General features: G+C 39.6%; 31 protein-coding genes, 2 long non-coding RNA genes and 1 other non-coding gene across 72 annotated transcripts; 20 read left to right on the forward strand and 14 right to left on the reverse strand.

The window, feature by feature from the left end:
* Positions 1-76,882: 76,882 nt before the first annotated feature.
* adamts18 (ADAM metallopeptidase with thrombospondin type 1 motif, 18) lies at positions 76,883-132,465 on the reverse strand. Of its 3 annotated transcripts, none has more exons than XM_086305207.1 (24): positions 132,092-132,465; positions 131,723-131,804; positions 130,841-131,154; positions 117,576-117,858; positions 115,307-115,518; positions 114,416-114,499; positions 114,145-114,304; positions 112,664-112,769; positions 111,781-111,918; positions 111,537-111,690; positions 110,039-110,134; positions 109,293-109,441; positions 99,628-99,800; positions 98,664-98,794; positions 98,043-98,166; positions 97,500-97,744; positions 90,242-90,362; positions 89,311-89,437; positions 85,074-85,278; positions 82,408-82,602; positions 80,534-80,604; positions 80,187-80,352; positions 78,591-78,789; positions 76,883-77,763 (listed from the first exon to the last, which is right to left on the reverse strand). In XM_086305207.1, exons 1-24 carry the CDS (start codon positions 132,191-132,193, stop codon positions 77,651-77,653), a joined length of 3,750 nt encoding a protein of 1,249 aa, XP_086161333.1. In that variant the 5' UTR covers positions 132,194-132,465; the 3' UTR covers positions 76,883-77,650. The 3 variants fall into 3 exon arrangements, with proteins under 3 accessions (XP_086161333.1, XP_086161276.1, XP_086161380.1); XM_086305150.1 differs by having other exon boundaries at positions 76,883-77,766; XM_086305254.1 differs by lacking the exons at positions 131,723-131,804; positions 132,092-132,465 and having other exon boundaries at positions 76,883-77,766; positions 117,572-117,858; positions 130,841-130,980.
* Positions 132,466-173,677: 41,212 nt separating this feature from the next.
* Positions 173,678-278,246, reverse strand: phkb (phosphorylase kinase, beta). Of its 3 annotated transcripts, XM_086305483.1 has the most exons (32): positions 278,163-278,246; positions 277,308-277,408; positions 275,514-275,600; positions 253,274-253,412; positions 250,331-250,430; positions 246,399-246,506; positions 245,461-245,541; positions 242,703-242,818; positions 239,468-239,531; positions 236,450-236,545; positions 233,659-233,856; positions 228,374-228,431; positions 227,686-227,763; positions 225,242-225,400; positions 224,810-224,904; positions 200,433-200,488; positions 195,204-195,297; positions 188,529-188,612; positions 187,579-187,683; positions 186,617-186,699; positions 185,852-185,942; positions 183,656-183,714; positions 183,303-183,465; positions 182,839-182,920; positions 182,549-182,606; positions 179,808-179,898; positions 178,434-178,639; positions 177,622-177,756; positions 177,105-177,234; positions 175,932-176,039; positions 175,620-175,760; positions 173,678-175,269 (listed from the first exon to the last, which is right to left on the reverse strand). In XM_086305483.1, exons 2-32 carry the CDS (start codon positions 277,357-277,359, stop codon positions 175,132-175,134), a joined length of 3,255 nt encoding a protein of 1,084 aa, XP_086161609.1. In that variant the 5' UTR covers positions 277,360-277,408; positions 278,163-278,246; the 3' UTR covers positions 173,678-175,131. The 3 variants fall into 3 exon arrangements, with proteins under 3 accessions (XP_086161609.1, XP_086161469.1, XP_086161532.1); XM_086305343.1 differs by lacking the exon at positions 277,308-277,408 and having other exon boundaries at positions 278,163-278,232; XM_086305406.1 differs by lacking the exons at positions 179,808-179,898; positions 277,308-277,408 and adding an exon at positions 182,122-182,212 and having other exon boundaries at positions 278,163-278,232.
* Positions 278,247-278,557: 311 nt separating this feature from the next.
* Positions 278,558-437,571, forward strand: itfg1 (integrin alpha FG-GAP repeat containing 1). The gene is made up of 18 exons (XM_086305605.1): positions 278,558-278,950; positions 279,369-279,450; positions 279,598-279,719; positions 280,741-280,798; positions 281,083-281,160; positions 281,283-281,377; positions 301,937-301,989; positions 316,570-316,651; positions 328,354-328,454; positions 341,119-341,270; positions 363,949-364,099; positions 366,086-366,194; positions 394,379-394,422; positions 397,179-397,257; positions 419,185-419,309; positions 424,342-424,424; positions 425,250-425,367; positions 436,439-437,571. The coding sequence occupies exons 1-18, from the start codon at positions 278,770-278,772 to the stop codon at positions 436,496-436,498; spliced, it is 1,773 nt and encodes a 590-aa protein (XP_086161731.1). The 5' UTR covers positions 278,558-278,769; the 3' UTR covers positions 436,499-437,571.
* An 887-nt stretch (positions 437,572-438,458) lies between these two features.
* Positions 438,459-460,885, forward strand: neto2a (neuropilin (NRP) and tolloid (TLL)-like 2a). Its single transcript, XM_086305737.1, has 10 exons — positions 438,459-438,962; positions 443,493-443,549; positions 443,813-443,956; positions 446,902-447,150; positions 447,634-447,681; positions 448,220-448,347; positions 452,412-452,640; positions 456,745-456,858; positions 456,985-457,115; positions 458,967-460,885. Exons 1-10 carry the CDS (start codon positions 438,953-438,955, stop codon positions 459,711-459,713), a joined length of 1,857 nt encoding a protein of 618 aa, XP_086161863.1. The 5' UTR covers positions 438,459-438,952; the 3' UTR covers positions 459,714-460,885.
* A 3,079-nt stretch (positions 460,886-463,964) lies between these two features.
* dnaja2a (DnaJ heat shock protein family (Hsp40) member A2a) lies at positions 463,965-473,916 on the forward strand. Its single transcript, XM_086305863.1, has 9 exons — positions 463,965-464,139; positions 465,146-465,205; positions 466,544-466,773; positions 466,916-466,996; positions 467,120-467,253; positions 467,350-467,546; positions 471,303-471,447; positions 471,718-471,845; positions 472,778-473,916. The coding sequence occupies exons 1-9, from the start codon at positions 464,062-464,064 to the stop codon at positions 472,964-472,966; spliced, it is 1,242 nt and encodes a 413-aa protein (XP_086161989.1). The 5' UTR covers positions 463,965-464,061; the 3' UTR covers positions 472,967-473,916.
* Positions 473,917-478,706: 4,790 nt separating this feature from the next.
* Positions 478,707-478,780, forward strand: trnat-agu (transfer RNA threonine (anticodon AGU)). Its single transcript has one exon. It is a non-coding gene; the product is annotated as a tRNA-Thr (tRNA).
* A 251-nt stretch (positions 478,781-479,031) lies between these two features.
* On the forward strand, positions 479,032-487,849 carry lrp3 (low density lipoprotein receptor-related protein 3). 2 transcript variants are annotated; one of them, XM_086306060.1, is made up of 7 exons: positions 479,032-479,674; positions 482,609-482,744; positions 482,824-483,029; positions 483,690-484,306; positions 484,564-485,036; positions 485,211-485,343; positions 485,439-487,849. In XM_086306060.1, exons 1-7 carry the CDS (start codon positions 479,599-479,601, stop codon positions 486,249-486,251), a joined length of 2,454 nt encoding a protein of 817 aa, XP_086162186.1. In that variant the 5' UTR covers positions 479,032-479,598; the 3' UTR covers positions 486,252-487,849. The 2 variants fall into 2 exon arrangements, with proteins under 2 accessions (XP_086162186.1, XP_086162105.1); XM_086305979.1 differs by lacking the exon at positions 479,032-479,674 and having other exon boundaries at positions 482,310-482,744.
* Positions 487,850-490,220: 2,371 nt separating this feature from the next.
* Positions 490,221-507,591, reverse strand: slc7a10a (solute carrier family 7 member 10a). The gene is made up of 11 exons (XM_086306189.1): positions 507,387-507,591; positions 502,808-503,012; positions 501,105-501,256; positions 495,221-495,346; positions 494,881-495,034; positions 494,669-494,792; positions 493,583-493,686; positions 493,360-493,456; positions 493,113-493,262; positions 491,998-492,175; positions 490,221-491,899 (listed from the first exon to the last, which is right to left on the reverse strand). The coding sequence occupies exons 1-11, from the start codon at positions 507,490-507,492 to the stop codon at positions 491,802-491,804; spliced, it is 1,494 nt and encodes a 497-aa protein (XP_086162315.1). The 5' UTR covers positions 507,493-507,591; the 3' UTR covers positions 490,221-491,801.
* Positions 507,592-518,742: 11,151 nt separating this feature from the next.
* Positions 518,743-544,022, forward strand: rhpn2 (rhophilin, Rho GTPase binding protein 2). 2 transcript variants are annotated; one of them, XM_086306403.1, is made up of 15 exons: positions 518,743-518,958; positions 523,518-523,633; positions 526,569-526,697; positions 531,185-531,260; positions 532,239-532,316; positions 532,602-532,726; positions 533,504-533,670; positions 535,399-535,586; positions 535,787-535,943; positions 537,511-537,630; positions 537,743-537,937; positions 538,398-538,444; positions 539,843-539,989; positions 541,037-541,192; positions 541,849-544,022. In XM_086306403.1, exons 1-15 carry the CDS (start codon positions 518,893-518,895, stop codon positions 542,113-542,115), a joined length of 2,034 nt encoding a protein of 677 aa, XP_086162529.1. In that variant the 5' UTR covers positions 518,743-518,892; the 3' UTR covers positions 542,116-544,022. The 2 variants fall into 2 exon arrangements, with proteins under 2 accessions (XP_086162529.1, XP_086162441.1); XM_086306315.1 differs by having other exon boundaries at positions 518,744-518,958; positions 538,398-538,474.
* Positions 544,023-546,859: 2,837 nt separating this feature from the next.
* cep89 (centrosomal protein 89) lies at positions 546,860-603,126 on the forward strand. Of its 7 annotated transcripts, none has more exons than XM_086306615.1 (18): positions 546,860-547,085; positions 547,576-547,682; positions 548,219-548,365; positions 548,567-548,759; positions 551,134-551,197; positions 552,246-552,341; positions 553,115-553,363; positions 553,918-554,060; positions 555,895-555,945; positions 556,462-556,545; positions 557,210-557,313; positions 558,105-558,220; positions 559,277-559,457; positions 559,955-560,122; positions 561,237-561,378; positions 563,378-563,504; positions 590,804-590,952; positions 602,203-603,126. In XM_086306615.1, exons 1-18 carry the CDS (start codon positions 547,044-547,046, stop codon positions 602,329-602,331), a joined length of 2,292 nt encoding a protein of 763 aa, XP_086162741.1. In that variant the 5' UTR covers positions 546,860-547,043; the 3' UTR covers positions 602,332-603,126. The 7 variants fall into 7 exon arrangements, with proteins under 7 accessions (XP_086162741.1, XP_086162658.1, XP_086162984.1 ...); XM_086306532.1 differs by having other exon boundaries at positions 563,415-563,504; XM_086306858.1 differs by lacking the exon at positions 547,576-547,682 and having other exon boundaries at positions 563,415-563,504.
* Positions 603,127-612,845: 9,719 nt separating this feature from the next.
* On the reverse strand, positions 612,846-619,523 carry LOC147338586 (uncharacterized). The gene has a single exon (XM_086307586.1). It carries the CDS (start codon positions 619,268-619,270, stop codon positions 616,940-616,942), a length of 2,331 nt encoding a protein of 776 aa, XP_086163712.1. The 5' UTR covers positions 619,271-619,523; the 3' UTR covers positions 612,846-616,939.
* Positions 619,524-622,358: 2,835 nt separating this feature from the next.
* Positions 622,359-650,556, forward strand: LOC147338587 (ATP-binding cassette sub-family C member 12-like). The gene is made up of 30 exons (XM_086307671.1): positions 622,359-623,206; positions 624,904-625,040; positions 625,167-625,313; positions 625,662-625,809; positions 625,994-626,221; positions 626,712-626,885; positions 626,976-626,977; positions 627,150-627,295; positions 627,534-627,682; positions 627,898-628,005; positions 629,619-629,846; positions 629,923-629,994; positions 630,119-630,243; positions 631,087-631,159; positions 631,352-631,555; positions 642,918-643,052; positions 643,221-643,326; positions 643,514-643,612; positions 644,188-644,291; positions 645,120-645,302; positions 645,459-645,685; positions 645,774-645,911; positions 646,055-646,244; positions 646,325-646,414; positions 646,537-646,726; positions 647,785-647,944; positions 648,026-648,104; positions 648,241-648,354; positions 649,576-649,740; positions 649,810-650,556. The coding sequence occupies exons 1-30, from the start codon at positions 623,126-623,128 to the stop codon at positions 649,900-649,902; spliced, it is 4,095 nt and encodes a 1,364-aa protein (XP_086163797.1). The 5' UTR covers positions 622,359-623,125; the 3' UTR covers positions 649,903-650,556.
* LOC147338588 (uncharacterized) lies at positions 637,625-640,859 on the reverse strand. The gene has a single exon (XM_086307255.1). It carries the CDS (start codon positions 639,854-639,856, stop codon positions 637,649-637,651), a length of 2,208 nt encoding a protein of 735 aa, XP_086163381.1. The 5' UTR covers positions 639,857-640,859; the 3' UTR covers positions 637,625-637,648.
* Positions 650,557-651,452: 896 nt separating the features above from the next.
* On the reverse strand, positions 651,453-692,154 carry LOC147338589 (ATP-binding cassette sub-family C member 12-like). 4 transcript variants are annotated; one of them, XM_086307425.1, is made up of 32 exons: positions 691,805-692,154; positions 690,343-690,395; positions 686,370-686,426; positions 686,016-686,167; positions 685,723-685,869; positions 685,387-685,534; positions 684,050-684,295; positions 672,274-672,447; positions 671,177-671,324; positions 669,737-669,885; positions 669,359-669,466; positions 668,710-668,922; positions 668,555-668,626; positions 666,886-667,010; positions 665,014-665,086; positions 661,367-661,570; positions 659,571-659,705; positions 659,228-659,336; positions 658,246-658,296; positions 657,924-658,022; positions 657,729-657,832; positions 656,690-656,872; positions 656,348-656,574; positions 656,120-656,257; positions 655,777-655,966; positions 655,603-655,692; positions 655,307-655,496; positions 654,724-654,883; positions 654,567-654,645; positions 652,591-652,704; positions 652,178-652,342; positions 651,453-652,056 (listed from the first exon to the last, which is right to left on the reverse strand). In XM_086307425.1, the coding sequence occupies exons 3-32, from the start codon at positions 686,418-686,420 to the stop codon at positions 651,964-651,966; spliced, it is 4,137 nt and encodes a 1,378-aa protein (XP_086163551.1). In that variant the 5' UTR covers positions 686,421-686,426; positions 690,343-690,395; positions 691,805-692,154; the 3' UTR covers positions 651,453-651,963. The 4 variants fall into 4 exon arrangements, with proteins under 4 accessions (XP_086163551.1, XP_086163470.1, XP_086163493.1 ...); XM_086307344.1 differs by having other exon boundaries at positions 691,644-692,154; XM_086307367.1 differs by having other exon boundaries at positions 690,323-690,395; positions 691,644-692,154.
* LOC147338590 (zinc finger BED domain-containing protein 4-like) lies at positions 665,730-666,387 on the forward strand (the record flags this gene model as incomplete). Its single annotated transcript, XM_086297373.1, has 1 exon — positions 665,730-666,387. A coding segment is annotated over one exon (573 nt), but the record flags the coding sequence as incomplete, so codon positions are not given.
* A 2,805-nt stretch (positions 692,155-694,959) lies between the features above and the next one.
* Positions 694,960-701,920, forward strand: LOC147338591 (uncharacterized). Its single transcript, XM_086298282.1, has 6 exons — positions 694,960-696,018; positions 697,315-697,462; positions 699,077-699,211; positions 699,389-699,482; positions 700,051-700,214; positions 700,290-701,920. The coding sequence occupies exons 1-5, from the start codon at positions 695,978-695,980 to the stop codon at positions 700,065-700,067; spliced, it is 435 nt and encodes a 144-aa protein (XP_086154408.1). The 5' UTR covers positions 694,960-695,977; the 3' UTR covers positions 700,068-700,214; positions 700,290-701,920.
* Positions 701,921-703,770: 1,850 nt separating this feature from the next.
* On the forward strand, positions 703,771-749,507 carry LOC147338592 (myocyte-specific enhancer factor 2A-like). Of its 3 annotated transcripts, none has more exons than XM_086307797.1 (10): positions 703,771-703,906; positions 725,297-725,482; positions 730,289-730,492; positions 739,783-739,917; positions 740,177-740,384; positions 740,928-740,981; positions 741,861-741,991; positions 745,191-745,314; positions 747,696-747,798; positions 748,472-749,507. In XM_086307797.1, exons 2-10 carry the CDS (start codon positions 725,429-725,431, stop codon positions 748,803-748,805), a joined length of 1,347 nt encoding a protein of 448 aa, XP_086163923.1. In that variant the 5' UTR covers positions 703,771-703,906; positions 725,297-725,428; the 3' UTR covers positions 748,806-749,507. The 3 variants fall into 3 exon arrangements, with proteins under 3 accessions (XP_086163923.1, XP_086164002.1, XP_086164085.1); XM_086307876.1 differs by lacking the exon at positions 703,771-703,906 and adding an exon at positions 724,531-724,676; XM_086307959.1 differs by lacking the exon at positions 703,771-703,906 and adding an exon at positions 724,756-725,156.
* A 2,838-nt stretch (positions 749,508-752,345) lies between these two features.
* LOC147338593 (multiple C2 and transmembrane domain-containing protein 2-like) lies at positions 752,346-796,528 on the forward strand. 6 transcript variants are annotated; one of them, XM_086308249.1, is made up of 23 exons: positions 752,346-752,503; positions 762,031-762,592; positions 769,429-769,476; positions 770,396-770,513; positions 773,418-773,560; positions 773,914-773,990; positions 775,794-775,908; positions 776,074-776,106; positions 777,634-777,804; positions 780,596-780,726; positions 780,894-781,074; positions 783,589-783,682; positions 783,772-783,874; positions 784,057-784,159; positions 784,342-784,443; positions 784,551-784,625; positions 785,676-785,795; positions 789,793-789,906; positions 791,685-791,726; positions 793,483-793,592; positions 793,848-793,957; positions 794,463-794,560; positions 795,566-796,528. In XM_086308249.1, exons 2-23 carry the CDS (start codon positions 762,080-762,082, stop codon positions 795,611-795,613), a joined length of 2,649 nt encoding a protein of 882 aa, XP_086164375.1. In that variant the 5' UTR covers positions 752,346-752,503; positions 762,031-762,079; the 3' UTR covers positions 795,614-796,528. The 6 variants fall into 6 exon arrangements, with proteins under 6 accessions (XP_086164375.1, XP_086164209.1, XP_086164448.1 ...); XM_086308083.1 differs by having other exon boundaries at positions 794,463-796,528; XM_086308164.1 differs by lacking the exon at positions 752,346-752,503 and adding an exon at positions 759,970-760,131 and having other exon boundaries at positions 794,463-796,528.
* A 27,366-nt stretch (positions 796,529-823,894) lies between these two features.
* On the reverse strand, positions 823,895-830,691 carry LOC147338594 (COUP transcription factor 2-like). 2 transcript variants are annotated; one of them, XM_086308702.1, is made up of 3 exons: positions 829,628-830,691; positions 827,888-828,412; positions 823,895-825,664 (listed from the first exon to the last, which is right to left on the reverse strand). In XM_086308702.1, the coding sequence occupies exons 1-3, from the start codon at positions 830,121-830,123 to the stop codon at positions 825,390-825,392; spliced, it is 1,296 nt and encodes a 431-aa protein (XP_086164828.1). In that variant the 5' UTR covers positions 830,124-830,691; the 3' UTR covers positions 823,895-825,389. The 2 variants fall into 2 exon arrangements, with proteins under 2 accessions (XP_086164828.1, XP_086164753.1); XM_086308627.1 differs by having other exon boundaries at positions 829,598-830,691.
* LOC147338595 (uncharacterized) lies at positions 830,659-835,083 on the forward strand. Its single transcript, XR_015131282.1, has 3 exons — positions 830,659-830,845; positions 834,327-834,410; positions 834,980-835,083. It is a non-coding gene; the product is annotated as an uncharacterized LOC147338595 (long non-coding RNA).
* Positions 835,084-839,034: 3,951 nt separating this feature from the next.
* On the reverse strand, positions 839,035-862,865 carry LOC147338596 (solute carrier organic anion transporter family member 3A1-like). The gene is made up of 10 exons (XM_086308902.1): positions 862,268-862,865; positions 859,539-859,998; positions 847,092-847,190; positions 846,679-846,948; positions 846,362-846,526; positions 845,409-845,607; positions 845,057-845,192; positions 844,754-844,926; positions 844,318-844,382; positions 839,035-844,095 (listed from the first exon to the last, which is right to left on the reverse strand). Exons 1-10 carry the CDS (start codon positions 862,424-862,426, stop codon positions 843,719-843,721), a joined length of 2,103 nt encoding a protein of 700 aa, XP_086165028.1. The 5' UTR covers positions 862,427-862,865; the 3' UTR covers positions 839,035-843,718.
* Positions 862,866-879,565: 16,700 nt separating this feature from the next.
* On the reverse strand, positions 879,566-886,102 carry LOC147338597 (putative gonadotropin-releasing hormone II receptor). The gene is made up of 4 exons (XM_086309022.1): positions 885,877-886,102; positions 884,727-885,334; positions 882,712-882,916; positions 879,566-882,165 (listed from the first exon to the last, which is right to left on the reverse strand). The coding sequence occupies exons 2-4, from the start codon at positions 885,273-885,275 to the stop codon at positions 881,717-881,719; spliced, it is 1,203 nt and encodes a 400-aa protein (XP_086165148.1). The 5' UTR covers positions 885,276-885,334; positions 885,877-886,102; the 3' UTR covers positions 879,566-881,716.
* Positions 886,103-899,010: 12,908 nt separating this feature from the next.
* glo1 (glyoxalase 1) lies at positions 899,011-903,584 on the reverse strand. The gene is made up of 6 exons (XM_086309143.1): positions 903,428-903,584; positions 900,575-900,657; positions 900,260-900,400; positions 899,990-900,057; positions 899,787-899,876; positions 899,011-899,451 (listed from the first exon to the last, which is right to left on the reverse strand). Exons 1-6 carry the CDS (start codon positions 903,494-903,496, stop codon positions 899,360-899,362), a joined length of 543 nt encoding a protein of 180 aa, XP_086165269.1. The 5' UTR covers positions 903,497-903,584; the 3' UTR covers positions 899,011-899,359.
* Positions 903,585-904,859: 1,275 nt separating this feature from the next.
* On the reverse strand, positions 904,860-928,530 carry eprs1 (glutamyl-prolyl-tRNA synthetase 1). Of its 3 annotated transcripts, XM_086309268.1 has the most exons (36): positions 928,354-928,530; positions 925,949-926,033; positions 925,731-925,830; positions 925,494-925,650; positions 925,245-925,381; positions 924,868-924,962; positions 924,659-924,785; positions 924,350-924,542; positions 924,074-924,245; positions 922,651-922,884; positions 922,481-922,565; positions 922,294-922,353; positions 920,015-920,035; positions 918,516-918,626; positions 916,353-916,489; positions 916,055-916,262; positions 915,870-915,982; positions 915,650-915,767; positions 914,674-914,835; positions 914,328-914,495; positions 913,834-914,064; positions 912,776-912,979; positions 912,433-912,669; positions 912,089-912,354; positions 908,720-908,771; positions 908,426-908,635; positions 907,933-908,005; positions 907,737-907,816; positions 907,543-907,644; positions 907,291-907,446; positions 907,007-907,204; positions 906,695-906,868; positions 906,407-906,567; positions 906,121-906,199; positions 905,959-906,023; positions 904,860-905,835 (listed from the first exon to the last, which is right to left on the reverse strand). In XM_086309268.1, exons 1-36 carry the CDS (start codon positions 928,394-928,396, stop codon positions 905,685-905,687), a joined length of 4,965 nt encoding a protein of 1,654 aa, XP_086165394.1. In that variant the 5' UTR covers positions 928,397-928,530; the 3' UTR covers positions 904,860-905,684. The 3 variants fall into 3 exon arrangements, with proteins under 3 accessions (XP_086165394.1, XP_086165474.1, XP_086165557.1); XM_086309348.1 differs by lacking the exon at positions 920,015-920,035 and having other exon boundaries at positions 928,354-928,529; XM_086309431.1 differs by lacking the exon at positions 913,834-914,064 and having other exon boundaries at positions 928,354-928,529.
* Positions 928,531-929,348: 818 nt separating this feature from the next.
* On the forward strand, positions 929,349-940,529 carry tdp1 (tyrosyl-DNA phosphodiesterase 1). The gene is made up of 16 exons (XM_086309545.1): positions 929,349-929,484; positions 931,443-932,036; positions 932,782-932,825; positions 934,199-934,254; positions 934,459-934,555; positions 934,682-934,716; positions 935,444-935,536; positions 935,830-936,000; positions 936,477-936,555; positions 936,751-936,927; positions 937,346-937,394; positions 937,557-937,623; positions 938,769-938,876; positions 939,229-939,331; positions 939,438-939,543; positions 939,808-940,529. The coding sequence occupies exons 2-16, from the start codon at positions 931,445-931,447 to the stop codon at positions 939,879-939,881; spliced, it is 1,851 nt and encodes a 616-aa protein (XP_086165671.1). The 5' UTR covers positions 929,349-929,484; positions 931,443-931,444; the 3' UTR covers positions 939,882-940,529.
* A 1,942-nt stretch (positions 940,530-942,471) lies between these two features.
* LOC147338601 (homeobox-containing protein 1-like) lies at positions 942,472-961,006 on the forward strand. Of its 5 annotated transcripts, none has more exons than XM_086309779.1 (10): positions 942,472-942,652; positions 948,247-948,738; positions 949,859-949,944; positions 950,047-950,157; positions 952,363-952,519; positions 952,606-952,688; positions 952,912-953,007; positions 953,443-953,537; positions 954,492-954,575; positions 954,676-961,006. In XM_086309779.1, exons 2-10 carry the CDS (start codon positions 948,248-948,250, stop codon positions 955,006-955,008), a joined length of 1,536 nt encoding a protein of 511 aa, XP_086165905.1. In that variant the 5' UTR covers positions 942,472-942,652; position 948,247; the 3' UTR covers positions 955,009-961,006. The 5 variants fall into 5 exon arrangements, with proteins under 5 accessions (XP_086165905.1, XP_086165937.1, XP_086165991.1 ...); XM_086309811.1 differs by having other exon boundaries at positions 953,446-953,537; XM_086309865.1 differs by having other exon boundaries at positions 953,449-953,537.
* Positions 961,007-963,102: 2,096 nt separating this feature from the next.
* kif13ba (kinesin family member 13Ba) lies at positions 963,103-1,016,272 on the reverse strand. Of its 8 annotated transcripts, none has more exons than XM_086310148.1 (39): positions 1,016,004-1,016,272; positions 1,014,453-1,014,808; positions 1,008,540-1,008,633; positions 996,267-996,279; positions 995,767-995,827; positions 995,551-995,643; positions 994,431-994,611; positions 993,058-993,145; positions 992,219-992,353; positions 987,391-987,503; positions 987,088-987,199; positions 986,771-986,983; positions 986,579-986,689; positions 986,293-986,427; positions 985,636-985,766; positions 984,401-984,487; positions 984,077-984,267; positions 983,714-983,993; positions 983,430-983,592; positions 983,189-983,344; positions 982,920-983,069; positions 982,307-982,432; positions 982,013-982,186; positions 981,710-981,867; positions 981,498-981,630; positions 981,210-981,365; positions 980,996-981,095; positions 980,722-980,848; positions 980,266-980,321; positions 980,052-980,176; positions 979,696-979,971; positions 979,460-979,612; positions 979,227-979,304; positions 979,060-979,110; positions 973,818-973,974; positions 972,874-973,004; positions 970,493-970,555; positions 969,110-969,689; positions 963,103-969,025 (listed from the first exon to the last, which is right to left on the reverse strand). In XM_086310148.1, the coding sequence occupies exons 2-39, from the start codon at positions 1,014,520-1,014,522 to the stop codon at positions 968,820-968,822; spliced, it is 5,427 nt and encodes a 1,808-aa protein (XP_086166274.1). In that variant the 5' UTR covers positions 1,014,523-1,014,808; positions 1,016,004-1,016,272; the 3' UTR covers positions 963,103-968,819. The 8 variants fall into 8 exon arrangements, with proteins under 8 accessions (XP_086166274.1, XP_086166233.1, XP_086166423.1 ...); XM_086310107.1 differs by lacking the exon at positions 1,016,004-1,016,272 and adding an exon at positions 1,015,681-1,015,945; XM_086310297.1 differs by lacking the exon at positions 1,016,004-1,016,272 and adding an exon at positions 1,015,035-1,015,345 and having other exon boundaries at positions 972,874-972,971.
* LOC147338603 (uncharacterized) lies at positions 976,648-982,559 on the forward strand. The gene is made up of 4 exons (XR_015131467.1): positions 976,648-976,777; positions 981,012-981,156; positions 981,271-981,541; positions 982,020-982,559. It is a non-coding gene; the product is annotated as an uncharacterized LOC147338603 (long non-coding RNA).
* A 15,240-nt stretch (positions 1,016,273-1,031,512) lies between the features above and the next one.
* Positions 1,031,513-1,060,335, forward strand: pnoca (prepronociceptin a). 2 transcript variants are annotated; one of them, XM_086298295.1, is made up of 4 exons: positions 1,031,513-1,031,579; positions 1,042,408-1,042,698; positions 1,056,529-1,056,659; positions 1,058,722-1,060,335. In XM_086298295.1, exons 3-4 carry the CDS (start codon positions 1,056,540-1,056,542, stop codon positions 1,059,334-1,059,336), a joined length of 735 nt encoding a protein of 244 aa, XP_086154421.1. In that variant the 5' UTR covers positions 1,031,513-1,031,579; positions 1,042,408-1,042,698; positions 1,056,529-1,056,539; the 3' UTR covers positions 1,059,337-1,060,335. The 2 variants fall into 2 exon arrangements, with proteins under 2 accessions (XP_086154421.1, XP_086154431.1); XM_086298305.1 differs by lacking the exon at positions 1,031,513-1,031,579 and having other exon boundaries at positions 1,042,376-1,042,698.
* Positions 1,060,336-1,062,892: 2,557 nt separating this feature from the next.
* On the forward strand, positions 1,062,893-1,064,616 carry LOC147338605 (uncharacterized). Its single transcript, XM_086298329.1, has 4 exons — positions 1,062,893-1,063,034; positions 1,063,350-1,063,544; positions 1,063,633-1,063,709; positions 1,063,959-1,064,616. The coding sequence occupies exons 1-4, from the start codon at positions 1,063,005-1,063,007 to the stop codon at positions 1,064,494-1,064,496; spliced, it is 840 nt and encodes a 279-aa protein (XP_086154455.1). The 5' UTR covers positions 1,062,893-1,063,004; the 3' UTR covers positions 1,064,497-1,064,616.
* A 371-nt stretch (positions 1,064,617-1,064,987) lies between these two features.
* Positions 1,064,988-1,067,962, reverse strand: LOC147338606 (uncharacterized). The gene is made up of 3 exons (XM_086298317.1): positions 1,066,982-1,067,962; positions 1,066,530-1,066,665; positions 1,064,988-1,066,271 (listed from the first exon to the last, which is right to left on the reverse strand). Exons 1-3 carry the CDS (start codon positions 1,067,575-1,067,577, stop codon positions 1,065,522-1,065,524), a joined length of 1,482 nt encoding a protein of 493 aa, XP_086154443.1. The 5' UTR covers positions 1,067,578-1,067,962; the 3' UTR covers positions 1,064,988-1,065,521.
* An 80-nt stretch (positions 1,067,963-1,068,042) lies between these two features.
* Positions 1,068,043-1,081,559, forward strand: pdpr (pyruvate dehydrogenase phosphatase regulatory subunit). Its single transcript, XM_086310675.1, has 18 exons — positions 1,068,043-1,068,158; positions 1,069,117-1,069,393; positions 1,069,609-1,069,742; positions 1,070,144-1,070,225; positions 1,070,414-1,070,577; positions 1,070,697-1,070,818; positions 1,071,160-1,071,277; positions 1,071,633-1,071,782; positions 1,073,209-1,073,401; positions 1,073,583-1,073,707; positions 1,073,930-1,074,085; positions 1,074,223-1,074,356; positions 1,076,241-1,076,389; positions 1,076,476-1,076,588; positions 1,076,939-1,077,033; positions 1,077,159-1,077,248; positions 1,079,186-1,079,368; positions 1,080,040-1,081,559. The coding sequence occupies exons 2-18, from the start codon at positions 1,069,128-1,069,130 to the stop codon at positions 1,080,445-1,080,447; spliced, it is 2,682 nt and encodes an 893-aa protein (XP_086166801.1). The 5' UTR covers positions 1,068,043-1,068,158; positions 1,069,117-1,069,127; the 3' UTR covers positions 1,080,448-1,081,559.
* A 3,635-nt stretch (positions 1,081,560-1,085,194) lies between these two features.
* mrps11 (mitochondrial ribosomal protein S11) lies at positions 1,085,195-1,096,810 on the reverse strand. Its single transcript, XM_086310803.1, has 6 exons — positions 1,096,619-1,096,810; positions 1,096,332-1,096,430; positions 1,092,941-1,093,039; positions 1,092,435-1,092,564; positions 1,088,256-1,088,321; positions 1,085,195-1,087,218 (listed from the first exon to the last, which is right to left on the reverse strand). Exons 1-6 carry the CDS (start codon positions 1,096,705-1,096,707, stop codon positions 1,087,111-1,087,113), a joined length of 591 nt encoding a protein of 196 aa, XP_086166929.1. The 5' UTR covers positions 1,096,708-1,096,810; the 3' UTR covers positions 1,085,195-1,087,110.
* A 450-nt stretch (positions 1,096,811-1,097,260) lies between these two features.
* On the forward strand, positions 1,097,261-1,103,442 carry mrpl46 (mitochondrial ribosomal protein L46). Of its 2 annotated transcripts, none has more exons than XM_086310928.1 (4): positions 1,097,261-1,097,557; positions 1,100,143-1,100,344; positions 1,100,743-1,100,913; positions 1,103,038-1,103,442. In XM_086310928.1, the coding sequence occupies exons 1-4, from the start codon at positions 1,097,282-1,097,284 to the stop codon at positions 1,103,280-1,103,282; spliced, it is 894 nt and encodes a 297-aa protein (XP_086167054.1). In that variant the 5' UTR covers positions 1,097,261-1,097,281; the 3' UTR covers positions 1,103,283-1,103,442. The 2 variants fall into 2 exon arrangements, with proteins under 2 accessions (XP_086167054.1, XP_086167139.1); XM_086311013.1 differs by having other exon boundaries at positions 1,097,265-1,097,557; positions 1,103,035-1,103,434.
* Positions 1,103,443-1,153,433: the final 49,991 nt, after the last annotated feature.

The following is a 1,153,433-nucleotide window of genomic DNA, read 5'->3' on the forward strand; positions in this document are numbered from 1 at the left end:
CCCTAACATAATGATTCTTGTTACTTCAAATGGCACATGTTTAAACATGTTTCACTAAAAGATATAATAAAGCAATCTTCAGTACCAGAATCACATGTCATTCATCGCTGATAGAGGAAAACAATAACAGCCTCTGGTTTCTTTTCTGCACTGTAACACAGATTCACAGCACTGTTATGCTCTCTATTCTTTTTGTTGCCAGTATAACTTCAGGACCTTCTTTACAAACGGTTATTAATCTTTAGAGTAAAAACATCACATGTACAGTTTCGCTTGTTTTATATTTAGACTGCCTCTCTTGAACAGCTTGCCTAAACATTTTTTCTCTATCTAAAACTATCAAGATCTCTTTTAGATCCCATCCCCACTGTACCATTCAGGTGTATTTCAGCTCTATTTACCTATCAAAAGAAAGTATGGCCAATTTATCATTATCAATAGATTCCATGCCACGGGGTTTTGAGGTTTAGACTCTACTGAAAACACTACGTTACTTTTAAAAATGTATTTATTTTTTCTATTACTAAAGCCACAATATACATTATTTCATCTATATTTATAAAATCTTTGAGTTCTTTGAGTTTCAGCTAAAATTTAGTGAAGTATATAATAAAAAAAAAATAATAAAAAATTGTCATGTAGGTTTAGGATTAGGACATACCCATCAAAAGTTAGTTTTGGAGTATTACATCACTCTGCATCCTTTATAGGCAGAGTTCAACATAACCAGTGAGCTCAGCAAGTTGATTAGCAGGAGCATCTTTGTGTCAGGGATAGTTTTTGCACAAATTCTGAGTGTGGCCTGTTTAAAGAGGACCCATTTTTTAATTTTTATTTTGTTTTGTTTTCTTTCTTCTTCTTGGGGGGGAAAAAAGAGCTTTTTTCACCTCATAGCCAAAACATTTCACATTCACAGTTAGCGTATGAAGCCACTAAGAGAAAGTGAGGTTTCTCATTAGCATAGAAAACACATCAGAAATGTGGTGATGGTGGTATGTAGTGCTTGACACAACAGTGACAACAACGTTGTGATCTTGCGTGTAAATATTGGTACAGCTGCATCTTCTCCTTTCTCTCTGACATGCAATGCAGGTAGCAAAGAAGCGAGTCAACAGTGCAGACAGTGAGCTCAGTTAAAGTGAATGGTGTGTTTTTCTCAGATTTTCAGATCTTGCAGATTATATAAGCTAGCTGCAAACTGATAAGAGCTCCATTTTCTCCTCTCTTTAGCAGTGATACAAGCGTGCTAGCTACAAACATGGCTTAAAGAAATTTAGGCAAAACTGTAAACTGATTTTATTTGGTCCTAAAAATGTTTGAAACACATATCCCTTTATGCTGTAGTTGATCTAGAGGCATTCCGTTAGCCTCCAGGACTACTATGAGAAATGCTGAAGAGATTTTTGAAAAGCATGTATAGCAAATTCTTGGGTTTATCCAAGCCTTTGTTAATTTATGGTGACAGGTTGAGCCAAAAAAGGCAAATGTTTTGCTTCTTTTTAGGTTTGTCCAACATACTGTATGTCGTCCAGTATATAAGAAAAACTGCATACTTTGATCATCCAGTGGTCAAAACTTCCACAGGATCCATACATATAACAGGGAATGACTGATCTAAAGGCTCCTGGGGCTTTGTCCTGTTGATAGTCTGATGTTCTAGATCGATTTCAGGCAAAAGCTGTAGTTTTTCTCATTCAAAGCCTGAAAGCTGGAAAAGATGGCCAGTAAGTTTTAAGGGGTGTAGGGAGACTTATAAAAAAAACAAAGTGGACCTCCCCTATATTTTTTTATTTTGTTATATTTTACTACATATTCCCATTTTATGCACTGCATTGTATTCCACTAAAATGTAGAAACGTATTTTCTTAAACAGTTTTATAACCTCAAAGGTTCAAAAACCACACTAAACAGCTCTGACTAAAGTCCTCATATCACTGAAAACACATGAAAAATATTTTTCTCTGACTAATGTAAAAGGATGCAAATAAAAGCATATAACATACACATTAAAATGAGCTCATAGTATCCACAGATTGGCTATTTCTGTTTGTTGTGACAAAAGGATACAGTGAAATTATTCACTCAGAGTGTCAAGACAGACAGTTATTATTTCGATGCCACCCACACTTATCTAATCAGTCCTGCTCACTTAGTATCAGTATTTAGCCACCTCTTTTCTCTTAGGTAGCTTTTATTCGTTAGCCAATATTGAGGGCATAATATTAGATTAACTTTACATGTATACCATAAATACTGGCTGCTTCCTGCATCTCTTTTAGTTTGTCTCAGCTGTTTTACTTCTACTTCTTGCCTAATTCTCATTGTGATTTGTCTTCTAAGAGCCAGTAACATCCTGTAATATCACCATAAGATGCATTGTGGTAGATTCCATGTGTTTATCACACGGAATCTGGTATAAAGAACGCATTACCCAATATTAACCCACTGCCTTATGACAGCTGGGTAAGGCTTCAGCAACCCATCGACCCAGAATTGGATAATCGGTTGAGAAAATAGATGCATAAAATTGACATGATTATTTTAAAATTATTATTCTTAGGATTAATATGAAGTTGCTAAATTAACTTCTGAATAAGGAATTTTAGGCAGCAGAGAAAACAAACTCGGCAGAATATGCAGCATATGATTCAACAAATCTGTAGGTCACTGAATAAGACGTTGAAAAACAGCAGAAATTTGTTTATTTGTCCATTAGTTCATCCTGACATTTCGTTTTTATTTGTTTCCAAAAAGAAGTAAAACATTTTGTCGGGGTTCTGTTGCTTAAATGTTATTTTTTTGTAATTTCGTTTCAGGTTTGTTGTGAAAGGTCATCAACACATATCTTTATTCAGAGTTTTTGTTGATAAAATGGACATTGCTTTTACATCTCCGCAAGTGCAAGTACAGAAAAGATTGCATTTTAAGAAAGGATTCACGAATGCTGAGGAAACTATGCTTCTTTAATAGAGTTCCTCGAGGTAATTCAGCAGTCATTATGCAGAGGTTCACTCTGATGTCCTGCAAATTGACAATTGCTTAAGCTAAGTAATATCAACCTGAGGGAAGGCAGAGAGTGTTTAAAAAACATTTAAAGTAAATGACTTTGGGTGAAGAGGAGGCTTTTGCGGGGCAGAGCACCAGTGACACTCCCATTGCAATCACACAGCAGCACTGGGAGATCGGTAGACGAGTAGACCCACCACAAGCACTACGTTAACCTCTTGACATTTTCTACCTGAGGATGGAATAAACAGACAGTGTAGCGCTGTTCACAATATTCAAGTGCTGTGTGAAATAAAAGATAAATTATTGTTGGCATTTGAGGGTGGCTGTGATGTTTTAAAGAGAGAAAAGTAAATAATGACACATCCATGACTATAAAAACAAGAGTCAGCTTTTATTTTTTAAATATCCCCCCCACCCATCCACCCACACACAGACCTTCACCGGTTTGATAAGGGAGAATACTTTGGATGGAGCACCACTTGGAGCACACAGAATAGACAGCAGTTCCTGCACAATATAATATTAAACAGCATGAAATGCTGTTCAGCACTGTCTGTATGTGGGGGTGTTTTCACTTTTTCCACCTCACATCCCTTGAACATCGTCCCAGGATGTCTTAGTAGCCACCACATGCCTCTGCCACCTCAAGAAATAAAAGTCATACTTGATTTACCTGACAAGGGCTCTTTGAGCTCCCCTTGACCGTGACGGATCTACTGCTGCAGTGAGATGCAACATTGAAATGCTTCTACCTGCCAACCCCTTTGAAAAACACCCCAACCCAGCTCCCCCTCCCTTTTCACCCAAGATCTCCTCTCTATTCGGGTGGTGTCTCAGTGTCTGGCAGTTGTTCAGCTCTGCTTGGTGCTCAATCTTATTAGAGGGCAGAAGGTGGTTCAGAACGTGTACTGTGACACTGACAGACCCAACTACTTACTACCCCCACCTCCACCCCCTTTTTTTTTCTTGATACACACACAGCTGGATTTTTCACATGTCCTCAACTGATGTGAATACGCAGCTAGCTAACCGGCCACACGTGCAGAGTCAGGTTATCATTTCCTTGAGCCTGTGTGTAATCATTGATTGCTTGAATATAGGAGAATCAATGTTGGCATGCTGCACAAGTACTTGTGATTTGTAGCAGATCGGTCATCTTTAATACAGTTCAAATCTATTGCATCAAATCCAGGAACCTACAGGCCTATGACCTTGGCTATATGCTGCTCCACAGGCTCAATTTCAAAGCAAGTGCTGTTTACTTGTTGGTCATTTGATTTGTTGGTGGCATTTGCCTTGAATGTGAATGTGGACTCGAATGCTGCTCAAGGTTACTGTTTGTCTTTGGGCTTTATATTTCACTCCTAGATTTAAGCCATTGATATGAGGAGGATAAGCATAATAGATATGTTATTTCAGTTGGAGTAATACAGCACATTAGCACATTAACATAAAATGTCAGGGGTATCAGTAATCAATAGATGGATGAAAAAAGGCAAGAACATGGCAAATAACAAGGCATTGTGAGGTGAGGGACTATAAGCTGCTAATACCTCTGGTGAAGCCAGCAAGGCTATGTAAGAGCGACAGTTCAGTCACATTTCTTGCGCCTGTGGCTATTCTGTGCATTTAGCCACCGATGCTTTAATCCACCACCTTCCTATCACTCAGTGGGTTGTCGTGCTATAATTGTGTTTTATCGATTCCGGCCTTGGTCTGACGCCTGGATATCTTGTGTAAATACACAGATACAGTGGGTTTACCTGTATAAATATTTCAATAAAACGACGCCACCCCCACCCCCTTCAATAGCAGAACTATTGATAGCGCAAATTTGCAGGCTAATGCAGACCCACATTAATGCCCAGGTTCAGAAGTGGGTGGCTTCAGTTGAGCCAAAGAGAAAAATTACACCAGCTTAGCGATGATGTGTTATTGAATTTTCCTCCAAATATATTCCATCTCCTGGGCTCAGTGCTTAAATGACAGACAGACAGGCTACTATGCTAATACTGGCACCAAATATAAAGATCCTAAACAGGGATAATGTGATGAAATCTGTTTCCAAACAGCTCTGAATTTAATGACGTGGTCCCTCCAGGTTTGTAAGAGAGGTGCAATGACTGGTTGCCTTTGAACTGCAAATCCTTTGTTCCCTGACTGACCGTTGAGATGGACAACAAAGTGAATCATCCTCCACTTGTCCTCTCCAGACATGAATTATAAACGCTATCGCTCCTCCCCTCCTTTTTTTACACCTTTTATTTTCCCTCAAAACCTTTTCTTTTTTAGTCTATAAAGCCTCCGGATTGGGTGCCGTGTGCTATTGCTTGCTGCTTGTCTGTGTGGAAGGCCTTCCCATCTGTCAGCCTGTTGGATGCACAGAGGGCTTTGTGAATGAAATGAAGTAAGAAGCCACCTTTTCCCGAGTGCGTCTATTGCTTCAGAACACCGAGCCACCAATAGTACTCTCCCCAGCCTCTTTCGCTCACTGTCTACATCTTTAGGGCATCTATAAAGTGCCCTCTGCCCAGTGGGAGTGACAGAGAGTAATAAGAAAACAGCTTAAGAGGCAGATGTTCAGAAGCTTCTGTTGTGGTTTATTGTGTGTATGTGTGTGTCTCAGACTGAGTGTGTGCATTGATGTCTCAGGTGATGTCTCAACAATGAAATGAATGGACTGCTGTGACACCACAAATCATTAATAATGAATTGAAGCTCGGAATCTCAGATGCTGAGCGGACATCCAGTCAACAACTAAGGAGGCTTTGCCCCAGAAATTCCCTCAACCACAAACATATTGGCCTAACTGGCCATCAGCTGCCGTTACCTCAGCCACCCTCAAACATCCTCTTTGCTCTCTCTTCTACACACTTACTCATCTTTCAAAAAAAAAATGCAGCTGTGTCGTGAGTTGTAGTCATCAATTAAGCATCTTCATTCTGGCACAAAAAAAAATTCTCTAAAGGAACGACATTGTTGCTCCTTGATTAAAAGCTGATGTTTTGATGCAATATACATTGAATCTTTGACTTCCATACAACATGTGTGCGTTCTGCCTTGTTCCATTTTTGTTTTGCTTTTGGTTTTCTGCTTTGTTTGTGTTTTCTTTTTTCTTTTTAACTACATGATGCAAGCATTTCTACATTGGTGATTATTACTGATTTACAACTCTAGCCGAGTTACTAAAGGATTTCAACAGTGGTGATTTTTTGTAATTTACAACTACGGATGAGTTATCCAAGCAAATCGCCTTGATATGTATACAACTTCAGCCGTATACATCATTATGTTTGTTTAGACCGTGCCTGGTCTTGTTGTCGTTGAATGCCGTGTAGACCGTTTTGAAAAATTTAAATTGGCCTGCTTAAATGGAGGTGTAGCTACACAGTGGGGTGTGCTGGGTTGGGGTCAGGCTGTGCAGTCAGGGAGAAAAGTGGTGCAGAAGCATAAATTAACACCTGCGCTCGAGTGGCTGGAATGCACTTGTACCCTGCTGCATCCGGGGAAAGAAAGCGAGGTTAGCATCTGGATGCACAGTGCCCGGCCATTAGAACACTGGGGCAACACAGCAGTGTTTATGTGAAAGCGTAGACATCAGTTTGTGGCACTTTGTTCCGCATCTCCATCACCTATCTCTAAAGGAGGCATTCAACATAGATGCTAAACCTGCCTCACCCATCAGCCCAGCTGTGTTTGTTTGTTTGTTAGTTTTGTTTTTCTTTATTAACTTCCTTTATGCATCGCCCAGAAAAATCTTTTATTATGCTCATTTTGATGCGGACGACTTGCCTGATTCTCTTCTGACTCATTTCATTGTGGATAATGTTACTCAGGGGTTCTGTTGTATCAACACATGCTGTTGGATAGAATTGGTGTCTGGCTAATAGACTATAGGAGTTAACATGGAGTAGGCCCTGTTGTTATCGAGTGTTTCATATTGGTAGGAGTAAGTGCTGTAGGAAGTAATAGACTTGGTGGTTGCTATCGGTCCCTGGGGCTGTAGGAGGCAATCATCTAACTAAATGAGAGCGAGACACAGACAGGGAGAGAGAGAGAAAGACAGGCTTCCCTCTGGAAAGACTATTGATGGCTGACAAATCACTGCTTTTGATGTGCATTTCAAAGTGTGCCCTAACATCTACATTCTTTTATTTATTCACAGAGTTATTTATTTAATTTGCAGCATCGTGCCATAGTTTTACTACAGGTTTGGATTATGATCAGAGCTTGAAGAATCAAACTGAACCTCAGGCCGTTAGGCATAGTGCACTCGCTTGGCCTTGTCATTAGGCAGGAATATTTAGCGAGCACATGCTTGAGAACTAATTACCAAGCTGTCTCGCTCATGTGCCCCCACCTCCACTCACCAAGGAAATGAGGGGCTACAAGCAAAGTACGTGTGGATGGGTGAGACACCAGGGCTAAAGAGGGACAGGAGTGAAGTCATCTTGACATGATAAACACAGAGACAGAGCTGAATTTATCAGACACGACAGGACTGTGTTGTAAATTGCAACAGGCCTCAGCCCATTTACATCAAGTGATTGAAGTAGGTGTCCTTCCCACACGCACAGTGAAGTCAGTTTGTGTGTGTGTGTGTGTGTGTGTGTGTGTGTGTGTGTGTGTGTGTGTGTGTGTGTGTGTGTGTGTGTGTGTGTGTGTGTGTGTGGACAGGCTTTACTGAACTTACATTGTCTCAGACAACTGATGTTTAAAACTTCAAGCCTACAATAGGATTACAGTGACCCTGAGATGCTGCAACAAAATGAAGGCCACAGTTCTGTATTTGGTTTTGTTTCATGTATTTTAGAATCTTTATGTATTGTGTTTTATGACCATCTGTGCAGAATAAAAGAGGAGTTCACAATGCAGGAAACTAACAAAAGAAAAAGAAAGTCACAGAGCAAGAGGCTGCCCATAAGCAAACTTGTGAATTGGTCCCAGTCACCAGCAAGAGCTTTGCAAAACAAAAGGCTGCAAGACAGATGTCTGATTGGCCTGCCAGGTTCTGTGCTGCTATACAGCAACTGTCAGCATTCATGAGCCAATCATAAGTGAAGTTGAATGAATTTCTCAGGGTTTTAGCTGCTTGTTAGTAGCTCTAGCAAACTTGCTACAGTTATGTGAATTTTTTTTTTACAGGACTCGTTGCAGCCCTGTGCACATCCCATTACTCAAGCTGGTAGAAGCATCTTTGGCAGCAGCAACGACGAAATAATTGATTCCTATCACTTCCTGTACCACTTTGTCAGTCGTTTGCATTGTTTCTGAGGAATACTGGGCCTCTCTTATTTACAGTGTTGCTTCAGTTTGTTGACATTTGTGTGCATTAGTTTATTGATAGCTCTCCTGCCACAAGATTTTTTTTACCAGTTTGAGGTCTAGACTTTGACTGGGCCATGGCAACACCTTGAATCTTTTTCTGCCATTCTGTCATAGATTAGCTTGTGTGCTCATGATGGACAGATGACCTCAGATTTAAAATACTTTAGCATATAGAGGAGTTTTTGATCTACAGGTACTTTCTAATCACCACCCCTCCTCTACTGTGTTGGGCTGTTGAGGTGTTTTTGTGCTAAAATTTTGTCTTCTCTAAATGTGGTGCTGTCCAAACATTTCCACTTTGCTCCTAAAGCCACTGCTCCAGAAATCTTGTGGTTTCTTCAGATGTAACTTTCCAAAACTAATCCATACTACCATGTTGTCTAAGGAAAAAGAAACCCTTTTCCGTTTGATGGGCAGCTACAATTCCTTCTCTGGGATCATTGCCGATGTCTTTCCTCCTTTGCATTTCGTGATCACACGACTCCATGCTCCAGACTTGCAAGCTGTCAAAAAATCTGCTTTTATAGAAGTGATCACACTTACAGAGGATCAGTTAATCAAGTGCAGTTGATAAGCAGGATCTTAACTACATGTATACAATCCCTGTTCTCTCTCACACACTTTCTGATTTGATCAAAAAAGGGTTTACAAAAAATCTACTATTCCATATGGAAGTCATATTCTATCGTTAATTTACTGCCATTTAAATTCAAGAATCTTTGAGTGCTATTTCTCTCTTCTTTAATTTCTTTGGTTACTTCTCAAGGCCACCATGTACAATAGAATAGAATAGAATAAATCAGAATAGAAAAAAAGGGTGTTTTAGTTTAGAAAATCTATATTCTCTGCAATTCTTAACCAAACAGCCCAACAGCAGTCTAACTCTTGGGGGGATAAGTCCTGCACTTACATTGAACATTCCACAAGAGTAATGTGAATTGATTAAATCCCCAACGATTCCTTGGCACAGTGTGTGTATGTGTGTGTATACAGTATTGCTATAGGCAAATGCCCCGATTCATGACAGAGAGTGAGAGTTGGTGCAGTTTTGAAAAGAGAGAAAAAAAAAGTGTTCTTGTGGATATAGACGCATGGCTGAATATCACATGGGCAGTTATTATTCCCCAGACCATTTATTACCCTGTCTGCCTTCCATCTCATCTATTATTCATTACACAATCATTTAGCTAAGTGCAGTGATTACTTAAATGTTTAATGCTGCCATAATCAATATTGGCCTGAGCCTTTCAGGTGGACACAGTTTTTCTAGCATTAAAGTCCTATCACCAGATCAAGTCACCTATTGAGTTGATCCGGTTAAATTGCACACGGTTACAGTAATCGTCCCCATTAAGAAGGTCCTTTTATCAAAGGCAGTGTAGACATGTGTAATGATAACTGTTAATTTTTGCCTTTGCCACTCAGGTTATCAGAAACAGACTTCACACTTTTCTATGAGGGCAGTGCAACAAGATAATTGGTCTATTCAAAAGTTGGCTGGCTGAAACGACTCTGCTAAACTCTATTGATGGCTGCCAAATCAGTCAATGAAGAAAAATTCACTTATAAAAACAGAAATGTTTCACTCCCACATAATGACATAATGAACATTGTGGTTGCCTTATTAAAGGAATTTTTCATTTTAATGATGACTGTTGAGAAGAGGTCTATCAAAAAGTGTATTATCTTGAAACACTAACCCATGTATCATCTACTCTACCATTCATGCTTGCTCCAAGAATTTTTTTTTTTACAAAATGAAATTGGTAGAAACAGAAAGACGCAGGTAAAATGTGACATTCGCATTTACTCTCTGTTCACATTGATACATAAGCAGTAAACATGCACTTGCCGCATAGATTATGTGCCAGTGCCGCAGCCTGGTTTATAGCACCTTAATAATATGATACATATGTAAAAAGTGATGCTATTGGATTCCCTGTGCATCACTTTTTCCTGATAACCTGGCCTCAATGAAAAAGCCTGCTATAAGAAATGAAATACAGCTTTATTTTGATGTCCCAGAGCTCTGTGGTGGCATGGATTGATCACAAAGAATTGAAATTTATCACCCCGTCCTCTTTGAAGGCTTTGCTGTGTGCCTGTAGTGTTTTAGCTGAACACTATTCTACAAGCTAAATTATAATCAGTGAAGCTTTGGTCTCAAAAGTGTTGAGTTTTCAAAAACTGTAAAGGTTTACTGATTTAGTGACAGTCTTTTGACATTAAAAACATTCTCTCAGGATTTACTCAAGAGATGCAGAGTCAATTTTGCTACTGAAAGGCACTGACAGTTATTTCAGTGGCTAGCTTTATTTGATGTGTATTTGTAAGGCTTTCTTTTTCAGGGTACAATCTCTTGAGAGAAGAGTATTTAAATGAGTCATAGAAATGTGATTTACTAAGCACTGCAGATGGCAATTTACTACAAATTGCACAGAGAGGTAACACTTGCTTTTTGGTTAATCAGAACAAAAACAAAAATCACAGGTATGATAACAGATATAGGTATGTTAATTGTTTTTGTTTTGTCTAAGTCTTAACGATAAAGATTAACTGCCTAGTCACTGTTATACTGCAGGTATTATAGATAAATTAAAATGAATATTGTTGATGTGATCATGTTGGTATTTCTCGGAAAATATTCCATCAGTATTTCTTATGAGTTTAGTAAAAAACATCTGACTTCCATATTTCCTTCATAGTGGTAATAACAGCTAAAAGAAGCTGTCAATTTTTAAAAATAATTTTCTTTAGAAACTTACTTTCAGCTGTTCTCTCACCACAATGGGTCACCACAGTGACTAGTTCTACATGTTTGATTTAGCTAGGATTGCTGCATTCCCCAAAGGGGACTTGTGTCTCCAACTGCAACCAGCAACCTTTCATTGCCAAACTAATGTGCTGAGTACTACATCATTGGAGGTATGCTTCCTATCTATCTGGTGTCTATATTACAATAATATCTATATTATAACATGTGCTAATATGTAGTGTGGGAAGGAGGAGTATAAAAAGACAGCTCTGTCAGTGGCAAACCGCAAAGTGTCTCTTAAAGTTAAACCTTGTGCCCTGCCCTTGGAGATGTTCCTGCTTGTCTGTTTACCTTTCGGCTGGGCAAGACTGCTGAGCAGCACCATCTATCTGCGTTTTGGCAAACTTTACTTCAGATCAGGTCTGCCTACCTTCTCTGCCACTGGGCCATCCATCTGTCCACAGCTGTCCTTCTCTTGCACCAGTGACTAGCATAACATTAGGAAAACAACAAGGAGGATTCTATTTTCCACCACAGTTGTATTAATTTATACCAGCAAAACTGCATCTGATCACAATGGTTTAAGAAATGCTATGATCACTTACACTGTAAACCTTATCTAAAATGGCTTATGAGAGCACTTATACCAGCGTCTATGTTTAGAATCCTCCCTGCTGTCCCTCGACTTGTGCCAAATATTAAAATACCGTTTCATCTTCAAAAAGGGTAAAAGGCATGGACTGGAGCCAAACTATAAAGTGTATCATACTTGAAACACTCTAAACTGTTTAGACAGATTTTTTTGGAACTGCATAATTGAATAGGATGGAAGCAAACCTTTATATAATAGGTTTTTATGGCATATTGGAAAAGAACTGACATCTAACTGCCGTAATCACATAGACAATAAGGGTTTTTAGTCCAGTACAGATTTAAAAGTGTAAAATTATCATTGCTTTATGCTTTATCAAAGGAGAAGGGTTGCAATCATAGCACAAGCACTGCAAACAAATGGAAACTGTGTCAAGGAGTATGGTCCTTAAAGAAATACTCCCTGAGAATGTTATGTCATGACCGCAATTAACATGTCTGTGAAAGAAACTTCACATGCATGGATTTTAATATTTCAATCAGACAACAAATCTTACACCATGATCCCTAGCATGCAATTAGAAATCCGTGTGGGTTGAGCAGCAGCAAACATTCAGTCTGTGATGTTGAGTAAGGAATAGAGATAGAAATAATGGCTCTGTGATGTAGACCCAAGCTCCATTAGACAACAGCATTAATTCCCAGTAGCATCTGCAGGCCCAGCTGTATGTGCAGACCACAGAGAACTTCACCCCTTTATCAATATGAATACAAAATGTGAGCGTATATTTGTGCGTGAGCGTGTCTAGAGGAGTTTTCAGCGAAGCAGTAATGAATGTCTCTCTGGTGGATCAGCATGTAAACACTGGAGGAGAGTGAACTCTGGCAACAGCCATTCCCATTTGGCTCAATTAGGCCCGAAACTGAGACAATCAATGGTGCTGGCCTTTCTGCCAGTCCGCCTGTTGGCGACGGCACTGCACTCAGTAAAACAAAATGGGAATAATCAAAGTCCATAATTAGTTGGCCTGAGAGGGTGCAGGAGTACGTTTTCACTCAGCTATAACCAGCGACAGTGCAGTGACAATGGCGGAACAGGCTGTACATGGAGATGAATGCACACAGCCTCGAGGAGAAAGGACAAAACAAAACTGTGTGTGCTCTGTGCAATATAGTTATCCTGCTGTTGCACTAACAGAAACCCTATACTAAAGACAAGCAGTGGCCCAAAACTCTGCTTGGCAACAAATGAAACACCAAGAGAGATGACGGGATATGATGAAAAAGTAACAGCCTTTTCTTTTTTTGATCAAGGGGATCTCTCAGTCAGGCAAAGGGACATATATGAAATGCTAGGAAGGCAAGGTAGACGAGCAAGAATGAGAGTTAAAATAAATTGAGCTGTATGAAAAAGGGTCTCGTTCAAAGTGATAGTTATCTGGGTATTTTACAGCTTAAGAGGAGGGAATATGGAGGGAAAGTTTGGGAAAATGTTCCAGATTCACAGGAAGCATGTGAGAGTTCTAGACAAGAATAAGAAACTAATGGCACATGATCCTGGACCTATATTGTGCTCAACAAGTTGAAGCAATTCTATACAGAGAAACTACTAGACTTTCGTGAGGACATTTAATATCTCATCCGAGAAATGAGATGAATCTCAAATGAGAGGTGAAATGTCTTCACGAAACTTAAAGAAGTCCACTCGCTTTCTTTCCCGTATACATCCTATACCAGACATGCTTTCCTTTTGGTTAATCGTATTAATGTAGAACTTCAAAAACTGGCTTCAAACTTTAAGCCAATTTTTACAGAACTAGATTGTAAAAAAAAAAAAAAAAGAAAAGAAAACTTCAGTAAAAAGCATCCTCAAAAGTCTACAATTTAAGCACAAACACAACATCACCCTCTGATAAACCTGTTACAGCTAAGTACCCCAGTGGTTTCTCAGTCCCAGTCCTTGGACTTGGTTGGTATTAGATTCATAAAGTAGTAAGTTAATAACCAGAGTGCTTTACAATACAAGTAAAACACTGGCTGGGCAAAGTGAATAAAATGATGACACTGGCTAAAACAATGGCCACTGGATTGTGTACCTGCAGTGGGAATGATGAGAAGGGGAAGGTGATGCTGGCACAGGTCTGTGTCATGCTGCCTCTGGCATTGTCACAGAAGGTGGTCAGTAATGATGAGGAAGATTGCTTCTGTGTAAATGTCTGCCAAAATGAAGTTGGATGGGGTGATATATGTTTGTGTATTGGTGTGTACGTCAGGTAGATGTTAGATGCCTTGGTATCTGGCCCCAAATCAGAAAATTAGATTGGCACACAATATTTCTCTCAATCCGTGCACTCCCATATATCTACACAACAGCAAAAGAGTGTATAATTGCTATATATGCACACATAATTACACACATTTATAAAAGCTGGACATATGGGTGCTTTTAATGTTGAATCATGTCCAAAATTCTTGTACAGAATTATTTCTGTAATTATTTCTTATGGTGCTTTGTATATTACTAACTATGGGAGAAACATGGGACAGTACAGTGGTGCAAAGGTTAGCAAGGGGCCTTTCTGTTTGGAGTTTGCATAATCTCCCATGTGTTCTCCCATGTGCTTCTGTGGTTTTTCTCCAGATACCGCAGGTTCATCCCATAGTCCAAAGATATGCTAGCGGGGGTGTGATTCTTTTGGTGAGTGAGTGTGAATGGTTGTCTGTTTCTCAGTGTTGGCCCTGTGGCAGGCTGGTAACTTGTCCAGGATGTACCCTGCCTCTTACCCTATGGCAGCTGGGATAGGATCCAGCTGCCCCATGACTCTGAACTGGTTAAGCAGAAGAAATAAGATGGATGGATATGGAAAACAGAGAAATGGTTAATTGAACTGGAAATCTTTTGGATTTCAGCAAGAGTAGCTTCTGGCTTTGTGCAGACAGAAAATACTGATTTAATAATAAATGAAAATCTTCCTTAAAGGACCATTCACGACTTTATATCAATTATGGTTAAGTTGGTCTGATTTTTTAAAATGTATTTACTGATAAAAATTCACCCTGTTCGGTAAGGCTCTGGATCTTTCAGGGCTCTCTGGGGTTATCAAGCCTTTGCATCATTACATTCAATTTGGAAGCAGTGCCTATGGATTGGCAGATGTGTAGTCACATTTTTCAAGAAGTTGGATCAGAGGGTTTGGTCACTGAACATTGAACCAGTTTTTATCATCTCAAAGCTGTGGGAGGGTAAGTGTATGTAGTTTGCCCAGCAACACCCCTCTTAGCATCATGTTGGGGTGTCTCAGGAATATGGGAACACTGGCCTATTGCTACTGGATATTTAGTCCTTATAAAACTACAGCAAGAGCTTGATTCACATTGCTGGTAGTTAAGACAGATCCACTCCCAGTGTTAGTTGGACTCTGCTAGAGTTGCCCGAAGTGGCGGATATCATGTCTCTCCTGTTTGGCCTCATCAGGTGGTGACCTCCAGGCATTATTGATAGGGTGAGATCTTAAGCTATTTGGGAGGGACTCAGAATAGAATCCCTAATCCTTCATGTCAAAAGGAGCAGATGACGTGGCATCTTACAAGGAGGCCTTTTGTACACCTCCTAGGTGAGGTGTTTTGGGTTTGTTCTACTCAAAGGAGGACACACTGAAAAGATTACGTCTCACAGGAGGTGCCTGGGAATAAGGTCAGGGCTTCTCTACTTAGACCGCTGTCCCCATGACCCAAACTCAGTTAAGAAGCAAAAGATGAATGGAGCAATAAATTGAAAAAGTAACAAAAGGCTCATGGAATGTTGGTATTTTACACTTTCATTATCATCTTTATGATCAACTGTCTGGGAACTTTACATTTAAATGCAAAACTTGGCTATTAACATGGCAAAACATAGAAATTAATGTAATGTGTATATAGATAGATAGATAGATAGATAGATAGATAGATAGATAGATAGATAGATAGATAGATAGATAGATAGATAGATAGATAGATAGATAGATAGATAGATAGATAGATAGATAGATAGATAGATAGATAACTTATTTTAAGTATAGTTATTTAAGTATGCATTGGGGTCACTCTCTGAGATTTCAAATATGCCAATTCAAAGTCCAGAATGCATGTGCATATCTGCTGTGCTGTAATATAATGCTGCTGAAAGGTGAAGATTCTTTAAATCAAAGTGGACCCGGCTTGCAACCCAAACATGGATTTGTAGGGATAATGGAGCCACTGAATGCAGAGCAGCTACCAATAAGGTCCTGCACCACAAGAATAGAAATTGAATGTGCTCTGTGGTCCAATCATAAAAACAGCCCATGTGTGTGTGACTGTCATTTCACTAGGAACCAAAAACTGATAATGTGAGATAATGTTGAAATGCAAAAGTGCCTTTTGCTGGCTGTAGTTAAACAGTAAAAGAACCGAAACACTACGTTCATTTGCTTTGACCTCATCTGTAGTGTGTCTGTGAGGGTCTTCCAGGAGAGAAGGAGACAGATAAAGCATGTTGTTTTCAATGCTATCAAGTTTCTTTGTCTCCCTATTGGCATGAATAATGAAGGACATTCACCTTGTTTATCTTTCAATTCAATATTTACTCCTTGTCAGATGCATTTGGGGGCTTTTCATCATCGCTGTTCTCCAAGCGCAATGTTGCAATGTTTTCCTCTATGGTGTTCATCCTCACTGTTAATGTTTGATGAAGACCACAACAAAGAGTTCAGCTGGAGGTCTACCTGTGCCACACTTTTGTCAATCTCTATTGGTGTCGTTCTCTGTTGATAGCATTTGCCCAAGATTGTGCTCCCTCCTCGGGGATTCTCCACTTCTGTTCTGGAACTCCTTTTCCCCTTCTCAAGGTAAATTTGGGCTGGATTGAATTAGGCAAGGAAAAGTAGGTCACTGACTTTAATCATTCTATTGGATTGTTAGTGTGAAGGTTAAACCTAATACTAGCGTATTCCCATCAGCAGCTTAAGCGAGCGAGATATTTTCTTTCTTCCTGTTTATTTTATCCTCCTTCCTTTGCTATGTAAAATGTTTTTTCCACCTTTTGTTGTATGCACATGCATACAAACACTGGCAACCACATGATTACTAACTTTCTCCTGAAGGCGCTTTCATTTCTCCTAAACAAGTTTTTATGCATTTTCTTTTGCACATAGTTTTCTTATCACACAATCTCGGCATTTCTTTATTCATAAACATGCTTGTGTATATTCAATATTTTAGCAAAAAAAAAGAAAAAGCAATCAAAAACTACTTGCATATGTTTAAGATGTGTATCCGCATTGTATGTAGCATAAACACTTCTCAAAAAAAATTACAGGAGCACTTTGAAGAAACATCAGATCTCAGTGGCATGTGGGGGAACCCTTAAATCATGCTGGATACAGTTAAGGACTGGGTAATGTCATAGGAAAGAGAGCATACCACAGTGTTTGATAGAAATAAAATTTAGCAACCTACAAAGAGCTGAATTCTAAGACACTGAAAATCAAAGTGAGAAAATCGCTTAGCAGGCTAGTCCATTTTGTCAAAGTTTCACTGCAACAACTCAAATTGGTACTCAGTAGTTTGTATGCCCCCTGTGTGCTTGTATGCATGCCTGACAATAACGGGGCATTCTCGCAGAGGTGGCAAGAGTACAGACATTGTGTATTTAAGTAGAAGTACAGGTACTAATGTTAAAAAATACTCTATTAAAAACTAAAGTACTGATTCAACTTCTTTTCTCAAGTAAAATTGGAAAAAAAAACAGGCTCTGAAATGTACTCAAAGTAAGAAAGTTTTAAAAAAAAAAGCTCCAGCTGTTTCTGTGAAATGCTAACTGAACCTTGTGCTATATTAATATTATGATAAAATGGTATTAGTAAAATATATACCTTTATTTCAGGCTAAATACTTGCAATACTTTTGTTAATAGTCAATGGTGCAATAGACCTCAATACTTGAAATGTGCAATTCACTTGTATTTTTATTTTTATACCTATTTATTCTATTTATCCCCTTCATATATTTTATTTATATATGTCTCTGTATTTATATATGTGTGTGTGTGTGTGTGTGTGTGTGTGTGTGTGCGTGCGTGCGTATATATATATATATATATATATATATATATATATATATATATATATATATATTTTATATATATATATAAAATATTCTGTAACTGTAACTTCTGTCGGTGCTGTGCTTTTGGAAACCGTATTTCCCAGAGGAACCCACCCGAGGGATTAATAAAGTTTTATCTTATCTTATCTTAAATTTTAATTCTATTAAATGTACTCACCTTAAAGAACATGAGAAGAGAAAAATAGCTATATTTTTTGTTGCCTATTTTGCAGAGGGTGACTTTGCCTCTAAAGAGGCAAATGTGTAGCAAAGGGGTTAAAGTGGGCTTCAGGATGTGGGGGAACCCTAAAATCAGTTGTAGTGGCTCAGTGTGGGGAAAAGAATTACAACTTACAATAATTTCTATTTTTCTTAATGTACAGGCTTCGATCAGGTGATCTGTGCTACGCAAATGTTTCATGAGCTTTCCTGGATAATTTCCATTCTCTACACTGAGAGTACACTGTTTGTTGTCTTTTTACTAGAAGGTATAAAGTTGGTATGAAGGTCGAATTTAGTTAGTTCATCTCTGCTACACTTGATGTAACCTAACTCTGACCATGAGCACCATTACCATGACACCAGTCCAACAAACTGTTCTTTGCTTTAAATCCATCCCAGTACAGCAAACAAATCTGTTTAGTAGTTTTAGTAGTGAAAGATGTAGCTATGCCAGTGGCAGCAACATTAGGAAGAAGGGACATGAGAAGCTGTAGAAGTAGCAAGGGCTGAGAGAAGAACTTGCAAAGATGACCAGAGTGAATGTAACAGTGGAAATTAGAGCACTCAGAGCAGTGACCCCCAGACTAGGCGAGTGACTTCGGCAGATCCCAGGAACAACATCGGCAGATCCCCATGAAAAGAATATCGAGGGAACAGTTTACCCTGCCCGGGATAGGGTTACCGGGGCCCCGCCCTGGAGCCAGGCCCGGGGAGGGTGCCCGAGGGCGAGCGTCTGGTGGCCGGGCCTTAGTCCATGGGGCCCGGCCGGGCACAGCCCGAAGAGGAGACATGGGCCCATCCTCCCGCAGGCCCACCACCCGCAGGAGGCGCCATAGGGGTCGGGTGCATTGTGAGCCGGGTGGCGGCCAGGAGCGGAGGCCCTGGCGGACCGACCCCCGGCTGCCAAGACTGGCAATAGGGACATGGAATGTCACCTCTCTGGTGGGGAAGGAGCCTGAGTTGGTGCGTGAGGTTGAGAGGTACCGGCTAGATATAGTTGGGCTCACCTCTACGCATTGTCTGGGCTCTGGAACCAGTCTCCTGGAGAGGGGCTGGACTCTGTCTCAGTCTGGAGTTGCCCCTGGTGAGAGGCGGCGGGCTGGGGTGGGTATTCTTATATCCCCTCGGCTTGCTGCCGGTACGTTGGGGTTTTTCCCGGTGGACGAGAGGGTTTGTTCCCTGCGCCTTAGGGTCGGGGAACGGGTCCTGACTGTCATCTGCGCTTATGCGCCGAGTGGCAGTTCGGAGTACCCAGCCTTCTTAGAGTCCCTGGGGGGGGTGCTGGAAGGTGCCCCACCTGGAGACTCTGTTGTCCTGCTGGGAGACTTCAATGCTCACGTGGGTAACGACAGCGAGACCTGGAGGGGCGTGATTGGGAGGAACGGCCTCCCTGATCTGAACCCGAGCGGTGCTTTGTTATTGGACTTCTGTGCTAATCACAGTTTGGCCATAACGAACACCCTGTTCGAACATAAGAGTGTCCATAAGTGCACGTGGCACCAGGATGCTCTAGGCCGTAGGTCGATGATCGATTTTGTAATCGTATCACCAGACCTGCGACCATATGTTCTGGACACTCGGGTAAAGAGAGGGGCTGAGCTGTCAACTGATCACCACCTGGTGGTGAGTTGGATCAGGTGGCGGGGGAGGACGCTGGACAGACCTGGTGCACCTAAACGCGTAGTGAGGGTGTGCTGGGAACGTCTAGCAGAGGCCCCAGTCCGCGAGATCTTCAACGCACACCTCCGGCAGAGCTTCAACAGCATTCCGAGGGAGACTGGGGACATTGAGTCCGAATGGACCATGTTCAGCGTCTCCATTGCCGAAGCTGCTGCATTGAGCTGCGGCCGCAAGGTGGTTGGTGCCTGCCGTGGTGGTAATCCCCGAACCAAATGGTGGACACCAGAGGTGAAGGGAGCCACCAGGCTGAAGAAGGAGGCCTATCGGGCTTGGTTAGCCTGTGGGACTCCGGAGGCAGCCGACAGGTATCGACAGGCCAAGCGGAATGCGGCTCGGGCAGTGGCTGAAGCAAAAACTCGGGTGTGGGAGGAGTTCGGAGAGGCCATGGAAAAAGACTTTCGGACTGCCTCGAAGAGATTCTGGCAAACCGTCAGGCGTCTCAGGAGGGGAAAGCGGTGCTCTACCTGCACTGTGTATAGTGCTGGCGGAGCGCTGTTGACGTCGACTGAGAAAATTGTCGGGCGGTGGAAGGAATACTTCGAGGACCTCCTTAATCCCACTGACACGTCTTCCGGGGAGGAAGCAGAGTCTGGGGATGAGGGGTGTGACCCACCGATTTCCGGGGGCGAGGTCACTGAGGCAGTTAAACAACTCCTTGGTGGCAGAGCCCCTGGTGTCGATGAGGTCCGCCCCGAGTTCCTGAAGGCTCTGGACGTTGTAGGGCTGTCTTGGTTGACACGTCTCTGCAATGTTGCGTGGAGATCAGGGGCAGTACCTGTGGACTGGCAGACCGGGGTGGTGGTCCCCATCTTCAAGAAGGGGGACCGGAGGGTGTGTTCCAACTACAGGGGGATCACACTCCTCAGCCTCCCCGGGAAAGTCTATGCCAGGGTGCTGGAGAGGAGGGTTCGTCCGCTAGTCGAACCTCGGATACAGGAGGAACAATGCGGTTTTCGTCCTGGTCGCGGAACACTGGACCAGCTCTTTGTCCTCTCGAGGATACTTGAGGGTGCATGGGAGTTTGCCCAACCAGTCTACATGTGTTTTGTGGACCTGGAGAAGGCATTCGACCGTGTCCCTCGGGGCGTCCTGTGGGAGGTGTTGCGCGAGTATGGGGTGTCTGGCCCATTGCTACGGGCCATTCAATCCCTATACAACCGTTGCAAGAGCTTGGTTCGCATCGCCGGCAATAAGTCGGACTCGTTCCCGGTGGGTGATGGGCTCCGCCAAGGCTGCCCTTTGTCTCCGGTTCTGTTCATAATTTTTATGGACAGGATTTCTAGGCGCAGCCAAGTGGCGGAGGGCTTTCGCTTTGGTGGCCTCAGAATCTCATCTCTGATTTTTGCGGATGATGTGGTTCTGTTGGCTTCATCGGGTGAGGGCCTCCAGCTCGCACTGGAGCGGTTCGCAGCCGAGTGTAACGCAGCGGGAATGAGGATCAGCACCTCCAAATCTGAGGCCATGGTTCTCAGCCGGAAAAGGGTGGAGTGCCCACTCCGGGTCGGGGATGAGTTCCTGCCCCAAGTGGAGGAGTTCAAGTATCTCGGGGTCTTGTTCGCGAGTGATGGGAGAAGGGAGCTGGAGATCGACAGACGGATTGGGGCTGCGGCTGCAGTAATGCGGACGCTGCACCGGTCAGTCGTGGTGAAGAGGGAGCTGAGTGTAAAAGCGAAGCTCTCAATTTACCGGTCGATCTACGTCCCTACCCTCACCTATGGCCACGAGCTGTGGGTAGTGACCGAAAGAACGAGATCGCGGATACAAGCGGCGGAAATGAGCTTCCTCCGAAGGGTGGCTGGCCTCTCCCTTAGAGATAGGGTGAGAAGTTCGGCCATCCGGGAGGGGCTTAGAGTAGAGCAGCTGCTGCTCCACATCGAAAGGAGCCAGCTGAGGTGGTTCGGGCATCTGGCAAGGATGCCCCCTGGGCGCCTCCTGGGCGAGGTGTTCCAGGCATGTCCCACCGGGAGGAGGCCCCGGGGCAGACCCAGGACACGCTGGAGAGATTATATCTCTCGGCTGGCCTGGGAACGCCTTGGTATTCCCCCGGACAAGCTGGAGGAGGTGGCTGGGGAGAGGGAGGTCTGGACCTCTTTGCTTAGGCTGCTACCCCCGCGACCCGACCTCGGATAAGCGGATGAAGATGGATGGATGGATGGAACATCGGAGATCTTTGTCCTGAGAGTGCAGTTTTAGGAAAAGCAAAGATACTGCACAGGACCTTCAAGCTCCCAGGTCTCTAGTAGAGCACCTGAGCTTGAAAGATGGACCGCCCGTATGTCTATAAATTGTATCTAAAATTTAAATGTGTCTTTTGTCCTGTGTTGTTCCCATAGAGATTTTGTCTTCTGTTTTCCTCCTTCATAGGGCATTGTTTGATGCAGTTTTCTCCATATTACTGTAAAGTCTTTACCTTATTTAATAAAGTGCCTTGATGTAGCACGCGGCGAACACTAAAGCGGTCGCGCCAGAATGTCACGCTAAAAAGAAAGATTCTTTAAAATACAAGGGGGAGCAAGCGAGTCAGATACCACGGGCACAGAGAGGAAGCAGGTCTGATCAGAAACAGTTTATTACTAGGCCAGGGAGCACAAATAAAAACACCCTTAAAATGTATGTAATAAAATGTTTGCGCTCTACTAAAAACAATTCTAAAACCCGTAAAACTACCATTTTCTACATTCACTAAAAACCCCCCTGCTATAATTAGGCCACATGTTCATTATGGGTCCATCAGCAGGCCAGGAATTCCTCCTTTAGAGCAGAGTCCACGCCAGCCCCGTCTTCAGCAGACAAGAAAGAGCCACCCATCTTCTTGTCCTTCCGCTGGCCCATCGCTTCCCAGCCCGGCTTGCGTTCTGCACCCGAATCCATGATGCGACCACCGCCACAGCTCCCCTTGCGTCGGTGTCCTGCAACATAACAAATAGGGGCCAGAACAATGGTCCCAGAAGCGGCCCTGGCTCATGGCCATGGTGACCCTCTCCCAATCCAGCTGCACCCAGTAAACAACAGTAGAGACCCTACTTACAAATGAGGTAAACCTCTGCCCTGCTGCCAATCACACGCGTTGTCTCTTACTGTTGCCGTTCCATGAGGTCAGGACTTGGTCGCCGCATCACACTTGCCATCTCGCATTAACCTTCCAGTCTGGGGCCTCTCTCTTTCAGTGCCCAGCTAGCCTGTTTTTAAAAGGTCTTTACACAGCTGATAGGCCACCTCTGGACACACCCCTGCCTCAGCAGGTGGTCCCTATCAGCTAATTTGTCCCATGTGCAGCCAGTCCACAGTGGATAAAAACCATGTCACATAAAACACTAAAAACCATGCAATAGAAACAGAATAAAACCATGCAAATAAAACACTCATAAATAAACACTAAAAATCAGAATAAAAACAATATACAAGATAAATGCAAATTTCCACTGTGTGACATTGATACAACTGTTGTTGTGATTTGGTGCAACAGAAATAAAACTGAACCGAATTGAGCAATTTATTATATTGCACATATGTAGAACCATGGCTCAATAAGTAATTTGGTTTATGTCTACAAGATCAACTCCTGTAAAAGGTTACATACCAAACAAGTCTGTTCCAAGGTTGGCGGAAATTACTAATCAACAGAGAAGGACACAAAGAAATTCATGGCAATAAACATCCCATGGAGAAAGTTGAGGTCAGACGTTTGAAAAATCCAGGAAAAAATATGGAACAGCTGTAAATCTGCACAGAGCATTCCATTTATGGGAGAAAGAAATAGTGAGATAAACCAGTGTTTATGTGGACTACAGGCCTTTGGTCTAACACATATACAGTTATTGATAAAAAGCAGCAACATACTGCAGAATATTTAGTGATAGTTGTATTCAGAGCTAAAATTTTGCATAACCATAGGGAAGAGGGAAATGTTAACACATTTTTCATGCTTTCTAGCCAAGGCTAATGAGATTGTCATTGCTGGTATTTAGCCATGAACCAAATCACAGTTGAAACTGAAACTTTGATTGAATAACAAGAACACAATTATGGCATACAAACTGAATAACATCTACCAAAGCACCACATGAATAAACAAAGATCAAAACTTACCCTCCCAAATTGGAAACTTTCATCTAGTATTTAAAGATGTCTGCAATGGGAAGACTTAAATCTTAGAGGCACTTCCAGACTCTAAAGCACCACCACTAGTGTAACATCAAAGATCATAAACAGGGTTATACCACATTCATTTTACATAATGTACAGGGTGAATTGTTTCTTTGTTACAACTTGTTACGTTAAATCTTTCTGAAAGCTTCAAAGTGATGAGGAGTAAAAAGTATGGAAATGTCTGCAAAGAGAGCAAACATGGGAGGCACAGACTGATATGCAAGGTCAGCTATTTCATTGCTTTTCAATGACATGTTCCCAGTGTATACCAAAGCCAACGGAACTATTCAATTAGTGTTTCAGTTCTATGCTACAATTACGCTAGGTGGCTAATATGCATTTATATCTAAATTTGTTAGTAATGTCTGTTTCTTGTGATTATTTTCATGTTGGGTTGAAATAAAATTAGAATAAAATAAAAATAAAATAGCTTCCTCTGCTGGTACTGCAGCTTACTGCAAATTACTGCAACTTCCCATTTCACATTTTGGAGAGTCAAAGTGTGTACACAGTAGACCAGCTTATATGCTTTGCCATGATATTGTGTTGAATGTTTACCATGAATGTTTACCATGAACTGTACATGCACAGGAAGTGAAAACAAAGAATAAAGGAGTATTCAGTTCATCATGGGAAGTCCTGTGGTAGCCTTAATGGGTATGGCAGTATAGGTATGGCATTGTTTAAGGTCACATGATCTAAACATACCTGCAAATGGATTATTTTTATGTCAATACAAAAATAGAAAAATACTTAATTGTAGCACATGTGGCTTCTGTTACAATTCACTAGGCAGAATCAGAAATTATTAAATAATTAAATTAAATAACAATAAACATTATCCAGTTTTGATTACTGTGTTTTCATTGCATGTATTACAAATACAGTATTATTCTGTACTTCCTTATATAGTGGTAATTACAGTGTTATTGTAATCAGTATGGATGATTGGCAAAAAATTTTTTGCCATGATTACATTTACCCCAAAAGACAAGAACGTGTGTTTATCTTCCAGTGACCATACTTATGCTTAGATGTAATTATTTATTTATTTTGCATATTGTCACTGGGCAGTCATGAAAATCCATTAAAATTCATAATATTGAGGTCCTTGAATGTCTGCTTGGCCTTGAAATCTGACCAGAATACTTTGATGTCTGAACTGTTATGTTCAGTTTGTCTACAGTCACACTCTGCAGAGTGGTACACTGCGATTTCAGACACTTATGAATCATCATTTTGCTCAGTGTTATTCCATCGTGGGTAGTACACTGTGTAGCAAATAAAAGATGATTATGTTCACAGTTTTGGAGAATCTAACCTTACAGTGTTGGGCTCCACCATTATGTTCTGTAGCTCCTGTGCGGTATCTCAGCCAAAGAACACCTTGTGAATCATACCTCACCTAAATGGTTATTGTTCTGGGTAATCAGCAAGCTTTTATCATCAGGACAGTCATGAAGAAGTGGGGTAGGCGGTGGGCTAGAAGCATTCCACTCCACAGACATGTTGCACACAATTAGCCAGCTGCAGAGGGACCGTATGGCTGTCATGTCTCCTGTTGTTCTGAGGTGAAGACAAGGGCTGTTTCTAGAGGCAGAATGCCCAGTAAATAGAGCAACACCCACCATCACTCTGCACCTACATACACACAATTGACAGCACACACACGTACACACCTCAAAATGCCACATTCTGTTTAGCACATTTAAAGCCCACACTGTAGCCCTAAAAGCTAAGCTTCATTGCCCATCTTTACTGCCATGCCCTGGTGTCAGGCCTGGGTCACATTTACAGGATGGCATTGGACCGCAATGGCCAGCTAAGTGGATAGTCCCTTTATATTATTTAGCAAATGGTAGCTCAGTTGTAATTTTTGAAACAAATCTCAAAAATATTTACTGTGCATAGTTTTAACGATTGCAATCTTTGTGTTTTGATGTGAGGGGTTGACCTGACTGTGCAACATGAGCATAGCCTGGATAATCTTCCTTTCTGATACTAAAAGCCTTTGCACACAGGACAAGTAAAATCTGTGAGAATATTTTGTGTATTAAAAATGTGTTTTGGACTCACCCATGCTTAAGGCAGCTATTCACACCAGCTGAGTAATTTAGCAAAAAAAAAAAAAAAACATGCACCAGTATGAAAAATACAATAACATGGAAATACCAAAATAATGCTATTTTACCTCAAACACAGCTAGACTCCAAGTCGATCAGCTCTCTGAAATTATTTCTCTGCCTCCTCAGATCCCAACTCTTCCAACAAGAGCTCAAACTTGCGATACAGCCTCAGCTTTAGAATAACCAAATTTTACAAAATCGAGTTAACATAGTCTGTGAATTGTTTTTACTTCAGTCATTGATCAAACTTATCCCTAATCTTTAGGTCTTTTGATTTTGTAGGATCGGTCATCTTGTGTCACACGCAATAAATCTCCCTCTTGATCAAATGACCCATGCAGTCTGGTGATCTGTTTTTGGGTCATTTGTCCTGAAAAACAAATGATGGTTCCATTAAACGCAAACCAGATGGGATGTGTCATGTTTCAAAAGAGGAACCTCACATGCAGCTGCCATCAATTTACCCTTTCCAAATTTCACAGACACACAAGGCTGGACCCAAAAATTTCAAAATTGCACAACAAAACTAATGGTCTAAAGGATATTAAGAAAGCAAGGAATCACACCAATTAATTTCTGACAAGGCACACATGTTCATGAGGGTAAGATATTTCCAATTATCTATAAAACTGCCATCAAACGTCAGCGTATCCAAGCAGTGGATACATTGTTTTGTTGGGGTTTTTTTGTTTTTTAATTGCCGCATAAGGCCTTATGTGATGATAATTTCCTTAAGAGATAAAATAGCTGTCAAGGAAAGAAAAACTCCTAGAATGAGTAGGTGTGAGCAAACTTTTGTTTACATAGTTGTATAATTCCTCATTAAACATCTGGAAGAAAAACAATTTCAAGCCAACATGTTTTTAACATTTAGCGACCTTGTTCTTTACCACCTTACCTCCACTTGTGAACCAGTGAAATAACATCGCAGGAATATTTTTCCTTGCATGCTGTGTATTCTATATACTTATATGCCTTATATCAAGGTGTAGAATGATTTAAGAATCTGCTGTAATATTAACATTTTTAATATTTAAACTAGCTCAAAGCTAGTCAGTTAAAATGCAGGACTGTCAGTATCATATTTTATGGCAAGACATCTAGTCATTACATGATAGATTAAAGTGGATTCAAAGGTTGTTGTGACAAATGGTTCTTTTAGTTGACATTGTCAGCATCAGTCAAGCCTATGGAATTATTTAAAGAGATGGTTTTTTGAATTAACTCAGCAGCCGAGTAAAAAAAAATGGTGTCATGGAAACAGGAAACTATGAGTGAATAGTTCTTAAGGCTGAATTTGAGCAACAATTTGGCAAAAGAGAACAGAATAGAATAGATACTATTTTTCTCCAGTAGAGTAATGCGAATCATACAACTTTTATCTTTTGGCTATTATTTTCATGACACTAAAATCCTTACAAGTCATATTTAATAAACAAATGGCAACTTTACATCTATGTTACGTGTACGTTGTTGACATGTTGTATATGTCACATTGTTGTTTGTTAAAACATTTTGCTAAATATTTTTGGAACATGCCCTCATGCATATCTAAAAATAAGTGTTGATAAACTATGACATTAATACTGCCTGTAATTACTTTGTCTTATACAATTAATAAGTAGCTTGCAAAGAAAAAGAATACATAAATATATAATTTTATTACTAATTTAATTGGTGTGTTTAGTAAATTAATAACCAGGAAGCCTCACAGCAAGAAAGTCCCCATTTGGCTGGGCCCTTACTGTGTAGTGTTTGTGTGTTCTTTTTGTGTCTGTGTGGGTTCCCTCCTGCAGTCCAAATACTTGCAGTTAGATGGTTTAGAATAATTAGTGATTCTTAATTGCCCATAGGTGTGAATGTGAGTGTGAATTGTGTGTGTGTTAGCCCTGCGATAGACTGGCAGCTTGTCCAGAGTGTACCCCGCCTCTCAGCCTATGGAAGCTGGGATAGGCTCCAGGTCCCCGTTAGTTATAGTAATGCCCAAGAGTACAAAAAGTTGCACTAAAGTCTTTATTGGCACACATTTATTCAGGCTCAGTTAAAACTGGAAGAGATATGCGAATGCCGTTGGTTTTCTCTACATATGCATTTGTGTGCGTATGGAATTTGTAATGTTTGCAATGCTGCAAAAGTAATTCTTATAATCCCCATGAACAAACAGCCAAACATAAATCTCAAACTTTCTCCCTTATGTTCTTTCTTCTGTCCCTTAGTTGAGATGTCAGTACTATCTCCAAAGTGACTGAGGAGAGGCAGTATGTGGTGTGACAGCCAGCCTGGGTCACAGCCCCCATTTCAGCAAATGGACATGACTTATTTGCAGGGTTGGGAGCTGGGGATGTGGGGTGAGGGCGATATTGACAGGATCATTTGCATGTCTGCCAAGTCACAGGAGAGTGGCTGAAGGGGAGCCAGTAGGGGATAGATGGGATGTGATGGCTTCTAAAACCACAAAATGATCATCTGTTCTCTGTGGATTGACCAAGTGCAAGTGACAACTTGGACAAACTCTGATGCGATGCCTTTGTCAGTCCAGAAGCATTTTTCTTCTGTGTTAACTCATTAACAGTTCTTTCTTGGAGAACTGGCAGTCATCATCACTTACAAAATGATCAATTTGGCATTTTATGTCAATCTATTTTTGATTTTAGTTTTTCTTACCACAGAGGCAGCCTCTAAACCAGTTTGCCAGTAAAAATAAACAAAGGAAACGTAGCCTGCATACATAATTAGTTTTATTTGGCATGAAGAGTATGGGAGCAAAAGTGTTTGGCATCAAACTTTTGTTTTTATTGGTGGCATGACGGCGTGGCCATGATTGGAAACTGCAGTTTTGTTTATTACTTGTAAGCCTTGTAAGTCAAACAAGTATCACTGGACATAAATTTATATTACTTATTTTCCCTTTGGTACTATCTTAAGACCCCATATCCAAGGCTATCATTTCTTTAACACACCTCTGGCATCCTACATCGTTTTTGTTGTTTTGTTGTTACTATGTTTGCAACCAGCTGCCCATGATGTTTGCGTTAACCTCTTAGCTATCAATTCATATGTTCTATGTGATTTATCATGAGGCATAATTTCACCATTTATCGCTTTTATAATTCATGATATAATATTTTGAATCTAAGTTAGTTGATTTCATTAACGCAGTTCAGGTCAGGTAGTTTAAAATAAAATACTTTTGATGCCAGGAATGTTTGCCTTTCTTGGTTCCATAAATATTCAGTGGGGTTGAGATTAGGCGAGTGTGGAGAAAAGACTCCCCGGTGTTCAAGCAGTTCTTGGGAAGCTCCGAGGAGTGTTTTTGGGTCATTATCGTGCTCCAGTATGTATCCTTGCTCTGTGCTGCTTCTCCTTGGTCAGGGTGGAGTCGATTCGATGCAGGTGTGCAGAGGAGGCAGAACATCCCCAGGCTTGAATATTCCCACCACCAGTTTGTAGCATTTTGCTGCACTGCGGTATCATTTTCTCTCCTATTCATCTCCTAACATACAACTTTCTGTTGCTACAGAAGTTTCAAATTTGGATTTTTCAGTAAATAGAACTTTTTCACACTGTAGTCACTGTTAAAGTATTTGTGTGTCTTAGGCCACCGTAAAAGTATCCTTTCCTGAGAAATTCCTTACTTGGCCCCATTTTTCTCTTAAGAAAGCTTTTTGGGATCGATGGGAATCTTGTGATTTTGTGTGATCTTCTGATTAAGTGGTCAACAATCTGCTTCCATGTAAAATAGTGTAAATGTTTTCCCAATGAGGGATTTCTCTACAGATACTTTGACTTCCTCCTACAATTCAAACACATGTATGTTATTCACAATTCTAAATTGGCCATAGGTCTCTCTGTGTTTTCCCAGTGAGGGTGTACCCCATCTCTTGCCCAGTGACAGCTGGTATATACTCCAGACCCACCATGACCCTGAACAAGTTAACTCTCATATGTGCGATATATCATACTAAAACAAATACCTGAATCATAAATATCTATTGAAATTATCTAAAATATATCGTTAAATGAGACAGAGAATATTTTTTTCTTAGTTGCTATCACTTGCTGTCATTTTACATAGTTTCGTTATCACATCATAAAATATCTAAAGCGCTTTTGTGTTACTTATAGTAAGATGTGTTCACAAAATAGACAACATAAGCATGGTTATTTTGTTGGCTTCAAAAAAAATATATATGCATCAAACTGCCAATAAAAGCCACATAACTGCACTGTTAGGATTAAAAGGCCCATAGATCGACCGTATGCCGTAGCGATAGAAGGGTTGGTATCCCTTGGGTTTTTACAGATTCTAGCAATACTAAGCATTGCTGGTCAGCCTGTGCATCAGCCACTTTCTGGTTGTGCCAGGGTTTGTTTTGTTTACTAGTTTTAGTTTTTTGAGGACCAACTGTGAGGAAAGGGACCTGTTGTATTCATCTGTTCTATTTGTGTTATTGTTGCTTTTATTTATTTAACGTTCATAAAAGGCAATTTATAACTGTCTCACAGCTGAATAGTTCAGGAACCAGACTGTGATTTTATCTTTTTTTTCCTCTGCTGTATTTTGCATAATACCCACTGACACAGTCATTAACATTAGTGTTATCAAAATACTGAAAAAGCAGGAGTAATTTGGAGCCACAGTTACACAAACATGAAACACAACTGTCTTCTTGCAGTAGCTGCTGCTACTGTTGAACAACTGAAACCATTTTTATGCATTTTGTATGCCAGGAGGTCATTTGCTTACAAAGTTGTCAGTTCGTTAATGGTGGAAATTTTTACTACTTAATTACTTATTTCAGGGTGTAGATCATTGTTAGAATTATACATTTTGTGTTAAAGCTACTCAATCACTGATTACTGCACGGCATGTGTTGAGGGCACATTTGTGCATTTATATACATTATGCATATCGCAACATTATGCAACTGTGTCATTTCAAAACTGTATATACTGTATATTCTGTGTATTTACTATTTCACTCCTATTGCCTGTTCTTATTGTCCTTATCTTCAACGTATGCTGCTCGGTTGTTTGTTAATTGCCCCTTGGGGATAAATAAAGTCTTCTGATTCTGATATACATGAAGATTACAATCTATCCCAGTATGGATCATAGTATATTATATTCTCTGGGGGTGATGTGGAGTTTAGCATCTTGCCCAAAGAGACGTCAACATTCTGCATGTAACATGAAACTTGCAGTGTGTCAATCGCCAGCTCAATCCAGCATGACTTTTAGGTTGGTAGATGACCTGCTCTACCACCTGAGCAACAGCTGCCCCATAGTCATCCTGTCCTATGGTCATCCTACAGTGTTTATGCAGTGTACATTGTACACACATTGTACACAGAGACCATCTTTGGTGACTTTAGTCAGAATTTTGACGATTCCACCAGTGAGCACATAGGACTCATCACCATGTTATTATGAGTCCTCAGTCCTCCAAATTTCATTTGTTTCAATTGACTTTATTCCTGTTAACATTAAAACATTAGGTAAAATAAGGGAGACAACATAAAATGGGGAAGTAAATCATTTTTAAATTAGCTTAGCATAGTTTGTCTTTTTTCCAAATTAAGTTTTTCGTTGAATGCACTACTTGATTTTTTTCTTTCTTGTTTTGACCTTCTTCTTTAGTAGAATGAATATCCTAATGTGCCCCTGCAATTTAAAGTGTTAAGATCAGCAGGTCATTTTGTTTTGGTACCATTAGTCAACACAAAACAAACCTTTTAAATTATATAGCATGTCACTCATAAGGAAACTTTGCCTGCCGTGTCGCCACAGTCTAAGCTTTTCACATATTCATACTGCACTGTCCATTATGAATGAGTCAGGTCAACCTTTGGCAAGGCGGTAAACTATAAATTCTTCTACCCACAATCTATGGTCATTAATTCGTTTCAAGTCAAACACCAGGTTTTTTTTTCTTTTTTGTATTTTTTGCCACCACGCCTCTGATCTGTCCAAACAACTGTTGCAGTTTGTGCTGCAGAAGGGCTAATTGAATACACCTGAGCAAAGATATATATATAATTATAAGAAATGATAATTTACTTAGAAATAGCACAAGCAAATAAAAATGTTAATAATTTGGCATGCTTCATTTTCTAAAAATAAACAAATATGAATAAACCATGATGCAATTACATGTCCATAGGATGCTATCTTTCTAATATCTGTTCACAAAAACAAAGCCGTTTAAATGATGATGACTTTTCTTGTCATAATCGGATGGGGTTTTTTTGTGTAAAAATATCAGATGTTAATGTAACAATTAATGAATGAATCTAGTGTGTAATTTCTGTAAGGAGTTATCATAATGTAAGATGCAGAATTGCAGTTCTTTAGAAGGAATGCACATGAATTTTTTGCTGCATGATTTTTACATAGATGAGAATTTTCAGAGCTAAGTATGACATTGAGGCGGCTGTCACTACATTGTCATATTACCTTGTAACTGCAGGCACTTGAGTGCTGATGAAAAGAGAGTCTGTGTAAATACTGAGGACACTCTGTACTTCCAGGAAGCAGAAGACGCTCTTCAAGAGCTCCTTCAACATGTGGAGAGGTAAACCCTGTCCAGCAGAAAGGTCAAGTGCTTCAGAGAATGCAGGACGGAAACTGTTTTCACCGTCAATGCCTGTGTATGTGTGTGTTTTGCCTTTTTACACTCCACAGGACACACAGCCAAAGGCTAGCCAGCCTGTTAATGGCAAATCAATAGAGCCAAGAGTCCCTGGACTGTGTGTCTCAATATTTGGGGGCTGAACCAAAATAATAAGCCAGCATCTATCTGCAGAGCCTGACAAGGAAAAGTCGATACTTTTGTACTTGGGGTCTAGATTGATGACAGTTGACTAGCAGTTAGGTGGTGGGCTTCTTGGGCAAAATAGAAAAAGACAAAAGAGAAAGACACAAAGACAAGGAGACAACAAGATGTTAAGATGGTCTTATAAAGAGCTTAGCGTCTCAAAATCAGGAAGGTGATACGTGGCAGACAGATTATATCAGACCAAGAAAAAACAAACAATCTGTCCGTTTGCTCTGGTTCCTGCTCAGTCTCTCATCCTTCTCTCTTGTTTTCTATAATACTGCAGGTTTATCCCCTTTATCGCTCACCTTTCTGTATTTATCTGTATAGGGCTTCACTTTCTTTAATGGAGGTCACAGGTCACCTGCTTTTCCAGAGTGGAGCATCTTTTAAAGACAACCTTACAGCTTGCTGTGTCTCTTGGCTTAAAGTCTTAAGCTTAAATTTTTGCTTTTTGTGCTGAGAAATATAGACTCCCTCTGCAACTATAACATTTTTCTAAGACAGATTTTTTTCTTTTCTTATATTTATAGAAACAGCCTCAGAAGCACCAACTGTCTGTGTGGGTATATCCTTGCTAGGATGTCTAGTTTCTCTGCGGTTTCTCTTCGGTGTAAAACATCTTGAACCACAGACAGTAATCCAAGATGTTTTTACCTTTTTATAGCAAAATCATATAGCATTTATCAATTTTTAATAAATTATTTACCTCCTCATAATATTCAGCATTTGAAAGTTTGAGACACGAAAGTATAGTTCACATATAGGTAGCTAACATGACAAATGGTCTCCTTTTGTGTGTGTGTGTGTGTGTGTGTGTGTGTGTGTGTGTGTGTGTGTGTGTGTGTGTGTGTGTGTGTGTGTGTGTGTGTGTGTGAGTGATATAAAAACATCAGCTCCTGTGGCCAGCTCCTACACTCTTATCCCTCGTAAGTATTCATGTTACTGAAACTTGCTGGAGTACAAATACAGACAAAGATAGTCCTCAGGGAAAAAAGAACATTTGTTTTTTCCACTTCAGTAAAAGTAGTTGAAAAAAAGTATTACTTAACACAATGGTCTAAACTATCATTACACGTCCTTACTTTATGTACGTTGTGCTCAAAGCAACAAAAAAAAGGAAATAAGAAAAGAAAAGAAATAAAGCTATACAGGCTGTGCCATTTTAATGAAGAATGCTGCAGATGAGTCTAAGGGCAAACTGGTAAACAATTTCATATCAATTATCTGAAAGGTTACTCTTCTTAATGTGTTTACCTTCTATGACATATTGCACCTTTGGACTTATGATTCTGTGAGTCAGAATAAAATTTATTTTTTTAATGTTCTGAACTACCATAAAGCAAAAGAACTGATAATGCCCTTTATTTAACCGTAAAAAGGTTATCTAATAAATAATTGCAGTTTATTTATTGTAGTATTTAACATATGCAAATCAAAATTCTCTGTTTATAAAAGGGAGTTTAAAACAAGTCACCTTTAAACCTCGGGACAAACACGGGTCCTAAGTGGGATTTTAACATATCCCACAATATGAATATTATACTTTTGCTAGAATATTCTTGCAGGAAATAAGAGGTTGTTGTGATATCCAGTCTGATCTTAATTCTCAGTTTACAGAAGACTGTCAGCAGTGAGCAGTAGTTGTGGTTTACATCATTTTGTACATTAAACTGCACACATGTCAACTCCAGGTTATTAATTCCTCCAGTTTTATAGTTCCTAACTACTGTATATTCAACTATGACTACAATCCTCAATGGTAAACAATATTTTCAGTCCCCGACACTATTTTCAATAGTAAAGGAAGCTGCGAGGTTTGAAATACTTGGAGTTGACCATCCAGTAGAGCGGAAGAAGAGAGTACAGGCACGGTGGAGTAGATGGAGAAGAGTGTCAGGGGTGATTTGTGACAGAGGGATAGCAGCAAGAGTGAAAGGTTTACAAGATGAGTGTACAGTTTGGACACAGTGGCCCTGACAAAAAGACAGGAGGCCGAGCTGGAAGTGGCACAGTTGAAGATGTAAGACTTTCATTGGGAGTGACCAGAATGGGCACGATTAGAAATGAGTATATCAGAGGGATGGTTCAGGTTGAGACACAATTAGATATGGTTTGGACACGAGCAGAGGAGGAAGAGTGGATCTGCCAGAGCCCACAGGAAAGATTCATGATGTAGTAAAGGACAATATGCAGAGAGTTGGTGCAAGAGAGGTTAGGCTGAGATGGAGGAGGATGAGCAGCTGTGGCAGCCCCTAAAGGGAGTAGCCAAAGGAAGAAGACCTGAGTGTTAACCTCTATAGAGGTACCGCTTGTTTTCCCATCATTTCTTTCATTTCACTGAGAAGCCTTTTGTAGGCTGCTGTAGCAGGCAATGGTGTGTGGGCTTAAGCACCAACTTACACACTGTGTGGCCTGACTTGAAAACATCCATGGTTGTGGCTGAGTGGCAAGTATCAATGTAGTATCAATGTGCTGCACTTTCTGTGACACCGAGCTAGTTGTACTTTGAGATGCTTTTGGTACCATTCCAAATTGGTCTTGACACAATCCAAGCCTAAACACAAATTTAAATACTTCCAAATAAAGAAAACGTTCCTCTTATTGAAGTAGAAATGAATGATATTGACATTACTGTGGTATTGTAGTAAAAACAATACAATATCTGAACCAATTGCAAGATAAGACCATTGTGGATAGCTGTGACAAATTCCTCTTTAATGGCTTAAGAAAAACAGCTACACATGCAATACATTTTGGTTTTGGATAAAATGTAAGAGAAAACGTATTTATATTGTTGTTAAAATTAGGAGAGCAAGATTTTTCTGTTTTTTCTGAGCTATTCTTTGTAACAAAACCATGTATTTTTTAAATCTTCAAAAGCTTGCAATTTGACTAGTAATTGAAATTATTTACTCAGTTGAAGTATGTTCTCATTGCTTGCTGAGGATGTAGTACTTTGTCAGAAGAACTGCTCAACTGCTCCAGCAATCAGTTCAGGGTCAGCAAGCATGTGTCCAAACTGCTGCTGGATTGCTCCTTGAAGGGCATCAATCAGTGGCTGACAGAACTTAGAGACTGGGCAGCAGTGGTCAATCTTCACAGTTAGGAGAGTTATGCTGGGCACTAGCCAACCCATATGGACATCTCTCTCTGCATTATGTTAAGGCCATTGACCTCAGGCTGATCGATGAAACTATAGCCAGGAAAACAAGCAAGACTCAAATGAACAGAAACAACTTTTTACAGTCTATGTTAGTATAAATTGTTGGAATCTCTGAGAAGAGACTATTGAATAATGTATATTGTATTAAGGTTATGTATGCCAAAAAAATAAATGACTTCAAGTAGACTTGATTGTACACAAACACCACAAATCACTTGCTCAGTTTATGTTTAGTTTCCACTCGGGGGCCTAAGTGGAATGGAAAACGTTCTCATAGCCCCTGCTTTGTTGTCTTTAACAAGCTTTTGACAAGCCTCAGTATTCCACCTGATATCACTTGAACAAATGAGTTGGAAGGTAAATTCTTAAATGCCTTTGCAGCTGATGTCCTAAACAATCATCTTCATCAACGAGAGAGGCTACCAGCACCATCTTCACCTCCACTTGCAATACTTCTTCCTAATCTTTTTCATTATTACTCACTTCCACTAAGAACTCAAACTTCCATTAAAGCCAAAAGGAATGATAAAATATAGAGAGAATAAAGAGATAAACAGTCAAATGTAACATAAAATGGTGAAAATGGAACTTTTTGTATGACAGCAGTGATGGTTTTTAAATCCAGATTGAAAATGCATTTTTATTCACTGGCTTTTGACTCAGTGGTTGACTGACTTGTATTTTATTGTTTTCGCTATGTTTAATATTTTATCGTATTTATTATTCTTATGGTATCTATTATGTTTCTGTTGTTCAGCACTTTGGTCAGCCTTGTGTGTTTTTAAAGTGCTATATAAATAAACGATGATGATGATGATGATGATGATGATGATGATGACAGTTCAAAAACTGTTTAATGCCTTCGTCACAGGTGAGTAGAGAGTTTGAACAAGGCATTTAAATAACTAACCATTCTTGTACCTGGCTTCCTGTTGCTCTGATCCACTCTGTGTCATTTCACTCACTGTAAATGGCTTCAAATTTGATGCTTGTCAGATCAGTAATTTTACATTGCTGTCCCCTTGTATTAATATTTAGAGTAGAAAACACGCCTCCTTATTTGTTTTGATCTCCCTTCCAGACCCTACAAACACGACTCAGGCTTCATTACTCAGATGATAATGTGCAAATCTTGATTTGAGTAGCTATCATTTAGACAGCTGGCCCTTTTAGGCTCTCCTATTTGATCTTTCCCATGAGATTGCCTTATCTTGCTGGTTTGATGTATATCCAGATACTTGCCACCTAGTTGTCTGTCAGCACCATTCTGAACCAATATGGATCACATGCTCTTTGTGAAGAGCCTCTGAAGATATGTTCAAATGCATGGATTCTCGTTAAAAGGCCTAAATAATGGACTCATTTGACTAAAGGCTTTAATGCCCGCTTATCCTTGAAAATGAGAAATAGGCAAAGGATTAAACTCACACTAAAAGAATTGCATGTAGAGGCCTTTTTAATATGCCATCCTTTTCCTTTTTTTCCTCTTTTTTTTTTTTTACAGCAGTGTGAGGGTAGCAGGGGATTTGAGGCGGGTTGTCCTCATTTTCAACAAACGATGCAGCTGCATGAACAAAGGATGAAGCTGAAATTATCAATGCAAAGTAACATGAGACAATGGTGCTTGCGTTTCACTCAAAACACAATTGAAGCACATGTGTACCCACATAAATACTATGTCCATGTCTGTGCATACACGCACAAAGGAATGCACTCAACGGGATACGCACACACGCGCGCGCGCACACACACACACACACACACACACACACAGACTTTCTCACCAAAGCCATTGTTTCTCATTCAGCCTAAGTTGTCCAATCAATAAGACCACGTACAACTCTTTGCAGCACATTATTAGGATTGAAAGACGCTACTATCAGCGTTTCTATGCTTTGACTGATACCTCTCCCTTCAAAGTCCGAACAAAGAGTCTTGATCGTGTCCAGAAGCCTGGGCTGTCTCTCTCTGGAGCAAAGAATCCAAGGCGGTACACTGCCATCTTGTGAGAGAATATAAGGCAGGCTAACAAGCAGCAGTGGCATGCAAATAATGAAAGATTTCCCTGTCTAATGACCACTGAAAAGAGATAGTGGCAAACAGTTGAGCATTTTTGTCTTTTAGCCTTTTTAAGCATTGTCACTGTCACTGCTAAGGAGCTCAAATGAAGCCTCATTTACTGGCTCTGTAAAACCACCTGAGCATACACACAGACGGAGAGTGAGAGAGAGGAGATACACACATTCAGGTACACAGCCATGCTCACGGGTGAGTCAGAAATGTAATATCTGAGCGGTTTTTACCAGAATAGAGGCTTTAAGCCTGGATGAAAGGCCCACTCTGAACTCTTTTGATGTGCATTAGCATGCTAATAGCGCGCTGCCTTTGTTAGCCTTCTCATCTGTGAGAATGTCAAGGCTAATCTGTGTGATTCCTAATGACGGCAATGGGGTGATAAACACTGCGCCCCATGTTTTCCCTTAATAAATCTGTCAAGGTGGCAGTGGAGGGAGTGCTTTGGAGGATAAGCACTTATCAGATTTCTGGCTGGCCAACGCACTGAAAAGAAAAAAGAACATATTTCACAATGCCCTTTTTGAGGATTTCCTTTTCTCCCTTTCTTTGTCTTTATTATCTTTTTTCCCCTTTCTCTGTATTGTCTGCACTGCACCTCTGCAGAGTGCTCTGTGGGATCTGTTTTATAATTTTATAATTCTCACTTTTCTTTCCAAATAGTTACTTCTCTGTCCTATTTATTTCCTTTTTGCTTCTATGTGCCCTCTGTCTTTTTTTAATAAGTGGACCATGTCATATTATCTTTTAGTGTTACATAGCTTCCCAAGACTTAATTAAATTCAGCATTCAAGGGTTTTATTTGTTGCATACCAGGCAAAACTGTAATTAAAACAAACTGCAATTTTATGGGTCCAGTGAAACGCTAGCCACACGTCATGCTGATGTCTTTGATGGTTTAATTTGAACTTTCTCTCTCTTCTTCAGATGCCGTAAAAACAAACAAAAAATAAATAATGAATAGAAATAAAGATTTGCAACACAGAGCTCTTATTTTTTTCAAAGTCTCTCATGATATCCATAAATAAACAATCCTGAACAACAATCCCAAATCCCAAAACATAAATGTGCTGAAATCAAGTTACCAAAAGAAATGCTTATTGTTCATATAAAGGCATATAAATAACATTACAGATAATATAAATAAATAAAGGTCTTTGCTGTATACACCTCTTGGACCACATGCCAAATAAGGTTATTTTTGCCTGTATGACCTTCCTCTGCATCCATATTAGTTATGACTCATGACACTATTGTCCAGCAGAGCTAAACTCTGGACTTTAAACAGCCCATCAAACCAACTGCATAGGAAGATCACCTTACATCTTACTAATTACATTTTAAACAGCGTTTGAAGTTAGAAACATACAAATTTATGACACAAATAAAATGGCCATTGCTGACTATTTAAGATAAGTTAAGAAGAACTTTATTTATCCCGAGGGAAATTATTTTGTCATACACATGCTCAATGTAGCAAGATAGACAGAGGAACAGAGTACAGTAATAAGATATACAATATTTACAATAGAATACAAGTATACAGTAATATACAGTAGGATAGTGCAAAATATAATATCGAAGAATTATTAGAATTGCAAAATATACTCCTTCCAAGTAGCACTAGAACTAATCATTTTCTAAAGCCTTCAAAAAGTAGAAGGGAAACAGTGTCCAGGGTGGATAAATCTGAAAATATTTGACCATGCATTTTAGCTGAGATAAGGAAAACAAAGCCTTTGGAAAATGATGACATAAGCCTAAACAGATAGTCAATGCATTTGAAGTGCATACAGAGGTGACCGTCAGCTTTCTCTAATAACAGGAAAACTGTCAAAGCATAGGCCTTTGGCTAAGGAAGTTTTGTCGTCCAGAATCCTTTGTATTTCATAAGTGGGATTCTAATCAGCTTTTTTACATGCATAAGCATGGGTGTGTATGGCAAGCACTACAAACAAGTAATAGAATGGGCTAATCAAGTGTCAGGTGTGGTCAGGATATGGGGAGATTACTGATTTCTGACGCATTGTGTGCATATTTATAAGAATGGGATTACTTGCATCTGCACGTCTGCTAGGGTCCACTTGGGTCTGAGTGATGTTACTTTGACATCAGTCAGTGAGTGTGAGCGTCCACGTAGATGTCTGTGTGCCTGCCTATTCTGTGACCACATGGACTCATCCCCGGAGAATTTACATTACAATGCACCAATTACGCATGCGCCACAGGCAGCAGACTTCAAAGAAGTACAACAGCAATGGCTACTCGGCCATCGGGTCTCCAGCTGTCTGTGTCTGCAACAGAGTATAATGAAGGCTAAGTGAAGTACTGCACAGCTGAAAATGTAAAGCCTTGATTATACTCCATTGCAGACAGGGACATACTTCTTTGAAGACTGCTTGAAGTCCACAGCCTAAGGTGCATGCGTAGTTGGTGCATTGAAATGTTAATTCTCTCTGGACAGGTCTTTATGGTCACCGATACCCTGCAAGCATGCATGCATCTGCACAGAACTTCACACTCACTCTGTCATGATGAAATTTATGTCATTTGGACCCAGGTGGTCCCTAGCAGATTCACAGATGCAAAAGTATAATCAAGGTTTAGAGGTATCCTTTGGTGGTTTTAACCAGTATTAGTGGTATGGAGGATTTTTATTTATTATTATTTATATACAATAATGCTTTGCTGTTTTGTCTGTCTCTCTTTCAGGTGACTAGATGTAGAGCACCAGCAAATATGGTGATAGCTGTGGTTGCAAAAAGATTTCCGGGTCTAGTGTAAAACCTTGTATCATATTTGTTGCCAATGTCAAGGAAGCACAAAATTTGTTTATGTGATTTGTATTTGAGATGTTATCTTTGAATTATATTTGTCATCAGGGTGAGCAGAGCCCTGCTCCTTTAAACTAACTAGCCTGAGCAAAAGACATGAAAAGTGATGCAATGATTTCAGGCTTTTGAACATTTTTTTTTTTAATTTAAACAAAGGGGGGGAAAATACATGTCCTGGAGACTTCAGCGTTCCAGATCTCATGTTGTTTATTTTTCCAGTTGACTTTGCAATCTTAAACGTAGTAATCTGATTAATGTCTCAGTGCAAGAATTACTGCAACATCGCAAACAGTACCTGAGGGTACAGGTAACAAATATGAGATGCAGTCTAATAGAGTTTTTTTTTTCTTTTTTTTCTTTTTTTTGATCAACAGAAACAGAAGAATGTGTAAATTTAAACAACGAAATTGTTGGTTGGATGATGACAGAAAGCATGGCTCACTCCTTATAAAATGCCGGCTGTGCTGCACAATTTGCTGACTGAATAAGGAGGGAAAAAACACATTTACATATATCCCTAAAGTCCAGTGAATTCAGTGAGGAGAGAGATCATTATAAAATAAATCAGAAGAAATTTAAGTTGTCAAAATATCTACTAATGTTGCATTTAACTGAATCCATCAAACATTTCTTTCACATTATAAAAAGATGTTTTAGTGAAAGTGTAAAAGGAACATCAATTTTTTTTCTTTCGTACTTGATTTCTTTGTCATTTCCCTGCACTTCCCAACTTTTTCGTTCATAAATTTTTTCAACATCAATACAGTGAAACTTTGAATTCTTTCCACCTTTTGTTCCTCAAGCCACACATTAACTCGCACCATCACTCTTACTTCCAGATTCCAGAAAAGTCTTTATCAAGCACCTGCTGGTTCCACTCCATCCCAAGTAGAACAAAGTGAAGATATACTGAGTTTGTGAGGTCCATAATTACATGGGTATTTATTTTGTATATTTTCCCCGTTGTGGTGAAAACTGTCTTTGTGGTTCACTCCTAACTGGAGTCAATAAACAATATCATTTAGATTTTGCATGCATGTCAGTTTTAATCAAACCTTGCCGGACAAAGTCCAAACTGACAGAGGTTCCTTTGATTCAGATCTCCAGTGATTTAATGAGTGATATGTGAATTGACGTGTGACTACTGTCTGCTGTCTCTGACTTTCTGCCTCTCCCAGAGCTTGCCCTTGCCCAAGGTTTGTTGGTATATCAGGCTGCAGTAACAGTCAAGCTAATGCCCTCTATCAACACCTTATTATCAGTCGCGCTCCATGGTCCCTGCAGCAAATGAAAACTATTCCAGTTGTGCCTAATGCCTGTGAGTGGAGGCTATCTACATGGCCACACAGGCTTAACAGGGACAGGTAGCATTTAACACCCGGCCCACACAAATATTATATTCCTGCTCTTTATGGCTGCAGTATGCTGCCACATTACGAGCCAAAGAGCAGAAATTGGATAAAAAAATTAAAAACCTCTCAACCTCAGCAGATGGAGCTGAGGAAAAATTAGACTTAATGTGTGTGTGTGTGTGTGTGTGTGTGTGTGTGTGTGTGTGTGTGTGTGTGTGTGTGTGTGTGTGTGTGTGTGTGTGTGTGTGTGTGGAGGATTGTAGCCCACCCACCACCACCTTGATTTTAATGCCAATAAAAGCGCGGCGTGCTTCAGCAAACACAATGCCAAGGTTAACACAGAGATTGAGAAGGCCGATACGGTCACTCACGCTGGGCTGAAAGGGAACCCTGATGGGTTTTCATTTCCAATGTTCATCTTGTTATCTTTAATTGTTGAAGAATGGGATGCTGCTAGTCACAGCCTGGGCCTTTATAGTCTGAGTGCGTAAGCGGCACGCATATTGATGCTCTAGGTTGGAGGTGGAGTGGGACAGCAGATGTGAATCTATCTATGTGGGAGGTGGGAAAACTGTGTATTGCCACCGTGAAGGAATGTCTGAAGTAGGGTAGGTAGATGGGACATAATTATAAAAACACTTGCAACGTCACGCTCTCGTCCGCATGACGGATAGAAATGGTGCTGATGAGGTGGAGAAGCAGAAATGACAGTAGTTGAGAGATGAGAAAGCACTGAGGACGCACTTTTTGAAACATGAGTTTATGCACTTACACATATACACGTGTACACATGGCTGCACTCTTACATAAACAAGCTCCTCAGAGCGCCTCTGTTAGAGAGTGTGAACATGAGATAGGTAATGAAAAGGATATTGATTTAAGAATGTATTCAGCTGAAATTCTTGCATCTCCCAGCCTGCCCATTAATATCATTATTGCCAATGGACTGCATGGCCAAATGCTGTTAACATTAATCTCTTGTGGGTTTTACCCACACAACCATTATTCATTATTAACAGGTTGGATTGAGTCAGTATGTGAGCAATATCACCATAATAGCTTTGTTCAGATCTATTCTGCATTCAAGGCTCTGTGCAAACCTCTTACTTCTCTGCACATGCTGTGTGACATCATTGCTGCAAAACACAGTTGTAATTTATCAGTGGTTGTATCAATCAAGCAGCCTCAGAAAGAGCTCAGTGGAACTTTTATCAGTGCAGATATACTCAACAACATCCACCCACAATGTTATCATCAAAACATTAGATAAATATACTAACATGTGACAGAATGGTGTGTGATTCAGATATTTGTATGAAAAAATCTTAAAGTCCAAATCTTTAAATTAAACTGACTCTAGTAAATCACAATTTACACCCAGTGAGTGCACCACCATCACCTCAGGAGTACACTGCAAATTATGTTGTAGATAAAAAAAAAAATCTAAATACATAGATACATATAAATGATCAAGAGTTTTCCAGTTCTTGCATCTGTCTAGTTTCCACTTAACTGATTTTCACCAGGGCAGTATGATGAGGAGTTGGTCAGCCCTATCACCCCACAACAAGAGGGTCCTAGGCCAGCTGGGGTCCTTCTGCATGAGTTTCAGTTTGTATGTTCTCCTTCTGCCTGTCAGAGTACTCCAGCCTTCCCGCCACAGTCCAAAGACAATGTTAGTTTAATTAGTGATTCTAAATTGGTTGTGGGTGTGAATCTGAGTGTGAACAGTTGCCTGTCTTTTGTGATAATGCTGGCTACCTGTTCTGGTATGGCCTATGACAAATAGGATACATGGTATACTAAAGCATGGATAAATCCAACACATTCACTTGCTTGGCTTTCAGAATTATATTTATGCAAGGAAACCAAACAAAAAATTCAACTCATTCTGATGTATACACGTCTGTGATACAGAGAACTCATCGTGGTTCATGGTCTAAGTCGACTTCTTCATACAAACATGTTATCCTTTATGCATTTTTAAAATATACAAGCTATGTTTTTAACTTAATCGAAATATGTTTGATGTTCTTTTACAAGTCATACACAGTGTGTTAAAATGCTATCAGCAGAAGTAAAGAAGTGACTGGAATCCTAATGTGGCTTGCCCATTGTCACAGGTGTGACAGCGGTAGCCATGTGAATTGAAGGGGAAAGGTCATTTCAAGTAACAAACAGGCTGCAAAGGTCTCAAAGGGTAATGGAAGGGCAAGTTAGAAAGACTCAAAGTGTGTTATTTGTGCACACACAATGTGGTGCACACATGTTGGACCTGCAAGCAAGAGAAAATTGTTTCATAATATCAAAAATCTAAACTCTAAAAATAATTTAGTACCCGGAGATTCACTTTACTTTGTGGATTAGCACATCCTTCATGCTCAAGTGTAGCTATTAGTCTTTGATACATCACAGAGAACATTTGATTTCATCTTCCTCACCCTTTGGAAATTGGAGAAAAGTACCGAAAATTCCTTTTTACTTTTAATTCAGAGGCTTCTAGGCTTCTGGGATTTATCTATTTTAAAAAGGTTGGTTTTTGTCATTTATTTATATGATATTGAACTTTAAGAAATGGAGAAGAAGAGCCAAACGCACGCATGGAATAAGAATATGAAGCTATATCATTGCTGTCTTTTTTTTTTTTTTAAGTTTTTTAAAAAAGAAAAAAAAAGAATAACTTTAATCATCACATTGAAACTGCAACTTATATTCATTAGCGTAAAAAACATTGCAAAAGAAAAAACAAAGAAGCTTAAATTATTAGGTATTTGTTCCATGCTGGTCTTTTCCACTATAGACTTTCATAATGAGCTGTAATAAATACATGCCTCAAGTATAATTGTTTAATTATTACCATCAGTGCCAAAAATTCTATCTTTAGATTTCAATTAGTATGAGACCCTTGGCCCCAGAGACTTACTCAGCAGACTTTGCCTCTGGAGACAAAGTTGTTTTGGAACAAAGCAAGAGCAAATATCCAGGCCAATATTTCTAATCATCAGCCATTGTTTATTTATTTAGTTTATAAATGTAACTTTTCTCCAGTTACATTTATCGGGGGAGAAAGCTAGGATGGTCAATGGTTATGCATTGCAAATGCCATGCCAGTTTTGTTCTCCACATGGACCGCAGCTTAAACCTAGTTGGCCAATGGCACTCAGATTACAGACTGACTATAAAGGACTATAAAGTGAAACCATAGAGCTTCATAGTATAGAGTGGGGTTCAGAAACTTTTATATCTGCTTAATATAAAGGTGAATTCTGGTTTGTTTCATCCTGGCAAATTTACAAAGTAGCCAGTTTCTGTTTTAATGTTTGGTAATAACACATAAAAATTCATAAACATTCAATACTATTGTATTTCTTTAGAGAAACAAAAATGTTCCAGTTTATTATTATAGTCCAAACGTCACTGGTGATATTTTATCCTCTTTATTTAAAATGAGCCTGTTGTGTATGTCCTTATTTCTTATATCAGAATGTGGCATCATATGTTATTGTTATGAAATATGCCTAGAATTCCACATGGCAGCTGTGTGTCAGCTGTTCATGAATTTAATTTTACACAACATACTTGTGAAATCTAACTGTCTGAATTTTTACTACTATACAGTTATCAACACAAGAATAACATTTTACTAGTCACATTACCTTCAGTATTTTCCCACAGCAGATATTTTCACATTTTACTTGGTACCCTAGCCCATTTCCCACATGTGAATGTTAGTATATATTCCTTTTGTGTGCATTTATTATTAATATTTGTAATATTTATATAGAGAGTTGTTTATATAGAGTTATTTTGGTGTCATGGTGTAATGACGAATACCTCGTTTGTGTACAATAAAAGTACACAAACAATAAAAGTGATTCTGATCTGATGTTCATATTAACAGGCGATAAGCTATGCAGCAAACTAGTCCAGCAAATTTTCAAAGGGGTGTTAGTTCCACACCAGTTTTTAAGGTAACTGATGACAGAAGAAAGTGTGTGTTTAAGGATGCTGACCTTATAGAATTAAGAGCTAAAATGGCTTGTTTCAGACTCTGATTGATCTGCTGCAAGAGGCTGCATAAAGAGCCAGTATGAGATTTTTAAAAATTCTTATTTAACTATAATTTGTGCAAAGCTAGAGTTCCAGAATAAATATATAAAGCTCAGTAGGCTGCATGAAATTAAATAACAATTCAAAATGAATTATGAACAGAAGTACAGAGAAGTAGACTAAACTGGAAACTGTCAGACTCGATATCTTTTGAAAACTAGAGTAGCCTGATTCAGCTTCTTGTATTTCCTTAGTGACAAACTTGTTCTCCTCTGAGGTTTATTGTACTGTTTTGAAATCCTTTACAACTCGTGTGATGGTGTTCCTTACACCTTCTTCTCCCTTTCAAAATCCAGTTGGGGAGTTGCTTTCCTCCTGGAGATGGAAAGTCTATGACTGCAGCTCATATGAGAGAACTACACTGCTCCAGGCCATATGTAGTTATATTGCACAGTGTAGCAGCAGATGTCAGCCTTGGAAGGAGACACTTAAGCTGTCATGGCCTGTCAAATATGAACAGCAAGCAATGATGAATGATGACCCCCCTCACAATATTGTATGCTGTGATATTATCATGGATTTAAAGCCAAATATGAAGAGTTTTCTGTAATCAATATATTGAATTTGTTACTGAAATGCATTTGGACAAATATGAAAAAGTGCAGATAAAACTGACTTTTTTAGTATGTCAGGTTCAAAGCCTGGCCAAAGCTTTGAACCTTTTTACCCCTCAGCCATAAAAAAGGCTTGTGGGGTGTTGTCCACCAGGTGGACAGCCAAGCAGGTGGCCAGGTTTGTGGCTGTGTGGGCATCCAGGTGGACTGGCAATATGGGTGTCTGGGCGGACGGGCATCATTGAAGCACAAGTTTGTGAATGTAATACCTTGATGAAATCTGGAGGATTGGGAGGATCTGAAACATGTAATACATGCAAGAATACCCTCAACCATATTGTTCATATTGATTGGAATTGGCTGGAATTTCCCCTGGGATCAATGAAGGATCTGTCTATCTATCTAGTCAAAATTCGTCAGTGAAGATAAGAATTTCCATGGGATTATCACAGCGGAGTATTAATTGCTACTGGAGGTATCAATAATTTTTATGAATCAATATTAAGAGTCTAAATACTTGTCTGGAAGTCTTTCCCTGAGTTAATATGAAAAATTATATGGTCAGTAACCTTTATAAGAGTTACTCATAAAGGTTAGTGTTAAATGAGGAGTAGAGATGAGTAGCTTGATTGATGTGTCTTATTCTCCATATTCCATGAACACAATTTATACTCTGATGGTTCTTTAGAAGGCAATTCTTATAAATGTGATATATACAGAGCAAGGAAACATCTTAACAAGCAAGATAAAATGTGTTCAGGGTCAAGTCCTGATAAATTTTCCACAGGCTTTTTTTCCTTCCAGCTCTATAATATTTTATATATATTTATATCTCCCCTGTGGTAGAAAAAAGACCCTTTGATTCTCTCCCCACTGTGTCATATTCTGTATTACTCATACATTTCCCCTCCCCATATGAACAGTGCAGTATATGGTTTTGAAATCTTCAACAAGCCTGCATCAGTGCGACTGTGATTCACTCCTAGCTTTGTCCACATCCAAGCAATTGGAAGCATGCAGCTGCATCTTAGATGCTCCTCTCACAGCATTGCTTTTAATCTGTGAAAAATTTCACCACTATCATGGTGCTAACAAAAAAAGCCCTAGTTAACTGAAAGAATAACCTGCAATCTATCCTTTAAGTGAATAATATTTGCGCTCTTTAATAAAGAGATTATGAAGCTGTGTTTAATCATTATATCAGATGGTATTCTGAACAAATAACCATGACATTTGCACCAGCTGAGATGATAAGAGTTCTGTTTCATCTCTATTCGCGTCCAGTTTACCATGATATCAGGCCCATGAAATCCTATTTAGTAAAAAAAAAGTCAGCTTTTGTTTTTGTTTTTTTACCCCTGCCTACATCAAAGGGACAGCTACCTTTATCTTTTGACCCACTTTGTTGCTGGAATTTGCCTCTTGCAAACACAAATCTTCCAACAGGCTGCAACAGCAAGTTTGTGACTGTGGAAGACTATTTTTTTTTCTAACTAAAATTATTACATTTGGCATTTGTTTACCATTTGTAAATGCACTGTTTGCACCTTTTGGCCTAAGCTCCTTCTGCTGTTAGGAAATGGTCGTGTGCAGCTGAAATACTAACCGTAACTTTGTTGCATATAACACACTTTATGAACCAAGTCCTTTGAAATAAGCCCTTTTTTAGATCCACTACATTTATCTGGCATTAAAATAGAGCTATTTACAAACCCTACTTGACTTTCAGTGAGTTCCTCTTTTGGATGAAAATGTTATGCTGTCAGAAACATTAAGATCTACACATACAACAAGCTTCTCCAGCGGCAATCATGAATTACTTTTGGCAGAAAAGCAGAAAAGCAAGCACTGAGGGGATGGCAGGGCTCACTGATGTATTTTGATGCTCGCATATATGAGAAATACTATATCAAACCTCTGAATTAACAATTCCTATAAGACAGTAAGCCTCTGTGCACTTCCTGCTCTCTATTCACACCAGGAGTTTGTGGTTCCGATCATGAATAAGACGCAGCTCATTTTTTGATGTTGGTCTTTCTTCAAAATGGCCCTTAAATCCTGCACTTCACTTTTCTCCCCAGTGAATAAGAATCTGTTTCTCTTTTTCTTTCTTTATTTCATTCTCCGTCTTCAGCACCCTCTCTCACACAGTGATCTACAAGTTGAAATGGAGTGTGTGGTTTATGTGTGTGTGTGTGTGTGTGTGTGTGTGTGTGTGTGTGTGTGTGTGTGTGTGTGTGTGTGTGTGTATTACAACCCCTCTTTTACTGTGAAAAAGTGGTTTAACAGGCCATGTCACATGGTGGGCAAGTGGTGGATTGAGGCGCCCCGACACACGATAAAGCCTGTCAATCTCTCGGGTAGTGTTGGTAGCCATACGTCACCTCATGTGTGGCCTGCCGACACACATACACAAACGTGACAGCACAGACGAACACACGCAAACCGAAATGCTTTAAACCTGCTACACCTAAAACTTGTATTTCTGAGCCTGCCTGCCTCCTCACACAAGACTTGGAGGCTTAAGAATGTTAGATCCCCAAATATATAAAACTGACACTTTTCTTGCGCAATGCATATTTCTCAGTCTCTTCCATTTAACTTATATGATCCTTCCAACCCAGCAACTACCAAGAAAGAGGCCCTGTGGAAAGTAGCATTAGCAGCAAACAGAATTAAATTCAGACATAGAAAATCACAAAAGACAAAAATATAGTTTATGTTGCTTATAGTCAAACGTGGATATTTGTTATAAAAGAAGTGCAACTATTTTATTTGCATACCAAGCTGGGAATTGCAGTGCTGTTTTTTTACTGTATTAAATATAAGTTAGCAACCAATATCTGTAATGGATATTATGCTAAAACTAAAGAAACAGCTGGAAGTTATATCGAATTCTCTTTTTGTCCTCATCTAATTTTTCAGTCTCTTAATACTCTATGATCCTCGGAGAATATGTTCTAAGGGCAAGCTTCAAATTGATTAAAAAAAAGGAAAAAATATTATACTAAACTGTTTACATCCATATTTGGGAAGAATAGTGTAACAAACTTCAGTCCATGATATTTGCTGGCAGAATACAATAAAAACCCTATACTAAACCCTATTATCATTTAAACCCTATGTTTAACTGAAGCAATCCTCATATAGTGAAACTGAGATCATTTCGAATAATAAATGTTCAGCTTGAACATTTTACAAAAGTTGGAACTGCAGCATGTTTACCACTGTGTTGCATCATCTCTATTTTCAGAAGCACTAACTGTAATACTGCAAGTGTTTAGGAACTGGGAAGATTAGTTGCTGTAGTTTTAAAAGCCAAATGCTTTTCCTATTGTTTCCTGATATAGGATTTTCTGTGCATTTCACAGGCCTCCTTCATCTGCATTGGTGTTCCAATCTGTGAAAAATGGATAGCGGGTTACTACGGGGCCACAAACAGAATATGGTTTGGTTGGCCTAAAAAATAATAAGCACGACCTTTCCAAGCAAAAATACTTTCTAAGCGGCAGCTCCAACACGCATTAATTGTGACTTCATAGACCTTTCTCTTTTCTCCCATCCCTGATGCGCAAAAATGACTTGAAATTATGATTGGCCAGACAGCAGGAATTTATTCCTCTATTCAAAGATGAAAGATTTTTTTAAGTACTTTATTATGTGTATACGCAAATCACTTTATTAGGTTCACCTGATCAAACACCAGCACCTCATTGCCTTTAGTTACATAGACATAATCAAAACGCTTGCTGAAATTCAAACCAAATGTCCAAAAGGAGAAAAAAACAGAGGGACAACATTGTTAGAGCCAGACAGGGTGATCTGTGTATTTGAGAAACTGCTGATCTCTGATTTCCCCACACAGCCATCTCCAGGGTTTATTATAGAGAATTGTAGAGAAAAAAGGGGAAACTATCCAGTGAGTGGCGGTTTTTTGCCTTGTTGATGTTAGAAGTCAGAGGATAATAGCTAGATTGCTTTGAGCTGATAGTAAGTCAAATAACCACTCGTTACAACAAAGGTATAAAAAAAGAGCATCTCTGAAATCACACCTGGAATTTTAAAGATCAACACCTTAAACAACACCTTACTCTTGGTAATTGACTTCCATTCCCCCATCCTGCACTAACAGTACTAAATGGTGCAGCCATTGAACTGGTGGATAGTTATAAGTATTTGGGTTGTTCTTGATAATACTCTCTCGGTGAGTCACATTTTGCTGCAACATTAAAAAAGGTCCAATAACGACTGTACTTTTAAGGAGATTGAGCGTTTTTTTACGTTTCATGTGAAATGGTTACCCATTTTTTGATTACCCTTTTTATTGTTTTGTATCATTGCTTGGTATGGTAATTTGTCTTTGACCAATAAGACCAGACTTGGTAACCGGGTTAAAGTGGCTGGCCAGATTTCAGGGAGGTCTCAGGTCCAGCTGGTGGACTTTTATAACAGGCAGGTGCTGAGGAAGGCAACCTCTGTCATGTTGTGTTCAGACTGTCGTCTCTTTAGAGATTTTCAGCTGCTTCCCTCAGGTCGACGCTATAAAGTGCCTGCAGTGAAGACCAGGAGACATAGTGTATTTTATACCTGCTGCTATTGTCATGCTTAATGACACTAAACCATAAGCACTGTTGCCATCACTATGGCACATTGCACTTTGTTGATGCTACTGATGAAAAAAATCAAAAAAACAACAGAGTTTTATGTATGTGTTGCTTGATGTGTGGACATACTGCAATTGGGGACAATGAAGTTACCATTGACCATGAGTGTGTCACCAGTTTTTTGTTTTTTATCACCATTGCCAGGAGGTATATGACAACTTGCTTTGTGTCTGTGCCTATTTGGAAGACTTGGAACCAAGTTGTGTTTGGCATCTTTGTATGTGAAGTTCAGCTTTAGCTAGGTACCTTTCTGCTACAATTACTGATAAATTGCTTGATGTGTTTCTCTTAGTTCCCTCTGGGTTGTTGTATGTGAATGTCTTTCCAGGTCTGTTAGCTGTAACGGTAGATGTTTCTGGCTTCATATTACCTCTTTGAAGTTCATACTCCCTCTTGGCCTTACACAGTGTGTTAGTCACAGTTTTAAGATTTGATTCTGCTTCTCTTAGCTTCAGTTGATTTTCCTCTCACGTTAAAATCACCACTATTTCTCTCTTAGAAATTTCAGTTTAGACTTTATCTCCATGGCTGTTGTTTTCATATGGATGCTGTTTCTTTATGGATGCCGGTGCTATTGCCCTACACCACTGGTTGCTTTGTATTTGGTACCTGTGGCACATTGGAAGTCCTTTTAGATAATGTTGATAGGGTGCTATATTATGGGATGCTGTTTATGTTTGTGTATGTGTGTATCTACATTCACTTTCACATGTATGTAAAATCCAAAGTAATGAAATGTTCAAACTTTGTGAGTAAACTGTCAAGACATTAGGCGTCTCATGACTAAATCATTATTGTTTATTTCATACAGGTTTCTAACTAACTGACACACGTCAGAAAGAATATTGAAATTGAAGCTGTTTGAAGCATTTGCTGTGACTCAGCGGGTGACTAGCAGGTTTCAGCCATGTTTTTCTTTAGTATACTATTTTTAGACGTATCAGTCACAAAAGGTTGCTCATTTTTATCATTTTTCACAAAAAACACTTGGGTAAACACACCGCTAACACACACATGCACAAACACTGAACAGGGCACACTGGGAGAGAATAAAGCTCAAAGCCACATGTTTTGCTGACAGATGTCTTTGGTCTTTGGAATACTGATGCATCTGAAATGGAATGATTACAATTACAATGAAAAAAAAATATGCATCTAAGCACAGCTACTAATTAGGACTGATGTTTTTTGAAATCTCAAGAATCACAAATGTTACAGGAACATTCATAGCAAAGGAACACGAGACCATACAGAAGGATCAACCTTTAGGGAAACAAGAAAAATACAAAGGCTGTATACCTGAAATGCATTTTGGATAAACTACATCTTTTGCCTAATGCAGTGAGAGTAATTTCTAATTGAATGATCCTGGTTGTATGTTTGTTTGAATTTATTTCTTTAGTATAATTGAATTTTGCTATTTCTTGAAGAGAAGATATTTGAAAATGTCAAATTAAGTTATAAGGAAACAGGACATAAGTAGATTTTTTTCATATTTTTGTGAAGTCAGTGGTCATGTGCCTGGGATTCTGTTTTCGTTTGTCTGTAAAGTTGCCTATTCCTAGTCTTCTTACTGGATGCAGTGAAATTACTGATCATCTGTCTAGTAAATTTTACTATACATGTCAACACATACCAATATCATCATATTTTCATATGAACTTTTTAAAATCCCATCTTAATACAGCTTTATTTATGTTTTAGCATTTTTGTGTCATTCTTACTGAACTTGCAGCATAAATTACCCTAGATTTAAGGTCTTTAATACTATTGAAGGTGAGGATGTTAACCATATTATCACTTGCACTTGGTCAATGGTTTAAATTTAGAGTAGAGAAAGAAATTGAATTTGTTTGAATCTCCTATGAAGGTAAAGATTTGGAATTTGGGCAGAGGGGAATACATTAATTCAGTACCTTTGCCCTATAATTACCAGTGAAATGCCTTAAGCAGTAGGGCTGCAAGTAGAAGCAGAAATGGGGCAGCTCCCGTTTCTAAATATGACTGTGAATGTGAAGTTGAGGGTTGCTGAAAAAGAATAGGTTCTCTCAATCTTCCTTCTCTACATAAATAATGGTTTAAAAATGTGAGCATTCGTTTTCTTTTCCCTGTCTTTGCCTTTTCTCTTCTCTTGCATTTTATACCTTCCTCCTTCTTTGCTCAGAGACAGCAGAACGCCCATTAACATTTAACTAACGCAGTTAATGATGCCATCCTCCTGTAAGTTTAATCCTCTGCTTGTTTCATGGGTGTGCTTTGTTGCAGCTGAGCTGCAACACAATAGACAGAAAGGACTGAACACTCACAAAAACAGACAATTTTGACAAGAGTCTTATTAAACAGGCTTGTGAAATTATCTCGGAACCCCCCTGTCCTTCTTTCAAGCTGCTTCCATCATGGGCAAACTGCTTCCATTCACTGAATCTCTGCAAATAAGGAGGGTGGGATGTGAGTGCGCAGTTTATGTCTACACTTAGTTTTAATTCATTAAGTCAGTGAATGCCTTGCGAATGTTGGTCACTACACTATAATTGTCCTTGTAATTAAGACAAATAAAACCCTCCTGAGCCATGTGCGTATGGACACGCAAACACCCGTGAGTGTGGGCTCTGTGCTGACAGACAGTAAAAGCCATTTAATATTCACAGAAGAAAATACACAACAAGGACGACAGCAAAACAATAAGAGACAGAAGGAAAGTGGGAGATGAAGACAAGAGGGAGGCAATAACAGGGAAACAAAAGTTCTGTAAAGGCAGACGTTTATAAAAGTGTGTGTGCATGTGTAGGTGTGTGTGTGTATTCTGGCTTTTCTCAGATGACTCTGATGCTTATACCTACCAATCAACCAATGGCGTGTCCAGCGGGGTGGCCTTTGGGGTGGCCACCCCCCAAACCAGACTGGCCACCCCAGGTGCCACCCCAAAGGCAAAACAATAAAATTCAATCAAATATCAAATGTCCGATTATGTTTTCACGGTGACGCTCAGATATCCGAGTGTAAGTGAATGCAGCATCGCTTCTGCGCTATGCGCATCACGTTAGCAAAGGTAGGAGAGCCAAGCGCGAAAGATGGCACTGCAGGAAACAATTTTTCGGTGAAAGAAAATGAGGACAGAATAAATGTCCCGGTAAGTAATATCAAGTTTGTTGAGTTTAGTAAACTTCGGTGAAATTAGAATACCAAGGAAAAAAATAACACTTAAAGAATTATTGCAGCTGTGGAATATATCAGACAGTATGCTACAGAGGGCAGCTAACATAAGAGTTATGAGTTATAAGATATAATCTAAGTCGTAACATTGCTGTATGGAGCTGCAAATTTGGTTGCAGGTTAACATAGCTGGACTGGCCATCGGGCATATCCCCAGTGACTTATTTTTTATTTTTTTTGTAATGGCATGAACAATGAGAGGTGGTGGATTGGCCAGATGCAGGTCGATGTGTAGAAATAACTCCGTTGTTTGGTGGTGGCTATGACGGGGCTTCCACAGAGGCAACAGGTGGATGAGGGAAGGGGAGGCAGGAGGAGAGACCCGAAGCAGCCGCCAGTCCGAGTGTCAGGTGAACTGAACTTCAGGTAAGAAGTTATGACCTGCAGTCTATCTGGGTCAGATTTAAACCAAGTTTAGGTGGAGTTTATTTTCATGTTGCTGACTTTTTACTGTCAGTTGCAATAACTCATACTGCGTTCTAGCCAGTTTGACGGAGTTTTTATACAGCTGGGTGGGTGCTATGATGTTACTGATAGTGAACTTTATTTTATTCATAAGGTTAGTAGAGTTGCCAACGGCTCCTTAAAAAAATGGAATGGTCCCTCAATCAGAGAAAATATTACGCGTTTCGTATTGAGCTGAGAAGAGACGCAGTTTGTCCCGGACTTTAGCTAGAATGGAAAAAAGACACAAAGCTGGAGTTATTCTGTCTTTATGCTGCACAGCTGCCTCTTCTCCCATTCTCTCCCCCTCCCTCTCCTGTTGCTACTTCAATCATGAAACTGATCAATGATCAGCTGATCGGCTTTTCTCTCTTGTTTGTTTATCGCCCACTTTGCGCCAGAAAGAGGAAACCAGCAGATATTGCGCTAAACAACAGCAGCACGTTTAAGCTTGATCAGCTGTTGTTAGAATGTATTTAATATTAATTTCTAGTATCAGCTGATGTTTGCTGGAGCCACAGCTGTAAAGCTGCTGGTCATGATGTCTGTTTAGATATGTGGTGAGAGGGAAACATGAAGATGAAACCAGGAGATGTCCTTACTGAATCATCAGAGCTGAACAGGTGATGGAGAAACAGGTTTACCTTTTAGGTGACATGAATGAGTTGAAGTTATCAACTGTTTCTGAGAGATAAATAACACCAGGATCCTTTTTTATGTAGCTGACAGCTGGTAACTGTGCAGGGGTGGATCTAGCAAAGTTTTGCCAGGGGGCCAGGTAGGGCATTAACAGGGAAAGGTGGGCACAAAGAAATACTTTTCTTTCTTATTCTCATTTAAAATACCTAGTTTTTATTAAATAATTATCTAAATCGTACAACCAAAGTTTTTATCTGACGTAAAATGTATAGAAATCATACATATACCAACAAGACTGTACATCACTGTCACAACAGCATTTGTTTTCATTCAAAGTCTTTATGGCTTTACTACCTGGTGGGTCGGTCTGTAGTAAAAATGCCCAATTTTTTTGTCCCAGTCCAGCCCTGCAGGTTAATACTGGCAGTGTCACCATGCCAGCTGACTGTATTTTATCATCAGCCAGTGTTGTTCTTTATCAATATTACCAAAGTTTACCATAAGGCAGCATAGAAAGTATTTACTTGCTTTCAGGTTTTATTCAAATGTTAGTCTTTTCATTTGTTTCCCCACTTTTTTCCTGTTTCAAAATCAAACACCAGTTTGTGAGAAGATTATCTTCTTTTTTTAACAGGCAGATAAAGTTTTGCATTGGCATTGGCTAATTTGTCAATTGTTTGTTACAAATGTTCGTATTTTAATTTTCAAAAATGTTTTTGCCCAAAACATATGTGCACTATATGTCAGTAAAAATACTATGCAAATATTGATGTCCTTGAATGCTGAGTAAACACTGACAAAGCACTGATTGTATCTCTTGTACTTTATCAACGCAGTATCTAAAAACTTTGCACCGTAGTGGTTAAAATTTCATTCTAATAAGAGTTAAAAGTGCATTTGGTTATTAGGTTTATAGGATTATTGAATTATGGTTAAGGGTTGGTAGAATTTTTTTTTTAAACATTATCTGCCAATTAAATCTGCCACCCTTCTCCAAATCTGTGCCCCTACCTGGCCCCCCCAACAAAAATTTTCTAGACACGCCACTGCAATCAACACACATAAAATCCCCTCTTCTCACCTCCTACCTCGTCCAGCAGTAAGAAAGTTGGTGTAGATGCTAAGTCATTTGTAGTTTAAGATTTCAGATTTATAAAATGCACTTCATCCATTCTCATCATATTTATACAGCTACATAACATAGCCAACTGGAAATGAGCCATTCCTCACCTAGATACATTGCAATCTCCTAATAGACCATAGATTTAAAAAAAATCTTAGTTTATTATAGAAATCACTTCTAATTAAAATATTCAAATTGTTTTTCCAACTGGAGTAGAAAAGTAAGGTGAGTAAGCAGCAGTGACCCCCAGCTGCTCATCAAAAACGTGTCAAGATCCTGGCACTTTACATAACTCTGAAATCTTCCACTGCAGAAATATGAGTATTTGCATTTTCCATTCTGATTTTGTGTCAACATATTTCCTGTGCTGGTCCTTTGGCTGTTTGAATAAGCAGACATCTTGTGAAATATTTTTCCAAACTTTCTCCTCACTTCCCATCCTTAGTAAATTAGGGGAGTGAGAAACTATTTCTGTCTTCGCTTCAGGGTCTTTAATAGCAGTTGATATCTGCCGTCTTGTCAGCCTTTTGTCATACCATTGTTTCCTTTGTCGCTCCCAGTAATCCACTTCAAAAAAGAAAGCCCTCCAAGCATCGTGTCATTACTCTGCTTGTCACGCATTGCTTCAGAATCCGTTTTATTCTTCAGTATCGCTCATTTGTACCATCCGTCGCTTTGCAGAATTGGACACTTCAATCCATTAGGCTGTTTACAAGTATAAAGTTTTCTGTTTACTTTGGTCAAAGCGGTGCCATAAATTAAATATATTTGTCTCCATCAAACAGAAGAGGGCGTTGACAAATTGTCAACAAATTCTTTGTGAAATGAGATCTTATAAAGATACCAATCAATGCTACTTATTGACTCTTCAAAAAGGCAGGGGCACTGTTTGATGGCGATGGAGAGAGCGAATGTTGGCAGAAAAGTAAATCTGATGGGATAAGTGCGACTCTGCTCGTATTCATTTAGAGATAACAGGGCTTGCACATAATTTAGACAGATCAATTATCCATCTCCCATTGGCCTGTAATGCACATTACCAACACGTATCTGCATCTTACATATGTTTCTGCTTGATATCGACTGCGTTCCTGCTGCCTCTTGTTTTGACCATGTGCTGTTAGCACAGTTCAACCAAACAGCAGTGTCCAATTCTGTCTCCTGCAGCTTCAGGGTGGCTGTTACACCAATTCTCCTCGTAATCTTTGCCTCACTTTCATTCTCTGTCACTGCCCTCATCTCCTCATCTCCTCCCACACTGTGTTTCTCTCCAGAGGGTTTGTGACAGCTGTAAAACCTTGTATCAAGGTGTTGACCTGCGATGTGTAGCCCCGTCCTTCTCCTCCCCTTCATCGCTCCCGCCCTGATTCTCCCATTCGACACTTTGTTGAAGTGTACCCCTTCTCTCCTCCTCTGCTCCACTGGCGCACACAGCCGTCGCAGCATAGCTATCTGCAGCTGATGCCGCGGAGCTGATAACAGTCTCTTTTATCTGTCACTTAGCAGCACAAAGGGACCTGGGCATTGATCAAATGCCAGCAGACTGATGGCTGCTCAACAGGCTGCGTTTTGCACACTGCTTAGGGGATGAAGGGAGGAAGGGAGGATTCAACAGTGACTGAAAATACAAGGCCTTTACTGGCAGACTTACACACAGAAAATACATAAAATTTGGTTTTCCAAGTTCTTGCTGCATTATGAACTGAAGATGGCTGTTGTGACAAGTTATGTACAACTATTAAAAAAGAAAGCAAGGTGGAAGTTGCTTCACACCAGGAGTACGCCCTCTGGTTTACCGGTTTTACCAAACTGAAATGTGGTGACAAGCGGGGAATGAATTCCCAGTAAAACTTGGTATGAAAACTCATGCTTCCTAGAGTATGCGTGATCTGGCAATTTACATTGCCCATTAAGCTAATGACAGTCTCATCTGTAGCCCCGGTTTATCACTAATGAGCTAATTTTGTCATGCTACATGCCAGACTATTTTCTTGTCCAAACTGGAGCTTGATTCATCTGATCCGGATCAAAAAAAATGATTTAGTCACTGGACACTGCAAAAGGAATGTGCATCATCACCAGGACTCGGATGAGGAAATCTTATTTGGGTCTTTGAGTCTTTAATACTTATCTTTATATTTATCTTTAAAATGTATATTTATGATTATGAGCATTATTACTTCACATTCCAAGACAGAATAAGTAATTATCGAATCTGGCCTAAAAGCTGAATTTTATCATGAAAATAACAATTTGCTATGAAGCACACCTTAGCATGGTGACAAGGCAACACTTGGGATATGTTGTCACCTTAGCTCACCAGTGAATTGCAGTGCTTACGCAGAGCAACAGACAAAAATATATTCACAAATATAATCAATTCAGAATTACCGGTTAAATCAACATACGTGATGGCATCACTATTTCTGTGATATTGACATAGATTCAGGTTTCTGAAGTTCATCTTGTGAAGTGTGTGAGTGTAACAGATTCATGCAGAATAAAAATTGTAACCAACAACAGCATCTTGTAAAGATAATAAATGTTAACTTGAGAGGTGTCTCATGAGCCCAAATGTATTTTATCTTATTTTAAAATTCTCCAACCTGCAGTTACTTCAATAAAGCATTCAATAAAAACATCACTTTTAAAATTATTAAAGCTGACTTTGACATCTTGATATCTCGCTTTTATCTTGTCTAGATGATCCTTTTCACAGCTGTATTAAAAAAAGATGTTGCCTTTGTATTTATGTGTGCTACATTGTGTGAACACGACATTAAAATCCTGTTAGACAATAGCACATTACTCCCTTTTGGAATTTATGTGAAATTGTGAACTTTTGTGAAACCATATGCCACTTCCCTGAACAAAGCCAGAGATTTGGGAGATCCCTGCAGCAGTCTCTGCTAAGAATAGAGATACATAATGACATTTTAATTTTGTGCTGCTAACAAACCCGCTGCTCTGCTTCCCCTCATTTTTGTGCACTGCCAAACCCTCAACATCACTGCTTTCAGCATAAAACAGAGGGTGTCAAAAAGGAAAAAGTGAGCGTGACATTATTCTTAGACACCACTGTGACAGAGGCCACCTTTGGATTGTTTTGAGGCTGCTACTCAAGCGGATTCATGTCAGCATTTAATTATGGTGGAACAGTAATTCTTCATTTGCCTCATTCCTTCTGCATCTCTCTATGAATGAGGCATGTGGCAGCCTTGATTATTCTCTGACACTTCTTTTACATTTTGAAGTTATCAGCCGAATTCTCTTTCACCCAAACCCCTGTAGCTGTGTAGATAGTTTTGGATTTATCAGCAGAGGTTTTTCAGATAGCAGTCTCTGGGTTTTCTGCCGCCACCCCAGTACAATGGGGGTGAAATTGAATCAAATAGACTTTTTCAGGGCTTTGGGTTACACAAACAAAGTCCCATTCACCTCAGTCTGCGTGGCAGCAGTGTCAGGGGATAACTGAAAACAATGGTATACAACACTAAAACTGTCTGCAAGGCTGGAAACCATAGACTTAAGTGCAAATCATACCTTGTTCCATTTCATGTTTGATTGTCTGGTTTAGAACTTGACATAAGACTGGAAAATGGCACGAAGCAGATGTATGCTTGCCCCTAATAAACTACTCTGTGATTATATTTCATTGTTGTGTTTACAACCTACTGTGTTGCTCTGAATTGGCACAAAAAACTCCTCATTTAACATTTTATTGGCATCATGTAGTGAGGTGAGTCCTGATGCATATTACATGAATCCTGAGAATGCATTCATTCATTTACTCATCCTTCTACATTTGCTATATGCTCAAGCCAACTTTTGCATTGAGTGGAAAAACCCATTTCAAATATTTATTTGACGTGAGCGAAAGCACTGCTGCAGAAGCTGCTGTGTTGACTACCAAAAAAAGTTAAGCCAGATTTAATTAATCACATACATTTGTGCCAACCAACGTGTTGTCATCCCAGGGTATCAAATACGTGTGTTCTGTCCATGCCATCTTAGGGTCTTGACATGCTAGCCCCAGTGTTATTGAACACCAACAAACATCAGCACTCATTTAAAAACCAAAAAAGTAGTTAGGGTTCTTTAGCTTTGCTTTCCCTTTCTGGTTAATTTAACTAATTGTTCAGGTTTAGGCTCCAAAAGCTATTTGGCTAGTTTTAAAGTTCTTTCACAACATTAACAGGACAGTAATGAGTCCTTTACAAGTGTCTATATGTGAAAAATTCTGAAGTGAGAGCCTTCTTTATTTTTATTGCCAGAAAAAAATAAAAAAAATTAAGGCAAAGAGGAAAAAAACTCCATGTGTTTCGCCCTTAACAAGGTGAAAGGTTTTAATTTTTTTATACAAGAAGCTTGAGCCCACTGGCATCTAATAGGTCTCACCCACTGCCAGAAGGTTTGGGTGAGTAAAATGATGGTATTAAGCAATGTGTATCTTGCTATTGTGCCTGTACAGTTTATGATTGCAGCTTGCTAACCAAGCCTCCTAGTTTTAGCTGATGAACCAGCTCCCTGTTCTTTTTGTGTAAATAAGGTAAGTTCAAGGTTCTAAAAACTCCATTTATAAACTTTTAGAAATGAGTTTGACTTTTTATTTATCTAATTATTTACAACTGTTTATGGTAAAAGTGTGCGTATTTAAAGTCCCGGACTTTAAATACTAAATGAAAACTGAGGACATGACATCAAACTGACTATGCCAGTGAACTGGATGAGTAACATCAAAACAAAAGGCAAAAATCAGTATGCAGTGGTCCCTTGTTTATTGCGGGAGTTACGTTCTAAAAAATAAATAAATAAATGAATAACTAAAAATAAAAATAACCCGCGATAGGTGAAATCTGCGAAGTTTTCTATTATTATTATTGATGTTTTGAGGCTGTAAAACCCCTCACTACACACTTTATACACTCTTCTCAGACAGGCATGAACATTTTCACACTTTTCTCTCTTGTTTAAACACCCTCAAAGTTCAAACCTTCATAGATAAATAAGTACGGTATTATAGAATGAAACCAAAGATCAAACCCTGTTTTCAGGTCCAGAACATGCGAATACAGCAGCTGTGAGAGAATTCAACATTAATGAATCAATAGTATGGAAGTAGAGGAAGCAAGAAGAATGAGTTGAGTAAAGTTTGACTTATCTCACTGTTTTGTTTCACTTAATGCGTCCTATAATCTGGTGTGCCTTATAGTCTGAAAAATATGGTAACTTCTACGTTCCTTTAGCATGTAAAGAAGTCCAACTTTTTGTACGATGGTTAGCATCTTCCTCTGCCTTTCGGGTGCTACAACAAGTGCCTTTGACAGTGCAAAACGTCTCGTCGACGTTTTGGATTAATGTCGATGAGACGTCGTGTTTGTTGGGGAGAAAACTTACAAACATACAGTGCACAAGATTGATCACAGTTGATCAGGACGCAGAACACAATGCCCTGTAAAAAAAAAAAAAAAGTATGCCAAATTGCAAAAAAATAAATAAATCGCGAGGGACCACTCACTCCATTTTTTTTTTACTTGAATTGTTTCCTTATTGGCAGGATAAACCCGAGATGGTATGTAAGACAATACATTGTACACATGTACATGATTAGCTTTTTATATTTATTTCTGTCTTTGACGTGCTGTTGTGCTTGTAGTCACACAGCAGATGTTGTTTTTCATGTGCTTTGCTGTCTATCGCTACCCTGTAATGATGGTGATGATGACTCACACGGTCATGTATGGACATCAAACCTGCATCACCCTCAGTGCCATGAATCATAATCTGCCAACATGCGTTGAAGAGGGGGTCAATAGGTTGAGGAAAGCTTTAAAATAGCTTCAATTGATCTGGTATTGTCCACATACTCCATTTTCATCCTGAATTCTCCTTCCTCCATCCCTCTGCCTGTCTTCAACATATCTGTCTTTTGATTTCCTTTCGCCTTTTTCTTCAAAAATGACAATGGTCCTCATTTCTCATGCCATCACTGGCGGTGCTGCAAATCTAACTTCTGAGAAGATTGGGGGGGAGGGGGGTTGTCTGAGCTGATTTATGAAACCTCCCTAACTATTGATACAAAATGCAAAATCCAGTGTGGAAGGTACCCTGGTGACATTTGTCAGAGTCTTGCAGTGGATACAGGCTCCAAGTGGTTTTCCAGTGAGTGAGAAATGGGAATATCTCGGCTGCTAATATGTGATGTGACAGGAAAACACTATCCCAGAATACAAATTAGCAATGCTGATGTTTGACATTTCTTACTAAGGAGAACACAAATCAAGTTATTTAGCTTTGTCTCTTGCCTTCTTGACCACTTTTATGTAAGGTGGATGCTAACAGTACCATCAATTATTTTTGTGGATGCCTCCCCCTTACTCTTCTCCCTCTGACTTTCAGAAATAAAATGTAAAAATAACATAAGGAGATGTGTACCCACTTGCTTCCCTGAGTATATAATATTGCAGACACTCTAGCCTGCTGCTGTTCCCATGTCACAAGTGGCTCTTGTGGGCTTTTTCATAGAAATTGAAGGAGGTTTTTCTGCATCACACAGGTGCAGAGACAAAGAGCAATTATTCCAACCTTTTTCACAAAAAGCCACATTGAGATGTGGATTGTGGAAACAGCCTGTGTGATTTTCTGCCCTCCCAAATAAAGAATGCATATCAAACCATCAGAAGCTAGAGAACTTATCAGCACACAAGTGTAGGTTCAGTTGATGCTTTAATTCTAGATCCAGTGCTCCTGAGTATCAATTTATGGCAGTGTATTTATGTGGAATACATTATGTAAAGATATCAGTGGAATTAATACAATTTTACATTGTACATTTATTTCCCTAAACCAGAAACTTGTGCCGAGTCTACTCCATATCTTTCTTATATCCGTAAGATAATTACTATGCTAAGAGGTGAACTGTCGCTTTGCTGTGGAACAGGTGTTCTGCAAGGACCTTTATGCACTGGGTTGTATTCATCCTTCCCTTCGTTTTTCTGCTGTGACACAGCCATATTGCATGATACTTCAAGCACTTTAGGGATAATATTGGCCAAATGATGTCTAGCAGTGTCTAGCATCTAGCAGATATGGTACTTTAATGCCTGCAGAGAGTTAGAAAATATTTTCATTTTGCCCCCAAAGTTCTCTAATTGCCATCTGGTAACATCCAAGAAAGTTGCATGCTGTTTACTCAGAGTAACTTTAATTCTGTTAATCTACCATGAAATCCTGACAACATTGGTAAGATGGTTGTCCTTATGGCGCAGTTATTTAGTCTGGGCATTTTCCATTTCACAATTATTGAAGCCTCTGTGCTCCTGAGAAGCTAAAACCTAAAAGCTTTAGCGAGAGCTTAACTGTTTTGGCTCGTCTTCTCTTGATGTAGAGTGTGGATTGTGGAATTATTTATTCTAATGTGTCAGCCGCTCTAAACTATGTTTAGTCTATTACTTTTCCTGGCTTGTAGCTCAAGAAGTAGCGCAGGTCATTTATCAATAAGAAGGTTGGTGGTTCAATCCCTGGCTGCTCCAGTCTGCATGCCAAATATTCTTGGACAGGATACCAACTCTCCAATCCATCCATCGGAGTATGAATGTGTGTGAATGTTAGATATAAAGCACTTACGTAAAAAAAGCAAAGAAAAAAAGTGCTTGTGTGAATGAGTGAAAGAAGCAAATTGTATAAAGCACTTTGAGTACTCAGAGTAGAAAATCGCTATATAATAATCAGTCCATTTACCATATATGATGTATGATTGACTTGCACAGCAGTGGAGTCATCATGACAGAAATCAAAACTAAAAGGATATGGCTTACATTTAAAGGAAACCAACATGTTTGTTTACATGGCTTCTCAGAGGACTCTTGTGTTAACAGACCTCAGTATCTAGTAGGGCTGCTCGATTATGGCAAAAATGATAATCACGATTATTTTCACTGAAATTGAGATCACGATTATTTGACGATATTTATTTAACCCTTTAAGACCTACTATAGAACCAAGTCCACCAGAGCTTATATTATTTTTTTTACATGCTGTAGTGCCATTTGTGGGAGCATTTCAAGTTGCTATACATCAATACAACTGTTATAGCCCATATTTTAATAATATGTATGCATTAAGTCCATAGTAATTACATAAATTGCAAAAAAGTGCAATAAACTACAAAAAAAATTGAAAATCGCTTTTGTTTTGTTTACATATATTTCTACTTGGAGAAATTTAAGAGGCTTATCCCTCAAAACTTTAAATACAATAAAGTTGCAAAAAATAGTTTACAACAACAGGAAATTTATTTTGAGTGTCTTCATAGTTTTATTTTGGAGATACAGCAATTTTTATATACTGCAGGAAAAACAAAAAACAATCCTATGATGCAAATTTGCAAAGAAAACAGCATGTGCATCATTTCACTGTGGGAAGTGTTACGAACAGCTGATAGGAACGGCAAAGCGTGTTTCTGGAATATTATGTTTTTGTTCCTGCAAGCGCTTTTTATGCAATTTTTGCAAAGCTATATGTGGAACGAAACCGTGACCGAGGACAAGCTGATGGCATCAGATGTAAGTACAACTCCTCCGGTTTCATATGCAAAACAAATTATTGCGCTAGCTTACACGGTTCAGATTCTACAGGGATTTAAAAATAGTTACGCAAAACGGAGCGTGCAGCTCTGACCGGCTTTAAAGGGTTAACAATGACTTTAAAAAAATAATATAAAATAGTGTGCAACACCACTGAAGTTTTTTTTTTTAAACTCTCTTTTCAACCAACGGCAGTCACTCTCCAAATAACTTCTGCTTAGCTTTCCGAGCTTCCCTCGGGTCCTCTTAATCAGCGGTCTCCAACCTTTTTTGCGCCACGGACCGGTTTATGCCCGACAATATTTTCACGGACCGGCCTTTAAGGTGTCGCGGATAAATGAGGGAGGGGCTAATAATCGGCTCAGTCATTTTTAATGATCGTTGAAAGCCCAGATCGTAATCGTGATTAAAATTCGATTAATTGAGCAGCCCTAGTATCTAGCAGGATTTTCAGCTAGACTAATGCTATAAAGGTTTTGCACATGACATCACATGATCATTGTGTAAGAGCTGTCTGCCATATTGGACATGAGAAGCAGTCCCCTATGAGCAAGCACTTTGGCGACAGTGGGAAGGAAAAACTCCCTTTTAACAGAAAGAAACCTCCGGCAGAACCAGGCTCAGGGAGGGGCGGGGCCATCTGCCACCACTGGTTGGGGCCATCTCCAGCCCCTCTTTGCTCAGTTTCTCCAAATAACGAGCAAGATGCTTGCCATGAAAGAGTTTTACTGCCTCTGAGAGGGTATATACACTAGTTTGTTAACTCATAGTTGCCACAGTTTATCTCATCTACATAATTACTTTACTGATTACTTATTTTCAAAAATAATTAGTTACTTAGTTCCTTTTTTTAAAAATGATTTACAACCTAGGTAATAAAGCAATAGATCTTTCAGCCCAATTCTATTTTTTCTGCATAATCCATCATATAAAATGTAATAAAATGAAAAAGTCTCTTTTTGAAACTAGTTTTATCAGTTTTAATCTTTTAACTTTACGCATAACGCAAACATTATATGCAACATTCTCTTCTTCTTCTTCCTCCTAGCGTTTTTCCCGCTCGGTTGCAGGGTCCGCTTTTCTGCAAAGTCGTCTCCACTTGGGTCGGTCAAGGGCGTCGGTCAGATCGGCTTCGATCTTCTTCACGTCGTCCTTGATTCGGTCCATCCATCTCCGCTTTGGTCTGCCTCTAGGTCGATGTCCTTGGGGGCTGAGCCGCAGTGCTGTTCTCACCACTGAGTTCTCATCGCTCCGTACCACATGTCCGTACCACCGCAGCCTCGCTTCTTGCATCTTATCTGTGATTGGCGCGATTCCCATCCTCTTTCTAACGTCGGTGTTCATGACGTGGTCCCATCGTGTCAGGCCTAGGCACCATCGCAGCATCCGCATTTCCATCGTGTGAAGGGCTTGTTCGTGCTTTGCGGTGGCTGGCCAGCACTTGGATCCATAGAGGGCGACGGGGCGCACTACACTCTTGTAGATCTTTGACTTGAGGCGATTGGGCATTCTTCGGTCACACAGGACGCCGGTGACTTGGCGCCATTTCATCCACGCTGCGTTGATCCTGGCTCGTACATATGCAACATTCTCTGACTGGAAGAAATTTGTTTAGCATTTAAGCCTATTTTCTGCATATTCCAGCACATAAAATAAAATAGTTTTTTGTGTTTACAGTCTCTCTTTCAAATAAATGCACGTAAAACAACGCAGAAAATAAATAAAATCAAAGACTCAGCGCTCCTGTTGCTCTATTTTCACCTGTATAGCAGGAGTGGGGCAGGCGGAGGTTTACCCTGGTGCAGGTGTGCCGTAGCGGTCAGTGGAAGGATCTGGGAGTTTCACATTCACACAGTGTATTTGGTGCTTGCTCGGACGTTTAGGGGTTTTTCGCTGTAAAAAGAAGTTTTCTTCCCACGCAGTGAGCAACGGACGCTAATGTTTTTGTTACTTTTTACAGAATCAAACTCAAAGTAAGGTCAGTACTTCCACACTTTAAACGCTGCACAGTCATATGCTCTCAGCACTCGATATATTATCCATTGTTGATCTGCACACAGCTGTGTTGCCACGAATGTCGCAGTCACTTACGTCATTGTCATGAGACACTCGCGCAAAAAATCAGGGTTTTAGTAACGCAGTAACGCAGCGTGCTTACAGGAAAGTAACAGTAATCTAATTACCTTTTTGCAATAGTAATCCCATCTCTGAATATGACACAGAAAACTCTCAGCCAGCCACCTTCTTTATTTCGTGATGGCAAAGGTTTTGATCTTCAGCTGGTATTTTATATTAAATAGGACATATTAATAGACAATTTATTGTTCAGCTTGTGATTGAAAGCAGACTTCCCGCTGTAAACTTTGCTGCTGCAGAGTCTATGCTGTGCATTCTTTTTTTTGCTGTTTAATTTCCAGCTTGAACACTTATGGATTTGAGAAATGGCCATTCCAATCTAAGTCAAAAGATGCTTTTTCTTGTTTCTTTGTTTTTTTGTTGTTGTTTTTTTGTAGTGAATAAACTGAGGAACTGCATCAGTAAATAAATAAATATGTGAGGCGTGCAGAGACCCATAAAACTACAGAGCTGAAAATGAGTATAATGACTCTACTTTAAATCAACTTAGTCGCCAATAGAGAAACTATTTGTAATGAGCAGAAAAAAATACAAAAAGTATTTCAACTTTTTATTACAAGGCCTGTATAAACTTGTATAAACTATAGCAAAACAAGCGCTCAAAGCGACATTTTTCACATCACTGCTGTTGATTATTTCTGGGTAAAAACAAAGGAAAAAAGAAAGACTCCATGGACTTGTTGTAGACAGCAGGGAAGGAAAGTGAAGAAATTACAGTGACACTTGTAGATCTGAACTATTGTATTAGCTGAGTAACTAATCTGCATCTGCCTGCTGATTTCAACAAAGCAGTATTCCAGACACCCCCAAATAGGGCTGGGTGGGTGCTGGGTTGGGTGTTGTCTTGCCTTGCAATCAGTCCCCAGCAGTACATGGAGAGCTGCTGTAATTAAGGAGCAGTGTCCCCCATGAATCCAATCCATGAAGCAGGACTTTAATTCCCCACTAATTGAGGCCAACCCGGGGAGGGCAGAGGTATTTGAGTCTCCTGCCGGCTGGACCAACCACTGTGTTAGATGATTAGCCGAGGTACAGCAAAGGTAACAATGAAACCGAACCTCGCCAGCACAGCCAGACACACCTGCCCACTTCTCATTGTTTCTCTACTCCAGCGCTATGCGAAGGAAACCCTACCCAAATGGAAACAAACTTTCCAATCTGAGCTCCACTTTTATGGGCACAGTTTTCTCTGCTGGTGGGAGGCAAGTGGGGGAGAAGCTAGAGGGAAGAGGAAGAGGGGCAGGCAGTTAGATTGATTTGTTTCATTTGGATTTGTATCTATTGCGGATGTGATTGCTGTCGACAGAGGTTTATACAACTCCGGAGAGAACAAAAGAGAGGTGGGGGTATATACTCCAGGCTGCTACAAGTGCTGCGTCTAATAGAGAAAAGCATTTGTAAAATGGGATTTATTTATTGTGCTGATATTACAGTTGCATGGATGTGTGTCAGAGTTCTTTTTGGTTTTGTTTGCAATATCCCCACAGTTTAAGTTCAGTCTAAACAAACTGCTGATGGTAATGTGAAAAAACGTCAAATGCACTGACTCTGGCTTCAGGTGACAGTTGTTTTGTATCTTTAATGGTGCCGTTCGCCGTTTTGGGTGCATGCGATGCCTACTTCACTTTCATGTGTATGCTTCACTAGAGGCAGTGGGTAAAAAGCACTGAGGAAGTGGCTGTGAGGCACAGTGTCACTGAAATCTGTCAGACTCCTCTCTCTCACTCCATCTCTGTCTGTCTCTCTCATTCTCTCTCCCTCTCTGTCTGTATATATAGAAAAACCTCTCCATTTCAGAGCAGCGCTTGACAGCGACAGACGCTTCAGCGCGCTGAGATTTACTTGGAATTGTCACTATTGTCTTAGAAAAAGTTATGATTTATTCCCGTGCAACTTTGTTGTCTGCACACAAATGCACACAGCGAGAGGATCTCGTGCTCAGATACGCACACATGCAGGGTTAACAGCTGTAAATTGGTTCTACTTGCTATTCAAGACGTCACAAAGTACGTCCGTCAGTGCTTTCCCTTTTCACTGATTTAAAGATGCCAGCTTTAGTATACACTGCACTGCACACAGATTGTTTTGGCACCTTTTTAGAGCAATTTTTGAAGCTTTCTGTTGATTTTAGAGCTTTTCTTGATTTGAAAGGCAAACCAGCTCCCCAAACACCTCTACAAAATGTAGCTGTAGAGTAAAATACAGCATCAAATTACTTTTTTGTAGCTCAACTTTTAGCATTTTATCAACTTTGTCTGATCCATTACACCAATTGGAGCTGCCAGATCAACCGTACCCTGCAGTGATGGGATTTGCCCTCTCAGAATGATTCAGAGTATTCTCTTAATTTAGCTAACTAGCAACTAAAGCAAATCCTCGACCGAATAAGATGTTTTGTTCAAGAAGACATTCTTTCACTTTCAAACCAATCCGTTCAGTCTCATGAAGGCCTCATTAAGATGAAAGTCTTGTAGGAAAGCCTGATGTGGAAGCTCTTTATCTTCTAAGTGTGCCACTCAGTACAAAAGAACATAAAGTGAGAGGTCGAGTAAGGGGGAGTGCGGCTTGCTGTACGTGGGAAGTACAATCATGTATGAGGATGCTGGAAACTGAAATATGTGTCGGAAAATAATGTATCTGCTGTAATGCGACCATTGCTTTGTCCTTGTTTGAAGCACTAGCACGCCTTTGATTTATTGAGGTTTGTAACCTTGGCCAATTACCTACAACACACACTCCCCGGCTGTTTTTCCACAGTGAAGGGGAGCGCTTCACCCTCCTTCCTTTACACTTTTGTTGCTGGCCTTGCACAAAAAAGTAACAGTTAATTGGTAATAGTTCTGACCTTGTTTCTTTCCGTCTGATGACGTTTCCCCCTGATTATTTATAATTCAGCTTTGCCCTCAACGTGCGGAGAGTGCTTCATTTAGTTTAGGAAATCACTGGTGGTCTAAAAATCAAGCCTGGCTTGTTTTCGCCTATTCATCTTTTTATCCACAAGGGGCAAAGTGAAGGATGGCCTCAGAGATTTAGCTGGCATTGCCGACCAAAAGGTCTGAAAAATTGATAGGTTGGAATTTACATATCTGTTGTGGAATTGTATTCCCCGTGGCCAGCTTGAGCTCACAGTTCATCAATAAAATATGACAGTCTGAGGAACAAATATTGAAATGACGCCTGTCGAAATGAAGTTTGGGAATGTGCATATAGTAGCGACGAGTTTAACTTTGTAACTTGGAGGTTAGAGAAGTCATTGCTTTTGTTTAGTGTAAGGAAATAAAGGGGAGACCATTTGCATACATCTAACATCTAGGTGTGAGAAAGTGATTTATTTTGCTGTTGTTGTTGTTTTTGTTTATATAGTTTGGAATTTGCATTTAACGTGGAGGGACAAAGAGACTCAAAGACTGAATGCAGAATTTTTGAGTGGGCACTGCCCTCTGGTGGTCAGACAAAGAACTGAGGAGATGTTGTAGCGCGCATAGATTTCACCAGCAGCTCATTAAACAGAGTAAAATGTGTAGCATGTGTACATACTATACTTGTATACATGTGGGTGTACTCTACATGACTTAATCTGTATAGCAGTGTGTCTCCAGGGAAGAGGAGGTAGCGGAAGAAATGTGCGCTTCTTTCAGAATGACATAGAAGAGCTCCATCTTTATAAATTCACACAAAAACACAACAAGAATAAATCTGAAAAAGGACAAAGATACAATAAAAGGAGCTCAGTCCATTTCCAGCCACTTGGATGCTGTTTGCTCAAGGTCACGAGGTTAGGCAGGTGGGCATGGCTGCAGCTGGTGCCTACAGGGCCCCAAGGATTCTAATCAATTCTTACATTTCAGGGGAAAATGATGAGAAACCGGCCGCTCAAAGGAAGATAGATGAGAGAGAGTTGCAGCAAACACACAGATCAATAATATTCATAGCCTCAAAGAGAAAATACGTTAAGTAAAAGCTTTTTACTCAATGGATCTGAGCAGGGACGCTCAGAAAACCTTTATGCACCAGAGAGAGATCAAGAGCGAGAATAAGCTGGTATGAGCAAAAAAGCAAACAAAAAATAAATAAATAAGAAAATGTCCACATTCAAGGTTCTATGCGCTTAGGGGGATGAGTAAAAAAATGCTCGAAATATGCTTAGCAAATCAGTGCATTCATGTAATCAGCAAATGAACAGGTGGACTATATTTTGTAAAAGTGGTGCTTGAGCAGCCAAGGGGAATAAGTGCTGCCTCTGCTGCAGTATGACAAACAGGGATGGTGCAATGTTTTTAAAACAAAACGCTCACGTAATCGATGATTCTCAGTCGAGAGGGGTCAAGGGACACTTCTGGGGTTTTTTGTTTGTTTTTTTGCTTTCTCACAAATTTAAACACCCCGGAAGATTCCTGATCTTTTAATTAAAAAATGAATTTTGAGACATGCATATACAACAGCTGTGACAGATTCCCACAGCAGAGAGAAAACACACAGCATGCGGCATTATAAAGTGATTTAGGCGCTTCAAAAGCCAAACACTACAAACTTTCCAGAGTTTACAAAAGCATAAGCAAGGGTAATGAGATGAAAGAAGTGAGAGGTGAGACAGCGAAGGGGGAGAGGAAGAGGAAGGTAAGGTGAGGTGAAGAAAATGTTTTTTAAAAAAAGATGGAGATGGATAGCAGAAAAGCTAATGAGAGACAGGCTGGCAGCATGTGATGGGCAAGGATCGGGGGTGAGGGTTCGCCAGAGCTGAGGAGGTTTAGTTATGCGTGAGCCATATATACACAGGTCTTTACTCGATTCTTAAATCATCCAGCATGACAGAGACACAAAGGCTTGTCTTGACGCTGAGCTGCCAGTTGTCTTTTGAGCTCTTAATCACCTAGATCTGCTCCTCGCAGATCTCTTAACGTTAGAGGAGACGCCTGGCAGCAACGAATGAGCCCCACACTGCGACTCCCACGCAACTGCACACCTCTAAAGCCCTGCCAATGCCATGATCCACCTGCAATCACCCTGCAGCAAATACCAGGCGCTCCCCTGTGCAGGCAGCCACATCGTGTGTGTGTGTGTGTGTGTGTGTGTGTGTGTGTGTGTGTGTGTGTGTGTGTGTGTGTGTGTGTGTGTGTGTGTGTGGGAGAGATAGAGGGGATGGTGGGACGAAGAAAGGGGTAAGAGTGTGTGTCTGCTATCTTTTTGTATGTGTGGGCACGTGCTTCGTGAACTCTGTCTGATACAGAGGTACTGATGGGAGAGGTGGAGTTGAAATATGACAGCTTTCACTTGCTGTGAAGCCTGCCCTCAGAGTAAGCCCTGCAAGAAAGAGAGATCACTCTCACTTTCTCTCAGTCCACACACACACATACACACACAGAGACACTCATACACAGGCTTAGATGGAACTTTGTTAAGATGTGATTAGACTGACTGTCAGTTGTGAGAGGTCCTATCAGGGTTCACTGCCTGCCAAGTGCACACAAACGACGGTCTTAGCCGGCCTGCCTGACACTTAGCTAGCGGAGAAATGTCTAAGCTGAAAATAACAGCCGACCCTGACTTACAACTGGACCGACAACAACTGGTGCTTTGCCAACTGGAAAACAGGAAACAGGAAAGAAATACCTGCATCACTCAGCCTGGGTAGCTCAAGTATTAAGAGAGACAGGCCTATTTTGGAGTTGACAGACCAAGGCAGGCATTTACTTTCGTGCAGTGTGCTCATTGTGTACCAGGTTCCAAAAAAGGTACACTTCTTTTTCTTTGGACAAGGTTTCTCATAGCGGCGGGTTGTTTCAGGAGACATGAAAACAGATGTGATGAATTTTAAACAAGGCCACAGCCATGCTAGTGGCTCACTGAGGCTCTAGCAAGGCACAGATGTGCTCCCAAAATGCTAGCATCAGCATCCTTATAAGCATTAGGCAACAATACTAAAATGCTAAACATTAAACTCAAAGTACAGCTTAATGTCAAAATCATGTGGTATTAAAGTTTTTGCCTAATAATGGATTTTTAAGGTTTGTCTGTTTTCCCTTTAATGTAGTCATTCCGATGGCTGTAATAGATATCCCCATCAGGTTGGCTGTTGCTGTTTTGTGCTTCTTAACTTCCCTGATAGAGCTGGAGTATACAAAGTTGCCATGACCCTTAGAGTCAAACTGCCACATTAATGGAAGCATATCAGGTTTAAGTTAACCAGATTTAATATTTCTGAGATCATTAAATTCATTAACAGATGTTACTGCTACTGCCAAATTTTAGTCAATCTGTCATCAGTTTACTATAAATAAAAACGTATTTTTATGGTGTAAAATTTGCACACTTGTCCTCCGTGGCTAAAATGCCAACATCTGGTTCCATTGCATTGATTGACAGGATGTAGCAGGTGAGCATTGTCAATTCCTGAAATTATCATTGTCAACAACCCCCTATAGGATGGGATTAATCAAACTTATTAATACTGACTTCTGGTATCTATAGATAGATATTAGAACATTTTTAGGAATATTGTCATATAATTCTCTGCAAACACTTTTTATCCAGCATACACTAAACTTGTTTAAGCTCTGAGTGCATCAGAAAAACTTGTCTGATTAAAGTGATGAATTATCTGTTTATATTTTGGGGAAGTTTTTAAGTTTTGATGTTGCAAGCACATTACCCAACAAATCCAAATTCAAGTGAGGATGCCAAATAAAGAGCTACTCCTCCATTTCTGCATTTTTATTTGAGTCGCAATCTCTTTATTTCTCCACGGCAGTAATGCCAAGGGTTGATGTGGCTCCCCATGCTAAGATAATCAAAATATGTCATTATGAACCAATATGGGCAGAGGAAATTGAGTCCCATCTGGAACTGAAAGCAGGATGGAGATATAGAAATTCTCACATCAGCTCAGCGGTAAAATTGCTGCCCCACTGCGATGTAGACATCACAGGCTGGCTTGTAGGGACATACATATGTATTGTACAAACACTCACCCTTTAAGACACAGGCACACACTTGTAAATGCATGAATCCAAGCAGCAAATGCAGGCATGCAGCTGGGAAACCATGTAACAAGGGTATGCATGCCCAAATTCCAAAAGCATGCTCTCACCCACACACTTCACAGTCAGCCTGATGCTCAGTGAACAAGTTAATTGTGTGTATGTTAGCCATCATATTTGTGTGTATGTGCATGTGCCCCAGCTTGTGGTGTCTGGCTCACAGCATGCCAGTAAACAGCATGCAGCCAAGACGATGTGAGGACTCCAGGCTTCATGATTCATGGAGACGGTTTGATTAAAGAGCAATCGCAGACCCCGCAGAGCGAGAAAGGGTGGCATAATCACTGTAATAAAAACATTGTTTAGTAGCATAAATCTCAGCATGCTTCTAGTTATGAAAGTTTTGAGAGGGGCAAAAAGTTATCAAATGTCTGAAGTTGCCAAGAGGCCAATAATAGTGAAAGCAGATTCCCACTGAGTGGCCAGACAAATAATGGGCATTAAGTGTCCAACTGGGCAATAATCACAGTGCTCATGGGGATAGAATGCAAGACAACACTAATGCCAAACGTTAAATGGTAAATGGTAAATGGCCTGTATTTATATAGCGCCTTACTAGTCCCTAAGGACCCCAAAGCGCTTTACATATCCAGTCATCCACCCATTCACACACACATTGACACACTGGTGATGGCAAGCTACATTGTAGCCACAGCCACCCTGGGGCGCACTGACAGAGGCGAGGCTGCCGGACACTGGCGCCACCGGGCCCTCTGACCACCACCAGTAGGCAACGGGTGAAGTGTCTTGCCCAAGGACACAACGACCGAGACTGTCCAAGCCAGGGCTCGAACCGGCAACCTTCCGATTACAAGACGAACTCCCAACTCTTGAGCCACGATCGTTAAAGTTGCTTCATCAATTTTCTCACAACTAAAAATGATTAAATTAGCATATTTAGTGTGGAAACAGTTTTCTTTTGTGATGACATCAAAGGGTTGCTTTAATGTTTTTGTTTGCAGTCATGGTTCTGATAAGCTGAACATGGCTTACTCTGTACTTAAATTGACAGCCACCATTACCAACTAGCTAATAGTCAGGCACTTTAAGAGCCTTTTTTTTTTTCCAAAGGTAAAGACACATTGATTTACTTTCACTTTGCATGCATATTTGTTCCATTAACTTCAAGTTGCCTAAATATAAATTAAGACAGGTTTTAAAATGACAATATTATATGCTGCTTTTTACTGCTCTACTGGTCTCCTGTGTTTACCAGTTAGTTGCTAACCTTGCTAATTCTTTTATGTGGTCTTATGCAAAGTGAGAATAACAAGTTTTTTTTAGACTGATCAGAGAAGAGAAAGTGAATTGTAAAGATGTGGGGGAAATATAAAAAAAAACAAGAAGTTAAAATGCATCACATTTTTTCATTGGTTTGTCACTACAGGCAACAGTTTTATGTACGAAGAAAATTTTAGCCTGACTACAATTTCGTTTTTATACTGTATATTTATATACATCTATAAATACAGTATTACCTGAAGTCTCAAATTATTAGTCGTTTTCTTAAGGGGGTAAATCAAATAGCATAATAGGTGAGTTTGTAGACTATTTATACATTGATCAATCATGTTTGCAGATTCTTTTATTTAAAGAAATAGATATTGGTTTGTTTACGTCTTGATTTCATATTGGTTCAAGGGTGTTTTTGCTTTTCTTCCTTGATCTCTTTTAAGAAATTGTATTTATCGGTTGTTATAAATGTAGATATTGAGAGACCAGCCAGTAGCTAATATTGGATTGCCAATAAATCAGTCAGTCTATTTTACATTACTGTCTGCTTTTAGAGTTTGAGCCATTAAAATTCCCTTCAACCAAACTACTGCATATATGTTGTTTTTATGTTGTTTTGTGCCCCAATCAAAACAGAAATGAACACGAGTGCATCATCTCTTATCTCAAGCTCAACCTGCCACGTCTCTATATTTTGACCAGACTTCTGTGAAGAACACACCTACACTACTCTCTCTCAATAACCAAAACCCCTTGCTATCTAGACTGCACCCACGCTTACCGAGCAATCATCCTCTTCTCTCCCTCTTCACCCTCCTCTACTCTCCCCCAGGCTTGCAGACAGCCTTACTCATTATTCACCTCATTGTGGCTGTAATCGATAGAGAGAATGCAGTGAAGAAAAGAAAAGCAGATAGATGGTGAAGTTATTTACCATAAAGATAAAGCAGAGATTAAAAAAAAAATACAACCACTTACAACGCAGTTGAATAACATATTTTAGGTACACAGATACGGATGTTTAAATAGCACTGACATGAATGTGACGTGGTGCGATTCAGGAGTAGTAAACAGGACAAGTGGACATCATGTGAAGGAGAAGTGCAGTTCACCTGATTACTAACGCCCCATATAAAACTGAATCATGTGAATGCAAGGGTGACTGGCACAAAACACAAAAATAACATGTCCCAAATCCACTGTAAATCTCACAAAATGTAAAATCATATATTAGGACCCATAATAACTTAAACAAAGACATACGAAACCAGATGCCTTTAAATGCACAACATATAACTAATCACACTATTGTTCTTTCCTGTTGTCCTGATGGCTTTCTAGTTTCAGGGGTTTCAAGAGGAAAATACTCCACAAAATATCAAGATACATATATTTTACAACAAGTCTTCAGTTTGGATTTCACTGTCTTTCCAGTTTCAATGTGAGCATTGACCTGATGACACCACTTTGGCAGAAGAGCATCAGCAGCCACGTTGCCTTCTTGAACAAAGTCTGTGTATGTACTCTTTCACTTCTATACAAAATGCATTAGTCAAGTACTCCAGGAAGAAAACACACATTGCTGTGCACAGTCCTGTGTGTAGTGGGTATTTGCCCCTGAATGGTCTCCGTAGCAGCACTTTTGTTCGAGGCTGGCCGTTGTGGACTCAGAGGTGTCAGAGCTCTATGGCTTCTTGCTGGAGCAGGACTTGCAGCACTGCTCTCCATAGAACTTGTGGTTACAGACGCCGTGCTGAGGGACCAAGTGGCACCAGCTGAAGTGATCCACACAGTGTTCTTCTGAAGAGAAAACAAAAAGAAGCAATGCTATTATACATATTATAAGAATAAACATTAACTTGAAGATATGAGAATAAACAAAGCAAAGAAAGTAGCAAACCAGAAAACATTTGACTAAATTATTGCTAAACTTTTTTGTTTTTCAGTTCATTCAGTGACTAATTAGTTGAACACCAACACACACAGTGCTAATGTCAGCATGTTAATATGCTCCCAATGGCAATACTAACATGCTGGTTTTAAGCTGTGTATAGGCCAGTGTTTAATGATGTTAATAACTGTTACACACTTTAGTGTGATGGCCTGCTAATATAAATGGACTGATACTTATACAGTGCTTGTTATTGAAAGCCATTTACAAACACTCGTTCGTACAGCATTTAATTCTATGCCTTTAAGCACTTTTTAACTATCATGCACACAATCATACTCTGATGGATGCATCAGGGGCAATTTGGAGTTCACTATTTTGCTCAAGAACGCCTAAACTGGAGGAAATGAGGACTGCGCCACCAACCTTCCAATTAATAGTCCAAATGCTCTCTTGTCTGAGTCATCGCCACCGAAAAGGTGAGAAATGGTTCAGCTCCTTAACATGCAAAATACTAACAAACTGAAGTGTGCTACACATTAGTGTGTTGGCATGCTAACTAATTGGTTTGCCATATTACTTTGATACAGTATGATGCTAACTCTTGCAAACTCTTGGGCTGCTAGTCTTTGAATGAAATCTCAATAGTAAATCTCCTCCATGTCTGTAATTATATGGTCATCATTTAATGATGCTGAATAAATTTGTTCTTTGCTCCCTCGGAGAAATATACCTTTCAGTGCTGGTCCAGCAGCTGTGACCCGGCTGCTAGAGCGATGTGCTGGAGCCGGGGGAGCAGCCGGGCAGAACTGCGTGTTGCATGCCCTAGAAGTGACAGGCCTCTGGTGTGGCAGGCAACCAGCTGCGGGGCGACCTTGTCGAAGACATTGGATGGATCGAGTCTGGACTCCTCCGCCACAGGACACAGAGCACTGAGACAAAGGCAGGAGAGAAGAGGCAGTGAGCCAAAAAGAAAAGAAACAAATGAGAAGAAGAGATACAAGAGGAAGCACAGTCATACAAATAAGAGGGGAAAAAGTTTGAGAGAGGAAAAGCAGCTGTAATAAAGGGATAAGGGGAGGGAGGGGAAAGAATGGAAGAAAACTCTACGCAGAGACAAAGAACAGATGAAGAAAACAAACAACCCTAACACCATGTACCTGCCCTGCAGCAGGTGTCAAGAGATATCTTCTCTGGTGGAATCATACAAGGATCACAAGCTTGAGATCAAGCAGAATAAGACCTGCACTATAAGAGGTTGCCCTTAAGACGTTTTGCATAATAGATGATGTAACACATAGTCGACACAACCGTACCCCAAAAGACTCTACATCTTTTGGCCTATCCCACATATCCACAGTTCCACTTCTGGCTAAGACCTCTGCTACATCTGTAAACTTACATCACCTACACTGTATAGTCTGCCACTTAGTTTTCTTGGGGGGGGGGGGGGGCGGCACTTGAATGTGGTATTATGACAATTAGTAACAATTAATGATTTATGCAAAAGACTCAGACTGAAGAGAGTCTCTTAAACAAAAGCGAAAAAATGTCAATTCAGAGACAGTGAAATAGAAAATAAATCAATTTTTAGAGCTGGTGTACATATCACCCGAGTCTAGAGTGGTGTGTCCAACCCATTCATATTAGAGTGGACACAAGTTAAAGCAAGTTCAATCTGAAGCCCACTAAGCCATTTCAGTATACCTACTGCCAAGGCAGCATTCCATTTGATATCAGTGATTTGCATGGCAAGGACTGAACATGCTGGGTACTGTTAACAATAAAAGGCTGCTCTAGTCAATCATCTGTCACTTACAATGTGTGCAACTTATAAATCTTTACTGTGACAAGTACTGTGACAGAATAGTTCAAAAAGAATGAAATCAGGTTTTGAGCAGTTCTTACACTTTTTACATCAGTATCACATGCCTCATGACATAACCAATCAGAGTCCGACAATGGCAGTCCGTGTTTAGTCCGATTTAAGTGAAAACTGACCTAAGACCAACTCTGTGTGACAGTCGAGGGCTCAGGATGTGTTGCTGATGTGAGCTGACCCATAGAGGCAGTAGTGCAACATGGGTCAGTCTGAATAAACTTTAAAGGTAGATAAAATAACATTTCTTGACACGATGTTTAACAAATGGATATGAAGTGTCCCTTTTTATATTTTTAGCAGTGTAACTTTAACACATCAAAGCTGTAATCATACTGTGTCATATAAGGTAGAAAATCTTCAAACTGTGAGATTTTCAGCTTGAACACACAAGTATCCGTAAAATCTTTTGATATAGATAGCATTTAACCAAAGCACAAGAAAATCTACCTGCTGCCAGGGAGAGGCGTACCAGCCTAAGACCACTACGCTTGAGGTCGTTCTTCCAGGGACCACCCGAGGGAGCTCTGGGCATGGACCTCGGTTGCATCCTTGCTGAAGATCCACCAAAGGTTTGGCTATATTCCTGCACCTCCGTATAGTAAACACCACATACCTGTGCAACGAGAGGACAGGCTATCTGCTCAAAATGACTATTCCTACAGAGCTTCTCATTTGAAAAACATTGAAATTCTGACTCAGATGATAGTAAACAGATGGCACAGTGGGGTCTCAAGTATCTGTGCAGATCTATTAAAGTATGAGGGATGTCTTAGTGTGTAGTTGAAGGCACATACCCTCCCTGTGAGTCTCTCTCCCCACAGTGAAGCTCTCTTTTCTGGATGCCTGAGCCACACGACCTGGAGCACTGAAACAGAGTGCAAGCAGGAGGGACAGCTTTAGAAAATGAACTCTGTGAGTGGTTGTAAGTGATGGGATGGTTCCTGTAGTTACAGACACTGCAAGCTCATTTACTGTTGTAGTTAAGGAGCAAAAAAAAAAAAAAAAAGAAAACCCTGATATGCTTTACTGTGTATTTTTCAGTCATTATATATGATGAGCAGACAGTTTGTGTCACCTGTGTGTTTTATCAGCCCGGCTTTCTGCTACAACAGGTAAAAATATGACCATCTTTGGCACAAATGCAGAAAAAAAATCCTATCTGAACTGACTTCCACAGATTCACCTGGGTGAAACTTCTCAGTATTAGTATCGAGTGAGCCAACACATTTGATCTGTCACAAAGTAGCAACCGCTGCTAATCATTATCCATTTCAGAAGCATGGGACCCCATTAACCACCTATCATTCACACTCATGGCTCCAAGTGTATAGCAAAACAAATATTTACTAACAACTAAGTACTTTCAATGGGGCAAATAAAAGTCACATCACGCAAAGTTTAGTCGAGCAGAAACAATCTATAACATTTCTGACTATACATGTTATACATTTCCAAAACTGCACTTCCTAAGGCTACGGTGGGCAATTTGAACATGCCAGGCAGACACCCTGTTAATGGCTAGAAAAGGTTCAGGGCCTACAAGGTTCAGTACACTGAAGGCTTGAAGAGCAACAGGGAGGATGAAAAAGGTTGGAGCTAGATGAGAAGAATATGTGCACAAAAGAGGAGCTTGAAGTTTTTTGGTTTTGAAAAATGAGACTCGTTTTGCTGTCATTTGTGGTCACACTGCTTCTGTCCTTCTGCGCTCACTCACTTTCTCTCTCTTTCACTCTCAGCTTATTTGGCTGTGAGCGGGACCCAGGCAGCTCCCTCTCACACAGCCACAGAGAAGCAGAGTGAAGTGCAAGAGGCTCGAGTATCTCACTAACACAGCCAAGATTTTTCACAGATGTTTGTTTTTTTCACTGCAATTATTAAGTTAACGTTGCTATTTGTAAAAAGAATGCAAAAAAGGGCTTCAGGTGTAGATAATTATTGTACTGTTTTCTTCATCTCTCAATATTCAAACATCTTCTTTCAGCTGCGCTCACCACAGCAGATTGTAAAATATTAATTAGGTCACCTACTGTAATTTGCGCATTGGTAGTATGTACTGATAATGTGTGAAATGAAATGAATTATAAACACTACGGTTAGTTTAATTCCCTGATTTTGGTTGTTGGTAGTTTCTTTGCAGAAATGCATCTTCCACAGGTCACAAAAAGTTAGATGTTCAGTTTTGTAAAATATATAGAGTTACTTATTTCCCCCAACCTGCCTCCTCTACTCCCAGTTCAATTTGTTTGTGCCAGTATTATTTTCAACAAGCGCAGTGCGGGGAAATGAAGCAGAGGAGTAATGATAGTTCCAGGTGAAACATGTTGCATTTCATTCTGGTCTATTGAGGCTGCTGGCTGTGAAACTGCTTTCTCTGTTCTATGATAGATTTCTCCCTGTATGATTGTTAAGTGTTTTTGAAAAATGGGCAAGCTAGAAAGAGGGCTTTGTATTCTTTATTCTGAGGGTCCAACATCAAAAAAAAGAATGTTTATTCCTGATGTTTTATATAGTTTCAGGACACTACTTTTTCATCTGTCGCACTGTACTGAGACAGACACACCAATAAGCAACAAACTGACCCACAAATAGAAATGCCTCACTGCGGATCTGAACTCAAAATTCAGTTCACTTCCATTTTTCTTGAGTTTCATGAGTCCTTTTTTCTTACCTCTCCCCAAGGAGTGGGGATCCACTGAAGCCTCTCATTCTTAGGGCAACGCCGCAGGACGCAGGTCTCTTGGGCTTTGGGTCTGTGGTGCTGTCTGCACATGCTGTCGGGCACCACCACAGCTTTGGCCCCTGGATCGGTGCTGCGGCAAAACACGGTCCGCTTCCTCAGGCCACGGCCGCAGGTCTTGGAGCACTGAACACGGACAAGTAGGAAGTAAAAGTCATTGTGGAGCAAAAGTCAAAACTACAGATGATCCTTGGGATATTAATGATTCACTAAGCAAAGGTTTAATGGCCATACACAGATTACTTGTACGCACATACACTGTAACTTATAGTCTTATGATTGGTTTAACCTTCAGCTTCCATCACATTTAAACATTAGGCCATATTAACAGCAGTTAAATCCTTGGCACAGACACTGTTAATGCATTCCTAATTCACCACATGGTGGATAAGCAAACAGAAGGTCACTGGTTTGATGGCAGCACATTATGGCCTGTCATTAAACACAATAAACCAATAACTCTGGGATGAATGTGACCCCAACTCATCAAAGTCCTCACTAACAGCAGACATTGGTTCTGTAAACTCCATGTGAACTGCAGAGAGATGGACAGCAGAGTCGAACTGCCCCACTGGGACTGAGGAGCACAGCCATCAGGGCAGATTATCTGAACACACCGCATTAATTTATTAGAGAACAGACACACACATCTGAGCATCTACACTCACAACTACACACATCCCAGTTGTCCTCTTGTCACTAAAAGCTCCGATTGATCTTTTCAGGGACGCTGGCCTTGTCTCTGCCTGACCGCAAACTGAACTCAGGCTGCTGTTACAAAATAGTGCAAACACACAATTTGAGTGTCCCGAAGAATGATGGCTGAATGGCAGCTGAATGTCCGGACTGCACAGGTCACATCAGCTAAACAACCTGGAACAGTTTACAAAGTATCAGATGTGCTGCCAGGCTATTAATATTGTATACAGGGATATGAGCACTGAAAGGCTCAGTCTATTATGTGATGCACTGTAGATAAAGAGGAACCAGCCAAATCCATCAACTAGCCAGATCATTAAACAATGTAATCAAGACCATGCTTTGCAAAGAAACAAAACAGTTCTGTGCAGCGAATAACTACTCATTGCTTATAAAAGAGTTGACTCCACCTTATGTAGCTGTGTCGTTATTTAAGCATGTGCTATGTTACTAGATGGATACAGTTAGTTCTTAAATAGATATGTCAAACAACACAAAGGACTTAATTTTGACAGGAGGTGAAATATAGAAAAGGGTAAGAATTTGTTTTAATCTGAATTTTTTTAAAACTTTAATGTTCCTGACAAGTGATCTTTCTTTACTAGTAAAGACTATTAACATTGTGTAATTTATCTCGTACTGTGTTCCACAAATCCAGAACTTCCTATAAATAGGAAAATAATCTTAATGGGACCCACCTATCTAAATAAAGGCAAAAAAATCCAACAGAGGGCAGCAGAGCATTTGTTTGAGCTTGAGTGAAACAACTGACAGCTTGAAAAGGAAACTCAGTGTATGAGTGAATATGTACCTTCCTAGACACAGACAGGGTTCTGTCAGGCAGAGACATACCAGTGTGCATTGACCACACACTGGTGATGCTTTACTTGCACTTAAGGAAAATAAATTAGCTATGACAGATATCCCTCATAACCTCTAACCCTTTTAGTAAAAAAATAATGACTTAACAATAGAGTAGGCAAAGACTGGGTATTGACACCTATGAGTGAAATAAACTCATTTTTTAACCAAAATTTATAAAACAATACCTAAAGCCTTTTTCATGGTGGGAAATGCACAGGAGTAAATAAAATGTCAGATCGTCTTGGTATAATAATAATAATAATGGATTTGATTTATATAGCGCTTTTCAAGGCACCCAAAGCGCTTTACAATGCCACTATTCATTCACTCTCACATTCACACACTGGTGGAGGCAAGCTACGGTTGTAGCCACAGCTGCCCTGGGGCAGACTGACAGAAGCGAGGCTGCCATATCACGCCATCGGCCCCTCTGGCTAACACCAGTAGGGTAACGTGTCTTGCCCAAGGACACAGAGCCCGGGGATCGAACCGGCGACCTTCCGGTTACAGATACGCTTCCCAACCCCCTGAGCCACGGTCGCTCTTAATGTGTGTAGAAAAAAGTGTTCAATATTTTGCTAAGAGCTTTCTGAAGCTGTGCAGTGCTACTGTGTTCTAAATGTGATCAGTGTAATGCCATGGAGAGCACAACAGTTTAATTCTTGAGTTTAACATGTTTGCGTACGGACATTTGCTAAGTGTTAACATTGAGTTTGTTAATGGCACTAGATTGACTGTTAGGTGAAGGGTCAGCAGAGTTATTGCAGACTACCCTATGGGGAACATGAATAACAGTAACTAGTGTCACAGAAATCCATTTAGTAGTTGCCAAAATATTTTCCTTAAACCATGAATATAAACCTCATGTGGCAATAAAGGAAAAGGTAGAGGTTCCCAAAGTCATTAGGATTTGACTTGCAGGGATCGTAAATGTCAGTACAAAACTTCATAGCGATTCATCCTAGGTCAACGTGGACTGTCAAAATTAAAAGCTACGCTGTTCTTGTGGTTTTAGAATGTTGCTACAAACCCACCTGTGACCAAGATCCAGTGCTCCATTCTGGCGGGCAGGACTGGGTGTGGCAGGGCTGGACTTGGGCCGGAGAGATTACAGGGCAGAAGGAGTGCGCCACCACCTCCTCCCGTTGGTAGGTTACCTTCCTCATGCAGCGCAGTGTCCTGGTTTGTTGACCGCCACCACATGACCGACTGCAAGCACCCCAGTCTCCTGGTGCCCAACTGTGCCAAGAGAGCAGAGGAGATTTAAGAAAACATGGAAGGTTTGCCTCAGTCACTGCTCAAATACAGAAATTGAGTTTTATTTAATTGCATCTTACTTTAGTGCCATTCAGCACAGTTGTCTCACAGAGCTGCATATTCCAAGTTCAAGACCTTACAATATCATAGAAACTGACAATCCCACTCTGTGCTTTTCCCAAGTGCATGAGTGGGAAAGAAAAACTTCCTTTTTACCAATAAACCTCAATTACCCACTGAAATACAAGCTGTCATCGCACCAAACATTTCTGAAAAGTTCTTATTGTTGTGCTTCGTAAAACAGCCCTTTCTACCCTGGTTAAATTAAAAAAATGAATTTATTAAGTTAGATTCTTGGCTCAGAGCTGGTTATCAGCAATAAAAGAAAAGACAGAATATATCTTCATGTCTCTGCAGTTCGATCAATCTCCATATTTATCATTGTATATGAAACTAAACAGGAAAACCATTTCTATACCTGACTCTTAATGACAGCTTTTTCAAGTTCCTCAAGGCCAACCACAACATGCAACACTTTTTCTTCCCCTTTGGTTTGTTTGGCTCATTTATTTCTCTTTCACCTGTTCACTCTGCCCTCATCTTCTTACTTCTAATCTCTTCGCTCTTTGTCCTTTTGAAATCCTGCTTCACCACTGATGAAAAGCCTCCTGTTATGTCTAAAATAGTTTCTGTCTTGGCATCAGGGCTGTAGGGGGAGATTTCACCAAATGAGTGGTCTGACAACCACAGGCTTAGAAGAGGGAGATGGAGGGATGGGCAGATGGCGCTGTCCAGTTCTGAGAGAACACGCTACCACAGGGACCATTCCTCTATACCACCGACCTGCTTCAGGGGAAGAAAAATGCTTTCATTTTTGTTCAAATGCCACAGGCAAATGAAGCTGCGGGACTAAACTACAATTTGGAAATGGGATAGATGTCAACCAGTGGGACCCAAAAGGAATGGTTTGGGATTTTTTGGCTTGTGGACTGTTTTGCTTTTTCCCCTGCTGTTTTTCCTGGCTTATAAATAACAATATATCATTGGGGGAAAGTGGCTGAAGAGCCACTCCGCTTCACTGCAAACCACCACTGACCTAGCTGTAATTTGTATCTCTAAAATGTTTCATTACCTGAGGTAGGAACAGCACATTGCTGCAAAGGAGGTTCTGAAAAGCTCGACTGTATATTTTCTGGTACTTGCATGGCTGCAGACCAGGTACCACCAGTGAATGGAACTATTCTAATTCTAATATTGGAGCCGTGTGGTTTTCTTAAGATCCTAAGCATAATTATATACCACAATCCAACCTTCTTTAACAAGCTGCTTGTCTGGTTTGCATTTCCCACACATGTCCAGTCCTTTAGCAAATGCATTTACTGTGTCCTTTGTCTCTTCACAAACATTCAGTGAGCTCTAGAAGCTGTTGCAAGTTGAAAAGAGTAATAAGATAAAGGTGCTCTTTTCATGTTGAAGTTATTTTACTCTTAACTTTGCAGTATAGATCCTAAAAAGTGGTAAATATGCCTGGTACATAGATCGTTTGAACTGATTTGTTGGCACTTACAAAACTGATGTTCATGCTGAGTTAAATATCTTTAAAGGAGGATTCTCTTCCTAATTTCAAGCTAGCCCAAATGTTTGAACTGACTTATTAAAATTCTCCTTCCGTCCCCATGTTATGGGAACCTGCTGCAACATCACAGTCCAGCATCCCCGCAAAGTAGAGAGAGAACAGGTCTAAAGCAAAAGAAAGGGAGTAGATAAGAGTGAACGGGTGAAGCTGTGTGTGTATTTTATGTGAGGCTGTGAGCGTTGGGCTTGGGGTGGGGGTTGACTGGCTCTGCATGGCTAGACTGGCCTGGCCCCATGGGAATCCTTCCATCTCTGCACAATAAAACATGGATAGGCCTGTCAGCACCCGAGATACATGTCACAGAGATAAACAGGCACTTTCACATTACCCCTCCTTCCACACACACACACACACACACACACACACACACACACCCAAACACTGATGTTCACTCACATAGTACACATGCATCCACTTCATTGTCAATTTTTCTTTTCTCTGCTGGGCTCTTGAATGCGTGCCCATACATCCTGGAGGTCTTAATGCAGTCATTAAAGCTTTCATGCTGCTCACTCAACTCAACTTGCTTCCTGTGTAGCATCCATAAATTGGCCCATACTCACAACCATCTGAGAAAAACTGTCAGCTACTGTAGAAAATAGAATCCATGGGTGTCAAGCTTATTTATTTCCCTGCATGGACAGTAATTATTTATACCATTTTCTGCGCTAAGCAAAAAGAGGCGGATGGGACACGCAACAAGGCTGTTTAATAGCTTTCACCGAGATAGCAGAAATGGTATGCCCAAGATTAGGAGCAGGAAATGTCCTCTCGGGTGGTGGGAAACTTAGTAAGAAACAGAGGCTGTATGCTGGAGGTGTAACTGATAGCTGTCTGGCTTATTCAACTCCTGACACAGGAGAAAGTTCAGTCTGGACTTGTTGTAGCATGGCTAATAGTGAACAAAATAACAACATCATTAAGATCAGAGAAGCAGCTTATATTTCTACTTTTAAAGCACGGTTTGGACCAGAAATACATGATTCCAGCATTATGCATTTGGAAAAGGAACTATAAGAATGCATGCTGCCTTTCTATGTTGGCATGTTGCTTTTCTCTGTGTGTGTGTTTGCATGTGCATGAGTGAGTACTCTCTCTGAACCTAAGACACAGTTTCTTGCCTGTTCTTTGGAGCAATGCTGTAAATCAAGCTAGCTCAATTTCCCCGAGCCAAAGCCCTACATACTGTAGAAGAGGGCCCATTTATTCAGCGCTGTTTCAACTTGTTACTCCACTGAACTATCTCCTGTTTTCCTCCTTTGCTTGCTGCATTGGTCCCAAAATGCACTGTCTCCTTTAAAAATGCATGCCATTAGGCTCAGTGTCTAGACCAAGGAGATAAAACACAGCCATGGTTTTGCTACTGAGAAATGCAGGAAGCTTTGGGCTGAGTATATATGAGAGGGTATGCACAGAAATCAGCAGTCGTTCAGAGCCAGCTTTGATGTCTTCTTCCTGCTCTTTAGCCTTGCTTTTCTTTATTTTTTCATCTCAACCCCAATGTTTCCTTTTTAGTTAAATCATTGCCTAAAATTTGTTTCTTTTTTTTGCATTTGCATAATTTGATATTTAGCCTAAAATGTCACAATCCATATTAAAAATCTAAAGAGTTTGCATTCTAAGATGTTGGTTGCTTTTAACTACATTTCCACAATGAAGCCCTCTCTTTTTGTTATTTCACTACAAACACTGACAGAAATATGGACATGACCTCTGTGACTTCAGCGGTAGATTCAGCTCAGATGAAGCATGAGCTCGGAAAGTTTCTTTCTAGTGATCAAAAACAGTGTAGCATTTTTTCTCATATTTTGCATTTTTAGGTCTCAGGATCATTAACGGGTTAAAAGGCCATGTTAAAATTGTTTAAACTAAATGGTCTAAATGAAAGAATGAAAATCATCAGGGCATACATGTAGACAAGAGATCAGTTACCAACACTTGACACTCACATGGAGACACAGCTGGAGAAAACACTTCAAGGCAACAAAGACTTATCCAAAAGAGCACAAGATGCAGTGGGCTTTCATGTGTTTTCTCAAAAAAAAAAAAAAAGTGGGCCAAGAAAAGACGAGGATAGTGACAAGAAGAACACAGGCTGAGCGGAGTGCTGGCTAGCCACAGCAAATAGACCACAGGCAACCTCTAGACAGCTCAACCACAGTATTTTTGTGTGTGTGTGTGTGTGTGTGTGTGTGCGTGTGTGTGTGTGTGTGTGTGTGTGTGTGTGTGTGTGTGTGTGTGTGTGTGTGCGCACCTATTAAAAAAAAAAAAAAAAACCAGCGCCCTAGGTTCCTGAAAATTTGGCAGCATAAAGACACATGCCACATATCCCACAGCCAACTGTACACATAGAAATTCTTTGACCCACACACACTTACTATGCAGGGCAAGGCTGCGTATTGCAGAGATGGGAGCCCAGTGCAGGCCTGGTGTGGGGATTACACATGCTGGAGTTGACCTGAGCCTTCTGGTCCTGCAAACAGATAGCCTTGGTTGAGATACGACCTGATGGAGAGACAGGGAGAGAGAAGCAGAGAAATCGTAATGTGTTTCTTTCAGGTAATTAAGGATCTTTATTTTTCATCCCTGCAATGTGGATGCATTTAAAGTCAAATTTAAATTTTCTAACTGTCATGAATCAACACAAAAAATATGTCTAGAGGTCTGCCGGCTGTCGCAGCACCTAGAGGCATGGCAAATGAAACTACATGTACCTTAAACACAACAGCTATTCACTAACAAGTAAGCTGGATAGTAGCTGTGAGTCTTTCAGGAGAAAGTCTGACAAAGGTGCTTTTCATTAACCTTAGCACATTTCCTGGAACACTGTTCATCAGGGTATTATACACAACACAAAAACAGCCACACACAGAAAAAGCAGACCTATAAACACACACACACACAACTTTTCCTTATCACTTTTAGTACATCTGCACATATTTCTGCCTCTCTTTTATTGTAAGCAACTTAGATTCTGTTGCTATGCCATTCAGGCTTTTCATCAGGGGCTGATTTGATGCATTCCAAATCCTGAGCAGATTTTAAAACGCTGGGGATTTTGTTTCAAATTGAGATGTTAAAAGAAGTCTTCTTAGTTTATTTGCTATTTAATTGATGATCAATTCCATCAATTCCAAGTTTGAAGTCTTTGCTGCTACATTGTCAATTAAAGTAATAGCTTGATTTGACTGTTGCAGTTCAGTGGTGGATTTTGGCAAATGTTAATTTAATTTACTTATCCTGTGTACAGAACTCCTCTAGTTTTATCCAGGCATCAACAGATGGACATACAAATAAAAACTGCCTCACCTCCGGCACAGGGAGCAGAGCAATCCGAGCGCACCACACCCCAGCTGTAATCAGGCTTCCTCTCAGTGCGAGGCAAAGTGTACTCCCATACCACACCCGGGTTCTTTCCCTGCAGAAGGATCTATCAGACAAGAAAACATTCAGTCAAAAAAGGTGACAGCTGTGTAGAGAAAGTTTATCTTTTAACCTTTATTTATCAAACTGTAAGTCATCCACCAGGCTACAGCTGCGTTTTCCCAGCTGCTCAAGGGAGTGACACTAGCAACCTTTAGATCCTTCCTCAAAGCTCTAAGCCGCCCTTTGTAGCTTAATTTAGAGAATATAGCATTACTGCATACTAAACAGAAAGGAACACTAAATATTTAAGAAGCTAAGTAAGGCAAATATTTAGCACTGGTTCATCTACATGTCTTTTCAGCACCAAACCCACGTATTCCCTCAAATGTCGACTGATTATTAGACCTCCAGTAATCCATGTATTATGTCTTGCGCATTCTAAACCAAAGCAAATTACCCATTTGTTATGAACCCCACTGTAAGAGACTAAATGCAAGACAACCGCCAATGTGATTAGCCTATTTAGGCCGTTCAAGTTTACTCGAGCTGCTCGACAGACTACCTACTAATGAGAAGATTCTAGAAACCCTACAAAACGCTTTATTCCATTTCTACTCTGAACTGGATGAGCACACTTTTATTTGGATCATATAATGCTCATGCAAGGGACAATTTCCATTTTCTTTTGTGATGTGTCTCTTTTTTTTAACCACGTCCTTTACACAGCCCAGTGATTCTGAGGTACCTTTTCTGCACAAGAGATTTATTTGAACATTCAAGTCAGGCAGAGACTAATGGATGAATGAATGCAGACATGCCCATTACAGGAGAAGCATCAGGCTATCATTAAAACAACCCCATAAGAATTCCCTGCTGCGGTGAAAAGTTTTGCTTGACATGCATTTACATAGTCAGCTCCTAGTGTGTTATTTTAAACCATTTCAAAACACTGCACTGGATTGTATTCAGCATAGCTTTGTCTCTTTTGCATCCAACCACGGTTTAGTCCAGGTTGGGTAACTATTACTCCTCAGCCCATTTGGCAAAATGTATTAAGTCCACCTGTGATTCTTGAGAAACATCACAGTCTATCAGCATCTGGGATAATGGATTTTGACAGGTGTATTTTCTTTGGGGTATTTCCTAAAGTTGAAAGGAATCTACCATCAACCATTCAACGCCAAGCACCTCCTGGGTTCAATCCACATTAAACAGCTCTGGGACGCTTCCACTAACTTAAAAATAACCTTCTGATTGTTAACTGTCCAATGCATAAAGTCAGCTATTGCAAGATGGGGGACAAAAGGAGGGATGTAAATCTATGAGCAAGCAGATACCCAATGTCAGAAAAATGTATCTGTAAGTCAGTGTTTTAAAATCAATACTTCAATTTAATTTTAGTTGGGGCAAAAGTGGTTCTGATGTCACATTTTCTACTTAAGATCTTTCTCAACATCTATATGGTTTAAGTGTCTTTAGGCTGCATTTTTGCCATCAAGTAACCTTAATTACTACCTACGAGTCAAATCAGCAGTGGCAGACCATGTGGAGAGTGTGTGGAGGACCCAGGTGCGGACACAGGCGAGGAGACAGAACTAACTTTAACAAAAGGCGAGCCTTTATTATGGCTGATATAGGGGCAACATAAAGCAGCAAGGACAGAGGCGAAACTAAACTAGAACCTACACTGGGAAAACTTTGACTTAACTATGACAAACTAGGAAGACTGGCAATGACTATGAACAGGACCTTGTGCAGAGTGCATGACGAAACAATGAAATACATGAATCACTAACAGAAGCATGAACTGCACAAGAATCCTGAAACTACTTAACCTGACACGACATGAGGGATGTAACACAGATGACACGACGACAAACACAGGAAGACTGAGGACTTAAATACACACATGATCAGGGGAAGTGGAGACATATGAGGACACAGCTGACTAGAATGAAACATAATGACAACACAGGGGAGAGAAACACTAATTACAATGAACAAAACACAGACTCTTCCAAAATAAAACAGGAAACACAGAGACATAGACATGACACAAACTTGACAACAGGAGCCACACAGACATGAAACATGACAAGTGGACGCACGGACCAGGGAGAGATGACAAAAGGGACTAAGAAACAAAGGACTAAACTGCAACCTAGAAATCAACTAGATCAGTTAAACTATAACACAAATGAATACAAAAGATACATAAAAATTCAAACACTGGGTCACATGACCCAGCACCGTGACACATTCCTAATTGTTTGAGATACTAAACTTTAGTATCTTGCTAAAGTGATAAAAACTGCAGACTCAACAAAACCACATAAGGGTTGGCCACATTTTAACACCCACAGTTTCTTTGTCCATGCTACCAACACCAACCAAACCCAATGCCATTGAAAAACTGCCACCACTAACCACACAGGGACATTGTGCTTATCCAAGCAAACCAACTTTCTGCTCTTTCACCAAACAACCACCAGTGATGTGAAACAGCAGCTACAAAAACAACTCTGGTCAGAGTTTTTATAGTCACTTTAGTAGAGGACTTAGATGCCCTTGAATTGTTCAAGCTTTCCAAATCACTGATCTTTCTTTCCTAAGAAATGTACAATGTTTAAAACACCCAACCAACCACAGTGTTCGCATTTGAGGAGACAAATAGAAACAATAGTTTCAGACAAACCTACCCACCGCTGCTTTAGTTTTTGATCATTTAAACCCAAAGCTCAACCTTTCAGTAACAACTAAACCAATACGAACAAAAAACAATCACCTACCTACCACTATTCAAGCCAAAATCAACAACTTTCTGCAATCAGTAACAATACCAGCGATAATTTCAATGACTTGCATGCTCCCATTTAATAGACAGAACACACACTGGCCTTGTGAACTCCTTTGTAGTCAAAGCAAACTTACAGAAGCAGCAAAATATTGCCTCAATTTAGTCACAAGACATGAAAACTGACCCAAACTCTACATGAGCCTTATCTGCACTGACACACTAACAGCACAACGCAGAGGGTTTACTCAGGGGGCCTCCAACAGACGTGTTAGTGAGTGCATGTATCATGTCCAAACTGTTCAGACGCACTGGTGATGATACCAGCAGGGCTTGTGACTGTGCTAGCAAATACAACAGATGAGAAGCTTTTTGCAGACGGAAGACATTTTCCTTCTACCATCACATCTTTAACCACCAAATGCAGTTTAGCATCCATTACCATCCATACTACGTTTAGTCTTGTTACTAGTGTCGTTAGCATTGCAAATGTGGAAAGATTCATGAGTGTTTTGGGTCTTACTGGCAATATAGCTGTTTTGTCGTTTACGTATGAGGATGTATTGTAAGTTTCAACTAACATAAAGTCCCTAATTCTTTTTTCCACATAACTTCTGAGAAATCATTGCTCATTAAAATATAGTTTACATGTTGGGAACCTCTAAACACCAAACTGCCAACAAGCCTTGAGTGAATCTGCTATGGCGAAGCAGCTCAAAGAATATGTCTTTTTTGGCAAACATAACAGTAAAGTTTTGAGTGTTTCACTTGCTAAATGTTCACATTATTATTGTTGTGTAACTTGAAATCTTTTAACCAGTATATTTCCTAATGATATTGTTCATATTTTGCACCGATAACTCACCTGGGGAAGTTTTGTTCCTATTTGTTTCAGTGATCAGATTATTAGACATAAGTTTGGGAACCAGGGACACAAAGGAATTCTTTGCATTTCCTGGTGCTAATAAACATACATCAGACAAGGACATGTTACTGTGGCAGATGGTTAGCAGAATTAAGGGTTTCATTTTCAAAAATGCTTTAAAATGAAAAGGAAAAACATAGCGAAACAAATATGGAATTTAATTATTAAGTAATAAAAATCATAGCTCAAGATGGTCTTTATTGACTTGAGTTATCCTCTTTTTTTGGGCTTTAGGAAAGGAAAATGTTTATTATCGTCTTTGAATGACTTTCAGTGGCTACAAACATATTTAAGTTGTGAAACTAATGTGTGTCTAGCTTCCTAGAGTGCAACAGCAGACCACAGAGTGTATTGGTTTCACAACCCAACAATCACAGCACTCGTCAAGTCAGCTGGGATGATGATGAATTGCTATGTGGTGGACTCAGATATCAATCTCACAGCGTTTTGTGTTGGACTGGCATGACCCTGCTTCCCATACCACAAGAATGCCAATTCCAGGGGGAATAATCCTACTTGGTATTCACTTAGAGCTCCGGAAGCAGCCATATGTTGTGTCTGTTCCTTCTACCACCTCCTGTGAGCTATTTCTATGCCCCCTTCCCTCATCCTTCCTACCAGCTAAGCAGCTGTGCAGATGTGGACACCTTGTCACAGTTTACTTCACACTCCTTACCATTTGTTTTTCTTTGAGCGCTTCAAGCTGAGTGAGAGTCTGCAAGTGATCCGTGTGTATATCCTCCCCCATGTGCTCTCTCAGATTTTCTGTGACAGCACCAGTTAAATAGAATGTGTGAAACAGATGAAGAGATCTGCGCTCTCCTTCCATCATTTGGCTCTTTTCATTTGCACTTAAAGTCCTCGTGCCCTGACCTTAACTTCTCACATCCAGAGTTCAATTGCAGAATTCTTAATCTTTTAATCTCACTCTGCATCCTCTCTCTTTCTATCCTTCTCCCTCTATCAACCTCTTTCTCCTTTTTGTAATTACAGGACATACTTATAGAGATTATGGTCATGTCATCTGCAGATCAGCTGCAAGCCATCGCCGAGTCCACTGCTGGACAGATGTATGATCAGAACACACAGACACGTAAGAGGAGTACCATCAGCCTAAAAAAAAGGAACTTTCTTTAAATTATCATTTTTTCAAGATAGGGCACATTTGTGTAGTTATTGCTATTATTTCTTTTGGTTAATATGACACTATAGTGAGCCAAAGACAACTGTTTAGACGTAACATTTTATTAAATCTCTTGATCCACATGCAAAACTTAAAATTACCGTTTCCAAAACGTCTGTAACGATCCTTCGCTGCATTAGAAAACTTTGTACATATTGCTATAGACAGAAATCAGTATGTAAAGTGTGATGGATATGATATGTGACAGATTCATTTTACTGTTTGTGCTGCGCTCACAATTCAAAGCAATTAACCTGCCAATAGCAATGTCATCATAGTCAAAAAACTATGGCTCACATTCCAGCCCACTCAGACCAGCGTGTACAATCATCGTTCAGTTATTCTTACTGATATTGTGTGTGTTTATAGCTTACTGGGTATGTTTGCAGCTAGTTTTGTATACTTTGTTACTGACTGACAACCCTGATGTCATATATAATGTCACTGTCACTAATCTCACGCTCTCATAAAACCATACTTTTTTGTTGATTTTGTCAGAAAATCTGTTCGGGTCTCTGTGATCAGTAGCTCTTGTGCTTATATTGTCAAATATAAGCACATGGATTTTTCAAGAGTTTGCAGTGGTCAGTATTTTAAACATTTATCTATCAGCCACTCAGGTCATGGAAAAATACCTCCCCAGCACACAAACCTAAAATGTTTTCCATTCTCTGGCATCACTCAGGGGATGCTCTAAACATAAAGTGGAGCTGAGGTGGGGTTTTCTCCTATTTTTGTACTTAGACTTGGTGAAGTCTAAGTACTAGGAACCACAAATGTTTGTACAAAATTATTTGCTTATCTATTTAGAAAATGGTGAGTAATTTATATGAAAATATTGTTATCCTGTTGATTAAAAAAAAAAAGAATAGGGAATTGATTTAAAGTTTGTGGAATGTATTTTCTGAGCATTATCTGTACCAAGTTTGATGACAAACCTCCCAACAGCCGCTGAAATGTTTCTCCCTTACACAAAGTGCCGATCAGTCAAATAATCCAGCACTGCTATTCTTTAAGCTATGTCGCCAACCACGACTGAAACTAAGATGCACGTTATGTGTGCATGTCTCTGCACTTCTGCAAGGGTTCATCTTGCAAAAGGACAACAATGTGCTTTTCAAATGCCAACTACAACACAGACTCCACTAAACTGCCCACAGACCAAAGCCTCTTTCTAAAAAAGCTATATAAACACGGATGTTTCCTGATGGCCAAACAAGTAACCATCCAATCCAAGTACTTTGAAAATATCACTCTGGTATTCCTGTTGGATTTACAGCCCAATCATTCCTGTTTTAACCACAGTATTGCAGTAGCCCAGGGCATTGAGGGGAGACTAGATTTTACATGAATATCACCCCCACCCCCATGGCAAAAAAAAAACTGTCTGGCTTTCACCTGGTTTTCACTTCTGTTTTCACGGCTGGAGTTCAAAGGTCAAAACAAAATAAATGCTTTTGCGGACAAAGTTATGTGAGAAAACATCCTACACCTCCCACCAGCATTCACTTAAAACCTCAGAATGACTTGGCCACTTGTTGAATATTAGTTTTACTTTCAGGAGGATACCTCTGTCCAGCATCACATTTTGCTACTTTAGGACAGGTAAAGACTCGTACTCCCCTTGAAGCTCTGGTTTCTAACACACCACTGAATACAAACATGAAGCAGAAATATGGACCACCACATAATAAATCTTCTGCTTTACTGTGCAGAATATCTCACTCCAAGTAACCATCTGATTTTATGCTTTTCTTCCTACCCACTAAAGGGCCGTTCATGTTGGGATTTTACTTGCTCAATTTGACTTAAATTGCAACGCTACAACAAAGCACAGGGTCTGCATTAACAGCTGTGAATATATGTCAATAGATATGAACATGTGGCTTTGTTTGGACTGGAGTTTGGCAATAGGGTGCCCTGTCTGAATTCTTGTGTATGATACAAGTGGATTACAGAGATCAGTTAGTACTAAAATAGTCCCTGTAGGCTGCTAGCGAGCACAGTAGATGTGTTCAATGTGTGCCCTTTAATCGTTTTCACTGTGACTTAGATAAAAATGTGTCCATTCTTTACAAAGCACCCACCCATTTCTGGCATAATCAGACACCCAAAACAATTAATTATTCACAGAAGATTTGCAGGAAGCTTCAACCAGTCTTTTTCTCCATAGCACCAAACTTCTTTCATCTAACCCTCATCATGTCCAAGCATTAAAAAGGAGGTGCAGCAGATCCGCCAAAGACCCCTGTCACTGTCAATTGCCATAGACGGATGTCACCCAGCAGCAGCGGCTTACTTCAAACACCAGCGTCTCATTAGTCGGTCCAGCAGCATACAGGCTCTCCGGCTTGTTGAAAGAGCGCTGGTAGTCGAATACGGTTCCACCAAAGTGGAACTTCCCTGGCCAGTCCACAGTCCACTCCCCAGTCAAGTAGTACTTCTTTTTCAGGGAGCGGACAGCCAGGTAGCTAGTGGAGACTTCCATTTCCTGAATGTGAATACTTCTAGCCCCAGCTGGAACTGTCACCATGGAGTAGTACTCTGGTTTCAAAAAGAGAAAGAACAACAGCCAACACTAAATCATTATTAGCTATTATTGCTGTTCTATAATCCTGTCATGTTTCATCCTGCTAACATCATCCAGATTTTACCATGACTTAACCTCTTCTGAGGTGAGTCAGTCCATTATCCAGTGGAATTATGTGCATGTGTCTGTCTGTGGATTTAATTTTTTATCCTTGTTTCTTTGGTTAAGTCTTCTTTTGTATTGTAAAAATACTCAGTGTACGCCACCTAACATGTTCAGACACACTATTAACAAGGACAAACACAATCTTACCGTTAGCCCGGTGTTGCAGAGTGTACCGGCCTTTGAAGAACTTGCAAGTGGAGTTGTCTCCCTTACAAACTCCACAGGCATCCAGAGAGGCCTTAGAGCTAAGAACTTGGTCACAACCTACAGCCTAAACACACACACAAATGCATGTTTGCCATCAGTGTGAATGGAGCAAAATGAGCATGATAAGCTTGTTTCTTGAAGTGCATGTGTCAATAAAATAAACTCTCCAACTATCAACAAATCTATGCATCAAAGGGTGATAACTCAAGAAGAAAGACTACAAGATGAATATCACCTTGACTAGAGAAGCAGCGTTACTCTGAGGTGACAACAATTTTAAAACGCTTTCATAAAGAGCTCATAAATAAAGGAAAACAGAGAATACATTAAAATAGTGCAAAAGTGTCTTCCCAGTGCTAAGTAAGCCAAAGAAATTACTCCAAAAGATTTTTTTACCCTTTTTCCATTTACTCAATGCATTTGATGCAACTGCACATACTGATTATCTACAGACAACTGCACTGTCTTTTGATTCTGACACTAACTGTGCCTCTCATACAACCACTAGACAACAGAAAACATTCACTTTTGGAGTACAGTGAATCCACAGAGCTGATATACCTCACACACTCCATCAATGCAGACATCTTCTTTGTGGTCAGAGCAGGAAGTGCCATCTTTAACTTTGCTGGACATAGCAAAGAAGAAGTCATAGTCTTCTGCAATGCAGTACAGCTTGCAGATGTCTTCATCTGCACAGAGGAGAGGAAGAGAGGTATCATTAAGAATGATGGCATCACCTGTAAAATGCACAAACTGTTCTTCAAGTTTTATTGTCTGGTCAGTTTACAGCTGCAGAGGCTACTGACTCTGCAGGTATGCACTAAGACTGAAACACAAAAGACAGCAACTACGAATGCACCCAGGGGTATTCATATGGAGCTACAGGTTTATTTTGTAGTTCAGATCAGTTATCACAGACAAGTCTCTACAGCCGTCTTTGATTAAAATAAATGACGATGAAGGTGACTTGGCCCAAGGTCCCAGAAGGCAGTTCAGAATCTGTTCCTCTCTAGATCACCCCCCATTCATCTCCAGCTTAAACAGGCCTGGGACGACAGCCAAACACACGGCTCTCCTTCACTGCACTCTCTTTCCCTTGCTCTGTGTAACAAAGCTGGCCCGCAGGCTTCCTTTTTAAATCTATTCTCGGTGTGTCAGAGGGTGCAGGTGGCTACATGTCTTCCATGCACATTACACACAGTGATAGTTTCCTTCAGCTTATTGGCCCTAATCATTGCAGCAGTAAATAGAGGTTGGCATTACAGAAACTCTTTTTAAAAGAGTTTTGGGGAAGCAGAGCGGGTGCAGAATATAAAAGATCTAGAGAATTAAGACAAGCAAACCTGCCCTGAACAATCTGCAATTCTCTGTATATTTAAAAGCTCTGTGGCCTTTAGCCAATGAATATAATGTGCCAAGAATACAGTAAATCACTGTATTTACTCATAATCCACAAGATCTACTGTGTATTTTGTATTTTGTGTCATTTACTTGTGGGGATTGTAAGTAACTGACCACCTACCATCCACTTTGGTGTAGGGTTTCCACTTATAATACCAGCCCCTGAAGGGCTTGCTGTTGTACTCAGCGCACTGTTGGGCACGGAAATCCACAGCATTGGGAGGGCATGGACGAATATTACACAGCTGGTTGAGACGGCTGGGGCCTGAGCAAAACTTGCCATTGTTCTGTGGCCTGGGTAGAAGACGAGATAAGACAGAGAAAAGGGAGAGGAATTACAGGGAAGGTAGATTTGTTTAAGTGCTACAGGACCTTTGGCAATATATCAACAGCACTAACGTGCCAGAGCAGTTCACGGGAGAGACAGCTGGTCAGTGGAAAAGATCCACCCAAATTTTTTCTTTTCAACACTTCTAGTTCTCGTTCTATTCATATAACTTTTTCAATGAAATCCCTGTACACCTGTGAGAAAGCTGTAAAAGCCATCTTGCAGAAGCAATAATGATTAACATGCAAATGGAGTACATAAAAAAGTCTGTACATTTAAAAGTAAAAGACTATACAATAAATGAATGGTCATTTCTTGTAGTCGAGGAGTTGGATGGGAGATAAATGGTCAGGTGTAAAGACCTTAGCTACTTTAACAAAGGCCAAATTCTTATCGTCAGATGTCCATCAGAATATTCCTGGAAGTATTTGGCACAAACCATGAACCAGGGAAAGGGTGTTGTCCTGGAACAGGTCTGGTACATTGTGACTTCGACTTGCAACTGATAGTATTTCAAGGATCTCTTATTAATGTCTTATTAGGGTCTAGCTGAATAATTTAGGGTGCCTTACATGGTATACTGGTATAATAGATAGCACAATATAAAGATACTGTTAACAGCCCTATGTGGTTTTAAATTGGCCGTAGGTGTGAATAGTTGCCTGTCTCTCTGCTTTAGCCCTGGAATAGACCAGTGGGTTTCTCACAGTGAAACCTGCCTCTCATCCACTGTCAGCTGCAATAAGCTCAAGTCCCCGTGACCATAGTTAATAAAATAGTTGGCTGGATGGACCTTCGGAAATCCTGCAGAGTCCTCGACTCAAATGTATCCAAGCTGTTTGGCAGGACGTGAAGGACCAGCAGCACATTAGGCAAAAGTTTTTGTTGCTCAGCATATACCTCAACATATATCACACAATACACATATCTGTCTATTTTAATGTGTGTATTTAAAATATTTTAAAAAGTGTAACATTTATTTATCTTTGAAAAACATCAAGCTAGATATTTACCCATTCTAAATGGTAAATTTCACCAACTGGCTGCTGCCTGCAGCTTCAAGTTTATATCATCAAAAACATGCAGATTTTGTCAGTGATCTCTCTCAGCAAACGGTCAAAAATTCATACTAGCCCATAAAACTCGTCCTTTAAGCTTTGGAAGTTATTTATCCAAGTACTGAATCATTTAACTGAATAAAGTGGGATTTTTAACGCTACTTCATCACATCATAAGTCACATGCTTACAAGCTATGCTGAATCAACAATTTATATACCACATGAATAAAATCAACAGCTGATAAAAAGGAAGTGGCGCTTTAATGTGTCACCAAAATGATCAAACCAGTCACCACTTATTAGAAAACACAACCAGACTCTTGACATTAAGTGAACATCAAGATGCCATGTCAGACTTCCCAGGCTCTCTAAACCCATGCCAGGCATTCCAACACAACCACCAACAGAGAAAATTGAGTTTAGCTGTTTACAGAAGTGCGCACGCAGACACACACATACATACAGAGACTGGAGAACCATGCTGATCAAACACGTCTAATAAAAACAGTTCACTAAGTGTGACAATATAATGAAACACTTTGGCAATGGAACACAAACAGTGCCTAATAGAAACAGTAAACACCACAGGAAAAACTAGATGTATATTTCTTTCGAGTTTTCTGCAGCAAATGAAAATGTCTGTGTATAATGGATGTCAGCAAACAAGACAAGCAGATATCTGTTCTGCCCTGGACTCAATCACAGAATGACTTAGCTGCCAAGACTGATGGAACTCCATTCAAGGTGTGCCTGTGTATATGTGTGAATTTGCTGTGTGCCAAGCATGCATCCCTTGGTGAGAGGGGGATTTGGCACAGGTTTTGCACTCCTGATCTTATTAAGACTTAGCAGCAGACAAATGCAGCCCATATGGTAATGTGCTTACGGCAGGCCAGCGGGGGTTTACGGTGTATACTCCATCAGTCAAGGTCTCATGATCTGAGAATCACATAAGATGGGCTGTTTACTCGAGAAGGGAGTTGAATGCACTTCATAGACTTTGTACAAGTGGCCCCTAAGTTTCACAGCACTCTTTGTCTCTCTTCCTTTTCTCTTTATCATTCTTTCCTCTCCTATCTGGATGATCCAGTATCATTGCAACTGTAAATTTACTTCTAACAACAAGACAGAAACCAGATACAACAAGCCCCAATGCAGGGTCCTTATGACCCTGAAGGGTGTTTAAATGTCCCAGTAGCCTACTAAATCTGCCCAAAGACAGAAGCCGAAACCCCTGTAGTTCAGAGGTCACTATGTCTAGTCTTGTCATCTTTCTGAGTCAACTGCTCCCTCCCTGTCCCTCACAGGACTTCCCTTTCTGCAGTTCACATAAAAAATAGATCCACATTCTGCTGCTGTGACCCCTTTACAAGTCCACTGGGAGATTCCAACCAAACAATGGTCTAAGTACCATCATTCCCTAATCGTGTACCCTGTTGAAATGGGGTGTGCCAAAAAAATGCTCCTTATAAAACCAGGTCAAGATCATGAACCTAATCTCCCAGGCTTTTTGCTAAGGATTAGGATCTTTGATCTGGCAGGTGGTCTACAGGGAATGAAAGAGCAAGGACAGAGATGGAGTGAGGAAAAGAGGGAGGCAAGGGGAGAAGATTCATTTTCCATTTTGGAGCTACTCCTAGAAGGGAAGGCTTTAGTCGGCTGATCGGAAGCCTTGTACAAGCCTGAGCAAAACATACGTGCTTACCTTATAAAATGAATGAGTTTGTGCAGAATCAAATTATTTTAGGATCTGTTCCTGCTGACTGAGGATTCTGTAGCAAGGCAAAGGTTACAAGTGTCAGGGATATTTTCACAAGTTTTTAGTAGCACACCCCCAGACTATCCAGACGGTTCAGTTTAGGGGTAAAGATGATAACAGACACAGGCACTCCAATTCAGGCTAATCCTTCTCGTTCTGCCCAGATTAAGAGCAGAGGGGCCAAAATAATCACAGAGATTACTGGGGACAAACACACTCTGAATATCATGAGTCATGGAGTAAAATGTGACTCAGGGGTACACACTGCTGTTGGGATCAGGCTTGGGTCTGTCTGAATGGCTGAATTCTTTCAGCTGAGGATGGCGATGCATGTGAAACAGTGCTTTATACAGACAACCACAGCCTATTTACATTTAAGGAGTTCTGACAACTAATTGTGTTTATTCTGATAATGATATCATTACATTTCATTAATGGATTTAATGTTTAGCCTTCAACATCTTTCCATCCCCTCTCTGTTTGTCTGACCCCATAACTCAACGGTTGGTAGCATCAATCCATTATTTTCAGCAGCTTCTCCTACAATGCTTTGCTTAGTTCTACAAGAATGATAAATGAACTTGGCAGATAACCTGACCCTTTTCGGTCTGCCAGTCATGGTGTATAATGTGTATCATATGAGAAGCAGCCTGTCTCTTTGATCCCTCGCAGGGATTAGGAGACGAGTCGGCTGTGATGGACAGAACAGACACATTGGTGACTGCCTGCTGTTAAGTAAGCAGTGATGAAGCCGGATGAGTAAATAAGACACTGTGTAACTCTGTGAATATCTTAATGGACTCCATAATAGAGTTGATATAATGAAATGGGTCAATGGAAAAAAATAAATAAATACATTTTTAAGGAATCATTTGAACACTCAGCTTAAAATTTGTGACATTTAAAATGAAGGCAAAAAAATGTAGTCAGATCGTTTTGATAGAACTGCAAAAATCAAAAATGCAACTTAAACTAGAAACTGATTGTGACAATGTAGTGGAAATCACTGTTTGCGGTTTACTCTGGAGATCATACTGCACAATGAGACATGCAGCACCGTACAGAAAGTTCAGTCCATTTCATTGATTCTTATTTATTATACATCAGCATCACAATACCAAAACAGGTACCATTTCTCCTTGCAGACAACTAGAAAAGTCTAATTGCATATTATTTCTATTTCCAAGTTTGGAAAAACATGATAACTTAATGCTGTTTAATGTGTACAGAGAAAAAGAATGAGACAATACAATGCATTTATCTGGCTTTGTGTGATTTCAGACACCAAACCACCTATTTCAAATGTTATCAGCTTATTAAATCACAATTGTTAACTGTAATCAGTTCTATAAATTCGAATTGTAAGTGCCTCTTTCTACTCACTAGGACTGCACAAGGTGCATATTACCTTACCCTGATTATAGAGGCCTCTTCTACCTTATCACACTGGTAACATTAAGCTTTGTAATGTAAGTAAAGGGTTGAAAGGTTGTATTTTAACATTAAATATGAGTTCTTCCTTACCCTAAACAAGTACTTTTGTTGCTGCTGTAAGTCAAATTAACTCCAATTACAGGTTCACATGCTACAGTGATATTAACTTGGTTTGTTTTTGTTTTTTCAAGTGAAATAGAAGTTGAAGTTGTGTGAATCCTAATACACAAGGGTAATAGCACTGGTTAGAGGGTGAAAATGTGTAACTTGAAAGGGTTTTATATTGCAACGGAAGGGCAGTTAGTTAGAAAAGTTAGAAATACTTAGACTTATGGTAAGAAATACAAGTAGTGATACTATGTGTGACATAGTCCAAGTCTTATACAGAGGTGCACATAAGTGGTGCGCAGGTGCGTCCAGAAAATCTTATGAACGCAAACGCGTACATAAGATTTTCTGGAGGAGGACAGACATTTGTTTAGAACTCTTAAAGATGTCGAAGAAGCAAGCTCCTTTAAGCAAGTATTCTGGTGTTCCTCCACCTCCAAAGAAATGTCAGAAGGAGTCCGAACCGCAAAAGAAGCACGTATTCTCGGAAAAGTGGTTGCAGGAGGTGAGCTGGCTTCAAACAAATGATGAATGCACAGAGATGTGGTGCAGAATATGCAGTGAAAATCCCACTCTGGCAGACAAAAACAGTGCCTTTTATATGAATGCGAACTTCTTCGCGTCTTTTATTTTGACAGCGAATGCGCACCTGCAGACCACTTATGTGCACCCCTGTGTGTGTGTGTGTGTGTGTATATATATATATATATATATATATATATATATATATATATATATATATTAGGGGTGCAACGATATTCGTATCGATATTGAACCGTTCGATACAGTGCTTTCGGTTCGGTACACATATGTATCGAACAATACAACATTTGTAATTTATTTTATCAATTTTCCTTCTGACGATGCTGTCTGTGTGGAGCGCTCAGTGAATCTGTGTTCGACTACTCCGTCTAGGCTGCACTGTCCAGCGCAGATCCACTGAGCGCTCAACACAGACAGCATAGTCAGAAGGAAGAGCGCAGGGCAAGCTAGCGAGACAGAAGTTAAGCTCTCCTTTTAACATGGACCTCCCCCACTCTCATTCAGATCTGGCGTTTGGAATTATTTTGGTTTTGATGTGAATTTGTGCTGTTTGGAATTTCACTATATCGTCAATTTTCAATATTTCAGACTGCAAAAATAGTGAGTTTGTATGTTCCCTATAACCTGCATTGTGGATGATTCGAATTGCTTTTTTTTGAAGAGCATTAACATCATCGAGCAGACCATTCCAACCAACAACGCCCTGTTTTCGTGTCTTGCCCACCGATGCCTTCTTGTTCCAGTAGCCCACTTCTCGTCAGTGTGCCCTGGTTCCTCAACACCTGACGCGGACCTTGTTGATCCGGGCGACGTCTGAGCCGGCATGCCTCCATATTTATCTGTCTCGCTCATATCCGCGGTAGGCTCGCTTAGCATGGGGGGTCTAGCCTGGGGGTCTAGCCCTTAGGACCCTTACTGGATACAGACGCCCCAGGCAGGAATCGAACTTGCAATCCTCTGCCTTTGGAGCAGAGGATTGCAAGTGTGTATATATGTGTATATATATATATATATATATATATATATATATATATATATATATATATATATATATTAGGGGTGCAACGATACACAAAATTCACGGTTCGGTTCGGTTCGATACTTTGGTGTCACGGTTCGATATTTTTTCGATACAAAAAAATGTTCATGCCTTTTTAATTTGTCATTTATTAAAATTATAAATATATATTTTAACACAAAAGTACAGTTTTTAAATTTAACCCTAACCCTTGTGCGTGTTGTTTTTTAGCTCGTCATATTGCAGCCACAGAAATTCTTTTGTCCATGAAACCATAAAGCTGCACTTTCTTTTTGCCTTATAGTCTGATTTGTCATAACTTCTCCGTTTTGTGGTAAGCTTTTCTTTGGCTGTCACTTCTTCACCCTGACCTGTCTTATTTGGCTCAGCAGAACTAAAATATATATCTGTCTGTGAAGGTTCTCAATCATCCAGGTCATCGTAGTGAAATATATATCCTGCCGCACTCACATAAGCTCAGCGATTCTCTGCGCGATCAACCTCTCACATGTTTAAGCTGCGGGAGATTTCACTTGTCATGTTTGCATAGTAAGCTAACAATTAATAAGACGATGTCAGAGGAATTGGTGCACAAATTATCATCACTCACAGATCAGTGCTGTCGCTCTCTATACACAGTTCCGGCGATTGCAAAGTGAAAGCAAAAAAACAAGCGCAAATTCAAACACGATTTCAATATGTCACATATTGACAGTGGCTCACCCAATGACATAATTACCCAGCTACATTTCTGAAAGAATGCAAAAGCATTGACATATATTTTTCCTTCCTACAATAGCCCGACAGGCAGGGGAGAGATAGCCCCGGGACGTCGGGCTAACGATATTGCGAGCCCTGTATCTGATTGAGGAATCACTCATCTTTGGAAAAGAGAGTTTATTACAGAGAAATGTCTCTTTCCAAAATAAAAGCTATACTATCCGTTTCTTCTGGGCTATATTCTCAGCAGCATATTAAACATATCAGGTCTCCATAAGGAGAATCCTGTGCTAACAGCTGTCTAAATGACTCGGCTAAAGTTTGTAGCATGCATGCTTGTTTTTGTCTTTGCACTAGGATGATGTCGGTGTAAATGTGCAGTCATATTCGTTGTGTTCCCACTAGTGCTTTCAGGTTAATCTCGTTGAAATAACCTTAACGCCACAACACGGCAAATCTCCGTTAACGAGCTACCCTATACAGAGGGGCTAGACAGCCAACACGTTAACGAGCTAACTGCGCTAACACACTAGCTCCCACCCATGTAATTGAGCATTGCATGGCACATCCAACATACTGTTTTACTTTAGTCCATGACTCGCTTACCTTCAGGGTCATACGTCACATGAAAACCAAAATAATTCCAAACGCCAGATCTGAATGAGGGTGGGGGAGGTCCACTTCTGTCTCGCTAGCTTGCCCTGCGCTCTTCCTTCTGACCATCCTGTCTGTGTTGAGTGCTCAGTGAATCTGCGTTCGACTACTCCGCCTAGGCTGCACTCTCGAGCCTAGGCGGAGTAGTCAAATGCAGATTCACTGAGCGCTCAACACAGACAGCATCGTCAGAAGGAAAGTTGATAAAATAAATTACAAATTTTGTATTGTTCTTTTTTTTTCTCCCCTTTGGTTTTCTTTCTTTCTCTCCCCCTCTTTCTTTCATTCTTTCCCCCTGTCCTATCCCACAGTCATGTCTGTCCCGTTTGCAACTGAAAATAAAATAAATTCATAATTATAATAAAGGTCAATCAAATGGACCAATATGATGATCCACTTAAAATAAATCCTCTTGGCATCTTTCTTGGCCTCAAGACAACAATTCTGATGGCTATAGATCCAAACGGGACACAAAAAAATAAATAAATAAAATAAAATTGAAAAAAAAAATTTTTGAAAAAAAATTGTATTGTTCGATACATATGCGTACCGAACCGAAAGCACTGTATCGAACGGTTCAATATCGATACGAATATCGTTGCACCCCTAATATATATATATATATATATATATATATATATATATATATATATATATATATATATATATATATATATATATATATATATGTGTGTGTGTGTTGTGCTGTTGTAACATGAATTAAGTCAATGTCTATGACTAAATTAAACTTTATTGGATTTTTCAGGTCAGCCTGTTAATTGGGCTGACAGTGACTCAGTCCAGGCTCTTATGCATTCGGCTGACAACCGTGGCAATCGTGTGAATAGCTACAAGAGAAAAAAAAGCCGACATTATGAAGTCATTTAGACATTCAAGTCACACATATACACTTCGCATGGCTACAAGACATATGAAGGCAGCTGTATTTAAAAGGGCAACTGTGTCCCTGTCATGACAAAAACATTTCCCTGCACTTAAACACTCAGAAACTCATGCATGCTTATCAGTTCTATGTTGCAAAGCTGCTTCTTTTTGTTGTCAGTTCTTCCTCTTTTTATGTAGTATTAGGAAAACTTGAGATTCAGTCAATGGCTTGAAAAAAATAGAAATAAAATACTGAAGGCGTTATCTAAGAATCTGTCGGCTAATTGGCTGTGGCTCCAATAGATGAAGATGATTATTATTATTATTTTAATTGAGTCAACCATTCTCTGAGGTGTGTGAAGCAAACAGCAAAACCTCTTTAAACATAAGATAAACTTGCTAAAGAATGGTCACCATGGGATCACTTCTGATTTATGGAGTAAACACATGACACTGTAAAGGATGAAAAGAAGATTAAATGAATAATCACAAAATTAATCACCTTCGCAAGTATCCCATTGTAACCATGCTACAGAACCAGCGTGGGGGCAGGTGTTTAACCGTCTGCAGGCTGAGTCAATCACTTGCCACATTGCTTGATTGTAGCATAGTAATAGAACAACGGCAGTAAATCTGTATTTTATGGAAGCGAAATAAAGGTTTAAAAGATCTAGTAAATCTTTACGTGTTCGAGGGATAATTAATGAGAGATTGCGTGTTTGTGGTGAAATACAACATTAACACTGGAAAATTGTCAAGCTTGTAATGACATGAACAGAGTGCTTTGCTAACAAAGAGATATGCACTGTGGGATCTGGGTCTACAGAATTATGTAGAATTATATTTGTCTGAGTGAGCAGCAATGGGGGACGTTTGCTGACTTGGCAGCTTTCAGAGAAAAGAGCATGCCATCAGGAGGTGTTCCTTGTCTGGAGCATGTGGAGAGATAGTCTGTCCGTCTGGACTGTCAGCCTGACTGATGAGAGCAGTTATCAGCACATGTGTGTGTGTGTGCACGAACAGAATGTGCGTACATAACTGTGCTGACAGCTACCTGGCAGCCAGCACTTTCAGGTGTTCAAAAAAAAACGTAGAATACAAGGCCTTCAAGAATTACTTTCTGGCCCAAACTGCACCTCAGATTTGCACTGTGGAAGCAGCTGCGTGACAACATGAATCATTTTGTCGACTGTTTGCCTAGTTAATCTTATCGAAAGCATTAAAATAGAGGTGATGAATTAGATTAGGTTTTGCAAGTGTGTGCAAGTGTATGTATACCTTGGGCTGGTGCAGGAGCGCTCTCTGTACATGACACCTCCACCGCAAGTTCTGGAGCAGTCAGACCACTGAGACCAGGCTGACCACTGGCCGTGCACTGCTCTAGGACCATGCTCTCCATACTTAACACACTGACCCCTCCGACACCACTGAAGAAAAGAGTAGGAAGGAAATGAAAGAGAAGACGACAACAGAAATAGCATTCTTATCAGTACTTGAGTGTTGGCCCTGGCATCTCGCCTCTGTTTCCTGGTCTGGAGAAATGCCCAGCACCACACCTGGACATAGAGACTCTCTATCTACAGCCAAAATGCACACATACACATGCACATCTATTGTGCAGCAGACCTGGGTTGATCCAAGCCAAACCCTGCACTCACACACATCACCGCCTTTCACTCTTTCTAAATATCATGTTTCTGTGTGTACAAATCAACTCAATCCATTTGGGAGAATAGTGTCCAAAATGTGCACCCATGCATGTACGAGGAGCATCGATGGTTACTTTGTCTGATTTATTTAATTATCTATGATCAAAGAAGTATTCAAATAAAATAAAAAAATGCAGTTTGAGCTGTCATCAGTTTGAGCTTAAAGTAAATCCTTGCATCTTTTTAAAGCTCTTTTAGGATTTTTTTTCTAAGATGAAAGGATTTCGTTTGACTCAATAAAATGCTAATTATTAGGATGCTAATAACATTCTGACTGCTGTGATCTTTCATATAAATAAGGAGACCATTCCTCACCATGTCAGGGCCACAAGTGGTACCTTCTGCAGCAGGCATGAACTTGGTCTCACACCGATGCCCTGTGCGATGACACCACAATGACTTGCAAATGTCCTGTCGAATGAGACACGCAAAGAATGAGACATCCATCAAACATGGTGTTTGCTGATGTTATTATCCGTGGCATCTTTTGGTTAAGAGTTCCTTTCCTTTTTCTCTTCCCTCTACCTGATTTTTGCCAGGACCACCATCACTTTGCTTGATAAGCCCCCACTGCCTCTGACAGACTTCTCCACAGTGCTTCTGTGTCGAGACTAATCATTGAACTTCTTTAATGAAACCGGCTATAATTGTATGTGTCATCTGACCCAACAATACAGAGACAGAGCAAGTGAGTGAGCACAGAGGGAGAGCTGGGGTCGAGAGACAGGCGGCAGAATCTGGCAACTGGCCCAACTGCAACTGGCAACGAGAATGGAATCAGAAAGGAGGGAGTGAGGAAGCAGGACAGACAGCTCCCTGGTGTGTTCAAGACTTAACCTTATGCAGATCTACTTCACTGACATAGAGCAGGTGGGTGACCGCTATGGCATCATGCTGAAAGTCCTTGTACATGATAATGTCAGGGTCAAGAAAAAAGAGTGAAAAGTGTGAATGGAACCCTCAAATCCACTGTTAATCAGCATGCAGGTTAATATACCACCTGCCAACTCCTACACAGGTCTAAGAAATGCAAATATAGTATTTGATCTTTTATTATGGAAACATAGGAGGAATCTGGGGAAGTCGTGAACAGCCAAGGCGTCGTCATGTGGGCTAATGCCATATATACGACTTGGCAAAGTCAATTTCCCAGCAATTACAGCCATGCAAGAAGAAAAGCTTGAGGCATTTTAAATAAAATTTACATGTGAATCAACATCACTGAATGCACCTAGCATAAAGCCTTATACCAAAACAACAAGGGTTTGATGCAGACTGGGGTGGTGGTATAGGGACCCATTCAAATGATGGAATGCATTTTAATGAAGGTCAAATGTGTGTGTGTGGGGGGGGTTAAGGTTGCTGATGTAAAGATTGTGCTAGTTAATAAAGTGCCAGTTTAGCACTGGATCATTAAGTCTGTAAAGCAGATAAATTCCAGCTCCTATATGGTCCAGGGGTGCCCCCTTCTCACTACAAGGAACTGTAGCGATTCTCAGTGTTGGCAAAGAAACATGTGAAAAGTAAATGATTAAGGACTGTTGGTCCATGTAGAAATACAACCATGGTTAACACTTCTTTCTTTAGTGTAAGGAACTGTTGTTTGTTTCCTGGTCTGGGCTGTTATCAAATGAAAGATATAATAAATCACAATCGTTAAAGCCAGAAAAAATATGTTGTTGTTTTTTAATTCCCCCAGTAACTCAGCATCGTGTGCACCGCATGTTACAACTGTTTTTGCAGTTGCAACATGTTGGGGGAAAAAAAGGAAATGGAGATCGAATAATTCTGACAAATTAGGTGATTACTTTACCTTGACGAAATCAAGACTGCATAGTTTGGCTTTGGAGCCAAACTGCCATTTGCACTGTGTGTCTGCTCCATAAAGCTGCCCGGGAAGCTCTTCGGGATACTTGTACTGACCGATCTGCTTGGGTTCATCCACTAAACAGGATGCCTGGGCTGTTCTGGTGAACACAGAACAGTACCTGTGTCAGTAAGGAGGAAAGCCAAATGCATGACTGGTAATTTTAACAATCTGCATTAACTGGGCTTACCCAAGAAAGCGGCTAAGGTACTGCCGACTGCAGGTGGACCAGGAAAAGACTCCATTGTTACCAGCGAGAGTAGGGGACATAATGTTACCCTCAGTCTTACGGCAAGGGTTTCCCTCCCCATCATGGATCATACCAAAACTACAGAAAATGAAGATAAGAGACTTCAGTCGCAATGAGATATACGGTAAATACATGGACTTGCATGTATTGTAAGCTGTTTGTGAGTAAAGGGGAAGTTTATGATAATGATAATTCACATTTTGATACTGAGACAAATTATAAAATGTTACAGGATTTTAAAGAAAATGAACATGAATTCTTTAAATTGGCTTGATTTCACTCATTCTGATAGATTTCTATGTAAAGACCCTGCTGATGTCATTCAATTTGTTGTAACAGTTTGCTTCATACATTGCAACATTTTCTCCCTTCTTTGATTCATTACCATGTCATATGTTTGACACTTATGCCGTTTTCAAATTGTCAGTGATTAATAGCTTTAGGATATTATTACCCAGGTGAATACATTTAATTCATAGTTTGTTTTAAGAACATATGAGGCACACAGAAGAGTTTTACCGCAACATGACATCTACACATATCAAAAATAAACTGCCTCCAGTCCCACCGGTAACGTATAAATATAAACACAGAGCTGCACTGCCTTAGGTAGTTTCCATTATTCTCCCATAAAATGTCATGGAGTGGATGAAGTAGGGGTCTAACGTAATGCTCTTATTTCAGAGTGTGTTTGTTTAAATCAGACCACATCTGTCACTTCAACACAAACTACATCCACAGACAGCATAAAGGCAATTAGGCTGCCCCTTCCAAAATGACATTACATTCTGAGACAGTCTGCTGCTCTTTCTTCTAAACATACTTATGTCCAGACTCATGTGCAATGGTGAAAGCCAAGCCAAGTCCTGTATCCTCATTGATCGTACAACTCCTGTACTTACTGCACATGCCACTGATGGGGGCAAAACCTGCAGATACAACAAGGAGAGAAAAGTTATTTGAAAATCTGGGCTACTTGAAAATTCAAAAACAAGCAAGATAAAACCCCAAATCTGTATCATATTCTTGTTCTCTTACACTGAGCGCACAATCTGTTCTGACAGTTTGTAAAGACAACAAATATGTGCCACACATGTATCTTCACACACGTGCTTGCCTGGAAGGGGAATCTCACAGAACTGCCAAATGTAACCTCAGATGTCCTGCCCAGTTTAGTCTAAATTAGTTCTTAGACTTTGTTAGCAATCAACACAGAGGACTACTGTTAACTGTGTAGCAGATAGCACCAGCACAGTGACTAACTACCCAGATGTGAGATTTTTCTGTAACTGATAAGCTGATGAGGAATCTTTACTTGGGGTTTCTAATTTTCAGGAAGCAATTTCTTCCAATGGGCCCAAAAATATAATAACCAACGTCAATATTTAGTTGTCAAACATAGCTTGTTAGTCTCAGTTTAGAGAACATTGGTTGGATACATGCAAATTATTACAACTGTGAGCAGCTGCCTTTAAAATGGTTGCTTCAAAAATGGGGAATTTCTGTTTAATTTCCCATTAAACAGAAATTCCCTTTGGTATTGTGCCAGGAAGGGAATCAAGCTACCTGCTATGTTGACCCCTTATAATAAAGGAGAGTCCAGCGAGAACCTTGAAGATTTGGAACATAAATTTAGGACAAATATTGAGGTTGAAGGTGAGTATGCTCAACCTCTGGGTGACCAGTTGGTGGTCATAACTATTTGTAACTAATTGTAAGGAAGTTGCTGTCCTATTGTTAGTCCAGGATGACTGAGCCATTAGAATAAAAGAGACAGATTTTAAACATTAACATTAATGGTTCAGCTTTGTTTTTCATTTAGTTAAAATATTTTTGGTTAGACCCTACCTTTTTTTGTTACAGACAGCTTTGGCAGGATATTTTTAATGAGCTGTTTTTGCCTGAAGTGACAGCTCAAGTTGGTGCTTATACTTCAATCTGTTGACTTTCTTGCATATCAACCCCCTTCTCCTTCTGCATGTGTCTGCATTCATACTGTCACTAGTTTTTTATGGCACAGCTTAATACTCTAGTAAAATATAGGGTTTGCTCATAGTGACAAATGACTGCCAGTCTATCTCTTGACAACTATTTTCGCTTCACCTGTCAGCCCTGTTATAATGTTTGCACCCACAGCATCGCATCTAGGCTGTTGTTAACCAAAATGTGACAACATTTAGCAATGCAAGGGGTTCTTAGTTGTCAGTGGTCCAGACAAAGTCACACTGTTGCTTTTCACATGCGTCTTTAAAAAAAGAAAAAAAAGATCTTTGGCTTGTTAAAGTGAGCTAAGCCCTATCTCACCCAGAGTGTCACAGGGCTCGTTCTTCCAGGAACAAATGTCCAGTCCAGTGAGGAGAACAGCATGATCGTGCCGTTTACCACCTTTCCCCACAAGGCCTGACTGCCATTGACAGAAACTGTTGAGGGACTGGTCAGCGTGATGATTTATGGTCAAGCCCAACTGGAATTGTAGAGAGAACAATTGAGATTTAGAACACAGCCATGGGTATTTTAATCAGTGTCAAGTTAAAAGCAGCACAGTCAGGCAAGGAGTTAGTGTAAATCTACTTACAGGGTCCTGCTCCAGCAGCAACAAGCTAACCACCACAATGTTGATATCATTCCCAATGGTGCCATCTTTGAAAAGGCTGGAAACCTGTAGATTAGTTGAAAATACTTATTGGTAACATTTTTGCAGAAAATATAGGGATAAAAGGATTATGTATGTGTGCAACAAAGTCTCTAAAGGTGGACCTGAACCACTGATAGTGTCATTACATAGGCATGCGTTGAAACCATTCTTCTTTGGGGAGAAACATAAAATGATTGAGTGAGGATTTGTGTCCACTAAGAGTTGTAGTCAGACGTTCACATTCAGTCACCATTGGTATGAGTGTCATGGTAATTTGTGACGGCATTCCAGAAGCTTAATCTTAACTTTCATTATCCAATCTAAAACCATTTCTGATGTGTGTTTGGGATCATTCTTCTGTTGAAACACCCAACTGTCTCCAAGTTTCAGCCGTCCAGGTGATGATCTGATGATCTGATGTGAATTTAAAGAATTTGGAAGTAGTCCTCCTTCATTTATTTTGACATATCCTAGTTCACACTTAAAATTAACTTGTTTATTTTTTAAACAGAGGAAAGTGGCAAAAAGTTGCATTCAAAGTTGCAATCAAACAAATATCACAAACATAAAGGGTTAGCAACGTTTTTGCACTTTTCTCTGGAGAAACGTTGCAAATTTGAATGCTTATAAAGTTAGCTTAGCACTTGTGTCTTGCCTCGCAGGAAATACTGATCTGCTGAGATCCTGCTATGTTAGGTAAATGAACAAGAGCTTTGAGAAACACAAAATTTCGACAGATTTCCTATCTGTAATTGAACGATTGCTACCTCATATGTTCTGTCACACCTTGTCTTTCCAACACTTCCACTCCCTTGTCTTTTTCAGCCCTACCATATTCATAACGGTGAGGACGTAGGTGGTGACATTCTCCCTGCCATGTTTCTCCAGCATCTTCCTGTCTGCCACAACCAGGGTCTCCACATTCAGACCTCCCACCCTGTTGGAAATGGGTGATCTTTTTTCCCTCCCTGGACCTTCCACCTCAGGTACCGCAAACTCATCAGGCATGATAAAGCGGTCCTCAGCAGGAGGCTTGGGTGCGTCTAGGAGGGCAAAAAGGGAGAGGCAAAAAGGAAGGGAGGAGAGACACAGAAAGAGGGAGACAGCATGAAGGAGACAGACAATGATACTCAGAGATAGAAAACTTGGCAGTGAGGGTCAAATGAATCAACTCTTTGTCCTGGCTCGTGCCAGGTGTTAAAAGTGCGTGCTCTGGTGTTGAAAGGACAGGAAATTCACTCCCCATGCTGCTTCCTATCATCACTAAAAAAACAATTGTTAAAAAGCCTAAGGGTTCAGTAGCTTCAGGCTAGTGTTGCACTTTTAGCTGGACACAACAACTTGAAATGCATGCTGATAAACATATAATGCACTGAAATTGAGTGTTCTCAAATATTTAATACAGACATAAATCATCATAATATATGTACAGTAAGATCAAAAAGTCTGAATACACCAGTGAATGCAGCATAACAATTTGAATGAAAAGCTGAATCCCTGGAAAACTGAATTACAGATGTGGTATGATTTCATCTTACTTTTAGGATAACATGCACACAGGCTTTTTTTAGGCTTTGGGGTCTGAACAAAGTCATTATTCTGCTACATTATGGAGCAGAATAATGATGGGTGTACAGCAACTTTGTCACAATATACTGCCAATATACTGCCAGACTGTGTTTCATGGTGGAGTCGATACTGTAGTATCATTTCTTCTTTATTTTTATCTTTATTTCTTTTTTATCCACAAATCTCAGACTTTATTAGAAAATTAAATCTTCTATAATCATTCATTGTGAAAGCTGCAAAGTTCTAGCCCACTTCAAGTCTTTGGCCTTATTTCCCATCCTGACATGCACTTTAGAGACCCTTTTAATCATTTGAGACTACGACTACACAGCTTTTCTTAGAACAATACTTTTGCTGACTGCAGTCTTGCTTTCTTTATTTAGCGAATTCTGCAACTATTATTAGATTTAGCTTTTCTATCTCCCAGTGAACAATGTTTGATGTATTAATGTAGTCACATTTGGTCTGCCTGATTGTGTTTTAGATACAACTGATCCAGTTTCCACGCAGCATTTTAGAGTGTAATGCGCTTCCCCCTCAGAAACCTTCAGTCTAGACACAATTTGACACTGGAAAAGAACCTCCTTGCTTGGAATAATTTGACTTGTGACAATTTCACATGGATCTGGTGCCGTGTTGTCCAGTCTCACAATGTTACTTAAAAAGCATTCAGTATAGCAGGTGAATGACGGCTGCAGGTTGATTTACTTACAAGCCTTTGCTGAGCAGATCAAATTCACCTTAGTAAATGCTGCTTCAGCGGAAAGATACAACTTCAGGAATTCTGATCTTTTCTTTTTGATTACTGACTTTAAAATAGAGCAGAATCAGAAATATCAGAATCAGACTTTCTGAACCCACAGCACATACACATACGTTAAAACCTGTTATTATAAAGTGTTATAAACCTCTATGGTGATGTTTTTTGTTTCAAAATGAGGTACTATATTAGATTATTATTTAGCATTCCATGTTGGTTTCACTTGTTTTATCAGAGCCTTCTTTATCCTGCCAGAGTAAACTCTGAACAGAATCAAACATAATGTTTAATTAAAGATGATAGTAATAAAACATAATCAGTTAGTTGAGCCAATGAGTTAGTGTGTAGTAACATGAAAGCTCAGAATAAATAACAGGAGATTAAGACACAGGTTCTTTACATGACAGTTCACATCTTGTATTTAACTGTTTAGTTTCAAAACTGGACAGTATGTGGCTGGCAGAAAGAATGGATATTTCCTTCACCTTGAACTGTACATTTTAAATACAACAGCAGTAATGTTTAAGAAGTTAAGACTGTAAAAGTGTCCTATTTAACATGCAGCACATAAATATTCTGTACATATGGAAGCCACGCAGTTTAATGGTAAGATGAAACTTGTGTTATGAAAACGTTGAATAGCTGAATAGATGTAAAGGATAGAAATGATTGTCTACCAGATGTTACACACCATATCTCTCTATCTCTATCTCTAGATAGAGAGATATATACATATAATAAAGGAAAGGAATTAAAGGTTCCCTTACATACATTGCTTGCGGCGTCCACAGAAGTGTTGCCTCTGCAGCTTTCCATGCTGGTTGTCATGATGCTGCTGCTGTTGATGATAATCATGAAGGTAAGGGTTGCCAGGTCTAGAAGAACTGACGTCAGAGGGGCTTCTGGATCTTCTGTGGACAATGTGCTCTGCTGAGCGCTTGTACAGTACATGCGGGTGATGACCATTGGGGGCACTGTAGTTGTGTTGTCTGGCCAGATGTTGGGGTAGAGGGGCGATCAAATACTCCTCCTGAGACACACGGATCAACCCTGACTGCAAAACACACAAAAAAGTCGATCACAATAAGTAGAAAGGGTTACAAGAAAATTCTTCTAGATAAACTATATAATAAGAGTTAAGACAAAACATATTTGACAGATTTGAACTGTATTTTACAAAGTGTACACACAAATCACCTCTACAATGGTATTTGAGTCCACACTGCCAAGCTTTGTCAAAGCCTCAGTGTAGCTAAAGCAGCTGTTTCTAGAAATCCTTTCTACTGTATCACACATATCACCTCAAGATCCACCCACCACAACCTCACTCATTCTTCGAACCCAAACTCTATCCTAACATTAGGCAGATGTGCACTCTAAGAGTTTACAGATGTTAAGGAGAGAAAAGGTCTTATTTAATTGGAAGACAGAACACCGTGAAATTACTGGTGGGGGGATTTTTAAAAACTGGGATTTGTTTTTAATTGATTTCAACAAAATCTAAACTGTGTGCGCAACTAAAATGAGATCACTCATGGTTAGAGCCTTACTTCAAAATATAATTTACTGAAAACAGACTACATTGCAGCACTTCTTGCTGACATTGTCATATCACTGCCAGCATTTGATTTCTTCCTGGGTTTGTTTTTGATATATTATTTGTCCAGTGTACTGTGTGTTTTCTCAAAAGTTTATTGTTCATTCAATTCAAGTCTAACAAGAAATATTTTTGGAACTGATTAAGATAATGGAAGTCAAGTAAGAAAGAGAATAAATCCAAGAAAAAAAGAGATCTTTTAGTGCTGGAAATGGCTGGAGAAAAACTAAAAATGTTAGGATGCTTGACAGGCTTTGTTTGCAGGGTTCCTCCCGAAACACATTATGAACCCAATCCAATTGTCCTGCCTGCCATAATAATGTCAACGCAGTGTTTTGGCGTGCAGTTTTAATCGAGTAGTCTTAACCGGCCTCAGAACGAGAGATCAAGCTACTGAACCTTAAACATTCCGTCTGACCACGGTATTCTACCTAATTCACTCTGCAACTCTACAAATGTACACAGAATAGCTGTGCAATCAATCAGGCGCACACTCACTGCAATACACTCGCTGACCCAGTGACCTATGGCCTTTTTGTGTGTCATCTAACTCACCATGTGTGTGTGTGTGCGTGCGTGCGTGCGTGCGTGCGTGCGTGCGTGCGTGCGTGCGTGCGTGCGTGCGTGAGACAGAGAGACAGAGAGAACTAGCGAGAGAGAGAGTGACAGTGCCCTGCTCCTGTTGAACTGACCCCATTCCGCCCAGACTAGCAGGTGGCAAAATAAACAGAGGCTGGACAAAAGGGAAGCCATGGTGAGGCTCTTGTTGTGAAAACAGTGCCTGGATATGTGGCAGACTGCCATCATCAAGCCCATCTATTCATCCATCGAACCATCCATCTCTATAACCATCCAGCTCCCAGTTGATCGCCCAACTGTCCATAAATCTTCTACGTCTTCCATCAATCTTGGTGCAACGTGAAGTTTTACAGGAAGCTAACTGTCAAATTTTATTATCTTGACTATATGTAATGTCCACATGGTCCAGTGGCTGGGAGTTTTGTTCTGCAATCTCAATAGTTTGAAGCCCAGCATATCAATACATGCCAAAACAAACCTTATGCTAGCTACTCCACGACTACTTGCTCCAGCTGTGTTGCACTGCGAACACATTGTGGAAAGAAAATTTCTCTCTGGGTCATGAATAAAATATATCAACTCAAAGAAATGAATTAAGAGAGAGAAAATGCCCTTGGCAAAAATTGACTGTGGCTTCCTAAAATAGTTTGGAATTCAAAACAGAGCTAGAGAAGGTCAAAGGAGGTGTGTCCAATCAGCACACACCGCTGTCGCCTCTCGTTTACCCATCTTTTCATCTGCCTGGCATTCAGCACATACCTGGCCTGCAAAAACATACACCTAATCAAATATTCCTCTTTAAAGATGAAACACTTATTTATTTATTATTTATCTTTTTTTCTCCTTCAATTAAATGATAACACTTTAATCATGAGTAAAACATAATTTCACATTTTCCCCCACTGAAGCATTCAGAATGCCATAATGTTACAGATGAAAGGTCTCTTTATAATAATGTAAAGCCCTTACCTTACAATGCAAAGCAATGTAAACCAATTCATGATATAAAGTCACCATGAGATGACAAGTAACTTTGTAACCATAAGAATCCTACATTAAAATTAAAGAAACACAAAGATCTGAACTTGATTAGTGCAAAACTCACATCCCTGCTTGTGCTCTGTTTCTCTCTCTCTATAGCTGCGTCACCAAATCTGCCAGCTCTCCACTTTCTTTTCCAGCAGATAGCAGATGGAAGAGTCTGTGATGATAATGACAGGAAACGAATTCCATCTGCAACAATGGTTAAAATATGGTTCTGTGTCTGCTTGTGTTTTTATCTCAATGTATAGATTGAACTTTCTTTTGTCAGCATGTTTTGTGTTTTAGTGAATACCAAAGTATGACGTTATAGTGGACTCTTAATGTTGGACACAGCTGCCAACACCGCATACACAAAGGAGTATGTTGCAAGGCGTGAGCACTAAGTAAGCAGAGCATAAATAGGCTTTTCAAGCGCAATGACAAGGTGAGAGGTCAGAGAAGATTACTGCGTGTTTACACACTGAAGCTGAGTGTGCTTTAATATGGTGGGATCATGCTCAAAGCTCATTTGCTCACACTCAAATTCCCATTTTCCTCTGCTCAACCTGCTTTTCTGCTAGCTCTCAGGTTTTTATTGAAAAGAATGTTCGATGGTGCTTTGGACGAGTAAGGACTTTGTTTTGCTAAATTACGGATGTTTGGCTAAGTTCGTAATACTGGGGAGAGTCTACCTCCCCTGACACCCCACAAACCTCTATTGGTGTAATAATGGATATATTAAAAAGCTGGATATAACACTGAAAGTCTGTTTTGTTGCCAAAATTTTCCCAGTTGTCTTTTTCTGCCCAAAACTCTTCTGCAGCTGAAAAAGAATTTTCCCATAGACCACAATAAGAAAAGACACCTCCAACTGTAACACAGGCCATTTTTTTCTCCCTTTCTATTATGAATTTTTGATCCGCGGTGGTTTCATATTTGTAAAGCTTTGCCAACGCCTACAAAATTTTTGCTTGGTGTTCTTGACATCATCACAAAATGCAAACTTTATGAGATTAGTTGGAATCTACAAGCAGGCCAGTGTATGAGCAGTGGGCAGAATAACACTGAAGCAAAGTCTTTTTTTGGTCCATTTTCCAGGTTACCAATTTTCACTCACATGAGCATTTCTCATCTTTTAATCCGTAAACAATTCTAGGTATATGCATCAAGCATGTTTTATTTACTTTTTCATGTAGTTGTAAGAGTGACTATTTCAAGAATGTAACCTTTGCAGCTGTCATAAGGCCAAGTTAGACTAATCAGATTAGATAAAGATAAGCTTCCTGCCTTGTATGTAACATCAATCGATTAGTGTCAGATTTGAACCCTTCTGGATGTGTGAAAATGGCAACAGCTTAGTTATCTAGGATTACACATACAGTCATAAAATCAGAGCGTAATGCTTTCAAATCTTACTCGCCACCCAAAGCACTTGTGCTATAGTGTCTTATTCAGTAAAGTGATAAAGCATGAAAAACATGCTATGAAAAACTAAATCTAACCTATGATTGATCTTGCATTATTTGACCCAGTTCTTCTAGTTCTTCAGGCACAATAAAGACTAAAAGTTGCACTACCTCAGCATTTGTTGACTTGACCACTCTGACATCTTTATTGTGTTGAGGGAAGCATAACATTACTCAAAATGCCAGTACCATTTGAGAAAAGCACACTACTCTTGTACTCATCTATAGATTTACAGATGAAATGATAGATAAGCTGATTCTTTTTCAGGCACAATCTTCAAAGACCACAGAAAGGCCACCTGTAAAGTTGATAGAGAAGACCTCTACTTATCTCTCTACATTAACACTTGTAAGACCTTACTAGATTAAAGGGATGAGCACTCTCTGCTAAACACCACTTTAGTTTTCACCCCACATTCACACATTTCTCATTACGTCACAGTCAGATTACAGGTTCAACAAAGTCACCTTCAGTCAGCAAAGTCGCTATTTCGTACATGAGAAAAACGTCTTCATTTCCTTGGATAAAGTCAGCACAAGCACAAGCACTGTTTCTTTAGCAGCACAACTGTCATGGTAGACGGCAACTTTAGCTTGTCTCTGTATAAACTGCAGCCTCTTTTAAAGTTCCCTACCATGATATTATAAGGCAAATGAGTAAGTGCTTACATGCTGTTTAAGACTTGGGACGAGCGGTGAGAAGCCCCAAGCCGGTGATTACTGAGCTCTAAAGCACATCTGCACTCCAGCTCAGCAAAGAATCACGTGAACACAGTGTGTGTGGCGAAGAGGGGGAAAAAAATCACACAGGAGCAAAGGAGAGCCCTCAGGCATCTAACTAATTCAATAGAATCACAATCTGAGTAATTATAGTCTGCTTATGTGAATTATGTGTGTTTAAAATGGGGTAAGAAATGGGTAAAGAAGACATGTTAATTTCGGAACTGGGATCAAAAGAAGAAAAGAGCCAAGCAGCAATGACAGGGCGGAACATTGGTTGAATTTCTCTATGTTTACTTTCAAATGACTGTATTTCCCAGCACAGTGGAGTTTTCTTATTTAAAAAAATTACTATCACTGAATTGGACCTGGACTATTTACAAACACTCTTATTAGTGATAGCATATATGGATAACTCTCTTCATGTACAGCTCATTAGAATCACAATGTGTCAATAGCCTGAGGTCACGCAGCCCTTGTTTACCCACACTAATTGCCTTTGAACAACCTACTGACACCCTCTGAGCATGTCTATGGAACAGAGAAGAGGTGGGCACACACAGAGTGAGAAACTGATGGTGTTGGTTGAGTCTTTTGTCGGTTGGAGCCCTTGGGCATGGGCTCGCTCAATTATCCCATGTAGACACAGCAGGGAACAGGAGGGCTACTCCCACACCAGTCCATAAAAATGGAAATGTCCTCTTTCAACGTGCCATTACTCTCTATAAGTGGGTTACAGTGCAGCTTTAGCACTTTTACTAACTAATATAGCACTACTGTGTTGCAAATGAGGCAGGAGTGTAATTCAAATCGATTCAAAGACTCTGTATAAGTCCCAACAGCAACAGCATTTACAAATCACTTTTAGCATAGCGCAAGTTTGAACTGCATGCAGTTGTACGACCAGACAGGCATGCAAAAGATTACAACATGCTGACATCCAAACTCACAGGTATTACAAATATCACACCTATATCATAGCTCTCTCCATTAAAGGTGTATGTCATGAGTCTTAATGAAGTTTTGAGGAACATAAATGCAAAAGTGAGTCATGTTACTTTAACTGGTTTATCTGTGATGATATCTGAAAAGGGTTTTATTTACTGCTCATTACTCTATTAACGAGGCAGTTCTAAGTTTTCTGCAGATTTGGACTGTTTTACAGCAGCACCAGTCAATGTGCTGCAGTGGTGACAACAGTAGGTCAGATTTGATGTATGGCCTCTGTTTGTAGAAGTTGCAGCATCCACTTGAGCACTTCAACAGTGGCCATTAGTCTTGTGTGAGAAAGACCTTGCACAGCATAGAAAGGACGTACAAGCGCACACACACACCATCCCACACCCATGCTGAGAGCCTGACCCCCCTCTCCTGCTGGCATCTAACAGCGGGCACTACATCACTGTCAGCATCCAGACCACCAGGGAAAAAGCTCCGGGCCACTCTACTCGTGTAGCGCCAAGATCTGAGCTCCTCTGTGGCCCGGCCCAGTCGCTGAATTATGGCCAAGCCAGGGAAGTATGTTGTAGTGGGAAGATGTTCCAATTTGCTGGGCTTTACAGATAATGGACAGGTACAAATAGCCCAAAAGTTGTCCGGAAATCGGTCATTCAAGTGTCACTTTAACTCTCCAAAAGCCTAAGGGATTGGCAGCACACATCATATATTGTCTACATTCCAACCCTGTGGATGAGTAATCATATGCTGTCTCAGCCCCATTAGGAGTCTAACAGGATTACAATATGTTGAATATTCAGCGCAAGCAAGCACTTCAATGTCCTGTTTGGCTAAATAGTGTCATTTTCAGGTTTATTTTCCCACACAACATCTTTGGGTAGGACTAATTTTTAAATCATCACTATTCAATAAAAAAAACAACCAACTCTTGACTGGAATTTGATGTCAGTAAAAATTTAGCAAGAGACGATGTCACATTTTCACAAAAAGAAATGAAGCTCAACCTCTCATATATTCACAGTGTGAAGTGTTCAACAACAACAAAGTACATCCAGCATCAATAACAACGCCTGGGAAAAGAGCAAGCATCTTCTTCACGCCACAGGGAGTCCCACGCCTGGTGGAGTTGAACAGAGGGTGTAAGTTCAGCTCTCCTCTTACAACAGTCACCGGTGCTTGCCACAAGCCTCAGAGCTGTGTCAACGATGGCTATCAAACACTGAGTTTGACCTTCCTGAAAGGATGAAAGTGAATGGAGGAAAGACAGAGGAGGTGTGTATTGACACTTTGTTTAATGTTTTTACTCTCAGAATCAGAATCAGAATCAGAATGGGTTTATTGCCAGATGTTGAGGTTTACAACATTAGGAAATTACTGCGGTGCTTCAGTGCAGACAATAAGAATTAAAGTGCTATGTAGAAAGAAAGATATATGCATGAGATATACATGAGATATATACATGAGAATAGGAATTATGAGTGCTACGTAGAAAGATATATACATGAGTGCAGGTGGTGATCAGTGCCAGACATGAAATGATGCAGTGACACAGCGTAGGGTCATATGTTAGTGGCGGGGACAGTCATGTGGTTATTGTTCATGTGTCCAACAGCAGAGGGGAAGAAACTGTTCTTGTGGCGAGAGGTTCTGGTGCGAATGGACCGGAGCCTCCTGCCTGAGGGGAGCAGGTCAAACAGACTGTGTCCAGGGTGAGAAGGGTCAGCTGAGATCCGGGCTGCACGCCGCAGTGTCCTGGAGGTGTACAGGTCCTGCAGAGATGGGAGTCTGCAGCCAATCACCTTCTCAGCAGAGCGCACAACACGCTGCAGTCTCTGTTTGTCCCTGATAGTGGCTCCAGCGTACCACACGGTGATGGAGGAGGTGAGGATGGACTCGATGATTGCAGTGTAGAATTGCATCATCGTCCGTGTTGGCAGGTTGAATTTCTTCAGCTGCCTCAGGAAGTACATCCTCTGCTGGGCTTTCTTGATGACGGAGGTGATGGTGGGCTCCCACTTCAGGTCCTGGGTGATGGTGGTACCCAGGAAGCGGAATGAGTCCACAGAGGTGATGGGGGTGTCAGTCAGGATGATGGGGGGGAGTGGGGCTGTGTGCTTCCTGAAGTCCACAATAATCTCCACTGTCTTCTGGGCATTCAGCACCAGGTTGTTGTGGCTGCACCAAGACACCAGACGTTCAACCTCCCTCCTGTAGGCAGACTCATCCCCGTCAGAGATGAGCCCAATGACGGTGGTGTCATCTGCGAACTTGATTAGCTTGACAGACTGGTGGGTGGAGGTGCAGCAGTTGGTGTACAGGGAGAAGAGCAGAGGAGAAAGAACACCGCCCTGAGGGGAGCCGGTGCTGATGGTCCGGGAGTCCGAGACATTCTTTCCCAGCCTCACGTGCTGCTTCCTGTCCGTCAGGAAGTCAGTGATCCACCGGCAGATGGGATCAGGCACATTCATCTGGGAAAGCTTGCCTCGGAGATGGTCTGGAAGGATGGTGTTGAAGGCAGAGCTGAAGTCCACAAACAGGATCCTGGCGTAGGTTCCTGGGGAGTCCAGATGCTGCAGGATGAAGTGTAGGGCCATGTTGATGGCGTCGTCTACAGAACTGTTGGCTCTATATGCAAACTGCAGGGGGTCCAGGAGGGGGGCCGTGAGGGTCTTGAGATGGGAGAGAACTAGGTGCTCAAATGACTTCATGACCACAGATGTCAGAGCCACGGGTCTGTAGTCATTTAGTCCAGTGATCCTAGGTTTCTTGGGGACAGGGATTATGGTAGAGGACTTGAAGCAGGCAGGCACATGACATGCCTGCAGTGAGGAGTTGAAGATGCCAGAAAACACTGGGGCCAGCTCGTTTGCACAGTGTCTGAGGGTGGCAGGAGACACACCGTCTGGGCCGGGAGCTTTCCGAGCATTCAGACTCCTAAACTGCTTCCTCACATCTGCTTCATGAATATGAAGAGTTGTGGTCGGAGGAGGTGGTGTGAAATCCTCTTTTGTGTGGGGTGAGGGGGCGGGTGTTGCAGGTGAACAGTTTGAAGGTGGTGATGGCTCTATGGAGGGGGGAGAGGTGGGGGAATGAGTGTCCAAAGTGCCTCTATTGTTGGGGTCGTTGGAGGTGTGAAGGCTGCCTGATGGCTCGTCAAAACAACAGTAGAAGTCGTTAAGGGTGTTGGCTAAGAGCAAGTCATCAGTGGAGTGGGGGGTTTTAGGCTTGTAGTTTGTGATATTCCTAAAACCTTTCCACACAGAGGCCGAGTCATTCTCTGAGATCTGCTGCTGCATCTTCTCAGAGTGCTGATGTTTGGCAATGTCCACTTCCTTAGTGAACCTGTACTTGGCCTCTCTGTAGCAGTCCCTGTCTCCGCTTCTGAACGCCTTACTCTTTTCCAGCCACAGCTTTTTGAGTTTAGGGGTAAACCAGGGTTTGTCATTGTTATAACTCACCCTGGTGCGTGATGGCACAATGCTGTCCTCACAGAAGTGGATATAGGAGGTGACAGTGTCCGTAAACTCGTCCAAGCTGTTAGAAGCAGCCTTCATTGTGTCCCAGTCTGTGGTCTCCAAACACGTGATTGTTCAAACACATCTTTAAGCTATAAATTGTGGTACCTGGGGGGTTGCTGGATCATTACAACCCTAATAAAGATCCAAGAGGTCTCATTCATGAGGTTAACAGACATGTTATGAGGAAATTACGGCTCAGTAGTGTGTGGACAGTCCATTGACAGCTGTGGGCAGCTCTGGACTGCCTCTCCACCTACAAAGTATCAGCTGTCAAAAGGGGTCAGTGTCAAAAATATGTAGTACTACTTGTCTGTGGTCTACTTATGGTTGTGCTGTTGTTTGTCCATCAACCAGCCGCAAAGAAGAGCAAAGTTATAACTTACAAAGTGTTTGCAGGACTGCTTGGGAGCATGTTTGTATTGGCTGAAAACCTTTGTCCATAGGGTCCATAGGCAAATACTCCACAAATGGATACAACCACAGTAGCATAAATTGACTGACCAAGAATGTTCTTCAAGTCAGTGTGCAATGTGGTTTCACCCAAGTACTTGACCATTCAGAAATTCAACAGTGCATCGGTTATAGAGACAAAATGTCTTGGTTCCATGACAAAAATCCAAAGGTGCTTTTCCCATGAGACTTCAGGTTATTGCAGAAAATATACTCTGTGGGAAATGAAGGTATATGATATTTTCACGACTACCTACTTGTTAGCAAAAGGCTTCCCTGGGACACATATTAGCTTAGCCTGGGACACAGGCCTCATTTAAAGTATATCACTTTAAATAGTGGGGTACATGTCTGATGGTCTTTATTTTAAAAACTGACAAAAACGGACAGACGTAGCTCTAAATGGTCCTATAATGGCCATCTACACTTTACCTCTTCTGCTTTAACTATCAAGTAGAAACAATAGGTCATTGGGTAGCATGTTTGCTGCATCAACTTATGAACTATAGAAATCCTAGAGAAGAAAAAATGGATTAGTTTATCTGGACCTAAGCCAATGAAGACCAGAGAGCTCAGGCTGACTCTGACCTGGCCTGTTGGGTCTTGGGAAAGGTTGTAGTAAAGGTCATGGTCAGCTATACCACTATCTGATATAACCAGCCTAATGGGGGGTGTATTTGACGCTCAAACATTTAAGTTCTGAACACTGCCAAGTCACAAACAATGCTATTTAGAGCAGTCACACTGCTCAAGTCGAAAATGTTTACAAATGTACCACAATATACTTCACAAGGTACTGCAAATTTACTACAAGGCAATGCATCTTAAACCACTTCAAACCACTTTAACTGTGGTTTAAGATGCATCATGTGTTAATGTTGTATTTCTAAGGGTTGGCAGAGAATAGTACAGGCCGGACAGAATTCAGATCTGCTGTGCTTACCCAGTAAGGAGTTTCCTATCCTGGGAAGGTGCTAGAAAGACAAAGGGGAGCTATAAATCATTTGTTTTCTGGACTCACACAGGTGGTGAGCAGCACTGAACTTGAACATTGTAAAGACCTGTTAAGAGTTCAGGTTAAGTCCCACCAACCCCCACATACACCAATGAATAGAAAATTTAGGTCAAGCAGCACAGTGACCTCAGACGAGAAACCTTCAAAAGAAGAAAGAGAGAAGACCCCTCCCCAACCCCCAACACCATCCACTTCTCTTACAAATCAGAGAGCATTACATCTAAAGAGGCATCCTTTCATCTCTCATGCAAAAGTGAGGCAGACAACTTTGGTTCATTCAAGAACAGAAGGTGCTTTTACAGGTCATGGAGAAAGTGATTAAACCCAACAAATAACACCATGTTCAATTAATAAGGATTTACAGTAGAAAATCCCACTATGCAAGTCATTCATCCAGCTATCCCACTCTGCTCTTAATACCACCCTGGTCTTCATTTTAACAGTTGAATCCCACTCCCATCTGTTTAAAAAAGAAAATGTCCCAGCCCTTATTTGGCCCGGGGTCTGGTGCTGAAACCTCTGCTTTTATTAAAACGCAAGGTCCACAGCTCTGTTTCAGACACTGTCTTTTCCCTTTTCTTCCATTTCCTTGTTTCTGTTGAAAGGAGACAATGAAACAAAGCACGAGAAAACGATTTTCTTCCTATCTCCACCTCACTTCTTCTCACCTCATTTCTTCTCCAAAGCCCTTTGACATAAACAGAGCCCATCTCTCCAACTCTCTATAAAGAGACTATCCAGCCTCCCTGGGAGCTTGAACCACAGACAATAAATTCACATTACTCTTGCACAACACTTTCTCTCGTGTGCTGCCTCCCAACCTGACCCAGCTCACTTTTCATTCATTACTTTACCCTCTTTTCCATTTTCTCTCTTGTATCCTTGTCTTCCTCTTTTTTTCTTCCTTTCTTCCTTCAACCAATGTCTTTAATCCCACCTTAATCTTTTACTCAAGCCCATCAGTGCAGTCAGCACACTTGAATGACTCTTTCCTCATTTATACCTAATCCAAATTTTCTAAGCAGAGGGCTAGATGAAAAGAAGGGGTTAAATGTCTTTATTGTCCTAAAGCTCGTAGCAATTTAACACAGACAGACTGATTTTTACAAAGAGACAGAGTAAATGGTTGGTACCAGAGTATCTTTTCAGTGTACTTGTCATTGTGTCTTACTTAATTATTTTATTTTGGAGAAAACTCTGTTTATCTGCTAGAAATATAACGATAACAAAACATCCATCAGTGGCCCAGTGGTCGGACTTGAAGAGGAAAACAAAAACTTGCAAATGTTCAAGAAGAGTAAAAAATAGATCAAAGTGTTTGTACCAACTCATTCAAATGCAATCACAACCCAATCACACTGTGTCCTCGCAGCTCTTTTAAGCGAACGGGTCAGTGGTGTTTTATTGTTAGTGGGAGCTAGCCTAATGAAAGGGACAATGCAAAGATTAGCAGTGCCAGCCAGGCGGCTCAAACTTCACCCTGGCTTTAATTGCTGTGAACAAGAGGAGATGTAGAGGGAGGGCAAACAGAGGACAAAAGAGGAGGGCAAGCGCAGGAGGAGTAGGTAAGACGAGGTATGGAGCTTAGATGATAAATGTAAGTATGGCATTTATGGGGGTATAATATGTCCATCTGGTCCATGCTGGTATGGTATGTGTCAAACACTGAATGTGATCTTTTAAACATCTAATAAACCAAAGAAAATAGTGAAGCTTATAGATGACCAAAAGGCACAAAAGACACACACTGCATGCCACTAGTGGATGTATGCATATGCACATGGACAGATTTCATTGTTTTGACTTGGTGGTAATTAATGCTTTATGAAAAGATTTACATTGTTGCATCCAGCTGTGTTTGTGGAGTCCCTCCCTTGAGTTTATTACAGAGCTGTGGCATCACACAGCAGCAGGATCCATATGAGCATCTCCAAAGCAAATTTTTCCAGAGTGCTAAAGTAACTAGGCTATCTGAGCTATCCCTGTCCTGAATCTTCTTTAGTAAAACTCACAAGGACCGTGTTGATATTATCTTGTAATCTGTAATGCCTTTTCCTAAATGTTGACCTATACCATTACTTACAAGGTACACCACTGGGCGAGTGGTTGAAGAAAACTGCCCTGAGCAATGGCCAAAATTACACTGTAACACAGTGGTCAAGGAAAAAGTGATGACATCCCTGACTAAATTATGGCCTTTTCACTGTACTGTCCTGTAGCAGTGTAACTTTTCTCTCTTCTTCTGCTCTTTTCCTTTTATTCTTTCTCTTATGTCCTCTCCTCCCTGTGTTCAAAGCAGTTCCAGACAAAGCACCGAAACTGATGCATACACTCATGGGTAATGATGTCATGTTACAGTTCACCCATGATATGACCAAAGTCTGACAATGATGCATCAAAACAGCTGGAATGCTAGAGGACACGAAGCATTCAAGGACAAATAAAGGCATGGAACTTGAGGTAGGGGTGGAGTGCAAAATCTGCTGTGTGACAGCCTTTTAGCTCCACAAACTTATCAGAAACTGAAAAAAAAAATTCCCATTAGGGTTGTGAAATCATCTAAATTGACTTAGAAGTGTTTTGTCAGCCTTTCTTGAACTAAGTAGAAGCATGTAATCAGTTTAAGAATAAAACCATATAATTGAGGTAAAACATAAAATGACTCAGTTTTTCATGTAACAAAAGCTCAGCCAGAGGTTACTGACACTTACCAGTCCAGAACATGTCGATATGGCTGCAGAGGAGGCCGACTGGTTACGGATAAATCCCTGATAAAGGCAGTTGTGAACCTTTGCATCATCCATTGCTGTGGTGATGCCATTTGAGCTGATCATCTGCACAGTGAACCCAGGGCCAACCACAGAAGATGGATGCAGGTGAAGGTGCATGTCATGCCCAAAGGCAGAGAGGCGATAGTGCAGAGAAGGAGGCAAGGACCTTTTGCCGCGATGGCTTCGCCTGGTCACATCATGGGTCAGGTACGCTCCCTGAGAGTCCACTTCCACAGGGGTTACAAATACGTAGTCTGATGATAAGGGATGATAAGGGATAGAAAGACTACATCAAAAAATTCTGATGTCAAATACTTTAGCACAAAGACATCATGTTTTAACTACAATTTTCAGTATAATTTAGAATATGCATAATTTGACCAAGTGGGAGTGCTGTCTTCTTCCTTGCTTATATGTGCCAGTGGAGTCACCAAGGTGTCATTTTCATTCAAACATCTATCTCTCTTTCATCATTGTTATTTTCAGCATCCAAACCTTTCTATAGTATACCTCTGGAAAAAGTGCTGGGAGTAAACAAAAGTATGTAAATCACATTCGGGAAAGCGGAGGACAGAAAAGGGAGTCTTTGAATAAGTACTGCACTCACTGGTTCATGTAAACAAGCATTTCTATCATTTCCATCCACATAAGCAGTAGTCATGTCACACTGTGTAACAAGTAATATTCTTCACTGTTTAACACTCTGGTCTAGTAACTGATTCAATGTTGGCATTTATCTCACTTTATTCACTTTCTCCCTATAAACATGGAATACAGCCAGCTGGAAGAAACATCCTCAGATGTGAAAAGACAAGCACTCACCATGATTTAATCCGTGGCTGTTGCTGGAAGAATAGCTGGCTGAAACGGTGTGGGAGGCCTGTGAGCAGTAAATGTGCAGCGTCTGAAAGAAAAAAATCATAAATGGACAGGTAGCAACAGGTTACAAGCAGCAGAAAACTGGGAGCCAAAAGGGGATATCGAGTTCCTCTACTGAAATGTGAGTTGCACTTGAGATTAATTTGGGATCACTTTTCACCGCAATGAATGTGATTAGACAAGTTTGTCGCTGATTTAGTCTTGCTGATAAGAGACAACTGCTTGTTTGGTTTTTTTCTCGCAAACTACACGTGCATGTGCTGAATTTAAAAGTGCACACGTATATATTTTTCGTATGTAAGTGCAACATGCCTTGAAAATACTCCAGGACAAGAGGGTGGAGAGTAGCTTGACTGAGGTGCAGCCGACCAGCGGGATTGGTAAAGTCCATAACAGAAGAAAAAGGCAATCCATGGTGATGGCATGCAAGCTCACACCTCCTCCGTTACCTCCTAAATGAGCGCAAAAGTAGTAACCTGTGGTAGCGCATAGTGCAGTTGGCACGCATTGTTTAGTGGTTCTGTCCGCCTGCTTTGCTCGCTCAGGTGAAGTCGGAAAGTTGCAGAAGCCGGTGGTGCGCGCAGACGCGGTGCGCACACACGAGAGTGTGTATGTGTAAGCGTGTGAGCGTGTGTGGCGAGAAGCGGCGGCCAGCGGTGTCGGGGATCACCGGGAGGAGCGCTGACTGAGCATTCAGCTCGGCTCTGAGAGAGTGGGCCTGCGGGATGGAGCACAAGTCAGCGGCCGACAGCCAATCAGCGCGCGGCATCATTTACCACGCGTAGATAAAAGAAGAAAAAGAGATTCTCCTCTTGACAGCGGCTGGGCTGCTGGTGCCTTCAGAGGCCGCCGGGAAATTTAAGCTTTAAAAGTTGTGTGAGCCGATATTTAATCAAAAGTTGGCAACATCAAAGATCTGAGCGGCATTTCGAAAGGCAGATTTTCTTTGTAAGTACGAACTTTAAACTTACAATAACGCAGATTTATTTTCAAATACACCAACAAAGATGAAGCCAGATCCCACTGACGTTTTTGTTTGACCACGGAGAAAAAGAGAGACAGCGATAACTGAAGTAGTTTTACTTAAGAAAACATAAATTTAAAAGAAAATCACAATAAAGGGAGTGCAGAAAGAAAAGTGTGGAAGTTAGGAATTTACGGCAGAATCCAAGGCAATCAGAGAAAACCTCCTTATTGTGGCTGTACATAAACAACTGGCAACAAATATGAAAGATTCCCTGAATGCAGCTAAAGGCTCAAGGTTTCATTATTCTGCTTTGACATGAGAACTGCCCGGGGTCCCCGAAGTCTGTCAGACCATATTAGGTTCCATTTCATCTGCAAATGTGAAACTGTCAGCAAAGTGTTTCATCTTGTGGTTGCAAATGACATTGTGCTTTCATCACATTATACTAATATTCCAACAAAAATAGTACTAAGCGTCAATAAAGCCTGTGCCAAAACAAGAAATGGCCGAGTTAAGACAAATGCACAAGATATAAAAGAAATACAGAGCTTGGATTAAGAAAAGCAAGCATTAAAGAGGTTTTAAGAGCAAACTGGCTGAAAAGCAGTTTGTGCCAAATTGCCACACAAATTAGCACAAATTGATTCAAAACCGTGGACTCGTGAACCAAAATAATTCTGGCAGTATTTGAGGAAAATCGTGCTTTACTGATTTCCCCCTATTTGCGGCAGTGTTAATGACTATCCAATTACAGTAAATAAGGCAAAGTGGTTGCTAACTCTTTTGACATTTAAAGAGGAGGTTGTCACTTGCCTGCATCAATTTGCAGCAATTAATACAATGCATTAGTTATTGTGAATAGATGACAAACACCTTGATATTTTGCTGCACCAACAGAAACATAACTGAAGTATATTGTCAGATCTCTGCACAGATATCAACATCACAAAGCATATTAACACTTTGTACCACCTTGTGTGGATTGAATTATGAATCGCATTGTCTTAATAAAAGTACTAAATAACTGTGTGGGCTATTTAATCTTATGTTGCAAGTATGTAGGAAGTAACTACCAAATCATCTTACACTTGCTTCACTTGCTTTCCTTCAATAATGGTGCGATCCGGGCTCTGAGGAGGCAAATCCAGCACTGATAGAGTTCCACTGTGTGTTTTTCCATCTGGTATGCTTTTATTGTTTTGGCAGTGTGTTTAGGGTCATTGTCATGCTGATAAATAAAGCCATTCAGATGCTTTCCAAAAGGTATTGGATAGAGGATCAACTGAATGACTGTACCTTTCTGCATTTATAAGCAGAACCCCAAACCATGAGAGAACTTCCACTGTCTTTTACAGATGGCTAGTCTAGACACTCGGTGTTGTATCTCGCTCTTGGCATTCTTCAAACATGAAGTTTAAGCCAAAAAATTAAAATCATTCTTTGAGACCTGTTGTTACTGATTTTCAGTCAGATTCTTTTGTGTAATTTGATATATCTCAGCCTTTTCTCTCCCATGAGAATAGTTTCTTTACCGCCAGCCTTCCATTGAGACCATTTTTGATGAGACTTCAACAAATAACAGATCAATCAATGAAGAATCGTGTCAGGTCTTCACTGGATTTTTTTTCATGTTTCGTAAGGACATGACTTTCAGATAGTTTTTAATCTGCCGTAGATAGTTTTATGGCCTGCCATTTCTTCTTTTGTCCTCCACTTGTCCGGTTCCCTCGTATTTTTAAGGTCACACTGTGTCATCATTGTCATCTTTTTATTACATTCATAGGCATAGAAACAAATTATGTGGTCGTCTAATACATGTAGAGGTTAAGCTTTGCTATTTTATGCTCGAATGACAAATCTCAGTGTTAAGTCGCTTAAAAAAAAGAAAAAACATCTCTCTAAAAATGGTAAACAACAAGGACTAAAGAAATATTTCCATTAAAAAAACTTAAAAACCTTCAGGAAGGATGGAGAACTATTACTAAAGACCAGTTAAAAGAAAAAAAAATCTAATGCATTTTTCTTGCATTAGGAAGAAAATTTTAAACACTTGTCTTCTGGACAGAACTGCATAATATTATGACAGCAATAATTTTTATAGAATTCTTTCTTGTCTACTGATGGAACTCAAACTATAGTCTATTTGCACAATTCTGATATATAACCCAAGAAACCTCAGACACTAAGTTCAGTAGCACATTTTGTTGTTCTTCGTGCTCTATACTTCTGTGCTTGTCTTGTTGAAACAACTGACAGCCGACAACGCCAGCCCTCCAGTTTTCCCCGCACCTTGGAACACCAGCTGTGCCAAGAAAAAGAAAAAAAACAACAATCAAACCAGACAGAGAATTCATGAACCTACGGCAGTGGAGGCTCTCCAGAAGGTAGAAGCAAAGAAAACGAGGGAAGAAAAAGAGTAAGATGACAAACAATCAGTTATACTTAAGTGATCCAGAACTACCAGCTTGTAAGCATATGGGGTATATTACCGTAGCAAATTAACCAGCCTCTGATTTGAAGGGACTCGCAGTCCCATCAATGTAACAGACAAACTGTTAATAGAAGCACATCTAACAGGATGTGCATTACAGACAATACAACAGAGTATTCAGGAAAACTGTCAGAGCATCCTGGACATTCTGGCAGAAGTAAAGATAAAGCTAATAATCAGTTATTCATTAGCTGTTATTTATCTACAGTGAGCTACATCACTTGACTGTCTTTCAGTACAGCTCCAAAAACTGTCTCTCTGTCTCTAACATGTTGATTTTTATGTATTTAACACAAAAAGTGAAGCTTGAAGTAATTCTGGGTTGTGGGGATAGTGTGGGAGCAAGTGTACACCATGGTGCAAACTTGGGTAGGTTAGGAAACAAGCCTTGATTACATGTAATTATCTTCTTGTAGTATTTCTTTTTCAACTGATTAAAACAAACAAAAGCACACACACACAGGAAAAGCAGATGTGGTTATGAGATTCCAAAGCCTACACTTGGTGAGGTTTCCGTTTTTCTGCGTCTTGAAATAGTATTAATAATTCAACATATTTTAGTTGAATAGTTTTTTATTGAAGCGGGATAGTAAAAGCTGAAGCTATCTTAAATATAGGAATGACTGAATTGTTGGATCCCATTAGAAGATCTAAAACATCTTCTAAAAAACCTTACTATCCCTAGCATTTTTTTTTAATATACTTGGCTTTCAAGACCTTCCACCCAGTGTCCACAGAAATTGGGAATAAACTCTTAAGTTATATGATATAGGTTATTTCACTGGCTTATTACAGCTTATGTTTGTCATTACAATGTAAAATGCAGTTTTGGTGGCCCTAAGTGTCAGTGTAAGTGCCAGTGATTTGAGGTTGCTGGAAAATTTCCTGCACTATACTGCACTTCAGCAGGTAATTGCACTGTCATCCGCGCAGTCTGATGCAGAGTTCCTGAGGAAATAAAACCACAATGTTTCTCTGAGTTCTCAGGAAAGATTCTGAATGATTGTAGATGTAATTGCTCATTTGACACTACAGCGCACTTCTTAGTTTCCATTGCCAGAGCCATATAAAATGCAGAAAATTAGAAAGAGGAAAGATTTGTGGTCTGAGCGGCATGATGTGGTTCTCGTCCTTCGTTCCCCGCTATTTCTGCCTCAGTGTTAATCTTTTTCTCTTAACACGGACGCCTCACTTTCTCTTCCACTTAAAATGTTGTTTGCATTGTTGGTGGTGGCTACAGATGTTTTCAAATCTATAATCTGAGTACTGTTACACCCCAGCACACCGCAGCTTGTTGCACTCTGCCACTGTGTTGAAAGATGATGTGCTTATTTACAGCATACTAAACCCACTGTCTAAAGCCCTTAGCAGTCTCTTCCTTTCTCATCATGTCTCTGCCCCAGTTGGGTTGTTGAGTTACCAGGGTCTGTCAGGCCGGTCTGTTGTTTGTTTCCCAAAAGCGATACAACATATCCAGTTACAGCTGGAAATATAAGCAGTTAGATTTCCTGGCCAACCCAGCTGCCGGGGACCATATTGAGACCACATCTATCCTCTGAGCCTTCTGTACTGGGAACAAGATGTGGAAGGAACCAGAGTAAAGAAACTTTGACAATTTGATGGTATCTCAGAACTAGCAGATGTATTGTACTCAATCATACACAGAAATAATTGTACTTGCAGCAAAACATGCCTGAGAACAAATATTTGAAAGGTGGCTTTCAAAGTTCTTCATCATCACAGTGAAAATAGCCATATCTGCATGACCCAGATCCTCTGTCGAACCTACAATTGCACTGAGCTCAGTCTAATCTACCATAAAAGGGGCTAATTTGAATCTGTAATCTGTGTTAAATTAATTAAAACTAGTAAAAGGAAACAAGTCAGTTGTTAAAAATCAGAATTTTGTTTTATTTGCTGAAATTAAACCCCACTCTGATTTTTAATTTCATACCAGCTGGAACTGTAGTTTATCATTTTTTTTGCATCACCTCTTCTTTTATCAAAATCTTTTTTGGAAAAAAAACACTCAGCTCCACAGCTGTAAAGCTGTAAAGTGTTTAATCTCTGGGCTCTACCAATAGGAGACGCTTAGGAGATAGTTAGACAGTGGCTCTTTCTGTGCACTACATATAGGCAAATCTAGTCTCTTTTTCTCTACTTGTTGTCCAACACTAAAACTAAGTTAACATTTAGTCACAGTTGTAAACATCAGATGGTGTCGAAGCATGAAATTCTGTCCCAGTAGGTGGAATCACTGCACTTCAGGCCAATTTTTTAAAACAGTCTGTTGGTGGAACACAACATAAATTTAGTAAAAAATCACTAATAAGGTATCTAATTTGTCATTTATTTGTGAAATTATATTGAAATGAACATTGAATTGTTTAACCAAAGTCCAATATGTGGCTCAATTCTACAACACAACTTTGTGCTTTGAAAGTGAGCCTTTGGTTTAGGGCTTAGGCTCCACTGCATTGATGTCATTCATCACTGCTTAAGCTTTCTCATTATACTGTGCCATATAGTTACCCACAGGGAAGACCCATTTAGGATGGGTGCAGAGCTGGCCAGAAAAGCAGATGCATGCTGTTTCTAATCAGATGTAGAACCTATTTACTTAAAAGTCAAACACTTCAGTGAAGCCTTAAAAGGCCCAAGCTGTAACCTCAGGAACATGTCAGCTTTTTTCCCCTGATTACGTCTCTTTTCACTTTTTGTTTGTTTGTTTTGCCTGTCACAAGGCACTGCTTTTTCCAGCACGGGCCCCAAAACGTACAATTCCAGTACCAGACGTTCCTCTTCTCTCCTCATCGGTCCTTTCCACCAGTATCTGGTCCTCATTTCAGACCTTGTAATTTCCCCTCCTGCTTGTATCTGCGGGACTTTTTGGGGTGAATTTCTGTCTGTTTGTCCTTCCAGGATTATTTTAAGCCATGTCAGCGGTTGCCACGGTGGCAGGCATTTCTTTCCCTGTCAGTCGCGTCTTGTCCTTTCCTGTCCTGTAAGAACTCTTCTTCCGTGTGGACAGAAATAGACAGAGCATGGGCTAATCACGTTCAGAACATGTGATAATGTTTCAGTTTGAAACTAATGTCATCAAATCACGTTCAATGATTTGAAATATGTTTAGATGATGTCTACACAAAAACGGATTAGAATGCAAGTTTATGATGAGCGCAGATGCAGCCTGTCCATGCACACACAGTATGTCTCTAAGAGTGTTTGTTGGCAGTATAAGTAGTCAGTGTCACTGATAGTCTCATTTTTTGCCGAATACTTCTTCTGCAGTCCACCTTCTGTTGTTTTTCTCTACCCCACACAGAAATGAAAGATGTGAAATGTTATAGTTTAGCTCACAGATGGTCCATCTAAGAATTCGGAAGCAGCATCTGGGATATCAGTCATCTGGAAGCAGAGAACCGTGCAGCTTATGGCTCTGCTCTGAATATCTGCCCTCAGATTACAGGCTTTTGGAAAGGATTTTAGACTTGTTTGTCTCTCCACATTACTCTTACAGAATCTTTTATGTCTAAACTGTGAATCATTATAATTGACTGTTCATTAAACCCCTCTGTCAAACAGAGATTTTGCATTCCAAGCTTAACCATTTTAAGTAGGCACGACAGGTCTGTCAAGCTTTGGATTTCTCAGTCTACACGCTTGAGTGTTTGGAGGGTTGTGTGTTTTCTGGAACCTCACCAACTGTAATCACAGCAGTGAAAGTGCAATGAGTGGATTAACGTATGTGTTTACATGCCCTACGTTATTTCCTAAAGTAATAAAGCCACATTTGTTTGTGACGTCACAACAAGTGATGCTAAAAATTGCATGTAGTAATGCGTCTGTTCTCTCCCTACTGTTTTTCTCCCAGTTCAATGTAGGATGACTAAAGGACAGTTCAGGTTAATATCAACCCGTCATATTTCCCAATAATGTCTCTACTGTTGGTCAGATGAACTTTTCACATTCACTGTAGCGTTTCAGAGAAAGAGCTGGGTACTGGGGAGTAAGTAAAACTGAAAAGATGAAGGGAGCTTACTCTAGTTGTGGAATCTCTACAACAGAGCTGGAGAGCCACAATCTATAGTAGCCTGCAGCAGAATAATAGTGTATCAGTACCATGAGGATCGTGCAGTACATGCAACGTTTTGTAGTTTTGAGCGCCTTAATTGTTAAACAGAATAACATACTATACAAAATAGAATAAATTACTTGTTTAGTACACATAGTACACAAATCAGTTGGTAACATCACACAGGATATATCCTGTGTAATAAAACTTATAAATAAGTCAATAAACTTATTGATTAAATGCCATTGATATCCAGATGAAACACATCCATAACTTAAATTGACAATGCCACATTTACTGTGTTTGAAAATGTTTCTTTGATCTAATATCTGCTATTGAAATACTTTTTTTGCAATGCACACTACACTTAATCAAATTGGTTTATATTGGTACATGCTTTTTCTTATTTCTCTGGATTTTTCTTCTGGCTTCTCAGACTGAGTTTTGCTATAATCACACAAAATCCCGTGTTTTCTTAAAACCCTGTGTTTCAGCTTTAAACTGCTAAAGAATGCTCAGAAAGAGGAAATGGCAGCTCAGCTCAGCTCACAACTTGCCAATGGGGGGGATGAGATAAATACATGGTTTACATGCAACAGTGTGCATATCTGAGGTGGGATTCCCCTACTTTCACTTTGAAGTCAAAGGGATCATTACATGAAAAAGGAGATGTCATCAGTTGTCAGCCAGGTGCCCTGAGTCGCGAGCAGCCAAAGAGACCGTTTCTATCAAATCAGCACCCGGGGTTTCTGCCTTTGATGACATCAAGTGAGCCTGTGCAAGTGGAGGCGCTAACTGCCCACTGAGTGTGAGTTTGATGAGAGTTTGTAGTGAAACAGAGTGAAAGCCTGCTGCTCTGTGGCACTGGGACAGTTTATCTTTTTAGTTTTTAAATATAAGTTTCTATGCTTTAAATTCATTGTGCCTCTGTCATATATGTAGACATTCATCTGATTCATCTGTATACAACTACACAGTTTTCCTAGCTGGTTTTTATAAAGCAATATGCAGGACTGTAGGTACCATAGGACTGTAGATATGTTTTCATGAAAATGCATAAAAGCATTTATATTCATATAACACACTGGCTTTTTAACTCTTTACCCTCTTTGTGTGTCGTCAGTTTTTTCTACAAAATAAAAACAATTTGAAACACAAAGAACAGACTTTTTTAGTTATTTAAACCATACATCAATACTTGTTCATCTAAAAAATCAGGATACAAGAAGGTAGACTGAAATAGACTGGTAGACTAAAATGAGAACATAAGGAATATACCTATCGATCACTTATGGGGTTTTTTTTTGTTTGTTTGTTTGTTTTCTGTTCTAATGTGGATTCAGCCTGTTTCTGTTACTCGTCTAATGAAAGAGGCATCAGAAGAGCCAAGTGCAGTTACAGATACCTCATGGAGGAGTACTTCAACAAAAAGCTACACAGCCAGTTCCAGTGACAACACTCTGCTGGACACACTTAAGTTCTTTGCTGCTTTTGACCACCAGAACAATGAGGTCAGTGTATATCCTGCATATTCAGGGAAGAATGAGGTCAGATCTAAGCAAAAAGTAAGTAAAGCAGCTGGGCCAGAGCTACAAGTACTGAAGCCCTTTGCAAAGCAACTAACAGAGGCATTTGCAAAGACCTTTAACCTGAAGCAGGCTGCATTTTCCACCTGCCTCTAGTCAGCCATGACTGTCCCAATTCCTAAGAAAGCAGCAGCTGTAAGCAGTACCTGTGAGGATGTCATACATATGATATCCTCACAGGTTACAAAATTATACTTTGACCTCATAAACATGAAGCAAACATTTTGAATTTATTTATTCAAATAATTATTATTTATGCTTGGTATAAACTGAATCTGTACATATCAAATAAATTTCATTTGGCCAGATTCCTTTAAATGTAACATTTACACACTTGAATGAAAATGTACATAATCAAATTATTTACATTCAGCATTTTAGGCAAGAAAAAACAAACAGCACCTGGAACAGATAAACTAGAAAATACATAGATACATAAATCTTCTTCTAGAGAGTGTGTGTGTGTGAGAGAGAAAGAGAGAGAGAGAGTGTGTGTCTCTTTGTCACAAATGCGCTTGATAATAAGGGTGGGAAGCCACACTAACACCCACCAGGAGCCACAGGCAGCAGGTGAAGGAGGGAGGTGAAAGTCCCAGACGACCAGAGGAACCTCCCCTGATAAGGACGAGGTCCAAGCCAGGGAAAGCCACCAAGAGAGTGGGCCAACAACCACACCAGAACATCCAGCCACGTACCTCAGAACCAACAGGCACCCACATCTCAGGGAGGGGCAGAAGCGTCCAATGGGGAGCAAAACCATGTCCCACAGTGGCCAAGGCTCAGCAAGCCCCAGACCCAGGCCCAGCCATGCACCATAGATCATTCACTCTCACCCACCTAGTAATAATACACAAAGAGAAATATAGACACATACACACTTTAACCGCAAAATTCAAAGATGATGCCACCATAGTGGGACTCATAACCAATTACTTTGAGACAACCTATAGGAAGGAGGATCAATACTTGGTTAAGTGGCACTTCTAGTGTATAAAAACTTGGACTTTAACATGAAAAAAGCAAACAAGATGATAATTGATGATAACCAAGGCATACTGAGGACTCTGCTTAGGGCGCAAAAAGGTGGGGTATTTCAAAATCCTTCTAGTCAGCAGACCTCGCAAACATCTCCCATCAGGTGAAGAACCCTGCAGAGACTCTATTTCCTGAGGACATTCTCTGATGAAGGACAGTTTTGACAAGTGCTCAATAAATAAAGTTAATGTAATAAAGAGTGAACCAATGGCAAAGTAGCGGAAGTGCAAAAATACCATTAGCTCAGTTCAGAGTCAGGAGGCCTATTTTCATTTTAGCTTCCAGTGAGTGAATCTGCATTAGATGCAGGCAGGCGGGCAGGGGGGTGGCACACTAAGAAGACGTCATTCATTTGTGGCTTGAATGAAACAAATACATTTACTTTAATCATCGATTAACAAGTAGCTGACCCAAACTATCTGTATATAAACAGCATTAAATGAATCCTGACGTCAAAGAGTATTATTAAAGGGCTTTCATGTTTTAGCGTCTTTTAGCTCACTGTTTTGGTTTGGAAGCCTGACCTTTACTGTATTGGTTCACTTTCACCATTCTCAGCTAAATATTGAGATCAGAACAAGTATTAAAAATGAGCTAAAGCTAAAATGTAGATATATGTCCCAGAATTTTTCTATTTTAGGAATTTTTCTATTTTTCTATTGTAGCGTAGCAAGTTAGCATATGCATAAACACAAATCTCACCTTTACAGATCTTTTTTTTTTTTTTTTTTTTTAAATAAAACCAGTAATTGTGAGATCAGTGTTTTTACACTTTCTCCTCTGTGGACCATAAATGATTGTGTAAAATCACATTTCCATTTTAATAGTTTCAGCGAATAAGGTGGGTCTCACCAAAGCTATCAAGACTGACCCCAAGAGACCCATAAATATGTTTAATAATTTAAAGATCTGAAATAAGGACTCTAAATTAAATACTTATTACAGCCACACTTATGATATTATAGATCAGCTTACTCTAAAAACAAAACTTGAAATAGGCACATAAAAAAAGAAAGAAAACAATATCATTGTCTTTATATTAATGGAACTCTCATGTTTTTTGACAGTCACAACTTAAGTAAGCCTAAAATATTTTCATGGGAATTTGTCATCAGGGCAACACAGAAGCTGCCGTTTTGAAAAAACAAAACAAGCAACCATAAACAATCATCTTTCTGAACGTAATCTAGTATTTTTAATGCCTAAACTTAACAAAGAAAAAAAGACTCTATTCTTAAAATTCCTAAATTCCTAATGAAATATGAAAACATGCAGCATATATGACTCAAACCTGGTCCTCTAGTGAGAGCAGTGAAAGGGTTATTTAAACAACCAACTTGTCTAGGCTCCAAGTATGAAAGTTTCCAACATTTCAAAGTGGAAATTATAAATTTAAATCAGTACAGTGGCCAGACAGGCGAAAAATGTTGTTCGGGGACATGAAAAAAATATTGAGAAATTCATGTTCAGGAACACCAGAAAAAGTGGAAAATCTGTATCCAGAAACAGCAAGAGGTCATGACTGTTTCACTGCTTATTTAAACAGTTCAGTTCAACTGGACCTTCAAGATGGCCTTGGGAATATCAGCCCTTTAACACTGTTTGATCTGGGTTAATGATTGACCAATAGTGCCCTAACATCCCTTTTCAAAACATTTTTTTTGTGTAAATATAATGTAAAATAGCAATTTTTCTAATAGTAATTTCCTGTCCTGATCCACCAAATTACTGTTCTTGACATTCTTGGTTTTCATAGCAGCCTCAATCTAATTAATCTAGATGAGTGCAACAGAACGATGACTTCATCCAAAAGGTTAGGTGGAGTAAAAATGTAAGACATTTATTTTAAATTACAGTCATTTTTCTGGGGGAGAAACCTCAGACATCACTCCAAAAAGAAATTATTGGTAGGATCTCTCCAAGTTTTCTCCCAGTTTTTAAAACGTAACCAGGTGCCTGTGTTGTTGTGTTTCACTGGAAACATACGTAACCCTGCGAGGAAAAGATTTGTGAATAGTCACTGTACAATGAATTAACAGACTTGCCAATTATGCAAGCCTGCATAAAATATACTTACAATCATCACTGCACTGGAGTTTAAAAATTGAACAAGCTTTGAGGAAATAGCAGAAATACATGACATCAGTCCAAGACAAGTAGTAGTGTTGTATTTTACTCTATCAGCACAGTTTATAAATTATACTTGATGTTTGCAAGAAGAATGCATGCAAATTTGCGCATTTCTAGCACTTTGTAAAAGTTTTTTCTGCACACTACAGGTATTGGTGTCTTCTTCTGTCAATGAATTTATACAGTGCATGGTGTTGATAGTGCAAATAGTTCAGCAGACAAACATAGGAAGGTTCTAACTGTTGTGGCGGGGCTGGGCAAAGATGACTGGGCAATGTTTAAATACGCTGTTTAATTCTAATTAGGTACGGTCTGGTGGTGCCCTCGGGTCCCAGTGTATGTGCCAGTCTTCCCATACACACATACACACACTGTAATGTCTATTGCCTCCCTCAACAAACCCAATTCTATGTTCTTCATAAAAGTCTCCATAAACTACAACACAGGGACTATTTCTTGTAGAGTAACCCGCCCTAGAGTAAAAAAGTTGCAAGAAAGACAAGCTGGTTCATTTGCAGTTGCAGAAATGGCTCTTTCTAAGTTTTCTATAGTGTTTTTTTTTCCTGTATTTGCCATTGCAACGCACATTAATTTTGTTCTTCATGTAAATCAGATATTAACAATTTTTTGCTATTCTTCTATTCTCTTCAACCCAAGTGTAAGTGGTAGGAGAATACTGTCCGAGATAAGTAACACAGACATCTTCCAGTTCAACCACTTTCAAAATGTGTGCCCATAGCTTTGTTTGTAAGGGCTATTTGAGAGTCTCTAGACACAAAAAAGACAGAATTATAAAGTGAAATTTTGGGAGTACGGGCTTGTGGTGGGGCGTGGTTTGCGGTGCCGTGTGGACGCACCTGCACGGCATCCGCAATCACGCCCGCCGTGTTAAAACACGTGGACTCAGGGGTTGGGGTGGGTGTGTGGTGTGACGTGAATTAAATAAAGTTGGCTCTGAACGTTGCTCGGTGGTCCCGCCGTGCCTTATTCACGCCACAGGGCTGAATGACGCTATGGCATTCAGACATACAGCATCTAGACAACATAATGTATGAAGTAATTTGTTTTAAGCCTACTGAACCCCTACAGCTCATTGTCTCACTTAATGTTTCACAGTGTCAAATCGACAGGTGAAACAGTGCAAAACAGCAGAGGTATGACACTTGTTTCATCCTTGAAGTGATGCTGGCTGCTTTGAAATGCAGCTTGAGCTTTCCTCCTAAATACTTTCAGGCCCACCCATCCACCCAGGATTAAAACACATCTGTCTTGGTAGAAATACCTTCTTATGAACCACTTTAATCTGTTCTCCTGTTACACCATTGTTGACAATAATATAGTATACAGTATGAAATGCATATATCAAATTTAAAAGGTTTGTGAGATTCTGCTCAGCCACAAAACCACTGACTGACTCACTGTTTTCATTTAGTGAGAAAAGCATTTCAGAAATGTTGTTTTGCCAAAAATATCATCTGTATTCTACTTACTCTAGTTTGCCTGTATTTAATTCACACCACCTTCCCCAACACACACGTTGCAGTTAACGCTATTATTTTTGGATGACATGAACATAAAACTGAAAATAAATGTTTCCCACTTGAACACTGTATTCCCAAAAGTGCTACAATAACTCCAGAAATTGGTTATAAGATAGCAGCTCGTGCTTATAAATTTCATGCTCCTTCACTAGATCACACAAGGACACAGATGTCAACACAAACAGGAATTTGGCAGAGGCCAGGACTGTCAAAAGATGACTCAATAGTGTATTTGGACTAGCATTGTGTCTGTGATAAGAGGGATGACGGTGAGGCTGAAAGGTATAAACCAGAGGTGTGGACTCGAGTCACATGACTTGGACTCGAGTCAGACTCGAGTCATTAATTTTATGACTTTAGACTTGACTTGAAAAAATGTTCTAAGACTTGTGACTTGACTTGGACTTTTACACCAATGACCTGGGACTTGAATTGGACTTGAACCGGTTTACTTGAAAAGACTTGATATTTTACCCCAAATATAAAATTTAACATGCATATTATATAGAGATTGAAAATGTGACGTCATTCACGGGTAGAACCGCAAAGGATTCTGGGAACTCGTGGCAAGCGGTACTAGCGCACGCAGGCTTTCAATTAAAATCAGTTACACAGCGATAAAAAGAAACACAAAAATGGCAAGAAGCTGTTGTATCATTAACTGCAATAGCCGGTCGCATGACAGCCACGGGAAGCCGACGGGTAAAGAGATCGGTTGTTATCGGATTACGTCGTTGAAGAGAAATTGTTCGAGCCATGTTTCCGAAGTAACAAAGACGCGACTGGATTGCAGCCATTCTAAGATCAAATATAACGTCCCAGAACACTCCAGCTCACAGGTTAGTCTGCTCCAAGCATTTACACGAAGGTCAGTGTTTTTTAGTACTTAATACGTCATTTTCATAACATAATTAGTGATATAGGTTACAAGCAAGTCTGGCGCTGAACAGAAATTGTCGCGCTATGCTCCTTTGTTTATTGTGCATAAATAGTGAATTGTCCTGACACAATATTGCGTTTCGCTTCTGTTATTATGGTACATTGACAAAAACATATACTTTTATTCACAGGATAAAACAGGTTTTTTGTATCACTAATTGCCCAGTACGATTACAGCATACAATATTGTTGTCACTGCTACATTTCTGTGATGCTACCAGAAATTATTTCCACTGCTAATTAATTACCGTTGAGCTCAAAGGTCCTATTAATAAACGGTTAATGAATGTGTATTTATGACGACAATTTGTGAGACTGGTAAACTTATGATACGTACGATGGTCTTTCGTTCTACACGGTGCATTTCAAGGTCCTGCACCCATCCGTCGGTAAACTGTACCTGGGCTTGTTGCAGTGACCTGAAGTTACTAAACTTCATGAGTGTATGCACTCACTCCAAGAACCGTATGATTATAAATATGCATATAAATATGCTACAATGAGATAGCTGACTTCATCTAACTAGCAAATGTTGTCCAGGCTACGTTGGTGATACAGTTTTTTTTAATGTGTATGATATTTTTGTCATGCGATTTTAAAGCTGGTCCTACAACCGCATCCAAGAATAACATGCAGCTTATCTCAGAACTGTCGGTGAAAATTATTCTTGGAGCTAGGTTTAATTGAGCTGCATTTTAAAGAGGTGCAATTTCACAATTTGTGTATATTTTCTAAGTTCACTATTTTGTATGTGTTGAGAAAAACACAGATTTAAAATTACATGGTCTAATATTTACATTTAGCATAACTGCAACATTATTTTTTCGTTGTTTTTTTTTTTTAAAGACTCGAAAGGACTTGAAATTCAAAGTTTCAGACTTGTGACTTGACTCGGACTTTTACACCAGTGACTTGAGACTCGACTCTGACTTGCCTGACATTACTTGAGACTTGACTTGAGACTTGAGGATAAAGACTTGAGACTTACTTGAGACTTGCAAAACAATGACTTGGTCCCACCTCTGGTATAAACTATGCCAAGCAGCTGTCAACCTCTCCCATCATCTGCTCTCCAGTGAAAATAAGAAGCTCTTAATAAACATTCATTTGACAAAAATATTTACAGGGCTGAATATGGGCGTAATCTTTGGATATCTTAATGCCAGTAAAGAAGAGGGCAAGCCTGAGCCAGGGATAAGAGGAGATGGATTTAGTGGAAGCAAAAGCAGCTGCAGGGAAGCCTCTGTTTCAGATTCAGTGAGAATATTTTCTCCTGGAAAGTAATAGTAGACATGGGATAGTTGACCTACTCTGTTTATCCATCAGACAGTAAAGGTTTATGATGCTATCTGCTTGTGCAGATAGTGTGTAAGTGGAGCAGCATTACCTCATTCTATTTCTCTCAGGAACTACAGGTAAAGAATAACAGAGGGGCATTTGTTTTGTGTCACATGGTGCCCCGTAGGCATCAGATACCTGCTTAATGGCTTTATGCAGACAAAGAATTGCAGGCGTCAGATGACAGGTAATAAAAAGAGCTGATGTTTGGCAAAACCTCATAGTCAGCTCTATTCCATTCATATTTAGGCCTTTTCAGGACCTCTGGAGCATACTCCTTTCTTATTATATCTGTTGATATGTGAGGCACCAGGGACAGCTGACAGTGGAAACCTTCAAGTTAGAAGTGCAGCACAGTTCCTGCCTGAGCACTGGATACGACTGTCCAGCACACGGGAACATTGAGCTCATGGAAACGTACAATTACCAAAAAGAAAAGACATATAAGCTGTTGCCCTGAGTCCAAAAAAGTGTCTTATTAATCTTTCAGTGTGGAAAGGCTTCACTGCTTCATCGTTTATCTCAATGAGATGTAAATTCGTTAAACTCTTCTTCAAATAATGCGCAGAATAGTGAGCATACAGATAGACAGCTGGGATTTGGATAGCAGGAGGTTTCAAGATATATCAGTGCAACATCAAACCTGCTGTTGTAAGTGAAAAGTGGGGCTACATCAGTCTTGTGCAACTTTATCATCTGGTGCAATGCAATTAGCAAATGGTAGCATTGTCACAGTCACAAAGGACTCCTTCACATAGGACATATGCATCATTGGCAAGCACTAAAGGATTTTTACACAAAAGTGTACACTTTGCGACTTTGTCTTGATTAGTAAATTAGGAGATATTTTTTTCATGCAGCAGTGACCAGATTTGTTGTCAGTTACATGCAGTAAAACTATAATTTAGCTTACAGTTAGGTTGGCCAGTTTTGTGTTTGGGTGAAAGCAGTTACTCTATTTGAAGTAGAGACTGTGTGTTGTTTCCACAAGTAAATGGACAATCAGGAGTCCACGGTGTCTGTTACAAGCTAGGATGACCCCTCACTGAGTCTAAGCAAGCGCAATCTGTCCAGACCACGTGGCAGATTTCACCTACAGCTCTCAGCATACAAGACTTGATGAGTCTGGAAGAATATGCTGTTAGGAAGTGTGTAGTCACTTAGGCTTAGCTAGTCCTTATTGGTCAGTTAACCAATGCAAACTATTGGACATCTATTTATTTAACGACTCACAATGTTTCTGCTAATTACAAAAACTTTGATATCTAAAGAATATAGAGTAGTTTATAGTCAATTTGAAGAAATTATCACTCATTCTAATAATTTATTAGAATTTCAAGACATTTGTCCCATCACGGGGAAGTGAAAATTACTTATATTTGTAACAAACTTTGCATCATGTAAGATTTTTTTTTTTTTTCAAATTGTGCTTAATACTTTAAATGATTAAAAATCCAAAGTACAAGTCTGATACCAAGCTTGAATTTACAAACAAAGACGATGATGTGTGAAGATGCTGGGTCGGCTAAAACAAAGAACGAGTGAGAGGCTGGAGACAGGAGCTACAGAAAAAATTCTGCCTCACTGAGTCACTTCAGAGCTGATGGGATAATGAGGCCTGGCCAAGAGCAACAGCCTTGGAGGTCTGTGTTCTGTGCTCCACCACCATGCTACAAATACAACGTGACAACTAGCAGGACTCGTCTCTCTCTGTCAGGGATGCACCAACTGCCAGTGTCTTTCCTGTCTGCCCCCCCTTCCATCCCAAAATCCCAAAATCATCTCTCACATCACATGGCTGCGTGTTGGCTCACTCACAGTGCAAGTCCTCTGTTTTGCTCTACGTATCGGGATTTCCCATAATGAGCCCTGGGGTCTTCCATACTCCCTTATCCCCTTATCCAGCCTTCTTCCCGTTGGCCCAATCCCCATGCGGAGACGTGAGAGAGTGCAGGTCTGTAGTATTACTAAGATGACACCATTCACACTGGCTGATATGAATGGTGCTGAGGTCTTGGCTCAGATAAGTCCTGATTTGAACTTTGGGATTTGATAAGTACTGATGTAATGTTTCATAGTCGAGTAAATAATGGTGCTACACACCCTAATTCTAGCTCATTGCTAACAGTTTTCAAGTCAGACATTTAATGTGGATGAACAAAAGCAACATATGTCATTGGTTTCCCACACAAAACATTTGGAAGTTTGTTTTTTCAATGTGCACTGTAATCATTTGCAGAGTCTCAAATGAATAGTTGACAGGGTTCAACAATACATTTGAAAACCCTATGAAGTAGGACATGAAAATGTTTCTAATTCAGAATGCTGACAAGTGTTTGGATTGTGGGGGGAGAACCAAATCATCCAAAAGAGATACATGCAGATGTGTAGAAAAGTCTACACACAAGGGACCAAATCAATGGGTCAATGTGCCATCCATTTTTACTGGGTTAGACTCTGGATGAAAAGTTTGGATACACTTTCTTATTGAGGTATTTTTTTTCTGCTTTTTTCACAGTTTCCTTCAATAATGAAGACAACCAAAGACATTAAAAACATGCAAAAACGTGAAATTAAGTAGTGAAGAAGAATATTAAATTCAATATGTTTGGTCTGTAATGGCAGAAAGGCTAGAGAATTAAAAATAAAAAAAAACAAGCAAAATGAACAAGAAAGGTACTGAGAGAGTGGCTCTCCTGCAAAACGTTTGCCTTCTGCATAAACAGAAATTTGCATTAAACAGAAAATCACACTGACTACTTACATCGAGATCCGAGTCAGAACCTCATAGTTTTGAACAGAAGTTCAGAAATTCCTCCACAAATAAAATAAATTGTTGCAGGACAGCAATTAAACTGCAAAATCATATGGGTGCCCTGTAACCTTGCTTTTATATAGAAATATAACCAGAGTACAACCAGTCTGCAGAAGTCCCCTACTGCAAAGAGATGAATTGTGCTCATCAACGCAGACAGTGCTAGCCAAAACTAGCCTACTCATTTTCCAGTCTTCCGACTCCTTTAACTAAAACATCTTCCCCAATGTTGCCTTTTTTCATTATTTTTATGACAATAAGTGAAAACACATTATTTCACCAAGAAAAGATATGGAGTGATTACTAGAAGACCTGGCCTTCATTGCCACCTAATGTTGGTTTGAATTTGACTGCACAGTGAAGGGAAAAACAGCTAACAAGCGCTAAGCATGTGCAGGACCTCCATCAAGACAGTGGGAAAATAATTCCACTTGAGTTTGCATTTTGTAAAATGGGAAAAAGGATGAAAACCCCTTGATGAGTAGATGTACCAAACTGGTACTGTATCTAACATTCTCAGAATTATGCCTTTCAAAGCAAGACTTTAAATGTAGCACCTCTTATCTTTTAATCACTCAATGACTAGATGGTGTGTCCTGAACACATCTGAAATGGCACATATTACACGAGCGTTACTGTATTAGCCAGAGGAGAAGCTGCATGAGCAGTTCAGCCCCAGTCTGCGCTAGTGGTCAGCAACCACAGCCTCGCTCCTTCCCTGGAGAGCAACAGACAGACACGCAGACGAATGAACGACCAAAATTACAGCTCAACCAGCATTTTGAGGATAAACATCTCTTGCAAAAATACACCGAGCAGCCAGGAGCAGAAAAACCAGCAGGTTCAGCAACCAGGGCACAGCACGAGGAAGGCACGTTGGCCTGCTGTATTTAGAACTTGTCTTTCTAAGGATAATCTCATCCCTGGACTTCTGCGCATGGATCTCAATTTGTGGCTTCTCTGACAGACCAAGGGTGGAAGGGCCATCCTTTGATGTATTTATAAATATGTATTGCTTGTTTGTAAAATGCACCCACAAAGTTGAAGGAAGTACGGTGCACAGTAGAATTCTTGACCACAGAGGTCATTTATTTCATGCTAAATGATGCCTTATTGGCAAGAGCTTCTAACCTAAAGTAAAGCTATATTAGTTTTACCTGACATCTTTGGCAAAATTCAAGCTTGCGATCTCCATCTTCAGACCAAATTCAGTCACAAGGGATCGCTTTTTGACAACCAGACCCAAAAGTTAAATAGCTGAGTCTAGTTAAATGACCTCTCTGAACCTTTCTATCTGAACCCAGCCGCTTGTTATACTTTGTCAGTCCTGGCCCCCTCCAAGGGCCCCATTGTCTGGGGGCAGAAGCTGTAAACCCTGCCCTGTTTCTGGCCTCAGAGGCTGGACAATGGGCAAAGACAAACCTCTGACATCCCGTCCTCCAAGGGTACAGCACTATTGACTTTTTCTATCTCCTCTTTTCTCACTGATGTTTGTGTGTGTGTGTGTGTGTGTGTGTGTGTGTGTGTGTGTGTGTGTGTCTGTGTGTATTTGTTGGAGGGTAAACGTATTTGCTTTTTCAATCAAAAGAAAAACCCAGAAGGAAATACAGCGAGTGAAAGAAAAGGACAAAAGATGTAGGGCCTCAATGATGAAGTGACCTGAAGAGAGGTGAGATCATTTCAGATGGGATTACACCCCCACGCCCATACACCAGCTTCATTGTCCCCAACCCTACAGTAGAGAGCAGGATATTGCTGCACCGTGCAGTCTTTTCACTATGTGATCTCAAGCCTGCTGAGTAAGGTTTTTTAGGGTCAGCAAGTTCTAAGGGTTCTCTTAAAGTCAGTGATGACTCGAAGTGAATTATGCTGGAAGTAGTAGACAGAGACTTGCCCCCCAAATAAATCAGTTTAAATCAATAACAGTAATAATATTCTAAAAAAACTGGCAATGTGTCTTCTTCACAATCTGCATGTAGCTAAAGGCACCACTGTGTTCTTCAAGTAAGTGTTCTTCATCTTCACCTCCCTGGCACAGGGAATCCCCCTCTGCCTTCTTGTTTTTATTTTTGTTTTAGTAAGACAATGGGATACAGTGTTGCAATATTTCTAAACCTCACTCACAGAATTGCTACATGAAAATATCATTTTGAATCCCAGAAATGTTGTCATCAGCTTTCACATCTAAAGATGTATCTATTTTCTCTAGACTTTGCCTATATATATATATATATATATATATATATATATATATATATATATATATATATATATATATATATATATATATATATATATATATAATTTTTTTTTTTTTTTTTTTTTTTGAAGTTCAACTAATGCATATTTGATACATGACATGAATGGCCTCAGACAGCAAACTGATCCAGTGACTATGAAGAGTGACTAATAAAGGAATTGCATTCCTTTATTAGTACAGTACATCAAAGTTCAAAGGCAACTTCTCCACATGTCATCCTCCACAGCTTGTAGCTATACTACAATAATCTTCTGTGCTCTTGACACAATCAACTATAGAGCTTTGTGATTAGTTGAGATACCAACACACAGATACATTGTGAGCTGTGGTGCAGCAGTAGTAAATCAGCAGCACCTCTTTGGGTCATTGCTGTGCCTTCTTCAGCAGTGCCATGGAATTGGCAGTCACTGAGAAGTTCTCAGAGGTGTTGGTCCCCTGGAACCTGATGCTTGGTACATGCTTCATTCTTTGATGAAGACTGGAACATAATCCTCATCACATGATTTTCTGAAGTCAACGATAAGCTCCTTGAGCTTCCCTGTGTTAAGGGACACTGAGCATCATCTCACCATATTTGCACCTTCGCTCTGTAGGCTGATTCATTATTGTTGGAAATCAGCCTAATCACTGTCATCAGTGAATTTTATGATGGTATTGGTGGTGAATGCAGGAAGACAATCATGAGTAAAGAGGGAATAGGGAATCAATACAAACTCAATACACAGCCTCGCACGTCTTTGTGTTTAGTGTTATGGTGGAGAAGAAATAGGACTCTAGTCATGCCACCTGAGGATCCAGGTAAACTGTGGTAAGCTGAGATCCAGGTAATATGGTTTGTGAGTGAGCTGCCAGGGGACAGCAAAACTGAAGGCAGAGCTATAGTGAACAAATAGCACCCTAACATATGTTAGGATGCCTTGACTGATCTAGAGTGACTGATCTCTTTGATGAGCTAGCAAGTTGGCAGGCTCTGTAAACAAACTAATGTCCAGAGTCCAGAGAAGCAGGGATACTGGCCTTGATGTGGAAGGGGACCAATATTTTTAACCTGGTATTACTGTCATTGTGAGAACAATTAGTCAAGAATCATTCATGACGTGACGTGGACGTGACATTCTGAACTGAAGACTTGTACACCAAGAAAACAAAGTGCGAACTGTTAGTCTACTAATGTAATGTGATCTACTAATACATAAAGAATACTTTTATATATTTTCCATGTAACTCTGCTAGATCCAGATGGAACGATTACTCTGTTGACTTTACCACTTGGGAGCTGCAAAGAAATGAATTGAACTTTAACTTTCACTATTGGCTGCAATTATTGCACCCACAGTGATTTACCATCATACACACTTCCATATTTCATCCTCAGAAGGCTATTCCCAGAGTTTCAGCTAGTATCTAGGAAGTCTTTGATCATACATTTAACATTCAGCATTTTTTCTACCTTGCTAGTACACAGTATATGCCAGCAAAATCCAACAATAAGCTACTGTCAGAACAAGCCTTTTCCCAGTTGTCAAAGATAATTTCCTTGTATGGATCAAAGTACGTCAGTGAATTCTAAAAGGGTCTGACTTCCAACAGTAGTGAATAATTATTACCTTTAAAATAAATTATGGAATAGGTTGAATAGTCAAAAGGGTAATATTCAAGGAGCAATGAAGACCACTTTTTTTTTCTTTTCTTTCCTTTTTTCATAAGAATAAATAAATTCTGGAACATGGAGCTCAAATTCCCCACAAATGGTTCTGTTTATTTACTAGAGCTAAGGAAATCTGTAACACAATCTGGTGGGTAAGGAAGTCTTAAAAATGAATTTCAATTTACCGTCAATCTCCGAGACCCACTTTTATTTCCAGGCTAATGTAGCGCAACATGTGACAACAAATTATTCTCTTTGTTTTTACTCTTCACCCACACAAGGCCTCGTTCAAAGTGCTGGGTCCACTGAGTTCAACAGGCAAGCATGTAAACAAAGTCACAAAAGCACAGATTAACCAGTTACCATTGGTTAACAATTTCAAATCACTGAACAGCTGATTATCATGCTACTGATTACCAACAACCCCCATTCACTTTTCAAATTAGGCTAGTCTTGGCATTGATTTTACAGATCTCTATGGGGATTGAGCACCATTCTTCCATGATTTTATTTTTTGTGTGATGGTAGTAGACGGGTATTCAAGTGAGCTGAGATCTGGTAGTCTAAGGAGGTTGAAAAGAAAGTGACTGTACTTCTTTAAGTCATGACCCATGCCTTTTTTCATACCTTGGCTCATGTGATGAGGCACATGATTAATACTGGGACAGCATCCTCTTAACAAAGAGGTAAAACATCTACACAAGCACATAAAGAAGTTCAGTTTTTCCTTACACTACCATGACCTGGATGACTGAGACCCTTCACAAACACATTCACATCCCGTAATTGTGAAGATCATGGGATATGATCATTTTCAGGCTGATAACAACTATGAAGTTAGGCCAATAGAGGAGGAGGCTTTATAATCATGGAAAAGGCCAATCCCTTCAGGATAGAAACATCTGACCACAGGGAAAAGTTTTTTTTTTTTTAAATTAGATATTAGTTTGCAGTGATTTATGCTTGAAAGGTGGAAAGTGGACCCAAAAATGCACATAACAGTACAACAGACTCTGGATTTCCTCAGTGCAACAGCTGGCGTTGAGATTTTTCTTTTAATCTGTCACTTATCTGCATGTATCATTTTGTAATGATGATGCTACAAGAACAGATAAGAACCCATATGGCCATACCATATGCAGTCACTGAACCCTACATTAAAAGCTGTACATGTCTTGACAGTACATAAAGGTCATACATCAAAAATGGGTTGATCCCCCCATTACTGGCTGGTGATACTATACATATACAGTGGCTTGCCATATGCAAGGCCAGGATGTTTACCAGAAAAGTTTCCCTCCTTCCTTATAATCGTCTAAACCACCATGAGTGTTGTGGAAACTGGTTAGCCTTCACTCTCATGGATCTGTAACGGAAGGCAGCTTTCACGGTTGATTTTTTATTGTCCAAACAGTGCCTCAAAATACACAGGGTGCTAAGCCTGATCCTTTATAAGATGATGATAATTATAATGCACATCTACATTGTGTATCTGAAACTGCTATTGTGGGGGGGGGGAAGTGCTGTGTTTTCATTATGCTAAATCTTCAATGAGTGGTTTCCACTGTCAAAGCAAAGACATTCTGTCTATTATTGAGGCAGTTTGTCTCTCTGTTCATTCGTTTCTTAGAACAAGAGAAATGTGTCTTTTTCTCATGTGTAAATCACAGTAATGCTCTGAGCCGAGGCAGCTGTAAAAGCACACCTAACAGATGAGTTCTCAATTAAGATTCCACAGTCAGTTCACTCCCAGCACCAAAACACCAAAAGACTCATGAATATTGAAAAACTGTGTTAGAACATCATTTTGTCCCTTTTTCATCGCATCATTACTTTACTACTCGCCCTTGTCACTGTAAAGAACCTCGACATAAAACCTGACACATTTTAATTTAGATTTACTGGGAATTCAGAGGATGTTCATTGAGTTTCTATAGGACTGAAATCTTAAGGATTTACAGGTTTACTACATAGTGGGAGGTTTCATGTCTCCAGTGGTGTGGGCTTAAAGTGATTTAATATCTGTATCAAAGAGTCAGAGAACTGAAGCTCATTCATACACAGCAGCTAAGTCAGTTCCACTTTTCTTTATAATCCTTCACAAGGTTGACTAATGAAAGTAATACAGCCTTCACTGTGACAATGGCACATTATTACTCGTGCTATAGAAAACCCCTGACTGCAGGCAGGGAAAGAAAGTTGTAATCTAACAGCAAGCAAGGAATGATGCAGGCAGCAATGAATATGTAATCCTGTCACATCCCAAAGTATTCTTTGGTCATAAATAGATATCATGTATGGATTAGACATAAATTATATACACGTTAAGCTAATATGCAACATTTCTTTTCATTTCAGGGAACTAAAAACAATTTTATTTGTTTCATTCATTATTCACAGCAAAAGTGTTTCTGCAAGATGAGAACAATAGGAGCTTCTTACTTATAAAAGATAAGATGAACGTGACTAGAACAGCTTCCAACAGCAACTTTTAATGTTTTCTGATCTGCACTTCTGTCCACAACAAAGCTGCATGCTATTATTTACTGCCGCGTCCGAACAATGATAACAAGAGCAATTGCCACACATGTGAGCTCATACTTTGATAAGCCCCGCCCACAGCAGCGCAGTGGCAGGGAGAATCAGAGTGGTCACATGGCTTCTCTAGTCATCTGTTACAATAGTGGCCTAACTTGGTCTGTCTGATCGTACCGACCGCTTTCAACTGCTGCCAGGGCCACAGGAAGCCAGTCATCATCACTGTGCAAGTGTGTGCGCATGTGTGTGTTAGGTGGAAGTCCTGGAGGGAAGGGATCTCTTGTCTCGCAATTTTCCGCCCTGATTGGAGTGAATGAGTGGTCATTCTGTTGCTCAGCTGAATCTCTCCACCTCCTTTTCACTTAAAGTTCGCAGCGTGGAGGCAAAATGACACACTCTTACAGCTCGAGATGTGACATCATCTCAGGCTTGATGCTTGTGCGTGCCAAGTTGCACACCCCTGCAGACTATGAGCCTTTTTCTATATATAAGAAAGTTAATGCAGCATTAGCACAAAAGATTATAAGGATACAGAGAAACAGGGTCGTCTGGTTTTCTGACAGCTAGATAGAGCTTTTAATGGCAGAAGGCCTTTCCTGGTGTTTTGACTTCTTGTAACAGCTGGGATGGGAATAACCCTTTGTTAGAAATTATTTGTCAAGTTAGTAGATCCTAAGGAGCTGATCTCACAAAACAAATTCCCAGGAGTCTAAAGTGACTGCGTTGTCTTAATATTTCTTAGTTAAATCTTTAGTGCTTAAATAAAGGTTGAAAAGGTTATAAAAGAGGGAAAAGAACAAAATAAACAAATAATACCCCCAGGAGTCATAATATTTTTTTACCCTTTAAGATGCAATAAGGTGCAAAAAACAATAAGTATAATGTCAATGCTAAAAAAAAAAAAAGATGAAGCAAATTTAATGCACCATTATCTCATGACATCCTTAAACATCTACACGATGTGACCTGTTTTTACAAGAGGCCATAAAGTGTGTTTGTGTAAATCATAAGCTCAAGTTTCATGTTTAACATGTAGCTCACAAACTCACTAATATAGTACATTTAACAGAATGAAGACTTTTCTCTTAGATCAGCACTCTTCCTTTCAACTAAGCTCCCGCCTGCAGCAACTCTTATTTAATTACTGTATACATCAAGGCATGTTGCGTCTTGGTGGTGAACGTTTTGTAGTGAGTTTGTGTGTCTGTGTGTGCATAGCATAGAGCTTATAAATTTTTACAGATTTGTTTTCACTGTAACCAAGGATTGACTTTAAATATGCCAGACTTCCACCTAATATCTCTTCAAATCCCTGTGAAAATTATGACTCAATCATTGCTTGAGGTAATGACTGTTTACACTCTGTTTTACAGTGTGGTGTTTTAATGATCAATCTGTTCAGCTGGAGTGTCAACGCCCAGACTCGCATCCCTTGCCCCGGGTCTTTTCACAAATTTTCTGCAGCGAAGAGCGGATACGGGTCTTTTCAGAGTTCTTGGCCTGAAAAGGTAGAAGCAGATATGTTTATGTAAAAGTTCTACTAAAGGTGGAGGCCAACAGTGAGAGGTTACGTGGATTGAGGGTGCTCTGGCAAACATGTTTGCTCACATCCTCCCACACACACAAGTGCCAAACATCAAATCATCCAATTTTCATCATCTCAGAAGGAAACATACAGACATACGCACATTTTCTTGGCTATAACACACAGGCAGATTTATGAGTATAAGAATTTCCAGTTTGCCATGTACTCTGTTGCTGCAGAAAATCATATAAAAAGCAGAACAGAAGCAGAAAAAAACATATTCCAGAAAACAATAGGGACCGTATTAAACAGGTTCTTTATAATGTGTTCAAATGTACACATTAATACATGAAGGCTGTTCCAGTTTCCTTGTCTGGAGGCACTGTTATGAGAAATGTGATCTGAGGAGCCAACACACTTAACTGTGAAGTTCTTTAGTGGTTCAAGTCCCCTTTAATAAAGAAAAATCCCCTCACCTGCCACAGCTGTCTGCATAAACATGTTGTGAGCCCATACACCCCCTCACACACACATACACACACACACAGGGACAATTACCTGCTGTCAAACTAGAGAACAGTCATTTAAGGGAAATCAAACCAAACAAAAGGCAGCCAGTTCTCATCTTGGATTACAAATCAGAGGAGCCAGAGCTCTACTGCAACAAAACACAATGCCACTCTGTCTATGCCCTGACAGATGAGGAAACGAGAAAACATTAGTGGGAGGAAAGACTTTAAAATAAAAGAAAGTGTTACGCACATCTGACTTACACATTCTGTACTATAGTACTCTAAGTTCTAAAGACCAAACAAAGCTGCAGCATATGAAACTGTAACGAATGTGTGCGGTGAAGTCATAGTGGCCAGGGTCAGAATCACAGTTTAGATTTGAGCCTTTAATGGAGTATTTACATACAGCTGTCAAATGTTTTAGTCAAGTGTGTGTTTCAATTGAGGAACAGACCCTTAATTTAATAATTTGTAGGAGCCCTTTGTAGGAGCCCCTCTGGCAGGGATCATGGTTTTGAGTTTTGTTTGGTAAGTTTCTACAAGCCTCGGATGCCCTGGGGAGTTTTCCGATTCTGCCACACAGATCCTATTAAACTTTGCTGAATTGAATGGGGAGCATCTGTAAGAAGCCATCTTCAGGTTTCCTCCCAGATATTCTGTACTGTCTGTGCTTTAAAGGGCAGTCAAAGAACTGTTCTAAATCCATTCCTGGGTTGAACATTTTGGGAAAAAGCTAATCTATTGCATCAGTCTCTGTGCACTCTGAAACAGGGCTTTTGGCTGTCGTCTACTACTGCTGAGAAGCCCCCTCAGGTATGATGCTGCCACCTCCATGCTCCGTTATAGGATAAGCAGCACCTGTTGTTTCTTAGACATGGCACGTGACGTTCAGCCCAAGTAGTTCGACTTATACAAGGGTTTTATTCAAAAAGCTTCCATATAATCTTTCTAAACTAAAGGCCTAATTAATAAAGTGCTGCAGAGAACCATCTTCTCAGCAGCTTTGCTCAGCTTTTGCAGAAAATCTGAAGTCCTCTTATAGAGACATGACAAGAGATGAGATGATATGACATGATAGAGTAACTTTGTGTCCATTCACTTCAAATTGCCATATGTGAAACCTTAAAACTGAACAACTTCATAATTTAAGAAAAAAAATAAATTTAAAAAGAAGTTTTTTATTTTTTTCAAAAATAAATGACTAATTAGGTCAACTTGATTCTAATTGTCAGCTCTGGACAGACAAAAGATGTTCACTGTGAGGGTGTTTGGTAGTTTCTGTACTTTTGTTTCATTCAGGAGCTTCATCATTTAGGCAGCTGTACACCCCAAGTGTAAACACGATTCATTAATCAGTTATTCATAGCAGTCCCACTGCCTCAAGGCAACCTTTGTTGGCAAACACTGTTTTGTAAACCTCTGAATTTGCACTGCAAAGATCCAGTGCTTCTAATACACTCTAAAGAACCAATTAGCAGCATACTATTCTCAGGGTGCACAAAAGCAGGAAATTAAAGCATTTAAAATTTTCAGGGGAGCACGAGATGCAAATGTGGCTCTGTTTCTCACTCTCTGGTATTAACTTCAGAGGGAAGTGGGGGTTGAAAAATAATTGATAACACACTTTAGTTTAAAAAAAGAAAGAAATCTGTTTTCTTTTTCAAGTTCACTTCCAAACATATTGCACACATACACCGCTGCAGGAGAAAAGGACAACATGTAAAATAACTCCTCAAAACTAAGAGCTGAGGCTCATTTCATTTTTAATGTATTAAAAAACAGTCTTTGGTTTGCATTTAATGTTGATGTTGAAATGGAGAACAGGTCCTTTCTCTCATCCCCACCCCTGCTTCCTGTTCTGCACCTTACTAAACCTTAAAATTAGAGATTCATCTACTTAGTATTAGATTTCAGAGAGTTCCAGTATTTAATTTTTATCTGCATGCATGTTACTCACATACTGTTCCAGAGACCAAGTCAACATCCATTCCAAAAGCACTGAGACCTCAAATCGTTTCATATCTATTCATATCCAATAAAACATTAGTCAAAAACATCTGAAAGTACAGTGCTGTGAAAAACCTTGGACTACCTTTAATTTCTTTATGTGAAATGTTGCTTCCAAGGAACCACACTTTTGCTATTTCTTTTATTTAGAGTGGCCTTGAGCAAAGGTTCTCTAGCCTTTCTAGAGGTCTTTCAATTCATTAATTTGGACACTGGCTGCTTTTTTTGTTGCTAATTTTCTTAGTTCGGTTTTTATATGTGACCATTTTCAGAGGGATGTTTTTTTCTGTGTTTGATGAACCACTTCAATCATTCAAACGTAAAATAGCACACAACCACAGAGATGAACCAGATTTGTGTCAGCACATAACAGACAACTTAGGGTTTGTAGGGTTTGGTTGGGTACAGTATGGTGTGCTTTTGGAAGAAGTGGCATGAATAAAAAAAATATGTACAGATGAATGGTGTCTGAAAGTTATGCCCTTAAGAAATAGTGGGGGAAAAGCAAAACTACTGGCACAGGACCTGAGAGATGCTGATACATGGTGAAGCCTCACCAAAAATGGTGTCTTGGTTGAACCTTGGATTCAGTAGGAGCAATGCAGATTCAGGCTGTGGAACAGTGAACCACAAGTTTTCTGGAGAGATTGTGAGAGTTCGACTATCCACTTTATCCTCGTTACATATGTTTTGTGGACTTGGTGAATTCTTATAATCAGGTTCCCCTGGGACACCTGTGGGGTGTACTGTGAATGTATGGGGTTCAAGAGTTGCTGCTACAGGCCGTCAGGTGGGAACTGTGTCTGGTCCTTGGCACAAAGTCAAGCACATCTTCAGAGTATGTTGGACTCTGCCATCTATGTCCAAGCCCTCGACTATGGTCATGAAATATGTTTAATGCTTAATAGAGTAAGGTCACAGTCACAAGCAGCTGAATTAAGTTTACTATGTAGGGTGCTGGGCTCAGCCTTAGAGATAGAGTGAGGCTCTTGGACAACCAGAGGGACCAAAAAAAGAGATAGTTGAGATGGTTCACCTCCATTTTGAGGTGTTCCAGGAATGCCCAACTGGGAGGAGACTCTATGAAACCCGTTAGAGAGAATGTATATATCTCATCTGGCTTGATCCCAGATGATCCCCCATGAGAAATTGATGTGGCTGGGGAGGACATGTAAAATATCCTGCTTAGGCTGGATGCAGTACCATCAGGAAAGCGATTAAGTGGCAATAGATACATTTTGCAGCATGTATCTATTGCAACATAATCCGAAACACACTGTCAATGCAGTAAAAGCATACTTGGGTAGAAAAACACACAATGAAGCAGTATCAGTCGTGGACTGGTCTCGCCAGAGCCTGACCTCAACATTACTAAAAAAGTGTGGGATCATCTTGAACAGTGAACAGAACAAAAACGCAATGTTCACAATGAACACACCCGAAACTCTGGCTGATTGGGACCCACACCCAGTTTCACACCTTGGCTCAGGCGATTAGAAGATCATCAGGGGGTCCTTTTGTCCCTCTGTGGGGGGTTACTCCCACTAGGTTTATATCTGGGACTCTCCACCTTAGAACTGAAGAAGCTTCTCGGATGAGAGGTGAAACGTCTTCAAGTAACTTAAAGAAGTCCAGACGCTTTTCTTTGCAAGCTCCTTTGACTACGATGACCTGGATGACTGAGAACCTTCACAGACAACAGAACAAAAAGTAAAAGAAGAAGAGCTTTAAATTTCCTGCAGTTCTTAAGTATTTTAAAAAGAAAAAAGAAAAACCAACAACCAAAAACCGTTTTGTTACACTTACCACAAACCTACACAGTAAATGTGAAGAAAGTTCTAAAATTGGACGATTTCTGTTCAAGTAGGGATTTAGCTTTGCAGTTTGCTTTGTTAATTGCATGAAAGTGGAGCTTACAGAATCTGAAATTCTCTCTTATAAGGTAACACATGTGGATATTTACATATCATAGTTTGTTCATTCTTGCATAAAAATGACAAAATCACCATGCGTGCTTAAAACAAGTACCCGCACACGTTCTTGGAGGATTTGGATAGGAAAAGTCATCAGTATCATCTGAAGACAATTTAAAATGATCCTCTCAGTATGCTGAGACCTTTCATCTGACAAACAGAACCAGTAGTGTATGCGTAGTCAACCAGAATCAAACATTTTATATTTATTTAAACACATGAGTTTTGAGTTTTGAAAGCTGAATTGGCATTTTTTGTCCTAGCTGTCTCCTCAAAGTTATGATGTAATTACTGCAGTGCATGTCCCTGAGAAGACAAAAGAGGATAGAGGACCCTGTCCCCTATGACCTTGGTCCAGACTGCCTCCTTCTTTGCCATTCTTATCTGGTCTTATTTAAGGCTGTCATTTATATGTGAAAGGTTTTTTTCCCCATGTTTATGTATTTTTCTATACTGTTTAGTATATTAACTCCTACTTATGCCATCGTTTGAGAGGTACAGCCCAACATCAAGCCTCCGCAGTATAAGGTAGGACTTACCATGTTTGTTTATTTTGTTGCTGTGTATTGCCATCTTGTGGGCTTCTATGGTACTACTGGAAAGAATGTTTATAAGAACAAGACCATTTCATTGTCCTGGTTCTTCCCTAATATCTGGTAGCCTTTATTGAAGGTATCAGAGGTCATAACAGCAGAAACAAAAGCATGAACAACACATAAAAGAATCATTTACATAATCATGAATTTGGCTACATTCTTCCTTTTTTGCCACTGTCTCTTTTGGCACTGCTCGTCTCCGTTTCCCTAAAAAGATGTGTAAAATGTTTAATATCTTATCTTAAAGAGAAATATATGAGTCTAAAACAAAAGGAGTCAGATAGTAGAGAAGAAAGATGGTAAGATGGCCCAGAAAGTCAAACAGGCTGAGATAAAGACAATATGTAAGCGAAGGGAGGAGAAAGTAAAAGAGCTATGATCAGCTGACAGCACTGGTCAAGCACCAACAAGACATCAGCAGATGTGACGCTATTTGAAGTAGCATGAGTGCTGTGGAAGACAGATAGCTTAGCGGACAAGCAATCCAGCCCCAGCATGGCTGATTTATGGGTAGGCTTACAGTAGAGTAGCCTTACCAGGCTGGAGTTCCTTGTTTCAGCACCACTCACACTGGTGTGCACAGTGAAGCTGACTCTGCCTGCAGGACACTCCAGACTCTGTTGAAAAACACAACAATTTTAGTTCAGTCTAAGTTCTTTTATTCATGTAAAAAAAACTGAAAATCATACGATGGAAATAACATCCTGTTTTCTTGTTGCCCCATTGCTCTATTTTCTTTAATTAAAAAAATCTATATTTACTACTGTTGTAGAAACTCACAGGGACTTTGACCCAATGTTGCCCTATTGTTTTTCTTACTCCCTAGCATACTGCATGCTCAACCCTGTGTTGGACGACCAAGGTTAGAGGCTAAGTTTAAGTAGTTTAGCTCTGAAAAAGGTGGAAGGTCTGCTGCCCTTTCACAGCTGCATTCCACAGCAAGTAAAAACACCTGCAGTGTACCTTTTGCAGCAGTAGTTCAACATAGCTTATACAGAACACAAAGCCCACCGAGGGAAGCAAAGGTTAAGCTATGCGTTTATTGTTCGCATTTGATATGTCAGTTTTATACTACTAATAGGAAAGACCTTTTCTTTATGAAATACTGTGTCTAATTTTAAACATCTATATTTTATGCAGATGGAAGATTTGTATGAGTTTTATGGCCACATAGAAACAACAGAAAGCCAATAAAACTGATTTGGGTAAAATGTTTCCACATTTTCATTTGAGACACTGTCAAGTAACAATTTAAGGATAATTCCATAGTCTCAACCTGACATGTTTCCCATTAGTGTGACTGTTGTTCCTCCTTGGGTCATGCAAACGTTTTTTACTAGTTTTTCTCCCTGCAGCTTCCCAATATGAACACATACAATTTCAACATGAATCATATTAAATGTTTGCTTTTGAGTCTGATCCAAAACAAACACAGAAATTAGCCATCTGGAGGAGCTACAGAACCTACAGAAGAATTGTAATGGGACTTTAAAATTTACTGTGGTGCTTCAATATGTTACCACATCCTCCCTGACTCAGAGAAGAGAGGACTATGTGTATTTCCAGGCTTCTGTCTGCTCTGTTTTCTCCTGTCCCAAACTCCTTTTTTCTCTTGCTGTGAGGAGTTTCTCTCTGACAAGGTCAGGGGATGTGGTACTTCCCCAAGTCTCCTCACAGGTTTCCCATCATTTCCAGTCTGGACCAACTGCTGCTGCAGAGATAAACACACCACATGTGGTCAGATGTGACTGTCCTTCACATTCTCTTTCTTCTCCTTTTCTTCATTCTTGCTGCTAATCTTTCAATTGTCTAATCAGCCCGCGTTGTGCTTCTGTCACACTGCATCTCAGCTCTCTTCTTTTGCGTTTCCTCCTTCTTCCAGGTCCTCCTCCCAATCCATCTCCACTTTCCTTCCTCACCTCCTCTTGTCCTCCTCTGTCAGCGAGCAGAAAGCATTAACTCTCGTTTTGGTTGGGTTCTGGAGAGAGGAGAGGATTAAATTTCCCACGAAGGGTAATTCTTATCTGGAAAGTGTCCAGACTGAAAGATGGTGCTGAGGATGTTTATATTAATCTCACCTACATCTGCCTACAGCTACCTCACTGTAGACACAGACAGGGAGTGCGTCTGTGGGAGGATTAGTTCACCCTGTCGTTAATCTCGCACACTCCCCAAACAGAATTAGGTAGTAAGGTTTGACATAAAAAGCTTCTAGTCAAACTACACATATGGGAAAATACAGTAAAACAATGTTTTAAGACATATGGTCCACTACAATTTACTGGCCACTCATGCAGAATTGCTATAAAAAGATAAGGTATTAATCAAGTAAAAATGAGTATGAGAAACACAAAGTAGTCAATTTCATGAGATGGCCCTCAGTTGTAGTATGAGACTAAGTCTTGTGAGTTTAAGATTGGATGCATTACAAAAAAATACATATTTGCAGTACATCGTCCTATCCTGACAGGAATCACATGTTGCAGTGCACTGGTATCCTGTCTACTGTTCTCATACTAATACCAGGTTTCACGTGCTAAAACATATTTAAGTGAAAACCAGTGTGTACAGACAACAGAACAGAAACAGAGATTCATAACTGCATGGATTAACAGATTTGCTTGTTTTAAACTAAGACCCCGAATATGTCGATCATACAATATACCTCCATTATACAAACCCTCCATTAAAACAAAAAGCTTACTCAGGCAATATATTTGTTAAAAACCATGACCTAGGTAACATTTTGAGGTAAAGGTGCTTTTATTTCTTTAGGAAAAGATTTTAAAGCATATTTCAAGTTCTCCAAGGGCCCTCTGGTGGCTACAGGACCCATAAACAAGTCAGGCTAACAGAGATGCACCCATGGCTTCACATCAGAACGGGCAAATAAAGGTGTCCAATGGATAGCTCTGCAAAACGCACCACTCGGGGGGGGGGGGGGTTTCTTTTCTTCTTCTTTTTTAATCTAAGACATTGAATTATTAATTATGCTGTGATGCTTATCACTACTAAAGAGGAGTAAAATGTCTGGAAATCATGTCTTAATTTAAGTAATCAGCTGCAGTCATAAAGATTTAAAATACTATCTGGAATGTGTAAATGAATGCGTAATAACACATTCAATGAATATGGGAAAACTATATTGCTGACATGCTGTAGTACTTAGTAATTTTCTCAGACTGTTCACCATCTGTTTTGTAAATGAACTGCAAAGATAATTCAACAAGAAATGATCGTTTCTGTTTTTGGCTTTTTTTTATTATTTTTTTTATAAAATCTTGGCTATGGTCATTTTTTTTAAATGTAAGTTGTTACACCGTGCTTTCGCTGATCTGGACCACTTCAGATTAAATTAGGATATATGTGGCCCTGTCACAGTCCACTAGTCCTCCTCTGCCAACTTGCCCTCTATCTTTCTCTCCTGTCTGTGTGGGGGTGTGTGTTCACTCTGGCTTCTTTGCTTCTCGACCAGCACACCTGGAAGCAATCTGGTGATAACTCACCTGTGTGCAAGCCTGTGATTACTCATCTCCTACTTACGGCTGAAGATTCCTTTCAGCTAATGCCTGATTGTTGCATCAGCAGTGGTAGTGTAGCTCAAGCTTGCTTTGGACCCACCTGATTCTCCTTGCGTGCAGATGCTTCCTGCTTGCTTTCATTCTGTAGTGCAAAATTTGTGGAGAAAAAGGAACCTGAAAAAAAAAAAGTTATCTGGAAGTTATCTACCTGCTCCCTTTGTTTACACCACATGAAAGAAAGACAAAGCATTTCTCAGTTTCTGCTTTATTGACTGTTCTGACTTGCATATTTACAATAAACCTATTACAATTTTACTCTGGAGACCTGCATTTGAGTACAGATCTGGTTTGTTTTTTGACAGGTACAGAAACTTTAGATTTTTGTTTCCACACTCTTGATTACACAAAACAGCTTAACTGAGGTCTCTGTTGAGTCTATTAGCTGGATCTCCGTATGTAACTTGTCTTTACATTTGCTTTTGCACATGAATACTGTTACGTCCCCAGCTAGGGCCGTAACAATACACTGAGAGCCACTGAAAATCAAATTCCTTTTATAAGTACATCCATGTGCAGGCAATAATGTTCACTTGCAGTTCAGATTTTAATTCATTTTAGTTCATTCTTCAGGCGATGAACACAAACTTTTCATTAACATGGACAAATCATATTAGCATAGAAACGTTTTCAACAACAAAAAAAGAGGCAGATACTTGCAGCCATTGGTTATAGCCGTAGGTTTAAGGTGGTCATAAAGGACGTTTGGGGGTCATTTTAAAAGTATATGTTTAAAGAAAAATTAATATTAATCTGTGCAGAGGATAATATATATGTTGATCATAAATGTCACCATTATTATTACTATTGTTATAAAATGTAAAAGAAATAATATCTCTACCAGCTTACTTGTTGTCAGAAAGCTGGTAGAGATATTCAGTCCAATTACTGTGGAGACAAAATCAATGGAAACTATGCTTGTTTGAGAGAAAATACCTTCACGTTGAATTGCTATAGGTCAAGCTGTTATTTGTATAGTGTCATTGACAGCTTAACCCGTGTGTTGTGAATTATTTTCAGCAGTGAAATTGAGCTTGTTTCCTTTTAATTAAGCAATGGATTGGTGCCAAAATTGCCACTAAACATGTTTGTCATGGATCAAAAACCACACGAGTGCTAATTGATTATGGAGTCTCCATAGAGCAAATAACCTCCCCGAGGTTAGACTCATTTGAAACTTGGCCAGATAATAACTGTGCCTGTTTAGTATCCACAATGATTTTAGCATTAGTTGAATTGCTGAAATCAGTGTAGACATGTTCTTCACTTAATGAAGGAGGACAGAGTCAACACAATGTCACCCTCTGGTTTGTGGACACCTGAATCTGACTGAGAGACTGATAATACTGTAGTGATGGCCTAAAAGATACTCTGTCTTGTTCTCTCTAGGTAATAAAATAAACATACTGTAAACAGCAGACTCATTAGGAAAATGTTTATTAAGGTGACAGATCAAATGTGCAGTTCAGCCATTTTCTCAAAGGTTTCTACAGCCTACAGTCTGATATGTTTTTGAAATTAAAGGAGTCATCCTATCCCAGTCATTACAAAAAACACAGGTTTATAGTGCTTCCACAATTGCTTCACTTTTGAGACATTTCAAAGTACTCTTTGAATAAAAAAAAATCTAATCTGCACACATGCTGAAACAATCTTTCATCTCTGAGCTACATGTAGCAGTAGGAGTAGGAGTGCAGACGGATCTCCTGTGAATGTCCAACTTTCCAAATGAGTTCAGCTTTGCTTAGACACTACCACTTTAAGCAGGTCGTCTAGACAGAGTCACGATGACCTGCTGAAAATATGAAGAAAAATGTGAAGAAAATGTGGCTACATGTAAATCTGGAGCAATAACGTTTCCACAATGCAGAAAGAACATTGCTGGAGATTCAAATTTAAGGCAGACTCATTTACTCTGTTTACTTGGTACAAAAGAGAAAAGGTTAACCGCATGTCTCACCTCAATTCTAAGGCTATTTCTTCACTGGGAATAATTTTATATTTCAAATATTCTAATCAATCTTTCATTCGGGCAAGGTACCTTCTAATCTTTTGTCTACAGTTCAGCAGAGATCTTGTGTAAAAGTCCCTCTCAGTGCCAGTGCTGTTCTCTGTGTGTGTCTAGGCTCGCTGCCAGCCCTAATATGAAATATTGATAGATATGTGTCACCTTGGCGTTATTGATGACAGATGCTGAGTTATGAGACTGCAGCAGCATCAGTGTGTCATAACGCGAGCAAACAGCTTCAGAAAAAGAACCCTGATACACTGCTGTCCCCTGCCTTACGGGGAACATACTCACTGCCTACTTTATTATGTATAGCTGTTCAATTGCTTGTTAATCTAATCTCAGCCAATCACATGGCAGGAAAATCTGTGCATTTAGTCATGTAGACATGGTTACAATGACCCGCTGAAGTATCTGAAACATCAGAATGGTCTTTTAAGTGACTTTGAACATGTGCGCATGATTTCTTGTGTGGGATGGGTCGGTCCGAGTATTTCAGAAACTGCTGATCTACTGTGATTTTCACTCACAGCCATCTCTAGGACTTAAAGAGAATAGTCCAGAAAAGAGCAACTATCCACTGAGTATCAATGCCTTTCTGATGACAGATATCAGAGCGATGTGACCAGACAATTCTTCAAGACCCATAAAAGCCCTCTTTACAACAAGGGTATGCAGAAAAGTATCTGCAAATGCACAACATATTAATCCTTGAAGCAGATGTGCTACAGCAACAGAAGATCACACCAGGTGACACTCCAGTCAACTAAAAACAGGAAATTGAGGCTGATTGTCACAGGATCACCAACATTAGACAACAGAAGATTAGAAACATGTTGCCTGGTCAGATGTGTCTTGATGCTCAAATAATATCAAAATGGTTTCTTGAACATGGACATGACTGAGTTCACTGTGCTCGACAATCACTAGGTCTCAATCCAACTGAGCACCTTTGGGATGTGGCAAAATGACAGATTCGTATCATGTAGGTGCAGCACAGAAATCTGCAGCAACTATGTGATACTGTCATGTCAATATGGACCAAAATCTTAAAACCTTGCTGAATCTATAGTTTTATGAATTAGGGCAGTTCTGAAAGTAAAAGGGGATCAACATATAACTGCTTTAAATTTCTCAATCCACAGTCCTCCTCCCTGATCCCAGTATTGAGCGCATTCTTTCTGACAATTTCTGTAATTTTCTGAAAACAGCGATAGAAATATAAAAATCCACTTACTGTACAGGAACTAAGCAAAGTTTCAGTAGCTCTCGCTTTTATAGTCTTTACAGAGTGGGGGGGGTTTTTGCACCATAAAGTGCAGCTTTATGAAAGCCTCCCAGGGAAGACTGACTGACAGTGTGTGCAGGTATTTCCAAATTTTAATCATCATTGCATCTTACCCTTTTCCACCACTTCTGGTTCTTCATTCTTCCATTCGAACATTTTTTCCCCTAGAGTCTCAGGCAGGCAAATTTTGCACAAACTGAAAAGTGGATTCAAACCACTCACTCAAATGAAATGTTTTCATTTGGTGCATAAGCCTTAAAAATGATTTTCTAGATATCAGCTTGAAGGCCCATTGTATGTGTCCATTGACATTTCTCATGCAAATACCTTATCTACAATGTTGCTTGGCACATAGGTATAAAAAAATCACTTTTCTACACTCTGGGAAAGTCTTCCCCTTGCATAGATAAAAAAAAATGTAATACAAAGAGTCAAAACTGACCTTGCTTGCCATTGTAGGATTCTCTTTAATGTTTCTATTGGAAAATACTGTCTGAGCCAGAGGGGATTTTTGATACAATACTGCAGGCGGTCAGAATACAAATGCATTTATACATGAGGCCTTATGGGTATACCGGGACTTTGAGATGAATGCTGTTAGCATATGGTTTATTTAACTTTAGTTATTTTTAGAGTAAAGGATGTAACAGGAACAAATGCAACATACCACAGCATATATACCCTAGACAAACTCGCAGAAAATCAGATGAGAGGTTATTCCTTGAAACCTATTCCAGCTTGACCCAAATGAAGATCTGCAAGAGGGCATTGTGCAGTTTTCACTGGATGCTCACTCTTATTACTAAACTGTCCTGAAACCAACTCACAGAGCACCCCAGTTGCCTGGCAATGCAGAAATATATCAACGATGTTGATATATTTGATATATATAAACACAGCCTGGGTGTTTATTGTCTTATGTAGTCTGGAAGAAGAGTGGATGGTGGGGTGGGTGCAGTTTTCTCTGTGGTGGGGTTGGGTGGACTGTCCTGGGCTCTGTGGGGCTCAAGCAGGCTGCGCTGGGCCCCGGTCTGGATGGGCCTGGGCCCCCTCTCCCTGGTGGGTCGCGGGGTATGGGGGTGCCCACTGGGGTCAGCGGGGGCCACCTACAGGAACCAAAGAAATCCATTTTTATCATCCCAATGCCAGACTTCACGGGAAACTGGATCAGAGATGTTTGGGTAGCATGAGGGTACCTACACAATATTAAGGCAGTTTTGTTGATGTGGTGTAGATTATATATGGATGACAACCACCTGTGGGAACAGCTGTATAAATTCTCCTGTAGTTGGCTGCCTGCAGACTAAACACATCATAGCAGCATTTTATCTACAGTCAGGCTTTCGCTCACATATCAAACCAGATAGCAGCAAGGGAGAAGGCAGGCAGATATCCTGCTGTATTATAGCAGGAGGTGTGATAGAGATATAGATGTGGGAATGTTGTGCTCACCGCTATGGGATGAAGTTCCTCTGTTTCAACAGTCAGTCAGAGCACACCACATGGGTTTGTCATCTGCGATTATGCTCACCATGATGACAACACATTTCCAGAGAAATGTATGGCTGCTGTTCTGTGGGATGTGTGTGGATATAATGACATGAATATGACTGGAGAGATATATTTATGATGAAATGCCTCCTCATATGCACTTCATTTATCTACCAGCAAAACGCTCTTCTTTCCCTCAAAGAATCCCTGCATGACCACACTGTAATTTATAAGTGGTGTTTCAAATTCACACCAGTTCGTAATTATTCATTTATTCTAATCTAATAATCAGTTGAAACACTCTTTTGATTTCATTTGCTTTAGTTCTGGCATGAAAAGCCCCTCATATTTGGATTGCTCACTGTTGGTTGCTAATGTCCCATCTTGTTTGTTTCCATTCAGCCAAACACTAGGGAACTCGCCAGTTCCCACTTTTTTGCATTTCCCCCCTAGTGGACAAGTTAAAAGGCCCTCTGACTGCTCTCACCATGTGTACCCTTTGATCAGAGAGCAAAAAAAGCAAAAGCAAAAGAACGAACACAAAAGCTCCTTGATTCAAAGGTTTTTATGTAGGAGACATTTAATGGAGTCCACAATGTGATTTGAAAACACAAATTAATATTAAATATAATGTAAAACAAAGTGCTGCATAACAGCTCCTTGCTTCATGGACTTGTTTGGATCATTAATATATTTTGACATTACTTTGGTAAGTTGGTAAGAAAGTTACACCTTTGAAATATAACTGAAACTATATGAATTGCATTTCTTGGACTCTGCTGCATTCTAGTGGACCGATGGTGCATCAGTTTGAGACTTCAGCGGTACATCTGTACAATATTACTGAGCTGCATCTCAATGCTCTCTAATATGATTTAGTTTTCAATACAAGAAAGGCTTTTTTTTCTCAATATCATCTTATTTATGATTCAGGCCATGAGAAAATAGGACATAATGCCTGAATGGTAATCTATTTATGAGTGGCGTTCCCTGGTGTTTGAAAGCAGAGCTCCTTTCTCAATGAAAGCACGGCTCTTTATCATACATCCCAAAGTGTTTAACTAATTGGGAAGAAATGAAAAGCCTTCTTGAGGTTACTTGTTTAAATTAATGCTTAGGGATTCCTTTTGGATTTGCCTCGATGTGGAAAACATTCATTCAACAAGACAGGCAAAAGCTCTTCTCACCAGAGTCGACTTGAATATATCGAGTATGAGGCAGAGCTCATTTATCTTCTCTGGCTTTTTCCACCCTGTCTGCCTGTCAGTCAGTGTTGCAAGACAGCAGCTCACGCAGACTCAGTGCTGAGATGCAGATTGATAAGGGGTTCAGTCAACATGAGGGGGTGTAACTGGTAGGATGCAGCACAATGCCAAACACACCCCCTCGGGGATATCAGTTACACTCCATTTCTGCTGCAGTTTTATAAGAAACATGAGATTTTAGCTTCATGTAAAGTAATTATATATTTAGAATCAAAGGGGTTGGAAGTGACATTTGGCCTCTTTACTCATTCACAAGCACAATTCACAACAGGAAGTCACAGAGAGAAAAATGTTTGTAGTTTTTGTGATAACTTTATTCTTTCAAACCACAGTTTGGAGTTAAAAATACTCCTTTTGAATGACAGAGGCAAAGAACACACACCGACACACTCAAACAGACCATGACGAGGTTGGGCAGATTCATCACAGTGATGATATTCAAAGAGGCACGCTTTAAAATAAGTCAAAGGGAGCCTTATCATTTCTAGTTAAGGATGGCAGAAATCTTTTCTGTTTCCCACGTTTAACAAAACATCAGTTTCTTAGGGAGGCTCAGTCCCCGGACTTTGGATGAGCAGTACTCATTGTCAAAAAGAGGACTATTGTGGAGAAAAAAGGCCTCGCAAAAGCTCTGTTTTGTGACCTGTAATACTGAGAGAAACCCTCACAATTGTTATGCTAACAGTACCTATTGTCATGCGTATTCTCTGCATGCACAAAAATAAGAGGACACAGAGTTCCTTTAAGAGTACAGCAAACACCTAACTTTGTTTGTATTTTGAATTCTACATTTCTAAATTTTATGTAATTCACTAAATTAAAAAGAAAGACATTTTAGAATATGTGCACACATTTCTAATGTGTTTCTAATGCCAAAGAGCCAGAGCCAGCCTGTTAACAAGGCCATGCTGCATTTTGATTGAGACTGCTACATTTTGGATGAACCATATATGAAATAAAGACAGAAGTTACTGCCCTCTGCTTTGCATGATAAGTCACATGATGTCCAGGGAATCAAATTCACCAGTGTAAGAACCACCTTTCTCCTGATATAGTATGACCTTGAAACTTCTATGTAACATCTACAAGTTATTGCTGGTGACCTACAATGTATTGCACAGCTGTTACTTAGCACAGCTCACTGAAGTATAATTTCTGACATAGCTGACAGCTAGAATGCAGAGAATTTAAAACCAATTTCTCAGCACCAACATCAAAAATCATAAAGCAATAGTTCAACAAACAGTTCAAGCTTTGTGATAAACAATTTCTCTCTTGCAGACCAGAATGTAGATGCTGAGTTAAGCTAAGTCTCCTGGATGTACAGTATATGAATTGCAAAACAAAGTGCAGATATGCTAATCAAAAACATTCAGATAGCAGGGAAAAAGAGCTAGCTAGTTGTGTGGTGACATTAGCTAGTTATGAGTAAAATGTAAAGATATAAGATAAATAATCTCTGGATAAACACTTCTGTTCTGGACAAGTAACACACAAATTTGTATCGCTAAAACAAAGTGAACACATGATCTACTTTAGAATTATCCCTAATGATTACAATTTTATTTTTATAGCTATTTTTATTTCCTTGAGCAAACTGCAGACATGCTAATCTCTGAAAAAAATAGCTTGCTAAAGTGGTACTGCTGAAGACTGAAGTTATGCATATAATGCATTATAATGCATATCAAGAATGGGGGACAGTCCACTGTTTTCAACTGGTATTGGGCTAAAAAAGCTCATAATTTAACTAACAGTGCATGGGTCATCCTTGCAGGGCTTAACATCCCCCTGCAGCAACTGGATCACAACAGCCTTGGTCAAGTAGCTGGAGGTGCCTCTCTTTCCCACTGGTGGTGTGTTGTAGAATTCCTCCATGTCATCCTGGGACAAGTAAAGTCAGGGTCAGATGATAAAATATGTCTTTAAAAAGTACCTAAACCAACGAGCTGCAAGTACGAAGAGGCTGTTCATGAATTAGATGCAATAAAGGAGGAAAAAAATCAACAGGATTAAATCTGACAAATGTAATAAGACTAATGAATTGGAAAATGTCAGTGTTAACCCTTCAACAATTTAATTAAATTGAACCCACCTTAATATAACTGGAACAGAAGATAAAAGATTTTAGAGGATCAATTTAAGAAGGTGATGTTACAATTTTGTGGTAGACACTAAGGTCACGAGGAAAAAGAAAGTATATTACAGGTCACCCTAAGGTTGAGACACATTACCTGTTTCTCCATTCCTTCAAAGCGGCTGCGATCTCTCTGGAAATCCCTGAAGGCTTCCTTCACCAGATTGTCCAGATCCACCTTTTCACTGAATTCCAACTCCGGGTTCCTCTCCAGAACTATGGACACCACCATCAGCAACTATGGGCAACCGGAGCGAGGGCAAGACGTTAATATTAATAACAATGAAGACAGTCTCAAAATTACTGAAATCTAATCATTGTAAACCACAGGAACAGTCGATACCAGGATGAGTAAAATCCTTCAATACTTTGATTCTATTTGTTGGTGCTGATGAACGGGCCTGTTTACCTCCACTATGATTTGTCTGTACTCGGGCAGAACAATGTTCTTCAGCGTGTCCTCCACCAGCAGGGAGAAATTCATCTCATACATGGTCATGTCAGACAACGTGGGTTGCTGCAAAGAGATGAGGATATAGGAGATGAGATAAATGTGATTAATGGGAGAAAAAAAATGTAATGGAACATGTCTTTGCATGTTTGCGACCAGCAAAATATGGTCATGCTGCAGTGCTACAGTATACATGAGACCTACTGTAGACATCAAAAAAGTTTGTGTTGCTTGTTAAAGCTTTACTCTTCCATGTATTTCAACAAATTAAGCTAGAAACACTTCACAATAACATGAACCTGTTGTATTTTAAATAATGTTAAAACACTGTGAGCAGAAATAGCTAATCAAGTCACACTAACTGAATCTACTGACCAAACAACCAGCAGTTATAAATAATTCTTCACAGAAAATCGGTGAATGACTCCAGAAGTCCAGACATCACCATATTTATGAAGGTTCTAGTCCATAATTACTGATATTAGTGCTAATTCACATTTCGTAAAGTATGCATGCGAACTGCATGGATTCTGCTTGTGTACAGACTTTACAGGTCTTTACTCCCAAACAAGCAGCAGCTAAAGGTGGCTGCAATAAAATGCCTGCCATAAAATGTCTGTCAATGCATCTCAGGGGAGCAAACTCCATATGTGGTGGTGTCTACGTGCTTTAGATTTCAGGCCACAGTGGAGCCAAAGGGCTATAACCTGCAGTGAAGCCTGTTAGGAGGCAAGGCTACTACTACATGTCAAGCAGAACATTTGTGCAGAAAGCCATCTTCATTTCCAGTGTTTCCACATTTTAGCAGAGCAACTATCCATGTGGCGGTCATATGAGCATTATCGAGACTTTAAAAGTAGTTACTTTACCAACAGTTAAAGTTGGTTTAGTCAATTAAGGGTTTCATTAAAAGGCTTATGCACAAGTACTTATTCTGTATTTCTTCATGGGAGTCATGCCTGCATATGCAAACATATTAATGATTTACCAAAAAAGAATTTCTGGCCTACAGAAATTTTCCACACAGATTAAAAAAAAGTGATTCTTTTACAGCACACAACACACAGTGTCATCATTAATCAGCATGGGTCAGAGTAATTATCTAGCAGCAAAGTGGGGGTAGGCGGGTACCTGTGGTAGGTGGTTCCCAGCTACCACAATACCATTTGGGGTCCTCTCCAGGATCTGCCACACACGATCATAAAAGCCCAAAGGGGTCCTGTTCAGAGAGCCATCGATCTGACGCTTGTTCAGCCAAGACCTGAGGCGAAACGAGGAAGAAACTGCTGAACACATCTTAGTAACAGGCAAAATATGAGGATGCCAGCCTTTGTGCCAAAGGAAAATTGTCTGTGAGCTGGTGTGTATTAGATCAGATGAGATAAGATAAGATTTTCATAATTGCCAAGGGGAAATTGGGTTGTGGCAGCCGCAGATAATAAGATATGAATGTAGACAAGAAAGAAGAAAATAATTAAAGTCAAAAAGATTATACAAAAAGTAGAGGCATTAAGATAAAGACACAGCATCTTCAAAGGCAGATCTGTGAGTTAATATAAGGAGAAAGCATGGATGACGCTCTTGATAAAGTGCGATAATGTGTGTTTGTACGATGCGTGTTCGTGTGTGAGTGAAAGAGAGAGAATACCTGCCAGTGTGCTGCGGCTGCAGCACGTCCAGCAGAAGCTGCTTGATGTCGCTGGGGGAGAGCTGGTAGATGTCCTGGGGTGGCATGTCTCCTGCCACGATCTTCAGTTCATGTTTCATAGCCTGGACAATCCATCTGGAAGTCCACATAATACACATGTGCTGTTATCAATGGTGGCACTGAGCCCTGCACAGCTCACATCAATATGATCACTTAGGGATAAATTGATTCACACGTATATAACTGATAAAATAAGTTCTAATCCATCACTGTTTAGTGTAACTGCAGACAATAGTCAAGTGCACAGGTAAAAAACTGCCTTTTTAGTCTGCTGGGATTACACCTTCACAGGGTTTTATTCATGCTCACACACAGGATGCAGATAATTCAAAGGTTTAAAAAAAAAAAAAAAAACAAGGATGAAGTCAAATCTGCCACAGGTACATGTGCTTTTTCATTTTAATGAGCTGGAAAACAACGCATAATTTCTGACTGTGCCCCTTGTGAGAAGCCATTTTTTACAGCTTGCTTAACTTATTTACAATGCCACCTTCTTGTGCTCTCCAGTGTTTTTGTAAAGTTTTTATATGTCACAGCCTTGGTCTGAGAAAGAATGGATATGTCCAAAAATAACTAATATTAAGTAATTTCTTGATCAAACGTGTCACCTTGTGCTGCTATTACTGCTTTGATTAGCTAACATGAGGGCTTCTTTCTATAGTTTGTACTAGAATGAACAGCAGGGAGGGAAGAATTACAGCTGCCCCATCCTGCTCAAATTCATCTAGCTTCACTAAATACACTTGGGTTACCCGACTCTGATCTTGATCATGCCACTGAACAGCTCAGGGTTGTTGGAGATAATGCATCCGATGTGGATGACCATCTCTTGCTGCAGAACAGCCTCCCGCTCCCCACCATAAGGGGAGCATTTGCTGTAGATGATGCCCTGGATCACCCCTGGAGACAGTGGGTTAGAGATCACCTCTTCCTCGTGTCCAAATAGACCAAGGGTCACCTGGTAATCACAGGAAACACCACAGACACATACATATGTACACACAGACAGCAAACATCACGTTGGTTAGAAAGTTTTGCAGTCCGGCAAATCTGCAAAAGTGTGTATGTGCAGAGGCGAGCATGAGCGCAGTACTTCTCTAAGGTGTAATTCTTACAAGTATCCTTTTTCCATCAATCTAAAATTGGCCTCCTCTCTCAGAGTCACATAAAAGTGAGTAGGAAAAATTACAGATCTCAAGATTCCACTTTTGTATTTGTTTCTTCTGAAGCCATCTCAAGAAAATTACACCTCAGCAGTCTAACTGATGAGAGGACACGCTTTTACTCTCGTCTTCAGCTGATGAAATCTAGCACTGAGATGTATCTTTCATCTATACATCTAAATGGATTCAAACTGAGTACAAAGAAGACAAGCTGGAAATAAAGTTTGGGTACAGCAGAGTTTAAATTCAAGGGGAATGCTTTGTTGGATTTCAATAACGACGAGAAATTTAATCAAAACTCAAGTCAGAATTGACTTAAATGGGGTGGTGCCTCTTATTTTTTCCAACTGAGCTGTTATTGTAAGCAGAGGAACACAGGCGTCTCAAATTTTAAATCAGCTTTTCCAATCATGTTGAGAGGAGCATTCCCTCCGGTAGGCAATCTATATGCAGATTCACACCTTGAGCTACTTGAGCATAATGAAATGCCTAAAACTGCTCAGAAGGGTAAAAATGAGGCAAGATAACTGACACTCTTGAGAGGAGGCTAATCTCTGAATAACACTTGACAGAAAATGATGCGCTGAAACTCATCCAGCGTGAGGGAGTGGCATCAGGCAAATTCACGGGTCACAATATATCAATTGGCATATGGAGTGTGTCTAGACACGGTGCAGATTAGGACTCTATGGTAGTCACACCAGCAGCGCTACTATAACTACAGCTTATATGGACACACAATGGAGGCGAGCTGTGATGATTGATATGAGCATGCAGCTGGCCTAAGCAATTCCCACAGGACGACAGCTTGAGGAGCTTTAAACCAAATATTTCAACTTTAATTTTTTTCCTAATCAGTGAACATTAAAATTATTATCCCAACATGCCACCAACATTTTTTCAGACATAATTTGCCGAAAGGATTGTCACTAATCAGGCCCTGCAGTCTGTGTGTCCACTTACCTGCTTGCCATGCACTAAAACACTAGTAATACTGGGGGCAAGGCTGTCCACTAGCTTAGATAACAGACTGGCAGCAAGACGGACAACAGACCTAGTGGGCGAAAAGACACAAGAACATTCTTTACACCACGACAGATAATGACTAACAGCTAAGACTGCAGCCTCATTTAATTAAAGTTTAAAAAAATAAATTTATAATCATTGCAATTCTTCCAATATTTGATTAAATACTCTTTAAAGTATTAAATCAGAATCAGAATCGCGTTCATTGGCCATGTATATGCACAGACACATACAAGGAATTTGGTTCTGGTAGATGGTGACTCTCAAGCACAGCAATGTATATTTCAACAATGTAAGCAACACAATTAATTCACCCACCCACACACACACACACACACACACATACATATATATACAGATATATACAGCTACACATACATACACAAGCTGTGTAAACCAACCATAAATCACCAATCTAAATCTAAAAGTCAAACACATGACTAGAAAATGTGTCCCTATAAATAACATCTAAAAGTTTGTCATCTCCTAAAATATTTTAATGTTCACTAATTTCTGATTGCATTGTTCAGGATTCAGCGCAACCTTCAAACTGCCTCCTCGGGCCTGCAGGAATCCTATGAGGAAAAAATCAGCACACAAACTGTTCACAAATCTTCACATGGTAGCCCACAACCAAGCCTGCTATCGACACACATCCACAACACAGAAGCAGGGAACACATGGAATACTTAATTAATGGGGGGCATGGATATAATCAGCTGAAACACAACCTCCTCTTATTATATGCTGCGAATATCTTTTTTGTGTGTGTTTCTGTGTGAAAGCGTGTGTGTGTGTGTGTATCTGTAGAGTTATTCAGTGCTTAAACCTGCAGAAATACAAGGGCACATCTTGAATACAATGAATAAAAAAGGTAACAAAGCTTTAACGTTTAGAAGGCATGATGTGGTGTCAATCCACCGATGCTTTGTTGGGGAACCTATTTCAAGCTTCACTTCCTGGCCCATGTTAGGTAAATGAGAAAGTAAATTGAACTGAGTATTGATGCCATTTGCCAGCAAGCTGAAAACCTGCCTGCAGACAATTTTTTTTTAACTTGACAGCATAATCAAATTTCTTTATGCTAAAATCCTATTAATTAACAAAAAACAGCATACAATAAAAGTTGTCATTTCAGGCAACTGGATACAAAATCAAATAAAAACACCGAGGGGAACAAAAGCTCACAAGTTGTGACAACCATTTGTAGTATTTGGTCAGTTTTTTGTGAGACAGGCCAGCAGTACACCACAAACAAAAAGGAATTTTGGCAGTTTTATAGACAAAGATCAAAAAGAGAAATGCAGAGATTTCTTGACAACATAAAACACTGTACCCTGATTTGATGTTTTCATTTACCCATATCATTGCCTTAGAAGACCCGTATATTATTTCAAAAATTACTGAATGCCTTCTGTGCATCTGTTGTGCAAGATCTAACAACAGACACAGAAAAAGGCAGTCAATTTGGCTCAGTTATGTATTCCACAAATTTTATACCACATTTGTTCTAATATTACATTATGTGTGTTGCCAGCTCCCGCAGTAGCTATGAAGCACTTTCATCTAGCAAACAAATAAATTGGACCTGTGGCTGCAAGTCAAATTCTGTTTCATTTGCAGTATACAGCCAGCCTTAGAGAAACATGTGATGCTAAAAAATAAATTATATATGTATATCAAAACAGCAGAAGTGAAGGGCGAGCCACTGTGATGGTTAATGGAGAGAGAAAGCCCGTACAGCCTGTGTCAAGCCGCCTGCTAGCTTGGCAAAGCTGCCTCATCCAAACTGACGACTGTGTGAGAGTTAGCTATGTTCTATATTTCTAACCCCAGTGGTTTCACTAGGAATACGTTTATCTCCTTGATATGCTAAGATATTAGCCTATTCGTGTTTTTCCAACACCTGCTAGTCAATTAAATAACACTAAGATGCTAAATCTTATTCTTTTAAACACATCTCTAATAGCTAGATAACTCTAGGGGCATTAAGTGGCCACTGCTTATGTTCACATATTGTAAGCATTGTATAAGTTTTATGCATATTTATTGAACTTGTTTAAAAAAGAATGAACTCCAAATTCAGTTTAATGTTTTCTTTCACACCTCTAAATGACCTGCCTAAGAAGAATCCAAAGTGTGGATGGGCTGAACCTCACACAGCTCTAGGAAAGCTTTTTCGACAGCAAGCTAGCCAACTAACCGGTGCTACTCATGCACGGACTTGACTCCATCTCTGCCTGAACATTACCTGTTTCCCATGCACCAGAATTGTGGTGATGTGAGGAGCTATAGAGCTGGCAAACTTCTTGGTAATAGCTGCAGCATGGCGCACTGCCAGCCTACAGTTCAGCCAGATTAAATGACAGTTATTTTGAAGTGTTTATGAAGATTACACAACAGGTCTATATACAAGCAACTGCTTAAAAGAACCCTCGCTAAAGTACAGAGAAAAATCCTCATATAGTTCACATCTCATTCAATTTTCAAACTCCATTCCAAGTTCTTTTATTACACACACGAAGAATGTTAGCAAAGGCAAAAACCGAAAATCAAATCAGGACAAATATAATGTAATCCAAAGAAATGTAGGAACAGAAGGCTGAACTGCTGCAAAAAGGTCTATGAACAGATTTTAATAGTGCATGTGTGTGTGTGTGTGTGTGAGAATATCAGACCAAAGTTTTCGGCTGCCAGCTCTTCTGTAGATTCTCTCCAATTCTTCCATCATGTTCTCTATAATTACAACAAAACGTTCAGACGTTAAAAAAAACTTCAAAGAGAAATAGAGTTGTATTTAAATTAATAAGATGTAACTGATGAATGCATCAATTTTTAAGGTAGAAAACAGTTTAGATGATGTCAGGCAAAACTGGGAAGTGGAAATTCCTCGATTTAAACAGATTTGCTGTTAATTTGTGAAAGTACAGCTTTTAGTTGCTCTCTAGCTCACAATGCGAGTGCTTACCATCTTTGGCAAGGAAGTCAGATCCTTCTCTCCTCAGAAGGATGCTAGCAAGCTGAGCCTGACTTGCCAAGCAGTCACAGTCCTTTACAATGATACACATTCAGATGAAAGGGATGATGAGCCTTCCATACAAAAACAGTATAGTTAAACATTTCAGCCTAGATCATTTCTGTTTGACAGTAGGGCTCTGTTCTGGGAAAGCAGAGGCAAAGACCCCGGGGGGAACAAAGCTGAGCATGCATCAGTGACAACAGGCACGACACTGATTAAGTCAGACATGGCATAGAAGGAAGAGCTGGAGGGGCTTCTGCCAGTCTTGGTAATGCTGTTCGGATAAAAGATTACCATTTAATTAGCAGCTATAGCGACAACAGTGAGGAAAAGTTTATGCCCTGCCCATTTTATTCACAGTTCTCTTTAGTTAAGAGAATGTGTTATTTTTGGGTACTTTTTGAACAACTCACATGGAACTTCTGAATGATCTCATTGGTGGACTTGTTCTGCCACTCCTCCACATTAATCTCAGGCTGCTGCTCCAGGTCGGAGACGTTGGGCGTGCTTGTTTGTCTTTTCACCTTGGAGTGCTTAGGCAGCTCCAGCTCCTCAAAGCTTTTAAACTCTGGGATCCTGTTCACACACACACAGATACAGATACAGACAAATTATATTTTTTGTGTTATCCGCAGCTTTGCTTTCACATTTAAAGCAGTAAATGAAAATAAAGCTGGTATCACTTAGACACTTTGATTTATGCAGTAATTATGGCAAAAACACTGACATCTGTCAAAGGGAGCATAAACACTAGAGGGACTCTTACTCTGCTTCGTTGATACGCAGGAAGTCCAGTTGCTCCACAAATGCCCCAGATATCAGGGTCTAAATGATTGATAAGGACAGTGCACATCAAAGAAATTGTCAAGTGACTTTTTTTTTTTTTGGTGAATTTAGCATTCAAGAGATTCTGCAGTACTGCACTGACAAAGTACTTCTAAAAGCCTACTCAGGAGCTGCATAGATCCCAGAGGGGAAGTTTGTCGGGTTACTCGGTTTACAAAACAACCGTTTAAATAATGCAGTTTGTACCAGATAACAAATGGAGTAGTAAGGTGTGCAATAAGTTCACGCTTACAATTTTTACAAATGTGTACTGTTGCAGTGACAAGTGAGTGTCTTACACGGTAATGCGATGATAAAAGTTTGAGCATTTTAAAAGCATAGCTGTGTAGGAGTGCAGTTCGGTTTGCCTTTCTCCTGTGGTCTAAATGTGATATTAGCCATTCCAACTGAAGTTAACTCCAAAACAAAAATAAGAGGCGTAGGAGAGGAGCCATCCTGCTCCCCATAACAATGAGATGATGAAGAGCAAATGTTTCAAAGCTGTAGGAGTTAGCTGTGTTGCGAATGGCAAATAGGCAAAGGGAAGGAAAAACTTGAAAGCAAAAAAAGAAAAAGAAAGGATCATATGAGGAAGTCTCTGCTGAACACCACAAACACACTGGAAGTGAAGTTTAAGTTAGAAAACTGTCATAAACTTTGCAAAGTTACCAGTGTGCAAATAATCCTGGTTCTACCTTGGCCTAATTTTCTGGGTTTTTGAAATCATGAATACTGTGTTCAAAATCATTCAATGTAGACATATTTGAACCATGCAGTTAAAACTGAGGATGATCTACAGGTTAGCTTTAAGGTTAACTGTAAATTTGGGAATAGCCCTACGAAGATTTCCATGATGCACCAAATTGAGATATAATATGGACAAGGCACCAGCAAAATAAAGCAGCTTTTTTCTATCCCTTTATATATATCCCTTTATTTGTAATATCTGTTGAGCTAAAAGAAGGGAGCAGCCTGTATACTTCTGTCTCTACGGCTGCTTTTATAAAAGCCCCCACAATAAGCAAACAATCAAAAGTGGAGGAAAAGTAGTGGTGATATTGATTCTGTGCTTGCTTGGAAATGTAAGAATATGTGAATCTAAGAGCATGATTGATCAGTTAAATGTAGGATTGACCCATTCTGATGATCACACAAGAAAGAGAGGTTCTAGTTGTAGAAATATATGATATGATATGAAATATATTCAACGTGTTCAACACATAAGAAGAACCAAACCTAACCAAATACATGCCCAGTGGCCTCTCTTAAGTATTCAGATATAATCCTATGAAATAAAATCATAATAAAGTCAAGCTATCAACTGCAATAGCCTTTTATGTTCACTGGTGTCTAGCACTAAATCTACCATCCTGTTTCAGTATCATGTCAGCTTACGATGTGCTGCTGTATCTGTCTATTTTTGTTACATTTCATATTTTGACAAGAATTATTTTGAATAACTACAAAATGCAGTCAAAGCAATTACATTAAACTAGATAGTAGGGCTATGTTAGCCCTACGACAGACTGGCAACCTGTCCAGGGTGTACCCCGCTCCTCGCCCTATGCCAGCTGGGATAAGCTCCAGCAACCCCCGCGACCCTGAAAAGGATAAGCGGAAGCAAATGGATGGATGGAGAGATAGTAGCTAGTATCTCAGTGTCAAAGAAACTTGCCTCACATTGCTTTTGCTGTTTCACACATAAAATCCAGGCCATGTTGGAAAACCATTTCAGGTCATTGTTCACAGTGCCTCAAGTGGACATAGTCCATTTCAGGTTTCAAGTGGAAAGACTCCATTAGGTTTAGGTGAGCAAGCTACCTGATTAGTGTGTGCAGGATGCAGAACACACGATACCCACTGGCCTCACTGTGAATTCACCAGACAGTTACCTGCTATAGTCTCTAATGGGCACAGACAGAAATCGCCCTCGCTTTGCAATGAGAGTTGCCAGGATTAAATCTGTTTGATCTAACTGGATCCAACTACTGTAGAAAGCTTCGGTGCTGCAGGTCATGTTCAACTTTTGTGTGGGTTTTTTCATTTAGTTGACCAGTTTGATTGTTTAAGTGTTGATTAAAGCATATCTTTGACATTTGCACTGCAAACAAAAACATAATTAACCGGATCCACAAACCTGAAGTCTGTCAACATGAACTTTGACTTCTCCGATGCTGCCCTTCTTGAATGAGGCCAGCATGTCCAAGACTGGGTTAAAGCGGCTTCCTCTGATGAGACAGAAGTTAAAATATTGTGATAAGCTCTCTCTCCTTTCATCACAAGTATCACTGATTTTATTCCAGACATAATATCTGTATTAAACACACTAATTGTATGCAACTAAAGCTTCAGATCAAATGAGTATACTCAGTGCTTTATCTGGTATGTTGTTGACCCCTAGACAGGTCATAATCCCAATCAATAGCAAACTAAAGACTATTGAATTGTTTCTATGAGAGCCCACTGACTCATTCCAGATGCTGTAGCGTGGCTGCTTAAACGTTTGTAGCACATTTAACATATGGCTCCCTGGATAACGGTCAATACTACTGTAATCAGCCCACCAGCCAGGTTATAGTGATACAAATGAGAAACATTATCACCCAATCAGCAAGCAAATGTGCAGTAGCACCTTTCTGCTATAAAGACAGATAGTACATACTGAAGGGAAAAAATGGAGGGGAGGAGGAGAAACAGAAACATGATTGATGGGGAAAAAAAGCGAAATAAATTCTCTGTCAAGACATTTTGTTGCAAGCTTGAGTCGGATGTTAGACAGAAGATGAGATAGTGAGTGATGTATGACGAGATTGGAGAAGGGAGAGTGCTTTGAGAAAGCGATCATACAGCAGGAAGACCACAAAAAAACGACAAAAGGACTATTATAGAGTGTAAATATTACTTGATGTTATCCTCACGGATGAGAACGAGGAAGAGAGGACGCCCTGGCATCTTCCAGCACTGTTTGATGAACTGCAGGGTGTTCTGGACACACAGACACACACAAACACACAGACACCATTTCATACTTCCAGTACAAAGATTCAACTTTCAGCTTGAATCTGTGGTATTTCTAAAGTTCACTCTGGGTTTAAATTCTTTGACAGTTGTTACATATTAAAAAGTACAACAGCGGCTTAATGACCACATAGGAAACTTAGGTATAGACTGCCTGATAATTTCCTTTAATTAATATTTCAGTCTTGGTATATGCCAATTCCTGCAGTCATACGCTCCTACCGTTTTTCAGTGGCAGGTGCCAATTAATGCTGATAAGCCATTCTTAGCTGGCAATCAGTGTCAGACACTGATGTATGTAGTGCATATATAGAGCAGTCCTGAAAGTATGCAACCATATTAATATCATTAGTCTTTTTATGGAAATATGGAAATAATCAGAAAGTCTGACATTTTTAAAGTAATTAAAAAAGAACAACAAGTTCTGAACCTTCCATGAATTACCACCACGGCTGAGAGATCTGAGTATACAAATGATAACAGTTGAATGTGCTAAATATTTTGGCTACCTGCACTTTGTACATCTCCTGATTCAAAAATGTTCAGTGGTAAGAGGCTACTTTGCACCAACTATTGAAGATTAGCTATTGAAAAGCCAGTGATAACTGTAGCCACTATCAGTCCTAGCATTAAGCAGTCTATGACAGCGTGTGCCTTTTCTATTGGGCCAAGTGAAAGCAGTAAGAAATCACATTAAATTACAGATTTCTTGCCTTTTTAAAAAACAGACTCTTTAAACCAGACAAGCTGAATATATCTCAGTTATTTAAGTTGTGTAAGCACATAAAATCTTGTAAGTTGTGGACTCGTGACATTGGTAAGCTCCATAATGTGACTCTGACTTACCTTAATGTCATCAATCAGCAGCATAACATCTTGGGACAAGTAGAAGTCACTTAGATCAAACACTATTGGGTAACACACCACCGTCTTGCCCAGGATACGATAAATCTAGAGGGAAACGAGCACGCGCGCACACACACACGCACACACGCACACACACACGCAAACAAACAGCTGCATTAGAAGACGGATAGCTCACAAGAAGCCACATATACATTATTCTGGATAGCGTATAAAACATGCCATCAATCCTAAGACAGAGGGGGCACACAGGAGTTACACAATCACTCTTGATAACACACACTGATGCAGCACATTCACACAACTGGTAGAAAGCTCCTTTTCACACATACAGATTTTCACAGGGGCACACACACTGATAATGATAATGTCCTCTGGCAGTCAGCCATCTTCCCCATAAATGTTCCATTATTATATTGTCTTAGCAATGCGTTGGGAGACATGATTCATTTGTTTGGCAATGCTTTTGTTTGAGGAGGCTGTTATAGCTCAACTTATTTAGTTGTACTATGTTCTTCATTTGCAAGAAACCGCAAACAACACCAGCAAGAAACATTAACGCCACGCAAACATGGACATTAGAAATGCTAATATGTAACAGCTACACAACATGCACATACCCGGACAAAGCACACAGGCTGCTGGACAGCAACTTAGCACATTAAAATGCAATAACGCCTGAGACTACGCAAAACCTCAGCGTTCACTGATGCATAGTGTATGAATAAAGAAGGAAAGCACTCGTGGAGCTGAATAATTTTTGCCATATTGCGAAGCTCTGGAATATTTATGTGGATCAATATGTGGGAGGTTTGTTAGGTTAATGGTCACCCATGACCTGTGCAAAGTCTCATGGAGCACATATGTACAGTAAGCACATGTATTGAGATGTACTTACATGACTGTGGGTACGTGTGTGCATATTCAAATACCTTACAGGTCCCAATGCAGCCCACTGGCCTCTCTGGGCGTCCACTCAACCCCAGCTTTTTATTGAAGGCAAGGAAACGGTATGCCTGCAGAAAGACAAACACACACACATTATACAGAGACATAAACTAACACCTTATCAGTAAACTAAACTCTGGAAAAATCTTCCTGCTCTCTGATTTCACATAAGCTACAACCTACATCTTTATCTGCAGTCCCTGCGATCAAATTGGTGACTGAAAATACTACATTTGATTTAAAATGTCATGCAGCACAGTTCTATTCACCATTTAAATGAAAGCGTGGGTCCAATATCTGTCTGTCCCACTGGGACATTTTTTGTTGTTGCAACTCATAAGCTGAAATTACCTCCATATGGCAGAACCACCTACTGATAGTAGCTCTGTGTAAAGCTATGAGACGTGGCGATAATGAAAGGTCCCCGTGCCACCATCAGCAGCATGCTTAGCGGACCCAAGTATACCCATGGGAGCGAGAGCTGATAACACCGTTGTAATGCAGTGCAGGGGCCCACGAGAAGAGACACTGACATCACGCTGAGTTCTCAACAACATCTTTTGGTGTGATAGTTCCCAAAAATGATTTATTCTCGTATTTGGTGATCTGAGTTGCAAAGCCTGTCAATCGCTCTGTTGTTACGTGACACATATACAAGTTATGATGTTAACAGCGGCAGATCTATCCAAAGCTTTGATTAATTTTTATAACAGTTGGTCTTCAATTTCACACTGTTGGGATTTGTTGGCTGACATGACAGCAACCAAAAGATTTTATCAGTTGTAGATAGCTAGCTAATTAGCACTGGCTCTCGACTGGTTGAAGGATTCCTCTGCCATAATCTGCCTTTCTAAAAAATAATTAAGTTAGCGAGTGATGTGGCTTTGGAAATATTGCCTGTTGCTGGGAGCAGTTTGGTTCTTGAAGTTGCGAGAAAGTTCAGTGCCACTGCCATAGGAGAATTGTGCTGTTGGTGGGTATATAATTTATTTATTTTACCCATCACTAGTTTTAATGTTGTGGCTCAATGTTACAAAGGCCTTTTTGAAGAGTTGTATTTAGCCCATGAAAACAGTAACTTCTTAGAATGAAGATTGTGTTACAAACCGGCGAATACTTGAATGGGATGGACACTTTGTTTATGCTATGGGATATGTAGGATTAAGCATTATTGAAGACTAACATATAAAACAGGAAAAATTAGTATCTTCACTGCTTAGAGTTTGACTATTCTCCACCTCATGAAATACCATAACATATCACTGATTGAATTGAAACATCTATCAGCTTTTTTTCTTTGCACTGAACTACAAAATATGACCTTGTTTCTTTACAAATTAAACTAAAGTGAAAATATTTAAAATTATTCTTTTAAAAGACATTCAAAACTTCTTCTTGGATAGATGTTTTTCCCCCTTTGGGTAAATCATCACAGCTCCACTCAATAAAATGATCCAGTTCTATGTTCACATCCAAGATTGATATAGATTGGAGAATGAAAGGGGTCCTTTTTTTTGAGAGTAGGTGTTTTCTGTCTGGTCAATGTGTAATCTCTTCACACTGTAATTCCATCTCTTCCAGCTCTACAGAAGAAGTACTGTGCTGACTTTAATCAAGTCACAAGTCAAGTTTCAAGCCTCAGTCTGGTCCTTCAGTCGCAAGGTGAAAATCCTGAGTCAGTTCTTTAGTACAGAACAAATTTATGAGATGAAAAATGTTAACATCAGCAGTGCGAGTATGTCTGGTGCACAGAGGCCGGAAGAGAGCTTGATATTAATTCTCAATTCCAACATGGTTTGGCTGATGAAGACAGGCAGAGGTCAAATATCACATTTAATTGGTGAACTGATTAAGACTTGTAAGTCAAGTCTGAAGATATAATATACACATAGGCATTATTACGCATTTTGCACTAATTATGGAACTGGAAAACCCAGATCTATAAACAACTAGCAAGTAAAACCAAGATGGATGAGTAAGTTTGCAGGTAATAACTTATTATTATATCCAAAAGGCTCTACAGTTTGTCAAAACAGAACTGAGGAAAAAGGTCACGGCCTCCCCCTCAGCCATCTCTGAAATGCATTTACACACGACAGGAGAGAGAATACAGGAGCCCCAGCCTTTCAGCTTCCCAAGCATTTCTTTGGTGTTTTAGATAAAAGCTTCTTACCACTGAGTTGCCTGCTGACAAAATCCACTGATGCAAAGATGCAAAGAAAAAGAAGGTGGACATTGATTTCTTGCCGCTGCTGGATCGAAGCCCAGTGGTGTGACACAGTCACCACAACTTATCATTTATGTGTGAGGGAGAGAGAGAGAAATCTGTGTTTGCAGTATTACATTTCTCTTTTGTACGTGGCTCAGTATGAAACCAGTATGAACAACATATGAGCGTGAAATTTAAACACGTTCTGAGTTCTATCATCATGCAGCATCAGTACACAAAGACTCAAATATCAGAGCAGGAAATCTGCCTATCAAGCTTTCCCTGCCGCATTACAACACATCCTAATTGCAATACACAACATCCTCCAAAAGGTGGTGCTCTGCCACTCCTATGTGGTTCCTCACTGCTCTGAAACGCTGGCATTTAATACTAAATGATACAACATTATGTTAAAAAGAGGGAAAAAGTAAAGTTTCATACATATATGCTTATTTATAAAGTAGAAAAATGTTAATTAAAGATTGACTGACTTTGCAAACTATTGCCATAACAGGCAAAGATAAGACCTGGAGGAGAAAACCCAAAGGAGGGTGGAGGAACCTCTGCACCCAGTTCTTCCTGTGTGCAGAATACCAATGACGAACAACAACACGCAGGCAGCCTATCAAAGCATCCTTTCATTCTCTCGCATTTCCACTGACCGAAGCGCAAACAGCAAGACTGACATGTGGAAAATGTAACAAAAAGCTGTATTTCGCATTTCTTCTGTGGGTAAGTGTGAGGATGAGCAATTATTTGCTTACAAAACTTTTTCTTCGGCATAGATATACTCCTCATTTCGACAGGTGCTCAGACAGGAGTTTTTCTGCATATTTTACTATTGCTGGTTTGGTGCCCTGCACAGTGTACATTTAATTGCTGAAGTCAATGCTCACAAAAGATTTAGTTTTGCTGTAGCTGCTGACAACCAGAGAGACTTAAATTAAGCTTACAGGTTGCAGAACAGCTCGAAATAATGTCCGCGATGACATGGGTAGTTTCCACATCTTGCCCAAAAGTCCCTTGGAAATATTATTTTTCACTGAGTTATGGTCGAAGTAATGACACAAAATTGATTACAATTACAATAAAGAAAACAAAAAAACCCTCTTTACATTGTAAATCTACACTGAAAAAGTGTTGGTCAAAGAGAAATGGATAAGCTATCACAAGCTGATTCTCGATTTTATATTTTTGTCCATTATGACTGTTTAATAGTATTTTACTCACTCGCCGGAGAGTTTTGGTCTTCTAGATCATAGATTACAGAGCCTTCATAAAGACAACAGGTCAAAGCTACTGGGGAATGCATACAGCAGCTTATGATTCAATGCCTTTTTTTCCTCCACTGCATTTCCGTACATGCTGTAAAAGGAGGAGTAACTGTGGGAAGAAGGTTGCTTTCTATAGGCTTTAAAACTGAACAAGCATGAGCACACTGCAGTTTAGTTTTTAGGTCTCTATCGAGACATGTGTTTGACGCAAAGTGTCATCCCCACCCCCAAAACAACAAAATGTATTTTTAATGACCTTTAAGAGCCTCATTGGGATCTTATTTGGAAGGCTTCACAAGCTGGAAAAAATTCAAGAGTAGTCTCATCAAACAAATTGCCATCCTTAGTGAAATCGGCGATGACAATCAGATATGAAACGGCTAAAAGGAAGGCTATTTTTGGAGAAAGCAGTGACATGAAAGAGGATCAGCTTAAGGGTGCATGGGTGGGAATAACACATTTCAAATGTAATTGCCACTCTCCCATCGACAGGCAGCTGTTGTCAACACAATCAAATGGCTGCAAGAAACGAGGTGAGGTGAGCAAATGCAGCCCGCAGCACCAGAGATGGTGATGACTCGGAGATAAACAGATTCTGTCGAGGAAGAAATGTCTGTCTGGGCTTCAGATTTAATATTCAGCACAGTGCCCGCTCTGACTCACAATTGCATATCCATCTGAGAGGCTGAGCGGTGCAGCAGAATGAGGCAGAAGGGAGAGAAGGAAAAAGTAACAGGTATGACAGTTCAAAGGCAGATGATAGACCTGGAGGGGAGAGTTGTTTGGTGTAACGGACATAATGGGGGGCGGGGCAGGATATGGGCCTAGGGTGGAGACTCGGGTTACGGATTCAAATGTGACGAATATTGTGATGGAGGGACAGAAAGCAAAAAGGCCCATGACTACAGAGCTCAAAGAGATGACATGATAGGAGAAAATGGCTGTTTACAGAATGTGGCGTGGAGGATAAACGCCAAGTAACCGACATGACAGATGAGCACCAGCAACTAGGGAGTGACTGAGTGATGGATATGACAGAGGAAAGACAGACAACACAGAGTTGGTAGACTTCAAACAACAGACATGCAGATGAGGAACAGTATCCAGTGGAGAGACAAGGATTTGAGTGATGGATATTATGGGACTGAAGCACAAGTTGCTAGGGAGGTAAGTGCTTGGTGTCATAAATATGACAGTACAAATAGTGTAATCTGCAAAAGATGAAAGGAGCAGAGTGGACGGAATGAAAATAGCAGCTTGTGCTAAACTTGCTACTCAAGCAAGTGACAACGGCTTCACTTTCCTTCCATCTCATCTTTATCTTACAGGAATATTTCCATGTAAAGGGCTCAGTTCCTTGTTCTGAATAACAATCTGCTACTTGCTTTTCTTCTGTGTTTAAAAATATATAAATAAATAAAAAATCTAGACACTGAGCATAAGCTAGACCATCTCACAATCAGTATATTAATTTTGCTCTTTAAATAGCAAGAGTTTTATGACTTTTGTTGCTTAAAGTTATGAAAGTTAAGGTTTGAAGGGATTTAGATTTGCTGAGCAGATTCACTGGTGAATTCAGATTTAATTAAAAGCCATTGAACCTCAACCCCTTTTGTAGTAAAAGCTGATTTATACTGAAGATGACATCAGGGAGTTTTTACATCACACAGGATTTGGACTTTCATTTTCACAACATGCTTGTTTGATTCATAAGAACAGGATTACTGCTGAAATCAAAGTTACCTTCTTTTTTTTTTAAAACAATCCTTTTACACAGAAAGATTCATTATCATTTTATTCTATAAAATATCACTTTGCATTGAGAATGTACCTTAGATCAGATAAGAATTACACTGAGGTAAACCGAAGAAAGGAATAGTTCTAGTGGCTTATAATTAAAAAAATGTAGCTGAACCACTAACTGACCTATTATTATTGGGGGTTTTATCGTTCATCACTCGACCTAGTCTCATAATGCTGATGAAAAGGCTTTTTAAGGGTTGTGTTTATCTTTAAATATTTAAATGCGAGATTGAAACAGCTTATAGTGAAACCAATTCAAAATTTTTGACCCATCTAACATACTGTTCTGAAACCAAATTTGGAGACAGCTCTGCTCAATGCATCTCTAGTTTGCCACAGTGAAAGCTACACCATTATGCTGATCAATCAATGTGAACAATGACTGCTCAACTAATAAGTCACTTCAACTACTCTGCAGCCCCGCTGTGACTGATGGGACAATCGAGAGGAAAATCTTAAGAGCAGGAAATCCTGGACTGACAAGCAGATGGACTGACTGAGCCAAGACGTATTGGGGTATTGATAGATGACTGCTGAAATGTAATCTGGCTCACTGCAAGATTGATCTGTGTAGTTGTGTTGGTGGTGGGGTGGCTTCAATAGTCTATCACAGTTTTCCTCCCTCACATTTTCTTCCAATCATTCAAAGCAAACAGGGCTGGGCTTTCTTATTTGAAGATAAGGAAAAGCCCGTAACTCAAGGACAAGTCACTGGCGCTAACTGTGCTAACCGCTAACCTCCAAAGGATCTGCAATCAGTTACATTTCAAGTTTAACGTTGGTAAAATCCATCACTCAAACAGCAACTGTCTAATCATAAAGAATTGCAAATGTACATGGCTAGACTGTAGAATTTTAGACTCATTGTGGATTATAGTTAATTAGTTACTTCTGTGGGCAGTAGTTAGTTTGTCTTCAACCAACTGCCTCATAATGAAGGAGGGAAAAACAAATCACGTTATGAAGAGCCCACTTCTGGACTGACATATGCCCCATGTGAGTGCTGAATTACCACTAATACCACATGATATTAAATACCACATCCAAGTTTGTGTTAAGGAACCTTTTTTTGGTTTCTAATAGTTTAGTTGTAATAGTTTCCCTGACATCATCACTACACAACTAGACAAAAAACCAACAGGAAGCCTCACTGAAAAAGTGTATTTTCAAGTACCGGTATGTTGTTTTCAGTTTGTTACTTGATTAGTTGTTAAAACCTCTTTTCTGACTGTTGTCATTTTTCCAGTGGACATCTAATAGGAATGAGAACACCTCAAACATTCTGAACTACACAAGAGGAGAACATAAACACAGGTCAAAGAGGTGTATGATTTTAAAACGCTTCTAACCAACATGTGACCAACAAGCTTTACCTTGACCAGTTCCTTTTGGGGCCAGATCTGGATGGGCTCCACTTGCTGGGGTGTCTGGGTCTGAATACCATAGGTATTCAAAAACACTTGCAGTCTACAACCACATAGAGAAAAAACATACAATATTATTTTCATGCCATCTCCATCAGCTCCCACAGACCTTTTGTTGAAAAATACATATGAAAAACCCTGATATGCTGAGAGACACAAAAAGCTGGAAATCTAACTGGACAGCAGGATATCTATTCAAATATATGGTTAAAAGACTATGACTAAACAAAAAAATGGAACTCGTTTCTCCTTCAAAAGAAGAAAAAAACTATACCCATGATTCACCTTATTATTATCATTTTTCTTATTTTAAGAATAGATGGAGAGATGCTGTAATCTAATCCTGTCCTCACTTCACTTAAACTGTTGGAGGCCATCTAGCAGTGCCATTCAACTGAAATTCACCACTGTAAGTTTTTTTAAAAAACGGTTGGACGGTCATAACTAGCATCGTCATTTATATTCCTTGCTCTCTAAGCTGCTGAGATATGCTGACTATAATGGGCCTGCTTCAATTTGTGTGGTCACGGGTAACTGTTGAATGATTTATTAATCATTAATGGGATCGTGTCTGCATGTCTTTTGTTCTCAAAATGAGTAACAAGTAACTACATCCTTGGTCTCAGAAGCCTGCATTACCTCCTTTAGCAGAAGTAACTTGGTGACTTGTTCTACATAAGCGTTTGTCCACCAGCCTCCGACACAAGCTTGTTGGCATTGCTGACCACTTTTTCAAGCAAAGGTTTTGTTACATAGGGTTCGGGGTTTTTCATGGATGTACTGCCTCCTTCAAACCAAAAAATTTCCATCGCCATCCTTCACAGCTGGTATGATGGTTTTCTCCAGAAAGCTGTGTTTAATCGCTGCCAAATGTGTCTACTGTTCACTATGCTTCATTCAGGCCAAAGTAAATTATTCTAAAAGGTCTAGTCTACAGCAAAACTGCTGTTTTGCTCTAATTTTCTTTTTTGGACTGTGAAGCCCTTTTTCCTGGCACACCCACATGCAGGTCAAATTTATGCAATCTCTCTTCTGATTGTTGACACGTGTACTTCCAACAGCTGCAAGAGTAGCCTGCATATTCCATTTCCAATTCCAATTTGAGGTTCTTAGAGACTTCTTTTAGCATCGGTCTGTCTGATACTGGCTAGCAAATTCTGGCCAAGTAAATGGCTGCTTTTTCAAATCAATTCCGCTTACAAATGATTTTGTTGACAGTAAAATTATTCATTTAAAAAAAAAAAAAAAAAAAAAAAAAAAAAACCTTCCTTAAATCCAAAATGCTGCAGCAAGAGTCCTGACAGGGACTAGAAAGAGAGAGCAGATTTCTCCTGTTTTGGCTTCTCTTCATTGGCTTCCTGTTAAATCCAGAATTGAATTCAAAATCCTGCTCCTCACATACAAGGTCCTAAATAATCAGGCCCCATCTTATCTTAATGACCTTGTAGTACCATATCACCCTATTAGAACACTTGTTCCTAGAGTATTTAAAAGTAGAATGGGAGGCAGAGCCTTCAGTTTTCAGGCCCCTCTTCTGTGGGGATTCCCATGATGCATTGAGTTTTTCCTTGCCAGTCACCTTTCTCACTCACTATGTATTAACAGACCTCTCTGCATTGAATCATATCTGTTATTAATCTCTGTCTCTCTTCCACAGCATGTCTTTTATCCTGTCTTCCTTCTCACCCCCAATGGCGTGTCCAGCGGGGTGGCCTGGGGGGGCACAGGCCACCCCCCCAACCAGACTGGCCACCCCAGGTGCCACCCCAAAGGCAAAACAATAAAATTCAATCAAATATCAAATGTCCGATTATGTTTTCACGGTGAAGCTCAGATATCCGATTGTAATTGAATGCAGCATCCTTCTGCGCTATGTGCATCACGTTAGCAAAGGTAGGAGAGCCAAGCACGAAAGAGGCACTGCAGGAAACAATTTTTCGGTGAAAGAAAATGAGGACAGAATAAATGTCCCGGTAAGTAATATTAAGTTTGTTGAGTTTAGTAAACTTCGGTGAAATTAGAATACCAAGGAAAAAATAACACTTAAAGAATTATTGCAGCCGTGGAATATTTCAGACAGTATGCTACTGAGGGCAGCTAACATAAGAGTTATGAGTTATAAGATATAATCTAAGTCGTAACATTGCTGTATGGAGCTGCAGATTTGGTTGCAGGTTAACATAGCTGGACTGGCCATCGGGCTTATTTGACTTATTTTTTATTTTTTTTGTAACGGCATGAACAATGAGAGGTGGTGGATTGGCCAGATGCAGGTCGATGTGTAGAAATAACTCCGTTGTTTGGTGGTGGCTATGGCGGGGCTTCCACAGAGGCCAGCAGGTGGATGAGGGAAGGGGAGGCAGGAGGAGAGACCCGAAGCAGCCGCCAGTCCGAGTGTCAGGTGAACTGAACTTCAGGTAAGAAGTTATGACCTGCAGTCTATCTGGGTCAGATATAAACCAAGTTTAGGTGGAGTTTATTTTCATGTTGCTGACTTTTTACTGTCAGTTGCAATAACTCATACTGCGTTCTAGCCAGCTTGACGGAGTTTTTATACAGCTGGGTGGGTGCTATGATGTTACTGATAGTGAACTTTATTTTATTCATAAGGTTAGTAGAGTTGCCAACGGCTCCTTAAAAAAATGGGATGGTCCCTCATTCAGAGAAAATATTACACGTTTCGTATTGAGCTGAGAAGAGACGCAGTTTGTCCCGAACTTCAGCTAGAATGGAAAAAAGACACAAAGCTGGATTTATTCTGTCGTTATGCTGCACAGCTGCTTCTTCTCTCATTCTCTCCCCTGCCTCTCCTGTTGCTACTTCAATCATGAAACTGATCAATGATCAGCTGATCGGCTTTTCTCTCTTGTTTGTTTATCGCCCACTTTGCGCCAGAAACAGGAAACCAGCAGATGTCGCGGTAAACAACAGCAGCACGTTTAAGCTTGATCAGCTGTTGTTAGAATGTATTTAATATTAATTTCTAGTATCAGCTGATGTTTGCTGGAGCCACAGCTGTAAAGCTGCTGGTCATGATGTCGGTTTGGATATGTGGTGAGAGGGAAACATGAAACCAGGAGATGTCCTTACTGAATCATCAGAGCTGAACAGGTGATGGAGAAACAGGTTTACCTTTTAGGTGACATGAATGAGTTGAAGTTATGAACTGTTTCTGAGAGACAAATAACACCAGGATCCTTTTCTAAGTAGCTGACAGCTGGTAACTGTGCAGGGGCGGGTCTAGCAAAGTTTTGCCAGGGGGGCAGGTAGGGCATTAACAGGGAAAGGTGGGCACAAAGAAATACTTTTCTTTCTTATTCTCAATTTAAATATCTAGCTTTTATTAAATAATTATCTAAATCTTACAACCAAAGTTTTTATCTGACGTAAAATGTATAGAAATCATACATATACCAAAAAGACTGTACATCACTGTCACCACAGCGTTTGTTTTCATTCAAAGGCTTTATGGCTTTACTACCTGGTGGGTCGGTCTGTAGTCAAAATGCCCAATTTTCTGTCCCAGTCCAGCCCTGCAGGTGAATACTGGCAGTGTCACCATGCCAGCTGACTGCATTTCATCATCAGCCAGTGTTGTTCTTTATCAATATTACCAAAGTTTACCATAAGGCAGCATAGAAAGTATTTACTTGCTTTCAGGTTTTATTCAAATGTTAGTCTTTTCATTTGTTTCTCCACTTTTTTCCTGTTTCAAAATCAAACACCAGTTTGTGAGAAGATTATCTTCTTTTTTTAACAGGCAGATAAAGTTTTGCATTGGAACTGGCTAATTTGTCAATTGTTTGTTACAAATGTTCGTATTTTAATATTCAAAAATGTTTTTGCCCAAAACATATGTGCACTACATGTCAGTAAAAATGCTATGCAAATATTGATGTCCTTGAATGCTGAGTAAACACTGACAAAGCACTGATTGTATCTCTTGTACTTTATCAACGCAGTATCTAAAAACTTTGCACCGTAGTGGTTAAAATCTCATTCTAATAAGAGTTAAAAGTGCATTTGGTTATTAGGTTTATAGGATTATTGAATTATGGTTAATGGTTGGTAGAATTTTTTTTTTAAAACATTATCTGCCAATTAAATCTGCCACCCTTCTCCAAATCTGTGCCCCTACCTGGCCCCCCCAACAAAAATTTTCTAGACACGCCACTGCTCACCCCAACCACTCGCAGCAGATGGCCCCGCCCCTCTCTGAGCCTGGTTCTGCCGGAGGTTTCTTCCTTTTAAAAGGGAGTTTTTCCTTCCCACTGTCGCCAAAGTGCTTGCTCATAGGGGGTCATTTGATTGTTGGGTTTTTCTCTGTATCTATTATTGTACAATCTACTGTACAATATTAAGCGCCTTGAGGCGACTGCTGTTGTGATTTGGCGCTATATAGATAAAATTGAATTGAATTGAAATCTGTTGCCAGACTCCAAGCGCATCTCACTCACACACACACACACACACACACACACACACACACAATTTAAAAGCTGAATATGTTTTACGGCTCTGCAGCTATAAAATCATGTTGAAAATCTGTTGACCTGCAAAACTTTCCCAACAGATTGATGTTTTAAAATCTACAGCCTTGTGAATTTATAGGTGTTAAAGCTGTGGCTGAGTCAAGTGAAATCTAATGAATGGTAATAAATATTATGTCTCTAGATTCATTCTCTTTAAATTAGAACAAATGTAGAATGACTGTTGTAAATATAAAACTAGACGCAAATTATTCATGTATCGAAATGTTACTAATGAGCTTTACTGAGACACAGTATATACAGGAGACATGTTGAAGATGATGCAGGAGACCTGATGGGGACTTGCAAGCAGCAGTAATTGGAGCTACAGGTTAACAAGCTTCACAGAGTCACTTGACCCTGTTTAACACACATACCCACATGCCACACATGTATTTAAGTGTGCTTACACAGGCACATGTGTACACACACACACACACACACACACACACACACACACACACACACAGACAATGAGAAGAATGACAGATGAGGCAAAGGTCAGCCTGAGCTCCAGCTTTATGAGCTCACCACAATTACGGCACTGACAGAGTTGACTAGGAGTGAGCAGTGGAAAATAACCTCCCTTTATGGTCTGCAACACATTAAGAGAGAGACACACACAGACACACTCACACACAAAAATTACCTCTGGCTCTCAGCTATCAGGGCCACGTGAATCACAATGTCATTCTCTATGGGGCCCTGTGAAAGAGAAAAACAGAGAGATTTACGTGAAGACTACTTTTGCCTACAGGTTGCTAATGAATAACCAGACACAAACGTGAAAAAAAATGTCCTGTCTGACAAATCCAACTATGAAATACGAATTCAGGGAGAACAGGGACCATCCAGTTTGTCGCTCACATTTTTTTAAAGATATATATGTATTTAGCTTTTAGAACTACAACAACTGGTCTTCAGAATTGACTAAAGACTGTCGTGACACAATGGAAATTGTCGGCAAATATTTACACAGACAGTAAATAACTGGATCAAGATTCTTATCACGTTTTAGAATCACTGTTAACATGGACTTTATTGTGTTTTTTTTCCATGATATAGTAGAAATTTGTTCTTTACTGTTTAAGATATTTTTTAAATTTACTTTCTGGCATTGGTGAGCCTTGCAATTTAACATCAATCAACAAAGAAGAAAACTGGAAAACTGAGTGGAAAGTGGCTATAATCGAAATTTACCTCAGTTGCATAGAAGAAAAACAATAACCTGTGTTATTGCTACTTCTAATCTCAAACAATTCAACTGAAAAAGAAAACAACTGATACAGGGGTACCTGTCTGAGAGGAAAGTGCAATGTAATTAGGAAGGTTGAGAGCGACATAGATGGGGGGGAAAAGGGAGTAAAGATTAGAGAAATGTAATGTTATTACACTAATGTTTTCTCTGCTTAAGTACCCATATGGTGAAATGAAATTACATTAAATGGACACAGTAGAGGAACAGAGGCATTCGATTTTCTCACTGCACAAACACCATCAAGTTTTGTCCCATCCCACGTGCCACTGCCTGCTGTAAGACTCACTAATGTACGCAGATGTGAATTAATCCACAGCTGAATCCACAGCACCAGAATCATACATACTAACATCTGTCAAAAACTATAATCCAAAGTTTGTTTTAGGAAACATTTTTATGTTAAATATCAAACTGAGGGTTTTGGGGGAATATACATAAAAGAAAAACAAAACATATCCTAAACCACTAATACAAATCAGTTCATCAGCAAAGTTAACAGCATCGTAGTATTCTTCATCTCCATTATATTAATCCTTTTCATAGACAGCATGAAGATACACACTGCCAACCTGACCAGAACACAGAAACGTGTCAGTCATGTTGACATCAACAACAATAATAAAAGAAAAAAAGTGACTGAAGAGACGTACAAATTGTCTTTTGTGGAGAACTTATATACTACAAAAAAGGCATAAAGGCACAAAAAATGTTGACAGTTTAAATCTGTACTCATTATCTTCCACAGCACAAGAAGAGACTTTTGAAAGGCTTTTGTAACTTTGCTTTGCATTTGCCAGTAATTTTATTTAAATTTATTATGCATTTACAGGTCTTCGTGACAGTATTCTTTCATATCAAAGTTCACCTTTACATGTCTTTTCCAGTACTTTAACACATGACGGGTTTCTATGTATTCATATGTTTGCAAATCAGTTTTTCTCCATTGCTTTATTTTATCCAATAGTTGACTGTATGCATCTTCATCTGTATATAGGCTTCTCTCTCTGTGTATCCTTCAGTGTCTTTCATCTTTTCATTCTTTATTTGCAGAATTCATTTTCACGATTGTAATTTCGATGTGCACAAACCAATTGTAAGTGGAGCTGATCATCTTTATTGTACATCGACTATTCGGGGCCATTTAGGAAGCAGGCAGCATCTTGTGACTCACAGACGAACCGGCCTTTCATCTCGTTCTCATTGTGATGATACTCGCACTAAAACGGTTACACACTAATACACACATGCAGCAGAACATGGCAGCATGAGCACCGTGCCAGTATGTGTTGATGCTCAGAATCATCGTCAGGGAGAGAATGCAGAGCCAGGGAAACCAACACACAAGTAGGCATTCTCACACACACCCACACACCCACACACACACCCACACACACACCCACACACACACGGCTGGGAGCCATTTTGTTTTGTCGATAAGAGCTGGTTTTAGCCAACCACCTCGTTATCGTCAATCAGAGAGCAGAGGGAGAGATGGGGGCGGCTGAGTAGAAAAAAAAAAAAAAAAATACGCCTGAACACAAATCTCTCCAGATTAATAGGGGAGCAATGGGTTCTAAAATGCTGCAATGCAACTCTCTCATTAGCGCTGCTCTCTGAGCTGACAAAGGACTAATTTGGCAAAGGAGACGATGTTGAAATGTATAATGGAGACGCAGCAGATATGTACTCCCGCTGGCTTTCTTTCATAGTCGACACACGACTATGCAACTGCAGCGAGGAAAATGAGATGAGTCTTCAAATGTTTCTTTAAACAACCTTTCAGAGGAACCCTGAAAACATCAATGTAGTGTGACCGGAATGCTTTCAAGGCTGAGGCGAGTGTGGGGGGGGGAAAAAAGACGTGTGGTTTCTCCACAGGGGCTCTAGAAGGTAGTTAACAAACCATACTGGGCCGTGGGTATACCCAGGGGTTAGACCAGCGCAGATCTAAGAGTCCAAAGTCCTTTACGATACTTCAGGGAATTTGATTTTAGATAAATAAATGGAAAAAGAAGACGGAAGAAAAAGAATGGGCTGCATTTAAACCTATGAGCAAATAAATTCTCAAACTTTAACTACTCAGTACAATAAGAAGTTCAGAGACGATATTTCAGAATGTGTTTACTGAGGCAGATTTGATGAAAACAGGTAGGCTGCCTTAATCCAGCCTCACATTGTTTTTAGACACGCATTTGAATATAATTTTGCTTGATTGGAAAAAAGAACCCTTTCTTGTACCACAGTGCCTCCAATTACACAATTAAACCCACATATTACATACCCACAAATACCACAAGTTCACTTAGCTTCTCCCAGGTAACTCTACTGGAAATCGGAAAGGGGACATGAAACGTGAGCTGCATTGCTTCAACATAAAATAACTGCTGGAACTACTCAGCATGAGTATAGTACAGTGCACTGTATCCAAGCGGACACTCCTCCGTTGTGCCAGCATTAAGGATTCAGCTGTTAACAGCTTAAGGATTGCATATAATCAATCAAACTGAGGTAAATTTACTCCGACAAAGCAACCAGAAAATAGAATTACCATGCATAAGACAATTTGCCCTACCATGTCCTCCAGTGAGAGATGTTTGGATAACTCAGAAACTTCAAATTTATACTTCCAAAAACTCAGTGTGGCCTATATGCTATAATAAAATAAAGACCAATGACTACAACAAATATTTTCATTTTAAAGCAAAAATATTGGAAACTAACTAGTATAGGCTCCAGCACCTCACTACACCAGATTATGAAGCAGACTGCCCAATAAAATCTCTTCACTTTGTTCATGGTTGCTCTAAGCTGTGGTAAGGTTTTTGGTGCTGGTTGCAGTCTTTGGTGCTGATTGTACTGGTTAGTAGAAACACGTTGTTGCGCCCACAATTTGCCTAGGGATCTCTTGCCGATAAAAAAAAAAAAAAAAAAAAAAAAGGTAAAATCAGCTGCTTTGTTTGACTCAAGTAGGGTTTGGCAAGGGCAAACTTAAGCACTTAAGTGCTCTGTCATTATTCTTAGTGGAAAATCAAGCATATTTTCAGTGGATGTTGCGATTCAGCAAATTTGTTTGTGATTCCCATGGATAGTATCTTAATATGGAGCTAAGGGTTTGTGGGAGACTGCCCAGTAGAGAGCCCTGCAAGTTGCTTATGAGTTCTTTTTTACTTTATGTGGTATTGTTGGTTTACACCTCAGCAGATCCGTAGTAGTAGAAGCTTAGTAGAAACTGGCTTGGGTACCTTGTTGTTAATGTTGAGGAGTTGTAGAGCTAATGTTACAGAAGGTGAAATTTATTACCTTCAGGAAGGGCCAGGCTAGATGTTTGCCATTGCTCCCAATCTTTAAATTAAGATGACAAAACGTTTTGATCCACTATCATTACTTTCAACATAATGGTTCTAAGATGCAGGTAGGTCCTTATTGTGGCAGGGTAATTAATTTAAATTAGCACACAACAAAATTATTAGCTGATGTTAGCTGTTGAGTCTAGTAGCAGCTTAAGAGCTGCGCACTAGTGGCAAATAAATCTAAATAGGAGAGTTAAGTTCAAATGCACTTTGATGAGGCAAATTCAAACAGTGCCCCAAGTAAATAGTTAATATCATTTTATCAACTGGATGCATAAACAAATTGCTAAGAATGCAAGAGCAGTGTAAAGGTAGACTTGTATTAATTCTTAAACACTAAGATATTTTAAAGTTATAAACTGCTGTGACTTTATGAAAACTTATTTACAAAGAGAGCAGCAGAGAGCAGCAGGATCTGCACATGCCCTCTAGTTCACAGCAGTATACGTTTCCCATGCCAAATTTAAGCACTCTTATAATATTGCTGTATTCTTATAAATGCATAACAACACGATGTCAAACATGTTGTGCCAGAGGGAAATCCAGCTCAGCAGGCCAGATCACAGAATACTTAAATACTGTTTACAAGAGGGCAAGTGGGCAGTGGCAGAAAACTCTGAGTTACCACTGGAGAAGTCATGGACTAAGATTTAGGAGCAAATAGAAATGGAAACCAAGAATATATCATCAGCGGAGGCATCTGGATAGCAATGATTAATTAAATCATTTGAATACCGCTGGAGTGCCTCCAAGTTCCTCAACTGAATTGATATGGAAATGTGATTATTTTATTCATGAATTAAGTAGATGAAAGCTAAAACAATGCAGTGAAGTCCTCAATATTAACTCGAGATGCCTTAGAGGTGGATCCAGAGTGCTTAAAAAAAAGGCAATTTAGACCATCAGTGATGTCTGTTGTTACCAAAGAAACTTTACAGCATTCTAGTTGGACAGTAATTACAAACACTGGCCGACCACTTCTAAATATAGAAACGAATGTTCCCATTTGGAGAACTCAGCTCAATTTGGTTGGGCTTAATCGAGTTGCATTTATTGAGGCTTAATAAACAGTCAATCAAAAAAATCACTAAACTCACAAGAATTACTGTGTAGTGCACACTTTTGCTACACTAGCTAAATGAACCTAGTATTTAGGTTTTCGGGGTGTATTTCCCTTCAACCCCAAAAAACCTCAAGTAAGTAGTGTTTCAAATAATGGTTTCCAAAATGAGATAAACAAGAAGTAATGCATTCATAGTCTAATTTCTCGACCTATTTGAACTGCAGATGCTCGCGCTTCAGAAAAATTGGACTGCTTCTACAGAGGAAGCATACTATTGGGGAAAAAAGGTAAAACAAACAGGGAACTGGAATATAAAAGTGCTTAAAAAACTCCCGGAGAGGAGGGACACAGTCAGGGAGCTTGTTTGTTTTGTTTCTGTCTAATAATACTGTCTATTTCAAATGTGTGTATAGAATGAATAGAACAACCTCAGGCACTTCGCTGTGACAGAAAGAACACACAGTTTTGTTTACCTGTGTGTGGACTGATAAACACACAATCACTAATGAAAGAGGCGCATTAGTAAATAGAGATGGCACACATCTGTCACACAAACCAAACAAATTAGAATAAATAACTCCACAAAAGAGTAGACACAGAATCCTAGAAAGACTGAGGAGAGATACATATACTGCATGGGAAGGATTTTCAGAAATACTCTACATAAGCTGCTTGAAAGTGGCTACAGCCTACACTGCTGTTGGATACTTGTGATTATAAAATACAGATGAAAAGTTACAGATTACGATACTGAGGTGGATTCCAGAAAAATGCACAACCTGGCTGCTAAAGACAGCACGAAACCACAATGCACGCAGACAAGGAAGTGGTAAAAGGAAAATAAAGAAGTGCTGAAATGGAACATGCTGTTAAGTGCTATAGTATATCTTCAGCTGCCGGGTGGACTGGCAGTAGTCTGCAGCAGGCCTGGATGCTGCGTGCTGCCCCTCAGAGATACGGCCTCGCTAAATTTGACAAAGTGAAAAGCCATTTGCCAGAGAGCGCTGCTGTGAGTCCCCGCAGAATAGAAATGAATTTCAGCTCCGCTTCATTTGACTTTTCCCCCAAAATTAAAAGCACTGAGTTGTGACACAAGATGAAAAGTGCATCTCAGATCTTTCACTTTTTACTTCTTTTTTTTTACTTCTTTCCCATCTTTTCATTTTTTCTTTGGTACTTTTCAGTCTTTTATTTCATCCTGCTTATATATTTCTACTTTATTTAATTTTTTTGTATCATTCTACTTTTCCTTACTTCTAGTCTTTTTTTTCTGAATTTCCGTATTTTTCTTCTGCTTCTGTTCTTCCTTCCTTCTGTCTTTACATCCATTTGCCTTTTTTTGCGTCCTCCATTCAAATCTTTCTTCCTCTCTTTAGTTTTTTTTTTTTTCCTATTTCCACTGATTTTTACCTTCCATAATTCAATCTCGATGTTTTGCTCTCCATCTGTTTTTCCTTTCTTTGGAGCTCTGTTTTTCCCAGCCTTCCAGTGTTCCGTATCTTATTCCTTTGGAATAAGATAGTAAAGAAGAAAAGAAAGGTCAAGGAAGGCTCCTTGACCTTTCTTTTCTTCCTTCCATTTATTCGTGGCTCGTGGGTGATCGTGGCACAAGAGTTGGGAGTTCGCCTTGTAATCGGAAGGTTGCCGGTTCGAGCCCCGGCTTGGACAGTCTCGGTCGTTCTGTCCTTGGGCAAGACACTTCACCCGTTGCCTACTGGTGGTGGTCAGAGGGCCCGGTGGCGCCAGTGTCCGGCAGCCTCGCCTCTGTCAGTGCGCCCCAGGGCAGCTACAATGTAGCTGCCATCATCAGTGTGTGAATGTGTGTGTGGATGGGTGGATGATTGTGTATAGTGTAAAGCGCTTTGGGGTCCTTAGGACCAAGCAAAGCGCTATACAAATACAGACCAATAACCATTTACCATTTCTTCTCTCCTTCATTATTGTAACTTTTTTTGTCGCTGCTTCTTTCTGTTCCTTGTTTTTTCTGCCACCTCTGTGGATTCTGACATTCTCACTACTGGTTTTCATTCCTCTCACTCTCTCAGTCTTGCTGTCACTCAGGTTGTCTCACAAGCCAGAAGTGAATCGGCTACAAACAAACAGCTTTTCACAAATCTCAGAGGTTTCTGTCAACACACTCCTGTCAGTAACACAATCAAAACTCAGCTACTTTCAAACACTGGAAATAACTTGAAGCAGTAGCAGATTTACTTGCACAGCTGCAAATCGGGTTGTCACAAAGCATCACTATTTCTGATTAATGTTGTGTGCTGAACTTCCACTCCTATTCTTCCCTTTAATTTCTCTTCCTACTTAGAGAAGCTGGCTGCCCAATTTGACCAAAAGAGTCAGTTTATTATGACAGGGCTACAGTTTAGTCGCTGGTTGGGCATATTTGAAACCAAAAGATATTAGTTGTGGGCAGGAGATGGACTGAAAAGAGAAAAAAAATGTTCTGGTGATGTAAACCTAGAATTTATAGCTGTTTTCATTTGCCTATAACATACAGTGACTTATGAGGATATTTATTGATTGACACGATGTTTTCCTCGAGCCTCAGTCTATATAAAATTTATATAAAACTTTAAGAGTAAAAAAAAAAAACACCTCTGCTGAACCAAATGATGTGACGCTATTTCAAGGTCAGATCCCTCCCAGTGTGTCGGCTGGCAAAGCGCAGCACGAGGGAGGCAGCCTCAAGCGAGCATCACATCACAAAGGAACAAAACATTCAAAGGCTTCCATAAAGTTAAAAAGCAAGCAATGGAATTTATCCACCACCCCAAAAAAAAGAAAGAAAAACTATCTGAATGGAATATAATCCCTTCTTTTCATGCCCCTACACAGACGAATGACTCCAGGCTCTGTATCGTCCTCGGGAAGTTGGTCTCTGTGCAGCTCTGAGATTCATATTTTGATGAGAGAATTTCAAAGTGTCAGGGGTTTTAGCAGAAATATGTGGGGCGGGGTGGGGGCATAAAAGTAATGCTAAGTCATTTTCAATCCAGCGTCTGGGAAAGAGAAATGTCTCCTGTGTACATTTTTAAAGTTGGATCATTTCAAAAGGTCATCTAGTGGTAATAACGATGAGACCATGACAAGAATGTGAGGTGAACACAAGAGAAGGAAGAGGAGTTGATGAGGCGAGAGTTTGATTTAGGGAAATGTTTTTTAGTCTGACAATGTGGCGGAAAAAGAAACCAGCAGGCCTGTAGAGAGAAAGACTGACAAAAAGAGAGAGGGAGGAAAACAGATGGAGTGAAGGAGGGTGGAGTCACCTCCACAGAGGAGAACCAAGTGAAGAATTCAATTGCATGCTGCTGGCCACTATAATTGCAAAGGCGCACTGACTGAGAAAGCGATACATTGTTCCTCAGCTCAGAAATATTATCCTCCGCCGGAGGAATCCTTATGAGTGAAGGAAAAAAAATCAATTGATATTAAAGGTGAGCCGTGGTGTGAGCTACAGGAGCCTCTGCTTGTCATAGCAGCCCCGTTTGATATCATGCCTGAAGAGCCAGGGAGGCTGGGGAAGATAAGTGGCCTGATTACCACTGCCTGTACGTGTGCAGAGGAGCATAATGAAATGAGTGCCGCATTGAATAAAGAAATATACATGCAGCCACATATGAAGATCAAACTCCTGTCGGTGACACGTTGTCTCAGAGTTAAGCGCGTAATGTTTGTCTTTCTCCGTTTCGTGTGAATGCAATTCTAGATAATGCCTTAACCTTCCATCCCCTTTGCAAGTCATTAAAAGAAAGCAAAAAACAAAACGTGAACACAAACTAGCAAATCCTGCCAGCATGCGTTATTCTAAATGAGTTCTAATGCACACACGCAGGCCGACAATGACCCTGGAAACACAAATATGTTCCCAGTCGCTGTGCCAGGCTCCACTCAGATGTCCACACAAAAGACAGACAACAGCGTACACGCATAATTACAAACTTTGGGAACAGATGGGCATTTTGGTTTCTAATGTGTGCTGTTTTTAATCGCTTCCACACACACACACACACACACACACACAAGCTCTAAAATGCTTGACAAACAGAATACACTGCTGTGCCTGTCACCAGATGAGCAGAGCATAAATGCAAACAAGATAAATATAAACTAGATCCAATCATTTAGACATATGCGAGAGCCAAGGTGAAGTCAGAGGAATCTGCAATCATTAAAAATCTTAAAGCATGCACAGCTGTTCTTATGCATGCCAGCAAAGGTAAAGTGCCAAGGTCACTACGGGAGCTGCAGTCTGTGTTCTGTGTACCTTCAAATGCGTACACAGGATGCCGCTGTCACAGATGACAAACTGTAAACATCCAGTCACATTCCTAATATCATGTTATACTGGTACAACGTCTGTAGGCATTCATAAAGAATTAATGCTGCTTTTCAAAAATTATGATACCAGTGTCCTCTAGGGAATTGCTTTTAAAGGAAACCCACAGGTTAGGATAAAAGACAGTCTGATGATTTACTGAATATATTTCTACATTATAAAAGAAAAATGTGACAGTGATTTTAAGTAAAACTGAGCTTCTAAAGTTTAAACTTCTTCAGCAGGCGTGTTACTAATGAACTGTTTAGGTGACATTTCTTGGTCTCAAAGGATATTCAATACACTTTTAGGAGTTTATCTGGTAGTGGCAACAGATGCAATGTGGCTGTGTTTTAATTGCTTGCATCTCTTTATCTGTATTTATTAAACAGTGTACCTGTTCTCCTACTATAATCTTGTTTCCCTTTCATTTTCTCTCTACACTTCCTGGGAAAATGCTACTGCCAGGACCACAGCGGTCTCTAACTTCTAGTTTCTATTGCTGGGGAGCAAATAGGGAGCTCCCTGGGTGATCTGTCTCTCCTCCGCCCACATGAGAGGGAAGGCTTTCATCAGTGGGAATTTCCGTCCAAAAGATTACTATGTTTAATCAGTAATTTGTCTTCTTTCCCAACATATAATTACAGACCTCGTGCTGTTCTCTGGTGGCTGAGTCTTGCATGTATCAGTTATGTTAGTTCTGTTTGGTCGTTTCAGACTGACAGACAAGCCAAAAGATAGGGAAGACTTGGCGGTAGTATTTTTGTTCGCTCAGATAACTTCCTAAGCACGTTTTCTGTCTCCTGCCTGTACTTTTGTTCCTCTCTCCAGACGTACGCGTGTTAGCCAAAATACACTTGCCAAGCCGAGATAGCAAACTTTAGGGGGAAAAAAGCTACTACTGAGCCACTTTTCTCACTCACACCTTGCATTTTAGCACACTGATACTATACATAAAATGAATGTTGTAGTCAACAGCCACATTGGAAAAATAACAAAACATGGTCTATGAATAACTCAGCAGGAACCTTTTGAATGTTCTTTTTCTTATAAATATTCTTACAATGGTGGATGTTCATATTAAAGATGGCAAAAGAGTATTTTATAAGGTAAAATAAGGTAAACGTATATGTAAGTGATTCCTATGAGCCAGACGTTCAGGCTTCAGATTACTCCTTTTTCTACCCGGATCACAGCTCTGACTATAAGCACAGAAGTACCACCCACCTGCTGTTCAACCCTTCTGTTTACAAAAGGCAGCGGATCAGATGTGCCAAATTAGGTCATTGGTTCTCAAACTGTGGGGCATCAGTCCACTGCAGGTGGGCAGTCTTTCATAAACTGCATGATTGGAAAGTAAGTGCCAGGGACCAGTTCCTATACTATCTGATAGACATAGTTTTCTTCAGGTGTAAAGTTTTCCAGAAGAAAACTATGAGTGACCTTAAGTTTTCTTGAAGTCATAGATGAGTGGATTGCATCAGCAACCAACAAAACACATTCTCACCAGACGGTGAGTGGCTGGTGCATTCAAATGTTTCATGCACAAATCAGTGCCTGAATTTGCTCATACTTTGTACTAAAGCATTTCACTACTAGTACTACAAATTTCATGGCACTAGTCTACAGATGCTGGAAAATCTGGATTTGTTTTTTCACTTGTATTTAGTTTCTTATCTTGGAATGACAGACTAGCTGCACCAGGTCACTGTGCTGTTCTCTTGTTTTTCTTATAGTCTCTCTGGTGGAAACATTTACCTTTCCTGGCTTTCTCTTTGGAGACAATTGTTTCAGTTTCTTCAGACTTGGATTTTGTCCTGGTTTCTCACCTGATTGTTAACATGCTTCTTTATATTTAGATAGCATGCAAATAGTGTAGAAGCTATACATTTTGTGCTAGTCTATTGAGTCAGAATGATTCTGACATATGCACAGTGGTAAGAACCAAATGGGCCAGTGGGCATGTTTCATAAATCTGATGGTAAATTAATATAATTTATGCAGGGTAAGAATGTTTCCATACACATATTAACAATTAGTATTTTTTTTTTAGTAATAAAAAAAATACTAAAAAAATTAGTATTTTTTTAGTGCACAAAGCATATGACATTTAAAGAAAAAAAATGCCAAAAGACTTATTTTAAATGAGAAAAGTTGTGCAAATTGTTTAATCTAAAAAAATGGGCATCTTTTGTTTGCTGTCAGAATTCTTTGGGTTTAAAGCAGAATTTGAGTACTGGGAAAAGTGCGTCTATTGTAAAGCCTGGGCTTGTACACTGTCAAGAATAACTATGAACAAACAGAGAATAGATGCCAAGATGCCTCTTCTGAGTACATGTTGCTGCAAACACAAATCCCACACTCACCTAACACTCTGAATGCAGCAGCAGCAGGAAGTGTTGATATACCTTGATATACAAGGGATGAGACAGTCTTTTGTTAAATTGAGGGCTTGGATGAACTGAGCACCACAGGTTCAAATATTTGATCTCTAGTTGGATTTTTTTCTTCTACTCCACCCAAGGTTGTTTAGCCTCCCAGTCTGCTTTTTCTTTGGTGTTATTAGCAACCTGTAACACGAAGACACTGTACAACAGAGTTGGCCAACAACACTGACAGTTAGACAAAGAAACGACAGGCCAAACCAATCAGACATTGCTAATGGGGCCCCTGGCACAGAGAACGGCTTGTAACCCAGAAGAAGAAGTAGAGGTGTGTCAAAGGAAGACAGATACACAGAGACACCCACATTGTGAGAATACATAAAAGCAGCGCACATATTGGCATGAGCATGAGGACGCATCCGAGTACGGGTGATGTGTCAAGTGTTAATGCATGCAAAGTGCATGAGTGTGTGTGAGTGATGTCCATTTCCCTGCAGGTTAAGGTCAGTAGCTATCCCTCCAGGGCTTTTACTGTCACAGACCACTGAGCTCGACATTTCCTGCCCACTACCAGGCCATTTGGCAAACAGCAGGGTTTAGCACACTTTCAATCTGTGTCTTTGTGTGTGTGAATGTTTCAGGGTGCGAGTGAGGCAAAAGATACAGAAGGAAGTGTTTGCATGTTGGCGTGAAAAATGTGTGATTCTGTTTGTGTGTAATAGTATGAAGTGAAGGATGCACATGTTGGAAAATATTGTGACTGGGTGTGTGTGGATGTGTGTACACTCTTGGGTCAGAAGGATTCTAACACCCATCTGTTTCATGCTGCTTAAGGTGTCATTTTGCTCCTCTGAAAGAGCCAATCTGTAGATTATTGAACAGTGTCCTACTACTGACCTCTGAATCCACTGAATCTAGAGGCACATACCTATTTCAATGATCTCATCAGGCGTCTGTGTTATAATCTTGCAGCACAGCTATTGAAATGAGTATTACAGCTCCACGAGTTGATGCCACTGCCACATATTGTAGCCTTTCTGTCTCAGCAAAGGGACTAATACACATCATGCTTTCAATAAAATGTGTGCTTGAAGGCAGGCATGCATTTAAACACAAAACAGCCACCTGATGCAAACTGACTGATACAAATAAGGCCATTTTCTCCTCTCCACCCTGTGCTGTGCTCCAATGGAAAATACACAGATTCATGAAGAAGTAATGAGAATGATACTTCAGTTATTCTTTTTGTATTAAATCTGTTATACTAAAAACAGCTGTTCTGAAATAATTCAGCCTGTAGCCAATTTCTTGCTCAAAAGAAAATTGTGTGCTTCATCTGGAATAAAAAGAACTGCATAGTGACTATGCAATGACAAATAGAGCCAGTTATTTTGTAAACTAGAGGCTCTTGGATTGACATGATCACTACAAAAGAGAATGTTTGCTCTGGTATCTTCTCATCCAAAGTGCAAATAAAAAAGTAAATGGAAGGAATTCCGTTTTACCTCATTAGCATGCAAATGTATGCAACAAGGCATGCAAAAATAATCAGTATTTAATCATCAACTCCATATGGTATATTGGTTATTTATGCCTCAACTATATATTGTTCTTGAGTCATTATAAAGAATTACATTACCCTATAACTTCATTATCCAGTTGGATTTTCCATAACAATATTTTTCTTTTGGATTCAACATATCTGGAGGTGCTTTGAACTTGTTAGCCTTGAAGTATTAAGGAGTTAGCAATTTCTTGAAAATATGGGTTTTCTTATTACTATGCAAATCTATGCAGACTGGCATTACAAAATTTAATGAAATCATCTACTCCATATGGCGCTCCTGTTGTGTTAGTATGATTTTTCTTTTTCTTTTTTACTACGTGTTCTTCTTGGCTATCATGTTGTGATACCAGAATGACTTTATAATGTCCCACAAACCATATACCAAAGTGGGGGGAGGTGGGGGGGTTCATCTATTATTCCACTACTTTTATTTTTCATTATCTGCACAAAATCTATTCATAGAAATGCTACATGCACACAGTGTAGAAAGAAAAATGAATTTAAACAGAGCTGTATTAAATATATTGTCTTAATATTTAAATGGCACTCATTTATTTCTTTTGTATTTAAGATGGGTATAGATTCAGATTCCAGTATGGACTCGTTCACTATATTCGGTCACGTTTACAGATTATGTGATAGATATAGCCCTATCTATCATGCGTATACATTTAATGTAAGATCTAAGAGCAGGCATGTAAATAGTGTGTATATAACATCTAAACATCATCAATGGAAACAATATCTGACCAAAGTGATGCTAAAAAAAACAAAAAACAAATGTGGTTGCTTGTGTATTTCTTATTCATCTAAGAGTTGATTACCCAACTCCATCTCACTTTTGGATCCCATCGTTAATGCGTGCATTAATGCCCTATATTTTATGTTCCAACAGCTTTGTAAAGGAGGGCAAATTCTTATTAGCTTTATAAAATTATTACCAAAAAACTCCAGAAACGACACATTTCCAAAGGTTTTCATTTTGATATAAATCATTTTTTGCAACCTTGGAAAGATTTCAGTCAGCTGGTATTATAAACAAACCTGCCTAAAGTTTTATATCACAGAGGTTAGCTTGAATTTTGGGCCTCCACCAGATGCAGCATATATTGAGCTGAAAGCTGCTACACATTGCATCAAGCTACACTGTGGTTGTTAATTCTCAGCGGGACTTACGCTACAGAGAGAGCAACTTAAGTCTGTCTTGGTGTTGTGTTAATGAAGCTTTATGTTTGGACCCTGGAAGTTATTGATTTACATTTCCCAGATTTTCCAATTAGATTTAACAAGTTGGTTTTCAGCCAACTTCATGCTTAATATATAGAATGAAATAAGGTAATCTTTCTGTTGCTTTTTACCTCCATACCTCTTTCAGACTCACTCCCTCGCCTCTCTCTGACCCCTCTAACCTTACCCATTCTCTACTTTTCTACCTCCTTTCGTTCTGCCTCTAAGGAGGCATGTTTGTTGCTGTAGTATCCAATTGGGGGCCCCTCTTGACCCACGCCTTATCTGATTGATGACTGACAGCCTCCACAGTGTGGACCACAAATGCAATTTTTCCATTAACCTCATTCTCACATAGGGCCAAGCGTGTGTGTGTTAGTTTGTTTGTGTGTGTGTGTTTGTGTGTGTGTGTCAAAAAGTGAATGGATCTATATGCAAAAGAGAAGCCTAACAAAAGCTAAAGGATCCCTGAGTTTTATAACAGAGCTGCTATTTTTGATGGCTACATGCTCTTTTTGCATGTGCTTAAGAAATGTATGTAATTTGCGTGTTTAGTTGAACACACTGCAAATTGAACAAAATTCAAAGCGACAGATGAAACAAGTGATACAGACAGAGTAAGAATAAAAAAGACTAAGAGAATGCCACAGTGGTAAGGATGCCTGAGTAGCTGAGCACATTAGGGACACAACATTAATAGCAAGTGTGTGACACAAGCAACATAAGCAGCTAATTCACTTTCACAGCCATTCATGACTTCTTGGATCCCCAAATTGCTATGCCTGCTGTGTATTATTGCACGTTTGTCAGAGGGATGTCACCCCACGCTCCCCAGGGTGTGCTTGATCTGACTCACCCCCACAGCCCTGGGAGCGCCTTTTCTCTCATGCAAAAAATCAGCACACAGTCGACCGATGAACTTTTGTAAGCTGCTACATATCAAGGGAAGCTGTGCTTATCCACTGACTCCAGCTAAGAAAATAATCTTGGTAATTTATTTGCAACTATTATTAGCGCACCAAGAGGCCAGCAGCACTGTAATAATGCGCTTTTGCTGATTTCTCTCCTCTTGCCACATGGCTTACATACATATTTAAGCTGTGTAGTTTTATTTTACAGCTTCATACGCTATTTAACAGGCTTCTAGTTTATTACAATAGTAAAAGGTTCCTGCACATCAACAATGCATTAAAGCTGCATATAGGAATATCCCGATCACCAACTAAAATCAAAGCTCCACCATCCAAAAGCTTATTGTTTGGAGTGAAATCCACGTTCCACTTCCTGCTCAGGTGCACACATAATGCAGATTTAATGCATCATTCTTTACCTATGCATAATACAGGAATCTATGATATAATATTTCTTAGATTCAGGTTGATGATAAAAAAAAAACAGATGCTTTGTAGTGCCCACTATTGAAGCAAGATGCATGAATATAAGTGCAAGTGGCATGTAAGCGCCAACACATCCAAGTTCCTCCAGGGTAGTGGATTCAAGCCAGGGTTTCTGTAGGAACTGGATTAAAAAGCTGTGACAATAAACCTCATAAAGAAAATAAGTATGTTCATTTGTATTCAGGGGAAACTGTTAAAATTACATTACAACTATATCTCCCTCTGCACTTAATTCAAAGGAGCTAAATGTAGCTTCTAACATCCTGCTGTTTAGAATAGCTTCTAAATTGAGTCTCTCAAAATTGACTATTCCTGATATTTTGGTGGAAATGACTCAAAAGATGCATTAATTCCTCATGCAGGTATTTTTATATGATTTTGTACGAGGGAGTGCAACCCAGTTCTTTTGCAAATAATTTTCTTTTCTAAACCTTTACTGAATGTCAGAGCTGATGTCAAAAAGCCCTGCGGTAACTCAAATCATAAGCTTATATGTGGAACCAACAGCACAACATTGCAGGCTATTCATGGGTGCAGCATCTCATTCTCCCCAGTGAAATGAATTGATGCAGGGACTTTAAGTGTTAGCGTAACATTTGCAGGAAAGGCACGATGAATAATACACACGTACGCCAACACGCAATCCTGTAAATAACTGCACCCACAGAAAAACACACACATTTCATATAGAGACTGAGATGTCATGCAAAGACATATGTAGAGGCTGTATGTATGTATATGTGTATGTATGTATGCATAGAACAGGTATTCTGTTTTTGGACACATTATGAGAACCGAATTATATACACACAGAAGAGAAAATAGGAGTGCACAAATCAGGCCTTAACTGCATGTGAAAGCTCAGCATGCCCATGTGTCTTTTCTGCCTGCAGACCAAACACAAGACGCTGGTGATGCAGAAGCAACTGGACAGCTGATACATGTACAGTGGGGCAAAAAAGTATTTAGTCAGCCACCGATTGTGCAAGTTCCCCCACTTAAAATGATGACAGAGGTCAGTAATTTGCACCAGAGGTACACTTCAACTGTGAGAGACAGAATGTGAAAAAAAAAATCCATGAATTCACATGGTAGGATTTGTAAAGAATTTATTCGTAAATCAGGGTGGAAAATAAGTATTTGGTCACCTCAAACAAGGAAAATCTCTGGCTCTCACAGACCTGTAACGTCTTCTGTAAGAAGCTTTTCTGTCCCCCACTCGTTACCTGTATGAATGGCACCTGTTTGAACTCATCATCTGTATAAAAGACACCTGTCCACAGCCTCAAACAGTCAGACTCCAAACTCCGCCATGGCCAAGACCAAAGAGCTTTCGAAGGACACCAGGAAAAGTATTGTAGACCTGCACCAGACTGGGAAGAGTGAATCTACAATAGGCAAGCAGCTTGGTGTGAAAAAATCAACTGTGGGAGCAATCATCAGAAAATGGAAGACATACAAGACCACTGATAATCTCCCTCGATCTGGGGCTCCACGCAAGATTTCATCCCGTGGGGTCAAAATGATCATGAGAACGGTGAGCAAAGATCCCAGAACCACACGGGGGGACCTGGTGAATGACCTGCAGAGAGCTGGGACCAAAGTAACAAAGGTCACCATCAGTAACACACTACAACGGCAGGGAATCAAATCCCGCAGTGCCAGACGTGTTCCGCTGCTGAAGCCAGTGCATGTCCAGGCCCGTCTGAAGTTTGCCAGAGAGCACATGGATGATACAGCAGAGGATTGGGAGAATGTCATGTGGTCAGATGAAACCAAAGTAGAACTTTTTGGTATAAACCCAACTCGTTGTGTTTGGAGGAAGAAGAATACAGAGTTGCATCCCAAGAACACCATACCTACTGTGAAGCATGGGGGTGGAAACATCATGGGGCTGTTTTTCTGCCAAGGGGACAGGACGACTGATCCGTGTTAAGGACAGAATGAATGGGGCCATGTATCGTGAGATTTTGAGCCAAAACCTCCTTCCATCAGTGAGAACTTTGAAGATGAAACGAGGCTGGGTCTTCCAACATGACAATGATCCAGAACACACCACCCGGGCAACAAAGGAGTGGCTCCGTAAGAAGCATTTGAAAGTCCTGGAGTGGCCTAACCAGTCTCCAGACCTCAACCCCATAGAAAATCTGTGGAGGGAGTTGAAAGTCCGTGTTGCTCGGCGACAGCCCCAAAACATCACTGCTCTCGAGAAGATCTGCATGGAGGAATGGGCCAAAATACCAGCTACTGTGTGTGCAAACCTGGTAAAGACCTATAGTAAACGTTTGACCTCTGTTATTGCCAACAAAGGTTATGTTACAAAGTATTGAGTTGTACTTTTGTTATTGACCAAATACTTATTTTCCACCCTGATTTACGAATAAATTCTTTACAAATCCTACCATGTGGATTCATGGATTTTTCTTTTTCACATTCTGTCTCTCACAGTTGAAGTGTACCTCTGGTGCAAATTACTGACCTCTGTCATCATTTTAGGTGGGGGAACTTGCACAATCGGTGGCTGACTAAATACTTTTTTGCCCCACTGTATACACACACACAACTCTCTGTCTCACTCACACACACACACACACACACACACACACACTATACACTACATTTCTTATTCTTTCTTTTCCTCTCCCCTCACTCATATTTTTTTCCTCTTCCCATCTTGGGCCTCTTTACTGACACAACATGATACCTAAGCTTCATACTGAGGAAACAAAGGTGTGAGTGAGAGAAAGCTGGTAAGTTGGCGGAAAAAAAGAAAAAAGAGATTTTTTAAAGGGGGGGGGGGCAAAACGAACACAAGATTATGATCCAGCAAGACTTATTACAAAGCAATAAGAAAGAAAAAGTAAAGGTGAGAGGCAGTGGAGGATGAATGGTAATAGAGGATGAAGTCTACAAATTCTGTGGCCATTTGACCCCAAGAAACGCTAAGCTTAGCACCAGCTGCATGAATAAACAACCCTGGCATTCCTGTCTTACAGGAAAATAAAATCCTCTTCACATAAGCTTTCAGGTGGTACCGCTTGAAAAGATTTCTCATATTTACTGATATGCAGACAGAAGAGCAAAACACCTGCTTCACCTGCAACACCCCTGTTTGAAATGCTGTCTCCTTTCAAATCTTTATCACAGCTTTGTAAATGGCATTCACAGTGCAAGTACACCTAAAATGTTCAGTGTGTAGCTGCAAAAGTAACCAACTATTTTCTACCAGGCTTGTCACATTAGCTTAAATCTGTGACTTTTTTTTTTAATCTAAAAATTCTGCGAATTTCTAAGTCTGAAAACATTTGCCCAAATGTTATGTTCTCAACAAAAGGGTGGGGAGGAGGGAGGGAGGAATACTTATCATAAAGTATCTGACTAAAGAAAAAGTCAAACAAAGCAGATTCACAAATAAAACAGTATTTTAATTAGGGCTGCCACAAACGATTATTTTGATAGTCGACTAGTCACCGATTATTTATGCGATTAGTCGACTAATCAGATCATCATCCACTGGACGTAAAACTACAGCTTATTGCACCAGCAGCATCTGCTCTTATATAACTATCATTAGCTTACAGCTTTAAGCTTTTAAGGTGCTAACTAAAAATAAAGACAAGATGATAGTTTATTCAATTTTAATGAAATTTGCAGATTGTTTCGGTGAAGTTTAATAAACTCCTTGCTATCTAAAATATAACAGGACAACGGAGTATATTCTCCAGCATCTCACACTTCTGATAATCAGCTGTCTGCTTGACGTTTATTCAGCTGTGTAAAAACTATAACTTTAATCTCAGACAAACCGATTTACTCAGGAACAAATAAAATACAAAAAAAAAAAGCCAAACAACAACATTTTTAATTTATCTAAGTGACTCATATATTTAACCTGAGTAGCGAAAGACGTCGGTGGGTTTGAAAACAATTTGCCGGGAGTCCGGTGTTCTCACCGCGCTAGTGACCTAGCCCCCGGCTAGCTATCCAGCTAGTGGGTAACAGACGTCTCCGAAAACGTCGGAGCGCTTTTGAAAATATGTGGTGTCCTGATAAACTGAGCCGATATTTGAGGTTTACACAGCTACATTCTCGCCTGAAAATATGTTAAACGTTTATTTTGTGACCCAGAAAGAATAATAAGAGTAATATTAAAACTAACTAGCTGCCGCCATTGTTGGAAACTAAGCTGGGCCGCGCTATGAATTCTGGGACAGAGCTGCTTCTTCTTCTTCGGGGTTTAACGGCAGCTGACATCCTTGTACATGCAGTGCTGCCATCTTCTGTTTCAGTCCGTTATTACACTCTTAAATCCTGCTACTTATTCCTGTGTCTTTTGGGATCTTACAAAGCTTCAAACGACGCGTCGACTATTAAATCAGTCGTCGACGATTTTGATAGTCGACGTAATCGTGACTAGTCGACAAATCGTGGCAGCCCTAATTTTAATAAATGGGAAATAGCTAGGCTATGCCAATCAAAGGCCTAAAACAAAAGCACAAAAAGGAAAAACATCTTGAAATGAAAAATTCTAAAAAGAAAAATACAAAAACGCTTCTTGCTTACAAGAGGACAAAGCCACTCACTGGTAGCTCAACACTGGCCCACACTTTGAGCTGGCAAACTTCTCACACCAGTTTTAAGCCAGTGCTGATTACTAAGTGGAAATTGGCTCCACAGGAAACAAGGGCTGGCACACGACTTAGAGAGAGTGCTGGATAACCCACACAGCCTGCTTGGGCTGTAACAGTGATTATATGTCAGTCATGCTTCCTTTCATAACCCCCAATGGGCCAAGTATAAACATTAATATCATTATTTCACGTTTTAAGCAAAATTAGTTTTAATATTCATCACAAGCCAGCCTTCAAGAGTCCATTATATCTGTCTTTGAAATGTATATATCACAACTTATGGCTACTTTAGACCAGATAAGACGAGGTATTTTTGATGATAACGACAGAAAAACCATAAAAAATATCAGATGAAAAACATTAATGTCCAAGGAGTGATGAAGTACTCTGTGTAACTAGTTGTGTGTTAAATAGCTACTGTTAGAAAGGCACTCACAGCTTTCGGAAATGTCCATATTCCACCACTTCCATCAGTTGGATCCAGGTCGACGCGAGCACACACAGGGAAATGGAAACTATGACACTTGGAGACTATACCCATGCTATAGCCTTTTTAAAAGCTAATTCTTCTTGAAAATTTACATGATCTAAAGAAAGAGTTCCTATTTGACCTTCAGATACAGATGTACAGACAGCAATCATCATTTTATGACGATTGCTGTATGATGACACTGCAATATTGTCTATTATTATATTACCTTTTATAAATTCCTATGTGACTACTCACAGGTGAGGTCATGTATTTCTCACCTATGGAAGCAGTTCTATGATGAAAATTAGCACATTGAATTAAACGGTTACGTTAAGGTAGGAAGCTGTCAACTATTGAATGACCTTACTGTGCAAAACTCGAACCTCTCTTTCAACCATAAAAGGATTTAATGAGTGTGTCATCATTGTCACAAAACACCAGAATTTCCTTCAGGTTTCTCAGAACTAAAGTTGAAGTAAGACCATTCACACATTTATTTGGACTGCGTGAGACTGAAAACGTCAAACTCAATACGATAGGCTTTTGTTGATGGGTTTCACACAGAGCCGTGCCTGCTACCATCAGAGGTCAGGTTCACAGCAAGCTTTCACACTGCCTACAAATCAACTTTCAAGAGTATTATTGTTAGAACATTTCTGAGCATTACTCCTACTCCTAACAGGAGTCTAGCACACAAGGCACACTTCTTTAAACACTGAATTCATAAAAGCAGTGCTGCCAGCTAAACATACTCATACTGATTTCCTTTTGAGAACGATCCCTCTGCATCCAAGATGCTGATATGTAGATATCCTATTAACAAATACAAACACACATATTTAAAATCCTCTGTTTGATCCCAGCTAAAAATCAACGGTTGTTCCAAAATACTAAGCTCTCTATGATCTTTGCAAGTAATCTGCTTTCAGTCGTTCAGCAACGCTCAAGACTTAGATCAATGACTCCGAGTAGCTATGCTGTTGCTTGAAGGTGTGTTTGAAAAGAGTGAAAATAACATACATTTTATACACCTGTGTTGTCACCCACAGTACTTGAATGCCCTGTGCTGGAACTAATGCCTGAATTCCATTGGGAGAACGCCTTTTGGGCTCCTGATATAATAGCTGGTGAAACTGATTCGACTTGATCCTAATTGCTAAAGCCAATGCTTGCTATCATACCACTGCCTAATTTTTTGGATACCTGCTAAAAGCAGTACCTGAGTTTGGGTTGTGGGTTCAGGGCTGAGAAGCCCAGACTTCCCACCTCTTTAACCTGATGAAGTCAACAGAACGACACAACGACACAGCATAAAGCATCAGGTCAGTTTTCATAATAAAAGAACACATGTAGACCAAACCCTTATCTTCTGAACTGCACTCAGTTGCTAGCTGACAAGACAAGTTGTAAACAAAAACTGTAACGGAGTGTAATGGGCGTGGGAGCTTCCTTCTTTAACAATTATTCAGAATTAAGAGAGATGAGTTACGTCTTCACAGAGCTTGCAAATGTCCAAAACTTTCAGTAAGTGTGGCCCTCCTTGAGTTGAAGAATGTTTGTGAGCCTCACAAAGTTAAAAATATACGTGTTCGTCTCAGAACCAAATATTTCTCTCTAAAATTTTCTCACTTCACAAATGATTTTCTGCTGATTTTTTCTGACATGATCTTTTCCATTTCTGGCTCGCTGTTTGTTTCTCTCTGTCTGTTCTGTCTGCTGATCTTTTTCCAGGCAACCTATTTGATCCCGTCTAGTGTTCATCATACCTCTGAGGATATGTCCTCTCTTGTGTGCCTTGTTCTAGTACTGTCTTATAGACCTAGCTTCAAAAACACAATTCATCATACAGCAACAGAATAGGATGCTGTACAACAAAGAAAATGAAAATCATTCCAGTGTGTATGTATCTCTACCCTTCATCTGTGTGATCCACAGAGCTGCCGGCCATCTCAGATACAGAATTAAACCTCAGACATGATTGCTATTCAGGGAGGTAGTTTGTGGAGAAAATTGACTGGGTTTAATCCTCGTCTGCAAGCCTGGCCTTTGGCAAGGTAAAATAAGATGAGAGTTTCTGCTTGTTTAGATGTTGATGGATGAATAGTAATTAAAACCTTACCACACATGAATAACAAACAGTGGTAAGCAGGACTGAGTAGTGTGAATGGTTTAAGGTAGGATGCGGGAATTGCCTTGCGGGAGTAAGGGTGGGTGTATAGTTGGCATTGAGAGGTTACTGTACATCTTTGAGGCTGACACATGCAACTGCACAATAGGTGAGGTCATAGCTTATGTAATCCTCCTGAAATATGAAACTTAACATCAGCAAGTGAAGATCTGTAGAACTCTGATAAGTTATGGTTCTCCCACAATTTCCTGGTTATTTCTAAGATCGCTGATACTGAAACAGTGTGGCTCAGTTTAGATATCTCGTTTTCAGTAACACATGTGACTAGGCAAACTCCAGAGCACGAACAGTATATCTGCATTTTGAAACCATGTCAAAAAAAAAAGACTCTAAACACTGTGCGGTGAAGAACTGTGTTTCTAGCTAGTCTGAGTTACACTCAATAGTTTTGTTCAGTATCATCAATTGTCATTGTTTTGGAAAAAATATATATAAATCCAGCCAGATTTGAAAAGTGAATACGTGGGCATGGAACAAGAGTGGCTTTAGTGAGGACCTCGCCTTTTTAAATACCACCTCCACCCACCTACCACCTTTTTGTTTATGTACCTCTGATGCAGGTGTTTGTTGATCTAAAATGCCAGGAATAACCCTGGAGCAGCTTATATAAAGAATCCAGATATAAGCCTGATAAGAATCATAAAATCGAAATATCTGTTTTAAATTTGAATAAATGTAGACTTTTAAACAAGAGGAGAAGCTGCTAGCAGAGAACACCATCACCACTGGAGACATTCTTATTATTATATATAGTGTATTCCAATCAGCAATCAGCTTTTGATTTTTCATTACAACTGCTAACATTTCCACTCCTTTTACTCCCCTCCCAGTTGATAGAAATTACAAATATAGAAGTCCTTTTCTTTCTTTCTTTTTTTTAATGCAGAGTGAGCAATCCACTTGCTGCCCACTTTCTGCATCTACAGCAAAATTCCACTTACAGCTACTTGACATCTAGAATAAACTAACAATTAGGATTGTCATCATGTGTAAGATGCAATTACTTCATAGGCTAAAAGCTCTTAAATGCTTTGATTTCAGCCATATTTACAGGGGGGTAGTATAAGTTTACAACACTTCAGCACTTGAATCCGATGTTGTACTGATAATAAACGCCTGTAGATGACAGATGATCGTCAGATAGAGTTACATCAGAGCTTACCTGGTTGGAGTACCGCATACTGACATTGCGCTGGTCCTGTCGTGGCACATAGCGATGAATTGGATCAATATCTTTGGGACTGATCAGCTCATCCACTGAAAAGTGAATGTACACAAACATACCACAAAAGGTAGATATGAATACCATTAAAATGTAGGGAATACTGTGGGATACTGACGCACGACTATTGACAAGTAACTAAGTGTAAACGCATAAAGACTTAATGAAAACAAACCCCACATAAACACTTGGTCCTTGGATTATTGTGAGACACGTATTAAGCTACAGTTACAAAAAATAATTCATAATGAAAAACTATTGAAAACATATTAGTTTTAAGTTAATCGTGAACTTGCAGATTAATGTCAGAGTACAGTGAATGAATGCATCAATTCAAGTCGACATACTAAGCACACAGACGCACAGACATACCCAGTAGCTTGGCAATGTTGTACAGGGCCTGACCCCACAGGAAGACTTTCCCATCACGGCCAGAGTTGCTAGGGAAACGCTTCTGGCTCCCATGCTTGTTCTGCTCCGCCTCCACAAAGTCAGCCGGTACATAGTAGTACTTGGGGATTATAGCGTGGCCTGGCACGAGAAACGAGAAGTGTAAGCTCTATGTGCATAAGACTAAGCAAAAATAATCTTTACTTCTTACATAGTACAAAAACTATGTACTTCAGTAACTTTGCACTGGTGGCACACAGGGATAATAGCAACAAATCATACAGCAGTACAGATGCTGAGTTTAACCTTTGAACCACTGCTGTACTTAAGATCACCTTTACATCTTAGCATGTTTAAACACATGACTCTTATGCAGTTTCTACTGAAGCCTTTGTGTGTACCTGGACTTTAATAAAAAAAAACCTGGTATTTGAATTTAGATGGACTAGAAACAATTTGGGGTTCATTATCTTCCCTGTGGACACTTTGCAGACTGGAGGAGCCTGGATTTAAACTACCAACCTTCCAACTGGTGGACAACCAGTAACTCCTGAGGCACAGCCGCGATATAGGCAAATAACTTTAAAGCGTATTTTTCAATTTGTTCCCAAACTAAGTTTTATTTTATTTTGTTATTATTAAAAAACAAATAAATAAATAAATAAAATCAGATAATTATAAATGGCTACGTGAGACACCCCTGTACTTTTAGCTTAATTCAAAAACTTGGCTAATGCTACTAAAAATTCTCTTTAGCAGTATGGGGCTTACCATGTTAACCATCTAAGTTTAGCACTTTAGCAGGATATTTCACACATAGTGGTTGTAACTGGACCTACAGCTAAGAACACTAAATCTTTTTGTGCCCACTCTTAGGCTACGTTCACACTGCAGGTGAAAGCGTATCAAATCCGACTTTTCTGACCCTATGCGGCCCATATCCGATCATGGTATGACAGTGTGAACGGCACAAATCCGATATTTTCAAATCCGACCTGGGTCACTCTAGTATGTGGTCCTGAATCCGATACATATCTGATGTTTTAGAAAGCGACTGCTGTTTGAATGGTCATGTCGCATTAAATCCGTCTTTTACGTCACTGACACAAGACAGACGCCAATTATCAGCGCCGGAGAAGACATTGTGAATGCTTCCTGGTCTTCCAGTGTAGATGTTAGTGAAACTGTTGGGAAGACAGCGTTGGAGAAACGTGAACATTTTATTTGTACTGTATAATCTGCAGATTCTGACAGAAATCTGCAACTATCCTTTGAAGCACTGCTCCTCTCTAAAACAGCAATAAGGATCATTATTAGGCCATATCTAAATAACAAAATAACTTTATAACTTAAAGCAAAATTGGGAAACGTAAAGTCCGAAACAAGTCTTTATATTAACGGCCATCAGTCAAACAATACTGTCTGGTCTGGGTCTAAACAGAGCGCGTTGTGTGTGACGTCTTCTTTTGCGCATGCGGGCCGCTTTGAGGGTTCACACTAGAGCACGTTTGCTGTCACATTTTATTTGTAGTGTGAACAATCAGACAAAAAAAATCAGATTTGATCAAAAAAAATCAGAATTGAGCATTAAGACCTGCAGTGTATAATATAAATACTAATACTAAATAAATAATATAAATGCTTACTTCAAGGCTAGCACAACTGTAGTTGAGGACCCCACCACCGTCCTCACTCACTCATCACAATATATTAGCATGTCTTCAATAGCTGAACCCTGCATGTGCTTTATGTATTATCAAAACAATAGGAGCCCCTGACTCCTGGGAGGTCAGGCAAACCAGCAAAAGAAGATACAATAGCAGCTTCTGACAGTACAAAATCCATTGGTGGATTTACACTTTTAATAAGTATTTAACAGTAAAACAGAAAACACTCCCTTTGTGTTCTCCTCTAAAACCCAGCCAATTAACTTCAGGAGTTTTGTTAATTTATACAGAACCAGTACAAAGAGCTCTGCAGAGACATTCAGGGTAACTTAAGTCAGCTCTGTTTCACATCATTATCCTTTCTGCACTCCAATTATTTCAATTTCTTTTATGAATAGATGAATAGAAACACCCAGCTCTTGACATCCTCATCATTTAACTGTGTCCTCTCACATCAATGTGTACCGGTGAATGCATGAGCCAGGCTCTTTAGCTCACAGGGAAGGTTGAGTTCACTTGGATGCATCACTCTTGTGAACCTTGGTATGTGGTGTATGAATATGTAAAACTGATTTAATAAGAGAAAGTTTGTCGCTGCCGGAAGGGGAGAGAACAGAATCAAAAGTATTAAAAAGAACTATATTGACAGGCCAGATGAGATAATATCATATATGTTTGTGTTCAGGAGTTCACGGTTTTCCTCATTCAGCGGTCACTGCATGTGTGTGGGTGCATGTTGGCTTTTATGTGGTTACTCACCCTCATACGACTGAAAGATGATGGGTTCAAGGAGTTCCTGGTATTCTTTGACCTGGGCCTTATTTCCTCTGAAGACCCCTACAACACACACACACACACACACACACACACAAAATAAAACATTGAAAATGCTTTTTCACATCTAACTGTTAACTGCATCAGTCAGGCAAAGTTACCCTAATAAAATAGTTTTACAATACTGAAAAATGGTGAGGCACTGTCAATAAAAATCTTCCTAGGTATACAAGATTTTTTTAAGAGCATTTCATTGTAGAGGCTTGTTGGTTATTGATGTATCCGTCTGGATCAGTTTAACTGCCTTTTTTCTTTTGAGCAGAGCCAATAAAGATGAATAGCTTCATATAGAGCAACAGGCCCTGCAGGTTGTCTGTTAGTCTTAAGAAAAATCTGTGGCATATAGAGAGGCAAAGGGGCTATTAGATTTTTTTTTTTTTTTTTTTTAAAGGAAGAAAGAAATGCTTAGGAAAAACTAGAGTCTTTCATTTATTTCTGACCATTTACTTTGGGTCACTAACAAATTTAAAAAAAAGAAAAAAAGTGTGTATCCATGTCCTCTAAAACCAGAGAAAAATGTAATTTCCTGTAAAACGCTATAAGTCTGTCTTATACCATGGCAATGACCCACTTGAGGCACCATAACAGCAGCAATGGATAGAACAAGGCTTACCGTCAATCATCATGTAGATGAAAAATATGGGAAACTCGCACTCGATCCCATCAAAAAGCTGGAGAAAGACAGAGAGAGGAAGAGAGGGGAGGAATTATTGCTTTTTTCATTTCACAAAGAGAAGAGAGGCGCAGGAGCTTTAAAGCTGAATTTGAGCAGCACTGAATATGGAACAGTATGGCACAGAGAAAAAATATAAAGGATGTGACATTCTGAATGAAACCTGTCAGTATAGAGAGAAATATTACTGATCCTTTACAAGGTCTTTTTTTTTCTAATTCAAAAACTTGGCTGTTTGTTTTGAGGAGGACATCTAGAGGTGTGAAAGTTTAGTATGTTTACAATAGACAGACACATAGATGGAAAAACACAGAGAAAGTCGGAGTTTAGTTTTACTGAGGACTCAGTGTCACTTCTCTATCACTGAATAATCAAAATCTTGGCTTTCAGTCTTTTACAACCTAACATGAAATAAGGTATTATTTGTAACCTAGCAACAACAAACACTTAAGAGCAGCGCTCAGAAAATGACACTGTGGCAAAAAACACTGCCATGTTGCCTGTGAACTCAGACCTTCAATATCAAAGATTTGTCAGATTTCACTCAGTATAACAAAGACAAGAGAATTACAATGTATGTTTAACAATATAAATACCTACTCGCTGTGTGCTTAAGTTAAAAAAAAAAAAGACATTGTTTGCTTAGGCTGCTGCCCCCGCGACCCGGCCTCGGATAAAGCGGATGAGGATGGATGGATGTTGCTTTTTAGTTCTGGTCGAGTTCTTCTTGACATTTTAGAATGCGAGGTTCACAGTAGTTTTATATAACCTAAAGTTGAAAGTATAAAGTCCAAACAAAAATCCAATCAATAAACTATACCATGTGTTACAAATGGGACTGCAAGCTATCATACATATTTAGTCAGGCCACAAATAAGCTTCAATATACCCTTTAAGGTTTTTATTCAAGTTTCTGAAAGCTTGTTAGAGGCATGTTCTTCCAAAACATTTTTGTTTTTGGATGTTTTAATGATGGTGGTGGAGACTGATCTGGTGACTGTGAAGGCCATAACGCGTGATACTCAAATTCATTGTAGTTCAATGACCACTCCCATCATGACAGAACCGCTCCATCACAGAAGAAAGGTGATTTTGCAGTGACCCTTCCCTCTAAAAGGTCAAGTGAAGCCAAAATGCATCAGCACAATGTCACCACAGCATAACTGAGCCACCTGATCCCACCACAATAGTTGACCAAGTGTTAAGGGTTTTGCCTCTAATCCTATAATTTCTTTTAATTCAAACTATTTATAAATATGGAAGCTTTGGCTCACATTAAATACATGAATTTTATAGTAGATAGTTCTGCTTGTGTATTCATACTAAATCACAAATCAGAATCCTTTGACTGATTCACTTTCTCACGCCAGACATGCAGCAGATTGCTTGGTTGTGGTCCAGCTGTTTAGTGTGCAACAAAGTTTGACTGACAGCTCTCATGTTGCCTGGAACAGACCAACCCAAGTCATTTCAGTAAGATGTTCGGCTTCCTTTAGCCTCCAAAACAACTTCAAAACCCTCGGCACACATTTGTCTAATTTAAGATGAACATAATTTTTTCTAAAAGATTAACTCAGTTGCTGTTTTGACAAATCCACTGCAAAATGTAACCCATGCCTCTTCCCACAAGTAAGAACTAGTGACTTTGTAGGCCATGGCATATGATTTCTATCATTTTTTATACTTGTCAAACCATTCAGTGTTTTTCCCTCCTTGCTTCCTCTTATTTGGCCAATTTATTCAGTTTTTTATTTTATTTATTTAATTAAACCTGTCAGCTCATAAACACATTGCTGTCAAATGAATGTGAATAAATCAAAAGCACCAAGTGGCAGCAGCTAGACAAAAGTTCCCCAAATAAACACTTGAATTCACACCATCACTTCCTGGATTTTTCTCTGAATCTTGCACACTTCATCTACTGTATTTGCACTGTATCTTACACAAGCACCCATGCACAAACAAACGAACAAAAATCTTAAGCCATTCAATTACAAGTCACATTTACAATAGACAATAAAGCTAAGCAGACAATTATTCACTTTAGTAATTCAGTGCTTAATTAAAGAGGATCAACTCAAAACACTGTCCCTACACAATAACCCACCTTTAGTTACCGAATTTGGAAAAACACTAAAAATAATAAAAGGTCAGTTTGTAAAAAGATCAAATAGTCTGCAGAATTTTATTAGCCTCTTAAAAAAAATCCATCGATACAAAATGCATGTGTGCATATGTCCGTGTGTGTCTGCATTTTAGTCCCTCTATCTATAAAAGTAATTAGTTCTGACTATCTTTGTACCTTATCTTTTTCAATAATCTCTGCGCTGATGGAAGATAACAGAGACATCCTAATGCAATAACAAATGCCTGGCTGAGCTGGCACACATGCTCGTACAAACACACTTAGAAGGTGCTTTTCACTGAGCGGATACTCATGTCTGTATTAATGTGCTTCTTTAAATGTCGGCACTCTGTGATTATGTAGATCTGCAGGTCTCGAGGTGTATATTTCACCAAAGACGGGAAGCAATAGCAGCTATCAGGTGGGTTATAGAGAGGAAGGAAAAAAGAAAGGCAAGTGCATAAAGAGATAGAGAAGCAGGGGAGGGGTGTATTTGGTGGCGGGGGGGAGAGAGTACGAGAGAACAGGAGAGCTGAGGCAGTCACCCAGTGAGGCCTGTGCCTTTTGGCCCGTTGAGGCTGTAAACAGACAGGGATCCCTGGTGTTTTGTGCTTGAGCAGCTCGACTGATTGGTAAAACTGTCTATCACACAGGCTGCTGCCGCTGCTCTCTGTCAATGGTAAACAGACAGGGAGCACAGACGCCTGCCCTGCTGTGAATTCTCTCTTAAACACCAACAACAACTTTAGTCAATGTCTTCTGCAGGGGAACCCGGCCTACCTGTGATTTCTTTCCTCCAGATAAAACGCAAAACTGTGTCAGACACACTCAAAGCATTTCATTTTGTTGTGAGGTGGCTTATGACTCAAAAGAGGTAACATTTTACTCACGGTATTGCTTTTCGACTATATTTGTAACACTATTAATCAGCGAGGATTCTGAAACTGGCAAATCACTTTTTTTAATTCATTAATAAAAAAAATTAATGAATGAAAAAATTAATTGGGTTTTTACATTATGAAACGTTAACTGGCCAGAGTGTCTTCCACAACAAATCTGACTGCCTGCTGGTCGAACTAAGGGCAGGACGGAGCCTGAAGGAACTGAGGCATTAAACATTGTTTGATAATTCTTAGAGTCTTTAGAGTCTTTGTATCCTATTAGCCGCAGGATTAAACAAAGCTCATTTCAAAGTGGTTCAGAGTTGGAGCCCCATGAGTGCCCACTCTGACATATCAAGCAAGCACTTCCATCATCAGTGCCTTTTTAAATCTTTTTTTCTCAGCCTCACCTTTCAGACAGAAAAGTCACCTTTTGTCACTACAAAGTGATGACTATCCTTTTTAATGAATCATGAATGTAATTAAGGAATCAAATTACTGTCAGGTGACTCTTTGATTACATACATCCCTACTAGGTACAACTGATTAGGCCTTTTGAAACAGTTGGTTAGTGTTTCACTGCCAAACAGAAACTCCAGCATCTGTCTAAACTCACAGATCTCTGCTTTCTTACCTAACGCCTCTCTGAGCTCATTAATTCTAGCAGGCTAGCTCTCCAGGTAAAGTAATGATTTGTTTAGTATTAAGAGTCCAGCCTGTGATTCACTCATGGTATGCTTCTAAAGTGACTGCACTGTCATTTGGCCAGGATCACAGGGAATTCACTAAAGGACAATGAATGCCCGGTCATTCACATAGGTGTATATGCATGAGCATACACACTGATAAGGAACAACTCAGCTGCATACCCAGCGCACCCACACACATGCACGCTAAGATTTAGGGTGAAATACCTGGGGGATTAGGATGCGTGGAATGGGAGAGGCTAAGTCGCAGGCAGATCTCTTAGCATTATCATAAAAGGATGAAACCTTTGGAGGATTATGAATTTCGAAAACTTTTGAAATGTCAAGCACTTTCAAGCTGAACTTTTCCACATGTTATGCATTGCTAGCTGTGCTTGTGGTTACTGGCAATTGAGTTCAACTCAGTTATATTAAACCTATATTTTACACGCACACACACACACACATACATACACTCGTCATTTTGTTCAGCTGCTAAATTGCTCACTAATGAAAATAGCTAATCAGCCAATCACATGGCAGTAATGCAACACACTTAGGCATCCTGCAGCTCAAACTGAGCATCTGTATGGGGAAGAACGGTGATTTAAGTGATTCTGAACATGGCATGGTTTTTGGTGCCAGATGGGCTGGCCTAAGACTTTCAGAAACTGCTGATCTACATCTCCATGACTTACAAAGAGTGTTCCAAAAAGAGAAGAAATATTGCATATACATCAGTTCTCTGGGGGGGGGGGTGAATGAAGTCTGAGGTGAATGACCAAACTAATTAGAGCTAACAATAAGACAACAGTAACTCAATTGTTTGTTATAGTCAAGGTATGCACCTTAAGGTTCAATTCAAACTGGACTGGCTCACCAAGATGTTTCCAGCGCTTTACCAACAAAGAGGTAAGATAGTTCTGAAGCAGCAAAGTATCATCCTTTAATTCTGTGAATAATTAGCTGCTATGGAACATGTGAGGCAGATTAAACAGAGGTGATAAGAACAGCGCAGACAATTTTAAAAGAGATAAAAATAATAGAAAGGAGGTAAAACGAAAAAAGAAAAAGCAAAAACAGATTAGGAATAACAAAAGAGAAAATTGCTAAAGAAAATACTCAACAAGAATCACAAACCATGACAAAAGGACTAGAAGTGTAGCTGTCAGCACACTGGACCACAATATATTTATTCGATGTCTAAAAATTCTAAAATGTCACTGCTCGTAAATCTCTAACTGATCATTTTCTTTAATGGAAAGTCGGGTTAATTTTTTTAAAATCCATTTACTAGATTTGAAGCATATTATTCACAGATATAATTTTTATTTCAACTGCTACGCTAATGACCATCTTATTAAAACCTGGAACAACAAGAAACATTTTGGATCACATTATCTTCGTTAGGAATATACCCCATAATTTCTTCTTTGCATTGGCAAAATACAAATGAGCTATTTAAAATGAAACAAAAACTGTGGCTTTAATCCAAAGAAGAACAGAATATAGAGAAAAAACACGAGTACAAACCTTCATTTCAGCAGGTTTGTAGTAGCGGCGATTCTTGTCTTCGTTTGCGGTGCGGTAGCCGTCACGGAGGAAACGTTTGAAGCCATATTTGCCACGGAGCTTGCGGACAATCTTGTCAAGTGTCTGAGTGTAAAGAGCATCATCATCAACAGCAAACGCAGGATAGCTGATGGTTGGAAGTAAAGCTGCATCTGTGTTCTGCCGGAGACAAACAAAAAGATTTACAACAATTATGAACTACGTGAAATGTTTTTGCCACATTTGCTATATATAATATATATTTCCAGGCTGATATTTTTACTTCATTTTTTTAAAATATATATTTTTTTTTTAGCTACATTTAGTGTTTGTGTAAAAATCCACTGGCATTTTAGGTCAGAGAAATATTTTGAAAATTCCACAAGGACCAAAACTTTTCCCAATGACTGCATCTCACAGTCACTTTGCATAACTTCTGAGTATAAAATGAGGGAAGCCAATAAGATAATTTATTGTACATCTATATATTCTACAGAAAGAATTATTAAACATGCGTGAATGCCCATAAGCGGTTTAGGAGTGAAAGTGTGGGTTTATAAATAAAACACTACAGCACTGACTACATTTACATACAGGCTATGGTTAGGAATGAATCTTGTTATCAGGCTTGACAAACCACTGTGACTGAGCATCTAATAGTCCCATTTTATTGTTTGGTTTACTCTATTAAGCAAGGGAAATGAAAATTATCAGGGCATAGCTTCACTGCAAACAGCTATGAATATTTAAAGTTTATTAATAGACGGCAGATTCCAAAAATCAAAGCCTTTCCATATCCTGTCTGAGCACTGGAATCTATAAAATAACTGCAGGGACAAGCGCTCTGACATGGACGTGGCTATGAACGCTTAAGGACCAGATTTCTGTTCTGTTTTGATTTCTGCTGCTCTCCTTTGTAGCGCGTTTCTTTTTTATACTTTGCACATATCTCTGCAGCTCACAGAGGAGCCAGGTGTAGCTCTTTCTAGTCCTATTCATTTATATTCTTCAACTTCTTGTTACAACCCTAATCTACATGGTAACATCCTCAGCAGCTACAGCTGAGAAATCATATCAGCTTGCAACACACTCTGTGCAGGTATTGAATGTGTCTAGAACTGAATACTGGATTTCAATCTTTTGACATATTACATGACATAGTGATAATATATTGATGTTTTGCATATCTTGACACAATCCTGACAATTGTTGGCGTCTCCTGCACTCCTTCAGACTTCTTAATGTCAGTCTCCTATGTCTATAATGCCATTGCTGATCGTCTAATTACACTAATTTCCTCCCAGGCTGTTGGTGACTAGACAATTCTGGCTTACAAGTTCGACACACACACACGCACACACAGCTGTAATGATTTAAGTGCCTGCGAGTGTTGGCGAGTAGGAAAGATTTTCCTCACGCTTTCTTCTTTGAGCTTTACCTCCCTGCATCTCTATATCCAGCTCTTACTTTTGCCATTTCTTGTCAGTGGTGTACGATCAAGAGCTCAGGTACGGGCAGTGTAATGACTGCACCGTGAGGAACATACATTGTTGAATTGATATCTACTCTAATGTAATTAACCTTATCTGACATATGCGTGACAGGCTACTATTTTGTAGAGACTATGCATACAGCTGCTTCTCTACACCGTAAAAGAGCGTTGGGGGAAACGTTTGCGTCATGCTGTGAAACTGTGGATATTTTTCTAAGAACAAAGAGATTAGCTCACAGACAAAATGCAACATTTAAACAATATTTTAATATTTATTCTAGTTCTACTATGATCAATTTAGACAAAATAACAAAAAGGAAATAAAAATAAGATTCTTGATTTTTGAATAAACTATTTTAAAAGATTGTTGCATTTTAGAGCAAAACGAAAGGTTACTTGATCACTGTTTTAACGATCACTGCAAGGCGGATATCATAAAAATACTGTGGGAGTTTTTTTGCTCTGACTGCACATTCCTGTATGCTGGTTCAACATTTCTCTACAATAGTTAATAGTTTAAATATTTTAAAAATTGAGCAAATGCAAAGTGCTCACTGTGCTGGACTGACATTGTCATCCCAAGACCATGTACCAATTTGTCATAAGCCTTCAGTGAAATTCAGTTTACTGAGTTTGATTCAATTTGCAAGAACAGACACCTCAGAGCACTTCATATTGTAAGGTAAAAACTAATTAGAGTGAGAACTACAACAATCAGACGATCCCCTATGAAGCAAGCAATGGTGGGAAGAAAGAACCCCCCTCTTTCTCTGGAAGAGACTTCCAGCAGAACCAGGGTAAGGGTTTAGGGGTGAGGTAAAAGAGAAGAGAAAAAAGGAGAGAAAAGAGAAACAAGAATAAAATGCATAATGAAGAAGAAATGGTTACCAGAGAGAGTCCTGACTACAACCCCAAGCTTTATCAAACAGAAATGTTTTAAGCCTAATTGTAGAAGTATGAGGGTGCCAGTATCTCAACTCCAAACTGTGAGCTGGTTCCACAGAAGCGGGGATTGATAGTTGAAAGCACTGACTTAAGTTCATTCTACGTTTGGAAACTCTAGGAACCACGGAAAAGCCTGCACTCTGAGAGTGAATGGCTCTACAAGATGTTTAAGATATGAAGCTGATAATATTTTGCAAATTTTAGAAGTGCTCTATTGCACATATTGCTTTGTGTCGTTTCTGCCTTTTGTTACTTGTAAAATCTGTATGCTTTTCTTTGTTTTATTAAAATTATTTAGAAGATGTACACAGTCAATAAATTGATTGATGTACTCACATGGGAGCGAGACTCTCTGGGTAGTAGAGAGCAAAGGGTTTGCCTGTTCCTGTTGTGAGCATCCAGATCCACAAATATCACAGACCATGAGCAGCCCTGCAGCATAAAAGAAAAGCATTCAATTTACAGCTAAACAATTTGTGCTTCACAGTAACATATAGCTCTATACGTGCAAAACGACAAACATACACAAAGTCCTCCATTTGTCCAAAGAAATAAAAATAAATAAATAAATATGGAAATGCTTAAAATTATTTGGCTTCAAAGCCTCCGGTATTACACCTCCACACATCAAAACACTGTTTTGCTGTAAAACCAGGCAGATATATTTGGATTGCTCATGTTATTGAAGTGCAGTGTGGGAGTGCTTAAACAACAGCTAGTCATCCGATCACTTTAAAAGTCTCCCTGTACAAAAATGAAGCACTACTACCACGATGCAGTTTGTCCATCCAGAGCACTTAAACACTTCCACGAGAGGAAGGGGGGGAACATTTTGTGCTTTTTACTCAGTAAGGGAAGCAATCAAACCATTTTTCAGGAAAAAAAAACAAAAAACAGTCCACTGCACTTCATCCATCCATCCATCAGCAGTGCTTATATGAAACCAAGTGGGCAATTCCCCCAAACTGCTAAGCAGTTTCTAACGCAAGTCAGATGCATTATGTATGAATATTGCCAATGTCGCGTTTTTTATTTCTAAAAAAAAAAAAAAAAAAAAAAAAAAAGAAAGAAAAAAAAAAAACATCTGGCCAAGGCTTTTAGTCAAATCAGCAAGCTTTCCTCTAGAAATTTACATAGTGCATACATAGTGAATTGCTAGCCACCAGTGTAGACAGCTGTGTGGCAAGTTAGTGAAAAAACCCACATAAGAAAACAAGAGTGTTAGAAAAGCAACGTATAAAAACACTAACCCACAAAGCAAGCATGTAAAATGAGTGTTTTTGCCTTTTAGATTTGAGCCATTTTGTCTTCTTTTATTTAGTCACATTTTTTAAGCAGAAGCAGACAGTCCAACCAGCTTATCATGATTTAACTACTACATTTTTCTATTTACCTCTTTTACAAAAAATAAAAAATAAGTTTGAATATGCACTGTATATTTGTAGCATAATATCTCTTCCAACAGAACTAAGCAATAAAAAAAAAACAAAAAAAACTAGGCAATGAGTTAAGATAAGACATAATCTGTAGAATACTTTCAGTGCAACAGCTCAACCCTTTTTGAGCAGTGGATGCTGTTTTAAGGTTTTCTTCAAACCAACTTTGATTTTAGAAAACTAAGAACTGCTTGTTCCTTGTGCATCTATCACTATGCATCCTCATGAGTGATCTGAAGTAAAAAAAAAAAAAAAAAAGTTGACTATAACCTGCAGTCTTTGATAGTCTTTGAAGGCAAATATCTGTCAATATAAATTATTTTCAGGTTTTTCTCAATACAACCATCCTTCCACCTACTGTGAGGATTTGGCTCACGCCTCTCAAAAAAACCACTGATGTCATTGGGTTTTTTTATGGTCTGCTATGAACATTGATTGAATGTCAATTATTTAAAGCCCATTTTTTAAAGACACTATAATGATTTACTTTGAACTTTAACTTGGCACCACTTTCTATGCACTGATATATGTATGAAATACATTTAATTTACAGAAATATATTAAACTGGACTTTGTTAGGCATGTGCTTGGCTCTGCTTTATCCCTGCTCTTGACACGGTGTGAATTAGGTGACAGTCCCTTGAGAGAAACTAGAATGTGTTGGGATTTGATTGTAGAGCCGTGTGTAAACAGCACTGTGAATTTAAAGACCGGCTTTAAAGTTGAAGGATCCTCCTCATGTGAGATCAATTTTATCCGTCCAGTTCAATTTGTCACACCGAGAGGCTTCTATCATGCGTTCAGTGTGACTTTGAGGGGGCTGTGGTGAGGGGTCGGGTGTGACTTTTCCAAAACTGAAGGATGCGTGTCTGTCCATGTAATACAAAGGCTAACTGTGATATACAGCCACAAGAGTGTGCAAAAGTATGATAGAAGAGTTAAGAGTGTACTGAATGTTCCGGTTTAGGGCATCGAGGGGAAGGAGCTACATTTGGTGCTTGAGCGTCAGCTGGGACATCAAGATTGATAGAGATCATTAATAAGCAACTGGAAAGCTTGTAGCATTCCCACAAAGGGGCACGAGACCGGCAGAGACAGGCACACTCATTCTCTCACATGTACAGAAGCCCCATACAGCATGGACCATAAAGCAGCCACCTCTATAAATTGATTCTTTCAACAAGCTTGAGCTCAATGACAAAATCCATTTTCAGGCACAGTTAAATCCTTTATTTTGCAGATGTTCAGAAGAGAAACACAAACAGCAACTTTACGGTCATACCCGACAGCCATACGATGAGAAGATAAAGAGTCTAAGCTTAAATGGAGAGAACTGCCACACAAACCATTCTGGGCAAATACCCGAGTGAAGAAAATAAGAAGAAAAGATAATAAGAGAGGAAGCTTGCTAAGTGGAAGGCTTCATTTTCCAATCCATTAGCAGGTATAATGAATGTCTGATTTCTTCTCCTAAAAAAATTAAATAAATAAATAAGAAACATATCCACTAATGGACTTTGCACACAGAAAAACAGCCTCTGAAATTTGGAGGGAAACCTGATTCAACTGTGGCCATCGATCACAGTCTGTAGAAGCACAAACAATTTGCTGAGACAAACACAAACATGCACAAACATACTTTCCTGATCAATCGTCCACTCAGAGAAGCAATCTTGCTACAGTGACAGCGGCACTAATTACACTGATGCTGTCTACCTGTAAATAAACTGCAGTTTTCTACTATTCAGGCTGGTCATCGGGGTGACATTGCACCCAGCTAGGATACCTTCTTGATGTACAGAGGAGATTTGAATGGGCTATAATGCAGTCTACTACCTGGTGGCACAGTTAAACAGGAGACAAATCAATGTGAGTTCGGAAGAGGTGGCAAAGTATAAGAAGTCAGGGAATCAAATACCTGGTTTCCAAACAGGTTGAATCCATTGATGGCCTCCAGTGCAGCTTTAGCAAGGCCCACAGAGCTGAAAAGAAAAGAAACTGCAAACTTTCACCAAAACATACAATAAGCAAGTATAATTCAATCTAACATTGATCAGTTTAAGAATATATTATTTTTCATTCTTAAGAAAACAGAAAAAATGATGCAACGTGAACCAAATGTGTTTTGAAAATGTCAAAAGTCCCCAAGTTCACCAGAAAGCCTTCTGAATCACATTTGAATCTTAAATGGCTATCTGTTAGGATTCAATAAAGCTGAAGGCTCCTGAGATTGTGGTCTACTTTCGATAATGGATGATGGAGAGGAGAGGAAAAAAAAAAACATAGTGCATTTCACAGTGGCTGGCTACTGTGATTGCAATGCAGCCTAAATGTGAATCAATTTTACTGTCATTTTGTTTCCCTTTCTACCCTACCAAGATTTCCCTAGAAAAGAACAGAGAGGAGAAAGGGAAAAAATGCAGGAAACTTGCCACTGACTGGTGGTAGATGTGCTGACATATTAAAAAGCATTAGTACAGATGATGGGAGGCTAATTTAGCCTCTAAAAGAGTTCTGCTGAAAGTAGTTTTGTGTAACACACAGAGATACACAAACACGCGCAAACTGACAGCAGTGGTCAGAAATCCTGACAGTACCTCACATGTACATAGAATGCTTTAAAGCTTTGTGGAAACCCAGGGTGTTAAAAAAAGTGATGCTTGGAATCAGGACCAGAGTAAAATGATGATGCAACCATGTCGGTTGACAGGTGGAGATAAGGATTCGCATGATGAAAATATTGCTGCAGACTGTACAACAGTCTTCTGCTACTCTGAGAGTAGGTGTGTTTACATACAGTGGTTCAGTATTGATCCACACACACCAACTTTTCTTTACTTGATTAAAAATGGACAAACTCATTGTGATTGTGATTCTGCAGTTGACAGAACCACCGACTGCTCAGGAATGATCCATTGTGAATCCTGTGAGCTTAGAGCCATATTCGTGTTTCGAAGCCGGACGTGACAGATGAGGAATGGTTCTAATATGGAGTTTGATTATTATACAGATCGTGTTTCCATGGAGCCATTCTGAATTGTTTCGTTTTTGGATACGCCATGGTAATTAATACAAAAGTACATATATAAGCCAACTCATTAACTGGGGGAATCCAAAAGCATGGCATGGAGAGATAGAAACACGAAAAGACACAGCACTCCTCAATACACTGAATTTGTTATCTTTTCTTGAGGACATCTTGACAGGCTGGTGCCAATAGCTCTGGATTGTTGGAGAAAGAAAAAAAGACATGCTTTTCAGAGATAAGCAATAGCAGAAATTGAGGATCTTTATCAAGAAACCGAGCGAGGAGAGGAAGGCCGGTTTGACCTTGGATGATAAATCAGTTAGGGAAAACGTAACAAAAAGTCAACACGGGCTAAGAACAGTGCTGGTGTTTGAACAGGTTGTTCCAAATCCTTATCTGCATGGTGGTTAACCATTCAGATGGCTGGTCCATTACATTTTCTTTTAATATAGGTTATTTACTTGCTGACTGACATTTTTTTTTAGCTACCAACTTGTGCTGATTTGACATTTCCATCAGTACACACTGACCCGACAAACACCTCACTAGATCAAATAGACTTGATTATAAAGAAAAGCATTACATGTTCCCACATTTCTGCTGCTTCCTGCAGGAAATACAGTGTTTTTACATTTATTGTTTGGCGCTGATCTATTTATATGGACAGGAAAGAAAAAGAAGATTGAATAGATAAGAGTCCTTCTTGCTATAGTTACTGTTGTTTTCTCTATAAGCAAAAACCAATAACTGTTTTCTACAGTCATTGGCAAAAACCATTAGAATTTCACAATCTAGTGAATTAAAATACATAGATATTACAAATAAACTTAACTCAGAGCCCTATTACTAAAAATCTGAAATAATTAGGGGTTTTGTAGTTAATTTCAAGAAGATGGAACACTCTACATCATTGTTGTTTTTCCAAGTGCTGCACTCACCGACAGTGAGACAGAAACAAATATGGGCCCAGGCAAATATGATTTGCAGTTGCGTAAGAAGAAAACCAAAGTAATACTTTAGTAAAACTAAAAGATCTGTTTTAACGGGTGTATTTATAAAACTAGAAGAGTATCAAGGTATAGTTTCTCTTGGCCCATGGAGCATTTAAGCACTGTTGCATTTTTAAAAAACGATTGTTTCTCTCTTGTGACTCATCAGTAGGCACCTCAGTTTACTGCTACACCCACTGCTCAATCCCCAATTTAAAGCAACAGCTGCTAAGATTTAAAAAAAAAAAAAGGGGGGGGAAAGAAAAAAAACATGAGCAGCTAAGGTGAGCACAGTGAAGAATTTACCAGCTAAAGAGTGACGCATTTCCCTCAGGTGTGGGTGGACAAGGTGGTGGAAGGTGACTCGATATTGGTCTACTCATCAGATACATACAAAAAATGACTCCAAATGCATCCTAATGCATTAGACGAGTGGATGTGTAAAATGGCAACTCTTAAGTGACACATTTAGCATATTAAATATATGTAAAATATATCCATCCATTCTCTTCCCTTTGTCCATTTCAGGGCTGCAGGTGGCGCTGGAGCCTATCCCAGCCGTCTTAAGCGAGATCCAGGGTAGAACCTGGACAAGTTGCCAGACTGTCGCAGGGCTAACACATAGAGACAGACAACAATTCACACCGAAGGGCAATTTAGAATATCCAGTTAACCTAACCCCACAAACTGCATGTCTTCGGACTGTTGGAGGACGGTGAAGTACCCGGAGAGAACCCACGCAACACAGGGAGAACATGCAAACTCCACTCAGAAAGACCCCGGCCTGATGGTGGAAGTGAACTCGGGACCTTCTTGCTGTGAGACAACCATGCTAACCATGTAAAATATAGTGGGTTTGCAAACCCATGAAGTATGGGTTTGCTCTAAAAACATTTATTTTGAATCTTTGATACATTCTCACATCTTTTTTCTGGTGTTACAACTTTCCCACAGACCTTATTTCAGGTATGTAACTTAAGAGTTTTAGGACTTTTGCAGCACCCTGCATACAGGACATATTCTGGCCAGTACTACAAAAGTGGTAAAAGTATAGAGAAAAGCAAAAGTAAGGTTTAAAAAAAAAAAAAAAACGAGAGTGTGGAGAGAATGTTTTTGTGTGTTTTCTTTTTACTGACCTGGAATGCAGTTCAGTGCTGCCATTATTGTACTTGCTGCCTCTCTCCCACATGCCAAAGTCAGGTACCCTATATGCTCTTTCCACACAGAAAACCAGGTTCTGGATGAAGGAAACCTGCATGTAGAAAACAAACATACATGGGACACTCGGAAAAAATGCAACATACTGTGTTTATGCAACCTGCATACACAGAGTATACTGACACACACACACGCCCATGTATGCATAAACGGGGCTAGAGACAGAAGATGTGTCCAAAAAGAAAGTGGAATCGCAGTACATAACGTAAAATGCAGCTGCGCGCACACACACACACACACACACACACACACACACACACACACACACACACACACACACACACACACACACACACACACACACGTCTGGATCCATTGATAGATGACCTTTGATACTGATCTGGGGTGATGAGTATAACTCTCTCATTACAAAGGTTACTACGGTGAAAAAGAAAGCTGATTTCTAATCCATGCTCAAGGTGAAACTGACCCTATGGCTAGACTGTAATTATATAACTATAAAGACACTAAATCAACACACTTTACAAATTCCAGCTAAAACAAATGCCACCCTTTAGATGCTCTAAAAACTCATCAGTAGTGTTGTTGATTCCACCAAACATTACAGCGGCATCGAAATGTTTAAAATTGCAGTTAGCCGATTTCAAATGTTTCTTATAACTAGCATCTGGCACACGCAGATTCCTGCAAAATTATACAGTATACATATAGGAAAAAATTTACTAAAAAGTGAAACATATAATGTGCCAGCACACTGGTGTATGTGCTTGAGTGATGGTAGATTTAATCTAAAATGACAAAGTGGTGGAGGGGAATTGAGAGATGAGAGTAAAACAGCTGAAAGAGAAAGACAGAACCTGTGCAGGTCTTAAATAGGCCAGGCAGTGAGGATGGGCAGAGAAAGAGGGGGCAAAGCAGATGAGGCTGGGAAAGAGGGAAAGGTGTTTGCCGGGTCTCTTATTGGGGGGTTTTATGAGCAGAGTGATTAACGAGGGGAACTTTTTAGTATCTTAATGGTATCTTAATGAATGTTACTGCCCGTCGGCCAAATGAGTCCCTCTGTCTCCCCTCCCTGCTGCTAGAAAACCATCCTGGCCAGTTCTGCTTTTTTTCCCTTTTTTTGTGGGGGGCGGGGGGCTGACTATTTGGGAACGTGGGCACATTGGCAAAAGCACACTACATGTGCTTCTGCTTTTACCATGTGCCAGCAGCTCTCACGTATACTCCTGTGTGAAAAAAAAGCACCCCAGACATACAAACTGGCTAATGAGTCGCTCCATTTCATGCTGCATGAAACTGAAAATGGCATCTGGGAGGAGGTCGATAGTGTATCTTCTCAGAGGACATGCATCAGCCTTTCTATGCCACTCTAAGAAAAAAATATATATACTGCAATGCAGCTTCCAGCTCAGTCAAGTGGACACCGATGGACTTCACAAGTAGTGACAGCCAACAACAAACTAATAAACACTCTAATAATGTGATTAGTCCAAATGAAACACATTTCAAACAGTGTTCAGTGAGAAAGCTAATCTCAAACCCTTATGCTCAGTGCATCTGATGTTTGTTAATGTGAGATTGGGGGAGGCGTGCTTCGGTTTGCATTACACAACCTAATAAGCACTGTTTAACCATGCAAATTAAGGTTGCTGCACAAACAGGACTGCCCTCATAAAAAACTTACATTGTCAATTTGCTTTGTTCAGAGTAAGAAATGGAGAAAAATGAGAGATGACTGGGTTGGGAGGTGTGTGTACGCTCACTAATTGGTTAGTGGTATAACGTTTCACCATGTCCTTACTTTCTTAAGATAAGCTCAGTTTAGTAAACAAATGGATTCCTTTACCAGGGGCACAAATTTCACTGCTCTGTGGCGGTAAGTAAAGCTGAGCAGGCTGTAAAAACTAACAGAATTAATGACGTTCCAAATACTCCTGCGGGCCACATAATAAACAGCACAGTGTGTAAACTTAACAGCCAAGTTGCCTTCTTGTTTTATTTAGAGCCAAACATAAAAAAGGCAAAAAAAATGACACCAACAGATAAATCAAACTACAAGAGACCGTTCAGCTTTACAGTAATAGAGGGCTGGTGTGTTGCCAAACACAACGTTACTGGTTCGATTCTCAGGAGGCTATTTAAGCTTCCACAATGAAATCATCTAAACGTTTCTCTGCTGAAAGTCAACTGAGCGGCTCAGCAAGAGCATAAATGTGAGCCAAGCTATAAAAGTGAGATACTGTCCCCTGATCCTGCATTTGTGTCAGCTCTAGGATATCTGTAGGGGATTTAGGATATATCTAACTGGCTTTAGAGACCCTTTGGTCTTACTTTACAGCAGCTAGCTCAACCTTCAGAAGGTAGCATCAGATTACTTAGATCATTTAAACTATATCGTGGTGTATTTTAGAATAAATACAGAATTTCACAAAAAAAAAATTCCAAAGATTAGAGAAGCTGTGAGATGTTTTAAAATACAACATTGCCATAAATGCACAGCACCATGGAAAATCCACAAAGTGATAAAATGTAACAACTCCGTAGTTATTTTTCATGCAGTTTATAATCATATCAGTACATTTAACCTTGACAGTAAGTGAGACCAGAGATTGACACTATTTGCCTCTGCTTCACAGTTTAGAAAATGTAGCGATAAACAGGCCGACATTTACATCCTAATATTGAAAACCGCAGTCATTTTAACGGCTTGTTTACCTCGTCGGTGTTGAAAATGATCTGCAGACCAGAGCAGATCATCTCCACCAAGTACAGCAGGAATAAAGAAACGGCATCGATCTGTAGAGGTGACAGAGGGAAGTAGGGTGGATAAGATGCCATCAAAGCAATTACTATCATTTGCACATACACCGTATAATAACTTCATACTTATAAATTAGTCTTCAATTTCTCGCACAGTGCAGAGAATGAGACAGACTTTACAGTAGCTATTAAACTTTTGACATTGGAAATCATCAACAATGGTGAAGTTGCTGGAAAAAATAGAATAATCAATAAATAAGTTACCTCTTTTACATTTTTGAATGTCTTTTTCTCCCCTCACAGGCAACTAACCTTGCAGCTTTATTTCGATTTCTCTCTCTCTCTCTAGCTCTCTTGATGTATTGGCCACCCTTCACTAGAAATGCATTCTCCATTCAAATGCTACACACCAAACTGACCTCTGTTAATACCACTGACAAAGGAACAAGCCGTTTTAGTGCCAATTTAGTGCACAAGCACTTCTCGGAGAAAGTCATTTTTCTGAGCGTCTATGCATGCCAGGCAGAGGGGCTGAGGAAATGAGACATTTTAATGGAATCCCCCCCCCACTCAAAACACTTGAAACAAAACCTGTCACAAAGAGATTGATTGTCTATTTTATTCATCCTGTTGTTCATTCATCTTTAGCAAGGTTCACTTACTACAGACCTTCTTCTCTGACCTCATTTTTTCCTAAAGTTATATTAAATATGTGACACAATAAAATACCAGGGTGGCAAATTTTACTCTACATTTTTTACAATATACAGTAAAACCCCTAGGTAACACACACACATCAAACACACAGGTGTATGCACGAAGAATTCAATTTAAACGCTCTTTTTTCATTTGGTAGTTGCCCCATTTTTTCACTTGTCTGCTTGCTGGCTGACCTGCAGGTGGTGGTAGTCGCCGTGCAAGTAAACCTCATCTCCGGTGTCCACATGGAATACAGAGTGCAGACACTTTGAGGGGCTAGGATCCTGTTTAAACTCCTCCACCTAACAGAGATGCACAGAGAGAGAGAAAGAGAGAGAGATGAAAGGAGGAAAAAAAAGGTCCAGGGTAAAGGGAGGGAGAGAGAAAATCAAAGGGAGAGACATCCATGGCCCCACAGAGGTTACTAGAAGAAACTAGCTATACTAGAGTAGCCTTCAACAAATTCAAAAACATATCAACCGAAACCTTTTGTATTGAGTCAAACATGGTGATGAACTTTCTTTACACACTGTAATGTCTGTCATGTCTCTTATGGTTGCACTGCTTAAGGCAGAGATGGCACCTCTGCTCTAATTCTATATAGGTCAATTCTAACGAATCAAATTCAATACTGCTTCTTGTTTCTCTATCCTCCTCTGTCCATTCTTCTCTTTCCCCCATGTCAACTTGTCACGACAGATTCCCACATCCCCGGGATTTCTTTTCTATAATTTTCTCAGGCAACTTGAGATAACTGCTGTGAATGGAAAAAAAATTAAATTACACTTCACTTCCTTTCAGCATGTTCTCTTGAGCTAAAGCGGTTTGTTTTTTATATTTAAACTGTCAAACTGAACTTCTTTTACTGCATTCACTTTTGCTGACCCATCAACGTCCAGAGTTTTTTCCTGGCTCCAAAGGCTGGGGTGAAGGGTGATCAGAATGTAAGCATAATTGGTCTGAATATAGTTAAGGCAAAAACTTGAGTCTTACTTAACAGAAGTCAGTGGATTTCCACATCTGGCTCCTTTGTCTTAGGCCATTTAAATGTTTGTCTTTGTTTGTTTGCCTTTTTGGCTCCTCCATTTCAATTGCCACTTCAGCTTATTCTAGCTTTCTTTGCAGCTTTTTCACTTCAGTTAGTCTTGCTGCTTAAATTTAATCAGCTACTTAAATCTTAACCACCATCTGCCTGCACTGTTTTTTCAATCTATTATACCCATACAAATATGATTCAAAAGGTTTAAAAGGAACTAACATTTCTTTAACATTTTTAAGCCGTTTCAAAAAAATTAAATGTTTACAATCCTGGCTGCAAGAGTTCATCCCCACTACAATCATACATGCTGCACATAATCTGTTCTTTTGTTTTGGTTTTTAATAAAATAACCTGATAAAGAGTGAAGAGTTTAATCAGGGAACAACACCACACGCTACACGTTACAGTACAAACATCTCTGCTCGGGACCACATAAGGGCCAGATTATGGCAACCAAAATGATAACACTGTTTAAAACAAGACATGTACAACATTTTAGTTGTGCTTTATCCTCGGTGGTTTGTTGATGGCTTCGCATGTGTTTGCTTCATCGACTACACTACACACCAAATCACAGATGGGCCGCCTGTCCTGTCGCACAGTTATAAATAATTGGCCCTTTGTCCCATTTTCACCTCCTTCGTTTCTTTTCTCTACTTCTCTCACTGCTCTCTCTATCATTAAATCCCTCGTTGTTGTCTCCATTGTTTTTCTTACTTCCTACCTTCTTTCTTACTTCTAGCTCTCTATCTCCTGTACTTTACGCTATGAGCTCTTTTATTTGGGTTCTTTTGTCGTCGTCCCCCCTCACACCTATTTTGCTATATAGTCAGGTCATAGTGGAGACCCGCTGTCCCACTTTCACTGAAACTGCTCCATTTCTTGCCATCCCATAGTGAGTAATGCTTATGTGCGTATGTGTACAGAATAAGAGGGGTACCTCTGTCAGCAGCTAACGCTGTTGTTTATGTTTCTATAAAACTTGCTTTTGTGTAGTGGTCTCCCTGATTCTTGCCCCTGCAGAGCCACAGTGTCAAGTGGCTCCACTCTTGGGATATTTGAAGAGGCCCCCGATCTTGCTTATTGTTTCAAGTGCTGCAATGCGCCAATATGGGCTTCAATTTAGCAAACTACTTCAACGCCTGCTGTTTTAACAGTCCACTTTCATGCACTTATTTTCCATCTTTAGCTACGCACAAAACTCTTGCATCTCATCAAGTCAATTAACTGCAATTCCTTATCATTTCTCACTGAAAAGGAAATGACTTTCATTTTCAAAACAAAGTTATGTTAAAGGGATACAGTGAGCTCAATAACTGTTTAGATCATCACGACTAAATGATCAGCTCACGTTTTTACGCTTAGATCTGTGACCATATCCCTGAATTGATCAATGTTTTGGTCTCTTCAGGCAGTGTAACAAGCCGTATACAAAAACACTGACTTATTGGCCTATTTAGTGTTCCAGCAGCCACTGGCACATAATTAGCATTTGGAGCACAGTAAAAAAAAATTACAAAAAACAAAAGTAAAGTTGCAGAGTCCTGAACTGACAAAAAATGACTTAAAATATGCTAAAGAAATAGATGTTGGATTAGCAATAATGGTAAGTGGGCCAAAATTCCTCCACAGCATTGACAGTTATTGCAAATCCTTGAATAGCTGTTGTTGCTGCTGCTAAGGGTGGCCCAACCAGTCATCAGGTTTAGGGGGCAATCACTTTTTCCACACAGGGCCATCTGGAGTTTATTTCTTAATCATAAAGAACTTCATTTACACCACTGTATGTATGTATTAAGGATAGGGATGTCACAGTAACACAAGAAGGCCGGTGTTAGTTAACTATAGAAATGGAAAAGAGTGTTGTTTGCAGCCTTAATAAGCCCGGACAGTGAGTTCCTCTGTTGCATATATAAAAATTTGTATTAACAAATATTGTTCTGGATGATAACGCTGCCTGAATTTCAATGCAAATCAGCATAAAAGCAGAGCATCTATATAGCATGTTGTATCTGTTGTTCACTAGCTCTGTTTCATGAGTTTCTCCTGCAGTATTGTCCAATTCCTTGAGGAAAACACACAAGTATTATATATAAGTTTAAGCACCTCAGGACATTGTTTAAAGATACAGGAATTGATTATTTGAAGGAAGAGAAAAGATCTGGTGAAATTTTAAACAATGTATTTTAAGCATTAATATTTTTATTATCATTGTTATCATCAGTAATCTCTAAATGTTTTGGTATACCTTTGTATTCAGTACGAACAAAGCTCCTTTAAATAAACATAAACAGCCACCTCATTTGTTTATCAATGGCAAAGGTAGAATCTTTTCCTTTAAGAAAAGTGTAATTGTTAAATAAAAGATATCCTTTCTTCCTCATACACTATCTTATCTAATCAGTGGGGCACAGCTGCTGTATTTGCTCTGTGATATTTGCCCTGCAGTGCCCCCATGTCACAGTTTCCATAAAAAATGCCATGTACTTCGTAAGCGTTGGTGACGGGGCCATAACGAAAGCTGTTCTGTGTAATTAACTGTGTAAACGCAGCTTTGTAATTAAGACAGAGAAACTCTCTCCCCTAAATTGGATCGTCAAGGTCGAGGCAAGATGAAAGAGGATGCCTTTCAACGGTGCACACCATATACGTGCAGATACACAGGGACGCAGCAGGCTGCTCTATTAAAAAAATATGCTCAACGAGGGAAAAAAAAAAAAAATATTCAGGAGACATATCTGGCTTTTCTTTGAATACATAACATGGCTTGCCATTTTTTTCCTCATTCACAGCCTACTCTACACATTCATCAGTTTTCAGTAGAGGTGGCGTGAAATTTTCCTCCTTCGGAGCAAAAGTCATTGGAAATTAGGAGACTGCTGGTTATTAAGCCCTCAGGACTATATCAACTGGCTCCTTTTGTTATTTGTTGTGATATGAAAGAGGAACCAGATGTGTCCAAGGCTGTAGCACTAAGAGGCTTTGATGAGCAGGAATATACCTTTGATCTGCAACGCAGTGTGTAATTTCGGGGGTGTTTTTATGCAAACATGCAGAAGCTGTACTGAGCCAGGATGAAACACTCACCTTATCGGCCTGTCTCATGTAACAGTAGAGAATTCCTCTCATGCACTTGATGGCAGAATGCTCCAACTCGTGAGTTCGTCCCATGTCATCATCAATGCGTCTGAAGGGCAGGGAACAAAGGCCGAACACATGAAGACAAACTGTCACCTACAGCAACTCCTTTTGTTTTAAAAATGGCAAATATTACTAACTGGAGTCACAGTTGGTCTTTTGGTCAGTATTCTTACTCCTTAAATGTCCGAAAATAACAGCAGAGATCTCACAACTTAATATGAAGGACAAGTTTTCCGAGGAAAAAAAAAGTTCAAGTAGTCAAAAGATCAGACACATTGTAGAACTGTCTAAACTGTTATTTTATTCAAATAAAATATGAGTGAAAGAGAAGCAGAACATCAGAACCAGCTTAATAAATAATAAATAAATAAATAATGCTAAATATTAAGTCTTTAATTCCTTACTACCTTTTGGTCAAGCCATTTTGTTCCCAGGTTTAAGCAAATAACAAATAATAAATAACCTGCTGAACCCTTTTTGGGGTAAGAAAGATAAAAAATAAAAAAATGAATCAGGTTTAGGTTGACATAACCCAGATCAAGCCAAACTTTTGCATTCATAAAGCTAGAAATGTTTGCCTAGCCCATATTTCATCAATAGGATTGTGGATCCATCCTAAATATTATTGTGATACAGAGAACTACCATGTGATTTTGACATGGACAACACAAATCCTGATCTGATGAGGACTGGAAGAGTAGTAATGGTCAATCATTTGTTCCGTTAAAGCTGTCAGTTGGCCAGGACTGCTGTGAAGATCAAACTGCTTAACCCAAGACTAAATACAATGGTTCTCTGGCTGTTTCAGTTACCCATAGCTATGAAATAATGATCATACTGCGATTTTTTTTTGCTCTTTAGACTTTCCCACACGTAGTACTGACTTTGAAGTATATTAGTCATCAGTGCTGATAAACCAACAGAAGCTCTTAACAATTTACACAATTTACATTTAATAGTGAATGCAAATTAACAAAAACATGAATGAATGCACTATAGAAAAATGCATTCAAATTGTGGGGAAACAAATCAGCTTTAAATTAAATCTGTTAGGTATAGAAAAGAAAAGTTTTGAAAGTCCTGAAATGAATACTGGTAGTGAAATGCCACTTGTTCCTTGGTTGCAGCGACCACAGTGCGAATCAGCTCATTCTTTCTGAGGCTGGCAGATGTCAGATGTGTTTGACAAAGGTCAAGCTAGTAATGACTCTGGCTAACAACAAAGGAAAGCTAAGCCACTGATGTTATACTTGTTTAAAATTTACGAGGTACACAATGCATTAATGACTGCCTTCAAGACATGACCCCGTGCATCAAAACTGACTGCATGGACTTGTTAGTGAGAGGAAATTTTCACTAGAGCTACCCAGTGTCATTAACAAGAAAATGTATATAACAAATAGAAAAGTGAGTAGGCAAAGCTGCAGATAAAAGCTATCATGTTTCCTTAAAATAGAAGTTTGTGGTAACTCCAACTGCCAGTCTTGTCATTGAATCTCACACACACATACTCAAACACACACAGCATCTGGGTGTGAAGTAAGTAATGGCACTATCCAAGCCTGTCAGATGAGAATCATCTTAATTAAATCCCAGTGACAATTCTAATAGGAGGCAGCCATGACTGATGACTGGGATCTGCCTCTGGTCACATCACTGCAGTACACTCTATTTTTACCCCGCTCTTTCCCTCCGTCTTCCCCCTCCATCTAGTTTCCTCTCTGCCTCTCTCGCCATCTTCCACTTCTTCTTCTCTATTGCGAACCCTGACCAGCTTAAATCTCCCCTCTACCACTCCCGCATCTCCACTTTCACTCTTTCTCGTATACCTCCCCTTTCCAATTCTGCCTCCTTCCTCTTTATCTTTTTGCCCCCCACCCTTCTTCTGTGCCCTGTTACAAGCTCATTTTGTGGAAGTGCTCTTTCCTTAAGAGGAATTTGGGCATCAACACAGGGGAACATTGATAAAGGGGTTTGGTGGCCCCAGTGAAATTTTGAAATGTTCTTCTAGAAGTAATAACCCCTATGTGGTTAAAAAGCAAAGCCTCCAAATGACAGAGGCAGATTAAAGATGAGGATCAGTAAGCATGAAAACGAAGAGAGCAGGGAAAAAAACCTGTGAAACTAACTGGGGCTTTTTGGTCAGCTTTCATATAATGCCCAACAAACTGAGCTGTCCATCTATTTTAGTATTTCTTTTACACCAGCGTTGCTGTGATGCTGAAAAAAGGCAATACATAGGACTGGTTTTTCAGCTACTCCTGAGTTTATGGGTCAGTGGCATATTCAGAAGCACAACATGCTGCAACCATCTATCACTATATAACAGCAAGAAAGACCTCTGCCCACAAGAAACTGGACTCACTGCAATAACCATCTGTGTTTATGACCTCCGCCTCCACTACTCACCATGAATTTAGATTTCAGTCTGAGATACTCTAACAACAGTAATCGAAGAGTTCTTTAAAAAGTCTAACTGAACATAAACATGAGTTCTAAGTTTTTAACTTGTACAGATCACTAGCTGTTTACCCATATTCTATGATTGCACCCTGCAACCTCTAGCTTGTTGGGTTGGGTGTGTGAAAAGACATATTTTCAAATAATTTCAAGGATTGTGTGCACTTGTTAGTACAACTGGGCTTATCTTGGAGCCACACTCACCCACAAACACGTACATGTTGGTAATCTGCCAAACAGCTTTGGTCAAGTTGAGCTTTCTATGAGTTTTGTAACTCAATTTTAGGTAAAAAGCACTATCTTTAGCACACAGCTAAGGTGCCAGCTTCCTAAGTCCACACAAATTTTGGAAAAAGACATATTGCATACTTATAAACAAACATATATTACACAGTTTATTTTGCATGCGTGTGCATTTTGCATACTAACCGATATGCCATTGCCAAGGCCCAGGCACTGGCAGCACAGTACAGAGAGTCCCGGACCTTTGCCTCTTTGCAGGTAGAGCATGTTTTTACTGGGAACAGACCAGTGGTGGGACTCTGGTAGTTCAAAATAGTTGTCTTGACTAAAAAGACACAAAAAAGATAGAGACAGACAGAAGAAGTGGTGGGTTAATAGTTGCAAAACTGGAAATGTCATCTGCTCACAGCTAAGTAGTTGAAAGGCCAGTGAAGAAAGCGCCTGTTTTCTAGGCTGTAAAGTATTCTCCTGCAGCTCTTTGTTACGAATATCAAAAGCATCTCGTTCTAACTGATGAATTAGGTGGTAAATCAAGAATCAACAGAGTAAAATTACCAGTTGGAAAATACAAAAATGAAATTTAAAAAAACAAAAACAACCCCCCCCCCAATAAGATTCTGTTTAAAGCGCAATAAACAAATCAGATAAATGTAATAAATAAGTATAAGATGAGAGAGAGAGCACTATGCGCCTCACAGCTTCAATGTCAGGGGCGGGGGAATAGTGGACCTCCCAGCTTCAGCGTCATATAGAGGAGCCCAGAGCAAACCCAGCAGCAAGCCTTAAAAAAAGGCTATAAATTTATATATAAAAAAAATCCAAAATAGCTGCAGCAATCTAAGGAGAGTGGGCAACCAGAGTTTTACAACTTAAAGAAATTCTGCACTTGTGAGCAATTGTTGCAGAGAATCACCACGTTACCAATGACTGTGACACTTTTCATATGTTTTACTGTTAATGAATAAGTACTTTTTAAGATTGTAATGCACTTCAATAGATTCTTACAATATTAAAATACAACTGAATAAAAAAAAACTATAATACACAAAAATATTATTCAAATGCCTGATAGATCTGGATAGATGCATTTTCAGCTGTTTTTTGTTTTTGTTTTTTTTAAAAGAAGACACAGAGTCAAGGGTGCAAAGAGAGAGAGGTAAACTGCTCCATAGTTTTGGCACAAATGTTTGAAAGGCAAAATCCCATTTATTTTTTAGATCGGTACGTGGAATCACCAGAAGACCACTATCAGCAGATCGAAGGAAGAAGCATGATGTAGAAGATGATGTAAGTGGGGGCCTCTCCACATCAGGCCATGAAAGTAAGAGTCAAGATTTTAAATTGAGATCTGAAACTAAATGGAAGCTGGCGCAGACTCTTTAACAATGGGGTGATATGTGAGAATTTGTGAGTGTGAGTTAAAAGCCTTGCAGCAGCATTTTGGACAGCTTGAAGGCAATTTAAAGAAGCCTTCAATATTATAATCATGAGGCAATGAAGGCATAAAAAAGCATCTCCAATTTACCTTTAGAGACAACAGTCCTGAGTTTAGCGATATTTCTTAAGAAAGCAATAGAAGGTCATAGACTTGATGTAAACATGAAAAGTCAAAAATTGATTAAAAATTAACCCAAGATTTGAAGCTGTAGCTTTTACAGTGGATGAGAAAGATCCCAAATGATGTCTAGTCTGGGGCTTAATGCTCTCTGGAGCAAAAATTTAACACTCATCCAACCATTAATTTCCTTAAGAAGTTCCATTAGAATGGATAGTTTATCTAACTATAAGGTTTGGAATAACGGTACAGTTGAATATCATCTGCATACAGATGATAGGAAATGGATTTCAAACTAATTATAATATGGCCTTGTGGCACAATATACCAGTTAAACAACAAGGGACTTAAGATAGAGCCTTGCGGAACGCTGCATGATAATCTAGCTACAGCTGACCAAAAGTTTCTCACTGACATCAAAAGTGTTCTACTCGCAGAAATGAACTGAACAACCCCAAGATGGAGCTAGACATCCCTATCATGTGATTTAAGCGGTGGATTAAGATTTGATTATCAACGGTACTGAAGGCTGAACTAAGGTTAAACAGAACAAGAACTGAGCAATCACCCCTATCTGCAGCCACCAGAAAGTCATTTGTCCATGAAACCATAAAGCTGCACTTTCTTTTTGCCTTATAGTCTGATTTGTCATAACTTTTCCGTTTTGTGGTAAACTTTTCTTTGGCTGTCACTTCTTCACCCTGACCTGTCTTATTTGGCTCAGCAGAACTAAAATATATATCCTGCTACTTTTATGCACACACACACACACACACACACACATACATAACGGTCAGCGATTCTCTGCCTGATCAACCTCTCACATGTTTAAGCTTGCTGCGGGAGATTTCACTTGTCATGTTTGCATAGTAAGCCAACGATTGATAAAACTATGTCAGAGGAATTGGTGCGCAAATTATCATCACTCACCAATCAGTACTGTCGCTCTCTATACACAGTTTGCCTGATTGCAAAGTGAAAGCAAACAACAAGCGCAAATTCAAACGCGATTTCAACATGTCACATATTGACAGTGGCTCATCGATGCCAATGACATAATTATCCAGCTACATTTCCGAAAGAATGCAAAAGCATTGACATATATTTTTCCTTCCTACAATCCGGTTGTTCAGTGATGACGCAACGAATCCTACTTCCGGGTCTAAAGTAGTCTGCGTTTAATATGGCTTTTGTGTTGTTAACATGTTTAATGTTATGTATTTTCTTCTATTTGATCTCAAAAAGCTCCTAAAACAGTCAGTGATCACTGTTGACCTCCCTCGGCTTTTATTACCACTAATCATTTATTTAAGCTCAGTTTTTAAAACCTTAGGATGTAACTACAGCCCAGCCCATGCAGCAGTATATGAATGACTAACCTCGTATTGTGGATGGATTATCTCAGTTGTTCTCCTGGCTGAAGTTTGGTCCTTTTACAGCATCCTGCCATGCGATTACATTTGTTCCTGACCACCGAGAACACTCACGTTAACTTTTATCGAGTGGGAAAAAAGTTAGCTTGTTTATATTATGCTAACATAGCTGTCTCTCTAGCGGTCATGTAGCACATCATTAAATACCAGCTAGCCAAACTTCAGTAACCCTACAAACGTCACTGTTTAGTTTTCTGTCTTCATTTATGCTGGAAGTGATAGCAGAGCTGTATGTTTTAATTTGTTTCCAAAACCCTGCAGTCAGGACATGCTATATTGTATTTAGATAGAAGCTAGCGAGCAAACTCCCTGCTAACTTCTAACTCCGTTAAATGTCATAAATTCCGTTTTCATGGATGCCTGGATGTTAAACTCAATTGTTACACCTGGTAGAGCAGAACGCTGATCATTTTATTAAAGATGAAAGCCTAGACAGTTTTTCAACTCTCAGTAATGCCATAGTGATCGTTTGATATATGGACCTGCAGCAGAGTTTAGGTCCAGACACGGCTAGTGAGGTCAGACTGAACAATCGGATAGCCCGACGCAGGGCAGAGATAGATTTTGGTAGCCCGACTGGAAAAATCGCTAGCCCCGGGACGTCGGGCTAGTGATATTGCAAGCCCTGTATCTGGATTGAGGAATCACTCATCTTTGGAAAAGAGAGTTTATTACAGAGAAATGGCTCTTTCCCAAATAAAAGCTATACTATACGCTTCTTCTGGGCTATATTCTCAGCAGCATATTGTAGCGGGTCAGGGCTGTTCTGTTTGTACAGTTATGTTTTGTTTATGTTGCCATAGTGACGGGTGAAGCCCTCTCGCTGCAACGGTGTGTCCTTCCTGGGTCAGAGGGCGCCCTGTGTGTTGTTGTTGCTGCTGTGCTGAGCAGTTAGCTAGCGGCAGTGTTCTTCTGCAGATGTCAATAAACGGCTGTGCTCCCTGGCTACCTCACGGGAAGCAAGACCAAACGACACCTCCGTCTCCTCCTTGTCTGAGCTCGCCACAATATTAAACATATCAGGTCCCCATAAGGAGAATCATGTGCTAACGGCTGTCTAAATGACTCGGGTAAAGTTTGTAGCATGCATGCTTGTTGTTTTTGTCTGCTTCCACTTGTCTTTGCACTAGGATGATGTCGGCATAAATGTGCAGTCATATTCGTTGTGTTCCCACTAGTGCTGTCAGCGTTAATCTCGACGTTAACGCCACAACACGGCAAATGTCCGTTAACGAGCTACCCCTGATCGCCCGGTGCATGGGGCTAGACGGCCAACACGTTAACGAGCTAACTGCGCTAACACACTAGCTCCCACCCATGTAATTGAGCATTGCGTGGCACATCCAACATGCTGTTTTACTTTAGTCCATGACGCGCTTACCTTCAGGGTCATACGTCACATGAAAACCAAAATAATTCCAAACGCCAGATCTGAATGAGGGTGGGGGAGGTTAAATTTTCCATGTTGCAAGGAGAGCTTAACTTCTGTCTTGCTAGCTTGCCTTGTGCTCTTCCTTCTTGATGCTGTCTGTGTTGAGCGCTCAGTGGATCTGCGCTCGACAGTGCAGCCTAGGCGGAGTAGTCGAACGCAGATTCACTGAGCGCTCAACACAGACAGCATCGTCAGAAGGAAAGTTGATAAAATAAATTACAAATTTTGTATTGTTCATACATGTGCATACCGAACGTAAAAAGCACTGTTCAATATCGATACGAGTATCGTTTCGTTGCACTCATGAAGGCACCTGGGCATTTGCAGGACTTTGTGTGGGGTAATGGGGTCGTCGGGACGACTGACCCCTTAGTTGGGGGCTATGTATAGCGGGTCAGGGCTGTTCGGGGTTCTGTTTGTACAGTTATGTTTTGTTTATGTTGCCATAGTGACGGGTGACACCCTCTCGCTGCCACGGTGTGTCCTTCCGGGGTCAGAGGGCGCCCTGTGTGTTGTTGTTGTTGCTGTACGGTTGCCGCGCTGAGCAGTTAGCGATTGATAAGACGTCATTGGATGTGCCACGCAATGCTCAATTACATGGGTGGGAACTAGTGTGTTAGCGCAGTTAGCTCGTTAACGTGTTGGCCATCTAGCCTCATGCACGGGGTGATCAGGGGTAGCTCGTTAACGGACATTTGCCGTGTTGTGGCGTTAACGTCATTTCAACGAGATTAACGCTGACAGCACTAGTGGGAACACAACGAATATGACTGCACATTTACGCCGACATCATCCTGGTTCAAAGACAAGTGGAAGCAGACAAAAACAACAAGCATGTGTAACCGGTTTCTGCTTCATCCCGCTGAAACAGTTCGGCCCAAACAGACTCCTCGACTCTGCGTTGTGTAGTGTTTTTAAAAAGACAAGGAGTCTCTGATCGATCGTTGCCACTTTATTTCCTGAATGGAAACAACAGTGTATTATCAGTGCACAGGCTCGCCACACACCACTCCGCACAGCACACTCTCGTTTGGCTACGGCAGACTGGCAGCGATTACTGCAGCAATATTACAATTTCTAATATACAATAAAATAACAGCAACAACAAATGATGTACCTGAATGGAAACAACGGTGTATTATCAGTACACAGGCTCGCCATACACCACTCCGCAAAGCACACTACGGCAGAACATCTCATTAGCATTCCGCTTTAGTACATAAGACAAAAGTACATAAAACTGGTGTTGGACATGTGTCCACTAAGCACTTATTACACTCGGTGCTCGTCAGCTAATCAAACATGTTTTATGTGTCTGTACTACTTAGCTATATTGTGTGCGGAACAATACAACTCACCTCTCATATGGCTACGGCAGACTGGCAGCGATTACTGCAGCCAGCCTCACCTAACCAGCCACACCGAGAGGGGGGCGCTGTTTCCCCATTACACTGATATTTGCGGCAAGTGGAATAATACCACATAAACACTGTTACACATGCATGCTACAAACTTTACCCGAGTCATTTAGACAGCCGTTAGCACATGATTCTCCTTATGGGGACCTGATATGTTTAATATTGTGGCGAGCTCAGACAAGGTGGAGACGGAGGTGTCGTTTGGTCTTGCTTCCCGTGAGGTAGCCAGGGAGCACAGCCGTTTATTGACATCTGCAGAAGAACACTGCCGCTAGCTAACTGCTCAGCACGGCAACCACACAGCAACAACAACAACACACAGGGCGCCCTCTGACCCAGGAAGGACACACCGTTGCAGCGAGAGGGCGTCACCCGTCACTATGGCAACATAAACAAAACATAACTGTACAAACAGAACAGCCCTGACCCGCTACAATATGCTGCTGAGAATATAGCCCAGAAGAAGCGTATAGTATAGCTTTTATTTGGGAAAGAGCCATTTCTCTGTAATAAACTCTCTTTTCCAAAGATGAGTGATTCCTCAATCCAGATACAGGGCTTGCAATATCACTAGCCCCACGTCCCGGGGCTAGCGATTTTTCCAGTCGGGCTACCAAAATCTATCTCTGCCCTGCGTCGGGCTATCCGATTGTTCAGTCTGACCTCACTAGCCGTGTCTGGACCTAAACTCTGCTGCAGGTCCATATATCAAACGATCACTATGGCATTACTGGGAGTTGAAAAACTGTCTAAAGTCTTTCATCTTTAATAAAATGATCAGCATTCTGCTCTACCAGGTGTAACAATTGAGTTTAACATCCAGGCATCCATGAAAACGGAATTTATGACATTTAACGGAGTTAGAAGTTAGCAGGGAGTTAGTTCGCTAGCTTCTATCTAAATACAATATAGCATGTCCTGACTGCAGGGTTTTGGAAACAAATTAAAACATACAGCTCTGCTATCACTTCCAGCATAAATGAAGACAGAAAACTAAACAGTGACGTTTGTAGGGTTACTGAAGTTGGGCTAGCTGGTATTTAATGATGTGCTACATGACCGCTAGAGAGACAGCTATGTTAGCATAATATAAACAAGCTAACTTTTTTCCCACTCGATAAAAGTTAACGTGAGTGTTCTCGGTGGTCAGGAACAAATGTAATCGCATGGCAGGATGCTGTAAAAGGACCAAACTTCAGCCAGGAGAACAACTGAGATAATCCATCCACAATACGAGGTTAGTCATTCATATACTGCTGCATGGGCTGGGCTGTAGTTACATCCTAAGGTTTTAAAAACTGAGCTTAAATAAATGATTAGTGGTAATAAAAGCCGAGGGAGGTCAACAGTGATCACTGACTGTTTTAGGAGCTTTTTGAGATCAAATAGAAGAAAATACATAACATTAAACATGTTAACAACACAAAAGCCATATTAAACGCAGACTACTTTAGACCCGGAAGTAGGATTCGTCGCGTCATCACTGAACAACCGGATTGTAGGAAGGAAAAATATATGTCAATGCTTTTGCATTCTTTCGGAAATGTAGCTGGATAATTATGTCATTGGCATCGATGAGCCACTGTCAATATGTGACATGTTGAAATCGCGTTTGAATTTGCGCTTGTTGTTTGCTTTCACTTTGCAATCGCGCAAACTGTGTATAGAGAGCGACAGTACTGATTGGTGAGTGATGATAATTTGCGCACCAATTCCTCTGACATCGTTTTGTCAATCGTTGGCTTACTATGCAAACATGACAAGTGAAATCTCCCGCAGCAAGCTTAAACATGTGAGAGGTTGATCAGGCAGAGAATCGCTGACTGTTATGTGTGTGTGTGTGTGTGTGTGTGTGTGTGTGTGTGTGTGTGTGTGTGTGTGTGTGTGTGTGTGTGTGTGTGTAAAAGTAGCAGGATATATATTTTAGTTCTGCTGAGCCAAATAAGACGGGTCAGGGTGAAGAAGTGACCGCCAAAGAAAAGTTTACCACAAAACGGAAAAGTTATGACAAATCAGACTATAAGGCAAAAAGAAAGTGCAGCTTTATGGTTTCATGGACAAAAGAATTTCTGTGGCTGCAAGACAAGCTATATAACTGGGGCTGCACATAAGTGGTCCGCAGGTGCGCATTCGCTGTCAAAATAAAATAAAAAAAACGCACACAAGATATGAAGTTGCAACGCGTGTTTGCATACATAAGATTTTCTGGAGGAGGACAGACATTTGTTTAGAACTCTTAAAGATGTCGAAGAAGCAAGCTCCTTTAAGCAATTATTTTGGTGTTCCTCCACCTCCAAACAAATGTCAGAAGGAGTCCGAACCACAAAAGAAGCACGTATTCTCGGAAAAGTGGATGCAGGAGGTGAGCTGGCTTCAAACAAATGATGAACGCACAGAGATGTGGTGCGGAATGTGCCGTGAAAATCCCACTCTAGCGGACAAAAACAGTGCTTTTTATATGGACGCAAATGCGCGTTGCAACTTCTTATCTGGTGCGCGTCTTTTATTTTGACAGCGAATGCGCACATGCGGACCACTTATGTGCACCCGTGTAAATAAATAACATAATGTTCTGCTGGGTGTGTTGTTGGTTTTCTCTCGATTTCTGAGTCGACAAGCGCCTTTGTTACTGGGACCAGTCATTTTAAGAAAGGCCCCCATTAGAACCCATGAGAAATGCAAGAAATGCATTATTGCTCAGTCTGCAATATCTTTCCCAGAACAAACACCAATTGCAAATAACATACTAAAAATAAACCTGAAAAAATCTGTTTAGAACAGCGTACTATGTTGCAAAGAGTGAACTACCACTGGCAAAATTTAGCAGTCTTTGCAAACTTCAAAAAGCAAATGGCCTAGATCTTGGTTCCACTTGTCTCTTACCCCTGACTTCAGTGGAAATTTCAAATTCAGGATCTGACACAGATGGATTCATGTCCTACACAGTTCTTACAAGTTCATAGAAATTTCTGTTCAATTAGAACCAAGTATTTGAGTTGATGATTGTAATTTTTATACAATGTTGTAATTTGTTTTTCAACAATTTTTTGATTAATGTTTTGTTTCCTTTACAATATTATACTTTAATGTATAATATTGTAAAGGAAACAAAACATCAATCAAAAAATTGCTCTCTTTTTTATTTGGGCTACTTAAATTTATTTTGGGCTACCAAAAACTGAAGAGTCCCTGCCCGAAGGGCTACCAGGGATTTTGAAATTTTGAGAGCCCAGAGATATATTTATTTTTTAAATTACTTTTGTTTCAGCAACATTAAATTTAAAAACTGTACTTTTGAGTTAAAATATATATTTATAAGTTTAATAAATGACAAATTAAAAAGGTATGAACATTTTTTTTGTATCGAAAAAATATTGAACCGTGACACCAAAGTATCGAACCGAACCGAACCGTGAATTTTGTGTATCGTTGCACCCCTAAAATATATATATATATAAAAAACTAAAAACAGACAGCATGAACAACATGAAATGTACCAGATATGATAAATATTGGTAACAAACAGTTCAGTTATTCATTTGACCCACATGCATACATAACTTTAGCTTGTGTATTTTAACTAATGCATTCGGTAACACAGTGACACCCTCCTCGCCATTTCGTTCTATATCGCTATGTAAACTGGGAGCCAGAGTCAGACACAAGCTATCCAGTAATGCACTGTCAGCACATACTTTCTCTGCTTTAGGGTTCACAAGCTAGTCCTCATTTGTGACATGTGAAATATATTTAACTAGCTCTAGAGCAAGGTTACACCTCTCTTGTGCTGTAATGGTTGACCTGTAAAAGTCCTCAGGGTGTGCAGCTGTGTCACTGCCTCATCCATTTCTCTGGATCTGTTTGTATGCAAATTCAGGCATAAATTCACTCGGGTAACATTAGATTATGTTAAATTCCATTTAGAAGAAGATTGGGCAAAGATATTTGACATGCATTTTTTTTCTTCTTTGATCAAAGATGACAAAAACTGATCTAATAAACTTACTTGGCACACTCCTCTTTTAGTTTTAGGCAGAGTGACAACAGATGGCTTCTTGGCAACAGTTTAGAAAAAGCAACCGGTCCTGGAGGAATATGACTTTGACTAAAGATGTTTGTTTTTTTTCCTTTTCATTCAAACAAAAAAAAAATATGGCATTTTGCTGCATAAGGTGACAAGAGCCAGTTTATGTTAATGTTTTATAGGGCACATTGCTTGAGAGTGTCAGCTTGCTCATGTTTAAATACTTTACAGACTTAACCATGTTTTCTATGAGGGTAAGGAAACTTGGTCATCATTTTAATTTAGGTTTTCTTTAGCACAGTAAAATTCTACACTGCTTGAGTGAGCTGGGGAAAAAAGTGGGTGAGAGTGAGTGAGTGAATGGTCTGTATGTGGGTGTGTGTGTGCGTGGCTGGGCTTGGGTCTGGGGCTTGTTGAGCCTTGACCCTGTGGAACATGGTCACCACTCCCTGCTCCTACCCCTCCCTGGGATGTGGTTGCTTGTTTATGTGACTGGATGTTCTGGTGTGTTCATTGGCCACTTTGGCTCAGGGTAGCTTGGACCTCCTCCTTGTCAGGGGGCCTCTGCTAGGTGCCCCCTAGCCCTGTGACCTTGTTCTCGACTTGTACCATGGTGGCTGGCCTCTAGCGGGGTTGACTGCCCGTCGCCTCTGGTCCTCTCACCCTTGTTCCATAACCTCAGACTACAATCTGGCATGTTCTCATATATTGCTAAAGCAATTATAAACTATATAATTTCATGAATTAAGTATTTTTAACCTCTTTTGCAGCCACATTAGAATCAAGATGCTATGAAAAAGGAAACACTACTCCAGGAAATAATTAATTGCACATTTTTGGCTCAACAAACAAACAAACAAAAAGTAACCCAACTTATTGATTTTTGAAAGTAATTTAAGAAAAGCAAGCATTGCTTTATCAATATTAGACTTGGAAATAAAAAAACAAAACAAAAAAATGCCTATAGATGTATGCCTTTGCAACCACAGAAGTCCCAATTTCTGTCCTTAAAAGTTGTAGTGTGTACTGTGTCCAGAAAAGTGTTTGTGAACAATACTACATACGAATACATACTACATATAAATCCCATCACACAGGTTATCTGGGTATGACATATTAAATTCACATGTGAATTTATTCTTCCTGAAACACTTGAATTGTTTTTTTTAAATGCAAAATGCACCATCAGCCTTGAAACGCCACAAGCTCTTCTAGTTTTGACTGTAGGAATCGAAAATGTGATCCCGACTGCGTGTCTAAATCAGCAAAACCGATTCTTTTTAAATACGACACATCACTCTTTGTACTTTTTTAATTCATTCACCTGCTCTGCTGTAACTGCACCAGTGTGAAGTCTTTATCGTGTACATAAATTCTTACAAAAAGCAGATTAGAAAGCCACTTATGGTATGCACAGCAAAGACACCAGTAAGATGTAAGATTTATCTAATCCCCCATCTCCCATTACAGAAACCAGGATTCTTGTTTACAGCATGTCGATCTCCTCTAGCGCTATCATGAGATTCACATTTCATATTTCACTCAGATCCCAAAAATTGGTACAGACATTCATGACCCCCTTTGGGTGAATTTTAATAACTTTAATCATCCTCTGACATTTAATTTGTGTAATCAGATCCAAGGTTTTACTTTTCCATTGATTTATGACCAAACACCTGTATAACTATTAAGACTGAATACCGCTGTCACTGCAAGCACGCCAGCACACATTTACCATTTAGCTCAAAAACACCACTGTGCCTAAGTACAGCCTAACAAAGCTGTTGGCAGTACTGTGGACTTTCAGTCTTGTTAATAATTTAGATGTTTACTCTGCTTGCCCCCTTCTTTTCTTTTAATTATATAGAGTCTTTTAAAATTGCAAAAACAGAATTAAATGTCTAACACTTGGTTCCTGATTTACAATTGAAACTTTTTTCATTTTTCCAGTTAGAAAATGTCTGCAACTCATTTTCACAGGATTTTTAGATATATGGGATAAAAACCAGGCTTCCCAAATGATTGCCATAAAGGCTATACATGTTATGATATAACCCAGACAACTAAAAGCATGTTTGCAACAGAATTGAATCCAGCAGTAGGCATTTTCTAAACATATTAATAAGCAACACTTACTGTGATGTTGGTGTAAGAGAAACAAAAATCCCTTGAATTCCGACTCTACAGTGCCAGGATGAGCTAGTATAAAGAGAGAGTGCCCCCATCTATTAATTGCTTTGGTGTCACCAGAGTGGGATGTACTACAGCAGGTAATGACCAAGGTCATTTCATAAGGAAAAAAGGGACATTTTTCAGCTGGAGTCCTGACTGTGAAAGTCTGTCTGCACTACATGGATGAGCAAAGATAAACTAGGATGGTTCAAGTTCATCAAGGTTCATGCTCAGCATTAGTTATTGAGGACTGAACAACGGTTCAAAGATCTTAATACAAAAACAGATCGTAGCTCTCCAATAATATATGCTGAAATATTGCATAGTCAAACAGAAGGGCTCCGGGAGAGTAATTTATGTCTCTCACACACACGCACATGCCCACACACCTCTCCTGCAGAGGTCCCCTCGCTGATGACTAATCTGTCTGGAGGGATCACTTCATTTTTCATCAGAACATTATGCCGACGCAAATGAAGGGGACATCCATTCTGCACTGTCGTTTGTTTCAGAGCAAAAGAGAGACGGACAGGAAGGAGAGTGATATCGAGAGAGACGGAAGGAGACACAGATGAAGGAAAACCAGATCAAGAAGAGATGTGTCTGTGTGAAGGAGAAAAAAATATATGCGTGTATGAATAAAAAGTGAAGGCTACTGAAAGCGGGACGAGAGGGTGGGAATGTCATCTGTGTGTGTGCATGCATATGTGTTCAGTCAACTGAAAATGGAAGTCACATTGGCAGTCAGATAAAGAGGCTGATGGGGTGAATTAGCATTAAACAGAAGGACATTCAGAGGATGCCGTCTTTTGCCAAGGCCAATACTGTAGGTAACAATTTTTTAAAAAGTGAAACGGGTGTACTAAATTCATAGGGCTACTTCTTTGCTTGCGCTCCACCCTTCCATCAGGTTTGATGATATTCAGCCAAGCGTTTTAGCGCAACCTTGCAGACAGTAAACCAAACAGACAACACTGGGTTTCGTTCACCTGCCCACAGTCTGCATATTAGAAAATACACAAAGTCCCTGGCGCAGAAAAGAAGAGAGAAGCCAATGTCAAGGTGCTGTAATCCAATATATTTTCTAATGGCCAGCAAAGGGCAAAACCTTTAATTGCAAGAACATGTGCAGTTGTAGTAAAAAAAGTCTCTGATAAACAGAGACACTACTGCTCATTTCACTATAACATGATGGGGGTTTTTGTGAGTTGTGGACCTATTAAGAGTAAAACAGGCAATAAAAAACACACATGCTTCAGGGCAACAGGCAAAAAGCTCAAGTCTAGCTTAAAAAAACAGGACTTCATGGGTGATGGACAAAGCAACTTTGTGCATCACCTTTCCTTTCCCTCCTTTTTGACCTTTTAAACAATGGATAGAAACAATGTTTTATAATACATCTGTTAAAGAATCGACTTCAACTGCATCAAACAATCATAAAGTCAAGCAGGATAAAACGAGTGGAGATGCTTTGCTATTGCTCAATTTGAAACTGGTAAGGTCTCGAGTTTCCTCTGCTGTGAAACGGTGCAGTGGAAGTCCTCAATAGATGTAGAACATAAACAAGAGAGAGCTTAACATTGTTCAGTCTCAAGCTGCAAGTTTCTCTGGATGCAAATCAACTGTTGTTAGGAGTTTTCTGCCTAGCCATCCATCAAGCTAATGTCCCACTAAATCAGCAGCTAATGTCTCAGACGCACACAGTCTGCTCTTTTACAATGGGCCATTTCACTGCACCGACAGTGTGGAGAAAATGAGAGAAGATGATGAGAAAGGAAAAAAAAACAGCAATAGATTGAAAAGCAAAAAAAAAAACAAGAGCAAAAAGATGGAAGAAGTCAGATGGTATCCGAATAGTTCCACAGCAGATGCTACAAGAGAAAATACACAAACGTTGATATTCATCATTCATACCAGTCTTAACAATAACTTCTCTACTCCTGCTGACGCTGAGATAATGGTTGCTGCAATTCCACATCTGTGACACGAGCTGTTGGATGAAAAACAAATGCACACACAAAGCCACAAAAGGACCTGCTTGCATCTCAATGCTAACAGAGTAACCACAGTTAACAGCACTTCTATAATGTACAATACCTTTTATAAAATATGTAGTAAATATACAGTTGTAAGAAAGGATTGTATAAACTCTTGGAATGTTCTATAGTTCTACATTACATTCAGTACAGAAATACAAGAAACAATTATGAACTAAATTGTGTTTTAGGTTACATTTATGTAGAAGTTTAGAAAAAGGCTTCACATTCTTTTCCTATAAATTTTATTGAAGCGTGAGATGGGAAAGGTAGACTGATATCAATGATACTTGTAGGATGATAAATTCATGAGGTGACCTAACCATAAATTCAAGAGGCATGAGGGAAGAGCTCCACTGGATCCCCAAATAAAGAATTACAGCATGTAACACAAACCCTGTACGGATCAACCAATGAGATATGTGTTAATTTGTCATAAATAGTGAACAATGAAATACTGAATATGGGATGCTGATCATTTTTAATGCAGATTTTGTTAAATCCTGAAAGCCTTTTTCTTGCCAAGAGAATGAAAGAAATAAGGCAGATGACAAAGACAGATAACATAATTGGAAAAGCAAGATATAAGAGAGCAAGACAATCTAAATTTGTAGTCAAAGTGAAGATAAAAGACTGCAATAATTGAAAAAAAAGAGGCGTATTCTTATTCTCTCTTCTGTAATCAGTATGAGGCAGAAGGCAGAGCGATAGTAGCCATACCTTCTGCTTCCTGTTTTATCAGGGAACTGGCTGAATCAGTGAAGTGTGTGCTCAATGCCACATAAACAAGAAACCATAGAGCGGTTCCAAATTTAAAAAAAAAAAAAAAAAAAGTGGAGGGAGAGAGGAGATTGAGTGATGAACCATGAGAGATGGAGGTAAACCTTCCCTGGTATTCTTTTCTTGATAACGCGAAAACAAGCCCCCAATCACAGCAGCGTAAGCTTAATACTGCTGCCTTTGACTGAGCTAGGGGTGGCAACAAAACAACAAACAAACAAAGAGAAGGAAGGAAAAATGTAACTGGTTTGTTTGTCATTGTCACCCCAGCCTCACCCCTCTCCACCCCTTTTCCTCCCTAAAACTGAAAGAAAGCAGGTATATTGGCAAGCGGGTCTGGGTACAGGCGATAACAATGTTGGCTTTGTTCCCTGCTAGAATTGGACAAGCGCTTCCAATCGGCCCCCAACACAACAATTAAACAAGCTCAATGTTCAGCGCTGCGTTTTCGACATACCGCTATCTGGCAGGGGCTTTTTTCTGTAAATCTATGGGGTCTCAAAAGAAGCTGATGCTGGAGGCACTACTGCCTTAGCTGATAGCAGCAAATCGGTTCCAACTGAGAGCTACACCTGTTGCACACTAAGCACCGTTTATTGTCTTCAGTCATTTTCCAAACACACATAAACATGCCGCCTAATGAAAAGCCACCAAGGGCACATTAATGCGCACGCAAACTGCCACAGGAGCACACACATGCACACAGAAGCTGCCCCGTCTTCATCAGGGCTGACCAATGGGCTGTGTCATATCTGCCACGAGTTTGTTCATGTGAGAAAATGGTGCACCCAGCCTTTAACAGATGCTTTCACACAAGACATATTAACAATCAGCACCTGGTTCAGGGGCAGTTACCTTTCCTTTTCCTTGTTTTTCAACTGTGGAATGAAACAACGAGACAAATAAAAATGCATTAGCTTACTTCAAAAGCTGCAGTTTCTAAAGCCTTAAATAAATCCGACGCCTGAGCTAAATCCTCACCCAAAGCTGTGATTTGCCTCAGTAAATGTTCGCATTTTTTACGGCTATTCTTCTTTGCCCTTTAACTTTGGTATTATTTAACATTTACAATGTGATCATCTAAATGTAAATGACACATATGTCATTTTACTGTGTGTTTAAAATACTATAAAACACAGAAATGTTTGTTGTGCTACCTTTGAGTTAAGTACCTGTAGTAAACACCAACCTGTTGCCAACATCTGATCCACTTCCACATGCTTCGTAGCGCTGAGCTTGTCTGTGAGTGACTTGACTTAATTTAGATTCATTTAACAACTTGTTTGTAGTTGTCAGCTGTGCAACTGTTTAATATCAAGAAATCGGTTGCAACCAGTCCAGTCAATGCAAGCTGGAGTAAACAAGAGGCAGCAGAGGAAACTAATGAAGTCAAGGTTGTGTAGCTGCAAACAATGCACAAAAGGTTTGGGGAGATTTGTAGGCGAGGCTGGAACTACAGAGAAAAAGAATGAACGCTTGTTATACCTTTCAATCATGCATTATAACAAGGTGTGAAAATTGCCTCTTTGTTTTGCTGCACTGTGATGCTTGGGTCCATGGGGAGAAGCTGAGCTCTTCTTTAATTTAGAGCTGTGTATGATCGCAGTTATTGATGCAAACAGCATGAATCCATGAGACAAGCTATTCAAAATCATAAACAATGACTCAAGGCTAGGAGGAAAGGCAGGAGTTTGCAGCTTTTTAATAATTAGCATGTATTACCTTTGACCTGACTTGACATCACAAGTGTGGTTTGAAATTCACTGGGCTGAACTCAGACCCATCAGAGATGTCATACAGTCTGCAAGTGCAAGTGCACTTTACTCAAAAAAAGGTCCTAATGGACAAAGAAAATTATTTTAAGTGATATTAAGCAAAACTGGCAGCAGTGCTCAAGAACAACTTGAGAAACAGTGCAAAGTCTCTAGATCCCAGTGTGAATATCTGAGGGATGCACTTGTACAAGCCCAGTTGCCAGAGACTCCACGCCTATAAGCTACAGGCCCCAAAGAATCCACTGCTAATGTCCTGGTGCCAGACACGACAGCTTGCCCTGATGAGTCAAGAGCGGTTTTGGCAGCCCAAGGCATGCCTACACAATATAAGGCAGGTGGGTTTAATATGCAGACTGATCAGTGTATATATTTCATTAAAGTGTAATACTGTCTTCTGGCATTTGCAGATGTGCTCCTTATTTTTAGGAGAGGCTTCCACTAGAAAAATCCTGCAGGAGATCCTGTAGCCTAGTTTTCACTTTTTGCAATTCCAGGTGAAAAAAAGAAAAGAAAAGAAAGAAATGCTAATGTAGGTCACCCTGTTTTTAGATCTTTGTTCACGGTCACTGCCAGGAGAAGGCCACAATTTTTGTATATTCTGTAATCCCTTAAATGTCATGAGCAGAGGAGCACCGACATCATTTACACAACATCAGTATTTCTACTTCTACCCAGGAAATCTGCGCACAGCCAGTCGAAGTTGCCTGGTTGCACTCTGCAAAACAAACCAACAGAATAAAAATATGAAAAACACCAACTGCACTGACATTCCTTCTGAGATGACGTGTCCATTTAGCTGCTGTACATTAGGTTTTTGTTATTTTCAAAAGAGCAACGGAGAAAAGTCCACCATGTTTCAACAGTGGCAGCATCAGCACAGATCCTTAGGGACAGCATCCTGAGCTGCATTACCAGAATCCAATAGCCTTACACAGCCAGAGGCAACACACGATGCTGCCTCCTGCACCCACCTCTTTCTGCTCAGATGAAGCAGTGTGTTTGGCTCTCTGGCTCTACTTGTATTGATTTTACTGTAAAATAAAAAGAAAGGCGAATCCAGTTTATCATCAGAAGGCAAAACAAACATAAAGAGACAGTTTTCTGTTGTTTCATATTTCGCTTAGATTACTACAATACGTGTTGACCAGCTAATAACGGCAAATTGCCACCTTATTACCCATTTTGTTTAACTGTCCTCACATTCTCATTAAGGCCGCCAAACACAGAACAGTCTCACGGCAGACATTCTGACAGTCTACGAGATTAATAACAGATGCATTCAGTCTAAGTGTTGCAGTGCCTGAACTCTGCAATAGTGTACAATGGCTCAGAAGTAATATTCACAGGCACATCTAAGTAGAGCAGAACCAACATTAATGCTATTAGTTACACCTCAGCAATTTATTAAATAAGCCAAAAGCTGTGTCAGGAAAAAGGTTATCGCTAGACACACCGATATCCATTTGTGAGGAGCACAGCAGCTTTACAGTCCCACATTTGACTGCAATTTGCTGTTTAGCCTTCTGCCAGCTTATTGTCCCTGTCACACAAACATTTATGAAACCAATAAATGAAAGCAATAAAAAGTCTAATCTTAACTTTTATAGAACAGCGGGCTAGAATACATACAAACGGGTGATCTGAATGAATTCTGAAATTGAGGATGCTAAAGCTGTGTGGCATTGTGGGGAGGTGCCTGTGTGGACTGGGAGGTAAGGCTGGCAGCCACAGTGCTGCACTAACAGCTGCAGGTAATTCTGTAATCAGCACTAATGCGTATTTATCTCTCCTGCAGTGAGGCTGGTGCCTCCTTATTGATTACACATTCTAGAATTATCACCTGGACCAAGCCACACAGGCTATCCATAACCAAATTTGTGTGTCTGTAGCTCACAGTTAGTTTCAAACTAATGAGACAAGCTTCTGCTAATGTAGGCATGATTTTGCGTATATGTTCAATATGTTGGGATTTTATCTATTAACATCTTCGACTTCCTAAGATGTTAACAGCTTTCGCCAATAAGTTTAGCACATACATATGCTAGGCATGATTTCCTTTCCCAACCACCACTCACCCCCCCCCTCACCCGCTGGCTACCGTTTAATGTTCCAGGTCTGAGTACATTTCAGTTATTCTCTTTTTCTGTGTAAATTTTACCCCATTACTCTGTCTTTTCTTTATTCTGAACTTAAAGGCCTTTCAATCCTCTCGCCCGCTCGCTCTCTCATGCACACGCATCCTTTTGAAGACAAACGCTCTCGCAGACCACAATGAGGTTCATGATTTTATGTATTTTGTGGCTGTTTTTTTTTTTTTGAAAGCACAGAGACACTGCCCTCTCACACGCCTTATAGATTGTGAAGCTCGGCTGAAAATTATTCACCAGAGGCAGTTGTCTGCAAGGAAGGGTTGGAGTTCTGTGCTTTTCTTTTTCAATCATACCAGATCAGTACCAGGGCATGGTACACTGCAATCACACAGGTCAAAAGAACTTGACATCAGCGGTGAAATGTGCTCATGTATCAGTATCTGTACTGCCCAAACCCTAAAAGGCTCTGAAGCAGTAATACACACTGGAAAGTCATTTAATTGTCCTTACTCAGATAATACCAACCGAGTGATGAGTATCTAACATTTATAAAATGTACTCTGCAGCTTCAGGTATTAGTTACCAGGATTTGTTTATTAGCTTTTGGATTATTTTGATTTTAATATGACTATTATATTCTAAGAGGCTATAGTATATAGCAGCGGTCCCCAACCTTTTTTGGGCCACGGACCGGTTTATGTCCAACAATATTTTCACAGACTGGCCTTTAAGGGGTCGCAGATAAAAACAACAAAATAAAATCAGTACCGGTACCTAAAAACAGAAGATTTATTCATAACACACAGGGAAAGACCCAGGGAAACCGAGTTAACCATAAAAAGCAATGAAAACCCTGAAAACCATAAATTTCACACCCAAGCCTCACCTCTCGCAGCCCAGTACCAAAAGACTCATGGGCTGGTACCGGTCCGTGGCCCGGGGGTTGGGGAATGCTGGTATATAGTATTGTCACAGAGTATGTAAAGAACACTGCACTATAGGCTTTTTTCTTAATGAGTACTTTTACTTCTGGTGCTATAATTGCATTTTGGTGCCAGTACTTCTTCTTAGCTCTGTCCAATATTGAGATTTGCTAAAGTGGGATCGTTACTTGTTGCACATTATTTCAAACCGCTCTTGCTGCTTTTACTTAAGTAACAGATCCAAACACTGTTCTCACCACTGCAGCTCAATGCATGCTGCGGTAAATGCTCCTGCATCTTTAACATCGGTGAACTCCCATGTCTGGCCTTTATCCTGCCAGCTGAGTCTCTCTCCAAACAATAATGTATGTCTGCAAGATGTAATCACTATACCCAAGGCTGCAATTTAAGAATATTGGCAATGACAAAACAAATGCAGCCTTTACTATCATATCTGATATCATATCTCACAGTACAATAATATTGAATGGGTTGCATTGTTGTATTTTGTCATGTTTCTCAGGTCTTTGTCTGAATTTCTACGAACATTATTGCTAAGGATTGTCTTATTGCATTGGAGTCACACTGGGTTAAATATGTACACTTGGGTTTTAAGGGGTATTTATTATTTTCTTCTTTTTTTGGGGTTGTATGGAAGCCCCAAACGCAATTTCATTGTTCTTGACAATGACAATAAATAAATAAATACTAAATACTGCCGTATACAATAGCTCAGCAGTGTTGCCAGTGGGCCACAGGTTTATGGAGAGGAAAGGATATCCAGTTATAGAACACTGTAGGTTCTTCCAGTCCAACATCACAGTAAAACCAGCATTTAAACTGAATAAACCTTAAAATAAAACTCAGACGAATATATGACACCTTGTAAATTAGGAAAATATAGTTTGAAACAGGTACACAAGACAGAGATGAGAACACATTTTGGATAATATATAAAAAGAATGCCTAGGCTATAAAACCTTTCTTTCCAGGTATTTTGGAACTTTCTACATCATCTTCTGTGACATTTAACAGGGGAGCTACACACTGAAAGCACTGTTGTTGGTTGGAGACTGTTAAAGCTGAGGTTAGAGAGATTATGTTTAAATTCCATCATGATCATGCCTTAACACATGCAACCTGATGCTCTGTTGAGATTACAGAAACAGTGAAAGGCATTATCTAAGACAGTGGTCCCCAAACTTTTTTTTTTTTTTTGCTGGGCCCTCTTTGTTTTACAAGAAAAATGTTTGCGCCCCCCCCATCACCTAACCCCCCACCCCCTCGCACAAACACATCCTCCAACCACACACACCCATATTGTTTCCAAACTCCACTGCGCTTTATTTCACACCTCAAACATTTAGTAAACAATTAAGCAAATACAAGTAAACTGCAATAAATTACAGGTAGTAGTAAAATCCACTACTAACTCTGTTACGCTGTGTCCACACCTACATGGGTATTTTTGAAAACGCAGCTGTTTCTATGCGTTTGGGCCTTTCCTCCACATGTAATCGAATCACAGAAAACTGAGATTTGTTAAAACTCCTTTTCTGCGTTTACGTGTGGACGAGGAATACAGAGTTCATCACGCAACGTCAAAGGTATGTGCCTTTTTTCACGTCACGCTGTGCGCCATGTAATTGTTTACATGAGATGAATTGCAGAATGGCAGATAGAGACAAAATACTGTTAATCTGACTATCTGCAGGTTTTACACACTTACATATACCCACGCAGTTACTGTCCCTCTATTTAGAAAGGCAGAGGCGTCACGGTGTGATTATTTTACTTGTTGTTTCTGTTGTTTCCTGTGTAATAATATTCAACATTGCTATCAAAACATTTTTTCAAAAAATGCCTCTTTGTGCAAAATGGGTTCAAAAACACAAAAAACTGTGGGACACTGTTTGTCTGTGATTTGAACCGGGGAACAAATCATGGCAGGATCAGGCTGATGTTATTTGTATCCCGCTGTAACTTTACTGTATAAAGAGCTAACATCTCCAAAATGTCAGGAGTAGTTAGTCATTACAGCAAGTGTTTGTGAACTAAAAATCAAGAATGTAGGATACTGTTTGTCCGTGATTTGGAGAGCCCAGCGGATCCTCCCGACGCAGGGAAAACCAATTCTGCAGGGGAGAGCTACCTCGGCACTGGTGCAGGTGAAGCTAAAGGGCAGATATGCTTCAAATATGTTAGGAAGCATATTTGGCGATGCTTCATCTCCTGCTTTGCGTTTGTGTGGGAGCCCCGTTAAAAACCTGTCCATTATGCTAGCAGTGTCCAAAGCGTTCCTTTTTTTTTTCTTTTCATACCGCGCCCCCCCTGCAATGGGCGGGCCCCACACTTTGGGAACCTCTGATCTAAGACAATGTAGAAACTTTTTCTGCGCAGTTTTAAAATATTAAAAGCTGTGCACTGTGCACTGCAGTTATACAGTGAGAGAACATAAAAGATGAAGTCAAACCACTGAGATACTGTGTAGATTATGTGGGTGTCAAAGACTCATAAACTTGATGATGTTGGAATTACTATGGGAAATTAGCGATCTAATGTTCCTGTAATACGGAATAACAGGGACTAGTTTCTCTTATGTTTAATGACATGGCAGAAATTGAGTGGAAATTAATACAATTACATCAGGGGAAAAATATTACACGTGAATGATCAGACTCCTCCATAAAAGTACCAAAATGCCTGCAAACTCCTCTGATTGCCATTTCTTCTACACATCTTTACATTATTAATCCGCAGCTTCCAAAGAGTGAGCAAATGTATTTACCTGCACTGTAGTAGCGGTCCAGCTTCTCCCAGAGGGGTTCATCTTCCCGCTGGAGATTTGACAGCTTCAGAGGTTCATAGATGGAGCCTGAAGAAGAATATACATATTAAACACAAACACTTGCAAACACAGTCCTTCAATAGCATTCCCAAAACTGATGTTCTTTAGAGGTTTAAGTTTAGCAACAGTTTCAGAATACATTTATTTTTTGTTGGATGTTTCCAGTTAAAAAAGAAGACTAAAATTGTAGGCTTGCGGTTGTATGTATCCATCAAACTAAAGCTGATGTTTACATTGATCTATACAGTAATATAGATTTCATCTCAATTCAATTCAAGTTTATTTCTATAGCCAAAAATAACAACAACAGTTGTTTCAAAGGACTTTTTAATATAAGATTAAGACCCTACAGTATTCTGGAGAAAACCCCGACAATCAAACAACATCCTATAAGTGGCATTTTGCGATGGTGGGAAGGAAAAACTCCATTTTAACAGGAAGAGACTTCTGACAGCCATTAATTTATGCAGAAATTAAAAAGGTAGAGACCGAATTATGAAATAACGCCAAAATCCCCATGTCTTTTTCCATGTTACGGCACAATGGACAAAAAGTGTTTTTGCAAACATTGTGATATCACAGTAAAGCTGACCTTTGAACTTTTGGATAGAATAAAGAAGTGTTGACATTTTCTATCTGACTGTAAGAATTAGCACATAATGTCTTGAGGCATATCTTGAGTGGTCAAAGTGAGTTTGACCTTTGGCCACCAAACTCTGTTTATCTTTAGAGAGATTATGACTTGTCATATCTATTGGACAAACCTTTGTATGTACACAAAGACAACCTGAATGGATAATGCTCTGGCCACGGCTTTTGTCAGCTTGGGACACAAGAACAGGCAGCAGACAAAACACAGAAACAATACACACATGCTATCAGTACATTCTGTTTTTCACTGCAACACATCTGTGCTGAGACTCACAAAAGTCTCAGCACACAAAATGATATTCAAGCCCTGAGCTAAACATTCAGAAAGTAGCTGCGACTCGTGAGCAGACATTTTCCTCTGAACTGAGAGAGAGTAGCAGTTTGAGGGAAGCCCCAATTTGTTAGACTTTCTCTATTTTCAGACACTTTTCACTTTGCTGAGATTTGCATTTTAATAGGTTTGACCTTGGGTCAGTACCACAGGTACTGAAAAATTCACATTCTTACTGAAATTAGCATAATTTCCATCAGCATAAAAGTTGCTGGGGACAAAGCCAATCCATCTCTTTTTAAAGATAACACTTTAAACAGGCATGGAGGAAGTACAATGTTCCAATTTTAATTTCTAACATGAGATCAGACAAATGTAAGCTGTCACTGTTTGCTTGGTTTTAAACAATCCCCTGACTAACTTCAGTGACTTCATTAATACTGTAAATTCATTTTGTGCCATATCAGGATCTTTCATGCTTACTGTGGAGGAGCAATATAATTCTTCTGAGTTTAATCCACATAAGCCACACTGTATCAACAGTGTGAAATTACAGAAGATTATGGGTAATACTCTACTTTGCACGTCAGAATTCCCAACAGTCCAAGCATGAGATGGTTTTCTTTTCTTGTAAACACGGAAAAAAATGTTCTGACCTGAACTTTTCTGGGTTGCTGTTTGAAGGAATAGGATGATCACATTCACAACATATGTTTTCCTGTAATCGTGAAATAAGTATATGGTCTAGAGTCCAGATATCGTCACCTATGTCCCCTTCAGCTGTTTCCCTCAGATCTGCTGTCACTACTTACCGAGTCTGTAAACTGTCCGGTGGAGCTTGGTAATCGCAGCCGAACCGGCCATTCTCAAAAGGTGAATTTAAGGCCAAGCGACTCTCAGCTAAATCACAAATCTACAGCAATTCACAGTAAATGAGTTAGTAGCAGAGAGTTACAATTTTAGACATGCATGAATCAACAACGAATTACATCCTGGGATGACGACAATAATCAAGAACATGCAAGAAATTACAATCCATTGTATTTCTTTAGAAATGAGTGATGAAGAGTAGAGTTATAATGAAAGATGACAATACATGGTTTAAATGACTACATCACTATATTAGGACATAATTTGACTAATTACTGCACTTTATTCTTCATAACATAAATGGTATGCTTTCAGAATGCTGCGTTATTAGGCTACACTGGGATACACCTCTTGTTAAATCATAATTTCACACCAAGATCTCTTTTAAAGTAGATGGTTATCAGCAGTTCTTAAAATGGTTGGCTTCTTACAGCTGGCGACAGTTAAGAGTTTAGGTAACGTTTGTGCAATATCCGACACATTCCCCCAGCGCAAGAGTAGCATAATGTGTCAGCTTTCACAGGCCCGCACAGTCCTTCAGGAACACAGTTTAACACAGTAATATACAGCAGCACAGTTTTACTATGGGCGAGATCTCACAGCGACCTGATGAGAAGCTCTTAAAATAGCTCTTGAGTGCTTCACATTTACACCTCTGACCTTTCATGCTTCTACCAACAGTGCAGTAGACACATTAAAACGGGCAGAACAGAGGCACTACGTACAGAGGCACTGCAAGCACAACAGAAAAAGCGGGCGTGTCACAATGCAGAAGATCATGCAAAGTTATGTCAGACCTGATCGCTTTGATCGGGCTTTAAATTCCAAGAGCTTCCACCCGACATCTGCTAAGCTCGCCATGTTTATGAAAATGTTAAAATAGCTACAAAGCTAAGGTGTATCCGGTAGCTTCTTTCAAAATAAAACGCGAATCGGGCTTCTCAGCATAGGGTAAGAAATCATAAGGCTAAATTCTGCCGTGGCTTACCGGTAAATAAAGCCCGAGTGTTTCCACAAATTATCTTCTGCGTGTTAAGATATTGAATTTATTTTTATTAACGCACTCATTTCGATAGTTAATATGTGTCTCATATTTATTAAGAACACAATTTCTTTCCGTTTCCGGTTTGTTTCTAAGTAACTCTCAGTGACTTGATAGCTGTGAAATAGCTCGGGGAGCACGACACTGACGTAAATAAGGAAATTCTAATGTCATATTATTTATCTTTATTTCTAAACGTTACTTGCAGCTTTTCCCACTAGAAATAAAAAAGCACGACATATGCTTAACGCCGTTAAATGTTATGTGTAATTACTTAAAAAGCAGCTACCATTTCCTTCTGCTGTAAAGCAGTGCGCCGTATTACAGTCAGTGTTGTTGTTGGGAGCTACACTGACAGGAAGATGATTTGGACGCTTAAATTAATTACTTTAGCGTTTTTGTTACTTTTGGGGGGACAGTATAACACATTTGCTCTTCAAGATGTAACGGCCGACCTTTTCGGTCCCGGGAATTATGGGACGGTGGCAGCTTTCGGAGATTTTAATTCGGATAAACAGACAGACATCTTCACGATCAAAGAACGTAGGTTTACTCATCCACACTTCACACAGCAAACAGTCAGTAAGGCTTCTTATTAACAGTTTGCACAAATTATGTATATTGAGTTAAAACACTAAATGTAATCAATTTAATATAAAATGTAATTTGACATGTATTAATGTATATAAAATGCGTTTTTACCTACACATTGAGCTACAATGTAGCTTTGGTTTGCTTCTTTATTTTTAAAACCGAAGTTTAAACGTCTCATAGCAGCCAGAGGGGGGGAAGTCCACCTCTGGACGACAATTAGCCTGGTCTTGCTGTATTTTTATTAAATGCACCTGTGTTTTCTCTGCAATGACATTTCAGAATGACTTGTGAAAAATATATACTTAAATAAAAAGTAAGTAAACTTAAATTTTTTTAAAGTCTTTATATTGTCTTCTTTTTGTTTCAGAGACTGATTTGGTCATATTCTTGGCTGACTCCAAACCACCTTACTTCAAGCCCAAAGTTCAAGCCAAAAACATTTTGGGAAAGTATGCATATGTGTTTGTTATTTCACTCCATTAGCTTTATTATGGCACTGGTCTTAATTTATGATTGTAAGTATGTTCAGTGCTGACAAACTGAACTTACTCGCATTTCAGCATTATGTTTACTCAGTACTTTTCTTGCTGTTTCAGAAACATCACCAGCGTGGTTCCCGGAGATTATGATGGAGACTCTCAGATGGATGTCCTTCTCACAGCTAAGAATGGCCAGGAAACAGAAGTTTTCATCTTTTGGGGGCACAACCAGACATTAGGTACAGCTCTAATAGTGATTTATTTACAAATGCTGCCCTGCCGTCACAGGAAAAAGCCATACCCTGGACAAGTCGCGAGTCTCTCCCAGGACTAACACATAGAGATCGACAACCATCAATGCTTGCTGAAATGGAAACTCAAAAACCGTTTCTACTCTCTGATGATACTTTAATTTTTTTTAAATTGCATTTGTAAACAATGGTTGGTAGAGAGAACAGAAAGTCTTGGCCTCTCTATCCACTTGTTACAACAGAAGCAAAACATTGTCAAGATTATGCATTTGCTCAGATTTGTCATTGGTGATACTAAACTTTGTATCCACACATATTAATTTCCCCACAGATTTTACTGCTTATATTACAAGTTGATGGAGGCATATTATTGCAATGCAGTAATTCTTAGTGAATCAATCATTGCTGCAACACATGATGTAACATAAATCACAAAATGTGTACATTGCCCGCCAAACTTTCCATTTGCTGTTTTAGAGTTGGTATTGCAGTAATTTACAGTGAAGAAAGCATAGATGTTTCACTTTTAGGACCTTTTGGAGGGTCACTGCCACAATATCATGACTCACTGGGAAACCGTAATTTAAAAGACACATTGTTAATTTTATTAGCAACTGCTGTCCTTTTTTCTTTTATAGGCTATCACCATTCAGTCCAAAACAATAAACATTAACTAGATCAATAAAAATGATACCTCATTTTCCACATGTTACCAACTTTTGCTTAATATACAATGCCAGTAGAAGCTCATCACCTGATTATTCAGATTTGTTTCTTTTTTAGTTTCTTTTTTATGTGTATATTTTCTGTTTAGGGATTCCTTTTTTATTGAACTACAGGCAGAATATATATACAAGAAAAACCATTGCATAATGAATATTTCAAGCTTTAGCTATTTTTAGCAATTTGTAGCTGTTGACTTCAGTTAAGCAAAACCACTGATTTCTGTTCTGTGTTCTTGTCAAACCATTAATACTCAAGGCCTTTTTACCTTCTTCATTTTGTATAGATATTGGAGGGGGGATTAAGCTGAATCACACCTTTAGTGATCAACCTCTTGTCATGGAGTAAGTATCAGTGTAAATTTACATGAATTGCTTTGAATTTTAAATAATTTGCTTGATTTCGATTTTTGGCTCCATTTGTGCATTTTTAGTCAAACTTGGTTTTTACAGAGTTTTTTTTGGTCTTAGTTTTCAATAATAAATCTTATCTAACTTTTCCAATATATTAGCAACCATTACCTCATGTTTTACCTCCCTCATCATTGAAGTCCTTCAAAATGACTACTTTGGTGATCTCCGTCTCTCCTGAAGTCTTGTTTTCATTAAAAGAAAAACAATCTTTTCAGTTTTAATGGGGACATGATTCCAGATGTTTTTGGAGTCATCAGCTCTTCCTCCAGTGTAGTCTGCTATCTCACCAAAAGGTAATGGAAAAGTTTCCAAACTAAGAGTTTTCTATCTTTATTTCTAGTGCTGTTACACCTGAAGTTCAATTCTGTGGTGTGTCTAAATTCTTTGGTTGTTTTATAACTTTGGCTTCTCTTAGGACTGAAGTGTGCAGCAAAGCACTGAGTTTAACTGGCGCCATGCGTATGCCTCACTCCAATGCTTTCATTGACCTCAACAAGGACTTCACTGCTGGTAAGTCTGATGTTTAAGCATTGCCTAAGCATGAATAACAACTGTAAAATGCTTTGGTGTTCTTAGTACAACTTATGTTGTCAATTGTATCAAGTCTTTCAGCTTTGCATGTTTTCAAAACTGTCACAACCTTGTACAAAGGTTACATTGACTTAAGGGAAATTATCAGAGAAACTTCGATCATAAATGACTGCATATTGCAAAAGTGCCTATGATACTTTACTGATGTATCATGCACATAAATTTAAAAAAACTAAAATTAAACTAAATGAGTATTATTTTATTCCTTTTTTGGTCATCTTTGGCTTCATGTTGGGACTTTTCTTTTGTTTCTGTAGTGGAATAATATTTCCTGCATAACGATATAGAAATGTTTTCCCTCAATTTATGATTTGTGATCTCCCGGCATAATTCACCATCACTGCAAATGCATTGCTTTGTTTAACTGCAAAAATTTCTTACCCCTAATCACCTCCTGATTTGCCCAAAATATACCCAAATCATTTGTTGTTTCAAATCGTTCAGCAGGTCGATAAAGTGAGCTTACACTGTACAGTAAGGTGCTACAAGGATCTCATTTTCTATAATTTTGAGACATTTTGTGTCACTGCATGTTTGCACTACGGGTGTTTGATAACCTTGAACGTGGAATTGAGTACAGCTACTAAGAGGAAAAAAAGGTGGAAAAAAATCCAGGAGGAACCTTTCCAATGCTGTAGCTGGCGCATGTGTGAGGTTGGGAGTTCACAGAAACTCCCCACTAATCAAGCCTTTTAGACATTGTTTCCATTGTGACCCAAGGGAGGATGGAATAGGTTTCCACCACCACTGATTGCAGCAGTTTAACCAAGCTCTTTGGGCATAGGTTCATGGCACACTAAGACGTGGCCTGGAATTGGTAGGTTTTTTTTCTCCCATAAAAACAACTCTAGAAAACCTCCTACAGGGCCTGGTTCCTACAGCCAGAACATACAAGACCCCAAGCGTGAATAATGTTTACATAAAGCCTGGCTTTGAAAACACTGCCTATGGTCACCTCACTCTAAAAGTGCAGTGTTGCCTTCCACTTAACCTTCTTGCTAGCATATTGCTCCATTTCTGTTGGCCTATGATCAGTTTCAGCTGAGACCTAAATCTCTTCAACACTGTTTTGTTTTGTGGCTCATTCCTCTGCTGGTGTCCTTGTACTGTTTTGGTGTAAAGGTTGATACCTGTTATCACCTATTTTAAAGCATGACTTCTGAGACTGAGTCTTTTATAGTCTTTTATTTAGTAAAGCTTATGAATTGATTGAAAAGTAAGCATTCCCCCCCACCCTGCCACCCAAAAAAAGAAAAATCTGGATCCTTTTGCTGTTAAAATGTATCATTTGTTAGTTTTTACTTATTTATAGTGACTTTGTCCATAATGCCATTTTTTTCTATTTATTTGTATCAGTCAGTGCAGCACGGAGACCCTGCCTACTGTAAACCACAGTAATCACTGTCTTCTTACAGCTGCAAACATAACCTTTTGGTGTTTGGAGACATAAAATCCATATAATCTCCTGAATAAATTTAGAGTTTATAAAAAAAAAAAAAAAAAGAACTGGTGCATTTTTCTCCAAAAATCTCCATACGATGCAGATGTGGTGTAGCTGAATTGTTTCATAAAGTTCATTCTGCAAAGATGTATTTTTTATTTTATTCTTTTTCTAGAGAGAACTTGAGGAACTGGGAAAAAAAGACCAAAATATATTTAATGCCACAAGTTCAGCTTGACTAGGGGAAAATGGAACAGTCATTTTCTTCACCAGTGAATGGAGAAATCACCTCATTCTTGTTTTACAGCATCTCACTCCTGTCCTTCTGCCCACTAAGTGTAGCGCTGTCACTTATACTTATGGGAGGATTTTTGTTTTTCCTCTGGAAGCTAATCCTTGTGTTTAAGGTAATCAGAAAGGATTTAGTCATGTCATACTCACTGCAGGTATCTTTTTGAGCTATGAGGTTTTTCCCAAGGCTGTCACAATTTAACCAGAGAAGATTTTAATTCATATTTAATCTGTTTAGGGATTAGGAGAAAGTCAATAAATTTCCCCTTTTTGTTGCAGAATTGAAAAAAAAAATCTTTGTTTTTTGGGGGTTGTTTTAATACAAATTAGAATGTGTTTCTTTATCAAGTGTGCTGCAGCTTGTCTGTCAGAGTGATGGCCTACACGTCAGCCTGTCTTTTACTTTTTTTTTAGGTTCTCTGCTTTAGGTAGTCATATCTTGCAGTGCATATGTGCAATCACAGAAAACACACAAGGACAGTGATCATTATAGTAAATTCTTATGACTTGTCAAGTACATTCAACTACAATCACTTGCTGTGGTGAATGCAAGGAAACAGCTTAGAGAGAAGAACCTGTGGGGGGTGGGGACACTTGCTGTACATCTGGTCGATGTCAGACTCTTTGGCTGCTGCTATCTGTGGGGGCATGCAGATGGAGGAAGAGAGAGGAGAGAAAAGTAGGCAGGAAGTGATGGAGTGATAAAGCTGAGCCGGAAAGGATGGATGGTTTGAAATAAAAGGATGCCTGGAAAGATAAAGGGCAGAGGAAGGGTGGGAGGAGGGGTGAGCAACGCAGTGGGTGAGTCTTGAGAATGGCTCAGCTCGCTGTCTGCTGCGACCACCTGCTCCTCTAAGCGGTACCGGCTGGAGTATAACAGTGCGGCTTAAGCAGGGAGAGAATGAGTTTTGAAGACAATCTGGATCCTGTTAGTTAGCCAGTTTAAAATAAATTTGTCTTTAAAGTGACATTGATGCTTTTACGTATTCATATTCTATTATGATATTAATATGTTTGTCATAATTCATTATTTATAGTCAAGCACCTTAGGCAGTTACTGTAGCCTCAAGTCTTTTTGCGCCTATTTATATACATCATCATCATCATCATCATCATCATCATCATCATCATCATCATCATCATCATCATTATTATTTATATACACCTATTTCTGGGAAGTTTAGGCTCCATCAGGTGGGTTGGGGAGCATTGATGTGCAGCCATTTTCAGATCTGTCCAGAGATGTTCACTTAGGTTAAATTTGGGCTCTGGCTGGGCCACTCAAGGACATTCAGAGTGGTCCCAAAGCCATCTCTTTATGAACTTTGCTGTGTGCTTAGTGTCACTGTTCTGTTGGAAGATAAACCTTTGCCTTGGTTTGAGATACAGGCTCTCTAGAGCTCTCTGGAACTGATCTCACAGTTCTTACTGCTGAAAAATGCCCCCACACATAATGCTACCACCACCATGCTTTACTGTAGGTATGGCATTGCCCAAATGACGACTGTTGCTTAGTTTCCTCCAGACAAGACGCTTGGCATCTGTTTTGATAAACCTAGCAACTGTACCTTATGTGGTTGCCGATATTTGGTGAGCTGATAGAAAAATTGCATTTTGAATTACTTGCCACAAAAAAAACCATTATTCCCTTTATACTCGCTCCTCTTTGGTAATGCTAGTTTGATGCTAAAGTACCAAGACCATGCCTTATGAACATCTGCTACAGATTATGCAGAAATTATAAATTGCACTGGATGCACAAGTAGCATTGTCTTTTATGCATCATTGTTCGCTTTATTTGGCGAACAGTGCTAAGAAATAAAAACTTCCCTCAAATTTGTGGAAACCCAAAATAACAAATTCAATTTGGAAATGTAAGAAGTAGAAGATACAGATATTTGTATAAAAATGTAGAGAGTGAAAATAAAAAGTTGTCAGAAAAATAAATGCTCAAGTAAAGTACAGACACCTAAGTAGTTATACTTTGTTACTTCCCACTTCTGCTCAGCACACTCTTTGTAGGTAAAATGGAAGAACAAAGAATTCATGAAGCCTAAAATAAACTCCAGGTTGCAGTTTTTTTTTCATATACTGTAGCTCAGTTAAAGCACCTGTCTTTACTTAAGCTACTAATAGCAGCATATCAACATGTCAATCAACATGTCAAGCAGATGATTGAAAGATGTGGGTTTTTTTTGTTTTTTAAAGGTAACAGACATTGATTATATTACATTATATTACTGTATTTCGCAATAAATCTAACTAAGAAACCCCAATAAACTGGTCACCCAGTATATTTACTCTGTTTTTAACTTTGTGTCAGCGCTGCTGTTTAAAGGATGCTTTCTTCAGCATCTTATTTTACAGTGAGGTATTTTGTTAGTGTCGTTCAAGGAGGATTGAGGCTGTTGCAGGGCTGTGTCATGACCCCAATCTAAGTCCAGTGTCCCTGTAAACAGCACTATAGTAGTGTATTGGGTGACCTCCCTACATTAGCACTGCCAGCAGAGGGCTGGGGGAAGTCAGAAATAGTTACTTGGGCAGTGTCAAGGCCTCATTTAGCTTGCTTATTGGGCACTTCAGCCAACCAACCTGGTGGTGACACATTGCAAATGGCTCATCATCTCTTGTTGCCATCATCCTCCCCCAGCCTCTGTCTCTAACTGCAACACATTCGTAACAGCTTCATGCTCATTTGTTTTGCAGTAAATTTATCTCTTTCGTAAAACATTTGGGAAGCTGACGCCTGTTTTAACAAAGTGACATTTTTTGTCATTTAGTTTCTCCAACAGAGTTCATTGTGTAAACTTTGTGTATTAAAATGTAATTATGTAGATATACCAGATATATTTTTAGACCATTTTGTCAAAATAATGGTCCTCAGGCTACTATTTGTTAGCACTTAAAAGGGGTGATGCCACAAAACAAAAGTACGGTATATTTCTGTTTTATTTTTTGAATGACAAAAGAAAGCCTGTCATTAAGCACTTCATTGTAGGTGTAGATGTTCTCTTCTGATTACTTGTCACCACAGTGACACCTAATTAACAGGTAAACCGCTCTTACAGGACAGCCAGGAGGTCCAGCTTTAGAAAATAGACAGCCAATGTGAGCAGGTGCTTCAGTGGTCATCAAAGCTTCCGTAGTCATCATAGCAAAAATGGCTACAGGAGATGTCCTTATCTTTTGAATGATGTTCTGTGGGAGTATTCACACTCATAAGATCTGTCTCCCGTAGAGGATCACAGTAACCTCCAGGGGCCACATCACTTCATTTCAAAAAGAGCACCGCCTGGAAGGAAGTATCAGGAGCATGATAAGAACTTGTCTGAGGGAAAGGTAGTAATTGCAAGGTAATTTTAGATGCCATTTTAGGGGAAAAACATGCACAAAGACGGCAATACCAGCATAAGGCTCCATTGCTAGGCAACGGACATGGTAATGCTCTGTGCAGCATCCAATTAAACTACCTCTGTGTTGAAGTGGCTTGTTGATTGTGTGACTAATAATGTGGTGGTGGGGGGAGAGAACAGATTTGCCACCTAACAAGAGTGGCCAAGAAGAAGAATTGATTATACAGGGATTAAGTTTACATTTGGTGAGGCATTTTTAATAGCCATTTTAGAATCAGGACACTTGCACAGAGAAAGCAAGAGAGAGACATTCACTATGTGAGGAAGGATATTACAGAAATTTTAAGCTTTAACAACCAACCAATGCAACATGTTATTGCTGCTGTGTCTTTTTGTTATGTGAAAAGTATTTTTTTCCCAGTATATTTCCCTGTTTTATCAAATAGTTTCCGAGAAGGAATATTTCAGACGTGAAAACCTAAAAGAATGAGTGATAGTCATGTTAAGGTATTTCTTAAATATGGGATAAAGTATTCCTTATTTTTATGGGTAGCACAGTGATGTGGTGATTAGCACTTACCTCACAACAAGAATCTTCTGAGTTTGAATCCCCTGGCTGGCTGGACCCCTTCTGTGTGTAGTTTTGTGTTGTCCTTCTACTCCTGCTTCCTCCCAGGGTCCAGAGACATTCACCTTGGGTTAATTGGTGATTCTAAGTTGGCCGTAGGTGTTAATAGTTGTCTCTTTCTCTGTGTTAGCCAGTAGAAGCCTGTCCAGAGTGTATCCCACCTCTCACCTTGTGACAGCTGGAATAGGCTCAACCCCCAACCTTAACCCTAATTTTAAAGAAATTGGAAGAAAATGACAGGATGGATCCCTTCTTTATTTTTCTGTACACTGAAGGTCATGCATTTTGGAGAATACCTGTGCCCAAAGTGCATTTAGTATGAAGGGATTTGAAATTCTCATAGGTGTCTTACAAACGAAAAGATCAACGTCACTGATATTCATCTAAGCTTAACTAAACAGATAGTTTAACTTTACAGACCCAAAAAAGAGACCACAAAAACTGTTGGCGGGTCTGGTTTGTGGGAGTACTATGTCTGCCATATTTGCAGTAACTTGATAAACTGAGAATAAATGCCCAGTCTTTTTGAATAGTTGTGTTGTAAATTGAAGTGTGGTAGTGGTGTGTTGTGGCATTCACGTCCATGACCGTAGCCTGTGAATATACATTACCTCTTTTATATATATTATATATTGCAAACTTTAGAAGAAAAGTAAAATATTGAAGAAAGTATCTAAGAATAATTCTTACTGACCTCCAAGATCCATTTTTTAACCTTTAGAAAATTGACATTTTTGTCTTTTGGAGAAACGTGTTAGCTATTATTGGATGAGTACCCATGACATTTGCTGCATATATCCATTTTAGCCAGAGCATGAATCTTAATAAATTTGGGGATCCTTTGATGTGTCTTTCAGCACCACCAGTTGCTTAAATATTCCGATATTCCAGTATTAGTCATTTGAACTCTAGATGGAAATTTTTTGTATAATATGACAGATAACCTACTTAACTCTTTAGGTACAGAGTGATTCACTCAGATTGTCAGTGGGAAGAAATGTGAATCACTTGATTTTCCCAAATCCCTAGTGAAATACTTTGCTGACCAATTAACATATGAATGAAGTTCCCAGCATGAAACACGTTGATTCTTTGTTTCTTTAATTGAACAGGAGCTGTGGACATGCATATTTTGCAGTGTCACTGATAGGCAGTATTGCTTTCATTAGTGTGGAATGCTAAATGGCCGACGAAAAGAGGGGCATTTTTGTACTTGCTTTCAAAGAACACTCTTTAAAGCATGTATTGGGTGACCGATTGTTTGACGATGTGTATGAAAGGTCCCAGGTTGGATTTCAGCCGTGGAAGGTTGTTGAGATTTAAAAAAAAAAAAAAAAAATTTTCACGTTTTAACCAAATTCACAAACATGGTTGGTTTTGACAAGTCCTGCCAACCTTGTTTGTGACACTTTAGGTTTGCATATTTTGTGTGTGTTTATCAATCTTAATATGTAATGTGCCCCTTGCAAATGTTATTGCTTAACCTGGAATAGACACACCCAACAGTGTATTTATTGCAAGTACACTGCTCATTGCTCTTAATGTTGGGACACTCCACTGATGTACTGTATGCACACACACACACACACACACACACACACACACACACACACACACACACACACTTGGTTCCACTCTGTGTAATGAGCTTTTATAGCTTGTTGCACATACTCACAGACAGATACACATTTAGCATAAAAAATGTTGTGAACAAAATAGGATTGAAAGTCTGTGTGAAAGTCCCCATAGCTACTGCACCTACGTTGTTCCCTGTAATGGTTTTAGGAGATTATTTTTTCTGGGAATAGCGTGGCTCCATTCTGCGTTTGTGTGTTTTGCCATGTTTGTGAATGAGGCATTTTGATGGATCGGGGTCAGAGTCACACAGTGTGGAGTAGGCCTACATATTGGCTTAGAGACGGATTTATTCAGCAGAGCTTTATACTTTGTTCCTGGCCCGGATTTTGCATTTTATCTGGGCGTGTGTGGGGTAGTTTTGTAAGGGAAGGTTGTGGATGTATACTGTGAATATCAGAACTAGCATCATGATGTTGAGACAGTTTATTGATGGTCCTGTATGTGTGAGAGTTGGTGCATGTACTTGCGTAGGAGCTGAGAATTGTGTGTAAGTAACGGTGTACATTTGTATGGATGCTTGTAGTGTGTGTACTTGTGTAAAACCTGTGCAGCTGCTTTGACGTTGATTGACGGCATTCATTCTTTATTAAAAGTGTTTTGACTAATTTACCAAGTCAGCCATGTTGCAGCCTCTGGGGAAAAACACTGATAGAGAAGAGCATCTTTGAAGCAGCTCTTTCAACCCTCTTGGTCTGTTTCAGACATTTTAATAGAGAGGAAAAAGTTACTGTCATTTTTCACTGCATTAACAAGTGAAGTGTAGGTGATATAGTAGCAGTGCAAATGTTTTTTTTAAAGGTTTGCGTCTGCTCTATCTTTCAACGCTATAGTAAATCGTCTTTGTGGGCTTTGGGCAAGTTTGGAAAAGCTCGTTTCACAGTCCACTGGTTTCTTGCTAGCAGAGAGACAGGGCCACATATCAGTGAAGGTGGCCAGAGAATATTTGCCACCAAACTTGCACACTACCCACTGCCCTGCACCTCTTAAAGGGACACTCTGACATTGCAAGATTGTAAAGTTTTTCCAATGTGAAGGGACATTACATTCACCATCACACTGGATTCAAACTGTTTGGTTCTTTTAATTTCAGAATGATCTTAAATATTTTAGGATTATTTTTAGTTTACTGTGATTGGTGCCCTGTAAGTTGGTTTTTTTGTGTGTGAATTCCTTGATATGATATTCTTTAGAGCCAGAATTCTTGAGCAGACACCTCAGTGTGCTATAACTGTGAAGGGCTAAAGGTGAGCAAGTGTCAGGCATCCGTTTCCTTAGGATGACCTTTTTGATCTCACATAATCAAATAGATGGCAGATGTCTGCAACTATGTTGTTTTTCATAAGCATACATACTCTGCATAAAATACAGACCATTATTCTGTAATGCACAATCACAGACATAACATCCTGTCTATTTGCAACCACTCACTATATGCACTCATTCATATTCTGTGCATCTGTTGTTTGTCAGGTGTGTTTACACTGGGAACATTTTTACATTTTCTCCTTGTTTTTTTACTTCTTTTTTTTTTTTTTTAATTAAATTGAAAGCTCTTCACTACAAATATAAAACTTAGCTCGAAGAGTAAAGAAATTTGTGTCTGGTCGATTATTTCTTTGTTGTAAAAGTGCTTCTTGGCATTAAATCTTATATCATTGGAAAGTTTGTTTATTTTTCCTTAAATGTTTCCACAGCATAGTTGAGTATGTGGGTTGTGCCCATGAAAAACTTGTCAAATCGTCTATGCCAATGCTAAATAGCCTATTCTGCTAAAGGCTCTTGTTTTTAGTTTGTGGTACCCCGAGTGTTGACAAGCAGGTGCCTGATTGGCAGCTGATTAGCATTATTCAGCGAGGAGTCCAGATTTGGCCTATGGCAGTTAGATCGCACTGATACGGTAATAGCTTTTGGTGGAGGCAGTGTGATGGTGAGGGGCGGCTTCTCCCTCCATCATAAAACAAGGCTTATCATCATTGGAGGCAATCTCAACGCCGAGTGCTATCAAGATGAGATTCTGCAACCAGTGGCAATCCTATATCTCCACAGTCTGGTACTGAATGCTGTCCTCCAAGAATATAACACTTGCCCCCTCATTATCAGAGACTACCTCCAGAGTTTGGGAGTGGAGAGGATGGAATTGCCTACTTGCAATTCTGATCTCAACCTCACTGAAACTGGTAGCATCAGCTGGGGGGTGCTGTTTGTGTCAGAGTGACCAACACAGCCGCACTGGCTGTACAAGGGGGGTGCCAGGGTATTAAGACCCCTGTTTATTAATGAATACATTCTTAAATTGCCGATATTGCAAAAATTGTTTCTTCAGACTTCAATCATCCAATCCAATAAACGACGCCAAACAATAAGTTTATATTCACAAGTAAAAATATTTAAAGGCTGCTGAAGTATTACAGATGAGAAATTACCAAATGATTACAAGTGGTGGACAAACAATTTTATAAAGAAAAAAAGGAAAAACAAAAAGAGGAAAAAAAATCCTCATTGACAAGAACTGTGGATATCAGAGTTGGTGCCAAGATGCAAATCTTTCACAGGGCTGGTCAGGAAAAGTATAAAAGATTTGGGGGAACAGAAGATTATCAGTGTGGTGCCAGTTAGTGCGTTAGTTAGTACAATTTTCTTCTTCCAGCATTGAAACAGGCACCAGTTATTAGCCTTTTGGGCTCAAATGTCAACATATTTTCAGACCAACCTTGTCTCCTTGCGTCTCTGCTCCCTCCTCGCTGTAAGTGAGTGAGGTAAAGTATCTGTTTCACTGGTGACAGCTGTGACATTTCCTTCAGAATGCCAAAAGCTCTCTCTCTGTCCAGCTGAGCTGTGGATCAGTCCGAGGGTTAAAGACAGAAGGAACAGATCGATGCAAACAAACACAGACGGCCTGACTGATAGGCTGCAGAATGGCTTATAGCAGGCCTGTAGACAAATATATCCGAAATACACAAAAACAAGAAAGTGCACATATGTACACTCTGCATTTATCCTCCGTTTTATCCTCATTTTACTTCATTACTGTCAATATAATCCAAACTCTGTCATGCACACACATGGACCCACACACTATAATTAAAGACCCATGAAGTGGACATTTGTCCTCTAGCCTCCATAAATAAAACAATGTGATCAGTTGGAAATGATAGCCTTCCTTGAGCCTATCTTCATGGCAACCCTGATAGGATAAACCCTTATACACAGCTGTGCATCTTCACATGTGTGTCTGTGCTCCTGCGTTCATATTTGACAGCCAATGGGGGGATGAGAGTCACAGCTTGTTTGCTGAGTAACTGGCTAACAAATAACCTGCTTAGGGGCAGCAGGACAAGAAGGAAACCAAGGACTGGCACTTTCTCTCTCTCACTATTACTTTCATACTGTGTCTCTGTTTCTCTTTTGCTGCCATTCTCAAGGTTTTACTGACCCTTTATCCTATTTTGACTGCACTGCCTTTTTACTTTAGTCATATATAATTGTAGCACTAAAAACATTTATATAACCCAAATGGCTTGAAGTGTTGTGGTGGTGAGTGATGTGACAGCACACGTGCAGAAAAACACTCAGCACATCAGACACTAATGCAGCATTCGTGTTGCTGGCTGTCGGATCCACTCTGCACTGCAGCCTGGATAAACCGCAGCTACTGCTGCTGCAAGCCTTTTACAGGTATAAGCAGGGGGCTGTTATTTTGCTGTTGTTGGCCTCAAATTACCCTTGAAGACTAAAGAAAGCTTACACAGAACCTATATATTGAAGTGTGAAAGGTGTTTGTTTATATGTATTAATTTATTTCTTATATTGTAATTAGTCTCCATCATTTTTATTTATTTATTTATTGATGTACATATTTATTTAAATCCTAAGTTTAAGTAATAAATGGCATTGACTTGCTCTAATTGAACGGACAGTAAAATAATTACTGTTAGTTTGTAGCTCCTCAAAATTGATTTTTACAACACAGGCAGCGTGGTGGCTTAGTGGTTAGTATTGATGCCTCACAGACAGAGAGACTTGGTTTAAAGTCTCCTCTGTGGAGATTCTCCCTGTGACCACTCAGGTTTTCTCCAGGCATCCCTGCCATTGAAAAATAAGCCAGGTAATACAGCAACCTTGAGCATTTTTAAAATAGATTTTCTTATTTTTAAGAGTCATACTTCTTTGTTAAATAAAGCTCAAACAAATTAAGTGAATTTTTTGCTGCCTTTAATATTTTAGGCTAGTATGTCAGTTGTTGAAGTTGGACCTACTTAAAAAAAGAACAGTATTGTTTCTGACTTTACCTATTACAGTATCAGTTGCTGAAAACATTCGATGGCTGTCATGAAAAAGAAGTCAGAGCATTAGAAATCAGTCCACAGGAAGTGTCCAATTTAACCACTTTCCACTGCCGATAGCAGCTGCAATGGTCTCTAAAATTGAGAATTGGACTTGGAAATGTCTGCTGGTAGTGTATATATGTGTATGTATGGATGGATGGACGGATGGATGGATGGATGGAAAAAGACAAAGTATATACGAATCAAGAAGTCTGGGTTCTAAAACCTTTGAGTATATCAAGAGTGGACGGAGTGACTGTATTATGTTATCTTATACTATGTACAAAAGTTGATTCTGTTCATCTGGACGTAGCGTTTTCAAAAACTCTATGTACAAGGCATACTATGTAAATCTTGTACACAGTGACCCAACTTTACTTGTCAATCAGTGCACGCACAAAAACCCACCCATAAAAGTGCACTAGCCTTTTAACAAGCTGCTAATTGTGAACTTGCAAGCACAAAGAGTCACAAGCAAATGAATGCGTTTTTTTTGTTTTTGTTTTTGTTTTTTTTAAGTATGTGGTTTCCACGGTGCTGAAAGACAAAGAGACCTGCAGATGTGTTCAGAGTATTCCAGTGTAGTGTGTGTGTGTGTGTGTATTTGTATGTTAATACTGTGGCAGACATGAAAGTAATACAACTGGTGTTAACAGGGCAATTAGCTTCAGCTCTATATATAGACTTCGCTTTTGCACCATTAAATGGAAGTTTACTGGTGCTTGTATTGCACTTTTCTAGTCTTACTAACCACTCAAAGCTAAATTCACACTACACTTTATTCACTTCACATTAAACACTTGCATATAACATCCACTCCTATGGCCACTTTAATTTCACAAATTTTCCTAGCATGCATGTCTTTGAATTTAATTTTCTTCATGAAATGTGGGATGAAACGAGAGGCTCTTTCCACTATATTTTGATAGTGCTGCACTACTGGACCATCCAAGGTCCTTTTTATAATTGTGTCTGGATATTTTTAGAGGCCAGGTTAATGCCTACAGATCGTTTTTTTTTATTGCATGGAAAAGCAACTGTTATTTCAGTAAAAGCATAGCACAGAAGATTTTTTTTTTTTTTTTTTTTACTGATTCAGTTCCATAAGATATCACACTAAGCCATAATAGCTAGACAGCATCCAGTACCAGGGCCTTTTAATTAGTTTAAGCTCTCCCCAAAAAAATAAAAAAAGCGGGGTTGGCAGTACGGGATGGGGGGGGGGGGGGGGGGGGGCTGTTTGGTCCTCAAGACAGTAGAATGGGCGCTAAGTGATGGTCTGCCGACAGGTTCCACTCTTGCCCTTTAAATGCAGGTGGTGTTTGTCGTTCACTTTTGGGGCAGGAGAATTTTATTTTTTTTTTGCCATTTTTTGCTTCACTCTGGAACATGAATTATTAGGAGAATGCAGGGAATGGCAGTACAGGACTAGCTCTATAGAGAGAGTGTTGAGAGACTGCTGTGATAAGGCATTTTAGCCCTTAACAGTTTGCTTAATCATTTACAACTGGGTTTCCCCTTTGGCCAGAAATTTTGCCTTTTGATGTGCTCATTCATTTATACAAACCAGTTAATGTTTCAGCTTACTGTTCTTGGGAGTCATAACACCTTTTGATCCGCGGCAATGATGCTACCCTGTAGTAGCGCAGATAAAAGACTTTGTGTGTGCAGAGAGAAAAAGATAGAGCGAAGGTGATAGTGAGACAAAGCAATAGATAGTATAGGCCCCTGCCTGTAGCTGTCTATTCTCCTCAATGTCAGAGTTCTCCTTCTCTGCGAGAGGCTTAGCACCCACCTAGCATCACCCTATCTGTTTATACAGAGGCTAATAGGAAGCCTGGTCTTTATCCCCACACTGCAGCTCAACATAATGGAATAGAAAGACATAATGCTGCTCGAGTCAAACAGTCAGTAGAGGCCTTTAAATTGCTTCCAATCCCCTTAACAAATCTGATGGAGAGGCTATGAATAACTCAAGGGCTTCTCTTCTCTTCTCTTCTCTTCTCTTCTCTTCTCTTCTCTTCTCTTCTCTTCTCTTCTCTTCTCTTCTCTTCTCTTCTCTTCTCTTCTCTTCTCTTCTCTTCTCTTCTCAGATTAGCCGTACTTAACCAGCAACGGAACTTACTTTTACTCTTACTTTTATTAATTAGGATATGTCTTCTTGTGCTTACCTTCCAGTTTGGAGATCTTAATTTAAATCACACTTGCTGCAAACAGTTTCTTCAGAAATGTACATTTTCTCTATGAATGAATACAGACCAGATAGAATATAGTCCAGTCTCCAGATGACTTGTTCAAGCGACATCAGTTTGATAGAGACCACCCTTGGAGTTTCTTCTTTTATGCTCTCTTTCTCCTGCGTCATGTAAATCGACTGAAACAATCCAATGAAATGTGGTTACAAGAATGTCTAAAATATTCAGCTCTGATGTTTTCATCTTCATTGTCAGGGTTTATTAAGCAAGAAGCACTCAGTACTAACAAGGGGAAAAGGTTTATATGATATTGAAGTTTAAAAAAGTAAAGTAATATTACAATACATTTGAACTTTTTCTACATGAAAGATGCAGCCTAGTTTGAATTTAGAGCAGGAGGTGTGCTATAAATTAGTAAAAGCAGGTTACAGTGGTGAGTCAAATCAGAGCCTGAGATGTACGACTTGTCTAAGCCAGAGAATCATTATCTCTACTGTTGTCATGAAAAAGCGGTGAAACAAATGGTCCGGACTGGACTGGAATAAATCCCTGCTTTGAGAGGAAATTTTGAGGAAGAGAATATATTTATAAAAGAAATTCCACTAATATGCATCCCCACCATTTTGCTAAGTATAGTTTGCGACCCAACTCACTTTTGGTGAAAATATATTAATGATGTGGCAAAAAATCACATCATAGAAGGTAAAAATTCATCAGCTGGTAGGTTGGGGTTTTGATGTTTTAGGTGAAAAACTATATATGTTCTGTTTTTTCCTTCTTCTCTTTAAATGGAACCAAAACATAACAGCCACTGTTTTTTGGTTATTTACTTTCCATTACTTCTCTAGAACCTCTTGGTAAATGGATTGACTGGCACTTATAAAGTGCTTTTCTGCTCTTACTGAATACTGAAAGTGCTTTTTACTACAAAGTCACTTTCAACCATTTGAACACACTTGTGCAGCAATTTGTTGTTTGCCTATAAGCTATCATGCACACATTCATATGCCAATAATTACATCAGAGGAGTCCACAGTCTTGCGTGAGGAACTGGGGCAGCCTGGGATGAGCTACAGCAACAGCCACTTGAACTAGTCATGTGGTAATACATAAAATTAGGATCAAAATTGTACGTCAAGCTTCAGATCCTAAATGCAGAAAAGAATAACTTCCAGAGAGGAAGAGTAAAAATCTTTTTCTCCAAGTACCCTAAACAAAAAAAGACAGTTACTAACTCTTATGTGATTGAGGATATTGTAAATCCACATGCGGCACATTACATGTTTTGTTGCCAGCATGTGTTAAACAGCAAACACCTGTCCTAAGCAGTTCAAATCATCTATGTAGTAATAGGAACTGCATCAGCCATCCAGCCTTTGTGCTACATGCTGTTATTTGTCCCAAAAATAACAGCTCAAAGACGTACAATACCCACACAGCCTCAGCATTGTGCAACATGGTGTTGTGTGCCACAGTTTACCATGCTGGTTGTTCTGTGGTACTTGAGCTGTTTTGCTTGTTGTTTTAAAAACCATGTTATTAGCAAGAGACACTTGCAATTATTCTGTTAGTGTGAAAGGCCCAGCTGATTGTAGATGATTGGCTGGATCACAAACTGATGACAAAGAAATTCACAGATGCACGCTCAGATATTTAAATAATGTGCTGAAATCAGCCATGCGGTGTGGGGGTGGGTGTGCATGTGTTTATGCAGGCTGCTCATCATGTACCCACTCATATGGGTATGACGTGCATGCCTTTTGCAGTGCCATTTCTAGGGAAGGAACAATTTAACAACACTGAAAAGCCTGAAAGAGAAAGCAGAGTAACATGGAAGAAATGGTGAAGTTACTGAAGATGGAAAGCATCTTTTGCAAATTAAAGGACTAGCTTGCTTTTGCTCTGTACTAATTAATTAAGTAAACATCTTTTTCAGATGCATCTCAAGCACAGGATGGCCTTACCATTTGGTATCAGTTTCTTTCTGTTTTGCTTTGTCTCCCTCTGCCCAGTGTTTTTGATGCCTTGTATATCCATCGCGTCAGCTATCACAGTTAGCATGTCTTTAATTATCCGACAACATGACATACCAGTTAGAGCTCTGAATCCCTATTGTTGTTACGCAATCCCACCCTCCTACACACAAACACATTTATATACCTCAATTATGCATCTTTCCCAAGTGGTGGAGGATGACAGCTCCATTAGCCTATGCTTTAATTGAGTGTATGTGCTCATACTGCAAGGAGCTAGATAATGTTGTTGAAGTTGGATTTGGTGCCTCTAGTTTGTTAAATGTGACTCAGCAAATAAAATGAGCTAAAGGATGAAGTGATGTAGCAGTCGGTATTTCCAGCCTCAGACGCATGATTAGTTTCTTTTGTATTTGTTTGTTTCTGTCTATAGTTGTATGGGATGAAAAGAATAGAGCATTATGCACAATAAAGTCCTAAAAAACAGTTACCCTCAGTATAGAAAACATAGCAAAACATAAGAGAAGACAAATCAACTGTAATTGAGAGAAGAAGGAAAAAACAGGGAGAATACTTTTGTACAGAACGTGGTAAATTGTACTGGGTATTTGAGAACAAAGAAAACTGAGTAAGATTACGTCTTCTAACATCTATCTGATGAAGAAGATTGTGTTTACAGATTATATGGTTAGTTTATGCACTGATCAAAAGAGGTTCTGCCTGGGGATTCAGCAATATAATAGTGCAGGTCACACCGACATACACCTCACTACAATTTAAACTCAACATGCAGAAACATTTGCTAATCACTTTGTTTGTATAGTCCTAATATTAAGCAGAAGGCTACACATTCCTTATAGCTGAGGCATTACTGATGGCTTACAAGTACACAGCAGCTGTCCTGATTTTCTTTTTCTACTGGGCCGTGGATTGATGGGATTCTCTGGCTTTGATGGATGTACTGGTCACCACCAAATGCACAGGACTGACAGGATTACTGGTGGCTTGTCGTGATACTGGGACAACCACAGTGCCCGTGAACTCCCAGTCAATGTTTCAATGTTTTGTGTCATCTTCATTGAGAACATCTGCCTGTCATAGCATTGCTTGACGTTGAAAAAATTTGAAAATGTAAAAAATTTCATCCAGCTGTTTAATCTCTACTTCAAACATGGGTGGCTTGAATTTGGTGCTGAGCAGGAGCCCACCCCCCAACAAGAGATTGGTGATCAGATAACTAATGCTTATTCCTAAAAGACTATCAAACAGTCCATAAAGCCGGCTGCTTCAGTGATTTCTTTGTATCATTAAACTGGTGTCACGCTGATTTACCATTGCTATCATACAACACTGTCAAATTCACAGTGGGCATTTTCTAAAATTAAAAAGATTAAATTAAAGCAGCAGAACCAACGACATCCTTATTTGATCCATACTTTTTTTGTCATTTTTGGTCCTTACACTAGTATTACATTTAAACTGCCTTGCTTGTTTTCTTTCGTTTCTTTTTCCTTCACACGTTCTAGCCCTACTAACGTTGCTAAAATGAAGCTAAAAAGATTTTCGGCAAGTCTTTCTCATATTGAATATAGGAAGGAAAACAGATTTTTATGTTAAAACAATGGAGTAGACTTGACCTATTGAGTCATATCCCTTTTGATCCCTGGTAAAGGAATGCTTTTATAGGCAATGGTTTAAATTTTCAATATGACTGAAAAAGTATCCAGTGAACTAGAAAAGAATGATAAAGATATGCTTTGAAAAAACATTATTTCAGAACAAAATTAAATTGTGATAAGTGGTCAAAACATGAAATACCATACCCGGAGGAATTTCCCATAGGATCCACTCTTCTGTTCTGTTCTGTTTTTTGTTTATGTTCCTCTTTTTTGTTGGAGTCCTCTTTATATCTTTATATTAAAGACCCTTAGAAGCCCAGTTATAAGTCCCTGTAACAGCAAAACTATGTTAAAGTGAGTGATGGTGGCAGCACTTATGTTTCTATTGCTATTTGGAGCTCTTCTCTCTGGAGAATTTGTGGAATACTTTATTGCAAAGAAAGTGAGTTAGAGAAGGGGGAACAGAGAAGTACAATACTTTTAAAAAGATCATTTTAAAGGAATCACATTGCGATTACAATATTGCATAGTTTACAAACCAGAACTTTGTTTTCAGTCTGTCTGTATTCCCCTTGACAGACTGTGAAACTGCTTTCCTTCTTAGGACAGATCTGAGAACAGAGCCACCTGTAGTGTAGTGTCCAGGGAGGAAACAGAGTGAAGTTTCAAGAGTGCTCAAGTGGTCTTTCCACGTTTAAATTGTCAGTTTACACCCTCAAGATGCTGCATGAAAGTGGTGAAGACCAGACTAACCAAAATAAGTGCAGTGACCTTCTAAGTTGGGCTGAATTTAGTAAAAGTCTAAAGCAAGAGAAAATAATGGAGATGAGTCTGTTAGTGGTGAACATGGGTGAAAAAAAGAAAAGCAATAAGATGAGCAAAAAGAGGAAGAACCCCCACAGCGAGAATGTTAAGTGTTTACAAGATGAACATCTCTCTGCTGCTCTATTCCTCTCTCACTGACACAACGCCATCGCATCTAATCAGCCAATCACGGCTGGGTTCTGTTTAAGAGGCCTGATTGGCTGATTAACCAAGCTCATCAACACACCACCCGGTGTGGCTCCAAACACACATAGTAACACGAAAACCTGCATAAACACGCTCTGCAAAGTGCTGTGTGTTTGTTTGTGCGTCTGCACATATGCATAATCTATGCATACATTTGTTATGTACTTTGCATTTGTTAAAAAGTTTGGAGTCCGCGTGGGCAGCATTTCTGCAAGTCCACAAGGATTAAAAGTTGTAGTTGAACTGTTTTACCAGCTTGAGCACCTTAAATGTGGCATTACTTTGCAACAGCTGTAGCTGGTTTTTAGATAAATAACCACCATCTGTGGCCCACCATCCCTGTGATTAAACACAAAGGCACCAGAGCCTCAGATACATTTTTGGATATGTAATGTTATATGACTATAATTTGTAGTACACCGTAGGTTCTATTAAAACCATGAATCCATGTGTGTTTAGCACAGATGGCGTAGTATATTCTCTAAATTTTAAAGTTGGTAACTTGATAGTTAATAGTTGGTATCTCTCTGACATAAGAAGCTGATGAATTATTTTGAAGGAGGGCCAGGAAATTCAAATCCACCAAATTAGGAGCACCTGCCACAGTGGGAAGCATGTGTAAAGCACAAAACATACATATATGCACTAAAACCTAGATTTTAAGAATGCTAGCCAACTAAATCCTTTCTCACATGAGCTCCTAGAATGTATTTGGGAAGTTGAGCTCATCCAGAGAAAGTTACTTGTCACTTGTGAAATGACTACAGATGAAATCTAGGACTACATTTCCATGTGTATTTGTTACAAGACTTTTTTAATCGGTATGGTATCAGAGGATCACTTTTCAGTCAAAAAGCTTTGACTGAAAATCTCTTTCAAAACAGTATTTTTAATGTCATGTATAGTCATGCATATTGAGTGACATTGTAGCATCTTGAACTTGTTGGCTTTGATGACCATGACATTACTAGATAATTCTTCTGTGTATGGATATAGGATTTCTATAGTGCTTTCTATCATTACACACACAACCTCCGTTTGTCCTGTTGTTCCAGTTTTTCCTTTATTAATTTTCCCCTTATTTCAGTACCATTTGTATATGCCCATGCAGGGCACAGCAACACATAGCAGGGCCCAAAGCAGATCAATGGCAATATTTATTTCATGTCCAATTATTGGGGCAGAACCAGAGCACACAGGAATGAAAGTAAACGTCCTCTCAAAGAGAAGCACGCAGAAACTGCATTATAAGTGCAGCCTGCAGCCTGAGCTTCAAGAGCAAGTAATATGAGTACAAGTGCAGGTTATAGGATTCCAATAGAGCAAGCTACAGGCATTACCAGGGGTGAAGACTCCAGAAGCTGAGCAAAAATCCATCTGCTTTGAGCAGGAGATTCCACCACTATCCCTTTTCCTTCTCCTTACTTGTTTTTACTTATACTGTTTTAAGAAGCCAATTTATCTTTGTTGCTTTAGGAAACCTACTTAAACTGCATATTGAACAAGCAGTGCCTCTCTATATCAGAGTTGGAGGAAGAAATGTCAAAAATATACAAAAATGAATAAAGATATTAATCATTCCTCTGTGTCAACTGTTGAATGTTAAAATATTTAGACTTTTCTTCTTCTGTATATTTTGGTTTAATTAATTAAGTTGAGCATAAACATGTATTGAGTCCTGTGCGTCATATATTGTGTTGAAGAGTAGATTTAATTTCATGTTTTCAATTTTAGCTGCTGAGAGACAAAATGAAAAAGAGAACTTTTTTTTGGCTACAATAGAGGTCTTCTCAATTTTTTCAGGATTTGTTAACATTGTCCATATCTGTTAAAAGCCTTATTGCAAGAGTATAGTGTACATTTCCAGTTATGTGATTCTCTGTGTTGTAGATCAGCACATTTGATCAGCGCGTCTGCTCCATACTTGATTATAATTGCCAAACAAATTAATGTATCACTTAATGACTTGCACCCTCCCTTCTTCTGTCTTTTTCTTCCTCTCAGATTTATTCCTGACAATGAAAAACGACCGAATGTTTGAGACCTGGATCAACAAGGTAATAAGCTTTTTGAACTTATTTGAGTGTCTTTGAGTCTCTTGCCTATCATTAGTGACTTTTTACAACTCAGACTCTTCTATAATGATCAAAATTGACATTAGTGAAGCATTACAGTCCTCCAGAGTAAAGTAGAGCCCAGCTTGTATTGCATGCATGGTGCTGCTAATAGCCTAAAACCATATTGGCATTTATATAATGTCTGTCTTATGTGGTTAGCCATTTGTAATGTAACAAGTAGGATAAGCACAGTGACCTGAAATGTTGCCTCAAGTCGGCAATCAACTGATTCCATCCACCTTAACCACTACAGCTACAGCAGGCAATGACGCAATTGTAATGAATTTATTTGACAAATTACAACTGGCTGGCTATACATATCACATCTTATCATCTTTTTGTTTTTTGGGTTTTTTTTTTCAGTTATGCTGGAAAAGGAAAACAATGGTAGAATTGTTTAAGCTTCTGGCAGTGTAAACTAGTTGGCAACTTACCGTGAAGACACTGCTTGAGTATACAAAACCATCTGCTCAGCTATGATTCAGCTATATGTATTACAAACACTGCAGAGTATTACAAACAAGAAAGCCAGGACTGCTCTCCAGAGCAAACTCTGAGATGACCCCATATCTAAATTACCCCAAACATTCTTTTTTATATTATATTCTGTTAAAAAAAAAATTCAAAATTTAATGTCCGACAGCTTATACACTGACATTGATGATGCCACAGACGTTTACACAATCTCAGTAAAGCAGTTAATATTTTTGCACTTTATTTTCCAGGAGCTTAATAACTTTATTCGTTTTCATTACAGTGCACTAGAGTAAAATATTCATATTGTGTTCATCTATGTTTGGAGCTTTAAACGAGTTAAACTCAATAACCCCTAAAAATCAGTCATATGGTAAACTGTCAGCGATCTGGTTCAGTGGGTCTTGACTGATAGGTTGAGTTCCGAAAGAGGGCAGCAGGTCTCTTCCGAGTAGAACTTAAATGTATAGTTTGAGTTTTTATGAAGAACAGCATAGCTAACTGTGACAATCAAATTAGAACAGAGGTTTTGCTGTAGTCTGTCCTACTTCTTGAAAAGAATAAAGAGATTGGTGATCACTATACAACAGCTATTTAATTTATTGTTACACAACATTTATTCATTTATTTATTGCTAAGATTTGTGTTCAGTCTCAAAGGCATTCAGTTATAAACTAAGAATGTACAGTATGGCCTCAGTTGCAGTCTCACGTCCTGAAGTATAACTACAGGTATTGACAGTGATGATCCCCTCCTCTGCTTCAGTGTTCATTTCCTTAATGCAACAAATGGATCTGTAGTGCTTTGGTGGGCTTAGGAGTCTAGGATTGTTGGCACTGCTGCAGAACTAGTTAATATTCTGGGAGAGCAAGGAGGGGAGACCATGGCTCTGGGTTTTTGTCAAAGGGGCCTATTTGAAATTCAGCAGGTCGAGGCACAAGCCGAACAGTAGTCTATCTTATCACAGAGAAGGGGAATAGGAGAAAGGACGGGGAGGAGGTAAGGAAGAAGAGGGGAAACGGAGAGAGATTGAAGGATGTGGAAGAGACAGAATGTGTCTGAGGGGAGAGAGACCAAGCAGGAGCAAAACTGTGCAAATAAACTGCCATACCCAAATACCAGTTGGATGTGCGATGGGTGGCAAGAATGCTAATCGGAGAGGATGAAGCAAATGAATTTCAGAGAAAGATCACTTTAAACTTTTGAGGTAGTTCCAAATGATTTTTATAAAACTCTGCAAATGAAGGGTTTTTTGTTGTTGTTGTTTTTGTCTATTTCATAAACAATATCTTAAAAATATATTAGCTTTTTATTCAGTTGTGAATCTTCAACAGACTGAACCATTTCACTGCAGTTATTACAATGAAAAATATGAAATAGAATCTAAATAGATGCCAGGGCCTACATCCAAATGCAAAACATACATGAGAAAATGAGAAAATGAAATGAATGAAAAATGAATAATTGAGTTTAACAGAAAATTTTAATTCTAGTTTTAAAACAATAGGACACTGAGTGCATTGACCTCAACTATTTTATCCTTCTACAAAAGAACTTCCATAATATCACTAAACACAGTAATATGCAAAGTATAATTTCCTTTAAGACAAAAGTGCTAACAGGCACAATGCAATCATTTTTCAAGAAAATCCAGTATATCACATCACATCTGTTTTTAACCCTGATCAATAACTGGAATTTACAATGACCAAAGATCAGCTACCACATTTTAAAGATACTGTTTTCAGCTCAGTTTTGCTTGTGGAATTGTTTCATTGAAGCACTTTTTAATATACGTTTATCCTTTTTCTGTTCGGTGTATACATGGATACATACGTAGACTATAAACCATAAAACAGATGAATCTATGACTTACACTTTTCAAGGATTAATTTTTAGCCATGAAGAAATAAAAAAAAATGTGAAGTACATAGTATTATCAATGTTAAGAACTGAAGAATTTTTAGTGAATCAATAAGTAATTGACACTCACACCAAAACAGTTTTAGTATTTTATAATTCTATTTAATGTTGATCTTGGCATTTATTTTGTAATTTTGCATACTTTGCCTCCTGCCAATCAAGTCATAAGTAGTTCTGCAAAAAGCATGTCTTACAAGCATCTCTAGGTATAGTGGAAAGGATTTGGGAGCAAGACAAAGTGAACCTTGTCAGTGTCTCTGCAGTCTCAGATTATGGATCTCTTGATCTACTTCTTAGCTACTCTATGAAGAAGTTAAATCCTTTTCTTTGTCTTTTTTTCTTCTTTCTCATTTATTAGCAATGCTTTTTCAATTTTTCTTTTTCTATTTATGAATTTTATTTTGCATCCACTGGCTGCAGCTTTTCAGCCACACTATGATGGAATTTCTTCAAATTTTGGTTGAGTTTATTCACTTGAACTGAGCTGAACTGAGCAGTATTTAGTGGTCAAAGGTGAAGTTCAGCTGTGAACTCAAATAATATGTTTTTAGCCATACCTTATCATTTATTATAATTTATTTGCTAATTATGATTGTGTACAAATAATGGCAAAGTGACATTTTATATGCAAAAGATCAACTTCTCTGTGACTCCAGTTATTTAAAACAACCAGTGTATATGTCCTGCCTCTTTCTTATGTTTTTATGTACGTGCCAAGACACATGAATTTCCAGTGAAAGGGTGTACTCACACTTCCATGTCAGAGCACTCTTGACCCCCAAGTGTCCACTTTGTTTGGCTAAGTGTGATCACTACTAAGTGTTGTGCTCTGGGCTCCTGCAAGAAGCAGGCCCAGGCACAGTTGAGTTGGATGTGGGCACAGTATAAATATAGTGTGATTGTAATGGACATCATGAAATCACTTTTGTTAATTAATTAGCTAGTATGTGAGAGGCCAGTGTGTGTTATTGCTTCCACAGTTAAGCCACATAATGCATAAAATCATGAACCCCCTTATGCTCTACAAGAGTGCTTTTCGTGTGTGTGTGTGTGTGTGTGTGTGTGTGTGTGTGTGTGTGTGTGTGTGTGTGTGTGTGTGTGTGGGGAGGGGAAGGGAGAGGGTAAGACCAGCCAAGAAAGAGTGTGAAATCCTAAAGACAAAATTAAGCGTATTCAGGCGGTGTAAGTGCATTGTTGGGGGGGCACCGTGCCTTGTGTGAGTACACCCTAATTTAGCTCAGTTGAGCGATACAGACATGAGGTGTTACTTATAGTGCTTTTCCTGTTTTCCTTAGCAGTGTATCATTTTTTTCAGTCACACTGACAAACAAGTCTGTACATCCACACTCTTGAATAATTTCTAAAACAAAAAAGGTTTCTTCGGAAGCATTCCATGGACACACACACACACACACACACACACACACACACACACACACACACACACACACACACACACACACACACACACACACACACAGAAGACCAAGCCATTTCCCAGCATCCTTAGAGCATTAGACCTCTGTTAATCCCATCGTGGTTTTCGGTTCAATGCGGCTGCATCTATCGGTCATAGGCCAGCACGCTCCTCTTTCTCCAGCACTCTGTTTTAATTACTTTTCTATGTTTTCTCTTCCCCTAAGTCTCCTTCCATCTTTCCTCTTTCCCCTGTTTTTGTGTGATTACACAAGAGAAGGCAGTCACAGAGGGGGAAATAAAATCAACAAGCTCCAAAGAGATGAGTGAAGAGAGGTGTTTTCATTGGCTGCCAAATAGAGCCAAGTGCTTTAAAAGGTCAGTTCTTTAACGGCTGATATAATAATTTAGTTCACTGGTCAGTGAGAAGCTGTTTTTATCCCCAGTCACACACTTACACAGATTAGCACATGCATATAAATAAACTACTGCTTGCCATCAAAGCAAGTCAGTGTTTTTATATTGAGGCTTGCGCTTTCAGTTTTTAATGGTAAACACCTTTCAGATCAGCTTGCTTGCTTTTCACCAGGATATCAGAGAGGTAGGCAAAATGAAAAATTCTTTATAATAAGAAGAAAATGAATGTCATTTCGAAGAGTTCTGCTTGAAATTTGGTCCTTTGAGCAACAGAAGAAGTCAAATGTGGACCCATTTGATGAGATTTATTGGCTATTCACGACATCCATTTTTTTTTTAAGTCTCCCCCATATGTGTATCATCATTCCAAATAAGTAGTATTAGATTTCTTTGGCTCTCTTCCACAGCACGTCTTTTATCCTGTCTTCCTTCTCTCACCCCAACCGGTCACAGCAGATGGCCCAGCCCCTCCCTGAGCCTGGTCCTGCTGGAGGTTTCTTCCTGTTAAAAGGGAGTTTTCCTTCCCACTGTCGCCAAAAACGCTTGCTCGTATTAATGTTGGGGATCATATAATTGATGGGATTTTCTCTGTTTTCTTTGTATTATTGTAGGGTCTTTACCTTACAATATAAAATCACCTTGAGGCAACTGTTGTTGTGGTTTTGTGCTGTATAGATTAGAATTAGATTTGCTGCAGTCTTACACACAAACAAGTTGTGATCAAAAGCTTCCTGGAATAATCCCATTACAATAAAATAAATGAATAAAAACAAACACATGTGATTTAAATTTGATCGATCTCCCTTACTGCATCCCCAGACAGTGTTCTATATCCACAGTTTCGCATGCATTTCTCAAACTGGCACAGAGGGCAAAGCAAGTTCTCTAACAAACTGACCTGACTTTTGTATGGAGGCTCATGACTGGTAATGGAAGGTGGATTTCTGTCTAGGACAGAATAGGTTATAGCAATTTTAGTAGAGAAGTCAACAGCTTGAATTTGTCCTGTAAATTCATCCCCAGACTTCATATTGACAACAGGGGATCGGAGAGAGAAGTTAACAATGGCACGTCGTCATGAGCACAGAGCACATTGGAAACAGTATTTGGCCAAACCAATATCGCTTTGCTCACCACCTGCCCCATTCTTCAGATTTGCCTCCCTGCAACTCATCTTTTTCAGGAAAATCACAATCATGTTAAAAGGTTATGTTGTCACATTACAGATATGGCGAAATAACTGGTACATTTCTGAGGTGAGTGAGCAAGAATTAACTGGAAGCTATATAAAGACCCACTAGAAGATGGCCTTAAGGGGCTTTTGTGATTTTGAGTTTACTACCACGAGTTTACTCATGGTAGGGATGCACTGATCCAATATTTGGATTGAGATCAGTTTGATCCTGACTCAATAATTTGGCCCTGGTATTGGTATAATATCTTGTATCCTTGGCTGTAATTTTACTATAAATACCAGTAAAATTGTTTTTTAAGCCTTACAGATTACAAGTTACAAAAGCAACATTTAATAAGTTAAAGTCAAATACGTATTTTTCGGACCATAAGGTGCACGGGATTATAAGGCACATTAAGCGAAACAAAGCAGTCAGATAAATCAAACTTTATTCAACTCATTCTTGCTTCCTCCACGTCTGTACCATTGACTCATTAATGCTATATTCTATCACAGCTGCTCTATTCCCATGTTGTTGCACTATATTAATGACTAACCTTCTATTGTGGATGGATTATCTCAGTTGTCCTTCTGACTGAAATTTGGTCCATTTACAGCATCCTGCCATGTGATTGCATTTGTCTCTAACCATCAGGAACCTTCACGTTAACTTTTATCGAGTGGGAAAGTGTTAGCGTTCATCCTCCAGCTTCACTGTTTGTTATGCCAGCGGTCCCCAACCCCCAGGCCTCGGAGTCGTTTGGTACCGGGCCGCGAGAGTTGAGGCTCAGGTGTGAAATGTATGGTTTTCAGGGTTTTTATCGTTATTTTGTCATCGTTTTTATCGTTAACTTGGTTTTCCTGGGTCTTTTCACGTGTGTTATGAATAAATCTTCTTTTTATCGGTACCGGTACTAGTTTTATTTTGTTGTATTTATCCGCGACACCTTAAAGGCCGGTCCGTGAAAATATTGTTGGGCATAAACCGGTCCGTGGCGCAAAAAAGGTTGGGGACCGCTGTGTTATGCTAACATAGCTGTGTTGCTAGCGATCACGTAGCTCATCATTATATACCACCTAGCCCAACTTCAGTAACCTTACACACGTCACTGCTGTTTAGTTTCCTGTCTTCATTTATGTTGGAAGTGATAGCAGAGCTGTACGTTTGAATTTTTTCAGAAATCTCTCAGTCAGAACATGCTATATCATGCTTAGGTAACTAGCAAAACTAGCGAGCTAACTTCCTGCTAACTTCTAACTCCGTTAAATGTAATAAATTTCATGGATGCCTGGATGTTAAACTTCATAGTTACACCTGATAAAGCAGCAATGCTGATCGTTTTATTAAAGATGAAAGAATTTAGACCGTTTTTAACTCTCAGTGATGCTGCAGTGTTCGTTTGACTTTGGGACCTGAAGAGAACGGAGTTTAGGACCCAGATTACTCCCAGATTTACAAGCACCTTAGTCCGTGTTACGACCCGTCTAGGGCCAGGCCATAACATGAGCGAGGCACTCGCTTCCCTCCCCAAGACCCAAGCAGTCACACGCAACAAATCCGTTAGATGTGAAGTGATTTATTTACAAGGTGAATAAAGAGAACCAAAACGGGAGTGTCAACACTTCAGGGTGAGCCAAGGCCAAAACAATAAACAAAACAAACCTACACAAATCCCGCACCCCTGACCTCACCAAAATAAAGTCAAAATAAAGACAGAGTCTGACCTCCTTAACCAACTCAAAACAGGAGAAAACGGGTGATCAAAATAAACGGCAGCTCACCCCTACCCACTCCACTTCCACAATTTTCGCACGTATACTGCAGCCAGCGGCTACCACAGGACTACTGCTGGGTGATGAGGAGAAATGCGAGGACCTCTCCCGCTGTAGCACTCCAGCCTCCTTTTATTGGGCGGGTCCTCCAGCTGGATCCAATCACGCCGGGGCAGTAAGTCCACGCACCAATCGGAACAGGGACCTGGCACAGCTAAATTAACATAGACAAAAACACAGCACTTGCACAAACAAACACACGGACATACAAGTTCGTAACAGTCCGACAAATACGGTAATAACGACGGCCGGCTTCCATGTTCTATAAAAAAAAAAAGAGCTTTGTAGGGTATCTGACGGACAAACACCAAACCAGTTCCACATCACTGAAGTGGCACCATTTTTACAAACCAATTCTGGTTCATGCGTTTCACTCAACGATCCGCTTTCTCCCTTCTCGTTCTCCGTTACCGCCATGCTTTTTTGGCCATGTGCGTATGAAAACAAAGGCACTGCGCATGTGCGTTTTACCCATATATTATCGCGATATTTCATTTTCTTATCGTTGCCTAACATTGTACCGGTATTACCGTGAACGGTATAATATGGCCCAGCCCTAATTGGATTCATACTCTGTATCAGTATTGTAAAAGAGCTGTATAAATCTGGATTCCTGCATCACTAGTTGCTGGGATTTTGGAACTTGATGATACCTTGCACAAGCTGATCCAGGCCTCCCTTGTTTTTAGCTCAAAAAGCACCAGCACAGTAACACTTCATGCATACACATCTTTTCCATTAGCATTTGAGTTACTTATACACAATACTGGTTAAGTGGTGTTTTTAGACACTTTGACCCATCTCCCTTAGTTTTCTAAGATAGACTTGGTCCCTGTTCCCTTCTGTTATTTTCTTTTTTGTTTTTTTGTTTTTTGTTTTTTTGCATAGCACAGCATCTCTTAGTGCATTAGCTGGGCATATGTGATTGTGCTGTTTGCCTATGAGTGGGTGTGAGTGACAGAAACGTGTTGAAGGTAATGTCAACAGAAATAAGGAACAATAACAAAAATTTATCCTTTTATCTTCACAAAATCAGTCAGTTTACACCAGAGGAGGAGCCAGACATTTGAAACACCCGGGGCTTAGCCCTAAAGGGTAGTATGCATGTGGGATTTTTTTTTTTTTTTTTTTTTGAGGGGGGGGGGGGGGGGGGGTGTAGAAATGACTGAAAGATTAATAGGCTCTGTTTTGAGTTTTGTTCAAAAAAGAATGACTTCATATAGGGAAATATATATATCACACATGCAGGACACCTTAAACTAGTTTTTTAATTGAGCAGCAAGACAGAACGAAGTCGGGGCTGTATCAAGACACAGGGACTAAACCCCAATTCAACCAGACCCAGAACTGATCCAGAATTAAAACAGGACTACAACAGTTCAAAAGCAGGATTACTGAGGACTTAACCAAGACATAACCACAATCAGAACTAGATGATAGTAGCACTAAAAATCATCATAGATCTGCACTACACTTATTTATTTAATTCTACCAAAGTACACTATTTAGATTGAGAAAAGTTTATATAATTATTTAGCCTTGTTGTGCAAACAAGCCTGCAGAACTTAATAAATATAGAATTTGAAAAATAGCAAACCTAAAAAGAAACACTAGGTACGAGATACATGAGTACCTATGATACAGTGATACTTTTAGTAAGCAACCATTTGACTAACATGTGTGTCTCACCTGCTCTTGTTCATCTCTGTTCTGTCCTCATTCTCCATCTCAATCTCTGCTCCTCTCTCTCCCTCTTTGTGCTGACAATCATCAAATATACAGTTGAAACCAGATATTTACAAACTCTTCAGATCAAAACACAAACACTTTTTTAATTGTAACATCAAATCAGACTAAATGTTTATTTTTTTAGATTGATAAATATAAAAACATATTTGTTAACTTTAAGAGTAAAGAGAGAAACTGTCTGTGTTTTTTAATTGCAAATGGCACCAAATTGTATTCAAATTGAGCCACACTTATGGAGCTCCACGATTCTTTTCCTGGTGTTTTGGTTGACATCTCTTGATTTTCCCATGTCACAGAAACAGGCTCTGTGTTTTGCCTTATATGCATCCACAGCTGTGCCACCAATTTACTCACATGGACTCTACTACCCTATCAGAAGCTTCTTCAGCTCAGAATGGAATCGTCTGGAGTTTTCTTATTAATTAACAATAAACTTAGTGTATATGTACTCCTAAATTTAATGAAAGTGATAAAAAATAGACAGCTCTGTCTCTCTTTATTCTGACATTTAACTAATTCAAAATATATTTCAATATTTATCTAAAACAAAAGTTTACTCTAAATTGATGTTGTACAGTAAAAATGTTTTATGTTTTCTCCCTAAAGTGTATGTAAATATCTGGTTACAAATGTGAATATCCTGCTGTGTACTGAAATCCCTCTTGTTTTGCATAGAAATATACTGAACAACATACAAAGCATAATATATAAAATAACATTTACCTGAGTTTTTTCTTTGAAAGAACCCTCTAATGTCCATTCTTATATTTCAGTACATAACTGAAACCGAATTAGTCGGGGAGGGTAAGAACTGAAAATATGAAATAAACACACGTAAGCTAAGACTCTCTAAAAAATAGCATTTGTTCGGCTTTTCATTTCGCCATTTGTTGATTCACTTGAAGAGCAAGTAAAATAATATTGGTCAAGTGATCAGTTTCATATCAATCTTTCGTGATGCACCGTCATATTTACATTATTTGTACGGTACGAATGATTTGCTTTGGTACCTGCTCAAACTTAAGCTCTCCTTAGTATGGCTGGCTCCGTCTCTCCAACAGCGCACTCACTGGCAGCAGCTCCCCCCGCCCCCTCGCTCAGTCGCTTAGTGCCTGAGCTTGGATCATACCAATATCAGGGGGGGATTCACGCACAGTCGTAAATTCCCACAGTGTGCACTATGTGCTTCGAATATTGTGTGTACTTTTTGTTTTATACAGTTGTCAGCCAGGCATCTAACTATGAAAAAATTACACTCCAAAATACCCCGGGCTTCTGACAAAACAACCCGGGCTTAAGCCCCGTAAGCCACCCCCACGCTCCGCCCCTGGTTTACACACACATGAATGCAAAATCAATACTAGTCAGTCACACTATTAAAATGTTTCATGTCAATGCCTAGAGAGTTAACGGACCACTTCCACATTCCTAATTGTGGATTGATTCTAATTTTGTAAGCAAATTGACAGAATATTCAAGTTGAATGAGTTTAAATATCAATTACTTTGTACATTTTCAAATGTCAGCATGACAGAATTTTTTTTTTTCTTATAAATCATAGAAAAACACTTCAAAGTGCACTTGTACTTTGCAGTCTTTCCCTAGAAGATTTGTTTGTACAGTCAGTACACAGTAGTTACAAAAGTAGTAATTCTTTCAAATGGAAACAAATAGGTTTGGGAAACGCATGAATCTGCACTTTCTACTGTTAGTGATAGTTTAAACCTTTTTGCCAAAGTACCTCTTGGTGCATTTAAATCACCAGGCTAAGTACTTCTACATTTGTGCCTTGTCAGGACTGAAAGCATCAAACATGATGCAAAGAATTAACCCTTCAGTGCACAATTTATGTATCGTAAATAATTTAAATTGAATCTAATATTGGCCTTTTACTGAAGGCTTATTGCACCAAAATACCCTAAAATAGCACAGAACAACATACCTGCATGTTTTTCATTGCAGCATTGGGTGAGTAAGTGTTGACTTGAAGGCTCTGTAACCCTACTGGAAATAAATATTGCAATAACATTATCATTTTTAGGGTTTCACTTGCAGTCAGCAGTATTTAAGAAATGCATGATTAGCAAAGGGAGAAAACCAAACAAATGAATCCCACATTGCTTCAAGAAATAATCTTTCAGTTTGCTTTAAAAGCAAATCTGGCAAGACGTGTATATATTTAAATGCAGAACAAAAACTTCCTGAAGTAATTATTAATTTTACAAGTTTTTATATTTTAGTTTTAAAAGACAAATATTAGTATATGTTATCTAACTACTGAGGTTATTAACTCAAAACGAAGTGATTTCTTTACCCAGTAAAAATGAAACCGATAATTGGAATTTGAGTTGGACCTTTAGGGCTCAACTAGCCAACTCTGTCAGACTGTTATGTTCCACTTCTTTATGACGCAATCAAGTCATGCAAAAGCCCCATTTAGATGTCAAAATATTGAAGTACTAACTAACCTAAAGGGAACTTCAGACTGAACAGTCATAAGTCTTACTAAGCAATCATGTTGGCAGCACTACTCATTAGTCTCCTAATCTTAATGTCTCAGAGTGGAGTGGGGGACCATGGCTATGAAGCTGCCATTAAGTTGATCAAGTAGGTACTTTCTATCATACTTTTCTGGAAGCATTAAACCCATGACAATTCCCCGAGATAAAAAACAGTCTTTGGCATTTCAGAAATGCCCTCTCTCAGGAAGAAAAAAATACTTTTTTAGCACTGCCTACTCTATCTCTCCAGGACCTGCACAAACTGAACTGTATCACCACAATTAAATAGGTTGCCTTCTCACAAAAAGTCGTCTTACATGTGTCAGGAGAAAATTAGGAAGTTAATGATTAATTAGTTTCATCTAACTGCCTCACTTTCAGGGACCTATTGTTCATTCTGGCACACTGTCACAATGTCATGGCTTTTTGGGACACTTGAGTATAACAGAAGAAAGGTGTTTTATAGTCCAGCAATAAAAAAATAAATAAATAAAGAACTCACTGAGTCTGAGTCATGACTTTCCTCTTTCCCAAACCTATCTACTTTTACACGTAGAGCAATTTTCGAGTCCCCCATTATACTCATAGCTGGATCCATTACCTTTGCTGTTACCAGGGCACAAATATCATGATATAAATTTTCAGATGTGGTGAATTCACCGGGCTTATGAAGGCTTGCTTTGCAGCAGCTGTCTGGTCCACGGTACCTATGGCGATGTTATTCAGGGCCTAAGCTGCCTGAAAATGGATGGAGGGGCAGTCAGACTATGCCAGCAAACTAACAAACCTTGGGATGAGCCTGGCAGCGATGATGCTGTCAGTAGACGGATGCTTTTCCCTGGAGTGCAGCTTTCTGGCTGCTTGTGTTGTCTGCAGCTGCTGATGTAGAATTCCAACTGTTAAAACAGACCAGGAGATTGTACACTGGGATCTTTGTCTCGGCTTTTCCAGGAGGCTTTGGGCAATAATCATTTCGAGGATCTGATTATTTTTCACCTTTCCCATTGATATCTTTCTTGTTATTTTTTAACTGGCCAACTTGATCTCGGCTCTCTTGGCAGTAGATTCCACTTTAAAAAATCAGATATGTTTTCTATTTGCATATATTGGGATAACCAAAACAGCCAAAAACTTTAGGAGGAAAAAATCATGTAAATTTGCTCAAAATCAACTTCAAGGTAATCTTCTCCTGCATTCCTGGACCATTTTCATTACAGCTGGGATTTTCAGATTACACCCTGGAAGTTCAATTACACTGCTTTCACTTTGGACCACAGTAACTTTTGAATAGGCACTGCTAGTGTTCTTGCCAAATATGCTTGGAACTGGAATTTAATCAGTTAATGCTATTTTATGACCATTCTGCAAACAGCTGACAGTAGAAAAGAATACAGTAATTTTATGTCCGTCTGTGCGTTCTAATTAGAAAGCCTTAAATATTTCACGGCCGTGAGTTTTCTTTGGAAAAGATTTTGTTCAAACCGGTGCTTCCGTCTGCATGAAATATTCAAGCAATCTTGTGGTGTAGTGGAATTTCTATCTACATAGAAATCAATATCATACAGAGTGTACTGGATTGCAATGTAGGTAGAAAATGTGCTGCAAGTGTTGTTACACAGTTTTATTTAAATGACATTTTGGAGTTTATAGTTAATAATTTGCAGTAATAGTGTTGCATTAACCTTTGGTTTCCTTCACCGTAGCTTTGTCTTGATAGTTTACCCACTTGTTTTGCTACATCTCATGCCCAGCACCATTAAGTGAAATTTATATTTTGATTCTAGTCGTGTTGTTATAATAGTTTTCACATCATTATAACTATTAAATTACTGTTGTGCAGTTGCTAATTTGTGGTTTGCCATTTGTCTGATTCCTTTGTCCTCTCATTGTTATTGAGTCTATTATCGCTCAGCTTTAGTAAAACACAATAATTTATAGATGTATAACACACCCCTCATGTCATAGTTTATTCATTTCAACAATTATTGGCTTGTGCATAGAACAACATTTGACCACACATATACACACCCACACATTATATACTTATATATAATAATGTATAGATTGTGTTCTCTGACTCAACTATTGTACCTCCCTCACCTTCTCTTCCTATCTTTCTTACTCTGTCACTTTCTCATAAATCAGTAATGTTGTTATCGGCAGGCTCACAGACTCACATGTGTTCTTAGGCAAAGGCACCCACACATACAAATCTTTTTTTCCCCCCACTGATATACTTAAACCCTTGCCTTTTTTCCTTGCCCTATGTAAAGGGCACCACTTACCCAATAGGTTTGCTAAATTTCAGAACTCTCACAGCCACTGTTTTCTCTAAATCCACAAACCAGCAATGTAAAATGCAATAAGGTGCAGTGTCATATTAAAATGAACAATTACTCTCCGGGGTGGGGGGCTTATCTTCAACGGATGAAATATTAATATAAAAAGTGGCATTTTGCATTTAAAATTAAAATGTAATACATAAATATTAAATAATCCAGAATGGAGACAATTGCCGGTTGCTTTACCGTATATTAGTTGAACTCATCATGAATGTGGTTTGTCTTCTTTTCTGCTAAATGCAATGATTTAAAAATAAATACATAAATAAATAATAATAATAATAATAATAATAATAATAATAATAATAATAATAATAATAAAATCTTACAAAAACACTGGTTGTGAATGCTAACTATTTAAAAATTTTCAGTTATTCCACGAAGCATATTTTGGCCTGTAATTCAAGAATTTATAAACCAATCGTGTTTTTATCTTGTTTTTGTTTCATTTAATCAAACATTTCTAATAAGATTAAAACGAAGTTTTTGCTTGATAAGCGTTATGCATATATTTTGAAATTTTACTGAGTGCATGAACAAGAGCAAGCTTTTTACTTTTTGCTTTCCAGAAACATTACAGCTTTTTATGGTACACGCGAGGGGTAAACTGGACTTGTCTTTTATTGCTGGATCTCTGACTAAACATTTGAGTTGTTCTTTATGTTTTTTCTGTCCATTTGTCATCTATCAGGACGGGAACTTCACCAAGACTGACGTCATGTCAAAGCCAAACGAAACCACAATTATTGGGCAGTCTTCCTTTGTGGACTTTGGTGAGAATTATAAAGATTTTTCATTTGCTTGTTTGCTGTGTTTTTGTGTAAATGTGATACAGTTATCGGTTTGAAACCTAGCACTGGGATATACTTTCAGTAGCAGGGCCATATGAACAGAGCCAAAATGGAGCAAAACAAAAATCGAAGAAGACAATGTGTAATGACAATATGTGCAGTCAAGGTGCATAAAAGTTCCCAACATTTAGTCACTGTGTGGACGAGGCTGGATTGTACTGAAATTTGTCCTGGTGTGTGTCTGTTACATCCCTTCCTTTCCTCCTGAAGTCCTGAAAGCTCTTTCTGCATTGATGCTTCAAAGGCTATCAAACAGGACTATGTTGTGTTTTGAGGTTTGACAGTTTCACTGTCTGTTTCCAAATACTTACAGCCCAGATATGCTCATTCCTTAACTGGCAGGCTAATCTCATCCATGCACAGTGGCAGGCACACACTACAATATAAAACTCTATTATACACACTCATAATCCCATAGCCAGATTTTTGTGGACATCTTATCCCTTCAAACAATCTTGGCCAGCGCTATTCATTGTTCAGATGAGCTTTACATTTATCCGCTGCAAATCTCTGCTGGCTCGCTAATCTTCAGGCTGCAGCCTGCATGCCACAAAGTTGGCTGGTCATCTTGACAGTGCTGTCACCTCAGTTAGGGCAGCATTGTCTTTTGGTGCCTTCTTGTGCTTGTTTTTAAAAGTAAGTAACCGTTTCATTTACCAGTCTGATGATGTACAAAGTAAAATGAAAGGGAAAGCACCGTAGTTTTCGGGTCATAAGCCGCTACTTTTTTCCCACACTGAACACTGCGGCTTATACTGACGTGCAGCTAATGCATTTTTTTTTTTTTTCATGCGGCCAAAAACATTTTGCCTGGTAACAGTAGACCAATAAAATTGATAAGTAGTATATATACGGTATATATTTTTACCGGTTGTTAAGAGACATTGTAATGTTGTTTGTGCACTGTTCCGTAAAAAAAACATAAGCAACGTAATTTGTGTGTTACTGATACATACGTATATTTAAAGGTAGCCGTGTTACAGGCGCTGTCTGCGGAAAAAAAGCATTTGCAGTATGTATTTTTGTATGTTTATGTTACCATGTTTATGTTACCCTACGGATTAAATTAAACGTTAAAAATCCTCACGTGTAATATTTCTGTGTAAATATCTCAGATTACAAGTGAAATGCATACGGCTTAAAATCCGGTGCGGCCTGTACAAGTACAAAATTGATTTTCTTTCTAAAATTAGAGCATACGGCTTTTAATCAGGTGCGCTCTGTAGTCTGGGTATTACAGTATGTGAATGATTGCTCAAATAGAGAAGAGTCAAAGTTATCAAGCTGGCTCATTTGGAAGCAATACTACAAAACTGATATAGAAACATCTGATCGAACTGAACATCTTAAATATTGTTTAGTCTTAACATTAGTGTGGGATTATTTGAGCACCAGTAACTGTAATTTAACACTTGTGAAGTGTTTCGGTCCTTGGCTCATTATATACTCTGTCTCAATGTCAGATTCTCTTGAAGCATGGAGTTTTGTTTGGATGAATCTCAAATTGATTTTGATTTGACTCCAATAACACTAACTCACTCACTCCAATGTGCCAATCTATTTTGAACCTGCAAGCAGCAGGAGATCCTCCTACACAACTCTGTTAATAATTTCTTGAACTGAAACCATGGTAGACTGATCCTCTGGACTCCATTATGAAAAAAGACTCTAGACTGATTTTTATTTTAACTTTACAAGTGAGTATTTCAGGATTGCGCTTACTTTTATATGAGATTATACTACTTTATATAATGCAATAATTATTTTCTTTCTCTCTTTCTGTTGCTTACATCTCTAAGTCACTTTGTTTTTGACAGATGCCATGTAGTTATTTTTTTTTATGATTCTTCTTCTTGTTATTATTCTCATTATTATACTTGTTAAAATAACTTAAATTACCATGAAACTACTATGGTTGCAGAATGTTTTCAGAAAATTGGCTAACTGACCAGTTTACTGTTCACACTAACAATAATTAGTTGTGATAGTTTCATTAGCAATGAAAAGGATAAGCATATAGGAACTGTAAGACGCTATTGACATAGTATCTGTTTGAACAGAGTGGTTTGTGGCTTATGTAAAATTGACGCCACAGTTGAAAATGTTGCTGGTTTAACCTCTGCAAGAAATTCCATAGCTGAACTTACATATTTTTACTGCAAATTGTAAACCATTAAAATAAAAAAATGACCAGGAAGCTGGTTTTACTGGATTAAAAAAAAAGTGAATTCATTTCAGTGTAAGAGTTTAAAGAGAAGGTTGTGTTTCTTTATTGTAAGATGCATAACAGGAGTGGATAGAATAACCTACACGACCTGAGACCAGCTAATAAATACATTGCAGAACTTTATGAAATTTCAGCCAAAAGTTCAAGAGGGTTTTGTCAGAGGCAGTAGAGAGATATTATTTTTTCATGTATATGTAGGGTTTGGTTTTTCTCCATCCATCTGTAACCTTCTGATTCCACAAAGTCATGGTGGCAGCAAACTAAGCATGGTAGTCCAGATATCATTCTCCCGAGCAACTTTCCGAGCTCCTTCTGGGGGATCCTGAGGCATTCCCAGATCAGATGAGGATTATAATCTCTCCAGCGAGAGAGGGTATGCCCCCACTGGGCATACCCAAAAAATCTCCAAAGGGAGATGCCCAGGAGGCATCCTGAGAAGATGCTGAACCACCTCTACTAAATCTTTTTTCCCCTTTTATATTAGAATCATCTTGTATTGTTAGATGCTATCCCCGTAGCATACTCTGGCTTCAGTTCAGACTTTTTCTTCTTCGTGTTTTTTCCCAATCATGGGAACTGCACTTCTCAGAGATCACTACGCATCCATCATCACATTCTTTCTTGCTGTAGTGGTCTTTGAGAAAGGCGAGTTAGATTATGCATAAGAGAGGAAGAAATCAAACGCATCCCTCGTAATTGAGGAGCTTCAAGATGGGGGCCACTTGATGTCTTCAGGGCAAACCATGCAGTGTGCTCATTCATGTAAGGTCTCTTCTTCCTTAGATTTTATGTCTGCTGCTTCATGCTGACAACACATTTCTTCTGCTGTATTTATTCAAAACAATCAAATGCACCCTCTTCTGTGAGCCAGGCAGTGAATATTAAGTAAGTTGGCAGGATAGCGCTATAGATATTTGTATGAAAATTAAATTACAAGTATGCTAAAGAGTACATTTAAAATCTCACGCATGTAGTATCTCTTAGTTTGTGGCTCTTTGGCTTTTAGCTTTAGTTTTGTTTTTCTGTTTATCTTTTTTTTTTTTAATCTATGTAACCTTATCACTTAGTTTGAGTTATGTTCTGCTATTAGCTGTGTAATGTTCAATGCATTTTTAATTAACTTTTGGGCTTGTGCGGTACTCATGCACATGAACACAAACACATGCACGAAGGGCTTCACACTGATAAACACATCCTTATTGGCAAGATTAATGTGTTAATCTCACTGCAGCAAAAGGGTGTCCATCAAATATTTAGTGAACAAACTCCCTGTGCCAAAATTGGCAATATTGTATGAGCCAAAGGGAAAATGACCTATATGCTGTGGCTGCATGTGGGTGTCTTTGTGTTGAGGGAATCTGCGCGCGTGTTGAATTTATTATCTCAGAAGTTTTTTTTAATAGCTTATCTTGACATAATTTTTTTTCCTTTTTTAAAAAAAAATCATAATTTCTCCTTCAGTTTGGAAATGCACACTTCCACATCTTGTTCTTGTTAACTGGTGGAGAGAAGCCTTTAAGGGTCACGTGTCTAATAATCTGCCAAGTCCAGGCAAAAAGATGCCTTCAGAATACAGAGGGATTTTTTTTAATTGTCCTGGTTTGTCTTGCTTCACTTAGCCCCTCTTCAGCTGTCAGTGTCTTTCTTTATTTCTCTTGATCTACTCCGTATCTCCTATCTACGGCTTACTAATTTTCTGCTCTTGTTTTCTTACATCGCCGTCTGTTCTTCATCTAAACAGCTTTGGGTGTCACAGATTGTTACACTAGTGGAAGACCAGCTATCACCCTTTTTCTGTCTTTTAATCCGTTTAGTTATTTTGTTGAGTGTTCTTATAAGCATCACTTTACTCTGTTCATTTTACTTTAGTGGTTATGATTAGTTTTACAATATATGAAGCAATGGTGTTTAAAAGAAATAACTGAATAAATTGTTACATTTAGTTCAGGTTCCATCAGTCATGCTGTATAAGGTGATGTTAGCTCAAAAGGCATTCCTCATTATAACCTATGGTTTTGTCTCTGGGCTCTGAGATGCAAAAGACACTGATACAAAGAGAGATGCTCTGTGCCACTGAGAGTGAACGCAGTATAATTCAGAGGAGATTGTATTTGACAAAAATAACCACAAACCTGAAAGAAGACGTATTATATTTTAGTGCCAAATGTCCAAAATTGATTTATTTCAGCTTGAAGAAAACATAGTTCTTACCTGTAAATTCTACAAATAGATGCAGCTTGAGTGATGACAGTATTGACATAAATCCTCTTCTACTTCATCTTTGTTATTTATACAAATTGCCAAAGTCATGTAAGTCCCATTTTTGTGTGTGCTCCAATGGTTTTTCTTTATCTACCTGCTGAGATTTACGTACCTGATCCAGTCTGTTTCTGCCATCCAGTCTCACTTTGTCAATCTTATTTTGCAGCGTTTGTTTCTCTGTGTGCGGCCCTCCTGTGAGTCTCTCTGACCAGCTTCCGCTTAGGTTAATTAATGAGCACCTTGTGAATTTACCTTAAAAACTTAAATGCATGAGAAAGTGGAAAAGGAAAGAGTGAGGGCAAATGGCACATTTCAAAGGTGGCATGAAGTGAGGTGGAAAAAAGGATGAAATATAGAAAAAGAGCCAAGGTAGATGATCAGCAGACGGAGGAGGAAAGATGGCAGGGAGGATAATAAAAGCAATAGGAGAGAGGAGAGAATGAAATAGAGCAGCATTGCATCCCTCTGTGATTTGGAGTGGGAATTATTTCCATCACACATCACAATGTCAATTCTCACTCTACCCTTCTACCTCTGGTTTTCTGTCTTCCACCAGATTTTCCCCCATAGATTTACATCTGTGTCTGCTGTCCTGTCTGTTCTCTACATGTTTCTGTCATTTTCTGTTTCTTAAAATTTCTTTTTTTATTAAAAATATTAAATATTTTATCATAACAATAGCAACAGTAATAAAAAAAGAAAAAGAAAAGACAATTAATTCTTATCATTACTGCATTGTGTTTGGTGGCTGGAAAGTTCTGTTACTGGTGAGTACGTGCTTTACTGCATCTTTGTCATGAGGTAACCTGTTCTCAAATGGCAAATTATTCTAGTGTCTTGTCACCAAAGGATCATCACTGAAGGGTTAAGTGTCCGCTGTGACTGAAAATGCATAAGGAAAAAAATACAATGGCTCATAATTTCCCTCTTTGCACATTCAAGTCATTTTCCCTTATCTATAGTACATGCATCCAAAAAATCGGAGTCTGAGATTTGTTTAGAAATGCCCCAATTTTGGCTTTTTAATTTGATTTAAAGTTTATTTTCTTCAGCTCACTCTAGCAAAACTCAGCTTTGTGCTTAAGGTTCTTTCCCTTGCTTTAGAGTTTGGCTTCTGACCAGAACACATTTTTTTACTTTCAAAAGTCACAAATCTTCGCTTTATTGACTGGAACCTTTCTGGCCTACACCATCACCTCTGGGTGTGGGCAGAGATTTAAGGTTAAGTAATAGTCTTGTGAAAATACATGTGTCAGTAATTTAAAAGTGAAAGAAACTGGAACCAAATAATACGTCTTTGTCCCATCAGAAACGGCACTGCCTTCAACCACTCAACTCACACGGGCAAAATGATGCACACTTGTAAATACCAAACAGGAGCGAAAAATTTGAATCCAAGTGTCTGAGCAGCATGCCCAGACAGCATACATTGGCTAAACTTGAATCGTGCGTGCACTTGTTTATGTGCATGTGTATGCGATTGTTCATGAAAGCGTACGGGAATCTGTTCACACATCCATGTTTGTGTGCTTGCAGTTCATTTTCCAGCAGTACACTCTTAATAGATGCACAGCATATGCCAGACAAAACAGGCCCATCTGCCTTATCACTGAGGTAATTGCATTTTTCAAAGTGACAGCGGCCAATGCATAATTCATCATTAGGTAAAGCACAACGAAGTCCCACAACCGAGTGTGTCAGCTCGCGTCAGCGCAGGTAGGATGTAGGGAGGCGGCTCAGCGACCAGCAGCTCACTAGGATAGGAGATATTTCAGACAGCGAGACGGGAATGTGTTTGGAAGTGATATTTAAAATTGGAAAAGCTGTCATCATGCTGTGTGTGCATGCGTGTGCTCAACAACGTGTATGTGTGTGTGTGTGCGTGCAGGTAAGTCGGTATGTTAACAGCCTATTTCTCTCCGCTCTCCCCCCAGGCATTTTCTTCTCCACGCATCTTATTATATTGTGCTACATCCAACCTCTGGCCTGCTCCCTCTTTTCTGCCTCATTCTCTCTTCAACCACTGCATACCTTTCACAGTCCCCCCCCCCCCCCCTTTTTGTGTCTGTGTGTTTTTTCTTTCTTTTACTGGCAGTTTTGTCTTGTTTTCAGCCAGTCTACTCTGCCATCGCACTCGCTTTGCTTTTTCAGTCTCAAATTCTCCATCACTTTCCTTTTGTCTCAGACTCCAGGAGAAGTGGATATACCTGTAAAACAGAGGTAGTGAAGTGCTGCTGGGCTAGTCAGGATCAGAGTGGGTTGTATAAGCAATATTGCTTAACATTATGCATCTATGTTTATGTGAAAGACATCCCTCCAGACCATGTTAATGAAGTGAAAATGTGGCAATTGGAAAAATAAAATCTCCTAATCAGGCACCATTTAGTGACATCCCTTGCATTTAGAGATATTCCAATGCAAATGCAAAAGATTTATTCTCCTGGGTTTACGGTTTCCAAGTTCAGATATTCATTTGCACATTTTAATATGCAATTTGATGCAAATTACAAAGTATATCTCACAAAAGTGTCCTTCATTGAAGGTAGAAGCCCAAGAGTTCTTCTTTCTTATTCCAGTGTCTGCTGCACAGTAATTATGAAAAAGTGGCACTCTCAATTAGAAGAACTCACCCACAACAATCTACACACTAATTAGCACTTAATTTTTGAATTAATTTTAGATTGTGTTGCACATGTTCTTAGTGTTGTGTATGTGCTTTCTGTATAAGAGTTTAGTTAGTTTTCCATCCCTTATATCCACAGTAATAGACATAACACAGACTTACTACATGAGTCATGAGGTAAAAAGTAGCAGTGCTGATTTATTAAAATAATAATAAAACAAACACAGGTAGCTTCAGAACCTCCTGAAGATGTGTTTTGTTCTGTTTTGTTTTCTCCCTCACTATTTTCAATGGGTTTAATGATGATTGTATATAGATCCATGGGTAAATGGCAGACAGGGACTGGTATTAGCCAGTCAAGATGCCAGTTGGCAACATTTGGCATCAGTTCCCTAAAGCAACTAAAATATCAAAACAATAGCTTCAAAGCTTACAGCGTGATTATCCCTCAGTCAAAGTGAATCACACAATAATAAGAAAAGATAAGTCACAGTTTACATTTATCTTGTTTGGGAGATCTCTATAGACCTGTCAGATATAATTTTCATCTTATATGGCCCTGTTTTATCACGATGCGTGCATGTGCTTACAGTGTCATGATCAAAGACTGAAATCCCGATGCCTCAAGCTGGGCACTTATGCTATTGGTGTCTTAGATTTTAAAGCCATCCATCATGAATGCAGGGGAATCACACTGAAACTGACACTGCTTCTCATTGACTGATAACTTGTTAGTCACAAGCTGTTATCCAGTCATCCAATACCTAATCTAATATACTCTGGTTCGTCTACCTTTCTAACCTAATGAGGGAATTGAATTCGGTATTCTTTATGACAGAGGTGTCGAACTCCAGGCCTCAAGGGCCGGTGTCCTGCAGGTTTTAGATATTACCCTTGGTCAACACACCTGAATCAAATGATTAGTTCATTACCAGGCATCTGGAGAACTTCAAGACATGTTGGGGAGGTCATTTAGACATTTTAATCAGCTGTGTTTGATCAAGGACACATCTAAAACCTGCAGGACACCGGCCCTTGAGGCCTGGAGTTCGACACCTGTGCTTTATGACTAGTGATTGAGCCCAAAAATTTGTTGAGGTCATAAAGCAAGGAAGCCTAGGGCCATTTTCCTATAGACTCCTAGCATATACAGCATAGCATGCAGATACTTGCCAAACATATACACAGGACAATGACTCAAGGACTCTTGTTGAATTATTGTGCAGATGCATATTATGATTTGCATAGTTATTGCTGCTGTTTTGTGTGTGTGTGCTATGAATCCTATCAGGTCACAGTGGATACCATCAGTCTTTGTATATCCTCTCCTTTTTCTCTTTCTCTCTAGCTATTTAGCTCTGTTTCGCCTCCTTCTCTGACCAACCCTTTCCAGACTTCCCCTCTCCTCACTGCCTTCTCCATTTCAATCCATACCTGCAGTTTCCTCCCTCTGCGACTCTCTCATCCAATCTACATCACAACATGCATCATCAGTGGTAGCGGGAGATGAAAAGCGGGAGGGAGGGTGGTAGGTAGGGAAGAGTGAAGGAGAGAATGAGGTTGAATAAAGAGGAAAGACAGACTGAGGAAAAGAAACTTTTGAGACTGAGGAAGGAATATCATGTGAGCTAGAAGAGGAGGAGGGCAAGAGGGGACGGGTGAAGGAGAGCATAACATAAATAAAAGAGACAGATGGGTAGATAGATGAAAGAAGGTATTCAATGAGGAGAGGGCAGGTGGGACAGAGGGAGCTAATGTTGGGGTGTGTTTGTGTGTATAGCAGAACTGACAGTAAGCATCAGAGGCAGAGTGGCGAGTGACATCCTCTGTAGGACTAAATTTGCACTCATTTTCTCTCACAGTCTCTTTTTTTCCTGTTTCTTTCCCTACAGCCTCTCGACATCCCACACTGCAGAAATGTCCAAATGCGTTCATTTTCTGCATTTCACTTTGTTTCTATTACACCCACAGTGATGACATAAATCAGAAGCATTGCCCACACCTAAAACCATGTTTTTGCTTTCCACCTAATAATACATTGTATTATTTTTATGTCAATATTTGCAGCTTCTGCTTGGTTGTGTGCTAACTGAGCTAGAGTTGCTGGAATTGTGTTCTCCAACATTGGGGGATGCAGTAATGACTAGCATATACCGACATTTATTAACAAATAGCGGTCACGTTCCCAAAATACTGGCCTCCTACAATTCATTCTATGTGATAGGACCTGCCCGTCTTTCAAATGCCTACACCTCTCCAACTCCACATCTTCTCCAGAGACTGCATGGAACTGGGATTATGCATTAAAGAATACTTTCCTGTATCTCTCTGTCACATGGTACCACGGTCTTACGTCAACAGAAGGTCCTGAGTGTGTTGGCTGCGATGGGAGAAGTAAACATAAGCAAACATTCTCACCAAGGCTGCAAAAGATGATGATACTTAAGCCTCTGGTAGTCTGAAACTGTAATATTTCATGAATATTAAAGTTTAAATAAGACAGAAAAGAAAAGAAATGTATCATTGCCTACTCAGAAGCCAATTTTAAAATCTGGAAATAAGCTATATTTTAAAAGTGTAAAAAACTCCACCTTTTTTAATGTTTATTTTGTTGAAATTTTATCAGCCATCAGTATTAAAAATTATAAGAAATAAATACATCTACCTTTACTATTCACAATTTAAAGCACTTTGATACAACTGCTGTTGTGGTTTGGCGCTATATAAATAAAATTGAGTGTGTGTTTGCATCACAGCAGGAAATGTTTTGATATTTTGTGCATTATTTAAAGAAAACTTGGCTTTAATGACCTTTAGACTTGTTCTGTTTTGTAGTGCATCTAATTATCTGACTCATTTTTCCCCCCTCTCTGTCACTTGCTCAGTTGCCCCTGACAGACATGTTCAGCTTCTTCTCCTCCCCTGCTTTGTACTGTCATTCATCATCAATGTCATTCAGTTTTCTCCTTCCACATGGCACAGCATCTGTCTGGGAGTGTTGCTCTGTCCTGTTGAAACAAATTCAGATAAACCATGCGATGAGAAGGCTGGAAGCAGTTTCACCACTTTATGTCTGGTGTCAATACATGCCAACCCATGAACACAGAGCAAGTGGTGTGTTTTTATGAACTGGCCCAGCAAAATGTTAGAAGCTGTGCAACAAACCATTTACTTGATATTCAAACCTTTTGTTATTTGTGTCTTTCTAGTGTTTTGAGGTGTGCTTTTAAGCCAAAGTAAATTGTTTAGTTATGGAAGATTTCTTGTTACAACAAGAAGAACACAGGTGTAAGTAGCGAAGGTGATGATGGCTTCACTTAATTTACTAAATCTCCTCTTAATAATTCAGCAAGCATGCCTGTATCATTGCAAGGCTCTGAAGATTTAATACTCAATTGGAATTCAGTGCTGATTATTTTTATTGAGCGCACCTGTGATCCCTGTGCTTTGGCAAGTCAAAATATCCGCAATAGGAGAAAAGGTCCTAAACTCGTGCAAGTCAAAGGAATGTGACTTTACTTCGATATTTGTAAGGAACTGGACAATAACACAATTCTGTGTCATTTTTTTACAAACTCATATTAGAATTTGAGGAACAGGATATTTTCCAGTTCATCAAAATTCAATACATACAAGCTTAACATTTCCCTTGATAGATGCCGCATTGAGCAGCAATGAAATCAAACTTATTCGAGTCATTTCACACCTGAGTCATATGGAGGCTTTTTGCTAGTCATCTTCTATGCTGTTTTCATTGACGCCAAAAAGCTGCTTTGGCACTTTGGCCTTTTTTTTTCACATAGTAAATTGATCAAGAATCAATGAGAGAACTGATGAAGAATCAAATTTAAAAGCACAGCTAATAATGGCCATGGTGTCATCAATCAATGAAATCCTCTCAGTATTTGTTGCTAACAGATTTTGAGTAACAGTCTCATGTTACTCAACAAATGACAGACGACTTATAACAAAAGCAACAAAAACATTATAAGAAGTTCTATTAGTGCCCATAGTTTTGTCTATCCTTGCTGATGCAAATGTGTTGAAACATTTAAGATTCAGTCAGCATGGTTTAATAAGGGGTTTTTTTTGGGCTATTTTAACTTAGTTTGTGTGGCAAAGCCATACCTGGTGCACTCAAGTGTTTTGTGCTTTGAAAAACTGTTGTTTAGATTTTGGAGGCTCTGTCCTTGTTTGTACATCAGAACCCTGCATGGCATCATGATTAGAATAATTAATAGCAATGAAAATCAGTTGAAAATGATACTCAACTCTACTGACATTGTTAAAAGGCATCAAAGAGACAAGTGCTGCTTTGATTTGTGTTTGCTTGTGAAAAACAAGCAGGTGCTCCTGTGATCCATCTTCTACATGAGAAAAAAAAGTGAGACATTGTAATGGAATAAAAATATGAAAATAGCACAGCTTTAGAAAGTAAAGCATCACAATAACCCTGTGTTCAATCAGAATTTGTTGCTTTGTGATTTAACGTTTTGTGTATGTTTCTGGCAGATGGCGATGGCTACCAGGACCATCTCCTTCCTGCATGTTTGGATAAAAGCTGTCAAAGAAGTACCATCTACCTAGCCAAGTCAGGCTCAAGAGACTCAAAGGTACGCACCTGACCATATTTTGATGCGTTTGAAGTCATTCAAATGTATTAGTTTGCTTTTATCCTTGTTAAACTCTTCATTCTTTGTTACAACAAATGTTTGTTACATTTGTTTTCCTCACTTCTTTGCTTGACTGTCCTCTTTTCTAAATTTGAATTTTATTACACTCCCAAAATAAAGATAGATTGGATCTCATGTGGATGAAAAGGATTGTTGTCATTTCTATGTAAATGACTTTTACTGTTAGTATAGTGAGTAGCACAACAAAAAGCAGTTTTGCCTGTTGTGTGTTTTAGTATACTCTAAACTGTAGCATATCTTGTTTGGTATGTTATTATCTTTTTCCTCACTCTCATTTCACACTGAAAATGTAAATGCAAGCAGACAAAGACACGTACTGTTCAGACGTGGAGATCTGACAAAACATTTAGCCATAACAACAACTTAGATGATTTCTTAAAGATGTATGGAACAACCTTTTAGAGAGACATTTAAAAAGTGACAGATATACAACAACTACCTTTACAGAATGTTTGAACAGTGTCTTTTCAGGAAATGTGATAATACAGTGAAGGTGGTATGACACAATACTTGCAGTAATGCAGTAATATGTATATTTTTACATACTGTCTGTCCTTTATAATGGCACCAACTCTCCAAAGTAAATTTATGCACAGGCTTCTTAGGGTACTTTAAAGGGTTGGTTACGAGGTTTCTCATTGTATAATTGTGCTATATCATGTTGCCCATGATAATACCAGATATAAAAATGTCATATAGCAATATTTTGCCATGCATTTACATCCCTAAGTGCAAGCAGCGAGACTAGCACAGGCAAGTCTAAGATCAAGAGCTGCAAGAAGTCTTCAATGACGACTTAGTACCTAAAAAGCGAGTTACTTCAACAACCTCCAACAAAGCACAATACTTTGCAAAATATGAAAGAAAGATGTTCCCACTACAGGTGGAAACGACAAACTTGTTTTCCACTTAAGGCGAAAATACACTGAGCATAACCAGGCTATGGTAGCACATGCGAAGGAGTTGCTAGCGGCTGCCAGTGTGCAGCCCAAGAGTAAACAGGACTCAACCAAGCATCACTGGAGAACTCCTAGTTAGAGTCCTTGGGGCGGGTTAGAAAGGTCGATCCTAGGTAACATCCTGGGATAAAAATATATTTTTCAGTGTTATTATGCCACAATATTCTGCAGCTTTTCTGGGTGATTTTCTTTAGTGATTGGTATTGGTAAGTGTTAAGCACTTATGGTACTTAACCTCCTAAGACCCGAATTCTTTCACGACATGCATTTTTAATTTCTCTTTGATATTTGGGCATATTGGGGCCCGATGAATGTAAAAAACAAAGAATTACCAGATTTTTTTTTTACCTTATTTTTAAGAAAAATAAGAGCCACATATGAGGATATTTGTTTAAAAGTTTGATACAACAGAAGCAGTATAATGTCCTCGTAAGTGGATATCAGGCCCATGTAGAGCAAAATTGAGTATTTTATTCTAAATAACCCAAAATGTGATGTCCACATATGTGGACGCCAGGTCCTAGGAGGTTAAAATTTCCTAGGCTACTATGGTGCTCACATTTAACTGGATATAATTCTGGGTTAATGCTAATCCAATATAATGCTGCTGATCCCTTGTTTTGATAGATAATCTTTTGTGTGTTATCAGTGACTGCTGCTCACTGATAACACATACAAAAAGTGGGATGATTAAAGGCGCTAATTTACTTAGTCCTAAAAATGTTAAACTAATTTTTTTTGTTTTTTTATATATCACCAGAAATATAATTTTTGCAATTTTAAGATTTTATTGCCCAGCCAGCACATGCCGGATAGCCTACCACCTTTCTTCTGTGGATTTAGACACTTTCAATTTGTTCTTGCAGCTTATCTTTCATGAGTACAATTTTGATGTCATTAAAAAAATAATTGTTCCAAAATGAATTGGGGGGGCAGATCCGACCCCACCATGATGATACTGCATGATTGATTTAAAAAATATATATATTTATGAGGTGCCCAAAACATTTGCAAATATTGTATATGACCTCAAGTGAAATTTAAAGAAAATCAAAAGTAATTTATTAAACTAGAGAAAATAAGCATTAACTTTGTTGAATGCATAATATTAAAAAAAAAATAGTACTCTGTAGTTTTAAAGTGATTTATATTTCTGATACCATTTAACTGGAAAATATTACTCAATCAACCAATTAGTTAATTAGTTAAAAATGTAACTGTTAGATAATCACTTAATTGTCATCTAGAGTGAAACAAAAATTCACTCTAACCCCCCCTGACATCTTGAATATCTGTGTAACACTACTTAAGGTAATAACCCAAAGAGGTTGCTTTTAAAAAGATTATTTGAAGTGTTTTTACATATGAGCAACGCTGAGTGAAGTTCACCTCACCAATCACTCCGCTGCAAAGTAGAGCAGTGTTTACCCGTACAATGGTAGTCTATTTCAGGAATGCATTACCCACGTGGCTCTCTGCAGGAGGCTCTCTTGCTTAGAAAGACATAAGGACTGCATGTCACTGTGTTTATGGAGCCATACAAGATCGAAGTAAAAGATATGCACATAAACATGCTGTCCCATCCAATTAAATGTACCCATGCAGAAATTATTATATGTGCACAGACATGTTTTTGCACTCATATGAACACACAACACCACCTACGTACCATCTTGAATTATTCTTTTCAGTTGCATCCTACCATTTGGCATGAGGCCTCACTCCTTTTTCTTCCTTCCTCTGCCACCAGAGAACAAGCTTCCACTTTCATTTCCAGTCCAAAATAGAAATATTACAGGCTTATTTGCGTGTCCACCCCCACAAACACATGTGCACACAAAAGACACACATGCAGATACACACTGATGCGCATTCCCTGTGGACATGGACGTCTTTTGTTTGCCTGTCAGCCACAAGGGGGGAAAAAAAGATTGAAGGAGGAAGTGAAAGAAGGAGTGTTGAAGAAAGAGGAGGGAAGGTAGCGTGAGAAGGACTTATCTGCACTGATGGATGAAGTGAACACATGTTGTTTTCTGTGTTGCTATTTGCTTGAGAGACAGTAATCACTGTCAAAAAAGAGACAGGCAAAGGATTCTTCCTTTGAGTGGCAGTGGTTTAGCGGAGTGACAGGAAAACGAGTATATCTTTAAGCTTTCATACATATAAGTAAACGTTTAATTAACACTGAGAAATTACTTTTTTTGTTGAGTTTTAAAGGCGAAAGAAACAAATACACTCCCTACAGTAAGCAGATTGTAAAATGAGTCTTTCCTGAAACATCAATATAATTAATATTCCAAAATTGTGTAAAAGGCTGCTGATTTAACTAACATCAGAACTCTCCTGGTATCACCAGTAAGCAACTCGGACATCTCTATGAAACACAACCACAACCACCAACCACAACAAGTCTTGTGTAGCAAACCTTTTTTCTGCTTTTTGCTTATTACCATCAGGACCTGGCCAGGGTGTTTTATTTCGAAGATCGACTGGATGCTCTATGAAACTTATGTTACTGACTTCCTGCTGTCTTACTCTGCTCAAAAATAGATTGGGTACATAGGTTTTGTCATAGCACAGAGGAGCTGTTTCTGGGATCCTTCTGAAAGTCTGTGGCGAACTCCATGGAATCACAAGCGTTGTTTAGAGTTGCCGTGCACTTCTATGGCAGTATGGAACACAAAGTAACTGTATCTCATGGGTATCTGATGCCTACAAAGCCAACATTGCATTGGAAGACTATAAAAAGATACTTAAAATTCGGAATTGTGCCATGTCAAAATAAAATGGTAGTTAAGGGGAGCTGCTGAAGTCAAAACAAGATGTGAAAGGACAGCAAAACAGGAAAGCAATACCTTGCTATGATTGCACTGTTTTACTGCACAACAATAATGTGCAAATAAAGAAAAGTAATCAGAAGGAAATCTGATCAACCTCATCAGATACATCAACATATGAAGTATACATAGCAACATCTTGACAACATTTTTGAATTACTTTGGGCAAAAGTACTGCAGACGGGTATTAATAGTTACCATTTGTTTAAAAAAATAATCTACTACAAGGGAACAGTGCATTAACATATGAAGAAAACCTTGATATTTAATATGCATTCACTTCAGGGGTTGTACTTGATCCTTTTTACTTTCCAGATTAAGTAAATATAGAATTTGCCCATGGGTGCCCAAACCTTTGCAACTGTATGCTTTCAAGGAACTGTAGTAATGTGCAGTCTACATAATATCGTATTTTAACAGAGGCCAACACACATTTTGTATTTTTATCTACACGACTCTGTTGATTTTTATCAGTTCATCATTATTTGCTGTGCAAATGCTCTGCCAGCTATAATTATGCCTGATCCTACATTATGTGTGTGGCTGGTTGCTCCTTTAGAGTGGCTTCCCAGCCATTTTAAGCACACAGTCAGCAGATGCCTCTCCTGGGAAAATGGTTGAAGAGATGAAGGAAGAAAAGTTTAGAAATAAGGAAAAGGATTCGTAAAACCTTACAGGAGGGATTAACATAGAAGGAAATCAAAGAAAAGAGTTGGTTTTGTGGTTATGTGGGAAAGATAAAGTAAAGAAAAGCGAGCTGAAAGAAAAAGAGAAAGTGTAAAAGAGAGATTTTTGTTGTCCTGTTATTGTCACCTTGAGGGGAAACGGCCCATTTAGTGAGATACTGGAGGGGCGATAATGATGGAGAAAATGAGTGATATGTACACTGGCAAAGAGGAGATGGGATGAAACCCACTGAGTAAAACTAGTGTGTGTCAACGGTTCATCTCCAAACAGCAGTTTTTGTGTTCCTTCCTGCAGTCTCCACCACAGCTTTGTCTCTACCTCTGCAGCAGCTCCAGGCATTTCGTTTACCATATTGAAAGAAACCGTAGGGGGCTTCCAACACTCTCTTTGCTTCATTCCCTGTCTTTACAGACACACATACTGACTGCATCTATTTCACTTTGGACCTTCCCTCTTTAATCCTACCAAATTCTTTAACACAATAGGTTATTACTAAAGAGAACTGGTTCATTTTGTACCACACCTATCAAACGAATTGTAGCAACACAAACCAAACCACAAAATGACAAAACAGCCTCCTGAATGTCAGAGGAAATCTGCACCATGAGGGAGCACTTCCTAGGCAGTGGTACTGCTTCTGTAAGCATTTAATACCATGCCTCATTTCCAGTTGGGTAAAGTAAAAAATATGAATGGCAGAGTTGACATATAGTGTAGGGTTAGTTCTAAATAGCTTAAGCATTGATGAAATTACTTTACAGATTGATTTTTGTAATCATAATATTAACTTAGACGAGCAATCGTTTCAAAAATAACAGATGTTTTACAGTGACTGTTATTGACATTCTTGTACTTAAGATATTCTTTTTTAAATTATGGTGTTTTTTAATATCTAAAGTCACACAACATGGGCTATGTTTTTCTTTAAAAGTGAGAGATTTTATAGAGGTCTAAGGGGTCATACTGGCTTCCTTTAGTATGCTCCAAAAAGTACAGATAATAATTGAATAAATGGGTATGCAGTACAATTTAAACAATTCCATGAAGAAATAATTATTACCAATACCTGTCTCTGATGTTTATTTTTGAGTTTTTTTGCAAAACTATAAATAGTCTTCTATAATAAGTTGTCACATAGACTGTACATAGCGTCACTGCAAATAAACACAGAATTGTAACACTGTTGTGAAAGACCCTTGGTGGTACATAGGCACTGAGCACAGCATTCATTTAAACTCTTCACCGAGCATTAATGAGTGTCTGACCTCAAGTAGCAGCTGTCAAGGCCACAGGCCACATCCCCTGACTCTGTGGCGAAAGAAACATTTGAAAATTGATTAGTTGTGGGGAGTATGCTAATCAAAGATGTTTGTAATGGTTTTGTTCAATGTTCAATGTTAAAGTGACGACAAATAGAAAGACATCCCACTTGCACAAAGTAATGCTCATGCAATAGTGTTGTCATACTTTATTTGTCCTGTACAAAGCTTAAATTGTTTTCATCTTGTACTTTATTGTTTTTAATCCATCAGCAAACTTCTTTCTCTTTGAAACAAGTCAGCTAATTCTAAATACACTTGCATAATAGAGGTCTCCTTCATACCAACAAACAGTTGTAACCCACTGAGGAATGCACATTGGACTTCTGGTGTATCCTGTGGTTTCAGGGTTGCACTTTCTAGATTGAGTTTGTTCTACTGTATCTACATGGATGAGCAATTTGATTGTGATGTGATCTGAAGAGTATTACATGCCAGATGGTGGTTAGGTGGGAGATATGTGTTGAAGGAACATTCCTGATGAAAGTCAGAATCTAAAGTTTCCTATCAGAGCATTGTACTAACAATGTTGCTACAACAATGACAGTGTATGTCTCACGCTGTTACAGCAATGTGACTTCACCTGTCAGTGCTATTAGTGTTGTGACTGATGGTGTTTTGTGGATTCTGTCATCTGTCATCTTTCAACACACCCAAAACATACAAAGCGCCACCATAAAAGCCAAGCCAGCTGCCTACTGTTGCTGCCCAGGCATTGCAAGGGATGCCAATGTGAGTCAGACAGCCTCCTTCCAGTCTTCCCAGTCAGCCGGTCAGTTAGTGGTCAAAGAGGTGACACTGACAGCAGGTACCAGGGTCCCCACCCTGCTCAGCTGACACAAAGACATATGGTCTCACTCTGTTACTGGCTCTGACTCTGACTGCCTTTTTCCGGACAAGAAAAAAGGGGTAGAAAACCTTAAAAACTGAAAAGGGATGTATCAGTGTAAGGTGTTCTACTGTATAGGCAGGCAATGTAGATGTCATCTACAGAAATAGTGTCCCTTTCTGATTTCCGCTACACTTAGTAGTAGAAAACCTCTCTAGCTGTAATGCGTAACTAATCTGAGACTACAGGATGTTCTGTATATAGCATCTGTTGTATTTTCTTTGATGTTATAGTTTCTAGGAAAACCAAACTTTTATTTAAAATGTCCAAAAATAGACATTATTGCTTTCTTTCAAAATACCATTCTGTGCTAATAAATTAAACAGAGTCATTTACTAGAACACTGCTATAACATACATGTAGACTCATAATCAAAGCCATTAATACACGATTACATTTAATTTTTTTCTGTACTGTTCAGTCCCACGCCGTCTTTTAATGCCAGTTCTAGTGTGCTGAGCATTATAGTCATTATATCAGTAGCTGCATAAAAGTCACTGCTTTACTACACTTTTTTTTGTTTTTGTTTTGTGATTTTTGTTTCCTTTTTTTTTCTTGTCTTGGACAGCCTTGTTGTCTGTCAGTATTACTGCACCTCCCCACATCACCCCATAAACCCGCACCACCTCCCTCCTCCACTGCAGGCCGCCCACATTTTAATTTCTTGGCCTAATGAAGCGGGAGCTCTCTCCGCCAAGTTGAATCAATGGGAGTCTGCAAGCATGCCGCGGCTTTTTCACTTTAGTCATCAGCAAAGCCAGGAGAGCGAATTTGCGTCTGGGTCTGTGTTTGTGCCCTTCCTAGTTCTTATTCTTTTCTGCATACATGCACATTTTGCATGTAAATGTGCATGTGTGTGCATGCACAACACCATAATAAGCTGTCTTAACATGGTGTTTTCTCACTGTTTCATAAAAAAGCCATTTGTATGCGGGATCCTTCCCTTCACTACCATTAAAGGTATCAGATTACCTCTCACACACAAATCCCATCATCGTCTCTATCTCCATTAACTTGGTCATTTGGATTTGTGCTTTAACACATTTGCATGCAGACACACACACAAAGTCTCACACTCAATGTTAATATGTCGACATTTGAACCGAGCTCAAGTTATTTAGACTTAGTATCTCTCTGTTTAACTGGACACTGTAGAGCCACTGATTAATCTATAAAGACACACACTTGACATTATTAAAATACTCTGCTATATTTAGTGATTAAATGTCAAAACTTCTGCAGCCACAAGGAAGGAGTAACTGCTTCATGATTTATTCAAAAAGCTGCTCTGTCAGTTTGGCTGTTCATCCAGCTTCTGAAATAAAAATTATTTAAGTAGACTAGAAACCTTTAATATCCTCACTGAGCCTTGCATGATTCCCTACACAGTACTGCTGGCCAATAAAACCAAAACAGAGTGAAAATGCGGCCTCTTTTTGCCGTGTCCAAACACCATGAATTGGTGTTTTTGCTTGGAAAATAGTTAACTTATGACTTCCACTTTTGCTTTATGACTTCATTTGCCAGTTTACCACAATTAAGTCTTTCATCATCTGCTTTTGTTCTGCCATATGTTCACACAATGTGATCATTACGTGTCTGTGTCATTAGGTAATGTTTGAGAGACACAAATTATCTTTCTATTTAGGAAATGATGTAATAAGAGACCATAATGATAATGTATTTCTTGCATTTGATTTCACTCAGCTAAATAAATTACTAATATGATAGGCTTCATTTTGGTCCCCTGTTTCATTAAGCATCTTTTTATCTCATATTCAAGTTCTTGTATGTGTACACGCAAGTAAGTGCAGGTTTTTAATCGTAACACTTTTGTGTCTTTTGTTTATGAGACTTTATTTGACTTTATTTTATTTTATTTTTTTAATAATTTTCTTTGCCAGTTCCATCAACAACTGTCACATAACGATAATGCTTAGATTAAACTCTTTAACCCAGTGCACAATACACGTCTGCATTTTTCTTCAGTGTTGTGTAGAAGCTGTTTGTATTCTCCATGCTTTTCCTCATACTTCCTCTAATCAGCGTCAGAAAGGAGCAACAGACAGTACAATGATTGCTTCAGGGCCTATAGCAGCACAGTGGTGTGCTGATAAGGCTGGCGGCCAGCAAAGGCCTTGCTCTGTCCTGAGAGAGAATGTCATAGCAGAACTGAGCACAGAAGGGACCAAAGGACTCAAGAGGAAAGAATTCACCTGTGAATTAATTCGGCTGGCAGACTACAGGGCAAAGATTGAAGATGTAATCAGAAAATCTAGTAACCCAATCAGTCTGGAAAACTTGTACACAATTCTAACCACCACATCTTATAGCTTTTTAAAAAATTCAATAAATGAGGGAGAGAGAGATTTTGGATTGAAAATAAATATCATTTGGATTTATAAAGCAGTGCCAGTTTCAGTAATATGTCATTATCTAAAGCACAGTCTGTCATTTTAGATCAAGGCCTACATGTATTCATCCAAACTAAAGTATATGCACGCCTGTCATCTTCACTCCTTTCTTTCTCATTTGTTTCTCTCCCATTTCTTTTCTTTCCACCCGATGTCTTATTGGTGACTTCCCTGAGTAAAAAACTGTAAATAACTGAAATTAACATGTTTGCCCCCGGCATTACGTTAACAGGGGAATAATTGTTCCACCTCTCTGGATGTGTCCGAATGAGAATGATTTTGTGGGACAGTGTACTATTATGTCCATCCATGTCTAGCATTGTGTTTACTGGCCGCAAATAGGCTGGCAGCAGCCTCTGTGGGTCTTACTCTCTGTTCGCTTCTCTCTGCCAGTTGCTGCACTGCCGCAATCTCTGGCACTTCCATCCACTCTGGATGGCAGTAATCATGGCCAAGCTTTACGCCCATATGGCAGGCAGTCAGCCTCTTAAGCTGGATCGCAACATCACTTAACAGTCATTTAATGATAGCTTACTTGGGCACCATTGCATTAAAGCTCCAAGTTCGGTGTTATCTTCAGAAAAAGATGAAACGTAGATTTTAGTTTCTTTTTTTACGCTCTCGCTTTTAATGCTCCATCTGAATGTAGAAGAGTAATAATTACTGTCACCTCAACAATCTTCTGCCTACATTTAGTCAGTTCAAGTTACTGCTTGTACGCTTAAGGAATTAAAGCACATTATTTGCATGATTTATGAAAACAACTGTAATGTTTCACTAAATTAGAACTTGAACGTGATATTAAAAGCAACTACCTTCACGATAAAAATATTCTGCATGATAAAAGCTAAAGTGGTTAAGTATCTTTAATTGGCTTCCAAATAAAACAAAATGATGATTTAAATAATATTTAAGCATTTATTGGGGCAAAGCGACCAATTTTAACCAAATGCAATTGGTTGAAATTATGCAGATATTTTGTGGTACTTAGTTATGGCAGTTTGTGTCTTTACATTTGCTGAGTCAAACCAAAAGTAATTAAGCAAAGGGAATAAGACAAGCTCTGCACTTTGGCTTTTTAGTATGAATTGAGAAGCCAATAACTGTGTTTTAGTCATGTTTCTAAATGCTGTCTGGGATTTCTATTAGCATCTTGAAGCGGGGGGGGGGGGGGGGGGGCTTTACTTGGCCAATGACTATTCTTTATTTTCTTTGTTTTTGAAAATGAAGAGTAAAGAAATGATATTTCAACCTGGGACCCTCTAAGCAAATTGCTGATGCTCATTTTGCATTTAGCCACTGAGGCGTCACATCATTAACGTGACCTAAGCCCACTACCCCGCCTACGAATAGGCAATCGTGTGTTACCTCTATATCATGTAGTGTGCACAGCTGGTTTGGAGAAAACGTGGATTACGATTTTCATGATGGATTTCAAACTAATTGGAAATAGGCTATGGTTTTCTTTTCCGAGACATACTGGTTGTATTAGGAGCCATTAGTGGCAGTCGTGGTGAATGTACCTCTGGTGTCTCTCCCCTGCACCTGGTGTATGTTTAACATTCATGAATAGTTTAAACCTCTAGCATCCCCTCTTATGCCTCTCTAGAAACTGCACATGTAATTAATACAAACTGCCTGTTTAGTGCAGTTTTTAAAAGGGTTTTTTCCCCCCTCCCTTTATATCTGTAAAACTACAGCAACTTACAGTAAAAGGATTGATGAATGGATTGATGGCTGCTCTGTGGGTTGTTGGGTGTGCCTTATTATACCTATCGGGGATCAGGACGAGGCATCTCAAAGTATCTCAAATCCAAGTTTAATGCTAACTGTAGACCATCTGATGTCAAATACATGCACTGATTGATAACACATGTTACTCATAAACCTCTGTTTATAAAAGTGAAAATTTGGGCTGATAATAGTCTCCCCCTTTTCTTTGTGTAACACTTCATTCTCTTTAATTGTAAGTAATTCACAGGAGTCTATTGTGTAACAGCTCATTGTAATGGCACTAATCACAGCAGAGAGATCATTACGGCCATCATGGTAACAACTTTGCTGAAATTAATTGTTTAGGAATATTTGGACAATAAAACCTTTCTGTTGCAACATGGAAAGCAATAGCATTTTTTTCCCATTGTAGGCAACTGGAGAACAGTAATAGGACAAACATGTCATGTAAGTCAGTTTTCGAACTGCAAAAATGATGCTGCTAAGGTGGGGGGCCTACTTTCATTATTCTCTTAACGTGTAAAGAAAATTGCATCGAAACGAGACTGCGGGCTGTGAGCACATGCACAACATCTGATTCTAAAACTCCCCTATAGGTGACAGTTTTGTTTTCAATGTAGTATGTAAGTGAAATGTAGGCTGATTTCTGTATATTTTGTTTTATTCAGTCACATTGTTCATTCTAAAAATCGTTTGGGAAAATACACTGAACATTACAGAGTTGCAAAAATTCCAGTGCTACCAGTTAGAGATGTATAAGTTCCTTTTCACATCTCTAATACTTAGTGTTTGTCAAGTATTTTTGCAGCCTTAGTTTTTATTCAAGATCCTGCAGGAGAAAGAGAATGATTTATTACATGGTGAGAAGATTTAGGATTAAACTTAAGTCATGTTTTTTTTTTTTGTTTTTTTTTTTTTACTTTACTGCTGAAAGTTTCAAAGAAACTCATTTTTGAAACACTTAATGTTGTTATGCTCTTAAAGCTAGCCACTGTTGGACCATCAGGTTTGAGTATTATTGGAGTGCTCTAATCGCACTAAGAAAAAAAAAGAAAAATTGCTATTAATGTCAGTTGCCTGAACCATTGCTCTTAGTCTGCTGATTTGGATGAGATAAAAGCATTTGAAAATAGGCAATCATTTGTCATTAGCTTGAGATTGTTTCTTTGTTTCTTTGTTTGTTTCTTTGTTTCTTTCTTTCTTTCTTTCTTTCTTTCTTTCTTTCTTTCTTTCTTTTTTTAAGCTTGTTACTGCTGTCAAAATTCCATTACATTGGCATACGTACCGTATGAATGTGTAGGTGTATACACTGTGTGGGCAAAGGGATCTGTAACTTGTGATGCAGTTAAAGTACAAATAATACCTGAAATGCAAATAAAAGATTCCACAAGAAATTAGGTTAAACTCATATAACAACCACTCCAGACAGGTAATTTAACCAAGTCATTTATGATTAACAGAATATGTAAAATTTGTTTCTTTCATGTAAATTCAACTTTAAATATTCATGATTTTATTACTGTATTTATTTAATATATATCAGATTTCTGAACACTGTTCAAGAGTTATAATCTCCGGTTTTCTTTGAGAAAGATAAATATACACAAACGTTTTTTCTCTACCAGGCTCATTTGTTTACCTTTCTCTTTGTATTCTTGTTGTTCTTGATTGTTAAAGGTTCCAGTAACGTATCACTGGTATGACTGTGATTGATGACTAACTGTTGGGGGACTTGTTTTTGCAGTGGATACCAGTTCTCTCAGATTTCAAGCGGAAAGAAACTGTCTGGGGCTTTGTGCCAGATAACTCGAGTCAACCCCCAGCCCTTCACCTTGGGGACTACAACCTGGATGGGTTCCCTGATGCCCTGGTAGTCCTCCAAAACAAAAGTGGAAGGTAGGAACAAAGCACACCTGAGCTCCATTTAATAACTCCTCATATGTGTGCATATTTGCAGGTTTTGTTCTGTAATAAACCTACTTGTGCGAGGGTGAGATATGTAGATATAATTTTCAAGTTCCTCCAAGATCCTTGTATAAGATCGTGTCTTGAAAAAAATAATTTCATGTGAGAATGAAGCTAATCCTCACTTGGCAGAGGGTCCTTGGAAATTTGTCAAGTAGGTCCCCGAACTCCAATCCAGCTAATGTTTGACTCCCATCATTCACTTCATGAGCCATCAGTGCAGAGGAATAAACTGTCAGTATGCACAGGTCCAGGAGGAGCCTACAGCATGTAGTGCAGCTACGTACAAACCTTGTTTGCATAGTGATTACTCTAGTTTCTTGACATTAATATCATGAGACTCTCAGATTTCATGGAAACCTCTGAGTTTGCTTCATTTATTAACCACATTTGAATTTGTTGTGTAGCATCCTACATTTGATGAGATTATACTAACTATAGTATTCCAGCAGCACCATAAATTTGAATTGATTGGAAACTAATAACTCAAGATGCATAATTAAATGGCTTATGCAAATTTGTTTAGCTTTCAAAACTATAAATGTATTTTTCTTTCTTTTCTTAAAGATGCCACACGGTGGATGAATTTACTCATTAATTTACTGTGAAATTAGTGTACTTGCAAATGACGCATTCTCATGGTGGGGGTGGGGGTATATGCCTGACAGTATAGCACTATCCATTATGACATTTAAAAAATTTTTTTTTTTACAAAAGCAACAGTCACCCACAAGGGACAGGAGGGATAATATAGCAGCATTTATTCCTTATTAATTTACATTTTCACAAAGGCAGTTAATTTGGGCAACACATTTTCATAGTGCTCAAAGGCAGAAAACTATATATTTGCAGTGTACAAGGTATTCAGAAATAGACCTGCAATCCTGTTCACAGTAGACTTCCAGAACAGCTCTCTTCCTCAAGCACGGTCACTTCTAACATGTTCAATGCATTCACATATGGTGACCAATTTCAGGTGGTGCAATGGCAAACTGGTCATCCAGAGGTTGACAGTGTTGCACGCTCAATCTCGGGGCCGTGCAGTTGGATGTATTCTGGTTATATTCATATATAAAATGCAGGCACCTATGTTATTCTGCATTCCCCCCCCCCTGGTGTGACTGTAGCATTAACCAAATCTATTTAATATTGAAAGAATGTATGACATCATAATTTAATGAAGAAGTGTTACTGAGCACAGGCTGGAAGGAAGGCGACTAAGGTGAGTTTGTTCTTCAGCCTATGGACGTTGTGACTGATAAGCCTAGTCTTTAAAAATCATTGCTGCATGCGTTAAAATGCAAGCACCACAACCACTGGGAGTAAGGAGTATGTGTTTATTGAAGGACATGTTTGTTGTGGATTATCTTGCCTCAGAGATGATGATAAGATAGCTGAAGAGGTCAAGGCTGCGATTATCTATGCATACTGATTGCTGTGTTTGTCAGAAGTAGTAAGACGTTGGGTAAGAGCTTCAAAAGACACATTTGAACTCTATTTTTCTGTATAATTATCAGTAAGTTCTGCTGGGCTTAACTCTTTGCATTCACCCTCATCTACAAATGGCTTATTTCTCAAAAGCTCTAATCACAAAAAGCAATGGTGTCTCCCGTCCTCTCGTCCTTTTTCCATTTCGCTCTCATCTGAAGCCTGAACTTTGTAATCCTCTACTGGGTCAGGGACATTATTGCAGTACACTTTACCAATATAGTATAGTCTGCTCCAGCTAACTTTTCAAATGACGTTATAAACTAATGAAAACAGAGCAGGATAAAGAGAGAAAAAAAAGGTTAGAGAATTTTTTAGATGCCTTTTTAGATTTTTTTAGATCTCTTTCAGCTACCACAAACCTTAGAAGATTAGCATAACAGTGCCAGTGGCTTGATTAGTAAATTCTATATCATGCTTAGACTATAGGCCTATACACAACCATTCTCCCACAACTCTGGTCTGAATTGCTTCTTTTGAGTAAAAGGTACGAGGTTTCAGAGGATAGCCTTGACAGATCAGATGTAGCTGTTTTTGTTCACATACTTTATGAAATACCACCAACCTCCTCGTCTGCTTTGGATTCAGCAGCGCTCTGAAGTCCAACCTGCATCGGGCGTTGCTGTCTCTGTAAATTCTTTCCACTCAGATGCTCTCATCTAACCAAATATTTGTAATGCCCACAACTAGTCTATTTCAAGTCCCACTCCCCCTCCGCCTCTCTCTTTTCTCTCTCATCTCTCCATCTCTTCTCGTTCAACTGGGTATTTATAGCAGCTTTTCAGATGAAAGTCCTGCCAGTCCGCGTCACTCCTCCTCGCAGGAAAATGAATGTTGATTTAAGTGTTCAAAATAGGAGAACAGAAGAAGAGAGGGTGTGAGATGAGTGAAATGAATGGAACAATGAGCAGATGGAGGCAGCAGAAGGAATAAATTGAGAGTTGGAAGGTCATTTAGTATGAATGAGGCCATTTTCTCTTACTACTCAAGCTTAAAAAAAACCAAGTTGTTTATACTGCTTTAGAATGATATGTTTCTTATCTTATTAATGCTTAATTATTGATTCCGCTGTTCTTTTTTCCTCCTATTTTAAGACCTCAGACCTGCTAATAGGGAATTTTGGGAAATGAATGATCTTGAAAGCCAGTGTGACAATATACTTAAGTACCATGTAGTTCTACTGTTTGTGATGGCTGTAGGATTGACCCTAAGATGATTTCAGAGTTTGTTTGCTCTTGATGTCATTCAGACTGCTAAGCTCTTAGACATTTCAAGTCATTCATGACACTACAGTTCTATGAATTAGAATTTATGTTTCTCTATGTGTAATAGCTGAAGATATTAAGAATAGATTTTGCTCAGCAGAAAGTTGGCAAACCCAATAAATCTCAAGGAGGAGTCACTTTTAAATTAATTTTTTGTATGCTTAATTTAAATTTTAGGTTGTAAGCAATGTAGGTAACCTACTATCCAGCCTTTTCACTTTAAAAAGCTGTTGTCACTGCTGTCAAAGGCATCAGTTGCATCACCTACCATTTCAGGGTAAGAAACTTTATATCAGCATAAAACTAGAATTATCCTCTAGTAATACTTTTTCTCAATACTATTACTAATAATAATTACAGATTTCTTTGCGAAGCAGTCATTATGAGTTCTATTCCCCAGCCAGCTGGAGCCTTTCTGTGTATAGTTTGCATGTTCATAGGTTAGCCAGCTTCTACCAGAGTCCAAATGCATGCATGTTAGGTTAACTGGTATTCTAAATCAGCCATAGGTGTGAATGTGAGTGTGAATGGTTGTCTGTTTTTCTGTGTTAGCCCAGCAATAGAATGGCAGCTTGGTGTACCCCACCTCTCATCTACAGCCACCCACCACCACCATCCTGAACTGGATAAGCGAAAGAGATGGATGCATTATGAATTCCAAGACACTGTCACTGTGTGTGTTTGTGTCTTCATATCTGTGCCACGTGTTTAGGTTTTTATCTTTGTGCAGTTTAATGTCTATCGGCAGTTCCCAGAGCTGCACTCCTCCTGGTCTACGTTATGTCCAGGTCACAGGACAGATGGTCCCTCCAGACTCTTTCTCTCTGTCACTCTTGCTCTGTCTCGTGCACACTGTTACATGCTCACACAGATGAACATCACAACAAAGAGTACAAGGCTGTTGCTTCCTGCTGAAAAGAAATTTTATAGGCATTTCAGTGATTGCCAGAAAGTTTGGGATGCCGACTGAGATGGGAAGCAAGACCGAGAGAGAGAGCAATGCGGTCTCAGTGAAAGAAACGTAGTGTGAAAGTAAAAGACATGACCTTTTCCCTGTGTTGCCTTTTACACATGCAAGAAACTTTCTACCGGAATCCTCATGATAAAATATCTCCTTTTCTGGCATAGATGACAGAGTATGTTACTGTGCAGTTTACATGTAGCAGATTCTTCTTCTTGTTTCCAGGCATGAAGCAGCTTGTAGAGCTGTATGATTTATTCACAAACTTACATGGCCCATTTTCTGTTACGGCTTCGAATAAAAAATAATAAAATAAAAAAAGCAGTTATTAATTGCACTTTAGTCATTTGAGGTTCACCATTCATAGACTAAGTAGTGTTAGAGATGTCACGTTGACAAAAGCATAATGATTTATGAACCTTTTACATGTTTACAGATATAAACCCTGCATGTGGGTTGGGAACATTCACTTTATGCAGCAGTTAATCTAATTACATCTAATTTTATTAAGATAGTAATAAAGGTATTGTTTTGTTTTATTTTGAATTATTTTGAAAGATCTACTGTTTCTCTAAAAACCAATGTAGGTCCTGATCACCCAAAGTTGTGATAAGTTGTTATGCAAGTAAATTGGACACATAGTACAGTAGTACAATATACTAAGAACAAACTTAGTATATTGTACTACCATCATTAGTGTGACTTTGAAAGTGTCAAAGCTTCAGAAGATGCCTACTTAAAGAGAATTTGCCACAAGCTGCTACAGAGTGCAGTTAGATAAACCAGTAAATGGCTTTACTTTCTAGGTATAACACAAAATATGAACCACTCTTAAACTGCTTTTGTATGCAGAGTGTAAGACTGTTTGTGTCAGCCACAGCCCTCACAGACTGGGATTATCCGTAGCTGTAATCACCCACCCTCAACTGTATCACATTCATAGACTGAATAAAATGTGCAAAGGTCAGCTTTAAAGTGTAATCTGCCTGAAGCAACTTGGAGATAATTACAAGTGTGTCTCCAGCGTGCACATCAGCATGTGCGTCTCAAGTAATTGAAAACAGCCAGATGACCTTCTAGATGAAACCTCACTTTCAGTCAGATCTTTGCTCCTGCAATTCTGAGGCTTTCCCAAACCTCCGTCACCATAACCTTTAACTTCAGCGGATAACTGCAAGTGAAATCAGACCAATGGATTAAAATGGGCCTACATCATCATTGCACTCTCATATACACAGAGATAATAATTTAATACCCATTAAGTCCAAGTGCTGTCCACTGTTTACCTTCTCAGATAAAAAATAAATGCTACAAAGCGAATACGATATTTGCAGTATGACTATTTTCTCTATTTTATCTCTCCAGCCTGAATATTTCTCTGTGTTGTGCCTTGGGCTGTATCAGCATGCTTCTAAGCAATATTCCAGCCTTTCCACCCCTGTCACTCATATAAAATGTTCAGAACAACCATTTTCAAGGTGTATGAGTCAGCGAGCACTAACACGCCACAGCAGTGACAAGCTCCCACCCTTCCTCGGAGACTTCAGAGATGGGTCCCAATGCAGAAATTGATTTATTCCGAGGACCTAGAAATTAGTATGTATTGCTTCCTATTGACTATAAATCAACCAGATAGCATATTAATAATTAGTAATATATATAATTTTTGGAGGGTACCTTATTGTGTTTTCTTGATTCTGGGTTGTCTTTTTACTGCCACTGAGCTAGAAACAAAAATATTATGAATCCCTTTCACAGTTTCTTTACTTAGCAATATATAAACTGCTGGTGGTTGGTGGTTTCATTTAGTCGGGCATAGTTTTTCCTTACCCACATACTTTTTGAGATTCAGGGCATGGTTTGCCAATAATAAAGGTATATACCATTTTTGACTCAGTAGAGAGATTTTTATTTTATTTTTTTTGCTTTTGTTTTGCCAACTGTTATTTACTCCCAAGAAAATATGGTCATTATTTTAAATGTCTAATCAGCCTTCTGTTTAGAATAACATTAATTGTTTTTCCCCCAAATTGGAGTCAGAAATGTTTTTTAGATAAACAGAATCTCCAAACATCTGCTGATCTCTCTGAATTTAGCTTTTGTTTGCCTGTGTCAACATTTAGAGGACATTAATGTGTAGACATGTTAATACCAGTCAGATCTCCCACTATAGTGTGCTTTTGAAAAAGGGCTAAACTCTTCTCTGATAATGAACTATGTGGAGTGTTTTTGTTTGGTGTTTCTATTAGAGAGCAGAGTGTGGCGTGGGCAGCAGTTAGCAGCACTAACTGTCTCCTTCTGATCTTTTAGCTCTGACCAGCTGCCGGAGTATAAAAAAAAACAACAACAAAAAAACGACTCATCAGACGTCTAAAACCAGCAGAAGGCTTTTTGAGCTAAATGCTATCTTTTGCACACAGAAACACTGTGACTGCTTTTGGAAAAGGTGGCCCCATTAATAAATTAGTTTTTGGTTTGTCCAAAAGTGAATTCTATGAAGTCGATAAGACCACTTTTAATTGCGAAAATTGAATTTGTTGTAGATTTCTCCCTATACTTTGCAAATAAATCAGTCTAGTCCTACTGTTCTAAATGTGAAGGTATCAGGAGGTTCACATGAGAGTGTTAATGCGCAATCCTCCACCCATTTATTATCCTAACAGCTTATCTAGTTCAGGGTCTCAGGAGAGCTGGAACCAGAATACAACCTAAATGAGAGAAACTTCAGGCCAAAGCCGTTACGTTTAATAGTGCACTAAGTTTTCATGCAGTCTCTGTTGAGTGTGTGCCATGGGGGGCTAAAAGCATAACCTAGAATGTCCTTCAATGTCAGCAGCTCCCAGGTGAAATTTCACACACAAGAGCCCTGTCTGGGTTGAAACTCAGGTCCCTCGTGCTGTGAAGCACTGGTCCTAGCATCAAGCCACAATTCTTTAAAAAAAAATCCAAATTTTTCCAAAATTAATTCCATCCATTTTCTTCTGTTTATCTGGAGCCTGGTCTTGGGGGCAGCAGCCTAAGCAGAGAAGCCCAGAACTCCCTCCTGCTGGCCACCTCCTCCAGCTTGTCTGGTAAAACACCAAGGCATCCTCCTGGTGGGACATGCCTGGTAGACCTCGCACAGGAGGCATCTTGGTCAGATACCCGAAACACCTCAACTGATAAAGGCATCAGAGCCACATCATTTGCGTAAAACAGAGACGAGATTCACACACTGTCCAAGTGGAAGCCTTCCGTCACTTGGCTATGCCAAGAAATTCTGTCTATGACAATTATGACCAGAATTGGTGACAAAGGACAGCCCCGGCTGAGTCCAGCATCCACTGAGAATGAATCAGACTTATTGCCGGCTATACAGACCTAGTTCTTGCAACGGTTGTATAAGGATAGAATGGCATGTAGCAACGGGCCAGACACCCTATACTCCGTGAGCACCCATCACTCTGAGGGACGCAGTCTCCAAGTCCACAAAACACACGTAAACTAGTTGGGCACACTCCCATGCCACATGAAGTATCCTCAAGAGGGTAAAGAGCTGGTCTGTACCGTACTATAGACATACAACTTCACCGAAGTGAAGTCGGTGCTCTTACGGAAGAACAATTTCTGAATTTGCACTGCATGAAGTTCCCACCATGGGAAAAAGGTAACTTCTACAACACATGATCTTTAAAAAATGGTTCTTGGTTTTCTCTCCAGCCCGCTGCGGTGTTCTGAGCTGCTGTTGCACATACATCTCCACAAAACGAGTAACATTAGTGAACCAATACAGGCAGTTAAATGGTGATGGCTCTCATAACCATACTTCATGTCGCACGCAGATTTGCTACCAACTCAACTTAACTTGGTCCACTCAGATGACACAGTTCACTTTTTTGCATCTATTAATATTGTCATTGTTATGGGCTCATTCTAAACAAACTTAACAAAGCTTTAATTGTATATAATCGTTTGGTATAATTAGCTGGGAAATTATAGTTTTGGGGTTGAGACCGAGCTGTTCTCCACTTTTCTTCCAGTTGTTGTACTGTTTCTCCCCATCAGCTGCAGAGGGTAGAGGACAGAGGGCAGGATGATGCCATAGCGCTGTCAGCAAGTTGAATGTTAAAAAGTTAAGAACCACTACTGTGAAAGGGAACTTTTGCTGTTTAATTGTAGGTAATTTTCTACCAGTAAATGGAATATTTACTGTCCTGAAAACGATTTTCCATGTATTCGTGAGAGCGAGAAAAATATAGACTAACAAGCAACACAATGAGTCTAACAACATCTTGTGATGGGGTTGTGTGCATATTGTATGCCTCTTGGATTTCCCACATCATCCTGACAAAGAAAAAACATCATTTCTTTTTTCTCTTGTCTTATGAAGGAATGACTAAAGGATAACAAACTACATTGTCTTCTTTGTGCTACCCACAGATGGGTCCACAGTTATTTGGTTTTTTGGGCATCTCTAAAACACAGAATAGGATGCCATCTTTCAAAAACCAGCTTCTCTTTACAGTACACTCATGTTTCCTGGTACCTTTTTCCAGATGAAATCGTGGGACGTTCTTAAATGGCAAGTTAGTGTAAGAATTTATACACTGAGTATAGATTGTATACAAAGTCAGTAATGTGCTGATTGCTGTGATAAATTCCTATTTTTATGCAGGTATTTTATGCATTTGATGAGTCAAAGCAAATTAATGACCATATGCCTGCTCTCTCATACACAGACACAGGAGAGCAATCAGCCTTTACACGTTCCTTTGGGCTTTTTTCTCTTTTCCTCATTTTGTACATCAAAGCCATAGTGTTTTACTGAATGCCACCAGAGATGCTCTCTCCATGGGAACACACAACTGCTGCTATTAAGCATAAAGATAATAGCCCCTTCTTTGCTCACCCATATACTTTGAAAACTAATTAAATCTTCCTTATTAAGGCTTTAGGGCCCTCTCAGGGATTGAGCATGAGTACGAATGTGTATGTGCAGTGTTTGTGTGCCATGGAGAGACAGAGATGTAGGAAAAAAATGTGTATTTGTTTTGCCAACTCGATGAGAAAGATTGTAAAGTCTGTGGAAGATGCTGTATAAAGAAAGGAAGGCAGGAATGAGAGCTTCCTACATGAGTAATAACTCCACCTCAGTGATTGCAGTCAGTTGTCAGCCTGTACAGATGTTGCTTAGGGAAAGCAGTCATCAGAATATATCAGTGGCAGCTTGTGAAAATCCTTTCTGCTCTAAACTATAGAATTCAAATAGAAAGTTGGGAATAATATTTCTTTGTTGCTTTCTTTCCTAATTGCCTTTTCACCATTTGATAGTAGGGTATAACTTGAAAAATATTTTCACTTTCACACAAATTATATGTTTCTATCCAGTTGGTCATAATTTACTGCGGGAAAAAGAACTGCTTGTGTAGGTGTTTTTTTTTCTTGCCTCTAATCATCCAGGCAGCTGCTTAAACCCCAAACTGGACAGCAGTTTCCAGCGTTTAATTTGTTTTATTAAGCCATTTGCCTCAGTTAACTAATTTTACCTTGAAGCATCTTGCTCTCCACTTTGCTCAGGAAAAATATAGATTCATTTTCGGTTGTGTACAAAAGCTTTTAGGACATTATTGATGAAGCATGGCATGAAGCTACTGAAACTTAACATTAGACAAACAAAGCAGAAAGATCCCTTACCATATCAACACAAAATCTGTATAACTTCCATTCCCCATACTTAAATTTAGCAAGTAATGCAATGATGCCAGTGAAGAGCAGACATCCTGCACATTTTTACAACCTTTTACTGTGACAACTGGAGCTAAAATGCTGATTCCTTGAATCAGATAGTGCCGCTTTTCGTTAGACCACGCTACTTTCATAGACACAACAATAGTGAAGCAGATCAACCAGTACCCCACTGCCTCTCTGTACTCAGGTAGGCTTCGCATTCACAGGAAGACGCACATATGATCTCCATTCGACCCTCGATTTGCGACCCTCAACGAGACGCTGCGTCCTGCTGGCCTCGAGTGTTTGATGTTAAAATGTTCCTCCTCGGTTTTATAAGAGCCCCCCCTGTTGCATGTCACACTGCACCTTCCACTGGGCTGCATTACATAGCTGTGTGTGTGTGAGTGTCTGTCTGTGTCTGTGTGTACATGTCCCATGTACCCATGCGATGTAGCAGTGTGAGGTGAGAGGGAGCTATTTCTGGAATATGAAATGAGGTCACAGACAGAGGCAGCTAAACTTAAGTGATTTCTGTTGTACCTCAAACACTATATGAGAGCACTTCACAGTGTCCTACACACCACCTTACTACTTGTTACTGCTGATTGCAGATAGTTTTATTTAAAACTGATATTGTCTATGAAGATGCACGTTCAGATGTCATAATAATCTTTGCAAAGCTGAGGAAATCAACAATGGGAAAGGATAAGCCTTGAGGATGTGTAGCAAATCTGCAAGACACACACTCAGACACACATGTGTGTAAACTTCTTCAGGCTATAGGTCAATGAGTGTAATAGAATAATGTAGTTAACCTCTGCTTGAGGTTGTTCCTAACTACAGTCACAAAATACCTTATTGTGTTATCAATTCTGTCTCACTCTGCAATAAACACGTGTTTTATGAGAGAAGAAAAAACAAATAAACAAATTATAAGTACATTCTTGATTCAGCAACAATTATGAAATATAATTATCTTGTTTCTACATGACAAGAATCAGATAAATTGGCTGTTTTCTTTTTTTCATTATAAAATTTACCATCTCTGTCAATTTCTAGCTAATTGTAATGAATTGCAAGTCTTTCTTTATATTAGAAGGAAATGTCCTCTTCTGATATTAATACTAGATTCTTGCAAAATATACAAAGCCAGTGTAAAAGTGTTGACAACTCTATACTCAAGCTACTTGAACTAACTTTAGCTTCACAGGCTGTCAGCAAGAGGTGCTTCACAGCCTGAATCCTTCACATTCAGGGCAGAGTGAAGGACTTTAAACTGACAGTTTCCAAATAAAATCTGCTAGCCATTTATAGATTACACCGATTAAATTATCTTCAATTACATGCCAAGATATTAAGTACAGTGGTAGTTGCTAAGTGGGATAATTTGTCTTTTGTGCAGTCTTTTAGTTTAGTTTCTCTTTATCAGTTAACTTCAACAGAAAAAAGATAAATCAAAGATAAATCACTCATTGCTTTTAAAACACCACCAATACCAGGTGCACTTGCACAGCTTGTAAAACTTTTCAGGGTCCTTGACACAGAGTTTATTCCTAACATTTATTCCCTGGATTCATGTTATCACAATATCTTGTGGCCACAGCACTTTTTGTTGAAGATGGCTTCTATTACCGTTATGCTTGGGGTCCTCATCCTGGTGGAAAATGACTTCCAAATGTTCTTCTGAACATTTGTGAGTCTCTTCATTCTGACAAAATCCTCAATAAAAGTTTTTCAGAATTAAAGTCCCAAACTTGCCAGAAACGAGTCTGATCCTTCAGCATTGCCTGCAGACACTCTGTCTTGTAGGCACCTTAGCATATAAACCGTCTTCTGTGAGGGCAGATGTTTCAGATTTTGACTTGTCAGTTCAAAGCACCTGCTGCCATTTTTCACACCCCACTTCTTTTTTCTGTGCATTTCTATGTCATGAGTTTTTTTGCACAGAGAAAGGGAGAAAGAGAAAAGGCTCTTTGGGTGCAAGTCTTTCATTAAAACCACTTCTGACTACTCTTGTGCAAGTTGTTGATGGCTGTGTCAGTCTTTCATCCTTTCTTTTTAAGGCCTCTCAATCTTGTTTATTTCTTTGTGCTTCTGTAGAAAAGCTTTAACCACACATCTGTCTAACACATACCTGTCTCTCTGTAAAGTTTTTGGAATTGCTTCTGTCTCGTTTCTGTGCTTACTCTTTCCGTAGTGTCAAATGCTTCACTGTCCTTTAGCTATTTTTTTCCCTAGCAAAGCCTTTTCTCATTCAATTAATAATGGTTCAGCCTGCATATTTTGTTTTTTAGCATATGCTTCCTATGTCTAGATAACTGTAGATTAATGCAGAGTCTGGCATTTCCTATTGCCAAGCTAATGTATATCCAACAGTCAGAGATAAATGATTGTTTTTGAAAATGACAGAATGACTTTTTCAAACAAAAACTTACAATGCTGGTTGAAAGATTCTCCCTTTGCAAAGTCATCATTTCAGTTACTTTAATTATAATGAGCCGAGCTCCCAGACATTTGTTTATCTTGGCTTGCTGTCAGCTTGTTTTTCTCTTCTTGATGTGAAAAAACTTTCTACTTGTAGTTATGGGGCATCATGTACCTGCAAACTGGTCAGAGTCACACTCAACACTTAAACCAATGTTTGCACAGTTTTATGAGTACTTTATTGCATCACTAAGCATGGCCAAATAAAAATTTGATTCTTAATATTTTTTTTGCAATTAAATGTAAATAATGTATTTTTAGTGTCCGTGCTGAATTTTAATTAAATATGTTAAACTTAAAGTTCAAGTCAGTATAGCATCGCATTCATTTGCCCACTCACATAAAGCAGAGCAGCAATTAATCCTTTTGCTTATACAAAGCTCACTGCTCTTCACCTTGTTGATGCCTTGATGAGTTCCATCACATTAAGTTTTACTGTTGCTGTCTGTATATATATGTGTGTGTGTGTGTGTGTGTGTGTGTGTGTGTGTGTGTGTGTGTGTGTGTGTGTGTGTGTGTGTGTGTGTGTGTGTGTGTGTGTGTGTGTGTGTGTGTTAGGCTCTCTGTTTCTATCTATCAGTATGCACCACGACTAAGCAGCTGCCAAGAGCTTAGCAGGCTGTTGCTAGGCAATGCCATTTAAAATCCATCTTACTCTGTATGTTGGAAGCAGGGTAGCTGCATTTGTCTCTCGGTTTTTGTTGTTAATACCAGAGTGGAAACTGTAGTAGCATGAGACTTTTGGCTTGTTAGTCCTGCACAGTATTTTCTTTGCTAAGTTTTGCTTTGTTTGCAGGAGGCTGGTTTGAACTCAAATGACACCCTAAATGAAGTAAATTATGCAGCTTTCTTGGAAATTGCTAAGTAATGTAATGACTGAGGGTGTTTGTCATTTTGATGATTAGTGTCAAAAGTTGTCATTGTACCACATTCTAGTATTTCTTACCACATATTGTCACAGCACAATGGTGTTATTGCTGTTTTCTGTCGGTTAAAACAACACAGTAGAAATGAGGCTATTCCCAGGTTATAATGTTTCACATTTACTGTCCTCAAAATCCAGTTTTTAATTGGACAGTCTTGAGTAAACTCCATTGCTGTATACTTTTTCACTTTTTTTTTTTTTTAAACTTTTTTGTCTATTCTTCATTTAGTATTTGTCTGTAAAGATCACGTGTAATCCGATTTCTATTTGGCTGTACTTAGCACACAGTCATAGGCATAAAAATGTAGGTGATCAGTTTAGTTGAACTGATTTGTGAAAAGCACAATAAACCAGAAGTCTAGTAACTCAGTAAATCCAAATTACTTTATTATTATAGTGCAAGCATCAAGATGTTAACGCGTAGATTTTTATCCAGTATAATTTCTACCCTCTGTCATAGATGTCACAGCTAAAGCTGATTTACAAGCCACTAGTTTTACAATTTTTTTAAATAAACAAAATTATTGAACAAGTCCAGTGATTGGTTGCATATAATATTTATTTGCTATTTTTGTATCATAAGTTCATCAGTAATTTGGGTAAAGTATTTCAGTTTTGTTATTTTTAAGTCAATTAGACCATGGTGACACTATGGCACCCATTTGATACCCATCCCTACAAAAATTAACTTTAGCTATCAAACTTCTCTGACCTGACAGGGTGTAATTTCCCCCTCAATCTATCACAGCTAGGGTAAGCTCCAGCCCGTCTGCAACCCTGAAATGGATACGTGAATTTTGCTTCACAGATTGTGATTTTCTTTTGTAATGAAAACCTTGTTTGACATATTGGTGAACAAAACAATTTGGTGGTTGTTATTTGATAAGCTTGTGAAGAAAAAGTCAAGTAAGGCAAGACTCAGAAGAAAGCTGACTTTGTAAAGTGTGTGAGGACAAAGATGCAGCCAGACACAGACAGTGAGGATGAAAGAGTGAGTGACAGCAGGCAGACCGTGTAGAGGAGTGACACTACCAAAGGATGTACTTTGACTTTGATTGTGTCGTTGTGAGTTACTGCCTGTGTTCATCACCACAGTGGCTAGCAGAATGAGAAATCACAGCCCCTCGGGGCCATGACAACATATCGCTGTCTCACTGTCACTTCGTCTACGTGGACCTGCCCACTCGTTCCCTTCGTTCACCTTTCGTCCGTGTCTTTCGGGGTTTTTTCCTGTTGCTGTCAGTCTTTCAGTCTCTCTTATTGTCAGCTGGTCAATAAGTTGGAGGACTGCTACATCTGAATCATTGCAACTGGAGATTCCCACAGTGATTGCATCAACAGGGTTATTTCCTTCCTTCAGAGTGGGTTAATAGTATTATATAATTGTTTTCAAAGGCTACAGAGAACTCTACTAGTACCAGTACTATTTGCCCTCATTAAAACTTGTCTGTGAAAGAGTTCTTTATTTGTTATATATTTTTACTATATAGAAATCAGACACACAAAAGCAGAATGCATAATCATAAACACAGGATTTAAAAAATAATAATAAAATTAATTGCAAATAGGTAAACCAGATCATAAGTAGTTACATAATATTTAGGATTAAAAGAACCATCCTAATCTAAGTCTAGATTTTATGAAGGTTTTACAGTTCAACAGTATACTGATTTATCTTCACTCTTCATCAATAAAAAATATCTATATTTTTGGCTAGTAGACATTCTAATCTGCAGCAGGTCTACTCAAAAAGACAACATGCTCTGGATTAGGCACAAAAACATGTTAGGCAAGGTGTGAATTTGGAGGATGAATGTATGATGGGTTAGAAGATAGACCAGCTGCTGAAATCATGTATTCTAATATGGGTGAAAAGTAGCATAAACAACGAATTTTTTATGATTGGATCAATTTGATTAGCGAGTGATTTAGATGGTGTGAAAGCTGATTAAATGGTAAGGTTTCTTCACACAAAACAACACAAAATGTTTTAGGGTTGATAGACTATGAAAGAGAGACTACATATAGCTACGTGGTTACAGTCTGCAATGTACTAGGTGAGATTGTCTGCATACAACAAAATTGTACGGTACAATTACCCTGTTGTAAAAACACATTTGAGAGTGGATTTATAATCATATAAATATGAGATAAGACTAATACTGACCTAAAATATGGAAATTAAATTGTCTATCCTTATTATTTTAAAGGTTTTTTTTAATCTTTTGGTTTTTTGTGTTTTGTTTTTTAAAGTTATAATGAAATAAATAGTTAGGTAAATTATACCCTATAAATAAAGGGACAGTAGGTCATTTCACCAAAGAAAGAAGAAGGGAGTCTTTCCTTGGCACTGTAATGTCGTTATTATCAAAACAAAAAGAGAAATTTGAAATGCACCCACACACACTGTTAAAATGTCTTGTAGCCATGTGTTAGTCCTTGGAGTTATGAAAGGCAGAAATGTGGAACAAAAGCGTATGATTGGTTGGACTGAGGTGGAGGGAGAAGCAGAAGGGCCGATAAGATTAAATGAAATGAACAGAAAAGGAAAAAAAGAGAGAGATGAAGAAGTTGGCCAGGTTAGCTTAGTCATTCAGCTTTAGGGAATTGAGTAGATGGAAGAATGAGTGGATGGACAGAGGAAAGGGACAAAGGTGGATAGGTAACAGTGGTGCCTCTGAGCTTTTGAGGTTGAGGGAGAGAAGGGTCATTGGTGTGATCAGTTGGTCAGCCTCCTGCCAACTCACCACCCCTCTGGAGGCCAATTAGAGAGAAGGTGGATAGAGCCTGAAATAGTGTAAGACTCCCCACAAGCACATACACACACAAGAAAACAGAGCTGACACTGGGTTCATACAATAATGGAATCTCTCAAGCACACTACCTCAGATACACACACATATTAGTGTCGGTACAGGCTCAATATTCAATTCAATTGAAATTTTTTGAGTTCAGTTTTATTTCTAAAGCGCCAAATCACAGCAACAGGTGACTGAAATGTTTTATATCATAAGGTAAAGACCTTATAATATGCAATTAGGGTATTTATAAAATAAGTCTTGCCATGCATTTAATGTCATGTTTTTGTTAACTGTCAGTTTTTATTTAAACGTTTTATTACCAATATAGGATGAAGAAGCTGTGATCAATATGACATTATTACAAATTAAACAGCATGATGACTCAGTTGTTAACTAGCAGGATGGGTGTGGTTTGTATTCACTTCCTGGTTAAAGAAAAGCTAAAAAAAAAAAAAAGAAAAAAAAAGCAATAATAATAATAACTGACTTCACTCATTGGTGCATAATTGTCTGCAGAAGAATTTGATGCCATGAAATAAGAAGAATGGACATTTCTCTCCTGGTATTGAGTAACCCCATTAAAACTAATCTCATTTCAGTAAAACTATATATTTTAACCTCACAGGAACATCACAGAAAAACCTGTTACTACTCTTCAATATTTTGTTGTTGTGTTCTTTTCAACTAATGTGGCAAGAATTTAACAGCCTGTGTAGTGAGGTTGAAAAAGCAAAATCAATGCTAAATGTCTGAAAGATAGAAATAAAGAAGGAAGAAAGTGTTGATATTGGACCCTATCCTTAAAATAATTACCCCTTGGACATTAGACATTGAAAGTCACATTTTTCACATTTTTCATTTTAATTTTTTGAATAGTACTGATGGTTTGAAGGTGCTATTTTTTGTTATGATCAATGCATTTAATGAAAACAATCTTTCTTTAATAAAGTTTATTGCATTCAAATTAAAATATAAAATCAAACTGGTGTAACTTCAGGACCATGGACAGCGCACACCATTTTCACTGTGATCTCTTGAGCTGGGCTCTAACAGAAGAATCCTTTTAGTGGTGGAGACAAATTCAGCTCCCTTCACTTTGAGAATATGTGAGATACAGATTACAGATACACAAGACTCCCCCACAAATCTGCAAATCCTTTTTACTTTTTTTAGCTGAATAAATCCAGCATAGAACAATTGTGGCAGTACTTTAAACAACACCAGTCACAGAGTATAGCTACAGTACAACACTGTGCTTGTTCTTTTGCAAATGGATAGAACTTGGTCCCTGTATGGGTTATTTAGCCTGTCACAACCAGTCACTAAAGTTTACATGCACTGCCACTATCTTTGAAGGTGAAGTTGGAGTTGGTGAGGGTGCTCAACCATTCAAGTTCGAAGTCCAACTTAACAAGGCGTTAGAGTTGAAAAGGTCTTCCAATTTCAAATGGAATGCACCAAAACATTTATATTACATTGATTAAATGAAATACTGTATTACACTGCCATGGAGTTGACTGCCATATAAAACACAGTGTCGCCATGTATCTGACTTGGTATGCTAAACACTTAAGAGTTGCATGTCTTAACATTGTTTTAAAAGAAATGTGGACAGGGAAGACATCATAGAGGACATGAAGTAGATGTTTACTAACAAAAAAACACAAAAAACAAGGAATACATATTGAATCATAATACTATATTACACAAAAAGAAATTTGTGATGCTCAAATCAAAATTAACACCAGCATGCGAAATTGTGGGTTCAGAGTAGTCATCTGCACGAGTGCATGTGTATAATATGAATAGATATCAGGTTTGCACCTCTACCTGCTGCTGTAAACATAAAACCGATGCCGAGAACAAAGTTGTGTGAGTTTGTGTGTGTATGTGTGTATATATTGAGAGCACATGTACCTGTGTGTAAGTCTGAGTCTGATCCACACTATGACCTTGAGTTCATCCCTACCATAACCACCCCTGCAGTGCTGGAAAAGAGGTTCTTTTGAAGTACGAAAATCTCAGAAAGGACACACACATATTGGCGAATAACAATCATATACCTTCTAAAGTTCAGCCTGAAACTTTGATAGCGTTACTTTCTTTTTACACACACTCAAACACACACATGCACAAACAGAGATACTCTCCCTGAATGTCAACAAATCTATCTGGCTACAGGCATGATTATCTACTGGTGAGCCAATCAGTGCTCACCATTTACACTGGGTCTTGTCCAGTAGGTGCTGCAGTTGCAGGTCCTAATGAGAGCCGATCATATTCTGGATACAGTGTTGTTTGCATTAAGCCTAATGAGGAGGGGAGGACTAGTTCATTGTCAGTACGCATGGGTTACACAGAATGACCTTAAACAAACCTCCAGCTGTAATTACAGCCAAAGTCAGTTAATCCTACAGAGGTTCCCGCAGCCCCACCCTTCAACCCCACTCACCCCACACAGAGATATAGCTATTCTGAAACAGCAGCACACCATCTCAGCTGACACTGAGCCTGAAGCGTTACGTCCCTGCTATAGGAATTAATTAAATTCCTGCTCTTCCCTGCTCTTTGAAGTGTTTTATATATAGATTCTTGTCCTTATTGAATCTAGGAATTAACAGCTAAATGCACATTTATTACTTTCAGTTAACCCGAATATTCAAATTCAAATTCAAATTTTATTTGTCACACACACACAACCATACACAGTATGACATGGGGGTGTAATGCTTGTAGCTGTACAATGCCCGACCATTAAATGACAGAAGAAAAGTTTTACAATATTTACAATTTACTACAAAAATTTACAAATTAACTTAGGAATTTACAGTAAAGAATGTGCAAATAGCAGAAGAGATTATAAAGATAAGGATTATAAATTATAGGAATTATAGGATTATAGGAAATGTGTGGTGGTGCGTGTGGTGACGTGTGTGAGAGTCCAGTCTTACACCTGGTTCAGGCCCCGAATAGCCTGGGGGAAGAAGCTCCTCTTCATTCTCTCTGTTTTGGCCTTAAGGGAGCGGAAGCGCTTCCCAGACCTCAACAGTGAGAAGAGTCCATTGTTGGGATGGGAGAGGTCCATCATAATCTTCCTAGCTTTGGACTTGCACCGCTTGGTGTAGATGGACAGCAGGTCAGGGAGCTCTGATTGAATGATGCGTTCTGCCGAGCGCACCACCCTTTGCAGATCTCGTCTGTCCTGCTTGGTGCTGTTCCCAAACCAGGTGCAGATGTTTGACGTCAGGACGCTCTCGATGGTGCAGGAGTAGAAGTTCTTGAGCACCTTCAGTGGCAGATGGAAGTCTCTAAGTCTTCTGAGGAAGAAGAGACGCTGACGGGCTTTCTTAACCAGGGTGTTGATGTGACAGGACCATGACAGGTCCTGAATATTGCAGAGGCAACCTGCTCATTGCATTTCACGTGTTAATTTCAATTAGATGCTTTATGAAAAGGACTACAGGGATAAAATACAATATTACAAAAGTTGTTCATCTGCTTTCTCTTACTCCTGGTTCCACAAGCTCCGTTTTTTCCTATCACACAGCTAACAGCAGTGGAGAGGCTTACAAGCATATTTCAAGTACCAATTTGACCAGTAGGTTTCCACTTTCTGAAGCTTGCTGTTATGTAACATCACCATTTATCAGATATGTGTTGCAACTATAATGTACTATGGTGCCATAATGTAACAACTGCACACAGCTGATACTTTAAATAGAGCATACACTTCATAATCACTACATAAACTTTACAATGATTCTTTTGTTGCCGTGTCTTCCTCCCTTTGTGGGTGACACAATAGTAACTTGTGTTGGTGCATCGTGTCGTAGTGTGGTACTTCTCTTGACTCCATCTGACTCCATATGATGTGCCCCCTTTTTATATTCTCTACAAGATCGCATGCTAAGCAAAGTCAAACACAATTCCAAGGAGGATAAGATAATCGTATTGACACGTCTCCATCAATCATGGTTTTATCAAGCAACACACTCTATACATTACAGTATTTTATCTTTTCTGTTCACCATTTTCTGGAAGCATGAGGATAGAATGTTTTCCTGCTGCTGAAAAGATCACACAGTCTTTCTAAAATATCCTTGATGAAAGATGTCCCCGCTTGCGGTCTATCTTCTAGTCCCCAGAGGCTTGTACTAGCTTTGTGGGTAGTGGTGATGGTGGGGATGGGTGTTTACAATCCTGATTGACTGAGGGCTTTCACAATTATTCTATTTTTAAACCAACAGCTTTTCTTTTTTTTAAAGCTCAGCAATCCCACTGAGATCTAAGAACAGGTACAGATAGCTATCTCCAGTGATAAAGATTGAATTTAGTCTCGCCAGTGAATTAAGATGTGACAAAGACTGCACAGAAAAAGTGCAAGTACAGAGATGGGTGGAAAATAGAGGAAAGGGGTTGGGTTTTGCCTCAACTCAAGTATATGATCAAGTATACTTATTTGCTTGCATTTGTAAAGAAATGCCAAATACAAGGTGCAGGAAATACCACAGTAAGCTTCAGTATTTAGACCTCAACTTATCTTTGTAACTCAATGAAGGAATGGGGCACCATTCTTCCAAAAGATATTCTCCTTTGGTATGAAGATGATGGTGGTGGAGGGTTCTTTGTGATATATCTGTCTAGAATTTTCCATCTGTGTTCATTTTAGTTAATATTCTGCCACTTTAAAAGCCATAGTGTCAGATTCACATCATTTTCATACTCCTGAAACAGTTCACTGACCCCTTTTTTCTGTACAGATAGGGGCTTATCAGGGTAGAAATGTTTTATCATGGGATAAAAGAGATCAAAGTAAGTTGAGGTCCATAAGTATTTTATACTGAGGATTGGATATTATTAATAATGGCTGCATTTCCTAAACAGTTAATGTTATACTTTAATTAAAGTAATTTCTATCACATCTTAGTTATTTGACTCAAACTCCACTCTGGTGGTTTACAGAGGAAAAATTGTCCCAAATCTTTGGGACCAAATTATAGTATAATGCATTCGATGACCTTGCACTATAATAAAAATGGCATTTCAGACACCCTATAGATTCAGATTCACCCTATAGCTGTCAGCGATCATGCTCCTGTATCTTTAACACTAATGCACAAGAATAATACTACGCCAAGTAAAAACTGGAGATTTAATACATCACTGCTTAAAGATGAAGACTTTATTAAATATTTTAAAAAAGAGTGGACTTCATATTTAGACTATAATGACACTCCCGGAACTTCAGCATCTGTTCTATGGGAAGCAGAGGAAGCTGTGATGAGAGGTAAAATAATTTTTCTCATCACATAAAAAGAAAGAAGAAAACAAAGATATTCAGGAATTAGAAAAAACCATTAAATCACTTGAAGAAGCCTATGCGTCCCACCAAGATCAGGAAACATTGAACAAAATACGCAAAACAAAACTAGAGTTAAATGAGATAATTGATAAAAAAAATAAAATTCTTAGTACAAAGACTACGCTTACAAAATTATGAACATGGTAATAAATCCGGTCAATTTCTAGCAAACCAGCTAAAAATAAATAAAGAAAACACAACTATATGTGCTGTTCAAGATTCATCTGGGAACACAATATATGACCCGAAACAAATAAACAACATTTTCAGGGATTTCTATAAAAGATTGTATTCACCACAAATAAACCCGTCTAAAAAGGAAATTGATCAGTTTTTAGACAACATAACTCTTCCAAAATTATTAGACACTCAAGCAATGGCACTGGATTCGCCACTGACATCAGGTGAACTCCAGGAAGCCCTGATAAGTATGCACAATAATAAGACTCCAGGTCCAGACGGCTTTCCTGCAGAATTCTACAAAGAATTCTGGACGATTCTAGCACCAGATTTTACAGAACGTTGTTGGAAATCAAAGAAAAGGGCAGACTTCCATCAAATATGAATTCTGCAAACATTAATCTCCTGCTAAAATCAGACAAAGACCCTGTATATCCCGCAAGCTATCGTCCAATATCCCTTATAAATGTAGACCTTAAAAATATTCTGCAAAGCTCTCTCAAAGAGACTGGAGAAAATAACCCCCCTCTTAATTCATCCTGACCAAACTGGTTTCATAAAAGGTAGGCACTCATCAACAAATACACGTAGATTACTTAATTTGATAGACTACTCATACAGTAAAAACCTTGAAACTACAATATTTTCTTTAGATGCAGAAAAAGCATTTGACAGAGTTAACTGGAAATTTCTATTTGCAACTTTACACAAAAATGGCTGTATTTCCTAAACAGTTAATGTTATACTTTAATTAAAGTAATTTCTGTCACATCTTAGTTATTTGACTCAAACTCCACTCTGGTGGTTTACAGAGGAAAAATTTGAACCTCCCCCCAAAACTTTCATGTCCCAAATCTTAGGGACCAAATTATAGTATAATGCATTCGATGACCTTGCACTATAATAAAAATGAACTCAAAGCTTACAAAACAGCTGAATCGTTTCCAATGTTAGTTAAGGGCTCATCATTTTTCCTATAATTTGTCACCCTTCAATATATACACTATGACACAGTGCAATGTAAGGTTTGGACTATATCCAGTCATGCAGAAAATTATTAAAGTTTTTTTAAAAAGCACAAAATTTCCTCAGGGCAGCAGCCTAAGGCAGCTCTCATCATCTTAAAAAGAGAAAATCAACCCTAAATTAATATGTTGTAGCATTTTAATTTGTCAATTCCAAGTGCATAACAAATGTCATGTTGTTGTAAAAGCCTGTAGCTCCAAATGATTCTAAGCATCAAACTTCCAGCTAAGACTCATCGTGGTGTTATTGTTGCCAGATAACAAACTCGACACAAGCAAAGTACTGATCAGCTGATGACATGAACATTACTTACATTTGACATCACCAGGGCTCTCTGTCACTGTCTAAATGTAAATGGTAACATGCACTTACAATGTTTTTTTCCCCTTCTCTCTCTTTGCCCCCCAGTGGCCAGCAGGCCTTCCTATTGGAGAACGTGCCCTGTAACAGCAACACTTGCCACAGTGTTGGACGAATGTTCCACATCCACTGGGACCAGTCAGATTTAGGAGCCATTCAAAATGCTGTCAGGGCAACTTTCTTTGACATCTATGAGGACGTGAGTAGTTAAATTTTGTGTTGATTTTCAGTTCTGTCCAGTAGTATTTCATAAATCATTCTCTGTACCATTTCTTACGCCTTTTTAAAAACTCATTTCTATGGATACTATTCTTAATAATTTTTTTGTGTTTTGACTACATTTCCATAGCCAAAGATTATCTTGGTCTAGTGGAACTACAGTTCTTTAGCCAGCTGATTTTCTTTTAAATATAGCCTATTTTAAATATACATAAAAAGCCATGTGCAGCATATTTAATCATTTAACCTTGTTATTTTATTTTGTTGTTATTTATACATTAGGAGACTCACAGGAGCCTTGTATGCAGCTTGCAATATTTGTACTTTTGAAAATGTAACTATAATAACAACTATAACAACTCCCACTGCAATATTAGATTTGCTTTTATGATGAGGGAAGCGTCATCCACCTTTGTGTAAGTAGATCCAATGCTCCTGACAAGTTAATCTTACCTGAACTCTTACATGCAAACTCTGAGAATATCAGACAAGTTAGGCTCATATCTTTTTTAGCAAAAAGCACCCACACTCATCACCTCTCCTAGTTTAAGAGCTGACATCAAGTGAATAAATGTCAACATTAGATTAGTTAGACCTACCATTCTCTGTTAGATTGTTAGAGTCAAAGCATTAACTAGTCAGATTTCCCTGCTGTCAAAAACAATATTGCTCTTTCTGAACTCATATTAATTAATTAATTAATTACTTCATACTGGTAGGCTATTAGTATAGTACTTTTCTCTTTATGAATGCAGCATTAACAACTGTCACAAGTCAACTATGCAGTCATCCAGCTGACCCTCAGAATACAGCTCTGGGTCATTTGTCTCCGCTCACAGTCTTTCCACTTTTGTCTTATTTTGTTAGATATACCAATAAACTGAAATCATTTTGTGAAAAATCCTACGTAAAGAAATCCTTGCCAAATGGAGCAGAGGAATGCATATCAGAGAGTGTGCAAACTAGGATATCTCTAATGCAGAAAAGTGGATTATGTGTAAAGCTTTTTTGACACGCGCATTAACAGAATTGTTTACATTAATCGGTTTTCTTTTATATTCTGAAGCAATAACTCCTGATTTAGACTGAGAATATGAGTATTTGGTTCAGTGCTTCATTGTTGTTATTAAAATATTTATAAGCACATGGGGTAGCGTGTGCATGAGTGTGCTTTTTTTTTCCCCCTTTTTTTTCTGAGCTACTGTATTTATTTGTGTGTGCGTGTGTGTGTGCGCGCGCATCAGTGCTCTGTGTGTTTTTGGTTTTTTTGCTCTCCCTCATTGTTGCAGTGTTATTCTTCACTTTGTGCATTTTTATTTTGGAATTTGATTCATTGTGGGAGTGGGTGCAATAGATGCAGGACCTGGCAATACACCACTATAGAGGAAGAGTAGATAAAACAAGATGAGCTATACTTTAATTTTCCCAAACGTTGGGAAATGATTTGTTAGGTTTTGCTCTCATTAAGTGTGTTAAGTGTGTTGCTCTGTGATATTAAGCATTTAATTAATGCTGCAAATGGGCCTTGCTAGAAAACATCTACACATACTCTCTTACACACTACCTTTGTCAAAATCCTTCTTTGTGTGTGTCGTAGACTTTGATTCCAGCACTCACCCCCAGTCTCTTAATGAGAGACTACATATAGTACAGAAGCTGTATTGCGATCTACTGTATGTTCTTGTCTTATCAGAATTAATTACTACTGCTAATGTGGCCTGTCTATTAAATTCAACTCTCCCGCTTTCAGTGCTTGGCTCTCTCACTCGCCCCTGAGAGAGAATTTATAAATGAGACCGAGAGAAAGAGAGACTTAGTGAGGAAAGGAGAAAGACAGCGGAATAGAGATGATGCGATAATTCTGGATGAGACATCCAGTATGTCAGAGGGATAAAAATGTACATCAGAAGAAGCACCATGCCATGCTCTCATTGTCCCTTATCTATGTGTCTGTCTTCATTTGCAGGGTATTTTAGACATGCTGGTTCAGAGCAAGGCAGAGGGCAAACAGGACTTGAGAATTCACGCTTTGAAGAACAATTTCGAAGCCGATGCCTACTTCGTTAAAGTGATGGGTAAGGGACTGATTTGCCAAGTATGCTCCCTTTCTCACTACTCTCCCCATGCTGAAACCAGTCCCTTGAAGGGGCAACATGAAGGAAGAACATTTATTTCCATTCCCAAGCTGTCCTCACCAGATAACATACACATACTGAAATTTGAATATATTATCATTTAGTCCTTTTTTTCTTATTTTCTTTCTGTAACAGCCCCTCCTAGACCAATTAGGAACATTAAACATGAGCAAGTCTTTTCCCCAACCTCGAAAGCAGATGGTCATGACTATTATCTGTCATATTTTGATTTCTAGCCTGGAGCTACTCAGTTGGTGGTGAAAAAGGGATCTCTCTGAGCTTTTTGTTCAATTTCATCTTAAATTAAACTGGCCACTGTCCGCACAAAAAGATCTGCTGTAGTAAATGCACCTTCTCCCAAAAGGCCATTTCGAATCTAGTCTCCTTGTACAGCACATAAGGCACTCTATTGCACTCTATTGCCTCTCAAAACATAAAACCACACTTCTCCTAGTCTATGTTGGTGCCATTAATGAATCAATGGCAGTTGAGATGAGAGGAAGAGGAGTAATTGGTTTTTTTGTGAAACATATATTCTTCTTCTTCCTAGCGGTTTATATCCCGCGACACAGGGTCCGCTATCTTGCATGCCTTCCTCCACTTCTTTCTATCAAGGGCGTCTTCTGGTGTAATATTCACAGCCTTCATATCATCCTTGATTCGGTCCATCCAGCGCTTTTTTGGTCTTCCTTGTGGCCTAGACCCAGAAGCCACCTCAGCATCTTCATCTCCATGGTGTGAAGAGCTTGTTCATGTTTGGTCGTCGCTGGCCAGCACTCTGACCCGTAGAGTGCCACTGGGCGCACAATTGACCTTAGGATAGATTGGCATTCTCTTGTCACATAAGACTCCACTCACCTGATGCCACTTCCTCCACGCTGTGTTGACACGGAGTCTGGCGTCTGGTAGACTTTCGCAGTCCGAGATGACAAAGGGACCCGAGGTACTTGAATTGGGCAACTTTAGTCAGCGGCTCGCCGTCGATAGTGATGGTGCTGTTGGTCTGGGGGCTGCATTCAAGGTACTCAGTCTTCTTGATGTTCAGGCGCATGCCGTTTTCGAAGAGCCAGTCTTTCCATGCTTGTGTTTGGGTTTGCAGGGCTAGGCAGTTTTCTGTTTCTGATAGGCACACATCATCTGCATACAGGAGGCTCCATGGATGTGGTGATTGCAGATCAGCCGTTGCGGTGTCCATACAGAGAGTGAACAGCAGGGGCGAGAGGGCCGAGCCCTGGTGGATGCCAACGGTAATCGGGAAGGCTGGTGATGTTCCCGCTGAACATCGGACCTCGCTTGTGACGTTACGGTAGAGCAGCTGAGTCCATTTCACATAGGCTTCCGGGGCACCATGAGTTCGTAATGATCGCCAAATCAGCTTGTGGGGGACCCTATCGAATGCCTTTTCCAGATCCAGGAAGACCATGTGCACCGTCTTGTTCTTTTCCCGGTGCTTTTCCATCAGCAAACGGGCCGCGTGTATGGCATCGATAGATCCACAGCCCTTAACAAAGCCGCATTGATTCGGGGTGATTGTGACCAGTTGACGGATCAGATTTTCCAGGACACGTTCGAAGATCTTCATTGCATGGCAGAGTAGACGAATTGGTCGATAGTTGGTGCACTCTGTGACGTCTCCCTTGCCCTTCCAGTTGGGCACTGTGATGCTCTATGTCCAAGCTCGGGGGGCTTTGTCTTCGACTGTGATATGGTTGAAGAGTGCTGCAAGGAATGTTGTACCGCAGTTGCCCATCATCTTCCAAATTTCAGCTGGGATGTCGTCCGGTCCTGTGGCTTTTCCGTTTTTCATTTTCTTCAACGCGTTTTGGACGTCGGCAGTGGTGATTGGTGTGACAGGCCCTGCGACTGGGTCCGCGGGCGGGATAGGCGGATGTGTAAATTCTTCATTGCTGATTCCAGCGAAGTAATCTGACCAGCGCTGAAGGATGTCTCGGGGGTCTCGCAGAACCTGCCCATTGGCTCCTTTGATTTGGACAACATGGTTTGTATCAAAGTCCTACTTCACGCGGTGGCGGGCTTTGGCAAGTCGGTAGATGTTATTGGTCACTTCTGGGGTTTGGAGCTGGTCATAAAAATCTTGGGGTTTCGTCTTTTCGCGGAGGCCACTGCCCTCTTTGTTGCTGATTTCAGCGAGCGGTATCGGGTGAGATCTTCATGCGCTCGCGATCGCCACCAAGTCTTATAGGCCAGCTTCTTCACTTTTATTGCTTTTTGTACCTCCTCATTCCACCACCAGACCTGTTTCTCAATGTATTTTTCACCCGGTTTTGTTGAACCAACGGTGTCCTCCGCAATGTTGTGGATGCGCTGTATGATCCTGTCCAACGTGTCCCAAAATTAATTTTTTGTTTCATCGCTGCATCCAGTCTGTGGTGCATAGCAGGTCACAACATTAACGTCAGCTGTTCCTAGTTCGATTCTGATAGACATTAATCAATCAGATGTTCGCTCAATCTTATACGGGGATTGGAGCAGGTGTTTGCTGAGTGCGATGGCCACTCCATTCTTAGTGGCTCTCTCTCCGCAGTAGAAGAGCTTATATCCCTCTCCATTCTCCGCCGCTTTGCTTCCGGTCCATTTGCATTCTTGAACACAGGCTATGTCGATGTTCCTCTTCTTGAGTACCTGGGCCAGCTCTCGGCTGCATCCAGTCAGAGTTCCAATGTCGATTGTTCCGAATCATAGATGAGCTGGCTTCTTTTGGTAGAAGTTTCTGGCTGGCATGTCTATAAGATGCGACAAACTGGTGATTGGATTTTGCCGGCCGAAGCATATATTATACCTGATATTTTTTTGTACAGTAGAGTGAGTTTGACTTGTCTGTTGGGTCACATTTCAGTGGAAGTACACGTAGATATTTCAACACAAAGACTTCATTAAAGTGTGTGAGGTACACAAAATGAATTAAGTTATATACACAAGGACAGAGCTAGTACATTATCCATCATACATGCATAAAACCTCATATACCAAAGCCACTGGCCATCTTTTATCCATTAGAAAAGTCATTATCAGGTTCCTGTTTACTTCAAGACAAACCCCCAAATTATCAACTGTCACATAAATCAAAAGGCATTTAATATTTAAATAATCATCAGTTCTATTTATTCCCATGGTGTTGAGGGTGTATATCATAAAGATTTCTCTCCAGGCCAGCTTCTTTAAAGCATCACCTCTTTTAATAGTCAGCATGACCTTCTCAGTCAGAGAGAATTTTAATGAAGAGGTTGAAGAGGCTGATTTGCTTTCATGCCATATTTCCAATTGTATGCAATAATTATGCAGTAAATTACATTTTTTTTCTATTTACTGTGCATTTGTTTCTTTTTTACAGCAAAGATTTAAAAATCAAGCCAAGAATGTGTGATTCAGGTTGTAAATGAACTGATTTACCACCAAAATTTAGTATCATCAGGTAAAGTTATTAACCCAAAGTTAAAGCAATGGGTATGGGTGTAGTGTATTGTTTTAGGGAGTCAATAGCCTGATACAGTTATTGCTTGTCTTTTTCTACTTTTTCATTACCCAATTATCCTGTCATTTTCCACTTTTGATAGTCAGGCAAAGCTGTCAGAGATCCTCGAAAAAATACCTTCTATTCTTTTATGCAAGGAAGACAATTAAATGTTCACTAAGTCTGAAGAAACGGCACACACTTTTTGTCCAAGAGTGCTGTAAAACTTGTATTCAAATGTCTCACTACAAGCAGCTTTGGCTTCAGTATCTGTTCAGAAATAGTTTCATGTATTTTTGGCTCACTTTTTTTTTTTTTTTTAAGTTAATAGATTTTATTTCTTTCATTTTTTTATTGCAGCAGTGTTTGAGTAAAAATCAAGATGTGTTCTTTTGAAGTCAAAATGTTTGTACAGCATTAGTACCTGGTGACATTTGAGAAAAGTAAAAATAGTTCCACTCTGGGGTGGGCCTGTGCACAATTTAATCTGTCACTCTGCTCTGCTCATTAGCACGAAAAGGAGCGCTGCTCATCCCTTTCTGTTTCTGCACAGTTGGTGAACAGTTGTTGTTTTGTCTATTGGGAGGGGAGGGACTACACCTCCTCTTCTGCTTTCTGAATCACACACAAAAAACGACACACAGTGGTACTAGCACTTACTAACACTTAAATTATGCCTCAGAATCAATATTGTTTTAAAGGGATTACATACAAAACAAGTTAACCTCTCCTGAGGTGCACTGTATACCAATGATGCCTTTCACTTGTCATTGATTCAATGAAGACATTATACTGTTGACACAGCAGATCAACAATAAAGGCATTTGAGACCTCATTCCACTCAAACAAATTGTTTGTGGTGGTAACAAATGCTCAAATTACATCAAGTTCACAATAGTGGATCAAGTGATTTGAGTCATAAGACTAAATGAAATAAAATTATAGTTTGGATTTAGGAATTTAGTATGTTGGTATCCACCACAGTGGTATAGTGCAAGTACCCTTCACTTGTTAGCCCGTTCAGTTAGACAGTTAAATGTCTTAATACACATCTTTGAATTGAGCCAGCAAACCAATCACTGCTCTCTCCACCACTTGAATGACACAGTAGTCAGAAGGAGGAGTGGCAGAGCAGTGCCATACTTTCATGGAATAATAGGATGTGAGAGGCAGAAGAAGGTTAGTTCCATTGCACCGACCTGTTACAACTGACACTAAAACCCTCTATTTGGTTCAGTTGGTAGCAATACTGTTGTTTCTGGGAACTTGGCAACCTGGTAATGGCAAGGTGTGTTCTGTGACATGTCATGTCAAGGTTAGTTGAAGTAGAAGCAGTGACCTGGATATCAAGTTGTAGCGCTAAGATTTGACCCAGGTGTCTTGTGTCTTGGCTTCCATTTTGCATTTGTGAGACATGTGTTTAAGCTGAAAGGTTGTCCTACTGAAGGTGCAAGTGGTTCCTAGGTACCCACAAGAAGTCTGCGTGGACTTGATATGGACAAGCACTAATGTTTTCATTACATAGGGTTGAATTATTAATCGTTTCTGAAATAAAAAGTGAAATTTCGAATTTTCAAGAGGAGCAGTTGTAATGACTCACCAACACATATTACCAACAATGTCTTTAAATTGCTGTAAAAAGGGAAGTAATTATTCACCAAGTCCCAATTTTGCAAATTGGCATCTGCAGATGTAATCTGCTGCTGATATTAATATTAATTTTTGAAGGTGACCACACGCAAAAATGACATTTTTGGCAGACAGATTATTATATGTTGAGACTGTCAAGACAAGATTTAACAAATATTTTTATTCAGAAAGAAAACATTTTGTTTCATTATGATGTTCCAAAATATAGACTGTAAAGTGGTGAATCATTTTCTAAATAAATAATTTTTCCAGCTAACTGCTGCTCACACTATATCATTCACAAGCCGTCTCATTACTATGGCTAACACCTGCTTGATTAGTTACCAGTAGCCAGAAATTTAACATTTATATTTCAAGTGCATGATAGTGTTGTTTAAAGCCTATCATCTATAACCCTATAATGCATACTTCATGCATACACACTTTCAGTAGACAAACTCCCAGTGATCCTCTCTGAGCTAGCACTTGGCGACCTTTTAACAGGGAGAAATCTCCATCAGAAGTAGGCTCAAGATTGGACAGCCATCTGCTGCCAGTTAGGGAGTAATGGGAAGGAGAGAGAAGAGCACAAAAAGACAATAAACTGCAACCAATATAAAAATAAACTCTCTGGTTGTTGGGGCTGAGAAAAATGCTGTTTCTGAGCTAGAAATGCCTGCAAAAAAGTACAGAGAGAAAAACAAAGAGGACAAAGAAGAAACTATAAAAGAGAGAAGACAGACGGTTATGGCAATAGGATTCCAGTGCTGTCACACATGAGCTAAATAATGACAGTAGGTTACAGTAGGTAAGTGATGCATTGACATGCACAGTTAAGATGCTGCTCAGTTAGCAGTCCCTAGGAAAGCTTCTGATTGGGGATCTTCATATCATCACCTCAACAAACTTGCTCTGATTTCCTCAGAAAACCTTGATCTTGAGCTGTTTTGGTTATTGATGTAGAAAAAGAAAGTGTCACAATCTCCTGAAGTTGATGGACATTTTAAAACATCTTTAGATTCTGTACAAGCAAAAACGCTGACACATTGACACGCACACTCAACCTTTACACAGTAGTTTGCCACTGATTACAAGCAAGTGGCTTTTATTAGCGATTTCTCTTATTAATGCTGGGTTGTGTAGGAAATGACAGGATTCCTTTATCCAATATTTAAAAAAATTAAAAGTGCAACAAGATAGCCGCCAGTCTGTAAACAGACTGCCAAAAATACGTGGCTGTGCTGTAATAATGCAAGGTATTTAATTTATAGACAGTAACAATTCCTGAAATCATTGTCGCAATACTGTTTACAAAAATCCCAATGAAATTAAGTATATTCATCAAATCTTTATCCCTAGATGCACAGAACCCATTTTCCAAATTCAGTGGGCTATAATATATTGGTTGGTTGTAGACTCTGCTTACCAGAAATCCCTGGGCTCCAACACAAGATGAAATTTTGTTCCCACATAAAGTGCACATATTTCAGTTTGTATTCTAGTCAGAGAGGAACTGCTGCTTTTCTGATATTCTTTCTTTCGAACTTGTTGTTTACATGCTCTTCTGCAACATTTTAAGAAGCTGGTTCGCAGGGGTTCTGGGTAATTAGAATGAGAAGGGAGGCAAGGAAATGGCATGAACCTCTGCATGGATTCCCTCCTGTCAATGAAACCCCTTACAGCTAATAGGAAAGAAGCAGCTGGTGACTTTGTGTGCATCAGAGGAGGCACATTGTAATCTAGATTCTCTCCAGGCATAGTCGGCTCAACATCAATAAACATGGTTGTACAAATTGGGAATCTGAAAGACCACTACATTAGGAAGAAATATAGCAAAATACTAAAACTATTATATATTAGGTGGTTTATATATGCCAAAAAAGTGAAAGAGAGTCATTTGTTTTTAGTTTTCTAACAGCTTTTGTGTGTATGCTTGTACGTGTGTGACCTTGACACGTCCCCTTTCCTCGTGCCGTAACAGGAATTCCTTTCGTGCCGCCTCTTTAAACTCTGCCGTCCTTATCGTTATCCATGTCTTGTCTCACTGCAGCACTTCAAACAACACACAAAAAGATACACCCACGCCAAAATTCATGTTTTTTTTCCTCCCCACTGTCAGCTTTCCCGTGTCTCCTCTTCATTCAGCTTCACTTATTACATTTCTGGTTGTAAATATTTCATACATGTTCACTGTGTTGCATTTTCACTCCATCTAGCAGAGTACAGATGAGAGAGCAACAAGCAACCAAAATAAAAATGTATCTGTCAAGTGTTCACACCTTGTCAACATTTCATTCCTCTCCCTTGTGAGTGTGAGCTCAAATTCAGCTTAATAGCCTTGCACATCCTGTGAATCCCCATGAGGATAGAACTGTTTATTTACCATTCTATTCAGGCATCTCTGATAGCACAGCTAATAGTATTACACTGTAGTAAGTGAGGCCTAAAGCGTGCACTTCATATTCAGCCTTGACACTTTGTCAGTTAGTTGTGTGTCTTTGTAGACAGCCTGATACAGTCCTCTGTTCTGTAAGATGAAATCCCATTTTCTCAAGATGACATCCCTCAACCCTCCCATGCGCATTATTGAACAACACCCACTGTAGGATTTACTTTGTGTCCAGCCTGGTATACACTTGCATGTGTGCGCAGTTTCTGAGTGAAAGCTCAGATACCATGAAGTACTTTGACTTTCCAGGCTAAATCCATCACAATTTCCATCACACACACCTTAGACAGCAACCTTGCCTTTCTGCCTGCCAGAATCCTGGACTCTTGCAGGCATGTTCACACTGAGATGACCTGAACCTGTACTGGTTTGACATCTTATGCTTCCAAGCTCCTGACATAGAATAGTCCCCTCAGTAGTGCTTTCCATCAAGACCTGTACCTCTGTTGCTATCGAACCATTTATTATTTACAAGCATGCTATAACTTTGTGAGTAGAGCCACAGAGCAGTGAAAAAGTTAGCAGTAAGGACGCCATTCTGTAATAAATAAAATAAAATTGAAAGCAGAGGGTAAAAATCATATCGGTTCTATATGTCTTGTTGTTTTGACAGTATTTCAAGGAAGGTTTCTTTTGTATAGTCAGTTGAATTTGGTATGCTCTAAAGTTGCTTTTCAGATTTAGACCCTGAGTATTTTAGTTAATATGAAGGTGAATTGTTGGTAATAGCTTTTATTTAACCCAGCCATATGGAGTGCCTAATGCTGGAGTGCCAGAAACACACACCGCACAAGCTAAAGTACAATACAAAATTTAAAAAAAAAAAAAAAATTATATAAGGATATTATATATATTAAAAAAACACCCAGCACGCCCCTGCGGGCGGTTTATCCTTCAAGCTCAGGTCCTCTACCAGAGGCCTGGGAGCTTGAGGGTCCTGCGCAGTATCTTAGCTGTTCCCAGGACTGCGCTCTTCTGGACAGAGATCTCCGATGTTATTCCCGGGATCTGCTGGAGCCACTCGCCTAGCTTGGGAGTCACCGCACCTAGTGCTCCGATTACCACGGGGACCACCGTTACCTTCACCCTCCACATCCTCTCGAGCTCTTCTCTGAGCCCTTGGTATTTCTCCAGCTTCTCGTGTTCCTTCTTCCTGATATTGCTGTCATTCGGAACCGCTACATCGATCACTACGGCCGTCTTCTTCTGTTTGTCTACCACCACTATGTCCGGTTGGTTAGCCACCACCATTTTGTCCGTCTGTATCTGGAAGTCCCACAGGATCTTAGCTCGGTCATTCTCCACCACCCTTGGGGGCATCTCCCATTTTGACCTCGGGACTTCCAGGTTATACTCGGCACAGATGTTCCTGTACACTATGCCGGCCACTTGGTTATGGCGTTCCATGTATGCCTTGCCTGCTAGCATCTTGCACCCTGCTGTTATGTGCTGGATTGTCTCTGGGGCATCTTTACACAGCCTGCACCTGGGGTCTTGCCTGGTGTGATAGACCCCAGCCTCTATGGATCTTGTACTCAGAGCTTGTTCTTGTGCTGCCATGATTAGTGCCTCTGTGCTGTCTTTCAGTCCAGCTTTGTCCAGCCACTGGTAGGATTTCTGGATATCAGCCACCTCCTCTATCTGCCGGTGGTACATACCGTGCAGGGGCCTGTCCTTCCATGATGGTTCCTCGTTTCCCTCCTCTTTCTTGGGTTTCTGCTGCCTGAGGTATTCACTGAGCACTCGGTCAGTTGGGGCCATCTTCCCAATGTATTCTTGGATGTTCCTTGTCTCATCCTGGACTGTGGTGCTGACACTCACCAGTCCCCGGCCCCCTTCCTTCCGCTTAGCGTACAGCCTCAGGGTGCTGGACTTGGGGTGAAACCCTCCATGCATGGTAAGGAGCTTTCTTGTCTTTATGTCAGTGGCTTCTATCTCCTCCTTTGGCCAGCCTATTACCCCAGCAGGGTACCTGATCACAGGCAGGGCGTACGTGTTGATGGCCCGGATCTTGTTCTTACCATTCAGCTGACTCCTCAGGACTTGCCTGACCCTCTGCAGGTACTTGGTGGTTGCAGCCTTTCTAGCGGCCTCTTCATGGTTCCCATTTGCCTGCGGGATCCCCAGGTACTTGTAACTGTCCTCTATGTCTGCAATGTTGCCTTCTGGTAGTTCAATCCCCTCAGTTCTGACTACCTTCCCTCTCTTTGATACCATCCGACTACACTTCTCCAGTCCGAACGACATTCCAATGTCATTGCTGTATAGCCTGGTAGTGTGGATCAGTGAATCGATGTCTCGTTCACTCTTGGCATACAGCTTGATGTCATCCATGTACAGGAGGTGGCTGACAACTGCTCCGTTCCGTAGTCGGTATCCGTAGCCAGTCTTGTTAATGATCTCACTGAGGGGGTTCAGGCCTATGCAGAACAGCAGTGGGGACAGAGCATCTCCTTGGTAGATCCCGCACTTGATGGTGACTTGTGCTATGGGCTTGGAGTTGGCCTCTAGTGTTGTACGCCACATCCCCATTGAGTTCCTGATGAAGGCTCTTAGGGTCCCATTGATCTTGTACAATTCTAGGCATTCCAGTATCCAGCTGTGGGGCATTGAGTCATAGGCCTTCTTGTAATCAATCCAGGCAGTGCACAGGTTGGTCAGTCTGGTCTTGCAGTCTCGGCTGATTGTTCTGTCTACCAGTAGCTGGTGTTTTGCGCCTCTGGTATTCTTGCCAATTCCTTTCTGTGTCACGCTCATGTATTGACCCATGTGCCTGTTCATCTTAGCCGATATGATGCCTGACAGGAGCTTCCATGTAGTACTGAGGCAGGTTATTGGTCGGTAGTTGGAGGGGACCGGTCCCTTCTTGGGGTCCTTGGGGATCAGGACCGTCCGGCCTTCAGTTAGCCATTCCGGGTGTCTCTCGTTAACTAGCAGCTGGTTCATTTGTGCTGCCAGACGCTCGTGGAGTGCAGTCAGCTTCTTCAGCCAGTAGGTGTGAACCATGTCGGTGCTGTCCAACTCTTCATACTGGAGACCCTTTCTTGGATATCTGCCACCGTGATGGTTACTGGACCCTGTTCAGGGAGGTCGCTGTGGTCTGCCCTCAGATCCTCTAGCCACTGAGCATTGCCGTTATGGGTTGCATCCTTCTCCCATATGCTCTTCCAGTATTGCTCCGTCTCCAGCCTTGGTGGTGCTGTTCTCTTATTGTTCCCTTGCCACTGAGAGTACACCTTTGCTGGTTCTGTGGAGAACAGCTGGTTTATTCTCCTGCCTTCTATCTCTCTGGTGTACCTCCTCAAGCGGCTGGCCAAAGCCGTGAGTCCTTGCTTGGCAGTTTCCAAGGCCTCAGGTATGGACAGCTTGCTGTATTTCTTAGGCACCTTATTTGTCGCACCTTGCTGCAACTCCGTTAGTTGGCTAACCTCCCTCCGTGCTACTTTGATCTTGCCCTCTAGCCTCCTTCTCCATGGAGGGTACTGCCCCTTGTCACTGTTCAACTTGTAGCCAAGCATCTCACTGATCACTGCTGCCGTATTGTAGATCAGCTTGTTAGTGTCGGTAATCGTGGTTGTTGGTATTGCCCGTAGTGCTGCATTAACATCATCTAGCAGACCTTCTGAGGGTACTTCACGTAATCTTGGTAACCGGCTATGTATGTATATGTGTGTGTGTGTGTGTGTGTGTGTGTGTGTGTATGTGTATATATATATATATATATATATACACACACATAACAGCAGGGTGCAAGATGCAAGATGCTAGCAGGCAAGGCATACATGGAACGCCATAACCAAGTGGCCGGCATAGTGTACAGGAACATCTGTGCCGAGTATAACCTGGAAGTCCCGAGGTCAAAATGGGAGATGCCCCCAAGGGTGGTGGAGAATGACCGAGCTAAGATCCTGTGGGACTTCCAGATACAGACGGACAAAATGGTGGTGGCTAACCAACCGGACATAGTGGTGGTAGACAAACAGAAGAAGATGGCCGTAGTGATCGATGTAGCGGTTCCGAATGACAGCAATATCAGGAAGAAGGAACACGAGAAGCTGGAGAAATACCAAGGGCTCAGAGAAGAGCTCGAGAGGATGTGGAGGGTGAAGGTAACGGTGGTCCCCGTGGTAATCGGAGCACTAGGTGCGGTGACTCCCAAGCTAGGCGAGTGGCTCCAGCAGATCCCAGGAACAACATCGGAGATCTCTGTCCAGAAGAGCGCAGTCCTGGGAACAGCTAAGATACTGCGCAGGACCCTCAAGCTCCCAGGCCTCTGGTAGAGGACCCGAGCTTGAAGGATAAACCGCCCGCAGGGGCGTGCTGGGTGTTTTTTATAAATAATATAAATTCAAATATAAGATGGTAATGAGACATAATATGGCCTGAAGATGACAACACTAACAAAAAGACAGGGTCTGAGTTGGATGTGACAGTTTCTAGATGTGAAGATTTTCAATGGAAGTCACCAGGATGGCCAAGAATAGAAATGAAGGTTAATTTTTGAATGTGGCTACACTGCAAAAATGACATTTTTGGCTGACAGATTGTTGTATGTTGAGACTGTAGTTACCAAGAGTCAAGAACTATTTGTATTTTTTATTCAGAAAGAATATAAATGAATATGAATGAGAATATAAATTGTAAAGTGATTAATCATTTTCTAGATAAATAATTTTTTTTTACCTAACTGCAGTACACACTAAATCATTCACAGGTCTGCTGTCTTGATTAGATACCAACAGGCAGGATATTCAAAATTATATTTAAAGTGCATGATAGTCTTATTTAAAGTATATCATCTTTAATTCTCTAATGCATACTTCATGCATGCACACTTCCACCAGAGAGAAATCTCCAGTGATCCCCTCTCTCTCCAGAAATGATTATATCAGAGGGACATTTCAGGTTGAGCTGCTTGGAGACAAAGTTGGTGTTTTAATTTCAGTAAAAACAGGTTCGCACATGCAAGATGAAATTAAAGGTTTTCAGTATAACACAAAGATGATGGTTAGTTCTGATGTTTGTGTTTTGTGCTTTAGAGAGAAATATATTAATATAGACATAATAACCACCTGAAGATCCACATTTGGCAAGCAATGAATAGAAAAATTACTATATGACACCTGTCTCACAATCTCTGCTACAATTATATGTGTAGTTATGCATCTCAAGGTTGTGTCGGTACTTTTGTGAGCCAGGTGGATCCTGGAAGGTGCTTTATTTGCTGTGATCAGGCATTGCATTATTACCTTTAGTGGTAGAATGCATGTTTTCAAGTTAAAATGAAGTTTGTTAAGATACGCTATTGGATCTGCAATTACCGCGGCTGCTGGCACCAGACTTGCCCTCCAATGGATCCTCGTTAATTGAGAATTACAGAGAAAAAACAGAAATGTTGCAACTCTTTTTCAGCTGCTCTGTAACTGATATTTTCCTCCAGGTCTTTCTGGAGATTTTATTGAGGGTGAAAGCAAACAAGAATGGATCTGACATTGATTATATTTGCAGTCACAGCATGGTACAGATTTCTCAGACACCAACAATGAAGCCAACCACAGAATGTGTAGCAGCAGTTTCGATTCAATTTCAGCCAGTTTGTTATAATTGAACCCATTCATTAGCTTCAGCAGTCTGTGGTTAAAAGTATTGTGCCACCTACACATTACACCTACAGAAGCTGTTTGGACCATGGAAACCAATGGCATGAAGCTCCCAGCACACAGTGTTTGTGATGACATTAATACCAAAGGAGGTTTGGAACGCAGTTTGCAGTTAATGATTCAATGGAGCGTGGGCAACTTTTACCTACTATGTACCCCAGCACTTCCCACATCCCTAACTTTATTTGGTCTGCCACTTCATGGCTGAGTTGCTGTGGTTCCTAAACACTCACACTTGCAATATTGCCACTTACAGCTGAATATCTGGGAATATTTAGGAGGGAACATGCTGCGAAGATGGCATCCTATTAGAATACGACACTCTTCGGTGAGCTCTTTAGAATGACCAATTCTTTCACAGAGGCTTGTTAAGGCAGACTGCGTAGCTGGAGGCTTGATTTTATAGACCTGTAACAACATGACTGAAAATACCTGTGCATGTGTTCAGATTTAATAATTTAGGAGAAATTTTAGCATTTTTACCCCCAACAGTGTAAAAGGATTTTTTTTAAAATTTGCACTTATTACAAAACATAGTAAGGACGTGCATGACTGTTAAATCGTATGCAGAGCAAAGTGGATCCACATTAAGCTGTGAAAAAACCGCGTATGCAAAGTGGTTGCTTGGTGGACAGATGGATGGATGATTACTGCTGAGGAGGGAGGAAATGGGAGAAATCATAAACTCCAAAATTAGAAAGAAGGATAAAATCGTGGGTGATGGGAAGGAGGCGGGTATCTCAACATGAGCATCTCAAAGTGTGTGTTCATGTCAGTGTGTGTCTATGTGTATGGAAAAGACATGAAGAGAGAGACTGACAGGCAGAACTGTATGAGTTGATTAGTTTCCTGCTCACTTATTAGGATGCAGATTAGCTGCATTGAGAAACATCTGGGAGCTTTTCTCAGGCTAACATGTTCCTCATTCTCTCCTCACTCTTCACATCCTCTTTCATCATTTCTGTGTGAAATTCAGACCTCTTTTCTCCACTTTCCATATTTTCTCCTTTCTCTTTTTTCTGTTTATCCACCCATTTTTTCCCATTCATTTCCTCCTTCTAACCCCTCTCCAGCCTCTGTTTTCATAGTCTCACCTTCTGCCCTCACTCTGTCAGCACTCTTGTTTCTCTTCTGCAAATGTCTCTTTTACGGTCCTCCAGTTTCCTCTCCACTCTTCTCATCCTGTCAGTCAGAACTGTCTTTTATTCCTTCTTTTCATTCCATTTAAATGGCAATGAGGAGATTTACATGAAGTCTTTAAATGTAACTGTGTCATCCAGAGTAGTATTTGACTGGAGGCAGTATTTCCAGAGTGGTGTGACTACTTTTTCTCTCTCCCTGTCGCCACACAGAGAGTGTGGAAGTCCTGGTCCAATTTTTCTTTAAATCACCCCCTACCAGCTCAGTTGAAGTCTCAGTGACTCTGACCGTAAATTAAGCTTTTAAGCAAGTGAAACAATACTACATATTAAAGTTAATTTATTTATATTTATCATCTGTCTACAATGTTTAATAGAAGCTATTGTAGAACAAATGAAATTACATAAAACACCCAGTGGGTGTTGTATTTTGGTGTAACGGTGTGCCAATAATTTTAGCTGTCTTTGTTCATTTCAAAAAGAATAACATTGGACCTCTACAACCAAATGACCAGCAGCAGTGGGGAAATCAGCTTCAGAAAAAGAAGCTACTGTTATTAGTAGAGCTGGAATGATACCACCGCCTACCGCAGTCCTGCTTTACAGGTGAAAACAGAGCAACAGGACCGCTGAGTCTTTGACTTTATTTATTTTCTGCTGTGTTTTACTTGCATCTATTTGAAAGAGTGAGTGTAAACACAAAAAATATTTTATTTTATGTGCTGGAATGTGCAGAAAATAGGTTTAAATGTTAAACTAATTTATTCAAGTCAGAGAATGTTGCATATAATTAAATTTTTGCTTGATGCATAAAGTTAAAAGATTAAAACTGATAAAACAAGTTAAAAAAAAGAGACTTTTCCATTTGATTACATTTTGTATGATGGATTATGTAGAAAAAGTAGAATTGGGCTGAAAGATCTGTCGCTTTATCACCTCTTCAGGTTGTAAATAGTGTTTTTAAAAAGTAACTAAGTAATTAATTACTTTTGAAAATAAGTAATCAGTAAAGTAAAGGGATTACTTTTTTGGGGAAGTAATCGGTAATTAGTTACTGATTACTTTTTTCAAGTAACTTGACCAACACTGGTTATCACACTAAGGGTATATGTGCCGTTTTTATCTAGATGTTGGAGGTGGGGTTTTTTATGTCACACCTTTTGCTCTGTTTATTTTATATATTTAGTATACGATAAATATGTAACAGAGAACAGTTCACAGGTCCCTTGGTTTTATCATTTTACTGGCGCTAAAATAGCTGCCACGACCAATTTTTGCTGTAAAATTACTGTAATTTGTTTGGATAAGGAGAACATGATTTCTTTAGACGTTTAGCCTTTGTGACCACGTTTGACTTTATTTTAATTGATAGGGAATATTAACATTGTGGTCACGTAATTTTTATCAGAACCTGTAACAAACTACAGGCCACTACCAGCTGTTCAGCGACAGTGAGCATACATACTTATAATGATGTTGCCCAAAGTGGAGACTGAATAACGAAGCCTCCCCGTGAGATTTGAATCCTCACGGCTGTGCTGTGCCCAGTCTTACTTACAGTAGGACCAGACGAGACAATAACCTTTAAAGTGTCTGATGGGAGCACTGGCTAGGACATGTGTATTACAGTGGACATAAACAGTACACAAAGTCAGTGAATGTTCTGTAACAATATATATGTCATCCCTGTAACGTGGATCACAAAGCCATGAGCAGGAGGTCATTTCACTGCCAGTCACAATGTGTGTTCCTTGTTGTCTGGGCATGTGTGGTGTCCACGCGTATCTGTAAGCAGCCCCTTGCAGTCAGCAAAACCAGCCTGAGGACAATGGGAAGTGATGTGCGTCTCAGAGCAAATGCAGCTCAGCTGTCTGTTTGCTGTGTTTGTGTGTCAGTGTGTTTGCGTACAGTGTGTGTGTGTCTGCATGGGTCTCGTTGACTCACACTGGTAGCTGCTAGCGCTGATGTGGCATGTTTCCTTATCAAAGTCTGCTCATCACATTTTACTCTTTATGTGTGTCGCTGTGTGCATTTCACTTTCATACATGACTTCAGCTAAGAACACTGTTGTGAAGTTTGCATGTGGTTACCATGACTCCAAGACTGCCAGCAAGGAGGCAGTTAAAGGTGAGAGTCTTGCTTGAGGAGGCATGCTCTCTGCCACACACCAGACATTTCTCAAATTGTTCAGCCATTTGTGTTAGAGCTTAGCCAAAGATAATTCATCTCCCTTTCCAGCTCGTAGGTGGCTACTACAATAGAGTGAGACATGCATGAACATATCATAGCAATATCGTGTTGAAAATCTAATTTCAGCTTTATAAGACTTGCGTGCCGAATTGTGTGTTTGTAAGTGTAGTTACAGAAATTCATTTCCCATGAAATTACCCCTCTGCACTGTGAAGCCTGTATTACTGTGATTTTTCTGGTGTGAAAAATACACTCTGAGAGCTTTTTTTCTTGCAAACTATAATGTCACAACAGGTCTCAGTGCAGTGTTTGTAGCAAACATAAAAAGGGCTTCAAATAGTGATTAGTTTTCTTGTGTATCAGCATATGAAATGTTTTCTGCCACATATTTGGGAATCAAAGCTGAGCACAAACATTGATTTTCTTCCTTTTTGTTACATTTAAAATTTAGTATTATATCATTTTTGTATTTTCTATGTAACCAGTGATTTTTTTGTCACCTTTTTAAGTAGTGAGTTTAGTTTGTTTTTACAACCCAGATATCAAAAGAAGAAACTTAATTCAGGTTAAAGTTTCCCAAACATTATGTGGAAAGCCAGATGAAATTGTTGGTCAAACAGGTGTTACAGGTGTTAATTTATTAATATTAAATGTCAACACCTTATATATGAATAAATGTTTCAAAACTAGGCTAAGGTTTAATAAGCGGGTGTTTTTGTACAGTCTATGAAATAGCTTGTCTGATTTTATGAATCTAATAAAGGATCATCTGTGATAGATTATATATAAGAAATACACTTGGTTTACACTTAGTGGTGAGAAACAAACTGTCTTCTCATATCACAGAACAAAGACTGGCAGTATGGGTTAAAACACAGTGCCCCTTACGTACCTTCAATAATATCAGGCTAGGATTTATTAGAACGGTGTACTTTTGTCCAAATCAGTCAGTGCACCTCATCGGTTAAATCTGAATAATGGCTAACTGGCAGCTCTTGGCAAGCTGTCACTGAAACTGGACATAACATATTGATGAGTATAGCAAATCCAAGCATGGCACCCGTCTTTTACTTATCATTAATTTAGCCATAAGCCTACACAGTGAGCTGTGCTTCCACATATATTAGAATTCTTCTTCACTGGTTTCTGGGAAGAAGCATTCACCGTGTTATTAAAAGCCAGAGCACCCACCTCACTAAATATAATTACCTCACAAGATGCTCAAACATCTTGGTCATTAGTTTGTTTTTGTTTTTTGGGGGAAACCAAGTGTTCTGCCCAGCAATTTGTGACTGGCCAGGGCATAATTTTTAACATTTTGCTAGATTAGAAAAAATAAATCTCTCAGCAAGAGGTCTTAGCATTCGGCAGTGTTTGAAAACCTGCTCACAAGTGACTAATGTGAACTGGGAAAATTGGGACAGAGCCCATGGGAATCTACTTGCATAGTATAAAATATACATTGTGTACTAATTTTAATCCCTACATTAATTCAAAACCCCAATCTTTACTGCAGATGATAGGTTTTCTGATTAATCTGAAGGGTGGGAAAAGTGCCTTTGCTTTTCTGTTTCTTCTGATTGTGTGTACACATAGACATAAACAAGCAAATCCTTATTTGATTTTACTATTTTTGACAGTTAGACAAATGGACTATTTTGGTTGCAGAGCCTTTTCAACAGTGTACATGAAACTATACTGTACAAAGAAACGCACACACAAGCCCTATTCATAAAACGGTGCTTACCGTCTCTGCTTAGCTCACTATCACTATGATGAAAACACGCACAATGACCAACACAGAGTACAGAGGCCAGTTCATCCTCCACTTGATTAAGTTAGCCCTGCAGAGGAGATGCCATCAGTCTTAATGTTACACGAGAAAATAGGCAAGCTCAGTCTGAGCTGGATAGGCTGTACTGCGTGAGAGAGGGTGAGACACTGAGACTATATTGGCAGCATAGGATGCTCGAGAATTATTCTTAGGATCTTGTTTTGTCTATTGTGAAGCTGCTATGTAGTTGTTTCATATTAACTAAGGATTGAAGTATGTGGAACAAAAGAAGCCTCACAGAACACACACACACACACACAAACACAGACTCATTTTATCTCCTGAAGCAATGGCGTGCCCACTGAGTTGTGAAGGACTTCTGCATTGATGCTGTTTGTCTATCTTTTTCTCTTTATACATGAGTGACTTTGTGCCACAAAATTTGTAATGTAGCAAATTTTTGCCCCCTTTCACTGATTGAAGTTTCTACTTTTTCTGTTGTCGAACATATTGTATTCGTCAAGAGCCCTCAGTGTATTTAAAAAGACCTATGAACAAAACTGCCTTGTTATTAGTAGAGATGGAATGATACCACGTTTTTATGTCCAATACCGATACCGATATCATAAATTTGGATATCTGCCGATACTGATATGAATCCGATAGTGTTTTTTAATCAATAAAAATGTTTTTTTAATATCTTGCTGCTTTTTGTATAAGTTCATACTCAAGTTACAAAAAAACAAACACTAAAGCTATTCTGTTATACCTGTATGTAAAAAAATATACTGCACCCAAAATATTTCATAGTTCAGCAATACTGATCAATCTAATAAACTTAAACCTACTCCATCCTCCCTATTCTGGTATTTTAAAGAGTAAGCAACCTAACTAATAGGGTTCTAAAACTCCCAGCAAAAAAACCCCAAAAACATAGGGAACCACCCACCCTCCACCTCATGATGCTTAATCGACGTAATCAACTTTAATTTGATGCAGTGTGGGGAAAAAATGCACAGAAGTCAATTATTTTTCAAGAATAATTAAATAGATTCAGCATCTTTCTTCAACAGAATTGCAGACTGCACAGATGGAAAAAGTACTATAGCTTACCTAGGGTATATTAGACTTAATAGTTACTATATACAGTAATGGACTTCTATACATTTTTCATCCGATTAAAACTTTGGGTGTAAGATTCGGATAATTATTTATTAAAAGCTACACATTTTAAATGAGAATAAGAAAGAAAAGTATGTCTTTGTGCCCCCTTCTCCCTGTTCATGCCTTATAGGCCCCACCTGGCTAAACTTTGCTAGACCCGCCCCTGCACAGTTACCAGCCGTCAGCTACGTAGAAAAAGATCCTGGTGTAAAAAGTAATATTAAATAAATTCTAACAACAGCTTATCAAGCTTAAACGTGCTGCTGTTGTTCAGCCGCTGGTTTCCTCTTTCTGGCGCGAAGTGGGCCAAAAACAAACAAGAGAGACGGACTCACGACAGAAAAACCGATCAGCTGATCATTGATCAGTTTCATGATTGAAGTAGCAGCAGGAGAGGGAGGAAGAGGCAGTCGCTCCATATATCGGTTGTTAAGCTTACCGCGGGAATGCTTTACAAACATTCAGAGATGAACTTACACACTTGCTTTACTTCTCTCGGGATAACTTTGTCGGAGATGAAATGCCGGTTTGGTAGCGAAATGCTCAACCAGACCACTGACAGGTCTCGCATGCCACAGCCGCTCTATCACGTGATGCATACTGCTCCGAGATGCTAAGGTTATGAGGCGAGTTACAGCGTGTCCCAAATTTTGTGAGGTGCTTTTTTGATATTTAACGGATCGGATTACATTTTTTATTTCTCTCCAATATCCGATCCAGTAATTTAGGTCAGTATCAGACCGATACCGATACGTAATATCGGATCGGTCTAGTTATTAGTTTTTTATTTTACTTTTTTTGGCTTTAAATTTAACAGGAAAGAAAAGGGAAAGTAAAGCTTCACACAGACAAGGTCACTCTGACAGTTATTTCAGAGAGGTGCCAATTTTGACTGAGTTTTATCTACACATGAAATGAACACATCAAATCGTTTTCTCTTATATGACAAAAAACAGAAATTGCCATGTATATTAGTTTTACTTCAGTATGCAGCTTACTCTGAAAATGGAAAACGGATGCAAGAATCTACTGAAATGAGCAAATATGCATAGAAACAGATACAGCATGTAAGGAAAAAAAAAAAGAGTTTGTACAATTTGAATGAGTTTGAAAGTCAATATTTGGTATGATAACATTGATTTTTCAACACAGCCAAAATTCTTTTAGGCAAGCTTTCCTGTAATTTCTTAAAGTTGTCTTCAGGAATAGTTCTCCAGGCTTCTTGAAAGACATTTAAAGCTCTTCTTCGGATGTTGGCCTTTTGTTCTGTTCTCTGTCAAGATCATCCCACACTAACAACGCTGTGGTCCAGACCCTGGGGAGGCCACTCCATCACTAATAGTGTTCCATTGTTTGTTATTTTGGCAAGAGCTCCAGTACCACTGGGTCAAATGCAGCTCCAAAACATGACAGAGCCTCCACCGTGTTTTACAAATGGCTGTAGACACTCACTGTGCCTCTCTCAGTGTCGGGGTCTGTACAAATTGATCATTTGCATCAAAAATGAGCATTTTGTGCGTGTGTCATTCATTCTCGTTCTTCTGTAATTCAGAATATCTCAGCATTTACTCCTTGTTTCCATTTCTTAACACCCATCGATTAGCACCATTCCTGATGAGCTTTTGGTAAACAGTAGATGGATGAACTAAAGGGTTAGATAAATCTCTCAGGTCCTATGTTAGATCTTTTCAGGGGTTTTCCTATTGCTTAAGAACATGGCTTTTATATAATGTTTATTTTCTGTAGGCCCACATCCTTTTCTTTTGCCCTTCACTTCTCCAGTTTTCTCAGATACGTCAAAGGACACACTGCACAACATGCAGAGATATGCCCGGGTGCTCCGGTGAGTCCCAAATAGCTGATAGCTTTCTCACCCCATTGTTGCAACAATACAATTTTATGCTCATCAAACTGATTCAACTAAAGAAATGAGACCAAGTTATGTGTTTTTGTGACAAGCTGCTAGTAACAAAGTACCAAAGAGATACAGTTAAAAATGTTTTGGTTCTTTACTAAGTTGTCTGCTATGTGTAGACACAACACTAGTTAATGATTTGAGTTAATAGCCTTTCTTTTGCTTGAATGATTCATAGGTCAGTGTTAAGTGGCTTAACAAACAAAGAAAAAATTCCTGGGAACATTGTCAGGTACAAGGACTAGACTGAAAATGAGTGAAAAAGCAACCAAAGACCAAATAAACACTTGAAAATACCTTCAGAAAGCCTGGAGAAATATTGCTCAAGGACATCTTAGAAGCAAATATTAACGAATCAGGAGTGAACCAAGACTTTTGCTCAGTACCTTATCAGTACCTTTATTTTTGCTGTAAGCATTCAATTTCAGACATGCAACAGATGCTATTTGTATTCCAGCTGCATTGTGTTGTTTACACCCGTCGACCCTTTAATGCACTGACATCTGTCTGTTTTGCTCTGCTGTTTTGATCATTCAGGATACATTTCACATATAGTGTTACTCGGGATGCATTTTAAAGGTTACTGCTAGATTGACGCTAAAAAATGAAACAAGTTCACGGTTTGTGCTGCAGCCCACAGAGATGCACAGACTCCACTGGAAATGGTGTTCTTACACTTCGGGTTTCCTAATCGACCTGTTAACCACACAGACATGCTGCTGGAGTGAAAATGGGTGTTCTCTAATAATGTGTGAATGCGTTTCCAGTGGTGCAAAATGGATCTCAGAAAAAATTCCATATACTGTATGTAGCAGAGGGGATCACGGAGTGTGTGCATTGTAGCTTTCAGTCTCTCTAGACTGTTTCTGTTATGTCCTATGTCCCTTTTCTTGATAATCCCAAGTGGAACTTAGTTCAAACAAGTGGCAATCTGAGCCCTCGGTGTTGTATCTTTACAGGGTCAGTGACAATGACAGAAGTACTCTGACTCAAAAGAGCCTGAATTTCAAACACACCATAAATAATCGGATCCCTTGGATCTATTGATCATTTGTGTCCTTCATAGATGACTTTGGTGAAAAGCCTATAAAGTGTTGATGTGGCGTTCACTCAGAGTTGATGCTGCAGTATAATTATATGCTGCACTGTTTTTGACCATGTTGCTGCATTAGGCCAGATTTCCACTTGTACTCCCAAAAACTTTGATCTTTTTAGAGCCAAATGACCTCGTGTTTTCTAGTGTCATTCAGCTTTATCTAACTTTATTCGACATTCTAGGGCCTTAGAAAAAGTAAGAAACAGCCTTGGGAATTGGAAAAAACAAACTACAACCCTTGTCAGATTTCCTTCTCCCATTGAGTGATGAATGGCCTGTGATCACTGCTGGCCAGATTTCATACCCCAACATGAAAACATTTGTAGTTCATTTTTGGCAAACAAATATTGACAGTATCATAGAAACTGTACCTATGTGATTACTAAATGTGCTTTGAAAGGCATGTTTAATGAGAACAAAGCAAGGGTCCCAGTGAGCAATGAAAGCATTTTTCCTGATAAAATTCAATTTCTCAGTCAGACCTGTGTACCAAAGATGTTAAGTAGAAGCTGATATGCAGTGTGGTCAGTTAAGGTCAAGGAACACATGCTTTTCTTTGATGGGAGCTCCATCTGAATTCTGCCGCAGGCATATACTTAATAGGCTTGTGAACTTCAAAGCACCAAATTTGCCTTTGCCCCGTGTACGCCATTTGTTTTTAAATCAAAGTTTTAAAAGGAAAAAAAAATCCTTGTTTATTCACATAGTGGTGTCAGACAGGTTACCACATAGAGTGACCAACGTATAAGAAAATGGTGCAATGCAGTCCTTCATCTCTGGTGCATTTGCATATGACATAGGCATAATTGGTCACACTTTGTTTGGCTAGCGTATCAACGAGTCATAACAAAATGACATCATTGCTCCACGTAAAAAGGGTGGTGTTGTAAATATTCACTCTGGAATTGGATTGGTTGAAAAAATTGGCTTAAAACTGATTACTATTACTATTTGTCACATAGTAGATAAGTAGTAGTCATGTAAAAATTTTAAGAAGATGGATAGATGGCAATTTACTACATGTGAAGTATATATATATATAATGTGCAATTGGTGTTCTATGTCATAGTAGAAGATGTAAATGCAGAACTATATCTTTTATGGTTGTAGATATCCTAACACAGAGACTGATGAACAACATCTTTGTCTGTATGGACTGCCCTTAATACCTACTGATTTTACCTACCACTTGCTAATGCTTAGTTCTATAAATATTCTAAACATGTCAGAGAATGAATAGAAGAGGCACGCTGATAAGTGAATGTTTAATTGAGGGAGGAGAGAAAAAAAGAGTCCATGAATGGATGAATGGAGATCATGTAATGTGGAGTGGTCCAAAATTCACAGATCGCCTGCTGTTTCTACATTAGAGTACAGCTCCCTGGTTTCAAGGGCTTTTACATAGCTAAGAAACTTTGTTCAGATGTTATCGAGGCTATGCATACACTAAAACTGTTTGTAGTTATTTATGAACATTTGAAATTTAAGGCTTTATCCATCCACTGACTATATGATTTTACCAAGGGCACTGGGATATTCCCTTTGAGTTTGGCTTTTGTTTAGTACATTGCTGGGTGTTGACCTTATTAACACAAAATCGGGCTTCAGCGTGACTTCATCAGGCAAATCAAGACAACCTACACCCAGGACCCTATTAGTATGCTAATAAAGTCACTTCTCTAATGACTGCTTAGCAATTCAGTGGATTTTGTCTTTGCTCTGCTAGTACACACAAATGAGGGAAATACTTTCTTAGCATGCACGTCCACAAACGCATGCAGTGCTAATAGTTTGCACATTTATTTTTCATGTTTTTCAATGCTAGCAATTATTTTATAACCTCCCCTCTCTCCCTGTATTGTCCAGGTCCACCTAGTGCAAAGAACTGATTAATAAGTTGTTAAAATGCAATGTAAATATGAGGAATGCTTAAGCATGGTTAATAGTGTATTATTTGGATTTCACTTTCAGCATCTGATTCATTTTGAACAAATTCTTTTATCTGCCTGATTGGTGTTTGATATATATATATATATATATATATATATATATATATATATATATATATATATATATATATATACACTGAACAAAAATATAAACGCAACACTTTTGTTTTTGCTCCCATTCCCCATGGGATGGACGTAGAGACCTAGAAAAGCACAGTGGGGGGGACTGTGGAGAAGGCAAACGAACTCAACAACTTCTTCAACAGGTTTGACCAGCCCACAACCCCCCCACCCTCACCCTCACCTTCACTACAGAGTCCTCTCCCCACTCTCCTGCCTCCCTCGCTTCCCCCCCTTCCTGACACCATGACACCCCCCTCCTCCAATCCCTCTCTCAGCAGCAAGACATCTCCCCCCCTCCTCTCCTCCCAAACATCTCCCAGTGTCACAGTGGATCAGGTCAGGAGGCAACTGAGGAAGCTTCGCCCCAGAAAGGCAGCAGGCCCAGACAAGGTGTGTCCTAGGATGCTTAAGGCGTGTGCTGCTGAACTTGGGGAGCCGCTACAACGAGTCTTCAACCTCAGTCTGCGACTGGGGAGAGTGCCCGCCCTATGGAAGACATCCTGCATCGTCCCGGTCCCCAAAAAGAACCGGCCCAATGAGCTGAATGACTTCCGACCGGTGGCACTGACGTCACATCTTATGAAGACTCTATAGCGGCTCTTCCTCAACCTCCTCCGACCACAGGTACAACATGCCCAGGACCCACTACAGTTTGCATACAAGGCGGGTGTCGGAGTGGAGGATGCCATCCTGTACCTCCTACACAGAGCCCACTCACACCTGGATGGGGGAAAAGGCACGGTCAGGATCCTGTTTCTTGACTTTTCCAGTGCCTTTAATACCATCCGGCCCTGTATGCTTCAGGAAAAACTGAACAGGATGGAGGTGGACCCCTGCCTGGTGGCTTGGATCTCCGACTACCTCACCGACAGACCACAGTACGTCAGGCTGAAGGACATCACGTCTGACACTGTGGTCAGCAGCACAGGAGCACCACAGGGAACTGTGCTGTCCCCTCTTCTCTTCACCCTGTACACCTCTGACTTCTGCTACAACTCTGAATTATGCCATATTCAGAAGTTTGCAGATGACACGGCCATCATGGGGTGTATCTGGGATGATCAGGAAGAGGAGTACAGAAGTCTGGTGAGGAACTTTGTCGCATGGAGTCACACAAACCACCTGCAACTCAACACCTCAAAGACTAAGGAACTGGTTGTGGACTTCGGGAGGTCCAGAGAAGGTCCACTGCCGGTTCAGATAGAGGGGGAGGAGGTGGAGGTGGTCAACAAGTACAAGTACCTCGGGCTGTGGGTGGACAATAAACTGGACTGGTCATGCAACACAGAGCACCTGTATAAAAAAGCCCAAAGCCGACTGTACTTCCTCAGGAGGCTGAGGTCTTTTAACATCTGCAGGAAGCTCCTGAGGATGTTTTACCAGTCGGTGGTTGCTGGAGTACTTTTCTATCCTGTGGTGTGCTGGGGGAGCAGCACAGCAAAGAAGGACTCATCCAGGCTGGAGAAACTGATCAGGAAGGCTAGCTCTGTGGTCGGCATGAAGCTGGACACTCTGGTGACAGTGGCAGAGAAAAGGACATTAAAGAAACTGCTGGACATTATGAACAATGCCAGGCATCCTCTGCACACGGCCATAAACAATCAGAAGAGTCTGTTCAGTGACAGGTTGCTTCTCCCCAAGACAAGAACTAACAGACTTAAAAACTCCTTTGTCCCACACGCCATCAAACTGTTTAACTCCTCTCTGGAGGGGAGAGGGAGGGGAAACAGGAGGACAAAGGAGGGGGGAACAACTAAGCTGTGCCTCTTCACCTCACTGTGCAATACCTTGTGCAATACTTTTTGTAAATAGTCAACAGTGCAATAGACTCAATACTTGAAATGTGCAATTCACTTGTATTTTTATTTTTTATTCCTATTTATTCTATTTATCCCCTTTGTATATTTTATTTATATTTGTCTCTGTATTTATATATGTGTGTGTGTGTGTGTGCGTATATATATATATATATATATATATATATATATATATACATATATATAACATAACAATTCTGTAACTGTAACTTCGGTCGTTGCTGTGCTTTTTGGAAGTCGAATTTCCCAGAGGAACCCACCCGAGGGATTAATAAAGTTCTATCTTATCTTATCTAAAATTCATTCCAGATACACAATATAACCATCCCTCCCAAACAGTGGTCACAAATCAGTGTGGTAGTGGGCACATCTGCCATATTGAGATAATCCATCCCACCTCACAGGTGTGCCACATCAGGATGCTGATCTGACATCATGAGTAGTGCACAGGTGTACCTCAGACTGCCCACAACAAAAGGCCACCCTGGAATGTGCAGTTTTTTGCGCTATTGGGGGTCTGGGGACCCAGAACCGGTCAGTATCTGGTGTGACCACCATTTGCCTCATGCAGTGCAACACATCGTCGCATGGAGTCTATCAGATTGTCAATTGTGGCCTGTGGAATGTTGCTCCACTCCACTTCAATGGCTGTGCGAGGTTGTTGGATATTCGTGGGAACTGGTACACGCTGTCGTATACGCCGATCAAGCACATCCCGAACATGCTCAATGGGTGACATGTCCGGTGAGTATGCTGGCCATGCAAGAACTGGGACATTCTCAGCTGCCATCTGCCCTGAACAATGTGAACCATGATTCATCCGTGAAGCGCACACCTCTCCAACATGCCAGACGCCATCGAATGTGAGCATTTGCCCACACAAGTCTGTTACGGCAAAGAGCTGGAGTCAGGTCAAGACCCCGATGAGGACGACGGGCATGCAGTTGAGCGTCCCTGAGACGGTTTCAGACAGTTTGTGCAGAAATTGTTTGGTTGTGCAAACCAATTGTTCCAGCAGCTGTCTGGGTGGCTGGTCTCAGACGATCTTGGAGGTGAACCTGCTGGATGTGGAGGTCCTGGGCTGGTGTGGTTACACGAGGTCTGCGGTTGTGAGGCCGGTTGGATGTGCTGCCATATTCTCTGAAATGCCTGTGGAGACGGCTTATGGTTGAGAAATGAACATTCAATGCACGGGCGACAGATCTGGTTGACATTCCTGCTGTCAGCATGCCAATTGCACGCTCCCTCATTGCTTGTGGCATCTGTGGCATTTTGCTGTGAGACAAAACTGCACATTCCAGGGTGGCCTTTTGTTGTGGGCAGTCTGAGGTACACCTGTGCACTACTCATGATGTCAGATCAGCATCCTGATGTGGCACACCTGTGAGGTGGGATGGATTATCTCAATATAGCAGATGTGCCCACTACCACACATTTGGACTGATTTGTGACCACTGTTTGGGAGGGATGGTTATATTGTGTATCTGGAATGAATTTTAGGTCTCTACGTCCATCCCATGGGGAATGGGAGCAAAAACAAAAGTGTTGCGTTTATATTTTTGTTCAGTGTATATATATATATATATATATATATATATATATATATATATATATATATATATAGTGACTGTTGGCGAACTGATACAGCAGCACTTCAGGTACTTGTTTTACAGTGCTGTATTATTGTGCTGCACCTGTAACACGTGCTGAGTATCATGTCTAACTCTTGCCATCTCTTCTTCTACAGTACTCAGTGGCCTCTGCTCCAATGACTGCCCTGAAGGTGTTAAGGTAAGATATTGTGCTTTGTTTTTTCACTTTTCTAATGATGACATAGAAAAGGTGTTATGTTCTTATATGTCTGACCACAGATATATCTGTCTATCCATTGCACTTATCTGTGTACATCATCGTCCTCCAGAGGTTGCAGTCTTCCAGTATTCTATAGCAGGAAGAGAGATGGTACAGCTGCTGGCCAAACTTTACATCAGTGCAGAGCATCAACTTTATATTTAGGAAATTAGCAAGGAGGATCTGAATGGGTGATGTGCATTTAAGCTTTAGAGCAGCATGAGCTCTTCTTTATAAGTAAAGCACCTATCATTTAATGCAGCTTTAGAATGTGGGAAAAAAATGAAATGATACGTTTTGGTTTCATTCAGTAGCAGTACCAGAAATGTGCTGTTTATATTTGCTTTTTCATAATGGAGAGAAGTTACAGACCTTCATAATAAATTTATAACAGATATCAATACTTGGTTAACTCCCTGACGACATTATGTAACTTTCTGACGTATCCAAGGCTTCATGTTTGCATCGATGTGATGAGACCAAAAATGTGATGTAAAAAAAAAAAAAAAGAAAGAAAAAGGTAACAATAAGGGATTTTTGTTTCTCATTTGTTGGACATTGTGTAATAGCAAATAAAGGCTTTTGAAATCCTGATGTGATAAAGCAGTTACAGAAACTTACCAGCTGCTCAGACTGATAAGAGCTTTGCATAAAACTGTTGATGGGCTTCTTGCTTTAGATACTGACGAGAAGATGTAGTGCAGTCCTAGAAAGTCTGTTTGGTATTCCCAGTACAAGGTATTCTACTAAGTGCTGATAATGTCCCCTGTACCCATCACTGGACTACACTGCACATTACCAGATGAGGTTGCATTGAGGCAAGTCGAGTGGGGTTGAGCTTTTTGTGTAGGTCCTTTTGGGAAAGCTCTGCATTATCTGATGGCTGCTAATATGAATTGCATTGCAGAATGATAGCTCTTGTAGCTTCCGTTATCGCTTCTGTTACTATAACAGAGACTCCATTCTCCATTATAGCTTGTACCTTTCATTGGTTATCACAAGAATTGCGCTGGCTTGCATCAAAATAGGTGGAAGTTCAGTTTCATGTTCACTTCTCCCTGTTTTTCCTTTTGTCCCTCTCCTGCTTTGTCAGTTTTCTTTGTGTGTGTGTGTGTGTGTGTGTGTGTGTGTGTGTGTGTGGTGGTGGTTGTGGTGTGGTGGTGGGGTGAGGGTTGCAGTGCAGGACCAAATACCTCTTTAGGATTACTTTGGTCACTAGCAGATTGGAAAACACTGGCTTGTCTGCAAACACTAACCATGTATTGGGCAAGTTGCAGTGAAATTTCAAAATGTGAAAAATGTGCGACACAAACCGGAAACAGAACACACTCTGTCAAAGTAAAAGTTTTGCCTTACTACTGCAACAGTCACATTTGAGTTTAAAGTTCCCATTTGGAATTGTGAAACACTTCTCACAGTTATTTAGTGAGTAGTTGGCATTTTCCATATTAACTAGTTGTATCGCTAATATTATATACTAGCAACCAAAGCAATCAGAAGGAGTTTTTTTTTTTTTTAGTGCAGCGCAATATACCACTTTGCAACCAATTTTACACTAGTGACAGCCCGCAACCACTCACTGACCAGTCGCAGAAAACACACTTTTCCCTAGGGATGGGTACCAGGGGTGACAGTTAGCAGTCAGTGCACAGTGACTACCAGTAACCATTCACAACTGACTGAGAAATAAACATTTTTCCCTCGTGCGTGGCGGTTGCCAGCCGTCCTCTAGGGCTGTGTGAATGGGACCTAACCGTGGTTGTGTCAAGGGCTCTTCAGTGGTGTCTGGTGTCTTGCGTAGATTGCTTTAAATGCCCTTTAAGCACATATGGCTACTCATCGCATGTAGGTGGACAAAGAAATAAACAGAAAAAAGACTGAAACAAAGCAGCCAGTAACATCCACTACTTGTATTGTCTCTTACCAGTGGAAAGCCCTTTGCAAAACACGTTAACTTTGGCATCAGCACAGGCTGCTGGTGTTAGAGTTGTTTTTGTTTTCTGTCTGTCTACTCTCCCGCTCGTTTGTTGTCTAACTGAAAGGTATGATGAATGCTGTAGACGAGTGGAGCTCGTGGCTGTTTCTACTCCTCTCGTCTCCCATCCATCAAACCCCTTTCATTTCACTCTCCCACTCCTCTTCTTCTTAGTCACACCTCTCTTCTGCTGTCTTTCTTTCTTTCAGCCCACTAGTCTGCTCCTCATTGCACTCTTTCCTTTTTTTCTTTTTTTTTACCTCATTTCTATTCCTCTCTCACCCAACTGCTGAGTGTCACAGCATAAAGGCCCAAGTCTCCCTTGCAGCGTGTATGTGTGTATAACAGGCTCATGATTAGTTGATGTAAAGCGAAGGATGGCGCGACAGATCTCTTCATTAGTTGCCATCCCTTCATAATGAAGAGATAATATGAGAGATGAGTATCCACCCACACAGGCACGTAAACATGCAACCGTCACACTCATTTATGCTCAGTCAAATCAGCTCAGTCCGACTTTTGCGTGTTACCTACTAGTGGAAATAAAACTGAAGAATGACTCAAGGTCACTTGTGCCTGTATCACTTCCACCGCACCCTGATTGTTTCTCTCTGTCCTCTTTTTCACCTTCACTGACAGATAACTGAAGTGAAAAGAGATTGCAAAATATTAGCTGTTGTTCGATGTCTTATTTATGTGTCTACATGTGTTTTTTTGTCAGCCTTTTGGTGTGAACCAGCCAGGCCCCTATGTCAAGTACACCACAGTGGATTCTAATGGTTACCTGAAAAATGCATCAGGTAAGACCTTTTTTATTTTTTGGGTGGGGTGGGCTGATCTTTTCCTGATAATTCTAAATAACTCTGTAATGATGTAGAATAGCCAAAATAAGCGTTCATTTCTTTGATATGTTACCACCTCAGCTTTAGCACACCAGCAACAATTATACCTAATACCTATTAATAACTTAACCTTCTGACAGTGACGGCTGTCCTTTGTCTGGCTGAACTCCACAGGTGTGTTTCGGAGGATATTGGAGAAAGTAGAGACTTTGAAGAAGAGGGGCATATTGATTTTTATTTTCTTGTTTTCTCCTTTTATAAGTGAAAATAGCCTTTAAGCTTTTTAGTCTCAAAGACTAAAAAGGCTGAAATAGAAAGGGCAGCTGAAATAATGGAAAATATAGTGCTTCACAAAGGTGCTATAAAGGAAAAGAAAACAAATGAGTTTGATGTGTCAGATCTGTCTCATCTGACCTGTCGTAATGCAGTTTTAAAGTGTTAGTCCATGTTTACAAGTATTATGACTTAAATATGAAACCTGGAGTTACTGCATTGGGTCTGTCTGTGGGATACAGATTTCTTATATTTTGTGGAAGACTATCGTAGAAAAATACTGTGAAAGCTTGCAAAACACTCGGGGCCCTGTTTCTCCTCTGAAGTGCTTTCCTTGCTGAAGCAACACTCAGAAAGCTGTAGCTTCCTCTGTTTTTTTTTTTCCTTTTTTGATTCTTTTTTTCCTTTGGATTTAAGTCCAAGTTACTTGTCTTTCTAGAAAGTGCCAGCATCACACGACAGCTGTTTTCTTGTTGCTGTTTATTTTGTCATGCTGCATCACCTGCCACCCTCCTTATAATTCGTGAAGAATACGTTCATGATCGTATGAGGCCATAGTGACTGTTTGTTATGGATGGAACTGGTTAGGAGAACTGAACTGAAAATATGTCGCCTACTGACAAACAGCTCCACTTCATGTAAGCTCGAAGGACTGTTCCTTGCACATTTCACTCTATTAAATAAATTCCTCTTGAAAGTCATGTCCATAATTACTTGGACAGTGACACAGTTTTTGTAATTTTGCCTCTGTCCACCACCCCGTGGATTATAATTCAAGGGGTTTTACAAAATATTCTGTTAACTGTAGTTTGAGCTGTTAATGCTTAACAGCAATTGAACAAATTAAGAAAAATGTAAATATTGGGATGACGTTTACTTGGAAGAAAATCATTTGTAGTCAGTGACTGCCAAATGCTGTTTCAGTAGCTGCTTAAGGTTCTGCTTGTTCGTGGGTCTCTCTCCATTCAGTTTTGTATTTATTAACTGAAAAGCTGCTCTACTGGTTTGAGATCAGGTGACTGGCTTTGTCTTTGAAAAATATCCATTATTTTGGCTTTGTTAGGAGAGCTGAATTAAATTTCTGTTTCCTGTTGAAAAACAGCTCTTCTTGTATGGTCAAAGGACTATTCTTTCCATAGTACAGCTACAGATGCTTTTGCACTATGCTTTGTTTTTGTCAACCGCTGTCCAATGAGTTTTGAACCCGTTCTCACTCCTGAGGCGTAATATACCAACGATTTGTCACGTCCTGTGGCAGGAGGAACGCGAAAGATGACCTTTTGCATTCTTATGCTACACGCCAGGTTATGGATTAAATCCAGTAGAATGACGCTCCAGTGGTAATACACGTTCCAGCCCCAACCATAACCTTATCCCTAACCTTAACCACGACTTTAATGACGTTAGATAGTGTTTTCCAAAGCGATTTAAGTAAAATTAACGATTCCTAACGGTTCTCATGTTTCTCAATATAGGGACGTGGTGGGTGCCCGGCACCGCAATATACCAACGATTTGTCACCTAGCGTAAAATGTTACTCTTTGAGAGTGAGAACGTGTTGCAGTTTTGCAGCAGTTGGTTTAATCAAAGCAGATAGTTTACACTTAAAAACTTGTACTTCTACCAGCACTTACATTATCAATAAACACTAGTGACCCAGTCCACCTGGCAGCCATACAAACCCATGGCATAACACTGCCTTCACCATGTTTGACAAATGATACAGTGTGCTTCAATCACGAGCTGTTTCTCTGCTTCTTCATGCTTTTCTCTTCCCATCATTCTTGAACACATTGGTTTGTTCTTCCCACAGTGTTTTCAGTACTGTGCCAGATCTTTCAGATGTTTTCTAGCAAAGTGTAGTCTAGCTTTCTTGTTCTTGAGTGTAAATAGTAGTTTAAAACTTGTTGTTATGCCTGTATTTCCATTAATGAAGGTGTCTCTCGATTATAGACTTTGACATTGAGTGTCTTGACATTCAAGACCACATCAGACAGTCTTCAGTCACTCACGTTTTACTGTTTCTCTTACAGGTTTATTTTGTTTTTTCAGCCTAATGTTGGCCTCCGTTATGCAAACAAATTACTCTTTAAACAGTTAATGCAATTCTTTTGAATTAAAGCTGAATGTCTGCACTTCAATCATATCTTGATTGTTTGATGTAAAATCCATTGTGGTGTTGCAAAGAGGAAAAAAAATTACAAAAATTCTGTCCTTATCCAAATCTTACATACCTTAGGGTGGGTGGTATTTTATTAATGTCAGTTGAAAACTTTTGACTCCAGCCGTTTTGATTATATTGCTAAAGCTAGTAGGATCACTGGGTCATGTTATATTTAGCAGCCCATGAGGTAACGAACTCTACGCTACTCTACTGCTCAAGACTAATAAGGGTAGAAGTGAGGAAAAAGAGAGTGATGCATAGAAAGATAAGGGGAGACACTGAGGACAGCAATGCTGTGCTGTATTAGCTACAGTTAACATAGTTGATGTTACATTGTGGGAAGGACAGAGAAGTGGAAGAGGACACGACGCACTGACAGCCTGGGGTCAGGGATATATATAGTCTGTGTGGATTCCTCTGTGCAACATAATTCAATTTTGTCAGGTTTCATTGTTTCATTTGTCTGTTGGCACAGTTGGAGAATATACATATTTAAAGAAAGAGCGGTCATTTCACAGTCTCACATCATCATTATTTCACCACTATTAGACAGCTATAAGCTCCTGTCTATGAAACTGTGCTCAAACGAATCTTCTAATAGCTGCAGAGTTTTTAGTTTGGTGCTCTCTGTCCCAGCCCCAAAACACAGAGTGGACAAAAAATCACATGAACTCTGCTGTATTTGGCTGTTTCGTTCCCTCTCCACACATCCCACTGCTTTAAAATATGCAGTTAAATGGGCGTAGAGAGCAACAGTGAAGAGGGAGCAGTGTGGGGGAGAGAGGAGCACCACCTGCTCTCATACCCACTGCAGAGAAGATACAGAGAAGAGCGTGATACAGACTCCCACTTAATGTGGATGCACACTAAGCTTAGATTGTACAAAGGTTTTAGAAATGTATATGTGGTTACGTTTTTATATTATGTTTAGCAAACAGCATTAAAACACACTGTGCAACTGCTTAACATGAGTATGACCAAGAATACAGACAGCAGGAAAATGGTGAAACTGATGTCATAAAGCAATGTGGCTTTTACTTACTGCTTCTGATTCTTTAAAGGTCTTTCTCAGCTGTGAAGTGTGGTGACTCTTAAACATTACGTTTATCTCTGCTCCAAGTGAAAATCTTTGAGTATTAATATAGAGCCCCAAGGTTTTGATCCCTAAGGTTTTAAATGTGGTCCGGGTCAAGGATCTATGTTCTTCCCACCAAACCTAGAAATCCAGCATGCCTTTTTTCTTTTTCTTTTTCTTCATAAACCTCAGCTTGCATTTAGGTACTTTATCGTGTTCCACGTAATGTGAAAACCGTGTTGTGAAGTGACTAGTTGTAGTAATGAACCAAAGGGAGAATTATCAAAGACCTTCATAGCCTAAGCTCACTGCAACAACTGTCCTGTTTTGATTTCTTCACACCACTTTCAGTAAGTCATTTTCAGCTGCAGCAGGCAGCTGAGGCAAACCCACTTGAGTTCTTTTCAGCATAAATCACTAGACACAAACAGTTAGAGACTAGATGGACATAGTGCAACATTTAGCAATCAAAGAGCCAGATATCTTCCTCAGGAATTGTTTGTGACAAAAGCAAATGTTTTGTAACTCCTAGAGGTCTGAAGAAGACTATCACGTGTTTACCGCTTCGAATTTAAGATTAAGCTATTTTTAAATACTGTTGAGTTTTTATAGATTCTTATTCTAGTGCAAGGGATGATGCATACAGTAAGTGTACCATAGTTGATCATAATTCATGCTACAGATATGGTAATAAACCCAAACTCTTTCATGGCTGATGTGGAACTGGGGAAGGAAATCAAAGCAATTTTCGTCAGATAAATGTGAAAATGTTTCTCAGCACTTATACAAAGAGAAATGCAGCAGTGAGTGCTAATACCATGTAACTGTGAATCTCCTGTGACCCCCACCCCTCAGGGAGTTTTGCTGCAAGTCATCTGTATTTCTTGTTTTTTAAAGCCAAAAATTCTAAATAAGACACATACAGAACAGAATAAAATAATCATAATGAATAGCTCCTTGCTTTCATGTTGGTCCATGTGGTCCTTCTAGTTCGTAAGAACATGGTGACATTTTGTTCACTCAGCCAGTACATCTTTGTCAGTAAGAAGTCTCTGGATCCCCAGACAGTGCTCCTGGTTTGGGATGTTCATAAAACAGACTCCCATGTATTTAGAATATCCTGGCAGTATTATAGCCTGTCCATCATAACTCCAGCTTATTCTTTCAGTGTGTGTTAGCTTGGAGTGTACAGAGAGAGAGGAGGAGGAGAGCACAAGTAGCCAAAGGCTTTGCCGGCACAACTCCCCAGACGCCTCATTTAACAGCAGCAAAGTGCTGCCAGGGAGCAGGCGTGTGTGCATGTGTGAGTGAGTGTGTGTGTGTGTGTGGTGATTTAAAGTGTATTTATTCTGTAGCTTGTAGCTCGGGGAACAGCCAGCGAGGCTGCCAGAGATGAGCAATGATGGGGTGCACACAAACACACACATACACACACCCACAATGTCTGGGGCTCTCCACCGGGGCCCAACGATCTTCACTTACCCTTCACCCTCCTGAAAGGGAAAGAGAGCAGAGAGGAAAGGAGAGATTATAAAATGCTAAGAGATGGAGAAAGGACTGAGGAGGCTCAATAGGGGATTGAAATTCCAGTAGAAAATAGGAAAAAGGAATAAAAGGACAGAAAGAGGGGAAGCAGTTACTTATAAGAAAGAAATACTAAGATCTAATCAGAAAAGGAGGCCGTTTGGATGAAGATGGGAGAGGAATAAAAGCAGGGATGGTAGATGTATATGGCAAGTTCAATCAAGCACATGGGACTGCTTTGTGTGATATGAAAATGGCACAGAAGGAAATAATTATTTTTGGACTTTTCATAGTATTTTGCATCACAGAGCATTGTTTTGCAAGTAGCTTTGAATGGACCACATCAGTAGATGTGATTTTCAAACTGTTAATTTCTTCCACGACAGAGGTCTAAATCATCAGTTTTAACACAATGAAGAAAGATGTCATGTGGATTTGTTCTTGTAAGTTACAGAAATAGTTCCTCTTTCCAATAACAATAAACTGACTGAATCTGGAAAAGCAGTTTTTAAGTGCAGTTATTGAAATTGCACTTATTTTTCCAAAGATATTTCAGGGTGTCAGGTTGATTCATTTAATGTGAACATTTTCAAAAATGTAATCATACAGTTTTTTTTCTTTATCGATTATTTAATGGTTTCACTGGATTAATTGGTCCAGCCCACTTGAAATCAAACTGGGCTATACTGTATGTGAACTGTGACTTAAAATGAGTTTAACTTCCCTGTACCAGAGCTGAGGGGAACATCGTATATACTCAAAAACGATATAATGATCATATCACCCTCTAATCTGATTAGATTGCACTGCAGTATAATAAGTATGTGTTCATGTATTTATCTTTTATACATTCTGCAGTGTGTGCATACTGTATTTCTATATGTGTTCTGTCTGGGTAGCAGCATGTGCATGCATGCATACCCTAACATCTGTCTCATTGTGACCTTGTATGTATATTGTACCAGACAGTGGTGCGCCATGCCCCTTACTAAGCAGGTTGGATAGATGAGCATGGGCTGTGATTCTGACAACACCACACCTCATTATCAACTAACTCCTGCTGAGACACAGAGGGAGTGAGGGGGTGGAGATGAATAGTTGAAGTTATTCATTAACAACCTTTTTAATCCTTTTTCTCCTCCACTCTGGACACTGCATTGTGTTCCTCTCAGGGTCCCAACTTTAGACAATCAGGGGACAGAGTTTGAATATAATGTGCCTCTATTAGCATGATCAAAACTGCAGTGTCAGGAAAAACATGCTTAGAACACATGTAAACATTTTTATTGTGAGCTCCAGTAAATTTGTTGTCTTTACATGCAAGCTGGGGTCAGTTCACCTGCTCCTGGTGCTGCTGCTCTGAGTTTTACTGCTTTTTTTGTGGATTTCATTGACTGCAACAACAGAAGCAGACTGATCAGTTTAACTCTTGATGTGACCTAACAGTGAGCATGAACACCACAGCCTGCTCTGCACCAGTGCAGCATAGTGCACCATTGTCAACTTCTGTCAACAGTACAGTAGACTAACCAATTTAGTCTTCAATGAACTATACTAAACTGTGTAGTATTTTCATACAATCTTAAACAATTTCAAATTACTATGCTTGAATTGTTTTATGAAAAATCTTCGGCACAACACCATATATAGATCCTATAAATTATTAAAAAATCTAGCATAATTTGGAACCGTACCCAAGCTTTAAATTGATAGTTGACTGAATTTCATTGAGCAGTCCTTACCTTTACTTCGGCATCTCTTATGAATCTATCGAAAATGAACATTTTTTTCTCCCTAAGAAAGTACAGCCCATCTGCCTTTATCTCACAGATGTAGGGTGGCTGTGGCTTAGGTGGTAGAGCAGATCAGCTACTGATCGGAAGGTTGGTGGTTGGATCTTAGGCTTCCCCAGTCTGCATGTCAAGTGTCCTTGGGCAAGGTACTAACCCCAAATTGCCTTCCGATGCGTTCATCGGAGTGTGACTGTGTGTGAATGTAGATTAGTTTGCACTTGTGAATGAGGCATGTTGTATACGGCGCTTTGAGTTCTCCGGGAGAAAAACGCTATATAAGAATGGTAAATGGCCTGTATTTGTATAGCGCTTTTACTAGTCCCCCCTAGGGACCCCAAAGCGCTTTACACACCCAGTCATCCACCCATTCACACACTGGTGGAGGCAGCTACAGTTGTAGCCACAGCTGCCCTGGGGCAGACTGACAGAAGCGAGGCTGCCATATCACGCCATCGGCCCTTCTGGCCAACACCAGTAGGCAGTAGGTGAAGTGTCTTGTCCAAGGACACAATGACCGAGACTGTCCGAGCCGGGGCTCGAACCGGCAACCTTCCGATTACAAGGCGAACGCCCAACTCTTGAGCCACGATCAATCCATTTACCATTTACCATCCATGTACTGTGATCCAAACTGCAAAGTTTGTGTCTGGTGATTTGTTAAGCTGTTTAAAACATTTTCATTTACCTGCCAATTCTAAAAATCACTTTGCTCGTCTTCTGTAGCACTAGCCAGAGCCCTCAGCTAGATGCTGAGGTTCCACAACAACAACGTTATTGACAACTTCAGCATGAATGCATCCCAACAATGAGAAGAGGGGAAAAAAATCTGTGGGTGCGGGTGTAAACGGGCCTTGGGATAACATCATTTACTTAATACTGATCTCCACGCCATTAGCTGCAAGCAATTCCAGGCTGCAACACACAAAACAAACTATTCTTTTTTTGTGTTTGTTTTTGGTTTATTTTGCCACTCTTACCAAATTCAATTTTGAAGTATATGTACTGTGTGTTTTCGGTAAACGGGCGCATCAGCTGCTTTGATGGTAGTAAACCACTCTGCAAGTATAATTTCTTTTGTGTCTTCTGTGGTCAAGCAAATTTATTAGTTTATAATTTAAATTAAGGGTTTAATGGCCTTAGTATCACAACAGCAATCAGGAGTCCGCACTTTCTCTGGGACGTGGTGGAGGACGGTTATTTTTTAAACAGCTTGTCAATGTCTTGAAAGCCACCTGTGAATTTCTCAGCTGAGATACAGTGAGATAAAACAGTGCTTATACTCTAATCCAAATTATCTTGGGAGCTTGAAAGATTCTTCTTATTTTGGGAAATAAACTAAGAAAATACCATCACTCTCATAAATAAATTTGATGGAAAACTAGCTATAGTCCATGCCCATAACTCTTCATTACATTAGGTTGTTTCTGCCAGACATATTTTGGCCTTTAGTCTCACCAAGCTGGAAATTGAAGTAGAAAGAATAATGTTATTATGCTAACAGGGAATAAGGAAAGCTCAAGAGTTCTTCACATTGTCCAGACAGTGCAGTTGTGTCTATAGTGTCAAAGACTATTTCCTTTATGTTCACCACGGACAAAGAAAGAAAGGGACATTTGAGAGCAAAGTAACAGGAAAGGCAAAGAAAGTGTAAGGAAGGAGTGCTCATAGGGAGAAGAATCGTAGCACGCCCGCATCAATGTGGAGCTCTCGATAGACTGTCCAATTAGATTAATGAGTCCACGGGATTAGCAATTACACACACACACACTTTCATACTTAACCTTTAAAAAACACATGTTCACCTGCAGCAATTCATCCAAAAACATATTGATCTTAACCTTTTAAATGTTTGTTAAAAAAAAAAAAAATCCAAAGAAATTAAGAAGAGACCTCAGAGAGAAAATTATGTGAGTGCTGACCTGTCCACTTGGAACCAGTTATGTTGCTTTTTGCTGCATCACTCTGATTCCTCAAGCAGAATCCTAAAAGCCAGCCCATTTCACTTGACGTCATACTGATCTATGGGCAAGTGTACCCCTGTTCTCAGAGACCTCGTCAGGTCAATAGTGCAAACCTTTTCTCCGAAAATTTATTGCATGGTATATTGAGGATAGACTTTAAACACACAGTGAGAATTCATAATACTGGGAGAAAGATAGGGGAGTAGGTGGATGGGAGAAATGAAAAGGGTTAAAAAGGGAGAAAATGAGAGGGTGCAGAGGACAGAGCCGCAGAGAGAAAAGGATAGGAGTGAAAATGAGGGTGGAACAAAAGACAAAGATAAGAGATGCAAGTGGCGAGAGATCAGAACCGAAGATGAGAGAGGGAGAGAGGAGAAGGAAATATTGGTGTGAAAAGAAGAGAGGTAGCCCAACACCGAGATATGGTGAATTACTATTGATCAGGCTTAGCATATTTTTTCTCGTCTATGTTTTTCACTCCTTCACCTATCTCCCTTTGTCTCTTTCCTCTTCTCACCCATTAATCTCTCTTTTCTGCAGCTAGTTTATTGGTACCATGTATTGTCAAGACTGTTTAACTTATAATATGCTTCTATTGCCTACCTGTCTGTTGTCCTGTGTGTTGCTAAACATCCTTTGGTTTCCGTGAAGCAAGTGCTCATACAGTATGCATCGAAATGGATCATGAACTTTTTCACAGAGAGTAAAACTAATCTCAGGAAGCTACAGTGTGTCCTTCAGTGTTTTTGTTCTGAGATTTTCTCAGTTTGTTGGCTGAAGAAAGTAACTTACCTAAAGCAATGATATGGTTCAAGCAATATGACTGTAATGATTGTAAACGTGTCCTCATTGGATCAAAAATGTAACTTCCTGCTGAGGTAAATGCCTGTACAGTTAATAAAACCATCATATTCTTTGTGTTTAGTGGGAGTTAATAATTATTAGTAGACTAAACTGAGATGGGTGGGAACATGATAAACATTTTACCTGCCATACTAGCCTTATCATTTATAACAAAGCTCCACTTAGGTACTCCATCATAGAGGCTCTGGTGTCAGTTGTTTTTGCCAATATCATGTGTCAGCAAAGATTTGTGCAGTGGTACAGAAAATTGCAAAGACTTATGTTTTCTGTCATAATAGAAAAGGCAGTGGCTAAATATAAATGGATTTGGAAATGATCAGCTTAAGAACTTATCCATGGAGACAAGTGCACATTTAATTCAATTCAGATTTGTTATTAAGAGTCCACTGTGTCTTGCATCATCAGCAATAATATCTGTAAACAGACCTACAGCGCTGCACCAAGCAGCATGCGTGTGAACTGCTGGTAGAATATTATTCTGCAAACAGAGCAGTATTTTAATCTGTTGTAGTGTAAGTAACCTGGTACAGGAAGAATTTCATATTATAGACATGTATTTCATGCTGTAGGAAATGTTCTTAATTTGAAGAAATCACCTCTGTTATCCAAACTATACACTGTTGTTAGGTCAAATGTAAAAGTCTGTATCTCATTTCTTCTCTGTGTGCCAAGAACTTAAAATCCCTCAACCCCAAAACACAACTGTTTTTCGGACTCTGCCTACAGCCCTGTGATATCCCAAATGGTGCATTTCTAGAAGAAGTTAGAAGTTGAGGTTTTGGCTGCTGTCTTCAAATCAAGGGTGTCCAGTGCAATAGGGCTGTTCAATATAACGATATATATCGGATGACGATATAAAAACGTCTATCGTTTCGCAAAATAAACTGTTTACGGCAATATTTTTTCATCGTTTTGATGGTCACTGTAGTGGCTATATTCATTTCTTAAAGTTCTCCCTTTCTGGACAAGCGCCTGTTTTTATGCGGTGTGGTTAGCAACAACGACGGTAACAGCATCGCGTGTCCGCTTGTTTATGTTCCACATAAACCTTTCACAATAAAGCTCAAGATCCTGTTGAGACTTTTCAAAATAAACTGAATCACGTGAAAGAGCAGATTATTTACGGATGAGAATTAAAAAAGAGCTGCCAAGTGCTAAAAAATAAACCTTCGACTCAAACGTTAGAACAGGCCTTTCCCCGCAGCACGCCGTGTAATAAATACTCACCAAGAAAACGGCGGCCATTACAACTTATGTCTAAAAATGTATCGTTTCATACATCGGTTAAAACACTCGACTCCAGCTACATGACGCGCAGCTGGAAACACTTCACGCAAGACGAGCTCCCCGAGATTCACAGAAATTACAGAAAATGTTACATTTTTGTGATTTATATCGTTATCGGGACGATAGAATTCTTATATCTGGATATGAGATTTTGGTCATATCGCACAGCGCTACAGTGCGATGTGAGAAATGTTGACATTGATCTAAGTCGAGACTTATTCACAACTGCGTGGTTTATTTCTCTATTCTAATGATTTCAAAATCAGATCTCACTGGATCATTTTCATAATATCAGAAAAAGCAAGCCACTATGCAAGCAGTTAAATTGTTTTTCTTAAGTGTGCAGTTGAGGGGGATTGCTGTAATTTGAACACACCTGCCAATCATCTGCATTGATTATAACAAAACTCCATTTAAGTATCTAATGTTGACATGTACTGTAACTTAATGACGACGTTAAACTTTTTCCCCACATGATGGAAGTTTGTCAATCCTAAGAAGCAGACCTGTATTTTTAAATGCACTCAGCACTGGCTGACAAAACTTTTTGCCAACTCTCAGGTTTCTCCTCCTTCTGCCAGTCTTGAAGTGCACATTTATCATTCCAGACAAAGCACACTGACTACTCACTTGTTTTGCTGGGTAGTACTATTGACTTAATTCATCTTGGTCTGGTTTCCAAAGTTTCTCATAACAAGAGAATTGATGAATGCTTCCATTTTGAGAGAATGTATAATAAGGAGGTCATCCATCCAAGAACATTATTCATAACTGTATGCTCTTTTGGTTCATCAGTAAAACTCCCAACTCTTAAATGTTTTCAGGCTTCTTAACTTAAAAAAATAGAGTTTATTTTTGATTCAGGCTGAATACTTCTCATTTGAATCACATTTTCTTCAGGTGTTTTGTAGCTTTATTTCATTTCTTTCTACAGCTGACATGGCTGGGAAAACTGAAGTGAATACATAAAATTTAAGAAATTTTACATGTCGTGGAGCTACACTGTATTTTTTTAGTAAAGGCGAGCAAGCAAGAGTGATGCACACTGTCTTTAGGTCTGTTGCTTCACACATGCAACCATGCTTCCATTTCATTCATCATGTCATGTCAACATGTTGTTTTATTGCTGTATCATTTGAGAGAGAGCGCAAATCTAGATGGTGATAAAGACAGAACAACTATAGAGCCCATTGCCACACGTGTGGTAAAACACAAATCAATGTTCAGATCTTGACACCATTGTAGGGCTCTGAAGGGGGCTCTTCAGGCCAGGTGTAGTGTGTGTGTGTGTGTGTGTGTGTGTGTGTGTGCGCGTGCGCGCGCGCATATGCGCTTCTGTCCCTTATGGCTCCACCCTACATCTCGGCAATTTGCTCCTTTTATCGCCATCAGGGGACCAAATGGTTTCTATAGCGACGGGCACCAGGAAGTTCTCAAAAAAAAATGTTTCGTTTTTGAAACCCCAAGGAGTGAGAGAGAGAGTGTGTGTGTAAGTGTGTCGGCACTGCAAGCCAATTATGTTTATGACCGTATTTCTTTCCTGTATGAATTTACTGGGATCATGATATTGGTGCATTTTTCATTTTCCCGTGGAAGGATTTGCAGATGGTGTGCTGTTGCTTTTAACAGTTGTGTTTTACACGTCTGATGTTCAGATTCCTTATTTATTCTTGATTTTTTTTTACATCACTTATTGCCATCTTGTGCCCGTACACAAATTTGACTCTGTTTCAGACTGATAGACATGACATTGTTATTCTGCATGTGCCTGGCCAGAGGTGGTAGAGCCCAGAGACAGGATGTGTCATAAGATCTCGGCAGATGGACACACACAAACGTGTTGAAGCTCCCTCAGAGGCATCCATGTCCTCTCTCTGTCCGACTTTCTCTCTCATCTTTGTCTCACTCTTCTTTTCTTTTTTTTTGCTTTTTTTTTTGCTTTCTCATGCCCACAAGGAGTTAAAATGTGTCAGCTTAAATATCATGGGGGCGGGCTTGTATCCCAAAAGCCTTATCAAGGTCCTAGCTTGCATTCTGTTGTGAGGAAAACAAGGTATGATGGTGTGAGAGGAAGTGAAATACATTTTATAAACTAAGAAAAGCACTTGCTCTTCAACCCACAGTAGAGTAAAATGCAATTAACATAAAGTAAAATGAGATTCCACTCAGGTACATCGAAGTCATTTAATTTTCAGTGTTCCGAATTAGTTTCAGCCTAGAGTGTTATCTCAGGTACTGTGACTAGCATACAGGTGTCAAAGAATACACCCAGTTGTGTATCATATGCCAAAACTGTCAGTGAGTCAAAACAGAATGAAAGACTGTCAGAGTTACCACAGCTAGACTTTGCACAGGAGGGTGCTCATTCAAGAATGAAAACATAAAACATAAAATAACACAAAAGTGCTGTACTAATAATGATGATTTAGAAGAGTAAAAAATAATAATTTCCATAATTTGTTAGACAAAGACACAATTTTTATACACCGCTACAGTTGATTTTTTTTTTTTTTTTTTTTTTTTTTTTCTAAATGACATCAGAAACAGCAGTATGCGACATTACGTGATGGCAGAGCTTCAGTTCATCCTTTGTCATTTTTTTTTTTTTTTTTTTTTTAATAAATAGGACAGGGGGAATGAATGAGAGAAAGAGGGGGAGAGAAAGAAAGAAAACCAAAGGGGAGAAGAGACGGTGAGAAGGGGGGGGCAAGAGAGAGAAAAAAAAAAAGAACTCCTGGGTCACCTGTATGGAGAAAAAAAAAAAAAAACAAACAGAGGAGACAGCAAACAACAAAGAGCAACATAATAATAGAGAAAACAAAGCACCATCACAATAAACTAGCTAGTCATAGATATCAATATTTACTAAATAATAAACGATATTGTGCAGCACGCAAGATAGACAGCGCACAGTGTGCTTTGAGGCAGCAGCCAAGAAAGCTTTAGTCCGCGTCTGTGAATACCCATGTGTGCATACCTGTGTGGATCAGCATGCTTGCATTCCAAAGGTTTCTCCATGTAATGATCTGCTAGGGAGTGTGGGGGGGCCACAGCCCCGTCCTCCAGGGTGTGAAGCGGGTATGGAGGAGATCAAAACTCCAGACATCCAGAGGCCCCCAGAACACAAGAGACCATGGAAGACCAACAGAGGGGCAGCCGCGCCACTGTCCCAGTAAGAGCTGAGGAGAGTCCCAGATGAGGGCTCGCCCAGCAGCCGCGGAGCAGAAGTCAGGGGGAGTTGCAGTGACGCGCCCGTGAGCTCCGCCGGCCCCCAGCTGTGCCTGAGTGACCGAGCCCCAGGCCGAGAGGCCGGGGGCACCCCACCTCCAAAGGGGGCCGAGCGAGCCCCAGGCCCCAGGCCCCGACAAGCGGCCGCCAAGGAGTGAGCCGGTGTGTACCCGGACGCCCACCCCCAGACACAAAGAACCACCAACACACCGACACCTGAGGGAGTCCGCCACCGGCAGGGGAAGTGGTGGTGGGTGGAGATAGGCCTCCAAACCTTGGAGGGCCTGAGGTGTCCCCAGAGAGGTGGCGTCTGATACCCAACCTGACATATAGACACAGACATACAGGCACACACAGACACAAACATCCATTCCCACCCTCATGCTCTCATATGCACTCACTCCACACTCAACCAACGTGGAGACAGACATAAAGAGACGCTGTACACACAATCACACTCCCCAAGCGTACTCTACAAACCGGGTCTAGGTACCCTTGCCCCTGGAGGGGGGAATTGCACCCAGACCCAGGTGGTGTTACCCTTTTCCCTGCGGTGGGGAGAGGCAGACCACCCCGACTCCGCAGCAGCAGGGAGGCCCCACACCCCAGACCGCAGTCGGACGGCCAACTCCTCCTACTAGCCCTCCCGCTCCAGCAGGCCGCAGAGAATGGGGGTGGGAGAAGACTCCAAACCTCCCTCCACCCGCTCATTGTAGTGTTGATGCATATGTGTTCTAAGGTGCAATTAAAACCCAGGAGGGCATGGGGCTACCTGCCAAGGAGCAGCAGGTAAGCGCATAGTCCCTCCTGCTAGCCCTCAATGACTAAGTGTATTTAAAATTGAGAGGTGGGCAACGACGTCAGGGGTGAGGTATACACCCTGATGGTAATTTGGACTCCGTGATTGTGCCCACCCCCAAGATCCTATATGTATGTGTAATGAGAGTGTGAATAATGTGAATGTCTAAGTTGTGGGATAAAATTGAGGCAGAGGCAGCCAGAAGGGGACAGGGGGGGGGTAGCCTCCTCTGCACCCTGGTGACATACCCCCACTCCAAGGCCCTGCATGTGTGGGTGGTTGTGGAGGAGCGGGAAGAGGGAGGCAGCTGGAGATGGGGAGGGAAGGAAGGGAGGGGCAGGTAACCCCTCCCTGGGGCCAGCTCCCCCGCTGACCCCAGTAGGCACTCCCACCCTCCGCGACCCGCCAGGGAAGGGGGGCCCAGGCCCATCAGACCGGGGCCCAGTGCAGTAGCGCCCCCCGGCTCCACAGAGTCCTGGACAGTCCACCCAACCCCACCACAGAGAAAACTGCACCCACCCCACCATCCACACATCTTCCAGACTACATAAGACGGTAAACGCCCAGGCTGAGATCTTCCTCCACCTCTCCTGTATCTCCCCCTCCTGCAGAGAGTTCCTGAAGAGAAGAAAGCTCCTGCAAGATGTGACCATCCCCCCCACCAGTTGAAGAGCCCCCCAGGCGGCTCGACGCACCGGCGGCACCCTGCTCCAGGACCGGGCCCCCATGCACCCACCCGCCCACAACCCCGGCAACACACCAACCAGGACCCAAGCCCCCGAGGCCCGGCCCGGGCCCCAGCCCAGAGACGGAGCGCCCCCAGAACCTCACGCCCATCCCGGACCCACCCAGGGGCAGCCAGGTTGCCAGGTCAGTAACCCACGCCCGTCAGCACAGACCCTCCCCTAGCCCCGCTGCACGCAGCCGCGAGGAAACAGTCACCTGAGAGCCAACAGAGCCCCCAACCGGACGTGACCGCTACCCCGGGTTGAGCCCCCCAAGGAAGATGCCTCCCGGGAACCCCCCGACGCCCTAAGCCTGTCCCTACCCCCTCACCAATCACAACAGTGAAGGCGGGACCAAACTATGACCCCCCACCCCCACTAGGTGATGGAGCTGATAAAAGGGGCCCAGAGCAATTGATCTAATGTGGTGGCAGAGGCTGTGTCAAGACTAATGTAATCTAATAGATAATTTCTATATTGGTTAGAATTAAGATTATTTTTATTTTTCCAGTTCATGAGGACTGTTTTCTTGGCTATGCATAGGGCAGTGAAGATCATATGGGCGATATTCTTTTCTGAAGTGACATTATCTAAGCTGCCCAGTAAACACACTAAGGGGGAAGATGGAATGTTACATTTCAGACACTTTGATAAGTCTTCACATATCTCGCGCCAAAACTTTTGCACTGGTGGACAGAACCAAAGAGCGTGGATGTAATTGTCTGGTGTATTGCCTTGACAGTGTGAGCAGTTGTTGGAAGATGTAAAGCCCATCTTGAACATCCGATGACCTGTATAGTGCACTCTATGAAGTATTTTGTATTGTATTAATTGCAGACTGGGATTTTTAATTAATTTAAAAGTTTTTAAGCAAATCTGAGACCAGAAGTTTTGGTCTAGGTTGACTGATAAATCTGCTTCCCACTTTGCAGTAGGAAGGGATATTGATTCATCTAATTTAGAAAGTGTTCTGTATATTTTAGATAATAATTTGGGGGATTTAAGAGTAAGAAAATGTGCCGCACTTAGTGGTGTTTGTAATTCAACTTGACTGAGGTTAAATTTCTTTTTTACTATGGATTTAATTTGTTGATATTCTAAAAACCTTGTCTTGTTGATCCCATATTGTTCAACTAGTCTGTCAAATGGAATAAATTCTGTTCCCTCTAATATATGTTCTAAGTATTTAATTCCTTTACAACTCCATTCTGGGAAATTAATCATATTATTGTTTTGTAATATGTCAGGGTTATTCCAGATAGGTGTACGTTTGCATGGGATTAATGAAGACTCCGCTACAGTTGATTTTAAATCTTTCAGCTTTAATTCAACTGGTTTTACAAAACTTGTGCATTTTCAGAGGTTTAAAATGAATCGACAAGCGGTTTTATAGCCAGGTGAGGCCTGTCAAGTTCTATAATCAGGAGAGGTCTTTATGAAAGAAAGTACAGAAGATTTAGGTGCAAACCACTGGTTATACTCAAGAACAGGAAGTCAGGATTTGACTTGCAGAAAATATTTTTTAAAGCCTGCATAGTTTAGAAAGAAGAAACCAAGATTAGAGAGATAAAAGTAGGTAGAAGGAAAGGAACGGCTCATGATCCAAAACATGCCATATCACTGCCAGTGGTACATGGGCCAGTAGTGTTTACTGATGATGAGACTGTTGGTAGAAGTAGCAGGATGAGTTTTGAAGTGTTTAGCACTATACTCTCTGCTCAGATTCAGAATCAGAATCAGAATCAGAATGGGTTTATTGCCAGATGTTGAGGTTTACAACATTAGGAAATTGCTGCAGAATCCTGCATAACTGATCAAACAGCACTTCAGTGACCATGTCAGTCACCTGATTTGAACCTGATATAGCATGTTCTTTAGTTATTAAATACAATACTGAATGTAGAAACAAGCTAAACGTGATGATGGCTGTAGTAAAGCCCTGGATGGGCATCTCAAGGGAGGAAACAAAGAATTTGGTGATGTCCATGGGCTCAGGTTCAGTTCAGCTTTACTTTTATGGCATCAAATCACAGCAGCAACCACCTCATCTCAGTTTACTTTAGTAGGTGTACAGTCGGTGGCATTTCCAAATCTTTTATTTTACTTTCCTTTGTCTCAAAATAATATAAACACAAAATAATAAAATAGACATTAACGTGTTTTGTATTCTACCAATCCATGTTTGGAGTAACAAGGTGGATGATCAAGTTCAGTTCTAAGGACTTAAGCAAGATTTCTAAGACTTTTTTATACTATACTTTGTTTTATATAATCAGTAAAATGAAATGTAATTCTTCAATGAAGAGCAACTTTTTCTTTTCATTCTATTATATTTTTCTTTTCTCTTTCTTTTGGCACAAATTGGGTTGGACCCTGTGGATATCTGTGTACTTTCTTTCGTGGGCGTGTGGTCTTGAGCGTTTGCTTGTCGATGTGTTTGGCTTTGGAGCAATAACTTGTTGAATCGAAGCACATCATGCTGCCCACAAGTGTGTCTGTGTTTAAAACTTGAGAAAATGAGAAGTCCGCACAGATGTACACACACCAAGGGTGACTGCTTGTGCTACTTTGAATCCCCTTTGTCTTCTAAGAGATGGATTGTAGGCTGTCAGTCATGTGTGCAGGGTGGAATCCCCTGCCAAGACCTCCGCTGGCTCTGCTATTGGAAGATAGGACAGAAATGCGCTTGCTCGCATATGCACAAGCGCACACAAAATGCAGACACTCCGATACACTGCTCTGCATAATACCCTTTGCCAGCCTCCCCGTGTTGTGAAATGGCTTTGCTCCAGCCGTGGCAGTGTTTGTTAGCCGGTCTACTCAGACACGCACTCGCACAGTACTCAGCAGACGTTAAGCCAGGCTCCCTGCCTGCAATATAACCCTGCTTGATCCTCCATCACACACACACACACACACACACACTCTCTCTCTCTCTCTCTCACCCACTCTACCCTGCTGAGTGGCGGGCTGCAAGCTATCCACCTCTTGCCCACAAACGAGGAGAAGCCTTCTGTCAAAACCATCAAACCAAACCTGGCCTAAAGGTTCAATCCCCTCAAAAATCCCCTTTTGTTCAGCACCATGGCTCTGAGGTTCTGTGTGAAGCAATGAAGTGGGGGTTTTTTCACAACTGCAGGATAGAGAACAGAGAAGAATTAGTCTGCCAATAAATTATTGGTTGTCAACTATTAAAAAAAAATAACCCTAAAGGCTATTTAATTGTTTAGATTAAAGACAGAAGTGGTTAACAAGAGTTCCGACCTGTCAAGTTAAGCAGCAAAAACTCTAAGTTTACTTGGTTAATCCCCCCACTGTGTTATCCTCACACCCTTGTCCCACATTCACCAGTTTTGTTCCCACACATTTATGTGTGGGTACAAAAGTAGCAATTGACAAGAATTTTTATTTATTTTTTTTAATTCAAATCATTCAGATTCTTACTCAGAGATGCCGTTTCTGTTGTTGTTGAGGTTTTTGTTGCCCCAGTTTCTGTAGATATCAACAAAGGTACTCTATCTTGAAACACCATCATTCTGATTTTGATCAATCAGGACTTGGGGTCGCTATAAGCGTCGTTGCTATTTATTTCTCCTTTTACATCCTCAACTTTTCTTTGTAGTTGCCAGAAAAACTACTTTTGGTAAACTTGGATTTTGTGTTTGTCCACATGTTTTAAATGTAATGCACATGTAAATTTAACCAGCTGGGGTAGGATGAAAAGTCTCAGAATCGCCAACATAGTCATGATCCATTGTCTTACAGTCTGTAGTATATTATAGTCAATTTTTGCCAGTCTGTTTGATGGTTTTTGAGCTATTTCAGGCTGGATCAAGTGGTCAACTGAATGACCCATTGAAAAACATTTTTATCCCTGGTATGATGATGTTGCTATGTGTAAAAAGCATTTATAAATCAAATTTTATTGCAGAAGTACACAGCTTTCCACTCTACTGATCTGGTGAATTCCCCTAACACACACACAAATGCACGCACATGCGCGCACACCTCAGTAAATGTCAGACACCCCAAGATTCAGCTTCAATGTCTCATAAAAGCTCTGTCTTTGTACTTCAGGTAAGTGTCCAGCTCCTCCTGGAAACAGCCAATATTTTTGACCATCCATCGTCTGTCTCTCTCCATGTGCAGTGTGTGATTAAGGCAATTACACTGCCTCTTCAGAAAACCGCATCCCGGTGCTAAAAAGCTGTGAAAATAAAATGCATAGACCAATAACAAGCGAGAGAAATTTAGGCATAAATAGACACGGCTGAAAAGCTTTCTTTGATTGAAGATGGCAAAAGTCAATGGTGTTCATTGAGCTTCCATGCTAACTGGAGCCACAGAGTGGACATTAGAGCATCAAGGACAGGCTTTCATTGCACTAAAACCATATAGTAGCTACTAGATACTTTCACCCGCTGGCTGGTCAATTTGTACCCCTGCAGTGTTCCTGAGGTAAAAAGCCAGCTTTATTTGTGCAGCAAGGAACAGCTTTTAAGAAGAGAAATATTTAGCTGCAGTCAGGTGGACTGACAGGACCTTACTGCAGGTGGCCAAAATGAACCGGACAAACTGAGGTTGGGCATAGATTAAAGAAAATAAAGAGAGAAGCATAGCTGTTGTGCTTCTCTTGGCCTGCAATACGCAGTCCATCCACATTAGTTCTGATCACTGGCTGCCTCAAGGCTTTCTCTTTCTCTTCTTCCATCTTTCTCTCTCTCCCCTTCCCTCTCTTTGTTTACCACATAGAGGTTGATTTATGTCGGCTGCACTTGGCAGAGTTGGGTGGCGTGGGCGAGATACAGCAGCTGAAGGGGAGAGAGAGAGAGAGAGAGAGAGAAAGGGGAAGCAAAAGGCCAAATCAGAGTGATGTATCAAGAGAGAGGAATGGAGAGATGAGCAGAAAGGAGGAAACACAATAGTGAGGATTGGATGAGAATATTAAGTGAGTGGGGAGAGATTACAGGAGGGAGGTTGGGTGAAGAGACAGAGAGAGGTGTTGCACTGGCCTCAGGTGTCTCTCTGATTTGTATCTTTTATGACGCTGCTTCATGTCAGAACACAAGGTCTCATGCTGCAGTCCCTCTGGCTCAGTCGCTCTGGTTGTGTATTTCCTTCTCATTCCTCTTATTATGGTTACTCGTACGTATTCATGTTGTCATCAACAGTCGTGCTCAGGATAGGTTTGGTTGGAGCACATGGTTTTACATTATATGAGCCCAGTGATGAAGTCTAAGTTGTTGATTTAATGTTCTTTATATCGTTCCTGGAATCTATAGCACTTTGTTGTTTCTAAATGTACGAAAAACAAATTTGACTTGACTTCAGATGTTACACTGTGTCTCATTCCCACCCATCCCAGACCAACACCTTGTAATGATCTTGGATACAGAATCGTTTTGAGGTTTCCTACTTTGTCAGACACCAAGATGTTGGCGGAAATGGAACCTTTTGGTGTCACGAGTCGATCGGGCTTGTTCTGGTACTTGTACGCTTAAATTTGGGGAGTTTGGAGGCCGAATCAACTCCTTTGTCTTGCCTCTTGTCATTCCTGCACAGTTTTTGTGGTGTTTTAAGGTGCAGTGTCCTTCTTAGGGATGCTGCTAACATTTGGGCAGTGTCACTGGAAGGGAGGGGCTTGTGGTCTGGCAGTATTAAGATGGATGGCGTGTTTGAAAGTAACTTCTAAAGTACATGAATTCCAAAGCCTAAGACTTAAAAAGCCCAACAGAAGATTCCTTTGTATCAAGAATGTTCACTAATTTCTGTTTATATTTTCTGCACTGCTTATAGTTGCTTATAATAATGCTCTTTAAAGACTTTTTGCTGCACTCTTTTTGCACATTGTTGAATCTCATAGATTACTGAATTATGATATAGCTTTTTTCCCCCAAGTATTTTCATGATAAATTTCAGACTTGACCAGCCAGAAGTACAAAGTTGTACTGGCAAGTGTACCAAATTTCATTCTCTCGAGTGCTTTCCAAAGAATTAATTAATGCAAAAATGTTAACTGTGGTGGCAGTAGAGTCATAATGATTCAGCATCTGGAGACCGCACATGCTTGCTTGTACATTCAAGGGCAATACATGCATATTTTAATGTATATTCTGACTTGGTTTTAGTGTTTGCTGAAAAGAATACCTCATTGATGGCAAACTTGTCTTTTCTTTGTCTTCCCTCCTGTAGCTGGTCAGCTAAGCCAGTCAGCTTATTTCTCCCTCCAGCTGCCCTACACTGTACTGGGGCTCGGACGCAGCGCCAACTTCCTGGATCACCTTTTCGTCGGCATCCCCCGGCAGCCTGGAGAGACGGTGAGGAAATTTTACCGAGATAACTGCCAGTACTTCTGCTGCAGGGTTCATGGTCTCACAGAATGTCTGAGGAAGATTCCTTTACAGAGCTTATGTCACAGCAAATAGCAAAAGGAAGGAAAGTTGTGCAAAAAAATGAGCCTTTTACAACCCCAGGTGCAAAGTGATTTAAAATACAACACTTGTAGTCAAATGCCAGATTAAGTCATTTCTGAGCAGCTTAACGTGTCCTGAATTTAACAGTGTACGGCATGCCTGACTAAGACATTGAATGTCTCTGTAATGAGCCTCGGAATCGTGGTTTTAAAAACAAGAAAATCTTCCATGAAAATATCAAATGATGGATGAATTAATGGAGGGAGCAATTGAAGCACTTTTTGTAAGTCATAAGCGGAGAGCAAAAAAGTTGTTTTTCTCCAACTGCTCCAGCATTTTTCATGATGATGCTTGATGTAGCACATTTCTTCCAGGGATTGTGAGATTAGTTTGAAAGGTGTTTCGTGAAGGTTCAGTAGAGGGATTTCCCTCCACATACTTTCTTATCAAATTAGAAAGTGAGGTAAACAGAGACTACAGTATCTCCCTAATCTTGCAAAGGCATTTAATGCTTGGTTGAGATTTTTCTTTAATTAAAGCAGTAGTTTATGCAAGGAACTATTTTATACCTTGTTTGCCAAATGACATAAACACAACTGTTTGCTTGCTGTTGACGTTAGTTCATAAATATAGAAAGAGAGACGTTAGTCTGTACATTTTATAGCTTTTATGCTTGAAATATAAAAATAAAATATAAAAATGAATTATCATGCATCTTAGCTTTAAAAAAAAAAACTATGACATCTTCACAATCTCACAGTTACTACTTTTTTTCTCTCCAAGTTTTACTGGAAGTCTTTGGTTTGATTTATGTATAATTCACCTAAACACAGGCCAGCAGTTTTATTTTTGTAGGGATTTTCACATTTTATTTACCTCTGCTTCTCCTGCTTAATGAGGACAATATTTTCTCCGGTGTCATAAACAATGATTTGACTTGAAAAAGCATATTTTGCTACCCACATCTCACTAGAGGCGTGATTGCGCAGTAGAATCTAGGTGAAAGAAAATCAGATTTCCCTGCCCATTTAATGACTAAAAAGTAAATAAAGGTTGAGAGAATTATGTGACACAGATTGATGCTTTACGGAAGCTAGATTACACAGCTCCTTTTTAATGTATGGGATGATTGATGACATCAACAGAGGAATTAATAAAGGTGTAGCGAGCTTCCCACTGAAATAGAAATGCTAATGGCTTCCTTTTTTACTACTTCTACACATCTTTGCTGAGCAACCAGCTAAATGACTGTTTATGAATGACTCTGAATCAACCACATATGTGATTCCTGTCATATGGCAACAGATCAGTATAGTAATAATAAAAAATTGGTTTTATTTTATGGTTTTTATCTATTCTTTGTCTATATTTCTACTCTTCACTACCTCTAATCTCATCTCTCTTCAGTTCAGCTCTCTCCGCCTTCGTCTCCATCTCTCTTTTTCTCTCTGTAACGTAGCACTGTCACTCTGAATATTAGGCACGACAGGGCCCCTTTTCCCTCCTGTGTGGTACCAAGGTTTTTGTTGAACAGCTGATTAGAATTGCAGATGGCTCAGTCCGCTAGTCAGACAGCATAGGGCACCGGGAACACTCATCACAAACAAACTGCGTTATTGTCCTCTTTCCACACCCTCCTTTTTCCCATGCAAAGGAATGCAATCCTTTTTCCCTCATTTTTCCTCCTCTCTTGTCCCTTTTACAGTGTGAATTAATTAATGCCTAAAGATGTGCGCTATTATGCAGAGTAGTTTTTTCTTTGGTGTCCAGAGGGACTGGGGAGTGGAGTACCTCCATTGAATCTACCTGTAATGAGAAAAGAGGCGAAGGTTTAGAAATCTGATCGTTACGCCACCCTGCACAGTCGGCTTATTTAGCTCTTTCTGTTTGCCAGCTCTCTTGATCTGCTTGTCTCTCATTTTTGTTTTGTTTCAATCTTTATTTCTGTCCTGTTTTCTTCCTGTCTCCCCTGCTGTGCCCTTTACACTTTCTCCAGCACAAAGAGAGTTTCTGCCCGCTGGTTCGCAGAAGGCGATGTTTTGTAGAATCTTAGTGGATATCTTCTTCCCTCTGTCCAATCAGTCCTCTCATTTATTCACCCCTCCTCATCTTTCTCTGTGAGTCTCAGTCCTCCTGTTCACTTATCTTCCACCCAGGGGATTCCCTTTGCTGTTCAAAGTGGTTTACTTCACTAATCAGTCCCCTACTTGTCACTCTCACTCTCTCTCTCTGTCTTCCTCATCCTCTAACTCTGTATCTGTCTCTCTCACTCTCCATAGTGTGCCAGTTTTCCTGGCTTTGAACCAGAGTATCTCTCGTTCTCTCTGAAGACTTAGGAACACTTTTCTCTTCCAAACAGCCAGATCGGATCTGCTCCCAGGCAGCGGTAGTGGAGGCTGACTCGTCTCCAGCTCTGCTCCCCCGCCAGTTGCCGCACCAACGGCAGTGCTTTCCAAGAGCTAAGCGACAATGGCTGGCGGCTAGAATGTGCTTGTTATGTAAAAAGCAATGCCGTTGCTGTACGCTTATTCAAAATAGCAAGATGTAGTTCCTTCCAATTGATGAAGAAAGGAGTCACAATTAAAGAGCAGTGGCACTTACAGATTCTGCCAAACGTAGAACTGGAATTCTTTCCTCTGAACTGCGAGTATAGTTACAGCCTTTAAATCATTAATATATTGCCCCCTTCTCCTATTTATACCACTGCGCTCTTAACCCATTATGAGCCAGAGAACAACCCCAGTTGCCTGAGCAGGCTCTTAAAGCAGAATAATATGGATAAGAACGCTAGCAGACACAGACGACTACACTGGGCTTTTCCAGAAACCTAAGCCCTGTTTTATAAAGATGCTAAATACGGCCTGTGTCAGTCTCATGTCAGATGTCACCACTAGTTGCTGAGCCCTAAGGCAGCAAACAACTAAAAATGAAACTGAAACTTATGCAGAGTCAAGCTGCTGTCAAACAGTTCTCCAAGCAAATGTTTGTAAACTCTGCAGTTATGTTAAGTCTGTCTTAACCGTCTCAGAACTTTAGATATTCCCCAATATAAAAGATTTCTTTTTTTTCCTCTTGCAAAGTAGCCTCATTTATTCACTTTGCAAGGCATAATTAACTCGTGTGGTAAACGGGTTGCCCCTTCTCGTGCCAAAGTATTCATGTGCAAGACACTGAACTTGTTCTGGCAAGGACACAGTGGAAAGTGGTTTGCAGAAAGTTAAAAGGCACTCTGTAATTGCAGATCTTTTAGAGAAGCGATTTCCTCGTTCAAATCCAAGTCATAGCCTGATGTTTCTAGGCTAAAACCAGGCTTCCTTTCTCCTACTCTTTGAGCTAACAAGGTAAAAATGATTGCAGTATTTAGTAATTAGGGATGTTTGTGGCGTGATGAGGTTTTGCCACCTTTTTAGTATACAATCAAATATACAATATGGTTTCTTGCTGTAAAAGCAAAATCATTTTTTCTTTGTAAATTTGTTGGGTTTTTTTCTTGTACATATGTCTCATTACCTTTGTCTTAATTAAAAAAAGAAATCTAATCTGCTTTCATGCATAACTATGAGGTTCAATATATTCATCATACTGTTTTAACTTTTGCTTATTTTCATGATACCTGCATGTAACGGCCCTGCTTAACCTTTCAGGCTTTCATTTTTGCATTTAAATTTTGAATCAGGCAATGTGGCTAAATGCTTTAAAATCATAGTAAAGTGTAAGTTATCTGCTCCAGTCTACAAATGTAGGCAGAAAAAAGGCTTAAAAAAAAAAAAAGAATTGGACAGTATGTCCCATTTGTCCTCATTATCGCCACTGTGGTGTCCTTTTGTAAGACCTGTACCCCTACCTGTACAGGGAAGCTGTTCAGTGACCAGCAGGTCAGATTGTGGTTGCACTGAGCAGCTTCTACACAAGAAAAGTACTTTAGTATATTCAGAGTGTTCCTGCAAACAAGAGCTTTTGACACTAAAACATCTCAAACTAAAATAAGCTTTAAGATGAGCCTGAGGGATCTGTCTGTCAAACACTGTCTTTCCCTCGCCTACACAGAAATGAGTCGAGATCTAATCAGGAAATATAAAGCAAAACTCTTATTTGGGTAAACTAGGAATGTATCATAATTTAAAATCAGTATCCCTGCCACTGTGGACACTCAGTGTTAATATAATCACTGTTGATATAATACCAAACAAAGAAACCAGTAAACATGAGCATTCAAGTTGTAAATGAAACACAGGAGACAAGACATCATTAACATAAAATACTTTTGTTTTTCCAGAATTTGCTAAATTGAAGTGGTAATATTCAAAAACACTACTTATCTTACTTAATAGTAATTCTGAATCTCTAACTTGTAAATTTTCAAGCTGCAGTCTTCAGATGTGATGTAGTGAGTCATTACTGGACTGGAGATTTTTGTCAAAATAATTGACTTCAGTTAGAATTTTGTATGTACTTTTAATGTGTGTTCTAACTTTCAACTCCCATAAATCCAGTCTTCAAAGCAGACCTTTCTGCTGCTGCGATGTGATGCGTTACATGATGAAAAGACCATGTGAATTTCATCAAGACGGAGACGGACTTCTTCAGATGGCTGCGCTCGCACACAAACTGCCACAGAAATCCTTTATCATACATGCAAATACACCCGGCCATATGTACCACACTCACAATAAAGAAAAAAAAGGGTTTTATTCACCATAGCCTGGGTAATTTATTTCAAGTAGTAGGTTATCTATGTCTGAAACACACGGCTTAAAATAGCAAGTCCACAGTAGCTAAGAATGAGACCCATTACTCTGCCTCGAAGGGCTTAACATACATATTGTGTCGGTGTGTGCATATCTTAAAGCAGTCTGCTTGTATTGCACATATGGTTGCTATAATGTATTACTGTGAATAAAGATAATCAGTTAATGTGTTTTTCTTCTCTTTTCAGGAGATAAGGAACAAGGAGTGGACGGCCATCATTCCCAACTCTCAACTTATTGTCATGCCTTTCCCACATGATACACCCCGCAGGTACATAAACGCTTACACCTCTAGATATAATACAATATAGACGGGTCACAAATGGCTGCTTTCCTTGTTCACAGTCATATAATTTGCTCAGAGAACCTGTTAACATTTGTTACTATGGACACTATTCAACACTTTTAACCGCCTCGCCTGATGTCATTTGCTGGCATATTCGAGTTAATGTTACCCTCAGATCGCTCCAGACAGCGTCTCTGTGGTATATCTTCACAAAACAATACCCAGAAGTGAGAAAACATGCTCACGCACACACGCTATTACCTCGCAGCATGTGTCCTCATGTTATCATGACGCTATTCACATGTAGCTGAAAACCCAGGAGGAGCTCCAGATGGCTAGTCATCGCAGACAAACAATGACACACATGCACTTTCCTCGATAGGCTCATAACACTTGCATGTTTGCCAACGCACACATACCTACATATACACCACAAGTGAAATCAGACTAACTGACTGTTTATATGAAAACAGGCGCCTTGGTAGTCTTTTCACACAAAGTACAAGCTAACAGATTGCAAGATGTATCATGATGAAGATAAAGTTAATACATCAAAGTGGCTGGATTTCTGGAAATACATAAAAGTTCTTAGAAACTAGAGAGAGCGCAGTCTTTCATTCTGTTCAGCTGTATGACCAGAAAGTGAAAGAGTTGTTCGTTTATTTATTTTAACATAACACAGTCTCTGCTAATGTCCAGCATTTTGGTAATTGCATTGTTTTTCTGTCAGATAAAACTATGGCAAAACATAAAACAGCATATGGCAATCTTTCTTTGTCTCTCTTCCTCCCTCTCTCTCCCTCTTCTTAGTTGGAGCGCTAAATTGTACCTTACTCCCAGCAACAGCGTGTTGCTGACGGCCATCGCACTGATCGGCGTGTGTGTCTTCATCCTTGTTATTATTGGGATCCTTCATTGGCAAGAGAAGGTCAGAACACACACACACACACACAGACACAGAGTAGCGTGTTGTAGTTAATGTTGGCCTCTTCCTGGTGATTTACTGCTTCAGAGTGTGAGTGTGTGTATGTGTGTGTGAGACAGAGAGAGAGAGAGAGCAGATTGGTCACAACCAGCAGCAGATGGGTCTCACTGTCCCTGTCCTGTAGTCCTCTCGCCTCCCACCAAGACACACATACACACTCTTTCTCTCGCTCTACCTCTCTCTCTCTCGTTCTCGGGGTCACAACCTGGAAGGACGTTCAGCTGTAATTGCCTTCTTCTGTCCTTTCAGCACGGCAGATCTGCTGTTCATTACCGCCATAAATGTGCTCTCCAGGGAGTCGATGCATGTTTTCATGTTTTTGGTTTTGTTTTTTTTCTTCACCACCTCCGGTGAAGAAAAAAAACTGTTTTCTTTTTCTTTTTTTTTTAATGGAGGCACACACACACACATCACAGTCTCAGAAAAATGTATCCCATCATAGCAGGGTTGATGACACTCAGAGACAAACACAAATTATCGCAAATGTTCTCTTTTTTTCTGGATTGTTTCCTTTTTCATCCACACACACACACACAGTCTGCTGGGCTGAGCAGTGCAGTAAGTTGTTGGCATCTTCTCCAAACCATCTGCCGTGAGACCATGTGCACTTAATGTGTTCCTGTGTGTGTGTTTGTGTGTGTGTGCGCGTCTTCACTCAGGTTGACATGCAGCATGGTTACACACACAGAAGGGCTCTAATTGCCCTCTTTTTTAGAAACGTGGGTGTGTGTGCATCAGCTTCATCTGAGCTGATGCGAAATTCAAAAAGATAAAAATAAATAAATAAGCATGGCTGGTGCCCAAACTACGTACACAAGATACATCTAGCAGGCTCAGGTGGATGGGAGGAGTGATGAGTGTGTGGATGAAAGCTATGTTGCAAGAGCAGGAAATGGGGAATGCAATTAAGAAAACGGTTATTTCACTCTTAAAGGTTATTTACGATTCTGTTTATACACAAGCTACTTAAACGTGCTTGGGTGCAGCCCTTCAAAAAAAAAGCAGAAATGCTTAGCTCAACATGAATCGTACTGTACATACGTCAAATGCTGATTGGTTGAAAGTTGGACAGTATAGTATTGACATTAGTTTTTGGAACAACAGGTTGGAGTTTGAATCCCAGTTAGCACATACACCCAGTAAAGCTAGATGTTAACCATGTCTACATCTGGTACCAATCGAACTCCTTCAGTTCACATGCTGACGTATCCTTGGACACGGTACTGAACTCCAAGTTGCCCCTGATGCATCCATCAGACTGTGTCAATGCCAGAAAGCACTTAGGCGTAGATAAAAGCATATGAATGTTTGTGTGGATGAGACTTGTAGTAAGAAACCGCTTTGAGTGCTCAACTGAGTAGAAAGGCTATATGAGTACCCGTCCATTTACCAAACATCAAAGATAAAAGAACAGCATGAAAAGCTCAGACAGTGGCTACGTTGGACACTTTTACACACATTTCACTTCAGTTCTGTTATGTTCAGTCCCAGTGTGTACTGTTGTTGAGTAGCCCACAGATTCAACTCAGTTCTGTCTTGTTCTCACAGAAAGAAGGAAGGAAGCGGTTGTCAGTCATAAACCAACAATATATTTGGCTTTGAACACTGTGGTGTCCATAGGCTGACTAGTCACAGTAATCAAAAATGTCTCACTACCCCCCACTGTACCCCTAATAAGAGTAATAGTTACTAGTTCCAGAAAGGTTTTTGGCCTTTTTGACTACTCGTTTCAGAGTTCTCATTTCCGCAGCATGCAGTTCAGTAACATTTTCTTAATGGTTTAATAATATGGTGGTATATCATATAGTACTTGCAAACTCATGATAGGCTTTGATTAGATAGATTAGAAGCAGCACAGGAATATATTATTCAAATGCACCGAAATATGTAACATCGCACTCATCATCATTTCAATTCAGAACAAAACACTGCACCACATTGGTGAGGCATCCAACATTCACAATGCATATGAAAACTCATTTGATTCAGATTACTAAGTGCATTATCAGGTTTCCACTGTGCATAATCCTGAGCTTCCACTGTGCATGCAGCAGAACTTCAGGTTCAGTGATTGAAGTTCTTATTGAAATGCTCCTTGGGAGTCACAGTTGAATTAAGCCGTGTTTGCACTTGACTAGTACTACCTGGGGAACTCTGTGCAGTTGGAATATTTGCAGAGGTAGTCTGTGATGTTTATCCCATGCAAATCTGCCAAGGCTGCAATTTGAAAAGTAGAAATTCCAATTATCTACCATGTTACACCAAATACAAAAGTGCTGTGAAAAAATTATCCTTTGCAGTTGTTTGTTTTCTTTTTACTTTTCTGTTACCTCTGTACCGCCCAAGAATTATGAAGGTTGTGTTTAGAAACATTTTGGGTGCAAATTCAGGAGGCTAGAGTGTCTGTACAGCTTAGAGACAAATTCACAGAAAGGGCAACTTAAATCTATCTAAAGAGCAAAATCCCAAAGTATAATGAAATGGTTGACATGCAGGGCAGCATGCTTAAGGAACATTTCACCATCTTTCTTTAAAATGTAGCAGGCTATTAGTAGTAAGTTAACATTAGGTCTGTAGCAAGCAGCCAGATGCCTTCTAATCAATATTCGCCATTATATGAGAGTAATATCAGTGGATTCCAATAAAACTCAGATCTACCCAGTTCAAATGTGCCACTCTAAACACAGACATGAGTGGGTAATTTTTAACTTGCACAAGATTTTTAATATGACTTATCTTTGTTTAGCTACACTTTTACAGTTGTCATTTATACCATTGAAAACATGGATTTGTTTTTTTACTTCTAGAAAGAAAATAACACTTTTCACTTTGCAACATTTATTTTTACATACATCTGCACATAACAGTTTCCTGCCATAAATCAAACTGCAGCTGTCTCTAATTTAACTGGTGAACAGTGTTTTAAACCCACAGCGTTCTTCTGTCCCTAAAGCTAAACAGCATTGACTCTATCTGAGGACGATCTCCAGTGTCTTGTCGGTATATACCCTTCAGGTTGTTCAGGTTGACACAATTTAAAGATAAATTTGATTTGAATTGGACTATATGTCTGGCCTTGATAACTTGAAGACACACAGCTGAACTGACTGGCTAATGTGGTGTAACCTCCTTCACCACCCAGAGAATTAACACTGAAGGTAAATCACATATAAAAGCTGCTAACATTCTTTCTTATATCTCATCTTCTCCCATCTCCTTTATGCGGGGCATCCGCTAAGGTCAAGGCGAGACGGCTGATTGACATTTGGCATTTCTGTGTGTTTGCACCGCCGCCTCTGGTATTTGCTCTTCTAATAACAAAGTCAGGCAGAGGGCAGAAGCATAAGGGCAAAGACACGTTGCCCAGCCTAACCAGCTAACAGGGCTTTTACACAAATTCTGTGAACTTCTGTTCAATGCAATATTAGCTAGGGATATGAAGAAGTCCATATGACTATATTCCAGAAAGTAGAAGAAACAAGTATTTAAAGGCACCTGTTAAACCATTTTGAACCCCATATTTTTATTCTTGGACTTTGTTAGAGTCGATCTGCATGATTCACAGCTCGTGTGGCTCAAATATGGGAGGTATGTCTCATCTTACATATATGGTATCTCACTATGGTTCAGCCTATTGGTTTGTCTGAAATAGCTGTCCTCTTCCTTTAAAGCCAATTTTATTGCAATTGGCTGCCCGTAGCAAGCAGAAGATTTTCTGACCAGATTGGTAAGTCTTTTGTGCACAAAGCCAGCGAGCTATGTGTTTGAGATTACCATATTAGTGATATCCTATCTCATGCACAGAGCTAAGAGTAGAGCAACTGCCTGAAACAGAGCTTTTTGAGTGTTCGTCTCCCAGGGATTAGGTTCACATACACTGACCTCATTATTTGAAACTTCGGCCATGTTTAATGCAAGAATCAACCTTTGCAACAGTATATAAATGACACAAGTTGAGGAAAGGTCCCCTTTAAACAAATTGTGGGAAAGAAAAAACCAATGAAGCAGAATTTAATCAATCTCATCATCATGCAGGCCAGACTTAATTAGCTGACATTAAAGCCCTGTGAGACTTCAGTATGCATCACTGTAGTTTTCCACCTGGTTTGGGACACAGACCAGCCCACTGTGTCAGAAAACCCTTTAGATGGACACAAATCAATGCTCTGCTGCTTAATGATGATTCAAGCCTCAGGATGACTATTGGTAGTATCCCCAGGACAGTCAATTAAACCAGGCCTGGACAGCAGCACAGCCCAGTGGATTGGTTATCCAAAGGAAAGAACATCAAATCAATCTGCTCCTTAAAAACATGTTGCTTTTTTTTTTAAAAAAAGAGTAAAAAAAAGAACACAGCATCAATCAATATGAGATGCTGCAGTCTTTGAAGATAGATGAAGGCTTTATTACAAACCAAAACTGACAGGATTAAAAAAAAAGATTGAATAAATGTGTTTCTGCTCGTCTTTTGGATGAAGCAAATTAGTCAACATCAGGGACGCACTGGCTTACCCACAAAAGAGGACATGCGTCTCAAAAAATCTTTCTAATGTAGTGACTGGGTTTAGTCGTTTTGTTATGCTAAAACATGAACGGCTCTGCCGTAACATTTAAGCAACGTTTAAATGTTTGGAAAGGGAAAAAAAGATCTGACAGTATTTTAACTTGTTGCCTGTTCACCCACAGAACAAAGTCATTGACTGACTACACAATCAGCAGTCCACATAACATAGAATTGTTGTTATTCATTTGTCTTCAACTGTGCCAAATCACAAACTTTAAAGATGTACATTTCACCCCTTTAAACCTGTGCCTCATCACGTCTTGATTATAAAAACAGACCAAAACCTTTACTCTTAGAGTGATAAATGAGATAATAATATGGACACTACCAGAGTAGCTTTGTATGATTCAAAATAATCCTTCTGTATTTTACAGTGGTGTTTCCCTCCTTCCTGGTTTCCTATTTTTTGCATGTTTGTTACACTTAAATGTTTCAGATCATCAAACAAATTCAAATATTAGATAAAGATGACACAAGTAATCAGTTTCTAAATTGAGCTGTTTAATATTAAGTGGAAAAAAATCCAAACCTATATGGTAATGTGTGAAAAAGTGATTTCCCCCCTAAACCTAATAACTGGTTGGGCCACCCTTAGCAGCAGCAACTGCAATCAAGCGTTTTCAATAACTGACAACGAGTCTTTACAGCACTGTGGAGGAGTTTTATCCCATTCATCTTTGCAAAATTGTTTTTCAACCATATTAAAAGGTTTTCAAGCATGAACTGCCTTTTTAAAGTTATGCCACAGCATCTCAATCGGATTCAGGTCAGTTCTTTGACTAGGCCACTCCAAATCCTTCTTTTTTTCTTTTCTTTTTTTTTGTTAAACCATTCAGAGGTGGACTTGCTGGTGTCTTTTGGATCATTGTCCTGCTGCAGAACCCAAGTGCGCGTTAGCTTAAGCTCACATTGTCCTTCAGGATATTTTGGTAGACAGCAGAATTCAGGGTTCCATTTACCACAGCAAGTCTTTCTGATCCTGAGGCAGCACAACAGCCCCAGACAATCACACTACTACCACCATATTTTACAGATGGGATGATGTTCCCTTTCTAAAAATGCTGCGTTACTTTTACACCAGATGTAATGGGACAAACTTTGTGAGTCAGATTCTACTTAAGTGATTTCTTGATTGAGAACAGGTGTGGCGGTAATTAGACTTGGGTGTGGCTAGAGAAATTGAACTCTAGCCACATTGAGCTTTCCAAAGATGTGATAACAAACAATCACTTTTTCACACAGGGCCATGTAGGTTTGGATTTTTTCCCCCTTGATAATAGATAATTTAGAAACTGCATTTTGTTTTTACTTGCGTTATCTTTGTCTAATATTTAATTTTTTGATGATCTGAAACATTCAGTGTGACAAAAGTACAAAAAATAGGAAATCAGGAGGGGGCAAACACTTTTTTACACCACTGTATATCTTGTTGGTTCTACCCATTAGTTTACCATCTCTGACACCAGCTGTTTTGGCTCCTCTTCCTTAAGGCCACCCTTCTTTTAATGCAATTTTCTTCAGTTTGAATGATGTCACTGACATCATACAGACAAAAATAGAAAAGAATTCCTGAAACTGGGTGATTAGATCAGTCTGTCACCTCAGCTGTTGACTCACAGGGTTTACTTGTTACAAGCACTGACCTCATTATTTAAAACTTTGACCTTGTCCCCTTCAGATTCAACTAAAAAGCATAGAGTAGGTATAATTAGGTCCACTTGGGCCAACATGACATTTAAAGAACTGGATCATGGATTTATGACACATTTACAAGTGTGGCTTAAAGCAGATAAGACATATGTAAGCTGTTTGTCGCAGCAGTTATTTCTCTTGGTAATCAACAGACCCCGTACTGTTTCCAGAGATGTAAGGGAAATCCTCATTCTGTGCATAAATACATAGTTGAGCCAAAGCTTACACGAGGCTTCAGCAGTGTGAGGTTGTCCACATCGATGAGGATCTTCTGCATATTTTTAGCACAAAATTTCCTCCCTTTGTGCGACTGTCCCTTCACTGCAGCTCAGCTAGGAAATGCCCGCAGAAATGAAAATCTTGTACTTAAAAAATACCCACTTGATCAGGTTTTTTATTCCTGATTACTTACACTGGCTTTGTGTTGGGAGAAACATGGCCAGTAGGAATGGCAGGAATGATTACACCAACAATTACACCGATATAAAACATCTAAACAAAAGAATACTTTGATTTCAAATGGCTCCCAAAGTGACATAAATGGTTCATTTATAGATTTGACTGTTCTGTACAGAGACTAGTTTTACATAAGGAGGGTTGAGGACTGATGTTGGGAATTAGTCTGCAAATTTTAAACAAGGAGATTAGGGTTGTGTCCTGAGTATAGCTTTTTTTACTTCAATATTATTTTATTTGTAGGTTCTTGGTTTGATTATAGGGACCAAAAATGTATGTTTAGGTGATTGAACAAATCACTGATTTTGTTCAAATAAACCCCGGAATATCAGACACTTGTTACTGTTATGGCCTTGATCAATAGAATAATGGATTCTAACTCATCCGTGGCCATTTTCACATGTGAATAATCATTTTACAGTAGTTTCACACACATTTGCACTACTGGAAATACTCTGTGTGGTTTTAGTCACCGAAGCTGTCTGGGTAGAGCTTGCAGAAGACCACGCTGTCTGACATCATACAGACTTTTTAATGAGGGAGCTAAATGTTTTAAAGACCAGCTAATGTCCAATCTGACTTTGTCTCACATCTGCGTTCACACCTGCACTTCTTCCAGGTGATGTCTCAAAAATTTAAAAGCTGTTATCTATGTGTGAAAACGGCTTAAACGGCAGGGTCGACCCCAGATCCTTTCTGTTAAGCTCAGACATTTTGCATGTCATTTTTCACACGGCTGCAAGAGCTCACTCTGCATAATGGTTGTTTTAACCTGCAACGTCCACCTGGTGAGGAAAGCATCAACTTGGTGTATTCTGGAAGGTGCAGCTTATAAATAATTTAGTTAATACCCTCACAGTCCTTTTTAAGAAAGATAGAATTGCATGTATTACAAGTACGCAGGAACTACTTCTTCATTAAATTTAGCATTTGAGAAGAAATCGCGGTCTTTTCAGGTTGTTGGTAGTGAACAGTCATTAAGTTGGGACAAAGTGGTTCTGACACACTTACAAATTCAACAGTAAGGGTGGAAAAAGTGTCTTTAGTTTTATTTTGGCGAAAAACGTTTTACACTTTCCTTTGAAGTCTACAGGGGGTTGAGTTTGACACCTGAAAGAGAGATGTAGGGTGGAGTATCACTTCAGCTGTGACTTTTGATACCACAGTTGCAAATGTTCACACATCCCCATGGCCTCCTCCTTCTTGTCTTCAAAAAGAACTGTACATTATCCCTACTCCTGCACTGCGGGGATGAACACAGTCTGGACATGTTGAAATTACAAAATTGCTTTCATGGGCTCTCACATCATAACATGTTCTTGTTCTGTTTGAGACGATGTTAGGTGCCGGTTCAAAGAAGTAAACAGAAAACATGAGAAATTGCTGCTGTTGGCTGAAATTTTGTTGTTGTTTTTTTCATCAGCACACCAGGAGTATTAGAGTAGAAGCAGGTGACTTGAGCGGGGCCCTCAGGGAGGAGGTGTTGTTGGGAGAGGGTGGTGGACTTTGCTGCTGCACGTCTGTCAGCTTGTTCACAGCTTAGTTCGTACACCACTGCCTGCAGCCATCACACCTGCCTGTCTGTCCCACTGCCCAGATGATGATAATAGACTGTTGGCTATGAATGCACACATATTATCCTTAAAAGCCTTTTCACATTGACGGGAGGACAGAAACTCTGTGTGTTTGTGTGATGTTTGAATTTGATTAATCATTGGAGCAAACATTACATTTTTACCTGTTGTGATGTAATTGAATATTAACCTCCTAACAAAAAGTCTAATTTGTGCATCACTTATTAACAGATTTGAACATTAGACCACAAACCTCCAAAAGTTGATTCTGTTCATCTGGAGGTAACGTTTTCAGTGGGAAAACCACTGAAAACGTTACCTCCAGATGAACAGAATTTACTTTTGGAGATTTACTTACTGGGGTGATTGAGCATGCATCAAGACATTAGACCACAAAGTTAACCAGAATGTTTTAGTTTGATCATTTTCTCCTAACACATTTTTAACTAATCAACTGGTAAATGTAAATAAAGTACAAATTTTCCAGTTAAGCAATCTGTCCAAGAATAAATGGTAGTAGGTTCGTCCTATTCAGCACTGCTTTCAGATCTGAGTGCGTTCAGTTGGGCTTGGTTCAGGTTCTCTGACCGATGCACTGCAGATTGCAAATCAAGATTTTAGCTGTTTCTGGTTTAGAAGTAATACAGTGTCCTCACATTCAACAAGCACACAGATGCACAGAGCTTTTGGCTTTTAAGAAAATGTACTTCCGTTTTAGTCACACATTAGTCATCTCACTGCCATCAGTTTTAGTTTGGCTAACGAACAGCATGCTCAGGCTGCAGCTGTCAAGCTTTGATATGTACAGCTTCTGTGATTGCACATGTTGTTCGTGTTTATTGTGAGGTTAGGGGAACAGGCACTGTTTACCTGTTTGTAGTGGAGTATTCAGTGGTTCCCACATACTGTGCCCGTGTAACTTGGCTTTGCAGAAATAATAGCTGGTGATGTCTAAATTATTCTCCACGGCAAATCCAGTAGTTCTTCAGAAAACTCTGTGTTCCTGTTGTTCTGTTTTTCCTTGGTTATTAGAGATGTTATAAAGTACAATTTAAGGCAGGGGTCTTGTATTTATTTGGCTCATGGGCCACCCTTCATTAGCCAAATCAGTAAAAACATTGCATAGTAACCTGTACTTAAAAAAAGCCTCCAGAAATATCTGTTTCTCTGGAAAGGTTGAAGCACAGTACTATGCAAAAGTCTTGAGCTACCCTCCACTTTTATTCTTTGCAAGCTTTCTTGTAATTTCTTCAAATGTCAACTAAAGGTCCAATTCAGCTCTCGGGTGTCAGGTATTTCGTCAATTTCTTTCCCATTTCTTAAGGACATGACTTTCAGGTACTGTTCATTTTCTATAGATGGTTTTCTTAAGCCTGCCACTTCTGTCCTTCACTTGTCCAGTTTCCTCAGATGTTTCAAGGACCCCCTGCACATTCGGAGGTATACCGAGGTTTTCAATATTATCTCAGTGGGAAAAATCATGTGGTTGCAAAACTACTATTATATGTTTGTCAAACTGTTATTTTTGTCACTTCTAATAACATTTGCAACAAATTGTGTGACTGCTGGTAACAAAATACCTAAAAACACAATCTTAACTGAGTTGTCTTTTGTGTGTGGACACAACACAGGTTTGTAAGTTGGTGCCAAAATGATTTGTAGATCAGTGTTAAAGTGTCTTAACAAAAAAAAAAAGAAAATTCCTCTGAAAATGGTCAGGTACAGGACTCAAGATGATTGAAAAAGCAGCCAGTTGCCAGAAAAAAAACTCTAAGAAAGAAGTTGAGGAACATAGTGAGTAAAAATCGCCAAAGCTCTGCTAACAACAGTTCCAAACCTCCACTGGTATTAACATCAGCACAAAACCTGCAGTGATTTCCATGGCTGAGCAGCTCCTGTGTTATGTGTAGGTGGAAGCACTTACATAGTGTACAGTAGTATAAATCATACGACATTATGCAAACTCTGTTAGAGCATACAAATCCAAACATTTGATTCAAGAGCAAACAGGGGTTTAAAATAAAAGAGAGACGGAGTAATACAAAACAAAACCCTGAATACTGAAACCAGAAAGCTGTAAGTAACACAGTTATGAGGTTGTTAAACTACAACTCTCACTCATTTGCCTGCATGATATTAATAAACTCAATCCATCCTTTACAGCTTTCATCAGATCTGTCCCTCTGAAGTCTTAAATCAATAAAATCCTGCGTCACGTTAGAACTGTCAACTAACATCGGTGTTTTCTCACTCAACCATGTGATGAGTGTTTTTAACTTTCAAATAGCATTATTCTAAATGCCTTTAAGTTCTGATGGCACATTCCCCAAGATTTGAAATAATCAAGCCGATTTTCTTTCTTTTTTAAAAAATTTTCCCTACCATCTCTGATTGTTAGCCAGTAATTGAAAACCCCACGGGCATTCCCAAAATACACGGTAGTGATTTGCCTTTCTGGTCCCTCTTCCCCTCCAGCACAAGCTCTGTCCCTCCTTAGAAATTAATTTTTGTACATGACAGTGAAAAATCCATTTCAACAGATGATGGAGAACCTAAACTTTCTTTAGAGAAATAAGTGAAGGTCGTCATTGTTTGTTTTGTATACGCTACAAAATCTGATGATGTGTCCTCTTGTATTTATGACTCCAGTGCAAGATAAATGACTGTTTTCCTTTGACCTTAAAAACCTGGCTTTGTGTGTTTCTCTGTGTGTGTGTGTGTTGTGCAGAAAGCAGATGACCGAGAGAAGCGCCAGGAAGCCCACCGTTTCCATTTTGATGCCATGTGAAGAAACAAAGCTGCATCATGGGAGACCATCCTCTCCCATCCTCCCGCGCATGCCTCTCACCTGACCACCCTTTCCTCTTCACATGTTTTCACTCAGACTCATTTCAAGGGCCAATAAATGGATTCTCGTATACCCCAAAACGTTTCTTTTTGATATTTTTCAGTCCTTGAGTCAGATGTTAAATATTTATGCTCCATTTCATTTATTCATTCCAGTTTTAGAAGTACAGGAGCTGCAACAAGGCCATAGAGACAGACAACGAAATCCTAATGGGAATCACTCTCAAGTTTAAAGCAGTGATTTCTTTGGACCGACTGTCGTTAGGAGTGTGATCGTCAGTGGTGTTATTAGTGTATTTGGATCCTTTTGAAATGCCCAACAAGTAGCTCCAATGATAAAAGCAGTTTCTTTTTGTTTGTTCACTGGGAAGGAAGCACCTTTAACATTGTGTGTGTGTATATAAATGTGCATCGTTACTTCAAAGCCACACACGTGTTTCTGTCCATTGTCTTTGCACAGCTGATGAACCTCTTGGGTTTTTTCCTGTGAAATTAAACTGAACTGATTGTATTATATTGATTCAGCCTCACAGCTACAGACAGCAATTGGTGAAAAGTGAACATAATGTGATATAATGATGCTGCAGAACATTTTTATGCTTCCGATCCCACTAAAAATAATGAATGGCCTTCATGTCTGCTGAGTGCAAGTTTGTCTCTTTTGAGTCTGTCCTAAAACGCTGCATCATGGGAGTGCCAAAATAAAGAGCCTGGAGTCTGTAAATGTCTAATTCTGCTGCATCAAAGTCCTGCAAATCATCCGACGCCTGGTTGTCCTGCTGAATAAAGTACAGTTCGCTAGTTTCATGTTTTAATTTCTGTAGAGCTGGGTGGCTCCGGTGTGTTTTATTTATATTCCAAGAATGAGCTCATGGTTTTCCATGTGGTTTGCACTTTTTTTTTAACAAATGATTAACTGTGGGTGTATGTAATTTATTTGGCTTGCAAATGAATGTTCAACCTACTAAATGTGTTTACTTACTAAAGTTGAGAATAAAGGTTTCTTCTGCTTAAGTCACATGTTTCTTTCCCTGTTCCACTCCTCTTAAAGCTGTTCATAAAATTATGACCCCAAAGTCATACTTGATCACTTTTAGGAATTTCCCACTGGAGCTCCTTTCCAAGAACATTTTTTTGTTTATTTTCTTGCTGAGAAGCTAGTGGCAAATTTCCACTCAAAATAATCCTCTTTTTATGCTCTCATTATCTGAATTTGTTGCACGGTTAAATTAAACAGCCTTTCATTTTACATGAGACCCTTGAAGGTCCCTTGGAGCACCCCTCTGGGCCTGCACCCCTCTACAGGGCCGCCCTACTAAATAATGCATGAAGAGGGTAAACCTCCCCTGCATGGAAAATGAGAGTAACAATGCAGATTGCAACTGATTAAAAACACTACAGTATTGATAGACAATTGCCAGCCGTCGGTGTGTGTGTGTGTGTGAGTGAGAGAGACAATGTTTGACGGAGAGATACAGTGACGAAGACAAGGGGACTCAAAGCAGTAGGTGGTGCGCTGCACGCTGTGTTAGACTAGGCAGCAAATAAAGCGTTACAGAACCGGAAATATGATATTTCCTTAAAAATAAAAGCATCCAGTGAAACAAGCAAAAGTTGAACGTGGGGAAAACGTGTCATTCCCTTTCTTAATGAGAGCAGTGTCCACATGTGCAATATTTAGCACATTAGTTATCCATGACTGTATTATTCGGGATAGCTGAATCAGTGTTATCCCCATAGATAGATAAACAGATATTTTTTATGCTCTTTTCTCTTTAAAAATCGCAACAAGTTCGCGAGTGAAACTTTATTTTTGAAATACCTCACCGGAAAAGCTCCGTGTGCGTTGTCTGTAACTTGACCGTGTTTCTGACAAGCCTCTCATTGATGTAAGCAGCGCCCACGGCTTAAATGAGCCTCGTTCAGGAGCGTTTCTTAGTTCAGACACGGGCGGAGAGCTGGCAGAGACGGACTCTTCTTCTTCTCCACCACCTCCTGCTGTCCTCCTCCATACTCTTCCCCAGTCTCCATCTCTCTGTCACTCTCCATCCATCATCCATCCATCTGCGTCTTTTGGATACCTACCTTCCTCTCCTTACAGCGCGTCAGCCCAGCTGGATCAGTCCATCCTCCACATGTCTTCTCCACCGTGGTCCAACTGCAGGCTGCTTTTGCTGTAATAATGCCTGGCTGAAAGGCTCGCAGCGGGGTTTTTCTTGCAGCAAAGGGAACGCCGAAGAAGAGCTCGGTGGAGCGCGGCTCTGCGTAATGGATTTACTTTTGTCCAAGCAAAGTTGGATTTTGTGAAGAGCCTCGTGGACCCCTACAATGGTCAGAAAAGGAGGGCGTTTTTAGAAAAGGTGCTTTTGGGTTAGGAATCACATCGTCAGAGGAAATGCACAGAGGTGAGTTGTACAGGAGCCCCTCGGTCATCCGAGGTGCGCGTCAAGGTCTGATTCCTTGGCCACGACACGGACGACAGCACATTTCAACCTTGGATATAATGTTTAACGTTTAATCCTCTCTTTTTAGCGCAGCTGACAGTTTAACTGCAGGTTGTGGGATTTGATCCCATCAGAATGAAGGTGCCATGAAATTCAAATAGCCTATTAACCATGGATGCGCTTTAGAATATTAAAATGCGCCTCGTTAATTTAATGTTTTTCGCTTAATCTGATGCAATTTACAGACAGTTTTCAACGTTTTTTTTTCCTGCTTTCTGTCACACCTATTTCCATTCTTCCTTTATTTGCATCTACTTGCCCTCTTGTGACAGATCTTGGTTCAAGCTTCTGCTGCTCAAACCACGCAGGTCCTCCAGGGTTTGGTTAGGTCTGATTGGCTTTAGTCGACCGGAGCACATTCGCTGCTAATTAGAAAGACTTAATAAATAAATAAAAGCGAACACCATTAATCATCTGGTATTTTGAGCATTTAATCGATAAAAATAGTTTTGTGGTTTTATTATATTGTAATGGTCCAGTGGTGCAAGAAAAAAAAAACAGAATCTGTGCGGCACTCAGTTTACAATCAGTAAACAGTGGGAACAGATTTATGATCATAGTGGACAGCAAAGGTCAGATACAATTTTTTTTTTAAAACGCACAGCAACGATACGAGCCGTCAGCGCGCATTGACTGCTTCCAATAAGGCGTAATAAAAACAACTCGTCACAAACAGTGTAGCCTAGCGTAAATCTGTCCAGAAAAGGAAACTTAAAGCTATTATATGTTTTAATATATGTTATCAATAACCTAAAAATATATACTCTCATATTACTTTGTAATGCACGGGTTACAGCTAGGGGTGTCAATGGGTGCTACCATGGCCAGTTCCTTCTCTGCTGCGGTGGAAACGACGAAGTTTAAGAGCCAGTCACAGACGTCCCGCACACGCGCGTGCTGCCGCCGGAGCGACTCCCGCTGCAGCCACAGGATCGTGCCGTTGGCACAGGAGGCACGCGCCGGAGCACAAGGCTGCAACGCCGATTAAGTGCATCGAACCTGTCAAAGGGTCTGCATGTGTGGGCAGTTCACTGCATCGCTGAGGCGCTGAGGTTTAGGCCATGAAAACGATTTAACAGCAAAGCGAACCACCGCTAACAAAGGTGAGGAGAGCGTCACTGCCAGAAAGTAGCTTGGCCGCAAGAGGTTTGCTCAATACACGGGGATGAAAAAACAAGTTCTGGGCATGTAACTCTATCCTGACCACGTCTTAATAATAAGTGACCAGAAGATACATAGTGTTTTAAGTTCAGCTTTACAAAGAAACCTTAAAGAAAAATATTTTTAAGTAGTAAAAACTACTGAACAGGCTAGAGTTCCTTGCACTTCAAAATAAAAGCTGCTTCAAGCATTACTGTCCATATTAAGTCACTAACCTGCTGTTTCTAGGGAACTGCCTTTGCTGACTTTGAGGTGTGTTTGTAAATGCTCAGATTAATACATGAAAACCAATCCTGCTTGCAGTGAGTCTAATAGCCAGCATAGTCTGGTGTGTTCCAGCGCTGTTGATTTTCTGATGCTTTCAGCACCCTCTCTGGGTGAATGTACCTCACTATTTCACTACACAGGTTACAGTGTGAGTAAAACTGAAGCCTTTTTAGAGACTTTCATATCTTATCAACTGTTTGGCAACAGCCATGATGAACTGCAGGATATTTCTGCCTGGTGTGGCCATTAAACAAAGAATTCTGCATCTCCCCCTAATATAAAGACAGTTTAGTTTCTATGTCCCTTTGCTTTGTACTTGTAGCCACAAGGGAATTATCTAATTCCCAGACACTTCTAACTCGTGCCCATAAGTTATTCATCTTGAAGCCACACTAAATCATTGGCAGGCAATAGTATCTCATGGGCCTGCAATGATATTTCTCCCACCCGTGTAACAGGGGGTGTCTCCGTAGGGTACAGCAGTGCTGCTGATTCTGTTTCAGTTCAGAAAGCTGCGGTGACCTCAGTTTGTGCCCAGCTTCTGCTTGGTTTGGACGCCAGAGTGAGAAGTGATGTAAAGATGAAGTGACATGACCTAGAATAGCAGGGTTGAAACCGGCGGTAACGTTTCCTCTTGTGCTTTAAAATGACCAGAGGTCAATGGGATGAGATGACCCAACCTACATTTTTAAAAGAGTGCTTTATTTCATAAGATGTTAGCCCATTAACTCATTTTTTTTACAAGTTGTGTCTATGTTCATAATCTCCACACTCCACCCGTTTTTATACACATTTGCAAGTTGTTCTCTTGATGTTGAAGTGACAAAGACTGAAATCCTGTTTAGCTGCTGATTTATTTATATTGTTTCAAAATATGTTACAACTACCAGAATAAATTATGCAACCTTTGCCATTTAAGTGAGTTTACATTTTTATAGACTTGAAACACATTTAAGTCACTGCAGCCCTCTGTCTTTACAGATAAAAGCACTCTTCTTACAAAGTCTGTGTTTTAAAACTTCTGACAAAAGGCCTTCGGAGTGTGGTGAGATTCCCACTGTGCACACTTTAGCTTTGTGGAGGGCAGCAGTGTTTCAGATATCTTCAGAATTTAGATTCTGGCTTATTCAGTGAAAAAGCCTCAGTGTGAGCTTGCAGCATCTCTCTGTTATTTGGGTGGTCTGCTCTCCAAAATTGCCTGTGGTAGTTCGTACTCCCACCTACTTCACTGCAAGATAATGGAGACAGAGGTAATGAGATCCTGAAGCTGGGAGGGAGGGTTTCTGTATGTGTGCATTTCAAAATGAGTCTAAGCATCTAGGCTCACTGGTACGTTTGTGTTCATTGCTCATGTTAAATGTGGATTGTTCTTCATTAGATACCCGCTTCTTTTCTTTTTCTCTCTCTTTCTGTCAGTCTTCCATCCGTCCTTCCTGGGTGCCATTATGCAATGTGCCACGCTCACACTTGCTCTCCTATTCGATGTGAGCGGGCCAACCTATTATGAACTCAGTGGGGATCAGGTCTACAGCGGCTTATCAGAGCAAGACAGTGTCAGAAGCTGTAACATGCGTGCTCTCAGCGCAGATATCATTGTACTACAACATATTCCATGTATTGGCCGTGTCCATGCGCTGCCCAGATGCCTGTCTTTTCATCAACGCTGTGGGCCCAGAGGCCCGGTATCCATTTTTTTGTGCGAATGCTTTATCTTTCTGGTGCCCAGAGGCTGCAGATTAGTAGGTGGAGTTGGTAGATTCAAATTACCTTTAAATAACTCTACAAGTATCATTGCAAGTCTGTTCACACTGTATAGGTACATTTAAAGCTGTGACTAATTCAAGTATTCCCACCATTCATATCTATATATAATCTTAGCTGTATTATTTCTTCATGTATGCCTTTATCTCACACTGAACTTTATCTCCATTAAGTGTTGTCATTAGCAACATATTTCTGAAGCCAAAATGCCTACTAGCACTGCACTTTAGTGTTGCAGATAAAACTATTATTGCTATTGATATTCTTTTGCTTCCACGTTTCGTGTTTCGCTAAGCATCTGTGGAATTCCTGAACAACTGAAACCATTTTGATAGTCATATGTGAAAATGTACTTATAGGACAAGGTAAACAATCTTTTAGATTAATATTTATTTGACATTTTATAGACCAACAATTCATCAGTTAACATGGAAATAATATGCAGTGTAATTAGAGAAAAGAATCACAGTAGCCCTTGTTTATTGTGCCGCGGAATGACAAGTACTGTCATAATAGTGTGTAGTAGAGTGTCACTATTGTGGCCAAACAGACTCATAATAAATGTAATACTGCTATTTATGGAAAATCTGATGAAAATAAATCTCCTGGTCCAATTAATTTTTGTACAGCTTTCTTAATTGTGTCTTTTTGCTTCTGTTTTCGGTAAATAAATGACACTGTAAATGGGGGTTGGAGAAAAAGTCTGTAACCATGACTGTATGAATCTTTAAAAACATGAACATGATATCAGTATTTCTTATTGAGACAATATGGCTATCATTAACACAGATATATCACAACACCCAGTCACTGAAAAGCAATGAATGAAATGGTGACCTCATGTCTAGTTCTCACTTTCCATCTTAGATTTGTGTTATTTCCAGGATGCCTGTGCACTATTTGTCCTTCCATGAATAATTTGTATTGATAATGGACTGTTTTTTTCCCTCATTCTTCCTCATTTCTCATTCTTGATATACCCTTATTGCATTAACTTTTCTCTCTCAGCTCTCCTCTTCCTTTTCCAGCCATACCTTTTTTTAAAAAATTTACTAATTCAATCACAGACGTACTTAAAAATGATATTGATCTATATTTCACTTTCATCAGACACAGGGGAAATCAATACCACAGCCGATCACATTCGGTGTCTGTTCAGTGGCTTTACTGCTGATGAACTCGAGGATATGAATACAGAATTTAAGTCACCTGTGACTAATGTGTAATATCTCTGTTTCACAGCGTGGGTACTCTTCTTTCTAATAGAAGAGGGTTTCGCTCTGGCACAGAGAACTAAAGGTAAGCTCAGGTACTCCTATTTTCTCTTAATGTTGTTTCATCCATATCGAACCAGTGTGAAATGAGGAGGCATTATCTCTACTTTTATCACATTAATTCCTTCAGGCCTCTCGTCCCTTTATAGCCTCTGCCTGCTTGTTCCTTTTCTTGCACCAATCCTCCGTATACTCTCCTTGCCTTCCAATCATCCCCCCATTCATCCTTTGACTCAATACCCCATCTGTCTGTCGCTCTCTCTTTTCCCGCTGTCTTTCTGATTTCAGAATCCCCGAGCGATTATGGCGGCCAGAGGCCCAACCAGAACGACTGTGGCACGTGGATCCGCAACATCAACGGCGGGAGTTTCACCTCCCCAAACTACCCAAACCCCTATCCACCCAATAAGGAGTGTGTTTACATCCTGGAAGGTAAAGCCAGATCACTGATGTTTCATCTTCTGCTCCATAGCGCCAGAACAGCTGACACAGTTTCCCGCCTTTCAGCGTGTTGCCTCCTTCAGTGAATGTCATTAGCCTGACTGGCATTGTTTTATATAACCTCGCTCCTATCTGATTTTCTGTTCTTTTGCTAGCGGGCAATCAGCCTGACATTTTTCCAAATGAGCCATCCGGAGTTTGTTTCAGCACACAGATACCCTTTGAGAATGATGGAGAGTGGCGTATTGTGGGTAGCGCCTGACTTCTGGTCTCATCAGAGCAGTGCTACAGTGTGCTCATCTTTATTGGCAAAAGATTCAGTTATTGAAGTAAAATATAAAAGAGATGAACATCTGCTACACAACTGAGCTCTGATGGCATATCACTGAATTGTAGGCATTCTTGTCAGCTTTAGTGTTCACCAGAAATATCACACCCATCAGTAATTTGGTTTCCTGCCGCACGGGAAACATAACGGAAAGCATCATTAGTAGCTATAGGAGATGCGGTCTGGGATGCTGCTTGATGTGTTTTCTAAACTGATGAACTGTTTATCCATGAAGTTAAAGTACAGGCTCTCATGCTGATGAGATGCGTGCTTTTACCTTCTGTGGTGGAGAATAGATTTTTCATATGGCTCAAGTGCTCCCCCTGTGGACAAAGCAAGCTCAGACCTATTGTTGGTGAATAAGCCTACTGATGTGTGCAGTAGTACCTCGCAGCAGGCCTGGGACACCACAGATGGAACCTATCATTTACTATTATTTAGTCCTGAATGGCCTTAGTCATATTCATATTCAGGCTCCAGTGTTCAGCCTTTCAGTCTGAATCGCAGCGAGATGGATGCTCACGTTTGGTAGAAGAGCTAATCAGATCGCTTTGTAATCATAAACTGTGGTTAGTGAGCCTCATTGATTGTCATGTCCCAGAGTTCATCAGCTCAGTGATTATACATTCTGCTCTTTACGTATCAAGCTGTGTCATTTACATGTGTGTGTGTGTGTGTGTGTGTGTGTGTGTGTGTGTGTGTGTGTGTGTGTGTGTGTGTGTGTGTGTGTGTGTGTGTGTGTGTGTGTGTGTGTGTGTGTGTGTGTGTGTGAGAGAGAGAGAGAAGGAGATGGAAATTTATAGAGAAAATGAGACTCAACACATCAGGGAGTGAATGCACTCATAGCAGGAAGTGCAGGCATACAGGCTGCTCATTCAAGCAGAAAGGTTCAAATTCAAAGGCAAGAACAGAAGCAAAAACTCACACAGGGAAAAGAGAATCACTTTGGTTATTTTAGTTCACTTGTTCTCTGTGCCATACACATGTACCACCCTTGACCTTGCTCTTTTTTCTCTTTTCCTGGGTGCATTTTGCTTCTGCAAGCTTGGCATGATTGAGAGCCCCACGCCCTCACCCTGAACATCTCTTTTTAGTATGATTCATCTCTGAAGGCATGAATTGCCCTTGCAACCGACTATGTGTGTGTGTGTATGCGGGGAGGGAAGGCATGGTATTAAAGTGCAACAAACATTCAGTACATTCATCTGGATCTGCATGACAGATGAACTTGTGAACTAGAGTTCATGCTGTGACTGCAGTGTTGTGTATTCACAAAATCAGTGACAGCAGTGCTGACATATCCCACAGTGGCTCCATTTGTGGATGCTGTGGTCATGTGTGTCCACATACACATGGGTGACACATTAAAGGAAAAGTGCAGAATAGAATATTTTAGTGTTGGGCCATTGCACACCTGTCAGAAAATGACATTGATCATACAAGTTTCTGTAACCCACTGGAAGGATGAACAACTTTGTCACAAGATATATTCTCTCATTTGGTGCTTTGATGATGGTTGGAGAGCACTGCTTGACATCTCCGTCCGAAGTCTGTCGTAGGCGTTCAGCTGGGTTAAGATTGGGTAATGCAAAGGCAATCAAATGTGACTCACATAATTTTTATACTCATTCAGTGCACCCTTATACCTTATGGATAGAGCATTTTCGTCCTTGAAGAGACCGCTCCAGTCCAGACAGAAATGTGTCATCATACACTGAAGACTCAGAAATGCTCAGAGCAACTTTGTACTGATTTGAAGTGAACCTCTTCTGAGGCGAGAAGTGGGCTCAAACTATACATGCCAAATATTTCCCCAGCAAACAAAATCGCCTTCTGTATTGTGAAGCACTTTGTGATTTTTATCTGTGAAAAGATATAAATAAATTTGACTTATTTACTTACTTTCTCATTGTAGGTTTTCCTTTAATTTGTCACCTGTCTGTATATGTATTCTTCTGAGTGATGTATGCACACAGGGAATGCACTGTAAACAGACTGAGTAGCATAACTTGAAAGTATAAAATCTAAGCTAAAACTTGTCTGCGATGGATGGATGGATGGATGGATGGATGGATGGATGGATGGATGGATGAATGGATGGATTTTGAGTTAGACCATCATATTCGGGGGTGAACACCACCTGTGCTAATATTGGTCATTATTCATAGTTTGAATAGCAGAAATTACTCTGAAAGTCCTCAGTAATGCAGCCTGTACAGAGACAGGAAACACTTTCGTTTGGATTAATCATTTTTAATTCAGTGCTACTTTTCAGTAGTCAAACCACTTTCTTGTGGGCCACTTGTCACATTTTCCTTGATCATTTTGGTTCTCTCTAGAAATAGAATATCATGCCTGAATACAACCTTAAGAAACATTTACATACAGTAAACATTTAGCATGGCTAAGTATCAGAAATTAACAGTCAGCAATGTGGAACAGGATTTACAAGACTTTATAATCTGCACCTTGCTCTGAGCCAACTTCTAAAAAGTTCATGTCACCACCCAGATTATCTGCGTCCTCTAAAGGAAAGACTTAATTGTATTCTTTTCACAGATTTTCTCCCTTTGTTTCTTTTCTCTCTCTGCTCCCTTGTTTGCCAAAGCCCTTCCTAGACAAAGGATTCAGCTGTCTTTTGATAAGAACTACTACATAGAGCCATCGTTTGAGTGTCGCTTCGATCACATCGAAATACGTGATGGGCCATTTGGTTTCTCTCCACTTATTGATCGCTTCTGTGGGGGAAAGAATCCAGAGATTGTCACATCCACAGGACGTTTTATGTGGGTTAAGTTCACCAGCGACGAGGAGCTGGAAGGCCTTGGATTCCGAATCGAGTACACCTTTATTGCAGGTACAAGCAACCGAACGGCACATTTGCACTGAATGTAATGGCACAGAGTGTGAAAGCACGTTTTTGTACACATCAAAGGTTTTGAGCAAGATGTGTGAAGAACAGGATCTGATTAGTTTGCTTTTATCCCAAAACATAAAGGAGAATCTGATCTCCATATATCAAAAGGAATACTTATCTTCCCCCCTTTCCCATCTTGTTTGTGTTCATTACCAGTGAAAGATGATGAAAAAAGACAGAATGGACATCCACAGTTCTCTCATAGATTCAATAGAGACAAGTCCAACATCAGAGCCTTCTAAATCTAAACCCAGTATGCCCAGAAATCAGTGCCTCCCATCAGGTGACAGATATTAGCTCCAAACAGACCTCCTTTCTGCTTTATCTAGGATGCGTTAATGTGATCTTATCTTGTGTTCTCTTCTTACCTGTTTCTGCTATGTGGATTGAGAGTAATGTGCCATCCAAATCTTATCATTTCAGACCCTGATTTTCATCTGCACGTGGGTGGACTGCTAAACCCCATCCCAGGTAAGCTCTTCAGTATTTTGCAGGTTTGCGTTCGATCCTTTTTGAAGAGCTCCTCTGTGCTCAGAAGCTTACCGGAGGCTATCTCAGGCACTGGCGTTAATGCTGAATGCGTAAATGTACCTTGACAGGCATACGACTGTATATGAATTGAAAGGACGTACATGAGCACACATGTACAAATTAAAGAACACGAAAGAATGAACACACACCTCTTTTATCTTGCTCTTCCCTCCCTGCCTTTCTCTCTTTGTTTCTCTGTCTTCTTATTGTCCTTTTTCCTAATGCTGCTGACTTCAGTTCAGCCTTAAATCCTTTTCTTTCCTCAATAAAATCCATTATCTGTCCCTCTGTTTGTCATGTGTTTCTTTTCATAATAACCATTTTTCTTGTTATCCTCTGCTCTTTTTTTTTCTATTTGGTTCTTTTATGTACATCCATGTGACCCCATTCTTGACTTTTTTATTTTACACCCTTCTCTCCTTTCATTTTTTTTCTTTTTTTAATGTTTCTCCTCCACATTTCTTTTGTCTCTCTGCAGAATGCCAGTTTAATGTTGGTGGATGGGACGGGATTATCCGCTCCAGTCAGGTGGAGGAAGAAAAACGAGTGAAGCCTGGTGATGCCCTGGACTGTATCTGGACAATCAAGGCTCCTTCTCAGTCCAAGGTCAGTACAGTAAGGCAAGGCAAGGCAAGGCAAGTTTATTTGTATAGCACAATTCAACAACAAGGTGATTCAAAGTGCTTTACAGAGACATTAGAAACAAGAACAAATAAAAAGCATGATTTAAAATTGAATAAAATAAGCAAATAAACTGACTAATTTTAGTCAGTAACCAGGTACAATCCTTAACACATTTTTTCTATCCTGCTCGAGCTCCATTGTTGTGCTTTCTAAACACTAAAATCTAGCTGGTGTCTATCTTTCTGCTTGAATGAGTCATGTTCAAACCCATTTCATTATGCCAGACAAATGCACACCTTGAATAAATAAAATCTCTAAACATCCTCCATTCTCACTACAAAATAAAGTGGAATAACATTAAAGGGTTTTTATTCATCTCTCTTGGGGATATTTGTTACACTGGCAACATACTGAGTTAGCGCCACAGAAAGACAGAAATTTTACATCTAAAGCATCAGTAATGTTTCTCTCAGTTGTGTTCAATCATTTCACGCCTCTCAGCGTCACTGAAAATTGAGGTTACACATCTTTCTCAGTGAATTGTAAGAGCACAGGGGCTCTGTTCACACCCCAGCTCAGAATATTTATTTTGGCCACTAATGGAACTGTGGAAATGACAAAAACCTGCATGAATCCTGTCCAAGATCGCATGAAAATGATACAAAAATCTCATTGCAACAAATGCAGTTAATCCCAGAATAGATATGAATAGTCATCCATGAAAAGAAATCTGAGGAGAAGTAATTTTGAATTTTACCATGAGGACTTGAAAGGAGTTGAAGCGAGTGTGTGTGTGGGGGGGATCCTTGGAGTACAAACAAGAATAGGAACGACTCAGAATATCTAAACAGTCATGAAGTAAACTCTGAAATCATCTTGTATACTGCCAGTCTGTTCAGTGTGCCCCACTTTCCATTGCTTCACCTTCCTACTGTTCTCTGTCTTTGCACCATTAATTCTTTGCACATTCACCTATTACTATTGTGATGCTATTACACATTTCTTTTATCTATTTTTGTGTCACTGGGAAACTATTTTTGATATTCTCTGTAAGAATATCAAGTAAATAAGTAAACATGCAGCCAAGAAGATGTAAAACCACAACCCGACAAACCACCTGTTTACTGTTTACCACTGAAGGGGGACGCCTAGGAGGTGGTTTGTGGGTGTCGGTAGATCAGGTTTGTGCCAATTCACGCAGAGTCAACTCAATACTTTTTTTTTCTTTTTTTTAATCATGTTCCTTGAGCTGCTGCTGAGCAGTTTTTACAACGTAGCGGTGCAGTTGGTGTTGAGAGTGTTATTTCCTTGGAGTGTACTCAGTCTGTTACAGCTATGGCACCCCTCACCTATTTAAGTAAACCTCTTGTATAGACGTGTTTTTTGCCACATTTTTGAGCCAGTTTTGTCACATTTGAATGGCTAGCATGTAAAAAAGTAACATCCACATGAATGCCTAGGCAGGTTGCATTGTAGCACAATGACCGCTGATTAACTTTACCTTCCAGGGGTTTTAGTGTTGTGGCTGATCGGTGGATATAAATCTGAGTGAGTGTATAAATTATTTACATTTAAATATGTAACGGTAATACATACAGTAGCATTGTGCGCTCCTTTCATTGAGAACAACACTTCTGGCAGTCTTGTCTGTACTGTGGCTGTAATTTAAAACATAATAGGTGTGAGCATTGCAAATACACAGATAGGCAGCATGGGAAAAAGCAGTGCAGGCGAATTTTATTTAGTGTGGCCCTGGAGATTCACGAGTAGGCAATATTTTCAGGCCAAGAGTGAAAACCCAGTGATAAGTTCTGATATTTATGACTAGATATCAAAAATCTCATTGGAATTACAACCGCAACCTGGCTAGCCTTAATTCATTGCTGCTCTGCTTCTCCCTAGTGACTAAATGAGTCATCCACACACTCCTGGGCTGCTCACTGGGCTCAATACACTAATGCACACAAATTCATGCACATCCTATTAAGTATAAAGTGGCAGATGCATTCAGTCACAAATTACACAGTATCCATTCACACAGTACAAGTAATTACCTATGCACATTAAATACTGATATGTATATAGGAAAGTAATATTTTATTCATACACGATTTGCATGGACACGCATTCTTTTCTTACTTGCATAAAAAGTAGCCTCCACAATCGCTTCACTGATTCATCACGTGCAGTGTGAAGCAGAAGTGAAGATGATCTGAATTTAGTAGAAGGACAGAGTTTAGTGGCCAGACATTAGCTCAATGACGCAAAAGGAAAAGAGCAACAGGCTCAGCAGCTATTTAACTGCTGCCTGCTCACCGGTGTCTGCGAGCTAAATGTGCTGAAATTTAATCTGAGCCATGGTCATGATTTTATCATGTCATTATTCCTGACGTGACTTGTGCGCAGAATAATTTGTTGACTCGTGCTATGCAGTTACTCACAGTGGGAGCTGAAATGAAACACAGTTATATACTTGGGCTTAATAATAAGCAAACTATGCTGTGCTGGCTACATAGACTGTAAAGATAAGATGGACATTGCTACTGTGACAAAACCCACTGGTTTGTGAAATTAATTTTGAAGCTTGGCTGGCATTTTAACCGTCACCAATTTTTTTGGAAACACACATTGGGTGCAAGAGGTGGCTCTGACTGAGAAATGGAAAGTGTTGCACCCTCATATAGTGTCAAGGTAGCCACATCCTAAAGCATAACCTGCTTTGTTGTTTATTTTACTCAGCATGGATCCATGTTAGCATAATGAAAATTACTTTGTCTTAACTGATGTAAAACTACTGATTGAGGTCATTAATTGGTTTGCAATAGCTATGTATTTTCTCATAGGCTGCTTTATAATAGGGAGTCACCCCCTAGTGGTAATTAGAAAAAAATGCAGGTTTACATGTCATCACCTTCCTTTATGTCCAGTTTGTAAGAAAGACATTCATAAACAGGGCACAGGCTCAAAGTGAAGTTGTATCTCAGTAGTAGTGTTATTGTAGAAAAAGCACAGGTGTAGTAACAAAATTATATGAATAAAGAAACTGTATTGAGGATGCTTTCTACTGGCTGCATAGTCTAGCATTTTTACACGTTTCTCTAACAAGTCAAAGGTCCTGTTTCAGTCCAGTAAGGAGACCCACATATCTCAATGGGGTTGTGTCAGCAAGAGTGTCTGGTGTTAAAATGTGGCAGATCAAACATGTAGAACTACCTTCTAGCGTGACCCCTTGTGACTAAGGGAGCAGCTGAAAGTAGCTTTTATTAAATCTGTTTTGTAACTGGCTTATTCTTTATGACTTGCTTCTTTGTGCTTCATGCTATAACCAGGTGAAACTGTTATAGGCTGAGAATCGATGCGATGTTCAAGGACAAACTAGTGCATTTCAGTCAGGTTTTTAAAAATCCCATTAAATTTTGGGTCAGTACAACATGATAAATACAAGGTGTTTTGATACTTGTGTTTGACTGCAATTTCTGGAAAGCTGAAATTTTCTGACTTTCTGACCAGGTGAACACACCATTAGTATTTCATTCTGAGCCCAGACTTTCAATGCCAGGAGAGCTGCAGCTTCAGCTCACTAGTCTTTCCTCCCTGCGGCATTCTCTGAAGAGAACCATGAAAAAAACAGTGTGTGAGGAACACAGAGCACGCTGCTCCATATTCTCAGATTTACTTTTACACATTGCTATACATTGCTATATGTATCACAACCTGGATGAATTAGATTTACTTTGTTGAAGTAAATCTATGTTCTTTCCATCTGTTAAACTCTTTATCCTTCCTCCATACCTACATGCTCTAAGGAAGGGCTTTATAACAATTCACAGGTTCACGGGGTTCTTCTCTTATCTGTGTTTTGTTTATTACGAGTGTCTGAACATCTTCCGTGTCTGCTATATTGGGTTTTCTGATTTAATGAATATTTTTCACACTTTGCTGACATAAAAAGTAAAGTTAGTCTGCTGTCATGGTTAGACAGCAGTGAAGCGAAGTGATGTATCGCTGTGAATTTCATTTGATTTGCATCTCCTGTGCATCCCCAGATCTACCTGCGCTTCATAGACTACCAGATGGAGCATTCCAATGAGTGTAAGAAGAACTTCGTGGCTGTGTACGATGGCAGCAGTGCCATTGAAAACCTCAAGGCCAAGTTCTGCAGCACCGTGGCTAACGATGTGATGCTTAACAACGACATGGGAGTCGTACGAATGTGGGCCGACGAGAAGAGCCGACTCAGTCGCTTCCGCATGCTGTTCACATCATTTATTGATCGTGAGTGCCAGTCTTCCTGACAATACTAATTCAGCCTGGACCCAGCATTTTAACATCTTGTTTCCTCATGTGAACTTCCACATGGTTGAGTATTTGGCCTAGAGCCATTTGTTATGCTGTTAAAAAAACAAAACAAGCATAAGACATCAGTTTCTGGATGCCATCTGGAATACACAGAACGGGCTCAGTCTGACCACACGTATAAAAACTGTGAGCTAGACAATTTTTACGGCATCAAACCCGGCATTCTGCTGCGGGTTTAACGCTGCTGTTGAACAGCACTTTATGCATCTCTGTAGATATTGACTAATTAAAGGGATTTAACCATCTCTAGCTTTTTTTAAGCTGACAAATAAGATAAAATATAACAGTTTTGTGTTATTATTTGTTTATTAGGAGTGTGATTTGTAGTTTTCTTTGCCCTCTTTGGCTGAATAGTTCTCTGTTAAGAACGGGTAAGCCGTAGGGATTTATATAGATAAGATTTTGTTGCCATCATCAATTCTGCTTGTTGGTTTGGTGATTCATTAACACTTCCCTAATGAGTCTTTGTCATTTTCCTGTTTAGGAAAAAAGAAAAAAAGCCTTCACAGGTTTTCAGCATTAGCATGGCTGATTTACTATTTGAGTCCAAACACATTCAATAAACAGAAGAAAAACGCTTACATGTGACTCGGGCATGCAAAAAGTTCTGCTGCCTTGTGTTTTAGATTCAGCAAGTTTCATAAAAATGTGTTCATACTAATAAAAGAAACGGAAACTTTGGAGAATCTGGTGCCTCTTCTCAACTGGAACCAGTTCTCAATTCCCATCCGTAAAGAGAAAATACATGTTGATACTTTCAGGATCTTCCAGGCCCTAAATTATCAACCCCACACACACGAGCAGTCGTAAAAACAGTTGATTTATGAGGTCCTGTGTTCTATTTGCATCAGCAGTCAGCAGCAGACACTGAAGTGGCATTTCAGCAAGGAAAGCTAATTACGCTGCGCCATGTTTAGACCGCAGATATGAGAAAACCAATTATTAACTCCAGCATTTTTAAGTAACTGAAAGTATCAAATAGTTTCTTGATATGCATGTCACCGCATCATACTGTGTTTATTATAGGTCACTTACAAAAGGAAACTAGAAATTTATTTCTCTGTTTTGGTAAAAGGAAATGCTGCATGGGGTTAATGGAAGTAATTTCAGTTTGGGCTTCATCACTTTTGAAGTACAAGAGATTTTCAGACAAATGCTGCCAAAGGTTGCGTATAAAGTAGAAAGAAATTGCCAGGCAGAAAACAGTTTTCTGTTAGCACACTGTAATATTTTCATTAAATGCCTGAATGGACTGAAATATTAATTGCTACATTCTCCTGCACACTTCCCAAGCCCTGTGTGAATGCTAATGTTGTTTTCATCAGCAAACCCATAGCGATTGCAGTCGCAACTTGAAGGCTTTTAGATTCAGCAAGAGTGTTTTTCTTTTTGTTTTTTTACTTGAAGAGTCCTTAAGATCATTTGGATCCTCATTAATTCTGACTTTGAGTAACACACAGTTCATCTCAGAGTAGTCTGAAGACGCCTGAAGAACTCCTAAACTTTATTTGGTCAGAGTCAGCGACTGGCTTAAAGTTTGCTTGGAGGTCAGAGGGAACAATTAATCTTTGTCACTTAGTACAAGATGAGTTGTACCTTTTGCACTCCGTCATGTGCTCTAATCTTCCAGCAGAATCCCCTATGAAATGTAAACCAGGCACATGAAAGCCTTATTAAATAAACACACGGCCACACAATGCACACACTCAGATGAGTTATGTCCTTGTGTGAGGAGAGAGGCTGTGAGGGTGAAGCGCTGTTGACACCTTCCTAGAAACTACATTTTGAAGGCGAGAGACACATAATCGGTTTGGAAGTGATGGCGGTGTCAGGGGAGCGACCCTGTCTACTTTCTCACTGGGAAATAGGAGAGCACACTCCAGCGCACACATACTCTGTCATGCACAACCTCACATACATGCCCATATGCATGTCCCGCTGTCAAAGTTATTTAACCCTGAATCAGAGGAAGCAAATGGAGGCACAAAGCCCTCATCACAATGGACCTTGGAAGAGGGTTGAAACTAGTAGAGCAAACTAGAGTCTGTTTCAGCTGTGATAAAGACTCAGAGAGTGTGTGTGCACACAGCCGCTAAGCTTGTGTGTTTAAAAAAAGAGAGAGGAAAAAGGGGTGGAATGATTTACTCAGGGGAGCTTGGAAGGGACAGTTTGGAGAAGCGAACAAGCCATAAGAGACAGATTTTGCTTTGTACTGCATGCGAAGAGGAACAATATTTATCTTTGTGAACACCATTTTAAAAGCATGCTCATCCTTTGGGCTCAACAAAGAAGTATAAATATGAGGCATACATTAATCATAATTGTTTTTGTTTTTTATGTTATCATTACTTTATTCCAATCTATTCTCTGTTACATCCTTTACTCAACTGAACAGGACAAATCTGATTGGGTCATATTTTGCACAAGTTATGAGCTTTAGGATTGGACAGTGTGCTTAGCACTGTTCTGGCTTTGAATCTCTCAGTGTGGACTTGGCATGTTTTCCCTCTCTGAACTCCCATTTGTTACTCAGTGATTCCTGTTTGTCGTGTATGTGAGCGTGAATGGCTGTTTCTGTGCCTGCGCCATCCTGTCCAGGATATACGACACGTCTTATACAAATAATTGGATACTAATGGATTTAGTGTAAAACCGACTTGAAATTAGATGAAGAAAATATCCTGTAGACATCATTTTCTGTTATTGTTGGCAACTGAAATGGAAACAAATTAAATGAAAGCATACTACTCATCAGCTGTTTTAACCCTGTAAAGCTTGAACCATGAAATAATTACCATAAAATTCAAATTTTTAGAAACTAGAGTGTTTATTGAACCTTCTGACAAATTAAAGAAAAATAAAATAATAATTTGCATGTATTAGTTTTAGTAGTAGTTTAGTTTTAGTTTTGCTCCTGGTATTTCTGTGCAGTTTTTTACAGTGGCAATGCATGTGTCCGATGATTCATATGATCAGATTTTTTGGGGGAAAAACACACTGAACCACACAGAAACTCATGTATCGAATATGACACACTTGGCGTTAAAAGTGTTTATAATATAGGGCTGCTCTCACAAAGATCAGGTTTTCTAATTTCCCTTATTTTGTATTAGACTCAATAAGAAGTTTTAGTTGCACACTCCTGTTTCTTTACAACCCGACATGAATTTTCCATTTGTTATATAGAGGACTTTGTGAAATATTAACCAACTATTAGTGTTAAAATATTCTGTCTGCTAAACAATTCCTCTGGACTAATAAACAAAATACTCTATAAATATCCTTAAGTAACCTAAACCCAGTTTCCACATCACCCATCTCTAGTTCCACTTGGCAGATAAGAATTGGCTTTTGCTGCAGCTCCAAACTTGTCTATACGAGTATGCAGTCATCTGCATCTTCTTTCAGCCTTGCATGTCTTCCTGCTGACTGGAAGTGCATCGGTCTCCTGAGCCCAGCAGCCAGCCTCAATTACCAGCCATCTCTGTCTCTGCCATCACAGTCTTCATACGCTGAAAGTTGCTTTAATGTGCTGTGTCTCGCGGCACCTGCCTAACCACCTGCACCCCCATGATGAACCGAAGCCATTTCTGCCCCCACATCCCCACCTCTGCCTTTCTTTTCATCTTTTCCCTATTCCCCCTCTCCACCTGCTCTCTGTCTCCCCTCTGTTAGAGTCTCTTGACGTGATGGCTGCAGTTTAGTGAAGCCGTCATCTCCTCCCCTCGTCACTCCGATGTTATGTGTGCAGGAAATGATGATGCATGGCCTTATGTGTACTGTGTCTCCATTAGACCTCCAGTGTTTCAGAAAATAATAGAACATTTCATCTTTTATTACGGGCCTCTACAGATTTCCACAGCCAAATGATTGTTCTTTTATTGTTATTGTTTTATTGTTATCATCAAAATAGCTTCTGGTCCTTTTCACAGTGTAGTCATCTTTTACTCAGCACTGTTAGACAGATGTTTTCTTTTTTTCTAAATTCCATTATCTCGGTGTATTGTCTTTTGCCTGCAGCTCCTTGCAACGACAATACTTTCTTCTGTCACAGCAACATGTGTATTAACAACTCCCTGGTCTGCAATGGCGTTCAGAACTGTGTCTACCCATGGGATGAAAACCACTGCAAAGGTGATTATCTTCTTTCTTCCAGCTAGCTGATTAAGATTTACATGGCATGTTTGTAGAGTTTGGATTTGCTTTTAAATTTCCCAGTTTTCATTGCTTTTTTCCCTCTCGTTAACCTTTTTGCTACAGAGAAGCGATCTAAGGGGCTTTTTCATCAGATCACTAAGACCCATGGCACCGTTATCGGCGTCTCATCAGGCATAGTTCTTGTTCTTCTTATCATCTCCATCCTGGTCCAAATGAAACAGCCAAGAAAAAAGGTAATACAGTCTTTGTTTTGCCATTGGTTGTAGTTGGACTTTCATTATTTTTTTTTGACTTTTCTTTTTTTTTCCCAAGCTTTATTTTCATTTTTAAATTGGAAAACAAATAAAAACAAACAAACAAACAAACAAAGCAAAAAAACAAACAGAAAACTCACAACTTGTATCTATGCCTTTCAAGGTTAACCTCAGACATCTGAAAACCAAACACAGAAAATACAAGCATAATAATAATAATAATAATAATAATAATAATAACAACAACAATAATAATAACAGCATAGCAACATTAATAATTACAGATTTTTTTTAAAGCAAACAAAAAAAAAAACAAATAACTCAAAAAAAAGAAGAAAAAAGAAAAAGAAAAAAGTGAGCAAGACAGAAAACACACCATGTGAACCCCTCCCACCATCCCCCCACCCCTTTACCCCTGTATGGCTCTCAACCTCATCACATTGTGTATCAAGACAGCCCATATTTACACCTATCTATAGAAACTCTCATGCACAGGAATCAACATCTCCCACGATAAAACTGCAGCATTCAGGAAATCGAGTCAGGAGGGCCTAACCGGGGATCAACTCAAGGCAGACCCAGGGGGATTTGCGTCATCTCTATGATCTATTAGGTCCAAAGACGGTGGTTGGACTTTCATGACTTTCATTCAACTAAGAGATGTCGGAGCCTAAAAAGATGATACAATATTAAAAGCAATGGAATTACTTACAAGTTGGAAACGAATGTAGCTCTAAAGACAGAAAACAAAAAAAGCTTATGCTTAGATTTCACCACATGTCATAAATAATCCAGTACATGAGATAGGAAATGTATAGTCGCATTGTAATATCTTCTTATGTTACACCATTTTCTCTTAAGCTTCCTTTTCCATCTATTTTTACATCACTCTATGATGCCTCATAACTCCCAGAACCCATTACTTACTCAGTAAGCATTACTTTATGGCTGTCTTGAGGTGGCCAGAAATATTGGAGTCTGACTCTCCCATAATGGATTTCTCCCTGAGTGAGTGCTGAACATTTTTCAAAGTGGAGACCCTAAAAAGGAGTACTCTCCTTTTGACTCATGCTTTAAATGGATATAAAATATATATATTAAAAAGCAAGCAAATAATGTGCATTGAGTTAAATTATTCATTCATGTTTATGGCACAAAAGGTACTTACTAAAACAAGTGCTTAAGTACTTGTTTTACCATTTTAGAAACATGACTGTTTAAGTGGAGAAAGTTAGAGAAGATTCAGAGTTAGGTGTTTCAGATTTAACATTTAACTGGCATTTCCCAGCTGACACCCATCCAGTTAATCAGCACAAAAAAGAAAACATACATAAATGTCTCATGTGATAAATTAGTCAAAGTCAAATTTATTTATATAGCACATTTAAAACAACAACTGTCAACCAAGGTGCTGTACATTTCAGATAATCAAAAGAGATAAAAACATAGGAAGACATGATAAAATTAAAGAAAAAGAAGCATAAAATGAGATGATTTGAGTAAGAAATGAGACACATAAAAGTACAAATTCATTCTGATTTAAAACCCAAGGTTTTGAAGTGTCTAATGTTGGAGAGGTCCTGATGAAAAGGGGAAAATAATTAAATCTCTGTCCACATTGGACCAAATCACTCATATAGGAAAAGGAGAGATTTAGTTTTCAGAGTGCTTCAAGCAGCACATTTATTACATTTTTTTTGACAGTTTTAAGACTTAAAATGGTTATTCCTTCTATTGTCTTGATATATGCTCATGCTGCATCACAGTGGACAACCAGTGGCCTGGTAATCACTTAAGTGTATCGTCTGAATGGATCTTTTTCTTTTCAAGGTTGTAGCTCGACGTCCTGGTGTTTTCAATAAAGCTGGATTCCAGGAGGTCTTCGACCCTCCCCACTACGAGCTCTTCTCTTTGCGTGACAAAGAGATGTCCTCTGACTTAGCTGACCTTTCTGAGGAGCTGGACAGCTTCCACAAGATGCGGCGCTCCTCCACTATGTCCCGCTGCGTCCACGAGCACCACTGTGGTTCACAAGGCTCTGTGGCTACTGGCGGTGGCAGTATGAAACACAGCCGCACCACTCTGAGCTCGATGGAGCTGTCCTACCACAACGACTTCTCCAAGCCGCCACCCATGAAGACTTTCAACTCCACAGCCAGCTATAAGAAGAGCTGCTATGGCTACAAGCAGCACTCACAGACTCACGACTGCGACCAGCAGGTCATTGAGGACCGAGTCACAGAGGAGACCACATGTGAGATTTATGGGCGCGGTGCAACAGGAGTGGGTGGAGGAGCCGCAGGTGGAGGAGCAATGGGAGGAGGAGGAGCATCAGGGATTGCAGGAGGAGCAATTGGTGGAGCGGTGGGTATAACGGGAGGAGTGGCAATGGGTGGTGGGATGGGTGGTGGAATGAGTATGGCAGGAGCCATGAGCATGGCAGGGCCTAGTGGCATCGCTGGAGGTATTGGTGGGATGGGAGGAGCCTGTGGAACCCTCAGTGTTCGTGGCAACAGTGCTCGTAACAGTACCACCATAGTTGATCCACAACAGCGCTCGATGTCCATGGACTTTTAGATGGAAGAAAAGAAATGGAAACAGATCTTGCAGGTCGATCATCTAAAGAATGCAAGACAGGAGGACTATAATTCCAAACTGATTACTCCTGCGTGCTCTTCTGCCATTGGTCTTCAAGCACTGGTATTGTGGGTTAAATCTCGAGGACTCCTCTCATTCTCATGTGTAGGTTTGGGAAGAATGGATCAAAAGAACTAAAAGGAAGTGGGGAAAAAATCTGACATAACTACTGGTTCTGTTCTTCAGGATACTGAATGATTCGGAGTGCACAAAGTGTGGAGACATCTGGTCTCTGCAGTCTTATACTCAATAAACATCTCCTTCCATCAGAGACTTTTAGGAGAATGTTCTCGCATGTAGACCCAGACTTCTCTCTGTTGGGTTACCACTCAAACACAGAAAGAGAGAAACCTGGAGAGATGTTGTAGACTGACTTTTTGCATTTATTCACCTGCCATGCACAGATATATGATATATGATCGATAGTGTGTCTTCTAATAATTTATTTGAGTCTTTATTTTTGTCAGTGTACTGTACCGTTAAGACCAGTATGTATCCAGCCTCACGATGATGCTTGGCTTTTAACTCTTTGATCTTTTTTATTTGTTGCTCAGACGATTTTATGAAGGTGACTCATCCATGACATGTTGTGTTGATGATGAGGTGGAAGATGAAGAAGTTGTTGTTATCAATAATGATCAACTAAATATGAAGATGGCGATGATAATTATGTGATATTACTATAATAATTATGTATTTTTCATGGTTACCTCACATATACAGAAGGTACACTTCATTCAGTCTCTCCTCAGGAAGAGCACATGAAGAGACTGTCTTATTTTGCTAAAAAATACAGAAAAAGACTATTTCTGCTCTGTGAGTTTTATAGCATAAGAGGATTCAGACTTTGAGTGATCATTTATCAGATATAAATATTTGGATGTGAGCCCTGGCTTGAATCAAGATAGCCTCTCTCTGCCATGCCTCTCCAAACCCCTACCCTTAAAAGGAGAAAATGTAATTCCTCTGTGTCCCCATGAATCGAGTGTGTAAAACAAGCACAACCTGTTTCCTTACAGTGACAGACATGTAGCCTACTTGGGACTCAATTATGATTTTAACCACTAGTTGTATAATTTCATTTTGTTGAATTAAATGAGAGCTTATTCACCTCACCGTGTGAGTGTTTCTGTTCGCTGTAACCAAAAAAACATAAAAGTAACTCTGCTCAGGCTGGAGATGTCAGGACAAGATTCACTTTGTGACATGCAGGCAGAACAGACACAGCCTATGCAAAGTGTTTTGGTTTGCTTTGATGCAAAAGGGGCTGTGGGGATACTTTATTCCCTGAGTTGTGCGAACCTTAAGATTGAGTTTAAGTTGAACACAAATAATCAAAAGCTGACAAATTCCACTTCCATCATCTGTTGTGCTTAAAAGACTTTTTGAGTGGAATGCATAATGCATTGCTTCCTGACCACCAAAGACCAATTAAGCTTAATTAATATTTACAGATTATTATTTTCTCTTTGCTTCTCACTCTGTCTCTCACTTGCTCTCTTATTTGCTTTGCTGTCATGATGTGTTTGCCTTGTTAAAAGCTTATGACACAGTCTTAAAGTATTTGGCCGTTATTGATGCTAATTCCTTTATGCATTGGGCTGGTCACCTACACAGTGACACCTACACGTGCTGTCTCGGGATTCAATCTAATGATATTAATCAATACATTATGCTGAAATCACTCTTGAACAATTCAATTCAATTTTATTTATATAGCGCCAAACCACAACAACAGTCACCTCAAGGCGCTTTATATCGTAAGGCAGGCCCTACAATAGAGATACAGTAGAGCAGATTTCACAAAGTCTCACAGCTCACTACAAATAACAGTCAGCCAAAGTATGCAGTACTGTGAAAAACTAAGTACAGCCTGCAGCAAGTAATCATTTTCTGAACATTATGAGTCTAAAATCTTTGTGAAGGAATTTTGTTCCACTATTCTTTGTTTGAGTTCATTGAGGTCTGCAGGTATTCGTTTCTATACGCAGCTTTCTTGCAGTCTCGCCACAGCATTTCAATCAGGTTGAGGTCTGGACTTTGAGCCACTGCAACATGTTGTTTCTTTTCACGTTCAGCCATTCTTTTGCAGGGATCTGCCAAAACCTCTGCTTTTAGGTGGTCACTATTGCTGATGAACATTTAACCAAGTGCATTTAATTAACAGCACATGGCTGTTACTTTTTTCCACAGTACTGCATAGAGTAGTAGAATTTCTATAACACAGCATAACATAGTGGGAAATTCCATTACAAATTGTGTTTCATGTGAAAACAAAATACTATCTGTTTGTATTTTTACAATAATAAGTGCCAAAGGTCACCATTAACATCACTGAGAAACGCATGCAATAATAAAAAAGCAGCGCCACCTGCAGACACACTGCATTCAGCATGCGTTTTTATTAGATTGATAAGATTCGAGCTAAAGACACAAATCTGGACATCAAGAAGTGTTTTATACGCATATAAACTAAGACATATGACAGATTGCGGGTGAATTAAATGGCAAATAAAATCAGTTAGAAATCATTGTAACATCGGATCAATGTCCACTCGTATGATCTGGAAGAGAACCAATGAAATGAAATTGAAAAGCTGAGATGTCCTCTCTGGGATTGGAGTAATGCTCTGTGACTGTGGTAATAAACCTGTTTAGACAGTAATTGTTCTAGTTTATCCTTTTGCTACGTAGTACACACAGAAGAGTATACAACACGTATATAAGTACATGCAATGAATGACGTAATAAGCATTTATAATTAACAGGGTGTGACTGATTGGATGAGTTTGTTGTCGAAGTATTATTGCACTGTTCATGGCCTCTCAGAAGAGGAGTGAGACGGGACGAGGAGATCTACTGACACCCAAGACAATTTGCACGGACAAGCTCTCATATCCCCCTCCGGTCCTAATGCTGGATGAGACATCTGAGGTTATAATATGCCACAACAGTAATGGATCTTTGACATGAAAAATGAAGACAAGTTAGACGTGGAGAGATCTTAATTATTGAGACACTCGCTATTAGGTTGAATTCATTAACTGACTTCAAAATTGAATTTCTGTGCAGGCATAACAAACTCAATGCCACTCTAAATCGTGACCGACATCTTAAATTAGCATCGGGTTTAAAACGAATTAAAATAAATTGCAAATATCTGCAGTGCTAATGTGGTCAAGTACAAGATTATATTCCCATGTTGTGAGTGTGCGATAATCACATGGTTTGGATTGTACTAAGATGCAACCATTCAAAAACAATGTATTCCATAATAAATAAAAGGGCCCAATAATAAATCAACCATAATTTGTCTGCAAGGAGTGGAGGTAGTCAAGGTGGATAAATACCTGGGATCAACCATCCAAAGCAACAGAGAGCTGAAGAAGAGACTGCAGGCAGGGTGGAGATGAGTATGAGGTGTGACAGAAGGATATTAGCAAGAGGGAAATGGAAGGTTTACAAAGTAAAACCTGCTATGATGGATTGCTTGGAGATGGTGTCACTGACAAAAAACAGGAGATCGAGCTGAAGTGGCAGAATTGAAAGATTCTCAGATTTATTTATAAATGAGTATATCAGAGGGACCTCAAGTCCAATGCTTTCGAGACAAATTAGAGAACCAAGGCTGAGATATTTTGGACATGTGCAGAGGAAGGATAGTGGATATACTGGACAAAGGATGTTAAAGATGGAGCTGCCAGGCGGGATGAAAACAGATAACGTTTATGGATATAGTGGAGGATGACATACGGAAGACTGATGTGACAGAGGAGGATGCTATGAAGAGGGTGACATGGGGGCAGATGATCTGCTGTGGTGATCCCTAAAGGGAGCGGCCAAAAGAAGAAGATTCAGTGAGCATAAAGAGAAACAGAAAGTTCGCTTTTCATTAACAGACTGTAAAAACAGGATGGCAGTTTGAGCTCATAAACTGAGTTTAAACTTTTATATGTGAAGGTGTAACTATAGGGCCAGTTATAAAATGGCAAGAAATTGTTCAAGCTTTGTCTAAATTAACTTTAATTAAATGATTAATATTTGCTAAAATAAATAAATGAATGAATGAATAAATAAGAGAAGAAGAAAAATGAAAAGGAAATCGAGTGTTTACTCTCGTGTGTAAGCTCATCAGTCATCAAGCACATCCACGCCAGGGGGCACCAGCGGACACGCGGCGGGTCTGACTTTCCGGAAATGGAGACACGAGGCGAGCCAAACATTTTCCACCGGCTCCTTCTCTCTTTGTCCATCCAGCTCCTGTCGAAGCAACATCAACAGCAACACCATGTCGAATGTTGTCGACACGAAATTGTACGACATCCTCGGAGTGTCTCCGTCTGCAACTGAAAATGAGCTGAAAAAGGTAAATACACGGGAGATAATTTGCGGGATTATATATTGCGTTTAAGCTTCAAAGTCTTAAAAGTGCCTCAATCAGGAAATGCGTTGCTATGCGAAGCTAACTAACATTATCAGTGAATCAGGCTGACCGGCCTGGATATTCATGTGACAGTCGGGCTGTGTCGTTTATGAGTTCAATAAATGTTTTATTTTTCTTTCACAGTTTAGCTACGATCGACTAGGAAAACGTATGTTTTTCAATTTGTTAATGTGAAAAAGGTCAACCGAAACCAAGGCTAGCTCGTACGCATCAAACGATTGACCTCACGCTAGCTTTAGCTTAAGTGTTTGTCGCGAAACCAGCCAAACTAGTCCTTGATTTTGTGTTTGACAAACGGTGGAAATAGATTCCTAACACGTAGTGATCAAAATGAGCCGAAGAATCCAAGTTTGATATTTATTCAGCGGTTTTGTTTTTTTATTTAAATTTGGTTGGGGTTTTTTTCTCCCAACCGGCGTGTGATGGTTTTTTTTTAACTGGCCATGCTAGACTAGACTAAATTGATGTTCACCGACCTCTTGTTTATTAGCACATTATCGGATAACTTTATTACGCTGTCATATTTTCATCTTAAACGTTATCGTTACCCCGTCCGTGCTTGGCGAGAAGATATGCTAATTAGCTTAGAAGCGTTAGCACTGAAATTGTCAGACATTTTGAGTTGCCTTTTTTCACTAAAGGGTAATTCCCGGGGATGGGTGCGTGGAAATGGTGAATAGCAGTCGTCGCTACTAAACCAGTTATGGATTATTGTTGGGAGAAAATGATTTTTTTTAAAGCCGAGACAGAAAGTGCGTGGCCGGCCAGGTTTGTTCGGGGAGGGAGGCACGTGTGATTGCGTAAACCGTAGATAAGCTTCCTTCATGTGTGTTGGAGTCATGTCGACGCAAGTTTCCCGTAAACAACGCATGCCCAATGTAAAACTTGCTAGCTAATGGAGTTATCTCTGTTTTTTGTTATTGTCTAGGCATACCGGAAACTCGCAAAAGAATATCATCCCGACAAGAACCCTAATTCTGGAGATAAGGTAACTCCTCCGTGGCAGCCTCCACCTGGTTTACAGTGGAGCTGGTCATCATATGTCCAGATGAGTTATGCGATTATGTTTGTTTTAATTATGTTTGAAATTAAAAAACGTGATTGGGAAAACAATAAAAAGCTAAAAAGTCTGTTTTCATTTTATGCACCAAATTCTAATGTATGTGTACTTAATTACTCTGTTTCGTTTATTGATTTGCAGATTTTCTTTCTTTTGTTTTTTGGATGTTTATTAAAATTAGTCCTTTGGATAAAGTGCAATGTGTTGCTATCAGTGTTATGTATAACTAAAGAAGAAAAATAGTTTAAAATGTTTAAGTAAAACATTTTAAACATAGAGAACATGTTCTCTCATAGAGATGTGCCTAGTATTTTGTGTATCTGAAGCTTTAATGTATCTTTCAGTCCTGTTATGACAGGAGTTACTTCCCGTTTTAGTTTTACTTTTGCTTTGTGGTGATTTCGCTTTAAGCCTTTACATTTCATTAAGGGTTTAAATTGTTATTGAACATTGAGCTGAAGTTGGAAGAGCCCTTTCCACAGCTGTGCTTAACATTCGCATTAGTTTCTAATGTAGATTTTGGAATGTTTATTGAAAGGTGTGGGGGGGGGAATTACAAGCCTCTCTTTCATCATCCCCAATATGGCAGTGAGAGATTTTCTCAGCAGGAAATTGTTGCCAACAGGAAAATGGCAACTTTAGAGTCTTAAGCCTGGAGGCAGTGTTCATAATAATGAAAGCATTTGAGTTTTGGAAATGGTGTGTCCTACCGAGAATATCCTTTACACTGGCTGTGAGATTAACTTGTAACTCATGCTGAACGTCACATTTTATCTTCAAAGCAAATGGAAGCTAGATGTTATTCTTTTTAACTATTAGTTTTCTTTCTAATTTTTTTTTTTTTATTGGAGACCTAAGAGTGTTGGTAAAGTTTGTATAGGTCAGTTGAAACTTTGAGTTACTGTTTTGACAGGTAATCAATTTGCTGTGAATTTGCTCTGAAGTCTTATGTTTTGGAGAGCTGAAATTGTACCCAAGACTTCTGTCCCCCTCGGGTGTTTTAGATGGAGCCAAAGGAAAATCCCAAGTGTTATTTATTTTTCACCAGTTTAGTTGATTGGTGTCTGCTTTCCATAAGCTTAAGACACATTTTTATTTAATGGTTCTAAAATGAACCCCAGACTGTATGTGTGGCTGGATCTAAGTGGGTCAGTTAATTGTTTTGTCAAATCCCAAAAGCCATTTTGAAACAGGCCGTTCCCTTCGTCCAGTTAATTTTATTTTATTTTTTGTCTTGTCTCCGTTTCTGGTCTTCTCAAAATGTAGTTCAAAGAAATCAGCTTTGCCTATGAGGTGCTAACTAACCCTGAAAAGAAAGAACTTTATGATCGCTATGGAGAACAAGGCTTGCGGGAAGGTGGCGGGGGTGGCCCAGGGATGGACGATATCTTCTCCCACATCTTTGGAGGTGGACTCTTTGGCTTCATGGGTGGACAGAGCAGTCGATCCAGGAATGGAGGTCGGAGGAGAGGAGAAGACATGGTCCATCCACTCAAGTAAGACCTAGCTTGGAAACTCAGATGTACTACATTAAATTGATTTAATGTTTTTGTGTTTGCAATTAATTAAAATTGCTCTTGATGTGCAGCACAACTATTTTATCTTGCATCAGTTGATATCATGTTTTTTTTCCTGTAGGGTTTCACTGGAGGACCTTTACAATGGAAAAACAACTAAACTACAACTTAGCAAGAATGTACTCTGTAGCACTTGCAATGGGTGAGTAGTATAACCAACATCTTGCTGTTATTTCTGCTTGATAGTTTAGATATTAACAGTTTTAATCCTGGGATATTTGTTGGTTATTACAACAAATCCATCTGTGGCTTTGTGTGAATACAGGCAGGGAGGCAAGACGGGTGCTGTACAAAAGTGTACGGCGTGTAGGGGGCGTGGCATGCGCATCATGATCAGACAGCTGGCCCCGGGTATGGTCCAACAGATGCAGTCAGTGTGTACTGATTGTAATGGAGAGGGTAAGTGCCACAGTGATGTAAACCATGACTAAGCACTTGCGTGTTTTATTGATCTGCACAGATCTCTGATCCTGTGTTTTATTTAATCTGCCCCAGGTGAGGTGATCAGTGAGAAAGACCGCTGTAAAAAATGCGAGGGCAAGAAAGTCGTGAAGGAGGTGAAGATTCTGGAGGTGCATGTGGACAAAGGCATGAAGCATGGCCAGAAAATTACCTTTGGAGGAGAAGCTGACCAGGCACCTGGCGTTGAACCTGGGGATATAGTTCTTGTCCTGCAAGAAAAAGAGCACGAGGTACATGGGGGGAGTCTGATTCATGTTATCCTTTCCCTCGTAACCCATGCATACTCTGTAATAGGAGGTGATGGTTTTAACATTATTTTGAGCAGTCTATTCTCCTTTTGTGTTTTTTGTATGTCAGTTGCTAATTACTTCACTCCCATAAAAAGGTGAACTTCTTCTAATCCAGCTCCTCACACCTGACCAAAGCTTCCTGTTGCATTCTTTTGATGTCAAACTGTTGATTCTGTTTTCACTAATGGCCAAAATCTCATAGTCTCAGCTGGTTCGTAAAATGTATGTATAACACAGTATAACACAGTACATGTGTGGGTGTGCAGAGGTGACGAATTTACGCACAACTTAAATAAGCATCAAAGAAGTGGAAATAAAATCTCGGAGACGTTGGAGTTAGTCATGCAGAATTTGTATATTTCAAATTTTTTTTTAAATAAGTTTTAATTACATTTTGATTTTTGTTTTGATTTCAGGGTGTTTTTTAAATTTGGTTAGTTTTGGCGTGTTTATAAATGTTTAGTTTTAATCTTTAATTATTTTAACACAGAGGATATTTATCTAGGAGCAGATTTTAACATTTTGGAATGAGTGTTATAGCAGCAGAGTGTCAGGCTGGTGTAGAGGTTAGTATTATCATTCCCTGGGGTGTTTCTGCATGGAGTTGGCATGTTCTGCCTGTGGGAACTCAAGCTTCCTCCCACAGTCCAGACAGACACGTAAGGTGAATAAGTCATTCTAACAGGTGAATTATGCTTCTGTGTTAGATCTGTGTCGTACCTTACGTCATAACCAGGACCCTATTATTTTTTATTTTTTATTTTTTTTCCCTACAACATAACGTTGTAGGTAACGTTTCATGATTTCATTTTTAATTATGATGCTTGGGTTTTTACCCCCTCCCATCCCACCTGATGTGGTTTAACAATGCACTTTTTGCATACAACCTGGGTACATCTGTGAGCATTGTGGTAACTTGGAGCGTTGCATACAGTTTGGAAGGCATTTGGGGGGCAATCTATAGCATTTTCAGTTTGCTCTAGTAAATTCACTTAGTGTAGTAGATGGACGACCTGGTCATTGTTTCTCTGTCTATGGCATTATGCTTCACCTAACTTTCATACTAACATGCCAACCTCCTGCAGCGCTGATGGATAATAATTTTATGGGTCTTAGGTAGGGCTGGGCCATATCATACCGTTCACGGTAATACCGGTATAATGTCGGGCAACGATAAGAAAATGAAATATCGCGATAGAATATGGGTGAAACTGATACAGATTAGAAAAATATGATTTCTGTATCAGTCATAGTTTTGTGAGCTGTCAGAGCCTAAAATGCAACATTACTAAGGTTGATAGTTTTTAATTAATTTTATCTCTCATAAAAGCTGCAATTGTCTTGATCAGATATCATGTCAAATAATTTCTTATGTGTTGAGGCACCCCTCCTTATGCAATACGAGATTTAAATAATTGTTTTAGCACTTTGCGCACTCAAAAGCCTAAGTCATGTGTTATATAGTGTTTGATTGTGGGCTAAATGGTGCACCTGCTGTGGAATATATACAGCTGTTGTTCGTGAGTTTATGATTCATGAGTAAGCTACTGATTTAAAACACCCCCTCTGTTTGCAATAATTCAAGAAATAAAGTAAGAAAATCTTAAATTGTATCACAGAAAATTCTAACAGGGAAAAAAAGTCTGTATTTCAGTGCATATAAGAAGGAAAACATTATACATTATTGAGTTTTTATAATTAAATCGTATTATGCCTTAATGTTGAATTTCTTTGGTAGCAAAACGTCTTGATGCATTCTCAATCATCCAGGAAAGTAAATCTCCAAAAAGTTGATTCTGTTCATCTGGACGTAGCGTTTTGTGGGAGAAATGTTTCGTCACTCATCCAAGTGACTTCTTCAGTCTCAGCTGACCGCAGGTTTCCCCAATCTTATAAACCGTACATTTGCATAATGACTGAAACCAGCCCACTGAAGGATGCAAATTCTCATTACCACTGATCAAAGACCACTGATCAATGGCCATGAGTACCATTCACAGAGAGTTGGGGAATGGCTGCAATTACAGCATTGTAAGATGGCGAAAGATGGGTGTGCCGTGGGCTCCCCAGCCTAAGGGTTCATCTTTCGGCATCTTACAATGCTGTGATTGCAGCCACACAGTGGACCAAAGGAAAAAGGATTTTGTGTAGTAGCTGAACACAGTGTTCCTGGAAATGAAGAAAAGGAGTGTTTCTGTTCACTGAAAAATCAGCGCTTATGATTCTACATGGTTGAAGTGTTGAGTTCCTGGTTTGCATTAACAACGCTTGTAGCTGGATGCCAAAAAGTGATGGGTGTCCTCTCATGAAATAAAGTTATATTGACATCATGAGTGGTGGATTGATAGGCTAATCAGTCTTGTGATGCTGATCTTTTTTTTCAAGAGCAATTCAACTAAATGTTGTCATTTTAATAAAACAGACAAATCGTAATGAAGCTTATTTGTCGTAATGGTGCCAAATTCAGAAATATGCAAGCCACTTACCTTACTCGGCTGAGGTAAATAAAGACCCTGGTAAATGTTAAAGGAAATGGGTTGTGGATGGTTTTGGCTTAACTAGAACACCACCCAGAGCTTGAGGAGTGCCTCTGGCTCCTTCTCCCACAGGATGTCTATCTTTAATGTCAAAATATGTCATTCATAGACATCTGTAGCATAATGAGTTGGTACAGCCAGCAGCAACAACACATAAAACACTGATCATGGAACATCAGTACTCTTTATGAAATGGCACAAAAGGTCTGAAAATCATTTGAAGTAGTACAATAAAAAGTATTTAAGAGGCATTAAAAAACTACTTGTCTGTGTATACAGGAATACATTCTGACAGCATCCTATTGAGTAAATTAGTAACTTTTTTGTGCTATACTTGTTTGTACTATTGATTTCTAACAAATGCTCTAAGGCAGAGGTGTTTAGTGTTCGGATACAATACAGTTTACAAAAATTGATGGTGTGAACTTAATTGTTTTCTAATAATTAATAAAAAATAATTAAAATTGACAAAGCATTACAGTGCCAAAAAAGCTAGCTTGTGGAACAGTGTGAATTTAAAGTACAAGGCCTCTACTGAGTGTTCCATTATGGGTTGATGTTTGTCTTGTTAATTCTAGCCTTTTGATAAGATATTTATTTGCCTGTCAGTTTAGTGTGCAGGAGTTCTTAAAGCTGTTGTGTAACGCATTTTACTGCAACATAAGAAAGAAATGTTACAAAACTCCAAGTTCATAGCCTCCCCCAATGTCTTGACTGCCAAATTACACCATGAAGAAGCATTGTCACACAGTCAATTATAGCTGTCACAGATGACGAGCTCAAAAGACACTGTCAGAGAAAATGATTCTGACCACTTTAAAAGGCTATCAGTCACAGACAAAAGCAATTTGTTCTGACAATTATCTGTTACCGTGTTTAATGTGGTTTTTATGAGAGAATAGGCTTCAGCGATGAGAACTCTTTGGATTATTGGAATAAAAAAAACTTTTTTTTCCCCCCTAAAATTGACTAACTTCTGCTTTAGCCCCAGCTTTATTCAAAGGTAATGATATACAGTGACATGCTTTCCCACACTGTCATATTTGGTATATCAGGAAATGATGCTTTGTTTGTTTGGTTTGTTTGTTTTTAAATCTGTTAGAACTGTGACGATTTCATCTATTAACAGATATTACTAACAATCTCTCTCTATTTTCAGACATATAGACGAGATGGCAATGACCTCTTCATGAACCACAAGATTGGGCTGGTGGAGGCGCTGTGTGGTTTCCAGTTTATGTTGAAACATTTAGATGGAAGACAAATTGTTGTTAAGTACCCTGCTGGCAAAGTCATTGAACCAGGTAAACATCCATTTTTAACATTGCTTTTCTTACTGAATTTGTCAGGAACAGACTGCATCATTATTCAAAGCTCTGACGTGGTTGCCAGATAAGTGTATTAGCCTAGCAGGTGTCCAGCTTTGGGCTTTATTGGCAGAGAGTTTCTATCATTGTAAAGATGTTCTTCACACTAACACTGGGGGTGGGTTTACCCTAAATCCCCAGTGCTGGAAATACTGTTTAGAAAAATGTGATTAAGTCAAATTTTAAACAAACGGCACTCTTTTCTAGGCTCTGTCAGGATGGTGCGGGGAGAAGGCATGCCACAGTACCGAAACCCTTTCGAGAAAGGAGATCTTTATATCAAGTTTGATGTCCAGTTTCCTGACAACAATTGGATCAGCCCTGAGAAACTTGGGGTATGACAGATTTGTGCTTTTAATTTACTGTCTTTAATCTTCTAATTTTGATTTGTCTCATTATAGACAAATACCAAAGCTCATTCTTCGTACTTAGAAGTAATTACAAAACTGTCCTTCATAGGCAATTTTTTTCCTCCATATAATTAGATTAAGACATTAAAACTATATTCCAAACAGACTTAAGTCAGCGAGTCATTTACAGTTGAGTTCAAATATATTATTTAAATCAGACTTGCCCATCAGGCCTCTGAGGGGGCATCAGTGATGGCAGCACACGGAGGCAGTAAATAGATTTGCTCTTTTATTAGCAGCTTTGAAACAAGCAAGGAAAAAGGGAAATATTGGCAGCAGTGTTGATGGAGAAAGGCCACAGCACACCTTACTTTGAACAACAGCTGCTTTAACTTGAAAAATATACATGATTTTCAGACAGCTCAGCAGTGAGTTAGCTGTCTGACCTGTAACATGTTCACATGTAGGACTGCTGTTTTTCTTGGGTGGAAAGCAATTTATATGTGTACGGTTAGTGGGGAGAAACCCAAGGTGCATGTTTTCTCAAATGATTTTTTCTACTATGTCTTCAGAGTCCGTCACATAATCTGGTTTTGGTCTGAAGAGAAAGTATGACCTGTTTGTTTGTTGTCGTTGTTTTAAAGAGGGGGGGAAAGATATTAATTTCATTCAGACTTCCATTCAGCGATTTGATTCCTTCTTGTGATGAATGTGAAAGTACTTAAATTCTGTCACGCTTGTCTTTCTGGCTGAGGATGGAAGTGAATTTCTTCCTGAGACAGCACCCCTTCTCGCTCTCTCTCTCCTTGTAGCAGTGCACTCATGACCCCACAACCTTCTGACACCAGAGAATGGTTAGAAATCCCAATGAAGCTGCCTGTTAAAGCTGTATTTTGAAAATTGTTTTCCCTGTGAAGGAGCTGGAAGACATGCTGCCCTCACGGTCAGAGCCACCCATCATCAGTGGAGACACGGAGGAGGTCGACCTGCAAGATTATGACGTCAGCCAGAGCTCGTCATCTGGTAACCGCAGGGAGGCTTACAATGACAGCTCGGACGAAGAGGGCAGCCACCACGGCTCGGGAGTACAGTGTGCCCACCAGTAATCTCATGCGCTTTCCCACTCTGACATATACACATACAGACACACACAACCCATGAGCTAGATGGGAGAAAATGTATGAGTTGCAGACTAAACAAAGGCAGGTCAGGCTCAGTAGCTCCTCAGACACAGATCACAATCACACTGACTCGTGCACAAGTTGTTGATTGTTTGAAATATTGTGCCCTTGAATCATTTTGATTTTTGTCTGAGGAACTAACACTGGTGCAGCCAGAGACAGATCTAGACACTTTAAACAGCAACTTTAGGTAAAAATTCATATAAAATATTTAAGATGTAATGAAACAAGTGGTCGCCTCAGTGAACACCATGTTAGGATGACGATCTTCTGTTCATACAGACTTCACCCACCCACCTTTCTCTTCCTCTGTCATGGCTGATAGTCCAGTGTCCTGCTAATTGGAGCTCAAGATCAGTAAAAAGGAATGTTTCTTTGTGACATGGGTTCTGTTTTCATAGTATTTACATTAATTTAAAAGACTAACCAATGTGCAAAGACAAAGCAGCTGAGCAACGTGACATGCAGATCCTCGGACTTATGCATTCATGGACTTGTCGACTCGGCGCCATTTGTAGGATTTGTTTTCTGATTTTTACAGCTTTAGTTTCTTTCTAGGTTTTTACGTGTTGTTGTTTTTTTTTGTTTTTTTTTTTTGTTGTTTTTTTTCCCCTGTCTTTACTTTTTAATTCGAACAGAAATTTCATTAAGTGTGTATATCACTGAAGTGGTTGTTGGTAAGCTTCATCAGCTGCTGTATTTCAAGGCTGTGTGATTTAAAAATAAATAAATAAATAAAAACCTATAGTCTGTACCTGTGCTGAGACCATGTGCATGTACAAAGCTTTGGTTCCCGCACTTGTCAAACATCCAATAAAGCAGCACACTTCTCAAGAAATGTCTATGAAGTTGTTGAATAAACTGTTGAAATATCATTCGTAGTGTGTTACATTGATTTTTGCAATGTTTTTCTTTTTGCCACCAGAAGTAGTAGGCTAGAAATAAGTTGAAGCCATCAGAGTTTTGAAATGGCTCACTAAGGGAAAAAAGTTGTTCTTTCTATACACAATGTGTCAATGACGAGAACTAATCCAAGGATCCTGCCAACTATTCTCTGGAGGTACTGTATGACTAAATCAAAAAACATTTCCATCCTCAGTCAGCTGTCATCAGTGAACGGGATCGCACACTGTCCTAAAAGCAGTCTGAGTGGAAAGACATGCCAATGAAACTACAATGCTGTGACCTCTGTAGTTCTTGAAGAGGCAGCTGATCACTGCTTCTTCCATTAGTATTTGTGTACAGTGTAAACTGTTGAATGGGTTGAGAAGCACGCATATATACATGCATATACATTTCAACTGGTCATGCTGGTAGCTTTGGTTAGTGGTGCTGATTTAAGTAGTGTTGCCATTTAAGTGTCCTGTGATGTGGTTTATTGACTTCAATGTGAGGAACCCTTAGTGACCTGAACATCGGGCATCTATCGGCCCTTTCAGTGTCATTTAAAGAGTGAAACAGCTAAAACCAAGCTATTTAATTAGTGTGGATCATGTCCTACCTGTGCCAATGACCCTTGTGTTTAACAAATCTCAGCTACGTCTTCTTTGTAATCATCAAACTTTTATTAGAGTTCAGAAAAACCTGTGTAAATGCTGGTATCTGATAGGTCACTTGTTTTAGAGGGCTCCTGACATTTGTATTCTATTGGAAAATGCAGTAAGTTATGAGCCATCAAACAAATATGGAACAATGCAAAATAGTGATAATATTGAAGAAGTCACTTGTTGACCCATTAGCGGGAGGCCCTTAAACAGTTCTTTTTTTGGTGGTCATAGTAGTAATGCTAGCGAAGGAGGCAAGGGTTTTGTGTTGCAGTGTGGTGCAGATTAACAGAAAACAAAAATCTGTTTTACAGTTTTCCCAAATTTGGGGATAGTGGAGTATGTAGGAAATGTAAGAAAGTTAAAATGACAATCTAGTAAAAGTCTTTTATTTTAATTTTAACAAGTACATAAGTAATAACAAAATCATTTTATTTCCAATTTTGCTGTGTCAGTGTGAAAAACAATCGTTATTATTTATGGTTATCATGTAAGTTTAAAGACAAGCTTAGACAGCATTTTCACATTGACTTTTCATTATGGAAAGGATGGAATTTTCTTTAGTGCTAAGTCAGTTTTAATTTATGGCAAAGATGAAGTTAGCTACTTCACTGTAGAAGCAAACCCTAAAGTGCTTAGTAAAAGGGTGCCGAACATAAGGCCCGGGGGGTGTAAACGGCCGTCAAAGACTCAAAATGCATCCAGTTGATTGCTTTGGATAGGTGCATTTTCATAAATTTGAGCCTACCCCTTTTCCTATTTATAAGGACCGCCCCATGGCCTTTCATACTTATTTACCAATGTATTAGACAGAATCTTTTTTTATTTTATTTCACCATCTACTATACTTACTATACTATACTACACTCTTGGTTTTATAATGACAATTTAACCCCCGAAATGTCAGACTGACAGATTTCTTTCTTCATACTGTTGACATTGCACTTGTTTTTGTTATATTATAGCATTAAACATGTAGTAAACTTCTTTGTACTAGAAAGATCAGTTTCACTGGTCCAGCTAGCTTAAATCAACGTCCATTGACTAGATGGACTTAAACAATGAATAACAAAATACAAGGAAACTTAGACCCAAACTAATAACAGCTACAACAAGAACTTAAGAAAGCTTCAACATACCTAAGAAAAGAAATATAGCAATAAACCCTGACAAATTGGTAACTCTTTGAAGTGTTACTGGGCATTCACAATCAGTCACTTTGTGCAGTGAGTCAAAGCATTGGGTGGACTGCATCAGGCTAAACTAAATTGATAGAATTGAGTGGACTCGTACTTATAAGAGAGTTAGAACAACAACTAAAAAAACTTAGAATATTCTGAAAAGAACTAATATAGGTTAACTGGGAGGAGCGGTGAAAATTAAGATGGAACAGAGGTGGAGGAAGACGATGTTACATCATGTGAGGAGCAGCAGTGTCCCTCCTCCAGAACAAGTGAAAGTATTTTTTCTTCTTTTTTAGGCACTGTTCCATGAGCACTTTTTTTCTCAAGGATAAGGTTTGTCAACTCATGGATTATTTCTGCATTTTCTTTCTCAAGTTTCTTGCATCTTTTCTCCACATCTTCTAATTCTGCTCCATGTGTTTTCTGTTGTTGCTTTTGCACCTGGATTTTAGTGTTCTTGTTCTTCAAGTAGTTAGAAAGTTCCTGAAGTTCTGTGTTTTTTCTCAGCATTTCATTGATGCTACTCTGCATCTCTGAGCATTGTTTTTCCGGCTTTTTCTTTTCTCCCTCCAGTTCAGTTGTTTTGTACTTCCTTTTTGTTTTGTTTTTTCCTCTGAAGAACAAGTTTTTCTTCTTTCTGTTTCATGCTCCTTCTCTTGAAGTATTTCTTGATTTTTGAGCAGTGTTTCATCAAGAGTTATTTGGAGCACCTTGTATTTTTCTCATCTCTTCAAGTTTGCAATCCATTTCTTTCTGTTGTGTGTCCTGTTGTTCTTTTTCTCGAAGAAAATCTTTATTTCTGTGCAGTGTTTTGTCGAGCCTTAATTAAAGCACTCTGGATTTTTTCCCCCATGTCTTCAAGCTTGGTGTCCATTCCTTTCTGTTTTATCTCTTGTTGGTTTCTCTCTTGGAGCAGCTGTTGATTTTTGTGCAATGTTTTGTTATGCTTTACCTGCAGCCTTGGAGTTTGGACTGCATGTCTCTCTGCTCGATGTCCTGTTGTTTCTTCTCTTGGTGGATTTCTTTATTTTTTCCAGAGCTTCATCAAGCTTTACTTGCAAGCCTTCGTTGTGTTTCTCTGTGTTCTGAAGCTTGCAATCCGTTTCTTTCTGTTTCATGTCCTGTTGCTTCTTCTCTTGAAGCATCTCTTGATTTTTCAGCAGTTTCACTAAGAGTTATTTGGTGCATTTTATATTTTTCCTCTTTCTCTTGAGGTTTGCAATCCATTTCTTTCTGTTGTGTGTCCTGTTGTTCTTTTCTTGAAGAAACTTTATGTCTGTGCAGTGTTTTATTGAGCTTTATTTGGAGCACTCTGGATTTTTCCTTCATGTCTTCAAGCTTGCTGTCCATTTCTTTCTTTGAACTCTATGTCCTGTTTTTTTTTTCTCTTGGAAGATTTCATTATTTTTTTCCAGAGCTTGATCAAGCTTTTCTTGGAGCTCCTGATTCTTTTTGTCTTGCAGAGCCCATTGTTTCTCCTCAATAATACCTTCTTTTTCTTGAAGCTGGTAGGACTGTTTTTTTTTTTTCATTCAGCACTCTTTCACTCATTTTCTTGCCTCAGGGACATAATTTTTTCTCTGTTCATGAGATTTTCATTCTGCATTTCTTCAAAGCGCTTCTCCTCTAGTTGTACGTGTTCACCCCAAGGAAGAGAGCTGAGGTAAGGGTCTAGGGGTTCATCCCATGGAAGACAGCTGGGGTCAACTTCTTGTCTTTCTTGATCATTTCTCTGTATCTTTTATATATATATTTTTTAATTATTCAACTTTATTCAACAAAAATTTACAATGTTTTTCAATCGGGAGACCCTTCAAATCCTCATTCAACTTATTCGTCTTTCAACTCTAACTACTTCCACATATGTTGACCCACAGATACCATTTAAACTTTAAAACGAAGTCAAGCTATTCAGCTTGTATTTATCTTTTCAATATCTTTTATACTTTTTTATTCAGTTCCAGTTTAAGTTTCATGCTTTATTTTCTAATGTACATTTTAAACATGCTCGGCTACTTGCCAGCTTCAAAACCCCTGAAATACAGACACACAGAGACATACACTCACACAGGGAGAGAGAGACAGACAAACACACAAGGAAATACAGACACACAGAGACATACACTCACACAGAAACACACACATACATGTGCGCGCACACACACAGCGCAAATATTCAGTTTTTTTCTCATCTACATTTTAAACATCTTCAGCTACTTTCCAACTTTGAAACTTCTTCATCTGTGTGAACTTTAGCTTTCAACAGTTCAACACTTCAGCCTTCAGGTGAATGTTTCGTCCTATTTCAGCTCATTCAACATTTTTAACAACATTCAGCAGCCATTTCAGCTCAAAACATTCAGCTATCAGCATTTACACTGCAGTTTCTTCAGAAAATGCATTTTCTAGTTCTAAATGTACTAGTTAATAGTAAATACGTGACATTCTATGCAAAACCTTATTGATGGGAATCAAAAGCGTAATATTTTTGCTTAAATTTGAAATAATCTACAGGGAATTGTAATACACACTATCATCTTTTTCGCTTAAGTGTGCTGTGTATTTCAACCCTGTACTCTTACAATACTGAATCCACACCGAAGACACTGCTGCACTGCACTGTTTCTTACACTTTAAAGTTATGCTTTAGTGTCATCTCATATTTATGCTTCCGTTTGACTAAGCCACGTTAATCTCTCCTTTTAGTTGATTGATTTGGATAAATGTAACTTAACGGTGTACTGCTAATTATAACATTTTAGCCCTTCGTATTTTCTAGTACCTAAAAAATAAGATAAAAAAAATAAAAGGGGACAACTTTATATATCACGTCGCATTCACAGGAGAATACATGTAATACACTGAACATAGCAGTGACGTCATTGGACCCATGTATTTCACTATTCATAAATGCCCTTTTCGACAGCTTCCGTCAGCGGCGCCGTGGCTTAGTTGGTTAAAGCGCCTGTCTAGTAAACAGGAGATCCTGGGTTCGAATCCCAGCGGTGCCTTTTAGTTCTTTCTTTTCAGTTGTTTCTTTTGTTGTTCAGTGTGCACCATTTGTCATAACTTTACATTTACATAGTACTTTTCTCTCAGCAAAACACTTTTCCAGGTGTATGTGAAACTCAAAATACGTTATTAAATTAAAAGGGACTGTATAATTTATTTTAAAGTCCAACTTGCAGTACAAGAGTTTAACCACACGAGGGCGAAAGTGAAAGGGCATACTCATAAAAGAATCAGAGCACAAGCGGGCGAGAGGGAGAAGATTGTTATGTATCTTTCCTACCAGAAGCCGTCTACGTAATTCTGTATTTCAGTTCAATATATAAAGTTTCATCTGGAGAAAGAGGGGACAAGGCTTAAGAATTATGTGAGCCACTTTTTTTCATTTAAGATGTGGAAAGCTGAGTAGAGTCAGCCAAAGTTAGAGCGGAAGTAGTCTTCAAGAAAACAAAAAATTTCTAGCTTTGCATCTCAACTGTAATTTTAAACTACAAATCCAAACCCTATATAATCTTGATTTTTATATCTAAGACTATAGTCTATAAGACGTTTAGTTTTATAATGCTGCAAAACTTAACGTTTGCCACGAAGCCTTTATTTTGAAGGGAGTAACAAGAAGCCGCATCGCTAGTTGGAGCTAACTTGATCGTAGCGTCTTGGCTACCGCTGCAAAAGAAGGACACAATGCCTTTTCACGGCAAGGAGGAGCTCTAGCTGTGTCCAGGCTGGACGCAGATGCCGGAGCTAGTGTGGATCGCACAGATGTGGAGCGAACAGCGAAACGCGTGTGGGAGATAATAGCAGAGGTCCCCGCCGGACCATGGGACTGACGGTACTGCCCCTGCTGCTGCCTCTTCTCGGGCTGCTGTGGCTCCGCTGTGCTCTGCTCTGTGCAGGTGAGAAACAACAATGCGTCTCTACACCGCTGTGATGTTTTAGACGGAGGCTTGTTCTAATTAGTTTAGAAAGCTCTGCCTGTGATGTTCACGAACACATGATGGCATGCACAAGTGATCCGCATTGCCCGGTGAAATGTAAGTGGCCATGCTTTTCTATTTCTTGATCCGTGTTCGCATCTTTACGGGAGATCCGGTAATTTACAAAGCTCCTACTATGATTACATCAGTGACTATCAGAGCGGAGCGTCTCTGTGTTCACACCCGAGCAGCAGCAGTGGGTGTTATTTTGTCTACTACTGTGTGTCTCTGATTAAGTGATCTGATAGATGAAGACGGTTTGTTTTCATTGTTTTGATTGGATGGAGGGAGAGCACAGAGGCTATCGTTGTGCAGAAACCTGCGGGATTATTGATCTGTGGTGGGTAAATGATCACGGTTAGTGTGGAAACATGGACGCGCTTTCGCAAATGTGATACTGCTGCTATCGGCATTACATCACTGCTTCTCTGCAGCCAGTCAACCCCACGGTCCCCTCCTCCCCCCTCCATTGTCATACACTGCACTTAATTGGCATTTAAATAAAGAGGAAGGCTGCTAAAGGGACACAGAGTGAGAGTTTGGAGGTGTGTGTGTGATCCAGGTGTTAACATTGTGTGGGGTCGAGGGTTCTGGACTGTGTCTTCATTATGGGGACAGAAAGCCAGTCCAGATAATTCAGGTCTTCAAAAATTAAGATAAAGGGATATGTTCAGGTTAGGTTTTTGGGTTAGACAAGTTGTAGTTAGGGTAAGATCATGAATGTTAAGTCAGGGTGATGTGAGACTGAGGAGAGAAGAGATTTGCACGATTAAAGGGGAACACACCATCCCAACTCAGGAACCTTCAAGCTTTGAGGTTGGCTGATGTGTCCAGTGTGCATGTTGTCCTTATGCCTGGTGCTCCAGCCTGTGTTGCTGTCTGTTCCCCTGTGCTGGCAACCTGTCCAGGATGTCCACGAGTCTAGTCGGATAAGCGGTTTAAAAAGCAAAAAGTCAAAAAAAGAATTGATGTTTTCACACATAAAGTTCTAGGGTGATTGAAGTTGCATGCACAAATACACACACAAGCTGCAACTGCATTCAGTATCTCCACATTTTACCTGAGCTCATGATTATGTGTGGTTTTTGAGAACAATGCAGATTAAAAACTGAAGGGCTTAATGCTGAAGTGCAACCTTAATCCACTTGTTTCTCTCAGGTACGCTTCACTGTAATCAGAGCAGGAAATTAAAAAGGGACATTTACATGCCTTAAAAGCTATAAATGCAATTTCAAATGTTTTTGTAAAAAAACAAACAAAACTTAATATCCCTTTATACACATTTCAGTGAAAGTTTGGCATGGTTTACTCCATTACATTTGTTTGAAAGCTATTAAACTACAGGTTTGATATATGTTAAGCTAAAAAACACACAAATATTATCAGCACCACTGAGGTTTACATCACCTAACCCAAGGTAGCTCCTAAAAAAAACTACGGGAAGTTTTTTCACATCTAATAATTCCAGCGTGATGCTAATAATCAGCCACGGGATCGACATAATAATCTCCTTTAAGGAACATTTTACAGCTGATCTTCATTAAATGTGAATGCAGCGTCAAAACCTATAGATGTAGTTTTCCCACCACTATCTATTAGTGTGTCTTGTGTTGTTACGTTTTGTGTATTCACCTTTCACTGATAAAACACTATTTTAATATTTTGATGACTCTATTGGCGTCTGAGCTGGAGTTGTTCTTGGCTGCAGTGCATTTTGGAGTCTCTGGATGTCATAGAGAAAAGGTTTGCTCCCTGAGCAACTATTGTTGGTGAACTGTTCATGTTCTGTAGTTTAAGCATAAAACAGCAGCTAAATCTTATTTTTTTACATCTGTTGGTAAACCAAAAATAGTGAGTTAATGTGAATTTTCTTTCTCTCTCTCTTTCTCTCTGTGATCAGATTTTTCCAGCATCTGAGTTTGAAAGTAGATGAAACACAAACACAACAGTCAAAATGTGCTTCAGTTCTCTTATTCATTGCACCAAACAACAGCATTGTGTAGCAGCTTGGTCCAGCCCAGTATGTGTAGGTATTTATGTGTGTGCTAAGTTAGTGTGGATAGTCGATATCCGCACTTAAACGATTCCTCCCTCCGCCACCCTGCTTCACTCTGCTGACTTTACTGATTCATCAAGTAAGCCAGAAACAAACAGCACTAAGCAGCAGACTCCCTGCTGTGTGTCAGCGCTGGATCATAGTTGAGCTAATGTTCTGTCTCTGTGGTTTTGGTTAATTAAGAGGCTTGTTAGACAGCGTTTCCTTGCATGTGTTTCATTCTTTCTGTGGCATTAAGCAGTAATGCGATGATTAATGCGCCTGCTCTATATTATTGCTTTCAGCACAAGAATGAAATGAGATACTTCCCATTCCACATTTATGTTGCAGATTATGATGCCGGTAACTTGATCGCTGCGCCTTTACTTAGAAAAACAACAGGATTCAGTGCCTGCACACCACACAGAGGTTTGCGTGTTAGTCCTGGAGCTTTTCCTGGCCTGCTCACACATTTGTGTTGCTCCCTGGAGTAATGGTGTGATGGCAGCAGGAGATGCTGTTGCCTTGGCTGCCAGTTTGGCTGCTGCTTCTGTTTAAAGCTCCATCTGATCAGCGTGGAGCTTCCCCACAATGGCACTAAGGTCATTTGTCTTGTCAGTGAATCGTTTAGTGTTTTTTGTAGCGGTCACAAATAAAAGAATGAGGATAAAACGGTTTATAGAGTGTGGAAGCCAACATTTTGGTAATGCTCGATGTCTGCCAAGTGTTCGTGTTCTTAGTTCTGATGTGCACAAGGAGCATTCAGACCGACCTCCCTAATATGTATGCTGCCATCCCCCCTGTCTTTTTTGAGACAGGCTGCAGCGAGCAGGTGGAGATCCATACAGAGCGGAGGGGTGTGATCTACAGCCCTTCCTGGCCTTTAAACTACCCAGCTGGGGTCAACTGCAGCTGGCATATTCAGGGGGGTCAAGGAGAAGTTATTACCATCAGGTAGAGTCCCTGAAACATACGCTGCATACATATGATATTTCTATAACCGAGTCACCTAAACTCATGTTCCATGCTCCAGTTTCCGTAACTTCGACCTGGCGGAGTCAGGAAAATGCATGGGAGACTGGCTCCTGCTGACACCTACGTGGAAGAGAGAATCCAGGCTATGTGGCTCGGTGCTGCCGCAGCCCTTCATCTCCACCAGGGGGCGTGTTTGGCTCTTCTTCCACTCTCAAGCCAACAGCTCTGGGCAAGCCCAGGGCTTCCGACTCTCTTACATCAGAGGTAAGCTGGAGAATATTTGCATATTGCTTATCCACTCCATAAACATACCAGAGTGCGTGAAAATATTAGAAATACCTCTACAGTTTAATCCATTAGCAACACCCACTGCAAACTCATTATTAAATAAAATGAAATAAAATAATAAATAAATAAAAAAAATAAAATAAAATGAATTATCATGTTTATAACATTTACGTCAGGGCCACCTGCAGTATTTTATATTTGAACATAAGCATCTGTTCTGGGACCTCCCCATGCTTCTATGCGCATATGTGGAAAACACGAGGTGGGTAAAGTAGCAGCAGAATCTCTGTGCAGACCAGAGCATGCATCAGTAACAGCAGTTATAACAACATAGAGGTCAAGATGCAGCATTAAAACAGAGATTTAATAAAGCCATAATAAAGTTTTGTGAGGGTTGAATTAATAGAGCTGTTTTGTATGTTTACACAGGGTTACTGCTTGGTTTGTTTTGATATGATCATCCACAATACTAATGCATTTTTTTTGTTATGGTTTGTCTTTTTTTAAAAAGCTGAGAAAAGCCTAAAACCTGTGATATTGATTGCAGTTGGACATGGCAGACAGATGAGACTGGCAACTATCTCTTGGGGGGTAAAAGTGATGTTTTAGCAGCTAACCAGACATATTCTTTTTTAGGTCACCTAGGTCAGAGCAGCTGTCAGTCAGATGAATTCCTCTGTGGGAATGGGAAGTGTCTTCCTCGCTCCTGGAAGTGCAACGGTCAGGATGAATGTGGGGATGCCTCGGATGAACGCAGCTGCTTGCCGACTCCCACTGAGGCGCAGCCGGGCCTCTGCCCCTTTGGCTCTCTGCCGTGCACCGAGGCCCAGTCCACCCGATGCCTGCCCGCGGGCCTGCGCTGCAACGGAGCCCGGGACTGCCACGATGGAAGTGACGAACTGGGTTGCCCTGACACTACTTGTGGCAAACGTCTGGGGAACTTTTATGGCTCGTTTGCCTCTCCCGATTTTTTCCGTGCGAACCGTAGCGGCGACACTGAGCTGAGATGCTCCTGGTTGTTGGACACTCAGGACCCTAAGCCCATTGTTCTGCAGCTGGACCTGCAGCTGGGGCCTGGAGATTTGCTGCATGTCTATGACGGCCTGCTGCAGCGAGCGGAGCATCTGTTACAGGTGTTGTCATATCACAACAACAGGCGGCCCGCCCTGTTGGAGTCGAGCCGGGGACAGATGAGCGTTTTGTACATGGCCCAGCCTCATAGTCCGGGGCATGGTTTCAATGCTACATATCAGGTACTGAGGTTGGCTAATGTTCATTTCATTCATCGTTTATTCTCATCTATCCTTTGAAATTCTTTCAACCTCTTTTTTTAAAGTTGTTTAAAACTTTTAATTTGTCAAAAGTTACAGTGTTTTTCTTTTTTAATCCAAAGTAACTGATTTAGAAACAGTAACTGCTCTTTTTGTTCAGAAAACACAGTCAGTTAAGTATAGTACAAGTTGTCCCTTCTGTGTCTAGACAGTGATGCATTTCTCCTCCATCCTACCAGGTGAAAGGTTACTGTTTTCCTGGCGAGCGTCCCTGCGGCAGTGATCAGGGCTGTTACTCTGAACGCCAGCGCTGTGACGGCTACTGGCACTGCCCATCTGGTCGAGATGAGGAGGGCTGTCCGATGTGTCCAGATGGAGAGTTCCCCTGCGAGGGTGGTACAGGAATGTGTTACCCAGCCTCTGAACGCTGCAACAACCAGAAGAGGTGTCCAGATGGGTCGGACGAGAAGAACTGCTACGATTGCCAACCTGGAAACTTCCACTGTGGGACTAACCTGTGTATCTTTGAGACGTGGCGCTGTGACGGCCAGGAGGACTGTTTAGATGGAAGCGATGAGAGGGACTGCTTGGCAGCAGTGCCCAGGAAAGTGATCACAGCTGCCCTGATCGGCAGTCTGGTCTGCAGTCTCCTGTTGGTTATTGCTCTTGGCTGTGCCCTTAAACTGCACTCCCTCAGGAACCGAGAGTACAGGTGGGCCCTCATTCTGCCACTAAATGAATGTTAAGTCAGAGGAACGCTGGGATGGTGTTGATTGTTGCAGCTGCCAGAAACTGTAGAAGTGAAAGTATTTTTGTGGGTTTTCAAATAGTTTTCCTGATTTTTCCCTAATCCTGCTCTGTTTTTTCCTTCCTCACTCCTTTACAGAGCTTTTGAGACGCAGATGACTCGCATGGAGGCCGACTTTGTCCAGAGAGAGGCTCCTCCTTCATATGGTCAGTTAATAGCCCAGGGTCTTATCCCTCCGGTGGAAGATTTTCCTGTATACAATCCCACCCAGGTAACAAATTCGCGCACACTAACAGACACTGGCGACGCTGCATTTAGAGAGAAATGAACTTCAGCGTGTTTCTGTTTTAATCCCCCGTCATCCAGGCTTCAGTGTTACAGAATCTTCGGTTGGCAATGCGCAGGCAGATAAGGCGTCACTCAACTCGCCGCTCCACTTCCTCCTCTTCCAGACGACGTCTAGGCCATCTTTGGAATCGCTTGTTCCGTAGTGGAGGACGAGGCAGAGGCCACGCCCCACTCCTGGATCCCCCTGGACCCACGCAGATCACACTAGGGCTTCACAGCTACCGGACTGTCGGGGAGCAGGGACCTCAGAACAGGGCCATGTCTGCAGGTGGGTCTGACGTAGTGGGTGTGGACCTGCCGGAGAGCCCTGCATCGCCTCTCTCCTTTCATTCAGTAGACAGTCCAGAGGAGGAAGAGGACCTGTCACCTGTCAGCAGAGATGGCAGCAGGGCTGCAGAGTCTTCACCTCCCACTCCTTGCCAGAGTGACTCCTCAGTACAAAGTGGACTTCCTCTCTCCCCCCAGGAAGCCTCTGTACCCCTGTGCCCACCCCGGGCATCTAGAAAATTGGTTCTGGAGCTTGCAGTTAACCTGAAGGGGGTTTCCTTAAGACGTTACTCCCCCTTAGGACCTTTGTCCCCTATTTCACCCCCTGTGTTTCCCAGCAGTTCCCAGACACCATCAACTCAACCACAACCACAGGGTTCAGAGGTGACTTCACCCACCGAGCCCTTATTTTCCTCTGTGAAACCAGAGGACAGTGACAGCCAGTTTACTGTGAACGTGCCAAGCAGGGATGAGATGAAACCAGAGGCAAGAAGCAGCCTATGCAGGTTCGGCAGAAGCATCAGTGAAGAGGGAGGAGATTTAGGAAGGGAGACGCTGTGCTGAAAAGTTTAGGATGACGCTCTCCTCACTGTCGAGAGCTGGCAATTGCAATATCAGTTCTGATAAAGTGTCCTTGAGATGTGACTCCACCAGAGTCAGAGGTGAGAACCTGTACTTCAGCCTTTTGTTTGGAGGGGGTACAATATGAAACTCAATAAATATCACTCCATTTCATTATTTGAATGCATAAAATGTGCAGTTGCAAACAATTATGCACATGCAGTCTTATCCTAAGACGAATAAAACCAGCATTAGTCGTTCTTCCTGTAAATTGCTTTCTAAAGCTCATGCCAGAGCTTAACTACTTCATTTAAATGCAAACAGATAGCCCCAATTAGCCCGTTATGATATTTACCCTGAATTTGTTCCAAAAGATTAAATCCAGTTTTGGCCACAAGTACTAATACAACCCACTACTGGCAAAATGTATCTGAAATGCCAAAACAGCCTTTATGTCTTTACCCAAAGCCATTATGCACCGCTACATACTGTGAGCCATAACAGCCTAATGAGTGAACACACAAATTGATCTGATCGATCCTCTATTCTTGTTCCCTTTTATTGTTTATGTTAGTTGTTATTGTTTTATGACATCATTAATATGTCACGGCTGAGTGCATCAATTAAGGATGTTGTTGCTGAAATTTTACATTTTTTTTTAAAATATTGGCAACAAATCCTGTGATTTGTCCACATCAACCTTCTTAAAGACATAACAGCAGTAAGGAGAGAAATCAGACAAAGCCGTGGACATCGAACAGAATAACACACGAGGTGCACTCGTGGAAGCAGGAGTTTGAAACTCTTATGTATTTATTCATTATTTAACACATTTTTGTAATTTCCTTATAAGATCTTATTTTACACATTGATAAATATGATGATAAATAGATGGAATATTGAGCTGAATATTGACTCTACATTTCCATGAAGAGTCAATATTCAATATTCAGGGATTGTTCAGGGATTTGTTCTTCATGGTTACATAATAACAGACCATTACAGATATCACTGGTTGATTTTGGTCTTGTTGTGCGTTTTGTTGACAGTAAGAAATGTCTTGAAATACAGCTTTGAACCGTGTCAGAAAAAGGTTTGATATTTTTTTTTAATAGGTTTTTATATTTTCCTGTGGAGAGTTTGATGAAAATAGCACACCTGGTAGTCTAGGTTACCCTAGTGCAGGCTAGGATAGTTTCTGTCTGAAGGCAGTCATTAAAGCTAGTTTTCCCCTCTGTTTTATAACCTTGTGCTAAGCTAAGTAGGTGCAAGCTATAGTATATATTTATAATTGAGAATTTGGAAGCTTATCTCCCAGAAAAAATATCAACTTTTCCTTTAACACTTGTGCAGTGTCAGTATTGATTCATCAGTCATCATTTTGACCACTTTTAAGAAACATCAAGAACTTATTTATTCACTTTTATCAATTGTAGCTTTAGTTTTTATCTTCATGTATGATCAGTTTAATATAAGCCAAACTTGGATGAAGATTTACAAAGTGAGTCCAAGAATATTGCCTCTAACTCTGTTCAGCCTCTCATCCTTTTCATAATAAACCAAACCTGTCCCGTTAAACAAAGTCCATCCTTTTAAATGAACCCGACTTTATATATATATATATATATATATATATATATATATATATATATATATATATATATATATATATATATATATATATATATATATATATATATATATATATATATATATATATATATATATATATATATACATATGTATATGAGTGTTTGCATTGACCTCCATTCAGTGCACTGACTGTATGTGAATGCCCAAGAAACTTTGGAAAGAGGAGCTTCACATGGAAATACTGTTTGTTCACTGTTCATCCCAGTCGATGACTGGGTCACCGTGGATGTCTGGACTGCTGGTTTATTCTGGTGGAAATTCAAATCTATGCTGTGGAATTTTCTAATACTGGACGCTTAAGCAAAGACCTCTATTTTCAAGTCTTCAGTGGAGACCTGTACAAAGTTTTGCTTTACGTTTCTCTTTCTGCCTTGAAGTTATTGCCTGTTTCTGGGCTGCTTTTTGACACTGGTAACATTTTGCTAATCACTGTTGGACCTTTAAAGAATGTACCAGTCTTCTTTTGTTATAAATATCAGTGATTCCCCCCTCCCACTTGTGCTGCAGGATATTTATACTAGAAGAATAAGAAGCCAATAAGTAGTGTGGGTTTGGAGCAAAAGAGAATTGACCAGAATGCCATTTCGTGTGGAAAAACTAGATCGTTCCTACTGTTTTTTTTTTCTTTAAAATGAGCTGAATGTGCCATGCTACCCTACAAGTTTTGCCAAGAACAGCTGCTATATGTTATGTGCCATTAGAGATATCTCCATAGTCCTTCCAACTAATTTCTGCCTCATAATCTGTTCTCATCTCCAGTTCTTTCTTTGAAATATCAAAAAATAAGCTAATTATATTTATTTATAGTTTTACAGATGTTTTACTTGTGTTCTCTTGTACGTCTATTTAAAAAACATCCGTCCTCATTTAGCTTAAAGTGAAATCGTTTAGCTGCTGTCTGGAAAAAAAATGCGTATCTTGCTTTGTGATTTAGAGACATGCATTAAAAACGCCTTAATGGGGTTTTCCCTGTTGTTGCAATGGTCAAGGAGGGTTTATGAATCAACTCTGTGGTTTACCTGTTTGAAGAGATTAGATTTGTCTTTGTCTAGACAACACTCTTTTATACATGTCATGTGATTGTTAAATATGACTGATCTGGAGGTACAGTGCACTAATATGTCAGAAATCTCAGCTCTGGGATTATTACAGCGAAGAGTAAGAGAAAGGGAACCTTTCAGGTCTTCTTCCATTGTATTTAAGTAGTGATTTATTCAGGATGTAGTCATCAGCTTAAGGAGAGTCATGGTAATTTGGTACAATCTTTAGTGAAATTGTGTTACACTGACTGCTAATGTGGTTAGGTTGATGATTATGACCTGCCAGTTTAGATAAGTGTGTCTTTTCTGTTCCCTGAATTTCAGCGTTTATGCTTTAGCAAAATGTCTTCAGTATGCTTTAGTAATAGCTGTACGTTTGTATAGTTTTGTGCACAGGTAAGCACACTGGATTGTGGCCACTGGAAAGTAAAGTTCTGCTGAAAGCTTCTGTCTGATAATATCATCATTAGAGACTTGAGTTTGAAGCTTTGTTCCCTTCACAGGCTGAAGATGATGTTTGTTTCTCACGTTTTGAGAATTATGTTTGTATATTTTGTGCTGCAAGAGAAATGCTGCCATGGCATTGTTGGGTTTGCAGATCCAAAATTCTGTTTAATCTTCTGCTTATCATAATTTTCCTGTGCCTGCAATAAATAAACTTCAAAATTTATTTTCTGGGGGGTTTTTTTTCTCTTCTTTTAAAAAATTTTTTTTAACTCGTCGCCAAAAGACCAGTGAGTTAATGTGATGTGTGAGCGTAATGTGCACACAAACTATCCTCATTAGATTGTGCAATGAAAACAAAACATATAATTTGCTTTTCTGTGCTTTAAATGATACAATAACCTGTAAACTGTGGTGGATTGTACCTGGATGAGCTACTACGTCACTCGCATTCTGGTTTTTCATAGTAAAATGTACTATAGTAAACTGTTGTTGGCATCAAACTACTCAAAGTGCAACCACCAACGTACTACTGGTACATAGTTTATTTTGCACAGTAGTTACCTTTGACTGATCTTACTTCAAACTGTGAGGTGCAGAGCCACTGCAGGTGGGCCATGAACAACCAGAGGAAAAACAAAACCATTAAAATATGTTAAGAAAAAAAAAAATTGCTGAAAACTTGCTAAAACCTATTATAGCAGCTGCCAAGCTTCCGAAGTGGGTCATGCCAGAAAAAGCTTGAAAACCAACGACTTACTTAATTAGCACAGAAATCCCCATTTTTGACCTGATGGTGCTAAAAAGGATCCCACAGAGGAGACGACACACCGAGTTTCTTCGAAGTCGCTATATTTAATGATCAATTACATTGTTATTAATTTACAACTTCTGTCTTTTACAAAACAAAGGTACACCCATTATACAGTATACAAATGTACCACAACATGTTTGAGGAATGTCATCTTTGTAGAAGCCCCTGGTGCGTTTTTAAAAGTTTATTTTTGTCACACAGTATTTACAGCTCTCAGAGCTAAAAGCACCGGGACATGGCAGGACAGACACGAGTCTCTTTTCATGGAGTTCCCAGCAGCTACGGGCTGAGAAAGGGACTGCACGTTCAATAAAGTTCAAAGCTGCTGGTTTACTTTTCATTTTAAAAGGCCAAAGGCCCCAACCTTCATTTGTTTGTTATATGTACAACATAAAAGAGATATTAAGAGAATACTCAAATACGATAAGGTAGCAACAACAACAACAATATCTCCTGGACCACAGTAAATGCAAAATTACTGAGGTTGCAAGTTTGACCAGGTCTGGGCCATAATACATCAACAATGTTGACTAATACAGGAAGTCCAAGAGGTCATGGGATACAAAAAGGATGTTAATCCAACTCTGTGATGTCAGCAGTGTCATGTTAAGTCAGCTGATCAGTGGATAAGCGATATTGAGTTAACGGTCATTGTAGTGGCTTTTGGGGAAGTGAGAGCTCAAGTAAACATCCACTGCCAGCCGTCTGTCAATCATTACAGATTCTGTTAGAGTTATGCAACAACACATTAGTGCTCAAATACTGTATCACAACAGGTCAAGAGTGTAATAACTGTTTTGGCTGGTCGAGCACCTTGAGAGGTTTCACAGTGGGAACCCAGAGATGAAATCACTGCTGAAGCAACAAAATCCTGCAAGAACCAGTCATGGTCTTGCCCGTCTTTTAAAAATAACTGGAAGAGATGAGTGTCTCTAATAAAAACATTAAGGCAGCAACAGCATCTCTCATGAGGGAAAAGTGATATAATCATAATTCTTTTTAAAAAGTCGGTGGAAAGAAAATAGAACAGCCAGATTCTGTAGCCAGGCAGAGATATAGACAGAACAAATTACTCATCCACAACAGATCAACAGTGAGCATCATGTGAGTAATTAGTAAAGCAAAGTGCAAAGTAGCAGCAGTTATAGAGAAGTATTGCTAAGTGCAGAAACTGCTTGCATATTTATCTTATTCCATATAAGACATTACACACTCCAAATACCCGCACAACCAACACACTATACACACGTCTATATTTCATAAGGCACATTAGCATGCTGGAAGCATCCTGGAAGTGAAGCAGAAAAAGACTTGGAACAGAATGGAGATTCTTTGAGTAAGAAGGGAAAGGATAAGGATCTGTATGAAAAATAAAACTTTGCATGCTGGTGATGACAATGGATGGACAGCAAAACCAAAAAGTTAAAAACACATGCACTGGGTAAAATGGGCTCCATGCCAGCCCAATCCAGTCCACACCTGTGCAAAAATATATGACACTTTCTCTTTGTGCTTCACTGACCAAACAAGAACACGTTTAAGACGAAAACGGGAAGTATTGACGTTGATGCAAAAGGGGAAGTCCTGGTTTGACTTCACTCCTCAGTCAGTAGCTTTGGCAGTGAGGGGCTCAGTTTCTGAGGGGTCATCCTGAGGAAACACCACATAACACACCTTCTGGCCCTTGTACGTGAGTTTTTCTGCAATAGAAAAGACATCATGAGCAGTCAGACTCAGATGGAATTACTGCTGACATAAATAGTTAATATGTTCTGTACGCTGGAAAAAACCAACTCACCAACTAATCTATAGAGCCATTTGGGTTTCTCCTTCCACTGCACACCCACAAAGTATACAGGGACTCCAGTCAACATGATAACCATACCCAGGCCACAAACCACCGGTTCAGAGTACAGGCTGAAGCCCAGCAGCACAGCCCAGAAGATCAGGTAGCTGATCGGGATCAACAGGTTCACCTACACAGAACAAAAACACATTTGTACAAAAACCCTTGCCACTGTAAATATGTTGATTTATCTGCAATGAACATAATTATCTTTTTCCTTACCTTTTTTTTCTTTTTACATTTGTAAACCCATACTGTCTCTACATGTAGCATCCAAATATATAAACATGTACATATATTTGTCTGGGATATTATCAAAAACAAATTTTTGACATTTAATTTAATGCTTTAATGTATTGCAATGTAATACTTATTTGTTTGTTTTTACTTTTTATTTTAATTTTCAGCTTTTATTTGACAATAAAAGTAAAAACAGAGAGCGATTGGAGGGAATGGCATACAGGAGAATGAACGTAAACAGAAAACAGGAAATAGTGGATGTTATTTGTGCACTAACTAATGTCATGTAACTGCCATTTGTGACACCAGGGGGCGCCAAAACAATATGCATGCTAACTCATTGTTAAATGGCAAAATCTAGTGGTACACAAATCAGACTGCTGGGAGCTCTCAGTTTCCTATGCTAAATGCACAGATTACTGTGACACATTCATTGCAGACTACTTTATATACTACTATATGAAAATTAGCGTGTATGTCTACATCACCAGTCTATACATTACACTGTCTTCTTTGTTTTAAATGCATTAAAATTGACACACTGTTCAGAGCCTTTGAATAAAAGTTTTTAAAAATTATTGATTTGATGTAATGGGAAGCTTAATTTTATAATTGATTTGCCTTTGTTTAAAAAAAATCTAATTATTATAATTTAATTCAAAATTAAATACTTTTATTTGAATCTGTCAGCTTTTTAAGCTTATTTCAAATTTCTATTTTTTTCTTTCTGCCTTACATAATTTTAATATTTTCATTTTTTAAATTCCTCACTATAATCTGCTTTTATTGTGGTTAAGTTATACCTCCAGATAAAACAAGTGCCATACCTTTATAGGTCTAGCCAGGTTGGGCCTTTTCTTGCGGAGGTAGAGAAGGCCGGCAATGGTTACCCCATAGGACAAATAGTTGATAAAGGACACATAGTTGATCAGGTTGTGTGTCTCCCCAATACACAGGATGACAACTGTGGCAAAGCACTGTAGGACAGAACAGGTTCAAACAAGAGAAAATTAAAGCACTGAATCTCTGTTTTGAAGCTACACAGCTGGATAAACCTGTTAGTGTGAAACGTACACAGAGCAGCAGGGCAGGAATTGGTGTGCAGTTTTTTAGGTGGATCATTGCCAGCAGATAAGGAAGGTGACCCTCTCTGGCGCCAGAGAAACACAATCTACCGAGAGACATATTTACACATGTTATACACGTTATTTTGTGGAAACAGCGGGCATCAGTAAAAATAAGTAAAAATTAGGGTTTGGTGTGTTGTACAATGCAAGACAAAGCGTTTGTGCTGTACCTGGAGGAGGTAAACAAATATCCATTAATTCCTCCAAAGGTGGACAAAGCTACAGAGATTGGCATCACCCAGGAAAACATTCCCAGCAGTTTCTCCCCAAATGTCTGAAAAAACACAAAACGTGATTGTCCAGATGACCGACATGTTGACTAAATTAATTATTTATTAATTCATCAGTCCCCTCGATTACTGCACTAATTGATTGATTCACTGAAAGATTAAATAGCCTTTTTAACAGCCTGCCTGCATACCACTATAAGACTATGGTTATATATGCATGTAGGTACGATGTAGGTACGAGATATAATTTTTTACAGTATATTTTCAATGTTTTTCAGGCGTGAACTCAAGATCGAGAAATAACAGTCTCGATCCTTGGTATGTCATTGAAATCCAATGACTTGTAATAACAACCGATGAAAAAACAACAACTTTCAGTTGCTCCCTCTCTACAAGGGGCTCCACAACAGGTGGCTCCACATGTTTGATTTGGCAGACGTTTATGCTGGATGCAATTCCTGATGCAATCCCAAAGGGGATTAATGTCTCAGGCTGGAATCAAACCAGCAACCTGCTACTTGCCAAACTAAAATAACCATTAATGATGCAAAATAAAACTGCGTGCGTAAGCAGTGACTGAAGTGACCGCTGCTCGACATGTGACAGGATTGCAAATACACAACTGGAGCCTGGAATGTCTGTTGACTTTAGCAGTATATGAGCTGAAACAGGTTTGAATATACAGCCTGAATTCCAAAAATGAGGCCACTGTGTGCACTGTAAACAAAAGTAGTTTTATGATTTGCAAATCTAATAAAACAACATTTTCACAGTAGAACATAGAAAACGACTCAAATGTTCAAACTGAGAAAATGTCCCATTTTAAGAAAAATACTGGCTCATTTTTAGTTTGTTGGGAGCCACCCGTCCTAAAACCCGTTGCTATGTTTTCTATGTGCTGCTTTGAATAAAATATGGATTCATGAGTTCAGTTATTGCATTCTGTTTTACATTTTCCACAGTGTCTCAGCTTTTTCAGAACTGGGTTTGTAAAATATCCAGTCATGGCGCTGGAGAGCTGCTCACCACTGCCACAGCATTAGAGCTGAGGAGCTCCTCTGGGGTCATGGAGGAGAAGTAGGCAATGTTGGTCATAGTGTAGACAAGGGTCACCAGTGGGATGGAAATGTAGATGGCACGGGGCAGGTTCCTGATGACAGGAAAAATATTAATGATATGGGGCAGAACTTAAGAAAAACTTGTGGTGTGTCTGCTAGCTTTGCTTATGCATATCGTACTTGCGCGGCTCTACGACCTCCTCTGTGACGTAGTTGAGGAAATTCCAGCCGCTGTAGGCAAAGGAGGCCTGGAGGAAGGCCAGCGCTATCTGTCCCACTGAGGGGTCCTGACTGAATTCAAAGGCCGCACTGGGCTGCAGGGCATCGTAATGACCTGGATGAAAGATGAGAAATATAGAACGAGCAAATAAAAACCGTAAAATAATTGTTGGTTCATCACTAATCATTTTAATGCAATAAAACCAGAGAGCAGATGAAACATGTCCAAAGCACAGAAATTACTGTTACCAATTACTGAAAAACATTTTTTATGCATGTGTGCACATGTCTGTGTGTTTACCTCTACAAATTTGGACAAGTCCTACTATTATAATGAGAACTAGCGCGAGAAGTTTTCCTATAGTGAAAATGTCCTGGATCCTTGTCGCCCAACGCACACTGGAGCAGTTCACCCAGGTCAGGAATACTGCACATATACACACAAACACACACAGCAGAAAAATCATTAAAGTTTTACGTAAAAAAAGTTAAAGGTTTATTCACAGGTATTTGTGTATTTCATGCAAAGCATCACGTCAACAACACATTTAAATTTGCAAATTACTCTCTCTCAATCCCTACTTTCTATTTCCTGCTTGTGTAAACTGCACATGTGTGGCCCTGCTCTCCTCTAGGCTGCTGACCTTGACATTATCACTAAGTTTTGAGGGTATTTTTGTGAAAGCCAACATAGTATCGAATGGCCCAATTCCAAGAGAGCCAAATCAGCCAAGCACAAATGTCTCTCAGTTGCGCTTACAAGCAAAAGAAAGAAAACGGAGACCTACAAATACGTCAAACAATACTGTTATTGTTCCTCTAAACTCCTAGGCTACTCAGGGACTAGGTATTTTCTGTCTTCTTTTTTGTGCTGTTCTGAAAGCACTTCAAGTGCTCTACTGCGGGTGCAGATCAGATGCACGAGCTACACCTGCACAGTGTGCTCATTCTTTTACTCTGGCATCCTTGTCTTCCAGGCTCTTTCCTTCATTCTTCCAAATACTCTTTAGATTTGTTTTGCTCTCCGAATTCAATCCCACCTCTCCTTACATACTTAACACTACTGGCTCAACAAATTCATTATCTTCCAAATGACAAAGATCCTTGTTTGATTAAATCCCCATTTTCTTAGTTACTTCTTGTGTTGTCTCTAATTTCATGTCACACTCTTTGAGCCAGGCTATAACATGCTTATGACTTCCAAACATTTCTGATACTTTAAAGTCGTTTGCCCAGAGCTATGCACAACATAAATAATAGTGACATCCAAATAAATCACATAAAAATATTAGTGATGGGTTTATTGGGTGGAAATCAGTGATAACTTTACAAGCAGGATGAGAGTTGTCAGGCAGGAAAAGCTTCCCAGCCAGGGTATGTCCACTTTTTTGTCAACTCCAGTTATCTTCACAGCGTCTCTATAGTCCACTTATCTGTTGCTTGTGTTTCACATGCCCTCAGAATTGCAGGTGTCTTAAAATGAGAACATGGAGATTAGGAAACAGTTGAGCCCTCGGGGTGTATTAAAGGAAGATAATCTAGTTATTCATTCATTTCATTCTTTTTTTTTTTGGGACCTATTCTTTTTTTGGCTCATATTTCACCTTCTCTCTTCTGACACTTCTTTCCTTCTCTCTTTTACCCACTAACACCCACTCTAGTGACCTAGCAGTGACCATGTCATCCATCACTAGGGCTAGAGTTTTCCTCCCACCACAGAAATCTGAACAAGCTGCTTCCGCTGGCAGAGGCACAGACGTATATACACACACGTGTGAATTTTTGGCAAGAGGTTTTGGAGGCACCGGGCAGAGCTTTCTCTCCCCTACAACACTGCTGTGTTTTATAGTCAATTACCCTTGGAGTGTTACATGAATTTCCGTTTCTGTGTTCCTGCATGAACCCCCACTACGACCTCCCCCAACTTTCCTCTATTCTAACCCTGACAGGAAGGAGGTGCCAGTGGCTTTGAATGTGACAGTGCAGGTAAATCTGTGTCCTGCTGTCACTGCTTCTATTGAAGGCTGCCTCAGCTCTAGAATACTAACTAATTACCACTTTAAGTCTTAATGGATTCTGACCCCAACTCACTGCAGATTTATCAGCAGGCTTTAACCTCAGGAACGCCTCCTCCTGGTCCAGGATCTGGACTCAGGAGTCACCACACTGGCAAAAACTCCCCAGTCCTGTCTATACATCACAAAATATCTGATAACAAAATCTTCAACGAGGAGACCTATGAGATCTAAAAAAGGATGCTGAAAGTTACAGATAGAGAGGAAAGAATGTAATTACATATGTTATATGGAGGAGATTAAATGGGCTTTGAGGAAAAATTCTAAATGAATAATGAATAGGGGTAAAACAATTCTGAAACCAAGAACAAAATGACTATGCAAGCATCCACAATACCGTACCCCAATTCTTGTGCCATGGTACACTTGTGGAACTGTTGGCTTAATAGTTTTTCTAGCTATAAAACATTTGTGATTTTGTTTTCAGCTGGAGAATTAGCAACATAATAAAATTAAATCCAAAATTCCTCTAAGGCCATTACAGAGCTCTGTGTAAACATGACATTCTTCTTGGCGTTTGATGCCTACCATACACTGGAAGAATCATGTCATTTGTCCAACGTGTGACAGTTTTTCCATCCCCTACAATGATAGTGACATTTTGTTCTTCTGAGCCACTCTGGTTTGTTCTGTCTTTAGGGCAGCCGCTAGTCTGATGATTCACCATGAGCCCTCAATCGAATTTTAAATGAGTTTTGTGCAGCATTCAATAAAACATCCAGTGTGTTCAAGGGTTCAGAGGAAGCCTGAACTAAACTCGCTCAGCCACACTAAAATAGAATTTGTGCATGACGTTTTTATTCTGAGCTAACATACTTGTGTGCTTTCTTAATTTGTGTCTACGTTATGCTCATAGTTGTTCTGACTCTATGGGGGGCTCCATTTTCCAAATAATGAGAAAGAATTAATACACAGTTGATACACGAACGTTTAGAGCAGTAGTTCAGATTGTAGTACACATAGTAAAATAAATAGAAATGGTATTTCCACTTTTACTGAAAACAATTTTACAGTCTTCTTTTTTGAAATAAATTGAAGTCAATGATCTGAACCAGTGATGGAGACATAACGTGAAACTTCTCCCTACTGTACCAACACAATAATGGACTAACACAGACTTCTTGCTGGAATGTATTCTCTTGGCCTTTGAAATAAAAACATCACATTTATAGTGACTGTTTTGTGGGATTGAGTATAAAATTAATGATGATGGCTCCATAAGACAAGTTACAGTGTTTTACAATTTAAAGAAATATTTAAAGAATACGGGGCGATCGTGGCTCAAGAGTTGGGCGTTCGTCTTGTAATCGGAAGGTTGCCGGTTCGAGCCCCGGCTCTGACAGTCTCGGTCGTTGTGTCCTTGGGCAAGACACTTCACCCGTTGCCTACTGGTGATGGTCAGAGGGTCCGGTGGCGCCAGTGTCCGGCAGCCTCCCCTCTGTCAGTGCGCCCCAGGGCGGCTGTGGCTACACTGTAGCTTGCCATTACCAGTGTGCGAATGGGTGGATTATAGTGTAAAGCGCTTTGGGGTCCTTAGGATCAAGTAAAGCGCTATGCAAATACTGACCATAAAGAATATAAAACAGTGTTGACTGCTGGAAAATGAATTTTTCTTTCTTTTTAGTGAAACTGATCAGCAGATGACAAACTAAACTGCAGGATAAATGAGCGTGCATGGCTGTGCTGCTGTGGGCTGTCGAGTGTGCCTATTCTTAGAAGAACACAGCCAGCTTACAACTGGACCTGTCTGGTTTTCACCAACACACGCACGCCTGGGTCACCCTGTGACTCTAGAGCAGTATGCTCAGCAGGAGAGGAAGGAGGGGGGAAACATAACTAGGCTGACTCGCATTCATAAACCCTCAACTAAGAAAAGTTCAGTGAACTTAAGAGCACCCTCACGAAGACTCAGCACAGCAAGAAAATATAACACATTAATTCTGGTGCTGGAAAGTGATGAAATATTTACTTTATCCTTCACAGGTAACTTTAACTTTTCCTTTTCTTATCCCTTCCTATCGACTACCTGTGTTGCCAATTGCCTGATATGATGCTGCTCATTTACATGCACCTGTCTTTGGTTTTTAAGGTGGATGGAACTACAATGAAAGGGCTTCAACTGTACATAGATGATTCTTTTAGGGTTCAGAATAATATGTTTTCCATCTGTCATCAGACGTCTGACACTTTCTCTCCTCACAGACTGATTGAGTTTCATAAGATATGAAGCTTGCATAACTGCTGATCACAGACGGGTGACTACAATCTTTCTGTGACTTTAAGTCTCAAGTGTGATGCCATAGACCAGATTGGAGGACAGGGGTCGAACCAGCTAGCCAATAGAAATATCAAACATCTGACTCGAATGTCTGGCTGGCCAATGGGGACTTCCATCATTATTGATGTGAAAGGTATTCTGCGCTTTTCCTATTTCCATGGTGCCCTGTGACAGTAACAATGCACAATAGTGTAGACACACCCTCTCATTAGCAGCGTCCACAAAGACTGGCACCATTATGTATTCTGACACTGATACTGAGACACACGCACGCACACGCACACACACACACACACACACACACACACACACACACACACAAACTCATACCACACTCTAGAATACAACACAAAAACCCACTCGCACAGTGTCCCTTGCCCAAAGTAGGCAGCAGTTGTAGGATTCTGTTGCCATAAATAGTAGAGGGTACTCAGCAAATGCTAAGCCTGACGTGCGCACACACCCACATACGAAGCCAACCATCCCACTCCCCGTCTATCCCGTTTCCCCTTCTCCATCCGGTTCTGACAGGACCAAACTGGCTGGTTTGTGGATCGGATACATGCAAGGTCTGCTTGGGCCACTGGCTATTTAAATACAGATACCCCAACTGATCAGATTAGAGGCTGGAGATAGAGCATAACATTTCTTGTGGAATTATCAAATGACAATGACAGCCCTGAGCACACTGAAATGTCACAGAATCACATTTCTTTAAGCCACCGCAGGAAATGGATTTGATTTGGTTTGATTAGTCTGGTTTACTTTGGTAAATGCACAAACTTGCCTAAGATGGAAGTACCTTTTTCCTTGTTATTATTTGTCTTCCAAACAGTCATTTATAGGAACATCGTATATAGGAGCAACAGTATTTTGGAAATATATGTACAAGTGCAAGTTAAAATAGATATTTTTCTTTAAGATCAGTTGCTTTTTATGTTGCTTTGGAAGCAGATGCTTGGTCTGATGTTTACCTCACTGGGAGTCACTCTGGCTCATTCAGTCAGATGACTTGCATGTTGAAGACAACAGCAGGTCTGAAGTGTGATACTGTGAACTAGTTTGTCATGATGACACAGGCATAGGCCACACACATGCAGTCACGCAGAAGAGCAACAAATCTGTCAACCACTCATCTGTTTATTCCATGCCACCTGAAAAATCTGGCCAGCAACCAATCAGCTTGCCACTATGGAAATGCTAAGGAAAGCATTTATCCATTATTAATCATTAATCATAAATGGACAGTCAAAATTCAGGCTTATCAGAGTTGAAGTAAACTGTTGTGTTGCGTTCCTGAGGTGGAATGTTAAGCACTCCCAGTTCCCATGGTGTATTGCAAGCTGTATGAATGTCAAAGCTATTTTGCTCTCAAAAACCTGAGGGCAACAACTGTATTCTTAAATACATAATTAGCAATTTTACAGCAAGTTGTGGCCTGCTACTGTAGAACAAGATGACTGACTGTATTTCAGAAGCAAAAAAGGAAAGAAATACTGCCAAGGTCTTGCATTTGAAATGCTGACCTGAAGAATTCCTCTGTGGCAGAGTGTGTGACTTTATATTTAATAAAAAGCAAAGAATGTCTCCTTATCTTGTTCTTGAAAAAAAAAAGATCTTTTACTGCACTGGATGCTTCAGTTTGTTTGGAATCAAGAACCATGTGCTTAGCATTAGCAACAATGTTTACCCTGGCAGGACAGTTCTAAAAACTGTTCAGTGGAAAATCAAAGAGAGATAAGACGTAAAGGACAACACTAAACTAGAATAAACATTTACTTAAACTATCATGGAATAGATAAATAGAGTTTCTAAGGCTGCTGGTGACTCACAGACACAAATTGTTGCGAGAAGTTTGGTGGCGATGAACGGAGGAAAACAGTGCTGAAAGGCCGGCTGCAAGACGTAATTGGAGAAGGTGAGCGCAATGACGGCCAACGTGGTTGGGTACATGATGAGGACAGCGCTCCATAACAACAGGAATCTAAAGGATGAAGAGACAGAACGGGATTTCAATTTAGAATAAAGTTCAGTGTAATAACTTGAGACTAAGTGGAGAGGGGGGGGGCTGTCACTTGTGGGCAGTTATTTTGACAAGGAAGGGACTTTCACTGCTCTTATAACATTATTCCATATTCAATAAACTGTATAAAAAATAGACATAGCTGCCATGATGTCATATTGGTGATGCTTTTTAAACAACTTGAGCTGAGCATTTGCACCCAACTCACTGGTGAACAGCTGGTGATTGATTTGTTACCCAGTGATGGTACCCTGGATAATCCTCCTTGCTGACTGTAAAAAAAAACATTAAAAAAATAACTTATTGTTTAATTATGACCTGAAACCAGAAACTAGACCCAGAAAGTGATCAGGAAACGGTTTACTCTGGCACAGAACAAGACAGTTGAAGACCATTAAGTCTTTCTGCAACCACAGAGGTTGCAAAAAGGTTGGTGGTTTCACTTTTCAGACCTGGATGTTAGGTCAGTCTTTTATACTGTCTTTGATTCCATCCCAGCTTTACAGTCACACCTATACTTAAACCTGTCAGCAAAACAACATCACTGTAGAAGTTGGGTCTTTACTTAACCTCCTACGACCTGGCTCCCACATATGTGGACATCACATTTTGGGTTGTCTAGACCACAACACTAAATTTTGCTCTAGCACATTAGCAGGAGCTTCAGCGTTCCATCTGTAGCTGCAGAGGATGTGCTCAGGCAAACACTCAGTGTTTGACACTCGTTTTTTGACAGCATTTAAAGCAGATTTTACAACCACTGTTGTAACTTAGAAAAAAAAGGATGTACTTTCATGCATAAAGCACTTACTAAATGCAAGCCATACTTGGTTATCATCAAGGAAGCATTGACCTGATGATTTTATTAAATTAAAAACGTCAGAGGACCAAAGCCATTAAGCACATACTTTGGACATGTAAGGCTTTGGGGGAGTTTTTTTCAAACTCAAGTAACTCCAGAATTTTACTATTGGTGCGTTGGAAGTTGAAAACATAATGAAAACTTTAATTCCACCTCCAGAGTGAGTGCTTTTTGTTGCTTGTTCCCTTCTTATTCTTTCTGTGTTGGTATTCAACTGTAATTCAAAAACTCCTACACTAGTTCTTACTTTCTGCTGTTTTTAACATTTTTGAGTCGTTTGCTGCTGCTCCTGTGTTTAATCCTTTGTGGTACTTGCTTCATTCATAGTTGCAAAATAACCGAACAGAGAAAGTCAGACTGAACTACTTTCACAGAAATGCTTCTGAAGGCTGGCACAGTATATAACAAGTTTGACCTTCTCAGACTTAGAATGCCGCTCTATGATCAGCTGACACACCACATGACCTCTGAAAGTCATAAGACGCTCACAGATGATTGGTTCAAAGCCAACACGCCCATTGGACTGTTGCAATATAATTCATATGAGGAAAAATAATTCAGGGGGAAAGACGCAACAAGCTGCTACTGCAGTTTAGGAACATCTGTATTTTAAAAAATGCATCTAGAAAAATGACAACGACAGTACTTACCCTACTAGGCCCCCAAAGATTTCTGTCACATATGAATAGTCACCTCCAGACTTTGGGATGGTGACACCCAATTCAGCGTAGCACATGGACCCAAGGGTGCAGATGCCCCCTCCACAAACCCACACGATGAGTGACAGTCCCACTGAACCTGCATGCTCCAACACTCCTTTAGGTGAGATGAAAATCCCAGAGCCAATGATGTTCCCTTAGGAGAAAATATTACAGTGATTATTTATACATAAATATTCATCAAAGACTTCTTTTTGTGTGTAACACAAGATTTGCTTTTATTGGTTTGTGCTCCCAAAGCTGTCACACTTCAATTTAAAACTCCAGACATTTAGAACAAATGGCATTTACCATTTATCTGTAGTTTGGTGATGATTTGGTCAGATGTTTATACATTCAGGTAAAAAGAAAAGTAACAGAATAAAGAACACAAAGTAGAATCAAAGCGATTCCAAAAGTCTTATTAAAACTTTGGCTTGAAGGTCACAATACTCTAACAGTAGCTCTCCAAGCTATTTTTGCTAAAGTTGGACAACACACATCTGTAGTTAAAGAGAAGGAGAAAGTGAAGAGGAAAGACTAGCACAGCCATGATGGGAAGTAAAGAAAAAACTCTTTTCTTTCTGCAGTAAGGCATGTGACTATTGCTTTCACTTAGTGATTAATGTAGCTATATATAGTAATGCTTTGACATATGACTGCATGGTATGCACAGCCTAATCTCAGTGATTTAAAGCTGCTGTTTGTACAGTGTTCTGCCACAGTGGCTACAGGCATTCTTCTATTTTTCAGCCATCCATTTTCTTAACTGTTGATCCAGTTCAGGGTTGTGTAGAGGATGGAGCCTATCCTGCACAACTCCCCGGAGGAAGCAGCACTCCTCAAAGGTAGTAGTGTCCTGCAGAAGAACAATGTACCCCACCACAATGCAGAAACTGTTTAGGGATGGCCCAAGGAACAGCCAGGCCTCTAATTTCAAGATCCCACTCAGATGAAAATCTGTAGGATGAACAAAATCTGATTCATGGATCCATGGAACCAAGTGGACCCAACAGATCTGATGCTAACATTTCAGTGTTAAACATCACTGAACATGCAAAAGGTGTTCTGTCTATGCCCTGATTGTTCAGATCTTTCAGCAGAACATGAGAGACCAACACAATATCGGTAGGATATTTTAATACTGGTGATAATACAGGTGAAACCATCCATAAAGCTGCAATTTCATTTATACAAATAACTAGTATATTTAATAAGATAATAAAGTAATTTAGTCCAGGCTCATTAAAATGTGACTCATTAAAAATCAGGCTCAGCTGACTCCCTAACAAGAACAAATAAAGGTTCTCTGACAGCTTGGTTGGCTCAGGCACATACTAATAAGCAAGTTCAGACTCAGTCTGACATTTACATGCCCTCACCCCTACCAAAAAAACGACAAAACAAAAGCTAGCACACATAACAAAGTAACCAAACAGCAGCTGTCACAGCAAAACATTGTTTGTACTGTCCTTCAAGTCTTTGTCCTCTTTGGAAAAGTGTGAGAAGAATTGAGTCCTCACAATAAAATATGACCCTGTCAACTGTAAATCTTTTAGAAACTATTAAAACCCAGAGGCACATTATGGCCCCAAATGCTCCCTAATGATGCAGATCCAGCAATGAGATCTGAGGAACGCATTTTTCATTGTCTGATCTGATTGTGGAGGCCACTGTGAGATGCAGAGCTGTTACATAATGCAAGTGTTGTGTTTGTTATGTCATAAAGTTTGGCACTACAGCTGAAACTGTTAGTCACAGGCCTACTGACCCTCTCTGCATCATATCCCAGCACCATCTCTGAGAAATTTTCTCAAAATGACCTCACATTGCTCACCATTTTATACAAGCAAATACTCCAAATCTCCTGTGCAAAAGGGAAAATGAAGAATGTCTCATATTATGTGGGTTTTTTTGTAATGCTGCATGTATAATACCTCCTAACGGAGGGGGACTTGTACTACTACGATAAAGCGGTGAGCGATGATGAAGCTGGTGGCATGAAAATAGTGATTAATGTCACGACTAATAGCAAGTGAGCAATTGCAGAAAAGTATATTCAGTGTGGTTAGAGATTAATAATACAGGACATTTGATAGTTGTGGAGTATTGTCTAACTGTAAGTGTAACCAGTGGTAATCAGTAGCTACCTGAAGGCTTCCCTGCTGACAGCTTCAGCAGTCTATATTACTAGAACAAGGCATATGAAATGCAATGTGAGTAGGCTGTATCTGGTGGGTAGTAGCATGACTCAAGTTGCCTGTGTGTACTGGCTGTACAGGCTTTCCTCCATCTGTGCTTGTGGCAAGAGTTCAGCATTATGCTAAGCTGATCTGAGCGTTTATTTTAATCTTAAAATATTAATGTAGAAGAAAAATGAGCAGTCAATCGTCATATTACCTGAAGAAATCCAACACCAGTTTCTTAAATGATTACAGACCTGCCACATTAACATGTAATTATGAAAATCTTTGTGTGTGTGCAGTATGTAAACGCCTTCCCAATCTGATCAGCTTAAACGCTTACCAGCAAACATCCAGGATAAGCAGGGCTGCAGAGTATGCACTGTGTCTCCATCTCTTTTCCAGCCCGGAGCACTTACAGGCTTACCACTTACAATGCATTATCTTTGTGGACCACATTTCTGTGTTTTTGATAGGTTATGACACAACACTTGTTGATCAGCACCAGTCTGTAAAGAGCCTGTGATCAAATTTCAGAGAGATGCAAAAGGCTCTCTCATTACTGATCGTGGTGGAAAGTGGAAGAGTGGTGACTCTAGATTTCCTTAGACCAAAAATCCCACACTCTCTGAAATGGGATGACAGGGATGACTGGTTATGTCTTCTTATTTGTGTGAGTGTCCTTGCCTTATATGAGCAACATGAATCCAGAAAGTGTTTCTCAGTACCAGGAGAAACTAGAGCTCTGGGAGAAAGAAGCTCTAGCGGTCAGTTCCATACCCAGGTTTGAACCCAGGACACTCTTACACCCCTCTGTGATGCAGTGGTGATCTGCTGTGCTCACCTGCTAGTTTATTTTGAACTTGGCAAAGGACTTTACTTCATGCCAAATGACCACTTGAGTTGTTGCCCACCCGATGCACCACTCACTAGGCAGGCAGCGGAGCTCTTTTTCTCACACACTCATTCAGCTGCACTGCCAGATACAGGAAGTCTTTCACACCAAATACATTAAATCTTTATAATACTTTAATATTACTTCAACTCTGATAACAAAATAATTTCACAAATATGGACTAAATAAAGCATTATACTGAAGGAAAAAAAGTGAGTCAAACGCAAAATTTGCAGAAATAACATTAACTGCAATTACATCTCATTTCTATCAGAGCACATTAGATGTGAGCATGGCTATGAAGATGAACTGTTGAACTGAAAATATTTTTAAAAGGCAAACTATTAACTGGTTCCTTTGTAGCCTCTTGACTGTCGCAGAATTCCACCTTTCACTGAACTGCAAAAACCATTTGTCCCAGTGATAAACATTTCCCTTTTTATTTGTTGGTTAGTAATTTTTTTCCACTCATTAAGACTAATTTTTATATTTACCACAACAAATGTACAAAAATGAGGAACTGTTATTGAAGCCACTGATTGCCACTGCCAAAACCCTACCCTGCAACATGTGGTTCTGAAATACAATAAAATATTTTCGTGACAGGATTCATTGCAGATTGAATTGAACACTAGAATAGTGTAGAAGTCTATAAAAAGAGTATATGTTAAATTTACCGACCATTTCCTTATGTACACTTACTGTAAGGGTTATGTAAAATGCAACATCAGATTTTGGAGGAAACTACAAACAGCACTGCAACTTCCTGTATTTTGACAGTTATCCAATTTTTGCAGATGCACGTGTAAAGTAAAATTCATTGTCTGCAGTATAAGCGTATTTTATGATGTAACTGGTATGATAAGGTTACTGAAATTAACGATATTAATGCCTTGGTTTAGTCAGTAGACTATCCGAGGACAATGCTACAATGGTAACAGTAAACTCTCCCACTGAAGCACGTGGGAGATGTGCCGGTTCTGCGTGTCTGTCAAGTTTAGCTTTAGATCATCCAGCCACGTATGCACGCTCATATTCAGACCACTCAGACTGATGCAACAGTTTCCACACAAAGCTCAGAACCCTGCATTCATACATCAGAGCGTGCGTGCGTAACGGCGACTTTCCAGCTATTCATTCTTAGAGTCAGACAGTCACGAACCACGTCTAAAAGAAAAGTCACATCTTAGTCTTTATAGTGTCCGTACAGCAAATATAATACGTAGAATAAAAGAACGGACTAGAATAAAAGCTCATACGTACAGTGAGTGACTCACACTGTGTGTAATTATACTCTAACCTTGACAGAGAAAGAGTAACTGTACATCAGCCACGTTATAAGCTTTCCGTTCGGTCACGTTTCCTCGTCAGTTTTTTCCTTATCGCAGAATTCATCACTTCGAAACACTCTCCGTGAGTTGAGCACGTATAACAAAAGCTGTCACACACTCACCGATGATAATAGCGCAAGCGCTCAGAAGTCCAATTTCTTTTTTCAGGGTGACTCTGTCGCTATTGGAGGAGTCTTCATTCTTCTTTCTTTTCTTTTTGTCCTCCATCTCCTCCGCCTTGCAAATGGGCTTCCTGGTAGCCTCGGTCCGGTCCAGATGCTTCCGACTGAACCAAGCTCCGCTTTACGGGCTGCCCTTATAACATCCCACAGATGAAGCAGGAAATGCGCATGCGTACAATGCGATCCACCTCTCAAACCCCAACCTTGACTCAGGTAAGTGAGTGCTGGCGTAGGCAATAGGGAACCAGTCCACTTTAAATAAAATTGTTCGATGAATGTGTTTGTAGAATATTGTGGTTAGATTTGTGAATCTGGACAAGCACATACTTTACTTTTTTCTTTACATATATTTTGCTTCGAAGGGGTCAAATATTTTAGTTTCGCAATAGTTCTCCAGGCTTTCTGGAAGTCTTTAAAAAAACAAAACAAAAAGTTTTGTTGGACATTTTTTGACTAGTCTTGAGACTGAAGAAGTCGCTTGGATGAGTGAAAACGCTACGTCCACATGAACAGAATCAACTTTTTGGGATTTCCCTACCTCGATGATTGAGCATGAATCAAAACAATGGTCCCCAAACATATGCAGTAAATGCAGTAAAAATCAACCTGGATAGAAAAGCATATAGTTGAGCACTATCTGTCATTAATGACATTCCTATATGCGATCATCTTGACAGAGAACTGAACAAAAGGCAGCCAACATCCAAGGAAGAGCTCTGGAATGTCCTTCAAGAAGCCCGGAGATCTATTCCTGAAGATTATTGAAAGAAATGACAAGAACACTTTCACAGGGAGCTCAGGCTCTATTGAAAAATAAAGGTGATCATATCAAACATGGACCTTTAAGCTCATTAATATTCCACAAACTATTTTTTCCCAATAAATTTGTTATTATATTATTGTTAGTATGTTTATTGAAATATATAAAGAAATGGTTTAGCACTTTTGTGCTAGACTGTACTCATGAGGTGAATACTTTAAATGAAAGCCTGTCCTACTTTGGTAAAAATAGTCCAGTGCAAGCAACCTTATTAGTCCCATCAGAGTCAATTAGGTGAAATCCCTTTCCCTACAGACTATTGTAATTTGATCCTCTGCTCATTCCCTTTGTGTATAGAAAGGTCACCACATATCACATCAGTCAGTAGGTATTGAACTTTAGAATATCCCTGATCAAACACTAGCTATTGAGATTAGATTATTTGACATTTTGCTTTCTTCATGCCCTGTGGTACAACGCTAACTTACACACGTGTTGTGTACTAAAATCAGCAATTAACATTAAAAAATGTAAAGACTTTTACTGGCAAAAGTCCAAACACAGAAAAAAAAATTAAGAAAGGGAACACAAAGCAGAAATCCAGAGCAAACAGAATGACAGGACACATGGAAGGCAACAAGAGGAGCTCACAATAGGCAAGAGGATATATGGAAAACAAGGCACAGGCACAATGGAGCAATAGACCACAAGTGAAAAACGATGAAGACAGAGTAGACAATCAAAAAGGAGGGAAGGCAGGCAGGGGAAACAAACAAGGAAGAAAGAAATGCATCAAATCACAGAAGATACACAATGAAAAGTAATTCCAAAAAAAGAAAAGAAAATTAAAAGGCAATGCTTGTGACAGCAGAAAAATCAAAACTCAGTAACGTCACGTCATCATCTGGGTCGTGGGGTTAAGAAATCCATCTTCAGTCAGACTGTGAATTTAGCATTGGTGTAAATCACATTTTTTGGTTAGGATTTCACCCAAATCATTTTTTAAGGTTAACTTGAAAGACCATACAAGGCTCATTCTAGTGGTTCACATCTGCAGAATTAGTGCTTACAGCTGTTATATGCAAAGGAAATAAAAGTCCTTACCCAAACAGATGTTTTTGGTGATTGGGTGACTGGATTCCTTCTTAGATCTTCCTCACTCTCTTCCTAATTACACTAAAAAGAAGACTTTCTACTCATGTGACCTCAAGCATTACTGATACCTGCTATAAATGTTATTAATGTACACATATGTACAAGAGCATCCAAATCCAGGGGATAGTGCATGTGCTATACTTACTTTAAGGCACTTTCTCATTCACCTGTTCACACTCACACACACACATACACACACACACACACATACACACACACACTCCTGAATTTGTGACTGTCATGTACAGTGTGGCTTGCATTCAGACACAATTTGGGTTTTAGTGTTTTGCTCCACGACAATCGGGGCGAGTGATTAAGCAGCTCTGTCCCTTGAGTGTTTCCATCTGAGTTTCTATGTTTCACATTTCTAAGGACTCTTTACTTGTGTATTGTCCCCGGTTTGTATGTTTGGATCACACCAATAAAGTCATTAACTTGTAAAAACTTGATTTAATCTTTAAAATTAAATAAAATGTAATTTATTTGATACATTTTGTGTCATTGTCACTTTTAGATTATTGGAAACCCATTATTAGGTGACCTCTGATGTGTTGGCAAAGAACATGCCATATCATACTAAGTCTTGTTAAATGTTGAAGTATTATTATTGGCACTTAATATACTTTGATAAAAATGTATTAGTTTGACACGTTGCTTGGCTTGACTTTTCAGCAGCCAGTCTTTCAGCATATTTTATTGACTTGTTTATATGAGATTGTTTATTGCTGGTAATCAAAGATTCTTTTCTGGTGCAAGCTTGAATTTTCCTCCACCACAAAAACAAAGACCTTTGAGTTATTTTTACAAAGCAGGCAGCTGGAAACTAAGAGACATAAACAGACACATTATTGCTGTATTTTAGGAGTTCAAAACTTGCATAATTTGAGGATTTTTGTCATGTAATTGTGAGACATCAAGTGGAATCGTAAGATTCCCTTGCAAAATGCGACATTTTCAATTTGACTTCAGCAAATGATCTAAATGATATAACAGTGGGTTATTTCACAGTGTTCATTAGAGTGACAGCCTGGGGGAAGAAACTGTCTCTGTAGCGGCTGGTTTTTGTAAACACTGCTCTTTAGCGCTTGCTTGAAGGCTGCAGTTTGAACAGTTTATGTCTGGGATGTGAGGGATCTGTAGCGATGTTTTCTGCCTGTTTCCTAACCTTGAACCTGTACAGGTTCTGGATGAATACCAACAATGATCCTCTTTACAGACCTGATTGTCCATTGTCCGCTACAGTCTGGCCCTATCCTGTTTCATCCAGTTCCTCTGCACCTTTCCTCTGGTGTTTAACTACCTAGCAAACTTAACTACAGTTGGTCTTCTCTGCTGCCAGTGTGAGGTTTAGCCATTTAAGTAAAGACCTCTGTCCCTAACAGTTTTACAGCTTACGGTCAGAAGCAGGGTTTGTTGTAGATAAAAAATAAAAAACTAAATCTCCTACAAAGCAACTAGATGCTTGCTCGGTTCACTGGGTCTCAGTACATACATTTTGCCACCAAGGTGTGTATGCCAGGCTTTCTGAGGATGTCATCACACCATTTTAAGGGCGCTAACTGCACATGCAAGAGAATCCAAGTAGAAAAGAAAGTTGTATGATGAAAACAATACACCACAAGTGTCAACAGCAGCTCTTGTGCACATTTACAAGTGATTATATTCAGTGCCTTGAGATGCAAGAAAAATATGACTCAAGGAATAGTCCACCTCATGGTTCAGACTGAAATCACTCTCTTAGGTATTGGGTGGATTATTATCAGTTACTTTTCTGATCCTTTGTATTTCCATGGAGCCTAGCCAGCAGACTGAAGTCTTTACTTTACAGTTCTTCACTATTTTTTCTTTTTTACAATTCTAAAACATTATATTTAAGTAATGCAAATTCACAGCAGCGGTGGAAATGAGCTTCCTCCGAAGGGTGGCTGGCCTCTCCCTTAGAGATAGGGTGAGAAGCTCAGCCATCCGGGAGGGGCTCAGAGTAGAGCCGCTGCTCCTCCACATCAAAAGGAGCCAGCTGAGGTGGTTCGGGCATCTGACAAGGATGCCTCCTGGGCGCCTCCTGGGTTAGGTGTTCTGGGCATGTCCCACCGGGAGGAGGCCCCGGGGCAGACCCAGGACACGGTGGAGAGATTATATCTCTCGGCTGGCCTGGGAACGCCTTGGTGTTCCCCCGGATAAGCTGGAGGAGGTGGCTGGGAGGTCTGGGCTTCTCTGCTTAGGTTGCTGCCCCTGCGACCCGGCCCCGGATAAAGCGGAAGAAGATGGATGGATGGATGGAAGTTCACAACAATAGTCATCTGATATGACTTTATATTGTGCAATATTAGAGAGGGATTTGGCAATCCTCTGTGAACAAGCACTTGATAAGAGTGGGTGGATAAACTCTTTTAACAGTAAGAGACCGCAGGTAAACCTCAGGTCACGGAGGGGCACCCATCTACCATGACTGCTGGAAAGGACCACAAACTGGAGTAAAGAGTAGACAAGAGTCAGTGGTCGCATATACATGCAGGGGGGAGCAGTAGATGAATTATGGTTGGTGACAGCTAACACTTATCACTTGTAAGCATGCAGCTATTTCTGTATGTAAACATACACCAATAACTACATGCTTACATGCTCAACTTAAACAGTATATATACTAATATGATAAATGATACCAGCGAAGGATTTTAACACCTTCTTCACTGTTTTGGTCACTTACATTGGCTCTTGTCAACTCATTAAATTAAAGATGAATTAAACAAACTAATAGAAGATGTGTATCATCCATTAAGATCCCTGGTGTATGCAAAATAACTAATTATGTATGTGTGAGTGTTAAATCTATACTAATGTCTATAATATGCCTACCAGTCCACTGAAGGACACAGGTGAAAGAAATGGTAATGATGGCTGAACTAGGAGGCAGAGGAATACTCCGACCATATCTATGGGAGCAGTAACAGAGGTATGGATGTTACTATCCATCTACACCTCCAAGGAGTCACCAGGGTCATAAAAGGGTCAGGGTCTTAAAATTAAGCATATATCTAACTGTTTTTTGAGCAGGGAAAACCCGCGGCATTAATAATATTCTTAACTTTTTTATCTGAAGAAAGACATATTTACAAATAGATTTATGCTGTTGCATCAGGAATTGAAAAGTTTGATGCAAGAAATCAAACCTCTTTAGGCGTTTGAGTTTATTTGTTTTTAATGAAAGTATTGACAATGTTTCAGGTGGATTTACTGATCCAATAAATACACAGCTTACAATAGAGATTCGTACTACAGCCTAAAATAGAAATGGCTAAATAAGCACAAAAAAACCAAATACACATCACTTCTTCTACAGTTTAAGGAGTTAAGTCATTAAGCTGCGGCAGGCGAATGCTAACGAATTCAAAATTAATTTGGAGGCCGGCCTCCCTCTCCAAAAGGAGGGCCCAAACAAAGAGAGGAGATGCTTTGTTGGCTACAGGAAGGCAGGCAGAAACACTGGCTGCAGTGTGATGGCAGGAGGGGATGAGGAAGAGGAGATGGAGGGGAAAACAGCCAAAGTACTGCAGTGGCATAAGGGAGGAGCTGTGTTGCAAACAAATACATCACGGCATCCCAGTAGATGACATGCTCTACCGCCTGAGCTACAGCCACCCCATAATAAGACGATTAATGTACTTTAGGTTCACATATCACGACCCACTGACATATTTGTCTGAAATATTTACGCTATACTTGGCTTATGGTTGAATTAAACAATACAATTTACATCTCATAAAGTTCATTCTGTTCATCTGGATGTAACGTTTTCAGTGTGAGAAATGTTTCATTATTCATCTGAGCCAGTTCTTCAGTCTCAGCTGACTGCAGGCTTCACCAACCTTAAAAACATTACAGTTGTATAACAACCAGTACCAGCTTCATAACAATGAGTCACAGCCTCATATCATTTTGTTTATATGCAAATTGTCATGACAGCTGAGCAGAGTTGGGGAATGGCTGCAGTCACGCCATTACATGATTGTGACTGATGTAATCTTAGCCCCCTCCTCGGTTCAGCGACAGTTGCTCAGCGATGTGCACTGTAAACAAACCCATATGGATTAATGTTTAAGGTTTGACACAGCAGGTAGAGCCATAAATTAAATAATATATATAAAAAACATTAGTCATTGTTAGAAATATGACCCGATGGCTTCGGATAACATTTTCTAAATTCTTTTGCAGTACATCAATAAGACCCAGTTAAACTTACATTTTACCGGGGTATTGAATCAGCCAAATTGTCTCAGCCTTTATATTTCTGACAGTTCAATAAAACATTTCGGTGGTTTCATCTTCTCCACTACAGTCACATTTCCCTATATGGTGTTTCCTTATTATAAATAATGGATAATGTGCGAGCAAACATGCCCATGTAGGTCCACAGTAGGTAGGTCTGGGTAAAGTAAAGTTAAAGTAAAGTAAAATTTTATTTTTATAGCACACCTCAAAAAAAAAATCACACTGTAAAAAAATTGTAATATAAAAGTATTTTATTGTGTATTTTACAGTTTTGTACTGTTCTTCTAGAATACCATTAAATTTACATAAATAGACTGTGATTTTACATTTCAAATGTAAATTAACGTAACAATCAAACATTTCTTTCACTGAAAACGCTACATGCAGATAAAAAGAATCAACTTTTTTGGATTTCCTTAACTGGGTTTTAGAGTGTGCATCAAGATATGGTTTAGTTTCCTCAGTAGTGACTAATATGACCTCAATCGGTAGTCCCCACTCTGAATGTAAATTATATTTTTCACTTGTTTGTATGAAATATTGTGTTTGTTTTTAATTGCTATGTTGTTATGTGTTGTATGTGTTTTGACTTTAGCTGCCCTGATGCCAGGTCTCTTTTGGAAATGAGATTTTTACCTGGAAAAATAAAGGATTAATTTTAAAAAATTGCATTTTTGTCAACTGTCTTCAGTTGGATTACAATGAAATGTTCATTCCAAAAACAAACATTTAGACACACATAGACTTTATTTAATCCAACTCTGGGGAAATTCACTTGTTACAGCAGCACAAGGGACAGGAAGAAAACGGGAATTATATTAGAAAAAGATATATTAGAAAAACTAGAGCTAACCCAAAATACTATACTATGTACACATGATTAATATACACAGTAAAAATACACCAAGATTTTCTTTCTATATGTACATAGAGTGCAGTGCATTGGGAGTGAAAATAATACACATGTATTTTTATTTTGCTTTATTTATTTATTTTACTTTTTGTACTTGGTTGACTCAACTCTTGTACAAGATTTGAATGTAATAGTAAGGCTAGTAAACTACAAGTAGAGGATAAACCAAGGACAGAGATGCAGAGGGAGGAGACAGGTAGAGAGGGAGGAGAAGTGGAGAGAAACAAAACAAGAGGGATGAAGCAAGAAGCACCAGAGGAAAAAGGGAGGAGAAGAGGCCACAGACCCAACAACACTTTAGTGCCGAGGACAAACTATCACTCTCCCTCATTCTTTCTTTCATCCAAGCCTTGATCTATTCTTACTGTAGAGCTTCTGGAGTGCCTGCTCCAATAGTTCGCCATACTGCCCAAATCACAGATCATTTGTTAACAGGGAACCCAGAGTTCTTGCAGTTGGGGAGCAGGGCTGCATAGCAACCCTTCAGCACTTCCTGTTGGGCCGGGGGTTGAACGCCGGTGCCCGTTGTTCACTGCCGTACCCCCTCTGCCTTTAGAAAAGCAGCCGGGAAGTAGTTGACTTACAATCGGCTTTGTGCTTCATAGTGAGGAGAAGAGAAATGAGCGGAAAGGCAAAGCACCCTCAGTTCACTGCAAGCTAAATCAAACAAGGGACCCTCTATATGATAATATACATTTCTGAGGGCTGACATTAAGATTTTCAGAGAGATGGTGCTCAGGGCTAAGTAATGTAATGTAATACATTTAAGATTGTGTGACAGTGTTGGTAAATGGCGTGGATTGTCCATTTTCAGCAGTAAAAAAATGTTGTGAGTGAAAAATGCAGCTCTGTTTTTTACCACTCTGCAGACTTCTGTGATTACAGCCAAAAGGCTTTAAGTGGTTCAAAAGCAAATACAACTCAGCTGCTTATGTGGGTCAACTCACATAAGCAGCTCAAGCTATTTACTTGAAATACTGATAGAAACTAGTGACACAGTGGTCAAATGTGTCAGCAAGACAGCACCAAACACTGTTAACTATGTAACTTAAGAAGACAACATTTCTGACCAGAAATGTAATTACTGCAGATAGCCACATTTTTATGTATTTACTTTGTCTTACTCTCAAAAGTGTCATTTCTTTGCTAATAAGGGTATTTTCTATTAAGCAATATCACTGTAAATAATTATAGCAGTAAAAAAGTGTAATATTTGTAAAATAATTCCAGTCAGTATTATTTATGTAATACATGTAGAATGTAGAATTATCTAGCACATGCTTCATGTTGCAACCCTGCAAACATGTTACTTTGGGGCCTGTATGAGGCCACTGTGGACAAACCCACACAGTCTCAAACGGGGCAGCCCATAGTGTATGCTGACTGTGGGCAGCCCACACTAAGCAGATACCCAAAGTGAGACCCATGAACCTGGGTCTGTGGGCAGCCCACAGCTAGATGGGGCTCCACCCAGGTTGCACAGATGGGCCCCACATTTCACATCAGTATTGCCCATAAGAAAAAAACTCCTACAGGGGCCCCAAAGAGCTGCCCACAAAGACCACGCCCCAATAAGTGCCCACATGTGCTCCAAATTTGATGTTGATATTTAGCCTGTAAAATTATGGATTGACATCTACAAACCCATAACTCTGCATCCCCTTAGAGATAATTTAGAAACAAAACAGAGCTCGCTTATTAAAAAAAGAAATTTTCTGGTGGTCAAAATCCCCTTTACGTCGTTTAAAAATATTTTAGCTACATTTTCCCTGACTTTTTCATTTCGCTTTGCAACAAGAGACACTTGGCAGTTAATGATAACCTTTGGATATGTGTTTAGTGAAATATGACCGTTACAGGTCCTTGTTGTTAGTCACACCTGCCACATCTGTTTTTGCTGAGTTGTTTGAAATGAAGCAGTGCTCCTTCAGAGTCATAGTAACAGCCTGAAAACAACAACAACAACAACAACAACAACAACAACAAACAAACAAAAGACAAAACATAAAGAAAAATGAGACAGAAAATATAAAAATAGATAAAAAAAATTTAATAACTAAATAAAAAGATCTTTGGAAAAGCACCTTAAAGTCATTTTTCTCAAAGTTTTTCTAATGTATGTATTGATAATATAGTAAACTGAGATAACCTCATGACTCAGAACAAACACCATGGCGTATAAACAACTACGGAAAACTATAAGATTAAAAAAACATATTGCATAAAATAGACATAGTTGTTGATGAAAGAAAAAACAATATCTCCATCTAGTGGACTGTATTCTTAGGTACAAGACCCATCCACCCTTTAATTTCCTCCCATCCATCCATCCATCCATCCATCCATCCATCCATTCTCTTTCTCTTATCCAGGTCAGGGCCACAGTTGGACTGGAGGCTATCAGACTTATCATAGGTACTCTGGACAGATCTATCACAGGGCTGTAAAGTGCAACAATCACCACTAACAACAATTACAGAACAAGGAATTGTTACATATGAACAAAGCTGGAAACAACAAATGTTTACAACATAAGAAACTGTGGGGTGCTGGTTTCTTTCAGAGGATTTAGAGAAAGTAAACTACACAAAAACAAACAATAACAAATACACAGTAACAACAGCTTGGAGTAAATTAATGCAAGCCAACATCAATACAAATGTCTGGTTTGTCTTCATACAAATCCCTTAACTATAAAATCTGTCTGCAGTTTTAAAAAAAAACCCCCCGAAGATATAAATAGAAAGTTCCTTGTAAGCTGTTGGCTGGGTTTCAGATGCAGAACTGGTAAAACAAGCCCCTGGCTTCTGTTAGTATTGCATACATGTGCCATCTGACAGCTACTGACAGCAACACTACAACAAATCTTGCTGAGGTAACTTTAAACAAGACACAGGCAAAAATTAAAGTTAACACAGGGACTGAGTTTTAGGACACACACATAATCACACACTACTTATTGTAACGTCTGTTTTTGTATTTCACATCATCTTGTTTCCCTGAATGCCCCCTTTCTGCCAGCCTACATGTCAGTAAAGGAAACTGCGTTCACTATTTTATTTTAGCATTTAAAAAACAGATAAACTTCAAGTAATATACTTTTGAAAGCTGTGATATAATATGGCGCTATATTGCATATTCAAATTCATACAGTTCGGGAATTCTAAAACAGAAAAGCCCAGGGGTAACATTTTTCTCTTTCAAAGAAAGAATCTTAAAGAAAGAGACACAACTGTGGCAATCATTCATGTGATAATAGTGATGTAATGAAATATGTGTCAGACACTGATTTCTTCCAAGTATTACATCTTAGACTTAAAGACATACAGCCTGTATCAGCATGTGGAAAAATAAAATGAAACAACACCACCAGGTGGCCTAGTAGGCTGTTAGCCACATCATCTCATGTTCCGTTTAAAAAAGAAAAAGAAAAAAAGAAAAAAAAAGTTTTATTCTAGAATAAAGCTCATGAATGACAGCAGCTTTGTAATTTTTAGTAATCATTCCCTCTATGAGGATAAATAACTCATATGGCTCAACAAAACATAGCATAACCATGGGATGTCCTCACTGTAGTACGCAGGGGTTCAGGTTTGTTAGTTTTTTTGTTTACGTGTTTTCTCACACATTATTATATCCTTGTCCGGTGTTGGTGTGTAGGACATTTTGAACAACAGATCTGTTGCCAAAGTCACATTTCCGTATTGGTTTATGTTGAAGGAACTATTTTGCATAGTTTTACATAGATAACTGTCACTTTGCAAACCATTGGTTTAGAATAAAAATAGAAACTGAAAAACAAACGACTGTTATGTTGAACTACTACTGCTAGTATTTTACAGTGTTACAGTACTTTAATACTTAATGTGTTAATGTAATACTTTTGTATTAGCTCAACATTTGATTTTCTTTGGTCAGACAGATCTGGGAAATTTAGATGAGGGTGGCACAGGTATTAATAGAATATAAATATGACTTTGAGATCAATACAAGAGTTAAAAGACCGATATATTTTCTTTTTTTTCTTTTCACTATTACACGCTTACATAACAGCATTTCATCTTATATCTAGCCGTCTCACATAACGCACTCCGTAGAGCCTGAACTAAACAGGTGTCTTCCGCTGAGCTTCTTTTGGGCCGTGAAAGCACCACCCATTCTGTTTGTGTGGGCGGAGCTTCTGGTTTCCTACTGGAAAAATCTCTGACTGAGTGAAGAGAAGTTAGAACAGCAGGCATATTGGTGGTGTAGAGAGGTTCTCACCTGTTGTTAAAAGCTGTTAATTAAAAAAAGAAAAAAAGAAAACATTTTTTTCTCCTCTTGAGGTTCTCGGAGTGCGTGCCTTCAGGATGACGGACGCTCTTTTACCAAATGGCATCAACGACGGCGGCGGAGACAAAAATTATTTCAAAAAGGTGAGTTTTTGTCTCTCGTCCTTCCACTTTGAGAACAAAAGCAGGACACGTATCCCCACAGTAATGTATCCAGCGTATACTGTTAAGTTTAACCTGGAAAAATGGTGACTTAAGGTTAGGCTTGTTGTTGACGTGCTACTGTTTTAACTTATTAAACCGAACGTTTAATAAGGCCTGTGCTAATGTTAAAGACAATTAACATTTCCCAATGAACTCCCCTTTTTATATCCAACTTATTGTTTCCGCTTCCCATTTAAAGAGCAATTAGTTGCTATTTTATTTTTCTTCCATTTTAATTTTTTCCAAAGAAACCAACTAATCATGGTAAATTATTCTTTGGTGTATTAGATGTAATAAAAATCGATAGGTTGATGCTTGATTTCAGTCTTTCGAGTACAAAAAGCTGCTCCTTATCTGTCACCAACAGCCGCAGCAGAAACCACAGCATTGTCAGCTTCAGGTGTCCGTGGGTGGGTGGGTGGGTGTGTGTGTGTGTGTTACACCCAGAATAGCTGTACTTCGTGCACTTGTTGATACTGGGAGCCGCGGCCAAATATCCCACAATCAACATAATCAACTCCCTGTTTGTTGTTAGGGAGGTGTGAGGATGATTGATAGTTAAAAGAATTTGTTGACATTCCTGGTGGACTTTGGTCAGTTTAGCCTTACTGCCGAGGCATGAAACAGGTTGGGTTTGTTTGAAGAAAAAAAAAAAAAGAAGATCATTGTATTTAAGAGAAATTGATAGCCAAGTAAAGCGCAAACCTTTGGTCTTTTTAATGATTGTATCTCACAGTTCCTGGGAGGTAATCTGAATAACCTCATCAGCAGAGTGATGTAAAAGATACATATTTAAATTGGACTTGGTTAAAAATGCACCCCTTGTAGTGTAACTGAGACAGTTTCATGCTGTAAATAGGCTTGTGAATTGTCATGGCACAATAATTGACAAACCCTGCATGAGGACCAGCAGAGAAACCTCTCCAACTGGTTTCACCTTTTCAAGTACCTGGGGTTGTAGCATTTTCCAGAGCGCCTAGTCTGTCCAGTTTGAGGTCATGAGAAAGGCAGCTGGCAGTGAGAGAGTGATTATCTAATGTGTTTTTATTGGCTTGCCTGACTGCCATGCTGTGGTCTGTGTCTCATTCTTCTACATTTACACTGGTATCCACAACTGAAATGTGTTTTTATAGAAAAAGCTTGTTTAGATGGACATCTGAACACAGCCTTTGTTTCTTTCAATCCCACCAAATCCCCTTCTGAACGCTGTCTGGATTTAGGCTCTGTGTTGCACTTCCTCTGTCTATAAAAAGGTCAGTGGGAGCTGGGGTCTGGCACTGCCACAAGACATGATGGGAGACTATAGAGCCTCCAAAATATTATTATTATTATTATTATTATTATTATTATTATTATTATTATAAGGCATTTCAGATATTACAAGCACCTATTTTTTTCATTTTAAGTTCTTTCTTTTAGTTCGGTGTATTTCTGTATTGAACATTCATGTGTTTTACTTTCATGGCCTTGCCATAAAAATGCTTGCACATTTGCTAAAACCACACAATGAGTTCTGTGCCCTCATTTTGTCACGCTGAAGAGATTTGCAATTTGGAAACTTTGGGTCAAATTTTAACTAAGTGAAGTCGAGTCGATCTTTGCCTCCATTTTTGAGCTTCTCTCTCACTCTTGAGTGAAAATGAGTGTAATGATTTACAAGGCCTCACCGGCTCCAGTGGATGCTCCAGGGAGCTGTTGTGGTTCGGGGCTTCCGTCCTAGCCTTCCACCGTTTCACCTCCAGCTGGCTGGTGTCCGACTGTTTGGGCTGCAGAATGGAAAGATGGCAGAACAAAAAGCCGAATAGGCATGTTTCTTCTCCTTATCCTCCTTGGCCAGTGAGAGGATTGACGTAGCATCTGGCCTGAGGGTGTCCTTCAGCCAGACCACAGACACAAATTGACAACATGTGTCCTGGTTCACAAACCAGACAAGCTCAGCTGACTTGGAGGCACACTTAGATTTCCTCAGTAGACTTTTGTATTGGAAAACGACAAATGAGATCAAGCCATAAACAAATATTTACTCATGCAGTAGTTCCCCTGAAATAAATGCATGTCTTTGAATTGAAACAAGAACACACTGTTTGACAGCAGTATGCACACTTGGAATGGATTCAGAGTGAAGAGTCATTTAGGGAAAATACAAGTTTTCAACTTGTCATTATTCATGTCATCATTAAATGATACCGAGCAGGAGCTGTGAGTCTGTTGCTACCAGAACTGGGTCATGGCTGAAGCCTCTCCCTGGCTCGTTGCCAGTCCTAATCAGCACTTGTATAAACCAACTATCCCATGAATTAATGCTCCACATGTTCTTTATGAAGAATCAGTTATATAATACCAGATTGATTTGCTGTTTGATGGATATGGTAATGGACTGCGCTGCCTTTGTGTTTTGCTCTAATGAAGTGTTTTGAACACTTGTAGAGAAAGACTGTTCTGTTCAAGTGTGCCAGTGGGTAGGAGGGGCTCACTTCAGTGTGCGGATCAGTGGGTTAGTAAGGGCAGCAGCAGCATAAGCAGCCAAGTGGTTTAGTTCCATGTGTCACTTAATAGGATGTCAAAAAGTTTTGTAGCATAGTAACAAAGTATACATAGAAAAATGTCCTGCTATGGTTGCTATCATACTTGAGCCACTCCTTTGTCCTGGTACATACTGCTGCTGGTGATGTCACGATTGACGTGACCGGACAAAACGTCTTCAGCCTGCCGTCATTCTACAATTATCTGTTGTGTTTTGCCACACCCTTGATAGTTTCAGTACTCTTCTATTGTGTAGTTAACATGACTTGGTTACTCATTACGCCCTCAGGTGGTTCAACTGTTTGAACAGGATGAACCAAATAACTATGGCAGGCTGGTTTCGAGAGTACATTATACTGTGACTAAAATATTATGCTAAATGTGACTATTGTTGAAGCCACTTGACCTGCAGTGCTGAAATTTGTTCTCAAGACAAATACCTTTGCTTACTCATTTTACAGGAAGTCTCTGAGATCAACATTGACGTGAGACTTAGTTATCTGTAAAATATCTGGCAGGTGTGACAGAGAAGCACGTACATCTATAGCCTTACTTGGAGAAACTGTAATGAATAAGAATATTTAAGCTGTTTTTGTGGCAGACATAACAAAACATCTAATTTCCGGACAGTCTTGTGAACTAATTAAAGTGTTAACAAAGTGTGGGTTCTGTTTTTGTTACAAAATATAACTTTTGCTCAACATCTTATAAGGTGAATTAAGTCAGTTTAGGTAGTGGGAAGGCAGTGAGAGACTGTCACATTATCAGTGAAGAGATGGTGACTGCATTCAAAGCTTTACTACATTACAAAAAGTATTTTTACTCCTAAGTTTATATTAATATTTTAACTTTGGTATTATGCTGTTGTTGCTATGGTGATACTACACATCTCAGGTGTAACTAATTTAGTTTTTTGAGGAGTTTGGCTGTTAGATTCAAAACCTTAATCAGAGGTACAGGGCACAGATCATCTTCAGCTGTTATGTAGATATGTTCATTTGTATTGTACAGTGTAACAGTAATTTAAACATTACTCTGAAATTTTTGGTAAAATTTACTCAGACTGTTTTCTCCCCTGCTGACCATGATTGTGGGAATCCTCCCTGTTATGGAAAAAAAATAAATAATCGAAACTTGTGCCTCATTGTTGACATTTAAAACGGGACAGAGAAATTAAACATATTATCCATTTATTACTTATTACAAAAGAAACTAAAGCTCATTCTTTTGCTGACCTCAGAGTGAGTCAGATCATTTCAGCTTAGATGTCCCATGCTGATCACTGTAATCTAACTAGTTTTACTGTGCTGACTGGTCTCTTCACATCACGTTGTTTTCACTAACCAAAATAAACCACAGACCACACCTCTGCTCTTCAGTGAGTCAGTGAGAATGAATTCCTGGTGCCAGTTTATGTGAGCTGCTGTGAATGACAACCTTTTAACTTATTTAGATTGGTAAGTTTGTGATAAAGTCAAGGATACGTAGTACCGCTATAGTTCATGTGGGTCCATTATGTGTAGTCATGGAAAATGACATCAGGTACCTTAATTGATACACGTAATTACATAATAAGGTGAAGCTTTTTTTCTTACGTCAAAAACTAAAAATGATGTAAAAGCCCTAAAATTTTAACAGAAAGAAAAATGTTGAAACCTTAAGAGTGTCAAGTATTTTATCACATTGAATAAGTAATAATATAATAGATCTTTTATAGTAAATTGAAGCTGAAGTTTTGAACGTGCAGAATCTGCTGGGAAGGCACAAATTTTTTGGTATCAGAAGCTTTGTAGTTGTCCAATTTTTACAGAAGAGCAAAGAGGGAAGCTACTGTTGGCATCCAACAATGTTTCTCTCTAATATGTAAAACTGTTCTATTGTTGCATTATGTTTTTCTGTTTGTTACATTTTTAGAAGATGGGTTTTTTGTTGGGGTTTTTTTTCTTGCTGACTCATTTTTCCTTCCTGTGTTTCAGGGTTGCAACCCATTCGCACAGACTGGACGAAGCAAACTGCAGAACACACGAGCCAGTCTTAACCAGCAGATTATCAAACAGATGAGGATGAGGGCTGGAGCTGAGAATCTGCTCAAGTAAGAGCAAAGTGATACATGCATCCAACTTAATATATGGGTTTACTGTGTGCATGTGTGTGTGTGCTTGAAGTAGATATGTTTTTTTTAAGTAATAGTTGATTCATTCTAAAGTGGAAATATTTAAAGAGGAGAGCAAAGTCTATGATGGGTTTAAGAATCCAAGCACACATGTAGTTTTGCATATGTTACATCATTGTAGCTAGCCTTTGTCACTGCATTGCAGGGAACTGTTGCTGTTGATATGTCTGGCCTCACTTTTGTCTTTCTGTCATGAGCTGTTGTGAATTTATACTGGTAAGAATTGAAATGACACAGGGTAAATGGTAGTCAGAGATAACAATCTCGCAGAGGAGCATTCCTTGTAATCTGAAAACAAAGAGCTTCAGTGACATGTGATTAAGGAGGGTCTACTGAACTCTTTACTTTATGCTTTACTTTTATCCATTTTATTATAGTGATTATAAGAAATCAAGAGAGCAAGATGTGAGAAATTAAGCCTAAAACTTTCCCCAGCTGAGTTTACAACTCTGACAGCCAGGATGTTGTTTAGTGGTATGAATGTCAGAAAGCACCTTGTGATGAAAGGTTGCTTTTCTCTAGAAGAGTGAATCATTGTCTTTCATCACTGTGCTCATGACTGTGATGGCACAAGATAAGAGATCTCTTTCCTTTTGTCTGATAATACTGCTGTACATGGATACCACAGTTATTGCATGGTCTTTAGGTCTGTCTAAGCCTGCCGTCAGCCTCTGAAGTCTGCACATTCCTTTAGTACTTGACATATTCTGACCAGGCAAGGTCGGAGGAAAATGTGTGTGTCTGTATGTGTGTCTCCCTCTGCCAACCCACCTGCAGCCCAGAGAACGGCATGGATTTACTTCTGAGTTATAGGTATTCTCTCTGCTCTATTTTTTTTTAAAGATCTTAAATCATATGCAATCTAACCCAAGGTCTACCTCTGCTCTTCCATCTCAGTGTGTGAGAGTGTGCATATCCTGGCAATCTTATCCCACTAGGACACCCATTATATGCTCTGCCTGCTTTCTTTTCTTCTGCTTTGCTCTGCATTCCTCCCTTTCAGCAAAAGTCAGTCTGGTCAGACTGGTTTTCTTCTATTCTTGTCTCTCTTCTCTTCTCAAAATTAAAACAGCAGAGACCAAGACAAGATAAAAAAAAAAAATCTAAATTTCCAATATTGGAACTTTACAGACCATCCTGCCTGGTCAGTACTGAATGAAGCAACTGTAAACTAGCAGGATAAAGGTATATTAACCTGCTATACAGGCCACTTGGAACAAGGGGTTTAAGGTTATTTTTTTTATTTGAAAGTGTTTTCACATTTGCTTTATAGTTGCAGATGGCAATCATAGCAGCCCTTATTGTACTAAAATGAAAATGTATATGTAAAATTGGTGGAGTCGCCCTTTAAAGCGTTTAGTTATAAAACTCCACCAGCTAGCTGCCCCTAAGGTTAAAATACAGCACACTGCCAATCTGCCAAAAGTGTAAAAAAGCTTTTCCAAAGAAGTGGATAGAGACAACCACAGATGCTGGCATACAGTTGGATTCCCACACACTGCAGGATGATATTAGATATTTAAATGACATATTAATAATAGCCTCTGGGCTAGCAGACATCTGTTCTGTCCAAACCATAGGATCTCTTCCTCCACTACCATGATCTGTTCCCCAGACCAAACTCCTCAGAAGCCCTTCAGCAGGCCAACAGGAAGTGATGCAGGCTGTGGTAGAGTATAAAGTGTGGATTTAAAATCCAGCATGTGGTGACCTTTTTACAATGTGCCTGAACAAAATCCAGACTGCTGGATATTATTAGCTTCATGTCATACAAAGGGAATCCACTGAACCTGACTGTGGTTAATTCTGGTGGGTGGTTATTTTGTACCTGCTTTTTTACCCTTAGGTTAAGCAGGTTTTTTTTCCCCCTCCAACCCCTGCCTTGTAGGACTTCATTACTTGTGACCTTTCATGTCTAAAAAATGCAATCCTCTGTAATTACAGGGTAGAAGGAGATCAGGTGACAGATACGTTCTAAACAGTCTCGAGACTGACAGGTTGTAGGTGACGATGGGTATGTGTGAGTGTCCCATTAATTATGACTGACGGGTAACTCGTTAGGATCCACTGTAAAACGTAGATAAACATAGTGTATGTGTGTGTGTGTTATCTTGTGTCTCCATGAATGCACGTTAATTGCAGGTTGTTTTCACATACTGACAACGTAACATAAATTCTACATAACAAAGGTTCCATCCACTCTGTGCATGCATGTTAGCATTAACAAACATGCAGCGGTATTGGTGCAGGGTTATCTCTGCTATGCAGCAAATGCTCACACCTTATCCATTTGTTTGTTCCAGACTTCCTGCATGAACACACGTATACAAAGCTGTATGCAAATGGAACATTTAGTGCACTGATCCTTCTAACTTAAAAAAATGCGAACTACATTTTAAACATTTAAATGTGTGTAAGTAATGATAATTGTTGCAGAAGCAGATGGTGACATGGAAGTTGATGACTAGTGGGATTCAAAAGGGGTCTCCTTTCTAGGCGTATTTCATTCAGAATGGTTAGGCTTTAAAAGCAGGGAAATCTGAGACTAACGTTTACACACACGTGTCCTTGACCAGATCCTAGGTGACCTCTGTGCAGTCCTATTACAGTAGTGACATGTACATAGTCTGAGACATCTGTCAAGCATGCGTGCCGAAGAGTAGAGCAAGTGTACAGTGGGCCGCAGTGACGCAGATCTGTGGTCCAGAATACCAGAAGAGACACGCTTGTTTTAATAATCAGCTGCAGTGAGGTTTGGCTGAGCCAGAATGGATAATAACAAGGCTGATCTGTTTTTTTTTCCTTCTCCATTTTCCCCTTCAATCTTTCTCTCTCTACAATCACCTGTTTGCAGGGCTACATCCAATAGCAAGGTGAAAGAAATGGTTCTCTTGGAGTTGAGCTACGTTAACTCAAACCTTCAGCTTCTGATGAGCGAGTTGGAAGGTCTCAACAGCTCTGTGGAGGTTTACCAGAACAACCAGTAAGTACAAATGTTTCTCCTCTCTTTTCTACTGCTCCAGTTCAAGGGTTTTAGAATGAAGGAATTGTGAACTTATGACCTTATTATTCTTATGACCTCACATTAGATGGTAGTATTCTTGTGAGTAGCAATTCAGCTGCTGGCAATAGGCTATAATTGCTTACAATTTTCAGAATAATTGTAGTTTTACATTAAGTGCATGTAAGGAGGCTGTGAAATAGATATCATGCTAAAATGTCCACACATCTCCAGGAGCTCAACGCAAAGGATTTTGGTCCCAGTTTTCTTGTGGTGAGGTGACCACTGATCCAACCTCGCGAAGAAAAATTATGAATTACTATTAAAATAGAGATGTAAGACAACAGACACACATTCACAACCTACAAGAGACAGATGGCTCTGGCACGCTTTCAAACGAAAGCCTCTTGATGACAGAGGAGGAAAAGTGGTGACAGTGGTGTTGTTGTTAAACTGGAATATCAGGTTTTGCACAATGCACAGAACAACAAGGAAACACTGAGTTGAATTTGTATGCAAGCCAAGATGATCATCTGGCAAAAAGCATTCTCTCACTCAGTGTGACGGTCAGGTGTGTGTTGTATGGGTGTGTGACAGTGAAAGATTCTAGTATTTTCTTTCCAAATGCACCTGCCATATTTATAAGGTTTGGATAAAAGGAAGTTGATGCATGTTATCATTCTCTCACTCACGTGTAAATGAAACTTTGGCAAGACACAAAGGACTTGATGAGGAAGTGGTGACAGATTTTTATTTGAAGATGCATCTGTTTGTGCTGCAAATAGTACACTTCCTCGTGGCTACGAAGTAACCAAACAAGTTTAAGCCAGTTGTGGGTAAAGAATATTAATTGGGTGACTGAAAGTAATCATGGGGTAGGTTTTATTCCAGAAAGAAATTAAACAACTGTGGAGTCTTCCATTTTGAAAATATGAAGTGTAATCATTATTAAAAAACAAAAACACATAACTGATTTAATTTTGACTGATGAGTTTGTTCCATCGGAAGCTTCGGTGGCATTGTTTTTAGCTCACCCAGTACCTTGCCCACTCCATTCTGACCACTTACGTGTGGTGATCAGTGATACATGCTCATTCTCAAAGAACAGTGTGGCTGGTAGGGTTGATGGTATCAGAATATTTGGGTGTCTTATTAGGATCTCTCAAGACGTTACTGTCAGTGCCTGGAGGTAAATTCATGGTACACAACTCTGTGTGTAAAAACAACAACCCCCCAAACAAACAAACAAAACAACAAACAAAAAAAACATAACTAAAATAAAATAAAATAAGAAAAGAATGCACACCCAGTAGAGGTAGAGTAGTCTATGCTACATATGATTTGTTATTAGGGTTAGCTCTATGTCCTTCCATCCTTGCCCAACAAAATACTGAGCAAATTAACAGGGTTGTTGAGGTGACAAGGTGTAATGCTTCTAATATCCAACTGTGTATTTCCTATTCTAAAAACTGTTGTAACGATTTGTTGAGCTAAAGACCTAGTTAGGGCAGTGTTGTAATTTCTGACATAAATCTGCAGATGACCTTATAAAACCTAAAATGCCAACTCATATTGGCTCCACAGTAAGCCCAGATTAGTTTGTTTGGTCTGCAGAGTCTCAGTGCTGTAAGCACCAGGAGCCTTCAACCTGGTTGTAATAAATTTGGTTTCCTGTCTGCAGGGTACCAGGCAGGGACGACAATGAACTTTGCTCTTAGGAATCTAGGGAGGCAAATATTGAGTGTATTATGTGTTTTACACTTGTGTTGCTTGTGGTAGTTTGTATCTTGCTTAAATGCAAAAAAAAACCCTTCTCTTTGTGAACATCAAGAAAACCTCACGCATCAGCCACTAAGATTATTTAGATCCTCCAAATTCACCAGCTGCCTCTCAGTATAATTGTTAGTCCCAGCGTGATCAGTCTCATGGGATCAGATTCATTAGTGCTGGAACAAACAGCCTCTCTTCAGTCTCCTTATCAGACTATTAGAGAAGCACCTGCTCACGGCACACACAATAGGAAACCTCTGAAACTGTCATTGTGGGTCTGCTTAAAATAAAACCCATTTAGGTCCATAGTGTTCTCATCGTCAACAAGCGCCTTATGCACAGGTGTGTGGGAAGCCTAAACTGGAGAATATTAGATATGTTGAGAAAGTCCTTTCGTGTCATTGCCTAGCAGGTGTCTCATAGGGATGACGCTGTACAGCCACAATGGAGAGTTAGCCTCCTCCTCTCAGCCTGAAATACAACCTCACTCTTAAGTACAGAAACACAACACCTGTCTCCAACAGTCTTTCCCACTAGTCCACTGTCCTTTGTATAGTGTCTTTCTGTGGTTATTTCTTAGATTCAGCTCCTTTGTGGCATGAGGCAATGCATAACACAAAGTGCCATACAGTCTGTGGCCTGATGGCAGTACATGTAATGTACATTTGTTTGTTCTGTTCTCTGAATTGCCCTATTGAGGAAAAAAAAAAATCTGGCTCATCACTGATAGATTATGAAGTAAAAATGAAGCGGACTCACTAGCACTGCTCATTATTTCAATGTATGAGTGTAAATGATTCGTCACACTACCAAAGTGTTGCTGATTTGTCCAGTTCCTTTGTGCAAAGTTCATGAACTTTCCTAGAACATTTCTGAATCAGCAGAATTAAAATGATTACTAATGAAAACAGTAAGATAATATGTCAGCATTGCAGGTCACTGTATTCATTTTTGCTGAGTAAGAGAGACTAATTTGCTCTTGTCTATTGTCCAGAATACACAAAGATATCAGATGCTCAGCTCAGCTGTGACCTCTGACACCAATTGCGAATACTTTAATAATTCAGTAATAAATATCATCAGAGTTTTAGAACTTCAGATAAATTTAGTTAATATTAATAACATCATTTTATGAATTTAACACTTCTGAACACATAAAATCACACGTTTTTAGTTTTATAACATTATTTTAATATACGTTTTCATCTGTCCCTCCTTAAGGGAAGATTAGTATTCATTAACATCATCCGGTTGCTAACAACATATCCAAACTGAGTACACACTGACTTCTTAGCCTCATTGACATGTTCTAGTTAAACGGGTTAAGAGGTCTTCTTAGTCGGTGTATACTAAGAAGTCAGAACAGATTGCAACAGCCTGAAACCTTTTGCTTTAAACGGTTTAAGAAGTGCTTGGCTCTGTGTAGCTAAACCCACAGCTTCCCTTGACTACTTGTTGTCCGTTTCCCACGTGTGTGTGAGGAGCGAGTCTCTGAGAGGCTTGTAAAATTTTCCCTCCAGATTCCCTGTGAAACAGATGCACTCAACCCCCATGGACCCATCTCTGCCAAGCCAGAGAAAAGTCCAGAGTGATCTCATCTACAAGGACTAATGGATTACACTGCAGCCTCTCTCTCTCTCTCTGCCAGTGTTACTGATGAATGAGGTTTTCCTCTGGCACGTCAGCATGCCAGAGGAATGCTGTCTTATCACTGAGTGTTGAACATCTCGTGTAAAGAACAGTATTTTGCAATAACAGTGCACAGTAGTTCACCTCCACTCCTTTTGATGTGAATTTAGAGAAAATCATGTCTCTTATGAGGTCTGAGATTGTTAATTAATCCTTTTAAACATAAATGGTTTTGAGCCTGAAGTTTGTATCAGGCAATTCCAGAAGCGGGTGTTTTTTGTTGTTGTTGTTTTTTAAATACAATTTTTAATAACAGCTCATTATTTTGCTTTGAGGAAAAGAGAGAGTTTAGTTTTTTGTTTTTAATGATGCCTCTGTGATTAGCAGCAGGTTTCTGTCAGGTTATAGTCCCTCAGCGCTGATAACAAGCTGAACTTGCTTTCCATCTGTCACTAACAAGGACCCCCATAAAACCAGAAAATTTCCAAACCATTAAGGTTGTAGCTGACATCAAAACAGTGTGTTTTATGGCAGCCTCTGTTTACTATTTGCCAGGCTGCAATAATCGGAGGTTAAAACCTGCTAGTAGCTAGAAGAAAGACAGACTGAAGCAAAGCTGCAACTCCTGAATAATTAATCAACAGTGAGGGACATGGGAGGCCTCATTCACCTTTAAATCCTAACAGATTTTTCACAACACCATCTGCCTAATCCTTTTGTACAGTACCTCCTATGAAACTAAACTTTCTCAACAACAAAGCTGTCACTAATGGGACTAGTGTGATTTAATATTTACTAATCTAACTGTGTTGACCTCATATACCCACTAAGGCTTGGTGTGCTTTCAAAGGGTGTTTCCTGGATATATATATTCACACAAACCATAGAGACGTCTTTTTAACCATCAATCTGTTGCACTGGTATATTTTCTATTTGTCCTTACTTGTATTGAATATTTTGTCCCTTTTTTAAAAAAATGAAAGGTCCTGCTATCATGTGTTTGCTTTGTTGGGAATTTATATCATATGGATTACACAGATCAGCTACATATTTGTCTTTGTTGCCTTCAGAGATTCTGCCAACATTCCCCTCATTGCTTTGGGCCTGAAGGAAACAAAAGAAGTTGACTTCTCTACTCCATTCAAGGTACAAAAGAAACCTCAAAAGTTTCGACTTGGCATTCTTAAACTGTGTTGTGCTTTCAGAAATGCATACTTGAGTACATGCAAAACACCACTTTTGATCATCAGTTAAACAAAATTGTATTATAATTTCTGTCAAAACAGGAATATAGGTATGGAGCTACAAATAATAATAATAAAAAAAAACTGATATTTGTAGGCAGTATTTTCAGTTTGCATGTTTACATATATATCCTTGAAACTAAGTATCCTTGAATTACGTATTTCAGTCATATTGTCTGTCGCATGTATGTGTTACGTTACTATGTCATGTCACTGAATGTTCATTTAGGACCAGGACATCACCTGATCAGGAAAAAGCTAAAAGTGGGTCACTAGTTATAAAGACAAGTTGAACTCTCGTAAACGGGGTAAGCCCGCTTGTAAATGTCATAGTTGGCACGTTTATGTTGTGTCGCATCCTGTTTCGGATTGTTGACGGGCATGTGAGACGTTTTCTGACAAAGATCTCCGAGCACGTTAATTCTGCTCTACTTCTTGACTGAAATCGTGCCTCAGTTTTCATGACCTGCGGCCTTATTCAAAAAGCTTCCAAGTACAAAGAGTTGCTCTCATGAATAAATTCTAAGAAACCTAAGTTCTCCTGACAGTAAAGGGTGTATTCCAGTAAAGATAAAGGTTATTCATCCATATAAACATTTTCCAGTTAATCCTCCTTAATGGGGGTATTCACAATATGGCTTTAAATTTGATGGAGCCTCTCCTACATGTGGCTGGCTCAGAGAGAAAAGAAATTCTCTCCAGCATACACAACACAGGGTTGTCTTCTTTGTACTATTTAGTGATGGTATGAGAAAAACCACTGTGTAACCAACAGATTGAATGCTTAACTTAAGCTCCTAAATGCTAAAAAGAACTTGTATTTACATGCTGATATTTTTTTTTTTTTTTTTTTTTTTTTTTGTCTTTCTGTCTTTTATAGGACTTTATCTTGGAGCACTATAGTGAAGACGGGAAGACTTTTGAAGATGAGATTGCTGACTTCATGGACCTGCGACAGGTGTGTTTAATATACCCATTATTCATGTCTGTCACGGAAAAAACCATGAAATCCTTTGACTTGAACTTTTATGGGCTGGGTCAACTACAAAAACATATTTCCTGTGCAGTTAGCTGCGGAGTTCACTTCATTTTAGTTTACAGGTAGAGTGAGAGATCATTCTTGACATTTCTGCCACCTACCAAATACACTGGAGATGATAATGATTGAGTAGCACAGAAAACAGATGGTCTTTTGTGTTCGTTCACCACTTGTGAACATGTGCTTTTGTCTTACATATCCTAGGCATGCAGAACACCAAGTCGAAGTGAGGCCGGGGTGGAGCTGCTTGCAAAATACTACAGCCATCTTCCTCTGATAGAGAGCCGATTCTTCTCCCCAACCAGACAGACGGGCATCTTCTTCACATGGTACACTGCAGTCATTTCCTAATTAGCAAAACGGACAAAGCAAGCAGTGCAAATGTCACCTTGTCTTTCTAACCTCTGACAGAAAGGAAACAGGTGAGACTATATCCAGTGACTTCAAAGTAAGCAAAGAGGTGCCATGAACACCTGTGCTTTCCTGAAACCATGTCAGCTGGTGTGACTCGACTGGAAACTTCCTTATGAAATAAATAAAAAGGAAACATTTGACAGCAGTTTTTGGGGTTTTTTTTCCCCTCCTGCTGCTTTTTCGTCATGTATCAAGCCTGGAAGAGAAATCCTGTTTAGAAAGCAAAACAGTAGACGGCTTGAGAGACATATTAACTTATCAGTGATATCAGATGACAAATCCTGTCTTGGATTTTATAAGAATTCCACACTCAAGAGTCACAAAGGAGTCTCAATGAAGTGCAAGCATTCTTTTCAGAGAAGTTTTATTGCGTGTTAGTCATGCTACTTATGTTAGTCATTGCTACTGAATTAAATTGAAAATTCTAGCAAAGATAAATGCACAGATAAAGAGCTCAAAGACTTTAAAGAGCTTTAGCTGTGAAGCAAATTTGAAGCATTTCAAACAAGTGATATAGACAAGAATATGATATACATGCTGTTACATTAAAATGTAACAACACACAAAGTGTGACATAAAGGCTGTTATATTGCTGCTAAAAATATTTTTCACTTCATATTCTTTGGACTGTTTATCTTCATGAGTTTTTTTTTTTTTTTTAACACATTAATGTTGTGTTTACTTTCCTTTAGGTATGACTCCTTCACAGGAGTGCCACTATGTCAACAAAACCTGTCACTAGAGAAGGCCAGTATCCTTTTCAACATGGCCGCCCTCTACTCTCAGTTCGGTACCCGTGCTAATCGACAGACACTAACTGGCCTGGAGGAGGCTGTTTCTTCCTTCCAGAAAGCTGCAGGTATGCAGAGACGTGATGAACTGATGATCTGCAGTCATATTAATTCTCTCTTTTCAGCCTGTGTTAAGGCCAACAGTCAGACTTTTGTTTCTTAAAGTTATGTTTATCTTTGTTCCTCTATAGTCTGAAACACTGCTACCGAAAGCTGAATCTTTGAGTAAAAGGAGCAGATATTTAAAAAGAAAAGAAAAGAAAGCCAAGATGAAAAAATAAATAAATAGTGACAGCAAGAACTTCTTTTAACTGCTGAAAAAGCGCCAGGCACAGGGTTTCATTCAAAGCTAAAGACTTTTTTTTTTCACCCTCGTGCAGTGCTTCTCTGATAACACAGTTCTCAGAAAAGTATTACCACTGCAGTACATTTTTGTTTTTAGAATATTGGCCAGCTTCCACCCTGACTTCTGTTCCGTGACGGAGAATGAATGTAGATGTTTCTTGTCATGTGGCTGAGCTCCAGGAAGCACCAAAAACATGAAGAGACTGTCCAACCCTCAAAGGTTTCAGAATGTTTCGTGATAGATTTATGACTTTGCAGTGTCGGCAGTATTGCTCTATAATTATAGCTCTGGATATTGCTTCAACTATGTTGCTTTGATGGCTTTAATTTAGGCTTGTGTGAAGGAAAACAATTATGTTATTATGAAGAACATTGTGACCAAGAACCTGTAGTAATCCAAGCTGGGAGTTTACAGGCAGGAAAGCTAGGTGTAGCGCAACTGCTGCAGGGCTCTTTAGCCAAGGATGCAAAAGGTGATGTGAATGAGAGAAGCCAGCTACTGTAGGAGTTGCCAAGTCTTTATGCGAATTGTACTGAGGCATTGCTCTGTTATTAAGCTGTCTGCAACTCACTGTTGCCAGGTTTTTATCTGGCAAACAGTAGGCATAAATTCTTAGCTGGAGTGGACATGGCCTTATTTCTTCCAAAGTAACTTGTATCTATTATTGTACGATCTACTGTACAGTGTAAAGCGCCTTGAGGTGACTGTTGTTGTGATTTGGCGCTATATAAATAAAACTGAATTGAATTAATTTAATGTTTATTTCTTTGCTCAGTGTTTAACAGACAGACACAGATATAGTTAATCTTGCTGAAATAATATTAACAGCAAAAAGGCACTGGTCTACCTGTGCACCTTTTAAAACATCTGTCTAAAAGGGTGTCAGTACTTGGGGTTAAAGTACCAGCAGAACCACATCTGTTGTTTTGTGGACTAGCAAAATATATGCTTTCTTTTAATTAAGTAATTGATAAAAAAAAGAGAGAGAGATGGCAGATGCCCAATCTATTAACTATAATATCAAACTTTGACAGTAAATTTTTGACAGTAGAAGTCAAATGTGGGCTAGCCATGATACATAAATACTCATGTTCCAGATATAGCTCATGTCAACCAAATCCCAAACGAGAGGTTCTATTCTGAAATTACCATTATAGCCTTGGAATTACATGACGACTTAGATTACATGAAAGTGGCTTTTGTTATGTAGCTGACCCAGACTTGAGGCTGGAAAAGAGAAAGCAGGCTTTCTCCCTGCAGGCTTCAAAATAGAACCCAAAACTGGAAATTTTCCATGTAGTGTAGGAGTAATTTAGTTTTTTTTTTTTTTTTTTCTTTCTTCTTCTTATTTTCTCAGTTAAGTCTCTGATGATTTAAATAACTAGCACTAATTGTAGTTTCCTTGGACTAATTAGATTTCGACTTGTGCCGACTGCTCTTTCCTGTCCAGGTGTCTTGAATAACCTTAAGGAGACTTTCACCCACACTCCCAGCTACGACATGAGTCCAGCCATGCTCAGTATGCTGATTCGGCTGATGCTTGCTCAGGCTCAGGAGTGCTTGTTTGAGAAGATTGCACTGCCTGGCATCCGAAACCAGTTTTACTCTCTGATGAAAGTTGCACAAGAGGCTGCAAAGGTAAACTTCAGAAAAGCCACACATAGTCCTCACATTATATACAAGTAATACTCTTGTTCTTGCTCCAGACTTACAAAGATCTACTGTACTTAAAGTGAATGTAAAGTGATAATGTCGCCACAGTTCTTTTTATTTTTTGTACCTGTCTTGGTGCTTTTAATGCACTTTTAAATGTAACTCTATCATCCTCTTCCTGCCAGGTCTCAGAAATCTACGATCAAGTCCATCAGTGCATGATCCAGACACCAGTAAAAGACAATGTGCCATTTTTCTGGTCCACCATGTCACAAATTAAAACCAACCACTACCGCTCCATGGCACACTACTTTGTAGCTTCAGCACTGCTGGACCACCAGTGTAAGAAGAGATTCAAATTTTTGATTCAGTGGGATTTGGGAGGAAGTTTTTATTTCTTCATAGATACATATAAAAAAAATGCTGTTGTGTTGTTCTGCTTAGACAACACAAATGTATTCTTTACCTGAAAAAACTGTTTATGTTAAAAGACTGTTAATACATTTCTCCTTTAGTAAGTTTTCATGCGGGTTGTGTGTAGTAGATATTTGGCTCTTGGTTGTTAATGTGTACAGCAGTTCAAGGCTGGATGTAACAGGATTTGGGCTGCCTCTTGAGCTCTCTGGAATATCTGATCTCTTAAAGTGCTGTATGGGCCATTGGGTTGGTCATGTCAGATTACGTCCCTGTACCACAGCCATCTTGGATGCTTTTATATAATGCCTCTTTGGGGATACTCACAAATTGTCTGACACACAAAGAGATCCATGCTTGCAAACACACACACATACATGCACATGCACAGAGATACACACGATTGTAAAGAGTCCCAAAAAAGACAGCAAAAGAGGTCATGATGAGAAGGGAAAGAAAGACAGCTGAGGTGATTTAAAAATAAAAAAAACAAACAAAAAAACCCCAACTGAGTGTAAGTGCTGTATACTTCTGCAGGATTAACAGTTATGTAGACTCTTACTGCTCTTTACATAAATAGATGGGACCAAGTGAGAGAGTGTGAGGGAAAGGAAAGGTGATTTTCTTATCTCCAGCTTTATGTCAACTCCATAATGCAATTTTCTACTGATGTGCACTGTTTCGCTGTATGTTTTTATTCTTTTCCTTTTGTACTTTACATGTACATTTGGAAATGAATAAATCAAAAACAAAATAGAGCAGAGTGGGTGGCTATGGTTCTGAGAGTGGGACGAGACTGAATAAAGGAAACAACGAAACGAAGCAGCTTTGGGTTTGGCAGCTCATTAACAGATTCCTGTGTGAACACGGAGAATAGAGCAATTAACCACTGGACTGTAGAGAGGCCTTGACTACAGAGCAGGGCTGAATTGAGATTGCTGTAGTAAACAGATTAATCACAAACGATTCCAAATAAATTCTCTATACTGTCTCTGCTAAGCAGAAAACTCAGGAAGCTAAAAGATATTTCCGGATGCTTTTGGTTTAATAGATTTAATTAAAACTTTAAAATCCAGTGAACCAGAAAAGGAAGATTGAATTATGGAATATATGAACAAAGATTGCATTTCAAAACTTCTTTTAAAACATTCATTTGCTTGTCCAATTCAGGATTGGGGGCAGGGAACCTATCTAAGCTGTCATAGGGTGAGAGGCAGAATATACCTTGGACAGGTCACCAGTCTTTCACAGGATTAACACATAGAGAACGATAACCATTCACACTCACATTCACACCTACTGTCAACTTTTGACTTTGATCTTTGGACTGTGGAACAAAGCTGGAGTACTGATAGAGAGCATGCAGACCCCACATAATAATCAAAAGCATTATCAATAGCTCTGCTTGTATTTTATGCTTTAAAACGAGAGATATAAAACAGTTTTCCAGTTGCTTAATTTTTTTATTTTTTTCTTTTGCTCTCTGTGTGTTCAGTGGGTCCGGGCGATGATGAGGACAAGCAGGAGAAGACCTTGTCACAGGTGTATGATAGCCTTCCTGAGGGATGCACTGCTCTGGACATCTTAAAGAACAAAGATGAACGTCAGCGGATTGGTAAAATAAGCACAAAACGGAACAAAATAGCTCTGCCTATTCATCTCAGTCCCTCCTTTCCTTTTTATTGTCTTCTTCACTTTTCTTGATGAATTTTTCTCCTCCTCTGCAGGTAAAGCTCACATCCGTCGTGCCATCTTCGGTCATGAGGAGGCTTTGAGGATTTATGGATTGTGTAAGAATACCAACAACTTGGAGGTCCTGCAGGAAATTTTAAAAGCCAGTCACCAGCGCTCAGTCAACAAGCAGAGTGAAAATGAAAATGAAGAAGAGTTCACTGATTATTTGGAGGCCCCAAAAATCATCTGTGAGTTGTTTTTGTTTAGTTTTTAAATAATTTATAATAATAAGAGTTAAAATATATGCAAGGAAACATAAGTTTGTCAATGATTTTAAAGTTCATTTGAGTCTCCAATAAATGTCACTGAGGTGAAAGCTATTCATCCTCTGGTAATCACAGAAACCGAACAGTCACCTTAGTGTCACCACAGCTAACACTTAACACTAACAAAAGGCACTAAAGCGAAGCAAAAACACTGTGTTGATTTGGGAGGACTGTCTCTCAGGAAACTGCTCATAAAAAGGGAGCTGCATTGTCTGCCACACCTGCTGCAGTTAGCTTTGATAAGTGGCATTTATTTCCAAGTAGAGATGATGTAATGTTTATACTGCCAACTCCCTGTCCATCTCTCTTAACAGTTGAAATGTGGTTGTGACGGTAAACATTATAGAGTGATAAATTTATTTTTGTTACTCTCTTTTTATAGCTAAAACAGAACACAAAGCAGAGATGGAATTTCCCGCAGCTGCAAAGGTGAAAGTCATCGACTTTTTCCAGAGGCTGGTACGTGGGTTACTAACGATTTACTCGCACATTTCATACATGGTTGTTGGTCTGGTCTATTCATTAAAGGACATTAAATGCCTCTGGATTTGTGTTTTGTCCTAAAAAGTTTCATTTATTTATTTTATTTTAACACCCAGAGTGTATTTTTTGTTGTTTCTGAATACACCCAACCAAGGATGAGTCTTCTGGAAGCTTTGGCACATGAAAACTCCTCTGATGTGTCCAAACCTTTCTGGACTCATGCAAAACTAACACTAAACATGGACAAAGGTGCTGGTCCTTGCTTTAAGTCTGCTCATGGTTAATGTGGTATTTTAAAGGGAGATGAGAAAATAGAACTTTTTACAGTTCACTGCTTCTGTTGAAGGAAAAATCTCTACTGAAGTTGGTGAATTTACCTTGAGATTGAAGGTTGACTTCATTTTCCTGTAACTCCCAAACTTTTCGCATTCCAAGTGCGGAGTCTTTCATGCTAAATGCATTGAGTAATGTTCCTGTACCTTTCATAAATGGTGGTGGTGAGAGGTAGGGGGGATGGGTGACTAACAAATTTTCTCTCTCTAACCCTGGAATCTTCTGTTCACTTTGTTTGAAAGGGATGTTTAAAAAAGCTGAAATCATTCATAAGGGGGGCCTGGGTCACAGCTGACATTTCCAGTAGTAGGTGAATAAGTACCTGTCTGGTGCCAGTTACAAAAGCAGTCACAGCAGCAAGAACATATTCCCAGAGATATGAAGAGGAATGTGGGACTGAAAAGCTTAATCTGGCACCATCTCGCTGAACAATCAATCTGGTGATTACTAAAGCCAGTGCGATAAGAGTCGTCTTGGTACTAGGTACAACTGAGTGTCAGGATTCAATGGAGGAGAGATTTTCCCAGCAGATAACAAGTGTGTTAGAGACGGGCAGCCTAAATGGAAAGTATTATTGGAAATATCAACTTTCAAGGATGGATGCATAACACCTACAGCATTTTGAGAAGGTTTTCCATGAGTGTCAGTTTGTTCAAAGGATTCACTGCCTTTTTTGCCTAATCATACAGAAAAATGACATCCTTGCTAAAAAATTTTCAGTTGTGTGAAAGGTACCATTAATTCTTCAGTCATATGACTTCCAGCTCCTCTGAATTGAAGTGGTAATACACAAGACTGTAGCCACCGTTCTGGCCCTTTACCTGGCATTTACTGCTACAGTAATATAGCTCAAATATGTGAGTATTAAGGGCTCAAGCCAAGACATTATATTGGATTTTCAGTTTCCCCCGCAGCATTCACTGAAATCAAACTCAACAGGATATTATCTTCTTAAGTCAAGAATACCTGTAGCCTTATTAATCCCAGCATCCACATTCTGTCTCTGCACAGGGCCCGCAGTCAGTCTTCTCGGCCAAGCAGCGGTGGACTGCCCCACGGACAATACGGGTTCGCTCAGATGACAGAGACCTGGGTTTCACACTGAAAGGAGACTCACCGGTTCAGGTGGTTTCACTGGACCCTCTCTGTGCAGCTGCTGTGAGTTAAACTCTGTTTCCTACCACTGAATGAACAGGAGTAGATATACAGGATTTTAGGTGACTGTCAGTGTGGTCCTATGTAACAATCAACATTACATGGTTTATTAACTTTCTATGTAATTCATAATTAATGCATTAGTCCTTTGGAAGTTCCTTTTTTGAAATTACTCTGTTAAATTATGATCACGCACTGGTTGGCATATCTGTTCTCATCTTAATTTTACAAGGTACATTGTTTTTAGAGCACAGGAGAGATATCTTTTGGCCACTTTTGGTGCTCTTGGCAGATTTGATTAAAAATCAGATGCATAGGTTTCTCGATATTAATTACAATCATGACGTAGCTTTGTTTGCTGTGGAAAATCTAACAGCTTGAATTTTCAGTTGTGCTTCCATGCAGAATATCAAATACGTTTCGATCTTATCTACTCAATGAGCCTTTGATTAAATAAAGTCACTCTTGGAAGCCTAAACAGGATTTCAGCCTCAAAGAATGTTTGGAGGCCTTCCCCTCCTCCTGTTTGTCAGCTACTCTGACTACTAATTTAATTAAGAATCAGGGAGTATTTACTCTCTACAAGCCAGCAGTCTGACAGCTCATTAAGAGGTGCTGACAAAGAGCAGACTTTTATTAGGCCCTGCAAGCTATGTAGAGAAACAGATTAGTAGTCTTGCATAAGATAACTAGGTCAGACTATTCATAACTTTAAATACTGCATTAAATAGGATTTTTATTTAGAACTTGCTGGGTCATTAGTGTTTGACCTATCTTAGGTGGACATGGATCACATTATAAGGTAGACACATGTGAAATCATGTTAGTGGAGTGATGAGTTATGCCTTCTGAAAAAAATAAGGCGTAAAAACCCCACCCCCCCAAATAACCCCCACTTTAGACTAAACTTCAGTTGTTTTTCGGCTGATTGTAGCTGCCTCAAGGGAGTCGAAGGAAAGTAGTTCAACATGACTTGTAAATGTTTACTCTTCTACAATATCAGGACATTTCACCCTGTAACTCAATTTTCTTTGTCATGTTTTTTCCCAGGCTGATGGCCTCAAAGAAGGTGACTACATTGTTGCTGTGGGTGACACAGAGTGCAAGTGGATGAGCGTGAGTGACATGATGCGACTTCTGAAGGACATGGATGAGGAGGGGATTGATATCCAGGTGGTCAGCATGATGGACAACAGCACTGCCATGGTATGCAAGGCCCTCGTTTTGTCCAATGTGTTTAGGGAAAGGTTATCAGCAGGTTTGTTTGATTAACAAATGGTGACGGCAGAATTGGTCTTTGTGCAAAGTGATTGCTCAGTCCAGAGTTTTAGATTTCTCCTTGGAGGTATCAGTGTAAATGGTTTATATCATTTCCCATGAGAAACAGGACCTTGACTATGACCTACGTGTGTGTTTAAAACAAATTACTGCTGTGTGAGTTCACCAGCCAAGTAGCCTAAACATGTGGACAAAGAGCTAAAATCATTGAGGTTTAAACTCATCCACAGTGTGGCATGATTTGGAAAGAAACAGTGCCTCAGTGAAATTAAGAAACTATATGAAAGTATGTTAAAAAGTAATGCACTTCTACAAGTATTTAAAAGGTGGTAAACTTCATTAGGTTATGTATTTATTCTGTACTTGTTTTGCAACCCCTCATAACTATTCGCAATAGTTTTTTTTCATGATTTCGGATATTAACAACTGATCAATAACTCATTGACTGATGAAATAATTAGGACTGTTTGGTATGCAGTGTAAAAAAATAAATAATAACTCTGCAAAATCCTGACTGACACTTTTTTTTTTTTTTTTTTTTTTTTTTTTTTTACTAAATGTCATTTTCATTGTCTGTACCATAGCCTACCAAGAGTGCAACCTTCTGTGGAAACTTGCCTAAGACCTACTCCATGATTTGTCTGGCCTATAATGAAGATGACAAGAACTCCAAGTCTCGCAAAGTAGCCAAGAAGTCATCATTCCTCAGCTGGGGTTTAAAGAACAAGATGAAGAGTGCCAGCACCCTCAGCCTTCCCACAGCAGACAAGGCCGGCGCTCTGCCCTGGAATAAACCTTGTCCCACCTTCCCCAGCTCCAGCTCCTACAACAATGACAGTGGCCTCTACTGAGCTAACTGCAGCTGTTACTGTCTGCAGTACGCATATTGAGCCCAGTATACAGTACTGTGCTGTACCTATACTGGACCTGTTTTGTGTACTATCAGTGACCTTTGGTGTTTCCACTGGAATACTAAGCAGCAGTGTATGTAGTATGTTGCTTTGGAAAGTGGCTGTGCCAAATACTGTATATTGGTGGACGTGATGGTATGTGGGTGCTTTCCCAGCACAGTTCTGTATCTGATGCAAGTTGCACTGTACGTCAGACACAATAAAAAAGCATTTAGTGCCATTCCAGTATATGTACAGCACAGTAAAACTGCACTGTCGGAAAAACTAAAACGTATACACACGCACACACACACACGCACAGATCACTGAGACTGGCTTCTTAGTTAAGCTGCGATTTCAGTGTTTTGTTTTTGTTTTTTCTGAAAAACATGCTCCAGACGAATCGAAGAAGAAAACAAAGTGGTGCAAACACACCCAGCCCCAGTTTCTGCTTGACTGAAAGGCAGTGATTTGATTGTGGGTTAAGCACTCCCTTGTTAGTGCCATTGTGTACAGAGCTGTACACAGTGAGCATAGCTGTGCATACTGTATGTGGGAAGGAATCCTCTTATTGCCACAGTTTTGTAGAAATCAGTGGCTGCTGATCAGTTTCGGGATTTAAAATTCATGGATTTTATGGATGTAAATTTAATAAACTATGTTGCAGTATGTTAAACAGTGATTGAGGGAATGCTAATTGTATAGTGGAGGTTTTTTTTTATGTCTGGGAAGAGGGGTGTGATGAATGCAATATTCTATAAGCTGCTAAAAAAAAATCATGTGTACCATGGCTATGTATTACTGTCATTTGTATTTGTGAGACAGTCTTTGAGGACTGTTGTTTCTGCTGAGTGCCGTTCCTGGGACACAGTTTTAAATGCACAAATATTGGTATTTTAAATTTGCTTAATGTACCAGTTATGCCACAGACCAATATGCCTCCAAGTTCCAGAAATACAAGGATGTATCATTTACCCTTGTGATTCATCCTACCCGCTTCCCTAAGAAGAGCATGACCTGTGTTTTATTGATGTGAATTTTGATGTAGTTAAAGTTTATTATGTCTGTAGAAGGGAAGAATGTGGGCAGACTGATGACTTTCCTGCATCACTTGGACAGCCAGTCACCCTACAGTGACTCTGATCAAATCCCACATTTGGGTTTCTACTCTTTATCTACCTGTCTTTATCTTAGTCACAGTCCCTATTTTACTGACACTTTGCCGTGTTGGACTTTCTCTTTATCTACAAAGTAGATTCTTATACACATTTGATAATCAAATTATTTATGTAATAAAAAACACAAATATATATTTACCTGTAAGCTGTAGGTTGTAGAGCTACTTTGTGAATGGTCAAGTTGTGAATGTTGTTTTGCACGCGAGAGTCCTTGGTTTGTTTCTTGAATGAATGTATTTTACTAGCCTTGCTTAATCCATTAGCGAACTTATATATTGCTGCATTTCAATGTTTTAAATTCTAAATGTTTTTAAGCAGTTTCACTGAGAAGACGTAACATTCTTTACTGTTTACCTGTTACTTTCTTTTAAGTGCCATTTATGCTAAATCATGAAGGAAAATGCCTCACCGAGTGTGTAACAAGTCTGTGCAGTGAATGCTTCATATTTTGTTAAGTGTACTAACAGATGCAGAGGATCATCTTTTTTACATCTTTGTGTTCATGTTACAGTGCCTAATAATTCTAAATGCCTTAGTGTATCTGCAGAGGTTTATGGTACCTGGTTTTTCTAAAGCTTTCAGGTTGCCTTTGTTCCTTTCTGTGCTTGGTCCTGCATAGCTCTGTGTTGATAAGTCTTTGTATGAGTTCAAATGACAATAAAAAGGAATAAAACACATGGAAAGATAAAATTCTTTAATTCTGTCTGTGGTTCCAGTTACCAATCAGGTCGGGAATGCGTGGAATGAGTCTTGACCACATACACGCCAAGTCAAGACTCGTGCTTTTAACTATTGAACGTCTAGCCCAGGATCATATGACATCCTAATCCACAGAAACTGAAAAGAAATACCATGTGGTTAAATTTTATTCACAGATTTTCTTCATCTCTGTGATTTTAGTTCCAACATAGCCCTGGAAAGATAAAATTCTCTCCAGCTTTATGTTAATCAGAAAAGTAGATATTGCAGGAACCAATGTGTTGACTTTAGTCACTATTTGTCTACATTTCCTAAGGCAAAGTTGTTTTGTTTGCTTTTTTTAAACTAAGAAGCAGAACAAAACAAAGATTACACTTTTTCCCCATTTATTACAATAACTCTGTTTTTCATGTTGGAAAGTAATAAAAAGGTTAAAATTATACTTATACAATGCTTTTCTAAAGCTGTTCCTTTATGCTTCAAATGACAAAAAACAGGCTAAAGATCTGACTCACACATAGCTGTATTTTATTGAGGAACGTCTCAGTTATTTAATGGCTTTATGGTTGTCTTCTGTATTTGGTTTTGTGTTGATTGGGTGGATTTTATAGTTTGACGTATTTCCTATTGGTGAGGAACTGTAAAGATTGCAATTGGGATACCTATAAACGTAGCCACTGTTATAATATAGTAGATAAATAGTTTGGGAATTTAGACAGAACAAACACAGCAGGCCTTCAGATAGGCGGCTAATACAGGTGGGAGAATGACGTTTTATCTACTTATTCCTACTTGAAAAAAGCCCTGGGCCCTATTTCAGGAAGCCGGTTTAGTGCAAACTTTGAGTAAGTATACCCTGAGTTAACGAAAACTCTGGGTTTTCGGTTTCACAAAGCGAGTTTAGATTAATCCTGAGTGAGTTACTATGACGACACACTCCGTGAAGCTAACCTGCCCCCTAGCAGGTTTACTTCAACTAACCCTGACGTTCTCCGCCTCTTTGTCGGAAACCTGACTGTAGGAAGTGTCAGACATGGCGTGCTCCTTCCTTGAAGAGCCAGTAGATGTTGAAGCCCAAATTCTCCGCAGAGCTCTCCGCCGGGAGAGAGTGATTAGAGCGCGTTCGGACATTTTATCATTTCCTGATGATTTCCTGTGTGAACGTTACCGTTTTTCAGCACAATCTATAATTTATTTGAATAACATCCTCAGGCCTAATATTGCTCATGTGACACATCGCGGACATTCTCTCAGTTCTGTACATATTATTTGTATTGCACTTCGGTTTTTTGCAAACGGGAGCTTTCTGTATAATATTGGTGACGCTGAGCACGTTTCCAAGGCTACCGTCTGTCGGGCAGTCAGGAATGTTACAGTTGCACTGAAACGTCTCCTGTACTCGTTTGTGGTGTTCCCCGGTCATAGACCCACAAGATTTATCAAAGAGGGATGCCACAAAATTGCAGGTATCAGGATGAACAAAACTTAATTCATGATGTGGTGATATTTGAACTACTACTTAAATTTTACATTTATTCTCACGGTTCCCAGGCGTGATTGGCTGTATAGATGGCACTCACATTCCAATCATTGCTCCTTCAGTAAATGAAGGAGACTATGTGAACAGGAAGTCTTTCCACAGCATTAATGTGCAGGTACATAGTTCCCTGTAGCATTTCAAACTAACAAATTATTTCATTATAGTAATGGATGCTAATTTGTGTTCTCTGCACTGTGAAGATCATATATGATGCTGCCAACATTATCACAAATGTGGAAGCCAACTGCTCAGCCTCTGTGAGTGGTGGTGGTGGACGACCTCCACCTGTTTTTCGGGCCTCCGCTTTTTTTTCTAGTGGCTATAACGGGTCACATTTGAGCACACAGAGTAAGCAAATATGTACTTGTAATGTGCTCAGATAATTTCAATAAGTGCTTACAGAGGGGAAATTAATGTAGCCTCTAACTGCAATTGGTTTACAAACAGACCAAGCACTATGGCTCATAATACAATTACACCTTACCTGTTTGGACTATATTTTTATATTTCATTTTTACTTGCTGCCAGGAACGTTTGGGGCCTGTTGGGTTGCACCTGCGCTCACATCACATCACAAAATAAAATGTATGAAATAAAAAATAAAATAAAATGTAATAAAATAACGTGTTAAATGGGTGGAAATCCCTAGATCAATGTTTAAATTAACACTCAGGCATTGACTCTGTCGGCTATGTTTTGCCATGCATGCTCCCTTCTTTTGCAGCTGTGGCTGTGTTACTTTTTTTCCGCGGAATTTGCATGTTATCGGCATATGCTGCCATCAGAATTTCGGCCTCAAGCGCTGTAAAATACATTGACCGCGCCTTCTTTCCCTCCGTCTCCATGGTGACTCGCTTAATCTGTGCTCCACTAATCAGGGCTTTATGTATCCTCGTGTGCGCGTTTAACTTGGGGTTAAAGCAACTCCGCGTTGACTGAACTAATTGTTATCAGCCTTTCTGAAACCGAATATTCCGAGTTGGACAGTTCGGGGTTACTCAACCCTGAGTATCGTTTTTCACTCTGAGTTTTCTAAACCGGCTTCCTGAAATAGGGCCCTGTTCTTCAAATTAAAAGTCACCAGCAGTGAAAGAAGAAAAAGAAAAGTTTTTTCGGGGACAAACGGTGTTATTTAAATGGGCCAACATCGTCCCCTGTTGGCCAGGCTGCGAGTTGGTAAGCAAGTCGTTGCTAGGTGGATCAAAGCAGTCTCTGATTGGCTTTTGCCTTCAAACTTAGCCAATCAGCGTTACGTTTGGAGCACGGTTCCTTCTTGTTGTGAAGCGTCTAGATACAAGGAAACTGCAAGCAGCCATCCTTGTTGAATTTAGTTAGCTTACGCATTTTCCTTTCTCGGCGAATTATAATTTCTGATTTAATTGTAAAACTGTTTTATTGAAAGAATACTTCGCAAAAGCATTAAATAACATTAACCTATATAGTAGACGGCAACTGTAAAACGTATTTCCAGTATGTTAAGATTTAGCTTTAGGAGGGAGAAAGACAAGGAGTTTGTAAGTTTCCATTCTTTTATGATAGATATTAACCTTTTGTAGTTTGTCTTATTATTTTTGTGTTTTTTAAGGCTTTACTTATGGTTAATTAATAATAGTAGGCGTTCTTTGTTTTCAAAAATACTGCCGCTAACTCTTGGTAATGAGTATTTAATTGGTGGTATTGCCTATTTTTTAAGCTAGAGTTTGTATAAATGGTGAATTGAGGGTTTTTTGTGCACTAGCGATTGCTCTAGCATTACTTAGTAAAATTTGAGGATAAATATTGGTGCTGTTGTGCCTTCATTACGCTCATCACTGGTCGTCAGGTGGTCATACTGTGATTCTGTAATAAATCCCTTTACCCTTCCCCTGCTGTTCACCCTGCACAACATCTGTGTTGTTTTGTTTTTGTTTGTCCCCCCCCCCTCAATTTGGTGTCATCTTATATAAACCCTCCTGAAGCGTTGTGTCTGTATGTCCCTCTAACTCTTCTCTCTGTGTTGCGTAGAAGCATATAGCTCATGGTTTGATCCCTGCTGCCTCCATTGCTCCCAAACCAGCCGTACCTCGTACCCCTCCCCCTCGCAGCCCAAACCCTTCACCTGAGAGACCCAGGTACCTAACACTTTCTGTTTATCGCCCATAACCTCCAACAGCCTTTCATGTTTCATGTTTCTACTAAACTGTCATTTAATCCACACTTTCATGTTTGCTATGAGCTTGTTAGAGGCTATTTATCGAAATGTTGATTATTTCCACCGTATTTGAGGTTATGTTCTGTCCTTCCGCAAGCTGGGCTTTATTTGTTTTTCTATCTGTTATTACAAAGAACGTTAACAAGCAAAATATCATGAGACTTTGTGTAGCAATAGATCATGTGTAAAGAAAAAAACATTAAATTTTAGTGCAGGTCCAAGTCATTTTAATTAAATTGAAAACTAGAGCACTGGCTTTGGTTAATGATCTGCTCTGCTTGTGCCGTTGTTGTTGTCATAAATGATGCATTTATTGATAATTGTCATCATCCAAACTCTATAAATAAAGTCAAAAATTGTAGAGTGACTTCAAATTTGCATGCGATGCTTTCCATGCATTTCATTTACTTTTCTGTTACACATAGTGTCTCATAAAGTATGTGTTTCTATCTACAGGTCAGCTTTAGCAGCAGCCATTTTATCATCCTCACTCACTGGACAGACATGGGCCATACCTCCTGCCCGGCTGATGTCTTTATCCGAGAGTGGTCAATCAGAATCCTTCACATCTGAGCCAAACATCAGCACAGCACTTTACACAAGGTAGCCATCATATGGGAAAGGCAACAGTATTATGTCAAGATTTGTGTCATCACCAGTGTGTCAGAAAAATAAAATTCATTTTCTCTGGCAGGAGTTTTAAGAGAAAAAAACTGTTCATAAAAGTGGCTGTATTAGTTTGTGCCTCTACTAAGATACATCTAATTGTCTTCTGCTGTTATCTTACATGCTTAACTTCCTCAGAGACAGATGGTCAGAAGATTTGGTTAGCCGGCCACGTCTGTCCTCTCCTGACCAGTCAGAGGGGGAGTTGGAAGACAAGGAACAGGAAGTGGTGGATGAAGAGGATGGGGAGGAACATGTCTACCACACTCTGGACCGAAGGCAGAATTCTTCACTCACCGAATCTGTCTATGCTCTGCCACTAAAAACTAAGGTGAGGAGCTGCAGAAAGAGCTTGTATTATGTGCATGAAGGTTTCTCAGTAGATTGTTCCATGCTTCTAATACAGATCGCATAAAATACCTGTAAGAGGTGATTAGTGGTTATAAGACTAGAGGCTAAATGGGTGGCTGTGTATTTATTAGGTGTAACCCTAATAGTGGCATGTGTTACATTTAGGTGAGGCAGTTCCAGGTGTCTCTTCCAGAAGACGAGAACTCTCAGAATAACTTTAATCTTGATTCATCCTAAAATGGGAAACTTCTCGGTTCCAGAGCATCTAATCAGAATAAGTTCAGCCACCGCTGAGAATATTTGCAGAGCTAAATATGTCTGTGTAATAAAAAAAAAAGCCATCATCAGATGTCATGATTCACTATGGCAACAGGTTAAATAGAGCAGAGCCTCCATTTTAACGCAGAGTAGTTATGAATATGTGTGCCAATGCAAAATATGACATTTATCTTTAAATGGTGAGTGATGAAAGAAATAAGTAAGCTTTATTTTTATTTATTATTTTGGTTATTTTGTTGATTACTCATTCATATTTTTCTAAAGATGATCAAACTAAAATCCAGCCGATATCTCTACATATATTACAATAATTATTTCGATATATTTATTCATCAGTTATCTGACGTCTGTCTTAATCTGTAACAGCTGAATAAGAGTTCTTAGATTGGATTTATTTATTTATTTATTTATTTTTTACATGCAAATTTTGCCCAATTTTCCCAGCTCTGTAATTTGGAAATGTTTAAATATTTCAACATTAAGTGTTGTCAAAACACATTTAAACAATCTTCAAAATGTATCCAAAACCTCACTTTAAACTCCATTTAGTTCACCTTCAGGATCACTACAGTCATTCTCACTGAGACATTTATAAATCTCCAACATGATGCCAATTATGACAGCAATTTTCAGTCTTGGCTGGTCACCATGTAACAGTTGACTGGTAATTACTTATTATTTTGTGCATCTAAAGGGTCAGCCCATGAGGTTTATTTAATGGGAGGTTGGAGTGTTGGCATGTATTTAATGAGTGTTACTACTCCTAAATAGGTTTTCCTTGAGTCTGTGGTATTTTGGTATTGTAATCCCAGTCTGATCCAGTAGGAGGCACAGTTGTACTCAGAATCGATACTTTGTTTCTTTTTAATGCTGTGCTATGGTTGTCACTAAAACTATCAGCTGTGATTCAGCTCAGTAGCCATATATACGGACTTGGCTTATAGCATCTGCAGATATCCTTTCAGTTTTTCTTAGTAAATGTTGGTGGTTTTTTTGTTTTTGTTTCCTTCTATCAAACAGTTTTCTCTGTTGTACATTTGGCATTTAATTTATGTATCTACATGGTTAAATCCTGAATCCCCCCTTTTTTCTCCACTACAAAATGTTACCGTGTTTGTCTGTGGTGCTCTTACAATCCAGGTGGTGAGTTCTTGCACTTCTGCAAATTGCCTGAAAATTGCCTTAAAAAGCTGTTATTGTGATTTATGGTAGTCACTGATCACAGTACATTAGTAATGGGAAGTTTTTCACAGTCTTGCTTTATCTGCACACAGTTAATTCTATTCTGTGGTGTACAGTTTATCTGTAAAATTGCCTTGTGAGTTCTCTTCTTAATTCGGTCCGTGGCACTATGCCAAATGTCTCCTTTTATAGATCCCTGAGAAAATGTTATATTATGTTGTTGTTCTTCTACTTGGATAGCTAACCTGTAAAAGTCCCAATGGTCTCTCCCTGTCAACTATCTTTCCAGGCTATGGCAGTGTCTGAATCTCTCAGTTATGACAGCCACAAGTCAAAGTGATATAGGACATCATGGATCTATTGTGTCATAATCTAAGGCCAACAGACCTAGTATGGTGACTCATATGATATAGTAGTTTTACACAATGGTGTACCACCTCTAGGTCCAAAAAAACATCAGCCCGAACCCACATAAATCTACAGGATGGTCTTCACTTTCTGCTTTTTTTATGACTCAGGGTGAGAGTAAAGGTCACTGTGAGGACATTGTGCTTGTTTCTAAATATAGAAATGCAGTATATTTTTTTCCATCAACAATTGTGGAATTTATTGAATTTTTATCATGGTTGAGGTGTTAAAAATAAATTGTCTTCCAATTTTTCCTCATAATTCTGTTTCAGCTATATGTCTTCTCTACACTGAACTGACAAATGTAATTCATTCATGTTGTTTTGTAGGCTCTTTCTAACTGTACAATTTAATAAATACACTGATAAGATATTATCGGATACGTTTTGGCAAAGACCATAAATAAACTCCTCCAGGCTGCAGGGATTTATATATTTGTTTGAAAAGACTTACTATACTGACTCCCTCTTTATTTATTTTGACAGTCTGTCTTCAAGTCCTCTACACCCCTGCCAACTCAGACTTCTGGCAGAAGAGAGTCTTCACCAGGTACTGATTTTACAATAATGACAGATGGGTTAACATATTTCATAAGGAGAAGAACATCGTAGTAGTAGTAATAATGATAATGATAATACGAAGGACAATGCTCATGAAAGAATTGATCTGTGGTAAAAATTGACCTATGTATTTAAAATATGGCCTGTATATTGTAGAGCCCACTGAAAAAGATCAGAAATCAGCACTGATTTCCAGTTAGCTTTCTTCTAGTACATTTTCACACATCCAACACATAAATGCTTGAAAATAAAACTGTGTGTATTTTTATAAACAGATTTTTGTATATAGGTAGCAAATAGCAAACGCACATGCCCACAAATTTCAAACATTTTAGCTGATATAAAACAGCTGGTTGTGATCACTGATGTGAAAGACAGGTGGTAACATTGACAGTAATAGGTCTATCGAGTAATTGGAATGACTCTAATTATGAACAGCAAATCTGAAAATCTCTCCAACAACATGTAACTAAACATAAAGTTCTGTTATTGCTTTTGTGTATTGTTGGTGCTCTTCCAAAACAACGTGTAATAGAAATTCAAGACTATTGGCTTTTGGAGTCTTTTCTATGAAAAGCACTAGTAAAACAATTAAAGCCATGCAACCTGATATTAAAATCTTCTCCATCACATAGCCAAATTACCGGTACACCACACTCTTGACTCTATGTTAGAAAAGTACAGCTCTTATTCAACTGACATTTAGTTTCATAACAGCCATAAGGTAACCTCATATCATTAGAGCTAAATGGAAAGCCTCGTTAGAATTGTTATTAGCAGTGCTACCCTCAGGCTTTTGGTGGTGGTAAATTAAACTGTTCTGTCTGTTCCTAAAATGCTCCTACCTTAATAACTAAAGTGCAGACATAATATCTGTCTGATTCGCAAGGTAACACTTTCAGGCTTTGCAGAAATTACATTTTTACATAACCATTAGCTGATTGTGGTAAAAAGGGATTTTACTATAATAAAACCCTTAGAAATCAGCGCTCCTCTCGGTTTTGAATTCATTCAATGAATTTGTTCACATCACACAGATTTCACTGAGGAGACCAGTGGCCAATCCCCAGAACCCAAAGAGAAGAAAATGTCTGTGAGGAAGACTCTTGAAAATTGGAAAGATGATGTTCCAAGTAGGTGTAAATACTAAAGTAGCCTGTGTGTGTCTGCTTGGCATTTTTACATATAGATTTTTAATTTAAAAATTAATAAATGTATGTATATTAAGCATTAAAGGGTCACCCCACTGTTTGCCTTTCTCTTCATGTCCTGTAATCTACCCAATAAAGGGTGAAGGCATTCCAATATCTGTAAGTTAACATGTTAATGTTAATATTAACTGTAAAAAAAAATATCAGAGTAAAAACAAACCATTCAATTGGTCAGGTGAAATAAACATGTTAACAATGAAATATTTTAAGTTGCATGCATTTTATGTATGTATATTTAACATAGTATTGTAGATAATGTTCTATAATGATATTTGTGGTCATCAGTGCACATTGTGTTCTGATAAATGGCTTTAGCAGAACTCGATGTGAAATGCAACATGCCATGTAAAAGTACTATTTCTTCTCTACATCATTCTCTCCATGACATTGCTGTTTTGTTGTTTTTTTTATTCATGTAACAAGAGTTCCCACCTCAAATGAGAAATGTATTTTGAAATGGTTATAGCAGGCTGCCTGCTGCCTAGATGCCTAGATATGTTACTAGATAAATGATAGTAACATAACTCATATAGTTATGTTACAGTTTTAGGATTTTTTTCTGTTTGTGTCCATGTTTTCTATCTCTGCTGTAACAAAAAGCAGCACTAAATTTGTATTTTCAATACAGTACATACTTTCTGTTCATTTATACATTTTATTCTATTTTTGAAAAGTATTTTTGTTGCCTGTTTCAGCAACACCGACCATTTTCACTGCTGGTCACCCCAGGCAAGCAAGCCAAGCCAAAAGCCCCAAAGACCTCCGTGAGCTTCCTCCAGAACCCAGCAATACATACAGTGAACTGCGGAAGAAGGTAGTGAGGGACCGTCGGGAAAAGAACACAAGGATGGTAGACAAAGAAAAGCTACTAGAGGAGAGACTGCAGCGCCTGGAACGGGAGATTAGTGACAGCAAAGCCTTCTCAAACCAGAGGTCCTCTGCAGGTAGAGTAGAGGAACCGCTGGAGAGATACTGTACAGAGGAACAATGTGGAGAAATTGAATGAAGGGAAGTAGGGAAAGTATATAGAAGTAACAGTGGAAGTAAAACAGATGCAAATGAGGCAGAAAGGAAAAGTAAGCAGAGAGTTACAGCGGATGGAGGAATTTACAAGTGTCAAAAGAGGGAGCTGGAGATAGTGCTAAGGGTAGAAATGGCACTGATCGTTGGACTCCACAGCATGTCCTCAGCATGAAGAGAAGAAGAGGGAGTAATGAAAAGAAACATGAAAGCACTTTGCTGATCTTTAGGCAGACCACATGTACTGTAGAGTCAAAACCCATGTTGAGGAATGACCTGAATGGGCTGTGTTGCATTGTAGTGTTGCATAGTTGCACACTCCTGAAAGATACAAATTATTGTCCTGATTTTGTAAAAATCACAAGCCCTCACATTTCACATTTTTTGCTTTAATTCAATGCTTTGGCATGTGGAAACTGGCTTAAAACTACTTATTAATCTGGAAAATTATTTGTAACCTGATATGCTTTGTTTGCAGGCAGCCAAGCAGAGCTGCAGAATTTGAGGCAACATGCTCAGGAGCTGGTTGATGAAAACGATGCCCTCAAACTGACAGTTCACCGTCTGAATGTGGAGCTGAGCCACTACCAGGCGCGGTTCAGACCACTGTCCAAAGAAGAGGTATAACAAGCTCAAGACATGAATATGACAAGAGACTACTTCAGTGAAGGATAAGGGGCTAATTGAGAATTAATGAACTATAGGTATTTCTAAAAAAAATATATATATATGGGTCAGTTTAAACTTTTCATGAATAAGATGCAATGCAACCTCAGGGTTTGCTTGAAAGAAATTTGAGAAATTGTATTGTGAATATTACCAATCAGCTCAGTTACGAACAGCTGTTCCTATTAGGGAGTTGTACAGAGAAAAAAATTCAGTCTGTCTCACTGCTACCTTACCAAATTTAACTTAAATCAGGTATATGTGTTTGTTGGGTCTGTGTTTCCACAAGCCCCGCTGGTTTAGAGACTTATTCATCATGAAGAAAACAAGACAGTCAGCGATCGATCGATTTACTTTCAAGGGAGGCCTCATTGTTATCTGCCACAAAATGACCCCTTTTATTGGGAAAACAGTTCATATAATACACATCACAGCAAAAGCACCACCCACGTAAAACCCCCAAATGGTTACAACGACAAGGCACTATGCGTGTGTATGTGTAAACATCTGTATGCATGTGAGAATGTGTGTGTGTGTGGCCTCCTGCTGACCAAAAGGGTCATAAAAGCAGGAAGCAACATCACAAGAAACAGATCTTCCAGATAGGATGTATCTGCAAAAAAACACTACATCCCCCCCAGAACCTCGAGAGGTTGGGGAGGGGGATAAAAGAATTCCTTTCTTAACAGAGTTAAAACAATGTAGAGATGGTAAGCATAAAAATGACAACATTTAACAATTCACTCTAACAGTGTTCTCCTGTATTATCTTCATTTACTCTTAGACTTATTTTCTTAGATTCTGTAGAAAATCTAATGGCAGTACATCTCCTTATTTTCAAAGCTTCATAACTGAGCTTTTAAGATACACATCCACCTTTGATCCAAAACCCTGCTGAGTGAAGTAAGGTTTTATTTTTGTCAGTCCTTCCCTCTGATTTGTTGAACCAAAAGAGTTTTTTGTTACTGTCTGTGGCGGTCTCTCTGGTACAGTCTGTCCAGATTATTGTAGGTTTAGCGCTGCAGGAGAAAGCCAGCCTTTGGTTTTAATCATGACTACCTCATGCTGTGTTTTCACACCAGGGGATCTCCTGCTCTCATCACTGCCTCTGTGGCTGCATGTCTCTGCAAAGGCTCATTACTAACAAGTGAAGTGTGGCTGGAAAGAAAGAGATAAAGGAAAATGCATTTTACAGTGAAGTAACACAGTTATAAGAGATTGGATGAGTCATAATCAGTTTAATTGGTTCAGTTAAAAGGATCTGCTTCCATATTAAATTATCTATAGCAAACCTTGAGTGGGTCTCCTCTTTTTTGCTGTAGGAGGCATTTTGCTGGTAAGTTAGAAGTTCATAGGATCAGTACAGATCAATACAAAGTTGCTCTGATTGATTATCTTTATCCTATAACATGTCCTAACTGATGAGTGTTCTTCCAGCAAGACATTGCCACCATTCAAAGGGCATGAGGTAACACTCAATGATTTGATGTGTATGAGCCAAATGAACACCTAAATTAAATTTTAGAGTGTCATGGAAACAGGTCCATCTTTAAAACACCAAATAAAGGGACATCTTTGGAAGAATGGTGTTCCATTCCTCTATTGGAGCAGCTTAGCTCTTAGTCAGAGTAACTACTCTTGTGTAGTTATTGATGCTACACTAGATTCCAACACTCTATTGGCCCATTTTGATATATTCAACTTATCCATGTAAAGGACTAAACTGTAGTGATGGGATAAAAGCCCAACTTCATTTTCTTTCTTTCTATGTCACTCCTTACTCATCTAGCACTCCAAAGTCAGTGGCTTACCAAACACGGGGTCTCCTCCTCCATGGCTGGTAAGTATAAATATATAACACTACAGTACATTTCTGGCTTGACTGTAGGCTGACCTTTTAGCAAGTTAATAATCTGATGTCACTAATCAATACATATAGTGTCGCTGGCTAATCTAATAGGCAAGTCATTTCGTAAAATAAATTGACTGGTCAATCGATTACTATGGTTGATTTTTTCAGTATCCCATGAAATTGAAGAAAAATGTGAAATTGCAGATTTTCAGTCTGCTGACAGTTGGTCTGGTAGCACGGTTAATCACAACCAAAGCTCACTAAAATTTGCACAGGTAAGAGACTGGGCATTTTCTTTTAAATGAGTATATCTGAATGCCACATTGTCCAGTATCTGTCCACCCTAACAAGATCATAAAGCCCATTTGCACCAGGTATTATTACTGTCACTGTCTGATTGAAAACAAACTTTTCCTGTGTGGCGTAATCTCTAGCAAGGCAAAAGATTCATGGCACTCATGTTATGTCTAGTTTAAACTATTTCTCTTTGTCCCTTTTATGTAGGTCGACATGAAGTATTTATCTCCTCTACTGCTGGCTTATGAAGACAGAATGAATGAGAAAGATGCCATTCTGCAAACCACTGAGGTAAAGTGGTGAAATTTGTGTGAGTTTTAATGAATCATCTTTCATATTTTCTTTTTGGAGAATTGGTGAGGTTATTTCAGAGGTGGGGGTTGTTAAGTACTATTTGATGTGCCAACTTGTATTTATGTGGTTCATGGGTTGAAAACCTGCAGTACACTCAGTAGATAGAATGCATTAGTCAAGGTGCTCCCAGGATCTTATTAGATGAGGTAAACATTTAGTCATGCAAACAACAGAAGTCAAAATAAAATCATATTTTGTTCTAGTGGTAATTATTGTCTTTTTAATAAATATTTGGGTCTTTTAAAGGTAGCTATATAATACATCCTTCCTTTGGAATTAATAAACAAGTAAAAAGTAAAAACATTCTGTTTAATATGCTGCAAAAGGTTGCGATTGAGCAGGTTTCTGTGTCCTGAGGCGATCCAGTTCCAGCATAAAAGGACTTGGAACAGTTTCACAGGGGGAGGTGAGACCAGACTTAGTGGGTATAACACTAACAGGACAGCTGGTGTGCTCAGGCAGTCTCAGTGAAGGATGGTATCTCCCCAGGGGGACCTTTAAGCCTTGGCTTAGAGGTGGTAGTAGAGCAGAAGATGCATTTATTTTGTGTTTTTCTTTATGGCCTTGAAATCATTAGTTTTTGTGTATTTGTCTGCTACAGGAAAACATGAAAAAGTTGCATTTTCAATTAGAGGAAGTCATTAAAGAAAATGAGAAACTCCATGATGAAATTACCAAGACCGGAGCGGTCAATCAGAAAGACTGGTAAGAAAAAATGCACGGCTTTGTGTATGTGGGTTATTTCAACACTGTATGAACTTGATTTGCCGTCATCATTCATTCATCTGATCTTGTAATGAAAATTAAATGTCTTTTTTCTTTATCCATTGCTAGATGATAGATGCAATTAAGAAAATGAAAGAAGCTAAACCTTTGTTTCCTTTGGTACACCCCTGCTGCTGGTATTCTGTCTTTCATAATCATTCTAGCATAGAATGCTGCTGACACTGACTGAAACTAACTCTGAGAAGTTAGATAATTGCACTGCCTTTATGTAAACTATCAGGGATTTTAGAGTTGTTAACCTCTTCATGTATCTCAATCTAATATATAAGGGATTACTTAAGTACTAGGAATACATGTTGATGCTCAGTACATTTGTATACGTATAGACTTAGTCTTTATTTCAAGTGCTCTTGTGAAAAGTATAAATACTTCATGATACTAGATGTCCAATTCATTCAAAGGCCAACACTTGTAGGCAATCATATTAACTCATTTATTTGTATTCAGTAGACTTATCAAGTTGTTAATATGTTTCTTCTTAGAAAGACTAACTTGCAGGAGTAGAAAAGTATATGTTATCTTACAAGGATTACAGAATTTATGTAAGATTTGTTTCTTGGAAAGATAGCTTAATCTCTGTAAAGGCTAATGTAGCATGTAGCAAAGCTATTTATAGTATTTTTGTGTCTGTTTGTTAAATTAGCAAGTTTTGTGATGTGCTGATTTAGCATTGATAATATCTCACTCTCCTGCTTTCTTTCTTTCTGCAGTTATCAAATTCAACAACAGGCCGTTCTGGTTTTGCAGGAGAACCAGGATCTCATCAATCAACTCGAGGAGCAGCATGCTGAGGCCAAGGCCACTCACAGCAGACATAACACTGAAGGTATTTTCTGAAACACTGAAAGACCTAAAAAAAAATTAAAAAGATGAAATAAATTCTTCCACAAGCATTTACACTAAAATCTTTAAAATGATGCATGCATTTCAGAATTACGTCTGTTTTTTTTGTTTAAAAAAATGTTTTTAGGTCTTTTTTGATAGGGATAAATGAGGAAATACAGAATATAACACAGAATACGCAGAAAAAGTCTAAATGTCTACTTTTGGTGTTGGCCGTGTCCCTTTGAAGGTCGTAGATTCGAACGTTAACGCAGTAGATGTTTCTTTTTGGATTCAGGTATATAATGCAAACTTTCATTTTTGTTGGCTCTTTGACCTAGCTAACACAAAGATGCATTGTTAGACATAGGAAAAGCTTAAAAAAAGCAACAGCTTGTTTAAAAGAGCCTTTCACAACATTAACAATGTAACAAATCGTTGCCAGAATGAGCCCCGCCCTAAGAATATACATCTCGTCATGTGTCTCAGTCTAATATGGATGTGATTTATTGAGTAGTAGTCATACGTGTTGATGCTCAACGCATTTTTATAAATAGGATACCATTAAACTTCATTTTGAGTTGTTTTCACCTACTGGGTGATACCTAAGGTTTTTTCCATATTATTTTTGGTTTCATAATACATACTTTCCTTTCTGTTGGCCCCGTGATCTAGCCAACAAAGAAACACAAAGACCCATTGTTAAACATAGGGAAAGATCACTTTTTAAAAGTCTTTCACAACGTTAACAGATCTTCATTTTCCATTTCGGGTGAGCCCCACCTCAAGAATATGCAACTTAAAAACGTACACACTCGCAATTTCACGGCCTTTTTTGTAAACATGTTAAATTCAGAAAAGATTACTCAAAAAGACTCAAGTGACATACAAGGAGAATACATACAAGAAAACATGAAAATACATTTTGAGCACTAAAGGCATTTAGCCTAATGTACATTTACTGGGCTCGCTTCCCTATTTCGTTTTTTTATTTTCCTTTTTATTCATTTTCTTCTGTTTAATACTCTCTTTTTTTCTTATCTCTTTCTTGTTTCTTTAGTGGCAAAAGTGTCTAAGAAACTGATGTTATTAGAAGTGGAAAACCAGCGTTTGGAAGGGGACCTGGAAGAAAGCAGGAGGGAGGTGCAGAAAAATAAGAAGGAGCTTCAAGTTCTGCAGGCCCGCCTAAAGGATGCAGTCACCTGGGACGAACACTGCAGCATTGCTGGAAAACTGAGAAGGTACCCTTCTAATCTCACGTTATTAAACAAAACTGAATACTTAAGTATTAAAGCTGCTCTGTTATTTCAAAGAGAAAACAAGAAACTGTAGACTGAACAATTTATCTTCACAAGCATTGACCATTCTTGCTCTATGTTGGGTAAGGGTGTTGAGAAAGCTTTGTTTATTATTATTTCAGTTGATTTGTAGCACAGATAAGTAGACAAAACAAGAACTACAACAAGAGTAGCACCTGAAGCACTGCAGTTTTAAGTGCAACAGAAAAGTCAAATGGGATTTAATGAATAAATGTACGTGGTCAGGTATTGTCATAGCCCCTGGGATTTAAAATACAACTCATGTTTACACAAATGAATCAAAAATAAATTGCATAAGCATGAAATAACAGGACTATTACATTTAAAACAAATATCAGTAGGCTATATTTTGGAGTTTTAATTGCAGATTGTGACACGTGCTGTGACATAATTCTATGAACTCTTCTCTTCACTCTCAGACAACTGGAGCAGCATGAGAGCAGAAGTAAGGGTGAAATTGACAAACTGCTTCTGAGAGTATCTAACCTCCAGGAGGAGAACAGGATTCTAGCTCTGGACAAAGCCCAGCTAACTGCAAAAACAAGGGCAATGGAGGCTGAGCTGGAGCTCTCCAGGCAATCCAACAGGTAGTAAATATTTAGTGTTCTTTGTTTGCTGTTATCACATACATGAAACCTGGTATACAGCAGTGAGACACAGTTCTTGGAAGGTTTTCAGCATTGCTTGAGCCATTAAAACAAAAGAATGTTATGATTACTATAACAGCATGTGGAACCAATTCCATTTTCAATATATTAAAGTACTTTTGTGCAAAGAATATGCAGCATCTGGATATGTTGAGAAACAAACTGCCATAAAAACTGGTACATGGATGTTTAACAAGAGTAAAATCAGTGTAAACTATTTATTGTTTATAATTGGGACAGCTTGCTTTTAAAAAAACAAACACTCATGATAACTTGAAATTGAAGCAGTCTGATAATGTGCTAGACTCCTGCACATCCACTGAGCTCTGTGTTAAGGTTTTTTTAAATAAAAAAAATCCAACCTATATAAAGTAATATGGAAGAAGTCCACTTAGTAAGTGTTATGCACATGACTTTCATGTGGGAAAATGTGGTTCATATCCTATGTGAGGATCAGTGCCAACAAGCTCGTCTGATGGGAGACAGGAGAACTTTCTATTTTCATATAATCACTTTATTAATTTAATTATTATTAATTTATTTTTTTCTTTTCTAGATTTCTGTCCAACATTGTAGCTGGTGATTCATTCTTTTGTCCTGTTTGTCTAATGTTTTGACACCTAGTATAATTATAATTAATTAACTGTAGGGATTGCAAGGGATTGCAGCTGTACTTAAATATGTTCTGGTCTGGAGCCTTCGTTTCCCAGTAGATTTGTGCTGAGATTAATGTGAACTCTTTCAATATGAAGTGTGAAGTCTGTCAAAAGGTGTTTAATAACCAACATTTCCCCCCACCTTGTGCAGATGGCATGATCTCAAGTATCATCCAGCTAACCTATTGTCCTTCTTCTTATTTAACCCTTCTATCTGCTGCTTTCCCTTTTCTTAACCCCTGCTTATTTTTCTTTACCATGTTTTCACCAAACCTCCCTTTCGCACTCCATTCTCGTGCCCCCATACTTTCTCTTTCTCTCTTTTCTGTGTTTTTGGTCCTCTTTTAATACTCTTTAATCAATTCCCTTCCTCACTCGCCTATCTTTCCATCAATTAGGAAGGCTGAAAGAAGAATGAGTATGTTGAAGCAACAAAAGGAAGAGTGTGTGTTAAAGGAGGAAAAGACACGGCACTACCTGGGAGCTGTCATTTCTGTGGCAGAACACATTTCCCAGGAGAGAGACCAACTATTACACATGGTACTACTGATGCTACTGTAAAAAGATTTTGTACCACATGTGACACTGAATAGATGCACAAACATGAGGGTCTTGAAACTTTCCTTTGATAAAAAAAAAGGTCTAAATATACTGAATATTAAGTATCAATTCATTCACTTACTAATTAAGCTGTTTGTAGTAATGCCAGCTTTGGTTGCTGTTTACAGACAATTGATCCGAAATGACAACAAAATTCAGTAGTTAAGGTGTAAAGGTATTTCATAAGGGTTGCAACAGGTCTGGAGGCAGGTAGGATTTTGGATTTTAAAAATAGTCACAGAAAAACTAATAGGCACCCAAAAACTGCTGGCAGATGCAAATCAGACTGGCTACCCCTCAAAATTTGTTGGTAATAATGTCATAAGGTTGCAGAAAACCTGGGACCAGTCCCTGGATAGATTACTGGTACATCTCAGGGCCAACATAGACAGGCAACCACTCACACTCACATTCACTGACATTATCTAATGCTTATTTGTATTTCCTGAACAAGTTTGCTCTTAAAATTAACTCCATTCTAGGAGAAAGAATCTTAAGCTCCTTCTCCTCAGCTCTGCTGAGAATCATTAAATTGATGGTTAGGACTTCCAGATAATCAGTCAACTGATCAATTAAAACTGAATTATTAATGATTCCAAAATCTTATTTGGTTTTCACATGCACCTGTTTTCAGAGATAGCAAATTTAATAATTTAATAGCAGAAAATTAACTAGCCATATAATACTATTCTTTCTCTCTTTTTTGCCATATTTTTCAAGTAGTATTTGATAACAGTGTAATAAAACTGGAAATTCTGTTTTTGGAGTGCCAGCCCAGTATTTTTAGTGGCTCCCATATAGCCGCCCCTAAGAAATTTTTTTGGAGGAGGTGCCCCTGAGGATAGGTGACAAAAGTGTGCATTTGATTCAGTGTCATGTTAAAAAAACAGTTTGAGATTATTGGAACTTTGTGACATGATGCATTATTTTGCTAGAAGCAGCCATGAGAAGCTGGGTACAGTGTGGTGATGAGAGATGATGAACATGGTCAGCGACAATACTTGTGCAGGGTGCGGAATTTAAATTATGCCCAGTGATGTACTGAGGAACCCAAAGTGTGTCAAGAAAATATCCCCCATACCATTATAGCACCTCCACCACTGGCACCTTGTTTTTGATACAAGACAGGATGGATCCATGTTTCCATATTTTTTACCCAAAATTGTGACCCCACAGACAGGCAGCAGTTTTCCAGTCTTCTATTGTTAAAATGATCCTCACAAATGATCCTCACATGTATGCATATCTCTGTGTATATCTCTGTTGTATACTTTCATTATTCAGACAAGGTACACGCACAGAGAAGATAACGTAAAGGTTTTTTCAGTCAAAGCAATTGTATAAATCAGACCAAAAAGTGTGTAAGGCGTACAGGAACCGAACTGTCTGATTTTCCACCTCTGGCATTATATAACTGGGTATATATTATCTGGGTTTTTTTTAAGCATTGTGATTATGTATGTTATGTAAGCAGTAGAAATGTTTTAAATGCTGAAAACATTTTATTTTTTTTTAAATTTATACATAGTTGCCTATAAAGCACTATGATTATTGCAGAGTTAAAGAAGACTCACGGTTACTTTTTGTGTTTTTGGAGTTCTAAAGAGTCATGACCAATAATCTGAGAATGACTGGCATGGGGGAGCCTTAGCTGACTTTGACTTTTTATGAAATCTTGATTCACACAGTTACTTAGTAGGTAATAATGAGTGAGTATTTTCTTATCCATCCTTATCCAACCTAGTACAAGTCTGCAGATTGGTTATACTGTCCTGAAGTTAGACAGCTTTTGTGCCTCACCCATTTGGCTGCACAGGATTTCTGTAAATTGGCAACAGTTTGACGTCTTTCATTCATTTCCTTTATCCAATTCTCCCATAATCCCTCACTTCCTTTATCCAATTGTGTGTTTAACCCTCCCTCTGTGTTCCTTTTTTAGCTCAGTAACCCGCCATCTTCCCTGTCTGCCTCCCTAGGCATCATCTCTTCAGCAGGAAAAGCAGAGATTCATCAGCAGGATTCTCAGTGGCACAGTTCGATTTGGAAAACTACAAGAAGAAGTCAAAGTAAGTTTGTTTATTAAAACATCACTTTCAGAATACAGTCACCTCCCCTGTAAACACTTTTTTTTTCACACAAGAATCATACATCAGTGGTTTTAAAAAGTCAAATCTGGCTCACTGGCTACAGTGGGTTTGGTTTGTCTTAATAATGTCTGCACATATGATTAAGGAGCCAGAACTCTCTTAATGTATTCCCAGAAGCTGCACTGCTACGTGGCAGGCAGGTTAATTTGATCTTAACCTCTGATGCTTGGCAAGCTTTTGAACAACACATTTGGTTCATCTGGTGCCTCAACTGATCAGGCTGAAACATAACGTTCCAGTTTCAGTCCTCATGTCTGGTGTCTATTGATCAGCCCACTCTACTGGAATTGATAAACCATCTGCTTGTCAGCCTCCACTACTCGCAACGAATAAATTGATGAACACTTGTGTCTTGCAGATTGCTTTCTCTTATGCTGACTTGAGTGGGTCAAGTCAAGTATCTTAGATAATCTTCTCATTTTTAAGAGCTCATGCAATTAGGACCATACATTGTAAGCATGTTTCATGTAAAGAAAGCACCAGTATAATGATAATGATCAGAGGTTATAAAGGGGTGCCGTTTGTGCTCTATGACTGTGGTCATAGAGAACATACTGCTGTTATGTGCTATTTTACATGCATTTTCTCACTTTGCCTGTCAGCACTTTTCCTTTATGTTTGTCCCTTTCTAAAAATCCTGATTCAATCCCCACCAGGCCATGGGTTCTTTAGTTCAGTTTTAGATTACTTTCATTTAATTTTGTTTTCAGTTGACTTATAATTATACATGAATTCAAATTAATTAGAGTTTAAATTAAACTATTATGCCATGAAATCTCATCCCTCGTGTACAGTATTGCACTTGCATGTAGTTGTCAGTACCAGACACATGCATGAGCATAGGTAATTGTAGATTAGAACACAGAGCCTCTTTCTTCCTTGTTCATTCTTTGGCAAGACCACATTGATCCCACCATTCCCACAGAAATAAAATGAAGCCTATTATAGTAAATCACCATGGTAGCCTTTTCTGCTGATATGAATCTTTCCACTGTGGTTGACAGTTGTTGTACACCATCAGCTACTGTACAGTTGTGCATTCTTCTTTTGTAATTGTTTATTATGATGAAAAAAACATGACACTAGCTATAGTGCCTTGCTCAGCGGCCAGTGGTATGTGTGTTCTGTCAGTAGCTCTTGTCACTCAAACCAGAGCAAGGAAAAACATCTCAGTGGGTTTAACAATTTTATTAGGGTCTCTATAGCAACAGCTCATAGGGAGAGAGAGAGAGAGAGAGAGAGAAGTGTATGTGTGTGTACGTGTGTGAATGCAAATCTCATAGTTGGTGATCAGACCATGAAAAAAGGAGAGCTGTAAATGTTGTGGTAAAAAACATTTTCCCCTCTTTTCCTAATAGTAACACAAAAAAAAATCTGACATAAAGGTGGACTTTAAGGTTTGTAGTGGTTTCACAAAAGCATTATGGCTTAGGAATTGTCTTCAACACAATTTTAAAATGAAATAAGAACCACATTGAAGTCCTGATAGAGTATCAGCACTTATTGTTTGACCACTGCCTGCTGCAAGAATAGCCCGAACACACATTGGCACTGATTCTGAAAGTCTCTGAAACTCTGCTGGATGGATGGAACATTATTCCTCCAAAATGTTTTGATCCCTTTTAGTGTAGGGTTAAAGAGTCTTGGTTTTTACCTTGTATTTGTCACACATCACGTTGTTGTAAGCCAACCATAACGTAATATGGTCGGCATTTGCGTCATCACATTGTATTATATAAAGAAACCATACACATAATTTAATTAAGATGAGTTCATAGATTAATTAAACGAGTCACTGAGTGTTTACATTCTCTTATTTGCTCTGTGAGTCACAGCTATGTTGCCTTTCTGTAACCTGCTCCCTTCTGTACCAAACACCTGGATTGTACAGGAAAAAATATACAAACCCATTTCAGACTGGTGTATCCCAGTTCACATTTTTGAGGACATTCACACCAGCTAGAGCAGATAAATATCCCTGTGTTGTCTTTTTTATTTCTCACCTAATCAGTGTTTAAAGTATTTAGAGTTTACTTAAGCAAATATGATGCAATGGTAGGTTAATATCAGTGGTTGCTGTTTTTACTCATTTCTATTTATAACAGGACTGCATACATGTTATTGTTCTTGTCTGTACTGCACTACTTACATCATTCTTTTTCAAAAGCCTCAATTGTGGAGAAATTAAATAATGGAAATAATTAGTGTGGCTTAGCCTGTTACAGTAAATAATGCATTATCACAAATAGCCAGTAACCCAGTTTCACAATATAAAATACCACGAAAGGAGGGTGGAAGGGAAATACATACTCTAAAAGTATGTTAAGAAAAATATTATGCTTCTGTTATATTTTAACTGAAATATTTGGATAAAAACAGCAACTATGATAATTCGTTTGTGTACTTTACTGTTTCACAGAAAAAAGTGCATTCATTGCTCCACTTTCAGTTGTACAGCAGTTAGTTATTAGTTAGTTAAGTTAGTTAAGTTATGCCAGTAATGATTGTGAGATGTTTCATTTTTTGCATTTTCTTTGTTTGTAGTGCACAGAAGTGTAGTGGCTATCCAGTCTTTTTTTCTCAGGCTTTTCTTCAGTTGAAAATGGAATTAGTGGCTCTATAGGGCTTAGACATAAAGACCTGGAAAACTGACTAGGACAAAAAAAGACACCTCTTTGATAAGGAGGAATAACAGTCACTGGGAATGATAGCAGAGGAAATTGATCTATTTAGCACAGCATTGTGGACAATTTTATAGAAAACAAAACAAAACAAGTGAACACAGGGCAGGTCCCTCTACGGAGAAAAACTGCAGCTGATAACAGAAAAATCTGGAGAGCTGTAAAAAAAACAAACAACAACCCTTAACCATCACTGATATCACCAACAGTTTGAGAGTGGATAGCATCACAATCTGCAGTTCAAAGAAAACTTACTGTAGGGAATAACAGAGATTCATACCTCTTATGGCATACCACTAGATTGGAATTATGCATGTTTGGAGCAAATGTTTAATGAACTAATGAAACCAAAATTTCTCAAAGTGAAAGTGAAAGAAAGACTGAAGAATACATGTGATTCAAACCTCATCAAATATGAAGGAGCTAATAAAATGTTATGGGCATGTTCTGTGTGGCAGTAAAACAGGGATGGGCAATTGATTTTAACAAGCTGAACTCAGTTCTGCTTAGTATTAATTTGATCTCTTTATAAGCTTGTTGGTGAAGTCCTCCACGACAGTCCCAGTTTCTCCTGTGGACCCTTGGGAAAATTAATTGTCCATCCCTGCTATAATAGAATCATTTCAAAAGTATACACAAACATTTAGTTTGTCTATGCATGAAGCAATTCCCCTGTCTCATTTAACAGGCCTTCCAAAAATACAGTGGCATTAAGCACATTGCCTGTGCAGCCAACGCTTTATCAGTGACAGCCAAGCCAGTCACCAGATTTAAAGCCTGTTGAGCCTTTTTTTTTCTAGATGAAAAGAAGATTGAAGGAAGAAATCCCCAGTAACAAAGATCAGCGGAAACCTGCTGATTTGAAGCCCAAAGATGATAGTAAAGCTTTTGTCATGTCAGTGGTCTGCAGACTTCGTATTCTTCAAAGAGCTATGAACATTTATGACTGTTATTTCTGAAAGAAAAAAAGCATCCACATATGAAAAGCATGAAAAAAGACTTAAATGCTAGTTTATACCCCACTCATATTTCGGCTTCAATTTCAATTTAAATAGCAAAATGTTTTTATTTTTGTTAATTAAAAAACAAAAATGAGTAAATGGAATAGTAAATGATAGTCTGATAAATTCCTGATAGTTGTGATGAAGAAATTTCAAAGCCATCAAAGGGGTAAAAACCCACTAATGTTAAAATGACCAGATAAACCAATCTTTGAAGTTGTCTAGGCCACATGATAACAGGATTTGGTGCACATAAACATAAACAAGTCACAAGTTTTTAGAATTGGAAAACATCGAGGGCAAATCAAGGCAAACATTTGTAACAGCAGAAAAGTATACAATAACAGCAATAGGGAAGTAAGCTTTTTCACTCTTTGTGAGAATGAATGAATGAATGAATTTTATCCTCAGGAAAGATTAGACTTGAGTGTTGAATTACCAGGCAGGAACCTTTAGTACCCGACCTCAACCCAGGCAACTCAATGAAAAGCATCAAAATGGAATTGTGAAGGTTATTCTTGTCCCCTTATCTTCACACCTGCTAAAGTCCTTTTTGTTCTTTCTCTCATTGCAGCTTATGTGGACTTGCTCTAAAAGCTCAGTTACTTAAATAGATGATAACTGATTGAGATCAGAGGTTTTCTATCACAGGTTCCGTTTTAATACAAACGTGAAATACTAGCAGGTACTAACAGTTGCTTTCTTTTTAATGAACAGCTCTTGCTCTTGGTGATTACTGTCAGCCTGCGGTGATTGTAATATGTGTTGCCACCTAATGAGTTGAAAAAATAGGGATTGTGCATTAAGTGTGTGCTATAAAGAGAAACAGATTGTGACTACATTATTCATATGTAATTAAAATTCATGCTCCTCCATCTCCTGGATACACCTGAAAATGTTAAATATTTTAGTGAGTGCATGTATAAATATAGCCAGGTCACAGGTTTGACCCATTCTGCTGCTTGACGTCAGTGTGGGATGACTTTTTTCCGCTTTAATATTCTCCTCCACTCTATAATATTCTCCTCCACTTTCCCCCCCCATCATCGCATTTATATGAACATTTACAGAAGTTATTACTCTAAATAATAGGATCACATAGGATATTTATTTGTTCTACCCTCCTGGTGTGCTGACCTTTGACCCTCCTTCTTTGTGCCTACTGTTCAAGAATGGCCTGAGTGAGTCAATTTGGCTAATTGTGTTTGACAGCTGAAAACCATAAACCACAGACTATGCTAATTAGTACCATTTTCAAAGCAAGAGAAACGGTTGCTAAGGAAAATAATGACAGTGAGCTCATTGAATTACCCACACAGAGGTTTGTCATACTCAAGACTGTCCTATATGTGGACCAATTTCATATTTGTCTTTTCAGATGTAAGGAGGGAGACTGGGTTTTTTTTTAATGGAAGCTGTCACTCAACTCAGGAAGATGAAAGGCAGGGTCCTTTAGATGTTGTATTGTACAACAAGCAGGACAAACACTTGACTGACACGAAGTCTTTGTAACAGATCTTACCAAATAGAGCAAAAATAATAACTCTGTTCCTCTTTTCTGACCTGCTGCTGATATCTGTCATAACTAATATCTCTTCTAAGAATCGCTTCTTCTTCTTATGTCTGTTCAGATCATTTTTCCTCATCAAGTCTAAGCTCATTGTGGCATATTTACTGTGTATCTTTGGTGAAAATAATATTGCACAATAGTATGCCACTAAAAAATGAAAGATCTTTGTCAAAGTAGTAATTCTCAGTTGCCATTATTCAAAAGAGAATTAAATTGTTATCCTTTTTTCTTATCCTCACACCTGGCAGTAATATTGAGTCTCATCAAGCTTTGGAAGGTTTGGAGATAATCATGTCAAAAATTGAGTTTAGAGTCTCTAGAAATCTTCTAAAGATTAAAAATCCCACTTCTACGAACACAGCGGTGTTTTGTGATATCACATATAATCTCTTGCCTTTATGATTTTATTGGTTTGACGGCATCTTGTATCTCTAAGCTTAAAAACACTACCTATGAAAAATTTCACAAAAATCAGACAGGAGGTAGCAGGAGGGAAAGTATGCACACGAGCAACCTATAGAAGAAAATAGTTCAATTTATTTAATTGCCTAGTAGCGTCTGTACTCGGTAGCATAGTGCTAAGCTGCAGTCACTGTATCATAAGCAGAAATACAGGAAATCATAAAAGATAAAATGTACAGCAACAGATAGAGCAGTTGACAAAGGAAATCCAAGAAATAAAAATATAGAGCACAAATGACAGAAAATCATCAGGACATACAGAACAGAGAAAAAGTTTATCACTCAAATGAATTGTAAATGCTACATCTGCATTTGATGAAATGTACCATTACCCGACTTCAGTCACTGGATATATGAAAAATAGTAGTTCTAGGCCCCTCAGTTATCAACATTTTAACAGAAAAGACTCTAAATGTTCTCCGAAGACTAAAATAAAGCCTACTTTTAAATTCAACAAAGGTCATACTATACTCTCCTGCTCATGAACTTTGTTTGATTTAGTTTGATTTACAGAATGAAATGCCCCTATAAAGCAGTTAAATGGTAAAACTATTTTAACTGGTTCTGGAAATGTCAGGCACTGCTGGATACAATTAAACGTGTCGCAGAAGAGAAATTTCTGCTACAACAAAACAAAGCTTTAAGGGCAATTTCTTTCTGCAACACAAAGGAAAAGACTTGATCAAAAATAGCATTTAAAATTCTGGACTTTCTTTCTTTCTTTCTTTCATTTTTATAAAACCGAATTAAAACACAATTTGTTGAGTCAGTATTTCCTGGTGGTACATGTAAGAAGAGCCTTTTTTTAAACATGCAGCAGACAATTAAGACAGCTGTTGCAACACATGTGCAAATTTGGCTTCTACCACGACACTCATTAGTATCTTTGAGCAAAACAAGCACGTTACCTGTACCAAAAAATCAAGAATAGCAGAGTTGCTAAAGCCAAAGGACAAACTGAATGGAGGATGTGTTGTTTGACAGGAAGTATCAAAAACCCTGAGGTATGAGCCTAGTTTATGCCTCACATGCACTGTTTCCTTGCACAGTAGCCCGAATGACGTGAGAGCTAGAGGTGCAGAAATGCATATTCACTAACAGCAAGAACCTCGTCACACCTCTGCCTGTGTGCTACTTGTGTAACAATTAAATTATGGCCATGTCACAGGTTTTTATTGGTGTTTTGTATTTTGTCATGGCAAAAAAACATGCTTTGCATGCAGACAGTTTTTTTCGAAAGTGAGGAAGGCTGAAAAATCGAGCCAGATGGATAACATACAAAATGTCAAGTCACTGTGTTTGCAGTTCTCACATTATGACCTGTCCTTCACACTCACTTTGAGGAACGGTGTTTCAAGTAGGATATTAAACTGTTGTAACAAAAATGCACGATCAGCAGGCTCATCAGCAGCCTAGTTCATAATAAACCATAGATAACCACCGACCTAAATCACACCCAATTATTTTTCTTTTTGTTGTTGGCAGCTGTCAATTGCAGTAATTAAAACGAGTTTGAAAAACGAGTAAGTAAACAGACCTTTCTTGTAAACCATTATAATGCTTTGAAAACTGTATTCACATTCATGTCAGTTCACACAATCCCAAATTTAATTTAAAAAGGTTTGCATCCCGGATTTTTGTACATAAACAATGTTGATAATTGAGGGCACAGGACTCCTGTCAGTGTTGTTTTTATGCAAGTCGAGGATTAAAGTTTTGTTGTCAAATGCTATGTTAGACTAGGTCAACACACAACACATAACAAATAAAGGTCACAAAAATGCATCACAGAAAAGTCGGTATAGGCTGCTGACAGACCATGCCATTGGCTCTGTTTCTCTTGACCAAGCTGGTATCTCCGTTGAAGCAGTACGTCTAACAAAAGCACAGCACATCACTGAAAACTGACTTATTTTGTCTCACTGGCCTTTTATTTGCATGAAGGTGACTGACTGCTCAGCTTGTTATGCCTGTGCAGGAGAGGATATCATCTTTACCTGGAGGCCTGTACTCCCACAGGCTGACTCTTTCCTATCCTAGGACAACCAGTTTTCAGGATCCCATCATCCTCTGGAAGAGCAGTCACACATGCCTTGACAAAGGCACTGGCAGAATCCATAGACCAGGCAAACTGTCAGGCTTGATGGTACTAAGCTAACGCATACAATACCCAGAGTCACTCTCTGAATCACCAGCAAGTAGATTCCAAGAGGAAGTGAGCCAAAGTATAAGAAACCCAGAAGCCAGACCAGGATGCGTGGGACATGATTACAGAACTTGGACAAGGCATCCTGATCTGCTGGCCCATTAGAGCCTATAGATACTGAGTCCAGGCTTTGCTCAGCATAAACATCTGAGCTGCCATTTTGGCTTGGAGAGTGTTGTGAGTCCCTCTGCACCTCCATTATAGTGATTACCAGGCAGTTGGATGAGTCACGAGATGGACTGGAGGAGGAGAAACTCTTTGGAGTCAAGACCACCTCCCTGTTTTGGTCGGAATTCCAGGATTTGTCTCGCATCACCAAGTGGGACATGATGTTAACATCATCAGGCAGGGCTGAAATCTCCTGCTCAGTGATCTCAGTTTGGTGTCGGCAAAAGGGGCAGGAGATGCAGCCTGCACTGTCAGCAATATCCAGGATTTTAACGAGACAACGGGCACAGACCCGGTGAAGGCAGTCCAGGATTTTAGGCTTCCGGTGGTGGACATTGTAACGCTGATAACAGATTTTACACTCTAACTCCTCCGGAGGAGGACTTTCCTTCTCCTCAAACTCAGTCTGAGGACAGCTCATCTTCAAGTCATGTTCTAGGGAAACATATAGAGACAGGGTGAAATAAAAACAGAACATCACATGTGACTTTAACTAGTATGCAAAGGAAGTAATAAAAGAAGAAGGAAGAAGGAAGGAACAAAAAACCAGAGCATGTTTGTCACTACAGTGTCTTGCATCTCTCTGCCCAGCAGGAAAAGGTCAAAGCTCCTCTCTGACTGCTTTGACTTTGTGTACCTTCTGGTGATGAAAGATTTATGATTTGGGATTTGAATCAGGGTATTATACTAGTGCCCTTTTGTGGCAAAGTAAGAGCCAATAGTGCTATTGATAATCAGGGAGAGATGGTACAGGGAGCTGCTCCCTGAACATTTTTCATTGATTCATTAGTGTTGATGCAGTTCTTAAAATAAATGACCAGCCCTTGAACCAAAGGTTTGATTGTTACTTAAATTATTTTTTAATGTATTTATTCATTATCCATTGGATTATATAAAGTTCTTCTTGGCATTTAATTTATTCAGTTAGGGCATTGGATAGTAGAGCATTGTCATTCATTGAAAGACTCTCATTGTTCTCCCTGAACAAACTGATTTCTTTTATTGGGCATTAAATGTGTTTGCTGAGTTAGTCATCAGGGCATTCGTTTTCGTAACCGTTTATTGAGCGCAGGGTCATGGTGGGGATAATGCCTATCACAGCTGTCATAGGGAGGGGTATAGGGTACATCCAGGTCATCAGTTCATCACAGTGCTTCCAGAGAGAGACAGACAATCACACAATCACCCTCACATCCAGTTTAGAATCACCAAAGACACCTAACATACATGTCTTTAGACTGTGGGAGAAAACTAGATCACGCAGAGGAAACCCACAAAGGCACATGGAAAACAGGCAGAAAGGCCCAGCCAACCATGAACATTCAAAAACCAGCAAGTTAATCATTACTTGAATTTATTAGTTTACTGAACATGATGGCCATTATTGGCTAGGATATGCTGAAATTTTTGACCAGTCTACCTATATGTCAGGATGTTTGCAGTTACCTAAAGGTGCTTCATTACTGTCATACTAGACAGAAGTTTTACAGTCTTACAATTTCCATCCCCACAAAAATTTAACAGCAACACCTATCTATATTAGTCATAATTGTCATGTACCTACAAAAATTCCCTCTGAAGACATATGAGGAAGGCTTCAGACCCCACACTACATGGACTTTGCTCCAGACCTTCATTTAGGAGGACCCCTCTTTGTAGCTGCATACTCCATTGTTGCTGTTCCTGATCATGTTTCAAGATATTCCTGATTCATGGTTCATATTTGTAAACAATTTTAATTTTAAATTTAAATCTGTGTGTGTCCAACAAAATTGATAGCTCGTTTTTAACCATCCATCAATCCATACGGCCCTCCTTTCCGAAGAAAAAAAGGGTTGTAACATTGTGTAAAATGTAGGTAAAAAAATAATGCCCTGATTTGCAAATCAGTCAGACCCTGTATTTAATTCTTTATAATATTAAGATGACCAATACTGAAGCTTAGATTTAAAAAAAAAAAAAAATATATATATATATACTCATAATTTGGGGAGCTTTTAATGATTTCCAGAACAGAGACTTTTGCTCTTGTTTACATTATACACACCATTCAAACCTTTTTTGGAAATGGGTTGTAAGCCCTGAAAACAATGCAAACATGACATGATAAGGAACTTACTGACAATTGCTCTGGTTGTTAATTCAGCATATACTGATGCAACTGGAAATGATACCGAAGGACTGTTGTAATCTAATTCCACAGACATTGAGCTGTGATACAAAAACTACTGAACATCAGCTCCAGTTGTTACTATCACATTTGTTTTTGCATATTACAAAACACATTCGAGTCGTGATGAGGTTTCTGGTAACTCGTCTACAGCCTGAAACACTTCTTCTTTTTAGCAAAACTACCACACTGTGGATTTCTTTGAATGTCCCTGAGGGCTGAGAAATATGTGCGATCATACAAAAGAGACTAAATACTTAGCAGGAGGTCTGTCATTTCTGAAGCAAATAAATATCAAAATCATTTTATCCATACTGTGTATATGTTCTGTTTATTAAAACTGGATAAGGTAGAAAATTCTCAATATCAGACATGGGATTTTTTTATAGGTTTCCCTTGCTTCTGCAGATTTAGAACAGCATTATTCTTTTATGCTCTGTTCTCTTGAAATTTAGCCTTGAGAAAAAAATGAAATATGAAACTCAGTTTTCTTCAGGTGAAGAAATAATCAGTAGCTCTTTTAACCGTCTAATTTTCAATTTTTTCAATTTTCCTGTCGTATTTGGATATGCCTGCATGGCACTGCTTGTGTGTGTGTGCGTGTGTGCACAGAAGTCCACAGTTTAGGTTTGTTTTGCTGTCAGTTGTGCCAAGAGCAACTGACAGCAAAGGAGCAAATGAGCAGCTACTGTCTCTGCAGCCAAATCAACAGACCTAATACTTAATACTGTGCATAAACTCATGCACCCATTGTGTTATGTCAAATAATATGTAAAGATGTTGTTCTTAGTTAGCTATAGGCTATGACACATAGTGCTCAGCTAGTAGATTTAACGTTTTGGGAATATTTCTCTTGCCTCTAGCATACAAAAGTAAAGTGGTTCCGATGAGGCTACTTGTGTGGAAAACACATCCATTCTCTTACAAAATCAACGTTTTTTAGTCTTGAATTCTTGGCACTAGGATTTGCGCTACGGCCACGCAACTTAAATGGCATGTTGAGGCCAGACACAGTTGCTGTATAAGGTGTAGTAACACATTGACATTTTTCGTCCTTTTTAGAAAAGTGCTTGAGATTGTCCTCTGGGACATTACTTCTGATAGGTATTTGTCCTTGAGGGCCCCTCCATTACAGGTAGTGCCCTCACCTGAAAATACCACAGATCACGCTGTACTTCCTGCGTATTGTATTTTTTGCGCAGCATCTTCTTGGAGCCTATATTATGGCTACATTTCCCTAAAGATAGTTGGTTCATATGATGAATTTTAATACACTTTTTCTGTGTAGTGACATGTGTAAACTGAAAGACAAGGTAAAGCTGGTTACTTAACATGCTGCCTCTTACATGTACTGTAAGAATAACTGTGGAAAATACTCTAACCTCAATATCCTGCAAAAGTGCGTGTGTGAAAATTGATTAGATACCAACTAGTCAATGGGATATAATCAGTTTAATCAGTACTGTTTCACCATCATTCAGAATGAAAGATGTGTAGCTCTCTCTAAATGTGGCAGTTAGCATAGGAAACAGCAGTGTCTGGAGATGGTAGTCCAGTCTTTGTTCAGCTCTAAGTTTATTTAGTTCAATTCAAATTAAATCAGTGAGGTTTAGAAAGGTTACGAAAGGTTTAGTAAAACCTCAGAAATTGCTTTTGAGAGCCATGGCACAGTTCATTCCTCTTGATACGGCTTACTTTACTTCTGTATATGGACATTAGCAAGTCCCCCTCCCATCATGAAAGTGTTATATAAAGAATGGCCAGTCTTTCACTCATTCATGACCATGAAATATAGATTGAATAGGTGGATTTTGCACTGGCAATTGCCCAATAGTACTCTCTGTGACTTACTGACTGTTAAATATTTAAGCCTGTCTGTTGAGTTAAAAAGCCTTCTGAAAGATGTCAGAAAGACGGAGATGTTCTTGCTAGATCAATCATGTAAGCAGAACTGCCTGATTTTCCACAAAAGTCCCCCCCCCCAAAAAAAAAAAAAGGTTGTAAAGAGGGGGATCGATGCTCATAACTCATGAAAGAGCCCAGTTTGCAAAAGGAATTTGAGAGTTGGGGTTATAATTTTTTTAAGTATCCCAGAGAGCTTACATTGTAAACAAACTTTCATTTGTTTTCCCCACAAAGCCTGTATTACTAAGACCTAACAGACCATTAACAGTCATTAACCTTTTGCAATGCTTGAAACATTAATGATATTATTCACATCAGTGTTTTCTTCTTTTGCAATCATTGTACTACCTTAGTACTTTTTTATCACTACTCCCTGTCATTATGCATTAACTGGCTGTTTACTGCCAGAAATTTGTATCCACTTTGGAGATATACTTTATGCCACACTTTCAAATCTACCATATGAACTTACAGAATAGAATAGAATAGAATAGAATTCAACTTTATTGTCATTGCACATGCACAGGTACAGGGCAACGAAATGCAGTTTGCATCCATCCAGAAGTGCTTTAGTGATATAGATATATTACAATATATATTAGCAATAATATAGATATGTGAGTATATTACAGAAATGGGTCTATTATGGTATGTTATAATGTACACGGTATGAAGTATGTTGTGAATATTCTATAACTATAAGTATGTACAGGCTGTAGTGAGTACAAGCTATGTACAGGATATGAACAGGATATAAATATGAAAAACTATACAGAATATGAAATAAATAACTTTACAGAATCTGGGATATACAGCTATACAGAAATGGGAACTATGCAAGTTGTAAACAGTTGTAGGATTAAAGATTATCGAATGTACAGAATGATTATTTACACAGAGCTATACAGTAGTGCAGTTAAGATAAGTGAGGGTGTAGATAGTTTCTACAGAGGCTATATAAAGTGCTAGTGGTTGTGAGTGGTGGTTCAGTCCATGTTATTATTGTGTTTGAGGGTACAGTTGTCCATTGTGGGTGTGTGTATGTTCAGTCCATGAGTTTAACGTGGGTCAGATGTCAGGAGGCAGAGTTCAGGAGTCTGACAGCTGTGGGGAAGAAGCTGTTCCGGTACCTGGTGGTCTTAGTCCGGAGGCTCCTGTGGCGCCTCCCAGAGGGCAGGAGGGTGAAGAGTCCATGTGATGGGTGACTGGGGTCTTTGATGATTTTCCCAGCCCTTTTCAGACACCGCTTCCTGTAGATGTCTTTTATGGCAGGAAGTGGTGCTCCGGCGATGCGCTGGGCAGTTTTCACGACCCTCTGCAACGCCTTCCGGTCCGAGGCAGAGCAGTTCCCGTACCAGACTGTTATACAGTTGGTCAGGATCCTCTCGATGGTGCAGCGATAGAAGTTCACCAGGATGTCTGAGGACAGGTGGTTCTTCCTCAGAGTCCTCAAGAAGAAGAGGCGCTGGTGAGCCTTCTTGACCAGCTTGGAGCAGTTGGTCGTCCAGGTGAGATCCTCGGAGATGTGGACTCCCAGGAACTTGAAGCTGCTCACACGCTCCACAGCCGTCCCCTTAATGTGGATGGGTGGATGTGGGTCAGCATTCCTCCTGTAGTCCACGATGAGCTCCTTGGTCTTCTCGGTGTTAAGCAGCAGGTTGTTTCTGTCGCACCACTCAGCCAGACGATCCACCTCCTCCCTGTAGGCGGCCTCATCGTTGTCACTGATGAGGCCAATCACCGTGGTGTCATCTGCAAACTTAATGATGGTGTTGGAACCATCAGCAGGTCTGCAGTCGTGGGTGAAGAGGGAGTAGAGGAAAGGGCTCATCACACAGCCTTGTGGTACACCGGTGTTCATTGTGATGGTAGATGAGCAGCGGTTATCCAGCCGGACATGTTGGGGGCAGTTGGTCAGGAAGTCCAGTAACCATTTGCAGATGAGGGAACTGATGCCCAGGTCTGTCAGTTTCCTGATGAGTTGTGAGGGGTGGATTGTATTGAATGCTGAACTGAAGTCTATAAACAGCATTCTGGCGTAGGTGTTGTTGTTGTCCAGGTGTGAGAGGACAGAGTGCATTGCGATGGAGACTGCATCCTCTGTGCTCCTGTTCCGGCGGTATGCGAATTGGTGGGGGTCCAGGGTGGGGGGGGAGACAGGATTTGAAGTGTGCTAGGACCAGTCGCTCTAAGCACTTAGTGATGATGGGGGTGAGTGCTACTGGGCGGTAATCATTGAGGCAAGATGGGTTGGAGTTTTTGGGTATCGGGACGATGGAGGTGGATTTGAAGCAGGCCGGTACCACAGCGTGGGCCAAGGACAGATTGAATATGTCTGTGAGCACTCCTGCAAGCTCCCCAGAACACGCTCTGAGAACACGCCCGGGGATGCCATCAGGGCCTGCAGCCTTGTGGACATTGATCCTGCTCAGCACCGCTCCTACATCGGTGGGGGAGAGAGTCATAGGTTGGTGGTCTGGCGTCATGTCTGCTTTGGTTGTGGTTGTGGGGTTCCCTCGCTCAAAACGAGCATAAAAGTTGTTGAGCTCGTTGAGGAAGGAGACATCAGAGGATGCGGGGGAGGGTTTGGTGGTCCTGTAGTCTGTGATGGTCTGGAGTCCTTGCCACATGCGTCGGGGGTTGGAGTTGGAGAAGTGTTCTTCTACCTTCTTTTTGTAATGGTGTTTGGCTTTTTTGATGCCCTTCTTTAGATTAGCCCCATAATAACATAACAGCCACCATAATATGTATATTAAACATTTCTGGGGGGAAAAATTGCTTTTGTTGGTTGAGCTGTGGTTTAATTGAAAGAATTTGCTGAGTGTGTTGTTGTCAGGTTCCTGGTCTGTAAGGAGAATATCCCTACTTTACGTGCTAAGCTATTAATCACCACAGCCTTCATCACCATCTTGCACTTTGCAATATTGCGTATCTCATCACTTTGCAGTCCAACCAGATGAATTGTCCAGAGCCATCCAGCGGTGCTGTCATCTGGAGCAACACACATTTGCATTGATCTATTCTGGTCCAAGACCTGCCAGGTTTTTTTTCTTTCTGTACGTGCTGTCAGATTCTCTTTTTTTCAAGTGTATTGTTTTCAACTAATAGAAGACAGGGTATGCATGTGTTATTGCATTCAATTAAAGATAAATTATGAGCTTAGCTGGTGATATTAGACTTGTCTCAGTTTTTACAGAAACAGGACATAGATTTTTTTGTAGTCCATGCAGAAAGCATGTCTTCTGATACATGCTGCAAATACAGAAACACTGCCGGCTAAAGTCAGCTTCACGTGTTGAAAATGCTACTGTGATCTCTCTCCTAATGAGAAACTGCTTCATAATGTGGATGCTGTTGCAAAATTATCAAGCAGGTGACGTTATTAGTTGTTAATAGTCACTGTGAACAGAGTGATGGTAAAAAAATAATAATAATAAAAGGTACCCTTTGGATAAGATTAGTTACTTGAGGTTAGATAGCAGGACAAATTAGTGCCCATATTGAAGAGATTCCAAAAATAAAGAAAGAGTTTCTTTTTAGCCATAGTGTCACTCTAAAATAAATCAACCACTCTTGCCTACTGTAGTAGTTAAATTTCATGACTAAATATAGAAAAATCACACCTTAGTCATTGTGACTGAGTAGTTAATTCACTGGGATCTAATTGCACTTTACTGTGGAGAGTCACTCTCTTTATATCTGAATTTTGAGATACTGTAAATAGTCTTGTAATAATTAGGGAGGCTACTGTTTACCCAGAAACATGCTTTGATATGTCCCTGAGAAAGGTTGTTGTAGACCAGGTTACTAACCACTTCATAAACATATGTTATTTAATGTGTAGTTCAAGAGGTAGCGTAACATGTGAGAGAAAGTGGAAACATTAAATTCTAAGATACACATTGAATATAATCCCAGGTACTTTTGATATGTTTTTGCACATTATGACTGTCATTGAAAACCTTATATGTTGCCCAAAGTAAACAAATGTACTCATACAGGTTTCAAGCATTGATGGGGTTCCTTTTACTGTTATAGACTGTTGAATGGGTATGCCTGCCCTATAACCCTTAGAATTCATTTAACTAAAGAGAAAGCCTTTAATACACACTGGTTAAAAGATGTAATTGATAATAGAAACAAAAGGATAGTGAATGAGCAACAAAAGCATTATTCAAGTTAAGGGAACTATTAGTTAATAGTAGAAATGAAAATGACAGACTTTTATGCTACTAGCAAAAAGTCTTTAGCCTTCACATGTACAGCAGCAGGCACTGGGTTTCTTAACACTGAAGTCGACTTCACATTTAAGCATCTGTTGGACTAGTTACTGTGTGTGAGCCAGTCTACCGTTCTGGCGCATTTTTACTGAATAATTAGGCCCTTATTGAGTCAGATGGTAATTTCACACTAGAAATTACAGCCATTTTGGTTTACCAAGAAAAATGCTAGAATCAGTCATTTCAGCATGACACCCATAACAACACGCACACTATAGCCTCTTTTGTCTTTTTGTTTGTGCAGAGAAGAGATGGTTTTTTTCAGTATTACACTGGGTTTTAAAACACTGGACCACTTTCTGTCTCCCATTTGCCGAACAAAGTGTTCTTATAACCTTGATAAACACGCCTGCCTTTGTATCCTGCATTCATGGTGTTTAGTGGCTCATCCTGGGATTTCAAGCCAGTAACAAGTCCATCTTTTTAATAGCAAAAAAAATGCTTTGAGGAACACGTTTCATGACATAATGGAAAAGACTTTAATCAGCAAGATAAAAGCAAAGTCTAAGCTGTGTTATCACAGCTACAGACATCTTTGAAATACTGAGCTCCAGACGCTTTGACCTGCGCCTTCACACCCAGAGTTATGCAGGTCAATACTTTGTATAGATCCTGACAAAACCAGATCAAACGCGGTTTACCTGCATTTATAGCACTAGTGTTCCAAAAAAAAGAAGTTGTAATTGTATATTAAACATACTGCAATTGTTTTGTAAATCTTGAAAAGCCATGTTATATTTAAAATAGAAAATAAAAAGCATATAAAAATTTTGAATATGACAACCATATTAAAAATGTAATTGTACTAAGAACACCATTTGCATTTGTTTTTCACTGGCAGGTACTTCTTGGTTACCAGTTCGGGTTTTAATTAATGTACAGTCTGACTTTGTCCAATGTCATTGAAGACATCAGATTTTACCTTAGGTTTCTTGCCATATTCCAAACATTCTGTAAAAGACTTAGCAAGTTTTTCATAGACAGACTTGCAGGATGTGTAAGATATCGTGCGAAAAAGACCTTAATGTATGTTGCTTTCCTAAAGTCTGCTGCTGGACACAGAAATTTTGTCCAGTGGCTTCTGATACTCCCTTAGTTTACAGCAAGTGGACCATTTGCCCTCACCTTCCTGTGTCATTATTCTCCTGTCCCCTACCTTCTTCATTTCACTGTGGATTGTTGATGATAGCTTTGACCTTTGTTGTCAGAATATCCGCTTGGTGATGCTTGTCTGAATTATGCCATTGATCCAAAGGATTATGGCCATGCTGCTGCCAGAGCTTTCATGCTTGTTTATAACAATTAGGTGTGAAAAACAAAGAAAGGCAAACTTTCTTTGATTTTTTTAAAAACTAGATTGTTTAAAAAACATTAAAAGCATTAACAGTTCTATGTGTGCCTGTGGTAATAAATTGTACCACAGCTTTATACATACAATATAGTCTAGTGATTCTAGTCAATTCTAATAAGGTACTTTTGAAGATTTTCTCTTCTTGGGAGTTCTTAAATACTGATAAATTATCATTACTGCTTGTGTGCTTGGTGTCAATATTGGGCACATATTTAACTGCATGTTCATTTAGTCACATATGTTGTACTCCTATATGACACATTTGAAAATGCACAATATTTAGGCATTTGTTCAACCATTAAATCAGCAACCACCATATTGAGTCTAATGAATACAGAAACAATTATGCAACCAGACAAACATAGTAGCACTACTACAAACCATTTTACATAACGTTTTACAGCTATTTATTTAAAGTTATTTAAAGTTATTTAAACTGGCATTCAGGCATTTTCTTTTATATGCAGCTGAGGCAATGACAAAATTGTGTCTTTTAAATAAGACATCTGGCACAAACAGTATTCTGTTAGGAACAGTTGTCAAAGTGTATTTCATCATAAGCAGCAATTATGTATGGATGGGAATGTGGCTTAAGTCTCCAAGCTCACTGCCATCTTGTGCAGTTACACAGGAGAGTGTAACTGTAGAGAAGAACACCCACTTATGCTATAATCTGTACCTCAGATAGTACTAACAAAAATGAGTAAACAGGGATTTAACAAAACACAGGGAAGCTGGTTACAAAGTTTTCAAAAAACTGAAGTTACTAAACAAGTTGTATGCTGTATGTATGAAACTACAGGAAACTGCATGGTGGCACATTTAAACATATCACACATGTGGCATCTCTCACAGTTACTGAAGAGAGAAAAACGGGATTTATGCTTCAGAATGAAGTCAAGCAACTGATTTGGAGAACAGCTCTGTAAGTCTACTGTGGATTATTGTATGAGCATTACCATTAGCATTTAGGTTTGAACAGTTTTATTCCTGATAACAGAACTGTCACAGTGAGTACTTTACTAGATAATATTAACAGACTTCTGGCCTCTGGTTCATGCTATTATACGATTTTTAAAAGGGAAAGTAAAAATAATTTAGCCGTCCAGGGAAGTTTAGCCCCAATCTGGACTCCCCAGGAACCTACGCCAGGATCCTGTTTGTGGACTTCAGCTCTGCCTTCAACACCATCCTTCCAGACCATCTCCGAGGCAAGCTTTCCCAGATGAATGTGCCTGATCCCATCTGCCGGTGGATCACTGACTTCCTGACGGACAGGAAGCAGCACGTGAGGCTGGGGAAGAATGTCTCGGACTCCCGGACCATCAGCACCGGCTCCCCTCAGGGCTGTGTTCTTTCTCCTCTGCTCTTCTCCCTGTACACCAACTGCTGCACCTCCACCCACCAGTCTGTCAAGCTAATCAAGTTCGCAGATGACACCACCGTCATTGGGCTCATCTCTGACGGGGATGAGTCTGCCTACAGGAGGGAGGTTGAACGTCTGGTGTCTTGGTGCAGCCACAACAACCTGGTGCTGAATGCCCAGAAGACAGTGGAGATTAGTGTGGACTTCAGGAAGCACACAGCCCCACTCCCCCCCATCATCCTGACTGACACCCCCATCACCTCTGTGGACTCATTCCGCTTCCTGGGTACCACCATCACCCAGGACCTGAAGTGGGAGCCCACCATCACCTCCGTCATCAAGAAAGCCCAGCAGAGGATGTACTTCCTGAGGCAGCTGAAGAAATTCAACCTGCCAACACGGACGATGATGCAATTCTACACTGCAATCATCGAGTCCATCCTCACCTCCTCCATCACCGTGTGGTACGCTGGAGCCACTATCAGGGACAAACAGAGACTGCAGCGTGTTGTGCGCTCTGCTGAGAAGGTGATTGGCTGCAGACTCCCATCTCTGCAGGACCTGTACACCTCCAGGACACTGCGGCGTGCAGCCCGGATCTCAGCTGACCCTTCTCACCCTGGACACAGTCTGTTTGACCTGCTCCCCTCAGGCAGGAGGCTCCGGTCCATTCGCACCAGAACCTCTCGCCACAAGAACAGTTTCTTCCCCTCTGCTGTTGGACACATGAACAATAACCACATGACTGTCCCCGCCACTAACACATGACCCTACGCTGTGTCACTGCATCATTTCATGTCTGGCACTGATCACCACCTGCACTCATGTATATATCTTTCTACGTAGCACTCATAATTCTTATTCTCATGTATATATGTTTGGCACTGATCACCACCTGCACTCATGTATATATCTTTCTACGTAGCACTCATAATTCTTATTCTCATGTATATATCTCATGTATATCTCATGCACATATCTTTCTTTCTACATAGCACTTTAATTCTTATTGTCTGCACTGAAGCACCGCAGCAATTTCCTAATGTTGTAAACCTCAACATCTGGCAATAAACCCATTCTGATTCTGATTCTGATTCTGAATAGCATTTTATCATAGCGCAGCATTTGGACACAACCTTTGTGACAACAAATACATTTCACTGGAAGAAGTCAGCACAGTGTCTGGTCCTCGGTCCTTGACCTACTTTTAATTCCCGTTTATTGTTTAATGTTCCATTTGGTTCTTAGTTTGTTTAGTGTTCATATTTGAGTTTCATCTTCCTTTATATCTTTTTTTTGTTGTTGTTTTTATGCTTTAGTATCCTGGTTAGTATAACTCAATGTGTTCCTTTTCCTAGGCTTTACACCTGTGTCTTTCTTCATAGAGTTTACAGATGTTAGGGTCTTATGTCTGTGTGTAGTCAGTCACGTTTCACATCTGTAGTCAGTGTTGTTGTGTGTTCTTTCTGGGCTTCTTGAATTTTTTTAGATTTCCTCCCCCCCCCCCTCTTTTTTTTGCATTTAACCCTAAACCAAATAAACTTCTCACTCTGTTTTTGTTTTTGAACTTTGTCTCGGTATGCCTTGTATTTGGGTTGTAATCTGCTGCACATGACAACATTTTGACTCCTAGGGTTTGTCATTCTGTCCTGTAGTCCAGTTTCCGAGTCAGCCATAGTTGCCAAAAAGTAGAAACTATTCAATAATATTCATTTTAAGGTGATGGCCTAGGTTTTACCTGGGCAAGTTTACGTTTACATGTGGTGTTTGCGTATTCATCCTGTTTTCATGTAGGTTTGATGTGGCAATTGGTATTTACCATCAGAATTTTAAATCCACAAATGAAAAACAATCAGTGTAGTTGTAAAGAAATTTTAAAAACTATAAAGCTCCTAACAACTATATGTTTGTATATTTGTATTTTTATATATTTATGTTTATATAGTTATTTATCCAGTGCTCTGTGGTTCACTGGAACTACTTCACAAAGTGGTTATCAATGGTAATCTGAGTTTCTGTGGAGGTTAAAGCAGTGCAAGGACATTGTGTAAGGTCACCCTTTATGGCTGGCATCCCAGGAATAAACCTTGCTCTGAATCTGATGAACATTGCAAAATGATTCTATGGTCAGATGAGACCAGCATAAATTTGCTTGGCTCAGATGGGGTCCAGCATGTTTGTTGTGATGGTGAATGTTATGTACCAAGGCAGCATAGTGCGATGATTTAGAGCTGCAATACCAAAGGTGTTGGGGCTTTTCACACCATGGAGGCCTGTAAATATAATTAAATGCTACCAGTCTACAGAAATCTGACTGAAGAGGGATAACAATCCAAAGCACTATTGCACAAGAATGTCTAAAGACAAATATAGTCTAGATGTTTCCCTACTAATCCAGTGCAAAAATCCTTTGGGGTATTTTAAAGAGAAGGTTTTCTTGCATTACATAGAGCAGCACCATCCCTCCAGCAAAGAGCGACTGAAAAAAGTTCATACAATGAGGCCTGTACTGTCAATATAGTTCAGTCAAGACCACTATAGTCAAAGGAAAACTATTTCCATCAACGTTTATGTATATTAAAATATATTTGGCAGTATGGTTCTTTCCTGAGACCTTCCCACATTTCCCTGTGCACACATGGAAATATGGCAGCGCAGATACATGGTTGGCTTTGAGCAGGTGGTAAGACTAAAAGGATGAACTTTAGCTAGTTTTTAATGGGTACAAACAAAACAACTAGTGATGGGCATTCTAGAGAATCTGTACATAGCCTTGGCTGCTCAAGCTGGAAGTTAATGTTTTCAAACTCACATGAAAAGTTGTTTAACCTGAGCTGAAAAGTATATTTAGTAATTTCAAGCATGATCGCTAAGCACACCATTTAACAGCAGCTTCTGTCCTCTTCTTACAGAAACAAAGTAGTCTAGCTTGCAAACAAGGCTCAGAGTGATAGCAAATCGAATCTCGTTCTCTGCATTCTGCACAATGTGCTCCATGATCATTGTGCTATTCCTTCAACCCCTCTGTGACCATCTCCTGCGGGAAATGTCTGACTGTCCATTGGTCATGCTGATCAGCAGTATCCAGCTATATGGGATGCGCTCCTGACTCAGCAGCAAAATAGGTTATTTCAAAATGGAAGAACACCTGACCACATTGACCCGACAACATGTTATTAGACTGATTAAAGTGGACACTCAGTGATCTGATCTTACACACCAAGTTACAATAACAGTTGATGTAATTCATATTCATGTTGGGGCTGTTTATTGTAATTTAATGTGGGGTTAAAGTATTGTTATGCAAAAGTCCTTCTGCAGAGTAGAGCTCTTTATACCATACCTTCAATTAATACATTCTTTTGAGATTTTCAGGAGTTAATCCATTTCTTTCTCAATGTCAGAATGGTAATAAAATAAATCATTTGCTAGCCCAAACCACCCTTACTCCAACTCTAATCTGTCTTAAATTATACTTATGCGAAGAAAATATACTGGATTTATTTTGTATTTTTGTTGTTACTGTGTGGAGAAGGTCAGCAGCCCCTGGGATGCAGCTAGAATGGGGGCTATATTGGCTTTGTGTTGCTCAGCTCAGCTTGTTGTGAGGGCTAAATGTCACCAGTTCAGCTGGGCTGATGGCTGACTCCCTGGAGAGTTGGAGACATTTTGATTTGACAACATATAATACCGATTCCATTCATCACTGAGCTCAGCTGGGAATTAGCATGCCAGCTGGGCAGAGACAGAGGCCATATTCAAGGTTGAGACTCCTAAATGGTTAAGCGGCCAGCATGTGAGGAGGCAAGACAGGTGTCAGATAAGTTTCAGATTAATATTTAGATTCTGCTTGTCAGGTGGGGCTTTGGAGCCACCCTGCTGAGTGAAGGTCGGTGCCCTGCTGCTTTTGTGCTTTCAACATTTGTTAAATACATCTTGAATATTTCTGGCATGTTCTGCTTTTTATCAAACATGTTTGCATGTGTTTGACTTCTCTCTGAGTGTGCACTATTATACCCCATGGACTCCACTCCTTTGTTTTTCTATTTTCTTTTATAAACTAAGACCAATACAAGAATGCATTAAAAATGGTGTTATGTTATTTATTTTGGTTGTCTTAGGACATAATGACAGTTTTAGTCAATGCATCTTAAGTCAGCTCGTTTATTGGTTGTTTTTCATTGGGGTTTAATTAGGTTCTGTGTGGTTTTCAAGACATTAAGAGAAGAATTGTTTTTTATGAGTATTTTTGTAAGGAGAATCCTATTTTTTTATTTTATTTTTAGAATTTGTCATTCCTGGTCCATGAGAAGTAAAGCAAAACAGGCTGTCCCTTTGTCAGAGCATTAAATACATCACACAACTACAGGGTGGCGGATGGTGACATATGCTACCCCCTAATAACCACATAGATGCTCTCCTCCAGAGAGCAGTCACCTTTGTTGGATTAAGTGGGAGATGTGGCCTATGGTTATATTACAGATGAAGCCTGTGTAAAATTGAACAGACAGGCTACACATATGTAATAATCTTCATTTATTTTGTTTTAGCTACATTTAGATTGTTATTATTAATTATGCTTCATCTCTGTGGTTGTATATTCCATAGCACTGTTAGTCATTCTTACATTGTTCTTTTTCTTTCTCTTGCTATTACAAAAAACACAATCACAGCCACACACATAGACTGCACTTAAAACTCACTCTCTTTGCTTATAAGGTGTTAGTAAATAAAACTGGTCCTACGTTTAATCAGTCAGATACATTTCTTGGAGCATGTTCTCTGTCTTGCTATCACGCTATTTGCAATCTGTGGCCTCTTGTATACACACCTTTATAGAATCAGAGCAGCCTTTTCAGTGCATCTTGCAGATAGCAAGGCTAACAGATACATTGAAGCTGTTTGAGTGAAAAACACCTGTGAATCTTTAGAGTTGCTCTGCAGATAATGCACTAAATATATGTATTCCTTAAAACTACCATTGTGTGCATGCCAAAGAGAAAAATGAACCCAAAAGTGCAAATATTTAATGTGCAAGAGTTGCTGTCATCTGAACATAACTGTCTCGCATTGAAACACCAAGGCTGGTATCCCACAATAAATGATTATTGTTGTCACAGTGTAATTATGGCTGACTTATCATAGTGAACCAATCTTAATAAGAAAACCAAAATGATTTAGATTTGGTTTTATAACAACCCTGAATTGGAATCGCTGAAGAAAACGGCTGGCTGGATGGATGGATTATAACATGTTTATCTTGGTAAGGCAAAAATGTCTTCAATTCAATAAGTCATGATTTGTCCTAAGATTCAAGTTGTAAATCAAAAGATATATATTTTGGTTCTACTAGCAGTATAGTATGACAGACTTCTGATGAGAATTGTGTCAACTGTATGATCAGAGAAAATATAAAAGCTTATATTTGGTTTAATGTTGCCAGTGTACATCCATAAAACTAAATAGAATGTCCATTTCTAGAAATGTGTAGAAATGGACACATTTCTACACTGAAATGTGTCCATTTCAGTGTAGAATGCTGGATAATCTTTTTTGTAAACATGAAAAATATATGTATATGTCATGTTAACTCTGATGCAGGGAATTATTTCAGTTCATGTTCAAGATAATGTTATATATGTATACATTTTTCTATACATATAATATGCTATTGAAGGTTTTCATTTTCTTGTATGTTGCTGGTACAAATGGTACAGAGCTATGGTGATGTTACTGTTGGCATGCAACTGCTATAATGGGCACTTTAGGAGTAGACAATATAGCCTTGAAATTATGTCCCAATATTATCGATGATAATATCATAAATAAATGAAAAAATAAATACTGAACAATATGTGCAGCTCACAGGCAGCAGCGTTTCTTAGTGCAAACAAAACAAAGGGCTTCGTTTTCCGTAGTAGTAGTCTGTCACTAATGGCAGACTACTTAATTCAAAGTCTGAATTTATTTCCACCCGGAATTATAGTGAAATAGTGGCGGCATAATATTACACATTTGACATCTAACAGAGTGCAAGTCAAATGTAAGCACAAGGTAGCCTAGGTAGTGATTTGATTTGAAAGAGCCTGCACCACTGTGTCATATAAAAAAAAAATGAAATTGAATCTTGAAATTGAATCCTATCTTGTGCTCACAATGCTGTATCTTGTTGGTTCAAGCATTTAACCAGCTGCTTAAAGCTCTACTTTCACACCGTGTAACCACATCAATAAACAGTGAAACATGTTTTTTATTTCCACTTTTAGAGAAAATAGTTTTCTTGCATATTTTGCAAAGTACTGTGCTTTGTTGGTGGTAACTGGAGGCTGACACGCTGCCCTCGTTCTCAGACATGTCTGGGCTTGAATCGTTGTTGTATATGCTAGCAAATGGAAATGCATAGCATCACTTTATCACTGATGTTGTGATATGACGCTATATGCCAAATAAAAATCAATATTGGAATTATCACAGGCAGTATGATAAGGTATAGTACTAGTTCACATATGTGTTATAGGTACATAATTAACACGGCCAATAATCATGTCACAGCAAGCTGTTGATTTCTGTTAATTTTATTTTAATTTCTTGTTTGTTTTGTCACAGATTTAAGCTCTGGTCATAATGTAGTATGAACTCATAATTGGTTAAAATAAATAGTGGGATTATTAGTCACATTTAATAAAAAAGAATCACATTGCTTCACCTATTTATCTGTCAGGACATTTTTTAGCTGGAGCAAAAAATCGTTTCTCAATTTAAATTTCTTGGAAATGATAAAACTGTATGCCACATGCATATAAAATTATAGAAATTATTGCTTTGAGGTCACAGGGGAAGCAAAGCTGTCCATGTAATTCCAACACTTATTTAACAGGTGGTTCATTCATACTTTTGCTGTGACAAGACCACAGTTAGCCTAAGGAAAAAGCATTTAACATCTGGTGTTGCTTCTCTGAAAATATTTGAAGAGAGGCTTTATTTGAAGGAGTTTTCACTTCTGCCTCAGTCTACAATAACCAGGAGCAGTTAGGGTCAAAACATAATTTGGGTGAATGCCTCATGTTTGGATAATTATAACCCAACAGTCTTCTAATCGGGTATCGTAATTGCTAGATTTGAAAGGAAACGGTGGGACATAGCCTTGTGGATAGAAAAACGAGCATCAAATTCATCGTCAGTATTCAAACATTAAGCAGTTTGCCTAGCTGCCTCTGTGAAGAATGTCGTATAATAAAATACAGGGAAGCCAGTTATTTAGTAAGCAATTAATCCGTAAAGTAAAAGAGTAAAAAAAAGCATGTTCGTTTTACTCTTTCCGAGGCAGACATTGTAATTTTCCCACTGCACACGCACACAAATACACAGGCTGAGAGATGGCTACTACCCCCACACACACACACTATCTGTCCTTATTCAGACCTTGTTTTCCTCAGTTCTAAGTTGTCTCTGACTGCAGTGCCCAGAACAGCAGCATGTGTTATAGCTACTGTCATTGTGTCTTTTTGTGCATCTGTATTTTTCTCTGCCACACAGTTTTTCTTATAGTCTAGTTTTTGTAGATTGTTACTTGACTTTATCAGAAGTAAAGCAGGGCACAGTAAAAAAAAAACAAAAAAACCCTCACCTGTTTCCACTTGTAGAAGTGTGTGTGCTGCACTACGAGCAGTTGTTATGAACTGTCAGCAGCCTAACAGCTGCTCATCTGTAGACACAATGACTGAAGTATAACTTTATAACAAACTGCTATTTCCTGGACACAGACATACACAGACACAAAGACAAGTACACGCCCACCAGACAAATAAACACCACATGCAGAAGAAATACAGAGGGATTCACACCATCCTTTCCACAAAATCTACTGATCTGTGTGTGTGCATGTTTGTGTTTGTGTGCTGTTGTTGTTGTTTCTCACCTTGTCCCAGTGTGTGAGACTCCCCCTCCTCCACTCCACTTGTTTCTGCTGCGCTGTCCTTCATGTAAATCCACCCCTCTCATAGCAACACTCCACATCTCATTCCTCCGTGTCTGTGTGCTGCTAATGTGTATGTGCAGGTGTACCGGAGCCAGGCGTCAACCAGACTGGCAGCGTTGGAGGAGGCGGTGGAGGGGAGGACAGTGTCTTACCAGACGGAGATCCTTCACCTGCAGACGCTGCTGAGAGAAAGACAGGAGGCAGAGGAGAAACTGCTGCAGTCCAAACGGTAGGAGGGGTGTGAGGAGAAGGGAGAGGGGGGGGAGGAGGAGGAGAAATGTTAGAAGGCAAAAGGGCAGGAAAAGGGAGGAGGAAAGGGAGAGAAGGCATGAATGGGAGGAGAAGGAGGAGGACGAGGAGGAGGAAAAGATGATTTGTGTGTATCCGTGGTTTGGAAAAAAGAGTGAAGACAGGGAGAGGCATAAGTGTGTGTGCAGGTGCTCGTAGAGGCAGAAGGAGAAGACGTGTGTAGGCAAACAGATCACTTTTAAGTTTTTCAAGTATTCACGTAGCCTAGGCTATAAAAAAGAAGGAATTGCCATACAGAAATGTGAAAGGTTTTCTTTGAGTTTATTTAGCAGTTACATCAACAGGTTTATTCCTCAACTGTGAAATTCTTTGTCCAATACATATTCCTCCTAACTCAGTCCTAAATTATTAAACTGAAGATGCCAAAAGTATTTAGAATATTTCTTTTTATATGTTGATAGAGTTGTCAGAGACCACTTTATTTTCTTTTTTTGGTAAAGTTTCATGGTGTGTGTGTGTGTGTGTGTGTGTGTGTGTCAGCCCTCCCGATCTGTGAAATGGCAGCAACACGAAGAGCAGAGGCAGTGACGGTGTGTGTGTGAGGTGGTGACGACGCCCATCGGGCCCTGTGTCCCTGTTATTAATCGAGTCAAAATCTGTATTCGCTCAGTCGTGCGAGATCAAACATCTTAATCGTTTATTAGAAAGCACTGAATAACAGCACAGACATACACAATATTCACATGAAAATTTGAAGAAAAGAAGCAATATCATTTCTTAAGTCGCAATAGGGCTTATCAGTACACTGAAAAAACACTGACGTGTGGAAATGGAGCAAGATGCAAACACTGTTTAGTGCAATACTGATTTATTGTATAGCTTTTTGTTCTGGGGGTGTGTACATAATGTTACAATGTGAATAGGTGACGCTGCATTGAACACCCAGTTATATTACTCAATTGTCTGTGCTTCTTCCACTCAAGACAATAAACGGTTGTAACCAGGATTCATTCTGCTAGGTTCATTACCTCACTGTTGACTCTTCTGCTTTCATAATGTAGCCATAATTTTATGGGCCAGCCATGTCTCCTCATGCATGTTTGTGCAGACAGTAGGTCTGTCCACAATTAAAAGTATTCCATTCAAAAAAAAAAAGTCATTACCCATAACTGAGACATTCCTTGTCCACAGATCCACATTGGGCAATTCCTACAGCCACATCTTGGGCGATCGTGGTTCAAGAGTTGGGAGTTTGCCTTGTAATCGGAAGGTTGCCGGTTTGAGCCCCAGCTCGGACAGTCTCGGTCGTTGTGTCCTTGGGCAAGACACTTCGCCTACTGGTGTTGGCCAGAATATGGCCAACACCAGGCGCGATATGGCAGCCTCGCTTCTGTCAGTCTGCCCCACGGCAGCTGTGGCTACAACTGTAGCTTGCCTCCACCAGTGTGTGAATGGGTGGATGACTGGGTGTGTAAAGCGCTTTGGGGTCCCTAGGGGGGACTAGTAAAAGCGCTATACAAATAAAGGCCATTTACCATTACTCTCTGGACCCCATATATCTTTAATTTTAGTTTGGTCTCAGTAGTTTAAGAACATGTGGACCCGCGTTATGATGCCTGCTCAGTGCCACATGGCCCTCAGACACCATTATTAGCTCTCTTGCAAGTATAATGAAGCATTTAGAGCCAAAACTATTCCCCTCAGAAGATAAAGTAAGACAGTAAATGTTTACATTACAGTGATTTTGTTGATATGACCATTTAAAGCTGATACCTTTGCTGATGTTTGTATCTCTTTGCTAAGATAATTGCTCACGCTCCTACCCTACCTAGAGTAAATAGTATCAACTTCACAGCAAGCTGTAAACACAAGCAGCCAAAAAAGGTTTTAAATATCACTTTTTTAAAACATCTCGTCAGTGTCCTATGTCATTGTATATCTGTGTGTTCTGTCCAGTGTATGTATGTGTACAGTGCATTTTTCTCTTTCATCACTGGGTTCAGGACATACATGCTGACATTCTGTAAAGTGGTGGAAACAGCAGATCACACAGCTCTGTTCTAAAATCCTCCCTTCACATAAAATGAGTTAGCCCTCCCTCCCTCCCCAGGATGAGCAATTTCTTCCAACGTTACCACCAACCCCACAGTTGTACACAGTGCTCACAGACGCTGGACTGCTTAGGGTGGAAAAACTGCACCTGATTCTTAACAGGATTCACATGAATACTGCCTGAAGCAATATATTTTCAGACAATATGATATTATTTGATTGAGAACATGTCAGCACATACTTTACGTTATGTATTTAGTAAATATTTCGTGTATACAGTAGTTGATCGTATATTCTTGGTTCTTTTTAGACTATTGTAGTACGACACCCAGTGAACACTGAGTCTTTGTACTCTGATGCTCCTGAAACAATCTACCGCTTCCCCTTTATTCCCCTGTTAGTCTGTTTTTAGCTCAGTCTCTGAGCCAGCTGCCTGCTGCTATCAAATGAAAGCAAGCTAATCAGATTGTTAGAAGATCCTGTCCTGGTCTGCCCTGAGGGCATCTTAATGACAAATTGTACACATTACCACAGACATTACTAACCTACTGGCTTTACCACACCACAAACCGCTGCACCACTGCCTTTGAGTAACTGCAGATACCCTTGAGTCAGCTTTACCCAGTCATCAGAGTGCATGTGAATGAATCTATGACTGACCTCCAAATGGTGGCACAGAATAAAATGTGTTATTGTGGCAATAGCTGATGGTGAGTAAAATCTTGGTGATTTAAAAAACCAGAAGTACCTTCTTCTCCATTTGAGCGTTACGAGACGATTTAAATGAGAATTGACTAGGGTGAAGACAAACTTCTCAGAACTGAACAGAAGAAAATCTATCTCTGCTTCATTCGTTTCTCTCTGATCCACTGCTTTGTATTCTGCCCATGATACAGCAGCAGAGATGCTGATAAGTTGTGATTACCGCCTGCATGCTGAGTTCTGCGTAGCCTCCAGGGAAGCTGCATTGCCTGAGACTTCCAGGAGCTCAGGAGGGGTTTGAGTCTTCAGATCACTTTTTTCCCCTCTAAATGCAGTCCTGTCTTCGCCATATCCAGCCACAAAAAAGCAGAACATAGAAGAGCAGTCCTTATAGAGCTAGCTTCCTCCCAACAAACATTTCAGCTTTTGTTTGATTTCTTTCTGCAGCCTTCTAGCTAAGACCTGAATGCATAATCTGCTCTCACTGTTTGGTGTTTGTTGATAAAACATATTTTTAGCATGTTTTTCAGGATTTTGAGTGGGTGGATTTGAGCTCAGTGATGAATAATTGTTTGGAAATGATGCAATAGATTAAGAACTGCCTGAGAATGGGTTTACACTGAGTTTGTTGTCATATGCTATGTTGTAAAATAGCCATAGATTCCGTTTTGAATTGAGTTTAAGCATCGTTTTAGCTTTAGGTTCAGGTGAACTACAACAGCTAATCTAAAGTCGGTTCGACTTTTTGTCTGATGCAGCATTAATCTCTCCTGTTTTCACTCGTGGGAAAATGAGAAGTGTAAATTGCTGACATTATTTTATGTTAATGTTGTGCACACTTGGAGACTCATGCATAATTAATGCCTATGTCCAAGAATGTGGATAAACATATTTTTTAGCAGTAGTTAATTATCAGGTTCACGAGTGGTTCTGAATCTGCTTTATCCAGCAGAGTAAAGGACCAGAGGGGATAATAGCTGGTTCTCTGTTCCTCTTGAGTTACATGGTTCTGGGCACAAAGGTGTGGTGTATTTCAGGAGGATCATGTAGTGACCAAGATGTTTATGCTTTTAGTGGCTCATCAGGTGGTTGAACGTTATAGAGCAGGGGTCTTGAACTGCAGGCCTCGAGGGCCGGTGTCCTGCAGATTTTAGATCTCACCCTGGGTCAACACACCTGATTCAAATGATTAGTTCATTACCAGGCCTCTGGAGAACTTCAAGACATGTTGAGGAGGTAAATTAGCCATTTAAATCAGCTGTGTTGGATCAAGGACACATCTAAAACCTGCAGGACACCGGCCCTCGAGGCCTGGAGTTCGAGACCGCTGTTATGGTGGAACCTATGTTAAATCTAGTTTCTTTTCCTTGCAATTTGTTTTCCAGCCTAAAGCATGAAGTGAAAGAGGACTGTTAATGACACACAGCAGTGATACTTTTGTAGTCCAAACTGTACATGTAGCTGACATAGAAAATCCATAACCTTTTGTAGACCTCAACCCAACCCAACTCAACACCAAGATGCCATTTCTTCAGGGGTTTTTTTGGTTTTCAGTTACAAAATAATGTAAATTTTAAATTGGTTTGCAGTGTTTGTTATAATAGGTTGATTTTATTTTTAATGATCAATGAAAAATTAAAACTTATATCTATCTGGATGAGTAAAATTTTGTAAATATGTATTTGTATTGCTGTGACTAACTTCTCTTTAGTTAAGGACAAAATACTTGCTTAAAGTCATAATTAAGGAGAGATGCTAGTGTTTTTCCCTGTAGCTGTCTTTCTGCCTTATTTGCCTTATGATCCCCAACAGCTCAGAATAACTCAGAATGATGTTAGTGTCTTCGCTGACTGAGACAGGATGGGGGAGGTAAGGAGTGAGATGTTCTGCTGCAGAGCAACAGACCAAATCCTGATATAGCGACAGCTTACTGAAGCTATTATTGTAATGGAGGTTTTCTGGGATGGCAGAGCTACTGCTAAGCCTTGCTAAATACAATAGGTCAGACTGCATCTGTGTGGCTTTTGGCTCCTGCAGCTATCCCACCAAACATACACACTCCTATTGAATTTTCCATCTGTTGTAGCACCAAGATTAATCTTTGTATTCTGTGTGAGTAGTGAGTAGCCTCATAGGAAGCAGCGGTGAGAGCTGTTGCCCCAGGTAACTGTTTGGGTTGGAGGTAATTAGCAGACGTGTGAGTCTTTACTCACCGAAGGCAAAGGACAAAGTGTTTTTTAGCAAAAGTCATTCACTCCGAGGAACATTGTTAATTAGGAATGAGATCATTTTTTTTCTTCACAGTCAAGTTAATGTTCTCAAGATAAATTTACAGTCTGGAGGGTTTTTTTTCCTGCCTTTAAAATTGCAGGGAAAATTGGTCATTATAAAAATTTTATGTGTGCCTTTTATAATATATAGGCTTTTGATGAACCGCTAGGATCATAGATTTGTCCAGAACTGTAGTCATCTAGAAGTAAGAAGTCACCAATCAGTAGGAAACTCACACAGCTGGGAATTTAAAAAAAAAAAAAGAAGAAGCCTGAAACAAGATTTAAAGGGATCTATTGCACTTTCTTTTCTTTCTTTCTTTCTTTTTTTTAATTTTCCATTATTTTCCATTTTCCATCACTCACAGTTTCAGCAGTTTTGGTCTACTCTTGTCTGTCAGTGAAAGAGATATCCATGTCCCAGAAACACAGAAACCCCACCCACTTACAGTTCAAACCTTCTTTTTGGTCAGGAGCAGCCTATCAGAAAAAAGCAGGCTTAAAGGGAGGGTGGCCTTCAAGGGAGAATAGCTAAATGAGCTTGTTTCAGGCAGAAAATTGATTGAGTTGCTAATCAAAGGCCTAATATGAGACCAGATATAAGATAAGATCCTTGAGGTGTTAATTATGCAAAGACACTCTAGTGAGAGCTGGAACGGAAACTATATGATAAAACAGTTATGTCTGTGAAGGTTGTCAGTCATCCAGGTCATCGTAGTCTAAGGAGCTTGTAAAGAAAAGCATCTGGACTTCTTAGAATAGAAGTCCAAACACTTTTCTCTACAAGCTCCTTAGATAAAACAGTTACAATGACAAAAGATTGATCTGTCTTTTACAGGTAAACATAAGGCAACCAGACTTCAGTGGTGGACTTCAGAGAGAGGTTCTGATGTACACTTGGAGCTAACCCAGAGTACCAGTAGTAACTTCTACTTAGGCTTATTTCTGAAGCTTTGCTGCATCTTATATGGTCCTCACAAGCAAATTAAGGTTGTCAGACTGTCATCATGTGCACAGTATAGTCAGACACAGCATCAACTGGAAAAGTGTCAGAGTGCAAAAGATACAAACAACGTGAGACCATACACACCTGCTTTACAACTTTTAACCAGACACACTGACTCATTTGCTGATGCAGACCTTGAGTTGCTTTGTATTAGTTTGACTTTTTTTTTCAAATTATGATCATTTGCTAAGGTTAAAGTGCTTCACCACAGTCCTGCCTAAAGCTCAAACAGAGATCTAAACATAATACAGCTAATGCACAAAGGAGTCTAATCGGTGCATCTAAAGTGCATATTTTCAACAATATCGCATAACATGAACAAAATCTAAAGAAAGTAAAGGTTCATAAAGACAGTATTTATTTTCTTTAATAAATGTTGTATCAAATCTGGACACATACACACACACACACACACACACACACACGCACACAGACATATATATATATATACACATGCAGATGTACACTCACCCCTCCAAACGCCTTCAACGCTTATTCCCCTCCGATGCTGCAGGCCCGGATGTACTGTCTACATTGGCTGTCTCTCACCCTTTACCCATCCCTGTTGCTTGTCATGTGTTTCTTTGGTGTATTAAGAGTTTTTTCATGTGCTATGTGCAGAGGTGTTTTTTTTTTCTGTTCTCAAACTGATCTCCCTATTGAAGCTCAGTCTGGGGGGAGTTATTTTTTTTTCTCCTTATCTTTCCTCATGTGGTGCATTTTGCATTGTTATACCTCTCTGACCTGTCTTCCCCATGTGATGTTTTTGTGTAATGTATGTATGGTCGGAGGGTAAGATGGCGCCGCCATTGCGTGCAATAGGTCGGCAACATTAACATGAAATTTCCCCTTGTGGGACTAATAAAGGTATCTTATCTTAAATCAATCAAATCATAAACAGCTGTCCTGCTTGGCAGAGCAAACCAACAGCTAAAGAAATATTGAGGTTATTTATTTTTGTTGTTCACATCATGGTTAGGCAGAACAATTTAGAGTAGGTTCTTCTAAGAAGCCTGACAGCTACATATGAAAGGCTGAACCGAGTAACTTCCCTGGGCACAGAAAACAAACTCAGTTAGTGGGAAATGAACTCAGATGGGGTTTTTTCCCTCACTACAGGCAGACCACATCTACATTTTTGGACTGACACTGCTCATTTTGTACCCGTGCTGTGACCAAACTCAAATGTCACCACATCTCACACTGAGCTAATGAGGCAAACAAGTCATCTTCACTTTGAGTGTTTAAAAGTTGGAAAAATACTTCAGAAAAGTCAAATTTTATGGTTTTGTTTCGGTGTTGAATGCGTGAATGTTGCCACATCTGAGCCGTCAACAATCATCTCCCTCTGACAGTTATTCCCATATCATCTAAATGCAATATAACACCCTGGCCGAGCAGAGTGATTGCTGCTTTATTTAGAAACACTCCACTTTTTCCTGCATTGTGCCTGGTGAGTTAATTTCATGAGGAAGTGCTCGTCTGCTCCAACTAAAAAAAAAAAAAAAAAAATCCCTACTGACATGGAGGTAAGTGTTGTGGTCAATGCGATTTAAAGCCTTCAGGGAGACTGATTTTAAAAGCTTTATGTTTTATTTATAATCTCTAATTGAGGAAGGTAGCTCTCTGTGTGCTTGTGAGATTTGTGATGTCTAATCCAAGTCCGGCCAGATGCCACAGAAAGTGATGAAGTTTATAACACTCGTGCTTGTTTGTCGAAAGCCCCTGATTATCAGCACAGTCTAATTAACTGACTGTTCAACCAGAGGCTGTTTATTAAACACATCATAGGTCAATCTGGTTATAAACTTTTGCTACTGAATCGCAGAAGGAAGAGAGTTATAGTGCCGTAAAGCCTGATGCTCAGTCACTGCAGTATTGAGCCTTTAAAAAGCGTTTGCTCTAGTTAATGTATATTTGTATAGCAACAGAAAAATGCATCTGGTCAGCAACTAGTATTTTTTTGTTTTTATGGGTTTTAAAAAAAATATCTGTTACATGTTCAGAAAATTTGATTCACATCTTGTTATCTTTTAACTCAGGTTTTCTTTTCCTGCTATAAGTTCTTTCCATTAGAAAAGATCCAGGATCACTCTCAATATACCAAATACATCACCTGTTGTTTGTGTAACGTTTCTAATTTGACTGCTGGCTTGTTGCTGACATTAAGAATGCACATCAGATGGCAGGCTAGACTCACATGAATAAATAATTGGGCATTCGTGTGTAGAATATATATTTTTAAAAAGGATCAAAGTCTTATTTAAACTGTCAGTGCAATCGATTGCAGTTGCTGTCATTAATGGATCAGGAAGACATTTAGTCCTCAGATTATACCCATGTTTGTTTGGATTGTAAGCAGTTAATGTTGTGATCAGCTGAATGTTAAACCCTTGCTGATATGACTGCTGGCATTAACCTTCAGGCTTATACATTCACACACACATGCATAAACACACGACTGATGGATTTTTTCAATTAGTTCTTGACTAAAAGCCCCACAGTGAATCTTGTGTTTATAGAGATCGTAATGTTTCATTTTCTATCTAATATGGAGAGGTGTCCATTTAACTTAATGAGCTTTTCAGTAGCTGCAGTTTGTATTGCTTTATGTTTATTTATAACAATACCTTTTTAGCTAACCTTTCTATTACAAAGCACTGATTTTCCACACATTCTCAATCTATCTTAATGCATACTCCTATTTGCACAGTATACTCTTCATTTTGGAGTGCCTGCACTGTGAAATTCACCCAAACCAACAACTACATTTCTGTTCTATTACATTCTGATGGGGTGCTATGTGTGCTTCTCTTTTTCAATCATAATATACAATGCCTCTGGTGCTGCTTTAGATATAATTGAGAAAGAAGATGAAGCATGCACTTCCCAGCAACCCAGAGTGATGTAAGGACAGCAGAGGACTGTTGCCGCAGCCATTGCATCCCCATTATCTGCGATGGTGATGACAGGTTTACGGTAGAAACCTACAGTCTGTTTTGGATAGTGTTTTCGAAAAGAAAAGCCCCTTCCTCGCTTATTATTATATACAAACGTGCCATTATTCACTGTATTTAAACATTTTCCTTCATTCTTCAGTTTCTTGCTTTAATGCCAACTCCACTTCACTTGATTAGCCATTATTTTATTGAAAACTGATGCTGCAAAACTGAAAAACTGTTTGACATTCTTTCTGTTTTTTATGCTTTTTGACTTTATTTCGTGCTGATCTCACAGAGATTCAAAGTTCTTTCTGAATCTGGTTGTTGTTTTTTTAAGCTGAATGACTCCAGAACTGAAATAATCATAATTACACCTTCCTCCAACAGAAATAGTATTGAACTCTCTTCTAGTCTGAGCTTTGTGTTTGCAAAGAGGCTCAAAACCGAAAAGACTCTGAGCTCTTGTTTAATATACAGGCATCTAATATCATGCATTTCTGTTTAATTCTTCTTAGACACATGTAAAAAATTCAGCCATTCCTGTCACAGTCCGATTTAGAATAGGTCATCCATCCTCTTATTTGTTTCAGACTTGATTACCATAGTGGACTTTATTCAGGCTTTAGCATACACAGAATGCATGTCATTCAAAATGTTGCTACCAGAGTTTTAACACGAAGAAAAAAGAGTGACCATCAATGGCCTTCAATGACCACAAAAATTTCAGCACTTGTTGCAAAATTTCATCTTGAAAATTGAGACAATGTCATAAATTGCAGGGACAAGGTAAAAAACTTGGGCGTGTGGTTTGACGTGGTGCTCTCCTTCAAGTCTCATGTAAAAGAGATAACAAAGACCACCTTTTATGATTTGAGGAACATAGCCAAAATCAGACAGGTTTTGTCAAGCGACACTGCAGAGGTTCTTGTCCATGAATGCTCTTCTTTCTGGGCTACCAAAGAAAATTTTAGAGGTCTACAGATGGTGCAAAATGCAGCTGCTCGCATTATAACAAGAACCGGGAAATACATTACCCCTGTACTGAGATCTCTTCATTGGCTACCTTGTCAGGTTCGAGCAGATTTTAAGGTCCTGCTGCTCACCTACAAGGCTTCAAATGGATTGGCACCTTCATACCTCTCCGACCTTTTACACCTTTGCGTTCCATCCCGTGCTCTACGATCTCAGCACTCTGGCCTTCTAAAGGTTCCTAGAGACAGAAAAAAGACAATTGGAGAGCGTGCTTTTTCTTTTCGTGCCTTAAAGTTACGGAAAGTCATAGCAAAAGGAGCAAAGCAGCCCAACATTCAAAATCAGAATATTTTATTAATCCCGGAGGACATTATGTTGTCACAGTCGCTCCATGACACTAAGAACAGTACCTAACTAAGTTAAATAAAATAATACAAAATATAGCAAAAAAGCTCTAATTACAAATCTCCCAGTATATTACACTACTATACTATTATATGCTATTATACTAAAATTAAATGTATACAGTTGACACTGAGGTGCCCCTCTTATCATTTTGACTTTTTATTATTGCTGTAGAGGATGCGATATTAATGGTGTGCAACGATTGCAGTGTGTACTTGGGCTTTAGATAGAGGAACTGTACAGAGAGATGACCTCAGGCAGGAATGATTTCCTGTGTCATTCAGTGGTGCATTTGACTAATCTCAGTCTCTCACTGACTGTGCTCCTGTGACTGGCCAGTACGTCATGGAGTGGGTTGGAGGTATTGTCCAGCATTGTCCTTATCAAGGACAACATCCGCTTCTCTGACGCCAGCTCCACCCCCACAGTGTTACTGGCCAGTAACTGATCGGTTTATTGAGTCTGTTGGCATCTGCGATCCTCAACCTGCTGCCCCAGCATGAAACAGCATAAAGTACGGCACTCGCCACAACACGACTCATAGAAAATCCTGACCATTGTCATCCAAACAGTTCAACTATGAAAATCTGAAGATCATCTAGGTGTGTTCTGACAAAATTCAGATTCCTCCTGCTCCTGACAAATGTAAACCAAATCCATGTTTCTAAAAATGGTGATGATTTGATTGAGCAGGGGTGGGAGTGATCAGACCTGTGTGCCCACTTTAGCTGCCAAGGGGTGTAAATTCAGTTTACACAGGTCCAGTTGGTATTGTGTAACTTTATTGCTATTTCACAATACTGTAACTTATCAAATATGTAGAATGATGGACAAATGGATCGTCTGACTCATTTTCTTGTCTCCTCTCTTCGCACCTGCAGGGAGATAGAGGAAGAGCTGGAGGTGGTGTGGGAGGCAGCAACAAGGGAGAACCAACAGATGAGGGAGACTCTTTTGGATTCCAAACTCACTGGGGACCTCCACAGTTGGCCTGCTCATGCTCCAGATGAGATCACTACATCCTCCCAGCAGCAGCAGCACAAGCATGGGCTGGATTTCTATTGCTGAAATACCTAGAGCAATAACCTGCAGGTGTGCCTGTCTGCTCAAAATAGACAGCTCAGATAACTGTCAACTTGTTATAGTCATCATGTCAGCCTGCAGACATCCAGCAGCTTGCCTTTGTGTCAGTTTGTTGTTCTATCTGAGTGATACCTGAAATCTGTCTGGTGGATGGAAATATTTGCAATACATGGACAGAAACAGTATTCACTTAACACAGTCAAGCTGGTGAGGAAGACTTGGCTTGGGCACTAGTGATGGAAAGAAAAGCATCTTGGATAACTTTTATTTCTAGAAGTGAATGACTTTTGTATATTTTAGCATATATTTGTATTTTTTAAATTATTATTCTCAGGGTTTTATAAAACATGCAAAGTATAGTGCCATACAGGATAGTGAAGAGTTGCAAGTGGCACTCTGTGGTTATTACTTTTTTTGTTGCTAAGCGAAGGTTGCCATCTGCTGGACAAATGTAGTAACAGCATTTTTTACTGTCATGTATTTGCGGGTCTACATTTTATACAATGAATGAGAAACGCTTTCCTGACACTGTTTGAATCCCACAAAATTAAAACGACAAAAGGGCACAATTTTTTTTCATGTAGAATTGTGCATATATACGCGGTTATTTACAGACTTTTTACAGACCTTGTTTTGGACTTGCAGTTGTATTTTCATTACACAAACAGCAATGTACTGACCCTTCAGATACCATGTTAATAATAAAGAAGTTATTTCTTTTCTTTATGGCTGGACTTGAGTCATGGTAAGCCGCACTTGTCGTCTCACATCTATGTTTCATTTGATGGCATCCATCCATGAGCAGTCCTCAGGGATTATTCTATCCTGATCAGTCAATCCAAACTTAGAATAATCCTTTTTCCTTACTAGTTACTATGTTTTAAAAATCTGACGATTCTCCTGCCTAATATCAACAAAACTGGCAAATATAACAAGCTGATGATACATCCCTCCCAAAGTCACTTGTCTGTTGCAAAAGACTACATAGCTTTAAAGACCATGTAGCTCACAGATAAGGTAGCCTTATTACCAAACCTCCTCTGCAGATCGATCGATTAGTATAAAAGCGCCGCCTACAGACCAATCACCTCTCACGGAAGTAGTGATGGGATTTCCGGCTCTTTTTAGAGATCCGGCTCTTTCGGTTCGGCTCACTAAAAAGAGCCGGCTCTTTCGGCTCCGAACCGGCTCTTCAGGTTGTTTTGTTGCTTTAATTAATTTATTATTAACAATAATATAAAATTATGCACAAAAGGAATTACTAACGTAAAAACAAGTGGTTTTATTTATATATGTTTATATATAAATATATGCGGTGGCCCCTAGAGACAAAACACGTATAAACTCCAAAACACATTTCTAGCATGAACTGAACTTCCAAAGCAGAGCTACTAGATCACTTAAATCACACAATTGAAAGCATGTGTGTATTGTTTGTGTATTTATACACAGGCACTCATATATATATTCAAATAATTTAAAAAAAAGTTCATTTACCTGTTATTACCACACACCAAATCCGGTCGTTGGTACTTGCTGGCTTGTGTAGCCACAAGATAACAAAGGCTCAACACTGTGCCCAGCATCCTGGAGCACTTCTGTTGTCTTTTGTACGTGTTTTGAGTTTTTATGTGCTTCTGAGTTTTTATATGCTTCTGAGTTTTTACGTGCTTCGGAGTTTGTACGTGTTTTTACGTGTTTTGGAGTTTGTACATGCTTCAGAGTTCGTACGTGATTTGAAGTTTGTATGTGCTTTGTCTCTAGGGGCCACCGTAAATATACTTTTATTTATTCACTCCACATAAAATTTAATAAATAAATCATATAATACAAAAATCAACTATTCACATTTCAAGTTTTAACTATTTAAATTTTCAGCTTTTTCCTTTCACAAATTTAAAGTGAAAAGAACACAAAACACTGCAAACCACAACACAATTAAATATAAATTATAATATGAAAACTAAAAGAACATGCATATTCTCTGTCATATGGACCTGCATGAATAAACTTTCTCAATCCTTTATCATCTGCAACCGAAAATAGTTGTGGATGATTACTATACCTTTCTAATGTTGTTGTCCCTGCCTCTCTTTCTCTCTCTCTGGCTCTGTTCCTGTGCTACTGAGTGTAACTACCGCCCCTCCCCCCTCTGCCCAGCGTAAAGCACAAGGCTCGCGTGCAGAGTGAAGCGGAAAAAAAGTGCGAGAGAGAGGCTGAGAGAAAGAAAAAAAAAAAACCCCACGTGACGGCTCGCGATAAGGAGCCGGCTCGCGTCGTTCACGTCAAAGAACCGGCTCTAAGAGCCATTTCGTTCGCGAACGACCCATCACTACACGGAAGATGGCGTCGGCACGTGTGGAGCATCCTGCGGATTTGGTTGTGTGGGGGGTAAGAGGTCTTGAGAGACCGTGTTATCCCTTTGATGTTTGCACGAGCATGACCCTAAAAGCGCACTGAAGTCTTGTAGACAACCTGTTGTTTACAACAGAAAGGCCGCAGTTTGAAGAATTTCTTTGTTGGAATATTGAAACTAAACATCCATTGCATAAGGAAAAATTGCAAGAATAAATATAAATAATGGAGTTGTTCCTGTAATTACACTTACTAGTGCTTTATTGCCAGGACAGCGGCTTCGAGAAGCTCCTTAATGGTATTTAAAATCGCTGGGAATGTGCATGATCGGGGTGTACTCTGATTTATTTCTTATGTGACTATGTCGAAATAGTTTTGTTGTTGTTGTTTTTTTTTTTTTTTTGCAGCAACTAGTGCTTTTAATCTGCGGGCCTGCAATTCTAATTTTCTGAAAGTTCTCTGATCCTGTCCCTGTTCGTGATTGGTTATATCCTGCCAGCAGCGACCCCCCTTTGTGTGAACGTGTTCGTGGCTAAATTGGGAGTTGATTTGCTGAGTCGTGAATAGGGATGGGTACCGGTGTCCGGTGCCATGATGGCACCGGTTCTGACATAAACGGTAGTAACCAGACCGAAAAGCAGCGCACATTTCGGTGCTTTATTTCGGTGCTTTTTTTCCCTGAGCTGTGATACACTTCTAGCCAATCATTTTACGTTTCCGAGGATAGTAGGCGGGGCCAGGTACGTACGTTCTGTTAGAGCAGAGCTACAGATTAAAAATGTCCAAGGCGAAGCGGTCAGAAGTCTGGCTGTACTTCACAGCAAAATATGCAAACTCAGCAGCCTGCAACAAGTGCTTTAAGCTGATACTGTGATACTGTCAAAGGAGGTAACACCAAGAATCCGATTAAACAGCTGGCGACGCATCGCGTTTTTTTTTAAAAGCCGAGAAATGCGCTGTATTTGATAGCTTGCTGCGAGACCTCACACCGTGCACGTTGGGTGGGTTGCCAGTTATCGGACCCGGAGCAACATCCCCCAAAAACCCGAAGAATAGAGTCCTGGCCCCTAGCCCTGCCAGTGTAGCAGAAATGATGAGGATGATGATGCAGCAGCAGCCGTTCTTCTCTGCATGAGTAGCTTAATGTTGTTCGTGTGTAATTTACGTTGAGTAGGCTAACCACGTTATTACATTAATGCATGTAAGGTGAACTAGCAAACATCATCATAGCTACATGCGGCTGTCTTCTTGTTTGATGGCAGATACTCCCTTCACCCTGGCCAAAAAGGCTAAAATGACCAAAGAAAAAGTGGGAAACAGTTTTTTTTTTTTTGTTGTTTTTTTTTTTTTTTAAATGACATCAGAAACAGCAGTATGCGACATTACGTGATGGCAGAGCTTCAGTTCATCCTTTGTCATTTTTTTTTTTTTTTTTTTAATAAATAGGACAGGGGGAATGAATGAGAGAGAGAGGGGGAGAGAAAGAAAGAAAACCAAAGAGGAGAAGAGACGGTGAGAAGGGGGGGGAAGAGAGAGAAAAAAAAAAAATAACTCCTGGGTCACCTGTATGGAGAAAGGAAAAAAAAAAAAAACAAACAAAAAAAACAAACAGAGGAGACAGCAAACAACAAAGAGCAACATAATAATAGAGAAAACAAAGCACCATCACGTCCGGGTACACACCGGCTCACTCCTTGGCGGCCGCTTGTCGGGGCCTGGGGCCTGGGGCTCGCTCGGGCCCCTTTGGAGGTGGGGTGCCCCCGGCCTCTCGGCCTAGGGCTCGGTCACTCAGGCGCAGCTGGGGGCCGGCGGAGCTCACGGGCGCGTCACTGCAACTCCCCCTGACTTCTGCTCCGCGGCTGCTGGGCGAGCCCTCATCTGGGACTCTCCTCAGCTCTTACTGGGACAGTGGCGCGGCTGCCCCTCTGTTGGTCTTCCATGGTCTCTTGTGTTCTGGGGGCCTCTGGATGTCTGGAGTTTTGATCTCCTCCATACCCGCTTCACACCCTGGAGGACGGGGCTGTGGCCCCCCCACACTCCCTAGCAGATCATTACATGGAGAAACCTTTGGAATGCAAGCATGCTGATCCACACAGGTATGCACACATGGGTATTCACAGACACGGACTAAAGCTTTCTTGGCTGCTGCCTCAAAGCACACTGTGCGCTGTCTATCTTGCGTGCTGCACAATATCGTTTATTATTTAGTAAATATTGATATCTATGACTAGCTAGTTTATTGTGATGGTGCTTTGTTTTCTCTATTAAAGTGGGAAACAGTTAAACATGAGAGGTTTTTGGACAAAGTTTGTGTTTTTTCCATTGTTTAAGCACTGCTTCCAGCCAAGAGTGATGCCATATATGTAGGGTTGCCAACCGTCCCTTAAAAAACGGAATCGTCCCGTATTTAGAAACAAAAGTACACGTCCCGTATTGAGCTAATAAGGGACGCACTTTGTCCCGTAATCCAGTGAGAATCAAAAGTAGTCTATAACTTTTAATGGAATTAACGCTTTGTTTGAAAACACAATTCCCAGCCCCTCTCCTGCTTTGTGACCAATGAGCTGACAGCACACTTATGACAATTCGAGTATGACAATTCAGATTACCGCTCATCTCATTGGTCGAGGAAAGGTCGCTTACGGAGAAAATACCGGAAGACAACAGATGACCACAACAAGAAGCATGGCCAACAGGGAAACAAACGCCGACACTGCGGTGCAAGTCTCGGACGACAGTACACCTAAAGCTGGGCAGACACTGTGCGATTTTTTTCAGTCACGTTATTCAGCTCCTGCTCAAACTGCACGATTGACTCGCAGGGGTTAGAAGTTGGTAGGTCACGATGCAGGGTCTCACACTATACCACCCGATGCTCTGATGCGACCTGAGTGCTCACACTGTGCCTCCATAAAATGAAGGTTATAACAGAAAATCTGTCGCTCGCTCTCCCTCTGTCTTTCACTCACACAGACACGCACACCACCATCAACTTTGCTAAATTGCTAATGAAAAACATTGATCAGGCAGCTGTGATTAAGCAGCAGTGTAAATCCAACTATTTTCACGGTTGTTGTGGTCGTGATCATTTTGTGAGGCCACATGGAAAAGGCTCGGATGAGCTTTCCAAAGTTCTACAAGTTGTGCCTCCATCGCTTGTGTCCAGATCACACGCTGCACAGCCGAGCTGCACCGTCCTTTTCACCGACGTTTACCTGTTTGCGCGTGAGCAGTGTGAGCGGCTCACGAGCGATTGATGATCGGGAGCTGCTCGAGGTGTTAATCGCTTCTCGTTACCCCACGTATACTACACGATGCACGATGAAGGCCAAAATCGGGCCGATCACCAAATCGGTCGCACGACTCATAAATCGTCTCAAAATGGGCCAAAAATCGCACAGTGTAAGCCCAGCATTAGAGCAGCAATGTTTGTTCGCCCAGAGAAAGAAAAAAAGGCTGCGTAAGATAACCTTTATTAGTCCCACACGTGGGAAATTTGTTTTGTCACAGCAGGAAGTGGACAGTGCAAAAGTTATGACGCAAAAATTAGAATACAATAAGAATAAATACAGGGAGGAATGGGAAAAGGAAACCACTGGGCTGGGAACATGCACGATAACACCTATAAAGCGCACTGCACTGTGTGCCGGCGCACTTTTTCCATAGGCATGCTTCTAGTGGTGGGCACATGAAGAACATGAGGGGCGTGAAAGCTCGGGGAACCCTTAACCATTTTTTTGTCCACCAGGCCACGGCAGAAGCAGATATGGTATGTAAACACTGGTTTATTTTTTAAACCCTCTGGTTAAGGTTAATATGGGCATGTGCAGTGAATATCAGCGCTATGTGGCCAGAAGTGTGATAATATAATTTATTTTGTGTAATAAACAACTGCAAGGATAGATGATTACAACAAATAGATCACTAATACATAAAAGTAATACATAGATTAATAATGATGATGAGTTATGATGCGTAATCATGGGAACAAGCGGGTTTACAAACAGGAGCAGCTGATTAGCATTAGAAAAGCTGAAATAATACCTCAACTGAAGCCAATTGTACTAAATGCACTATATGTGCACTGTTACAAGAATATTTTTGTTGTATTGCTTTCTATTAATTTATATAATTTTAAGTTAAGCAGGGCAGAGTTCTTTTAAAGAAAGATTTACTTATATTCTCAAAAGTTAAGCATGACAGGCTTCTGTTTAAGAAAGAGACCTGTTTTACTGTGTTAATGTTGTCATTTTGAGCTAAAAATAAATGGCTAAATGATCATTTGTTTCCCATATGGTCATATCACAAAGAATATGCATCTGCTTAAATCAAATTCAAGTCAAATGGTTAAAAAAATAATTTCACACACAAAAAAAAGAGCTACCACACTGGGAAGGGTGAAGACAACTGGGTTGCCCGGCCCTGGCCACGAGGTGTCCCTTATTTATTTTTCAGGGAGTTGGCAACCCTACATTTAATCGAATCGAGTAACTTTAATCTCAGCCAAAACGATTTACTCACGAACAAGTAAAACACTGGAAAAGCCAAACAAGAACATTTTGAAGTTATCGAAGTGACTTATATATCCTGTTTAACCCGAGTAGCGAAAGACCGCGGGGGGTTGAAAACGATGTGCCGGGAGTCCGGTGTTCTCGCCGTCTCAGAGATTTGAAGTTTACACAGCTACATTCTCGCCTGAAAATAGTTTAAAAGTTTATTCACGCGCTATGAATTCTGCCATATGTTTTTTCAATTTTGTTGTCTGGGTTGAAAATCGGGAGAAATTCGGGAGAATGGTGGCTCCGGGAGATTTTCAGGAGGGGCACTGAAATTCGGGAGGGTTGGCATGTATGAGACGGTTCACCAAATATGTGGCCCGCGAACTGTGGTGAGGACACAGACTCAACCATGCAGTGCTGAAGTTTGTCCGTAAAAGAGCTCTCACCCTGTTTAAACCACTAATGAGAGAGACAGTAGATGGAGAAGTCCTCCTGTGAAAAGTTGTCCGTTCATAAAGTGTGTCAGTATTTTATAAGGATGCCATGTTTCTGTATCATCTCTCTCCTGTCAGAGCCTCTTCCAAACATCAGCCTGTTTAATGCTCTCATATCTTCAACATCTAGAGTAAATTATACTGCACAGTTTTCTCTCCAATAAAAGAATATTTACTGCATGAGTCTGTTTTCCATTTTATCTGAAACATTCAAGGAGATCTTTTACTGTATTTTGGTGATATTGCCCTTAAATGTGACTAAAGCTTTCATACAGTGGTGATCACGGACATAACTCTGAGATCAGTCTGACTGAACTCTGAAAATCACTGAGTGTTATTTCACAGAACCATAATTAGATTAACTCAAACGGAAACACGCGGTGTTAAACAGTAGTATAATTATCATTAACTGTCAAAGTAAGTGCGTATTTTGCTTGTTTCCGTTTCCATCAAAAATCGAATTAATAATTGTTTGATTTGTGTTGATGAAGGCCTGCCTCCTTCTCCTCACAGTCACTTTTTACGAGACCATGAGTGTGTTTCATTTTTTGTTCTGTCAGTCTTGGATGTGACTCCTGAAAAGAGATTCACCATGATTCTGGTTCTCCTTTCACAGTCAGTACTGCTGGTTTCTCTCTCAGACTGACTGAAGATGAGTGATCTGGAGTCTCCAGGATCCAGCCGTCTGTCTGTGACAGACACAAAGTAAGATACTGTCTCTAATGTACACGAAGGAAATAGAGAACATAGGTGAAATCAGTATGTAGAAACAATTACAAGTTTAAAAGGACAAGTAAGATTGAGTGGGAGAGGACTGGTTTAACAGGCTGTGAGGCTCCTGAACTCTCTGCCCCCCTCTCACGGACAATAACCATATCCAACTTCTTAATAGCAATGAACTGGTCTGCATTGGTGCATCATATCTTTATTCTCTTCCCCCTCCTGCCCCCCCCCCCTCTTTCTTAAATAGATAACTATCATATCTGATATCATATCTCACAGTACAATAATATTGAATGGGTTGCATTGTTGTATTTTGTCATGTTTCTCAGGTCTTTGTCTGAATTTCTACGAACATTATTGCTAAGGATTGTCTTATTGCATTGGAGTCACACTGGGTTAAATATGTACACTTGGGTTTTAAGGGGTATTTATTTATTATTTTCTTCTTTTTTTTGGGTTGTATGGAAGCCCCAAACGCAATTTCATTGTTCTTGACAATGACAATAAATAAATAAATACTAAATACTAAGAAGAGAAAATTCCACAGTATCCGTGCAAAAAGTTTCACTTTGAAATCTTTAAAAGAATGTGGACAAACAGGTGGACTTGGTGTCAGTGGAGTTTACTCCTGGAAGTTTGAGATTATGATGATTATTACTTCAAAAACACCTGTACAGACGTTTATCAGTCATTCCATACCAGCGCAGTGCCAAGTAACACTTTGAGGTGACTGGAGCTTTATATATAAAATGAATGCAGTCCGATCAGTTTATGAGAATAGTCAAAGTGACTTTGGTAATATTAGTTGCCAATTTTTAGTTGGTATTGGTTTGTAAGATTAGTTTAAAATGAAGACTTCATTTTAACTGAATTTTGTTACGTCTCAAGAATTTGGACGTTTAGCCTTAAGGACAAACCTAAGGAGGAGGTTGGACTTTAGAGTTGAGCCCAGAGATGTACGGCTGAGTGAGGGGCTACTTTTTGTCATCAAACTAAAAAGAAATAAAATGTAGGCTTAGAAGACACGGTTGGTTGTTTGGTTCAGCATCTCTGAATATCTTCAGAGCTGTAGAGGCTTCAGAATGTAGAAGTTTGGATGGAAACTCCAAATACTTGAAGCCCACAAGATGCATCTTTAAAAAGTCAAAAAGAAGCGAAGAATTGCTGTCGCTAAAACCAAAATAACATTTATAACAACAACAAAAGTGTATGATTTGGTAATATGATTGGAATGGAACAAATGGATTCTGAAAATCAGAGATTGAGTTTCCAAGTGAATAATGCAGCTGAAAAACTTTCCTGTTATATGAAGACTTTTAACCTGTAGTTCAGTATTGATCTGCCACAGTCAGCGAACAAAACTGCCAAAAAGGAAAAAGACATTAAGATCCTCAAAAGCTTGGCATAATATAGTCATACATTTTCACCTGAATACATCTGCCCTGTGCAAATCCGTTTCAAAGGCCTTTGCAGCTAATAATGGTCAATATATTAATTTAAAGAACACAGAAAAACAGCTGGTTCTTTTTCAGGGTTTCATAGCTTTTTTGTGTAGAATGCCAAGCTTTAATATTATAGAGATTTGCAAGTATCTACAAAGCATGATATGATGTGAAGTTCAACATCTGGGACATGTGTCCCGCTATGCATTGCAGAAAATGACTCAATCTCTTAGTACAGCAAACAAACAATGCAGGAGGGCGGGAAAATAATGGTCTCCTCTGCCGTGGCATCAGAAGTTGAGAATTGACGGGACAAAGTGTTGGGTTTCTCGTTTTGGGTTGCCGGGTCTATAGATCATAACACAGTTGAACCAAGCAAAGGAGAGGGCCCACCTGGTTTGTCTTGAGTGGCTGCTGTGAGATATGCAAGATGCTTGTGGTCAGTCAAATGATGAACAATGAGCAGGTGTTCTGCTCCCTCCCGCCAGCTAGCAGTTCCACTTCTCCCACGTCATAGTTTTGCTCAGTTCGAGAAAGACAGCAGAAGGGAAAAAGCTGCATTTTCCCTTCCTTGTTCTGGAACAAGATGAACTCCATCAACGATAAATTGTTGGGTGGTCACACACAGCTGACTGCAGCTTTCCAGTCTTATAAACAGTACATTTGTACAATGACTGAAACCAGCCCACTGGCTGTGACGTCAGTTCCTTGATCATGAATATGCAAATTGTCATGACCATTGATCAACAATCATTGATCAAAGACCATTGATCGTGGAATAATCTTCCACACTGCACCTAACGTGACAAACTGAAAGCAGTCATTGGGTGGGAAACCTTGAGGAGAACACTTTTGACCTTAGAGAAGAGCTCTGCATAGAAAATGATCAGGTTTGAACTTAGTTTGTGCAGCTGTACCTTTAACTAAGGCAAGTTCCTGCATCAACTCGTCCTGTTGTCTTTTTGAACTGTGCTTCACTATTCACTACAGATGAATGCACTGTAAACACCTGCGTGTGAGTCACTTTGGTCACTTTGACAGTTGCACTGGTAATAATAATTTTCCCTTTGTGTCCTCAGAGAGAACAGTGATGTTGGTGTGGAGGAGGAGGAGCAGTTGTCCTGCTGTGCTTTGGGTCAAGATGTCTCAGAGGATTCAGTCGCTACCAGTTGTGGCATCTCTGTCCAAAGTAAGAGTCGGTATCCGTGTGCTGATGAACACATTTTTGAAAACTTGACTTCTTGTTTTGTAGGTGCATGAAAAAGATTTCATTCGATTTTTTATGGTATAGGTTTTTTTCCTGTTTTACTTTGAATGTTGTTTCCTTTCATGTCTCACGTTAGTTTTACTTCCTGTCTTAATTATTTTTCACCTGGTTTGCTAAAGTTCAGCTGTCATGTTCCCCACCTGCTCACAATATCAGGCAATCCTCAATATATACTACTCAAAACAATCAGAGGAACACACTGAAAACATAATGGCTCTCGCGCGGAGAAAAACATGCTGGAGATCAATACTGATGCAAACTGGGTGATGTGTTAGAAACGAAAGGATTCAATTGTTTGTTGGAAATAAATGATCAAAATACTGGATACTGGCTGAATCCAAATACAAACAGAAAATCAGAGTAAAAAACGCTGCAGCAGGCTTTTCCATTTGGCTCTGATTTCATAGCAGCAGCTCAAAATGAAATAGTTTGTATGGCTGCGTGTGCTGCTGGGCCAAAAGTTTAGCTGGTCATTTGTAGATTTTTAGATGAAATAAAAAACAAAAAAAACACTCAACAAAAGATCATCTAAAGAAGAGCAGAGTTCATGTACACACTTTATTAAGCAGCTACTGTACAACAAGAACAGAATCATGTAAATGGCCAAACAACAGCAACAGTAATCCCAGGGTGTAGCACAGCAGGCAAAGAGACGCAGTAGCACAGAGAGAGTAAAGGATCACATGGAGAACAAATGGAGCGCGCTCACGAGCCCTCTCTTCGTACAGAGCCAGAAACGTCTGACCCACAGAGCTCACTAAGACGACAATAACTCGTTTTTCCCACACAGATTACATATAACATCACACTGAATGAAATTACATGTAGCAGATTACATGAACTATATAAGATGAGGATTCGCGTATTAAGCATATTCAGAACTATTTCCTTCCATTATTTTCTTGGGTTAACAGTTTTTGTTGCTTTTCTGCTATCGCTTAAATTTTATTCATATAGCACCAAGTCACAACAGCCACCTTAAGGCACTTTATAGTGTTAGGTAAAGCCTCAGTAATAAAGCCTCAGACAACTCCCTACGAGCAACGACTTGGAGACATTAAGAAAGAAGAACTCTCTCTTTGTACAGTCGAAAACTGAGACGGAACCAGGTTCAGTGACGGGCCGCCATCCACCACGACTGGTTGGAATGAGGGGAGGAGGGCAGGATAAAACCTGCAGGCTGAGAGCAAAGTGCTCCATCTATCTGATATGATACTGTGAGGCCTCTCAGATAAGATGGGGCTGTTTTATTATGGCCCTTTTTATGTGAGAAGCATTTTGAATTCAGCTCTGGATTTAACAGGGAGCCAATGATGTGAAGCCAGTATGAGGGGGATTTTCCCTCCTCTTAAAATGTCTCATTAGGAACATTTTTAACAGTTGCTTCTTGTCTCTGCTGTGACAAAAAAAAGGTTCTGATTATGAATCAAAATGTTTTAAATAAGTCACACACTGGTTATAACTTAATGCCGAAAATGTCATGTTACACGATTTACTATTTTCTGAAGCTTATTTACAATTTACAATGCTTAACACCATTCCCATCCCTCCCGTCAAAAGATAAAAGTCTGTTTTTCATGCAGTTTCACACACTAAAGACATTTCATTCTTTTTGGTTTCTTGTTGTCAATCAGCAGATGCGAGTCTGGAAGAGGTTTTAGAAGAATATAAGACCAGTCTGAGGAGGAGGTTTGAAAGTGTGACTGAAGAAACTGATAATACAGGAAGTGGAACCCTCCCGAACAGGATCTACACTGAGCTCTACATCACAGAGGGACAGAATGAAGACGTTCATAACCAACATGAGGTGATGCAGCTGGAGACAGCTTCCAAGATGGAGGCTCTTGATGACATTACAGTCAGGTGTCACGACACCTTTAAAGCCTTACCTGACCAACAGAGACCCATCAGAGTGGTTCTGACCAACAGCGTCGCTGATCAGAGACGAGCAGTACAGTCTTCTGGAGCTGCTCCATGTTTTCCATCCAACATTACAGAAGGTCACAGCAGAGAAGCTCGCTGTCTGTAAACTTTTGTTCATCTTTGACGGCCTGGATGAAAGCAGACTTGGATCATTGGATTTCACCAACGGGAAGCTGCTGTCTGATGTCACAGAGAAGTCATCAGTCAGCCAGCTGCTGACAAACCTCATCCAGGGGAATCTGCTTCCCTCGGCTCTCGTCTGGATAACTCCCCGACCTGCAGCAGCCAATCAGATCCCTCCTAGACGTGTTGACAGGGTAACAGAAGTACGAGGCTTCACTGATGCCCAGAAGGAGGAGTACTTCAGGAGGAGATTCAGTGATGAAGAGCTGTCCAGAATCATCTCCCACATGAAGACATCCAGGAGCCTCCACATCATGTGTAGAATCCCAGTCTTCTGCTGGATCACTGCTACAGTTCTGGAGCACATGTTGACTACAGAGCAGAGAGGAGAGCTGCCCAAGACCCTGACTGACATGTACTCACACTTCTTGTTGGTTCAGATGAAGAAGGGGAACAAACATGTGGGGGGACATGAAACAAGTGAGATGGCTGAAAGGAAATTTCTTCTGAATCTGGGGAGGCTGGCATTTAAACATCTGGAAAAAGGAAACACCTTCTTCTACCAAGAAGACCTAGATCAGTGTGGTCTGGATGCTACAGAGGCCTTGTTGCACACAGAAGTTTATACGGAGCTCTTTAAACAGTGTTTGTTAATCTTGAAGGTGGCTTTTATTTGTGATTCAGGTCTCAATGTCTCTTTGTGTATACTTATATGCAGAAGTAACACAAAAGAAGAAGTGGGAGCTGGCCTGACACCAGTAACTGACTTCCAGTGAAAGCTTTGGCTAATAATATTTTTTAGCGAACATTTTTCTTGTAAAACAAAGGGGGGCCTAGCAAAAAAGGTTTGGGAACCACTGCTCTACAAGGTTGGCGAAATAAAAAAAAATGTATTAACATTTTTTTATTTGGACTTTTATTAGTCCAAATTTTTTTATTTGGACTAAAAAAAATGTTCGAAGTGGACTAGGTGCTAATTTTCAGATGTCAGGTCTACATCTAGAATCAAAATGAGCACATACATAAACAACCAAAGTGAAGCATTAAGACAAAACATAGTAACGTCAAACAGCGTCCACACATTTTGCCACAAATACATGCAAAACAACTAAATTGGGCCACAAAAGTGATGTAAATTGACCAAACTAAGACACAAATCAGACAAAAACAGATGCAGGATGATCACAAACAGACACGTCGGCTACAAACTGATGCAAAATGACTAAAATCACACGTGTAACACTTTCTACATATTTGACAACAGAAGAAAAACACAAACAAACTTGGAATGCATTTTTAATTTGGATTTTTTTTATTTCATGCCGAATTAGATATTTTAAAAATCAAGCCAAAGTCTCCTCCCTGTTTGTACTGTAAGGTCAAAGCCCTACTGTACTACAGAGAACCCCAACAATCAAATGATCCCCCTCTGAGCAAGCACGAGGCGACTGTGGGGAAGAAAAACTCCCTTTAACAGGAAGAAACTTCCAACGGAACCGGGCTCAGAAGGGACGGCCATCCGCTGCGACCGGTTGGGGGGATGGAAATCAAAAGGAGACGAGATGGCGTGAACTACAGTTCTAAAATTTGGATTTGAGGGCTGATCCCAAAATTTTATGGTGATGCTTTTAAAAAAAGGATTTGGTGCTAAAAGTCTGCTTCAAGATTTTAAAAGAAGCAGGGCAGTGGGAAAAGCCAAAATGGTCATTTTAATGATCTCTGGCTTTAGTGAACCACCTGAAGGGTTTTAGCAATGTTTTTCCCACCGCAGAAAAAAACCTGGATATTTTGGACGTCTTTGGGGGACCCGGGATGACTCCGAGAGTGATTTTTAGATGTCTAATCAGAGCCTCATCAAAAGATGAATCATTTGCCATCAAAGCCTTTAAGACATTGTCTGGGGAGCCAAACTCCTTGATGAGGCGTTTGGCTATTTTCTTGATGAACTTTGTCTTGTCATTTGTCAGACTTGTGGCAGACGCTGTGCTGCTGAGTTCAGGCTGCATTAGATTGCTCAGACGATTGATGACCGTGTCTATTTCTTTTGTAGTAGTTGCGATCCGAGCAGCAAACTTTTGGGTCTCAGGTTTAGATTTATAGATGACTCTCATGATAAGGAGCAACGCAAGGTCATTGTAAATTTTCTCAACATCAGAAGATGAACCTGACACAGAATCCATCTCTGATATTTTGGAGGAATCTTTGAGAGAGTGTTTCAGGCTCAAGGCTCCAGATGATTTATCTGGAGAAATGCTCCCAGGTTGTGGCATTTGAGGTGACTTGTCAGATGCCACAGAGCATTTATCTGGAGAAATGCTCCCAGGTTTTGGTGTTGGAAGTGATGCACCAGATTCTTTTCCTCTGCCATCTGAATCAGGGCTTTTTTCCTGTGTTGTGGTCTGTGTTCTTTTAATAAAGTTGTGGATGTCTTCCAGGGCCCCAGAAATCTTGTCCATTTGAATCATTTGATCTTTCTCTTCATTGCAGAAGAGTAAAAGCTTCTGCAAAAACCTTTCTACTGTGTCATCTATGAGGACATAGAGGACTTCAGCAGAAATGCGACGCTTTGAGCCCTGTACTGATTTCGGAGTCCTGGAGATGACCGTGTCTGAGAGGGACCTACCCATTAGAGGTATGGGGATTTGATAGCCTCGATCCACCGTAAGTAGATCAAACAGGTTTGCCACTAAGTCCTCCGTAAAATTCCTGATATGCCCACTATTTTTAAAGTCCCCCAAGGTCTTATCGATGAGGAAGAGTTCTTCTTTCTTCGTTAATTTGTCAAATAACTGATTAACGTCTGATCTAATGACGTTAAAGTCGACTGAAGAAGAACGTTTAATTGCGGTTCCCAGGCTTGCCGTATGTCGAGAAGGGGAGCGATGAGCCTCTGTACTCTGGGGAGCAGCCGTTTCAGGTACTGACCCTGGGAGAATGAAAACTATACTTTCATTGGAGGGCGCAGTTTCCTTCTTGGGGTGGCTGCAAATGTTTTGTAGACAAACAAAATGTTTCCTGTTTGCCTTTATTCTTTTTTTCAGCTCTGTTTTCATTTTTTCAAATTGTTTTTTTGCAAACATGGAAAAGTTGTGTTTGCGTGCTTTGAGCCTGGCGTGTGAGGTGGATGGCACACATTTGGAGAAGAAGTGTCTCACCTTGTGGATAATTAAGCCTGCATTAAAGGCAGGTTTGGGTAAGTTACATTTCTCACAGAGCTCTTCACTGCTTGAATCCATGTTAGCAAGTATCTCACCTACGATGTCAGCTGCAACCATTTCTACTGGGGTTGGAGCCTGGATACTTTGTGTTTCTGCAGTGGGTTTTATTTTGCTTTGTGCTGTTAGAGCTGATTCTTCTGGGAGCTCATCTTTATCTTTTCCTGTCATCTCTCCATCTGAGCTCCTTGTTGACAGAATAACAGAAATCTCTGCGATTGCTGATTGCACTGATATTTTTGAACCAGTACGTTCTGTACTGGAATGAGACCCATTTGTCCCACACTGGCAGCGCAGCTTACATGCTGCATACCTTTTCAGGCATGAGGCAGCGCAACAAACCATGCGGTGTAGTTTCTTAATACTACTAAATTTGCCACTAACATAAACGGCAGGGTCTACTGGGAAATCGGGGCTTTTTTCAATCAGTGCAATGGTTGAGCTGACCTTTTCTGAGATCTCTTCCTCAACCATCAGCGTCAGCTTGTCAGCGCTCTTATCTTGCTGTTTTGAGACATTAAGAGCGCCGGCGATGGCAGCTGAGATCGAGTCTCCGAGGGACACCCTTATTTTCCCCTCATCCATAAACTCTTCCCTTATCATGGGTTCCTGAATAACAGGAAGGGCTATTTCCAGGATGCTGGCAGAGGCGATCTGAATGATTTCAGAAATCATATCAGCGAGCACGGCATGGATGCTGGAGTCGCATTTTCCATTTTCTATAATGCTCCACTGAACTTCAGAGAGCCTTTCAAAGCACCTGTTGATTGGCGGGATAATCTGGTCTGGTGTGACCACGATTGAATTTTCGTTGATGGTTTCCATTGTTGTGTCACAAATTAGATTTTCTCCGTTTGAGCGTGTGAGAATTTTCTTGTATTACAGAGCGCCGACTGCTGAACGTTTTGCAAACAGATGAGCATCGAGTTCTGATTTTTCTGTCTGAGAGCCGTTATTTATAGGCTCGGTTGTCTGTGACGTTACTGACAGACCAGCGCGAACGCCTTTGATCTGCCAGTGACGTCACAAGAAACGCACGCGGAGAGGCGGCGTTCCTTGCGCGCTCTCACAGATTTGAATGACGCTTTGGAGTAGTGATGGGATTTCCGGCTCTTTTTAGAGATCCGGCTCTTTCGGTTCGGCTCACTAAAAAGAGCCGGCTCTTTCGGCTCCGAACCGGCTCTTCAGGTTGTTTTGTTGCTTTAATTAATTTATTATTAACAATAATATAAAATTATGCACAAAAGGAATTACTAACGTAAAAAGTGGTTTTATTTATATATGTTTATATATAAATATATGCGGTGGCCCCTAGAGACAAAACACGTACAAACTCCAAAACACATTTCTAGCATGAACTGAACTTCCAAAGCAGAGCTACTAGATCACTTAAATTACACAATTGAAAGCATGTGTGTATTGTTTGTGTATTTATACACAGGCACTCATATATATATTCAAATAATTTAAAAAAAAGTTCATTTACCTGTTATTACCACACACCAAATCCGGTCGTTGGTACTTGCTGGCTTGTGTAGCCACAAGATAACAAAGGCTCAACACTGCGCCCAGCATCCTGGAGCACTTCTGTTGTCTTTTGTACGTGTTTTGAGTTTTTATGTGCTTCTGAGTTTTTATATGCTTCTGAGTTTTTACGTGCTTCGGAGTTTGTACGTGTTTTTACGTGTTTTGGCGTTTTTACGTGTTTTGGAGTTTGTACGTGTTTTTACGTGTTTTGGAGTTTTTACGTGTTTTGGAGTTTGTACGTGTTTTTACGTGTTTTGGAGTTTTTACGTGTTTTGGAGTTTGTACGTGTTTTTACGTGTTTTGGAGTTTGTACATGCTTCAGAGTTCGTACGTGATTTGAAGTTTGTATGTGCTTTGTCTCTAGGGGCCACCGTAAATATACTTTTATTTATTCACTCCACATAAAATGTAATAAATAAATCATATAATACAAAAATCAACTATTCACATTTCAAGTTTTAACTATTTAAATTTTCAGCTTTTTCCTTTCACAAATTTAAAGTGAAAAGAACACAAAACACTGCAAACCACAACACAATTAAATATAAATTATAATATGAAAACTAAAAGAACATGCATATTCTCTGTCATATGGACCTGCATGAATAAACTTTCTCAATCCTTTATCATCTGCAACCGAAAATAGTTGTGGATGATTACTATACCTTTCTAATGTTGTTGTCCCTGCCTCTCTTTCTCTCTCTCTGGCTCTGTTCCTGTGCTACTGAGTGTAACTACCGCCCCTCCCCCTCTGCCCAGCGTAAAGCACAAGGCTCGCGTGCAGAGTGAAGCGGAAAAAAAGTGCGAGAGAGAGGCTGAGAGAAAGGAAAAAAAAAAAACCCCCACGTGACGGCTCGCGATAAGGAGCCGGCTCGCGTCGTTCACGTCAAAGAACCGGCTCTAAGAGCCATTTCGTTCGCGAACGACCCATCACTACTTTGGAGTTGACGGCACGCCGCAATGCATTGTGGGAGCCCGGCACCATTTTCGGGGTCTACGAATCAAAACAAACACGCTGTGTTGGAACGACGATTACAAGATGCTTATAAGCAGTTCCTGACCCACCAGGATTCATTGGAATCATAGGTTGGAGGACGTTTTGGGGAAATGGCCGACTGTCGAAGCGGAGAAGAAATAAACTCTTAAAAGTTAGTTCTGGGTTTTTATCCCACTTCATATATACACCAGGACACATGTTAGCATAATGAAAGAATTGTAGAATTAGGTGGAGTCAACAACAACAGCATAGTGCAGTCATATCACAAATGTTAGCATAATGAAAAAGTCCTACAAAGTCAAATTTAGCTAGCCTTCGGCTAAGTTACGTGACGTTAGTGATATCGCCACTTAACGCGGCTCTTTGGTCGGTTAGTTAGTTTAGGTTTGTGCCGAAGCTGGGTCTGTTTGTCAGTGTGAAGCCAAACGTGCTTTAACGTTTTAGGAAACACCGAGCAGACGGCTCATACTTGCCAACATTCAAAGGGCTGTTGGGGGGGGGGGGCAAATATATTTTACAGTGTTTATTTATTCGACAAAATACGTTAAATGTCACCGTTATTATTGGCTGGCCGGAAACAGCGGGGGTGTCCAAATTCAGAGGCTGCTTCCACCTGAGGACCCGCCTTCGCGGTCTAAAGAAAGCCGCGTAGTACGTCACGAGCTCCCTCGGTGGAGTGAAACTGCGTCTGCTCCTTGCTGTCTAAAATATAACCGGGCGCTGGCGTCAATTCTCCACCGTCTCACACTTTGTTTAATCAGTTTTCTGTTTGACGTTTATTCAGCTTTGTGAAAACCCCAGAGGACCCCTCCCGAGGGATTAATAAAGTTACATTTAATTAGGGTTGCCAACCGTCCCTTAAAAAACGGAATCGTCCCGTATTTAGAAACAAAAGTACACGTCCCGTATTGAGCTAATAAGGGACGCACTTTGTCCCGTAATCCAGTGAGAATCAAAAGTAGTCTATAAATGTTTATGGAATTAACACTTTGTTTGAAAACATAATTCCCAGCCCCTCTCCTGCTTTGTGACCAATGAGCTGACAGCACACTTATGACAATTCGAGTATGACAATTCAGATTACCGCTCATCTCATTGGTCGAGGAAAGGTCGCTTACGGAGAAAATACCGGAAGACAACAGATGACCACAACAAGAAGCATGGCCAACAGGGAAACAAACGCCGACACTGCGGTGCAAGTCTCGGACGACAGTACACCTAAAGCTGGGCAGACACTGTGCGATTTTTTCAGTGATGTTATTCAGCTCCTGCTCAAACTGCACGATTGACTCGCAGGGGTTAGAAGTTGGTAGGTCACGATGCAGGTCTCACACTATACCACCCGATGCTCTGATGCGACCTGAGTGCTCACACTGTGCCTCCATAAAATGAAGGTTATAACAGAAAATCTGTCGCTCCCTCTCCCTCTCTGTCTTTCACTCACACAGACACACCACCACCATCAACTTTGCTAAATTGCTAATGAAAAACATTGATCAGGCAGCTGTGATTAAGCAGCAGTGTAAATCCAACTATTTTCACGGTTGTTGTGGTCGTGATCATTTTGTGAGGCCACATGGAAAAGGCTCGGATGAGCTTTCCAAAGTTCTACAAGTTGTGCCTCCATCGCTTGTGTCCAGATCACACGCTGCACAGCCGAGCTGCACCGTCTTTTTCACCGACGTTTACCTGTTTGCGCGTGAGCAGTGTGAGCGGCTCACGAGCGATTGATGATCGGGAGCTGCTCGAGGGGTTAATCGCTTCTCGTTACCCCACGTATACTACACGATGCACGATGAAGGCCGATCACCAAATCGGTCGCACGACTCATAAATCGTCTCAAAATGGGCCAAAAATCGCACAGTGTAAGCCCAGCATTAGAGCAGCAATGTTTGTTCGCCCAGAGAAAGAAAAAAAGGCTGCGTAAGATAAGATAACCTTTATTAGTCCCACACGTGGGAAATTTGTTTTGTCACAGCAGGAAGTGGACAGTGCAAAAGTTATGACGCAAAAATTAGAATACAATAAGAATAAATACAGGGAGGAATGGGAAAAGGAAACCACTGGGCTGGGAACATGCACGATAACACCTATAAAGCGCACTGCACTGTGTGCCGGCGCACTTTTTCCATAGGCATGCTTCTAGTGGTGGGCACATGAAGAACATGAGGGGCGTGAAAGCTCGGGGAACCCTTAACCATTTTTTTGTCCACCAGGCCACGGCAGAAGCAGATATGGTATGTAAACACTGGTTTATTTTTTAAACCCTCTGGTTAAGGTTAATATGGGCATGTGCAGTGAATATCAGCGCTATGTGGCCAGAAGTGTGATAATATAATTTATTTTGTGTAATAAACAACTGCAAGGATAGATGATTACAACAAATAGATCACTAATACATAAAAGTAATACATAGATTAATAATGATGATGAGTTATGATGCGTAATCATGGGAACAAGTGGGTTTACAAACAGGAGCAGCTGATTAGCATTAGAAAAGCTGAAATAATACCTCAACTGAAGCCAATTGTACTAAATGCACTATATGTGCACTGTTACAAGAATATTTTTGTTGTATTGCTTTCTATTAATTTATATAATTTTAAGTTAAGCAGGGCAGAGTTCTTTTAAAGAAAGATTTACTTATATTCTCAAAAGTTAAGCATGACAGGCTTCTGTTTAAGAAAGAGACCTGTTTTACTGTGTTAATGTTGTCATTTTGAGCTAAAAATAAATGGCTAAATGATCATTTGTTTCCCATATGGTCATATCACAAAGAATATGCATCTGCTTAAATCAAATTCAAGTCAAATGGTTAAAAAAATAATTTCACACACAAAAAAAAGAGCTACCACACTGGGAAGGGTGAAGACAACTGGGTTGCCCGGCCCTGGCCACGAGGTGTCCCTTATTTATTTTTCAGGGAGTTGGCAACCCTACATATATGCCACATAGCTGCAGAAAAGGCTAACATTGTTATATTTTTACAAAAAAAACCAGCTGAACATGAGAGGTTTTTGGACAAAGTTTGTGTTCTCCATTCTTTAAGCACCGGTTCGAGCACCGTTTAAGCACCGGCACCGTTTCAAAAGTACCGATTTGGCACCGGTATCGGATAAAACCTAAACGATACCCATCCCTAGTCGTGAACCAGCTTCCTGAAAGTTGGTGGTTTTAGTGAAGCCGCGTAATGACAAGACGCTTTGGGAGCGCTGAGCTTTGTTTTTAGAACAGGCCCGGTGTTTTGGCACAACACCGAGCTGAGCGATGTAGATGGGGCCATACTCACACAAACCAAAAACTAAACACCAGTAATGTTCCCTCTAAGCTGCGCAATTGCGCACTGCTGGCACGGTCTCTGCGCACAGAAAATCTGCGTTGCGCACAAAAAAAATCTAACCTGAATTGAAATTAAAATTAATACTTTAACAATTCTGTTGTGCAGTGTTAGTCAGTAAGTGGCTGCTTCCGTATGGGATACGTGTCATCGACCTGAGCAGCCCAGTTCTCTGGGTTTTGCTTACGTCGCCGGGGAAGGGCTGCTTGCATTTAAATAAATAAAGAAATGAATAAATAAATAAAGGGACAAAAATTAAATCAAAGAAAAGGAGAGCATGGCGTAATAACACGATGAAGAGCTGTTTGATTTGCATGTAGTATAAATAAAAATAGGTGTTCACTTTTTTCTCTGCTTGGAAAATGTTTAAATAATTTCACTTGTGTCAGTTTGATTAATTTTGGTTGTTTAGGACATGACGAGGTAGTTAGTTTTATGTTTTCTGATCATGTTTCCATATCTACTAAAATTGTAATTAGGAAGTACAATTAATTGTTAGTTAGTTTAGATGTCTTTTTTTTCATTTTGTTTCCAGATTTGTTACTTGGACTGAGCTTATACACCTTTCTGTCTGTCTTTGTTTTTCTGCCTCTTTAGGGAGAAGAATTGGGACCTGTGTCTCTTGCCTCAGAAGATACAGATAATGACAACAGGGAAATACCCCATCCTTGCCCATTTGGAAAATACCGACGGAGCTTGGAGACCCTTATACCCTTCCGCTGTTCCTCACCAGAGTCAGTTTCATTGATGAAAGAGAAATTGCTAAATGTAACCTGTCTGCCAAATAAGTTACTTTCTTTGATATAGAATGTCTTCCTTGTACAGTACTCATTTGCTTTTGCTTTTTTTGTCTTGTCCAGGTCCCACGCTGTAGATAATGCAGGTTTAATATCATCTTCAGTCTTTCTGTGGATGATCCCCAAAATGTGGGCCATGTTCAAGAATGGGCTGGATACATCCGACCTACACCTGTCTCCTTTTGATGTAGCAGACATTAGCGCAAAAAGGTCTCTCTTTGCAGATTCACATTTTTCGGTTGTTGTTTAAGGCATTCGCAGAATCTAACATTTCAATGGATGATGCATTTTGTTTACAAAGGGGGTAAACAAGCATGTGGGAAAGAAACCTCAGACGAAAGAGATGATGCACAACGAGGAACAAAGAAAGGGCTTTATTAGAAATATTAAGAGGAATAGACAGAAACCCAAAGTAGGTCTGCTTGGGACATGACGCACCATTAATGTAGCTGCTGAAATTTGCACCTTGAAGATAAGTCAAAGGAATGAGGCTGACTTGTCAAAATTAAATGCTAGACAATTTTTAGTGTACATGATTTGATTGTGAGTGTTTTGCAGGCTCCAGAGGCTATGGAATGAAGAAGTGGCAAGGAGAGGCTTGGAGAATGCCTCACTGATTCGGGTGACTCTTCGTTTTCAAAGAACTAGACTGATTCTGTCCGCCCTCGTTTCCATTCTTGCCATGGTGGCGGCCTTTTTGGGGCCGGTGAGTTGTCGTCATCTGTATTTTCAGACTTTGTGACGTTCTGATGTTTGCCTAAATGTTTTATTTATTATAAATCAAATTTGACTTCAAGAAATAGTGGTTCATACTCTGTAAACAGTTTCTAATCGCTTTTTTAGAATTTCTACTCTCTGAAGTGTATCAAGCATTTTGTCTGTCCCTTCAGGCGGTCGTCGTTTATAAGATCTTAGACTACGTTTGCGACCCAGGAGAAACCAGTGGTGTTGGTTTGGCCTTTGCTTTGTTCACCACAGAGTTTCTCAAAACTTCCATGATATCCTTGCAGTGGGCATTAACACTGCATACGGCCATCAGACTGAAAGGTGCCTTATGCTCTTTGGGCTTCCAGAAAGTCACATCTCTGCGAGTACTTGGCGACATGTCAAACGGAGAGGTAAAGACTGGTTTACACACACAGAGAATTCACTTTACCTGCACTGCTGTGAAAAGTGGCCTAGTCAAAGTCTAGACTTGAATCTAACTGAGATGTGTTGGCATCAGTAAGTCTTTCATGCTTGAAAATCCTCCAATGTGGCTGAATTACAACAATTCTGTTGAGAAGAGTGGGCCAAAATTCCTTCGGGACTCATTCCCATTATTACAAATGTTTGATTGCGGTTCTTCCTCTCAAGGGTGGCATAACCACCTATCACTTTTTCATGTATGGACAGGTACATTTGGAGAACTTCACCTTCATAAATTAAAGCACAATTTAAACACTTTGTATTTATTTTGGTAATTTTTGTCTAATATTAAGATTTGTTTCATCCTAAAGAAATGCATGAGACAATAAGATACTTTTTCAGTAAATCTTCTCACATTTGGTGTATTATGAAAAACAGGTGAAATATAAGGTTTCGTTTTCTCATTTTTCTTTCATCTAGATTCTTAATATTTTGACAAATGTTGGACACAATGTTTTTGAGGCAGTTGTGAATGGGAGCTTTGTGATGTCCACCCCTGTACTCTTTGTTGCGGGCATTTGTTATGCCTGGAACATTCTGGGCTACACTGCAATTATTGGAGTCCTCATCTACGTCATCTGTATTCCCATTGAGGTATGTACATGAAGTTAATAAAGTGAGATAGATAAATACAAAAAGGGCTCTGATTGAGGTAAGCATTACAGTCAATGTTGTAATGTAAAGTTGTAATGTAGATAAACTATGAAAGAATTTGCCCAAACGTAATATTGGGCATGTAGTTTAATATGCTGAAACCTGTGCTGTGAGGTCTAAGTCATCATTGAGGAATACCCTTACCTTCTACTTTTGGAATCTTGGCAATCAGGGGACTAATCATTTTTTCTTCTTCTTTTCTAGTATCTTGGCATATCTCATAAATGTATTCAAGACAAAAGCAATGGTAATAAAAGACAAACGTGTTCATACAATGACTGAGATTCTCAACAGCATTAAGCTAATCAAGATGTACGCCTGGCAAGAATCTTTTGAGATGAAAATTGCAGGTAAATCGAGCAGCTGTTTCCCATTTGGCAGCACTTTCCATTTATCTAGTAATATCGCATATCACACGCATTATTTATAGACTCCCATTTGTTTAGATACAAAATCAGGCATGTAATCTTGTTACTAGATGCAAAAGAGATGATGTGAAATGTTTGAGTGCTATGGATGTGTGTTAGGGTGCGTCTACAAAGAATGATGAAAGTAACAGACTAGGCAAACAAACTTTCTTTCTTACAGAGTTGAGGAAACTTGAAAAGAAACTAGTACAGAAGATCCTTGAAATCCAGATTATTAATGGCAGCTTGACCATGGCCATCAGCACCATTGCCACTGTTTTCACCTTTCTCATCCACACTTTGTTGGGGTTACCACTGAAAACATCTGATGTAAGTAGTAGCACAGCTCTGTAACAATATTATGCAGTAACACAGCCTCTGTTAGCATTTCCACTCGGTGATTTGGAGAAGTTGTGAGTAGAGATGAACTGAGAAGAAAACTGCGAGAATTTTGTAAGAAGGCTTGGTCTACTGACAGAAAAGGTCTAACATATAAATTGAGGATTGTTGTGTTGTGAGATTATAGTGCAATATTTTCTTCCCAGGCTTTTACTGTTGTTGCCATCTTCACCTCCATGAGGTTCACCTTTGCTCTCATGCCGATTGCTGTGAAGGCCCTCACTGATGCTTTTGTGTCACTAAAACAACTTAGGGTAAGCTCTTCTTTTTGGTAGTAGTAGTGGTAGTAGTAGTAGTAGTAGTAGTAGTAGTAGCGTTTCCACTTGTTATGGTCTTTCTGTTCATTATTAAGTTTTCTTTAATACACTTTTATCACTGTCTAAGGAGCTTGGAAAGAAAAGTGTCTGGACTTCTTGAACACGTTTCACCTCTCATCTGAGAAGCTTCTTCAGTTCTAGGGTCAAATGGTGGAGAGTCCCAGATTTAAGCCCTGTGGGAGTGTCCCCCCCCCCCCAAGAGGGATAATGAAACCCCCAAATGATCAATGGTCATGAGAATTTGCATAATTAAGATTAAGGAACTGACCTCCCAGCCCATTGTTCCTTCAGTGGGCTGGTTTCAGTCATTATGCAAATGTACTGTTTATAAACTTGGGGAAACCTGCAGTCAGCTGAGACTGAAGAAGTCACTTGGATGAGTGACGAAACGTTTCTACCACTTAAAGAACTTAAAGAAGTCCAGACGCTTTTCTTTGCAAGCTCCTTTGACTACGATGACCTGGATGACTGAGAACCTTCACAGACATGTTTCTACCACTAAACGCTACGTCCAGATGAACAGAATCAACTTTTGGAGACCCCCTAATGATCCTCTACCTAATCACACGAACCAAGGTGTGAAAGCGGGCGTGGGTCACAATCAGCCAAGGTTTCGGGTGAGCTCATTGTGAAACCTAGCCCCACCCTATCATGGGATTTCCTGAGGTCAAATAGCCCAGTGGACATAGATGGCTTCTTTCACTCCTCTTTCAAACATCTGTCCTCTATTTCCAAAATGTGAACATTGGCATCCTTGAAAGAGTGACCTTTGTCCTTTACATCCTGGCCCAGAAGCTTCTCGGATGAGAGGTGAAACGCGTTCAAGCAACTTAAAGAAGTCCAGACACTTTTCTTTCCAAGCTCCTTAGACTACGATGACTGAGAACCTTCAGACACACTTTTATCACTATTGTAATATAAGTACAATTTAAGCATTGCTTACTTGTGAAGTATTTCTATGGAAAATAATTGGTTTTGCAAGGCAGCAACTCATTTAGACATGTAGACACAGTCAAGATGACCTGATGGAGCTCATCCAGTCAGATCAGGGGATGGTACAATACCACTAAACATCAAAATGTTGCTTACCATTGTAAAAAAGAGTAGAATGCCTGTCTATAGGATAAGATAACTGCTGACCTAGCTAAGTTTGCCCTGCAGACCTACCCTGTGGCCACACTTTGACTTGTTTCCCTACCATACCTGTGCCACAGACTTTAGGTAGAGTCATAGTTATTATGTGTCCTTTTTGAATTTCATTATTCCTTTTGCATTGATGCCAGACTAAATGTAAAGGAGTAGTCTCACACTCACCACACACTCATGTGAACCTCTCCAAATCTTGTCCTCTACAAACCAGTGAAAAAGGCCATGCTGCTAATCACAAGCTGGATTTGTATTAATCATGATGCTTTTAGGACTTGCAGTACAGTATTTTAATTCATAATCTTTTTAGTTTTGTTAAAGTTGTTACTGCCATGGATCTTAGAAATCTGAAAAGCAAAATTGGTAAAAACCTGAATGATGTAAATGCACTGTGACTGTTTCAGAAAATCTTACTCATCCAGAATCCTGAGCCTTACCTGACGCAGATAGCAGGCAGTAATTCTGCTGTAGTGATGAGAAATGCTACACTTTCATGGACCAAACGCAGCCAGTCAGAGTCACCGCCCAGAGCAGCTAATGAGGTGACGGAACACAATATGGACGTGCCTTCTCCGAATGAAAATGTTGAGACCTTACCAACCCTCAGAAACATCTCTTTTACACTACCCAAGGTGTGATCAAATAATAACTGAAGTTATCAAGACCCCGCTGGATATGAAATGATTATCTCTGTGATATTTCCTGAAGGGAAAACTGCTTGGTGTTTGCGGGAATGTGGGTAGCGGAAAGACGTCACTGATTTGCAGCATTTTGGAGCAGGTTTGTTTCTTTTGTATGCTCTATTGTTTTGTATCTGTCTGCATTTATTCACATTATGTTTTTACTATTTCTAACTTTACATTACAGTGACATTAGTTTTTTGGCCTGCTCACTTTCCTTTTAGATGTACCTTCTTCAGGGCTCCATCACAGCTGATGGGACATTTGCGTACGTTTGCCAGCAGGCCTGGATTTTTCATGGAACTGTTCGAGAAAATATTCTCATGGGGGAACCTTTTGATCAGGCCAGGTAAGTTAAATCCATCTTCTTGCATTTATGGCTGCCATCTCCTCCTTGTCAACCACCACTTTGTCTGTATAGTTAATCGAGGCCCTTTCGAACTGCATGTCCCCAATCTGCCCTGGGAGGCACAAAAAAATCAAGTTGGATACCTTCCATGGAACTTCTAACGGTTTTTATTTTGACATTCTGAAATGTTGGTGGAAGGTTCATAGTCAACCAAAATGAGGTCCTCTTGGTTTTCTGACAGTATCACCTCTACTGCCAGAGATGGTAAAAAGCTTGGCTAGGAACCAGTGTTTGCTGTAAACTTTATCAATTCACTTTGTTTCAAAATCAGATTTCCATAAACTGCTGCTGAGGGGAAAACGGTTTAGGAATAAATTAATAGCAGTCCTTTAAAATATGTCAAAATAGCATAACTGAATTGATACATTTAATGCAACATTTTGCATGAAATCCTTTTTCTTGTTAAATGATTTTGGTCATGCTTTACTGTCAGCAATTGGTAAATTGGACTGGAACTTCTGTAACACCTTTCTATTCAGGTGAGCACACAAAGCATTTTGTTCTTGCACACATCCAATCACATACACATTTATACAGTGTTTAACATTCTTCATTTATAACATTCTTAGACACTCACTCACCCTTTGATGGATGCATCAAGGGCAACTGGGGGTTCAGTATGTCGAGGAACTCGGGTTAAATTCAGTGACCTCTTGTTCTGCTAACTGAGCCGCAGTCACCCACAAGTTATAATTGGCTGAATAAATGACTAGCTCCCATCCTATTAAAATATACTTCGCTATAGTATTAACCAGTTTGTTGCCTTGTACTGCTCCCCAACAGATATGACAGAGTTGTGGATGTCTGTAGCCTCAGAGCTGACCTAAGCATCCTGCAATATGGTGACCAAGCTGAAGTGAGTGCTTTCCAGACCAACAGGGGAGTGTCACACACCGACACAGGGGTTTTTAAGTGTATTTATTTACCCCACTCACTTAAGATGTAACTCAAGCTTGCAAATTGATGCTACAATAAAGTGGAAGGATTAAATTGTAATTTAGTATTAATCAAAAGTTCACAATATTATAAATATCCTTTTTGTGGACAGATTGGAGAGCGGGGTCTAAATCTATCAGGGGGACAGAAGCAGAGAATCAGCCTGGCAAGAGCGGTCTATTCCAACAGGGACATTTTCCTCCTTGATGACCCACTATCTGCTGTTGATGCTTATGTGGGGAAACACATTTTTGAAGAATGTATAAAGAAAGAGCTGAGAGGAAAATCCATCATACTGGTTACACATGAGCTCCAGGTAGGAAAACGTATTCAATTATTATGTAGTGGAGACTGGGCTGTCTGGGCTCAAAAGCACCTTTTCCTTTAGTACCTACTCTGACTCGCCTCGGATCGACTGGTTTTCCATTGTAATCTGGTACTACATGCGTGGTTGTCGTCATACCAAAGCGTCTAAGTGTCCGGTGACGTAATTAATATACAACACGAATGCTACAAAAAAGATGGATGTCAAGGCAAGAAATATACCTGCTGCTGCTGAAGGATATAAAAAAAACAACAACAGCAATAGAATAATATTAAACACAAAGTGAACCCGTCTTCCTTCATTAAATAGGTTCTTTTAGATGTTAAGGAGGAATTGACTTAACCAGGCTGGCGGAGAATGAAGACAACCGGACACCTGCTGCAGATGGGGAATCAGTGAACTTTTATTGAGACAGAGACAACCTCTCAACACAGCTCACATCAAGAGATTCCTAATATTTGCTGTGAGGATGGGTAGATATTCTCTAAAACTTACAGGAGGGGGTTGTGAGGAAAGTGCTGCATTAGCAGAAAAACAACTCCATAAAAGGAAATCGGCCTTGGGTGTTCTAGTCTCTTCGCTTGCAGATATCTTGCACCTGCAGGATGAGGCGATCGCTTCTTATCGCTCTCAAGGCCAAAGTCGTGAGCACATTTTTATTACACAGTTGCACAGTAACTTTAAAGCTGAACAATATTTAAAGCTGAATAATGTTTGATCAGATTATATTTTCTTCAAATCCCCCTTTTGACCCATCTTAAATGGGTCAACACACAAAAATAAGTAACATTCAAAGGAACACAGAGACGTGTCGAAGCCTGGCTCGAAAAACTCCTCGGGTCTTATCATTTGTCTTTATCTGTCATTGCAGATGAGGAGAAAAGAGTCCAGGCACCACCCTGCCCAGGGGTCGGCTGCAAGCAGTCTCGGTTCCCGACGAAAGCAGTAACAGCTGTCCTGCAACCAAGGATACAACGAGTTAGTGCAACCAGGGTAGTGACACAAAATTAACAGTTCCTGTAAGTCAGCAACCAAAAAGCATAAGTAATGATAAAAATGTGGAGAGTACAGAGTATACTATAATAATGAGAGATATAAACGTGAAAATGTGAAAGAATAAATCAACCGTAAAATAAACCCAGAACGGTAACTGCTAAGGACATTCAAAAGTGAATATGTTAAAAAGTGAGGAAGGGGTGTGGAATAAAACAATTTATATCCAGTGGTGGGAGTACACATTCGCTCAGGCTTAAGTCCGGAGACCCTGAGAACATCGCTTAACCCTCACAACCCGATCAGACACAGTTCAACCAGATATATCCTTCAAGAGGAAGTGGGTTAGGGAAACAATTAATAACAAGCCTAATACAAAACACCACAGAGAAACAACCATTCTAGAAGCATTTAAACAAGAGAAAGACGATAATGTTCGTCACCCTCACGATCAGAGTTTTCATCATCCGTTGGCGAGGAGGTCAAGGCCAGATCCTTTAGGGTAAAAATTAAGCCTGAAAGATCCGGTTTTTTTGCTATTCTGAGCATATTTTGGTTTCTCCAGTGCAAAGCCTGACCCCTAGAGTGCTTGGACCAATCGAGGTCCGTTTCTGACACTAAACTGGACCACTTCCACTGATGCCAACCTCCCAGGGTTATATACCACACTGAGGAGGAGAGATGTACTGCAAGGTTAAAAAGATCCCCCCCTTGGTCTTTGGTGACGGGAGTGACTGGGAAGCTAGCGAAATCTATTTCGACTACCCAACTTTTATTGTTGGGGACACAGAGAGTAATCATTCTAGTCGTACTTGGGGTGCAGGAGGTAACCGTGTGTCGTTTCTTTCTAAATGGATCGGGCGTGGGCAAAACTGGAGAGGAAGTGGTGGGCAAGACCCTAGGGGCTACATTTGTCAGATTGGGACTGTCAGAAGGGGGCGAAGCTTTTGAACTTGAAGGTGTCAGAAGTGTCGGGGGCCCTTCACAGATCAGGATTATGCCCATGGGAATGAGACCCAGGGCCAGGAAGCAAACAAAGACGCAACATCTTTGCCTGCCTGTCATTTCAGGGGGAAAGGGCCAAGACATGTTTACTTAGCTTGAATGTCTTCTAATAGAGGATGATGGGGCACAGAAAGGTGGTCCAGTTCCCCCCACCTCGCCAAGGGCGTGTTCTAGGAGTTAAAGAGCAACAAAAAGTATCAGTGACACAACTTTAAATGAGCTTTCAGCGGTTAAAACTATTGCAATGTAAAATGTAAATCTTAAAAACTCAAGCCAATATAAAAGCAAAGTCATAAAAGATGTTAAAAATAGAAAAATAAAAATGTTTAGTTCAGTATGAAGAACACCCCCTTTTGTAACCAGCCGGCTTGTAGGTTGAGTTTTGGCTCCCTCAAGTGGTTGGTGATGCTGTTGCAGCTCCTTCTGACAGGTCCTTCTGCACCTCTCTCAAGGTTCTTCCTGGTTCGGTGGCAGCAGCGCACTGTGTGTAATGAAACCAGGTGTCACCTTTCCCTTCGAGCCTGACAGCGTGGGAGGTCCGCTCTGTTATGCGGTAAGGGCCTGTCCAGCGAGGCTCAGCCCACTTTCTCTTTGTGACTTTCAGGAGGACGTAGTCCGTTCCAGGTGTAGCCGCCTCTTTCAGCTCTTGCTGGTTTCTTTCAGCGACCTGTGAGGAATACTGGGCAACAAAACTGCGGAGCATGTTATAATATGTCCTCGGATCGAGGTCTGAATCAGCTTCATCCGACATTAACAGGCGAGAGGAGGGGCCAGGAAAAGGCCTGCCATGCTCCAACTCAAATGGAGTGTAACCAGAGGTTTGATTTACTGAGCATCTTATGGACATTAATGCAAGAGGCAATGCCTTAACCCAATCTAATTTGGTCTGTGCACAGATTTTAGCCAATTTAGTTTTTAGAGTTTGATTCATCCTTTCCACTTTCCCCTGGGATTGGGGGTGGTAAACTGAGCCAAACTTATGTTTCAAACCTAATGCGGCTTCAACCCTCTGCAGATCGTGGTTCCTGAAATGTGAACCATTGTCCGACCTTATGACCTCGGGAAACCCATGCTGTGGTATATAATGATTAATCAGACACTTCACCACAGTTCTACTGTTTTCACTTGCTGTCGGCCAGGCTTCTGGCCAACCTGAAAATGCATCCACAGCCACCAGCAGGTACCTGTAACTACCTACTCTGTCCACCATGTCTGTGTAATCAATGATTATTTCTTTCCCTGGGCAAAGTGGGATGGGGAAGTACCCTGCTATTGGCTTGAAGGCGGGCTTGATTCCAAATTGGTTGCACTCCTTACAGGTTTTAACCATGTATTTTGTCATGTCTTTTAGATAAGGGTGCCACCAGGCGGCTAAGTTCCTCATCATTTGTGCAGGTCCCACATGCCCCACTCCATGTGCCTCTTCCATTGCTGTCTGTCTGACCCCTGGCGGTAGAATGGGCCTTCCATCTGGGCCACGCCAGACATCTGTGTTTGTGGCCCCTCTTGTTACCCATAATGATTTTTCCTGGGGGCTGGCTTTGTCCTGTAACTCTCTGATTGTGGCTAGGCCTAGTTGTATGGGTGGTCTTTCTGGAGGGGGTGTGGCTTCTGGGTCCATTACCATAATCAGGGAGGGTAAGTAACCAGCTGTCTGCTTAGCTACTAAGTCGGCCTGTTTGTTACCTAATGCCACTAAGTCCAATCCGGCACTGTGTCCTTTGCATTTTACCACTGCCACCTTAACAGGTAACAACAGTGCTTCCGCTAATTCCCTCATTTCTATCTCATGTTTAATAGGCTTTCCGCTGGCTGTCAAAAAACCAGCTCTTAGCCACTGCTTGAGCTCCACATGCACTGCTCCCACAGCATAAGCTGAATCACTGTATATATTCACTTTCTGTCCCTTTCCCATCCTTAAGGCTTCAATCACCGCTCTCAGTTCAGCTCTCTGTGCAGACTGTTGTCCTGTCAACTGCTCTGCTTTCACTGTTTTCCATCTCATGTCTGTCTGTTCCACTATTGCCCATGCAGCCTTCAACATTCCACTTTCAGTTCTGAAACAACATCCATCTGTGAACCAATCTTTTTCTGCATCCATTAGAGGTTCTGCCTGCAAATCTGGCCTGATTTTCTCCTGTACCTGCACAACCTCTTCACACATATGTGGTTCCCCTGATCCCATGTGATCAGCCATGTTTATGCCTTCATGTGAGTAGGTGATGTGTGGTGCTTCCAAAATGGTACTGAGGCGTCTCTGCTGTAACCAGTCAGGCCCAAAAATGACAACATGTCTTTTACAGTTAGAGGTTTTGGATGGTGCAAAATGGAGTTCCTGTGTTCTGGGGACAAGGAAATACCGGACTGTGAGACCATGCGGCCTAGAAAAGAAACCTGTTTTCTTGCAATCTGTAGTTTGTTTTTGCTCACTTTAAAACCTGTGTTGGCCAGGTGTTGAAGTACCACTCTGGTGGCCTCCAAACAGATGTCAGCCGTGGGGGCAGACAGCAAAAGGTCATCCACATATTGTATTAACATACAGTCAGATGGTAGTGGGCTGGTTTGTAAAAGTTCTTTCAAACACTGATTAAACAGTCCTGGGGAGAGGGCAAATCCCTGTGGTAAGCGAGTGTAACGCCATTGTCGGCCTCTAAATGTAAATGAGAAAATGTCACGCAGTGACTCACGAAGTGGGAGGCAGAAAAAGGCATTAGCCAAGTCAATGCAGGTGAACCAGGCATGAGATGGTGGGAGGTTGGTCAAGGCAACATAAGGATTAGGCACAGGCAAAGTAGGAGTGCCAAGTAAGGCATTAATCCTTCTCAAATCATGTGCCATTCTGAACTTCCCCGTGCCTTTTTTCTCAACGGGTAGGATGGGCGTGTTCCAGTTAGAGCAGGAGGGCTCCAAGACACCGGCAGTGACCAAACCAGAAATTGTTTCTGCAATCCCAGCCTCAGCCTCCGGTTTGTGTGGGTACTGAGGCTGCCACAAAGGGGTAGCAGATGACAGTTGAAAAGAGACTGGCTCCACATCAACTAAACCTACATCTGTGGGTCCAAGGGACCACAAACAATCTGGAAGAGAGTCGAGTAAAGGCGCAGCATCACAGTGGTCTGTGTGTTCTCTTCCATGTGACCCGCTGACCACTCCATGTTGCAGTGTTGAGGAATTAAAGCAATCATTTAAAATTTGGTATGTCTTGGTAGATGGAGAAAACAAAACCTGTGGGAGTTTTGTAGGTGTCCAGTCAGTGGCCGCAAGGGAACGTTTAACCATTCCACCCAGCTCCTTAGCCTGGTGTCCAGGATGTAAGGCCAGTGACACATGGGGAGCTGCCTCATCAGACATCATGTACCACTGTAATTGATCTGTTGTAAAAGTAACCGCTGCTGCCACTCCCTCCGGTGCCGCAAAAATGCACGACATGTTCAAAGACCAAGCCCGCCCCTCACACTGCTCTTGGAACATGTGCTGGTACCAGGTGGTGTCATGCCTGTCATAAAACAGTGTAACATGAGGTGGGTCAGGGGGAGGGACATAAGGATGTAGGAGTGAGAGCCACGGCCGCCATTGCTGAAAAGCAGTCCAAACTCCTGGTTCAGCAGGTGTTTCAACTTCCAATAATGCCCAGTAGATGTCAGCAGAGTCCGCCAAACAGGAGGAGGGTTGCAGCAGAAACTGACCACCTCCCTCTGGCCCATCAGAGCAGGGAAGTACAACCCCAGTAGGGAGAGTCACAGTTAGGCCTTGTGAAGAGCAGAGTATTGTGGCTCCTAATTTAATCAACAAGTCTCTTCCCAGTAAATTCACAGGCGCCTGTTTTGAACAAACATAGCTGTGTAACAAGGTCTGATCTCCAACCGTTGTGGGGAGGGGCACGGTGTAAGGCAGAGTTTTAGGTTCCCCAGATATGCCCACCACTGTAATCACTCTGTCAGTAAGTCTTTCACGAGCAACATCCTTAATGGTGGAGTACGTAGCTCCAGTGTCCACTAAAAAGCTGCTTCTTCTTCTATCTACAGTTATGGACAGCATAGGGTCCGCCGTTGTCCCTTCACCGTCCTGGGCAGTCTGTGGGGTGTCCTATAGCTGGGGACCACCCTCGTAGTACTCCCACCCCATCACAGGCATCTGTGGGGCCGGGGGCACTTCAACTAAAGCACCACGAGGTCCACCTCTGTAGCCAGGATGCTGATAGGGCCCACCACGGGCTCCCCTGCCTCTTCCAGCAGCCGGGTTCAAAGGGCACGCTTTAGCCCAGTGTCCAGGTTGTCCACACCGGAAACAAACATACATCTGGCCTCCCCTACCACCTCCCATCTGACCCCTTCCCCTGAAACCACCTCTGTTTCCTCCAAATGGGGAACCTCTCTGCCCATAAGGGGCCGGGGAGTGATAAGCACCATACTGGGGGGGCTGTGGATCAGTTGGCCATGGGTTCGGATACAAATCAGGGGCAACTGGACCAGGAGGGGGAGCCGCAGCGGCCACAAGCTGCTTTTTAGGCTTGTCACCTTTTCCACCCAGGTCGTTTTTAGCTTTCTGCAGCTGAACCTTCAACAGTTGCAACTGTAAATCTTCGACGCTCTCCGCTTTATCATCAGACTTAATCTGCACTTTGTTAAGATTAAAAATCAAATGTTTCTTCCAGATTGCAAAGTCACAGTCCTGCAAATCAGGATTATCCTCCATTTTCTGGCTTACTGACTCCGGAATGCCCCTCAGCACCGCCCTTCTAAACCACATGCTCTGTGAACAAGTCCTACTGGGGTGATGACCTGTATGGTTCACCCAGTCTTCAACAGCCTGATTTAGATAATGGGTGGGATTTTGCTTTCCCTCCCATTTAAATTTCTGTAAGGTGCCTTGATTTTTGGGTGGGAATTGTTTGCGCAGGGCCGGTCCAATAAACCTCAAGGCCTGCATTAGTGGCACCTCGTTCTCATGCATGGTAGTACCCGCATTTTGTTCCAGGTCCGCTGCCTGAGATCGGGATGTGCACCTAGTTATAATAGCTCTAAAATCTCCCAGTGCGAGGTCCTGTCCAGCTGTGTATTTATCCAAACCAGCCAACCAGGCATTCCCTCCCTCCGTTATGTCAGGGAGTTTGTCCACTAGGGCCTGGACATCTCCGAATGAATAAGGTTGATACACTGGTCTACGTTGCGCTTTAGTCTGGACCAGGGGAAATATGCCTGGAGGCTGAGGCACAGGGCCCTTAGATCTAGTCTGATATCCTAAACTGTGAGGGGTAGAGGGGGGTGTATTGTTAAGGTCACTGAGTTCATCATCAGTATCCTCAGTTTCTTCCCCGCCTGGTGGGGTAGCAGTGTCAGCAAAAGCGTGGGCTAAACTCATCTGTGTTTCCGGATCCTGACGGCCCACCAAAGACATGGTAACTGTGACATTTGGTGAAGTGCCAGGCTCAGTTTTTGCAGTAGCGGTCAGATCTCCCTTAACAGCGACAGGAGTGCTGGCAAAGGGGTTGGACCGGGAAAGAGGGGCTGACGCAACACGATTATTCACCTGGACCACTGACCTATGTTCATTTAAGCAGCTGCGTAATGCTGCTTCTAGATCAGTTAATTGTTGTTCAGTGGGTTCCTGTCTGTTCATTCGAACCGCAAATGGTGCGCTCGCAAATGGGTCAGTTAGGCCCTCAGATCCGGTTCCAAAACAATGGGACATAGAAGAGGGGGCTCTACTACTAGCTGAGGATGTCGCCGACAGAGAGGAGCTTCCTGGGCAAAAATGCTTGGTATCTATGGGAGTTGGAGCTACGGGCGGTTCTTCTCCAATAGTCATTATTCCACCAGAGATATTAAGTACCGGATATATGCCTGCTGAGGGAGGAGTTGAGGCAGAATAGGGAGGTGGCTGAGACCTATTTTTCTTCATGTGTGGTTTTGCAGTTTCCCATAAACACACCCAGTGATTAAATTTAGCTTTACGGCCTGCGTGCTTATCTGCTTCCTTTCTGTGTCTCACCCCGCTCATCACACCTGCACCTGCTGCTGCTGAGTTGGCTTCTTCCTCTTTCTCTTTTGCCTGCATAGCCTTATTCTGCCAAATTATTCCCCAGTTACCACTACTCCCCTCGTCCTTTCCCTTTTCTTTCATTAACCTTTCAGCTGTTTTCCTCAATGACTCTTTCTGCTTTTTTGCTTCTTTAGGCTGGTGTGTGGAGTTGATGACTGTCTCAACACATGTTAATTGTTCTCCCAATGTGCTAAGAATAACACCGGGACCCCAACCATCATCATTAGTTTCTCGATCTAATTCTCCATCCATTTTACTGTCAATGGAGGAGTGTTCTTTTATTGATTTTAAAGGAGAATTTGGGCCAGCTGGGTTTCTGCCTCTGTTAGGCACTAACAGCTGGGGCGCTGCTTTAAAGGTGAGTCAGCACTGAAATATCCCTTCAGGTGTTACCAAGCTTCTACCAAACCGGAGTCTGGCGGGTAACCTTGCCTAGAGCTTCCTGATAGGGGTGCTAGTTGGTTGTCACCTTGTTCACACGTCTCATTCACACTTCATACATTACCTGCAGTCACTCATTACCCTCCTTATGTATGTAATAAATGTGTAAAAAAATTCTATGTGTGGTGTATTATTTTAACCAAAAGAGGAACCTAGTTCCTTTAATTGTGTAATCTGTGAACAACGGAGAACCAAACTGTCCTGCCCAGTGTTCCACAGCAAGCATTCAGCGTGTATTTATGTGTGTCCAATATCAAACAGAACATCAAAACATTTAAAACACTAAAATCATCAGGGTTTTAAGAAGAGATCCGTTTTCTCCTATTGATCAAAGGGACCCCTCCTTTGGACTCCAACCAGTACTTCTCCTTTTTAAGTTTTAGAGGATCTTTTCTAATAAAGTCCTCTGGGCCTTCCTAACCCTTCTGTAGTTTAGAGAATATTACTAAAAAATATTCTCAAGGCCTTTAACCTTTTAATTTGTTTAGAAAGGCGTTACTAATAAACCCTTTCAAGGTCCCAGACCTGCACTGAGGTATTTATCCGACACCGGAGAGCAACCCGTCGGCTGCAACCGTGGTCAGACCTCAGTTCACTCTTATCTTTATTCACTTATTCACTTATTTCTTATTCACTTATCTCTTATTCACTTGTCTGATTCTCAACAAGCCTTAAGTAAGCCAGACAATTTTGGTTATGAATTACTAGGAGTTTGGACACTAAGTATTTTTATAGTGTTCAATATAGCAGAAATAAAAGGTCTGCTTACCTTGTTTTTGTGTGCACACAGCTTTTGTCCAAACTCCGTTCACTCAGACCACTGCCGATGTCCTCCCATCCGGTCCAGTTGACCTGGAGCGGATCCTGTTCCGTGACGCCAATTGAAGGATATAAAAAAAACAACAACAGCAATAGAATAATATTAAACACAAAGTGAACCCGTCTTCCTTCATTAAATAGGTTCTTTTAGATGTTAAGGAGGAATTGACTTAACCAGGCTGGCGGAGAATGAAGACAACCGGACACCTGCTGCAGATGGGGAATCAGTGAACTTTTATTGAGACAGAGACAACCTCTCAACACAGCTCACATCAAGAGATTCCTAATATTTGCTGTGAGGATGGGTAGATATTCTCTAAAACTTACAGGAGGGGGTTGTGAGGAAAGTGCTGCATTAGCAGAAAAACAACTCCATAAAAGGAAATCGGCCTTGGGTGTTCTAGTCTCTTCGCTTGCAGATATCTTGCACCTGCAGGATGAGGCGATCGCTTCTTATCGCTCTCAAGGCCAAAGTCGTGAGCACATTTTTATTACACAGTTGCACAGTAACTTTAAAGCTGAACAATATTTAAAGCTGAATAATGTTTGATCAGATTATATTTTCTTCACTGCCAGCCAATCGGTCCCATGCAGTGTTACAACGTCACATTTTAGTACCTGCTCGGATTAACCCCAGGCAAGCAGGTACTGTGGCCTAACTGAAAACTGCAAGTCAATCAGAGTAGGTACTAATGGGAAAACAGGCTATCGTTTAAAGTGGTGGTTCCCAAACTTTTTTACTGGGCCCCCCTTTGTTTTACAAGAAAACTGTTGCTCCCCCCCGCACAAAAACATCCTCCAACCACACACACACTCATATTTTGTTTCCAAACTCATTGCGGTTTATTTCACACCTCAAACATTTAGTAAACGATTAAGCAAATGCAAGTAATCTGCAATAAATTACAGGTAGCAATGAAATAAACTACGAACTCTTGTACGCTACGTCCACACCTACATGGGTATTTTTGAAAACACAGCTGTTTCTGGACGTTTGGGCCTTTTGTCCACACGTAAACGGGGTTTCGAATCACTGAAAACTGAGATTTTTTTTTTTTTAACTCCTTTTTTGCGTTTACATGTGAACGAGGAATACGGAGTTTGTCACACAACGTCAAAGGTGTGTGCCTTTTTTCACGTCACGCTGTGCGCCACGTTATTGTTTACATGAGATGAATTGCAGAATGGAAGATAGTCAGATTAAGAGTATTTTGTCTCTATCTGCAGGTTACTGCAGTTACATGTCCCTCCATTTAGAAAGGCAGAGGCGTCACGGTGTAATTATTTTACTTGTTTCCGTTTCCTGTGTAATAATATTCAACATTGCTATCAATACATTTTTCAAAAGATGCCTCTTTGTGCAAAATGGGTTCAAAAACATAAACAACTGTGGGATACTGTTTGTCTGTGATTTGAACCGAGAGAACAAATCGTGGCAGGAACGACCTGATATTATTTGTATCCCGCTGTAACTTTACTGTATAAAGAGCTAACATCTCCAAAATGTCAGGAGTAGTTAGTCATTACAGCAAGCGTTTGTGAACTAAAAAATCAAGAATGTGGGATACTGATTTGGAGAGCCCAGCGCATCCTCCCGACGCAGGGAAAACCAATTCTGCAGGGGAGAGCTACCTCGGCACTTGTGCAGGTGAAACCAAATGGCAGATATGCTTCACCATATTTTCTAGTCTTTGGCTTAGAATGAAGTTGGTTTGGAAACATATTCAGCGATGCTTCATCTCCTGCTTTGCGTTTGTGTGAGAGCCCCGTCAAAAAACCTGTCCATTATGCTAGCAGTGTCCAAACGTTCTTTTCTTCTTCTCCCCCCCCCCCCCTTTCATATTGGGCGGGCCCCACACTTTGGGAAGCTCTGGTTTAAAGAAACATACCTGAGTACGTATGGAAAACCTACATATTTTGCTCATGAGTTGTAAGGTGCAATTTTTCCAAAGAATAAGGATTTGTCACATGCCAGTAACGCGCACACAACTGTTTAGAGCTCTAACCAGAGTTGAGCTGGTTTTGATAATTTGTTCTTCCTTGTGGCTTTTAGTATTTGGAGTTCTGTGATGAGATCCTGGTTCTGGACAATGGAACAGTATGGGAGTCTGGAAACCACAGGGATCTGATGAGAGCCAATGGACGCTATACTCAGCTCATCAGTACCTACCAGATGGAAGAGTCCAAAGTAAGGGTGTCATGTATCATGGTTCTATTACTGTCCTTATTATTGAAACAAAATTGACTGTAAAACAAAGTGTGCGTTCCATAAGTGTCAATGTTTTAAGCTTATCCAGACTGAGCTGTAAGACTGTCCTTGATATATATTTATTTATTTTTATTTTTCTTCTGTCAGGCCAAGAAAAAGAAAGCTGGGGACATGGCACTAGCATCATTTATTGATGGCCAGTTGGAAGAGATTGACCTCAGACATTGTGCAAGCACTGGCACTGAGAATCCTGGTGTGAAAACATGGAAGAAAAACATTTGATTTAAACTGACATATTTTCCCTGAAGAGCAAGTTTAAAAAAAAAAAAAAAAAAAAAAATTAATTCAGATATTAGATGTCAGCTAATAAAAATGTATTTTTCTTTTTCATTCTATAATGATACGTTTGTTTGTTTGTTTGTTTGTTTTTGTTTTTTAAGCCGCTGTCCCAGCTGGTAATCAGCTAGTGAGTCAGGAGTCCTCTACAAAAGGTGCCATCTCCTGGAGAACATACTGCACATACTCCCAGGCACTTGGAGGTCTGTTATTCACACATGGAATGTTGGGGTTATGTATGAAATTAAATTGCATATTTTCATTTTAAATGTTTTTTTGTTTATACATTTTTTTATCAATGCACAGAAAGTTATTGCATGTCAGTTTTTAATTTATTTTTAACTTTAAAATAAAGGATTCGATATTAGCCTTTTTACTGGTGTCAAACAAGCTTGGCTATATATACTGGGTTCTAAACATCCCCTCACAACTGCCAAGACACTTGTTAACAACTTGGCAAAGTCAAGAATTGTAGTCTCAAAGAAGATAAACCACTACAACGCTTCACAAGAATAGATTTGTAAGACCAAGAACTACTCCAGACTTTGGTTGTTTAGAGCAAACAAGAGAATCTGTCAGATATTACAATTCAAGTCAACATAACATATTGATCAGTAGCTTTCATTTGTTTTCCCCCCCATATAACTACCACTGAGTACACTGTAAATTCTTCCTCTAACTCCTGTTTCCCAATGCTGCATATGCTTGTGGATACATTATTATGAGCAATAATGCACAGCCAAACTTGTGATGCATAAACTGCTCATTGTTGTTACAGGCTACACAGTTTCTTTCATTATCCTCCTGAATATGTTCCTGTTGGCAGGATCCACAGTCTTCAGCAATTGGTGGTTTAGCTTCTGGATGGCAAGTGGTGATGGGGTGAGAATTATTTCATTCCTTATCACTGTCACACACGTTGAAATAGTTCTCTGTGAGCCTTCAACTCACAAGAGGGTAAGAAGTCATGCCTTTTTTGTGGCTGTTGTGCAAGATAAACTCTTTCTGTATTTACATTTTGCTACGTAAAGCTGAGTTGATGTTACATCATCACTCATTGGTCTTCTAGCTCTCCTGCTGGTCCACACTTACACGCTCCGCCTACTGCCAATATCTCAAGGTTGGCTTCATCAGCAATCAAGTTTTTTTCTAATTGCCAGTTATTTTTGAAAATGTTTATTTTGGCCTAGTCCAAGCATTTCTCATTGAAACAACTTGATGTTTTGATCTTCTGTTGGTTTTGTCACTTAGTTTTGGTCATTACACACTCACTCTAGTTTCCATGCACTTGCCCCTTAAAATATGCCTGAGGGTCATCTTTCAGCTTGAAGACAGTATAAAAATTTCAGCAAGGGTTTTAGCTGTCACTTGAGTAAGCGTCATCCCTGAACCATAAGAAATCAGTTTGAGGAAATCTTGAGGAAAAGTATTTGATGCTCACAAAGCAGGAGATGAAATCCTGTGGTAACTTTGTATGTCTGAGTGTCAAGAACTTGAGTGAGAAGTATCGTGATTTAAAATCCAGAGAGCCACACATTATAGACCAAGCCTGGCAGATGTAGCAAGCGAAAAACTGTTTCGGACTCCTCAAATTCTGCTTATTTCTAGTTTTAGGAAATGATATTTAATCATTCGTTTATGTATACAATGACTTTGTCTGACTTCACTAACTTTTCTTTTTTTTAATTAATTTATGTTTTTATTTCCAAGTCATCCAGTAACACAACTGCAGTCCAGGGAGAAATCTCTCAAAATCCACACCTTCACTTCTACCAGGTTATTTATGCTGCAACAGTGGTTGTCATTGTTGTACTTTCCATTGTGAAATCCATAATCTACACTTATTTCACCTTGAAGGCCTCCTGCAAATTCCATGACATGCTGTTCAAAAAGGTACTGTGAATTCTCAGCACCATAGAAATCTCTGCTAGTCACCATTACACATGGTCATTTTAAATATGGATAAGGGTTTACTTATCACAAATGTATTGAATCCAAAACTGGGAACGTTTACTAGCTACAGATGAACTGTTTGTTTTCCTATTGCAGATTATTGATAGTCCAATGAGTTTCTTTGACACAACTCCAACGGGCCGACTTCTAAATCGTTTCTCTAAAGATCAAGACGAAGTGGAAACTGTCCTTCCTCTTGTCATGGACTCTTTCTTACAGTGTTCTCTACTCGTCGCATCCACAGTTGTTGTCATCTCAGTTATTTTCCCCGCCATGCTTGTAGTTGGAGTTATTATGGCAGCTTTTCTTGCCTTCACTGTCTTGTGAGTTTATGCTGGTTAAATCTATAAAACACTGTTACTGAAAGTAACAGGTCCTCTAAGGTACTATATATCTGTGCCTTCTCTGCAGTGTATTCCAGAGGAGTATACGTCATATGAAGAATCTAGAAAACATCAGTCGCTCTCCATGGTTTTCTCTAACCACCTCAACTTTGCATGGCCTCAGCACCATCCATGCCTATAGTAGAAGAGACAGCCTTATAGAACAGTAAGTTTCTGAAATTTGTTACTAGGCTATCACCTCTTGCTTTTGCAATGTTTTTGATACAACACATTGTAAATTGTATGTTTCTTTGGGGCGGGGTGACTGTGGACAGTGGGATGTTCAAAAACTCCTGTTTTATATTACAGGTTCAATATCTTGACTGATATCAACTCCAAATACCTTTTCATGTTTAATGCTGGCACACGTGCATTCGCCTTCTGCCTGGAATTAATGGCTGCTACTACGACGCTGTTTGTGGCTCTCTTTGTAGTGCTCAGCAGTAATGACTTAATCAGTCCATCCTTGAAAGGCCTCGCGATATCCTATTCCTTGCAGGTACATTTGGACAGCACATGAAGCCATGTTCATTTTGCTTTTCAGACATGGATTTACATAATTTTTAAACTTATTTTCAGTTGACAGGCATGCTTCAATATGTAGCCAGACTCTCGATAGAAGTGGAAGCAAGATTCGACTCAGCGAAACGGCTCCAGGAATATGTCACGGTCAGACTCATGTCCTGAAATCATTCACCTGTCATTGTTTTGCTGAGACCAAGGCCAGAGTTCATTAAACATGCTACACACCCATCTGCTTGGTCCCTGTAAACTTTTAATTGTGTTTGCAGGATTGTAGGTCTGAGGCTCCCAGGCATGTTAAGGAGACTCAGATCCCACAGGACTGGCCTAGCAGTGGGGGCATCACCTTCGTAGACTATAAGATGAGGTACAGAGAGAATGCACCAATTGTGCTGAACGGCATTGATTTCCACATTCAACCTGGAGAGAAGCTGGGGATTGTGGGAAGGACTGGCTCTGGTAAGGCTCTGGGTTCAGTAGCTGTTTCTCTTGTTGATTTCATCTAGTCTTTGGGTGATGATGATTTACAACAATACACCCTAGAAATGATGATAAATACATGAACTAGTTTTTCAACATCACTCTGAGACAGACAATTTAATCTTAGAGTGTGCAAATATAGGAAGGCAGTCCTACATAGTTTGTTTAATATCCTCAATGTTACTGGAGGCCAAGGTAATGTCATCCAGGGTATCTGGCCATGTTTCTAAGATAAGGCAGTGCACAACAACCTCAGTTTTTTCTGAATTTAGAAGCACTTAGAGGGAATTAGAGGTGATCCAGGTTTTAATTTCTTTAAGAGATTCCTGTAGTTTAATTACTTGGTGTGTGTCAACAGGCTTCATAAGTCTGGGTATCATCAGGCAATGAAAATGTATGCTATTTATAATAACACTGCCTAAGGGAAACTCATATAATGTAAACAGAAATGGTCCCAACACAGAACTCTGTGGAACTGTATCAGCATCAAACGCTGAGGTCTAACAAGTCAAGAACAAAGAGTTGACGTAAGAGGCCAGAAGAAAACCATTTGCCACCTTCACTTGTTCCATTTCTGTACTGTGAGCTCTGAAAGTTGACTGAAACTGCTGTTTTACTTTGAAGAATTTTTGAGATAAAGTTAGCCAATTATAGGCCAGTCTCTAAGATAGCTGGGTCAAGTGATGGCTTTTAAATAATGGTTTAATTACTGCCACATTAAAGGCCCGTGGTAAATAACTTGTTAATAAAGATAAGCTGATTATAATTAAGATGAAGATTGGTTAATAAAGAAGATTAGTTAATGGTAGGAGGGCTTTTTCTTTTTTAATTGTTATTGTTGCTATTATTCCCCCACCCCAACCCTCTAAGATAGATGGCACCCCTGCCTACACCTGGTTGTGCTGAAAGTTTAGTGATTGACTCTAAATCCTCCCATATTCCTGATTTCAAATGATATTTTATGTAGCACATTTTAATGTAAATTTTAACAGTTTTAGGTTAATTCAGCTACTCTAATCTGCGGTTTGCATCTGTAGGAAAATCGTCTTTAGGAGTAGCTCTATTTAGACTTGTGGAGCCTGCAGCAGGAACCATACTGATAGATGGGGTGGACATCATGTCAATTGGCCTGCAAGACCTGCGTAGCAAATTGTCTGTGATTCCTCAGGACCCTGTGCTATTTGTTGGTACAGTCAGGTAACCTTGGCCAACCCATAAATCTCACATTGGTCTGACCACTGTGGATCAGTAACTGGCTAATGACCCCCATCCCTGCAGGTACAACTTGGACCCCTTTAATAAATACACTGATGAGGAGATCTGGGCAGCGCTCGAGAAGAGCTACATGAAGGACTCGGTATGTTTTGAGTGCAACGTAAAAGTTGGTACATTTAAAATTCCTATACAGCCCCTTTTTTTCTCTCTGCTCTTTGTTTGTATACATTATGAATTAGGATAGTGGAGTGGAGCTGTAATGTGATTTGTTTCCTCAGATCTCAAAGCTGGGGGGGAAGCTTGAAGCACATGTTATGGAGAATGGAGAAAACTTCTCTGTAGGCCAGAGACAGCTGATCTGTATGGCTAGAGCTTTACTCCGTAACTCCAAGGTCAGAGTGCACTTTTTTGGGGGTGGGGGGGGTGGGCTTGATGATTTGTCACCTGGCTGGGACAATGCTGTCACATACTGCATTCACTGATGCCAGTCAAAGCAATTTCCTGTGACTCTCTGTCAATATGCTCTGCACTGTCCTTAAACATCGCAAATCTGTCCTGATTTAAATTTTTTCCCCTTGAGGTCATCAGTACAATGTTTAGATTCCTCTTCAGAAGTACCCCTAAGCCTTAAAAGCCTGGTAGGGTATTGTTGTCACTCCGCAGGGCAGATGGACAGGATGTACACCTAAGTTTGAATGCTACTTGAGATTGAGGTGACGTAGGAGCGTCAAATTGAGACCATAGACATATTTACTAAAAATCTCAGACGGAGTTGAATCTCAAATTTCTAAAAATAAATATAAAAACTTGAGAACAAGGTGATGTAAGATTTTGAAATTTGTACATAGGTGTGTCTGCTAGGAGGCTGAGTGGCACCACTGGCAGTCACCAGTATTTTCTTTCTGTTTTTTCCTCTTTACATGGCCACTGCAACATAATCTTCACTCGGTATCTGTTGGAGAGGTCTGCCACCCTGTGGCCAACTTCCTTTGGAAAAAATACAAAAAAATAACTTAAGACAAAGGAAAATTATTTTTACGGACTTCTCCGATTTATCATGGCACTTTTCAGAAATCCAAAATTAGCAGCCATGCTCAAAATGGCCCAGAGGTGAATGAGAATGGTAAATGGCCTGTATTTGTATAGCGCTTTACTTAGTCCCTAAGGACCCCAAAGCGCTTTACACCACATTCAGTCATCCACCCATTCACACACTGGTGATGGCAAGCTACACTGTAGCCATAGCTGCCCTGGGGCGCACTGACAGAGGCGAGGCTGCCGGACACTGCCGCCCCCGGGCCCTCTGACCACCGCCAGTAGGCAACGGGTGAAGTGTCTTGCCCAAGGACACGATGACCGAGACTGTCTGAGCCAGGGCGCGAATTCATGGGGCCCCATGACCGTGAATGAATGAGAGGCCAAATTGAAATTGGTTAAGGGTTATGATTATTATGGACCTGTTCTTCAAACTATTCTATAATGTCTCATTTGTATGAGATTGCTAATCGCCACATTTGTATTTAGAAAGTATGGGCGTTTTATGTATTGTGACATGCTGTCCTCCTTTAAAACTGTTTTTGCTTATACTAATGGTCTGTCCTCTTCTTGAGCAGATCATTCTTTTGGATGAAGCCACTGCCTCCATAGATGCAGAGACAGATGCTCTGATCCAAAACACCATCCAAGAAGCCTTACGTAATAGCACTATGCTCACAATAGCTCATCGGCTCAGCACTGTGATGCAAGCAGATCGTATTCTGGTCATGGACAATGGACAGGTAACAACCCCAAATATGCACAGATTAATGTTGTGTCATCTTATGCTTACTAATTGCTCCATATGACAGGTGGCAGAGTTGGATGATCCAAATACACTGAAGCAAAAGCCATTCTCTATGTTCTCATTACTGCTGACTGCTTCAAACACTGTAAATTTGTGAAACAAAGTAAATCTTGAAACCAAAGAACATCTGTGGAGTAGGCACATGTATTTAGATTACTATTTTAATGACTATTCTGTATATTTAAAAATGTTAATTATTTTATTGTCTTTGTCTTTAAAGTTTAAATCTATAATTGTGTATCTATAATGTGTTGTGTTTTTAAAAAATCTACAGTAAATAAAATGTTGTAACAAACTGTAAAACCATGTTTTGCCAACTTACTGCAGTTATATTCTAATGTTGCTGACAAAATGTTGAGTTAAATTATTCATAATTTAAGAGTTAAACAAATCCCCATCTTATTAGCTTTTAGCCTATTGCTTGTTTTTGCATGCATCTGTTATTGCATAGCATCTTAATTTATTCCACCAGTTAATGGACAACTGCACTAAATCAAATGTAAACATTCAGTGACGCGGTGGTGGCTAAAAAGATTTGTTTACCAAAATGTGGGCTGGCAGACTGGACTTGTTTGAGAAGTCTGAAATGAGTCAAGCATAAAATTTGACCACTAAAACATTTTTATTTTTCTGTTCAGAAATGCAAGTAAATAACTGTCATTTGGGTTCCTTATTGAAACACACACAAAGTATTTATTAAGTAAATATGAGGATTCGTGAATGACAATCATTGTATTGGGGGGGGGAGGGATCAAACTAAGAAGAGCAGCATACACAAAAGCACCCAACATTCTTAAAACCAATTACAAAGTCAGCTTATATATGCCCTGGAGTGCATCCATTGGCTATAGGACTCAGAACTCAGCCAATAGGATCAGATGGTGTGAAGGGCGGAACTAAGAGGTCGGGACCTGTCACTCAGCCAATAACTGAGTTTTATTTATGCTAGCGCTAGCAGATTTTTATTTGTTGTGACATCTTTGAGTTTTTCATTTGTTTTGTAAACCACTAACAATGATAAATTGCTTGCTTTTCTTTTGTCATGTGCCCTGTATATGTGTTGTCTCCTCCACCACCTCACCTTTTAATCCCGAGCCTTAGAAGTTAAAAAAGAACAAAATCGCTAACATTAGATTTACTAGTTGGAGTAAAACATCTGAAATTGTTGTTTTGTTTTTAATATAAAGATATTTGGCATAGATTTACATTGAAAGGTTAAGCATGCTAGCTCTCCTCACAGCACCTACAGGTGGTGTTAATGCTGTAAAATCTCCAGTGAAAGCCGTGATTTCTTCCTAGAATATATTCTTTCCAGCTGCTTTGGAAATACACTGCTGATAAGAGATTTGTTGGCTTTATTATTTAACTGTCCTATGTCACCAACTGTCACTCATGAAACAAAACTACAATTTATTTAGTTACATTTGCTGAGTTTTGGGCAGCAGCTTTGGTGACATGCAGCAGGATGCAGCCAGCAGGTGGCAGCATATAGATACACTTGTAACCCCAATTCATCCATACGTTTGTTAACTGCATATCCAGCATAGGGTTGCTGGTGCCCTCGTAGCCCCACAACCTGTTTAAAATAAAGGTAATCTCGCTGTATATATAATTTCTTTTTTTAAAATACCAATTAACACTGAAACACAAATTTAAGTAATTTATTAGCACAGATCTTATCAGGGTCATCTGTATATACCTACACTATGAAATTTACCATGGTTTTTTTTTTTTTTTTTTTTTTTTTAAATGTCACACAAAAAAAAAAAAAAAAAAAAAAAAAAAAAACAGGATTTAAATTACATTTAATAGCAGCAAAGAAAGACTTGGCAAATACATAACATAATTAAACTATAACGTGCATAAGAAGTCATCTCATTCGAAATATGAAGAGAAACCCAGTAAAGTACAGTGCTCATTGTTTTGTATCAGCAGACAGGAGAGATAAATGCATAGTTTTTGAACTTTGTAAATAGTTATGTTGTCTTTCCTGCACTGTTATCAGTTTCCATCTCTGCTGCTCAGTTACATCTCATACAACCACACCAGAAAAGAGTGTAGTATCACAGTACAGACTTCGATATGGCTGTGTATATGGATAACTGTTATGAACATGCCCAGTGACTACTATGCAGCAGTTTTTTGGTTGTCCTTCTGTTCAGGAGTTTACTGTATTAGCAGCTGTCAGGAGTGATGAGAACAGAGAGTCTGGCCGTTGCTTCAGCACATCTGGATGGTCTAATTCTGCCACCTGTCGAACAGAACACTTAGTGAGTTTAAGTTAAAGATTGTGTAATCATCTTTGATTTGTGTTCATTTGTGGGTTGGTTTTTGTTTTTTTTTTTTTTTTTTTTGGGGGGGGGGTTGGGTACCTGTCCATTGTCCATGACCAGAATACGATCTGCATGCATAACAGTGTTGATGCGATGCGCTATGGTGAGCATGGTGCAGTCTTTAAAGGCCTCTTTGATGGTGTTTTGAATGAGAGCATCTGTTTCTGAATCGATGGATGCTGTGGCTTCGTCTAAAAGAATAATCTGCCAAAAAATAACCAGCGTAATGGTGGTTAGAAAGAAGAAAGCGGTGGATGGCAAAAGTGTCATAAAATACAAAAATGTTTACAGTGCTTATGTTATTATACACTTTGAATGCACACAATGGTAAATAATTAATGGAAATATTGGTAGAGGCATCACAAGCTAATGTGGCAGCAGTATCCCAGCCAATAAACTGTATTTGCAAATTAAATTTAGTATCATCAAGAAGGTGTTATGTGTGTACACACCTTGGAGTTACGGAGTAGAGCCCTAGCCATACACATCAGTTGTCTCTCACCAACAGAGAAGTTCTCTCCATTTTCCAACACTGGTGCCTGTAGCCTTTCTTCCAGCTTGGAGATCTGATGGAACAAAATCATATTTTGGTACTGGCATTCATACCCCTCAGGCTAACAGAAAGAGGATATTCGCAGCAAAAAAGCCCACAAAATAAACTACAAAGTCGTATAATCCTTGCCTAAGGCAAGGCAATCAAAAGTTTGAACTCTTATATGGAAAGACTATCTGCAGTTAAACAGGAGCAGCATAAGGATTCTGGGACGGTGCCTCGGGCTGGAGAGCCAGTGAGATTGGCTTGCAACCCCCATGCTAGTCTTGGATTAAGGACTACTACAGTTCATTTTTGCCAGAAAGGAATTCCTGAGCAGAGATGGGCAGTAACGCGTTACTTGGTAATTAGATTACCGTTACTTTCCCGTAGAAACGCTGCGTTACCTTGTTACTAAACCCGTGATTTTTTTTTTTGATTTTTTTTTTTTTGGCGAGAATGTCTCATGACAGTGACGTAAGCGAGTGCGACGTTCGTGACAACAGCTGTGTGCAGATCAACAATGGATCATATATCGAGTGCGGGAGAGAGTATGAGCGTGCAGCGTTTAAAGCGTGGAAGCACTGACCTTTAAGTTTGATTCCATAAAAAGTGACAAAAACATTAGTGTCTGTTGTGCGTGTTCAGCGAAAAAAAAAAACCCCTAAACTTCCAAGCAAGCACCGAGTGCGCTATGACGTAATGGGAAATTCACAGAGAAACTCGCGGATTCTTCAACTGACTGGTGCGGCACACCTGCACCAGGGCAAACCTCCGCCTACGCCACTCCTGCTTTACAGGTGAAAATAGAGCAGAAGGACTGCTAGTCTTTGACTTTATTTATTTTCTGCTGTGTTTTACTTGCATCTATTTGAAAGAGTGAGTGTTAACACAAAAAAATATTTTATTTTATGTGCTGGAATGTGCAGAAAATAGGTTTAAATGTTAAACTAATTTCTTCCAGTCAGAGAATGGTGCATATAATAAAATTTTCGCTTGATGCATAAAGTTAAAAGATTAAAACTGATAAAACAAGTTTAAAAAATTTACTTTTCCATTTGATTACATTTTGTATGATGGATTATGCAGAAATTAGATTTGGGCTGAAAGAGCTATTGCTTTATTACCTATTCAGGTTGTAAATAGTGTTTTTTAAAAAGTAGCTAAGTAATTAATAACTTTTGAAAATAAGTAATCAATAAAGTAACGGGATTACTTTTGGGGGAAGTAATCAGTAATTAGTTACTGATTACTTATTTCAAGTAACTTGACCAACACTGTTCCTGAGTGTATTCTGTGATAAACATTTAGACATGCCAGAACCTTATCAAACTTGTTGTAATAAAAATCTTTAGGGTTTATTACTTCCAGGTTCACGGCATGAGCGCAACATTAGTCAGCATTAGTGGTGCCATTAATAACTGCTAGAGAGTTGTTTTCCTCTGCGGAAAAACATGTGCCTGGACAGATGGTACTATAATTGTACACAGAGGAAGGTGAACTAAATGTAGGGCACTGGAGGAAAAAGTCCAAATTCCAAATTTTCAATGCAAAGATAAAGTAAATATGCAGAACTCGTCAGAGAGTAAACAATACTGGCCAGTGGCAGAAAAATTGTTAAAAATCTAATAACTGATAGCTAATTAAAGGAAACAAAGAACAGAAGTAAAACTAAATAAACGTCATGAACAACATGAACATAGGATGTGTCAAAAAAATGAACATAAAATATATGTTTGGCTCTAGGGCTATTCCATTTTCTTTTAGGGCTATATCAGACGTGTCACAGAGACTGCAGTCTTACGCGTTGTGGGTTTTAGTTTTTGTCAAAGCAAAATCTTGGATAAAAGCAAGTGGCAAAACAAACAATAAGACTATACAATACTGATAACATACTGAGTCCTTTATATAGGTCTTCTCCAGTGCTGCCCAAATCTCCTCATCAGTGTAGTTATTAAACGGGTCTAGGTTGTACCTGTAGGAAAAACAGCTCTTTAGTGACTGACATGCAGGAGTAAAATCAGTGTGTGATTCTGTACTTCTGGTTCACTACCTTACTGTACCGATGAACAGCACAGGGTCCTGAGGGATGATGGACAACTTGCTGCGCAAATCCTGCAGGCCAATGGACATAATATCAACTCCGTCTATCTTTATGGTTCCTGCTGCAGGCTCTACTAGTCTGAATAGAGCTACTCCTAAAGAGGATTTCCCTACAGACACAAAGCACAGAGCAGAGTAGCTGAATATTACACTATAGCTGTTGAGAAGAGCTGATTAAAATTGTAATCTGCACTATGGAATAATTAGGAATTCACTGCTATAATAATTACAACCCTGTTTCCCAAAAAAAGGAAACTGTGCAAAATGAGCCATGCATGTCATGGCGGAGGCTCTGCCGAACCCCTGAGACCGACTCACCGAACGCAAAAGTTCTAACAAAACACATATTTAGGGTTCGATCGAACTCAGGTTAAGAACCACTGCTCTAAGATTAAATTGTCTGTCTCAGAGTGATGTTGAAAAACGAGTTCATGTATTTATCATCATTTCTAGGGTGTATTGTTGTAAATCATCATCACCCAAAGACTAGATGAAATCAACAAGAGAAACAGCTACTGAACCCAGAGCCTTACCAGAGCCAGTCCTTCCCACGATCCCCAGCTTCTCTCCAGGTTGAATGTGGAAATCAAGGCCATTTAGGACGATTGGTGTATTCTCTCTGTACCTCATCTTATAGTCTTTGAAGGAGACGCCCCCATTGCTAGGCCAGTCCTGTGGGATCTGAGCCTCTTTAACATGCCTGGGGGCCTCAGATTTACAATCCTGCAAATAAAAAAGTTTATTTTTTGAGTGAGGCAAACAGAGGGAATTTGGGGTTTGGTCTTGGCAAAACAATGAAAGATGGATCGTTTCCGGAGAGAAATCTGACCATGATGTATTCCTGCAGTCGCTCCACTGAGTTGAACCTTGCTTCCACTTCCGTTGACAGTCTTACTACATATTGAAGCATGCCTGTCAACTGGACAATACGCAAAAGTTCTAACAAAACACAAACACACATTTCAACATGACTTAGACGTATAACTCTGCTCTCCTTATTTACCTGTATGGTATAGGTTATGGCCAGGCCTTTCAAGGATGGAGCGATAAAGTCATTACTGCTAAGCACTACAAACAGAGACACCAACAAGGTCATAATAGCAGCCATGAAGTCCAGCCAGAAAGAAAGCCACTGGGTGCCAGAATGAAACAATAAAAAGTGATTGGAGTTGATGTCATTCAGGGACTTGAACCTACAATATGACACAACGACGTGATGAGAGTTGAGAGCACCGATCAAAGACCACATCATTTACAGATATTTACAGAAGAACACATTATTTACTATTACGACCAGTAATAGAGAGACTTTTATTTGTTTCTGTGAAAGAGTTCTGGTGTCTTACATTTCTATGTGACTGTTTCTTGTGTTGTAAGCATGGATGGTGCTGAGGCCCTGCAGTGTAGAAGTCGTTAGTGAGATACAGGGAGAACGGCTGATATTTTCCATCTTCTTCATAAGACGAATACCCCTTTGGAATAGGCTGCAGATAAATTCAAACAAATGTTGAGCAAACTGTACCTTAAACAACTATCTGCTCTCGCACTAAGACAATTTTTAAAACTTAACTCACAACAGAATGAGGGTAAACAAAGCTCCCATGATGACTACAGCCACAAGCATGTATGGAAAAACGGATGCGATGATGATAATTGTGAATGTGACGAGAAGACAATACTGCAGGAAAGAATCCATGACAAGAGGAAGCATAGTGTCCACCTCCTCTTGATCTTTAGAGAAACGGTTTAGAATTCGGCCTGTTGGAGTTGTGTCGAAGAAACTCATTGGACTGCCAAAAATCTGTGAGAGGAAAATACAAACAACAAAAATAATCATTCTTTGAATCATTGAGCAGTTAATCTGTGTTTCAATTGGTCATGTTGGATGGTAAACACTGGGGATTATTTCTTGGTACCTTCTTGAACATTGTGTTGTGGAGTTTGCAGGAGGCCCTCAAGGTGACGTAAGTATAAAAGAAGCATTTGATGAGGGCAAGTACCACCATGATGAGCATCATCACACCATAAATCGTTTGGTAATAGTGCAGGTCTGGATTTTTTGAGATGTCACCTGGATCTGAACCTGGGTTAGTCGATGACTTCGATAAAACAGACAAAATATCTTTTGTTAGTGGAGAGAGAGTGGACTTGGCGTGTCTATCGTTTCAGTGGGTCTTTCTTGAACTGTCATCTTGAGTGACAAGACACAGCTAGAGAGCAGTTTTCTAATACAGCAGTGCATGGAAACTAATTTCTTTCCAGATCCAGAATTTGCTAAATAAAGAACATAACACTCCAGCATGCAAAAGTACTGTTAAAGAACAATTTTTAGCAGTAATGGTGTTGGAGCATGGTTAGGGTTAGGCTCAAGCTAAACAAGCGTAATGAGTAGACTAAGATGTGCCAGTATTCTGTGTACTGATAGGCTGGAATAATACGAGAGTGTACCACTAAGAAATGTGCAAGCTGGAATATTATGTTCTTCATCACATTGGTTCTGCCCAGACCATTCAGTTAGCACTCTGTTCTTTACAGGTATGCTGGACCCTGTAAAAGATTCACACTGCAGCAGTATAATGAGCACATCCAATAATCTGATCTTAATAAGAACTGCTCAAGGCCAAAGAGCACTAACTCTCACAGACCTCACTTGACCACCACCTGAACTCATCACTAGTAAGTATTTGTGGGTTACTTAAAAGCTGAGATAGCCTGGAAAAAGCCAAAAATTCAAGGTTTGACCTTAAGTCCATTGTAACCCTCTAATTTTAAAGAGACTGGCTAACACGGGCAATCTTACTTGAAACAATGTACCTTCTGGTGCTTGTAATCATCTTTATTGGATTCACTTGTGTTAGGCTACACAGTGACTGAGAGCTCATAGTCATTTCACCCAAGCTGTTTATGCATGATGAGATTATTTTTGTGTGAATGCTAGAGAGAGAGGATTCTCACCCCATTACCCTTTCCAAGCCAGAAGCTGAGCCACCAGTTGCTGAAGGCTGTGGATCCAATCATCAGGACAATGTTCAGGACAGTGAGAAAGACGAGAATGTAGCCTGTAGCAAAGAGTTGCAGCACAACTATTAAGTACATATTGGTACATTATTGCTTAAAATCATGTAAATGCATGTGTGTGTTATATCAGACCTCCAGCTGCTTGACAGTACCGGTGGTAGGTTCTTAAGGAGACAGCACCCTCTGTGGAGGACTCTTGATGGACCAGCTGGTCATCAGACTTGACAGGAGCTTAAAACAGGGAAAATATTTTAATAGAGTCGTAACAGGATTAGTGACTTCCATTTGCATTGACATGCATCACATGTGCATTTCCATTATAAAAAATATTTAAAAAATCTAAAGTATTGCTTGGTGTAAAAAAGGGGATCACATAACAACTAAATATGTAATAGTGAAACAGCTGACAAACGGTGGGATGACACTCAGAATTAAGTGAACTTTAAAGACTTACGCTTTTGCTCAGCTGTTGTTTCATGATCCTTTTCATCTGACATGTCAAATGCTGAAAGGAAGAATAGAAGTAATTTTATCATTCTACTAATCACAAAAATTGACTTAAATTATCATTGTCCACATATTGTAAGACATAACTGCAAAGAGTTGAACCACAGACCCCTACAGCAAGGAAATCTGGAAACTGATCACTTGTATACATTGTATCCATAGAGGGAAGAGTCACTTTAAATAATAATAATGGATTGGATTTATAAAGCGCTTTACAATGCCACTATTCATTCACTCTTGCATTCACACACTGGTGGAGGCAAGCTACAGTTGTAGCCACAGCTGCCCTGGGGCAGACTGACAGAAGCGAGGCTGCCATATCGCGCCATCGGCCTCTCTGGCCAACACCAGTAGGCGGTAGGGTAAAGTGTCTTGCCCAAGGACACAACGACCAGGACAGAGAGCCCGGGGATCGAACCGGCGACCTTCCGGTTACAGATGGGCCAATGAAGATGGGCCAATGAAGATGGGTCAATGATGCATATAAATATGATAGTAATGTTATGTCATGACCTTCACAGGTCATGTTTTTGGTACGAAGTCACAAGAACTTATAATATGGGTATATAGCAAAAACAGCCAGGTCAACAAGTTTGCTGCCCTGTCTGTTATTACTTTACAAGGCCTTGTTTTTGCTTTACAAAACTTTGACCTGTCCCTGGTTATACAGTTGCTCTTTAACAATCAAAAGTACTGATGTGTCAACACTGCACGTGCATTGGCACAGCAACATTTAGAAAGTGTCAGCGTCATCCCCCTGAACACTGGTCTCTGGACAGTGAAAAAACAAAAATCCCACCGTATTCAAAAAAGCACAACTAAATCAAATCAAATCAAATCACTACTAAAACATGTAAAGTCTGTCATGAATTCAAAAACACCCAAAAAGTTCAAATTATTAAAATGATTTTCTTCCTAGTTTTTTTTACCAGGGTTTGCCATCCCACTGTCTGCACGATATCTGAGCTCAACCTCTTTCAACTCAGGGGCATCTTGGGATGATAAATCCTCCTCTTCCTCTCCCTCCTCATTCTGAGTCTGACAAGCAAGAATATCAGGAACACAGCATTACAGCACAGCCCGTACAAACGTATATAACCACAAATGGAATGATTTGTACCTTGTTTTACAACTGATCATTAAGTTTATTGTTTTTGACATAATAAAACAATAAAGAACAGGTGAGGTGGTTTGCAGGAACATAATAATAAGAATCAAAGATAAAAATAGAAGAGGTACAAGATGCATGCTTTTAATTTAGGGTATACTTACTTTGGACTGTTCCATCTGGTAATTGGTGATGAGCTGAGCATAGCGTCCGCTGGCGTTCATCAAGGTTTGGTGGTTTCCGGCCTCCCTGATCTCCCCGTCATCCAGAACCAGGATGTCATCACAGAACTCCAAATACTAGCAAGCATAAGTGAGAACAACTGTGGCAACAAAATCTACAGACCTGTTCAAAACTATAATCACATGTACGTACATATTTATGTCATTTGACAGATGTTCTTATCTCCAGTAGCGTGACTTACGAAATGGCTTAGAACTCACGGGTAAGAGCACCAGTCAAATACTCTTCCTCAGATTAGTGACTTATGATTAGTAGGTAAACTATTAGCCAAGAATGCCTTCTAGGTTTTTTCAGATTTGACTGAATTGGTCCAAAATGTCCATCCATCCATCTTCATCCGCTTTATCCGGGGCCGGGTCGCGGGGGCAGCAGCCTAAGCAAAGAGGCCCAGACCTCCCTCTCCCCAGCCACCTCCTCCAGCTTATCCGGGGGAATACCAAGGCGTTCCCAGGCCAGCCGAGAGATATAATCTCTCCAGCGTGTCCTGGGTCTGCCCCGGGGCCTCCTCCCGGTGGGACATGCCTGGAACACCTCACCCAGGAGGCGCCCAGGGGGCATCCTTGTCAGATGCCCGAACCACCTCAGCTGGCTCCTTTCGATGTGGAGCAGCAGCTGCTCTACTCTGAGCCCCTCCCGGATGGCCGAACTTCTCACCCTATCTCTAAGGGAGAGGCCAGCCACCCTTCGGAGGAAGCTCATTTCTGCCGCTTGTATCCGCGATCTCGTTCTTTCGGTCACTACCCACAGCTCGTGGCCATAGGTGAGGGTAGGGACGTAGATCGACCGGTAAATTGAGAGCTTCGCTTTTACACTCAGCTCCCTCTTCACCACGACGGACCGGTGCAGCATCCGCATTACTGCAGCTGCAGCCCCAATCCGTCTGTCGATCTCCGGCCCCTCCTTGAATCGCTACCTTATCGTGGTGGAGGGGTTTGTGTGTCCCAGGGATCCCAGGGGCTATGTTGTCTGGGGGCTTTTGCCCCCTGGTAGGGTCTCCCATGGCAAATTGGCCCTGGGTGAGGGACCAGACAAAGAGCGATTCTGAAGACCCTTATGAAAAGGACAGCGAGGGAACAGTTTACCCTGCCCGGGATAGGGTTACCGGGGCCCCGCCCTGGAGCCAGGCCCGGGGAGGGTGCCCGAGGGCGAGCGTCTGGTGGCCGGGCCTTAGTCCATGGGGCCCGGCCGGGCACAGCCCGAAGAGGAGACATGGGCCCATCCTCCCGCAGGCCCACCACCCGCAGGAGGCGCCATAGGGGTCGGGTGCATTGTGTGCCGGGTGGCGGCCAGGAGCGGAGGCCCTGGCGGACTGACCCCCGGCTGCCAAGACTGGCAATAGGGACATGGTCCAAAATGTCATATTTAAAAATACAATTTTAGACAATATGCATATTAATTTCATGAATATGTATATTCATATTCATGAAATCTGATTTCCAGATTTCAGAGTCTCAGACCAAGCTATGATCCATCAAGTAACCTGGTTAATTTTTCACTTTGGTTTTTATACAGATTAACAAAATGGAATATAGTGATTTTTATAAAACATTAACGGATGTTTTTCTATTCTTCCTGTCATGGTAAGACATGGCCTCTGACTGTAAAATTACAATATATATGGTCAGGAAAGTCTTCTTTTAACTGCTTACATCAGTTGTTCTTGTCATTTAGTGTTATTCTTTAGTGAAAGCACTAAAGAATGAAACCGTGTTCTTACCTGGAGCTGGTGTGTAACCAGTATGACAGATTTTCCTTGGAGTTCCTTCTTTATGCATTCTTCAAAAATATGTTTCCCCACATGAGCGTCAACAGCAGATAGAGGATCGTCAAGGAGGAAGATGTCCTTGTTGGAGTAGACTGCTCTGGCCAGGCTGATCCTCTGCTTCTGTCCCCCTGACAGATTAAGCCCCCGCTCCCCAATCTGACAAAATGTCAGTAAGACTTAATATAATCCAGAAATTTACTCAATCTTTATGGAAGAGATGGTATTATATTTTAAATATTGTAATTCATTACATTATACTAGTGCATTTATTCCATACAACACTATGGCATTATTCTGTCTCAATTAGGGCTGCTCGATTATGGCAAAAATGATAATCACGATTATTTTCACTGAAATTGAGATCTCGATTATTTGACGATATTTATTTAACCCTTACGACCTACTATAGAACCAAGTCCGCCAGAGCTTATATTATTTTTTTACATGTTGTAGTGCCATTTGTGGGAGCATTTCAAGTTGCTATACAACTGTTATAGCCCATATTTTAATAATATGTATGCATTAAGTCCATAGTAACTACATTAATTGCAAAAAAGTGCAATAAACTACAAAAAAATTGAAAATCATTTTTGTTTTGTTTTTTACATATATTTCTACTTGGAGAAATTTAAGAGGTTTATCCCTCAAAACTTTAAATACAAAAAAGTTGCAAAAAATAGTTTACAACAACAGGAAATTTATTTTGAGTGTCTTCATAGTTTTATTTTGGAGATACACCAATTTTTATATACTGCAGGAAAAACGAAAAAACAATCCTATGATGCAAATTTGCAAAGAAAACAGCATGTGCATCAAAATAAACTATTTCCAGCAGTGCAATTCGAGTTCTAAGCATCACAGAAACTATTCAGAAAAGTCAAACATGACTTATAAAAACACCAGTATAGGCTTTTAAGGCCTACAAGTAAAAAACTAAATTTTCCGCGAAAATGACGTCACTTCCGGTTTCGGGCAGGAAATGGCGGACATGCGATAGTTCGCGCTGACATCTGTTTCACTGTGGGAAGTGTTACGAACAGCTGATTGGATCGGCAAAGCGTGTTTCTGGAATATTATGTTTTTGTTCCTGCAAGCGCTTTTTATGCAATTTTTGCAAAGCTATATGTGGAACGAAACCGTGACCGAGGACAAGCTGATGTCAAGTACAACTCCTCTGGTTTCATATGCAAAAAAAAATTATTGCGCTAGCTTACACGGTTCAGGTTCTTCAGGAATTTAAAAATAGTTACACAAAACAGAGCGTGCAGCTCGGACCGGCTTTAAAGGGTTAACAATAACAACGTATTGAATAATGACTTTAAAAAATAATATAAAATAGTGTGCAACACCACTGAAGTTTTTTTTACCTCTCTTTTCAACCAACGGCAGTCACTCTCCTCTCCAAATAACTTCTGCTTAGCTTTCCGAGCTTCCCTCGGGTCCTCTTAATCAGCGGTCTCCACCCTTTTTTGCGCCATGGACCGGTTTATGCCCGACAATATTTTCACGGACCGGCCTTTAACGTGTCGCGGAAAAATGAGGGAGGGGCTAATAATCGGCTCAGTCATTTTTAATGATTGTTGAAAGCCCAGATCGTAATCGTGATTAAAATTCGATTAATTGAGCAGCCCTAGTCTCAATATACCCTCCTTTATCTTCACATAGTAGTTGCTGGAGGGGAGATATGATTGTTACAGTTTGTTTAACTTCAAATGGTAAATGGCCTGTATTTGTATAGCGCTTTTACTAGTCCCCCCTAGGGACCCCAAAGCGCTTTACACACCCAGTCATCCACCCATTCACACACACATTCACACACTGGTGGAGGCAGCTACAGTTGTAGCCACAGCTGCCCTGGGGCAGACTGACAAATAGCTCATTATTTATTTTGGACTTTGTTGAATTGTATGTTTAAACGACTAGGACACATGACACAAGGCTTTTTTTTCTACTTATCTAGCAGATACTTGTTTATGCAGATAAGGACTTTCAATGAATTTCTTTGACAGTTTAACCTCCTAAGACCCGAACTCTTTCACGACATGCATTTTTAATTTCTCTTTGATATTTGGGCTGATTGGGACCCGATGAATGTAAAAACAAAGAATTACCAGATTTTTTTTTTTTTACCTTATTTTTGTTTTTAAGAAAGATAAGAGCCACAAATGAGGATATTTGTTTAAAATTTTGATAGAACAGTAGCATTATAATGTCCTCGTAAGTGGATATCAGGCCCATGTAGAGCAAAATTGAGTATTTTGGTCTATCCATCCATCCATTCGCTTCCGCTTATCCGTTTTCAGGGTCGCGGTGGGCGCTGGAGCCTATCCCAGCTGTCATAGGGCGAAAGGCGGGGTACACCCTGGACTAGGGATGAGTATCGTTTAGGTTTTATCCGATACCAGTACCAAACCGGTACTTTTGAAACGGTGCCGGTGCTTAAACGGTGCTCAAACCGGTGCTTAAAGAATGGAGAACACAAAATTGGTCCAAAAACCTCTCATGTTCAGCTGTTTTTTTTGTAAAAAGATAGCAATGTTAGCCTTTTCTGCAGCTATGGGGCATATATGGTATTGCTCTTGGCTGGAAGCAGTGCTTAAACAATGGAAAAAACACAAACTTTGTCCAAAAACCTCTCATGTTTACAGTAACTGTTTTCCACTTTTTCTTTGGTCATTTTAGCCTTTTTGGCCAGGGTGAAGGGAGTATCTGCCATCAAACAAGAAGACAGCCGCATGTAGCTATGATGATGTTTGCTAGTTCACCTTACATGCATTAATGTAATAACGTGGTTAGCCTACTAAAGGTAAATTACACACGAGCAACATTAAGCTACTCACGCAGAGAAGAACGGCTGCTGCTGCCATTAAATACGGTGCATTTCTTTGCTTTTTAAAAAAAACGCTATGCGTCGCCAGGTGTTTCATCAGATTCGAGGTGTTAGCTCCTTTGCACAGTATCACCTTAAAGCATTTGTTGCAGGCTGCTGAGTTTGCATCTTTTGCTGTGAAATACAGCCAGACTTTTGACCGCTTTGCCTTGGGCATTTTTAATCTGTTGCTCTGCTCTAAAGTACCTGGACCCACCTACTATCCTCGGAAACGTAAAATGATTGGCTAGAATCTAAAGTGTATCACAGCTCAGGAAAGAAAAGCACCAAAATAAAGCACCGAAATGTGCGCTGCTTTTCGGTCTGGTTACTACCGTTTATGTCAGAACCGATACCGGTACCCATCCCTACCCTGGACAGGTCGCCAATCTGTCGCAGGGCTAACACACAGAGACAGACAACCATTAACACCTAGTGGCAATTTGGATTATCCAATTAACCTATCCCCACAAGCTGCATGTCTAGCTTGGGCAGTGGGAGGAAGCCGGAGTACCCGGAGGGAACCCACGCAAACACGGGGAGAACATGCAAACCCCACACAGAAAGACCCCGGCCTGATGGTGGAATTGAACTCAGGACCTTCTTGCTGTGCGGCAACAGTGCTAACCACTGTGCCACCATGCTGCCCTATTTTGGTCTAAATAACCCAAAATGTGATGTCCACATATGTGGACGCCAGGTCCTAGGAGGTTAAAGAGAGAGCACCTACCTCAGTTTGGTCACCGAATGGCAGAATCTTCAGGTCAGCTCTGAGGCTACAGACATCCACAACCCTGTCATATCTGTGGAGTGACAATGTAAGATAGTGCCCTGATTGAGAGAAATATAGTGTATCGAACAGAACCATTTAAATAATTCTAAAAATCCAATGAGTCCAATAACATATGTAATCAGGATAAGCACTGGTCTCTGGAAAACTTTTCTTTGAAAAAGAATTCCTTTAATTTGCTCAGACATATGGTGCCTGGTGGTTTATGAGAGGTTATGAAAGGGCCCTTTCACTTTCTGTTAAGTCAACACTACAGAGGTCAGCAAGTTTCCCTTCTCACCATCACTAAATTGAACTTCCTATTAAGGATGCACCGATACCGGTATCTGGTATCGGCCTCGATACCACATTTTCTAAAGTACTCGTACTCATTAAAAGTCCCCCGATACCGGGAACCGATACCACGGTCTGAGACCTGTCTATGTTTGAGCGGCATGTAAGGGGTTAATCACAAGCGCCAAGTGCCCGCCCCCAGGCCCCGGCTGCAGTTCAGAGCGGGGAGAAGGCAAGGCGAGACATGTCAGCTGTGTGGAACTATTTCAAAGTGAACGAAGACGTGAAAACAAAGGCGGACTGCAAATTGTGCTCAGCGAAATTGTCCAGAGGAGGCTCAAAAGGTAGCGCATTTAACACAAGTAATTTAATCAAGCACCTAAAACCCCAACACGACAACAAGTACAAAGAGTTTACCCACGCTTATTTACCCATGCTTATTAGCACAGAGGAGCATAGCTGATGCTATAGCAGTGGGACGGAAACTAGTTGGGCATTTTAAACATTCCGCCTTAGCCTACTCCTGCCTCGAGGACATTCAGGGACAGCTCAACCAGCCAATAAAGAGACTGCAGCAGGACCTACAGACGCGCTGGAACAGCACGTATTACATGCTCCAGTCCCTCATTGAGCAAAAGCGAGTGCTGGAGGTGTATGTGTCCGAGCACGAACTCCCTGACTATCTCACCGCTCACCAATGGGCTCTTATGGAGACGACTGTTGCCATCCTCGCCCCCTTTGAGGAACTAACTAAAAAAGTGAGCAGCTATGACGCACTAGCCTCTGATGTCATCCCAGCTGTGACTGTGCTAGTGAGACTTCTAAACAGAGAAACAGATGAGGACCACGGCGTCAAGGCAATGAAAGCAACCTTACAGGCAGCTGTCAAGAAGCGCTTCAGTGACGTCGAGACCAACCCACTGTACTTCATCTCCACCATACTTGACCCAAGGTAAAGTCTGTGTGCTATAGGTATTCAATGATAAACTACAGTACTAAATGTAAGATTATTTTACATCTGAAATATTATATATTTGTAACTAAAATACACAAATACAAATGTATGCAATATATATAATATGAAATACATTTCCCTTATTACTACCAGAAAGTCAAATGGCTGGCATTTGTCAATGAGTAAGTACTTGGTATCGGTATCGGCGAGTACTGAAATGCAAGTACTCGTACTCGTTTTCCAAAAAAGTGGTATCGGTGCATCCCTACTTCCTATTGTAACCCTGTCAGATAATGAAGATGACCTCCACCTTTATTACATTCTTATCAGATGCAAATTCACAAAGATAAGATGAACTTTCTCCTAGTTAAACATTTTTCATGTAAGGTAAAGTCACAGGGAATATATAGTCAAATCTAAAACGCTTGCCCTCATTTTCATAGTCTTGGTTGGTGCAGTAACTAAAATCATATTGCCCCAAATGAAATCTCCTTATTTTATAATAATACCTGTTCTTTTCATATTCAAGTCTTAGCTACTCAAAAATAGTGACAAGCGCTGATTTATGTTAAATTATCAATTACTTGGTTTGGTCAAAAGGTTCCCCCATGAGGATATTTTCTTGAACAGTTCCGTGGAAAATCCAGGCCTGCTGGGAGACGTAAGCAAATGTCCCATCGGCTGTGATGGAGCCCCGAAGAAGGTGCATCTAAAAGATAAAATCAAGGAGACAGAAAAGCTATATTTACTGGACATTTTATGTACGGTTAGAAATAGTAAAAACTTCTTCTTTCTCCTCCTTCGTCTCTTGTTAGACCTTATCAAGGCTGATCGTATGCCCTATTCATATATATGTATTGACTTTCATCCCTTTTCTCTCCAGTGTGTACTTCCACCTCTCCAGGCTCTTTTCCACCTGCTCCACACTCTTAATAAAGATCACAGTATCATCTGCATACATCCTAGTTCACAGAGACTTCTGCCTGACCTTTTCTATCAGCATATCCATCACCACTGCAAAGAAGAAGAGGCTCAGAGCCACTCATTGATATAATCCCATTTTCACTCCTACCACAAACCTCACAACTGTCTCGTTGTCCTCGTACATGTCTTGCACCACCCTAACATATTTCTCTGCTACTGAGAGAAGTGCAGCAGCACCACAGTTTGTCTTGTGACACCATACCATAAACCTTTTCTAGATTCACACAAAGACACAGTGCAACTTCTTCTTACCTTCTCTCTACTTCTCGGTCAACAATCTCAAAGCAAACATCAAATCTATAATGCTCTTTCCTGGCATGAAGCCATCGTTCTGCTCACTGATCGTCACCTTTCTTACTAACCTACCTTCAACAATTTTTTCCTGTAGCTTTATGGTATGACTCAAAAACTTTATCACTCTCTGTCATCTACATAATTCTGAAGATAAAGTTGGAGATTACTACTATGTTTGCAAACAAACTGTAACAGCTTCCTTCTACACAAGTGTTATGCAGATAAGATATGTAGAAGATTGTTTTGTTATATACTAAGATACAGCTTGACCCCTGCATGAAGAAGAAGTGCAAGCATGCAGAATTTCCCCAACTCAGACAGTGCCCTGCTTCTAGTCTCTGGATTGATAAGACTTGTTTAGCTTATCTGCTACATATATCCTGTTGAACTATGTTTGACCTGTGTAGGGTGACTAGTTTTCTGTCTTGCAACAGGGTAACAACCTATACAGGTGGGGTCTGCTTCCCCTGTTCCAGAGAATTCCTCACTTCAATCCTGCATGCCTTGTACTGACTGAATTCCTTCATGCAAGAATAAACCTCGCAAATGAACTCCAGTAGTAGGACTTATTTAATCGACTACATTTAAATAACAGACATTAGCTGAATCCTAGTAGCATTAGCACAAGTTTTGCCTAATAACGTGTCTTCAAGCTAACAAAACAAAAAGAAGAAAAAGGTTATTACACTTTTGCACATCACCCTTGCCCTGGTCATAAATGCCTTTCAAGTCTTCATCCTCTTCATAGCTGCCCTCACCTTCTTATTAATCCCCTGCACTTCCTGATTCACAAACTTTCCTCCAACAGTCCTCCTGTTTCGCTCACTGTCTACATTCACTGAATCCTCAAGGTCCTCGTTCTATCTTCTCAACGCATGCAAATAATGAAAGAGTGAACAAAAATAAATAAAAGAAAACTATAAAGAAACGATACAAAATAACAGAAAAGGACAAAAACACAAAAGAGAAAGCAACCTGTTCCAAAATGCTGGAAATCAGTGATGTCTTTCCACTTCCCACATTCCCACAGACACCGAGCAGGTTGCCCTTCGGGAAATACCAGAGACAATCAGTTTACTTTTAATAGAATGCAGATAACCTGAGATATCATTATCAGAATTGAATCACACCTTAGGCAGTGTGAAGGAGATGTTTTTCAATGCTGATGAGGATTCAGTCTCAGCTGTCTTGTGTTCTGACACTCCGCTGGCTGTGCTGGGTGGGGGGGAAGACTGGCTTTCAGGTCTGGTCCAGGAAAATGTAGCATTTTTCATCACTATAGCCGAGTCATTATCTACCTTTTTCATCAGGTAGGGCTCAGGATTCTGGATCAGCAAAATTTTCTGAAATAACAACAAACAGCATTTACAAGCTTATCTGTGTTTTTTCTGTTGATATTTCTGAATGAAAGTCAGATACAAGGTGTGACAAAAGCAAGGGTTAAAGTAAGACAGGAATCAAAGCAGCGTTAAACCAGATTTGTGATGCAGGTTGACAATATATCTTATATTTAAAAGATGTGTACCTGAGATGACCTTATCATGCATAGCATCTGCCACTGGCAGCCAGCAGTACAAAAAAAATAAAACTGTGATTTTAGAAACGTCTGAATTGTGAGGTTTTGGCTCGCTTGTACATATGCTGACTTCATTATTTGAAAGTGTGTTCATATGAGCATGCATCAGTGTAAGAATATATATGACAAAAGACACAAAAAGCACAATAGAGTCACTACATGAATTGTTAACAGTTACAGAGGGCACAAAACAAATAATTTACCCTTAATCGTTTTAGTGCTACAACAGCCTCAGCTGTGGCCTTCACAGACAGGGGCAGGACAATGAGGGAGAACCTCATGCAGTTGAAGATGCCAATTGTGGTAAAAGCCTAGTAAAAACAAAGAATTATGTTAAGACACTATATATGATTATGGAATGCAAGAAAATCATGTTGATATTAAATGGGCCACAGCAATCTGGTTTAGCACAATCGCAATTAAAGGAATGCAATAAACCTTTATTTCATTATCTTATGACTCATATCCAAACAGTCTGAGTTTCAGAACTGCAGAATCTCAGACTTGTTACTTTAAGTTGACATGTTAGTTAAAGGTGTTTTTCCGCCTGTACAGTTTTAGTATACTGCTGTAGTACTCACATCAGAAGTGCTGAGAGGTAACCCCAACAAAGTGTGAACCAGAAAGGTGAGGATAGTGGCAATGGCGGGTAGGATGTTGACGATGCTTATATTAATAGTCTGGACATAACTGACCTTCTGTAGTTGTTTCTTTTCATTTTTCCTTAAGCCTGTAAGAATTAAAAGTTTTTCATTAGTTAACTTTATCTTTAGTGACTTACCTTTTTTCTTTACTGTAGTTCTTTAGTGAGCACCTTAGTAATGAGCAATAAGGCATTCAGATGACTACATTATGATCATTTTTTAAACAAGAAACTACCAAGAGTACAGACTGAAGACCTAGACCTCACAGTGTTGATAAGAAAGTTAACAAGATCATAAGATACTAAAGCATATCATATTCCCACATGCACTTTACTTGTCATAGGAAAATGAGAACACGTGCCCCAGATTTGGCAGCAAGCCAATGAATGTCCATAAAAGTTCAAGGTAAATTGAAAGTGAGAGTTCAAGATGTTCTCACAAACAACTGCATGTTTTAGAGGCAGATGACTGCTTCAACTTGTAATGAAGGGAGTCTAACAAATAGATATACTTGTGAGAGGTACATAAAAGTGTATGGATTAGTTAGACATGAAGTCACCTTACTCATTATAGATCTGTAGTTGCGGTCAGAAGTTCACATACACTCATGAATGTCATTGTAATTTAGGGCTTTAACTATTTCTTTAAACAGTTCTGTCTTTGGGATGTAATGACGGTGTTGATGGTTCTACAATGTGTTTTCACTTGACTGGACCAAAACCTATTATTATCTCGTTAGTGATAATGATTAATGGCAACTTTTAGGTTCTTTTTGCCAGCATAAAAAGGATTTCATTAACAACAATCATTGGACGGACCAATACTCAGAACAATGGGGAAGAGAAAGAACTCAGTGAAGATCTCAGAAAGAGAAGTATTGATTTACACAAGATGCAGATTCCAAGATCATCATTTCAAACAATTCTAAGTACAAGAACATCGACATCAGTTTTCACAGTGAAGTGAGTTATGGTGATAAGAGATACGCTTAGAGAAGTAAAGATGAGGCTTTCAAACCTAAGATAATAGTACGAGCTGTAAAGCATCGTTGCCTGGGGTTATTTTGTGGCCAGTGGTACCTCCAAATTCTTCCACTTTGGCACAAAATTGGTTTTGCAATGGATAAATTAGACTAACATTTAGAAGACCAGTCCAGAAGCTTAAAGCCCTAACCTCAACCCTCTTGCGGCTAGGCTTGATGATGGTGACCAAAAGCATCTGGACTTCTGATCACAACTGTACATAAGGATGCCCATACATACCATTGTGACTATATGTTTGCTGATTTTGTTTTTAAACAAATTGGTGTGTATGAATATTTCCTTGATATTTGACATACTGATTTAAAAAATATCAACATGAAACAGCTTGACATACCTGTAATCGTCTTCTCAAAAGAATCTTCCCACGCGTACATCTTGATTAGCTTTATACTGTTGAGAATCTCATTCATCGTGCGAACTCTGCTGTCAGTTATCAATAAGGACTTCCATCTGAATTTATTTATGAGCTTGGCCAAGAAAATCTACAAAAATCAAGAAAAATACATTGCTTCTTATTAACTTTAGTCACTTACAAAGTAATATATTTGGGATAATATAAGAAAAACACAGAAAAATCAGTTTTGCTATCTTAGCAGCTTACTAAACAAGGAAATGAGTTTATAGAAAGGTAAAACATACCGTTCTATATGCCTCAATTTTTTGTGATATAATATTTTGTTCTTATTGTTCTTATTCTTATTCTTATTGTTATTATTATATTATTGTTACAAACCTCATTTGTGCAGTTTTTTTGTTTTGTTTTGTTTTTTTTGATTATTTTTGTTTGTCTGGTTTTTGCAACATTAGTATTTGCCATTATTTTTCATTAGCTCATATTAAACACATACTTATATTTCATTATTGGTCAGTATTAAGTTTTAGATATTAAGAATTTTATGCTAGCAAAAAAGAGTTGCTGGCATAAAAACAAACTATTTGCATTCTCGCAAACACCTCCCCCCTGATCAAGCTTCCTAAAGAACTATGGAGTCTCCACAGGGAACCTCTTCCAGGACCCTAGCCACAAAATAGGCCAAACATTTTTGAACAATGATGTAATTTATGTAATTTTGCCTGTCTACACTATCACTATGCACAAGGTGCAAAAGCTTTCCCCTAGGCAGTACATTAGGACTTTTAATTGAGCCCTTGTTTTTCCCTTTTCCTGGGTCAGAATTGTAGTGGGAAATTCTACAAGAACATATTGTCCTGAGCAAAACAGCTCCCAGGAATATACAAATTCTTTACAACATTAAGGTTAAAATCATTTCTGTTCCTAACATCAAATTTGAAAATATAGCATATAAGCATACAATTTCCAAAATTTGGATTTGCTAACTTTCCACTATTTTCAGTTAAAATAAGAACCAACTTTATTTTCACAGCTTCTAATGTAAAGATATGTCAGATTTATGTGAAATATACACAGACCTGTACAGGGACAAAAATCAGGTATGTGAAGATTCCAGTCAGTGCGGTGTAGCCCAGGATGTAGCATATGTAGACAATACACAAAACATAGAGCACTGTGCTAGACAGCAGAAAGCTCCCAAACACTACAGCCTCGAACATTCTCTGGCCATCACTGGTCAAAATGTTAATCATCTAGACAGCAGAAAGATATGAAGAAAAGTTAATTAGGAATTGCATCAAAACAAATTTCTTTTATGTCAAAACAAGTTCAAATTATTTGTAGCACTATTGACTCACAAGATAATTTATAATACATTATGGAGGGATAGAAAGAAGAATACATGAGATATTAAAAACATGTAAAACATATGTATACACGTCAAAATATAAAGCATGCTCATTCAAGATAGAATATAGCAACAAAGACAAACAAGGGTTGCTTTTCATGTTCACAGATAGCAGACATTACATCTGGTCCACTAATGTCTACCATGGACGGTAAGTGACGGAAGTGATGTTGTAGGTGACGTCAGACGCCGGAGATTTTGGCGGAGAAAAAGCAAATGGTAGCATAGAGTTTAACAAAGGTTTTCCAAGCTTCAGTATTACCAAATATACTAATCAATTGTCATATAACTAACAACATCTGTTTTATCATCTCTAACACCCTGGAGGACAACGGGGAGAGTTTAGACGCTCTCCAAGATTACATCGACCGCTGTTTTCAAGATTTAGTAATGCATAAGGCCCAGAGTGCATCTTCCCCGGCCAAAATCGAGACGCCGTCATCGAAGAGAAGTCGCCAGGCAGACTCCCCCGGTACAACATCGCCTGCCCCGGTGTTGTGCCAAAAAGTGATTGCCTGCCAAAAAGTGATTTCCAATGTTTCCGTGTATTTTTTATGTGTAATATCTTTACGTATGTTGGTAAATAGACTTCGGTGAACAGCGTTTACAAAGGGGTTATATATAGAATTAAAAGATTATCTGTTTTTTCAAGTATCTTTATAACTCTGTGTTATTGTACTCACATTATAACCAATCCGGTCCTTTTCCCCCACTTACAATATTTTTACTGAACTATTGTAATATTTGCTGCCATTTCTGCTGTCTTACTCTTACAAAAGACATTTTTAATGTTAATGAGATTTTTTTAACTGCATAAATAAAGGTTCTATAAAAGTCGCTGCCAAAAACTGATTGCGGCTTCTACCTTGTTACACGAATGTTGTTTGTGGCTCAATATGACTTTGTGTCATCCATGAGGGATGCATTTGACATATGTTTCACATATTATAGGCCATCAAGTTACTTATAGCAGTTTAAATACGAGCAATCAGTTTTTGGCAAATACCGGAAATCAGTTTTTGGCAGACAATCACTTTTTGGCACAACACCGGCAAAGACATCGCAGAAATCCTGGAGTCAATCGACAAGCGATTGTCCAGTTTCGATGCGAGGCTGTCCCTGGTGGAGATTTTACACCGGGAATTTAAATCTCTGAGAGAATCCCTGGAATTCAGCCAGCGGCAGGTGGAAACGCTTGCCGCTGAAAATGCCACGCTACGGGAGTCGGTTAAATCTCTCACCGATAACGTGACCCAGCTAAACATTGAAAATAAAAAAATAAAAGAGTCCGTTATCGATCTACAAGCCCGTAGCATGAGAGATAATCTTGTGTTTTCTGGTATTCCAGAAACTGCCGGAGAGGACGCAGAGGCAACGGTGAAAAACTTCATTAAAATCCACCTGAAGCTGCCGGAGGACACCGTAAAGAACATCGACTTCGATAGAGTACATCGCTTGGGGGGCGCGCGGTCGCGGACCGGGAGACCACGGCCTATTGTGGCCAAATTCAGTCAATTCAAACAGAAGGAACAGGTGAAGAGTCGCGGCAGAGAGCTGAAAGGAACGGACTTCAGCGTGAACGACCAGTTCCCCAAAGAGATCCTGGAACGACGCAAGATCCTGTTCCCAGTTCGACGTAGCTTCATCCAGAAAGGCTCCCGTGCTGTCATCGCCGTGGACCGGCTCTACGTGGACGGACAGCTTTACCGCGACCTCGGCACCACACCGTGGTTATACTGACTGCACTCCAGATAAGAACCCGCTACACTCTTTTCTTATTCATTCACACTCTCTCCTTTAACATGAGTTTAAGCTAGTAATATCAATATGATGTCATAGCAGATATAACACCGTCACCCTCCGTCATTGCTTTAATTGGAATGTTTCCGTTTCGTTTCTTTTTTTTTGTTGTCGCTCACAGTTCATGTGGTTTCTTTCTTTCTCTTGTCTTTCACTGCTGTGGTCACCTACTTCCCCACTCACCTACAAACAACAACCTCTATTTCTCCATATTTTCACAACACGATCACGCAAACACATCAGCTCAACGGCAGCACATTCACAACAACCTCACAGCACGCACAGACTTGCAGGACACATAAGCAAGCCACGCTTGTTCATATTAGTGAATATTCACACACATAGTCAGACTTATGGAGTCTCTCACCACACTTCTTTTTCTCTTTCTATTTACAAACAAGGGATGTTTCCATATTCTCTCCACCTGTCTAAACGAAACACCCAGCATACATCATTAGACATACACGCACAATTAAGGGCATGCTGAGGTTTGTCACATGGAATGTAAATGGAGCTGGCACCAGAGGAAAGAGGTTAAAAATATTTAACCAGCTTAAAAAACTACAGGCAGATGTTGTTTTATTACAAGAAACTCACAAACCTGTCACAGGTTTAAATGAACTTAAAACACCTGAGGACTTTGTTTACACCACCCAGAGAGGAGCTTACAAAGCTTTTCCCCTCCCCCACCTCGGCGCCTCAGACCACATCACTGTCATGCTAATGCCTGCTTACAGACCGCTCATTAAAGCCACCAAACCGGTTCGTAAGCAGATACAAGTGTGGCCAGAAGGGTCTTCAGAGGCTTTACAGGACTGCTTTAACACCACAGACTGGAACATGTTTAAGCAGGCTGCCACCTACAACAACACCACTGACCTCCAGGAGTACGCAGAGACTGTTACAGCCTACATCAACAAGTGCATTGAGGATGTAACAGTCATGAAAACCATAACTGTCCGGGCCAATCAAAAACCATGGATGACAGGAGAGGTCTACAGGCTGCTGAAAGCTCGGAATGTTGCCTTCAGAGATGGAGACGAGGCAAGCCTGAGGACAGCTAGGGCCAACCTTTCCCGTGGCATCAGAGAGGCTAAGAGACAGTACTCCAAGAAAATATCCCATCACTTCAAAGACAGCAGAGACTCACGGAGCCTGTGGCGGGGCATTCAGACCATCACAGATTACAAGCCCCCACCACAGACTTGTGACAGTACTATCCCCCTGCTGAACGAGCTGAACACTTTCTTTGCTCGCTTTGAAGTCCGAAACAGCACCACTGCACAGAAGACCCCACCCCCTCCTGGTGACCAGGTGATGACTCTGTCCCCGGACAGCGTGAGGAGATCCCTCAGCAGGATCAATGCACGTAAAGCTCCGGGTCCTGACAACATTCCTGGTCGTGTACTGAGAGACTGTGCAGTGGAACTCACTGATGTCTTCACTGACATCTTCAACATATCACTCATCCAGGCTGTCGTCCCCACATGTTTTAAAGCCACCACAATCATTCCGGTTCCAAAAAAGTCATCTCCCTCCTGCTTTAATGACTACCGTCCTGTTGCACTTACTTCCATCCTGATGAAGTGCTTCGAACGACTAGTCATGCAGCACATCAAGACTGTCCTGCCCCCCTCCCTGGATCCCTTCCAGTTTGCGTATCGGCCCAATCGCTCAACCGATGATGCCATCTCCACTGCACTCCACTCAGCACTCACACACCTGGACAAAAAAGATTCATATGTTCGAATGCTGTTCATAGACTTCAGTTCAGCATTCAACACTATAATCCCCCAACAGCTCACTCAAAAACTGGTCCAGCTGGGGCTCAACACCTCACTGTGCAACTGGCTGTTGGATTTCCTCACCGGAAGACCTCAAGCAGTACGGGTCGGCAGTAATACATCCAGCACCATCATTTTAAACACGGGGGCCCCGCAGGGATGTGTGCTGAGCCCCCTCCTCTTCACTCTGCTGACCCATGACTGCACTCCATCACACAGCTCCAACCTCTTCATCAAGTTTGCGGACGACACAACGGTGGTGGGTCTCATTAGCAACAGGGATGAGACCGGCTACAGAAGTGAGGTGAGACGCCTGGCCACGTGGTGTGCTGACAACAATCTCTCTCTGAATGTGGAGAAGACGAAGGAGATTGTTGTGGACTTCAGGAGAATGCACACCCAACATGCTCCTCTGACCATTGACGGAGCGTCTGTGGAGAGAGTGAGCAGCACCAAGTTCTTGGGTGTGCACATCACAGAGGATCTCTCCTGGACGTACAACACCACAGCACTGGCCAAGAAATCACAGCAGCGTCTCTTCTTTCTTCTTTCTCCGCAAACTAAGAAGAGCAGGAGCTCCAGCCCCCATCATGCACACTTTCTACAGAGGCACCATCGAGAGCATCCTGTCGAGCTGCATCACTGTGTGGTTTGGAGCCTGCAATGCGTCCTGCCATAGAACCCTCCAACGCATAGTGAGAGCTGCAGAGAGGATCATTGGTGTCTCTCTCCCCTCCCTCCAGGACATTTACAGCACCCGTCTCACTAAAAAAGCCCTTTGCATAGCGGCTGATCCCACGCACCCAATGCAAAGCTTCTTCAAGCTGCTGCCGTCAGGGAGGAGACTGCGGAGTCTCCAGGCCAGGACCAGCAGACTGAAGGACAGCTTCATCCATCAGGCTGTCAGGAAGCTAAACTCCCTCCCGATTCTGCCCCCCTCTCCCCTCTTCTCCACCACGGTCTCACTGAACTCTGTCACACACACTCACTCTCTGACGCACTCACTGGCCTGCTCCAGTCACTTTGTGGAGCATTGGACTGCTTAAGCATTGGACCTCATAAGCCTTTGTTGTTACACTATCTCTTACCGTACACTACTAAATCCCCATTTGCACTATTTGCCTATTTTGCACCACTATGCCTTCTTACTTGAATATTGTATATTGTATATTGCATAGCTTTTTTTTGTTATACGTAAAATTGTATTGTATTTATTTAAATTTATTTAAATTTTTACTTTTTAATTATTTTATTTGCATTTTTCTAATCACTAGGGTTTGAGAGTAATGCAATTTCTATTCTGTGTATGTCCTGTACATGTGGCAGAATTGACAAATAAAGTTGACTTGACTTGACTTGACTTTCCTAATGTGTTTGCAGCCGGTTATAATTCTAGACAACGGGGAGTAGCAATTTCAATACATAAAAATGTTAATTTTACAGTACTCGATACAGTTATAGATCCAGAGGGTAGATTTCTAATTATTAAACTATCAATATTGAACAAAAAACTATGTATTGTTAGTATATATGGTCCAAATGTTGATGAACCATCATTCTTCCACGGTTTTTTTAGTGCACTCTCTGAACACCTTGATTGCACACTCATTCTTGGCGGTGACCTCAACCTTGGACTAAATGAAGAAATGGATAGGCTCAACACAACAGGAACTCAGCGTAATTGGCAGTCCACAAATATAATCAAACAGTATATGAACGACTTTGGTCTTTGCGATGCATGGCGCTCTCTTCACCCCACCAGTAAGGAATATACTTTTTTCTCCCATGTTCATCACTCTTACTCTCGTCTGGATTATTTTTTGGTCAGCAGCTCACTGCTGTGTGACATTTCAGACACTGAGATTCATCCTATAGCTGTCAGCGATCATGCTCCTGTATCTTTAACACTAATGCACAAGAATAATACTACGCCAAGTAAAAACTGGAGATTTAATATATCACTACTTAAAGATGAAGACTTTATTAAATACTTTAAAAAGGAATGGACTTCATATTTAGACTTTAATGACACTCCCGGAATATCTGCTTCTGTTCTATGGGAAGCAGGGAAAGCTGTGATGAGAGGTAAAATAATTTCTTTCTCATCACACAAAAAGAAAGAAGAAAACAAAAATATTCAGGAATTAGAAAAAAACATCAAATCACTAGAAGAAGCCTACGCGTCCCACCAAGATCAGGAAACATTGAACAAAATATGCAAAACAAAACTAGAATTAAATGAAACTATTAATAAAAAAACACAATTCCTTATACAAAGACTTCGCTTGCAGAATTTTGAACACAGTAACAAATCAGGTCGATTTCTAGCTAACCAGCTAAAAATAAAGAAAGAAAAAATAACTATATGTGCTGCTAAAGATTTATCGGGGAACACAATATATGATCCTGGAAGAATAAACAACATTTTTAGGGACTTCTATGAAACTTTATACTCACCACAAATAAACCCATCTAAAAATGAAATTGATCTGTTTCTTGACAATGTAACTCTTCCAAAATTACTAGACAGTCAAGCAATGGAACTGGATTCGCCACTGACGCCAAGTGAACTCCAGGAAGCCCTGATAAGTATGCCCAATAATAAGGCTCCAGGTCCAGACGGCTTCCCTGCAGAATTCTACAAAGAATTCTGGACAATTTTGGCACCAGTATTCCACAGCATGTTGCAGGAAATCGAGGAAAAGGGCAGACTACCACCAAATATGAATTCTGCCAACATTAGTCTCCTGCTAAAACCAGGCAAAGACCCTTTATTTCCCTCAAGCTATCGTCCAATTTCTCTTTTAAATGTAGACCTTAAAATAATCTGCAAAGCTCTCTCAAAGAGATTAGAGAAAATGACCCCCCTCTTAATTCATCCTGACCAAACTGGTTTCATAAAAGGTCGGCACTCCTCAACAAACACTCGTAGATTACTTAATTTAATAGACTACTCATACGATAAAAACATCGAAACCATAATATTATCTCTAGATGCAGAAAAAGCATTTGACAGAGTTAATTGGAAATTTTTATTCGCAACTTTACACAAATTTGGTTTTGGAAACTCTTTCATAAACTGGATAAGAATATTATACAATTCCCCAACGGCTCGTATCAGAACAAATGACCAGACATCCTCCAGCTTCTGTCTCCTGAGGGGCACCAGACAGGGATGCCCACTCTCCCCTTCACTTTTTGCAATTTTTATCGAACCTCTAGCAGCAGCATTTAGACAGGCTACAACAATTAAGGGCATAAAATGTAAGAACATAGAACATAAAATCAGTCTCTATGCGGATGATGTGTTGCTTTTTCTGCAAAACACACAAACCAACCTCTCTGAGGTAATTACTTTAATAAACTGGTTTTCAAGAGTTTCAGATTATTCAATTAACTGGCCAAAATCTACAGTTCTCCCCATTAACTGCTCCTTCCATAATTCTTCCTCTGCCCCACTGCAATCCGGAAATATTAAATATTTAGGTATTAATGTCTCTCCTAAGCTTTCAGACTTAACTAAACTAAACCACATCCCACTTCTAAAGAAAGTAGAAGGCGATCTGACTAGATGGAAATCTTTACCCATATCACTCATGGGAAGGGTCGCCACTATAAAAATGATGATCTTGCCAAAAATAAATTACTTATTTTTGATGATCCCTAACAAACCATCACAAGATTGGTTCAGATCTCTGGATTCATATATTTCCAAATTCCTTTGGAAAGATAAACCCCCGCGTATTAGCTTAAAAACGCTACAAAGAACCAAGGATAGAGGAGGATTAGATCTGCCTAATTTTCACCAATACTTCTTAGCCAACAGGCTTCAGTTCATCTCAGAATGGTTAAAACATACCTTCTTAGTTGAGCCCTGGCTAGATGTTGAACAGGCACTATGCAAGGATCTAGAGATTTCAGACCTACCATTTATTAGCTCAAACATCAAAAGACATGAATGCTTTAAAAGTATCAACATCAGCTTTTCTCTGACAGCATGGTGGGAGTTTCTAAAAATAACGGAGTCTTCATTAATCCCATGCAAACGTACACCTATCTGGAATAACCCTGACATATTACAAAACAATAATATGATTAATTTCCCAGAATGGAGTTGTAAAGGAATTAAATACTTAGAACATATATTAGAGGGAACAGAATTTATTCCATTTGACAGACTAGTTGAACAATATGGGATCAACAAGACAAGGTTTTTAGAATATCAACAAATTAAATCCATAGTAAAAAAGAAATTTAACCTCAGTCAAGTTGAATTACAAACACCACTAAGTGCGGCACATTTTCTTACTCTTAAATCCCCCAAATTATTATCTAAAATATACAGAACACTTTCTAAATTAGATGAATCAATATCCCTTCCTACTGCAAAGTGGGAAGCAGATTTATCAGTCAACCTAGACCAAAACTTCTGGTCTCAGATTTGCTTAAAAACTTTTAAATTAATTAAAAATCCCAGTCTGCAATTAATACAATACAAAATACTTCATAGAGTGCACTATACAGGTCATCGGATGTTCAAGATGGGCTTTACATCTTCCAACAACTGCTCACACTGTCAAGGCAATACACCAGACAATTACATCCACGCTCTTTGGTTCTGTCCACCAGTGCAAAAGTTTTGGCGCGAGATATGTGAAGACTTATCGAAGTGTCTGAAATGTAACATTCCAACTTCCCCCTTAGTGTGTCTACTGGGCAGCTTAGATAATGTCACTTCAGAAAAGAATATAGCCCATATGATCTTCACCGCCCTATGCATAGCCAAGAAAACAGTCCTCATGAACTGGAAAAATAAAAATAATCTTAATTCTAACCAATATAGAAATTATCTATTAGATTACATTAGTCTTGACACAGCCTCTGCCACCACATTAGATCAATTGCTCTGGGCCCCTTTTATCAGCTCCATCACCTAGTGGGGGTGGGGGGTCATAGTTTGGTCCCGCCTTCACTGTTGTGATTGGTGAGGGGGTAGGGACAGGCTTAGGGCGTCGGGGGGTTCCCCGGAGGCATCTTCCTTGGGGGGCTCAACCCGGGGTAGCGGTCACGTCCGGTTGGGGGCTCTGTTGGCTCTCAGGTGACTGTTTCCTCGCGGCTGCATGCAGCGGGGCTAGGGGAGGGTCTGTGCTGACGGACGTGGGTTACTGACCTGGCAACCTGGCTGCCCCTGGGTGGGTCCGGGATGGGCGTGAGGTTCTGGGGGCGCTCCGTCTCTGGGCTGGGGCCCGGGCCGGGCCTCGGGGGCTTGGGTCCTGGTTGGTGTGTTGCCGGGGTTGTGGGCGGGTGGGTGCATGGGGGCCCGGCCCTGGAGCAGGGTGCCGCCGGTGCGTCGAGCTGCCTGGGGGGCTCTTCAACTGGTGGGGGGGATGGTCACATCTTGCAGGAGCTTTCTTCTCTTCAGGAACTCTCTGCAGGAGGGGGAGATACAGGAGAGGTGGAGGAAGATCTCAGCCTGGGCGTTTACCGTCTTATGTAGTCTGGAAGATGTGTGGATGGTGGGGTGGGTGCAGTTTTCTCTGTGGTGGGGTTGGGTGGACTGTCCAGGGCTCTGTGGAGCCGGAGGGCGCTACTGCACTGGGCCCCGGTCTGATGGGCCTGGGCCCCCCTTCCCTGGTGGGTCGCGAAGGGTGGGAGTGCCTACTGGGGTCAGCGGGGGAGCTGGCCCCAGGGAGGGGTTACCTGCCCCTCCCTTCCTTCCCTCCCCATCTCCAGCTGCCTCCCTCTTCCCGCTCCTCCACAACCACTCACACATGCAGGGCCTTGGAGTGGGGGTATGTCACCAGGGTGCAGAGGAGGCTACCCCCCCCCCCCCCCCCCCCCCCCCCCGTCCCTTCTGGCTGCCTCTGCCTCAATTTTATCCCACAACTTAGACATTCACATTATTCACACTCTCATTACACATACATATAGGATCTTGGGGGTGGGCACAATCACGGAGTCCAAATTACCATCAGGGTGTATACCTCACCCCTGACGTCGTTGCCCACCTCTCAATTTTAAATACACTTAGTCATTGAGGGCTATCAGGAGGGACTATGCGCTTACCTGCTGCTCCTTGGCAGGTAGCTCCATGCCCTCCTGGGTTTTAATTGCACCTTAGAACACATATGCATCAACACTACAATGAGCGGGTGGAGGGAGGTTTGGAGTCTTCTCCCACCCCCATTCTCTGCGGCCTGCTGGAGCGGGAGGGCTAGTAGGAGGAGTTGGCCGTCCGACTGCGGTCTGGGGTGTGGGGCCTCCCTGCTGCTGCGGAGTCGGGGTGGTCTGCCTCTCCCCACCGCAGGGAAAAGGGTAACACCACCTGGGTCTGGGTGCAATTCCCCCCTCCAGGGGCAAGGGTACCTAGACCCGGTTCGTAGAGTACGCTTGGGGAGTGTGATTGTGTGTACAGCGTCTCTTTATGTCTGTCTCCACGTTGGTTGAGTGTGGAGTGAGTGCATATGAGAGCATGAGGGTGGGAATGGATGTTTGTGTCTGTGTGTGCCCGTATGTCTGTGTCTATATGTCAGGTTGGGTATCAGACGCCACCTCTCTGGGGACACCTCAGGCCCTCCAAGGTTTGGAGGCCTATCTCCACCCACCACCACTTCCCCTGCCGGTGGCGGACTCCCTCAGGTGTCGGTGTGTTGGTGGTTCTTTGTATCTGGGGGTGGGCGTCCGGGTACACACCGGCTCACTCCTTGGCGGCCGCTTGTCGGGGCCTGGGGCCTGGGGCTCGCTCGGGCCCCTTTGGAGGTGGGGTGCCCCCGGCCTCTCGGCCTGGGGCTCGGTCACTCAGGCACAGCTGGGGGCCGGCGGAGCTCACGGGCGCGTCACTGCAACTCCCCCTGACTTCTGCTCCGCGGCTGCTGGGCGAGCCCTCATCTGGGACTCTCCTCAGCTCTTACTGGAACAGTGGCGCGGCTGCCCCTCTGTTGGTCTTCCATGGTCTCTTGTATTCTGGGGGCCTCTGGATGTCTGGAGTTTTGATCTCCTCCATACCCACTTCACACCCTGGAGGACGGGGCTGTGGCCCCCCCACACTCCCTAGCAGATCATTACATGGAGAAACCTTTGGAATGCAAGCATGCTGATCCACACAGGTATGCACACATGGGTATTCACAGACGCGGACTAAAGCTTTCTTGGCTGCTGCCTCAAAGCACACTGTGCGCTGTCTATCTTGCGTGCTGCACAATATCGTTTATTATTTAGTAAATATTGATATCTATGACTAGCTAGTTTATTGTGATGGTGCTTTGTTTTCTCTATTATTATGTTGCTCTTTGTTGTTTGCTGTCTCCTCTGTTTGTTTTTTTTGTTTGTTTGTTTTTTTCTCCATACAGGTGACCCAGGAGTTCTTTTTTTTTTTCTTCTCTCTCTTCCCCCCCCTTCTCACCGTCTCTTCTCCCCTTTGGTTTTCTTTCTTTCTCTCCCCCTCTTTCTCTCATTCATTCCCCCTGTCCTATTTATTAAAAAAAAAAAAAAAAAAAATGACAAAGGATGAACTGAAGCTCTGCCATCACGTAATGTCGCATACTGCTGTTTCTGATGTCATTTATAAAAAAAAAATAAATAAAAATAAATGTCTACCATGGACACAAACAGCACCCCACATCCAAGTTTGTTCCACTACAGCGTGGGTGAAAGCAATGTCAAAGTTTTTTAAAGCAAAAATGAAATCTTTGCTAAAAAAGACATTAGCATATTTTTGTTACACTGGCCTCTGTAGGCTATCAGCTGTAAGAATATTGTACAAGTGGATAAAATTACTTTAGAATCAATTACAAGAGCATTAAAACTTTCTCAGACAAATGTGGCTATATTGCATTTGCCATAGAAGTGAGAACTAGTCTTTACCTCTCCCATTGAAACACCGCTGTATACCCGCAGCGATATGATTTTCTGAAAAGCCACTGTAGAGAAAGCCCCTTTCAGTCTCACTGCTGTGCGCAGGTTTATTGACCACAGCAAGGATATTAGGAGAGCTTTGCAACATTCTGTGGTGAACAGACCAATGGACAAACCAACACCATAGGACACTGTGTTGGACACGGACTCCTCTGGGTTTTCAATATAATTTAAGATCATGCTGATCAGTACAGCCTGAAAGAACAGGGAGAAAATGGTTAGTGACACTTAAATAACATGAATCTTTAAGATCAAATTACATATTTTATATCACCATGGACTGAGAGGGTGCAGAGAAAGAACGAAGACCCTGCTGCAAAATCGACACATTCGGGTTCGACTGAAATTTGCAGCTGCCCACATGGACAAGTCGAATGCCATCCATGAACAAATTACACGGTCAGACAAGAGCAAGACTGAGCTATTTGGCCACAATAACAAGAGATACATTTAGAGGAGTAAAGCAGAAACTCTCAAAGCTAAGAACACTGTACCAGCTGTCAAGCAAGGCAATGGAGGCATAATGCTATGAAGCTGTTTCCCTGCACAATGTACAGACTATCTCCAAATTTTTCAACTTCATCTTAACAGATACATGGTAAAAACTTGGACAAAGTTGTTTTTTTCAACAGGACAATGATCTGGGTCTGTGCCAGAAAATCAACCAATTTAAATGAACTGTACTAGTTCTGTGAAGAAAAGTATTGAAGTTTGATGATGGCTACCAAAAGCATCTAGCTGAGGTGCAAATTGCTCGGGAAATTTAACAAAAAATGAGTGTAAGTATATTTTTAGGCTTGTAGGTATACTTTTAACCCTGTGGGGATTTGAAAAAATCTGAAATGTTTTCAAACTTACGCACCCAATTTTTAAAGTCATTAATGATGTGTGCTGTACAATAGTTCCACCCTGAAAAATGAAATAGTTCAAAGAAAATAAAAGAGGCACAGAATTACCGTGACATTCATCCCCTTGATGAGTGTATGTAAACTTCACCACAGATGTACATATTAGTTATTATATATTGCTACACTTTCAGGTACTACTTTTCAGAACAAAATGTGCTTTCATCACAAGATCTGAGATTAAAATCATTGTTTCTTTGTTTTTTTTTACTTATGTGCACCTTCAGATGACTTGATGAGATGGTTCCTCTCTAAATTACTCAGATGCGACATTTAGAAATGGCAGAAATGCCTTTGGACAAAACTGGTTTCCACTGTATACAGCTGGGATTGTTCATGTTCTAATATCTAAGAACATGAAACACAGAGATGATGACTCACCGGGCCCAAAAATGCTGAAACCATGGCAAGAATACCAATAATGACAGAAACAATCAGCCTGGTTCGTTGAAAGTGAAAGGCCACACGAACCAGTGAGGCTTTTTCCAGACCCCTCTTTGCCACTTCTTCATCCCAGAGTCTCTGAAACCTGCCAGACACTTACAATCAGGACCTACTCACCCAGCAGTCTGTTTTTCTTTTAAATATTATAGGTACTTAGTAAATTTCAAGTACTTTTCCAACTGTCACTATGTCTTTGGATTTTGACTGTGATCCCCCTGACTGATTTTTGGATATGTTGTGTTTAAATCTGAATATAATATGAAGAGAAAAGACCTTTGTGCACTGGTGTCAGCAATATCAAAAGGAGACAACTTTAGCTCGGAGATGTCCAGCTTATTCCTAAAAATGGACCACATCAAGGGGGTCATCCAGGCAAAAGTCATGAAGGACAGGAAACCTGCATTGTCCACAGGGTGGGGCCTAAATATAAAGCAGACATAAAATGTTGTGTGAAAGGAGGGCATTAATAGATTTCCAAGTATAAAGTATTTATATGGAAACAAATAACTAGCCATCAAATATTATCTAAGTTCATCTAAACGATCAAGTTTGATATTGACACTGACTGTGGTGAGGAAAAACGCAAGGGCTTGAGCATCTGCAAGCTCTGCTGATATTTTCTAAATGAGGAAGGGTGATCCCTTTCACAGCTGTGCACACAAGGATCATCTGGATTGATGATCTCAGATCCAGTTCGCCACTGGACACCATCGTCTGCCTAAACAGTCAAAAAAGCAAAAAGAAAGTATAAGACAACCAGTAAAAAAAGCAGAGTGGATGAAAGACTGAGGTTGTGCCTTAGTCAATAGCTAAATGTCTGAAATTAGCTAAGCATCTAAAAGGAAAGCAGGATGTGGATGATGGAAAAGATGTCAGGAAGTAAAAGCAACATGTAAATTTGCTGTTTGTTTAGTACTTACAAAGGAGAGTCTTCGAGTGCCATTCTCCTCCAGAGAATATTTTTTCTTCATTTTGTTCTATGTTAAAAGAGACCAAACCACAAAGTTGAAATGATACTAACCAACATGATAATTCAAGTAGAAATGTCTAATTTAAGAGCATTATTTACCAGAATCAGAAACAGGAGGCTGTAATACATCACACATGTAATGCTGGTTTTAAACTGCCCTGCCTTAAGTCCAGACCTGTTACTCACTCAAAACATTTAATGTGTTGTGAAACAAAAATAAAACAAAAAAGGCTGTGAACTGGTAAGCAGCTGAAATCCTCCATGAAGCTAGAATGTCCTTTTAAGAATCATTGAAAGGCTGAAAAAATGGGTTGGTGTATTTGGAAGTGCATTAGAGTGGTTCTCCTCTTATCTCCATCACCGATCCTTTTCTGTGGCAGTCTCCGATTTTAGGTCATCCTCTACCTCCCTTACTTATGGTGTCCCTCAAGGGTCAGTCTTGGGGCCTTTATTGTTTTTAATTTATCTTCTCCCCCTCCAGCATATAATGGGCTCTTTTGAGGACATTTCTTATCATTGTTATGCTGATATTCAGTTGTACGTTTCTTTTATGCCCGAGGATTTATCTAAGCTTCAGCGTCTGAATGATTGCTTAGATTTGATCAAACGTTGGATGGCTGCAAATTTCCTCCAACTCAACGAGGGGAAAACCGAAGTCCCCGTATGCGCCCCTGATAGGTTTCTATCGCAGATAGTGAAAGCCCTTGGTCCTCTCTCACTTTATGTTAAATCCTCTATCAGGAATTTAGGTGTCACCTTTGACTCGAGTCTCACATTGGATGGGCATGTGAAATCTCTGGTTCGGTCTTGTTTTTATAATTTAAGAAATGTGGCTAGGCTAAGCCCGATTTTATCTCGCTCTGAACTTGAGATATACATGCATTTATTTCGCCACGCTTGGATTATTGTAATTCGCTGCTTACGTGTCTAAACAAAGGTTCTCTAACCACTGCAGAGCAGTACCACAAATGCCTATCCAGTGTTCCATTCGAGATAGTAAAATATTGCCAAAGACTGTGTCAAAGGCAGCAGTTAAGTCTAGGTGAACCAAGATCACATGATCCTGAATCTGTAGCCAGGAGGATGTCATTAACAACCCTATGCAACGCAGATTCTGTGCTATGCAGAGATTTAAAAGCAATCTCAAAGACATTATTTTTAAATTTAAAAAGTTTTCAACTGACAAGCAATTTTCTCCAGAATTTTACAGAAAAGAGTAAGCTTGCAAATAGGCCTAAAATTTGATAAAATGGCGGGCTATTTTTCTGAAGCAGAGGTTGAGCTGTAGCATGCTTAAAGGTTTTAGGAAAAGTACCAGATAAAAAACTGGTATTAATAATAGCTAGAACAGATAGACCAAGAGTAGAAATGACCTCTAATAATTGAGGTGGAGCAACATCAATAGGGAAACCTGAGGGCTTCAGATGGCAAACAGAGAGAAAGTTACAGGCTCAAACTGGTAGAAAGCAACAGAGCAAAGAACAAGGGCTGAATGGTAAAGAGTAGGTGGTGTCATCTGAGCCCTGGCATTATTCACCTTTTCCACAAAGAAATTCAAAAATCCCTCACATGGCTCAGGGGAGCTAACAATGTGTGAACAGTAGAAGCAGACAGCTAAAGACAAGTTCATCAATTATTAACATCTATTTTAATGGATGACACATTTCAAGAATTTCCCATTTTAAATATAGTTAAACTAAATCTTGCTTAAAACTTAAACTGACTCATCAGAACATGAGGTGAGGTCTGGAAAAAGCATAATTTTAAAAGGTTTTGTACAGTACCAATTAACCATTCATTTGAAGGTTTAGTTAATGAATGGTTAACCAGTCATATGAATGGTTAACTGCTAGTTAGTATGTCCAAATTTTGGACCGATATTGAATCTGAAGAAAACAAGTTTTTTTTTCTGAATAAAGAATTCTGTTCATCCATAACTAACACCTGAATATAAAGTGTTAATGAATGAACAGTGTCCTCATACCTGCCTCTCAGCTAAATCATCTGCACAGAATACAACAGGTCCTCTACTAATCAGATGGTTATTAGTTCGATCCAAGGCTTTTCCAGTCTGCATGCCAAATATCCTTGGGCAAGATACTAACCCCAAGTTGCTTTGTGATGCATCCATCAGAGTATGAATGTGTGTGAATGTTAGATAGAAAGTACTTAAATACATAATAGGTGTGTGAATGGGTGAATGAGGCATGTTGTTGAATCAGTTCATTTATACCATTTAGATATGTTTAAGCTTAAAATCTTATCAACTTAAAGACTGCACATGCAGATTACAGCGCTGTTTTTGAAACATCTAACTAATAACATATAAAAAAAAACCCACTAACTATTCCTAACTAAATTATTAATAAATAAACATTAAGAATATTAATAGTAACTGTAATTTATTTTGGTAATGATTTCTTAAAAATGAAGTTAACTATAAAACACAATCAATGAAAACTGACAATCATAAAATACAAGCACAAACTAAAAAGATCAAAACTGAGCTAAACTAATTTACAGTAAACACAGTGAAACTTTTCCTGTCTGAATGAATGAATTAAATTAATCTAAAAAAAATCTGAACAATACCTCTGTGTGGAGAACAAGGGAGACACACTGCCGCTAGTCAACACTGACAGTGAGTGAAGCAGCATTTTACTCTGCCTTGCATAACCTTTATGGAGATCAAAGGTTAGCCTGTTTAGAGGTGACTGCCATTCTTCGTTCTAACTGGACAGCTTAGTCACAATGACAAATCATTTAAAATCAGTGGTAACACTTAATAATAATGACACGCTATTGGGCATTAGTAAAGTATTAGTAAGTGCTTAATTCATTTATAAAGCATTATTCCTCCTTAGTCTGTATCAATACAGATATACATGTGATGTCTCATCATGGAGCAAGGTGTGAAAAAAGGCATGGGTCATTATCAGCAGAGGTTATTGGGTGAGGTGACCTCGATAGGTCATCATGTGAACTTTTGATGTCATCTCCATAGCTCACCATGTGACTTATTGAGGTCACCTGATTATGTCTACTGCACATATGCATTCAAAATTATACATCAATTGATGCATCAATTGATGTATGATGTGCCATTCTGAGTTTTTATTGAATTTGACTGAATGAGGAGGAGGAGACCATCCAATACTTCTTTTATTTCAGCCGTGTTCACCAGACACCGTTCTTTCTAATTCAGGAGCACTCTGGAATTGAACCTGACTGGATGCTGACTCATCTCACTAAAAGCTCACTAACACAAACCAGAGCAACACTGAACCTCAGGAATGAACTAAAGAACTTTCAAACATCCCAGTAATCCTCACTAATGTTTTATCATGACCTTATTCATATTTTATTTTAAATGACAAACCTTAAACGTTATATTACCCAGTTACCCAACTACTCATTCTCTCTTAAACTCCTCTTACAGACTTAGACTCTCATCCTACCAATGTTTTAGTATTCTGCAAACCTCAAGTGGACTATGTTTACATCACTCATTTTAATTATCTGTGTGTGTGTGTGTGTGTGCGTGTGTGTGTGTGTGTGTGTGTGTGTGTGCGCGCATTTAAATACTTTGTTAATCACTTTCTTAAACTTTTTAAATGATACCATGAAGATGTTATACATGTGACTGTGAATGGAGAATAAATATTTATATCTGGGGATTGAACTGGTTCTTATGTAGTGCTCTTCTATTCTACCTGAGCACTCAAAGCGCTTTATAAAACTTGACTCATTCACCCATTCTTACGAGCAAGCTCAAACTTACACTGAAGAATTAAACAAATAAAATCTAGATTTTAGGTTTTTCTGTCTTCTAACTTAATGTATTGGGGAAAGCATGCAACTATTCTGATAAATCTCACAAAACAAACGGCCATGTGAACATACAAACCACGCTCAGTGGTAACCTTTTATGTCAAGGTATCCCTCTTTCTGATGACTCTGTGTGGACTGGTGATGTCTAAAAGAAGAAAAGAAAAGAAGAAAATATCATTTGCTAATAATACCACTACTAACATTTATCTGCAGGTAGATAGGACAGTAAATTCTGTGCCTTCTCAAACAGCCACCAGTTGTTTCATATTACATTCCTGACTGTGCCATATGGTGGGATTAAAGGGGAATTGCATCAGTTTTACATGTCAAAATTAATGTATTTGCATGGGAGGAGCCTCATACAGCTGGAGGAACTGTGTCATGTTTGAAGGATATTAGCGTTTAGTTAGTCTACAAATTGTAAAATCAAGGTATTCAGTTGAGTGGGTATAAAATTCAAGATACCTCTTCTTCCAATAAAGTGGACTTATCTAAGTCATCTCAACATGTTTTTACATATGAGGGAAAAATCATAATATATCAGATAGGGAACCAATGACACCCTGTGAGCAAGCACTTCCAAATGCCACACATTTAACTGAGTGGCTCATTACAGTTTCCGTTTGGATTTGTCAAGCAAATTAACATTTGATATTAATAGATAGATGAGAACACAGTTGATGTTAAGAGGTTAAATATTTATACTGTGCTTTCCGACTCCACATTAAAGTAAAGAGACCATTTCATGCCAGGATACGGAAAAGGTGAAGACATTAATTATTCAGTACAACCTTCATAAATCTCACTGGTAACTGCTGTGTTGGTGGCTGTCATGATAGCATAATATCATTCATGAAAATAGTTTGAAGAAAATAGTTCTTAAATTGTTTAGCACTGACTTTATTGTTTGTTATTTACGGAAGAGGATTAGGGCCACTGGAAAAAAAAAATCGGAGAAAAAAGCCAGAATTCTGACTTTTTTCTCAGAATTCAGGAAAAGAAGAAAAGAAAGACTTTTTTCCCCCAGTGGCCCTAATCCTCTTCCGTAGTTATTAATCAAGTGTAGATTAATTAAACTGCAAAATGGTGTTGCAGAGAGAAAAAACAACTCTAGTGGAATCAGCTAGAAGTATGCTGTCACATGCAAAGTTGCCAAACACATTCTGGGCAGAAGCTGTTGCTACTGCAGCTTACATACAGAATAGGCTCCCAACATGTGCTTTAAAGAATGAAACACCCTATCAGAGATGGTATGGAAAAAATCAGACATTAGCCATATGAAAGTATTTGGTTGTGTTGCTTATGCTCATGTTCTAGACACAGAGAGAAAGAAGCTGGAAAAAAGGCAGTGAAAGTTCGTTTCCTGGGATATGCAACCAATGCAAAAGGCTACCGACTGTGGGATGAAGAAAAAGGAAAAATACTGATTCGACGAGATGTGGTCTTCAATGAAACAGAGTTTAAATGTAAACAAAGTGAAAATGATCTCTGTTTGGGGAATGAGGTGACACTACACACGGGTGAAAGACAAACAAGTACTGAGGAGGCTGTCACCAGTGAGGCTGTAAAAGGAGATCAGCGGATCAGAAGACCTCCAAAGAGATGTGGATTAGAGGAGTTTGTTGATGTAGCTACAGTTGATCCTTGTAGCGGCAACCTTCGGTCCTTCTTTGCCGCTTCTGCAGGACGTAAAGTTTCTGACTCGTGCTCTTGTTAAGTCGCTTGGATGCCTTCCGGTAGCAAAAACGAGGCGAAGGAAAAAAGGGGCAAAACATTTATTCTCCATACAAATCGAAAGGTACAAAACAAATGCCTCTGGTGGGAGCTCCGTTTACATTCCCTTTATGTTACAACAAAAAATAACATTAAAACGGCGATGGTCAGAAAACTGTTGCTCCATGTCCTGCTTGCTTACCTAACCTTTTACCCACACCCCTCCGCATGCGGGCCAAATATACACCCCCTTTACGACATCTATCAACACTTTACAACAACAACAGACTAACAAAGCAGGATTAATTTATGGAGCACAGCCTATTACATTATAACATAAAATGATCAAGATTATAATAGAAACTTAAAGATCATGACAAATACTTAACTATGGCATGATGTAACTGAGTAAAATATTGGCCTGGACTTGGCTCCAACAATCATTATGCGAACATCTGTTGTGTCACAGAACCAAATTCACTGGAAGAGGCTATGTCAAGTCCAAATGCAAAGGAGTGGAAAGAAGCAGCTGATTTGGAATATGAGTCACTGCTGGAAAATGGCACATGGGATTTAGTGGAGCTACCAAAGGATCGCAAAGCAGTTGGATCAAAATGGGTCTTTAAAGTTAAGCATCACAGTGATGGACAAGTGGAAAGATACAAGTGCAGACTTGTTGCCAAAGGCTATTCACAGATTTATGGTGCAGACTATGATGAAACATTCTCTCCAGTTGTACGATTTGGTTCAATTCGTACATTGTTATCATTTGCTGTGCAAAACAATCTAAATGCGCATCAAATGGATGTCGTGACTGCATTCTTGAATGGACACCTGGAAGAGGAAATCTACATGGAGAAGCCAGAGGGTTACATCAAACCTGGGCAGGAACATCAAGTGTGCAAACTAAACAAGTCAATATATGGACTGAAGCAGTCTCCACGTTGCTGGAGCAAAGCTTTTACAGAGTTCATGAAAAGCATTGGTTTTACACAGAGTACTTCAGATCAGTGTGTGTTTGTTAGAACAGGTCAGGAGTTGGAAATATTGGCTATTGATGATCTGATTTTGATTACAGAATCAGCAGAGAGCATGAAGAACTTAAAGGACACTCTGAAGAAACACTACAAAATGAAGGACATGGGTGAGCTATCCTACATTCTGGGCATCTCAGTGGTCCAAGACAAGGCCAAAAACCATGTTGTGCTTCATCAGAGACAGTATATTGAAAACATACTACAAAAGTATGGAGTGGACAGTGCCAATCCAGTAGCAACTCCAGCTGACACAAATGTCAAATTAAGAAAGAGTGATGATGTCAGTAAACCTGCAAACCCAAGCATGTATCAGTCAATGGTTGGAAGTTTATTGTATTCTGCCATAGCCACACGACCAGATATAGCGCAAGCAGTGAGTGTGTTGTCAAGATTCAATGCAAACCCAAACACTACACACCTTACAGCTGTGAAAAGAATCCTGAGATATTTGAAAGGAACTCTAAACCTGGGACTCAAATATCAAAGAACAGAAACAGGAACCTTGGTTGGGTATTCAGATGCTGATTGGGCAGGTGATCAGGATGATCGACGTTCTACAACTGGAAACATCTTTCTACTTGCAGGAGGTGCAGTTAGTTGGCTTAGCAAGAAACAAGCAACAGTTGCACTTTCAACTGCAGAGGCTGAGTATATTGCTTTGAGCCAAGCTGCACAAGAAGGAGTTTGGTAACCAAACCACTGCCTAGACAAAAGTTTGAGTATCTCAGAGGGAAGATTGGACTGTGTTCAGTTTAAAAGGGTTATCATATACTTAACATGCCTATACTATGCTTATGTTAAGATGGCGAGCATTTAACTGTAATGAAGAATAATAGTTTTGTCTAAGATTAACACAGTACTTTTTTGTGTGAGTTCAAAACAAAAGAGAAAATGTTTATTTTCTAGTAACACTGTGATATAGGTGCATTTTTTTTTTTAAAGAAATAAGCAATGGCAGTCAAGTAAGTGAACTCCATGGTAAAATTAAGTGGGATTGTTGTAATAGTAATTTTACAATGTATGTTGAAGGGATATTACTGCCCTCTGTTGGCGTGTCTGTGCATTACATGCAATAAAAGGGGTTCCTTAAAAACATCAATGGCGGCCCACTACGATTATTTATACCATATGCGAAAGCACATCACATACCAGAGGATATATGTGCACATTGTGTGATTTCAAAAATTAAAATAAAGTGCAGCAGCCTACAAGGAAGAGAGTAACCATGCTAAAAAATTGATATGCTCTTTCACTACTCAGGGATTCATGTTTGGACAGATGGCCACAGTGTCACAATTCTCTGGTTAACCTACCAATGATAAATCATCCATTTCACCAGAACAAAATTTTACTAATATTACATGACAATATTCACTGTAAGCTGTAACACCTGCAAACTGTAATTTTATGGCAAGCTAAAATATCAGTAAGTTGGACACCAAATCTACTCATAGCGTTATTTAAAAATGAAGGCTGTAAAAGCAATTCTCTCTCTCATACACACACATAACTCTCTAGACGAATAATATATGAATGTTTTAAGTCTGACTGAATAAAACAAGTCTTGTAATACTTTTCTATGTTGAGCATTTGCATACTTTTGGCCAAGCTACTATTCAGTGAAGACGTGTCTCTAATCAGTTTTTATCATTCTAAAATTGTATAAATTCTAGTTCTTCTAACGTGTTTCCTTTTTACGTTTTATGTTTTAATTCACTATTATTATTATTTCACACATTCCAAAACATTTTCGTTGTTAACTCCGACTGTTGCAAGCTTACGTGTAGGCAACCCCCCCCTGTTCTCAGAAGGGCTCTCTCACACACACACACACACCATCCCTTTGCACTCCCTACATGAAACGTCCCTCTTCTTTAACATTTCGGCTAACCTGGCCTCTTCCACATCCGACGTATATCCCTGAATCGCTAATTCTACCTCCTCCTCCGGCCCGCACGAGCTGCGGCAGCAGAACTTGTGGTGACAAACATATCAGTAAGTTTTGCACATTTTGCTGCGTTCACTCGAAGGCTTTCCCCCCTTTTTTTCTCGGAATTTTCTGCACCCCCATTGCGTTTTATTTTTTTGTTGTTGTTTTTTTTTTTAATTTGTCCATTTGTCCAAATGCCACTCCTCTCCAACTCCGGCCAGATCGTCCCAAATGGATAACCTAGGTTAAAAAGGGGAGGGAGGGACAGACCGAGGAGGGCTGAGAGATTTCGTTCGATAAGCCCAATGTCTTTCAAGAAAATCAACCAATGGTACGTCGCGGTCGCAAAAGAAATTATAATATACTTTTTGGGGTAAATTATGATAGCCCTGGGCAGGCCCACAGGCGTACGCCAGATAGCTAGTCCAGACCTGGCTCACAGAATTAGTTCTCAATATCGCGTTAGTTTGGATTTTTTTAAATAATAGCCATTTGAAATGTCGTTTACTAGCTTTTGTATAAATTGAGAATGCGAATAAACTGACTATTCCAGAATTTCACTTTCACCTTTATTTTGAAATTGGGCCTTAAGTTCTCTTACCGTAATATTTAGGACACACACAACTCCAAACATGCACCCCCTGCACTGACTGTGCTTCTAAAACTGGAGGCTGGTTTGAGGAAATCCTCATCTGAACCCACCTGTGATGTCCAGTCCTGAGGCATAAGGGTCACAGGACAGACCAACCTCTCTGATAAGGTCTCAGGCAAACCAGATGTCGAAATATTTGCGCAGTGAAATTTGGCTACCTGTGGTAAGTAAGGAAAATATTAACCTGACAGCTTGAACATGTTCTTCCCGTGATACCTACCTACATCCATCTAGTGTCAAGCAGTTTTCCTTTTCTCATTCTTCCTAATCACCTCCTGGGCTCTATAGGCGTATTTTCTCTAGAGTTTTTGTTTTTTCAGGGAGCAGGTCAAGTTCCTGATAAATACCCCAAACTTTGAAAACGCCACCTACTGACCAATCATTTCTCAGGAAAGATGGCGTTAGCAGATAATCCGAGGACCGCTGTGTGGAGATGGTAAGAAGGTATCTCTTTTTAACAAACTGTCTAAAACTGACGATTTGCGTGATTAGTAGAGAAAATTCCGAATCAGAAGAGAGAACTTTTTCCTTTATTTAGGTCTAAGTAAAATACTATTTTTAAAGTAGTTTAATTTGCTAGACCATTAAAAAAAATCATAAAAGAGCACAAGAGACTTCCTCCCGTGCCTAAGTGAAATAACAGTGTCACTGATTAGGCATTTACCCCAAAGTCATATTTACTTGTTATTCCCAGTAAATATGCAGCTCTGGATCTGTCCCCGTTTGACAGTCATCCTCGATTGGAAAAAACCTGTTGTTACGTCCCCTGGCTAGTCTAGGGGGTTGAAGGGATGAACATAAAGGTGGATAGAGAAGGAGGAGCCAAGATGGTAAGTGTAGAAGGTCTATTTAATGCTGGTGATGAGATTTGGGTTCAGACTGAGGTATAACGTCAGGGAGAGCCATGGCCAACATAACAAACAAAACATCCCTGATGTAGAAATAAAAGAAACTTACCTAACTCCAAAGAAACAAAATATACAACCTATAACCATAACCTACCTAACAACACATAAACAGGAGAAAACAGAGTGTCAAAACAAAAGGCAGCTCTCCCCTACAAGCAGTCTGAACATGAAAAACAACAATGTTCATACAAGTTACAAAGGCATGCAAGCCTGCACGGGTATGGCAACCAAAATGGCCAGAGGGCACAGAAGCACAGCTCCACAGGCATTAAGTAGTGCTTTGCTGATTACCAATTAGCCAGACTCTGCGCAGCATCCAATCAGGACAGAGGAGGTGGAGCCTAGACAAAACAAAGGGTTAGTAGGGAGAAGAGACATCCTCCTGGGGGATGTAACACCTATAATAACCAGCGTCTCGTGTTCTTATTGGGATAAGTGAAGCCACACAATAAAAAGATGCACCCAGTATGTCAAACTTGATTCTTATGACTGGCGTAGACTTGCAAGTTGAGTTAAACATATTCAAAAAAGCCTACTTTCACTAAAAGACTTGTGCTGTAGTTACTATATCGACCCTCACACTATCTCCTTCAGATGTTGCTGACGTTGGTACGCAAAGGTCTCTGATTCCCATTTCTTTACACTCATTTATCATATACTGTATTACTAATGCATAATAGACCTAGTTTATGAAATTTGTATTTGAGCCAAAGATTCATCAAAAATTAGACTATACTGTCCACATCAAATGTAGGATGTTTTAATCATGGAAAAAGACTTGATTTGTTGTTTAAATGAGACCACTGAGTGTGAGTGTCTGACAGGTTTCAGAGACTCTGGAAGGAAGAAGTGGCAAAGAGAGGCCCGGAGAAGGCCTCGCTCGTTCGTGTGGCCCTGCGCTTTCTGAGAACCAGGCTGATTCGGTCGACTGCTGTTTCCGTCTTTGTGGCATTGTCATTATTTCTCGGGCCTGTGAGTTATCTGTCTTACAATATATAATACACTGCTCCAAAAAATGAAGGAGAATTTTATAATTAGAGTATAACGCCAACTAGGATAAAGCTCTGGGATATTTATCTAGTCAGTTAAGTAGCAGAGGGGGTTATTCATCACTTTCAACTGCTTTGGTATTAAGGGTAAGTTAAGTAGCTGTATGTTGGCCAACAGAATTATGTTATGTGTATATAAGCATGCATAAGAGCATTCAGTGTGATTGTTTTCCCCATCTTTAAACATTATAAGGAACTATGCCTTTATTTGTCTGTAATTTTTAACATGAATGTTCAACTCTAGCAGAATTGGTCAGAGCAAAAAATATTATTGAAGGTAAAGAGAACTGGCAAACTTTTTCTCTCACAGGATTTAGAAAAAAGAAAAAGGAACAACTAAAGTTGGTGGGTTACATCCAGGCTACTAATTGTACCACTACCCTAATCTCTGCCACCTTTGCCACCGTTCTGACCCTCTTTATACACCCCGTGATAGGCTTGCCACTTTGTGCAGCTAGTGTGAGTACCACAGAAGTACAGCAGTAATGACAAATTTTAAATGTGGTTTACCACAAATTGAAATTTTCCTGTATTTTTCTTTATTTCCAGGCCTTTACCACTTTTGCCATCTTCATCTTCATGAGTTACTGCATTGCTCTTATGTTTATGTCTGTGAAGTGGATAATTGAAGCTGGAGTGTCACTAAAATGATTAAGGGTAGATATACTGTAAAGGCTTGCTTTTCCTCCTCCCAGAGGGAGGGCGTGTGTATGGGTTCTGTTTGTCAGTTACTTAGCAGTCTAGCAGTTTTAAATTTATCGTTTTCAAATTTTGTGTGATGTTAGATCTTAATAAGAGCTTAAGCATATTTAATTTTGGTGATAATTGGGTCAAGGTTGCTCACACCTACTGTTAAAATTGGTAAAAACTTTATATTACCCAGAATTTTTTATGGACTGTCTTCAAAGCTTCATAAAAATACACTACACCTTTGGGGACTTGAGTAACTATATTGGTTAAACAATGTTGACTTTGACCTCCCAGAAATCATATGGAGTAATATATAAAAAGTGCACTCTCGCTCACCTTCAACTTTAATTTATTCTGCACATTTTGACTGCTTTGTCCCCCTCCCTGGATCAACTGTTCTCACACTTTGTTCATCAGCAGTCTTCAGAGTCCACTGAAGGTTGTTCCCTATGAGCAAAGTATAGTGTGCATTGGCTTTCATCAGGAATTGAAAGAGTCTGCTGAAAGGGAATTTCAGGTGGCCAGAGCAGGGCTTCTAGGGACTAATCTAAAAGCAGTCATACTTGAAGCAGTGCAGTCTTCCCTGAAAAGGCCACCTTCAAGAAATATAGAAATATAAACCTGTTTAGGTTTTAGCTTTGCTTTTATAGGCAGTCTTGGAACTTCTTGGTCACACCTGGTATATAATCTAAATAAATCACTGTGCTGTGATTGTTGAAACTTAAACTTAATGGTATTGTTTTAATCACAAATTGTGAACCATTTTGGTAAGTCACTCCACTTCAGATGCAACAAGAGTGTTTGGGGGGGGGCATTTCTCACAGCTGTCTTAACTTGTGTCTTTTAGTATTTGGAGTTCTGTGATGGCATCTTGGTTCTGGAGGATGGTGAGGTTCAGGAGGCTGGAAACCATCAAGCCCTGATGAATGCAAATGGGCGCTATGCTCAACTCATCAGCAACTACCAGATGGAAGAGTCTAAAGTAAGGATTTCACACAAACTGCAGTACAAATGTTTGTAGCTCTGTTACTCTTACTGTTCAGTTAGCTCAAAAGCCTTAGTATCAGTTCTTTGTTGCTTTGAATTCACTGAGTTCTGTAAGCTTTATTATGTTAAGTATGCAGACCTAACTGTGAAACTGTTATTGTTCTCTTTTCAGAAGCAGATGGAAGATGAAGTGATGTCCCTGGATCCTGCCAACTTGAATGAATCTGAGCTCAGACCTGGTGAAGATGTTGGAATGATGAACAACGGTATAAAAAACATGAGCATGAAATTATTATTATTATTATTATTATTATTATTATTATATGATTTGTAATGCACTATTTAATTCATGGTGAACTATGAAGACACATGTAAGAAATGTTTGGAATAACAGAGATGTTATGGGACAGGTGCACCATTGATTTCTCAAAGTCCATGTGTGACAGTGTCTGTGCCTTCAATCTAGCTGTCATGATATGACTCTGTTAGCTACTTTAACTTTTATTGATGTCTTAGAACTTAGAAAATAACTGCATTTTGTGCAGGTTTATGTTCATATTGGAAGAGAGATATCGGGTGAAACTGAAGAGCTTAAAAAGTTGTGCTGTCCGAGTATAGTGTTCATTGATTGTTTTTATAATCTCTAAAATATCTATAATCTGACCATATATCTATCTTTATCAACTCTCTAGAGATACAACTGTATACCCCAAAAATTGGATCCGTTCAATAAGTACACTGATGAGGAGATCTGGAGAGAAGTTGTTTCTTTCCATGTGCTCCTCCTTAAATCAGTACTTTCCTGCAGTAACAGAGGCTCATATTGTCTGATAGATCATTCTTTTGGATGAAGCCACAGCCTCCACAGATCCAGAAACAGATGCTCTGATCCAAAAGACAGTCAAAGAGGCCTTTCAAGACAGCACTGTGCTCACCTAGCACATCGCATCAACACAGTGATGAATGCAGATCGTATTCTAGTCATGAACAATGGACAGGTAACAAAGACGGTTAGACAAAACTAATCCGTATATGATCTTCAGCCTCAACTTACCAAGTGTTCTCTTTGACAGGTGGCAGAATTGGACCACCCAGATGTCCTGAACCAAAGGCCAGAGTCTCTGTTCTCTTCTCTCCTGGCTGCTTCTAAAACAATGAAGAGATGAACTGGTGTAAAGCTGTGATATCAAATAAGCACAGTAATCCCTGTAATGTAATACATTTACACAACATATTTTAATGTTAATGAAAAGGCAGTGTAACCTTTTTATAATTTTGATCAGTCACAAACATATTGGAGTATGTCGACCTGTCCCTCACACTTGGCTGCTATTTAGTTTTTGCTTGTTTAGTTCTCTGTTTTATTAGGTTTAAGCAGCAAAGCTTTTTTAAGCTTGATCATCAAGCTAACCATTAGGTTCAGGTTTAGGTTAAAATGTACTTTCACAGTATAAAACATCACAGCATTTCCCATTAGTATTCACATGCACTGTACACAGTTGTCTGATGTCTCTGAAATAATATTGCTCTGTTTATTACCAATAACTACTGATGATGCTGCCCTATTTTAAATGACAAGAAGGCAGAGGAGGGTACACAATGGCAAGAAATGATGAACATTCACTTATCAGTATTTTATTATTTCTCTATTTAGATAAGCAGGATGTGTTTTTGTTTTTCAACCTCGAAGTTTTTATAAATAGTGCATTTTACTTTTTACTTAATTGCATGTTAAATGTTTCATGGCTTTAAATAGAAGTGAACACGAGTTTTTTTTAATGTAAGTTTTAAATCTATTGTGTAAGTAGGGACAACTCACTTAAAAAAAAAAAAACATGGTGAGGGCTAACCTAATAGTTACGTAGGTTTTTAGGTTTAATTTAAAAACGTAATTAGTTGATGTAGTAGCAGACAAGCTCACAAGAACCTTAAAAGAACCTTTTGATGGGTGCATAAAAAGTTTTTTTTTCTTATTTTAAATAAATTTCAGCTGTTAACTGGTTAAAAAGTGCCACAAACTGACCCACATTAAGAGGATGTGTAGCAGGTGAAACTGCTGTAAACTAGGGCAAAATGTTTACTGCCACACATATTAATAGATGCCTTTTCTTAAAATTGAAGAGCTTAAAAATCATTCATTTTAATAGAGGGTTATTTGGAACTTTGAGTTGTATGTTGTTGGAAAATGTATGAAAAATGAAATTATAATTAATAAAAAGTCATCAAAACTTGTCTTTCAATTAAGCAGAGGTCAGATGGTTATAAAGAAGTAAAACTTCAGTGAAAGAAGCTCGAGTCAAGTGCACTTCAGCTGTCATGTGGGGTAAGGACACACGAGGGCACTACAGGCTTCTATACTCGTATCCTTGAAGGACTGGGTTTCATTTTTAATATGACCGATCCTCCCTTGGCACAGATACATGTTCTCAAAGAAATGCTCTGTGAGGTTACCTTTTACCCACTGAACTTTAAAAATAACTCATCTCTCTGAAGAGAAACTACAAGCCTCTAAATATATAATAATGTATGGTTCAGTTAAACAGTACGAGTCTTTTTACATCACTTAATTGTAAATATCCACACCTGCTGAACAGATTAGACTGGGCTTAATAATTCATTGCAAGTTGTTGCATTAATATTGGTTTAAAAAATAATTTGGTTTTCCCAAGCTACATGAGAAAATATGCCATTTTATTGAAACTAGGAGAGGTTTTCTTTTTCTAATCAGTGATTGTATGGAATTCTTCTAAAGTTTTCTACAGTCATTATTTCTAATACTACAGGTATTTAGATTCATCTGAAGTCAATTATAATTGTTTATAAATAAAAATTATACAGCAAAACTCTTTTTGTTATCGTCTTTTGTTTTGTTTGCAGCATCCAGGATCTTGTCTTATCTGATCATATGTAAAGCTTGCTTCAGTCTTTTACTAGTAAAGAATCACGACTTGCATGAGAGAAACTGAAACATCAGATTAGCAATGAAATAGTATTTGAGGTATACGGACAAGTATTGTACTTCAGAAAAGTATTCTACAAATGTAAAGAATTTTTTATCTTTACATTTGTGCAGAATAAACTGAAGGTTGAATTGCACAGAAGGCACTGAAGGAAAAAATATACTGGTGGCAGCTCAGTCAGCACAAGGCCTGCTGTGTGTCCTCAGGCGTGACTTCTGTGTGCTGCTTTAATGTAACTAAACTGAACTTGTAACATATAACAATAGAAGAGAGAAGCATGACATGCTCACAGTTTATTTACCCTTATGCAAGTCAGGTCTGTCTTGGAGTTTGAATGATTTGGTTTATGTTTCTTAACAATTAAAAATTTCCATGCAGAGAAATCTCCAGTGGTCTTCAGGCAGCATCTAAAGATTTCAGCTGGGTGCTCAAAGCTTCACCAGCAGTGTTGTTGAAGGAGGAATGTAACACTGAATGTTCTGCTTCGAGCAGATCTTCTCAGCTGCCTTAGAAATTTAAACCAGTGACCTCACAGTCACAAGCTTTCTCACCCCTCCTTGAGGCACAGGCTAAATTAAAATATCAATGGATCAATTATTATACTGGGTCTGTGTTTGGGTGAGTGCCGACTCACATGCTGTGTTTTCCGCCTAAAAAGTCTTGATCTCCTGTTTTTGAAAGATTGCATCTGTGATTTAAACTAATAAAGTACTAGATTGAATACACCCATGTACAGATGAAATATTGGGGCCTGGGCACCAACATGAACACCCAGCTCTCCCACAGTGAAGAGTCACTGAAATGAAAACACATACAAAATTACAGAAGAAGACAAAAAGTGATGACAGAATGTTTTGCATGTTTTTGCAGATGTTTCATACTTCTTTAGTATTTGTATATTTTGCATGGGTTGTGTGGTCTTGTATACTGAGTTGGTCTTTTTGCAGCCATATCTAGTGTAGTTGTGCCTTTATTGTAAGTTTGTGCCATATTTCTGTAGTTTTGCTTCATTTGGAGTCATTTTGCATCTCCTCTGTATCTTTTTTTGCTGTTATTTTTGTCATTTTTAGTGGCCAATTTGTTGCTGCTTTTGGTTGTTTTGCCCTTTAATGTAATAAAGCAATAGTTTGTCTCTTATTGTTGGAGTTATTTGTGTGTTTTTTCACATTACAGTGGCCATTTTGTTTCTGTTTGTGATTGCTTTAGGTGTGTACCAATTTGTGTGTGTGTGTGTGTTTTCTTTTTTTTTGTTGTTGTCATTTTTAAGTAATCATCTCTTTATTTTTTGTCTTTTTTATTTATTTGAATGTTGTTGTTTTTTTGGGTGGGGTGTAGTGTGTCTCAGAGTTGAAGGTCAGCTAACCCTTTGTGCCCCTTATCCACCAAAGAATATCTAGATTGTTTTCTGAAGCGTTGTTTTATTCGTTAGCGAGCTACTTACACTGACACGTTTAAAGTATAAATGTGAACTCATATTTACAGCCCTGTTTCAGACACGTACACACTGCAGTACAAATCGTGTATGCCTGTCAGTGTGAGTGTGTTGGAAGATCCAAGCACACACGTACAGACGCTGCTATACACACACTCCAGTGGGAGGAGCCAAACCTCTCGCAGCTCCGAGTTTGTCAGTTTCCTAAATATAGCGGACAGGATCTGTCCGTGTCTTTCAGCCGGAGACACTTTGATAAAAAGCCCGTATTTACAGAAGCACCGGGAGGCCAGCGGGGGTAAGTGGAGCAAACATGTGTCTTTGTATGTGAAAGTGTGCTGACTGTGTTCTGTGCTTTGGAGACTGAAAGGGAGGGGAACCACGACCCTTCTTGAAGTGCTGCGATCTTCTTTCAGTGTTTGAATTTCTTCCAAAACTGCCTTAAATGTTGCTTCTGCACTGCTTCATCTCTGTCTAGGCTATATTTGGTAACGGTTCGTGCTTGTTGTGATCTCATGCCTGAGTGTCGCTTACTGTGAATACTGTACGCGGAGGCTACTGTACATGTTGTGATAAGTGGTCTGAGTGAGAGCTGCATAAAACTTTGATTGGATTGGACTATCTTTGACAAAGCGTTGCCTTTTCTGCGTATCTCGCTTCGAATATCGCAAAACCTGAGGTGTCCTGAACAACGTGTGTTATTTCCTACAGGTACACAACACCCAAAACTATAACCATAAATTAGCCTTTACAATGGTTCAGCAAAGCAGTCATGTTGGAAGTCCCCATCAGTGTACATGATCACTGATCGAATAGGAGTGAATTATACAAGTTTAAATAGTTTTAAGCCAAACTATCCAGTAGTCTAAAGCAAAAAAAAAAGAAGAAGAAGAAAGAAGAAGAAGTCCAAACCATAATTTGTTTAAAAACTAGTTGAAGCAGTGGCATGATTGAAGAGTTATTACAACTCATCACAAAATATCTGCTGGAAGATTTCAAAGTACACCCTGCTGGAGATCCTGTGACGACCAGTACACATAGCTGGGGAACAACAATCAAAAATCATAGATGTATGTCAATAAAATAGAAAATTTAACATTAAGTTTTTCGACTCTCTGAACCTGACACATTACGCTTAAGTATTTTACCTAAAGGGGAAATGCTGCTTTAATCCTTATTTTACTGCACATGCTCATGTTGACCCTTCTCATATTGCCAGATTTGAGAAGTTGTCGCTTTCAGTCAAAACCGAAAAATTACGTTGCTTAGTAGGTTTATTAATAATATATCTGTTATTACAACCCTAGTGCTAGAACACCTCCGTCTTACTTCATTCATTCCAAGAGTAACTCATCAGAGCTGAAAAAACGAAGAAGTGTGGCAATCATTTCAACTAGAGATATGTCATGTAGGAAATAAAGCAACAATGTGAAATAATGGCTAAGAATTCAGTGAAACGGATCATAATTTTGAAAAATAAAATAAACTAATGCATTTGTGTTGTCATGTGAGACTGTAGCCTGTCAGATTTTAGATGTTAGTCTGATCTTAGCGGGGTTAAAATATTTAAAAAGCTCTCTCTCTCTCTCTCTCTCTCTAATTGGAAACAAACAATATAATGAAACCAGTAAAAGTCATGAAATAAACAGTTATGACATAATACAGAACTGTTTTTGTTCGTTTGTTTGCAGTACCGACATTATCCACTAGGAGGAATTTATTAGCAAGGCAGTAATTTCCTGTCCTCTTCCTCTCACCCCAACCAGTTGCAGTAGATAGCCGACCCCCCCCCTGAGCCTGGTTCTGCATGAGGTTTCTTCCTGTTAAAAAGGAAGTTTTTCCTTCCCACTGTCACTAAAGCATTTAAAAGCACTCAAAGCTCAAAGGGGGTCATATGATTGTTGGTGTTTTCTTTGTTTTCTTTGTATTATTGTAGGGTCTTTCCCTTACAATATAAAGTGCCTTGGGACAACTGTTGTTGTGATTTGGCACTATATAAGTTAATCGAATTAATACATACTTTACTTACTTTTCATTTTTATATGTATTTTCATATATTTTAAATAAACCTCTTTTTTAAAAATTATTTTTACTGTAGGCATCACACATTTGCACAAAAGCAAAGTCAATCTTCTTCGGTTTTTAGAAAACAGTCTGCTATTTAGAAAGCAGCATGTCACTTAAATCAGTCTCTCCAAGAAGACAGAGAATGACAGAGTTCAGTCTCCAGTTGTGTGATTTCTATTAAACAGGCTGTGGTTATTTTATTGGTGTCTGTTACTTAATAAAACAGTTAGCTCATCAAATCAGTGCTTATCGCTGAGATAAGGGATAAGTACTGACTAACTCATAAAGTTTAAAAACATTGTTTCCCTCACTTTGTTGTAAAGTTGTATTTAAAGGATATATGAAGATTATTTAATTTGCTAACCTAAACTTGAAGTGTGGTGTGTTTTTAGTTCAATACTACTTGGTAAAAGAATGATTTTGTTAAGGGTGGTGTCACTGATGCTGGGTTAATCATTTCTTTGATAGTCTAACTGTGGCACTATAAGGAGCACTGTGGAGTGTGTCAGCATTTAATTGCTAAACTCGTAATACAGCACTTTTCCTTTGATAAACATGAGAAGGGAAAAACAGCGACATAATATAATGTCTGTGGGAAACACCTAAAAACTTTTTAAATGTGTTGGCTCATAAGAAAGACCAATCCACATTTTTTACACATTGATTGTTAATAGACAGAAGTTATTGGCTCTGTAGTTCAGGCATTCATGCTTGTCCCTGCTGCCTCATTCCTGCTCTTTGTTTTCATATTTCATTAGCAGGGCGAGCAGCATGTACCATCAGCTTCAATTATCCTCCCTGTCAGCGGACCGGCAGGGCCTGTCTGCTGGCTTTAGTGATTACAGGCTTCAGGGGACAGGTAATCAGGTCATGGTTACACTGTCACCCTGTCAGACTGCTGAGACCACGGGGAGCGAATGGGATGAAAGAACTCTACCATCTTCAGTCAGTTAAGGCTAGATATTGATAGTGTATATAACCCGAATACTGTCTGGCATCATTTTGGTGCAGTATCACATAGTGTATATATTTTCTTTCCATTAAACATGGTTGAAACTCTGATGGCATCTCCCTGGTCAAAACTAGTCATGTTAGAATACCAAAAAAATAAAAGACCATAAGCGAACAAATGTCAGTGTTGTATCCATGTAGCATAGACGTTGAGTCAGACAATTTCTTTAAAAAGTGAGAAAGATAGATTAGATGACTGCAAAGAAGGGACCCAAAATCCTTTTCCCATGATGACTAGAGAACATGAAAAGATCTCTACCTGATGGTTCTTCAGCATTGAAATGTTTTTTGGGTTCTTCTAAGAGTTTCGTTCAGTTTTCCGCAAAGAGCTTTCAAGGCATACTGTACAGGACTTGCTAAACACCAGATGGAAGCTGGTGATCATATCATAGCTGAAAAAAATCTTAGAGACCAAAAAATGTGGTGTCCCTCAGTTTCTTGACTCCAAGTTACCCTTAATGTTTAACATCAGCCACATGAGTTTAAAGTTGCTCCCTGTTTTTTTTTGCACAGGTTCAAGTTATCTGAATGGCTTAATAGCTGTTATCCAGGGTTTAAAGTAAAGCAGTGTATTGGGACTTGATGGGAAGTAGTGCATTCTTAAAAACACATCATATGTTATGATGGGTTTCACACGGGAATGTTCTCATCACCCAGTTGCATTGCATAGTGGTTTCATGCACATCCTGATCTGATTATTTTAAATCTGATTAAAATACATGTTGCTAGTGCTTATGTTTAAAAGAATATACTGTAATATCCCTTGATACTTATGTCAGCCCATTTGGAGAACATGGACCCTGCCTTTCATCATTGTTTAACTTAAAATTTGCTTTAATGCAGCCCACAGTGCTGCTTCTAAAACCCATTAAACAGACTATGAACATGTGGATATCCTAGCAGAAATGATAGACATTATTACTGTGTCTGCCAAAATAAAATGGGAACCCCCCCCCAAAATATCTAAGTGTTTTATAAAGAATGATGCAAGGGTTGGTGCTGAAGATGTTACTAGGGTGTGTCCAGTACATGCAGAAGAAATTCAGCACCATCGTATTTTCTTGATTTATACCAATGCTTCTATAAATTTACACCTAATACAAAAGACTGTTCAAGCCTAACAGTCATTTATTTACTTAGATATTATTCAATATGTGCATACAGCCTGTGTGACACTTGCAGGGCACAGTCCCAGATTTTGCTGATTTTACATTCATCATTGAGCTACCCAGGGTAAGTATGTAACCAATGATAAAAATATAAAACATAATTTCCCAGAAAATAAATTAATTTATCTGACAATGTGTGTTTTCAAATATTTGGAGGGGAGAGCTTTTAAATACAGTTATATGTAAGCTACATCTAAAGGCATGCAGCTGTCATCACTGGTACTCCAGCTTCAAGTACTTTTTAGCTACAGTACCACGATGCTGCTTGACTCAGCTGTCATGATGGTATTTGCTAGCCTTGCATTGCTATACAAATGTAATTAGTTTATAACATGTGATTTCTAAGACACATTATCACTTGGCACAGACCAAAGCACCTCTGGAAACAATTGGACGATTTCAACCAATCAGAGCAAAAAAATGGGATGTATTGCTAATGGATGGAAAAATGTCATTTTCATCAAACCCGCCCCTTGTTGGATTAACAATTGTCTCAATGCCAACCAGGCTTGGAACAGTGACTTTTCACATTCATATTATTCCCAGGCTAGGTCTTGGCCATTCATGCACATTGTCTAGTATTCAGTGTGACTCACCACAGACCAGGGTTGGGGAACTCCGGTGTCCTGCAGATTTGCAGATTTTAGTTGTGTCCTTGATCCAACACAGCTGATTTAAATGGCTGAATTACCTCCTTGACATGTCTTGAAGTTCTCCAGAGGTTTGTTAATGAACTAATCATTTGATTCAGGTGTGTTGACCAAGGGTGATATCTAAAACCTGCAGGCCCTTGAGGCCTGGAGTTTCCCACCCCTGCCCTAGACCATGCTGTGTTTATTTTATTTTATTTTTTTTGGTGTAAATCTTTCTCAGTTGAAGGTAAACTTTAAATTTCATTTTAAAACTATCGACCTTTACTATTCTATCAGATTAAAACACCAAAGAATTGAAGAATTATAAATCAGTTTTGCAACAGGAAGCATACAAAACCAATATTGGTTGTATAACACGTTGGGTAAATCATTTAATAGTATAATGTTAAACAAACCTGTGATTTCTCATGAGAAGTGAGGAAATATCCTTTTTTGACATTTTGATGTAAATGAAGATGTGGATATAAAACCTGTTAGCAATAACATGACAATCTTTAATCTTGTATCCACTCTGTCAGTTAGGTTTCTTTGTGTGGCTGCACCGAGTCCATGTGTTCCCAAGTGGTATTTCCTTCCCCTCCTAGTTTCTCTAATGATAGAATATTTGGGGCCTTGTGGTAAACAGAAATAGCAACACTTCTGAGGGACAGGCTTCTCTTTTTGCACCACATGCTGAAGAAATAGAGGCTGCACTGTATGCATTTGTATGTGTGTGTGTGTGTGTGTGTGTGTGTGTTTTATTGAAAAGCTATTTTAAGTTATCCGTGACTGACTGATTTGAGTTTTTCTTTCCTAGTCAATTAGATGACTTGCTTTAGTGAATCCAAGCTAAATCACGTAGCTTTAATGTGGATAAATGCGTTGAACCTGATGAGCTTGATGACGACTCCCTAAACGTTATGCATTTTGTATCACGCAAAGAAGAAAAGATGAAAGCTCTAGTTGATAATTCTTGCCGTAGAAGCATTCAGCAGATTGACTTCATAACTCTCAGAGAGTTATGACCCATTTCAGCAAAAAAACCAGTCTAAATGAGAGAAGTGCTCTCAAGATTTCCTCTCCAGAACAAACTGACTGGACTGCATTTACAAAGCACTCGTCTAGCTTTAATAAGCACTTTACACTACAAACCAAGCTCGCCCATTTGCACAATGCTTTCTATACTACACATTTAGCATTTTTTCCTATTATATTCACACACTGTCACATTGGGGTTAGTTTTAAGGTTCAGTATCTTGCAAAACGACACTTGAGCATGCAGACATTCATTCAGAAAAAAAATGTAAATAATGGTTTCATAAATTAATTGATATGTGTAGTTATTTAGATTTAGCACACCGGTAATAGCCAATAACTGAACAGTCACTATCAGCAGTTTTACCAAGAGGTGCATCACTATTATTGGAGGCACCATACACAAAGTAAAGGCAGTGCCACATTGCAGCACTTCAGCTCCTGTCATCCAATCAATATACTTTGAGCTTCAATGCACCATCTATTGACCTCTCCACATCTTCGTTTACTAGTCTGCTAACATCTTATTTCATTGTAGAGCTCTGAAGTTCATGAATTGAATACTTATTGTAACAAAAAAGTGACACAAACCTAACCTTTCTAAATCTTTTGACTGTGCCACCTTCTCTGTATCCATTCCTTCTCCTTTCACTTGCCATACCAAACACTTCTAGTTTCTATCTGACACTTTAGACTTAAATCAAAGAATTCACTCTGGCCACTCTTGTAGTGTCGTGTAAGGATGATGACAAAAAAACTAAAAAATATTCTTTGTCTTTGACTGTTTGAAACGCCAATTGAGAAACATTTTGTTGATCCACCCATCCACCCTCCACACTGCCGTATGACCTGGCTTCCTAAGTTTGCTCCTGTCATAATTACTTTGGCCATCAGAGGGCTGTGTCACATGTTTTGAGGTTAGTGATGCTGTTGTTCATTTGAGCAACTGAAAGGCAAGGCAAGGCAAGTTTATTTGTATAGCACAATTCAACAACAAGGTGATTCAAAGTGCTTTACAGAGACATTAGAAACAAGAACAAATAAAAAGCATGATTTAAAATTGATTAACACAATGAACTGACAGAAAGGTTCTGTCAGTTCATTTGCTTGTATTGCAGTGACTGATGATTATGAAGATGTATTTGGGCGTTGAGGGTTTGAAATGGTGATATTAGTTAATTAAAATGAACTACAGTGAGCCTGGCTTGTGACAGGTGAGCACATTAAAATACTTATTTGATTATGTATCTCTGCTTGTCCTGATTCAAATTACTTTCCGGCAGCGCTGAAGGGTCAAGGGAAATATCAAATGTGTTTTAGGCGTATTTATATATGGAGGTAATATTGAAATCATGTTTATTGTGTTGAGCAATACTTTCTAGCAGTGAAGGCTTTGAGTGATCTCGTCTCTCTTCAACTCTACCCTACTCCACTCTTCTCTGCTTTCCTCTTGCTGTGGCTTTTGGAAAAGCTCCTAATCTGTTGGACTTGAGAACTCTTCCTGCGGGGTCACCCCAGTAATCGGGTTTGAGCCAACTCTTCCTAGCCAGCCAAACCTCTGGCTGCCTGCCGTCTGACCACAGGCCCACACACCCGCACGTTTGATGCTAAATATGCTGCAGAGGAGCTAAGAAATTACGCTCAATAAATATAGAAATCAAATAAAACAATTTCCAAATATTAGCCTTGCAATTTACTTTCCTGCAATCATATAAGTCTGCCTTTGTCGCTCACAGTAAATAGATTTCCCGCGGAGCTGCCAGGTTAAACAGTAATGTTGAATCAATAGCAGCATGGCTTGGCTTAATTAAACTCACTGTTGATTTGTAGGGATGAGAGCCAGACCAGAGAGTGGTTTGGGTCTGCTCAGTGTCCTGACACTGTTCTTAATGGTGCCAACACTTGATTAATACTGGCTGTACATGAAGACACTGTCACTCCATGCTGAGTTGAAGACTAGGTTATACCAGCAGCTTCCACACTGTTCAAGAGAATTCTTTATTGCGAGTGTCTGGCTTTTAGAGTTTTCTGCTAATATGTGTAGGATTGTTTTTTCCATACTGTGCTATAGTATGTCAAGCAGTCGTGCTGTGCATTTGTACTGTGGCCTTAAAAAACAGGGGATAAGTGACTGAAGCTTCTCTTGTGTTGCTCTTTTTACATTTAGATATCAACCTAACTTTACATTAGCATCATCCACGCCAGGGTTTTGCAAAGTAGCTGTTGGTATAGTAGTGGACTGAACCATTACTGCTGTTGCTGCTTTGCACTAAAAGTTTTCCTCTGGTGAACTTGCATGAGTTTTTTGTGAAGTAATAAAGAAGGCATGGTGTGTTTGTTATGCAGTTAGCAAATCTGTTCAGATAAACTGCTTTACCATCTTTCTTGGGGTGTTAGCAAGGACAGCTTCATCTCACAGCTGTTCTTAGCATGGCTTGGTCTGACTAACAGGGAGTTTATGTTTTTTGTTTTCATTGCATGGCTGTGCAAAAAGACAGTGAGCTCTCAACTGCTTGTATGGCACGCTTTTAGCTTGTTGTGCACCTCCCAGTATTTCTAACCCACTGCGTGCAGTGTAGCCAGAGTGTTCAGGCATGAGGTACAAGTGACAAGTCACTGTTAGTTTTATTAGCCCGACTTACTATCTTTTTTTTAAAGGAAATAAATGTTTTGTATTATATGTGATATCATTTGGCCGGTTAGGCAGTTAGCTGTGATTGGTTGTTGTGGTTCTTTTCATTACTCGGCTTGGGTCATGCACTTCACTTATACTGTGTTCAGTTATTTATTTATTTTTTAGTAGGCTTAGGCAAGTAGCTATTCAAAATGTAGGAAACAAAAAGAAGAAACTAGTTTGTTAATAACATTGCTTGAAGCACTGAAGCTGGTATTAAGAGAAGCCAGGATCATGGATTTGAGCAATTATTTCTCATAATCACAGTAAACCTAGAGGCTGATTATAAGTAATGTTAGCATAGGCACCCATATGGTCTGAGGGTGAATCAGCTGCTTAAAAATTCTAAAACACACAAAGATGCCATGAAGAAAAAGTGGTTTACTATTGTTTTATCATCCAGAATATTGAGTTGACACGTAATTAGATGTCTATAATTAGAAAGACTGATTAAAATAGGCAAAGTGCCTTCATTCAAACACTGCAAAACTGTAGGTTTGGAAATCAGGCCAGTTACAACATGTGTTGAAATACTAGCCAGTTTTCAGCATCTGCATAAACTTATAAACTCATCCTGCAGCTCTACACCGTCCATCTGTTTGCACAGCGTTTTCTGAGCACTTATTTTCTTGTGTTCAAAGCACCCACGTCTTATCTTTCCATTCAACAGGAGACAGTTTTTCAGTGTACAGCTTTTTTTAGTCTGACTTTGTTTTATTATTTACACTCACTAATCTAATGATCTGAAAAGCTTTAGAGACTCACCTTTTTATAGTTTTCTATTACCTCTATGTGGCACTTTTGCAAGATCGATACAAATTCAGTTTGTGTGGAGGCATTCTACTCGTCCAGTACATATGCTAACCTAAAAAAAGAGCTCACTGTTTAACCAGTATTTTCAAAGAGCCAGAAATGCTAATGGTGAAATATATGTGTGTATATGTAAGCAGGGGTTTTGGGTAGGGGATAGGAGATTGCCTAAAGGAACCTCAAGATGGAGGCCTCAGATCTTCTTACCATTACTTCACAAGATAAAAAGGAAGTTATTACTTTGCTGAAAGCGCAGAATTTCAATGAGAGCAGGAACAAACAAAATGTTAAAGAATTCATTATAATATCATTTAATAGATCAAAAGATTGGGCTGAGGCTACAGATATTTCTCATTTTTGGAGCTATGTGGCTCGGCAAACTCACATGCACTAATTCATGGTGTGATGTTCGCAAACTTTCCAAATGCGTCCCTTTCGGGAACTTTAGACTCATGTTCAATTCCCACAGCCCACGCCAGAGCCCAAAAGTGACTAGTCGATAAGTGCATGAACAAGACACTCGGATAGGCTACCTCTCAATCATGACTGAGTGAGAAACTCATGCAGTCACATAACTTGTTGGTGATGACTTTTTAGAGTGGAAACTGATCAGTCAAACTACAATTGATGCAACTTCTATGTTGGTTGCCTGACTGCTAATAGTTGCGTGTCAGTTTAACCTTAAAAACTGTAAAATCGTGGATCACTTATTTGGCATACTTTAAGGCACGATCCCATCACCCCTCTCTCCAGCTTTACTGTACAAAATCAGCAGCTATTGCTTTTCAAAAAGTTATAAGCAAAAATTGCCTTTCTCAGATCAACTCATAAATGAAGCTGTAACAGCTAACTTTGGTGGTCTTCTTGTTTTACTTCTACTCAAAAGTGTGCTGAATGTTGCTGTTTTGTATTGGCCTGAAAAAAGGGACCAATAAATCCACATTAAACACTAAGCACTTATATGGTTGTAAGGCTTGCAAAACTCTCTCATAAAGTCAGTTGCATCACTTCAGTTTATACATCAGTAACTGAACGAGAGTCTGTTCTTTTGGCCAAATGGTTAGTACTGATTGAGCGAAGACTAGAGTTTCTAGTCCTTCTTTTTCTATATTCATTTCTGCAGAGAAATGTAATTTTTATTTTCGTCAGCTCTCCATAACCCACAAGCATTTGTAGATTTGTGTCTCTGTGAGACGTTTTTGAGGCAAATACTAAATGAGCTTCAAAGTTGTAGCAGTAGTGTTTCCATATAGAAAATATGATTGGGGATTCTTGACACTGAACTGTGTGGGAGCAGCTCAGATTATAATTTGTAAATGTTATTGGCTCAGCAGACCTTCAGCCTGTTTTTCTTGTTAGAAATTTTACACTGTACGATTACAATTTGGAAACTCAAGCAGACACATAACCAACATAATGACCCTTAAACACAGTCCAGGCTCATCTCACCTCGCAACCTCAGCTGACAGCCTTTTAAGAAAACATGAAACTGGCAGACAGAAAAAAAGAACATATTTTGTCAGGATTCAAACTTAATTTGGAGTGCAATTAACATTTTTTTGTTTTCTTTTTAATGAAAGGAACAGAGGGTATGGAAGTGTGGCCGTATTTTACAAGGCAGCTTGTGTTTCAATCTTTGTTGCAGGCATGACATCAGTGTCTCTGTGTTGAGACAGGAAAATCTTAGCCCACTGCCACTGCCATAAAAGCAACACAATAATGAAATGACATCACAGTGTGCCAGTAATTAAACGAGCAGACTGCTGTCTTGGAGTTTTTACAAGGCTGGGAGATTGAGAGTAACATTGTGGCGCGTAGGAGAATGGGGTGTCAGTAAATGAAGCCTCCAAGCTACGGGCTTTTTTAATGTATAATTCACAAAAGTATTATTACATTTTTATTGCATTATTCTTATGGTTTGATACACACACTGACATGGCCTTTTATGTATTCTTGCCTCCTTAAAGAGAATCATACTTAACAGAATAACACAGCTTCTTCACATGCTAACTGGGGAGTCTGGTGGTACGGCAGATGACAGTTTAAGCCAACTAATCTGCCTGGCCTTCAGCCTAGCTCAAATGGCCATGCTGCTGGTGCATGGAGATCAGTTTAATTATTACATTTCAAGAAAAAACCCATTAGCTTCGTGACCTGCAAAACAGCATAGGCCAGTGTCGATACTCTGGCTGCTTGATACCAGAGGCTAGCTTGTCTGACTGTGGGTGATGAATTAATCACAGTGCATGTTCCTGTCATGCCTGGCAACAGACTACAGCATCATTTGGTTTCCTTTCTCCTGACTCACTATAAAAGACGTGTTCCTGTCTCACTAAGCCACAGGAGAGAAGCTAAAGTGGAACATTCAGAGGACTTTGACTCTACTGAATGTCAGGTTTTGTCATTGGCCACGTTTACAAGGAATCTCATTTGCAGCTGTTGTTGCTGGTAGTAATATGCAAATTATCATTCTTATTCAAAAACTGTGCATTGTGCCAGAGCATGATTTGCATAACAAAATGTTAATTCAGTCTCATGATATTTTAACATAAATTGACATTCACTTTCTTTACATCAAAGAAGTATGTGCACATCTGGGCTTGTGTGGATAGTGGTAATATAGACGGGGAACTGTTAAACACTTCAGCTAGTAAATAAGCCCGATCTAAGTCCTGCACCCTCAGGGACCAGGTCCACCATATAGAATGTTTATGATGCATTTGTTCCCCTAGAACCTTTATAAAAAACTTCATTTATTAGAACTTCAAAGAATGTCCAGGCTTGCTGGGGAAAGAGAATCTTCTGCCTTATTTTGCCTTGAGCAAAAGATCCTCTCTTCTCTTGCTGGTGGATACCATGCAAATAAGCTGCTAGAAGGAAGAAGGACGACACTGAGCAAAATGCGAAGTAGGAGAGAGCAAGGAGACAAGCAAAGCTGCAGGGAAGGTAAAGATACGAATAAAGCAATCTCTGTCATCAGTTCTTAACACTTTAGCAAACAGTAATGAAAGAGAAACTCTTTCATCTATTAGCAAATCACCACAGATCTCACCATGGTTGTTTCTGCACTGACTACTAGGATCAGCTCCATAATCTACTGGAACAAAATGATATTCGGAGACAGTGATTTCTTTATTCGGCTGGCAGCAGAAGATTGGGGGGGCTATCAAGTGGTGCCTGCTGCGTAGTAACAGCTTGAAACCTTATTGATTTAATGTTGGAGTGACTGAAGCAGAGGTCACTGTGGGGTCAACACAATTAGAGTTGGACCCATGCTCTTTAATGAGGAGAAGTGATGAAAGGGTTCCCAATTACTCTGCCAGTTTGTACTGAAAACAACCTGTTAAGAAAGAGCATGATTAACCTTCCACAGCTCTAACTTCTGCTCATTCTTTACATGAGGAGCTGGTGAAGGGGACATTAATTAGTGCTCATAATGTTAGAACTACTGTGTAGAACTTTCTATTTTTACAAAGCCCCTTTAGTAAGACATATTGAGGTCAACAGTCCAGTGTTAGATGGGGCCCATCATGTTTATGTCAAAGGTAAATACTGAAAGAGGAAATGCATGGTACTATGTGCACTCTATTACAATTTTTAAATATGTACAATTGCATACACTTTGAGCAACATTTATTTGACACATAGTTGTGGTATGAACTATACTGTGCAAAAAAATCTTGTGTAGCAAAGGTTGCTATCGATTGAAGAAAAAGGCATCATCTTTTTTTGCCTTCCGCTCAAAAACAGTCTTGCTGACCAACTACACAAAAGTTCAACTTTGTCAGCTTCTTTATTCTGAGAGAGAGAGAGTCAGTGTTTCAGGAAAAAAGCTGCACATCTGTTGTGGATTTTAATCTTTTTCTTTTTGCAGTGCAGTAAACGCAGAAGTGCATTCCATCACGGATACAGTGTTTTTTTCACTGCATGAAAACTAGACTTTATGATCTTCCTGACGGCTGACATCGATCACCTCTACTGATGTCTAAGAACACTAGGCGATTTTGTTCCTCAGAGACTCTTATTGGCATTGAATGGACCAGGTGTTGCTATTGTCAAAGATGCATTATATTATATTATATATTACATCTATGAAGCAATAGGCAGTATATTAACTTATAGCCTTTACGTTAGCTGTGCCTATAGAACATTTGGAAACAGAGGGAACGGCTATCATGTCTCTCCCCAAACAATCAGCTTACCAGCAGCTAAGTAACTAATTTGATCTTGTTCGGCTAATCTGTACAACACCCCCAACACCCCTGCAAAAATGCCACGTGGTTCCATGTGGGTGTAGCTGTGTTGAAAGTCCTTGAAAACAAATTCTTACCAAAAATTGTCGTCAATTTTATATTTCATTTTGACCAAAGGCTTGCTTTTTGCCTTATTGGCTCATAGACATCACAATAATTGTTGTAATGTGATTATGATATGTGACAGTGTGATATGTATTTTTCAAAATTAATGTTAACTATTTTCACACATGAATTGCAACCATGAACTTCTTGAGAAATTATCTAACAAAGGTGCATGTGAGAACACAAGTTGGACATTGAATGCCCTTTAACATGCCATCTCTCTCCATGTGGTGTTGACTGATGTGAGAACATGGCAAGTAAATTCAAATGGAATAAGTGGAATGTTTCCTTTTTCCACTATCTAGACAGCGCTTTCTTCTAAACCACAATGAGTAATTTAAATAGAAAAACCAGGGGAGTGAAGTTTTTACCCTTGTGTAACAGATATGGAAGAAGGAAATTATAGGGTTTAATTTTCCTGACACTGGCCCTTCGGAACAGTGGAAACCAGCTCCAACCACTAGTATGGATCACGCGCTTTGCCCTTAGAAATTTGTTTGGTGTTTGTTTGTGTGTATATATTTTTTAAATTCAGAGACAGACTGATAAATAACTTTATTGTTGATAAATAACTTATAATAAAGTTTAGCATAAAATAATTTGATCTATTTGACCTTTTGGCCTGACTTCTGGCTTCGGATGTAGCAATAAATTTATGTTCAATGGAATAAGAAAATGTTAATGGTGGTTTGTGTGTTTGTAGTGTTTTGAAGGGTGGTTTACTCAAAGCTCCTTCCTTGCCAGACAGACTGATCATAAAACAGGAAGTACTGTAGTTGACAGAGCTAACAGGAAGCTGGCAGCTTGCAGGGGTTTTACTTCACTCTAGTTTAGTTATGTCCAGCCTTTTTGTCATCACTGTGGTAGTAAATAATTTTTTCATACTTTTAAATATAGACTTAGTTGAAGTTTTGAGACGCACACAAATAAATGCTAGTAATAGTTCCAAATCATTTTTAAATGACTGATGAATATTAGATGACTTAACCTGCATTTAATCTTGGAACATTTCAGTGGCCATGAGTTTGAAACACTGTTGCTGATGAACTACGTGGGTGACACAATGTTTCAAACTCCCACACTACACTTCACTATTCATAAGAATTGCTCAGTAGAGTCATGGGTCATGATGTTTCACTGTCAGAAAATGTAGCTTTAAGTGAGCTTAAATTTAAGTGAGCTCTTCATAGTGGATATAGGTTATTGCTTAGTATATTTATAAATTGTATACAACCGGGAAGTATTTTAAAGGAACAGTTTAACATTTTGGGGTATATACTTTACTTTCTTACTAAGATTAATGATATCATTGTCATGTTTATGCAGCAGCTAAACAGCCAGCCGTATGGTGGCCATGTTCATGGATAGAACTTGGCCAGTGCTCTGCATATGACTTATTTAGCCATTTGCAAATATAAAGCAGTGGTAGTAGTGATTGCAAGCTTTACAGTTTAACCGATGTTTATGTGCTCTGCCACAAGTTAACTGCATTGCCGTCAACTCAGTAATGTGTCAGACACAGAGAGAGGGACTAGTGCATTGTTCCAAAGATCTTAACAACAACACTACAATGCCAGGTGTCCACAGCACTACATTTGCTTACAATACATGATAAGAATCTCTGTCACAGCAGTTTCAGTGTTTGTGCAAAACTCTTCATCCTAGCTTAGTGCCTTAGGATGGCACTACTCAGCAATTCCGCTTTAAAGACTTCTTGAAACATCTAAACAAAATCAGCCATAAATAAATAAAAAACAGTCAGAGATGTGCTCTTCTGCTGGGCTCTGCCAAACCTAAGCAGCCCATATATTCATGCACCATAGTGTTCAGTCACCCAGCACTAGCTTGGTGCTGGTTATTAACAACTCCAAAAATAAGTACTGCTACAGCTACATTCGCCCACACTAACATTCACTAAGCAACATCATTTGTTTGAATCATAAAAATAACAACTTGCATTTTTTTTAAACTTGATTCAAATTTAAACTGACAAACAAAAGCACAGAGAATAATTATTAAAGGTAAAACTTTCTTTGGCGTTCCTTTTTATTTTACAGACCACAGTTTTGTCTTTGGCTGAGCTCAATATTCTTTACTTCTGCTTTACGTCCATGTGATTATTCAAAGATTTTGTCACTTTGTCTAACAACTTAGAACTATGTGAAGTTTTAGCAAATGTATTTGGCTGTCAGCTATTTTTTTTGCAAAGAGGTTACAATGTGTGTACTCCCCATTCATATGTACTCTTGTGTGGCACTCACCATACTTTATCTGTAAAACAATGTTAGGTGGAAGCTCTTTGACTCTTATTTACCAAATCAACAAGAAGTGAGATTCTGCCATTGAAGAGACATACGAGATAAATTAAAATCCAGCGCAATCCAACCTTGGAAAAGTGTGTTTCACACCCTGACAAAGCATTGTCACGCTTCCGAATATCCACAGGAATTGGATTTCATGGGCGAGATAAGGCGGAGGGTTTTTGACTGTGAGGTTCACTCTAGGGTTTAGCGCTCCCTGTTTAAGGATGTATCAAGAGGAGAGCATCTTCTAACGTTAGAGAGGTGCTGAAAGGGTCAGAGCAAGTTTAAATGATGAAATCAAATGTATTTTTTAAATTGATGTTTCCCCATTTTTTATGTTGGTGTTTATCCGTATAATTAACACTTTATTATGATCTGATATTTGTGTGTTACTTCACCACAAAAGGAGAAATTCCACAGCAATATCACATTTGTTACCAGTGTATGAAACACATCCTAAATTACTGTAATTTTCTTTTAGGCAAGGGAAGACAGGTTTATTTATAGAGACATGGCAGTGCTCAGTGCTTTACACAGACATCAAGAGCATTACATAAAAAAGCAAAGGAAATTACAAATATAAAATAAAACAAAATAAAATAACGAGAAACTGTCAACAGGATGCATACAGTGAGTTACCTATGACACAGACATACATCATCATTGCCATCATCACCACCACCATCGTCACCACCATCCCCACAATAGCCATCATCACATTCACTAGTGTACATACCCAAGAACGTATATTCAAAAGGAAAAAGAACATCTCTTCATCTTAATTCAAAGCAGTAGCGAATAAAACAGTTTTAAGATCAAACTTAAAACAAATTTAAAAATGTACTTAAAATTAAAAGAACTAAGATTTGGAGCAGACGTCAGGTTTTGTGGTAGTATGTTGCAGATATTGGGAGCACAAATAGTAGATGCTGATGTTCTTGTTTAGTTTGAATTCTCAGAATGGAAAAAAGCAAACTGTTAAAGTGATCTGGTTACTCAATGTTTTAGAATAGATGGGACTTTTTGTTTGGGTGTAATAATATGACAGTACATGGATGATTTGTGTGTTTGTGAGTGCTGGTTGTCTGTTGGGTCATCTCTGTTTGTATTAATTTTCATATCAGCCAGACAGTTTCTGCCATAGTAACATTGATCAGGACAGCTTGTCTGGGAAACATGTGAATGAACGGTGTAAAACAGACTCCACTGAAGCATGGGCAGCCTGAAACAAAGCAATTGTTGCTACTACAGAGAGGAAAAAGTGTCCATAAGCATTTGGCAATTTTGTGTTTCAGTAGTATTCCATTGTTTCTGGATCCAAGGTTGCATCATCTTTCATTCTTTTTAAAATGTCAGCAATAAAGCATTCAGAGAAAAACATGGAGACTAGACATTTACTGCCAGTAGGGCTGCCACAAACGATTATTTTTGCAATTAGTCGACTAATCAGAGCATGCATCCATTGGATGTAAACGTACAGCTTATTGCACCAGCATGCATCTGCTCTTATATAACTATCATTAGCTTACAGCTTTAAGTGTTTAAGGTATGTGCTAACTAAAAATAAAGACAAGATGATAGTTTATTAAATTTTAATGACATTTGCAGATTGTTTCGGTGGAGTTTAATAAACTCTGCCGTCTGCTTCTTGCTATCTAAAATATAACAGGACACCGGAGTATATTCTCGAGCATCTCACACTTCTGATAATCAGTTGTCTCTTTGACGTTTATTCAGCTGTGTAGAAACTATAACTTTAATCTCAGCCAAACCGATTTACTCAGGAACAAATAAAATACTAGAAAAAGCCAAACAGTATCAATTTTAAGTTATCTAAGTGACTTATATATCACGTTTAACCTGAGTAGCGAAAGACGGCGGTGGATTTGAAAACGATTTGCCGGGAGTCCGGTGTTCTCACGGCTCTAGTGAGCCTTGCCCCTGGCTAGCTATCGAGCTGGTGGATAACAGACGTTTCCGAAAACGTCGGAGCGCTTTTGAAAAAATGTGGTGTCTTGATAAACTGAGCAGATATTTCAGGTTTACACAGCTACATTCTCACCTGCAAATATGTTAAACGTTTATTTTGTGACCCAGAAAGAATAATAAGAGTAATATTAAAACTAACTAGCTGCCGCCATTGTTGACAACTGAGCTGGGCTGCGCTATGAATTCTGGGACAAAGCTCCTTCTTCTTCGGGGTTTAACGGCAGCTGGCATCCTTGTACATGCAGTTCTGCCATCTTCTGTTTCAGTCCGTTATTACACTCTTAAATCCTACTACTTATTCCTGCGCCTTTTGGGATCTTACAAAGCTTCAAACGACGCTTCGACTATTAAATTAGTCGTCGACGTAATCGTGACTAGTCGACTAATCATGGCAGCCCTAACTGCCAGCATGAACAACAAATCTTAACCACATCTTTAATATTTACCATCATTTACCTATTTGCAAATTATTCACTGACATCGATTTTCTAGCTTACAATACTAACACATGGCAGCTACAAATTATTCACCTTTCTATGACTATATTTAGGCCCTTGACGGACCTTTTTTGGGGAAAAAGTCAAAGCGATGGCTAACTAATGATAAAGTACTCGATATGTTACATGTATTAATATTTCAGGGAAACCACAATCTTCCCCTGATGTAGCCAAAAAATGACAAAACACAAGAGAAGGTGAACCCAGAGTCCTGTGCTGTGTCCTCCTACTATTAAGCACTTAATGTGTGAGTTGCTAAATATATTAGAAAAGAGCACTGGTCCACTATCCAGTCCAGAATCTAACACTAGTGTGTAATAAGTAAAGGGGTCTTAAAAACAAACTTTAATTTGTCTTTAATTATAAAAATATCCCATTAAAAAGGTTAGCATTAGTGCAATTCAAAAAAGACAAACAGACCTAACATTTGTCTTTTTTTGGTACATTTTTCCACATTTTCTTTTTGAAGCAAATAAAGTGATAGGAAATATTCCCACAGAATGCATTTTGTGGTAAGAGAAACAGCAAGCTGTCCCCTAGTAGGAGGGTCAGTGGTTCAATTCCTGGCTTCTCCAGTCCGCATGTCAAAGTTTCCTTAGACAAGAAGCTGAATCCTGCTGCCTCCGATGCATCAATCAGAGTTTACTTGAAATAGGAAGGATAAATGCAGCTTGTAGCATAGAAGCACTTTGAGTGCTCAATTTCAGTACAAAGTGTTGGAGTAGTTAGTGGTTTCTAATGTAAATCTTACATAATCTGAGTTATATATGGATGCAAATTGCTTCCACAACAACACTTCTATTAATTTGGCAAGTTGGCAGCTTGGTTCAAAGTAATTATTGTACTGATTTTAGCCACCATATTTTTCATATCATAGGCAGCATGGTGGTGCAGCGGCACTGTCACAACACGAAAGTTTCCTTGTTATCCAGCTCCCTCCCACAGTCCAAAGACATGTTGGATTAATTGGTGATTATAAACTGGTCGTGGGTGTGGATGCGAGCATGAATAGTTGTCTGTCTGTCTCTATGGTAGACTGGTGGTCTATCCAGAGTATACTCGGCCTCTTGCCCTGTGACAGCTGGGACAGACTCCAGCCTGTTATGAAAATGGATAGATGATTAGAGGTCATTAATGACCAGTGAAGCAGCAGATTCTTGAAAGATTTTTGCAATAATGTCAAACTTTAAATCTGCTACAAAATGAAAAAGCACCATCTCAGGTAAGTTTTCAATGTTATTACATAAGATGCATTTATACTGAACACATTTATACTGATATAAATATATAATAGCAAACAATGAACACATTCAGCTGTTTCTAATTCAGCAGGCTTCCAAATTGGAAGAATAAACATTTCCCTTCTTAACATTTAAGATCTTCTAAAATCATTTTACACCAAACTAAAGTAATTTCTGGCACTAGCAACTAACGGGGCAGTCCCATTTATTCAGATAGGCCGGCTAAGAGGCTAGTTATGGTTATGACTTTACTTAATGTGACCTGAAGTGTTAAAATTTAGCAGATTTAAGCAGATCATCATGTTTTAACAACAGAATGCTGTGACTAAGATAGTACAAAGTCCAGTCTGTTATCCTAATAATACCAGAGCAATACCAGGGTTTATCTGATTGAAACTTAGAACACTGCAAATATTCAACACTCAAAAGCACAGGCTGAAATAAATATCTGCATGATGATGATGTTTGCAGGGATGAGTATCATGGAAAGGATTTTCTTTCTCTCTTTTTAAAATATTTGTGTCTTCCCATCAAATCATCCAGATTGTAAAACCGATAAATCCGTGTGACCTTTAAATCCCAAACATACAAGGAGTCTTTGTCTGTTACAGTTTATATTCTGTCGTGACTTCCGAAGGGTCAGTTGGAATCTCGGCGATGGTGAACAGGAAGCATTAGAGTGATAGCGTGCCTTTTCTTGCAAATTAATTGTGTTTAAATATAACTTTGCTTTAAATGTTAAAACAAAAACAGAAAATGTAGGGTTTCAAATAATCATTTAAATGGAACAAGAACAAAGTGGGCTAAGATACATTTGGAATTAAAATGGTATTTTGGAAAATTTAAGTGTGTGTGGGGGTTTTTTTTTTAGTGGTATTTAACTATATTACCATTTAAGATATGTGCACTACATTTAAATCTATAAAAATAACCAATACATTTTCTCTGGTGAAAGACAAATGCATTTGTTCTATCTCTCAACCCTGTGAACTGGGTCTGCTGTGGGGGTTTTGGTGGCTCAGCGCTGGGCTCCACATGCTGCAATAATCCAGGGAGGGTTAGGATAAAGCCTGGCTTCGTCTCACTCTCTGCCTCCTCCCAGATCAGATGAGATTAGGTAAGAGCTAAGGAGCTCTGCGGGAAGGCAGGGCTCAGAAACACTGAGGTTGAAGAAAGGAGGGACGCATCAAGGCAGGTGGTCACTCCTGCAAGAGGAGAAAGCCAGAAAGCAGAGGTGAATCCACTAAAGACAGCTGGCCTGGTTGGTGCAGATAAAGAAGAGGTTGGTGCAAGCTACAGTATACAGAGGCGTGTGATGAAGTATGGTACATACAGTATGACGCTTATTCTCTATGTATTACAGTGTCTGTGCTCATGTGTCTCTTTATAATTATAGATTCAGCTCCGGAGTGAAAGGAACGCTCTCTAGAACAAACAGAAAGTTCAGTCTTTGGCTCAATTGTGTGTTCCAGCAGTAGTAGTTGAGAAGCTGGTGAGGGATCATATCCTTGTTGTTGGACCAGCACGTGTTTAGTCAGTCTCGCTTCGTGTCCTCTTAATGGCTCTCTTTATGGTGTTTTGAAAAGATGTCCTCCTTCTTTCTACAAAACTGCAATCAACAGTGACAGCAAAATGTGAAATGCCAAACTGCAGAGGAAAATTTCAAAATGGTAGAAATGGATTTTGTGTCCCTGACTAATGTATGTTTATTATTCATTCTTCTTTCTGTTCCTTCTTTCCTTGCATAACTGGCATTTTCAGTGTAAGCAGTGTGTGACCCTTTGCACTCTATGATTTGTCCAAGTATTTGAATATCTTTGCTGAATAGAACTGTTTCTGTGACTGCTTGTACACAGTAAATAAACAATGATTAAGTTAACACTGATTGTTGCTCTCTTTCAGAAAGCCATGCTAAGCTGATGGACTAACAGGAGCTGACAGGGGGACTATGTGTTGAGGATTGTCTTTTAAATTTTTATATACTTGGAGCCCTCTGATATTCATCTTTGGTTGTTGGTGGACGTTGCTTTAGCAATGGGAAGGAAGAAGATTCAAATCACCCGTATCGTTGATGAGAGGAACCGACAGGTGAGTGTCTTCTTCCTTTGTCTTCTTAAATGTCTTTAGTTTTTGCGCAAAATATCTTTGCGTTGTTGTTTTATGTCAGTGCTGAAATCTGCTGTGTACTTTAACTGTTGAGAACACCTTCTAGTTTTAGCATTTATTTCATTGTTATGTTTCGTTTTCGTGATATCTCATGTGTCGATGTGTGGCCCATGTGGCGCTCCTGCTCAGAGCACACTCTAAAAATGTGACGTTCACTGTGCTGATTCCACGATCCCAAAGAGCCGCATAAAAGTAGAAGTGCCATTTTAGTCAGGTACCCGTTTCTAATAAAAAGACACATATTATGTACATGAGCACGTACTGATAGGTTCATTAACACTTTGTAAAAGCATCCTGCACCCAACCTTTTGCTGGTACACTTTTGTTTAAATCTAAGAAGCTCCCAGAGGTTTCTTTAAGCTGTTTCACTTTTGAGAGTGTAGTGGTCACAGCTGGTGGCGAGGGCAGTAATTTGGGGTTAGCTGGGTCCGGACAGCACCCTGTCATTAGCAGGGTGGGTCAGTGTTAGGGACACACAGTGGCCTTCTCTCCTCACCGTCTCCTTACGCAGCCACATTGCTGCCCACTGGAATCCCTCTCTGTCTGTCTCCTCTATATATATCACCCCCAACAGCACAACAAATACCAGCCTGTCTGGAAGGAAGGCACAGACTCTGGAAATAGGGATGTGGCTGGAAAATAAATATCTGGGATAATGTTTATATTTGATGTTTGGTTGTCTTGGCTGAAGCATTTTTAGATAGACACTGCTTCAGTTGTGTGGCGTGCACTATCACTTGAGTCTGCCGTATATTTAGGTTCTTGTACTCTATTTTGGGAAGTTGGTTTGTGTTTTTTTTTTTTAATCTGTCAAGTGCATGAAGTGTTTTCAGCAGTTTTTCCTCTTTTTAATGTATCAGACTATCACACATCATGCACAATATACAGCAATGACTTGGCTTTAGTGGAAAGATGCACTAGTGATAGATGGTGTTTATGCAGCCACACACTCTAAAAGAGGAACAGTGTAGTTTTTGGTAATCTCTTTTCACGTGTATTTGCAAGTTATGCTCAAGAAATAGTATCACTTGAAACTTGTTTTCAGAGACAACAGTTTACAAGTTAACTGACCTTATGCCTTTGGAAACTGATTGTTTAATGTTGCTGAATTTGCACGTTTGCTCACTTACAAAGAAATGAACAGTTTGTAATTTTCATGGTTTCATTTTAATGGAGAGGGGCAGAATATGAACCAATGATCCAGAGAGAAAACATTAAATAATAGTTATACATTGATTTGCATGTCATTGGGTGAAGTAAGTATTTGATTCTCTACAGACAGAATTCTGGCTCCCATAGATTGTAATTCCTGTTCCACATGGGCACACAGCCAATCAATCAATCAGTCAGTTACAGGTGCTCCTGATTTCATCTCATTATGTGGATATAACACACTTATATACAGAATCAGTTTCTTCCATTTCCACCTATCTACCACCGTGGGCAAGACCAAAGAGTTGTCAAAGGACGTCAGGGACAAGACTGTGGACTGCTGGAATGGCTACAAGACCATCAGCAAAAAGCTTGGTGAGAAGGTGAACTTCTGCTAAGATTATTAAAAAATGGAAAACAAAGTGACCATCAGTCACCCACAGTCTGAGCTCTATGCAAGATCTTGCCTCATGGGGTGAGAATAAAAATGAGAAAGTTGGTGGTTTAGGCGAGAACTACACATGACAAGGTTGTAACTGATCTCAAGGCAGTTGGTATCCCAGTCACCAAGCACTTCATTAGTAACACAATATGCTGTAATGGATTGATGATCCCAACATCCCCTCGCTTGAGAAGGCATGTGTACAGGCCTATCTTAAGTTTATCAGTGAACATCTAAATGATTAAGAGAAGGTTTGGGAGAAAAAAACTGTGGTTAGATGAAAGTTTTGCATAACATTCATTTGCTGTGTTTGTGGAAACACTGAGTATAACCCAAAGAACATCATCCCCACAATCAAGCATGGAAGTGGAAACGTTCTGTTTGGGGGCTGTTTTTCTGCTAAGGGTACAGGATGGCTTCACTGCAGTGAGGGGCCAATGGACAGACCCATGTATAAAAAAAACCCCTCCTTCCCTCAACCTGAACATTGAAAATCGGTCCTGGATGGGCCTTTCAGCCTGTCAATGATCCAAAATAACTGCCAAGGCAACAAAGGAGTGGCTGAAGAAGAAGTACATCAATGAGTTGCCAAGCAGGAGCCAAGAAAGCTAAAATAATTTATAGAGTTTCTGTGAAGAGGTGTGGGCCAAATTCCCTCCTGAGATGTGTGCTGATCTGGTGACCAACAAGAAACATCTTACCGCTGTGCTTGCCAACAAGGTTGTCTCTACGAAGTACTAAGTACTCAAGTACTAAGTAAGGGAATCAAATACTTATTGTACTCAATGACATGCTAATCAATTCATAACTTTTATGTCATGTGTTTTTATTTTTTGTTTTTTTTTTGTTTTTCAGTTCTGTCTGAAGCTGTACAGTTTTGTTTTTTTTTTACAAGGGAGCACACTTACGAATTCAGGACGTGTTTATTTCCCAAACTGTAAGACTGTCATTCAGTTCACCACTATCATTTAATCTTGTTACTGTAACATGTTTGCAAAAACGATTCTGCGAGAATTACTATACAAAATATTGCGACTAGGCACACATTACATTATAGCAGCCCGGATGGGAAGAAAATAAAAATGTTTATGAATGTTTGTGTGCAAATAATTCAGTCCCAGTCAATGTATATTTGGTGTTCTATACTATAAAAAAGAAAAGTCAATCTACAGTGCATTGAGTAAAATTCTTCAAATGAGGCTTAAACCAGAGACCACATATTTACCCATCTGAGGGTTTACCATGTAGACTATAGTCAAACTAGCTTTACAATGTCAGCTGTCGATAAATGAAAGAAAACAACGTTATTTTACTGCAAATAGAGTTAAATACTTTTGTAACAGTAAAGATATGAATTTTTTAGGACTTGCAGTTAGATCAAAGTTAGTCTGTCTTATTTCTGCTTTATAACTGTAGTATGTAAAGCAATGACATACTGTATATAATACCAGGATATAAAATGGTTTCCTCACTTCGGGAATGCATAAAACAGGAAAAGTAAAAAAGAATGTCAGAGGAGTGGATATTTTCTACTAAACAGGTACTGTGCACACAGTTTCTTGAAACACCACTAAGCCATCACTCAAGTGGTATTATTTAGAATTCCCATCAATTAAATAAATCGTTTGGCAGAAAAGCAACTAAAAGCTAAAAATAGAGAAAAAGATTTTTGTTATTTGACTGTGAATAGTTTAGATTTAGCTCTAATAATAATGTGTCCTGTGTCGGTATACAGTTTCGTACAACTGGGCTGTTTTGAAAGTTGTAAATCTGTCTCTAGTCCCAATTATATTTTACAGAGGTAATAATCAAGACACTTCCTGTTATAATTCTTGGCCATAATGATGCTTGAGTGTCATGACAGCGGTATGGTAAGATCTGTAAAAGTGCTCAGAACAATAAGTGTAAAGGAAAGTGTAAAGAACTGAACTACAGAAATAACCATGTAAAAAGAAATATACCTGACACTCAACATTGCCAGAAAGCTTTGAGATGTGAGTCTGCAGAAGCTTCTGGAACTGAAAAGATATGAGTCAGGATCCCAGAAGCTATGACAGAAGTAAGACATACCCAGATAAATACAGATGATTCATTGCAGGGAGTGAGCTACACACCATAAAGGGATAAGAGCATGATCCATGTGTGACCTGTGGGTTTACACTGAGCTGTAAATGGTCCACTCCAAACAATATGTTTTAGCTTTATGGTCTGGAGGAATATGGAGGTGTCAAGAATGACTGTTCTACTTTATAAGCCATGGTGCAATATAACACTACAGTATGAGCTTAAAGGGGGGTTTGACTGTATTTCTGCCGAAAATGTTTATGCACAGCCCTCTGTCTTACTAATAAAGTTGAACACCTTGATGGTAATCATTAAGGGAGGTGAAACATTACATAGTTTCTTTCCCCACCTACCTTTCCCATCCACTCCACTCATTCAGTAACATTCCACTAGAAACTGCAGTGTTACTGAATTAGTATTTCCAGATTATTACTGCGTTCTTTCAGAAGTGCAGAACTAGAGAACTAGAGATCCCCCACCCCTTGTCTCTTCCTGTTTGACACTTACACACACATTTTAATTCTCTTCTCTTTTCTCTGAAAACTATCAGCCAGTGAACACGGCGGTAGGATGAGCTGACAAATGTATCGCTTGTTTTGGAAGAGTTGTTTAAACACCTAAAATGAAACATTTATGTTAGTGCAGATTTGTATTACTATTGCTATCATTGCACCATACATTCACATCAGAGGCCACGGGGCAAAGCACTGCGGATTACCTGTTCAGAAGCCATTAGATGGACTATTTAGATTTCACTGCTTTAAAAGACATTTTTTTAATATTATTGGGTTATGAAGACAAAAAAATTTAATTGTTACTGTAAACAGGTTTTTTTTTTTTTTGAAAGATTTATAACATTTTCAACACACAGCACAGAGTACAAAGCAAACGGTGATTTATTACTTCAGACAGAACACATTCAAAAATATTTTTGGATGCCGTGTAGCCTTAATTTTATAAATACTCTGACTTGCTTGTGAAAATCTAGAAAGAACCAACAGGTATGACCCTTTATTTGACCTGTTGTAGGTTAGCTATTCTAGGCTGATCTCTGGCTTTTGTTCTTCCAGGTGACTTTCATGAAGAGAAAGTTTGGCCTGATGAAGAAGGCCTACGAGTTAAGTGTTCTGTGTGACTGTGAAATTGCCCTCATCATCTTCAATGGCTCCAACAAGCTGTTTCAGTACGCCAGTACCGACATGGATAAAGTCCTGCTGAAGTACACAGAATACAACGAACCCCACGAGAGCAGAACCAACTCTGACATCGTCGAGGTACGTGGTAGGACGCTGTTCTTAACCTTTTACTCATGTCACTGCTTTGACCTTTGGATAGTCTGTTTGTAGAGACGTCTTTTGGTGGGTCATTTCTTGAAACCTGTTAGGTTGCATCACTCAGCACTAATGACTGTAGTATGCAAATACACATCGCATGCTGCAGCTGATTTTGAATTAACACGAATTAAATTTTAGCAAGAATATAATGCTGAGTTATTATTTCATTGTGCACGCAAGTGCATTGATCAACTCTTGCAGCATCCATTCAGCAGATTAGGGAAACAAATGCCTGCAGTTGTGTTTTAGAAAGATGAATTCCTAGAAAGTGTAACTCCAGAGGATTTAGGTGCTGCCTTCAGTATTGTCTTCCTCTTTATGAAATATTGAGAAATAGATTTTCCGTTGCTTATGATGTGTTATTTCATTGAACACATTAGTGCTGATCTTTATAAAGTAAAGGCCAGATGTAAGGGTTGAGTAACACTTGAGGTTCAGGAGAGACAGACAGGCATGCAGCTGTTTCCTTCTACTAGTTTACACTGGTGCATTCTGTGAGGAAACTGTCCCCCATCCGACACAAGTAAAAATGAGAATAGTCCTACTGATCAGGCAAAAATAAAAGAAGAATTCATGTAGGTGATGCTAGACGAATAAAAGTGCTCAAGCAGTGTGCTCATTTCATGCTGATTACAGTACAGTACTACAGTTACTGCATAATAGGAACTCTAAAGGTTATTAAGATTTAAAGTGGTAAAATAAAACTGGCTGAGTTCCACTATGAAAGAAGGCAATAAAATAACTAAAGAGGTCATTTAAGAAAGTCTCTAAACTGGTCCAAATGTTCAATATAGGGAATTTAAAAAACTTGTTTGGTGAGCATCAGGAAGTACTGGTACATGTGTAACATGTAACTCAATCCAAATAACTGCGCAGCCATAAATTCCACCTTTGTAAACTCTGCTGATGATGAATGTAGCCTGTCATTGAGAATATTCGTTTAACCGTATGTTAATGTCTACTGGTTACTGTGTTTACTGTGGCATTAAAGTGGTAATTGGACTGGCACTTTCCTAATCTCAAAGCATTTTATTACTATCACAGTCACCCATTAATACAAGCACCTTTTTCTATGCCTAAGTCCTTTTAACCTATGATTCACACACATTCATACACTGCCATTCATACACATTCATAGACGGCGGATACATCAGGGGCAACTTGGGGTTTTGAAGAATAGCTCTCAGACTGAAAAGCCAGGGATTGAACCTGGAACCTTCTGATTAGGAAAGAGTAGTGGAAAGTGGTGAATGAGCGTAAGGTAAAGAGTTCTGATTACAAATTCTGTCTATAGCAATACATTTCAATATACACCTGACTCTAAACCACTTCACATAGCAGAACAAATGCCTTACTATGCTTATCTACTTAGTATACTAGTCTACTTATCATTTCTTTTCAGTGTCAGTGTGTGGTAAGACTTGAATTAAGCGGTCAAAGAAGTGCAGGAGACTGATGCTGTCCAGTGTAGCAAGTGATTTATTCACCATTTTGTGACCCAAACAATATTTACAAAGAAACAAATAGGAAACTCAACTCTATAATTAACTCAGTTCAAATAAACATAACTGAACTTAAATCAATGGAAATTAAGGTCAAACTGCACACAGCTACACTGACCTGAACCTTTCTTCTCAAACACCTGAGTTCTTCTGCTTAAATAGTTCACTTAAGATTTCTCCTCTGGACTATTCCATTCGGTAGGTAAGATGAACATATTTATATTCAAACCTCTACTGCTACTCTTTACTGGCAACATAAACTCTGTGGTGTAATCAATACGTATTACAACAATAAATCTATTTCTTCATAAACCCTCTAAAATCAACTTTATTAAATTACAAGAGTTCTTCCCCTCCCGCACTTGGTCTCTTCCTGTGACCTCAGAAGAACCCAGAAGCTATAAAGCAGGAAGTAAAACTACATTTCCTCCTTTTGTTTCTGGAAGACAGGTAGGTAAGGTAAGTTCTAAACAATACAAATTAACAGTTGAAATAAAGAACATGTCAATTTAACAAACTTATAGGAGTCGATTTAAACCAAGATGTTATATTATATAATCTGTAAAAGTGCAAAACATAAACCCGAGATAGTAGACGTTTGCCTATTGCAGATCACATGTGAAATATGGTTAAATCAAAACAAGAATGTTAACTAAGAATATAGACAAGTGGTACTCTCACCCACTTTGTCACACAGTGAAAAAGGAAATACAAAAAAAATGATGAAACATAGGCTGGACCTCAGAAAAGCTCAATTGAGACTGTTCACAGTGATAAGACCCAGCTGTCCACCGTTCTGCTTGGTCCCACAGCGTCATCAGTGTGGTGATGCTGTTGAGACTGGTCCCTGAGCAGCTCTGTTCTGTTTTCATGGCATTTAGTCGGTGTCCCTGCCATTAAAAATGAATGGTCATTGTGACTCATTTTGTAACTGCTTATGTAAGCTTCTAATGCGTGTTTTTCTCTCCGGAAGCCTGAATTTACTGCTCCCACACTCTTTCCTCACACGCTCAGTATTGTTTCCATCCTTTCAGAGGATTAATTTTCATTTTCTTTGGTCTTACACTAATTCAAACCATAACCACTGTCATCCTAACCTAACTTTAGTTAGACTTCCCAGAACCTTAATCAAGTCTTCAACTTGCAATCTTAAGGAAAGAACTGTATCAAACTGAAGAGCAACCAAACTGTCTTCAGTTTCATCACTCTTATGTGATCTCATAAAGATGGTTCCACATGTACACGCTTGGCAGTGCTGTACCAAATGTTAATTGTAAGGAACTCAAGCTTCCCAAACGAATGTATTTACTTCCAAAATGGCTCCACTTACTGGAAAAGAGGAGCTTTGGTTTTTAAGTTTGTTTCAGTAGAGTCTGGCCAAGTCTTTTTTCCAGTGTGCTCTAAATTTACTGTTATTTCAAATGTTTCACCTTCCCCGGGAAATGTGACATTGTTTTTCAAGGGTAACTACAGGCACTGTGCTGAAAAGAAAAATAAAACCATAAGCCAGTGCAGAATAGAAACGTGCTTGTTGACCTGGAAAGTCTCGTCAAACTCTACAATCACCGAACACTGAATTAATTTTCGATGTGGTGACAGTGGTGGTGGTGGAGGCAGTTAATATGCATCATTGATGTTGCCCATAATGATTCTAAGGACTATGACCCTGTCTATTCTGCTGTTAACCACAAGCAGACACCTGTGACTGCTCTCTAGGCCAATAGGCCTTGATTTGCCTGCTTTGAGCCTTTATTTGTTTATTCCCGCAAATGTCACGCATACAGACAAGCTGGTTAAAACAAAGCTTAGAAAGTGAGAGGTGTTCTTTTACATATCGGTCAGTCTATTTGCAACATTTAGGCATGAAATTTGACTATGTGTAAAGTAGTACCCCACTGGCTACAACAGTCTTCCCATGTTTGGAAGGAGAAGCGGAAAGCTTCTTTGGATTCATTGTCGTTGTTTGATGGAGTATTATGCTTGCTGATGTCTATCTCTTCAACACACAAATAGCTCGGCTGGTTTTGACACACACAGGAAATCTGCACATGAGCGATGCTGCTATAATACCAGCATACTTTGTCTTCCTTTACATTGTTTAACAGAAAGTGTAGGTAAATGTTTTGATATAAAGTTTGAATATTTCTCAGTATGTGATCAATCTTAGCAATACTTCAGATATTTCTCTTTCATTATTTTTTTTGTAAAGGGTATCCATGGCATTGATTTGGATGAACTAACTGACAAGCTGCATTATCGGCTTCATTATCTTGTTGCGTTACTAAGCATAAAGTGGAAACATCATACCTAAGGGTATTAATAAACTTCCCCTTTTCAACAATACCATAAAGTCAGCCTTCCATTATTAGTGCTTTAAAAGAATAGATGAACATTTAGAGAAACGGTATTAGTCCCTTTCGTGTTTGAATTAAATTAAGAGTGATATCATTCATACTTTTGTATGGTAACTTTTTACCATACAAAACCCAATCTTTGTTTGTGTTTTTTTTTTTTTTTTTGCCAACTCTCATGGTGTCAGTAAAGCTCACGACACAATAAACAGGAAGCCATGAAGTCCCTGCCTTACAAAAAACAGTTTTTTCTTTGCACGTAGGATAAATTTGACTTTTAAGCACATTCAAGCACCAGCAGTTATTCATAAATGTCACAGAGTATGCAAGGGTTGGGTGCATATATCCATATGGCACAACAGCAGCAACTTCCTTAACCGTTAATAACTAGTAATTATTTGACACAGGGCTGACATCTAAAAAGTAAAAATGTCAAATATGGCAGCAGATAACCTGGTATAAATGAGAGCATATTTTATAATCTCCAAAGTTTCTGTGGTTGGATAAATTCTTACACATGGTTATAATTTAGTGTTCAGGAAATCAGGAAATTTTAAACTAATAAAACAGTTTTGGCAGCAGAACAAGGGGTCGTTTTCTGCTCATAAATCCTAATTAATCACTTGGATTACTAACTGTATACTTCATGAAAGTACAATTTCTTCACATTCAAGTAAAAAGTGGCTCCTGTAAGCTATTTAAAGGACCAGTTCACTGAAATTACAAAAACAACTGTACAAATATTCCCGTGGAAAGGCCTTCTCTCCATGTACTTGGTTCTGATGGTGTTTCAAAGAAACTTTCTTTTCCATGGATTGTGTTCATTCCACAACCAGAGTAATTCTGCAAACCCTATACTCCATGCCTAACAATGTGTTTGCGATAGACTAGCATACACTGTTACAAGCACTAGGCTTTTGAAATGTCTCCATGTGTGTAGATGAAAATGTAATGTCAACCATAAATGGAGGTGGAAGCAAGCAAACCTGTAATGATAACGGCCTGCCAGCTAAAACAGCTACAAAGTCCTCACTGTTCAGCTACTATCACTAACAGATTACTTTTGTCATAATAATTGAGACAAGTTTGTGTCCAGCAGACTTGAGTTTCAACAACAACAGAGCAGTTGTCCAAGGTATGCAGCAGTGCAGCCCTGTCAGCCTGCAGAGCCCAGAGATGAATGAAAAGCATAACAGAAAGAGAACGCTACAACACAGTGAAACCTGGCACTGTGGCAAAACGCACAACAGCTGATTTGGTTTAGTTCTGTGTGACAGGATGCTTCATGTGAAAGCAATCTGTGAAATGTAAGTGTGCCTTTCAAAGTATGCGAGCTGTGCGTTTTCTCTCTGCCAGAGATGCATTGGATCACTCCTCAAGCACTCCCATGCCTGGCCTATTCTTAGCCTGTAGGGCAATCACCCGACTGGAAAAGACTCGCTCCAGAGAAAGAGGGGGTCTTATTTTATCTGTGATGTTGCCCCGAGAGCAACAAGACGTCACCCTCACATGTCAAGATGCTTAGTGGTGCAGCTCGTGCCTCATGGTGGCAGTGATCCAGATGCCTTTGGAGATCTACTAAAGCCGACTTTGACATTTGAGATGATAAGGACACACATACACACTGTCATATCCTCTAACAGCCACTTTAAGATAGTGCCCAGACATGATGTAGTGCTGTGAACCAGCATCTGTGGAGATACATACTGTGGGGTACTGTATCCACTGTCACATCTCTAATGAAAGCTGTTTGTTTAATTCTTTAAAATTAGTATGTAATATTCAAAGAAAGTGTGTGTTTAGATAATTGATAGCAGCTGTTGCAAGGTCAAGCACAGGGCTCACCTGAATCAGAGAATGATTGCAGACTAATAAACTTCTGAGCGGAGCAACTAAAAGAGCTCATGTCAAGCTCGTGTCTCCTCACATCATTAATAATAATTACACATTCATTATATGCTTAATCTCATTGCTGGAATGGTACATTTTGCTCTGGTATTGTGTCACATATATTTACAAGGTACTGTGAAGACTTACAGTGCGTATACATTAGAATGCCAGAATTTTAAAGCTTTAAAGCAGGCAGATAGGGGCTTTTCCTGCATCTTTTTTTGTCTGTTGTTAATGTGACACTTGGACCAGAATAGATATTAGTGTGATCATTTGATCTTAATCAGCAGCTAAGTCAAGGCTTTGTGCCAGAGCTTACTTTCACACGACAGACAGTCTTTGAAAGCACAGATGAATTTTTAAACAACATTCCTGGCCTTCTTGTTTACAGAGACACGTTCCAATGCCTTTATCTCAATATAGGTTATGTGTCACAGTGTTTTCCTTTGGTAGTCTTGCCAGAAGACAGATGTATAATATTTGCAAATGTATTTGCAAATGTCTGCACCAGACTCTTTGTATTGGACATCATTTGTTTCCTGAAAAAATGCACAGCATGATGGTGGATAGTCAAAGGGTTTTGCAGCAGATCTGCAAATTTGGATGCATTTTGCATCCTTTTTCCTTCTGTAATTTACAGCATTTTTAAATCCCTGATGGTTACTGTGTTTGAAAGCTGTCACTTTGAATAATTACAAGTAATTGGTAACCCACATAATATACCGTGATATCTCTTCCCATAATTAGACAAAACAACATAGTTGTCAAACAATAGCATCCAACAAACAAGCAGTCAGACAGGATTAGTTAAAGCTTGTGTTGAACTGAATGGACAGAAATATGTGCATCCTTTGTTATTCTGTTTAGCTTGAATTTACTAGAACTGAAATGCAGCAGCCAGATTGTACAGGAACTGAGTGAGTGACTGTTTAAGCGGTCAGCGGTTGTGGAAATAGATTTGTGTGTGTTTTTAAAGCTTTAAGTAAGTACTAGTGTCTGGGAATGCAAAGCACATGTGTTGGGCCAACAGTCAGCTGGGTGGTGTGTTGCCCTGATGGTCCTTTCATTTCACGCTATGACGTGAGATGAGCAGAGATGAGGTGATGGATACCAGGGAAATTATGTAATTGTACAGGCTTGCATGATATTGGCATGATTTTTGTTTATTTATTTATTAGAGTGACTCATCTGCCAAAGGCCAGGTGCTGAAAATGACCAAATATCAGTTACTCGGTCTGCATTTCAAACTAGTCATCTAAACCTAATCATTCAAAACCAGCTTGCAGTGCAAATGCCATGCTTCACTTGATTTTATGTACAGTGGGAATTACGTATCTTCTTCTATTTTAATGCATGACACATGTTGATGTTAAATATTTGAAATGTACCATCACTTATTAATGTGCTTACGGAGGCCTATAATCCACTGGAGAATTACAGCATCTTTTAGCTCATTGTTTTGTTGTTACAGGGTTTGTCAGTCTTATTTTATCCCAGGCTGTAGCAGACGGGTCTTTCCAGAAAAAAAAATGTCTGAAGTACTTGTTAAACAAGTTAGCATCAAAAAAGATGAACAGGGCTGCATAGTGAACAGAATATTCAGATACTGTTTGTCCTTAAGTACATGGCAGAGATCAAAGTACTAATATGAGAGCAGCTCCAGAGAACTGCTGCTCAGTGAACAGTTTGTGTTTTTCAGACCATTCTCTTTTTAATGTAGAGATGGTTGTGTTGGAAAAACCCCAGTAGATCATCAGTTTTTGCAATACTCTGACCAGCCTATCTGGCACCATGTTCAGAGACACCTGAGTCATCAGTCTTCCCCATTCTGATGTTTACTTTGACCTCTGGCACGTCATTTTGATGATGTTAACATGACTACATGCAGTGAGTTGTTAGTGTCAGATATTTGTTTTAATGACTTTTGTAACTAAAAGAGTGGCAAGTGAGTGTTTAATAACTATAATAATTGAAGAATGTTGATGATTTGTGATACTCGTCTTGGGCTCTAGCCTTTACCATGAATGGAATTCCAACCCAAGATTTAGTTCCTATTCCAAAGTACAATTTTCTTTACCAGCACTGCCTTTGACAGCACTGTAGAGCTTTGTCTAAGCTACACTGCCAGTAGTAATATAACCTTCCACAGACACAGGAGTTGTGAATCTAATTAGATGGCTCACTCTCAGTGACGCTCAGGGATCCATTAACAGTCAACTCTTTGCCTTTTATTTCCCTGTCTGTCTGCCATACATAACTAAAACCATCGAACTACATTTAAAGTTGTTTCTAGCATGCTCTAAAAAACATATGTGTGTGCTCTGGTTCATTATGTTTAAAAGGTTGCTACAGAAGATCAGCAAGTCTGCTTTATGGAGCAGCCTCTCTTTAGAGGAAGAAAACCCATAAAGTGCAAACTACACAGAGCAGCGGCTTCAAAAGTCACAAAGTCTTCACAGTAAATATGGAGGCAGATAATATTTGTCTCCACAAGGTGCTATACTGCTCCAGAGCTGAGATACTGAGACATTAAAATTTTCTCACCTTAGAAACTGAAGCTGAAATAGGTGTTGATGAGGTTCAGTGTCACATCAGTGTCTTCCAGTAAATAATCAGGGACGTGCTTAAATATCTTGCTTAAGACCACTTTACAGTTTCATCTTGTTTGTCAGTGATTGTGCAGATTAAGTACCTTTATTGGTGCAGCTCAGAGATGAGGTTTATTTTTATGTGTGTAGACTGAGTAAGAAACTGTGTACAAAAGGTGAAACACATTAAAAAAAAGCCTAGTGTGAAGTAAATGGACTGGTTCCTATACAGCGCTTTCCGACGTTATCTGAACACTCAAAGCGCTTTACACAACTTGCCTCATTAACCCAGAGCCTGTACTTCTTTACTTAAGTAAAACTGAAAACATTTTTAACACTAATATCTATACTTAGTTACAGAATGTCTGCACTTTTGCCACCTCTGCGACTAACACCTTGCCTGAGAAGTCTGTATAGAAATATCACTATCTATGCATACTCAAAGGTGCATCGGGAAAAAAGGTTTTGACTATAAACCTGTAAATTTGCAAATGTGTTCTCAGTGTCTGAGAAGCAGCTATGTACAGTGAGCGTTACGAGACTTGAATCTGATTTCTAGTGTTCTCAGTGGTCAGTTACCCTTCCTGATTTCAACCATATTGCACACAGGGAGCAACCAGATCCATACACATCCTGTTTTTGGTAGTACCTCAATTTTAATGTTCCACAATCAATTCATGTACTGACTATGCATACTCTTTCTCTTCTGTCTCTACTCTCAACAATCAGATTATCAGGGGAAATGCTCATTAAACTGCATGTTTTTACTAATTTTAACCTTTTACTAAAGAACTGGTGGTGAAAGGCTTTTGTTTGTTTGTTTGTTTTTTAACCAATGCTTACCTGTTTTTCCCTTTTGTTTTTTTAATGCTACTCCTTTATAACTATGTCACCTACAGGCCCTTAACAAGAAGGAACACAGAGGCTGCGACAGCCCTGATGCTGACGCATCCTATGTCCTCACTCCTAATACTGAAGAAAAATACAAGAAGATTAATGAAGAGTTTGACAACATGATGAAGACTCATAAAATTGTAAGTTGTGTTGTTTGTTTTTTTTGTTGGTTTTCAACATTTTGTTTAGTGACTGTTCCCACCCCCATTTTCTCTGTAGGGTCATTAATTAAGAACCTTCCAGTCATTTATCCTCCATCCACAGTCTGTGGTGATAATATGTCTGGTCATGCTCACAGACACAAAGATGAAGACAATACAACTGATAAAAGACAATTGCATTTTACCAGTTCATGTATTTCATTTTAATGCTGATTGGCTCTTTTTGTCTCTTGCTTAGTCCACAGGCCAGCAGCAGCAGCATCAACAGCACTTCATGCATGTAGCACCAGGCAGCATGGCCTACAGTCACAGTGGAGGAGGAGGGGCAACTTCCCAGGCACTAGCTGCAGCCACAGCAGCTTTGGCTGACGGTGGTATCCTCACCTCACCTCACTCGCACCTCCACAGAAACATAAACTCTTCACAAAGACCCCCGAGTGCTGGAAGTGAGTAATATGAACTTTGTGTTGTTCTTTGGTAACTAAACTTACTGTTAAACTGCACACTGAGCCGATGACAATAACTCAGAGGAGACATGAAAATGAATGTGTGCAAGGATGTCCAGATAAGCCTTAGAATTATGAGTAGAAGAGAGACTATGTAGAAAACTATGTATTTTAATTAGACAGTATAGTAGTTTTTAATGGAGATGCAGGAGATGAGCCATGCAAACATTCTGCGCAGGAGGAATTACTGATTTCCATTGTATTTATTTATTTCTTAACATTGATTTGAAGACAGCGCATCTGATAAAAACAACAGTTTGACTGTTATTGTACAGAAAAAGGCCCTGCTGGGGAAAATACATTCGAGCAGATAGAAAGTGAACGATCTAAAGCAATCTTACTTAAAGCTGCAGTCTTATTTAAAATCTTATTAATAAGATAAAAAGATGGATGCATGCAGAGTGGTTCTTAGTGATTGCAGAACATTAAATGCGAGAAAAACGTAATAACGAATCCTAACGAGTGTGTTGTGTTTATCCTCAGGTGGCCTGCAGGGCAGTTCCGAGCTGGCTCTGCAAAATGGATCTGGACCGACTGGTATGTATCCAACAGGAGTTTAACAAACATGCTCTGACATGTATACTGCATACGCACAAACACAACTCCCTGCATATGGAGCAGTCTTTGCAAGCTTGTTTTGCTTGTGATCCCATGTGAGCAGCTGCATGTGTTAACTGTGTGTGATCTGTTTGAACAAATAGTTATTTGTTTTCTTGATTTTTTTTTTCTAGAGGCCTTAAGGGATTAAAATTAGCCAATAAATTACGAAAGAATGAAATATAAGAAAGAGGTTCCACAGAAATAATCTGATAATTAGTTCATGGCTCCTCTGAGGTTCTGTTAGCGCTTCTTAAAATAGTGGGAGTTGATGTAAGATGGTGATGGATTTGCTATTGGTCAGCTAAGGCCAGTGGATATGGGATGTGTTCTTCCAGGAGCCTGGCTGCACCTCAGTTTCATCCCTCCTGGTTTTTGTTGCTGCTCTTCTGCCCTTATGCTTTGGTCCACAACCCTTTCTACAAACTGTCTTTGCATAATTCCCCTCCTGCCATGGCCGTGCTCTCCTTCTCAGGAACACTGCCATTATGTAATGCCAAGAGAGAGAAAATATGAATTATTCATGATTATCTCCTGTATAATATATAGCTGTACTTTCTCCAGTCCGCATGCAGAACTTGGCTGTGGACATGTTGATTTAATGGATCTAATACATGAGACTGTAATACTCCACTCCATTTTCAAGTGCATTCCAAAGCTCTAAATATTTAAAACTTGTGCTATATGCATGATGCTTTCCATTAACAAAAAAATATCCTTTGCAAAATTCTTACAAAAAGTAGCTAGAATCAGCACTTAAGTGAAAGTTGGAATTGAATTACCATCACTTCTTAACATCCTCCACACGTCTGTATTTAGTGAATGGATTTGGAAAGATCATACCATCAAAATCTCCTCCTCCACCTCATGGGAACAGCATGGTCCCTACCAGCCGCAAGACAGACCTCCGGGTCCTCATCCCCCACTCCAAAGGAATGATGCAAACACTGGTAAGTGTGTTTTCTTTTATATTTATAACCAAAACAAAAAAGCCTTTATAATGAGTAATATTCTTAAAAATGTTACCTAAAGCTTTATGTATTTATTTAGGTCCAATACAGAACAGCAATCAAGCTTGTAACATGTGATGTAGTTTTAGTTTTGACTGGAACTAGGAAGAGTCCTCTAGCTGCTGACAGCTCTATAAAACCATGAACCTTTGATTCCTGATCTGGATTTTATTAAGAATCAGAACAGTACATTGTGTTTTCTAAGCCTGTGGGATCCTGGAGTCAGGCATGAACAGGGTAAATATATGACACAGATTACCACAGAGTGGGCCAACAACTTTTGAGAACAATTGGTTTGACACTATTTGGGGCAGATGGTTGGTGGTTTTACAGATGAAATCATAGTTCCTTTGAAGAATGGACAATACTGGCAAAAGCTTGCATGCCTCATTTGACCGACTTCACTGCTACTTCTTTATAGTCCCTTCCAGTAGACTCAACAAGATTCAGTCTTATTGTGAACTAACACTCTTTTGATTACATTTAAGGTTCCCGTAATCTCTTTAAAACACACGTGGATGTGCAGAATCTATAGGCAAGGTGCAAAGTTCTGTTTGTGGTCCACTTCTAGTCAGATTTTTTTTTTTGGAAACGCTAGGATTTAACCAGTAGCAGTAGGCTTTAGGTAAAACGTCTGTGTGGAGAGTAAAAGGGGAGTGCCACCTTAGAAAGCCCACTGGCTACGCCAGAAGCTGTGAAAGATCGCCCATTATACTCAGAGGCTGAGTCAACAGACTAGCCTGAAGGGTTTCCAGACTGAAGTTTGTCACACATTTGACTAAATGCATATATATCTCATCATAAAATCTATGACCCAAATTGGCATTCACACTAAATAGCAGCTTAAACTAACACAAAAAAGAATGTAAAAGCTTATTAGTTCAAGTTTTGCCCAAAAGTTTTGGAAAACAACAGCCTGTTCATCTGAAAAGTCCGACAGTTCGACTAAGTTTCCAAGTCATATGTCTCTTTGTGAGGGCAGTGCAAATTCTTTATGGAAGCTCAAGTCTTGTTTAGACTCAGTACCAGTAGAACAGAAATGCAGAAATAATATCAAGTGCGAAAAATTGGGCATAAAAAAGTGCTTTAAAAGCTGCCTGGTACACACAGTTACGGTTCTTATATACATGACATCAGAGCACCAGTTCATGGTTGTGTAAGATGACTTGGAAGACTGTAGAAGGAGTCTGTTTTCCTTTCTTAAGATTCCACATTCTGCAGCTGTGCCGGGTCGCTGAAGTTATTGATTTGCCCTTAACTCTCCTACTGTTGCCCTTGCCTCCCACACTGTGCTCAGACATGATGTAACAATTAGTAAACAATGGAAACGGACACTCTTTTCTTTGTATTTTTCCTTTTATGGTGACCGACCAGCTCCATTATTCTACTGGTTGTGGTTTCCAGGGGATTTTTACATATTGCAGAAGGATATGAGTTTCTATTTTCTGGTGTTCTAGAAATTAATGTCGAGGTCTTTTCATAGAAAAAGGAAGAGTTTCACATATGTGCGATATAAGAAAAGAATATCCAGACTATTTAGAAATGAATAGTAAAATAAATCTATATTAAATATAATTTAGATTACAAATTCAGAGCACATTAGAGGTAGCTTTTAAAGTTTTAATAGCGATGTTTAATGTCACTGAAATTCAGAGTGACTAAATTTCTTTTGGAGAAGTGATGAATCAGCAGCCATTCATTCCACATTAAGTAATCATAATTCCTCATCATTCTGTTGATCTTATCTGTTTGTCAATTATCGGTGACTGGGTGACAAATAATTTGTTGTTGTCATGTTTGCAGGAAACAGAATCTGGCAGAGTCTAGTTTTCAGGAACTGTGCTGAATGGGTTTGCAGTCGTTTGAAGCTGGAACACTTATAAAATCCGAACCATGATACGGCTAATGCCTCCACCCTGTTTAAACCAACAGAAGAAGCCACTCATATTTTTCTTTCTGCTTTTCATTCACTCCAGCAAAAGATGTTGTGTTGTGGTCTCACAACTCCTCCTCAGTGTGATCATTTTGAAACTGCCTTTCACTTCCTCCTGTGCACATGTTAGTGTAAGCGGCATGCTTTGTTTAGTGTGTTTTGCACAAACAGGCGAAAACAACAAAGCAAAAACAACTGAGGAGGTCTGCATTTCTTAACAGGATGTCTGTGTCTACTACTCACTACCATGATAGCTTTAACTTGGATTCTGTAGTGCATTATCTGTAGTCCACAAATGCAAGGACACCATAGAAAACACAGGGAATGAGACATGTATGGGTTGGTTAACCCATTGTTTTTATGTTTGCTGAGCAATGAATGACCTGGTTCAGGGTGACGTGATTGAAAGATGAACGAAAAACAACTCCTAAATTCAGTGTGATAAGTTGAGTTCATGAGCCACCTGTTCTGAACTGATAGGCTATTTTAGGACAATGAATAATTAAGAATGAATTACCTGCTGCTATTCAGTTGATATTTCAGTTGTGTGTTTTCTAAAAGCAGACAGCCGAATAAATTGCACTGATATCGCTTTTTGGAAAAGAAGAGGATTTCATGTCATTAAAGGAAACTGACTGATAAATTAGACTATCAAGTCTTGGGTTAAACATAAACATTCAAAAAGTACATTTTTTAAACTAAATGCAGTTTCTGAATAGTTAGTGGATTTCTGTTAGACTTCTGTCTTTACAAAACATTCAGTTTTGTTGAGAAGAATGCAAATCCTTGTTCAATTCATGTGCAACTTCTGCTAGCACTATGGGAAGTGTAGGAAATTCAAAACTATATATTTTGAACTGATTAATGTTTTTTTGTTTGTTTTGTTTTTAAAACAGGGGATGTGAGCTTATACTGACATCTTGTGGTTGAAATGGGGCATTAATAATAATAATAATGGATTGGATTTATATAGCGCTTTTCAAGGCACCCAAAGCGCTTTACAATGCCACTATTCATTCACTCTCACATTCATACACTGGTGGAGGCAAGCTACGGTTGTAGCCACAGCTGCCACAGCATTACAAGTCTAGTTCTAGCGAACACTATAATTGCGATCTAAGCACAAAAAGCAACAAACTAAGAGAAGAGTAACATTTCATGAGTGAACTTAGTGACTTTATGTCTTTGTTTATTATTTGTTTTCAGAATAACCAAAGGATGAGTAGCAGTCAGTCCAGTCAGCCTCTTTCCACACCAGTTGTCTCTATCACCACACCCAGTCTACCCCATCAGAGTCTGGTTTATGCTGGCATCGGCTCGGCCTACAACGGTACAAGTTCTTTTTACTATTCGTGCTGTGTTTCTGTAGTTACCTTAGCCCTGCTGACCTCAATATTTTACAGTATGCCCCCCAAAAAATCAAATAAGAAAACAGTGTACATTGCGGTTTGTTTTAATTGGTTAATGGAATTGCTGAATTAATTAGGTGGTGTTAAATTTCAGCTCTTTTAGACAGTTTATAATGGTATGACCAACTGTATCAGGGCAATTTTTAAAAGAATTTCCTCTATTTTTGTGTGTATTCCATTCATTTAACATAAACACTGTTAGATCTTTAAAATAAAAATAACATAAAGCAACAGCAGCCTGAAAAAATACAAAATGCTAGATTTAAATGCTACTTGGATGGAAGTGAAAAGGTGAATGTGAAAAAATGAATTGCTCCCTGGGCCTAATAGCTTGCCAAACTGCCAGCTTTAGCAGCAGTAGCTGCAACCACATACTTTTGATATCTAGAGATCAGTGCCTGGCATTCATGGTGGCAATTTGACCCCCTCTTCTATCCAGAAATGCTTTAGTTCAGTCACACTGGAAGGTTTTCAAGCTTATTAAGCAGCTTGAAAAATAATAACTTTTTTGTTTTAGTTTTAGCCTGAATTGTTTCTAATAGTTCTTGATTGTAAGGAATTCCCTGAAAAAATAACAAACTGGAGCTGTGAGATTTCATAACGATATGGGATGGAATACAAGAGTAAAGGCTGCGAATATAGGTAAAATGAAAATGACTCAGGTGTTTGGATGTAAAGGAAAAGCCTTACTAACAACAACAAAAGTCTCCGCGAGTATCCACAAATTGCAGTTAGCATCAACTTCTATCAAACAAGAGATGGGTAATTGTTTCACATGGGGCGTTTTTGCTCATTGTGGTCAAGTGGAACAAAACTACAACCTTAAACCTTGCCAAGGAAAATGAAAAGAAGTCTTATGAACACTGGCAGGACATTCTCTGGTTAAATAAAACCATTTTAGTCTAGATCAGATTTTATACAGTGTGTGTGTGTGTGTGTGTGTGTGTGTGTGTGTGTGTGTGTGTGTGTGTTGTTTTTTTGTTTTTGTTTTTTTTTTATATTGACCTGGCCAGGACTACTACACTGGCTGCACAGTGGTAACTGTGAATCATGGATGTGTGAGTGTGCTAATCCATGGCAACATGAGTGCAAAAGGTCAGCCACTGAGCACTGCCGTTATGGGCTGTGTCTTTCTCCCATATCCCCTTCAACTGAGTATAGCTGGTTTATTCTCCTGCCTTCTATCTCTCTGAAATAAACCAAACCACTGTCCAGGATGAGACAACAAACATCAACAACAACATGGCCACAACTGACCGTGTGCTTAGTTAATACCTTAGGCAGCAGAAACCCGAGAAAGAAGAGGTGCAAGGAGACAAACCATCATGGGAGGATAGGCCCGTGCACGGTTTGCAGCAGATAGAAGGAGTGGCTTACATTCAGAAATCCTACCAGTGTCTGGACAAAGCTGGATTGAAAGACATCACAGAGGCACTAATCATGGCAGCACAGGAACAAGCTCTAAGTACAAGATCCATAGATGCTGTGGTCTACCACACCAGACAAGGCCCCAGGTGCAGACTGTGTAAAGATTCCCCTTAAGACAACCAAGCACATAACAGCCCTGCCTTCTAGCAAGGCAGATGAAATCCCACTGTTAGTTGGAAATTACTTTTTTTCTGGCCTGAAATTTTCTTTAACATTTAAATTTTTTTCAAAGCACTCTATCCAGTCTGTATTCAGTTATATTAATAAAAAAACACCCTGAAATAGCTAATTAAAGTTAGTTAACTAACTAAAAACACTGTGATCGTTGCCAAATGATATAGTATTGAAATATTTTTCTAATGCTACACAACAGAGTTCTCTGTGTTGTTGTGTACTATAAGTATTTTCAAACACAATGATTTAATCCAGTCATCAACAAAATACCAACTTTCAAAGCCTCTCAGCTACCTTGTGTCACAAAACTGAGTATAGAGGCCTCCGTGCATGTGGGCAAATACAGGGCTCTAGTGGGTGAGTTCTGGTTTCACTTTTACAAATTTTCAGCACATTACTAAAAGTGAAATAGTTTCAGGTAGCTTAGCAGCTCATAACAAGAATGTAAGAGAAGTTGTGGTGCAGCGTTTATACTGTATTCAAGTGTTGTTAAAAAAGGTAATGTTTGACTTTTTATAGAAGTGTAATGCTTTTTGATCGGCATGATGTGCATGTAGTGTATGAATGTGAGAGTGAATGAATAGTGGTATTGTAAAGCGCTTTGAGGGGTCCCGAAAAACGCTATATAAATGCAGTCCATTATTATTATTATTATTATTATTATTATTATTATTAGTCTCTCTCCTTCTGTCTTTGTCAGATTACTCCCTGAACAGTGGAGAGTTATCAGGCTTTAACTCTGCTGCAGGGCCCTCTCTGAGCTCAATGGCAGCATGGGAGCAACAGCAGCTGAGCTCCATGGGGTAAGAGCCTGACACAGTTAAACTGTCTCCCTTCATGATTTACAGATTAAATGTTTAACCATTTCTTTACACTGTTTTTTTTTTTTTGTGCAGACATACTGTGTTGTTGACATAAAGTTAAAAATTACCTGATCATACAGTGTGCAGTAAACTGAAGTAGCGTGCACAGAGTTGGAGAAATGCAAATATGTATAAATATATACATAGATATAATATATATGATAACAGATTCCATGACATAGATAATTGCCCTAAAATATGTAATAAATAATAATTCTGGTTCAAACATCACACATTTTTGCTTTTGTGTAAGACCATGAAGTTATGTACTTTTGGGTGATGTATGTAATAAAAAGCTATTTTATAAATCAACATATCTGCTATATGTTACGTCTATTAGACACATTTTACCCTAGCTATGAAATCAATCAAATTGTAAGTACAATACTGGCCTCTTAATCTGTGGTAACGTAGATGTTTAAAAGAGCTTTAAACAGAAATGCAGTTATCTCCGCTTTTTACTTTAAATACATTATTATTATTAAATGTACTCAATAGCCACAGTTTTCAGAGAAAACGTTTCTGTTTACAGGCCGATTACAGCCATGTCACCACCAGATGGCATCTTCACTCCAGAGTCACAGCCTCAAATTTTCTCTTCCTCTGTCTGTAGGTCAGGAAGCTCCACTCTCTCCATCAGCACCAATCATAACATCAACATCAAAGCTGAGCCAATCTCTCCACCCCGCGACCACCTCAGCCAGTCTGGGTACATGACCCATCCACATGTTCACCCTCATCTTCACTCCTCTGCCTCCTCATCAGCTCGAGCAGAGATGGGGCGATCCCCTTCTGACAGCGTTGGCTCCTCCTGCAGCTCTCACGAGGGCAGCAGTGACCGGGAAGAGCAGCAGCGACCTGACTTCCACTTGCTCCCTGCGAGTCGGTCAGAGGGCAGGGAGAGTCCGACAGTCAAGCGGATCCGAATGGACAGCTGGGTGACATAGAGCCTGGAGCTACATCGAGAAGCTGCACCAGGGCAAAAAACAGGAAGGACACTGTTCTGCAAATGAAATGTGGTTTTTATTGACGTGTTCTGTTGAATTTTCTTTAATTTTTTTTTTTTTTTGCTGTTGTTTTGGTTACTCTGAATTTTTTGAGAAGGGTTGAGCAACATTCGTCTGAGCATTCTTGATTGGATAAAGCTGAAATTACAGTGGTACTTCATTTAATCTTATTTTCTTCTTTTACAAACAATTAAAGCTTTGGAGATTAAATATCTGGGTCCAAATGCAGTACAGTTACAGTAGAGTACAGTTATTTCCATTTGCAGTGCACTGTGGCGCTGGATGGAAGAGAGACAAAGCATAAAATCAAAGTTCATGAGTGGGTAAAGTTACTTGGTGTCAACCAATTCATTTCTAATCTTCTCAGGGTTTAAAACCATTAAATGAGTCCATCGTGAAAGCAATACTCCCTCCACATCATCATTTCTGTTACTCCTCTTTATAAAAACACGTATTTATATCAGCCAAAGCAGTATACTGTTTTCTATGTTGTGTGTGTTTTTATATTGTGCACAAAATTATACAATATTTCATTCAGATTTGAAATCGAAAGCCATGGACACTTGTATATGTACTACCAAAACATGTCACTATTGTTTGTACATAGTATCTTTAATATATATCACTTTTGGTGTAACTATAGCGTTTTGTCAGTGTGTTTTATCTGCCTGCCTTCACACTTTGTCTCCTGAAACTCCCATAATTTCTTAGATAAAGCTACTTTCAGCTGCTCCTTTGTTACAAGGGGTCGCCAAAGCAGGTAGGTCTGCATATTTGACTTGGCAGTGTTATGCCAGATGCCCTTCCTGGTACAAACCCAAGGGGGATTTGTGTCTCTGGCTGGAATTTAACCAGCAACCTTTTGCTTGCCAAGCAAAGTTGTTAAAGCCTACACTACAGAACCATTTGTATCCTTTCTTAGATAAATAGATAAACTGGCTTTGTTAAGAAAGCTTAGGAAACAATTCTTAAAAAAAAAAAGGTTACTGGTCGAGGAGGCGTCTGTTTGCCTTACAGCTGAAATGCAGTGGCCTGGGTTCGAGTCGGATCTCTGGAGACCTTTGCACCCTCTCCCCCTCTTTCCTGTCTACTCATCACTGTTAAACTATCAAATAAAGCCCAAAACCCCCCAAAATAAATGTGAGAAGAAGACAACTCCTCTCTAGAAAAGGTTTATTGATTAGTTAATATATATATATATATATATCCCTGTAAAAAAGATTTAGGAAAATGGATGCATTATAAAGAAAGATAAAACTGCTGAAACTTTTTAAAAAGCTGCTGAACAGCACATCAACTCCTGCTTGGCTGATGGTGTTAGGTGATAAAACACAATGTCATAGATCAGAAAACAAAGCGGAACTCTTTAGAGGAATTTGTTCTTAAATCTGTTATCGTATATATGTACCTTTGACTCCTATACCAGTGTCTTTTGATAGAGTATTTATCTGTTTTGGTCTTTATTAAATAAGTAACTTGTGCCTAATGATGGTTACACACTTAAGGCCATGTGTCTTTGTGAGATTAAGATTTTTTTTTTTAAATATACGTTGTATATATCTGAGATAACCATGGATGAAGACAGTTAATATAAATATTACTTTAATGGCACTGAATCCATACAATAAGAGACACATTGAATTCTTGTACTGAGAGAAATCTTACCTCCAGAGAGATGGGAATTTACTGAATGACTTTATGACTGAGCAGAAGATGATTAAACCTGAGAAAATGCAACATGTGGGTAAGTACAAGGTAGCGCATGTGGTGAGAAGCAAAAGCTGCAAAAGACTAACCACAGTGCTTCCACTGAATGAGAGCATGGCTGGAAAATGTAACAGCTTTGACTCTGCAATGAAAGACGGATACAAAAAAAGAGCAAAGTGAAAGTTTTGAAACACGATGCAGGGTTTTAGAACAGGATACTATTTCTATGTTTCTTTGACACCAGCAATAAAATAGCTACATGGACTGGTTCTTATATAGCGCTTTTCTACTCATCTGAGCACTCAAAGCGCTTTACACAACTTGTGCATTCACCCATGCATACCCATTCGCACAAGCACATTTTTCTTAGTGCATCATAGCTAACATTCACACACATTCATACTGCGATGGATGCATCGGAGAGCAATTTGGTTAGTATCTTGCCCAAGGATATTTGGCATACAGACTAGGGGAAGCCAGTCGAACCACCAACCTTCCGATCAGTAGATGACATGCTCTACCACCTGAGCTACAGCCACCCCGATATGTGTCTGGTACCTGGCTTCACGTGGCCAATGAATTGTAAATTACAATTGTGAAAGAAGCTGTGATGCTGATGGGAATGCAGCAGCGACGTGAAAACAGAAAATACAGAAAAAAGAAACTGCTCAAAAGCATTTAGGGCTGGCAGCAAGAGACATAGCAAAATCATAAACATTAGCAGTAAAGTACTTAATAATAATGGATTACATTTATATAGCGCTTTTCGAAACCCTCAAAGCGCTTATACAATTCCACTATTCATTCGCTCTAACACACTGGTGGAGGCAAGCTACAGTTGTAGCCACAGCTGCCCTGGGGCAGACTGCCATATCGCGCCATCGGCCTCTCTGGCCATCACCAGTAGTTCTTGCCCAAGAACACAACGACCGAAACTGTCCGAGCCGGGGCTCGAACCGGCAACCTTCGATCACAAGACGAACTGCCAACTCTTGAGCCACGATCGCCCCCACTTAATGTTAATATTTCGTCTTTGTTGAATAACTACATTATGCCAATTAAATAGCAGTTGAAAGTGAGACTGTTATGACTGTGATTTTAAAAAGGTAAAACGATTCAGTTAATATGAAACGAGTAAATGAACAGAGTAGTCATATGAGAAGTGTGCAGCTTTTTTTCCTTTTAGCTCAGAGAAATCCACAATGGGCAACGACGTCAGTTACTCGGGGGTGGACGAGGGACGGATTAAATGTGCCAAGGTTAATGAGAATTATGAGAGCAAACAGATGTTTGAGGGAAGGATTAGTTTAAGATCCACAAAAAGCTGCCTAGCCAATGAGCCTAGCCAAAAAAAATTATTATTTTAATTTTAATGGTGGCTATAGCCTACTGTATCGGTAAGATGAATGCATCTTCATCTGAGCATATCTGCACATACATTTTGCTGTTATCTGAAGGCATTTCAACAAATGTTTTGACACACTTAACCACAGCCATAACCACATTTTATTTGAGTGATTTCGGGGTGTGTGACACGAACAAAACGAATGTAAAATGACATTCAATATGTTTCACTGCTGAAGACAAATACTTTAAAACTTACAGAAATGCAGATAACCTCTGTAAAAATATGTTTCAAAATACCCATGTATTTTTTTTCAGGTTATGTATTTCATTCTCCTTTAATGTGCAGATGGACAGTGCACGCGGTCCTCGGAAGAGCTTTTATTTTGAAGAGCCCATAAGACGCTTTGTTGTGTCATAGCTGATATTTGATGCTAAAAGGGAGAGGAGGAGGAGGAAGTGTGTCAGAGCCAGAAATTGCAATCGATGTGCACAACTGTTGCTGTTTTGTAATTCCAGCTACACTGAAATGAGTTGAATAAGGATAAATACCTTGGAGGTTTCCAGCAGCGGGCGGGGAAAAACAGGTAAATATGACTTTCTGTTTTTCCTGTTATTCTCTTTTCCTGGCGAGAAGCAGAAAGTTACCTGCTGGGGTCTTCGAGGTGCGGCTAGTCAGGTGAGCCTTCTTCCTGTCCGGCAACATTACTCCTGGTGGTCAGATGAGAAGTCACCTTCGAGCTGTCAGTTTGCCACGTGGGAATCTTTAGTTTATGAGTCTTTAAAGAAGGGTAACAGAGAACTCCTTTCAAGCATCTGACAATTAAATGTTTGTTCTTTCTCACGAATTGAAACATGTTGTTACATTTCATTTTAAATGATTTTTAATAGAGAGATAACATTTTCATCAGTTCGGCATTGATATCAAGGAAGAAATGGTTTCAGTGGTACTTTTAATGAATCATGGTCACCTCCCAGTGCTCCTGCAAGACGCTGCTGGACAAGCCTCATGTTGTCAGGGTGACACGGATGGTTACATAGTGTCTTGCATGGAGCTACATGGTAAAGGCTTGCATATAAAATGCACTATATGAAGAATACTGTTGTTGATGACATTTTACCAACGCTGATTGAATTTCGAAAACTTACTAGGTTCATACCGGCTTAACTGCTGTAGACCGACATACATCTTTATGGTTAGTATACATAGTAACAATACTTAAGCTTTCAGCTTTTATGTTGACTATTATATGTCTGAAATGTAGTCTACTGAATCTGTAAATGTTTTTTTTGTCGTTTTGTCTGTATTTTCTGCAGTCACTGTCTTGCCTCATATTAAAGCATAGGAACCACAAACTGTGAAATAGACTCGTTTCAGGAAATAGCTTGTCCTGTTCAGCAAGAGACGTCCGTGATGCAGTTACTCAACACAACACATCAGCTGAAGGGAAGAAAAAAGCATTAGAGGCTTCAAAGAGCATTGATGGATGTGACCTTTTGTAACTTGCATCAGTACTTTAGAACGTATACACACAGAGGGAATGGGGGTGGTAAATTAAGGGAAACTGAAAGTGTCTTGCTAAGGGGCACCACATTCTGCAGGAAGAGGTTTAGTGCAGGTTTTGTGTTCCAAGTCTCTGGATCTCTGCTTTAAAGACTGAGCAACTTTCTTCTAAAGTATATCTAGTATTTGTGATTAACACTGTCAATACAGTGTCTTCACTGTCATTTTAGTACAAAATCTCCCACAGGTGCTAAAATGGATTGAGATCTGACGATCTGATTTCCTCATGTCATACTCTCCAAACCATTCATTGAGTTGTGTCGTGGAGTGGGGGAATTGAATTATTTCCTCAGGATAATGTTAATTAGTCAGAAATTTGGTTTGTGTTTAGGCTTCAGCTCTTATGGGAGAGGTGGATCAAAACCTTGCCAAAAAATTACCCCTACAGCGTAACAGATTATTTCCTTTATTTTGTCAGAGGTCTGTACATGATAAATATTTTAAAAATGAGAGCACAATTTCCTGTAATTTCTAAGGAGCTTGCTTTCAGGATAAGAACTTGTATGCAGAACATTTCAAAATTGACAGAAGCCTTTGTTGTTTATCTGCTTCAGTAAATCATTGCCTGGTCAGATCTCTACATCTCTAATATTTAGAAGACCCATTCAGCCAGAGTACTTTAATGTTTAACAACGGATTAACCCGGGATCATTATAAAACAACATCATCAGTTATTTGTGTACTGTCGGGCTTTTCATAAAATCTGTTTTTTTTTTCCTTCAAACAGCGGCGTCCTCATTTTGAAATGGGAGACAGAATGCACTGTGTGCAGTTGTGCATGCTTTTCTTGCAACCACTGATGCATGTGTGAGCTTGCTTTAGCTTTTGTACTAACACTGAGTGATCCCTTTTGTATAAGAAATCATGCCAATCAGACAGGATGCCTTTCTAGTACGTACTAGTATCAAAGGATGATTTTCATACACACCTTGGCATTAGTCATATTGCAAAGGGTTTTTTCATGGACAGTAAAAGTGCTTTCACGTACATGTACCCACTTTCAGGTTTGTTTAACAATGCGACCTTAAACCATTGCCTGTTTATTTCCTGTTTATTGCGATCTAGAACAGTTTTTTAAGCAATCTTGCTGAATGTCTCGCTATCTAATATAGTCAAAAAAGTGACTTAAAAGGAGGCTGGTGAGGAAGGTTTTGGGACATGTTTATCTGTATGATGGACAGTTGGCCTCAGCATGTCCTTGAACTGAGCTGGCTTCGTGCAAAAGCCTTCATGTGGACCCTGACTGTTCTGGCTCTAATGATGTGTTGTACAAGGATAGGCAATACAAGCTTTAACTTGGTGAGACATGGCAGGCAGAAAGAGTGGATTTTTTTCCCCATGTACTTGCTCCGTAACATTTTAGGATAGTGAAAAGAAAATGTTCAAAATGTGCATTTAGGCGTTTAATTTGCTATACTTTGTCTGTTGGAAATTCATGCAGATGAATATACAATAACTACTGAATTTGCATGTTTAAGCATAAAAATCTAGTGAAATTAAAGAAATGACACCTCACTGTGACTATCATAAGGTAAATAATGGTTTATGTATTTCAGCCACTTCACATGTACTACTTTGCTTGAACTTTGGAGCTCCTTATTTGTGCAGTATAACTATATGGTGCCTTAAAGTGCTTGCTAGACTTTTTTTTTTTTAATTCATGCAGGTGTGTCCTCCAATTACTTTCCAATCCTCTGATTAGATTTATTTTTTTAATAAATAAATAAATCTCCTTTTTGTAAGCTCCATCTAATGTGTAAAGAAGGATTAGTGATTTGCCAGAGCATTAATCAAGGGCACAATGACTGCAGACTTGACCAGTATGTTTCTGATGGTGGGGAAACAGGAACCCCCCCCCTCCTCCCAAGTTGGTTTTTAGAGCTCACAGCTGAGCTGATCTGCAGCTAATTATCAATGAGACATCAGGTCTTCAAACTACAGTCAACGGTGACAGTGCCCATACTGTATAAATGAATCAAATAACAAAACCACCTTACTTCAAAGGTCATGATACTTACCATGACTGTCATGAGGTAAATAATGGTTTATGTATTTCAGCCACTTCTCATTTATTACTTTGTTGGAACTTTATACTGCACAAATTAGGAACTGTAAAGTACAGTACATTATCCAATATCTTTTTATTTATTTATATATTTATTTATTTAGGAAGGGCATATTGATTCAGGACCGAGCCTTAGTTTTTTGCATCATGCGGTTAGCCTTACTTTAGTTATACATACATGTATTTTAGCCCATACAACCAACCAGCCTTCTGGATCCTGCAGGGTGGCTGTGAAATGTAAGAAAAATTCTTCAATAGTCTTCTGAGAAACTTTTCATAGTACAAAAATCCCCCCTATTCTGATGAAGCATCTTGCCTTTCATCAGAGTCTATTCTTGCCAAATGAAGAAGTGGGCCTCATCTTTTTTTTAAAAAATTTCTAATGATTTGCTGTTTTCCAGTGGTAACAGTGGCTGGACTGTCAGTTGAAAGCTATGTCGTATCCTGCTCTGTTGAGCATGATTATAGCTTTTTGGGGGCTTCTTTACAGCCCCAATTCCAAAAAGATGGGACACTGAAATTTATTACACCTGAGAAAAACCTGAGAAAATATACTGTTTTTATTCAAACTAAGGTGATTTTGAATTTAATGGCAACAATATATAACCTCAAAAAAAGTTGGGACAAGTATAACAAAAAAGATGTTTACAGAGGGAACTCCAAACTTTCTGGAGATTGTTAGCTGCCAAACTCAAGTATAATTTATTTTTCTTCTCTTCCTGCATTTTTACTGTTTAAAAATTTGACATGTTGTATTCTGTTGTGTATTTGGAAAAAAGTGGGTTTGTGTAAATCATTGCAGTTGTTGTGTTTTTGAAACTATACTTAATTCATGCCCTAAGTTACACTAACACCATTTTCGAGTCAAATCACATGATCAATGCCCTACATTGCAATGTTCTGCACACATGGTCTTTTTCTCCCATTACTCTTTTAAGCCCATCACGCTCTTGAAATCTCCTTTGATTCCATTAATAATTTTGCTCGAGATGAAGTTTGATCCTGAAATTAGCTGATATTCTAACTTAGGCTTTGTAGTGAAACATCCTGCCAATAAAATGCAGTGACGTGAAAGTGATGCAGGCTATCAGCCCTGTTGGCAGTCATGCACGTTAATCGGTTGGTCTGTGATGACCAATAAAGCAGTAATGCGACATATATCATTCCAGGTTCCTGTTTTTTGAAAGAGGACCATCTGGAATATTTAGTATTTAAAGTTATGATTTTAAAAAAATCTTCATACATGTAGTGAATTCAAAATGTCAATTGAATTGAAAAAGTGGATTGAAAAGTCCATATGATGTGAATTTACTGGAAAGTTACCACAGTGAGTGGCCATAATGTGATCTACCTTCCTCATATTCTGTACAGGCAGCACACTCACCAAATGGAGTATTTCTACTAGTAATGCCGTGTCTGAAATGGACTGTTTCCTGCTACGTGCCATTCTGTGGCCAAAAATTTGGGCGATAATCAGACCTGATAATCCCAACTTTGGTCCCTGAGGGCAGTGGAAACGAGCTGTAAACACGAACTGACATATTGTGTATTTTCTTCTTAAAAGATTGAAATGACTGAGTTAGTTCACAGTGCGTTTCTGTCGCTCACAGCTAAGTTTATCTGTAGCTAAAGCAAAGACTTCAAACTACAGTCAACAGTGACAGCGCCTTTAGGTGTATAAATTAATCAAATGAAAAACCACCTTGCTTCAACGTCATGAAACTTGCTGTGACTATCATTAGATAAATACAGTTTTATGTATTTCAAACACTTCTCATTTACTGCTTTGTTTGAACTTTGGATTTCCCATTGTGCAATATAAAGTAGGGTATAATCTTACATTATATGGTCCCTTCAGGTGCTTGCTAGTGTGTGCCCACGTGAGACACAGATTACAATTAATCAGTCAGTTACTGTAGTTCCAAATACTCCTGATAGCATTTAGTTATGTGTCTACAGAATCAATTTCTTCCATTCCAACTTATCCAGCACAATGGGCAAGATCAAAGACCCAAAGAATGTTATGCTTTCGGCCTAATTTTCTACTAAGGCTACATGACAACTTTAACTGCATTGAGGGGCAAATGGACTGGGTCATGTACTGTAAAATATTGGATTCAGCCAGAATACTGAAGCTCTATTGTGGGTCTTCCAGCTTGACGATGACCCAAAACATACCATGGCAATAAAGGAGAGGCTAAAGAAGAAAATTAAGGTCACTGCAGTGGCCTAGTAGCTGTGGAAATCTGTGGAGAGAGTTGCTAAGTGGCAGACAAGAAACCTTAAAGATTGAGAGTTTTTGTAAAGAGGAGTGGTTATATCTTTCCTGAGATGGGTGGAAACCTGGTGACCAGCATCGAGAGCAGTCTTACCGCTGTGCTTGCCAACAAGGGCTTTTCCACTAAGTACTAAGCCATGTTTTGTTTGGGGATCTAATACTTAGTCATTATCAGTGACATGCAAATCAACTTTTATGTAATGTGTTTTTTTTGGGAGAAGTATTTTTAGTTGATTATCTCTCTTTCTAAATTTTAAACTACCATAAAAACGAGTAATAATAATAATAATGGATTGCATTTATATAGCGCTTTTCTAGGCACCCAAAGCGCTTTACAATTCCACTATTCATTCACTCTCACATTCACACACTGGTGGAGGCAGTTACAGTTGTAGCCACAGCTGCCCTGGGGTAGACTGACAGAAGCGAGGCTGCCATATCGCGCCATCGGCCCCTCTGACAAGGCCCTCTGTTGGCCTTGTCTTGCCCAAGGACACAACGACCAGAACAGAAAGAACAGGGGGATCGAACTGGCAACCTTCCGGTTACAGATGAGCTTCCCAATCCCCTGAGCCATGGTCACCCACGGTCGTGCATGTTTAATTCTTTGCAAGTGAACATAAACTAAATTCAGCAGGGGATCCCATAATTATTTCCTGCACTGAAGGAAATAAAACTGATAATCTAAGTTGAGGAGAACATACGCCCACTGGTGTTGAGTAAACAGATGCACACTCAGTGATATACGTGTTGCTGAACATAAGGCAAGGGGATGCCTCTGGCAGACTTTTGACCGACAATTGAGACGCACACATGCAAATTTGCTAGAGGAAAGTAAGATGGCATGAGACCTTTTAACATACTGTGTTGATTTTTATAAATGCAAGGAGTAGAACTATTGAACGTATCACAAACACAATATGTTATTTCTGAAGTTGGAGGAAGAAACCAGATTTCACACATGTCTAGAACAAATTGGATAAGAGTCACTGACTGGGCAGTTCCAGTCTCAGTGTTTCAATTGCATGACTTAATTCTAGAGATTAGATGATCATAAATAATCTGAAGCTAAGCTTTTTGATAACATGATGTTATGGTGTTGAGTGATTGCGATATGGAATGTAAGTGCGAACAACTGTTTCAACTCTAAACATAATATTTCGGTTCTTTGTTAGATCTAGTGTATATTGATAAGAGCAGCAAGTTTGGAATCCCTACACAAACTATAGAGCATTTCCTTAAATAGTCTGTTGGCTTTCTTCCTCTTGTGTGTGGTTTGAAAAGGGGAGAGGTGAAAGTAAAAGTCAAAAACATAATGCATATTTTTGGCCTACAAAAACATACCTCCATTATGATCACGCTCTGCTTACTACCTGTGGGAGATATACGTCCCAGCTGCTGTCAAGCTGCCATCAAGGACTCATGCTTTTCTGGTTCAATTTTCTCATAGCCAGGCAGGTGACAAACAATAAAAATGAGTTGTTGTAGTCTAATACCTGGAGAAACAACTTCAGCTAACCAGTAGGAAACATTCTTGTGGAAATGATAACCTCTTATGATATTTAACATCTTCTATTCATGTTCCATGAATATGTTTTGCTTTGCTGTCGATGCCTGAGATTACATCCTCCATAATAATATGACGTCTGCCATCTCCGCCTCTCACCCTACACTTCCCTTTACCTGCTGATAGCATGACAGGTCGTTGGCCGCAGTTGATGACAATACAAAGTGAGAAGCTGCTAAGAGGATTATCAGGTTTTGTCAGAAGCAAAGGGCTGGTAATGTTTCTTTTTTTTTTATATATTTAATTGATCATTTAGAGCTTAAGCATGAATGACACATCACAGTATGCATTCTGTGCTTTGTCTTCCCTGTCTTTGTTTCTTCAAAAAAGCTGTAAGTTTGCAGTGGCTAACCTGTAAATGAATGACAGATGAGACACACACACACACTCATTCATACAGGAACAAGCTATTAAAAAAAACTATGTAGTAGCTGAAGTCGGCCCTCCAAAAGATATACAGCCGAGCTGTAATGTAAAGCTGTCAGAATAGTCTCCTTCCGGGTGAGAATAGTTGTCGTCTTCAGTTAGAGGTGTGACTATGATAGATGGGGCTTTATTTATAGTTGAAATTATTTTTGTCTACTTCCTTTTATTCCGAGAAGCATTTAAAAAATCTTGACGTGCAATATTAACCTACATCTGTAAACTGTTTTTTCTACTTTTTTTTTTCTGCAGTGAATCTAATGACTAGATTGTTTTCATGAGGCTGAAAAAAGGAGTGGCAAAATTCTAAATTTACCGGTAAATGCACACCACAAAAAGTATGCCTGCTTTCTGTTCAAAGACTTGTGTATTGTTAAGGTATTGTCCTTTGACCTTTTAATTTCCCAAGAGATTTCTTCCTGATAGCAGAGAGACCTGGTCAGTGGAAGTGAGCTCATAACAATCATTTTACTGGCAAAACTGACTTTGCATGATTTGATGATTTCTTCTTTTTTTTTTTTTCTTCTTTCTTTTTTCCCTAATGCATTATTATAATATAATGTTATAATTTCCCTTAAATGAAATAACAGACACAGATATCTGAAAAAATAAGTCGTTAAGTCACATGGAATATGACATGTAGACAAAGATGAGGCAAACAAGTAAGTGTGTGTGTGTGTGCCTGTGCCCAACTTTGTTTCTGTGCACCTGCTCATAATGTATTGTTAGAATGGGGAGCCAAGAGAGTATGGAAATTAAATCAACACAATAAATGAAACGATGAACAGATAAATGCATGAATGAAGTAATTAAAGAAAGAAGTAAGCAAAATGAACACAAGTTATAAAGGTATTGTTACTACAGTGTATTGTGTCTATTTGCATGTGTTTTTGTTAGATGCAGTGCCTTGTCTCTGCACCCATGAACAAAAGAAAACATATTAACATTATTTGTAACTCACAGCATTTGAGTAGACTAAATTTCTGTGTTAAAAAGCCCCTCTTTGTCAACATTATATTGGAGTGCACACGTGAGTTTGCATTATTAATTGCAGTTGTTCCAGCTTCCTCTTCTGTTATATAATTGCTGCAGGTTGTTTAATTTCTGGGTCACCATTATAAGCATATTTTATGGCACTAAAGGCCTCTGATAGATAATGTGTGTATTAGGGCTGCCACGATTAGTCGACTAGTCACGATTACGTCGACTATCAAAATCGTCGACGCGTCGTTTGAAGCTTTGTAAGATCACAAAAGACGCAGGAATAAGTAGTAGGATTTAAGAGTGTAATAACAGACTGAAACAGAAGATGGCAGCACTGCATGTACAAGGATGCCAGCTGCCGTTAAACCCCGAAGAAGAAGGAGCTTTGTCCCAGAATTCATAGCGCAGCCCAGCTCAGTTGTCAACAATGGCGGCAGCTAGTTAGTTTTAATATTACTCTTATTATTCTTTCTGGGTCACAAAATAAACGTTTAACATATTTTCAGGCGAGAATGTAGCTGTGTAAACCTCAAATATCTGCTCAGTTTATCAAGACACCACATATTTTCAAAAGCGCTCCGACGTTTTCGAAGAGGTCTGTTAGTCACTAGCTCGATAGCTAGCCGGGGGCCAGGCTCACTAGAACCCGTGAGAACACCGGACTCCCCGCAAATTGTTTTCAAATCCACCGCTGTCTTTCGCTACTCAGGTTAAATATATATAAGTCACTTAGATAACTTAAAAATGTTATTGTTTGGCTTTTTTTTGTAGTATTTTATTTGTTCCTGAGTAAATCGGTTTGGCTGAGATTAAAGTTCTAGTTTTTACACAGCTGAATAAACGTCAAGCAGACAGCTGATTATCAGAAGTGTGAGATGCTCGAGAATATACTCCGGTGTCCTGTTATATTTTAGATAGCAAGGAGTTTATTAAACTTCACCGAAACAATCTGCAAATGTCATTAAAATTTAATAAACTATCATCTTGTCTTTATTTTAAAGACAAGATGCTGTAAGCTTAAAGCTGTATATTTGAATATTTGACATTAAAGATCGCCACCAAATCTTTATAGAAATGATTACAGTAATTCACTGTGCATTTTGTTCTTTAATGTGTTTTAATCCTTGTGATTATTTGTTCCTGTAGTTGATGAAATGTACTAAATGCAGTTTGAGCTTAGCTACAGATATGCTTCAATGACTGACTCCTCTCATTCTCTTTTTTTCACAATAGGTGCCAGTGATGTCCAAATCTTAGACACAGACTAAACCTTGCATCCATCATGGAGAAGAAGCCAGGCATGATGCAGCATCTCCGGCAGAAGATGCTGCCACATTTCAAGCGGGGCAAGGATCCCTTAAACAAGTTGGCTGTCCAGCTTGACCACAATCGGATGAGCTCCTCCGTTCCTGACGTAAGGAACGTGAAGCAGGATTACCCCCACGTCTCCTCCAGAGTGCCTTTTCAGCAGTACAATAGTCCCAGTTATAGCGATCCTTCCACACCGCTTGACAGGCCTCCTACGGGTCCTGTAGGAGGTGGGAGGAGTGTAAACCTTAGAGCAGGTAGTGGAAGAATAGGGAGGAGTGAAAACAGACTGAGCGTGCCTACAAACTGCACAAACCGTTCTTCTTCCCAGGAATCATTTAACAGTCTTTGTGGAGAAGAGACATCTTCCCGGGAGACACACCAACCTGGACGAGGCATGGAGCCCGAGGAACTTGCACTACCAGAGATGATGACTGTTTACACTCCAGACAGTGCAGCTGTGGATGATTCCCTGGACAGCTCGCAGGTAAAGAAAATACTTTTGAAATAACCTAGCAGATTGGGCATCTCCACATACGGAATATTCATATAATGTTTCACATAAGGATTGAACCTTCTGGGACACTAGCACTGACGACTTGCATTTTTATTTTAAATATTCACTCATATTTTGACTTTGTAGTTCCTGTTATATCTAATACTTTGACACCAAAATTAACTGACAAGTCAGCATTTTTTCCCCCCTGCAACACACAGTAAAAAAAACATGTTGTACATTGGCGGGGTTGAGGTATCAGGTGTATTTACACTTGACTTGCAAAGTTTAACTTGGAAGAGCTGGATATGGTTGCAAATCGAGGTCCATCCTAAATCAATAGTCTACAGTAGAACTGTGCAAACACTGCTTCTGGTGGATTCACGTCTTTGTTAAAAAGACAAGGATGTGGGCTGTGAGTGCCAAACAGAGTCACATTTAAAACTATTGTTTGTTGTTTTGTTTTTTCTTTCTTTCTTGAAGTTAAGAGACAAGATCGATTAGATTTAACCAATTATTTTATAAATTGTCTTCCACATTAAACGTTTTTGTTTGCTTGCTTTTTGGGACAAGTGTAAATAAGTGTATTTTATGGTATGAACTATCCATCTTGCTACACATTCCTGTTTATTGCTCCAATGATTTCATATTAAAAGAGATTTGCCCTAATTGATAGAAGTTACATTTGTTCAAGTTATAAATCTTTCTCAGACTGAGGCCTTTACACACTGCGTAAAATTTAAGCGAATATTTTGTGTTCATTTTAAAATATTTTTTGAACTTTGACTCATTTACACCAACCGTGTAGTTTCACAGGGCAAAACTGGCACACCAGTACCGAATACACAATTTTATCCCAGCTAAACTCTGGTTCAGTGGTCTCCTCGCAATGACTTTTGTGCCTCCTCAGATGTGGTCTTAACTCTACCAACAAGACCTCAAACTGACATCCTGAAATATATATGAAAGCATTGGAAACCCTGAAGTTCTCCTTGCTGTTGCCTTCTTGTGAGAATCACCTAACTACTCAAAACAAACATACACCATAATCCGGTCTTGTGATGATGTGATGAATCCTGCTTCCGGGCCCAAACTACTCTGCGTTTAAGAAGGCTGTTGTGTTTTTAACATGTTTTAATGCTTTGCATTTTGTTCTATTAAATCTCAACAATCCCCTAAAAACAGTCAGTGATAACTGTTGGCCTCTGGGTTTTATTACCGCTAATCATTTTAAAGCTCAGTTTTTAAAACCTTACGCTGTAACTACAGCCCAGGCAGTATATTAATGACTAACCTCATATTGTGGATGGATTATCTCAGTTGTTCTCCTGACTGTAGTTTGGTCCGTTTGCATCCTGCCATGCGATTGCATTTGTTCCTAACCATCGGGAACCCTCACGTTAACTTTAATCAAGTGGAAAAATGTTAGCGTTCATCCTCCTGCTTCACTGTTTATATTTTGCTAACATAGCAAAACTAGCTGTGTTACTAGTAATCACATTATATACCAGCTAGCCAAACTTCAGTAACCCTATAAAACCTCACTGCTGTTTACTTTCCTGGCTTAATTTATGTCAGAAGTAGTAACAGAGCTGTACGTCTTAATTTATTTCAGAGATCCCTCAGTCAGAACATGCTATATTATATTAGATGGAAACTAGCGAGCTAACTTCTAACTCTGTTAAATTTCATAAATTCTGTTTTCATGGATGCCTGGATGTTAAACTTAATTTTCACACCTGGTAGAGCAGCAACACTGATCATTTTATTACAGATGAAAGAATTTAGACAGTTATTCAACTCTCAGTGATGCCGCAGTGATCATTTGACTTGGGGACCTGCAGCATAGTTTGGGCCCAAACGCAGCTAATGACGTCAGACCTAAAGACTGGATACCCCCTCCACCAACCTTTACACCTGGCACATTGCAGTCAAGTACTGTTGTACTGGCAACCGCCAAACACGGGACAAACATGTAATTTGTCACGCTACAGAACACTTCTGCACTGAGTCTTTGCTCCACAGCATCCAGTGCTTTGCATTGCATTTCTTGATGTAAGGTGTGGATGCAGCTGCTTGGCCATGGAAACGTATTCCATAAAGCTCTCTGTGCAGTGTTCTTGAGCTAATCTGAAGGCCACATGAGGTTTGGAGGTCTGTAGCGATGGACTCTGCAGAAAGTTGGCACACTGTGTTCCTCAACATTTGCTGATCTGGCTCTGAGATTTTATGTACTGTACCAGTTTGTGGCTGAAATGCTGTCGTTCCCAGGCACTTCCACTTTGTCATAATACCACCAACTGAAGTGAATGATTTTAAGGATCTGGATTGATATTAGTTCATATATATTACTGTGGCTTTATTTTGTGTTTTATCTCAGATGTGTAATTATAATCAGGATAAACACTACAGAAGGAGACTATTGGCTGTTTTTATTGCCAATTAAAAATGTCACTTATACATCTGGCACCTGGTGTCAGATAGAATCAGTTGTAAACCTCATCTCCTTCCTCATTCCATTCTCTGTTAAAATGACCCGGAGGTGGATTTTTGATCTACGTCTCTCAAGTACAGCTGCTACTCGCATTTCTAGCATAACAGTGATGTGTAAATAATAGGGATGCACGATTAATCGTTAGAAAATCGCGATCTCGATTCATACTTATGTGCGATCTCATTTCCAAATGACAACGATTAAAAAAAAGAAAAAGAAAAAGAGAGACGACGATTGTACCTCATTTTGATCCGGGACGTAATCTGCATGAAAACAAGCGCTCACTCTTCCTGCTCAACAAATGACAAGGGCGGAGCCTTATACCACGTGATACAGAAGCTGTGCCGTGTGATGCTAAAATTAGCAGGTAAAAAACAACGGAGAGCACGTCAGGGATGACGAGAAAGTGACAGGAGAAAATCCGTCCCGGTGTTGTGCCAAAAAGTGATTGTCTGCCAAAAACTGATTTCCGGTATTTGCCAAAAACTGATTGCTCGTATTTAAACTGCTATAAGTAACTTGTTGGCCATATGTGAAACATATGTCAAATGCATCCCTCATGGATGACACAAAGTCATATTGAGCCACAAACAACATTCGTGTAACAAGGTAGAAGCCGCAATCAGTTTTTGGCAGCGACTTTTATAGAACCTTTATTTATGCAGTTAAAAAAAAACTCATTAACATTAAAAATGTCTTTTGTAAGAGTAAGACAGCAGAAATGGCAGCAAATACTACAATAGTTCTGTAAAAATATTGTAAGTGGGGAAAAAGGACCGGATTGGTTATAATGTGAGTACAATAACACAGAGTTATAAAGATACTTGAAAAAACAGATAATCTTTTAATTCTATATATAACCCCTTTGTAAACGCTGTTCACCGAAGTCTATTTACCAACATACGTAAAGATATTACACATAAAAAATACACAGAAACACTGGAAATCACTTTTTGGCAGGCAATCACTTTTTGGCACAACACCGGTCAACCACCCAAACATTAATAACAGGAACCTTATACAGCGCTTCCCTATACCCGTCGAACTCCCGCAGGCACAAAGAAATTACGGAGGCTATTACTTATCACCTGACCAAAGATATGGCTCCCATCAACACTGTGCAAAACGAGGGATTTAGGAAAATGATCAACACCCTAGACAAACGCTACACAATGCCGTCCCGCAACTATTTTTCTATTGTTGCACTACCTGCTCTATACACGCAGTGTCGAGCAATGGTGGAGACGGAATTTCAAGCAGTACAACATTTTGCGGCAACAACAAAACGTGAGACATTTGTTGTTTTTATGTTTATTTATTGTTTTTATGTTCAGTCTCAACTGTTACGAAGTTGATGTGCAGTTAATAAGTGCAATAAATATTTATACTGGAAAAGAAAATCGTGAGAGAATCGTGATCTCAATTCTAAGCCAAAAAATCGTGCAGCCCTAGTAAATAACATTGTATGTATTGAAGATAACCCTTTACAGCAAATCATCAGAATCAGAATCAGAATCGGAATACTTTATTGATCCCTGGGGGAAATTATGAACATGTCAGGCTTTGCATTCTTCTCGTAATCAAGGGCAGGCTTTGTTTGTCAGATCATGGTTAGAATGACTTTCAACAGGTTTTGTGTAGATTGCATGCTTTACATGACATGACGCACAAATGCAAGCTGACTTGAAATTCCGAATGTTTAATTTTCATTTGAACAATAACATTGGGCGTATTCTTGGCTTTATTTTCTTTGTCATGCAAAGTGGACACCAATGAATGTGCAAGCAGATTAATGCTGTAGTTCTTGTTGACATGCAGAGGACGACCCAGACAACTAGGAAGTCATAGCCTCTTTTTACAGCTTTGACAGGCTTGTTTGCTACACAGGCTAAATGAATTACTCTTGTAGAAGTTCATAGGCTACTAAATACCTTTTTATTCAATGGTTTAAGCAACAAATAAAGTAAAAATTAATTGTGAATCATGTTCATTTTGACTTCTTTCCACTAAGCTATACTTTCTTCCTGGTTTCACTATCAGTGGTTTAGACAAGTGTGGTTAGAGAGGGCAGCAGGACAGGTGTATAACATGTTGGCTGACAGTTTTACACACACACACACACACACACACACACACACACACACCCCTTATCCTAAACAAAACCATAACCTAATCGTAACCCTGACATTTAAAACCACGTTTTGAGCCTCAGAAATCCCTTCAGACTCGTATGGACGGGCATTTTGTCCCCATAAGTGACTGTTGGTCCTCACAAATATAGAGGCATACTAATTTTCTGTTCTCACAAACATGCCTAAACGTGTGTGTGTGTGTGTGGGGGGGGGGGGGGTTGATAAAAAGAAGTTGCAGTTTGGTATGGTAATCTTTGAATCTTTATTGTACTATTCTTAGTTAGCGTATTGTCTGTCTTGTCTTAATGTTGGTTTAAAATGGAGCACTGTAACAAAAAATAATTTCCCCCAGGGATCAATAAAGTATTCTGATTCTGATTCTGATACCATCAACATGTTGTGAAACTTTTAAGTAAGTAACAGGAAATGACCTAAAAAATCATCACCCAGTAAAATGTTTCATCTTCCTGTTGGTGTTGTTACGTCCCTCTGCAGCTTTTAATCGTCTCAGTGTTTTCAGCTGGTGCTAATTGGCCACACCTAGTCAGGTGTGGATAAAAGCATACCTGAGGCAAGCTTTCCGGCAGTGCACTAGTCTTTGCCTTGGTGGCACCAGCCATTTTAGCCATCCTGGTTTTCCATTTTAGGATGAAACCTCTTCTCACCCACACTCTGTTATTCATCTCCTTTTTTTTATGTTGCGGCTTTTGAGCCGGGTCGTAACAGTGTTGTAGTAACATATCAGTGTTTTGTTTTGTTTTTTGTTTTTTATAGATGCTCTTTATATTTATCTGATTGACTGAGGTGATATTTGTAGTTTCCGCCAGTGGGATTTTGATTTCGAATCTTTACGCTTTGTAGTTTGCAGCACAGGATGCTGATCTTTAGAACCTGACCATTTTCTCAGCAGGCAGATATTATCTGCTGATATTAGCCATTTGGTGGTCTGTTGTGTGAGGAAAATATAAGAACTGATTATTAACTGATTAATTCAAGATGGAATTAATTGAAATGGAAGAAACACCCTTCAACTACATTATGAGAGTGGCTGTTGCATAGTTTGTCCATCAGAGGGTGCTCTGCAACTTCCCTTTTTGCAACACCTGGTTGATACACCACAACAAAACAACTAGCTGATTGAGATCTGAGTCAGGTGTAAGCGTAAATGAATAACAGCACATAAGAAACATTAAGAAATCTGTGCTTTTGTGTTTAAACCTCAACTGGCTTTACATTTTGATTGCTATTAAGCATTCAAGGCTAATGCAGCCTTGAATGCTGATTAAGCGCAAGCTGATACATGCTGATATTAGCATATTACAAAGCCCATATTTCAACTAGCACATTTATTTCTATGTCTGCTGGTTATAAATGGATTTGCATTAAGTTTTACCAGAGGTGGGTTTTGCCTGGATATGATCAACAGCTAAGGTCTACCTGTATCTGGATCAGGATCTGATGTAAGAAAACTGATATAAGAAAAATAGAAGAAATGAGAGACCCGCTGTCTTTCTTAGTCATCTTATTTTCCGTCATCACTGAGGTTTCAGATCAGTCAAAAAAACTGTTTTGAATTTGGTGAAAGCAACAATGCACAGTGTGAAAACTAACCGTTTGTTTTCTCAGGGCCCCCAGGGTGGTTTTAAAACCACATCAAAGAATATCAAGAATAGTAAAGTGCTTTTTATTTTAATTCTTGTCATGTCCCATTGTGCAACTGTTGTTGTCAACTGAACACTTCCTCATAGCTGTATAAATAGTCCATAGACTTACAAAAAAAACTCTGGGAGATTATCTTTAATTGTATAGAAACTATAATGAATACATCTGAATACAGCAATCTATATTTGAATTCATAAAGAAAGGAGTGGTATGTATGGCAAAATACCTTATGTTAGGTAAACAGTTACAGTGTTTGCAGTTACTCTGAAACCCAAAGAAGAGAAGCAAATTAGGGGAAAAAAGTGGAAATTGCCTAGTAGATGTTTTTTGGGTTACCTCTGTTCAGTCCCCAGGACACAGGAATTTTTAATAAATGCTCAGAGGATTTGTGCTGGTGGTAGAAATACCAAGGAGAGGGCAGTTCTGAGCCTTTAGCTTTAGCTGAGTGAAGCTTTTTCATCAACAGGAATTTTACATGTTTTGAAAGTCTTTGTCATGTGTCACATGGTTTAAAAAAATATTCATCTTTGTCTCTGCAGTATGATAACGATTACAGCAGTCACATAAAGGAAGGGGACCACCAAAATGTAAGTGCTACTGTCTAATTTGTAGTTTGTAAGATGATTTTTGTTGTTGACTGGTTAATATGCAAATCAGCTTTAGGCACGACAGGAGAAAAGGGTTGCGTCTGACAGTTTTATCCTAAGTTGCATCTTTGTGGTTGTAGAATTTTGCAACGGATTGTCCCTTTCATGTCTCTATGCTGGTGGTTTTCAGCATTATGCCATGCCAACAGCAGTGTGGGTCTTTGGCCGACGCGTGGTTATATCAAAGTTTAATTCCAGATTATTGTGCTCTGTTTAGAATGAGATAGAACAGTAGGCTATTTGTGGTTCAGCATCCAGTGTGTGTTGTCCATCTTTTGTAGCCGGTCAGGGTTAGGAAGCTGAGCTGGGGTGATTCCAGGGTACTGGGGTTTATTGGGTGAAAGATTCATGGCTTGCTGGAAAGGCTTAATAGTGATTAAATAATCCACTGCCTAGACGAGAAGCATAAAACTGCACAGAATACAATCTTTTAAAACCTGTAAGTGAGTATACTTTGTTTAGTTTTTTTTAATTAAAGTTGTATAAATGTGACAAAAATAATACAACCCAAACAGTAAAGAATTAGGAAAGCTGTATTAGAGTCTCGTCAAATTCCTGCACGTGAACAACAGTGCATGAAAGTAAAATGAAAGAAGTCCTGTGATAATTTTGTTGTTAAAGATTAAAAAGTTATTCTTCACATAAATAGAGGTGGAGCTATTATACTGTGGTTAATAGCATTACTGGTAATAAATTTGAAGTTTAAATATTAATGGTGCAGTGACCCATAATAAAGGCAAAAAACTGTTTTCTGATCAGATACTTCCTGATTAAAAAGCTGCCCAGTTTGTGCGGAAGTAGATGGGGCACTTTGGTAATACTACTAGTAGTAAAGTAATAATATTGTTTTTCTATTCAGTATGAGATGGACAATGAGGCTGTGAACATGTCTGAGAGTGCCAGAGATTCCCAGAGGTCCTACCTGCTCACCGTTAACTTAAAGGAAGGACACAACTTGGTCATCAGGGACCGCTGTGGTAAGGAGCTCATATCGGCACTACTACAACTCAGCTTTTTGTTCCAGATTATTGTGATGTACAGCAACACTAGCATTAAAATACACAGTCTGAGAAAAACAGAAGATCAACAGGCACCGCTGTGATGCTGATTATCATCCAGGAAACAGGATCAGTGCAGAAGCAAGTAATACTTCAGCACAGTGGAAAATGAGAAGTGTGGCAGTGGAATCCTATTCAACTGATGAAACAAAATGCCTTTACCCTCCCACCCGAGGATCATTGTCTGACTAGAGCTTCATCATTTTAACTTCCCCAAATTTTCCTCTGCATATGATTACCTTACTTGAAAGTTCAGTGTGCTGTAAAAGCAAAGATGCAGTTACCTGTTGGTGTATGTTTATACCTTAGAGCTACACGCCTACTTCTTTTTTTTTTTTCTGAAGCTGTGGCTTAATTCTGACTAGATCTTACAATGACATGCATCACGTATTTTCTTGTGTATGCCTGTGGCAATGAGTAAGTGTTACTATTGTTATTGCTTTGTCATCTTCTCATACTGAGAAACGTATCTGAGTTGACTTGCTAAATCTCTTAAACTTTATGAATTATAATTCCCGTAAACGTGGACAGATGCTTGGGCCTACAAAGGGGAAAAAAACCAAAAACGAAACCCTCCGCCATTCCTCATAGTCGCTTTTTCCCCCCCTGTATGTGTCAGTGTTGACTCGTGTGTTTGGCCTTGACTTGATAAGGACAACCAGGAATGTCTGTTTTGATTACACGCAGTGTTATTAACTCCAGGGACACAAAAGACAGCTGAGTGTCAGGTTAGCTGTGAAGCTCTTGTAGCAACACGAGCAGGATTCCTTGCAGCAGTTTAGAACCTGTCTGAGCCACACCCAGACCAGCAGTCAGTACAGAAAGCCTTTCACTCTTGGATTATATTTTCCTCTTGAGTGTGCCTGCATGTTGACACAACCAGACTGTAGGTAAAGATAAGATGGAAAATAAAGAGGATGACAAGAGGCAAGCGGATTTGGTTTCACCACATTGTTAAGACCACATGGTGGTTTAAAAGCATGAACAAGCTTTTATTTTTTTGGTTTTGATCAGATTATACATTCAGCAGTCGCAGCATGCGGTGGCAGCTGTTTTGCTAATGACTTCTTGTGTGAAGGGTCTATAAAGCCTATTCTAATAGCAACACCACAAAGAACCGGGCAAGCTCATGTAATGTAACGAAACAGAACAGTCTAAGCTCCTCATGAAGTTTAAGCTATGATCACAGCTGTGTTTGGTAGACTGCTGCCCTCACCTGGTTGATTGAGAGACAATTCAAAAGATACACCTCCTACTTCCTTTACTCTGAAGTGAAAATGATACAGAACAGCAACAGAAAGTGAGATTTAGAAGTTTCAAAAGTGACTCAATGTGGAATTTGTAGTGTTAATCTTTGGGCCTGCCTATATATGTTAGTGTTTAAAAGAAACTCGCACAAAACCTGCAAAAGTGATGTTTTCAGTTGCAGTTAGTTTTCACACAGGAAGCTGAAATGTGATTGGCTATTGTTTCAGGAAGTTGTGGTTACATCGGTTGGGACCACATCCTCCATACAAAAATGAGAGATCACACAGAGCAGGTCAGACCTTCTACGTAATAGTGCAAATTGGTACATTTACATAGAAGTTGAAAAACAATGGAGTCAGTGTTATTTAGAAGTAAATGTCAAGTTGTCAAGTATTTATTAAAGACAGTCATGATGACAACGCTGCTTTTGAAAGATGGAAAAGAGAAGTTGCAATAATCATGCTTTGTGTTCTGAAATAACATGTCCTACAACTCATGATGAATATTATAATGTTAAATCAAATCAAATCAAATCACTTTTTATTGTCACATCACATGTGCAGCCACACTGGCACAGCACATGCGAGTGAAATTCTTGTGTGCTAAGTAGTTACTAAGTAGTTATGTCATGTTATGTCATGTTACTAAGTAGGATCATGTCATTTTAATTTATTAAACATTATAGACTTTATTTCACTCAGAAATAAAAAATAATTTTATATTCTGGGGCTACACAGCAGGATTTGGGTTTATATAGGTAACTTCTTATTTAGGTGTGTTGCCATGCTAACCTAGGCTGCAGACCTAACATACACGGAGCAGGTTGGGTTCAAGATTAAAGATCATTAAGGGAAAAAAATCCCCAGTTACTGACCAGTTCTCTGAAAATAGTGTCACCATTCCTGGAAAATCCGTCAGGCTCGTCTGTGCAGATATCAGGAGGGTCTTTTTTTTCTTTATCTTTCCTTTTGTGAGGATTATTAATAAAGAGAATTTTAGATGAATTATAGTTTTGTAATAGTCATAAGTCTGTTAACTTCCACAGTCAGCATTTTTTGCTTGCTTTTCTTCCTGCCTTCAAATAGGTTAAACTTTATAGATTTGGTTGGCATTTTTCAGTCTTATTGACCAAAATCTTTAAAGTACTCACACAGTTCTCGCATACTTATACAGAGATTCTAATACTAAATTACTATAGAGTGCTTTTGCTCTCACATTGCAGATTTCTCTGCAGCACGTGTTGCTTTCAGTCTGTATTATGTGTTTAAGATCTCCGTATATGTCTGGGGTCATAATTTTGTGCTCCTTTGTAAAATCAGCCACTCTGCTAACAGTGCATGATTCCACCCCTTTGTGTGAATGTTCTCATAGCCTGACTGGGAAACCCTGGGTTAATTTGGTGTGTTGTTAAAAGCGATGGCTGATTTTAGTGAATCAAGATAATGAATAAATACCCTACTTATATTTATCTTGCTTCATATTACAGGGCCCTGATGATGTCATTCCAAAAAGTATGTTTGTTTGTTTATTTGTTTGTTTGTTTTCTATTTACTGGTTTGCAATATTCATTCTCAGGTACCAGCGACCCCTACGTCAAATTCAAATTGGATGGAAAAACATTCTACAAAAGTAAAGTGCTTTATAAAAACCTCAACCCTGTGTGGAATGAGTCCTTCTCTTTGCCCATTAAGGATCTGAATCAGAAGCTTTACATCAAGGTAACTTTTTTTTTTTTAATGGTCAGTTTAATAAAGGTCATGTCAACAGTGTGGGAAATAATGAATGTGAAAGTTTTAATGAGCAGCTTTAACACTGAGAGTCATAGTCTGTTGTGGAAATGTACATGTCAGTGCATGTTTTCTATCCTTCGTTATGTAGTTAGGGTGACATTTTTTTGTCAAAGTGTTATGAAAATCAATGTATGATTAGTGTCTGTGCACCTTCATAAATCCAACAAAACGGCTGTTATCACTCTGTATGAGTTTTCAAGGATACTGCAGTAGGACAGTCAGCACAGTTCTCCTTACATGAACTGTCTTGTGTTAAAGGACTGTTGATGTTTGATATACAGGTGTATGACCGTGATCTTACAACTGATGACTTTATGGGTGCTGCAAGTGTCCTTCTGAGTGGTCTGGAGATGGACAAGTGAGTATGGTGATGTGGAAGTGCTTGAAGCAGCTGGACAGAGCTCTGTTGAGGTGTAGCATGTAAATTATAGTGATCCTGGAATAATAAAATTGGAAAAATAATATTGAACAAATCACCAGTTTTCTCAATGAATATATTTCTAAAGGTACTATGCAATGAAATTCTCACTAGATGTTGGCAAAAATGCATCTAATCCACACAAGCAAAGAAATCAAACCATAGATGTCCATAAATGATGTGTTTCTAATGAGAAATGACACAGGGAAAAAGTATTGAACACCTGAAGGAGGCTCAAAAACCTTTGCAACCTTGACCTGTATGCACGCTCATTACCTCCATTTCTGAAGAAAACATATGTTGAAGCATGTTTAAAGTTTACTGATCAACATTTAGACAAGGCTGTGAACATACCAGCAGTAAAATTTGAAGGTGAGAACATCATGGTGTGGGGCTGTTTTCAGCATACGGCACTGGAACGCTTCATGTAATTGAAGGAAGGATGAATGGAAAATTGTACAGAAACATTCTTAATTACAAATCTGTAAAATCTACCAGGAAGATGAAGAAGAAACGAGGGTGAATGTTTCAGCAAGACAATGATCCCAAACACACAGACATGGAAACTTTCAGTTGGTTTCAGAGAAAGAAAATACAGCTGCTAGAATGGCCCTGCCAGTCTCCTGACCTGAATCTAACTGAAAATTTGTTGAAAGAACTGAAGCTCAAAGTTTACAGAAGGGGCCCAGGGAACCTTCAGGATTTGAAGGCTGTTTGTGTGGATGAATGAGCCAAAATCACATCTGAGGATGGATGTAACTAGTTTCTCCATACAGGAGGCTTCTTAAAGCTGTCGTCACCAACAAAGGCTTTTGTTTAAAGTCTTAAATAAATTTCAGGTTATTGAGAATCTGTTGAGAATTTCATTTCAATAGCACCTTTATATATACCTACTTATAAAATTGGTAACGTGTTCAATACTTACTTTACTTCAGTATGTGAAATAAACTATTTCCAGGCACTGCATTGGCTCAACCCATTTATGGGTTTGGCAACGCAGCTGCATTTAGCTTATGAGTGTTGAACTTTACTTTCAAAGCATTTGCCCATTAATTATTAACATTGCAGTGGCTGCTTTTACTGTAGAATTTATTTTTAGAATGTGTAGTGTGTCTGTAATGTGGGAACAGTTTGGGATTATAGTGTGGGTGCTTTTCCACATTTCTACACTCCTCTTTGAACCTGAAATAAATTACCTTAATGAAAGTAACCTCCAAGAAATTGTCACCAAGTTATCAAATGCCTCGTTATTCTATCTAGCTCAGTTCTATACCAGTTTGTACACACACAACCACTCCCACTTATGTTTATAGCCTTACAGTGAGTAACTGAGTCCAGGTGCATCTAAGACAAAGCTGCAGTGAGTTCAGTCTGTGCCCTCGTGTAGCTCGGCTTGCCAGTACAAGTGTTAATTTGACCTGAGACCTTTGCATTACCCCAGTGTTAATTAAACACCTCTCTTGTCCTTTGTCAGCAATTTAAATATGAAGAAGTAAAATTAATTGCATTGCTGTGGTATCATATTGCTCTAAGCCCTTAGTATTTAATGCAGTTTTGCTCTGCATATCTTTTAAACATACTTTTTGACAATTATTGCATAGAATACATTTTCTCTAGTTCATCTCCTCAGTGATCTGATGCTTATATTTTTACATCCTGTGGTGCTTGTTCTGAATAAATTCAAAGGCATGCTCGATGGCACATGACTGCCCATCTCTCATCAAAAACCTGCTTTGTTTTCAGGGTCAATGAGATGTCTTTGCGCCTGGATGATCCAAACAGCCTGGAGGAGGACATGGGCGTCGTATTGGTGGACTTGAGTCTGTCACTCAGAAATGGAGACAGCAAAAGAAGCAATGTATATCAAGCTCCCTCATGTATTTGCTCCATGCTTTCAAGCAGAAGGCAGACTTGTCGTGCATTGCATTTATCGTATGTCTGTGTTTGTGTCTCTGTTTCTGTGTAAAGCCTACTAACTAGTGTCATTTTGTTTTGCACCTAAAATGCATGCTCCTGGCGGCAGAAATGGCACCAAAAACGAACACGAAGTAGTAGGGTAAGGCATGGTGGCTGGAACACATAGGAAAGACTTCATGGACCCTTCATTCTAATCAGTATTATACAGATATCTGCCAAATATAAAAAGGAGAAAAACAAATGAGGCCCATTGGTCTGGTGAATTTTTTTTCACACCATGTTCAGGTTTCACGATTTTTCTAATTCAGCTCAAATTGGTAACAAAAGGTAATGTAACAAAAATTCTGACAGTAGTTCCTTTAGTTTTGGCAGTTATCTGTGCTTCAGTTGATTCCACAAGAGGGCAGCAAATCATTTTATTTCACAAATCAGGGCGCAGTATCTTGAAGAAATTTAACAGATGTACTCAGTGGTTTGAAGACTAAACTCTTTCAGTAGTTGTTAGTCAGTGTTTCCTTAATTAACTGACTGGACATATTCCTATTTGGTACTAACCTATATACAAATCAGGGTAAATTAAGTGTTTCAATATTTTCAGTGATAATTATAAAAGGATCCCAAATACAGAAGATTCCTGATCCCAGTTAACTTGATAGCAGCAGACCAGCTAAAACGAATATAGAGTTTGTACGTTGTCGCTTTCACTCAATGACTACAACATATGCATTAAAAATTAAATAAACCTAAATTCTTATTTTTAGCCCAGACCTGACAGGCTATAGTGGAAGTCCCATAACAAGGTCACACTTATTATGGCACCTTATTATCCTATGATGATAACCATAGGATTGTTCCAAGAAAATAAAAATAAAATCCTGTGATCACCTTTGACCATTATCATAAAAAAGCACAGATGCTTACCAGCATTTCCCAGTAACAAGTCCGGCTGTTGTTCTGCCTGCTCACTGATGAGGTATTTGACTCACAGAGTTTAGTTGGGGAATGCATGCTTCTTTTTGTCTGCCACGCTATTGTCTGCAGGTCCATTCTATGTACTGCATGAAGCGATGCTACGCAAGATTAGACAGCTATACACGTGGCAACATTGCACATTCGCAGGATTAGTTAGAAAAGCTTTTGACTGTCTGCATGCCTATAAGTTTGAAGTTGTTTTCATTGTTGAACAGATGTACCTACTGTGTGCATGTGCTTCAAATTCTTCTTGTAGTCTGCCAACTGCATGCTGTGCAGCTGTTAATTAAAAAAGCGTTTTCTGCATGTGTCATTACAAAGTTGGCTTGATCTGCAGTGATTGAATCTGGCTTAAAGTTATCTCAGGGGTACACTGTGTCTCTATATAAACTCAACTAATTATCTTAAAACATGGCTTCCAATTATACATGAAAGCTTTACCTAATCTCTGAGAATGTTTCATTTACCTGTCTTCCATGGGCAATTGTTATAATGTCTCAAACATGGTGGTGGTGGAACTGCAGGAAACTGAATTTGGATTTTCTTTTTTTTTTTTTTTTAATATAATATTTTTTTTGTATCCTTTAAAAAAAGCTGAAATTGAATGTATTGATTTATTTTTTTTTAATTTAAAGCATTACCTCTCATTCCTCTCATTATTATTATTATTTTTTTTGTATCCCTACTTTTGCAGGCTGGAAAGCATTCTCAGCCTATTAGTTTGTCAGAAGAGCTGAAGAAGAGTCAGCTGTGGACAACTGTTTTGTTGGTGACTCTGGTTGAGGGTAAGAAGCTGCCGGTGGACAGTCAGGCAGGTCAGTTCTCCGTTCTCTTCAAACTGGGAGAGCAGCGATACAAAAGCAAGGTATATCTCAACAGAAGACTGTTGCTCTTAATTTTTTCCTCTTCCTAATGTGTCTTTGTGATTCCTAACCCTGTTCCTTTTTCCCTTTTGTAATTTAAAGTGTGTAGATTTTTTATGTTAGCCTAACCTCAGCTGATTTCCAGTATTCACAGTGACTTATATTGTATTTATTCATTTATTTAGTTGTTGTTCTCTTCATTTTGCTCTTTTTTTTGGGGGGGGGGGGGTGAGTATTCCACGTCATTCTCGATAGGTGTGCCCGTAGAACTAAAAGAAAATAAATCAATCTGATGTTAGTTTCAGGTAACACTCCAACTGTTATATATTGCTCTTTGCTCTGGATAAAATGCCCCCTGATGATGACATGAGTTACTTTGGCTTGGACACTTTCTTATTTCTTAATTTAAAACCCACAAAATCAAATGAAATTTGAAAAGTGAATTTTCAAGCTAAATGATGCTAACAAGCTGCATTATGTGTACTTAAATTAAAGTCTATTCTGTTTTCAACTTAAGGACATCATTTGCTCAAATAATCATTTAAAATATGACTAGATGTGGATGTTAAGCCTTAGTAATCTTTTTCTGAAAGATGCATGGGGTTGGTTATTCTTTGTTCTTGTTTTCATGTCAGCTTAAAATGTATCTTCAATCTATAGGATTATTAGGCCCAAATCACTTTAAAGTGCTTTTATTAAAATATACATTTGCAGAAAGGCCACATGAGGTTAATGCCATTGCACTGAAAATAGACTTTCAAAAGTCATAAAAAAATCCAAATATTGATGTAATAGCTGAATCGGTAAACAGATTTGCATTTCAAATTGATTTATAGTTTATGGTGCATATTCCAGAAGATTTTATATTTTTCAAAGGTCTTAGGCTCTTTAACAAAAAAGCATTTGTCTTAGTGTTATTTTATATCTTGTGTGTCTAGTGATGAACAGAATTATCACATTTTAATTTTCCCAACATTCCTGTTAAATAAAATGCTGGCAGACTAGTTTTCACTTATAAAATCTAGAAACATTTGTACACATAAATCCCACTGCATTATTAAACAATCACCTAAAGGCGATTCTTATGAATAGCAGCGTAAATGTGGGATGAACTAAAGTCATTATCTGCAGAGGCAGGGTAAAACAGGGTGAGGGACAGCACAGCTAAAAAGATGACATTGCTAGAATCTAAAAACATCACACATTTGCTTTAGTGCAAAATCCAAGTGACAGGTCAGTTATCTTCTGCCATTAACATATTTCAAAGTTATTTCAAATATCTGCTGTTATGCAGAAGCAAAAAGACCCAGGCAATACTGAGGGCTAGTTTCCAGCAGTGCCAGGAAAAGAGCAAAAAAATGATCAGGGGGGTCTTGTTAAACCCATTTGCAGACTAGAAAGTACTTGTCAGAAGTAAGTGTTGATGGAAAACTTTCCTTGGTTCAATGTATGAGCAAAGGCTAGCAAATTGGGAATGTACAGAAAAACAAGGGCCGGGGAGAAAAGAAGGTAACAAATGTTCCAAACCTGGAGCATTTGGGAGGGAGTTGCCTTTGGAGAAAGGTCGGCGATGGCTCTAGGTGTCTGCAGGCAATAGAGATGCATGGCAGAGGTTCTTATAGGTTTGATTTTCCACAGATGGGTCTGAGGACTTGGTTATTAATAGTGGTCTCCTCAGTCCTAGCAAGTACAGACAGAATTTTATCCATGACTGAATACCATCAAGGAGACTTTTGATTGGTCCAGAATTTGTTGTGCAGCGTGACTATGAGCGCAAATATGCAGCCAGAGTCAGAATTATCTTCAGCCACAAAAACATGGAGTCCTGAAACAGATGGTGTGCCCCCTGATCTCACAGTCGTCTGGGATTATTGTACATGGAAAAAACAAATGAGACAGTCTACATTTCTTTTGTTTGCTGCACTTTACGCAAATGAGGGTAACTAATAAATAATTATTGTTCAAAGTAACCTCACTTTGTAAAACTTAGTATTTCATTGAGCATTTTTGGTTTCCGTTAACTGATACTGGGTTTATCAGAATCTGAATCAGAATACTTGATTAATCCCGAAGGAAAATGGGGAAAATAGGCAATACAAAGATGCCTTTGGTAGTGCAAATGTTAAGCCTAACCCTATAATCTTTCATGTGACCATAGATCACATGGGGGAAAAAACCACAAAGCCATGAAAAAAGAAACGGGCCTAGAAGGGATCTAAAATGGTTTTGCAGCGTGTAATATGACATGGCCAGTGTCTGCTGCATCATCCAGCTCTCCCGGCAGCTGGATGATGTCTGGCGCTGATGCTCACTTTTATGCGCTGTTGGCTGCGTACTGTCATTGATGGTTATTTCGCGATCGTGCAACATCATGCATTACACATCAAAGCAGCGTGATAATGAGCAGCATTGCTGATTTTCTTTTCCTTGTCTTATATCCAGGTGCAAAGTGACGGTAATTATCTGTTCTCCTGTCTATGTCTCCTAATGTGAGATGGAAATTTCTGATGTGTCTATCAGAAGCTGCTAAACCCCAAAACTAGTCTGTTTAGAAAAGAAAAACAATTAAAGTTAACATCTGGACATGATGCAGATACTTTTCTGAATATTAAATAAAGGCCAGCTGGAAATCTACAAACACGTCAGTCAAGTCTGTGTTTTGAAGACTTTGCAAATACGCTGACTTATATAAGATGTTTCTTCACACTTTAAAGTGAATTTCAGTGTCATTGTTAATTGTTGTGAGTTTTTTAAAACAACTTTTAAACAGTTTTCTTTTTCTTTTTGATTCAGGATCACTGCAAAGTGCCAAATCCTCAGTGGAGAGAGAGGTTCACCTTCAAACAGTTTTTCAACAGTCCAGAATATCTGGAGGTGGAGCTCCGATCCAAGGAAGGACGAAAGGCTGCGGAATCCCTGGGGAAGTGAGTGTGTTCAGCTATTACAGTATTTATTTGTGTGTGCTTGCCCTTTAATTAAAATAAAAAGTGGTTTCTGGATTGATTGATTGATTTAAATGAAAGCTCTTTGCATATTTTTTATGTGTGTGTGTTTGATCTGGCCCAAATGTGTGGAACTTGTGTGTGTACAGGCGTTGCGTGAACATGTCAAAAATCCCTTTGGATCAAAGGCAATTGCTAGAAATGGAATATGGGGGAGGACACGTGTGTTGCCTCCTTACGCTGACCACGTGCAGTGGCGTCTCCATCTCCGACCTTTGTGCCGCACCACTCAGTGAACCCCGTGAACTTCAGAACCAGCTGGACAACTATGTCAGTATTTTTGCCGTTTAACTTCTATTTATACTGCACTCTACCACCAACATGTTTAAATATATAAACACTTTAAAATGCATTTTCACTTTGAACAAGCCTATTCTCTGCTCTCAGAATATCATTCGTTGTCATTGGCATCAACTCCACAAGATGTTGTTTGTGTATTGTCTTTTTGCCACCTTAAAACTATCTGGCTGTTTTTCTCCGACCTGAATTGCCTGAGGTGTATATTTATCTATCTGAAGGACTGAACGCTGGTACTGCTGCTACGTGATTGTAAAAGTGTGCTGAAACTACAAAAATCAAATATTGATACATTAGTAACAAAATAAATATAATGGTGTGCTGTTAAACACACATAATTAATGATTTAATTTAAATCATTTCATAAAAAAAGTTCCAGCATTCATATGTCATGCAAAAACCTGCTACTTTTTAATTTTGTCAGTTTTAAAAGTAATTGAATCACTTATTTATGAATACATTTCATCTTATCCCCTTCTATTTATTTCTATATTTTCTTATAACATTTCTTTAAGAGAGCTGAGCTCAGTGCCCAACAACACATTTTGAAAACAGGTGGAAAATAATACACAAGTGTAACTGTATATGTTTACATTTTTTTAAATGTCTAAATTATAATGTAAATATTAAAATAGGAAAAGTCTTTACATTGGGGGAATGATACTAATATAGGTAAAGTAATACAGAAGCAAATTAAAACAAAAGTATTAATGCCACAGTTTACATTTAGGCTAGTATGTACATTTAATTCTAATATTTTGGTGCATTTTATGCCATACTTGCTGAATGATTAGCTAATAGCTGGCTGTAGCTCAGGTGGCAGAGCAGGTCAACCACTAATCAGAAGGTCGGTGGTTCGATCCCAGGCTGCCTCCTGGCTACATGCCAAATGTCCTTGGGCAAGATACTAACCCCATGTTTGCCTACTGGTGGTGGTGAGAGGGCCCGGTGGCGCCAGTGTCCGGCAGCCTCGCCTCAGTGCACCCCAGGGCAGCTGTGGCTACAATGTAGCTTGCCATCGCCAGTGTGTGAATGTGTGTGTGTGTGTGAATGGGTGGATGACTGAATGTAGTGTGAAGCGCTTTGGGGTCCTTAGGGACTGAATAAAGCGCTATACAAATGCAGGCCATTTACCATTTTAATAGCGTCTAGAGGGATGCTGCGAATACGTTCCGTATAGTAAACCATGTTTGTCATTAAGCTTGTTTTTAAATAATCCAGTGCATTAACAAACAACAACAACAACAACAACAACAAAACATTTTGACGTCCATGTTTTGGGGTTTTGTTCTATTTTTTTTTTTTTTTTTTGTCCTCCACAACTCCATCCTTTAGCTTCGACAGTAACTCAGAAAATACGCCCTTGGCACGACTTTAAAAGAGCAAATCTTCAGCTAAGTGAGCTAACTCAGAGTGGCTGTATTCTGTTTATTAAAGCTAGTAAACATGCCAAGAAAAACTGTTTTATTGTGTCAGTCTGTAGAGCAAACATCACATCTAACCCTAACATAGGCTGAAAACACGCATTTACTAAACTAATAATTGGGCTTAAAATACAAGTTTGAAGAACTGAAGTGTAAATATTTAAGTCAAAGTCATCCTGAAAACCTACAGCCCTTTCTGCGCTCTGTGTTAAGGGCCAAGAGATGGCAGTATGTGCCTGGTAATGGGTTACTGCTAGGTCTGTGTTAAGCAAATGACATTCTTTCGTGACAAGTTACTTTTAGGCAGATGTGTCTGTGTACATCTAAGAAATTTAAGGTCTGGAAATGCAACCTGATCATGCAGCTAGACTAGCAATGAAAAGAGATGCCGTGACAGAAATAAATTTAGCCCAAGAAGGGAAAACAAGTCCAGATTTTAGCCATTTGGTAAACTGTACTTGATCATGTACAGAGAGGAATAACTACCTATAGTAGATTGTTTTGGAGACACCACCCCATTGCAGTCTGCCTTAAACGCTGTTATCAAAAGCTTTCACTTTAAGTGCTATGCTAGTTCATAGATGTTAGATTTGCAGCCACTGGTTTCTTTTCATTCCAGAAAAGTATGAAAATACTTGCAGTGACTTGATGCTTGTTTGTGATGTGTAACGTACTTTGGTAAGCATTCATTTGCAATTGTGTGGCAGCCCAGTTACAAGTATGGACTGTTTTGAGCACGTGCCTTGATAGTGTATTTAAGGTTTAGTGGAAAATGCTGATGCCTAAAACTTGCAAAGAAAATTTTTGTTTTGCAATATAAATAAATTTAGTTGATGCCTCCCTCAACTAGCATCGTCAAAAGGTTTAAGGTGTAAGGCTCAAAAGGTTTTATGGTTAAGAGTATTGCGGAGAACCTGAAGTAACATCTTATGCTGTCACATAAATCTGGTTTTAGATTGAAGGATTTCTTATTTTTGTGCATTCTCTGCTGAATTAAACACTCTATTTATGCTTTGCAGGTTTGCCAAACCTAATTTTTCTTGTCTGCTTACTGTCTCTCCAGAGTTTAAAAAGGTCCCTGACAAATCTCCGTGACGTTGGTTTCCTTCAAGTCAAAGTTATTAAGGCTACTGAGCTGATGGCTGCTGATTTAAATGGTATTTCATGCATTTAGATTCGTCTTAATGACAAATTTAAATGAAACACAAGAGCCCTGCTATAAAGTTTTGAGTGATGTGTTCTGCAGGCAAGAGTGACCCTTTCTGTGTGCTGGAACTGGGGAACGACAGACTACAAACCCACACGGTCTACAAAAGCCTAAACCCAGAATGGAATACAGTCTTTACATTGTCAGTTTGGGTTTCTGTTTCCACACCCTTTTTGTTATTTAAACTGAAACATATTATTGAACATTACTTTTCTTACATTACTGAACCATTTTACTGTTTTACAAATAAATTGAAATATCCTGACATATTGCTATACGGTGTGCTGATTTGTAGGCATCTGACCTCGTTCTATGTCTCTGCAGCCCTGTCAAAGACATTCATGATGTTCTGGTGGTGACTATCTTTGATGAGGATGGAGACAAGGCGCCAGACTTCCTTGGAAAAGTTGCCATTCCTCTGCTTTTGGTACGTACAACCTCACTAAGAGTCTGTGACGTAGACAATAATCTATTTGCACTCTGTCTAAATTAAAGTGAAGAGGGCGATAACACTCCAGCAGGCTGAAGACTTGCTAAGATGTAATCCAGCGTGACTGATGGTCAGGTTCATGGCTGAGTTCAGCACCTGATGCCCTTTCTGTCCTGCAGATCCGCAGGGGACAACAGATTGCCTTCCCGCTGAAGAAAGAGGACTTAGGCGAGCTGTCGAAGGGGAGCATCACTCTGGAGCTGGAGGTTATTTTTAACCCTGTAAGTAAAGGTTCACCCTGCAATGAGGACACGATGGCTTTGAAAGGCAGGCCTCATTCTGTCGTCTTCTTATTACTTTATCACTTTTTTTTTTTTTTTTTAATCAGGTCAGAGCAAGTATTAGAACCTTCCAGCCGAAGGAGAGATATTTTATGGAGGACAATCCCAAGTTTTCCAAAAAGGTTTGATACATCTTTTTACATTTATTCACGATTCATAGTTAACAAAGTATATTTATGAATGGGGAAAAAGTAAACAAATAAATTTACTTTCCATAACATCAAATTAAAATTTCAAGTTGCTTGTTTATTTATTTTTTTCACTGGTTAAGTCTTCTGAAACTCAGCTGGAACATTTTTTTTAAATGGGCAGAAAATGAGTCTACAATTATATTGATAATCAATTAAAATTATTTTGTGAGCAAAAAGTCCCACTTTCAGTTTTTTCTGGTTGAAAATGTGTTTTTAAACAAATGTGCTAGATGTTAAAAAAGTAAAATAAAAATGATTTTAAGAAATGTGATATTTTTGTGATGCTGAAATATCTGCAACTTCAACCCAAAAAATTTTTTGGAAACTAAAAAAAGACATGACAAATTGAACAAATGTTAACATGTTTTTACCAATTAGCTCTTTAAGAAATGGACATAAAAAAATTAAGTACTTTTTTTTTTTTCCTTTTCTTTTCTCTGGAAAGCAAAATGACTCCAAAAGCAGACCTTCCTTTGCTTGAATTAGTTGAATTGGGCTTTAATTGAGGCCAACTTTGACTGAATTCTTGTTCACTGTTCTGCTACATTAGTTTGATATACAGTGTGCAAGACAGGGTGCGAGACAGGGTGCCTGACTGTCTGTACTTCCCACAAAGACTCATTGTTGTCAGACAATACATTGCTCACTAACGCCAAAATTGGCTTACACACACCGTGGACTTGGTTTGTAACGTGCAGGTTTTCAGTCTGTTTTAATATTGAAAGACCTGTTTGATGAAATCAGGTCAGATTACTGACATTTTTTGCCCCCTGACCACAGTGGCTCATGCCAAGGCATACCAGCTCCTCTCGCTATTCCTCGAGCTGACTGGATGCTTTTTTTCTTTTTTTTTTTGAAGTGTGGTATGGGTGGAACTCCTTACAGAATTAAATCCAAATACCCTGAAATCAGTATCAACTATGACCATTTTTTCAACACAGCTACTGCAGTATTTAACTGCTTTGTGTGTTTGTCTTTCAGGCTCTGGCCAGGAACGTGATGCGTGTTCAGACATTGTACAGGGCAATCATGTCGACTCTGCAGTACATCAAAAGCTGCTTCCAGTGGGAGAGTTTTCAGAGGAGCCTGCTAGCCTTCCTGGTGAAGTGCTTTAACTGCTTATCAACACACTATCTGCATTTCCCTCTGTTTTCCCTCCAAGGCTGCGGAAGACAACCGCAGTCTGGCCAATCCCTACTTGAACTCTCCTAGAGAGAATCTTAATCAATGCAGCACTGGGCTCCGCAGAAACACAGGCTTGGCCCTGGCTCTGTGTTGGAGTGGACGCTTTCAGTGTTGCATGTCTCCTGGATGTAGAGTTAAGCCTCAGCTGGAGAGAGTAGAGTCCCACCGGAGTCGAGATAGTCTATTTTTGTTCTGCTTCCCTGACAACTCATTAACCCTCTGTCCGGTCTGTGCTCGGTGTGATTTAGACCCCATTATGCAGACAGAAGTTCAATTAAAAGGCTCTTCAGAGATAAGGCTGATTCTCCGTCCTGTCATTGTTGAAGACAAGTGTTAAAGCAAATGTGAAGACAGAAACATGGGAGTAGCCTTTCAGCCTCTGTCTTTAAACTACAAAATAAAGTGGGTGCTGATCTTTTTGGAATTATTCTTTCAGAGATCTGGCGTGATAAAAATGGCATACAGCAAGTTGTTCATTAACTATGCAAGCAATCAAGGTCACCTAAAGTTCCTTTTGTTTTTGCAGCTCATGGCCTGTAGGTGGCAATAAAGTTATGTCAAGCGTTTAGACTTTCTTAACAGACTAAAAGAGATACTGTAAGCCAGCCAGTGGTACAGTTTGTTCAATTTGCCGTGAAAAATGGGAGCTGCAGCACAGAGCTGTTATCTGAGCAGCAGCCACTCTGTGTTTTAGCTCTGAGTCGTGCATTTCATTTTTCAGCTTGGGATTACATTGATCTAAGCTGTGCCGCCCCGGATGAAGTCGGGGTCAGCGTACTTTAATAAGAAACTGTTTGCAATATTTGGTCTTTATTACAATATAAGAAGATTCTTATTTACATAATTATGAAGAATGTTGCGCGCATACTGTGTTGATTATAAGCAATGATATTATTATTTTACCTGACAGCTGAGACACACATACGCTGACGGCGACATCATACAAGCAGGAACAAGTGCACAATGTACACACACATCCTCCCACTGCATCTCGGTGTTTGAAAGACAGTACCATCTGTACTCATGTTTTCACACTAATGCTCGCTGCCTTTTCAAGCCTCAGCGAGAAGAAATAAATGGCTGCTTAATACCACCACATAAGCGTAATGAATCAGAGCTTCACTCCTCATGACAGGATACAGTGACGAGCTACCTGCACCATCTGCCGATTGTCAGTTAGACAAAGAGCTTTCGTCAGTACAGTATGCTTTAGATGTGCCTTGTTAGGTAGTGGTTATCTCAGTGAGAAGCCCCAATCCCAAAGGTGTTAGTCTTGTCCTAACCACTGAACTATAATAGATCACACGCTGTTCCTCTCCTTTACTTTATTTCTGAAATAGCACTTGGTGTTTAGCTTTTCTTTTTATGGGTTACCATTTCTTGTCGGTGCTCTGAGTCAAGGGGGAAAAAAACACTGAGCCTGTTTCCAAATAGCACTCTTTTTTTTTTTTTTTTCATATTCTTATCTGTCACCCCACAAAAAATGCAGCAACAATGTTGAAAAGAGTGTGGTCACATGTGCATCCACCTCATCCTCTTTTTGATTTCTGTGTTATTTTCTGGCAACTTTGTATCAACTATTTCTTAAAAGGAGGCTCTACAGGCATCTTACAGTGCCTCTAAATAATTTTTAAGTCGCATTAATGCCTTTTAAAATATATACATGAAATTTATATAGTTTTGAACTAGATTTGCAATATAAACTACACACTAACATTGGCAAGATAAATTGTGTCTGTTCATCCAAAACTGATTGATTTTGGAGCGTGTACACAGTGCATTTACAGTAATGCTCTAACCCTCCTCACCCCTTTACAGCAGGTTACATAATCCTTTAAACCATGTAAGTGACTGTCAGTCTAGTGACTTTTTAAGTGCTGAAATAATTGGAGATAAAGCCAAGTTAAATTTGTAACAGTTCTTATAATGGTTAATCACTGGGCGGTATTTTAGGGAGTGGGTAACACGCTCAGTGTTACAAGATTTATTCTCACTCATTCTTCAGTTTATAACACATGAATATGTAGACCAAAAACCTGTGCTTAGACTTCAAGGTTTGACTGCTATATCCTTACTTATTCTGGCATAGCCATTAGCTTATGATGTTTAATGTTAGGGAATCGTTTTAAATTTTGGGTGTGTGTTCAGTTTTGCGACTGTATGACTCTTTTCCACTTATACCACTGTTAGACTACATTTTAACTGTTAGTATTATGCCATAATTGTTACTTGTGGGTGCACTAGGTGTGCTCTTCACTCACATGTTCGCACTAAAAAAACAATGAATGGTCCAAAGCGGTTTTTGTGCCATGCAAACCCTTCCCCCAAACATGAGTGTGGAAATCCTGCTGCTTTCTATAAATGCGCCAGCCTCCAGTTCAGTAGCTGTCCCAGCATAACATATCCTTTTTCTTTTTCTTTTTTTCCCCCTGTGATGTGGATTGTATTCCCAAAGTCCCCTTTTGCTGTTGAAGACTGTGTAATGCTTCTCAAGCTGAAATGGGCTACAATTATCACAATCTTTATGGGCTGAGTATACATTTCCACTAAAGCGTGACTTGGCTTTCCCCTTACCCTCGCTCTCCCAGTCATTACAAAGTCCTCACTAATAAAACATAACCCTTCCAGTGAGGAACTGGTTTCATCTCCTCTCCCAGGCCCTATTTTGGCTTGTGATAACACAGGCAAGAGCGTGCTTGGCTTTTTGCACATTAAAGCTGATGGTGGTGGTGATATTGGCGGAGGTGGTGGTGCTGGTGGTGGGAGGGGCGGCACTGATCTGCCATCTTTTATGTCAGTTGGTGCCTCAGAGGAGAGTGATGTCTTCACCAGATGTTCTCTTCTATTTTTATTAGCATATAAAAACCTGTAAACCCTTCCCAATGCTTTTGGCCCGCTGCCGTTTTGGCTTGTACTACCTCTCTGATAGGATTATTTTATAGTTCCATTTAGCCATGCAATTGAGATATCACAGGCTATGTTTCTTTATCCTTTTTACCTTAGCCACACAGGTGGAATGTGCATCATAAGTGCCATTATGGATGTTAATTGCACATTCACACAGAAGCTCCCTGAGGCTGTAGTGAATCGGTCAGCTTTAATGTACAGAAGATGAAAGGGATGGAGCAATTAGAGCTATGTGGTTAATGTCAATGCATAGTCAGGAGTAAGTGTAAGTCCTACTGAGCAGAATGGTTTTCTTTTGCTGTATATACAGGATGGATGTGACCTCATGATGTCACCAGTTGGTTTGCATAGTCCTCTTTTGAATCCTAAAGCTGAGTTTTTTTGGCAGTCACCGTCTTGGGTGCGTTTTTGTTTGTTTGGTTTTTTTTTTGTTTTTAACTGGATATGAAAAACAAGCAGTAGGTCTGACTGAGAAACCAAGGACACTGCACACTCACAGGGTAACTACTTGCCAATCTCAAGGTAGCCATGCTTATTCTCCATTTATCTTCTAATCAATTATACTCTAATTCAGGACCTGATGGAGATCATTTTCTGTTAGATATCATGTCAAAGAGCATTAACATGTGGCTGAGACTATTAACTCATCAGCAAAGTGTTTATTGAGGTTTGAATTCAAGAAGTTGGGTCATTCTGTCATAGCTTTTTATGGAATTGAACTTGATTTTTCAACCAAAGGAGTCTTCCCCTTTAACAGCAGATTGGCATCACTTTTTAGACCTAGAGCCTCTAGCCATTTATATACCATCTATACCTGCACAGCATATGCAGTCTAACTGCAATTAGTGTGCAGAGTTTGTATAATGGTAGGGCAGCCTTCATTAGCTTGACCAATTATCTTACAATCAATTTAATAACAGATCGAATTCCTGTTTGGTTGATCTAAAATGTAACGCTTCCCCTTTTGCCTTCATTGATGTCTGATTTCTGGACCCTCTGCCCGCAGGTGTTTTTGGTGACAGTATGGTACTGGGAGTTTTATATGCTGCCCCTCTCCTTTGTTCTGCTCATCTCGTGGAACTACCTGCAGATCCAATCTGGACGGGTCAGCCAGGATGTGGTGAGTTGAGAGCAGCTTTGTCAGCCTTATCCATCTTCTCCTCTTTCTGCCAAATGACCTGCTGGCTCTTATTCACGCTTCTTATTTCTTTATTTTGTAGAAAAACAGCCTCTTAAGCCACATTTTGTTCTCATAATTAAAGGCTGGTATGTTTCCATAGCAACCCGTCGCACATGGCTACATAATACATAATAATAAAATAACACATAATACATAAGCATTGAAAACTCACTGAATAGACTAATGTAACAGACCATTATAGCCTAAGCTAATTTACAGCGCTTGTCCTTTACTAACGCAGTTTTCTTTTTTCCCGTTCCTCCTCTAGTTTTTGTCCTCGGCTTCACTGTAATTGGCCTGCTGCCCTGTTCTTGTTGTGACTGGTCAGATTAGAAAAAAAGTTTTTATCTCTTACAATGTCACAAGGTCACAATGCTCCCTGCTTTTTTTTCCCCCCAATGTAACACTCTGAAGAAGTATTGAATGTGAAACACAAGGTCTGTTTAGAGAATGCATTAATGGTGGTTCAACACAGAATACATGGTAGCAAATTTTATACACCAAGCTCTGCTCACACAACAATACACATTCAGTTAATGTGTTGACTATTTTGTTCCCAATTAATTAACTTTTCAGGTGATCTGTGTAAGAAAATTGTAAAACATTATTATTATTATTATTATTTTTAATTTGACTAGAGCATATGCAATCATACATAAGTCAAATGATCGGTTGATTATCAAAATAAGTAACAATTTAGAACATTAAAAATAGTGGGCAAATGTTTTGCAGAAAACATTATTGGCTCTATATATGTAAGTATACAGTGTATATGTCCTCAAAGAACCAGATCTGCATGTTGATCAGATCATGCACATAGATTCATTTGTCACAAGGAAGCATAGGGTAAAGATTTATAGAATTTACTTTGGAAATCAATGCAACGCCTTCTGCAACTGATTTAAAGTTTTTATTCCTAACTATGAAACAATAAAAGTTAAAGTTTGGTCAATAAACAAGAAAACATTCAAAAACTCATCATATACAAACTCTGAGCATATTTGGGTTTAACTATATCTGATATCATGTCCATTTCAAACCTGAAAACACACAAATTTGACAAATTTATCATGTGAAATAACCTACATGGATTTTTTTTAAGTGCAGCATCCTGTTACAGATCAGAACAAATGATCAATGTTGGAGTAAAGATTTTTTTTTTTTTTTTTTTTTGCCATGTTGTGGGCAGCAGAAGCAAGGTTTAGACATAACACTGATATATAGCAAGAAGCGTTTTTTCTTGAGTTGGAAAAATGTGCATGTTTATGCTCATTGTAGCCTGAAAATAGCCAGGCAACTGCTGGGGGTTTGACTTCTTAATGCTGCACTAGCTAGATGCTCATTTTGGGTAGTAGGCTAAGATGAGATGATCGGGGTGCGAAACCAAAACAGTAAAGATAAGAGCGGAGAAACAAAAACAATGAGCTGAATCATGCTAAAACACACAGCACCGCTAAGTGGGGTCATTCTAAGTGGGCTTGACCTGTTGAGCTATTTCTCTCGCATACAAGCAATTGTGATCCGGTGCTGATGGAAAGGTATTAATTAGCTATTAGTTCCTGAAAAGTCCACTGTGTCCTGTGTTGGTCAGATTTTCTGCAAAGTGTTTCAGGAGACTGATCTCAGCGTCATCTCACAGTCCCAGTGAGACGAGCTTTATTAAGTCTGATAATGAAATTCTCATAATTTCACCTCTCCGTTGCAATTGTTTCTTTCAGACCAACTTGGATTTGGCGGATGAGGATGAAGACGATGAGAAGGTATGCGCCTCTGCCAGGTGTTTGCTGACTTTTGTATGCTGCTCAATAAAAAAAGAATTTAGCTTCATTTTGTTCATGTTGACAAAAGGTATCTCCCTCTGATCTATGGGTCTGTGTTGCTAAGCTTTTTATTCAGTACTAAATCTTCTGATGCATTTTGATTCCTGTCAAGCACCAGTTGTATTTTTTTGTAAACTTGTGCTTACCAAAAGACATTTGAGCTTAATGAAGACCTCACCAACCCGTTTCCACTTGTCAAAACACATTCATATGCAAATAGAGGGGTGGGGAAAAGGGTTCTGCTGCATTTGGAAAGTCCCTCAGCTTAACACACCATATAATACCATCAATATGGAACTAATGACGGCACTTAGACATGCTTTTTCAGAGCTCATTTTGAAAGTTTATCTTGAAAGTGTTAAAATGCTTTCAGGCAATGAAATATTTCTTCAGGGTGACAGGAGTTTATTGTGGACATTTTGAATGGCCGGCATTGGCCTGATTTAAAGTGGTTCTCATACTGGTTCCAGTGGGAATGTGACCCTTAAATGGCTGAAGTGGTTTAGTGCAGTGATGGATACTTCACTGAGGTGAAGCGAGATTTGCCTCACATGTGGTTTTTCACATTGAGTCACTGTGCATCTGGAATATCCCCCAATAACTAACGCTGCCCCCCCACCATCCACACATACCGCAGATCCTCTCTTTGGACCTATAACCCTTCTTTAGTCTCAACGCATTTGATGTGGACATGTGGCCATGTCTCTGTCTGAAGTCTGGCGCTCACTCCAGAGATCTTCGAGAGGATCTGGCCTCCTCTGTTTACTTAAAAGTCATTTTTCCTCCTGGGATCTGGAGCAGCCTGAGAACGATACTCTGTCTCTTTCATAATGCGATGTCCAGTCCTTTCACATCTTAACTTGCTTTTTTTTCTCCTTCTTTTTTTGTTTTTGCATTCACATTTTGCAGACACTCTTCATCAGAGTTGAATGAGTGTGTTTACGGGTTTGGTTTCCTGGTATTGATCAAAGCTGCGGTTTTGGAAATGTTGTAGCTATCAGTCTGTGCAAACAAAGCTGAACAGGCAGGGTTAGTTTATACTCGAGCCTGCAAATTCCCACAGAAGTTTTGTTGTTTAATCTACTTTCAAGTGTCCATACTTTATTTCAAATGTGTAATAAATAATACTGAAGTCCAGTACAAACTCTATATACAAGAGATTATTTTATTCAGCCTTTATTTTTAATTTATTATTATTATATTTAGAAGGGAGAGCAAAAAGTGGTGGATATTGCACCATAACATTTACTAAGTAACTCTCTTAGCAAAAACCAAAGCTTGTTTGGTGCTGATTGCAAGCATTAAGAGTAATTTAATGAGCTGCACGTCTGTCAGTCTGTCACAAGCTATTACTGCAGGAATATTGTCAACCGGTGCAAAACCTTTAATTAGAACCATGAAGACACGGTCCTTCATTTTTAATTAGCACTTAAAACAACACAGTTTACACTATTACTGTTCATTACCTTTTTTAAATTCACATCTTTGAGAGAGCTTTATTCTTTTTGCTAAAAATATTTTTGCTCCAAATAAAATTGGCCATATTAGGCAAAAACTGAAGATGCTTTGTATTTATCTTTTTTTTTGTTGTTGTTGTTTTTGAGGGTTTTTGCAGTTTTTTCATGACCACTGTGTTGCCTTTGAGTGTTTTCCAAAGCAGATTTTTCTTTGTCTTTTTTTTTTCTTGCTGCTTTAGGAGTCCGAGAGGAAAGGGCTCATAGAGAAAATCCACATGGTCCAAGACATCATCCTCACCGTTCAAAACCTTCTCGACGGGATCGCTTGTTTAGGGGAGAGGATTAAAAAGTAAGAGATAACAATGTATTGTAATTTCAGAGCTGTATCCATTTGATTTTTCCAATTCAAGAATCAGACATGTTTATGACTGACTTTAATTTTGTCATTTTCCTGAAATGTGTTAATAATTATGCATCATTTATTTTTGTTGTTCTATGTTTTAATATTGCTCTAATAAGTACTGTACTTTATGTTTATTTTCACTGAATTAATGCAGAAAGAAAATCCTTCCTTGACTCTGACTGATGTTTTCTTATTTGTCAGCATGTTCAACTGGACCATGCCGTTCCTGTCAGCCTTGGCTTTGTTGGTGTTCATCACTGCAGCAATTATCACATACTTCATCCCTATACGCTACATAGTTTTAATATGGGGTGAGTTGTAGATGTGGTAATTATTTCATTTCTTTTGTGTTCATTGTTTTGTGTTGATGACAAAAATCTTTTTCCACTATTGTAAGTGTTTGTCGTAGAAAAAAGCCCCTCCTCTACTTTTAATTTTATCTCTTTTGTTTGAATCTTTCTATTATCCAGCAGCTATGTAAGGCCGAAGGAGTATTTGCTCCATATGTTTCCGGCTGTGTCTTTTTAACATTTGCAACTTATTATGTTAGTGATGTTGACTATGATGTATATCCTATTGTTAAGACTTTTACTGGATAAATTTATTGGCTGAATGACTGGAGTGTAAAGTGGTGTAAGTCTTCCAGCTGTAAAAAGTGACAATAACACAACAAAAAAGGCACATACTGGGGATACTCAAAGCAATATTTCTTGGACAGCATGAGTCTCCCCTGCAAGTATTTGTTTGTATGGAAACAAAGAGCACAGCCACAGGAGACTAGTGTTAATGATATGTTGGTGTGAACTTTTGTTTTAGGTATCAATAAATTCACCAAGAAATTACGGAACCCGTACAGCATTGACAACAATGAAGTGCTTGATTTCCTGTCGAGGGTGCCTTCAGATGTGCAGAAGGTAAGCTCCGCTGGATCAGCCGGCCAGGAAGCCCAAAATCCCAGAGCCAGCTAGCTTTGCATCTTACTACAACAACTCCCAGGCATTCTTTACTCTTGTCTGTATAATTAGCTCCATCTGTATAATTATGTAGCCCTGTATAATTTTGGTTGTGTTTTGGTCCCGATACATCCCTGGTGGAGGTCTGCTGCTTAGCAGCTTTGTAACGCAGGCTGTTCCCAGGCTGAGACGGGAGACGCTGCTGCTGCTGCTGCTGCTGCTGGTGTCTCCTGTTCGTACTTACCAACACTTCAGCTTCAAAAGCTGTCGTGAGTGTTATGGGGTCCTACTGAATCTTACATTCAGTAAGATTCAAAATGGTTACCTTGCACCTATAAGCTATATAAACATTGTTTTTTTTAAGTGAGTACTATTCACAAGTTTCTTTTTCATTCCTCCTCTTGCACATGATCTCCGTGCTGACCTCTCCTCTCTTTCTTCGCACTCTCCTTTCTGTCTTCTCTCTTTTTACCCGCCGTCGTCTCTGCTCCTCACAGTCCCTGTCTCTCTAAGCTGTTTGACCCCGTTTGTCTCTTCTCCTTCTACAATGCCCTTGGGCCACTGGGTTGCGTAACGGTGACTTTCCAGTATCTCTGTTTTGTTGTTGTTGTGTATGAACGATGACTATGGGTCTCCCTCTCAGTGCTGGTAGTGACAGAACTTTCTTCTTCTCATTTGCAAAAAAATATTACAACAAGTGAAGAAAACACATTTTAATTTTACTTAATGATGAAAGTATCCTAAACTTTTAAACTAATCTTTTTTTGACCACTGTGTACAAAATAATATACCGTTCCATTATCAGAATATCAAAGTACGCACCCTGTAATGAACCTTAAGAACTCGCTGCTTTTCACTTCATAAATGGGAAGAATTTAAACTGCTTGCTTCTGTTGAGTGATGTCTGTTGTTGTCTAAGGTACTTTTGTTTGATATTTTAAATTTATAAAATGTGATGATTTCCAGGTTCAGTACAGTGAGCTGAGAGGGAGCAGGAAGAAGAAAGTCTTGTAGAATGCACTGTGGATGGAAGACTGTATGAATACTGGACCCGATGCTGCTGTGTGTGGGATTCCCACCTAAAAACACTTTCAGGAGGATGGAGGAACTGTCTGAGCGCTGCGGTCTCTCACTTGGAGTTGGTTTCAGGTTGTTCAGCCGGCACGAATCCTCATTCACTGCCTCATTCAACCAGCACCTAAACAGCTTTCAGCCAAAGATGTCCTTACTGAGGACTTTTCACAGATTACTTTAAATATTTACTAATGTCTGTGCATTCTATGTACAGTTTACTCTTAAAGATTGATAATTAGAAGCTGCTTTAATTTATATTCTTCGCCTCGGGCTGTGCCATCTGGAACTCAACTGTAATATTGGTTTGTAATATGATTATACATGTTTGTCCTGTACATATTTTAATTTACGTAACATACTTAAAATCTTTTATGCAATTTAAGAGAAATAATCTTTACAGTAAATTTCGAATTAAACATGTTACTTAAAAAAGGTATATTTTTCTGGAAGTGCAAGGTCTCTGGTTTTAAATGTTAGTGATGATTTACAGGTGCAATTATTTTAACTTGCACCTTTTTATATGTTTATATAAATGGATAATGTAAAGTTGGCCACAAATTATGCATCATATTCCTTTATCTTTAAGCACAGATAAAGTGATATGCTCATAAAATGGTGACTAATTTTATTTTTGCATGATATATGGGCCTATTTTTACATGCAAGGATATGTGCCTACATTAAGTTTTTAGATTGCTTTCATACATTCTATACAGAGGACTGTACTCTGTTGTTTTTACTCTTTGCTTGTTAGTGGGGTGGGGCCACTTCTGTACACACTTTATTTATTATTGGCAATCACTGAAGAAGACTTTGTGTCCTTCATTTCTAACAGCAATAAATCTGCACACAAACACTTGGCGGTATGTTATCTGCCTCTACTCTCTCAGCTCTGTGCTGCATCTCTTTGAATTCATCTGCAAGCATCATCTATCCTCTCCCTGCTCCCTTGCTGCAGGATTGTGGGCGTCTAACAGCACCGTTTCAGAGCCCCCTCTCTTCATTAGGCTTTCATGAAGCAAGGCAAAGCCGTGCGAGACCTCACCGGCGCCCGGGCTCCCCGCTGCGTTGATGGCCCTTGGGCGTCGCCACAAGCAGGAGGACCTGCCTGACCTCCTCTCAGCTGCTGTGACGAGATGCCTGCAGCCAGCATCCTATCAAGCACAGCAGCCAGACAATCCTCTGGTACTGGGCTGCACACGGCTCAGGAGGTGGATTTTAAAACCAGCCACAAGCAACAACAGCCTCACTAATTTAAGGATTGGAGAATTGGAATAGTTAAGATGTTGCTGTTCCGAGTAATACCCTGGGTTTTATGGCTTTTAAGTCAGAGCGCGTGGGCTCTCAGTTAGCTGCCTCTTAAATGAGAAATGAGGAAAATTAGAGGAAACCTGGTTTCAAGTAATACAAGAACAATGTTTTTGTATACATTTTTTTACAAATCTATTTGAGGATTGACCTCATTAGATATCGCATTTGAGTATAATTGAGTCTTGTTAACATTGTATTGTTTTATTAACTTCCTGTTGACAAATAGCTGCTCAATGCGATATGCATATAATACCCTGGACGGTGCTACACAATATATGCAATAATTTGATGATTTGTCCAACTGTCTGAGGACAGAAGGTGTGGAGACTGTGGCAGGTGATGACCTGCATATCTCTTCATCTAGTTATAATGTTGATTTGGGTATTCAATATTAATAACCTGCTGTCAAGGACACTGGAAGGACATTTCAATTTGACACTTATAGGCTCAGCATGAATATGTATAGGCAGCGAAAGGCTTCAGAATTACCAAGTAAAATCATGGTTCACACGTGGAGACTAATGTGACGTGGCACCTGCATTATGATGAACCACATATACTGTGGCCAGTAGGTCTCGAAAGACTTGTCATAACTCAATATCGGACCAGAGAACATTCAGCTGTGCCTGTGTTTGGATGTGTGCAGAGAGGCGCGCTGCATGTGAAGCTGTGGATGCGCAATATTATCCTTAACAGTTTTTATTAAGTCATTAATAACTAAATTCAGTATGAACTCTGTGTGCATGGGTGTGTGTGTGTGTGTGTGTGGGTGTGAGTGTGTGTGTGTGTGTGTGAGTGTGTGTAGGTGGGAAGCGATCTAATGGGCACTTAAATGATTCCCATCACTGCACAAGACCGTTTGCTTAGCAGGAAGCTGTTTGCACCTTCACTCACAGCAAGCTCGACTGCTTGGCTTGTGTCTCAATTCCTATGTCAAGTCATATGACATTTTATTTTAACTTCTGGCTGCCTGTCAAAACTTTAGTAATATGTATGACTATGTTTGTTTTTTGTTTGTTTGTTTTTTTTAAGTATGTTGAACGTGTTTACCTCTGCGCAGAGATCTTATTGGTTCCAATAAAAACACAGCTCAGATCAATGCATGTAGTCAGCTACTTGTAAAATAGTGTGATCACATCTGTTCATTTTTTCAGCTGTGTCTTCCTGTTTCCAAATATTACCTCTCATCACAAGAGATGTATAATTATCACAAAATTGTTCTGATGATGAGAATAATTATCGTTACCATCATTGCTGTTGACCTCTTCTCAGCAACTGTTAATCAGCTAATATGTTTTGATAAAGTAGGCTGGCTGGGAATCAGATCAGCACGTTGAAACTTATCAATTTCAGTTGGATAACAGTCTCCAGACAGTGTGTCACATTGTCAAAGAAAACAAAGCACCATCTTGGGATTTTGTAGTTTCAAGGGATTTTTAGACACTTTGTTAACGTAAAAATGTTTCTTTTTTTTAAAGCCTGGTATATTTCCCATTTATTTGGCTATTATTATTAATATGGCTCTAAATTGATAGTTTGCACCTATGCTCTAGAAATGTCTCTTTACCGCTGTCATCGAATATGACATTTGGTCAAAAGTTATAAAAGTCTTATAAAAAGCAAGCACAAAAAGACCAGGGACTTGCATTTATCTAGTACACCAAAGAGCTCTGTCAGGGGAACCTCGCCAACTGACCCACAAACGCATTCATTCACACTCAGCCGTTGCTCCAGAATACGCCTGATGTAGGTCTGCTATATTGCATCACTAAAGTGCTTTGATTCCATTAATTGAGGCAATTTTTGGAAGTAGTGGCACTCTGCCTTCTAACATACCTGATATATTTATCACACTACATGCCTAATGTGCCAAAGTTCAACTGAATCATGCCTCATCCCACCTCCTTGAGAGGGCCAGGTCATGGGATGCTTAACCAGACCCTGGCAAAGTACACTGTGATCACAATTGTCAAACAAACTGGTCTTTGTGAGGTTAAAAAAAACAACCTTTCTGGCAGTACCATGAGTTGCAACTTGAGGCTGACTTCTAAAGCAAGTCTTCCAAACCTCGAGTTAGTTATAGAGCTTTTCTACTGTGTTTGTTGAGATGGTGCCTTTTGAAGCATGTCTTGTAAAATTTGTAATGTAATTAGGGGTACGTTTCGTATCATTTCAGTGTTTTATTTTTTTCAATATACCGCCAGTATTGTAAAAATCTATTAATTTCCAAGTTTAAGCTCAATTATTTTAACTGTAATAGACAAAAGTCGTGTCATAGAAGACATGAATGGAAGGCTACACAATGCTTTACAGTGTTACTCCAAGTAAAATTGAAGTTTTCATATTCTGAGAACCAAGGAAAAGAGAATCTTCCCCTTGAACTTTTTTGTGATTTACTTCCTCTTTGGAGCTAAAAGAGGCCACCCGAACACATGATTATTATTATTGAGATATCAGTGGAAAGCTTAGGATGTCCTCTATTTAGTAGCTCAAATAAGTTAAAAGATATTGACCAAAAACCAATGTCTATTACAGAGGACAGAAATGAATAGGCTAGTTCTCAGGAGGGTCTACACTCATGGGACACTTTATCAGCTACAACTTACCAATACTGTGCTGGAACCAATTTTACCTTCAGAACTGCCTTAATTCTTTGTGGCACAGATTCAACAAGGTGCTGGAAGCATTCCTGAGATTTTGGTATGATAGCATCACACAGTCAGCTGTATGTCCATGATGTGAAGCTTACTCTCGACCGCACCCCAAAGTTGCTCCATTGGACTGAGATCTGATGACTGTGGAGGACATTTGGGTGCAATGAATTTATTGGCATGTTCAAGAAACCAGTTTGTGAAGATCTTAGCTTTGTGACGTTATATCCTATTTGTAACAAGTTATCCTGCTGGAAGCTGTCATCAGAAAATGGGTACACTGTGGTCATAAAGGAGTGGGCATGGTCAGCAACACTACTTGAACTTCAGCAGATCATCTTGACCATGTCTACACTGCATTGCTGCCATATATTTGGGTGACTGAATACTTGCATTAGACAGTTAAATATGATTTTGAATGGCACCACAAAAAATGGGTTTTTGTTCTAGTGTTTGAACTGTGTGTTCAAACACTAGATTTTTGGGAAATCTAGTTCAGATAGCAGTTTAGATACAGCTATCTGTAGCACTGTTGAAGCAAACCCAATACTGGAAGACTTTAAGGAGCTTTAAGGTGAATTACTGTAGACTCCGTTAGAAGGAATCTAACATTTTAAAGCATATTCTGCCCACAAGGTCTGAATCAAAAATTCAGAATGTCAGGCACACTGGCAACAAATCTCAAATGTCACGGAGAGATGAAGCATCTAGCAAGTCGGAAATATCTGTGAGTGGCTGAACACAACAAGAAATAATTACCAAAGGGTAAGACTACGAACAAACAGCCAAAATAAAAAAAGTCAATTTTCTTTCCTGCTGTATGCTATATCAGTCAAATAGTAAGACATATGTGCATTGATTTTGCATTTAAAGTGATTTGTCTGCACTTTTGTTTTTAATTCAACAGATTTTTTTTAAATCAGTACTCAGTACATGTCCAAAGAACTGCTTCGCAACTCAGACAATGAGGCCATCTAGAGAAACAGAATGGGGGTTTCTAGAACAACTTCACCCACTTCCAAGGTGCATGGAGAAGAACAAGAGGTTGAAGATACAGCAGCACTTGCAGAATAGGGAACAGCTTTATTATAATAACCAGCAGGTTTCAGCCTTTTTAAGGCTATTCTTTATGACAAGTGTTAGTTAAGCCTGAACCTCTTTGAACATCCAAAGAAATGCACAAAAAGACGTGTGTTGTTAGTACTACAGCACTAGGAAGCATTTCGATATAAATGTCATTTTATAGAAACACCTTGGCAAGTTTTTTTTTGTTTTTTTTTACTTCTCACAATTCTTTTCCTTTGTCAATCAACATTCATTAGTTGTATGTATTAATGAGCATGAGTTTGACCATGCGGACACACCACACTTCTTCTACCACCCCCTGTAGTTTCTACAATCCCACAGGGAGTCTGGGTCCAGGTAAATCACAGGCGCAGTGTGCACTAGCTGTGCTGCTGCCCACAGGCTGTGGCTCGACTGTGATGTCCCGGAGCAGGCCAACATCAAAGACCTTGATCCAAATGAGCCTGGGGCAATGAACAGCTCAGAGCTCTGATTGACAGAGGAGATGCAAAATAGTTTTTGTGAGAACGACACAGTGATGTTATGTTGGCCTTTTGTCTGTGTTTGTTGTTGTTTTGCATCAGATACTCCCTAAATATACTACAGATTTCCCCCCTAAAATTCTGTTAAAATCAGCACTGTCAGGTAAGATACACAGTACGTATTGACCCACAGAGAAAAGTTCTGTGCAAGACAGTAGACCTTGTTGTGGCCTCCAAAACATTTGAATTCAATTGAAGCACTTAGAGGCGTTTTTGTCTTTGTTGCCATATTTAAATCTGAAGTGTTTATTTTTGTCTATAGCTTTTGCTCCTTTTCAACTGGGAGGATCCATTGATGTTTGGGATGTGTGTGTGATGCACCTATTCCATTGTGCAATTATTTAAAGTAATTACATCAAAACACATTTGTATTTGAATTTTTTTTTTTAGCCATAAAAATAAACTTTCAGAAATGCTAAACTCTCAGTAAGACGTTAAGATTTCTGTTGTTTTATCTTAAAGATTAAAGGTTGGGGAAGATATTTTGTGTCATAAACAAATCTCAAATAAAAACCAAAAAATGTCTTTTAGTATTTGTGGACTTTCCTGGCGCAAAATGCATTTGTTCCTTCTGAGGATGTTAAATTTTAAACCAATAAATAATTTCTTGAAATAGCTGGACACTGGCATTTTTAGTAGTCAGCACTCAAACTATATTGTGCTATATTGTTTATTTATTAAAGGCAATTTTTAGATGTGGATAAACACTCATTTGGTCATGTGATGCAGCACTTAAGTACCTGTTTCTGACCTCCCCAAACAAGGACCCCATTGGTTGTTTGTGCAGCCTGTTATTAAGATCTTTAGTTATGTTTCAAAGTTGGAAAACCTCTTGCAACCATTTGAATCAGTTCATATAAAATGTTTTCTAGTATTATCTTTAAAGTGGCCAACCTAAGATCTATGGCTCCCAGCAGCAAGTGACTATAAAAGTACTGTCAATGTTCCATTTGATTGTGGCTGAAGCATGGCATTTCACTTATTTAGCCATTACGTTTAACAGTTTGTCCATTTCAGCAATTTATCCTTTCTTTTGAGGCATTGCAATTGTTTAGAAATTACATTTAGTAAGCTATTGCAACCTCATTTCTTTCCTTTTACAACAGTTTTGCAAAGTCTGGGATGAGAATCAGTCTTCGTAATCAAATCCTGATTTCTGCTCAGTCATATTCATTTTTCTTATCCTTATTGTTGTAGAAGCCATCTAGGACACAGATATCCTAGAGTGAGGCAAGATTATGAGAAAGGTGGTGGATCGGCCCAAAACTAGACAGGACGATCTGTGGAGTTTTGGGCTGTTGGGACCACAGTCACAAAGAACACTACTTGTAACACACTGCTGTAATGAACTGAAGTCTTGCAAAACCGTGAGGTCCCCCATGCTCAAGAAGTCACATGTATACCCCAGTCTCCAGACTATAGGAAATCCATGAAAAGAGTTGATGCTTTAAGTTGCCAAGCAGTAGCCAAAAAAGGAATTTCTGTAAACATTTCAAATCAAATCAATTTATAACTTTTTTTAAAAAATTTGTTTGATATTCTCTCTTCTGTCGCCTTGAGTCGATTGATGTTATGATTTGGTGTTGTATAAATACAATTGAATTGAATTGTCTCTCACCATTAAAATGAAACTAGCCATAAAAAATAGAGAATGTTCATTTCTTTGTAAGTGAGCAAACTTATAAATTCAGCAGTGGATCAAATAATTATTTCCCCCACATGCAGCATAGTTGGTGAGGTGAACAACAGCTGAGGCCAACATTGTTGACCGACATAATTATTTAAGAAGCCTAAAATTTAAAAGAAACAACCAAGTTTGAAAATGAACAACAAATGGGCAACTAAAATCACATTACAACTTGTATGTGAAGCAGAAGTCATCAACCATCTTCCTGGAAGCTATTTTTGGCTAGTTGTATGCCCATGCTGTACCTTTTAATAACAGAAGATGTTCCCAGCGGTTAATGATATTTGAAGTACAAATTATTTCCAGATTTCCTTCAGATGTCTAAGTTGTTGCTCAGTATGTCATAAATTCCCTGTAATACTAGAATAGTTATCCTGTAGTTTTCTTTTTAGTTTTTTTAAAAAAACGTTTAACTGCAGCCTAAGTCTCTTTTAAGATTAAGGATTTTTAGCACTGGAGATTTGGTCTCCAGGTATTGCATGCTGCCTGCCCACTGCTCCTTAAGGTCAGCTGAATTTCCCAGAGGAACCCACCCGACTGCACTGGTACACTGTTCAAAGGGTTTAAACAATGAAACCCTAATTTCAAAGTAATCAACTCTTATATGTTAAAGGTTACAATTTAACATCAATCAATCCATTTTCTCTTGCTTGTCCAGGTTGTGGGGGGTTGTGGACTAAGCAGAGATGCCATAATCTCCCCTATCTCTCCCCCACCACTTCTTCAGCTTAAGAGGATACCGAGTCATTAACAAAACAGTCAAGAGATATCGTTTCTGTCCATCGATGTGTCGCAGTTTTGTCCCAAGGTTTTGTTTTTGGACATGCCTGTTACATGTCTCCTTTGAGATGTCCGGGAAGCATTCCAGATGATGCACAAAACACCTCAACTTGCTCCTTTAAATATGAAGGAGAAGTGGCTCTATTCTGAATATGTCCTGAATGACTGAGCTCCGCACCCCATCTAAGGACGGACGGAGGCAGCCTTGAGAGAAAGCTAATGTCTGCCTCTTGTATTCTCAGTCTTATTGTTTTGTCACCACCAGTAAATGTTGTCAGTCTCCCACTCCACCCTCACCCAACCTGTGAATAAAGCCACAAGTTACCTCCATCTCTTGGAGCAATATTTCCTCCCCAACCCCAAATTTTGTGGCTGATAATCATACCTTCCACCGCCTCAAACTGAGCTTCAAGCTAACCGAGTGTGAGCTATAGGTCAGTGCTCACTGAAGCCAGTCTAAGGCATTTACACAATTTATTGATTATAATAATTCTGTAATCTGTAATCATCAGATTTATCTTATAGATTTAAATCTTGTGAGATTAGAGGTTTTATTTTCATCAAAACAAAATATAGAATTGTTTTAAAGGAATTAATAAATAAAAATTGACAAAAACATGAACCCTAACCCTAAATTACCACCTACAATATATAGGTGCTAACATTTGCATACTAACACTTGCTTATATCCCATGTAATGGCACTTTGACCCTCAGGATGGAATAATGAGTCACTGTTATTCCTAGTCTTTGCTCAGTCTAAAATGAGAGGAGGAAAATGTGGCACTGCTAGGAGAGTGTATTTTCTGACACAGTCAGTTATTTTAAAAAATGCAACAATGGCTCAAACTCTCTATATTAAAGGGAAAGATGGCCAGGGTGTGTGTTTTAGCCTAACAATACTCTTTTTGCAGAACTTACGCTTCCTGGCACACTGCTTAGATCATCACCTTCCCACAGGCCCGGGGCCATGGGCATCAGGTGTAACCAAGGACTAGAAGCCTAATTTGTGCCACAACAGGCAGAGATTATGCAGCTTCCAGCAGGTCATCACACAGGTAGGTTGTTGGATAATTTGTATCTGGTGATGGTAGAAAGAGACACAAGTTGTTTTGATGTCCCTCTGGCATAAATGCAAAGGAAAACTAGGCAAAGAAGCAAACAGGATCCATAGCAACTGCTGCATCAGAGCAGGTTATTGAAAGAAGTGTTTGGGACACAAAGTGCATTATTTTATCTAGTAAAATCATACTTGGCAGATGAATATGTTCCTTTGGCTGGTGAATCAGAAAGTTAATTATTGATAGTGCTCATGATAAGTATTGTTTGAAGCAGGTGCAAAGCATGTTGAGAATTATCATGTTAGGTCTTGCATCTGGCTGTTCTGGCCACTGGGGTCAGATGTGGAATTGATAGAGTCCTTTCTGTACTGGAAGAATGAGACTACTTTTCCATAATGCATGATGGAGGATTAATCGTAGGAGTGCTCAGGTTGTTATTAGCCTGTTTGAAGTTGTAGGCCATTTGTGGGTCAGTGTGCGTCCAGTTGATCCTGGCAGTAGACAGGGTCACTCCCAGTCTGCCTTTGCTGAAAATGTTGGATGATTGCAAGTGGAACTACAGCCCTGACTGCTTTGAGAGGGAGCATCCGTCTGCCTCCCTCGCTGCCCAGAGCATAAGAAACATCTGACTCTGTTCTGTTCTGACAGAGACCTAGCAAATCCAGGTTCAGCTGTGGAATGCTTTCCTGCACAGGCAGTTCTATGACCTCCAAGTCACTGCAGCTGGTCTCTTTCAAGCAGATTCTCACAGGAGCTGTTGTTGGTGTACAGAAATGCTGCCGGTGATGCTAATGGTGTGTGGGACTCTTCTCAACTTTCCTCCCAGGGAGGATTTGCCTATGAGAGGCCAAGTAGGAGCAGCAGACTGGCAGGGGGAGTCATCTTCTGTCTGCAGGCCATACTGAAAATTGATGTCTGACTCAGTTCTGTCCAGAGCCTTTCTATTCTCCGCTGCAGGTGTATCTACAGAGATCTGGGGTCTGGACTGCAAGGCCAAAATACCCTTCTGAAAGAATGAGCCCAAGAAAAAGCTACTTTTTAAAAGCATCTAATCCCCCAAATGTTTTCTTTTTGTTTCGTGCTGTTTAACTACACTAACCTTAGCCATTTCATTTTTCCTTGTTTTACAAATGGATTTTTCAGAACCGTTACCAAAAAGTATATGCTCAGATACAATACATGTGACCCAAATACTGTTTCTTCACTCTCTGATGACCTGAGTAATTGAAATCCCCTGTGCGCCTTTTATGACAAGCTGTTAAAGTTGTAGGAAAAGCTGCGTGTCCCTCTGTGAGGATGATAGACGGCTTATTGAAACTCTTGCATATGTAGAAGATGGTAATAGGTTCCTGTGGGAAATGTTGCCGTGCCCGTGCCCAAGACAGCTCTCTAGTCAAAAAATGAATACTAAATTGTATGAAACAGACCAAGTCATTGTACAAACCCTTCATTCCTGCCCCTCAAGTTACATTTATTTACTGATGCATGAATACTAATTTGTTAAGCTTTCTCACTGAGTTCACTTTCTTTTATGGTTGCATCATGGTTTAAACATTTAGGTTTTCAATTTTTTAAGTAATCCATTTTTTGCTTGAAAATGAATGTGGAATAAATGGATTTTGGTCCAGTTTTTGTCCACATCTCCAGCCCTTAAGAAACTTTTTAAACATAATCAGATCTCGTGATTTATTGGTAGTTAATATGTCCTCTTCTTGTCATAAAAATGTGTACCCTTATTTGTTCTATTTAATTATCGCATAAAAACCTACTATACTGCCCTTGAATCCTGGTCTCATATAAAGTGTAAAGATGAATTGTGAAAAGAATGTGTGTTTTCTCTCAAATGCTCCCCCCCTCAATCTCATCAGCCACCGTGATTAAGGTTTGGCATTGGGGATTGTGCTGTCTTTTTGGAGAGATATTTCAGCTGCATTTCTGACACTCTGAAAGGAGAGGAAGATAAAGGAGGCGTTGGGGAAAAAACTCCTTCCCGTTGTGTGAGTCCTAGAGAGGGCCTTGAACCCTGCCATTCACGCCTTTCTCTCCATCAGCTGAGTCTAATTGCCAGAGAGGACAGGAGACCCCAGGCCTGATCGTTCCTTATCCTCTTTAGCGCTTTCAGGCGAGTGAAAGGCGAGCTTCTGCTTTTGATCTTTTCTCTGATTCGCTTTTTCTTCTCTGTCATCCCTACCATCCTCTCCTCAGGAGTGACACCAACTCCTTTCACTGCCTGCCCCCGTCTCCATCTGCCCAAAATAATGACCAAGGCCCAGGCATTATTAAACAGAGGTGGAGAAGAGAGGTCAGCACCGGGAGAGGGAGAGGGAGGTCTGGAAGGGGACTCCAAACTCCTCTAAGGAGGGGTGCCCCTATTCCAAATCTACTCCGTAGCCTCTCTGTGTTCCCCTAAATTCATCCCTTACAGTTTTCATGGCCTTAGCCTGGAGAAAGCCCATTCTTTAACAGACCACGTACGTGAAGGCTCGTCCTTTCCCAGAGGCGCTGCTACAATAAGACCCCAGGCTGCTTGAGACAATGGAGCCTGTGTGATCTCTCAGCCAGACTCAGGATGAGACGATGCCTTGCTTGCCAGTCCCATGGGAGGGTAGACCCAGTGGTCATTGTTGACAGCTAATGGACAGCATCTTTCCACTGGCAGGCCCCTCTGCAGACTGTGTCATTTTAAGTTGCTTAATAACAACACTCAGTTTTGACCGACAGAGGAATTCTATCGAGAACTGCAGTTTGTTTGCAGATGAAAATCATTCCCCTCTCAAATCTCAAAAGCTAACACTGGGGGGGTGATTGGATGAATGAAGCCAGCAAGCAAAGACGGCATTCAGTGGATTAAATTCAATATAACTTGTGAAAAGAGAACAGAATTGGAATCTCTTCATTCAGCAGAACATTAAAATTACAGGCACTCCTTTTTTATCCATAGCAGAGAGATACAGACAGGTGATAATTGTGTCAGACATGCTAAGAAAGAAGATGCAGGACAATACTAGACTTCAGCCATGAAAGACTATGCATAGCACCCTGTATCTGCACTGATCTTGTGATGTTGTTTTTGGCACTAGTTGAATACGTTGTAGATACACTATAATGACTGTCCTCGCTCTGTTAGCTGATGTAGTGGCGTAATAGAGACATGAGTACCTTTATTTCAATTAAACGTACTTGCACATAATACAATTCATACACTTGTCCACATTTCATATTGATTTTGTTTTACAGGCAGTAAACTTTCACAGTGGTCCTGCCTAATCCTAACAAAGGTGTGGACATAGTTGTCCTTGGTTTGATTTTCAGACTGCTTATCATTAACACTCAGCGGCGGTGAGGTGAAAGGGACTTATATTAAATCTGAAGGGCAAATTTGTAGCCAAAACAACCCCGGGCACATTCAAACTTTTCCAGTCGATGTCAGTATGTACAGGGAGTGCAGAATTATTAGGCAAGTTGTATTTTTGAGGAATAATTTTATTATTGAACAACAACCATGTTCTCAATGAACCCAAAAAACTCATTAATATCAAAGCTGAATGTTTTTGGAAGTAGTTTTTAGTTTTAGCTATTTTAGGGGGATATCTGTGTGTGCAGGTGACTATTACTGTGCATAATTATTAGGCAACTTAACAAAAAACAAATATATTCATTTCAATTATTTATTTTTACCAGTGAAACCAATATAACATCTCCACATTCACAAATATACATTTCTGACATTCAAAAACAAAACAAAAAGAAATCAGCGACCAATATAGCCACCTTTCTTTGCAAGGACACTCAAAAGCCTGCCATCCATGGATTCTGTCAGTGTTTTGATCTGTTCACCATCAACATTGCGTGCAGCAGCAACCACAGCCTCCCAGACACTGTTCAGAGAGGTGTACTGTTTTCCCTCCTTGTAAATCTCACATTTGATGATGGACCACAGGTTCTCAATGGGGTTCAGATCAGGTGAACAAGGTGGCCATGTCATTAGTTTTTCTTCTTTTATACCCTTTCTTGCCAGCCACGCTGTGGAGTACTTGGACGCGTGTGATGGAGCATTGTCCTGCATGAAAATCATGTTTTTCTTGAAGGATGCAGACTTCTTCCTGTACCACTGCTTGAAGAAGGTGTCTTCCAGAAACTGGCAGTAGGACTGGGAGTTGAGCTTGACTCCATCCTCAACCCGAAAAGGCCCCACAAGCTCATCTTTGATGATACCAGCCCAAACCAGTACTGCTCCTCCACCTTGCTGGCGTCTGAGTCGGACTGGAGCTCTCTGCCCTTTACCAATCCAGCCACGGGCCCATCCATCTGGCCCATCAAGACTCACTCTCATTTCATCAGTCCATAAAACCTTAGAAAAACCAGTCTTGAGATATTTCTTGGCCCAGTCTTGACGTTTCAGCTTGTGTGTCTTGTTCAGTGGTGGTCGTCTTTCAGCCTTTCTTACCTTGGCCATGTCTCTGAGTATTGCACACCTTGTGCTTTTGGGCACTCCAGTGATGTTGCAGCTCTGAAATATGGCCAAACTGGTGGCAAGTGGCATCCTGGCAGCTGCACGCTTGACTTTTCTCAGTTCATGGGCAGTTATTTTGCGCCTTGGTTTTTCCACACGCTTCTTGAGACCCTGTTGACTATTTTGAATGAAACGCTTGATTGTTCGATGATCACGCTTCAGAAGCTTTGCAATTTTGAGACTGCTGCATCCCTCTGCAAGATATCTCACTATTTTTGACTTTTCTGAGCCTGTCAAGTCCTTCTTTTGACCCATTTTGCCAAAGGAAAGGAAGTTGCCTAATAATTATGCACACCTGATATAGGGTGTTGATGTCATTAGACCACACCCCTTCTCATTACAGAGATGCACATCACCTAATATGCTTAATTGGTAGTAGGCTTTCGAGCCTATACAGCTTGGAGTAAGACAACATGCATGAAGAGGATGATGTGGACAAAATACTCATTTGCCTAATAATTCTGCACTCCCTGTATAAGCAGAGTGCTTTACTCATTACCCTCGGTAATGTCTGTGGTTACAAGCAATGCCCAGGATATATCAGTGTTTTTATCCTTGGCATTAAAAACACAGGAACATTGTCTTTCTTTATACTGTATCTCTCCTTCATTTCTTTCACGTATTTTACACAGGTTATGAAAGTAGGGTATAATTTCAAGCCATAGAACTGTAGCATATCTGTATTTGGACCTGCGCTGCATCTTGTTGAATTAATGATTCCTGTGTTAAACAAGGGGAAAATGCCTCTCTGCAGAAGTGAGAAGTAATACAATATTTTACTCCAGTAATCACAGAAAGATCAAGTATCACTTGGCAATCTTAAAATCTCCAAATCAGAAGCACCCAGTACATACTATTGATTAATTCTGATACATTTGTGTCATCGCATAGTTCTCAAATCAATGTAGTGGAACAAAAAGCTGCTTTGCTATACAGCCGAAACAAAAAAAAGAAAAGAAAAAAAAAGGATGGATTAGTGAGAATGAACGTATTTAATTTTAAAAATCATGGCTACACAGTAGATAATACCTTAGCCAGTCAAACCACTACCTACCTCCTGGAAATGCCTTTCAGAGATGTGATAGAGCAGTTTTATCTAAATTACTTTTAAAGGCTGGAGGAAGTAAAATGTTTATACAATGTCTGGTTTTCTGCAATATATTTTCTTTTTTAATTTTCTGCTCATTGTTCATTTTTTTATGTTTGGCTCAAGCCAGTGTGTGATGGATTCTGGAGTGCTGGAGGAGGAGGAGGAGGAGGAGGAGAGGGAAAAGGGCAGAGTATTAGGTCAGGTTGATAGAGATGTCAGCACTGCTTCAGTAATCTTGTGACGCGCAAGAGAGCGGCAAAAAAAAGAGCCGGGAGGGAAGCGATCGGGACAGCTGAAAGACCAGCAGCTTGGTGACAGTAGAAGCAGAGACCACCCCAACAACAGCAGCAGGGGAAGCTAGGAGGGGAGGGGAGAGGAGGGCTGGGATATGGGGGAGGTGGGTGTAGTGGTGGCGGCAGTGACGGGGGGGTTGGGAGGGTGTGAGGAGTAAAGCCGGGGGGTTGGATCTTCAGTTACACATCATAGCTGATGGTTAACCCGCCTCCTCTCAGCAGTGTGTTAGAAAGAGAAAGGGTAGTGTGCCAGTTATCAGCACAGTGAAGGATTTAAGCCTTGTCTACCTCATTTAACATCTCCAACAGACTGCACTTATTTACTGTTGTGCCAAATGAAATAAAAGCAAAAGTACGCGCACTAATGGAAAGTCCTTAGGCGATCCTTAAAAATAATGAACATGGATTTCTTACTTATCTATGAATTAAATGTATTCTGCAAATACATTTTACAGAGCATACTTATACGCTTAGTTATACACACACTGTTGCCCTTTCAATATGCACACGAACAGTCAAGTTGTTACCTATGTCATATCCACTCATAAACGTTAAATCTACTTACAATGCCATGTTGTGTATTAGGTTTAAGAGGAGCTTCTGGCGTCCAGGGTTCTGCTCAGTGGGTGACCCAGTAATGAAATGTGATTCAGGTGGTAGATGGATATCTATAGTGAAATATCTCTCCCAGCTCACTGGCTGCAGCCCAGACGTCGCCTTCTGCTCGCTCCTGCTGTAAAGTGTGATTTGTGGTGTTTGGCCTTTTTGTCTAGGACAATTATGTTCACCATTAACAAGCTTTCTTCTGTTATTGTTCATATCAATTAGAGGTGGATGGTAATTTGAGCTGATGGTGGAGACAGTGCTGAGTGATTTAGTGCTGATGTTGTGGGTGTATGGGGGGCAATTAGTGCCGCAACAAAGTCCATCTTTTGTTCAGCTAGTTTGTGGCAGCATGTGGAGCTCAGAAACATTCCTCAGTGTTTTTTTCTTCCTGTCTTGGCTGTTTTTGGAGGCAGTGCACCATGTAGATAACCACAGTTATCTAAGGTCCACACACTGCTTTGACCTCTGGAATCATGCACTTTGTTCTTCCTTGGTAAATTTGTAACAAGAGAGATACTTTGTAGCATAACTATATTCAATAAAATTCATATTTGTGGTTCATCTAATTGGACGGTCAGCTGGGACATTATTAAAAACATTCAGTTAGAAGATAATATTGTCAGATTTTTCAAAATATTTTGGGGCCTTTTTTAGCCCTTGCTATAACAGGACAGTTGAGAATACAGGAAAGCTCAGAGAGACCAGGGGAAGACCCACAGCACACAGCACAATCAATTTAAACCAGGACCTCTGTGGGTCGCGTGCTGTGCTCATCCATCTATATCAGGCTTTGTTTTCAGATTTGAATAAAGTGAATTGTGAAAATTGACAAATGCCTAATAAACAATAACTCAGTAACTTGAGTGAACAAAGCTGGTCAACTGTTGGGTTTGCCTGCTGATTTATTAGGCAAGAACCTCCTTAGTGTACATTTGGAATGGACCAGTAATCCCAAGACCAACTTTTCTCTAGCAGATCATGTAAAGTCCATTTCATCCAGCTCAGTTAGGCACATGTGAACCTGGGATTGCTGTGAGGGGCATTACCAATTAGCTAAACTCACTTAATTTTTATCTCTATAAATGTATTAATGTGGCCCTCTACAACAGTCCTAGTTTTTCATGTGGCCCCTTGGGAAAACTAATTGCCCCATGTGGAGTAGCATCTCCGTTAATTGCAGCAGGTCTGGGGTCATTTTGCCAGTATGTCCGATACTCGAGTTGATCAGGATAGACCAGAGCATACTTCTTTCATATTACCTTGTGTTAGTTCAGAAGGTTATTTAAAAAAATTATTACATTTTTCTTATTTTTTAATGCAAATTTTATAAATTTAATATACTAATTTTAAACTAATTGTTTTAGGTCCGGTTACTTCAGTGCTGTTCAAGATGCCATGGTGGGAAAGAACAATTAACTAAAATCTTAACTGATGTGCATCACAATGCTTCCAGTCTGTGTGTGTCTTCTCTTTAGATGTGTTCAGGCCCTCCCCAGATTGCTTGTACTTTATTTTCTCCTTTTATTGAATTTGTACAGGTTCCTGTTGGATCTGGTCCAAAATTATGCACTCACAAAGTCCAAAACTGCAAATCTGCCAGAAACTTAAATTCACATGACACCTTGTATTAAAGACGCTTTATAAAAATATACAAAAACCTGCAGACTGCATCTCATGTCCAGATATAAATTTAACATTGCATATCTACCTTGTGCATATAGCCAACAGTCTCCACCAAGAAGCTGAGAGAGCATTCATGTGCATGAGAGCTCATTTTGAAAAAGAAAGAAGCCACTTGCTGCTGCTCATAAAGGTTTATTGTCAGTAATAACCGAAAGTGACTCAGACGAGTGTGTCAACATTTTCATAAACTCAGAGCTTCTCTTGATTATAGTCACAGTGTTTAGAGAGATCTGGCTGAGCAAACAAAACTGAAGCTTTAAAAGTGGGCAAAGGCACAAAAGTAGGCTTTTGAAAATGAGAGGGACCTGTCCCCCATCCCTGTTAGAAATTATACCTTTGTCTTGGATCGTGCTTCCTCTTCAGACCAGAGCGTGCAAGAACACACCAACACATTCCATTTTTAAATGGAGTGCTAATTTTAGTCTGACAAGCTCTCTTATGGCTGCAGTGGTGCTGCTTGCTGCTTTTCTTTGGCATGAATGACTCCTCATACACGGGCAGCATTCCAGCACTCAAACCTGCTTGTGCCCTCTCCACCCTCTTTGTCGGAACTGCAGAGAGGGCTGCTGGACGCCCATCAGTGGAATGGCTTAGATAATGACTTATTGATAGGAAAGGATGCTGGGTGCCCTGTGCATATTAGCATGACGCCAGCTGGTCGCGGTGCTGCTGCTGCTGCTTTCATCACCCAGAGCATTGCTAATGTAATTACCTGTGGATGGTCTGCATACGAAGGTAGCTTTGATGTTATTATCTGTTTCTATAAAATTGTGTCATGCAGTGTTATGGTGGTATGGTTAGATCTCCCCCACCCCCCACCAAATTTTTAAAATAGACATCGACTGCATATAATCTAAGACAAAAGCAAGGTGTAATATGTTATATGTCACCAAATAAATAAGTTACAAATAAAAAATTGGTCAGTATAATGATTTAATTTACATTCTTTATCAATCTTTAGAGTACTTAAAAGTGAAACTGATGATTCTGCAATATCATGACATTGTATATCTGGACAGGCATTACAGATTTATTCCTCTTTGATGCTTTATGTCTCATAATGATAACCGAGGCTCAGTAAAGCATAAACGTGGAGTGTTCCCACATGTTACGCAGCTGACATCTTTGTACTATACTCTGAGATGAAAAATGTCTCTAACTGGGCCAAAGAAATAATTCTGGCATATCAAGGGAGCTTGAGAGAGGGGAAGGAGGGGAGGTTCCCAGCATGTCCACATATGACAGGCCTTTACCCACGGCTGGCCGACGCAGCGACATTGTGCGCCTGTCATAGCTGCCCTTCAACAGCAGATGAAGCTGTCAGCAGGACGATGACTTTATTCTGACAGCTGCTCCACCCTCTCTCTTCAGAGCGTTGCAAATAAATATGTTGGGTTTCAAAGCTGCCAAGGCAGACGTTGGACAGTGGGTCAGGGGGCCAAACGCAGAGCAAAAGCATTCCCTTCCCCTCGTAACCTGTTCTCAATGAGCTTGGTCACCTCTCCAGGGCACCCATTCAGCGTGAGCCATCCAAAGGGCCCCAGGGCCCCAGATCTCACACACTGCCTACCGAGAGAGTCCTGTGAGCCTCTCTCTCTTTTCTCTCTCTGTGCATCACTCTGTTTGCCACAGCAGAGTGCCAAAAATATCCTCCACTGCGAGAAATCAAGAGTGTACCAAACAGTTCAAACCATTCATGACAGAGTGTGAGTCAGTCTGATGAAGATGAAACGACTCCTCAGTCAATCAGGGTGAAAAGAAATATTTATTCAAAACGTTTCCCTTGACGATAAAGTCAAAATGTCATAATAGGGGCAACATACAGGTAAGATAGAAATGCTGTTTTGTGTTCTGCTGCTTGAATGGAGTTGACAGATCTGCTGTATGGGACCTTCTGAATCTTTCGCCACTCTTCTCCTTTTTTTTTTTTTTGCTTGAATATAATGATCATCATCTTGTCAGCTCGCTTCGTTGTGTCGAGCTGTTTTGTAAAACTGTTCACGCTTATATTTACATTTAGAACAGCTTCATATTGTTTGTATTACATCATGAAAGTTTGCTATAGTTATGTCCAGTTATGTTTATTTCTAAACACTGAACTATAGCTTGAGGCCTTTTTAATTTGAAAATTCTAACATATTTGGGGCTTGCAGCTGCCTTCGTCCAGCTTCTACAATCAACTGAATATCTTTGCTTTTTATAGACTTTTGGTTAAACAGAACAAGAAGTTTCATGATGTTACTTTTGGAATATAATCAGCCGTTTTAAAGGAATTTTTTGAGTATATGGTTTATAAAATAAGAGGAAAAATTCAGCAGGTTAATCAATAATTGTCAGTATCAAACTTAAAAAAAAATAGAAAATTTCCCCTTCAAATATGTTTCCATCAAATTATTGAGCTCTCAAAGTAGGTTAGACTCTAGCTTTTTAAGTGTCTGTAATAAATGCTTATACATTATGATGAAGGAAAAATTTAGTGCAGTTTTTTCTTAAATGTAATCATCCCAAGACTAAATTCCCTGACTGCAAAAACCCAACATTTAAGTTTGTTTTCTCTACAAGACCTTCCTTCAACAAAGAGATGGATCAAAATCCAGCACAATCAATCCCAGTGATTCCCACTACACCCTTTGCTTTAGGTATAAACCACATTCCAAGCGCAAAGGTTAACGATATTTAAGCAATATTTCAAGTTTTAAATATTCAAAATCTTACAGATGTTGGAAAGAACAAGAATTCTGTCAGAGGTAAAAATCAAATGCTGGAATCTTCCAATTTAAGAGTGTTACATTTCACTTTCTCTATTGTTATATAACAGATTATAACCCCCCCAATCCCCATTGCATAACACATCTAAAATGCAAGAACCCTCTTTGCATGCAGTCACATGCAAAACTGATGATAGTTTATTGATTAAGATTTAATTCATTAATTTAAATTGTGTGTGTGTTTGACATTAAGACTTTGTTGGCAATACCTAGAAAACCACTGTAAATGAAAAGTTACCTATGGGACTCTAAATCTCTAAATGTACTTTAAACACAAACGATCAATGAAGACTTTGCAAACACAAAATAAATCTACAGTTTTCTGACTTTTTAAAAACTTTTTTCATTTTCACATTTTTAAACTTAAACTCTTTATGTGTCATGTTTTAACTATAACGCATACTGTTGTTAAAGTAACCCTGATAGCACATTAAATAAGGCCTATACCAAGCTAATGTAATGTACGTTAACTATGTAATGGAATTACATAGCTCAGCTCAGAGGACTAATGCATCAACTGGCACTGCAAAGATGCAACATGTGAGTCTTGAGCTAATCTGTCTCACTCAAGTGACCATTATCCCCTCTGGGTTCTCTTACACTGCAAGTGCGTGTACAACTCTAATGTGTTTACTCGTGAAACCAGCTACTTTCACGTTTCTCAAAAAGCCATGTTTAAACAATGTTTATTCAAACCAATAATTATGTCAAGAGGCCACTTTCATGAGAAAATCGTACTGTAACATTAACATTTACAAGTTTTTTCTCTCTACCCATCCCCCATATGGACATGTCTAATACACACTATAGACTCGTACCCTTTGAAATAATGGATAACTTTTTTGAGTTATATAACTGTAACATAGGGAACAAATCCAGCAACAATCTGACAGTTTTGTCTTCCAAAATTGTGAATGATAAACCAGTGGTAAAACATTTTGTCTACATTTCATTGAACTGAAACTGGATAAAGACTTCATATAATCTTATGAGCAATGGATACAGAACATGGCAGGGTGCAAAAACATTTGTATTAAAACAAGCAAAATTTTAGGAATTCCAATGATTTCATAATCCGCTGTCATCCAATTTCCTAGATCAGCAGATTACAAACAAACAGCAGTCAGGAGATCAAGAGGTCAAAGGTCACAGCACACGGACAATATTCCAGTGACCTGTGAATGATGATTAAGAAGTGCTAAGAGAGAAATCAAAGTCCTTTTATCTTTGTTAACAGCCATACAACAAATAGGCAGAAGGAAAAGCATGGGAGGGATGTATAGTAGTATTTAACAAATTATCAATGTTTAATTACGCAGCTTTATGTAGCTAGTGAGTTGTCAGGCACACAGATAATAATATGAATAATAAAATAAAAATAAATAACTGAAATAATAAGATTATTAGACTCCTCTTGGGGAAGCAAATGCGTTTAGGACAGGTGTTAAAAATAGAGAAGTTAATCATCAGGCAGCGCCTTGTCTCAAAATCTATGGACTTCTATTTGTTGTACTTTTTTCTGAAGCTTTCAGCAAAGCGCTATATGTGAAGTACATAACATTTAAAGAATGCTGAATGACATACAAATGTAGAACATTGAGATGACTGGGGAATTTATACTCAGGTGCCTTATTGTTGATGGTACTGTACTGTGCACAGTGTGAGCAGTAGCGAGTTGTTAAAGCACTTTTGACTCATCACCATAGGAATGATCGAAACCTCTATGACCAACTTGTAGATATGTCTAAAATGTGCAGTGCTGTAAAAGTGTTCTCAGCTTTGTTTTGAATTTTCACAATTTTCAAACAATAATCGCTATAGTGGACCATCTACCTGCATCTTATCCTATCCCTAGCATCCTCCTCGGCCACACCAACCTTCTGCATGTACCAGCGCAATTTTAATGGAATCTGGATTAATGAAAAAATGCTCTTTTTGTCAAAATGCCAACATGCCTGATGTGTGCTTGAGATGCCAGATAAATAGGATATTTTAGATATATCCGATGCTTTAAATGTGTGTGTTTATGGGTATGTAAACAATTTTCAATAAAACAGAAAAACAGTAGGTACTTTCTTGTTAGCGTAGGCAGCATGTAGGCATGTTATGTAATTGCTCAGATCTGTCATTCATACTATATGATATGTCTGTCCTTTTTGAGACCTAGCTTTATGATTATTCTTGATTCTGTAATGCCATTATCACAGATATAGATCTATATTTTACAGATTGGACTGTGCGTTCAGCAGTGTGGCATGTATTTTGTTTATGCAGTTCTAGTTCAAAGAAACCAGTTTTTTTTTAAACAAAGTACACGTGAAGTGCATTTACTTTACTTGGTTATTTCTAAGACACTGTACTCCCTCAGTGAAAACAGCTGAAAATGATGCTAAGAAAGCAATTAACCAAAATAGTGAAGTTGCAGCCCAGCCAGCAAACCAATGATCTCACTAAAGCTTTGTAAAGCTCAGAGGATCTGCTTAATGCAACTATTTTTACACTGACATACATTTTTTTACACTATTAATTAAAACTGCTGTAGCTGAATATTTCCTTCATCACTCTCGACGTAAAACAGTTCGTCTTTATCTTTATTTCATCTCTTCTGTACAACCTTGCAAGACTGAACTATGCAGACTGAAAAATCTGAGAGACAAAACAAAATTGAGATATTTGAAGTTTCCTGATCCTATGTAAATCCTCTAAGACTTTCATTTGTGTTTGGCTTCGTCTTTGTGCCATAATATCTGCTTTCTTCATCCCAGTATGATTTTTTCTTTTGCCCCTGTTGCCTTTCCAGTAAAAAGGAAAAAAAAACTTTTTAAAAGGAAGATTTGCATGTTAATGGATCTTAGCAACAGCAGAGGCCCTCTCAGCACTGTGCTTTTCAGTTTCCCATGCTCTGCTGCAACAGTACATAATAAAAACAAACAAAAAAGTAGTATTTCACATGGCCCTAAAATTTCTTCTGCCCTCAGTCAGATTAAAACCCATTCCAGGAAGCTTGTTTGGATCGGGTTGTAAAAAGAGATCACTGATAGCAATGTATTAGTGGAGGATTAACATGACTTTCACCCTGGTTTCTGTGCACAATAAAGCTTTAATCTAGGCTCTGCTTGTGAGGCAGGGCTGCCGGTTGGGCCAATGAGACGCTGCCGTGTCTGCAGAATATCCCCGCACATGGGTGTTTCCTGTGGTGGCGGAGGTGCTGGGGCTGGGCCTGGCAGCAGACTGCGGTGACAGACGCGCCCCTGGGATTCCACCTGTCAGCCACGCAGGCACTAATCGACAGGCTTCCTATAAGCTGAACTCTCTGTCACCTCTCTGTCAAATCTTCATCATCTCATTCGTCTGATGACTTCCCTCTGCCCACCCCCATCCTCTTCTTATCCAACGCAAACTCCGCCCATCCGCCTGCCTGTATAAAACACACCAACACCAATCCTCCATGCCTGCTGCTCCCAAACAACATTCAGTCTCATGTGTAAAAATAAAGAAAATTGGTTTCTTTTTGCTTTAAGGAATAATCCAAAATCTTCTATGCAGCTTCTTATTAAAACAAACCCCATGAATCCCGCCCCTCCCTCAACATCCCTGCTTTTCAGCTTTAATGTGACAGAGGTGGGCTTTAATGTTTGGTAGTAATTGGGTGGGAGAGGGAGAGACTGTTTGGGAGGAGGAGGAGGCGGAAGGGTCATGGTCAGGTTTCTCATGGAGGTTATTCTGCATCTGTCTCTTAGCAACGACAGACCGCTCTTTGTACAGTCCTTGAGTTGATTGGTGTGTGTGTGTGTGTGTGTATTTTTTTTCCCTCCTTGGTCGCTGAAATGTTTTGCGAGGGGGGCTCCTCAGCAGACAGGCTTCCTCGCATATTCAGTGCTTTTAAGATTTTGTTTCCATGAGCGTCAGATGGGCTCGCTGAGGCGTGGCGCTTGCTGTATCTTCACCTCCACGGGTTTACATTTGCATTTCTCAAGTGAGGGTGAAAAAAAAAGACAGAAATTGAATTTTTTCAGTGAGCATTTGAGACCAATGCTCCTTTAATGATGATTGTGCTGTGAATCTTAATAACCTTTGCCGGCATAAGTTTTGGCAAACGGTGTTAAATGATATGGCTGCACGGCTAAAGTTTGGTGGTTTGATGTTGTCATGTCTGCCTTCTCTTTAGCTGGTATAAGGTGAAAGGGCAGACCGGGGTCAAAGGTCATTGAATGGATCCAGGGGAACCTCTTGAATCTTGCCATCAGCTTCAAGGCATCTAAGCAGGGAGCTGGAGTGGCATGATGTCAGTCTGAACAGGATTAGTAGGGCAATTCGGGGACAAGGAAAGGAAATAAGAAGGAAAGCCAGAACTTGGCCCCTTCTTCCCACAGCTTAGCTTTGCCCACAGATAAACAAATGAGTACAGTAAGCAAAGTTCACCCATTTCCATGTGTAGAAGCACAAAATGATGACAAAACTGTGCTTTAGTTTGACCTAATTTACTGACCAGAGGGAACAAACATATCTGAAACAAGGCGTTTTTCACAGTATAACGTATTTCTGGGACTTTATTACAAACAAAAGTAGCAGCAATTCTAAACTGCTGCTTTTGATCACTTGCAAAAGATTTAAAAATATGTTTCTTTGATCCGACGGGGCTTCCGTGTTAAATGTGTCCCAGAAACTTCGCTTTTGAACAGCTTTTCCGCGCAAAATGTGAAACTTGTTCTCAGATGTTTCAGGTCCCTTTAATGCCAGTTTCCAGACAGATGGAGCCCCATTTCGGAAACAAACGTGCTTTTAAGTCTTCCGATCACACTTAATCTCTGTACCAAGCCAATGGACTCTTTACTGACTTGTACAATCATTTATGTTCTGTTAGCCCACTGTATGGGAAGACGTTTGTATTTAGAATTAAACACCTTGCTCTCAGTAGAATATAAAAATGTCCTCAGAGAAGAGGAACTGTTTACCTTCACTCTGAGTCTCTTTGGCGGTATCAAATGCAGCCACTGTATGTACGCTGAAAACAACTCTTTCCTCAACGGGACAAAGTTCAAGGCTGCAGTTCTTTAAAATGCTTCACAATAAAAGCACAAAGTTACACTAAATATTAGGGGGAAAATGGATATATCTCTTACAGAAAATAAGATAAAAAGTTCAGGCGCCCATAAATAAATAAAATGAACGACTGAAGTAAATATACAGTAAAGATCGAAAGATCGATTAAAAGACCAAGCTTCCTTTACTCGCACATAAACCCTGCCTCACTGTGGGAGCATTTGTTTCTTTATTTTTCTTGTTGTTTTCCTGCTCTGAAACTTCTTCTGCTCCCTTTTTCGTTTCATCTAGTATTTTGCTTTGTTGTTTACAGCGTTATCACAAATACACAATAAATTTTTTTTATTAGGATATTTTTCCAAAAGAGAATTTTAAGCAGACACGTTCAAAAGTCTTGTATTTTATTTTCACATTATTATTAAAATAAAATTTAAGGAATGGTCAAAATTGTTTTGTTTTTATGTGGCTAAAAAAGTCGGTGGAAGTTGATTTGAGAACTGAAGGTTTTGATGTGAAATTTTAACATAAATATGTAGAGGAAATATATAATATAAAGTGTGCTGTAAAACTTGTCAACACATTCACCTGTAAAATGTTTAAATGCACAGAGATAACAGTTATTAACTGGGCTCCGTTTCAAGAAATATTTGAATTATCAAATCATTCCAATAGTTAATTTAAGTGTCGCAGTTTCTTCCCGTTCGGCGTAAGAACCCACTGAAGTCCCACAGTAAGCGGTTCAATTCAACCAACGCAGAGAGACATAAAAGAAAAATATTAGGGATCCAACAGAAAGGCGCATTCCATAATATATTGACAGCTTTCCGTTTTTCAAAGTAAAACCACTTTAAAGGTGCATTGCCACCAAAGAAGAAGAGGAAAAAATACAAAACTGAATATATTAATTGTTTGTTTCTGGCGAGAAAACACAGGTGACAAATTTTCTTTAAAAGAAATAATATTTCAAATATTTTCTGGATTTCTATAATGTTAATAATATATCGATATTATATAAAAGTTAAGATATACATTTAAATGTTTAACTTATAAAATTCAAAACAACATGGTAGCTTTGAAAGTGAAATTTAAAATAAGAATCCCTTCAAAATCATAGTTGATTAGAAAGATAATTAATTTAAAGCGCTTTTATTTAGAAAATAAAGGCGCAACGTTCCAGCAACTCAACTGAATTTCTCAGGAGTTGTGTTTTGTACTTTTATTAAATCAACCGTTTTGTCCACCAGGCGTTCTAAAAATAAATAAATAAATAAATAAAATGTGAGAGGAAAAAAAGTCAGTCTTGGTCTTTTCTTTAAATAACACAGAGCGGGTGGAAAACTTGCAACAATACAGTTTTTTAAATCTTTTTATATTTTATGCACATTGAGTTACCGCGTGTTTAAATGTACCATATAAGAAACAGTATGTACGTGTATGTGGAATTATCGATCATTCCAACAAACGGGAAATACATGAGATGTTATGCAATTTATTTTTCTTCGCTTCTTAAATCTTATTTTTCTGGAAACTATTTGGTTAGACATGTTTTTAACATTATATATATATATATATATATATATAAACTCAGTTTCAGAACTTTCTAACAGCGTCCACATCTTGATTTTTTTTTTTTTTTTAAATCAAGCATTTCAGGAGGTTTCTATTCGAGAAGAACTGCGCAAAAGCTTCGTGAACTACATTAATCACAGCACCGCGCAGGAACCCGGACAACAGGTAGGTCAGTGTTATTTCATTTGTTCAGTAAACTATTTATAAGCATTTGCGCTGCATTTCTTAAAAAGCTATAAACACTCCGACAGTAATGCTTCCTGAGGGCTTGAGCATCATGGTTCACTACTTCTCACTTGACGATGAATATTAATATTTAAAAAAAAAAAGATCTCAAGCGATATGACTGGCTGCACGCTTTCATCCTCGAAAGCTGATTGGCTAGGTACAAACCACGCTGCTTGATAACTGATCCAGCTCCTGTGCTCGTAGAAAACAGCAGAGAGATGTTTTCCCCCCTTATTTATTACTCCGGTCAAGAAAAAAGGCAAAAACGTGGCCGCGAAGGAAAGTCCATTTGAGTAGTGTCGCGTATTGATCTCAGGCTGAACTCTTTTTTCCACCACCACATAAAGCCTGGACACTCTTTTCTCATTGTCGTCTCTTTGGAGCTGTACGTGTGTGGGAAAATGCTCCATTGTTTTATGTTGGCCCTTGGGCCCAGAACACCCAGGGGCCGACGGGCACCCAGCTTCGGCCTCCTCAGGGTAAACTGTAGTGACAGAGCACGCAGGGCCCCCTCATTAGCTCTGTGTTCATTAGAAGCAAAGAAGCTGATTTAATCTTCTCTGTCCTCCTCAATCTGGCACCACAGTCACGGTTTTAACTCCATTTTCATTCTCTTATGAAGAGTTTAACCAGCTTTTTTTTTTTTTAACTAATAGAAGATTTAATAGCAAAAAGAGCTGTCAGCGGGTGCTACTGACAAGTTGGAAAAGCAGCTTTACCTTATTTGAAGACAGACTTTTATTGTAGTATTCTAAAAAGAAAATGTTTTTATATCATACAGTTTTCTTTTGCATGTGTGGATGTACTGATACAGCCATACTACAAGATCATACTAGGTTTTGTCTTAATAGTTAATTTAAAACTATTAATAAGTTATATAAAAAAAAAAAAGCACAGCTACAGGCTACAAGCTGCAAGCTACAAGAAAAGGATGTAACGTGACACTCTTTGTTCCCTCCCTTTAGGTGTTTTCTTAAGTTGTAAAGATGTTAAAACTGAGTGATCAAGCCCAATATAAGATAAGTGCAGGAGAAAAGTTAACTGTTTTCCTGCAGGTTGTTAAATAAGGCAAATGTAAATACAACCTGACATTCACATAAAGCTATCACTGTCAGTGGAAGCAATTAGTTTGATTAAAACGCCCAATTAGTGACAATATTATAGTAAGAAATGGGCTCCAGAACACCAGACAGACTCCACTTGGCTTACGTTTCCTTACTCCATTGCAGTACAAAAAAATCAAAATTATAACGGATGCGCTCCCTTGTGTAAACACACTTGATTCCTGTTGGAAGGTGACAAACATGAACACTGTTGAGCTGAAATGACGAAATAAAGCAAATACACTTTATTTATAAATCTTGAGTTATAATTTAATACGGTACCAATATGTTAACCAATATGCTTTCACAGTACATCAGAGTGGTTGTCAAAAAGAAGTAAACACAAATACACTCACACCCACACCCACACACACACACATGCACATACACTCTAAATTCAGCAATACCCTGCAGTGGTCTGTTGTGCCATTAAGTGGCCTGGGCTCATTAATGCATGAGTTATACTGAAATAAATTTGTTTCTTGGCCTGGGAAATTAAGAGATTGTAGTTATTATAGACCCAGTGCTCTTAAAATCTCTGAGGAAGTCAGTGTAAAAGTCCAGGAAACATAAATTCATTAGAAGTATTTGGTAATGCATTTGTCCTTAATCTCGTAGTGTCATTCGTGTTCTTCTTACCTGTCACGGGAATATGATTTAGACTTTAACCCCTCTAAATATAAAAAACATTGGATTAAGCTATCCAACAGTCAGCTCACTGCCATGATTAGCCTCTCAGTTCAGATGAGGAAAAAAACAGAAAAGTTGAAGTGTGACAAAAATCCGGGAGAGACAAATTGCTTTGAAATAGGATTTTAAAGAGTTTAACTGGAACATTATGGCAAAAGGGAAATAATCGTATTAGCCAAGAAGTATAACGAAGAAATGACTAACGCTTGGCGCAACCGAACACTGAGCATGAGAAGTGCAGCTCTGAAATGTTTTTGCTGTTCTCATTCTTTGCATGTCAATAAGAAAACCAGAATAAGAAAACAAAGTAACTAAAACAAAGCATCAATCTCACCTTTCTGTCTCTATGCAACCGAGCAAAAAGGTTGAAGTCAGAAGAAGTCGGGTTTCAAACAATCATATTAAATCTTTCTGAAATGTTCCTTTAGTCCAAAGTGCTATGTCTGGAAGGTATGAAAACAACAACAACAACAACAACAAAAAACAGATCAACACAAGACGATCCCTGCAGTTTTCTCACTAGCTGGGGTAAAAATATGTAAAACATAAAAAAAAAGAAAAAGGGAAAAAAAAGAAAACAAAAAGGATCCAAAACATAATTTACAAGCACGATAAATATACACACAGGTCCAATAAATATTGTTTGTTATCCCAAAAACCATAGACTGTGAGAGGTCACCACACTGCAAAAAGATGTCCATCTTAACCAGTCATTTCGTTTACTGACATTAGTTCCCTTTAAACAAGTGAAAATTTCTGCCAGTGCAGTCAGATCATTTCGTCATTGGTAGATTTCCTGTATTTTATGGACCCCTCTAAAAGTGGCATAATGGAAAATAAGGCAGCTAATACCTCCGGTATGATAAAAAAAGCAAATTAAATTACATTTTTACCCTTAAGATACTTTAGAGAATTTAATTCCACTGGCAGTTTTTTCTCTTGTTTAAATCAACAGAGATTTTACTATTTGAAATGACTTGATTTGAAAAGTGGGACCCTTCCTGACCTTAGTAGCACCACAGCAGCTTTTATTCTCTATTGAATAGCCATGTAAGGCCAGTTGAAGCTGCTACCAGAAAGCAGCATGTCCCTTATCAGAGTTTCTATGGGTGTTTTCCCCACCAGACGGACGAAGAAAAGCTGCTCTATGACAGAAGAAGAGACGCTGCGGAGGGAAGGCAAGCGAAGCAGCAGCTTCCCAAACCTGTTAGGCTGGTTGGGATACTGGCTCCTCACATACTCTTCTAAAGCACACTGCGATTTCTCCTGGAGACCCTCCACATGGGCCACATCTGATAGACCACAAGCATCTACAGAGAGAATGTAACACAGAAACAAATAGGCAGAAGAGAAGAGGTCAGGACCAGTGGTTCAACTGGGCATCTGAAAAATACTTCAGTTTCACGTTTATTCAGTGTTAATACAAAATCACCAAAACTCGCGATGGTACAGTCTGAATGTGGAGTTAGATGAAAAGTTACAGTGATCGAAAGTCAAAAAAGCACCAGAAAAAACAAAAATCTGTAGGTATTACTATTTACAGATATTATTTAAATCCCTGGGTAAGACATTAAAGAAGAGGTCAGGGCAGCAGAATGCCAAATATTAGTGGATGCATTTAAATATTTTATTACTTTGTAAACAGATTTGAGTGAACCTCACTAAGATGGTATCAGAACCATCAACCATAAACACAGAACACCCAATAAACTAGTTAGTCAGACATGGTTGGGTAAATGTAGAGGTTTAAAAATGTAAAATTGGATACTGTAAGAGCGCAGTGGCAGGTTGAAAATAAAACATATAGGCAAATAGTTGAGGTTTGTCAATCTGATGCCATCTGGGATCAACAATGGTGCCACTGCTCTCATCCAATCAAAAAAAAAGAATACTCAGGGCCCAGACAAAAGGAAGGAAGCACGGCAAGAGCATTGATTGCTCTGAGTCATTTGCATTTCAACGCACACCAGACTCTTCTGTCTGTACTGTAAAACTGCAGGCCGGCTGGAAACAGGGGTTAAAGCAGGACTGTCCCAGTTTAAAAGGCACGTGCTCACATGTGCTCACATGCTCACGGGGACTAAAATAGACCAATAGGAAACCTTCTTTGTTTATTTTTTTACTCTGCTGCTACTTGTCCTTTTGAACCCACTCACAATCTAACAACCAAACATCCCTCTGTCATCTAAAAGGCTGTGAAGAAACTGGCATACATTTTGCATTGCAAAGTCAACTAATAGTTCCCATTGCTTTATGAACAGTACAAAAAAAGCTTCTTTATGAAGATATTTTCAAATTTAAAGATGTAAAGAATAAAATGTATTATGCAGTTACATTTACATGCTATGATCGTTTTTAAAACAGTGGCAAGATTTAAATATAAAAATTTTCTTTTTAAAATAAAAAAACCCCTCTAAATTTTAAGCCTGAAAACAAGTTTTTTTCACTTGAAATTAATATATATATATATATATATATTAATTTCAAGTGAAAAAAAAATATATAAATATATATATATATATATATATATATATTAATTTCAAGTGAAAAAAAAAAAAAATATATATATATATTAATTTCAAGTGAAAAAAAAATATATATATATATATATATTAATTTCAAGTGAAAAAAAAAAAAAAAAAAAAAAAAAATATATATATATATATATATATATGTATATATATATATATATATGTATGTAATAAATCACTCTGCTGAGGCACCTTTTATGTGAAGCAGCAGTGGAATATAGATGCTGTCAAATGTTTAACTCAAACCCATTTGCATAGCCTATTCAGGCAGAGTATTTCATATTTTAAGGGCTGTAAGGATTTGATGCCGTTTTAAGACCATCAAACTCACTCACTCACACTTCCTCTTCAGTATTATTTTAATGCAGATAAACTGTTGCTTCAAGATCTGACAACTGTATGAGGTCACTTAAGTTCACTATGAATTCTATCAGAGGTAAAGCAGCTGGCTCAGGTTTCAAGGGAGTACTTTTCTAGAGCAAATCCAACATATATGATTTGTATTCCTTTTTTAATGACCGTTTATAACGATATCAGAGGATCATCAGACTTATGATCATACTAAAATCTGCAAAAGAATTATTTTATATAGATTTTGCTTTTAAGGTGTTTCAGAGTTTTAATACAAATTATTGATTTTTCTTTTTAGCCCCCCTCCCCAACCCCGAACGCACAGTTACCGAGTGTTATGCAAACTATTATGCCACGAGCAATAAAAAAAAATCTGTAAAATTATTTTTATAAGATTTTCTGTCGTTTTTTTGGAAATATTTATTCCTACGTTTTTCGGGCGATTTTTAAGTAACGTTCTCGTCCGCTCGCATTAATTTTGTTTTCGCTACATTTGGAAAATAATTTATTTAATTAAATTAGGATTTTAATTTTGATAGCGGTTGTTTTCTTCGTGATGGTGGCGGCACAATTCTCCTTAGATTTTAAGCTTGCGTGATTTCGCTAAAATGTCAGCCACAGCGTGTGTGGGGGTGAAAAGGTAAAGTTTACCTGTGGTGAACAGCACGATGGCCTTAATGCAGCTGTACTCCGCCGAATCCACGTGCAGCACCTTCAGCTTCTCCACCTGCTCCTGGAAGACCCGGATGTGGTCCATGAAGGCCACCACCCGGTCAGCAGACATTGGGGATGCGTGGAGACCAGCAGCGGCCAGTAGCGGGGCGGCGTGGACGGGCATGGAGCACTGGGCGGCGTTCAGGACGAACAGTTCGCTCCAGGTGAGGCGAAGAAGGGCCACCTGGTCCGGCACCTGCAGGTCCGGGAAAAAAGGGATGTTGCGGGCCCACTCCACAGCGCTGAAGAGCATCCGAGCCGCCAGCTCGCAGATGTTCTCAATGCCCAGGATGTTGTTGTTCTGCAGGCACTGAGAGCCAAACCTGGAGGTCGGGTAGGGTTCGGCCCGCAGCAGCAGAGAGATGTACCCCGACAGATAGGAGTGGCACTGCAGAGGATCCCCGTTTGTCAGAGCAAACTGGCCGTGATATGACTGGGTTGGTATTCTGCCTCTCTGGACAGCTGGAAGAAAGAAACGGCAGAAATGCCACATCACGCTAGAAGGCGATTAAAACAACGAAGATGACATTTAAAGAACCCTAAAACTAGACATCACGCACGGGACGTCATTTACAACAGCATGTGTGAATTAAAACCTCGCGCTTATTTTAGTCAGATTAGGCTGGGATTCCTTTCTAATGTCAGTAGTGAGCTAGCTTATGGTTGGCTGGCTCTTCAGAAGTGGACATGGATAAGTGTTGTGGACAGCTCCTGGAAAGAAATGTCACATTCAGCTCGGTGTTGGGAGATCTAGAGCACAACCTGCAGATAATGGCGTGTGAGATTTTTTTTCCTTTCCCCCCCTCTTTTCTTTTTCTCAGCGTGTTTCTGGGTATTCAGTAGCGTTGCATTTTTTTTGTTTCAAATGTATAATTGCTCCAGTTCACAGCCCAGATTCCGTTTTCAGTTAATGCTCTCTAATATCATCAAGTGAGTAGGCTTATTGTAACTTAATTATTTATTTTTTGGCTGTGAAATCTCTAATAGCCTAAACTTTAATAAACTTTCACATTTAGACAACAAAGCAGACTCTTAGTAGACTAGTGTAGGCTGCGGTCTGGGCCTAGTGCTGTATATGAAAAGCATGCATAATGAATAAGAGCAGACACACATGGTCCGCACGAGCACATCATTTAAAAATGTATTTTACATTTTTATGGCTACAATTTAAACGAAAAAAAGGCACTGAAACTAAAGTTAAATAAATATATCTACTGCCGAATGTGAACTCCTGACATTTAAAGCTTCTGCAGACTCACACTCACCGGGGATGATGGACATAAAGCGGAAGGGGAGCAACAATAGTGCACCTAACATGCTACAGGATGCTAGCGGGAACATCTGTAATAATGTGTAATATTACACACTGAGGTCTACACAATATAAAGCTATAGTACCCGAGACAAAATAAATAATTATACACCGCGTATTTAAAAAAAAAATATAGACATTATTAAATGAATAAAATATCCCTAGTGTCAAACAAAGGCAACATGTGGCGATGGTAAGGCTCCTGGGTCCACAAAGAAATATGTAAACATAAGCTAGGCTACACATATGTAGCATCCACACAACTAGATATGGGGCAGATATGCGTTCAAACATAAAAGAGTGCTGCATGTGAAAGTGTTATGGATGTGATAGTACCAGTAATAACAGTTTGATGCCAGCGCGTACCTTCTCTCCTCATGCCGACTTTGAGGCATTTCTTGAGGCGACAGTACTGGCACTGGTTGCGGTGGTGCTGGTCTATGGGACAGTTCCTGTTGGCCCTGCAGGTGTAGTTCAGGTTTCTCCTGACGCTGCGTTTAAAGAAGCTCTTACATCCTTCGCATGTGAACTGTCCATAGTGCTTCCCGCTGGATTTATCCCCGCACACGATGCACTCGATCTGCTGGCTCTGCTGTTTGTCCATGGACAAGGAGGAGGAGGAGGAAGAGGAGGTGCTGTTGTTATTGTTGGTGGTGGTCGCGACGGTGTTGCCGGACGGATTGGACGGCGGTGCTCCCTGAGGTGCAGCTGCTGTTTGGGGTATTTCCAGAGAAGGCGCCGGGTTCATGTGTCCCGTCAGCTCTCCGGGCAGAGACAGAGGTGCAACCTGAGACACCGGGGAGGAAAGAGTCCCCTGAGAGTCCCCGACCGCCTCGGTGTTTCTCCACGCTACCATCGCCATTTCGACTTTCTCCAAAACTTTTTTTGCGCCCAACTTCGTTTTTACGCGATAATTAACTCACACGTACTGTCGGCATCAATAGCTAATACACAGTCATGGGAAACTGCGGCATTGTTTGACGAAACGAAATACAATTTCAAATAAAATAAATAAAAGCGAGCTCATAGGATAACGGCAGAAAATTAAAACGAGTTCACAAGTGAAGATTGAGCAGTCACCCAGAAGCAGCTGCTGGCGCGGACAAAATCCAAAAAGACAGCTTCATTCAAACCGTCATAGTGCGCTATAGCATCCACAGAGGGGGGGAAATAAAGACGGAGCCATCCACACAGGGAGGAAACGTTATCCCCAAAATATACAATCTGATCCTTTCTGTTCTGTGTGTCCAGCTTTAAACAGAATGCCGTGCGAGCAGATCCTTCATTAGGGATGGAGTCACGCGACCAGGCTTTCCAGACGCTCCCTGCTCTCCCGATCAGTAAGAAGTTACATTAAAAAGACATCAGGGAGAGAGAGAGAGAGAGAGAGAGAGAGAGAGAGAGTCAAAGAGGGGGAGTGATGGATGTTGATTTTGACGATGCTTTGCTCCGGGACGGAGGAGGAGAGTGATGCGCCCGCACGTCACCGGCTGTGAATCGGTGACGCGGGTTTGGGGCGGAGTTAACGCGTGGAGAAGCTGGTCTCGGAGCAGCAGTGCGGGGGTTCAGCTGACTTTAAAGAGGGTAAGAGTTCACATCCTCCCTGTTATGTTTTCTGCTTTCCCTCCCTGTCCAATCGCTCTCTCTCTCTCTCTCTCTCTCTCTCTCTCTCTCATGTGTGCGCACACGAACGGGTTTTTTCTGTTTGTTTTTTTTATTTTGTTTTTTGCACTATGACTACTTACTTGCCGTGAATCGGTCAAACCACAGTTTGCATCATATCACCTATAATGTATATTATGAGTACTCATGTTATACTGGTACATAAAGAGACTGCTTCTGCCCGCGAAGACCCCGAAGGGGCCAATTCAGATTCTAAATGCAGTTATTTGATGCCACCTAGTGTCGTCAGTAAATTACGCAGAAAAATTCCCTTTTTTAGATCCACTTCACTCACAAAAAGAGATAGATTTTATACATTTCTTTTATAAACAATACATTTAATGCACCTCTCCTCTGCCCTGTCTTAGCTGCAGTCACTTTGTGGACTTTGTAATCACGTAATCATCCACTCACACCAAATGACTAATCAGATAAGAAGACATTTTTAGAAATTACTAAAACCTTTTCTTTTTTTCTTTCTTTCTTTCTTGAGAGAGAACGTTTACAAGTTAGTTTATGTATGGGTGAGATACATATTGGACTTTTAGCTTTCATCAGTAAACTTGCCAAACATCCTCACTTCCAGTGCAGATTTACTGTAAAAAGATTGTTGTGAAATGCTCAGTATAAACACACAAAAATTATTATTTTAGCACAGGCTGTAAAATCTATTCTAAATATAAATTAAACAAACCGAATAAATAAACTGATGTTATCCCTCCTCAAATAGCAATAATACAAAGATATATGGGAATTAAATATATACAAGAAAACCAGTGGCTACATGTCTAGCTGAAGAGATGACACCTTCACATGCGCCTCTGCCCTTTCTGTCTCTCATGTTCATGATCTATTGAATTTCACTCAGAGCAGCTGCATTGGCGCATACGCTACTTGATATCCATAAAGCTACTGCATTTTTCAGAGTAGATTTGGTGACTTTGATTATGGTATTAAACTCAGTGTTGCTGTGTGTCTCCATACAGTTGCATTGTTTGATTTTGGTGTATTTACGTGTAGCACAACCATTCTTTTCATTTGTTGTGGATTTCTCAAATGGAATCAGTCTGATGTCCATGGATGTCTTTGATGGCAAGTCAGTGCCATGTAAAAATGTCTGTATGGCCATTTCACTGTTGACTCATGCTCCATGAGTCCTGAGGCTGAGTGTGCTGTCACGTTCTTCCAGACGGCCAGAGCTGCAGTCATCCAGCGACTGCTCGCACACAAAACAAGCCTTGCCCTGCCTGCTAACAAAACACACGGCTGATGTCCAATACCAATCAGCAGTGGAAGGTCAAGGCTAAAGTGTTTACCACACTGAATGTGGATGATGCATTCCTTCACACTGTTTATTTCACTGACCTCTCCCCTCCCCCGCTCTCCCTCATGATGGGTCCGGTTAATATTAATCACAGATTTAGGAGTTTACAGATGATAAATCCCTCCTGTTTTTGGTGATCTGGTGCCCTTTATGACTTATCACCAGTGGGGGAGCTGAAAGCGAGCTAATTGGAAACAAAATGAGGGAGAGTTTGGCCAGGAGAGACCTGCTGTGTGGGCAAAACCACCAGGATATGACTGTTTGCAGTGCAGTGGGAGGCAGCTCTGGCTTCCTGCTCAGAAATCTGCAGAATGTTTCTAATGCAAGCTTGATGTCACTTTACTGAAAATTTGCTCTTATAATTCTGAACATGACAAACATTGGTCAAGCTAAAATCTGAAAAAAATATAGTGTGAAGGTGGTTGATGAGTTTATATGACATGAGAAAACTACGTTCAGCAGGTAATATGATGAAGCGTATTGTCAAGGAATTACTTGACCAAAAGAGCTTTTAGAAAAGCACACATTATAGTATTCTAGGAATATCCGGTAGTATTCTCAGCTTTGGCAGTGAATGGGTGTGGTGTAAAGTCATTACGGTAACAAGATTAATGGTTGTGAGCTAAAAGTGCACGGTAGCCTTTCAGATCCTGCAGTGGATGTCTTCTGTTTGTGTTTTAGCAGTGACTGTGTGTAAGTGTGCAGATTCCGAAATGTCATGACCTGACCCAGAGGCCATGATGTAGAAACAAACCATTGCAAATCAAATTGTCCAATTTACCTGCAAAATAACAACTCAATATCTGAACTGTACCCACAGCAAAGTGAAATGTGTAGTGTCTGGATGTGGTTGGGCGAGGCAAAATACATCAATATTTTAAAAAAATAATCAGAATAAAATAAAAACAAAGGGATTGTGCATGTGGAGAAAAGGTTATGGTCAGCATATAACCAGTCCTAAGTTCAAAAGTGAAATATACATGAGCATTAGCATGATTTCTGGAAAAGAAAGAAACATTTGCCATTTTGTGAGCGGAAAGCAAATTAATTATTACATCTAGCTTCTACCAGTTATTTAATTATGTGGAATAAATGTGCATCCACTTTTATTTCAAAGGATAGTCCCTATATCCCTGTGATATTTCGATTGTTTAAATACTAATGAAGAATTAATCACAGTTTGTGTCTAACCAGATTTTTCTGAAAAGAAACCTAATCCAGTTACACAAGTTTCAACCTTATATTTATCAAACTTATCAACAACCTAGAATTTTATATCTGATAACTTACTTACAATCTTGCAAAATAAGCTCAATGTGCTTTTGTTAAAAAAAAACAATTAACACCAAAAAATCACAGTAAGCTCCGGAGAATACAGAGAATATGATCCCCGTGACTCTTCTGACTGCAATTGTGTGGGAAGTGTCTAAAGTGCAAGCCTGTCACAATTAGTTTGCTTTAAATTTTATTTTTGAGAATACATCCAACTTTTCTGACACACAGAACAACTTCATCTTGAATAAAATTTCTAGAGTTTTTAACCTGAATACAGTGGGAATCAAGTTTCTGTGAATAAGCAGATGTACACTAGACATTTACTGAATTTTACATGTTAAATTAAACTATAATAAGAAGTGTTAACAACAAAGTTTTACTTATTAAAACAAGACATTTAAAAAATGAGCAAAAGTTGATTTTCATGCATTTTACAGTTAAAGAACAAGGAAGTTTCTGCTACAGATTGTTGAACCGGAGCAACAATTAATATTAAAATCAGTATCTTACATTATCATTTATAGCAATTGTAATTTTTACAGTAACTAGTGACTAAAACCTTTTCATGTTTATGTCTCTGGTAATAGATGCTGGACAGTAAAGAGAGCCTGTAGATTGTCACCCTGCTGTGAACCTTGGCAGCCACTGAAACAAAGCTGGTACCTCTTAGGCTCTTTAGCCGGCTCTTTAGCCGGTTCACATCCTGGTCAGAGAGCAACAATAGTTAGTGAGTTAGATTAACACGGCACAGCTTTTGCTTCACCTGTGACCGCTGAACCATCTCTCACCTTTTATTAACCCCAGACAGCTGACCTCTGACTCCTTCAGGCCAACTGCAGAATTCTTCATGAGGTGGATTTCACGCTTGAGAGACACTTTGTGCTACAGGTCAGTGTGCAGTTATAACGCACCGCTAACGCTCGTCTCACTCATGAACAGATTCATCCTGGCGAAATGTTGGGATCCTCATTAGGAATTGTACAAAATCCTACTTAACCTTTGACCTCACTCAGACTAGCACTCATTATCTCGTATGAGATTAACCCACATTGCTTTGTAAATGATAGAATCAACTCAACTCAGCTTTGAACTGTAAACAGTTTTGAAACTGATCAAATAAGATAACATTTTAAACAAGACATATGCTTTAGTCAAACCTTTTAATGTGGACTGCACACATTTCTGACCTGTTTATGCATAAGAGAACTAAAGATGACTGTATTATTATTGTAACATTTTGCAGTATTTTAATATTTAAGTGCAAAATTTGAGGCATATTTGCTGGTAGCCTTTCAGTTGATGCTGATAGAGGTCTTTCGAATGAAAGGATCGCATAATTAGTTTGACAGGTTTGTTTATGCCATTACAAAATATTTTTATTGTCCAGTCTCTAAAGTCATGGATAATGAGGGCAATAACATGATGAGTTTCTTACATTGTTGTGTTTTGTTTTTCAGGTGTTAAGGCCAAATAAATTCCCAGGGGGGCGCTGTGCACACCTTACCGTCCGGGTGGAGGCACTAAGTGGTTAATTAAGTGGAATGGAAGAGGATAAAGACATAATTCAAACTTTACTTTAAGATAATATACTTAAGTGTGATTTTTTTGTGCATTACTATAGTACATTACTATAGTTTTTAACTGTAATGTACAAGAAGCTGAATCACAGTAACTAACAATAAATAGTGAAGTTAAGAATACAAATATATAGAGAGCAATATTTATGATTAACATAACAAACAATGCAAAAAATATTACAGGTGTGATTTTATTATTATTATTATTATTATTATTATTTATCAGGAAATGAAGAATTTCAAACACACTCACTTTTCATGACAGGCTTTTTTTTTTTTCAACATGGCATCAAAGAATTAGTTGAGTGTTTTAACAGCTGTCATGTGGCTGGCCATGTGTCATTTATGCTGGTGGTTTTTCTTGCCCTAGTTAGTGAGATGCAGTGATATTCTTAAAATGCAGCTGTGAGGCAGGCTGGGAGGATTTGCTGTCTCTAGGAAGTTTCTTTGTGCTTGATCAGTTGATCTGTGGCCACTGCGGGGAGGTAATGCTGGGATGTTTTGATGTACTGGATGCTACATTAGTTCAGACGGCAGTGTGAAGGCCAGAAGGGACATGGACAGTTGGGGGCTAAGTGTGAATGAGACAGAAATTTAAAGAAACCAAAGAGTCTTTCTTGGTACTTTCCAAGGTCAGGTGGCATACATGACTATAATTCAGAGAGACTGTGCTTTTGCATCTGTCTGCATCGAAGGAAAAGTTATCGAAAGCAGGCTGAAAGTGTAGTCCTTTAGAAAAAAGGCATTATGTATTGAAAATTGGATAAAGTATAATGTTTTTGTTTTTTTTTAAATTGGCACTTGAATTGTGAAATGGTGAGATTTTGCAACCACTTTTTTCTCCACCACCCACTTAGCACTGACTTGCTTCTACATTTTCGCAGCTCAAACACACCAGACACAAACCCTCCCTCTCACTTTTCTACCAGAAGACCAAATGTCATTCACAGCAAAGACATTTCTTTTGTCCTTCACAGCACCACATTTCCTCAGACTGAGAACACTGTCCGGTATTTTGATTGATCATGTATTTGTATCTATTCATAGAGGCCAGATTCATCATTCCAATTTGTCAAGTTGCTGGTGTGCCAAGTTAATTATGTGCAGGAAAGCCAGAAAAAAGAGGACAGCCTCCTGTTTAGACTCATCTGAGGTTTCCCTACCTCACCTCGTCTCCAAACGAGCAGCCAAAGCTTCACTGGGCTGCTGGAGCTGTTTGGCACCATGGGTAATTAGTGTGATGAATGCTTTAGTGGAACAAATAGTGGCAGTCGGCTGTCTCGCTCATCGTGTGGCTGTGCTGTCATAGCTCTGGGGCTGCGAGCTCATCAGGGTAATGGATGATTCTGCAACAGAGCCATCCCTCAAACAACAGCGCCACCACTGAGCAGGAAACGGGCCTCTTTTTTTAGTCGACAAAAAAAAACCTTGAGTCTTGAAGGTATATGGATGTCAAGTGCTTTTTAGAAGGTTACCAACAACCAGTAACAGTTAAATCTGGAAAAATGAAATTGAAGTATCTCGTGAGGTATAATCGGGTGAAATGTAAAAGAATAGCCCAGTGCATTATTCTAAATATGCATTTTTTCTCTCTAAATAGGGCTAAATATATGGATATTCAAACATCTTACTAATCCTCTGTGGGATTCTGTCCTATGCCTGGGCTGTAGAGCTGTCGCCGTAGAAATGATGGATCACATTATTAGATTAGGGGAAAGCAAGGACGGGCTACAACTGGATTTGCAATTCAGAGTCTCTTTTGTATATGGACCTTTTCTGCATCAAAGGAATGGCCCTAATTGGGCCTCTGTCATTGAGTCAGAGATTGTTTTTTAACAATGCAGGAAACCTTGCAATAAATCAGGTCAGCTGTCTGAGCCACGTCACTGGACAAGGCATTAGTCAGATATGCAGAATGTTCTCTTTGCATACAATGTAAAAAGAATTCATCATCATTTACGAGCACAGTTGCAAGCCCACATCTCCTAATTCTTCCAACAAACGAAGGACATATGGTGATTTTTGTCTCTTGGATGAACCCCAGGGCAGAGGCAGCCTTGAAGGTCTGGCTCTGTGTGCTGTCATTTGAGTACCAGCTAATGGCTTATGCTTACTCTGTGCTTTGACTTTTCAACCCACTGTGACAGAGAATAATATGATTCACATAAGGGTGAATTCTCAACCATGTCATCCATGTAGCGGAAGCTGCCGCAGACAGGTAATCCATAGCTGTATCAGGGAAAAAAACACCAGTTCACTGAATTGTTTCGATGGCAGCCAGACCCAAGGCTAACAGAGCATGAGAGACAGGCGAGGTCGTGGAAAGGTTATTTTTTAGGTTCAGGAGGTGAGACTTTGGGGACGTGGACACGTCAGTCTTGCAGAGTCCGCAGGTCAATGTGAAGACAAGTGGAAGACACATTTCTCTGTCAGCACGCAGAGAGCCCGCACGGGTTCAGGCTTTTGTCGTGAAGTCCCAAGTCATTGAGTCAATAGCCAAGGAACATGACACAACCTCTCACAGTCACACGGCATCAAGCGGAACAGGGAATGGCATGCTTTCCATTTCACTGCACCGTGGCCCTGGCGAGACCTCGTCTGCACTCGAGAAACAGGAGAGCTCTCAGCCCAGGCTCTCGCATAAAAGCAACGCAGCAACCTGGCCCCGAACACGTACCTGGCTCGCTCACAGCAGCAGTACAAGATGATTCACCGGTCAATCCATAACCCCGGCTATTATCTCCACTGGCTGCTGTAGCGCGGCGAGATGCCTGTGGATAACCAGAGGGCTTGGATGAAAGGAAATTAGATCATGGCAAAGCACCAGCACATTTCGATTAAACTGATGTCAGGATTTATCTTCTTCCGTCAGTGCATTTAGATGGGAAAAGAAAATGTAACCTTTAACCCTGGCTGATCAAGCACTGACCGAGTGAATAGCCCTTTATCACAAGAATAGCGTTACATGCAATGTAACAAACTACATCATTTTGTCTGCGTGTGAGAAGAGTGAATAAAAAAATACATATCTTGTATGCTGCATCATTATCTAGTGCTGCCTTTAGCAACATTCTATTTGTGACATTTAAACAATACAAACGTGTTCTCTTCACAGGCTGCATGTTTATAGAGCATTGCTTATTTTTCATCCAATTAACAGTGCTAAAAAAAAAATCACTTCTATGTTTTTAATCATAATATGATAAATTAGATTTATCATGGGCCAGGCTGGAAACCAGCACCACAACAATGCTCAATCTTTAGACCACTGCTGTAGCATCATAGCAATGTGGCTCTTTCTGTTTCAGTAACCATATTTAGTTTACACATGGATAAATCTACCACTGCTTTTGTTCAAAAGGAATTCCTCAACAACTATTAGATGTATTTCCATGAAGTTTTCTTTTATCAGTTCACCCCTGAACAATATCTGTTCAAAGACCACATGACCTGAAGAATACAACGTTTCCATCAGCCAGTGGGGAAAATATGCCTTCAGACGTTTCTTTTCTTTTCTTTCAAATAACAAAAAAGAAAAAAATTCTACTTATGGAATGTCTGCACAGAAGATCATTATTTGTGCTTAAAATAAAGACACCATTTCTGCAGGGTTGACATCTTAAAGAAAACCTTGAAGTCTAAAAGAGCTGCTAGCATTGCTGTAGTGAATTCTCAGTCAAGGCATCTTTTAATAAGTGCAATATCTCTGGCTGGATTAAGTGGCGGCATGCTGGTGCACCACCACTCTCACACTGAATAAGAAAGTTAACAGCTCATACCGTTCTGTAGCCCTTATGTGTGGAGTTTGCATGCTCTCCCTGTGCCTGCCAGTGTTTCCTCATACAGTCCGAAAACATTCATGCTAGGCAATTGTTGATTCTAAATTAGCTGTAAGTGTTATTAATTAATAATCCTTTGCTAACTCATCAGACAAGTTCGTATTACAAACAAAAATAGTATATTTAATGTATTTACAATAAACATACAATCATGTAATTTCCAAGAAATATACAGAACTAAAGCTTTTAAATATAAATTTATCAGAAAAAAATTGAAAACAAATACCAAGAAGCAACAGAGCATATCTAAAAAATCTTTGAAAATATAGGTGATATATTCTTATTTCATTACCCTTTTCTTTTGCAAAGGTCCCTTACAAAGAATCCTACAATTCTCATTTTGACTACCACCAACAGCATAAGCAGACATGTCATTTTAAAGCCGTCACTGTTAGCATAATGTTTCTCTCAAATCAAAGGCAACATGCTGCCTAAAGGCTCAAAACAAAGGATTATCAATCCGTATATGAAGAGTTGTCTTCCAAAATGTCAAAAAAAAAATTCCAAAATACATAATAGCAACAAAAATTTTAAACAAATTATATCTTCTTTTTTTTTAAACAGGAAACCTATTTATTGTTGGCGAAATGTGTCTTTAACCACCATAGATAATAATAATTTTTCTTTGCAGATGTCATATTTTGGTAGTGAACTCTTCATAGGTCAATACTCCTGCCACTAAAAGTCCTTTATAAAAGTCAAACTGTTGTTACCACACGGCAAGGCCATCAAAAGAGATGAATGAAAATAATAGGATGAAAAAAAACATTTAAGCTTTAAAGTTATTTTCCATCACAAGGCAAAACGTCTTGAGCACATTGAGGTGCTAAAAGAAAACAGTCCTGTTGCCACAGGTCAATGCAAGGTCAAGCAAATGCTGCTGCCCTTGCACTTGTCGGACAGACCTAAAATATGTTGTTTTCTTCTTTGCAAGTGTTGAATGTTACAGTGCACAGGTTGATATGGCACAACATGAGCTCCGATCATAAAGTCTTAGAGTAGAGCTTCGCATCCAGGCACAGTTGCAGGACCGCTATCAGTGAAGTTTGGCTGATCTTCTACAGTCAGCCTCATCTACTGTACAAATTCAGACTACAGCTCAACATCGGTGCCACAGTAATAAAAACAATACGTTCAAGCAAAGTATTGTTTTCAATTGTACCAAAGCAACAGTATCAGCTTTGTCACTGATGGAAAGAGAATTCAATCTAAATTCGACAATACCTTCACTAGTAGAAAACTTCTACATATTAACAGTTATTACATCCTAAGTGTTACTGTTTTCTAGACCAATGTACAATATTCTATAGGCAATATATTTTTGGGACACTTTAGGATGATGTGGTGAAAGTAAGTTGAGGGATATCACAAAAAGGCTACATACAACCGGAGGATCTGCTTTGAGCTCCAGCGTGTTCAGACAAAGTTCTCTGCAGGACGTCACAGAACACTTCTATGGTGTCACTTCGGCACTTTTATGGCACTATTATGTACAGAGGAGTCAACACTAGACACACTGGGGTGCTATAAATATCAAAGACAGCGCCACCTGTTTGGGATTGCTGACGAGGAGATGGTGGCCAGAAGGTGCCCCACCCTGTTTCTTTTGAATTATTTGTACAGCTCAGCATTATCCCAAATATCCCGTTTGGAGCCAATATTTCCATCGTCGTTAGATTTTGAGCTTGAAAACAGGCACTGACTAATCAGTGCCGAAAAGTTCTCTCACTATATATAAAAAAAAATCTCAACTTGTTTATAGTCTATTCTAAGAAAATCCACAAAGACAATGATGTGATGTGGTTTAGCGTGTCTCTGTGGTCAACATAGGTTCATAAAGCACTGATCTGTTGTTTTATTTTCCCACTGTGATTTTAGGATTTTTGAAGCTATAGCAGCATCAATGTAGAGTTTAAATCTCATTCTTTTGGTTAATTATTTATGAAACTCAATATATTGCAGACCTACAAGTAATGCGCATCCAAAATAAAAGTATTTATTAGTGTAGAGTTTATATGTAGAGTTTAAATCTTGTTCTTTTGGTTCATTGCATATGAAACTTAAAATGCTGTAGACCTACAAGTAATGTGCATGTATTTACTCTTAATAAATGACTCTTGAGACACTGGTGGTGGCAAAAAGAATTTGTGAACCTTTTCAAAGCTAGCTTAAAGGAACAGTTTGAAATTTTGGGAAACAAGCTAAACATACAGATTTTCTTATGTGAATCTATAACCAGTAGTTAGCTTAATTTAGCACAAACAGATAAAGCAGAGCAGCTAACTGGGCTATGATGACATAATCTACTGACCAGCACCTTTAAAGATAACCTATTAACATTTTTGTTTCATATATGCAACAACTAAGGCATAAAACTAACAAGTTCTAATTTCATGGGCATTTTTTTGGTTGATTTCCAGGCCCAAACCTGAGAAAATAAACCCCAATTTTGACATTTCAGTTTCTGTATACAAAGTATACAAAGACAATGTAGGTCTAACATGTTAGTATAATAAGATGACTTGAATAGACTGATTGTTTCGATGTTTGGACTGAGCCTGGTACTCAGTTTTATAAAAAAGCCAAGCTAACTGACAGCTAGCTCTACCTTTGTACTTACTGTACAGCTGGCCAGAGTATTATCAACCCTGTCTTTCTAACTCTGGCTAGGAAAAGAATTTCCCAAAAGCGTATTTCCCAAAGCCTCAAAGGGTATATGCATTTTAAAAATGAAACGTATTGTGATGATTGCTCTCTGGATTTTTGATGCAAAACATATTAAATACTTACAGAGTAAGCCAGAAGAAAAACACTATATATAAAGTGGATATGTCAAAAATCTGAATCCAGCTGAATTCTTTAACAAAAAGCTGTATTGTATCTGCATGTAGACAATCACTTCAGTGTGAGTGATTGTGACAGCTGAGGTTTGATTTAAAAGAAGAAGAAAAAAAGTCATCATCACAATGCAGTATGCATTATAAAGCTGTTCCATGGTCAAAAATAGAATTTGGAGGCCATTCGAGTTAAATGTATATTTAACCATTACAATGGCCAACAAACCACAGAGTCTGTGCAATATAGTGACATCATTCTGAACATATTTTATTTTTATGTGCATGCATTACCAGCATGCTTTTTAATGAACTCATTCTGGCTGGACACTGTGCGTCATGCTATGCTGTGTCTGTTGACAGCTAGCCACTACAATCAACAGTCTCAATACAATGACTTGGTATTCCACATAAAGGCCTTCACACTCTCACTTTCACCCAGTGTGAGCTCACTAGTCATACTGGTGCTCTTGGTAAAAGCTTCCTTCCCCACAGCTGCCACCTGCTATGGCCCTCCTAAATAATGTACCTGGAGTGTCTTATTTGCAGTGTCTCCTGCTTGTTATATTTGTTGCTTTGTATTTCATGCATCAATGCTGTAAACGATGTCCCCAAGAGTGAAATTACATTACAAACTCTTATTCTGCATCTGTTTGCAGTTGGCATGAGCATTGTTGAATCAGTGATTTAGGAAAGGTTACAGGTTCATTTACTGAATCTGATCATGTGCATCTCGTCTAAACATTAATGAAAAAGCCATCTTACTCTGTTCCTTTGAGTCAGGCTATTATTTAAACTTTAACAGTTAAGCTTTTATTCTGATTACCTGTCAGAAGCTGCATCTAATTTTCATGAATGTCAAGTAAAAAAAACAAAAAACTGAAACGTTTTGTGGCTCCGAAACTAAAATATAATCTCAGACTTTGGTCGAGTATCAGTGCCAAAACTTCACATATTTCCAACAACTTTCTCGACTAAAGTAAACACTGAAAGCTATGATGAAAGAATTTGTTTCTTAATTCTCTGAAAAATGTTAGAAACCTCTTCCACATTTTAACCATTTCAAAGTGGGATAATCCATGTTTTGTGGAAAATGTGACCTGCAATAATTGGTGGCAGGAGCTAAATAAATAAATCAGTTTTCTATATTGCTGTAAACTTCTGCACCTTTTGAACCATTTGATTCCTTTTTCATTGCTTGTTGTATGTCTGTTTGAGTCACTGCCGGGGGTTAAGGTTGAAGAAACGTACAGTAATTGTATACTGGCTTTGAAATGGGCCCTTTTCATAGCAGCCACACTGAAATGTTATTGCAGGGTAAACACGGATGTGATTAATCACAACAATAGTGGCTCTGTTCCATACGTATACATGGGCAGAGGCTCTGGTATTGTGCATGCTCAATATCAAAATGACTGCAGTGAAAAGGGCTTGATAACTGGTTTTGGATGGAGTCGAAACCTAATAAAGGCTTTACAACAAATGTGTTAAGAAGTCTCCTGTAGGGATCCCCAGATGCACTGCAGATGGACTGAAAATTGATTACTGTCACCCTTTTTGCATTTTCTGATATACCATACCTGAGAAATACTAAAGGAAAATAAACCATTTCATAAACTCTGGTATAGTAAATCCAAAACTTTGAACTAAACTTTCGTCAGCAGTAATCTATTGCATGTGATTTTTCCCCTCTTTCCTCGTCACTTTCTATTCCAACTCTGCAAAGAAAAAGTAAAAGCAATTTTCTTAAAGCCAGCTTAATTTCAGCTGACAAAAACGTGGGCGTGGCAAATTTGGGGAATCTTCTCTTTTTCAATATGTGTCATGTTTTGGATGATAAGAAGACTGGAACTTTACTGAGGACATTTCTCTGAACTCAGAAACATCACGCTTCAGGTCTGTTGCACATTAATGGCTCCGGTTTGCAGCCCCAGTGCAGACCAGCACTATAAAACAGACTCCATGTTGTCACATGTCTCACGGTCCTCCAGGTTGTATATGAATTTTGTCCTGTTGGTTGGGTTCTGCGTGATATCTTTTCCCAAATTGTCCAGAGTCACGTTGGAGGCGAAGAGTTCGGTTGGCGTGAGGTACCCCTCGTTGTTTTTGATGTATTTCCTGTAGTTCTTTCTCAGACACTGCCATGTGGTGGTGTACAGGAGGAAAGCTGATGACTTGAGAACGATGGCGATGCTGACATACAAATGCCTGTAGGCCACATTGTCGTACAGCATGCAGGCTCCCTTCTCGCCGCAGACGGAGCTCCAGAACAGACAGGTGGAGTCGATGCCCATGCCGAAGATCAGAGGGGGAGGGATGAAGCCTGGAGCAGGTGGGGATTGCGGAGAGACAGCAGGTCACAAGGTCAAGAAGAACACCAGTTTGAGTTCATGTTCCTAATGTATCCAGGCAGACAGACTGATGAAGTTCATTTCAAGCAAGGTGAAAAATTGCCCTGACGTTTAAGTCACAGAGTAAAACTACAGACCAACAGCTGTTGCACAAACACAATACAGAGTGCCAATAGTAGTGAAGTGTTTCTTACCTATTAATCTTAGAAGCAGGAACAGAACACCAAGGGCGTAGGATTTAAGCTCTGGACTGACAGTTCTGAAAATTAAGAGAATACTTCAACCCTTTAAGTACTGTGGTGGAAAACTGTTTTAATTGGTAGACCTATTGAGTTTTAAATTACATTATTTTGTACATATCTCTCTATCTTACCTATCTAGATTACAAGCTTGATGTATACACACACACACACACACACACAAACACACAATGTGCATATAATGCCTTTAGTGTTATTTGTCATTATATATGAGTTAATATACACTTGCGTGTGTCTGTATTTGTCCGTATCACTGTCAGCTTGATAAATCAATCCTTTCCATTGAAGAACCACCGGTATTTTGAAATGTCGCCAGCTCCCTCTTGTGAGCAGTTGATGAATAGCAAGTGGGGGGGGGACGTGCTCATACCTGATAAGGATGATGACAGAGGGTGTCTGGGCCATAGCTCCAATCATGCTGCACACACATATAACACACAGGAAGGTGAGGAAGGCTTGCTGACAGCCTGGGCTGGGACACTTTCCTGGTAAAGCCACTGCTTCTTCGCTGTTGCTGGGTATACACGCACAGTTGGTCAGGTTCTGACAAACAAAAAGAAATGAGGTGATAATGTAATAATGATATATCAAGTAAATCTGCAGTATTTATATTTATTGTGAGCCCTTCAGGCACCGGGGAGCAATGATTATCAGCAGTAATGTCCCAACTCACTGGTTTGGTACAGCCAGCGAAACAGGCTGAGAGGTAGGTGACTCCATTGGAGCCACAGACAGGGCTCACCGATGCAGTGTAACAGTTACAGTTACTAATGCATGCTGACTCAGGCTGCTGCCAAGACTGCAACGTCCTATAGAGGAAGTCAAAGGTCACGTTAGGGATAATGCTGCATATGTACAATTTGAAAATCTAATGCAATTTTTCTGAAGGATTTTTTTAATTCTGGGATTTGTTTAATTTTTTGTTTGCATGGACCTACAGTATATCCCTGTGGGGAAAAGTACTATACAGAACTAAAAGTTCCTGGAAAGACTCTTCATTCACATCAGTAAGTCATCACTCTTACTCATTGCCGTAGGCCACTGTGACCCCAGCGACAGGTCCAGTGTCACAGCCTAGGAAGAGAAAAGAGACATAGCAGGCAGTGGACACCAGGTTGACCAGCATGGCCATGCGGACAGCACCCAGAGCTGACAGGTTCAATTTCTTAACCAGGAGTCCCCCGAGGAAGATTCCCAGACAGGCACAGGGGATGGCCGTCATACCTGGAGAGGGAAAAACAAGTAAATTCTATATTTATAGAGCAACATTCCTCATGATTTGACAGTAAAAAAAACCATAAATAATTTCCTTTTATTGAGATAAGAGTGGGACCCCTCTAGGAGAGAAAGGAAACCTGCCTCACCATGGTAACCATGATGGTAAGTATTTTGCTAGAGTACTGTTAATGCTACAGAGCCCAATATCATTGAGATGAGAGAATGTAAATGAATATCTTCATTTAAGTACTTTATTTCAATACAGTTTTAATGGAGTTAAGTGTTATTGTCTTATGCTACTTTCTACTTTTACTTCACTTATTTTAACACTTTAGTTATCTATTGTTTTCCAGTTTTCGAAGCATAAATCCACCATATTATTATCTTTAGTTACGACACATTTTTACTTTTGGTTATGTTACTAGTCCTGAGTTTTGTTTAAAGAGATATTAAAAAGTTATTTAAAATTCTCAGTTTACCCCGCTCATCAATCCTGGCAAGGTTTTCTGACATCAGCCTATTGCAAAACAATAAAGTCAAACTCTTGGCAGCACAGCTTTACAAGCCTTTTTCCTCTGCTTTACAATGTGTTCCCACTCAGTGATAATTATGTAGCTGTGTTGATGCTTAAAACCTCTTGGGTGTACTCTTTCTCCCACACAAGAAATTGTGATGGAATCTACGAATGTGAGCTGTAAGCAGAACCGATAATGGCCCTGGTATCAATAAATTCTTATCAATATCCATCCCTACTGCCTACCTAGCAGCTGATTAGCTGAGGATGTTGTAAGGTTGAATTGCTGCTCTAAGTATTTGCCCAGAAAGGCAGCAAAGCCAGCAACCACAGCGATCTCCATGCAGGCTGCCAGCGTGATGCAGCTGAACACTGGATTGGAGAGAAGGTGCCTGGTAACCCGGGGGATCACTGGGTCAAAGGAGAAGAAAATTAAGTAAAAAGTAGAAAGGATGAAGAAGGATTGAGAGAAAAGAGCAGAAGCATGCGTATGAATTTAAATATTCCATTAAACAATCTTGTCACTTATTAAACCCCCTCCACTCTTCTCTTGACTTCCTCACCTCTCAGATGCTGACAGACTGAGAGTCCGCTGTTTATATCAAAGCCATGAATGGCTCCATTGGGTTTAGAGCCCTGGAACTCCAGGCTCAGGGAAGAAGGCAGCATGGCCTGCTCACTCTCAGCTCCACTGTCCATGTCCTGCTCATCCAGCGCCTGGGGGAAACCGAACATGAAGAGGGCGGACAGGAAGAGTAAGGCACCACACAGGAGGAAGCCGCCCCACCACGCCCCGATCCAGCGAGGGTCATCTGGGGTGATGTCCAGCTTACCTTGGTTGGAGGGTAAGAAAATTCACAGCAGTCATAGAGGGAAGGATGAGTATTGGTGTACTAGTAGAGGTCACAATAAAATTACCTCTGTTTCAGTGTGGTATAATTTTGCAATATTTTTAACCATTTATTTCCCAACTTACTGGTATCAATGAAAACAGCATCAACATAAACTTTGGTACAGACAGATCCTAAGATGAAGCCACAAGCTGGGCCGAACACTAAAGTTGAAAATAGGATACCTGCAAGACAAAACAAAGGTATAGAACAACAAGTCTGTCAGAAAATGACAGTATGCAGCAAAACCCCAAAAAACAAAAAACACCAACACATTTCAGTGTTTGCACCATAAAATGACCCAAGCCAAGAGGACACATGCATTTCACTTCATTGTTCAGCAGAGGGCAGCCTTGCATCAAGCTGTTTATTACCAGCACCTTCTATTCTATTAGATATGATGCTTCCTATTATAAAGTATACTTGTTAATTGCACTTTGTGATTAGGAATCAAAGGTATGTTGTTTAAAGATTAAAGATTAAGTATGAAATCCATGCCAAGAGATTTTATAATTTCATCCGAAGTCTTCCAGCGACAGATTTATTCACCATCACTGTAATATGCAGCCCATAGGTTGCACAGTGTAATTGATCCAAGGCTAGATTATCCAGCAGCATCATAAATAATCAAGCAGGAAATGGGTTCTTACTGTAAGAGCAGTGGGGAGTGACTGATGCACTTTCTGATTGACATTCCCCTGAATGTAAAAAGCGGCCCGCTTTTGGCACAGAGGCTGAGAGCTCTCTATAAAGCATCACACTGTGCTGGACTGTTTGTGTGTGTCTGTGTGTGTGGCACTTAATCTGTTACCCATGCTGGTGGTAAGTGGAACAATAGGAGTGAGTTCCAGTAGCCTGACTGCTAATAATGGATCCCAAAGCAGAGGAAGCGCTGCTCACTCCTGACAGGATGAGAGGGCCAGTCAATTTCTCTGTAGGCGATTTAATGATTACTCCTCTGGACATCACCAGTTATTGTTTGTGAGAACAGAGTAGTATTATAGGCTCATATTTAGAGGTATAAGTGCAAATAATAAAAAATATAGATCAATCACAAGAAAATAAGAAAGCATTTATTACAGTTTCAAGTCTATAAGATTGGGATCAGAGGTTCCAGATCAAACTAGGGTCTGGTATTTCCTTTGCTTATGAAGTGTATAATGTTATCGTCATGCTAAGATGTAAATTCAGGCCTTCAGAGTAAAGGTTGTGGATGCTTATTAGTCTGGCAAGATACTACATCAAACTTTCCTCACGGGACCTGCAAAAAGTCTTGCAACTGTTGTCATTAAAGTGCATGCACCTGTAATCAGAAAGAGCACAAATTTAACCCACGTAGCAGGCATACTAAAGAAAGTCTGTTCTGTCCATAGTTTGGAAACTAGTTTGCCAGCGTTGGACATCAAGGTAAGGACTGGGCTCTCTGGAATTATGTGCTCTGCACAGACCAGTCAAATGGCTACAAAAGCAGTATGCTTGTTGCAGAACAAAGACAGCTTGGTGATTAAATGCAATCACTGATTAATCTGAATTCTGGAGATTTCTTAACGGTGAAGCCATGAGTCTGAACTAGCCTGAACCAGGCCGAGCCAGGATAATGACGCCAAGTGCAGTAACAAATCTACCAAAACAAAGGCCCAAATCTGAATCTCAAGAGAACACCCTTGAAAAACCACAAACATCTTGCAGTGAAGGAATTTCATTATAAATAAAGCACCTGGAGGTTACTGTTGCTGTGATTTGGCACTATATAAATAATTGAACTGAATTTTATAAGAAATGAGAGTTCACAAAGCCGATTTCAGAGAATTGTGCAAAGGTATGCAAACACAGCTTCAGTTTTAAGAGGTACAATACTAGGATCTGAGGCCTTCTTTTAACTCAATTTACTTTTTCTACGACACTTTTACACACTGTAATTTCACTTTTTTTCCCCTTGTGGTGTTGTTCAGCTCCATTTGTAAAACAGTTCAATCATTCTTGAAACTTTTGGCACTGTTTCAAAGAAAATCAAATGTCTCCCTGCCCACTAATGTCAAAAAGACAATTTCAAATATAAATTTTGTTTTTATCTTTGCATAATTGTTTATGAAGAGAGACAGGATATCGTGTGCTTACTGATTCTAGCGAGGAGTCAGTCTTGCCAGCTCTAACTTTCCCTGTGTGCTATTTTTATTTGACCAGAGCCATTGATACCGCCGGGGCTTAAGTCAGGTAATAGAGGAGGTCAGGGGTAAGAGCAGGGCCAGCTCAACAAGCAACCAAATAATGACCTCCGATATCCTCTTCTGCCTTCCTCTGGGTTCCAATCACAGACACACAAAGGGCAATTAATCTATAATGTATGTGATGTAGTGAGGCTGGCAAACACACACAAACATGGCAGTGAACCAGCAGAAAATATTGGGCCCCTGCCAATCTGATCTACAGTACACCAACGCTCAATACTTTGAAAACTAGTGTGGGTACAAAAACCTCAGTGTTTCCAGTTACATGAGACAAAGAGCCGGAGAGTGGTCGTCAAAGTGAAAGTGCTGATGACAATAGCAGCAATAAGCATGAAGACAGAGATGTGTGATGCCAGTCTGCTGTCTGAACTCAACAGTTGGTACTTCCGAGACCATATCCATGGAGACATGACTGAAAACCCAGTGAAAGAATGAGGAGTAGTACTGAAGCAATAATAAACATAGCAACCTTTACCTTACAGTATATCATTCACTACTGTTTAGTCATCTGCTCTATTCCCATGTTATTTATTTGACTCACATCCGATAGCAAGTGGACTTTACTACAGAAAGACTAAATGATCTTTATGTGGAATCATTTGTGGGATTTTACATTTATATAACAAATATATGCATATATATTGCAATTTATTTTGTACTTTTAGACTAGTAGAGCAGCATTGCACAATTCATGTTTCAAACCCAATCTTAAACCAGCTGATCCGACATGGTTTTTCCCCCTTGTAATTTACACTGAGTTGCTGCAATGCAATATGTGAACTACTAGAAAAATCAGCAGTTGCCAGACTTATGTTCCTCCGCAGATATTGATGATGTGCACACATTTTTAACTACGCTCTTAAAAATAATTATTCTTCTGACATACAGTAGATTAACTTTCACAGGATTGGTATAAGTTCTGATTGCTCATTATAGATGGAATGTAAATCTTTCATGACTTATTGACTTTGCAGTAATTGTAGAGGGATGGAAGATGCTCTTAGTATCTGCAGTGTACCTGCAAGCATCAAAGCACTGATAGCTTTGGAACGGGAGCGGAAAGTGAGGTACAGGAAGACTGTCGCCACTATAAAGTGGGGCTCTTTGAGAGCAATCATACTAATATATGTATATATATTATAGTGTTTTCATACACTTAAAACAGAATATTTGTCAGGGATTCCTTTCCAAATATAGCCCACACAAATAATAAATATAACCTTACACTAAAATGTCTCAGTCCCTTCTAATTTACACTGGCTACAGTGTCCTATGGTGACAACCTTAATTTACTTCTATTGTTTGACGTAAAGCTGTTGTTCCTTCCTTCTGAACACCACCTGCTGAGATGAGCTAGACGTGAAGCTAAAGGTAATACAAACCTGATGGCCAATACTAACAGAATGTCAATGTATTATCTACAGTACACTTATTTATTTTACATAGAGCTGTAACTTTGTGTCACATAAATGAAGATGACCATCCTGGCAATAGAGGCACTCCACTTAAGTCAAGCTTTTGCAGAACAACAACCTCCTTAGTGGAGACCATGAATACTCAGCAAGAGGTACCATTTTCATTTATCACAAGTCTGCAATATGGCACCACTGAACACAGGTTTGTGTTTAAAATGTTGAGATAAATATTAGAATTAATAGTAAATTATTCAATTAGTATAACTATATTGTATACATATACCAAATTAGGTACGTTTTTCTTTCAGTTGTTCTTTAAAAACAACCACATGCACTGTTAACTATGGGACCTTATACAGACAACTGTGTGCCTTTCCAACACATATTAATCAACTATATTTACCACAGATGGACTCTAGAGTTTTATTTTTTTAAAGAAATTTGCAAGAATTTCAAGCAAACTCTATTTACATTGTCATCATGGGATATTATGTGTAGAATTTTGATGTTTAAAATGAATTGAATCCATTACACACAGATATAATAGCCTTAAGTGGACTATAACAGCCTTAAAAGTATCACAATTCTTAAACAGAGCAGGTTTCATATTTGCCACAGTTTAGGTTTTCACCAGACAATCGAGTCCAGATCTCCATATTATTTTGACACACGCCATATCAGTCCTTTTTATTTTTCACATTTTGTTATTTGTGTAATTTAGTCAGTGATCAGTTACATTAAAAAACTGCAATCTACTGGGGTGAGATTGATCAATAAGCACGTAACCATGGATATGACAACATATGGCACAAGTAGCTGATACATTTAAAATCATGCATGTAGATGGAAGCAGCAGTAAAAGCAGTACTAAACCGATTTAAATATAGATATGTAGCTTTTTGGGGGGACAGTAATGTAAGTAAATACAGATTATAGTTCTTTTTTAATCCTGTAACCCTTGTGCAAAAAACAAAGAAAAAAGTGATAAAAAATTATACTCAACCTCATGGTAGGTCTAGCTCCATATTGTGCCTTTTGTGCCTAGCAGTAATGAATGCAGCAGATGCAAGGTCATACTGTGTTAGACAAGGCTCTTCTACCTGGTCACACTGCCAGCGCATGAATAATTTCACACTCAGGCTCACATTATGGCACAGTTCAATCACTGGCACTTTGTATCTTGGCCAAGGTGCTCTTAAAAGGTGCTCATATAAAACAACCTGTGCCGATCTGAGCGGACAGTGTGTGCTGAGTCAGCGCCCATTCCCTTCCTCTGCTGTCCTACAGTGGAGGAGTAATAACTCCAGTGGAATAAAAACATTTTTGCTGCAGTGGACTCTAAACTTGCAGCCTCACACTGCTTCATTACACACATTAAAGCGATGAATAGAGGCTAAGATAAGAGAAGCTGACCCTGCAGCTATAGAACTGGACTCCATGCTCCTCCTAGGCTGCTCTTTTACTGTACTTTCATTTATTGTTCTGTACGGTGCTTTAAAGCAATGTGCTGTAATTTGTTGTATTTTTGTCACCAATACAACCAATGCAATTCTCTGCTGCATGCTTGTAATATTCCTGTAGTCCAGCTTACTCTGAGTTGCTTGTACATTCGCTTGATATTCAGAAAGCGTAATCAAGATTGTTGGTTTGTCTGAATATTTGCAATCTTCTCTTGACCTGATGTTAAGAAATCCATGATGATCATCATGGATCAAGTGCGCTGAGGGCTTACAATCAACAGCCAAGTACTTAAATGGTTAGTTCACAAAATAGTAGTATCAAGGTCACTATGATCATCTTATATATACCGTCCTGTTATGTGGATAATACTAGTTCAGTTGTACAAACCTACAGCTGGGACTGATGATAATGTAGTGAGTTGTAGAACAATTGAGTCATAAACCACAATGCTGCACAAAGTAACATTTTGACCTAAGTGTGCTGGCTAAAGTACGGGATTATCACAATTTATCCTGAGGTCCAGATGAATAAATGCTCCAAATCCGAATTTTGCTCAGACATTTTATTAAAACTCACAAATGGCATGACTCAAAAAAGTCAGAGGATCACCAAAATCAGTAGAATATTTTTTCTCTGGGAACGTTTGTACAAAACTTCATAGTAAGTCTTCAGAGATACAGTATTTCAGTGTGGATCTAAAGTGGTAAGCTAACTCCATCCTTCTACTGTGGCCTAAAATGAGTAATAATGGTCATAGCATTGAATTTTAACTTGAAAAATAAAATGCGAATGCATAGAAACTAAATAAAGCAGGAGGGTCTTTGGCTAGCTTTGTAACTCACAGTGTTTTTTTTTAAAGATTTCATTATGGACGCAGAAACATTTACTGCATCGTGTTAAGATGTAGTGCAGAAGCGATTTGATGCTACATACTTGTTAAAAAATGCACACAGCATGAAGGCTTCTAACTGAATAGCTGCTTTACTCTAAGACCCTCTGTGGTGGATACAATTGATAGGAGGGTTAGCTGCCTTCACATGGGGTATCTGTCAAGCAGCTGACAGCAATCAATTATACAATTACAATCTGGCTTGGACTCACAGTCCACAGCGCTGAGCAGCAGGCTGGTCTTTCTGAAAGAAGCCATTTTCTCCTTTTTTGAGGAATCTTTCACAGCTGCCCACACACATCCAAACTTTAAATAATAGTTTGACATTGAAGGGAATATATTTTGTGCTTTATCACATTTATTCTGTAACAGTGGCGGATAACTATTTTAAACATGGTCAAAGTTTCAGATAAAAAGGCCCGTGTATATACAAAGATCGCTGTGAGACAAAAACTCTTCAGACTGTTTCAGATTCCTTGTGGCTCTGCTCTTTTTCTACTCTTGGCTCAGTGTGATGTCAGTGGTAAGGGTTATACTTAATAAGACAATCGTACGCGCACAGTTCTGTCCAACTTTTCAAAACTTTAGCTTTTCAGATCTTATGATCAGAAGAAAGTTGGCTCATAGGAAGAAGGAAGGGAGCAAAAATGCTGCACTAAGGCCCAGTAAAAGATAAATGAGGATTATACTGACCTGTGAATCATGAAAAGCTTCTCTAATACAGTTCAAGACTTTAATGTGAGTTATAGCTATAGTACGCACACACGCACGCAAAATATTATGCATATACAACAGCTTCAGTGAGTTGTAAGCTCACCAATACGTCTGTATGATAATTAATGGCTAAACTGCTATGAAGTGTTACCAGCGATGGTGGTGCACTGAAAGCAGTGCCGGCAGAAAAGAGCAAATTTTTACAGCCAAATCAATCTTAACAACTGCTGGATGGATACAGATATTCATGGGTACCACAAGATGAATCCTAATCTATTTTATAATAAAGCACTGCCATGTGATTGGCATTTCATTTGCCTCACTGTTAGTCAAACTTTCCCATCAGCCATATCTGTTCTTTTTTCCTTCAGCCATCATAGATCATGACGGCAACAACTCCAAACATTATACATTGTGCTAATGTTGGCACGCAGGCTTTGGCACTTAGTTCAAAGCATTGCTAGTGCCAGAGTGCTGCCTCACAGAAACACTTTTCATCACACAGATCTCACTCTACTACTGCAGGTCATCATGGCTGCATTGCCGCCATCCCCCCCCCCCATAAACTGCCAGAAAGCACAATGATTTGATGGTCTGATCATTGTGGTCTGATGGGCAACTAACTGAACAGTTAGCAGCAGTCTCTGATTTTTTTTAGCTGCCTGCTGCCTGAACTGTTGCTCACAATGATTAGGACAGGCACACTCATAGAGGAAAACAAACAGAGTGAAGTACAAGACACACACAAGAGAAAGGTCACATAACATTTGAAGAAGAACAGGCACATGGAGCAGATATATCCTATGACAAGTGTTTAATGTTTCCTGCATTACACTTGAGTATTCTTTCGTGCCCTTCTCTTCCAGGCAGTATTGATCTATTTAGGGTGAAGATGTGGCCACAAAAGAGCAGCCTCTCCTTCAATCCTCTGCTTTGTTAGCAAGCCTGTGGAGAGCTGCCGCTTTAATATTTAATCATTTGGTTAGATGTTTGCTAAACTACACCTAACCGCTTCTCTGTCACACTGCATTATTCAGGAGGTTTTCTTACAGTCTAAATGTGCCTTCACACGTCAGTCTTGTCAAACAACACCACCGCCCTGAGACTAGAAGAAGGAAATACAAAGGAGCACAGAACACATACGTACTGTGTAAATACCAATAACACAACAGCAGTCACATTGTAGGAGGTAACCATGGCAATCAACATGCCTGGATTGTCAAAAAATCGAGAACAGAGACAGAACAGAGAGGGGGTGGTGGATAGAAAAGACTAATATAAGAGTACTATCTGTAAGTGTCAAAGGAAGAAGCTTGGGGGATGTTATGAAAGAGAAAAGGCTGGGGCACATAAAAGTAGACTTCATACCAAATCAGGCTCAATTTTAGTCTGCAGTGCAATTTATTAGAGCTAACCCCATTCAGGAGAAATCTAAGCTTAAACCACTGCTATGCCAAGTGATGTCCAAATTAGCAGTAATTCAAATGCTTTCTGTAAGCAACCAATAAAATAAACAATAATAATAATGCATTTTTCATTATATCTCGGGACTAATTATTATCCGTTATTTTCCAAAAATGATATTTAGCCATAGCTCTCATCTAACGATCGAGATATTTCCAAAGAGGGGGACCGTTGGTGGCATCAAAATTCAATGGTGTATTTCCAATAGAATTTTCTGTTTCACTTTTAGAAATTGCAGACTTAAAACATACAGTAAAGCTTAAAGCCAAAAAAATTGGGTGCCTTTAGTTTATTGTCTAAACCTATTGTTGGCTGCTCCTTCAGTTAGAAGGGGTCGCCACAGCAGGTACCTCCGCATATTTCAATTGGCAGATTTTTAGACTAGATGCCTTTCCTGATGCCCAAGGGATTTTTATCTCCTGGAATCAAACCAGGAAGCTCAAACTTGTTTTGTAAATCTGTAAACCACTACAATGTAAAGTCACTTATCCAGTTTATTGTCTTTCAAAATTTGCAAAGATGACAGTGAAAAAGTCAAGCCATAGATTTCACAAATCAATGAGTTTAGCGTGACGTCCAAAGTCTGAGCTAGCAAATTGGACCAGTTTTGGCACTTAGTCATGACTGGATTGATTGCAAGAAATGGTTATAATAAAAACGATGATTATGAATGGCTTTAGTAACCTCTTGACGTTTTCTCTAGCAACACCCTGAGGCAGACATTTGTGGTTTTGACCAAATGTCTCAACAATTTCTTTCACCATGAACTGTGCCATCAACAGATGAAATACTTTGGATCATTGCCAGCCATTGCTGTCCTTTGTGTTTAACGCTAATTAGTAAATGTTAGCCATATAACATGATAAACTAAGGTGGTGTTTATTATATCAGCCCTGTTAAACATCAAAATGTTATTATGTTGGCATTAGTATTGGGCTAACAGCATTTTTGTTCGTCTTTAATATGAATGTGTGCAAATTCATCATTTTGTCAAATTAAAAGAAATTTAAATAAACAAGAATAGTAACCATGAAGCATTGTGAGACAATACTGATTTGTGCTGTCCAGTTAATACATATAATGTATCTAAAATGTTTGGTAATTGCTATAGTTTCTTTACAGGGGGTATTACAATATTTCACAGATGTTAAATATGACTGTGATTGTTCACATGGATCATGTGTTCATAGTGGGATATTATCTGGCTAATAAATTACATTTACACTGAAAAACATCAGGTATCTGGTATGAATAGGCCTCTGACCAAGCAGGAGGGTAACTCAAGGGTGGATTACTTGATGCTGCGTTCTCTCTTCCTTTCCTCCACCCTCTGTCCATCCTTACCTCCCTCCCCTACACCGAGGTCTGCTGGCAGAGACTGTGCAGATCAAAGCAGGCACAGAATCCGCAGGCCTACTCACCCTGCAAAGAGGTCTGTGCTGAGATGTAAGCAGAAAAAAAATGCAACAAACCAAGGAGCTTGTGAGGAGGAGCAACTACTGTAGCTTCAGGGAAATGAAAACTGAACAGCATATGTTTATTTCTCAGTACCTTTGTTTCCATTAAAGCAACAAACCCATATGCCGCCGGCTTTGCCTTATTGAATCACAAAGCTTTAATGTGTTGGTGATGCCTGCATCAGACTAAACACCACATCTAGCTGAAAAAAGTTGTAATTTTTCAATACTTCTTGATACACTAATGCCAAATATAAAACGATAACAACATATATTAACTGATATCAACTGATAATAACTTGTATTTTTAAATACTAGCTATTATATTTACCTACTGTTGTTACAGGTTCCTGAAATGAAGTGTGGTTAACCTATAAGAGCTCTAATTTGTACATGAGGAAAGTGATTAAGATCAATATAAGAAAATAATTTAAATGCCTGGATAGCCCCCACGTATGATGGCTATATACACTACATTGGCAGTTTTGCCCACCTACCTATTTAAGCAGAGTAGTTTGAATATCACCAAGGGGGAGTCTTGCTTGCAGACACCAGGTATATCACATACATTTAACAAAATGTTAAATGTACCTATGCAATATGTGCATACATTAATATACAGGTTAACAACCCTAATGCCATCACTATATCAGCAAACAACCACAGCTAATAACAGGACAGATCTGTCTAGCGATAGAACCTCAGCGTTGATGGAAGCAATTTAAACTTACTACATAAAAAGATGCTGAGAGTCCAGTTAGGTGGCATGTGCCTGCTGAATCTCTCTGATATGATTATAAGGGCCCCTGTTACCCACAAGAGTGGAAAGCTGACCAGCTTACTCCGACCAGCTTAAAGGTGTCTGTGGCATGGTTTTGACTCCAGATTATGAAAAGACATAGCTTTCAAAATAAAAGTTGTATTAAACTTGACTGTGGGCTCTAAACAGAGGAAAAAAACTGGGGGGAAAAAAACACCAAAATTGCCCTTTACATATATATTTCTAAATTTTGTAGCAAGTGATATGTATGTTTCTTAAGTTCTCTTTCTCTCCATCTGCCCAGATAGAGCTCTGCTGCTAGCAGGTCACACGGATGGCACATAGCTTCAGTCACTGCCTTTGAACTGTTGCCTTGGCAACTTTGGCACACAGGGTTATTTCGACCTCTCGGTTGCTGCTGTAACTAAAACCACAGCCTTTTGCTGCTGACCTTCAAATGCTTACTAAAGTTGGGAACGCGTGCTTTGCCAAAGAACCCCTGCAGATATGAAAGAGGGCAACATCAGACCCAGAATTTAATCTAAAAAAAATCAATATTCCTCATCTATTTTTGCAAATGCCCAATTCACACTTAGCAACAGTGCAATGTACCATTACTGAGCATTTAATTAATGAAATTTACTAGCAGCATTCTCATCTCAGAAAATCAAATCGTGCCAGTGTCACGGAACTGCGTACAAGGTCTCCTTTGGCGTTGTTCTTTGGAGCCATAGCAATTTTGGATGCTGTGAGATAAATGCCTTGTTGTAAAGTGCTACACAGTCCACATTACGTGACTCAAGGGATAACAGCAGATTAAGACCAAGCAAAAACCCTCAGGGCAAAAAAAAAAAAAAAAAGTGCCGAAATCTGCAGTTCTTCTTATAGCCACTTGAATTAGTCCCCATAGACGCTAATGTTAAAATGCCTAACTAATAGCATTAAAAATATGTTTACAGACTGGTAGAAGGAAATGGTACTGGACTCAGGGCATGAATTTTTTTGTTCCTCATTCGTTAGGATACTGGAGTTAGGGGTGTGTCTGTTTTGACTGACAGCTGTCCTGACACAGGCAGCTGAATCTTGTCTGCCAGCCCTCTCCTCTGCAAAGTTGAGTCACTGAACTAGATCTCTCCACTGTGTTTGTACTATTGGCATTTTTAATGGAACTATATTATATGGTTTACTGTGTGGAACAGCCCATCCAAGTTTGTCCATCTATTCTGGTGAGTGAAATTCTAGTATTTTCTTTATACACTGTAACGATACTGTTTGCCAAACAATGTTGTTATTGTTAATTTTATAAGTCAGCATTTCATCCAACTACACTGATTAAATTCTGGCTTAAAAATAAAACAGCATGGTAGAAGCCAAATCACTAACACTGAGGCATGAAAATGCAGAGTCCAAAACCTGTGGGAGACTTCACGCTGGCTGCATCCATTTTTTATCCCATCCACCATTAAGCTGCAAGTTTGTCATTGAAGAGGAGGTTCATGTCCTCTTTGAAACCTCGTGTGTGGCCTTATTTTCCTTGCCTCGCTATTGAGGTTTAGGCACAAATATGACTTGGTTCAGTTGAGGAAAATAATGCGGTTTGGGTTAAAACAGTTCAACAAAAATTTGGAGTGACAGCCCCGTCTTACTATTGCATAACTCAGATGCTTCGTGCCAAGGTGCCAAAGGACACCATGTATATCTGTGAGATGCCACTGACTCTGATAAAAATGTCAGCATTTGACACCCTTGGATTGCAAATGAGCTTGTACACATTTTTTTAATGCAACTATGCAATGAGTCTGTCACGTGAAACTTTTGCATGTACAGCAGATACCGGCTGGGAGCATCAATCTTTGTTCACATCAAGCATTAGAAACATGGTATGAAAAGCAAAACAAAAAACAACAACAAGCGAGATGCATGAAAACACCTTGAGAGGTCTGAGGACAAAAAGCAGACTGCTTGAAGCTGAGAGGTGGTGTTTGTGATCAAAGCATCAGTGAAAAGAGCTCTTCATCTGGCCACTAGCAGTAATTAGCCTGAGAATCCACAGTTACATTGTTCATGTACTGAATAAAAATTATAGCTATAAAAAAATACACACTTGATAGTCATGTTCTGTGTTTTACCTCTGCATTGACTCACCTATATACAGTGAGGAGTCTTTTCTGTGGACATGGTCATCAATGTAGGACACTCCTAAGGGCTGAACAGGTGTTGCCCCGATGCCCAGCAGGACCTGGGCTCCGATGAGCAGAAGGTACATCATGTTGGTGTTGGCTCGATTACCGCATTTAAACCCAGAGTCTCTGTTCTCTGACCTGGAGATGTTGGAGCAGACATCCCTGCCATCCTCGGCATGCCACGAGTCACCGGCCTCGTACTCATACTGATGAGTCAGGAACTCTGGCAGGGCTGACAGCAAGGCCCCCAACGCCATGACAATGCCACCGCAGCCAATCAGCCGGGGCCGGTGAGCCTTGGCGCCAAAGTAGCTGACAAAGAGGATGAGGGCCAGGTTGCCGATTTCAAAGCTGCTGGCAATGACACCCACATCTGCACTCTGGAGGTTGAAGCGTCTCTCCAGAGTGGTCAGAACACTTACCTGGCAGAAAAAGAGAGAAAAGGAAGAGAGATGAAGGACAAGTGCTACAACTAGCAGCCAATGGTATCACAGCAACTCGTTTAAAGTGAGTTTATATACTTGAGTTTAGTTTCTGTGCTATAAATTGCTGCAATTAAAGTTATGGGAGTATAAAGTTTATATATTTTCCATTTTAAATCTGTTTACAATAATACGAGTATTTAGCTTCAGGTGCTATCAGCCATCTGTCACTACCTTAGAGCTCATATCAACCTGTTGATAACACACAAGCTGCAAATGTGCCTATCTCCATCCTCCTGCTATATAGCTGCCAAGAAGGTCCCCAAGGCTTAACCTGATACAAACCTGGGAAAAGGGAATATGTGCATATGTGTGGCTCAAGGCAAGAAGCTTCACGTAGCTGTTCTAATTAAATGGACACAAACATGTGCCAGCTGTGTTCAAGGTGCCTAAGTGTTAAAGTGGCTCCTTGCATCAAATGTATTGGATCATCTACAAGACTGAAGGTAGACAGCTAGCTAGAAGTTATTTTAGTAATCCTTCATCCACAGCAAAACTAAAGAATAAGCCCAGAGCAGGTCCGAATAAAAAAAGCGAATGAATCATGTTCATTCCCACAACAGAAGTGAGCTCAGGTGAATTATGCATAACGGCTTTTCATCCTGTGCTGTATTGTTTATCCTGTCACACAGAGCTCCACTGCAGAGTCAAAAACTGGATCATATATCTGCTGATGGATCCATGTACCAAGACCTCAGCCTAGTCATGCTGTACTGGTGTTGTCCTTGGAGAAGGCTAGAAAACAGTCACCCTTCCATAAAAAGTGTACAGTCGCTGTCTGACTACTAACATGAAAAGATCTGAGTCAAACACTGATGTATTTCAACTGTGGCAAACTAAGTAACAAGATCTTCTACCATATGCATCTGATTATTATTCAGATTTGTTTAAATTCACCGAATGCTCAACTTATTAAACAATTCCATTCAATAACATTCCAAGATTTGGATGACAAGGTTGAGACAAGTCTGTTGTAGTACATTTAGCAGCCCACTGTGAATCAATAAAACAGTATTAAATAGTGATAGCAAACTATTTCATAGGACAGGAGAGATGTTGGTTCTGTGATGCTTTTATTTGCAGATATTTGCTAAAGGTGCATCTTTGGTTTGGGATGTTTAAAAGAGAAAGCTCCACAACAGGCTTCAAGGACAAAAGCTAAACCAAAAAGTTGGCTCTAATGAAATGTTTGAACTCACCATTTTTAAATTAACCTTGCTGTTTTGACTAATATCAAAGAAGTGCTTCTAATTATCTGCACCTTTCAGAGTGTGTTTAGCAGACAGGTAAAAAAGATCCTGTCTTCCTAAGCTCATTAAAAATAACTTCCATTCCCTTCCTGTTACAAAGTTATTTATGGTATCAAGACTGTGCTGACATTTATCAAGGAATTGGCTTTGATAAAAATAAATAAAATAATGCTGATTACAATAGCGTATTTGTTCTTAAAAAACAAAACAAAAAAAACTGATTTCCAGTAAGTGGCTGAGCCAAAACCAGTGCTGACAGTTATTCTAAATGCTGAGTTCAAGGCTTTGTCATTCATTTCACTCCTGCATTAGCGATGGCTGATGAAATCTTTATTTATTGAGTCAGAAACACATTTTTCTCCCGTGCTCTTGCAACATAAACTTGATCTCTTATGTTGACATACATCTAATCATAACAGTGCAGTAACAGCTTATAACTCTGATCAAGCTGTCACAGGAAATGCAGTCTGGTTAATGAGGGGGAGAAAAAAAGCTGCTGTCTCCTGTGTTGTGGAGATCACGTCATCTCCTAGGCCTATATCCTCCGGTGTCAAAGGCCTCCTGCATTATTGAGACATATGGGTGCAGAGCGTGTAGCAGTATGGACCTCCTGACCAGTGTTTCGTAAGCTGCTCTCTAACAGACCATCCATATGAGCAAGTAAAATTTTCCATATATCGTAGAGTCTACTGCCGCTGTGACGCGCTTTGTGACATGCAGATGGCGCATAGGCCTGATGGATAATACGCAGCAAGTCATCAGTCAGTGGCTCCTGGAGGATGTAATTTTAGTAATGTGATCAAAATAATATGGCTATTAAACGCAGCAGCTGAGCACCCGAAGCAGCGCAGCGTTTTTTCACTGTCTGCCCGCGCCGGTCTGAAGGGCGCTGCGTTAACCCCATGTTACCTGAGAAACATGACGTTCCTTCAGACCAACACTGTGTCCCCCAAACTCACCAGATAGGCGCCCACGGTGCCCTGTGCCAACATGAGAGCACATTCCGACACCAGGAATATCTTAATGTTGGAAAAACACGAAGTCTTCTTCTGATTGTCATCTTGCTCCGGGTCGTCGTTGCTGCTCCGCTCTGTGCAGATCTGGTTTTTAACCTGCATCCTTCGGCTCAAGCTCCGGTCAGGTTGGACGGCATGAAACTGAACGGGTCCGGTCCGGCGGAGGGCATCTGGTTATGATGGTGATGACGAGCTGCACTGCAGAAGAAGTGCGAACCTGCTGTCAGGAGCCCGTCCAAGCTTAAATATACAGCAAGAAACCCTGCTGTCCACTCAGCAGTGCGCACAGTCCGTCAGCGACCTCTCTTCACCGCCTGTCCAGTCAGTGCCTATCGGCTACATCACATTTAAATACGTAACTTACGCTAGTGTTATATATGACGGCTTAAGCGTAGAACTACAGTACGCTCTGCTTCCCCACATCCGGGTTTTGTTTTTTGTTTTTTTACTCAAAATTTCCCCAAGCCGACTGGTTCTGGTTTCCCAGTCCGGTTCCGAGACGCAGCTCTGCGTCCCGTAAGCAATGTTATGATGCTCCTCCCATCCATGGACCACAGCGCTCTTACCTCACTGCCAACCCCTTCTCTCCTCCCAGTTCCTCCCTTTCTTTTTCGATATACGCATCATCCATTACAGATTGAATCATTTCCACAGAACACTGCATCAGTAAGCTTCGATAAAGCATTCCCGTAACTTCATCATGGCGTTTTCTCTGCACTTCGCTGGTAATTTTCATCCTTGCATTGCAGATTAATTCAACAATTCGCATTATATTCCATTCTGAGAAGATCTCTGACTCCTCAACAACTTCTGGCGAGTCGCTGTATAGAGTAGCTGATATTTAGATGTGTTAAGTTAGATTTTAGGTCCTAAGCTGCGTCACTGTGACAAACTATGGATGATAACAAATAAAGAAACGGTGGATGAACAGGACAGTGTTATAATGATGCACTCTTCAAAAAAGATCCTGGCAGCAAGAAAGTTTATTGTGGGAATATATACACTATACACATATAACCTCACAGGACACTTAATACACCTATACACACTTGTTGCTGATTAGTAATTACAAATATCTAATCAGCCAATCACATGTGAGGCATGAAGACATGGTCAAGATGACTGCCTGAAATTCAAACCAAGCTTCATAACAGAGAAAAAAAATTATTTACGTGACTTTAACCATAGCGTGATTGTTAGTGCCAAATTGGCCAGTCTGAATGTTTCAGAAAAAATAGGATTTTCCTGCACAAGCCTCTCTACGATTTACAGATTTGGGCCGGAAAAAGTGAAAACATAAAGTTAACAGCAGTTCTATAGGGAAAAATGCCTTTTTGATGCAAGATGTCAGAGGACAATGCCCAGAATGCAACACATTGGACCTTGAAGCAGGTGGCTACAGAGGCAGAATCACACTGGGTGTTCAGGTTCTAGCTTACAAGCTTGTAAGTTTGTTGGCTTACAAGCTAATAGCAGGAGCCTGAGCATGCGGTTTTAATCAGAATTGGTCAGGGAATTGGAAAAATTATGTTTTGTCTGGTTCTAATCTATGACATTTGCATAGTAGAGTAACAGATTTTAAGTAGACAACATGAAAGCAAGGACCCATCCTCCCTTGTATCAGCTTTCAAGGCAGTGGTGGTGTAATGGCATGGGGGATATATTCTTGGCAGACTTTGAGTCCTTTAGTGCCAGCTGAGCTTTTTTAAACACCACAGCCTATTGGAGTATTGTTGTTGACCATGTTCATGGCTTTATAACCATCTTCTGATGGCTGCTTCCACCCAGATAAGGAACCATGTCACAAATTGCAAATTGTCTCAATCTGGGTTCTTGAACAATGAGGTCACTGTGCTCAAATGATACCAACCAAGCCAATAGAGCGCCTTTGGGATGTGGTGGAACAGAAGATTCACATCCCAGATGTGCAGCTAACAACTATGCAGCAACTGTGTGATGCTATCATGTCAGTGTGGACAAAAAAGTCTCAGGAATGTTTCCAGCACCTTGTTGAATCTATGCCATGAAGAATTCAGACAATTCTTAAGGCAAAAGCGGTAGCGGTAAAAGCACTATCTAAGAGGCTAGTGAGTGTACACCATGATTGTTTGATGATTTAAGCTTTTTTAGCTTTAATTTACTTTGTTTTATTCACTTTAAGTTTTTTAAGATTGAGAAGGTGGACAGTGTCTTCTCTTTTGTTTTTACAAATTTTCATATCCTGAAGGTTGGGACCGTCCCAGACTTTTGTGTCACAATGAGTGCCATCATTGTCAAGGTTCACAATAGGAACAAAAAAAATCTACACAGCAGCATATGCTTGTATAATTGTTCTTGTGGGCTCCTGTTCAAAGCTGAAATTATTATAATTAAATAATTTGTGTCGGCATTGCTTAGATCTTGAATAATTTGTGAACTAGCTGTCCATACTAAAACAATTTCTCCTATTCAAATAGTGCAGAAGAAATCTTTACATTAACCAAAAAATTATATTATCTGTACCAGAACTGAACCAAGTACAGACACTATCTGAAGCATTAAAGTTTATTTTGTGAATTTTCATTTGTGTGGGGTAATAGTTTAGCTAATCTTCATCTGCACTGTATAGTGTGTGTTTTCTTCTATATTTGCATAATATTATTGTTAGGTATGCGGCATCTATTTATGCCCTGTCATGTGAATTTCCCATCTCTGGGACTAATAAAGGCTATCTTATCATATCCTGTCTTATAGCTTTGTACCTCGCACAATCAGAAGAGTAGTTCAAATCCCTGGGTATAGCATCTTATTGATTTTTTGTGAGAGGTACAGTCACATCTTTCTCCCTTAGTGCTTTTAGGTACAAGATATACTTCTTACATCCAAAAGTTGGGAAAGCCCTGTGTTGTAGGAGCCAAAATATTATAATCAATTTAGAGCAAAAAATAGCTTAAATAATGTAGAATAGCTCAAAATAAAACACAGCAAAGCAAGATTGCACCGTAAGGTAAAAAGAAAAAGTGCAATAAAATAACACAGATTGCAAAAACCTGAATATAGTGCATCCATAAATTTTCTTTAATGCTGATCCTGTTCAGGATGAAGCCCATCCAGGTGTATATATACTGGCTATACCCCGGACAGCTCACCAGCTGTTCGGCTGTTCTCCTCACAAAGGGTTATATTATCTACAACCACTGTTTGAATAGACCAAAATATATCTGGTGGTCACAAAAATGTATTATATTGCCATCCTTAACGTACCTAGCTCAGACACAGTGTATCATGTTCAATCATTTCCATTGAGAACTGAAGCCAGCTACTTGTTTTCTTTTTCTTCAATGAAAAACCAAACATCATGAAGCATGTTTTACTCTAAATCAAATCACTGTCTGGCTGCAGGGATTTGACTGATGACTTATTCATTCTGGCATTTTTAAGCAGAAGAAATGAAAAGAGACTGGCAGGACACAGCAGCACAGAGACAGCTCTAAAAGGTTCTTCTATTATAACTCTAAAATAAAAAAGGAGTGAGTGCCAATGTCACTTACCACGCTCCCCTCAGCTTTTGGCTCGCAATATTCCTCGGACAGTTCGGATGCTCTATCAGGACCAATTCAATAGCATCTGAAGGAGCGCAATCCATCAGGCGAAATGTGGACTCAGCAGGGAGAACATCCATTTCTCATGGAGTCACCCTGAGCACCCGGGGTGATTTAAGATCAACCACAGTGCCTGCTGATGCGGTGCATGACCACTGAAGGCATTATTTCAGGACGCATCTTAATCACAAGGTCCGCTGAAAGAATGATTTTATGCATTTATCCAGTGGCAAACAAACACGTCGCCTGAACAGAGATGTGTTCTCTTGATGCCCTTTGAAGAATCTGGCTTCACTCAGGTATTTTATTTTGGCATTATATCTGTTACATATTTGCCCTTGCTGTTGTTTGGATTCTCAGCGAATATTGAATATTTTTGTAGAGTGGCTCTAAAGAAACATCTACTTGTATTTCAAGAGACCAAGAGAAAAAAAATCATTTTGAATCTGCACTTGTGTATTTTACTTGCTTTTTAAAGCTAAGAACATACCAAAATTAAAAATAAATAAATAAAATATCACATTGGTGTTGAGCTAAAGCAGTATGAAAGCAATGAAACATTATAACTTACCTTTATAATACTTGATAAACCTTACATCAGGTTATCACATGACTATACCAGGGGTGGGCAACTCCAGGTCTCGAGGGCTGGTGTCCTGCAGGTTTTAGATCTCAACCTGGCCCAACACACCTGAATCAAATAATTAGTTCATTACCAGGCGCCTGGAGAACTTCAAGACATGTTGAGGAGGTCATTTAGCCATTTAAATCAGCTGTGTTGGATCAAGGACACATCTAAAACCTGCAGGACACCAGCCCTCAAGGCCTGGAGTTGCCCACCAATGGACTATACAATGCAGAACGATTTTTAAATAGCATCATAAATGTGATATAGTGACTCATAAATATCCTTATAATGCATTATAAAAATGACCTCAATGACCATGAAGTACCCTGACCTTTTCATTTCCACAGTGTGTTTGAATAACAGTTACCTTAGTGATCCACTGACTTTGTTTAAATTTTTGGTTTCTGACCAAGTGGCTGCCAAAGGTTCAGCTCTATTTTTTGTTTATAGCTAACGTTTGCATGGTAATACTCTGGAGAGATGACTGCTCCATCGCACACTATGGAAGAGTAACATTCTCCATCACTACAAATAGGACTCATCACCCTACATCCGGAACTTCTGTGACCACTTCAGCCAGAGGGAGGAAGTGTAAATTGATCTACAGACTTTTCCCACAGTCTATAATGATTGAAGAGCTAAAATAACTAGTGGATTTCCTCACAGAGTTTGGTTACGATTTTAAATTACATTTTCGTTACTGGCTTTTCATCAGTACTTTTGTGTCCAAAAGTAAACTACCACTACACATTTTACCCATTTCCGTACATGCTTGTAAAAAACCACACATTCACACACATTAGCAAATCGAAGAAGTTTGTCACAAGAAAGCAAAACTGGCTCCTGTCACTGTGTCTCTTGGTGGAAGTGGCTGCAAAGAGGAACACACGTCTCTCAGCGCGACATCTGAATAACCAGCCCTCGTTTAGCTCCACAATGAAACAGGTGTTCAGATCCTATAGCCCAGTAGGGGTGTGATTTGAGTGGGTGGGAGAAAGTGGGGGGGCTTCATCTGCTGTTTGAAAATATGGGACAGTAAATGTCAGCTGTATAGATAATGGATACAAACTGTGAGCTATTCTCTTAATAATAACACGAGTATTATTGACCATTATAGTTTTTCTTTGTTTTAAGGATCATGGATGAGCTTTGCTGTTGTAACACTTTTTTTTTTGGCCCTTTTCCACAGTGAGAGGAGCCGTTTGCATATTCGTCCCATCTGTTTTCGTCTTCCTGTGGTATCTCTCATCTCGGCTGCCTGCCTGCCAACCATTTCTGCCATGAAGTGGGGATGTTTCCGACAGGCTTTGCAATGCATATGGAGAGCCCTCTTCTAACATACAATATATAAGCCAAAAGCTGCCTCTAGCTCTGCTGAACAGCAATATAATGCTCTTTACAGAAAATTATCTGTAAAACAACAGTTTTGTGCCATTACAGATATAGGTCAAAATAAAATGTCAAGCACAAGAGCTTTGTTTTTATTCTTAACACCATGCACTTTGTGGGATTACTCAGTGTTTGATGGCAAAATAGGCGAGTTAAATTGGATTTACTGTATTATTTACTTTTTTCTACTGCCTGATGTACTGAAATACCCAAAATGAAGCAGACCTTCTCTGTTATTAATTATTACAAAAAATTATATCAAATATCGAATTGCACGGTCTATCACTGCCGTCATATTTTAGTCTGTGAGTTCAGATTTTATAGCGTTCTGTAGTGCCATCTAGAGGCCATTGCAGTTGATGTCAGTGGAAATTTGATCCAATTCTCTGACGTGATCAGTGCATGTATGTGTATGCTATTGGACTAGAGTACTATAAGTTCTCAACACAACAGGATAACAGCATAGATCCTACTATTAGGAATGTAACGTTCACTCAAAGACTAGGATTTCTATGTTATGATACTTTCTGCTTCTACTCCACAATATTTGTTATGCAAATATTGTAATTAGTACTCATTAAATTTATTTTAACACTTTAGCTACTTATTATTTTTCAGATAAATTGCATTATTATGGATTAAGTTACCCATCAGGTAAGTACTGTATATCATCAGTATATATGAACAACTGCAAAATGTATATGGTATACACATCAATCAAATAATATTCATGATGGCATCCAATTAAGTAGCATAATGTATATCATTCTGAAAGTGTCATTCTGTGAGTATATTTACTTTAGGTACTTTGATTTTACAATTAGTACATGCACTATATTATATACAGATTTTTACATAAGTAAAAAAAAAAATGTTTAAACAGTTTTTCCCCCACCTTGCAAAATGATAACACATCATGTTTAAAGTCCTGTGCAGCACCAGTTTTAACATAAATTTGTAATAGGACAACTTGAAATGCGCCTGTCTCCAGGCCAACTCAGGTTTGCGTCAAATGTTTGTCCAAATTCGCTGCAGGCAACTGCAAGTGACAAATAAAAGGGCTTCATCAAATGTTTGTGGAGTCCAGGTAACGTGATGGAGAACTTCATCACTTGTCTTAGTGATCCAGTACGATTACAGTAGCAACAATGAAGAAGAGACCCTCTTTATTTTAAACCATTAATCTGAGGTGCCATCCATCAGCTGGTTAATCTAATGAACTACTTCCTCAGTAAATAGTAATAGTAAATAGAAATCCTGTAGGAAATATACATTCCTGTGCTAGAAAGCATTCATACTGGGGTTTTAACCTGTTTTAATTTTGTTTGTTTTCTTCTTAGCTGTGCGTATTTAATTTCGCAGACTTTTATACTACACACAACCCTTCAGGGATTTGTGTCTCCCCGTAGGATCAACGCAGGTCTTTTGTCTGTGTAAACCACTATACTATTTATTATAGAAAATAATCAATGTAAATAAAAACCCTTAAATAAATAGGTATGTCCAAATCTGTGATTATTCCTGAAAATGCCAGAAATTTACTCAAAACATGGTGCACCAGTAAACCATCAAATGTAACCAAACTGGTGCAAATGGCAAATTAAAGGTTGTAGTTAATAAAATTATCGATTGCTGCTTTGCTCAGGTCCTCAGTACTGTGGATGCTTTTATACTGTCACTGCATGTAGAGAGAATGTAGAGAGAATAGAGCCATCAGTAATGCAGTAGTGCTGACACTGGTCCTTGTTTTGCTCGATGTGTATGTGTTTGTGGACCTAATGCCACTAGATGGCAGTAGTTCCTAACAAGCTGTCCGTGGATTCCCTGCTGAACCTGCCTTCAGCTGTTGCTTGTTGCCATTTGTATGCACTCCATACATTTTTCTCTCCTGTCTGTTGTTATCTGTCTCTGTAATGGCACGATGCCCCCACCGAGATCATTAAACTTTAATTTCGTTTTGTCATATCCTGGTCTAGAGATCACAGGAGGCCATAGCTTCTAAGGTAGATTTAGGACTGAGGGGAAGGAAATTATAAACTCATCCCTTTCATCCTTTAGCATATATTTTACTGGATTATATTGCAATACTATGGTTTATAGACATACTGTTTAGAATATCACCACAGGAAAGTTTACATCATTATTATAATGTGGCATCACTTAAGGGGCTCATATTCAAAACATCCCTGGATTGCCCTGTGGCTCTATCCTAACATTGCACTATTATGTATCTACTGCCTCGTAAAGGAGATACTGAAATCATATTTTTTTATTTTAACAAAGTACCAAATATAACTAACAACTTTAAATATTAAGAGACATCAAAATACAAAATTGCAGAAAAATTGACATTTCTAAACATTAAAGACAAAGCAATAAAGAACCGGAAAAAATTAAAGACATGAAATATGAAGGAATTCAAAACCCCTGGAATACTAATCAAAATTATAGATCATAAAATAAACAAAGGCAGAACCAAAAGAATACATGAACATAAAATAGCAAATATTTCTCCTATTGTTCCTATCCTAAATGACTAAACTTAATAATAATTATTATTTAAAAAGATGCTTAATAATCCAATAATAATCCAAAACACAAAACTGAGAGTCCAGTCTGTCCTGAATAGCTCACATGTGTCAGGCGATTGATTTAATTGCTGTGGTGTAATTGGCAGCAGCTCTCCTCTCCCTAGTGATGGCAGATTTTACCAAACAAAATTACATCATGGCTCTTATAAAACATATTTAGCAATCTTTTGAGGTGTCAGTGGGAGTTATGTTGTTATCTTGTTTCCAGCATTTTTCCTAAAACTTTGATGTTGTGTCAATAAATGAAAGTGGCTTTCTTTCTTCCCATCCTTCAAAAAGAAGGAGATCAGGGATATTTCCCAAAATTCCAAATAAGTGCTTGAAGTTGTCTTAACTAAAAAAAGCCTCCTTGTTTCTTTTTTGTTTGGGGTTTTGTTTTTAGTTCAAGTGAGCAATCTCAAATATTATATGTGTATTTATCATATTTAAAAGAAGAAAACATTTTCTACTTTCTGAAATACTGCATTCATTTTGTTGTTGTCGTGCAGCAAAATACTCCACGTGAGTAATTGATCCGAATGTTTACATCAAGTGTTCGAGCAGACAAACACAATCCTCGTGGGAAATTGACCATGAGTGAAGCACTGAAGTCATACTGTGTCCCTTTTTTGTCTGGATTCAGGTGTGTGCTAAGACAGGATCTGGATAAACAAAAAAATCAATCTGGTGCTAAGGAGAGACCTTTATCATGTTTATTGTTATTGGTTAATTAGACCTGACAAACAATAACACGAAAACCCTTACTGGAAATAAATCGATTTTCCCTTTTATTCTGCTTCAGGTCACCTCACATCTGGTGATGCACATTCACTTTATTGATAATATCAATAACATTGCCACTAAAGCTGAAAAATAAACATGCCTCTCTTAACCTGTTATTTTTAGTGTACTTACTGCTTATATTCAGTATAACAGTTTAACTGGTTTAAACATGGAAAGTCTAAACTGAAGCCACTGAACAACATCATCAGATAATATGGAAATGATTTCTTTATATGCACCAGCATGATCTTCAAATTCAAGCTGGGTTTTTTTTTCTGAGGTACTAAGATTTCTGCAAGTATGCAAAAAACACACTGATTCAGCTAAGCTGCACTAAAGAATATTATATGTATATCCCTTCCTACACTTCTGTGATGCATCAGCATCTAAAGCACACTACCAGCCTTTGAATTTCTTTTGTGCATTCACAAGTAAATGCTAAGAAAAACTCACTAAAACTGTTCGGTGATTTCAGCCCACATTTTTAGTGGCTACCAGGATACAGACTGGTCACCAGTTAAGGAAGGTTGCTATATTTGCTATTGTTATTTTACACGTGGGTTTTGTACAAATGTTTACATTCTAGTACAATGTGTCAACTGACCAACCAGAGAGCACGTGATCAACACTGCTTGGAGTGTTTATTGTAACCAAATGGGTCAAAATATTTATTATTAAAGTGTTTAAAACATGCATTTAGCTTTGAGTTATGTAACTTGTAGCCAGTGGAAAATGGCGCTCAGACAAGTCCAGTTGTCAAGCGCCCATAGTGTATGCCATGCGTAATCTATGGCCTCAGCATTCAATTTCATGGTGTGTTTTCTGGGCAGGATCATTAGGAATCATTAGACCAAATGAAAACAATATGATATTTATTTTGTACATTATGACACCCATTGGATTCAAAAGGAGCGATAATGTTGGGTGCATTTAAAATAGAGGTCACATCGTAGTTAACAAGACACCATGAGGGTACAGCATTCCCCAGTTTCTCAGAGCATCTAGTTTTAAAGCAGCAAAATGTTCACCTCAACATGTCAACAAAATGGTGAACTTAACAAATCAATATGTGACATCACAATGAGTATGTTTAGCTTTTATGCACAGTCGTTTAACCAGGATCGCGCAATTTGGCATTAATGATATTGTCAAGTTTCTTATGTTATCTGTAGACAGAAGAGCTATGGAAAACATTTGTGTCATTTACCACAGTCACATACAATATGTGATTTGGAAAATTCACAAAGTATAAACAACCGTAGGGATGTATGTGTTTAGTGAGTTAACATCATTCATCTGGACCTCTGGTGGCTAAGGGGAAAGCTGGAAGGTTACCTCAGAAGGTGTCCACCAGGAGGTTATCAGCAGGATCATTTAAGTGTCAACCACTTCCAGAGTAGGTTAAGACAAACCTCGTAAAGGCTTGAGTTACTAAACAAGCCCCTATTGCTGATGTGCTGGGCAATGTAAAGAAACAGGTCAGATTAAAAGAGAAAAACAACACTTTATCTGGTCCTTGTGTTGAGAGGAGGATGAAGTCCAGACAAGTTGTGGCCTTTCTGAGGTAAGATGAGCAGGAACATTAAAGGATAAAAGACACTTCAAGGAAATTCTCAAATTACCAAATAAAGAAGCCGAAGAAGAGCTGAAATAAAGTCATATACTGCTAAAATATTCATAATTAGTTTAATTATTTATATTTACTATAAAGAGAAAAAATACGCAAATGCGTTAAAATGCGGAACTGATGTTAATTATGGGGGATCTGAGTGTTTCCAGGTTAAATTTGCTGAAGCTTTCAAAGTACAGTCAACTTCCTGACAGCGTCGGCATATTTGAAAAGATCACTAATGTTTAGCACCTTGAAATGACAAAACTATTTACCAATGATCGCAGCTCTCTGAATCTAGAAAATGTGGGCTGAGTGTCTAGTTTGCTCTTAATGACGCTCAGCTCTGACACAGAAATTGCATTAGGCTGTATGACAAAGTGGTTGAACACCAGCTAGAATGCAGAGTCTTTAATGCATCAAATCTGCCATTAAATGAAACTAACCTTTAAAAAGAAATGAGACTTGAGTCCAAAATGTCATCTTCCCTTTTTGGATAAAAACACACTACATTTGCTGACATATCAAATGAGATTTTGCAGACTGTGATTTCAAAGTGGCTAATAGATAACTGAGGCTCATGTTTCTTTTCAGAGAGATTTCTGAGGGTCCATCTATTAAAGACTGAAAGTATTAAAGCGTCAGGCTCCGTGACATGGAATGTGGTTACCTTTTAGTTTGTTTTGGACAAAAATGCATGAGACTGAAGTAAATTTCAAACACCAGCTCATTGACATTTGTTCACATAAATTAAAACTGAAGCAAAATTCCAACACCAGATATTTACATATTGTAACTGTTCTTTTTTTCTGTATATTTGTCACACATGTTTCAGTTCAAATAATTTTTAATATCTAATATAACCTAAGTAAATAGAAAATGCAGTTTTTAAATGATGATTTCATTTATTAAGGGAAAAAGCTATCCAAACCTGCTTCTATTAGTCTAGAAAGTGTTATAAAGCCATTTCTAAGACTCCTGGACTCCAACAAGTAATAGTGAGAAGTATTATACATAAATGAGATCATTTGTAACACAGGTGTATCTTGTTAGGACTGGCAGGAATAACAAAATTACCCCAAGAATGCACTGACAACTCATCCACAAGGAGAAAGAAACCCAGGACAACAGCTAAAAAGCTCACTTAAGATCAGCAATCATGGTTAAACAATGAGAAATGGACTGGGCAAAAATGGCATCCATGCGGGATTTCCAAGGAGAAACTGACTGCTGACCAAAAAGAACGGAAAGGCTCATCTCACATATGTGCTGCTGGTAGTGTGATGGTCTGGGGTTGCTATGCTGTGAACAAGTATAAGTTTTCTTTTCCATGCAGGTTGTATGGCCAGGCTGGTTTGTCTGTGGAGGCCTCAAGTTGTCTCAAGAACCTGGCTGATTGTTGTGTAATATGGGAGCTGATATAAGCTCAGTGCAGCCTTCTGTGGCGATCGTGGCTCAAGAGTTGGGAGTTCGCCTTGTAATCGGAAGGTTGCCGGTTCGAGCCCCGGCTTGGACAGTCTCGGTCGTTGTGTCCTTGGGCAAGACACTTCACCCGTTGCCTACTGGTGGTGGTCAGAGGGCCCGGTGGCGCCAGTGTCCGGCAGCCTCGCCTCTGTCAGTGCGCCCCAGGGTGGCTGTGGCTACAATGTAGCTGCCATCACCAGTGTGTGAATGTGTGCGTGAATGGGTGAATGACTGGATATGTAAAGTGCTTTGGGGTCCTTAGGGACTAGTAAAAGCGCTATATAAATACAGGTCATTTACCATTTACCATTCTGTGAAGGATAATCTTCATAATAGGATGATCTCTCATCAAGTATTTCCATAGTCAATATTTCTTAACTTTGTACTTATGCACTTTTATATTAGTTGTAACTCCTGAAATATTATTTCCACCGTAGGAAAACTAACATCTGTCTTCATTTTTTGTTTGGTAAAGAATGGCAACTTAAGACATCAAGTGAAACTTCCACCGGCTCTTGGATCTTTTCTTGAGATATTTAAATCTTCAGTGGGGGTTGTCGGCAGGAGAAGCACAAAGAGCTTTTCTTAAGTCAAAATATGAGCAAGCCTTTTCATTTTCTCATGTTCTGCTAATGCAGCAAGTTGGCTGAGCAAAACAGTGTAATATCCAACAACCTTTGAGAATATATGCTGTTTTAAAAGGGGCATGGTCAGCAACCTCATGTCCTCCTTCTGTGTTATACTGATAATTGCAACAACAAAAAAACAGATCTTCAGGGCAGAAGAATAAACCCCATAAATAAATAATCACTTTATATGCCTCCCTGAATATACTGCAAGATTTGCAGTTACTGCTTCTGTCTGACAATCTCATTGATCATGCTTCTGTGTTTGGTAAGCAAATACAAAGGTTTAACACTAGCTGTCAGATTCTTCATTAAAGAGACAACAAATGTGAATAAATCAACAGTTTTAACAGAACTTCAACTGATGTAAAGAGAATAAAGTCATATTTCTGTGCTCGATTACATAAAATGATATTCAAGCAATGCATCCAGCTGTGTTGTTATATCAATGAGTCCTCTTTTGAACAGGATTCTTGTTAATCTATAATGTAAATATGTAATTGGTTTAAGCTCATGCAATCTTGTGAAAATATAGTGAATACAAAACACATGATAATTACATTTTAATGATTCACTTTAAGCTTTAAGCCATGTGTTATTGAAAGTAAACAGAAGGTCTCTTCATGGACAATCTTCACCTTATCTTTTCAACCTTCTTTGATGCCCGCAGGATTCAGAATCAATCAAACTTTCATGAACCTGGCAGCATTTCTCCTCCCTCATTCCTTGTATTCCTCCCCCTACCTTGTGCTTGTGTGTATGTATGAGTGTGCTTGCACATGTGTGTCAAGGCCAGGTGCTCTGTTCTCACTCCCAGTGCCAATCAACCTGTCACCTGATGTCCATTCACTCTTCAAACCTAGTTGGATATCTTCCCTGGCTTCTCCACTCCTCATCGGTTGCCTCTGATCTCCTTCGTGTCTTTTACAACTAAACTCAGGGAGCATCTCTCAGCCCCGATTGGCACCAGCCTGCCCTGCTCTTTAGTGCTGTGTAGCCATTCCCACCAAACTAGCCAGACAGTCGTGCTCCCTATCCTTTAATTCAGGCAAGAGTCCTGAATGTACTCATTTGTCCCTGTCTTAATCAGTATTACCTGAATTTACTGTATGTGTTGCTGTGACAACCAGGAAAGCAGATTTATATGAAGGTAAATCTTTTTTAAAGCTAGACCCCCTAAGGGTCGCCATGGCAGAGCATCAGCTTCCATCTCATTTGTCTTTCATTTCTCTTTTTCAGAGCATACATCCACCTCTCCAGGCTCTCTTCCACCTGCTCACTACTCTCAGTGCAGATCACAATGTCATCTGCTAACATTATAGTCCACAGAGAGTCCAGACCTCATCTGTCAGCCTGTCCATCACCACTGAGAACAAGGAAGGGCTCAGATCTAATTCTTGGTGTAATGTCCCCCCCACCTTGAACCTTTCTGTCAATCCTTCGACACACTTAACCTGTCACGGCCCGTGGCTCGGCATCCAGGGAGCCGTGGGAGGCTGCGGTGGCCACACCCTCGGGCTGGGCCGCCTCCAAACCACCTGCGTCTCATCTGAGGCAATCACCGGAGGACTACCTCAGCCAGCTCTGACGGCTTCTCCTCGCCAGTCCGTAAGTCTCCTCCCAGTGTGACCAGCATTTGGCGTGGAAGCCTGTGGCCTGCCTGACTGCCTGCCTGCCTGCCTGCCTGTCTGCCTGCCTGCCTGACTGCCTGACTGCCTTCCTCCCTCCCTAGGATTCCCTTCACGGGCACCTCTCCCCTCCAAGCTCCACGGTCCTGCTCTACCTGTAAGCCTCGGCAACTTATGAAGTCTAGCTGTTCGTTTCTTGACAACCTGCCTACTGTTAACTGTGTCTCCCCTTTCTGTTTCAGTTTCCCCACGGTCCCGATTACGGCGCTCCTGGGCTCCACGCTCCTCGTTTCCCCCCGTGGCATGAGCCACGTTTCCTTAGCTTTGTTAAAAGATTCCTCAGTTAAATAAAACTTGTACATAGTTCTGAGCTGCGGTGTGCTGAGTCTGCTTTTGGGGTCCTGTTACTTGAACACTCCGTGTTCTGTGACATAACCATTATGTGACTATCCTCATATGTTCTGCATCATTTTCAACCTGTCTGTGTGTGTGTGTGTGTTGTGAAATATGAGAACTTGAAAAATATGTGTGTAGGAAAAAAATAATTTGAATTTTGAAATTTTCACTTGTGTTCTACACACTTCTGCTTTTTAAATTTACAGTCATACAAAAAACAATCACAAATATGTAGAAGGATATCAACACAAATATGATATTTTAAACTTGTAATTCAACATTTGAAAAGTCAGTCAAAATTGCTCTCTCCCTGTTGTCCACTGTCTGCCATGCTGGATTAACAACCACCAGGCACACCAAGCCATTTAAGTATCTTTGTTTAAAAAAATAAACTCTTCAACTAGCAATAAATTTAGCTTGGACGGCAGCTAAATTTAGCTACTGTCCACAAACACCATTGAGGCTTACAGCTGCTACAGTAAGCCAGAGAATGTATTCAGGCTGATGTTTCTATCTTACCCAGATGCCATAATGTGAGGAAGGTCATTGAACTGTAAGTTCACAGGAAGAGCAGCTGGCTGACTTACTGCTTTGAATAACATAAGTTTAGATTAAATCTATATGTGGCATGACGACATAAACAAAGGCAGATCTTGGTAGATTTTAAATATAAAATATTCAAGGACTGCAGCAGCTGTTGAACTACAGGTATGTGCATCTGTTTTCTGAGTGGCACAATGAAGCCTATGTACTGATGTGTTCAGCACGTGATGTGCCCCTCTCACACTAGATGAAATCTAATAGAGGTGGACAGGCCTGGGAAAGATCAGTGAGCAATGAATGAGTTGGCACTCTCCAGCCTGCAAGATATGAGAGAATAACCTGGTCCAAGTCCAAAATGATGTACTAACTGGTTCCGCCACAACAAGAAAGAGTCCTCAAACACACAGTATCTGTCAGTCATTGCAAGACTAACCAGATTAAAATATCAGCACACATATGGGTCACTAGAGCTGTGTGTGCTGCTTTTTCCCCTTTTCATTAAGCCAGTGGCAGTTCAGTCATTTAGTTTGTCCTTGACCAGATTTGCTGACTTGCATGGAAGTAGGGACATGGCTTTATGGTATCCAGAGGCTTTAGTGAGACTGGTTGGAAAATTACTACATCACTGACAGAGACTTTGGATAGTGGAAGCCACTAAAAGCAAAGCTGGAAAAAGAGTGTTAGATCCCAAAAAAAGAAAAGAGAGAAAGAAATCAAAACACATAACACGTATCACAAATAGAGGCTCTGACATATTTGTATTGTAATGTACTACCAGAAATATAGAAGCAGGTTAAAGGAATAGTTTGACCATTTTAAGAATACAAATATTTCAGATGTAATCATGGATTGTTTAAAACACGGACATACTTGGTTGGAAATATGAAGCCAGTGTGGAATGTCCAATCCAATCCAATTTTATTTATAAAGCACTTTAAAATACCCAGCACAGGAACAAAGTGCTGTACAGAAAATAAGTTAAAAACAATAGAATAACAGAAAACAGCAAAAATAAAAATAAATAAAAATATAATTCATAATAAACAGCCCTATATTAAAAGAAAAACAAAAACAAGATAAAACAGCATCGAATCAACTAAAAACAACTAAAATACAAAATAAAAATAAAAAATAAAAATAAAAATAAAAACCAACATCTCAAGTGGTGTCAAAGGCCAGGGTAAAGAGGTGGGTTTTCAAGAGTGACTTAAAAACAGGTAAAGAAGTGGCCTGTCTAATCTCTAAAGGAAGCTCGTTCCACAGTTTTGGAGCTGCTACAGCAAAAGCACAATCTCCTCTAAGTTTACGCCCAGTCCTGGGTATCTTCAGGAGCAGCTGATCAGCTGACCTAAGAGAGCGGGTGGGTGTATAAGGCTGTAGCAGTCCAGAGAGATAAGATGGGGATATGGTTTGCTTTTAAAGCCATGGAGAGCTTTAAAAGCAAATAAGAGAATTTTAAAATGAATCCTAAAAGAAATGGGCAGCCAGTGAAGTGAAGCTAAAATAGGGGAAATGTGCTCAAACTTTCGAGTGCCAGTTAAAAGACGAGCTGCGGCATTTTGCACCCTCTGTAGATGAGTAATACATGATGTGCTGACCCCAATATAAAGTGCATTACAGTAATCCAGCCGAGTGCTAACAAAGGCGTGGATCACTGTCTCAATGTCTAACAATTTACATTCTATCCTGCCAAGTTTATGGGCTCAGCCATTTGTTTTGGGTCCTAATATATAAAATTAAGGTTCTTTTGTATAAATTGGTCACATCATGTTTCAAAATTGTAGGCTAATTAGTTAACCACAAGTCTTTAGCCAATGAGTGTGCAGACCTCCTCATCACATATAGTTTTTGCAACCAAGATGGTGACAGCTGATTCGCGTATCTTAAGATTTCAAAAAGGGACTTCAGCAAACTGTGAGATGTGTCAGTAGCTCTGTCCACCTTTTAAATTGTCTACAAAAGCAATATTCATTAGTTGTTCCTGTTCAAATGTAGCTGGTCTGAATATTTCAGACCAGCTGAATATTTCAGACCAGCTACTGATCTTACTGGTATTTTCCCACATAGGCAACTCTAGGGTTGGTTTTTCTAGTCCTTTTCTGACAAAGTGAATATAAATTTCACATAATGTAGTTACATACACTTACATTGTATCTATTCATCATGCTTTGCATATTCTAAATTCTCCCTTGCCAGCTGGAGCAGCAGTCTTTGACATGTCTACTTAGATTACCTTCACTGGTAGCTTCTGTTCTGCCCACAGGAAGGTATCCAGGTGGTCTCCTTCATCTGCACCAGAACCGATAGACATTTGTTTTTTTTGTTTTTTTAATTAAGAAGCTTTTCACTAATCTTCTGTGACACATCATGTTGACTGTCTGAATACACCATCTCATGTTTTTATTCACTGTCCCATACTCATGGCTCACACTCCTTGCCGCTGACGTTCTCAGAGGCCAGTGAGTCCCAGAAGTTAGGCAAAATACTAACGCTTCTATGGTCACCACTGTGTTCCCTGCGATCATAAAGACATGAAAAGAAGAATCAATGAATGGGTGAAAACCCCACTGCCCTTTCTGAAGTGTAACTCAGAAGATTTACTAGGAGCCTAGCTTAGATTTATTGTCTTGCTTTAACGTAATTGTTAGCCAGTCCTACAGTATCACATTTTGTGTGAAGGTTGTGTCATATTCAATTTTTTGAGACACTCATTCTGTTGTGCAGGGGGAAAATAACATGCTGTGATTTGTGGCCCTGTCTATTGCATGGTCAAAATGCTTTGTCTCTACTGTGTTTGGTATTCAGGGCTCATTTAACAGAATATTATGAGACGGGGTTTGAGCTGTTGAAGCCACCTGATGCTACATGAAATAATCTTAGTGATTACACAGCATAGAATAATTTGAATAAGTTTATTAATTATATAATTAGCAGAAAAAACTGTATGCTAATCATTAGATCCATTGCATTTTAATTATTGCCTTTATGAAATGGAGGCTTGTTAGGAAAGTCAATCAAATATATTTTTGTCTAATGAAACAAAATGCTAATGTTCAGTAAACATTTAAAGTGACAGATTTCTTTCTAAACTGATTTTTCCTTTTTTTTTTTAAATATCTTGACATATTTGATAAGCAGTCATTTTGAAACATTTCTTGGACCCACAGACAAGGAAAAAAAAATTTTTCCTGCCAATTTCTGACAACTTTAAGTTGAAACAGTTGATCCGTTTCATCAACTTTTTCGTAATCCAGCCAATTGAGCCAACTTATTCATGCAAAGGAACCTAACAATCTTCATTAAAAGTGCATGTAATAGTCCTGCATAGAAAACTAGTTTCAGCTGCTCCCTTATTCACAATGGATCACCGCAGTGAGTAGCTCCACATGTCTGAGTTTTGCACTGGATCCCCTTTCTGATGCCGCCCAGAATCAACTCTGAATATTTTGCTCATTAGGCAAATGTGAAAACCACTACACAACGATACCATTATACATGATGTCCTAAATATATGATGTGAAAATAATTCTAGCAGAAAAATAAAGAGACAAAACCTAATTGTTTTAAAATAGTCCTATAATAGTGCTTTCTGGTAAGTTTCAGGCATCTGATATTAAAAGTCTGTCATAGCTATCATGCGTGTTACTTATAATGACAAGCGAAAATGTCATGTGACATACATAATGAAATCATCGTATTTCAGACCACGACTGACATTTGGTATGCATCTGTAGCTCTTTCTTTATCTGCACATGAAGGACTCTTCCGATTACTTTTAAGCTCCGACAAACCCTTTACATCAGAACTCAGGAAGCACTCTTCAGTAACCAATCAGCATCTTCTATCATTTATTCAATGTTGTATCCTTTAGCACATCTTGGTGAATGTATAGCTCACATAGCAGGCTCAAAACCAGTTAAACATATCATGTAGCGGTAAACGTGTTTTACTGGGTAATGAAGATATGTAACCTTAAATTAATATGGACAACCTCAAGCATCACACAGGCTACACAGACACATGGACATAATTTGTCTACAAGTGATAGATAGATTGTGTCTTTAGACTTATTCTACACATGCATGTTGTAATTGTAAAAAAACAATAAGTTCAGTAAACAAACAGCCCAAACAATGAAATGCCAATGTTGCCCCTCTCCCTGCGACTAAACACTGTCAGACGCTGTTGTCAGTGGATTTTGCCTCAGCCTGTTCAGAGCTGAAGTCCTTTTCACCACTGGTCATGCCTCTTTTAGATGGTAAGACAGATCCAGTACATTTCAAGGACTCCATTATTACTGCATTAGTCTCCAAGCTGGACATTACAGCGGCTTTGCGATAGCAGTTTCTCAGCCCCTTCTGGAAGCGTATGGTGAACAGGCCATATATGATGGGGTCCAGGCAGGCATTAAAAAGACCAAAGATGAATAGGATGTGGGTCAGAGAGTGAGAGACTTTTCCCTCCAGGTCATCTGGGAAGAACCAGTACCATAGACCCAACAGGTAGTACGGAGTCCAGCACACAATGAAGCAGATCACAATAACAATGCTCATTTTCAGAGTTCTCATTCTTGCTTTTGGGATGTTGTTCTTTGAGCAGCGGAGATGTGGCTCACTGGAGGGCACTATAGGAGAGAAAGGAACACATTTGATGTCAAATAAATACATCGAGCATTTCTTTGAAGAAGTACATTTAGAACACACTTTTATCATTTCATTTATACGTTTCTGCTGTGAATCACGTTCTTTCTTTAACTGCAACAGTTTATACATCAGTCTATCCAGCACAACTAACATCACACAGACTTTGTACTGGGGAGACCAGCCAACGTCTGCTCCACTACATTGGACATTTGCATTCTCACATGCACATTTGTCAAATTTTCAGTGTTTTCTCACATTTACTCTGGTAGTAGAAAGATAATCTTTGCTGGTGGCGGAGATGTTAAGGTGACTGCATGGCAAGTAGGAATGGTCAAGCGAGAAAAGGTGGGAGAGTGTGCTGATGGGTCAAAATGACAAGAATACGATGAAACAAGAAAAACATAACCTGAACAGAAGTTGGTGATACTGAAGTTAAATGTTGCGAGCACCTTTTAGCTTGAACATATTTTTTAGTTCTTGTAGTTTTGCCTGTGTTTGGATCAACTACCATTTACTTGGACACTTACTGTTCTTTTTTGTCATCTGTTTGGAGATCTGAATAAAGATCCTGGTGTAGCAAATAATCATAATAACCAGCGGCAGCAGGAAGAGACAACAGAAGGTAAACATGTTGTAAGCAGTTTCTTGCCAGTGCGTAACGAAGCTTCCCCTGGTGGTGCACTGAGTGAAGTTTGCTGGATAGGTAATGGTCACATTATGGAAAATGAACATCTGTTGGATTAAAAATTCAAAACAAAATTAGAATTTTGCAGGCAGTAGCTGTCACCCAACATATTTTTTTATTTGAACGTTGGCTTGAAGATTAAAATATTATCCAAATGATTAGACCAAATGGACCAGTATGCCTCAGTCAGTAAGCGTGAAATGACAATTAGTAGTGTACCAGAGATTTTTAGGTTTGGGGAGAGGATTGAAATGTGAATCAGTTTAAAAGTTCAGAAAACCCGAGCAGTGGTTATTATTACTTTAATATTTAAAAATACTGCACAGGGTTAAAGTACTTAACACCCAGTGTTAAGTACTTTAACCCTGTGTAGAAGCTAAACAACGATTTACTTTAAAGACATTACAAGAATGTAAGATTTACCACACAGTCCTCAACCTAAAAGTAGTTTCTCTTATATCAATAAAAGCAAAAAGCTATTCTGAAAATATGGGAAACAGTGTGTAAATTCAACCTACACATCCCTATAAAAACTAGGTATTTTTATTTCAAAGTATTTTATAGCTGCACATTGATCATTAGCTAGTAAGGCGTACTAGTACTTCTCTGCCTAAAAACACAGACGCCTGATACACTTTTAAAGCATTATATGAGTTATCAAGACCACATTTAAGTGCCTATGCAGAGATGTTTTAAAATGGGTCAGCTTGGAGTGTAAAGTCAGCAACATGTTATTTTATCCACCAGCTTGTAAAGTCTGATAGCAGCAGTTTTCATATCTGGTGGCAAAATAAAGTTGCTTGCTATAAATGGGAAGACTGCTTTCGTCTACCTCTCTTTGTCACAGTTTCAAAAATTACTTGAGACTTTTACAGGGGTTGAATTTACATTAAGAATACCTAAATGATAATTATTGCCCCTTTGAAGTTGAAGTCTACAGATAATTAATCATTTCATTTTTGAAAATTATTCATTTTTGTTCCAACGCTATCAGTTAAAAATGTGAAATATCCAACTATATCATTCCAGACAACACAATACAATATTTTCATAGCTTACTTTAAGCCCCAAAACCGAAAGATATTGCACTTATATTCATATATGAGAAAGAAAAGCTGTCCATGTTTAAGAACATGTGAGCAGTAAATGTTTGGGAAAATAACTAATCAATAATGCAAGTAATCCTTTCTTTTCTACAATTAATTATTATTTATGATCAGCACATTTAGGAATTCTTGCACATTTCAAAATGTTTGCAATCCTGTGCAGAATCATCTAGCATGCTTGAAGAGAAGATGGGCTATATTTGTGTTTATCATTACACCACAATGAAAAAGTGTTACAGGCTGCACTCACTACCACGCTGTTTACAGGGTAAAAGCCATACAGCCAGGGTAACAGGTCCTGATCTTTTAGAAATCTGAATGATAGAGCTATTAATCCCCAAGGTTTATGCCCCCCTAAAGCCCACAGCAGAAGTTCATGCATCAGTGTCTAGAAAATACCACATCTGATGTAAATACACCCTGGGACACAGAATGATTAATCATGTATTAATAATGTAAAAACACAATCTCATGTTCTCTTACATTTGTTTGCCCACAGTTTTACAGTTTTATAAGACTGAGACACAATATTCATCTTCATCTAAAGCCAGTTATAAAGCTGATCTATAGCCAGCCCACTGCGATAGATTATGGATCATTCAAGGAAGGTTGCACTTGCACAGGAAGTGCATGAGGAATCTGCAGAAGAAAAGGTGAGCACTAAAGTAACTACTATGACTCAGACCTTCTCTGAATTACTTAAAAAATGGTCTGTCAAACTATAATCATGTGTCTTGGCTTCTGGTCTCACCTGTGGGATTGAGAGCAAGGCGCTCATAATCCAAGCCACCATTAGCATGACCCTGTTCCTTTTCCGGACCATAGCGATGCCCAGAGGGTTGAGGATAGCCGACTGTCTGTCCAGACTAATCACCACTGTGACAAAGGCACAGGAGTACATGGCCTGAAGCTTGAGGAACATGAGGAATCTACAGGCCAGGTCGCCGGCCAGCCATTGAACTGTGATATTCCACACTGCATCTACAGGCATCACGATGAAGGTAACCAAGAGATCAGCTGCAGTCAAGTTGATTATCAGAACTCTAACATGGGACTTACGCTTGTGCCCATTGGCAGCCCAAAGCACAGCCAAATTGCAAAAAGTGGATATGCCACACAGGATAAAGGTAACAATCACTCTGATCTTCGCTGCAGTGGAAAAAGTAGGCAGCTGCAGAGCACCGTCCACTGATGTCCAGTTACAGTGAGGATCTGGCCATTCACAGCTGGCGTTGAGGTCAAGTCCTGATCTCTGCTGGTACATGACAGCTGCAGGATCACAGCAGGAGGAGCCGTTCATTTTCTGACCCTCACCAAGAACCCAGCATTTTGCTCAGCTACATGTGGAGGCTGCAGTTGCTAAAGTGAGATCAAGCATAATATACATGAGCTTATGCATGAAGTTGATGCACAAGATTTATCTGCATTGATTTGCATAATAGGACTAAAAAATATTAGTTCTGTGATTAATACAATCGGTGACAGAGAGGGAGCAGTCTGCTGCATAGAGCACATCTCCCGGATGTGCTCACTGAGGTGGAAAGACGCTGACTTCTTCTAACAACCCATCTTCTCTGAATAGAAGCAGCATCAACAACAACCAGTCAAGATAATTACACCCCAATGGCATCAATTTTATGAGTCAAAAATACTTACTATAATACTAATACTAAGTTTATTATATTTATGAGACAAAGTTTAGCATCTCTCACTTGTGAAAAAAAATGCAACTTAGCTGTGGCTTTTATGCGTCTAATAATATGTGTGTCATTTAAAATGTAAATCAACAATTAGAAGTCGTAGTCAGCGTCAAAAACAGCACTGTGCCTGAAAACAAAAACAATTAAAAATACATTTATAAGTACTAAAGTACAATAAAATAAAATAAAATAAACCCTCACATTTTGGTGTTGCAGATCACTGTACTTTCCAGACGGTGACCAAATCGAAGCCCACTCGTTTTATGGAAGTCCGAGATTCCGGTGCGGCTCCATGTCCCTGCAGCAGGCACAGTGCAGTGCTGAGCTTCTGAATAATAACTGAAGAATCTCAAATGTTCCCTCACAGTTTTATCTCCGTACCCCTTCTGAGGAGCTCATCTCGGTTTTTATTACTCCCTCCGGTGAGCGCGTCAGCCGCTCTGTGGGCGCGGCTACACCAGGGTCCCCGCATCTGATCCAGGGGCGTCAGTTTCAATGAAGCCCGAGCTCCGGCGAAGTTTCTAATTTTATCTCTGGCTGAATTAATTCAATGAGGCACTACAGCCCCTATTAGCATCGCTATTATCCACAGCATCCCAAACCAGCTCTTGTTAACGACGTGAGATTGTTACTATAACAAGCATAATGTTTTCTTGTTGAGCTGGTGAAGCTTTATTGTTTCATCCCCCTAAAGCTTAATGTTTACTGATTAACTTCCATAAAGCAATTGTCTCTTTTGATGGCCTACACAGGTTTATTTGTTTGTTTCCTTTTGTTTTCTTTTTGTTTTGTTGTTTTTTTTAATGTTCCCTGTCAGGTAAGAAGCCCACAAATCTATTCTAGTATTACGTAATTAGTCGATTACTAATTACGAAACTGGAAAATACTAAAAAATAAAACTTCAGTGTTGAGCTGAAGGCAAACACCTTACTCATGAGGTTGATTTCAGCATCTTGCTCCTGGATGCAGCAGGCCTACTGTAGCCCAATTCAGACTGTTAAAATACATATAAATTAGCTTTTAGATACCGTTTTCATCAAAGCATTTGTGCTGATGTAAAGCAGGAAAAGGTAGCACAAAACACCCACTCAGCAATGTTTTGTAGCTAAAAAGTTGCTTTAACTTATGTACTAATCAGAGGGTATTTCTCACCCAAATGACTCAAGAGTTAAATTAAAAAAAAAATTACCTTAAATAATTTATTATATGGTTTAATCTATTTCCACAAGTAAAGCTAACTCAAAACTGGGTTTCATTTTCCTAAATTCCATAATCTACACATGGTCCAAGCTTTTGTAGAGTTATGGTGGTCAGCTAGAGTTTAGACAGTTGAGTATAATTTTTTGTAGTTTGAGTTATTTTGAACAAGGCACAAAATAATGATTGAAGAAAACCTGCAAGCAAACACTGGAAATGAGTTTCTCTCATTTTAGGGTCAACAAACTCAGAGTTATTTGCTAAACCTTCTTCCTGGAATAGGCCTCGGTGCACTTACATATAAATAAATCCACAGACTTCTACGCTGCAAGATGCATGTTGTATGCTGTTTGACCAAAAAGCTAGGGCTAAGACTAAACGGACACTAAAAGAAAACTGAAGATAAGATTCCACATGAATGTTACTAATGCACAATGCCTCCTGTTTGTAAATAACATTTAAATTTATAATAACGGATTATATGGCAGTGGGGAATAAATTTCACTACAGTAGATGTCTATCTGAAAGTGCTGTGATTAAAATTAATTTATCTGAATTTCAGGAGCGGGTCCACACCTCCATACATACACATCTACTAGAAATGCTGTCAAAGTTAAAATGAGGATGTGGTCCCAGCTAGTTAACTTAGCTACACTAAAAATGTGTAAATCTTCCACTGTTATTTTTTCAGTGGCATGTGGCAACACTGTGCAGAGCAGTTACTTAAACTCTGCTCCAACAGAGGTCGAATATCTTGTTAATAGTGTGACATCCTCACTGTGCACGACCCTGCATACTTTGGCTCTTCTAAAAAAAGAAGGAAACAAATCAGAAATTCCTGAAAATGCTGCAGTGAGAGAACTGACAGTGAGACCACATTTCTCTCATATAGGCTTCTATTCTTTGGCTCACTATTAAATCAAGAAGGAAATTTAAAATCCTTTTCCTCACTTCCAAGGTCTCGAATAATCGGGCACAATCTTATCTTCAAAACTGCATATTACCATTAAGCATATAGTTCAGACCCTGAACCCTTTCTCAGTAACACTGCATTAGGCTTAGGTTGCTCAGTTTCCCACGGTGCCCTAAATGATTCTTCGTCATTCATCTCTTTTCGCTCTCTGTGTGTGAATACACCATTTTGCATTTAATCAATGTTATCATTAAACTCTGCTCCATTAGTGTGTCTTTTGTCTTGTCTCAGTCCTTTCGTCTCCAAAAGGTCATCATGGCAGATGGCTCCCATTTCCTTGAGGCTGGATTTTCTGGGCATTTCTTCCTGTTAAAAGGGAGTTTTTCCTTCACACTGTCAGCAAATTCTTGCTCACAGTAACCAACAACCAGCGATCGGGTAAACTGACATATTTAGAGTGCAAAAGGTGTTGTGACTATTTCTAGATTGAGAGCAGTAACTGCCTTTAGCCCTGTCATTAGCATTAGAAAGCACCTTCATTTTTACAAAAAAGTTGAGTAAAGTTCTCCTCAGTATCAGCAAAAACATCAATACACATATTTCCCAAAATGCTGATCCATTTTTAATAGAAATGTCAGCCTGTCGGTGTAGTGTTTCCACTGCAGAGAGATGACAAAAATACTATATAGTATACATCTATTTACTACATAAACCCTCTAGCTAGAAGTCTTTTTTGCCTCACTCATAGTTGGCTTCTTCCTCGCACGACAGTTTCTCAGCACATTAATGTGAGAACAAACACATCCCGCAGTCTTGCAAAATGTATATGTCTTTTCTTTTTTTCTTTATTTTAACCTCCTAGGACCTGGCGTCCACATATGTGGACATCACATTTTGGGTTATTTAGACTAAAATACTCAATTTTGCTCTACATGGGCCTGATATCCAGTTACAAGGACATTATACTGCTACTGTTCTATCAAAATTCTAAACCAATATCCTCATATGTGGCTCTTATTTTTCTTAAAAACAAAATAAGGGAAAGAAAAAAAAATCTGGTCATTCTTTGTTTTTACATTCATCGGGCCCCAATATGCCCAAATATCAAAGAGAAATAAAAAAATGCATGCTGTGGAAGAGTTCGGGTCTTAGGAGGTTAATTATAGCTACTATGAAAAAGGCCTTAATTTCTGCTCTTTTTATGAAGTAATAAAAGCACTCAAGAATACATTCAGTGTCAAATCTTGGGGGGAAGTGCCTTCTTTTCGATACTGCTTGAAGATTTAGCAGCAGAATGGCTTTGCAAAATTGAAAATCTGCAATTTAACCAAAAGCGTTGCATGTAAAAATATCTGACTCCTTTGCATTGAGCAAAAAGTGATGGAAATGATGATGAGACAGAATGAAATTGTGGGAAAGCTGTTTAAGCCTGTTTTCATTTTTTCCACTTTGCGACGATTGTTTTAACAATGCGATAAGGCATCTGGTTTTACCAGAGGAGAGAAAAGCATCTATTTATCCCCTTACGAGTTGCACCTGAGCAGAAAATGTGAGCTATAATAAGATGCACTTCAGTTGTAAAGACCTGTAGAAGCAGATGTTAATTTATATATGAAGACATGAAGTCTGAATTATTTGCTGCAGCTTTACTAAGCGCCAGAAAGGAACATAGTTTTCCTATAAAAAACTTTTATGAAAACACCAGCTGTTCTGTCTTCTACCAGAGAGAAAGTCAAATAAAAGATTCAATTAGAAGCATGTCTGTTCATGCAGGGGAAATCAAATAATTACTGAAAGGCTGGATGATGCATTTTAATTATTGGTGCTGTTTTGAACAAAAAGGCACAGGAAAAGAAAGACTTAATGTCATGATATCCCTGACTTTCTAATAATTTGCAGCGGAGGATTATCCATTTTTCAAAGCAACGGAGAAGCTGATTGGTGGTTGCTGTTGGCTTATGTTGACACACTCTGGGCTACTGTCCAAACAAGCCACAATCTTTTCAGCTCCACAGAAATTAAACTCATTTTCACTTTAATCCACAGTGACCTTTGTGCTTGTCCTGAACTCAAGTATTATCATAAGTTAGATTAAGTCCTTTTTGGAAAGAAGTCATTGAAATCTTGGCTGGTAAAAACGGTTTTGCTTGGTAAAACTTTTCTGTATCTCCATGACTATGTCTGCTGTGACACAGATAGGTGTCATCTCCAGAAATATAGAGAGAAAACTGAGGTCTTACACTGATCGGCTTCATAATTGTGGTCAGAATTAAAGTTTGTCAATGGAAGAGTCAGATTCAGCCAGAATATAAAGAATGGGATGAATGGATAACAGGTGAATCCTGGGCATTTTTTAAAAAAAGAGATCATTCATTGCTTCATTATGAATCCTTCCACTTCAGCAATCCACAACATGTAATTGCACCTGCTGCTTTCACAACCCTGAGACAACTCTCCTTAAACAGGTGTGCATACTCAAAAACTTCACTACTTGAAAAATCAAACTTTCTGCTAAATAAACTTTCAAGCACCATTATCCCACATCCCAAAGGTAATTTATTGGATTCCGATCTCTCAACTGGGGAGGTCACTGAAATCCACTGATGTAAAACATGAAAACTCATTTTCATGTTTATGAAACTAGCTTGAGAAGATTTTTGCTTTGATGTGGTTCATTTTCACGGTAAGTAGCCACTAGAGGATGCTGAAAACTGTGGCCATAAGGGGACACACATGCAAGAACAATTCTCAAGGAGGATTTGGCTTTAAAATCTTTATAAAATGGCATTTAGGCACCCAAAGTGAAAAGAAAACACTCTCCACAGAATTACATCACGGTTGGCAACCTGGACATAACATAAGACAGGCTGGCTTCATGCATTAAAGCTGTTCACACCAAATATTCACACCAAATACAAAGCCAACCATGTCAGCCTCAGATTTCTGTTCTGAGCTGACAGGAGTGCAATGCGACATCGTTTTCTGCTGTTGTTGCCCATCCCCCCTCAAGGTCAGACGTGTTGTGCTTTCTGATACACTGAGACTTTGTTTTCCTACTTATCACAGCTGTGAAGACCAGTTACCTGACTTATCATAGCTTCTCTGTCAGTGCAAACAAGGCCAGCTGTAGTCTTTTGACCGCTCTCATCAGCAATTTAATTTTTTCTACCCTCAGAATTGCCAAACATAGGATTTTTTCCCAGTAATCTACTGCTGCTATAAAATAAGATACTAAAATGATACAAAAAATAAACATCGGCATATGAGCATCTTTCCTTCAGTACCATCATTTTCTTTACCTGAAGGTCACCTAAATCAAACGGTTTTATTGAGTGATGTAGTTAACTTGAAGAATAGGCATGAGCCTTGATTAAATGCTGAGTTGGCAGCATACACCATGTAAAAAGATTTTCTTCACACTGCAGAGTAATCACATTGAAGATAAGGCTTGCCAGGAGAAGACAGCCAACTAAGTGAAACTGCAGCTTCACAGCCCATCGTAACGTACACTAATTAGAGACGGTCTTTAGTTCGTAGCTCAGCTGACATTTTACTACTATGTGTTATGAAGCCAGTGATTTACAGTAGCTTTAGATTATTCTTGTATTCATAATGTAATGATGGGGAAACAAGTGTTGCAGTCTCATAATTATCCATAAGACAAAATGGATAATCAAATTATTTAACAAATGGCAGGAAATAGCAGAAAAATGTTCTAACCATGCCAGTGCCAGCACAATAATCAGATATAAACTATACCAAATAACAAAAACATAATCTGATTGTGTTTAAGGTGGTATTAGCTGAGGAGGAGCAATCAGACTCAGATAAATGAAGGAAATAGATGGGAAAATGTTATTTATAATCAATGTTTATGTTCAACTGAAAGTATGATACTAGTACATGTATGCAGTATTATACTCCAAACCAATAGGATGACATTCTTGGGTCCCTCAGATCTGAGGTCCCTTTCTTTAAGGTTCTCAAGAGAATAGTGCATAATTTCCATTTCTCCCACAAAAGTATAAAAGAAAGCTGTGCTTGAGCCCCAGAGACCTGGGTCTACAGGGTCTAGGGGAGTAACTTTCAAGTTAATGGTCTCTCAAGACAAGTGGAAGCATGAAAAGACTTAATCAGTGCAAGGAGTGTTTACCATGAAGGTCTTTAAACTGTGGTGGAAACAAACAACCAATGGGCTAAAAGAACCTTAACAAAACTCCTGACAGTAAAAGTTACAGATATGTAAAATGTAAAAATGTGGCTTTGTTGTTTGTGATGCAGGATCTTTGATCTTTGAAGTGATGGTACTAAAACCAACCAGTTAGCATTTAATGAATAAATTAACAAAATACAGTAGTACCTACAGAATAGCTTCTTTGAACTGAACTGAACTGAACAAAACAATCAACAAACAAATATTTGATTTCCTATGCTAGCTAAATGTAAAGGATGGTGGGTATAGCAGCAGAAGAGGAGCCAAGGGCCGAACACTACAAACTACAGACTGATTATCCTTTTGTTCACCCAACATAACCATTTGTAAAGTCCAATACAAAGCTAACAACATTCTCATTAAAACTCAAGTAGCACCAATTAATTTCATTAACCAGTTAATCAAGTTAGAAGCACAAGGTGGAGCCTATCCTTCGTCCTCCAGTGTACTTAATGCTCTCAGCCTGGCCACCTCTATAAAATTGTCTTGGTCTGTCACTGCACACTGAGTAAACTCTCCTTTTATAGTCCTGCTCTTCAATTTTATTATACAAGTATTTAAATGCTTTGGTAATATTAATTTAAGTAGCTGTCGTGCTAACTAATCACTCTTGAATTCAAAATTTACCAACAGAAATAAAAATTCCAGATAAAAAAAATGAATAAAATATATAAGATTTTGTACGGTTGTCTACTTTTCCCCTATTAAATATCAGACCATTTCTGCAGGGCTGTTTTACCAAACCCCAGGACAACCCCTGCAGGATATGTATGTTTCAGTAAGAAGTCTTAAACAGAACAGAATAATAGCATGAGTGGCTTTCAGAGATGTTGTCCTGCATTACAACATAACCGAGATGCAATGTAAATTTGCATCTATTTTATGCCTCCTCACTCTGTGACCTTATTTAAATATCCTCCTTATCTTTATTCAGTAATTTTATTTCAGCCGTGTTTCTGATTATTTAACAAACTGCAGTTTAAGCTGTTCTATTTAACCTAATTTAAATGACATGCTTCAACTAGCCCACCTTCATAGCTCACATATGCTGTCCATATCATATTATCTCCAAGCCAGGGAGAAAGCTTTATGCCATCCATTCCAATTACCACTCAGATGTACAATGACAGAAAATAATTAACATGTCCGTTTGAACATAAGCTGTGGTCTACAGACCTCAGTGGACATTATGTAAAAAATCCTCAGGAATATGGAATATTGTCTGGAGTGTGGCTTTTTTCTGCTGGCAGCAGCAGGTCCAGAAAGTTGTGTTTCAATCAAGCTGAGCAAGAATCATGTGAGGTTGGCAAAGTCAAAATTAATCTAAGATGATGGCAAGAAGTGCACTCTGCTGCCACATTTGAGGGGGGGTAGAGTGATTGTGAACATCACAGTGTTTGCAATGTGGACATTTGTAACACTTAAAGCAAAGAGGGGAAACATATAAAAACCACTATCTGCTGGTTCATCTCGTCTGAACAATCATTCATGTGATCTACATTTAAACCTGGCAGGTGTATTGCTGCGGCCTGAGTGAGTGCAGTGAATGAGGAGTGGTTCCATTTTCTCCTCCCTGTTGCTAGGCAATCGGTGGCAGAGCCAGTCACATGTTGATGTCATGTGGTGCCGTCACAGCCCTGGTTTTATTTTATTAAGTTAGCATTACCTTTTTCTTTTATTGTTGTAGAAAATAATCTCCAAATGTTTATGTTCAGCAAGATATTGTTGCTAAAAGTAAATCGTTAACTTCAGGCTATAAATAAACGACATCACAAATCTCATTTAACTACTTGTTACTAAATTAATATAATCTCTGGTTCACTTAAAAGCATTCAGGAGTGGGCTATTTAATAATAAGAGATATTTTATCCCATATTTGGGGAGTTCTTTTGTTACAGCAGCTGAAGTAGTAATATAAATAGTTTCTACATGTGGTATGAAAGAGAGAGCAGTAAAGTAGAATCAGGCTGTTACTGATCTTTGAAGTGACTGTAATATCGCTAAAGTAAACTGAACTTGCTGCTGCTGAGTGATAGAAACTCTCCATTATTTTGCTGCACATGTAAAAACAAAAATCTCAACTTACTTAAGAAATGTTTGTTGCTCATCCCATTTATGTGTACAGCCTCTGTAGACTGTCAATGTGAACACCCAGGTACTTCTACCCCTCCGCCACATTAATATAGTGTATTATCCCATGACAGATACAGGCTGTGTAGCTGTCCTCTTCCTTCTGAAGTTGATCACCTGTAACAGGGCGATATTTAGCAGCTGGATTTACAGTGAAGAAGACTAAGACAGTACAGTGGAAGCAAGAGGCATTTATTTCAACATATAGCTCTAAGGCCATGACAATCACTGGCATGTCAAGCCTTCTCACAGCACAAACAATCACTCTCCTGTCTAATGACAATTAGCTGCCTTAAATACTCTCATCTGTTAAGGACTAAAGCATTATTTTACTGTCAGTTGGGTTTTTCAAATTTTAACTTTCCACCAACATTTTACCATTTTCACATGATTAAATATTTTACCCTTAAAGCTCAATAATCATTATAAAAATGCCCCAAACCCCATGCACAACAATTCCCCACACTCCCTTAACAACTGGCCTCTCCTGGAACCTTTAAATGGTGTCTGGACCTCTGTGAAGTAGTCAGATTCAAACGTCAAGGAAGGTGGTAGGGAAGCAGACTCTGCAGACATTTTGGGTTTTCAGAGGTGAGCAATTTATTTACAGTGGACCCCATCCTGCACGAAACTTAACAACCCCCCAAAGTAACGTAATTAGCAAAACTCAGCCATACATTGGGTTGGTAACACAGCTCACCTCTCCTCTCTCATCAGAGTCTGGCAGAGACTGACTATATATAGGGCCATCAATCTACCTTCAATTATTCCAGCCAGTACCACTCATTTGAGCTGAGAGATCTAAAACTCTACATAGTTGACTAAAAATGACAAAAACATTCTCACACTTCTAATTAGCACATTTACACAACTAAATGGCTGTATTGACAAAAAAAAAAAAAAGATTCAACAAATCCCTTCGGACCTGGAAACAAACAAAAGGAAGCATTTCTATGGTAAAAGAAACCCCTCCTCTCGGTTCAACCTGCTGATGTCATGTGTGATGTCATCAGCACTTTAAAATTAGGAAATGCTAGGCGGGCCTTTCCCCACACCTGACCTACATGAAGACTGAAAAGAAAGAACAAAGTAAGCATGAACAAATGGCTTAATCTGTAACATAATAAAATATAAAGAAACATGTAACTGAGTATTTGCCTTAATTTGCAGAATGTTTGATTTGCCGGCAACAGAATGCTTACATAAACAAACCCGGGATAGTTAGTGCAGCAATGTTACTTTGACAAATGGAAAATCATAGCAAATAAATACAGAGACAGAATAATGTGCAAAAGAAAAGGTCAACACATCTGGGACAAATGGAGAGCATTACAACTGCTCATCCACTTTGTCACGACCCCCCTGGGAAACATTTCCCCAAGCACCCTGGAGAGGACACTGAAAAAACAGGTGAGTTATCACATCTTAACAGACAACACAGAAATAGCTGAGCTGGATGTCTCATGTGTTGAGCTGAGTCACAGGATTTGGAGCACTGACTCACTTAGTCAGCGTGTTGTTTGGTCATAAAACGCTCAAGAAGTTCAAGTCAACTTTGATATGACACAGGGATGGTCTAGGTTCAGTAAAGAGGGCAGGGAAGAGTAAATAACTGTGGCACAGCATATAATGTTTGTTGTTGTCAGTTAAGTTCAGCTAGAATTGTTTTCATTCATTTTTTTAAACTATAAAAATATCCGATAGCAAGAGAAGAAGCAAGTTAATAAAAATGTTAACTTCTCTCATCAGAAAATCTTGATCTTTTTAAAATTACTTTTACTTTTCATTTTTACTTTTACAATTTCATTCTTTAGTTAAAGTCCACAAAGACCTGTTCAATCAGCTTTGCTTATTCCACCTCTTGCCACACGTCACCTTTTAAAAAAAAATCCTGAAAATGCCTCTGGCTAATGCATCTAGCAGGTTCTCTAGTCTTTGCTGAGTGCTTTGCAAATTGCTACAGAACTCAGTCACTGGTTTTTAGCTCTACCCAACCTCCTCAACCAAGGTTGTTTTTGTCTGGGGTCCTTTTCTCTTTATTTGGGATGGTGCATGTTGATGAACATACATGTAAAAAAAAGAAATTACATGAATGTAAACATACCAGATTATAGACAAAGGCTAATTTCCATCTGTTGTCCAAAAAACATATCAAAAATGGACATAATAATTCATTAAAAAAGTTTTTTTTAAATTCAGAAAAAAGTCTGGCTGCTCAGTTTAGACTTTAGAGAGACAGCCAGCTCTCAGAAGAGAACAATTGGTTTCAAATCTTGGCTTTCTTACTCCCCCGGTTTGGACTCTCCACCTTATTAACTCTTCAATTAAAGTTTTCTCTGCTGTGTTTGTAGCTTGCACTTGAATCTCTCACTCTGAGTATTCCCAGGAGCACAACAGCCTCAGATGGCAAAGTAGCTGCTAGGAAGGACGGCACTGGAGGTCGGACTGTGTGTGGAACGAGGGATCGGCACAGCACAGTGAGGTTGTAAACAAACAGCCATGAAGCTGAGCAGAGAGAAAGCAAATAGGTGATGAAATTAAAGGAAGATAAACACTGGAAAACATCAAAAGCTAAAATACTAGGAGAAAAAAAAAGTTTTAGTCAGTCTAGCAAACAACAATCTACCAGAGAACAGTTGAGGAGCAGGAGTACGTGCACTGCATAGCAATGAGCTGAGAGGCAGGTGAGCAGGATGAGGAGATAATGAGCTAACTGCAAGCAACTGTGCAGGATGAGTGGAGCGAGAGCCAGAATAACAGAGACCCCACCCAAATCACTGCATAAATGCACAAACAGGTGGCTACTGAAAAAGCAGGGAAACAATGTGGAGGTCTTCTTGTGGTTAAAAAACCTCCATAAAGCCTTGAAACAAAGCTTTGGAGGTGATTTTTTTTTAACTTATGTTTGATCAGTGTCTTACTGCATGATTGCTACTTGGGGCTTCCGAGACGTTCTTTGATTTTACGGTTTGGTTTTTATCCTGACATGCAGTCAGGAAATTTTAGCACCTTTACATCTGCATCCTAATTTGAGTCAGTCTCTGGTTAAGATGGTTCCTATAATGCAATATTAATTTCAAAATAAGAACAAAATTGCTTTGAATTCGTTTTTGTGGAAGTTCTGAAATTATACAACTTAGCAGAAAGTTGATTCATATAGATGCAATAAAGAAGGATGGACCACTTGTGGCATTGAACCAATCATTTAGTTTCAGGCTTAGAGCATTCTGCCGGGTAACCACAACACTGTGCAGAGGATGTGAGATGTTGTCCGTAAAGATTTTTTTTTTTTTTTTTTTACATCTCCAATTAAGATTACTTAGCCGCAGAACTTATCGTTCCTTTTAATTTAAGTTTGACATGCCTGTCAGAGAAGATGATTCTTTTGTAAACGGTATTGTCCTTGTAACTGACATTTTTAAAAACATTCTAAATGTTTTTATACTTACAATCACAGTGTAGATTCTGACCATTTTCAATAACAAATTCTTCATATAATGTTAAAAACACAAGATGTGCAGAGGAAGCTCTGAGGCTCTGACTCTTGAAGAATAGCTATTCACTGTAATGTGCCTGAAATTACATTGACAAAAAAAATGTTTAGTTTTGCATATTTAAGCAAACCAGGGAGGCACATTTATGTAAATGAAGATCTTAAAATGATATGTAAAAATTAGGATATATTCAAGAGTATTAGATTTCTCTAAAGCACAGTAGGAGGTTGAATGTCCAATTAATTTAGTACTAGAACACCCTCTAGTGGCACACAAGCTCAAACAGGGCCTTCCTTGAACCTAAAGCACACCTACATTATACATGGCTAGTGTTGACTCCCCCTACTGATGGATTCCAAATTCCACACTATGAAAGTCAAAGAGGAAAATAAAAAGAAGTGCGTAGACAGATTCCCCCCCCCCATAAACACTACTGGATTAAAATTATGGATTATGATATGAGAGATTAAATTGTACAACCACAGGTAGGATCCAAATTTTCCTTCTCCACAGCTTTTCCCTGCTTTGTTAACATCATGTTTTAGGACGTACTCACCCTAGTTCACATACATATGATTTAAGGGTAAATAATGAAGAAACCCAGAAACCATACAAAATATATATTTTTCTCTTGATATTCACTTTTTATGAGATAAATCTTAGAATATGGTATTGATTGGAAAAATTTCGCAAAGGTTCATGGAGTTTTAAAATAAGTAAAGGAGGCCATATTCAAATAAATAAGGAAAGGTTCATTTTGTGACTTATCTATTAGCCCTCAGTTTTAGGATAACACTACCTTTTCCCAAGAAAAACTCCAAGCGTGAAAAGGTTGTTTGTAGGTGATGACCTCCAGGTTATCACTCTCTTCAGATCTCTTCCAACTGGTTAAATAAAATGAAGAATATAAAGGTGTCACAGGGGGAATCTAACCCATCATAGATCCAACAGCCGTCGATATCTGACAATTTGTGAAGAATACAATCTAATGAAACCATGTGGTTAAAAAAATAACAAATAGAAACAGAACATAAAAAATATGGCTGGACAACGGAGGGTGCAAGAGGCCCACCATTCCTCAACCACACTACGGCATTAATAATAGTAATATAAATTAAAAACAAAATTACAAAAAATGCTTCCACCAATCATTATTTAGTAACAGCAGCCTTAGTCCCCTTAAGACGTCATTTTAATTTTCTCAAGAAAACAATTGCTGCATGAAAAAACATCCTTTTTTTAAAAACTTTGATAAGTATGGATAAAATACCCAGATTATCTTGTTGCTCCTTGGTGAAATCGTGAGTGTGACTGACCTAAATGTAAATTGGTTATGAAAAATTACTCATTACTTCACCTTTAGAAAGAAAAATAATCAGAAATCCGTATCAAATGTGACTTTCATGTTTATTGCAAAGTATTACCGTTTTTCTTGCACATCACTTTTTGAAAAAATAGAATATGATGACATGACAAAGTCAGGAAAATAGTTGCTGGGGTAACAAAGGTAACCAAAATGCTGATCAGCTGTGTGAGAACAGTCCATTTTGTGCTTGGACAGACTGATTGCCATTGTGCAAGTAATCCCACTCCGTATGCTCTTGAGTGCTCCGGCAGATGTTGATAAATTCTTCATTCCCCCCACTCCCCCCAAAAAATCTTTTCTTCTCCCACTGAACCCCTGAACCCACAGCAAGCCTGAGCTTTCACACTGAAGAAGGTTGCATGGGTTCATTTTTAGGAGGTGATGGACACCATATTGTTGGGACTTAGGATCTCAATCCAATAACCATCGGGGTCCTGAATGAAGGCTAAGCCTTTCATTTTGCCTGCAGGGGGGGAAAACATAACAGAGAACGAGAGGGTGAATATAAACTGTAAGTACTGAGTGGATAAAAGTTCAACTTCAGATTCAGACATGTGCAACAAAGACAGGCTGAATACAAGATAATTCAATTTCATATTAGTACAAATATTAAATATTAGCTATTAAAGGTTTACAGAAACCGGCTATCAACATGTCATTAAATTAAAAGTAATTAAAGTAACCCTGTGCGGAAGATGTAGCTACTTTAGGAATTATTATGTGGAAAAAATATTGATTTACTACATAAATAACTATGATTAAAGTATCATAACCCTGAACAAATATGTCACATCTTACCATCATCAGGCTTTTTAACAAAAGTGACTCCTTGCTCCTCAAACAATTTGCAGGCTGCATAGACATCAGGAACTGCAATTCCGATGTGTCCTGTCAAGAGTAACGGAGACGGTGCTCAGACAGACACACAAGTATCCACAAAAAGCAGCAGACCCAACACAAACATACATTATCAACTCAACACAACAAGAAAGCAGTTTTACCAAAGCCACGTGGATCCGAGTTTCCATTGTGATAAGTCTGACTGTCATCGGACTCAGAACCCCAGTTACTGGAAGAACAGATTCAAGTAAATATTCCAACTTGAGCTTGGTTTGCTTTTTGATTGCTTACAACATTAACTTTAGGTTTTTGACTACATTTTAACAACAGAGGATCATTTTTTACTGGATGAGGGAGATAACAGTTGAAGAAGATGCACACAATGCAATAAAATGAATTTGTTCCTGGTAGTATCTAACATCCACCCTTACTGTGTCAGCTCGAGGGTGGCTCTTCTTGAGAAAGTCCAGGCCGTTTTTTCCTTCACATCTGCAGGGATCTCCTTCTTGTCCTCATAGCCCAAGAAGAAGAGAGAGAAACGCATCGAGGGAAAGTCAAACTTTTGCAGGAGCCTGCAAAATATCAATCGCAGAGAAAACATTTTACATAGTCAGGAAACGTCCACACAAACTTTGAAAACACATTTAACGATTTTATGTCTCTCTTTGCAGTGACAAATAAAAAGATGTAAACAAATATAACTCGGTTCAAGAGCTGAGTAAACCGAAGCCCGCACGGATACTCACGTCATTCCGAGGATTCTGGTGTAGAAATCTAAGGATTTATTTGGATCTTTAACCCTCAGCATCGTCTGCTGCATCATGAAATCCTAACACAAAAACATAATAATAGATTAAGGACAAGTCTTCGAGGTAAGTAACAGTATAACTGAATTACAAATATGACAGGGATGAAAATTAATGTTTCCTTAAACTGCAGAGGAATTCAGATTCATTCAACAAAAAAACAAACACAAATTGTCACGTTACATTTAGTTGCTCAAGAGTGGCGGGACTTCAGTGAGCAGAGTACAAGACAATCATTTTATATTTCTTTATGATGTTAAGCACTGTACATTTCATTCTTGTGTGAGACAGTCAGCCTCACCTCTGGCTCCGTTTAGCAACGTGACTGAGAAAAATTTGTATCCTGGCACTAAGCGGCGAAAAACACCTTCAGTCGAACTGTACCTCTGTGTTACTGAGCGCACAAACACAGGCGGTCAGCATCATAGGGCTGAACGTGCCAGATTTGCCTGTGTTCAGTTAGATTTAGACAGTGACAGTAGTCGATCGTGGCTCAAGAGTTGGGTGTTCGTCTTGTAATCGGAAGGTTGCCGGTTCGAGCCCTGGCTCGGACAGTCTCGGTCGTTTTGTCCTTGGGCAAGACACTTCACCTACTGGTGATGGCCAGAGGGGCCGATGGTGCGATATGGCAGCCTCGCCTATCAGTCAAACAAACTGCCACTATGTGTTACACATTTTCAGTTCCAAATGGGACATCAGGCTGCAGGTGTTTAACATATGGATATGCAGTGGTTCAAACAATCGTGTGCCACCTGATTAGTGAAATTATCAGAGTTAATATAAGAAAAGAAAAATGTGGTAAAGTGGGCGTCTGGTTTTTACCCTCCGTATTTCTGTGTTTGAAGTGTATGAAAACCAAACTTTGCTCTTTGACTGCATTTCACAGTTAAGTCCTATCTCTGTGCGTTGTCCTTCCTGTGCCCTTCCTCCTTCTGTGTTAATGTTTCATATCTATAGAAACTCTACAAACACCGCAGCTGCAATATATTTCCCCAGATAGCATCACAGCTGCATTCATATTTCCGACTAGTAGTTCATCACTCATACAGCACACATTAAACCAACAAAGCAAAAGTGGAAAGCCCCTGAAAAATGAAAGTGCCTTTTATTTCTCAGGTCAAACCTCATATTTTACACGTGGGAGCAAACCCTAAACTTCAATTTCAAAGCATGTGAGTGCCAGCCAGAGCAAAAAAGTCAGAAACAGCTAAAGAAAAATAGAGGGAACCACTTAGTTCCGCTACACAATTAGGTTTGTTTCTGTTTGTAGGTGTATTTACTGGCACTTGAAGCCATACAAACAGGAAGGTAAGTGGGCTGCAGCACGTTAACGTTAGTGACTTCAAAAACAGACTGAGTGGAGCAAACAGCATCTATCCAGTGAATAACATGAACAGTAAGTTACTAAGAACTCAATAAATGAAATGCAGGGCAATGTGGGATGCATTGCTACTGCTGAAAGGCACATTTTTATAAATCTTAAAGCATCTTAAAGAATAAACATACGAATGATGACCCTCACAAAGGTCTGGGAATGAAACCTGTGAAGGATGAATAAGCTGTGTTCAACTGAATGCATTTTTTGCTACTTCTTATATGCATAGATTCAACATAAAGTTCATTTGACGGCCTTTGGACTCAATCAAGACTATTGTCATTATGTTAATAATAAGCCCTTAACTATCAAGAGCTTATCATTAACTATTTATATATTATTTCCTATGCTGTTCTGTCTGTTAACCATCTTTACGCTTCTCTAAGTCTGTAACTTTTCTCTGGTTTCCAGGTGCCGATTAAACTTGCATGGCACCATGCTGGCATTATTTCACTCTTGCCAACCAAAGATGCACTGTGGCTGAAGGCTGCTGAAATCTCTAGCCTGGCTGAAACCTTAATACAGGTAACTTAGTTTGCAGTTTCTCCTAACAGTTTTTCTTTAAGAGGTTTTCTCTTCATGAGAAAGCAAACAGGGTTTTTTTTTTCCTCACTACAAATCAGAGCCTTTTACGTGTACTTACATTGTAAACTTCATTCACTGCTTTTTGTACAGCTATAGTAATAATATGTGGTTGACATAAAACCCCAAGCCACACCTCAAACCACTCCTCAATTCCACCTCACACCTACTCCTTATAAATGCACGCTGTTTGGGAACCACAGGCTCAACAGTGGAGCTCTTTTTAAGACTCAAATGTGTGTCATTTCTGTGATTTACAACCAAAATCTAAACGTGGAACTACGAAACATGAGTGGGACGCCTGGTGAGCCTACTTGTTGGACAACTTCCATATCTTGCGATACATGCTGACCACGTTAGGTATTTCCATTCCTGCCGACCTTTCGCAACAGGATGCGGAGTATATTCTGGTCTCACCGCACCTAAATAGCAGCTTTTCTAAACAGTACAGGCGGCTCTCCCATTACGCACAGACTTGTTTTACGCACGCCTTGGATGACGAGTTTTATGTTCATACGGCAGCAGCCACTGGAAGGTTCACCTAGAAAGGTGAACTCACATCCGCCTGCCATGAAACCACATGGGGTTTTGGTTTCTTTCTTTCTTTCTTTTTTTTGGTACATCATTAACTAAAGCAATTTAAACCGTGTGGAAGAGAAACGAATCCCCCCTAAACGAGAGCAAAACCACCGCGAATTTTGTGGAGGAATGTGTCCGATAATGGACGTAGCATTAAAAGCGGGTTAACCTGTTTGGGAGCTGCTATCCTGTTGGGTTTGAATTATTGCCAATATGTAAATTTAGATCACCTCCATGAGGGGCTACGATGGTCTTACCTTAGTGATCGGGTCTCCATCTTTACACACTGCTGCCACAGCCTCGTCTGACAAACCTTTATTGCTCATTTTTGCTACAAGAAGCTGGAGTGCAGTTCGGCAGAGACTGACTGGCAGGGAAAGGGACTAAGCAGAGGGAGTTCCAGAAAAATATACTTCCGGCACAAGATTTCAACATAAAAGGCACAGTAACCGAGAGGAAAATGCAGAGGATCGCTCGTTTCCTGCTCCAAAGCTTTGCAGGATTCACAGCTCAAAATATACTTTACTCATCTTTAAACCGTGACTCGGTGCTTCTTAGTGGTTTTTCCGACTGGCTTCCACTGACAAAAAGAAGATGTGAATGGAAAGTGGGTGGGACCAGAAGCTTGTTTCTAAGATGGCCATATTAAAGATACTTGTAGATATTTGACTGACTGACTGAAACCCAGCACCAGGAGTGCTTCCAGGAATTTTTAAATGTGGTCCCGATTAAAAACAGAATATTTACCCATACCTAAAACCGTGAGTGGGATTTTCAGGCTGTTGTTTTTGTTCATAAAGATGTGTTTATGATTTTAAACTTTAGAGACATTTCACATCATCATCCACCACTTTAATGGTGTATATGCTAGAAATTAAGGAAAAGCCAAGTAATTTCTGCCAAAATTACACAAAGACAAGAGTGGCAACCATTTTCCCTTTCGTTTTGCTTCAGCGATTTATTCTCTGCTTTTTTGCAGGAAAAATATCTCTGCAAACTCAAAGGATTTCTTAATTATTAAATAACACAGAATGTGCAAGAAAAGCAAGCTCGCAGTATGAAGTATAATTACTCAAATAACTGTAAGTGAACATATAACACACTTTTATTCTGAAAACAGACAATTAGTGTAATCTTTTAATCTTGACTGAAGTTCCTCGTTACGTAACAGATAAGGTTTATCATAGAATAGAATAGAATAGAATAGAATTCAACTTTATTGTCATTGCACATGCACAGGTACAGGGAAACGAAATGCAGTTTGCATCCATCCAGAAGTGCTTTAGTGATATAGATATATTACAATATATATTAGCAATAATATAGATATGTGAGTATCATGTGAATATTGTAATTACCTTACATACTTCCTTATGCTCAGTAAACAGCTCACGCACAATAATTTAAAACCCAGTGTAAATATTATGCAAGTTTACTCAGTTCTGTTTGATTGTAGTTTATTGATGGCATGTTTGTTGAAGTACTTCTCCAGCACATTTAGATTGCAAGCTTTGATATGCATAAAACTGGCACCGATGTAATATTTCTGGGTTTTTTTTTTAGTTACTATTATTTTCCCATGCAGCTTTCCAAAAATAGAAAAAGATCATCTTGGACTTGATTATCTCCCCCTATTTTACCCAGGCTTAAAAAAACAATAACAAAACATAACCACACACATACACTGGATAGTTTGCCATGGAAATTACTTTATTTTAGACAGGCAGCAGAGATCTTTCATGTGAGAGAAGAGACAGAAGGCGATATTGACAATACACATGGTTCATCACAGCTGCACCATTTGGCTCAGGGGGATAAGAGATTTTTTTTAAGCCGTTAAATATAAAGCCACATACTGTAACCATACAGACAGAGCAGGGCTGACAAAACTGCAAAACCGCAAGAGTGCTTGCAGAGTTCCTGAGATAGTCTGGCTGTGAGGGAGATGGGGCTGTTGCCAGGCAAAGAGACATTGTAGTTCTCAGGATTTCCCCTCCCCATCAGTAACATTCTCCTTTGAGAGTTTTACAAAAAGGCCAAACATCCTTAATTCATCAATTTTCAAGTACAGAAAATCTTGCATTTTAGGTATGGAGTTTGAAAAGTATTCAAGAAAGTGGTTTTAAAGTACAATTGCTGCTTTCACTCATCAGATGTTTGATGCTGACACACCTGCCTAACTCCTGGCCATTTCCATTCTTGTGTCCCCCTCTGGACAGCGAGTCTCTTTCTGACAGGCCCTTTAGAGGATAATCAACAATTTAGATATTAACGGCTATAAGAGTAAACATCTCTTGTCTCCGCTCCATTTCCAAAGTGTTGTAACAATGATGACATGTTTTTGTTTTTTTTAAAAACCCAAAACAAAACAAAGAGAGCATGTTCCCTTCCTGAATCCCAAAGTTTAGTCACCTCACTTAAGTTAAACACCAAGAAGGAAAAACAGTTACAGAGAAGGTGGGAAAGCCCTTTTCTACTAAGATGCTTATTCTCTTGCCCCAGAAGAGCAGGTGCTCAGTAACTACGTCCAAACAGAGTGTAGTACTGGGCCGGCTCCTTGCCGCTGACACACTTTTGTCCAGGTTGGAGGGTCTTCAGAGGAGTGAATGGGATACAGAGACTCTTGGCTCCCATGGACGGAGCACCAGGCTCCAGGTCCTGGTCCCTAAAAAAAGATCAAGCAAATAGTCCTTCAGTGGTGGAAATTAAGCACTCTGAGCACAACAAGCAAACTGTGGGGGAAATCACAGGAAACATTATGTATACAATACCAATATGTCAGACTTACTTAGCAGTGATTTTCTTGATCCAGTCCTCGCATTCAATTCCTCCACAGAATGGGATCTGGACAATCTATCAAGCAAAGGAAAATATATGAGATCAATTATTTATTCTGATGAGGAAAGACGGTGAGATGTCTGAGCTGTTGTGGCTTGTTTGTGTTACTCACCTTGCCCTGGTCCAACTCTTTCTGGAACTGCTCCATTGTGTCTGCAGCCACCATGTGACTCTTCAGATCATCTGAAGCTCTGACAAATAGACATTAACCAAGTGTTTACAGACACCATGTAATCTCACAGAATCTGTGTACACTTATGTGTACACTTATTTATATTTTAACTTTGACACTTGTATCAATTATTAAATCCTCTAACAAAAAGCCCTGTGGTAGAACTGTCCTCGACTGGGGATGTGTCCATTTGTAACAAAACCTCAGTGTAGTAAGTATAACATACTTTTTGAACAGGCTGTTCTGGATGTCCTCCAGCATGTTGAGCAGATTCTTCTCCACTTCAGCCTCTGGTATTGTCACCTTTGCTCCTGAGTCTCTCCTCACTGCGACACACTGCTTCTGCTGCATGTCTTTAGGGCCCACTTCCAGTCGGATAGGCACTCCCTGGATGAGAGACCCCAGCATACAGAACAAGGAGTCAGAAACCAAACTGACATCTGTTTTTTTCCAATTAATATCCTCTGCATCAGGTTAAAACTATAATAAGGATTATGATCATGTTGTTAATGACCTTGAGTTCCCAGTGGTTGAACTTCCAGCCAGGTGAGTAATTGTCTCGGAGGTCAGACTTCACCCTGATACCAGCCTCCTGCAGCCTTTTCAGGTATTTGGTGCACTGAGCCAACAGCACCTCCTTCTCCTGCTCTGGCAAGGTTGCGGTGATCCCACAAGGAATGATGACAACCTGGGAAAGGAAAGAGAAATCTTAGACTGGCTGTTGCAGCATCATTTACATCAATATAATAGAATTAAAAAAAGGACCTTAACATCTTCATCTGTTACAAAAATAAAATCCCATGTGTACATGTGACTGAGTGTTCACCTGGAGGCAAGCCACTCTGGGTGGCAGCACGAGTCCCATGTTATCTCCGTGGACCATGGCGAGAACACCGATGGTCCTGGTTGTGATTCCCCACGAGTTCTGGAAAGCCAGCTGCTTCTCGCCCGGCCTCTTGGGGTCCTCAAACACAATCTCAAACATCTTGGAGAAGTTCTGGCCCAGATGGTGGGACGTGGCACCCTGAGGAAAAGGGGACTCTTGCTTCAATGCAATGTTTACTTGCTTACTTGAGTAAGAGGATTGAGAGAATAAAGCCAGTGTGTTACCTGAATGGCTCGGCCGCTGGCAGAGATGAATGCCTCCACGGTTGTTGTGTAATCTCCTCCTGCAAATTTCTCCTTCTCAGTCTTCCTCCCTTTTACCACAGGGATGGCCATTAGCTCCTCATACACCCTGGCATATAGATCCAGGATTTGCAGAACCTGCATACAGATGACGCATAAACAGCCTTCCAGAAAAACTGTACTCGAACATGTCTGCCTAGGTACGACTGTTTTACATTCTGTCATGTATATTACCTCCTCAGCTGCCTCCTCCTTTGTGGCAAATGCTGTGTGTCCCTCTTGCCACAGGAACTCTCTTGTCCTCAGGAAAGGCTGGGGATGTTTGAACTCCCATCTCTATACAATGGAGAAGAGATGCACACTAAACTGGGTGCTCTTCCATGAGCAATCTTGCAACCATTAACTAAAGAAAAGAAGGGAACACTGACCACAACGTTACACCACTGGTTGAGTTTGATTGGCAGGTCTCTGTGAGACTGGACCCACTTTGCATAGGCTGGATACATCACTGAGGTGAATAAAGAGAGATAAATGGGGTTAGGAACAATGTTAAATGTTTTCAAATTGATATGCTGAATGTGAGTCTGCATAGCTTTATGTTAGCCAAAGAGCTGTGGTTCAGACCTGTTTCACTGGTGGGTCTGACAGCGATGGGCTCTGCAAGCTCAGTCTTTCCTGACCGAGTTACCCAAGCAACCTTAAAAAAGGGGAAACCAAAACTGTAATAACAGGATATTGCACATTTACAGTTCTATATTTTTACTACTAGTTTTATTTGTATGATTATCTCATACACGCTCTTTCTGTAAAGAGCACTCGTCTGTTTGGGCAGCTAGGACTGACTGTTTTGACCTGCTGAGAGAATTTTTACGACAGCCACCTTAAATGTTAGGACTTGAACCTTTCAATTAACCTCCTGACATCACTAGGATATAAATGACGGAAGACCATAAAAATAATGGCAGAGTCCCATTTATGGATCAAGACTGTGCTTGATCCATAAATGCATGCGCGAGCATATCATTATGATTTCTTGTAGTTGCCTATTTCTTTAATTTATGTTACCCAGTTTGCTTTTTGTAAACATCAGAAGATGTCCGTGCAAAGTCTCATTTACCTCTGGAGCAAAGTCTGCAATGTGGGACTTCTCCTTCTCCAAGGCTGCCTGAGAGACAAACATAGGGAAGTAGCAGTTCTCCACACCCAGTTTCTTAATTTCCTTGTCAAAGAAGTCTTTAATAGACTCCCAGATTGAGAAAGCCCAGGGTCGCAGCACATAGCAACCGCTGACGTCATAGTACTCAATCATCTCAGCTTTAGTGATGACCTGAGGAGGACAAGAGAGGAATATTAACAGAAGATTTTGACTGACATAGCAAATTGTGCTGTTGGAGTAAAGGGTGATACTCACCTGAGAGTACCAGTCAGCCAGGTTCTCCTCTTTTTTGGCTTCCAGACCCAACCTGACAGGAGATATACAAATGAGTAAGAGTTATAGAAACATTTCATAGGTCTTTTAAGCACAATTTATTGTTAATCATGTGTTTCTTCGACAGAATTTCATTTATTTTCTTCACAAATTTGAGAAAGCGGTGATGAAGCACTGACAGAGAAACACGAACACAACAATCAGCTAATTCTTGGTTAGTGATCACTGCTCCTGAGTGCACAAACACAAGAGTAATGACTGCAATTTCAAGTCAAGTCCATCATGCTGCTTAAAGCAAACTGTATTTCTAAAGCTAACTGACAAAACAGAGCCGGAGCATGAGGGCAAAATGATAATCCTTTTTTTTTGGCACAATGACACTTTTACTGCCTGAGGAACAAAATCTACTTTCTATATATCCATATAGACGTATATAAACCCTTTTCTCTCCCAGCAGGTCTCCAACTGACAGCTTCAAGTGTGCAAAAACAAAAGTGCCAAAAACAAGACTACGAGTCTAAAACCATGTTAGTATCAAGGCTTTGTACTCACAGTCTAGAACTTTAGCATGCCAACATGGTAAGCATTAATTCAGTGGGTTAGCATTTAGTAATCCTAAACACAAAACACTGCTCAGGCTGAGGGGAGTGTCAGAGCGACTGTCAGGAAACAATTGCTAGAAAATGCAACTTATTTAAAAATGTAGCTTTTATTGAACCATATGGCAATTGAAAAAAAAAAGACAATATTTTACATACAGGAGAATTTTAAACATTTTTATTTGTATCATGTTTGCCATTTATTACATTTTTAAGTAATATGTATTGTAAATATGTATTGTTTGGGTGCATCAAAAATGATGCACCAGGCGTTAAGGAGTTAACTCTCCCCCTAGCCCAGGGGTCGGCAACCTGCGGCTCCGGGTGGTTTGGGAAAATAAATTAGAAGTATTTAGCTGAAGTGTATTTTATTTGTGTTTAGTTCTTTTTTTAACTTGTAGTTCTAAATTGGAAGATTATTGTGATTTTGAAATATAAAAATAAAATTATATCTTATTATTTTTTCATCGCTCAAAATAAGCGTCACACTCGCGGAAGCCGATATACCCGCCAAAACGCTGTGCATTTATCGAGACTTTCAACACCAAGTAGGCCAGTTATGGATCTTCGGATCCACATTATGTTGTTCTTCACCGTGAACTACGTTAAAAACAAACACCGCTCACGCCTCACAGATGACAGCAGACGCTGTGCGCAGAGGTTCGGGACCAGAAGTCTTATTGTAAACATATCACGCAGACCCGACGATGTTTGCATGAACACGCTTTTCAGCATCTCTTTATTGACCACTTTTCACACACGGCTGCTGTACGCATACAGCCGGCTGTAGACTTTAAGGCAGTGAGGCGCGATTGCGGGTGCCGCTCAGGTGCGTCCGCCTCCCCTGCAGCGGCGCTGCAGACCACGCCCCGCCACACACATTAACCAGGTAAAATACATATTTAGGCAGAATTTTGCAAATATCTAATTTTTTTTTAGCAGCATAGTGCTTTTTTTCCCCAATTACTTTTTAAAAGTCAGGTCAAGGCTCCAAAAGCCCAAAGGCGATATAAGGGTGGCGGCTCACAACCGTTTGTTTCCTACATGGATCATTTTAGTTCAGCTGGGTGTCTTTCCTTTTGTTATCTTTCTTTAAGAGTTCAAAATGTGTTAATTACATAAATAAATGTAATTTTCTCTGTAGCACTTCATGAATTTCATAAGCAACACACCTTAGTTGCTCTGTGGATTCTTTTAAAAAGCAGTTAAAAACTTTTCTGTTCATACAAGCCTTTTGTTGATCTACGTATTTTATATTCTTTACATTATGTACATTTGATCTTTTACATTGTGTATAATGCCTATTGATTGTATTGTTTATTTTAATATTTGTGTACAGCGCTTTGTGACTGCCTGTCTGTGAAAAGCGCTTAATAAATAAACTTTACTTGCTTTAGTTGTTCACACAAAGCATAAAGGACAAAAAAAACCAAAACAATATATACAGCGTTATCTTCACTTTAGATTTCAAAAAGTATTTGCGGCTCCCAGTGTTTTCTTTTGCGTGGAAACCGGGTCCAAGTGGCTCTTTGGGAGTAAAAGGTTGCAGACCCCTGCCCTAGCCCCTTATTTACCACTCCCTATATTTAGACATGTACCATTTGTTTTATTGGATAACTTTTAGGCACATTAAATGTAGTGTATTATACAGTAAACAAGGCGCAAATTCAGACAGAACCTATAATTATTATATTATTACAACAAATTCCATCACTATACATCCGGTAGTTGTCAAGATGATTCACTAAAAGCCAAAAATATCAACCTCTTGATGCTGTGGTGATCATAGAAAACAGATATTTCAATCTGGACCAACCATGGCAACAGTGCCCTCTCTTGACAAACGGCTAAATCATGAATATTAAAAAAATTAGTAATGTAGCACCATCTTAAAGCCAGTAATTTTAGCACACAACAGGCACTGAATATGCAGGAAAAAGCAACCACGTCAGACTCACCGAATCTGATTTCAAAAACCCTCCTCAGTCGGTAAGAAACAGCAGCATAGGCTTGTGCTTCAACCATCTTCGGTTTCCAAATCAACACACCCAAATACCTGTGCGTGAGTGTGAGTGTGTGTGTGTGTGTGTGTGTGTGTGTGAGTGTGTGTGTGTGTTTATTGTTCTAAGACAAGACACCTGACAGGAAGCTGGTGGTGTTCATACCAACAACAGTCCTGCTTAAAATGTACTACTCATTGGAGTACAACCTCCATCACCTGCTGGGGGTTTCATGTTAAACATTCAAATATATGTTTACCAAACCGTGCATATTCTAATGAGCTCAAATCAGATGTATGAGAATGTGACCAAGTGTAAATGCTTTAATTTAACTCTCCATTTATTGTCAATTTTCAGCAAATTCAAGGACAACCAACTACAGACAGCTGTGCTATTTCTTTTACAATAATCTGCTTTCTTCCCCAATAAATGTTTCCCCCATTCATCACAGTCACATGTACCCAAAGAACACATTTTAATGTGTTGAAAACCCAAAGACAAACAATAACTTGTATGCAATGCAAACAGTAAAATACTACTATGTTCCTCAATATTCAATGTTCATGGTATTGCATGTAAAAAGGATTATCATTTTAGCTGAAATCATATCACAGTTGTTGTTATGGAGACCCATTTTAAACCAAAAACTGTGTTAGCTGAAAATTGAAATCTAAATTTAAGCCCGAGCTAGTTCATCTGCATTTGGAAATATGTGAAGAGAGATGGGTGAAGGAGTACTTCCAGTCTCTCACCGTGTCTGTTTCTTGGGTCCTTGACCCTCTCCTGCACCTCCTGCTCCTCCGGAGGACTCCTTGCTCTGGCCTCCTTTGTCTCCTTTACCCTTCTTCCCTCCTCCTCCTCCACCCTGTTTCTCAGACTTGTTCTCCTTCTCCTTGCGGTTTTTGTCCTCTCCTCCTGTACCACCAGCAGCAGCCACTGGTTTGTAGTCTTGTCCAGTGAGAGTCTTGTACTTGCTCTTCAGGTCCAGTAGAGTCTTCACAGCTTCGTCCACCTGGTCCTAAAAAGGAGATGTGATTGTTTATGTTTATGTCTGTGCAATTTTAGTTGTATTTAATACCACTCTGTAAGTTCTTACCTTGGGGGCCTTCTCAGACTTTAGCTTCCTCACCAGGTCTCCCTGCTGGGACACCTGTGAGAACAGCTCCTGAGCCTGAAGAGAGGAGTTAGACTGAGTGGAGGCTGAGCTGGCCTGGGTTTGGGTCTGGGCAGGGGTAGCTGGGGCTTGTAATCCCGGTTTGTAATCTTTTCCAGTATTCTGTTTGTACTCTGCCTTCAGAGCCAGCAACTGCTTCACTGCAGCATCTACTTGATCCTGAAAAAGAACCAATGGAAGGAGAAACATCAAGTCAAAGTCAACACCTCAAGGACTACTGAAAGCTACAGAGCCTCAAAAATTTAGGCAAATGGTAAAATCTCACCTTAGGAGCTTTTTCAGCCTTCAGTTTTCTGACCAGTTCTCCTTGTTCAGCGACCTTCTCATAGAGGTCATTGGTGGAGCCATTCTGGACTGGAGCGGGTGCTTTCTGAGGTGGGGCCGCTCCAGGCTTATACTCCTGGCCTGTGATACGTTTGTACTCTTCCTTCAAAGCAAGCAGCTGTTTCACTGCTGCATCAAGCTGGTCCTGAAGAAGATGAAACAAGGAAACTGTAACCCAATTTATTACGATGTTTAGGATTTTTGTGGGTAAAAATATTCCCATTCCAGTGCATGGTGAATATTGTTTTCCCACAATTTACATGCTGGCGACAGCAATCAGTTTTTTTTTTTTCTATCAGGTGTCAGATCATTGTATTACCTAAGATTGGTCATGCATTTTTGATGTTAATTCAGACATTTAGCAGTGTGTTCAGCTATCACTCTGATCAGTACAATCCCTCTGGATTACCCTCTCGCAGACAGCAGTTAGAGAAAATAGATAATTTGGTAATAGTAATAAAGCAAATACACACACATTTTTAATATAAGCACTGTTATAATTGTGTGAAACAAGTATGTTAAGCACATGCCGATACGGAACATTTACTGCAAAATTAATTTAAAACCCTAAAACAAAGTTAAAGTAGTGCAGAAAATGTGTGCAAATAAAGACAAAGCACTTTCAACTAGGGTATTTGTAAGAAGAGTCAGAGAAGTAATTTTTTTCTTTCTTTCTTTCTTTCTTTTTTTAAGTGGTGACACATAATTCATGCCAAAATAAGAAATAATCAAACGTACAATTATCTGTACCAGCCCTGTTACCAGGAACCACGTAATGTTTCCAAGAATAAATCTAACTGGTTCGGCACTGAAGCCATGATAGGATGGATTGTTTATTTTAACACTTGTGTGTGTGTCTGAGTAACATTAATAAGTATTAGTGGTTTCAGACTAAGTAACTCCAAATTTCTGACATCCGATTTCCGAGGTGACCGGAATGTGGCATATGAATAAGGCAGGAATTTTTCTACTGTCTGTATTCATCATGCATTTGAATACCTTGGGGGCTTTTTCCGACTTCAGTTTCCTCACTACTTCTCCTTGCTGTGCAACATGTTCATACAGGCCCGAAGAAGAAGAAGCAGGTGGCGAGGAAGAAGAGGTGGCAGTCACGGGAGATGAAGCAGAGGGGGCGGGTGTGGCCATCCCTGGTTTATAATCCTGACCGGTGAGCTTTTTAAACTCTGCCTTGAGAGCGAGGAGCTGCTTTACTGCAGCGTCAATCTGGTCCTGGTACCATTAAAAGTGATCTTATAGTAATGGGTATTTCAGAATAAGCTTGACTGTCATGCAAATGGCACGAGGAGGTGGAACGGTCACTGGACAAATGTTGTGGGACATCACAAGGGAAGGACCAGACAAGTGATTTTTGACGCACGAATTCAGCGGATATGATGGGACACAAAAAACGAGCGGACAAACAACGTGGGGCATAAAACGAAGATCTGACAAACAGATGAGGATGTGACTATGGATTGGAAAATGCCCTTTACCTTTGGTGCTTGCTCTGCTTTCAATTTCCTGACCAGCTCACCCTGCTGGACAACACGACTGTATGGACAGGACGTTGAGTCTGAGGAAGAGGTAGATGGGGCTGGCGTTGAGGCTGGAGGAGCCATGCCTGGCTTGTATTCCACACCGGTTTGCTGCTTAAACTGCTCCTGCAGATAAAGAACAGATGAGACTGTCAGTATTTTTTTTTTCAAGCAAAGCCCTTTTTGAACATCAACTCCTGACAATTTCAAGAGAATTTGGATTTAATATTTGCCAGAAGGATCAGAAGGATCACTTCAGCACATGTCTTTATCTTTATAATACTTTTATTTAAAGCCAGCATACCTTTAGAGAAAGCAGCTGCTTAACAGCCTTGTCCACTTCATCCTTGGGAGCTTTGGCAGCTTTGAGCAGGCGGACAGCTTCGCCCTGTGCTACAATGCTTGAGAACAGGTCAGCTGCTGGGGCTGGCACAGAGGTTTTAGGAGCCTTGGCAGGGCTGGCAGGCTTATACAACAGAGATGAAGATGAAGAAACTGTCAGTTACCAGTTTATCCAAGATGTCTCACATTTTTATCCCATTTTATTCCAAGCTTGCATGCTAAGCTGATGCCCTGAAGGCCCTAGATGCCAGGGAATTTTATTTATTTACTTTTATTTTTAGAAAGACGCTACAAACATAAATATTGTTAGCCTACTGTTGCTAACAATAAAAAAAGAACACGTGATAAAACTCTGAAGAAGTAAAGAACCAGAAAAGTGTTATGACTTAATAGTTTTAGCAGATAACCATCCATTTATCTTTTATCCATAATAATTAAGACAGGTAGGTTTGACTTTCCTTTGGTGTATATACACACTAGGACATAAACACACACACACAATACATTCTCTTCAAAAGTAGGAATGAATAAAATCCACATAAAATTCCCAGAATAAAATCCTTCACACGCTGTGTGACCAACAAGTATAATAGAAGGAGGCTAGCTTTTCACTAATATTCAACTTTTAAGCTAGAAGCTGTCGGTTTTCAGGCAATAACAAATAATAATATAAAAGGCCGACTGGTAGCTTTCAAACTGGGCCTGAACCTTGTTTAGTTTTCACCTATTATTAGTCTAGCATTTGCTTTACTGGTTAAACCAGTTAGGATTCACAGGGTAGGTTCCTGCTACTGCCACTAATTGTACTGTGCTTTTTGTTTCCGTCTTAGTACATCCAACGCAAACATCAGAGCAAACTTTAAGTAATTCAGATGACTTTATGTCTTTCATACAGGACCATTAGGCGTATAATTGCAAACCCCTTACTGAATACTCACTGTGTTGTCAGAAGCCTGAGTCTTGCTCTTTTCCTTGGATCCAGCTGTTGGCATCTCCTTAGTGTGGCCATCTGGAATGTAGATGAGCACACAAGGACTCTCCTTACAGCTGTTGGGACTGCAGACACAACCCCAGTTAATAAAACAGTAATACAAAAAAATGGATACATGCCCAAAAGGTGTTTTGGTACTGAGCAGATTCGGGTTTCCACTTCTTTACCTGAGTGGCTCATAAGGCTGGTCACAGATGTAGAAGCCCCGCCTCTGGAGCTGGATGATGTCACCTTTCTTCAGGTTCTTCAAACAGGGGTCACCAAGCATCTTTTCTTCCAACTGAGATCAAAAACAGATAATAAAATAACCACATCCATGCAGTATAATGCACACACAGAGCAAATAACTGACCTTGCTATGTTTATTAATGTAGTCCTTGAAGTTGTCGTCTTTGGTGATGACAGCTTTGGAGATGAGTGGTTGATAGTTGACGCAGATGGCTGGCACCGGGAGGGAATTGTTTGTTTCAGCCAGCCAAGTGATCTTTGTTGTCTTCTTGTAGTCTTTGTTGTCCAGATTCAAGCTTGCCTTCATGGACAAAACCTTTCCATCAGCCCCTCTAAGTGATAAGAAAGGGCGACAGCATGAACAGATCAGAGGGAATTCTGATTCTTAAAAGAAATACAGATCATCTAAACGATGGTCATACTTGTTGATCTTGGTGATGATGAGGTTGCCCCAGTTGATAAAAGTAACCGTCTCTCCCTCTGTGAAAGTCTCAGCATCGGCTCCTTCAATCAGAACTCTAGGACCATACCAAACCTCCTTCATCCCAACCTCGGCATTCTAGATAGGCACAGAAATGGCATCAGCTCAGTAGCACTGCAGCAAAGCTACATTGGTAAGTATGCATCAGTGAACTGACTCATGCTATAGTCAAGTGACATAAACTGCAGTTCCTGGAGTGGCTGGTTTTCAAGTAAGGGAGAGTCAGTCCTTATAGCAAAAGATGCTGAATGCTATTAACGGAGATGTTTCAGCTAAAAACCAAGGTGCTCTTCCCAAAAGAGAGTAACACAAGACATGTTAGAGCTAAAAAGATTTTTAGGAATAAAATCAGTAGGGGTGCAACGATACACAAAATTCACGGTTCGGTTCGATACTTTGGTGTCACGGTTCGATATTTTTTCGATACAAAAAAAATGTTCATGCCTTTTTAATTTGTCATTTATTAAAATTATAAATATATATTTTAACTCAAAAGTACAGTTTTTAAATTTAACCCTAACCCTTGTGCGTGTTTTTTATTTTGACAGCAAATGCGCACCTGCGGACCACTTATGTGCAGCCCTGGTTATTTAGCTCCTCATATTGCAGCCACAGAAATTCTTTTGTCCATGAAACCATAAAGCTGCACTTTCTTTTTGCCTTATAGTCTGATTTGTCATAACTTCTCCGTTTTGTGGTAAGCTTTTCTTTGGCTGTCACTTCTTCACCCTGACCTGTCTTATTTGGCTCAGCAGAACTGAAATGCTTTTACACATTCACTCACATAAGCTCAGCGATTCTCTGCGCGATCAACCTCTCACATGTTTAAGCTGCAGGAGATTTCACTTGTCATGTTTGCATAGTAAGCTAACGATTAATAAGACGATGTCAGAGGAATTGGTGCACAAATTATCATCACTCACCAATCAGTACTGTAGCTCTCTATACACAGTTCACGCGATTGCAAAGTGAAAGCAAAAAAACAAGCGCAAATTCAAACGCGATTTCAATATGTCACATATTGACAGTGGCTCACCGATGCCAATGACATAATTACCCAGCTACATTTCTGAAAGAATGCAAAAGCATTGACATATATTTTTCCTTCCTACAATAGCCCGACGGGCAGGGAAGAGATAGATTTTGGTAGCCCGACTGGAAAGATCGCTAGCTCCAGGACGTCGGGCTAGCGATATTGCAAGCCCTGTATCTGATTGAGGAATCACTCATCTTTGGAAAAGAGAGTTTATTACAGAGAAATGTCTCTTTCCAAAATAAAAGCTATACTATCCGCTTCTTCTGGGCTATATTCTCAGCAGCATAAGGAGAATCATGTGCTAACAGCTGTCTAAATGACTCTAAAGTTAGTAGCATGCTTGTTGTTTTGGTCTTTGCACTAGGATGATGTCTGCGTAAATGTGCAGTCATATTCGTTGTGTTCCCACTAGTGCTTTCAGGTTAATCTCGTTGAAATGACCTTAAAGCCACAACACGGCAAATCTCCGTTAACGAGCTACTGCCGATCGCCCCGTGTGTGGGGCTAGACGGCCAACAGTTAACGAGCTAACTGCGCTAACACACTAGCTCCCACCCATGTAATTGAGCATTGCATGGCACATCCAACATACTGTTTTACTTTAGTCCATGACTCGCTTACCTTCAGGGTCATACGTCACATGAAAACCAAAATAATTCCAAACGCCAGATCTGAATGAGGGTGGGGGAGGTCCATGTGTCTTGCTAGCTTGCCCTGCGCTCTTCCTTCTGACTATGCTGTCTGTGTTGAGTGCTCAGTGGATCTGCGCTCGACAGTGCAGCCTAGGCGGAGTAGTCGAACGCAGATTCACTGAGCGCTCAACACAGACAGCATCGTCGGAAGGAAAGTTGATAAAATAAATTACAAATGTTGTATTGTTCGATACATAGCCGTACCGAACCGAAAGCACTGTATCGAACGGTTCAATATCGATACGAATATCGTTGCACCCCTAAAAATCAGTTACAATGAGATTTAAATGACAGCTGTTTTGATGGGACAAAAATATGTAAGTAATCAAAATTGGCGGCAAGCTGTTAAAAACAAAACAAAAAAATCCCCTCAAACCTTGGGATGTTTGGCAATTTCCTTCATCTCCTCTGTAGCCTCTGGGACAGACACTGGCACCACATAGGAGCTGGATAGAGCTGTGTACCTGGGAGCTACCGGGTCTATAACCTAAAACACCAACAGAGAGAGACACATATACACACGCAGAGGTCAGTAAAAGAAAAATCTGCACTTCACATACAAAAAGCTGAGTAATGCAAGAAAAAAGCAAAATATGATGCAACTTTGAAGGCTTCTCCAAAAAGAAACAAAAATCTGGACAGAGACGCTTCAGCTCAGTAAGCGATAAATAAAACTAAGCCAGAGGAGGAAAAAAAAAAAGATGATTTCAAGAGTGAATAATGACTGTATGCAAGTTGGGAAACAAGCTTTTATTCAGCTGCTTACTTAGTCGCTATCCGCTTCCACTATTTTACCAGCCAGCCTGGATGTAAATGACAACTGAAGGATTTGAAAAAACGTTTTCATAACTGATTATAACGTATCGTACACACACTTTTCATGTTGTTCCACAAAGTTATTTATTGAAGATCTAGTCATAAAAGTCACCATTTCTCACAGATACTACTGCTAAAAAGTTTCAAGTCATTTTGTCTATTTAAAAAAATCTTTTTTAATATAACAAAAACATTCAGAAAAGTTGCAACCATCACTGATGTGCTTCAGTGGCACACGGGTTTCTCTGATGCAAGTTTACTATGTTAAAGATCAACAACTTTGGTTGATTAGAATATCAGCCCTTGTGGGCTTGAATGTAATCTTAAAATGGGGAGAAAAAAGCAAAAAAACCCAAAACAAAACATGGTTTTGAAAGTTGTCAGGGTAACAATTCACATATTATTTTGATAAAAATCAAGATCTCATACACATTCTGTATGAAGCCCTTTACAAATTGTCTTACCAATATGTACCATTTTATGAATCTGCCACTGGAAGACCTGTGACCTGTTCACAAATTAAAGACTTGGGTGTTCTCACTCAGTAATGCATGATTAACTATATGAAAGGGCAACTTCTTCATCACAAAAAATACATAAATAAAACTGAAGTGGCGTAAAGGATGAAAAAGAGACAACAGATTCATAGGAAGATAAAGACAAACTGCCTTTTTGGTTATAAACATGCTGTTCAGGGCAGTTAATATGGAATATATTGAAGCATTTCCTGTATCTTCAGTGAATATGCTTTAGATTTGACATTTGTTCAATCTGTGTAAACATGTATAGAATAAAAACAACCATATTTACTTTACTCAGAATGTTTGGGAAGGGAAGCCAACAGTCACGTGACCCTAAATAACCACTATTTTAAAAACCTTATTTTGTATTGACTTAAAATTGTCTGTTGCATTGTGCCAACCTATTGTTTGGAATCCTATTGTTTGGGCTGGTAAAATAGCGCAAGCCATTGGCGGGCTTTCAGATTAACCAGCACATGATGGAAGCAGGGAGAGTGACAATGAGGAAGAGCAGGAGGAGCAGGAGGTGGAGGAGTACCTTCAGACAGCTAACGGGCAGCTTGGAAACAGAAGAGTGAGATGCTGTTTAATGTCAGATACGATAGAGGAAGAGAGAGAGGAAGAGACAGACACATTTACACAGAATGATCCATTCACAGAACTTATCCTTGCTGCTTTGTTACACTCTCCTGATTTGGTTTGTGTCTTATGTCAACGTCCAACGCCCTGACCACAAATGCATGTATGAATAAAATAGTGAATTATAATTTTTTCAAATGGACGACAGGGAAATCAAAACAGGGGAAGCAGAAGAGGAAGTGAAAGCTGAGTGATGAGAGTAATTAAGCAACTAAAGAATAAACTAATATGGAGCCTACTTTATTTCACTAAGCTCAGTGAAGACTTATTAGAAGACTTATTCTGCCTTGTTTTATCTACCAGTGGTGCATGAGCCATTAAGCATGTGTCTCTATGATGTCAGTAATTGTGGATATTGCTAATATGGTCATCAGTTTGCTGTCAGCATAAAAGCTCCTCCCACATGCTGTTAAATTCTGGCTGCCCTTATTAACAGAAATCAGAATAAAGCTTATTTAATGGAGGGTCAAGAGCTACCGTGGGTGAATTGATTAGCTACATAATGGTCGAGTTTAAGATGAATAAGGATTATATTGGATTATTAACCCTTTAAAACCACTGCAGTACAGTCCAAAGATACAATACACACCTAGAAATCAGCTTTGAAGTCATGTTTTGATTTTACACAATGTGGAAAAATGGCTACTATTCAAAAACGCCTAAAAATGGCAGGTATATTACTTCAACAACAGGAAAATATTTTAGCCTTGTCAAACAGACCAACAGTGTAAAGTTCCTAAAAACTGACCTAACCTGTTCTGGCACATAAGACTAAAGCACACAGTGGAATCACATTCACTGAGATTCATGTGGTCCAAAACAAAAATGAAAGTGATCATTAACAAATATGTAACAGGTAACAATTATTATTATTACTATTATCATTATCATTACAACTCATTATTGTGTTGGCCATTAATGCCCTATTTCTAACTTGATTTTGGTTGAGCTTAAAACATAAGTAAATAAGTAAAGCTAAATCAAATGCTTTCAAACCCAAATGCCTGCAAAGACACTAGGATGGAATGGTAGGAACAGTACGAGGCACTGGTGAGTAAACTGTCTGTTAAAAAGCTCCATATTTGAAGATTTATATAATAAAAAGGAAAATAAAAGGTGAATTAAAAGCAGACAGCTGCTCACAGTTACAAAGTCTTGATTAGCAGAATAGAATTAGACAAAACTCATCTCTTAAATACCTGTTAAAAAAAAACAAAAACAAAAACAGCCACCTTAAAACATCCCCTTGCTAGCATGAAGAAAGTTTATGAGAATAATGTAACTATCTGACAACTGCAAGGAGCAGCTGGTTAGTTGAACATGCACATGAGACCTTTGCAAAAACAGAGACAGCTGTCTTTAAATCGACCTCACTGCGACATGATCACTGCCAATTGGTAGCTGTTGAATTTAACCACCCTTGAATATAAATCCTTGTATAGGTCATACGTTTAAAACAGACTTTGTTTTTTGTTTATTTTTTGAGAAAAAAAAAAAAAAAAACTGCTTTCACTTTCTTTACATTTAAACTGATGGTTCACACCTTCTTCCTGACTCTGGGATGAAGCAGCAAGTGCCAGCAAGGAAGACCACACAGAGGAAGCAACACTGACGTCCAGACAGTTGAAAATGAGGACATCAAATCATGAATACCAACATATGTGGGACGTGAAATGAAGCAACTAGTTTGGTTTTTCAGGTTTTCTGTGTTATTGGGGTTAATAAGCAGGCTGAGATTGGGGGTAATGAGGCAGAAGAGGAGGTGGCAAATGAAAGCATTTAAGAGAATGAAAAGAGCAAAGCCATGCCAGCAGTGAATTTGCAGAGCCTGTTTTTTTACTACAGATTCATTACATATACTTGAACGCTGGTAGATTTACACTTATACCTCTATGCTCACACGTGACATCTCTAACATATAAGTCAGGTTTTGACTGAAGAAAAATCCAAAACTAATTCACAAAGCAGGAAATAAAGTTATTTTGTGTGCAATTTAATATATCAAACTTATGTTCACTGTGCTCATATAAGCCCAATAAATACATTTATTTGTGTTGCTGCAGCAAAGCTAAACAGGCTTTAACAACAACTGATTAAAATTCATGATCAGAAACATTTTAAATGTTCTACTGACAAAAATTTCGACACAGATGAAATATAACAAAATTTTAAATGTACCTTCTTATTGAAGGCCCAGATCTTGTCCCACTCCATGTTAACCACAGACCTTGATCCACCCTAGGGAAAAAAACAGGGATTAATAAATAGAAAAAAAAAAGCACATTTTTATTTAAGAATGTACTCATTTGCATCAACATTGTGGTTTTCACTTAGCACAGATTATTGCATCTTCTTTAAAATGCACCTGGGCTGCTATGAACTGCTTCAGACCCTCCACAGTCATTCCTCTTCTCAGCACTCCTCTGACAGTGGGGAACCGAGGATCATCCCTGAAGGACAAGACCCCCAAAAAAGTCAAAAGAGCACTTAAAGGGAGAGAGAGATAAAAAGCAAAACAAACTAAGCCAAACTCACCATCCATCAACATATCCCTGATCAACAAACCAGGTGAGCTTCCTCTTGGAGAGCACCGTGTTGTTGAGGTTGAGTCTGGCGTACTCCCAGACGTAGGGCTTCCTGAGGCCCAGAGCATTGATTATCCAGTAGAACTGCTCATCACGATCATGATACTCAGTGGTCCTGAGAGCATGGGTAACGCCCTCTAAGCTGTCCACAATGGGGCAGGCAAAGTCATATGTTGGGTAGATGCTGAAAGCAAAGAAGATGAGATGTATTATCAAACTTAATTATCTGAATGTGCTCAATTTTTACCACACACACACGCCGTGATTTGTTCCAAGGTACACAAAAACACAGCAAATTCAGAGTGACTTCTGTTATGCTCAACAATAAAGCCTTCACTGACCGACTGCTGCTGTAATGACCAACCCGTTAACTCAACTTGAGTGGTCCAGTCAACTTTAGAAAACATTTTAACCTTTTCACGCATAGCGGTCACTACAGTGGACAGCTATTCAAAGGCTTTTTCCTTGTATTTGTGTCAGTGTTGATGGTATACTTGCACATAAACCATTGCATTGGACACTGATGTGTCACTCCATACACATCAGTTATCCACCTAAGTGGATATGTAAAAAAAACTCTTTGAAAAGTACATGTTTAAAAAATGAAGTTCAAAAATCTTTGTTTCATGCCTAAAGATGAATAAAAATACTTAAGAAAAAAAATCCTGATTGAGGTTGTCAGAATTCATGCATGAAAAGGGTTAAACCCCTGCATGGATTACGTTTATTGCCAAGTTCTATATGATTGCTTGTTTTTTGTCAGTGCGCATTGCTGGTTACTTTAGCATGCATCTAAAAAACAAAAACAAAAAAAAAAACATGCGTCTCCATTTTTACCAGGTGGACAGTTAACATCTAGACAGACCTCATGAGATAAGTGATAAATGTGAAGAGCCACTACAAAGGCTGTGAATAAAGCTCAGAAATTTCCACGTATTTAAATTTAAAAAAACAAACAAACAAAAAAAACAAAAAACAACAACCTTGGTTTCATGCTGTTCTCTTTTGTTAATGCAAAATGAAAAAAAAAAAAGAACAAAAGTGATCAATTTGACCAACTAAAATAAACCTACAACACAATATGCAAAATCACAGGACAAGTATGCAACACACATTTTCTTTAATACAAATTGAAAAAGTGCAAATTATAGTCAACATTTTGGATGCCACAGAAACTAGAGATTAATTCCTCATCAATTTTAGGATTTTGATTACTGGAATAAATAAAAATTGTTATTAATACCAGAGCAGTTTTTGAATAACATGACTTCCTCTGTTCGTGTTAATGCTAATTTCTGCTTTCTACGCTTTTCTTTTTATTCTGTGTATATAAATGCTACAATTCAGACTAATAATAGAATAAAGCCACATACTTGTAGGTGTTTCCTGTGCGAGGGTGGGCTGCGTTCTTACAGCGGTAGAGGGTGGGGTCTCTCATGCAGCCATTGTTGGAGTTCATGTCAATCTTTGCCCTCATGCAGCATGTCTGACCGTACTCTGTTCCCGCTTTCATCTCCGACCACATCTTCATGTTCTGCTCCACGGCTGCAAGAGAGAGACACAGAGAGGAGTTGTATAGAAAAATCACATGTTGCTAGGCTTCAGCATTCACTGACAGGTCATCATCATCGTCCCGTCCTAAGCCGTACAATTGTTTCTGCAGGTGGACTCAACACGCTGCTCCCTCTCCTGCTTCATCTGCTCAGGTGGGGTGTTGTCGATGTAAGCTTTGCCCTCAGCAAGCAGCTTCTCTGCAAACTTCATTATAGTGGGAAAGTGGTCACTGGTGTAAGTGAACTGGTCTGGACGGATCTGGAGCATGGCAACATCTTCCAGGATCACCTAAAGAGCAGCACAGCAAAGAAATGTGAACACAAAACTTACACTTCATGGTTTTTTTTGTTATTATATTTATTTATCCAAGTAACAACAAAATAAATAAATAAATAATATCTTACCTTCTCAAAGTCCTCCTTCTCCTTCTCAGGGTTGGTGTCATCGAAGCGCATGATGAGCTTGCCTTTAAATGTGACCTGGTAGTGCTGGTTGAGCAGGGCAGCCTTGGCATGTCCGATGTGCAGGTATCTGTCCAAGGGAGGCAGAGAAAAAGTTAGGGAAGCTAGTAAATTAACAAACGTTTCTTCTAAACTCCAGATTCAAGTCGTACCCGCTGGCCTCAGGAGGGAACCGAACCACCACCTTGCCCATCTCAGCTCCTGGCAATTCCACAAACTTCCCGACATCTGCCTTTTTCCCTTCCAACTGTGAAAATGACACAATCAGTCAAGAATGGAATTAAAAAGTGCATTTATATCTTAATCTTACATGGGTCACAAACATAATAATCAAGCATTAAACATTCAAACATCAAAATTTAATGTACCAGTTTAGTTTAAAGAGATAAAAAACAACATGTTTGGTGGCTTTATAAACATTAACATCTATTCTTTTTTCTTTGCATCTTCAGGTTAAGGATTCGGGTCATGCTCACCCAGTTTTACAATCATAGTTTGCCACAATGAACACTGACAAAATAACACTTACTTTGTTTTTGTTCATTGAAGCCTTCTTACTGGTGTACTTGTTGCCTACAGCAGTGAAAGGAACTTGTGAGCTCAGGAAGAAGAACCAGCGGCTGACATGGGAAAAGGATTTGCCCTGCTTTGGCCATTCCCCATGATCTGTGGATAAAGAGTCACAATCTGTAGTGCTGATTTTAAAATGTTTAGTTACATATATTTCACACTAAAATCAGTCAGAGAAAAAAGCTGTTATATCCTGGATGTTACTGACCTTTGAGAGCAGCCCAGACAGACAGATCAGCCAGGGTGAGGGCATGCCCAACCAGGAAGGTCCGCAGTGAGAGAGCCTTGTCCAGTTCAGCCAGTGCCACAGTCAAATCTGGCTGATTACACAGACTGCGAGCACTAAACTCCAGCCAGTGGTCAACCTGAAGACATCATGAAGAAAAAATTAAATGAGCATTCAGAACAATTGCAAAACATCACAGATATGCACAAACATACACACCTCAGTCTGCTCCATCATGTTGGATCCATACAGGCCAAGAGCAGGAGCAACCCGAGCCAAGTAGCGACAGATAGAGTTGTCATCGCTGAACTGGACTGAACTGAGAGAAGGAAAATGAGAAGAGACAGTTGAGATAAACTAATGTAAACTCCACATCTCTTATTTTGTACAGCATGTAAATTAAACTCGACCTGCAGCTCGATAATTGTGGCACCTACTCTGAGATGTGAAGCCGCGTGTCTTTGCCTTCCTCCACTGATACCTGCACACTGCTCTTCACATGTTCAGCTGTCAGAAGTGCCCCTGCAAGACAGACAAGACAACACAGTGTTTTTAGTGTTTTTACTCTCACACTCCAAAGCACAGCTCCAAAAAACAGTCAAATTTGATCACTGCATACCTGCACACTCAAACAGATATGAAATCTGACAACCAGGTGAACTGGTCCAGTGACACAAAGCACGCAAGCTGCAATCTTTCCCGTAACTCTGCACAACACCTACCTTAAGTTCAGTCTGCTTCAAACGCTTTTTGTACTGAATCCACATTCAACTCCAGACCTTTTATCTGCTTATTTCTTTTCATTTGTTTTCAAACTAAACAAACCGAACAATGGCATAAGCTCACATACAGACAAAATTACATTATTAGTTGTGTTACAGGTCTCACAATTTCACATTAATATTGTAACAGTATGCCACAGTTAATCTAGGAGGCCAATAAAAATTCATTTTTATTTCTGAGCTCATAACAAGCCTTGGTAAAGAACTCAAATAGATAACCCCCAAAATTCTGTAATCTGCTACACTGAACAAGCCCATGAGACAGAGTTGCTGAACATTTCATACACAGAGGTGACGTTCCTTTGAATAACTGATGTAATCTTTTGATGAGCATGCCAAACATTCATAGAGCTACCGTGAATATTTTCTAAGGATTTTTACCACACTTCACTAGTGACTGCAACATACAATTCCTACTGCCAGTTTGACCGGAGTGATTCAGAAAGCGGACCCTCGCCGTTTCGTAGAATATTGTAAAGTCATGGTTCCCTTGGAAAATGGCTTAACATTCATAGAAAATCTAAAGCTGTGTGGTGGGTGTCTGCTCATACTGTGGAACACAAGTCCTTAAAAATGATGTAAGTTGTAAAGACCAAAAGAAGAGCAGGGTTTAGAGCTTAATTGTCCGATGTATATACAGTAAAATATAAATAGTACTCCCTTTCCTCCAGATTTTAGATAAGGCAACAGAGTCCAACTTCTTGAAGTACAAATAAGTGATACTTACTGTGTACTTATCTTTGTCATAGAATAATGAAAGAGCAGACCTCACCTGGCCATGAAAAGTGCCTGTCCAACTAATTTTGAGAAATGGAGGACTATGTATAAAAACACCAATAAACCCAAACCAGTGCTTTTGTTAAACCTCCTGAACTAAAGCTGAAAGTCTGAACTTCAATCACAATCTTGATTTTTTCATGTACAGAGGCAAAGCTGTAAAGAAAGTATCTAAATACCTACAGATTTTATTGTAAGGTTTATATAGTCATATATTGGCCTGTCTACAGCTGGTGTATACATGCTCTGTATAAATATGCATGTATGTACAGCTGTAACTGTATGTTTACAGGTGCATTCCGGCATATCACCATTATAAAGGAAAGCTTCTCTCTGAATTTGTTGTGCCCTCGCATACATTCCAAGCACCTGCATTTCTAAAAAACCGAAAGAACACAGTGCAGGAGTGATCATCCCCATCCAGTACTACTACGTTTCAGGAGGCTTGCATCAGCCTGCTGTGCTCAGTAAAAAAAATAGCTACACAGGGGCGCTGTTCAGCAATTATGAACGCTATTCATTTCATTAGCTTGCTTTTGGAAATAACTTCACAAAAATAATCCCTATAAATTATTTTCCACAGTTGATTGAACGTGTCAGAGTGGTCTGCCACAATGCATTCAGTTTCAGCAGCTTATAAAAACCGAAAGCTGCCCAGCTGAGCTAACCGGCCGGTCTTTAGCTAATGTCAACGTGTCAACCAACGTGTTTCATTTCCAAGTTCAAAAAGACTTTTTATGTGTAGTGTACTCATGATATGTAGATGTTACAGTGGAAGCAGGTGGATAAGAGTTAGAACCGCTGTTTTGAACAAAAAGAACATTTCGTGAACTGTTCACGTGTTGTGGTTTTGGTTTCAGAAGTGCCTACTGGCTAGCTAGCCTTAGCTAGTATTTGTATGCATCTACAGATCACCAATCTCCATTGATTTATGGATGAAGTCACACTCTTAACTTCATATTTTATTTGAAACAAGAGCTACTACTCATTTCACGATATTTTAACACTTTATATCATCTGCTATTAAATTCGGGTCGTGTACAATGATCAAATATAAGTCGTTTTAATTACAAAATAAAACTCCAACTTATTTTTTTCACATCTTCATGTCTGTCTTAACAAGATTCATCACAACGACTGATTTTTGATATTATAATTATATATTTTCCAGTTTAGTATGACACACAGGTGTAAGAAAGCTGATGTCACTCGCAACCTTTCATGCACACACACGGCTAATAGCAGAAAGTCACGTTATTTGGGGATCTCAGGGTGTAACTCACCGAGAGGAGGATTGCTTGTGTTGATGGTGAGATTTAACGCCATACTGCAAAATCCGGCTTCCACACAGGTGGTTACGAGACCCAGCTGAAGTTAACTGGCATGTACAAGAGGTCCACAGCACAGAAAACACTACTCCAGACACAGGAGAGAGAACGAGCCGAGTCGTTCTTCTTCGCCTTTCTTTGCGATTTACGGCAGCTGACATCCCTTTGAGTTACACTACTGCCCTCTTCTGGTTGTAATGGTCAATCGTCTGCTATGCAGTTGTTCAAATCAAATTATTTCACATAATTCCATTTTTACCAACTTAGATTAGTTAAAATCTATGAAGATTTACCAAGAGTCAAAAGTCGCACCTTTACAGTTTGTATCTTATCAACCCTTTTGCGATTCTCTTGGCTTTCATTAATAACTATAAGGTCAAGAAGATAAAGAAAATTGGTATTTTTGCAGGAAATATGACCCATAAAATTATTTTAATGTTATATTGATGTTAATATGTATAATAGTTTCTGTTCAATACAATGTTTTTCTGTTTCATCTTTCAGCTCTAGGCCTGTGTAGGGTCTGTCTTTTCTAACATGCCGACTAACGATGTTGTCAAAGAATAATTACAATACTTAAACAGTGCTTCAAGATTGCATTAACTGGCTAATCCTTGATCATTTAGCTTTAACTTTATATCTCACTGAAATATTAGTGTATTTCTGTCGTGTTTTATCTGCACTTAATAGGCATATAATAGGCATAAGTGACTTTTGGATTTCTGGATAGCAGTAACAGTAATTTTGCCACTTCAAACAAAACAGAACCATCTATACACAGTCACAGGTGAGAAACGTATTCAGACAGGTTTTTATTGTTAACTAAGAAAGATTAATGAACCTCATACAATCTTTGGTGCCTACAACATGCATTACCTGTAACTCTTTTGCATCTGGATCCGGTGTCGTTATAGCGGAACTAAATGACAGAGCGCAAGTTCCCACACGGACTCGCACTGCTTGTGATTCTCCTGCACCGTGGTTTCTCTTTATGAATGTTTTGTGTAAAGTTTGGTAGCGGTGGATTGATAAGAGTCTGTTCTTCCAGCAGAAACAACCCGCGCCACTGCGCATTGATCTGATCCGGTAAAACAAAGAGTGCATTCGTTCAGTACAGCAGTGCCGCTTTCAGCCACAGTCTGCACACCTCTGCACTGTTGATTCATAAATGCCGTCTTGCTTTCTCTGCTGTGTGAATTTATGCACTTATTCATTCTTATGCCAGCCAAATATGTAGTCTGATCGTGGTGTTTTGCACGACTGCATGAGGCCTGCTTTTACCTGTTTTTAATACAACAGTGTGATCACAGGAAATGCGCTCTCTGTACTGTTATTTATTTTTGTTTTGTTTTTTAATTTGTCTTTATTTACAGTACTGTATATCAATTTTGGACCCACCCCTTGTTTTTTTATCTTCATTATTATTAATATTATTTATATATGTTGCTAGTGAAATGGGAAATAGGTAGAGCGATTAATTGAAACAGCTGGATGTAAATGCAGCGTATAAGGCAACGGTGGAGTTTGTAAAATCTAATGAGCGTGAAAGTCAATATTTTTTATTCTTCTATCTTAATTCTTCAGCACACCCTGAACTCTTTCGGGAAGCGTTCTTGTCTTTTCTTTAAGCAGTCTTCAGAAACAAACACTCAAAGCTCTTCTTTTGATGTTGGCTGCATTTTGTCCTATTTTCTCTCAAATTGATCCCACACTGCTTCAATAATGTTGAGGTCCAGGCTCTAGGAAGGCCAATTAATGTCCTTTATTGTGTGTTTTCATATCCAGGTATACCTTTACTCTAGTATACTGACAGTGTTTAGGATCATTGTCACGCAGAACAAAAAGAAGCTGATGTCAATCAGATGATTTCCAGATGGTATTGCATGCTGGATCGAAATCTGATGGTATTTTTCTCCATTCATAATTCCATCCGTGTTGACAAGATACCCGACACTACTGAAATGCTGCCTCAAACCACTGCAGAGCCTCCACTGTGTTTTACAGATGGCTGTAGATACTCACTGACTTCTCTACACAGACCTGTTGCCACTGATTTTCACTACAGTTCCTGTGTATTTTTATTTTATTCCCATTTCCCTTCCTCAAGAATGGCTTCCTGACAGCCACCCTTAGGCTGAGACCATTTATGATGAGGCTTGAGTGAACACAGTGAATAGATGGATCACCCGAGGGTCCAGATACATTTCTCGGGGCCTGTGTCTGGCCTTTTTCCTGTTTTTTTTAAGGGATTTATTTTTAGATAATGTTCGTCTACTGCAAATAGAATTATAGACCTGCTACTTCTTCTTTTATCCTCCCCTTGTCCAGTTTCCTCATTTTTCTTTAAGAACACTGCACACTATGCTGAGATTTCCCAGGTTTTTGGGTAATAGTTCTTTGGAATAGTTCTTGTTCATGAAATAATACTATTTCATCCCTGTCAAGCTGCTATCTTTGGCATTTTTTATAGATTAAACTAAAGAAATGGGAGTAAATTCTGTGTTTTTGTGAATAGGTGTCAGTAACAAAGTGCTGAAAGATACAGTTTAATATTTGTTCTACTGCTAAGTTGTTTGTAATTCCTTAAATTATGTGCTCTTATGTGATTAAGTGACTCATGGATCAGTGGCTTAACCATTCCTCTAAACATGGTCAGGTACAAAGACTGGATGAAGAAGAGTGAAAAAGAAAAACTTTAAAACACCTTTAGAGAGTCTGGAGAAGTATTGCTCAATTTGTAAAAGAATTACAAGGGAGTTTGGCTCCACTGGAAGCAAAATATAAAGAAATGAGGGCTGGCTCAAGAATTTTGCCCAGTAGTGTAGATAAGGCAAAATAAAGACTTTTGCTCAGTTGCAAACCATTCTCATTGTCAGTAATGATTCCCACTAGATTTCTAAAATTCTTTAAGCTTCACTTGAAATTGTATATTTACTGCCAATTTCATAGATTATATGTTTATAATGGAAGCTCAAAGTGGATGTTTCAGCTATTTGTGTCTCTGTGTGTGACATAGACTTGGCTTCTCTGTTTTTATGATTCAGGCATGTCTCAGGACAGTCAGCACGGCAAGTGGACCATCTCCAGCAGTGATGATGATGACGATGAGGCTCTTCCTCCTTCAGGGACTGCAACATCTGGTTCCCGTCAACCCACTGAGTCCAGTCACAGTTCCTACCGATCTGCTACTCCATCACCACCCGTGGAGGTGAAACCAGAGCCAGCCAAACCACCGGTGTCCTCTCTCGCTGTTGGCTCAGAAGCCAGGCAGTCAGCCGCTAAGAACCAGTTAAACCAAGTGAAGTATGAAACCAGCCCTTCACTGGCTGGAAAACGCAAGAAAGTGGCGTCAGATAGCACGGGCTGGGCTCTCTCTGATAGTGATGAAGATGATGGAGAGGTGAAGGGAAAGAGTTTGAGTGACTTGCCAAAGAAGGCGCCTCCAAACCCCAAAACAAAGAAGCCAAAGGTGGAGAGCGAGCGTCCTCCAAGTCCTCACGGCCGACTTTACTACATCGATGAGCCCGATGACTTCTTTGAATCCCGTCTTCCTCCACTAAATGACACCTACAGGTTTTACCTCAACAAAGTCACAGGACTGGAAAAGAAGTACAACAATGGCGCTCTGCATATCCGGGGTGAGTTTAGAGAGAACAAAGCTTCAGACACTGGTGAAGAGACAGGTTACCGGTTAGAGCTTTCAAACTAGCAGGGAAAGTTTTTTTTTATTTCATTTTATTACCTTCACCAAAGAGCTTATGTGATTGGTTTGTTTTTCCTCTCTGTTTGTTAGCAGGTTTACTCACAGTTATGGATTTATTTGAAAAAGTTTAGGAGTGGATGCGATAACTTTTTGAACCTTTCTTTACCATGGTGAGATGGCATTTTTTTCATATACATATCAAATGGAAATAGGAAAAGTTAAAAACCATTGTCTCCATTTTTGTGAATTGGTACAATGGTACAACCATTGTACCAGTTCACAAAAATGACCATTTTAAAGCCCTTTATCCTTTGTGGTGAAGACCTTAGAGTAATGTAGCGAGAAGTTTAGTTATCCCATTTCAGCAGTCATTTGCAGACATCAGGGAGATAAAACATCAAAGGAAGCAACATCTGGCAGACCCAAGAGAGCAGCCATCTGCTAAGTGACAAATTCTTTGTCAAAGGCACAGCGAACAATGCGACGAGCAAAGAAAAACAACAAAAAAGGGAAACTGGCAGTTATATTTGCCATTTGCGGCTCAGCTCTTGAAATCTTGGTTTTAGTTTCACTTCCGCTGTTTTTGTGATTTCCCCTTGGACATGTCTCTGCTGCAAACTCCTCAGGCTTAATGGTTTGGCTTTAACTTATAATCCAAACTTTTTTTTCCTTTTATTTAGACATTCTTTCCCCATTATTTGGCACCTTGAAAGAATCGGTTCAGGTGAGTAAAAATAATTATGCCTTCTTTTTCTTTCCACAGATGTTTTCATTTTAAACAACAGTGATAAAACAAACAATCAAAAAGCAACAACCATCTATCCCTGATAGTTCACACATGGCAATCCACTTTCTCAAAAGAAAAAGTCCACTCAGAAAAAAGGGCAGCAAATCAAAAAAATGCATGTCTGCTTGACTTCCTGTTAAAGTCACATCTCCTACAAAACTCCAAAAAAGCCCCAAAACATAAAAAAAAAATGTTTACCTTTCTGTACATATGTTATTCTTTCTAGTGAAAGGTTGGAAATCGTTTCTCTCATCCACTGTGTTCAGACCGAAACAGCGATTACTGGGCTTCTGAAAAATTTTACCCCTGTGTATTTTCCAAATCACTTTTCCTTGACCTCAGTGGAAAATGAAGTCCAGGGAAGATGTGTGGAGGAGAATTCATAAGGAGTTGGGGGGAAAAACAACTGTGGTGATCAGAGAATCCAACTGTGCTTACAAAAACCTGCTTAATAATATGACAGTAGGTGTTGTGGAAGAAACAGGCTATAAAGTGAAATGAAATGTTTGCCACGTTGAGATTATTTGCTCATCCTGTCCACTCATGTTTTCACATCCCAGTGGAATGGTTCCAGTGTAGCTCCTGTTTTTATTAAAGCTTCCTGTGACTGAAGTCTGAAGTCAAAATACTGCACTGCCTTAGCTGAGGGCAGAACTAATGCACTTTAAATATAATAGAAAATATCTTATTATTATATATAAAAATCTACGCTCTTGACGCAAGATCATAACTTCTTGAGAAGCAGATTTTATTACAGCAGCTTAATGTTCATAGCTCACCTGTGGGTTTAACAGGCTGCCGTTAAAGGCTTAAAATATATCAGCAGTTTATGAACAAAACTGAAAACACACTATTAATTTCTATCTAGGTCACCAACATAACTTATCAGTCACGCTGGTGACTGATGGTAAATTGTGAAATGACCTTATTATCCTCTATCCTCAATCCTTTCATAAGCGATGGTCCAGTGTGTTCTTTGCCTAAGGAGCTGATAAAGGTGGTGTTGACACACATTTCTTAAGCTCTTAGAAAATGCAACTGGCTCTTAATGCCTTCAGATGTATAACTCAGTTAGGATCCTTCCTAAACAAACCCGATTAGCCAACCACAGCCCTGGTCTCCATACTGTGTATGCGGTAATATGCGGAAATATGTGGTAAACAGCAGCTGTTGGATGGGTTACAATGAAACATGCGACAGATCCCTAAGGATGAATTTGATGACTTTACTTTTCATGTGTCAGGTGAAAAACTTGGGACATTGCAAAGAAGTAAAAGTATGGCTATAAACTCCACTCTCTTTCTTTATAGTTTAACTATTGCTTTGATATTGCCTGGATGGTGAAGCAGTACCCATCAGAGTTTAGGTAAGTTCTGCTTCTTCTTTCCTGTCACTGTACTATAACTCCCAGATCTCAGGTCTGATGATATTCATATAAAAAAAACGTTATTAAATTAAAAATTACAGTAAAATGAGAGAAATGAGTCAGACCATTGAGCGGTGAAAAGTACACTGGGGTGGAGGAAGGTAATGGTGCAGGGAAAGCTAAACTCTGTGTTTATGTTTTCAGGGATCGCCCAGTTCTGATCGTACATGGTGATAAGAGGGAGGCCAAAGCTCGACTCATCCAGCAGGCTCAGCCCTTTCCACATGTGCGCTTCTGCCAGGTACAGGCTGGCCCACACAGGAAACAGCTGTTTATCAAAGGGAAATGGTTGATATTATTTCCACTTTGGATTGCCGTTTAGGTTGAGCTAATGTTTTTATTTGTAATCATTTTTTAATTTTTGCAGGCCAAGCTGGACATTGCTTTTGGAACTCACCATACGTAAGCATTGTTGATGTCTAAAAGGGGTGCTGAGAGCAATCTAAAGCCTTAGGCTTTGGTTCACATATCAACTCCATTTTAGACTGTTTTTTTCCAATGTCTATGACATTGTACAGATCCAGGTTGTAAGCACAGAAGCCCAACACACCTGCTGTGCTTTTGTTTGTGAGGAAAAATCAATAAGAAGAAAGTTGTTTTAAAGAGGAAAGAGCTAAAACTGTTTGTTTCATACACAAAGTGAATGTGAGTCATGCAAAGCTACCCTGGTCATGCAAAGCTACCCTAGAAGAATAAAAAAAAAAAAAAAGCATAAAAATACAGATGTAAATGAGCATAAAAAGTCAATCTAAATTTATTGACTACAAACTAGCACGACTGTTATGTAACCATATCAGGCTTTGCATCATTGTTGTCATTTTGGCTGTTTTCTTGTCAGAAATTGTATTAAATTCTATTCTATGTGGCATTAAAAGCTCTTCGATAAACACTATAGTAAAGATGGTGTGAGATATGATGATGTGAAAGACCGATAAAGTCATACAGAAAAAAAATGCTTTAAGTCATTGCTACTGGAAGTGGTTTTACAAGCTACTTAATCAGGGCGTGACTTTTCACAAGACTGCAAACAGTCCATTGAAAATATGTTTACGTTTATATGATCCACATTGCAGATATTATAGGCCTTTTAGCTTGCTCTTTGTTGTATTGTATTGCTGTGTGTCATCAGGAAAATGATGTTGCTGTGGTATGAGGAAGGCTTCAGAGTCATCATTTTGACCTCTAATCTCATCAGAGCTGACTGGTACCAGAAAACACAAGGGTACGTCTATTCTTTATTTATTGTTGTTGTTGTTGTGGTTTATTTGTCTGTTATCAAGGACATGGGAAGACTACCAAGCCAAATTTGATGCCGCTTGGTAGCAATGTGGTTTATCACCAGAGAAAAAGAGCCCTTCTAGTTCAAGAAGGGTTTGGAGTCTGCAAGTTGGACTACTAGCCCTACTTCTTATGAGCCACTTTAAAAGTATAGAGACTTATAAATAATAATCATATTGTGATTAAATGTGTCGCTTGGTTGTGAAAATGTCCTCAAATCAGTTTTTCCCAACCTAGGATGTGGATGAGCCCTCTGTTCCCTCGGTTACCAAAGGAAAGCAGTGCAAGCGCTGGTGAGTCGCCCACCTTCTTTAAGAGGGACCTGCTGGAGTATCTGGCATCGTACCGCGCTCCAGAACTTGAAGAGTGGATCCAGAGAATCAAAGAGCATGACCTGTCAGAGACCAGGTATACACAAGATGCTCTTCTGTATTTCGTGGTTGTAACAAGTGGCTATTTGAGTTACTGATGCCTTTTTACCAACTCAAAGCAGTCTGGGGTCTTTCTGCTCTGACCTCTAGCACCAACAAGGCTTTTTTTTTTTCTTTTTTTTTTTTTTCAAACTGCCAGTCACTGGATTTTTTTTTTCATTTTTGGATCATTCTCTATAAAGCTGAAAGATATGGCTGTGAGGGAAAATCCCAGTAGAGCAGCAGTTTGTGAAATAAATGAAATGAAGTGGCTTAGAGTATAAGTCTAACTTTTATTATAAGTAGTTTAAGTTTTGGTTTCTGTAACGAAGAAGCTTCCCAGCTCTGACAATGTATCCAATCTTATCTTATATCCTATTATCTTATTTTTTGAGATGCAAAGAGACAGAACAATATAATCAGTGCAATAATGCCCAGATTACAGTTTGTTCTACCTTTGTCTTCTGTTATCAGGGTATATTTAGTTGGCTCAACCCCAGGAAGATATGTAGGTTCAGATATGGAGCGCTGGGGCCACCTGAGGCTGAGGAAGGTAACGATTTCCCTTCAACTTTACTGTGTAACTATATCACCACTGAGGTGTTGCTCTTAAAAAGTTGGGTTATAATATTTATAGAATAGATAATTTTCTGCAAAATGCAAGTGATTAGAAGGAAAATGGCTATAATATGCAAAACATATGACTGGATTTTCCCTTGTTCTGTTTTTTTGTTTGTTTGTTTTTAAGCTGTTGTACGAGCATACAAATCCTATTCCTGGCGAGGAAAGGTGGCCAGTGATTGGCCAGTTTTCCAGCATCGGCTCTATGGGATTGGATAAATCTAAGTGGTTGGCGGGGGAATTTCAGCGCACCCTGACCACACTAGGAAAATCCTCTCTTCGCCCAGACCCTCCTATGCACTTGGTCTGTCCAACTACAGCAAAGATAATGCTGTTTGCTGCATGATCAGATTTAAAAGAACTGTCTGCTGTAGTCACTGAGTTTATTAAGACAGGAAACTTTTTCACTCAGGTTTTCAGACTTTTTTTTTTCTTATATATTTGAAAACTTTAGCACTAAATAATCAATCAAGCAGTTGCCCACTTCGTATATAGTCAGGGTTTTGTTGTTCCACTCTTACTTCCGGTCGTTCCTTTTGTTAGAAAACTTTGAGAAGATATTTCTCCAGCTTGCATTATTGAGCCACTTAGCTCATTTTATGACTTTTGTGTTCTTTAGCATTAATAATTACTAGGCAATTGCTATGTTTGACCACAGTTTATTAAAAGTTACAAAGCTCTATATTTCTAAAACAAGTTTTTAATGGGACCTTCTTTTGCAGCTTTATCCATCAGTAGAAAATGTGAGGACAAGTTTAGAGGGATATCCAGGTAAATATTCTTTTTACTCACATTTCAAATACAGTATAACTCATATAAAAACTAAACTTCTTCAGAATACTTTTAATTTTAGTATTTTCAATTTGCGCTTTTAAATATTTCTGTTTTTATTATTGTGAATTTACTTGTAATCTAAACATTTTTGTCCTCCAGCTGGAGGCTCTCTTCCCTACAGTATCCAGACAGCTCAGAAACAACTTTGGCTCCATTCTTACTTTCAGTAAGTTCTACCAAAGCAAAATTCAGTCCTGCTGTTAGGGCGCAGCAGTAATCAGTCACTTCTAGTGTGCAAGTATGATTGCAGTCTCCAGCCCTTTTTTTTTTTTTGTTTATTGTCACATCTGTTTTTAACACAGAATCTTTCAGGTTGATCACAAATCAGAACAAATCAGTAAATAAAAGCAAAAAAACAAACTCAGCTCAGAAGAATCAGAGAAGTTCAGGAGCACCAGAAGGAAAGCAAATAGTGCGGCTGATTCCAAATAACTCACTGCACATACCAGTTTAAATAAACAGTTGAGTTGGACTATTGAATTATCTAAGATTATTAGCTTGTATCTAATTTCAGTGTGCATATGGGACCACAATTTATTACTGTAGCACAAACACAACAGATGGCAACTAAAGTGTTGAAGAACATCGGGGAGAAATTAAAACAGATGAACTGACTGAGGTGCTTAAAAACAGTTTTAATAATGTAACATTACTAAACGCTTTAAACAAATGAGAAACATTTAAACCCAATATTTGATCTGAAGAGGTGGTCAATACTGCACATAAATCATAATCTCGAAGTTGGGGCTAGTCTGAAATTTGGTAGTGGAAAAGTTTTTTAGTTGAGATTTTAATGAGGTGGAAAGCCTGAAGTCTGGAAGTTTCAGAGCTGCTGCTGAGCAGCTGTACTTTAAGAGCAGTGATCAGCTAACACAGCTAAATGACCAGAGTTATAATGGTTTTTCAGGTCTAGCAGAAACACTGGGATTTGCCTATTGAGGCAATTATTGAGATATGAGAAAATGTATTTAGATTAGCCATAACGTAACATTCCCAAAAACAGGAAAAACATTGAACTGATGGCCACATATGGTTTGCTCTGTTATCTTCTGGGTTATATTTGACATCCAGGTGTCCGAGTTATTCCATGCATGAGGTGGGCCGTAACTAGGCCTTGACTTTTGCTTTTTGCGTTCTCTGTATGTTTTGGAACAGCGGTCCCCAACCTTTTTTGTGCCACAAACCAGTTTATGTCCAACAATATGGATATATACAACAAAATAAAACCAGTTCCTGCACCCAAAAAAGTTTGGTACAGTTTGCACACATCTTTTAAGTGATCCGCGGATTCTTGTGTGTGGTTGTTTTTAGCCGCTGGAAGGCAGAAGCAACGGGGAGGAGTCACGCCATGCCACATATCAAGACATACATGAGGGCATCTCAAGATTACTCTCAGCTTGCCTGGTTCCTTGTCACAAGGTTTGTGTTAGTGTGTGTCTTTGCATCTGTTCTTTTATTTCTCATATAGCATTTACTGCTAAAACAGGCAGAATTACATTTTCATGCTAGACTAGAAATACGCTTTTCTTGTGGGTTGCAGAATTAAGAGTTGTATGCGTTTATAGTTATCTTTTCCTGTGTTTATATAAATAGTAATACAACGATGTGGTTGATAAAATTAGTTGTTCTGTTTTCTATAATCAGTGATAGCATATTCTTGTGTAATGGTTGCATCTTGTGTTGTATCATTGTATTTGCCATTAGTCTGATCATTTCCTGGTCGCCTGAGCTGTAATAAAAAGTTTCACTTTGTCTCTTTGGTGGGTTTCAGTGCGAATCTCTCCAAGGCAGCATGGGGTGCGCTAGAGAAGAACAACACTCAGATGATGGTGCGTTCATATGAGCTGGGAGTCCTCTATCTGCCGTCCGCCTTTGTAAGAGCAACATACAATTTAATTGTGAAGAAAAAAATTTCTATTACCTTTTATCATTATTATAAAAGACCCGATGTGTAGTTACATGATGGATGTCTCCCTACAGGGCATGAAGACATTCTCTGTTGACAAAAATCCATTTCCGGTCTCTGCGTCCTTCTCGGGTTTCCCAGTGCCGTTCGATCTCCCCCCTACATCCTACACTACTAAAGGTATTGGGTGTTTTCTTGCTTTGGAACTAGACTCCAGGAACTGTAGTTTTCAATACTTCAACGTTGACTTATTTTTTTTTTTTTTTAGTCCTAGAGGTTTTTGCGTGTTTTCATCCACATTAATAGTTTCTGAAAACCCTATCAGTGTGGATCTAGCACCCACCAGTCCTGACTCTATGTCCTGCATAATGTTCCTTTTTATCTGGTAAATCAAAGTATCAACACTTTGAATTTTACTTCACTCTTTTCCTTCTTTGCTCTCAGATCAGCCTTGGATCTGGAACATTCCTTACAGCCAGGCTCCCGACACACACGGCAACATCTGGGTTCCCTCCTGATCACACGCACACACGTCTCATTTGAAAGTCTGCTGTCTGTACCTGTTAGTTACTGTGTTTAGTTGTTAGTGGTATTAACATTTTTCTGAATACTTTTATACTGTACCATATACTCATATGATTTCTACCAATAAATAAAATATTGTTAGATTTGTGTATTTGCAATGTCAGTTGTTGTTTTTCAGCATTAGAATAAGATTTAAACATAAGAGGTTGCACTCAAATAGCTTGAGTTATAAATCTTCATATGTAATTCCAATTTAGAATCCCAGGAGAGGTCTGATGTGGTCTTATTTTGGCATAATGGGGGAGGTTCTGTGTAAATTTACTTAATTTAAAGTGACAGCTCTGTATGAAACATCCCTTTTAAGTGAAATCTGTTGCACAGATTCATAAATGTTCACGATATAAGCTTGTTTGCTTCTTAATATCATAAAGGATAAAGCTTGTATAGGATTTGGGGAGAACATTAATAATGGCTCATTTTTTTGTTTTTAATCGCCGATCTGCACGCATTCCTATTTTTGGTGGTTGGGATTTACAGCACTTTGTTTTTTTTTTACTATCAGGTTAATGATTATATCCGTATATGTACCCCTTGGGGTAAATTCATTACTGATTAAGCAGTTTGAAAGAGCCACAACCACGTTTTCTCTCTTTAACTTGGGTAAGTTCATCTCAGCAAGATGGCTTTTTTTTTTACGTGTTTTAATGTTAGCTCACTACATATTTACACTGGTTAGAATTAAACATATTTACCAGAAACCTCAAATTAGCACCTATACAAATACAGTATGTTTTTTCCCTAGATCTTTAAAAACCCAGGGTGCATTAAAAAGCAACTGTCCATTGCTGTCTGAATACCCTTTTTTTTTTCTTAATCTAGCTTCAACAGCTCTTTCCAACATCGTCTCATCATCTTCATCCCACAGTAAATACTACAGCTTTGCACATCTTCTCCAGCATCGGACGCTTCCTCTCCATTCCTGGGGAAGAAGTGTCTTGGGGAGTAAGGCATCTCCTCACTCTCCAAGATTGCGTTAAGTGATCTAGTCAAAGATGTCTGCTCTCTCTTCAAGACATCTCAATACCTCCACAGGTATGTCACCTGGACCAAGTGCCTTTCTACTCTTCATCCTCTTAATATCTGCCCTTCTTTCTAATTCTCTATAATTCCCGATCCTTTGTCCAGGCTTCTCTTTCTCGATTTCTTCATTCATAAGCTCCTCAGAGTACTCCTTCCATCTTCTCAAGACGCGCTCTCCATTTGTTAGTACATTTCCATCTCTATTAGGCTGCACATCCTTTCCAATTCAATCTTTCTGCTTAGTCTGTAGATCCATGTTCTTTATATTTGTTATATTTGTAGTTTCCTAAACGAGTTAATGCGTACGCTACACCTGTAAATTCACACAATGAGCATCTGGTCTGAATTAGGAGTTAAATTAGGATTCGGTGTATAAAAAGTTATTTTACAGCTTAGAAATAATTGCAATTGGGAATGTAAACATTGGGATGTACTCCCTAGTGTGTAAACAGAACAAGAAGCAAGATTATACTTTCAGCTTCTACTGGGTTTCAAATTTCTTCTTCATTTTTTGTCTGCTTCCTTTAGGGGTCGCCACAGTGGATCAGCTACCTCCACCCTATCCGTAGCATTCTCCTCTGTCACATCAGACTACATCCTTTACTACATCCATGAACCTGCCCTCTAGTCATCCTCTTTTCTTTCTCCTGCTGCCTGGCAGCTCCACCTTCAACATCTCTTATAACCAGTTTATTCACTCTTCCTGCTCTGCGCATGTTCAAGGCATCTCAGCCTTGCCTCTTTAACTTTGTCTCCAAGCAGCTCAACCTGTCAGTCTGACATACTCATTTCTAATTTTGTCCCTCCCGATCACGCCAAGGGAAAACCTTAGCATCTTCAACTCCTGCCACCTCCTGTCTTTTGTTAGTGGTACTGTCTCCAAACCATACATCATAGCAGCTCTCATTACCAACTTGTAAACCTTCCCTTTCACTCTTGCTGTTATTCTTCTGTCACACCCACTCCACCCTGCCTGCACTCTCTTCTTCACCTATCTTGTGGATTATCTGTTGCTTTGTGTTGCTTGGTTTTATGTTTAGAAAGATTAATAAAGGTACTGGTTAAACTACATAACATAGGGGGAAATATAGCATAACTTCTCACCCGTGTGAAGGTGAACAAGAACAAATGTGAGTGCAGTTCTTAAATAAGGTGTGAGACATACTGCAATGGGAAGGGAAAGGGGAGGGAGGGAAAGCAAAGAAATGCAGTGTGAGAAAAAAGGAATCTAAAACTACACAAACAGCAATGAAAATTAATACATTTAGTGAGCATAAAAAAAGTAGAACAAATGGGTAAACTGGCTCTGAACCTGTTTAGAAGTATAACCAAAAATATATGTCAGACCAAATTATTAGAAACATCCCACAGCACTGCTTCCAAGCAACAGCCCTCTGCCACTGTACTGAATCATAACTGCAGCCAGGTGTCTCTAATAAACTGGCAACTCTATTTACTGTACGTTCAGTAAACTGCGACTCCCGTCGTTCTTTGCGTCGGTGTGTCAACATGGCGCCTGTCTGCCGGACAAAAGGCGAATCTGTCTGACGGCGGATTGAAGCCCAATTAGAAGCAGAGGAGACATTTTGGGAAAACTGTCAGTGTCTGTGTGTCCCTGCGCCCCGAGGCGATAGATATATGGTAAAACAAACATCCGCGGAGGCTCTTGGACTGGAATAATAAGGTAAGTTAAGTCCTCCAGCTCCAACTACTGCTGTCTTCAAACGGTCCTGCCAGGAGCCCGATGCATTTCCTTTTTTCTGTCTGATAACTGCAAACTCCTTAAAAAATCCCCAGTGCCACCGCAGCGGTGTTTTCCCGCGGCGGTTAAGTTTCACACTATCAAAACTGATATTAGCGGTTTTGTCTGAAAAATAACGACTCGGGCTCTCATTCGGCGGGTGTGTAGTTCTCCAAGAGTCACTTAATAAAAAATAATGTCAACTTTTCCAGTTGCTGTACAATGCTCGCTAATGCGGTGCACTATGTATTCCAGCAGAGCGTCGTAATTACGCTGAATAATGAAAGTCATAATAATTGCCCTATTCTACTGTGTTTACTAGGAGTTAGTTTATAAGATGTATGCCGAATTCATGTATTGTTATCCATTATATGTAAAACGTATTAGGACATTTTCTATCGAGAAGTCAGTGTTTTCCTCGAAGCAGGAGGAAAATAAAATCCAGTTTTCTTTAACGCGATTCGGCGTTGAAGTTGACGATCTAAAGACGGACCTCTGCATCGGATTTACCTTAAGATTGGCTGTTACAGTATAACATCTGGTGACAACAGTCGACTAGTTTGTCTTGCGTTTCAGGTTTAGAGTCCAGTTAAAAAGTTTCCTACTGTAATTTAAGGACTTTGTGCATGTGCACAGCTGGCACATGTCTGCTACCAGTTCATGCCACGTCTGGATAGGACTTTAAGTAGGTCACTGGGTTCAGGAATGGTAATAGCTTTCCTAATGTCTTTGACTTTATTTGCTCTACTTGAAGAAAGAAAAGTCATAACCCACAGTGTGAAGTTTTGTTTTTGGTTTTTTTCAGGGAGACAGCTGGATTTATTTATTTATTTTTGACTGATTATTAGTTAAAAAGATCTGTAGAGTAAAACTTTAATGCCCCAAAGAGACAGGTATCCTACAGTCTCAAGAGGGAAACGTTCAAATTTTTTTTTAAGAAATAGCAGATGGAATCAGTAAGAATATGAATTCATTCTCTGAAGCTAAGTTTGGAGAGAGAGAGCAAACCTTCACCTTGGAGGTAGCATTTGCAACTCAAAGGATGCTAAGGGTTCAAAATGGTCCGTAACATTTGTTCCAGATGCTGAAGGTCACTAAGGGTGACACCAGCAATCTTGGAGCACACCTTGACAGATTTGCCACGCTTGCTTCTGTTTATAACACAAGGAGAGTGGCAAATTATAGATGATGAAAACGAGGAACTTCCTTAAAAAGAGCAACCGTTGATTTCCTTTTTTTTGTTTTTTTACATACAGCATGAATCAATCATATTAGGCACTGTTCTTGTCTGCACCTCAAAAAGGAAGTGTGTGCATATGTGTGTTTTCATGTACTCCATACAGTGCTTAGCAGGCATGAGCCAGTGCCAAATACTATTCAATTATCGGTAAATCTGTCTGTGCTTGCACACATATCCTGTTATTTATCTGCTGGTTTTGTGACAAAGACTATCAAAGCTACACACATCCATTTAAAAGCTAGACAGAGGGATATTATTTTACTGACATTGTGGCATCTTATGAAGGGCGTTTCTCTGATTTTGTTTAAATGGGGTGGCACAAAAGAAGAACAAGGCAGGAGGGGCCCACAGAAAATCAGAATATTTGATAAAAAGTAAATACAGTGCGGGAACTTGGTGCAGAAAACACTGGGAAAGATTTTTCAGTGTTTCAATGGGCGTTGTTTTGTATTAAACCGACCCTTTATTTAAGTAGGGTTATGAGTATTATTTAAGTAACACAAAGGTATTAAAGGTTTACCATCAAAATATACCGGCAGAATCGTAGACGCTATATTATCACATTACAATTATTGATTCTTTGATGTGTATATAATTTTAATGCTTTAGCTGGGGATGCTTTTAAATACTTTATATGCCACTGAGTAGCTTTATCGATAATAATACAGCATAATATCACGTAATTTATATTTTTAAAAGCTCCAGAATATTAAGTAATGCAGCTTTAAAATAAATTGTATGGAGTACAAAATGTGGCAAAGAGCATCATATTGAGTAGAAGCGCAAAAAATACTTAAAGTACAAGTACATTAAAATCCACTTCAGTAAAGTGCTAGTGTACATTTACTGGATACATCTGCTATTTCCTTATTTTAACAATGATTACAACTGTTGAAGATTACATTTGGACTGCTTTAACAAGGTACCTTGTCTGTCTGTGCTTTATCTGTGTTATCCTTTTACCAAAGTTAGTGTGGTTGCCAGACGGTGTTAACATTTTAATGGCAAACCTCAGCTGGCTGGATGAAAACCTGATATGGAAGCTACAGTTTCAAATACAGCGAATAAATGTTGGTTTCCTGCCTTAATATGGTTTACTGTTAGTGTTCTCTGCTGAAAGGAAAGGTGGATTTTTGGTGGCATTCACTCATGTCTGCTAGGCATTGTTAATTGACCTCTATCTGATTACTTTCTCATTTGCCTCCTCATCACATGTTGTCACATGTTTAAAATTCTGTCTGTCTGTTCCTGACTTTGCAGAGAAGTAATACAACAAGTAGAAAAAAATCTGTGTTAGCTAAAACTTTTTGTGAGGTTTCTTTTTTTTTTTTTTTAAACCTCTTAAAGTCCCGCTGGCAACCAGTGATCAGGTTAGGGTTAGATTCAGAGCTGCTCTTTGCATTTTGTAACTTTAATTAGAAAAGAAAAGCTATAGTCAATGCAAGAGTCTTCTATTCTTCCTGAAATTATGCTTCTTTGTTATGTAACTAAAATGCAATGCCAACCCTGGTGCTGCACCTGAGCAGTTCACTGTTGACCCGCTGGATGTTAAGAGAGGTTCAGTTTGAGACTTTAAAGCCAGACTTTGATGAGTTCTTCTAGTTTGCACTTACAGTACATGAAATCTTTGAAAATGCCTTGACTGGATCTTTCTTTGTTTAAAAGTGGAATAAATATAAAAATCTAAAGTCAGTCCTTGGCTTCATTTTTTTGGTAATCTTCCATTGTTAATGTTAATCTTAGGTTACAAACTGAGGTTGAATCTCCAGAATGTGAAGGTTCAGATGTTTTTAGTTAGAAGCTTCTTCAACCTTTTTCTTTTAAAGCTGTTTTAGTCAGCATGTCTTCCTCGGTTGGACCCCACGTCTCCTCCAGTTTCATGTGGATTAGTGATATTACACCTAAAAATTTTTCACTCTTAAATGCTGGACTTTATCTGTCCTTAATTGTCCTTTCTCACATGGGGCACGTGGCACTATATAGTTGCTCCAGAAGCGTTGTCACTACTGGCAGTCCTGGTTCAGGTGAGGGTGATGCCTGGGTGGAGCGTGTAGGAGGGCGCCCACTCGCTCTCTCCAAATTCTCCAGACAATTACTCTTTTTAATTTCTCATACAGGCGCAATGGGATGTCGCAAGGACTTTGCACTAGGGAGCTGGCAAGTTAAAGAGTTTTTAATGCTCAATTTGATTGAGTCGGACATTTACGTTCTCACTTACAGCTCCGCTGAGTAATGAGGAGAACAAGTGCAGCGCTGCAGTGAATGTGTGAAAGACAGTTCCCCTCAAAATAAACATCTATTTTTAGTATGCACAAAGATCAACTGATTTACCAGTGGTACTTGGTGTTAAGGCATATTGTAAAGAATACAGATGTTTCCTTTTGTGTTGAATTTGTGTTAGAAGTAAAAAAATAAATAAATAAAAAACAGCCAAGTAAAGCAAACAGACTGTGAAACAACTGAAGATATGTTTGATTTTTGAATACGCATAACAAAATGTTGCACAGGTGATCGCGATCAGTGATTATCAAATTAAATGAAGTATATAAATAGTTTAGATAATCATTTTTGTGGTAACGTTTTCTTTATTGATCTTGTGTATCAGTCTAACTTCAGTATGAGTCATCCTCTGCAGCAGGGAGGGAAAGTATGAAGCTTTGCTGCCTGAAATGTAAATTTTTCTTGGCATTCTTCCCAAGATGCAAACACACACTCACCCGCAACCTCCCTCTCTTATATCTGTACGTGTTGATATGCCTGCTGACTTTGATTTTCTGCTGTGGCCTGTTTTTCTTCTCTGCGCCAGAAAGAAAAGCACTGAGACAGATGTTTTATCTCTTATTTCTCTGTTTATCTTCCTCGCTTGCTCTCCCGCTTTCCTCCCTCGGTTCAGCCTTGTGACTGTTATGACAGTTTTTTTCAGAAGTGACAAATTCACTGTGCAGTTATAGATAAGAATTAAAATTTAATGCGCCAGGGCTGCATTGAGGGGGGAATGCATTTGATTTAAAAATCATACAATAGCACACAGTGAATTGGGTGAATAACATATTTGTGTAACTTTAAAATGATTAGAGGAACCAAAAGCTCATCAGCTGTAATAAAATGCTTATTAAATGTGTAGGAATGCGCTTCATATCTGGACAGCAGCTGCTGAGTGGTGACGTCTTAGTGTGTGTGTGTGTGTGTGTGTGTGTGTGTGTGTGTGTGTGTGTGTGTGTGTGTGTGTGTGTTGTAAATCTGCAGGCAGGAAGTTACCAGATGTGACTATACTGGCATTTTTTTTCTGTGATTCTTTCAGATGTGAAGCTCATTGTGCAGAAAAAAGTCTGCAATGAGCTAAAAACTAGTGATTTTCATTTTGTTTCATAAAACTTGCACTATTTATGGAAAGCATTTATTTTTCTGACTAGTCATTTCAAGGTATGCATTTTTTAAACACCTCTAAAGTGTTTAGTTCTGTTGTCAGTACATAGAAGCACTACGCATGCCTGCATTGCAAACACTTCACAGCAGTCATGAGGATAGTGTTACTGTGCAGTGGGCACTGATTACTGTCAGCTAGAGGTGGGCGATATAGCCTCAAAATTATGTCACAATATTTCGTGAAAATGTGCAATAATGGTGTTTTTCATCATGTTAAAAAATACTGAACAGTGTTTTGTTGATGCTTGTAGCTTGCTGGCAACAGCATATAGAAGTGTACCCAAATAAAGGGCGTTTTCAATCTCTCTTATCCAGTGAGCTGCTATCACTGATGACACACTACCTAATCCAAAGTGTGAATCTATTGAAGCAAGCTACCAGCAGCAGCAGGGCATTATAGTGCAATAGTGATGACACAGCATTATATGCAGTGACATGGCATAAGTCAAATGTAAGCCAGTGTTTTTTCTTTTCTTTTTTAGTGTTTTCTCTGGAGATTTTAAATATAAACTAAATGCTTAACACTTTAGTTTAACCAGAACTGCATCAGTTATTTCCATCTGCCATTTGCTCTTCCCGTCATATGGAGTTCAACTGGCAATGCTTGGTTAATTCATTTGTTTACATTTGGATTGCACATCACGGACTACCAGCATCTCTCCTTCCTAGACTGGTTGTTTGTTTGTTGTTTTCACCTTCAGCTGAAACAGTTTTCTTGCTTTTGTTGGAGGTTGTTGAAATAAGGGACTGTAAATGCATGGCGTTGCTATAGCAAAGGTATTGCAATATGACACTTTTATATTATGTTAAAATTTATACCAGTGTTAGCTCAGACAACTCTACTAAACAGTTTTAAAATAATCTCGTACAGGATGTTCCAGCAGTGTGAGGAGCCTCGCTTCACCATCGAGCAAATTGACCTCCTCCAGAGGCTACGGAGGACGGGCATCACCCAGGCAGAGGTTCTCCATGCTCTGGACACCCTGGATCACCTGGATCGGCAGCATGGGCACAAGTTGACCCATAAACCTTCCTATATGCCACCTTCGTCTTCCAGCACTGTCGCCGCCTCTTCTTCCATGACTTCTACCGCCACTCAGACAAGTTTTCCCAACAACCGCCTCTCATTGTCCCCTAATAACAACTTTGACACCACCTCCCCACCTCTGCCTGTTCCGGTAGCCTCACCTAATACCATAACAGCAGTAGTGCCAAACGGTTTGGTTGCCGTTACCAATGGGAAGCTTTCACCACCCCGGTTTCCTCTTGGGGTGGTTAGCGCTACTGTAACCACACCAGGGTATGCGTTTGAAGCTAGTGAAGAGGACATAGACGTTGATGAAAAGGTGGAGGACTTGATGAGGTAAGAACAGCCCTTTAAATGGCAGGTAAAACGAGGGCACACCAGCTAAGAGCAGATTAGATGTTCTAGAAAGTTATTTTGGAGGTTGTTTTTCAGGGTGTGCATTCAGACAACAAGATTAGGAAACAGCTTTTTTTTATTGTTTTAATTTGTATTAAATGTTGACTACAAGAGACAGCAATGATTTTATTTCCCTTTACAGGACTCACAAAGGTGATATTTCTGGTTTATTGGAAGGGTTAGTTTGAATGAAAGACTTCAAGGCTGAGGAGAAACTGGCTAGTTTGCCAGATCTACATCTAGCAATCATAAAGCACAGCAGACAAGTGCTTTGTCAAGTGTTTTAGTCTGGTACTCCATGCCGTAAATGCCAGTAGACCAGCCTTCCCTTGATTCAATAATATAACACCTAGAAATTTTTTTTTTTTTATAAAATAGTTTTACCGGTATTTTTGAAATACATACATGTAATACTTGCATGTACACTCAATTGGAAAAGTCAGCATAGGAGGAACCTGCATGTATGATATTTTGATAGTCAGCCCTGGTAATGAGTGACGGAAAAGGGACTCTTGCCAACCAACTGCATTTAGTGCTACAAAGATTATAACACTATTTTCTTTAGTTTACTGCAAAAACAATAATAATTTGGAATTCAGATAGGTGCATGTTGCTTTTAAAGACACATGTACAGTAATTTGCAGCAGCAGAGGGTATGTGTTAATACAGAGGGTCCTGATTCCTGACAAGGCTGCTTGTAGCTCACTCTGAATATGAATATGATGCGATGATTGCTGCCAAACAAATACTCACACATACAAAATGAACACAAGTACACACATCCAGTCTAGTGCCTCTCATCTGTAGTCTGCAGCCAGACGGCAGCAATCAGCAGTATTGATTTGAAGATGTGTGAAAATGAAATCAAAGGAGAAGGAGAGCAAGGAATATTACAGCAGCACACATTCAGGTACAACAGCCTGTAATGTATATTTGAACTGCAGACAGTTATATCTGGTATAAGAATAGTGATTGTTGTGTTGCCGTGTGTTAATTAATATCAGGCTTGTAATGTTGAAAATTTAAATGTGTTGTACCTTTTTCTTCTCCCTTCTTGTAGGAGGGACAGTGCTGTGATCAAGGAAGAGATTAAATCCTTCCTGGCGAACCGACGTATATCCCAGGCTGTGGTTGCTCAGGTAACAGGTGAGTATAAATTGAATCTGTTTGGTAAAACACAAGCAGAAATGTTGGTGTGTGAACAAGCACCAGACCCCCACAAGTGTGACTCTGGTCCCGCTCCTCCAGGGATCAGTCAGAGCCGGATCTCCCACTGGCTCCTACAGCAGGGATCGGACCTCAGCGAGCAGAAGAAGCGAGCGTTCTTCCGCTGGTACCAGCTGGAGAAGACCAATCCTGGTAACAACTAATTTCTCCAACAGCTCCACATTTCTCATAAAACTTTTCTGTAACTTTTCCACCTGTGGGAAAAATACTGTAAAATAAAACAGTAGGAGGGAGTTTTTTAATAACTAGTGTGCTGCTTTGAGTGTGTGACTCACTGTGTTGTCTTTTTTTTTTTTTTTTTTTTTATAGCAAGAGCGAAAGATTTTTTTTATTTTTTAGGCTTAATCAGAATCAGAGATGTTTAGACACGAGTCAACAACTAATATTGAATATTTAAAATTACAAAAGAAGCTTACAGCCAGTAATAGATCAATAATAAATAATAAGACTTTGGATTAAAAGGTTCACAGCAAAAACAAAAAAATTGACAAATACAATTAATTGAGAGACAAAACTGGTAAAGACAGAAGACGACAAATTTAAATTGAACAATTACTAAAGCATTCACTCTAAAGGGAGCATTGTAATGAATTCCAGGTGGTCTAAGCATAGAAGAGTTCTGCCAAGCCCAGACAACTTGTGGGACTTGCATTGATAGATAGTATCCGTGTAAATTCTTTTGTAAGAAAAGAAAACTTGGTTTTTTTTTGTTGTTTTTTTACATTTTAGGAATCTTGAGAAGGCTACAGTTATGGAAACAAAGTGTGGAATAAACAATGGCTACATTGTGTTAAACATGGGATCAGCATATTGGAATGTACAGAATGGAAAAACAGTGGAGTCTACTTCTAGTTAGCACGTGACCTCCCTATAGGGAAAACAAACTGTCGTGGTGCTTCTTCCAGATATTATGACTCTTATCTGCCTTATTAGCTTGTTACTCTATAAAGTACTGATTCCCAGTCGGTCTGAAAAAAAATACAACTTAAGAATTAAGAATGTAGTTGACCTGTCCCTGAAAGCAGGTTCAACAAACTCTGTCATCAACTCAGTTTCCCATTCCAGAAAGGCTGATCACAGTAAGTTCAAACAACTCTGAGCATGTCCACCGTCAGTTAAGCGTGTGCGTGAGTAGAGACAGTAAGCCATCATCAATATGCCAATACCAGGATTCACCATGGCAACGGGTAAATACAGAGCGGAGCTTTCATTTTAATCCGGTGGAGGAATATGATTATGTTTCAGTGTGGGCCATGATGTTTATCTTTATAAATACAAGACAGGAGAAAGGAAACATTTTAATTAGTTTGGCCCACAATATACATTTTGTTTAAACGGTTTCTGGTCATCATCACCCAACTTGAATTTTCATTGGATGAAACTGGAATTTTACATTTGACTTTTATATCAAGTTTTTCTTACCTAATCTAATCAGGTGCAACCTGACAGGGATAAAATGTCTGTGACAGAAACTGGAGATAAAATTCTGGGAAAATGGACACAGGTTACTTATTTGCCTGTGCTATTAGTTACACAGTAAAACAACAGACTCTGGCACATTTCCGCTGTCAAAAGGAAGTTTTTATTGAATGAAAAAATGTTTTTTGAATAGTTTCTGACCAGCAGTGGGCTGAAACAAAGTTATGTTTTATGGTGGAGTTCATTATTTCTGCCATTACTGGGTAAGAAATGCCTAATAAGATTTACAAAAAGTCTTCTTTAATGTTTTTCAGTATAAGCATTTATAATTTGGGCACTCTTACAACCATAGCAGAGATCTTTGTAAGGAGTTACAATTACTAAGTGTTAAGCGATAGTAGCTGTTTCAAGTTATAACATATGTTAACATTAATGTAAACATATTAAAAGAAATGTGTAAGTTTTATAGAGCTATCTACATGCTAATCAGCTAGATTTGAGATATTTCAAACAGATCAGATGACTGGATCTAAATTGGATACAGATCCTGGAGCGGCTTGAATCCATGTTCCTCTCTGCAGCTGCATATTGAAAAATAAATGCTTTAAAATATATTTAGTTCAGAATGTTAAAGTCCTTTCAGCCTCGTCTAAGTTAGAAATTAGTTATTCACATCATCACCACCTCTGACTGACATTTTTCTATCAATGTGACCAACTATGACATATAAGTTAGTGATCATTAATCAGTGTATTATGTGTCTAAAGATTTATACAGAGACAAAAGTTTGATTTAGACAAGGATTGCTGTGGTAATGTACAGTAAATGCTTCCAATGGCACGAAACTGACTTCCAGAACCTACTAATTTACAGAACCTAGTAAATCTCATTGATCTTTTGTCATGTTTGATGCTCCAGGTGCTACTCTGGCAATGCGAGCCACCCCCATACCACTGGAGGAGGTGATGGACTGGAATCAAGCTCCTCCTACATTTGGTTCGGCCACCGGGGGCTTCCGTCTGCGACGAGGGAGCAGATTTACCTGGAGGAAGGAGTGTCTGGCTGTCATGGAGGGGTAAGGATGAGGAGGGGTACTGATGTAGAATTGTAGAACTGATGTAAGAAGAATTGAAAGTAACAAAGTGCAATGTGTATCTGCAGCTATTTCAATGATAACCAGTATCCCGATGAAGCCAAGAGAGAGGAGATTGCCACTGCCTGCAATGCTGTCATACAGAAACCAGGTACAGTCTTACTGGCGAAAGGTTGTGAATTGCATCCCAAATTAAGTATTAGTGATTGGGGAAACAAATTATTAGATTTGCTATTTAGTATAAATATGTTAACTACTTCTTTGGCTTAATATGTATTTATTAATTAGAAGAACTGCAGGATCCCAAACTTAATTTTTCTAACTGCATTGTAAAGCTAGTTATGTCCTAGACTGTGTGTGTGTGTGTTTTACAGGAAAGAAGCTGTCTGATTTGGAGAGGGTAACATCCCTGAAGGTCTACAACTGGTTTGCGAACCGCCGCAAAGATATCAAGAGGCGTGCTAATATTGGTAATGTCTACGTCTGTATTTGTGTGTGTGTGTGTGTGTGTGTGTGGGAGTGAAAGAGAGATACACGTTAGATGTTGTATACTACACTATGGTTTGGTGTAAATAAATAAAGAACCCACAGGAAATCACTTGTGCTGTATCTATGTGCTTAAGAGCATTATGTGCAAGTAGCACGCACAAGAGCTTGTGTTTCACTTTAACAGAAATCCTAATTGTGTGAGGTTCTTTTTCTGTGTCACCCAGTTCACACTAGTATTGCTGGTCATCACAATAGACAGTGTTAAATTTCTCGCACACCTGAAGAGGAAACAGGATGTTGTTTTCTTTCCGAGAAGAGCAGCTTCTGAATAGTTGAATCACTGTTGTCCTTATTTTGAGTGTGTTGCTGTTTTGTAGCTGAGTCGATATGCTATGATGACGTTTGTGTTTTTGAAGAAGCAGCCATCTTGGAGAGTCATGGCATCGAGGTTCAGAGTCCAGGAGGTCAGTCCAACAGCGACGACGTGGATGGCAACGACTTCCCTGACCAGGTAAACTATATACGTGAATTCCTACATCTTAATGTCTGAACATAGAAACACAAACCCCCTAAAAAGAACAAAGCAGGAACTCTGTATTTTTAAAGTTAATTGCCTCTCTGATTTTCCCCATGAGAACTGTCCTGGTCTCCATAATTGTTTTTCAAGGGGCTCGGCATAACCTCAATAAGCCATTGTTATTAATGACACCCACAGCTGTTGCTGTTGTGATTATGTTGCTCACTTGTGCACAGCTTGTGTTTGTGCTAGATTTTTGCTTCTCAACACTTGTGTTGGACTGTTGTATGTACCATATATCTTGTGCCTTCAACAACTCTGTATCACTACAATGACAACTGTCACAATGTTGACTATTTATGTAGAAAGCATGTAGCAGTTCTGCGTCTTTGCTCTGTAAATCTGTGGATGATTAGTTTGTAACGTTAGCAAATTACTTGATCAGCCCAAAGCCTTTGGATCAAATGGTCTACCTGATCCTTTCAAGGCAGTGTTCTCCCACATGAAACCAATTGCATGTAATCAGTGCTACAGGGACACTACATTTAGCAAGTATTTGCAGAAGAAAGAAAGTTCAGGGTCGGATTTGGTCTTGAAAACTGAAATGTTTGTCACAGTCCTTCGAACAGAAATCACTCCACAGATTGTTAGAGACAACAGAGTGTTGACGATCTTCTTTATTTACAGTCGGTCAATACTTAGGGAATAAAAAGTGTTTGACACATGAAAAAATAGCAAAACACAAATGTAACTCGCTCGTATTGCTCCAATATGAGGAGAAATCTCTCCGATAAGTCGACTTAGCGTGGGAATTTGTTCATAGTGCTTGTATGTTTAATAAAAATTAATGTTTGGCCCCAGTGTGTGAATGATCAAAATCACAGAAATATATGGTGACACCGATAACTTGCCTCTGCCTTGTATAACTTGTTTGCTGGTTTTTCACAGGGCTGTGAGGTGTCCTTATTTGATAAGAGACCTTCAGCAAGGCAGTTCAGTTTCAGTCGAGCTGACCTGTCCTCTCCAACCCAGGTACAGCTGGAGCACATCTACACCCGCCTTACATTTATCAGCGATTCCACACGGAGCTACAGATCCACTCAACCTTCTTTTTTCTTATCCCCTCACTCAGGTTCCCACACTGCTTCCGAGCTGGTTTTCTGCCCTGGGTAGAGGGGGCGTGTCTGGACAGAGGGCCGCATCTCTTATTGGTCGCTCCCTAATATCAGGCGCGGTTCCTCAGATGGAAGGTTCCAGACTAACAGGTGTTTCCTGGTCCCCTCCTTCCCCCTCTCTCCAGGACGAGCCCACAGTTCACAGTGCCCTGTCCGAGGCCCAGGATCCAGTCAGTTTGGAGAAGGCGGCGGCAGTGAGTGACAGCAGCCCGGTGGTAACCAATCAGGGGGATGGCGCAGGGTGCAGCGTGGGGAATGACATCAAGACGGAGACTCTGGAGGACGACTGAAAGGAGGGGCAGATATCACAGCTGTCAGAGCGATAAACAGGTGTCATTATATGCAAGCAGATTTTATAGGAATGTAATAATAAGTGGAAAAAAAATGACCAAAAGTCGTGTAAAGTCCAACCCTGAGATACCTCCCAACCCTACCTCCAACCACCAACCTGCTCTGCTACGCTCGTATAGGCATTATTATTGTATTATAATTATAATATTAACAATAAGCTTTTATTTGTTAGTGTTCCCCAGCAACCTGTGGAAAATTTAAAATGTACCTAAAAACAAATTCAGCAAAGAAAGTGAAATAGGACGCACCTATAAGGGAACACATGCTGTAGCTGTCCGTTTTCTTTGTTGATTGTTTATGTTGAGGCATTTTAAATCTTCCATAGAAGGCTGATAAACAGGACTTTCATGCATTGTGCAGATTTTCTTGGAAAACTGCTTTTTTTTTTCACAGCAGGACAACACTGTATTTGACATGGAATTCCAAACATTTCAGGGTCTTGCACTGTGATCACAACACAACTTAACAGCCTCAAAAGATAAATGCGTTCATTTTAGTTTATATTAACTGATAGTTATAAAGTGTTGCAGCACATTTCATCACAGTTCTTTATATTTAAAATTTTATATTTAATCTTAGGGTAACAGCATATAAGTAATCTGTCTCTGGGCCCAAAATGTCTGAAAAATGTTTAAGGAAAAAAAAGAGAGAAAAACAGTATGAGCCTCCCCTGCCTGATAAGATAAACTCAATGTGTAGAAGCAGCAAAGGCCATAATGATTGAAACACCGATAATGCAATTTTATCATTACTAAATCTTTCAGAATTTATTGTTTTTACTTGTATTCAGATTTTACTTGTATTCGTGTGGTTACTTATATGCTGCAAGTTTATATTGAAAATTCAGCCGCCTAAGGTTTTCAGGCACTAATTTGGACTTAAATGTGATTTATTTCTATTTACAATAGTGAAATTACCCTTTATAAATATTTAAATACTGTGAATTTAGTAGCGTTTAAACTAATTAGGGCCTCAGTTTCCAGTGAGAATTTAAATCCTGTATGGCTTTACTTTGCTTCCAAATCAATAACAAGTTTGTTTGTTTTTTTTATTTCATTTTTTTGTTTTGTTTTGTTTTGAGAGAGTTGTATGAAAACTAGAAACCTGGGCGTCCTTGTGACCGGGTGACGTTTATTCATTCGTACCCAGTTACCTGCTGGATTATATAATTAATAATCAACACATATCATTCAGCTGAGAGGAAGTCAGTAGTGTCAAAAAGCTGTTTAAATACTAAAGATTAAAATGTAAAGTGAATAAATACAGATGGGTGATAAATTAAAGGAAACTGAACCACTTAACTGAAACTGAACCTACAGTGTTAGGATCCAGTTTGGGCCTGTTTGTCCCTGTAGAGGGAAAGGTCACAATAACTCTACTTCCCTAATAAGGGCGTTCTCTTCCAGGCTGGCAGTGCATTGTATCTTTAGGCATGCAGTCTGCATATAGCTTTCAGACGTGCTTTAAGTTTTTCTAAACATGGTCTATCTTTTGATTTTCATTTTTTTTTTTAAATGGTTATCTTTTGAGGTGAAAAAGCAAGTATGTTTGGTGTTAATGTCACTGGCTGGAGGCCATTGATTGGTAAACATTTGGTGCTTGGAAAGCAGCTGTGGCTGAGAGAGCCATTCATAAACTGATTGGAAGATTAGTGGTTCAGTTTGCACGTTGAATTGTCCTTGGGCAAGATGCTGAACCCCATATTAACACATTTGAGATGTTCAATACGGGTGCTGATATGATAGTTAGTAATGTAAAAAACCTGATATTCCGACTATATTGGCCCATATGTTTTTTCTTTCTCTAACATTTGTTGTGTAGCTATTTATTTACTTGTTTACACTCTGGTTTTTGTGTTTGCATTGTACCAAACGTAGACATTTGAAACGTGTTTGCTGTTGTAAGTGCTGATGCAATAGATCGGTAAGTGGCTAATATCATTGCCCCCGATGTATCTATCAGAGCGCGAGTGTTTGCACCATATTCTTAAAGGCCCATAGTATGCAAGCACTATATGAATACAGGTCTATTTAACGTTCACCAGTTTGGCAGTGTTGGGTTGTGCTTATTTTGTGTGAGCCGATGAACAGAAAAAAATGAGCCAAGAAAACAACTTTTGAAAACAGAAAGCAGACTCTTGTAAGCTGTGAAGTCACCAGACTGTCACCAGAATTACACTCACTTGGGCACCTATGGGAGAATGTGGGCTAGTTAGAGAGGACTCTGAAAACACCAAATGAGGGAATATGTTTTGGAGGAATGCTGTTCATCCCTGTAGTAGAGTTTTAGAAATTTGGAGAATCACTGAATTTCCAGTGCATGAAGGGCCAACACCTTGACACGACATTGGGTTTTTCCTTTAATTTGTTACCCATCTTTCTAATATGTGTGTGTGTGCGTAGACACACAGACTACTTAAATACAGTATATCTATCCAAATCCATTTCTTTGTACACTATATAGACATATTAGCTTCAAATGAGAGAAACTATCAGTATGAGTCTTATCATGTTGGTGAAAGACGAGTGAAACATTAGCCAAAGTATTAAGTTTTAAAATTTTGTGTATTTTCTGAGTGTATGATAATCATGGATGAAACTGTGTGTTTGAGATATGCTAATCAAAGACGCATCAGATGTGTTAAAAACTATTTCAAGCAAATGCATCATTTTTATATTCTTTTTCAGGTATATCTGTGTTTGTGCTCGATATGCCATGTGTTCAAAACACACACTGTCACTTTTAAGCTGTATTTTCATTTTGAATGACACTTAATTTGTTTATGGTGCTTTGAGTCCTTGTTGATATATTTCACTAGTCACTAAGACTGACTGACAGGCCAGAGGAGGTTATTTCTTTTGAAATCACCATAAGAAGAAATCTCCTTTAATAATTAAAAAACCAAGTAAATATTTGAGGTAAAATTGAGGATATTTAAGGTTAGTACAGCCATTGTAGAAGTATTTTTAAAAGCTGAAGGCATGGAAGCGTCTAATAAGCCATAATTTAACTGTCTAAGTCAGATACACTCCTTGGTCTTCACATGTGGGTTCAAAACACCCAAGACAATAATGGCGAAGAAGTCCAGATGTGGGTGACGTCACAGCGATGCCGTCTTTACTAAACTGCTCGTGGTTCATATTGTTAAAGCTCCAGAACCCTAAAATAATTTCCAGATCAGTTTTGTAGTGAATACAAAATCATCCACCGGTCAAAAGTGAGTAAGGGCTCTGGGGCTTTTGGTTTAAACGCCGTCCTAGTCATGCACTCCCAAAATGTTCTGCACACTAAGCACCGTGCTCGGAGCGTTTCAACTACACTAACAGAAATGCCATAGTGATCCAAGCTTTGTACGTACGTCCTGTTCCACCAGAGTCAAGGAGGAGACATGGCTCCTCAGCTGCTTAATGTTCCGCTGATGAACATTAAGATAATTGAAAGATATACGGTCACAAGTATGTCTGAAGGATCCAGGATTTTAACTGAAGATTTTGACAAAATTTTGACTCTGGCTTTGGCTGAAAATGAGCTCAAGTTTGTAGGCGAGAAAAGCAAAACAATGGGTTAAAACACGCTAAAAAAAAGTAAGGATGACTGCAGTCTCCAGTATGAGCAACACGCACACAGACAGACACTTACTAACCTTTAAAACAAAATAAAAAAAAGTGAGTGCAGCTCAGTGGGGGATCACTGCTGACACTATCATTCAACACTATCAGTCCAGCTCTTACATTTGCTTACCTTTTACAGCTGACACTAAAACCTTCTCAAAGGCTAAAACATTAATAATACTACAGTGCAGTGTAACACTTGATAGAAACCTAAATGCTTATGAAGGTGCAGCACACCTCAGCTTCATGCTTAAGTGCCTCATTTTTCTCAGCGCACTAACAGAGGATCAGTGCATGAAGAAGACTTCTACAATGGCTGTACATTTTTAACCGTACTAATGCAGGCGAGTTAATAACATGATGTTCTGTTACACTAAAGCGGCTTCATTCAAACCGGTTCATCGTCACCAGGTGCTTTACAGGCTAAGCTACTAGTTCAGAGTTTAAAAACTCAACATATATACCTCGCTCCCTCCCATTCAGCTATAAGCTACTCCCCGCAGGTTTGTTCACAGCTGCTTCAATGTGAATCAAAGCTTCAAACTAACTGTCGAGCTGATTTGTGTCAGTCCCGTCTGGATCAAACTGTGACAAGGCCGTAAAGATGATTCACGCTGGCTGACAACAGAAGCGTCAGCGGCTTTTCAAAAGGGAAATTTCTCCTCAAACTAGAGCCAGTAAATATCACGTTTAAAGGGAATTTACTCATTTATGAGCTCCAACGTCCACCAGGGTCCATAAAATACGAAATAGTCTCTCTGTCATTCTGGTGGATTTCAGTGTTTCGGGCTAAATGTCTGAGAAACTTTGTTGCATGGTGGAGGATTTCTTTAATTGTGCGGCAGCAGAGCTGTCCTGGGTGTCTTTGCTTTAAGCATTTGAGACTTTATTAGTCAGTTATGTAGCTTTCTGTCATTTAATGATTTACACCAAAATTTACAAACCCATCAAAGGGTTACAGATCGTTTTTTATTTAGTTTTTTTCTTTTTAATCTGCTAAGCAGAAGCCTTTCTGAAATGAATCTATGGATTCATTTAGGCCATTGTGCTATTTTGAGATTATTCTTTTTTGCCTTCATGGTCTTCTCATGACATTGCATTTTGGAGGTCTGAAGCAGCCAGTTAGTGTGAGTTTGTGTCATTTTAGCTATTTTGTACATAAGAAAAAGGGAAAGAAAACTGCAAATGAAAAATAAAGGCAAGGTCACAGTCTTAGTTTGATTACCCATCGCGGTCTATTAAAACGATTGGATAGATAAATCTGAGGTGGATCTGTGTCAATAATTTGTTAAGCACCACCAGGAGACCTTACAAAAGTGAGAGTAAACACTGATTTAAACGTTAAGAAATAAGCTAAATCTTCTTACATAAAGAACCCATATTTGCTTCTAATAACAGAAACCTCAGTCTTTTCTGGTGTTTACTGTGCTTTTGTTTGTCTGTTTTGATCTAAATGGACTCTTTTTGTGCCAGAAACTGCCTAATACAGTTAAAGTTCTCATAAAATAAAAAGCAGTAGGACAGAAACAGAAAAGCCTTTGCTCGTGCTGCGTGTTTCCATCTGCCTTCAGTCCTCTGTTGCCTTGTTGAACTGTTTTTCTTTGTTTGTTTGTTTTTTGGAACATCTACCTGTGCATATGTTTGGCACTGACTACACCTTGACTCGTCTTTACCTGTGCCATATCCCGCCGTCACTTTGGCCGGTGGTCCACATAGTACAGCAAATACTTTATTCAACAGGAAAGTTTGGATGTGCGATGCTTCCTTTAACAAAATCAGGGTGCATGTTAAGGTTGAGACTGATGCCTCTCATGTGAGGTGCTTTCATTCCTCCTTCATTGCTCAGTGTTGTGATATGCAGTTTCACGTTTAAAGAGTTAAAAAAAAAAAATCTGTTTTTTGGGGTTTTTTTTTTTTTTTTTAAATTAAGGTGAAAAACACATCTATCATCCATGTGGTCAACGTGAAATGGAGACGCTCCGGTGTTGATGTTCTCATGTAATCAGCCAGGAGGAAAACAAGCAGTGGTTGCCATTTCACTGTGGCAATAAGCTCTTCAATAAATCTCTGTAAAATGAAAAATATCAAACCTCAGCAGGATCTTTGTTGTATCAGTTTAAATTGATTTTTCTTTGTTTATTTGCTTCTTTTCTATTTCAGGATTTAGTGCCTTTTTTGGACAGTAGACTGTTCTGTAATCGCTATGTAGAAACTCTACATAGGCCTTTTGTTACTTTTTCATCTGTTGGATAAACCTTATGTTATATTTAAGGTGTGTTTTTATTGATATTCTATTTACAAGGGAATAAAAACTGATCAGACTCCATCAGTGTGCTGCTGTGCTTTCTTTACCTGCACATCTCACTACAGAATATTTAAGGCATTTGAGACTTTGGATGAAATCTCCGGTAACTAGTGAGCAAACTAAGATATAAATGCGTTCAAGTCATCAGGTTTGACCTGAGTGCCTGCTCTTGTCACTATACAGTCTGAAAATAAAACCAGCACAAGTAAAAGAATTTGACATCCAAATAAGGTCATCTGCTTCCTGAGGGCCAAGAGGTTGTGATTAGATTTCTGCCTAATTTCCAAAGTAGTCATTTGTGGTACTGGAACTGGGGAAAAAGAAATAACCCCACCGATATAAAAGATCTGTAAAACAGCTTTGCGCAATTGCATTATGCGTACAGTGTGATCTGTGCCTGCAACCATGGGAGAAAACTAATGAGTATGTGCAGTGGGCTGGACAACAAGAAAAGAAACCAGAAAATAGGAAAACTTGTTTGTCCATAAGCTTTTTCCCTTTTCCCAGTTCAATGAAACTAGCGTGAAACACTCATACCATTATGATTTAAGCATTTTACTCTTGAAGTATGTGTTTTCCCACTTGAGCCCTGCCCAGTGACACGAAATATGCAAACTGCTCAGTTCTGTAGTCTTACTGCTTTAATAATAAATAAATAATTCGGAGTTCAGTTGAATTTCTTTATAGCTCCAAATCACAACAGCAATGGTCTCAAAGCATGTTGTACTTTAACCTCCTAAGACCCAAACTCTTCCACGGCATGCATTTTTAATTTCTCTTTGATATTTGGGCTGATTGGGGCCCGATGAATGTAAAAACAAAGAATTACCAGATTTTTTTTTTTACCTTATTTTTGTTTTTATGAAAAATCAGGGCCACATATGAGGATATTAGTTTAAAATTTTGGTAGAACAGTAGCAGTATAATGTCCTCGTAAGTGGATATCAGGCCCTTGTAGAGCAAACTTGAGTAAATAACCCAAAATGTGATGTCCACATATGTGGACACCAGGTCCTAGGAGGTTAAGGTAAAACCCTAAAATACTGAGAAACCCTAACAATCACACCCCATATGAGCAAGAGATTTGGTGACAGTGGGAAAGACAAACACTCTTTTAACAGGAAGAAACCTCTAGGCTCAGGATGGAGCAGCCATCTGCAGCTACTGGTTGGATTGATGAAGGAGACGAGACAAAAGCCATGAAGAGGAAGAAAGCCAGATATTAAATGCAGAGACGTGTATTGGGTTAAAGGAATATATGTTCCACAGTATTAACAAAATAATTCCAGTTTAAGCTTCTGTATTTCCTGTTAATGTGGCTCAGTTACCAATTTGGAAAAAGCAGAAGCTCTGAAGTCTTAAGAAAATAGATATTTTCTACATGAAGAAATAAATCTGTTTTAAACTCGACTTAGTTGTAGTTAAAGCAGTTTGAGCCACATCAATTAATACACCAAGTTGAAGGCTGAGGTATCCTTTAAATGAGTTTTGTAATGAATCTGACTGGAATTAAAGTGATTTTAAAGTACCTAATAACTTTTTGTCTTGGCCTTGAGTGGTGTAAACAATCCCGCCTTAACTTGTATATTTGAGTTTTCAGCTGTGACATTTTTAAATCAGAGGAGTGTTCGTCGGAGGACGCACGATTAATTCTGTGCTATAATCTGAGCAAATTACACAGTCTAATGAAAACTTGGCAGCAAGACTGACTCACTTCAATTCATTTGACCTTATTTGAACTTAAATGGGCTGACCAGTAAAACAAGTCCATAATCAACCCCCCAAAAAAGTTGTGGTGTCTTCCAGTATTAAGAATTTATGTATACTATATAAGTGCTGTTTCAACATTACACCCGTTTCTCCACATGAAAGAAACACAACAGAAAATCTGTAAAATTACAGGTAAAGTTCCAGAAAATGGAAAAAAGTTCCAGTGGTGCCAGCTGTGTTTTGAGATAACAAATGAAACAAACAAAATGCAGTTATTTCTAAAAACTTCAAGCATCAGATCTTCTAGGCACAAACAAATACTCTGTTAATATTCCTCTTTTTTTAAATTTTATTTAATCTTATCAGATTACCCTTCAGATGGTTTTAAAAAAAGAAAAAGAAAAAACTTATTATAATACATGTTTATTCTTTGGATTGCAGCATATAATTACATAAAACAATTAAATTAATCAAAACCCAAACTTGTGCTCAGATTTTTTCTTTTATAATTCTTAATATGAGCATATATATACACACACATACATACATCGAACAAGCACTTGGATGGTGCACTCACACATACAAATGACACATCAGGACAAACCTGCCCTAAGGGATCAATAGTAGCAGTGACTGATAATGACTAGTTAAGATGATAGATGGGCTTTATTAATACTGCTGACCAGGCTGAAGCCCAATAAACAAACACTTGAATATTTAAATATTTTCAGCTGAATGGGTTAAAAGATACACGACTGAAAATATTTTTTTGTTGTTTTTTGCAGGAGTAACAAGAGGAGTAAACTCTCTGACTCGGCAAGCACCAATCGCTCAGCTCGGTAAAAATATGGCAGCTGGTACCTCAGAGGAATATTGATAACAGCCTTTAAAATACACCAGCAGACATTGTATCTTAAATGATGCACATGCAACAAGGTGGCAATGCATCACCCGATGCCCTCATATTGCTCATTTGTGCAGTTTATACTAGCACAGAAAACAGGAACTTGCTGCCAGCAGTGAAAGGCTGTAAAAAAAAAAAAAAAAAAAAAACTATAAAAGGGCCTCGGAGCAGGAGGTGGCATAAGCAAGGCCAGAGGTAGTTTCAAGGTGAAAACTAACTACCCAGGCAGGAAAATATGCTTTTGTCCAACACAAATCCAAGAAAATACAATTTCGGAGATAAGATTTCATCCCAAGTAGCTGTTAGGTTGCTGCTGCAGGGCAGTGGTAGGTTAGATTTCACTGTCTAGCTATATAGAAAATTCCCTGTGAGGAAGTCAGGCATGGTACCCACTAGGGGGCGACACATTAGCCTTCCTTTAACTGGAAGAGAGTAATAAACCTGACAGCTCCTGTGGACCAAACCATTAAAAATTTAACCAGACTGGCTTTCTGTGGTTTTGGAATGACCCTTTTGAATACTGCTGAGTTTAGTACAGAGCAGAGCTGAAATTGTTGCTGCTGAAACTAGTCTGGCTCCAGGTTGAAGGCCACATTAAGGCAGGCGGGGGTTTGCTCAAAACCAGTGATCCTATACTCAGCATGCAGCTGCAGGCAGTACGACAGACGATGCAAAGACATGGGATTGAAAATGAGCAAAATAAAAGCAAAAAACCTTAAAAAAAAGAAACTGCGAGGGACAAAAGATTCGTCCAGACCGACATACGCTTGGATCCATATCACAGGAATACAAGTAGAATTAAATGTGGTCCTGATGGTAGTGTCATGGAAACAATCTCTACCTCTAATCTTTATAACTACTGCAGCAGAGATGGAGCCTATTGAATTGAAGCTAGAATATTAAACTCATCCAAACAGCAATTACTAACGCTACACTTCCTTTTGTTCAGTTCTTCTTTAAAAAAAAAAGAAAAATAAATCGACCCTTGTTGACGTGTGGATCTTGAGCATCCTGCAGTCTACAGAGCTATATTCTTATCTGCTTTATGCCCTCATCACACTTGATCCACTGCTATGGGGAGCTAAACAGGAGATTGTGCTGGAAGAGAAGTCCATCTACATTGGAGCTTAGCTCTACATTTTACAGTTTAACTTCTGGGAGGAAAACAGTGAGTAATCTTAAATAATCATACTAGGAGAAGGAGAAGAAAAACAGGTAATCTGAAACAAGAAAAAACCCACTTCATCTTTAAAAAACAAACAAACAAAAAAACAATTTGTATTTTTCTTCTTACATGTACAATAATTCCAGAAATTAAGTCTTCAATTCCATCTGGAGGCGTTTGTGCAAATGAATTGAAGCGTTGATATGAAAAAAGTGTGTGAAAGATACATGGTCACATGGTTTCTGAGGCACAACAACATAAAAGAACATCCAGAAGCCTGAAGTGATCTCAAACACACAAAGCAGAGCAGACACCAGGACGGGAATTAGTATTTTTTGCCAGTAGAGCAGCGAGGGCGAAGGCTTGCCGCTCTATGCTGAAGTCCCAGGAAATGCACGTGAAACGGCCGCTGACGGTTATTTTCCCATCTTGGCAACGACTCAAAGACACAACTGAATCAGAGACAGGTGCACTCGACACTCACCCACACACACACAAACGCACACAGGAACACTTCCTTTATTACCACCGAACCGTTACAGACCACATTATTGAAAACTAACCGACAGAGCACTTCACAACCTGCTAACTAATGACACAACAGGCAGAAACTAGCCAATAAGAGGACTCCAGAGGTCTGGACTTTATGGCCAGACAATAAATACACAGATAATAAAATAGACTGTGGAGCCTCATCTTATATTTCAATCAGTTTCCTGTACAGAAGTGATTCTTCACCCAGAAAATATCCTGCCCATCGCTTCTTCAAGGCTCATACGACAAAGTGCCTCATTCAGAAGAATTTTACTAAGTCATAAAAATATATGGGCCACTGAACCAGGAGCACGGACTTTAGTTTTGTTTGTCAATTCGGGAATTAAACACTACTACTGAGATCCAATCTATCATACAGTATGAGACACGAGTAATCAACTGATTCATTTACAGGTAAATTTACAACGCTAATAGCAGCGATTTTAATTAAATCATTTGTGCAACATTTATTTATTCAAATAAAAAGGCTTTACCAGCTTGTGTGCGATCACTGCGTGCACACAAGCATTTAAGCATAAATAGTAACTTCACTGATGGATCCATAAAGACGATAGTGTTCAGACATAGTGTGTTTACAGTATAAGCACACAGTAATCCAGATAACCGTTCCATCATCAACATCAGGAACCTGAAAACCATTACAGACACCAAAAACCTGCCTCATCCTTCAATAAAACTTATTCAGTTCATTGGGAGGCTCTTTTAAAGGAACCATAGAGCTAAAATACCCCAAGAACGTTCAAAATTAATTATTTTCCACCTTTAAAGCCATCTGGCCGTGCTTCATCCTCCCTCTCTGAGACAAACCGAACACTTCCTCACCTCAGTCTCGACATTACTCCAGAGATTTAGTGTTGCCTTTTCAAAAAGGACCGCCGAATTTAAAAAGGAAAATCCAACAAAACTCCAGAACCCTCCAAAAAACATCTCCCATTATGCAACTCAGTAGCAGCTTTTATTAGAGTCTCACCACGAGATTAATGCATCTGTGGCTTCATGGTATAAATTTATAGAAAAGTGTCATTTGCTCAGGTGTACAGAGCTCCTCCTCAGAGCTACAGGACGTTTTCACAGGCAGTAAAATTTTCAATGTGAACTGAACTGGATTGGCCCTTTAAAGAAGACCTATTATGCTCATTTCCAGGATTTTCATTCTTTCCCATGTGACTGAATACAGTTTGCTTTGTATCACTTATGTTGGAATATCATCCTTTTGTCAGGCCTCTTGTGAAAGCTGCATAAACTCGGGGGAGAGTCACAATTAAAAAGAAAGGCTGACACTTTAACTCTTTAAACAGATTTAACATGTTTCAAATTTTTGCCTTTCTCCTTGGACTTCCATCATGTAACAGATTAAATGACAACTTACTCAAAATAACCCATATTTATATTATAGTTGGACTCAGTGGAGCCCCTCAATTCATAGAATGAAATAAGCTATTTTAGCTCCATTCCCCTCGCTTCAGGATGCCTTTCCTGATTGGCTCCTGAGATTAACCTGAGATGATTAGGTCATATAGAGCCAAGAATATAAAAACTGTCTGAAACAGAGCATTTTGAGAAGCTTAAAGCCTTAGATTTTGGCTTATAGGGATTACTTGTGCAAACATTTATTTTAGATATGATCGTTCACCACTGTAAAAGTACATACAGTACAGGAAATGAGTAAAAGCATAATAGATGTCCTTTAACTTGTAAAAGCACTGCAAACACATATACCATCTTCACTCCTAATAGTGCTTTGGTGCACTGAAACAATTTAAATCACATTAAATCACAAGAATAAAATTCAGTGTAAAAATGTCATCATCCCTCTGGAATGTTTCATAAAACCTAATTTAAAAAAAGTAATAATCCACATGTCTACGATATCTTTTAAATTTTCTTCCACAGATCAGTCAGGACTGCCTCTGGGTTTAACACTTTCCCAAAATGTACTCATAGCTCGTTCTCCCATTTGTGTCAGTATAAAGAAACAAGGACTAAAAACTTACTTTTAAAAAGATCAAATGCATAGAAGCAAATTCACCCTTCTCTCAAGCTTAAGTCACTTTCTTTTCCTCAGCACATACTCTGCCCATTTCCACCTCCACAGCACTAAGGTGCTGCCCAAACAGCGCCTCCTGGTGTCCGGATATCATCAGTCACTTTCAGGGACATGGGAATATCCTGACTGGGATTAAAAATCCAAACAAACAAAAGAATAAAACAAACAAAACAAAGACGACACCAAAGAAAGCCAACCTGTTCTCGTTACCTTATCTGGTCGCTGCATCATAACCACAGACATGTTCTGTTCACGTACAGAAGCTCCTTATCCAACGTCTCCAGTGCAAAAATCAACTTTTAAAGCCTCCCAGTTTCATAGTGGCTTTGTCACGACTATTCCTGCTGTACGAAGCTAATCTTTAACACCATCACGACTACAACATTAACGTACACACAGAGCAACACTGTACAACATTTACACACACACGCACACTGTGCTTTCCCCTCTGCAGTCCCTGAGATCACCTCACACTTAGCACAAGGCATTCTCTTCAACACAAACACGGCTACAAGGAGTTAAATATACAGACAAATGCAAACCAAGCCATGGTGAAGGCACATTCTGGGAGGATCAATCTTCAAAAGAAAATGGGAAAAAAAGGAGTCCGAGAGGGAGAGTCAAAGTGTCAGTCTGCAAATTGGACCTGGAGAGTTCAGGAAGGTGGCAACCGTAGCGTTAAATTCTGGACTATCAAGTAGAGGCATCATATGCAGGGATACAAACATGTCAAGTGTGAAAACGCAGCAAATATCTACTGCCACAATATGATTTGAGGTTTGTGGTACTCAGGAACTGAGATAAATAAATAAAATGTCAAAGAAAAGTGACGCCAATCTTCACTGCCTAATAGTCAGCTTTATAAAATCTTTATGGTCAAATAGGATCATTTGACTTCTTTTAACAACTATTATAGGCTGACAATTAATCGTGAAAGATGAACGACAACACAAAAAAAATAAAATAAGATGGGGCCAGTAAATCCATTAGCCTCGTCCTTTGAAAGTCTTCCATCCCACTGTAAAAATACCTTGCTCCCAACCAAATTACCCCAGTGTGACCACAAAAAAGCCACATGTTTGCATCCCTGTATATCAGCTAAGAAAGCATCATCCAGCCTGCGGGGTTCAGTCCTCACTCCTGGTCCAAATAGTTCTGCTTTTCATTCAGTCTCAGCAGTCTTCCCACTGACTGCTAATCATCTTCCCGCATGACAACTGGTCCTCCCATGTACTTCCAAATATCCTGCATAGTCTTTCATTATCTTACTTGAATTGTTCTTGAAAGTTCTCTTTACCGTGTTTATTCTATATCCATCCAGACTCTATGAATGGATGCAGTGAGTGTAGAATCTAACTGTAGGAGGTTAGGCAGTAGGTCAGTTGTAGAGTATGAGCCTGTTGCATAGCTGAGAGGAGGAGGACGACGATTGTGGGCTCCTAGTTTTCATGTCTCAGCTGCTCCAGGATTTGCGATTCTCCCCTCGGCGTGCAACAATGGCCTCTCCTCGCAGGATGGGGACGTGGGCAGAAGGGGTAAACTCCCCTGTCTGCCGATTGGTCCGCTCGCGGGAGGACAGCCGGTTTGGGCGGACCAGCACCCCGTAACCCGGCTTACAGTGGAAATACCGCTGACCTCCGACGGAGCCGTCGTTCTTACCTGCAAACATAAGGTCATCTCCATCAATCGACAGACATTTAGGACTATGGTGGACTGCGCTGATCCTTTTAACTGGATACATACCTACAGGAGTGTCCAGCTCCACCCCCACCCAAACTCCTTCAGCAAACTGTGTCACCCCAATGTAGCGCACCGTCCCCGCCTTATTGTTCCCTACTGTAACATATGCTCCTTCTGTCAGCCAATCAGGCAGCACGTCTTCACCACCTCGCTCATCATCATCCACAAAGATCTCTAGTCTCTCAAAGCCTTCACTTCCTCCGGAGTTTATCAGCTTCTGTTCGGAGGAGACGTCGGACGTGATGCTATTGTGATTGGCTGAGTTGTGAGAAGCAGGCGAAGCGACGACTGACACCTTGGCACCAAACTGAGAAGGAGAGGTCACAATATCGTTCCTGTCAGCGCCCTGCTGCTGGGGGTTTGTGGGTAACGTGGTCTCGACAGCCAGGAGGGAGGAGGATGAGGAGGAGGGTTGGAGAACGTCACACAGGGTAGCTGTAGAAACACTAGCAGAGAAGTAGCCGCTTGACGACTGGCTGAGGGGGCTGAGAGGGGTGGTGTCATGCGGGTCATGCACAGGAAGAGGAGAGACTTCTGGGAGCTCCGCCCGTCTGTCTTTGGCTGGGGGCCGTAGAATAGCAGTCTACAGGAAACCGGGGGGACAGATAAGAGCATGCAGACAAGGCAAAACAAAAGAGTAATCAACAACAGTAATCAACCTTCAAAATAAAACTTGACAGGAAGAAGTCTAGGGTCTGCGAATCTCATCTTTTGACTGCGTTGACTCCCTATAGAGCCCCAAGGTGCATATCAGGCTAAAGCATACGTTACTGTGTACAGGGTGAGCTACGGCACAGATTTAGTGCAGTTCTATAAATCAAGCACAATGCAATTACGCTAATGAGTGAATCGCTGAAAAGGTCTTAAACTGCACATAAAGAGCAATTCATTAAAACTTACAATGGGACCACATTAAGAACCGATGTGGAATTGGAATCTAGTAAGGATGCATCTTACAGAGAAAGAAGAGAATAAACAGAACTACAGAACTGTATTATGGGACTGCGTGATTTGGGTACTAGATCTTCAGTTGCTTTTAGTATCCCTGAATTTATAAAAGTGCATTATCAGACTGTTGCAATGACCCTTGTTAGTTGATAAATTGGACAGCAGGGATTAATGGAGGCAACTTTTGTTTTTTGCAATACACTTGGGAAAAAAAGTGAAATCATCCTCTAATGCTGCAAACTGAAAACAAACAGAGACTGTGGTTACCTAATGCCGTTTTTCCTCAAAGAACCAAGTGGATTAAACTACAAATAAAAATTACTAATCAAAAGTATTCATGTTATTTTGATCTCAAACAAAATCTTAAAAAACCTGATTAAAATTAAGTTACCGATAAACCAAACAGCATGTAAAGGATAAGACGAGATTTAATCTCACCGTCTCGGTCTTGCCTTTGTTGTCGTCCCCTCCTGATGAGGTCACTATACGAGGCACGTGCTGCTGAGTGACAAGGACACAACAGAGAAAAAAGAAATGCAAATAAACAGGCTGTGGCAGGCTAATGGCACTGAATCAATGCTATGTATTTAACATCATGTCATGCTGCATATGCAACATTATGATTATTAGGATCGTTTACTACAGTCATGGCCAAAAGTTTTCAGACTGCTAAAATGTGTATTTCATACACTTTGTTCCTTCATTTTCCTGCCCCGGAAGTGTGCCAGAGGGCGAGCACCTGGTGGCCTGGCCTTAGTCCATGGGCCCACCCTTTCGTAAGTCCACCACCCACAGGAAGGGCTGGATGCAGTGTGTGCTGGGCCGATTCCTGGCTACCAAGGCTAGCAGTGGGGAAGGAGCCTGAGCTAATGTGTAAGGTTGAGAAGTACTGGATAGAGATAGTGAGGCTCAACTCAACACACAGCTCTGGAGTTATCTTTGGCAGTGCTCCACCTGGGGATTCTGTCAGTGAGACCTGGAGGGGTGTGACTGGCCTGCCACACCTGAGTGGTGTTCTACTACTGGACTTCTGTACAAACCACAGTTTGTCCACAGAAAACCATGTTTGAACATAAGGGTGTCCATAAGGGCACCAGGACATCCCAGGCAGCTCGATGATCAATTTTGTAATTGTGTCATAATGGGGTTAGCTCCTCCAGCCATACATTCTGGACACTCGGGTGAAGAGAGGTGCTGAGCTGTCAACTGATCACCAGCTGGTGGCGAGTTGGACCTGTGAGGTTGCACTGGGAATGTATGACAGAGGCTACCGTCCACGAAATCTTCAACTCCCAGCCTGAAGGAGCAGTCCTATCAGGCTTGGTTAGACTGTGGGACTTGGAAAGCAGCCAATAAGTGGAAGAAAATGGATGGATGTTTCTATGATATAGTGAAAAACAACGACTTCTACTGGCACATGAAGAGTCAGTATTTACATTTTCGAGCCTTCCTTTTCATAACTTGAAGTTCTAAAAAGTGGGGGGTAAGTAGAAATCCTCAAACTGATCAGCTAGGACCACTGATATGGCAGGAATCGATCACCAGTAGTCTAAATCTGACCAATAAGTTGATAGCCAGCATGCCACACAGAACAGCACAATGCACACTTTCTTTTAGTCATTAATTTGTCAATTATAATTCATCAATATTTTACTGAAACCATGAAACCCTGAAACCCTGAAGAAAGAATAAAAAAAACAACAACAACAAAAAACAAACAAACTTGTGCCTGCGAAAACCTCTGGTCATGAGTGCAGCTACAGCATTACAGCTTATTAACGCATGCTGAAATGTCCTGGGCAAGATGTTGAACCCCAAATTGCTACCGATGCACCGATTGCAGCGTGAGTGTGTGGAACGCAGGTAAAAACTGCTTAGGTCAAGGTCAAGGTCAAGGTCAGATTTATTTATATAGCACATTTCCAACAGCCAATGCTGCACAAAGTGCTTAACAATAACAATAAAATTAAAAACTACAGTGTAATACAATAATAACAATAGAAACAATAAAATAGAAGAATTGAAACAATACTAACTAATTCAGATAAATCCAAAATGCTTGGGTCATAATGTGTTAAAAGCCAGAGCGTAAAAGTGTGTCTTTAGTAAAGATTTAAATTGCTCAAGAGTTTGAGCAGATCTAATATTAAAGGGGAGACTATTCCAAAGTCTGGGACCTGCCACAGAGAAGGATCTATCACCACGAGATTTGAGGTTAGTCCGTGGAATGGACAACAATAGTTTTGAACTAGATCTCGTGGGTTTTCCTGGAGCATAGGCAGAGAGGAGCTCTGACAAGTAGGGGGGGGGCTCGGGCGTTGAGTGACTTAAAAACAAAAAGTAAGAGTTTAAATTGGATCCTGTAGGGGACAGGGAGCCAGTGTAAAGAGGCTAAAATTGGGGTTATATGCTCTCTCCGTTTGGTACCAGTTAGCAGGCGAGCAGCAGCATTTTGAACCATCTGAAGGCTTAGTGGTGTAACCACACGTAACCATCTGTATGGTTATGTGTGAACTCATAACATGGAGTGAAAAATGTCACCTGCAATCAATAAACTATTTCAATGGGCAGAAAGAGTAGAAATCAATTCTGATTAACCCGTCTACAATTTAGTTCAGGTCATTTCAGTTTTATTGAAATTGCCAAATAACAACAGTCACCTCAAGGCGCTTTATATTGTAAGGTAAGGATCCTAGAATAATGGTTCAAATATTTAAAAATAAAAGTTGAAAAATAAAAAAGTGATATTATATCTATTACAGATATGTAACAAACTCAATACAAGGCTTCCAGGGAATTGCACTGGACCATCTGCTGACCTGCTGGTTTTGCGGCGAAGGTCTCAGCTCCTTCTTCTCATCTCGCACTGGAAACAGAGACTTGAGCAGTTTGGGCATCTGGGGAACCAGCGCCTTAACTGAAAGATAAGAGGCAGCAAGTCCTGAACGACCTGGAGGGGGGGAAGAAGGGAAGAAGGCGAGAAGGAGGAAGACGAGGCGAGAAGGGAGGAGGCAGAAGAGAGAGAAGGAAGCAAGAGGAGGTCCGGGAGGTAGAGGAGGCATGAAAGATTAAGATTGGAAGTTGAAAGTGAGTCCAGAAAATGGCAAAAACCCCAATACTGGGATAGACTAACAGAGGAAGCTGGCAAAAAAAAAAAAAAAACTAAACAAAAAAACTAACACAAAGATGATTTCAGCCATTAGGATATGATTTCATAAACACTCTAAATTACTGGACTGTGAAAGAGAAATTATTTAAACATCATTAATTCTGTTTATTTTCAAAACAGAATTACGCTGAAGGACATCACAGTGACAATGATTCAAACTGACATTAACATGAAATCACTATGAATCAACTAACTGACAAACAATATTCAGATTAATCACAGCAGACATTAAAAAAAAAAAAAAAGCTCTGTTCAAGGAGATGAGGAGAGAATGGAGACCTTTACACTAGAAATGAATACAAAGAGAGCAGGTAGATAGTGTGATAACACACTGGACATGGAGGATCTAGCATTTAATAATGTGAACAATGAAACATCAGATGGTGTGGTTAAATATCTTTGGAACATCAGACAAAAGAGGACAAGGTGGAAGAGAAAGTAAGGTGAAATCTGTGAGCAGCTCAAGTGGATGAATCCAGGCAGAAGAAAAAGGAGGAGAAAAGAATGGCTGGGGGAGTAAGATGGAGCAATGAGCAGAGCCCAAAGTGTTTTATTGAAGAGAGAAAGGAGATGGGAAAAGAAGGAGGGGTTTACCTTGCTCTGGTTCCTGGTTCTGTGGAGGAGGAGTGCCGAAGGGAGTAGTTGATGAAGACGGGGAGGTAGAGTAGGTGGAAGGGGAGGAGGCTGGGCGGGGCAGGGTGCGAGGAAACTGAGAGGGCATGTAGATATCCTGCTGACTCTCCCATCGACCCTGAGGGAGCAGACAGAGATAATGTTGGATTTAAAAGGATGAAATATCTGAGTCGTACAGCATCCACAAGTAAAAGCACACAAATTACTGCTCCAAGCACAAAGTATAATTTATGTATAGCTGTTCTTGTCAACTAAAAGATGCAAGTTGGTTAGTTTCTACTTTCAATGTACTACCTGTGCTAATGCACATTATTTTTAAATAATAAATAAGCATATTAACTTAAAAAAAAAAAAAAAACAACAACAGCAAAAACAAGAAAAAAAACCCCCAAAAAAACAACAACAGGAAAATACCCCTTTTTCAGATATACATGGTAACCCATATGTAAACAAATCATAAATTTTTTATGCAAATATAGGGTAAAAGCAAACAGGTCTTTCTGTTGATTTAAACTGAAAAACTTCAAACAGGGTTCCTAAACCTTTCGAAATATTGTTTTTTGGTCTTTCAACATGGTTTGTGTTCCAGTGTGCTAATGCACCTTACAATATGACATTAAAGTTGGGCCTTTTGAAGCATGTTGGCTGAAGCATAAAGCATAAGCAGACTAAGAAAAAGAAAAATTGTGTCACTTTCTCAAAACTCACTGTCAATAAATTATAAACTTATTTCAATTATAAACTTATTTAAATGATTAAGGTTGGTTACTTTGGTTCAGTGCTGAACTCTATAGTGTTTGGTGCTGAGATTAATCTGACTAGTATTACGTAGATAACTAGGGGTGCAACGATACACAAAATTCACGGTTCGGTTCGATACTTTGGTGTCACGGTTCGATATTTTTTCGATACAAAAAAATGTTCATGCCTTTTTAATTTGTCATTTATTAAACTTATAAATATATATTTTAACTCAAAAGTACAGTTTTTAAATTTAATGTTGCTGAAACAAAAGTAATTAAAAAAATAAATATATCTCTGGGCTCTCAAAATTTCAAAATCCCTGGTAGACTCTTCAGTTTTTGGTAGCCCAAAATAAATTTAAGTAGCCCAAATAAAAAAGAGAGCAATTTTTTGATTGATGTTTTGTTTCCTTTACAATATTATACATTAAAGTATAATATTGTAAAGGAAACAAAAAAACATAAATCAAAAAACTGTTGAAAAACAAATTACAACATTGTATAAAAATTACAATCATCAACTCAAATACTTGGTTCTAATTGAACAGAAATTTCTATGAACTTGTAAGAACTGTGTAGGACATGAATCAGTCTGTGTCAGATCCTGAATTTGAAATTTCCACTGAAGTCAACGGGTAAGAGACAAGTGGAACCAAGATCTAGGCCATTTGCTTTTTGAAGTTTGCAAAGACTGCTAAATTTTGCCAGTGGTAGTTCACTCTTTGCAACATAGTACGCTGTTCTAAACAGATTTTTTCAGGTTTATTTTAGTATGTTATTTGCAATTGGTGTTTGTTCTGGGAAAGATATTGCAGACTGAGCAATAATGCATTTCTTGCATTTCTCATGGGTTCTAATGGGGGCCTTTCTTAAAATGACTGGTCCCAGTAACAAAGGCGCTTGTCGACTCAGAAATCGAGAGAAAACCAACAACACACCCGGCAGAACATTATGTTATTTACACGGGTGCACATAAGTGGTCCGCATTCGCTGTCAAAATAAAAGACGCGCACCAGATAAGAAGTTGCAACGCGCGTTTGCGTCCATATAAAAGGCACTGTTTTTGTCCGTTAAAGTGGGATTTTCACGGCACATTCCGCACCACATCTCTGTGCGTTCATCATTTGTTTGAAGCCAGCTCACCTCCTGCAAACACTTTTCCGAGAATACGTGCTTCTTTTGTGGTTCGGACTTGGAGGTGGAGGAAGACCAAAGTAATTGCTTAAAGGAGCTTCTTCGACATCTTTAAGAGTTCTAAACAAATGTCTGTCCTCCTCCAGAAAATCTTATGTATGCAAACACGTGTTGCAACTTCATATCTTGTGCGCGTTTTTTTTTTCTTTATTTTGACAGCGAATGCGCACCTGCGGACCACTTATGTGCAGCCCCGGTTATATAGCTCATATTGCAGCCACAGAAATTCTTTTGTCCATGAAACCATAAAGCTGCACTTTCTTTTTGCCTTATAGTCTGATTTGTCATAACTTTTCCGTTTTGTGGTAAACTTTTCTTTGGCTGTCACTTCTTCACCCTGACCCGTCTTATTTGGCTCAGCAGAACTAAAATATATATCCTGCTACTTTTACACACACACACACACACACACACACACACACACACACACACACACACACACACACAGGTCAGCGATTCTCTGCACGATCAACCTCTTACATGTTTAAGCTTGCTGCGGGAGATTTCACTTGTCATGTTTGCATAGTAAGCTAACGATTGATAAGACAATGTCAGAGGAATTGGTGCGCAAATTATCATCACTCACCAATCAGTACTGTCGCTCTCTATACACAGTTCGCGCGATTGCAAAGTGAAAGCAAAAAACAAGCGCAAATTCAAACGCGATTTCAATATGTCACATATTGACAGTGGCTCACCGATGCCAATGACATAATTACCCAGCTACATTTCCGAAAGAATGAGAAAAGCATTGACATATATGTAAATGACCTTTAAATTTGGTAAATATTTTTACGTTTGTTTGAAAGGCACTTCGGTTTTATTTTGAAATCAATGCTTTTATTTTGAAACAGGAAACTGGCACAAAACCGTTAAAGGGCTGTTAGTAACGTTTCTTTTAGGATATGGTAAAATAGTGTGCCTTAAAGTGAAAAATATGTACGTTTACTTTGCCAATTAGTACCTGGCTGACAGTGGCACAAGGTTTGTTAATGTTTCCTTTAACGGAATAAGTTACATGCAATCAAAATGTCATTTAATAGAGTTTATGTTGTTAACCTTGACCTTTATGTGTAGTTGTAAGTTAGTGAGGTGATATAATGAATTGAGTGATGTAAATTTGATGTATATGCTATATGTGAGCAGGAGAAATTTGTTTCCTTTGATCTTATGGTATTAATATTGCTGGTTTTGTTTTGCTCCTAGCTCTTACGGTGTCTTCACTGAATGTTTCAATAAAAACATTTCCAATAAAACCTCTGTGAAGCATCAGTATAAAAGACCATCATTCAGCCAGGGATGCTACAATATATTTTTCTTCCTACAATAGCCCGACGGGCAGGGCAGAGATAGATTTTGGTAGCCCGACTGGAAAAATCGCTAGCCCCGGGACGTCGGGCTACCGATTTTGTAAGCCCTGTATCTGATTGAGGAATCACTCATCATTGGAAAAGAGAGTTTATTACAGAGAAATGGCTCTTTCCAAAATAAAAGCAATACTATACACTTCTTCTGGGCTATATTCTCAGCAGCATATTGTAGCGGGTCAGGGCTGTTCGGGGTTCTGTTTGTACAGTTATGTTTTGTTTATGTTGCCATAGTGACGGGTGACGCCCTCTCGCTGCGACGGTGTGTCCTTCCGGGGTCAGAGGGCGCCCTGTGTGTTGTAGTTGTTGCTGTGCGGTTGCCGCGCTGAGCAGTTAGCTAGCGGCAGTGTTCTTCTGCAGATGTCAATAAACGGCTGTGCTCCCTGGCTAGCTCACGGGAAGCAAGACCAAACGACACCTCCGTCTCCTCCTTGTCTGAGCTCGCCACATTGGTGTCAGAAGTGGGATGATGGTGGCACCCCATGTTCTGACCCAAGTGACTTTTCCCCCGCCGGTCGTGACCGGCTGGTGCGCCAAAAGAAGGCACTTGGACATTTGCAGGACTTTGTGTGGGGTAATGGGGTCGTCGGGGACGACTGACCCCTTAGGTGGGGGCTATGTAGGGGTCAGGGCTTGGTCGGGGTTCTGTTTGTACAGTTATGTTTTGTTTATGTTGCCATAGTGACGGGTGACGCCCTCTCGCTGCGACGGTGTGTCCTTCCGGGGTCAGAGGGCGCCCTGTGTGTTGTTGTTGTTGTTGCTGTGCGGTTGCCGCGCTGAGCAGTTAGCTAGCGGCAGTGTTCTTCTGCAGATGTCAATAAACGGCTGTGCTCCCTGGCTAGCTCACGGGAAGCAAGACCAAACGACACCTCCGTCTCCTCCTTGTCTGAGCTCGCCACAATATTAAACATATCAGGTCCCCATAAGGAGAATCATGTGCTAACGGCTGTCTAAATGACTCGGGTAAAGTTTGTAGCATGCATGCTTGTTGTTTTTGTCTGCTTCCACTTGTCTTTGCACTAGGATGATGTCAAATGCACAGTCATATTCGTTGTGTTCCCACTAGTGCTGTTAGCGTTAATCTCGTTGAAATGATGTTAAGGCCACAACACGGCAAATCTCCGTTAACGAGCTACCCCTGATCGCCCGTGCGTGGGGCTAGACGGCCAACACGTTAACGAGCTAACTGCGCTAACACACTAGTTCCCACCCATGTAATTGAGCATTGCGTGGCACATCCAACATACTGTTTCACTTTAGTCCATGACGCGCTTACCTTCAGGGTCATACGTCACATGAAAACCAAAATAATTCCAAACGCAAGATCTGAATGAGGGTGGGGGAGGTTCAATTTGCCATGTTGCAAGGAGAGCTTAACTTCTGTCTCCCCTGCGCTCTTCCTTCTGGCAATGCTGTCTGTGTTGAACGCTCAGTGGATCTGCGCTCGACAGTGCAGCCTAGGCGGAGTAGTCAAACGCAGATTCACTGAGCGCTCAACACAGACAGCATTGTCAGAAGGAAAGTTGATAAAATAAATTACAAATTTTGTATTGTTTGATACATATGCGTACTGAACCGAAAGCACTGTATCGAACGGTTCAATATCGATACGAATATCGTTGCACCCCTAGTAGATACATTTAACTAGAAAAAAGTTCTTCTTTTATTAATTAAACTAAGTAAATTAAATGACCACATAATTATCGGGTCTATTTAATAACTGAATGCAGTGTTAAATACAAAGAGGTAAAGTTTTTGATTTCATGCAATAATAACACAGCTCTCCTAGCTCTCTTTATGCACGCTAATGAAGAGAGCTTCCAACGTTGCACAGGCAACACTCCAGCAGTTACACAAACAGAAACACATGATTTTGTGCTGTTGAACAGTGGGTATTACCTTATCGTCCAGCAGGCAGGTTGTGGACAGGTCTTGTCTACTTCCAGACAGCTGACAGAAGGGACAGCCAAGAAAATATATATATATTGAGAAACATCACATCTTATTGCAATAAAATGTAATGCCATCTGTGCTATGATGGTCTGCCACTATATTTCATGCTTTACCCTGTTAACAGAAGGAGAGCTTATGCTCCGTCTGTTACTCTTCCCTCTGCTAGTCAACTGCTCCTTCACGGCCACTTCCTAAAACACAGTATTTTAATGTATATATTAGAAGAAAATATTAGAAGATCATCAATTAAAAAAAAAAAAAAAAGCTGTGTGACTGGATGAATGCTTGCCTATTCATAATGTGGGTTTAAATTCAATCTACAGCTCTATTATTTATCTCCACCTACCTGTCTGAGTCTATCCAGTGTCAGAATGTTCTCCAGACTCAGGACACTCCGGAGGTATTTCTCAATGGCAGCTTCATCATCGCCTGACTGGCTGTTGTGTGCGCTTGCAGCGAGTCGGGCCAGCATCTCCCTGTCCTCTGAACCAGGAGCATCCTAAGGAGACAAAGCATCATAAAGATTAACAACATGTTTAATAATATGCTTGGCAAAACAATGCTTCTTCCCATTGGCCTTACCCCAGGTATGTTGGAAACCACCTCAAAGGTGACCCCACAGCCAGGTACGGTGCTGCGGGTTGACATCCTTCTGAGAAAGTTGTGGGCAAATCCCTGGCGGCCCGGGTTAACATTGACGCAGATCCTTTTTCTCAGCACCAGCTGCATGTCAGCAGGGTGACTGAGCTGGACCACCACCCGTATGGTCAGATAGACACGCTGCTCAGGATATGATCCCCCTCGACTGAGCTGAGGACACTCATGGACAGTGGAGTCCCAGGATGCCTCTGCTTTAACCTGTGGAGTGAACAGCTCAGTTACTACAAGGGTTTCTAATGAAAAGGCCTCCTTTATGAGAATTACAGGTTTATCCTCACCTCTCCATCGTAGTGTCTGACAATCTGTAGATCAAAAAAGTCATCCTCATCCTCTCCATTCAAGATAGCATCCCAGCCTCCAGCCTCTGGAACTTCAAACTGGTCTTGAGAGCTGAGGTCATCAGCTGGGGAATCAAAGATATTTCAAATTAACTTATATAAAAAGATAAACACTTTGTGAGATTCTGCACAATTTTGCAAATGACTGACTTACGTTTGAGATTGAGGAAGAGGACGGGGATGTGAGTCTCCATGCCAGGCAGAGGAACCCTTTTTAAAAAAAAAAAAAAAAAAAATGTTGCTTAAACCTCTGTGTCTTAAAATGTTATAATGAATGCTAATTTCCAGCTCGATATTTCTGTTCTCAGACAGTAATCCTTTGCAATTGGCCTACATGCACCTCCTCAGTTCAAACAAGATACTTTAGCTCCATTCAAGCCAAGTTATTACAAACTGCAAACAGAAGGTTTGATGAGACTTCTGTGTTTAAACCAGAGTGTGTGCCTTATATGACCATATTAGGGATATCTGCGCTCACTGACATCACAAAGAGCCGTTTAAAATTTTAAAGCGGTTTGATACAGAGCGTTTAAAGCAGTCTGAAGCTGCAGCTTTAGGCTCACAGGGGCTTCAGCTGTTTTCAATAAGAACATCATTTAATGGGCTGTACCATTCAGCAGGTGCTCCAGGAATGCCGCTGCCAGCAGAGGGCACCATTACAGCATTTCTCTCCTCAGTTAGAGTCAAACGCCATTCAAGGAGCTGCGCCTCTCTCTCCATGTCATCTTCTGTTTTTTCTGTACAAAACATGCATGCATTAAACATTTCATTCACCTTACTCCACTTGCAAAGTGTAAATTGCTGTAACTGTGAATTAGGATCAGAAACAGTTGTTAAATACCTGTGCACATCAATATTTTGCATACTAATCTACGTATTTTTACCTGCTTTGCTAACCAGGCTCTGTAGGTGCTGATCAAGGTATTCCTGTCTCTTGGTGAGAGCACCTAACCACTGCCGCCGTAACCGTTCCAGGTCTCTTTCCTGTCCACCAAACAACTCAGTTAATCACTCCATCTTCTTCTTCAAGTCAGCTACTTCAAAGGTAATTTATGACTCAATGAAAGTGTAAATCACACTGTCGACAGAGTGGTCTACCTGATAACTGTCCATCTCATCTGCTTCCTGGTTTGCTGTGGTGTTTCTGATCTCCACACAGCCCACTGATACAGCGAGCACAATCTCTGCGATCAGGGGCATAGTGCCAGAATCCTGAACTGAGCGCACGTCCACCTGGATTCTTCTCGACTGACCCTAAAGGAGCATGAGGAGAAGGTTGAGGAGGATTAAGAAGACAAGACACTAGTTAGAATATTTAGAAGCCCGCTTTTCCAGTTTTCTGATTCAAACAGGTTGACTGTTTTTGTTGTGATGTGTCATCCTCACCTGCCGAAGCTGGAAGATTCCTCCGGTCCGCACATCTCTGGCAGGTACCACTTCCACTGGAACAAAGTCTCCATTCTCGTTTATCTCCAGGATTTGAATCCACAGCTCGAGCTTACGTGTTACCTCACTCCATCTACAAAATCAGACACTGTTTGCACACCTGTGCTCCTTGCAGAACAAGAATCTATATGTACTCTTTCTGTTATATCTACCTGTCTCGTAATGTGCGTGTCTTAGCTTGGATGATGCTGAGGTCCCACAGTGCGGGGTTTCTTCCAGCATCAGCCTGTCTGTGTCCGTACACCTCAATGGCGACTGCCCCTTCTGTAAGGTGCTCGATAAATTCCTCAGTTACGGACACAGCCAGCTCCTACATAAGCCCCCAAAAAACAAGTGCCATTCAGACCAATCCACAACACATTTTCACACAACTAGAAATCAAAATAGACACCGCTCAGGAAAGCTTCTTGATTTGTTGCAAGACTTGAAATTCTCATCTTCCCTCCCATGTTTACCTTGCAGCTGTCAAACACCACCATGCAGTGTGGGTCCTTGTTGCTGGGTGATGAGGATGACGTGTCAACTTCGGGAGCCACGATGATAGGCTCAGGCTGGTCCCAGAAAGAATACTGACAGAAGACGAAGTTGGACAGGTACTGAGGAAGACCAGTAGCCTGCAGGATTTTAATCTGTGGATGACAAACGGGAAAAATGAGATGCCAACTAAACATACCTAATAGTCCAGGAAGTATTGGGAAGATTCAGATGGTCTGAATGCACTAAATTTTCTGATGAGCTATGAGTCTTACCATGCAGACCAGTTTGCGATCCTGAACTTCAATGTCCTGGTTGTTGTCAGGCTCATCTCCTCCAGCCATGTTATCCTCTAAGCCCCCTCCAACTCTTACCACCTCCACATGCAGGCGACCTGCAACCTAAACACAGCAAGAAAACATCCTTTAGCCTTTAGTATAAGAAAAATACTTTTTTTTTAACGGGGAAAGATGCAAAGCTGTTTTAATAGACTTCATGAATAAAAGTACAGACTTGAAAATGAGAAAAGCATGTCAATTTTTCCCAGAATTTGTTCCTTGTCCCCAAAGACTTCCTGTATCTCTGGCTGTTCTATTCTATAGCTGCTCATTCACCACTCAGATTTCAAATGCAATCATGAAAATCAGCTGAAAGTTTACATCAGCTTCCTGGAGTCAATTTTTGCTATCAATCTTTTAACATTTTACCAACACAATTCCCTGAATATCATGCAAACTTTTACTTTTACATTCTGATCTCAGTGAAACTCTTCCTGAGTCACAATGAAAAGCGTAATACCATACCAAGTCTAGAGACTGTTTCTGTAAGTCAGGGCTACTTCTATAAGAAGAAATTAAGGAATTAAACTGGTGACAAATTGTGTTCTACCTCTCCTTTCTGGTTGATGATGGGAACAGCGTACTGCAGTTTGACGTCATAGAAAAGACAGGAAAGGAAGACGTTGGCGACGCCGATCAGACTGTGGTTTTCTTGCTCATCAAAAAACGGGTCCGCTCGGCGTAAATATGGACACATTGCCTGGACAAGGAAAATTTTAATAGGTAGATGTTAGAGATGTGCTTATTATGTGTGACTTCATAAGATTCCCAATAAGTTTACAATGAAGCTATCATGGTGGCAAATGGCTGTTAACTCACCTGGTCGTCTGGATTATTTAAGTGGTAGTCCTGCCATTCCTGGTACAGCTCTCTCATGTCAACCAGACGGTTCTCCATCTTCTCCAAACTCCAGATCTGTTTGCCCCGACCCCGTCTTCGAACCTGGATCGCTGGTTCACTGAGCACTGCATCCCTCTACACACAGACATACTTATAAGCTTTTGGGAACACCAGAGGACAGGTCACCCACATGTAAGGTCTTCATGTTTGTGTTTACGACCTTGCGGTTTGCATTAAGGTTGTCTGATGGGATCTGCAGAGTGACTCGGTACTCTGTGTGACGTTCCAGCTCATCTGCAATGAAACAGGCTTCTTGTACCAGGAGGTTCGCCCTGACTATCTGCTCCCTCAACCTCCGAAGACTCCTCACCAACACAGCCTCCCTGCAGAAGGACAACAGGTGGAAAACAACATGAAGGGAGACAGGCGAACGGATGGATTAGGAAAACCAAGTTGGTATTAATCAGCACATTATGCATATTCCTAAAATTCAAAGAAACTCACCTGTCCTCACTCCACTGCCTCAGTCTGCTCTGAGCACTGCTTGAATGGCTCATCCCTCCTATACTGAGCCTCTCCATGCTGCGATAGTGAGATTGCTGTCCTGGACCTTGCTGCCCAATTGTTGGCCCTCCAGACTGACCTGTGGACAGGCGTTCTGGGTTGAGCTTCTTACGCAACTGCTGGAGCTCCTGCTCGTACATCTGCCTCTGTCGCTCCAAAGCAGACCGCTTCTCCTCTTCGTGCTGCCTCTCCAGAGACTGGAGGACTGCCTGCATGGGGTCTGAATTGACACAACGTTGAGAAGTCAGACAGGAAGTGAAAAAGACATGCTGTTTTCCATAATAGTGTCCTAACACATCTTACCATTGCTGCCCAGGGCTTTCATCATGACCTCTGTCTGGGCAAACTCATACGAGAAGCTGACTTCACTGGACACTTCACTGGCTGTATCACCATCTGCATCCAGCTGTTCACTGCTACCACTGTTCTTCATCACGCCACCTTCACCCTCTTCATCATCAGCAGCCCGAGAGCGCCGCTTAGGCAGGTTGATCCTGAAAGTGAGTTAAATGCATTCATCCATGACTCAAAAATATTTTATGTAACTTTAACAAATAGCCCAAACCGATTGATGGGAGGTTTTTTAAAGACTTAAAATATAAATTAAATAGAAAGAACAGCGGTTACCTAAAGAAGTGGTTGTTTCCCCAGAGGATTCGGTCCCCATGGTGGAGTTGCAGAGCACTGGTTACTGGAGAGCCATTAACACACGTCCTGTTTAAAAAAAATGGTGACAATAGTTGGGAGTTGCATTTATATTTTTAAAGAACCTCAAACAGAAGCTGAAGCAACCGACTGAAGAAAACATCTCTTTTGGTAAGAGGACTTTAACCCTGGTGGGGTTAACTACACTATGTTTAGCCTCATCAGCATAGGGCCTGTATAATGTAGCAAGTTCCAAATAACCAGGACATCTTTTTCTTATCTGGCTTTACTTTGTAATCTTACATGTTGGACGTGTATTTGTATTTTATAGCTTATTTAACACCGATGTACCAGCCAGGAACTGCACATACAATTAGGTAGTAGCTAAATCTAGCACAAGGGATTGTTTCTCTCATGAGAATGTTTTTGTGAACGGTCCCTGACAAATACAGAGTAAAACTAAACTTAACTACTCTAACATAAGCAACGCTCACACGAAGGCGTTTATTAACTAAATAAGTCAACCTAATGTTTCCCAGTGTAGTTACAAGTGTGTTCACATAAACTAGACATTTTTGCACAAGGGTGACAAATTGTATATTTTAGAAAAGACAGCTATAACTTTAGTAAAATAAAAAGAAGCCAAATGCATATTACAAGCAGTTTAGCAACATATTTGCTGCAGTCTTACTAGATATAAAGCAGTCAGTGTGAGACAGGAGAAAAAAAGTATGTATATAGGTTTGTGTAGCATAAAGATATCCTTATGCAATTTAGAACTCTTTTAGCACCTTTTCTCAACTGATGGTGCCAAACTATTTGAGAGCAACAGGTAAGTAGGCTGACCTGTAAATTCCACATAAAGGTCAACCAGAAAAAGGACTATGTGTTTCTGTAGCCAGCAGGAAGGGGGGAAAAAAGAATCAGGATATAAATTTCACTCCACTGGTCACAAGTTAATAAGGGAAAAATACAAGGTTTAGAATGATTGCTGAAAGCTACTGACTCTCTCTCTGTGCACTGAGGCTGGTGAGAGAAGCCAGCTGGCCAGTGGGCAGTGGTTTTGTGTGTGCTGATCTCTTATCTTGAATATAACCTGCTGAGAAATAAACCACCTTTAGAACTTTAAAAACCCTAATTTTAATCCAAAGTTACCCAATTAAAACCTTGCAGTGTAATTCTCTGAACTTTGTTTGTGTTACGTTTGCGTTCCTTACCTAGCGTTGCGGTAGGGGGCGAGAATCACAGCTGCCTCTGCTGTGATGTCAATGACACAGTGCTCTGCCTGGATACCCATCCCGCACAGCTGAATGTCCTGGGAGTCTGCTGAGCCCACTTTTGTGTGTTCCTGAGATGTTCAACATGTTACAATCAGCTGACCCAAACAAAAGGGGAATAAAGAGCCTGTCTAGAGGAACACATCACAAATCTATGGGATGTTCCAGTTATAATTACAATCACAACTGATCTAAATTTTACTCCTTAAACTTTATCTGTTCTAATCGAGCCCATCAAACAGCAACATTATTATGTTTCCATAACAGCTGGTTGCCTTTCAGGTTTCGTATAAATGAATGAAATTTCCTCTTAAGCGTTTTCAAAACCCAGTGCAAGTCACATGACAACTGGTTCTTCTTCAGCTTGCTATTAAGAAAAATGAAACTTCAGTTTCTATGATTCAAACTGTGTAAAAAAAAAAAAAAATCTCTTACACATCTGATCAAATTTAGTTTTTAGAGGACAAAGACTGATCGCTCATTAAGCTGCAGTTACACAACTCTGGTTTAAAAAAAAAAAAGTCAGGAATAATACTTTAGAAGGCATTAGGTAAAGCATGATGGGGACTCTGTATGTGTCTGTGTGTTCATGCAAACCTTCAGGTAGTACACAAGCAGTTCATTGAGTGCAGGATCAGCATTAAGGTTGACAAGAAAACTCTTATCGTCTCCAACTTTAATCCCTGAAGACTGAAGAGAAATACCCAGACTCTCCAGCTGCTTCTGACGCTCCTGCGCACGCACACACACAAAAAACATCAGACTTTCAGCTTTTAAAGTATCTGAATGATGCAGTTTGAGAAAATAAAGACACTGTGCACTGTAATTATTACACTGAATAAAAACAAAATCAATTACATTTGATGTTTCTTGTGCGTCTCACCTGTGCAATCTCCTCAGTTTTGCGAAGCTTCTCCTCCCACGTGACCGTCATCTCTTGAATCAACTTTTCGGACTCCTCCAGACGGTCTTTGAGCTCTGGAGCTTTCAAAGACTGGCGATAATAAAGCACATGACAAGCAGGTGAGGCAAATACTTCAACACGGTGATTGCTTAGATTGTGAAGATCTCTCACCTCTGCCTGTGTCAGTTGCACTCGTAGTTTTTCGACTTCCTCTCGGAGCTCCCTGATGATGCGAGCGTTGGGATCTTCATTAACAACAGCATGGTTAACTATGTTCTTTGCTCGGTCGGCATAACGTAGTGTCGACAGCGTCTCCTCGTAGTTGTCTGCCGCTGGACTCACAGTAGCAACCATTGCTGTCCGACTGTTACCTCCCAGGCAGTCCTGGAGAATTCATAAGGGGGGAAAAAAAAAGAAAAAAGTAAAATATAGAGGAAAAAATGCTATAAAATGTTTTTTGCTCAGGTGGTCGTTTATGTTTATCATACCTTCAGTAACCATGTCAAAACAGAGTCTCTGTAAGGAACAAACTTGGTCTTGTTCTTGGCAGTTCCTTGTTCAGCCAGAGCTGAGATCACTAGACCCAGAGTAGTGAGGGACCTTGCAAACACAAAGAGAAGAGACCAGCTGATGGACTGATAGCAATCATGTAGCTCTGTCTGCTTGTGTGTTGAGATACTTTAACGTCAGGCTTGAATGACCTTGGAAGAAATATAACCTTTATTGGGAAAACATTTAAAAAACTGTTTATGTACTGTTTCTCTGTATCCATGTTTTAATTGCTTCATTACTTGTTGATGTTGCTTCCTTCCTTCAGGCGCTCTCCTGCTGCTCCAGTCTTTGCTGCTCGCTCACTTCCAGCCAAGTCTACTAGGCTCAGCCGACTCACCTTTTCCCCACTCGTCTACAGAGATACAGAAAGAGCAAAAAGGAAAATAAAGTCTGATTACTGTCCCATTTGTTGCTGCATCCATGATGCCTTATGCACTAGAGATGCTCTAGCAGGGTCCTGCAACCTGCGTTGGTGTTTCTGTCCACTGTAAAATGTATTTGTAAATGTATTTTTTTCCCTCCTTTCTCTGACTTTCCACTGATGTTTTTTTCCCCAGTGTAACAAGCAATGGAACAAAAAGCCATGGTGTTCCTAGGCTGGTTTAAAACATATCCAGGGGTTGCAGTAAAGATGATTAGGCACATCTGAATTAACTTCACTTACTTCAGAAAGCCGTAACACTGACCCACAAGGGGTCTGACAAATCTCTAATAACCCTTAAGGAGGCTGATTTTTAAGCAGCTACTACCTGAACACATTTCTGTATGCTTTGAAGTTTAACTGAGCAATATCCATTCTTGTCTTCTATACTTCTGATTCTTGTAATTCTACCAACCAGAGCACACCGTTATCTTTCAGTGTCTTGATGACAGTTTCCCTCTGTGTCTTCCCAAGGGCTGTTGAAGAGGTGGATATCACATCTCTATCTGTATGCCACATCCACTCCTGATTGTGACAGGTCAGCAGCTGACAAGGCTGAATCTAACACCTGATCAACACCTGCTGACAAGCCAAAGCAGCCCATCAGCTAAATATCAGCAGATGCAGTCCTCCGTGTGTGTCAACTGTGCACTTGTCAAGCCACCTTGCTTTTCTGCACACATCAATGTTTTAACAAAGTCGCATACAATGTCATGCAATTACTGATCAGCTAAGCGGCTGATGATCTGTGGTGTGACATGTCTGAACTTTACCAGGTGTTCTTATGTCGAGCCTCCAAAAGGTTTTGGCTGAATGTGCACACAGATACAATGATAATGGTGTTCTTGTAAAAGAACTGGTTCACTCCCACTCCCACATAACTCCATAAATCTCTATCAAGTCCACACTGCTCCACTTCAGTTGCAGCCTTGCAGACTCAACAAGCCAACTTCACAAGATGAGACTACCTGCTCCCTTACCAGAAGAGTAACCCCAGTACACAAAACGCCAAATTCATTACATGATTCACACTGTGCTACGGGTGAAGCCGAATATACTTAACCTTCTACTGCTTTAGTTTCAGTGTTGTGACCTTTAGGCTCTTCTGGACTGCAAAGAAACATTTCAGCAAACACCATCCTAACTATTCTTTGACATCACTGGTTTTAATTAAAACAAAAACAAGCTCTTTCTTTTTAGTGTATATTCATCATTTTTCTGATTCTAAACTTTCATCAAAATCTTTACAAGTTGTTCAACATTTCAACAAGCTTGACTATTGAGACTTAAAGCTGACCTACTATGAGGATTTTTAGCTTTTATTCTTGGAGATTTATTGAATCTGGTTCGCCTACTGTCTGAAACAAGCGACTTTAGCATCCTTTAAGCCAGCGGTCCCCAACCTTCTTTACACCACGGACCGCTTTATATCCGACAATATTTTCACAGACCAGTCTTTAAGGTGTCGCGGATAAATACAACAAACTAAAACCAGTACTGGTGCCAAAAAAACCAGAAGATTTATTCATAACATAGAGGAAAAGACCCAGGGTTAACAGAATTAATGATTAAAAAAAGATTTAAAAAAAAAATAATGCTAAAAAACAATAGCAACCTTGAAAACCATAAATTTCACACCCAAGCCTCAACTCTCGCGGCCCGGTACCAAACGACTCACGGACCAGTACCGGTCCGTGGCCTGGGGGTTGGGGACCGTTGCTTTAAGCCATTAGAAGCAACTTAGAAGCTGAAAAACAAAAAAACTGATGCTCTATATATCTGACAGTATTACCAATATTGTTATTTGTGTTTCTGTCTTTTCTGAATGGCTGACTCTCAAAAAAACAAAAAGCAAAAAAAACAAACAAAAAAAAAAAAACCACCCCCCAAAAAACAAAAGAAAAACCAAGAACAAAAAACAACCAAAGTCTGAACAACAGGCCATAGTTAAGGGGTGGGCAACTCCAGACCTCAAGGGCCAGTGTCCTGCAGGTTTTAGATCTCACCCTGGGTCAACACACCTGAATCAAATGATTAGTTCATTACCAGGCGTCTGGAGAACTTCAAGCCATTTAAATCAGCTGTGTTGGATCAATGACATCCAAAACCTGCAGGACACCAGCCCTTGAGGCCTGGAGTTGCCCACCCCTGCCGTAGGGGCTGCTATGCTCACTGGCCAAGCTGCACCTGAGCAGGAAAAAACCCTCTGAAACAGAGTTTAGGGCAATCTGAAATCTCGGCTAAGAAGGATTTCGAGCATATAAGGTGATGTCATGGTTAGAAATACAACCATGACTAATATGAGAATACACTATTGTAACCTATTTTATCAGGATATATAAATGAAAGAAAATAAGGAAAATCATAATAAGCTAACTTTAGCCATGTGTTCTGTTACATGTTTTTCTTTTATTACATACAGAAAAGCTTTTCTACATTTTTTCTACACTACATTTCGCAGCAGTTTGTTTGTAGTTGTGAGAATGTGTATGTGTTACTATAAAATAAACATTTGTTAAAGGGGTTTTCATTGTGCTTGGAAAGCAAAGCAACCTTATCTTGAGAAGCGGATAAGTTCAATCTTAAATCTTAAACAGCTGCATTGCATTGTCACCTTGAAATCTCAGGTAAAGTAAACTCAAACTTGAATTCTGAAAAGACTCGCTTATGAGATAAAGCTCACCCTCAGGGACAAGTGATACAGATCAGCCTCACACCAGCACAAGTGTAGATCCCCCAGGACTGAGCAAATTGTTAAACAAACAAGAGATGTTTATCCGTAACAGAAAACTAGACCTTTTTTAAATAATGCCCTGAACTGAGAAGTCATGTTAGACAGCTACAGAGAGCGGGGAGGCAAAGCTGATGACTGAATAGCACTACCACATGAGAAGCCACAACCTTTTGTAATTCAGTAATTTTAGCTCCTTACTACATCATCAACGATAGGATCTGTAGCCCGGAAATATAAGACTTGGAGATAAACACAAAAGTCTACAGTACCCTGACACTTTTGTCTTGTTCGAGTCTTAACATCTAACTAGCTATTCGAATAGTAAAAAGAGGAAAATACTTTATTATTAAAGCAGGGGAGTTGATACTCGAGTCAGTAACAAATGTAATGCTGTAATGTGTCTGCTCATAAAACGAGTGTCGGGGCATCAACACACAGATACACATGGTAAGAAATAGGGTCAACTCTGCAGTGCAGAAAACAACTGCTGGAATACATTTTAAAAACTCTGCATTATACTACACAGCCTGCAAAGTGTTTTATGACACAGAGAAACATCAGGAAACCATTGAGATATAGATAGGTACACATGGCCAAAGCGCAAACAAATTTGACCTTTGAGTTGAAAGCGTGGCTGAAAAGTCCAAACAGGACAGGATACTGAAAGGAAAACCAGTGACAAGATTCTGAGTGTCAGAATGACTCATCCAGCAACAGGTGATTCTGCTACTTGTCAAAGGTTGCCTCTTATTAACCTGCCCCCAACACAGGCTGCGTCATTTGAGGGCGGAGATGAGCTCCAATTCAAAGATCAACGGTCACTATTTCTTTAAAACTGGGGACAGATTATATATTTAGATTGAAGAAACTTGGAAGCTTAAATACGTGTTGAATATTGAAGTTGACTACCTTAAATGGTGTTCTCAGGGTCTCAGAAATACTGCTTACCACTGCCTAACAGGGTTTCAGTGCCATGAAACGAGTCCAACTCCCTAATGACTAATGCTCTGCTAGTCAGAGGATCACAAAGCAACCTAAATATTGCAGTCAGCACGGCAAAAACAGAAATTACTCAAATTGCACTGAATGGTCAAAATTGTGTTCTTTGGAATAACACAAACCAGTAGAGATTTTTAATCTGATGTTCACTTATGACGGGATAATAAAATATAGTGTTAAAAGTAGCAGAAGGATGTGTCAGCTAAGTGATTCACTCACTGACTACACAGTTTATGCGTTTGCTGTCTGTTAGACTTTGTTCAGCTTGATGAACCTACCGGCGAATTGTCTGGCCAACTCAGTGACTGACTCTGGGCGTGACTTGAAAGGAGAGCAGGCTGTATCAACTGACAAACTCACAGTCATGTCTGTGAATTATTAACAGGACTTGCTGGTAGCAACTCTAGCTGGAAATAAGAGCAAGGATCAGGAGAGACTAAGTGGGTCAGTCAGGACGGAGAATTAGTCATTTAAGTCTTTTCTTAAGAGTGCCTGGTCACATGGCGGAGCTGACATCATCCCTTTTGGTAGCTTTCTTTTTTCTTGTGGTTTAGATATTATTAAAAATAGCAGAAACATTATCGCACCCAAAAAAGTTCAGCAATCATAATGATTAAAAAGTAAAGTCTCAATCATTTCTAAAGCTTTAGATTTCTCGTGCCCAGCAAATCCTTGCAGGCCTTTTGAAGAAAATCTATGTGTGATTGATGTGGCTAGACAGTGTAGAGCATATTTGAGAGCTTAGAAGTGGGTGGATGATGCAGCAGCTTGATGGTGCAGGGATGAGATTATGGCATGGGGACTGAGGGAACATGGTTTGAATCCAAGTTGGAACAGATGTTAACTAGTCATCTTTATAAATAACAGACCAGTCTTGTGTGAGCATGTGTGTGTTTGTGTTGTTATATCTTACCCCAGACTTTAAATCTTTGAGTGTGTGTGTGAGAATAATGTTGAAGACTGCATGCGATCGACTGCTCTCCTCATTCATGTTGGTAGCAGCGACAGTGCGTGACTTATTGCCCTCTGACATTAGAGACTCGATGTCCTGAAGGAAGAAGACACAATAAACAAACAATACAATCATTTTCATAGTTTCCCATTTTGCTTTAATTTCAAAAACAGATTACATGACAGTATTTTACTAAAAAAAGAAAATGCTAAAATATTTTGCCATGCCTTCATAAAAACCACTATTTTGTCACATAAAAGAGAAAATGTGACAAGCATCATTACAAAGCTCAAACTCCAACCTTTAATACTTATGCAGCGACAAGTTCATGAGTGAGGATGGATGGATGCAGAGATACTGTAACCATGACATTTAGCTGTAAATTATAAAATTGTTTGTTTCACTTTTATTTGAACGTGCTTTACCTCACTCCAAAGAATAGTTGTCAACATGGCCATAAATTACACGGCACATTCTTCGCCTATTTTTATATTTTATAATGATTATAATTTATAACTAGTGCGGTTGAATCGCCTGAAAATCACAATATAAAAAAACAAAATGTTATCACCATTTTTGATTTGGTTGGTGAGACTACTAACATTTGGTACTTCAAGTGATATAAATACTCAAAGAGGACGGTGAGAGGAAATGGCAGCAAGAAACTCTGTTCAGGTGTCACAGAAAATCTGAAGAACTGATCAGACAGGATGTGTGGTGCAGTGCTGCATGGTGGATGTTTGGGGTAGTAGGTGACATAAATGCATGAAAGGTTTTTTTGTTCAGTGAATTGTTTTTACCTTGTAGCTGGCCACTGCTAGTCGAGACAGGCCATCCACGTATGGACCCAAAACTTTATGTTCTCTCACCCGCAGTGTTTGCCTACCCCTGGGCATAGAAGAAAATGAGGTTTAAAACAAAGACACGCAACATGGTCACTCGTGACCAATTGCATCCAATGCTTGAACAATGATGTCCAAGCAGGGGAGGCAGTAGAGGCTAGGCTTGCTCTGGTAACCAATAGAAGTCCACAGTGCACAGTTCACACTTTGTGAGCACTTGGCTCTCTGACCCCAATTCTAACTTGCCGCAGATCTAAGAACTTCATCATTATCTGACCCACAGCAGAGCGCATATGGCAGTCAGATGGTCTGCTAGTCTTTGGTCCGTTTTATTGAGGTTAAAAGTCATGCAGTGAGTGAAGGTCAAAGGTTATAGTGTCTGGGACAGCAGGCACAGGCCTGGGGTCCTGATTTACAGCTGACCTGCTGGACACGAACCGGACAAAAACAGTGACTGCAGGGCAGAATGCTAATCTTTTTATGCACTGACCACAGCAGCTGGTGGATCCAGAACAAATGACAGACTTTCACTGATTTATCAGCTAATCTGAGTTTATGTTAGAGCAGAGCTGCAAGCTGGTCATTAACCAGAAAAGTAGACTTACAGCAGATGTATTTTAGTTTATTGGAATTGTCATTATCATTATTAATGTGCATTTTTTTTTTCAAATTATTTGGAAATAAAACATTTAGCGTCTAAAATATTAGAAATATAAAACATTTTCTATCAATGTTTCTCCAAGAACAATTTCAGGGGTTGTGCCTGACATGCAGGTCAAACTCTCCAGATATTCAATATACAATAAAGTCAAATGCAGAATATCTTCAATCATTTTTGCTTGAAGAATGCCTTGAACAATTCTACACTTTCAAAACAGTTTCACATGCATTTTCTAAGAATCAACTTATTAATAAACTGAACAATAAATTTAAATGTGTTCTTATTCTTCAGTGCCTGTGTTTACAGTCTTTTAAATATGTAAAAATGAGTTTGCATTTGAAAATACACCGAAGACTGATGTAATTCTACACCTGCTGGTGCTGTTACAACCTTTGTGGGTTTTACAGTGAGTCAGCTCTAAGATGCTGAATCTAGTTTAATAGGATACTAATATTAGAAAGGCAGAATCTGCATTATAAGGATATGAGACGAAAGACAAACGTTCTGTAAATCTAATACTCTATTGATTTAAATTTGGCTCGTGGAAGGGAACTCAACCAAAGGCAACTACTGAATTGTTTAGGATTTATCAGAGCTGCCACACCTTTCAAATGAAAAACGAAACCACCCACACATTTGTAAAAGGGCTGATTGAGGAATGAAATCATACCCTTTGGGATCGAGCAGATCTCGGACCTTCTCATTGTAGATCTCCATGTAGGAGACCTCAACAGTGAAACTCTCCTCCTCCCGCTGTTCCTTCTGTGTCCGTTCAAACAAAGCACTGCACAGTCGAGGTATCAGCCCTGGCTGATCCACTGAGCCCATCATAGTGTACGACTTTCCCGAGCCTGCAAACACGGAGACAAATACTCCAGTTTCAGGAGACTGACTGCAGCAGGTATAGTTAAATGTAAAATAATTTCTTGTCTTTGTGGCAGCTGATACAAAACACTGCCACTAACACACAAAGTAATGATGGTACGATTGTGAAATTATTAAAGAATGATTTCACCTGACAAACAAGTAAAAGGTTCGACTCATTATGACTCATGTGTAGACAGTGGATCAATTTATGAGCTCCAACTTGCTGTCGCAGGGTCAAGATTATATGTAAAGTAAGAGTATGATAAGCGCTCTACACATTATGGGACATGAGATATCTGAAACATGTGCATGTATTTTAACTTCTGTGTCTTATTTGTACTGAAGAAATGCAAGTCGGTACAAGTGGTAGTCCACAAAGACACTCCTAAAAAAGCTTTAAGGCAATAAAATATAGATAGAAATCTGCCACATACTGTAACCAACCCCTGAGACTCAATACTTGAAATGTGCAATTCACTTGTATTTTTATTTTTTATTCCTATTTATTCTATTTATCCCCTTTGTATATTTTATTTATATATATATATATATATATATATATATATATATATATATATATATATATATATATATATATATATATATATTATATATATATATATATATATATATATATATTATATATATATATATATATATGTGTGTGTGTGTGTGTGTGTGTGTGTGTGTGTGTGTGTGTGTGTGTGTGTGTGTGTATTTTATATATATATATATATATAAAAAACAATTCTGTAACTGTAACTTCGGTCGTTGCTGTGCTTTTTGGAAGTCGAATTTCCCAGAGGAACCCACCCGAGGGATTAATAAAGTTCTATCTTATCTTATCTTATCTTGTTAAGTTAGACGCTCTGTCATAAAATAAGATTCACCATAAATATGTGAGTTGTCCAAGTGTAAATTACCAGTTTGTCCATAGGCAAATATACAGGCATTGTAGCCCTGGAAGGCATTGTGGAGAAGACTTTCCCCAAGGCACTGGAACACCACCTCCTGACCTGCAGTTAAGTGGCACAAACAGACATAGTCTGTATAACTGAAGTATATATTTAGTTAACACATCTGCTAGTGATATTTTAATGCAATTTCTTTTTGAATGATTAAAATAAAAATTTACATACCTGCAAATTTTTCCTTATCTGTCTCATCCATGGACCAGAAACAATAATCATAGGCAAAAACCTGTAAACACACAGACAAAACAGCACCACCATGACATGTTATACTGGAATATGTAGTCGCACAAGCCACCACAGTAAAAAAAAAGGTGTATATTGTGTTTTTAAATGCTCAAATGCTCAAAATGTGTAATCATAGCGACCATCAAGTCTCAAACGACGATAAAAATAATCACACACAGCAAAGAGAACCAGTGGGAAAAAACATTCAGTTTCTAGGGAACAAGTATTGCCTCAGGATTAAAATAAAGGTTCATAAATTAAACAAACCATTTTGGCAATAATGGTTTTACAAATCATTACTTTATATCGCTGCCTGTATGGTTGCACACAGCTCAGAAACTGAGCTGAAGTAGTACAGCGGTGCCTTTGTTTAAAACAGATGATTCACAACCATGGAATTAGTGTTGAAAATGTCTGTGTGTGTATTTGTGTGCCGTTACCTTGGACTGACTCCTGATGATGTTGGGAGGATCGAGGTCAACGGGAACATGTGGAAAGACAGAAAGACGGCATTTAGTGCAAATTAAAAGGATGCAGTAGGATGGGCTTTCAAGGCTAATTTTGACCCTAATGTGTAGCATGCAGAGATAAAAAGAGAAAGAAATTTATATGTGGGTGGACAGACAGGCAGACTGGATTAATGTCATTTGCTTTAGGCTTTCCTTGTTTTAACATTTACTTTAAAACATAGCCATTGTTGTAGTTGTTTACAGCTTCTGTGTCACATGTCAAAAACAGCCTCTCGGGGGATTTGGGTGTGTATCTGGGTGTTAGGGTGGGCGCTGCATTCATCTCTGAGGGCGTAGTAAATCGTTTCAGGAATGCGTGTGTGAGAATAGCACTAGATGTGTGAGATAGAGGGGTACTGAAGCTGGCAGTGTGTTAACCTTTAAAAAGAAGTGGAACAGCTCTGTATATCTGTGCAAGCTTTTACAGAAAAACTAAGGAAATATATACACAAGCAGCCTCAGTCATACACACGACAGACATCATGAGCTTTTAGCCAACAGCTATGTCCTTCAAAATGGTTTCCTCCAGTAAACAGACGGGAACTCCATCTGGTTTTCTCTGCATATGAGGAAATGTCAGTACAGGCTAACCTAATTTTAAATAGTATGTGCTGAAAATGAATTATAAGCTCTTAAGCTGGCAAATCAATAACTAAGTTACAGAAGCATAAACATTTGACATCAACCTGCTCCACAGATTATAAGAAATACATAAATTAGAGCATGGTTTTACATTATTATATGCATGAAGTAAATGAGTATGTGTCTGTAAATATGTGCAGACACATATGTGATTCCAGTTTCCACATCTTGGAGTAAAAGTGGACTGTTCAATCAATTCAATAATTCTTACTTCCCACAAAAAACACAACAAAATGTGTGAATCTGAGTGTGCAGAGAAAACCAACCATTTTAGAATTGTCATTACAATATGAAGTATGACTGAATACTGGTAAATCAAGCCTGGTGTAAGGTTACTAGCAGCCAGCTTAACTGTCAAATCTCCTAAGGTGCTTAAGCACAATAATTATGCAAGTTCACTTCAGGCCACATTTTACAAGATGGATCATTTAAACTTAGGCAAGCGATCGCATTTGAAACATTTGCTGAATTGGTGCCAAGACGCCGTTATTACTTAGTGAGAAAGAAAAAGAGCTGGAGGCCATACACAAAACATTCTACTGCAGCAACTCAACTGGATTTTATACTCTGGAGGAATCGCAATCATTTTGTTTTATATGGTTTACTCACACCCGTTCTAAGTGCCAATCTCTTTTGATCAGCATTGCACTTCACGCTGCATTCCTATTGGTTTGTTAGTCGACACGGGTCAAACCAGGGCTCACAGCATGAGACAGTCATCCTAAATTTGACACTGTCTGAATTTTGTCCCAGGATTTATCTATTAAAATGTCCTACCCTGAACCTCTCACAGTGCTACACAGGACTACCAATCTGTGGTTAGGGTCAGGCCGAACTCTCAAAGCATACTAGTGTGACCCAGGCCTGCAGATTCTTTTCAAGATCAAGATTGTTCAGTGTGAAGCCACAAGCACTGATTAGATTGGTGTTCCCTGAGAGAGGGAGTCTCTGGCAGTGCCTGTGACTCCCTTCTACCATAGTTCATATTCACTTCAAATGCAATAAGGTTTTGTCTGTTGTCCTTTATTCTATTCATCCTCTCCTCTCCTGTCACCTTCTTCCTCCATTAGTGCAGTGGTGGTGCTGCCCAAAGGGTGAGGGCAGCTGTCAGCCAAAGAGCTGCATCAAGTCAGATCATCATCTGACTCGATGGCTTGAGGAAAGAGATTTCTAGCGGTTTAAAAACCCACACTCAGAAATACTTCTGCCACCAAGGCCTACAACCTTTCACCGGCTTCCTTCTAAAACACATTACTGTACAGCTTAACATTCGGCAATGAAAACCTTGCTTAACCGAACTGTTCCCATTAGCATTAATCCTTTGTCTAAATATCTGAAACACATTTAGGCCCTCATAAAGATGGCATCACGAGAAAACACACTTGCACAAAGACATCCTCACACCTGTTTCCTTTTACCCATGCACATTCTTTATAAACCACTATAGCTGCAGTTCTTGCAAAAACCAGCCAGCAATCTGTAACACTTCATATTTCACAGACGTTCCACTGCTGATGTGTTGCATTCAGAGAGCAGATGCACGCAGACCGATTCCTATCTGCTGTGTAATTGATACCAGTAGCTATTCTTCAATAAGTATCCAATCAGGACTTCCTACAAATGTTTTAGAGGGTTTTGTCAATGCTAAAAAGTGAAGTTTATTTAAGTTCCCAAGTTAAAATTCATTAATAACATTTACTCTCTTAAAGCACAAAAAAGGGGATGAGGTAGGAGTAATTTTATACACTATAGTTGTCATCCACACCCTTATTTTCAGATTTTTATTTTTTTTAAATCCTATTCTTGGGGGCTTTTCAGAAGTCTCCCTGCAGATGCATCTCCAATTCAAGGATGAAGCTAACTTGACAGGTTTTGACATACACAGTGATGACAGCTGTCACAATTGCTTCAAAGGCTGCTGGCAAGAAGGGTCACCCATGTTTTGCGTGATATGAAGCTAGGGACCCCCCCTGACCAATGAGCGAGGAGAATGAGACGGTCAGGAGAGCTGTGAACCCGCCTCGTGCACTTCTATTAGTCCCTCCCTGCTTCGGCCTACTCCTCTGCTCTGATCGCCGTCATTTAAAAAAATAACTTAATGCATGGCTGCTTTCCCCCCCTCCTCTCTCTCTCTTCTGTTCTTGCATTCCTGCTTTCTCTCTCTCTCTCTCTCACACTATCTCTCTCTCTCTCGGACTGTACCATCCATGGCGATGTAGGGAGGAACAGGAGTGGATGATGGAAAGAAGGCTGAAGGTAGCCAAGGGGTTTAAGGAGGAAAGAGCCTGAGTCTGAGACTGGAATGTTAAGCTGAAGCACAAAGAGCATAAGAGCAACACGGCACATACTGATGGCACATGACAACAGTTTTAGTACAGTTTACACAGGTTGGTATGTTATAGAACAATTGGCCCTCACATGGTGTGTAAATGATTAAATGACCTGAATTTATCCTCCTATATTAACAAACTGTACTCTCCAGACAGCATACAATGTTTTATACATAGCACATTTTAAACCTCTGCACATTCACTGTATATGTGCAACAGCAACCTGCTATTCTTCCGATGAGCAAAAGTCAAATAATATAGAGAGTCTGCTTTTTCTGTCCTAGTTCTTACTGCTCGATGTTCTGAATGAGTAATTAATTAACCAGTTAGATGTATCAAGTCCCCCCCCCCCCCCCCAAAAAAAAATAAAGCCAGAAAAAATCCTTCTGAAAATGTATACATTCAAGACTCACTGTAGTTTAAGTGTGTCTGCAGTGATCATGTAAGTACTGCTGACATTAAGCCCCAAACCAAATTGAAGCCCAAGTAAATCTAGTTCAGTTTCTCAATCCCTGTGATGCACTTTCAGCGGAGTTCTGGATGGTTACTTTCCCTGCCTGCATTCAACCCTTTGCAGCAATATGACAGAAAACTTGACCTACAAAATATAAATAGATTGCATCATTTGTATTATCAGGCAACTGAACAGTAGAGCAATTTGTACACAAATAAGACAGACCAAGCTGTTTATGCGGCTTGGCTTTGATATGAACACTGAAATTAAGGCTGCAGATTTATTTTTTTTTAAGTTCCACCATCTCATACACTCAGGGTTAGTTTACCACTACTACTAAAATCCACAGCTGGGAGAGGATATAGTAAAGGTGGCAGTGACTATCGCAGCCTATTTATATATTTGTGCGATCAGCCAGTGCTCTCCTGCTTCCCTCTGGTGCTAAGCAGGTAAAGTATGCTCAATTTATTGATGTGCTTACATTTAAGCTCTCTTCTTATCGCTGCACTACAGGCCAAACAAAGTCCATTTATCTCCAAGATGTTCATGGAAAAGTCAAATATTCAATCGACTGCTCACAGTACACCAAAACAATTCAATTTCTCACACATTTTAATTTTAGTTTTTATGGCTGTCACTTTCAGACAACAAAACTTATGGATTAAAGATTGCTGTGGACCCAACTCTGTATTCTCTTCTCAAATATTAAAGCTAAAAGCAAATGAACGTGTTAGCTTGGACTTCGCTGTTATTGGTTAAATCCTATCTGACATTCGGATAAAAGATCAGCTCGACCCAAATTCAAAAGCTGATGGAATACTGGTCACAATGTACTTATTTTTGCACTGATGTATTCTGTTTTTATATTACATGTGACAACAGGAGCTAGCAGGAGAGCTAATGTAGGAAGCTAACAGTGAAGAAGAAACAGTTTGGAGGTATTTAACACCACCTTTACCAACACCTTTTGTTTGTGTGTTTGGTAAAGGTTTTCATTTAACTGCAAAAGATGACTAAAATGATCTGATAGGAATGTAAATCTCCAATGAGATGAAGCTTTGACCTCAATTTTTTTTTTTTTTTTAAATCTCTTAATAGTCTTGCCCCTTGTTATTTCTCTGAGTTGCTTCACCCTTGCACACCATCCCATGCTCTTAGTTCAGCTAACTAGATGCTTTTGACTGTCCCAAAGATATTTTATACATCCAGAGGAGACAGTCTTTGCAGTTTTGGCTCCTAAGATATGGAATGCCCTGCCATTGGAGGTCAGACAGGTTCCATCTCTTGCTGCTTTTAAAACTTATTGAAAAACACATCTTTTCTCCTTGGCTTTCAACCAAGAGTAAGTTGTTATCCATCTTAAATTTTTACCCTTAGTATGTACCGTTACCATTTCAAATGTTTGGCCATCTTCTATGAATTAAGTTATAGCTGATTAATTGTTACATTGACACTTTGGTCAGTTGTTATGTTGTTTTTAAAGCGCTTTGGAAATAAAGTGATGATGATGAACATTTCAACATTTTCTCTTGTTACATCCACAAACGGATGTATTTTATGTGATAGACACAAAGTAGCCCATAACTGTGAAGTGGAAAGAAAATAAAATTTTTGTATTTAGCCCTCCTCAGCCAATTCTTTTTTGAACCTTTAATTTTTGGCAATTACAAGTCTTTTGGGGGTAGTTCTCAACTGCTAAGTATCTACTTTTAAGATTTGGGCAGTGACTATAGATAAAAATTAGCATATGGCTAAATCTGATACATTTACAGCAATGTTTATTAATGTACATTGTCCCTCCTATAAAAACAAAAAAACAAAAACAAAATAACAACAACGACAACACAAGCTCCACCCCAAATTCTCTTTGTGAAAATAGCTCTAGTGCAGTCAGATTGGAGGGACAGCGTCTGTGAAAAGCCATTTTCAAGTCTTGCCACAGATTCTCAATAGGATTTATTGGACTTTGGGCCATTCTAACACAAATATGCTTGTAATATGCAACATTGTAGTTCTGACTGTAGGCTTGGTGTGGTTGTACTACTGGAAATTCTACTTTGTGCTCCTTGCCTGGACTGTCAGTTTAGGTGGATGACCATATCTTGGTAGGTTTGCTTTAATGGACTGCACAATGCTCTGCGAGATTTTCAAAGCTTGGAATACGTTTTTAAAACCTCCACAACTTCATCCCTGAACTGTGTGGTGTGTTACTTGGTCTTCATGATGCCATTTGCTATTAATCATTAGTTATTATTAATCTTTTTTTGGGGGGGTTCCCCCACAGCATGCCTTTTGTCCAGCCTTCCACACATCACCCTCATCCAGTTGCAGCAGATGGCTGCCCCTTCCTGAGTCTGGTTCTGTCAGAGGCTTCCTTCTGTTAAAAGGGAGTTTTTCCTTCCCACTGTTGCCAGGTGCTCGCTCATAGGGGATCATCAGATTGTTGGCTTCTTTATAAAATAAAGAGCCTTGAGGCAACTGTTGTTGTGATTTGGTGCTATATAAATGAAAAACTGAATCAATTCTGAATTCTCAAACAAGCCTTTGAGGCTGTCACAGAACAGCTGTATTTATACTGAGATTCAAGTATGACAGGTGGACTATTTACTAATCAGGTGACTTCTGAAGGCAACCGGTTGCACTGGATTTTATTTAGGGTTGTCTGAGTAAAGGGGGTTGAATACACCAGACTTTTTAGATTGTTATTTGGAAAAAGAAAATGAACACTATATAACATTTTCCTTCCAATTCACAAAGCCAATGCATCAGTATCACCTCTACTTGCAAGAGCAGGAATAATGTGGAGTCATAAGCCAGTGTGTCAGTCTTTTCCATCTTGATTCTAATGCAGACATTTTATTAGTGGACCCCCAACACATGGTTGGTTCACACTGAACAAGTTAAGCACCCGCCCTTACTTTACATTCAAGTGCCATCTTTTCGACATTAACACAAACACTGTAGAGCATTCACTCCCAACACAAATCTTAGTGAGCACAATAAAACCACTCTTACAAGCACAATGTATACTGCCCTCAGACATATGGTGTTACACACACCTCATCCAGCATCAATTCAAGATAAGGGGCCACATAGCCACTTTTGTGTATCGCCTTGGAAACCAAGCCGCCTGTATTTGCCTCGTTGACATCTGATGGGAGACAGATCTTTGTCAGAGTGTGTCAACATTCAGCTTCACGAGTCCAAAGCAAACAGCCTCAGGTCATCATGCAAACTGCAGCGACTGATGACGTGGCTGTAGGGAAGTTAGCTGCCTGCTTATCAGACACACAAGTGCAAAGTACCCTGGCAAAGCAATGCAGATCCTGGAGGTAAGGACATCTCTGGTGAGAAAGGACACATGGAAAAACACCAAGGATACTAAGTTTAATGAGAGATTTAATATAAGACGAAAAAAAGACCAAAAAAATCCCCCACAAAAAACTCATTAACCTTGGTTGACAGAGTGAATAGGGAGGTAGATAATTACATCATTAATGTATCTTTGATGGTCAAGAAATTTCCAACTTCAATCAAAAATGTATCACCATTATAGTGAGTCATAGAGTCAAAGGAGCTTGCAAAGAAAAGCGTCTGGACTTCTTTAAGTTGGCTTGAAGACGTTTCACCTCTCATCCGAGAAACGTCTTCAAGCAACTTAAAGAAGTCCAGACGCTTTTCTTTGCAAGCTCCTTTGACTACGATGACCTGGATGACTGAGAACCTTCACAGACATATGAGTCATAGAGTGGTCCCCTGAACAACTAAAGTGGTCTGCCCAGGAAGAACTGAATCAGACCCACACACAGGACACACAACTGAAAGGGAAAAAATAAGGAAATGCCTGCTGAGTCCTTTCAAATACTTGTAGTTGGTATCCGCACTGCAAAGTTGTTTTTTGGTTATTTTTGTTAGTTGTTTTTGTTTCCTCCCTCAAAGGTTTTACCCAGGGGAGAAAGAAAATCACCAGTAGTGTAATAAAATATTTTTAACTTAAAATATAATTACAATAATAATACAATACACAGTCATTAACGGGCAAGTGAACACCCTGTAAATGAACCGTCTTAGTGCTGAGGTGCATCTTTTCAGTCCAATGTTGAAAAACGGCTAGCAGAGAAAACTTGTGCTTTAATAATTTTATTATTTAATAATTTTATTGTAGTACAGGCTGTCGTAAAGAGGCTGCAAGTAAGCCTAAATAGAAAGGACAAGCTCTGTTGTGTTAATTTTGTTTCAGGTTTAGGGCGATCGTGGCTCAAGAGTTGGCAGTTCGTCTTGTAATCGGAAGGTTGCCGGTTCGAACCCCGGCTTGGACAGTCTCGGTTGTTGTGTTCTTGGGCAAGACACTTCACCTACCGCCTACTGGTGATGGCCAGAGGGGCCGATGGCGCGATATGGCAGCCTCGCTTCTGTCAGTCTGCCCCAGGGCAGCTGTGGCTACAACTGTAGCTTGCCTCCACCAGTGTGTGAATGTGACAGTGAATGAATAGTGGAATTGTAAAGCGCTTTGAGGGTCTCGAAAAGCGCTATATAAATGCAATCCATTATTATTATTATTATTATTATTATTATTATTATTATTCACCCATCCTGTACACAACCTCGTCTGCTGGCTGCCTTTCTTTCCTTCCACATTGAACAAGACAGTCAGGAATGAGAACATAAGTTACATTTGGAAAAGTCCTAATCCTTATATTTCTATATGCTGATGTCTGTATCGGTTTACACAATAAGCTACAAGTCTTCAAAAAGTAATCGTCATTTAGCCTTGAAAAAAAAAAAAAAAAGTGTCCTCTGTTTTGACCCACATTAAACTGGAGGTATATGTCTAAACTGAAACAACCGACAGGTGCTTGTGCATCAGCTGTAAGGCATTCAGCACCAAGTCCATCTGGATGCATGCATTTACTAATCAGGAGTAAGCTTGAGAGCAGATACCTTTTAAATGAAAGTTGTGCTCCCAAGCTACCATTAGATATCAGATCAAGTAATCAGATCAGTGGCCATGACTTTCCCCTATCTGCCTGGTTAGAAACACAGGTCCTGACAACCTAAGAGAAGAAAATCCTTCATTTGTATTTAAACAGAACTAATCCTGAGTTTCGGCAACAACCCCCAACAAAAACACTTCTGGAGACATTACTGAAAACTATCTCACGGCAGAGATTAGGGGTCTACTACATTAGAAGGTGAACATTTCCACAGGTGAAGTTTTCAGCTTCTTTTTTAATTAATAACAAGGCAGTGTGTTTTCTTGCACAGCTAACGGTATGTCAGAAAGCAACCTTAGGTTAAGGAAACTGAGAATAACTCTGGACACACACACACACATCCCCCCCTCCCCCTCCAAACGCCTTCGACGCTTATTCCCTTCCATGCCGATGGTGGATCAAGGAGACCAGCGCTGCTGCAGGCCCGGATGTACTGTCTACATTGGCTGTCTCTCACCCTTTACCCATCCCTGTTGCTTGTCATGTGTTTCTTTGATGTATTAAGAGTTTTTTCATGTGCTATGTGCAGAGGTGTTTCTGTTCTCAAACTGATCTCCCTATTGAAGCTCAGTCTGGGGGGGGGAGTTTTTTTTTTTTCTCCTTATCTTTCCTCATGTGGTGCATTTTGCATTGTTAGACCTGTCTGACCTGTCTTCCCCATGTGATGTTTTTGTGTAATGTATGTATGGTCGGAGGGTAAGATGGCGCCGCCATAGCGTGCAATAGGTCAGCAGCCTTAACATGAAATTTCCCACTCATGGGACTAATAAAGGTATCTTATCTTATCTTATACACCAGCCTTCATCCTTCAGCCCACCAACACTATGCTGATTATATATTGTACTAGTGGGCTGTATATAAATGCATATTGAGCTACCCTAAAGTTAAATAAACCTGTCACTGCTCTGTAGATGCCCAGCAAAATGATCCCAATCCTTTTGTGAAGGCCACATGTCACATGACCTCTGACTTAAAACTTCCTTCCTTGAGCTCATTTGTATAGCAAATGTCCTGTCCAATTTTCAAGCTGCCTATTGTTCCACACTAAGTGCCTTTACACAGTGTAAGCCACAGTTCTGACAGTCTGTAGTGATTTGTTTAACATTGTTATTATTGTTTGAATTATATTAACAAGTGCAGTAATAAGACTCTACTTAATGCCAATTAAAGTAAATAAATTTAAATGAGAGTCTAATAATAATAATAATAAAGCTAGTTTGTGCAGATAAAGCTATCAGTAAAGATGACGTTATCTTCTGCCCAGCTTTAAACAGAGGACCTTTATAACTCAGTAACTTAAACAAATAGTGTGCACCTGCAACACCCTAACCTTTATTGCACCCACTCCAGTCTTTCGAAACCTTAACAACCAGGAAACTTGGTGAGTAAAAGATAATCCTCAAATGTAAACACCATGTCAATGAAACCTGGACCCAAGCAAACAAAATAAAAACAGCATCTGCAAACAACACTCAGCCCATCCTTCTGTCACTTCGTTAGTCCTTTGTCACTGACAGACAGTGGGAGAAGCGGCAGCGCTGCTCTTGTTCAGGCCACCATAAAAGTCACCTCTAGGAAGTTTATGGGCGACAGATGCTCGTGTAAATGAGGCTTTCCCCCCCTCTTCCATCTTCTCCTCAATCAAGGAAGGGGCTTTACGGTCACTGGCAGTGACCCAGAGTTAACCTCCTCGTGCGTTGCTAAGGAAACAGAAGAGTTGAGAAAAAGGGAGGAAGCCCAGGCACAAGGAGTTGAGCAGGAGTCAAGTCTGTCTTTTTATATATACAACTCTCTCTGTCTCCGTGCATCTCGATGGTGAAGTCTTTCTTCTAGGCATATCACACACAGACAGACAGACAGACACACACACACACACACACACACACACACACACACACACTGCTGCTGTCTGCTCATGAACGTCAGCCTGAAGCCATTATTCACCGCGTCTGATCTGGCAGTCTGCAGTCGGCTTCAGCAGTCACAAGGAGGTCTTTCTTCTGACACAGCTGGCTTCCACCAATATGGTCAGTAGTCAGAATCCGTAGTCAAGAATGATTAATAGATGATCTCAAACCATCAGACTAGACGAAAAAAAGGTTAATTAAAATCGCTTACTTCCCATCAATTTGAGACGCAGTTTGAGCGATCTCACCATTAGTCTGGAACAACTTGGACACAAATTAACAGCACACACACAATCCTGTTCTGTGTTTTACAACCAAATCTAACACATCTTAATTCCTTCAGTACAGGAACTCAGACACCCCGAGCACAGTTATGCCATTACCACCAACAGCAGCTGGTTAACAAGATGGGAGGGAAAGCCAAGAGTGGAAAACAAGAGACAAGTGGCGTGAGTTAAAATCCACCTGCCTTGAAGAGGCCCAACAGGTGGCTGGTCTGCTTCCTGCCAAAAACTACATCATGAGGACATTCCAGACAAATCTGAGACAAGACCTCTTGAGAAACAGCAATTAGAGGGAGGATATAAGAAAATTCCCAAAGCACTGCAAACCTCTCAGAAGACAAAAGGGCAAAAAAAAGAATAAGAAAAAAAGCCAACTATAAATCTGTATGAGGGCAATAAAAGAGGGCTACTGGCAGCTCATGAGATGTGTGACTATTAAGGCCGTTAAAAGTAAGACACTGAAAGCACATCAATATTATTTTATCCTTTATTTTCTTACAATTTGGCTTAACCATTAAAAGTATGTCTATTCAGCCCGTATCAGCATGGTGTCTCAGTGGTTATCAATGTTGCCTCATAGCTAAAGGTTCAAATACAGGCAGGACCCTTCTGTGTAGAGTTAACTCACTTATAAAGAAGAGAGAAAATAAATATCACAAAACAACAATCTGTTCAAGTGAATAAACACAAAATTACATTACAGTTCGTGCAACTTTGTAACGGAGGTATTTAATTTTCATGTCCGCAACATGTATTTTGTTTAGAATGGACAAAGTGTGGACAGGTAGCTGTTGCAGTCAAGACAGCAGAGCTTGAAACCTTCTAAAATGACAAATAAAGTGTATGACTTGAACTTGGGTCCCTGGTGTGCGTGCTGAAACCTATACCCTAAACACCAATAGTTTTTAAGTGTTAATGATTTAAACTTTTCTAGATCTAAACATATTTAGTAAGGCTGACATCACCACAAAAGGCATGATACTGCACTTTAACTGATGAATTTACAGTAGGTAATGACTAGGTCACATGTGTGACACCACTGGAGTGGAGTTAACATTATGCCTGTACGGGATTTCTTTGGGAGTTCCACTCTCTGCCACAATACCAAAAAAAAACCAAAAAAAAAAAAAACATGCTGCCTATTTTGGCCTAGGACACTCAAAAAACTTTCACTTCCTGGTAAAAACCCAGGCTAAAAATTGCTCCTTTCTTTTAAATACCCCTGGATAGTTTTGTCAGAATAAAAGTCAAATAGGGGTATTCTCAAGCAGGTTCTAGAGTTGTAAGAGCCAACTTTTTTCCATTGATTACTAAAATCATTTATGGATGTACATCTGTAATGGTCATAGTAGGTAATGTCCTCAGAACATTTTCTGAGAATTTCTCAAGTCTGTTCCACCCACATCCTCTTGAATTGTGTCAACACATAACAATGCAAAATGACTGTTTTCATTCACTGCTGCACAAGACATGCATTGCAGCCCTCATTGAGAAAGAAAAAAAAAAAAAAAAAAGGGGGGGGGGGGAGGAATTAGGTGCCAGTGAAGAAAATACATCAGCTGTTGACATGAGTCACACTCTAAACAGACTTACCTAGAGTCTCCTTTTCCAAGGTTACCTCCTGCAGGATGGAGGATCGTCTGGTTTTTCACCATTTCCACAACACATTTAGTGTTTAATTCCTTTTCTGTGGATCAGAAAACACAAAGTGTTATTACTAAACGACTGAAGCTCAAAACCTCACACATCCCAGTCAATGCAACCATTCACAAGCAAACATAATATTTGGACCCAGAATCCTTAGTGTTATATACATGGCTGACACCAAGTAACTTTTATTAACACTGCTCTGATAGCCACGTCCTCCCTGCATAACAAGCAGGAGTTAAACTGCATTAGATATTAGCCGTAATTTCCTGTGGAACAAACGTTATGTTTAAACAATTGTGTGTGCAGAAAAGCAATCACAGACTCAGAAAAAAAATGACCTTTTACTTTAGAGTAAGCATTTGGCTAATCAATACCCTGGTTATTTTGGGCACACAAACACATACAGAACTAAGGACGTTCCATTCTGACCGTGGCCTGTTCGTGCAGTGACGTAACACTTGGCCTTCAGACCACCCACTGCCCACTTCCAACTCAGCATGTCTGTCGGGAGACAGACACTCTCTCTATTTTTAAGATTAGACATGTTTGATAAAGGCTATACTTAAATCTAGATCAGATGACACACTATAGTAAAAGTGGGTCGATTCTTGGCGTTTGATTGTCTCGCTATTACTGTAAGATCCATAACTTTATAATATAAAACAACTTGAGGGGACTTGTTATGATTTGACACTATATAGATTAAATTAAAAGCATGCATAAGGACTGATCTTGATGCCTTTTTCATTTATAAAAAAGAAAAAAGCTAGCTGTAAAAGTAACCAAACTGGAAAATAACAATAAATAATTGAGACTGGTATGTCTCTCCATTCATCTGCCGTCCTTAGGAGACCTAATAATAGTTGTCTGCATACTCGCATGGTAGGTGCTGCCAGCATATCCTGGGCTTCCAACATCTGACAGAACTGCTTGTTTATTTGAATTAAAAAAAAAAAACATGTACTCATAGGAGAATATAACATTAGAGTCACTGGAATTTAAAAAAAAAAAAAAAAAAAAAAAAAAAAATCACAAGTGTGTACAATTATACATTATTACTATAGTTAAGACTGTGGTTACATGCCACAAAATACTGAATAAACATAATTAGTCAGTTTGTTATAAATTAATGTTTAATCATAATAATAACACAGCTACATACCACATCAATAGGATGTCTTTCTGTGTCAGCGGGAAGCATATTTGTTAAGACCATAAATATATGGCTGGGAATTGTGTTCTCCCTGGTAACGATAGCCTCTTTAAAGTATCATAAAATTACCCTGTGATCAGAGGTCACAATGGGGTTCCTTAAAATGCAAATCAGTATTTGCTCAAGGTCATTTTTATTGATAATAAATACCATCCTTCCACCACCACCATATGACCTTGTTCAGGCCATGTGTACATATGCATGATAGAGTAGCAGTTTTATTACATTGTTGCTGTGCAAATTACCACCATATTCAGTAAATACTTCAGCCAAATCTTTAGATATGGGCTGTTAGACTTTTTATTAAACAAACAGTATATGAAATAGACGACTGTCAATAACCTCTCAACTGTGCAGTAGGCTTGCAAGAACATGTAGGGATGTTTCGATCATCAGCAAATGTGTTAGGACAGGAAAAACAGTTTGTGGTTTCAATTCCTTTCTGCAACAAGAACTGTCTAAAGTAGCGTTACAGAAGTGCTGTTTCTTCAGTCGTTTCTTTTTTTTTGTAACCAAGTCATGACTGCTGGTATAATCAACAAGTCAGGGTGACGCATACACTCGCTCACCATGTGCCAAATCATAGCTTCACAACCAACAATTCAATATCACTATGAGAGGAGTGCAACAATATCTCCCAAATTCCATAAAATAATTTTTGAACCACAGTTGCACAATTAATCCACTTGATTGGATCACAAAGCAATAAACTTGCTTATTCTAATCCATTTCTAGGTAAATTGGTACCTGAATGGCCTTTAAACATTAATTAATTTCACAGAATTAAAAGCTGGGAGGGTAAGACAGTTTGAGAATATTTATAACCCTAGTGCACAGAAGACATTAGTAGCCTTTCTCATGGTTTGGTGACAAAGTATGAAAAGTTAGCTTTATTGTTAAATAAAGCAATAAAACACGCTTTAGCAAAGGGCATTTCCAATTGCTGTGTAGCTGGTGAATAGGTTGTATGTGGTTTTACATGCTGAATTATTAGCATAGCTGCCTTTGCCTAACAAACAAGATGCAAATAGTCACTTTATCTAGCTGGTACAATTTCTTACATACAATACAGACAGTTGTGGTCCAAGGCACATAGGCACAAGAAGGCTGTATTGCTCGACTTAAAAGAAGTCAGCGCATTTTACAGAATTTTTTGTTAATTTGACAAATAATGTGTACTTTATGCTTGAGCAAAATCAGTCTAACTTACAAAGATGTTCAAAATCAAAGGTCTTGTGATTTTCCGTGGGTGGAAGGGCAAAACTTGTCTGGTCGGCACCAAAGTTTACTGTATGCTGGAAAAACTGACGTCCGATGGGGAGGCCAAGTGTGGTCATTCAAATTAGAAATATTATGTATTTTAAGCTGAACTGTCTGCTTTGTGGAGCTTGCACTACTGTTTCAGGCATGAGGGTAGAGCCATGGAAACTTAATGTCAAAGGTCAGAGAACCTGAATCACGCTCCAATTCTTCTGCTGTCAAGGGCAGTACAAAGCAAAAAAAAGGAAAGCAAGAAAAAACGGCAGGTTGATTCAACAGAGAGCCCATAACAGACAGAAAGAGCAAACGTTAAACAAGGGGGCTGACACAGACATACAGCTTTTAGAATGCAAACTTTCTGTTCTACTTTTTCCTTCTGTTACTGCAGCCTACATTACCCATGTGCCCCATGTGCAGCAGCTGTACTTTCTGCTCAGCAGAGAGGAAAGTGTGATGTAGCATGGTTGAGAGGATAAATGTACCCATTGTTATCTGCCTCTCGTTGCTCCATAACCAGCTCCCACTTTCCACTGGCCTTCCCTGGGCTACCGGTGCTGAGGTTTGGCACCACAGCACTGACATCAGCCAGGAAGCTGATTGGCCGCGGTGTTGCCGTTGCTACGCCTGAGGTTGCTCTGTTCTTCGAAGTCCACAGCCATGGGAACATGGAGGATTATGCAACGTTAGCAAATACTCATTCAGACTCACTCCCTTCCTGCCTTTGTCCAGCTAGGCAGCTACAGCACCTCTCCTCCTCAACCTGGGATACATGGGGACAGTGGCCTTGGGTTAAAGGGGCCTGCTTATTATTTCAGACTCTGAATCACCACACCAGCTAGGGAAAGCTGAGAGGAAAGTGCTCTCCCTTAACTACCATGACTGTTTCCAGAAACAGCTGTGTGATGGTGGAGAACAGAGTAAGAGCTGTGGCTGAACAGATCAAAGGTGCGAATGTGTGAACTGGAAAAACCCACAGAGCAATTTTTCTGAGATCTGAGAGGATTTGTGAGTGCACTTCTCCTGGAGTGACTCTTGCCCACTGCTTTTTATGAAATCAAAAAAATACTACTTGAATGCTGGTAGATGTGGACAGAAACTCCATTCAGACAGAGAAACCATCAAAAAGGCCCTTATGGAAACGTGGCACTGCCAGTTCCAAACCTATTCCCACTGCATTTAGCAAACTCTCAATTTTCCTGCCTGTTCCTTTTTTTGCCAAAATAATAATTGGTTCAACTTGCTGGAAGATAGAGGATGCATACAGGAACTGGTTTATGTACAACATTAACTAACTACTAGACCTGGATGCTGGCTTTGATCTAGTTTTAAATCTGCTTCTGAAAGTTGCTTTTAGTGGTTTGAAAATATAAGCCCATTTGAGTATAGTCAAGAAACTAATTTGAGATCATTTAAGCTTTATGACCTGGCATATTACATTATCCAGCTGGAAGCAGCCACAACCACCAGTCTGAACCATTAACATGACTCGGGATGGAGCCATGCTTCCATGTTTATGTTGTGTATGCCAAATTATGAGCCTACCATGCAAATGTCACCACAAACATCAAGTCTCATCAGACCAGGGAATCTTTTTCCAATCTTCTGCTGTCTTGGCTGGCTAATTAGTTATTTATGTTAACCACCAACTGAACAGGTGTATCTAAAGTGGCTGTGGCTGATGGGCATGTTGTCAAAGTTCAGGAAATCCACTGATTTAAAATTCACTTTGTTAAGTGTAACAAATTCACAAGTCTACAAGCAATCATGTAAAGTAACTGTGACTTTAGAAACTATGTTTGTTTTTTCCACACCTGACTCACATGGAAGCCTTTCTCCATTCTCAGCAAAATGCTGCACAAGCCTTTATTATTTATGGAATCAATAATAAGAGCATTAAAGAATGTGCTCCAAGTATCAATAAAATCCCCTCATAGATATCAGCTGTACCCGTTAGGTCAGATATCACACTGAAAAGGGATAACTTGAATGAGGACAAACTGAAGAAATCTAAGACAAAACAGGACAAATGAACTTCAAGTAAATTCCCCTCACTCCCTGTCAACTACCTTGCAGCTGTTGGTGAAAAACTGGACTTTTTAAAGTGGAAAACTTACTTCTAATTTTACAGAGAGCCATCAGTGAAGAAAAAAAAAAAAAATCATCTTTCTCCCTGCAGAGTTTACTCTACATCAGAGTTCACAGTGAGATCAGTGTGGTGATCCACTGCCTTGATCTTGTGACCGACATCTCCAGTTCAAATGAGGGGGAGGACACACGTGATTCATTTTGCCGGTTGTTGGTCAACCACTCTACCTCAGCAGCTTTCCTCTTTCTCCTCCTTTTATGGGACACATGGTATCCCACGGCACAAACACAAATTGGAAATTGACCAGGAAATGTCATCTGTGTCTTCCTTCCTGCAGTGCAGGGAAAAAAAAAAAAATCTGGAATGCATTTGACCGGCGCATTCGAGCATGCACAAAAGATTTGTGCAATACTGTGCTTTTGTTATCTGGGCTTTTCTAAAATTAGAGATGTAACAAGATGTAGATGTTAAGATGTTAGCAGCCCAGGAGAGACAGTGAGAGATGCAAAGACAAAAGCCTAAATTTCTGCTCCAACATCATTAGGTCAGCCTTCTTGGGTTATTTACATTAAATGAACCAAAAACATGCCTCCTCAGCATATGACAGTTGAAGCCAAAAAGCTACGGACATCTGTATCAGCCAGTAAAGGAGACAAAGCGTCTAGACTTCCAAACAGTAGATCTTCACACAGCAGCTCAGCTTTAAATCTGGCTGGATGGCAGGCAGCCATCAGGGAAGCCCTATGGCAGCACTGTACAAACATGTGCCATCCAGCTCATTTCACTAATGGGTGCTAATCTCTGACTGCCATCCTACTCCTAAGGGAAAAAAAAAAAAAAAAAAAAACAGAAAAAGGGGAACAGTTAAGTCAGCCCAGGTTCCTGTGAATAATCCATACAGCATAAAAGTGTGAGACTGCCAACATGACATTACTGTATGTCAAGAAGAACTAGGAATCATGTGCAGTGTCAGTGTTTTAATTTCTCTGCACAAGCAATCATGCTGTATGTGTACAGAGATGTCAAAAGCCCTCCTTTTAGAGAACATGTGTTGCAGCTGAAAAAGACTCAGGTGGCACACAGAGATGCATTCAAGATTCTGATGAAGCCTCAAAGACACAAGTGCACACCAAATGTTTGAAATTGATGTGTCAGCCAACTGATTCTACCCACTCTTTCTAGAAACACTGGAGCAACTGATTATATCTCTGGGATGGACAACAATGTGAGAAATGAAATAAAAGTTTTTTGTATGGATATCAACCCCAGTCATAGCAGACTGAAGCCACCCTCTCACCTCTCCTGTTCATGGGCCGTACACGAACAGCCACCTTGACATTGGAGTCGTCCAGGCTCGGCTCCCCCATGCTGTCTCTTTACCCGGGGAGGGAAAGCAGCGCTTGTCCAAAATAAATCCGCCTTTCAGCTGAACAATCATCCAAAACTCGGGAAATGCTCCGCTAGCCGGACTCTGGGCCGGCTAGCCTCTCTCAGCTTTGCTCCACAGACCAGGCATGTCCACGGGAAAAAACAAAAAGCCTGGGTGAAATCCTGCAGGAAGACAGCCACCTCCACTACCACCACCGCCGCTGCTGCTTATTTTCTTCTTCTGTTCATATTCCAGGCTAATTTAAATCCGCCGGGGCGTGGAGGCTGGAAGAGGAAGGAGAAATGTAAATCAAGCAAGATATTACAGTAGCTGGGGTTTGTGACTGAGCAAACATATGCTATCTCCAAAGCCAGAAAAAGGGGGGCTAACCAGCTAATTTGCCAGGCAAACTGAAGGGGAGCAGCGGCAGGAAAAGAGCAAGTTTTGAATCTTTCCTACCATTTTACTCCATAACATGCCAAAACAACACCCAGTCTACGAGCTACACACCTAATGGTATTCATCCCAGATGTGACACCGTTAACCTGTCAGTTAAAGCGAAATGATCCGATGAGAACTGCCTGCCGATGATATGCAGCTTCCCAACGGAATCCGCTGTCCTCCCTTTGCGTCGAGTTGCAAACACCGAGCAGCATCCGCCCTTCCGCTTAATTATTTTCCCTTCATAATAAAAGCCCCGAAGTGTTGTTCTATCCCGCCGCTATCAAACATCGACTAAGTACACTGAATTATCTTAAAATAACGAACTGACAGTAAAGGTCAAATAAGGAAAAATACCAAACACATTGACAACTAAATTTCAGCTGCTTCAGTTTACGCCTGCTTTCATGATTTTATGACAATTACCTTTACGTATAAACTTTACAAACTCATTTTAGTTGCGCCGGATTTTAACAAATTCATCAGTGGGCTTCAATTTAATTTTATTCATCATTTAAAGTTCATTCCTCGCTCAGCCATGAGTACGTCATCAAAACGCCCAGCCGGGTCCGTTAACAGCACGCTAGCCACACAACAAGCTCCCTTCTTAAGATACTAACTTGTGACTTTAAACTATAACCAGCGTGAATACAGCAGATACCAGCAAATGCCACAATCTTTTGGATAAATTGTTGACAAAAAAAGTACTTTTTACCAAAACGGTTCAATACCCCGGCCACTCAGTCAGTCACGCGACACTTCCGGTGGTCACCGTCAAGTTAAACGCAGCATACGGAATACTTCCGATATTTTTTTTCCAAAATATAACACGACAACTCCTTTTGACACTCATTGCAATTTCGGGTCATGTTCCTAAGTCACATCATAACATAACGTTACAAAATCAAATTCTAAATTCAGGCGCGACAAATGAACAAAGCAAAATCAATAAATACAGTTAACATTTAAGAGCTAACACAGAAAGCAATGTCTTCAAATATTAGCTATGCAGTACAGTTAATAATTTTACAGTTGTACCCAAATATCAGTGTAGCGATCAGCTTTTCTGTAAGAACCTGCTCAATAGATGGCCTGTCCAAACACTGAGCAAACAGCACTTCATAATTAATAACCTTAATGAGAAATAATTCGGTGGTAATTATCTGAGTACGTCCGTGGAAAATACTGAACAGGCAGAACCAGTAACAAGTAACAAATTTCATCAACGTGAATAGTTTATATTAGATATACAGAAAGGCCTATGCATATTATTAGTGTGTAATGCCTCAAGAAAAAAATCTGCAAAAAAGAAAAAACAAAAAAACGAGGTTGATTGACTATTAATTTTAAAAACTTATAACGGAAGTCAGTTCACATCCATAAATGAACAAAGGACTGTCAGTTTTGATTTTGAACGTGCTGGAAGATTCCTGACACCTAGTGGCCACAGGTGGAGCTGCAAGCAAAAAAAGGACGCCTGAACTGTTGGTAATAATAATTTGTGTCAAATTATTATTATCAATTTTTAAAAAGTCAAACTTATATTAACAACAGCTATTTGTTTATTCATGACACCATAGTTTAATTACTGTACAATGATATGCATAATATGACACTATATTACATCATCCTGTAAGTGAATAATTTCATTTTTACATTCGGTCTGTGAAACTGAAAGGATAAAGTTGAAACCTTTGATCCAGAGACATCATAAGGCACTTAAATTAATACTGAATCTGAGGGAGAAATGTGGAACAGCAAAGATAGTGGTAGAAATAGTGGGGGTGATTGTGTGTCCCCATTCTGTTTGGGATCACACTATTACAGAATGGTCATTTGAACATGGCTGCCAAAGGGTGAGATGTGTTTATACAAAGAAATTTGGTTGATCTGCTTCCACTGTGGCTGCTAGGAAGTTTCTGGAGTTGAATCTAGGTGGAGCTAAAGTTTGCAAAATGAGATAAAGGACACCGGCTATAGTGAGGACTGTAAAAGACTTTTAAATACAATTCTGGATTTGAGCCTTCCTAAGAACAATCATTTTACTTTTTGGAAAGAAAGCTGTATCTTCATATGTTCTTCCAACCAAATTTCTCACAATGTGTCTGCCTTATAATATATTTTAAAAGTAGCTTAAGATGGCTCAGGCTTCATGCCTTTTAATGACAAAATCAAACAAGAAAACAACAACAAAAAAACAACAATAAAAAGTGAAGTCTGGGGTTTCATTTCTTGTTTATGGTCGTTCAACATAAATCAGTGGTGTATGGTTCAGACCACTAGAGGATGCCCTGCCTCAAGATGTGGCAGCACTAAAGGTGAGGCACTGGAGAACAGACAAGACCTTGCTGAGCTGATTTTATGGTTTCTTTTGTCTCTACTAACTCTAACTTTGTATGAGAAAATTTTTAAATTATATGACCTTCACAATCAGAATAAGCTAACAAGATCTGTCGGTCTGCAACTATCAGAAGGTCAGAGTAAATGCAAAATTGTAAGTAGCAATACTGACAATTTTTACTAGGACAACCATCATCTGTTGTCGTTACTAGCATCTCAAAGACTTTTCTTTTTTCCTTGTTGTTAATGCCTCATAGAATACATGTACCACGGTGCTGAAGGAAACACACACCTAAAGCATCGCTAAAAATGACATTTAGAAATGAAATCTGTGAAAAAGATGCTGTACTAAATGGAGATTATGTAACTCCAATGCTGAGTTCTCAAAGATTGTGAATTACCAGGTGACTCTTTCAGCCAACTACCTGTCAAATGTAAGTAAGTGCATGGAAGTGACAGGACCTCCAACTTGTCTTATGCTCTGATGAAGGCCATGAGGCTGAAATGTTATATTGATTGACAACCACTATGATCATTTTGACACTTGTAACACTTTAATCATAATGAAATAAATCAGATGTACAGGAAACATTTTATTACACCAACTATTTTACCATAAAACTCAGCAAAGCCAAAGTTGCGTGATCAGACTGGTAAAATGGGAAACTTGCTGAAGGGCATTTATATGACCTTCTGATGATGATCTCCTCTCTCCCCTCTTTCTCATTAGCTGCCTGAGGTTTCATTATGTTTTATAAATCATATGAATGCTAACACAACAATGAACACAAAATGATACGAAAAGGTTGTTTTGCTTTTTTTTTTTTTTTTTTTAAGTTTTTTTTTATCCTATTTTTTGTCTGTTATTGATTTTTGTATGGCTTTGGTATTTTTGTGTCTCTTCTCCGTTTTTCTCAAGTCATATTTTGTCTGCATAACCATCTTAATTGCTAGTTGTTTGATTATTCGGCTTTATTTGTTGTGTTTTTATCACTGTGGTAATTTTGTGTCTCTTTTTAAAAAATTTTTTTATTGTCTTTGGCAATTTTGTGTTTCTTTTTTCCTTTTCTTGTGTCTCATCATTGTCTAATCTTTTGTAGTTGTTTTGCGCTTCTTTGTAATTGTTAATGTTATGGTGGTCTCTTTATGTCCATTTGTAATTGTTTTGCTTCACTGTCTCATCATTTTGTATCTCTCTGCAGTTTTTCTGAATCCCTCTGTCATCATTTAATTGACTCTCCAATAACATGCTAGCCCAGGAAGCATGCGTTACACAGAATTCATTGTGACCTTTTATAATTGTGATGTATAATAGAAAATCAATTGATAAATAAGTATAAGAAAACACAGGACTTATTGTTTATTATTCTCAGTTAAAAGGCGTGCGTATGTTTCATTTTTAGCACTCTGCTCCACTATTCCATCCGTTCACTTTGCCACTCATATGACGTATGTGTCTACGTAAATGCTAAGCAGGAGTGACTGAGTAGATGTCAAATGATTACCGAAACAAACCCCTCCTCTTATACGTAGGAGAACTGGAAATAGCAGACACAAGAAACAGAAGAGGTGGGAGTCAGAGGAGAAGAGGAGACAAGGATGGACAAGGACAAGGACCCTACTTAATGTCCTACCCGTCTGTTTACTTATTTACTTACTTATTTTACAGAAAGAAACTAGGAGGGCCAAGAATGATTAAGACCACTAAGGGGTTTTCTTAGGCAAAGGGCAGGAGTTTTAAAGAATATTAAAACACTCCTACTGTGTACATTTTTCAGTTCAAATCAACACCTTCCATTTAGGGCAATGAGGAATGAAAGGTCAGGGGTCAGCTGACTTCCTGTCAGCTGGGAAGAGACCACAGAGAAAAATAATTCACATTTTATAACTGAGTTTTCAGAGGTTTGTTTGGTTATTTCTACTGCTGGTTCTTCAATAAAGAAAAGGCTCTTAAGGCAAGCTAGTCAAAGTTCACAGCAGAAATTATGGCAGCATACTGTATGTAGTTTTTGAGCTTTCCTGTCTCCCTTGAAATTTACTTATAAGCTTCCTTTGTGTTTTGTGTTGTCTCACTTCTTTTAGCATTTACTGTAGTTATAACCTTTTTCTGTAAACCCGGTACAAATTGACAGAGTTATTAAGGGCAAAATGTTAACTATAACATCCAAGCTGCCATGTTATCAACTCTGAAACTGTAGGCTACACAGTCACACTCCTGTTTTAACCTAAACGCAAGCTTTTTCACAGTAATCTTGTTTCTTTTATTGCTGAGAACGATATGAATGTCTCAACTTACTTTCACACCAGTCTGTCATATATCACCAAAAACAAATGCTACAGAAGAAGTCAGCCGCCTATCATCAACAGGAAGTACAGTATCATCTTGGGACTACAGATATTAGATTGATACATTTGTGTCCTGCATTAATTCACTGTGTGAGGTAGATTTTGTCAAACTGTTTCATTGTTTCTTCTCCCAGCTTTAGGTGAAATCGCTTGAAATGTCCAAAGCAACCTGAAAAGGATGATGGACATCTGTAGGAAATGATGCTTTCACCAGTGTTTCTTTGGCTTTGTGTGTGTGTGTGCCTGGGTAAACATGAGCGTGGTGATTTGAGTGATAAGAGAGGAGGGTGGAGGGGGAAGGACTGACTCCTTATCTGTTCCTTTGTTAAGATGACATGATTGCAGTAATTGTTCCGGCCACTAATCAGGCCAGTGCAGGAGATGGTTTGTGTGTGTGTTTGTTTGTATGTTCCTGCTTTGTGTGTGTTTTCATTGTGCGTGATGATTAGTTGAGAGATGGGTGTTGGAGATTCTCACAAGCATACCTGTTGTATTTTGGCGTACACAATAGGTATTCGAGGAACCTGATTGGGTCATGATTTCCAATTGTGCAATAATAATAAATAAAGTAGTTTTTGTACATTTAAGGGTACACCAATATCAGGTATTTTTATTCTTGTGCTTTGTACCTTATTGGCAGTAGCGCTGAATTGTGGTGAAAACTGTTCTTTTATTTATGTTTTAAAAAAGCTCCTTTTTTTGTTTTTTAACGTTAAAATTTTTTTCAAATGGTTCATGAATTAGTCCAAGTGTGCTTGGCCTACACTCCAAAAAATGGGTGGTTGTTACATTTACAAGACTCTTAACAAGTAATTTGAACAAAAATAATTTCATGTTTCTATGGTGAACGTAATTAAATCATGTAGGATCTGCATGAAATTAAACAACTTATCTTTATTTATTCTTGTTGAGATTACATGATACAATGTAGCAAGAGTGGTTAGAGTGGTTGCCTGGACTCGTGAGAGTCCAAGATCACGTGAGATTTCAAACCACAGCAGAATCACTGGGGATATAAGAGGCAGAAAAGCATACACATGTGTATACTATTGCTATTTATTATGGTTTAACCTGCCAAAGATGAGGTTAAACCACAAACAACCTTGATAAACCTTGATAAAGACAAGAGGATGGTTGGAGTGACAACTATGTGAAAGTTATTATAAATCTATTAAAGTTTTATGTTAACCAGACTTTATTGAAAACTCAAAAAAAAAGAACTCTTTAAATGAACTTAAAATAATAATGGAAAGGATTTCCACATTAACAAATGGCTTTCTATTAGCATTAAGTATTTTTATTGGACTAACGTAATTTGCATGAGTTGGATCAGCTCCAACTCAAATACATTAAGTTGAAATAACAGAGCTGCATAATGCTAAAATTAAGCAATTTAATTGTATGGAAATCCGTTCCATGATTTTTTTTAATGTTCATTCAAAAGTTATTTTTTGAGTGTAGTGTTCTGATATAGCACCTCAGAATCAAGAAGAAACAGTTCACCTGATGTGCCTTTTACTGCTTGGGAACATACAGTTACCAGCCACTTTGTTAGGTACACCTGTTCTGTTGTTTGTTAACACAAATATTTAAGCAGCCAATCACATGTCAGGAACCCAGTGCATTTACGGAGATATTTTCTTGGCACAAACTGGGCTTCTTAGTACCAACTGATCATTTAAATACCACAGCCTACCTGAGTAGCCCGAGTATTGTTGGTGATCAAGCCCATCCTCTGATGACCTCAGTGCACCCATCTTCTGATGGCTGCAGGATAACCTGCCATGTCAAAAAGTACAAATCATCTCAAACTCGTTTGTTAAACATGACAGTGAACCCAGTGTCCTCAAATGGCCTCTCACAGTCACAAATTCTCATAGAGGAACTTTTGGATGAGGTGGAACGGGAGATTTGCATCATAAATGTGGAGTCAACAAGTCAGCAGCAATCATGTTAATATGGATCAAAATATCTGAAGAATGTTTCAAGCATCTTATTGCATCTATGCCACAAATAAATAAGGCAGGTCTGAAAGCAATTGAAGGTTCAACCCTGCACATCGGTGTATATAGGATTGTACCTAATATAACACTGGTGGGGTTGTTGTCTTCATTTAGATGCACTGCTCTGGCCTACAGCTCCCATAGAGAGACACCCTGTTTTAAATGTTTTTAGATTTTAGTCGGTTGCTTAGGTTGCTCATGGGCATGGTGATAGTTGTTACTAAAAATCAGGAGGGCATTACACATTCTTTCTCCCTGTGCAGGGTGTGATAATGTGATGTATTAAATGGTTCACATACTCTGGACATTAACCAGTAATCCTTGTTTCCTGGGCTGTCTGCAGCAGACATCTAGCACTCGCAGCAGGTTACAGGAGCCAGCTGGTGATTGGAGTGCTGCTGGGTTGAATTCCCAAAAGAATCCGGGAAGTCCAGGCGGGATAGAGACATCATTGAGTGGTGCTACCCTCCAGCAGTGAACCACACACATGAGCACGCACTCTCTTCAGAGCTTTTGTTAAATGATGTTTCACATTGAAAACTGTTTGTACTTTTTAGCCCCGAGGCGATCTCTAGACTCACTCAATTAAGGCCGAAATAAAGGCTGTGTGAGACTCTTGCTGCGTCAAAAACCACTCCCTCGTTAAAGTGCACTGCGTTTATCGATTTTATTTCAGTGTCTGGATGATTTATGTGTCAGTCATCCGCTATATTATGCCTTAAAAATTAAACTATTAAAAATCACGTCATGTCCTACTTTCTGTGAATGTTATACGGTCCTCAAAAATGACAGCACCAACTTTCAGTGATAATGAATGATAAATTTGCTAGAAGACTGTTTAGTGTTGTTATAAAGAAAGTAAGAATAGATGAAAAGGAATAATTTTGGATATAGCTATGTACACTATGTGGTCAGTGTTGATAAATGTCTGAATCATCTGACATTTTGGTTAACTCCATTCAGTGAACTAGTGAGAGTGGATTATATAGAGAATATAGCATATAGAGAGTGAACGAGTGGATGGTCTCAGACGTCCTTACATAAAGGGCTTTAAGTCCACATTATTCTGACACAAACCAGTTTTGGCTGTCACTCCCAAGCTCAGGAAGCTCAGGAAGAGCATTCAGTGACGTTTAACATCCGGACACGACCTGACCTGGAGTATGTCCATCTGCAGACAGTCACGACCTGAGAGATGTGATGTCAGTTACACGTGGCAGTGCATCAGAGCCTCCCACACTTTGCAAACCCACACCAAAAGACTCTAACCAACCAAAACTTAATAGGATCTCAATGGTCGCTTAATATAATTGTCTTTATTGCCTCTGTGGAAGCCACGGTGGATGGTAGGGATGCAGTTATTGCTGGATGTGACCTAATGGGTGGGGTGGGTAGAGGTATGAAGCTAAAAGCCGAATTCTGGCAGGAGACATCAGAGATTGCACTTTATGGCCTTGGTGGCGGGGATCCATGGCAGAAGATGGCCGTCCATTACAGTGAGCTCTATTAGGTTAATGACTTTAGCGGTTTTATGGGCATGAGCTCATTACTTAGACAGGCCAATCTAATCATCAGCCGCACCAATGACCATGGACATAGCAAACTGGTTTGTGGGTAAAAATGGACCCGAGGGTGTTCCCTGTACAGCCTGGGAGATATTGTGGTTTCTGTGTTGTAGCTCTAGCCATAATTAAGTTGATTCACCTGTACATTCATACATACATCCTGTACTGCATTGTACTTGTATGAGGCTTTATAATATCTTTGATACCTGCATTCTAATTTTGATCAACTCAGAACCAGATTAAGCTACCCAATAGTTTTATTCCAATACACTGAGGTCAGTAAGTATTTGGACAATAAAACCATTTTTCCTCTGTTGTCCATTACAGCGGATGTGATGGGAGACCAGAATATAGATTAAATTAAAGGGATTTAATAAATGTATTGCATTAACTGTTTGGGGACATTGTTTAGGACATTTTCTGAGGCTCAAAAGTTATTAGATATGCAGTTTCATGTTCAGGGGAGGGCTGTTTGCTCATTATTCCACCACAAATTAAGCAGATAAAAGATCTCCAATTGATTTCAAATGTTGAATTTGTGTTTTGTTGTTGTTCGCTGGGAATCTTAAAGTTCCAAGGGAATGTCAATGCAAGTGAAGGAGGCCGTCATTTAGCTGGAAAACATAAATAAATGAATAAATAAATATGAGAAATAGTAAATCCTCTAGGAGTTCCCAAATCAGCAGTCTGGTACCGCCTTAAAACTGAATGCACTGGCCAGCTCTGCAACACAGAAAGACCTGAAAGGAATTTCTTTCTTTGGTTCATCTTGCAAAATGAAAAAAGCTGTTAATGAGGTAAGTACGGCATTGCCAAAGTCTACAATCAAGGCAAAGAAATACGACATTGGTCAACAGCCAAGTCAGTCACCTGATCTCTAACCAACAAAAGATGCTCATGAGTTACTGGAGACCCACAAAGAAGCAGCAACTGAAGGTGGCCACAGTAAAAAGCATCAGTACAGCATTTGGTGGTGTTGCTGAGCCCTGGGCTTCAGGTACCTTTAACTGTAAATGATTTTCACCCAAGTATTACATTTTTTTTATATATTTTACAATTATTTCAGTTAAGAGTGTCTCTGGAGTACCGTCTAAATATAAATTTGATTCAATTTGCATTTTAGACAATTCAAAAAAAAAATAAAAAATTGGTTTATATGCACTGGCTTTGCGGACCTTTTGGATGTATACATGTCTATAATTGTGAGTGGATGTGTTTTGCGTAGATGCCCATGAACAGGCAGGCAGACAGTGATGAAAAACAGCAGCAGTATCATGATCAGCTCTTCCTGCATTGACTCATCAGGCCGATGCTTCCTGGGTCTGCAGTGTTCAATAGGGAGCTGCAGGAGTTTGTTTGGTTCATCTCACACATCAACCACTGACAGGGTTATTTTAAACCCACGGTTTGATGGTACACAGTGGTCTAGAAGTTACGGAACAGGCATGTGGTGGTCAGGGTAGGAGCAGAGCGTCACAGCAACTGATTTAATCTAGAACCACATAAAGTGGGTCATTTAGCGCTTTGGCAACTTGCATTAAAAAGTAATTAATAAATGTAATTGGCAGAATGTTCTGTTGTTTCTTAGGCTGCAGCCTGTTGTTCTTTCCAGCTGATGCCATAGAAATACAAAGTGGCGGCTTGACAAATTGTGCTAATGCATCAGTATCAAAAACTACAGTTGATTGAATGGTGGCAAGAGGTGTCACGGTTGACGCTGGCCAACCGTGGGGATGTGAGGAAGGAGGACCCAAATGCTGGACTCTGTGTGCTTAGCAATGCGTTTATTTACAGTGAAATGGAAAATAACAATAAATCCTCACTGCGTTTCCGACTCCCGTGACGTGTCCTCTTCCCAGTGTCAGTGTTTCTTGTCCCCGCTCCTCAGTGTCTGAGCACCCCGTGCTCGCTGACCTCTCGTCTCCACGCTTCTCCTGTGGGAGATAACAAACAGGCAGCCGTAAGACACACACAATGCGGCAGACTAACCGTACTGAATGGCCAAGAGACTAAAGTGAAGTCACGCAATGATCCAGCGTTGGAGAGAGCTCCACCGCACTCTTAAGTTGTAGACCAGGTGCTCTCAGAAACACCGGCATCCACACACACACACACACACACACACACACACACACACACACACACACACACACACACACACACACACACACACACACACACACACATACTTGCAAGCAGGGAGAACGAGGGACAGCACTCCAAAAACACACATGTCCATAACTGCTCAGGGACCCTGGGTCGCTCAGACCCAGGGTCCCTGACAAGAGGCTAGTTCTGGAATCTAGTCCATCACCACTTCCATGTTAAAATTATTAACTTTAGAGCCAAAAAACAAGCAAGAAAACAAACAAAACCTTTTTGCAACCATATACAAAAAAAGCTCAATAAGGATGACGTTTGTTTGGTTTTTTTTGAGTCAGTTACCTTTTTTCAGAGCTTAAAGTTATAAATCATTAGGGGGATGTCAGCTGTGAATGATGGCTGTGGTGATTGTCTATCAAACTTCACCTCAGCACAATCACGACTGAGCCGGACCTCTCACTTGTGTTTGTTGTGTTTATAGCTTTTACCTGGAGTTATGTGACAAACTATTAAGACTGCTGTGAGGTTAATTTCACTAGCAGTCCATCCAAAAAAGTCTGCTTTATACAGTTCAGGGTCATAGGGAGCTGAAACCCATACCAGTGGTCATAGGTCAAGAGGTAGGGTACACCATCGGCAGGTCACCAGTATAAAGCTTCGATCCTACTCTGTTGTGGACATGGACACAAACAGCGAGACGTGGAGATTAAGTAGTCTTTCCCCTTATACTTATTTGAAGTTTCTTTTAAGCCCATTGCCTAGATGATGTGTCTGTATCTTCACAAAAACAGCCAGACATGCAAACATCTGCACAGATATTTGCCCTCATGTAATGATGAAATTTATGCCACTCACATCCAAGAGGAATCACAAATGACAATAAAAGATTAACACACAAAAAGAAAGACAGCGTTCACAGTCACATTTAGACATTTGTTTAATTTGTAGTTAAAAAACACACGTCTTTGGACTGTAGAAGTAAACCAAACATGCACGGAACAAAGCCCCCAGCTGGTTGATGAATTTAAATCAGTGACCTTAAAGCTGTGAGTGAAAAGTGCTAACCTCTACATCACTGTGCATCCTATTTCTAGCATTTACAGTTTCACTTTTTTTGCATTCTATTTCCCACAAATTATGTGCATGTGCATGCAGCTCATGGATTCTACTTTGCAATTCAAATAGTCAAATAGTCACTTTTGAAAGAAAAAAAATGAACATGCTGATGGCTAAAACGCTAACACTGAGGCTTTAAAACGAGTCCATGAACCAGTGGGTGATACCATGTTGTCTACATTAATCTTTCATATACTTGACTTGCTGTCACATGTAAATTTATAAATATTTTAGCAGTAACTTCATATTGTGGAACATATGCGCAATATTTGAAGGCTGCGTGAGTTTGAACAGCATAAGCAAAGGTGTTTACAGTACTGTTGTAACGTTTATAGTAATTTGACTGATTTGTCACTGTTAGTTTAAGGGCAGTAGTCATTAATAATTTATCGATAATGTTGTCTTCATGTATTACTTGCTAAATTTCACTTTTATACTCTAGTGAGAAGTTGGAAAGCCACAACATCTCATACAACATTTTCTATAATGAGGCAGTTACAGCTGGCTAAAAACACAAAGAGATTTTTTGTCAGTTTTCTTGATTGTGTATCTAACTTTGGGTTGCGGGGGATGGCGCCTTGATGAGCTGTCACAGGGAAAGAGAATGGGCACACCTTGGAAATAGACACAGAGACACAAATGGACTAGCTTTATCCTCAGTCATCCACACCCACCACCAATTTCGAACCTCCAATTATCCCAAGATGAATGTTTTTGCAGGTTTGTTTTGGTACAAAACTGGAGTAAACCCTCATGATCACCAATGTAATGTGCAAAAAACAAATTCTGACGCAGACTTTTAAACCCAGAATATTTCTGCTGTGAAGAAAAGGTGCTAACCGTTGCACTATTGTCCAAATTAATGATTTTTACTACAATTACTTGAAGACATTGTTTGAGCTTTAAAATCCAAGTCAGTTTTTCATTTTTAGACTGTTTTCATGCTTTAAAGAGGCTTTAACTGTAGATTAGGTGCTCAGTGCCGCTTACCAAACTCAGGCTGTGGCCGCTATGTGTGCGTGCATGTGGGAGTGTGCGTACTTGAATCTGTGCATGATTGCAAGTCAGTGAGTGTTTTGCGTGCGTGAGTGTGTTAGACAGCAGAGACATGACAGAAGTGAAGCTTCCAGGGAACACTGGTAGATAACAGAGTGTTTCTGTTCTCCGCTCTACTGAATACCAATCACTTTCCCTTTCAGATAAAACCCAGAGGAATGAAAACAGACTGGAGAATGTGTGAATGTGTGTGTGTGCTTATAACTCCATGAAGGGCTGTGTGACAAAGAAGCATTTACTATTTTAAAAGTATTAAATATTTCTAAAGTATTGCTGAACCAGCTGTCCTTGAGTCACTTTTCTCATTTTTATTTGGATTGACCCTCAGGTAGAAGTAAAACCCTGCAAACCACTAGGTTGTGTATCTCTAAGTCCCTGATGCTTTGGCCTTCTGTCCACATCCAGATTTCTTAGCTAATGGTTATGACCTCTATTAGTGCCCCTTTTTTCACAGACTCACCTCTTCCGTCCTTCTTCACGTTTCGCTCTCCTCCTGTTCTGTTCCCGGCTCTTCCTGCTTCTTGAACGAACACTTTCTTTTCAGCTATCTGCTCCTCCTGAACCTCATTTTGCCAACATCAACACAGCATCGAGAGCTTATGACACAACAGTGAGGTGACAAATGGCACATAAGATTTTGTAGATATAACTTAAAAGATTGCAGCATATCATGATGTTGCTACAAGAAATACGCTTTTACTTTCTTTAGCTGTATCTGTAAAGCTGTAAAGTCCACAAGATGTCATCTAGTAGGAAAAATAATTTACAATACTTATATAATATTATGATAATGGCTGGGAATAATAGAAAGAATAATGTGTAAGACTCTAGAATTGTTCCTCCTGGCAAATAATTCATGCAAGAGCATGTTTTTAACAGAAAGACAGAGGTCAATTAGAAGCCTTACTGTTATGATTAAAATTGATTTGATTAATTTACTGAGCCCAAATCTTCCCCAGTTCTATCAGTTAACATATCTAAACTTGAACATTATACTGTTTGGTGTGAAAGAGAAAAAGAAAACTAGAAGAGAGGAAAAAAGTAATTTGTAGATATGGTCAAGGAAATGACTACAAGATCACTCTGAAACAGCCTCAAGTCCCTATTGCCAATTCTGCAGGGTTCTCTGCCTGGGAGGGATGTGAGATGGGCAAATGAACTGAATCATTTCTTCAACAGATTTGATTCAACCATGAGACAGTCTACAACATCGGCTGCAGACTCACCCACCCCCACTGCTGCTGTTCCACCTCTGACACCTCAGACACTTCACACCTCCTCTATCCACCCCCAACAACAGCATCCAATACACACTCAACACAAGGCTCCAGCCTGTCTCTCTCAACCACTCAGGTTAGGAGGGAACTGAGGAGGATTAATGGCAAGAAGGCAGCGGGCCCAGATGGCATCAGCTCGAGGGTCGTCAGGTCCTGCGCGGACCAACTGTGTGGGGTGATGGAGCACCTCTTCAACCTGAGCCTGAGGTTGGGAAGAGTCCCACAGCTCTGGAAAACCTCCTGTGTTGTACCAGTGCCAAAGACTTCACGCCCCAAGGACCTCAACAGCTACAGGCCGGTGGCTCTGACATCCCACCTGATGAAGACCCTGGAGCGGTTGGTCCTGGCTCAGCTTCGGCGCCTAACAAGCTCATCACTGGACCCACTTCAGTTTGCCTACCAGCCTGGCATTGGAGCGGATGATGCCGTCATTCACCTCCTACATCGTTCCCTCGCTCACCTGGAGACCGCTGGAAGCACTGTGAGAATCATGTTCTTTGATTTCTCCAGTGCCTTCAACACTATTCTTCCCTCGGTTCTGAAGGACAAGCTGGAGAACTCTGGAGTGGACCATCACCTCACTACCTGGATTTTGGACTACCTCACCGACCGACCACAGTATGTGAGGACTCAGGGCTGTGTGTCGGACAGGGTCGTCTGCAGTACGGGGGCCCCACAGGGAACGGTTCTGGCTCCGTTCCTCTTCACCATCTACACTGCAGACTTCTCCCACAATTCCACCCAGTGCTTCCTGCAGAAGTTCTCTGATGACTCTGCAATAGTCGGCCTCATCACTGATGGGGACGACAAGGAGTACAGAGGACTGACTCAAGACTTTGTGGACTGGTGCCAGCTGAACTACCTCCAGATCAACGCCAGTAAAACCAAGGAGCTGGTGGTAGACTTCCGCAGGCACAAGCATTCTCCACTGCAACCACTGAACATCCAGGGTATGGACATTGAGGCTGTGGACAGCTACAGGTACCTTGGTGTTCATCTGAACAACAGACTGGACTGGACTCATAACTCAGACGCCCTCTACAGGAAAGGGCAGAGCAGGCTGTACCTGCTGCGGAGACTCAGGTCGTTTGGGGTGGAGGGCCCACTCCTGAAGACCTTCTATGACTCTGTGGTGGCTTCTGCTATCTTTTATGGTGTGGTCTGCTGGGGCGGCAGCATCTCTGCTGGGGACAGGAAGAGACTGAACAGGGTGATCCGAAGGGCCAGCTCTGTTCTAGGATGCCCTCTGGACCCAGTGGAGGTGGTGAGTGACAGGAGAATGGCGGCTAAGCTGTCATCCCTGTTGGACAACGTCTCCCACCCCATGCAGCAGACTGTGACAGCACTGAGCAGCTCCTTCAGTGGGAGACTGCGGCACCCACGGTGTGGGACGGAGAGATTTCGCAGGTCTTTCCTCCCCACTGCTGTCAGACTCCACAACAAAGACTTTAACTGAACAAACACACACATCCACACATGTGCAATAACACTAAGTGCAATAATCTTTTCTGGCATCGTTGTATTTTTACTCAGTTGTATATAGCATTCGTATTCTATTTTTATCTTATTGTATATTTTTATTCTATTTTATTCTACTGTATATAGTATATTATTTTATTCTATTCTGTACAGCTGTGTACTGTATTTATTCTTATTGTATTCTAATTTTTGCGTCATAACTTTTGCACTGTCCACTTCCTGCTGTGACAAAACAAATTTCCCACGTGTGGGACTAATAAAGGTTATCTTATCTTATCTTATCTTATCTTATCTTCATGGTACCCTTCCTAACGTCTCTGTGTATGGCCAAAAGCCAGAAACTGATCCAAAGTGGCAAAAAATGGAGGAATAACAGTGGATCATGGTAGGATTTTTGCTTTCTGAACAAAATTGGGCACTGTGGAGAAACTGGACTCGAGAAGACCCCATTTTTGAGAGACACACATGACAAAGCCTGACTGGAGTTTGCTGAAATGCATCTTGACAAGTCACAATGCTTCTGGGAGACAGCTTTCAAAGAAAGGAACATTGCCCTCAACATGAAATACTATGGAGGCAGCTCGAAAGACTGTTTTGAATGTGTGAAGGGCTCAGTGAAATCAGACCAGAGAGAGAGAAACATGCTCCCCAAAGCTCTGACCCAATCAATGACTGTGGGAACATGAACCAAAACATAAGTGTGAAAGGATCCAAGAACTGATGGGTAATGAATTGCCTCAGTAAATGACTTGCTATACATCCTGATCTGAAAATGCATAAAATGAAAAGATCAAACCTGAGAATTTTTGTAGTTCATTGAAAAACAACTACTGCTTCTGTCAATGGATACTTCATTTCACTTTTTGTATCATATATTAAGAATGCAAAGTGCTGTACTGTAACTTTTACCATTAAAAAAAAAAAAAGTCAATTTTTAAAAAAACGTATCTTTTATTCCTTCCAAATTGTGCATTCATGTACAGAAATCATGTTTTCTTCTTTCTTCTCCTTTTTACATTTATATTTATGGTGAAATTAGTAAATATGACCAAATAAACTAAAATGAATCATTTCCAGTTGTTTAAGAGGACATATTATTTAGTTATTTCCTCACTCTCTTGCTTAGACTTGCCTCCTGGGTTGAGAACTGTTGCTGGTAAGCATGCCACCTCAAACTTCCACCTCAGCCTATTAATAGAGACCTTCAGCTCTATCACTGATCTGTCTCCATCCAGATAAGGAGCTCTTTGGCCGGGGAGGGAGCAAATCAAACCATTTGACGTAAATTTCCCGGTTGGGTCCCTCAAGCCGATTTATCTTGGAACTGAGGTGTGTGTTAAATTCCTTCTCTTTCTCTGACTAAGCGTCCTCCTTTTATTCACCTTATTTTCTGCATTACTCCTTAAATGAACAACCTCTGGCTAGATAATTGACACTCTGACCATTGACCAGCAGATGACTTTTTGCAATGAATTATGGGTCTTGCATTTTGTTTACAGCGCTATCACAGCTCTCAGTCATCTTTAATTTCTTAGATGCAATGGGCCATCACAAGACAATGATGGAGAAATATATTTATTCAACCATCTGCTCGTGAGTTCAACCCGATGTGGCCATTACGGTGTGGCTTTTAAAGGCTGATAAATCAGCCATTGCAGAGAAGTGAAATTGAACTCTAATTGGCCCCAACCCTAATATCTTCTGCTAAATAAAAGCCAGTCACCAAAGCTGTAGGTGGAGTTTTCATTATCATTTGTCCGCTTGTCTGTTTGTTTTTTTTATCTGTCTGTCAGGCAAAATTACCACGACACGGTTGGTGAAAGTTAGTAGAGAGGCGGAGCTCACTAGCAGAGGCACTGTCAGAGCATCCTTTTAGTTCAGAATTACTCAGAAATTTGCAAAATTTCACTGAAAGCAGCTGAAATAAGTCTAGATGCCACGATTTGGCTATGTGGCAGGTTAGGCAGAACTCACACTAGAAAACACACAGCGTGAGTGGACGACAAGACAATGAGCAGAGGGAGACTGACAACATAAATACACAGAGGATATGAGGGAACAGACCACAGGTCTGAAACTAGTCTGACTGATGAGAAAACTGAACACAACGTGCACAGGACGAGAGACTATGAAAGTAAGACAGGGCGTACACAGGGATATAGAGACATGGAGACAAACGACAGACTGGAGAGACAAAGAAATGAAGCGGAGAGAACACTCAGAGAAACCAGCCATAAAGAACATTAACAGATGAGTGAGGCTCAATCACAAAACTCATGATAACCTAAAAAATAACATTCAGACACGATGATCTCCTCCTTTCAAAAAAATACAAATCCAGACAAAAAACGATCATGACACTGGAATTATTTTAGCTAAGCAATGGTTGTTTTCTACTAAGAGTTATTTAAGAAATTATGTACACCAGAGGTTTTTGCAGTGAACACTTGATCAGGTGTAATGCTGGTAGTGGCAAGAGGACCATTAGGCCTAATAGAAAGTGTCTAAATTAGACATGAAAGAATAACTGTGGTCTGCAGTGGACAGGAAAGGGGCAGTCTCGGTAACCTTTCTGACACATTGGAGGGTAGGAAAATGACATGGTCTGACGTCTTGCAGAATGAATCACCTCTGTGACATTTGGTCCACAGAGAGGTTTTTACATGTGCTGTGAAACGCCCCCAGAGCGGCAACCAAACAAAATCATGGCTCGGAAAAGAAAAGAAGAAAAATTTTAAGATTGTTTTTAACCTCCTAAAACACAACAGCAACATATTTTACTTTTTGCTACTTTACCTGGTTTGGGAGCATAAAATCCATGTGCAGCCTGGTGTTATGAAATGGTATTCAAGTAGCTACTTAGCTACTGTCTTAGCTAAACATTTTCCTATTGATGAACAACATGCTAACCAATTCCCTAGCGCAGCACAAACTGAAACTGAGCTGCGTTGCCAGGAAAAATCAGTAAAGTGTCATTTTATGGCTAATATGTGGGGCCTAAAAGAACATGCGCACACGTGTTGTTTTCATTTGGTTGGTTTTAATCTCTTTTAAATAGATTTAAAACTTTGCTCATTCTATACGCTGATGCCCTGTTCACCCTTCACCTAATCGATGCATTGTTCCTTCAAGACACAAATTTTTAACAAAAGAATGTCTCCCCTCCCTCATGAACCTATTTCCCACTGAGGCTTTTTGCGTAAAAGTCGATGAATTGTTTTAACCAGGTCTCGATTGGATTGGGTCTCTGAGCGTCTGGCGGGGAGAAGATAAGACCCGTTATCTCTTTCTGCAACCTCTCTCTGTCCTCCCCATGAGTGGACAGGTAGATGGGGGAAAGTGAATAAAAGAGATGGAAGACAAAATCAACAGAGATGTAGTTAATAATGGTCTTAATATTAAAAAGCTCCCGGTCTTATGAGAGCTCCACTGGCTGAAGTTAAGATTGTGCTTTTTAGTGGCCTACTCAGTATAAGTGAACAAGAATGCAGACAACGTTGTTACCAAGACTTCCTGTTGCCACTTCCTGCAAGAGGTCAGAAAATTCATTCCAAAAATGGACATTTAATAATTTATCCCAAGCATTTTTCTCTGTCATACCAACACTGCAGGTTCTCCTTGATGTGTCAATGCCATTCTTTTTTGCTGATGATGTAACTAGCCTTGCAGTGCATTCTAGTACTGTTGTATTTTATTTTGAGAACTGGATAGTCTAGTTGCCTACTTAAGTGGTTTGCTTGCATAAAGTGGAGTTTTAGGCAAATCAGAGTTATCAGGTGTGACTTGAAGCCTGTGAAAACAGAATGAAAACAGATTTAGCAGTTGCACAGTTCATCTAGCCTCACCTTTTGTTTTCAGAAGGAGGTTGGAGTTTGAATAGCGGGACTTAATGTAAGACAAAGTTTAGAAAGAAGCTTCTATCTTGGAGTTGATCTGAAATCCAGGAGCAGAAAGCCTATGAGAGGCATTTGTCCAAGTGCAACAATGCGACGGAGAAGCCGTCTGTCAATCACCTATCATAAGCCTCTCCAATGGAGGGAAGCAGTACAGTCCATAGAGTGCAAAACACACCTGTGGACACGTATCATTACTTACATGGCAGAAAACATCACATGCATTGATTTTCTTTGGAAGGGCAATGGTGGGGGAAGCAATTGGTCTATTATCTAACATAGAAGTAATAAAAAGATAAAATACCAAACTTGATACTACTAACACACTGTATTGATCTAGATTTAAATCTGTTTATTTGCGGCATTAAAATAAAAAATCACTATCTCCAGTAGATAAATACATTATTTAAATTTTCATAAAATCCTATAACATAGACAGGTGAGGCACACAAGGTTTTGTTTTTTTTTTACAAATAATTATGTGTTACTGCGGGCATGCTTACAGGTGATTAGCCTATTAGGTATGCTCTATATGACCTCACACGTCCTGTCGAAGAAATGCAAGTGAGCTTAGCACAGGAACTGGTCAATAAATAATCATTTCATTTCAGTCACAGCAAGACATGCTAATGTAAGTGACTGTTGTACTTTAAATGATTCCTTCCCTCTTGTTGTTTTGTAGCAGGCTAAAATAAGCATCTGTTGTGGTTCTGTCTAATTTACTGTTTAGCTATCAGCCATTTCCCTCAGGAAAAGTCTTAACGAGTATTTAATTAATGACATTGATTCATTTGGTGGAGGAAAATGTGCTTCATGAATTGGACACTGAGATCAGACACAATAGTGACTTTAATTGTTTCTCAGTCGTTGTCTTCATTTGCCACCTTGTGTTTGACAATACTACCTTTCTTTAAATCTCTCAGATTTCTTCCGCACAGATTCATTTGTTACCTTTCATCCGGTTTGGTTTAATTAGCGGTCAACTAGAGGAACTTGGCTCCGCAAACCAATCCAATTGCTCATTTAGCGTTTTGTGTCACCTTTCAGATTGTCAGAATGCCAGAGTGTGTAATCAAGGGTGGGCAAATAAGTCGGCAATGTAGACCATCACTGTGTCGCAGAGGTTTATTTCCTCCATTTAGGTTAAACGAAGATGGACAAGAGTGTGACTTTGAAGTGAAGGAGATATGTATCTGTTGACTCTGTCTGCTCTCATTATTACATGCTCTCTGCCCTCTGTTAATGTGATTTGTGTGTGAGCTGATTCAGTATTGATTTGATTTGAGCTAAGCTTGGCCGAGTTGAATCAAGTGAAATTATGTCATTCTTTCTGGCATTTTTCTGACAACATAGCTAGCACCGCAGCCTGCGTCAGCACTAATTACCACTCTGTCAGTTTTTTAAGACCATCTGGGGAAAATTTCATTCCCTTCTCTGTGATTACTTCAAAAAGTAATTATGCAGGTAATGACAAGGCATTAAAAAGTGCAGTATTTTGCAGTGAAGTCATGTCAGTAATCTACAGTGAACTTTAGATGATCACGATTTATATGAATGAAAGAAGAAAAATAATATTACAGAAATAAAAATGGTTATTTGGCACTTTCAAGTGTGTCATGATACAATGCAGTACAGTGGATGGAAACATTAGGGGAGTTGGCACTGTAATTTGTGTTTTGATAAGAGAAAAGTCTTTGACCAAGCTGCTCTCTCTCCTCTGATGGCTATCTACTAATGAACCTTTGAGTAGAAGAGACAAACACAATAATGGCCTATTGACCTCCAGAAGACTGCATTTACTCCCACAACAACCTCTGTCTGTCTGTTGGTTTGTTGGTACTCAGAGTTTTGACTTCATGCCACAGAGCTGGGATTCTTGCATCAGCCTAGCAGTAGCGAAACAGCGTCATTCCCAAGTGATCCCACTGTCAAATGAATTAAGCCTTTTAAAATGTGGCGTTAACAACCAGCTCCTTGAAGGAACATAATTAAGCAGTGCGTGAAAGTTAAAGTGATCCCTGAGTGAAAACAAAATGCAAAATAGAAGCCTCCTAAACTTGTGATTCACCCTTTACGCGTACTTTGTAGCTGCTGTTGCTGTCCAACATTGTGTCAGCTGGTGCATCAGTGCATGCCTGCGTGACGCCTGTAGCTTCTGATGAAATGTCACAATTGGGGATGAAAACTAGTTAATTAGAGACGGAAGCTGGATCCAAGACTCAGTTATCTCTCTGGCAACTTTGACCAATACATTAGACCACATCTACTTAATCCGTATAAACCTTTTTTTCACCTCAGACTGTTTCTTTTTGAGCCTCCAGAAAATCTGCATTTTATGGTATAATGCCTTGCCATTCATATTAATAAATAAATTAGATGCTATAGTATGTTTATTGTTGAGTTTTAGCTGTACTTAAAGACTTTTTTGCATTTGGGCAGATTTGGCTTGGCTGTTTCATCATTCTTTATGCTAAGCTAAACTCAAAAATGAATGAATTGAAGGGTATTTTCTGCCTTTTAAGCTGTCCCTTTAATAACAAACAGAAATGTCTATCCATCAGAAAAGCGGAGATTGTGTGCTGCAAAGTCTGGATGCATACAAGGATTGACGAAACACACCCTGCTGCAGCTTTTAGATTCCATCTCACAGGGCACTTGTTGACTCAAGGAAACCAAACACGATGGACCGGAGGCAGGAAACGTTCCAGAAACAGTAAACCAACTCACTAGGTTGACATGGATCCTCATAAGAAATGATCACTTGACAAAACCTATTTAAGTTGCTTCCACCCAAATTGACCTGAGCTCCTATTCAGTTCCATGATTGACCCCAGCTTTTGTCCAGTGTTAGATGGAGTACACTGTATCCTTTCATGACCCCTTAAAAGGACCGGTAGGCATATGCTTTATGGTACTTGAAAGTACACATATTGTTGAAACTCAACTAAAAATTTGGAAAGGACCTTAATTGTCTGCTCTTTAAGCTTTTGTGGCAACTTAGAAAAAATACCTTATTTGAAATCCTTATTTTTATTAATAACAATAATAGTGAGCATGGCTCCGCACTGAGTTAAAAGTAGTATTGTTAATTAAAAAAGTCAAACAGAAAAGGGATTAAGATAGTTTAAAAAGACAGGATTATAAGGCAGTTTTTTTCTGTTAAGGAGTCCAGTGTGTGAATGAGAGTGTCAATACATCACAGAAGAAGGTCCTAGCACTCATAGCTCTGAGGCTGCCACTTGATCTATCGATACAGACTGCAGGGAGCAGGAGGGAAGGTAAGTCTGGAGGAGGTCAGGGAGATATGTAGCACAAAGAAGAGCCTTAAATGTTAATGATAATTTAAAGTTAATTTGTTGCAGTTCAGAGAGTCAGTGTAATTGAATCAGCAGGGGTGTGATACCAGTTCTGTTCTGTTCTTCCTGTAATCATGCTGATCATAAAGAGTGTATTTTTGATGGCTGCTGTCTGCTTTTTGTTGGTTTCTGGTAAATTGCGTATTTTTTAAACTCGAAATATTTGAAGCATGCAGCTTTTCTTTTTCCCGATGCTGGTTTTGCATTTGTAATTGTCATCCAGTGGAAGCAGTTATACTGTATTTTATGTTTGGCATATTTATTATTATCATTTGCTTTTTGGTCAAATATTTTATATTTTGCATGATATTAATGAATGTATTCCATGCATTCCTTTATTGTACAAATTTCTTGTTTTGATATTGCTTTACTTCCTACTCGTGACACTTTACATCTGCTTGGTTCAGTCCCACAACATAATGTGATTTCCAGCCAATCAAGGAAAGCTTCCCTTAGGCTAGGACCATTAGCATAGAAGACATTTACCTGTCCACATTTGTTAGATTGCCTGTTATAAAAACAAAAAAAACACAAATATTTTGGAATCTATCAAAATCTTGTTTATAATTTAAAATTATTTGAAAAACATTATAATAATAATAAAAAAATTATATCCAAATTTAAGCCAGCACACTGGACTTGTCTGAAATGTAAGAAATAATTCAAACACATCATTCAAAAAACATTGTTTTTTAAACAAGAATTCAAATAAATTATGGTAATTTTAATTAAAAAATACAAATGTGCAGCACGGTGGTACGGTGGTTAGCACTGTTGCCGCACAGCAAAAAGGTCCTGAGTTCAATTCCACCATCAGGCCGGGGTCTTTCTGTGTGGAGTTTGCATGTTCTCCCCGTGTTTGCGTGGGTTCTCTCCGGGTACTCCGGCTTCCTCCCACCGTCCAAAGACATGCAGCTTGTGGGGATAGGTTAATTGATTAATCCAAATTGTCACTAGGTGTGAATGTGAGTGTGAATGGTTGTCTGTCCCTGTGTGTTATCCCTGCGACAGACTGGCGACCTGTCCAGGGTGTACCCCGCCTTTCGCCCTATGACAGCTGGGATAGGCTCCAGCGCCCCCCGCGACCCTGAAAAGGATAAGCGGAAGCGAATGGATGGATGGAAATACAAATGTGCTTCACTATTATTTCTGATTTTTTTTTTTTATTCAAAATTCATGAATAACAACAATAATTTTATTTTAGATTTAAAAATACCATTTTGATTAAAGAGTGTGTTCATGCTGGTAGAGCAACCATTACAGAAGCATGAAAAATGAGTTTTTAAACTACCTAGATTGTTAATTTAGGGCAACACTGGCATACACATTATATTTGGTGGTAGACTAATATGCTTTTTTAACCACAAGTGAAAAGAGACTGTGAAAAGCAAATGTAGTTTGGAGGACAATAAAAGAGGTTGAACCAGAAGAAATGTCTTGGAAGCCACATAGATGTTTTTCCAAGCATCTGGCAGAATTAAGTGTGCCGTGGAAGCATGTCCAGCGTGGAATCCATGAAAATCTACAATGTATCATGACAATGAAAGCCACAGCACTACATGTTCTTGATAGCCTACATTTTGAGAAAGGCCCTTTTTTATTTATCCAAAAGCTCTATTTACTATTGGGACTCTGTAAGATTTTTGGCAGTTTTAATTGGTTTTATCTCCTGTATTGTTGTAGGCTTTAAGGGTGTGTTTACTTAAAGAATTATTATTATTACTTAAAATTATTTCTGTACCTGAGGTTTCCAGCAGAACATTGCTGACTAAGTAACACTGTGATATTGGGAAACCAGGCATCAGAGAAAGTGAAAGAAGTAAAAGTTTTATTGTAAGTAAGGAGATGCTTTCTCAGCATCAAATATTGGCTAGATTAAAGGTTTCCTACAGGGCAGCGCATGGCACACTAAAATGCTTTGCAGAAACTGGATCAGTTGCATCCAAAGCACGATCAGGCAGTGCAAAAGTAACACACTACTGGAAGATCAATACGTCAAGCTTTGTTCTCTCAGAGATAGAAAAGCAGCTTCATCACAGGTACAGAATTTGATAAATTAAGAACACAAGACTTCGAGTACTGAGAAAAGAAGAGGCTGTGTGGTAGTGTCTCAAAGGAAGAAAAGGTCCATGAACCACCTCACATTAGAGGAAACACTAGGGCTGTGTTAAGGTATATAAGTATTTCACAGGCTTTTGGTTCACACACAACCACAATCTTATAGGAAAATCCCTATCAGGGCGAAGAAACTCAAACGTCCACAGTATATTTGTGTGCGTCTGTGTGTCGTCTAAAGTTCTTCAAGGGACGACTGCCTCATCCAGTTATTCATTACAAGTTATTACAAGAGAAACAAGGAACAAAACTTATATACAAATACAAAAATACAAATCAAAATCAAATAGGAATCATGAACCCATAAAAAGTCCTGGGTACAAAACCCAGGGATGATGACAGAGAGCCACATTTTAATTTCTGCACGTAATGTAGATGGTCCAGTCCATTCTGATAAAACTACTTAAAAAAATTGCTTTTCCCTGAAAAATATGGTTGAAAACGTTTTTCACCTGTAAAGTTATACTTGATGATCAGCATGTCCAGCCCTGGGCTTGGCCCAGCAGTACACTGGACAATGCTAATTCACTTTACAGCTGTAAGTACAATTACCTACATCTTTACTAAAATGATGAGTATGTTGAAAATAATCATTAACCTCTACCGCACAGCACACAACTGGCTCAGGTTTTTCACAAATTAGCTGCTGCTGGTCTCTTTGAGGGGCGACACACAATACCCTCAGTGGGTTAATATTCAGGATTCTTAGAGCGCCAACTCGCTAAAATGTTAGGGACAGCCCATACTGTAGCAGCCTATCAGTCACAAGATAGGCCCAGCCTAAAGTAAAATGTGCTTTGGTAATTAGATCTGAACTCATATAGCAATTTTCTCAAAGTGCTTTTTACTACATTTTTTTAGGTCTTAAATTGACATTTCTAATTTCCTCTAATTTGGCTTCCTGTGTTAATGTACATCCTCACTCCCTATGCTAATGTAAGATTTTGATTTCATATTAGCTTAAAGGTAAAGCACAGCTTCGGTACTGCAACCTGCCTCTTTCCGTGTCCTGCATTTGATTGGTCCTTTCAGAACAGTAACCCTAACAGTATCTTGTTTCCTCACTTGTTTATTTCTTTATTGCGATACTGTGTTTCATTGTGTTCCATCCTCCATCGACAGGCGAACGCATGGCCAAAGCAGAGCAGCCCTAATCAGAGAGAAACAGGACACATCCTCCCCATAATGAAGGCCGGACAGACACATAATAAGTAGCTCTCAAATACACGCTTGTCGTGATTCTTTTGTTTTCAGCCCAGAATATTTTTTTTCTTTTTTTCAGCAGAGTGACAGTAATGCAGTCCTGCCACTGCCTGAAGAGAGGTTGGAGGACATCTGACTGTCACTCCCACAACATAGTGGAGGAGTGACAGTCACATGTCCTCCAACCTCTCCTCAAAGCAACTCTGCACATTAAATATGACGTTTTATCTCTTTTTATAAGAAAATAAGAGTACTTAGGTGGTGGAGTTCATTCATATAATGATAATAAACAACAAACAGCTCAAATGAAATATTAAGCAAGACTGTTTGGATCACTATTTCCCTGTGAATTACTTTCTTTGTATTTTATGTTACAGAAATAGTAACATGTTACAGATTTTTGTCTTTGGCTTAAATATTATATTTAAGCCAAAGTAATTATAGTGCTATATATTTTTACCATGTATTAAAATAAACACCAGGAATATTGTGGGATATGGACAGAGGTTAAGATGGATCTGGGAGAGAACAGTGATGCACTATCCTGGACTGTGGTGTTCACTTTAGGTTACTCAGCGGTAGCAAACAGCAATATAAATTTAGGGTGATGACGCTGATTAGACTCATTCATTCGTCTGTCAAGCAGTGTGTTAGGAACCTACTGTGATCTTTGCAGCATTGAAATGAGATAGCTTGTTAGTCAGAAAATGAGACCTCTGATCCCTGCAGCTGTTGTAGCTGGGTTAAAATAGATCTAATTGGTTAATTAATATCAGATAGATCCAAGTCTATGGAGAAAAAAACGTTTGAAACACAGTGTTTAAAGCAGCCTGAGCTGTTGGTTCACAGAGATTACTTTTACATATGTTATTTGAAACTGTGACTATGTTTAATACGAGAATCAGTTAATAGTAACAACTATATCGGAGGATGAAGTGCAACCTGTTGCACAGTGTGATCGGCATCTGTGTCCTAAAAGAAACACAAAATGACTAAAATAATCTGAACCAGCTGAATACGTATGTGCAAAGACATCAGAATAAGAGACTTGGGGGCTGTGTCCACATTATTTCATTTGTTTAAGAGCTAAATATACATAGAGTATGTAAAAAAGATTTTTTATCTGAAGTCACCATTTATGGAATTCATCTTGCAGAAGTGTGATGCAGGCATGGGAAGGGTCACGTTTACATATACCAAGGATGAGCCCTCTGTCACACAAGATGCCTCAAGCATCCAGCAATTAAACTTTTGAAATTAACTTTTTATTTATGTATTTTTTTAATGAAGCAGTAGTAGTTGTAATTATAGTATCAAATAACTGTAGAATACCTTTTGAAAGAAGAATATTATATCTTTTTAATCTTTGAGTTAAATGTATTAGTATTTTCTGTTTTATTAGTATTTAAATGTATTGACGTCAATTTTCTGAAAATGACAACACAGCAGACATATGTCTTCCGTCCTTCCTCTTTACGTCTTTCTCCCTTCTTCTCAGCTTTATTTGCCTCTCCATCTTTCCACACACGTTGTCCATTTGTTTTTTTTTTAATCTACCATCTCTCGTCTATCTTCGTCTTCTCCTTGCAGCCCTGCTTCTACCTCCTGACTCCTCCTTGCTCCCCCATCTTCTGCCTCCTCCTCCCTTGTCCATCCCTCTCTCTCTCTAAGTAATGAAAGAGGGATTTTTGAAAGAAAGAGAGTGAGAGAGAAAGAGAGACAGCAGAAGGAGGAGGTTGAAGTGGAGGGGTGGGTCCCTATAAGAGCAGCTGCCTCCAGCCTCCACGTAGCCAGAAACACCACACTGAGACAGAAGAAAGGAATCATACGCTGACAAACTGCATTCACCCAAGGGACCTCCTATTGGCAGCCCCAGAACAGGTAAGGAATCCTTGGCGAGCAGGAGGGAGTAGTACAGGAGGAAAAGAAACTGCTTGACCTCTGACCTTTATATAAAGAATTTTTTCCTTTGTAGTTTTCTCAGTATTGTCATGCACTAACCGTTTGTTGTGTGTATTGTTGAAGAAACCCCATAGAAACTATACATTTACATTCATTTGACTCGTCTTAGTTCCTTTAAGGGTGAGTGATGTTGCATTGCAAGCCCTGTTTAGACAGCCCAAAAGATAACAATGAAATCTAAATTTAACAGAAAATACAAGATAAACAGGAGAAAGAAGAAACCAGTGAGTCCTTTTTAAGAGTAAAGCTTTATTATCCCAGTCAGTACGTGTCTTCATTGCTACTCTGTCACCCACACCTGCTGGAGTCTCCCAGGATAATTACTTTAATAATTACTGAGTAATAATTACTTCTGGGTCGTTACCTTCTGACATTTGAGCCTAATCTCACTGAAAAAAAAAAATATAAAAAATATCTCAAACTGTAAGTGACAGTGTGAGTTAACACAGTACCTCAGGTTAAACACTTTGTGTTCAATAGAGTCAATGCATCTGCTCTTAAAGAGCAGCTACAGACCTCAATGTTCCTTAATATGTATGATTAAGAAGTTAGCTATTAGTGTTGATTAAAAAGCAGAAAGTTATGTACAGAACACAGAGCATGACGTGAAGAGGCTGCATCTGAGGAGTACACATGCATTTTAATTTGTAAGCACATTGGCAGGTAGCAGATAGAAAGGTCATAAATTGCTGGTCATGATTTGTCATTAATCATCAAGCTCTGATTCACAGCTGATAGGATCCAGGAATGAAAGGGGACTCTTTGCAGGGATATGTTGTTTGGGTTCATCTGAAGTAATGAAAGGTAATTTGGATGAGCTCATGTTGCCTAATGAGGGTAAGATTTTGCAGAACTCCCTTCATCAGAGGAATATTTTTCGATTTTTTTTGACGCAGTTGCCTGAAGGTTATGTTGTTTTTAATGACAGCTTCTGCCACATTCTTCATTAAAGTAAAAATACTTTGGGTTAATTATGACCAAAACAATTACATGAACATTAACCAGTATGAGCTCTCATGTAGTACTTATAGACTGCTCTCAGCTTATTTTGAGTCACTGGTGTAATTTGGAATGAACATTGCTACTTTAAAAGGTAGCGGCTCAGAAATCAAGGGTTTTACTGACAACAACTGTGAATAAGTCTCAAGCTTGTTTTGTTGTTGTCATTCAGAACCAGCTGTTCAGCTCCCTTTATAAAATATAGAGACTAAAAGGTTCAATTAAGTAATATAAATAGATTTTATTGACATCTAAGGCACCTGGACACATCTGGCCCATCGTTTTGCTCCAGACTTCAATGCTCTTTATTACCCCGTTCAAGAGCTGGAGTAATGAATCAAGCTAATAGGATTGATTAAAATGGTTGGATCTTTTATCAGATTTATCAAATGACAATTTGATGACACATACATCATCCATTATAGTTTTTAATTTTCTTTAATTAATGAATCATGTTGTCTAACTAACAAATGTAATAATTAATTTACTATTAATCATTGTAACTAATTATTAATCAATCACTTTTAAACATGAATCTTATTTTTCTGTCATTTATTTGCATTAGTAGTACTAAAATAGCAGCAGCCTCCTTCTTACATAGTTTATTAATATTATTCTTCCTGTGCCTTTAGGCATTTAATAAACTGATTACTAAGAGCTGCATTTATTCAATCTCTTAAAAAAAATCTTTATAAAGTCAATAACAAATTTGAATATATCTTTTTTCATATTAATAATTAGCCTAAGGTTATATTTAGCCTGGGGCACACTTTTCCTTTGACCTTCAAAGAAATTGTTTAAACAAAGGCAACACTGATGATTGAATTTTCTGTAGTAAACTTTTGTTTAAAGACCTTTTTAACAACTGTTAATCCTTGGTCTTGTGTCAGTTTATATTCATCTTCAGGAATATGTTTACAGACAGTGCTATTAAAAAGAATAAAAATAATAATAAAGAAGCGTCTGCTTTCTTACACTTCACAGCAAAATTTCCTGTGGGTACAACAGATCAGGGTAGAAGATGTTCCTATAGCTGTCTCGTTGCAGGTGTTTTGCGTTGACTGAATAAAACCAGATAAGGAATGTCTTTGGTGAGGCTGCATGAACACTAAATAACACTATAAAAATGTAATGCTTACATTTTGAGGAATACTTTGAAAAGAAGTTGAGGATTTGGTGTGGGTGGTTTTAGGTAAACACGCTTTTGTATTCAGAGATACTGATGTATGCAAAATGAGGTTTATATTGTAGCTCAGTTGTACCATTGTGAAACACATAATCTTGTAGTGATGAACATCCTTTCATTTTGTGGGCGATTTCATTGTGTACCTGCAGACAACCTGACAAACACTGCCAAAGTGACAATGAGAGATAGTGAGAGAGATGGGATTTCAAAACAAACTGTAATTGCAAACAAAATGTTTGAAATATCTAAGACAGCTATCTTAAACATTGTAGAATCAATCCAAAGAGACAAAAGAAGGCTCACTCACGGAGCTCTGAGCTTTTTTGTTCATGACATAGCTTGTCTTGCAAGTTTAATTTCTCAGTTTTTATTCAGACAAGAAAATTTCTTACATTTCTTATCCCTATTGGAAATATTTTCAACTCACGCCTTCAGCCAAATGCATCAAATATAATGCTTCTCCTGGCTTGTAAATCCCTTCTAATCCACAGTTCTCTTCCTATCACTAAATACATTCCACAATATCATTATTTTATATAGTGAGATATATATATTTTATTCCAGCACAGTTTGTGTGAAGAACCTACAATTTTGTTGTACATGTTATTTTCTAATTCTTTTCTTTTCTATTCTATTCTATTCTATTCTATTCTATTCTATATGGATACACGTCGTTAACACTCACAAAACATTCTCATTTAGGGTAGAAGGGGAAAATGGAATGAGGAAATGATTGCTGGATCACAGGTCACACGGCATAGTGGCGGGGTACACATCTCTGACAGCAGCATTGAACTGCCTGTGAACGTGTGGACTTAATCCAAAGATGCAATGTTCCTAACACAGCAGGATCTCCAGCCATCCTTTTATGCTTATCTATCCTTTCACAGACCCCTCTCCTTATCGTCTTGCTGTGTTCCACTTTTCCCCTCTGTTTCAACACCAAATAGAAATGATTCATGTCAGATACAGTCTGTTGAGGAAGAAAACCCTACTTAAGGTTACTTAATTTCTTCGATATCTACTCAAGAAAAAAACTAGAAGTCATGATTATTGCTGTCTAGATACAGTCTCCATACTTTCCCTCTGTCTTAACACGTGGATATATTAAAAGACCTGGATGTGACCTTCTTAGTGGCAAATGATGAGCCTACTCCCTTGAAATTGCATGCTTCCTCAAACTAAATTGCAAGAGCAGAAAGACATAAATGCAATTAGATTTTTTTTTATATCTATTACGGCAACGACAAAGCTTTGATCATTAGTGCATTTGGCAAGCAACAAATAATTGTTAATATATTTACTATTCAATCTTGCATTGCAATATTTACTTGTAGTTCCTGCTACATCTGTTGCTGCTACATTTTGATATGGGGAAGATTTGAAACATGATACGTTTCTATGCTATTATGCATGACGTACAAGCCTCAGGCAAAATTATTTATTTTTATATTTGTTGCCTAATACTAGCCAGTGATGGGAGGCAGGATGTGAAAAATGTTTTTTTACAAGAAAGCTGAGTGCTTTGTATGTCTCATATCCACCTCAATCACCTCCTGCAGCCTGTTATACCTTTTGAATCTGTCAGATTTTAATTAATCTTGTAATTAAATTAACATAGTCATAATAATATAGAACAAGAAAAGATTAAAAATGAATAAATGAACAGGTAAACACTATACAGTAATTTTTTTTATTATTAACAAATGATAAACATTTGTTAAACTTATTAACAAATCATTTTAACATTTAGATTTTTAAAACTTTTCAAACTACTACTACAAATTACTGTGAAAGACATCATGCTGTAGTAAATCGGTAGGCAGTGAAAGAGGGAAAAAATCTGGTTTTGAAGGAACTTGATCTACAGCTTTGACTTTACAGATCAAAGTGTAAATTAAGTTCAAGGGAAATTATGTCTGGCATATCCATGTTCCAAATCAGGAGTTAGTAATTTACTGAGGAAATTTGGTGATAGGGCGTGCAGTCTGAGCCACAACTTGACCTGTTCATTTCAGTCATCTGTCAGTGAATCTCTGTAATAACTTGAAAAAAGTGCAATAATAACAAGAAAAATCATTGGGAAACCAGTCTGGTGTGACCTCTGTGTAAGTATGTGTCAGTCACCTCTACAACGTCAATTGACTTCAGGTGATTAGATGCATTGAGAAAGAAAATTGATTTAGCTTAGCGTGTCTGCTGTTAATGGCTTTAGCTGCTACGTCACACTCAGTCTGACTGACAGGGAACATGACCCCCTCCCCCCCAGAAACCAAATAAAACAAAACTTGAGGTCTTTTTCTAAATGTTTCCTCAAATCTGAGATTTATCGAATCACAGATGCATCAATCACAAAACTATATGAGTAATGGTGCAACTGACATGACCTCTGACCACGAAAGAGAAAGTTTAAAGAAATAACTTAAATAAACCTTGTTTTTCACACAGATGAGTTATAGCTTTTGGAACATTGATACTGAGACATACATGCAGAAAAAGTAGAGGTTGTAGTAGAAATGTTATCTTGTTTTGGTGGGAAACAAAACAGTGCAAGTGAAAAAAAATAGCAGCATAAAGTGTGAAAAGAACAAAAGACACTGAAACGGCGTCTTAAAAGAAAAGAAGAGTTGATAACAGGGGAGTATAAGAGTGCTCGTAGGCATAAGGAAGAATCATGTATTGATGTCCAAGATTTATTTGCTCTCCTGAAACGTGTCACGTCAATGACCACACTGCCATTTTGCCAGTTAGACATCAATATTACAACAAAGAGCACAATGTATTTTGAGTGGGCCTGGGACAGGTTGTCACTCACAGTCTCTTTTCTGACAGAAAATGTACTCTGGCTGCAGGCAGAAGACTAAATAACATTTAATTACCTGTCAAATCGACTCATCAGCTTATAAAACCAACATCGTGATTTCACTCCAGTTATTTAATATTTCTTTAAAATTGCTCGTCCTCACTCCTGCAAGAGTTGGAAGGATTTTACTCCTTATGAAGAAGTTGTCTGAGCTGAATTAGCCCATAAAATAATCTGTACATAACTAAGGATTCAGAAGAGTGTAAAAAAAAAATGCTTTAAGCACACGTTGCATTAAAATTTTACGTGACATATTACACCAGTTACTATTTTTAAAATATACTTTATTGTCCCTTAGGAGAAATTCAACATTCCTCTGAGATTTTGGTCTATATTGACATAATAGTGTCACACAGTTGCTGTAGATTCGGCAGCTTCACATCGATGATGTGATAAGCCATCCATCCATGAATTAAGCCTCGTGACATGGCACGTTATCCTGCTGGAAGCAGCCATCAGAAGATGGGTACACTGTGGCTGTAAAGGGATGAACCTGATACAAGGCAGGATGGTTCCACGCTTACTCCAAATTCTGACCGTACAATCCAAATGTTGCAGCAGAGTTTGAGATTTATCAGCCCAGCTAACATTCTTCCAGTCTTCTGTTCTCCAGCTTTGCCTGTATGAACTGTAGCCTCAGTTGCCTCTTCTCAGCTGACAGTAATGGTACCTGCTGTGGTCTTCTGTTGCTCTCAGCTTCAAAGCTTGATGTGTTGTGGGCTTAGAGATGCTCTTTTGCTCTTGTGCTTGGTTGTAATGGCAAGTTATTTGAGTTTGTATTGCCTTCATCTCAGCTCAAAGCAGTCTGGCCATTCTCCTCTGACATCATCAATGCAATTTCACCCAGAGAATTGCTGCTCACTGGACAGTTTTGCCTTTTCACACCATTTTCTCAGTAGATCAGCAGTTCTAAGTTCAGCACATACAGAATAATCTTTTTTCCTCATTCTTAACAAGAGCTTAAAATTCATCAGGTTATTTTCACTATGTCTACATGCCTAAGATTCATATATTTATAAACAGAGATGGGCAGTAACGCGTTACTGTAATCAGATTACTTTTTTCAAGTAACGATTAAAGTAAGGGATTACTATTGCAAAAACGGCAATTAGATTACCGTTACTTTCCCGTAGGAACGCTGCGTTACTGCGTTACTAAAACTGTGATTTTTTTGCGAGAATGTCTCATAACAGTGACGTAAGCGAGTGCGACGTTCGTGAAAACAGCTGTGTGCAGAGCAACAATGGATAATATATCGAGTGCGGGAGAGAGTATGAGCGTGCGGCGTTTAAAGTGTGGATGTACTGACCTTACTTTGAGTTTGATTCCATAAAAAGTGACAAAAACATTAGCGTCCGTTGTGCGTGGGAAGAAAACTTCTTTTTACAGCGAAAAAACCCCCCTAAACTTCCAAGCAAGCACCGAGTGCGCTACAACGTAATGGGAAATTCAAAGAGAAACTCGCGGATTCTTCCACTGACTGCTGCGGCACACCTGCACCAGGGTAAACCTGACTCCTACCCGACTCCTGCTTTACAGGTGAAAATAGAGCAAAAGGACCGCTGAGTCTTTGACTTTATTTATTTTCTGCTGTGTTTTACTTGCATCTATTTGAAAGAGTGAGTGTAAACGCACACAAAAACAATATTTTATGTGCTGGAATGTGCAGAAAATAGGTTTAAATGTTAAACTAATTTATTCAAGTCAGAGAATGGTGCATATAATTAAATTTTTGCTTGATGCATAAAGTTAAAAGATTAAAACTAATAAAACAAGTTTTAAAAAGGGACTTTTCCATTTGATTACATTTTGTATGATGGATTATGTAGAAAAAGTAGAATTGGGCTGAAAGATCTATCGCTTTATCACCTATTCAGGTTGTAAATCGTGTTTTTAAAAAGTAACTAAGTAACTAAGTAATTAATTACTTTTGAAAATAAGTAATCAGTAAAGTAACGGGATTACTTTTTGGAGGAAGTAATCAGTAATTAGTTACTGATTACTTTTTTCAAGTAACTTGACCAACACTGTTTATAAACATAAATATAATAAATGTACATATGTAGAATGAAATAATAAAACATGATGAAACTATTCACTACCACTTTGTTTTGCGCCTGTGCGCTTTTTTTTCCTTTTTTTTTTCTTACAATAAAAGCAGCCGGTGAAGTAGCAGAGTAAGTTAAAGAAAGATAAGACGGGGAAATTCAAGGCAGGCTAAGAAAATTATATTAGAGAGGTAGCTTGTGACACTTGGATTTGCACGAACTCTCTATGCACTGAGGATAGTAATCTGTTTTATACTCATACAATTTTGCTGCCCCTTTATACTTATGGTCCATCATCTTCCTCAAGTCAAATTTTTACGTTTAAAATCAAGTGGCGGTTGTCACATCAGTTCATAAAGTGAGCATTGTCTGTAGTAGAGACTCAGAGCCAGTCATTACCACACAACAGAGTCATTGCAATCATATCATCAGCATTGCATCATCATTTGGCAGACAACAGTTAAACTCACACAGCCTTGTAATGCCATTTGTGCATATGCACATCTACAGTGTGTCTGGCATCACAGAGGAAACAAAAAGTGAGGAAAGTTACAGCCGAGCGGAGACCCTGACGTGGTGCACTGACGCAAATTTGGCAATACTGTGGTCTTTACATAAGTTACCCGATAATCTGCAGCTTTGCTTTTAAAAAAAGATGCACTCCAAGACGGATGCACATTGCTCCCCGATCAGCCACGCGTAAATAATCCGGCTTTAAGCCGTACTTCAGGCTGGGAGTAATTTAGTTTTTATTTCCTATTCTTGATGAGAAAATGGCAATAATGGGGAGAAACACTGGTGGAAACAGTCGATAATACGATGTGAGATAGTTTGAGAATTTCTGAGGGCTGTCCTTATAGTGAGGTGTATGTGGCTGGATGACAAGACCAGAAATTAGACTGGAATATAAGCCTTTCTTTAACCTTCTTTAACCTTAACAGCACTTATTTCTAGTTTCCTCGATGTAATTTAGAAGATTCTGAAGATTATAGAGTTAAATAAATGTACACACATATTTTCAAAGTACAAACTTATGTTCCTGTGTCAAAATATATTTATTTATTATAGAAAATGAAAGAAAATGCATACCATTACATTTTTAATCACATAGAGGTTGCTGAAACAACCATTCAGTGTTTATTTCCTCTTAAAAATGTTTTAGCTTCACTTCATATTATTCCTAGCTCGCCACACCCCAACCTTCATTGACTTTATGACCCACAATTTGAGAATCAGTGAGAAATAACTGGTTTGGACACTAATGAGAAATGCATTTCCTTTCATCGGGGGGCTGGACTTATTCATTTTGACTGCAGACATCCATCAGTAGCGCCTCAGCACAGTGCCACACAGTAATGACTTAATTAACTGGTTTATTTAGTGGTTAATCAGTTAATTAAAAGCAGAATAATTGAGTCTTACAGGCACTCAAGAGAACATGGCAGACTTGAGAATAAATCCACACTGTGCTTCATTTTTACAGAGCTTTGAACAATTTAGAAAAGACGTCAAATATAGATAAACACTACCTTCAGGGCTCCTCTGTTTACACACATATCTGTACTCCAATATCCTCAGTGAGTGCTATCAGGCTGTATTCGTTCTCTTCTGGTATATTCTGGATAGCAAATCGGGCCTTAGTTCTTTGCCAGTGAGAGAGTTAGCCCAGATAGGATAGTCATCTGTTCCCTAAAGTGTAGCACTGGTTGCTCGTTACATCTCCAATGACAGCTGCCCAAGCATATTTGAATTTTTACAAAATTAAGAATACTTATCATATTATTCTGACAGGGTTAGCCAGTTGCCTTATTTTGTCTGAAACTTGTGAAAGAGGGAATCATCTGAACAAAAAGCTTTTAGACCTTTCCAAAACATTTGACTTAGTTGAAGTAGTAATGTATAGATGTATAACTCTGCGACTGTTCTGTTGGTCAGTCAGTCTAAAGTGAAATATTCTACCAGTAACTGGAAATTGTGATAAAAACATTAAATTGATCGATCTATGTTTAAACCCTCAACTGTGGTCATAGGCTCTAAGAAGTGACCAAACGAATGAAGTGGCAGATTTAAATGGGCAAAAGGAGTTTCCTTTAGTGTGACTTGACTCAGCCTGAGAGATACAGTATGGTGAGGAGCTGAGACATCTAGAGCCTAAAGTAAAGCTGCTGCTAAGGATCCAATTGATCTGATTCAGGCTTCTCATCAGAATGCCTTTTGAATGCCTTTGGAAGTTTTCCAGGCACGTCAAACTGAAAAAAATCTTGTCTATCTAGAGCCCAGAAGAGGCACCGGGGCAGGCCAAAAACTCACTGGAGGGATTATGTATCTAATCTAGACTGAATGTGTGAGAATCATCCAGAAGGACCTGGAAAATGGTTTCTAGGTCCTTCTGGTTGAAGGATATTTACTTAGCCTGTTACCACCATTGCCCAACCTAGAATACGGTAAGTGGAATAAAATAGACTGAGGCATGGACGGCTGGAAGCTCACCCTCTGACTTTCAATTTAACAAAATCAGAAAGTTGTGATTCATAAATAAAATAAAATTACAGTAATATTAATCCTTAATTAAAACATGGAAAATTGGCTTGAAAAGCAATGCAGTCATTTGGTGCAAGCATAACTACTAATGTTTAGTAGTAGTATAGCGGTATAGTATACTAAAATATTAAAACTGAGATAGTAAAGGCTCAGCTCAAAAAGCAGCAGCATGATTTCACCCTGATGAACATGATTTAACCAGATGTGATTTGTTTAAAGGTAAAAGCTCACTGTTTTCTTATTTAAATTATTCCATCTCGTAACATTAATCTGTGTGGTAGAGAAGATGGATTTGTCTGAATGCAACCATTTTACAAGCAAATAAAACATAATTTAAAATCCAGCATACAGAGGGACATGCATTTGTATTCCTAAAACAGAGGCTAGATGTTGAAAGATGAAGAAAGCTTTTTACCTGTTTGAGGTAAGAACATATCCGCCACACCGTTACACCACCGCCAGCAGTTGGCAGGATGTATCCATACCTTCATGTTGTTTATACAAAACTATGACCCTGCCATCTGAATACCACAACAGAAATCGAGACTCATCAGAACCTTTTAAGAATTTTCTATTGTACAGATTTGGTGAGGTCATGTCACTTGCAGCCACAGTTTCTTGTTCCTATATGATAGGATGTCAGTTCTGTGTGGTCTTCTGCTGTAGCTCATCTGCTTCAAGTTGGACACACTCTGAGATGTTCTTGCACTGGCCTCTGGCATCAACAAAGCCTTTTTGTCCAGAGAACCGCTGCTCACTGGATAGGTTTTCTTTCCTGACCATTCTCTGTAAACCCCAGAGATAGCTGTGTCAAATGTCAGTAGATCAAACACTTGGGAAATAAACCAACAACCATGCCACGTTCAAGATCACTTTACTTTCCCTTTCTGATGATCAGTTTGAACTTCAACGGGTTGCACCGATCATGTCTACATGCCTAAATGCACTGAGTTGCTGCCATGCAAATGGCTGAATAAATGAGATAACTGAGATAAAACCAAGTAATTAGATAAAACCAGTTTATCTAACAAAGAGTACGTCTTTAATTATCTTCACTCACTGCTAAATTAAGGATATGTGGCTCACCTGTGTTTTCCTCTTCTGACCACATCTCAGTAGAGAAATGTGGCCATCTTTGCACATTATCCTCTTGCTCTTGGAAAACAAGCAGGGACAGATTCAATGACAGGAGGATGGAGAACGAGATGTATTGTGGCCACATGAATGCGCACAAGCTGTTTGTCTAAATCCAGTGCCATCTGTCTTACATTCCTGCCTAAAACAGCTGTGATGTTCTTTTGTCCTTCACTGGCAAACCCACCCTCTTTCCCATCAGATTAAAGACTTGACACACACTTTTATTGTTTGCACACGAGAAGGCTGATTAATTTTGCAGAGCTATTGTTTTTCATGAGTTGTCAGAGACTGGACTGAACTGTACTGCAATTACATTTCTATCGTTTTTTAATTACCCTGAATAAATTCCAGATTTCTAAGATATTAAAAAAGTTTTTCACTGAAGACAAATTAGTTCTAAATTTTTTTTAAGCTGTTTTAATAGATAATTTAAACCAGCCGTTAAAGTTGCATTTTAGTACTGTCTGTTTTAATGTATTGAAGTACAGATACAGTGTGGACATATGCTTGTGTGCCGTGTAAGTGTGTGTGTTCCACTGTTTTGTGCATATGAGTTCAAATTTGTTTGTCATCAAGAAACAATGACTCAGTTTGTTGCCGGAGGCATTATTGAGGCATCAATTAAAGGAGTTAACGAGTTTGTTTAATGAGACGAAAACCGTAATTGTGTTTCTGACGTCAGACTTGCCAGACTCTTCCTACCAAAATAAGGTCAAACTGTTTTATTTTGTTTTTGTCCCTGTCTGTATGCTGTTTCATTTATCGCTTACACTCATTCAGTATTTCTTTTTTTTCCATGTGGATGTGCTGTTTTTCCTCTTGAACTCTTGTCTGCCCTACACAGTATTTAGTGCAAATCACACATTGATGAGAAGCTAGTAAAAGTTTAAAACAGCCATCCATTCGCTTATCCTTTTTCGGGGTCCCGGGGGTGCTGGAGCCTATCCCAGCTGGCTTAGGGCGAGAGGCAGGGTACACCCTGGACAGGTCGCCAGTCTGTCGCAGGGCTAACACATAGACAAAGACAAGTAATTGTGCTCACATTCACCCCTATTTCCAATTAACCCAACCCCACTAACTGCTAACTAACTGGAGTGCCTGGGGTGAACCCACGCAAACACAGGGAGAACATGCAAACTCCACACAGAAAGACCCCTGATGGTGAAATTGAACTCAGGATCTTCTTGCTGTGAGGCAATAGTGGTAATCACCGTGCCACTGTGCTATTAGTATCAGTTCAAGCTATTAGTGTCAGTAATAATTAAAATGTTATTTAAAAAATAATTTGCATTAAAAGTGACTTTCAGTTCTATGTATTATTACTGTGATATTAATCGAAAGTATTTAGCACACTAATGATTGAATAGTAGCTATATGTTTGTGTGACATAATGACACTAATTGCACAAATGGCTGGCTTAACCTCAGTTGATAGAACAGTAGTGGTGTGGTCAAGGACATCAAGGATATTCTAGTAATTCTTGAATGTTTATTTTAAAACTAATTGTCAAATGTAATGCATCCATGCAGTCTGTGAATGCACCTTTCAGTCCTTACAGGAGATAACTATCCTCTCATCCAAATATGATCAGTTCCAGCTCAAAAATCAATACTGTCATTACCATAATGCCAAACTGAGAAGAAATACCAACATTATTATTGATATAATACATAGAAAGAAGTGTCACTATTAGAAAGAACACAGATTGTAATATAGAACAGACCAAGTGAAATGTGTGGGACTGCAAGAAAAGGTGCATAAATCTGTCTGCTACTTCAGCTCTATTGCTTTATATTGACTGGTATTTTAGAGCTATGATGGGAACTACACATCCTAACTTAAAGAGTCAGTGAGTCAGTGAGGCAGGCTAACTTGTTCAACTAAACAAAACCACTTCTCCTGTACTTTTTCGGGGATGGGCAGAGGTGAAGGCAGATTGACTGAGGGATGCAGTCAGTGCTCCCTCATCCCTCATCAACTGCCTACTGAGGTTTTTGTCAATGTATTTAGCTGAATTTAGAATGAGCTTGGCAAGCTCAGTCCAAGGTCTCATCAAAAATATATTTGAAAGTAAAAAAAACCCAACCTAAAACTCAATCTAATTGATAAAATATGACAGTAATAAACAGCTTTGTCTCATGCTAACTTCTCTTATTATACTATTATCAACTATAGCAGATATTTCCATAGAAAACCCTGTAAAAATGTGTTGGATACTTTGTACAATATCTGCGTCAGAGAGACACAGTTAGCACCTGAAGTTAGAGGGAAATTTCAGAGCTATATTTCCCCAAGGACTTTGTAAGAAAAAAAAAAACTACTATTGAAACAAAAAACAGAGCTAAATGAGACAGAATATTACAATTACATTTGCCTCGTGGCCAGAAACACGAGTCCAAATTTATGACAATGTTGCTCCCTAACTGTTACAGTAAGGACTCTGTAACAAGCTTGTCACATTAGCTTAAAACATGTGTTCATACTGCCTACACAATATGCTGCTAATTGAAAATGACATTGTGGGCTTAACAAGCACAAAGTGCTTTTTAAAGACTACACTGCATGCTTGATTTTGGATACCCTGATAGGTAATGTAGCAGGACACCACAAATAAACAAAACTTCGTTGATAGACATACAGTTATGATTTCAGCAGGGATTTGTTTCCTTGTCCCTTTCTTCAATTTTTATTTGGCTCGCAGAAATTATTATTGGTGTCAAGAAAATAAGGCAAACCATGACATATCAGAAGATACGGACTTAATCACTGCACATTTAGCTGAAACTACTTTTCATAGCAATTTGATATTATATTACATAGAAGTATATTACTCTGCTATTCTGCAAAGACAGATAGTGTTTGAAAATTACACACTCACCAAACACTACAGAATGTAAGTTACCCTAGATGTTGTTAGTTCAGTATCAAAGTGTTGGACTGAACACTTGCCTTTCCTCTGTCCTGTTGTGCAACAGAAGGTGGGACCATGAAGACTGTGGTGGCTCTGCTTCTGCTCTGTCTCTGTGATCCTGGACAGAGTGACTGCCAGGCTGACTGCTTGTCTTGCAACAACATCCTGCCCAAACAGCTCAGTTTTAACACCATGGTAAGGGCTCAACACACATCAACACACATCAACACACACACACGCTTGTGGTTATGAGAGTGACCCATAGTCACAAAGGTGAAGGCAACAGAAGAGTCAACTGGGAGCAGTTAAAAGGTAGCTGCTATTCTTCACTTTCACATCAATAATTATTAATTATTTGCCATCAACCATATAATCAGTAGTTGATGGTATTATGCATAATAATTTTTCAACAATATCTTATTATGAAACTACTATGAAGCTCAGTTTTGCTACACATCAGCTATGAAATATTAATAACATAATAATGCACAGCAGATATGTCATGAAGGCAAAACTGGTCTTCTCTCACATTAATAAATCAGCTAACATATAGCGCTAAATAAATCTCTTCACTTGTATTATTTTCATTTAGTGAATATAAAGTGGAAACTCCTCACTCCACCTCCCTGTATTTATCTCATCCTCTCAACAGCTCCCTCACTGACTGACTCAACAAACTACCCTTTTGGCATTTGAGTTTTAATTTGTTGTGGCTAATTGATTCCTGGGGATAGATGTATGTTTCTCTTCGTGTTTATGCCTGGTGGTTGTTTTTCTCTACTTAATGGCATGTCTGCTTCTAAGTCAATTTTGGCAGGGAGCACACTAGAAGACGTTCAAGTCCACATGGCTTAAAACATAACCTTTTAAACTGTTAGTGTTAGGTACTTAGCTCAGGTGTGGTATTTAAAGGGACCTCAAGTGAGCCTAGTGCTTAAAGACAAATTGTTATTTAAAGCTATGCTGACCACCTTTTACTCCTTTGCTAATTTAAATGTTCAATTTCTTTCAATTTCACTTGGAAATCTTGCAGCCCTCCAAGCACCTCAGTATTTCATGCATTACATGTTCGAATCCTCAATCTTATTTTGACAGATGCAGTCCAGTAACACAAACCAGCATACCAGTTACAGAATGGATCCGCATCCATACTGCATCAACACGTCATCTTCGGTGATGAAAAACAGGTTCCCTATTTAACGGTGAAGATGTGATTTAAGGCTTAGGGTTTGGGCTGAGGTTAGCATTAGTGCTTGACATGTAGTAGTTGACATGTAGTATCTTCGAAATTAGTGTATGTCAGTGTTCTTTGAGAGACAGACACCCAGGCAGGCAGGCAGGCAGGCAGGCAGGCAGGCAGGCAGACATGTAGACATATCACAAATGCCCACTGAACAGCTGAAGTGGAAGAAAGAGGTGATAACAAGGGCAGAAATCTAATCAATGTCCTTTTGTCTTATTGATTTTGGCATTTTTCAAGTTAAGGACTTTCCACTCAAGCAGCCCTAGCAGATCAGGTGCTTTAATACTGCAGCACATGTGTAAATGTCTACGCTTTTAATGCATAGACGTGTTCAGGACTCAGATTACCCAATCATCTAACAATGATTGCATTTTCCAGTTTCTCAGTTGTATGTAATAGTTATATTTCCTAATTTTGTGTGTCATGGATTTCTCAGGAGCCATAATGGGAGAGACACAGCTTCATCCAAAATGTATCAATTTAGTAATCAAATAGTCTATGTTAGTCAGTGTCATTAGCGTGTCAGCATGAGTAGGTGTATGGTTTTGTATGGCGCAAACCAATGACTATGATTCATTTTAATATTTGTTAAGAGATGATATAAACAGCTCTGCCAAAAATAAACAGATCTGGTCATAAACCTTGTCCTTTCATTTTGTGGACTTCAGCTGTGTTGTCAGTTGTATGTCTGGGAATCAGCATCAGTAAACTCAGATATCAAGTGGAAACTGGTAAAATGATGTAAGTGTGTGACTGTCAGCCAAGAATACTGTGAGAATGCCTTCAGTCTTCACTGTAATTCATCTTTGGTTGATATTACATTACCATCAAAACAAATACGAATTTAGTGATGTGCATGCTTCTATTTATCATTTTTTTTAAATGCAGCAGCATTATTTATTTTGGTGTTTTTATCTGAGAGATTACCTTATGTGCAAACTTTTGTCTGTTACAAAGATCTCCTCTGTTGGGAGCTGGGAAATTAAGATTATCTCCTGTCTTTGTCTTTGTCAGGTGTGTTTCATTGAGTGCGAAAGCAGCGTTTCCCCATCCTCCTCATGGGACCTCTGTCGTGAAGCACTGCTGTCACCAATCTTGTCCCCAAGTGGTTCAGTGTGGAAACGATCTCAGGAGGAGGTGGAGGCTCTGTTTCCTGGGGAGGACGAGCAGATGAATGGACATTTGTTTCTTCCTATTGCACTACAGAGGGTTGATCATGTGACCCATGGACTTGATGCAGAGGAGAGGGATCTGGGTGGGAAGGGAAATCACCTCAACACTGCCTATAATTCCCAGAATGCGATGTCCCTGGAGGATGAGTATGCAGAGGAGGAGGAAGGTCAGGAAGGAGGAGACCCTGATGTGGCAGCAGGGCAGGGAGATGCAGCGCTAATCTCCAAAAGGTTTGGTGGCTTTGTAAAAGGGAGGCACGGCCACAGGAGACTCATGTCTCCAGGAAGATCCTACCAGAAGAGGTATGGGGGCTTTGTTGGTATTCGGAAGTCAGCCCGCAAGTGGAACAACCAAAAACGTTTCAGTGAGTTCCTGAAGCAGTATCTGGGGATGAGCACTCGGGCCACTGAGTTCAACAGTGTGTCAGAAGACCTCACTCAACAGAATGAGGTCTGAAGTCTTTTCATTGATCTGTTTTGTAGTCCGGTCACTAACATGTCAATGTTTGTCTGACATCATCAAACCTATTAAATCTAAGTAACCAAAATGAAGCCCATAATCGGAGACTTCTGTTGGAGTTCCTTGATGTTCTGAGATATTTGAAGTGCTGATTCTATTTTCCCATTCCTTGTATTTATGTTATCAAACTCTCCTTTGAACACTCATATAGTTTGATGCTCCAGTGGAGGTTTTAGGCCCTTTGAAACTGCATATAACCTGGCATGTTTCCCACCTCTTGAAACTCTTCATTTTTCAGACTTCCCATTCTGTTCCCTTGATCAAATGTAACAGTTTCATTTGATTGGCATTTTACTTTTGAAGGAAGCTTTTACTTTTAAAATCCATAGTAGTCCTGCAATGATTTACAGTAAAATGTAGATTTATTTTACTGTTTTATACAATCTGGCAGTCAGATTACCAACAAAGGTAGCATAATCCTTGCTGTTCTGCTACCAGGTATTATATGATTATTTTAACCAATAATTTTAGTATTATTTCAGTAATGCTTAAAACGCGTACATGCATCCTTAATGTTGAATATGTGTAAGTTCCTCTCTCTTAAATATACCACTATCTTGGAGCAGAATGCAAAAGTCAGTCTCTTTAAAATGACAACATCATTTTTCTTTTAATTTATGGTTTGGGTAATGTCAGCAGTAATGTAAAGTAATCTGTATGTAACTTGTGGAAAATAAATGGAAAAAAAAATCAGCTCAAATCTGTTGATTTATCACTGTGCCAAAATACACCTGAGACAGGGCTATTGCTATTTCATGTACAAGTGAGCAACATACATAACTGGCTCTTGAAGCGCCAGTGTGTACAAAAAGTGTTGGGTTCTTGAACTGTGCTAGTGTGGAATATTTTTCTTGCTCATTATTATAACTTGTAAATAGCTGGATTTAAACATGTCAATAAATATAGTTTAATATTTCCTTCGTGGCTTGTCATGGAGCAACTGATTCTGTGTCTTGAAGTGTTTTTTCCTTTGTTTTTATAAGACAGATGACTATTTGAAACGACATTTTTTTTGGAAGAGCAGAAAAAATTATTTGGTCTCTCTATTAAATTATCAAGTAGGCATACATGTAAGTAATCTAGTGGTAGCCCATGGCTTTAACCCATAAGCTTTAATAATAGAATCTTTATACTGATCCAATGAGAGAGGAGCTGTAAACAATATAGATGGATGGAAATGATTTAGACCTTCCAGAGTTTCATTGTGAGCTTTTCATAAAATCAAACTGGAATAAAAGCCCCATATTCAGGATGAATCTGCTATTGCTACATTTTTATTTTTAGGAACAGTTTTTTGATTCTCTCCTCGGTCAATCACGGCACTTTCCCCCTAGCATATTAAATGGATTATTACACAAACTTTTGCTACTTAAACTAAGTAGTATTTAAAATATGCAACTTATCTAATTATTAAGTGAATTAAAAACAAGGAAACACACAGAGATAAGCATGAATGTGTTTTATGAAGAAAAGATTACATGTAAATATACTATTAACAATTAATGGGAGTAATGTAGTCAGTTATTTTCCACTAAAAACTCAAAAAAGGTTCCTTCCTTTTAAAATTTAAAAGATAAGTACAAAAATAAAATTTGCGTACTTATTTTACTTTGCAGTGCAACATGTTAAAAATACATTTAGAAAAGCTGATTACAAGAATGATTATTCTGTGTGACCCCCATACACAGTGGACATGGGTTCACCTCTTTACAAATCCCAGTTTAACCTGATTACGTGTGAAATCTCAAAAGAACTTTGTTGCTATCTATTTAATTTTTCTCTCCCTTGTTTGTGTGAAAAAATGTGAAACTGAATGAGAAGGCTGGACTATTGTACAGACAATTTAAGGTAAAAACAAAATTAACAGTAAAATTAAACCTGCTGAAAAAGTTGAATTACTTATAGAATATTCTTAATTGCATTATAATATTGCATTTTGACCTTCTTGAAAATAGGGTAGCAGTAGTAACAGGGTTACTAACCCTCTGGGAGTTAATTTCACTAACATGAGGGAGCGCTTCCTGAGAGTAAGTTATATTTCTACCTTTTGTGAGCATGAATATTAATTAGAACTAGAAATAGACTGGAACGCATATTTAGTACCCTTTGTTTTACTAGAACACTGCAGCCACAGAAGCATGCAGACAATACTTACAAATCCTATACAGAAGGTTTTTGGCTCCCCTCAGTGGTTACCTCTGTGCAGGCCCAGCTCTATGCTATTGCAATACACACTTGCCAGCCCCTTCTTAAGTTTCCCAATTCAACTGCTTATCAACACAAATGTGTAATTAGCCAATCACATGGCAGCAACTCAGTCATCCATTTAAGCATGCAGACACGGTCAAGATGACCTGCTGAAGTTCAAACTAAGCATCAGAATGTGTCAGAAAAGTGATTTACGTGACTTTGAATTTGGCATGGTCATTAGTGCCGGGCAGGCTAGTCTGAACATTTTAGAAACTGTTGATCTACTGAGATGTTCCCACGCAACCATCTCTAGAATGCTTATTGTTGATATCAGAAGTCGGAGAAGACTGGTCGACCTCTGGCCATTCTGGGCACACAAGTCAACTCTTGAAGCAGAACTACACTAGCATAAGACCACACTGGGTGCCACTCCTGTCAGCGAAGAACAGGAAGCTGAGGCTACAATTCACATGGGCTCAGAAACATTTGACAATAGAAGACTAGAAAAACTGCCTTGGTCCAATGAATATAGAAGTGCAACATTCTGTTAGGCTTAAACAACATGAAAGTATGAACCTACCTTGTCTTGTAACAGTTCAGGCTGCTGCTGCTGGTGTAATCATATTGGGGGTATTTTCTTTGCACAGTTTGGACCCCTTACCACCTGAGCATTGTTTAAACCCTACAGCCTTTCTGCGTATTGCTGGTGGCCATGTTCATATTCCTTTAGAGTAGAGGCGGCTTCAAAAAGTTAATGCACTTGATGTTTCTTGAACATCACATTTAAGAAACATCTAGTGTATTACCTGTTGGAGTGAGTTCACTTTACTCAAATAGCCTCCACACAGTCTCAGATCTCAATGCAATAGAGCACCTTTGGGATGTGGTGGAACTGAAGATTTAGATCAAGAATGTGCAGCTGACAGAGCTACAGCAACTACGTGATGCCATCATGTCAAAATGGACCAAAATCTCTGAGGAATGTTTCCAGCACCTTATTAAACCAATAATAAGATCATTTAAGGTTGTTTTCAAGGCAAAGGAGTGTCCAACCCTGTACAGAATACCTAACACTGTAAGTATGCATAGACAGTTGTGTTGATAAATCTGACTTTGAGAAGTTGAAAGAAAGAAAAAAACTTCGATAATGAGGTACATGGCCCCATGTAACCAAAGACATGTTTAAATATTCCAGATGTGCAAACCTAGCTGATATCTTTAAGAGAAGAATAACTTGCACAATCACTTCCGCGTTCTATGTAGTCCTGCCCCAGTGCTTCCGGTGTGGTTAAACCATGGCGACGTTCCACACTCGCTGCCTACAAGAGCTCCCAAAATTGAACATCACTGATGTTCATCGGATTTGCAGATTGACGACTACCCCGGCCAGCAATTAGATAAAGGATTTAAGTTATATGCTGCATCATATATACACAACTACGAAGGTAAGAAAACGTAAATTAACCGACAAAGAAACGCTAGCTAACGTCAAATGCAAACACTACGTTACTCCGCTATGTCCTTCATTTGATGTCAATTCTCTATATTACATGTTTTCTTAAACGGTGTTTTATGTCGTCCGAAACTATAGTTGAGGTTTTCTTAACTAATGTCACTTTTGTTGTTAGACACTGTTATAATAGCGTTAGGTAGTTGGCTAACTAAGGAGGTAGTTAACTACCTAATGCTACTCTTGCTAAGTGTAAAGTATATATGTTTAAGACGTGCTGACATGAGTAATTTTCGTTCTTTCTTCTTAGATTAAGCTTCTGGATTCATCGCCGGTGGTACTGACACATAGCGAGTGCTCCTGTGTGGCAGGCGCTGTTATGTGCAATCACACAGTGGCATTGCTCTTCCAAACAGCACACTACTCACAACTCAGAGTGCCAGTTGTCCCCCCTGTGCATAGCTGCATGGAATCTGAACAGCAATGGCACAAGCCACGGACAGTGGTAATTTAAATGAGGTTAAAGTTTTTGAATTAGTCCATGTTTACATATGAACAGCAACACCATCCATAGTAAATGTGTCTTCTGTTAGGGTGTGAAGCCAGGACCCATCAACTCCATGATCTTCACTAAGCCGGTACCAAATAGGGTGGCCCAGACTGGAGTACGGTAATTAGATTTGTAAAATTTGGTTTCATGTGTTACAAATGTATGTTGCTATTTGTTCATACATACATGTGTCAGAATAGGTATTAATTTACATACAACATTACACTTTCTGAAGACTGCTAACTCAGTCATGTACATATACATCCCAGTCTCTAACTTATGCACCACTGTTTTACACCTTTTTAGTTTAGTTGTTGTTCAGTATAATAACCTTCTTTCTTACATTATTGTCATTGATGTTTTCTTTAGGAGTGGCTTCTACAGAGGCATGGTGGGTCCGTTACCAGATCCCTGCTTGTTCAGAATAACGGAGGCATATGCAAAATTTAATATTGAGGACAGGCCACTTGTGACCACAATGAACATGAGACCTGACAAGCCCCTTGTGGAAAGTGCCTTTGGGCTGGTGCAGGAGGGCAGTGTTCTGTCATATCAGCAGCTGGTTTTGACAACCCGGTACATCACACTACACCGTGATGCACCACCAACACCGCACTTGCCTCTGGAGGGGTATGACATCTTGCCATCAGATTGTGTGTTTGTGTGCTCAGAAGAAGAGCTTCTGCATCTGAAAAGCTTGTCTGTAACTCTGGAAATGGCTCACAAAATAGAGGAAGCTACACGTGAGCAAAGCTCTTCGTCTGAGTGGCATCAGCTCTGCAGGCCCAGAGTGACTGCCTCTAGGTTTCGGGAGGTGTGTCACGTCAGAGGCCAGAGCTCTGCAGTCACTAGCAGAGCGTATATTGAAGGGAACAAGGCAGACAGCAGACATGAGGAGGGGAATTGAGATGGAGCTTGCAATAGCAGCAGAGTATAGTAGGCTAATGAATGTTAACTACTCACCCTGTGGTCTGGTCATTCACCCCATTGCCCCCTGGCTTGCTGCATCTCCTGATGGTGTTGTTTTTGACCCCAATGAATACCCCCAGTTTGGCCTCGTCAAATGCAAATGTCCCAATGTGCAAAACTTTGACTGCAAATATGTGCAAATGGAATGTGGTACCCCTAAACTAAAAAAGAGCCACGCATATTATTGGCAAGTGCAAGGACAACTGCTCATCAGTGGGATGCAGTGGTGTGACTTTGTTGTGTGGGCACAAGAGGACTACCTAGTGCAAAGAATATACATGGATACAGATGTGCACAATGCAATCAGAGAAAAGGCTGACTACTTATTTTTTCACATATATATGCCAAGATACCCGTGTTTGGGGAAAAATGAACAGTGAAAACATAGCAAAAAGGAAAACAGATCCTTCAGGCTGGCTGGAACAAAATAACTGAGGTTTTATTTGCAATATATTTCATGAATTCTTTTGTTGTTACATGTTACTTTTATGTGAAATCAATAAACAGTTATTTAAGCAATGGCATCAATTTCATTTTTTAAAAACACACATTAAAAGATTGAATTTGTGCAGAACTTATTTACATGGTAAGTATTTAAAACTCCATGCCTAGCATACTGATATACATTTAGACAATAACACAACTGAATGAAGAAAATGACAAATGGTATGATGATTTTAAAACGATTTAGTGATTTACTTTATAATTTTGATAAACAATTTTGTTGAATCTGAATAGTAATATAGTAGTGTAATTAAACAGTATTATTAACATTCAACATTTGCAATGAATTTGAATTATTAATAACAAACTCAACTATCAGCACTCAAGTACTATTTCTGTAATCAAGTATTGTCAGCTGAGAAGGAAGAAATGCAACTGTAGTGGCCTCAGCTGCAGGTCATTTTCCATAAGTTACTTGTACTGGCACCGGTGTCTTGGGAAAAAACCATCTTGTCTCACTTAACCCATTTTTTTAACTAATGCTGTGTTCTGGTAATTTGACAGCATACATGCTACTGCAAACAGTTGGTTGATATTGTAAACATGTGACATGGTAATGATGCTATCAAAAAGTTTGTTCTGTTTTATCCTCATAATGACTCGCTCCACATGTACCCTGAGTCTGGCTATGGCCTGCGTCTCCTTAACCTGGTATGCTGGCATCTGCTTCTGCTTAGATAGAAAAGGTGGGCAGTACACTTTGCATTTACAACAATCGGTGATTAGGAAGCCCTTATCTACCATCACTGCCATGTCTTCAGTCAACTTCTCAGCAATGCCTGATTGTTTGAATAGTTCCTTGTCACTAACCGAACCAGCATACAGATTAGAGATGAATGTCACTGGACCATGTGGAGCTATGCCAACCAGGGCTTTCATCGTACAGTGGGATTTGTACAAAGAGTACATTTCACTTTGGAGAAGTGGTGAGGATGGTGTCTGACACCTCAGCTCTGTACAGTCAAGGATCATCTGGGTGTCTGAGAAATCTTTGAATTCCTCAGGGAGGTAAGCTTGCACTTCTTCACGTGTAAGCCAAATGCATTGAGACCCCAGTACAGTGGCAAGAAAATTTGTCCATTTTGCAATAATGCGGCTCACTGTGGACTGGTGTATGGTAAATCGGTGTGCCAGGTCCCTCTCCTTCAAACCAACTGACAGGAAAACCAGGAAAAGAAAAAACTCGTCAATTGGCTGTAGCAGCTGCCTCTGGAAGGTGAAAACAAAAGGGAAAATGTTACTCCTTAAGCTATGAACTAGTAAAATTATGCTTTTCTTGGCTAAATGTTTTGTAATGGTTATGCATACTACACTGTACCATGGGGTAAACAATGAGGTGCTGTAGTACACAGGTGTATGTATGTAGGATACTGAGTCTAGCGCTATTGTACATAATGTAATGTTATTGTACATAAATACAATAACATTACACCTCTAGTTCTAACTACCAACAAACCCATAACCTACCGTTGATGTGCGTGCAGGTGTCAACACTTCTTCGTTCCGATTGGCAGCTGACTTGGCTCTTGAAACCCGGATCATTTTATAGATACAAGGCTCAATCAAAAACCAAAATGCCATCAAATGATCATAGCTTGGAAATCTATTCACGAGAGAGACATACATCGTGTCAATCATTAATTAACATTACACACTGACATAAAAATAATGTAAACTGTGACAAATATGCTAATGACATGCTGTATAAAATAGTTTGATTAAGAGTATTTGGTGTTGTATTTTATCTGTAGCATTAGAATATCGTTTAAATACTAAAGCATCTAGATGAAACATACAGTCAGCAGAGAAAAAGTAAATATCTATTTTGTTTTCATTAAGACTGGAAAAACTTTCTAAATTTAACTGATGGTGACCTTGGTATATTTTAAACAGTTAGCTTGGATAGAACTTAGGTGTACCTGGTATAGAATCGGATGTCAGTGTCGGAGCCAGCAAAACGCTGTAACCCAAATTCTCGCTGGACACGTAACTCCTGTATTTCCTTCCTCAGAGTCTCCACGTCTTTGGACAGGTCTTCTGCAGCTGATGCAGATATGTCCAATGCAGACGGCTCAGGGACTGAGCAGTAGTCATGATCTCTTGTAAGACTGTGGTCTTCTTGATCGTCAGGAGGAACTAGTTCTGGGCGTCGCTCCGTTCTCTCCCAAACACCAGGCCGCGGTGGTTCAACTTTATAGCCATTCCACTCAAAAAGTGTTGGTACAGCACCTTTAATAAGCCGCCTTCGACCACCGAGGGTTGTTGGCTCTATGAGTTGATCACTGGCAAAGTGTCTGCAGCAGACCCTGGTGTGAGAGGTAATCGTGAAATGATCCCGTCGTATGTTTACCAGCCATTGTCTTCTCAAGTCGGAAAGGGTCGGAAAGCCATGAAAACTTAGTATGCCGTTAAATTTGGCTGAAGCCGAACAAAGTGGGACACAGCAATGCTCGGAGTATTTCTTCTCTTGTTTTTGAAAATATTCTGTTTTAAATACTTTCCTTTTTATACTCATTCTGAAGCGACATTAGCATAGCAAACGATAGATAAACAAACATACCGGAAATACCCAAGCGGTAGTATTTGGAAACGGAAATACGTCACATGCCCTAGTGCAAGTAGTCCATTGCAGCAACAATTCAGCAACCTAACATATTTTAAAAGTCACACTGCGAAATTTAGTATTAATCTCATATTGGGGAAATTAATTTGTTACAGCAGCACAAGGGGCAGGAAGAAAAGGTAAATTCGAGATAAACAAAACAAAACAAACAAACAATAAAAAAAAACAAACAAACAATAAAAATAGAAAAAAAATAAAATTTTTAGAAAAAATAATTAGATTAACAATAAGTAGGTTTGCAACTTTCTAGATATACCCTAAGCATTTGAGTTGGATGAGTTCAATGTTTTCGCTGATAACCGCTCCACCGCTACTGAAGCCATTCTAAAAAGACGCAGACGTAATTTATTTTGAAGGGTTATACCGGAAGAGGTACCACTTAACTAACGGGAGTCTCTGAATTTGGCTTTCAGTTACACCTTAGTGACTATCCTTCTGTTGAAATATCATAATCACTGGACTTAACTAAATCGGTAAGTTTAATGTAGTTGTGAAAAATAAGTGTTATGATTAGAGAAGATTTTCTGCCTGGTTTAGCCGTCGTGTTAGCAAAAATAATAAACATTGGCTAGCTTTTCGATAGCCTAAGCTGTGCTATGTGACTAACATTATCAGTAGTGCTAACTTTAGTAGTACCAACACATACCCCCCAAATGTTAGGAACTTTGTGCGTGACTTTGGTCATCTACACGTCTGCTAGGTATCTACCACTAATCTAAATATCACAAAAAATCACAAAGATACCGACATGCTGTTAGCTAAAGCTAGCTGTGCTGCTAAGAATACAAGTAAAGCTAAAGCAGTGCTTCAAGGCTAACAGCAGTCTTTATAATACAAGCAAGACATTTGAAGGACTGTTGTAAATTCACCTTGCTGATTTCCCAGGCCCTATTCAAAGTGTTTAATGTTGTATTTACTTTCGATTATGTCTGGTTAAGCTAAATGTAGCAACTTAAGTTTAGGAACAGCAGTGCATCTTTGTAACCTTATGGAAACTAGCGACTTCCAGTGTTGACAATTTAATCTGGTTTATAGTAGACACTTTCAAAGGCCCTGACATAGCAACTTTAGAACGCAAACTAATCCATGCTGTTAGCAGAAAAGGTCAGCAGTACTGTCAGAGATGTATAGATTGTGGTGTAGTAATAATTTTATTAGTATCTACCTAGCCAAATTAAAATGAAACTGTGACATTGACACAACCCTATCTACAGCAAATATCAAATTATTTCAGATTAAAAAAAATACAGCAACTTAAAATAATACAAGAGGTCTATATCACACCCTGCAAACTGTAGAAAACGGATCATATGTTACTAAAATTATATCATGATATTTGTAAAGTTAGGGTCATTGTTGCTGTATTCACTGTGGTACTGTCCTCTATTTAAGGTTATAGAGTAACTTTAGATCCCGTGTCTCTTATTGCAGAAAGCACAGCTATGTCCAGCTGTGTGCGGAGCTCCAGGGCTCTGTCCCCTGTTATGCTCCCCCGGCTGCGGCTGCTTCACCAGACGGGGTATAGATTGGTAGGCAGGGGTCTCTGGACTTCCCCTCGGTGTTTGACTGTCAGTGGAGACTCCCAGCTGCTTCCATTGCCCAGGCAGGCCCGGGTTGTCATCTGTGGAGGAGGTATTGTGGGAACATCAGTGGCCTACCACCTGGCTAGACTGGGCTGGACTGATATTGTACTACTTGAGCAGGGCAGGTGAGTGTTTCAGCTCAACAAATTACAGATAAGCCATTGTGTTTGTTGTCTTAAAATTAGCACGAAGAGAGAGATGTTCTTTATGTTATTGACTCAGACCACTGATATTATATGAGAGTAGGGATAGCTTTAACATTAGGAGGTGATAGTGGAAAGAAATGTTAGATTTGATATTGTTGTGTTAATACTTTCTTGGCCATTATTATCCTAACCAGACTTGGTGCAGGAACAACAAGACTATGTGCTGGTATTGTCAGCGTGGCCAAGCCCATTTCCATCGAGTGTCAAATGGCCAACTACTCCAGTAGTCTTTACCAGCAGCTGGAGGAGGAGACGGGGGTTAAAACAGGTGGGATGATTTACAGAATTTGGCTTTTGTCATATTTAACTTTTTTAATTTTTTAAAACTATTTTATTCTTAGAAGGGTTTGCTTTTTCACCATTTTACTATTGGTGCTGATAGTTAACAGTTCCCACATGCACATCACCACATATTTTTTAAAATGTTAATTATTAATTTAGATTATAGAACAGTTTGCATTTGTATCTTCCCAGATTATAGCTTCTAAAGCATAAAACAGACAAGGGAGCAAATTGTGACATACTGCCTTCTGTCTCAATGCATTTAGAAACATTTCAGATTTGTTGAAGTCCGAGATATCATTTGATGTGCACCAGCAATAAACAAGCTGCAAAGCTAGAATACTAATTATAGACTTAGTCATATGTGGTGTGTGGTATGTGTTGCAGGTTATGTGAAGACAGGGTCTTTGTGTCTGGCTCAAAATCAGGATCGCTTCATTTCTCTTAAGCGCCTCGCATCAAGGCTGAAGTAAGTCCTGTAGTTAGTTTTTAGACCACAGCTATGTGGATTAAGCTGTAAAGCTCTAGTGGCTTTGTGAGGACAAGCTTTTGGGGACTCAAAAGTTTTTGTTTAAAATAATAATAGTGTCAGCTGATTGTCCCCTTTCACTGATTTAAAAACATAAATGACTTTTGACCCTTTCACTTCATTCACAGGGTAATGGGGATCAATTGTAATATTATTAAACCTAAAGAGGTGGCCAAACTCCACCCCCTTGTTAACATTCATGACCTGGTAGGCGCACTCCACCTTCCTGAAGATGCTGTCGTGTCTCCACCAGATGTTAACCATGCCCTTGCTGTGGCTTCAGCTGGACAAGGTAACACAAACTTGCAGTTTGGTTTGGTAGACCATAAATCGTGTATTCTGCTGTTGCTGGCCCACCCTATAATTGTAACCTCCTCTTTTGTCCTTTGTTTCCTCTTTCTTCTCCTTCAGGGGTTCAGATCATGGAGCGAACCAGTGTTCAGCAGGTTCTGGTAGAGAAGGGATGTGTAACAGCTGTAGAGACTGACCGTGGTTCCATTAAATGTGAATATTTTGTCAGCTGTGCTGGACAGGTAGATTGCTCTATGGGAGATGCATTAATAAGACTGAAACTATGAGAAATGGAATCTGTGACAAAAAAAAACCCCTCTGTAAACATTTTGGAATTACTTTTGTTTCTGTGGAAATTCAGTGTCATGCTTGGTCAAAAATATGTAAGCAGGACAGGCAGCAATTTTTTCCTTCTCCTTCATCATAATAATAATAATAATAATAATAATAATTTAATTCTATTTCATAATCTTTTTTCCCTCTGAAACTAGTTGAAGCAGTTGTTTCCTATGGTGACTATAAGTATCTTGTTTCTACACATTGTTCTGATTGTATTTGGTTGCTCTGACTGTTTCTGCTCCAGTGGGCTTATGAGCTGGGCCAGGCTAGTGAGACGAAGGTGTCAGTTCCCCTCCATGGATGTGAACACTTCTACCTCCTCACCAAACCTCTCCAGGAGCCACTTCCACCCAAGACACCAGGTCTCACATATTAAAAAGCTAGGAAGTAACCTTTGCAGTAGACACTATTGAATTTTAAAGTCCAATTTGTGTAGCCAGCTGAAATCGTGTCTGTATTAAAGAACATTCACTTCATGATTTTTTTTTTCCTGTTTTTTGGCAAATTCATTAACGAATTGCAATTTATATCAGATCGACAATTATGTCTAGTCCTTTTTTTTTAGTCCCATAGTAAAAAGAAAAAACTAGGGCACAGGCTGTACCTTTTTACTTAGCCAAATAATGTGCTTAGCAATATGCAATATGGTAATGCCTGCTGAAAGGCTAAAAACAAGTCCAGCCAGGAGATGTTTCTAACTATGTGTCTCTTTGCTAGTGGTGATTGATATGGATGGCAGGATATATGCACGGCCGTGGCAGGGAGGCCTTCTGTCAGGAGGCTTTGAGAAAAACCCCAAACCCATCTTCACTGAGGGTCGCAACCAGCTGGAGATCCAGAACATGCAGGAGGACTGGGATCACTTTGGTAAAAAAAAAGTATTAATGTTGTATTTTTATTCATTAAAAATTGTTCCAAATAAATAACCCCAGCTTTAGGAACATGGTTTATCGACCTATGTTGAATGTCAGGTTCTAGTAACAGCTGTATCTACCACTTTCATGTAGATTGCTGACCCACTATGAGCCTGGCTCTGCTGGGGGTCTCAGCCTGTCAATTGGACGTTTTCCTACCAATCTTTACTGAATACTTGCGCAAATTGAGTTACTAGATTGTTGGTGTTTTCTGTCTAATATTGCAGGACTTTAACCTTACAATACTAGTCGGGCACTTTACAATACTCTGCTGCTTGCCCAGTGACAGCTGAAATAGTCTTGCCCGCAGCACTGAATTGTATAATGTTAATGGCTGGAGTAACTGAATAGGAAGAACACTTGATCAACTCTCCTGTCATTAATGTAGCACAAAGGCAAGGTGTGTTTAGTTTTTCTTAGCTGTAAAATAGCCACAGTTGTAGACTGCGTCTTAAAATGTTGAAAATTATATATGAGGTTTGCCTCTCAAATAACAACACAAAGTCAGACCTTCATTGGTTTCATTTAACAGCTACAGAAGACTGAGGAAGCAAGCAAGACTGGGCATATCTATTTTTATCCACCTCTGTTTAAGGCTACCTTAAATGATTTTGACCCACCTCTCTGTACACATGTAAAAATACACCTGACTGTTTGCCTTGGCCTTAAACCAGTAATGTGAGATTTCTCATACCAGGCTGCCATAAAAACAAGAGTTTATTATAGCAGCACACATCACCAAACCAGTCTGTGATCAACCTCTCTGAAGCCGTTATTTTTCCATTTATTTTTATCTTATAAGTGTAGGGGTTGAAAAGGTTGTTGAAAGAATCCATCACAATATATAATGTTAGAATGTACTGTTTTTTATGAATGTATATTATATTAATGTATTGTAATAGATATTGTTAGAACTGCAATTCATTTGATTATTTTGTTAATCCATTATTAAATTTTTAAAAATATGTCATCTTAATGGGCAAAAACACCTTGGTTATGGATTCTCGAATATATGAAGATTTGCTGCCTTCTTTTTTCTTATGTGATACTAACCTGGATGTCTTTAGGTTTAGATTTTTTTTTTTTTTTTAATTTTCATTTTCAGCATTTATTTTGGAATAACATGTTGGACTGTTGATGGAACAACATGGGTTAAGGTTGCAGCTGGAACCTTTAGACTCTTAGATGATTTATGGTGAGAGGTGGTTCAGGGTTTTTCAGTAATTGTACAACAATAGAGGTGAGCAAAAGAACAAGAAGCAGCACTAATATTTCTTGGTTATGGTGTGGTTGGTTGTTTAAGTTAATTAGAGTGAACTGTATTAAATTATCATCTGCATTTGCTACATTTTAGAGCACTTTTTGTTTTCCGCCTTCAGAGCCGATGCTCAGTGCCCTGCTGAGGAGAATGCCCAGTCTCGAGTCAGCTGAGATCCATCAGCTGGTCAACTGTCCGGAGTCCTTCACACCTGATATGCGCTGTCTGATGGGTGAGACCCCAGGTGTGTCTGGGTACTATGTGCTGGCAGGGATGAACTCCTCAGGCCTGGCCTTTGCTGGAGGGGCTGGAAAGTAAGAACAAATATATATATTGTATCTGTTAAGACTAGACGTAAGCACGTGATCAATACTGGGTCACCTGAAATAATTCAGCCATGGTTTATCAGTTGCAGCGATCAAGACTGTGTTGTGGACGTGCCTTTTTTGCATTACAAGAAGGGATAAATGGCCTGTTGTGTGGTTTGGTATCCAGGTACCTGGCAGAGTGGATGACCTATGGCTACCCCACCGCCAATGTCTGGCCACTGGACATCAAACGCTTTGGCAACCTGCAGAGCAGCCGAACCTTCCTGAGACACAGAGTGATGGAAGTCATGCGTGAGTAGTGAGCCTTGTTGGGTGTTTGGTTCATGCTTTTAAGTAGACAAAGGCTGTATAGTCATCTGAACCTTGGTGTACTGTTTAAATAATTAATTTCTGCTGTTGCTTTAGCTAAATTATTATAAATCCTATAGGTGTTGGATATTTATTATAATGTGCAGTATATTCTAATTCTTGCTCTGCTATCTCTCCTTCTAATATTTGTGTGTCAATGTTCAGCCCTGCTGTATGAGCTGAAGGTTCCCCGGTGGGACTTCCAGACCGGACGCCAGCTGAGGACCAGTCCTCTGTACGACCGCCTGGACACTCAGGGGGCTCGGTGGATGGAGAAACATGGCTTTGAAAGGCCCAAGTACTTTGTTCCTCCAGGAAAAGGTTTGTCTCAGTGAGAAGCAGTGGTACAAAAATACTTTAGTCAAAGTCTTGGACTGCAAATGATTTTGACGGATTTTAAGGCAGTTTTGTCTAATGAATTAAATTACTTGGTTGAATTGGACTGTTTCTCTCTGTAGATCTGCTGTCCCTGGACCAGAGTAAGACTTTTTATAAGCCAGACTGGTTTGACATAGTTGGAGCAGAAGTGAAATGCTGCAAAGAGGCCGTCTGTGTCATCGACATGTCCTCCTTCACCAAATTCGAACTCGCTGTGAGTCATGAATCACTTTGGAAAACTTAGAATTAGAACTGGGTTGCAGAGAGGGGAAAAACTGCTGCTGTGCTACCTACTGTTGTCTATGTGGTCATACCCAGCTAGCATATGATATTTATCAGTGTTATGTATGTATGTTTGTACTAGCTACTCGAAAATTTTTTTGTTGTTGTTGGGGGTTTTTTTTCTCTTTAAATTATGCAGGCAATTTTAATTAATGCATTTACAGTGGGGCAAAAAAGTATTTAGTCAGCCACCGATTGTGCAAGTTCCCCCACTTAAAATGATGACAGAGGTCAGTAATTTGCACCAGAGGTACACTTCAACTGTGAGAGACAGAATGTGAAAAAAAAATCCATGAATCCACATGGTAGGATTTGTAAAGAATTTATTCGTAAATCAGGGTGGAAAATAAGTATTTGGTCACCTCAAACAAGGAAAATCTCTGGCTCTCACAGACCTGTAACGTCTTCTGTAAGAAGCTTTTCTGTCCCCCACTCGTTACCTGTATGAATGGCACCTGTTTGAACTCATCATCTGTATAAAAGACACCTGTCCACAGCCTCAAACAGTCAGACTTCAAACTCCGCCATGGCCAAGACCAAAGAGCTTTCGAAGGACACCAGGAAAAGTATTGTAGACCTGCACCAGACTGGGAAGAGTGAATCTACAATAGGCAAGCAGCTTGGTGTGAAAAAATCAACTGTGGGAGCAATCATCAGAAAATGGAAGACATACAAGACCACTGATAATCTCCCTCGATCTGGGGCTCCACGCAAGATCTCATCCCGTGGGGTCAAAATGATCATGAGAACGGTGAGCAAAGATCCCAGAACCACACGGGGGGACCTGGTGAATGACCTGCAGAGAGCTGGGACCAAAGTAACAAAGGTCACCATCAGTAACACACTACAACGGCAGGGAATCAAATCCCACAGTGCCAGACGTGTTCCGCTGCTGAAGCCAGTGCATGTCCAGGCCCGTCTGAAGTTTGCCAGAGAGCACATGGATGATGCAGCAGAGGATTGGGAGAATGTCATGTGGTCAGATGAAACCAAAGTAGAACTTTTTGGTATAAACTCAACTCGTCGTGTTTGGAGGAAGAAGAATACTGAGTTGCATCCCAAGAACACCATACCTACTGTGAAGCATGGGGGTGGAAACATCATGCTATGGGGCTGTTTTTCTGCCAAGGGGACAGGACGACTGATCCGTGTTAAGGACAGAATGAATGGGGCCATGTATCGTGAGATTTTGAGCCAAAACCTCCTTCCATCAGTGAGAACTTTGAAGATGAAACGAGGCTGGGTCTTCCAACATGACAATGATCCAAAACACACCGCCCGGGCAACAAAGGAGTGTCTCCGTAAGAAGCATTTGAAAGTCCTGGAGTGGCCTAGCCAGTCTCCAGACCTCAACCCCATAGAAAATCTGTGGCGGGAGTTGAAAGTCCGTGTTGCTCGGCGACAGCCCCAAAACATCACTGCTCTCGAGAAGATCTGCATGGAGGAATGGGCCAAAATACCAGCTACTGTGTGTGCAAACCTGGTAAAGACCTATAGTAAACGTTTGACCTCTGTTATTGCCAACAAAGGTTATGTTACAAAGTATTGAGTTGTATTTTTGTTATTGACCAAATACTTATTTTCCACCCTGATTTACGAATAAATTCTTTACAAATCCTACCATGTGGATTCATGGATTTTTTTTTCACATTCTGTCTCTCACAGTTGAAGTGTACCTCTGGTGCAAATTACTGACCTCTGTCATCATTTTAGGTGGGGGAACTTGCACAATCGGTGGCTGACTAAATACTTTTTTGCCCCACTGTAGCTTTAAAAGTATTCAGGTTAAATCCTCTGCTCTGCCCTGATGGCTCAGTCAACAGGTGACCAAGCCTTGGAACTGCTGCAACATCTCTGTGCCAATGACCTGGATGTTCCTGTTGGACACATTGTCCACACCGGCATGCTGAATGAGAGAGGTGGCTATGAGAACGACTGCAGTGTGGTCCGCCTCAGCAAGAACAGGTTTGAAACATCTGTGCAGTGGCACTGTAGATACTAGTACATGACAGATTTTTTAAAAATTGCTTACTTTCTCATTTGCTGTCCAGCTTCTTCATCATCTCTCCAACGGACCAGCAGGTCCACTGTTGGTCCTGGATAAAGAAGCACATGCCTAATGACCCACACCTCCACCTAGAGGATGTCAGCTGGAAGTACACTGGTACGCATGCAGCAACTGGGGTTTCTGCTCTGATATCGCCATCTAGTGCTCATATAACATTTAAAAGGAGAAACAATGCAAAAAGTCAAAACAATCCACTGTCGACTTGTAACCCAGTTATTTAAATAACCTTAAAAATCAGACACCAGAGGGATGAAGTCTGTGGAGGGATGGCATTAATTACATGTCTGAAAGTAGATCTTGTGTATTTTTAATGCAGTCATCTTAATTGTGTAAAATGTGAGCAACAGTTGTACCAGATTCTGTTTTTGCATGTGTAATATAACATCAGATGTGGGCTTTGTTAACCAGAAAGTCTGTTAAGTGTTTATAACTCTTATTCTTCTCAGCTTTAAATCTGATTGGACCTCGAGCTATGGATGTTCTTGCTGAACTGTCATATGTTTCCATGACACCTGACCATTTCCCCTCCATGTTCTGTAAGGTAGGGAAAGCTAGATACAGCAAAGCTGATGGCTTGTTTTTTTTAAATGACTGTTTCATCAGTCTGTCTCTTCACCCTGCCAAGAGGAGTAAACTGACCATGTTTATGTGCATGTGTGTTTACAGGAGATGAGTGTGGGCTATGCCAACGGGATCAGAGTCATGAGCATGACTCACACTGGGGAACCAGGTTTCATGCTCTACATCCCCATTGAGGTGCAGTCCTACACACACACAGATATTTAATAGATACCTCGTCACAGGATGGTTGATAAAGTGACAACAACCCATGAGTATGTTACATGAGTTGTTATTTTTTATATATATATATATATATATATATTTTTTTTTTTTACAGTTAATCACACAACTCCCCGTTATTCTTCAACATTTAGTTTTTCTATAACTTGGGTTTTATCTTGAAATGCCAAAGATGGAAATAAGTATTGTTTTTCTATTGTTGTTTTCCAAAGTGTGGGTGACAACAAGTCATTTACAAAAAAACAACACTTCTTGTTTTGTTTTTTACTTTCACAGGAAATTAATTAACTCATTCACTGCCAGCCATTTTCAAATCAGGTAACTCCCCACTGCCAGGGTTTTTGAGCATTTTTACTCATTTTTGAAGAGCCACAGAAAACTGTGTGTTATGATCATATAAACGCTGAACCTACCAAAATGAAGAACAGACTCTCTTCTTTCATCCAAAAAAAAAAAAAAGCTTGTTTCTACCATTTTCCATTCTTTAGTAATCAGCTGTAGAAGAGAGGTGGGTTCCACCAAAAATGCCTGTTTTGACCAAAAAAAGGGAGAAAACGAGCTTTTTGTGAAAAATACATTTCAAGCAGAAAAGTGCCTGTGACACCTCTAACATATAAAATAGTTTTTCACTTCTATAAAACAGAAATAACACTGAGAAAGGTTATGTTTTATCAAAACAATTTATTTACAAATATATGAAAAAATAAAATTCACTGACAAGCTGCCCGAGGTTGTATTCTAGCCCCTCCCATTGAAAAACGTAATTGACGTCTATAGACGTCAATGGCAGTGAATGAGTTAAGCATAGCCATACCCATATGGAAAAGAAATAGTAAAAACTTATATGTGATTACTCATGAAAGTGGCCACTTTCATGAGTAAATCATATAAGGCTTACATGATTTACTCATGAAAGTGGCCACTTTCTCATTACTTTCATACATTGTTTAGTAAGTATCCAAAACATACAAGTTTCATTATATAATTTTTCAAGTGATCTTATATCTATTTTCACTCGTATATGCTTTTCATACAAGTTTCACACAAGACAGATACAAACTTTATAAGATTTATAAATAGCTTTTCCATATGGGTAGGATTAAAAAAATGAAACATTATTCAAAAATTTCTGACAATATCTTTTGATTCTGATCTTTTTCTTGTAATACATCATTACTGGGAAAGAACTGAAAAAAAGCTTTATTAGGTGGTAGAAGTAAAAGTGTATTAATAAGGAATCAACCTTAGACTGTGAGAAGATAAGGATGAATGAGTGAAAAACACAAACAATCAAGGGTTTAACTTGTCCTTTTATGAGGATCAGAGTTGTGGTTGAAGGTTTTGGTGGACCAGAGAAGATTTTCAAATTTCAAAATGGATGATTGCAGTGTGAAGTTCAGGAATGGCTGAAAGAGGAGGTTTTTTTTTTATTTTTTTATACTACAACGATCATTTAAAAGCAGAAAATGGTGTAAGGATGGATAAAACATTTATTACACAATTATACTGTCAAATTATGTCCAATTAAAGTCCCAAGAGAATCAAAGTGTCCTTAGCTGCCTTGACTCTGTTGTTATAAAATACAAGTATCTTCACAAGACAAACTTCCAGAGGAAAATCCTAGAAAATATCCAGTTTCTTGTAGCAAATGTAGGAAAGAGTCACCAGGACTCTAGGACTTAAAATTGTGATAATTCAGTGTCACACATGTGTTGTTGTGTTTTTATTGTTAATGGTTAAAAGTGATATGATTTTTGCATGGCTTATTCTGTCTGATTACTGAGAACCTGGCATGTATGATGGTGTTTAGAAAAACAAAAAACACTCTCACATTTCAGTGTACCGGAAATGCCATATAGAGTATAAGACACCCGTTCCTCTGCTCTCCACAGTACGCACTGCACGTGTACAACGAGGTGATGTCAGTGGGTCAGAAGTACGGGATCCGTAACGCAGGGTACTACGCATTGCGAAGTCTACGCATAGAGAAATTCTTCGCCTTCTGGGGTCAAGACCTCGACGCCTTCACGACCCCGCTGGAGTGTGGACGAGAGTTCAGGGTCAAGTTTGACAAGGTCTGTTGACAGTTTTAAACATATAATATCTGATCCTACCCATATTGGAGACTGTTTTTCTTTGTACATCGAACTGCCTCATCCTAATAGACTGATCAGTTAGTCAGCTACATTTTTACTTTGCCAATATGATAGAAATGCATAAGATGCTTTATTTGACTCTACTTATTAAGTTTCAAACTTTCCCTCTTTTGCTTTAAAATGGTTGAAAGATGAGAGATGAAGAGTAGAATAATTAAAGCACTCAACATCTTGGTGCAGTCTTTGTCATGATGCAGCAGGGAATTTGTCACCGGGCTGCACCCGCAGGCACAACAGGTGGCACTTTAAAGTAGCAGGTGTAAAGTTTACTGTCTGTCTCATTTTGAAAGGGTGGAACATCAGGTGAGCTGTCTGCTGCTTAGAGCAGTGTCAGCGCGGTGCTGATTAAAGGCATCTACAGTTTAACGCTGGTTTCACAGACTGTTTTAAGTTTTATGGTGTTGTTAAAAAAAAGGTGGGTGACTTTAAAACATGGTGGTCTTATGCTACTCCAGCAGAGCTGCACATAGCAGGGCCATTGTGTTGTTTACTCAAGTTGATCTTCACTAACTTAGTGAAGGTTCTTAGGGCCTAATTTCCTCTATTTATCGTCATCTTCTTCACACCCCCTGCCTTTTTCTCTCCATCAGGACACAGATTTCATCGGCCGTGAGGCATTGCTTCAGCAGCGTCAGGACGGTGTGACACGACGGTTTGTCATGCTGGTTCTGGAGGACCATGACACCGAGCTCGACTTGTGGCCGTGGTGGGGTGAGCCCGTCTATCGTAATGATCAACTAGCGGGGACAACCACCAGCAGCGCCTACAGCTACACCCTGGAGCGCCATGTTTGCCTGGGCTTTGTGTCTCCACCCCTTGGCCCTGAGGGGCTCCCTACAGCCATCACTCCTGACTTCATCAACCGCGGGGACTACGAGGTGGACATTGCTGGTCAGCGCTATCCGGCCAAAGCCAAGCTCTACCCGTTCAGCTCCCTCTTCACCCAACAAAAGCGCCGCAAGGATGACATTGAGCTCAGCAACCTGCAGGGGAAGTGATGCAGAGTAACGCAAAACTTTCCCGTGACACTCCTCCACCAAATCCACTCCTGCTCTTACCTTGCAGTGCCAACCTTTCTTTCCTTTTATGTCTCCTAATGAGAGGGCTTTATGCACAATCACTCCTCGTAACTCTAATATTTAATCTCCTTGTTGCATCTCCCTCTTTCAAAGTGCAATATTTAATACGCTCCAGATGCTTTTGCTGCATTAAATACAAAGCTCTTGTCTCATCAAATTCTGCCGTTGTTTCTCAGCCCTGCCCAGCTTCACTCTTAAACACAGTCTCATGGCTGTCTGAGACACTCTCTGGTTAAGTGCCTTTGTTAAGGCAACATCAGCAGAAGATGCTGAAGACTTTTTCCAATTTGTTCTCTGTAACCTATCCAGAAGGGATTTGACTGACAATCTTCTCCAGTACTGTTGTAAACTTCCCACTCTGCAGATGGCTACAGTCCATGTAGTTGTTGACTCTATTGTCATTTTACAAACCATATATTTGCTGCTGTAAAGATATGAGTGATGTGATGTAAAGAGTGGCTTAATTCAGACACTTTACAACTTTGTCAGCATTACACCTGATGATGAAGGAAATGGTATTTTCCTGAATAGAGGAAAGCCCTGGGAAGCATAAAAAATCCTGGGATAATCATTAGTCTTTTGCCCATTACTAAACTTCCACTCCTGTTAAAAGGATTCCCAGGATTTCCCAGAATTCCATCATTTCCCTTGAAAGTGTCATTGTCAGTTGTGAGCTTATTTTGCGGTGTGTGTGGAACCTGTTGTAATGTACTTTCAATTTGTTATTTATGTTCTGTCGTTATGAAGCATTGTTGCACTCGATGTTTATGCTTTGTTTTGTTGATGTTTTGCTGAATGTGTGGCTGGTGAGAGAAGCCAAGATGGGACAGGAACTCTGTGACTGGAGTCTACAATATCTAATATCTTACATTTGTGGTTTGACTTTTGCCTGGTTCAGAGTTTAGATGTTTGTGTAAAGAAACTGCGACTCAAAATAAATTGTATTTTTGTATAACTAGTGTGTACAAAATCTCTATTTTCAGTCATGCTTTTTAAAAATATGATTTATAATTAAATATTTGATTTCTAAATCTAACCTTCTGAGACATAATTTCAGATGTTTTTCCAAAACCGTATTTCTTTCTTTCGTTACTCAGAACTATAAAGCACCAGGTCCAGGGCTAATAGGGATTTAGTTCAGTGATACTTCACCTGTACAGGGAGTGCAGAATTAGGGAATAATTTTATTATTGAACAACAACCATGTTCTCAATGAACCCAAAAAACTCAATATCAAAGCTGAATGTTGTTGGAAGTAGTTTTTAGTTTGTTTTTAGTTTTAGCTATTTTAGGGGGATATCTGTGTGTGCAGGTGACTATTACTGTGCATAATTATTAGGCAACTTAACAAAAAACAAATATCCCCATTTCAATTATTTATTTTTACCAGTGAAACCAATATAACATCTCCACATTCACAAAGATACATTTCTAACATTCAAAAACAAAACAAAAACAAATCAGCGACCAATATAGCCACCTTTCTTTGCAAGGACACTCAAAAGCCTGCCATCCATGGATTCTGTCAGTGTTTTGATCTGTTCACCATCAACATTGCGTGCAGCAGCAACCACAGCCTCCCAGACACTGTTCAGAGAGGTGTACTGTTTTCCCTCCTTGTAAATCTCACATTTGATGATGGACCACAGGTTCTCAATGGGGTTCAGATCAGGTGAACAAGGAGGCCATGTCATTAGTTTTTCTTCTTTTATACCCTTTCTTGCCAGCCACGCTGTGGAGTACTTGGACGCGTGTGATGGAGCATTGTCCTGCATGAAAATCATGTTTTTCTTGAAGGATGCAGACTTCTTCCTGTACCACTGCTTGAAGAAGGTGTCTTCCAGAAACTGGCAGTAGGACTGGGAGTTGAGCTTGACTCCATCCTCAACCCGAAAAGGCCCCACAAGCTCATCTTTGATGATACCAGCCCAAACCAGTACTCCACCTCCACCTTGCTGGCATCTGAGTCGGACAGGAGCTCTCTGCACACCTTGTGCTTTTGGGCACTCCAGTGATGTTGCAGCTCTGAAATATGGCCAAACTGGTGGCAAGTGGCATCTTGGCAGCTGCACGCTTGACTTTTCTCAGTTCATGGGCAGTTATTTTGCTCCTTGGTTTTTCCACACGCTTCTTGCGACCCTGTTGACTATTTTGAATGAAACGCTTGATTGTTCGATGATCACGCTTCAGAAGCTTTGCAATTTTGAGACTGCTGCATCCCTCTGCAAGATATCTCACTATTTTTGACTTTTCTGAGCCTGTCAAGTCCTTCTTTTGACCCATTTTGCCAAAGGAAAGGACGTTGCCTAATAATTATGCACACCTGATATAGGGTGTTGATGTCATTAGACCACACCCCTTCTCATTACAGAGATGCACATCACCTAATATGCTTAATTGGTAGTAGGCTTTCGAGCCAGCTTGGAGTAAGACAACATGCATGAAGAGGATGATGTGGACAAAATACTCATTTGCCTAATAATTCTGCACTCCCTGCAGTGTTGATTGTAAAAAGGAAAGCAAAGCATTTATGGACTCACCTTTAGTACAGCATGGCATTCATTATGTAAATTATTGTCTCTTGTAGGGTAAAACAGAAAGTAAGGTAGGGTATGCTTTAGAGTGGGCCTAACTGACACGTCATTGCTGTGTGAGCATCCAGTGTCCTTTGTTTCTCAGTCAAAATTCCCATCTCTATTTTCAACAGCTTGGGGTTTTGAGCCTATGAGCAACAGCTCATAGGCTCAAAACTTTGTTAATCAACTGATGACATCATGGTGAATACAACCTTTTTAAACTTTTTATTTGATCGCATACAAAGTCTTGAATAATCAGGCCTCATTTTATCTTAACTCATTCACTGCCAGGGTTTTTGAGCATTTTTACTCATTTTTGAAGAGCCACAGAAAACTGTGTGTTATGATCATATAAACGCTGAACCTACCAAAATGAAGAACAGACTCTCTTCTTCCATCCAAAAAAAAAAGCTTGTTTCTACCATTTGCCATTCTTTAGTAATCAGCTGTAGAAGAGAGGTGGGTTCCACCAAAAATGCCTGTTTTGACCACAAAAAGGGAGAAAACGAGCTTTTTGTGAAAAATACATTTCAACAGTCTGATGTTCACTGACAAGCTGCCCGAGGTTGTATTCTAGCCCCTCCCATTGGAAACGTAATTGACGTCTATAGACGTCAATGGCAGTGAATGAGTTAAAGAACTCATAGTTCTGTATCACCCCAATAGAGAGCTTGTGGTTTAAAAGTAGAATGGGAGGCAGAGCCTTTAGCTTTCAGGCCCCTCTTCACTGGAACCAGCTCCCAGTTTGGATTCAGGAGGCAGACAACCTCTCTACTCTACTTTTAAAAAAGCATATAGTCAGGGGTAGGTCAGGTGATGCCTTGAGGAAAAAACACTTCGAGGCAAATGTTATGATTTGGTGTCATAAATAAAGATGAATAGAATAAAAAATTTACACTGTTGTTTCTGGTATTCAGCAGAGCTAAAATCCGAGGTCATGCAAGCGGAGCCCGTAGACAAAATCCACTGCTGGACTCAAATTTTCCTTTCTTTCCTTTGTGTCACAAAATTATTTTAATCAAATTAGAAAATGTGCGATAACAAGCATATGTATCCCTAATTTTATTAATAGATTTGGTAATGTGTTGTTTTTGGAAGATCAGCCTAATTACAAGATTTATTCATTTATGCGTTCTAAAATACATGCAGTGTAATACAGTTGGGGGCTCTTGCAGTACGTTCCAGTTTGGATACTGCAGCTGCTCTCTTTATAAAAGAATAATCTAGAAAGTCATGTTTTATCAGTTTGGTAACACCTCTAGCGTGTATGAAATACCATGTGAACGCAGATGAATAAAATATTTAGCTTGCAGATGGCATTTTATGAGACCTCTCAGTGGAGTCTGTATTAACAGCAGGACAATAAGTCTCAGTTCTGTTCCACATTTTACAAAATGGCTCCCATTGTGTTGTTTGAAATATGCAGCGATGAGGCTTTTAACCTGAGGCAGAGCGGGAGATTGTTGGTAAAACTACTTTTCTTCATCCATCTATTTTCTTAAATACGTACCCAATTCAGGGTCACCAGGGGTCAGAGGTGGCATAACAGGCAGGAAGCCACATGTTATAGTAGTCGTTCTTTTAATGAAATACAATATTTGTAGGTCAAAAGCATCAGATTAGTCTTCGTGTATTTTATTTGTGATACTGTATTTTTTTTCATCACCACTGTATCAGTGAGGCTTTTAAAAAGCTCTGAAGCATTTAGACTGGAAACCCACAAACACATGACCCTGTAAGTCATTTCATCTGTTGCAATCTATTTTTGTCCAAACCGTGCACTGACTATATGTGCACTTATATGGTAAAACTGACTAACTGACTAGGTTAAAAACATTTGCACCTGTTAAGGTGTAAAAAATTTTCTGGGTGTCTCAAATGTTAAAAATATCCAGAAAGGTTCAAAGAAAATCTTGAAGAGATGTTGAAACACAATAAAATTGATGGTACTTGGTATATACTTGCTTCCATTTCCACATTTCCCCACTCAGGATTGATCTTTCAAGGTCTGGTAATGAACTAATCATTTGATTCAGGTGTGTTAACCCAGGGTGGGATCTAAAACCTGCAGGACACCGGCACTCGAGGCCTGGAGCTGCCTACCCCTGCTCTAAAGAATTTTCTTTGAACATTGGGTGCCTTTTCATTCATTTTAAGTCAGTCCTTGTATTTGAACATTTTCAGATCAATTTTTTATTTTGTTAAGGCACCTAACACTGATCTATGAATAATTCAAGCATAAAAATGCACCTAATTCAAGGGTGAACCAGTGTTCTATCTAAGCATAACTCAGAAAAAGAAATTAATTGCATATTTAGGCACTTTGTTGCTAGCAGCTTGTTGCAAAAACATAATTTGTTCCCATTTATTTATCAAAATCTACAAAAAAAATGCCAAAGACTGTTTAACAGGAGTAAAAATAATATTTGTACTTTAAGATGAACTGGACTAAAGATGAAGTGGGAGGAGTTAAAATACTATGTAGAGCAGGGGTAGGCAACTCCAGGCCTCGAGTGCCGGTGTCCTGCAGGTTTTAGATCCCACCCTGGGTTAACACACCTGAATCAAATGATTAGTTCATTACCAGACCTCTGGAGAACTTCAAGAAATGCTGAGGAGTCATTTAGTCCTTTAAATCAGCTGTGATGGGTCATGGACACATCTAAAACCTCCAGGACACCGGCACTTGAGGCCTGGGGTTGCCTACCTCTGATGTAGAGCAAATGAACAGATCTGAAAGTGAATCCCTTAAGAAATACGACAAAGTTCAGCAAAGACCTGACACAGGACCAAAGACGTGTATCTGGCCTCGAATTGATCAATCTACTGTTCGCTGAAGTCTCATCATGGTCTCAGTGAGCGTGTGGATGTTACAGAGCCATTCTAAAGGAAATGGAAACAGATACAAAAAGGCAGAGGTATGCCAAAATACACAAGAACTGGACTGACAGCAGGTCTTATGGAATGACCAAAATAAATTTGAAATTTTTGGTTCAAATCACTGTCAGCATGTATGCAGAATGCTACGGTTAGATTTCTATCCAGCATTTAAGCCATCTGGAAAGCATCTGACTGGCAACGGCTCCATTTTTGCAGAATGATAATGACCTCAAACACACTGCCAGTAAACGCCATACATGCATGGAAAAAACACAGTAGAGAACTATGAGTCATGGACTGGCCTCCCAGAGCCTGGGTCTCAACGCTGTTCAAGCAATGTGGGATCGTCTTGACAGAGAAGGAAACAAAAGGCAGCCATCATCAAAGGAAAAATGTTGGCTGTCATTCAAGATGCCTGGGGAACTGTTCCTGACGGCTGTTTAAAGAAATGACAAGGTTTGCTTGGAGTTCAGGTTAGGTTGAAGAATAAAGGTCGTCATATCAAATATTGACTTTCAAGCTCATTAGAATGATAGAAACTGTTTGTGCCTTAAATCCTACATTCACATGTATACTTGCATGTTTAAAAAAAAAAATCCATGCATTTCTTTCCCATTTTCCTATCAAAATGTAAAGAAAAGAAGAATGGAGGGGGGGGAAGAGAGGAGACTTTTGTACTGATATCATGTTAAATAGATGTGTGGCTGTCTAATGTGCTGAAAGTTGAAAATATAAAAAGGCACACAAGAAGGTTAAACTTGGGCAATCTTGCATCAATCTGCAGTCCTGTAGGTTCAGCTGTGTAGCATAGTCAGGATCAAGGGTTCCTGTGGCTACTAGTTGTTCCCACGCAGAGCCGTTTCTGTGCTGTGTACAAACATCAGTCTACTAATGAACATAAAAGCGCCTGCAGTGAGAATGAAGGTTTATTCATCTGCCAACAGTAGCAGCAGAGGACTGAGAAGCCTGTTCTCTGCTCATTAATAACACCCATCTGCAATTATTTCCCCAAAACGCTTTTTGTAAGGTCAGCTCAGAGCCAGAAAAGCTACACAACAAAACTCTTTATTAGCATAATTCAACACAAAAGCTTCCTCCTGTTGCAGTGCATTCTGGCACACAAAGATCACGTCCTTCTGGCTTTCCGTGGGCGGCATCCATTGTGTGGCACGGGGGTGTTGTCAGTGATAGATACCACCTCCAGACCTCCCATTGTCAGACCTTTGATTGCAGACTGCAGAGCAGAGAAAAATGCATTCATTCATTAAGAAAGCTAATGGGAACAGATCAACATGTCTGCCGCTCCTTAAATTATCCTCATTATGACAAGTCTGGAAATAATTAGAGGACCACTTCTTCATGCTGTGACAGGTTTGCTGGTATTGACCGCCCACTTGCATATCGGCACAGAGCAGGGTCAGCGGAACAAAACTAGTTTCATTTTCATCCTGTTATCCTGCAGTAAATTTTCCTTCTTCATACAAATGGTTCCTTGATTTTTTTTTTTAGATTTTTTTTTTTTAATCCTTCTTCAAACAGTGCAGATAGGGTAACATAATAAACAGGTAACACAAATAAAATACATTTTATTTTAAAATGAGATTAATCAAAAGGAAAAAGTCAATCTTGTGCACATTTAAGCAAAATGCACTCGTACCAATAACTTTAACATGATGTCTTTGAAGGCTGCTGTACTAAAGGCTGCTCCTCCGATTGCAAAAAACAATAGATGGGTCCTGGTGAGCTGTCAGTGTAGCATTTTTCTACTTGTGAAAATAACATCAGCAATTTCTCACCCCAATGAGAAAGACAGATGGGAGCATACTGACCAAACAATCAATGTTTTCCCAGAGTACAGCCATCAGAGAATTTGCTTCAGAGGTTAAGGATCTATGTAATGTTGTAACAGTATGTTGGTAAAATTACATATAATATTAAGAAGTTTCAGTTTCACATGTTTGCCTGTCCAGTCGTCTGAAAATAAGCCAACTCTTTTCATTGGTTGTCTTATTGGGTTATGACTGTATGCTTGCCTTTAACAGAAATATGACAAATTTCGATACCAAATAAAAGTACGAGTACAAGTTTATCATCTACTAAGCCAAAACAATTCTTTTAATAGGCTGTTTTAATGAGGCTTCCATCCCTGTTAACTGTCTTCAGTCTGAAGACAGACCAAACAACAAGATACAAAAATAATAACACTAATTAAAAATAAATCGTAGTTTTATCTGGAATAGCTTTAAAGATTTCTTTATAGAAACTACTCACCAAACGCCCAGGACCAAGACCTTTGACCACAACACGCACAAAGCTAACTCCTTTGGCTGTAGCTTTCTGTGCAGAAGGACAGAAGAAAAATCGGAGATGAGCAGCATCCCTTTGACTCCGGTGTTCAGAAAAGTCCAATAAAGCCAACAAATGAAATCCTCTCCTGGTTCTGAGGCTAATAGATGTGATTAGTAATCTTGACTAAAAACACAGTTGAGGAGCTTTAGACACACCATTGCTCTGAGTCTATGGCTTTTTCTCTGCTTTGCCACTTCTAACATGTTCAGAATAAGCAGGTCTCCAATTAATGTCATTCACTAGAGTCTTAAGATCGACTTCAACAAACAGTAACTGCAGCTTTCATTACTTTGTGACAGTTTCGCGGCTTAGCAGCCATTACAAGAGAAAGTAACCAGAGGTATTCAACTGTTAGTTTTAGGTATGTATACAAAGAGGCTTAATTGACAAAGAGGTAAACAAGAATTATTCTTTAAGATTTCCACCCCTCAAAACCAGTAGAAAAGACTCTTAATTTTAATTAATTAATTTAATTAATTTTTTTTTTTCTGACTTGTATTTTCCTCCATTTTCTATCTCTTACTCAATCATGTGGATTGAGAGAGTTTTTGTTCTTCTGGTGGCTGTGGAACTGTTACTTTTATCAAGGAACGGGACCGCGGCACATCTCCTACACGCACGGACTGTTTACTCCAGAGATCAGCTGATCGCCCTGATGCCGGCCGGCTCGCTGGCCAGGCCCGCAGAAGTACCAGCTGAAATTTGGAGGAAAACACATCGGGGATGCAGAGGTCAAGGACAGAAGAGAAGAAAAAAGGTGACGGTGAGACAGCGGAGGCTCGAAGCGAGGAGGAGGTTTAAACCGTGTCTGCCGTCTATCGTGATGGGAAATGTGCGATCGTTGGCAATTAAAATCGACGAGCTCTCAGCACTGGTACGGAGTCAGAGGGAATACCGAGAGTGTAGCCTGATGTGTTTCACCGAATCATGGCTGCACCAGGACATTCCCGATGAGAATGCTTCCGTGGAAGGCTTCCACACTGTTCGGGCGGACAGGGACAGCATCGCTAGCGGTAAGCGGAAAGGAGGTGGGCTTGCTGTTTTAGTTAACAACCGGTGGTGTAACCCTGCCAACATAACAATCAAAGAAAGGATTTGTTGCCCGGACACTGAACTGTGTGCTGTTGGACTCAGGCTGTATTATTTACCCAGGGAATTCTCTCACGTCATCTTGGTGGCTGTTTATGTTCCCCCCTCTGCTAACCCCACAGCTGCATGTGACACTATCCACTCTGCCATAGCTCGGCTACAGACTCAGCACCCGAGTGCCTTTATTGTGATCTCGGGTGACTTCAACCATGTATCACTGGACAATACACTACCAACATTCAAACAATATGTGGACTGTCCTACCAGGGGAGAGAAAACTTTAGACTTACTGTATGCTAACGTCAAGGATGCATACAGCTCCTCCTCCCTCCCCCCACTTGGTAGGTCAGATCATAACCTGATTCACCTCACCCCCCGCTATGTGCCAATTGTGAGGAGGGAACCTGTGACCACCAGGACTGTCAGGAGGTGGTCAGAGGAGGCCTTAGCCGAACTACAGGGCTGTTTCGAGGTGACCGACTGGGAAACACTCTGTGAGCCTCACGCCGAGGACATCAATGGGCTTACTGAGTGTATCACAGACTACATAACTTTCTGCACCGACTCCATTGTTCCAGCTCAGACTGTTCATTGTTACCCAAATAACAAGCCGTGGGTGACTAAGGACATCAAAGCCCTCCTCAACAACAAGAAGAGGGCTTTCAGAGGGGGCAACAAAGAGGAGGTGAGGAAGGTCCAGGTGTTACTAAAGGACAAGATCAGAGAGGCTAAGGACAATTACAGGAGGAAGCTGGAGTGGAAACTCCAGCAGAACAGCATGAGAGAGGTGTGGAGGGGCATGAAGACCATCACTGGATTCAGGCCAACCAACAGCAGGGGAGCTGAGGGAGGTGAGAATAGAGCCGACGAGTTGAATCTGTTTTTCAATAGATTCGACACCACAGTGTCTGCTCCCACCCCCACAACCTCACCTGCAGTCAGCCTGGAATCCAGAGCCACACCACTGTGCCAGCCTCTCTCTTCACATGTTGCCTCCTGTGAGATTCCTGACACCCCTCCCCCACCCATCACCTTCACTCAATACCAGGTTGAGATGCAAATGAGGAGACTTCACTCAGGCAAGTCTGCTGGACCAGACGGAGTGAGTCCCCTTGGCCTCAAGACCTGTGCCCCCCAGCTGTGTGGAGTCTTTCATAAACTGTTTATGCTGAGTCTGAGTCTGCAGAGGGTCCCGGTGATGTGGAAGACATCATGCCTCGTCCCTGTACCAAAGACGCCTCGTCCCAGTGGCCCCCAGGATTACAGGCCCGTGGCACTGACCTCCCACATCATGAAGACCCTGGAAAGGCTCATCCTGGACCAGCTGCGACCCATAGTAAGACCACATCTGGATCCCCTTCAGTTCGCTTATCAGCCTCGTCTCGGAACAGAGGACGCCATCATCTACCTGCTCAATCGTGTCTACACCCATCTGGACCAGCCGGCGAGCACTGTGAGGGTCATGTTTTTTGACTTTTCCAGTGCTTTCAACACCATCAGGCCGACCCTCCTGGGTGATAAGTTAGCAGCGATGCAGGTGGATGCTTCTCTGGTGTCCTGGATTGTTGATTACCTGACAGGAAGACCACAATATGTATGTCTCCCACAGTGTGTGTCTGACAAGGTGATTAGCAACACAGGGGCACCACAGGGGACTGTCCTCTCCCCCTTCCTCTTCACCCTCTACACCACAGACTTCAGCCACTGCACAGAGACCTGCCATCTTCAGAAGTTTTCTGATGACTCTGCGGTGGTTGGATGCATCAGCAGGGATGATGAGACAGAGTACCGGGCTGTGGTCGACTCCTTTGTCACGTGGTGTGAGCAGAATCATCTGCAGCTCAACGTGGCAAAGACCAAGGAACTGATCGTGGACTTCAGGAAGACCAGGAAACACTTGACCCCTGTTTCAATCCAGGGGGTCAGTGTTGACATTGTGGAGGACTATAAATACCTTGGAGTACACATTGACAATAAACTGGACTGGGCTAAAAACACCACAGCACTTTACAGGAAGGGCCAGAGTCGTCTCTATTTTTTGAGGCGACTGAGGTCCTTCAACATCTGCCAGAAAATGCTGAGGATTTTCTAGGAGTCTGTTGTGGCCAGTGCGATCCTCTATGCTGTTGCATGCTGGGGGAGCAGGCTGAGGGTCGCAGATGCCAACAGACTTAATAAACTAATCCGTAAGGCCAGCAATGTTGTGGGGATGGAGCTGGACTCCCTCAAGGTGGTGTCGGAGAGGCGGATGCTGTCCAAGATAAAGACAATGTTGGATAACACCTCCCACCCACTCCATGACATGCTGGTCAGTCACAGGAGCACGTTCAGTGAGAGACTGAGATTACCGAAAAGCACCACTGAACGACACAGGAAATCATTCCTGCCTGTGGCCATCTCCCTGTACAAACCATCCACTTAACACACTGTTTGCTGCTACAGCTACACATGTTTCTTTTCCAACTATTTATTTATAAGTGACTTATGTATGTATGTATGTATGTATGTATGTATATATATGTATATATTGTACTATTCTTAGTTAGTGTATTGTCTGTCTTGTCTTAATGTTGGTTTAAAATGGAGCACTGTAACAAAAAATAATTTCCCCCAGGGATCAATAAAGTATTCTGATTCTGATTCTGATAATAAAAGTGTACAGCTACTTTTAATTTTCAATTGTAGCAAAAACATTTAAAAACTGATAAGAGGAAAGTATAATTTAACTCTACTGAATATGGCAGCATTATAATAAAACTTAATTTATCAACTATGCTGATTACAACAAATGAAAAAGAAAATCTGTCTGACCATAACTTTGTTAGCCTGCAGCCTTTATAAAATCCTCAGAGAAGCCAGTTTGTTTACAGCAAACATTTAATATTCATGAATTAAGTGTTGCTGCACAAAGTGGAGAAGCAGCAGATGCTGTAGTCTCTAATTTTAATTTAATTGGAACAATCTTCTGCAGGGATAATGAGGTGGCCCAGCGTTGTGTTGTATCGAACTCACCGCAGCAGCAGAGATGCCCGCAGTCTGAGCAGCGATCGGCGTCGACTTCTTGATATTTTTGAAACCTTCTGTTCCGCAGGATGTCCTCACCACGGACTGCCCTGCGCTGTCTGTCAGCTGGATGTGAGTGCTGGTAGAGAGAACAGCGAGTTACTGGGTCGCAAACTGCCGGGCATTTTTACAGTGAGGACAAATCAGCAGTCGTGAACTCTAACTAATATGTGGCTTTTAGCAATGGCCACCATGACTGTTAATAGGAAATTTAAATCACAGCAGAACATCTGATTTCACTGAATTATGATAACAGATCCAAGCAGCAATTTTCCCTCTGAAAGCAGGTTTCATGGTTACTTAATAAAATCAGAACACTACGGCAAATGGGTCTGAAATTACAAAGAGGAAAGACTAAAATAATGAAAGTGCTGACTGAATCTTGAATATTCTTTAAGAGATATTTTCTGACACTTACATTGTAAGTACAAATGTAAGAGTTTGCTTTCACTTACTTGTTGTATGTGGCTTTAATGTGAACAATTGGTAAGTCTTCAAACTTCTTCCCACCCCATCTCAGTGCGCTGTCATGTCCAGGCAGTGGAGGTAAATAGCTGTAGGATTAAAACAAAGATTAGCCATTAATGATAATACTGCAGCAGGCTGTGCTTCTATTTAATGGAGCTTAGTCTGCTGACAGTAGACAGTGAAACATGATGCTGGCAGGTGTTAAATTAAAGAGAAAACATGAATAAATGAATGAAGACAAGCATCCTTTCACATCAATGCACCACATGATAAAGGTAAGCAATACAGTCATGCTGTGGGACATGTATGAAAACCCTGTTAATTCGGGGTTTGTATTAAGATGGTGGAAGGAAAAGATTAAGTACACATCACTGAAGCTTTAGTCAGAAAGACTGCTCAAGCAGACAATGAACATTTAAATCTACGTGAAAGCCATCAGTAAACAGTGGTGGAAATTGTGGTTGACAGGGCGCAGATTTGATGACTGTGGTGCACATGTGTTAGGAATAGCAATGAGAAAGGGAAAAAAATTAAGACAACTTTTTTTATGTGACTGAAAATGTCAATACAGGCCACATTAGCAAGAACAAGCAGCTGATATTTTTTAGTGCTGCAGGAAATAAAGTAGTGAATGCATTAAAAAAATAAAACAAAAACATACCACTGAACCTCCTAATAGATGCAGCTATGAAAATCCTAGGTAACATCCTTCTCAATTTATTGTGTTCATAAGATTTTCAGAAAACTTGACCTTTGACCTTGAGTTCAAGGTCATGGAGATTTGGACCTTAGCAGCTATGCCTTATGGTATCAGGTTGAAATTCCTAGGTGACTTTCTTTTTGAATGATGACATTCACAAACAACACCCCATCAGCCTCTTACAGCTGTGCCCCCTCCACCCCCCGCTATACATGGTTTGTGCCCATTCATCCATACCCCATTAGCAGTAAGTTTAGGATTTTACAAGTTCTTATTTTGATGTCAAATATTCAAACTGAAAAATGATTACATATATCCATAATATATTACTGAGTATTCAAAATAGATTGTGATATTTTACTAGTCACAATCTATTTTGTGACACTGGGATATTAAAAGCTAACTGCCAACTTTCAAGTTCATCTGATGATTTTAAAATCAACCTAGGGAACGAAGAAATAAAGGAGGTCAAAGATTTTAAGTTTTTAGGAATAATCTTAGATTCACATCTTAAATTTGACAAGCATGTAAAGAAGATTTCTAAGATGGTCAAGGCTAATCTGAATTGTTTTAAGTTAATTTTGCACTATATACCCACTTCAGCAGCTCAGATATTTATGCATTCTATATTTTCTCATTTTTCATATTGTATGACAGTTTGGACCCAAGCAGCACCATCTACAATTCAGCCTGTGGTATCCTTATATAACCAATCTTTAAAAATAATGGATAAAAAATCTGTTCGGTGGCATCACTGTCACATTTTAAAGAAATATAATCTACTTAGTTTTAAGAGTTTTAATCGTTTGTGTTTTCTTAAATTCGTTTTTAAATGTATAAATAGGATGGCCACAGAGTGTCTCAATAGATACATCCAGAGACAAGATAGTAATCGTATTACTAGGAGTAAGGTGAACGGCAACTGCAAGATATTATATTGCAGATCTACATTCGGTCAGTCAGCTTTTTCTATAAAGGCTTGTCATCTGTGGAACACACTTCCAACCGATATCAAATTGATTACAGACATTAGATCCTTTACATTGAAGGTTAAAGGGAAATCAAAGTTGTGGTCATTTTAACTAATGATTTAAATTTTATTTTAAATTGTCTATTAATTGTAATTGTATTTATGATGTAATTTGGTTTTATGAAAATGTATGTTTTATTGTAAAATGTATCTATTTAGATTGTAAGCCCAACAAGGGACAATTGTTGAAAATTAGCAGTAGCTATAAACCTATGTGCGGTACATCAGTTTCATGTCTTGCACTTGAACTATGTTAAACTGCACTGTCCCTTTTAAATAAATAAATTCAAATTAAAGATAAAACCTGAACTGCTGACTGCTGAACAGTGAGGACATCCAGGGGGGCTTTGTTATATTATCACGATTTGATTTAACTCTCCTTTTGCTCAGATTGTCAAATTACAGACCCCGGAAAACAGTGTGACACAAAAAATAAAAAAAGGTAATCGAAACTGATTTTATATTTTATAACCAACTAACAAAATAACTTTCAGATGGCAGTTTCCATTAAGTGACAGGTGAGGAATGTCTCCCTCTCATTTTTTCCTCTTTCATTTGTCAAACCAATTTCCAACTGGCCCCATTCCATTAACACATTCACCTTACACGTGAAAGCTCCCCGGTTCAACTCCATGAGGAGACGCATGTTGTGCTTCAGGAGACCAAAAGTTTGCATAAATGGCAGGGTTGTGTCATAAAGGGCATCCAGCATAGAAATCTGTGCCAAATCAAATTTGTGGATCCATCTGCCGTAGCGACTCCTTGGGAAATAAGGGAGCAGCTGAATGTACCATTTGCTAAGCAAACTTCCATTTGTTTACTTCATTTTGGAAGTACTTTAGCAAGGATACCCAGCTGAATTTGGGAGAGCCTAAAAGCCTCAGCAGCATAGGGGGAAAGGAGTAAGTGTGACCACTGTGCTATTTGCTACCAGTTACATTTAAAAATGTTTTATGTATATAGCGAGACCAAGAGTGCATTCCATCAATTCAATTGGAGACCCAGAGGCCATAGCACAATGCAGTACAGACACAATGAGCTGACCGTGGTAGAAGAACAGATGTATATGTGTGTGCAGTGGATAGATAGATAGATAGATAGATAGATAGATAGATAGATAGATAGATACTCTCATACATACATACAAATGGGTTCAATACCAAAAATTTCAGAAAATAATATTGTGGTCAGTTATTTAATGTATTGATCCTCGTGGGGAAATTCCTCTGTGCATTTAACCCATTCACTCTGTGAAGCAGTGGGCAGCCATTGGGCGCCCGGGGAGCAGTGTGTAGGACCGGTACCTTGCTCAGGGGTACCCCTGAGGGCTACCTGGATGGGCCACCTGGAGACAGAGTTACTGCAAATCAGTATATAAGCTTCTTTCCATCCTAATGGAACCAGTTTCTTCCAGGATGTCAAAATGCCCCATCCACAATATATTTTGCAGTCAACCCAGACGCCTGTGAACTTTTCGGGCGTTCTTCGTTGCTCTCAAATAAACTAATTGTGCAATATCTTTCTGGAAAATGATGGTGCATCCCTCCAGAAGAGTTCAAGAACCGCGTTGGGGCGGTTTGAGCTGTACATTTTGGCACACCTTGCTTTATGTTGTTTCATTTCATTTGCATGTACATTTGTGCCTGACCTGAAGTCCTTCGCAGTCTCTGCGCTGGAGGATGCTTCTTTCTCCTGATGCCTGATAGCACTGCTGCATATTGTCCGCTGCAACGCTCTGCTTCCACATCTGTACACACGCAATTTAATTAGCAACAACTTTATGAACCTGTCATATTAAACATAATCTTCTGTTGATATTGTAATCATAATTATAAAGGTGTCATCTAAAATACTATTTGTTATCCAAATGCTACAGCCTAGAACTAGCCGCCAGCTAACATAAATGCTAAGAAAACATAGCCATAAAGCACTTACAGAGAGGCCGTATTTCCGTTCAGAGGGGCAGACAGCTGTCGACATACGGTACTCAGTGAGCTAAACAATATACAGCTAAATTTATTCATGTTCCACACACTTATACACAATCTTGCAGCCAGACGTTAAATAATTTTACACACAACAAACGTGACATTGAGGAAGCGATCCAGACCAGACCAGACCAGTAATACCCCCGGAGGTGTGCGGGGGTGGCGTCACGTTCAAAAAATAATATATGTAGAAGCTTCACTTATACATTGCTTATAATCCGTTTTTATTTAATTAAAATATAATGATAATATTTAGTATGGGTGTATAAGTGGCGTATTATTGTTTTTTAAATATATTAATTTCATTTCACACCCACGGTTATGGTTAAATAGATTGTCCGTTTTCCCGCATAGAATTGTGGGTCGAGAACGGAAATGGTGCTTTCAAGTACTTAAAAACCCCCTCGACATTATGCCATTTTGTGTTTAATAAAAACGTATCTTCGTCAACCAAACATTGTAGCGTTTTACTTAAAACACAATAAATAATATAATTACTCTATAAACTACTATTCTCAGAGAAATTATGTAAAGAATCCTACTTCCATTTTGTTTTATTTAGCATTTTCTAATGTTAGGATTTATTTTATTTTTTTTGCTTGTACATTGAATGCAACAGAAAAAGATGGCTGCGCCCTGTGGAAGAATGGCAAGTCGGCCTCTCCTGCAGTTTCTGTCTCGTTTCAGCAGATCTCCCGTCGGAAACACGGGCTTCCGTCAGTTTTCCAGCGCTACTGTTTGCCGTGCGGCTTTTCAGATCAATGAAGCGGCGGAAAGAGCGAATTCTCCGTGGACTCTGATGGCAGCGGTGTGTCTGCAAAGGCTGCCGGTCATCTCAGCGGACTGCAGTCCTATCGAGCAACAGTTCAAACAGATGCTTCACCAGGTGAGTCTCCGTATCATGGAAGGGCTGAAGACTATGAGTGAAAAGAATAAACTGTTTTTGTTTTGTTTTTCTTAGCGTTCACAAAGTACATGCGGTCATTTGAAAAGAAAACACACATGTTGGTTCTAGGCAGAAATATATGACGCTTGGGGGATGTTACAATTGATATTTCACAGCTATCACTATATCAAGGCTAACAGTTAGAATATAGAGTCCAGTGATTTTGTGATACACGATGCGGTGCAAGACAGTCCTCCAAGATGAAAACTGGGATGTCCCAACAAAAGATTTATATAAATATGTTTGTGGATATCAGAAAATAAGTGTTTGGAGAAGAGAGTGCAGGCAGGGTGGATTGGATGGAGACGAGTGTCAGGGGGTGATTTATAATAAGTTAGCAGCAAGAGTGAAAGGGAAGGTGAGACCTGATATGATGTATGTTTTGGAGGTGGTGGATTTTCATTGGGATTGAACAGGATGGACAAGATTAGAAATGAATACATCAGAGGGACAGCTCAGGCTGAGGAGTTTGGAGGCAAAAGATAGAAAGGTAAGGTGGGGATGGTTTAGCCATTTTCAGAGGAGGAATAGTGGGTATTATGGGTAAAGGATTTTGACAACGGAGCTGGCAGGCAGGAGGGAAAGAGGAAGAACTCAGAGGAGGTTCATGAATGTAGTGAAAGAGGACAGACATATAGATGGCTGGTGTGACAGAGGAGGCTGCAAGGGATTGGGTGAGATGGGAGCTGATGATCCATTGTGGCAACCCCTGAAGGCAGCAGCTGAAAGAACAAAATAAAAATATTGGATAAATTGGATGAGGAAAATAAAATGGATGTATGGATATAAAAATCTGAAAAATGGTCAGGCCACTCACTCACATGTTATTTGGCATTTTGAAATCCGAGGCAATATTTGAACATGAGTATCTCAAAAACTATTAAAGGTAAAAGCCTGAAGTTTTCATTTTATATCTGGACTCTGTGCAGGCCAGTCAAGTTTTTCCACACCAGCCATATTCTATGTCTTTATGGACCTTGCTTTGTGCACTGGTGCACAGTCATGTTGGAACAGTAAGTGGGCATCCCCAAACTGTTGTTACAAAGTTGGGAGTGTGAAATTGCCCCAAATATCTTGGTATGCTGAAGCCAAGCCCCACACCATAATCGCCCAAACTGTACGCTTGGCCATCCAGGTCTTTATGTCTTTAAGACATTCCTGCAGTTTAACTAATTGGTGTGTGTTATCTGGCTTCATGGACAGACAGAGCTGGGTGTCATCTGCATAGCAGTGAAAATGTATGCTATGTCTTCTAATGATGCTGCATGTATGTATGTATGTATGTGTGTATATATATATATATATATATATATATATATATATATATATATATATATATATATGTGTTTATATATATATATGTTTATTTAAGTGTCCTTTCTGGAATTTTAACTGATAACTAATATTCAGATCTGCCACAGTTGTGTGAATTACTTGAAATGTATGCACAAAGCAAGAAAATTATTGCAGAACATGGTGGTATTCATTTTTATCTCTATTATCTTGCTGTAATAATAGTTGGAGGCCAAATTATATCTAGACAAATCAAAGAGCTGCACAGCTCTCATTTAAAAACAAAGTTATGTGTCAAGTATAGAATTAAAACAGAGGCAATGACAAAGTTTTAAGCAGAAGTAATGTAACTTGTCGATCAGTGGTTAATCAGTTCAAACCAACTCAAGAAGTCCTGACCTCAAAATTCTTCTCACTTTGTTTGCTATCAAATGCACGATAAAGCAGAGATGCAGATGGAGGTTTACTGTGTGGTGTTGTGTGCTGCCTGAATAACAGATGGTTTTATAAAGAAATGTTGGAAAAAATGTTCAGAGTAGTCTAACTCCTTTGGGCTAACCTTTGGGCTGCTGAGATTATTTCAACTCAGATTTACTTTATTATTTCAAACTTTGGCCAAATTTGATGTGAACCTTCAGCTTTGTAATATTATATACACGCACCAGGCAGTTTACTTTACTGGTACTCTTTTTTTTTTTCCCCTTCAGAGCTGCTTAAATTCTTTGTGGCAACAAAGGTGCCTTATTCCAAAATTCCTCTACATCCCTGAGGTGCTGTATTGGATTGATGTCTGGTGACTGTGCAGCTCATTTGAGTAAAGAAAATTCATTGTGAAGTTCAAGAAACAAGGTTGAGATGATTTGAGCTTTGTGATGATGTGTTATCCTGCTGGAAGCAGCCATCAGAAGATGGCTATATTGTTGTTATAATGGGATGGATGTAGTCAGCAGCAATGCTCAAAAACAATGCTCCCACACTATTGCACCACGACTATGACCCTGAACTGCTGATTCAAAGCTGCATGGATCCATATTTGATGTTGTGTTTGCCAAATTTTGACCCTGCAATCCGAATGTTGCATTTTTGAAGACCAGGCAATTTTGGTGAGCATGTACAAATTGTAGCTTCAGTTTGATGTTGTTAGCTGACACAGTGACAACATGAGACTCGGCAGCAATGCCCAGACTGAAAGATGTCCTTTTGAGACACAGGCCTCTTCTGGATTCTTTCAGATCGAGCTGGAAAAGAGCGTTCTGTCGGACCACGAGCTGCGCCTGCTGGAAGATGCAGAGAAGATGAGTCGTAAGCAGGCGGACGACTACGATTCAGATGAAGAGGACAGCCACGGGGACAAGGAGATAATGATGGCTCAGGACTTGGAAGACATCTGGGAGCAGAAAATGAAGAACTTTCAACCAGCGCTAAGGGTCAGAGGTCAGTTTAGGCAGTGTATGATCAGTAAAGGAGTAGACCAGCATGCACACAGTATGAAAACATACTCAAGCACTGCAAATGTGCCTGATGAAATGTCTGTAATTTAATGTGATGTATTGTAGTATTCAGCCTTTAGTGGTGCTCCAATCATTAATCAAGTAAAACAGAATGAGAATGAAAATTAGATTATCTGAAGGAGTCTCACAGAGCTGGATTTAAATGAAATTACCAGAGAGCGAATAGCCTTTAATGTATTTTTTGATATTCAGAAAATCTATTTGCTCTGGAATTCTAAATTAGCATTTTGCTCCCTGTGACATTTGAAAAGTTAGTGTGAGTTTTGCAGACAACGACAGAGCTGTTGTGAAGCTGCTGACTGCCTCCTGTCTCTGGTTTAGCTGATGTAGATAAAGACTTGACCTCAGCAGAGCGCTGCTTGGCCGACTCCCTGGTTCTTCTGGCTGAGCAGGAAGTGGGTGATGAGAAGCTCTGGCTGCTGCCTCAGACTCGGTGGCAGGAGGGGGAAACGCTGCGACAGACGGCTGAGAGAGCTCTCACCTCCCTGCCAGGTAACTTAAGTTTTCAGGCTGCTAAGCACCAGAATTATTTAACAAATTTAGTTTCCTAACAGCTTCTTATGGATTTTATACATTAATTCAGGTGTACTTCAAACTTGAATGGGTCTGTGACTACTTTTTTTTGATTAATCTGCCCTTATTTTCCTGATTAAATCATTTTTCTCTAAACTGTAATTAGTGCTGGTTTAAATCAGAGAATTACTAAGGCATCAGCACTACGAACACAGTGTTAGTTGATAAACCTCCCATTAATAAACGGGGATGTAAATTGCAGTTAATTCCCTTCATATTTGATGCTTTATGATGGAAAATACTTTATTTTCATGATTTTTGGAAAGCCTTCATATTTTGGCTAATTGCAGCCCACTTTAATATGAAATGAATTGTAAAATCTAAATATCTGAACATATTTATTTTAAACCCCAAATATTTTCAGATTTTGTACAGCCCAATAAAACTACACTAATTATACATAGAGCATGTCCCAGTACCCACATCCTGTCTAATTCATTATTCCTTGTTCAGTTTTCTGGGATTTGAAACATTTGTCTCTTTAGTAGTATTCTCATGTCAAGAAGGATGAAAAGAATTTTTTAAATCATATTTTATTCAAAAAATGCTGTGAACAAGGCTTTGCCCCATTTCTGATTTCAAGGTCAAAGCCTTAATTATGCCAAAGCATCTCAGTCTGTTTTTACTCTGGACTTTGACTGGACTGCTCTAAAACCTTTATTTTTTTTGAGGCATTTAGAGGTGGACCTGCTGAAGTGTTCCCAATCACTGTGCTGCTACATAATCCAAGTGGGGTTGAGCTTCATGGCATAAACTGATCCCCTGGATGAATCCTGGGAAGGTTCACCATTGTTTTAGGGTTTCTCCATTTGTGGATAATGGGACTCACAGTGGTTCACTGCAGTCCTAACATCTCTGAAATGGGTTTGTAAGATTTTATAGACTGATGACTTTGTCAGGAAGGAGGCAAATACTTTTTCATAGCATTGTACATGGGTATTAAGACGGATCCAGTCTTTGGACAGCCTTATGTAGCAGGTGAAGCAAAAACAAATTAATCTGCTGATATTTGTTAAATATGTTTTTATCAGTTAAGAACTTCCCACATTTAAACAAGTACCCCAAAGTGCAAGTGTGTGTTGGATATTTAAGCACATTTTAAAATAAGTGTTAAGGGCAGGATTTGAGGTACTGTTAATATCCAAAATTATTGTCCACATGCTTCATTTGCTGCATTCTTACTGTATTAGCATCCTGATCTCTTTTGTTATAATGATCCAGCTTTATCCTAAGGATCTTTAAAGTCTGATGTGATCATTCATAAATTCATTATCCACAACAAGAGGTTTACTGTAAATCCCCTCTGAAAACTCATTTGCATACACCTCATAGAGCAGTGCTTGGCCCCGAGCTGTCATCTCCGCTAAGACGTCCACTGATCTCAGCCGTAGATTAGAGTCTGTTTCAGAAATAATAAGCAGACGATTTGACCAAAGTTAAGGGTGAGAGGTGAAGCTGATGACTAATGGCAGAAATATTCCCAGTCACCCAGTAATGATCCCTCACATTAAATATATTAACTGTCTGATTCTCAACATGTATCCAAGCTTTAAAGCATTTAAATAAGAGTCCACAGACTGACTGTACTAAACCATTTCACAACATTTCTCAAGCTATTAATGTGTCAGCTCCATCAATCACTTCCTAAGCCATTCCCCTGACAATAACATTTGGTAGAGGGTTTTATTTAAGGTGTCTTAGAGGAGCAGAAGTTGATCCATTTTTAATATAGCTGGACTCGGTGAGAATCTAACATGGCCGTGTTGTGCCTCACTCTGCACATTGAGCCAGCAGCGACCGTGGGGATTTACACGACATGACATTAGATTAAAAAGTGGGTTGTTGTCGCAGCACAGAAGAGAAACAGAATATGAGGGTGATGTAACACTTTAATTAGAGGAGTCAAACACTGATGATCCACAGGAATGCGACAACATAAAGCGGCACCATTAGAAAGTGTTAAAAGCTGCATAAAGGTTAGCAACATCTGCACTTTTGTTTCCATCTGCATGAACTCACAGCCTGTTTTCCTACCTGCAGCAGCTGGTTTCAAGGCGACTTTCCTTGGCAACGCCCCCTGCGGAGTGTACAAGTACAAACTGCCCAAAGCCATTCGGACAGAGAACTCAATCGGGACAAAAGTATTCTTCTTCAAAGCCATCCTGGCAGATGGTGCCCCTCCCAAAACCAAAAAAGCTCCTTTTCTGTGGGTGAAGAAGAGTGAACTGCAGAAATACCTCAAACCAGCGTACATGATGAAGGTCGAACGCTTCATCCTAGACTTGTGACACTTAAAGTTATACAGGGACATTGACTTACATTTATGAGCCCCAGAAAGTTACCTTTATTGCTTATCTGTCATCTTGTATCTCAGAATATCTTGTGACATGTCTGTATATTTCATTCTACAAATAAAGTGTTTTTTCACACTTGAACCAAAGTAATATCTACTTGATTGTAATGTTGTCCTGAGACTATGTGATATTTTTGTCTGTTAGGAGTATCTGCCTGGGACAAGTTTCAAAAGGTTTAGGGTAGATGTTACTTAAGTTAATTTTCACTAGATATACTACCTGATCAGGTATGTCATGGGAATGGAGGTGCTAAGTGGCAATTTACTGAAAAAGTAATGTAAATTTACAAGCATGGAAACGGACGCTAAGTGTGTGATATTGGCTGTCTTCAAGGTTCCACCTCGCTGCACACTAGCATCATCTGTGCCTACACATCATGCCATCACCAACAATGTTTTTTTCCTTGTACTGGTCATTCTCATAAAAGTAAATCATGTATGCCCCAGACAAATCTGAACGTGTTTTCTGGCAGAACATGGTGAGATGTCCTGGATTGGCTCATTTTGTGCTCAAAGAAATGCTCTTAAGAACGGACCTAAACATAGACCAATGAGATGAAGATATCCTTTTCTTGGTTTGATTCCTGCCCTACAGATCACAACCCTCTAACCATCCCTCTAAGTAATACTATGAAATCAAGGCAAAAATGAAACTTAGGGGAAAAAAACAATAAAAAAAAAGCTTGAAAGTAACACCTGAAAGCAACTTTCAAAACAAAGTGCAATTCTTCAATGCTGATGCAAGTATTAAAATGAGGGCTATGATCTACCCACAGTGTCCTCCCTCAAGTACTATATCAGCCAATAGTAGGCCTCCAGAGATGATGTGTCATATCATTTATCACAGCTTGATAGCCTACACAGCTACAGACGGTCCTAATTAAGATTGCCCGTCATTCAATATGAAGAAGAGGATAGACACGGATTTCGTGGGTGCTGCAGGGAATATTTAGAGCCCAAACATTTGTCTAATAAATAAGCATGAATGCAGTAGAAGACTTGGTAGAAAGTATTTAATTTTCACACTGCCACAAAGTTTGTCAAAGAAGCAAGAAAATCTCACATGGGGCCCATTCCTTTTTTTCAGCAATGTGTTTATTATTTTTAAACTTGAATATAAAATACGATTTCATACAACCACTAAATCTTTTGGGGCAAATGTAATTATCCCCGCTACAAATACACAGACATGCATGCACACATAGTGCTGTGCAAATGTAGACAGGTGTGTGGAAAAAAATAAATGGAGTTCAAGAAGGACATTTATCTCAAACAGTCTCAAACCAATAATTTCTTCCAACCATTGGGTGAAATTTTCAACTTTAGAAGTGTTGTTTGCTTGGTTGCTAAATCCTTTCAATGCAAGCTTGCCTCTTTTTCTAGTTTAGAGCTTTCTCAATAACACAGTTTGGATTTTTTTTCTTTCAAAATTCATCCCAAAACACACTCGTGGGATTCAGTCTTGTGCAGAAAGTTTTGAACGTGAGAGCAGAAGTAATGCTGAAACACATCTGAGCTATTTAAGTCCAGAGGGTTATAAATTAATTAAAATTAATTTATCAATAGTGTGAACATGTGCCCCATGCATATTTAAAGAGGTGACTTCTCTAGACAAAAGACACAAAAGAGGACAGAAGATTAAATCATGCATGCATGTGTGTTGACTCATTAGTGAGAGTATTAAATGAGATTTTTTTTAATCAGCAAGAGAACAAATATTTGAAAAAGAGAGCAAAACAGGAGCTTTTCTTTAATATATTCCTTTACAACAGGGGTGTGTAACTCCAGTCCTCGAGAGCTACTGTCCTACAGATTTTAGATGCATCCCTACTCCAACACAGCTGAATCAAATGACTGGATTACTTCTTCAGCATGCCATTGAGTCTGGTAAAGGCCTTGTAACAAGCAGTTCATTTGATTCAGGTGTGTCGGAACAGGGATGCATCTAAAAGCTGCAGGACAGTAGCTCTCGAGGACTGGAGTTGGACATGCCTGCTTTACATAAATGATAACGTTTGCACCACAAAATTTACCAGGATGCACAAACTGAAATGAATTTCCTTGCAGAAGGTTTCTCAGGCGCTCCACTTATGTTTCCACCTAATGTTTAAAAAGAAACCTAAGCCAACTCTTCCAAGTGAAAACTTTCCTTTCATTGAGAATGTCGTCGTAGTCCAAGTAGTCTATGAATTCTTTTTCCATTTGTTTTTATACAGACTACAGTATTAAAATATTTAGACTCATTGTTATTTTCCAATTGTGAATTTTACTACTCACCAACTTCCATCAATCTGGGCAGTGCTATAGCTAAGATTCAGCCTTTGATTATAACATGTAAAACCATTTAAAACATAATTTTAATATTTCATATATTATATATACATATTCATATATACATTATACATACTCACTTAAAGTTTGACTTTAATCAACTTTACCCAGTGCGTATCATAACTTATTCTGTATATAAGCATACTGATATTGAACACTGATATAGGACAATATTCAAATCATGACATTTTTTGCATTGCATCTAGTTTTATTTTAGGTTACGCATGAGTTTAGTTTTAATGGTCAAACCTAAATTTAAGATGCCCCAAACCCCTTAACTGTACAAGTGCTATTTTCAACATTTAGTAGTCACAGTTGACTGTAATTCAATTCCTTCCTCCTTCAAATGGGCAAGACAAACATTCAAGATAGCCACAAAGAAATCTTCCTTGTACAAATCCTGACACTTTGTCATTCACGTGTGTTCAGCTTTCAATTTCAGATAACCATAATTTCATTTTTGATATCCAGAATGTTCATTCTGACTCATCATTAATGGGAACAACTCTCATTTCAGATATCTACAAAGTTCCACTTGACATTTTACTTCATATATCAAAAACGAAACATTTCTCCAGATATCTGTAATGTAATCTTGAATGTTGATAATAGACAATGACTAGTTAAAATGACATTAAAAGGGAAAACCTAAACTCTGTGAGGGGGCTCTGTTATGCTGTCATGGTTTTGGTTCACCCATCCCCTGAGAGGAAAGGGAAAGGGGCTGCAAATCAATACAAAGTGGTTCAGACTGATTACCTTTATCTTATAATGAAGCATTTCTATCCTGCTGCGAGTGGTTTCCAGGACAACCATACGCTCAGTCATAGATCCACTGATGAATATAAACACGATAAAAGCACATGCTTTGTTCTTCAAAGTCACTAGATCTCAACTCAGCTGAACATCAAGAAATTTTGGATTGATATTATAGACAGCACTCTTCACCATCATCATCATCATCATGAAAACACCACATGAGGGAATATGTTTGGGAAGAATCGTCTTGGAGAATCAGTGCCAAAACTTACTTATGTAGCACATGGAGGTCCAAAACCTTATTAGGACACTTTATGCTGCTCTTTCCTTTAATTCCTCATTTGTCTGTACTTGGTTCCTGTGTCTTTGTGTTCTAGGGATGATGTATTGTTGCAATCCCATTCAAACTAATATTTACATAGTTGTCTTTTTGGTCGTGTCTGCACTGATTGATTAATTTTGGCACTTGAGGCCCTCAGTGTCCCACAGCGTTCTTTTGTCCTGTCTTTGTCACAGATTTGGCGCCATATAAATAAAGTTTTGCCTTCAGAATGGCTTTAATTCTTCATGGCATTGACTCAACAAGATTCTGGAAACACTCCTCAGTGATTTTGATCCTTATTGACATGATAGCGTCACACAGTTGCTGCATTAGTGTCTCCTTCACTACACCCAAAAGGTGGTGCCTTATAAGTACAGGGAACTGTCATCTTCAAATAGCCATCAGAAGATGTGCACACTGTTGTCAGGAAAGGATGGGCATGGCCAATAAAAAATTATGTTTAATTGGTTCTGTGGGGCCCAAAGTGTGTCAAGAAAATGTCCCCCCACACCATTATGTCCCCACCAGCAACCTGAACCATTGATACAAAGCAGGGTGGATCCATGCTTTCTTGTTGTTTATGTCAAATTCTAACTCTACAATCTGAATGTTGCAACAGAAATTAAACTGATCAGAAAGAGCAACTTTTTTTACAATCTTCGCTTATCCATTTTTTAAAAAGCCTGTGCAAACTGTAGCCTTGGTTTTTGGTCTTTAGGTGAAAAGAGTGACAATCAGGTTTGGCCTTCTATTGCTGCAGCCCATCTGCTTCAAGGTTCAGTGCTGTTCTGCATGCCTTCATTGTAACCCTTTCAGCTTGAAGCAGTTTGGGGATTCTCTTTTGACCTCTGACATCAACAAAGCAATGAGAGCATAGAGAAGTGCCTATCCCTAGGTATTTTGTCTCTCTTTTCTTTTCTTTTTCTTTTCTTTTCTTTTTTTGCCGTTCTCTGTAAACTATAGAGATGGTTATGTGGGAAATCCCACAGATCAGCAGGTCCTGAAATACTCAGACCAGTCTTTATGGCACCATCAACCATGCCATGTTCAAAGTCACTTAAATCACCTTTCTTCCCCATTTTTGATACTCAGTTTGAACTTTAACAGGTCATCTCCACGATGTCTCCACTTAAGAAAGTGGCCAGTGAGCGTAATTTGATTAGGCTGGGGTTTTGGTGCCAATCCCATATTATTGAACTGTGAGTAGCTTCTCTCTCAGCTGGGTATCCTAACCTTGTTAGGAAGCTACTGGAGCAATATCACATCAGGTTCTAAGTCCCTTAAGGATTCCACATTCTAAGTTGTAAAAGCTGGTGGGAGTGACTTGCAGTTGGCCGTTTTGCAGAGGTGGACACACATTTCCCAACAAAGACAAAATGTTTTGGAAAGATATGATCAAAACACCCACACAACACGAAAAAGCCATGACACAACAGTTTAAATACAACCCAGTGCCCACTCACATCAGTAATTTGTTCTAATGTTCACTTTTACTGCATTCGTGGCACCTATTTTTAAAAAAGGGTTTGACATGACACACTAAAGACCTGCTACTGGCTGACTCATGCTGTGTTCAATTCAACTCAGAGGTCACAAATTCCAAAGTTAGACATGCCAAATTTTGAGCTCAAAGCTTTTCATCGCTTATTATGCCAGATGAAAAAATGCAAAAAAAAAAAAAAAAAAATTAACTGCGAGCAGCTTAATATTAGTCGAGCTACATCAGTAGATTTTATGCATCAACAAAACAGAAGAGATTATATAATAGCTCTAAGAGGCTGTAACACACTGCAAGCACCATATTTGTTTCAGATATGCAGTATTCCTATAAAGCTTAGCAAAAGTTCATGTTTTGCATGTGGATGTTGTCTGCTTTTTGAAAAAGTGCAGATGCATCAAATTGGCCTTTAATTATTGGGGTCTGACTTGAAGAGCTGTTTCATTGCAAGTTGAATTGAGCACAGAAACATTACTTAATTACAGGGTATGATTCATAATTTAGTCCTGCTGCGTTCACAGTATTTTTTAGACCTTTTTTTGTCAGGCCCAGCCATCATTCAGAAATTCACTCATATGTTTCATAAATGCTTAAAAACGGGTCCTTGAAAATTGAGCACTGATTTGTGTTGCTGCAGTGTTGAGTGCACTCTTGATGCTGAACTGTGTGGGTCTGAAAGGCCCGCTGGAGATAAACTGATGAGCTTCAGATGCAACCAGGCTGTTCTGTCTAGCAGTAGATGGCAGTATTTGCACATCAGCCTCTGAGATGACTGTGAGAAGCAGTGTAATTAGGCCTGTGTGGTGACCTCAGAGGGGGACTGCAGAGTTTTTCTGATCAGTTTGGCTTCCTCTAACACATACTGAAAATATCCATCATATCAGGCTAATGTTCCTTTGGAATAGCTAGAACAATTCGTCTTAGGTAAGAGCATTCTGATGTTCCCGACCCATTCACTGCCTGCAACCAGCCTGTTCTGTCTATTTGTGTCTACTAGGACGGGATGTTATTAATGTTGTAGACATTGCCATTAGATTTTTCCATCTTTATTTTCAGGATTTGTTGAAAGTCAGCAGCCTGAGCTGTTTGTGAGAGTGCCTGAGTGCTATGTGAACCCGCTCTGACAGTCGAGATGAGGGATGCGAAGGTCAGGGCACGCTAAACAAGGCCGTTTCTAACTGTTGGACAATTCAGTTTGCACACAGAACCTTAGTGTTCTGAAGGACTGACATTAGCCCACTGCTACCCTCAGCCCAGTTGTAGTCATATCAATCACAGGCACAAAAAGAGAAACAGTGGATGCTTTAATCTCTAAGGGGAGTCACATGAAAGCTCGTTATGCTTTTTGTATTGAAAAGCCCTTAGAGATCAGGAAAAGCTGACTTGGGAATCAGAAATTGCCAGTCTGAATCCAGAAACCATCAAAGCATTGCTAGTAACCATAGAAATCTTTTAATCACTTATGAGTCATTTTTGTTCCCCAAACAATGTCAAGGTGCCCCCAGACTAAAGCAGTAAACTACCACTTGCTGTTGAGGCAGTCTGGGACATGGATGAACTCTGAATTCAAAACAAGTTGGGAATAAAGGGCCAGTCCATCGGTTTGTAACCGTAACCGTAGGACAGAAAACCAGGATGTGCCTTCTCCTTCAATTTTAGAGATCCCTAGCTGTATGGAGATGTAGAAGAACACTTCTAGGGGGCACTTCTTTTATTTTACACTAGCCTGAGTTTGCAAAGTGCTACTGAGCACAGTGAAAACAGCTGCACGATGTCTTCCATGTTACTGGAGCAATCACTGGAATTAGGGTGATTGCTGAATTAGGAGGGTCTGGGAGGATCTAACTGAAATGTAGAACAGAGGTGCATTATTTAAAGTGTACAAATAAAAGAATTTCCACCTCGCAGAATCTTTATGGAAGCATAAAAAAGCTTGGGAGCTTCAGGAAAAGGATTTGAATATTGATCAATAATTAATAAATAAAAGGAATGATTAATAATACATCTTCCAACCTCTCACAGGTATTATTAAAAGGGTACTCCAATATGTAACATTGAAGCTGCCAGTATTGTGTTGAGCCCTGTCATGCTATGGACACTGACCCTCTGAGGCTATCATATAAATTTGTAACACTGTTAAGTTGGTAGTGGATACTTTGGGGCCTGCAGGTTATGATGTGGGCCCTCTGTGGGTCCACCTGGTGCATCAAGCAGATGGGGATGAACTAAGAACTGGGGTGTCGAGGGTCACTCAACATTTTTGGCTGTAGTCAGGTTTCTTGAGCCATTCCTGATTAGTCTTTGAAGGGTGAATGGCACGTTGTCCAGCTCGAGGAGAAAGCTGCCGTGTGTATGTGTGGTTGATGAAAAATGTTTAACTGATAGATCAGATCCACATGAATACTGATGACCAATGTTATTCATGTCACCAGATTTCAAACTGATAAACAATGAAGAAAACGATTTTTAACAGTACATTAGGTTTCCCAAAACTTTTATATTCCCACTTGCACATTTTCCTTGCCTGGTTAATAACCATTTTTCTCACCTGCCACACCTCAGTTCGTAGGTTACTTGTTCTAATTTGTAATCTTTAAAACAAATTTTACAATCCTGATCACCAGCATCACTTAAATATTCCTCCAGACACAAAAGAGACATTATATAACTGCTTTCTAAGGAAGTGAGTGTAGTAGTTTCCACATTAGTTAATTGTCTTGTATCGTATGAGACATGCAAACGTCAGAACACCTGGAGAGGCAGAGGTGGAGGATCATAACTTTCCTCCACTAAAGAGTCTCACTTCCTCATCTTGCCAGAGGCGAGTCAACAGTCTTGCTCTTCATCCAGACACAAAGATAGCACTGGGATAACAAAAATCAAAGAAAAGGTCTTGCAGTTTTTCACCACTGGAAACGGAAAAAGAGAAGCAGAAAATGTAGAGGGTGAGGTTCGTATCTCAGAGGTGGCCGATGGCAGCTTTTCAACCCCTGCTGCAGGTTTTGAAACTGCTGCACACAGAGCAGGAGATGTTACTACTGCCGCTACACTGTTATATTCACACTGGCCTCGTTCTGACTGGGGATTTCAAACTGATTCCAAAGCAGCCACTGAATTTTTTAACCTTATTCTTTTGGTCCTTTGAAGTTCAATGCACAGAGCGAAGCACTGCCAGGCTGAGGGGCTCAGATCCATTGGGGTGACCTGGTCTAATAATAGTACACTCACTTGTGGCACTTTCAGGCACTATCAGGGGTAAAAGCCTCCACAAAATGGCATACTTCATCTTCATCTTCAGTGACACCCGTGGCAGATTGGATGTGACATTATGCTTACGTGTTGCAAAACAATACTTATTTAAATAACTGTGGAAAAAAAAAAAACATGTGCAGATAAACTGCCAGCAGTTTGGCAGGGCAGTAAAAATGTGCTCACAGCAAATAGCACACAGTCAAACTTCTCCACTCTGACTCGTCAGTGTCATCTCTAGTTATAAACAATGCCTGGCTCCAGAAGACAGCAGCCATCTGTGGAAAACAGAGCAGCTCTGGAGTCAACCTGACTTAGTGAGGATAAAGGGCAGCTTCACATCTCCACTCAAATAGAATAACAGCAACCCTCAGCTGTGTTTACACACTGCTGCCTTTTTTCTATTTTATGCAAATCTCTTGTGACTGAGTGGGATGTAAGCAGACCAGTCATTCACAGCAGCTTACCAAAACATTTGATAAAGAAGCTTATTAAGACTCTTTATTTAACACACAATAAAGGCACAGAAACATGAAGGTAAAGGAGTGTTGCCCTGAGCAGGGCTTCTGGATTTGAGATGGACCACCTTAAGCGCCTTAACCACCACCCTCCTTCATTCCACTCTCCCAGCATGCACCTCTACCAGCACTGCACTGTATTTCTTACCCTTAATCATTAAGTGACAGTCAGCTAAGCACACACTTCTAGCCCCATCCTGCTTTGCCTTTATGCAGCTGCAAACAGTGAATCAGGCGTCTGCTGAGGGAGTTTTTCCTTTTTGTTAACCACCATTAAAGTGCATTCACTCACCACTGCTTACCTAAGCATCTTATTGAGTGGTGCAAGCATAGAAACATATAAAGATAAATAAACTGATTGAACTTATGCATTAGTCCTCCACTGGAGCCAGCCAGGCCACTTACTGCCCTGAGAACAATCCACTATGAACAAGTGCGATAATGTGTAATTTAAAGAAATACACTAAAACTTGAACTAAAAAACCTTCCAGGTGGAGAGAAAAATGACCTGATAACATTTCTTGAAGCCAGTATGAAACGTGGTCAGGGTAAAACAATATCTGACCTTGAAACTAACAAGTGTCAAGGTCCCAGCTTCTTGTTTAGGGTTTGTGAAGTTCTGTTTTGATTTTATTCTTATTCCTTCTTATTCCTTCTTGTGCTTCCAGCATCCTCCGATTCTACTCTCTGTGTTGTTTATGTGTTTTCATCTTCCTGCACTTCCTGTGCACTCTGTCTTTATCTCCTCTCCTTTGTGATTGCTTTTCCTGCATTAATTGTATCCAACTGGGCCCCGTTCATGCCTGTCTCCCCTCCTGTTATCAGTCCTTTCTGTTATAATAGTTCTGTCTTCTACTTTGTCAAGATGTCTGTTTATTCTCCCTATGTGGGATCTGGATTCCAGGGCCCTGTACTATGAAACAAATTCAACATACCCTGGGTATCTTTTCATTATCTGTGATAATCTTAACATTGGATATCAACTTGATAAGTCAACCCAGGGTTTTCCCTGTGTGTTCCCATTAAAGGGGTGGTGTTAACAGCATCTAACCAATCACAGGCATTAATGAAAATACTGCAGCTAATTTTTCAAAGATACAATAACTATAATATTACAGAAATATGAACAAGTTAAACACACAGACTAAAAGCAACAAAGCAGCAACACTACAAACAAAGGAGTGTGCATTAAAAACGCTTTATAAAAGCTTGAGCTTGAAATGTTTTAGTCAGTAAGATAAGAGACAAGCCACCATATTAATAGTTCAGTGTATTTGAAGCTAGCAAGAAAAGCCAGCAAAAATGCTGACTGTAAGTTGACAGACTTGTCAATATCACAGCTTTCCCATTCAGACAAAGGAGAGACTGGAAGATAATTTAAACAAGAATGTCATTAAATAAATGTTTAAAAGACAGTTTTAAACATTTATTCCTTCAGCTTTAACCTCAGTAATGTTTAATGATCTCAGAGTAGAGAAGAAACTTAAAAACAAACTCAAAACATAGCCTTGGACTAAGCTACATGCTAATTTGAAGTCCACAAGTTCAAAAAGGTGTCCTGCCTTGGGGTAATTACAACCCTTGTGAAACTTGTTTGCAGCCAACCGAAATAAAGGTACATTTAAGAATCTATATATATTACTGTTGCTCACTGGGGAAACACAAAGACATTAGATGTTATTAGAAAATGTTATTAAAAAAATGCCATGGTAACTTATGCCGTGAACATAACCTGCTCTGGAGCAGTTACCATGGCGATCTACGCTGGTAAAAAGTGATTCAACTTCGTCATCCTGAAAACCCAGGGTTAACCCTGAAGTTACCTGGACAAGATGAAATCCTGCTTCGTAGTACAGGCATACTAGTACATTGCTTCCTTATTCCCTGTTTGTTTACCTGTTTGTGGAATTTTATTTTATTTTGTTTTTTTGCTACAGGCCAGTAAAAGCTCATTTTTTAAATTTACTTTGCCTGCCTCTTTGTCCTGCATGTGGATCCTCTCATCACCTCATTTCAAATGAGGTGAAAATCCATGAATGAAAATTCATGGAGCTGCACTAAAAGAAGGATGGTAAAAAGGAGACTGGGTTTCAAAGTTTTGATGATGCAGAACCAGTTTAGCAAGCTGGCGTATGATTTAGGGCAGCATGAATCAAGCAGTTTTAGTCTGTGCTTGTAATGTGTCTGATCAGAGGTTGGCGTATTTACACAGTGCAGATTTCTAGCAGCAGCAATATTTATCAGTGTTGGAAAGGTTTAATAAGCTGTTCTAACCAGAACAAAAGACATGGAATTGAAGAGAATTGCTCCTCTTATCCTGTTATCATGCTGCTCATAAACTGTTGATAAATGAAAAAATTGGTTGAACACTTTTTTCCCTTGTTGTGTTTGCAGGCCACAACATGTTTCTAGGGGCCTTCACTGGCCTCCAGGTCACACTTTGAGGACCCTATTTTTCTTTGATCACATTGCATATTCCAACCCTTTACAAATTAAAATGAATTCATCTATTTGTTAATAAAAGAAAAACACTTGCAGGTATAGTTTGATCAGACTTGATTGACAGTGACTTTGGGATTACGTGACATCTCTGTTCTTCTACCTGTAATCCATCCACTTCAAACCAGTGAGTGAAGGCTTAAATCTTTCCTGTGAAAGAAGTGAAGCTGGTCTAACTTTGGCAGAAAATGTCATGTCATAGCTTACAGTATGAAGTTGATTAAGAGAGTATGTAGGAACACCATAAATCTGGACTAAAGGTTTAGACAACCTTGATAAAAGACAAATACTTTAAAGCACTTGTGTCATGAAAATTATGAGATGGCATGCTTTAATTTCCTCTTTTTTTCCCATTTTAAACGGTCATTTTTGTCAGGTGTTTGTACTTCAGCTGTCAGACTCAGCTACCGACTGCAGCTCGATTTAGACAATATGAAACGAATGCAGTAAGCACTGTACTTTTTTAACTGCCAGAATGGCAGACTGGGGGAGGAGGAGGAAGAGGTGGGGCGGGGTGTTGTAGACTGTGATGGCTAGAATCTGTGAGCGAGCGGGAGGTGATGTGAGCCATCTGAACCTTTAGTCTACCATCCATCAGAGCCAGAGAGACACCAACAAGGGCAAGCAAACAGAGATAAACAAAGAAATGTATTGTGCGGCGACCCATTGCTCTCTCTACGGTCTGTCCTGACGCAGAGATGTGATTTCTCTCCATCCAGTGGCTGGGAAAGCATCTTCATCTCCAATCACACACATGCCGTCAAAGTAGAGTATGCTTTCCTGGATGAAAAGTCGTGGTGTTCTTCAGTGTGGCATAAGTGATTCTGCGGCTTGTCACAGCTTTCATCCCTGAAATAGACCTTTACAGGATTTGATGTATATTTGAATAACACACTGAAGCCCTATCTTCTTTGTTCTGTGTAAATTATATCCCCATTTTGCAATAGTACAAAGCAAATGCATTTTAGAATAGTATTCAATAAAATGAACTGTTTGATACTGGGACAACATAATCTTCCTACGAAAAGAGATTTATATTTTCATATTTTATAATATCAGATTCCAGATCAGGGACTGGAAAGGATCATGCATCCAAACCAAAAAACAGGTTTTTGCTAACATGTGCACCATTTATGTTTAATAATGTTAGCTAGATAGTGTGTAACTGACATTAATCAATGCAACCGCACAGAGATTTCATTCATTTGTAACTCTTATGCCTCTTCCTAGAGTGGCTGAGATTCAACATGAAAGTAACCCGCCTCCCCTAAGAAGCAGAGCAAATATAACCCCAACCAAAATCATGAAAAATACAACTTGTCTCTCTGCATAAAATTAAAAAGAAATGGCAGCTCACCCTACAAATTCCTGAAAGCTAACAAAATCCCTTTTCATACATGCACACCTTTTGTTAATGTGACAGCATCTGATCCTGTCAGGTTTGCGCCTGAACGTGCACCTTTGTTACTTTTCGCAGTGGAAAATCTCCCCAGGTCAGACCAAGCAACAATTACATATCACTTTCAGCACAATGCAAGTCTGAATGCATGCAGTGACATTAATAGATGGGCATGTACAAGATTACGAATATGCGCGTCCCTTCTGCATCATTATTTGTTCAGCTTACTAAGCCAGCTTTATGAAAAATATACAGGTGGACACAGAAAACACAAATTACACAGGTACCATGATACAGCTATATCTTTCGCAATAGGAACAGTTGCTTTTCCAGGTGTAAGGAAAATTGTTGGAAAAAATAAAGAATAAATGAATGAAAAGCTACATTTATGAGAGGCATCTGAGTCAACAGGAGGCGGATTGGATGGTGGGTGTAAGAACACAATGATTCTCACACCAGAGGCTGGTGTTTGCAGCCATAGTTCTTTTTACAGTTTGGCTTAGACAATAACAATCAAGGTAATACTGAGGTCATTACAGTTTTGCAAGAAAACATAATTGTTAGTGATCACTGCTGAATCAGTATCTGTGTATTTACACGTATCATTATGTTGATAGTAAACAGAATCTGGCTGCAGTTATGTGTCTTTCCTTTCTCCTACACAAATATTCTTCATTGTAAAAAAGTACAGAGGACACTAGAACTATGAAACAGCTTAAGTAGAAATATGTTTCGGGAAAAGACAAAGTATGTTTTATATTTTAAATTTGGCAAAGTAGCCACTGTGTGCCTTTACGACAGCTTTGCACACTCTAGTCGAAAGTACACAGCTGGAAGTGTGCCGAGGTATTGTTGGCATGGAGCAAAAACACCCCGATGCTGTAATAAGACATAATAGTGGTGCTCAGCTGAGTAAAATGAAAAGCCAGTTGATATTCAATAACTTTAGCTCTACATTTGAAGTTTCTTCAAGTGTAGTTGCAAAAAAAGTAAAACTATGTGATGAAACCACCGCAGGAAAGGAAGACCAAGAGTTTCAGAAGTTAATCAGAATTAGGGGCCTCAGAAATAATTAACACCAACTCAGCCTTCCTAGGGTTCAGCAGGCACATCTCAGCATTCGATGTAGGAAACAGTAAAGAGGTTTGTTTTATGCCTAAGGGTCCAAAAAAGGAAGAGCTCAGCAGGTGGGACCTCTGTGGACAGGGGTTGTTCTGCTGCATCAGATGCTTGAATGATTTGGGATTCACAGAGTTTGGAGGCTAAATCACTTTGTTGTAGGTGTTTGTTGTCTTCCTCAAGCCAGTTCTGAGCAGTTTTTGCAGGGTGTTGGATGCTACTTTAGTCTGTGTCATTGCCAACGATGTTTGGGTGGGTTGTAAATGTCAATGTAAAATCTTTGTTTCTCAGAAGAACATTGCAACACTGCAACTAGGTGCCCAGTGTTGTTCACCTTAACTGTCACTGGTTTTAATGTGGTTCCAGTTCAGTCTCTATAATCATAGATCATATGAGGATCAAAAATAAGCATAAATTAGGTTTTCTTCCAGACCATATTTCTTAAGCTATAAAGTGCTTGTTTTTTTAAATGAGGTGAGCTTAATGTTGAAAAATGCAAATGTGCGAACATAAATTTATGAGAACCGATTTAAATGCCACAGAGTTAGTGTACTGTGATGCCTTTCCTCTAGTTGAAGCAATGCATTAAATCATCAGATTAAATGTTTCATATTTCACTTTTGGCTGTTCCTGCTTTGTATAAGTCCAGCTCGAGTGAGTCTGCATGTATCAGGAAAGAGTGAGAGATTGTCGGAATGGAACAGTTGGAGACGGCAGACGCTCCTCCTGCTTCCTCCTGTCCCAGTCTCCACTCTGCAGGAGGAAGCTTTAGTCCTCTACACCTTCGTCTCTCTTTCCTTCTCACCCTCCCTCTTCCCATGCCTTCATCTGAAGCTGTGTTTTTGTCCCTTATTTGCAATACAAATATTGTCTCCTCTGACGTGACTTTGTTAACCCTGCACATGTCATGTCATTTGTCCTTTCATGTATATGTTGCCATTCATGCATCTGAACAACTGTCACTGTAAAATGGATACATATTTGCTAAAATATTAGCATCTTTTCCACTTTCCATTTTTTTCTTCTGTGATTCCTTATTCATTTCTTCCCTCTTATCCCTCTCTGCCTCATCCCCTATACACATACACAGAGATCCGTTCAAACTGTGTCTGGCAGGCAGACCTCCGGCCCGCAGGGCGAGTCCTCCTCCCCTCTTCCGACTGTCTGGATCTGCCGCCTCCTTCGTATTGCCCAGATCCTTCCCCTTCTTCCTGGGAGCTGTCACTCCAAAACAGACTGTAGAGTAGTTTTGGTAGTGTGGGGGTGGCAGTAGAGGATGGATGGACGGATGACAAATGGGGTGTTGGGTTTGGAGGCGGGGTGAGGAAAAAGAGAGTGTGAATGGACAGCAGGAGGTTTAAGGTCACATCCTGCTGTTCGGTAAAGATGGCATCGTGTCAGGGAGGCTGACCCCTTTCGCTGACTTCCTCCATCACATCATCCGCTCACAGCACATGTCCTCCTCCCCTTTTCCAGCCTGCAGGCCCTTTGATTGGCTGGTCGGGTTAGTGGTTCACTACCACCCACCAGCTGGATGAGTGTCATCTCACACCCAGGTCACTGGTAGCATATGGAAAGAAGGCTGGAACAAGTTCATGGGTTCGGTGCTGTATAATAGTGTATAACGAGAGGAGGAGACGGCAGTTGATCAAAAAGCTACAAATGTAGAACAACTGCCAAAACAAAATCAAATGAAACCCAATCAGATAAGTGGTTTACAGTTTAAATATTAATATGTGTATGTGCATATCTGAAGGTTTTCACACATACACCGACATGCACTATGTTCATTGATTTGTGTGGGTATTTTGCTGGCAGTGGCCTGTGAAGGGGCGAGTCCCCTTCTAAAGACCTTTCTGATGACGATCAATGGTCCCTGAGGAATTTCTGAGCCAATCTTATTTGGCAGCAGCAACCATCCCAAGTCCCTTGAGATTGGGGGGACAACAGCTGTTGCAGCAGGGCCAAACATCTGGCAGAGAAAGGTAGGAAAGTCAAAGCCTTGTCCCAAAGGTTGTTAGGAGAGTTGGTGGCACTGCGGATCATGTAAAATGGAGCTGTCATTGTTAACATAGACTGCAAACAGCAAGGCGCACTACTCCCCAGACGGAGGAGTCATCTGCATCTTTCCTTCAAAGTGCTGTTGAACATTTCTGCAATGATGAAAGACACAGCAGATTTGATAGGAAGGCCTGAGGGACAATGTTGGACTGCATTGCATAGTGCATGCATAGTGGCAGCCGGTGTATAAGACCCATTTTTTAAACTGTCTGTCTGTCTGTCTGCTGCACTTGAGCTACAATACCGTTTCTCAGTTTCTTTCCCAAGAGTAATCAGGTAATGAGGAAGAACAGTTATGTACTATTCATATGTTTTAACTTCAGTAAGGCATCTATGCCTTTCAGATCCTTTCCGAGTCAATTAGGTCACGTGAGACTCATCACAGTTACAAGAAGAAAGGCGTGATTTGTTGTGAACAAAACCTGTGATGGCATGAAAGAGGACTTTTATGATACACTTGATCGTTGAGAGAAGCACAGTCTCTGATTGTGATTCAGTCCCTTGAGGAGTTTTGATTAGGATGCATGCTAATCCAGCTTGTCCTCACAATATCTGCCTGAATCTTTCCATTTCTACAAAATACTGCAATTTTTCAAATCAAACATAAAGTGTGAGACAATAAGCAAACACACAAGCTGGTAGTTCAAATACAACTACATGTAGAACAGAGCTTTGAGAACACTTACACAGCGACAGAAATGCAATGAGTAAAATGCTGCAGGTCATGCATAGAACTAACTTAAAATAGAACAACATCATTTCTTCAGTAATAGCTGAAGTGGGAACTTCAGGAGTTCAAAAACAAACATAACATTAACTCATATTATGATTTGAGTGGTCTAATGCAAGCCTCTGAGCTTCACCTTAGGTAACTGGAGTCATTGAGCACTGAGCAGAACCTGTCCACCTTTTGTTTGTGATGCAGGTGCCTTTTGTAGCATTTATAATGGAATTATGATAGTTAACATTGCTTAATCTTCACATTGGACAGGGACTAAAAGGAGAGATCATATTTGGTTCTCTTTATTGACTCCCTGTTAAATTCAGAATCAAATTGAAGGTTCTGTTCATCTGGACATCGGATTTTCAGTGGGAAGAACGTTTTGTCACTCATCAAAGTGACTTCTTTAGTGTGAAGAAGACTGCTGTCTTAGACTGTCTTAGATGCTGTCTCCATGACCCTGATCGAGATAAGTAGCAGAAAATGGATCGATGGATGGTTTAATTTAGTGAATACATAACTCAATTTTTCTTTAGTTTTTAATTTACTTTCTATTAGTGTAACCAGTGGAGACTTGCCATTCACAAGCGTTTTGTCTATTGGCATGTTTTCTTAAAATGTAGGCCATTACACTCGGGATATAAATGTTTAATTGGATTGTTACATCACAGAAAATCGAAAGCATTTCAGCAGCTAAAGCCAAATAAAAATCAAGCACAAATCAAATGATTTTTGAACTGGTGTGGAAAAGATTGAGATTTTTCTTTTTTTGCCCGCAAGCTATGTATCTCAGTTGACTTAATTTCAAGTGATGACAAGTTAACCAGTTCTAATTTAATATCTAAACTAACCATCTTTATTCACATTATTTGTAAAATTGCACGGCATGAAATTACAAAGTTACCTTAGAGACCAAGTTCCACATATTTGAGCTAACCATAATACAATACAGTTAGTTATAATAATACTAGATAATAGTCTTCTAAGATCTATAATTGTTTGCCTGGCATTACAGTTTTTAAATATTATGATAGTATTTTATAACCAAAAAAAATGCTATAAATTCCCTCACTCTGGGCATCATCACGAAACTCCTTTGTGAGATCCTGAAGGGATTAATACGTGTTTCTCGGCTTCGCAGAACTTTAAATGCTCTGAGGTGAAGCAACACCTTTTGCAACACCTCTGCCAGGAAAAACAGCCTGGACCAACTCAAGACATCAACTTTACACTTTGATAAGGGTTTCAAATCCCCTTTGTGGTGATGTCAGTGTCTTTTAGCTTCCATCCTATCATGCTCTGTGCATTATTATACCTAGTCAATACTTCTCCAGTCATTTTTATTTCATTTAGTCTTGTCAGTACTTACTCCTTCTTACTCTGATGGAGAAGTTCCACAGGAGGTTGCTGAGCTTACATTCCTAACAGAATCCCTTTTCAAATTAAATTTAAATGACCCCCTCAGCTCATAAGCAGAGGCTCTCCTGACAACTTAATTCATAATTCAGTGCTGAGCCAGGGCCTTGAGGGCCATAATGACGGCCTAAATGGAGGAGAGATGCTACTAAATGGGCTGTTTGTTTGCACCTAAACCTCTTTACAGGCCACAAGTCCACAGCTCAGCAATGTGGTGAGGAGGAGACAGCGAGGTGGGGGGGTTGAGTCAGTTTGCTGACCAGTCACTTCTATGTCTCGGGTCGCCTTTCACATCTTGACCACACTGAGGTTTGAGGTGGTTTAAGGAGCATCTTGACAAGGCCAACAGGTAGAAGAATGAGTTAATGTGAGGGAAAGCCTCAGTCTGTCGCACAGTATTCAACCTGTACCTGTGGAGTATGAGAGGAGGGTGAGAAACATCGGGAAGAGAAGGGCATTTTGTGAAGAAGGTTATGGAGGAAGCTCATAGTTGGGTACAAACAAATCAAGGCTTAGAAAAAAAACTAAACCCTTCTGAGTCAGAATTCTGTATCCTAATGAGGCCGTCCAACAGAAAAAAAACATATAATGCAATATATGCAATGCAATAGTGTAATATATATACATATATATGCACATATATACATAGACACACACACACACACACACACATATACATATATATATACATATACATATATATATATATACACACACATACATATATATATACATATACATATATATATATACACACACACACATACACATATATATATATACACACACACACACACACACACATATACACACACACACACACATATACACACACACACATACATATATACACACACACACATACATATATACACACACACACATACATATATATATATATATATATATATATATACACATATACAGACATTAATGAAAAAGCCAATTACATAAGCACCTTGTCAAATCTGAGGAAAAACCTGACCCTTAGCATCCACTTGTCTCAGAATAAATGCCTCCAGCTACCTTCAAGGCCACATAGGCGAGGTTGTTGCCCAAGGCCTGACTGAGGCACTGACATCCCGCGGCTGGGTCTCGACACATTAGTCTGCAGTGTAGTTGACAGTTCTACAAATACTATGAAGAACACTTAACTAAACAACTGAACCCAAGTTCAGTGCTTTAGGAAGTGGCCAAACTCCACAGCTGGTAATTTGTTTCCCGTTTTACTGTTTAATTGCCTGTTTACCAAATGTGGAGAAACAATAATCAAATCTATAACAAGGAAACAGTGCAGTCTTTAAAAACTAAGTACAGTTCAGTGGGCATATTAAATGCCATTTAAAGTGTAATCTCCAAATTATTTTCATTTTAATAATTTTGACTTAATGTTATTTTGTATTTTTACTGAACTCTCTTTTTCAAGGAACATGCAAAGATAAAAGGATGACAATAGTTTTTGTTTTAAAAATGTTTGCCTTTTTCCTAGAAAGAGAAGACAGATCTGGCTGAAGCTCAGGAAGAACTTCACATGCTCCTTCTCACGCACGTGGCAGATCACTAACTAGGTGGGACACTCATCAAAAGGACAACATAAACACAACACAAGGCCACCTCAGTCAGTGTTGACAAGAGCCCTTGAATCTATGGCTGGAGTTCACTGTTCTCTGTCTGGTGAATCAGACCTAAGTGGTGTGTACTAACCTCAAGCCAGAGCAAATCTCTTTAAAACACAGACTCCTGTTGTGTAAAACACATGCACACACACACACAAAACAAACAAACAAAATAACAAAGACATCAGTCACAGCATATCTCGATGCTGTGATCCGCGAAAGCACAGCCCTCTTGGTGTTGCAACAAGGGGCGATCCACAATTTAAGACACAATACATCAGCTCAGATAACACAGAGGCCAGCAAAACAAGAGCAGTCACCGAAAATATGGAGGCTAAACAAGACATCCTCACCTCATAGGATTCAATCAGAATTGAACTGTTTCAACACTAAGCACACTGAACAGGAGATCAGTCACTGCACAGTCCCCTACACTTATTTTAAACCACTAACCGCAAGAAACAGCATCATATACAATGCATCAATTGGCAGAGTTTTTGATCAAATAAATGCTGAAGGATCTTTTTATCCAAATAGAAAACGTTTAAAAGCCTAACATAGAAACAGGTGAAAAATCAAATGAAAAATTTGAATAAATGCGGGGGAGAAACACAATTATTCTAAATGCTTCTACACAGGGGCACAGGTTTCAGGCTTTCAGATTCACACCATTACCTGTCTGAACATCCCCAAATTTCTGTACGGGGTCAACTACAAGCTAATATCTACTTTAAGCTTGAATATTTTTTTCAGAGTCATTGCATTTGTTCCCACGTTCCACAGAAGCCTTGAAAATCTCCAACAACCAAGCTGAGAATCATTAATGCTATTAAGTTTAGGTTTTCGTCTAGTGAAACTACACATACGTTTACATAGAGACTAAATCGGAAAACCATTCCTAAATATCACGATCCCAGCAGGCCTTCTCCTTTCTACCTCCCTCCTTCTCTCACTTTCTGTCTGCTCTCAGGTGGATTTGGACAGGGTTGGTGCCTCGCCCCGCCTTTGGGTGGTACTTCCTTGCCTTTGATCCAGCCAACACACTGGTTTGCCACTAGCTCATTACTTCCCAGGAATAAAAGGCCAGCTGAAACCTCCACTCTTTGCCAAATTGTAGTTACCTTTATGGTGGAAATAAGGCTCTCAGCCTGTGCCTTCTGTTACCTGACCCTGATCTCAATGTCTTGTCTCCACTTATAGCTGTCTTGTAGCACATGCCTTGGTTTGTTTCAAGTTATCTGCAACTTGAAAGATTTCGTTTGTTGTTCACCTGTAAAGGAAAGACTGACCTGCAAATCAAAGCTAGCCATCTCTTGCCATTACTCACCTGCCTGCCAATTTTCCACTAACACTGCCTTCTGGAACCTTCTCTTACCTCCCCCACTTTCAAAATCATAAAGGAAACAAAAGTAAAGATTCAAGTCAAATATTTCACAAGCAATTTACCCGAGTTAAACCTACCTGTCTCCTTCCCTTTGAACCCTATCAAAATAAAAGCAATTTGAACTTGGTTTGGTCTTGCAGGTTCTGTTTTAGAGTCTATTTATTACTTACTTTCTTTTTGATTATTTGCCTTATTGCTGTCTCCTCTTCTGTTCTTTTAATTCCAAAACTAACAAAGGTTTCATTTTGATTTTTACATTAGAGAGCAAGTGCTAATGCTTATTTGTGGTAAACTAAATTCAACCTGCACTATACCTCTAAATTCTGTGGGGTGCATGACTTGGGAGCTTCCATCCCAAATGATCAGTGGAGTGACACACTGTGCCCAGTGCAGTCATTACTGGCATATGCTAAGTTTGGCTGTCTGTTCCTACTTATATAATTTTTGCACTAGCTCGCTCAAGATCCCACTGCTAAATATGCAGGGGTATTTTCTGATAAGGATGATGTCTGTAAAAATGATTTTTGCTTGATGCAAAAAAAAATTGATGCAAAAAAATAAATTTTGATATTAACTGAAAACTACTGCTGTTCAACTCAGATCTTTGAAATGGATTCAGTAGTTTTTGGCTTAGTCTTTGGCTCTTTGGTTTATGCTAGCATTTAATCTCAGTGTCCAACTACCAAACAAATTTTAGCCATTCGATGCCTGGGAGTTAGGTGCTCTTAATCAATTCTTGTGAATGACAATTGCCAAACAGTTAAATGTGCAGTTGAAAATGAGAGAGAATTAATACTTGAAGACAAGAAGCACTCACGCAAACTGTTCCATTTTAAAATATCTTTTAATAGCCGTTCAAAAGTTTAAAAATCACAATCATGCATTGCAACAGTTATCTGTAATCTCCAGCTAAATGCCCACATATTTTGTACCTGTCTGTGCCTGAATGGCTTTTGGTGCAACACATTGTGTTTACAACACTCAGATGGACCCTCAACACAGCTATGAACCAAGTTTCTCTAACAGCCTTTTTCTTTCTATAATTTAATCAGACAACACCATCTGCAGTACAGCTTGTGTTGAGTTCAAATCAAATCAAATCACTTTTTATTGTCACATCACATGTGCAGGCACACTGGCACAGCACATGCGAGTGAAATTCTTGTGTGCGAGCCCCACAAGCAACAGAAATGTGCAAACACAACAACACAAACGAGCAAAATACAAGAATGGCCAACCTGAAACTAATAAATATATGTACAATATATAATAGTGTATGCATTTCTGGATGTGTATACTAAATATTTTCCTGTGTGTGTGTGTGTGTGTGTGTGTGTGTGTGTGTGTGTGTGTGTGTGTGTGTGTATACACATTTTTACAAATTAAATAGTAAAAAAATAAAATAATAATAATAATAATAATAATAATAATAATAAAATATATAAAATATACAGAGTTGAATATGTGCAAAACAAGTGGCATTTATATACAGTGTGGAGTGCATAATGTTGAAGTTCCAGTAGTGAAGCTGAGGTGTCTATGACGTGTTCAGCAGTCTGATGGCCTGATGGAAGAAGCTGTCTCTCAGTCTGCTGGTTCGGGACCGGATGCTGCAGAACCTCCTTCCTGATGGAAGCAGTCTGAACAGTTTATGGCTGGGGTGACTGGAGTCCTTGATGATCCTCCCCGCTTTCCTCAGGCACCGCTTCCTGTAGATGTCTTGGAGGGAGGGAAGCTCACCTCCAATTATCCGTTCAGAGCACCGCACTACTCGCTGGAGAGCTTTGCAGTTGTAGGCGGTGCTGTTGCCATACCAGGTGGTGATGCATCCAGTGAGGATGCTCTCAATGGCACAGCGATAGAAGGTCCTGAGGATGCGGGGGCTCATGCCGAATCTTTTCAGTCTCCTGAGAAAGAAGAGGCGCTGCTGCGCCTTCTTCACTGTTTTGTTTGTGTGTACTGACCACGTAAGATCCTCAGCCAGATGTACTCCAAGGAACCGGAAGCTGCTCACTCTCTCCACAGCAGCGCCGTTGATGGTGATGGGGGTGTGTACTTCTCTGCACCTCCGGAAGTCCACTATCAACTCCTTTGTCTTTGCGACGTTGAGGGTGAGATGGTTGTCTTGACACCAGTGGGTCAGGGCGCTGACCTCCTCCCTGTAAGCCGTCTCATCACCGTTGGTGATAAGACCCACCACTGTAGTGTCGTCCGCAAACTTCACAATGATGTTGGAGTTGTTAGTGGCTGTGCAGTCGTAGGTGTAGAGTGAGTACAGGAGAGGGCTCAGTACACACCCCTGTGGAGCACCAGTGTTCAGTGTGATGGGGGGATGAGGTGATGCTGCCCAGTCTGACCACCTGGCGTCTGTCAGACAGGAAGCTAAGGATCCAGCTGCAGAGGGAGCTGCTCAGTCCTAGATCCTGCAGTTTCCTGTCCAGCTTCGAGGGAACGATGGTATTGAATGCTGAGCTGTAATCTACAAACAGCATTCTCACATACGTGTCTCTCTTCTCCAGGTGTGACAGGGCAGTGTGTAGTGTCAGGGCTATGGCATCATCAGTGGACCTGTTGTGGCGGTATGCAAACTGTAGAGGGTCCAGTGAGTCGGGTAGTGCAGAGCAGATGAAGTCCCTGACCAGCTTCTCGAAGCATTTGCTTACGATGGGGGTCAGGGCTACAGGTCGCCAGTCGTTCAATGAGGAGATGGTGGAGGATTTGGGTACAGGGATGATGGTGGCCATTTTGAAGCAGGCTGGGACTACAGACAGAGAGAGGGAAAGGTTGAAGATGTGTGTGAACACTCCAGCCAGCTGAGCCGCGCATGACTTGAGGACGCGGCCGGGAATCCCGTCCGGACCAGTAGCTTTGCGTGCGTTCACCTTCCTGAAGCACTTCCGCACATCCTCCTCAGACACAGTGTGCGCACTGACGTCATCCGCGGTGCGCACACTGTCCGGTCTCATGGTGTTCGCTGTGTCGAATCTAGCGTAGAATACGTTTAGATCCTCACACAGAGAGGCCGTGGTCTGCGGTGTGCTGGTTTTCCCTCTAAAGTCTGTGATCGTGTTTAGTCCCTGCCACATACTCCAAGTTGTTCTGTTTAATAGAGAATCAAATAAAACACAATGAAAAACATATTGTGCAAAGTACATTTTATATGGAGTTTTTGTGAAAAGTTTTTTTTTGCACATTTGGAAAAATAGCTGATGTTGTAGTCTCAGCCTAATTCACTCTATACAATTACAGATTTTCAAAGGCTGCTGCAATAGAAACCTTAGTCAGCAATGAAGGCAATCGACATTTTTATTTTTCTACTGAAGAAAAATATCAAGAGTGACAAGGTAGAGACTGCACTGGAACAGTTTACTGAGAGACGTATTGGCTCTCACAGGGACTGAAAATGAGTTCACAGATACTCAAATCTCGGTGTCACTTTATTCACTGCCCTGCTGTCTCCTACTGGTAATGAAAAAGTGTTGGTGACAAGCTCTAATCGTGTCTCAATTTCATTTTATGCTATTGCGTGAACATTTTGAATATGTAAGAATAAAAATCATCTTTACTTGACAAAATACATTACACCTGTACTGCATGACAAATATCCTTGTGTAGATTTGTTTTAGCTGAGCTTATTGATGCTGCCTACTCACACATTGGTGGTGATGATCATTAATCTCTGGTAGGCAATAAACAGTCAGTGTGGATGTAAATGCACTTGTCATAGGACACTTTGACTCATTTCAACTTCTGAGTTAAAACTGAGATTTATCTTTTGAGATATTCTTTCAGATTTCGATTACGTAGAGTATGTTCACTAGCACACTTCCATATACTTGATGCACTGTCAACTATTTTTGTTGTTAACTGATTTTATTATTTTCTGGTCTGTTTTTCTCTCGTGTGATCATCAGTTTGACAAGCTGAATAATTTAACAAGTACTAGACAAATTGTCATGAAATTTGGGTGTGTTTGTAGTATAGATAGGATGAATCCTAAAAAAACAAAGCAAACTAATGACTTTGTTTTTTTGTTTAATCAGACTGGGCTTATTAGCTCTAAATATTCCAATTTGCATGTTAACACGGCAAGGGATTGCCACTGTAGATAGATCTCATGTTGGATTTGGCACAGATTTTATGCCAAAAACCATATCTAACACAAACTGTGCCAGTAAAATTTCTAAATTTTAAATCCACTTAACATGTCAGGCACATGTGCTCTTACACACAATAGTCGAATTATCAAGTTGTTAAAAACAGACAGTTGGCTAGGACCCCCTGGTGTCACATATTAATGCATGGTGTAGCCCAGAGATATTTAGGGGCTGAATTTTATTTCCAGTGTACATGTATAGATGAATGGCTCTGTTTACTTATTCTCTGTATATCCATATTAGTGGAGATAAAGGTTATTTGCAAAAGTGCTTATTTAATTTGGAGGGAGAGGTCAAGCGAGGGAGGAAGGAGAAAGCTGAGGCACAAGGGAAAGGACGGAGATGGAAGAGCATGTGGTTGGATGTGGCTAGCATTAACCAGGACATTGGTAAGGGACTGCTTGGATAAGACATCCAGTGTGGGTTAGTGCAGCTCAGACTAGTCATTACATCTCTGCCTAGAAAACCAGTTACCGGCTAGCTAACTAAGCAATCAGAGTTAGTTCCGGCTGCGAACTTCACGGATTTTAGCAAGGACTGCATAGGACTGGCGAGGCTGGAGACTTGGCCAGTTAGATTGCAGCTCCGTTGGAGTATACTTGCTGCTCTTGACAGTTCGATGGGGCAGAGAAGGACTCCTCTTGCACTTGACCAGGCTTCTCCATAGAAGAGAGGCGCCTTTTTTTTTTTTTTTAGCAATCACAAACAGCAATCCAGGCCTGCGTGTGAGTGTGTGTGAGTGCGGCACATTAAAGTAAAGTAGTGAATAAATTCAAAAGTTACTTTGGGACATTAAGTTACTTTTTTTTATTCTACTGAGTTTTCAACACTGTAAGTGACTGTGTAAATAAATTATTTAATTTTGTTTCTCGTACGTGAACAAGTTTACTTCAACTTGAATGTCTTGCTGCATTTTAATGTTCCTTATTTCAAAATAGTAAGTAGTTATTTGTGTGACTAGAGTTGACTGAATTTATAAGTAAAGTGTGGAACTGTAGAGAAATTTTATTAGAATATTTCAACATAGACAAAAACAAACACCTTCAAACACACAGTTAACGTTGTCTTCTTCTTCTTTTGACTTCTCCCTTTAGATGTCAACACAGTGGAACTTCTACCTCCATCTCACCCAGTCCTTAGCATCCTCTTCTCTCACATCAATCCTCTACACGTCCTACACCATTACATCCACGAACATTCAGTTCCTCTTTTCCTCCTGCCTGGGAGATTCATATTCAACATTGTTTGTCCAGTATATCCACTCTCCTTCCTCTGCACATCTAAACCATACAAGCCTTGTATGACTCATCCTGAGTGGTTTAATCTTGTGCATCCTGTTCACTTCCATGAAAAATCTTAGCATCTTCATCTTCGCTACCTGTAGCCTTGCCTCCTGTTTGTTAGTGCTACCGTCTCTAAATCGTACATCTTGTAAACCATCCCGTTGACTCTTGCAGCTGTTGTTGAACAGCCAATGTATTTATTACTGTATGTGAACACGACCACTCTCAATGCCTGAAATATAAATGGAGGCATAAGGTTGAGTTTCAATGCCAGCCCATTTCATTTCTTACATATATATTCACATTATTATCTTCTCAAGAAACCTTTCCAGTGGAAATGACAGTTTTTTGAATGTTGACGAAATGCCAAGGTTGATTTTTCAGAGTCGCCAAACTCAATTTTACTGATATCTACTGCAGATCTGTGCTTTGCATGAGAAAGATATCCATACTATGTGGTTATGGGGTAATAATCCAGTAAAAAATCATGGAATAATTTGGAGAGACAAAACCTGCGTGCCCATATCCAAGAAAAGGCACATCACTGACATGCAGCGGTCTTCACTCTAGCTCATATCTGCCACCTGGACCTTCATTTATTTTGGATATATTCATAGAAAAAAGGACCAGTGCTTAGGAGAAGCCTTGCCACCCCCTTTCTTTGACAAGAGTTCATCATTATCAGTGTATTTTTTTTTTTATAAAGTTCTTCTCCAGAAATCTTTATTGATTTTTGAAGATCCCATCCCTAGTTAGCCTGAGGACTGTAAAATGCAGTACTTAAAAAACACATTGGCTCAGGTTTCATGTGATAATTCAGACTGCTTTCACTTTAATTTAAAAAGACTTAATACAAAAAAAGCTCCTCGGGTTGGTTGTTTTAAAGGAGACCAACTGGTTGTGGACCCAGCAGCAGAGAATAGCAGATAGCCCAAATCCCATGTGCAGAGAGCTGCTGCTACCTAAGGGGGGCAGTTGCTTTTAAAGAGGCCGGGCCACCCATGTCCTGCTGTGCCATTACCTGCTTTAACAGCAGTGATTTGTCGGTGACTCTCACAGGCACACCGTGATGTTGGTTTGGGAGTGAGCTCTATTAAAAAGTCATTAAAGCTGAGAGAAAGCATGGTGGGCTCAACCCTCTTGGCGAAAGGCGCCTCTGGAAATTACTCCATCCATCATAATTACACCAACTGGACACTGCTTCACAGAGGCCAAGGGACACAGATCCCTCCATGACCTCACTGAACCAGAGTGTTAGGTTATAGGGGGAAGGAAAAGAAGGAACAAATGTATAAAAAGAGAGAAGGTGTGAAGAATGAAAACTCAAAAAGATGGAGGGAAGCAGGCCTGTAGGGAAGTATTGGAAAGATAGAGGAAGTGAAAGAAGCAGAAGGAAATGAGGAGGGTTTCATGAAATGGAAAAATAAAGATGTGACCCTGTTTTAGTGCAGCTTAACTGTGAAGAAAGGCTGCTGTCAAAAATAGATAATAAAAAAAGGAACAATATTTCCTTAGTGTCTGACTGTGGGTTCTGTTTCGGTGAATCAGTGAATGTACAGGGAGTGGCGAGTGATTTTGGTAATTTTGAGGCCAGAGGCAAACAGTATAGCCGGAAATTGGTTTGGATTTAGAGAAACACATTATCTGTGGGTCTGGCATCAGTCATGACCAATCAGATAAGTACTTTTCTTCCTTTGATACTTAGAAAATTGTATGATGTAATCATCCAGAGCATCACAAATGCTTCTCTTGAAAGGAAGCTAACATCCTTGTGTGCAGAATTGCCACAAGTGAATATACTGTTGGGTACCTTAAATAAACTACTTACGGCTGTTGATTGTATTTGTTTTTGTGGCCATAGGGGAACAGTTGCCCAGCACAGGAAATGATATTAGGAGGAAAAAAAACAATCAAAGGTTGGCAACAAATCACAGTGTTAGCCCACACTATTGACTGCTGACTGCACATTGTTTAGAGGAAATAAAAGAAGCTGTGATGACCTGTCAGTCCTTTATGAAGCTAACAGAGATAAATCCATGCATATTTAAATTTCACTGTCCACCATGGAGCTGGTATTTGAGTAGATCAAATTTGAAGTCCAATCACTTATTGAATCCAATTAATTCAGAATTTGCAAGCAACTAAAGAGCCAATAACTCAAACTCGATGAAGTGTAATCAGCTGTTATTGGTTTAGATGGCACTACAGTTCTGCTACAGTGCTCAACAAATTAATGTACTTTGCTATAACTGCAACCCAAATTCAGGTAGTCAGCGCCAGTGTTTGTCCAGTATTTGCTTCTGATTCACATGTATGAGGTTGATGTCTTAAAACATTGAAATAACCATAACAGTTAACGAAGTCCCAGAAATTGCCCAGACACAGGTCTGAAATACTATCTGCCATACCAGCAGACAATAGCCAATAGGTTCCCTGACTGATTGCCAACCAGCTAATAAATATAAATAATATAAAAGATACTTTTGGCTGCTACCTTGTCACAAGGGGTCCCCACAGTGGGTAGTATAGGTAGCCATGGGAGTTTTACATCAGTTGCCCTTCCTGACTAAATAAGATCCCTTTTTAATAGGTAGCAAGTAAAGGGGACACAATGAAGGAAGATCATCTTGGATGGACTCACAGTGCTGGGTCTGCCATGACAAACTGTGGTTTTTAAAAATTTCCGACTGTTTGGCAGCTGAGAAAGGGATACAAAAATCCAACAATGAAAATAGTCATCACACTCCGAGCCCCAGTGTGTACAGCAAAAGAGACTCAAAGGAAAATAAGACAAATGGGAAAAGCACACAAAGATAAAGATGCTTAAACCAACCCAGTCCGTGCATACAGTTGAAGACAGCCCACTAGCAATCAAGTTTACACTCACTATCAGGATTTATGTATTTGTTTTACATGGTAATATAGTCACAATCAGATATTGTCAAAACTTTGAGGGGGCCGGGGAAACCTTTTCAAGGGCTCCCTCATACACTTCCTGGTGGTGTGCTGAGTGGCAGCTTCTGTTGAACCAATAAAGATGATTTTCCTTGCTCCCTGTGTTGTATGCAAAGTTGCTTTTGTTTTTCAAGTCTTGTTTGTTCAAGTCAAATCTTGAAGTCTTCTCCTCTCCTTTTCTTTGCATTACACTCTTGGCACCAGAGAATCTTCCCAAACTGATCTACAGCTTGCAGTTTTACAGCCCAGAGTGAAGTAATCTTAGAGGAGCTACAGAGATTTCAGTGTTGCAGACCTGGAGCAAAGAGCAGGGTGAAAAGAAAAAAGTGTTCACTGTGTATTCCAGTCATCATCATGGGGAATGTGAGGTCCTTGGACAATAAGATAGGTGGAAGACTTTGTGAAATTTTGGTTTCAGCTCTGCTCCACAAGGATATCATAAAACCTGCATTTATTTGTTATATTTTACCTTTTATTGTGTTACATTAAGACTTTGATATATTGAACTTTTCACGTTTTTCTGTTTGACATAAGGACACTCGCTGGACACAAGGGCTCTTGACGCAATGATCCGGCAGTGACTGAGGGATTTCTTAAGCCATAGCAGCAGGTGATTGCGGTATGAATCACAGGTGAGTTAATCAGTTAACAGCTCCCAGGTATGTCTCATCAGAAGGGCAGCGCAACAAAAAGAAGGCCCAACTTTGGAACACACACACATGCATATAGACAGAGTAGAGGGAGAAAGAGAGAGCACATGATAGAGAGAGAGGGAAAGGCAGACCAGCACAGAGATACCAGGTGACAATGACACAAATGTGTGACTGTGCTGCTCAGCTGTGGAAACTCATGCCATGGAGCTCCTTGTGCACAGCTTTTATGCTGGTGTTAATGCTAAAGAATGTCTGACTTGTTGCATTGTGTTACAATAGCACCTGTAAATTCAGTGAGCTCTTTAGAACAACCCATTCTTTCACAAATGGAAAACCAGACTGCATAGGTATAAATGTGTGGAATTGAACCTGAAAACACCAGAATTCAAAGATTAAAAGGTGCGACACAATACTTTTGTGTATTTGCTGTATTTTGGTCAGCAACATTTGTTTGTTTCTATTATTATGTTTGGGGATAGTGAATATATTGCACAAAGGATGTCAAAGAGGGTGCTGCCAGGCAGGAGGAACGAAGAATGACCACAGAGGAGATTCATTTAGAAGGAGGTCATGCAGAGGGTTTGTGTGACGGAGGAGGGAAATGCTAGAGATAGGGTGGGAGGGTGGGATGGTGACTATCTGGTGTGGTGAGAAACTGAAAGAAGAACAAGAAGATCATGTTTGTTGTTAGTCTTTAGCTAGTTATTTGTCTTTTTGTTACCTTCTATTTTACATTAAAAGTTAGTTTTGGCTCATGTCTTACTTCCTGTATTTTCCACCCTCATCAGTTTTACCTGTGTGTTATTGTTTCCACCTGTGTTTCCTTTCCATGTGTGCTAGCCCCAACAGGGTTTATCTGTTTTGATTCTGTTTGAGCTTATTTTGTCTCGTGTGCCCTTACTTGCCTTCTAGACTTTTTGTTTTTGTTTTTTTTTATTTGCATTGGTCAAAAAATGTTTACCACCATAAAAGCTGTCATAATAATATCAGCGTTTCTATTGACCTAGAGATAATAAAGGACGGAGTAACGGGGACCATATGTATGATGTATTAGTATAAATGGTCTGCAACTGGATATATGGACTTTTTAACAGCACATTACAAATTTATGATTCATAGCAAATTATTTTGTGGATCCCTCGCCTACAGCTCGTTTCATAAAACTGCAGTATAACTAATGGAGTTTTGCCTGAACTATTCAGTGGCAACATATAGTAATTGACAACAAGTTTAAACCAATGATGAAAACAACAGGAAGAGCAGATACTGTCTTTCTATTAATAGTGACAGGCAGTGTTTGATTTCTAATGAGACACTTGAAAAGTGTCTCATTCAGGTCATGTATTTACTGCCTTTTGGTAGTTGATACCATTTTTTTTTTTTTTTATTGTTTAAAAACCATAACATAATGTAAAACTGTTACTTACATGTGTGCTTTCTGTCTGATCTTTATCGTCTTCTTCAGTAATCTCAGAACATACATGATGTGTTGCATTGTGCAGTTTTCTGTCTGAATTCGGCTACCTGTGTGTCTGGGCTGAGCCAAGTCCTCACTCTCTCTGCGTACTGGAGCCTGAGCCTGGCAGCACTGCCAGAAGACTGGAGGAAACATCAGCTTAGAGACACAGAACACAGGCAGCAAGAGGGACTAGGGTTATTAATGATGACCGCTGGAGCTTGGTAGAATGACAAAACAAGGGAACAAATAGCGTGTGAAATGCACACCTGTCTGCTGTACTGACATGAGCCTCAGAGGTAGAGGTGAGGGAGAAGGTGAATACTATTAAGATGGACGAGAAGGTGTGCTGCACTCTAGAGGAGGAGGACAAGGAGTTGCAAAGGCCAAAGGAAGACTAGGTGGTGAAGGATGCATCACAGAAGGTGCTTTAAAGCAGGAGGTGCAAAATGGAGGAGAGCAGAATGCCGTGGAAACAAAGGAAAATCAGTTCAAAAGAAGGTGTAAGTGTCTGCAGAGAAAGAGGATGGTGTGTACAATACTAGAGAGAATAAGGGAGAGGGAGGTACAGAATACAGAAGAAAGGAGGAGATGTATAATAGTGTTGCAGAGCAGGAGTAGGTGGAGGAAGAGTGCTGCAGAGGAAGCTCATTCAGCTGTATTTGAGTCTGGAATAGAGTCACGTCTGACAGAAAAAATAGGGGAGAGGAAGAGACAGGAAAAGGAAAAAGAGAGAGAGTGCGATGCTAACCCATATTTCTATCACGATGTGGTGTCAGTGGTCAGTGTGTGAGGTTTCCTGTTGCTAAGTTACTGTATTGCAACAGCAGCACCAGTGTCTGTGTTTGTATGTGTCATCCTCCCAGTGGTGGGTGTCTGCACGACTCTCCCACTGCTTCCGCCAGGTCTGCTGCTTTGAAACTTTACAGCTGTTAACAAGAATCAGTCTGCTGGCAGACAATTTTCACCCCCAGCAGTTCGTACGTATAGGCGCCCGACCACCTTGCTACGTATTCTGCTCTATACTGCCGATACTGCGGAGGGAATAGCAGTGCCCAGCTGGCACTGAGGAGCCAACATGCGCTCCCTGGACGAGGCGTGTGCACTGGCCCAGGTGCCCTGTCATAACCCCGACCATCAATCAACACAGGCTGACAGTCCCGGCTATGGCTCCCACCCTAAGGAAACGTGAATCGCCTTTTTCCCCCTTCAGGATGATGAATGAGGATGGAGCACTGGGCCCTAAAGGCTAGGACTCTATGGAGTGTGAAGCAGCATGGAGATAGAAGTGAGGAGAAGAAGGAACCCAGGGAGAAGTTACTAAAGAACAAATTGAATCTTATTGTAAGCCTTGAAAATCAGATTTGTCAAAATAATTGAAAAATGCCTCAGAGTGTGATATTAGCAGCAGTGCTACAATGAAAAAAAAATCCACTATGTCAAGTTTATTTCACTTGTTTGAGGGAGAAAAAAAACTCAAATGAGAGGAGACAGTAGGAGATGGAAAGTTTACATAACAAGGCTGTCTCTAACTAGGATGAGAAAAAAGAGGATAAAGGTGCAGCACAGTAGTAACCAGTGTAGAAGTCCACCACCAGCTGTGACACAGCACTTTGGTGCCTTTAATATGAATGGTTGAAGGCCGTTCCAAGTTTGACTTTTAATATCAGAGAGCGAGAGAGAGAAAATATACTGTGCTCAAGAGAACAAAACAACCAACTAAATTCAGAAATGTGAAAAGAATACTTAATAAATACACACAACATAAAGAGTACATCCCTAATACTTCCTCTGGGAGTTCCTGTGCCACTGAAATAGCTTTGAACCAGACATAGAACCTCTGGGTGTGGTGTCTGGCACCAGTATGTTGACAGTAGATCCTTTGGGTCCTGTTGGATGGAAGAAGGTTGGGGCCTCTGTGGATCACTGTATCTCACAAACGCTCAGCTGCACTAGGATCAGGGGAGACTGGGTAAAATCCTCAGTAAATGAGCTGTTTCTGAGCAAGTTTGAAGGTGTGACAACACTGTTACCATCAAGAGGGAGTGGGAGATTGACTGATTAGGTAGGGTGATACGTGGCAAGAGCTAAATAAAAGCCAGTTCCCATGGTTTTTTAGGACAACATTGCATTATGTTGGCTGATCATAGAATAATGCAGTGTATACCATACAGGGAGTGCAGAATTATTAGGCGAGTCGTATTTTTGAGGAATAATTTTATTATTGAACAACAACCATGTTCTCAATGAACCCAAAAAACTCATTAATAGCAAAGCTGAATGTTTTTGGAAGTAGTTTTTAAGTTTGTTTTTAGTTTTAGCTATTTTAGGGGGATATCTGTGTGTGCAGGTGACTATTACTGTGCATAATTATTAGGCAACTTAACAAAAAACAAATATATCCATTTCAATTATTTATTTTTACCAGTGACACCAATATAACATCTCCACATTCACAAATATACATTTCTGACATTCAAAAACAAAACAAAAACAAATCAGCGACCAATATAGCCACCTTTCTTTGCAAGGACACTCAAAAGCCTGCCATCCATGGATTCTGTCAGTGTTTTGATCTGTTCACCATCAACATTGTGTGCAGCAGCAACCACAGCCCCCCAGACACTGTTCAGAGAGGTGTACTGTTTTCCCTCACACAAATCTCACATTTGATGATGGACCACAGGTTCTCAATGGGGTTCAGATCAGGTGAACAAGGAGGCCATGTCATTAGTTTTTCTTCTTTTATACCCTTTCTTGCCAGCCACGCTGTGGAGTACTTGGACGCGTGTGATGGAGCATTGTCCTGCATGAAAATCATGTTTTTCTTGAAGGATGCAGACTTCTTCCTGTACCACTGCTTGAAGAAGGTGTCTTCCAGAAACTGGCAGTAGGACTGGGAGTTGAGCTTGACTCCATCCTCAACCCGAAAAGGCCCCACAAGCTCATCTTTGATGATACCAGCCCAAACCAGTACTCCACCTCCACCTTGCTGGCGTCTGAGTGGGACTGGAGCTCTCTGCCCTTTACCAATCCAGCCACGGGCCCATCCATCTGGCCCATCAAGACTCACTCTCATTTCATCAGTCCATAAAACCTTAGAAAAATCAGTCTTGAGATATTTCTTGGCCCAGTCTTGACGTTTCAGCTTGTGTGTCTTGTTCAGTGGTGGTCGTCTTTCAGCCTTTCTTACCTTGGCCATGTCTCTGAGTATTGCACACCTTGTGCTTTTGGGCACTCCAGTGATGTTGCAGCTCTGAAATATGGCCAAACTGGTGGCAAGTGGCATCTTGGCAGCTGCACTGCACGCTTGACTTTTCTCAGTTCATGGGCAGTTATTTTGCTCCTTGGTTTTTCCACACGCTTCTTGCGACCCTGTTGGCTATCTTGAATGAAACGCTTGATTGTTCGATGATCACGCTTCAGAAGCTTTGCAATTTTGAGACTGCTGCATCCCTCTGCAAGATATCTCACTATTGTCAGTCCTAGTTTTACTGGATCTCAGTGCAGCATTTGATACAGTTGACCACAACATATTACTGAAACGACTGGAGAACTGGACAGGTCTTTCAGGAACTGTACTAAACTGGTTCAAAACATACGTAGAAAACAGGAAATACTTTGTATCAATAGGTAACTTCACATCTGAGCAGACAAGTATCACATGTGGAGTTCCCCAAGGTTCCATCTTGGGACCCCTTCTGTTTAACATCTACATGCTCCCACTGGCACAGATTATAAACAACAACAAAATAAACTATCACAGCTATGCAGATGACACACAAATATATATCACAATGTCACCAGGAGACCGAGGCCCTGTACAGGCTCTTGGTAAATGCATTGAGGAAATCAATGACTGGTTGTGCCACAATTTTCTCCAGCTAAACAAAAACAAAACTGAGGTAATAGTCTTTGGCGCCAAAGAAAAACGATTACAGGTCACCAGAGAACTTCAATCTATACATCTAAAAACCACAAACCAGGCGAGAAATTTGGGTGTAGTGATGGATGCAGACCTAAACTTAGAAAAACACATTAAGACAATAACAAAGTCAGCTTACTATCACCTCAAGAATATATCAAGGATAAAAGATCTGATGTCTCAACAGGACCTGGAAAAACTAGTCCATGCATTCATCTTTAGTAGGCTTGATTACTGTAACAGCATCTTTACAGGTCTACCTAAAAAATCAGTCAGACAACTACAGCTCATTCAGAACTCTGCTGCTCGAGTCCTCACTAAGACCAAAAAAGTGGACCACATCAGTCCAGCTCTGAGGTCTTTACACTGGCTGCCTGTCCGTCAGAGGATAGACTTTAAAGTTCTGATGCTGGTCTATAAAGCTCTGAATGGTTTAGGACCAAAATACATCAATGACCTCCTGACCCAGTATGAACCTTCCAGATCCCTCAGGTCATCTGGATCCGGTCTTTTATCAGTTCCCAGAGTCAGAACCAGACACGGAGAAGCTGCATTCAGCTTTTATGCTCCTTATATCTGGAACAAACTCCCAGAAAGCCTCAGATCAGCTGAAACACTCAGTTTATTTAAATCCAGGTTGAAGACTCACCTGTTCTCAGCTGCATTTGAATAAAGCACCAAATCCACACTTTAAGCTTAAATTTCAAAACTTACATTTAACTACTGATTTTATCTACTGTTCTGATTTTATCTGTTTTGATTTTATATACTGTTGTTTGTTTGTTTGTTTGTTAATTAGTTAGTTAGTTTATTTGCTTGTGTTAATCAATTTTAAATCTTGCTTTTTATTTGTTTTTGTTTCTAATGTCTCTGTAAAGCACTTTGAATCACCTTGTTGTTGAATTGTGCTATACAAATAAACTTGCCTTGCCTTGCCTATTTTTGACTTTTCTGAGCCTGTCAAGTCCTTCTTTTGACCCATTTTGCCAAAGGAAAGGACGTTGCTTAATAATTATGCACACCTGATATAGGGTGTTGATGTCATTAGACCACACCCCTTCTCATTACAGAGATGCACATCACCTAATATGCTTAATTGGTAGTAGGCTTTCGAGCCTATACAGCTTGGAGTAAGACAACATGCATGAAGAGGATGAAGTGGACAAAATACTCATTTGCCTAATAATTCTGCACTCCCTGTAGATATACCAACAACAGAAAATAGTCCATCATTGATGGTTCAAATTGAAGAGGCCAACAATATTACTGTCATAACTGTGGACTTGTATAACCAGACCTGTGGCTTGTGAGCTGATTTTTAACCAGGGTGTGTGCAGAAATGGCCCAAATGTGACAACATCCTCTAAGTTGCCCCAGGTCTGTCATGTAAGCTTTCTGTATGCGTAGTATTTTTTACATAAGTTAGCAAAATTATTTGCCTTTTAAATTGTTTTTATTCCCAGGCTTTGCTAACTATAATATTAACATAAACTTCCTAATTGATTTAGTCTTTAAAACACAAATTCAGCTTTATAGTTTACTGCTTTGGTTCTTTCAAATAATCAATCTCCTAGTTAAGGAAACCCACAGCGGCTCAGTTCTTAGCACTGTTGCTTGGATGTTCCTCTGGGATTTCCATTCTCTCTTGCCACGAAAAACTCTAGTCTCATAACAATTGTAACACTGAAATTTAATTTTGTGCTTAACGACAGTCTTATCTTAATAAACCCATCCAGACAGCTCTAATGGATCCGAGGATTTATCCAGGCTGCATTACTACAAACAGTTCCACCATTTCAAACTGAAACCTGTGAGTAAAAGCTGAACACGCCTCATTTATTGGGAGGAATATGAGCTCTGCGACTTGGATCAGAAGATGTTTACTATAGCAAGGGCAGGACAACCAGTCTGGCAAAAGTGGATGAGGTCATTTATTGCTTGTCTCTGGTCAGTGCAAGTGACTCAATACTATTTCAGCAACAAGGAGCAAATCACACCAGAATCTCAGGCTGAACTGTTGCATTGTGGGGCGTTGTCCAATATTGTGCTGACCCCTTCCTCTCTGTATGTTTGTTCCTTCCTTTGTTTTCCTGTTTGTGTGTAGGAGGTAGGCAAAGCCAGTTCTAAAAGGTAATAGCTTTATTTTCTATACCCTGCAGGAGCACATTCATTTTGGTTTAGTTTTAGTTTTTCCTGGAGACAAGACAACTTACATGCATAGGTGTTTTAGAGAACACAGGGAGCCCCAAATGTCCTCACAAAGCCGGGTCAGCATCTTGCATGGCAACTCCAACACTCTAGGTGTGCGCAAGGTAAAAGGAAGAACAGATAGTAAAGCCATTTGTAGAACCTAGTTATAATTAAATGGTGACATTTACCACCTTCTCTTTTATTATATCTGGGGTCTTTCCTAATATTTAGTGCCATTCGAGTTCCATACTTTCCATGTCCAGTAGTAAAATAACTGTAAAACTAGGAAAAATGTTAGCTTATCATAAAAAAAAACTTTATTTCATTTCAAAATTGTGTGTGTTTGCATTTTTTACTGTGTCCTCTCAGTTACAAAAGTCATGTGGTACTGCTGCAGGAAATGTCACTTCATGAACTGAATGATATTAAAAACCTCTCAAAATATACATCTATTTTCTAAAATAGCTATTCTTTTGATTTCATAGTTTCAATTTTCTTTAATTTTTACAAGATTATAATTTTCTTAATCAGGTACAGGTGGGAATCACCAGATACCTGATGATATGATATTATCACAATATTTCACCCAAAGTACAACACTATTGCAATTTTTATAAGGTTTTGCGAAATTCTGACTATTGCAATAACACATTGCAAATTTTCTCCATCTTCATCTTCAAATTGTGTCTTCAAAGTTAGACTTTGTCAATGTCAGTTATATCCAATAAGATAAAATGTTCTCACTTCAATTGTTTTTGCTGCCAAATGAGATTGTGAAACATACCAACACCATCACTAAAGGCTGCCATTAATGTCATCATAAGATGAAGTCAGTCTGATATTAGTCAGCAGTTGAATGGAGGAAAGTTGGCAATTACATGGGATCTGTTTCTGATAATGCAGCAAATAACTGTGATAAATCCTCAAATCACATATGTATTAAGCAATGTTTTGAGGAAATTGCTGCCCTATTTAACCCTTTAATGCCCTTTGCATTATATTTGATACATGAGTTTCTGAGACCTCTATCTCATCAACATGATCAATACTTGCTATCATTTCAAAATGTTATGGACAAAACTCTTTTGTCTAAAATTAACATCGTTGTTAACAAAAAGTTGCCAAAAACACCTAATGTATCAAATGTGATACAAAAACTATATAATAAATATATGATAAAAATATATCATACACAACATGATATAACAAAAAACAAACAAACAGACAAAATGGTGTTTGTTTTTTTTAATAAGGGTTAATAAACATCTCAGTTCCCCAAAAAATCTGAATTTTCTGGTTATTTTTTGATGGGTTGGGTCTTACAGGGTTAAATTTACAATAATGGATTAGACAGCAGTGAAAAATACATTTCATTACAGTAGATGTCTTTCTGAGATTGCTATAACTTTTACATTTATGCTATAATTAAATTTAAGGATATAATTTCTCCACTGTTACCTTCATCAATTCAGTTTGCCACCACAGTGAAGAGGAACTATCTATTACTGTAGGGTCTCTACCTTACAATATACAGTGCCTTGAGGTGACTGCTGTTATGGTTTCACACTGTACATAAAGCTGAATTGAAATCGAACTGAATTTTTGCTCATGTAAGACTGAGCCATTAGCTTGCTTTAAATAGGGAGGTGGCTTTGCCAAGCTAAGGGGAGTAAAAACATTGTTAATTTTTTGTTAACAATGATGTTAATGGGACCGAGAAGTAGGAATGACCCATCTGCATTTCCAAATATCAGTGGATGTATAATAAATCTCTGCCTTACCTTATCCAGATAGCCCACTAAACGCAGAGTTGACAGTTCACTCCCCTAAGCCTCTACATCCCGCAGTGGTGCTGGCAGGATAAATAACAGTACGCACATAACCTCATTTAGCAAAGGCATGCATCATAAAAATCAAGTAGGCACAAAGACAGTATCAACTAAATGCAACAGCAAGACCAAACCGAGCTTCTACAATACAAAATCAGGGAGATGAGAAAAAAAGTGAAATAGCATTCATACCAATTTGAATTTCATTCTGCTCTCCCCATTGTCAAACTAGTAAAATGGCCTCGACATTATTTCCAATGTCAGGATAGATATTCATCCCTTAGTTCTTTGTCAGTCATGATATTCTTGAGATATGCATTGAAGTGTCATAAACAGCTGAAGGAGCTCTCAGTTCTGAAAGTAGATATGGGCACCATTAAGAGAGTGGCAGATGTGCATATTACATTGCTGGCAGCACTAACTTTTTATAAACAGGGTCTTGACTGATGAGGATAGTTTTCTTTCTGATTTTAGACGCTTAAAAATGAAGATTTATTTCTGTATATTTCTGCATTATTAATTTCTAAGTTATTCATTCTCTTACTAACACACATCTATCCATTTTCTTCCACTTATCCAAGGGTCACGGAGGTGCTGGAGCCTATCCCAACTGTTTGGGAGCAAGAGGCAGAGGTGTACCCTGCCTCTCGCTCTGGACAACCCTGGATGGGTTTCCAGTTTATTATAGAGAGACAGCCAACCATTCACACTCAGAATCACACCTACAGCCAATTCAGAATCACAAGTAAACCTAGCACACATGTTTTTGGACAGTGGGAAGAAGCCAGAGAAAATCTATGCAAACACAAACATCCAGGAAAACATGCAGACTCCACAGAGAAAGCCCCAAACCAACCAATCTGAAACAGCACCTTCTTGCTATGATGTTACTCTGCCCTTACACACTATATAAGTAAAATAAATAAATAACGTGCCATGCAGATGACTATATTGAGTTAACACCAATTACTGGTGTCAAATGTGCATTTTTGTGCACATTAATCAATTAAAGAATACAAAGAACAGATCAAAAAAAATGCACACAGGAGCTGCTGATGACAGGTGTGCGAAAAAACACATTGCAAAACGATTAGTAGATTAAAAGGCACTACACAAGTGTAGATTATTTACCATCTGTACTTTTATTGCATCTGCATTTCCAAATGCCAGCATATACACAGATCTTTACACACAAAATAACTGCCTTAGGTCATCGAGATCACTTCCTTTTTTCCTTGTGTATACCTTGTGTTAATGTGTCTCTGAAAGATAAGACGCGTCTGTAAAAACACAAGCACTCGTGAGGGCCCTGTCTCACCTTATCTAAATGGAAACCTCTACAGTATATGTCTGTGTATTTTCACGGTTGCTTCTTTTTAACGCACTCATAAAACAACATATGATATCTCTCCCAGAAGACACTTTGTCCAAATGAACAGTGACAGCTGAGAGACTCAGTCATGCTAATAAATGTGAAAGAGACGAATAGCTGATTTTTGCTGCTGCTCCTCTGTTAGTAGAGAAAATGATGAGAGTGAAATTAGGGCCGTATGAGTTGATACCATTGCGGGCCATCTGCAGCACTGCTCAGATTATGCAAATGCATTTAATGCCCTATCCTCCAAATAAATAGTTGCCACCAATATTTTTCCCAACTCATGTTGAGCTGTGCTCAGATATCCACTTTGCTCCATAGACTCCCGCAAAGTGGAGTGAAGAAGATTTTCCCTGTAGCATGTTGAAAAATGAGAAACATTGTCTTGAACAGCATAATGGCTATAAACACAGGCCTTCTACTGGAGTTCTGCTGAACATTAACTACTTCATAAATGAGCTGACTTTATTTGGACCCTATTAGGCGCGTCAGTGGAATGATTTAGATGGAGAGAAACTCTTAGTAGCGTAATGAGATCCTCATACAATGGCCTGCTTTGCATCTCAACTGTCCAGGTCTATGTTAAATATGGAGGCCCTCATCACAAAATTAGAGCTAATTGCTGTAGATTTATATGTAATATTTTAAGCTTTTATGTGAGACATTTTCAGGCTCTGTATTATTTTGTCTAACAGGGTAAAAATGTCAAAAATAGAGTGCTTTTAGAACATTTAATAAATTATTTAAAAAAGGGGGGCAGGGTGAAACTGGAGCATTACTATAAGTTTTACAGTGGATGGCATGTAAAATAAGCTTTGGCACCAAAGAAACAAACAAAAAAAATAAAGTCCCCTTTGAGGTATAATGCAAATCACTTGACAGCAATGTGTCATTGAGCAAATTGCTACCACCCAACATGCTCACTGACATTTCAAGTTGCTAATGGGATTTTTTTTTCTTTTTACTAGACCCTGTGTCTGGTACAGCTGGAGTTTTACTTTTTACAGTAAAACACATTTATTTTTCTGTATGCTTTACCAAAAAACAATTTTCTTTGCTAAATGTGCATATTACAAAAATGAAATGCAACTGTGGTAGGGCGTGGTCTATGGCCCGGCTGTGGGGGGAGGTGGACACACCTGAGCAGCATCAGCTCATCACGCCTCCACGGCACAAAAGTCTGTACAGGGTACTGTTGTTGTGGTTGTTGTTATGTGCAGGACACTGCTGAAAACCTGTGTTTTAAGATGACAACCAGAAATAAAAATGCTGAAAAGTGGTGAAACGTGGTCCGTCCTGTATCTTCTACAGCAATGTAATGAAAAATTTAAAACCTGCTGTCATGGCCCGTGGTCTGGTCTCAGTGTTTTGAGTTGCTTTAGTGTTTATTCTTAAGTGTTTTCTTTTTGGTTTTACTTTTTTAACTGTACAGTAAGCCTTAGGATGTAGTCACACAGAACTAGACAGTGGTTCGTGACCAAATGGCAACCAGTAGTTTCAAGGAAAAGCGATTTGATACCAACCAGTTGGCAAGCGGTTGCTGCAGGTCTAGAGATGGATCAATGACTCTTGGAAACCAGTTGCTAAGTAAAAGTGTGCATTTTGCAGGTGGTAACAAGGCTGCTGGTAGTCAATAGAAAAGAGTTTGAAAAGAGGTATGTGGTGCTTGCTGCTCACACTTCCTTCCAAAAAACAGAGTTCTAACCACAAATCAGCGATCTTAAATACAGTAGGTTGTATAAGTATAATAGACATTGAAATGTTACTATATTCATTGCAAAAATACCTTGCTCAACTGGGAAATTATTTGCAAACACAATATATTCTGTTACCCACCTCCATTGCTGCTTTGCCTCCACCCCTTGAGTAACCTGGAAGTAAAGGAATCAAATTAAGAGGGAAAATGAGACAAAGCTGGAACCAAATAGGTAACGCGCATAAACGTTTGGCACCATTACTGATTAGGAGTGCTAGACAATAGATGTGAACCTTTGATTTATCCATTATCAATACAACTACAATAACCATCTTACCAGAGTTTGGTAAGATGGTCATTGCGTTCTGACAATGCAGAGAGTTTAGAAAATTAAAAAATTGTGGATCGTGTAGACCATGGCAGATGCAATACCCGCACTTATATAAACATCAAAATGTCTTAGGCTCAATATCAATGCCAGCACTTCTTTTTATTTGCTTCAATAATTTAAGTGTTAAGTGCTAATTATTTTGGAGAAGAAGCATACTGGTCTATCAACACAAATGTCATGAGCTTACTCAAGGATATCTCCTGCTCCCAAAGGGTCGATCAAACTGTGGGGCTGCCAATACTATAATAGTGCACAACAGCTTCTTTCAAAAGCTTGCTAACAAGCAGGAGACAAAAGTCATCTTTCTTTTTAGTTAACAATCAGTTAGTGGTGGTGCCACTAAAACTAGGAACTGCATGAGCTCCTTTTTTAGGGCAGTGTTCTATAATTTCAACTTTTCTTACATTGGAGAAACTGTACCTTTCCAAACCACCTAACCCAGGTATGGAACTGTGAGATGTGCATCCACCAGATAACTGATATCAACATGGATATGCTCTAAATGTGTGGATCAGGGACTTGAATAAACCACATCATTATCTACATAGACTATATATCACTCCAGATCCCCAGTACTTTAGTCATGAGCCTCTGAAACTTTGCTGGCAGTAATGGTAAGATTTGGTCTCGAGCAGTAAATATTTTAGTACTGAGCATGTTGATCAAACAGCCTATCCATCTTACTCTAGCAGAAGATAAGTTTTCCTTCACCATTTCCCAGGCTGCAAACAGTCTATACTTAAAGCTATTGAATAAGGTTTTTATGAGATTCCGGTCCTTTCAACTGCTCAGTGGCCTACGCATTGTATGCCCAAACCCTAACTCATTAGGAACGAATATAGCTCTCTCCTCTTTGACCTCCCCAGCAGCCAGCATCAACCACAGCAAACCCTCCCCCCAGTCTCCCTCGATTTGAGTGCAATAAGCATAGGACTTCTGTGTTTGATGGAAATGCTCCTAAGCCCCCTGAGCATAACAGCCTGAAGCCGTGTATTGCTGGACGTGAAGTTGTTTAATTGAAATCAGATCAGAAGAAAGTTTGAACCTTGGTCAATCTAGATGATTTCAGGACTTTTACTAAAAAAATGGAAATGAACTGTGTAGGACCAGACATGATAGATCTAGCAGTTACTGTGTGCAACAGGTACGCAGCTGGAAAACCCGTACTCTGAGGAGATAAGTAGCACCAGACCTATACAATCAATTATCAGCTGTTCAAAAGGCTAACACTACTCGATGATATGGGAAACCAATAGAATAGAATAGAATAGAATAGAATTAAACTTTGTTGTCATTGCACATGCACAGGTACAGGGCAACGAAATGCAGTTTGCATCCATCCAGAAGTGCTTTAGTGATATAGATATATTACAATATATATTAGCAATAATATAGATATGTAAGTATATTACAGAAATGGGTCTATTATGGCAGGGCTCTAGACTAACTTTTTGACATGGGCGCACCGGTACGCCTAACTTTAAAAAGTTAGGCGTACCGGCACAAAAGTTAGGCGCACTCAAATTTTTCAACCGCATCGCTTAACACCGCAGTTTTACATGTGCACTTTCTTTGGGGGGGGGAAGTCCATACAGACAATATTAATTTCTAAATTATTAACTAACAAACTTGTGCTTAAAGTGCTTTGTCAATATTGTAGAAAATGTTAAAAACTTAATCATCATCTTGGCCTCCTCTGACGACCTGTTTGCTGCTGTCTGCTGCTGAAAGGCCGTGGGGAGAGGGGACACTTGGGCAGTGCATTTACTGCAGCATATAATGTGTTTTCTGGATACACTGTGCTTTTTCAGCATTCAAATATTGATGGCACCGTGTCAGAGCACTGGCTATGAATTTCAGACAGATCAGGCCTTAACTTAACAAAAAAGTTATCAATAGTTCTTTTCATCTTTTCTTATTACCCACAGCTACAGTACATCCACTTCTCTCAGGCCTAGGCTGCTCACTAGGGCTGAGTATCATCACTGATTTCTATAATCCATTCAATTCCGGTTCTCAAAGTCCTGATTTGATTCAATTTAGCCTCAGACAGTCAGAAATATTATAATTCTGATCATTTATCAGTACTGATACACATGAGACTTCATCAGAATTGTGAAAATCACAGCAGATGCCTTTGTGTGAAAGTAACTGAGAATAAAACACAGGAAAACATGAAGGAGATTTTCCTGGTCTGGCTTTTTATAGCAGATAACCTTAAAAATATTCTGCAATTTTGCATAATTTTAAGAAATTTAAATTTCTTCAGTATTGAACAGCAGAAATTAGGCTTTCTTGTCCGAGGTCATTTAAGTGAAAAAAGAAAAAGCGCTGTAAACAACGCTAGACTGGTGGGTAATAAGCGAATGAATAATGCAGAAAACAGATTTGAGACGGGAAACTGTTCCTGAAGTACAGAGAGAGAGAGAGCTGTGCAGGAAGTGTGATTTTTATCGTGGTGGAAGCAAAACAGCAAAAGTCAGAGGGAATTCATGACGACATTGATCAAATGTGAAGCGCAGTTTGCTGCTTCTTTTGCTGCAGGCTTGGTGAATTTTGGTTGGAGAGAGGCAAAACCTGCAGCTCAGAATCAGCGCAAAAAGACGTAAACACAGCGCGGACCCGAAGAATCGCTAAGCTCCGACAGCGTGTCCGTGTTCAGGCCGTCGGGTGAGAAAGCCGAGAAAGACGAAGCTGATTCTGATGTGTTGGGTCCGCTCCGTGTTTAGGTCTTTGTGTGGAATCCGTTAATGAATTGATATCGCTTTATTCAAGCTACTCACCTCTCTCTTCCACCTGCACTTTCAACTGGACCACGGCCAATCAGAGAGGTCCCGCCCCTGACTATCTCTGATTGGTTTAGTCCACGATAGGGGCATAATGTGTGTCTGTTGTTGACCACACGGAGAGTTACAGAGATTGTTTTTTTGTTACCGGAACAGTTGGTCGCACCTGTGCGACCAAATATTTATTTTTAGTCGCACCACTGAAAAATTTGGTCGCATTTGCGACCAAATTGGTCGCACTCTAGAGCCCTGTATGGTATGTTATAATGTACACGGTATGAAGTATGTTGTGAATATTCTATAACTATAAGTATGTACAGGCTATAGTGAGTACAAGCTATGTACGGAGAACTTCTGAGGTTCTGTTTAGACTTATGAGTGAGTTGGCACATGTGATATGTCTTAATATAAACAACATTATTCTTTTTCAACTGTGGCCAGAAAAAAATATGCAGAATCTGATCACAAGTTTGTTTTGTTTTTAACATTCCAGTATCCCCAATGTACTACGGGCAGAGATGGGCAGTAACGCGTTACTTGTAACGCGTTACTGTAATCTGATTACTTTTTCAAGTAACGAGTAAAGTAAGGGATTACTATTGCAAAATCGGTAATTAGATTACCGTTACTTTCCCGTAGGAATGCTGCGTTACTGCCTTACTAAAACCGTGATTTTTTTGCGAGAATGTCTCATGACAGTGACGTAAGCAAGTGCGCCGTTGGTGACAACAGCTGTGTGCAGATCAACAATGGATCACATATTGATTGTGGGAGAGAGTATGAGCGTGCACATTAGTGTCCGTTGTGCGTGGGAAGAAAACTTCTTTTTACAGCGAAAAAACCCCTAAACTTCCAAGCAAGCACCGAGTGCGCAACGACGTAATGGGAAACTCACAGAGAAACTCGCGGATTCTTCAACTGACCGCGGCACACCTGCACCAGGGTAAACCTCCGCCTACCCCTAGTCCTGCTTTACAGGTGAAAATAGAGCAACAGGACTGCTGAGTCTTTGACTTTATTTTCTGCTGTGTTTTACTTGCATCTATTTGAAAGAGTGAGTGTAAACAAATTTATTTTATTTTATGAGCTGGAATGTGTAGAAAATAGGTTTAAATGTTAAACTAATTTATTCAAGTCAGAGAATGTTGCATATAATTAAATTTTTGCTTGATGCATAAAGTTAAAAGATTAAAACTGATAAAACAAGTTAAAAAAAAAAAAAGGGACTTTTCCCATTTGATTACATTTTGTATGATGGATTATGTAGAAAAAGTAGAATTGGGCTGAAAGCTTTATCACCTCTTCAGGTGTCAGGGCTCTGTGTGCGGGCAGGCAGAGACGAGGATCCAAATGCAGGACTCGAACACAGAATTGAAACTCAAAAAACCTCAGCTTTATTGCTGGCAGAAAAACAAACATGGAGTGAGGATGGAACACTGAGACCAAGGACACACAGGCATAATTCTGAGGGTACGACGCGACACTGGGCATGGGAAAACACAGGGCTTAAATACACAGGGTAGTAATGAGGAAATGGGCCACAGAAGGGAGACACAGCTGGGAGAGATCAGGGCTAACGAGACATGGGGAACAAAGCTGCACACACTAACATAAGACAAAGTCTTTCACAATAAAACAGGAAACATGAATCACAACTCAGAGACATGGACTCAACACAGAGACAGAAAATGAAACATGGAACTGAACTATACATGAAACCACCATTCCTAAAACATGGATAATAGAAACATGAAACTCTAATAATGATAATAATAATAATAAACATCACAACAAGAGAATGAGAAACAATCCAAAACACCAAGATAACTGAAACACCAAGTACCAGAGAAACAAAGAATAATCCATGATGCAAAAGTGAACCAAAACATAATAAACTCAAAATACTGGGTCCAACGGACCCAGAACCGTGACATCAGGTTGTAAATCGTGTTTTTAAAAAGTAACTAAGTAACTAAGTAATTAATTACTTTTGAAAATAAGTAATCAGTAAAGTAATGGGATTACTTTTTGGGGGGAGTAATCAGTAATTAGTTACTGATTACTTTTTTCAAGTGACTTGACCAACACTGACTACGGGTACAAAAATTCCCCCAAATCATACTTATGTGTCGACATATAGTCATCTGTCAAAGCTTCAGCAGCAGTTTTTACTTTTTGATTGTTGACATGTGTGATAATAAACTTAAAGATTACATTTTTCAACTGCTCCAAGATGATTAGGCCACATGGCTTTTCAAAATTGGCAAACCTAAGGGTTGAAAACCCTTCACATTTCTGTGACTGAATGTGGTGAAACAACTCAATAATAGTTCTTAAAGAATTAAGAAAGACTAAAAAAATATATAGAAATATATCCATCTGCAGTGCATAATGTCAAAAAGAAATTTTCGTCTACAATAGACTGAAACCCAAAAATAAAAACCAGTGTTCTTTGAGCCCTGAGGTGGCATAGAATGATAAAAGACACAGTCACAATCACTGCACAGGACCACAGACACTTCTGAAAAGCATTGTCATTCAACACAGTTTGCAGTTGCATCCATAAATGCATGTTTAAATTCTACCATGCAAAGACAAATACAAACAAGATTTAGAAATACTGCTGTCATATCCAGTGCATTTAAAATGAGCTGAAGTGAAGCAGAAATCTGTTCTTTTGTCTGACAAACCTCAATTTGAAATACCTTTTCAACCCTGAACTCTATGTAATCTAACTCAGAGACTTGCTGGTAGAAAAGACTCCTTTATGTGATGCAGATAGAGAAAATGTGGTCTCTTGCACACGCTGCTGCTTGCCACAGAGAGAGGAATATGGGAAAATTGAAAGTGACAACGGCCTCCTGACAGAAAACATGCTGCTTATGATTTCATAGTATATTGCCTTAGTGCGCTAGTCCCACAGATTCCTGGCTCAGCAGCACTGGTGTGACATGTAGTAAGTATTCTCTGTTAAGATTTTCAGCATAGTTTTTTTTAATTATATATCAATTTCAATTATTTAAGCTCGTAACGCCTCGTAACTTTTTAAACTTCTTGGTACTGAGCTGCAGGACTGCAAAAAACACATTTATATCTGGGAAATGATGAGAAAATAGCCACTGTAAAGAAAAGAACTACTGCATAATAGTACAGGGATCAAATACATTGATATGGTTGAACAACTCTTTTAGTGCAGTGCCTAATGTTTAACCTTTCTTTAAAGTTTGAGGGGATATTGGCTGTAGGGTGTAACCCGGTGACAGTTAATGACTACACTTCACTTCTGGTTCAGGTTAGAAGCGAGCAAGCCATTTGCCATTAGCTGTTGGTGTCCTGACAACTGTTTTGTAGATGTCTAGGAATATAGATGTTTTGTCATTGCAATAAGTGGCCACAGGCAAAGGTAAGCAGCAAGACTCAGTCACATGTGGGGAAAAAAAGGTTTTCCAAGAGTGGGTGTCCAAGTAAATTCACCCCAAGGTCAGGCTGTGCGGTGCTTAGAGAATCTGCACAAAAAACAAAACAAAACAAAAAACCCAAGAACTTCATTCCAGATACCACCAGCCTCATTTGGGATGTTCAAGCAAGTTCATTGCAACACAGTCAGAAAAAAAACCCTGTACAACTTGTTTTGGAAGGGTTGCCAGAAGAAAGCCTCTTCTAGCTAAAAAGAACATAGAAGCACAGCTTCAGTTAGCGAAATTGGATCTGAAAAAAACAAGACTTCTGGAACAATGTGCTTTGGACATTTCTCCTAAAAATTCCCTGAAAACCTTCAGTTGATCCAAAATCTCATCAGGTTGCTGACTGCTTGTTGACAGGGAGTGGAAAGATATCACCCCAATAGAGCACTTTAATCTCAGACTCCTGGCTTAGTTGTTGTTCCTAGAATATTTAAAAGTAGAAGTAGAGCTTTCAACTTTCCAGCCTCTCTTCTGTGGAACGTGCTCCTTGTTGGGAGACAGACACCCTCTCTACTTTTAAGACTCTAACTTTCTTTTTTGACAAAGCATATATTTGGGGCTGCATCAGTTGACCCTGAATCCTCCCTTATAGTTACACTGCAATAGGCCTAGGATGCTGGCAGCGTCCCATGATACGCAGTGTTTCTTCTTCACTCGCACTTTTTCACTCGCTATGTGTTTATAAACGATTTTGTATTAATCAATAGTTATTATTAATTTCTGGCTCTATTCCACACCTTCCCACCTTCCCGCTCTTCTGGTTTTGTGCAATAAAAATGAAAGTAATCTCCGTGGTTTCGACCGCATCGCTTTTCACTTCCTCCAGCACACAAACTGAAATCAGTTGTCCGTTGCGCAAATCCACATAGAGCCAATAAGCAGAATCGATAGGCAAGAAGACTAGAAATTCGAGGGAATTGAACTACTACGAACTGGTTTCTCCACAAGAACCAGTTCTTGATTCCCTTCTCTGTTATTTTGATCACAAAAATTCTTCCTGTTGTATGGAAATTCATTTGAAAATGGCCCTTAGC

The sequence above is a fragment of the Aulonocara sp. 'chitande type north' Nkhata Bay genome, linkage group LG1 (genome assembly GCF_057382095.1).
Source record: "Aulonocara sp. 'chitande type north' Nkhata Bay isolate Kocher_YH1m ecotype deep benthic linkage group LG1, A_spYH_male_GT1.1, whole genome shotgun sequence".
NCBI lineage: Eukaryota > Metazoa > Chordata > Actinopteri > Cichliformes > Cichlidae > Aulonocara > Aulonocara sp. 'chitande type north' Nkhata Bay.

Bases quoted from the DNA above. Each gene is read 5' to 3' on its own strand.
- LOC147338601 (XM_086309665.1), top strand. From the start codon at position 948,248: ATGTTCCAGCAGTGTGAGGAGCCTCGCTTCACCATCGAGCAAATTGAC. The intron at 952,520-952,605 runs GTAAGGATGAGG...GTGTATCTGCAG, and splicing joins TGTCTGGCTGTCATGGAGGG to CTATTTCAATGATAACCAGT. The intron at 953,538-954,491 runs GTAAACTATATA...GGTTTTTCACAG, and splicing joins GCAACGACTTCCCTGACCAG to GGCTGTGAGGTGTCCTTATT.
- glo1 (XM_086309143.1), bottom strand. From the start codon at position 903,496: ATGAGCAATAAAGGTTTGTCAGACGAGGCTGTGGCAGCAGTGTGTAAA. The intron at 900,401-900,574 runs GTGAGTATCCGT...GATATTTTGCAG, and splicing joins ACCAGAATCCTCGGAATGAC to GCTCCTGCAAAAGTTTGACT. The intron at 899,452-899,786 runs GTAAGATGTGAC...CCCCCCCTGCAG, and splicing joins TGTTAAAAAGCCTGATGATG to GCAAAATGAAAGGCTTAGCC.
- lrp3 (XM_086305979.1), top strand. From the start codon at position 482,497: ATGCTCGATGTCTGCCAAGTGTTCGTGTTCTTAGTTCTGATGTGCACA. The intron at 483,030-483,689 runs GTAAGCTGGAGA...ATTCTTTTTTAG, and splicing joins CCGACTCTCTTACATCAGAG to GTCACCTAGGTCAGAGCAGC. The intron at 485,037-485,210 runs GTGGGCCCTCAT...ACTCCTTTACAG, and splicing joins CTCAGGAACCGAGAGTACAG to AGCTTTTGAGACGCAGATGA.
- LOC147338591 (XM_086298282.1), top strand. From the start codon at position 695,978: ATGGCGTTAGCAGATAATCCGAGGACCGCTGTGTGGAGATG. The intron at 696,019-697,314 runs GTAAGAAGGTAT...AGTGTCTGACAG, and splicing joins AGGACCGCTGTGTGGAGATG to GTTTCAGAGACTCTGGAAGG. The intron at 697,463-699,076 runs GTGAGTTATCTG...TGTGTCTTTTAG, and splicing joins TGTCATTATTTCTCGGGCCT to TATTTGGAGTTCTGTGATGG.
- LOC147338589 (XM_086307425.1), bottom strand. From the start codon at position 686,420: ATGAAGAAAAAATATTCTCTGGAGGAGAATGGCACTCGAAGACTCTCC. The intron at 667,011-668,554 runs GTTGCTTTCTCT...TTTATCTTTTAG, and splicing joins TTTCCAGCATTTTGGAACAG to ATGCACCTTCTTCGGGGCTC. The intron at 654,884-655,306 runs GTAAGGCTCTGG...TTGTGTCTGTAG, and splicing joins CGTGGGAAGGACTGGCTCTG to GGAAATCCTCTTTAGGAGTA.
- mrps11 (XM_086310803.1), bottom strand. From the start codon at position 1,096,707: ATGAATAAATTTAGCTGTATATTGTTTAGCTCACTGAGTACCGTATGT. The intron at 1,092,565-1,092,940 runs GTAAGTGAAAGC...TCTCTCTACCAG, and splicing joins ATTAAAGCCACATACAACAA to CACTCACATCCAGCTGACAG. The intron at 1,087,219-1,088,255 runs GTGAGTAGTTTC...TCTGCTCTGCAG, and splicing joins GTCTTGGTCCTGGGCGTTTG to TCTGCAATCAAAGGTCTGAC.
- LOC147338605 (XM_086298329.1), top strand. From the start codon at position 1,063,005: ATGCTGCATCATATATACACAACTACGAAG. The intron at 1,063,545-1,063,632 runs GTAATTTAAATG...GTCTTCTGTTAG, and splicing joins GGCACAAGCCACGGACAGTG to GGTGTGAAGCCAGGACCCAT. The intron at 1,063,710-1,063,958 runs GTAATTAGATTT...TGTTTTCTTTAG, and splicing joins GTGGCCCAGACTGGAGTACG to GAGTGGCTTCTACAGAGGCA.
- neto2a (XM_086305737.1), top strand. The intron at 448,348-452,411 runs GTCAGTACAGTA...GTGCATCCCCAG, and splicing joins AGGCTCCTTCTCAGTCCAAG to ATCTACCTGCGCTTCATAGA. The intron at 457,116-458,966 runs GTAATACAGTCT...TTTCTTTTCAAG, and splicing joins TGAAACAGCCAAGAAAAAAG to GTTGTAGCTCGACGTCCTGG.
- LOC147338588 (XM_086307255.1), bottom strand. From the start codon at position 639,856: ATGGATGGAGAATTAGATCGAGAAACTAATGATGATGGTTGGGGTCCC.
- LOC147338587 (XM_086307671.1), top strand. From the start codon at position 623,126: ATGAAGAACATGAGGGGCGTGAAAGCTCGGGGAACCCTTAACCATTTT. The intron at 630,244-631,086 runs GTAAGTTAAATC...GCTCCCCAACAG, and splicing joins GAACCTTTTGATCAGGCCAG to ATATGACAGAGTTGTGGATG. The intron at 646,245-646,324 runs GTACATTTGGAC...ACTTATTTTCAG, and splicing joins CGATATCCTATTCCTTGCAG to TTGACAGGCATGCTTCAATA.
- eprs1 (XM_086309268.1), bottom strand. From the start codon at position 928,396: ATGGCGTTAAATCTCACCATCAACACAAGCAATCCTCCTCTCG. The intron at 924,786-924,867 runs GTACGACTTGAA...TCCCTTGGACAG, and splicing joins TTCCCTCCTGAGGCCAGCGG to ATACCTGCACATCGGACATG. The intron at 907,645-907,736 runs GTCAGTGTTCCC...TCCATTGTATAG, and splicing joins ACCAGTGGTGTAACGTTGTG to AGATGGGAGTTCAAACATCC.
- LOC147338596 (XM_086308902.1), bottom strand. From the start codon at position 862,426: ATGCAGGTTAAAAACCAGATCTGCACAGAGCGGAGCAGCAACGACGAC. The intron at 847,191-859,538 runs GTGAGTCAATGC...TTTGTCTTGCAG, and splicing joins AGACTCCTCACTGTATATAG to GTATCCTATTTTCAACTTTA. The intron at 844,096-844,317 runs GTAAGAAACACT...CACCTGCTCCAG, and splicing joins CCTGCTTCTAAGATTAATAG to GCTTCATCCCTCCCCCTCTG.
- LOC147338592 (XM_086307797.1), top strand. From the start codon at position 725,429: ATGGGAAGGAAGAAGATTCAAATCACCCGTATCGTTGATGAGAGGAAC. The intron at 740,385-740,927 runs GTGAGTAATATG...GTTTATCCTCAG, and splicing joins AAGACCCCCGAGTGCTGGAA to GTGGCCTGCAGGGCAGTTCC. The intron at 747,799-748,471 runs GTAAGAGCCTGA...CTCTGTCTGTAG, and splicing joins CAGCAGCTGAGCTCCATGGG to GTCAGGAAGCTCCACTCTCT.
- mrpl46 (XM_086311013.1), top strand. From the start codon at position 1,097,282: ATGCAACAGAAAAAGATGGCTGCGCCCTGTGGAAGAATGGCAAGTCGG. The intron at 1,100,345-1,100,742 runs GTCAGTTTAGGC...TCTCTGGTTTAG, and splicing joins ACCAGCGCTAAGGGTCAGAG to CTGATGTAGATAAAGACTTG. The intron at 1,100,914-1,103,034 runs GTAACTTAAGTT...TCCTACCTGCAG, and splicing joins AGCTCTCACCTCCCTGCCAG to CAGCTGGTTTCAAGGCGACT.
- itfg1 (XM_086305605.1), top strand. From the start codon at position 278,770: ATGATTTGGACGCTTAAATTAATTACTTTAGCGTTTTTGTTACTTTTG. The intron at 280,799-281,082 runs GTAAGTATCAGT...CAATCTTTTCAG, and splicing joins GATCAACCTCTTGTCATGGA to TTTTAATGGGGACATGATTC. The intron at 366,195-394,378 runs GTAAGGGACTGA...CTTCTTCTACAG, and splicing joins CTACTTCGTTAAAGTGATGG to TACTCAGTGGCCTCTGCTCC.
- phkb (XM_086305343.1), bottom strand. From the start codon at position 278,226: ATGGCGAGCTTAGCAGATGTCGGGTGGAAGCTCTTGGAATTTAAAGCC. The intron at 253,413-275,513 runs GTAAATACATTT...GTGTCTTTTTAG, and splicing joins GGACCGCTACTACAGTGCAG to TCAAGACAACTATTTTGAAC. The intron at 224,905-225,241 runs GTATGTCTGTGC...TTCACTTTTCAG, and splicing joins CAACATTGCCAAGCTACTGG to TGGATGAGCTGATCAGTCCC.
- LOC147338597 (XM_086309022.1), bottom strand. From the start codon at position 885,275: ATGAACGGCTCCTCCTGCTGTGATCCTGCAGCTGTCATGTACCAGCAG. The intron at 882,917-884,726 runs GTGAGACCAGAA...TTAATCCAACAG, and splicing joins CCTTGCTCTCAATCCCACAG to ATGTTCATTTTCCATAATGT. The intron at 882,166-882,711 runs GTAAGTGTCCAA...TCTCTCCTATAG, and splicing joins ACAGATGACAAAAAAGAACA to TGCCCTCCAGTGAGCCACAT.
- LOC147338606 (XM_086298317.1), bottom strand. From the start codon at position 1,067,577: ATGAGTATAAAAAGGAAAGTATTTAAAACAGAATATTTTCAAAAACAA. The intron at 1,066,666-1,066,981 runs GTACACCTAAGT...TCTCGTGAATAG, and splicing joins GACATCCGATTCTATACCAG to ATTTCCAAGCTATGATCATT. The intron at 1,066,272-1,066,529 runs GTAGGTTATGGG...TTCACCTTCCAG, and splicing joins CACCTGCACGCACATCAACG to AGGCAGCTGCTACAGCCAAT.
- LOC147338586 (XM_086307586.1), bottom strand. From the start codon at position 619,270: ATGGAAACCATCAACGAAAATTCAATCGTGGTCACACCAGACCAGATT.
- cep89 (XM_086306532.1), top strand. From the start codon at position 547,044: ATGTTAAGATTTAGCTTTAGGAGGGAGAAAGACAAGGAGTTT. The intron at 548,760-551,133 runs GTGAGGAGCTGC...TTATTTTGACAG, and splicing joins CTCTGCCACTAAAAACTAAG to TCTGTCTTCAAGTCCTCTAC. The intron at 551,198-552,245 runs GTACTGATTTTA...CACATCACACAG, and splicing joins CAGAAGAGAGTCTTCACCAG to ATTTCACTGAGGAGACCAGT.
- pnoca (XM_086298295.1), top strand. From the start codon at position 1,056,540: ATGAAGACTGTGGTGGCTCTGCTTCTGCTCTGTCTCTGTGATCCTGGA. The intron at 1,056,660-1,058,721 runs GTAAGGGCTCAA...TGTCTTTGTCAG, and splicing joins AGCTCAGTTTTAACACCATG to GTGTGTTTCATTGAGTGCGA.
- pdpr (XM_086310675.1), top strand. From the start codon at position 1,069,128: ATGTCCAGCTGTGTGCGGAGCTCCAGGGCTCTGTCCCCTGTTATGCTC. The intron at 1,071,278-1,071,632 runs GTCTCACATATT...TCTCTTTGCTAG, and splicing joins ACTTCCACCCAAGACACCAG to TGGTGATTGATATGGATGGC. The intron at 1,073,708-1,073,929 runs GTGAGTAGTGAG...GTCAATGTTCAG, and splicing joins CAGAGTGATGGAAGTCATGC to CCCTGCTGTATGAGCTGAAG.
- tdp1 (XM_086309545.1), top strand. From the start codon at position 931,445: ATGTCTCAGGACAGTCAGCACGGCAAGTGGACCATCTCCAGCAGTGAT. The intron at 936,556-936,750 runs GTAACGATTTCC...TTTGTTTTTAAG, and splicing joins GCCACCTGAGGCTGAGGAAG to CTGTTGTACGAGCATACAAA. The intron at 937,624-938,768 runs GTAAGTTCTACC...GGTTGTTTTTAG, and splicing joins TGGCTCCATTCTTACTTTCA to CCGCTGGAAGGCAGAAGCAA.
- rhpn2 (XM_086306315.1), top strand. From the start codon at position 518,893: ATGACGGACGCTCTTTTACCAAATGGCATCAACGACGGCGGCGGAGAC. The intron at 531,261-532,238 runs GTACAAAAGAAA...TGTCTTTTATAG, and splicing joins ACTTCTCTACTCCATTCAAG to GACTTTATCTTGGAGCACTA. The intron at 539,990-541,036 runs GTGAGTTAAACT...GTTTTTTCCCAG, and splicing joins ACCCTCTCTGTGCAGCTGCT to GCTGATGGCCTCAAAGAAGG.
- adamts18 (XM_086305150.1), bottom strand. From the start codon at position 132,193: ATGGATTGCCTTTTTCTTCTGTTATGGACTTTACCAATCCCGCTGGTC. The intron at 98,795-99,627 runs GTAGGTGGTCAG...TCCTCTGTGCAG, and splicing joins ACCCTACACCAAAGTGGATG to ATGAAGACATCTGCAAGCTG. The intron at 97,745-98,042 runs GTAAGATTGTGT...TTTTGAAACCAG, and splicing joins TCTGCAACACCGGGCTAACG to AGTACTACTCCATGGTGACA.
- slc7a10a (XM_086306189.1), bottom strand. From the start codon at position 507,492: ATGGAGGACAAAAAGAAAAGAAAGAAGAATGAAGACTCCTCCAATAGC. The intron at 494,793-494,880 runs GTACGATATGCA...TCCTGTCATCAG, and splicing joins GAGGTCGTAGAGCCGCGCAA to GAACCTGCCCCGTGCCATCT. The intron at 493,687-494,668 runs GTGAGCAGCTCT...GTGTTTTTTCAG, and splicing joins GCTCTAATGCTGTGGCAGTG to ACATTTGGGGAGAAACTGCT.
- kif13ba (XM_086310148.1), bottom strand. From the start codon at position 1,014,522: ATGGGGGAGCCGAGCCTGGACGACTCCAATGTCAAGGTGGCTGTTCGT. The intron at 993,146-994,430 runs GTATGATTTCAT...TTCTATGCCCAG, and splicing joins GATCTGCTCGATCCCAAAGG to GGGTAGGCAAACACTGCGGG. The intron at 986,690-986,770 runs GTGAGAGATCTT...TATTATCGCCAG, and splicing joins TGCAACTGACACAGGCAGAG to TCTTTGAAAGCTCCAGAGCT.
- LOC147338594 (XM_086308627.1), bottom strand. From the start codon at position 830,123: ATGGCGATGGTAGCGTGGAGAAACACCGAGGCGGTCGGGGACTCTCAG. The intron at 828,413-829,597 runs GTACTATCACAT...TCTTTCTTCCAG, and splicing joins GCATCAAACTGTTATTACTG to CTGTCCAGAGAGGCAGAATA. The intron at 825,665-827,887 runs GTAAACTTTACC...TTCTCTCTGTAG, and splicing joins CATCGTGCTGTTCACCACAG to ATGCTTGTGGTCTATCAGAT.
- LOC147338593 (XM_086308083.1), top strand. From the start codon at position 762,080: ATGGAGAAGAAGCCAGGCATGATGCAGCATCTCCGGCAGAAGATGCTG. The intron at 762,593-769,428 runs GTAAAGAAAATA...TTGTCTCTGCAG, and splicing joins ATTCCCTGGACAGCTCGCAG to TATGATAACGATTACAGCAG. The intron at 784,160-784,341 runs GTACGTACAACC...TCTGTCCTGCAG, and splicing joins TTGCCATTCCTCTGCTTTTG to ATCCGCAGGGGACAACAGAT.
- dnaja2a (XM_086305863.1), top strand. From the start codon at position 464,062: ATGTCGAATGTTGTCGACACGAAATTGTACGACATCCTCGGAGTGTCT. The intron at 466,774-466,915 runs GTAAGACCTAGC...TTTTTCCTGTAG, and splicing joins GACATGGTCCATCCACTCAA to GGTTTCACTGGAGGACCTTT. The intron at 467,254-467,349 runs GTAAGTGCCACA...AATCTGCCCCAG, and splicing joins TACTGATTGTAATGGAGAGG to GTGAGGTGATCAGTGAGAAA.